The 983,686-nt window shown below is 39.1% G+C and overlaps 4 protein-coding genes across 15 annotated transcripts; 2 read left to right on the top strand and 2 right to left on the bottom strand.

Moving 5' to 3' along the window:
* Positions 1 to 32,895: 32,895 nt before the first annotated feature.
* GPRIN3 (GPRIN family member 3) lies at positions 32,896 to 66,364 on the bottom strand. 4 transcript variants are annotated; one of them, XM_032108928.1, is made up of 2 exons: positions 65,887 to 66,364; positions 32,896 to 41,583 (listed from the first exon to the last, which is right to left on the bottom strand). In XM_032108928.1, the coding sequence occupies exon 2, from the start codon at positions 41,489 to 41,491 to the stop codon at positions 39,119 to 39,121; it is 2,373 nt and encodes a 790-aa protein (XP_031964819.1). In that variant the 5' UTR covers positions 41,492 to 41,583; positions 65,887 to 66,364; the 3' UTR covers positions 32,896 to 39,118. The 4 variants fall into 4 exon arrangements, with proteins under 4 accessions (XP_031964819.1, XP_031964818.1, XP_031964817.1 ...); XM_032108927.1 differs by lacking the exon at positions 65,887 to 66,364 and adding an exon at positions 65,394 to 65,672; XM_032108926.1 differs by lacking the exon at positions 65,887 to 66,364 and adding an exon at positions 65,424 to 65,672.
* Positions 66,365 to 166,507: 100,143 nt separating this feature from the next.
* On the bottom strand, positions 166,508 to 230,164 carry SNCA (synuclein alpha). 3 transcript variants are annotated; one of them, XM_032109817.1, is made up of 7 exons: positions 229,979 to 230,164; positions 228,239 to 228,384; positions 222,096 to 222,137; positions 214,495 to 214,640; positions 189,224 to 189,259; positions 168,128 to 168,217; positions 166,508 to 167,141 (listed from the first exon to the last, which is right to left on the bottom strand). In XM_032109817.1, the coding sequence occupies exons 2-7, from the start codon at positions 228,357 to 228,359 to the stop codon at positions 167,109 to 167,111; spliced, it is 468 nt and encodes a 155-aa protein (XP_031965708.1). In that variant the 5' UTR covers positions 228,360 to 228,384; positions 229,979 to 230,164; the 3' UTR covers positions 166,508 to 167,108. The 3 variants fall into 3 exon arrangements, with proteins under 3 accessions (XP_031965708.1, XP_031965710.1, XP_031965711.1); XM_032109819.1 differs by lacking the exon at positions 229,979 to 230,164 and adding an exon at positions 229,661 to 229,789; XM_032109820.1 differs by lacking the exon at positions 189,224 to 189,259 and having other exon boundaries at positions 229,979 to 230,155.
* A 22,796-nt stretch (positions 230,165 to 252,960) lies between these two features.
* MMRN1 (multimerin 1) lies at positions 252,961 to 295,099 on the top strand. 2 transcript variants are annotated; one of them, XM_032109964.1, is made up of 8 exons: positions 252,961 to 253,573; positions 268,659 to 268,778; positions 271,016 to 271,122; positions 276,348 to 276,446; positions 280,102 to 280,275; positions 284,734 to 286,713; positions 292,457 to 292,603; positions 293,729 to 295,099. In XM_032109964.1, exons 1-8 carry the CDS (start codon positions 253,047 to 253,049, stop codon positions 294,148 to 294,150), a joined length of 3,576 nt encoding a protein of 1,191 aa, XP_031965855.1. In that variant the 5' UTR covers positions 252,961 to 253,046; the 3' UTR covers positions 294,151 to 295,099. The 2 variants fall into 2 exon arrangements, with proteins under 2 accessions (XP_031965855.1, XP_031965856.1); XM_032109965.1 differs by having other exon boundaries at positions 253,244 to 253,577.
* Positions 295,100 to 354,439: 59,340 nt separating this feature from the next.
* On the top strand, positions 354,440 to 981,926 carry CCSER1 (coiled-coil serine rich protein 1). 6 transcript variants are annotated; one of them, XM_032109390.1, is made up of 12 exons: positions 354,441 to 354,689; positions 426,424 to 427,782; positions 430,385 to 430,572; positions 473,366 to 473,459; positions 513,815 to 513,935; positions 601,714 to 601,924; positions 653,440 to 653,517; positions 694,779 to 694,862; positions 735,755 to 735,832; positions 852,488 to 852,533; positions 882,810 to 882,857; positions 973,070 to 973,148. In XM_032109390.1, the coding sequence occupies exons 2-11, from the start codon at positions 426,468 to 426,470 to the stop codon at positions 882,833 to 882,835; spliced, it is 2,241 nt and encodes a 746-aa protein (XP_031965281.1). In that variant the 5' UTR covers positions 354,441 to 354,689; positions 426,424 to 426,467; the 3' UTR covers positions 882,836 to 882,857; positions 973,070 to 973,148. The 6 variants fall into 6 exon arrangements, with proteins under 6 accessions (XP_031965279.1, XP_031965276.1, XP_031965277.1 ...); XM_032109388.1 differs by lacking the exons at positions 882,810 to 882,857; positions 973,070 to 973,148 and adding an exon at positions 854,818 to 862,905 and having other exon boundaries at positions 354,440 to 354,689; XM_032109387.1 differs by lacking the exon at positions 882,810 to 882,857 and having other exon boundaries at positions 973,070 to 973,249.
* Positions 981,927 to 983,686: the final 1,760 nt, after the last annotated feature.

Here is a 983,686-nt window from a genome sequence, read left to right as displayed (position 1 = left end):
AGGTAATAGTGAAAAGTGGAGCGGAGGACACCCCACACAGCTAGCGACTGCCAGCAGTCACGGCATGGCAGTGGCAGGGAGAGGAATATATTCCCCCAGTGCCCTTCTCCCGGTCACTGCTGCCCGGAAGCAGTGTTCGTCCTAGAAATGAAAATTATGCTTCAAACCAGAACTGGGGAGTTGCGGCGTTTGCCTTTTTTTGTGAGAGAAAGGCACACACACACACCTGCTCATTTCCATATCCACTCAGATGTAAGCGCTACTCTGCAGGGCCTGAACATTAGGGTAGGAGGGAAGGTCTTCGGAAAGTGCCTCTCAGAAATACTTTACTCTGGCACAGGGACAAAAGGAAGTCTAGCCAAGTAGAGAAAAGGAGAGGAAGAAATGCAGTCTCTTTTATGTTCAGTTTCTGTTTTCCTCTCTAAGCCTCTCTAACCTGAAATTACAACTTTCCCAGTTGGTGAGTTTACAAAAGTTAGACTTAGTTAGCATTGATGTTTTAATTTCGCTTTAGGACTCTCAAAGGGAATTTATATAATATCCTCCCTCCTCTACCCCCTCTTTACTGTAAGCCTCTAACTTACTCTTCACATGAATCACACACAGCCCTTTTCTTCTTAGTCCTAATTGCAGCTTCACTGGGAAAACCAATTACGTGCTTCAAACTGTAATCCAGAGACGGAATGATGAGAATCTGCAACTCCTTGGAGATTGCAGTGGCGGGTGAAGAGTTCAAACATGAACCCACAGCAGCGAACAGCAGCTATGGCATTAAGGCTTTCATAATATGTGTTGAGAGGTAGCAGGCACATTCTCATTCCATAAAAAGCAAGACCAGAAATCGAGCTTTAGCATCTGTTTATCAGAGCCTAGAAAGTCACACGTTCTGTTAAGTTGCTGGAGCATGTGGGGTAACTTTCCTGTGTGTTAGTAAAGACACTTCAGTACTGGCTTAAAGTCTTGAGAGAGCTGAAGGCCAGCATACTGCTTTCCTTTGTGGCAGAAGAGTCGAAACCAGACTGAAACTTCCACAATTGCCTTTGTCCCCTCCTGACTTTTCCACAGGGCTCACAACCCCTGTGCAGGGCAGAGGAAGATTTACCTGAACTTTTCCTAACCCCAGCCTAGAAGTAAACGGATTCCTTCCTGTACCTTCCACCCTTCCCACAGACACATGTTTCTGTACATCCTGATCTTCTTCTCCCTGCACTGAAGCACCACCCTCTGGGGTGACTGCTCAAAAAAAAGATGTGGTGAATGGGGAACAGCAGTATGTACTTCTGGCGCCGCAGAAATCAGCCAGGATGCTGTGGTATTTGACTCTAGGTTGCACGTTACTCAGGAATCCTTCACTGTTTTCCTGCAAAAAATTTAGAAAATCCATAGAAAAAAAAAATCAGAAGCAGTCATGATTATTATAGAGAAGCAGAAAACTCCCCAAACCCAACAACAAAAAAGACACCTCTGTATACAGCTCCCATTAAGGTACTTCATATTTTCTGGCTAAGATGTTGCATCAAACAACTCTCTCTTCCCTTTTCTACTCCTGAGGAATTTTATACTGCATGGACAGAATAACTGCAGGAGGAATATTTATGCAACTTACCATAAAATATGTCCAGAGCCATGAGAGCTCAAATCAGAGCAAATGCATTGTGAGACTGATGAAAAGTCAGACCCACAAGCTGTGTATTGCTGGCTTTTATGATATCCCAAGCTTACCTACCTTGGGTCACACAGTTGTTTCCTATAGTTCTCAACTATGTTGGTATATTTGTGTTAAGAGTAGCTTGGTGGCTTTTTAACATGCCTGTCTTTTCAGGGGAACCAACAGAGTATATTCACTAGCTGAAAGACCCCTCCATCACCTTCTCTCCACTTCCATGTAACAGCTAAATGCTAATGTAACAGCATTGTAAAGGATGGGTTAATAAAATCATGCAATGAATCAAAAAAGGGAAAAAAAATTTTTTTCCTCTTCCACTTGTTTACAAATAAAGCATTTAACCTCAGATGTTGAAACAACATTCCCAGAGGGGAAGAGCAGCTGGGGTAGTGTTAGGAGTTCAAAGGAACTGCCTCACACCTCTTCTGTGAATGATGCAATATATTGCTTTAACCTAGTTATTATTCGTCATTTCCACAGTGACAGCAGAATCCACCACCCATTTCATAAGAGCCCACATAAAAAGAGGCTGATGTGAAATAAATGATTACTGCTAGCTCTGGCATCCTTGACCATTACTGTGTTCCCTCCTGGCTAGCCCAAGTAGCCAGCCGCAGGATACTTGCTGTGACCTTCCAGGGTGGTCATGGGAAGGTCAGCCCAACTAAACGTGGAGCATACTCTACTGAGTAAGACCTGGCAGCTACAGGTGAGAGCAAGAAGCAAAACAAGAAATCCAGAAGCAGCTGGGAATTGCCAGACCAACACATGAAAGAGAGTAGGTTTAGATTAGATACTGGGAAAAACTCTTTACCATGAGGGTGGTGAGACTCGAAACAGGTTGCCCAAGAGAAGTTGTGGATGCCCCATTCCTGCAGGTGTTTAAGGCTAGGTTGGATGGAGCTCTGAGCAACCTGGTCTAGTGAAACATGTCACTGCCCATGGCAGGGGGGTTGAAACTTCTCATCCAAAAAGCAGTAACAAGACACCTTTTCTTAGAGAGAGAGAGGAAAAAAAGGCATGCAATAAAAAGCATGTGATTCACTTCAATCACATCACCTATGCAGGTTTTGGAGTCAAAACAAGGATGACTTTCCCCAGGATGTTGTTCTTGTTAATGAATTAAACATTTAAAATATCTAAAACTAGTATTAATAAGGGGTGCTGTTGTTGTTCTGCATGAAAACTGGAAGGTGAAGGGGACTAGAAACTATCTTGTTTTCCTTTCATTGTGTTGTCCAAACAAAAAAAACCACCAAAATTCACTAGGCGTCACATGGAGGACAGAAAATTAAACCCAGAATTTTTGAGAGCTGTTTTACTGAAAGATGGGGCAGGGATTTGTGGTGTGACTCTTCTCCAATGTAAACCCTACAGAAAGGTCGGGTTGAATTTTTAATGCCTTCACATCACCTTTGCCATTCAAGACGGGAGGATGTAGGAGAAGGAGAAATCTGATATGACGGTTATGATTCTAAAGTAAGGAAACAAATTGTTTTTCTTGAAATGCAATTTGCAATTTTATCAAGCCTGAATAACATTGTTCTTCTGCTTAATATTATCTTGTTATTTATGACATCCTACTTTATTTATACAAAATTTTCTTTAGAAAAGGCAGTATTCGTTGGAGGCACTCATTACTACAAGTGACTTCTGTGAATGTAGAATACTCTGATGAGTCATCACATAAACAGTACTACCAAAGGAATAAGTGATGATAAATAGGAAAAGAGGATTTATAAATAAATTACTTTTCATTGTAGGTCAACAATAAAAATGTCCAGTACCTACATTTTGAAATAGTATTGGGGGTGGAGGATAGTGATTAAAGCTATTCACAAATATATCAGTGGTCCCAAGTTGGTGATGAAAGAATGTATCACCTCATAACATGGATGATGAAAAATGGGATTTTGTGGGCTCAGGTCCCTTTTATCCTCCCTTTATGTGTGCAAGACTAAGTAAATGCTGGCTAAATGAAGGGCTGAGTATGCTGAACACTTGCCTTTAGCTTGGAAGGAATGGGAGGCTTCATTACAGGAACATATAGAAAAGAGGTATGTATGTGACATAATATTTTCCACCAAAACCTTTCAGGGGCTGCCCGTTGCTGTGTTACGAAATGAAGCTGTTAATCATTTCAGCCAAGCTGCCACCACTGCCAGCTAAATATCAGGTCTGCAGGGCCTTCCCTGGCCACATTTTAGCCTGGATTTCTTCCCTTGGCCACTTGGGACAGAACATTTGTAGATATTTGATGACTCTTGAAGTTGAAAACAGAAAATAAAACAGCTTATAGAATTGATTTAACTGACTAAACCAAAAGCCAGCTATTATCTGACTAATCATTAGCTCACTAATCTGTACTTAGTGACACCCAGGTATTTTTAGAGAGAGGTTTGCCTCTTAGTGTTGCTGCAATGATTTGAAATTTGACATGGATTTGCAAGGAGTTCAAATTGTTTATGGCCAGCTACATCACAGAGGTGTTTTAATTTCAGCAAAGATAAGAAACAGGTTTTTTCCAGACGCCAGCACCCTTCAATAATATAAAATTATTTAAGAATTAATGTATCTTGCGAGTTTGCAGGCTCCAAATAATAGCAGCAAAAGGAGGTCCCTGAGCGGGCAAGGGTCATGGAGATTCAGTCCTACGGGAGAAGAAGCGGGTTCACACATGGCCTAAACTCGGGCTTGCATCTCCATCTTGTGGCAAAAGGGGATGGGTGCAAGGAGGAAAAGGAAAACCACACCGTGGCCGGGGGTAACCCGCAGTTTCACAGCCAACCAAGCAGCAGGGAATGCATGAGGAATGTCCTCGGCTCGGGAACTGCTGCCACGCCGCTTCTAATCTCACGCTTCATCAATATCTCCTGCCTCATCAATAAAAGAGACTCAAGGAAAATCCTGTCTTGTACAAAAACCAAACCAACACAAAACCAAAAAAACCCCAACCAACTAACAAAACCCCCAACCCTCCACCCCAAATAAACACCGCTCCACACACCAAAATGCTTGTTTCTGAAATCTCAGCACAACTGCATTCCGAAGACTTTCACTTGATGTAGAAAATGTCTCCATCCCAGCACTGTGCCAACGAGAAATGTGCTTGCCGTACTTTAGGAATAACATCCTCTACTCAATCCTTTTTTAGCAGGGGAAAGCTGAACTTAATTTCACTAATTTCACAGACTGCTGGTAAGTTTTGGGTCAGGTCTGTAAGTAAAAACCAAGCAAAAAAAAACCCCCAAAAACAAACAAAAACCAAAACCAAACCAGAACCAAAAAAATCACCAAACAAACCCAGAAAGCACTGGCAGAAGAGCTGTTGGCACACTGCTGCCCTGGCAGTCCCAAAATGCTCATTCATTGCAGGTGTCTAATTTTTAGCTTGCACATTTTAATACACCCACTGCACGGGTTGTTTCACCTCTGAGACAGACATATTTCAGCGTAGTTAATACTTAGGCTGGGTGATGATGTGGTCCACAAACTCAGAGCAGGGAAGAGCTGCACGTTTTGTTCCAAAAATTATAGTTGTGCGTTTTACCCAACATCAGTGTCTGAGACATTTTATAAAGGACACAGAAACACAGAAACCAGTTGAAATATAGAGACATGGGAAGATCAGAATGCCAAAAATTGTAACAAGCCTACAGCAGAATAATAAGACTTCACTAGAAACCCTGTGAGAAATAATGACAAGCTTTAAAAGCAGTTAAGAAATGTTTATTCCCTCTTTCTCTCCCGATCTCAGCCCCTGCCTCAGGTTGTGAGGCATTTAAACTGTTACAGAACAATAGCTGTAAAAGAAGAGAGAGCACCATTTCTACCCTATCCCACAGTGAACTACTCTGTCCTAAAAATTATGCTTGGTGAAACCTGCACATAATTTTAAAACCAGACAGATCCAGGCAGTATCTGGCAGGACTGCAGCATGCTTAAAGATATGTAGGATCTCCATGGGACATAATGAGTGTGGCAGCCTGTGCTGCTGTTCAGACACACTTCTGAGAATGTTAATGGGATTGATACACTATTCAAAAACCCTCAGAAATTTCAGTCTGTTTTTCCTGGCCTGGAAAACCAGCATCATCCAGCCTCTGTGTCTGGTGCAGTCCAGGAACCCTGATTTAGGTGGATGGAGACCCCACTAGAATCTGTCTGTGTATAGGGCAACGTTGTGTGAGCTCAGCTAACAGATGGTAGTGAGGCAGCCTTAGGCAGAAGTGAAGATTTGGCTTAAGTCAACTGAAAAGAGAATCCAAGCTTTTGACTCTGGGCTGGACTTTGTGAAAAGGTTGCAATACAGCCCAATGTGTTTGGGGTGCTGCTATTTCTAGAGTTCCAGTCACTCCAGGCAACTGTCAGAAAGCAGGGAAGAGTTTCCAGCATTCCCCAGGGAGATAAAAGAGGTAAGAGTAATAAAAATGGGAGGACAATAAATAGGGAGTTTTTGCTATCATATTTTGGTGAAGGAAATCTCTCCAATATTACACATCAGAAAAGGTTCATCTTTCAGTGACCAGCTACACATGACAGGCCAGGTTGTTTTTGGTTTTTTTTTCCCTGAAATATAATTTTTTATGTTTATGAGCCTAATCTTCCATCCTGTTTCAGGAAAAGCTGGCAGCTATGTCCCCACTGCTGGCAGCAAAAGCAACACAAGGCAGTAGGGGCCAGCTGTGCTCAGAGCAGTCAAGACTTTTTGCTCTTCAGTAACTTTCTGTTTCTCAGTGCCTCTCTGCACTACAGATGTGATAGCAATTTTGCAGTGAGGGAAATACATCCACAAAATGTAGACCTTTGCCATGATTGTTGCAAGTTAACTTGGTGGCCTCAAAGATGAAGTACCAGCTGTCAAATTACAGTCAGAGTCATTCACCCCCTTTAAAGTGTAACTGGGAGGAAGAAGTACTTGCACATGTCTCCCAACTCAAAATATTGTGATGTTTTATCCACAGTGGACCATGGCTATGAGCATTGATTCGTTTGTCAGAAAACTTAGTTTTTATTGGCTTTGAACACTGCAAAAGGTGTAATATGAGTAGAAGTTGCCTCTGAAGAGCCAAAACAGAGAGATAACTGAAATCACATCCCTTATTGGAGGGTAAAATGAAGCATGATCAACAGGAGAGAAATGTGTAGGCTGGGACTAAATAAAACTTCTCTACATTTGGCATTTTGTTGCCTTGACAATACAAGTCTGTGTAAATAATAAAAAAAAAAGTCTCTGAGTACCAGACTGGATGGAGCCACATCTGATGCTGGGAAAGGATCCTGCCCATTAATTTGTGTGAGCAGAGAAAGCTACATGACAGGATTTGGGCACTGGAGACAAACCACTCAAGAGGGAATTTGCACTTAGGCTCCGTGGTGGAAACATAAAACACTTGCATTAAATCTCACCCTGCTTTAGGAATTTTTGTAATATGAAGAGTTTGTCCACAAGGAGGGCAAAAGTCATCCTTCATGGTAAAGCTCTGGGGCTGCATTGTGGCCACCCAGCTGCTCTGCAGAGGATAAGAAGGAAGATCTTGTGTCAGCTGTTATTGCCCTACAAGTTGGTTTTAATGATATTTTTAACTTATCAGGCCTTTACCAAGTGTGTAAAATAATCACTTTGAGAGTGAATGGCATTTTACAAGTTGATCTACTGCAAAAGTCAGCATCCCAGCTGAAGCCAGCTCAAATGGCCTTCAGAAAGCAACCTGTAACAAAACCATTGATTATGTGTTCCGGCTGGAAACTGTGCATCCTGGAGCCAAGAAAAATTCAGTCACTCCACATTTTGTTAATCTTATTTTTTCCAGGTTTTACAGGACTACTTCACTGCCTGGAAAGCTAGTGTCAAGGAGAGATCTAGAGGTCAGCAGAGTCTCAGCAGGAGAAAAAAAAAAAAAAGGAGTTTTCATCAGGAGAATTTTTTTTTCCCAGTAGCATGTTAGCACATTAGCCATTTAGGCTAAAAATCTATTATTTCAAGTCTGAAATTGCCCCACCATAGCTCATGGACATTCTAGCCAGATGATCCCTGCTCCTATCCTTTTCTTTAGCTCAGAGTCCAGGATCTGTTTTGGCTGCAGCATGATAGTGAACCCTGATGAAAATCCTAGGATCTGTGGTGTGGTGTGTTTCCAGCTGAATCAAAGAAATACCAGTTGTGCTGTTTGAGGTGTGGCCATAAGCTCACTTGCAGTACTGTGTTCAGTCCTGCTTCATGAAAGGTTAATCTAAATGAAGACAAGTACAGAAAAGAACCAGTAGGATCAAACAGAGAGGAGAAAATTCAGTTTGATGTTGGAAAATGAAGACTGGAAACAGATATGATTGTTTACTGCCACAATATAATAAACACTAGAGAGAGGAGAGAGTTTTAATTTATGGAACAACCTTAGCAAATCTCAAACTGGCATATGTGGCTTATGAATAACTTTAGGGTGGAAATAAAAAAATATTTTAAACCTAGGCATGTTCTGGAGCAGCCTTTTGTATGGAGGAATAAAGGCCAGAAACCTAACTAGGCTGAAGGTGGATTATATGATGGGAACATTGCTGCAGTAGGAAGCAGTTCTTGGAGACCCAGTAGATTTTTTCCCGTCTGTGGTTCCAGAGGAGGCCTGATAGGGAAAACACATGATATGGCAAATTTAGGTCACACTGTTTTACAGGAATTGAGTTTCCAAATGGAATTTTTTTTTTGGTGGGACTTTCCCTTTTTCAGCAGAAGAAGAGTTACTCATGGGAAGCAGACACATTCCACAAACACACTCATTTAGTCAGGAAGATGTTTCCCACTGAGAAGTCATTCATCTTGAAATTTTCAAGTCGCCCCTGCACTAACATCTGCTTGGATGTAAAACCCTTGGGCAATGGCCTCCTCTCCTCGTTTCTTCAGTGTCAAACACCCTTGGCAAGACAGGCAAATAAAGAGTGACCAGGCGAGGGAAGTAGAGAGTTCATCCAGCTTCTGCCATCTCCCCTTTCCATGGGCTGTCTGTGAGAGGAGAGGGCAGGGAGTGACTCTGGTGCAGCTGGGTTGGAGCAGGGAATGCTGCAAAGACGTAAACCACACGATGAACCTGACTACAGAAAACTCAAACATGACTTTGCAAGGCACAAGCTCTTAACGAAATAAAGCCGAATGAAAGGGTAAAATAATAAATAAGAATGAATTATTGCTTTCAATGAACTAGCCAAGTGTTGCGTTGGATGAAGCAGGAGGCATCTCAGGAACCCAGGCCATGGTAAAAATAATGTAATTATTTGAAAAATCATTATATTCCAAGAGGAGAAAAAGGGGATTGAAAATCTTGGGCTTTTTGAAATGAATCCATTACAAAATTGTTCTATTTAAGAAGAATTCAAATGTTATCCACTGTAGCAGAATCCTTCTGTCCTACCTGCCTGTTCTCTCATCCTGTGAGTCACAGAATTCTGTATATCTTATGCATATGGAATAACAAATTTTCTTCCTGGAGAAGATGAGTCCTTTGTCAGGTCTTCCACATTTTTGCTACCTACAAGTCTCTTGGGAAATGCTGTTCAACAAGCTCGAGTTAGCAGAGAGTTCAGCTCAGCTCTTTCAAAAAGCTTTTTAAAAGCTTGATTATCAGCAAGACGTGCAGGGGGTGCTCAGCCACATTCATTTCATGATCTCACACTGCCCAGAGCTCAGGAATTCTGAGTACAGTGCATAATTTTGGTTTGCACCCCAGCTCCTTTGCAATGTCAGCTAGTCAAAAGAACAAAAAGCATGCCCGCATGCATAGACACACACACAGTGTGCTTCCTGCTGCAGAAAGAAAGGATTCTCCATGCCTGGGAGTTTCTGTGGGGAAGCACTGGAGACAGCAGCTCTCCTCCAGTGTGTCCTTGCTTGTCACAGCCTGGCTAAAAAAAAAAGAACGTGCACAGATCTCGCTCAGACATGATTGATTGCTCCGATTTACCCTTGTGGGGTTTGTTGCATTTTGGTTTTTATGTTTGTTTGGGTTTTGTTTTATGGTTTTGGTTTCTTTTTCCCACAGCCTTCTTTTTCTGCTGTAGCTGCCAACTGACCAACTGATTTAGTGTCTTTGCTGGCTCAGAGGCTGTAAGGTCATTTTTACTGTATCGCTCCCACACAGCGCCTAATGATTTGGAGTCACAGCACCCTTGCCTATAAAAGGGAACATAAAGCAGTGGGAATCACTGCCACTTGCTGTGCCTGTCCTGAGTGGAAATACGATAGTATCCATTAACAGATAATTGTGTTTACGTTTCACAGCACATAGGGGTATTAAGGGTCATACAGGCACCAGACAAGGTCAACAAAACCAGCTTAGTTTGGAGTAAATGAAACAATTATAAAGCCCAGTTTCCTTGAGCAGTTGTATTGACCATGACAGGAACAGAGCACAATCCCCATTTCCCAGGGAATGTATAGACAAATCCTGCAGTGCCCTTCCAGCAAGGCCTCCATATGCTTCTTTTGCAATTTTTGCTCCCAGAAGTATGAAATCAGGTACCCTGTAGATGCATATAACACAGCAGTTCTGGCACTGGGAATGCTAAATCAACAGTGGAAAGCCAACACAGCATACAGAGGTTCATAACAGCACGAGATCGCAGCGTTGATGTGCACTACTCACTCCTGTGTGAGGACTTCGCTGCACACTCACCCTCTTGTGATCTGTCTTCATGAATCCCCTTAGAGTAGGGTCAGGATTCAAAAGAGGAGGAAGCAGCAACAGGTCATCTTCATGGCCTGTGTCCTGCTACGAGTACTTGCTAATAATTGCTTTCATTACAGAATGCAGCACACGATGGCACATCTTACCTATCCAGCCTCATGAGTTTGCCCAGTCCATACTCTATTCTCTCCTTACCCAAAAAACTTCTTCCTTTCCCACTATTCAAAGTGGTGTGCAAAAAAAAGTCACTCCCTGCTATCAGCACAGGGGTCTCAGAGAAATTTTACAGGTCACTGCCAATAGACTGAAGACATTTTCAGCTGTCCAGGAGTACAAAGTAGAGGTTTGGAGTATGCCTTGCAGCAACCAAGCTGATCTTTGCTGCCAATTGCTTTTTACAGAGGTTGGCAATGGACAGAAGCAGGCACCCATCAGGAACTGAAAGCAAACCCTCTCCTGGAGAGAGCAGCACCAGGGCTCTGCCTGCCAGCTCAGGGCCACAGGCAGGAAATCCCCTTTATCAAGCCATCCTGATTCATGGGCAGCCAGACTAATGATGTGAAGGCTAACAGGTCCCAGAATAATTCCAATTAAATGCATTTGTGTCTGAGGACCTCACAAGACAGCAGCAGAGGGACTGGAGAAAGGTACTGAGCTGAAAAATAGGCTGTGTATGTTGGGGGGGAGGAAAGGAAGGTGCAACATGGAAGCAGAGAAATTGAGGTCTTGCTAAGCCCAAGAGCTACTAAATGCCAAAATTTCCTCCTGTTGCCTACAGTGAGCACCCAAATGCTTCAGCAGTGCTGAAATACTTCACCAGCACTTGTCAGCAGTTCAGAAATGTTGAATCATAGGTTAACCAATTAACTGATGAGTACAAGTAGGATCCCTGACCCTCCCAAGGACTGAGGCGCTTGTTCGCGCCATCACTGCTGCCCCATCAGACTGTTGCTGCAGTTAAGCCAATAAAAACACCTCAGTTTTTCAGTCAGCTTCGTAATTCATATTCAGACAGTCCTGAGTGTCTTGTAAGCACCTGAATTTTCTTCTCCTGTTTAATAGTAGATATGAAGCTGTCTAATCTTGAAATTCAGACAGAAATGATATGTTCTTCAACTGCTTGATGATTTTGCTTGGATTTGCTTTTCCTTTTTTACTTTTCTGTTTAGCAGATCTTCAAATTGCTGTGACTTACTGACTTTCTTGTGGCATAAATTTGTACAACACCCCCAAATTCTGCAGCAAAAAACCACTGTTTAATCTGCATCACTCAGAACTGAGGGGGAACTATAATGAGAGCTGTCTGTTGTAAAGACAATCTTGCTGCATTGACCCCAAATGCAGATGCATCATTATACAGTCCTTAATGACACAATTACACAAGTATTTTTCTTCAGAGAACCCCTTGGCAATTTACCATGAGGAGTGTTTTCTGCTTTGCTGCTGAGTGTCTCACCCCAAGCCTTGTGCTGGACAACCAGGCTGGCATATTTCCTGCAGAAGATTCAGCAAAAGGGACCAAGCCCTCTGTTTATCCCACCCCAGCCCTTTTCCTAACCATAACCACTGCTGAATCCAGTCCTTTATTTCTGCCAGACTCTAGAGAGCCTCAGAGACATTAAGTTCCTATGGTTGTTGGCTGAGGAAAGGAAAGAGGTGATTTTCATGCCCTCCTGCAGGGCTGATACTCCTGTAGGCTCACACCAGTGTCTCCCCCTTAAAATCCCTGTCGATACCCCAGGTGTCCTTGGCTCTGCAGTACTGGAAACAACTGCTTTTTTCCTGGTACTCATTCCCATGTTCATGCTGGCCATTTATAATTATTCTGTTTCCTTGCCTATGATTTTTTAAAAAAATCTTTCAGTTCCCTGGGGCAGAGCAGTGGCTCTGTGAATGCTGGAGAGCAACTAGCAGCAGCGTGAGAAATTGAATTCCTCTTAAAAAAAAAATTAGATTTCTAAGTGAGACATCCTGTCCTGGAACAACAGAAAAAAAAAAAAAAAAAAAAAAAAAGCCAAACAGAGGAACAAGAAAAGTTTGTTCCTTTTAACAAGAGGGTAAATCTGGAGTGCATAATAGGGTGGTTCCTTTCCAAAATCAGGGGTGGGGCTGAAGCATCCAGGGACCTTCAAAACACTCACTTTGGGATAAAACTCTTTTTGTGGACTACAAAAGGGATTATGACTCTGCAGAGCCGAGAAGTCCAAAGTCTCATGGTATCCTGGGAAGGGAAAAGAAATTGAAGACTACTTAATATGCAGACTACCATTAATCTGACCTGTGCAAAGGACAGGGGTCTTGTCATCCCCCAATGTTCAGGCAGCCCTTCAGACTGTGCACTGTTATAGTCTTGTATTTAAACATGTAAATTGTATTGTTAACAAAATGCACAAGGGCTTGTATCAGCTCATGATTATAGTTTGGGCTAGCTGATGAAGAGATTAAATGCTCAAAGAGATCTATTTCTCCTTATCTGTATTGCCTTGCCTGGCTTAGTACCCAGATGAAAATTCAGGAACATCCACTTCTTGTACCTTGGGGATGGGAAAAAGGGAATGTTGTGATGGCTTTGCAGAGAAGCAGACACAGTGGGTTTGCAGGGAAGAAGAGAAGGTAATACTGGCCCCCAAACTGGCTTAAAGTCTAACAAAGGCAAGTGGAGAGAGCTTGGTAAAGTGCTGGAAGGAAGAGTATTCCTGGTATTTGTTATCAGATGGGGTGCTTTGGTGACACACGCCTGAAAAGGGGGCTCCAATAGCTTTGAAACAGATCTGTAGAGCACTGACGAGAGATTGGCCATGCAGACTCCCAGCAGATTGCCTGCCTTGAGAACACAGGTGGATGCAGTGCCTCTCTAGCATCACTGCTGCCAGGAGATGAGGACAAGAACCTCTTTAGGTTCCCTTTTCTCATTTTACTAGTTACCTCTGCTATTATAATGCAGCTCTTGTGTCCTGCTATCCCGAAGGCAGTAGATGGTGCTATTGATAGTACTATTAGTGCATATGTTAATCAAGTAAAAGTATCCCTAGATGAACAATGTTAAATGCTTGTGTTTTCCTCATATTCATCACCTCAGGGAACCTCAAGGCACTTGCAAAAATTTAAAACCTGTGTTTTTATGTCAATTCATGTTCAACTTCAGTGCAGCCACGTTTATGTGTGCCCACAGAGCCCTGCTCCAGAGAGAAGACAGAAGATAGCAGAGTGATGGTAAGTGGCAAAGAGCCTTGTTACTCCAAGTCCCACTGAGGCTTGAAAGATAATTTCAGGAAGAAGGATGCAACAGCAAGGCTGGAATCTGGCAGGGCTAATATAAATCAAACTAATCTCTCGGTGTTACAAGAGAGCCCTTAACAACTTGAGGTCAGGTTGTCATCTCTATTATCTCTTGGGAAGAGCTGTTCTCAAAAGCCAGCACTGATTACCCTGTTGGCACATGGTAGCTACTCTGCTGCTTCTCACAATGGGGACTTGTGATCTTGGTCCCATTACAATAATTGACTGTTATTAGCCTCAAAGTAGCATATTAGGCAAAAGCCATGGTTCCCAGAGGGGCAGAGATAGTGCAAAGACACAGCTCATGCTAGAAACAATTTACAAAGGCAACTGCTTCACCCTGAGAAATTAAATTACATCAGCAGTATCACAAAGCTGAAAAGACTAATTTCTGACTCCAGATCAGTCATATTTCCAGGAACAAACTAAACTCCTTTTGCACCCTGTATGAAGTTGTCATTACAATCACAATCCATGCATCCTAACAGAGATGATAACAAAGGAATGGGCCAAGATACAAAGCAAATTGTCCCCAAGGATGCCGAACTGTGTGACTCAGCAAGACACTCAAGCAGTGTGCTTTGTGTTACCAGGCTTTGTGGAAAACATCTGATGCTTCATAAAACCAAGAGTCAGATTTCTATATCTGAAAGTGTCAGTGCTCATAGTAAAGACAGCTCCATATCTGTGGAAAAATGGTGCTCAGAGCCAAGACAAGTTTAAGTTTTTCTACATATCTTAAGTCTTCTGTGTTTTAAAATCAATGTTTCAGGCTGTAAACAGCCATTTTCCAAATGCATCCAAGCACACACATCCAGCTCTGCAAAACACATACCAAGCATGGGAACATCAGTCTGGTCCAGCTCCTGGCCAACCTTAAAATCTCCAGTATTTTCTATAATTTTCCTTTGTCAGCAGCAGTTCTTTACATTGATCTTTGAATGTGTACAATTTTGTTCTCTGTCGATGTCTCAGAGAAGATTTAAATGGCAGCAGGTTGTGTTTCAAGCCTTTCACATTGATGGAAATTAAAGGTCCATTTCCCAAACCTTTTAAATACTTGCTTAACTTTGGGCATACGAGCAATGCTATTCAGCAAAGGGATGATTCACGTGTTTTGCTGTACTGCTGCACAGCACCTAGATGACAACACAAATTGGTCAAGTGATATTAATGAGATTACATGGATTCTTAAACAAATAAACCCATGCGAGACATATCATTTGGCAACATGTTTTAGGAAGGGAAAGAGGACCTGGTGACAAAGGAAACACAAGAGCCTGAGGAACAGAGCCTCTTTTGCCTCACTCTTTACGGGTAAGACAACCCTTACTCAATCCAAGACCCTGAGACCTGGAAAACTGCAGCAAGGAAGACTTAGTTGTGGTGGAATAGGATCAGGTTATGGGATATTTAAACAAATTGAACATAGGTTAATTCCATGGGCTCTGTCAGGATGCACCCACAAGTGCTGAATGTGCTAGCAGGTAGTATGACAGTGGGGCCATTCTTGGTGATATTTGGAAGGTTGTGTTCCTTGGAAGAGGTTCCTGAGGATGGGAAGAACGAAGATGTCACTTCTGTCTTCAAGAAGGGCAAGAAAGAGGATCTGGGGAAGTGTAAGCTAGTATTCCTCACTTTGATCCCTGGGAAAGTGATGAAAAAATTTCTAAACACACAAAGGACAAGATGATGGAGTAGTCAGCATGGATTTCTGAAGGGACAAGCATGCCTGACCAACCTGGTAATGAAGAGATGACTGGTGAGGGGAGAGCAGAGGATGTTGTTTATTGGTTCTGTGGACCGTAGTAGGCTTTCAGTTCTGTTTCCCACAACACCCTCATAGACAAGCTGAAGAAGTACAAGTTGGGCAGTTGAGGGAAATTGGTCTGAACTGCCAGACTCAATAGTTGTGATCAAAAAATCCAGTTGTGGCATGAAGCCCAGCTGGAAGCCATTCACTGGTGGTGCACTGAGGTCAGTACTGCTAAACATCTTCATTAATGATTTTGATGACAGGGTGGAGTCTGTCATCAAAAGCAAGTTTGCTGACGACACAAAACTGAGAGGAGTGGCTGATACTCAGGAGGGTTGGGCTGCTGTCCAGAGGGACCTCAACAGGCAGGAGAAATGGGCTGAACAAAACCTCAGGCAGTTCAACAAGGCACCGTGCAGACTCCTACATCTGGGAAGAAACAGATCTACACATCAGTACCTGGTGGGGGCCAAGTGTTTGTAAAAAGAAGCTGTACAGCAAAGGAGGTGGGGATCCTGGTGGACACCAAGCTGACCATAAGTTATCATTGTGCCCCTGTTACCAGGAACCCACCAACTTCTTCAGGGGAAGTTCCAAGGAGCATTGCCAGCAGGATGTGATACTTCCTCAAGCACTGGTGAGACACATATAGAGTGCTGAGTCCAGTCCTGGGCTCGCCATACAAGGAACATATGGATTTACTGGAGTGAAACCAGGGGATGGGCCAGAAGATGATGAAGGGAATGGACTGTCTGTCATACAAGGAGAAACTGAGAGCTAGGGCTGTACAACCTCAAAAAGAGACAGCTGAGGGAGGAGGTCATCAGTGTGTAAAAATATCTGATATAGGGGGAAGGGGTAGAGAAGATGGAGCCCAACTGTTCTCAGTGCTATCCAGACAAGAGGCAGTGGGCACAAGTGGAAGCACATGAAATCCATTCAACCATAAACTTAGACATGCTCTTTTTCCCCCTTCCTGTGACAGTGGTCAAACACTGGCACAGGTTCCCCAGAGAGGTTGTGACCTCTCATCATTGCTGATACTCAAAACCCAACTGGACATGGCCTTGAGAAACCTGCTCTAGCTGACTCTGCCCTGATCTTGTTCTCAACAGATAGTCCAGCATCAGCTGCCACAGATCCCATGCTAAATTCAGATTTATGTTAAGATTTTTCATCTTACTTTTCCTGGTAAAATACAACTTCTAAAGTATAACAGTGTAGCTGCCTTATTCAGCTCAACCATGAAATAATGCTCATTGCAACATACACAAGCTGAAGGCACTAACAGCCAATTATCCTACAAGTGGTGGTTTTTGCAGAGCTAACCTTTTGGTCTTTACTGTGTCTTTTCCAAAGCTGCCAATGCTTCTGTGCTTACATTAGAATCTAAATGGACAGTATTGGTTCAAGTTTAAAATGTCTAAAGAAAAGATACAGCCTAGCACAATGGAGTTACACCCACTTCCTTTCTCTTTTTATCTTCTGCCTGCAAGGTTACAGAACACTAAAAACACCTGCTCTCCTGCAAAAGTCCTTTCTGTTGCCAACTGCACTAAGTAAGTGCTGCTCCATAGTTTCCTCTTTTGTCACAAAAACAGCAAATGCATTTTAAATTTGCAGCAAATGCCAGTGAAACTCCTGGAATACTTATGGTTTTTCTAGTGCATGCCGAGTCATATTAGCACCAAGATGCTGGGAAGCCTGAAACTCTCTTAGAAATGTTGACTCTCTTGGTGAATCAAAGACTGAGTTCTCCAGGTCTGACTAATTGTCAGTCCTCTGCAGACCAAAGAGATTCGCTGGCCTCCCTCATCATCCAGGGGAAGCATTAAAATGATCAAGTAACCCAGAACTGCAGGAAAGAAAAAAAAAGGAAGGTTGCTGTGGAAAAGAACCAAGTATTAGTATTTGACAGACTTTAATGACTACCATCAATCTCATTTCAGCCATATTCCAGTCATGCCAGTTCAGTTCAGACCTTAATTCTAACATCTTCCTGGTTTAGTGGTGGACTTGGAAATAATATGTTTACAGTTGGACTCTATGATCTTAAGGGTCTTTTTCAACCTCAATGACTCCATGATCTGCAGTATAATAAGTGCACACATACACTGTTATTGTCAGTGCTAAATTTTGCAGCAGCAGAAGCATCCAACTAGTATTTGGGCAAGCCCTGCATTAGCAACAAATTACCTCAATCAATATTTACTTCTCTCAGAATCAAACCAAGGAAATTCTACAGGCAAAGGGAAAACAAGAAATGTTGCTAATGGGTACAGAAAAGCCAGTCACCAGGGAACCATATGAGCAGCTTCTTTTTCCCATTAGGAGCTAACACAGGAGTCGTCCATCACTACTTGTTGCAGAGTTGCTCATGACTTTTCTATACTACAACCACAGAAACCAGGTGCTGCAAACAGCAGCTCTCACTCTGACCCTGTGTAGATGACCATCCTACAAGGAGGAGACTTCATCTGATACCAGCAACACTGGTTTCTTATTTGGAACCTCAAGCACTGCTGAGACTCAAGCCAGTAAAATTGGTTTTCTCAGGCCATGGAGCTTACAGGCCAAAATCTGAGTTGCTGTTTTAAGCTGCCTTTCACTTTAGAAGGTATTTATTGTTGTGAACAGTGTCCTCATTTTCCACTTAGTTTAAAAGAGAGGTGAAAATTTGGAAAAATTTCTGCCAAGTTTAGTCTGCCTTTTTTTTTTCCCTCTGCGTTCCCAGTGATAGAAACGAAGCAGAACAAAAGGAAGGGCCAGGCTGAGCCCCACTCTTGCAACTGGCACACAAACATGCTCATTAACCAAATGCATTGTAGCCTGACTCTGCTGACAACAGAGAGCAGGAGCTGAATCACAGCTGAGCAGGGCTAGACAGAGCCTGGGTTTGGTATAGTAGATATTTGTGGAGTCAGTCCAGCAACATAAAACCTGTTTTCTAACTCTGCATGTCAGGAGTTAACAATCTGAGCAGAGCAACCTGCCAGGTACTAAATGAGAGCACTACTGAGGTTCGCAATAGGAAACCAACAAAATTTCTGATCGGTAAAAAAATATCATCTGTGAGGGTTTTTTTTCCCCCTTGTTGATTTGTCCTAGAAAGTTTTTACCTAATTTTCAGCTGGTCATTTCTATAGAAAGAAGGGTAGAACTGAAGTTTCCTACAGTGAATGAAGGAGAATTTAGAGAAGGGTTACAGAGCCCACATGTCGCCTTTCACAGAACACAAACCATTATTTGACAGTATTTGAAGTGTTCGAAGTGGCTTTGCTGTCACACGCAGTATTTTACCACATCCTAATTACAAGTTCCTGAATCACTTAGCTAGTTGCAAAAAATTCTAGAGGCATAAAAATCAGAAAACAGAGGTAAATAGTTTATATATGTTGTCATGAAGATGATGGCATTTCTGATGATGTTTTAAATATTTCGGATAGGCAGTACTGACACAAAGTAACTCAGTGGAAAACAAAGTATGAATAGCTCAGATTATTACTTCACATACCCATTGGACACACTTTCCACTGAACCATAAAGTTAATCTCTTCTTATCAATGCTGATTTATTACCACTTTTGCCTGCAAGAGCATATGTATAAAACATTAAATCACAGCAATATTTGCCCTTTCAACAGCTAAACCAAAGGGAAAAACACCAGGTTTGGATGACACTGACCTCCCACAGCTGCTCTCAGGTATTGATGTTATGTGACCAAAAAGGGAACAAGTCGGGAGTGAGCAGAAGCCTATAACTTTAGAGAGCTTTTGCATCAATCCCTTCACAATTTTAAATGCCAAATGTTTAAAAATCAGCAATGAAGATGTTTACACTCCCAGCCCACTGCAGCCAGTGTCTCTGTGGCACAGAAAGTAGGAAGAAGCTCAGTATAAAAGCACTTGGAATGTGCATGTAAAAAGTGACAGTCTTTAATAAAAACGTTGCCTCAAAATGCTGCTGGAAGAGCACAGCTCTTGTTTCCAGGAGTGGAGGGAATATTGAAGCACCACGAGATTCCAGCTGTAGAAAATTTTAGCAGTTCTTGATATCTTGTTTGCATAACTTCATTTACCCATGGCTAGAAAGAAGAGTTCTTAAATACCTGCTAGCTGTTCAGCATTTTCCTAGACTCACTGGTTTGGTAGCATTTGCATTCTGCAGCCAAATCATACTTCTTCCATTAAGAAACCCACCAACTTCTGTCTACTTGGTTTGTGTAACAGATTCTATTGCTAACCCTTATGGTCTAGTTCAAATAGAAGTAACAGGACTTCTAAGTCCTGCATATCTTGGCATTAGAGCTAAATATGTCTTAAAATTCTTCTTGGACCAGACCTGGAAACCTATGGAAATATTCTGGAAAATCATCTTGATAGTAAAACGACCTAAGCCATCAGGAAGCAGTAAAGAGTCTGCTTTGGTGATAACGAGAGAAGGTCTGAGCTCTATTTGTAATGCAAACGTATAGTAAGTTAAAATCATAAGAGACTTAATTTTGCTCTGGGGTCCTCTATCACAGTAAAACATTTTGTCTGGTTTCAAAGGCACTTCAGATACAATAGTGGACAGGCAGCACTGATGGATGGCTCCTGTGCTATCTCTTACAGGACATCTGTCACACATACACTTGGACTTTCTCACTGCTGTTGCTTTAAAGATGACAGACGTGTTCTCATTCAGAAAGGCTGCCTATTTATATCCACTTAACACAGCTTCTTTCATTGCTCTGTAGAAGCTTTATCCAAACAGGAAGGAGGCCAGTGTAATCTGGAGGATGCTTTCCCCATTGAAATGATGAACTCAGGCATGTCTGCCTGGGAAGGCACAGGAGGCAAAGCTGAAGTTAGGACTATTCCATGAATATTGCTCCCAGTTAGCTTAGCCATGCAGTTTTTAGCTGGGGACACAGGTGTACTTTGCCAGAAACAATGCACTCAAAGTAGCATCTATTTACCTGATGGTTTATAAACATGTTTTAAGAGGGAAAATCCATGGGGGTGTTGCCTCACTGTGAGCTTCATGCTGGGTGTGGAGCTGTCTGAGGGGTCCTCAGGGACCACAGTGATGGCTTTTTGCTCTGGGCCCCAAATGTTCAGGCTAGCCTATTGCTGGAGGAATGTATTACCCAGATGATGTGTTGCTCCCCACTGGCTCTGCCTGCAAACACAACAGGACAGACACCTGAAGACTGTCCCTGTAAGATGCCACTTAGAAGATATCCTGGTTTTCATCTGGGCCTCAAAGCTGGCATAAACTTGTTTCTGATGAGTTTTTTTCTGATGGGAATTTAGAGGGAAAGACAACATGCTCTTCAAGGAAAAAAATAATCTTCTGATGTCAGTGGATGTCTTGCCAGTGACTTCAAAAAGGCCAGGACTTTGCAGTGATCTAAAGGTATAAATACTGAGCAAAATGTTTGGGTCACCCCTCTTGTATCCATTTCTGGCCTTTCAAGTCCCTACCTAACAGAAAGAATAACATTACAAATTAATCTAAGTGCAGTTGTCTGAGACCTCCATTTCAGCACAGTGAAATGCTGCCTGGTGAAAATAATGGGCTTGCTGTTACTTTTGCCCTCCTTAAAATTGCTACTTTCATAGTACAGTTTCACTGCAAAACATTTATCCTTTATAAAGATTTGGCAAATAGGAACAAAACTAGGTATTAAAGCACTGGGTAACTTAATTAATTCACTGCAGGGAATGGTGCAGAGGAGACCCTCATAGCTTATGCTTTAAATCCAACACTAAAAAGACAGCCTCAGCTTGTCCTTTAAAAAAATAATAAAAAAGCTAATCCACAATGACTTGTCGAGATTCACTGGACTTCCTTTTGTTCTTCTCATATATTCCTGAATTTGGGTACACCTGAGGAGGTAAAGATACGCTATTAAAGCCTTAAACTAGCATACGTTCACTTATCTAATTATTTCTACATGTAACCTAGGGTGCAGTTAACAGTAAATTTAAGGAGAGTTGAAGATACTGCTTAGATCTAAGGCAGCAGTGCACTTTTTCCTTCTCATTGAAACAAACTGCAAAGAGTGGACACTGATGATCCAGTGATGTTTGCTGCAGAGTGGCAGTATAGCTCAGCCATGAAATACTCTTCCACATATTATCACGGATGACAGCCACTTCCCCTGCAACAAGGTGAAGGCCCACTGTAAAAGACAGGAAGCTTTAGAAATCAGAGGACAGAAACTATGAGATACTGAAAGAGCTGCCAAAGAAATGCTTGACCTTGAAACAAGGATAACTTCACCTGATGAGTTCTCTTGCTTCCACATGCACAATTCTCTACTTGCTTAAACATCCAGACCTTGAGCACTCATTCCCTCAGGGCTTGGTGCTGCCAATAGAGCCTATTACTCCCTGTATTTCAAGTTTGGTGTAAAAAATACCCAGAAGACAAAATTGGAGCTTTAGCATCTCCCAATCATGTTGCATTCACAGAGACAAAAGAAACACTGGTGTAAACTGAGTGTTTGCCCCATTCCTTCACCTGTTTCAAGTGACTATACAGGCAATGATAGCTCTGCATCCACAGCTGGGCTGTTTCTTATCAGTCCAGATGCCTCAAGCTGTTATTAGCTATTATGCTATTGATCATCATTATCTCTCAGACACATCTTCAGAGAGAAGCTTGAATTTGCAGATGCTCTCTGCCTCCCGAACCATCTCTGATTGAACAGACCCATTAAATCTGGAATGTCAAATGCCCACTGCCATAGACTTTCACTACAATTAACCCCCTGACGGACACGAAGGAGCTGCCTTCAAAGCACTGCTGGAGATGCACTGTGCTCACCCACAGCTGCAGACCGCCAGCTGAAAAATTAACACCATACACATTCATGGGAATGAGATTAAAAGGTCATTTGCTGGTGATTAGCAACACCCCAAGCCTTCTGTTCAGTGTTGTTAGCAACCCCATACATGGTAGCTATGAAGTATTTCCTGTGCCTTCCTGGCATTGCTGAACTGGGTTTACACAGAGAAGTGCATGTGTTAGCCAGGCACAAAACTGCCATCAGGGCTGCATGTAAGAGTGCAGCCTTTCCCAAAGCAGAGGGGAAGCAACAGGATCCCGTGGCACAGCCACGTGGCCACAGCTGTGTGTTCGGGCTCTGTATGTGCTGAGGAAAAAAACCCCAAGAGACTCTGGGAACCAGAGGGAGCTCAGGGGTCAGGCTCTGGCTCTGCCAGCTGGGGTTGTTAAGGTCATATCCAGATGTGGAAACAGCTACAGCAAACAAGAAACACCCCCAGTCATTGCTGAATATAAACACTATGACAAGCAAATGACTAACTAAATCAAGGGCACTTCAGTGGAGGGTGGCATTAACAGCTCCATCAGCTTCTCACGAGTGACTCTACGTTCAGGTAACAGCAAGAAGATCATTCGGGAGGCAAGAGCTCCTTTAGACCAGGCACTGTACAGCCTGGGGTGGTTTCCCTACACCTCTCTGAATCTGCAGTCCCCCGAAGACTGTAACAAAACAGAAAAGTGAAACAAAAGAACTTGGGGTGACAAAATAGTCAATAAATACAGCTCTGTTAACTCTGAACATGGAATTTCTGACAAAGGCTCAGCTAAGCTGAGACTCAAGATGTAACAGTGTAGTATGTCTAACCTCCCCCAAAATGTGCACAGCTCACTCTATCGATAGGACAGTGGTCAAGATTCAGATCTTAGGTGTACGGAGTTATTCAAAGTTAATTCATCAGCAGCTGTTAAGGACTGATGGCTTTGTTGAAGTCAATAGCACTATGTTCATTAACTCCAGCTGATGGTCTGGCCCTTAGGGTTTGATTCAGACACAAATCTTTAATCAACTAAATGCCAACATGAGGAGCTACAGATGCATTTGTGGACAGCCCATTGATTAGAACAGGAAGAAAGAGGTGATTTTTCCACATATGTTTAACAGCTATGCTTTTTCATCGTTTTCAAACACAACATCAGTCAGACCCAATATGACTCTTCAGAGGAAGCTACATAAACCAGATTCCCTGCCCTTTTATATAAAAGGACAATGCAGTGCAGCTGAGGAGTATGATGTGAATTATTATTCTCAATACACTGCAGTCTCATTACATTCCAGGGCAGTCGTCCGAGTCGATTGCAATGCCCAGAGCGCTGGCAATTGCAGTCCAGGGGCTGGCTGAACTAAAAGCCAAATAGGATGCTGAAGAATAGGTAAATGCAGGTTCCCTCTGCCTCTCAGAGGGGAATTAAAGCTCTTAATTTTGTTTCCTGGTAAGAATCTCCCTGCTGAGCAATGCTGCTGTGCTCTGGTGCCCAAGATTCTTCTGGAGTCCCTAGAGTTCAGGAATTTTTTTAGTCTGATCAACCCTTAAGGTTAAGGAGCTGAACTAGAGATAAGACTTCCAGAGGGAATTCTAACTGAAAACGTAAAGTAGAGATGGGATTAAGCCAAAAGGAAATCCATTCTCTACAACCCCCACATGTGATCCTAGGAAGAGGAGTGCATTAACATAACATCACACCTGGCCTGGACAGGAGGGAGCTGTGGCTTCTTAGACAAGGTCAAGATCCCAGGCAGAGCTGCCTGCTGGCTGGCTGCCAGGCTGTGTTCACCTTGCAAAGGGACAGCTTGGTCCAAAGCCCAATGTGGAGGCAACAGGACATTTGCTCCCACAACATTGCCCTCTGTCAAGAAAAGCCGTGGCCACCTCCTTTCCTAGTGATCCAGACAGGAATGTAAGTACAAATGGCAGCACTGCAGAGCTGGCATTGAAGAGTAACCAAAGCATGAACTGCGTGGGGGCAGCCTGGGCTGTGCCTCATTCACCCTTCTGCAGAGGACATGCTGTGCGGTGTCCCCACACAGCGTCGCAGATGGAGAGGTGCCACAGGCACCACTGAGATGTGTCACTGGTTGGTTGGTGATGTTACTGCAGGTTTGTATGGAAGGTGCTTGGGCAAATCGAAAGACAAGCATTGGTTTACACATTCTTCCAAGAAGCATCTTTGTTTAAGGCATTTAATTAGCAGAGGTTCCCCATTCATTCATTTTGTCTACTTAGCAAAGGGATACAAAGGCTGTCAGCCTCCACTTACTGGAGACCAGCCTGGAGGCCTTTGCTCCCTGTTGAGTCCTGTGGGAGGTGAGCAAGCTCAGCTTCTGGAAAGAATTATTTTCTGCAAAACTGTGTCCTTTGAGACATGGAAAACCCCAGTGATAAGAAGGTCTTCTGCAGGTTTAATAATCAGAAGGCACTGTCCTAGTCACCTGAACAGATTGTTTTTCTAATACATGCCAGAAAAACACGTTAACTAATTTCTGCACCCAGCTGACTGAGCTGGAACTTACTGGTCTTGTGTGAAACACTCCCACGTGATTTAGTTGAAGAACATTCCTGGACTCTGCCACTGACACTATTTGAAATCTGGCAGCCAGCATTGTCTCATACATTGCACCTTGTCCAGGCCATGAGCTGATGAACAGCTGGTGGCTTTGAAAAACCCAAGCTGGAGCACTTTCCACATTGAAGGGAATAGGGTTTTAATGCTTGGGCTCAGTACAGAAGCTATAAAACGTCCTGCAGTGTGACTGCAGCATTTTTTGGCTCCCCTGCTCTCAGCAGATTGGAGAGAAAAATGTTCTCTTAGACCAGAGGAACAAATGCCTGCATCCTCTGTTACAAGTGACATGGAAGCAAAGACTTTCTCTAAACGTGGCAGGTAATTAGAAGATCAAGAAGCTTCTCTCTCTCTTAGACATTAAAGGTAAGGCTTAGAAGACCAGTGCTGGGGTGCATAAATCATGAGTTGAAACCTACCTACACAGCAGTCCCCAAGATTCCCTGTTGTCCAACGGCTTCGGAACAGCCTACAATAAAAGCGGCATCTAAGCAAGTGAGAGTTAAAATTGCCTCCACAACTGACAGGTTGGGCATTTTGAGGGGAATTCATACAAAGTGACACAGTCCTGAGACTAACCCCTCCCTTGCTGGTTCAGTAGGCAGAGACAGCACTGCTCACTGGAATGAGACATGTGAGAACTAAACCTTGGGCCAACACAGTCGCCCTCTTTACTATAAATTGCAGTGCAATACAGGAGTCCTTCCAAGATCAGCTGTTTCCTCTAGATTTCTGTCAAGCTTTGACAGCTCATTAAAAGTTAGGAGGCGAAAAGGGTTTGATTTGCTTCACTTAGAAGCAAGGCATAGAGGCTTACCCTTTAGCTCAAACAATGATGAATAAATGACCTTCACTCTCCCCAGCTTTTCTATGCCGCACCGTAGCTAACAGCAGGGGAGGACCCAGTTCTGCGCACAATTATTGCCAAAAGTCTTTTAGAGCTTTAAAATTGATTCTCCAGTCAGATACTAATTTGCACTGCTAGAAAAGACTTAGGGCTACCTGCAGGTTTAAGGCATACAGCTGCATCGATTATGCTGAAAACACCATTTCAGGCAATCTTTGCAGCTTGGAGAGCTAAACCTCACATTTCCCCCCACCCAAATAGATTCCCCCCACAGACTCTTACAAGGGCAGACCCACTGCAAGCCCTGCATGCCAAAGGCACAGTGTAAGAAAGAGTTAAATATCCATGTGACACCATGGCTGGTGCTGCTGCTGTCTGGAACTGTCATGGTGTTTGTGTGCAGAGTGTTAGTGTGACGTTAAAATCAATGTGTGCTCTGTATACCTGCAGGCAGTGCTTGGTGCCTGGTAAACAAGGCAGGCAGGGCTAGGATGAGAGCTACAAGCCAGAAGACTCAGTAACTCCGCTCTATTTAAAAGAGAACTCATTTAAAATACGTGGCAATTCCATATAACTTGCCAAGAACATCCAAAATACGAGAGCGCATTTTTGTTCTTCTGTTGGAGCTTTAATGCTAAAAAAAGTGCTGACAATACCTTTTTATACAGGAAAAAGCTTTTGTGTCACATTTCTCTAATACTCTAGGAAGTTACCCGATCAATCTACATCTGCCTTTTCTATCTATCAAACCTCAGTTAAAAATTCTTCTCCCATTAAAACCAATGCAAACAGTCTACCGGGGATTTCTTACTTCTTTTTGCAGCTATGTATCTCATGGCAAGAAAAAGAGAGGGAAACAGTAAAACTTCTGGGGGAAAGCCTGGCCTTACAGAGTTTTGTGTGCCTCTCTGGTATGTCCACAGAGTTGAGCCACTTTGCACTCCCTGGGCTGCCCTGGCTGATGGAGGCACAGACACACCTGCTGCAGCCTTAGTTCTTTGTTCTTCTTTTCTTTGGACCTAACTCTACTTGTTCTTACTCTTGGCTTGCAAAGCAAGAACTATACATTCAGCCAAGCATCTCAAACCACCTTATTTCTGCACCGAGAATCAAAACCTCTCCCAGAAGCTGCACCTTTTCCTTGCTATGCATTAATAGCAGCATACACTCCACATAGCACAGTATCCCACCTCTGGGTCCCTCCTCCCAACTCAGACCCTCCATCCTCTCCACTTGACAAAGTTTCACAGCCCTTTGAACCAGCCTTGAATAAAGGCATCACAGAAGCAAGAACTCCATGTTGCATCTTACCTGCAGCTTCCCTAATTACCTCAGCTCTTCTGCAGGAGAGACATTCTTCTAAAGCCATCATCACTCGAGGTTTTCCTGTCTCTCCTGAGGGGGATCTTTAGCCAGTGTTATACCCAGGTCTCTGCTACAATTCACTGCATCTTCATCAAATGCCTTTAGGCTCTTGACTCCTATCTCCTGCTGCTCACTGAGCTCAAGTAATGAAGAGCACTTATGCCCCTGCTCTCTTCCCACCTGTCAGAGCCTCTACTGCCTCCTGAGTTTAATGCACATCACCAATACACCTGGTGTTTGCAAAGGTGAGGAAAGATGGGAGTCTCTTGTCTCACTGTCCTCCTTGCAGGGTCCAACCTGCCAGGACCACTGGTTGGAAACCAGTCTTACAGGAAAGCTGCTCAGAGGCTTTTCACCTAAATAGATATTTTTCTTTTAATGAGCTATAGCTCATTTTCATGCACATTGCAGCACTTTGGAAAACATGTCAATCACTGGATTTTTGAAAGCCAAACTGAACTGTTCTAACAGTGCTGAAATGCCTTTGCAAAAGACAGTTCATCTGCCTGCAAAGGTGTGGAGCATCCCAGGAAAAGGAGCATTTAAACCAGCCCATCCCTTCCTCTACTGACCTTTCTCTTTACTATCAAAGCAAAGCTCTGCACTATGGTTTTCTTTCCAGTCACAATTGTTTGTTGCACATGCTGCATTCTCACGCAAGGACACTGAAACCAAGCCTCTTTTTTCTCCTAGCATCAGGAAATATAGGAGTTTTTGGGGGTTGGTTGGGCAGATGACCTTTTCAGGAAATAGGTCACAGCACTGAAAGACTCAAATAATTTATTCAAGCAAAACTTGCCTAACAAGTTAAAGAAGTATGAAAGCTCTTCCAGGGCTGGTATTGAATGCCTCACAATGATGGAAAAGTGTGTGATCAGAGCAGACTGCCAGGAAAGAGCAGTGTGTACCTTGTGCCACTATGTATGGGCTTGGACAAGTAGAAGAGACAGGTGTGCCCCAGTAGAGGGAGGATTCAATGAAGGTATTTTTCCATTTTCTATTTTAGCCTGCACTGGAGACAGAAAGGATCAGCTGTGCTGAAGCTGGACACAACCTTCATATGTGTAGCTATTAAAAAAGCTGTAAGCTACACCACATAGCTCTCCTTTTGTCAGGGGTAGGTTCTACAAAAGCTCCAGCTTCTGTTTCAACAGAAATTAGGACCATTTAGGGACTGCCTTCAATTTTGTAGGCTCTCTCTGCAGTGCCATCAATTAGCTTGCAGTAGCTATTCCAGCCTGTATGTGAGCCAGGCTAGAAATAAAATACAGAAATGAAATGACACAGATTTTCTCCCTGCAAGCAAAGGAATGGACATTATGAGATGGTTACTGCAGCTCTGTGCCTTTGGGAAGTGTACCATCTCAGAGAAATAACCAGTGGAAAAAAATAGGATTGCTTTCTGCTCCACTTGTGCTACCGAAAGGGAATAGGCCAGAGAGCCTGGCTTTGGCTTTGCAAGGGCAGAGAGATGAGTGACAGACGGGGAAGAGGCTACTTATCCACCTCCAGCCCAGGAAGGAGAAGCCAGGTACTGACTGTGTATTTTGCACTCAGTTTAGTGATGTCAGGATGTGTCCCCATGTGGATGCTGAAAGTTTGATCGCAGAGAAATGTTCCAGCTTTCTGCCAGCATCCGTGTGGAAGTCTTGCTTTCACATGCACACTAGCTGGGAACAGTGAGAGGCTTTTGTAAATGAATACCTTTATCTTGCAGCTGCAGTTTGTTATGCAGTCTTTTATGTTACTGACTGGAGAAATGTTTTGAAATGGGTGTTGCAGGGTTTAACCAATCATTCTAAGAGGTGGATGGTCAAAGGACCAATAACCTTATGCCAGTCAAGTGAACCAGGTTATATAAATGAGTTTGGAAATTAATAAAAAATTCCCTTCCTCTGGACCAAAGTCTATGCTGCTTTTCTCGCCATCCCCGGTACAACAGCGACATCCCCAAAGCACAGGAATACATGTAAAGAAATGCAAGGCAGCTGCCAGTATCACTCACAGCAATGTCCTAAAAGTGAGGAGCAAATAAGAGTGAACAACCAAACATTTCACTCTTACCTGTCCTTCATCATCAGCTGAGCCAAGCTGGAGAGGTGGGTGAGTTTGAGAGGAGATAGACACAGAGCACTGTCAGCTCCCAGGATAATAAAGCCCAAGATGACAATGCAGAGGACAGCACTTTGCAGAGAGCTTCAGCTACAGTGAGCTCACTATTCTTCTCTACAATACGATGAGTGCAGGAAGGAGGTATAGTCTGTCAGTGCATGAGCTATACAGCAGGAAAGTTAGGGTGAATACCAGGAAGACTTTCCCAGCAGAGAAATATATAAGCATGCAGAACCATGTCAGTGAAGGCAAAGAGATAAACCTGTAATAAAGGATATTTTGTGTAATGAACCAAAATTGGAGCATATTTTGCATTTACCTTATATAGTTTGCAGGACTCATTAAAGGGGTTTACTTAAACTGCTCTACAGCTCTTAGCTTTCTTAGCCAGAATTTCTCCTTTATGTAGCTGAAGAAGTCACACTGGGTGCAGGGAGATATTTGGATACAACCTGAGCAAGTGTCAGCCCTATTTATTCCCTCATTTTTTCTCTCCTGCAGCCAGGAAAACAAAGGAAAGCCTGTCCACCAGCCTCTGCCTACAGAGCAGACACTCAAAGTGTCCAAAACCTAAGGGGAGCCCAGGAGTTCCAGTAGGGTGAGTAACCCAATGCATGGAGACAGTATCTCCCTAGAGGCTTTTCCCTAGCCTAAGACTTACTAAACCTAAGCAATCTCTCATTAATTGGCAGCTCAGTAACTGTCCTTGAAAAAGCAAGAGACACAAATGTGAGGGAAGAAACATGAGGAGCTCCCAAACCCCAGGAGGAGCAGCTTCATGGATGGCCTCACCTCCGCTGGTTCCCAGGCAGACCTCCTCTCTCCTCCTCGAGGCCAGGGTGACACAGTCCAGCAGTTCCTGGCTCAGCCCAGATGTGGGGGCTTTGCAGAAGCCAGCAGACATTCCTGCACACCAGCCATTTTCCACCAGGCACCGAGGGAAAGGTGGGTGCCGAGTGGTTCTGCTCCAGCTGCCAGGGTGTTTTTCACCAGCCCGTGAGAAAAATGTCCTTAACTGCTCAGCTCACTTATGTCTTTGTGATGTTATGTAAGTGGATTGAGAGAAAAACACTGCCATGAGCAGGTTTCTAATTAGGAAAAGAAATAAAAAGAATTATGGAATTAAGGCAAAACCTCAGCATGAATGACCCAAATCCCTTCCTTGTGCTGCAGTCCACAGCAGGCTATTAGAAAACTTCTTTTTTAAAGGAAGTTAATTCATCACTAAGATGGCACAGCAAAGGCAAATTCTTTTGTAGGCTGGCACCCACTCTCCCTAGCAGCTGATCCCACTTATTTTGTCTATTGTAAGTGCAAAGAACGCTTTCGAAAGAGATGTGCTTTGCGACACAAGCACTCCTACAAACACTGCTGAAATATGAGTAGCAATGGGGCATACCACAGAGTCTCAGAATCATCAAGGTTGAAAGAGACCTTTAAGATCATCAAGTCCCACCATCCACCCAGCACTACCATGGTAACTCCTGAACCATCACCCAGCACCAGATCCGAATGCCCGTTGAGCACCTCCAGGGATGTCACTCCATCACCTCCCTGGGCAACCTATTCCAATGCCTGACCACCCTAACAGTGGAAAGTTTTGTTCTAATGTCTAATCTGAATCTCCTGTTCCTCAGCTTAAAGCCTTTTCCTCTCATCCTCTTACTGCAGACACAGCAGAAGAGACCAGCGCCCCACCTCACTACAGCCTCCTTTCAGGGAGTTTTAGAGAAGGATGAGGTCCCTCCTGAGCCTCCTCTTCTCCAGACAAAACAACTCCAGCTCCCTCAGCTGCTGCTCATAAGACATAAGAAGTGTTCTCTAGATCTCTCATGAGCCATCTTGCCTTTCTCTGGACATGCTCCAGCACCTCAAAGGACATTTTAAAGTGAGGGGCCCAGAACTGAAGGCAGCACTCAAGGTGCAGCCTCACCAGTGCTGAGTACAGGGGAATGATCACTTCCCTAGTCCTGCTAACCATCCATACAATCACCATACAGTTACCATTTCCTAATTTGCACTGGCAACTTTCTGTTGGTTGTCTTCACACTGTCATTGCTACTGAGAGTTGCCTACAATGAGTTACCTACTGTCATCTACTATCACAAGGTGTCTCATCAACAGTGGCTTGCTTTGGAAGATTTCAAGCATCCACAGGTCTCCATGCCCTGATCTCAACAGGAGATAAGAGCACCCTACATTTCTCACCAATGAGGTCATATTTATTTAAATACTCAGTTGCAGATGTAAGTGCCTCAGTTGCAGATTTAAGTGCCTACACTTTAAAACATTGGCTAGCCAAACTAGTAATTTTATGGTTCTCCTAAGAGCGAGTGATCTGAAATTTGCTGAGGAAATCTTCTTTTCCCTCACAATACTGCCTATTGTAAGTGGAAACACCTACCAGAGAGTGATTTTGATGCCATTTGAATCCCTAAGGGCATGGTGATTTTCTTCAGCAGGTTAAGAAGTGAAGCAGATACCCCGGGATGTAGTGCTGCTGGTTGGAAATCTCACATCCTCAGTAAATCAGTTGACATTTGAACAAGAAGCCAGATTTATTCTCTGTGTATGAAGGCACTATCTCCCTGAAACTCCATGTTACATGACAAAGTCTGCATCAGCCAGAAAATGTGCACTGGTCATCATTGGTTTGATAGGATGGTAGCTTATTTTCTGCACTAGTCCTTTTTCTGCTGGGTCAGTCCCCTCAGGGTGAGAGCTCTTTAGGCTTTTTCCTTACTGCAGCAAGGCTGCAAGGATGAAGCACAAAAGGGAGACCTCAGCTTTCCTGCCTACTAAGAGACCTTGACAAATGCAGCGCAGAGCTGAATGAACCAAGCTACCGTAGGGAAGCACCCCACTCTGGCAGCTTGGGGACTAATGTTTGGCAGCCACTGGCATGCAGGATCCTGAACCATACAACAAGGAATCAGCAAAGCTCATTAATAAAATGCCCTCTGCAATTGCCTGAAGGACTGGGCAATTAGTTGAAGCACCCGGACAACTACAAGGCACTAACAGAGAAACACAAAAAACTATTTTTGGGAATACACTCCAGCTTGGGGTGAGCAGACAGAACATCACTGGTAGCAAGAGGCACCATTCAACTGCATTATCTCCGTCTGTTCTGCTCCTGTCTTCTCATCATAGGAAAGTGTGTGCCAAGGTGGGGTCCTCATGCCCCCTGGAAGATAGGTACATAGATATGCCTTATCTGTAACAGCACTTGGTCAGAATGCTTCACTGCCATAATCTGTTACCTTATGCTCTTTTGTACTATGAGACAAAACTTCCCTTTTTTGAGTAGGAAAATGGTCACTGTGATGCTGAGGCTCTCGGCGTTGTGTGTGGTGTGCAGGCGTGCTGGTGGGCAGTGGTGACCATCTGCTACAGCAGTGACACCGCGGAGTTCAAACGCTGCCTTTTCCACCTCGGCTCAGGGGTGGCTGTGCTGGGTGAGTAATGTGGTGTTGTGTGGCAGAGGGTTGTTGAAAGGCTGAGTGAATTCGTGCGAAAGGGCAGAGCAGCAGCTGATGCAGAAGAGCCTGTGCTCATGGGCAGCTGTGCAAAGGCAGCTGCACTTACACAGAAGGAAGCAGATGGGTCTCTCCTCCAGCAGGGAAAGCACAGGGAAGCTTCCACCACGCTGAGCTTTGCAAGGTACCAGGTCTCAGGCCTGAATCCAGAAAGCCCTTCGTTTCTGCTCTGACTCACACACATTCACAAATTCAGGCAGAATGTTCACCCATAAAAGTCCTTTCTTTTCCCATGTCAGCCTACAAACAGAGACCCAGAATAATTAAGACAGTGCTCATTTTATTGTACTCAGCATGGAAACCAGATGTAAAACAGCAAAACATTAAATTCCTAAGGGACTCGGTCAGGTGGGTAACATTGCTTTAGTATCACTTTAAGACTTTTCACATGCAAACTTCTGTTGGTATGTCTCAAATGAATGCCATGGTACACCTGGTAGCCTAAGACTAGCTTTATTTTGTACACTACATCACGTTCAATCAGTGTAACTATAAAATTAATAAAGCCACAATAATATTAGTTGTTGTTAGAAGCCTCCAAGTTGGTTTTCTTCTGCTGCTGGCTGATTCATGGCCATAGTTTTTTGAAATTAAAAGTTCAGATACACTCCCTACCTTTAATTCTGGGCATAAACTCCCAATACTTTTCAGTGTCACTGAGACCTTTACTTCACAACTCAGATGTGATTTTATGTGCCACAAACACACGAACAGTTCTCTTCCATTTCATGGAAATTCCTCAGGGCAGTGTCTAAACTTGCTTTTGATGTACTTGAAACTATTGATTGTGAACTGAGCTAAGGGAAGTGTCAGGAGGACCCTCTCACCTGTTGTAGCAGAGCTGCTGAGAAGTGTCTGAGAGACTCGAATTTTGCAGCAAACAACTGCTGGGGACTTCGCTGGAAGATTTGTCATTTATTTCTACTCCATAAAGTGTCAGTCTTAGCAGAACGCTAACAAAAACTTAAGGTCTAATATTTCAAATGAGGACCAGTTGACATGATTCTGTTCCTAATGAGACCAGATGCTTCCTATCACCCACAGACTGCTTTTTAGAAACCAGATAAGGAGAAAGATTTAAACTTTCCTCAAGGTTGTGGAAAATGCTAAGCCTCCAGCATTCAGTCAGCGCAAAGGGAAAAAATTATATTAGAGCATGAGTGATGCATGAGCCCTGCACACATGTACTTGCCTTTTAAACAGGGACACACACACATAAGCTTACCTACAGAAGAAGTTTTCCTAGAGGAAAAAATATTTCCCCTCTGTGTGATTTGGCTCAGTAATAACATCATTTTTTTCTATAAAGAAGCCTGAATGATGAAAGGTAGGTTTCACTTTGCAAAATCTTCTTTGCCAGAATTTGATGCAAAATCCACATTATAAACTCTAGGAAGGAAGAGCTACTCAGAAAAGCCCAAAGCAGAAAAAACAATAAATCTCAGAGTTTAAAAAAAAATAAAAATCAGTTTGGCTCAATTGAGCTGTTATACTTCATTCTTCCTTTTAAACACCTACACTGACTCAAGTGGGATAATTTAGGCCCCTAAGAGAATATTGCAGCCAGTTCAAGTTACAGGAACTGCTGACGTTCAGGTCCATGGATCACCACAGCATCCAATGAACCCAGAGATATCTGGTAGTGTGCACTATTTGGATAAGGCCCTACCTGTGTGTCTTTGGGACAACTGAAAATACTGACCACTCATGCAGGCATCACAGAGACACCAAAACATAAACCAGCAGAAATTAGTTACTGAAACAGGGAGGTGGGAAAAAGGAGGGAAGGGTTTCCCTCAGACCACAGGCCTCAATTTTCTAAGCCCACAGAGTCTGACAATCAGTTGTCTGTCATTCAGAGCAGCCATTCCCACAAGATGTGTGCAAAAGAGTTACTCTGTTGTGGTAAAATTTTGCATTAATTTTTAAAAGGTGTAGAAGGACAGACACAGAACAAGATAATGGAGCAAATAAGTTAATAGAATTTGTACTTTCCTACAAACCTTGCATATACTGAGCTAACTAATGAAACACTGGTATGGTAGATTTCCATGGAGTTTCCAAACTGAAAACCAGTGGCAGCCAATTTGAGTTCCTCATCAACACTGATTTTCATTTGGACTTCCATTTCTAATTTTAACACTTCATAGTAATGAAACTCAAGAGAAAAGCTAGTCCTATCTTTAGAGCATATATTCACCTTTTTGAATCCCTTCAATATACTTCTTCAAACAGTGCATTTTACAAGCTCTTACGTTTTAGTAGCAGTAATAAACTGAGGTTGACTGCTTAGAGGTTTTGTTGAATCCTATTTGGATATATCTATAAATACTAGCAAAATATACAGCCTTTGGAAACATTCATTTTCCTAAAAGACATGGGACACCAACAAATAAAAAAAAAAGTGAGGTCAGAAAACAAGTGGGCAAAACTTAAGCAAAACTCTGACTTTACAGACGTAGGAATGGGAATTCATTGTGAAGTACCTACACCAACTTTATTTTACTTCTCCTTTGGTCTTTCCCTGCCCATGTTTCTCAGCAACTTCTTCTTCTACATTCAAAAGAAAGTTTTCTTCACCTGAAATGAAGAAGACAGATATTCCCCTTCTTGCCCCTTCAGCTCTTTCCCCACTCTTTTTTTTCCAAACCAAGTCAGCAGAAATGAGGCAGAACTTCAGCACTTGTGCCCAAACAACACAAAGCTGGCAGATCCCAACCAAGTGCACACAGATGGATGTCACAGCCTCACAAGAAATCCAGGACTATATTGCAAAATGCCTGCAAAGAGATGCTCCTTCAACTCAGGTATTGTATTGGCAACACCAAAATGTGCTTGTTCTCATCTTTCCTAGTGGAAAGCCCCAAGTGAAACTAGAAGTAAAGCTTCCATTCTTATTCACTGCTTTTATTAATGGCTCTTGCTACATCAGCCTTCCTAGGAGATGCAACTGACAGGGAAGGGTTTCCTGACAAATAGCTTGTTTCCCAGAATCTCTGATCTTGAAATAAAATGAATTAAAGAGTTACTTCAACTGGCTAGGCTACAACACAGGTACTTTTCTTTATTTTTCATATACATTTACCCTTGGGAATAACAAAGTATTTTCTGTTTTATTAGCCCAAATGGATTTCCTTGGTTGTTACCCATCCAAGTAATGCAATATGATTCTGAGTCATTGGGCAGAGAAAAAGAATGGGTTGGTGGCACATAGATCATCTCCACCTACTCTCTGCCACATCACTACTCCAAGCCCGTTTTCATTTTTGGGACTGACATGACACCAAGAATAGCCTTTCTTGGCTGCTACAAGCTCACTCACATGCATAATATTTGCTAATTGCTACCCTCAACATGGTTGTTTCACTGTTGGTGAAAGATGTGTCATCACTGAGGATTCACATTGTCACCTAGACATCTAGTGCAAGAGAAAGCACTAATCACCAGTGTTAAACTAGCAGGTTGCCTACAGTCTGCCCTAGCAAGGCACAGTCAAAACCTAAAATATTTTCCATGAGATATGCTGGTGAGTATCGACTCATTTTTATGTGTTGGCTTTTGGCACTTCATTGCTTGGCTTCCAACACACATCTGCAGGACTTCTGCACCCACCAGACAGTGCCACGGACAACTTGCCTCTTTGCACTAGTACTTGCCCTGAACACAGGCTGAGCACTGCATTTTTTTTTCAGTTATGCCCATGAAGTCATTCAGACGCATCCACTCAGTAACTTGTCCATCGGCACTTTGTGGTACAAATGCACTGGTGACATTTTCCTAGAAGAAAGGTCATTTATTGTGGGGAACTCACAGCTGAAAAAAGCTGCAAGGAGCCAGGGGAGACCTCTCATTCCTTGCAAAGAAGCATTAATTCCAGTGCTGTCCCAGCATCTGCTCATTCATTGCCAAGCCCAGTTTGGTGTCAATAAAGCAACTCATACCCATATGCTAAAAACATTTTGCAGAGCTTAAGCTAAAGGATAAAATTCATGGAAATCAGTGAATGAGTGATAGCTGTTTATTCTCCTCTGGAAAAAAAAAGCCAGGACAATCAACTTGTATATTCAGACTGAGCATATTTGTAAAGGGACAGTTCAGAGTAAGCTGGCTCACAGCTACAGCAAGGGGAGCGCACAGGGGGACGCGAGCTGAGCCAAGGGACACGGCTTCACAGGAAGACAGGCTGGGCAACAGCTAGTGAGTGAAGGGGCAGGAGGGAGGCAAAAGGAGCAGCACAGAGCCTTGGACCTGGACAGGACACAGCAAAAACTGCAGACAACTCAGGGAACCTCGTCAGGGCTGACATGGACACAATGTGGGAAGAGACACTGAACTTGTCAACTAACCTGACCTAATGATACTGTCAATATTAATCCCACACAAAATTTCACGTGATACTCACATCTCAGACACTACTAGGAAGGGGGTGGAAACAGCAGTACTAACAGAAAAAAGGTTGGAGACTTTCCTCCTGGTAGGCAGAAGTGGGAAGACGCTCTCTAATGTGGTGATTTAGAATTAAAAATTCAGCACCACAAGTAGGAGAGGACTTAAATAACATACAAAAATTGAACAAGGACGTGACATAAAGCCCCCTGGTATATATCTGAGGAGTCAATTCAGTACTATGCTTAGGGGCAACACTTTTCATTGCACTGGGTTAAAATGTATCTTACAGTATTTTACTTCTATGCTAGGGAAAAATCGCCCCGAAACAGCTACTACGGCAGTTGATATACTCAAGAAGTCTGGCCTCCTAAATAACTGGGGACCACCTCAGGTTGGCTTCACAGGAAAAAAAAAAGAAAAGAAAAAAGATACTAATACTAATTTACACTGTTTAAACCTGTAAGATTTAGAGTAAATTGTAAGAGTAAGATCTACAGAGTAAGTCAGGTGTGTGGTACTATAGACAGAAATAAATTATCATCATGATTCATGAAAAATCTTTAATGGACTAAAAGCATCTCCTATTTAACTCTAGTACTCTGCAGGATTACAATACCCAAATCATCAGTGCTTTGCAAGATTGATAACTAAATTTTCTAAAAACTGCAGGAGTTCCCCAGCCTCCCATAATGAACTCTAGTGGACAAAATACAAAGCTACTGGGAAACACATTTCCCAAGTTGAAAAATATTATTGAGAAATGTGACCAACATATATTTGAGACATTATTGTATATCATACTTCTGGAGAAACAGTCACTAAGCTACCTTTTATTAGCAGTTTCTACAACTAAGTTCAGAAATACAGCAAAGATTGTCTCAAGATTTCAGTACTGCTGCAAATTTTTCAAGTTAACAGTATAATGATTTATAATATAGAGTGTAAGGTAAAACAAAATACACACAGGCTAAATAAATGGTATTCGGGTTATGAAAGGCAGCAAGAAAAGCACCAAAATACTGGAAAAAAACAGTAGAGTTGGCTAAGGACTTCAAAAGGAAAAAAAAAAAAACCAGTATAACACACTAGACATGGAGGCTCATGGACCCAAATGAACAGGAAAGCCTGCTGCTATGGGAAAACATTACTGTGCATATCTGGAGAGAGAAGAAAGATCCACATCACTTTCAAGAGTGATTTAGAAGAGAGGTGCTCAGTGCCACGGGAGGCTGGGAGCAGGGGCTGCCCACCCCACCTGAGGAGGCAGAATGGCTTCCTGCTTTTTAAAGACTTGGCAGGAGCACCAGAGAGTAAGGGTGGGCACCATCCTGCTGGATGCAGGTCCACCTACCGATGCGCTCTCCTGTGCCTTGCCGGCTTATACCTTGAGTGGCCACTGCAGGGGACAAAAAGCATCTCTCTCACCTGCCCTTCTGGCCACCAACGTCCCACTGCCTTAGCTTCTCCCAAAGAGAGAATCCTTCAGTCTTGATCCTCATTCTTGGCCTGGTTCTGCATTTCAACAGGAGGGGAAGACCGGGCTCCCTGGGGCTCACCTGGGAACAGTGGCCCACAGTATCAACAGAGGTGAGGCTGCTCGGTGATCAATGTCCATAGCCTGGTTCATGGACTTGCCTCAGCGTGGGTAACTTACAAACCAGGAAAGTTGTCTTGTGTTAGGTCTTTACAGCTGTTGAACCTCAATTCCACCTCCCTCAGCTTCCCCCAGTCCACCCCTTTGAGTAAGACCTCATAATGCACACAAATAAATTCCCATAATTCTGACAATCCCTCTGCTTCCTGCTTTATCAGAAGGTGCTGCTCTCCCTGCAGCAAGGTGGCAATTGAAATTTGTGCTTTTGCTAAGTGCCTAGCTTTTCATCTGACAGCAGTCAAGGTTGGGGCATAACGTGGAAATACACCAGCTGTGACAATAATAATGGCAGAATGGAGCATGTGGCTAGTCAGAAAACAAAGGGGAATCATGTTCCACAGTTGTTGCATCACAACCCCAATTACACAACCAAACAGCAGGACTCAAGGGGAGGGATTCTCTCCACCACCGCAGGTATTTACGCACCCCTGCAAACCATGTCAGTCTAACACAGAAGAGGGAGCAGGTCGGACACAGCAATTAGGACGCCTAAAATTCTGCAGCATGGACTGGAACACACTGTGCTGCCTCCCTTTCAGTTTTTTATTTGAGGATGTATCCGAGGAAATGGATTTCCGGGTCTGATTGTTCTGGGCCCGGATCAGTTTTTCGTGTTCCCGTATTTGTCTCTGTAAGTGGTTCTGGATAGCGATTCCCAGGGATTCTGGATCGAGGGAAGCACCATAAACCTCCCAAGTCATTCCCTGCTCGTCCCAAACAACATCCCTGACGTGTTTGGACTGCTTCACCTGTACTCTTGCCTCCATGGCTGGGGTGGAGTGCTTTTTGTTCTCCCCCAGGTTCAGCACAGCTGGAGCAGAAGCAGGAATTGCTGCAGTGTGGAGCTCATGTCTGGACTCCCTGGCCTGGAGGCCCTGCTGCTGGGGAGCTGCCGATACTGGCACAGGAGGGGCAAGACCTGCAGAACTCACATTCAACTTGGGCATCAGTCCTGCCTGCAAGCTCTGGCCACCAGCCATCTGAGACTGGCCACTGTCTCCGTGGCCTCTGCTCTCCTTCTCACCCGCATCCTCTGAGCATGCTTTTACATGGGCAGCAGCAGGCTGGCTGCCAACATTCACCCCTCCTTTAGGATCAAGTACCACCAAGTTTTCTTCCTTCGCTTTTACCACAGATTGATTAGGACTGGCCTCTCCTTGACTTGCACCCTTGCTTTGCACAGGCTTTTGGTCAGAGCTGCCCAGGACCTCCTTCTGCTTGACTTCACTGTCCAAGCCACAGAGTACAGGTGACCGGCTGCTTCCCACATGAGGGACGAGATCCTGCACGTTGTTCCCAGTTCCTGGGACAGCATTGGTGGAAGTGGTGCTTGGCTCACCAGCACCAGTCCCAGACTGTGATGGAGTTTGATTACTGGAGTTAACGTCAAGCTGCTCCACGGGGATGGGCTTTGGTGGGACTGGAGCATCCATTGCCAGCTGAGCAGCATCCTTGACATCACGAGCTGCACTGGTCATTTCAGCATTACCCACAGATGTTCCTTGGGAGGTAACAGCTGCAGGGGAGCAGGAGAGAAGAGGTTTCGCATTATCTGCTGATACTGGAGACACCACGTCTCCAGGCGGTTTGACAGGCTGGGTTTGGGCTGAAGCAGTCACAGCCACAACAGTCGATTTTGATGTGATACCAGGAGAACATGGGAAGTTTTGTTGTGAGGATAAACTGTCAGTAAGTGCAGCCTGGCTCAGCCCCATACGTCCTTGGTAAATTATGTGCAGTTCTTCCTTCTCCTCTGGAGGAAGATTCCCTTTTAAGAAGGCAGCAAAGATGCTCGGACTGGTGGAAGCTGATTTGCTCTCCACGGTAGCCACGGCTTGCACCTCAGCATCTCTCCATGTCCTGCTTACAGCTTCCTGAGTAAAAGGGCTGCTCTCTGACTGAACTGTCATTGTACCTGTTTCTCTGAATTTGGAGAGCTGGGTGGGGTTTGGACTCCCAGGCGTGGGGTCCAGGTTGTGTACAGGACGTGGACTCCCGTGGCCAGACTGGGCTGGTGCCTCACTGCTCTGCACTGCTTCAGTTTTATCTGAGGGCTGCGACTGTGCCATGTCTGCAGTCCCGCTTTTTGCCTCCAGAATGGTCTGTGCGACTCTCCCCAGGTCAGCTTCGGCTTGCCTTGCTGGCAAGGCTGACTGACACACAGTGGAATCATTTTTTTCTGCCGCCCTGTCTTTTTCCCCTGTTTGCAGAAGGTTTGCCTGAGAAGTACGACAGAATTGATTAACCCCGACAGGATCACCAGGGGAAGAATAATTTAACACTTCAAGCGCTGGCTGATCATCACTCCCCTGAGGTTTCAAGGCAGAGTCATCTATCTGTGTCAGGGAGCTCGTTTTGGCCTGGCTGCCTTGCACAAACTGCCGGGAGCTCTGGGGGGCTGGCATCATCTCTGGCCCTTGCCCTGCCAAGAGGGCTCCTCCTGCCGCAAGGGCTGGCACTGCCGGAGCCTGGATGCCCGCTGGCTGGGAACAACCAGCAGGCTTCACATCTGCAGGATGCACCTCTGCAGCTGTGCTAGCCAGCCCGGGAGAAAAGGCTTCCTGCTGGCTGTCATCATCTGTGTGGTACCGCTCACAGCTCTGTGTGCCGGCAGCAGCTGTGCAGTTCAGGTCGAACGAGCAGACCCCAGCTGAGCTGGACGGGGTGCACGGGAAGCCATTGCTGGCCCTCTCACCACTGGGGGGTTGGGGCTGGTGCTTAGCAGGCTGCAGGTCTCCCAGGTGCTCCTCCTCTGCAGAAGTTGAGACCAGGGAAAGCTTGGTAGATCTCAGAGGATCTGGTACAGTCCCCATGGACTGTCTTCGAGATGTTGTTTGTCCTCAGCTTCTCCTTGGAGTTTTCTCACTGGGCAGGCTGTCGGCGACAGGTTTCCTGTGAAGCTAATCTGTTAATGAAACAAACACAGTGTTAGCGGCAGTCAAATTTAAGAAAAAGTACCCAGAGCTAATTGATTTTATAGTGTGAAGAGAAATACTTGCAGGCAAAGGGGAAAGTGAAGCACCCAATTCTGCCTGAAAGTCACAAAAAAGACACAGATTTCAACGATCTCCCAGTTCCGAGGTCTGGATGGAAAAAACAATACTAGGGACAAAGCAACAACAGCTCCTCTGTTGTTGATACATTTAGCAGAACACTGACATGCCAGGAGGGAGGAAAAAAAAAAAGAAATATGAAAAGAAAGAAGAGGTATGGACTTTGTGTGGAAGTTTGAGTCACAAAATAAAAACACTGTGACAATATTCTCTAGCAAGCCACCTGTGGAAGGAAATGCCTATGTGAAGAACAGATCCCTAGGTCTGAGTGGATCCCACATCTTCAGTGAGCTCCAGTTCCCCTTTCTTCTCAAGGATAGCCATTTTGGCTCCACTACCAACAAGGACAGTCACAGGGGGCAACAGGTCAATTTAGACTAATGTGGATGAACCCAAAGCTCACTGGTAAAAGGAATATGGAGGGATCACAACCTGCTGTGTGATGCAGATAAAAACCAAGAGAAGGTACTGCACTCCAGAGCTGTGCACATACTTACTGCTCTCACATTTAGATCCTTTGAAATAATTACAAGGAAGCCAGCTTGATTAATAAATGGGGGTAGAGATGACCTAGAAATCAATTTATGAGTAGCTGGTATGAAATCGAATGGGGAGCATTGCAGCACCGCAGAACAGGAGGGGTTCATGCCATATCCAGGGAAACCTGGAGGAGGGATTTTAAGCAGGTAGAACAGAGTTATCTAGGTTGGAGTCATGCCAGGAGTGCAGAGAAACCACTGCTTCAAACATGAGGTGTTTTCCAAATGTGCTTGCTGGCTTTCCAACGGGCTTAGCACTGCCCAACCTGGACGCTTCTAGAGATCAAGGATGGGATCCGTATCAGCAGAGTGGTGGTGGCCAGTGATAGAATCTCATCCCACTCTTCTTTTAAACTGCAGGCTATCTGGGCTTGTTTAAAAAGCTTTCACTGGCTTATGCTGCCAGCAAAATACAGGTATGTAACTAGGGAGACACCCAGGTTTTGTTAACCTGATGATGGAAACGTTGCTGTACCTGTTCGTGTGCCCGTCTCTGCAGGCACACAGTAGGATCTCCTTTGCTACATTACTAGGGAGATGCTGCTGGAAGCAGCGGTGCAACCACTCAGCTGTTCCAGACCCTTCCTCCACACTAGCAAAATCAACAAAACCCTTTCCAGAAAAATCTCTACTCTCCTTCTCTCAGCCTGGATTACAGTGATATAACTTCCTTAGTTTCTGTAAAATCAGTCCTAAGTTTCAGCACCTTAGGATACTTTAAAAGAGCAACAGGAGAAAACTGCTCAATGAAGGAAAATTTAAAAAAATACAGCCACTCTATTTTTTCTAAGAAAAGGAAAGTGCTGCAACTTATTACTTATTCATTAAGCTTTCTGTCTTCCAGATATTAAAAATGTATTATTTTTTTACTGCCTCTTTGGGCTCTGTCCAACCACAGAGATATAATCTGCTGGGTTAAGCCAGCCCTGAGAAACTATAATCCTGCCTCTGAAGGATTCCAAGTCCCTTAGCTGCACTCTGTGACAGAAGCCCAGCATCACCCCACAAGGGATTTCCAGGAGGGCTAAGGATTGCCAAGCATTTTGAGAAGTACTAAAAGTATGTAAATCAGGCTGAAAATCAATGGAAGTTTGTGGCTGCCTACAACACATCTTGCCTTCATTTTATTCTCACTTTAGAGACAGCCAGCATAGTCCTGAAGGAAGGACAGACATTCCATGTTCACGCTGTTGTGCTATAAACATGTAACGGCTGCGAGGAGAGGAGCAGATGGCTTTGGGTATCCATTGGACTAAATTCTGTTACTCTCTTCTTTCCTTTTCCAAATATCGATGCAAACCAAACCAGTATATACAACCGGGCAGCTCACATGTATTTTTTTTCCTTATTTTTTAGATCCAGAAAGAAAAATTAAGCAAATAATGGAACAAAACCAATCCCCATTTTTAGGATGAGATGTACTACTCGGCAAACAGTGTCAGAAGAAATGAAGACTTCTGAGAAAATCAGTTTGGTTCATCATTATACAAAACCTGGGCAAGGCAATCTGCACACTGGAGCATTATCTTTTAACTCATACCCACTCAACAGGGCAATGAGTCCTAATTTTTCAATTAAATGAGTTAATTCTGGTCTGAACCCCTGCATGAATTCTCCCCATCTCTTTAGTGGCTCTTCACCAGCATCACCTGAAACATATAGTTAAATGTTTGCCTCGTATGGTAATTAAAAGAGATTCTGCTACCAGCCCTTGACATATGTCAAGAGAAGAAATTCTGCCCCAGAAAACCCAGCTGGACCTGTTCTCTGATGTGGGACAACTGAGCACAGTCCAGACATTTTGCTTGGCCCTTGAATGTGGGGCAGGGGGTGGATCATTCTTCTGCCTGGAATGGCTCTGCAAATGAGTCAATTTATGAGAAAAGGTTTCTATAAAGACTTTGTTGTCAAAGTCATGGAGCTATTTTCTAGACTCGTCACTAAGCCATCCTAATGACAGGAGCCAAAGGCACTGAAGTAGTCTAAATAAACATGGTAATTTAAGAAAATGTTCTAACTTAAGAATTAATAAAAATCAGAAAAAAAGCTAAGTCTTATGAAAGAGAGCATCAAGGAAGCCCTACAGATTACAGAACTAGAAAGGCATTTTTACTATTGGAATCTCATTTATGATTATTGTCTCATTTTTATTATTTGAGTCCTGTTACATAGGAATGAAGAACAACGTTGGGACCTGTGGGCAACACTACTCAACTGCCAAGACCATGAGGATTCAAACAAACAAACAACACTGCCTACAAGCAAATATGTAGGAAAAACAGAAATACAAAACTCAGTAGAAGGCCAAAAAACATGTCAAAACAAATCAAGATTGCTGATGAATTTTTCAAGTCTTGTACATCAGACTTGGAGCAATCATCCAAAGTTTTCTTTTAACAGGAGGTAAAATTAGTATCTCCACAAAGGCCAAAATCAAGTTTTAGTAATAAGAACAGATTTGCTACACCAACAGAGTTCTCCTTACCCTTATTCTTGCAGATTAAATTAGCCTGCCTGACTGTGTCAATCTCATCTCAACAAAGAATTATTGTGGACCTTTAGCAACAAGAGGTTTCTAACTTTGGCAAAGTCTATGTTTTCTAGTTAAAGACCTATTGGGAGGGTCCCTGCATGGCCAGCAGACCTTCATGGAGTCTTGTAACTGAGTAGGTCTTTTTTATGTGCGGTTAAAAAAACCCAAAAAACCCCAAATCCCAAGAAGTTTCCTGGCAACTCAATGCAGACAATGCAAAGAAACTCCTATTTATTTCAGTAATACCCAACCCCCAATAAAACGACACTGCAATTTTTACTCTTGCTGCTTATGAGAAAGTCAACAAAACCAGAAAGTCTGCATGTTTCATAATACAAACCAATACATTTTCAGGAAATTCCTATGTAAGATTCTGCCTTCCATCTCCTCTGGAAGAAAACTGAAAATCTGCAAAAGCACAAATAAGACTGTCAGCATCTCCACCTATCCTCAACTGTAAAAACAACTAAAAAGCAGCTCCCAAACTAATCAAGCACCCCTTTCCCAATTCTGGATTTCCATTCCTTGAGTCTCCTACTCTTTGAGCCCTCTCTTCAACCTTGTCTCCGCAAATAGAAGAGCTGAACACTTGCTCTTAATAGTTCTAATCTTACAAGATCTCTCAGATCATCACAAAAATCATTATACAGCCACATTGGTTAAGAACAGAGATAAACATCTGCTGAAGTGGGAATTCAGTCTCTGTTCTCTTCTCCTGCTCTGAGGAAAAAGACAATGACTCACCTGAACTCGTATTAGACCACTAAATGTATCGAAAATAAAACACATTTCTTTAAATTTTAAACATAAAAATGCACTTGCATCCTTCTAATTCTGCAGCCAATGGGGGTTTTTTTCCCTCTTTTCAATGTCAAAGAGTGTTTGTTATTCTGTTTTCCATGAAAATTTGCTTTATGGGTTATTTTCTCCTAATTATCTGTGGGATCAAAAAGACTGGCACTACAAATGAAAGACAGCACAAAACAAGGACATATTCATTAAAATACTTAAGAGTTTGCCTGAAGAGGTAAGATACAAGAGGCAGAACTTCCATCTTTCAGTGTGTTTTGGGATGCTGACAGGAGACAAATTACTCACTGTGATGACAGGGAGGGAAGAGGTGGTGGGGATTTCCACAGATACCTCGCATACTTGTGATTCCCACCAGAGATGGGGCTGGCATTTCAAGCAGAGGGTGCTCTAAGTCCCAGTTCTCCTTCTACACCTGGGGAATGCAGATGTTTTTGCAGGTCAGACCTGCAGACAAAGCAGGAACCTGTGCCAGAGACAGGCAGAGAGCTGGACAGGAGAAGTAACACATTGAGCACCACAGGGCTGCAGCTCCCTCCGTGTGGACATTAGGCAAAGTGGGTGATTCTATGTGCTGGTTTGCTTTTGACTGGCCTGTGCTGAGTGAGTTAGCAGAACTTCTGTAACACCTCAGCAGATACTGCAAAATACCTATTTATTCCCTCACTAGCCACTGAATTGATATGACTTTACTCAGCCCAGAAGGACAACAGCCTATTGCAGCTCAGAACTCCCTACGATCCTGAACTCTTTATTTTTACCTTCCACTATATTAAAAATTACATTTCTCATCTGTAAGCTTTTTAACTCTATGTGTCTGGGGGTTTGCTTGAAAGGCTTTTCAGTTTTCCTTGTTATTTTTTGGGGTAGGAAAGTTTACTTTAGAAAAACATCTGATCCTCTTGAAGGCTCCGGCCAGTTCAAAGCTCTAGCACACATAAGATATGGATCCTGTCCACAGCCCTCCTGCTGCTGGCCACAGGAGTTTAAGGACCTTCTGGATGGAAGGACACACTTTAATCACCTTTGGAAATTAGTGCACATCTACTCATGGACCCCCTTAGCACAGCTGGCCTATGCAAAATGCTGTGCAGTGCACACATGCATGCCCTCTGAGAAAAGGACCTCTATTTGTACAAGCCTACTCACTGGAAGTCTAGGCCACTCATTTTAGCGTTAAAGCAAACGCCACCAAACAAAACCCCACAGCCTCTCCTAGAACCCTTCCCAACATCTGCACTAGAAGCCCTTCTTAATCTCATGTGATGTATGTCATGACACTAAATCAGCTGGAACTACCAACTGAGCCACATGAACAGCCCTGAGGAAAAACCAGATCCAGCCAGGGCTCTCACTGGGGTCCAACAGACCTCAGAGCTCCTCCCCCTGGATGTTGATACAAAACAAGTACTATCTATCAGGTCTGCTCAGAAAGATGCCATGACACAATGAGAAATGGAAACGGCAGAGATAAAAACAGGAAATAAGCCCAAACACAAAACCAGAGGCTAAGTACTCATTTTTGCTTTGTAATGGTAGTAAACTGAGGAAAATCATGTGAAAATCAAGGGCAAGATGTACTACCATTTTCAGCCAAAAAGAGATGGCTGCCAATCAGCCTGACACCTACTGAAGATTTATGTAGCACTATTCTGTACATGCTGAAGAAACACATTTTTCTGGTTGTTGACTCCTCTCATCTTGCATCCCTCTGCCAGGTATAGACTAACTCCACAGAGTGCAGAGCATGGGAACTCCACTTTGGAAGGACAAAGCTCAGCTTAACCTGCTGCCCACAACCTACAGATGAGAAAATGTGTCAAGCCAGTCCTACAAATGGTACAGTGGCCTCTGGGGATAATACAAAGCAAAGCAAACTGCTTTGCACCTTTCTTAATTTCTCTCAGCTTCTGGCTAACCTTAAGTACATCCTGCCAAGAGCCCTCAGTAGGGCCTCGCCCCAACACCTCAAAGCAGTCCAGGGACACATGGGTACCTCAGCAGTCACTCAGGGACAAATGTGTGAGAATATCTGCAATTGGCTTTTAATAGGCAGGCACAGAGAATAAAAACTGTGTGGTGATCAAGCATGATTCAGCTCTACTGTCCTGCTGGCAGTTACCCTACAATTAGAAAGATGTCCATGTAAAAGGAAATACAGCTCTGCTTGGAGACAGGATGTTCCAGCCCATGTCCCATCTGTTCCCTGTGGGCAGCACCCATGTTGCCCTGGCCAGGAGACAAGCAGCAACCCCCACATCCAGCTCTGGCACCAGCTGACGAGGCCCTGGTGGGAGCCCGGGCACTGTTAACAATGCCACAATGCAACTCAATCCCGAAAGCTGGGCTGCCTCTGCTGGAAATGTCATTGTCCTCTGGCCATGGCCAAAGACACCAGGCTGGCACATGCTGTGAATGTGCGGCAAGAGCATCTTGTTTGCATGGGAGTAAGAATCAAGTGGTTATGTATTTATGGGTGCACCATGGCTTAGCAAAACTCTCCCACATTTCCAGAAAGAAAATGGATTTGCCTTGAACTCCAACATTTTAAAGCAAGAAAAACCAGTATTTAGAAGTGATAGAAAATACAGTACTGAGAAGACAGCTAGAAGACATTTGGCAAGGAGATTGAAAATCCTGGTTTAGATTAAGAATTGTGTTATCATCTGCTGCCATCAAACTTTTGAGCCTTCACAGCTCACTCCTTTCTCACAGATTAAAAGCCTTTTCCAGGAGAAGCTCAGATCCTCATATAACCACTGCTTCTAGAATCTCTCCAAAGAACCCCACACATAGTCAGAGGAGGGTGGCATGGGAAGGAACCACAAGAGGGCTGGATGACAGCCTGACCATGCATCACCTCCACACTCTTCTCCTCGTGTCCTCCTGCCCCTCTACTTCCCCGCTCAGCTCACCCTCCCAAGCATGCTCCCTGTTGCAGACAGGGGCCTTGGGCACCAGCAGGGGCTGCAAGGACACGCTCTCTCCCTGCACACCTCTTCCCAGGGCTACAGCAGCCCAAAAAAGGCTTTCTTCGGCGATGCGTGTAAGTATGCAAGAGTCCCTGCTGAATACCAGGCTTGCTGCAGAGCACCACCAAGAGCCCATCAGTCTTTCTCCTCCAAGGTGAAAGGGAAGGATAAATGGCTTTATGAAAACAGCTAAATCAAACAACAACTATGCTGACTGGCTGAGGCAGCTGTAACAGTTGCATAAGCTACAGCAATATTCCTACCTGGGCCACCCTGGAGGGGAGGCGGTATGTGGGTAAAACCTTTTTTTTTTTTGTTGTTGCATGTTATTGTGTTTAGCCTCATTATTTATCAGCAGTTTTTTCTTACTTCAGTGTCTGACCCTGGAAGTCATTTTTAAGGAAATGCAGCCCGACTTCAAGGGTAAGCCATGTTTCAGGAGGAAGGCCTGCGTGCACACTCCTGACACATGCACATGAGAGGAAACCAGCAACCTGCTGTCCACATCAGGCAGGTGACTGCATACAGCTCACTGCCACTGCTTACTTTCCTTCAGTTTACTATTGTGTAAAAACAAGACTCGGTGTTTGAGGAATGTAAACAGGAGGGTAATAAGGACCTCTCAAACACCACTTTTGTATTTGGTGTTGAAAGCAACAGAATTTCTAACTGACCAACGGGAATTTCACTCCTTACCTATCCTGCTATCTTTCTGTCTGATAAAAGTGTGGTGAAATCTAACCCCTCATTAATGCATTTTATTCAGCTGACTGCATTTGAATGTTGACAGCTGACAAACAAAAGCCCTTCATGAATTTTTCCTGAGAGCAGTTTAGCAGTAGCCAACAATAAATACCTTTTTCCTACACAGCAATACCAACGTGACTTCATTATAAAGCAGAGTGCTCATCTTCAGGGATGAAAGCATAATGCTGGCTTGTTGCCCGTGCAATTCTTGCAATTCTTGCTTGTTGCCCAGACAACTTGCAACAACCAGGATGATGTAGTTTACATGGACATCCATCCACTGGAAGCTGGACTAGGACCAAAATCACATTCGTGTGGTCAGGAAAACATAACCACTGCTGAGTAGGTGTGTCTTAGAAAGGGTAACTCTAGGGACAAAGGCTGTTATGTACTTCTAACATGCTTTCAGGTCCTCAAAAGGAAGCTTCCTGAATTTCATTATGACTTCCTTAAGAGCATTCCCCCAGTGCACTGAATACAAACATTCATCTCATGGCTGAAGCGTCCTCAGGAGCAGAGTTACCGCCCTAGATAATTAGGCCTGATTTGCTGCTGAATAACCATATTATCAGTGCCCAGAGAAATGTATTGTAGCAGCATTTCTTATTTTAAAACCAACCTTGCAAGTAAGGAAATTCTGCCTTGGAAGAGCTGACAGCAGGATCAATATCTTTTGCATAAGGTAAAACTCAAAAATGATAATGTTTAACTCTCACACACCATCTGAAAAAATTAACTTCTCCTCATATATCATATTATTTTAATGAAGATGCTGGACTCAGTTTTAGAGAAGGGAATAGATCTTTACATAACAGGCACCTGGCAAGGGACGTATCCATTGTCATTTACAGGCGTTATCCTAACGGAAAAGAACTACTCCAAATGGCATGTAATTAGAGAAGAAGGATGCAGTGCCTACCCAGTCATTACTGTAACAGAAATTTTCTGTACTGTGTGATTAACCTAAGAAAGGCATGATGATGATCTCACCATGTCTGCTCTTGCCTCCTGGCTATCACAAAACACAACTCATGTGAATAGAGAGGCTGGCAGCTGAAACAGCTATCACCGTGGGTTTTTTTTTTTTTTAAAAATACAGTTAAAAATATCCTGCCTTCTTCCGGCTGCCACCTCAGCAGCTCAGCAGTTGCTTCCTGTTTTTTCACGTTGTCACTTTGCTCTGCTGCTGGCTGTCATTGACAGTAAGAGCAGCAAAAAGAACAAAATAATCTCCTTAGTAAACTGCCTCCTGCTAAACACCTCCTAAAAAAACCCACGAGAGGAAGCGCCATGAGCTGGGCCACTTTTTGTCTGATGTATTGAGGCTCTGCAGGAAACCAAATGGCTGCAGGCTGGAGGCCTTTGGTGTTCAGGGATAAGATCTGAGCAATTCTGTGGTATCTTTACAATGCCGGTAAATGCTCTTTTGAGGGCAATGACTCAAACCTGGGTGTCCAGCTAAGGACTCTAAGCTGCTCACCTCAGTCACTCAAGCTTATGATGTGACTTTAGTGAGACCATTACATGAAAAGCTGTCATCTCAGCCTCAGCCTCTTCTTTTTCTTTACTTGAGGCTATACACTATTTTGTTGAACATTGACCCTAGCGGAACTGGGCAAAACCAATGCCTCATTCAGTACTTGTTGGGCAAACTGATGAAGAACTGCATGTGGCATGTGGGGAAAGCAGCACTTGTCATGTACTGCAGATAATCAGCGAGACCACTGTTCTTTATATCCAGAAATGATGGAACAGCCTAACGGTGTACAAAGTGCTGTAGGTGGGTGAGGGCTTCCAGTCACCTGACTCTAAGGAAGGTCAATGCCAAATGGGAAAATGATGGTAAAATATTAAAACTATAAACCAGACCAGGTTGTCTTTGGTTGCCAGCCAGAGCTGACAGAAGGTGTTGAAATATATCTGAGAAACCTCCCAGATGTCAGTGACTGCCATTATGGCAGATCTGATCAGGTAAAATTGAGAGAACCTTACTGTTCTTCTGGCTCTTGGCTTGAGCAAAAGGTGGTACTGGCACTGATACCAACTCAGCCTTGCTAAAAATCAGCTCCCAAACCTTACAACCCTGACTCTGGGTCCTGAAATTCACCACGTAGCCAGAGAGCTCTTTGAGACAAAGAGAGGCTCTTAAGTCTTCTCCATCCAGCAATTAGATATGCTTGAACAAAGACTGTGGTGCTTCCTCTGGGTGAAGCAGCCAACTCAGTCACTCTCTCAACACCTCCATCCTCCTACAGCAAAGAAAATCACCAACAGCTGTGCTGTATGATGGCTTATTTTGGAACAACTCATTATTTGCAGGCTATCCCACAGGTGTTCGATGGCAGTAGCTTTTTAAAGTTGCCCTTGCAGGCAGCACAGGGATGTAAAAATTTCACACACTAACAATTGCAGGAACCATCCTCACTTCTGTCAGAATTGTTTCCTAACAATGGCTTATTCAAAACATGTATTTTTATCCCTACATTCAAAGTGCTTCTATCCTTCCAGCCTCAAGAAGGGGGACTAAGGTACCCAACTGTCTGCGGCATTTTATACTGTGATTCAAATGTGATTTTCACAGGCTTAAGAATAATTACATTCTCTGCTTCTGAATTCCTAAAAATCTCAGTGCTCTTAAAATAAATCCTTATTTAGTGTCTGACCTGGGAAGTCCCATCTGTGTTGGAAGCAAACTAAGCCCAGGATCACTTCCTCAAGACAGACAATATTTAAGAGATAGCAGTGCAAAATCTGGAGGCTAGTTCAATAAAACAGGCTGGGAACCGAGACACAGCAGGTGTTATAAGCCAAAGCTTTGCCCACTGCAGTATGGCACAGCCGTATCCTTACCCCAGACCTCTGCCTTATCCATACCAGGTGTATGGTCCAGTCCACAGCCCAGAACTGTGCAAGGCTTACACCGGGCTGATGTGAGATCCCTGCTTCTGCCAAAGGCTGGCGTCTTCCAAGTTAGAATTCAAGGTTTACACTGAGCCTATTGCTGGGCACACCTCATTTCTTCTGCTCTTAGGACAGGGGAATTCACATTTACATTTATCAGGTGACTGAAGCAATGCATGTAGTGATGAAGGCACTGGTAAAAAACATTAACTTTGACTTGAATCACTGTCCCTCAGGATGACTGCCAAACTGGTTAATGAGTATAATTAGCATTAATTAAAATGACAGCTCAAAGAAGACATATCACATCTGAGTTCAACTGAGTCTCAGGTTTACTGGCTGCCTCGACCACCTGGCCAAGCCCAAAGCAGACATCCCTGTGGGCAGCATGACTGGCACTCACCTGGCAGCTATCCCTCCAGCTCACCTTCCAGCCTCTCATGTCACACTCCAAGCAAATCATGCCCCCAAGCATTCAAAAAAAAAAAAAAAAAAAAAAAAGGCACCCCCAAGCAATTGCTGAGTTTATCACCTAAAGCCCAGCACCTCCCATCAGGCTGCACTGCTTTTTACTCCTCTTTGGAGCAGTTTTAACTGCCCTTGCTCCAGCTGCCAGCATATTTAACCTGCAGATCTTAGAAGTGATCTAAGGTCAAGCTGTACCTTGCTAGAGCACAGCTGTGAGTGAGGAGGGCTGTGGGATAGCTTTGTCCTTATTTCTAAGTCAGCTGGAGTGGAAGCTGGCAGGGCATGACAAAGGATCATTCACGGCTTAGGGTTTAATTACTGGACTCGCATTGAACATCAATGCCCCATGCACAGAGGCACACTTGAAAGAGTGAGAAAACACATGGCAACCTTAGAGCCAGTATGAAAATCCAAACAAGATGGTTAATTTCCATGTAGGACCTTCTTGAAGATAAGCACTAGATACTTCAACCAGTCATCTGACAGCTGCGAATGCGTAGCAGGCTTCTGACCACAATTTATTTTTATTGACATCCTGTTTATGGGTACAATTTGAATTACCACAAACTATGCATCCTTACATGATTGAAGACAGACATACACATACATATAAAATCTGATATATGCTAACAAAGTTAGTCATCTAGCCTCATCTGGGTGATTAAAGCTGGGCATTGAAATCAAAGAAGTCTGATGCTCAAAAGTGCTAGTGCTGAATAATCAGAAATACCAGTAAAGCCAGCAGGATTCAAAAGTTGCTCAATATTTTTGAAAAGATAATTTTTTAAATTCCTGTTCTTACCCAAGAAATGCCAGAAAGTTCTAACATACGCTGCCATTTTGCTGGATGCTACATGGGAGCACAGAGATGCTAAACATTCATCACTTAAGCAGGCAAGATACAGACCAAAGGTAGGAACCTCTACTTTTTCTGCCTCTTCAATACAATCTAACACAGATGAAGATCACAGAGAAAGCTATGCAGCAGCTGGTGTCTAATGCCAGTGATTTAACTACAGAACACCTTTCTTCTACATCTCATCATCTACTACTAAAAGCCATGCAATCATGAGCCCAGTAATTCTGGCTTTAGTGATTCACCTCTGCAATATTACTGAAAAAACATTAAAATGAGTTCCTTCCCTTCCTAGACTCAAGTCCTGAATCTACAAAGAGGGAAAGAGACCTCTGTTAAATAAAACCAGGAAACAAAACAAGTGTACAGAATACACTGCTGCTAGCATTTACAAAGAAAAAAACCAAACCCCACAAAGCCACCACCTTAAAGCTGAACAAGCAAAGGATGTTACAGACCCAGGAAAAGTACTTGCACATACTCCACCCAAGAAAAGTACTTGCAACCACTGCAGATTCATAAGTGTTCATACAGGGAGGTAAGCACTTTCGGAAAGGGCTCTGTTATTGCTCTTGCTCTTCAGAAAGCTCGGGTGGGGCATGGGATCAGATGGGGTATGAACATATGATAAGAGAGAACATCCAGTGTAAACAGGGCAGCAGTCAGTGAGATACTGAGCCAGCAACTCAATTATCTTTTCATCTTCTTACAGATGAGCTGCTTCTCTTGCAGAGAGCAAGGCTGGCAATTTGTTCTGAAACACCTCTCCTATAAATCTGTAACCTGTGTGCCAGAGCAAGTGAACTCAGAGCAGACCAAGAACAAATGGAAGTAGTATGTGGACAGAGGCAGATTGTGTCAGAGGATCAAGTAAGTCCAGGCTACAGAGCTGGGAAACTGAGAGCAATTCATCAGGTATTCATTGTATAACCATATTATCAAACACTCAGGCCACACTGCAAGAAACTTGGCTGTCACTGAGGTGGGAAGCCTTGCCCTCCATCCCTGCTCAGCTGCTGGTCAGCACAGTCCAGGCAATTACTGTAGCTTGATTTTCATTATCTCAGCTCTCTTCACTCTGCCCCCTCATCTATTTATTAACAGTTCTTAGCCACAGGTGTGGGCAGCCACAGGAAAACTGTTGGGTTTGTTCTACTCCAAGTCAACAGGAGAAAAATATTTTTGCAAATGCAGACTGCCATGTGAGGTGGTTTAAAAGAGACAGATGTCTGGTTAGCACTGCAGATGGGCTGAAAAATCCCCCATCACTGCCTCAAAACTCTCACCCTTTTCCTTTCCCAGAAGGACAGAAAATGTGTTCTTTTCCCCTCATGGGTGGGGGCTTTGCCTTTATTTAAAGGGAAAAACTGCAACACCTAAAACATCATTAGACCCCACGCCTTCTCTCTGGGCAGCAACTAGATGAAATGGCTCAGCTGTTGAATTTCTAGGTTAGTATGCCTCAGTCCTAAGCTTCTCCCACAAAACTAAAGTGTTAATGCTGACCTTGGGAACACCAGCCTTCTCCTACACGAATTCAGTGACTTCTTTCCATTTATGAGGCTGACGTACCTTTACAACTGCTGAGTGAATTGTCTCTGGGTAAGAAGGCAGGAGGAGATAAGGGGTGAAGGGGAGACCTGCTCTCTCAGAAAAAGAAAGAGGATGTGCAGAGGAAAGTAAGTTGGTTGGTCCCTGTGATAAGAGAAATTTTTTGGCCCTCTGCCTCCTGGACCTAGGCTTGAATGCTCTTCCAGCACTGATTCCCCATCTGTCTCTTACTGTGTGCTCCTTGCCAGACCATTTCACAGCTTCATATCGCTCAAGGCCAGGAAACTGTTCATAAATGGATGCTTTAGAATTGTCTTTTGCACCATGGTATAGCATCATTTTTGAAAGATAGTTTTAAGTATTTGTTATGTTGACCATGTTCCTATCTCTTGCTGCTTCATGTTGCATGTTCAAGTTGAACATTGTAAACATTGCTTTGTCTTTCTAAGCCTCTGATGAACACTTTTTCCCATTTCCTGTGGTTTTTCTGGTAAAGTATTAGGTCTCTCTCTTTCAATGTTTGACCACTATCAAACACTATTCAAAAGGCTGCTCTCTGATCATACAGAAAGTATTTTTCTGTCTATAGGGACACAAAAATAAAATAAAAATAAAAAAAAAACCAAAAACCCACACCAAAAACCCTCAGACAAACAAAAAATCCCAGCTAGACTTAACTAAAAAAAATGTGTATATGCGTAAGGGGGGATATGTATAAGCCCATTTTCCCAAAGACTGCCCTCTTTTCAGTCACGAACAGAAAAACTTCTCTGAAGAAAGACAGAATAAGTCATTAAGTGTATATAACCAATTAACACTTTCAAATGTCAACAGTGAAGAATTTAAGATCAAAACTAGGTGACTACCAGATATTTATCCCAGCTAAATCCTGGTCATGGAGGTCAGCTCAGAAGTCCATGAGTGAAATTCCACATGCAACACACAAAGGTCAATCCTACATTAATTCAAAGGGCAATATATGTTTTCAAAATGCTCTCCAAAACTAAGCTAACAGGTGTACCCCAAAACACATTTAACTGTCTTTAATTCCACAGTGCAAAAGAGTCATCATATGGTCTCCTAGAAAACAGACACTTTTCATTCATCTCTACCTCATCTGCCCTATATTCATTATGAATCAGCCATCTAAGACAGGATGACTGAAAGGATGATGTGGTTTGGCTTCCTGTCAGAATGGCAACTATGGTGTTTGGAACAATTTCATATGACTTCAATATCTCTGGTTAGATACCTCTAGTAAAAGGCAGATTTATACCTCCTGTAAACTACAGCAGCTCCATTAATGGGGTTTGCATCAAAGGAATTACAGCCTTTAACTGCAAGGTCAAATTTCACCCATCTAATTAAGTTTCCTGCTCTGAGCAGCATGTTAGCTACTAACTCTGATAGGATTTTTACAGTAACAGGTGTGGCTCTGATTGCCAACTAGTTGAACTCATGTGGTCATTAAAGACTAATTTTGATTGCTGAAGTAAAGATTATAGATCACATTGAAAAAGAAGAAGAGTTTTAACAGACAAATATGAGACAAACTGAGGCTGAGTAGGTGGGATTCATTAGTCACTAGGAGGCAGGCTCTACTCCTGGAGGAACACCACCACATGAGCTGCCCTGGAGCATCCACACAGACAGAACTGATGAGTAACAGCAAGTAACACTTCTTACAGAGCTCCCTTCTTGGAATCATAGTATTAGAGGCATAATGTAATTGAAGCCTGCTTTCCTGGTACATCCTTAACAAAACTATTATTAGCTTTGTTGTCCTTTTCCTTCATTTTCTTCTCCTAAGGCTTTTTGAGGAGCGGCTCAGACATTGTGTGGGTTCTCTCCATGTCATCTGCATGTTTGAGCTGGCTGCTGGTAGGAAGGTCTGCTCACATTCCCGCAGGCATGCCAATCTGGATACAACAGTCATGTAGAAATCTAGCAGGAATCTAGTGAAAAAAGAAATTAAGAAAAACCCAAACCAAAACCCAACCCCAAACAAATGACAAAAAACCACCCCAAAACCCCAGGGTACTATCTCATGAACACATTCAGTCCACTCATCTGCTCATTAGGGAGCAAGTGTGAGTGTGCTTATTGTCCATCACTTTGGCAAGCATCCTGCTACCTTCCTCTCCCCTCCAGCATGGAAAACTGCAATTCTAAAATAGGTCATTTTATTATGAAAATTTGTTTTCCAAGCAATATTCCCTTGAGGCCCTTCATATTAAGAGCATCTTTTGAACTGGATAAGTACTGTTCTGCTATTTCCCAATATCAACTCACATGTTTATGCGATAATGGCCGAGCATGGTCCAGCTGGAAGCAAATCTCAAATAGACCATTTAATAGAAGAGTATTTCTGAGGGAAAGCTCCCAGGCTTTATGATAGGATATTATGTGCTTTTATTGCACTGTGGCTCCATGACGTGAGGTTTGCATTGTTCCTTTTAAGTTGAAGCATACCCTGAACCCAGAGAGGAAGTAAAAACCCCTTTTCTCACCAAAGGAAAGACCACCTTTGAGTTTCTGTGCCTGCTGTATGAAGGAGAAAACAGCTTGTCCCTTCTCCTTCCTAGGCATCAAGCTAATTGAGACTCAAAACAATCAATAAAGGCTGGATTAATTCCTGAGTGCCAAAAGCACAAGCAGCTAAATTAATGAAGCTAATCCTTTTGTAATACTCATTTGTTAAAACTTCTCTGCAGCTCCTGATGCAGCTTGCTTGACTTCTCAGGAAATGAATGAGCCACTTTTATTCCTCAGTCGTAGTTCGCAGTGCATCTTCACACATTTTTAGCAGCACTAGCACATGGCCAAAAGTACAGGCTGAATTCAGCTGATGAAGCCTTTGTTCTCAGGCATGAGATAACAGCACAGATTCTGCACAGTCCTGACCTGACCATCATATGCAGGTATGGTTTTCCAAGACTAATCAGTTCTTGGCTGAGGTAGATGAAAGCACATTTGCAGTTACTAATACTCTTGCTTACGGCATGAACAGGTTTATTTGAAGAATGGGGCAGCAGACAGGGACCTGAAAGCTTGGCCCCTTTATTCTGCCATACCATGCACTTGAGGTGACTCCTTGAAACACCTCTTACCCTTTCTGTGAAAATGCCTTTGGTGCTGCAACTAAGAATTGTCAAATGTTACCACAGCTGACTTTGCAGTTGGGATACCTGTCCCTATGGACAGACGGAAACTGATGTTATTTTATGGAGTACTGAAACAGAAGATCTTGTAAGGCTATTGCTTAGCTCGAGCAGAAATCTGGGTCCTCAAATTCATGCAAACCTTCATAGCCTCTTTACTGGCTTTTAACAGATACTCCCTAACTATTAACCTCAAGGGCAAGATTAACATTTTTCTTTTAATTAACATGGAGAGGCTGTGGTGTGCAGCAGTATTATAAAGAGTTCTGAAATGCCAGCCTTTCAGAGTGGAATAATTCTGTCATCTTGTTTCCATACAGCTCTTCTCAAGACTATCATCTTTCTGACAAGTATTTTATCACTATTACTTCTACTCCTTACTACACTCCCCAGCATGCTTATTATATTCCATAATTTTCTTAATGAGTCATCTCAACCTTAATCTTTCAATTGTGTGAAGTTTTTCATGAAACTGATACTTCAGAGGAAGGAGAGTGACTTATGAAAGTGACCCTTTAGTTGTTAAATACTAAAGTGTGATCATCCTTCAGCATTTTCTAGCCAAAGGGCTAGCTAAGTCCCCAGCAACCAGACTGCTTCTAGGAGAGCTGACCTGGGAAGATTCAGACAACTTTTACACCTGTGCACTTCCTGAAGTTGGGACCTGGTGATTTCTAACTCATTCCTCAGTGCCCAAAGGCCATCCTAAAAGCTGCTCTGAATTGCAGCTCCAGTAGATCTCACTGGCAATACACTGAAGGTAAAGCACCAGTCCTTGGACTTCAAAACATTTTACAGTTTCTTTACTAAGACAAAATGACTGCCCATGAGTAGAAAGTAACTTTCAGTCAGGCTGGCTTTAGTTTAAGGGACTCTGCTCATCCCAAAGCTGGTAGACACCACATTTCCCTGACCAGAGAAACCACGTGCCAGCTCTACCTGCTACCAACAAGAACACTCATATCTTCCCAAACCCATGTAAAATCAGATTAGTAACCAGTCTACTGCTCTTTTGCTTCTCTGTTTCACCCAGGAGAGGAAAAAACCATCCATCTGAAAATTATGCCTAACCACATAATTTTTTTTTTCCCCCACATAAATGTTAATGAATTGACTCCTGTTTATGCAAATTTAAGGTAAACATCAGACCCTTTGTTATCCTGTGTTGAAAATTCCCACTGTTTCCATGATAACATCTTGACTGATTTTCTCAGCTTTCTAGTGATTATTTCATGCATGTAAAGAGGGGTCCTGGAGTCACCAGAAAATTCCTGAATTAATTCTTCACTGACTTCACTGTCATCATTTGAGATAAGCCATTGCTTTTTATAGTATCCTTTTAAGATTAGTCATAATGTAGCATAGTATTCATGCCCTCTGTTTGAATCTGTTGGGTTTTTTGCATGAAGAACAGTAAAAATAATTGCACATCTCCTTATTTCATTTTCCCTTTTTTCTTGTTTGACTTCCCTTTTAAAAACTGAACTTTGTTTGTTTGCACATTAGCATCACTGGGATTTTCACCATTAGAATGCAGTCTGGGATTCCAACTGCAATAGTCAATATTTGTTCAATGTTCTCCAAAAGATGTAGGAAGGCACATGTGCACATAGAAAGCCATCCTGTTCTTCAGGATAAAAATGCCAACTGGTGATAATTGCATGATGATTTTGAAGAGCTGACAATATTAATTACCATCACTGAACTACAGGAGAATCTCAAGATAGAGGTGTCACTGTGAGAATTCAAGCAAACATTGATTACTTCTCAATATTTTTAGAAACACCTTGTCCATTTAGCAGGAAAAAAAAAAAAAAAAAGGAAAAAAAAAAAGGAAAATAGTTAGATCTGTCTTTCCAAAGCTGAATGTTTGGTCACTACATTCTGCTTATATTTGGTATGTGTTTTCTTCAGAAAACAACAATACTCCTCTGCAGGCTCTCTAGGTAGCCTTCCCTATACTAGTTACTTCAGTCCTGGCCTATGTTTTAGTTCACAGTTGTAGCTAACTGAAGCCCTATAGTAGCTTTGTTAGCTCTTTCCAGACTCATCCAGACGACCAGTCCTTCAGGAAACACTGCTCTTCCCCTCACTTGTGTGTGTGCACACTAATGTACAGGCACACAAATGAGAGGGGGTGTGTTATTACTCTGTAACCACGATCAAGCCACAGACAATATGAATGATTTTAAAACCTAGCAATGCTGCTGCTTCCTGGATCAGGAGGTCACCAGACCACAGTGAAGATTCCTGTCTAGCAATGTGCTTCTTATCTGTTTTATCATAGTTAAGTTTGACTGTGAGGGTTGCCTGAGAGGGAGATGATAAATATCTCAGAACACATACTTCTTCTGATCCTCTTCTAAGAGACTTCTCCTCCGCTCCCTCAGCATAATATTTCTCCTCCAAAGCTAGACAACAGTGATATAACTTAGATTGGAAAATGAATTGTTACCACTTGCCAAGTGATACAAGCTTTCAGCCTCAGCTCAGGGCTGGTCTCCACTATGCTCGACACAGACACCAATAGTATGCAGCAATGCTGGTAGCACCGACACCAACAGTTTAACAGAGCACTGAGGTGTCTGTGCCCCTCTTGATTAGCTCCTAAGTAATTCTAAAAGAACTACTGTCAGAGGGAGGAAAATAGGCAAGGAAACAAGCAAACTCCAGTTACTACCAACTTTTACTAATGTATAATACATGCAGTAAAAGGAACAGTAGAAGTAACATGTGTTGCCAACAATTACACTCAGAGATATAATAGATACAGACACTTTTTCCTGGATAATAGATACCGTATCTTTCTGGATGTCTGGTTGATATTGGCTGTGGTAATAGCTTCCATACGCGCCACCAAGCTTTTGTTACACAGGACCATGGAGTTAAGAGATGTGGGGAAAGAACTGAAGCTGTTCCTTGTGGACACACCTGTAGCACTCTTTTACCACAATGCACTGTAATATTTGTCATTCTTCCCTCCACTTATTTTCATCAAGTGCATGTGTCGACTGCTGACAGACGCCAGATAGGTGCAAAACAGTATTATGCTGGTTCCCAGTCATTCCCCCTTTGGTGCCCTCTTTTTCCTTTGCCTTTCTCCCCCACAGCCTGCATGGAGTTGCAAGTGTTGGCACTGCATTTTCTTCCCTATTTACTCAGCAGCATGCTGGCACCTCAACCCTCTAGGATCTGCTGCCAATTTACACATGTGAGCTCTTAGCCACAGACTCCCAAGAGACAAACAACTTGGTGTTAATAAGTAACTGATCATGTGTGATTAAATTTTTTAATCGGTACCAGTCTTTGTTTCTATAGAACTGTTATCGAGTTCAAAGTCCATATATATAATAAAATATATATGCAGACCTTTTCTATTTTTACTATTTGCAAAAGTAAACTGTATTGAGATATACTTTCAAAAACTTTTCCTATTGGACAGGAAATTAATTTCATTCCGAACATGTCCAGAACTTGCTTTCCCCCAGTAAAATTAATTTTCCATCTTTTTTTTGTTTTGACTCTCAAGAAGGTGATGTTTACCTAAAATAGGTAACATCAGGTCTTAATCCAGGATTGCTCTTAAATCCACAAAGGCAACAGATTCAGCCTATATCCTAACTCTGCCTTTAGGGTGGGGGTTATAAATTAAGAAGTGATGTGCTGCTAGAAGCATAATTCTAGGTTATGAAATTTTGTTCTCTCTGTAGCTGAGAGACTACGAGCAGATTGCCTATACTCCTACACCAGTGAGGATTTCACAAACTGTAGGCAGGATGTTGATCCCCTTAGCTTTGGCTGAGTCTGACAGAGGGAGTTTATGTTCTTAAAAATAACGGTGTCAGTAACAGTTGCAGGACCCAAATTTGCAAATTTTACCACTGCCAAAGTATTTTGCTAATGAAATCTGTCTAACCTAGCACTTGCTGGACACTCTTCAGCAAGTTTGAGACTCAAAAATGCTATCTTCTCTCTGTCCTGACCCTGTAGAATTAATTCACAGCCACTATTCTTATTGCTGGGCTGACTCTGGATGGGCTTCATAATTCAGAAATGTGTAACTTTTGGGACCAGCCACCCTAAGGAAACATACATATATTCTTCTGATTGCAAAAGGAGTTGAAGAAAAGGTGCAACCATGAGAAGGGGAAAGCATATGTTGAAAAAACTCAGAGATATTAGCCCTGTTTGGGGGATGGAAGTTGAGTTTGAATGAGTGAGGGAAAGATACCTCTCGGGTAGTAACATTTCAAAATCTTATATTGGAGGGGATATACAATTGGACAAACAATTGAGGAACAGTTCCTAAGATGCTGACACCAGCCTGTAGAAAACTCACCAGAATTCTAGAGCTCACTGTTACTCTATTCAATCAGATATGGTATCTCAGCTCTGTGACAATTTTTCAGACCTTTTAAGGGTCCGTCACTGTTTATATTTAGTGCATCACTGTCTATACTTTGTGAAATCTTATGAATAGACATTTTCTGGGACTTGTAATAAAAAAATCTTCATGAATTTTAAGAACACTTTGTCCTGACATTTAAGTCGTTACACAATCAGAATGTACTTTTCTTAATTTTAACACTTTGAAGACAACTAGGTCATTCTAAAGGCTTAATCCTGCTATCTTTATTCATGCGAACAAACCTTACTCACAGGCATCATCATATCACTTACTCCATGGGATGGTCTGCATGTAAAGACCTTTAATTTTCAGACCTCTTATATCACCCTCCCTCCCTATGCATTAAGCTTGTAGACAGGGCAAGCCAAGGTGGTTACAAACACATCCCCAAACAACAAAAAAAAAAAACCCCAACCCAAACAAAAAAAAAGTTAATTTCAAAGAAATTTATTTTGTACCGTGTCCCACAGAAGGTGCCTTCAGACTACTCAATCTCATCCTTTTGTTGAGATTCAAGATGCTACATGCTGCTGGAAAAATCGACAATATTCTGTCAAAGCCACCTACCTCTGGCCCATACTCTCAGACTTTGTGCTTTCTAGAGAGCTTTAAGTCCAGGCTTAAGCATACTTCAAAGCAAGTAAAACTCACAACATTCAAGTCAAAGACTCGCAAAGTAATGACATTGTATATGTCAGCCTAGACATCATAGCCAGTGGTGGGATTTACAGCTCTCTAAGACAGGAAAGCAACTCTCTTTCTCACCAACACTCGGAGGCACAGCTGAACAAAAGCAGTTACAAAAACAATTCACTGCAATGGGCACTCTGAGTTTGCAGTTTGTATATTACTCAGTATAGCTTCTTGGTACCATTTACTCTAGGTGACCTTAAACCTACTTGAAGCTGGCTGGGAGAGAAGACAGACCTTTTAGGATGGAGGTCCCGGGAAAAGAAACCCTTCTGACTTCTCGAGGACACCAAAGGTCTATTGTTATTCCTGAGCTGCAGACTCTACGGAAGTGAGGTGGGGGAAAAACTCTAATATAGGCAGATCCAAAGTTATACATGTAGAAATATTTAATTCAAATGCTCCTTTTACAGACAGGCAACCAGCTTCTGAGAAAACCTTGGCTTGCAAAGAAATGCAGGGATCACTGCCTGTAACTAATGGAACAGAAGTTCCCACCGTGTAGTCGTGGGAAAGAAAAGTTTGTACCATTGGGTGAATAGACAGGGGAATACTGAGCATGAGGTTATTATCTCCACACGTGACATTAACAAGGGCCTGCCTGGAATCCACTGTGCAGCACCAGTGACCAGCGAGGACGGTGGTGGAGGCTCAGAGAAGAGCAGCCCAGACATTTCTCCTGGGGAGCATCTGCATTCCAGGGAGAGACCAAGAGAGTCAAGTCTATTTATCTCATTGGAGACGTTAAGTGGCTATTTAATTACTGCCCTTAAATACTTGAGCAGAGGGAGATGATCTGAAACTAGATAGCTATTTAATCTGACAAACAAAACATTACAAGATCCAGTAGCTAGAAGATGAAGTCAGAAAAGTTCAAAGTGGAATAGAGATGCAAACGTTTAACAAAGCAACTAAAAATTGGAGCCAATTAACCAGGAATGTAGTCAATCCCCATCGTTGGAAGTCATTAAATCAAGACTGTTTGAAGAGGCTGGTGGGCCAGACCTTAGAATCACTGGGGAATAGTCTCTGCTTTATATTATGGAAGAGGTTAGACTATGGGATCATAATAATTCCTTATGATTCTACTAAATGCACCACCAGCGTTATTATCTTCCTTGCCAAAAAAAGAAGGATGAAGGAATAAAGCATGAATGAAGCTAAGGCCTGTATGGGGCACAAAACACAAGCTGAATGTGGACAACACAAGCCACAGATCAGCAGCTGACATCATCAGTAGTTTTGTCACCAACTACAGCAAGAGAAGGAAAAGGCCGTGAGAGATTCGTGCCCAGCCCCAACGCCCTGAGCCAGGCAAGGGACATCACCTGGCCAACCCGTCACGGCGCGATGCTCCTTGACCGTGACACCCCAGCTCGCAACCCGAGCGGACCCTCCCGCTGTCGGCCCAGAGCTGCCACACCACGGTGTGGTGCCACCGGGGGGATACCCCAGCTCAGCCTCACCGCTGTGTCCGCCCGGGGGACGCCCCTTGGGCACGATCCCCGCTCTGGGAGGCGGAAGGCGGCAGCTGGGATTGCCCCCGTGGCAGCGGCCGCCTCCGGGGCATCTTCCGCGCTGCGACATCGCGGCCGCGGGCACGTTGCCGTGACGACCGCGCCGCGCATCCCCCCGGCCCGTCCCGGCGGTGGGGGGCATCTCATCATTATTCTCTCCATCTTTTTTATTTCTTTTCTTAAGTTTTCCGCGCGCCCGTACCACGCGGGACCCAAAGTCGCTTACAAGCGCCGGTAAAAACGAGCAGAGGATGAGAGAGGCACCCTCGGGGCCGGCCCGGCCGCCCCCACCCGCTGGTGCCCGCTCGGCGGGGCGGCCGCAGCCCCTCCCGCCGCGGCTCCCCGGGATGCGCGCCCCGGTCCGCCCGGCTCCGAGTCCCGCGCCGGGCACAGCCGGCAGGGCGAGGCACGCCCGCCTCGCCCTGGCACCTGCCCACGCACCCGCCCCGCTGCTCTCTGGCGCCGAACACCCTCGCTGGTGTGTGTGTGTGCGCCGTGTAGGTGCTCACCATGCCCGCTGCGCTCCCCCCGCCCCTTACCTCCGCGGCGGCGCCTGGGCAGCCGCGGGCACACCGCCGCCGCGGGCAGGGATGACCTTGCGGAGAAATCCATCATCCGGGCAGGAAAACAAGCCGTTCCTCGGGGTGTGCGGCGGCGGGAGGAGGGCTCCGCTTGGGCGGCCCTTCCCGCCGCGGGGCCAGGACGGAGGCGATCCGTGCCACCACCGACGAGGCGGCGGCGGCGGGAGGCGCGGGCAGCCCGGCCAGGCTCCGCCGCCACCCGGGGAGCTGCGCCTCCGGCCGCTGCCAGCTGCGGCTCCCGGCCGGCTCGGGAGGCGGGGAGCGCCGGGGCTGCGGCGCTGGGCTGGGGCCGGGCTCCCCCCGCGGCCGCAGCAGAGCGGGGCAGCTCCCGGGCCCCGCCGGCGGGGAGGGACCGCGGCAGCCCCGGTGCGCTCGGCCCCCGCACCCCGCCCTCCCAAACGCGCAGGGCGCGGACACGTACCTGCTTCCAGGGAGACATTTCCCGCTGACGCCAGCCCCACCCCAGGCCTCGCCTGGCTTTTATAGAGCGGGAGCTGGCGGCTCCTGTCCTCCATCAGGCGCATGGGGCCGAGCAGGGGGCCCTTGGCATCCCCCCGGGAGAGCTCGGCAGCCGCGCCGGAGCCCCGGGCTCGCTCTGCGTTGTCACCTCTGCCAGCCAGCTGCTCTCCAGCTTCTAGCCCAAAACTAGGTGCTGGGATGCTTCACGGCAGAAGAGCTAGAACCTCACACCCCAAATCCGCCAATTCCATCCACCTGTGCTAGCCATGCATGTGTCCGCGGAGGAAGCGTTCAGCCAGCGAGGCACCTCCTGAGCCCTCTGCTTGCGGCATGGTACAGGTTTGCGCGCGGAATTGCAGTGGATGCAAATGCGGTTCAGCTCTTGTTACGCTTTCAATTTGGATTGTTGTTTTTGATAGGCAAATTTGGCTTCCTGTGTGAAGCACTGCCCTGTTTGCCTGAAAAAAAAAAAAAGAAAAAAAAAGTAGATCAAGCAAAAGGCGGCAAAAGAGGTTTTGGTTTGGAACTCTTAATTATCCGGAAATCTTTGATCTAATTTCGGTTTGTTCCCACCACAGTGGAATTTTATCTCTCTCTGCTGCAATCACAGGAAATGGTTCTGCAGTGCCCAGAGACTCAAGTCAAATACATGTTTTCAACTGGGAAGATTTTAACTCTTCTGCCATCCCTTAGGAATAAATAGGAGCAGGATTTTTTAAAAACTGTAGGACAAGCTGTGAGGAGAACTCTGTTGCAATATGGAAAAGATTGAGGGGAAAAAAGAACAGGTGACTACGGTATCTTAAAAAAATAATTTTTATCCCTAAACGTTGTAGGCATCATATCAAATGTAGGAATCATATTCCCTCGATCCTTATGAATGGACCCATATTTTATTCACTGCTTTACCAAACACCCTCTGGCTCAGTTACTGATCCTAAGTCTCTTTGACTCGTGAGTTAAGCAATCATGAAAAACACCTTACATTTCCTACCGTAGCAAATGTAATTTCTTCCCCAACAGTGGCTGCTAAGATCAGTCCATATTTATGTAGTAGCCATTCCTGAATGTGGCTTTCTGACAGTTATTTAACCATGGAAAATTTAAGATATGTTTTTAATGTTCAGCTACAATAACCACTTTTTCACATATGTCAAAGCCAAACCAGCAGTACTCTTAAGAGCCTTAACATCCCAAGCATCCATCACTGGAAGGAGATTGGAGAGAGCATCAGACTTTATCAGGAAAAGATTTATAGCACTAGCACATCCAAGGCTTCCCAGTAGCTCTTCTTTGCTTTGTTCTCTTCAAAATCTTGCTACTTTTTTTGGTGCTCTGGAGGACTGAATAAAGCCTGGTCCTACCTCTGCCCATGTCTGAATCAGGAATACAAGGTCAGCTTGGCAAACCCAGTCAGTGTTCAATTCCTCTTCATTATTCTGCTAAATGACCTATTTTTAAAGAAACATTGCCAAACTTCCTAGAATTAATCCTCCTGCCATTAACATTACTACAGTGGAACTTCCCTTTTTTTGATAAAGAAGGAAAAGGGCTGGATGATGCAATTTCCTTTTGTCAGCAATTACACTTTTATGAAGAGGTAGCTGTCAGCACTTACAGACCTTGCAGCTGCAAGGACTTTGTGGGACCTCACAGGCTGCTCAACAAGGGACAATTACAATTAGAGTTGTTTTCATAAACCTTCCTAAACATGAGATACCTTATTCAGATTCTTAAGAGAGATCTTTCTTTTGACAATCCAGCCTTGAAAGTCACAGTTATAGACATTCAGCTGGAATGACTAGGAAGCTTTTCTATTTTAGGGTTGTGAAGCACCCTCAGAGCAGGTTCCAGAACCTATGTGTAATTGACATTCTGAGGCAAAAAAGAGAGGAACTGGGAGCTTTTTTGCTCCAAGCCCCTCCATGCTCATGCACCTCGTAAGTAGTGTCCACGTTTTCCCGTTGAGTTCAGATACACCTTTCTTCTGTCTGTACAGCATTGCTGAGAATTCCCATGCTGCTCTCAAGCAGTCATACCTGAGCACTGGGGTCTACTATTATTATGTCTGATGGACAAGGAATTCCTAGAGAATAGAAGACTGTAACATGACTGAAACACTGCTCAGCTAATAATCCCTTTCCCATGCCCAGTAGGGCATGGATGCTTTGGTCTCCGAATGCAGTGATGATCAGGGAAAGCTAAGAAGAGGTTTTTAAGAGACTCAGGTTGTTGCAGAGGCTGGTTGAGCTGATGCACTCAGGGCATGGCCACTTTGTTTATGAACTCTTCTCACACACCTGCTTTTTCCTCTATGTCCTTTACTCTTCCTTGAACCACAGTCTGCCATGTAATGGCTTCATTTGGTACATTAGGCAATATTGGTTTTAAAGACTTCTAAACGATTTTCTAAACCCTGTTATGCTCTGAAGTCTGCTAGCCACTCTTCTGCTAGTCAAGACAAGTCATCACATCTCAACACATCGATGTGTCACCATATCAATGCAAACTAGAGATTTAGATTATTCTGATTTATTTATCTGAGTGTTTAACTCCCTTAATCACCTGTGAATCATGGCCAATTTGATACTATTACCCATCCTTTTTTCTGCTTCTATCTCCAGCTATATGCTTTTGGTTTGTGTTGACTTTTTGTAGGTCTCAATGCAGAAAGCAATCATACTGAGGGCAGCATATAGATGGTTGCTTAGCTTTAGGCACTGTACTTAACACTTTAAATAAAGTCAGCAGAACATGCTTAAAATTAAGTGTGTGCAGAGGTCTCAATAATATTGAGAATAATAAAGAATTTGAGCTCTTTAACTTGCTAGTATGGTCTGAGGTGAAAGCATAAATGTAACAGCAGAGGGTTCATCTTTTGATATGTCTTAGACCAGAGCTCAGGACAACAGGAGCCTGGGTTTTTAAGAGCTGTCAGAGTCCAATTAGCCATCGGAATGACAACCACACTTCTGCAGTGCCCTTGACTCTTGTAGAGTAGTTTAAAATCTCATCTTCAAACTGTATCACTATCTGGCTAAAAGAAATTCCTTACTGTAGCTGAAAAAAATTCCTTACTGTGGCTGAAAAAAAAATAGATTTGATGATTTATCAAAATGAATAGTGGTGTAACGTTGAAAAGATGCGCAGTTGGCCTAAACTAGTGTGGTTTCATTTACTTCGGTAGTGCTAGGCAAATTTACATTGTTGTTATTGCACTGCTTCTACTGTATTTGTTAACATATTTTGAGTTTTGATGATGTTAATACCAAATTTAAATTGTGTGGAAGCCTTATTTTTTTTTTTAACACCTTTTGTGTCTCCTTTAGGAAAAGGAGTTAGGAATACTTCAAAAAGTAAGTAGAAACATAACTTTTCCCCAGCAAAACTTCAGTTCAAGATTTAGCTGTAAAAGGCAATGAAGAGCAGATTTGTGAATACAGTCATTTAACATTTATGCTTTCGTGAAGGCACTTATAACTTTACTTTCCATTAGTGTGAAAAACAAGTTGAATGACTGGATGAATATGTTTATTTGGGACCAGGACCTGAGCCAAAAAAGGTGCAGGTCCTCTGGTGTGATAGCTGCAGCTGACAGCTGTATCTTTAGAGACAAACGTATCAAGAAAGAAAACCATACCATGCCCAAGGTGATGTGGCGCGTGTGTTTTGTGATCATGCGCCTTCTGTACAACCAGCAGAGCAGAGTAAATGTTCACTCCACGTGTTGCACAGCATCTGCTTCTCTCTCTACCTCTCACAGACCTAATGGGCTGTACCAGGCATCTCACAAATAGATGCACTGTTCAGCCACGGTAATAACTCTCCTGGATCATTAGACTGGGACTGATATCACATTTTATGGCTAGAAATAATGGGTTCTGTTGGTCATACTTAAGAATGTTGCCCTTAAACATTTTGGTCTTTATAAAAATAGTAATAAAAAGGATATATTGAAAACTGCATGGAACAAATAGTATGCTGTTGTGAGTGAACTCAATATTTGGGGGGTGTTTCATGGTGGTCCTAAAACCCTATGGATCCATGAGCGAGCTGCTGTACCTCTGGCACTTACGGCAAATTTCAGTTAAAAATATGTAAGCACGTGAATTTCTACAGCATTGTGAAAATGATTTTGCATCTCACCATGCACCTTTTGCCAGCATTTGTTTCCATCTGAGCTGTGAAGGTGCTCATGGGGTACTTCAACCACCCCAACATATACAGGAGAGACAGTAATGTGTAGGCAGTCCTGGAGGTCCTTTGAGTGCATCAACTTCTTCACCCAAGTGACAGAGGAGCAGAGGAGAGCTGCTCACTGGACCTCATACTTGCCAACAAGGAGGGGCTCACTGGGGATGTGAGGATCAAAGGCAGCAATGACAATGAGATGGTGGAGTTTGGGAACCTGAAAGGAGGTAGGACAGTAAAAAGCAAGCTTACAACCCTGGACATCAGGACAGCAGATTTTGGCCTTTTCAAAGGGTAGACACCCATAAAATAAAGCCCTAGAGGAAAGAGTGGCCCAAGAAAGGTGGTTAATATTCAAGCATCACCTCCTCTGCGCTCAGGAGAAATTTATCCCAATGAGGAGGAAGTCAGGCAAAATTTCTGCATGAATGAACAATAAGCTCTCAGACAATCTCAGAGACAAAAAGGAAGCATACAGGGAGATGGAGCAAGGATGGGTAACCTGAGAGGAATATAGATCCATTGTCAGAGCATCCAGGGGTGAAGTTAAGAAAGATAAAGCCCAACTGGAATTTAATCTGTCTAGGAATGCCAAGGCAACAAGAAGGGCTTCTATGGGTAAATAGGTAACAAAAAGAAGACGAGGGAAAATGTGGATGCATTCATTGTTGAATGAGATGGGAGACCTCTTTACACTGGATTTGGAAAAGGCTGTAAGAATGCCTCCTTCACCTCAGTCTTTACTAGCAAGACTGACCTTCAGAAATCCCAGGTCCCTGAAACCAGGGGATCTCTGTATCAGAGGAGACATAACATTGGTGGGCAAGGATCAGGTTAGACAATATTTAAGCGGACTGGACATGCACAAAGATCAAGAAGAAGGACCCAGGCCAGTCAGCCACATTTCAATCCTTGGAAGGTGATGGAGCAGCTAAACTTGGAAACTGTTTCCAGGCACATGAAGGATCAGACTGTTGTCGGGAGTAGCCAACACAGTTTCACCAAGGGGAAGACGTGCTTGACCAACTTGATAAACTCCATGGGGAAATGACTGGCTTTGTAGATGATAAGAGAACAGTGATTATTGTCTACCTACACTTCAGGAAGGATTCTGGCACTGACTCCTCTAAGATTCTTATAGTGAACATGAAGTGTGGGCTGGATGAACAATGAGCTGGATTGAATAGTGGCTGAACAGATGTGTCCAGAAGGTGGTGATGAGTGGTCAGAAATGTAATTGTAGACCAGTCACTGGTGGTATGTCCCAGAGATGAAGACTGGGTTAATATATTAACAGTATTAAATAATATTAAATAATAATATATTAAACATCCTCGTTCATGATCTGGATGGTGGTGCAAAGTGCACCCTCAGCAACTTTGCTGATGGCACAGATCTGGTAGGGTGGCTGATACAGCAGAGGGTTGTGCTGCCTTCCAAAGACACCTCAAGAGGCTGGAGATGTGGGCTGACAGAAACCTGAGGCTTTTCAGCAAGGGGAAGTGCAGGGAGCAGTAACCCCAGGCACTGGTATATGCTGGGGCTGCCCATCTGAAAGGCTGTGAGGGTGACCAAGGACTGACACACTTGCCCAGAGAAGCTGTGGAGTCTCCATCGCTGGAGGTATTCCAAACCCATTTGGGTGTGGTCCCAGGCAGCTTGGTCTAGGTGGCCCTGCTTGAACAGGGGTGTTGGACCAGATGACCTCCAGAGATCCCTTCCAACCTGTAGAAGTCTGTGATTCTGTGATTCCTTTGGTATGATGGGAACCTTTGGCCAATGTGCTGTGACACTTCTCTTTTCACCCTTAGACTCTGAGGAAGATAATTGGGTATGATTCATTTCACATTCTGCTATTCCCATTTAACACATTCTATGTATTCATTACTGTGTTCCTACATGTGAAGCAGGCCACACACAAGAAAATAACCTTCTCCCTTTTCAGCAAATTAAAACAAACGATTTGATGAGTCAGTAATTTATACTGTTTACCTCTTTTTATGTCAACAATCCCAAGACCTGGAACAACACATAATCATAATGATTATAGACATAATGAGCTGATTTATTACGTAGTCACCACATGGTATTCCGGTGCATATTCAGCTGTAATGATGTCAAACAATACGACTGGAAAATCTATCTGCTCAGACAACCGCTGCCTACTGGGAACAATGAATTATGCTAATGCAGTACCAGACACATGGGGTCTCTGGACTCACTGCTCCATCTCTACTTAAATTATGTATATGTCAAAAGCCTTTGACATTTTTAGAATTTCAGGAAAAAGGAAAATCAGTTGGGGATTCCTTTAAGGAGTGATTGTGAGTGCTGAAGGTAAATGTAAATGAAATACTCTCCCAATACATTTCTGTGATATGGATACACTCCTACAGCTGTACATTTTCACTGAGTTTTAGAAACTGTTTGTTCTGATTGCACGTCTAGTTCTGCCTACTTCCTTGGCTGTGCAAAGTGTTATTCCAGAGAGGAATATCCTTTGACAGGGCTATCACAGCCACTTTCATATCTTTGCATTTCATTGCACAAGACAGAATCTTCTCCTCATGCTACCAAAAGAACCATTCCCTGCACCACTACTAAAGATGTTTATGGCTCACAGTTGCCCCCTAAAACATGAATTTTTATGCTGATTCGTACAACAGGTGAGATGAAAAGCAAATGTAATAGGTGCTGCAAGGTGAGTAGATAAATGACAGATATGTGCAAGCACAGAGGATAAGTACCATGAACAGTAAAGAGAGGAGATAAGAAGAACTGAAGAGGAGCAGAGGCTCTTGTTTAAATATAAAAAGTGTCAAAACCCCAAGAATAACTATATATACCATAGGTTAGTGTAGAACCACACGTCCAAAAAGAAAAAAATCTGGATTGAAATCACTTGTTCATATCATCTCTAAACATGTGAGTGCTCCATTGGAACAGAAAGCCTTACATTAATTCCAGGCAGCTGACAAAATAAAATATCAGGTGTTTCTGCTTCCTGCATATATTCACTAATTTTCACTAGAATCCCACTGACAGAGGGTCTCAACTACCTGATGCAACTGTGCTTTGCAACATTCCTGGTTATCATCTTTAAGTTTGCCTGGGCATACATTATTCCTGTGTTCTGTATAAAAATGTCTGATTTACTTTCTCTTGGCCATTCTTTGTGTTGCATCTATCAAGATGATGTATCTATCAGTCGTCTATCTATTATGTTGTTTCATCTAAAGTAAGAAGTCAAATATTTACAAATTATTCCCTTTTCATGCATCTATTGCATCTCTGGTCCAGCCATGGTTCTAATAACATTATTGGTCTCAGAAACAGGTAATAGCTGCTCTATTTATCTGAATACATAGATATTATATCTTTGGCTGAAAAAGCTTGGCTGTAGCTCAGTTGTATTCAGTGTAATTGTTTCTAGTAGCAGAGCTTGATCTTTTTAAAAAGCCTGTTTTGTCTTTTTTTTTTTCCTCCTTTTCTTACCATAGCAGTAATTACCTCCACTTGATCAAACCAACTGATTTTACAGTTTCTCAATTTAAAGTAGGTCAGGTCCTGTCTTCTGTTTGTCTGGATTACTTTCTGTTTGTGCTCTCATGCGTGTTGTAAACAGCTCACCTGGTCACACTGGACAGCCTCATCTGCAGACTCAGCCAGCCCCATGCAAACAGACACAAATGTGCCCAAATGGACACACTGCACCTTCCACGTGGGCTCCTCTGGACCAGGCTTCACCATGGGGATTGCACTGGTTTAGTTTCACTTGAATGGACAAGGTCTGCCTGGGAGGTTCACCCTCCCTCTTTGTCCTTGTAGCTCTTTCTGCCAGGCTGATTTTCCACTCTGCCTTGGTTATGCTCCCTTTACAGTCCTTCCTTGCTGCAGGCATCATCCAAACGCTGTTCCTAGCACCAAGAACGTGCATCATTCAAGCCAGGACTGAGCTGATCCACTGGGATATATACGGGGCCCATTCTATATGATTTCAGCATTTTTATGACCTGCGAACCTACAGAAAGCGTTTTGAGACAGGCTTTCTGCAGCACAGACCATCACTGTTTCCCACTCTGGTTCTACCAAAACACATGTCCACTTTGGCTTTTGGTGAATTGCATCAGAGGTAGCAGCATGATTATCGCAAGGTGTTTTGTCTGATTATTATTTAAAGATGGTTTTTCCTCTGGACTTCGAGACCTCCCTCCAGAACATGAGCAGGTCAAGGTTCAGTGATTCACAGGGAGATTGGGAAGAGTCCTGCCTCACAGCTGCAGAGCAACAAGACATTTTTCTGTCAGTGCTAAGGAAATGTACTGTCAAAAAATTGTCTCTGAGCTCAACACAACAGACACTGAAATTTCTAGGTGACTTCTGATCTCAGTGGACAAGGCAAAAATCATGGAATAAGTCACAGATGGCAGATGAACAAATGTTTTACTATCCCTTTAAAGTCAACATCCCTTAATATAATTTCAGGAGAACTTGACCTTTTCTTTGAGCTAAAAAATCTTCAGACTCCTGTTAACCAGGGAAAAGGGCAGGGAGAAATAGCTGAAACTAATTCTAATAATTTTATATTATCTTGCCTACTGATAAGATATTTGAATAGTACTCAGCATGGAAAAAGAAGGTAAATTTTCCATCTACATCTAATGGGAATTTAATGTCACATTGCTTTATCACAGAAACTTTGATTAATTAGCAGCATTCTAAACTCAGAAACTAATGGTCTGTTAGTTTAGTGTGTCTCTAGAAGGTGATTAACTTAAAAACGACTAAGACTTGCTATTTCTTCTTAGAATCATAGGCTCATTTAGGTTGGAAAAGCCATTTAAAATCATCAAGGCCAAGCATTAACCCAGCACTCCCTCTGTCCTTTCCCTTTAGAATTGGTAGAATGAGGCACCTTCTTCTTGTGATGATATTCTAACCTCTTCTTCTGAAGACGGTATCAAAGTTTTCTCAATGGATATTAGTCTTCTCACCTGGCCATGGATACAAATGCACCTCAGAGTGTAGCTTGCCAGATGGAGTAAGAATCACAACATCTCTCTACTTCAGATAGCAGAGGGAAGACTATTTTTTGTGACAGTTCTGTTGAGAATTTCAGGCATATTTCAGGCACAAGAAGAAAAAGTATTTTACTGTTGGCTTTGTGAAATAAATATTTTGTGAAATAAAGCCAGATACTATAGCTGACCAAATGACTTCATGTTTTTTGTCCATGCTGTAGCAGCAAGGCAAAAATTGTTAGTTCTTATGATACACCTGACAAAAAACATCCCCACCATGAGTAAATTTTATTATATTGTTTTCAGGAAGCATTGTAGAGGTATAACAGTGGTGAAAACTCCCCGGATTCCAGAAAGATATGATATTTGGGAAAATACACTGTCTAGAATACACAAGCCTGGCTCTGTCTTTCATTTACCCCCTTCCTATTGTTATTTGCCCTTCTTCTTAGCTGAATATAAGGTGCTACTCTGTGTAGCTAAAGTGTTAAGATCAATGCTGTGTGTGTAGCCAGAGGTATTAAAAGGCACTTGCTGACACCATCAACAGCACTGAACCTCCCCCACACTAAGAGCACCAATCCCCCAAAACTGTAAAGTAGAAACAAATTACCCAGATGACCATCTGACAGGCTGAATATTTTAGAATAAGTTTGTTAAAGATGCACTCATGAGCTTCACTACGGTTTACAGATTAGTCACCAGAACATTCTCAGTTGGCATAGAAATGTGAGTGTTTTGGAGCTGGAGGACTCCAAGTGTCTCACTGCACTTTTGGGTATGAATATTTTCTAGGCTAAAAAATGACCAAGGCTGGCTCAAGTATTTTGGGAAAGAATTTTTTTTTTTACAAATATGAGAAAGACAGAAATGGTTCAGGGGTTGGAGTACTGGATTCTGACATGATTTTATATCCATTTGAGCATAATCATCGATGTCCTTCATTATGCCAGTCAAACTTTTAGGGCCTTGGTTCTCTCTGCTTTACAGGACAGTTGCCTAAGAATAACAGAATTGGGAGCTATTTGGAGCAAAGGAGATAGCTCTCTGTGAAACAGGGCTACCAGGTTTTTAGAGTTTTTTCCTTCTTTTCCAAGCTTGCAGCAGAGTAGGACATACCTGAGTACTGTGATGACCAGAGCTGACAGAGAACACTCAGTCCAGGTTTGCTTTCTCTGAGCTCATGTGTGTGAAACAGGAAGAGACGCAAAAATCCGTGGTAGCCATGTTGTCAGTCAACGGCTTACAAAACCTGCAGATTTGATACTTGGGAATAGAAACTGCCTGAAACCTGTATCATATACAAAATGGCTCCTTTTTAATGGATAATAATGTTTGGCAGATTCTCCTGGGCTTTGACATTTCTTCCCACAAGGCACATGTGAAAGAAGCCAGGCAGCTCAGGCCGAGGATCTCACACATCTCTGTCGCACCAGACCAGCTTTTTCCCCCTCATTCTTCCTGTGGCAAGTTGACTGATCTCCTTACCTGTGAATCCTAAGGTGCTAATTTCTCCTGTCTCTCAGGAAATAAAAATATTAAGAGCGAGGTATTGCAAGAGTGGCACTGTTTGGGTTTTATATTGGTAAAATCTTTTTCAGATTTGTTTGGCTTATTGGCAGCTTTATGTTCCGAGGCTTTGCAAAAGGAAATCACCCATTTTCCAATACAACAGAGCAAGCATGACAAAATCTGTCCTGCTGTGCTCTGGTGAAGCAGCTGCTTGGTATTATGGGATGCATATTGACATGGTGTTCCCTTGTCAAATAGCACAGAACTGTTTCCTGGCTGACAAAATGTTCTGGACAGCCTAGTGGCTTTCCCCAATCCAGTTGCTAATTCCTGCAATCTCCTACCCCTATAATAGCTACAAAATCCTCTCTTCTGACACCACTATTAAGCACAAAGACATTCTTGCCCTTATGAGTCTCCACCAGATCACATTTCCCCATGCTCCCATTGGGAATGACCTCAGCCTTCATGTGATGGTGCCTTCCAGCCTCCCATCTTTTTCCTGTTTGTGATGAATGGTTATGAGTCAGTTGCCTTTTTTTCCCTCCTGTGATGGCATCCTGATGGGATGACTGCAAAATCAGGGGCCTGGGACTAGTCCTACCTTCCTGCTCATCATCAGATTCAGATGCTGTGAGATCCTGGATGTGGTCACTGAACAGGATGCCAAAGCAGTGAGAGTATATAGCAAATAAAAATCCTCTTTCATCTATTGTTTCCATATAATAGATGAAAAACTGCAAAGTTCTCAGCAATCATGACCAGTGCTTCTGTGGTTATATACACAAACACACACACAGAGAAATATATAACCCAGGATAAGGTTTTCCACGCCTACATCCTCATGCTGTATGACTGGTTGCTTGAAAGGAGCTGGAGCTCTCCATTTTTTTTAGTGCTTAGTCCTCTAGATATACCCATGTTGGATTTAAATGAGCAAATTGTACCTGTTTCTCTTGTGAGAGTGCTCTGAGCCAGCATTTTGATCCAAGTGAGGCCAACTGACAATACTGTAAGAGGCAATCATTATCAGTAAACTGAAATCAGTGAATCTCTAGCAATTTATAACAGGTAAGAATCTGCCTTTAGTAACAGGGAAAGCCTTGAGGCTTGTCTGAGAGGTACGGTAAGACACAGCAATCCTCAGCAGCAATAAAGCTGTCATAATGAGCTGAAGCTAAAAGGTCTGGCTTAAGTGAGCATCCTGGGACTCACAGAATGGCACTGCCAGATACAGCAACCCCCTGGTTAATGCAACGACCCTGAGAAATGAAATAGGTGGCTGCCGCAAAGCAGTCGTGAAACTGCTTTTGCTGGTTATTGAAAGCTGTAAAGAGCAGGGGAACAATGTGGTAGCATGAGCCAGGCTGGGTCCTGGGAAGACACATGGAAGTCCAGTCAGAAAAATTCTTCAGGTTTTGAAAACAGTTGTAAATTAATTAACTCTCTCTGCCTGTTACCTTTTTGTAATACTCAGAGAGGGCATGATTCTTACTTGCAGCAGAGTATCATGTTTCTATGTCACTGGAATAACAAACATTTTAAATTTATAGGGGTCTTTTCAGATCAGCTCTTTGCCTAAGTATAAATCACTTTTCCTCGTTACAGGGGAAGAAAAGCATAAATATGACTTGACTTTCTTATCACCTATCCATTCCCCAACTAAAAGATTTACTGTGTTGCTCTCTGGGAAACATTCCTGTAGTTAAGGGACTCATGTAAAAAAACTCAGCTGTGAGACAACCTTATGTGTCTGGGAGATGTAAGTCAAACTCTAGTAATCTTCTTGAATCTATAGTACATTAGCTGCCAGATTGCAAGGGATGGATAAGACTCTTCTATTTTTCACTTGACTTCGATATAACTACCATAAAAGCCATATACTCTACAGAACATTGTGATGTATGAGAGGCTTGTGGCCATTAAAATTTACTAGAGTATGGCTTACTATTTAACCAGAATCTCTTAAGGCAGTGAATTCTTTGCTAATACCTTCAGTGTAATTGAAAAATTGATTTGTATATGGTGAATATTATTTGAAGCTGTAGTGTTTGCAGATTTGCTCTAGTTCCTTTTAACCTGCATGTATATGCAAAAGTATCCTGCTTCCAGGAGAAACCAATACCCTCCTTCAGGAGTCACCACAGAGATTTTTTTCCCACATTGATGTCCCCAGTTTTCTAAAATGTGTGATTATTCCACATGTTTCTGCTCTGATGGAAAGGGTCACACTGCTCATTGGTATAGCTGCCTGAGAACTCTCTTCAGCATAGAAAATTTGGTTGTGACTGGTCTTTAAGTGGCTTATCCTAGTGGACACAAAGGCAGCAGCCTGTAACAGATAGCGTACAGCCATGCTGATAACACAGTTGGTAATAAAGCCTCATCCTTGGCAGGCCCTTTGGAAGAAACTCTGCCCCTGTGTAACTCCTTCTGAGCTCAGCACATCATCAAACTTTACCACAGACAAAAATAAACAGGAACTTCAGTAATTAATGAAGACACTATTGGTGAGCCTTCATTTTATCATTTCCACTAAAGCTAATGAATTTGCTATTGATACTGATGGCCATAGGATTGTCTTCCTGTACACTTTAACAGTTGTCTATTGTGCATAAATATAAAGAATTCATACTTGATATTAAAAAAAGGAAAAAAATGTTAAAAATCTGTTTATCTTAGCTGGAGAGCAGTATCAGCTGGTCACACACAAAGGAAACTCACTTCTGATTCTGTTCACCTGACTCAGCCCATTTGGGTTTTTTTGACTGAGCTTAATCCTTTGCACTAGAATAAATGGCAGGCTGCTGGGAGATTTTCTAAATGAGACCAGGAAATCCTTGCTGAGTGATTGAAAGCTACTTCTTCCTGTGATCCATCCTTCCTGGCAGGAATCTCCATCCTCAGGTCTGAGAGAGCAAAGTATGTGATTCTTAAAGCCATCTGTCTTGTGATTTTAATAAAAATTCTTGAAGCCTCAGGCACTCAAGGAAACCTTTCTCTGCATTGACTTCATTCTACATACAGTAAGCTGTGGTAAGGGAGTGGAATAGGCAGAGGAGGAAGTGAAAAAAAAAAAGAGAAGTTAATTTCTGCTTTACTTGCACCAGAAAGAGTTGCAAGTCCATTTCTGAGTTCCTTGAAGACATTTGTTGGGATTCTGCATAGGATCATGCTGGAGCCCTTGTGCAGATGTTAAAGTGGCTCTTTTCTGCTAGTGAGAAATCTATGCCATGAACTTCTTAATTCATTCCTGTCAGACTCAGATATGCATTTGTCTACGCAAGTTTTAATGTAGGAATAGTGATTATCTTGCTTATCTTTGAAATTTGTCCCTGTCTTGAGCGCTAGGATTTTTCTTACTGGTTCCCTTTACTGATTCCCTTTTCTCCTCCTGCACTGATTCTCTGCATTTACTTTTAGTTATGCTGATTATCTATGTGTGAAGCAAACACTGAATTTATCATCATTGCAGAATACTTCCCAGGAAGTCTTGGGTTGCCAAGGTTTCTATCAAAGGTCACAGTACAATCGATACCTTTTCCAGAAGATCTTCTCCCTATGATGCCATGCCAGGTTTTGAGCATAGAGCCACTGCTGTTCCTTCCTTCCTTGGCTTAGGTTTACCTTTTGCTGTCCTAGTGCATTCTCATCAGATGATTTTGGCAAGTCTTTTGACCCACAAACAAGCATCACTGTCACAGCAAGGTGATGCTGACAAGAACTTCCTATGTTGCCTGTTCCCTCAGGAGTGTGGCCTTCAGAAGCATCTCAACCAACACATAAGCAGAGCACGTCCTGTACTTTCCCTTAGCCGCTGGTGACTCTTCAGCACCACTGCCCATGAGCTTGCACACATCCACCAGCAGCTAAATAATTCAATGGCTGCTGAGGGATATATTGGAAAAATTCAATTGGTCTTCTAAGAAGTGTATATTAATGAAGTGTGTCTATTTATGAAACCGCTTTAATAGGCAGCAGGAGAATTGTTGAGAATTCTACCAAGGGCAACGGGTACAATTTATACTGCTAACAGAGGATATTATTCACATCCAGAAGAATAAATTGGATATCACCAATGCACTGAATTACTCTCTTGAAATAGAGGTGGGGAGTAGAAGAAAAAATAATATCCCGAAAGCATTAAAGAATCCATCAAAGAGTTTAGAGTTTTTATTAAAAAGTGTAATCAAAGCTGGATCCAATTGTGCTCTCACTCTAGCTTAATGGTTGGCAATGCTCCTCTGATCTCAGTGGCATTGCTAAAAGGGAGTCAGTACAGTCAGAAGCAGATTATTTTTAGTCTCATTTTCTTAAGGTAAAAGTGAGCTGAAGAGAAAAACCTATTTATTTACCAAGATTGATGAGAAGAGGCTAGAGAAATGAAAGCAATATTCCCGCCTGTGTTCAGCTGTATTGCAGAACTGCAGAGATTAACCATGCCATCTCCAGGGGCAGTCTCCTCCTTGTCACAGATGTGAGGCATTCTGGCAGCAGGACACAGAAGAATTGGCATGCCCTGTGCCTGCCTGTTTGCCCCATGCTACAGCGTGGCCTCCTCTAAGTGGCACCACAGTGTTTATTAGGACTCATCTTAGGTGACAAGGGTCTCAACACTGGCTAAAGCTGAAGTTAAAAAAATTTTTTGAAGTTTTTTTAACTGCTTGGCACAGGGTAGCATCGTGTAAAGGGAGAGTATTCAAGGGAAAAGAAGGTGCAAGATGCACCCCATGCTAGGGAGAGATAAGACAAAGTCAGCTCCTTTTCTGAAACTCACTGGGAGTTTTGTAATATTCCAGAAAGAGCAATCTGAGTCCCTAATAGAAAATGTCAGCATCCCAACCTCTGAAAAAACGATAACCATTAGAAACATTTCACGTCAGCGTTAAAGCCCGTATGTTTTTCGAATGTTTAAACTTCTGGAAAATACAGCATAGCCTCTCCCATGTGCTGAGCACTGATGTGCCAGCTTTAGCTTACTGACTCCTCAGAGGTTAAAGAAAGTTGTGTAAGGAATGGACACAGATGAGTTAAGTCTCTCACACAGAAGAGATGTGGTGTGTTTGTGGAGTAACCAACATGTTGCTTTTCCGTGTAAGTCAGCAGTGTGTGGATTTTTCTCTTGTGCTGCATGTGCTGTTTACTGACTCATTTTAACTGTCTTTCCACAGAGGATAACAATGTGCTTGCTATCTATAGCCACTGAACTCAGACTTAGCCCTTTCTCCTCTAGGACTGTTCCCTGCCTGAATGAGACAGGAGCAAGGACAGCCATTTTGGACACATGAAATAAAGGTGCAGAGGGGGTTTCAATAGGGGCAAAAAGGCAGCCACCTAAGATGGTTTTTCTCCCCTTGTATGGATTTTCTGATCCTCATACAATACAGAGCATGCAGCTGGGTGACATTTTTTCTGGAGAACTAATGCTGATCAAAGTTCAAGCTCCTGGAGGGTCCAGGGGGATGATGTAAGCTGCTAGACCAGACCATCGTGCCTTCATGTATTTCATCACTTTACTAGGGCCAGCTAGCACTCTGCTGAGAAATTCCTGTGCTTGGCTGGCTGGCAGGTAGGATGCTCCAGGTCCATACCCAATCACCCAGTCACCTCGTGGAGGACACAAATATTTACAAAATTTGATGGAGCTTGCTCCATGACATTTGGCTTCATCCTGCAGCAGAGGGGCCACACACACAGTGTTTGCTTGAGGACTGCCAGAAGGATGTGGGGGAATGTAGTTTCAGGGCAGTTTTCAGTGGCTACAGTCCTGCCTGCCTCCTCCTCACAGCTGCAGCCTCCTGCCTCTCCTCAGACCAGCATAAACACTCCCTTGCCTCCATGGTCAGCTGGAACAGAGGGCTAATGAAGGCAAAAAGTATCACTCTCCTAACTATCAATTTTATCTATACCCGCTCTCCAAACCATCTCACCATAAGTGTACAGGGACCTCCGGCCACCTCAAGTGAAGGGTGGGAAGAGGAGTGCAACCTCCAGATCATAATCTTGGCCTAAGCTGTTGTGGAACTGTACTTAAGCTGTGGATAAGGCCCCAGCCCTCCTCTACCACTTTTCTTTACAATGCTGGTATGAAAAGCAATTGTTTTTTTGTTCTGCTTCAGAAACAAGAAGTGGGCCTTTCAGTTTCTATAAATAAAAACCTGCCCTTCTTACAATAAGCCATCATAGCCCAAGGTTTAATTCAAAAGGAAGAGTGGCTTTTTCAAGTTTTGAAAGACTAAAAAAATACTGTAATGGATCTCCCCACATAGTGGTCACTAATGAAGCACGGAACTTATGAAAAACTGTGGACATAGAAACATAGTTTGTCCTGGAGGGGCTGAGTGGTCCCATACAAGTGAATAACTTGTGATAGGTACAGTAAACTCATTTAGTATACAACATTCTTCATTCCATATTTGCACAAGGCTTTACCAAAGAAACCTCGTTCTCTGTTGCTGCATAAGTAATACCATAATATGATACAGAGCAGCTGAACAGGAAAAGTGAGGAAGTTTCCTGCAGAAATCAGGCAGATGGATTCAGGGCCCTGCCTACTTTTCATTGGACTGCCACTGGAAGGCAAGTGTCTGTACAGAATTCACCGAAGCTTTTCCAGCTGAGATCTTCAAGTGGGTCAGGCATCCCTGCAGGACAGCTTGATAAGCTGAACATACCATTCAAATTTCACCCACAAAAGTAAAAGCTTTCAGATTTTTCCCTTGAGAGGAACTTCAGGTGATGCCTGGTTGGCAGCCCTCTAGACGTTAACCTTAGAAGCCCTAAAATCTCTAATTCCACAAGCAGTACATCTGTAAAGCATGCCTATTATTCACTGCTGTGCTACTCCAGCTGAATTCCAAAGCAGCTCTGTAACTGGTGCAAAATCTGACTAATGAAGTGCTAAATCAAGCCCAGCAAGTAGAAGGATTCAATTCTTTTTTAGTTCAAAGCTTTTGCAATTAAGGATAATTATGATCCAATATTTAAACTGCTTCTGTTTCAGTTTTCCTGCAGATGAGATTTGGGTTTTGCACACATAATACTGTTTCGTTTCAGTAAATATTTCAGTAATAGTATAAGTGGTCTATTATCATGTAGTAAAAATCTGTTGCAACATTTATTTACTAATAGCTCTGAACTATTCAGAAATGGCCAAAAATAAAAAAAGCCACAACCCAGCAGCCCAGTCTGGAAATGCATGAATGGGCTTGCAAGAGCACTGTTTGCTTTTTCCCTGTAAGCTTCTATTGCTGCAGGGAAATTTGATTTATGAAGCCCTGAGTCCATGTCTGCTTCAGACCCTGGCCTGTTGCTTAATTTAGCAACAAGGCATCGGCTGTGGATTGGCTGCCTTGGAGCAGCACAGCAGTTGGGCTCACTCTTGCTTTCCCTTGTGTAAGGTCACTTTCTCCACCAGCTTGAATGTGTGATGTGCTGCATACAAATAGACAGGAAAAGGCAAAAGCCTGTTGTGAAAACTGTCTGGCTCTCTGGTACTCACCAACAACATTCAGCCTGTAGCAGCTGAAATGACACTGCCATACTCCTCCCACCCTATACCTTAAGCCTCCCTTCAGCCCTTCTCTGTTTCTGCAAGTGTTTTCCTCCAACCTCCTGTGCTCCTTGTTTGCTTTGTTATTTTCCAGCACCTTTATCCAAGAGGCTTTATTTTGCAGACATTTTGGAGTGGTGACAGACCATCTGAGCTCCAGACTGTTCAGTTCAATAGACCAAAAGGAAGGTGATATGACAGCTGGAGTAAGTATCATACCATTTAACATACATAGTGAGATGCGAGGGACTCTTAAGTCTTACAACCTCACATGCTGACTGGCTGGAAGATGGAGGTGTAATAGGTAAAAAAACAACTAATAGGAGTCCTAAAGGGTTCAGCACCTAAATGTTGGCTTTATTTTTTTCCCAGGCATGTCTCTGTGTTTTCAGAACATGAAGTAAAGTTCCTTTCTATTTGTATCTTTTAGCCCCTTAAGTGTATATTCTTTATAACCCAGTTTAGGTCTGGAAGAGCTGCAGTCGCTCCTGCAGGAATCAAATGGAGGATATGGTCCATTGTAGAATTTGCATTTATCAGATGTCAAAGAACAGAGATAAAGCAATTTTTAATGTCCTCTTCCAGCAAGTGCAGAGCTTATATCTCTAAAAGTTGCTCACCACTTTGGTTGGATTAACCCTTCAGTTATTGACTTCAGGAGGTGTTCTACTTGACTCTGCACCATGTACCATATTAGATATACATATTCCCATGGATGAAAGCTGTATAGAGCTTCATAAGCAAAGCAGAGACATTCTACCACCATGGGGCAGTCCTTCTGCCAAGAAGCAGGCTTATTCAAGCAAATAGTAAGTCTCAAGAACCCTTTCTAATGAAATTTTTCACAGAATCTAAATATAGACATTTCTGTCAATTCCCTCATTAATAAATCACAAAGAAGAAAACACAATTTCTGTTTACACTGAAGACAAACCAAATAATACAACCTTTATTTGGCATTGGTTTCTGCTATGACTTTTTTCATAACTGACCTTTTCTATTTCAAGAGAGATCTTTATAAAAAATAAGCAGGGATGGGGGGTGGAGGAAGAAATGAAATTATCTTGCTGAAGTGATAATTAAGCAAGACAAGGGCCATGAAAATAATATATTTTCAAAGGTCTGGGCACGCTCAGTTGTCTTGGGCAACAGGACAACATAAGTGACGCTCTGCCCCTCCTACAGCCCTTCCTGTCCCTGACATCAGCACATCACTGTCATTAAAACTGTCATAAAAAATAGATGGGGCTGATGGGCTGGCTGAGAGAAGCTGTGACAGCTGCTTCGTGTGTGTCACTGGGTTTTATCACTCCATTACAGGATAATGATAATGATTAGCCTTGCCTTGCTCTCAGAATGGAAAGAGGTATTTTTGATGAAAGGAACTAAAAACTTGGTTTGGGCATCATGGCAAGATTTCAAGAATCAACAGCATCTGTCAGCACAACTCTTAGTAGTTATTCTAATCTGTATTCCAATGACACCCAGATGGCAAGTGTATGAGACAACCCCTGACCTGAAGAGCTCATAAGTTTAAAGAGAAAAGGGACATGGTGTGGAAGAGGAAGCCATTTTGGGTGTGTTAATGTGCAGTACTGGCTGAAATACATGCATGTATGCATGGAAATTTTGTACACAAATGTAGGGCAAGCCAGTTTCTAGCACTGCCTGCCAAGAAGCTCTTGCTTGTGACACAGAGCTACCTTGTACTCATGCCAGGTTTGTTTCCCACTCAGCAGGTGATGTGACAACTCATACAGGTTCTCTGAACTGTATGACAGGCACCAAACTCTTACCTGTATGTGAAACCAGGGTGTCCTGAGTTAGCTCCTCTGATTTGGTCTGTACTCTTCACAACCGACAGGGTTTTGTTCTGGGCTGAAAGCATTAGAAAATTAGTCAAAGGTTCTGGGTCAGTTGCAGACTTTCTTGTTGATGCTAAGGATTTAAGACAAGAGAAATACACAAGGAACCTAATTGCACAGATAATCTCAGTTCCTGTATTTCTGAGAGCTCAATTGTTCAGTCTTCATGCTCATTAATATAGTGTTTTAGGCTCTCAAACAAATCCGAAATGTTCCAGGTAGTATTATTGGTAACCATACATACTGGTAGGTATTCTCACAGTTTCTAGCATTCCTCTTCACTCTTCCTCGCACAAAGGAAGTAGAAATCTGACTGCAAACACACCAACACTGAATGATCTGAAAGAGTATCTGTTACACCAACAAGTATTTTGTGGCTTGTCTGGGGCCAGGGTCTACCATCTTTATTTAATTGTGAGTGTTTCTTGCTCAGGAGACAGTCCAAATATAATTAGTTTTTCTTATAATTTAAGCATAGGGGAAACAGGCTCATGGCTTTAATGAAGTATCCCTTTCTATGAAGACGAAAATGGAAGTTCTCAGCAAAGCAAGCACATTAAACTGTGTCATGGCACCATAGGTTCTGAAAATTGTTCAAATCACATTCTCAGCTTTCCTCACAGGGTAACGTAGGCTACTTTCTCCACAGCAATTATCTCTAAACAAGCTTTAATTTTTCCTACATTTGGAATTTATTTTCTTATTACAGTGGGAAGTTCCTTGGACATGAAGGATTTTTCTTGTCTTGTGAATCTTCAAGAGAAGATGCACATGTTGCACATGCAACAAAGCCATGGGCTTTTAATGACTTTTTGGAACAAAACAAAGCCAGTAAAAAAACCAGACAGAAACACAGATGTCTTTCCCTTTAATCAAGTGGGCCCCAAATCTGAGATTGCTGTGCCACTGTCAGATGAAAATGCGACTTGACGTTTGTTCACCTGCCTTGCCACTTGTTAGTTGGTCTGTACTGCTCCTCAGCTGGAGCTCTGTTGTGCTGTGCCAGCTAACACTTCACTGACCACAGGGATCATGAGCAAGATGGACTCTGTGCCCTGCAGTTCTACCACTTACTGGCATGCAGGCCACCAGAACCTCCAGCTTCTGTCTGGCTTCATTCAAATCAGGTGTCAGTGATCACTGAACCACCTGTAGATCTTGAGAAAACTGATACTGTATCTCAGCAAGTGCAAATGGAGTTTTCTTCATTTCGTATAGTAAGTTATTACTCCAGAAGAGCTTTAATCTCTGTCTCCCAGACTCCTACACGTATTCCAGGGCTGATATGTTATATAAACCCCATACACAGGCCATAGCCAGAGAAGTCTAAGGTGTCATCTCTTCTGAAACATTCATTTCTTAGCAAAGCTGACCCACTCCTTTCCAGCCAAGAGAGGACTGTGGGTGGGCTAAACCATGAAGCAGGCAACTTGTGAGAAGGAGAATATTACAACTTTAAAATACACTAGCAAGACAAGATCCTAGATCTGTGATCCATGTGGTGAGTGTAGGATCTGGCTGCACGCTGCCTGGTATCAGTGGAAGCAGAAGCAGTCATTCCTCTGTGGGTGTGTAACGAAGTCAAATATAGTTTGGGAGTAATCCAAAGATATCAATGTAATTGCTCAGTGCTACGTCTGCATGCTGTGCAGAGGAAGGAAATGGCAATTTCATTAAGCTTTTAGTGCAAACAACACACCTCTTTGTCTTGCTTAGTTCCTACACGTTACTCATGGTTTGTTGCCTTCACCATATTTCATTTGTATAAACTGAACTGTCATTTTGCAAAGGGGACACTGGCTTTCATTTTATAATCAGTAAAATTATTTAGTACATTCTGGTTTTATTCATAACAGAACAGAATGTACACGGTCCTCATAATTGGTCTTTTGGCTTACAAGGTAAAGGTATGAAGTGAAAAAAAGATGGTACTTTATGAGTTCTGGATTGTAATAGTCTTCAAAAAGCAGCAAAAAAATAGCACAATATTCTGACCTATAATTACTTAAACAATGTAATTTGTGGTAGAAGCACAGAACATTTTGCAACACAGTGACATGTTAATACCTGCAGATGAATTCCTTTAGGTACTCTTTGAGAAGCATCACTTTTAACAGCCAGACTCTCCCACTGGCAGAGTAGGCAGATGGTTCTGTCCCATGGAGACGTAGAGGAGGAGTCACAGCAGGCAGCAGAGGGACAGCCTGCACACTTGGACAGTCTGCTTGGTTCAAGAGCCATGTAAACACCTCCACTCTTTCATCCCCTCCCTGCCATCCTCATTTAAGAGAATGCAGCTCTGGTTCAAGTTGCTGCTGCTGCTTGTAGGCTCAGTGGAATATTTTTAACCATTAGCTGTACAGGCACCAGGAATGACCCAGCTCCTTCTGGTCCATGGTGTTCCTCTACAGCACCACGTCCTTTGCTCACCCTTCCAGGCTGATTATCTCAGGGTGTCCCTACCTGCCCAAGCTCTGCTCTGCTCTGCTCTGCTCTGCTCTGCTCTGCTCTCCTCTCCTCTCCTCTCCTCTCCTCACACCTGCACTTATTCCAAGTCTTTTCTTCCTCCACAAAGTGTGCCCTTCAGCCCTTTGCTTGGTTACTCCTGCCAAAGCATGCAAGGGTTTCAAGATCACCTTAACTTTTGACCAACACTGACACTCCGTGTTTCTCATGTACTTCATCTTCTCCTGCAAAGGCAGCTCCACTGTATTTGTTTAGAGAGGCAGAGAAAAGCCTAAAGCAAAGCTGTAGAAGCTGCCTCAGGCATTGCCAGTGCCTGTTAAAGTGGGTGGAACCAGGCAAAGCTATCTCCTAGACATTTCAAAAACCTGCTAAAGTGCCCAATCTGTCATGATTTCATGCACTTACACTGTCAAAAAGAGCATTAGGAGAGAAAATTGAAATGAGCTTCTAACCTGAGAATATTTTTAGTTTCCAGTCTAAGAGTTTTGGCATTCAGAATTGTAACTGCATGGAACGGGCTGCAATTTCCCTCTTCCCTGTGCTGATGTGATTTCTTACTCCTTAAATCTTCCTGTAAATTTTTAGTGGAAACTGCACATTTTCCATGGTTTTGAGCAGTTTTCTTCATTTGTGTAAATGGGAATCTTTTGATGTTTTCTAAGATTAGTCAAAATTTTAAAATATTGCATGTTAATAAAATTTGGTAATGAAATTGTGAATTTTGGTGAGAAGAAGACCTTTGCAAAAGACTTTTCTGCTAAAAACTCTTCAATTGCTTACAGAGATGGTTAGTATTTCCATGTTCAAAGAATGATGAAAAGAGTAAAGAATATAATATGCCTTCTTTGACTATCTGTATTACTTGCTGTAGAAAATTTAGTGAAGAGCACATGAACTTTGACTCGGAAAACAAAATGTCTCTACATGCTTTACCTCTGCAGTTAGCAACATATCAGTGCTGAGGGCTTGGCTGCCTGATTTCGGAACTGGCCTCTTGATTGGCAATTTGCCTTTTACCTAAATACCTTAAAAGGCAGTTTTGAGAAAAAGGCCTAAATTTGTTTGGGTTTTTCTGTTTTAATTTTTCCTCAAATTGATTCCTGTGGCTGTGGTTCCACAGTCTTTGATGCCATAGCTGTATAAATAGGAACCAGCTAAATGAACTTAAACCGGATTGAGAGTTTGCATGTGGTTGTGGCATTTTAAATCTGATTTACAATTGATAGTTCCTTCAAAATTAGTCTTAATTCTTTCCAGCCAAACTAGTTTAAAACTAAGCAGTGTCATAGCGAGACAACTGTTTAACCAAATGAGTAAAATTATGCCCTACCCAGGCTGTCGGTCCATGATAGGGTTTTCTAGATACCAAACATGGGTAGAGAGAATGTCAGAAAAGCTGGTTATGCAAATCATGAGGTACCTGGATTGTTGTTCTGACCCCTTTCAGCCTTTCTTAGCACAGCCACCCCACTGCCCTCTCTCAGCTAACCCTGTGCCAGTGACACTGAGCTGTAGGACAGCTCCAGGCCAGAGGTGCTCTTTAGGCCTGCTTCACTGCACTGCAGATGAAGAGGAGGCTGGCTCAAGCACAGCCAGAGCACAGCTTCTGCAGCCACCAGAGACTCTGTGACCAGCTGGGTGGGGAGGTTTGGTCACCCACCCCTCTGCACCCCTGCATGGGGTGTTCACAGCCCTGGTTGACCATTCGCCCTCCTTTGGTGCAGCCAGGGCAGAGCCAGACATCCACACTCTGGCCAGATGTAATTCCAACTGGTGGGTCTTCAGGGGCACTGCGGAAAGGAATGAAATGGGTGATTTCATGTGTTGTTTCTATTTTATTTCAATTCCTTTAGCCCAAAGAATGTGAAGATGTTTTGTGAAGTCCTACATCACTGTGGGCAAATGAAATAGAAACAACAAAGATGTGATTGCGAGTTCTAAAAGAAACTGGAATGTTTCCAGTCAGATTTAATCTAATCTAGCTTTTTCCTTTTTTTCCCCCCCCCCAAAAGCTAACAGGCAATGTTCCTTTTTCATACTTTAAAGAGAAAATAAATCACTGCTGAAATGCATAACAGTTGCTAGCATTCACCTGCAGGAAGTCCATAACCCTGGCACTGACAAGCAATACCTTAAAGCATGATGTTGAAGATGAAAATAAGGCAATGGATGCTAAACAATCACAGATGCAATCTGCAAGAGGGGCTCTAGTCTTTATGAATGAACACCCTGTTGCCAGCCTCCCATCTCTAGGCATAATAAGGGATACAAAAAAGGACATATTACTTCTTTAACTTTTTTACTTTGTTAGGTATAAGGCTCTAACTTTTGCTCCACATCAGTGGCCTGTTATTTTTTTGGCTTTGCACCAGAGTCTATTACAACAGAAGAAGGAAAACCTTTCAATCCTAAAGGTCCACAGAGAAAAAGATCTTGGTTTGATCTCATTTTCCTTTTAACATTAATTACATGTTTGGTTTTTATAGGCAGAGGGCCAAAAAGCAAAATAACAGCTTCCACCATGAGCATGACTAGGGCCAAGCAGCAAAATTTAAGGCCATCTTGTTCTTGGTGTTTCTGGCACTGAAAATCCCTGACTCTGGCTCAGTCCTTCTTTTACCATCTTGAATGTGTTGCAAAATAACGCTATGCATCTCAAAGTGCAGAATGAAATAAGGGTGTAGGTGCCTACAGAACTTGAGATTATCTACACAAACTTAGCAGTTTGTAAATACTGCATTGCACCCTCAGTGCTTTTCTATCTCTTCCCCTTACTGCTTAAGCTGCACCAACCTCATTCTCTGACTAAGAAATGGCAGTGAAGACTTGATACACTTATTTTTTAATCTGAAAATGTTTTTTTCTTACCCTTTGCATGTTCCAGCAACTATAACCACTCCACTCAAAAAAAAAAAAAAAAAAAAAAAAAAAAAAAAAAAAAAAAAAAAAAAAGCAAGTAATTTTAAAGAGAACATGCAGGAAAAAGAAGGACGTTTTCGTTCGGTTAGCTCTCAGCACAAAAGGGGATTGGTTTCCTTCAGTGGTACAACACAAACTGAGCCCAATAATCAGTTCTTCACACTTCAGAAGGAGTTGGGCTTAAGTTCATAACTTGATGTGATCCGAGTTAGAGAGAGGAATCCTGACACAAGATAGCCCAGGACAGCAGACCACAAGGGTGGTAGGCTGGAGATGGGAATAAAAAGTATCAGTGGAATAAAATGGCTATGGTTCCTTCTCCCCAGAACTGACCTGAGAATCCCAGAGTCTGTTGTGATTGCCCTCAGGGCCTTGATGAGAACAAGAAGATGCCCTGTCATTGCCCTGCTCATGCTGGAGATCTCTTTGCTCACAGATGAGCTCACCCAGGCAGGTCTGGAGGACTCTATGTCTCAGCCTGTGTTTTCAAAATAGGACAGAACTGGACCATTTACAAAAGGCCTGAGTTCACCTTGGTGTGCCACAACCACAACTTCTAATGGAAGCAGCAACAAGCTCGTTCTGGGCTGTGTTTTTGATTCTCAGCATATTTTGGGTATACTTATTACAGGATAAGCTCTTTTTGCTGCCATAAGCATTATAATAATTTAATCAGCTGTCATCTACTGAATGATTTCCTTCCTTCTACCAACACTATCATTCTTAGGTCCAAAATTGCTAGAAAAGTAATTAACCACAAACTTCATTAAGCTAACTAAAATGAGATGAGATCTTTTTATTTGTTTGCATTTGTTACTGCAATAGGAGCACCAATTTTGCTGGTTTGTTTTTGCAATGACCTAAGGGGAAGCAAAAAATTTATTTTAAACATGTAATAAATACCTAGAGAAAAATAACAATAATTACACTTTCAGTGTCAAATAAGTTTTACCTACCCTTATCCTGTGTTTCATGATTTCATGGTGTTTCCATTTTTAAAGACTACTTTTAAAATAAATGTTGGTAAGTGTTCCCTAGAAAATAATGTGGTTTTGACAGAATTTCTTTTCTTCTGTGTGTGAATGGCTTAGGGACAACTGTTGAGTTTTCAGCTATAAATGCAAATGTAAACCTAACCCAGTTTACAGTTTGAATATGTGCTATTTGCTCCAGCTGTTCTGTGTTTGCAAGGTGGTCTGATTCAATCCCCTCTAACAAATGACACTGTTTAAATTCTCTGGTTGTCTGGAAAAAACCATTGAAAGGTGAAGAAAATAAAGCTATTTCAAGATAGACAAATACTGGTTTTCTGGTTAGATATGTAGGGAAACCACTGCCTGTCCAAAATTTTCATAGGGTTTTTGAACAACACATTTAGAGAAAAGAAAGAAAACAGGATTCTTGACCCCAGTAAGACTTTTGTCACCTGTGGGAGAGTGGACAGGGGAGGTTTGGGGGCCCTCTTCTACAACTTCTGTGGAGCTACAGGCCTCTGTTGTTTCCTGGCCACTCTGCCAGGGAGAAGCACATTTTATTTTCATGCCAGGAGTATGCTTGCTCAGCCAGTAGGCTGAGCTCCCATGCTGCTTGCAGTACGCAGTCAGGGACTGAAGGCATTCCCTGTGGGAATAGGTATGTCAGCATACTTGTGTTTTGCAGGCTGAGAAATCCTGGTAGCCGAGCAGGCTGGAATGGTGAAAAATCAGTCCTGGGCTGGTGTGGCTCAGCATAAGAGGCACTTACATGCTGGAGACAGGAATGTAGCGGCAAGCTTTAAAGGAAAATCATGAATTGCATGATCTTTTGGGGAGGGAACAGTGCTCGTCCTGGCGGTGTTTGTCTGACATCCGCCGCTTGTCAGATGATCCGTAATGTCACAATATGGCTATGTGGGAGCAGCGCCAAGGCTGGCAGAAGGGGTATAACATACAGAGCATGGATCCTCCTCTGAACCTGCCCCAGGTTCCCTGAGGTTTTGATTAATGCTCATCCCAAATTGTTTCGTCATTTTGTTTACCTTTTCAGCTTGGAGCTGCTAATGCTATTGCCGCAGCTCGGAACATCTCGAGCTGAACACACCTCCAGTTCCCCCAGCATATCAGTTGAATTATGTAGGTTTCGGTCACTGTGGAGAACTTGTCTTGGGCCAGAGAGCCTGTTTATTTGAAATGCTGCTGCATCTGTGCTCAGTCCACATTAGGGTTGTGCAACGAATAAAAAAAAAAAAATACATGCATATTGCTCTAAATGCCAGTTTGGAAGCATAAATGAAATCTGGTTACATGCATTGTCAGATCCATAGGCTCTGCTGCAGGAAAGAATAACTTTTATGGCAGTATTTGCTTATGAATCTACTGGGACACTATTTCTTTCTTGTGATGCTTTGCCATTCCCAATGTTCTTCATCTCTCTGGTCAAGCACAGGGACCAGCCAGGACGTGGGATCATGAGTTTCTGTTTCAAGCTCTGCACAGGTTACAGAGGCACAACCTCACCCAGCTGCAGCCAGATCAGCTGCAGAAGTGGGTACATTCTACTTCCATTGCCCTTCTCTTTGTCTGATGTGCCTTTAAACATTTGGAGTTAGGAGCAGTCTCCAAGGGTGCATCCCTGCTGCACCTTTGCAGTGGAGAGGGGAGGGAGATAGCCAGATTGCCCTGAAGAAGCAGCACTAAGCAGCTCAGCCCAGTCAGTGCCACACCCTGCCTGGCACCATGTAGCCAGAAGCACAGAGCTTCTACAGCTCACATATTGCCAGCAACGATCTAATCTAGTTCAGTTATCTCTGCATTCTGCAGTGCACACACACCTTTCCTACATTTCTGCAGCCCGGTGACACAAAAGGTTGATGTTTTACAGTGGCTTTGTGATGCGGGGATCAAGCTCCTCCAGGATACCGCGATCTGCTTTAATACAATTGAGGTCACTTTCAAGCAATGTGACAAGCTACAGTTTGTCTCATCAATACAGGCAGGAGATGGAGCAGTTTAAAGGCTTTGAAAGCTGCACAAAAAGAGTGTGGAATCAGTTACCCCTTTTTGGCAGCTGTTCTAATAGAAGGTAAAAAATTACTGTCCTTGGCAAGCCCCTTTCCTAGCACTCAGAAGCATGCCCCCACCTCAAAATAGCCCATAAAAAATTTAAAAGAGCAACCAAAACCCCCATTTTCCGTAACCAGCAAGCCTTCCTCGTCAAGCCCTTGCTTCAACAACAGCCAGCATTAAGGCAAGGAAGGCAATGGGATGAAGAGAAGTAAAAATTGTCTGCAGGAAGCCAGCCCATCATCTGAAGGGGTGCTCCCCGCTTCCCTCCCCACAGCTTGTTTCTCCTTACAGGGTACCATATGGCTTAGCAGCTCTGCAAATGCTGAGACAAGTGTGCTGGGGAGCAAAGAAATGTTTCCTTACAGCCATGCAAGGCTGTCACTCCTCTGCCTCCCCCACTGTTAGGAGCTGCTAGAGTCTCTCAGCCATCTGGTGCAGGATTTGAAATTTCCTGCTGCTAACCCTGGCCAGTCCTGGCATTGCTGTGCACTTGGTGTATGGAGACGAGACAGGTTTTGAAGTGTTTCTACAAAGCTGGAAAAGCCGTGGAAAGGCGGGAGGAAAATGAGTGGGAATGTGTGAGCTGGAAACAAGACACGCTGGTGATGTAGGCCTCAGCACATATTTCCCTTTTGTGGGGGATAAAGGAAAGGGCTTTGCCCTTAGACTTTAGTAGTCATGGGACACAGCCACAGGGGAATAAATTGTAGATGACATGCTCGTCTTTGTTCCCTGCTGGGGAATGGAAATGCAGACAGATTTCCAGAGAAGCACAAGGACTTCAAGCCCTTTGGATGAGGAAGGGTCTGAGAAGCCATCTGCCTCAGTTTCCTCTGCCAGCTCCTCACTGTGGGATGCCACTCACGTGTGAGAGTTGGGAAGCTAAAGAAATCCTTATGAGGTGTGCTTAGACCAGTGTGCCAGCAACTGGGATCAGGACCAAGCTGTGCCTGCATAGTCTGCATGGACAAGAGAGGAAGTCATTGGTGCCCTTGTGGCTCTCCCTGCTGGAATCTGCTCTGATCCCAAGTTACTCTGGTTTGCTAATGCAAAGAGCTGTAAGGCAGGTCTTAGACTGCTTTGTTTATGCCCTTTTTTCATCTCACTGCCGTTCAGGAACTTATCGCACTGAATGCATGATTAATTAGGCCATGTTAGAAGATGCAGTTCTTCCACGGACTCGATGCTTGCAAAAGCACAGAACACCCTGACAGATAGCAAACATCCACAGCTGTCCCAAATCAGTCTTTGTGATCCCAGACTTCTTATTCACCACTGTGCACATGTCCCTAGTAGTCATTGGGATGAGTTTTGAGCCAGTCCTAGAAAGCCCTGCAGATTCCCATTTTGAAATTACTATTCAAAAAAAAGAGAAAAGTGCCATAACTTCAGTAGATGTTTTACCTGGGTAAGAGTCTCAAAAGGATGTAGCCTCTGATTGGGTGGAGTGGGTGTGTTAGGCAATCCTTAGCCAACATGAATACCCCAAATGGATACTGCCTTGAGTGAAATATGGACTGGATTTTCTTCTGAGCATTATTACTTTGCAGATACAGTTTCTGTGCAAAGTGACTTGACTTTTCCCCAGTAAGGATGGCAGGATGTCAAACAGTTATTTAGTTACCAGTATTTGAATTTTGAAAATATGTTAGCTCCAGATAAGAGGAGAAATATCTTAGAGTTTATAGAAAAACCTTCAGTTCACCAGTTTTAAACAACTCTCTCAAACATGTACTCTAATACTTGCAGTGTATATGGCAGGTATAACAGTACTAATGCAGGACTTCAAAGAAAAATATCCCATCTTTCCACAGGCCAGCATGCAACTGTTTGAAAATAATGAGCTGGAGGTATTATTTTCTGTTGCTGAAATTATTTACAGTCTTCCCACAGTTCCAATTAGTTTCCTGTGTGCCCTTACAGGCCCTCTCTATGTGCAAGGCATTTTATTCCTGTATCTCCACACAGAGAAGAGAATTTATTGGCACAAGCTGGCACAGCCAAATTGACTTTAGCTACCTGCAGTGATTTTAAGTTGCAATAACTGAGGATGCTTCTCACACTACATGCACCACCCAACTGTGTGCCCTGAAATTCAACTAAAGGGTGCCCATTAATTTGAATACTGTTTTGGTGAGGGTCTAACAAACATACTGCCTTGGTCTTGTTCAGGGCAACATCACATGGACTTCAATGTCAATTCACTTTCTAAACAAGGAACAAATAGATAACATCTGCCCCATTACAGATGCAGGTACAGTGCAGTGAGGAAGGTAAATGGTGGGGGGGATGAAGATGATAGTGATGGTGATGACCATGGTGGTGGTGTGCTCCCCAGATGTTGCTCAACGTCCTTACCTCACGACTTAAAGTGTCTTCCATTTTGCAGGCGAAATGCTGAACACAGCATTCTACACTGCCACGTTCTTCAGATTGCCCTTAAGCTTACAGGCTTTTGAGAAGTGGAAGACCTTCAGAGAAGCTGTCAGTGCTCCTGTCATCAGCTGGCAGTCATCAAAGGAACACTATAACCATGGACACAACAAGGAGCAGCTTGGACCATAAACAAGCTGTCTAGATACCGATTTTCTCAAAGAAAACAGTTTTGTTTGGATGTGTGCACCTCCTCCTGCTCTTTCGATCTTCAGAGCACCGAAAGCACGACATTTTCACCTAAATATCCACCTGAACCCACCCTGAGAAACAGAAAGCCTTGTGCCCCAAGCAGGGCCTGTTTCCTTTCCCCCCCTACAACACACAATGGCCACAAGAGCTACAAAGCTAATGCCTTTAGCATTTTTTCCCCCAAATCAATGACTACATGAAAAGAACACATCTGACTGAACAAACCAAGACTCTCAGTTTCACCTGTTAAAAGAAGTCTGTCTACCAACAGAGTCTAACACAGATGAACAGACAGACTTGACTATATTTAAATTAATTAGTACTTTATTTATAATTAAATTCAGGAAAAATGGAGCTGTATACAACAAGAACTATATACATTAAGGAAAAAGTCTTTATATCATCTAACCCCCAAAATCCACCTGAGTCTGTGTTGAGAAATAGAAGTACTCATATACAAATGGGATGATATTCTTTGTGAGTGAGTTCTGTCCTGGAAGTTGGGCAAAAGCTGTCATCTCAAGGGCAGCAGAGAGGCACTGACTGCAGACCACATGGCCACAACAGGGTTGACAAAATCAGTCATTCACTTTGCACAGTCTGGAAGTAAGGAAATCACAGCATGTATTGGGAGGAATGAATTCAAGTTTGCTGCTCTACTGGCACCAGGTCAATAGGACTTGGAGTATCTGGAATCAGTCTGTTACTGTTAGAATAATGAGGGACCCACAGATCTGCCAGTGCCATCTTGGCAAAGGTTTCTTCCTCTACCTTCACCACCAAGAAATAACTTTGGAGCTTTAAAGCAAGGTCTATGCTTCAAGCCAGCTGCACATATCATCCCAAATTAGCTGAGTTGCACAGCTCTCTCTCTGTTCTGTTTCCCATCCCACAAAGCAGAAAGAATGACAACATGTCATCCTCACCTCTGAGCTGTCATGCACCCAAAATGGACAACTACCAGGACCTGCTGGCCATGCACTAGTGAGAACAGAACCAGAAGACAACAGAACCAGAAAAACATGCAGGTATTCATTTTATTGTGCAGAGGGTCACTGATAAAGAAAATGCCAGAAATTGAAACATTCCCTATTCTGATTTAATAACATCCCAGCCCAGCAACACAATACTTCCAAGAACTTTCATGTTCTGCAAGCATTTCAGCATATCTCAAGCCACAGTGTAAGATACATTCAATCATGACTTCATGAAGAGAGAAGACATGTTGCTGGATGGTTCTGTCCCACAGAGATGTAGAGGAGGAGTCACAGCAGGCAGCAGAGGGACAGCCTGCACACTTGGACAGTCTGCTTGGTTCAAGAGCCATGTAAACACCCCACTCTTTCATCCCCTCCCTGCCATCCTCATTTAAGAGAATGCAGCTCTGGTTCAAGTTGCTGCTGCTGCTTGTAGGCTCAGTGGAATATTTTTAACCATTAGCTGTACAGGCACCAGGAATGACCCAGCTCCTTCTGGTCCATGGTGTTCCTCTACAGCACCACGTCCTTTGCTCACCCTTCCAGGCTGATTATCTCAGGGTGTCCCTACCTGCCCAAGCTCTCTCCTCTCCTCTCCTCTCTCCTCTCCTCTCCTCTCCTCTCCTCTCCTCTCCTCTCCTCTCCTCTCCTCTCCTCTCCTCTCCTCTCCTCTCCTCTCCTCTCCTCTCCTCTCCTCTCCTCTCCTCTCCTCTCCTCTCCTCTCCTCTCCTCTCCTCTCCTCTCCTCTCCTCTCCTCTCCTCTCCTCTCCTCTCCTCTCCTCTCCTCTCCTCTCCTCTCCTCTCCTCTCCTCTCCTCTCCTCACACCTGCACTTATTCCAAGTCTTTTCTTCCTCCACAAAGTGTGCCCTTCAGCCCTTTGCTTGGTTACTCCTGCCAAAGCATGCAAGGGTTTCAAGATCACCTTAACTTTTGACCAACACTGACACTCCGTGTTTCTCATGGTACTTCATCTTCTCCTGCAAAGGCAGCCCCACTGTATTTGTTTAGAGAGGCAGAGAAAAGCCTAAAGCAAAGCTGTAGAAGCTGCCTCAGGCATTGCCAGTGCCTGTTAAAGTGGGTGGAACCAGGCAAAGCTATCTCCTAGACATTTCAAAAACCTGCTAAAGTGCCTAATCTGTCATGATTTCATGCACTTACACTGTCAAAAAGAGCATTAGGAGAGAAAATTGAAATGAGCTTCTAACCTGAGAATATTTTTAGTTTCCAGTCTAAGCGTTTTGGCATTCAGAATTGTAACTGCATGGAACGGGCTGCAATTTCCCTCTTCCCTGTGCTGATGTGATTTCTTACTCCTTAAATCTTCCTGTAAATTTTTAGTGGAAACTGCACATTTTCCATGGTTTTGAGCAGTTTTCTTCATTTGTGTAAATGGGAATCTTTTGATGTTTTCTAAGATTAGTCAAAATTTTAAAATATTGCATGTTAATAAAATTTGGTAATGAAATTGTGAATTTTGGTGAGAAGAAGACCTTTGCAAAAGACTTTTCTACTAAAAACTCTTCAATTGCTTACAGAGATGGTTAGTATTTCCATGTTCAAAGAATGATGAAAAGAGTAAAGAATATAATATGCCTTCTTTGACTATCTGTATTACTTGCTGCAGGAAATTATTTCCTCAAACTGATTCTTAGGCTGCAGTTGCGTGATCCCTGATTCTGTAGCTCTTCAAATAGCAACCAGCTAAATGAACTTCAACTAGACTGAGAGTTTACATGTGGTTCTGGCATTTAAAAATCTGATTTACAATTGATAGTTCCTTCAAAATTAGACTTAACTCATTCAGCCAAACTTGTTTAAAGTAAAACAGTCTCATAGCCAGGCAAAACTATTTGACCAAATGAATTTTTGCCTTAACTGGACTACCCTAGGAACCCACAGGAGCCCCTGTACAGAAGCAATAACTAAAGGTTGCTTTTAAAGTTATCCTTGGAAAATCTTGTAAGGGAGTCAATAAAAATAAAAGATAAAAATGTATTTTGCCTTTTCTGCTATTCCGTCTAATTTCACATTGCTTTTATAATTCACTTAGCTGTTGCTATGAAAATAACAACTACATGTCCTTTACCACCTTCAATCTCATCTCATGCCTGGTGTTTAAGGCCAGAGGATCCAAAACCATGAGTGGAATTAATCAAAGTGCAAACTTCATATCAAAACAGATTCAGGTCTACACAGCAGAGCTGATTCTGGCCCAGGTATCCACCACAGATGTGCTGAATTAATGGATACGCCAGAAGTCACACACTGGAAATCCAAAATCTCTTTCTGCAGAACACTCTACATCGGAAGAATAAAGAACTTGTCTCTTCCAAAGGAGCATCTGCTTCTTAGAGCTTGGCTTGAAACAGAACACAAATGAGTATTACACTAGGAGAAGGGTAGGGAGAGAGTAATTTCAGTAGAAAAGAAAATAAGACCTCTTTTCCATGACATGAAAATTAATTTTATTACTTCACACAGTTAATGTATAGGGAGTAGCCACCCTTTCATAGCAAGCATAAATAAATAAAGAAAAACTTTTCTCTCTCTGTTTCATCTGCAGAACACTGTGCTCAGTCTTTTCTGTTAGGCTGCATTTCTTGCTAATATTCTTCCATCTCAGTAGTCATTTGCCAGTTTGGACAGCAAATTGAGAAGAATCAGCTATACACTCAGCACCTTCAGAAGCCACCTGCTTCACCAAAGATATTTGCAGTACAAAACAGAGGGTTGTGACTGTTCTAGCATCGTGCCTCTAATGCTGAAAGAAAAATAATATTTGCATATTAATCAGAGCTAAATCATCATCCAAGAGTATAGAAAAACCTCCAGATCTTGCAGAATCGCATGATTGGAGATGAACTTATAAAAAATCCTCCATAATTTACGGAGATGAAAGTGAAATTCATTTTTGCATTGTGGGAACTTGGCTGCACTAAATTATTTAAAGATGTATTTTTATTGACTTTGGAAGGACCAGGGCTTAATTTGTTGATATTTTCTATTTGTTAAAATGAAACCCCGACTGACAGTGCTGCAATGGAAACTGCTGGGATCGAGGGTAAGTGGTAAAAGGAGATCACTCATTTGCCCTGGTGAGTCTCAGTCCCAGCTTCCATTACCAAATGCTCCCCAGTACGGTGGCAGCTTGGACCCTGACCCAGAAATCCTTATTCATGCCCAGTTTGGATTAGCTGCTACCTTTTTCTTCCAAAAGCTATCAATGTATCTAGAAACAGGTGCATTTGCTTTCTGTGTTTTTTTCTGGAACAATAGTGATTTATTTATTTATTTATTTAATTTTTAATATATATATATATATAGATATATAAATAGTTTATAATAGATATATAAATAATTTATAATAGATATATAAATAATTTATTTATTTATATTGCAGACAGAAGATCAAGAAGTATCTGAACTTCAAAAAAAAAAAAGCCCAAATCTGACAGTTCTAGAGAACTTCCATTTCCTCACAGTCCATGGAGATGGTGCTTTTACAGATGGAGTTTGGGTCAGCATGTTCTCACTCTTCACCTCACTCTTCGTCTTCCTGTGCGTATGAAAGCTCACGACTTGACAGGCAGCTCGAGACCTATAAATGTCCATTTGTTATTTATGCTGATTAGAAAGTGTCCGTGTTTTCAGACCTATTACGTATGCAGTGATGTAAGGCTTCTATTTTAAAGATAATATTTATTTATCATACCAGAAGGGGCTAATGTCTGGAAAGGTTATATCGGTAAAGTAAACATGGAGCACTACTGAACAAAGTATAGCCTAAATGGCCTGTTTGCATTCAGTATTGAATTTTTAATCTCATTTCCCCATTTTGTTACAAACAGTAAGGGGAAAAACCAATAGAGAATCCATAGGAAAAAAAATCCAGGGCACTGTACACTGCATGTGAGAAAAAGAGTTCCACTGATACCCTTCTGCTTTGTTATTGACACCATTTCGTTCCCTGCCAATAACAGTCAGAGCAGCAGGGCTTGCTTTAAATTCTGATTTTCCTGTTTGTAGCTAAGTAAGTTTATTACGGGTCAAAAAAACAGGTGGAAAGGAGGTCAGGAAAGAAAGAAGACCTTTATGGTGTGTAGGTTGCACACTAGAGAACAAATACTTAACACCCTAGTACCCCATAAAGCCTGTGTTCCCAGGCAGCTCTGCTCTCTTGGGATGCAGCCAACAGATAAGGGAACATACTCCACTTTCAAGTCCCTTCTTATTACCGTTCTGAAGGTCAGGATGAGTGAGAATTAGAAGAGCCAAGAAAAGTGTAGAGAGAAGATCCAGATCATTAGCTGATCTGGAAAGGTGTGGGAAGTCAGACAATTTCTGAGTCCTCTGTGGACTCATGCAAGCTAAGACAGAGTGCTATTTGTTTAGAAGATATGTGAAAAGAGAGCTACAAGTCATGCTGACTCTACCACTTCCGGCCTCTAAAGCTTTTCCTGATGATGCTAGAGGGTGCCTAGGCTGTGTGCACAGCTATAGAAACAGCTCCATCTTCCACTTTGACATTAGTCTTATTCCTAAATCTTCTTGTGTTTTGGACAGCTGCTGCCACAGCAGTCTTAAAAGAAAAAAAGAAAGTCTCATGTTGTATTATTGATTTTAGAATCAATGGAAAGTCAGAATTCTGGTATGATTTCTGTGATGGCATAAGGAAGATAAAAATGGCAGCTTGCCATAGAAAGCTCAGGAAAGTGAAGGTAGGGCGAAATCCTGAAAGGAAGGTTTGTCAAAACGTCTCTGAACAAAGCGAACTTACCTGATTTCATGCACTCAGTTGACACAACCCTCTTAGCCTCAGTTTTCCAATGAGACTCCAACAGCCAAACCCACATATAAAACATTTTTATAAACAGTGAAAGAAACACAAAGTAAAGAAGAACAAGGCAAATCAGAACTGACTTCTATTGATTTTGTGATAAAGGCTCCATGGAGACCAGCTGTTAATTACCTTTTCAGAGGAGACACTTATTTAGCTTGTAGCCAGGGTTGGGGTTATTTCACCCCTTTCCTCTCAGGTACAATAGACTGTACTGCTAGGATTAGCATAGGATTGAAGCTATAAATGTGTATTGGGACACAGTTTTAATTATTCATCCATTTTATTATGGTACTGCTAAAGACCAGGCAAGAATGAGACAATACACAAAATACACACTCCCCATCACAACTGCTTTGATAGTGAGTAGTATTTTCAGCAGTTTAGCATCACTTTCTTTCTAGTCAAAGCAGCATGTGCCTGTCCATCTGGTTTTCCTTTCCACTGCTGTTTTTACACACCTTAGTGACTTACCCTGCCAGGTAAATGGCATGAATGACTTAACCCTGACAGGTACAGAGCTCTCTTGATGCCTGTGGGGTGGGGATGGAGGGGAGACAGAGTGCTGTGTCTCTGTGCTTAGCTCCACTCTGAATAAAACCACCTAGTCCCAGCTGTACGATGGCTCTGAGCTGTGCATGGTGGAAGACCAGCAAGTAGGGGCAAATGAGGCTTGAAAACCATCTGTTCACTCACCAGAGCCTGACACAGGCTGATTCAGTGTTTGCTGGCCCGCCTGGGTGATGTGAGCTGTTCCTTACAGCAATAACAGGTGCAAAGCTTTCTGGCAGCAGTGTTGTTTTCAAACCCCCACGTCCCTTTAATAACCCGGAGAGGCGGCAGGCTGAGCTTTCCAAAGACGTAGGACCAATTTTATAACTGCAACCTGGGCAATTATGGATGCAAAACGAATCCTGCAAGTGAAGTCACACTGCTCCTCACTTCTCAGAATTACTGGGGATAGTGTACAGAGAGTGGGAGCATACACAACAGCAGGATGACATGGTTAGACACAGGTTTGCAAACACATATGCTTTTCCACAAAAATCTCTCTGCTGCTACTAGGGCTGATGCAGTTTTGCTGAAAGTCATGATGCAGAGATCATGGAATCATAGAATGTCCAGGACATGTTCCACTAGGCCAGGCTAGACTCAAAGCCCATCCAACCTGGCCTTGAACACTTCCATTGATGGGGCATCCACAGCTTCTCTGGGCAACGTGTGCCTCACCACCCTCACAGTAATGAATTTCTTCCTAACATCTAATCTAAATCTCTCCTCTTTTAGTTGAAGACTGTTCTGCCTTGTTCTAACACTATCTGCCGCTTCTTTTTAAGACCCTTTTAAGTACTGGAAGATCTTCCTTTTTTTAGCCACCTTGAGAAAGAAGGTCAAAGAGAAAGGACTTTGGTGGCTGCAGTGCACAAGAAGATGAGCATTTAAATTATTCATTTTATACAAAATCACCCAATACATGATTGAAAACAGGTGGTGCCTGGAATGACAGCTCATAGCTGCTTTCTGATTACTAATACACCATCATTATGTGGTGTAAGGAAAAGAGCTGTAGCAGATGGGGCTCTCTACAACCAGACAGCAGCAGACCATACAGGAAAATGCATGACTCTGTTTTGGCTTACCAGCTGTAAGCACAAATGCTAGTATGATTTTGATTCAGAGGGAGGGCTATGTGCAGTAAAACTTGGGAGACTTCAAACACGGCAACCACTCAAAGAAGATAGAATTTAGTTAGTCACTCTTCTCCTGCCTATCATGGATTTCTTTATTTTCTCTGTGCTTGTATAGCAGCACATCTAGTGCAAACTAAGTAAACAGTGTAAACTAGAAACAATCAGCATGATGATCTTGGTTCACACTTCAGCTCACACATCAAGGGTCTCTGTACCTTAACAAGCTGCCACTCACAAGGAAGCCAGCTCAATCACAAATTAACAACCTCTGCTTGGTTTTGATTCCAGATCTATTGTGCCTTGAGAAATATTACATCTAAAAATACTCAGTGTTAAGGTCCCCCATGCACTTCAAGTGGGGTGTTCTAGAAATGATCTACAATATTTTGCATGTCAAAGAACAGCAGTGGCCTTGGTGAAGAACGCTTTGCTCATTTGTATTTATATACATTCCCAGACCAGCAAAGTGGCCAAGGTGACTTTGGGAGGAAAAGGCTGTTTGAGTACAACCAGTGCAATTGGGGCCCACAACTTTCTGTGCATGTCAAAAGTCGTTTGCATATTCATTATCTTTTGATGAGTGCTGTGTGGTCAAGGGAAATGTACTTTCCCCTTTGGTGCATATCTCAATTTGATCAGCCTTCTGTAAATCTCCTGTGCTCTGTATCAGTGTGGGTATAATTTAGTCCATTTGCTGTATGGAAAGATCCTTCCTCCAGATTACTGTGGTTTTAACTGTAAAGAAAGTATTTGGGCAGGCAGAGAGCCTGGCAGGGGAGTTTGCTGGGGGCAAATATATAATTGCTAACTGTTTAATTAGGACCAGTCCCTAGAATTTTCTAGGAGATAAAGGAAGTTGCATGCTCACTGGGGTTAAGCAGCAGATGTGCCAGCCAGCATTACTAATAAAGCCAAGAAATTTTGGCATCAGGATCCATCCTCAGCTCAGAGGTTATAAAAACCCCACAGCTTTTCTGTCCTCACAAGAAGGGTGAAAATTGAAGCAATTCATGATCCACCCCTAAATATGAGACAGAAGCTACAGAAGAAAGAGAAGGGACTCAAGAGATGAGCAATCCAGTGCAAGTGAATTTGGCATTGGAGAGGTCAGGTTACTGAAAGCTGGATGTCTTGGTCTGACTGCTTTGCTCCAGTAACTCAAGCAGCAACTTGCGCTTGTAGATCTATAGGAACCATTCTCTGTCTCTCTCTCAGGTCTGCTTTTACAGGACAGCAATGCCACTTAGTGGCTTCATGAAATCTGTTTTCTCATGAAAAAAATTGCCTGTATTAGAGAGGAAGATGTTTGACTGAATAGCAGCTTTTTGCTGAATCCTGAGCATAGCTGCAGAGTAAGGATGAGACACCACCCCAAGTTTTCGTCTTCATCTTTTCCAGGTGTTACACAAGGCATAACCTCAGTGGGATGTGCCCTATCTCTGCATGTGCCCAGAGACAACAGCACAAAGCCCACGAGCCTGGGAGGCTGATGGGCAAGGCAGGACTTTGGGCACAAAAGCCTACCTTGCCTTAAGAAGGATGTCCATCCTTACAGTGGAATTAGAACAACCAACCACAATTCAGCAGGAAAAGCCATTCTCTGGAAAGGAGAGGAGCCTGTATGGCTCTCACTGTCTGCCAAGCATGTTCATTCCCAGATTTGTCAAGGTGCTGTGCCATCTAGAGGAATTTGAGGGACATTTTCCCGTGCCTCTCCAAAGAGCTCCTGGCTCCCCCAGTGCTGGCTAGTAAAGCTGCAGAGGATTGCCGCTGAAGGAGCCAAGCAGCGAGACCTGCTTCTGGGCCAAAACCACTCCTGGCAGCCCCTGTGTCTGGTGTTCCCAGCCCAACACAGCCCCGAGGCACTTCACCGAGGGGATTTGTGTGAGTTATACTAAATGCCTTTAAAATGTGCTGCCTTAACTGTTTGAATGTGTTTTCTTTACGGGTTCAATTTATACCCAGGCGTGATTTACAGAAACAAGGGCACATCCCTACCCAAATACCAGGCTACTGCTGACAGAGACACGTGTTACTAGATGAAAGAAGGGCTTCACCCCTTTTTTTTTTTTTTCGCTTTGTCACATGTACAGCATCACAAAGGAAACTGCTGTAATATCCAGCTACCAGTGACTACAGGCTGAGAGGGACTTCATGGCTTGTGGTGTGAGGTAAATATGGAGCACACTAATGCTAATTAACATGAAATGGAAGCTGTGACCTACAAATAGAGGCACAGGGTATATAGTTGGTGAATATTGCTATTGACTGAAAATAGTTATTTAATCTTTAAAAATGTTTAGTTGATGCAAAATATTGCCTTCATTCCTTTACTGATCAACAACACCTCAGGTTTTATTCAACCTCCTGAACTCGCCAGCTCAGCCTGATGTCCTCAGCTCTATCCTGCCTCATGTGCCTGTCCTGGTTCACGTTTGTCTCCTCTGACTGGGAGCCATCCAAAGCTGATGGGCTACCTATGGCTTTCCTTTGCATTACCAGAGTAACCCTGTGCTCTCAGCCTCTACAACTCCTTTAGGCATCCTAATCCCTATGTGATTCTGACCATCAGAGAGGTGAGCCATGAATTGCTAGAAAAAATTATGTCTGTCCAATTTACTGTAAAAAAAATTAAGGAATTTCCCAGGTTCTCACAGGTTTGAAATCATCAGATGAAAATTCTACAGCCTTTTTGACTTGTCTCCAGTTTTGATGCCCTCCACTCTAGATTTTGTTCCCACCAACCTGTGGGGCTGTGCTGTATGGCTCCAGAAAAAGGGAGGCGGCAGGAGGTGACTATTCCCAAGTGACTGTCAGAGTAGGATGTTTGTTGTCAGGACCATCATCTCACACTGTTTGTAGTCTAGCTACAAAAAACCCAAACCTAACCAAACAAAAAAAAAAGGAGTGGAAATAAAGATGCCTATTGCTACAAGAAGTAATCCATTAGCATCATATTCTGTGCATTTAAATTAGCACGTGTTTGGGAGGCCCCTGTGTAAACTTTACTCTGCTTTCTTTGCTCTGTTTTCTAAGCTTTACTTTGCTTTCACAGCAAATCTAGAGAGCTCTTCCATGCCACAGTTTAAAAAAGAAGATGATTTTTCAGATCCAGAATGAATGTACTTTCTTCTGGTTATTCAGGGGGTGAGGTCAGGGTCTCAAAGGCTTGCACTTGAGGTGCTGACATCCCACCACGCCCATGTGCTCTAGCACTGGCCCAAGATCTGTTTCTAACTGTCATTAAGTTTCTCCGTAGCTCTTAGAAGTCAGTTACTTCCTCCTGTCTTTTTATCCATGTCCTGAGCACGTAGGGCATACAGCATGCAGGGGAGAAATGAGTTTTCACTGTATTTTCTTTCCTTATGGGATTTCTGCAATGTGCTCAGAATGAATGATTTATTTTGCCCCTTGTCCCTTGTCCTCACAACCTGCCTGGCTCCCCACCTCAGCCTCCAGAGGAGAACAGAAATAATTATTTCAGGGAATAAGTGAAACACTGCTTAAGTGGCAAGGTTTTCACATTTTAGTCTAATTCTGTAGTATCTGAGACCTGTAGAAAACAGCAGAGCATATTTTAAATTCTAAAGGATTAGATTAGGCAAGTACTCCAACCACTATAATTTCAGAACCAAAGGGCAGATGGATTGTACACATTCAGCTGAATTCAGACCTGAAAAAGATGATATAGCTCCTCTGGGTGTAGCTATTCCTGCCTTCCCCAAGTCAAACCCAGTCGTGCTGATTCACTAGAATAGACTAGAAAAGCAGGTTCCGTCAGTGTCTGGTAAGAAATGGCACCACTGACTTGAAAGTCAAATCAGTAGACAAGGATAATACATATATACATTTTGATTCATGATATATTTATCAAAATAACCCTGTGTTCTGTGAAAGAAGATTATGTGGAATGGGGGAACTGTATCTTGCAAAAGAAGAAATTAAAATGTGGTTGGAGTAACTGGATAAATGTGTAGTATTACAAAGAAAGTAATAATAATAATAATGATGATAATAATGATGATAATAATAATCTAAAATAGAATAGTCAAAGATAACATGCGTCAATGGTCCCTGGTGGGGATAGCCTATGGAAGTTATTGCTGCGGGACCACAAGGTAGGAAGGATTTCTGGGCTGATTGGTGAACGTAAAAAGTTAAGGGACATAAAAGAGTTCATGCTTTGAGTCACAGAGAAATTGTGTGGTTTGAATCACCAGACAGACCTAATTGCAGGACACAGAGATGCTGCCCTACTTAGCGTACAGCTTTGAAAGCTGATCAAAGTCTGGACAAGAATGACTACATTCTTATGTAGGAAAACCAGGAAAATTCTTACAAAGTGCTATTAAACCAGGCCCTTTAACACCTTGTAGGAGTATACATTTGTCCAAACTACTCTCAGAAAGGTCTTGCAGGTAAGCAATGAACACTATGTTTGGTAGAGAATCGCACAACACAGAGGGAGACGAAGGCTGCAGAATGCTGAGTGTTGTACAAACATGCAAGGCATCACTGACTTTTAGGGCTTCCAGGCTGAACAGGCAGTGGAGATAACAGGACAGGCAAGCAGCAGTGGAAAAGGCACTACTCAACACAATGAAAAGGTTGGCAGTAAAGCCAGGAAGCATGACCAAGTTTGCCAAATCCCCACTGTGACCATACCCCCTGGTCAAATCTCCTTTGGATGATATGAAAGCGTCTCCACTGTTTTGTGACTTGCCTTGTAGAAGAAAATCTTCCACAGGAAAGAATTCTCACAGCAACAACATTAAGATCAAAAAACTAGACTGTCTCTTGAGAGAAATTTGGGCAACTGTACAATGTAAACTGCATTTTCTGGCCTGAAACATCTGTTTTGATGCACTACTTTCTCCAGAGTATCTTCAGATTGTTATCTCTCTATTTCAGTTGTCTGAAGGTCCTGGTGGACAACAAGCCATCCATGAGCCAGCAGGGCTCTGGTGGTCAAGAAGGCCAATGGTATCCTGGGGTGTATTGGGAAGAGCATTGCCAGCAGGTTGAGGGAGGAGATCCTGCCACTCTGCTCAGCCCTGGTGAGGCCTCACCTGGAGTGCTGTGTCCAGTGCTGGGCACCTCAGGACAAGAGAGACAGGGAGCTGCTGGAGTCCACATGGAAGGCAACAAAGCTGATTAAGGGACTGGAGCATTTCTCTTACGAGAATAGAGAGGGGATCTTATCAATAAGTATCTGAAGAGAGGGTGCCAAAAGGATGAAGCCAGGCTCTGCTTGATGGTGCCAAGCAATAGGACAAGAGGCAATGGGCAGAAAATGGAACACAGGAAGTTCCACTTGAACATGAGGAAGAACTTCTTCACTGTGAGGGTGACTGAGTGCTGGAAAAAGTTGCCTAGACAGTTTGCAAATTCTCTTTCCCTGGAGAGACAAAAAACTGTCTGGACACAGTCCTGAGTAACATACTCTTAGAGGACCCTGCTTAAACAGGAAGGTTGGACTAGATGATCCCCAGTGGTCCCTTACAACCTTACCCATTCTGTGATTCTGATTAAACATCTGAAGGCTGAAATCCTTCAGGAAGACTTGGAATCTTCAAAAGGAGATGTGAGTTCCCCCTGTTCCAGAGAATGGAGAGGAAAAGTCGTGGCTTCCTTAGTGACACCAAGCAATTAGCCCATGCTCTTAATCAAGCCTATAAATGACCTTGTGGTGGACCTGTAGTTTTGGGAAGATGTACTCCAAGCCTAACATCGTGTGATGCTGGATCACAGCCTGCCCTCAAAGCTAATCAGCATGTCTTAATGTGAAACAACTGAACAGCACTGCTCTTGCGAGTGGCACTTTCCTCCTTACACTGCAGGTGTCACTGTAAAATAGAAAATCTGCTTGTAACAGACTGTTCTGGTGACTTTCCAGGGGAATGTACACAGCTAGAGCTTATGGGAAAATGTTTGTCCTCTGATGCTGGATTGCATGCTATCCGCTATTCTAACACTGTTGCTTGATCAGTATTTGGTGGTCATGGTTCTCATGGGAAGAACAAAATGTTGATGTTATAAAGGCAGATTTCCCCCTCTCCTATGATATTGCCATTTGTGAGAGAAAGGCAGAGCATCTTTGGTCTGCAAATCGTTGCTTTGTACAAATGCAGCGGAGCCGTGAAAGTTCAGCAAAATATAAAAAAGCAATTTGTTTCTTGGGCATGTGATTGCCCATGGAATTTTGTCTTTCAGTGATGCCAGAGAAATTCTTTGCAGAAGGAATGCTTTAATTAGGGTGGGTAAACCCAGTCCACCAAGTGATTAGGATGATATCATGAGGAAATCCACAGCAGGCTCCTGTTAAATGTGAGCAGTATTTTAATTCTGCTGTAGCACAGTTTCGTAAGGCAGAGAGATTGTCTCCTGTCACAAAGGTTCATTGTGAGGATAAATGTATTAAAGAATGTGAATCACTTAGATATGTTAGGTGTGAAGGTGAGATCACATGCCAAGTGAAATTCACCTCTCTCTCAGAAAAACTAGTTTTTGCCTGTTGTTTCACTGTTTTCACTGTCTGATGAAAAACCATGGTGTGAAAGCCAAAAAAAATCAGCTTGATGCGTTCTCTTATTGCAAGTGAAATTATCCAATTTACCCACAATCTATAAAGATTTATAAAGGAAAAAAATGCATTTTTTTTTTCATTAATTGCAAGCATTTATGCCCTTGAAACATCCCTAAGGATAGATTTTAGTAACATGAAATTTGGTACATTTAAAAAAGTTTTGGAAGTCTCTTTTAAGAACGATGCAAGAATCTCCAGAAAATGTGACCTTATCAAATGACATAAAAGACTGTTTTTATTGTGCAGATATATTAGAGACCTAAACCAATATGCTAGCATTTATATATCAGTATTCATATACATGAGTATATTAGGACATATCAGCTCAGATATCCTGGAAGGATTTCCCTTGACAGCTATGTGTGAGGGTAACAACAGGGTGTGTGCAGGATCTGGGAAGAACAAGGCTGTAAACCTGCAGGAAAAGCAACAGAGTGCAGCCAAATTGCAGTGTGCCAATATTTCAGTAACTATTTCTGTCTATGTGGGATAAAAGTTCTCACCTCTCCTGGTACTTTGTGTTGATTCTGTTTCTATAACCAGGATCATGGAAAACTGTTGTTTTCCACACTTCAAAGAAAATGTTTGCTTTAGGCAGATTTTTGCCTTTGGCTTGTCCTGGCTAGTATTTGAACAAGTTCTGAAAAGATGAAAAAGATACATCCTGATTTCATTATAATGCCTGTGCAGGGATTCCTTCTACTAGCAGTGTGGATACAGTGTGCCACTTCAAATAATGTAGACATCTAATGTGATCTTTTGTTCCCTTTACTCCTGCACTGGACATATGGATAGATTATTTTAATTTGTTCCAAACCTGAATTTTCAATGTTCCTTCATCAGACTGGGTACTTTGTTATCCTTTGTACAACAAAATGCTGATAACTCTACCCTTGATCCTGCAAAATACTTAAATACATGCTTAAACTTACCTGCACATGTGCTTTGATGCACAGCAGCCAGTGCTCAGCAGTTTTCAGGTCCATTAGCTGGGGAGAATAATTTTGAAATATTCTGCGTGAACTGCAAAAACCAAAATTCTTTCAAGCAGACCAATGCAGAGGAGAAGATTTCTGTTGGTTTTTCACTTTTTTTTTCCTTGGGCAGGAAGGAAACAAAGTGGAAAGACAGTAAAAGACCCGATGCAGAAACAATGTTCCTATTCCTTACTGACACAACTTACACATTCAGTGTAATAAAATATCCTGCACTGTGATCTTCTCCTCTCTATATTCAGATTCATCCCACAGCTATATGCGAAGCAGGGAACTGTAAGAATAGCATAAAAGGAAAATTCACACACACAATTTAATTTTTTCATCTTATCTAGGCCAAAAAATTGGTACCCTTTACAACAGGCTTGGATAGTTGTTTTAGATGTGCTCAGGAATGTGGCTCTTTCCTCTGATTCTAGATAAGAAAATATACAAATAAACCTGATATACACATTTACACAATGTACAGGGAAATCTGCAAGAAAAAATATTTTGGAAGAAAAAGATAAAATCGATTATAGAGAAGTATTAGTCAGACTTTATTTAGGAATGCACTAATTTACTGCCTTAGAAAATTTATTTGAATAAGAGGCATATTTTTTCTATCTACTGTGTGCAGAAATAGAAAATGTTGTCTGGTTTCATTACAGGAGGTAATTACTCTCACACTCATATACATGGGCATGTACTAACAGAATTTCATATTAATTTTTGCCTCTCTTTTCTCCCAGGGTAGAATTATTGACTGTGAGATTTTCCTTTGATATATATATATTTTTTTTTAATGAAGTAGAGGTTGCCTTACTCATTTAATTAGAAAAATACATGTATTTATTTTTCTTGTTTGGTAACCTTGTTTTAAAATCAAGAAATTAAAGAAATTTTTTTCTCCACTCTTCTAAGGTAGGTAGAGATGAGGTACTAATTTGAAGACCTTAAAATTACACACAGTGGCAGATAGCATTTAGTATTAGGGGCTGTCGTTTCCTTAAATCAATTAAAATAATGTGTCTATTATCCAAATAGGAATTTAAAACCCATTTAGAATACATTAAAATTATTAAATAAAGGACTATATCTACAAAAGCATTTAGAAACTGTAGTACTGCCTAAAAGCCCAGAGTGAGTTGAGAAGTCAACACTTCATTCTCCTGCTTGTTGACAACTTGCCTTCCAGAGGTTTGTAAGGTTTCTGCAGATCAGTGAAATCCCGGTGCAATTAACATTCTGAAGTGCAGAGCAGTGAGGTGCCCCAAATCCACATCTAGATGCTTCTTTTCCATCTGTCTAGTCTTTGGTGTCAAAACTGGCATGTATTTGAAAGGTTTCTGTGAAGGCACTATGATGATCCTACTGCAACACCTCAGTCTTTCAGGTCCTGACTTAATAGTCTGGGATGCCAGAGGCTCAACTACATTTCCTTCCCCTCCTTGAGGTAGTTTCAATCTGCATATTTCCCCATCTCACCCTGTAGCAGAATTGCCTTAATTTCTCTGGCTGCTGCATTTTGTATATGGTAATTGCACAGTCATCAGACAGAGAGACTCACCACGTTCATTACTTCCTCAGGAATAAGGCAGGACATGAGAATTACGTGGTGACAGCAAGTCACAGTGCCAGGAATGAATCATGTTTCTTAGCAACTCTGCATCAACAAGGAATCCAATTGCAGAATATGTCCTTCTCATCCCACCAGCAGCCAATTGCCTACAGAGTCATTCTTGCTTTCCCCAGCCAATTAAAAAAAAAAAAAAATCAGTGTTATTCATCATCTTCATCATCTTCAGAAGTTGCCAAAAATCTTGGAGGCTTAGCACCTGAAGAACTATATTAGACACAACTATCTGCATTTTCAATAATTCCCCTTTGAAAGTCTTCAGTTTTCATCTTGTACTCAATTGGCACAGCTTCACCTAGTTTTCTCACTATTAAAAGTTGCTGTTAGGAAAAAAACCTCAACTTATATTAAAAATATTGGTTAGCACACCTCCATACAAAAAGCAGCAAGAAAAAGAAATGATTTCTCCTTCAAGAATGCTGCCTATGAGCTTGAAAATTGGATAATTTTAGCTATAATTAATCTAGTGCAGAGATAGAAGGGCTAAATCATAGTGCTTCTTCATGCTTTCTTTCCACTAAATGAAAGCAAATAGCTATCGACCTTTCGCCAGCAGCAAAAATGAATTTGTGTGTTCAGCCCACTGTTTATATGGAGGAGAGAAGAGAAGTGCTCTATAAAACATGCTCACCAGCAAGCCCATCCATTCTAAGGCTGTTGCCAACTTCTGCCTTCAAATGTTAAGCTTCTCCAAAGGCCCTACAGTGATAGGATTCCTTCACTAACTTTGCTAAAGTTTGGAGCTGGACCTAGTGATTATACCAGTAAAATAATATCCAGCTTCTGGGATGTGAAGTCCTAGCCTGTTCATGGGAGTAGGTGAAAGAGTTAGGATTGTCAATTGGATGATCAAAGCCCCTCTAGGGCACTGGAGGAAATCTGAGCTGTGGGAGCCAGAGACATGCACCAGACAAACTGCAGGTAGGAAAGGCACCCCTGCAAGCAGGTGTACCCCTTTCAACAGAAAGGACAGCCTGAAGGAGAGACTTGGAGTGTAGAGGACATCTCATGGCCCTGTTATATGAGTCCTTGATTTATGAGAGGACCCAGGACCTGATAACTTATTTATAGGGAATAATCTAATTCATGGTTTGCTTTTTAACTCTGCATTTTTATGCTAGATATGGCCGTGTTTGAAATGACATGTGTGGTTTTATATTTACTAAGCATTCTCTACTAGTTTACTAGGAGTTTGACTTATGGAGGGGTTTTGATTTCTTTATTTACATTTGCTTTCCCTGACAGGACCAGGGGACTAAAGGTTGCTATCATCATATTTCTGCAAAACTAAGGCCTGAAAACAGTTTGTCTTGTGGCTACATCTACCAAAAGACTGAATATTGCATAAATGAATAGCCTAACTGATTTTCTACACTCACATAGAGCAGAGCTCAGTAAGACAAGAAGATAATTAGCATTTAAGGTATAAGTTAGACACAAGCTTTTAGGAGAGAAAGTCCCTCTTCCCTTCTCCCCATAAAATAAAAAGGTCAGGGGATATGGATCAAATTTTTCAAAAGATGATGTTGATTTCTGGTAGAGTTGAAAACCAGGAGTTTATAGCAATTTATCTATTTCTACATTAATTTAAATGGTGAACGCTCTTTTGGCAAGATCTATGAAGACAGGGCAGGTAGGGCTCGTAGAAATCTCTCACAGCATCTTCCCTTCCTTTGATCTCTAATGAGTGAACTGTAAAAGGTTCATGACTCCTTACAGAAGAGTTCGTGTCAGAACCTATGTAAAATTTATTGTGCAGAGGCCTGGAGGCCCTTTAAAATGTAGAAAAAAGCCATGAGATGTAAGGGAAAGGGCATGTGATGCCTTAGGTTTACAATTTGTACTTTCTTTTCAGTTCTTATGGTTTTGCTAAAATTAGAATCATAAGCCACTTTGTACAATTCCCAAGTCACTGCAGCATTACACTGGGGGAGTGTATACTAAGGGATGTGCTCTATGTTATCAAAAAACATATAATCTCCCTCTATTACACATACTATCTATATATGTATATCTAAAATGAAAATATGTATGGAAAAGACATATTCCAAGAAAAGGAACAAAAGGAAAATAAATAGGGAAAGAAATCTATTCATTGTAGGGAAACATGTTCACTTTCAATTTTGAAAGGCTGGCTGATAGTTCATAAGGAAATCTAGACACGTCACTAGATTGTCAGTGAAAAATAACCTTTCTGAAGTACCTGAAAAAAAACCCCCAAAATCTACACATGATTCAAATAAGAGGCATTCCAAATACTCATCTAAACTAAGTGTCTCAAAATGGGTTTTTCCGAGTCAGCAGGTTTCTTGCATGTTTATATCTGATAACTGCAGCATTACTCCCTTACCTTCAGAAGCTGTGCAGAGTTCCTGTTTCTAAAACTGAATGAGAGGCAACCCTTTCCATTTTTTCTACCAGAATTATTGGTTAAATAATGAAATACTACTTTTCAAAGTTGTATCTGTGGAATCTCATTGAAGGCTATGCTTCATCTGAGCAAAAACATGCTGGCAAGCTGCAGTTAATATCTATGTGTGGTCAGCAGTAAAATAAATTTGGCAGGCAGTGAAAGAAATTCATATCAGTTCTGAAGAGCTGGCAGAAAAAATATGACCCATTTCATGATGGCTAAAAAACATTTCCCCCCAAACACCTCTCCCTGTAGATCATTGCAAAAGCTGTGGCAAGCTGCAGTTCTGACTCACAGATAAAAGTCTGAGAACAGGTGCTGTAAAGACTGGTATTATCCTTCAGAAGGGTGAATTAGTATTTGATGATCTCACTACACAGATCTCAAAATGTTTTAAAAAAGCTAGAGAGTAATTTACTGTCATTCTCCAGTGGCTTGATAATGGGCCCAGGAATAGCTTAAATTCATTTATCTGGGTTAATACTCACATGACAGTAGAGAGAGAAACATAATTTAGAATGTGCTGCTTTTCTCTTTTTTTTTTTTTTCCAGATGGCTAACTCCACATTTGTTGGTAATGATGGAGAGATAAAAATGACAGAACAGAATAAATAGGAATTCAAAGAACTAAGAACTAGTATTTACAGACATCAGCAAGAAAGACAGATTTGTATAAAATATCCAACTATCCTGTCCATTGTCACAAGCCATTTTAAGACAGATTTTCATTCCTACTTCTCATTGAGATGCATCTACAGACCGAGTGGCATTTTTTTTATAAAGCAAAATAATGTGTGTCTGGTTGCCATCTCTGGATTTGTGTTCTGTCACTCCGTTTCATAGCATGAGTTACTGAGCCAATGGCAGCGGCAGTCCACACACATCAGCCTCCTCCAGAGGCTTTGTTTACTGCCATTTGTCTGTTTTCCCACTCCTTTCTCCTTCCTCCCTGGAGAGCTATGTGAGCTAAATCCTGCTCCCAGCCCTACTTCTGTAACTCTACACTCGCCCACTGAAGAGACAATTTAAAACTCATATGCACTTGTGGCAATCTGCCCTCCTTTGCTGGTCCAAGGTTAATTATGAAAAATACTGCAACTCCCCAAATGAACAAGGAACAACCACTGAGTCCTCATTAGACTCTAGAGGTTTCAATGGATTTCTTTCCTTGCAGATCAAGATCCACATGACTCTACTGCCTTCAATTTTTTTCATTTTTTTCTCCCCCCCAGTGCTTATCTGGTGCTGTGAGTGCTGTGGGCACACCAGGAGGCTCCTTTGAAGACAGAAGGCTCAGCTGAAGAGCGGTTGAAGAACATGTAGAGCATTTTCACTGACACAGGACATTTTAATCACTGATTGACTGATTATGCCAGCAATTTTCAAGGTTAAATTAGGTCTTGCTCGAGTGTTAGAGCAGCTTTTCCACTGCTGAACTTACACCTCTGGTACGACATCATTATCGGTATCCTCTGTAAAGGCCTAAAATGGGAGACACAGTTTTCAGCTTACTTTCAGTTCAGGCACTGAAGTCACTGTGTAAGGCAACAAACTGGGACCTGAGGCACTTCATTTTCCAATCAGGAAATTCTCTGCCTTGGTAGCAAACTTCCCTGGGACTTCAGCTGTATCATGCTGGTATCCTCCCAATGTCTCCCCTTGATCTGGGGCATCGAGTTAAACCTGGAGATAAAAAGCATCCAAAGTCCATCATCTCTGCCACATCTAGCACTGAATCTGGATTTAATGCTAAATCTAAATAGCATGCACAGTCTTTCCAACTTACTGGCATTGTGCTGTGGCAATATTTTGAGAATGGTAAAAATCCTCTGAGTCTTGTGTGCATGTGATTTATTTCCATCTCCTGACTCACAGCACGAAGCAGTTTAATTATATTACTTCAACATGTAATTTAGCTTTTAAAACCTCAGCACTGAGGTGTGAGGTGGGAGCTCACACCTTCTGCCCATGAACAAAAGCAGCCATGGGTCATGCAAGTTCCTCTCCCCAGTGGCACCACGTCAGCCACAGCCTGGAATTATGTGGAGAGCCTGGACACTCACGACAGCTTGCCAGACACAGAGGCTTGGGCAGATGGCTCTGAGATGGAGCAGAAGTCAGGGTTGCAGTACTGCTTGGGGTGCATTTAAATTAAACTGTCTATTGGCTTCCTGACAAAGGCCAGTTTTCTCTTTGGATTACTCAAGCACGAAGAAATATACTCTGTAGGGACCTAGAAGAGTGAAAATCTGTAAGATAGGATTTCATTAGGAGAAATTGCTGCCTCAAGAGTATGTCCTCAAGACAACTGTCTCAAGAAAGTAATTTAAGGGCTGTCGAAAGCTCTCTCCTCTCTCTTTGTAAAGTATCTGCTTATTTGGGCTGCTACCAACCCAGCGCTCTGCACTGGTGATTCTGTGGTGGATGCAACATACCACACTGTCCATTAATAGCAAATGATTAACTTTGCACATAGTTTATTACAGTGGCATGTGCAGGAATATAGAGTCTTCAAATGTAAGTTTTCAGGAGAAAGACGCCCTGACTTATGCCCATCACTGCGTAAAATTGTCAGGAAATTGCTATTATAGTTCCAGGTTTATGTAATTTTATGTAATTATTATCAAAATTTGACTCTGAAGAATGCACAAAGCTATAAATTCTGTGCCTGTTTTTATTTTTTTTTCCAGATTTTATGACCTAAAAACTTAAAAAAAAAAGGAACAAGAAGAAAAAAATTTAAAAATTTTAAAAAATTGTTAAAAAACCCCATCCACTGTCCTGATAAAAAACAAACCAAACAAACAAAAAGCCACGGAAAAAACCTCCAACAAAACAAGATATTTGAAAACAGCCTCAGCTGTAGTAACTGATAATTTGTAGCATTTCAGCCATTTTGGTTGAGTCACTTTGAATACAGACGTCTGCTAACATTCATGCAGCTGTCTCAAAAGATAGAAAATAACCTAAAAATTGTTCTAAGAAGGTGAAGACAATCAGATTTATTAAAAGGACATAGAGTATAATGTTAATGATAACTGATAATCTCTGCAATATTCAGTGCCTTAGCAGTATTAGATGCTCTTGGCTTTTCCCTGTTCATGAAGGTCTCACTTCACAAATAATACATATTTACTTATTTATTTTCCTGCTTGGTAGCAGGATTTTTCAGTACCCCATGCTACTAAATATAATATCCTTTGGTAGCGCTTAATTCCCTTCCTGGAGCAGATTTCCAGCATAACATCAAATATAAACTAACAACAGTGCAGGAAAGCCTCTCCTGGCAGGCAAAAGAACATTGCAGCAGCTTGTCCCTGTGATCCTCCTCGTTTCTGTAACTGAGGATATTCATCATCTTGACAGCCACACTTGAAAGAAGATTTATAGTTTCTCTCTCAGTCACGTTTCTCTGGAGCATGTAGAATCATAGAACAGTTTGGGTTGGAGGGGACTTTTTAAGGTCATCTAGTCCAACACTTCTGTTAGATCAGATTGCTCAGAGACTTGTCCAGCCTGAGCTTGAATGTTCCCAGTGATGGTGCATTTACCACCTCTCTGTGCAACCTGTTCCAGTGTTTCACCACCCTCATTGTAAAAAATTTCTTCCTTATATCTCAGTCTGAATCTACCCTCTTTTAGTTTAAAACCATTGCCATTTAACACCAAACGTGTCCTATAGCAGCAGGCCCCATTAAAAGGTCTGAGTATATGACAGCACACGGTTTTCTTCTGCTTCCTAGGGTATTACAGACATATGGAATGGATGTGCACCTTTAGCCTGATGGCTGCTCCATTAAAAAATATCTCACATCAGTTTCATTCAGGGTTTTTCTACAGATTAAGATTTTGTAGAAGGAAAGGAAGGGCCCATATGTCCATATTCGCACAGTGACTATACCAAAACACAGAACTGGAGCTGAAACTTTCAAATAATCCCAGAAGGAGGACTTAAGTCATGTTTTATTAGAAACCCAGAAGAGAATTCATGGACATGCTCAACTGATACAAAAATCAGTTCAGGCAAGGCTTGCTGTGCTGTGATAGGGATCTTAATTTCCCTTGAAAATGTGTTTTTCTTGAAACTGGACTTTGTGAAATTGCACTAATTTGGCAAAACACTGCCTGAGAGGGAAAGAATTTTTACAATAATGCAACATGCCACTTCTCATAAGAATTTAGTTTTAGGTGTTTTATTTTGCAATTTCTTATGGTATAGAGGAATACAGGCTGTTTAAATCCATTTGGTTTCAAGGTTATTTTTCTGTTTAGTATGAAACTTAATTTGGAAATCTGAAAAACCACAGACAATCAGACTTTCCATTCTCTACCTCACTTCTCCTCAGATGATTTGTGTTATGTTTTTCTAGGCTACTTGCTTTCCTTACATTGATTGGTGAAAATGAGAATTTATAGAAATTGCCCATGTCATAGCTGATAGAAATCATCGTGTATGAGGTGCTTAAAAGCCTTTGAAAAATACGACTCAAGTCTCTATGGTATAATGTGGAGATACGTGTAGATAAGATTAATGAACACAAGTTGGGCAGAGAGGAAAACATAATTAGGCTGGTTTTGATGTTTATCAGAGAGGAGGGAGCCATGAATGAAAAGCAGGCATTTAATCAGGGTGGAGAGACGTGCTCATAGCTGTACACTCGCTGCAAGCAGACCTTCTCTTGCTCCTTCAGGAGGCTGTTTGTCGGGAGCCAGTGAGGGGCACTGGGAAGCCACGGGGAGAGGAGGCGTGTACGGAGCACACCCCTGCTCCCCAGCACACGGCACTTCAGCAGCAGGGCTGGCACAGGGCAAGAAATGAAAGCAGAGGTTTGATGTATGTGATAGTCCCGTGATTGCTCCCCTCCCCCACGGAGCTTGGAAAGATGATATGGGAGCTGAGGCACAGTCATGAGCTGTTGTCCCTTTTTAATTGCTGCTGGCACCACAGGGAGTCATCAGAAGTGGAATGTCAGGTGTGCTGATTTCCCCACTTGGCACCATACTGTGCCACCCAGAGTTTGGGTCATGATTTTTAGGGAATTTTTTTCAAAAACATGTCGAAAGAGGGGAAAAAAACATGAACGTTTTCTTCCACTCTGAAAACATCCATCTTGTCAGACAGGGGCAGTCCATAAGACAGAAGGGAATGGCACATTCAGGGTTTTGAAAGGACTCAGCACCGAGCAGAAGATTGGAGTGCAGACTAAATCAGCTGCAAGGATGGTTCCACGTAAGTATCTGACCCAGTACATAGAAGCCAAGTTTGATGGTTTTTTAGTATGACAGCGACTGAGCACTGGCACAGTTTTCCCAGAGGGGTTGTGGAGTCTCCATCATTGGAGATTCTCAAAAGCCACCTGGATGTGATCCCGGGCAGCCTGCTTAGCAGGAAGGACTGGACCAGATGACCTCCACGTGTCCCTTCTAGCCTCAGCTACTCTGTGATTTGTTGTTCAACAAGATCATTACTGTTATTGTTGTGTCCACTTGCTGTTTCTCTGTAGATAGTACAGCAGAAGCTCCTTCTTCCAGCCTCTGGGCTGTCTTCTCACATCTGAAGCTGCTCCTAAGGCACAGAGAACCTCTGGTTCAGTAAGGGTATCAAGAAACCATGACCTCAGAGGCAGCTTATGGCTAATATCATAATACTGCATTTGATCTAACAGCCTCCTCACTCAGGGGGCAAGGAGATAGTATTTTCCCTGTATTTTCACTGAGTGTCTATACAGGGTGTTGCGGAGAAGGCAGTTGGGTTTGACTGCTTATTCCCATCACCATAAGCCAGAAATAAAATTAGTCTGAGGTGGCTCACACAGATATTATGAAATTGCTATTCACCCTTTAGTATAAAGGACCTGTTTTAACTACAGAATAATTACAAGTGAATTCAAGCAATTTTATGTCCTTTAGTTCCAGCTCTACATTTAAACTACCTTAACAACAGCTGTAATGATTTTTGCCTTCTTGGTCACGCTCAATTTGATCGATGGATGGAAAAAAGTCTGAGCACTTGAAATGCAGTTTAACATTTTAACAGAACCACGGTGCATGGGAGCATAAGTCATCCTGCTGGTGCCAAATGTAGGTATATGTTGACACACAGCATTTGGGCAGTTTTAGTGCTGCTAAGAGATGCCTCATCTTAGCAAGTGAGCAGAGAGTGCACCGAACATCACTCTGGCAGTGTTTCATAATCAAGATTCCCCTGAGCTATGAGGAAGCACTGAGCAGTTTAGGCCATCTCACGCTGGTAGCTGGAGGTGGATCTCGAGGTCGAAAACCAGCTCATTCCCCCAGGTCCTTTCCCTTTCCCTATTTTCACTGACTGCAAACTGCCATTTAACTGTTTAACTCTTCATCCCCTCAGGTGTATCTAGAACAGCTTCAGGAACTGCCACAGCAAATGCAGCCTTAAGCACACAGGCAATAAATATCTGGAAAATGTGTGCAAGCATTCCTGATTTCTACTGCACAGCTCTAGACTCACAACACTCTTCCCCCCTCACAGAGACCTGCAAGGCTGAGCCTCTTCTGGACAGGGTAGGGGCAGGCATTTCTTTTCCTGATACAGGAAAATAAATTAGACCAGTAGTGAGGAGGGCAGCAGAAAGATGGATACATTGCACTCTCCCAGCTTTCTTTGATGTTAGGTGCTGAGAGAGGGGTGGCAAAAGATGTCACTGTTCAGCTAATGCACTAATGGCTGTACCAAATACTTTCACTTTTTATCCTTCCCAGATACAGCTTGTTTCTTTGAAGACATCACAGCTCAATTCAGCTCAATACAGCCCCTGGTGTAATCACAGTGGCTTCAGTTGCAACCTCCTTATAAGCAGACTAAAATTGCTCTTTTGTTCCACATTTTCTTTTTCCTACCAGCCATAGCTCCATTGTCCTGGCTTTTAACACTTGTAGCAAACCAGCAATTGCTGCATGAAGTGCTTTTGTTGTCCATTTGCAAGGGATGACCTTCCTTTTCTCTTGGCACAAGTCTCCAGATGGAAATGTAATCTTCCACAGTTGAGTGGCTTTCAATACACAAGCAAAGGCAGAGTGAAAAAACTCAGCACTGCTATTAAAGCTGCTCTCTATAAACAATTACTTGTCTTAATAGGGATTAATATGAGAAATAAGCATTGAAAGAAAGTGAAATCACTGCAAAGCCTGTCTCGCAGCTGTAATTTCTTTCTGCAAATAGAACTGTGAAGCTACTGACTAAGTCAGGCACTCTTCATCGAGTAGGTAATCAACAGAGTGAGAGAGCAGAAATAAGCTCCACTGGTATCCATGGGAAGAAAACCTGTTTGTTTATTTGTTGTTAATTGGGAAGACTAAAAATACATGCTGACATACAGAAAGCATATGCTACAAGGAGTTTGGTGGCTTTTTAGCAATAGAAAGTTCACATAAGACTTCAAATAAAGGACAAATGTGCAGAACACTAGAGCAAATAAGAATAAGCCAGGTAGTAACTTTTATTTGGTGAATTTTAATGCACAGGCAGTTCATTAGGAGCCACAACAGTAGAGAACTAACTACTCAGAGATGCACTAGCATAATCAGCTAGATTAAATGCAACCTTTTGAACCACTAATAAGATGACATTTCAGTGAGCTAATCAACGCAATATTGTGATTACATGGAGTTAAAATAGATTTTTAGAATAGAAATCAGGCCAGTCATTTAGATGGAATTAATAGTCTGCCTTTCCTCATTTTTACATTTCTTAAAATTCAAGCTCAGTGATAATAACTTTACAGAATCCTTTCTTTGTTATGTTCTGTTTATTTGCCATTCACTGGAATAGTCTTGTTCAGCCAAGTGAAGTGATTAGTAAAGATCTCATGCTTTGTTGCAATGTGTGGAAAAGTGGCAACATCAGGGGAGATGTTTGTCTCATTTGCTAAGGGACACCAGTCATACAAAGATGCTAACAACTGAGAAGCTCAGTCAAAGCCTTCTTTAAATGCTGAGTGTGGACCCTGCAACGTGTCCAACTCAATGTTCTGGTGACAGTGCTGGCCTGCTCTGTTTCAGAGTCATCTCTGTCTCACCTGTCTCAAGACAGAGGTTGTTTGCCTTCCTCAGCTTCTCCATGGAGCTCAGGAAGTAGCTCTGTGCTTAAGAGACTGGCTGTTTAGCATGACATTTGCCCTGGACTCGGCCAGCAAGTCCCACTTGGAAGCTGTCCGGCTTCCCTGAAGAACATGCATGTGGCCAGTTGTGGCACTGCCACCAGAGATGCCACACATGCCACCTGCTACAGGAGCACCTCTGTGTTCTGAGCACCTGGAATACACAAATAGAGTTCATGTCATGCAGTACCAAACGCTTAGCAATAATTGCCAGGTTATGTGATAACAGCTCATCTGAACAACCATGAAGGCCCACAGACACCATCCCCAAACCTGCTCCTTTTTACCTCCCCAGGCAGGCTGTCTCCTGATGCCCACTGCCCTGTGTCCTTTGAGCAGTTTTTTATCTGCTTCATACTTCTTTTTTGTTAAATCTTGTCTCCCTCATTTTAAATAGTGTTTTTTTTTTTTTTTCTGGTGGTATGAAATCAAATACTGTGCTCTAAGTGTAAGTAGATGAAAACTGCTCTACTTTCTCATCTCTAAAAAAAAAATTGTATGTCTCACCGATTTGGCTTCAATCTGCTATATACCACTGCTCAAAGTTTCTGTTTGTCAGGTTTCAGAATTTCGTGCATTCTGAGGTCAGATGACAGGATGCAATGTTTGTGCAACTGGTTTTTTAATCTTTCTCTTTAAAAGAAGCTATGCATTTGCTTTTTGATGGTCATGGTATATATGGCACCTTAATTCGGTGTTCATTTAAAATAAAAAATTAAATCTTTGACACCTAGAGCCAGAGCTCTGGGATGGAGAATATCCTATTTCCCTCTGTCTTTTTAAACCTGTAGAACCTTTTTTACCTAGTTCAATGCTCAACTATTTATTTCTATAGGCCAGAGAAGCCTCTGGTGCAATACTCATTGAAAACTGATGCAAACTGTGCTGAATTTAATCCCATTCTCTTTACAGCACTCTCCTCTTTCTTTTTTTTTTCCTCCACAAGACTGTTCCAATTTCCTTTGCATGGTTAATATCTGCCTGAGCAGCAGCAATTTTTACTTTATCATTATTCCATAATCTCCTAATATCCTTTTTAATATCCCCCTAGTGCAATTTATTATCCTTTTTTACTAAAATAAATAGCAATCAGAATATTATTATTATTAAATTTTATAAAGATCATAAATTTATAAATTTTATAAAGAGAATAAGCCGACAAATACAATTGACACAAAAGGTAAATGCCATTTTTCAGGCAGATTAATGTGAAATTCTTGCTGTCATCAGCCTGGTTTTCTCCAAATTACCAATATCCTTCAACCAAGAGCTCAGGTTAGGAATCCTCTCCCCATATACAGATGGTCAAAGATTTTGTAGTTGTTCCTCAAAGCAGAAAGGTTGGAATAGCTTTCTTTGCTCTGCTTGACATGCATTTAAATATATGTTAAACAAAAGCAGTTACTGGGTTTTCTGGAAAATCACAGAAGAACAATATACACTGTGAGCAAAATTCACACTTTTCCATCTATACCCAGTGAGCAGCTTCATGTTGGAATAAAATACTGTCTGCAAAAGGCATATTTAGATCATTTTGTTGTTCTCTTGTGAACTCTGTGTAATAACTGCAGAGGAAAATAGCACATTTACAGAAAATAATGGTGCTACATTGATGCTGTCTGCAGTGCTACAAAAGATCTGACAAAGGCTGAATAAACCATAGAAATGCACTTTTTCTTTCATATTATCAGTTCCAAATGCAAATTGCACTTGGTTAGTTTTACATTTGTGACACACCTTCTGCCTGGAAATGTAATTTGCTTAAGAGGGAGTTAACTTCCGTGTAAAAAACAGAAATTGAAGTCTCTGAGTGAAATGGATCTATTTACATGATATATTTACTTCCAAATATGGACTTATTTCTTTATTTTGCACTTTTGGAAGCACTTTAGGTAGTTTTCATCTCTAAAGAGTCTTTTTTTTTTTTTTTGTATTTTTTTCCAGACATTTATTTTAAGATTAGAAGAACCTCCATAACCTTTATTGCTTAATCAAGACACATTCAAAAAGGAAAATGCCTAGGTTTTCCCACACTCTCTTACGCTTTTCAAGCAATGACAAAACCTCCAGGTAACTTCTTCCTGTTGATCCAACTACAATGCAGTGATGACGGGACACAGCTTGAGTACAGGACCACATCAACAATTTTGGAAGCATGATATGCAAAAAACCAAGTAAGGTCTGAATCCCTACCCCAGTCTGCTTTTAGTTTGAGCTAAACAGAGTTTTGCCATTTATCATTGTCAGACTTTGCAGCCCAAATGCACGAATTCATGCACTTAGACAAAATTACATCTTCAAAAAAACTCGAGGGACCTGCTGTGGAGTAGTCTGGCCATAGTACAAATATGGAGAGGGCAACAAGCACCGGTACTAAATCAGCCTGCTATTTTGTTTCCTGCTTCTGAATAATGCAAAGCAATTAAGAAAGCACTTCTGGTTTTCTGTGGATGCAAAATGAATCAGGTATCACATCAGAAAAGACATCATCAGCTCCAGCAGGGTCTGCTATCACAAGTTTGTCATCAGCACATCTGACTGGCAGGTGAGTACAGGAATGATAGTGAAGCACAGGACAACAGTTTTCTACACAGAAACAGCAACTATTTCTAGTTATACCCATAACTTTTTGGTTCACTGCAGTCTTCTGATCAAGGGTTTACAAATTTGTTTTTCTCAAAATGGCACAGAAGAAGCAGATCACTCCTTAAAGATGAAAAGAAACAGTTCTTCAAAATTCTGCCTCTTCCAGTTTTATGAAGAATGTTTATACATCAACAATTTTTTTTATCATGTTACAAAGAAATCAGGTTAGAAGGTTTAGCCAAATTTGTGAGCTGCACATTGCCTTATACTACTCTGTCCAGACATTTTTGTTTTCTTTTCTCCTCTGTTCTTACTTCCCTTGAAACAACCCCTTCCACTCCTCTATCTCTGCATAGAAATTTTCTTTCTCAGTGTTTTCCCTGTATTTTTGCTTACAGTTTTACATGCCTGCAGGCAACCCGTGAGGAAAAAAACTGAAAGAGCATAGCTTATCTAGCTGGTAAAATGAAAGCTAGAAGAGGGTAGGATTTTTCCTCAGGAAAACTGCAAAATGGTACCTGCTGCAAATGGAGAACGCTGTTGAAACTACTGGACTGTACTGGCAGCAAATCAAACAGGGACCAACCAGTTATAAATTAATTTCACTTGGGTATTTTGAGGGTTCAGTGCTGGGTCTGAGCTTCCAGAATAGTCTTCCAACGGGAGCATGAGGATAACCCACCAGAGTGGTATTAAAACAGTGTTTACTACCACTATAGTAAAAGGTTTGTTCAGGAGAGTTGTAACACAAAGTGACTGGAGGTCCTCCCCAGATCTATTAGCTCCCATTCCAGGTGCCCAATTCCTTTTCCTGTGCTGAAATTTCCTCTAATTCTACATGAAAGTTCATGCATTCAAACAGAAAAGACAAATAAAAGCCTCCACATTTGTATTTCTCTGTGCAGCCTTAGACTGGCCTCACGCACCAGCCACCTCAGTCACAAAGTGGAACTGGTGGTAACTCTTCAGTGCAGCAACACTTTGTTTTCCCTAGGTCTGCTTTCCAAAAAATAAAATGCATGAATGACACTAAACTGAAACAGACAGTAACACAGGTTTTGTAATGCTGTTGTTGTTACCTCACAAATTCCTGTCTCTTTTTGTGAGGCTCAGAACATCTGTGAGCCAGTTGCTTACAGAAGGTAATTAGCTCTTGATTAACACTTACACCTTATTTTATATAATTTCACATTTTCTAGTTTTCTCAGCTTAGCCTGCTATGATTCTTTCTGTAATGAGACAACAGCTTTGTGTCACTCTGTGCCCCTCTCAAGGGAAGCATTCTGATGCTGTTCTGCAGCCTGGTTCTCAGACACACCCTGTTGCACTGTTCTAGATACCAGGGTGACTCTTACTAGGGCTGTATTTCTCCATGTACCCAGACCAACAAAAACACCTTTTCTAACCTATTTTCAATGAAATTCAAATAAAGGCAAGAGCAACCCAAAACTGTCAAGTGCTCTGAGGACACAGTAGGGGCTTGACTGAACGTGTGTGAGGCAACTGCTGGTGTACTTATTGGTGACTAACCGAGCATAAAAGACATGAGATACGAGCTCAGAGCTATGCACATGTATCATCTGATGGATGTTTCTTTTTTGTTCCAGATTCACCAGCCCAGCACTTTTCTGGCTTCTTAGATGTTACACATATATGTGAAGTAGAAAGCTCTTGGGAAGTCCCCATCTATGAAAATACACCCTCCCTCAGAAGAAAGAGAAGGAAGAGAAGGAAGAGAAGGAAGGAAGGAAGAGAAGGAAGGAAGGAAGGAAGAGAAGGAAGAGAAGGAAGGAAGGACCCTTTATTCTCTTCAGCATCAACCTCTTCATCTGGCAGCAGTCGAACATGTATTCATATTTTCATTTAAGTTCTGTTACCTTTGGATTCTATAAAACTCCTAAACAGGTTGTTTTGAAGATGACTGAAGTCGTATATTTTGGTTGATGATTGGAGCATGCTGGAAGAATCAAGCGTCAAATCAGGCTCTGAAACATAAACTTATTTTGAATTTTTGCTTTTTACTGACAACATATGTTTGGGGAGAAGCCCCAAGGCTAAATCATGCCTTGTCTTTAGATTGGAATGCTTTCATACATTCAGACAATTAAACCATAAACTCTCAAGGTAACAGGAAAATCATCACTATTGGACTAGAATATTAAATTTCAATCTTGGTTAGTAGGTACCTGAGGATACAACTCAAGCTTAGTCTTGCGAGAATACACTTACTTCTGCCTATTGTCTCACTGTCTTTGTATATGCTTTATTTTCCATGGATCACGATGCCCATCAACTTTCACAGGAGTTACCACTGTTAAGGGGTGGGTGATGATCAGCTGTGTAACTCCATCACTTCTGATCATACTTTACCCTTCATAACTGCAGTTAATGAATACTGATCTTTTAAGTCCTGTCCCTATTCACTGGCTCAAGGTGAAGAGCCTTTTCCTTTCACACTTCTTGTCAAAACCTTTCTGACATGCTTCACACACAAAGTGTTTTGCTGCCTTTCTTGAAACAAGGAAACCTTTGCTGCAAAGTTAGAATGACCTTGATTTTTTTCCGTGCTAAGATTACACTCCTTGCAGGTACTGCTTTGAATTGTTTGCTCTTACTTCTGAAGTGATTTTACAAGGTCGTCTTTATCTCTTCATTCCAGACTAATTCATTATAGATGTCTACAGCCTGTCTTGGACCTTTTCAGTGATTGTACTACAGTGGCTTTCCCAGCTGCTGCTACTGCTGCCATTGCAGTTTGCTGCATATCAGGCAGCTGTTTCACACCCTCCACACCCCTGGCAATCTTTCTGCAGTGATCTGCTAAATATTGCTGATCACCGGGTTAGACGGGCTCCAGTTAACGTCAGGCATTTTTTGCTTGGCTCATTGCTGATACTTATTACAGAATAACACAGATTAACTTCAGCAGAAACCTTTGGTCTGGTCACAATGTCATACAGTGAAACCTTCCTAGCACTGTGTTTTTTCCTTTCATACTGATAATCTCTCAGGTTGGACAAATGAGGTGGTGGGCAGCCTTTAAAGGTGACCCTCTAAAGAGCTGTCTGCAAACATGCACTTCTACAGTCTAAGCAAGATAAATTACCTGCTTATTTAAAGGAAGCTATAAGCTTTCATCCCATCGGTACATGTGAAATAAAAATGTTTGTGGTGGATAGACATCAACTCATTCAGATTTACAGTACCTCTGTGTTAATGACACAGTTAATATCACAGCTTTCCTGCAAATATTTCACAAAGTCCTTGACACCAGAGCAGACCAATGTCTGTGTCTCAGTTCCTTCTCTTCAATGAGGGAATATCCATGTAACCCTGTCCTAAACATTACAGCAAGAGAAACAAGCCAAAGATTTCATGGCTTTAAGAGCCAGCAGCCAAAAGCAAATCATGGTGTGTACAAACCTGCTCCCATTTCAGTGGTACTAACAAGCAAAGCTGAACCTTCAAGGGTCCTGTTTCTCTGTATGCTGAGCTGACAAAGACTTTAACACAACCAGCAGTGATGGCGTGTCACCCAGTCTGATTGTTTTCTCCCCGAATTTACTCAAGGTTACCTCCCGAAGTAAGTATCCAGACACGGGAAACATTCCAAATTTTAGATTCCCTAACAGCACTGACAGCCTGAGCTGTGTTTTCCAAAGGAGAGGGAATCAAGCTGGGCTGTGCAGTGACTCAAACATTTTCAGATGACTAGCCCTTGGCTGCACTTCAGAGGACACTTGCAGCCTACCTAAGCAAGCACAGCCACCAAAAGAGGCAGTCCTGCCCTTCTCCTCTGTTGTTTGTTTCCACACTCCCTTCTTGTGCCAGCACAAGCTTTTCTGTGAATATTCTGCAGTACTGAGCAGACTGAAAGATAAATCTTCCCATTGGTTTTGTCAAGGCTATTTTTCAGCTCCCAGAGTCTCACCTGTCACCCAACTACACAAACACTTGTGCTGGCCCAAAGATGAGGCAGGTTTGAGGCCACAGAAACCACAGCCTTCCTAGTTGTAGTAATCTGCACAGACTTTTTAAAGCCAGATAATCCACCAGTCGTCCTTTGTCAGCAATGCTGTTTCTCCAGGTGAGGGTTGAAGGCCTTGTTCCAAGCTCTGTGCCACACCTTGACACAGCCATGCCATACTGTACCTTTGGTCTTTGCAAAAGAAAACTACCATGAGTAAGTGATCTGCCAACAGCAAAACAGTGAGAGTCATGGGTCTATGAACAGCTCAAATGACAGATTCTCCACACACTGAAATGAGCTTTTCTAAGATGCATGTATTTTCACAGAGTAGCCCTAATTGCTTTCTGTGCAGGCTGGTGTTTTTGTTCTTGAAACTCTACCTGGTAGGAGCCCCTTTGAGGAGAGATCTGAGAAAAAGAAAAGGAACTTTGTAGTCTCATTCCTGAACAGCTATTTCATTCTGGTTTTGCAATGTCTTTTCCATTCCTTGGTGTTCCAGCAGTAAGAGAGCAAAACCCAATTACACTTAAAGTAAAGCTGTGAAATAAAAACAACTGCAAAAGCAAAATAGAGAACAGCAAGTGGTCTAGGAGACCACATCTGGCTCTGCCCAGGGAACACAAGTACCCTGCCACTTTGTTAGGCTCATGATGACTGGGCAATTGAGCAGCCCAAAACTACCTGAAAATGACAGAATGTGGCTACTGTTAAGAGTAGAAAGTGCCTTTCTGTATGTAATCACTTTATCTTCTCCTGGAGGAGATGGGATGTCTCTGTGCATGGATGCTTCAGTCACAGCTTGAGTGCCAGTAAAACCAAGGAATGAAAGGACACTGGTTACAGGGGGACCCTAACAGGCAGTTCAGACTGGATGATGCCTGCATTTTTGGGACCTGTTTTGCATTCTGTCTTAATACTAATACAAGATGGTACTGAATAGTACAGATCATCTAATGAATTTAACTGCAGCTACTTGTAGACTTACAAGCTTAAGCTGAAATAAGGGGAAGCAATATTGTTTTGTTGAGTTTACTGCTCAGCTGTTTAAATGAACTAACTTGCTGAATAAACTACATGCAGGAGTTTGGTTTGGGTTTGGGTTTTTTGAAACTTTTTTTAAAATAATTTTTTCCCTCAACTACTAAACCTCTATAATGTTTGGAGGCAGATCTTGAGAAAAGTGCCCTAGTGCAAGACAAACTATGATGGGCTGGTGACCTTCACCCGCCTCCCTGGAGCCTCCCTGAGCCTGTGATCATCCATTCATTAGCAGATTCACTCTTCATCACGGACAGGGTTCATCCCACTACCTTTAATCATGAAGGTATCTTACAGAAGCCATTTTTCTTGTCTTCTTCTGTATGATATGAAGAAAAAAAAGTAGTCTACAATTAGTTATAAAGACTAGAACAGAGGAGAGTGCAAATACTTAAAGCTCTTTTAATTCAGCAGAGGCCGTTTTGTAGTTATTCATCTTTGAAATTTAATACTCTGATTACTTTAACACTTGCAAGTTATGAAATGAAAAATAATTTTGCTTTTTGTTACTTTTATATATTGAGTTCATTAACTGCCATTAAAATAATGCAGGACTTACAGAATTAAGCAGTACATGTAAGAATTACAGTATTATGTAGATTTCTTGAAAAGCCATGGCTCTTTCCTCACTGCTCCCTCTACAATTATTTTTATTTATACAACCAGATTTTTGACCACCAATATGACTTGTTTGTGCCTCTAGGCAATGAACAGATGCATGTATCTTTCAAGCAGTAATATTGTTTACAGGTGATGGTTTCTTAGTTCATTTGAGTCTAGAATTAATCTCCTCCAAGAGTGGCTTTTTTTCTGTTTAGTTCTTCACAATACAACTGTCTTCTATTGTAGCCTTGTGCTTCTACAAGTAGTCCAAATGGGTTTCCTTTGTTCTGATTTCCCAAAGGGTGTATGAGACACTGACCATAATTCTAAGCTTGTTCCGCAGTGGGCACTGAGCATTGTACTGGGAGGCGTTTACAGGACCTTCAGCCAGATTTAAAGAGAGAAGATTTGCTAATGTTGCACTTCCAGGAAATCCTTCCAGCTAAACATCTGTAGTCATAGCTAACTTTACCATATGTGTAGTTTTCTGGGGATCAGACAAAAATTTTAGAATTATTATTTTAAAATACTTAATACAATAAATACTTAATAATAAAATAATAAAATAAATATAATAACAAAATACTTAATATAATAAATACTAATATAAGACTAAAACATAAAATATTACTATCTTTTTAAAACATGTTGCTACTTTTTAATAAGGCTTATCATGCTGATTTTCTAATTGGTGTAATTAATGTGCTCAAACTGAAGTGCAATGAACACCAGGAGATTTCATACTGCTCTTTAGCTACATAAAATCATTAATCAATGTATATATTTTATACCTTCAGCTGGGCTTCTAACATGTAGTAACTTTACCTCACAAAGAGTTCTTCCTTGATTCTCAAAGATTAGATACTTTTGGCAAAAATAACCAGTTCGTTCAGTTACTATATTTAAGGTCTTGGGTGTCTTCTCTATTTATCCACAATCTCAGGAGTGTTTTGTGGCTCTTGTGATTCCTTCAGACATCCCAAAGTTTGACTGGTTTCTTTGTTTCAACATGCTAAGGTACTGGGCTGGTTTTTGTGTGTTAGTTTGTTTGTCTTCTTATTTCTGAACAAAGAAAAAATATCCTGAGTCTTTTTGGAAGTCAGAATGAGCGTCTTGCAGTCAGATTGTCTCAATTCATTTAGGCTCTGTCTCTCTCTGTTGGCACAGTATGCCATCATCTGTGATGTATGAGCAGAATTACGTAATTTTTCTTAATTTCAATTAATTTCTTATGTTATTTATGCCTTTTTATACAAGGGAAATCATCACGTAGGTGAAAGTAAGGGATTTGTTCCAACATTAAGCAATGCTTCACCAAGTGCTTAAATGTATATATATACTTCTCAGATCAACAGCTCCACTTTTCCCCTACATTTTAAGGGAAAAACTGGATTTGGTGACACAGAATGAATGTGGAGAAGACCATCTTCAAAGAGGAAAAAGACCCTAAAACTGGGAGGACAGGACAGCAAACACAGCACCAGTTTCGAGCCCAAGACCATCATCCCCCTTGGAAAGCAACTCGCCGCGTTTTAGCAGCATTTCCCGACGGCTCTCGCCCCGCTGCTGCCGGGCTCGCCGAGGGATTCGTGGCTGGCACAGCGGAGGGGAAGGTGCCCTGGCAGCGACCAAGGTGGCAAAGGCGGGCCTGAGGGCTCCTCTCCCCGCCAGGCACCAGGTGGCGATGCACGGCCAGCGAAAGGCAGCGCTCCTGGCAGCTTCCCCACGGGAGATGCTCGCGGTCTGGGGAACATCCCTGGGGCCGACGCCGCCCTCCCCGAGCACCTCTGATGGTTTTAAGCAGCGGACAAGGTCGGGTAGTTCCTTACTTAGCTCCCCCTCTCCCCACTGCTCAGTGGGTAAATCTCTACTCACCACTGTGAGAGCTCGCAGATTTTGTTCAGAAAGGCACAAGATTCGTCTCCTGACATTTGTGTCTCACTTTAATTTCCCATTTATTTCCAAAACAAACCCAGAAAAAATCATTACTAAATACGGCAGATTTCCCTGCACGCAGCCCGTCTGAATATTTGCACTGAGCACGTACAGCTTCCTTGTGAGGGGAAGAGGAGGGGCAGGCACTGATCTCTTTCCTCTGGTCACCAGTGATAGGACTGAGGGAATGGCCTGAAGTTGTGCCAGGGGAGGTTAAGGTTGGATATCAGGAAAAGGTTCTTCACCCAGAGGGTGGCTGGGCACTGGAACAGGCTCTCCAGGGAAGTGCTCACAGCACCAAGCCTGACAGAGTTCAAGAAGCCTCTGGACTCTCAGGCACAGGTTGTGATTCTTGGGACACTCCTGTGCAGGGCCAGGAGTTGGACTCCATGATCCTTGTGGGTCCCTTCCAACTCAGCTTGTTCTTTTACTCTGTGTAGTCCTTTGGGCCAGCTGAGATGTGGCAGCAAGAATATTCATGCCTAAGGACTCCTTCGGATGACAGTTCCATTCAGTCATCTTGAAGTGACTTGCAACAACCAGAGATTTCCAGTACTCTCAAATGAGCTGCTTAGATTGTGTGTTGGGCCACCCTTCCTCCACCATAAGGAGACTTTCAGTCTGTGTTCTAAAAGGCTTAATAACCTCAGATCATACTCCCTAAGTTTGGAAGACCTTTGACAAATCAACCTCTTTGAGAAAAAGATGTATGAATTAAAAAATGTTAATGCAGATTCCACCTCTATCTACACTTGAGGATGCAATTTTCTAGAGTCTACCACTGAGGCTTCTGTAGCTGTGTTATTATTTGTGTCCATCCTTCCATCTACTTACAGCCCAACAACTCTTTGCAATTCAGTTTGAACACTCAAAGCTGTTTCTTAGGAGGGAAGTGAGAACAAATTTTCATAATATTTACAAGAAAATACTATCTAGGTTAAATATGGGCCTTTTTTTTCTTGCATTCTGTAAGGCAGCATGGCTCTGCAGAACTTTTATAGTCATAAGCTGCCTTCAAAACCACATGATGGGTGAAATTTTAGAGTTACAGGATGAAATATTTTCGTTAGTCATTTCAGTGTTGCTGGATATAGCTCTGCAAAGCAAAATTCACAAAAGATGCACGATTTCTAAAGAGGCCCTGAGAAGGTTCAATATTGAGCACAGCTCTGCAAAAATGTTACCTACTGTTAATAAACAGTTGATTGAAAGGGCACTACAACTTCTACTGACCTCTCCTGGCCTCTCACACCCTGTAATGAATACTTTCTACTTGCAAAGAAGAAGGAAAGAAATGAGAAGGGATGAACTGCTCAAACAAAGTCAGAGAGAATTCCAGGGCACTCAGACATGATAACAATAAAAATGTAGGTAGGTTTATTTTGGCAGGAAGAAGCTGTGACTAATCATGCACAAAGGAAGCCTCTCTAGAGTGGGAGTTTGAGGTGCAGGTGGGGAAAGAAAAGGATGACACCAGGAGAAAGAACATTAACATGACAGAGAATTTATATTTTCAATGTCTGTCTGGGTTTCCCTTCATGATGCCTCAGTCTGTGCCAGTACTATTCACTAAATCCAGAAATTGCCACGATGGCAAACTTGTACACACCTTGAAATCTTACAGAGTTAAAAGAAGAATGAGCAGATGCTCATTAGATGCTGAGAATTTAGATTAGACTGAAGAGGAGGAGGAGGAGGGAAACAAGCCCATTACCTGCCAAACCTACTAACAGAGCTGTATTCACAATTACAGCTCTACTTAAAAGAAAGCCCAAATTGTTCTCTAGATCAACACCAAAGTAACTATTAAGAATCCAGGACTATGTGTGAACTCCTCCTGAAGTCTATCCATGCCAGCATCTGGGACACCAGCAGGTACACCCTGCTCCTGGACATTGTAAATGTCATCATGGAGCATGAAAACACAGACCACTGCAACACTTTACCTCCTCAAGTTGTGACCCCCTGTGTAGTTCTTTAAATTAATTAGTTTTTGACTTAGAAGTAGAAATTTGCTTGCCAAATGCACCATAGTCTTATACGCTCTGCAGAGGATGAAAATTCCCAAGTGTATTTTACCTTAAAGAAATGAGTTTCATGTACCTAAACAAAAGCAGGAGTCACCCCAAAAAGTTCAAACCTGTCTGTCGGTGGATGGTTTTGTTTTGTATTTTTTTTTAACTTGTAATTGAACAAGCTGTCATTCTTTTAAGAGCAACTGGGCTTAAAACCAAGACCCAGCTATATACTGGCCTGGTGATATTGTGATATCAAAGTGGCTGGCCTGGTGCATAAGCAGCTAAAAGCAACTTGTCTCTAGATCACCTGTGTAGACCACTAGGGAGATGCTTCCAGGGCCTGGAAATCTCAGAAGAGGTGAAGAGAGTTTATTCTGTGAGCCTCATCTGCATCTGATGAACACCCAGGTCACAACCCACTCTTGGTGCAGCCTGAGAACCAATCCCTGATTTTCAGCATTCCCATGACTGAAGTGTAACAGAAATGGCCAGAGCAGGCCTGAGCGGAGAGGAAAAAAAAGAGAGAAGTTCACAAGTATTAAATAACTGTTGGGAATTAGCTGAATACTGCATTTTTAAAAATAAACCAGACCTGACCTTCTAAGAACTCTCTGGAGGGATTTCAGCTCAAAGAAGCAGCTTGAAAAGATAGTAAGTAAAAGTGTCTCGAGAGAGAATAAAATACTTAGTTTTTTCAGAACAATGGGAAACCATCAACCAGGTAACTGATGCAAAGATAAAACTGGATACTGTGTGCTGAACATCACAGAAGGACACACCACTGAAATGAGAGACTGTTTATAAAGAACAGAAAAGGAGGGGACACCTACCCCTGTAGATTATGGACTAGTTTCTTGGCAATGTCTGTTCTGGATTTATAGCTTAGAAGCCCAGCTCAGCTAGGAAAGCATACGCAGGTGAGACCATGCAGTTAAGCCAGGACTAGGTGTTCAGGTCCCTCCCTAGATGATACCAGGCTCATCAGATTTTCTGCTGGAAGATTGTTTCTTCATTTGTGCCTAGAACCAAAATGAAAACTACCAGAAGAGGAAGACAACAAATATGTCTTGTGCTATGAAATAACAAATATGTGAAAGATGTTCTTGCAGGTCAAATCAATCTGAAAGCAGGCTTTTACAGCATGGAGTCAGTAAAATTCTTATCCTTAAGACTATGATTTTACCTTGAAATTTCCAAAACTATATGAATGTCCTGCAAATTATTCAGAGTTCAGTCCTACGGCATTTGCAAGTCTTTTCTTGACATCAACAGAGATCAGTACTGTTATATCTCTGAATCTTACTGTGTAGTGTAAATTCAGCTTGGCTCTGTAGTCAAATTCTTAACACACACAAAAGAAGTTCAGAGACAAATGTATGTATCCTGAGGCTTGCAGACATATTCCTCAGCTGTGGGGGAAAAAAAATAAAAGAAAAAAGAAACTAAAACTGCAGTTCTCATATCTTTGTAATTTTCAACAGAAAATTTGAACGGGGATCATCTATCCCTGCTGGGCAATTTCTGAGAAAGAATCTGTTTAATTGTATGGATGTTACACTCCATATTGCATGCATCTAAATTAAAGTAGGAGAGCCTGTAAGTTATAGTCCAAGCCAACTATTAGTCTAATCAGTGTATCGTGCTTATTGTAACTCAGTAATGAGTTGCTAGGAAGATTTCTCTAAGCTGTATGGAAGGCCTGGAAAAGATCCAGTCACCTTACAGGTCTGAGAATGTCACCAGGAAGAGAGGAATTAGATGCATAATGCTATTGTAAGAAAATGTTCATATTATTTCTAATGGTTTTTTACCACCCTTAAAACATACAAAGGTGAATAATTTGCAGTGACAATACAGGGATTGTGAGTAGTAACATTTACCTCAGGAATATTTTTGTCAGATACCTGCAGCTTAGCTACAGGAAGGAAAACCCAAATTAAACCATTCTTCAGAATTACCTTATAAATCAAAGTCAACCCTGCTAGGCATGAGTTGGAACTATTCAGAGTCAATAGTGCTGTATCATATTTGGAGGTAACTGGTTTGTTTTATAAATCTCTCTGTAAATAAAAAGCTATGCCTGATATGTCTAAGACAGTGTAAACATTCCCCGTTTGTGACATCCAAATTCTGTTTCAAGCTAAATAATTTAAAATGCTGTCTGCAGAAACCTTACAACAAGTAATGCAGAATCTAAGTCTGACATTTCACTTTGGACCAGTTACTTTGAGAATTTGATTTCTTGAATACTCTTCTGGGTCCCGGGGTACTCAGTTAATGAATTCAAGGTTCAGAACCTGACCACACTCTACTCCAGCCTCTAGAGCAATAACATCCTGTAGGAGGTGGACATAGCAGTCCTAAAAATGCCAGTGTTCCCATGAGACAGCTGGGATGGAGGAGCTGGAAGTTTTGGGCTACTCTGAAGCAATTTGTGCAGCATGGATGCCCAGGGGACAAACACACCAGGTACTCCCTTGCTGCTTCACAGACCTTGTAGCCAGCAACAGCAATATCAGGGAGCAGGTCTAGGTAAAATATTTACTCGCCTCTGGAGCAGCTGCTAAGTAAAATACTTCGCTTCAAATATATGGCATTCAGGTGCTTCTGAAATAAAATTTTCTTTGATTTCTGGTTCACAGATTTCTGCTTGAAACAGAAGAAATCAAATTTAAAAAATCAAATAATGTCTCATAAACAGTGGCTCCTGGCTGTTCAGTGATCTCCATGTGGTACTGTTCTCTAGAATAAAAGTTTATTTGAGGACAGTTCCCATTGCTTTTCTGCTGGTGTATAAAACAATAACAAAGATTCTCAGTATAGCTGTATTGCAGCTTGCTTTGGTTCCAAAATAGCATGAAATAACATCTGCACAAGAAGAACCACACAGTTTTGCCAAAATCAATCAATGCAAGAATCTTTGAAATAATATCTGAAGTGGGAGTAGAAAGAACTCCAGCTCTGATCCATCACTTCTTTCACTCAAATAATGTATTAATTTAAAAAACATCACCTGCAGCAATCTTTAGCAAAGCAAAGGAGGAAGAGGATGAATTTCATCAGTGGGTTTCCCTTAAGAAGAGGTCAGTTTGGTAAACCTCTACAGGGATCACCAACAGGCAACGCTGCTGCTGTCCTTGCTTTTTCTGAACTGTGCCCTGTCCCTGAAGAATTTCAGCTTCCTGCTCAGTTGCACCTCAATGAAAATTGGCACCATGGGCACAAAGTTGACTGGGGAATTGTGTTCCTTCCTGTGTTTCCCTAGCAGCAGCTACAAACCTGCTGATGGGCATCCCCTCCATCTGAGTGATGGCTAAGATAAACATTATTTTGCTGTTTAAAACACAGATTCTGAGAATGAAGTCAAGCAGGCAGCTGGAGCAGAGTTCTTCCCTCTCCCACCATCACTGGCACCTATGATTTATTGTTTTTGCTCTCTGAGCTGCTTAGTGGGCTAAGTGGAAATACTTTACCAAAGACTGGCAAAGTATACTGTTTCAGAGAGGAAACAGTGAGGCAGTGTGATTTTCACTTGCTGTCCTCTTGGGCACTTTCCAAAGGCTCTGCAAAACTACTCTCACCAGCAGACAGAATTTGGCCAGTGGCAAGACCATAGCACCAGTGCCTCTAACGAACTGGGAAAGACCCCACTCCCAGGGGTACACCCAGCGTTTTCCATGAGGTATTTAAGATATAAGATATCAGTAGGGCTCTTAACCAAAGGCTAGCTTTGGTTAATTCAGGGTGTAGAACAATCATTATCAGAAAATACTCCAGAGGTCCTGGGAAGTTGGATTGCAGCCACTTAAACAATATCTAGGATGGTGTCAGTCAGCGTAGACAGCAAAGACAATGCAATTATGCACTGAGCCTAAGCAGAGGTCAAGACTGGGCTGCCTCTGAAATCACAAAACAAAACTAGAAACAAAACCAGTGACATGCAGAATGACAGCTCTTCGTCTGCATCCAGTGGATACTACTGCCCCATCTCCTCTTTAACTGAAAACTGAAAGTGTAAGAAAGGATCCCTAAAAATGCAGACCTGGAAGTCTCAAAGTTTAGGCTGACTGAACAGGTGGGGAGAGTGGGACTGGGAAATCACCTTTCCCATGGAATGGCTGAGACTGTCCCAATACACACCATGGAGCTCAATCTCTCCCTACCAGATGGGAACCCTTGCGGCCTGAGAAAGGATAGCACACTCTTCCTGTAGCCAACAAGAGAAGAGGCTCCTACTGCTTGTACTCAGCAAACAGCCTTTCTGATGAGCACCTGACTGCCTGACCACAGCCTGTTCTCTAGAGAAAATTTTAACAGTACAGTCCCCCAAACAAACCCAGCTGCAAGTGACTAGAGAACGTCTGTGGTGAACACCATCAGTAACTGCTCAGAGATACTGGAGCCACTAAAGCTCCTGGGATGTCACACCCTTGAAGCCAGGAGGTGCCTGCACCCCTAAGCAAGAAGTTGATTTCAGCAGGAACACCACCCAGTGACTTTGGTGATGATTTCCTCCATATTTCCATGGCAATTTGGAGATGTTATTTTGAGTAGAGATACAACAAAAGACTAAACGAAATATTAATCTCCAACTGCTTTAGAAAATTAGCTCCATAAGCATCTTTGGCATGATTTACTAGATCCATTAAAATTCTAGCAAACATTTGATAAATTATATAAATTAGAGGTAAGGAGAGAAGTTGCAAATGCATTTTTGTTCAGCCTTGCCTCCCTTGTTGACACAGATGTCTGTGGACTATGATTCATCAATACTGTTTTGGGGTTGGATTTACTTTTAAGCCCAGAAGCACACTTACATTAAATGAACAACTTTGCAATGCATTTGCGCCAGATTTTCCAAGAAAAAGTAATCATGGCAGTTCAAGTTACCCTGGCTGGTGCATAGCCTAAAAAATGTTTTTCTCAAAAGCCTTTTCACAGCTGAGAGTGGTCTTTGGGTTTTTTACTTCATTACAAAAGGCAGAGAGGGACTGGTAACATCATTCTCATATTAAAATGTTTCCAAGAAAGAATTAATATAATTTAAAGAAAATCAATCAAAGAAGACATTGCTTTCATTGTTAATCCCTAAGCAGTAGCTAAAATTCTGGAATAAACAGAAGGACATAAATATTCTGCCTATGTTTGAACTTGCTTGCTAAATGCTTACTCACCGACATTGTGGGATACAAAAGGGGTTTTAGGGTGGGGTATTTTTTTCTTCCATTTCATTATTTGTATTAATAGTTTAATTGGACATCTGGCTCCAATATAATTATAATAATCTTTGTTAAGACATTTGCAATTTGTAATACTTTGATGAGAGGAGAGGAGAGGAGAGGAGAGGAGAGGAGAGGAGAGGAGAGGAGAGGAGAGGAGAGGGATTGGACCAGTGACTCACTGCAATGGGGGAAGTGAAAAATCACCAGACACATAATTTCTAGGGAAAATTAAGGAACCTTAATATGACACTGCTCTTGTGAACTAAGGCAAATACTGCAGATAAAGAAAACTATGAGTTTGAGAAAGAAAGCTCTTGGTTGGAAAAAAGATAAGAAATTCAGTTTTCAGTAGAATGAATAACACTGTAAACTGCAGCAGGCTTGTCACTATGAAAAAGCAGCAGTGTGTTTAATTAAAACTGCTGCTTTTTCATGTAAGAACGTGCAGTCTGGGCTGTGTCAACATGCTGCCTGCCTAATCTGAATATAAAAAGACCTGGTAGCAGTGAGATAAACTGTAAGCCAAGGCAATGGTTTGGTTGTTTGGGGTTTTTTTCTTTTTTTTTTTAATTGTCACTCTACCTCATGGATTTTTTTTTTTTTAATTCCCAGGCATTAAGCAGCCTCATGCTCTTTCTCAGATCCGTATTAAATTGGATCATTCAGTCAAGAACTGTAAAACACCAGAAGATGGTTCTAGATGACAAAGGGAGCAAAGACATCCCTCTTGAATATTGAGGTATGTTGGACCCAAGAAGTTTTGGAGTGCTCTTGGCCCAAAGAACTGTGAACTTTTTGCGATTTATTGCAAACTGAGTATTTGAGGAATGCAAAGGAGGGTTGTGGAGGGGGCATGAAAACTTGGTAAGGCTCTCACATGCAGCAGGTACACTGAATACACTGAATGTTTTCCTGATCTGCAGAGGACGTAAATGTCTATGTCACATTCAAGACTCTTACTAACATTTAAAACCATTTGGAGGAAAACAGAACATGACCTAAGGTCTTTGCAAATGTTGGGATGGACTGTTGATGAGTTTTGGCTCAGCATAAGAGGATCCTCACTGTACAGGGCATACACAAACATGGAATCAGTCAGACTAGGGGGAAAAAAAAGCAGGATTAAATTTCAGATCCTAAACACACACCTCCAACATATTTTGACAAACCTTCTCATCATTTGGGAATTATCCAAGAAACCTGAAGAGTATAAAAATCAGTCAAGCTCTATTCATTAAGTACCTTTTAAATTTCTCTAGTCGGTACATTTGCATGCCAAAGATGCTACAAACAGTTTTCAAGTTATAGTTACTGTAAGGAAATAAATATTTTGATTGTTTGCAAATTATAGATTTGTATGTCCATCCATGGTCTGCAAATTTCAGATGATACTTTTAATACTATAATCTAGTTTCTTTCCTGCATGTACCAGCTTGTTAGGAATAAAAAAGCTAAAGTGAAAATTCATATTAATACAAGCACGAGAGACTTCAATTCTCAACCGCAATTACAGCAACTCAAAGCTGAAGAGCTGGAGCAGAACAAATTAAATGGTGTAAGTACCAATACTTTTTCACCTTTTACACAAAAAAAAAAAAAGAGAAGAGTTGAAGGAAGAAGTTTTGAAACCCGTGCTCAGTCTCCAATGAGCCACAGTCTGATTAGTTTGTATTTGTTGATGTTTGACATGCCCTTGAGTCAGGAGCAGCCCCATGTCATCAGAGACCAGAGACTTCCAGTGGCACCAGAATCAATAGGCAGTGCAAAGCCATGTACACATTAATGTTACAGGTTCGTATATCTAAGAATAAAAAAGTAATCTTTTTGGTGATCAAAACACAGAGAGAGCTGCTAAATGGATATATTTTCATATGCAAAAATATCCGTAATTTAGAAGGACCAGAATACCTTCCCCCCCCCCTGCAAATTACGGCCAGGTACTGCTAACCCACCCTACTGTGTCCCTAATTTTTTTCCCTGCCAATATTTTCTTCCTGACAACTTCTGTCAAAGAGCTACTGAAGAAAACAATATAAAAAAGTGACAAATACAAAGTGACAATACAAAAAAGTGACAGAACCAAGTGTCTAGCGGACAAAGAGTTTCATTTCCTTTCAGCTCCTAAACAGAATGCAGTGAACTTTCTCCTGCAGATGGAGTTTTAAATAAAAAAAACCAAACATACACCTATTGTTTGACTCCCAAGCAACAGTGCTCATTTGTATCCATTTTCAGGAGAAGCAATAAATCATCTAATGTCTTTAAGATTCACGTGAGTAGTGTAAAAAGTTATACGTGGGGATACCACACAGGACAGAAACTTAAAAAAAAAACTTTATAATTAATTCTGGCATGCAAATTTAGTGAATTTTCCCATCCAAAAATTCAGAAAGAAAAAGGAAGGTGACCTAGGAAAATTAAGTTAACATCAGTCCCAAGAAAATTCATGGGGAAATTAACACACGATTCAACTGATAGCCAGGGAAGGATGTAATTAATGCCATCAACAGACTTTTATGGAAAACATCCTTAGGGATATATGGCATGTTTAATGGAGAAAACTACAGGTATGTAGTGGAGTATACACAGATGTTGCTGAAGTGCTCAGTTAATCTTTGTGGTATGTTCTGATAAAAACCGGCTCAAATAAATGGATTTGAATTTACAGACTGGCCGACACAAATTTATTGAACAACTATTATTGAAATCCTATTTTCTAGAAGTTTTGGGGTTTTTTGCATTGAAGTAAATTAGATCTGGTACAACTCAATAGTTTTTATTAGTGATCCAGAAGTACTTTTAAAACCTTGATGACCAGATTTTCAGAGGACAAAAATGAGTAGAATAAAAATATTAAGACAGACAAGCAGTCAGAAAAAAATGACAGAGACCATCTGAGAGGAATGAAATTTTCATTTTAACAAGTTTCAGTGCAAAGCACTGTATTTAAACACCCAGATTACAGAACAAGCTAGAAGATGACAATATCCATCCTGGAGCAGCAACTCAAGAAAGACTCTGCCACAATACCCAGAAGTCCCACCCTGAAGTCTCTCTGTCATGGTATAATAAAAAACAGGTCCTGCAGCAGACTTCAAGGGCCTGAACACCTTATTACATCCAGCTCCAGTGCTTCATAAACACAGAACAAAAGGCAGCATCCCTTATCCCCAGAAATTAAATAGCACAGATGCAAGAGATGCAAATTTACTGGCGAGTGGAAACAAGCATTCACATATTCCCGCAGCATTCACATGGATCTGCCACAGACACCAATAAAAACAGCAAAACAGGTAACAAATCAAACTTCACATGGGGAAAAGGGTAAGCATGAGAGTGTAAACCCTGCTGCACTTCTCAAGGTGAGAAAGAAAAGAGAAACTGTGCAGACACAAAGGTCCCTGAAACAAAGCCCAGCGTTGGAGCCGGCCAAGGCTGTGTGATTCATGGCATTGAGGATCCTGGCTTCTGGGAAGGTCTGGCATCTTGTGCATAAGTAGCAACAGCCAGCTGGACAAGGATCAACTCTGACAGCAACAGCAGCACGTGTAACAGATGGAAATGATAAATGCTGACAGGAGGTTCGTGGATTAAATGTGCTTATATTAACCTGCACTGCACTGTTTTTTTATTCCTGCACCTCCAACCCCTTGGCTAACTCTTCCTTGGCAAGGTTTCCCTGCTCCAGGGCAAGGTGCAGGAGCTAGATCTGAGCCTGAGTAAACAGCATCTTAGCAAAAGTACAGTGAGAGTCTTCAGGGTCAGCTTTCAGCCACTGGCTCCAGTCCTGGCCTGGCATTAAGCCAGAGCAATCCAGGCTTGCTCTAACCTGTGGTAACCAATTAGGACCACCAAGGGACCACTGACCAGCAGAGATTTGACATCTGTATGAAACACTTCCCCATCCCTCTCTTACTCATCCTCCTAACACGCCTTCTCCTTGGAGTCCTACACTAGTAGGATTATGCTGGCAGTGCTCCAAAGGCCACCTCGATGAATATAAAGGACAAGCAGAGGAACCAGGCATGAATACATTTTGCTTTTTCAGGAATCCCATCTGAGGAGCAGAAGGCAGAAATGGCCTCTTTCCTCTTCCACAGACATTTCACTGTGAAGATCTGCCTGCAGCACAGGAAATTATTGGGAAAGCTGCTGTTTCTGGAACACCTAGCAGAGGTTTGATTACACAAACTCAGTTTTTGGTCAGCAATTCTTTGCTAATGCAACAATTCTTCCTGTCACGCCACACATACCAGTGGGAATTTGTAGCTTCTATATACAAGCTGGAGAAAAGGAAAAAATACTCTTGCCACCTTATTGTACTGAAAAAGCCACCAAAAGATAAGAGGCCAGCAAAATCTTTAACTTGGAAAGCAAGAATATTTGCAAAGTCTTGTTTAATATCTATACTCTTCTGTTTCACAAAAACCCACGTTCTTATCTACTTCAGGCACACAGAATACATTCTGTGGACAGCAGAAGAAAACTGCTGCATTGTAAATAGGCTGCCACAAAATGCCTCCCCAACACCTAGCTCTAGCCTTCATTGGTATCAGTGAAGTCAGCAGAGCAGCACCGTGCCAGGTTTGTCTGGAGTAATGTTTGAAGGTGCCAATCTCCCCCCGTCTGTGACAGCCACTTAGGGGAAGCACAATGCTGTCCACGCTCATTTCTGGGCCCAGACACAGGATGTGCAAAGACACCATGTCCTCCTGGAGAGAGATGAACTCTGAGCTCTTTGTTTCCAGATCTCTGCATGAGAACATCTCATCCCTTCTCCACACATATGATTGCATATGATTCAGTGAGAGCTCCATATGTGACAGGTTAAGGACAGTGATACAGATACCAGTCACTTACATCTTGTAATACCTGAACTTCTAAGCAGATGACAGATCAGATGATACTAGTAGTGATGTCTGATTTTCCCCCTCCACTGGAATTAATGAGGTTCACCAACACCAGCCCAATGCCAATCCATGCCTATGCCAGAACTGAAATATCAAGTGGGTTTGAGGCTTTTCCATAAACGTTGCATGAACGTATTTTTCTCAATCTGAAGCATGAGAAGCCTTAACCAGGCAACAATTACCCAGAGTGCCAGTGTCTGCTGTGGGCAGAGTGGGAATGCTTATCAGCAGGCAGGTGACTGGCACCTCCAAGGGAGGCATCACCATCCTCTGCGACACCTCCCTTTACTAGGAGATACACTGAGCATCCAGCTTCCCAGAAGAGACAAAACCTTGAGTTCCTGAAGAAAAGCTCTGCAGCTTTGTTTACACTTGACATTCAATATATTACATAAAATCCATTGACCTTCAATTCACAAAAGCAGGTGATCACGAACTTTTTGAACATTTCCCTTTGCTGTGCACACAGACTGGTACAAGGCATTCCTTCCTTTTCCAAGTGTTACAGTGCAACAGCATGTGGTAACACAGATTCACCTTCAAGCACTGTGAAAAGTAAACATCTGCCATTACCTGATTCCTGGTAATAGTGTAGCACCTATTCAAGAACTCTCTCTGAAATAAACAAAAGCAATAAGCAAATTTAGGTATCACTTACCAGTACAATAACCCAAAGGAGCAATTGGAAAGCATCTGGGGCACGAAACATGTATTTATGACTGTACAGCACTCAGCACAAGAGAATTTTGAAGTTTGATTAGGCTGAAATCCATATACACTGCTGCACAGCAATTAAGATCATTATTAACACTAAGAATTAAAACACAAGCTGACCACGTTGCTATGGAAATATAAGAATATGGCAAATACGCCCTCCTGAACAGCAGCCAATAATTAGGAATGGCATAAAGGAAATAAGCCTAAAATTAATTACTAAAATAAAGAGGATTTCTTTAAAAACAGAAGGAAGTAAGCCTTGCTTGGTCAGCCATCAGGAAATACAGGTGCATTAGTATTTGCACTGATCTTTACCTCCAATAATAACATTTCCAGTAGCATAGTTACAAAAAGGATGGGAAGAAGAAAAATGGAGCAAATAAACAGAAAGTAGCTAAAACCAGTTATTAATCTAAAATATTTTAAAAGCACAAGCTTTCTGTCTTATAAGAAACAATGTTGCTTCCTTTTCTGGTTTGAAAATATAAGCTCTACTACAATATATCAAGATAAACAATTTAAGTGCCAAAAGGCAACAAAAGTGCTATTCTTCACTGCAAATTTATACACCAGCCAATGCAGGGATGCATTTCTCTAGAAGAGAAAGATCCTCTTTGGACTTCCTTTCACCACCACATTTCCATCTGGTAACTTCAAATCAGAGCATGTATCTCCCATGCCTGAGTCTGCATTTCTCTTACACCTCAGGTGGGCTGGCCCCTTTCCCCAGGTCCTGAGTCTTTCCAAACTCTGTGTCCTATGGAGACACTTGAGTTGGTAACTGAGAATTGTCAGAGTACCTCTAAGGATCAGACAAGGAGTAATTTAAACAATTTGTGGATAAACTTAATAGAAGAGTGATGGAGAGGTCCAGGAAATGACAGAACTTGTTTGGGAAAGCAATGAGCAAGAGGGACAGAAATGCTTTTGCTTTCCTTTCCCCACAAAGCAATCCATCTCCTGAGAGGTCTGCTTTCATCTGTTGAAAGAAACCTGCATCCACAATTTCTCATAGGATTGCCTTCCCTGAGGTTCTGCTGTTCTCTTACCTAAGAGATCTGTGCTGGTTTGTGTTTGTGCTACTCTATTCTCACAGCTTCTGGAAATTTCCTCGCATACTGGGAGTTATTCCCCAGCAAAGGTGATTGATTTTTCACACACAAAACATTCTGGTGATTCTGAAGGCATTTATTTTTTTGTGCTCATATGTTCTTGTGCTGATTTTCCCTTAAAATTGTGGCTGAGAATATAGTTCTGTCATCTTTCTGGTGGAAAAATGTGACATATAGGGACAAGGACATAACTCTGTTATCTAAATTCTAGGCAGCACACTGCCTTTTGAAATACTGATATATCACTGCTTGAAGACACAGTTCTGAGCTGGACTCTCACTTCAGCATGAGCAAGCAGGGAAGACATTCTCCCACCCTGAAACACACATTTTGGGCACAGGCACCCCCACTCAGAGCAGTGGATTCAAAAGCTCCACTCTTTCTGGATTGCCCTGGTCAGCACCAGATGACACAGAACATATGCAGAGCAGAGGAGCAGGCTGGTCATACAGACATTTAAAGGGTAGGGAGCAGGAAAATACACACACAAACTGTATCTGTACACCAACTCCCCATCTTGCCCTGGGTGGAAGACTGGTGCACACAGCCAAGAGCTGTGCAAGCCCCCATGTGAGCAGCTTGATTTTCAAAACAGATGCCTGATGAATTATATACATCTCCATTCGCATCCCGGTAACAATTTGTACTTTTCTTTCCCCATGGGCAGCACACAGAAATACATTAATAATAATTTAAATGCCAGAGGTTATGGAAATTTTTCAGTAGAATAAAGTCGTATACAGCACAAGTAAAACAGACTTTATGAACAGAAAACATTTCCACAACAGTTAGGGGAAAAAAATGGATTATTAAAAGCGACTTATCATTTTTCATTTAAAGACACCACCATCAATAAAATCAGTTCTTTGCCCTGATGCGAGTTCCCTTAGAGGCAGACTCCATCACTTCACGTTGGGCTTGGAGTTGTGTCTGAAGCACCAAAAGAAGATTGAAGAGTTACCTGGAGTAAAATAAACAAATTGCAGTACGAAGCCTGTGGGTATCTGAATGCTGCCGCTCCTTTGAAAAATGTTATGCTATATTAGAAGAGTGGCAGGCAGGTCTGCTTCTCATTTCATTGCTCTGAATTGTCTAAGTATTTAAGGGTCATTGACTAGGAATATTTTTCACCCAGGACCAAAGAAGGAAGTACCCATTGGTGGTGATTATTGAGCACAGAACGAGATATCATTCTTGTGTTCACAGAAAAACTCAAGCACTTCCAAAAAAACTGAAGCTGAGCATCATGAACAAACTGCTGATAAATGACTGAATCTTAATTAGAAAACGAAAAAAGCCAACATGAAATACATGCTTTTAAAAAGAAAAGAAAGCAAAAGAATGATGACGGATGCTACTATTCCACACACTTCAATTGATTAAGATCTCTCTCAAAGAAAAAAACCACTAGAGATAACAAGATCCAGATAGAAAAAATACCAGTGACCAAGACAGAACATCACATCAGCTAAAGAGGCAAGCAGGAGCACCATGCCAGTGCTTTGAGCAGCAGGCTCTACTCCACAGAGGCTTTGTCTGGAAAGCTCATTTACCATTTATACTTTATAGGCAGTGTTCCAATAGCTGGTCTAATCACATAATTCTTTTTTTCTAATATTTTCAGGAAGCCACACAGGTTGGAAATGTAATACAGTGTCTGGTAGCTCGTGGAAGGGCTGTAAACGTGAGTAGAAAGGATAGAAGACATTTGTTTCCATATTTTCAAAACTGAATTCCAGCCCAGGCATTGTTGAGAATTGGATACAATACTAAGAAATCTGTATTGTATTGACAAGGCAATAATCAGAATTGAGCTCTTATACTGAACTGGAACCCAGTTTGGACCTGAGATACCAAATGCTCAATCACCAAATTTTCAATTGTGAAGCATTAAAAGGCAAATTTTTATTGCAACTCTCCAGCCCTCTGCACCTGCTCTAGATAGAAACCAACTTGTTCGCTGAAACTGGAAATAGAGATAAAAATGTATAAAGGGGGAGGAGAACAACAGTGCACTCATAAACAGCATCTGTCTTCAGAAGGGAGACGTAAAAAGCTGGAGAAGAAATAACGAGTTTTATGGAGGCAACGAGAAAACAAAGATAATTAAAAACAAAACTAAAACTCTTTACCATTATGATCCCCATTTAATAGCTTCCCTACAGGAAAATAAAGGAACTACATCTGAATATACATCTATGGGGGAAGAAAGTTCTCTTGGCAGCAGAAATAAGTGACAAATCTTTTTTGTTTGTTCATTCGTTTGGTTTTTTTTAAATTCAGATAAACACCAAAGAGACTCGACCTCAGCTCCTGTAATGCTAGAAACATTCTGGTGCCATCAGTCTCTGGTCACTAAAGGACACCCAGCAGAGGCAGGATCACTATCACCTTGCTTCCCCAGCAGCTTCTCTCTGCCTGTGCTCCCCAGTCTCCAAGTAAGATGGTATGCTTGTTTCTGTAGAGAGGGAAACACTTGCCGTCTGTCTGTTCAGCTGAGACAGCAGATGTAGCAATTCATTTCAGTTGTATTAATCCTTTCCTACAATTGCTAGTAAGTGGAAACATTGCCTGGCCCATGCAGCAGTGTTCTGGTCACCCTGCACTTATCCAGGCCCTCCACCCCACTCCAATACTCATTATCCACCTCAAAACATCCCCTCCAGTCATGTAACTGAATGCGGTGCAGACATCTAGCTGTCTGGAGAGCTAAAATGCAAATAACTACCAACAGTTACACCTTTCTTCCTGCCCATTAGGAACATTCTCCAATCTCCAATTCTCATGTGGTTTTAGCTGCAGTTAAAAAACACTTTTCAGGAATAATACCACACCATAACCAAAGTTCTGGCAGATGGAATCCACTCCCTGGTCTTGTAGGCAGCGATGGACAGAACTGTACCTGTTCCTCCATCTCTCCAGAAACCCTTCCAGTAGGAGAGATGCAGGCAACTTCACCCAACACCCTGCCACCTCCTAGTGAAAGACAGAAAGGCAGCTGAAAGCACAGACTGCACATACAACTACTGCTGCAGGGATAGCAAAGATCCCATTTCAAGGCTAATCTAAAAACCCTACTGAGCTGCGCATGGAAGTCTGCCAGTGCTTTAAGAGCAGGAGGTGACTGTGTGCCAAAGGCCCATTTCAGAGCACATATATGCCAGGGTGTAAAGATTGTTTCCTCTTCTTTTACACTCTGTTATTGTTAATAATGCAGCTAAGTTTAAAATACTGTGCACCCAAGGTCTCCGGTGGGAAGCAAGGCACTTGCAGATGAAACAGCTTAAGCCAAGAGTTTCCCTTCCTGCAAGCCCTGTCTGAAGCAACAGCTGTGTCTGCCAGAGCAAGCCTTGCCTTAATTCCCTCTCCAGACAGTGAGGTCAGGCTGGCAACAAGACAGTTTTCTTGGAACAAGTTTTTTTCAGAAAAGGCAAACACAAACAACAGCCCAATACCAGCTCCATGTCAGCAGTAGTGGAGCTTTAAAACCAAACCTTTCTGCTCTGTCTCCACATTGCCTATGGCTGCATGCTAGGGCCCACCCCTGCTGCTGCTTCTTCACCTCCCCTTCTTTCAACTCACCGAGCACATATTGTACAGCAGATGTGTGGAGCTGCCTTCCCTCCTACCTTCCAGCCACTGAAGCTCTTAAGGCAGATCTCTGCTGAAAAAGCTCTCAGAGACTGCCATGCCCTTGACCTTTTCTGTTGTGCTCATTTCTGTAACTATCACTGAAATGAAATGCCCGAAACACACTCTGTAGGCTCTTTATCAGGCTTCATCTTTGCCCCTTTCCTTGCTCTCTTCATGGTAAAACCGATGAGCAAATCCCTGGAGGTCCCACCTGCCCCCAGCACCATTGCTACACTGCTCTCTCACTTGGGGAAAGAAATACGCTACATTTTCCCTCTGAGAAACAAGATTGACTATGATTCTGGTGCACAGTTGAGAAGTATGTAATCCCATTTATCACTTGCAATAAAAGCCTGCAAGACATCTACCAAAAATTTAAGCTTTTGGGTGCTAATTAGAGCGGGCTGGCTGACGTTTTTACAAAGTTTTCTTCACATTTTTGACCAAACGCTTGGCAAAGAGTATTAAATAACAACAATAATCATCATCAACCACACAAACAAACAAAACCCCAAGTCCAACAAATAAACACAAAAAAGAACATTTCGGATTCTTCAGACTCTTAAAGAAGCACTTTTTATGAATTCAGCAATGCAGGTCAGGTTAAGATACATGTTCAAAACAACTTAAAGTTGATGCAAAACGCAACAAAAGCTCTTTCCCTCTACTAAGGGCGCCTATAAAGCAGTTTATCTGTTTGAGTCGTCTCAGTTTTTCTGATGGCATCAGAGGAGACAAGAAGCCTACCTCCTCCAGACAAACCACCAAAGTTAGCAGATGAACACTAAATTTAAGCAGAACATATCCTTCTCTCTTTGAAGGATTTGCTTAAGTTTCTCAATACTCTGTCAACATCTGTGTGCACAGAATTGAACATATACCATTCTCCTGGGCTGCTTTTCCTTCTCTTTAAGGAATAACACAGGGCAGAGGAAGTGTCAGAGTATCATGCAGCCCTTGTCACTGTCAGTATTATTTCATACTGTTTTCTTAGCAACTCCTGCTGAGATTCATAAACTGTTTTCACATAAGGATTACTAATGAAGTTCAGTCTCATTCTCCAGCCCCCCTCCAGCCCACAGTGCAAAATATAGCTGTACTTTGGATTTAGAAGACTGACTAATCATGCAAGATACCTATCATTTATCTGTGGAGAAGGCAGCAGTTTCTACAAGAGGATTCCTGCCTTTTGCCCCTTTGCTCAGCTCTGCATCAAGACAGAAGGACTATTTTGTGGACAAATCAAGGCTTCTAATCACAGAATTTCAGAACGGGAAAGGTTGGAAGGGAGCATGGGTGGGATCATGTGGTCCAACCTCCTTGCTCTAGCGTGTTGCCTGGAGCATAATGCATAGGATTGCATCCAGGTAGTTCTTGAATATCTCCAAGGATGGAGACTCCACAACCTCCCTGGGCAACCTGTTCCAGTGCATGGTCACCCACACAGTAAATCAGAGGCTTCAATCCCAACGGAAGTATTAGCAGGTTTCAATGCCCTACTCTTTAGGAAGAGTGCTCACCATTAACAGGTAAAGGATGATTAACCTAGTATTTATAGTATGAATCTGGGAGTAAAGATGTACCTTAAAGTACTGTCTTAACCTAAATTTTAATATCTTGGCACTGAGAAAATTCCCTAAAATCCAATAAAACTGATGATGGCACAGATCTCTTGGAAAAAGTTGGCTAACAAATAGCCTTTCACAGATCAGGTAGTTATCCCTTCCAAACTGTATTTTACAGTCCCAAAATACTTGGTGTTAATATTCATCCTCTACTAACAATTTCAAAGCATCATAAAAGTCCTGCTACATTTCCACACATTTAACCATTTTCAGGTTTAGGGTCTTTTTTCAAAAGCCTTTGTAGATAAGAAGAGACAGAAAGTTCCAAGATAAGAAACACTTGTCTGCATCATACATTTTCTCTGTGCAGCCTTTATGAAGAGCACATCTGGAACAGAGAGAGGAAGAAAAGTCTTGCAGAAAAGCAAACCTCTAATAAATTGGTTGCATGTCAGAATCTGTCAGCTGTGTGACTCATTCTGTGGTCGTTTCTACTGTAACAAATTACTGCTTTTCCAGGTTTGAATTTTCTCACTCGCTGTTTTGCTACAGCACTGCATGAAATAACCCAGCTCTGAGCACCCCACTGTGGGAGTGCCACATGCAGTTAATCATTAGCAATATTATTAGGGCAAAGGATGGATAAGGGTGGTAGTGCAATGCGTGAATAAAGCAATATTAAACAAATAAACAACGAGCAGCAGCAGGTGGATTCAAAACAAACGGCAGGCCATAACTGCAGTAGGCCATTTTACACTGAGGCATCAGCTTGAGTCCTGCCTCAGTTTGTCAATGTTACTGCCATCAAGCAGCCACTTACTTTCCTATTTCTAAACACGGTAGTGGCCACAGTTGTTCTGAGAGAGAGGATCCAGATTTTCAAGCACAAAGAGCACACCTACCAGCACCTAAGGGCAGAGAAGAAGGCAGAGTATCACTGTCTCCCAGTTCTCCCTTTCCTCACAATGCATCTTCTCTTCAGCATTTCTGTTATCCTTGCTCAGCTTCACTACCACCCTCTCTGCATGTCTCCTCTGTCCTAGCCTTTGGATGGCTGGTGCAAAACCTAAAAGGCATTCCCTAGATAGACCTGACATTGTCTTGAGCTCCAGGGTGGGTAAGAAGAGAAACTGGAAGTACACAAGTAGACATGAAAAAACAAAGGAGGCTTCTGGTGTGAAAAGGACAGGCTGGAAGATGTCCCTTGCTGGGCATTTCTATAGTGTTTCCAGAGATTGGAGGAGAAAGAACTGGCTACACTCCCACACTTTCCCTGGGGACTTGCCCCAGGGATTTTAACTCACTGAAAGAATAAATTTAAAACTCAATTAAAAATTGCAAACCAAAAGCACTCCCCACCTCAAAGCTCTGTCCCCTGTAAAATGACTGTTGAGGTAGTCCAAGGTGAGGGTGACAGGGAAGAGGCTTCCTGAAAGTCAGAGCTGATGCAAGAAATACGAATTCACTAATATGAAATGAGATGTATCTGGTACAAAGTTACACGATTGGTTTCAGAATGGCTTAAACAGAACATACCTCTTTTCTTCCATTCCAGTAGATGTTGGTTTCCCTCTGTGTTACAGGCTACAAGTGACAAAAGCATGATGACTTCTAATCAATAGTAATTTAAAAATCCAGAGCAGAACCAATGGATTTGGGGTTTTATGGGATTCTGATATTAGAAATCCCCCAATCCCTGGTTTTGGGCTTCTCAAATTTTGGGATTCTCGAATTTTGGGATTGTCTCACCGGGGCCAGCTCAGGATCGGCGCTGGGATCCACTCCAAACTCAAAGTTGGAGGCGCCCAGCATGGCTGTGGGGTTTGACATTGGAGATTTGGGGTTTTTTGGGATTCTGATGGTGCCAATCCCCAATTCCCAGGAATTTTGGGATTCCTACCAGTGCTAGCTCAGGATCAGCACTCAGATCCACCCCGAACTGAAAGTCAGAGGTGCCCAGGCCCACAGTGTCTGTGGTGTGACTGCCCAAAAGTGTCGGGCAGCCTGCAAAGACAAGAACCTGCTCCCAAATAAAAGGAAAAACCAAGAAAATCTTCCTAATCATGTCCATCACACTGACTTTTGTCCTGGCATCTCTAAAGCTAAACACCTGCAAGGTCAGACTTTGAAAATGTCCAGAAAAAGCTGCTATTTAAATTCAGAGGTGAAGCATTGTAGGTGTTAGCAGAGTAACCCTGACTTCCTGGAAAAATACTCAGACAAAAGGTTTTGTCTGTCTGTAAACCTGATATTTGTATTTCTGCGTGTCCACCAGCACATGACCCAAAGACTGACCTGGAAACTCCCCATGCTTCATCAGCCTGTTTAGCTGCACAAGACACTTCAGGCTGTGTCTGCACATGTGGCAAAGGAAGGAGACAATGGTAGAGCAGCAGCAGGCAGGCAGGCAGAGAGGAGGAGGCACTGTGATTCAGATGCACTCGCTGACTTGCCTGACTCGGAATTAGTTTTACACCATTTTGTCACGAGATTAGCTGGAATACAAACAGCATACTAGTAGTTGGTGAATTGCTTGCTCAAAGGTCTCAGCTTTAAACAGACTGAATGCTCCTCAGCTCCTTGTCTGACAGCCTGACTGGCAAATTGTGTTTAAGAAAAGAAAAAACAGGCATATTGGTGCTACAAATCAGATGAGAGTGTTTAGGTGGTTTTTTAAAGTCCTTTTAAAGAAGAATCAATAAAAAACCAGTATATAAATGATGACATATGAATAACATTCTTGGTAGGGTTTTTAAAGTGTATTCAGACATGGCCCCGAAAGGTGATGCTGGTTTTCAAGAAACCCCACAGCAAGGTTAGACTCAACATTTGGGGGATCATTAATCTGAAATAATTGTAGAGATAAACCTACAGACCACCAGAATTTGCTGGGGGAGGGAGGTGAAGGGAGGAAGACCTTGTGGTGGCATCCTAACAAAGTGAGGGTTTGCTGAGTGCTGGTTTACCTCGGTACCTGATGTTCAGCGGCCAACAGTACTCTTCAGTTTCCCCACCCTTTCTTCAGCAAATTCAAGAGCATTGCATTGGAGGGTCAGAATGCAATCCCCAGCATGTCAGCCTACAAGCAAGGGTTTTTTCCAATGGATTCTGAAAAACAATCTCCCTCACGCTCAAGGGTGTGTGATTGGTTGCAAATGGGGAACTGCTGGCATTCAAAGCCAAAGTATTTCCCAGCCTTTCTCTGCAGCGTTGTTGTTTATTTGCATGGCACTGGGGATATACCAGGTGTTCTAAAAAGCCACAAAACTCACCTCCCTTTCAGCTTTGTAAATAGCAGCTAATACATTTACATTCTTTGTCAGCTTTGTTTCTCTAACCTGGTATTTTAGAGCCCCTTGGCCCAATCATGTCTAGGGCCTGAGGATGCTCTCCTGACATCAGCAACAAATAACAACTGAAGCCCCGGGGATTTCTGTAACTACTGAGGGGTGAAACAGTCTGCCAACCTGTCCAGAGAATTCACAATCTCATAAAAACCCACAGAAATGACACCAGCAAGCTGGCTGATAAACTGGACATGACAGCCACAAGCACTGATCTTCCTACAACCAGTATCATTAAAAATGCCACTGCAAATACACCACAGTGTGAAACTGGGTGAAAGCCAAGAGGAAAGGGCTAGGTCCCTCTGTGCTTCAGCAAGCTTTACTCAAGTGATAGGTGAAGCCTTGCATACCCACAAAAATTGTAGCAAGTTACGTTTAAAGGTAAATGTGATAAGCATCAGCAAAGAGAGAGGCAGAAATTTGAAGCCCAAAGGCAGAAATGTGAAGCAGGAGGAGGAAATGAGTTATTTTAAGAATTTTGAGTAGCCGAGTACTGTGCAAAGTGGGATTCAAAAGCAACAGCAAGGTGACACCCCTTCTGGAGAAGGAAATCAGATTGACAAGCATGGAAATAAACTACTTGGATTGCAATGTGCAGATTAATTAAATCTGGCCTCTGAGGTCTGGCTGACTTTTAATTGTCCCTATAGTTGAAAATGGATTTTTCTCTTCTGGTGCATGTTCACACCTGGTTCTCACCTGGACCATTTATTCCAAGGCTCCCTCAAGGCTCTGCAAACCCAATCTCACTATATTGTGACATGTAACTAAAATCACTGACACAGAAAAATGCGTATGGAGAAGCTATTGCAATGCTGGTTTCCATCCTCTATCTCTGTTGCTCTATTTTCCTTCAAACAGCCAAGACTCCTACTTACTATCTAGTAATGTGCCCAGAAAAATGAATATATTCATAACCATCTAGTTTAGAAATAATATAAATGGGAAAGAAAACAATAAAAAGGAGCAGCTTTCATTTTTAAAAATCAGCACATGTCCAATTGTACTAACCCTGCACTTTCTGTACATTATGTCTCCTAAGAAATCCCACTGGGAATTGGGGATGTGCAAGGTTGTGACCTGATAGTCAACACATCTTGGGCTTTGTAACTGAACACTGTAAGATCAGCAGCAGAAAGACAAGGATAAAAGCTAACAAAGAAAATAGACTACTCTTTGGCACGAGTGTTCTGGAAACAGTGTGTGAGTGAAATTCTTCCCAAACCCAGAAGGAAGACTCTAGGAAGGATGCACTCCAACTCCTGACACTCGGCACACAGTACCACAGCTCAGACTGGACTCTTGCTCCCCAATCAACAAGTTCAGAGCTAATCAGAGCAAGTCACAGCTCTCCTCTAGCCCAGGTATCACTGGGGTACAAACGCCAGTCCTCAGGTCAGCACGTGGCTGTGGCACGATCTCAAGCCAGGGAAGATGGACAAACAATTATCTTCAGGTACCTCAGCTGCAGCTGATGTTGTGCAAATCACTGATATCCATGTGACTATTCATGTTTCAGTTCATTTAATGAAAAAACTAGAGAGTTGTTTGCATTTTACATCTAACTGAGCCCATTCTTCACTTCCAATTTAAACTAAGAAGTTGGAGGCAAAGACCTGCTGTTGCTCTTTTCCACCACAAAATGCTAAGTGCGATAATAAAAAAACCCTTGGGGTTATGTTTCCTTTTTTTAAAAGTCAGCCATCTATAAATAGTATGGCTTGGTCATTTTACCAGAAATACCTGCATGACAACAGGGAAACCTGCAACCTCATTCTTTTACACTTTCCAGTTCAGTTGTCTTGATCTTGTCCTGTGTTTCTTAAAGTCACGAAAGCCATCTAGCCCTGGTAAAAGACATAAAAAGTGTGACAAGAGAAGGCAGAGGAAAATAAACATTAAACTATGACAACTAGCTACAAATTAATTTCCAGTTCCTTATGTTCTTCTGCTGTATTATGTCCATAATGTTATATGAAGTCAGATTAGCTTCAGAACTAGCAGTAATAACACCTCTCAGATCTGCAAGCACTTTGCAAGTACAGTTGGGGTCATAAACTCAGTTGAGATGATTTCCCTACCACAACATCATAAGCAAATAGCAGAATTTGAATTAAAGTCTGCCTCTGTATCTTACATTACCGAAGGACACCCTTGTTGTCCCAGTGTTGTGGGATCTGTACTTGCCCACTGATTTAGTTTCCTAGTTATAACCCTTCATGTCCATCACAGACACAAGAAGCTGGAGGCACAGCCCTATATTGGCTGCACTGCTTCTGCAGGTACTAAAGAACCAGCAAAGCAATACCTCCCACTTACCTCTAGAACACATCTGCTTTTTGCAACAGTGCAGTCACACATTCTTCTTCCTTTCCTTCCCTTCCCTCTCCAGTTTCTGTGACGAGATTAAGTAAATCCCAGTTTTAAGGCAGGATCTTCTCTGGAATTTACATCCCTGTCAGCCAGGGGGTGGTGGAGCTGGTTCAGGTACTAAGCTGGAGATGGAGTAAGGCACAGGTACATAATTTTAATCAACGCAAAATCCTTTGATGTTGGGCAAAGTCAAACTTCTTCCATGACGATACCTGCACTTTGTCTAATGAGAAGCCTGGCAGGAACTTAGACAATAGTTTATGAAGAGTTGAAGTAGCCCACAGGGACTGAGAGCTGAACTCTGCTCCGACACCACTCATACTATTTTCCTGTAGATTTCAAAAGGGTCTCCAGGGGCAACACACTTGACTCTGTTCTCCTGACCGCCGGTTTAACCGTATTATCCTCTTACTTCACCTAAGTTTCAGTAATATTTGTGGTCCTGTCGAACAAGGGAGTGAACAGTCATGGAAGATGCAATGACCTTTCTTCCAGCAACCTTGTGACATGTAAGACAAGACAAAGTGATTAAAGAGAGAAAACAAATGGGTGATTTATCAACATGTTAAATGCAGTTTGTGCCCAAAAGCTCTCCTCTCTCTGCCTGTTCTTGTCTCTCAGATCTACCCACCCTCCTGAGGGAGTGAGCACTTGTGCTGTCATTTCTAGACTGACTTGCATTACTCAGCTAACATCCTCCCAGAGCTGCCTTGCCATCAAGTTGCTCCACTAACATTCATCTATTCAGCTGTATAGTCAAGCTCAGGATAATTTCCTTTATTTAAGCAATATAGCTTATCTCCTTATGAGAGAGAGAGAGAGGCAGACTTCCCTGATTTAACATGATTGTTTGCATGGTGGTCTACCCTTGACAGGAAGAGGTTGTTGGCAGTCATATAGGAGCCAGCGTTCCACTGGCACTCGGGTTCAGAAAAGCCATGCTGTTCTTAGGAGCAGAAGGGTTGCCAAAAAATCCAGTGTGTAACTAGGGAATGCCAGGAATTCTGGGTAGGGTGCTTTTATTATCATGCTCAGTTAAGTGGAACTGGCACTGTGACAAGCACTTCAGAAAGAGCACTAAGCACAACATGGGGGAGAAAAAATGTGAATCTGGACTGATGGAGCTGTATCATCAGGAACACCTACTCCAGAGGGGTAGTAGCAACAGTGCATCTTTATTACACAGTGTATTTCACTGGAAAGGAACAAATAACATCAGCAACACTGCACTGTAGGTAAGATAAGCTACATATGGATTTACACAGTTACGTGGTTATACCTGCAAAACTCTGCTAATGCAGGTTTGGCCTCAGTTGTGAGGCTTGAATTTGGCAGCTTTCAAATGTTACCTAGTATTTATATTAAATGCCTTAAAAATGGATTCCTTGAATTTGGGATAATTCCCCACCCCTGAAGACAATTATTAAAATAGTATCAGTTATAGTATCTAAGGATAGTGCCTACACATACTGAACAACAATTAACAGCAAGAAAAGACTCATCTGTCTGTGAATGTCTGTCTGTGATGCTGGCTCTCTAGTGCACAGCAGCTGCCTTTGCACAGACTGTAACAGACTGGAATTACCATCATATTTGAATTCGTTGAGCTTTCATAAAACTGAAAATGAAAATTGAAGGCTTTCAAAAGTCCACTTATTCCACACCTCAGAACATCCAGTTATTCAAATGAAATATATCACTCTCTTGCAGCAAATCTGGGACAGAGAGGAACTTGATTTTGGAATGAGGAGGCTGAGTAAATAGGAGGAATTTTGTTTCAAGGGTTTTGTCAGAGATGCCATCAACTTTCTTTGCCAAGGAAAGTTGACACTTACTTAGTGGACTGAGATCACAGATTTCATTTCTTTTTGGCCTTATTATGTATCACTTGTAAATCACTGTTCCTTATATTCTCACCATTAACATGTTTTCCTATTTTATTCAACAGCACTGTTATGTCTTCTTGCTAAGGCTGCTCCTTTTGAGGTGTTTCTGGTTTTGGGAAGTAGGCAATGCAGCCATTTCAGCAGGATGCTATCTTACCAACTGCTAACATTAGATGACCATCTTTGTTATTTTTGCAAGGCTTCATGGAATTTTGCATCTGAAATTCACATGAATAAAATGTCTGGCCAAACAACAGAGGATACAATCCTAAGGGCATTGTGCAGCTCCCTCTTCTATTCAGGAGACTGATAAAATCAGATTTCATACTTTGTTTTTTATTTATTAATCTAGTACACTCCTCAGCCAACTGCTTTTGTTTTCCTGGTACAGAGGATTTCAGAAAAAGAGAAAAACAGAAAAGAAAACTCAGCATAAAAAGCCAGGTCTCCTCAAACAGCACAAGAATTCTGGCTCATGGAGAGTGAAGCATCCCTGTTCTGAATTTACCTAGTTTCTCGAGGCTCCAGTCCCTGGAAGTGCTGTAAAGCCATGGGCTATTTTCTATCATTAGCCTCTGACACCAGAAGCAGTGGCTGGGGCAGGGAGGCAGGATGAATGCCAGCCAATTCTCAGCAAGGCTCTCCCACCTGGTTTTTTTCTCCAGCCTCCTCTGCTGTCCTTGAACAGCCACTTTGCCTCCCCCTCAGTACCTTCGGGCATTGCCTCTGCCTTTTCGTGTCTTTGGCTACAGCAGGGATGGAGCAGAGCAAGGAGCAGACGAGCTGCCATCTTTTCAGAGGGAAGATCAAAGACTAAAAACCCCCAGTTCTCCAGGCATGCTTGCAGCCTGGTCACAATGTACTAGACACAACGGCTGGAGTAAAATTTTGCAACAACATGGACACTCAGCAATAGGTACAGGGTAAGAGCCAACCCTCTGAAAATTTACCAGATTAGTGGAGATATAGAAACCAATGGGAAAGTGGTGGGTAGTAGGAAAAATAACAGAAGTTGAGGTATCCCCGCAGTGGCCTTTCCATAAAAACATTACTCTAGTTAAATCTCAGGTTAATCATTGGAAGTACAGGGGTGCTTTGGCCTCCTGTGAAGAGCTCTCCTATGCTGCAGCTGAAAAACGCACACTCGTAGTCTCAGATATTCACCTTTCCTGAAGAAACGTACCCTACAGATGTATCAGCTGCTGGTAGACTCTGACCTATGCAGAGATGCGAATATTAGTGGGAAATCATCAAAACCCACTTTTATGCATCCACTGGAAGAAGCATTTGTGAAAGCATTTATTCCAATATGGAAGAAATCTCATCTGACCTAGTTTCCTATTCTCTTTGTTACCTCCTGGCTGTCTCATCTGAGGTTCCACCTGCTGTTTCTCCATCTGCCAGTCTTTTTTATATCAGAGGAACCTTCTGAGTTACACGTTAAATGTCAGGCGGGCTGGAGAAAAGTTGTTTATGTCTGCATTTAAACAGATGATATTTCCATTAAAAGTGCACCATGGAGACACTAAAGGTTAAGATGTCATTTGCATTTGGTTGTTGTAACTCGGCCTGCTTGTGTGAAAACTCATGCTATTGCTTCAGACCTTTGTATACCCAAGCAAAATGACCACTACCTGTGAAGCTCATTGTTAGTGTCTTTTCTAGTAATACTGAAAGCCTCAGGCTAGGGGCCAAAAAGTTACCAGGTAATTCATTTAAAGTCACTGGAAACCAAAACCACTATCAGGGAACCATCTGTTTCTCCCACTTACCTCCTAAGCTCTATTTCAGAGCAGAACATAAAGAGTTAGTTTGGATTAATGTGTGAATAAATATCAATTACCTGAAAGAGTAATTACCTCTAAGGTTGGAATACTTAAGGGCAACTACCCCATTGAAAACCAACATTTGAGGTATATTTTGTCAGCATAAAAAACGTCAGCTATGCTGAAAAAGGACTAAATTGTGGGATTATTAAGGTATCTACCTTTCTTTTTCTGCTACTTTTGCTATTCTTAGATATTTTGCAAAAGAATCTTGCTCATTTGATCTCTGCCATCCTGGTTCTATGCCGAGAGCCACTGGGAATCACCCAAACCCATGTAAGCCAACAAAAAATCTCTCTTTATTTTCATCAAGTTAAGGATCAGGGAGCATCACCTCCATCACATATCATCTGTCTGACAAAAAAAGTACTGTATATCCAGTGCCTTGGGAAACTCTAGAATCAAGGGTTTCAGCAGTTATCTTCTCCCAAAAAAAGCATTCAGAAAAGAACTGGAAACTCACCACGTCAGTGCAGACTGCCACATGCAATTTGTATGAGAAGATCAAATGTATACTGCAGCTATGGGTGCCCTAACATATCCATGTGAAGCCAGTAGGAGTCTTTTCACAGATTTCAGTGAACTTTGGATCAAATCTTAGAGGCAATTAAGCAGTCCCATTTTGTATACTAAGATTTTATGACTATGCGTAGGCAGACATTCCATACCTGTCTTTCATGGTGCTCCTGGAATAATTGCAGCCATTAAATGGACAGCCATGGATCTTCCAGTCTCTACTCTGAGTTTGCTGCAGCTGTTTGACCCACTGTCCATGTCTGATTCTTCCATATGAGAATCCTTAAGCCTAGACTGTCCATGCTGTGAAAACCAGGATGAATGAAATCTGTGCTTCCTGACAAGATACAGGCATGTTACTTTTCTTTGAGTTTACGGCATCGCAATTTGCCTTAATTTGCCTACTGTCTTGGGGGAATGAAGGAAAGTCTTGGTGGGGAGAGGAAACACTTGAAATTCATTATATAAAAGTCATGTAACACAAGTATTAACACTATGATTTACAGTAATAAAAACATTGTTACAATGTGTTTAATTAGGAACCATTACAAGACCAATTAAAGTTGTCAAAATAGAACAAAAAAGCAACATGTGTTTTTCCCCTGGAGGAGTAGGATATGGTGAGGCTCATTATTAACTCTTAATATGACAATAGAAGATTGCTTTTGCTTTGAGTTAAAATCCAAGCTCTTAGAAAAAAAGAGGTCAGAGTTATATTCCTCTCTGGAAGACATCGTTTAAAAAAAATTTTAGCACAACAGCAGAAGCATTTTTTAATACCCAGAGTAGACACTTAAAAAAAACTGAACAATATCTACTTAGTTCAGCTTTAGCACCTAACATAGTTCTGATGTTTGCAACCTGCACGCCAGTATCCATCTTACTGCAGAAAATAAGACACAATGGCACTTAGTTTACCTGGAAAGGATGGTCAGGCAGCCCTTGAAGAAATCTAATTAAAATGCAGCTTGTAACCAGAGCAGTGCATCACACTGTGCTGCCATAGCAACCAGGGTCCCATGGACTTTTGGGGCCATCTGAGGGCATGTTTGCAAGAGGCCCACAAGAACCAAAGTGATCACCTTTAGTACATTTTAAATAACCTGAACACTCTGAATGATTTGCTAATATTACCAATGAAAGAAATTAATTAACTCTTACATGTTCAGACAGTGGACCAGTCTCAGGAGCAAATTTATTCTTGTTATTGTTCTTTATGATATAACACTCCCCACAGCTAATTTAAGAAGTGCACAACTTATTTGCAACATGTGAGCAACCAATTAAAATTGATTCCCTAGAAAAGAAACTAGAGAGCAATCAAGACCTGTGGGCTGTGGAAGTGAAGATGAATAACAGAAATACATGTTCTATGTAGACTGCTATTTCCAGTGCTATTTTCTGAAGTATCAGGCATGAGACTCATCTCAGTAGTTGCTTTTGGTGGATGATTCCCTGCTGCCATACTAGGGGAAAAAAAACCATCACACTACAGCACTGGGCTTTTCTTCCCAAATCCTTCTCCTAGAACAGAAAGATCCTTAAACAACATAAAGATAGATATATATATATATATGCAGTATCGTACATTGTACCTCATCCCAATATAATTTTCCAGGAATGCAATCAACAGATTTGTCACTGAGGCATTCATTTTTCACCATAAAGATGTCCAGGTCAAGAAACTCCTTTGACACATCACCTCTGAAGGAGACTGCAAACTGTTGGTGGGTTGCTACAGGTTACCACCAAAGTTTTCTGCAAAAAAGCACAGGACTTTAGCTTCCATTAAGCAATTAAACTGTTGATGAAAATACCTGAAAGTTGTTTTAAATGATCAAGGGGATTTTTCATTGTTTGAAGAAAAAAAAAAAAGAGCTTGATAGCAATTATTCTGAAAAAAATGAAACTCCTGAGAAATATTGAGTTGGGACTGGGGGATGACACAAGAAATTGAAGCACGGTTTTCTAAGCATCATGAAACCAGTGTGTTCATGTGATTTTGGTTCAGAGTACTACATCATCAGCTCCCACTGCATTCAGATGGAACGGGCACTCAGCTGGAAAGATCTATTTCATGTCAGGCATGCTAGTACCAGGAAGGTTGCAGAAAGCCAGAAAGGAGCTCAATTCAAAAACAAGTTGGAGAGTTCATCCTCCATGGATCTGGGTCTCTTTTTGAGCATACCAGTAACACACATTATGCGGTTGTGCCTAAGTCTCTTCCAAAACCAGACAATGATATTTACCTGTTACCTAGAACACTGAAAACAGGAGCACAAGTCAAGCTCAAAATCCTACTCGAGACCAGAGAATCTTAAAACACAAAGCCACTTCAGGTTAGAGGCAACACTAGATCCAAAATAACAAATAATAAAACATCGTAGAAGTAAAAGCATCTCACATTTAAATCTTCTTACTATATGGAAAAATATCCAGGCAGCACATGTCTAAAAACAGACAGTAGACTGTGCTTCTGCAAAATGGGACTTTATACAGGACAAATTCATTGCAACTAAGCCATCGCTGTATATCCCAGCACTTTAACAGCCTTGGAACAGTAATTCTTCAAAGGGCCTCATGACTTCCTGATAATTTGCTGCAGCCCATTATTAATGGCTTCATTCACTTTCAGGTTGTCCTTACAACAGCAAGTTTATTAGCCCTGCAAACGAATCTATCTTGTCAGCAAAGCTGTGCCCAGCTGATGTAGCAGCCCCAATTTTCTCATTCTTCACCATGTTTTTTGTACAGACTGGGCTTACATTTGCTGGTTTTGTTCCTCCAGTTCCTTCAAAAGAAGCAACACAGCTTGAATGCTTCAACAGGGACTTTTGGAAGGGAAAGGTGGCATTAGAAATCATCACTAATTTAGAAATTCATTTTTAATGGGTTACATTTTATTTGCTTCAGTTGAACACCATTATTTACAGGCACAAGTTAATAAAACACATCACAAAACAATAAAATTTCAACAGCTAATATTTATAGGTGCATAGTTCATGCTCAGTTACTTTTTTTTATATGTATAATACATACACATATATATAAAGCTCTCACAATAAGTAATCTCTGCACAGAAAGAATAGTCATAGGAAACAAATGAAAACTGTATCATAAACAATATCAAATTACTGACAGCCTATCAACAAAACATGTACAGAATTAGAAATAAGCAGTAGACACTTAGGTGTTTTTACTTAATATTTTCTTTTTTAACTTTTAAACTTGAAGCCACAATATCCACAGCACAACAATGACTCTGCCAACCGGCTTTCATTTCAGCAGGAGGGAAATGCTGAAACAAGGTGGATGCAGTCACAGATACTCCAATCATTGCTGATGGAAGACTTCAAAATACACCGTAAAAACTGTAAAAAAATTTAACGACTGGGCACATTGGAACTCAGCACTTGTACAGGACGGGATGTCTTTAGTAGTTAGTAGATTTCAGGTGATAGAAAGGAAGGAAAGGACTCTCATGCTTCAGGTTCATAGTCTTGATACTCTTCCTATTGAGGGAGAGCAGAAATCAACACTACTGGTATTTTAGATAAAGATATCCTGTTTTCTTTATTTATTCTACTCCTGGTGGACTCAGTGCCCAAATACAGATTCTCATGTGATCAGGATATGACATTTACTTGTGTTTTGTCACATTTTCCAGATTCTGTACCTTACAAGTCACGGTACTTAGAGGAGAATTAGACTTTTACAGCAATTAACACATCATTCAGCTGATGCTGCCAGAAACTCCTGAGGCCACCCATGACAATTCACTTGGAGAGGAAGGAGGACTACCTCTGGGCTGAACAGCACACCAGGTGCTGCAGATCCTCATATGAGTCAGTAAATCATTTAAAGGAGTGTTTAACTGTGGACACATGACCAGCATCCATAATTTCAGTGATATTCAAGAAAGTACATGCAAGCCTTTAAGTCTTTTACTGGATCATGGCCTAAATTTTTTATACCTCTCATTTTCAGTCTAATTAACTGTGCTACCATAAAACTGCTACTCCATCTACCAATGCATCACACCAGACATTGTAGTAATATTTTAGATAGCTGGTTCATAAAAACCAACAAAATAATTTACTCCCATAATTGCATTAACTTAAGATCATGTTTCACAAAGCATGATGCATTGGTGAATGTCCAAGCTATTAAAATAATCTATGAAGATGCAGTTTGTCCTGCACTCCCTATTAAGCATATTAAAGATAAAAATTTACTGTGGATTACTCAGAAACGCAGGCACAAGTGTTTTGAAACACACACTGTTTTCCCATTTAACTTCCTTACTATCAAAAAAGCAATTAATTTCTGATTCCCAGCACTATACCTCTGGCAGATCTTGGACAAAGAGGCCACATTTCTGCTGTGCCCTTGCAGCTCCCAGCATCAGCCTGAGTCAGGCTCATGTAACTGGAGCATGCAGGCTCCTCCTGTGCCCTTCTCTCACATGCATTCACAACAAACACCACAATAGATTTACCTCTGGAGGCATTTCGTAAGCCTCGTTCTCAGGATCCACAGGAACATCTGTATTATTCACCATTCCCTCCTGCAGGAAACCTTCTTCATTCTACATTTAAAACAGGGAAAGAAAAGTGACAGTGACTGCTTGTCTCATCATTTCCACCACAGCGTGACTTTCCTCCCCATCAGTGCTTGACTTCTCGGCCTGTCCTTTGGTTGTGGGATGTTGCCAGGGGTCATGGAGAGGGAGGGGACATTAGCTACAGTGAGATCTTCTCCATGTTTCACAGGGATATCCATGGGAATGACTACTGTCATCTTTTTGAATAGCTGAGATTCCATTTTTCTCTTGCCATGGACAGGCCAAGAAGTCAATCTGAATACAAGAACAGTACCACCACCACCACCTTGCTGAATATGTTTGGAAGATATTTTAACCCCACAGAAATGCTTTTGTCGAGTCACGAAGCATACCAAAACAAGGGGATTTTGTGCCTTAAGAAACACATCCAGGAAACAAAGTTCCACACAAACTGTTTAAGCATCACATTAATTCCTATTTAACTGTCTTGGGGAACACAGTCACAGGTATGCAAAAGTGCCTGTAAAAACAGGCCAATATTGAATAGTATCAAGACACACAAATAAAACAGTAATTCAATTATCTATTTTTTAATGTCATAGGTGCATCCATCCTCTCATAAACCTTTATTTGCAAGTTTTACCTTTTTCACAATACACTGCAAAAAAGGGAAAACATGCTGATTTTTTTTTTTCCCCCCCAGCTTTAGAACCTAACTGTATTGGAAAATGCTTTTTTCCTTTAATGGGTCATACCTTTACATGCTTTCTTATGTCAACCAGTATGTTACTCTATGCACTACTGGTGTACGATACATGGTATGATACCTTTTCCCCAGCTTCTTGCTTTTTCTGTAGTATAGAAGCACTTCTATTTTATACAGCAATTTTATAAAGAGTCTCTTGGAATTAACAAGGTTGCAGTGTTGTGAGGAATAACTTGTTGAATAAGATTATTAAAGGAAAATTATTATTGTCTTAGAACTACGGCTACTGTGTACCAAATGAAACAAAGGAAAAAACCCACATTTCAGTTGGGCCAATCCCCTTTGTAGTTGTTACTACAGAAGTTCAGAGAGAAGAAACATGAGTACTGCCAGAGCAGAGGCTGCTGAGTTCATCCTGAACTGCAAGAAAATTGATATGAAAACAGGAGGAGTGTCTCAGTGGAACTATTGTGACCATGCTGATTTATAACAGGTGTCGATCTAGACAGAAATGCACTAAAAACCAATTACAGACACTCAGGAAGAAATTCATTTTAAAAACCCTACCTGCAGGCTGGTAGCATAGACAGAAATACAAAATTAAGCAAGTCATAAACCAGACTAATGAGATAATTCTTCAAATCTACAAATTATAATATAGGGGCACTAAATTAAATTTAGGATACAGAAAAAATAAGGACAAGAGAAGCTAAACCTGAAATTCACCTCTGAAAGCTTAATGCAAAATATAATATAATATGCAAAACAGGTGGCATTAAACCCTCTTTACCATCACACAGTATTTATTGTGCTTCTCCATTTGCCACATATTGGCTTCCTCTGTGGTTTAACCAGGTGACCTTAGTCATAACACTCTGTTCCTCACTTTCTGCACCACCCCAAGCAGAAAATGTGATTTCATCTGCCAGACACTAACCCTGTTCTTCCTTGGATCCATCACCTTTCTATACATATGTAGGTACACACTTTTGACCCTCAGCATTGAAGTTTATGATGCGCAGAATTTATATCCATAATATGGATTCTTCTCTTCACCTCTTATTTCAGACTTTAAAAGGTCCAGTGTGGAGAGATATCTGATCCTACTGCTTCTCAGTGGGGCCCGATATGCTTTTTCCTTTGGAAGTAAACAGCACAGTCTGTGTGGAGACAGGGCCTAACTGTTCTGCCAAGTTCCCTCCATGCATGTGCCGGCTCTGCATCAACACCCTGTGCTGCTCTGTGGCATAGACAACATGGACAAATTCCAAAAAGCCATCGGACACTGATGAATAAGCTTGCAAATGCCTTTATTTAGGTATCTAATAGACACCTGTGTCTTCCAGAACTGCTAAAAATTTGAGGTGTTCAATATGACAGGTATTTTTTCCAGCATGGAATTATGAGAAAGACTAGGCCCAGTTACAGTTCTGCCTCATCTTATTGAAACACTTGAGTTCCTCAGATTACTTGACTTCAGTATTCACCTTAGCTTCTAAACAAATTTTTAAGAGCATTTATGCCTACTTCCTTTTATGAGAAGTAGCACCAATCCTTACCAGCTTTGATTGAAATAGCCAAAGAGAGTGTGTGATGCAAATTTGACAGCTGTTACTGTCTCCTTGATCTAAGAGATCAGCTCTAAGGACCTAAAGCTCCCATCACCTGCTCTCTTGCTTAATCCAAAATATAATTTAATTTCTGCTTCTCCCAATCATTAAGGAACAGCTTCAGCTAACGATCAGTACATCAAGTAAAACTGTGCCCTAAGTCAGGCTTGAGGATGCACAAGAAAGCAAGCGTGCAGCTTAATGTTATCTGTAGCAAGAAAACAGATGGCAAGTGAAACTGCCAGGACCATTAGTAACAACAAGGAAAAAGACTTGCCAGCCGAATTTCAAATAAGAACTTCAAAGTTCACATGCTGTTTGTTTGTTAGGAACCTCTGCAATGGATCTGGACTGTCCATCAGGATTAGTGAGACACAAGGCTTAAAAGACTGAATTTACCATCTTCCCAAATCCCTTCAGCAAGTTCAGGATGGAGATTTCTGTACAGCTTCAAACAAAACAATCGGCAGCACTAGAAAAATACAACATCAAGCACAACACCATTATTTTTCCAAAGGAAGTAAATCATAAGCCGTACCAAATCTCCAAGGGAACTCTTTGCCTGGGAAAGGTTTATCACCTTTGCCCAGCAGCAAACAGTAACACAAACACCACCTTTCATGCTGATGTCACTGCAGTTCAGATGAGGATGACATTACTCAAGGTTATCTGTTACATATAAATGCATAGCAAAGGTGACCACCTCATTTTAAATGGTGGCATGCTCTGCTTCTGATCTACAGTCCCCCCAAAGTAAGGGTATCACAAAAGCAAACCACCACCCCCAGTAGCACAGAGCCATCTAAGGTAAACTTTAAATCATAATTTACCTCCTTTAAACCAAAGAAATACAATTTTACATAGTCATAATCTATAATTCCATATCCTAATTCAGTTATGGAAGAGGAAAACCACCCAAAAGACCAATTCTTGTCTTGGTATAGAAGACACATTTTTCTCTAAAAGCTGCAACCTCTCTCAACCACACTGAAGGGTACTTCCAGAGGGAAAAGATTTTTTTTAATTAGATGATCTGAAAAGCTCAACTAACGTTTCTCAGAGATGAAGCCAGTTTTTAACTGGGGACCATGAACTCTTGCTGGGAAAACAATTTAAAAAGGGAAAATTACAACTTACCCAATAAACAAGGTGTTAGAAGAACAGTGAGGTGAGGACATCTGCTCATCCCCTGAGGATTCCCTTAAGAAAAAATGAATGCTCACCTCTATATTGGTTTGAAGCATGGTCACTCTGGGTAAGACTTGTATTTTGACTCCAGAGTCTCTTGTGCCTTCAGACCCCACATTACAGAAAAAGTTTCTGCGCTACCCCAAGCAGTGTAGACCACACTGCCATTCCCATGCATTAACAGGAGTGGTCACTTTGTGCTACCAGCACTTCTGCCTGCCTTGGCAAAGGCATGTGCCTATCACACCTGCACAAGGCCCATGAGCCACCAGGCAAACTGGCAAGCCCACCCACACTTTTCCCAGGAATATGCAGGTACGTTACAAGGTGTATACCCTCTCTTCCATGAGGTGCTGTGCCCTCATTTTGCCAAGCAACTTTTAGAAACAAAGAGGAGATGGTGTCCCATCATTGTGAAGTGACACATTTGCATGACCCTGGGTGCCACTACTGCCTCAAGGAACAGGTAAGAAATAACCGGCATACAAAAGCATGAAGCAGAACTGCTGCGATGGCTCCAAAATGTTGATCCCTTCTCTTTTACTATGGGAATGAATTCCGCTAAGGTCTGTGCACAACAGTGTGAAATTACCCACTTTTGCAAAAAAATAGTAATCACACTAATTGAAAACTCTTCCTGAAGAACTGGCCCAGTTAAAATATAGAGTACTTGACAAAACTTCAGGACTATTTCTTTCACCAGGAAAATGCCACCAAATAGGTTTTTCTTATTTCAGTGTTTTTGATGAAAATTGCACTCCAGTCTTTCCCTTCACTCTCTTTCCCACCTTGTAACACTCTTGGTGGAAGGGAGCAGACTGTTTAATATCCTCTACCCATGAAAAACAGACCAAGTGGTCCACTCCTGCTACTGCTCCTACGTCAGCACCAGGCAGTGAAATAGTCACTTTCAGGAGTATGCATTCTGTCCCCTTGGTGACATGCGCTGGAAGGCCAAGTTATTGCCACTAGAAAGAAGGCAATTTATCCCAAGTCAGAGACTAGAGAAACTTCAAAAGGAACCACTGTAATTGTAATTTAGTGGCTGATCTAAATGCTATACTTTGCCATCTCTCTGGTTAGTAATATGTTTTTTCTCTCCATTATGAACACTGATGGAGTCTTACAGTCATGCATAATTCTCATGATTACTGGAGACTAATTCCTTCTGGAGTGATTCCACATCCTGAGATAAATAAACCAGGCTACCAAACTGTCAGCTCTTAGAACACTTATACTGGCAAGAGGCAATCACCCTGGAAGCCACGAACCACAGAGGTCAGAAGCAACCTCCAGAAATTGTCCACCTTGAGCAGGTTGCTCAGGGCCATGCCTGATTGGGTTTTAACCACTCCCACAGATGGAGACTCCACCACCTGGCTGGAGAACCTCATCCAGTGTTCAACTAACTACACAGTGAAAAACCTTTTTCTTACATTTAAGTGGAGTTTCCTGCATTTAAATTAGTGCCCACTGCTTCCTGCCATTTCACTGGGCACTACTGAAGAGTATGGCTCAATCTCCTTTACTTCCACCCGCACCAGGTGTTTATACTCATTGATAAATTCCCCCCAAAACTCATATTCATGTTCTTTCACAGTTGCTGATTTTTCTGTCAGTTCTGTAGACCTCTATGGAATTTCTCATGCAGATATTGTGGGAGGACCTTTTCTCTAGCTGAAAGCCCTACTGCCCACAATAAATAAGGTGAGGCTTGCCTAAAACACCTAGAAGATTATTGTAACTTGAAAAGTCATAGTTAATTTCAGCAAAATACATTATTATAACTCAATGAGCACTGGTCACTCTACATCACTTGCCAGTCTGTTATGGAGTGTTTTATAATGTAAAACTGTGAACCAATTAAATTTGATTAAATTAAATCTGTGTAAATTAATCAAATTAAAACTGTGAATCAAAAAAGCTACGAACCAAGACAAGAGGCATTATGGAAAAAGCAGTGAACTAGAATAGGGAAAAAGCTGGTTTACAAGGTAATCTTCAGGAAAGCCCTTTGAGACCCCAACAAAATGTTCCATGCAAAGCAATTTTAACATAGCCCAACCTGTTGTGCATACACACCAGTTGGTACCTGCAGGAGCTCAAAATAATAAAATATACATCCAAAAGCATTATTATCTTGAAGAATTACCACATACTGATAGAGTAACGCCCTCCTGACAGCGATGGGCATGTACATCTTTGTGAGCCCAGATGTTAATTCTAGCTCAGTATTAGTGAATTATTGAATTTGCTGCTGTTACAGTCTGGATAATTGCACTGGTAATCTGTCTTAATTTATTTAGGGATAAAATTGTTTATCCCTAAAGCTATTGGCTTCATGCCTGTTACCGCATCCCAAACCTGTAACTTGGCAGGGCTGCCTTAAACCCTTAAAACTGGTAACTCTATGTCCCTCCAGTCTGATTAAGCCCATTTCATTTTGGTATTACCCACCCTGTGAGAGCTTTTGTCAGGAGCTGTCAGTCATTATATGGTGGAGCTTAAAGTAAAATTTTGGGATTCCTTTTTTATACCTCCAGGGCAGCTGTTATTGTTCCTGTACAAATCTGCCTCCTGCTACAAAGCTGAATAACAATTTGCTGCATTTATGGGCTTAAAACTCCACTTTGAAAAGAAAATAATTTGTATTCCTTCTTCTCCAAAATATACTCCACCAGGATGCCCAGGGGCTGGATGCTGGACTGAAGTGAACAAATAATTGTCTTCCCAGTTTGGTAACTAATTTTTTACAGATATTTTGACCATAGAGCCCAACTCATCTGGATTGGAGAGAAACCCTTGAACAAAGAATTCCAACAAGAGGCAAAACAAAGATATGCTAAAACAGCCTCAATTAATTTACTTTCCTAGTCCTAAGGTGTTATATTCATGGAACTGAGTTATACAGTTATAACTAAGTGGCCAGGTCAGCTTAGAATGCTTTTTAAAGCTCCTGCTCACTCATATATGGCAATAGTCAGCGCCTCCAAGACTCAGCAGTAAATGACAAAGCATCATCATCAGTCCAGTTGTCCTACTCCAGAGACACAGAAATGAATCTGTGCACTAGCTAGAAATAAAGTAAACTGTTTCAATTATCTCTAAGCTGAACACCTAAGTGAAGGAAACGATGAGAAAGCATTATGTGTGAAGAAAACTAGCTGTTCCAGTGCACAACTCATTTAGAGTACCAATAATGAAATGAGACTATCTCCCTCCTTCTCCTCAAATGGAGAGCTGAAATGAAGAAGAGACATTTAATTAAACGAACAAATATCAGCAAAAGCACAATCCCAATGAAAGGCTAAAACTGTGCCTGCAAGTGCTACAGGCTGCATTTTGATTTGCATTTTTATGCCTTTCAGTTGGCAATGACAAAAGTGAAAAGGAAAACAACCGAGGCTTACAGAGAGAGGAATGAAGTGTGTGTGGTAACCTGTAACCACAAGTCCATCTTGGTGTCTACAAGTAGCTGGAAATAATTTCTGTTTACAACAATCTGCAAATTGTTGTAAATTCCTTGAAAAACAAATTTCAGTACAACATAGATTGTGTACATTTTTTCTTTCCTTCCTCTAAAATTCCTCAGTATTACTTGTACAGATGAGACTCCTTCAGAGTAAAACAGGAACATTTCTGTGAGAAATCAAATTTTCTGAAACTCAATTCATGTTTGCACTAACCAGGCTGGTAAAGTACCTAATTAGAGCCACTGGAATGTTGGTATTGTTGATAAATGAGAATTACATGGAGAACCTGCTCATTGCCCAGGCCAGACCAGAAGTTCATTTGAGTTCTACACATGATGGAGATGTGCATCAATTCCAGGTGACTTAAAGTAAGAGGCTGCCTAGGGGCTGAGTCAATGTGACATCAGCAACGCGTGTAAACGCATCTAGGACACACAGCCCTTCCAGCTTCATCCTTTTCTGCTTCCCAAATCCATGGTCACATTGAAAACTCCATGGGTAGGGAAAGAAAAACTAGAGCACATAATTTGGAAAGATTGAAGTTACTTCTAATTGCAAAATAGTGGGATGCTAACTCGATGTCGCATCAGAGATGTGGCCACAGATCTGCCTCTTGACATTCTCCCGAACAAGGTAATAATTTTTTATAGTAATAGATCTGTTCAAACAATTTCCACTATCAACTTTGTGATTTACATTCTCAAAACTGAAATTTCAGACTGCAGTTCCACAGAAATCTTCAGTCATAACAGCACTAATTTCAATGAGGATTTGGAAGAAGGAGCAAGGACTGCACTGAACTGTTTGCTTGATCTTATGGAGTAAGAAGGAACAATAAACAGCCTGAGTTTATTTTTATTATTTTTACTACATAACTCAAAGACACCTTGACAAAACTGAATGAGTGACTGAAATAAATAACATGCCCCTCAATAGGAAAACATGTAAGTGTCACTTAGGCACTCACCATATCAAAGATGATGGGCAAACAGCGCACCGAAAAGAATTACGAAGTCAAAAAATAACATAAGCACAAAATGTCACATTAGTGCAAAAAAAGGGGAAGCCATTCTCTCATGTATTAAAAAGGCCTATCCAGCCCTAAGGGGCCTTCTCCTGAATACAGAATTCAGTCTACACTATACACTTGGTTGGGGATGTTGGGTGATCCCAAAGGAGAGCAGCAGGAATGATCACATCCTAGAACAGAGAAGAAAATGAAGGAAGCTGTTAGATGCTATGGTTGTTAGCTAAACCCATCTGTCCCCTTTCTGTAATGGAAGGATTCTCCATTCTGTGTGAGCCCATCACCAAGAATGGTACCCCAAGGACGACATTTGAACTTTACCTTCATTAAATAAAACTAGAACATAACAACACATGACCTTTACAAATCACATTAACTAGAAGAATGGTACACATCAACTTGGAAGTCAGCATAGAAATGAGCAATCTTAGTCAGATTTGGCTCTACTAGGTCAGTAAAGATTATTTTAAACAGCATAGTCCCAGCCAAAACTGCAATGTTATTTTACCATACTTTATTTAAAACAGTTTGAATATCATAACCACATTTCAATGTTAAGTACATTTTTAGTACAGATAAACTCCAGAAGTTATTGTATAGACTCCATGAGTACATATTCTCTTTCCTAAGACAAAATTAAAATTAAAGAAGAAAAATAAATTTCCTCTAAAAAAAATCTCCAGTTACACAAGCAGTTCATTCAATGCTGTATTATCTAAGACAGCAACCTCTAAACCATAGCTACTTCTCCTACTCTTAGACAAAGTCCTCTACACAGAACTGCAGGCCCAGCCACCCCCTAGCCATCATGAACAGTGGGAGTTCCCACTGCATTACACATGGGCCCAGAGAGAGCACACCTTCCAGTTCTGTACCCTATCTCCTGTGACTGTAGTCACAAAGCAATGAAGCAACTTCACTCACTCCCAAGGAAGTTCTTCAATAAAGGGGAAGATCTCTCTGCAGGTAGCAGGAAGAGGGCATGCTTTTCTCCCTTTTGCTTTTCCCTGGAGTATGAGCAGACAAGCTACTGCAATCAGCATTGACTCATTTGCTTGTATACTGTCCAGCACACTGAGCTATGGGCTCATGGGTGATCTAGTGGCAGGATGTCACCTTCAAAGGCTGGAATTAACTGACAGGACATGCTTTGAGTGAAGTGGTTACCCTTCAATTATTATCAGTGAGCATCTCTCTAAAGCATTCCTTCAATTCCAACCTATTACAGCACTTTACCCAGCTGGGGAATTTTAAAATATATTTCTTCTATGGAGTAAACCACCACTTGCTTTGAAAAAAACCCACTCACAACAATTATTTGAACTATAATGGTTTCAGGAGTATTTCCTGCAACTGTGATCTATTCAGCAGCAGATTAGACACTACAAAAGACTAGAGAGCCTGCATTTTAAAATTTATATTCCTGCAGTGACAATCCTCATCTAGAAGCAAGTACACAGCTATTCAGAGCTTTCACTTGAATCGGGAAAGGTTGTTTCACAGACCAGTGTCACGAAACACAAACATCATGTACATCTCTTCAGCTTCTTCCTCTTCCATAGAAAATTGAAATAACTCCTTTTGATTACGTGGAAAGAATTACTTAATAAAGTCTACTTACTAAGGTGTAGTAGGCAAGGAGACTCTTTAAAGACCAGTGCTGAAATATGCAATACTTGAGTATCTGTGTTTTCTTTCCCTCCTCCCCCAGCAGTGCTATTGTTATCTTTTCTTTTCACTTCTGGCTTAGATGCAAGTAAGCAGCAGACTGAAGTCTGCCATCCTCTACACTGCCTGAGAGTAGATTTCAAAGAAACAGTTTCCCAGGCCAAATTCTGCTCTATTTTTGTCAATATAAGCCTGGTGTAACTCTACTCCTCACTAAGCCATTTGGGTACTTACACCTGTATGTCTGAGAGCAGCCTGGGTTTGTGACCCCCTTTTCAGGTATCTGCTGCTGTCCCAAAAGGGGTGGACACCAGAAAAATCTTCACTACTACTTCACACATAAGAAGTCATAAAGAGTGTAAGTTTGGACGGCCTTTGAGGAGTCACCCAAGTTGCACCTCTGTTTTAGGCAGGTTCAGCTCTCCCCAAATCATTCCCAACAGATGTATGGGAAAAGCCACTTAAAAGTCTTAAAGTAACAAAGGTTTGGTACTAGAGAAAGCATTACCCTGACTCATTTCATTCTTCTCTGGGCTAACCCAGCTCCTTCTGTCCACACAACACAGTGAGGCAAAACCTGTGGAGCAAAGCCTCTGGTGCTCATTTATGAGAACTGTAGACAACGTACCACTTGTTAGAGTTGGGATGTGGCTGCTTGGTGTTTGGAACAGTCAAGCGGGGCAGAGATGCTGCTCACCATGTTGTTGAGAAGGAAAAGGAGGGCAAGCCCCAGTGGTACCAAAAGTCCAAAAACTACCTGAACCAGTGTGAGCAGATGATGATCTCAGCTACAGATGAAGCTTCAAAGGGGAACTGTTGCTGCACTGTTTTTACCAGAAGGAGCCTTCTATTAATAAACTCTGTTAAACCATTTGACATTAAAATGCAGAGCTGCTTTTAAAGGATCAAAGCATTGAATGTTAGTTATTAGAATTGTTAAAATGACACTTTCCCTCTGGTCCTTTCTTATTATTAATCACAGTAGCTCTCCAAATGTTACCAGCTAAGCAGGGGCTGCCCCTGGAATGCATTTAAGTCACAGTGAAGTTATCACCATAAACTGCCAGAATTCACAGGAAGCAGTCAGTCCCACAGCCACTAGAAACAAAAGGGAAATATCACTTTTCACATCTACTATTCTGATTTGAGAGAGGGGATTCTAATCATACTCCAGCCTTCACCCTATTTATATTTAAGCATATCAGAGGAAAAAATGATGTATACACACCATAGAGGTAGCACACAAAAAAAGTAGGTGAGATAAAAGCATTTATTCTGTTCCCGACAGCCAGAATAGCAGGTAAAACCACTCTTCTGCCAGGACATTTTGAGTGAAATACTGCTTAGTAACTGCACTCATTACACTGTCTACTTTAGGGATTAATAGGAAAAACCAAACCACTTTTCTTCAAATTCATGGCATAACAGTCAGCTACACGTGATTTATGGAAGCTCAGATGAAGCTGAGGAAGAATAATTTCATGTATGTCATGTCAATGAGACTGATTACCAACAAAGCTTATTTTATGAGAGACAAGAATGATCAGTTAAAACAGAGAAGGAGTGAGAGAGAGAACACATGTAGCAAATTAATTACAGTTGGTACAGTTCTTTCTCCTACAAGCCACATTTGCAGTTCCTGAACAACAGTACACTGCCTGAAGCAATACAACATTTTCTCCATCATAATGAGAACCTAAATGCTGCTCTTTTGTATTTTCAGAGCTGAGGATGAAACAAAAAGGCTGGCAGGATGAGTCCATGCTTCAGAAAAAGATGTGTACTTACGATATGCCTCCCTGTAGTTCAAAAAGAACACAAAATCCTATCTGCTACCAGCCATAAAGATGTTTCTCTACATGTGCTGCCTGATGAACATTTGGGTAAGAATCAGAGCCACATCTTGAGAATCACCCACGCAGATCTGAACACAACTCACTTGCAAGACTGCCACAGCTGGATGCCCCAGTGTTTGTAAACACTCAAGCAGTATCAGTTAGGCACTAAGCTGGTGAGTCTATGTGTAAATGCCATTTTAGAAATGGCCCACACTAGAAAATACTTCTGTGGAATACAAGGCTAAGAGTAAATGTACTTTGACATGAACAAACTAAATGAAATTCAGCATTATACTGTATAACCATCTTCTAATAACTACCTCCAAATAATTTTGTTTCAATTATCTGACAGGTATTTGTGCATTCACAACATAGGGGTATTGCAATGGCTCTCATTAAAGTATGATAATTTTTGTAGTGGTTTAGCATAAAGCCAAATGATGTGTTTACTGTTCCATAACGAGCATTGTTCAACAAGCAGATTCAATGAGGAAACATGGCAGTGAAAGCAGCAGTGATTCTCTTATACATGTGTATCATTTCTGTACAAGCAGGCAACAAACCAACTGGTCCTTGCTTTTTGGTTTAGTTGCTCATCTTCCTGGAATTATCCAAGAAAGGCAATGGCATTGGAAAAAGCAACAGTTGACTGCTCTAATGTTACTGACCTCTTTCCCATACCTGTAACATTTCAAACAAATATGCAAAGTGTAGATGCTTAGTGGGCTACATTTACCTAAGCCACTTCTGCCAGGATACGCTCTGGACCATCTAGCAGCTTCAAAAAGCTATTTACAGAAGAATAACTAGTGCCTCAAGTATTCAGAAGCATTTTTCTGAATAGATTATTGCAGAAAAGAAGTTCAACATATTCTTTGCAACAACAACATATGTAAACCATATCGTGTGGCTGCATGGTACTTAGTTGCCAGCTGGACTTAAACCATGACATAGATATAAGCAATCGGATAAGTGAAGCTTAAAATAACATTACTACTGAAAGCTTAAAAGCTGATATACTTCAACTTGAATTATTTTTAAACATTTAAGTTTAATATTTTTAATTCACTAAATTCATTCATTTGCTTCAGCAAAAGATTTTCAAGCATACACTTAAACAAGTAGTTCCACAGAAGTCAAAGCTTTTACATAGGTTTAACAGTAACACGGTAGAGAATCAAGAACAACCCTCAGAAACCCAAAGTGCTTCAACTGCCAAAACCCCAAACTACTTAATATGGTTAAGGTAGGACATCTTGGGAATTTGATGCAAACCACTTTCATCCAGCAAGACAGACTCAGCATGTATCCACCTGTAGTCTCCCAAATTTTATCAGTGACAAGTGAGCTCTTCTACTGTACCCTCACTCCAATAAGAGAATTAAGATTCCCATATAAAGAGACAGTATTCAAGCAAAATGTGTTCTTAACACTAGTTCCAACAACCCTGTGGAAACCAAGATTTAAGTCAAACCAAACTTAGGAGACAACATTCCCCCAGTGACTATTCACTGCAGAAGCAGAATCCCTTCAGCACTTCATTTTTTTTATACTGCTGCTGATTATCCTGTGCAGAGAAAAAAATGCTCTAGTGCTTTGTGTTGTGTGGGTGATGCTCCCATTTCCCAGCTGAGTTTGGTTCAGCATTTATAGAAGGGGTAAAATATTCTGAATTGGCTTCTATCAGTAAAATGACTCAGTGATCACTGCACAAGTGGGAGGACTTCAAGCACTTGACATTGCTTCTCACATTCTTGCTGTCACAAATGCAAATGTTAGGGAATTTAAACTCGCTCCTATCTTGTCATTTTAAAATCCTAAAGGGACCTTTGATAATTCAGTGGCCTGTTAAATATTTAGCAGTCAGGAAGAAAGGATTCTTTTTCCTTCTGTGATGGTTTAATGGGTTTCAAATCTAATACTGCTTCCTTTATGTGAATACAATGTATCACCATTTGCCCACCATTTTCCTCAGAGAAAACCAAAAATCCCTTCAATTAAAAATTGATCTGCCTTCTAAACTAACAAGAGAAGAAGACAGAAGTAATATAAACAGACAGAAGATAGGGCTGTGAACCCCACAAACTGCATAATCTGTATGCACAGAACACAGGTACGTCTTGGGGGCTTATAAAATAAATTTTAATTACTCTGTTCCCCTTCAAAGCTAAGTGCCTTGCAAATATTGGCTGGGGACACACTCAGCTCATTGAAGGCAGCGCTGCCACTACCCTCTTCAGAGGTGTAGGGCTTTGGTCCCAAGGGCACCAATACCCTACTGCACTTGAACCTGTTAATCCCACTGAAGCACATGTGATTGTTTTCATGGTAATATTCATCACACTCCAGGAGGAGATGAGTCTCTCTTATTTTAGGAGCTAAAATTAAGCACCAGGGAGCACTGAGCTGTAACCAGCCCTGTTGCTCTGGCTCAACTCTGCTAGCAGCCTAAGGAGAGATGGCTCCTGCACCCTCCCACACAAACACTCTCCTGTGCTTGTGAGCATGCCTGTTATATTAATGACTCATCTTCATCGTAAAGCACCAGCTCAGACTTTTCATTAATCACCTGAAGTGTGCTGGCTTCTGCAGTTTGCTCAGAGTCCCCACTCTATGAATAATTCAGGCTTCAGCATTACAAACACAGGGAAGGAGTTTGTGGGTCAGGCCCGGCACTTCGGCAAGGACTTTGTAACTTTACAGAAAATACATTATGGTCAGAATCTGAGTTTTTCAACCCAGTGCTGGGTAATTCCTGGATATTTGTTATGAACCAGAATAACAGCTTTCGAAATGTGATTTTTAAATTGCATGGGTGGCCAGCAGGTCACTGCTGGCTCATTCCCAGTGATAGGATCAGTGAGAGAACTAGTCCTGTACCACAGCCCAGCCCTCCTTTCCTGTAGAAAAACCACGGGCTAGCTTGTTCAACACTATGGAAACCTAGAGTAAAAAAGGAATGCACTGTACTGCATTGAGGGGAAGAGAAGATAATTCCCTCAAAATATTCTGAAAAAGGCTCTACATGTGTTATGAGAATGACAAAGCCACTGAGAAGAGCTGCAGGTTGTGGGGAGGAAGCATTGACTTTTGATGGACTGTGGGCACTTTCTCCTGCATCCCAGCCCACACTAGATTACATTCACAGTTCCTTCTTTACATCTCTTTCAGTTTCAATTAACTGTTTCTTAATTATTTCTGTAATAGCTTCATTTTATTCCATTTTACAGATGACCTTTTTTAATACTAACTACAAAGTAATACAGCTTCCTACTGTAGCTTAAAATGGGCTCCCCACAAATAACCACCAGGGCAAAGTACACTGTTAGCAAAAACTAACAGCCTAAAACTGATGTAAATTTATGTCCACCCACCAGCTAGCCCATCAATTTCCTCTCTCATAAAATGTCAAAGCACCTGTCAATCACGCAGACAATGTGAGAGGCTTCACCACAGGGACTAAAAGAACAACTCTCCCTTCTAACTTCTCACACCAATAAGGGAACCATTTGATACAGAGGTTAGAGCCCAGACACACTGGATATGTATCTTACAAACTTGACAGATATGTAAGCACTACATCAAGGCTGTACCACTCCTTGACACATCACTTCCTTAAAATATACACCAGATATCACATATGGGGTATCTAGAACCACATATTCGGCAGGTGTATACCAGAGCAGACTGTAGACCCCATAATTGATCGCTTATCTATCAACAATGGATTGCTTATCTATCAAGACTATTTGTATCTTTTGGAGCACCAATTTCCAGGTAGCTGGTTAACTTCAGTTCAAGAGATGTGCTTCATTCAAGCCAAAGGTACAGATCTTTATGTACAGCTCTCCCCACAAAGGAAGGGGATAGCTTCTTCCCTGGCTGGGACTGAGCCTACAAAAGCTTGTAATACCACAAAAACTGGATGCAGCAGGCTAAGTGGATAATTTGGCAGCACTCCTATCTTGAAAACACTACTCAATTTCCTTCCACAGGACAAGTGTCTGCAGCTACCCTAAAGGAAGTGTTCACTCCTCCTTTCCTTGCCTGCCTAAAATAAATACCTTTCTGGCACAGAAAACAACCTACTTTTAGACATGCTACAGATGAGCAATACATTTTGCTGTAAGACAACAGACTGAGACCTGAGCTCATGGCAGCAAGGGGCAGCCCACAGCTGACAACACTCACAGATCAGCTGAGCTCATGTCTCAGGTGGCATTGCTTTTCTGCCTGAAATACATTTTGTCTACCCTTCTGCTTTAGATTTTTTTTATTTTTTGTTTTGCACTTCAGGATTACTAACTGCAAACCCAGCAGCCATGTGTTGCTGCCCCCCAAAGTCCCAGCTCCTCTGCTGAATGGCCCCTCAGTGAGGGCCTCACCATCCTCATCTCACTGTGCTTTTCACCTTGTGAAAGAGCAGTCCAAGCCCAGTCAGCACTGACCTGTTGTAAGAAATGGTCTCCTCTAATATGGGAAAATGTCCTGGCCCAAGGTGCCAGACTTTTGGAAGTGATGGAACTTCTCTCCTCTACATCTCCAAAGGACTACCTGCCTTGCTCCAAGCCCTGCTCATTGCTGGATGGTTGTCAGTGCAACTCCAGCATGCTGGCCCAGTAGTTGAAAACTACTAAAAAGCACTGCTGACCAAACCTGTAACACCACTCAGCACTACACCTTGGGGAACATTGATGCTGTGGCTTCACCACATCAATGCTGCATTTTAACTGACTCAAAGACTTGAAATCTCAGTAAACTATCCAGTGGGTGTTTAAGTGTCCCAGCACAGGAAGAGTACTCATGAAAATACTGAAGAGCTTTCCAGTTCAAATAAAACAACATTTTATTTCCTCTGATAATACATTGCTTTAGTCAGGTCAATCTGACACTGTTCAAAAGCCCATATTTAATTAACAGCAGTTAGAAGTTGTCTTTCTACATAGGAACTTAAAAGTAATTAACTTCAGCTGCTGAGCTTGTTAAGGACACTTCCCTGTCCGACACTCTCACACCACCTGAGCTGGGACTGGGGCCCCTTCACAGCTATACCCCCCACACTCACACAGTCAGAACATGTTTTCTCACCAGCTGGACCCCAGGATTCCCACAGCACAGCCTCAAATGTCTCCATCTTTTAAGTACCTTAATCATGGTGCAATAACTGAGTAACACCTCAAGCTGGTTCCTCAAGGAGGGACCCAGAACCAAGGAGCCCCTGGGCTTTCACATCCTCACAGTGTAAGGGTGGGAAAGTCTGGAATCACCAGCTCCTGCTGTGTCCCTGGGTGTCCGGTCCCCTGGCTGGGCCACAGGTCCCTGTGCCCTTTGTTCTGCAAAGGGTCAGCACTCCACGGCCTCTTGCCTGGGGCTCGGGCTCCTGCCCCCCCGAGCTGAACCTGCAACTCTCAACCTGTAACTCAGCTGTACTGCAGCTGTACCCTGAGCTACCTGCACACAAAAATGCTGAGTGAACTCACTCTGCAGAAATTCCAGACTAAGTTTCCACTGCAAAGTTTTGCTGTAGTAGGGGTACATACTGGGATAATGAAAACCAGTCTGTCTATTATTGATATGTCTATACCCACACCGATTCTTGCAATGCGGTTCTTCCACCACTATAGCATATTCTGAAAAACTTTCTCAAATTTTTTTTTTTTTTTTACTATAAAAGCTTTGTTGACATTTGGGATGAAGTTCCTCAGAGAGCTTCACCAATATCTGTCTACCTTCTAAATATAATCTTTCTTCAGACATCTACCACATCCTCCCATGATACACACAGAATCTGTTCGAGCTTTTCGTACCGTCAGTGACAGATTTAACTCTGCATTTGCCAGATTGGGAATAGCAGAGATGTACCAGCACATCTCTGATGACATTTCTGTCCTTTCCCATCAATTATTAGACTGTGTAGCTACTCGTTGTCTCCCAACACCACATAACTGCTGAGAAAGAGCCTAATTCGAAGCTTGTAAAGTGCACAAGAAAAAAGAAGGCCCTCTGATGCTTGTTCTTTATAAACTGCACAGCAGGAGCCAGCTCCCAGTCCCTTCTCTGGACAACCTCTCCATTGCCCAGACTGCCTCTTGAGGTTCACTTGGACATGTGATGTGCTTTGCACTTCTACAAAGCAAAATAATCCCAGAGGATTGCCATGGGTTTGAAGTCAAGGGCATGCCATGTTTACTTGTGATTTCTGTTTTCTTTGGGAAGCTTTGGAGAGAAAAGTCAAAAATAAAATGCTCACTGCTGAGACAAAGCAGTGCCTTCCAAGTGCAAATGTTTCCACAAGTGCAGAGGCACTCTAGGTACCAGATGTGACCATAACAGTGTCTCTGCTTTGAAAACACTATGATTAGTCTCACTTTTTTTTTTTTTTTGAGAGAAGGAAAGGTTTAAATTCAGGTAATGCTCTTCAAAGGACTACATTAGAGATGCAAAGATAAGCAAAGCACTCAAAAAATCATGAAACACCATCTGCTCTCTTTTATCTTCTAATGTCTATCAGCATCACCAGTGCTGCCAACATTAGTCACCCTCCTCATGATATTGGGTGTTTTTCTTATGCTCTCCACTCTCATAATCAAAGTTATACAATAGCAGTTTATTTAAAATAAACTAAAAAAAATCCAATACACTTGATGCCTGAGAAAACTAGTGCAAGTCAGCAGCTCAGAAGAGCGAGTTAAAACTATTTAAATAGAATTAAACTGCTAAAATTTGTTATGATATTAAGTATACTCCAGGTACTATCTTTCAGAGTCACTCAGCTCCCACAGGGGTACCAAATGGAAAACCATACTTAAGACCCAGGGCAGCACACTGAATCTCTCAAAAATCTGCTTTTGACTATGACCACAGAATACCCAAAAAATCCTGTTGCAAGCCACATTTTTACACAGGCATAGCTCATGACAGAAGTCAACTGAACTCTGTGCCTTCGGAAGCCAGGCAATACTCAAGCACTGAGCCCCATATTGATTGTAGTCTCATTCTCTCCTCACGTGAGAGTCCAGGAGAACAAATGCAGCCTCTGTCTCTCCTGCTAACTTTACACTACCAGGATTACACCTTACTCAGCTGCTTCACACAGCTTTTATTTTTATATAAAGCGAAGAAATTTTTTGCTATTCTGAAACACAAAGTATGTCACTGCCACTGCCTGCTGACACCAGGGTGCAGCTCATGACAAGTGCTGTAGGCACTGGAAAGGCACCAGCACACCTTGGCTGGCAGGTGGAGCAGGGCAGCCCAGGGAATGCTGCTCACAGGTGTTTTTCAACAACTCTCTACAGCTGAGCTGGGACCCAAATGATTTGGATCCCTTTGTATGTAGCCATCACCTGGGAAACACATCCATTATGCCCCGCTCTCTCCCCATCACATCCCTAGCATAGGTGGCAACCAAAACCGCAGTCTCATCCTTGGCATTTAATCCTGGGAAGTAGGGGCTGCGCTGTGCAAAAGCGTTCTGTTCTCAGCATGCATGTCACAGGCTGCATCTTTGCAGGAGGCTCTGTGACTCATGCCTGACTCATGCGAGACCTGTACCACCAACACCATCCATCACAGCCAGAAAACAGAGTACCTGTCCTCAGGTTAGGAGCTATTTTAATGCCATGGGTGTTAAGGAAGAAATATGCTCAAACTGAGGTAGCTGGTGCGAGGACACTTGAAGGAACACGATGCTGCCCTGATCCCCAGAACCCTCACTCAGCCCAAGCACTGCAGCTTCCACGAGAAAGATTAAATGACAGTACCCACCAGCTCAAATTAACCACAGCACCCTGGCATCCAAATCCCACTGAGGACTTTTGCACACACACTCTTGAGTTCAGGTACCCACACAGAAGAATGAACCCATGCACACACTTGGTCCTTTACACAACCAAGTCCTGGTCTTTCTGGCACTGTGATTTGTGTGAGGCATTTTTCAAAGTTTCATGTCTTTTCCTATCTACATTTTCCAATATGAGATAGCAAAGTTAGTAATTTTCTTACTGTTACAGCTTCACCCCCACCAAGAGAGAGAGGGGAAAACCAGGATTTCAGAATATTTGAATATTTCTTACAAAGTCACCTTCCTCTCTCCTTCCAGCCTCAATAAAACACAGCCATTTCTCCCCCACATTTAAAACCACCAAGCTCATTAACTACTTAATGAGTTTTGTACTTTCCTGCTGCACAAGCAGCAAGCCTCAGTCTATTTTCCAAGTCACAACTTCTTTTTGTTGTCATTTCTAATACACAGCTTTGTGCACAGAGGTTTCCTGAGAGCCATGTGGACCAAGACATGTTTCTTCACAGTAGGAAGTACAGAAATTGGTAGAAGAGCAGCACTAAAATTAAAGCATTTATCTGATATGTCAAACAAAACCTACAGCACCCAACCCAGAAGTTCATTATATTACACTAGATTAAGAAAGCACAGGCAAAATGTGTAAAATAGTGGAAACAGAAAATTTGAAACCTTATAGGGTATATTATATTTAGCAATATAATTTAACTGCACAAACTGTTTAAGCATTGGACATGTATATCATTATAGTTTATCCACTGCAAGTAACTCTGCCAGTGGAGACAAGAAATTGTAAGTTGCCTGTAGGGAATTCTTTTGGATGAATTATCAGAGGGCAGTTGAATATTCAAAACAAGACATTTTAGAAACGTACTTCTCAAAGAATATCCTCTTTAGTTAGTCCTTCCAAAAAACCAGGCCAGATTTTTAATTGTGTATTTGTCAGTGCAGATCATCTAAATCAATTATTTAAATTATGCTCAGTTTTCAGACATTAGTTTTACGAAGGAGAAGAAAGAGGAGAGATCGATCATGAGATGATCTGCTTGGTTGATCTCTGGCCACTACTTCCAGAAGAGCTGTTAGGGGGAAGCAGACAGACATCCACACATGCAGGAATCCATCTTTTTAAGCTACTACAAATCAGATCCAACAACCTCCTGGGCAGCATTCAGCAACTGCCATTAAAAATGGTCACCAGTACACGTCTAGAAGGCATCTTTGAACTAATTAGTCAGCTTCCAAACTGCAACAGCGTTCCAAGAAGAAAACAAACATCTCTTATATTGTCACTTTTTCAAGTTTATATTTTACCTGATCAAAACCATAAAGAGCTAACATGCTTGGTGTTAAGAAAAAGGCTCAGATCCAAAGTCAGTGCCACTGCTGCCAAAAACTTAAATCAGTTTTGGACTGAGCCATGCGTCTGAAAGTTTTTAAAGACTAGAGCTGTCATTTGTATCATAGACTTAACTGTCTTAGATGCTTAGAAATTATAATAAAAAGCAAAATATAATGCTGTTAGCCTTAACACAAGTTATCTGCATCATATGAATTTGTCTAGCATTACCAGAATTCTTAACTTGTATGTTAGTGCAGGTGAAAGCAGTTAGGATACAGCAGGATATTAGGAAGTATCATTTCAGGAAGCAGTCATACAGCAGCTGAAGAAAAGGCCAGTGGCAGCATCTTTCTCCATATCCCCAATCCTTCAATTACCTTGTGGTGAACCATGGGGAAATCACAGCCTTGGTCCTAGGAGGGAGAGGATATGTGGTGGACAGTGAGGAAGAGCAGAGGAAGTGGTTTTTAAGAGTAACCATGTAAGCAGAGTCTACAAACCACCAGCAAATAGCTACAGAAAAACCAAGAATGAGTCCCTGCCACAGGCAAAAACGTATGGTCCTATCTTTTTGAAGTAATTTTCCTGATTGGAAAAGTCAAGCCAAGCATCTTGTTGCCTGTGAAGTGGGAATAATTAGGGATCCTACACAGCCATTTCCCAGCAACACCTGTACAAAGAGGAAAAGTAGCTTCTTCTCCTATCAATTGCAAAATAGTATTTTTTTAGAAGAAATTTATCCTGACACAAGTTCACAGATTTATATTTCTTTGCCCTCTTTAAAACAATTATGTAACTAAATACAGAAAATAATTCTATTTATGCTCTTTGGCATCTAAGAATTTGGCACAGAACCAAAGAAAAGAACACATGTAAACAAAATGCTTAAATAGCACAGGAAATATTCTTTTAAGATCCTACTGGGTTAGATAAATGAATGAACTAGCAAAAGCTATCATTACTAATCCAACTACCATGGTATAACGAAATGAAAAGTCTCATTGTAGCTTTGATGCAACATTTAGTCCTTGGTTTTGATCACTCTGTTTCTCTAGAGATTCTGATAGGAAATACGTGAATTAAGGGAGGAAAGGGATCTCTCAACTACTCAAAACCCATAAATAAATAAAGGCAAAACCCCAAAGCTTCAGACACCTTCTTACATTCAATCCCTCTTCCCATCACTTCCATGTAATGCTTCAATTTTTAATTTTTTCCTTTTTCCTAACGTTACCATTATGTTACCTATGAACCTCAGTTATTGGGGAACTCCATCTTCACTTAATCACCTTCTGGCTGATAGATCACCCAGCACAAATACCAAGGGCTAACTTGTTTTCCACAGGAATGACTTCTGGGAAGTGTGGTGCTCAAGGTCTATAAACTTCTCAGCCACATCCATGAATTTTAGCCTTCTGAATGCTTTACTAAACACTGTGCTGATTTCACCTCTGCAGAAGCCTTTCCCTTGCTTACAACAGCATGCCAAGCTCTTATATTTCACACAGATAAAGCAGAAACATTCTACAAGCTCTGCAGGTAGGGAAACAGACTTAATAGATCTTCAGCGATTAAATGCAAAGCTGCAGCCAGTTTATGATAGACCAGAACAACTCCTCCGACTTCTCCAGCAGCCTCCATCCATGGATCAAAATTTCAAAGTAGCTCAAAGTGCATCCCAAGCATTTTAAGCTCTGGAGTTAAAAATTAATTTTGCCTAGCAACATGGCCTTAAGTTATCTTACTTTCATGGAAGTTGTTTCAGCGATCCTTTTTAGTACAGAAGCAGCTTGGGTTCACCATCAGCCATTTCCTTTACAACTGGTACTGAGAGAACCTGGAAAAAGCTTCACTTGATCCATCCAACCTTGAATTTTCTTCCCTGCTTCCTGTACTAATCCTTAACTGAATATCACTGCCCCCATTTCCACCAGAACAACAATTCATGGAAATTACTTGCTTTTTTACCATACAATACAATATTTCAATTTCTGATTTTCTTTTGACATCTGTGAGCATGCACAGAGTTCACTATGGGGTCACCAGCTGCAAATGTCACTTCCCATATTTTTGTGGAGCTTCTCTTGACTACTTGCTTGTCTGCCATCAGGCAGGTTATCCTGCATTATTGTCAGTGTCTCTGCTTGTTTCCAAGGACAGAACATCTAATTGTTAATGATTACATGTCCAAAATTCACCAGCTTCGTAACTACACTCCAACTCAACTGAAGATGCTTTGACAAAGCCTTCACATATTCTATCTTCCCCAGTTCCACCCTTTAAAAAAATTGTCCTTTGAACTCCTTTATCTTCTGTGAAGGAAACCCTCGTGCATATGCTTCACACACACACAGCTCCCTCCCAATCCTCAGCAGGGAAAAGGGACACGAACCTTAAGTACAGAAAGAATTTTTCCTCACTTAAACAGGCTTTCAGTGGGAGCCATATGAAACTTTGTGCATCCCCCAAATAATGTGGTTCAGGGTGAATAGTCCTTTTTTTTTTTCTTTCTTTCTTTTTTTTGGCCAAAACTCCTATTGTTTCTGAAGAAAAAGGAAGCCTTAAATTGTTTTTCAGCCACATTCTCCACATTGGATACGCTGCCAGATCTTTGCTGATCACTTTATATGCTGACACTGCTTTTATTTTTTTTGCTTATTAAACTAATGTTTTTGTATTATTGTCACATGCTGTTCTTTGGAAAAACACAGATTGTTTTCCCAGTCACAGAGTTCCCATCATTACCTTAGCCACAAGTTGTGTATCTCTGTTTTAGCCACAATCCCTCATCACTTAGTGTGATCTATAAACTCTGATACTCATTCAGCTCCCATGCTTTCAGACAAAGAAAAATAGCCTACCAAATGCTTGCAGGAACTATACTACCTGTCATTCTTTCTGTAATCCCTGGCACCTCTGTTCATCGCCCTTAGAAGAAGAAGAAAAATTAAGGTGAAGAGCATGCAACATCAGTGCTTCTTTTCTGCTCAAATGACTATGTGGGTTGATTTTCTGTTCCTGCAGGAAAATCTGGAGTTAAGTCCTCAAGGTGTAGCTAAGCATATCACCTGTGATTTACATGTTCCTCCTTGGGACATTTGGTGGCCATACCACAAAAGCAAAGCTCTTGGGCCAGGCTTCCCCAGGTAGCTGACGCTGAGGTCAGGTTGTTCACAGTAGGGCTATGCTTGCAGAACATGCAGTCTTAGGTTTTAGTGGTGCAGTGATTTCTCTTACAGTTTCCAGCAGGAGGCACACCTCATCACTAGAATGTTCACAGAGAGATTTTTGACACACATTGTGGCCATTTTTTATTTCCCTGCTACCTCCATTTGAAATCTCAGTTTGTCTTGATTCTTTCCGAGTCAGAATCCTTAAGAATTTCTCAGGTCATTCAAAAAATTACCAAGAATCCTAGTAAAACTTGCAGAATTACATATCAAATTTTATTTCAATGGGGAATAAGTTAATTGAAACATAAAAGATGCCGAACTCTAAGCAATTGTAAAGGAAAATATTAAGTCAGCATAGTGAAAAGCACATCTCCTCAACTTCCAAGCTAGTTATCATTTCTTTTGTCCTAGTGGCTACAGCTACAGCCTTTGGAAAAATCTCAGTTTTATATGTTCTTTGCTTTCTCTCAGTCACTCTGTGGTGGTGAAACCATTAGTATTTAAAATTGAAGGGTCTGGCTAAGAAGTTTATCTTATCTACAAAAGCTAGCGGTCCACGATGGTTTCCAACTCCCCACTCCTGAGTGAGGGTAACACCAGAGAGGGGGAGACACCATCTCAGTGTTCCCTCACTAGGGCCACAGTGAATAGGGTTTCTCTCTGACCTGCCCTCATTTGTGCTCGCACTGTTATGCACTCAGAGTCCCCGGGCCCCCTACAGCTCTGTAGTACATCTGTTTGGAACACAACAAAATCCCATCTTTCTCAGAGGCCCGAACAAATGAAACCAGTGACCTTGTTTCATTTCCTTTTCCCCAAAGGAGCACTAATTTCAGGGCTGCGCTGTAGCTGGCAGAACAGTATGTCTCACAAATGAAGCAGTGAGAAATAGCATTCCCAACATTATATTGCATAATGCAAGGCACTGAGATTTACTATGTTAGTCACAAGCCTTTACATACTGTACTCATCTATTCACAGAGCACTGAATCCTCCTTTTTAGAAAAGGCTCCTACATGTCCCATGCTAACAAAGATGACATTTACGAGTTTTACCATGAGTCTTCTTTCTCCTCAACTAATTCTGTCGTGGTAGGAGTATGTCACTTATTTATGGCACGCATTTGGGTGGAGTGTGGGGTTTTAATCACCAACTCAAGGAATTTTTGTTGCTGGACATTTTGGCCAAGGCTGTGTTCATTTAAGAGTGGCTCAGATTTAGTAACACTGAGGAGCCCAACTGGAAGCACTTTAGGAATACATATTTCAGGACACTTCTAATTAATCTCAGATTAGACATCCTGAAGTTAAAATCCTAATGATGGGTTACTCAACAACTGCCTTGGACAGTGACCTAATTTTAATGCTAAAATGATTTCATCTATTTTATTGCTACTGAGAGAGAAACAAAGTAATTAGTTGGTGCTTTTTAACAGGACAATCAGCAATTTAAGTTTCTTTTACAGGGAAATAGTCAGAATTGCAGAGTTATCTGCAAATAAATCTTCACTCAATTGCTTCTCCACTGCCAAAAACAGGCCCCCATTGCACAGAGAGCAGAGGCTGATAGGAGAGAACTGCATCATTAAAAAGCTAAAATGTGTTATTCCTCTTTCTCATGCAAACATTGCTTCTCTTTCAGAGCCTTAGAGGCAGAGTAAGAGCATCCCATTTGAAGGAAACCTTCCCTCCAGTTGCTTTGGAGGAAGGAGTAAAATAACCAGTACAAGCCTACACAAACAAAGTGAAAAAAATCCCAAACCCCTAGAAGGGAAATACCTTAGACCTTTTTAAAGTCTGGTTACCTTCTGACCAAACTTTCTATCAAATACTTGACCAGATCTTTAGGTGGTCCAAAATGAGCATTCATGAAAGTCAAGTGACAACCACTGGCACTTCATGAACAAAAAGTCAGCAGTTTGGGTGGGGATTTGGGAACTGCACCAGAGGCACTAAAGTTGCTCTCACAGAGAAAAATCAGTAACTCTCCCACTGACTGCCATGGCCAACAACTACACACAGCTGAATATCCTGCTCCTGGATGGAAACAGAAGCACAGGCAATAAAACACCAGAGCAGATCTTGTCCAACAAGATTGCTTCTTTTGCACAGACTCATAAAATTAGTGGATTAAGGGTGCACAGTTAAATTACTCTAGTTAGATTTTACCCAGGCAGCTGGTGGTGTACCTCAAAAATCTTGATTTAAAAAGTAACTCAAATTGATCTGAATATAAACAAGGCCTTTTGAATTTAAGCTGTAAAGAAAGAATAACAATAAATGACAGTGTTTCAGTTTGAAGGAAGGTGTCTCATCAGTTACTAAAAGGATTTTTTAAAAATATCTTCCTTAAAAGATCTGTGATAGAAAAGTCAGCATACTAGTCACAGATTTAGAAGTGGTAATGATGTGGAAGAAATTCTGATTACTGGCAGCAGAACAGGAACACAAATCTAAAAACTGAATCTCAAGCATAAAACTCCCAAAATTTATCCCAGAAATAATTTGTTCATAAGCTTAAAATTTCCCTTAAAAAACCCCCCACAACTATTTGTAGCAGGAAATTTTGAAAATGTGAGCCAAGTCTAACTGTTACATGTGCAAAATCCCAGAAATACCCAGATGACAGCTCAGAGATGCCACATCTCCCCTCCACTTCCGGCTGTTAGTCCGAAAACTAAGAACAACAGTTTAAAGGTCAGCACAATTAACTATCTCAGTAAGTCTTGCTGCAAAACCAGCATCCAGCTAAAGCCCATAATACCCACAACTTGAAGACACTGTCTTTATATTGCCTATTTAAAAAAGTATCCATGAGAAGCTGCAGTCACACTAAGCCATTACAAAATATTCCTGAACACTCATACAAACACAATTTTTGTAACCATTTCAACAGCATTCACCATTCCTTTTATTTACATTCTATTATCACACACATGAGAAGCCACTCCAAATATGCATGCAGTAATGTATTTGCACAGTTCCTTCAAAAAGGCTTTGTGAACTTGGAAGACTTTTTATCCAAGAGCAAGAACATTCTGTGCACTCGGTGACCAAATGCACAGGGCAAATAACAAATAGCAAACAGCAGACAGAGCAACTGATAGGCTGAAACAGACAAACAATTTTGAATAATGGGTAAATTAATGGAAATTGAAATCTGTTCACACACCATTTATGGATACAATGGCTAAAATTTCTGCATAACAAAGTTTTGAAATAATATTAGAAAATACTACAGGAAAAAGATAGCTACCAGGCTATCAAGACTGGAAGATTATTCTTGTTTTTCCCCCCCAGTTTCTTATAATTATACAGTCTAAGACAAGAAAACCACAGCTTTACTGGATGAGTAAGTTACATAAAAATGTAGGATTTCCCCTTCTTTCTCATTTTATTGCAAGGTGCATATTTTTCAAGAAATGCAAATAGAAACTCAGTTAACATCAAAAAATATCAGGATGAAGAGCATCTCAAAGAGCTCAGATTTGGTATTTCTTTGATCATCAACTTGACCTTTGCCTGCTAAACAGCACAGAGACAAGACAAAGACAGATGAAAACTAAAGGACATCAAATACAATCACTGGTGCCACATAAAAATCTTCAAGTGGGACACTGGCTGCAGAAGGTTACATGGATTCAAATAACTGCGGGACAAGCTGAGAGGTATCAAATGGAAACAGCACTTTTCTTACAGTGTGGTGACACCTCTGAGTTAGGAAGTCCCTCAATTAAAAATTCCTCCTGGCAAGTGAAGAGTTAAACCATACCATGAATGCCCTGCATCTTCAAGAGGAGATTCACATGCCACACCAATGTTTGTAACTCTTCTTAGGTTCTTACCTCTGATGCATTTAAAAAACTAAAGAACTAACACATCTAATGTACATTTTTTCCTTCCAAAAATCAACAAAATAGTAAGACCGTAAGAAACTCCAAACATTTCAGCAATGATTGTAATTTCAAGAAGCACAATGAACAACTGAAATCTACATGGCAAATCTGTCCCAATGCTGAGCACTGAAGCAACAATATCAAAAGATGCAGCTCTGAGTCTGAACAACTCAGTGCCACATTTGAATTTTATGCTGCTCTGTGCAACTCCCCCTTGCCTTTGTATTAGAAAGTTTTAAATAAAAAGGTTGTTCAAAGAGATGCTACCACTTTGTTTCCCTGTTACTATAAGAAACTTTTATCCTAAAAAAGCTGAAGACAGTCATCAGCCAACTGAAAATTTAATCAGTTTAAATTTAAGAGGACAAGCAATTCATCGGGGTTGGGCTGTAGCTGGCTAGACAGATAGAGTTAAGATTTCTTTCAGTGTTCAGGAACTGCAGACAGCACAGTTTCTAAAGTGCTTTAGGAGGGCTGCTGTATATTAGCCAGCAAATAGTTGCAGGTGAAGCCCCAAAGGATGTTCCAATAAATCCTTTAAACAATACCTTTAGGTGCCTAAACCAATACTGCGGTAGTGAGCCTGCGCTTACAAGTCCGTATTTGGCAGACAATTGACCACTTCAGGTTTGTAACTCTGACATCAACACTACTAATAGGACTAATTACTGTAGCTTATATTTTTCTACTTCTCAAACAGCAAGAGAAATCCAAGCTTCCTGCCTTGCATTTCCAACAGAGTAGAAGCATCTGTTCTGAAGATGAAAAGTGACATTTGCTTTTAAGTTCTTTGAAATGATCCCCATGCTTTTCAGAGTGTAAGGACTAATGATTTCTGTCAGTTTGGATGTTTCAGGATCCTGTTCTAGTGAGCTACATTTCTGTCACATTTTTTTTCCTGGATAAAATACAAGTAAATCCCAAAGCAACAAAACTTGTTGTACAGCTGCAAAGCCTTGAGAGGTGTATTCCACTCCATCCATCCAAACTACACTCTTTTGGATACAGTGTGACTTCAGACAACCATTACAGGGGTCTTCACCTGAAGATTACTAAAAAATATATTGCGTTCTACTTACAGTTCAGACTGTGTGTGAGGAAAGCACTGTGGCTGCTTAGAGAACAACCCCTGTGATTTGGGAACATGGTTTTTGTGAGTCTGGTCCCTGATTAGAAGTACAGGAAGAAAACTATCAGCAGAGCAGCTTCAGGCCAACACTGGTCTGTGTGTCTTTCTCTTCAGTGGAACCCGCTATGGCACAAGGCATCCTCCTCCCCAGCCACATAAGAGGCGATTTACTCTCCACAAGGATTGGACTCAAAGGTAATGTACATAATGCTGAGAGACTGACTAGAACTCATGGACTCACCATCTTTTAAAATGGAGTAGGGCCATGCAAATGCATGAATCTATCATGTCTGGACTGATGCCTGTTCAGGTGGTCTGAATATGTACTTTTTAACTGTATCTTTAAATACCAACTGGCAATGAACAATTCAGATTCCCATCTCTTTTCTCAAACAGAAATAGACATTTATGAGTGGCACTTGAGCCAATCCTGTCTAAATAATGTGACACAGAAGAAAGAGATTGTTGAGAAAAACATGCACAGAATGGTACTGCTATCACATCTCATGCTACTGCATATGTGTTCTGGTAGGAAACATTTCAAATACAGCCCAAGTAGTAAGATAAGACTTAAATCACAAGGAAGAAAGAATTAGTATGCACTAGAAGGTATGGTAAAAACAAGCAAGGCAGAATTATTTCCCTGAAATTAAAAGTGTAATTACTTTGGTGCAAAGTTTCACACATCTCATAGATATTTTAACAGCTACTCCTCCAAAATGCCCCCTTGTTGTAAACCCGTCTCCATCCTTGATTACCAGCAATAAGACTGAAAAAATTTCAAATAATAAACTCCATACAAGCCACGAAATTCACTCTGTTCCATTTCCACCTAAACATCTGTTTTTCCAGTGATGGACATGGAGGACAAGGACTAGGAGATAGGCTATTCTACCATTCAGTCTTCATAAAGTAACTGAAAAACTCAAAGGTCACCAGTCTTGTGATCACTATCTTGTATCAAATAAAAAAATCCCATCACCTTGCAGTAATTGTCTGCTTCTCAGGCAGTCTGAAGACAACTCTAATAGCTTACTGTATTTCAGAGTCTGAGGCAATGAAGAACCAAACTGCTTGGCTTGGGAAAGATGAAAGGGAAAGTAGCAAAAAAAAAAAAAAAAGACAGGAGAGTTCTAAATTATTACTACTTACTTCAGAGTTAATATAGTGATCTTTCAGAAGGGAAAAGAAGTTAAAAAGCAGTATATGCCATCACAATAGACTAAATGCATATAGATACAACAGTACTTCAGGAAAGTGAATAGATGACAGTCTGGATGATCTGTCCAAAAGCACAGCTAACATCTGTGCTTTTTTTTTAATTGCACTTATGTGCAAGGCTTGACTGATCATTATTTTATATATTCACAGCTGAAGAAGCAGTTTCCATCTGACTAGAATATCCTGCTGCCTGGCATTTGTACTTTTTACTAATATCCCAATTACATTACTACTGGTGACCAAGAAGTGGAACAAAGTATTCAGTAAGAAATATGGCCGTGCCAAATTATCTCAGATTCCAGACGTTCAGTCTACACAGTCTTGAAAAACAAAACTATTTATATGGCATAATGAAGTACTCAAAGATCAGAACAATCTTGAATAGAAGGCAAAATAGAAATCAAACACCAAGCAAATGGAACAAGTTTTCTGTTGAGTAGGTTTGACTGACAAGATCATCCTAACTTGCTGTACTTGCTGTCAAAGAGTGCCAGTCCATGCTGAGGTGGTTGAACAAGCAGTGAAATAAAAACTTACTGTCAAAGGAAGTAAGAAAACTTAACTGTCACCAGCTGTCAGTGTACCAGCCTTACCCTCTTGGTTCTTAGTCAATTCTAGTTGCTTTAAAACCTTGCCAACCTAGAAGACATATCAGGTTGATCAAGAGTACAAGACAGAACCGACAGCTGACAGGCTCACAATAGCCCTTCTTCATGCAGCCAAAGACATCAAATGGGAACAAAGGATGAATTTAACAGATCCCAGCACCATTTTTCATGGTAAGAACGTGATGTTATTTGCTGCTCTGTACTATTTGGATACCATCCACCTACTGCTTGATGCCTCTGGAAGAGCAGCTTCCCAGATGACTAACATTGACTCCCACAATAGAGAAGATGCTATGAAAGAACAATACAAGGAGCAACGAAGAACAAAACAATTTTATGTCACATTTTAAAGCCAGAAAAATTACACATCCTATTTATTTCCACCCTCTAGAGACTTACTTAATCATTACTCAGTAATGCCTGGTGACAAAACTCTCAGGGTTTTGGTTTTTTGTTTTGTCAAGAGCAATTACTATAATTTATCTCTCATATACAACTTTACTAGATGATGTTGAGATTATTAACAAAAATCTGAACACTGCAGCATGCACTGCTCCAACAGTAAAAGATAAGGAGAAACAAGTCCCAACTGTTCAAATACAGAGTTCAAAAAGCCCAGATACGGCAATATCCCAAGGGCTGACTTAATGAAACTATGCACTCCTTGTAGGCAGTACACTTAAGAGACCTGACTGAGAAAGCCTACTGTGAATCAGAGCAACTACAAAATTATGTGCTAGCATTGTTAAAATATGCTAGAGCTCTACCTCACCAGTTCTATACACGTGTATGTACTTTAGATTATTTTATGTTATCAATATGCCCATTCACTTCTGCTTATTTCTCCTGCAATCAGCTGCCAAACACTGACACCTTCCCATATTCTTGAGCAGCCGCAGTGACTGCAGTTCTGTTTACCTGCTCACCAAAGCACTGTTGGGTGGCTAAAGAATAGAAGAGCCCTTGATGCACCTTTAGTTTTAATATTGATATATTAAAGCACATAGGCCTGTTTAGCACCCCTGAAAAAAGACAATCCCAAGAATCATGCACTTAAGCATGAGTATGTTTTTTCAGTGAATGATTCTCATGAACATCCCAAGTCTTTCCAATGCTAGTCCACAGAGCATGCAAGTGCGGCACCTCTGGTCCCCTGTCCTTTGATTTTGGAACTGAAGCAAGCTGTGCTTCTTGAGAGAGACAGATCAAGCCATCAGCCAAAACACGATCTTCTTGGTCCATCTCCCTCATTCCTTGCACAGCTTGGATCCTACCAGAAGCCCTTCCAAGCTTCTGTTAGCTACTCATGCAAAACAAGTGAGGGAAGGAACTTCATGCAATGCCTCATTGTTAGGAAGATAGCACCTCTTAGGGCAAAGACAACTTGCATTTCTGCACTTCTTTGCCCCCACTTCTCAAACCAGTCTCAAATGCTGGCCACATGCAGAATGACACTTTGTGAAAGAACAGTGTGTTCTTCTAACAAAGAGTGGCCAACAGATAGTTCAAGCCACAACATCTGGAAATGAGCCAGCCAAATTCCTGCCTCTCCTCCAGAAGAGATTTTAAAAAACCCAAAAAAATCCGATGCATCTCAGATATCACAATCAGAAATGACATAAGGGACATAACAGATGAGATACTGTAACACAAAAGCTCTTCATAAATATGCTACATACAGTAGCTCGAAACACAATCATCATTTTAACAGCTACACTGAAACGTTTACTGCAAGTAGTCGACAGTTCACGTCAAAACAGAAAAATACAAATGATTTCAAGTTTTCTTCCTTCTGAAAGATGCTTGGTAAATGCTATGACAGGTTTGTTTCTCTCTTTGAATGCCAGATACGTTCAACTAAATGTAAAGATAACCGTAAAATTCAACTCGAGCTCTTACTTCTCCTGGATCATCACTATATTTTAATAAAGATATATCTAGCCAAACTAAATATTCAATTTCTCCTGCACAGCCACTGTGGATAAAAGCCTTGTACCTATTTACACATGGGCAAGCAAGGCAGCCTTCGATAGATTTACAAAAATGAAGCTGAGCATTAGGGTAATAAAAAGCCTATCTTGACTTGGACATTGATGATGTGTAAGAAAAGCAGGAAAGCACCAATCCAGTTCTGATCTCCTACCAGTCTACCTGGGAGGTCAGGGGCAGGAAGTGATTACAACCCTGGAATGCACATAACAAACCAAACACTCTGGGTAAATTCTTTGTACTTTGTTGAAACAGTCAGCATTTCCCTCAAGTGCCAGTTTCAGTCCCAATGACGGACAGTCACGCCTCTTGCCATCCTGGTAAAGGGGAGATTGGTGTCTATCAGTACAAGGCAGTCATCTTTACTTCCACAGGACAGCTGCAGAGATCATGACAAAGGAGCAAGGAAGATAATAGCAGGGGGGTTAGATAATGCCCAAGGCAAAGAGGCTGGAAGTAGATGATCTTTAAGGTCCCTTCCAACACAAGCCATTCTATGATTCTGTGATAGAGCAATATGATGTTGTACTGGACTGATGAAATAGCTGGTCAAACACTGTGCACCCGAAGGAAACCAAAAGGATAGGTCTCCTGTACAGGACACAAGAGTGTCTGCAGGACAGATGGACCAAAGGCTCAGTAAGAACAGATTTTAACTCACTGGAAAATTTAGAAGGTATTCTGATTTTATTTTAAACTTGGATAATCAATAAACACAAAGCACATGGCTGTGGATTTTTCTTAATAATCTTTAAAAATTTCTGTTATACACACAAACCCATCCAAATTCAAGATCCTCAGAATCTGATCAGTTTAGTTTCTTTCTCCTTGGGGCAAGGGGTACTAATTAGGTGAGCTACTGAGATGTCAGCACACAATCTAGGAACATTTAGGTGGATGTGATGGTTTGCACAGAGCTCAAAATAGGCCTCAGGCACTGAAGGGTAAAACATGAAAGGAGAAGAGGAAGACATGACATGATGGACCCTGTACAAGTCCTTTCAGATAATTTGAAATCTTAGTTGAATCTATGTCCCTGTAAAACAGTCACTCAAAAGCCCTGCTTTTCCACACTACCCCAATGTTAGGTGCTAGGATAGACATTCAAAAGCAGTCAGCACTCATCAAGTTCTGCTACAAATAAGTTTCCTGGCAATTATCAAAGGGATCAACATTAGGACTGATACAGAGCAGTTACAAAAAAAGACTCTGAAATGAAATTTCTTCTTCCCATAGGATTCATGTTTATCACCAATGTTTACCAAAAAGGCAAAACATCAGGCTGAAATATCCAAGATCCAGGGCAGCTAGACTTCCAAGCCACTATTTTGGTGGCAAAAGCTGCTGGGTATACAAGAAAGGTAAATCCATTGCACATCCCATACCCCAAGGAAACAGGATTAAGAGGTTCTCTCATGGTGCTTGAATGCAAAGGGGGAACTACCTTCTCTCATATATGCCCACTCTTTCCTCCTCTCACTCATTCCTCAATCATCAAACATCTCCTACCAAGTCTTTCCATCCTTCCTGAACCCAGCTCATCCCCTCCATCAGCTTTGATTCCACAAACAGACTTGTCCTAACCAGAGGATGCAAATCAACCCCAGCCAAACCAGTTACTGTTTTCTTAGGCCAACTTTAAACCCAAGATGAACAGGGAAAACTTGAAGTAACTGAATGTCCTCAAGTCTCTGTAGAGCACATTAACTTGGCACCTTAACCAGCTACCGATCATCCATTTTACTTCAAGTACAATCAATAGTTCTCCACATTCTCTTTGTAGCCTGAATGCCAGGATGAATTCCCAAGTCTGAAAGATTCTCCTTCAGGAAGCCTGCAAAGGCTTCTGTTCAGTCACTTCCCTCCCCATAATGTACCACACAATCTAGAGGCATACAGCTGAGCTAAGGAACACAGAGGCTGGGAAAAGAAGAAAAAACAAATCCACCACTACTCATCTTAACTGTCATCAAGATGTTTACATTACTCCAACTAGATTCCAAAGCAAGGTCTAAGCTTGGCTTTTTAAATTGGTTTCATTACTTCTCCCAGCCTCCCCTATTTCTCAGTTTGGACAACAGCTGGCATTTACAGCAGTCCAACCAGCCGCATGACAAATCGTACATCCGAAATGTAGCTCAGGGAAAAAACTGCAGAGACAGCTAAGATTTAAAAACTCCATCTCATTGATGGTGTGTAGGAGGTGGAAAGAAGCACTGCTAAATCTGTTACCTTTCCTGTGAATGATGAGCATACCACCCCTTCCAAAAATAGACTACGGAAGAAACATTATGCTGGTGACTGTGAAAAAGCAAGCTCACTACTTTGGCTCAGACATCAGGTCAGCTGTATGTGAACACATGCCCTCCTTCAAAGCTACTGGAATAGCTATTACTTAGGTTTTTTCTAAAAAGTAAACACATGGAGTCTATTGGAAATAACAGTGCTTTAAAAAACGTATCCTCATTTCAAGAAGCTGTTTTATAAATTCCAAGCTAACAAAAGGTAACAACTGACATAAGGCTCCTAGTAAAAGCTTCCACCTTCCACCTGCTGGTCTGACAAGCCTGTGCTGCATTCTGTCACAACAGCGATCACTGATCCCTCCTGCCTTCACCTTTTAAACTTTTGCTATGCAAATATATGCTCATAAAGCCTGTCTCCATGCTGTGGACAAGGAAGAGAGTTCAGCTGCTAAATGCACTGGTCCAGCACCATCGAATACAAAAAATGCACTTCAGAAAAATTACTCAGACCACAGTAGGGATGAGGAGAAGGGAGGAAATCTTTCTTCCATCTCAAGATTTCTGCAAAGCCAGTGACTTCGCTTTTGACCTGTTACAATAATTTTCACCAGAAAGGGAAATTAATTCAGCCTCCACCTCTATTGGATCTCTGACCTTTCTCTACAAAACAATTTACATACAGTATGTCTGAACTCAGTCAGTTATATTTTGACGGATTTGTAAGATGATCTGTCACAGGTACAAAATTAAAAATGACCCAGCCATTAAAACTGGTGCTACCAGGAATCTGAAAAGAATCATTTGTTCAGATCAACCATATAAAGTATTAGCTAAGTCAGACAGGGGTTAATCAAGCATCTCTTGAGTGCAGTTCTTACATAAGATACGCTGGTAGCTAAGTAATGAACTGAAGTGTTTGATGCCACCAGAGTGATGTTGTTATTTTTAATTGACATAAGTATATTCATTAGGCAAAGTATAAGTGTTTCATGCACATATTATCTATAAACTGCATTATGGATATAAATTCTACCAAACTGGCCAGCAACTGCATACACAATTACAATTAAACCACACATTTCAATACCTTTAAAGTATCAACTTACTATAAATCATTAGCTTAATAATTAAAACCACTTCAAATTAGAAGCAATCAGAAGCTCACAGTGAGTTCTCAACACCAGAGATGCTAACAGGTTTTACAGCTTCCAGCCTCCTTCCTAAAGGCTCACACAAAATCAAGACAACCTGCACGTCTTAAAAGTGCTCTGTAACCCAGCTCAGATGCCCTTGCAATTTCCTTCCCCAAGCATATTTCGCATTACAACCTGTAAAAGTCATTTGCTTTAGATGTGATAGCTTGTTTCAACCACTGCTTCTTCCTTTCTTCATCTTGAATGGACATTCCCTGTTAGAAATACTGTCTCTATGGATAAGAAGAGATTTCTTGTGACTGACACTCAACCTGACACCCTAACTGAACTTTTCACACCACTCCAAAGTAATGCATGTCCATTTAGACCACAAAGAACCCTTTTGGCCTTAAAAGCATCACAGGAAATTAGCAAGGAAAAAAAAATCCACATATCTTTCTTACAAATAATAGCACATGAAGAAAGAACTATATTACACAATTAAAAGGTACAGCTGAGGTCAGCCAAAAAAGCCTAGAGGCTTTGCTTCATCCCATGGCCCCTGAGAAGAAATATGCATGGCTGACATAATACTGGCAGGGTATCAGCTGCTCTAGGTGATGCCCCTTCCCCACAGGATGGAGTGGGAGGTGGGACAGAGGGATTAAGCTGCTTTAAGGGCACAAATCCTGTTCCATGTGCTTCTGAAGGAGCAGCAGTTACAGACAGCTCCTCTTTCTGTTCACAGCTAACTGACCAACCAGGGTAAAAGTAGTTCTCTTCTGGCTGCATATCCTCATCTTGAGCTTCATTTTGACTTTTCTGACCCAAGCCTGGAAAACCTCCAGGGCATGTGCTAATCAAGCACAAGGAAACAGCTCTGAAAGCTAACACCAAAAGCTTGGAGGGGAATCAATATGTCCAATACATTTCAGAATCAGGCTTTCTGCCTGCTTCACTCTTGCAAAAAGCATGTTTTTTTAAAGGACAACTTTAGCAGCTTACACATCCAGTTTGCTCACAGGGAATATTTTGCATTAGACAAGCCACTGGCAAAAGAGACATGTGCAATCTAAATGTTCAGATGCATTTCTGAGACATTCTATGTAGCTTTGTCCAGTAACAAATTTCAGTGTCCAGGTATATCATAGAAGCTTTTGAAACACTCTGAGACAAGTACTTAAAAACTGAAACATTATTACCAATCATCCTTATCCAGGCCACTTAACTTCCTCTAAAAATTAACACAATTGAAAGCAGGTGAGAGCCAGAGAGTTTAATGACAGTTTACTGTAGAAAAGATGGAATACCTCTTCTTTTTCATTATGTCCTAGCAGCTTAAAAAAAGTCCCAGACATCTGCAGGCTATATCCAAGCTTTTATCTATTACTCCACAGATTCTTTAGGAAGTTATATCAGTGGTTAAAACAGCCACCAAAATGGTGCATGTGATATGACACTAATATTTGCGGATCATCACAAGTACTCTGATATAAATTTCCTTTCTTCTGATAGTAACAACAGCACTGCCGGTAATTAGGTAGTCCTAATAAAGCACCCCACTTGATTTCTTTCATCCTCCCTTTCCCTCTTAACCTATAGGGTTTCTTTGGAAGGGAGATGACATAGAGATTATCTGTATTTTCAGAATGTCAGGCCAATCTCCACAGGGATGTATTTACTCCACATTTCAGTTCTCAAAGTTTACACAGCCCTCAATATCACATCAATCCAAGACCCCAATTTGCTACTCATGCCTATAAAACATCCCACTGCAGTGCTTTGCTGAACAGACTGGCAGACAAACACGCATTGCAGTGCTTTGCCAAAATGTCATTTCAGCACCATAAACTTTCACCACTAGCTAAGAAAACCTGCCAGCTGCAGTCCTTGACTTTTACAACACCAGCAAGTCACACCAACTACCACCATCACAAATACTCTGGAGGCAATGACTTCCAGATAGGCACAGAATGAATCACATTTAAGCTTCCTACCTTCCAAGGCTTGCACACTCCTTCTTGGCCAGCAGAGGAAAGGAGCATTGAAACATGGCAGAAGATGCTAAGGAGACACTTATAGTAACCTGCTAATACCTGGAAGCTTGTAAAACCTTTACCTTAAGTTGCACAAAAATGCCACTTCAAATTTTGCCCAGCTATCATGAGTTGCATGAAAACTATTTCCCATCTGAAATTGCTGAATCTTTCACACAAAAGTGGGCAAGAACAGGAATACAGTTGGCATGAATATATATCACCCCCAAATGAACTTAAAAGTACTCCTCTCACCAAATAGCACCTTCCTAAATATTTAGCATGGGGTTCGAAACTATTCAGAACAGGAAAAAGAATTCTGTGAGTACTGCATGAAATCCCATAGATGGATGCATAGGAAAGACAGGGACACTGAAATGGAACTGGTCCCACAGTTAGCCTGAGAGAATTCCATAATGCAATGGCCATACCTACACAAGGGAGATCAACACAGCAGGAATGTGCTGTGGGGGGAATACTAGGTAAGTTACACAGAAACAGGAGATGGAGGATATAGGAGGTAGAAGGGAGACCAGAGTAAAGAAGAGGGAAGAAACAGAGCAGAGTGTAGACAAGCAAACTCTCATAATAAATGCAAAAGGCAGTCTCCCAGTAAAAGGATGGGGAATGTCTTTTGCGTTTCTTCCTCACAAGTTAAAGAAAAAAATTAAAAATTGTGTTCTGCTATTTGTAGATATTACAAGTATTATCTCATTAGCATGACATGAACAATTCCTAGTGGAGAATGTGTTTACCCTTCTATCAGCTGGGAAGCAATTCTTTTTGGAGACCAAGGGAGATAGGCATATTCAGTTTAAGATGGGGGTACTTAATTTCTCCACAATCAAAGAAATCTGAGGTTAAGCAATTGCTAGAAAACAAAGAACAATATGATGCCACCCAAAAGCTCCCTAACTCAATCTCTCCACAGTTAATTAGGAATACATTATGGTCAGAAGTAGTGAAGGCAGCAGGTAGATCCCGAACATCAGTCTGCACTAAAATGTTATCTCACAGCATGGAAGCCATTAGGAAACCAGGAAAACTTGCAAGACCTTTACATTAAACTGACATTTGCTCCTGAATTAATGAGGAGCAATAACCTCCAGGATATTGGGATAACAGCTTACAAGTTTTCTTTGCTCAAGTTCTGCTTAAATCACAGCTATCAATGCACTGAAATGCTTTGACAGAAAGAACATGATCTTCCTTCAAATACTGCTGTTTTGCTCTCTGAGAAAAAATACTGGCAACCTGCCCCACAGTAGGAAAAGTATTTTCTCTGCCAACCAGGGAGGTCAAGCATAAGTTGCCATTCAAAGTTCTACCAGCACTTCAGCATACTCTTCAACAAACACAAACTCTGGCACTTCTATCTACAGTCACCCATCTTCCACTGTCTGTTTTTTTCCCCCAAGTATTGTTATTTTCTATGCATATTCATTTCTATCTTGCCTAGCCTAATTTTAAATATTTCAAACAGAGGTGTTCAAAGTGACATAAAATTAATCTACTCAGAAGTCCTACCAGAATGTGCACATACCTGCTAAGAAGGAAGTGACAGGTAAAAAACTCTTGCAAAAGAAAGCTAGAAGAAAACCATTGTATTTCCTTGCTGGCTTTACGATCTCTTTACCCCTCCTGTTAATCAGCATATTTTTTGTGAGCATCATTAGCATATTTCATCAAATAAAATTTCCTGTAAACATTGGAGTCTGGTTCATACACTCCATGCTGTTCTTTACTGTGCCACTATGCAGTATCAACACATACTAAGCTACATATGGGAGGCTCACCCATGTGGAAACACCAAGAGAAAACAGAACTGCATTAATGAAACTGCATTAAGCGGCCTCAACTGCAACTGTAATGTGCTTCCAAAATAAATTCAAACCACAAAATCAAAGCCACTTGCATTCCAACACTCAGAATTCATACTGGATTCTAACACAATTTCACAGGTCTACCGACATTCATACCTCTGTACAACTTAGATGATTCACGAGCTTTCCCATCAAAAATACATGTGCTGTCATGAGGAGGAGATTGGACTGTATACATAAAGCAGATTCAAAACTTTAATATCACCTACTGGTGGGTGCCTTATGATCCATAACAAACCAGAGTTTGCTGTTTCTAGAATATAGATTAGCTTTATAGAATGAATTTGTTACAGATATTTTAGTACAACACATCATTAATTCTGAGATCAGTAAGAAAAGCTCTACCAAAATAAATCAGTCCAGCTACACTACAATCAAAGAGATATGTCAGCTCACTGACAGTTCCACTTCCTCCAAGAATTTAAAGAAACAGCTAATAAAAGCTTTCTTCTAAAAGGGTCTTCTGTGAATCAGCTCCTGAGCAATGTGGATCCCCTAATGGGAAATCTATCCATCATTCTTCCACTCTCAATCAATCTACAGACATTAAAAAAGGAAACATCGCTAACAGCTGCTAAATATCCTTTTTGTTTTGCAGCAGTCACTCACATACATTATGCATAGATCAAGAATAAAGCAATAAGGGAAAAAGAAAAACCTGCCTCAGACTACATGCTCTGCACATTATGATTCAAATAGAAATTTGAAAGCAAGTGTTGTCTGACTCATGTTCAGCTGTGACTATCTGAGCAAGCCTTCTCCTATAAATCACCTAAACCATGTTGGTTTCCTTGAGAAAGACAACTATGTGCTAGTTATCCCACCAGAAACCATGCTGTGCTAGCTTGCAGGCCAGGCTGATGGGGCTTTGAGCAACCTTATCTACTGGAAGGTGTCCCTGCTTGTGGCAGGGGGTTTGGAACTAGACAATCTTAAAGGTCCCTTCCAACCCAAATCATTTTTTGCTTCCAAACTGCTGCTGTAATTGCTCCCACACACCAGCCAGGAGTGTCACATCAAAACAATGGTAAGGCCCATCCTGAACAACCAGAAATCCCATCTCTGCATTGCACAAGACAAACTGGCACTGCTTGCATCAGCTACAAAGGGTTAGACCTACGACTGCATGGCAGGCCCACTATGGACCTAGATCACTTGATATATTTAATCAAACGTATCCATTCTCTCCTGTGACATTTTATTGGAGCCAGAAAGGGTAAGAAGTAGTTGAGGAGGGCAGTTAGATGCTGCTGTGCCCCTACAGCCTGCTTGCTTTACAGTATCTACAGAAAAGCATCAACTCCAGAAGTTAATTGGGTGGAGGCCATTTCTGCATTTGGCACACCAAAATCTTACTGAAGTTTCCTTGCTTAAATCAAGGCTTGATATTTTGCTCATATTAAATGCTCTTGGAGATCAATAAACCTGCTTATTCCAACTGAAGAACAACAGTTTAAGTCTCATGCAACATGCACTTACCATCCTGCTTTTCCTTGGGGTCTATTAGCCTTTTGGGACTACTGCCAATAGCAAAAAATGTAATGAAAAAGTAAAAAACCTCTCTATTTCCCTTTCTGAATAAGGAAATCAGGCATCTCTGCTCCACAGCTCTTCCTTCGTGTTTTTAGCCAAGCTTTTCAAAATTAATTGACTAACCTATAGACTGGAAGCATAGGGAATAGTGATCCTTCAACAAGTCAAGCATCCTGTACAGTATACTGAAATAAAGATGATCAGAGAACCAGGAGATCTCCATATTCTAGCAAAATACATGGTTTCACCTACAACCAAATCCTGCAATGATTAGACCTATTTTTAGAATCTTATTTACAAAAACCATTAATTTTAAAAGTTTCAGGAATTTTCCCTGTGGCATGTCAGTATTATGGCAAGTAAAGAAAACACACTGAATAGGTCTCAAAAAGATAAAAAGAGATAAAACAAGAAAATGCCTGTTGGAGCTTCTCAACTACCAAGCTAGGCATTTTTATTGTATGCAGGTAGCAAGGAGAGCACCAAAGCAGTCTTGGGGACTTTAATGTTGGTATTCAAACTTCGGGAACTGATACCCAAGATAACTTAAGTAGAAGTCAAATGTCATCCCTAAGTTATTTCTGCATAAGATTTCTGCAGAAGAGTTTCTAAACTGATCTCTGTTTCTGTAATCAAAGTGTAAAGTACAAAACCTCGAGATTTCTTATACAGCTTTTTTTGTTTCCTGAACTACAGGTGGTAATCAAAACTTTTTTGGGAACACCCCAAAATCTCAATTTGCAATGAGACAAACCAGAAATCTTTAAGGAAAAAGTATAGCCCACATTTAAAAAAATTGGTGTTTAATAAAGAAGAAAAGTATCCTTCATTCTGCCACTGAAAGACAAATTCTCAGAGACTCACAGGGTTTGCATTCCTTCTACTGGTAAGATTTCCCAAATGAACAAGTAACAGCTGACTGGAGTACACTGTGATGCTTGGTGTCTTAATCAAAACTGAGTTGCTCTCACCAAAATTAAAAGGTGTTTCATCATGTCTTTAGTCTCAGCAATGTGTCATGTCTCATGGAGATTCCCTGTAAAGAGGATCAAAAAGGCTCCTACATATTTGTATATTTGATTATGGTGATTCCCCAAAGTGGATTCATTCACCCTGGCTCTAAACAAAGTATAATGTCTGTGGAAAATTTTGGTGGTTCACAAGATGAGCTATTCTAGAAAGGAAAAAAAGTAAGACGTGGAATACTCGACACCTGTGGGTTCCACTGCACTGAACGTTTATGCTGGGGCACTGTTTGAACTCTAAGGAACAACAGAAAACACAGGGGGGTGGGGAGGGGCAGATACAGCAAACTTGCCATCACTTTTAATATTCTATATTAATTTTCACATTAAATGCAATTAGCAAGGGCTCTTAATTAATATTTTCTCTAAAAGAAAATGCCTAATGCCTAAATTGTTGGTCTTGACACCTAAAGACTTTCTGTGAAAGCTTTGTAATTAAACCCATGAGTTCAATTACCTGCTCTGGAAGCATATTGCCTACCTACTTGCTACCTGCTACTGTAATCTTGTGTTTTCAGTGCTATTTACTGCAAAAGTGTTAAATTAAGAGACACTAGAAAAAAAAAAAATTAGCACATGGAGATATCAAAAATGATCATACAGATCATATAGATCCCAAAAATCTTAAGGACAAGACCTGTTCTTCTATTTACTTTAGTAAAATCTACAGCACATGAAATCCATAGCACTGTATCATCATACAGTACTCAAAGAACCTTGAGGTTTCAGCTTGACTGGGAATTTTCGTGCTAGAACAGTAAAATTATTCAGCATAGAAATCATAGAAGTTGGCTACATCTATTCTTGAGATGCCAGGGAACCAAATGACATGGATTCAGTGAGGTTAAGAACTTAATTCAATTAGTTAATTACCTATCTGAAAACAACAGACTTTGCAATCCATATTTTGTTTTCATGTAATGCTATACACCAGATGCTTATTTGCTGGTACCCTCCCCTCCCCCCCCCATTTGTATCCATACATTCAGGCTGACTTACAAATCTCCATTAAATGCAACTATCAATAATTTTCACTTTTTTAAAACTCATTTAGAAGACACACTGTACACAGAAACAAAACATGCACAGGCACACAATAGATGTTTTGTCACTCAGTAAAATACTGCTTGCAGTATATTAGCCCTTTTATAATTAATTTGAGCGTACTTACCACCACTACCCTGGCTGTTTCTAGCAGTGGGTTTCTGCCAAAGCAGCAATCCCCCAGGCAGCCTCAGATGGGCACTCTCAAGTCATCCCTGTCTCTCACTGTCTCAGCTGTCACTCCACACTGCCTGCTTACACCAGCTGCAGGGCAGGTGGGTGACAGCGTGGTGTCACAGCAGCCCTCCAGCCTGGCCTCACTTGGATGCTTAAGCTTGTGCTTCATGCTCCAAAGCACACCAGCTTTTAAGGCTGCACTAGGCCAGCTTGGACAAGTTTCTCAAGAAAGAATTTTACCAAGTATTTGCTTCATATTTCCTTCACATAATTATTGTTGTAGCCACAGGTTAAAAAAAAACCCCAAAAATTTATGAGTGTTTTTAATTATTGAAAGTCAAAACCAAACTTCCATCATGGCACAAGAAAAATGCCAGTCACCATGCAAGACTGTAGGCTTTCACACAGGCAAGCTGCCTTAAGACACAACCTAACAGAAAAAAAAGTTACACTGATACTTTGATTGGATGCCTGGTTGGCATCTTCTGCTATTTCAGAAAAACTCACCCTGTTTCCTTCAAGGGACTTGTGTCCCACTGCTATTCTGGATGCCCACACCTGCCCTACCCAGCTGTCAGTTAACCAGGAAAATCCAAGCAAAAAATCTATCTCATGGGCCTTGGAGCTGCAAAGGAATGCAAACCCACTAGGTTTTAAAATAACTTTCTGTGACTCAATTTTGATATTAACATTTTCAAAATGGCTACTCATCCCTTGCAAAACCAGTAAAAGACAGAGGCAAGGCAGACCAGGAGGAGCCACAGATACTCCTCAGCTACATGGCCATACTGCATAGATGACTGAGAATCTCAGTCTAAAAATATCGGTATCAAGACTCGAATGAATGATTTTACATATCTAAAGAACAAAGCACCAGGTCAGAATAATGTTGCTATTTATAGGAATAATATGCATGCACATTATGGATGTTCTTTCATTTCACAGATGTAATTTTATTCTGTTACAGCCATCAAGACTTAAATATAAGCTTTACAATACAGAGAACAGATTTAAATGAAAGTCAGCAGACATTTGTTTTATACTTTATAATTACAGGGATCTCTCTCTACAGAGAGGGATAAAAAGGCATTAGTTATGGTCAATACTAAAGGGGGTAATTGTGCATTAAAGCAATGATGATCCTGATTACACTGAGTTTCAAGAGCTGTGAACAGAAAAGAATATTCTCATCATAAAACTATGAGAGAGCTTTAGCAGAAACGAAGTGCAGAGACTACTGTGACCATGCCATACTCATGTATCCCCTGGCTGTTCATTAGATTCTCCACTTTGCAAATCTTCCCACACAGCTTTCACAAAGGTCCATGACCACATCAAAAGCAACATTTTATTTATAGCTGAATAAAAGAGGACTAGAAAATCCCCCAGGAATATTGATTTGAAATAGAATAAAACCCACTTGTGAGATGTTTTCCAAGACAATACGCCACAGTGACATGAATACCTACCACAACATAACATCCCTTTTTGCTCCACATCGTAAAGCACCAATAGGATTTGTCAGACAGACACAGAGTACACTTCAATAAGGATAAAAACCCCAAGTTTTTAAGGATTCAATTTTTACAGCTCCTCTGGACACTAACTGGAAATAAGATATAAAATAGAACTTCATGCTAAATTCCATGACAGCTGTATTTTTGTGTAAATACTAAATACTCTTCCTAATCTTATTTTTGTCTAACTCTTAAATGTTCATATAGAAAACAGCACAAAAGGAGGTATTTGTCTCTTCTGGGTTATTTTTGTCTCCAAAAAACACTACACACATTTTGGAAAGCATCATTCTTGCCAACTGGGGTCACTTTTCACCTAGTGTCAGTGGAAGAACATAACTACAGTATATCAGCAACAAAAATGAGGTAACACTTCATATTGCGCAAATACTTATACTCACCTTGGGGCTGGAATAAAAATACCTACAGTGTTCTATAGGATGAGCTAGAGCAAATTTAATCTGGATAGTCGAGAATATTTGGAGGCATTTTTGAGACAGTCAGTCTATTAAGGAAGACAGTGACTCTCCAGCTAGACCTTTACTTTAGATGCAGTGTGTCTAACCAGTCAGTGGATTGGTACACAAACCCTTCTCTCTACAACCACAAAGGATACAAATGAAACCTGAGATTTGCTGTTTGACCTTTCAGCACTAACAGGTTGCTTTTAAATTTGAAGTTACTGGGAAAAACAGTTGTCTTTCCACACAGCTACACAGCTATCCTACAGCAGTTGGCCTCCACTAGAGGCTGCTGAGTTCAGAATCACCACTAGATCACACTTTAAACCATGATCCATGACTAAGACATTTCAGAATAATAAAGTTCCATGCCTAATCCTACTCAAGTTCCCAAATCCTGAAAGCCACTGAAAATACAAGCTATAAACAGCAGACATGTTCTTTGTTGTTCATTTGTTTGGCATAACACAAATCATCCAGCATTCATACTGCTGACAGACAGAAAACACTCCATCTGCCTCTTCATGAGGCCTTCTTTGCTCACTTCTTCACCTGGAAAAGACCATAAATAAACAAACCTGTTTGGCCAACTGATCCTTCTTCACCAAGCCAGTGGCTGCAGCGATGTTCCCTGCTCCTTCCACTGTCTTCTGCGCCACCGCTGTCACTCCCGTCACCACAGCTCCCCCAACATTAGACACTTGCTCTTTGGTCTTCTCGGCCACTGAGAGGAAGCATAAGATGGAAAAACACATTATGCCTCTGGGAGCTGTAAGTTTTTCAGAGAATCTATCACTGACAGCCCAACATCATGAAAAGCCATTACATTTTCTGTACCCCAAGTGGATCTTAAGAAATTAAACTATCCATCTGGTAACACTGGAGCAGTAGAGGTAAAAATAAGCCTTAGCTGGGGCTCAATTTCTTTCATGTGAAAGAAATCTGACATTTTCATTCATGTCTAACTGCACTTTAGGGAAGAAAAATCATTATTTAGGTGCTCTTATGTCCAACTCACTGTATAATATATCCTAGTTTGGAAACGCATTCCAATTAGTCCACCAAACACTTGCTGCATGATACAGGGCACAGAAGACAAGATTTTTTTACATTAGACTCAAAAAACATTGATTATTCTTTTTATTTTTATTTTTTAAGATATATTTCATTAAAAAGCAGATCTATCAATGCTCAACCAGAGAATTTCAAATACAACCTTTTATCTGACTCCCTTGAGATTTTTGCCCCAGTGCTGATACATAATATACTAATTTATAAAAAGACTGATTGCCAAAGCAAACTGGATTAATAGCTAACTTCCAAGCCCAAGGGAAACAACTCATTTAGCCTACATATACATCAGCAGTTGCCATTCTACCTTTCAGAATATCACTGGGTTTCTTCTGCTCATTCATCCCCAAGGGCTCTTTCTGACAGCAGCTTGAACTACAGTGACACTGCTCGAAGAAAAGGGATGGAATGACTTCATGCCTTCAAGTTACATAGCCAGGTTTTCAGCAAAAAAATCCCTATGTATTCCTCTAAACAAGGGAATGGTCTTCAAAAACATCCATCATATATTTTTTCAATTCTAACTAATCCTATACTTTCCTCCAGGCTAAATCCCATTTGATCCATAAAACGCATTCATGGCTTTATCTGTACCCTTTATGACCACGGGATGGATTCCATTTGAAAGTTAGGCCACCATTTCTGTGTCTTCTTTTGGGAAGCACATATGAAAATTAGACTTTCTGTGGATAAATTACATTTCTTTAATTCCTTACATAAAGAGTATAAGTTGTCCATATCACAGGGCAGACAGCATACATTACCACGATTGATACTAAATGGCAAGAATTAGGAAAAAGCTAGAAAGCTAAACAACATCCCTAATAGGCAATTTTAATTAAAGACCCAAATTATAAATATCTGCTGACCGAAAATGGAGGCAGATAATTTAATGCTCATTCTAGCTAAGTTAAAGGGAAAAGTTAGCAACCAATTGAGTATTATCTCTATTATGACCAGGAGCTTTCATTATAGAGCAGAACAACAGACTACACATTGTAGGAAATTAGAAACAGAAGAAATCTGCTTCAAATATCTCCCACACTATACATGCTAATAATCTAAAAGTTCACGAGAAATTTATTGTATACATCCACTACTCTATTGCCATGCTTTTTCCAGGGAAATAAAAAAAAAAAAAAAAAATCAAGAGTGGGTTTTGCTGAAAAGCAAATGTTGCCCTCAGGGAAGGTCTCACTTAATGCTAGTTAAGTGCAAAAAGATATCTCTTAAGATGCCCCATTTGATTATTACCAGCTACAGACCACAAAAAGCCTTGAATTCTATGGATAAAATTTATATAGGAAGCTTTTCACTAGTTCATGCAAACATGTATCTTAAGATGTGTGTCCTAATAACACACTTTATCTTGCAAAGCATGGTGAGACCCAATTCTGCTTGGAGTATTTCAGAAAGAAACTGAGTAACATTATGAAACAAACTCATTCATGTTATTCCAAATGGCAAAAAGAACTCTAAAAAACAAAGTAGCATGTTGTAGAAGTAGATTCAAAAATCATATTTTCCAAGAAGTATTTAAATTTTTTTTAAAGTTAAAAAGAAGAGGAGATATGTTTTGGGTACATCTCAGTACTTTTTATTTTCCTCTGTCTCATTCATTTTCTTGGAGAGCTCCTGGGCTGCATCCAAAGCAGCATAACCAGCAAGTCAAGGGAGGGGATTCTGCCCCTCTGCTCTGCTCTGGTGAGACCCCACCGGCCGTGCTGCAGCCAGCCTGGGGTCCCAGCACAGGAAGGACATGGACCTGTTGGAGCAAGTCCAGGGGACATTACCAAGATGACCAGAGGGATAGAGCACCCCTCCTATGAAGGCATTCAGAGAGCTGGGGTTGTTCAGCCTGAAGAGAAGGCTCCAGGGAGACCTACTTGTGACCTTCCAGTACCTAAAAGGGGCCCACAAGAAAGGTGGAAAGGGACTTTTTACTGGGTCATGTTGGGACAGGACAAGAGTGAATGGCTTCAAACTGAAAGAGTGCAGGTTTAGATTTGGAAGAAATTATTTTCTGTGAGGGTGGTGAAGCACTGGAACAGGTTTGCCCAGAGAAGCTGTGGCTGCCCCATTCCTGGAAGTGCTCAAGGCCAGGGGGCCATGAACAACCTGGTCTAGCAAAAGGCATTCCTGCCCATGTAAGGGGGTTAGAACCAGATAATCTTTAAGGTCTCTTCCAACCCAAACCATTCTATGATTCTATAATTCAGGGTCCTTCCGTTCTGTTAATTTTTTCTGTATGGAAGTGACACATACTGTTTTGAAAACTCCCCCTTCCAAACGATGTTGAATGGCAGAACACATGAAGGACAATCTCAGCTGGCTTGATGCTGACAAGGGCTCTATTTGCCTTAAGCAGACTCATCCTTTCTGATAAAATGATAAAGCATGGTTGTACTGTGTTGATTGTCATAGTCACAATTAGTTTCATTATCTCAAGCTCTTAAAGCAACTGCACCTCAAAAGCAAAATATCACAAAACAGAGTGGAACTGAGTGCACTATGAATGCTGCAGTATAATCCACCTGATTCTCAATGCCATTATTAGACCCACATTTCTTATACTATGTTGTCATGGCAAATACAACCACCTTCCAAGAGCAACTATCCAGTGGCTGCTGTTCCCACTACTAACAGTATTTTGGGAAGGCACTGTCTGAAGTGCATTTTTTCCTCCCAGAAACACATTATCCTAGGAAAGGCTTAGTACATACAAACTCAAATGAAAAAGGAAAGAATCAGGCTGCTAACAGTGTTACTGGCACAACAGTAAGATACTGATAAAAGTAGCAACAAAAGCAGTATACTTAATATTGCTTCTATTTCAGACAGCCATGGTTTAGCCCCAGCTGGCAACTAAGCACCACACAGCTGCCCACTCACTTCCTCCCCCAGCAGAATGGGGAGGAAGAGAATTGGAAAGGTAAAAGTAAGAAAACTCATGGGCTAAGTACAGTTAAATTGAAATAAAATAATAATAGTAATAACAAATCATAATAGGAAAATAACAAAGAGAAAGATATAAATCCCACAGGTGATGCAAATTAAAACAATTGCTCACCACCAACAAACTGATGCCCAGCCAGTCCCCAAGCAGATGACCCCCACCAACCTTCCCCATAGTTTCACTGCTCAGTAGGATGCCATACAGTGTGGAATATCCCTCTGGTCAACTGTGGTCAGCTGTCCTGGCTGTGTCTTCCCCCAATTCCTTGTGAACCCTCAGCCTCCGCACTGGTGGGGTGAAGTGAGAAGCAGGAAATGCCTTGATGCCTAAGACCGGCTCAGCAATGAGCATCCCTATGTTATCAACTCTGGTTCCAGCACAATTCCCAACAGCCCCATACCAGGTACTATGAAGAAAATGAACTCCATCCCAGCCAAAACCTGCGCAGACATAGCATAAGAAAGCTGACACAGGAGTTACCATGGAAGATCTCTCACACACTGCTTCAGAAATCAGAGCCATGAAGATAAATTCAGCAAACTATATAAATAGCACAGATTGGCAAAAGCAATCATAGTAAGGAGAGAGCCATCTTTCCTGTCTCTAAGGAATAACTAAACATCATTACCAGAGTGACTCTGATAATGAGCTCCAGCCTGGTGACACTCCAGCTCTGAAACCCCAGTGACGGGAGAAGAAAAATCAAAGTAGGTTTCCAGTCACACATATTTTATTGCTTACACTAAGTAGCAATGGGGAAAGCATTAAGGGCACACAAACAAATCAATTTGGAATGCAAGGGGTTGATTCCAAATTATTAAATCCATCTGAATACCAGGTTGCTTAATGATCTTAAGCCATGAAGTCTTTGTAAAATTGATATCTGCTTTGCATCACAGTGTTAAGAACCACAGTAAAGCAGCTTCTGCAGAGCTTTGCTGTGTTATGGCTTGATTACTACTTCTATCTATGCAGAGACTATCCCTTCCATTAAATGACCCTGGGACAGTGTACAATGACCACACCAAGGCTAACTTTAAGTTCTAATACTGACTACAGCACTGGGCAAAAAGTATTAGCATTAAAGTTGACTTTGCCCTACTTATTACAGACAACTGGGTAGCATATGGTATCAATGTAAAACCTCTGGAGCAATTCAAAACAACTACTAGTTGCTTTCAACCTTGGACAGTAAAAGTAGATTCAAACCACAGAACTTGTCTGAATTAATGAAATTACTCTTACTGTACCAAATATACTTTTGAGTACATGTTTCAAACAATAAGTTTCTCTTAAGTACTTGAAGAATTCACTTACAAAGATGCCACAAATATATTGGTAGTTCTTTAATTTATGCAATTTTGTGTAAGATACCTGAGGGAGTTAAAGAGCAGGACACCAATGAATAAGAATGTTAAGAAGAATAGGAATGATCAGATAAAAGAATTAAGAAAAACACTTCACTATTGGTTTATAACTGTCAATATTGTGTCTTCAGTCAATTTCAGGACACAGACACATGGTTGAAGGACTAAGGGCTTTTTGGTTCTGATTTATGTACAAGTAGTAAATATTTGTAAATAGTAAATATTTAAAATAAAGTAAATACTTACTTTATTTAGAATATCAGGAGATGGACTGTAAATATATCATCTCTGATACAGTTCATTTTTGGAAGATAAGCAAGATGGGTGAATTATGCATTTACAGTCAAAGGCCAGGAGACATATTAATTACGAAGGCAAGTCTAAACACAAGCAAACATCCCATAAAACCAATAAGCAAAGCTGCTTTATCATCAGAAGTTCTGAGAAAGGGTGACCTGACAAATAACACACTCACCATATTCCTGTGAGCCACAGCCTGGAATCCTCATTTCACAGTATCTTGATGTCACTAAACCTGGTACAATCAGGTCACATTTAAAGCAAGAAACACCTCAGTCTAGTAATTTTGGGTTTGGAAATTAACTGACTGAAGAATGCATTTAGGTTTTTTAACCCTTTAAGGCGTGTCATTTCACAGGCATTTCACCAGCATAGAGGGTTAACCCACAGCTAACTCAAAAATAGCAAAACAATCAAGATTTTGAAACTCAGACACCAAGAAAAGACTGACTGCACAACTGTGCACATACTCATTTTGATCTGTAATTCTATTTTGCATTTGATTGTCTCCAACCCCTTGAACCATTTTTGTTCACATAACAAAGTGTTTACTTCACCTCAGGTTTCACATGATGAACTGGGGAGTTAGTACCATAAGACCACTACAACTTGTGAACTCCAGTCATATGAAAAGAGACAAGTAGGTCTTTATAAGTGACTTAAAAGGCATTTTTATCACATTAACTGCAACAGCACTGATTTAAATGGATTTGATTTCTACAGCAACTTCACTACTATCTCTGAGTGTCTTCATATTACACCTCAGAATCACTACAGTGAACCCAAATCTGTTTTTATCTACCTTCTCTACTTGCCAGAACAGCTATTTATAGACTTGCTATTATTTTTTTTTCTTAAAACATGTCCAAGCAGTTCCTCTATTCTTACACTAGCAAGTCCATGCTGTTTCATTTTGGAAGCCATGCTCTCTAGGTTTTGCCTGAAGTCTTCTCTTCTCACAGCCACATTTCAACCTGTTCACCCCCTGTTCATTTTCCATTTTCATTCGACAGCCAAACTAATCCCAAGCAGCCTGAAAGGCCAGAAGGAAGCAAACTGTGGCACAGAACCCATTATTCCCAAGTTTTGGGCGTTTTGCTTTGTGTCACCTGTTTCCTAAAGTGTGTGAGGAGCAGCTACTGTTTTGCCTAACAGTAACTTTTTTACATTTTCTATTCATAGGCACAGCATGTAACAGAGGTGTTCCCCTTATGTTTAGCTTTACAGTCTGTTTTGTACCTTCCAGAACAAAATTCAAAATCTTTTCAAACCTGTTAAAAATTCTATTCACCAATTGAAAATTTCCTGCCTCACTAAACATATTGCCATCACATAAAGAGAGGTACAGCACTTGAGATCAGTTCCTTTCAGGATGAGGAAGAGAAGTCCCCCACTGAGTCAGCCCACCAGAACCCCAGTGCTTCAGCATGTTTCATACACATGCAAATGCCCCTGACTTTGACTCTATCACATCCCAGCTTGGTGAACGTCACCTCTATTAACTTGCTTCCTACTGCTGTCAGTTGCTGCTCCCACATCTGTGACATTGGATATATGTGCCCCAAATCTCATTCTACTGCAATCCTCTGCTGGTCATAGAAATGATCTCTCTGAATATTTCTCTTAATTGAGGTTTAACAAGCTGAGATTTGGTATCTCATAACAGCATGCATGCTCAGCCTGAGGCCAAACTCTGAAAGACCATCCTAGATACTCTGTTCTGTTTTGCTACTAGAAATGCTCTTGACTGACTTTTCAATCACTTATGTGGGTTGTGTATTAAGTAGTGACATTTGTTTACCTACCATTGTTTATCCTTTGCTTTGGCTTGTGTGAGAACAGCTGAATGATACACCAGCTGTACACTAAGGAAAAAAATCCTTTTCTGCTACTTACTTGTTTTCTAATTTGTCAGGGGAAAAGCAACTTACATTTCTTGACCATGCATTCTCTTCACATCTCCAGAACTCCTACATTCTATAGCAGAAAATTACACATTTTATTCAATGCCCTATGGTCAGTTAAGGCTTTTCTGCACTCTGTATAAATCAAAGACTTCCATTCTTTTTGCCCCTTAAAACAAATTTTTGGTTATTGGTTACAGTTCATACCTAAAATGATCCCCGCAAATCAATTTAAAATGCAAATCTACTCTTTTTTGGTGTAGAAATGCTGTTGTGAATATACATGCATGGCATTAAATTCCAAGTTTCAAAGTGCTCTTGCTACTGAGATATTAGTCAGTTTTAAAAAAACATTTCAAAACACATAACTGTGACAAATTCAAATCAAAACTCTGAAATTTGTTTCTTTCCTGTAAGCCATTTCCCTTCAATCTTCCCACCCAACCAGATCTCTCAATTTTCCTATGTATTTCTCACTTTCACAAATTGCAGTGCTCTCAAAAACCTAGAATTTTTGAGAGCTAAATGGCTGGTTAATCAGATGTAGGAAATAAGCTGAAATCAAGAGATAATTATCTTACCTGTTGTGACACCATGAACTACTCCTTCCTTGGTCCTGGAACCTAAAGAAAGAAAAATATTAGGTTGAGAATGCATATTCTTAAGTACTGGTAGAGACTAGATAGATGATAAAGGGGGATTAATATGTAGATTACATACAGTTGCACACAATATTTTCCAAGGTTATTAAAAAATCAAAAAGAAATTCTGTCTAAGACAAGAGGCAAAGCCATCAGTAAAGAACACCTGCATGGATGGGTACTGACTGTGGAAAGGTGAATAATAGCGGAAACACTTCTGCAGTACATACTGACTTCCTTGCCATTTTCTTAACAGCTGCATTAAGCTTCCCACCTGGCAAACTCAGAGATGACTGCACAGAAACCATGCTAACATCCTAAGGAGGCTCATGCGTGCATTTGGAGAAGCTCTGAGCCACAGTTTCCAGAAGATCCTTACAGTTTCACCTTTGCCCAATCTCAGTTTGCAGGGGTTGACAACCACTACTGGACTACAGAAAGGCCTAGAGGTTAAATTCACAGGGAGCTGATAGTGCTAGCCAGATTCAGACATCAACTAATCCAGAACAGAAACTTCAAGCAGGAGATCAGTCCTACCCAAGGTCTGCCACATCCAGTGTCCTTGTTGTCACAAGCACATGTCACAGCTCACACCTGATTTGCAGGCAGCAACCTGGAACTCGTGCTAGACTGAGCCATAACACAAGACAAGTTGTGTAAGCAATGTAACCCCGCCATGCTTAAGACCAAATTGATTTCTGCAACACACATGCAAAAAAACCTTGACTTTTTAACATGCTGCATGAAAAGGAACAATCTCCTGCATCTTTAAGAGGAAGAGAAACAAATTAGCACCTACTGCTGTTTAAAACATAACTTGGTGTCTTTTTCCCTACCGGCCCTCTTCTTGCCCTTGTCAGGTTCCATAATTTGGCTACATTTCAGGGATTAGTATCCGTCTGTGACCTATGATGATTAACAGTGTGCAATTAACAGAGTTTATGGCTCCTAGTTAATCATCTTACCTAGTCTGCCAGAGATAGGATGACATTTTATTTTTCTTACTAACACAGAAATAACTTTATTTGTAATGCAATTTTTTTGCTGTCATTCAGTATTCGGGACATTATAATTTATACTTCTGACTTTACCCTTCTAACATAACAGAATAAAATGCATGAGCAGAAAAATATTAGAAAAGAGGCAACCTTTTGTCCAAAATTCTTTACAATAATACAATTAAGCACAGAAATATAATATAAGCTCATTCATCAATATGTCCTATTTGCTACTAGTGCAAATTTATGGAACTTTAGCCATGTAGTTCTGGCACTATTAGATTGATTACACGATTGAAAAGGCTCTGTTACCCATGAGCAAGAGTAGAGTAACAATCCATGATAAACACAAGTAAAAAAAAAATATTGCATCAAGTAAAATGAAATATTCCTTTAGCTAATTATGAAAACAGCCAAGAAGTCTTTTTCCCTTCATTCCAATTTTCTCTTTAGAAAAAGCTTGCTTTCTCTCACTGAAAAATATTTACCACTGAACAATCAGAAGTTTCATTATATGCAAAGTGTTCACCTCTAAGGACTTGTTTTAGGGCTTTGGTTCTCAATTTTGTACCACCATGAGACCTGAAGAAGCAAAGCACATGCTGGAATTCAAGCAGATGATGATTCTACTGACTTCTAGCAACTGAACACCACTGCAGGCTTACAGTGTCTCTATTGGAATACTTAATATTCAGCACATGCTTTTAAATGCATTGTTAGACCTGGCCAGTCTCTCACTCATGTTGTTGAACTGACTGTTTGCAAGCCAAGCCACTAAAGACATGGAAAACCCTGAATTAGCAAGTACTCAGTTCCCTAAGGCCAGGAAGAGATGGATGGTATGACAGAAGTCCCTGAGGACCTGTGCAATGCACACATCTCCAGAGGGACCTATTGCAAGTCAATTCTTACATCACTTGCTCTGATGTATCGCTGCTATAGCCACAGCTCACACAGACAGGCTTTTCTGTAGAAAAGCTCAGCTCACAGACCCATATGGAACAGGGGTATGTATAGCCAGATCCATTAACTGGCAAACAACCAGCTAGCTGATGTTCCAGACCCTACAGCATATGTTAGAGCTCAATAGTACTTGCCCCACTGCTGCACACTTGCATGCAAGTAGCTGTTTCTGCCGTCGCAGCTACAACAGCATCCAGAAGCACATGAGGATCTGCCAGAACGGGCCTATAAATAACAACAGTTGAATTCAGTAGGACGACTTCTGGCTGGCCATGAAGGAAAGCTGGTTGTCCTCATTGTTTCTGGGAGAAAGTAGCTGTCTTTCATTCTAGCATTCCCAAAATACCAATAGTCTTGCTCGTGTACCCTGCACAACAAGGGGAACAGAGGAATCAGAGTAGGGATACTATAAAGACCAAGGAACATGACTCTGATCTAAGCCACTTAGAAGCAATAGTAGCACATGGTAATGCTACTTTTCCTAGATATAGTACACGTCTGTGTGAGGGGAGGCAGAAAACTAAACGGCATATTTGCTTTTTTTTCCAATTATAAAAAAATACCAGAGTCTCTTCTTCATTTATTATCATTGCTGTCATTGTGCCAGAATGAAGGAATGTATCAGCAGTTTGTAAATACATTCATTTCTGGACTATTTGAGATATCAACAGACTTTTCACATTGCTTAGTCACAGCTGGTTAAAGGCAGGGAGACCTAAGTCCAAATTAGGGGAAGGGGCAATCAACATTTAAGGAAAACACTTGCTTCCAAGTCCTCAAGCCCATTACTCCACCAGCCAGACCTTGAGTCCCTTGACTACTCTGCTGGCCTTTCTACTACCAAAGGAAAATAAGAAACACTGAAAAGAGCGCAGTGGAGGAGTTTGGATGGCTTTGCCAAATAGGTCATGAGTGCCCTGTTCTACTCTAAGGCCATGTGCCAGCACAGGGAGTAGTAAACAACTCTGTCAGCCACCCTGCTGCTAATAAACTATTCCTTTGTTCTGCAAGCTTATGACACACCAAAAACGATCAGACTGGAAACTTCCATTCCTGAGCACTGAACACGCACTCAAGAGTCAACTGAGCAAAAGTTTTAGCTCCCTGGAAGCACACATGAAGTTCAGCAGACATTTTGAAGACTGCATCACCAAGAGTGTGCAAGCACATCCTTCTTACTCAGTTCCTGGTTTCAAAGCGAGTGGGGATCAAGAGCTGTTAGTGTGAAGAGAGGAAGCGAGTGGCAGCACGTAAAGGATACAGAAAGATGCAGTTTTAAATTTACAGCACACACAGGACTGCTGAGCCTCAGTCCTCTTTTCCAAACAAGGACCAGGCCATTGTTTGACATCAAGAAAGGTCCTGATGCTGTGCTTGAATGAGTTGAGAGAACCACCAATTTCAGTTGCCCAGTGCTGAAGCCCATTAGCAGAGGAACTTAAGGATAAAAAAAACCAACACCCAACACTTGAAAGCATAAAAACACATTGTAGACTGTATTGAAGGGATCTTGGGTACTTAAAAGGAGGATGGACAGTGGACTGAGGGAAGAAAGAAGAGATTTCAGCATGGAAAGGGAAAAAAAATCCTCAATCCTCCAATACACTGCTCTTCCACAGAGCTCTAAGTTTCTCCCTCTGTCAAGGCAAATTTTCCTTGCGCCAAAAAAATACTAAAACCAAAACAAGAATAAAAGAATTACAATGACCACACTTCATCCCAAACAGCAGCTGTTGTTAATAGAACTCTTACCAGGTAGAATTAGGTTATAATCTCACACTTAATAGTTAACAGCAGCCTGGACAGAAGGTTCCACATGTTTTCCACATTTACTTAAATTGCACTGATTTCAGTAGGAAACCACATCACCTAGGGGATCTGGATGAAAGACTTTGCATCTTCTTAATTCTCCAGCAGCAATGGGAGGCTGAATGTTATGAAACTGAAAATGATTAACAGGTCCCACTCAGCCCAGTGTTGTTAGGTTCTTTTTGCAAGATGTCAGGCAGCTTTCACAGCACAATCCGGCTGTGAATCTCAAATCTGAAAACCCAACTATAGAAAAATGGAGTGAGAAGTGAGCTCTAATGAATTGTGCTGCTCCTCTCCTCATAAAGGGGCTTCAGACCTTTTGCACTGCAATCATTATCAGCCTGCAGAACAAAAGATTATCACACTGGCCTTTGCTAATGCTGCTCATGGGAAGAGACACCTCTGATGTGTGCTTGGGAAGTAGACAGAGAAACATCCAGCTCCTTATTTCCCTTACCCTACCTGAACTTGTTGACACCTCCTGCCAGTATGGGCAAGCACACAACTGGACATGAGCTGCCAGATCTTCTGGAGACAACTTCCAACCAAAGGCTCTTTTGCCTGCATGACAAACTGTGCACATAACTCTCTCCTCCTGCAAAGGAGGCATCTGGTAGGAGAAGGATCCTCCACCATTACTACAGTCACATGCACAGGTCCCTACCATAGCTCAGGGCTCTCCTAACCCCAGTAATGTATTCTTGAAAAAAATAGCAAGCCTGCCCTCCAAAGTTCAACCTCAGCAAAAGCATCTCTGAAGACAACAGGAAATCTGTTGTCGTTGGGAGCAGAACTAGGTTCAAATGTTATTATGGTCTGAATAACAGGTCAGGTACAGAGATTAATTTAGCATACAATGCAGGTTGCTAATACAAAGAAATCAATCACCCCAGAAGCACCGCCAGAAGAAAACAAGGCAACAAAATAAAACAGTTCTACCTTCGGAAAATCATTCCAACATGAAGCACAATATACAGTGGAAGAACATCTATTTTAATATCTTGAAAATGAGCAAACACTCATTTTAAAATAGATTCATCCTACAATTAGTGTTCAAAATTACTGCCATCCCTGTTGGCAAGAGCACCGAGCTTTGCTATGACTTAAAAGGAGGGAAGTATGTTCCAAATGAGTAGTCCACACTATCTGGAGCAGAAATAATTTCTTACAGACTGGCACTAGCCTGCAACAGCAGAGGGAATCCAAAAAAGGCACTGGAATACCAGAGACCTCAGTACTTCCATTGAAAAGAAATGCCTCTGGTTTTCAGCTCTGTTTAACTTCTGATATGTGTGCACATCTCCCTCAGTACACACAGCGTCCATTACAGAACTGACCTGCTACAAAATCAACAGAACAGAAACGACCTACAGAAAAGGTTATCCTTTCCCCCTCCACTCTTTTATAGACTAGCTTTATTTGATGAATACGAGAAACAGATCCATAATCACTTTTTTATAAATAACCACTTACTCATATAGTCTTGGCAGATTGTTTTTCTGTGAATTTTTCATGACAGCATTTGCAAGACAGTCCTCTAAAGCCCGATACTTGCGAAATGAAGATGACTATCACGCATGTACCAGTCTGGGATTTGAAAAGAATTTTATCCCTGGCTCTATGCAAGACATGCGTGGTCTAGAATAAGACACTTAACAACTGCTTTGCTACCTTGGGGTCTACCTACCCTACCTCTAACTGTAGAGGCTCTTCCTTGAGAAGTCATGGAAAGTATCTGCCATGAATTTGCACTAGTAACTACAGAGCATGAAATTAATTTCAGAAGATAACACTTAGCCATACAAAATGTTACTGTCAACAGGCCAAACAGTCAGCATGTTTACTACTCAGCTCCCAAGCTAACCTCTCAAGTGTCTTCTGAAATCCTATTCAAGCCCCACATGTTCTGTAGAATGCTGTGAAGCCATCTTCACCTCCAGCATTTACATTTTTTATATTTATTTTTACTGCACCAACCAGCCCTTCAGCCTTGATCTGGCAAACTTCTTGTGTAGAGTGCCAGCCAGCAACCTGCACTGTAAGGCATCTCCTATGACACAACCTCGTTCAGGACGGTGTTACCCACGTGGCTCCTCCACTGAGCAGCAATGCATGCCCAGCCCGTGACACAAGAAGCAACATTTGGCTTCAAAGAACCAGAGCTTGGGAAGGCACAACTTTCCTCTTGTTTCTTTTGCAATGGTCTCCTATGAGCAATTACATATTTTTTTGCAGAATAGGTCTGATGCGGATCCAGCTGTGAATGTCTGGGTGCACCAATGAGCAGTGTGCTCTCTGCTGCCCACCTACCCACATAGAGGACTCCCTCTTTCGTCTTTCCTGCTGCCTCTGCCACACCCTGCTTGGTTTTTTCTGCTGCTGCTACGACTCCCTCCTTTGCCTTGGAAAGCCCTTTCATGAACACATCCATGGCTGAAGACTTTCTTCACACAGCTCTAGAAAAAAAAAAAAAAAAAAAAAGACAGTACACACTTTTAGTAAGGTTTTTCCAGCTTTTTATCCCAGAAAGGGGAAAAAAGTATTCCAACTGAATGGGATCACAATTCCTTTAAAATTATATTATTTATATCCCCAAATTGTATAGCGATATGAAACAGATATCCTATTTCCACAGAATCTTACAGAGAGGTTGCCAATAATGCAGTTCTGATTGGAAGATGGATTCATTGACACAAGTATCTTCCTTGCCTATGAAGGCATCATTTCTTCCAGAGGACTGCTCTGTTAATGTTCTGATTGCAAGATTTAGCCCTGTAATCTGATGATACTCCACCTCCCATCCAGAGGAAAAAAAAAAAAAAAAACAACTTAAAGAAACACCAGCAACTTAAACAAACAAACAGACCAACCTGAAAACCAAACCACATAAACCAAAACCTCTTGTAAATGATAAATGTTTACTTGTTGTAAGAAACTGCCATTACAACCCAGGACTGGAGGAAACAAAAAATGCTGCATTTCCAGTAGTCCAGCATTTTGCACATAGTCTACATCACTCTTTTGGAAACTGAGTTTTCCTGAATGGGTTCCTTGCATGCACCACAACTCAGAAAATATTTTACTAAAAAAGCCAAAGCAAGAACACAGGATTTTAAAAGCACTGCACTAAAGCTACCAAGAAAGTCCTCTAGCAGCAATATAATTCAGTGCCACACTGAAACCACCAAAATAGTAATTAAAACCCAGAATCAGTGTCCCTTCAACAAATCCATTATCAGTAGTCCTTTCTCTTCCTCCACCCACAGACAGAAGTGCTGCCTGTTATCTTCTCTTCTTTGCCAGAGGCGGAGTAGGAGGAATGGATGTCTAGGAAGGCAGCTGGGCTGCCGCAGCTTTCTACTAACTCGTGACGAGCGTGCGAAGAAAGGCAGTGCTTGCGCTCCAGCCAAACTGCCCACGGTACCTGCCGCCCTGGGGATGGCGAAGGGGGGGTGCCTTATACCCAGCACCGGGGGGAGGCAGCACCCGGCCCGCGGGACCCCCTGACTCCTCCGCCGGGAGGGTCCCCAGGTCCGTCCCCGGAGCAGCGCCGCGACCAGGTGCGGGGGCACCTGGGGACCACGGGTGTGTATCAAATAACACACGGACACCTGCAGAGGCAGGGAGGGAGGGAGCAGCGCGTCGCGCCCATATATATGTGTGTGTATATGTAGATACACACGTACAAACAGATACATACATACAAATACATACACACAGTGAGGCACCTACCGAGGAAAGCAGAGCGGCGCGACCATATGGGCATCCACCGGCACCCGCGGACACGCCGTCGGCACACGGCGGACACGGCGCCCGGCTTCTCCTCCCTCCCCCGTGCCCACACGAGGACGTGCAACAGGAAATGTCAGTCTAGCTATCTTAGGTATTATCTATATATAGCTCTCTAATTTTGTGTACACACATAGGCGCACCCCGTGCGGCTCCGCAGCCCCAGCCCAGCCCCCGGCAGCACGGACGCGGAGCGGAGCCGCTCCCCGCCCGAGCCCGCGCCCCGAGCGGCCCCCCGGCCCCGCCCTGCCCCGCACTCACCGCCGGGCTCCTCCGCCACCGGCGACCGACCCGTTCCGAGCGGGCGTGGGGCGGCGCGGGGTGCGGGCAGGCGGCGGGCGAGGCGCGGAGCGGCCCGAGGGAGCTGCCCCTGCTCAGCACATCCCGAGGCGGGGAGCGGGCCGGCTCTGCTGGCACCACCCCGGCGGCAGCCCCGCAGGCGGCGAGTGCCGGCGAGAGGCGAGGGCGGGAGGATGCGCCGCGGGAGGGAGGGAGGAGCGGAGGCTCTTGCCACGCTCCCTGTTGAGTATGCGCCCCCCGCCCGGCCCCCTGCGCCCACCCTATCACGTCCTCCGTGGCAGTGAGGGGGGCGGCGTGATAAAGTGGGAGCACCTGTTCTATAGACGCAGACCGACAGAGAAGCGAGGGTAAGAGGCAGGCCAGGCGACTTGGGCCCCCTGGGACTCCGCACAGTCACCGCTCCCTCCAAAGGCTGGAGTGCCTCATCTTAGAAGTGTAAGAAAGCTGTTGATGCGGCACATCCCTGTGTCACTTCACCAAAGCCGTAGAAAATCTTCTCTCAGGATCTAATCGCTTTTTCATCTATTTCCAGATCTTCAACCCTGAATGACTGCAGTTCAATGTGATCTCACAAGGTTCATGATCCCAGCTCATTTTAAGCGCGGGAGGTGGTGCTCTTGCAGGCGTATTTTGAGTCTTAACTCTATTGCGCACATATACAAGAATTTTCATCCCAAATGAAGAGCAGACTTGCCCTACACCTCTGCTAGCATCGTCCACCACACAGTCTATGGCCACTGCCACCCGAGTCTTAAGTTGATGCAGAGAAGTCACCTTCTCCCCAGAAAGGGAAACCTATCAAACTTCTCTACTTTGGTTGCAGAATTTAGGCATGAAAAGCCAAGACCAGTAGGAGATAAGGCACTAGAACAGATGGACCTTCAGCTTCAGTACATCAATTCAAATCCTGCAAGACTTACAGAAACAGTTTGGGTTTTATCGCACTCCAAAAGGAGAAACAGAACGTGGCATAGATGAGATACAAGGTTGTGGGCTGCAAGGAACATCTTTCATCCATCATCCCATACAGACAACATCCTTGGTTTTGTTTTCATGCTGAACATGTAGTGCAGAGTCTTACTCTTGTCAGGTTTCTTTGTAAGTCTTAATATTTCTGTATTCTTTGGTAAACTTTCTTTTGCTTCATTCTACTAGTAGTTTTAAGCAACCAAGCATTAAGCAACAGATTTTACTCTTTGTGTAAGAATGTGCAGACTGTAATACAAATCATCTTCTCATAATTCTTCCCTCAAGAAAACCCTAAAAAAGAAAAGCCCAGAAATTAAATTATGTAAGGTACCTCTCCTCATTTGTCCTGTGCAGCACATTCATAGTTAGTAGTGCAACAGCTAGATGTGGTATTTGTATTTTCTTCCTATTTTGGGGAGAGGGCAATAGGTACAGTTCCAGACAGTAAATAAAATTTAATCAAAATCATATTCTTTGCACATGTTAACTGGTCCAGCAATTCATGTATCTTAGTATGTAAATTGGCTCATGCAAACCTTTCTGTCAGTCATTCTCTACTACCCTGAGCAGTAAACTTGGACCCCAGATTAGAATGTGAGTATTGCACTCCTTATGTAAGTATTATCTTCCAGATTTAAAGAAGGCTTTTGTTTTTCCAGTATGCAAAATGACTATGAGCACAAAATGTTGCTTTTTATCATGCTGATAAAAATCTGGATAGACTTATTGTATTTAATTATGTTAGCAAAAACAGATAATCCAGTATGATAAATAACCTTGTACATTTATAGCTCTATTTCTGAAAACTTTACGAAGAAGAGCTCAGATGTTTGCAGCTCCTAGCTTTTGCAAGCAGTCTTTTTTTGCCTTATGTTTATCAAAGGCAGGCATTATGTTCTGCTGTTAAACAAAGTAACAGCTTGTCCTTTAACAAAATCATGCAGCTAGAAATAGAGAGGTAAAGGCAAGAGGGATCAGCTGCCACAGCAGAAGTAAAGCTTAAAATTTCAGCTGTAGTATTCAAACTAGGCAGATGTTAAATTCTAAATCATACAGTAAGAGGCACAGCAAGAAAAAAGAATAGAGTACCAATGTTGAGACAAGAAATTCTTCATTCTGAAAATGAATGGGACTTAAGTGGAAAACAGAATTAAATGTGGTAGAGAATGGGCATTGTATCTCCAAGGCAATTCCTATTGAACCCTCATTGTCTACAACAGCTGGTTGGGGTTTTTTTTAGGTTATCTCTTCAGGACTATTAGTATCACAGTAAGTTCTCCCCTGAAGCCTTTTCTGTCTGAAGAAAGGATAGTAGCAAACAGATCGCCCACTGATCACATTTAAAACAAATCTTTATTTAATGACACTGTTTACTTCACATGAGCATCTAGAGCAAAAATCAATTAAGTAGTACTAAAATCTTCTTTAATCCATCTTGCCTTGCAGTCTAACTTACTGGTTTAGTTGCTAATGATTAAGTACATCTATTTTATCACTATGAAAAGGACAATTATGGACAACTGAAAAAGGTTGCAGAGTAAAACTGATCAGAATGTACTGGTTTTGGGTTAAAAAATTCAAATGTAAAACTATTCATGTGAAAACACTGGAAAGGTATTCATCTTGAACACTACATACAAAATTGACAGCTTTCTCCTATTTATTCAAAGAGTGACTCACACAGGCTCCCCGTGTTACCACAGAACTGATAGGTGATGCTCTTCAGAGGAAAGGTACCTTTGAAAACCTGAAAGCTGCAGTATGAAGGGAAGCTGTCTTAGAGCAGTCTATTCACAGTTAACATTGATTGCTCCACTGAAAGCTCCTACTGATTGCAGATAATCTGAAAATGGTCTTCTTTGGATCAATACATTAACTGTGAGAAACTGTGAACTTTTTATGCATATATAGTCCAGTCTTTGCATTTCTCACAGAACAGTTTACTGTGTGGATTGCTTTAGAGGCAACTGGGAGTTCAGATCAGTTTCCTAGACTCTTGCATCACAGTGTTTGCATTTCCACTCAGCTCCCTCTGTGGACCATTGCTGACCATGCTGTAACTACCTGTGTGCATAGCCCCTTCCTGAGAACTCAAAAATGTGCTCAATTAAAAAAAAAAAAAGAAAGAAGATGACCTCATCTTTGCTTATAGGTAAGCCTGGGGTTTAACAAACCATTATCTTAATACTTACCATGCTCATAAGTGTTGTAATTTAACACTCCAGAGTGTGCATGGTGTTCCCATGATGTTTACTCAACTGAAAGTTAAGCACATATATTAAAGCCTTCATATAATCAAGATGCAACTCATATCAGAGTTAATTTCCCAGTGGAAGCATTCCATTTATTAATTTAAAATTAATAGTCATTATTATGCAGCAGTTGCAATTTCCAGTTCAATCCCATCGAAAAGATTTCTCTTTGTGAACTGTTTTGATAGATATAACTGGGTGCTCATTATGGGCTGGGTTATTGGATGTCCACTGTCATGCAACCATTGCCAAGAGACACAAATAGAACTGATTAAAAATGTTTTAATTGATATATGTGACGTGTATGTACTGTATCTGAGTCCATGGAGATATGTACACACATACACACACAGGTATACATACACATATATTTAAGGAAGGTTGATGTATGTCTCTCATCTGGTAGATTTCAGCTCAGCTACACTAATCTTGACATAACTCTAACCACCAGACAGAGGGGTCTCACAGCTTTATACCACCTCTGTTACAAGCAAAACCTGCCAGACCTTTACCTCTCCTTCACTTGCAGTCAATGGTGAAGTTATGGAGTCATCACATCTTTCATAAGCCATGTTAACATTTCATTAATTAATTAACCTATATGGGCTAGAAATTCAGTGCTGAAGGGCACAGAAACTGTCTGTTGCACCTGGAACATTAAGCAAAGCTTTACTCTGAAAAGCAACATCTTGAATGCCAAAGAAGCCATCTGCCAGCATCTTTGTACTCAGAGACAACCAGTAGGTCAGATGAGGCTGACCTAAGGGTGCCTGGCAGAATCAGTGTTGATTGTCCTTTAAGATGTTTCCCACAGAATCACAGAATATGCAGAGTTGGAAGGGACCCACAAGGATCACTGAGTTCTTCTCTTAGCCCTGCACAGGACCATCCCCAGGAATCACACCATGTGCCTGAGAACATTGTCCAAAGGCTTCTTGAGCTCTGTCAGGCTGGTGTTGTGACCACTTCCCTGGAGAGCCTGTTCCAGTGCCAAACCCCTCTCTGGGTGAAGAACCTTTTCCTGGTATCCAACCTAAACCTCCCCTGACACAACTTCAGGCCATTCCCTCAGTCCTATCACTGGTGACCACAGAGAAGAGATCAGTGTTTGCCCCTGCTCTTCCCCTCACAAGGAAGTTGTAGACTGCAATGAGGTCTCCCCTTAGTCTCCTCCAGGCTGAACAGACCAAATTGCATAGCACCAATGGGTTGATTGTAACTGAAGGAAACAATCACCTTACTCACATGTGATGCGATGTGATATCAGCACCTCATATAACTGAAAATGCAAATGCTACAATGGTGCTGGTGGTGGAAATCATCATGCAGAGTCAGGTCTGATGCCTGTCTTGTCCCAAGTTCTGTTTAATTGAGAAGCCAGCACCAGATGTCTCCAAGGTCAATGATAAGACATCCTGCTGCAAATATAGGCATCTGAGCCAGTGCAGGCACAGCACATTAATTACCTGGATGGCAGCATTTCTCAGGAGCTGCACCAGGAGGGCAGCAGCTTTAATTAGATACTACAGTTAGTTACCAGAAAACTGTTTGAACAGGTGGAAAACACAAATAGGAGCATGCTTCATTCTATCAAACTGTCTTCTTTCTGTAATTTCTAAGGGAAAGTAGACATCATGTAAAAGAAAAGTGGTGGTTTTCATTCAGATATTAAGCCATAGGGAGAACCTAAAGTCTTCTCTGGAAAAGGCAACACATGATTCTCTTCTCATTTCTCTGATTCCTACATCCTAGCTTCCCAGCCAAGCTGTCCCTTGGATATTTTTGCTGGTGCCACTCCGATCACCATAAACTCATAACACCATCATCAGTTGCCAGCACATTTTTTGTAACACCAACTACTGGTCCAATTCAACTCCCATTCATGCTGATATTAAACCAGAGATTGATTCAGGGAACTAAAAATAGCAAAGGAAATATTATTGTAAGCACATTATTATCTGTTCTGGTTTCTTTGGCTCCTTTATTTGTTACATGGAATCACTTACTGGAATCCTATCTTAGTGCAATCTCCAACCCACAGGCCTGTACCTTCTTGTTGATGTTTGCATTACCACAAAACTTACAGGAACTTGTCTTAATCTAAAATTCTTAATTTTAAGGCAAGACTCTGTGCTATTAAAATTTCTCTATATGGAGCACTAATCAGGACATGGAATGACTGTGGGGAGCCATTTCAGCTTTCTTCACAAGGGGATGTCTACTCAGGTTTGGGCAACGTAGACAATCAATAGAAAAAAAAATTACTTTTCCTCGCAATCACACACAAAATAAATGAACTTGTAAATTTAATTTAAATTACCATTCCAGTTACAGCCTCAAGCTCAGATCTTGGAAAAAAAACCCTACCTTGGAAACATTTAATTTCTGTTATGCTCTCCAATTTGTTTCAATTCACAAGCAGTTTGAAGCAATCACATTTGCAGTGATGCCCAGGAGGCAGGAGAAAAAGAATCAAAACATCACTTCAGTAAGGGACATTGTCCCTTACTGAGAGGCAAGGGACAAAGGGAAGACAAAGCAGCAAACAGGGTGTCAGTGGTCAAAATTAAAGGCCACAGTCAAACCCAAGTTAAATTTTTGTAGTATCTCAATGAGGGGTTTGTCCAGAAAGAGGCTGCAGGTTGTCAGTGAGCTAAGTAGAGATTTCTGGAGAATGATTTTTCATGTGTGAAGATTTCCTTTTGTGTTTTGAAATACAGATGCAGAATTTGTGCAGAATCAGTGTCTCAGGAGTTTACCTTCTTCTCATGGTACCAATCTACAGGAAATATTCAAAATATTTAAAAAGTTGAATTTGTTTTCCCTATCAATATATTTTGGCATTCACTTCACTCATATCTGCTGATGAATGCCCCATTGTTCTTGATATTTTATAGCCATGATCAGACAATTTTCTTGGCTCAAAGGGGCTTATTATCTTGGTTTCATGACAAGATACCAACAGGGGAATAAAGCACAGATTAAGAATTTCAGAAGTAGTGAGAATGAAACAGGTGAACCATTCACAGTAACTGATAATCACAGATCACTGCCTTCCTAGATACCAACTGCCCTGTGAAATGAGAGTTTGACATTTCTGTAGCAGTAAATTCTTTGTACCTGTGGTACATACTCATCAATAATATTTTCTGCTGGCATCCTCATAACCATGTTACTAAGTGCTTTTGAAGTTTCCTCCAAAAATTAAACTCTTTCAGAACTACTTGAAGTGGGCATAAATCAGAATTTCCTCTTGCTATCCATGACCCAAATGCAGATTTCATTATTCTATGACTAGTCTGAATGCTCTGCTGAAGAAAGTCATTCCCATTCACCAGCAAACTTGAGTTTCAATTTGAAATATATCTGATTACATGCTTTTGAACTGAACATTCGAATTCCCAGACGAATTTTAATGTTCTTCACTTAAAATCATTGTGCTGAACATCTTAAAGAAATGTTGATTATTATATTTCCATTTAGTGATTTTAAAAGATTGTGTTTCAGTCACTGCTACTTTTGTTGGTTGTGAATAATAGAGCTTTTACTCTGCAGGGGTCATCTGTGCTACAAAGTACTAACAGCATGAATGAGAAACTGAGACCTTGACACTTCATTAAGCCATCTCAGTCTGAGAACAGCATTTTCAGTCTCTTTAACATTTTTCATAAGTCAGCTATGTTGCTCCCATGCAGTACCTTTTCATCCCAATGTTACAGTTTTGCAGTTTTGACATATTTAAGTGTGTAGTCACCGAAAACCACCATCTCCTATTTTTTGCTTCAGTGATCTCCATTTGACTCTGCCTGTCTGATTTGGGCTACCATTTAGCCCAGCTCTGTGGAAGACTGATTCCTCACAGAGACCACAGAACTAACTTTATTTATGGCGTGGTATGAGATGCTGAGTCAGCCAAAGCTGCAAGGTGGATCTCACTTGTCCTCTTCTCTAAAGGTCAAAACATTCAAAAAACCAGGTATGTTCAGAGTAGAATCTAAGCAAATAAACCAAATTTTCTAGTGAAGTCAGGTTAGATCAGACCAACTAATTAGCCCAACTGAAAATAAAAATATTTGTACCTGACTTTGTCCCACATTGCTGTGTTCTGGCAGAAGCTTCTGCTTCCAGATCAGCTCATCGTCTTTCTGAGTTTCAGCAAGCAAGCCCTGCACATTCCCCTTTGGTCCTTGGAAAGGCCTTCATCCCCACCTGAAACCAGGCATCTGCTCTCTGCTCTTCGGTGTCATTCCACAGGCCATGTGAGCTGTGGGCTTCTGGCTGCAGGTGGTGCTGTATGGCCCTGCCATAGGCCCTTCCCTCCCTTACCACCCCACAAAAGAGTTTACAATCTCTTTCTGCCTTCTAGGAGATCTTCCTGATCCAGTCTTCCTGGGCCATTTCTCATCAACCAAGAAAGCATTCACACCCTTTTAGGCTATGCTGAGATCCAAAATATTTGTTCGTTTTAGTATCACACCCCTTGAGCTTTGTTGCAGAGACACGGCTGTGTCATGTGCACTCCTGTAGATGTGGAGATACTACATAGCTCAAATGTTGTACTGAAGTCCCGCTGAAGATGGTGATGGTCTGAGCATGTAGAAAGCAAATGACGTATTTTAGTGTGGAGCACTGACCCAAGTGCTAGTGGCACTAGTTTGAAACTTTTTTCATCTGCTGTTGTGATTACACATTTCAAACAGACTGCCTACATGTGACAGAGGTAGAAAACTCTAAGAGCCAGAGCTACTTCCATTTAGTATTCATTGTAGAAACAGCAGAATAGTGTTAATCAATAGATCAGCAGGATCCTGTTGCAGATTTCCTTTGCAACTGTAAGGAGAGAGAAAGATATTTCTTGTAATAAAACCCTATCTGTGTAAGTCCACGAAGACAGGCTTGTTCTTTCTAGCTGAGAATATGGTGAGGATCAAATGTGTTTTTTCTCGACAACACGTCTGCAAAGGCACGTGTAGGAAGACCTCAGTCTGCTGGAGAAAAGTGAGATCATTCTGGGAGGCTATATAGCATAACTCAGCTCTGCTGAGAAGCTCAGTGTGATGTACAGCTTCCAGATCTAAGTAATGCATGGAAACAAAAGGGCCCTCTCTAGCCAAGGGTGTACTGCCTTTGCAGGCTTAGCTAGCTTGTCTATGTTGCGGCAGCTTCTATAAAAATCTTAGTGAGTCTCATTTATAGAGTAGATCAATACTTCAGCTTGCATGCCTCCTGCATGTTTAGTCTTTCCAATCTTTGCCTTGTGCCGTGGTTTAACTTTGGTGGGCAGCTTACCACTGTGCAGCCACTCACTCCCCACAGTGGGATGCGGTACAGAATCGGAAGGGTAAAAGTACAAACATTTGTGGGTGGGGATAAAAACACTTTAATAGGTAAAGGAAAAGCTGCACAAACAAGCAAAGCACACTAAGGAATTCATTCACTAGCTCGCATCTCCAAGCAGATGTTCAGCCATTTTCCAGGAAAGCAGGGCTCCATCACATGTAATGCGTCCTTGGAAGCATAAATGCAATAACGGTGAACATACCCCCTGCCTTCTTCTTTCCTGAGATTTTATTGGAGAACATGACACCATATGGTATGGAATACCCCTTGGGTCAGCTGTGTTCAGCTGTCCCAGGTATGTTCCCTCCCAACTCCTTGTGCAGCCCCAGCCTCCTTGCTGATGGGGTGTGTGAGCAGAAAAGGCCTTGATGCTGGGTAAGAGCTGCTCAGCAATAAATAAAACATCCCTGTGTTATCAACCTTATTTCCAGCACAAATCCAAAACCTATCCTTGTACAAGCTACTATGAAGAAATTTAACTTTATCCCAGACAAACCAATCAATACACTTTTTTTTGGTTGAATAGGCTTTCAGTGTGGCTTGCAACCTTCCAGGCTTTCTTCCAAACGTGTGAGCAGCCATTAACATTAGAAGTTCAACTCTGCATCTGAGTTTTCTCTGAGATGCTCTGCTGCATCACTAGCTCTCCTATCCCATTATGCTTTGTGAGTTACAACCTTGTCTCACTCTCTTTTTAATGTACAAGACTCACACAGGGGAACACGAAGAGCATTCAACACTGTGGTTGAAGAAGAGGTTCAGTAACTCAAGCAGACTCATCAACTGTTTTCTCCAAAGGATTAACGCATCTCTGTATTTGACCTTTTGCTATGTTTTTTCCAGTTTTTAGATACCGAACTCTCTAGGCAGTCAAGATGTGTTGAGCTCAATGAGAGCTAGTCTTAGATGAAATTTTCTGCTCGTTCCTTCTTTTGTTACCTTAACAACCAGTATATGTACCTCTCAAGTAACAGCTTCATCTGAAGTGCCTCCCTCTTCCACATACATTTCCACTCTGAATATTCACTGAAAAATTATGCTGGAAATCAAATATTACACAGAATTTGTATATGCCTGTTTTCCCACATTAATTGAAATTGTCAGATAGCAAGCAACTCTCCTGCCAAATTGCGTGGGTTTTTCTTTTTAGATTTACCCCGATCAAAAAAGACACCTTCTTGTTTAAGCTGTTGAAACCAAAGACAAGGTTACAAAATGGATGAGATCGATTCCAGCTTCCCCATTTTCTCCAGCAAGCTTTGGATATTGAAAGACAGGTTTGTTTCACAAAATAATTTCCTTGAGAAGCAAACAGTAACCAAAGCAGAATTAATAACAGATACTCAATTTCCTTCTAAGACAAGGTTCTGTCACGTTCTACATTAGCGTGGTGCTGGTTTTCAGTGGAGGACTGCAGATTTTTTAGACTTTAAAAAAAGTTAAACTCTTCAAAATTCAATTCAAGCGACAAGATACTCAATGATTATACATGTAAAAGTCTCACCAAAGTCCACAGTATCCTTCAATATGATAAGGCTTAAAAATTGTTATATTCCAGTAATGTTTTTATGGTGAACTGCCTGTATGAAATAATTACTCTGTATGGGAACATTGGTAGTCCAGACTCCTTAATTCAACAGTGTATCAGCATGTTCTTAAATTTGAAGTATGCACAGCAGCAAGCCAGACTTCACACGTTTAATGCTCAATTTGTAGACAAGAATCCTGATATTACTGATCATTTTCTATACATTTTCTATAAATCACTGTCTCTAGGACTTTTAAACTGTTGTAATACTAAGTTTTCTTTGAAGTCTATCACAAATGCACTTTGAGGATGTATTATGGGTGTTAGATTTTTGTCCTTCAGTATCATGTGCACATATTCTGTGCTAGTAATCCTTTTCTGACAAATCAATCCCCCAAGTCATCACACTAAAATGTCTTGCAATGGCATTATATGTTTAAAAGTTATATTTCAAATTTGTTAATACTTCAATCAAAGAAAGGACTTAACCCTTCCTGAAGTACAAGTTCAAACAGTCTATCAAGTCACAAAATAATAGATTTATAATCCATTTGAAATGTGTCAGCAAGGTTTAAACCCAACCAACACCCAAAATATTTTCTATTATTTGTTTTGAAAGGGTTGCTATTTAATTTTATTTTGTCAGCATGATAAATTACTCTCCTGAAAATTCCAAAAATTCCAAGGAAATTTTACTTGGTGAGTGCTTAATGACCACTAGGTGTTGCTGGAAAGCCCTTGACTTGATTTGTAATGCTTAATACAATAAGGATGACTGCACTTGCTTTCTCCTCTTCCCACTCTTCATCTTATTGGGTCTCAGATTTGCTCATGGGCTGGAGTTTCTACCTTCAGGTCTTGAGCTGATCACACTCACCTCAATCACCACATCAGATGAGACAAAATAAAGAAATAAAGCACTGTATATGCTCAGGTATAAGCTCTGATTCCAGATCATCTCCCCCCCAACTTCTTTTCTTCCTCTGTTCTTAGGAATTTCTTCAGCTCTACACCTGTAAGAGAGTAGATTCAGATTTTTGTCTTCAATATAATTTCCATAGATTTGTATAGAAATTACATTTTTGGCAGGAAGTGTGCTTAAAGATTGTATAGTTCAGGTATATACCTGACCCCTTGCTGCTTGTTGAGTTGAACTCTAAATGTTTCTGAGCGTCTTGCAAGAAAAACACAGACTACCAAAAAAAAAGTCATTAACCTCTTCCTGTATTGCTGAATACAACAAACTCCTCCTGTTTGGTTTCCATGCTGCATGCTTTGGCGTAAAGACACCTCAGCTGGGCTGCTGGCTGTGTCACCTTCCTAGAGAAATACCCCTTAATTTCTTTGAGGTATTTCCCTGGTGTTTCCCTGTTGGCCTCTTTACCTCAGGAATCCCTGACTCATCTCTGTAAGACTGGAATTATGCTCCAATGTGGCTCACCCATTTCAGAGTCCTTGGCAGAGGGGCCTCCCTGGTACCCTGTCCCTCTAACCTTTGCATATCACTCCACAGCTTGCCAGGGACAACCCTGATATTGTTGTGTGCCATGTCTGTCACTCCCCCATCACACGTAGGTTAAAGCTCTGCCAATTCCTGCTAGTTCCTGAGCAAAGACTGTCCTCTCCTGCTGAGAAAGGTGACTCCCATCTGATGCCAGTATGCCTGGTGCTATGCAGGCCATTCCACTGTCAAAAACCCCAAAATATTGACCAGCCATGGAACCATTTATTAATAGACTCAGCCCATCTGGCCTTCAACTGGAAGTCTGGAAGAGAATATAACTTGTGCCCCAGACTTCCTCACTGAATGTGCCAAGGCCCTGAAGTTCTGTTTTGATGGCACTTGGACTACATGTTGCCATTTCATTGCTGCCTGTGTAGGAGATCAGCATTGGGGTACTCTGAGGGCCGCAGCAGGCTAGGAAGTTTCTTGGTGATACCCTTAACCCAGGCCCCAGGGAGGCAGCCGGCGCTCCCACGGGCTGGGCCTGGTTGGCTGATTGGGCCCCCTGTTCTCCTTAGAAGGGAATCACCTACAACTACAACCCATCTTTTCTTCCTCTTGGAAGTAGTTGTAATACAGGGGGTTACCTTTCTAATTGCGGTGATCCCTGTGGTGTAACTGGGCCTTCATCCCCTTCATCCTTTGGCTGGCATCCCACATACAAAACCTCATAACTTTTCTGCAGAGGGTGAGTTCAAAAATCCCTTGGAAACATACTACTAGTATGGAGCAGCTTGTACTTCTGAGATTCCCCCTACTTCTTCTCTCTGAGTAAACAGATGGTTCATCGCTCTTTTACCAACATAAAGTCACCATGCAAAACGGGGGGAAAATACCATGGAAATATAACCTGGTCAGCCCAGGAAAGGGGGTCCCTGCTCACCTCCCAGCCTCTCCACCAGTTTTCTGGTGACCCTAAGAAGGAGATCCAGCACTGAGGATGGGGAAGCCATGGTGCACTGCCACCCCACACCTGATCTGGACAAGAGTGAAGCTGAATGCACACTAAAGGGACTATACACAGATTCCGTCTATTAAATAGATTTTTCACTCATTTGCCACTGTGGGTTACTCAACGTCATGATGCACTTTCAGGAGCTGTTCCCATATTCTTCTATATACCCTACAATGCCTTGCTTACTGGCTTTAGGAAGGCTTTGGCCTGCTGCTTTAAGTATACATATTTTCTTGCACAGCAAACTCCACCATCCCAAAGTAAAGCTATATTTTCCACCCCTCCAACTCAGAAATTTATCAGTTAGGACTGTTTGAAACTCAGTAATTGTAGCTGGCAGTGGCAAAACAACTGAAAACATGTAGAAATTGAAATGGGGCTCATAGAGAAAATGTTATTACTGCAGAGGGAAAGCACAGCTTGCACACAAACATAAGCACTCATCTTAGGCCCTAGCCCACCACATGACAGGAGAATGTGTTGCTCAATTCAATCAGTTTGAAAAGCCAGGAGGAATAAGCCATCAATCATTTCATTTTACTGTGCCTCATAAATTCGTGAAGCCTGTATTTCCCAGCAGACTATACAACCCATTTTACAGAACCATGGAGCTTCCCAGGAAGCCAGGCACAGCCTGGCCTGCCCCATTCTATTACATTTTCTTTGTATTTTCACCAGAATTGCATGTCATTCACAGTGAGCCTTTTTACAGAAATTATTCCAATGAAACTCCCCCTCCAGTTGTTGGAAACCTCCCTGATTAATGGCCCAGGCTACTGGCAAGGCTTGTCCTGGACTGCAACACACACTGATGGGTTTTCCTCTGCTGCCTCTAGTCTGCTACTCACAGTCCAGATTCTGCTCTGCAGTTTGATGCATCCATGTCAAAGACTACATTGCCTGAGTTCTCCACCATTATACTCCAAATTAATGAGCAAAAAGGGAAACACACCTTATATGCAAAAACAAGAACTTCTTTTTAGTTTAATGAAACTCTAATCCATGGAATGAAATAATTATTTTTGGTGCAGTTACAATGATACTTACACAGTTCAAATGAAATACAATTAAAAATGACATATACCTAAACTTCCTAGAACCTATCCCCTTTCTCTGGTATTGTGCTCACCCTTGCACTGCCCCTCTGGGCATGAAGGCTGATAGCTTCAGGCCATGGACAGGGAGTTACAGCACAGTCAGCATCTCCTCCCTGGGAGGAATGGGATGTTGATTCTCTCTTCTCAACCCAGGACTGGTGGTTGGGGTCAATATTGTATTTGGTAACAGCATCTACACTCTGGTCTTTTTTCCTTGGGCTGTGATATCAAGCTACAGCTTCATTTGTGAGCTTAGCAAATGTTATATACTAATTCTTTGTTCTCTTCTCTTACCACTGGAACTGGTTATAGCCAGCTGCTGAGGCTGCTTTCCTTTGATAGCCTATTTGTGTCTTATTTACAACAATTGACCAGTGCTGAGTCATGGATTTGCTGATACAATTCTTTGTATGTGCTTTAAAATTCCTGCCAAAGAAGGCAGGTTGAGAAGTAAGAAATCATGCTTATACACTTGGTACTACAAGGTTTTCCAACTCTTCCAATTGGAATAATTTGCTGGTGGCCATTACTGCTTGCTCTGACCTCCTTTGACACTGTCTTAACCTCTGGTTTTCCTCTTACTGATACAGCTAAGAAATCCTTCAAATACATTTCAAATCCAGGCACTCATTTGGCACTTACTGTGTCATGGCTGCTATACATGAGCACACATGCATATATTTAGATGTAGTACTTGCTCCCAAAGCTCTTTATTTTCTAAATGAAGCCGCTTCAGGCTCCAGTCCAACTCTAAACTCCCAGCTGCAGCAACCATTGCATCACACATTACTCAACCCTCCTTCACTTTTTTGTTCCAAGGGAAAAATTAGTCACTACAAATAATCTACATTTGCTCAAATAGAAGATTACACACAGAGGTTCATGTTGCCTTCCCTTTGTTTTTCTCCCAGGGCATGTCAAGACTGCTAACTAATTTTCTAGGAATAGAATTAATCATGTGAGCCAGAGAAAACTCTCTCAAATCTATTTTCCGTATGATGGGAAAAGCTTCTTTGTAAATAGCAGAGGGCTCACTCCCGGAGCTTGGAGCAATATCCTTCTGTTGCAAGATCAGAGGATTTTGAGAAGCCTTCAATATAGATTCGTTTTACATATTACCAAGTTTTCCAGGGAAACAAAATATAGCACCATATATTAGCAATCCACACAGTAGCTTAATGTGAGATTTTAAGTCTGGGTGAAAAGGATAATTTTGAAATTCTTGTGTTAAAGGCTACATTGAAGAGTAAATTTTAGCTGGTTTGGAATATCTTTTTGGACAAATCTTTGGCTTTTCCCGTGGCTATGCATCATTTTCTGACTGGAAAATTGAAACACAGCATCACTGGTCAATCTGGAGACAATCTGCCCTACCTTTAAATGATGTCTTAAGGAATAGAGATCACCCAAGTATCTTTTTATGTAGGGAAAATGGGAGAACAATATGATCAAGCAATTCTGAAAGTGAAACTGAACAGGTTAAATCAAAGTCAGTGTTGGAAATCAACTCCAGCCAGTCATTGCAAGTCAGGTTATTCTCTAGTATAGACATTTCACATCCTTAGCTCTTCTACCAAACCTATTCTTATAAAAACCCACTTGAAAATCCTAGACAAAACTGTCTGCCACCAGACTGCTCCAGTCTTTAGAGAGATACTTTTACATCCTCCTGAACTGGTTCCGTTCTGTGACTTAACTTACCCCATAGTCATATCTGAAGGAAATAAGACACTACCATACCCTGACACAGTACACTTCAAACCAGAGAAATACCAGCTGTGAAACACCCAGCAAATCAAGTTTCTTCCCCTACTGAACTAGAACACCATGGTCACTACAAAAAGTAGACTGACATGTTTATTCCTGTGTAATTCATACACTCACCCTACGAACAGCAACAAGCTCTAGTCAACCAAAAACCTGGACAAATTTCAAGCACAGCAGCAGCAAAAATTAGGAGACAGAATTATGCATATACTTAGATTTATGTATACTGAAATGTCTACAGCTGTATTATCACCTTCCCTTTTAGATTTCTATCCCACTAAGCCTTTCCAAATGCCCTAGGCAGAGCTTGGCAACAGGCCATAGCTCATGAGTAATGGAAGAACTTCATGGTTATCTGCATGCTACCAGTTGCAATGCTGGGGCCTCACTGCTGGAAAATGGCAAAAGGAATTCTGTTTGTAAAATGACAAGAATGAAATTGACCCACAGATGTCTCAGAAGAGCAAAATGCAGAAAAACAAAACATCCTGAGCAGAACTCCTGTAGCCTCGGGAAATCACATGCAGCCTTTTAATCTTGGTTGGATCCATAAAGACTTGCTCTTTGCATAACTTGCACAACATTCATTCTCCTTAGCAAGAAGCAAATGGCTTCTCACTGTCCTTTGAAGGATCTGTGGCTCTTGCTCCAGACTGAGCTGCTTGCAGGGTGCAGAAGAGGGAGGGAAGACATGCATTTTTCCCATGAAATGCATACCTACAAGAAAAGTGGTAAAAGAGTGTGATTGTAGAAAGCCAAGTCTGTATATTTGCCATGGAAACAGCAGTTTTAAGAAACATAGTGATGGGAGGAATATCAACTACCACTTCAGTCTGATTTCTGCAGCCTGCAGTCATAGCAAACTGGCTAAAAGTAGGCTGCTCCTCTTGCAGCTTGACAGACCCTCCAGTTTTATTAGCTTGGTGAATATGGGTCATTTCTGGCTGCTACTTTTGAAATGTCCTAGGTATCCTTTGCTACATTGAGGAAATATAAGGAATGAAGTGGAAAGGAGAAAGAAAGGGTGAAAAAGGCTCTCACCTCAGTCTGGACACTCACCTCATTTTTTGTGAGGCCAGCAGCAGCCTTGATGCATATTTCATTTACACATTTGCCTATTTCCTTACATCCTAGCAGAGGCACACAGTATAAGGAAGGAAAGGGACTTCTTTGGACACCTCCTGAAGACAAAGCAGTGCAGGCCTAATTCTGGTATTCTACTTTTGGAAGCTTTTTGTGTCACACGTACCAGGAAAAACTTGACATTAAAAGGACTTCCAGGGTCTAAGAAAGCTTAATTGAAGTAACAAACTCAAATTTTAGCACAGGGTTCCCTTTGTAGAACTGTCACTACTTCTGTAGTCATCTCTCTGTTCTTTCCCACTTAGCAGTTTCCTTTCCTTTTGATGCCCTGTTTCTCTTCAGTCACCACTTTCCCTTCATTATTCTGTTTTTTTTGCTGCCAAAGGTGTAGTGGAAGCATCCCGACTTCTCATCCCTACTGATGTGAGCAAAATGAAGCAACTACTTTTGCCGAAGGAGAGAGATAAACATGCTCAATGCAGTCTGTAGCCCTAGGCTCTGCAAAACAAGGAAGGTACACACTCCAGAAGAATTAGCAGCACCTGCCCTTAAAGAATACCAAGGTGCTTGGCTGCTCCCAGAGTTCAGGGAAACGCTGCTGTCCCAGTCACTCGCAGCACTGCTATGCAGGAGGGTTGATCACCTTGTGGAGTCACCTTCAGCTGCAGGAGAGCAGCCCAGCACAGACATGGATGTGTGCTTCCAGCAGAGGAAAGTTTTTGCTTCTCTGGTCTTTTGTCACAGCCTTGGCTTCCTTATAGTTTCCACAGAATTCCACAGATGGATACACTGGGGAACGAGCTGGCATGGGAGCTTGTCAATAGCACATGTTTGTTTTTCACAGGGTGTTGCTAACAAAGCTTTGTCAGTAGCAGACATGGGTGGGAAATCCACACTATCAGACAGACAAAAAGTTCATCCAGGAAGTTTCTGTCCTTCAGGCATCATTACTTAGTCCCCAGTTCCCCACATTTTCTTGGCGATAAAGCCAAGTTTTTCTTAGTGTTGGATTTAAAGGCTATATAGGTAGCTGTTGCTTTCCTAGGTCTCTTCTGATTTCCTGGCACTTGGGCGTGGTTTGGTCTCCAGAATAGTGTGAGCATTCCCTTAGCTAAACTGTCCTTTAGCACCCTCACCTAGAGGCTGGTAAAGGAGGCTGCAGTGGTCACCAAAGACCAGTGGCTTCATCACACCTGGGAGGCAATGCTATGAAAAAAAGGCCAAAGTGAGATCTCTGCACCAATAAGTTGTTTTTTTTTGTTCTAGGAGAAACCTAGTGTTCTTTGGGTTTTTTTGCCTATCAAAGTAATTTCTAGAAAGGAAATGCTAGGAAGAGCTCACAGAGGGTTTTTTTTAGGTAACCAGATGATTGCCAGTTGCCACTTATCTGATGTCAGCTTTGCCCTGAGGATAGGCTGAAGTCAGAGCAAAGCAGACAGCAATCTCCTTCATCAGCTGCCACTGCTCCCAAGTAAAAGAATACATAAATGTCTCTGAAGGCTAAAAACGTGCCCACAGGCAAAGAATATATTGGAATACACTTTAAAAACACAGGTGTTACATGATACTTCAGCAAAGGTATACTCAAATACTGTGGGGTATTATGTTTGCTTAGTTTGATCAAGAGTGATGCTGATGATGGAATAGGACGCTCTGGCTTAGCTGGATCCCAATCGCAGCTGAGCCTGTAGAAACACTAAGAGCTCATGCTGTAACCATGCAAACTTCACATCCTGACCTTTAATTGGAAAATCCTTCTGCTGCTGTGTCCTTTCTACATAAAGTAATGGTTTCTCCTGTTACTGCTCTTCTAAGCAAACTAGGATTCAAAGGAGTCATTTTTTTGGGGGGGACACAGTGGTCTGTATTATGCAATCAGAACAAACCTAAAGAACTCTTACTGATTCATTGAATCCTATTTTAGATGTAAAATTTGACTTTCCTGGGTAGACATAGAGAGATATTTTTTCTAAGTACACAGTGGCTGTAATTTGTAAAATGTGGCCACCTTAAGCATGATAGCATATTTTGTAATGTAAGCTTTTAATTTATGCTAACCAGCCATGCACATTGGATATGAGCTCTTAAATAAAAAACAAAACTAAAACCAAACAGTAAGTATGGGTATTGCTCAGGAGCCTTCAGTATGCTTTTGGACCTTACAGAGGAAACATTATGATAAGAAAAAGAAACTTTCTTTTTTGATATAGAGATATTTAGAGCTCTTCATAACCTGATAAGAATTTTCTGAATCATTGCAGAGTGACTGCAGAAGTGATTTCTTCTTCCTTATCCTGAGGTGCCTATTTTCCTGTCTTAAGTGCTGCCCTGTGCATCTGTATATGAGACAAGAAAGCAAAGTGGCTTTTTCACTGGACCATTCAGCTGGTACCAAGAGGCACGGCAGAAAATGGGAGAATTTATGTCAAATACAAGTGTCTTTGATCTGGAGCAAGGGAAAGCAAAATTCTCCCGGCAGTAGGCACACCAGTGGAATAAAGAGCTATTCAATAACAGCTTTCTCACTGTGCTGGTTTTGGCTGGGGTAGAGTTAAAATTCTTCACAGTTGGTATGGGGCTGTGTTTTGGATTTGTGCTGAACATGGGGCTGATAATATAGAGATGTTTGTGTTATTGCTGAGCAGGGCTTGCACAGAGCCAAGACCTTTTCTGCTTTTCGTGCTGCCACACTGGCAGGGAATTTTGGGATGTGTGGGAGGTTGGGAGGAGCCACAGCTGGGACAGGTGACCCAAACTGACCAAAGGGCTATTCCAGGCCTTATGGCCTTATGCTCAGTGTATAGAGCGGGGGCAAGAAGGAGGAAGGGGGGGATGCTTAGAGTATGTTTGTCTTCCCAAGTAATATGTGCTGGGGCCCTGCTCCTCTGGGGATGGCTGAACACCTGCATGCCCATGGGAATGAGCTCCTTGTTCTGCTTTGCTTGCATGTGTGGGTTTTGCTCTTCCTATTGAATTGTCTTTATCTCTACCCATGAGTTTTCTACCTTTTTCCTTTCTGATTTTCTTGCTGATCCTACTGCTGAAGGATTGAGTGAGTGGCTGTGTGGGGCTTGTTTGCTGGCTGGGGTTAAACCACAACACTCAGATAGAAACTCTCATTTTTTACCACATCACTTGTGACCCCATGTGCTAAGCAGACAGAGAGCCCATTGTGTGAGCAGTGTTTTACAGCTGTTGTGGCTGCCAGCAGAGGTAGAGGAGACGATCTGGCTGTGCAGTCCTTGGCCTGAATAGTTCTGGGGTGACTAATCCCTATGGATTTGGACTACTCTGCCTAAGACTGGGAATAAGTTTTCTACTGGTAAATCCCAAAGAGTGAGGATGACAGACTGTGGCTATGTAGCCACAGTGAGCTTATAGAAATTGTTAAATAATCTGGAGGATCAACAGTAACTCTGCCAAGGTGGCTATGCAGTCTGGTGATTTAGGGGAGAGCAAACCTGATGCTCTCACAGTGGTTGGGGGGAGTTGAAAGTTCCTGAAGATGGCTCAGGTTATGCAATGACATGTTCAGGGATTTGTCTGAAGTCACAGTGTTGAGTGTGTGCTGTTAGCAGATGAAAAATATAAAAGTGTTTCCACAATCACAGTCTTTGGTCAGCTTACTCAAGCATCAGTAAAGTGCTCGCCTTGTCTGAAGAACCACAGCTGTGACCCTGAAAATAAATAGCGTTCTTTCTTCCGCAGTACAGAACAGGGATAACTCTTCTGTGAGCAGAAGGGTACTGCTCTTTTATATAATGTAGCCTGGTGACTTAAATGCCCCCCAGGAGTGCAGTTGCATCTTCACAATCCATTTCCAGCTCCCAGAAAACTGCTTCTTTTGCCATCCTGTGCTCTCATGGGAGATGAGAGACTCTCCGTGCCTCCTGCTGAATGTGCCAATACCTATAGAATTAAAACTCGCAGAGTGAAAGAATATGTGTCTGATAGCAAGCATGATGTAGACTCTGATATGGACACTTAATATGGATTGGAAACTTGAGATCCAGCTTTTGCTCCAAGGTCAACTTTTAAAATTTCCAAGAAAAGCCCATGAGGCCAGCCCAATGTCCAGGGATTTCAGTTACATGAATACACAACTAATACAAAAAATGTGGCACTTATGGATTTATGCTTAAGGGAGTAGGCAGCATGTTGAGTGAGAGCTTTCAGGATAATTTTGAATCTAGTTCTACCTGAGTTTCATCAAATGCATCCAAGTGCTGATCTTCTGCTGGGTTCAGTTTGCACCAAGACAAGCAGCACTTGGATGTGAACTAATGCTGAAATAAGACTTATAATGAGCTTGGGATTCAGATCCAGCATACAGCAGTCTGAAAATGGATATCCTGAGTTTCTTACAGTGCCAAGACGGTTTTGCTAAATAAAAACAGCCTTCAAACAGCCTTATCTTTTAATCTAAAGCCCGGACATGTACTAATAAAGTAATATTAACAATAGGTCTTCATTTTGGATTATTCAGACAGGGAAGTATACGCTGCTGTAAGCGAAATCCACCAACCACCAAAAGCCAGACTCTTCTACATTACTTTCCTCTTTACTGGTGGAAATCTGCAGTTGCTTCTCTGAATTTAGAGGCAGAATTAACACTGAATGGAGTGACTCAAAGCATAATCCAAGTTCTGTGTTGTTTTAGGCATTCTTATTGTATAATTAACCACAGTATACAGCTGCTGTGATTTTTTTTTTTTAAAGGCAGCTTGCACTTAATTTGCAAATACGGTCAACACTGATTTACCTTTCATTTTGTCTTGGGATTTCTAAAAAATATGGGGTGCCAAAGGCTGATTCAGGTAATGGTACTAATTCAAAATCTCAAATATAAAGCTGAAAAAGATAAGTGCTTGCATGAAATTGCTTATGTTAGTCTTTAAATTAAATTGCTCATTAGGTTGTCTCCTGTGTCCTACATTCAAAGGTCATGTACAGATTTCACTATGAATAAAAAAAAAGAGAGGGGTAATAATCTCCAAAAGAAAACACAACTGCATATCTTTTCTAACGTGTTGTATCATAAAATTGCGTCTGGTTTACTTACACAGCAGAAACCTCTGCTTTACCAAGACAATAAAACAGGAAAATAAAATCATAACAAAGGGAAAACCCAACCCTTTAGTACACCTAAACATTTTCACCTGGAAACTGAAATCAAGGCACTGTTATCCAAATCTTCTAAACAGGAACAGTCATCACAGAGATTTATTTGACTGCAACAAAAGATGGTAGTTTATCCCCCATGTTGGTGTTTTGCTTTTGGGTTTATTGGATTGGTTTTGTTTTTTCTGAAAGCCTTTTCTGACAAAATATGCAAGTAATTTACCAGCTTTTCCGCTGTGTCCCTGTTAGTCATTAGACTTCCACGGAATGGGGATTTTCTTCTGTTTTTGAGGAAAGGCAATCCTCAACTAACATGAAGCACACCCATAAGATGCTGTTCTGTTAGCAGATGTGTGAGTTGCTTTCAGGGACGTCTTGTTCACAGTCCTTAGTACAGAACTCCTGTCAGTGGCCAGAGGATTTTTGAACTGGTTGGCAAGGGCCTCTCAGATCTATATGGTTCCTGACAGGTCTATTCTGTTGCTGCTTTGTACCTCCTTTAAAATTTCGTGTATTTGTATTTCTCTATGCAATTTCTTTAGCAATTACCTTTTTCCCTTTCTTTTCCTTCAACAAGAAACTGACCAGCCTTAGTCTCAGAGAGCTGGCGAATGGCAGCAGAGGAGGAAAGCTTTCATCTCCTCTTTTCTGGCTGCAGTGTTCAACCTTGCAGGTACTAAGCATAATTTCATAGAGTGATATAGACTGGAAAGGACATCCAAAGGTCATCTGGTCCAAAACCGCAATTCTAAGCAGGGCTAAGATCAAATTGCTCAGGGTCTTATCTAGTTGAATTTTGAGTATCTCCAGGCATGGGGATCAGTGGTGGATACAGTGTGAACCTCTTCCTTGTCTCCACACTTTTGGCAGCAGTGTGCTTAAATGTTCAGACTAAAAAGAGGAGACACAGCAAATGTTCAGCTTTGTGTAGCACACCAGTTTTGCCAACTCTTTTTCGAATAACAAGGTCGTAATTTTAACCATCGAAAGGGCACATGTGAGACATCACTTCTCTGTGCATGTGCATGTGAAAGGAAAATTAGCTAATAATTTCAGGTTTTATCCCTCAGGATTACTTCACAGTGCATATTTTTCCACATTTCTATTGTGCCATGAATCTTTATCCTGTGCCTTCTGCAGAGACTTCTTTTTTTCCTCCCACAGAGGCTGCCAGGTTCCTGCTCTCTGAGGGGTCACAGGTTGCGGGGGGATCCACAGAAACAGGAAACCAGGCTTCCTCAGTCAGTTTTGAAACACCAAAACCTGTTTCCTTTCTACAGAAATAAAACCTGTCAGGGCATCCTCTGGGTAGGCTCACTATCTGAGCAGCAGCCCAGGAGGAGGGAGAAACCACAGGATTTCTTGTTTAGGAAATAAATGTGAGATAACTTGCAGCATTTGCAAACCATCAGAATGAAAGAGATCATTTTCCTCCTGCTCCTATTGCACTTACAGAGGGGCAGCATTGGATTTAACATTCCAGGAAAATTCTGGACCACAGGACAAGGTGATGAAACCCAGACAAGTCACTCAGACTCGACTCCATCTTCGACCACAATTAGGGGGTCACCCCATTCTGAAATCCAAGAAGCCAAAGTGAATGCCTCACAGGGACCTCCTTTTGCATCTTCAGACGAGACACTGGGAATGAAAGCAGCGAAGAAAACTTCCAGTACCACAGTATCTACCCCTGCAAGTCAGTCAAATGGACACAGTGATGATGACTCTGGCAAAGACAAGATGGGAAGCTCATCTCACAGCAAAGGGACAGCCCTACAAAGCACTGCTAGAGAGATCCCTCTCCTTCAAGGGGTCACTACAAGCCTGGATACAGCTACAGGGAACAGATCTGTCAAGCAGTCCTCTCACAGTGGTGGTATCACCAGGAGCCAGCAGGATGCCAACTCCAAAGCATCCGGCTTTCAAACTACCAGGGGAAAGTAAGTTGCGTATTTTTTCTTGTGTCCTGTGCACTGCTTATTTTCCTGTTTCCAGTGTCATAATTGACAAAATTCCTAGCAATTTCAGTAAAATTATTTTTTTACCTTAAAAAGGACCATCTAAAACAAGCAAGGGAGCAAAATGGCAGCATTTACTCAGGCAAAACGATTGTAACATTTCTAACAGTGTAAATGCTGCAATGTTTTATTCCTCAGGGTAGTTATCTCAAAATCAACTGGAGAATCATTGTCAAATATGGGTAGGAAAGAACTACAATAGATGACGCCCTGCTTTATGCACAGTAAACTACTGCTGAATTTTTTTTTCTTCTTTCTTTTTTTGTGGGTAAAAGAAATTGCAGATGCACTATCTCATTTGGAATCTATTAAAAAAATATTGTGTTTGTAAACTTCTCCACTAAATTGAAAATACAAGCAATTAAATGTACAAAATGCATCAATGTCTGACAATTAGAAACATCCTATTCTCTGATAAAAACTTATGAAAAGTGGTGTTGCAGGTGAATGTGCATTCAGAACTCTGTAACTTAATACTCTGTAACTTAATAGCTGTGCATAACAGAGTATATAAAACTGTACTGTCTGGTTTTATAGCTCTGGAACACTCAATTATTTTCTTTGTTCCCCAATGTCTTCATTTCTCAATGGGGATATTAACACTGACTTTGCAGATATTGCAAGTTTCCCTTAATTGCTGATATATAGTCAGATCCTGGTAGAAAATGAAAGACACAAAGTATTGGTTGTTTTCCGTAGCATTTATGGAGAGTGGGCTTTCAGAATATAGATTTCTTCTTCTGATAGTACTTTCCCAAATGTTAGCATCCAACTTCATGCAAAAGAGAATAAATCATCACTACTATGATCATCTTGCTGTGTGTGGCTGGGAGCTAATATACCTTTAACTGAAAGAAAAGATTCCCATTGACCTGAGCAAGTTTTTGATGATGCACAAGGGAAAGGATGCACAAGGACCCAAAGGAAAGGAGTCCTTTGCCTCTGCTTGGAAGAGAGAGCCCAGCAGAGGAGCTGTGTTTCCCAGACACCTTTCTGAAAGTCGTCTGTTACACCGCCTTACCGCAGTGTTTGGCAGAGTATCTGAGTTCACCTGAGTTAAATGAGTTCTCTTTTTACATGAGTACTGGTAGCGACATCTCCATTAAAATAAACCCTAATACATGCTAACCTTGGTCTTTAGCTTTCACAGCTTTCTTCAAGAACAGTATTCCAATTAAATTAATCTTCAGAAAAACTCTGTGAATCAGCAGGTATTCTTTCTACCTTTTACGCAAAAATTAGTCTCTGGTGAAGATGGTCACATATTTTATTTATCATAATGACATGTGGTTGTAGCTGCAGAGAGGCAAAATAAGCAAATCTTGTATTTGCCAGGACCTAATTTCATGAGTGGTCGAGGAGCAACCTGCTGTGCAACATGCATATTTGAGCCCACTGAGCCAGTTAGCAGCAAAGCCAGGACTGCATACCAAATTTACAGGAATGGGTAGCAGCATGAAACCCCAGCATAAAACAGAATGCTGGATCCCCACTCTTTCTCAAAGTGCTGAGCTGCATACCCTCTCCCCGTCTAGCAGATATCTAGGTGTGGCTCAGTCCTTTTCACAGGAAGATTCTTGTGCTACAAGGCTTGTCTTCCCCCTGTATACAAGTGTTTTTGCAATCAGCTGTGGTGTTTTGAACTGTTGCAGTGGGGATCCTGCAACATTCATATACCAAACCAGGAGTCCCGTGGAAAGGAAATATATATGGACAGACAGATTCTTGATAGCTGTTTCAGAGGTGTTTATTTCTCCAGCCGCATGGCCGGAGCTCTGCCGAGGAACTGTCCCAGTCACGGGACCAAGGGTCCTTCTGCCCGCGCAGGGAACACAAACCAACCAATGGGAACGAGGCTGAGCAGGGACAGGGAAACCCCGTGTCTGTGCCCTCAGCGCCCATCTCCCAGGGCTACACGGCGGGGGAGGGACCCCAACACCTCACCCGTTTTATTTTAATAAAAGGAGAATGAAAACAACTGGATAAACATTACAAGAACAGTTTCAAGACAAAACAAGCCACCCTCCTGAGTCTTTAAATGTCCAATCAGATTCTGTGGAACATCTTAGGGCTGACAGAAGGGAGACAGGACTCTCTGAGCATGCTTTGTGGGGAAACTGAGGCAGGAGAGGGTTTAACTTCTTCCCTCCCCCTTTTCATCCCCCACTCGGCATTGGAAAGGGATTTCTGGGGAAACAATTGGCAAAAGCATGGTTTTGTGAGGGAAACCATGGATGAAAAAACGGATTGGGAATACACCGGGGGTAATAGGACATAGGGTAAAAGGGAAAGGTGGGATTAGGAAAGGGAGACTGTAGGGGGGGCTTACAATGGAGATATTGTCTAACATGACTACGATTTTTTGCATATATACTGCCTTTTACAGGAACACCATCAGGCCCAGTGACCTGCGATGCTTGTAACCCTTTTCTCCCTAGTACAATATTAAATTCCACCACCTCTCCATCTCCCAAGCTTGGGATCCATTTTTCAGGGTTATTCTTTTTAATAGCAGTTCTATGCACGAATATGTCTTGCTGGTTGTCACACCTTGTTATAAAACCATAATTTTGCTTAACATTATACCAATTTACTATCCCTAAGGTCTTAGTTACTATGATCTTTTCCTTTTTCCGAGTGGCTGCTGTTTTCTGTCTCGCTGCGTCTTTGCTCTCTCCTTCGGTCGCTCCCGTGTTGGAATTGTCGGGGCTGCTGGTGCCTGCGCGCTCTTCCCGGGGTCGCGTTCGGGGCTGCGCGGGCCGGGCCGGGCCGCTCAGTTCTCCGTGCGTCGCCTCCTCTGGTCGCAGCTTCGCTGCCGATGCCGGGCGCTGCACCCACGTCTCGGCCGGGCCCCCGAGCGACGATCCCCCCGCGCCCTGCTCCAGCGCGCGTTTCGGCTGGGCGCGGCTCCGTTCTACCGCCGCTGCCGCCAGCCGCCGCCCGCGCGCCTCCCCTCTCAGTCGGGCGTTCCCGGGGCTCGCTCCACCATGCGCTGCACGGGGCCGGGCGGGCACCGCCGGGTCCCGCCGCTCCCGCTGCGCCTCGCTCCACCACCGACACTGCGGCTCGTGTGGCTCCGCCCGCGCGCGGGAACTGCCTCGCTGCTGCTCGCAGAGCGCTCGGTGCACGTGGCCTGGGCCGCACGGTCCCTGCGCCAGGCTTCCCTTCGCCAGGACACAGCTGACATTGCTCAGCAGTCTCGGTAACTAAATAATATTCACAAAAATATTCTTCCATCGGCATATATTTTGACTCCAGTATTAACTGTGTCCAAACGGTTTTCCAAAAGCCCTTCGTAAGAATTAAATCCCAAGAAACATAGAAAAAGTTCTTAAACAACCATGCCAGGAAGTGTTTCAGTTCTTTTTGAGCTTGAATCAAGCTAAAATTCACAAATCGTTTTTCAAGAATCATTTTAAGTTTAAGATAAATGTCCATATGCGGCTCTGAGAGCCAAGAGTCTTCCCACGGTTCCTCCATAGTTTAGATATGGAATAGCAAAGCAAAACCAAGAAGAGGAATCCAAAGTTTCCAGGGTTTACTCACACAAATCAGTCGCTTAGGGATCGGGGATCGTTCCGCTCTCAATTCTCCACCATTTGTTGCAGTGGGGATCCTGCAACACGCATATATCAAACCAGGAGTCCCGTGGAAAGGAAATATATATGGACAGACAGATTCTTGCTAGATGTTTCAGAGAGATGTTTATTTCTCCAGCCGCATGGCCGGGGCTCTGCCGAGGAACTGTTCCAGTCACGGGACCAAGGGTCCTTCTGCCCGCGCAGGGAACACAAACCAACCAATGGGAACGAGGCTGAGCAGGGGCAGGGAAACCCCGTGTCTGTGCCCTCAGGGCCCCTCTCCCAGGGCTACATGGCAGGGGAGGGACCCCAACATTGAACTTTCCTTCCACTTTTGCTGTGACCTGGACCATGACTTAAGTCACTTCACTGTTCCATCTTTCTTTACGTAGGAATCAGACCTGGATGAACAATAAACTTGCTTGTGACTCTTTTTTTTTTTCAGCAAAGGCATGAGAAAATGCCAAGTCTTGTGTGCTCACTGTTACCAACCACTGCTGTGAAACACCTGAATAGATACTGCTGGGAAAATATGCATAAGAACACAAAAATTTTTACTTATTAAGTGCAGGTGCCATCAATTATGCCCTAAATAATTTCTAGCATATAATTTCCTTCTTTTTTTCAATATTTATCACAAATAAAGTGAAAGACATACTCTAAGATCCAATAAAGACATGCATCTTTCTTCAAGGTTTTACTCATTTGAAGCCTGAGCACAGCATGACTCAGTAACAGATTCCACAGCTGTAAAGCATGAGGAAATGTGGAAGAACTATTTGCTTTTTGAATTTACTTCGAATTAAAGCACCTCTTTGGTTATAGACTGTATTCCAACCAAATTTTTGAGTGACCTTGTAGGATCTGCATGGCTCTATAATCCTTTATGGCAACCCATTGTGCTAACATATGCGCAGAGATGCTGACATTAGGAGGCTCTGTATAGAAGGAACAATAGGGAGAGATCTGTGAGAGACAAGAGGAAGGAAAACAAATAAGAATGAGCATTTATTTTAAAACATATTTATAATTTTAAAAATACCAATACATACACTTTATTTGAGAGTCTGCAAGGCTGTCAGATTACCCACAAGGTACAATGCGTGCCCATTGTACAAACTTACTTATCCAAATACCCCTTTCTGAAGGAGGTTATGTGCCTTAATGGCTTACAAAGATAATTCCCTTGCTATCTCTACCCTAGGTTATGTGAGGACAATATTATGTACTCACATCTAATCAAATGCATGCTAGAACTAGGTTAGGCTTTGAGCCTCCATTACATCCTGATGTGGTATTATAAGGGCTAAATATTGGGCATATCCTTTTCTCTAAAAACACTAAACCCTTCCTTATTCTTCACTGGCAGAAAAATGCAATTAAATTCTGTTCCTTCACATTGGAACAATTTTATAATTAACCTTAGAATAGGTACAGGAGAACACAATTTGTCACTGTCTGCTCTCAGACCATTTCAGAAGAATGTTTTCTGTGGTGAGGTATTCCCCCTTCTGGCAGGGTCTGCATCCAAGCTTTCATAAGGATAAGAAAACTTCATAGGAGCTCATCTGGAATGGCCTGAGCTGAAGGAGAATTCCTTTCTTCACTCCTAGTAATGACTTTGGCTTTAGCTCTGAAATGTAAAACTTAATGTCTCTACAAATATGCTTTTTTTTCTTTTTTATTTCTACTTATCTTCAAAGTTTTATGGAGTCCATACCAATGAATAAAGAAATACTGGAAAACTAGGGAGAGAATTTTTCCAAAATTCAGTGACACTAAATCTGAGTATCAATTTGGTGTCAAAGAAGAAAATTTATGATACATTCTTTTCAATTGAGTTAATTTGAGGTACATGTTTTTCAGCCTGTGGAGAGAGACAGTTGCAGTACTTCACTGTGTAAAGCAGCTTAAACAACAGTGGTGCAATGGAGTAAATCTCAGGTGCAGTCCTGAGACCAGCACGCTCATCTTTTCGTTCTGAACCTTATTTTATTAATTACTATGCAAGGCAGCCCCTGAATACATGAGACCTTCATTCAGGCTGTAAATTAAGCACAGTATCCCCACATGGCTGGGTGGCTCTACATTACTCTCTTCTCTTATTATGTGTATATTACACCTTTTCCAGTTATCATGAAACCACTGAGGGTCTTTACAGACTTCCTCTAGCATTACCTTGGGTAGTGGTGAGGTGACAGTATTTTATTACTAAGCACAGAAGGGTTTAATAGAGTCAGCACCAGGGACAGATTTGCTTAGCTGTCACATGTTATAGGAATGCTGAAATATTTCATTCTCGCGACCAGACGTCTGCATTTCTCCCTGGAAATTGCTTTTGCCTATATCAGCTTGGTAGAAATCTAGTGTACTGACAAATTAAAATGAATGGTTGAGATCAGCAGATGGCTCAGATACATAAGACACATAGAAATCTGATTTAACTGCCTAGTTAATGGAAGGTTCACGGTCTCTTTTCATCATGTCACTTTTTAATGGAGCAGAGACAACAATTCTTGAATTGATTTCCTAAGATTTTGCATCACTGTGCATTTCCAAAAAATACAGTCACACATGGCTTAAGTTTCTGCCTCACTAGGTATATTCACTATGACCTGGAAGGAGGAATATCTTACACTGGCCTGAGGTTGCCTTGGCAGCTGTGTCAGGGTGTGTTTGACAACCTTTGTCCCCAGAATGTTGTACTACAGTTATGCAGAAGATCCTTGCAATACGTCACTCGTGTCCAGCAGCACCTTGAATGTATTTCTGATGCTCAGCTGTAAGCTCACTGTCCAATCTTCCTACACAGGCTAAACTCAGTGTTACTCCCATAGCAGTCCCAAAGACCATGGCAAATGGCAACGGTGGCTGGTAGGGTCATGACAGACTGTTTTCAGCAGCACAGGAAACATAGCACAGGAAAAAAAATCACTTCTTCACCAAGGTTGTTTTTGAGACACAAAGCATTTAGCCTCCTCAGGGTCTCATTGTTTAGTTTTTCTGTGATCGGGTAAGGCACCACTATACAGATGATTTCTGGTTTTTTTTTCAGGGTGGTAAGGAAGGTTTCTGTTTGTCTAATTACACTAACTATTGCATTAATGCTCATGCTTATCTTGCTCTTGTTCTTTGTTTCATCTGCCATGGGAACAGCAGGAAGGATTAGGAACAGACTCTTTTCCATCCCTACAGTGTCCCTTCACCCCTCTGAATAGATTAGAATTACTGTACCAAACTGGACACAGGATTTACCTCCTAGCCCCTGCAAATACTCAACTCTTTGCGGCATTTCATTTAAGGTACACCAGAAACATCTGCCCAGGTATGCACACAAAACAGGCATTCTTATAAATCTGAATAAAATTAACATTTTAGAGAACTGACACTAATTCTAGAATAGACTTGGCAAGGAAGAGGACAGCAGCAAAGTGTCCCCGTATGTGTTCCAAAGGCATTATTGTGTTGCCAGTTAGAGAATGTGAGTGTTTCAAATGTCAATTTTTCTGCCAAATCTCAGAGCATCTATTCTGTATCACATTCCTGGTAAGCAATACCATTGGTCATGAGGAAAAGCCTGTGGAAAAAAATCACCTTGAATTCCATGGACTTTGGCTCAGATCCTTTCTGTTCAAGAGCCACGTAAGATCAGTCAGGGACAGAATAAAGATATGTATCTGTATGATAAAGTGGCAAATCAGGTACAAAGAAACTGGCAAGGTGGTTAATCATTTAATGAAGGGAAAGAGAAAAAGAAGAGCTGCCCAAAACAACACTATAAGCAAGGACAAATTCACCCCTGAAACTGCAAGGGATCTTATTTTTCATATTTTCATTTGGTCACTTACAAATTCTTTTTTGTGCTGGTATTTCTCAAAGTGGAGAAGCCGTCACTGACACACTGCAATCTCCTTTTCTGTAGATCACAAAAGCACTAAAAAGGCAGTGAAAACCAATACCACTGAAGGTTACCTGAAAAGCACTGACAGTAAACTAGACCAGAACTATCATAATGAATTTTGTACTCTGGGTCAATTAGAAGATGGAAAATAAATTTCTATTCCAGAAGTAAAAAAGCAGAATTCAGACCTTTTTAAAGAACAGTTTGTCTGCATTTTCAGTTGTGTTTTACTGGATAATTCTCGAAAGTTTGAGATTAATGATATCTTCTCCAAAGTCTAAATTCTACCTGGAAAAGTTTGATTGTGTTAAAGGGCTCTGAACACGGAGTGCAAGATCATGTATCAAAGAGGTGATCTGATTTGCAACAAGAGAACATTTTAAATGCTAAAACAGATTGGTGAAATAATAAGTGGAAAGGGTGAATTAATTTTTGCAGCAAGAGGGAGGACAAAGAGTAAATAAAAATTTGGATGAAATAAAGAGGCTGTTGCAGTCCAAGGTTTCAGCACTGTAATACAAAAAAAGGAAATGAATGATGAGAGCAGAATTTGTGTTTTGTAACAGACAGAACAAAATGTCAGGACACTGAGTCCTGAAAAAAAAAACATTAAATAAATCTTTGACACCTAATGCTCTAGTCAGTGTCAACAAGTCAGCTGTTTCTCAGAGATAAAAACATATCCTATAACATATTTTACTATCACATACTATATTATATGTCACATGCACTTTTTAGTTTCTTCCATTCCAACCAGCTTGTAAAACACATTTTCCAATTTGATTTGTTTATGGTCAGTCCCTAGTGAGTACTGAATTTTTATTGCAGCTGAGATTCATACATTTCAGGGCACTGAACCTAAAGAATTAACTAGTTTTAGTTCAAGTTTATAATTTCTCTTTGAAATAGAGCTTATATTTTTGAGAGATGACCAACATTCACGTAAAGCTATAGAATTTACCATATGACGGTGAGACGTCTCTGTAGTCACCTAGTGGAACTCAAAGGAAGTTGCTAAAACCAGTCTCCCATGCAATAGCAAAAAAGAGCTTTGTGAGGGTGCTTGCTATCCTTATAATCTGAGTGTTTGCACTGTGTCAATCAACATTATCTCTCCTCATCCAAACTTGGAAGGCTGTTTAAAGCAAATTTATCTCCTGGCTCTAGATGCTTGTAGCATCTTTCTACGACCCCTTTTGCTCAGATGTAAAGGATAATATAAAATTAAAACTGTTGTATAATCAAGATGAGTATTTCATTAACTATTCTGTGAAACACAAATGAGCTGCATACAACATGAATGAGGCACAACCACTAAGATGGGCGTGGACTTTGACAATGGCTCCAGCTCTGGGTCCTTTTGTATTCTGTCAGCAAGACAATAATCTTATTTTCATGATTCAGTGGTATTCAGCTGGGCTGATTCAATAGCATTTCTATTAAAAGCCAGGTAATCTAATTTACTCACAGACAAAAATAAGTCATTTTCAGATACTATATGAAGGGGGCATAACTGATTCTATACCCTTTGTGGTCTGATTAGCACTGGTGTTCCTGTGGGGTGGCTTTAGGACCACTTGCAAGGATCTGTAAGCAATCCCGCACAGGCGTTGCCGGCAGTTTTTGTGAAGTTTGCTTTTTTTTCTCATCAATGCACCCAAGGAACACTTTACAGTGGAAATGTGCTGTGGAAGGCGGACTGCAGGGACCCCAAAACCCCCGTGATTTTTGGTATTGGTGTAAATAGCACTTCTTTGTTCAGCAGCATCGGGTGCCCCAGCGGCGGCACCTCCGCGGGCTGCGGCCGCCCCCTGCCAGCCGTGCCGGGCACTGCCGCGCCCCGCGCCGCCGGGGAGGCTCGGGTAAGGCCGAGCCTGAGCCCGGCTCATGGCGAGTTAGGAGAGGGTTTTACAGTGCAAAGACGGGTTTAAGGGCTCTTGAGTGTCCCCCGAACCAGGAGGCAGGATCCCAGAAGCTAAAGACAGGCTTAAAGGCAGCTCCGGGGGGCCACTGATGGGTGTAGACCCTTTGTTCCAGCCGCCGGGGCAGGCTCCGGGGCCAGTTATCTGCTCAGGACTTGGAACTGGGAATGGCCCTAAGGCCCAGGAAACTCAGGCTGCCAAGCAGACGTGCTCACAGGTTCCAGCAGAAGCAGATGCTGCTCTTCCTACCGTGCTACTCGGTGTAGGTGCTTCCTCATCCCTGAGGGTGGGATGTCACATTCGGGTACAGCCAAAGCACACGGAGTGCAGAGCTGGGCTAGCAGCATTTTGATTTAAGCTGGAAATAATGCAGCGAATACCACATCAAGGAGGCTGCTTCAAAGGCCTGAGGACTCTCCCACACATTGCCACCACTGCACGTTCCTAGCCAAGACATGCTAGAGGGGGATGAAATCTGTCACTTGGGCTTTATGCCAGCTGGGAACTTGTACTGCTCTTTCCAGGCTGGATTTCTGTTGTATATTGTGAGGATTTTGTTTTGTTTTTAAATACAGCTTTCCTGATTGAAATCAAGCTCAATGCAAAAGAGACGCTAGGCTCCTCCAGCTCTCAACAAAATCTGCATGTTAGAAGCCTGTGTTGATGATCTGGAATAAATTATTCCAGGGAGGGTAAAGAGGATTTTCAGGTTTGAAGTCCTGTTATGCAAATCAGTTGTCTTCTGTTCTGCCTTTGCATTAACACAGCCTGTCATAGTTCTTCCGCCACGCTTCATCTTCTATTTCCAAATCTACATTTTTTCAGACAATTTGATTTCAAAATTATATTTACATTTTTAACGTCTCTTAATGAGCTTATTTCATTGGTAGCGTAAACCTAATTATGAGTCACACCAGGGGCTCTTTTGCTGTGAATATTTCCTCCAATTTAGCCTGATCAAAGATTGCTGGGCCATGTGAGAACCACAGCTTCAGACATTGCACTCACGTACATTAAGAATGAGTTAAGTATTTTAAATGGAAACAATCTGCTCAAGTTAGTAAAATTTTTGGTGGAGACCAGAGGCTGAGTTCAGACTGTCTTTAAAATTCAAGAATAGCCCTTAACATTTGGGGTGTATTGTAACATTTTTTTCCTTTAGAAGGCGTCTCCAAATGGGAAAGTTCCAATAGCTGCTCCTCAAAGCTAGACACCCTCAATAATAATAATAATAGTAATAATAATAATGGGATTTACAGTATGAATTTTTAAAAGGTTTTAGGTGGGGGCTAGGGTTGTTTGGTTTTTTAACTGAAATCTATATTCCAGTGCTTTCATGTCTTTTGCTATTTTTCTTTATGCCTGTTTTCATTCTCTTATCTTTTCATTGGCCATGTTTGCTTAACTGTAAAATGGCTCTCAGTGACCAAAATGCATACCCCAAATATGTGCACTGCAGAAGAGGGTGTCAATGACAATATTGCTGTACATCTTCTGCTTAATCCCTTTCTCTGGTGAGCTGTCAGATCTGCATGCAAAGGTAAAGCGCAGGCTACGGAGCCACAGGCTCAAATCCTGACCTCACCCCTGCCTCACTGTAGCCCAGATTTTAAAATCTCGCCCCTATATTTGGCTTTTTTATTTGCAGAGGTGGTATGCTTAGCACCCAGCTGCCCAAGGTGTTAGCTCCTCACTTCCCAGATGGCTAATGTACAACAGGAAAGGAGATGTGGTGCTGCGTAACAGCTAGAGATGGCATTATTGCTTCAGAGGTTTTCTGAGCAGACTTTATATGCCATCAGTTAATTGCTGAGAATTATTTAGGAATTTAGATGTTTACATTCTCTATACTTAGTTTAAATCATAAGCAAATCCCCATGATTAGTCAGAGCTCCTCCTGAATAGATCAGTGTCAGTCTGGCCCAGAATCACTTCCTGCATCTGTTAAGAAATATTTAGTATCCCATTCATATGCTGAGAGATTTTTTTTTTTTAATCTCCGTGCTGCACTTCAAAGAAAAAAAATACATTTTTTAATCTTGGGTATGGATTTGCAGAACCCTCACCACAGATATGAAAAGGAAGAGATTTCATGCCTGTACTGAGAAAGAAGCTCAGTGATTGTGCCCTAGGCAGCATAACGAGCCTTGATGGTCCTAAGCAACCTCACCTGTAGCCTCCACCCACGCCCCTGGGCTGGGACTCCACTTAAGCCCAGGCTGGTGGTTGTATTGCTTTCCTTATGGGGGTGCTTGTCTCTAGCAGACATCTTGGACCTGGCTCCTCAAGTGGTCCCTGCTGGGCTGCTCCTTGACTTATTCCTGCCCCCCCGCTGCTGCCTGCAGGTTCCTGGTGCTGTGGTACCTTTGCTGCTGGTGAGGTCAGTGCCTGGCTTGTGTGGTTGGCTCTCCCCTTTTGATAGGGAGAAATCCCACTCATGCTGCTCCCTGATGCTCAGTGAGGAAGCCCCCTGGAAGAGCTGTTTTCCTGGCAGTGCTTCCAAGGGCCACAAGTGCCCTGCTGTGTCTGGCTCACACTGAACTCTTGGCAAGAGAAGATGCCTGTCTTCTCTTGCTGCTGCAGAAGTGTGCCAGGAGAGAGGCAGCTACAGGCTCGCTCTCTGGCTTACTGCTGCTGGCATTTAACTCAAATATCATTATTACTTGGTTACTCCTGCCAGTCTCTGTGGTACAAGAGACTGTGAAAGGCCCGCATGCCCCAGCCGGAGGGGTGGGTAAGTGACTTCACCGTTCCTCTGCAAAACTTGTAGGACTTAAATTTCCTCTTGTTTTTGCCAATTTTATGTGTCTCAAACTTGCATATAGTTGCTCCTGACTTTCCCAGAGGAAGTGAGTGGAGTACCTAATCTTTATGCTCATGCTTGATAGCTGCATTTAGCTTTTAGCAAATATTTATTCATGGAGTTTCTAATTAATAACACAGAGATAAAAGGCAGTAACTAAAGGAGTGAGAAAATAAAGGAAGCATTAAAAAAAGCACAGCCTTTTTATAACTAATTAAGAAGAAATACTGTCTTACTGAAAATTCTCAAGGAAGTGGAGAGTGAGTGAGCAAAATCAGATCAAAAGCACTCAATAAAAGCCCATTTTATAGGAAGAACATTATTCCTCAAATAAACAATGTGTGTTGTGAAAGGGAGCACAGCAATATTGGCAGTAGAGATATCATGAGGTTCAATCTGTTGGTTTTAGCATCTTTATAGCTTAGCCTGCTTTTTTTCTCAGGAATCACTTTCCTAGTACAGCACTACTGAGCTTAATGTGCATACACTGGTAGGATCTCAGTAGACAAAAGCAATCACTTGAGGATAGATGCTGATACTGTTTTGTGTTTTGTGCTGTTGTTCATGTTTGAAGCAGTGTAAATCCGTATTAATGCCACTTAAGTGAATGGAACTAATCTGGTCTTAATTGTATTTTGATTTCCACTGTAAGGAGCCCATAGCAAGATACTGGTTTCTGGGGTAAATAACCCTTACTGAATCATGAAACATGAACAGAGCTACTACAACTGGAAGAAAATGTTAGCAGCAAAACACAACACAGGAAGATGAACTTTAAGCTTTCATATGCAAATATTTTTTGGAAGTACTTGCAGCTCCACCAGTCCTTCAACTGAAACAATGTCTAGTCACTAACTTGCCAACTCAAAAATTAAGTATGTTTCACCATGGACAAGGCAATAACATATGATCCTGAGAAAGGCTGTGCTAAGTTAAGGATGAAAGAAAAAAGTCAGTACTAGGCCAAATAGACATTTGTTCCACCAGCAGAAAAGCAATAATACTTTCTTCAGGATGCCTTCAAGTCTGCAGTTGGGAGACTTCCTGAGACAGAGGTTATAGTGGCAATGATTTTTTAAAAAACCAAACTGATAATACCATAACGGCATGTTTTTTCATGAAATAATTTTACTGCTTTTTAAATCTGTTTTGACTTCCAAATTTGGCACAGTCTATAGCTATGGAAATGCTGCCCTGGTCTTTGGTTTTAAACCTGTTTTGTTGCCTACTTATCGTAACAAGACTAAGTGAATAATGAATGTCATGACTTCTTATCCCTTCTGCTTTTCTTCTATTTGAATCTTGGGGGTTTTGCACCTCTCTTTAGGGTATAGGACCAAACCTGAATTCTCTGTTCAAACTGGCTATCTACTTGTATACAGCAACAAAGAGTTGATGTGCTGAAACAGTGGTGATTCCTGTTTGTTCTTTAGTCCTTCCCTGATAATGTCAAGTATTTGATTACCTAGCTTCGTTAATGCAAAACAAGAAATTGGCCTATTCAGAGAGCCATTAACAATGACTCCAAGATTATTTTTTCCACTGATGAAATCTACTGTACGTAGTGATACTATCTCTATAAGCCTGTCTTTGTGACTGATTCTGCATTGCAAGACCCTTTTCTGACACCTACTTAATTGGACATTCAGTATCATGAGACTTCTGCAGTTCTTCAAGTTCAGCTTTGTTTACTACACAAAATGATTTTGTATAATTCTGTATAACCCTGCCATCCCCCTATTTACTGACTTCCCCCCTAGTTAGTGAATATAGTGCCTATTACAGATTAATGTGGGATTGTGTTGATAAAGTGCTTCTTGAGAAAGCAAACTAGTCTTTCATCTTTCTGATTTAATGCCTTATTTGTCTATAACAGGGTCTATTTTCTTACTATGTGATAGACTGCTTCCCCCTCCAATATCTTTTGTTGAGAGACCTTGCCAAAAGCCTCTGAAAATCACACCCTTATCTACCTGCTTCTGATTCAAGGAATACCAATAGATCTCTGTGGTGTAATTTCCCTGTATGAATCTGTCCTGAGCTATTATTTAGATTATAATTTTGACTTAATTCTATTCTCTACTGTAGCAAAGTTCCAAAGTCTGATTTACCAGTTTGCATTTGCTTGCAACCTCCTTAGAAACCTTTAAGAAAACCCCAGCAAACCTGCTCTTGCACTCACCAACTCCAGCCCCCTGGGCTGCAGTGATCTAGAGTTTGATCATTTTGTATGTGACTGCCTTCTCTGGATGGGCATCGAGAGGCACAGGCAAGTGTGGAGCCCTGCTGTGTAGTTGCTGTGTGTGGCTTTGACCTCACAGTACACTGGAAAACAAAGTCTGTACTCACACTATTGCTGGGGAAAGCAAGAAGCACTAGAAATGGCTGTCCATGAAGTGAAAGCTGTGGATGATTAAAAACCTTACTAAACATTCCTTTGAAATCTGGATAAACAGTTTCTGTAGTCTGAAATGTAGGTGTACTTTAAGACCTGTCATTACTGAAGTCTAGAAGAGCTTCTTTGTACTTAGATCTCCACTGACATTTACAAATTAAAATTTAGATTTGCAGTATGAATGTATGTAGAGATGGAGAAATTATCATCTGTTTCCTTTGCTGAAGCACAAAGACTAAGTGATTTCCTGAGACAACATTGGCAGTTGGAGAGAAATGTAATTTTCATAACTTACTCCTGTTTGTCATTTATGGGTGCAACTTTCACAGTTAAGTGTCATATATTATCATATGGTGGAAAATGTTGTTTGTACTTTTAATCATATTTACCTTCTCTATCTTACAGAAACTGGTGTGCTTATGTCCATACCAGACTTATACCTACAGTTGTGGTGGACAACCTGGAAACCTTCTCATCAGGCAGAGCAAAGCCTTGCACTTGGCACATTGGATCCTGTGCTCAGAGGTACGGAGAGCTGGGAAGAAAGAGGACTTGCAAGTACTTTAATTACCATCCAATGCACAATTAATGTGCATATAACCTTAAAAATTAAAAGGGAAACAGGAGAGAGCAGCTTAGCATGTCTCCAGGGCTCATCATCACATGACCCTATAGCTTGTAGAAAGCTCATGGCCTGTTCCTATAGCAAGTCTAAGTGCTCGTGACTGGGCATGTCCCCACTCTGGCACCCTCCAATCAGTTCAAAGTCTTGGAGTCAGAGAGATGCACAAGTACAAAGGTTTAAAGCATGTGCATGGAAGAAAATCCTTTCTGTGCAATTTTCCAAGCCTGTGCTCTGTTGGAGCAAAAGGCTTCCCCTGAGAGGCACAAATATTTTTGTTATTATCTCTCTGCTGAGTGCTTATTTCTGGCACAGCTTTGGTCAGGCAGTGAACCTAGACAAGTAATTGGCCTGGATGGAACTTGTAAATAATGCCTCTGTTAAACATATTCAGATTGTCCTTTGTGGTTTGGGTGCCTCCTTGTATTCTCCAAATGTTAGATTGCAGTCGGAAATGAAATTGGAATTTAATGCATGAGTTTGGAAAATGGCAAACTGAAACAGCACCAACAAAATTATTACAATCTCCAGATTGTAATGTATTTTTCCCTTGACAAATTTCAGAAGCCTCTTAGAAGTCAGTTTGACTGTTCTGAGAATTGTCCTCTAGGTGGTATGGCAGAACACGCTTAAAGCTTAGAGTTGAAAGTGGGAATAGAGCTTCCTTAGCATTTGGTGACTCTGAAATGCAGTCGACTGCATTGCAAAACTGTGGAGCGGACCCTGTGGTTGAAATGTTGCCAGCTGTGTTATTTTGTTTTGATTTTTTCCTAACTCAATCACTTTAGGTCCTTGCGCTGCTTGTATAAACAAGGCTCTACTATATAAATTTCTGGGACTCATTTACATGAATTTTTTTAGTGTGGATTATTTTTGAAATAGCTGTTCCTGATTAACTCCTTTCATGGACACTTCATTTTTGTGAGTGGTTTTAGGAATGGATTATGCTAATGCAGAATGAGGTGTTTTTATCGTAAGACCATCGATACAGCAAAATAACCGAGAACACTCTTGAATTAAGATCACCTTAATCTTTATTGATTTCTTGCTGCTGAAAAAGACATTTTTTAGAGCCAAAGCTGGTTGGGAACACATGCAAAGCTCCTGCCAGCTGCTATAAGAATTTTATTATATATAATATTGCATCCCTTGCAAAGGGGTGACAAGATTAATTGGGGTGTAAAATGTGGTAGCATTTTTTAATGTGTTGGGAGGATATTTTTTTGGTCTGACAGCCTTTAAATTCTTCTCTTTTTCTGGAGTGATTTATACAGGGATTGTGTACAAAACAATTCGGTAACTGTTTTATCATCGTATTTTCTGAGATTTTAGGTGTTCTTCATCTTAGTGTTAACAACTAGCAGTACTGTGTGATATTGTTTTTATTTGAACTTTGTATTTAACATCTTAAAAGAGCAAGGAGACTTGCTGTAGTTTATTCTGTATGCCCTACTGCAGCACGTTTGTTCTAAACTGACTTCTCTGTGAAGTTAAGAAACCTGGGAGAAGTGATGGGGGTAGCCAGGACATGCAGAATGTGTTGGAACACAAATAAAATTGCTGCTGCCTCTGCAGTTGTGTACTGTAACAGTGGTAACTGAGGCCTCACAATTACACAGCCCTGCCCTCCTTTCCCTGAAGTCCAGAGTGGAATTTTTCACACTTTATTGGATTAATGTTTGTATAATCTTGTTTAAAATAATCAGAAGGGAAGGTTTCCATTGTGCATTAAATGTGTGCTGATGTGGTATAAATTATTGTGAATGCATTTTTCCACCAATTTCAAAGAAAAGGGGCATATGACTATTGTAGTTTTGGCTCACTTTGTTCAATGAGGTAGTTATTAATTGTAATGTCTTCCATAAAAGATTGCAGTATTTGAATCCTGAATAAGATATTCGGGGAAGAAATCTAAATGGACATCAGGTTTCTTTAAAATTCATGTCGATGATCTGAAGGTTGCAATATTAAAGCTCTGATTGCTAATGAAACACCAAACCCTGGTTAGAATTCAGTTTGAATTTCAAGCAGTAATGAAAGGATAAATATGACAAGTGAGATAATGCACTGTAGTTATGCAGGTATCTTACAGCTCCTCTTTGGTTACCTAAAATAGGTTTAAATTGTTCTCATTTCACAGGTCCCAGACAACAACACACCAGGCCTACAGAATCAAACATAAAATAGTGACATCCCTGGAGTGGAAGTGCTGTCCTGGGTACAGGGGGCAGAACTGCCAACCCAAAGGTGAGTAGAATTGTAAGGATTTGAAACTATTCAGCAAAAGAAAACAATGAGGTGTGATTTGGGAGCAAATGGCTCTGTTGAAAACCAATACAGTCCTTTCCGTTAATTTAAAACCAGGAAAAATGCACAGTAAACTAAAATGCTTTGGGATGTTGATACTTCCCTGCATGTGAATGTTCAGAGTGGCTAAGCAAAATGTCCTTTCTTCTCTTCCACTCTAAATAAAGCTCATAAAATCTCCAGCCTTATTTCATTTTGCTAAAATATGGAGTTTGCATTCAGTGCGTCTATGTTTTGACCTTTTAGTTATTGAGTATTGCATTGCTGGGGATATTAAATCCAGGTCCTCTATTGAATATTTGCTGTAATATTCCTCTACAACACTGTTACTCTTTTTCCTTTCAGTTTCAGGCTCTAAGAATGTATTTTGTTTGTGATAAAATAATGTATCAACTTTTTTTTACTTCTCTGAATTTTGTAGGTCTTCTGTTGTTCGTTTCAACAGTGACTGAATTTTTCTAGGTATTGCACATGATCCCTGTGTAACTGTGCCCTTTTTGACAGAACAGCCTTTTACCTCTGCCCTGGTGATCAAACATGTGGCATCATATTGTAGTTTTGCATCTGTATAACAGCTATTTCTTTGCTGCTGGCCTTAAGCAAGCAGTCCTTGAAAAATTAGATATGGCATCAGCATACATGTTTTAAATGAATGAATATTGCAAGAAAGGCCATTAGGTGTGATAGGGAGTTCAATCAGCAGCGGTAAAGTAAAGGGCTATGATTAAAAATTAATGTAGAGGAATGAAGAGAAATCACTGTTGTTCACATCCAGGAGGGAAATTTCAGTGCTGAAGAGCCAGAACCTTGGCAGGCTCCAAGTTCTCCTCTGCACAGCAGAGTGTAGAGTCAGTTATTAACACAGGACATGGTCAGGCAGAAAGGCTGTCCAGTGAGCATGGATCAAGTGTTGTAAAGGTTTCCTTTCAGGAAAAAAAAGCAAACATTAGCAAAAATAGATTTAAGAAAATGTAAAGGGTAGTATTGAAGGGGAAGGTCACAGGTGACAAAATTGAAATGGCATCAAAATAACAGGGAAACATTGACCAGGAAGAAAAGCTGTACAACTCAATTTGTAGTGGCATCTATGTAAAAAATAAGAATAAAGGAAAGTGCTGTGAAGTGTTACAGGAGTGGGTGTTACATCCCCTGGGTTCTGTTTTCAGACCGCTTCTGGCTTGCTGAATAACTTTGGGAAGCCACTTATAATCTGCGTAACCAAGTTTACCCAGCTAGAAAATTGAGATGACACTTATCTCACAGGGGCAATGGGATATTTAATTAATTAATGCTTGTAGAACTGCTTAAAGAGATTGGGATGAAAGGTGTTATGTCAGAGAAGCTTTTCTTCCCTGCTTCTGGAATCCTGCCTCCCATGAGGAGCAGACCACCAGCACAAGCCCTGCCTGTATTATTCAATTCCCACGAAGGGACGTCGGCTAATGAACTTGAACAGTTGGGAGCCCGATAGCTTTGTCTTCCTGAACTCTGCAACAGCAGGGGAGAGACGCTGAAAGTGCTGAGTGGGGCTCTCCGAGTCACTGAGCCTCCCACTTGGCCTCTATGTTGTTCAACAACAGAACTGCTACTGAAGGGTTTCTGTGTCAAGGGAACTGGGGTGTTCTGACAATCCTTTAGATCCTGCAAAGGCCCTCTTAGTGTGATGTGGGTTGCTGGTAGAAAATGCTAATTTAAAATGCCTTCTGGTTTAACTTCTCTCTCAGACAGAGTGAAGTCATATGTAACTATTTCAGTCTGATAGTCTAGGCAGAAGGAACCACCAGCACCTGGTAGTTATTATTACACATCTGAAAGTCTTATTTGGTAGCCCTGTTGTAACTGCTTGATTACAGATGCTTCCCAAGGTACTGCAGTAGTGAGAGAGCAGGAAGTGATGTGTTCAGATTGCTGTTTCTAGCCTTACCTCCCTTGTGGCAACGCCTGACCAAATTAGCTATGACATGGATCCTATTCCAGCATGGACAATGCAATTTTGTAAGAAAAGTTTTAAGAACGAAAAAACGTAGACATAATTTCTTTTAAGTCTAATGAGACAGCTCAATATGGACAATTGAACAATTAAAGCATCATCATTTTCACCTGGGAATACAAAATGCTTAACTGGGAGCAAAACCACTAAAACAAAAGCACTTTTAAATTCTGAGTTGCAGACTTCATAGCATATCACTTTTACTGAACACAGCTTTATTTTAACTTTGCGTGTGTAGTAATGAAATCCCAGTTCCCTCATGCACATATGGCCCCTGAACACCAAATTATATGGTTTAGAGCCAGCAGCCGTCTCTGCCACAGCCACTGTCAGCAGAGAATTCCCTGGCGTGGCAGTGATGTCATTTCTCCAGCAGATGGCCGTGCAATGTCCCATCCTCTGCGTGGAGTGAGCGGCGCACACAAAAGGTGGCAATTCGCCTTGAAACACAGGGAACAGGAGGAAACTACCTAACCCCCTCCTCCGGGAAACCCCTTCAGCCGCTCCTGCTTCATCAACGATATATTGAGTGAAAAAGACCCAATCTCCATTTTTTAAATATTCCCTGAAATGATTTTGAACGCTGTGTTTAAAAATACATGGGACAATAAATTATACATCTAGGCCAATATATTGCATGATAGACATCTAATGTTACCTTTCTATGTGCATTACCTGTTTTTTTCTGATACAACTGGAAGAACTCATTGCTCAGGATTTTGTATTGCTGCTTTTTTGTTGTTTGTTTTGTTTGTGCTGCTTTGTTTTTGAGAATGGCACCTTTAGGGTGGGTCTAGCTGTCTGATTTAAATTTCATATTTTATTTTTTTTAGTTTAAAGTGAGAATGGCATAGCTAATTTTTTAAAGGTCTCAAATGTGAGTCATTTGATGGCTATTTCTACCCTAAACAGTATGTGTATTAGATTTTCAGTCTGGTGCTCCCATCACACCTGCTGTTATCCAACATCTACGATGGGAAATCTCAGCTGTGGGAATAAGGGACACATAGATGTAATCACCATATGATGTCTTGGAGTGATTCCTTTGGAAAAGGTCTGAGCCACGCTGGAAGAATGATGTAGGAGAAGCTATATTACCAGTGACTCCTCTGAATTTGTTTCACAAATGAAAAGGCTCAATTTCTAATGGTACTTGCAAAGTACCTTTCCTATACTGCGATGAAATTTAGTAAGTGTACAATACGTGACTATCTGTGGGTGAGGTGTGTGTGTGTGTGTGCATTGCTGGCTCCAGTCCTTGCTGCTGTCAGAGGCAGTGCAGTTTGGGCTTGCTTCATGGATGGTTTGCTCTGACAGAGATGCTATGTCCTGGGTCTTGCAGCCATCATGTTACCTGAGCAGTTTTAAAGCACTGGTAAAACAAGCACACAGGGATAAATAAACATCCTTAAAACTTTACAAGTGAATAAAATGGTAAGATTTTGGGTATTCTAGATTGTGGAGCTCTGAGTGGGGCAGTTGATTTATCAGGGAGGATGAAAGAAGGTGGATAATATATATTAAAAAAAAGTGGTGTCCATAGCACCAAGAGTGTCAGTGAATGCATTTAGAGTAACAGAAAGATCAGTAAATGACAGAATAAAAGGACATCGATCAGCTGGTCATTATCACAGGCAAGTAACATACTCCCTTGTCACAGATTGTATCATCATGTCACCACCTGATAAATCCTGTGTAATGACATGGGCTGAATGCAAGAATTTAGCTTCTGTCAGTAACCTTGACACAGAAAGATAACAGAAGCTGTTGAAATTATAACTATTTGAGGATTTTGTATTTCTTATCAGCCAATTTCAATAGATTCTATCAAACTGTCCATATGTTAATTTCCTCTGAGTTCCTATCCTAATTTTACAACACCCTTAAACACCTTATATCCTTCTAATTGTGGTCTATTTATCTTCAAATGAGCTATGTGAAACATGGAACTCCTTGATTCAGCGTTTTAATCTGTTTCCCTGGAAACTTGTGTTATGGCTAAACTAGATTTTAATATTTGAACTGTAAAATAATGTCACTATACTCAAGTTATTCTGCTTGTACTGTACTAAAGACTGGAAATCACATTAGTGCCACGTAAGTGGCATTCTTTAGATATGCTCTTCCTGGAGCATTGATTTCAAAATGTTTCGTGAACTGAGCAAGTATATAAAAATTGCTATAAATTTACACTAGCAAATTTATTACTTAATTTGTACATATTTTGGGTTTTTTTTTTAATAATAATGAAATGAAAACAACAGCATTAAGCCTAATGGCTAGAAAATGTATGTCAGGAATATGGCAATTTCAGTTCCCAGCTATCTGATCAGTTCATTACTTTTTGCGAGTGCAGGCACTTAACTTTCTGGACCTCAGTTTCCCCAGCTAGGATATTGAATTAATAATAATGTTAGTCCAGCTGTTTGCAAATTGCTTTCAGATTTTTGGGCTGAAATGTAAAATAAGAACAGATAATCCCATCTGCCATCACCAGAGAAAATATTTACAAAATTGACACCTTTGTGAAGTCTTTTAATGTGTATACCAGTCATAAATCTCAGATGTATTTGTTGGAACTTAGAATTTGATTATGCTTTGAAATAGTTCTTATTTTTTAGGTGCTGCAAAAATGTAATATCACCATTGCCTTTAGTAGTAAGATTTCCATGGTTGAAGATCTGTGTAATCTGTAAAGAAAAAAAAAAAAACAACAAAAAAAACCCCACCAAACAAAACCAACCCTAAAAAACCAACCCAAAAATCAGTTTCAGCAGGCCTGGTTAATTTTGTAGCCATTAAAAAACCCTAATAAATTTTACAGCTGGCAAGCTCTGTATTGTCTTCATATTCCTGTTTTACATGGTTCCAAAATATTTGTCTAGAATTTTTAGCCTTGGGCATTTAAAAATTCTGTTCATCATAAAGCAAATTTTGACGTTTTAATATTAACACCAGCCCACGCCAGTCTCAAGAAGTCTTTTATAAAGCCAGTCAACATCTTCAGCAATGTGGTCCCACACTGCACAAAGCGGGTAAGAGTCACTGCAGATGATTAGGCTTTGGTAAAGCTGGTACAGAGCAGAGACAGAAAAAAATTGTTGTGGAATCATCCCGATTGTTGTGTTCTGTGGTTCGCTCACATCCTTTCCTTTCATTTTTCTCCCTTCTCTAGCTCCAGAGCAGCAATCAGTTATATACAGCAACCAGGCTGAAAGCAGCAGAACTGTCAGTGAGAGGACACCAGGAGCTCTGCAGGACCCCAGTGGGACAGGTCAGTTTTTAAGAGTGCTCTCACCTCTACCCAGTCACTGACAATGGGATTCACTGAGATCACTGCAAAAACAACTTGAGGAAAATCCCTGTCTACTGAAGGGACCTGAATGCACTGTCAGCTTCTGGCAGTCATGGTTCACTGGTATGCTCTTCTGATAAAGATGGGCAGAAGATACTGGATTTAAATATAGCAGCAGCTTAGAATTTATAGAGTGTCTTGTGACTAAATTAAAACCAGAGAACTACTCTGTATAGAAATATTTAAACTATTATGTTGGTGAATACAATATGTTAATTAACAGGAGAAAGAAAAGAAAATTAAACCAAAAAAAAAAGCAAAAAGACCCAACCCAAATACAGGAGTAGTACAGACCAGCATTGCACACAGAAGAAAATGTAATGATGTTAATTGATTATGTGAATACGTAATTACTGTTATATATTTTCTTACAAAAATTGGCTCTTTATTCAAAATCACAAGGATGTTTCAAGCCTTAACAAGGGCAGCTCAGGTGTTTTAAGCTACTATGTCTAGGATGATCAAATAGCTAAGAAACACAGTGACAGTTTACACATTTATACCACAGATACTTGAGAGTATTTCTTATTGCCCTATTCATTTGCTCATTACTGGGTTTACTTTAACCTGTCTGGACCTTATGTTTTTGGAATATGTCAGTTTTGTCTCACAACAGTATGTACAGACAATCTAGAACTGTAGGAGATGGTCAGTAACAAAAATGATTTATTCAAATATCTGTATCGAGAACCTACATTAGATGACTGCTGCGTGAAAATCTTCTCCACATCTTGGTCTCTAGCTGCTGGCAGCTTTGCTCTGGGAGAAATCCTGTGCTGTTTACCATTTTAGGAGGCAGCATGCCACTGTTGGCTACACGCAACTGGACACGAACGGTGGCCATTTTCCATGGGGGAAAAAGCTCAGTCCTTCAGTGTCTCGGGGTCAGGTCAGAGGTGTGGCATCTGGAGCTCCAAGGGCAGCCAGAGTCCTAGTTGTTGGCAGCTTTGGTCTGGAAGCAATCCTGCAATGTTCACAATTTTTGGAGTTGGCATGCAACTGTGGGCACAGGTGCCTGGTCTCAAACAGTGGCCCTTTTCCACTGGAAAAATGTTAGTTTTCATGGTGATGGCCAGGATGTGAAGGATGCTTTAAATTCCTTGAACTTTCTTACTACCTCCCTGTTCTTTTGAATCTATTGATGCTTCAGTTATGTTTGTCTGCACTGGCTTTTTGTACAACCATCTGCTGTTCCGTGCTGTGGTGTTGTTGTCACCTATTGGCCTATATCCAGAAACATTTTAATGAAGCAAATAAATAAGGCAGGTTATGTTCTCAGGTCTGTTTTGCAGTTTTCAATATACTCTTCTGGGCTGTAATGCATGCTGAGAGAACAGGACACCAGAATTAAGATTGCTGCTGATTTTTATGGAGATTTTACACGTGTCTGTGCTTGTATGCACGTATGTGTTTTATTTTAAATCTTAATAGAAAGAAAAAGAGAGGGATAGATTGAATCTGGCATGGAGATATAGAAAGGTATTTTCAAAAGGGAATTAGGCTGTTGCCCCTTGGTGATAATGTATGAGCAATCAAGTCTCCCTGGGCTGGAGGGAGGAGGATGTTTAGTAAAGCAGACAGGGCCTATTATGAAAAAGTGAACTTGATCGATAGAGCACTGAGACATGCCACTTCTGTTAGTAGAATTATACTCTGAGAAATAAATCTGGAATTGGAATCTCTAACCTCCATATTAATTGCCTTTCAGTTATTTTTAAATCAAATTGGGTCAGTCTAGAAAGAGAGAGATACCTGTTTTGGCTGTCAACCCTGCAAACATGGCCTGGGGCCAGGACTGACTGCCCTGGTCTGTCATTCCATCAGCACCTGCTCTATAAGCCAGATTCTGCTTCCAGCTGCCACTGTGCAGCCATGACACTTTCAGGCATAAAACCTCACTTTTAGGTTCATCTAACTTCTCTTCCTCCCTCAGTGGGAAATGATAGAAACCAAGCTAAAAAAAGCATTACACCCTGCAGGTTAGTTATCAGTTTGGGTGACCATGCATGAGCCACTTATGAATTCAAATCCCTTTCTTATAGTAATAATTCTACCAGAAGCAGGAGTGTCCAGACCTGTTTGTCTCTCACAAAGCTTTATTATGAAGACAAAGGTCTATCAATGTCCTGTCTTTGCAGTGCCAGTCAGAAGAATTGCCAGAGTCCAAGCTAGATGGTTGAGTTAGAAACTATTTATTATCTGTATAAGTAGATACCTTGGGCAGAGAACACAGTTGGAGATCCTAAGATCCTAACCTAAAAGAGCCTTATTCTCCAGGCTCTTCCAATACTGGCCTTTACAGCCAACATGCCTCTGCAGGAGAGCATTCTCATGGGTGTTGGCCTGCTTCATCTGTGCTGATGGGGTGCATTTAGCTCATTTTCTGGGTTTTCCCATATGCTACCAGGCTAGATAAGACACTTGTATTTTTTACATACTAAAATACAAGTCATCAGAAGAATGTCCTTTAGCATATAACTTGGGATGTTTTGGAGCCTTTAGACCCCTGTACTTAGACACGATTTCTGATTAGAACTGTTTGCTGCCACAGGAATAGACACTGATGCTGTGATGAAAAGTGACAAAGGATCAATAGCAATACTGTAAACTTACACTAATAAATATGTGTGTGCAATGCTAAAGAATCTCTTCCACAGCAGTTTATTAAGTCATAGTATACATAGCCCAGATCATTTGGGGTAATATATCCAATGTCAAACATAGGCCATTTAGGCTGAATTGTTGGAGATTTTCTAGCTTTGCTTACAGGAGTTCAAATACCTAATTTTATCACCATCTTCTGAAAATCCCAGACTAAGTTTGGTACCTGTCACCCATCAAACTCAGACGGCTGGCTGAAGTCGAGTGGGGTCTTAATTTTCAGCATCAATGCGTTCTTCACCATTCCCTATCTTAAAAGCATCCTTCGAGGCCTTTTTATTCCTGAAGAGACTACAAGTGTCAGCAACAATTCGGGCAGGTTTTAAAATAAACTTGACTTCGTAGGTTGAGCTTCTATTTTTAATGACAGACTAGTCATTATTGCAAAGTAGTTTATCTATTAGCTGTTTTTCTGCCTTGCTTCTGTGTTGAACAAGTCTTTATTTTGACCTAAACAATGGAAAGATGATGTGTTCCTTCAGACACAAGCCTTGCAAATTCATGAAGTTGTGTTATAAATGGTAAGTAAAAATGAATGCTTTTGTGATTGTGTTAAAGGAGATTGACTAAATGAGAGTTAACTGAGTACCCTGTAGGGTGCTACATGGAGGAAGAATGGCATTATGTTGATTAAAATATGCTAACCATTCAGAATACCCTTGTAGAATCATAAATACTTTATAATGGATACATATGCTTCAGTAATTAGTAACTACTGTGCTGCTGAATTTCACTAATAAATGATACATGACAAAAATCAAGATGATTCACTCAAAATGAAAAGTTCAGAAACTTTTCACCCCGCTTTTTGCTAATGTCTCTCAAGTCAATTATGCCTTTTTTTTAATTCACTGCACAATGTTTTAACACTACTTGTTGGGGTTTTTTCTTCTCATTTTGTTCCCCAACCAAGCACTTTTTCAAAAAATGAATGAGAAGATTAGCAGTCAGGAGATGAAACTGACTTTTCTACAGAAGAAGGTTGACAGCATTGCTGCTGCAATGAATGATGTGAGCAAGATGCTTTCTTCTCTGGAAGGCAAAATCAATGAAGATAAGGGCAGAGACTTCCAGTCTTTTCTAAAAGGTAAGAAAAATAAATTAATGTAATCACTCACCCTGTTAGAGGTGCCAGGGGGAAAAAAGCTAAAAACCTTCATAGACTGTCCTGTTCTATCACTCAACACTTGTAGGGAGAACTAATTTTTTAAATTTCATTTCATAAGAGAGGAATTTGTTTATTTCAACATTCGCTATGGTGTTTTTCATAGTGACAAAAGATTTGTATTCTTGGATACTTCATCATCTACATGGTAACTTAAGCCACAAGCAAGGCATTTTAATTTACTTAGAGCTTCTGCAAATATTCTTATCTCTGTTTTTGTTTATCTGGCAGCCACTAAAGGATGCAGTATTTGCTTTGCTACCAAGTCTAACTAATATCCTTTGATACGTAATTCACACACGCAGGGCAAACTATAAGGAATTCTGTGGTGGTTGTATTTATAACACAGCAAACATTCTGCTGAATAATTTGTCCCTGATCATATTAGGCTATCTTTGATAAACATGATCAGTATATGAGAAAGACACAGCTAGAGATCAGGAGCTTGGGCAGATCCTCACCCGCAGAATTATGCATGCATTCTTCCTGAATCCTGGAGCAAGACCTGTGTGTTACACAGCTACAAGTGCTGCTTAACAAACAGATTCACTGAAACTTTCATTTCCTCAATGTGCATTATTTTTGTAATTTTTCAGGAATTTTCCCCAAACCATATTTTACACTTAAGAATCCAGAGGACTTTTCTACTGTTTAGAAATAGAGCAGAGGTTCTGGAGTGCCTTAGATTGAGATAAAACTGAATGAAACAATAAGTGGTTTTGTATCTCCCTCAAAGTAGGATCTCATTTCTTGTGTTTTCAGTCCTCTGTCTCCTGAGCTGCTCCTGCACATGCTAGATGGCTCTCTTGTATGCAGTTCATTCCATCTCTTGATCGGTGACCTGCTTTCACCTCTCCACATATTGCTAGATGGCATTCTTGACCTTTGGGTGCACATTTAATTTGTCTTTGAATATTTTCCATTTCCCTTCTGCTTTGTCCTCATTCTTTTTCGTATATTCCGCTCATTCTAGCTGTCATTTTCATGCTAGTCTAAGAGGTGTTTTTCTGCATCCTGTGTTTCTGCTTCTGCACTCCCTACTGGTATTTCAGGGTCTAAGTCTTTATTACAATGTGCTGTTCAAACCCCTCCCCTTCTTTGAAAATGTGCTTCAAGCCTTTATTGTTTCTACCTGCAATGTTTTACATTATACCTGCTTAAAAAAAATCTCCAGCTGATGTCCCTTTTTTTTTTAATTTATCTTTTCAATCTATCTCCTAATCAAGTAGCTCCAATGAACAAGATGCTATCAACTACATTCCTTGGCTCTAATTATGAGCATTCCAGTACAGGTTATTCTTGACTTGTACATAGGTAAACATCAGGAATGAGGACAGGAGGGGAGAAAGAAAAGGTTAGTGTGTCTGTTGGCTTGTGTGTGTAATGACAAACGGCAACTGCAGTTTCTGTCCAGGAAATATTTGAGTTGTACTCAAATGCATAAACAGCATCCTAAAGTAGCAGGACCTGGAAGGAGCTTCCATGCTGTCCTGGAACTTTGTACACAGGTGCAGCATAGGCACATCAGACTGGCTAAAAATAGCTCTTAAAAGCTCTCCTGAAGCAAACCACAACTTTCCCCAGTATGGCTTTGCCATCCTGAAGCAAAGTGCTATCAAAGCACAGTTAGGTCTATAGTTGCTTCATGTTATACAGACATTTTCCTTCTTCACCTACTTTTCCATTTTCTTCTTGGTGTGCCCAGGTCCTTTGCTCACAGTCCATGCATCACTTTTTTTCTTATCACAGCAATTGTAATGTTCTGCCCAGCTTTGTATCAGGGTTTCTTAGGAGTGAGGTCTGATTCTATGACCAAACAATTCAATACAGTTTGAAAAGTCTTTAACTCTTGGTTTGATCTGTGACTTTGGTGACACAAATGTCATTTGTTGATAGAGGGCAACACTCACTGGAGTAACTGATATGCTCCTCTAATTTTGTTAGTGAAACCTGTTGTGCATTTTAAAAATTGCTTTCAGTACTCAGGCAGCTGTTCTGTTTTTTTACTTAGGGAAAATAATTTTGTGCTCTCTTTTTAATTTAAGAAACTCTGCTTACTTCCTGCTATTCTTTTCTTCCTCCTTTAACTCCATGTTTAATACGCACCTTTCCTCTTCATTATTAAAATGTACACTCCTTTAAAAATGAACTCAACAATGGAGTGTTAATCACTTCCAAGTCAGAAATGTCATTTACAGCTGCATATATAACCTCAATTCAGTCTCCTGTGTACATACATTTATTTTGCACATTATTCTTCAAATAATTGAAACTGCAAAGAGAGTATATGTTGACACAGAGTAATTACGCCCTTTGGTTTTCAGCCAGGAAGCTAAAATTAAAATTTATAATCTCATAAAAAGTGCAAGAAATCTTTAACTTTCACAGGTAGTTTGGACCTTTCTATTTCAAAATGAGCAATGGAGAAATTGAGTTACATCCGTGAATGCATACATGTATTCTTAGCTCAAGCCTTACAGCATACCTAATTGTCACCTACAACACAAGTTTGGGTTAGGTCTTTGTGTGGACAAATGTGCTCCCACAGTCCCTGCCTAGTTGTCCTAGCCAGCAAGCAGCAGGGAGAGAAACCCAAAGCTGTCTTGTTTATCAGGCTCCACACTCCCTTGGTAATGGGAACACCCGAAAACCAGAGCCGAGCTCCATATTACCCTCACTATCCAACTAAATGGAACAGGAATAGCAGAGAGTGAGGCTGGCACCTTCTTGGCTGTCACAGAAAGAAAAGGTCAGTGCAGACCTGTGGAACACCTCTCACAGATGAATGGCCTGTTATCAAGATTTGTTGCTGAGATGAAGGAATTTAATTGATTCCTCACAGAAGGTTTAGAGTAATCTTGGTTCTTTCCACAACCATTAAATTTTTCTTCACAGCTCATTGTGTCTCAGAGCACAGAACACTTTTCAGCATCATAAAGCAACCTGACCACATCATAGCTTGGAATGGTTTTCCTACATGTCAGTTTTTTGAACTTGGTTAGTATCTTGGTTTTTCCTCTCAGCTGCCAGGACACCTTTATTCTCAGATATTTCAGTGTGCACATACATGTGCGTATTCTTGTACATGTGTCTGTCTAGTCATTTACTTGCTCTTTGGATAGTTAAAAGGAAGTCAATAAAGGTAATCCCAGTATTATCATTGTTGTTTATTATACTTTATACAAAATTGCTGTGACATTTGGGACCTCAGTTGACAATAGTGGAGTTTAATTCTTAGGAAAGTTCGTGCTGTATTTCTGACGTGGCTCTTTCCTGGGCTAGCAAACTTGGGTCTGATTTCCTGATGTTTTACTGCACTTGCTGAGAATGTACCTTCAAATAAGTTTTCAGAACATGCCTCAGTGTTTTAGAGATGAAGAAATAAATTCCAGTCTGTAGAATTAATTGAGAAGAAAATGGAAGTAGGGAACAGATAAATTCTGCCTTTATCGATACAGTTTTAATCAGAGAACCTGTGGTCATTGAGGCATTGTAGAGGTTGAAGAGTTTAATCATTATGTCACAGTCTGACTGCAAATGTTCATAGGGTTTATAAAAATTGTGCAAAGAATGCATCAGTGTTTTAGTTGAACATAAGGGCTACCTTTGGAGAATAAATTAATAAAAATCCTTCTAATCTCGCACCAGAGCAGAACTACTGCTCTAATTGACTGAAATATGTTATGCAGAACTCTTTTATGCCTGCCTTGACGTCTCTAAGGCTATATGGGAAACATACCTTCATGTTGTTCACTGGGGCAGAATTCCCACACATTCACTTCTGCCTAGTGCTTTTCAGGATCAGAACTCCTAGGAGCTGTTTAAGGAGTCGTAGTATGCAAGCCATAAAGTTTCTACCTTTAAAATGTCAGCATTTTGCAGCAGTTGTTGTGTTACTAACTTTAGCTGTTCAATAAGCTGATTTTTTTTATTTTGCTTCTTTCTCACAATAGTGTGTTGTATTGTCACCTAGCACATACAATACAGCAGGAAGGTAATAATCTCTGCTTTCACTTCTTGACCATAATGTTGTAAAGCAGATGGTTTTTGCCTTGCTTCCCAAGTGGAGAAAGGATACATCACTTTTTATGAGCAAGCCACAAAAGCATACAGATCTCCTTCTGGTTCTCAGAAACAACTTAGCTAGGAGGTCAAAGACAGAGTTTGCCCTTTCAAAATAATAGCAAAAGTCGCACTGATTTCAGTAGAAACAGGGACTTGACATTCTTCAGCTGTAAATTTTGCTCTGTGTGTGGGTAAATTAGGGTAGGGATGTGTGTCACCTCTGTGCAGCGCTGTGTTTGCTCACGTTGTGGGAAAAACTTAGATGTCATAGCACAGTTGGTTTGATTGTTTCCTTATTTCTTCTTTTCCCCAAAGGTCTCAAATCCAGAAGTATTAACGACTTAATCAAAAACGTAGTTGAAGAACACTTTCATGTGTTTCAAGGTGAAATGCAAGAGAGCATGGCTCAGATTTTCAAGACTATGTCTAGTTTGTCAGGTGACCTTGAAAATACAAAAGAATTAGTCAAGCATCTGAATGAAACCCAAAATAAATTTGCTCAGGAGAAAGATAGTGGGCCAACAGAACTTGACATTCTGGAGCTGAAGAGTCATATGGTGCAGATGAGAGAGGAAATGGCCCTCACTTGTGACAAGCCTGTGAAAGCTTTACAAGAAAAGCAGAAGTCCTTGGAAGTTAACTTGGAGCATCAACAGTCAAGAAGTGTAATTTATTATGAATCTTTAAATAGGACCCTTACTGAAATGAGAGATGCTCATGAACAACTGTTATCAGCTGAACAGTCCTCAAGGCAAAGCATCCCCTCAGCAGATAAAGTCATGGAATACAATGTTACAGAGTACATGTTCACCCTGCATGAGAAAGTAAAGAGACAAGGCATGATGGTACTGGAGATCTATGATGACTTAAGAGTCCAAGATAGCAAGATCAGCAATCTCAGTGTTGCACTGGAAATTCAGAGGGACTCTGTTCTGGGGGTCTGTGATGACATGTTGTCAGAGAGCAGGACAGATTTCCAAGCACAGCTGGCAGCAGTCCAAGAGAGCATGCTTGTTCTAAACAAGAGTCTCTCTGATGTGTTCCTTCCATTGGGCAGTAAGATGGACAAAATGAATGAGCAAATTAATGATTTGTGCTATGATATGGAGATCCTGCAACCCTTGATTGAACAAGGAGTACCTTTTAGTCTGACTTCTGAGTATGAGCAACAAATCCAAGCTCAAGAATTCAAAGAGAAACTTGATAACCTCACTGTTGTCATTAACAGAATGAGTTCTGCAATGAAGGAACTTTCCAAAACTCAGGAAGGACTTAAAAATGAATCTCAGGCTTATCAGGATCTGTTTGAGAGTCGTGTTAATGAATGCTCCATGGAAATAGAAGATGGATTAAACAAGACCATGATAGTAATAAACAGTGCTATTGATTCTATTCAAGATAATTATGTACTGAAAGATATGCTACATGCTCTAAGAAATGAGACTGGAGTTTGCTGTGGCAGAGCTGAGGAACTGGACAGCCTCCTGGCTTTCATTCCTCAGTTCCAGCAGTGGAATGAATCCCTCCAATCACTGCTCTATAAAAAGAAATACGAAATTACTTCACAAGTATCACCATCTCTTTCTGATCTTCCATACAAGGAATCTGACAAAAGTATCCTCCACAACTTCAGTAGAGTTTTCTATATTTTAAATGAGACATCATCAAAAGTGGAAAAGCAGCAACAAGATATCAGCCGCCTGGAAGAAAAACTACTTGACTCTGTGGAGGGTTCAAAGGACCATGAGGTTCGCCTTCTGAATGTAGAGTCAAAAATTTCCAAGCTTTTGGCAAACAACTGTGTCTCACTCAAAAAAACGAAAGCTGCCTCAACAGAGAAAGAGCAGGTGGTCTCACTTCAGCTCCAGGCACTGAGTTCCAGGATCAAGGCCCTGGAAGCCAAGTCGATCCGTTTCTCAAACATCATTCCACTTGTGAACAAGACTGCTCATGAGGCCTGGGGGCTGTGCCAGGATGCCAACAACAGCATCCAGAAAGTGAACGCAAGCATACCTGTGCTAATTAAATTGGCTCAGCCAGATATCCCCCTGCTGCAGAGAGGCCTCAAGGAGCTCATTGAATCTGTGCTTGAAGTAAAAGCAGGAGCTATTTTGACAAATTTAACCCAGCATGTTGACATATCGATGGTAAATGCAATGAACAATATCACCAAACTTCAGAAGCCGCTGAAACCAGTTATAAAGAAACCCTTCCCAGCAAAAAAAGTGGCAGCAAATGCCACCATGAGCCTGGCAAGCCGAAGCCAGAGAAACACAGATAATGCAATAGATCCAGGTAATGCGTTTTACTCTACTAAAAATCAAGGTATGTTTTATAAAGATTTATGTAACAATTGTGATGAACTGAGTGGCAGAACCTGAGAATAAATAAAAAGTCTAAAGACTGCTGTAAAGAGTGTTTCAGAGGAACTTGAGATTAGTCTCTTGCTTACAATAGAATTTATTTTGCTTATGAGGAGATTTTGCACTAAGGCATCTAGAAGCTCCATTTAATTTTCCTTAATAGGTTCCCATCTGATCAGTTTAAGATATATATATGTGCACACGCAATCAGCTGAGAACTTGACCTTTGAAAAGTAGCTGATAGTTTAGACCAAATCTGAAGAACCAGAATGTCGCACCTGCATCTCAATTAGGAATTTCAATAAGAAAAAAATATATGCAAGCTGGGAGAGAAATATGAAGTTGCATCAGTACTTTGCAGTGTCAGCAATGACGAAAGGTATCAAAACCTGAAGCAAGTGAATACAAATGACTGTAATGAGGCTTTTGCTGGCTCCTTCAGGACTTCCTTGAGAAGTGCAGTTAGTTACAACAGTGTGTTCTTGAAAAAGCAGGAATCCAGCCAATAAAGTAAATTTGGCTCCAGTCCACCAGGAGAGCAGCTCAGCTAAGCAGGAGCTGCCATTCTTAAAAAGGAAATTTTGAGTGTGATCTGCTTCTGAACTTAAATTCAAATGCCATCATGTGAAATGAATTCATATGAATGAATTCACAGAAGTACAAACTCTTGAGTTATGACTTTTGCAATCATGCTTGAGTGAAAATCCACAGCACAAGATGATGTTTTATGGAAATATAATTTCTGGCACAATACAGAAAATGAAGAGTGGATGAGTGACTAGAAATACTGAGATGATTCTAATTCACAGTAAAATTAGACAGATTTCTTAATGACAGAGACATGTCCAGATACTCTTGAAGATCCAGACCTGAATACTTTCTGTAAAGTACTCTTAAACCTTTGAACATTTCTAAACCACTGTTTGGTCCCTACTGCAAGCAGATGTAGAGAAAGTAAGAACTATTACTCTTGTTCATGTGCTAAGGCCATGGGCAATCTCCTTTTCCCTCTCCATGCTTTCTCCCTTCCTTTCCACTTTGCTCTTTCATGTCTTCCTGACCTAGGGACAGCATTTCTCAATGATCAATGGAAAGGATCCTCTATAAAGCCATGATCCCATGAGTAGCTTGGTTTCTGATGAAAGTCATCCCTGTTGAAGGATTGCAGTCCTTGGTTATCTTTTCAATTAGAGAGGGGACACAGCTATTAGAGGAGGCAATCACACTTAAAAATGCACCAAGGTTTGCCAAATCCTCACTACAAAGTAATTTTAATATTTTGCTGTTAAAAATGGCACTTCTTCCTCAGTCATTTGTGTTTTGTCTGTTCCTGCCAATGCACAGGATGGAAATTCAAAGTCTTTGTTCAAAATTTAAATTAAGAGGAAATGAGGTATGTCTTTGATCCTTCCCACACCATGTACTTTGTTGGAAAATATCACTAGTGCTACCTGCCTGGAGTACAGAAAGGTGCCAACTGCTCTGGTTTTCACTCCAGATTGATGAATTAATGTCTTTCCTATTTGTTATTTATCTCATACTCAATTTTAACAAATAACTTGCTTGATAGCTTTGGATATATGCTCACTTACATAAAGTGCAGATCTTTGCTGATGTTGAGAAGCCTTATTTTTATACAAGTTCTCTATACAGCAGTGTTTATGCTGACTTTTCCATCAGTAATGAGATTTGGTACTTAACAATATTTCAAGCCTAGCAAAGCCACACATTATATTTCTGTAAGTTAAAGAACCAAGACCATTACCCTAATTAACAAATATCCATTTTCTGCCTGGGTAGATTTTACTTCTCTATGAAAGATTTTTCTTGCAAGTTCTAGGATACCATCAGAGATTTGTATTGCCTCTACTAAAATTTCTAGAAGAAACTCTAAGGCACAATTGGCTAATTATAAGATGTATTTAATCTCAGACTGCCTTTTTCAATTAAAAAAAAGGAATAAAACTATAGAAAGAGGTGAATGACAATTTTCATTGACTCCAATATGTTCAATATTTGAGCCTCCTCTAACAGATTAGGGTTTTAATTGGCTTTAATGTGTTTGGGATTTGACCCTGAGGTAATACTTTCCTAAGTAATTAGTTGAAATCAAGAGAAAGCAACGTGAGTTTGCATTGCATGTGCAGGGACATAAACCTTTGCAGATTTCCCGTATTGTGGAATGAACTGGGATTTCTATGTCAGGTGGAGGCTCCAATACGTGTATGAGAGGTGAAGGCACCAACACTTCTCCTGATGCTGACTGATATGGCAACCCAGGGTGGATAAAAAAGTGATGATCTTAAGACAGCTTCAATATCTAATATAGAGGAGAGGACAACCTTAATATATATGTATTGCTATGTACCTACATACAGACATATAGACTAATCAGTCTTGGGTGTGGATTATGGCTGGTCCTACTTTCCGATGCACTGTTCTGCAGAAGTGTGTGATGCAGTGTGAGGGCAGTTCAGCTCAGTTCCCATTTCCCTGTTGCTATTAGTGCTGCTCTCTAGGGAATCTGTGCTTTCCAAAGGTGAGTGTATTCTCTTGTTGCATGTCTTGTATTAGCTGTGGATTTTGCTTTATTCAGATTATGCCACCCTCCCATCAATATGAATAACTGAGAGTGAAGCTGTGCTATATTTATGTATTTAAAAGAGTGCGTCTATGAGAGAGGTAATTTCATTTCATTCTCACTTTCTTTGTGTCTTAATTCTGATTTTGTTTTCACAAGATTTCTGACTCCTAACAGAATTGCAAAGTTCCATTGTTGCTTTATCATTCAAGACTTAATTTCAAGTTAAATTAACCTATTCAAATGTTTTCCATCTTGTGTTTTAATTGCACACATGTGATGGTTATTCCAGTTCAGTTTGGTGACATACACTTCAAATTCGCATATTTACTCTTTTGACTAATGGATTGATGAAACTGTTGTGTTGTTTTTAATTTGGTAGGCCTAAAATCATCACACTGGAGTTATTAGACACCTCTGCTTAACAAAGAGACAGAGTTGCCAAAGTCCAGGTAGCTTGGGTCTGTCCTGACAGTCCACCCCACCCAAAAGTGGAGGGCACAGCTGAGGCACCTCTCCTCCCTGCTTTTTGCCCACTGTCAGCCTGAGAGTGCTAAGCCAGAGGTGATTAACAACTATAGGCTGACAACCAGTTTGACCCTGTGCAAGCAGGGTGGTTTAGTAGATTCTCAGGCTCTTCCAATCTCCTAGGGCTTCCTGAGAAGCAGGTACTGATAACTGAATACTGAGAAAGTGTTGGTAGGTTACTTCCTGGTCAGAAGAATTTCCAAATTGAACTACTGGAGTCAATCCTTTCCATAAGGAGACCATTAAATTGCTGAATATTTGTTTTGCTTCTAACAACACCCCGGTAGATACTGACAGAGCTTCATTATTTGTTTGAAATTTGTTTGCACAGCACTGGCAGTCTATTTCCCAAAAGAGCTTCTGGCTGTTTGCACTCCCAAAGAGTAGCAAAACTGAGCATTAACTGGCTCTTCTCACTGCTACCATAATAAGTGTAATTAGCAACTACATTTTATTCTCTGCTAGTACTGGCTACAATTTAAGCCTTTAATTTATAGTCTCTCTCTTTTACTCATCTACACTACTAAATTGTCAAAGATAAAGTAACAATAAAATATTTACTATAGTAGGAAATCCTTTCCTAATCTGAACCTTCTGGCATCTTTATCCCAAGGAGATTATTCAGACGTGGTGTCTCAGGACACCCTTCAGTAAGATAAAAGAAAATACTGGGCAGAGGAGGAGCCTCGGCCAGAAATGACAGCAGAAAGATGCTATTATAGCATAGTTACACAGAGATTATTGGTGCAGTGGAGATCTGCAGTGTTTGCCTCTTGCTCTGAAAATCCTAACTTGACTCAAACCCCCGCACAACTTCTCCTATTCTAGAAAATGGAGGAGCTTCCCTGATGCTGTTAAGCAGTGCTTCACCTGGAGGGTTAATTTAATGTAGCTAAAGCTGTGTCTAAATTTGAATTAACTCCAAGGTTAAGTTCGGGCAGAATCACCCCACAGCAGACTTCCAAAGCACTAGTCTCAATCTCATTATCGTTTCCTTTTAGTGATCTTTTTCCTGATTCTTGGATTTACTTCTTGTTTATGATAAGCAGAGGCCAATTAGCAGAGAGACTGCTGAGCTCTTACAGGAAGCTTTTGTATTTTGGGAATATGATAGAGTCAGCACAATCAGCTGTTTTCCTTCCTTTTCTGCTTTTCTTTGACACTTGGTAAATATATGGATGCTTGGTAAATGTGAGTGAAAAATAACTTCAATGAAGGACTTAGCAAACTATTATCTGAGAGAAAAACCATTATTTCCTCATGTCCAGTTGCCTGGGCTGTGACCCCAGTCATGACAGTCCTAAATTGCTTTATTTCAGGCATTACAGAACAGACATTCTTTTCTGTGAAAAGAATGACTGTTGTGTTTATAAATCCATATGCTATATCAGAGCAAATTCAAGTGTCACTGCACAATGTGCCTCAGCATTCTGCTCAGTGAACTAAAATATCACACAGAAACAGTTTGCCTTAATGCAGCAGTCTGTGAAATATCTGGTTGGTAAAATGAAGATAACACTGCAATTACTGAAACATCTACGTGAAATCCAGCTCAACAGTTTCCTGGCAATAAGTAGATGCTTTTCTGCAAGACTTTTTCGGTTCTGACCTACAAACCTAGATTTACCATCACAGGACTGTGTGGAGTTCTCTTTCCAGAGGTCTGCAGGTAGTTCCTGGCAAAGAAAAGGTTTGTTTTCTAAAATATCTGACTTTTATTTGACCATACCAAAAGCAAGCAAAACTGTGTGGTTTGGGAATGCTTTGTGTTCAGAATTATTCATAGCAATATTTAATTTTTAATGTGACCTGAATTTTCTCCCCCCAAAAAACTGCTATGACAACACATTATTCAATTACACTCAGTAATTACTGTCTCAGAGCTCAGCAGCACTGGCCTGACAGATTTATCTGTATTGGCTGAGTGTAATTTGGCCAGCTCATACCAGTTGGGAACAGAGGCAAGGACATCCTCAGTAAGGGTGCTCTGCAAAGCTGCCTGTTTGGTGTAATTTTTCTCGCTTGCAATCCAAAATTCCTACAACAATCTTGGTAGATATCCTGAAATTACGGAGTTTTTTACGGACAAATACTTGAAGTGGCTGGGATAGCATTTAAGACCTTTCATCACCAGGAGCCTGACTCTTCTGCAATGTTTGTGACGTGCCTGGGTGAAAAATACCATAGACAAGACAGTCCAACCTGAACACCAGCAGTACAAAATCTGTTTTGGTACACCCAAGGATAAGATGGCCCAGTCCAGAAAGAGCAGCCTGATCTAACTTCTTTGGAGGACATTTTTTCTCACTGCATGTTCCTGACCCTCTGAGGCTGGCAGAACCTAGAATTTACAGGTAATCTTGAATGTCTTGGAGGATAGCTGAAGGTGTGCTGTGCTCAGGTAAAGAGGGAGGCTGGACAGGATCTGAAGTTGGCCTTCCCTAAGAACTTCAGCAGAAATTGTGAATTGATAAAGAGCCTTTCCAAAATACTGCATACTTAGGAAGTGTCTCACTGTCAGGATGTTGCAACTGAGGCTGTTGGATTTCCTCTCTCTCTTTCACAGGGCAGTTTTCAGCGTGTGCCAGTTCCCCGTGCCAGAATGGAGGGACCTGTGTCAATGACAGGCAGAGTTTTGTCTGTGCCTGTCGCCACCCCTTCGGAGGAGTCAACTGTAGTGTGAAGCTGGTGAACGACAATTCCCTGAGTGTTGGCAAGTACAGAATTTAGCAGTGCAATACACCATCAGTCCAGGCCTCTGCCCCAGGGCCTAATTACAGAGCATTTGCTGGTCAGAGGTCTCACGTTTCACTTTAATGAGTGACAACTCAAGTAGCAGAGTCCTGTGTTTTGGTGCTGAAGACATCAATCCCCACGGGTGACTCATGATCTCTTTTTTTAATATGACCAGATGATGGGATTAAATTGTTTTGGGACCTGCCATAATAGCTGGAAAGCTCCCTGCTGAAATGTGCAGAGTGGGAGGGTGTGGAATAGATATATTTGAACACGATGTCATGGATTTTGAAGGTGGAGGTAGAATCACATCGCTGGGGAATACTAGCTTCAATGCAGCCATAAATGTTCTATAAATACCAGTAGCTACCAGGATGCGTGGGACTATGGCCTCCAGAAATCATGTTAGGCTTGCCTCTGGCTTTCATCAACAAAGGATGCAGCCCTTGAAAGATTTCAAAAGGAAAAAAAAAGTGAAAATTATGCTTATTCGGTCCAGAAAACAAATAAATAATTTACACCCAGGCCACATGGAATGTGAATTTTATGCATCTTTCAGCAGTCATTAGGCTGATTTTCACTCATGACAGTATATGAATAGTGAATGAAATCATTTGTACAGAAGCAGGGAATGATACTGTGCAGGCTCAGCTTGAAGAGAAACACATATACTTTTATTCCCTCATTTAACATCATGAGTGCTAAACCTCCTCAGTGTTTGTCTAAGATCTGTGGTGAAATTCTTGGCTTCAGCTCTCTCACATGAACAGTGAAAGAGATCCTGGGGTGGGAAAAACTAGGAGGGGGTGTGGGGTGGAAAGAAAGCTCCCTTAGTGATACCATAGATAAACAAACATAAAGTCCCCTTGCTGTTTCTAAAATTTTTCTCTGGTGAATACACCAAGCACTAATTGTGAAGAAAATTACTCTTTATCCAGTATAGACAGATGTGTTTATGCAGGAATACTATGTTTCATTTGCTCAAGGTCCACCATCCACAGGATGATGTGACATCAGAAAGTCTGCTTTTGATCTTCTGGCTGGTCCAAGTTGCCTTTGTACAATGTAACATCACTTGAAATTGTTATTTATTCCTTTCCAGATTTTTCAAAAGGATCATACAGATATGCACCTATGGTGGCTTTTTTTGCTTCTCATACATATGGAATGACAACTCCAGGACCCATCAGATTTAACAATCTGGATGTCAACTACGGCGCCTCATTTGCCCCAGCAACTGGAAAGTTCCATGTTCCGTATCTGGGGGTCTATGTTTTTGAATATACTATTGAATCATTTAGTCCACGTGCCTCTGGCTATCTGGTCATTGATGGAATAGACAAACTTACTTTTCAGGCTGAAAGTATTAACAGTAATAAGTACACTGACAGAGTAATTACTGGAAGTGCTTTATTAGAGTTAAATTATGGTCAGGAAGTCTGGCTCAGACTGGCAACTGGCTCTATACCAGCCCAGTATCCACCAGTAACTACCTTCAGTGGCTACTTGTTGTATCGTACCTAAGTCAGTCCTAAATGCAAAGTTAGTCAAATGAAGCAACCTGCAGGTGAATTTAGCTTTGCCTTTAAATACTTTGTTTCTTTAACAGCACTAAGTTTCCCAATGTAATGTCTTTTCTAGTGCTGATCCTCCAAGATGTCCTTTGGCTTGTAGCCACGTGTGCAACCACAAGGAGTCCATAGGTTGGAGATAGGCGAAAACAAAGCATCTTGTTTATATTAGCATGATTTGGAAGCACAAATCTAATTATGTTCTACTGTTACATCACATAGACATACTCACACAACGTTGCTGAGAATCAGTTCTCAAGAGAAAGCTTGTTTTGATTATTCCTTTACACCCTCACTGCAAATCAAAAGTGACAGATAGATTTTGATGACTCAGATGCTGGATTACTACTTAGCTCATTGTATCAATTGATAATCATGGGTATATATTCTGTTTGGAAAAAATATATTTTTCATTTTGCCTACCATTATCCACCACATACTTTGATATGGGAGCATTTAATTGATTCATTATTTTTTTCATGTAACCAGTATAATGATAAACTAGGTTTTTTGAGTCTGGCAGCAAAAAACTAAGAGGAATACATTCAGATCAGAAATAAGGTATTTTTAGCAGTTTAATTAGTCACAGGATAAACACCGTAATAGATTTGGTGGATTTTCTCTGCTGCTTGAAATATTTAAACCACAGCTGGATTTTCCTTAGGTGATGTGTTTTAAGCAAACATTGTTATATTGGCTTCACACAGATTTTAGCATTTGACCTATAAAGTACACAAGATTAAATTATATAACCCAAGTGTTTTCTAAGTTTGAGCTCTATAAATCCATGGTTTTGTTTGTTTCTGCATGATGTTCACTAACTACTGAGGCAAGATGAAATTAACTTCAGTCTGCATGTGATTTGTAAAGCAACAATCTAATAAAGAAATATTTTTAATTGATGCCTGTCTGCCTAAAAAAATAAACCTTCAGGTTTTTATTCTTATTCTTTGCAAAGTCCCAAGCTGCTGCAGTTTCTTGATATCCTATCCTCTGGTGTGACTGGCCAGGTTTGTTTCTGGTTATTGCCTTAGTTAATGCTATTTGACCAGGTTTTCTGTGGCTCTGTGTTTGTCTCACTCCCTTTTCCTATTAAAACACAGAATGTTTTGAAGATCCCTGAATTAATTTGTGCCCCACTATCAGGAACTTTTCTTGAAAACACATGGGAATCTTCAGCTCTCTTCTTAGTATTACTTAATGTATATTACAAGATCTTAAGATGAGTGTCCATGAAATGACTGAATTCCTGCCATGCTGTGTGTGGATAAGATAATCCACAGTATCTTCCCTCAGATGCATAAATCTACCTTTTGTTGTTCCAAATGGAAATGAACATTCCCCACCCGCAGCAATGGTGCTGAAGAGTGTCCATGGGCACGTGCCTCTGGGTTCTGGCTACTTGAATTACAAAAATGTGCAGCACTGAACAGCATCCCTCCAGCTTCAGGGGCATCCTATCGTGGCTTGTGGTTAAGGACAGCAGTGGAGAATTGATGAAAGTTTTCAATCCAAGCCTGGGTTTTTTGAGGTCGGAAATCCTTTATTCTCTGTAATTGACAGGTTCTTAATGTACCATGGACCCTGAATGAGTGTGCTACAGACCTTTCTCCTGTTGCATACCACATTTTTTCTGTAAACAAAAATCTTTGGTATGGCACTAACTCAGCCTACTGTATCATGGCATTTTATCAAGTATAATGACCACAAGCCCAAATCCCTCCTTGTATGACTTTGTCATTTTAATGCGTTTAGTCCTCTTTATTCCTGCTGCCATTATGGCTAAATGGCAGGAAAATTACTCTGAAGATTAAATTCAAATGACCCACCAGAGACTGCATCTCTGTTTTAATGTGACTTTCTTTGCCTTTGCTGCCCTTCTCTCTAAATCCTTCAATCTGGGTCCTCATCTTCACAGGCACTATTTTCCCCCAGCAATCAGATAATTTCTATGTTGTTGTACTGGTTTTCTTTCCTCTTTTCTCCTTTTTTTTTTTTTTTCCCTCTTCTCATGAAACTACAGATTCCATTGGAGTAAAGTAAAAATTCTGGTTAAAACCACATGTGTTTGAGTAACACTTAGAAAACTAATTTCCCTAATAGAAATAGTACTGAAACTAATTTTCATTTTACTATTTAAAATATAGTAAAAAATAATACTTTAAAATACTAATAAATGTATGCTCCCCTTTTAATACTGTTTAACAATCCATTCAAATCTTTCTTCAGATGTATACAAACTAATTATAGTTGGCTTTGTCTATTTTTAAAAACTAAAATGCAGATTGTTCGTTGTGAAGATAGGTTTGTATCAGTCACTGAAGCTTATTTATGGGCTTGTGATTGTACCCGAGCTGCCTGGACTCATGAGGCAAACCATTGGAAAATAACTGAGGATCAATCAGTCAGCCTACCCATTATGCAGAATAGACAGCAATCAGTCTGAAATCCCAGGAGAACTTTTCAGGCATCAACCAGGGTAGGTGGTTCCCGAGGCACTTTGTCACCCCTCTGCTTTCATCTTCATGCTCTGATTTGCATTCCCTAATGACAGCAGGCAACAACTCTGAACGCTCATCTCTGCCCACAGCCCTTGTGAGGGATCACAAAGCCAACCTGAGCCTTTGTACTTCAGAGTGAACTGTGCTCTCTTTATTTGGGTGACTCAATAACCATTTTGTCTGGTTTGGCTTTGACAAGCCCATCCCATTTACTCCAGAGTTTGTGCTATCATTTCCTCACCTATACCAAGCAAGTTATGGTCGAACCCAGCCCCTCATATGCTTGGAATTCCCAGTGAGACCAGTGGCTGGTTTTCCTCACAGACCATTTCTAGCTGCACAGCCAGCACAGCTCGTGCCAAGCTCCCTTGCTAGCCCAGGCCTGCCTGGTGCTGACTCGTGCATATTGCTGTCTGTCCCTACATCTGGGGTGTTTTTGTTCAATTATTTTTTTTCTCTGCGATAATAACATCTACATTGGCAGCAAGCAGGAAAGAAACCATTTCTGAATTCAGCAGTGACTGAAAGCATCTATTAGGAGCAACATTACAGCTAAATCCCACCAAAATCAGTAGGCACCTGATGATTAAGTGCCTTTGACAGTGGGATAATAAGTGCATTGAGGCAATTGCAAAACTGAATCTCCCTAGCAGCTCAATTGGGCAGGTGAACTGGAGAGTATGAAACAAAAGAAGACAACACACAAAAAGTTTGGACATTTTCAAAGAATGAAAGTGTACGTGGCTTTGCACATCTGTCACTGGTGGCTGCTACTGGCTGCAGAAACAAATGCCTAGCAGCTCCATGCATTTCATTAACCCCTTCAGGCCATCAGATGTATCACACAGAGGTCTACATTTTTCCCTTCAGTTTTAATTTTATTGATTCATACTTCTTCCCATGCTCAGCTGACTGCTGGGAAGCCTGAGCCCAATACTCCTGCTCCCATGCTAGAGTGTTATCAACAGCAGAAGATGGAAACCTTTAATTATTGTGGAAGAAGTTTTTGTATTTACTAAATCATCCTGGTGTAATCATATTTTCAGCAGTTTTATAAGTAGTACAAATATTTCAGCAGTTTTATACTAGTACAAAGTAGTACTTTGTTTTTGAAATAGACAGTAGTTCCATCGCAGTAATTTTCCCTTTGCAAAGCTGCCATTCTCCCCTTTTGTATGATGGCCCTGATGGCAGGAGAGTTCTCAAGGGTGAGATAAAATAAAACACTCTGTTCAGATGGGACTCCAGTCAAGAGTGCATGGTAAGAAAGCTTTATCAGCAAGCTGCTTCCTAGCTGAAGTTGCTATAGATATGTTACAATCAACGCACTGGCTTGTAATGAACTTCCTTGCCCTCCTTCCCCACCCTCAGAAATCTGTGGTGGCTGTGAGCTGAAAACAGTCTTCTGCATTCACATGTTGCATGTAAACAAACCAAAGTGTTTCTGAAAACACTGATTGCTGTGGCTGCTGTTGAAAATTCTTGTCTTAGAAAGAGCAAGTTGCAAACAAAACGACCATGGCTGTTTACAAACAGTGGGCAAGCACTTCCAGAAAGCTTGCTATTCAATCTGCAAGAGTTGGGAGATAACATGAAAATTATCTGAAGTGCCCAGAAGTCCTCTATAAATACTATAAGCTTTCTAAATTCTTTTTTAGCCATTGGACCAGTATATCTCACCTTCACACAGATTTAGTGTGATGAATGGCAAAGTCAAGAATGGTGGCAACTAAAACAAAATCCTAAAATGACAGACTTGTTTAGATAAAAAATTATCGTCAGCTCCATCTGACGACTCTGACTCCTCTGCAAATTGCCTTGGGAGGGAAAAAAAGGTTCAGCCATCCATTGCTAGGCTACTTACTGCTACTTACTGAAGGGAAAAGAATACACATGAGAAAATTGTCTACTATTATTTCCTTTCAAAGAAAGGGCCATTACCAGCTTATACAAGCGAGACAATTTTCAGGCTCAGCATTTAGACACATTCTAGAAGAACATACTAGACCTCAAGTATAGTTTTCATCAATAATTTCTAGGGTCTAAGTTGATCACTTTGCTACCTTGGCCCCAACACCTGGCATTATTACAGCTTCTTAATAGGTACACACTATCATAATAAATGTAATCCTGGAAAAACAGGAACTTTTCTTACAAAAAAGGGAGAGAGATTCACTAAAAGCTAAAACGTAGCAGAGGAAACTGGAATGCCATCAGCAATGAATCACAGAATCACAGAATCATTTAGGTTGGAACAGACCTCTGAGGTCATTGTGTCCGACCTTTGCCTGATCACCACCTTGTCAACCAGACCACGGCACTGAGTGCCATGTCCAGCCATTTCTTGAACACTTCCAGGGATGGTGACTCCACTAGCTCCCTGGGCAGTCCATTCTAAGGTTCCATGAAGAAATTCCTCCTGATGTTCAGCCTGGACCTCCCCTGGCACAGCTTGAAGCCATGTCCTCTCATCCTGTTGCCAGTTTCCTGGAAGGAGAGGCCAAATGTGCATTAAAAACAGCCTTTATTGGCCAAAAAGTACTGATCATTCCTTTATATGTGAAATTATTTGTGTGAGCTAAATAGAAATATGATGACAGCTATGAGGAACTCTTAGCTTTCAGAGCAGAAGATATAGGTCTAGGACCACCCTTCAACTTGTCTGTGGGCTTACCTTGTTTGTATAGGTTTGGACTTCGACTTAACTAGTATATATGGCCATTATGGCCCCAAAGGAAGGTCAGATGCTTAAATAACTGTGGGAGAAAGGTACAAATCAGGGAAATAACGCCGGACATGTTTGTAAGTGTTCAACAAAATGCATAAATAACAATACATTTGCTGTCCTAAATAAGTATGAAGAGAAAAATAAATTAAAAGTAAGATATGGGGGAGTGTTCATCAGCAGTTAGGATGCCCAGCTGTGAGGGATTGTTCTCCCAGCTCTCACAGCACCCAAGTACATTTGCTGGGACTGGACCACAGCCCTGCCTTTTCTCTGCCTTCCCTGTGTCCTACCCTGCATTTCTTTCTTCTTCCCTGCTGTTTCTGAGAATGACCAGGCTGCAATGACTTTGGAAATTGTTTATGATGCAATATCCTTGCACCACATTTCTCCTGAGCCATAAGATAAGGACAGATTTTTCCATCCCTCTGTTCTTTTCAGTTTGCTATGTCCTACGGGCACCCCAATTACCATCATTTTAGTTTCGTTATAGTACAGCACAAAACTCCAAAAAGCTTGTTTGGAAGAAGGGAAAGAGCATTCCTTCAATCTATTTCTACACAAACACAGTATTTCATTGTTGCTGACCATTGTTCATTGTTGTTTGTCAGTATATCCTTTTTTTTTTTTCCCCAGGCAGTAACAGGAAAAGCTGATGGGGAAAAATTACTTTTCACCCAGGCGATACACATTTTAGTTAGAGAATAAAGAAGTGCACATGGGTGAGAAGCTGTCTAGTGTCCCCTGTTTTAAGCTCCATGCCATGCTTTTCATTTTTTAGAGGTGTATGTACAATCTCTCCACTCACTTGGTAGCCAGTTTCACAGCTCGGCCTGCAGGTTGTATCTCAGGTCATTTTTCCATTGACTGTGAAAATGTGTCTATGCCAAAGGCCCTGTATCAACAGTGAAAGACCATCCATCTGTTATAAAAATACTTGGAGATCCTTTCAGGTTAAGGTACACTGTTGGTCACCCAGCAATGCTGCCCAGGAGAAGATTGTAGTCAGCAGGTAGATCTTGATGTATCTTTTGAAACAGGAGTAGAGGCAGGTTTAAAGATACAAAGGTAGAAGAGGAGAGTTAAAACCAGAGAATAGTTCAAAACATTGCAGAAACAGATAATCAAGGGAAATAACACAGAGATTATTATAAATAAATATGTGAATTTGTTGCTCAAGACATAGGATAGACTTGTAAGGTTTTTTAACATTACTCAGAGGGAGATGAAAAATTCTCTTCTGTGCTGATCAGAAAAACTTCCTGTTTACTGAAGACAGAGAATGTATGGCAAGACATGTTGATCTGTAAAAGGATGTTTCATTAAAGCACTTAAACACAAGGAAGGTCTTGATTTCTGCCTGAAAGCAGGAGGGAGATACAGAATGAAGCATTATGCAACTTCTGAAACATGGCAGGAAAGCCATCAACAGCAGCAGCAAAACTGAGGCTGAGTGGGTCTGAATAGTGTGCTTGCTTTCTTACCGGGAAGAACATGATTAAGCTAGGGGCATCTGGGGCACTTCGGGCAATCTCAGCTCTTATTGTGCTACCTCCAAGTATTAGATCAAAATTGGGGTATAAGGTAGATATGGGTATATAGCCAGCCTACCCCAGCTTGTGCTTTGATGTGTATGTAAAGAGCTTTCCTTGGCTCATGAGCACTGATAAAAATAAACTCATTGAGTTTATCTTATGTCTATCTTATGTCAAATTACCTGATGTCAGCTGCCTGCAATTCTGAAGTCTTTTGCAGTAACTTACTGCAAAAACAGATTGAATCATTATCTGAATGAGACCCACCCAGTCAAATTTAAGCCAAGTAATTACAAAATATTTAAGAAAATAATGAGATTACATTTTGCATTTAAAAATCCCAAGATAGACTTAAATACTACAGCAAAAGATGTCCAACATCTTTTTCAGTATAAGTTTGTCAGTGTAAATTGAGGGAAGCTAAAAATGCAGGGTTGGTTTTGCAGCCCTTTAGTTCTGCTAACCCTATTGAACTTGCAGAACAAAGGCAGTTCCTCCTGCATGCAAAGAGCAGTGCTAGTGGCAGCGTTAGTGTGGCAAAGTGTTTAAAATCTCAGGCTTAGGTGGTAATAGCAATGAATAAATACCAAACTGCATGTGTGTCACTCCTCTGCCTGATGGAACAGAGCTACTTGGAGAAACACGTGCACAGCAGGTTCTTACTGCAAGGATGTTGAAAAGAACAATGTTTGACAGAAGTAAATTAACACTTACAACAGGCATATAAAAAGCTGAAGTAACAGAGAAGTGCTTGACAACATTTACAGGTTAAGAACAAGGTTCCTGCTCAAGTCAAGATTTTTTGCCAGTCTCCTGTTGTGTCTGCACCTTTTGACTCTCAGGCCATTCTAAGGTGAGCTTGTGAGCCTCACAGCCTGCAACCAGAGCACTTCTTAAGAACATCAGTCTGTTTGCCATCTCTGGAGAGTACCACCAAACCAGTGAATGCTGGTACCTTTCCAAAGCCACTGTGAGAGTTAGGGTGGGTTGCTGATCTCAGGAAGAATTGAAGACTACAATCAGTTTTTAAGGTCTTTGTAAATTGGATAGATCTTGCTTCACAGCTACTGACTAAAATAATGATGTCTGGTGGTAAAAGGACTTTCTTGGAGTAGTCTTTCATCACCATCCAGTTTACTACTTTTCTTTCCACAATTATTTTCCACAGTGCTGGCAGTGACAACCCCTTCCCAGATAACATTTTTAATGAGAAATTTTTGTTTGACTTGTGGTCTTCCCGCAGCATGATGGCTCTCCTCTGCTGAGTTACAGCAGCAGCCATGTGCTCATGTGTGCTGAGAACAGCATGCTGCAAGTGTTGATGATGTTGGGCCTGTCTCTTGAACCTGACAGGACTGATCACAGCAATTCACCTCTCAAGTGGTCAATACTGCTGCAACATTTCAATCTTTCTGTGATTAATCCCATGCAGTTTCATGCTTTTAACTTGCTTTTATTTCCTGCCAGTTGACTCCAGACACACTGTGAAGACTCACAAGGGCTCAGTTTTTACATCCATGCTGCTCTGAGTTTCTACATTTCTTTGGAGCAGGCAGCATGTAACATATTCCCCACCATCATTGTTATGCTGACCATTCACTGCTTTATCTGTCAAGTACTTGCTTTGGGAATTTGCATCCAAATCCATTACTGCCATAATCCAGGAGTGGTAAAGAAATTGCCTTGGGAACAGCATCTTTGTCTCTCACCTCAGTACACCTCTGTGTTTGGTTTTAAGGAGGTGTGTTGTGTGATCTCTGATCTGCTTCATCTTAGGAGCTTTCCAAACATGGCTGGTGCCCATACACCCCTTTAGGGTCTTGTCTGCGCATGTACCACTTCAGTTTCTCCCAGAAAGCTGATTCATGTGGGCCTTAAAAAATTAAACTCTCCTTTAGTGGTAGCTCCCCTTCAAGGCCACACCTCAATAAATTTCCCTTCCCTGTTTCTCAGGCAGGTGTGTCCTTTCTGCGACACAGGTGTTGCAATTGAAAATTCCAGGCTTTACTGCCTGGCCTGGTGACACCTGACTTGAGAGCAGGGTTTTGCATGGAACCAAAAAATGCCGCAAACACCCACAGCTGAGAATAAATGAGACACTGCTGTGTCTCTCAGCATTAAAAATTAACTTCAGAAAAACTACTCTTTCTGGTAACTGCAGAGGCTCTAGCTCCTTATTTGGCATCCTACATGACTTTATGCATTTTGATGGTGAAAAGTAATGTAAAATAAATATATTGAGTGATTCTGTTTTACCCTCCTCCTGGGATGACTTTGATGTCCAATACTTTCTTCTTGGAGAGGGACTATTTGTCACAGCATTTCAAACAGTTAGCTTGAAATTATGTGCTCTTCTGGAGCTCCCAGAACACTTGAAGCTAAACAATTTAGAATTCAAAGAGAATTTGCTGAGGTATGTAGATACAAAAATGCTTGCACATAAACTGTTACAACCCTTTTTAAAAATCTCCTCCGTTTCATGTCCTGTTGCATTATGAGACTAACTCTCCTTTCAGCTGGCAGATCAAAATGGCACAGTTTGAAATCACAAAGCTTCCCTGTATTCTCCTAGGAGCTGAGAACCCAATTTCTCCACAGAACTATCCAGACTGTTGAACTGCTATAATCTTTCAGAAAATAATGACATTTTTGCTTTAGAAGCTTCCTCTGATTTACTTGTATGTTGTCAGTATTACATGAATTACTAGATATTCCTCCTAATTTAAAATTCTCCAGATTAAACATCTTTATTGCGCATGTGTCCTCACGAGCCTTTTATCTGACCGTATGGAATGAGTACTGACAGCAACTAATTTGATAATTATTGTATTGTGCAAATGTACAGAAGGATAAAAATCCAAGTCTTAAAGACAAACACAATGAAAACAAAAAGGAAAGCATCTTGCTTTGTCTGGCCTCTCCTTCCTTTGTACCAATACCCTCTAAAACAGTTTACCCCATTAAGATTAAAACAAGCAGCTTGATTCTTAAGGATAGCAATTATTTTTGAGTGCTCTGGTGAATATAATTACACTGTAAAGAGTTCACTTATGTTCCACTGGTAGCCATGTGGCTCTGTTTCAGATTTCCAATTTCTCTCTCCTACAGAGAGAGAAACCCCTTGAATGGTTTTAATGCTGTACCAGTCCAGTACATTTGTGCTCGCACTGTGGTGAGTCACACACCACCTGCCCACAACCATAACAGTCCTGGGCAGAGAAATAGTATAGTCCAGTCCCCAGAGGCTCCTCTTTTCTGCTTCCTAACAAGTGGCTGCTCAGCAGGATCCAATCCTTGGAATGTCACCAGAAAATGAAAGTGGGAGAGGGACAAAAGGAGGAGCTGTGTTGAGAATGTGCAACAAAATAACCCTGAAAAGCCTAAGTGTGAAATGAGTCCTGATAGAGATGACAGGGATTACACTCGTGGAGTGAGAGAAGTCAGCATTAGGGGAAATACTCACAGGCAAAGGGGACATGTACTCTGAGCTGAAGGCTGCCATGCTGCTGGAGAGCATCCAAAACTGGAAAGCAGCAAGAAACAAAGGAAAAGCAGTATTTGACAAGAGAGATACTGAAACAGAGGAGAAACATATAGAAAAACAACAGGATTAATAACAAAAGGAAAAGGTAAAATGATTGTAGGCAGTGATTCCTTAGTTAACATTCATGGGGTCTGTGTGATTTCCAGAGGGCTAAAGCTTGGATCAGGGTATGCTTCAGAATAGATTCAGGTCTTCTCGAGGAAGGCAGAATGAATCTATCTGGTGAGCAAGATAAAACAAAGAGCAGGAGAGATGACGAGAAAGTATTTTTGTCCTACCACTGATTTTCTTTCTGTGTGACTCAAGCTACACTTCAGGTAGGCAGCACCATTGTACCCAGTCAGCACACCCCCTTGACCAAAATTAAGCATTTATGTAAGGCTTGATGATTTAATGCCAGATGGGGAAGAACAGAAAGATTTTTGTCATGAGCAGAACATGTTTTCATATGCTGCTGATTTTTCTTAAGCTGGATCAAATTGCCTTTGTGCTACTCTGCAGAAATCTATTACAAATTGCTACTGCTTGGTTTCTTTCCCACCAATATATGTTATTATAGGTTGTGTAACATGAAATAGGAGTGAGAGAGACTCAACTAAGTCTTGGGGGATTCAGAGTGGAAAAAAGACAAGCTTTTTTTAGAGGTTAACTTGAAAAGAGATGAAACACCTTGGGGCCCACTAAGGTTGTTCTGAAAAAGTGTCTTGACTCAAATGGGAAAACTTGGTGAGAGGATAAGCCTGCCTGCTCTGCTTTGTCCCCTCCAATTTGCCACTCTCAAGGAAAGAACATCCCTGTGTGGGAGACTGATTCTTCATTAGGAAGCAAGAACATTTTTTCTTGCTGATTTGAAAGGGAGAGATAACATCCCTTTTGGAGCTCTGAGTTTTCTCCCCACCTCTGCTGTAAAATGCAAATCTGTCTGAGAAACCCTGAAATCAGCAAAAGAAATGTGAAGACCTAGTTAGAGAATGTCCTACTCCCTGGTCCAAAGGGACAGGAAAGTCCCTGCATGGGAGATTTGGGAGTGTTTGGCCAGGGAAGGAGCCAGTGACTGACATGCCCTGGGAAAGCATCTGCTGTTATTGTGGTTTGAGAGACCCCTGGAGCCACAATTACTTGGCTATGGGTGTGTTGACTTTAATTGTTAAAGATATGGAAGGACTAGGCAGGGCACAGAGCTGAACACAAAATGTATTTTGGACCATTTGTTTCATTTTGGTTTTTATCCCTTTTATTGGTTATCACTGTTGTTGCCTCTTGCAATTTGTGGCCTAATATTTTCCTGTGTGCCATTCTCTCTTTGTGCTCTGATTTCATTTTGTAATTTGTATTTTTATTGATGCTATGATTGTCGACCATATAATGAATCCTTTTCTGCTGTTTTTTCCAAAAGCTCAAGAAAGCATCAGATGGTCTGAGTCGGCACTGTTCCACTGAATTCTAAACAGGTGAAGCAAAGCTGGCTCAAAGGGCTGATATAACAGTGCAGGAAAGAGAAGAATTTCCCCCTACCTCATAAAAGCTTTCCATTTTGCAGTCTCCTGTGATATGACACTTTGTTGACAGAAAGATAATTTATTTGCTTTTCGAGTATCTCTGCACAGCTCATGCTTGTCACATGGTGACAAGCCTTCCTGATTCATTAGGTCTCTGTAGAAATATGCATCCCCTTTTCTTGTTTTCTATAAGATCAATACATGTATTCCTTCCAATTTGAGATATTCTGTGGTTCTATGATTCTATTCCTTCCCCCCACTCTAGTGCAAGTGATACTGAATTAGCATGGGATTAAGGATTAAAACAAACGAGTGAAAACATATGTTTATTGATTGCCTAGTTGTGGTGACAAAAACCTCAGACTCCTTGTAAAGTGCAGAGGCTGCAGCAAGGTGCATCCTGTGTGGATTTGGCTTGTCATGGGCAGCACAAGGGTGGAGTAAGCATCGTCTGATTTTATCAGATTAAGCAAAAAACAGAGGAAGATGCAAAAGCCAGTGTGAAATTAAGGTGCGCGTATGAATGCTTTTCCTCATCAACAGTCGATTCAAAGCTGACAAACCAGTTCCTGCCTGTGATTTGACTTGTTTCAGGAGATTGCTTTCACATTCAGGTGAGAATTCTCAGGGGTTAGAAAATGCATTACAGTTTCATAAAAATCATTAACTTGCGTTTTTTTCTTTGGGATTATATTTGCCTGATTTTCTAACTCCCAGTTCTTTTGCCCAAAAAATCAGGGATAGAAAAGCATGTGGAGTGGATTGGTGGGAAATGTCAGTTTTGAGTAAATGTTAAGGTTTTCATGTAAAGCCTGTTTTTATGATCTGGATCTTCAAGAAAGAGTCCTGTGAGATGGCTGGAAGCTCAACAGTACATTTACTTTCACTGGATGTCAGGTTCGTACTGGTGAGTTGTGATCTGCATAACCCATGTCTTGAATAGGCTTGCCCATCCTTCTTTTCTTCTGACACAGCATTTACAACTGTCCTGTTGCTATTTAGTGTGAGTGCAACAATTATCTATTACAAAATTTGGGGATACAGCAACAGTAAACCATCAGAAGAATCAGTAAGTGTGCATGTGCAAGTAATCATATGCCACTTCTGTTACTGGATTTAAAGTACTCAAAGCCCAATGCTGTACCCTGCCCAGCTAACACTTTACATTTAAATGTAACTCACAGTTAGTGACAGATGCTGAAATAAATATACACATGGGGAGGGGAGGGTATTAGTTTATATACAGTCATTTGTCTTCTGATAGCATGAGTAAAGCGAAGTCAGATACAGTTAAATGAACTGAAGCTTTAACAGTGCCTCTTGAACTGCTTGAATTAACAAAATCAATCCTCATAAATTAAACTATCATTGATCCATGATACAATTAAGTTCTATAATCAAAATACACTATTGGTGCATGCAGCATAACCATACTTGTTCCAACGCTGAATTTTAACCACTGCTGGCTAACTGCTCCTGCCATGTTCTGTAAGGCTCCCATCTGGCATGGGAGATGCTAACATTATGATACAGTATTTCTTTTCCATTTTTCAATTTAGGCTGACATCTGCTGGTCCCTGCAAATGGCAGGCAACCCTGCTGAATGCAAACCAATTTGAGGCTGAGGCTTCTCGTGTTTTCCCTTTGTCATTTTTCCAGAGCTGGGAATGGCAACCGAGCCACTTAATTACAAAGGAAATTCATGCAGAATAATAACTCTGTGGAAAAAGAAAGGCAGGAACAATAGCGTGTAAAAGAAAATGAGTTTGACATGATAAATTACATGCATGCACGCCCAGCGCGCTGTGCAAGCACTCAGAGGAGCCAATGGCAGCCACTATATATTGGCCAATTGACCTACACAAAAAAGGTGTTATTTAAGGGCACCACACTGAGGGTTGTAATGAGGAGGCTGTGGATGGTTGTTCTCTCTTTTACACTCTCAATGAGGCTAAAGAGAGAGGGAGTGGCGCGATATTGGGCAATCAGCACTTGATGTCAGCCCAGGCAGACAGCAGTGGTCGCAAAGATCTTGGCATTGGAAGGCGTGAGACATTCCTCCAGGAGCTACCAGTACTCCAGGTGAAGTGCTACACACACCTGGCCAGAAGCAGCAAGAGAAATGAGAGGCTGCTCTATGATTAAATAAAACAAGAGGCACCTCCACATTACCTGCTGGCTGTATATATCATACCTCAGTTTTTTAGGAAAACCGGTCATTTGGCATCTTATATTGACTGCAGCACTCCTCACGCTGGCAGCTAGCTGCAAGACCATTCAGGGATATCTCCAGTGATACAGCTTCCACCTGTACGGACTTTCAGTTCAGTTGTCCCCCAGCTGTTATTTTGGACAGGAATCTACTAACAACCACTGCTTTCCCACTGCGATTTTGAAATCCTGAGTAAAAGGAGTCACCTCTGAATGAGCTGTGAATCTGTGGGGATACTGATGCTTGAGCTACAGTGCAGATTTGGATACGCAGCATTTACTGATTCCCCTACAGTGGTTTGTTGTGCACTTTGAAGTCCAAAGAGTTTGCAAAATTTTTGCTCTCGCCACATTTCGTTTCCATTTGTTCCAGCTCTTTGTTTGAAACAGCTGGTGTGCCCACTTACCTCAGCAGCAGTATTTCCCACTTCAGTTGCATCACTTTGTCTTTCCCAAGGTATTTTGTAGAAGGGAAAGAGAAGGGAAGCATTAATTATGCGATGACAGAGGTACTCCTCTAACTCCAGGGTGTTTCAAGCACAGGTTGCTTACAGTGGGTGTTGTCCATGCCTCCTACAGGCTCCCGCCCTTCAGTACAATGCATGAGAGTTGGAGTATTCTCCTGCTCTTCCCTGCTCTTCCCGTGCTGGCTAACCACGGTGATTACATTGTGTTGGCTGTCTGAGCTAACATCCTGAGACATTTCAACATTTAAGTTACTGCACAGGGCAGATTCACTTTAAATCCTGCACTGCAGATCCTCTGAGTCGAATTTTTTGTGGGCTGTTGAAAACACTCGGTGCTAGTTGTGATACTTCATGATGATGACATTTATCCTTGGGAAACTGGGTTGAAGTTTCTGCTGTAGCTTGGAGCAGCCAAGAAAGCCTGAGCCAGTGATAAAGGAGAGCTCTATGAGCTGCCATGGCTGGTGCTGAGGCACAGCCTCAGAGCGCACAAAGAAAGAGAGGAAGGGTGGATAAGATCTAGGTCCTTGCATCTCATGAGCACTAAGGATCCTCCAGCTGATCCTGCCCAGAAAAGCAGGAAGCCTCTCTGCTTTGGGGAGTAAGGAGTAGAGACGTGTGCAGTTTATGCATGCTGCTAGTATTTCAGCCAGGAATCTGAAGTGAAATTGGGGTTTGGCGCAGGTTTAGTGATGGTTACTAATTGCAATTAACTGTTATTGTCTGTTAAGTGCTGACAGGCATAAAAGGAGGCAGTGCCACCCCAAGCATGATAACAATCAAATGAATCAGCAGTTGTTACCAATAATCCTCATCTCCAGGTGCTAAATTGCAACTAAGCTACAGATTTGGGCTTGATGAAGATTCTGCAGATAGTGCTTGGTTAGCATTGGTAGGATGTAGGGGCCAGGAGAGTCTCTTATGTTTCTTTTGATAATACTACTACTAGTAATAATATTTCTGCAGCAGCTAGAAGAATAAAGTATCATTTCAAAGTGTCAGCCCTTTGGATCCTCATTAAAAGTGTGTTCAGGAAGACAGGCAAGCCGGCTAGCAAGGTGAATTTTTCCTCTTAGTATTTCAAATCATACCATTTATATGAAGTAGAAAACTACAATAGTGAAGCTGACACGAAAGTTTGTCTTGATATTTGTAACATAAATCATGTGGGGTTTTATCTGGTTGTTTTCTTTTGGTTTGTGGGGGTTCTTTTGGGTTGGCTTGTTTTGGGTTTTTTTTTTGCATTTAGGTTATTGTTTAGAGTTTTAAATCTTCTTTATAAAAATTGTATAAAAATATTAGCAAACTGTAAAGCAGTCAACATCAGTGTAACCATCAAGAAAATCCTTAAACTACCTTAAGCCTTTAAATGACTTGTTACAAAGCAGTTTGGACTGTTATGTAAGTAACCGTAGTGACATTTGGTGCTTCTTCAGGTTAAAGCCCTCTGAATGCTCCCAACAGCCCTGAACTGCAGTTCAGATTGCTCTGGGAAGCTGCTTCCCTGTGAAAACACAGGCATTTACCACTGAATTGCTTTTCGACTGCTGGTGTTCGTTTCTCTCACTCTCCAACTCTGCAGACACTGTTTCTCTCAGGTGTTTAATAGTGACATCAATATACTGACAGATACACCCAGCCGTGTTGCAATTTACTGGAGCTGATGGGGAAATGTTCTCAGAGCTACGCTTGCAAAATGGAGCTGTTTTATAACTTTCTTGATTGCTGTTCTTGAAAACTTCACCTCTCTGAGAGTGCTGATAGACAATTTTCCCTTCCATTCATTCCTCTGCTTATTGTAATAGATACTTTCAGCACAGATCAGTGAACTGTAAATCTGAACAGACTCCTCAGCATTTTATACAGTAGGAGAGAAGCACCAGAGAATTCACATTTGGTACAAAGCTAAAATAAATTATCGCACAGATATCTTCCTAAGATGGATTTCAAGTTCCAGAGCTTCAATATCAGTGCCAAAAATACTTAAGGCAGAGATTTCTATCTGCCTGCTGCTATGCTTTGTGTAGTAGACTTTAAACGGTGTGATATACTGGATGGCTGAATGGACCTGTGAAAGTCTCATTTAAATGAATTCCTGTAAATTCAGAGTGAAGTTTAGTGGGTTGTGCATCCTGGATTCAGATAATGCCAGAGGGTAGAACCACCGTGTGGGTACAAATAGAACCTCTGTGTCCCAGAAATGTGTTCAGACTTTAGCCAAAAGCCAAAGCAGCTATTCCCCAGCCATGCTGCATCTTAGATCTTTAATGGAAAACTTTATTGTGGGTTTGACTTTGCTGCAGTTTCAAGCCACGGAGCAAGATATACTTACGATAGGGTTATGGTGAGTGGTCTTTTACTGTTGGTTCACTGCTTTTTTTGTACTGACCACTTTTGCAATTTGATGATATGACAGCAATGGCTTTTATTGTGAAAGTTAAGGTAGGTAATTTCATATTCGTGAAAACTGTATAGTTTAACTGTAAAAAAACCTCTATATGCCTAAGTGTTTAGGATATGCCGTGATAACATCTGATTTTGTGTCATCACAGCCGTTCAGCTTGCATTTGTGCTGCCCCCTTACACAATCTCTTTGAGAGTGGCCTCACTGCTAATGAACAAGGCCTGTAGATGTTAATTTTCCTGGACTTTTTGTGTAATCAGGTCTAGAGGATTTCAGTTCATCAGGTTCTCATTTGAACTGCCATGTACTTTTACATGCTGGAACCTTCCAGAAATGAGCATAGGCATGATCCAGAACTGCAGCAGTTCAGCTGTGTTGGGCTTTTTTTCAGCTCTTCAGTTGACGAGAAGATTCATCTTTGTCATTTTAGTGTTTCCTTATGAAACAATAATTTTTTTCCTCTTGGAACTCATTAGCAAAAACCCTCACTGGTCTGAATTGAAGATAATAGTATGTGAAAGTTTTTCAAGTTGCTGAGACAAGTAGAGTTGGTAACCCGTGAACCTGAAAAGAAGACAGATGGGAATTCCTGGACCCAACCACATAGACGACCTTTCAGTCAAGTCAGAGAAAACTCTTCAAACAGTTCAGAGAGAGGAAGGGAAGTTCATATTTCATAGCAGTGTCATGAACAGAAGAGGTTCCAAAGCAGTAGTGTGATTTTCTGCCTCTGAGTCCTTTTTTACAGACAATATAATCATCTAGATCAGCTTCTAACCACTTTAAAACTCCTGATATCATTTCCCGCTGCCTTCTGCTTTGTCCCTTCATGCCAGCAGAAGTAGTTGTGAGACATTTTAGAAGAGCTCACAATGTCACGCTTCATGTCCAGTTTGCCTCTGGTGGAATTTAATCAAGAGGCAACAGGGTAAAACCATCAAAGATTCAATTGTTGACCTGACAGAGGCATCCCAGAGGGGCAGATGCAGCAGAGAGCAAGATGAGGACCTCTTTGCCTGACAGAGCTCAGGGCAGCACAGGCCACGTGAAGCCACTCCTGAGGCATCCAGCTGTGAGACAAGAGCAGGAAGTAAATTGGTGGAGATGCTCCAAGTCGTGCTGGGATAGCTGATTGCAGACTGACTAGCTCAGGGGATTTGGAGGCTGCAGGGTGCATGCAAATCCTCTGTAAGGCTCAGCAGTGAAGAGCTCAGGCCAAAAAGCTTTGGTGCTGCTGTATAATCTCTGCCTCCGTCCTTGTTCAGCTCCCACAGAATGCTTAAGCAGCAAAGATTAAGCATAATCGAGTTATGTGAGCCAATAAACTCCACTGCATTTCTTACTGCCCTACCACAGTTATATGCTTCTAAAATATTTTGCTTAAAATCAAGGCATGGATTTTTACAGATTTCTTCTAGCACAGTCTCTCCTCTTCACCTCCTGAACTTGCTGCTCTGCAACTCAGGTGGACCCAGGACTGCCTGGTGTGTATGTCTGTGAGGAACATTATGAACTGCACAGCTTTCACTTGACCTCAGGCTTCAGAAGGAACGTCAGGATCAGACTCTGAATACCTGAATTAAAGGCTTAACTTTGAAAAGCGCACCATCGAAGTGGTCAGAAGGTCTGTGGGGTGCACAAAGCAGGTGATTGTGCGCTTAGACCCCTGTGTTAGCCTTCCATCTGTTGCCAGCAACCAAGGCTGAAAGAAAGTGTTTGTGTTGTAGGTAAGGCCATAAAAAATAATCGTTCTTATTGAAGTTCAGTTTTGCAGAAGCTGGCCTTTCTACTTCATTCACCCAGCTTCACAGTAATGGGGAAAACAACGAGCTCTTCCTCTCTTGGTAACTGAGCTCACCCAGTTTCCCCCCTCCTGCAGCATCTGCAATCCTTGCTGTATTTTAAAATTGTAACAATTACAAAGTCCTAAGAGAGGCAGGGCTTCCATTCTGTGGACACCAGTGACATTCTCAAGGGTGCATCTCTCTTGATCCCAGCTTGTGCTTCCCACCTCCTGGTGAGCACAGGAGGAACAGCTCGTGTCTCAAGGCAATGCAGCTCCCAGGCATCTTTCTTCATGATTCACACAGAAACTTTTAATTTACAGAACTGACATATTAACTCCAGTGGCCTAAAAGAATAAATGAGTAATACTGTGGGGTCTTCCATTCAAACATGGAAGTGTTTTCCCCGAGATCTCTTTTTAATTGAAGCCATTTGTCATTTTGAATGTAGAATGTATTCATTAGAAAGCAGCACATCGGAGGGGACTAGAGAGCTCAGGAGATTAGTAACAGGGTACAAAGCCTTTTGCCTCCAGGTTGCCAGTTTCAAATCTGGCCATGTCACTATTGATCAGAAGAAGTCATTACAGTCTGACAGATGTTTGGCTGCTTATATAGAAGTGACCTTGTCAGATTAGTCAAATTCTTTGTTAAGAGATATGTCCCTTACTCTCACACACACACACAAAATCCTCATTAGCACCTTGTTGGTAGTCCTCGAAGCATCAGTAAGGACAGGGCAGGCTTGTTTATGCAAAATCAGAACAGAGGGATCTTTGAGCCATATGAGGGCTGATTGAAACATTTTCAAAGCATCTTATGATGCACTTTGAAATTTCCAAGTTGATTCTGTGCTGCATAATTTAAAATGAAGCCTTCTTAGAATATTTACAGTGCTTTGATCAATATAAAATTAATTTTTTTTGGAATCTGAGAACTGAGATTTTTCTTATAGCATCAGGAATATGTGTATTAGCAGTAAAGTATATTCTTAGCAAAAAAAAAAGGGGGGGCATCTGAAATATCTAAAAAAAAAGAATGCTAATACTGCATGCATCTTATTCAGTAACTTTCAGACTAAGGCTGAAAATACTCTCAGTCCTGTGATGTATTTTGCAGATTTTGCTGACTGATACTTAGAGAACAGAAGAATCTTACAAAATCACCCCAGACACTTCAGTCCAGCCTGCAATAACTCATATCTGTAGTTTGGATTAAACCCTTGCTCCATGGGCCACAATGACCTCCTATGGTGACAGCAGACATCTTCTTTCACAAGGCTCTGCTACCTCTTGAGCATAAGCCGTGGCTTTCAAAATCACCTAGGACAGGCACTTGGGAGAGTGTACACCCAAATTTTCAAACACAGGCTCTTTAAGGGGCCTCTTTCCTGTGTCCCTTTGAAGACCCTATGAGGAAGATAATTCAGCTTGGGACACTAACCCTGAGCTGGGGCTCAAGGGAAATTTATCCAAGTGAAGAGGCTCTGACAGAGATGAAAACCTCTACACAAATAATCTTTATGGGAGATGCACCCCAGTTGTTCTCTGAAATAGAGGAAAGAAAGTGCCAGAAATCCAGTGGGAGCTCAATTTGCCATAGGGAAGAAAAGATTCGTTCTTTGTCAGCTTTGCAGCCCATGTTGAAAATTGGGTTTGAGACACACAAAAATGCTTTGGGGTGCTCATACTTTTTACATCACCAGCAATAAATATCAAAGCTAGGTTGATACTGTTGGTGTGAAAAGTGCAGGTGACTTTGGTCTGTATTGTGAACAGAACAGGTAAAGCGTGTCTTGATTAGTGAGGTTGATAGGCAGCAGTTTGTAATATTGTGATTTTTATTCCAGTCCAAATTCTGCTTTTAGAGGACTAAATCAGATTTTTACCTGAGTTGAACTTGCCTCTACACAGGAGTTTTGAACAAGGTCCTTTTTGAAACAATTATAATCTCTCTGCAATGGGAGGGTGGAGGGGTTATAGGCTGTGAAAGCAATAAATAATACCTTTGGGCTGGTCTGAGTTGTTCTGAGAAATGCCAAATCACTGGCACACCTTATTATATCTTTTAAGCAATCACAGCATGTGACTCCAGCTCTTTCTATGTCAAGAATATTTGTTGTTAAATGCTTTAAGGATATGGGAAGGTGTGCCAAGGCTCCTGTGCACCTTCAGCTGTTCTCAAGGTGATGACTTAAAAATGGCAATTTAGCCTTTGCAGAGCACAGAACAGCATGTGCCATTCAAGTCTTGGGCAAAAAGATAACACGTTGTATTTTAGAGCTGAGGATTATGAATTGGATCTCTGTGTGGTGAGTGGGGGGAAGGGTGAACACTTCATCTACCAAACTTGGCTGATTTGATTTTTGTTATCAGTGAGGAGATTTAACCTGCCTGATACACTATTTCTTTAAGGTCTCAGTAATATTGGTTCTGCAAGAAGTAATATTTCAGTATGTGTAGTTTAAAACCTGGCTTGCCTTAAGGTCACATCAGCCATAAGTAATACACACAGAGTACTTAGGATCCCACGAATGTGACCTTCTACTTGTGTCCCAGAATTGCAGAAGGCACCAGCCCAGGGCAGGCCTATGGATTTCACAAGTGTATAAAAGGGAAAATAAAAAGACAGATATGTCTGTGTATTTTAATGGGGGAAAAAAAGGCAGAATCTACAAGAAGCTCTAAATTAGTTATTGTGGTGATGAATGCTGCATTATGGACCTGCACATGTGCCTCAGGCTTTTATGGGCTTGTAATTACATTAGGAGATATTGCTTTGACCTAGACATAACTGTACAGGTTATTTACTATTATTCTTTTGCTTGAGAGAAATAAAACCCAATACAAACTCTTTCAATTTCTGTATGCCAAACACACATATGACAACATATAGAATAGATTCCCTGAGAAAAGGAACTAAGATGGCAGTTGGAATCCATTTCAGGGTGGATCAGTGAATGGGAATATTGATGGTTCCATGAAGGTAATTTAACTTGTCTTTCTCTGATGGTGGAGCGAAACTGAAGTTTGTTCTGCCACTCTGTCACCAGTCTTCCCAGAGGCAGCATGTCCTGATGGACTAAGGGAACTTGGCCTATTTCAAGATAATGGGACAAGTTAAGTCGAATCACAACTGAAGGCATTTTAGAACAACCTGGCTAACTTTTCTAGGTGGCCTCAAAGCCTTCACACAGCCTAGAAAAGCTGCTTAGCTGGGAGGTTGCAATAAAGCACTGTTCTAAAATAATCATGAATATTCATAAAGCAGATGAAAGCCTCCAAGTAGTACAGCCAAGCTCTATCAAAGGCTAAAGTAGCAAGACACATGATTTGTTTAAGACTTTCGCTCTATTTGCATTATTTTTTTCTTTCTTGCAAAAAAATTGGAAAAAATAACTTGAAACAAAACTTTGAAACAAAAGGCTAAGAATTTTCCAAGGCAAAAATTAAGGACTTTAAAAGTCTTGCAAAAGTGTAATATTACTGTTACAAAATACATGTAGAAACAAAAGATATCAGGATAAAAATTTTAAAAGAAAACAGAAGGAGTTAACAATACATCCTTTTTAGTATTGTTTCAGCAAAGGTAGCCATGCACCAAATTAAAAACGGTGGATATGAAGGATTACAACTTCAAGGAAGAAAAGAAGAAACCTGTAACACAGCCTGGAAAGCACAGCTATTAAAGCAGAGAGACTTTCTGAAGCTACAGGCAAATGCTATGCTTCAGGAGATACTGACACAGAGGGAAAACTAAGCTTTAAAAAAAAATAAAAAAGGGTGGGGGGAGATCCCCCCCCACAAACCAAGTGAGAATTTATGTAGTAGGTGGCTTCATATGCATTTCTCATTTATTTCCCACCAGGTTTCCTTTTGATATCAATATATACTCTCCATATCCAAAGCATAAAGGCCTGATTTTATTTTCTTGGTGATTTCTTTGCATTGCTCCAAGGCTTCCAAACAATGAGAAACTTGTAAAGTCTCTGTAGCATGAGCTACAACTTCTCGAGGCACTGAAAGTTGTCAGTATGGCCAAGCTGGACTTGGCAGGGCAAGCAAAGGGAGAGGAAAAGAAAGCAGTTATGATGCCCCTGCTGTGGTAGTTACTGTGTATTGCTGCTCTGGGCAGTGCTGGCTTAGCTTCTTTCTGCTCCAGCTGCTCCCAAGAGCCTGTAGTGTCCCAGGGAAGCTGCCCCCTTCATCACGTTCTGTCCCTACTCCTTCACCCTTCCCAGGGGGAAGTCAACAAGAAAGCTTGGGCTGGTTGTCTCCAGGACCTGAATGGTGAAGTGCTCTTTGCACACACAAACACTTTCTTGAAGCATGGCTGCAAACAACTAATCGCTCTTTAATCCTACTAACCTCTTTACCTCAGCCGTATGGTGGGGTTAAAATTCCTGCTGATAAGATTAAGTGCTGTCTTGGATTGGGGCCTACATAAATAATAATGCTATTTCCACAGTTGCACTCATTAGACAGAAATGTAAAAAAGGATGTTGGTTTTCCTGCTGCGAGATGTCAGCCAACTGCTAGTTGTTTGGGATCAGAAAGAAGTTTTCTTCTTGTCGTTCTTTAGGGATCTATTATATAATTCCATTTTACACTTGCACTGAACTCAAGTGCATTCATCTACAGTGTTTGAGGTAGATTCTTACCTTTAGAACACTGGATAGCTGCGTGTAAGTCTAGGTTGTATTAACCACAAGTTTTGTCTTTAGTTTTCTTATAAGGTTGTGTTTTTAATCTGAGTGGTAGCTACAATGAAACCCTTTTGAATGGCCAAGACAGTCACACCTCAGATTTAACTCCCTCGTTATAAAGCTGACTTGTTTTCCCCATTGTCACACTGGCTGTGACTCACTGCTCCTTTCTGCCAACAAGAAATCCATTGTGTTAATGTGAGTTTAAGAACTACAATGAAATTATTCCAGTGATCTTTTTATTTTAAAAATTCATCATCAAACACCACAGAAACAGAGTGGCTAAGTCTGTTGTTTTACTGAACAATCTAAAAAGAAACAGCTGTTAGAGACTGAACAATGAATTTGTGCCTTTAATCTTTAGAGGTGCTCTGTGCCCTTTCACCAGCTTAGGCACAAAAATTACGAAGCACAAGCCTAATTTTAGGCACACCTGCAGTTCTTCTGGAGTGTATAATGCTTTGGTTGCTTCAGCTGTGTTGGCAAACCAAGGAGACCTTTGGATGCAACAGCGAAGTCTGGAAAATCTTCCAAAGCAAATCACATGTCAAGATAAAACCATCACTCATGCAGGATTTTAAAACTATATGTTGAAGCAAACCCATCTGTTTTCCCTTGAAAAAATAAGGGACACAAAAGAAACCAAAGAGTAGCTTTCCACCTAACAAGCATCTCATGTAGAACAATACAGGTGTGGCTGAAACCACTCTTGACATAAAGCATACAATAACATGTGTGATACAGGTATGTTGACATTACCAGCACTTTTTGTCTGAATGCTTAATTTGAAAAAAATCTACTTTCCTGTAAATTTCTCTGCTGGAGGGGGGCGGGGGGGTGCGGGGGGAAGGTGGAGGGTAGGAGCACTGATATCTCTCATTTTGCTAGAGGTGTGCAGAGATGGCTTTGAAAATCTGAGCTGAATGGCTCTTATCGCAAGAGGAATCTGGCTGGCTGGGGAGCAGTGCTTTGCCAAAGGAGTTATGTAGGGCACGAATGCCTATATGTCAGATGACACTTGTCTGTGATGCTGTTCCCCGTTGCGTGTGTCATGAGTTATCTTCACTGTTCCTCAGTCTTGCACTGTTAAGAGGGAAATGCAAATTTCCTGATGTCTTCTGGAGGGCTATGGAGGGAAGAAAGTGAGGAAGGGAATCAAAGGGAATATATTATTGGTGACAGCAAGTATACTAAGTGAGAGATGGAGCAGGAACTGAGGATGTGGTTAATGAGGGCATGTAAGGGAAAGCAGCCCACCACACACACTAAACCCACAGCAGGGGGAAGGGTGGGGGGAGACACTGAGGGAAAAGGACAAAATAGAGCTTGTCTGCTAATATTTCTGATACTGCAACCCTGCCCATCCAAGAAAGCAGCACCCACTTGATGGCATAGTCAGAAGCCCTCTAATGCTTTTATTCCTCTTGACATGTTCCCCATTTAGAGCAGAGGCTCTCTCTCCCTTTCCCAAACCTCTGCCACCCTCTTGCTCTGCAATACTGATACTAAAAAGATCAAAGCTTGGTGCCATTTCAACGTTGCAAAATGAATTGCTTATAGCTGCAATGACTTCTTTCAGTTTTCAGGTCTTTAATATTGTATCTTTTAATATTTTCAGAATGAAATATCTTTTATTTAAAAAAAAAAAAAAATAACCTCCAAGTAAAATAATTGTCTTCCCAGAATATTTCTTTCCCAGGGATTTCAAAAACACCATGTTCCATTGTAACTCATCTTGAAGCCAACCCAGATTTTGAGTTATTTTAAGCCTTTACCAAATAATATTTTCATCCTTTCGCCAGGTCTGGTTTAGACTCGTAGCAAGACAGCAGCAGAACAGATCTCGTATTATACATTCATCCCTACCCCTCTTACGCAAGACTTGTAAACGAGAGTGTGTGTCCTCATCTTGGCCTGTATCTTCATTTCCCTGATGGTTTCGTTTATTTTTGTTACATTATTATCCCAGCCCTGCTTTTTCTCTTTCCCTAGAGGCATAAAAAGCACACAGAAGCAGCACAATATCACTATTCTGCCATCTTTATTGTAGGTACTTTTGGAAATGCTTGGTCCCACTGCTCTGCAATTATTATCATCACATTAATCCAAAATTTCCAGACCTCTTGATTTATATATTTATGCAATAGATATATATATAAGCACACACATAACCCCAATCATTCTTTGCATTTAACTAGTATTGGCATTCTTTCATCTATGATTAAGATGATCTTCCATGATCAATACAATCTCTAGTGAACGTTTTACACACGCTGTCACATTAGTGTCTCTCCTCAGAGGTCTTGCCTTTGTAAGACATCCACTCCATTGCATTTAGGACTCCTTCAAAATACTCTGAAATAGTAAGATGTCCAACCAAGATTGCCAAAATTATCTGCATAAGAATTATTATAATGATGAAGATGGAAAACTAGATGTACAGCACATACTACTTTTTTCTGTATTAGGAGTATTGCTTTAAATTTTGGATTCTTTACAGAAATTTTGATATTTGAATATTCTGAATGTGTTGCAAAGAAGGAAGACTCAAATATTTTAGAATCAGGACAGAAGCAATGCCTGGATGTCGGGACTTTTAAAAACATACATGGAAGTTCTAGTGGATGCATTTGTTGTACCATATTCAGGGATGTTTTGGTTATTGCTGAGTGGTGCTTGCACAGCATCAAGGCCTTTCCTGCTCCTTGTACCACCCAGCTAGTGAGGGGTTGGGGTGCACAAGGAGTTGGGAGGGGACATAGCCAGGACAGCTGACCCTAACTGACCCAAGGGAGATTCCATCCCATAGGGTGTCATTCCAGTATATAAATCTGGGGGAAGAAGGAGGAAGGGGGATGTTTGGAATGATGGTGTTTGTCTTCCCAAGTCACCATTGGATGTAATGGGGATTGGATGGGCCTTTCAGGGGATGGCTGAACATCTGCCTGCCCAAGGGAAGTGGTGACTGAATGCCTTGTTTTGCTTTGCTTGTGCACACAGCTTTTGCTTTACCTATTTAACTGTCTTTATGTCAACCCATGAGTTTTCTCACTTTTCCAGTTCTTTCCCCATCCCACCAATGGGACAGTGAGCGAGTGGCTGGCTGGTGCTTAGTTGCCATCTGGGGTTAAACCACAACAATACTGAAAAGAATCTAATACATAAATCCTCTTTAAATTTTATTTTTAAAATGTCTATGACACTTTGCTTTCAGATCAGGTAGCATGTGTCAGTGAAAGTTCTTTTTTTTTCTCCCCTCTAGTAAGAAAAGTAATCTCTGAGATTGTGTTTGACAGCACTTCTGACAAAAAAAGAAGACAGGTCAGTTGAAATGAGTTAGTATTTCACCAGAGAAACAATACAATCATTTTATCAGGAGACTGTCTGAAAAATAAAAGGTGTGTTGGGAAGGAAGGAATAGCTCCTTAGATGAACAGATTTTTGAAGAGCAGTCGTTAATTTGAAATATTACAGACTTAAATGAGCACACTTCTCTTAGTCTGATAAGAAATAAGTTCGTGCTTTTTAACATTTTTAATACATACAAAATGAAATTATTAGATATTTTTAAAGGCTCAAATAAAAAGAACTATATAATTTTTTTCCACTTGTCCGATCCCAGAAAGTTCATACTTCACATAAAGCTAAGATTAAACTAACCTGAGACTTCGGGAAGGATGAAATCTGTTTCCACAAGCAGCCTCCTGCATTACAGGAAAATCCACACTTTAGGAAAAGCCAAAATCCAAAGACAAACCACCCTCCAGTTCTAGCAGCCTTACCCTGCTGGGGACATATGGTACCTACGTACACTCGCTTCTCCGTAAACACATAACTGGATTAGAAGGACCATGAGGGTGATGATTTGATTTGCCTCTTGCCAACAGCAGAATGTCTTGCTGCCTTATTTTTAATAAAGTTTATGAAAGAAAAAGCATTTATACATATAGTTTTCCAGGCAGTGCATAGAAATTTTTAAATTTAAATCTTGAGATGCTAGGAAATATGATTGCTAACTGGAACATAAAAACTTAATAATTTTTTAATCCTCTTTTAATGTGGAAATACATGAATTTGAATAGAAATATCTTCCTAGGTAAGGAATTGTCCCCTTTCTAATTAGCAATCACAAATCTGTCCATCAATTCCATATACAGAACAAGTATCAAGCTAAAAAGCAGCCTTGTCATTCCCACTTTCATTTGTGCATTTCTAATTTTAATGCAGAAATCCCTTTGGGTGAAAATCACTAAAACCAGCATCAACATCTTTTCTTTTTTACACAGTATAAACCTATGCCCACAAAAACTGCAGTTTTGGAATTCTCTTATGATATATGTCAAGAACTGAAGCTGTTTTGCAGATTATTATTAAAAGAAAAAATTACCAGTTACTTTCTGCTTCTTTTACTGTGTTTTACCTTGATCAGAAGCTAATGGCTTCCATTACGGACACAGGGGAGGACAAATCCTCTTCAAAACAAATAACCATCATTTTAATTCTTCTGTTGTAATAATGTATTTATGGATCTGGTTCATTCCTTCCCTTTTGGGAAATGTGTATTGCAGAACACGGCAGCTCCTGCGCATTAGATACCACCAAGTTCCAGAGCTTGGGAACGCAGAAACACCAAATTCAGAGGGAGTCAGTCCTGAAAACTGCAGAGCTATATGGTCCAGGCTGAGCAAAGCACATGCTTAACTATGGGAAACTTCAGAATCACATGGCAGATAAGAGAACGACTTCTGTACTTAAGATTTTATTGCCCATTGAAGTGAGTTTTTGGACAAAGTCCAGAGTGTCTCTACTTTGCAGGACTGAGCACCCCACATTCAGGTCTGAATGCAAGCCCACTGAAGGCAAGGAAACAGTGTCTGAGTGTTCATGGACACTGTTATCTGCATCACCCCTTGAATTGGGCCCCGTCATGGCCGCAAGTTTTTTTCGTTTGACTGAAAATTTTGTAGCTTGAATTTGAACAGTTATATAGATTTTGACACACTTTGATTATTCCCATCATTTAAGTAAAATGTCTTCCTAAAAAATTCCCAATATTGTTCCATTACTTGTCAACTGTTTCTTCTCTATTATCTCATTAATGCATAGCCTCTCATACCTCTTCATCATTTTCCTCTTCTGGGTGACTGATATAAGAAAACAGGTCATTAACCCCATCATCATAAAATTCTTATTAATTTGCTTACCCCCCTCATTTTCCAGTGGTCCTACTTTCCCCTGGTTCTTCTTTTATGCCTGCTCCATTAAACAGGGGTTCATTATCACCCTTAGCTTTGTTAGCTAGCAATAGCTCATTGCCTTTCTCCACCTTGTCTTGTTCACTGCTGGTTATTTTCTGCTCTATTCTTGTTTTCCCTTCCATTTCAGGTCTTTCTCTTCCTTGCAGCTCTCTGTGAAGCAATGGTATGTGTATGTTTTTAGACACCCACCTGTGGTGTGGTGGTTCCTTCCCTCTCTTTAGTGGCTCTGAAAGTATGGAGAAAAGATGAGGTGTGTCCTGGACACATTTCTCTGCAGATCTCCCTCACTCTTCCACCTGTGTCCCTTTGGAGAAGTCCAGAGCAGTTTAGACTCAGGACTAAGTTGTTTCTACTACGGACAAAATATGAAATCAGTTCATTATTTATGCTTAAAATGAGTTCATGTTAGAAACCAAGCACTGCAAAGATGAGATTTCAGACGAGGTACATTTATGCTGGAAGGAGGAAAGAAGAAATTCCCATCAGTATTCTGTCACTACTTTTGGCATGCCATGTTTGGTGGCATATTACAAGCTGCTGCACAAGTTTCTTCTACAAAACACCTGCTTCACATTCAAGTTAAACTGCAAAACTGCCATTGGTTTCAACATGACAGGGAGGTCTTGTGAGCTTTGCTGCTGGTGCAGTCACCACTGGAAAGCTAGTGCTCTTCCTGAAGCTCTGCCACTGCACCATCCAACAGGTGCAAGACTCTGCCTTCCTTCACCCTGTGATTTCACACACCCTTTCCTGTAAGTGTAAATGGTTGAACTTTTGCCTTCCAACTGAGTACCAGTGACAGGTGCTGCAAAACACACATGGTGCAGAACTGCAGCTGCCAAAGCCTCCCTGCAGATTGGTCCCTTCAGTGCTGCTAATTCTTTGGTGTTAACCTGAGTGATCAGACTGAAATCTGCAAGAGGAGCCCAGCCTGCATCTCTCAAAAGAAATCTTCTTTACTCTCCCCTGATCTCCTACACCTGAAAGATCGTCAGCCAAGGTGCTGCCATCTGTGCTCACAAGAGAGAGAAGATTCTGTAGTTTACCATCTTTTGTATTCTTTAATGTAATCTCTATTTACGTGACCAAAACACTAGGATTAGAAGAAATACACAAAAGTATTCCCAAAAGAAATGGCATAAGCAATTCTATTGCTTATTTCCCAAGAGCTCTCATCATGTTAAAACCTCCCAATCTCTAAAATTAGTAGCTGGGGAAGAGCAGATCATAAAAGAGCAAACTAAGAAAAAACCCCACAACTGAAATGGAACTAAAACCCACAAGCATACAGCTGCATCAGCTGGGTCTGTGCTCTGGACCAGCTTCTGCTACTTAAATATGAATTACTGGCAAAGGTTTCTGAGTGTTGTGTTTATTCAGAGAGTTACTCTCAGTCAAATCACTGGCTAAAGTCCAAGTAGGTACATTCTGGTTCCTTTAACTCTTGAATGTACCCATTTCAAAGCACTTACTCTACTTTCTGCTGTATTTTTCTCTGTTAATTAATACCTTTCTATGACAAGACCCTGAAAATCCAAAACATGAGCTATACAACTAAATAAGAAGCCACAGCTTGCAGTCCTTGGCTCCAGGCCATGCCATCCCTCCATACAGACCCAGACAGGTGTCCACCTTCACACACGTTGGATTATAACCTAAACTGAGGGAAGATTGCAAGAGGCTTTGACAAAGGAGATGAAAATGTAACTTGGAGTTTGGGATTAATGAAAATATACAAAGATTGGATGCCTAAGCTGAAGTAAGGATGTTACATGGATTTCTAACTGGCATCTCATGCCAGAAGCCCATTCCCAGGAAAGTATTGGCAAACATAGATTTACCTGATCTGTGGATATGTGGATTGTAGGGAACGAGGAGTCACCCTGTTTTTCTCTGTAAATCTGTACACCTTGAAAAGGACATAGGAAACATGGCAACCATCTCCCTACCATGCTCTGTCTCTTCTAAGTGTTTCCATGCTGATGGCTGGAAATACAGACCAAAGACACTCAAAAATACCTGGAGTTCTCCTCAGTGCAACAACTGCCCATTTGCCTCCACCAGTTCAGGGATGCTGCAATGAAACCTGCACAAGATAAAGACTAGCCCTCTCCCAAATCGTGAAAACACTGTGAAGCTGATGTTTCTGTAGCCCTTGTGTTCATTGTTCACAGAGTACCACAATCAGCAGGGTAACCTGGAGTATGCAGACAGCTCATTAACACATTAGTTGCCATGGGGAATATAATTCTAGCTCCCATTTCTGGCAAATTAAATTTTATCATTAGGTATGCTCTTCAACACATTATGTCCATCAGAATCAGATAATAATTTTGTTTTGCATACTCTTGTCAGTAGACCTCAACCATATAGAGAAAATCTGTGTAGAGAAAAATTTAGAGAAAATATGCTCCACAGAGCACCAAACAGTTTTGGAGAAATTGTCCATATGAAAGATTTTGACCCAGAGCTCCCACATTCTGTTGTCTCTTACCAGAAATGTGTCCTGCTCTTTAAATTTTTATGGAGAGTATCATAACCATGATATAGCTGCTCTTTTCTTATAACAGGATCATTATTTGCTTAATCCTCTCACTGTGAATTTGTTTCCTGTTTCATTCTCTCTCTTTTTTTTTTTTTTTTTAAAGGAGATCTATTTGCAAACACAGGGTTTCCTCTCAGACCTATTAACAACTCCCACATTGCCCCTTGACTTTCTATCTCAGCATGGGTCTTAACCTAACCTAAGATACTGTATCTTGCCAGTGTAGATAGGTGGCTGTAGCAACCCAGATATTTTAAGAGTTATGTATTGCTTCTGAGCAGATGTGACAAGATAATATTTAATCTTTGTAGCATTCCTGACATCCACTGGGCTAAATGTCTGAAACGCACCACTCGTATCAGAAATGCACGATTGCAAAAGAAAAAGGGGAAAAAAAAGAGTATTTGCCTTTTTCTTTGACTGCTGTGGAAACGGACACACAGCTGTTCTTTTTCATTACTGTGTAGCAGACTGAGCACAGTATTCATTGTTGAGTAAAATAATTTCAGAAAAAAAGGAGAGATGAAGAGAGAAGAAAGACTCGTTTAATTAAGATAATTTGTTTGGAACTGAGAAATCTGTAATCCTTCAGTCCATGCTTATTGTTCGCTGGTACTATATTTGCTTCCCCATAGCTGAGAATAATCTTGCAGGCTTTTTCTTTTTCATCAGAGAAAACTGGAAGTTTTATTAATTCTGCATTTATGGTGTGTATTCTTCTGTGCCCCCTCTCAGATGGCATTGGCATGTTACTTGGCTACTAAGAAGCAATATTTGACATAGGAATGGAGTGGGGGCAGGGCAGAAAATTGACTTTTTCAGTCCCTGACCATGCAACCACATCTGGAATTGTGGGATGTCTACAATAAATCCCATCTTCTTACCCTGCATATGAAATATAACTCAACTAATGACCATATGGAGCAGACTAAAGTAAGCAGTCTAATTTACTAAAGAGGGGGGAAAAAAGGAAATTTCTTGCTTAATTAACAAGGGCAGAAATACAGCAACAGACAGTATAACAGGAGGAGCATATTTAAGGCACCTCCAATCAAATGTTTTAATGGCATATAAGACCCAAGGGAGCTCTAAAAACGCCTGGCGCTGCTAACATACTTGTAACATGGTTTTGCTTTCAAAAGCATTTTGGATAACAGTTTTGAAAATGATCAGTTATTAGGAATATCTTGATTTTTCTGTGTCCAACTTGCAACGCCTACAAAGGGAGGGATGTTTATGACTCTGTACAGTAATTACATGATTATGGCAAGGCAGAGCAAGATACACTCTCAGAAACCCAAGGCATCCTGGCCTTGATTGGAGGAGGATACAGCAAGAGCCAAAGGACAAGGCAAATCCAGTTGCTGCTTGTTCCCCAGTGATACTCGAGAAACATTCTCTCACCTGGGACGGCAGTCTTTCATCATCTTAGCAGCTGTAAAAGCAACTTTTAGACATCATCCCTGGCCTGCGTGGGCGGTGGTCCATCATGTACTGTGCAACCTTGCTTTTGATTCCCCATCCAACCCAGGCAGTTCCTTTGATTATTACTGCAGCTCTCAGAAGCCTTTTGTTTTCTCATATATTCAAATTAGTCCTGTGGATGACTACTGCATGAAAGGCTAAGGAGTGTGTTTTTCCCGTTAAAGCAATAGTTTTTAACTGATTCTTTTTCCACAGCTGCTGTGACCCTTGTGAAGTATGCTGTACAAACACACAGAAGAAGGCATTTCTTTTTCAGGGAAAGTTTTCTGTCTGAGAACCAAAGCAGGAGAAAAGTGATTTTTATAAACCTAGAGAGACAGTGAACATAATTTAAAGAATTTAAGAAATTTTAAATTTGAAGGGCTTTTTTCTGGTTTTTTTCTTTATCAGGATAATGTAACAATGGGAAACTAGTGAAGCCTGAAACATTTCAGATTTTTTGTTTTTACCTACAACCCTTGAATCTTTCAAAATGCAGGGTACAACACACAGTATTTCTTTGTATTCCTGACAGCCTTCCTTCAGCCTCACTGCCATCGCAGCTTTGAAACCATTTTCTGTGTTGTCACATATATGACACTGGATGGCTTGGATTATGTATAGCAAAATGTAATTAAAGACACATACTGCACGGGAGAGGTAGAATCACCAAGGAAAAGAAGATTTGCCAACCCTGAAATGAGGATTAAGGAAGAAGGAGGTTTGCAGAGACTTGAATACATTAATTCTCCTAACAGCTTACATAGCAGTTCAGTGAATTCTATTGTGTAGAGTGTAGTTAGCACCTTCCTTGACCTGAAATCAAGAAGAAAGGGTGTACCTGTGTGGAGTCAGATGAAAGTATATGTTATTTCAGAGTCAAAGAACAAATACCCTAGCCTTGAAAAAAAAAGCTGATAGACTGTAGCCAAGAATTAAAGTGGCTAGGTCACCGAGGAAAAAAACCTGTTCCATCTCATCCTTTGGGACTGTAGTTAAGTGACAATTAAATGGTCAATGAGACTATTTTCTCAAATCAAATTGTTTCACACTGCTTGTTGGACTTTTCTTACCTTGGACTCATGATGAACTAGATCCAGAAATAAGACAGAAATGTCACTCCAGTGTTGCAGTGGGGATACTGTAACACTCCAGTGTTATCTCTGAGCTGTTCAGTCTCAACTCTTAAACCAGACTCAGTGGTTGCACAAAGAACAAAAACACTCTGTGTGAACACCTGTAACAGAAGAAAAATATGATTTAGGAGCTATGCTGGAATAGGGAGGTATGTTCTCTGTTATTCTCCATCGTATGTGCCTGTCAATCAATTTGCATATTTTATACATCTTTTGAACTCCTGTGTTTGTGTTATACTATAGACTTTGCCAGTAGGATAATGAAATACGTGCAAAGGCACAGAGGGAAAAATCACACCACTACAATGTGATGATTTAAATTATTTTAATGATTAATTATTTAAATCTCTGTTGCTTTACTTACAGTTATATTAGACCTATGAACAAACAAACAAAAGCAGAGATGATGTGCTGATCAGAAGATGAAGTGTGGCAGTACATTCACCCCAGCCCAGAAGCTGCTGAACACATGATATATTACTGAGCAGCAATAAGGCACAGCAATAAGACACAGAATAAGGCACAAACCACCATAAAATTTTGATATCTGCAATGGTGATCACTATATTTCCCTCTGAGGCCACAAAGACATTGTTCTTATCAAATAAATACATAATCTGCCACTGCTGCAGCACAAAAAGGACTCCAAAAGACAACTGAGCTGTGGTAGAACTTCAGGAACTTGAAACACTGATGTGGCTCACTGGAATCAACTTCATTTAGTTTTAATACTAAAGGATTATTTCTTTGCAGCCTTGTTTCTCCAGACAGACACAGGTCTCCTTCCAGCTCTGGCAGGAGGCTCTGCACACCCTCAGAGGGCTGATTCTTTCTGACACCTTTAGTGTGCTGCCTGGCTGCCTTCACAAAGGCTGCCCAGCCCCTTCCCCAGCTGCTCTTGATCAATGGGGAATAGCTGTCCCAGTGGGGTGGGTACAGAATTTCCTGCCAGTCACACACAACAGTCCACAGTGGTCAGCTGTGTTAAATACAAGCAATTTTGTGTTGCATTGCTCAAGTGTCTCAATCACAGGCCAGGTGCGCTTTCTACATGCTGCAAATCCTTGCCTTGATTTCACAGGAACCTGCATGATATTAACACTGTTCTTCCTGGATAGGTTGAAGTTTATTTGTAGAGCCTAAGGAATGGAAAATAAATAAGTGCAGCCAGACTGAAGTTCAGTGAAACCTGCATTTTGTCCTGTCAGCTGTGCATGCATAAGTGATTTCCTTGTGAATAAAGATTAAGGCTTTTTTTGAATTCAGGGATTATTATGAGGGCTGAGCTGTCTTTCAAAACACAGTTTGCTGGGACTTTGCACCCTACTGTACAGCCCACATGGGCTCATTTCATCTGATTCTAAAAACACAGGCCAGTGGGAGAGAGTAGATGATTTCTCCTTTTTTTTCTTTTCCTAAAGTTTGCAGTAGTGCTGGTGGGACAGTAATGTGAGAATCCATGGAAGGAAAAGCAATTGATGTAGCCAGGATTTCTGATGTGGCCTGTGAGATGTCTCCCCCTCAGCTTTGGCCCTCTCCCAAGAAATAGCATAGCACCTGAAATTTGGTCCTGATGCTGGTGCATCCTCTGGGATGCAGCAGGCTCTGGGGAGTTTGATGGTGCTCCCCAGACCTCGTACACTAACACTGGGCTCTTTTGCAGCAATGGCTGAGGCTGCTCTGCTGTACTGCTCACAACTTTGGCCCCCCAGAGAAAAAAGTTCCTGTCTAGAACCAAGAAACCTGGATCCTCGTGCTTTTGACTCTCTAACAGGAGAGTTACCTAGAGCAGCCTTGCATGCAACACCCCTTTCCAACACTTTTCTCTTTTCCATTGGCAGTTTTGTCCTGGCACAGAGTCCTGTGGTCAAGCAGTTTAGCATGGGTAGCTTTAACCTGTGACACGTTTAAAAAGCGTAAGTATGGACTATACCAGAACATGCAATGTGTTTGTGCTGAACTGAATAGCCTGGGTGTCTTGATGGTACAGGAGATCATTATGCCTGGCTTATCAGACTAATTACACTATCAGTGACCTTGACTAAGAAGGTCAGATCCTTTCTGCTCATCTCCCAATTTAGCGTTATCTTTTTCATGCACCTTATGCTGACACTTAAGTAATCCATACAGTGCAATTAGCAGGGAATGGCCATGAGTTTTACCTTCAGAAGCAGGGAAAAAAGGTAGGATTCCCCTAGTACACACTTGACTATTCATTAATTAGCTCCTTTTGTATCGTTAACATCAGATACAGGTCTCAGGAAATGAAGGGTAGCCAACATTGAAAACAGACCACTCAACATGAATTCCCATACAGCCAATGCTATCTGCAAAAGCTTCTGTCTGTTCTGACAATGATTTGTCTAATAAAGTGCTAATAATCTCAGGTGTTACAGAAACTATGATGGGATCCTTAAATTATTGTTGTTATTATTGTTATTTTTTTAACCCTCTACTATTAACTAGAATGAGAATGCTAAGAACACACTGTTTCAAAGAGCTAGCTGACTGATCATGCTGTACTTATTTTTTTTTAGAGAAATGTTGTGGAAATGCTGAACTTTAACCATACCAAGAGCTATGTAATACTGTGTGCTCTGAAATGTCATGTACTACATTGATCAAATGAGATCCCCACAATGAAGGTGCCTGTGTTTCAGCTCCCTTCTGTATAACAGAGATACTATCATCCCCTCAACTCATGAGAAGTGCAATGAAAATTAATTAATTTTTGCAATACACCCAGGTATTAGTGTAATGAGATTCTAGTCCTCATCTCCCTCAAATTGCTGTAATATCTGATTCCTTTCCCTCTTACTTATTCCTATTTTGATCTTAGCATTCACCCCTTTAAAAAAGGCACTTGTTCAAAAGTCCTTATGAAAATTAAGAATAAAAGTGTTGTCCAATACCAAACAATTCTTTTATCCAGAATAAGGACTTCCACTTTCAGTTTATTTAACCATCTTTTGTGAATGAAATGAACACGTTATATCCATTTTAAATGGTCTGAAAACTTCCATGTTTTCTAAAAAACTTTTCCTCTTCTATTTTACAGCAAATTTATTTGTCATATTCAGCTTGAGGGTAAAAAAACCCATCTGAAATATGCTAAAAATGGTCACAGCTGAGTAGGCAGCTCTACTTGGTAATAAAAAAAAGCCCTTGTGAGTCAGTTCAGCAGGGAGATTTAAACGGGGTCCTGCTTCAGGTGAGAAGAAGCCTTTGGGGCTTGCTTTTGGGCTAACTCATAGGAGAGTTACTCTTCTATCACTTGAGGGCTGCCGTGGCCTGACCAAAGGAGGACAAGAAAAGGCTTGGTATTTTCTTCTTTCTCTTGGTCTGCAGGTGCAGTTGTACTATTTTTTCCATTTATCCTGTGGAAAAAAGGTCTGGCTAAGTAGAACAGCTCTGGCATTTATTTGTCCTGTGCTTATTAAGTCCTCTAACAAATCTGAGATGGAACAAAACAGAATGATCGCTCTTGGAAGAAATATGTCACGTTTTTTCAGCGTGAGATGCCTGGAAAAATGTCAGGACATCTGTTTGATTCCAATTTATACTGAGATGAAGTTCTTTTTAAATTTGTTTGCTATTGTTTTTAGTAGAAATTGAGTTTTAGTACTGTTTCTTTAAGGGCTCTAATGTTTTGATTACTGTCTTCTTTTCCTACCCTTACAAGTCTGTGATTCTTTACCAGCAACACATGGCTACATCATGAGTTTTTAATTAACAATCTATGCCAGCTGAAAGAGATCTTACTTTTCTTCATTGCCTCTTTCCCTCTTATGCAGGAGAAGTGTTTTCTGTGAGCTGTGTGGTGGGTAGTCAGAGCAGATTGTGCTTGTGCCTAGACACGTTTGTGCCCTCTGCAAGTGAGGGCCAAGGAGGAGATGTGAGAGAGCTGGGAAGAGGCCCCCTATGAGTGCTCTCAGTATCCAGAAGCTACAGCTTCAAGAAGTCGAGTGCTTTTCCTCCCTGCTCTCAAAGTGTTTCTTTCAAAGGCTAAAGCAGCAGTGCAAAGGTAAGTCTAGAGTGATGAAGAGAAAATAGCTTCTTTAGCTGAGCAGAAAGGGAATAAGGACGAGATGGTGAGTTTCCCTGTTTTGCCTGGACTGGGTTGTAACTGCAGAACAAAGACTACAATAAATAGCCAGCCTTTCTGAAAGACAATTTTGCGTTTATCTGTATAAAATAGTTGTCAGTTTGGAGCATTTACAGGCTTGTGCTTATATTCTGTATAGTTGTTAAATTGGTAGACTGGGGAGATGCGAAATTTCATACTATATTCTCAATAATTTATAATATTCCAGTTATCATAATATCTAATTAGGAAAATACAAAATTAAAATGCATTCTTATCTAGGAAGAGAATACAAGAATACAAAAACAAAGTAGAAAAAAACCCAAACAGTGAGAAGTGTTGCCCCTTAACATCTTAGCTCTATAAACTGCTTTTGAAATACAAGAGATAAATCTAGGTATTGGAAAGTCAGCTTAGAGAACAGCTGTGCATTAAGAGATGTCTAAGCTCCTTTCTCTGCAGAAGCAATTAGAAGCCTTTCCCATGAAGTTAATACTATTAATATAGCTACAGTAGGTTTGAAAGTCTGGATCTGGAAAAAGAAGTGCTTTGAGTCTCTGCAACTACTTGTTGATCAAACAAATAATCCCAAGACAAAGTAGTGGTGAATTCACATGTTTTGGATCACAGGTATTTTAACTGTTCTCATACCCTGTAATGCACAGGAATGAGAAGCTGGCTATTCCTTGATTCAGTTCTGTACCTACACAAAGTATGTTTGCTATGCAGAAGGTATACATGCATAGATTCTCGTATTTCTTTGTATGCATCAACACACAAAATATTCAAACAAAGGTGTTTGCCCCAGGGTCTCCTTACCTAACTCGTGGCTGCTTCCTGCAGAAGAGCTCTCCCAGCATTCAGGGCTTTGATGGATTTCTTTTCCCTTCCATGCTTCGTTTGTTCTCCGTCCCCAGGGTGGGGGCAGTGGGTGATGAAGTCTGAAATGAGGGATGTGTGTGGCTTTCTGAACATGCTTTTGCAGAAAACTGACAATGAGAGGATGCTTGCTAGCTCTCCCTAAACTTCTCTCAACTTCCTCCTTACTGTTCTGTATTTTGGACATGCAATGCTACTATTAACCTTTGTTTTAAAGATAGATTGTTTTGGATAATGAAACTTCCTGTTCCTGGAAATTAGATGAATGATGTAGAATACTACACCGAGGGTAAAAGGGGGTGTTTTCTGCTGAGATTTGTATGATAGTGATGGAAATTCTTATTTAGCAGATTTCATTTCTAGTAATGAAGGGGTCAATATTATCTATTATGCCTTTTTGGGAAGTTATTGCTCTCTTACAAGATTATTTCTGCCGAGATATTTTGAAATATAGCTTACTGCCAAAGCAAAAACAGAACTTACAGAATACATGTAAACAGTTTCTCTGTGTTAGTGTTTACAGGCAGGTGCCACCTTTTTTCTTTCCAAGGATATGTGAGGTCTAAGAAATCAGCAAATAAAGCGTCACAGTGCTTGTCTTCCTATATTCTGCCATGGACTTCTCAGATCTCAGAATTACTGTATTGCTGTGTTGTTGTTGCTCAAAGGCAAGGTTATACTAGACCCTACCAGGCAGGGAATCTGGATGGGTTTTTTCCCCCCTAGTGATTTCAATTTTAGCTTCTGAGCTGCTTCAGAAAATTACTAACTCATTTAAAAATTCTGGACAGCTTACTGTGTATAATGTTAGCCACTCACACTTGTTATGCTATGGTCTACTTTCCACAGAAGTGTTTTTTTACCCTAACAGGTTGATGATTGACAAAATTAAATATATACATGTGAGTATAATTATTGGGTCCCACTATTTTAAGGTGACTTTCATGAGATGACAGCCTCATTGGAAAGAAAAGATAGAGTTAAAAAAAAGACCACTTGTTTTATTGTCTTCATTTGAAGCCTGTGGATCTACAGTCAGAAAGAAAAAAATAAATCCATATATCATGAAAGTTGTACCCAGGGAGTGATTACTTCAGCGTTCCTGAAAATTGAGGGCTTGCCACATGAATCCAAGGGGTTTCTGACGTCAGAAAACTTGCCTCTTATGCCCTCAGAGCACAGGGAATGTAAGCTGGGGACACACATTGCCACTGCTGCCAGGCTGCCCTTTTGGAGGCTGGAAGGGAATTTAGGTAGGAGCTAAGCAGCAAACATGAGATTCTCCTACCAGGTGGCTGGGCATTTTGATGATGCTGGCTCTAAAAATCAAACTCTTTGTGTCAGGTGATAAACAGTTCATAAAATTGAATATCAAATATCTGTCTGTGATAGTGATTTTTTTAGGCTAATATGTGAGAAGATATTCTCTGTAGCTACAGGAAAAGAGGAAATAAAGTGCTAGAAAGTGCTAGACTTGAATTATGGCTGTGAATGTATTTTGTGTATTCTGTATACTAAGAGGAAGAGGCCTTTGCCAATCTTAATGTAAAATTTTGACCTGGAGTGAATGTAAGTGATTCTTGGGAGAGCCTCTCTGCAATCTATGTAACTATCAATGGATTAGGTTAGAGCTTTTCTTTAGACTCTGCTCAGATATTTTGTCCTTTGACTTGATAAGTCAACATAGAAAGATTTAAGCACTAAAAATACGATCTTTTTATCAACTAGACTTATTTGGTACAATTAATGAGCTCAGTGAGCTCTCTAAGTTTTCACATTGTAAAAATTTTTCCATTCGGTGATGGATCTGTTTTCCTGGGGTTTTCTCATTTCCATCTCCCTTCTCCTGCAGAAAACATAGATTGCTTTCCCACCCCATCCCCCAGCCTATTGCTTATTAAATGCAACATCAAAAATGAATAGCATAAGGGTTGAAGTATTCTGAGTAATCAAGAAAGCTAATTATGAATTTTAGCATTTACTTTTAAGAGCAATTACTCATTGGAACAAAGATGCCTGGAGAAAAAAGAAAGGATTTTTCTTCATTTGACGTATTTAGATCTGGATATATGTTTTACCATTCAAGCAAAAGCTAATTTTAACGTAGACATTTCTAGATTAGATTTTAATCTAGTCTAGTAAAGTAAGTAAGCTTATACAAGGCATTTATAATAACACCTCTTAGGTAGTGAATTTAGAACTATCAGTGATAACATTTTGCTCTTTGATCAGTGACAGTAACCACCAGATTGCACTCTTGGAGAAGGATTAAATGCTGTTTCCTGTTCTAACGAAAATATTTGTCAGAGAGGTGTAATCCGCTACTGTGGTCAGTCAAAGCTCATAAAAACCAATTATCTGTACTCAAGATTCAACAGGAAAAATTATCATGTGAGATGGCTTTGGCTAACACAGGAGGCTTTCTGAGCTTGGGAACTAAAGGCTTTGTTACAAACTTTGAATTACGTTTTGCAGTTCAGAAAGGATGATTTAACTGTGTTGCCTGGTTGAAATATTTTACTATTCCTGGGCCCTATCTGGGCAAAAATACTTTTTTTTTTTTTTTTATTGCTGTGAAATCCTGTTCATCAGTGAGTATCTGACAGCTAAGATGGGGTGATGGGTATTTTAAGGATATTTGGTGTTTGTCCCTGTGGAATGAGATGCAAAATCTCCTTTGTGTCATGTCGGCACTGCCGTGCGTCACCTTGTCACTATGCTATTTCATGTGCTGCTGACCTCTCTGAGAGCGGGCAGAGGAGATTCAGTGCTGAAATTCCCCATGTCCTTCAGTCTGTGCCACTGCTGTGACAGCTTTGTGGAGAGGGAGGACTTGAGGAGCAGATCTTGAGCTACAGGATGTGAAAATGATTTAGTTTTCTTTTGTGTAGACAAAATGCGCAATTTCTCTGCACGTTTCTATCCAGCAATGCAGCCAGGCTCAGGGTGATTATTTTTGTGCTTCTTTTCTATACTGAATACCATCTGCTACTGAATGAACTGTATTAAGGAAATTTTTGGTTTATCACATGTTTAGCTGATAACATGTATGGTTAGAGCTGACACAGTCCTCTATTGACTAATTTCTGAATGTATCAGGTAAGAGTGAAATAAATCCAAGTCATCTAAATGCATATTCAGTGAGAGCTGCAAGAAACTTCCTACTCCTGTATGATAGGCTGGAGCAGACTTGGGAAGAAGCTGAGTGTACTTTGGCAGAAGGGATGTAGCAGGTGCCTAGAGCACTTCTTCCTTTTTAATACTGTTGCCTGAAGCAGAGAGTTATTTCAAGTGCAACATAGGTTCCCATTGATAAAGTAGATTGCCACTGGACCCAAGCATTTCTTACAAACCTAGTTCTTCCCTGCCCCATGTATCTCAGTTGCAGACATAAAGCACCATCCAAAACCAATCCCCCCCACTTTGGTCTCTAACACAAACATGATTTCTGTAACACAAACAAAAACTTAGCTTCTGTAAACACAGGTGATTCTGATAACACTCATCAGCAATGTGCGGGTACAGTGATTATAGGAAGAAGCAAGAAATGCTGTAGACTTGCATCTTCTTTGTCCAGCCTCCTCCCATGCAGCATCCTGATGCTGACAGTCTGTCTGCCAGTGTCTGTCTGCGTCTGTTTCAAGCTGCCTCGTGTTGCTGGAGATCTGAGGGACAGCCTCTGGCTACGCCAGGGGTCATGCTTGAGGCAGAGCTGTTGTACAGACTCCAAGCTTGGTCTCTGGGAGAGCCCTGGGAAGTCTGATATGATAAAGATGCAGTTTTAATTTATTTTTTTTTAACCTCCTTGGAGAGTGTTGGCAGTCAGATTGCTCTGCGAAGTCCAGGAATGACTGACATTGGTAAAGAGGAGACTTCTGTTCAAACAGTGAGGTTTTCTAGCCTCACCATGATGTTCCCAGACTTGGGTAAGTCCAGAGCCAGGCAGCTCAGGTTGGCTTACCCTGGGCTTGCTCTTGTGAGTCAGTACTTTATCCAGGGCTCTGCATCTGACAGTACAGTTGTTCAGTTCGGTTTTTCCTGCCAAACTGCCTTGCAGTGGTCTCATGGCAGAGGTGGAGTGGGCACGTCCAGAATTACCTATTGCTAGTGGGCACAGGGACTTCCAGACCTCCTATGTGCAATAGATACAAATGAAACTGCTCAGTAGTTGACAATAAACAAAAATGAACTGGGGAAAAACCAAATTAGACTCAATTTCGTATCTTCCAACTCCGGGTAACACTTTCAAGGTGTTTTTATACCATTACTTCAACTTTTTCAGTCTGTATGGTGGGATATTTCCAACCCATTAGCATGTGGGACTACCTGAATTAGTACCATGGTGATCTAAACCTTGGCTGTTTTTCTCTTAGGCCACTTCCTACCTGAAAAGAGTAAAACCAGAGGAATTTTACTTTGTACTGTTACTTTAATTCAATCAATGCGAAATTGCCTGTCACAGAAGTATTTTTAAACATGAGGCAGTATCTTTGCCCAACTATAAAGAGAAGTAAGAGTACCCCAAGTCCATGAAAACTGCTGCCAGACCAGGGCTCTGGACCCTTTTTTGTGCTTGTAACCACGAATCACCCTGCAGCCATCTGCACCCATCAGCTCATTTTTATAAGTTTAAAATGGAGTGTAAATCGGTTAAGTGAGATACAGGTCCATCTTCTTATGTGCTTGGAATAACAATAGAAGCAGTTGACTGAATTTTCTGTGGATAACCTTGGTCTCATTTACATACGTTCTCTATTGGCAATTGCTGCTCTGCTTTGCTAAAAAGATGAAATACAAAAATGCCCTGTCAAGTGTCATCTGATTTACAATGGTACATGAACGAAGACAAACTGTGGGCTTTATGAAAAGCAGAATACTGAGTAGAATGAATCCCAAGGATAAGCATTCACTTGTTTTGTGAATTTTATATCTAAATCATAAATAAGGCATAACAATTTAAATTTCCCTTCTGAATTAATCTGATATGGCTCTGAAAGAGTACTGATAGTTATGATCTTTTTTTCCACCCAGTCCCTACATGAGCACTGTCTTCATTGCCCTTTGTGCTGTGCAATTACCTACCGGCATTAATTGCTGCACTCTTAAAATAGTTTACCATGAATTCACACATCCTGTGATTTGCTTATGTGGTCAATCCAGAGGCAGCTACAAGAAATATCTGATTATGTTTATGAGCCCTTAAGTGCACACAGCTATTGACAGCGTATTTTAATGCACATATTACTATTGATGTTTATTAAATTGTAGTTAAGTTCTGCAATTAATTTTTATTATTACTAACCTTACATTAGCTTTCTGCATACCTCAGATATTCACAATAAATACATATAGATGGATAGTCATCTGGAAAAAAATTAAGGCTTGAGCTTTCAGCAAAATTACTTTAGAGGAATTATGGAAACACCTGCCTTTTTTTTTTTTTTTTTTTAAATAATGTGTGTGCAACATTTTACTATTTAACAGACATGCAGATTAAAAAGAAAATTCTGGCAAGAGATACAGCCCTGCTCATCACGAGCTGGTATCTGCAAGATTATTTTTTTTTTAATGTGGACAAAACAGCAGACAGAAGCAGCAGCTATTTAAGATTATTTGAGGTTTGCTGAGCAATAAAGCTCACAGGGAAAGGAGTTACATTAAGTGCTAAGGGAAATATGGCTGGTACTTGAACTTTGCTAATGAGGCAATTGTTTAAAACGTGGAGGCCAATGCTAAAGCAGCAGTAAATTGGCAAAGAAGATGCAAACAAAAACCAAGATATTTAGTACAGCTTCCGTATTTGTAAGTCAGAATACAAAGCAGCTCCTACTTTGTTCGGGAATGGGAGGAGATACCAGGGCTTTGTTTTTCCTGCAGTTATTCCTGCTCGTTCCAGGCAGGCATAAAGGATGCTTATTGGGCTGGGCTAAGGGGAGTTGATAAGGATAGAAATCGTGCGGACTCGGAAACTACCATCACCTCCTGGGATCTGCAGTAGAAGCCAAGGGCAGGTTTGTGTCTGAGAACCTCAAATGTCAGGGAAAACTGAACGAAGGATGTCATGTCTCTTGCTCCCTCTAAGCGCCAGCTGAGTCAGTCTGACTGGTACAGTATTGGAAGCACCGAGAATAATCTCAGTTGTTTAAGTTATTCTTGTATAGACTGAGGAAGCCTGTGTATAATGTAATCATGCTGTTGATTTAAAGGAAAAGATGAAACACCATTCTGAGATTCTTCTTGCATCTGCCCGAGCATTTTTCAAATAAAAAAAAATCTGCAGTGTCTTTCTTCTTAATTTCCTCATGCTTCTTCATTTGCATGTCAAATAAAACCTCCCTGACTAATTTTGATGACACTGCGAGTGTTTAGCTCTCAAGACAATCCGTGTAAGTTGTCACATGTTATCAGATAACCATTGACAAACTACCTAACCATGTGCTTCACAGTCTGATGTGTAACGATTTTTCTCATGAAATTAAGAAAATTCGAGACCACTACAAAACTGTGTCTTTTGTTTGGGAACACATTATGTGCAGTGCTGGAAAATGAGAGTCGGGTCAGGTAATGTGACTGAGAGCTTCCTTCTCCCTCTGCCCCTAAGGCCTATTTAGCCTTGAGACATTTACCATATGCCACAGATTATTTTAACTATGAGGACTCCATATCTTTATGGATATGGAGCTACCACTGGGCTTTCACTATTACTGGACTTTCAAGGTTATTTTTCTGAACCAGTCTAAGAATTATGCTGAAGTTGCAGACATGTCAATCTTGATCTTAGCACTGTTTTTCCTTTTTTTTTTTTCCTCCATGAATAAATTTAACAGCCATTTGTTACCTTGCAGTGTGAACTTGAGGCAGAGAGAGCAGTGAGTGTGCATGGATATATTGCCTGGCAGGGGGTATGTCTTCCTTTAAACTATGGGAAACATAGATATTGCATTTTCATATTAGGCACATTGAGCTTTAGAGCTTAATTTCCAGTCAGTTATCCTACTTGGTGAAGTGAAGCGATCCATACTAAAGGTATTTTTCAGCAATATCTCAGCAAATGTCATAGAAACCACCTCTTTACTGTTGGTAATTATTTTTCCCAGTGGAATGACATCCCGGTCTTATATGACAAAACAATAGGAAGGTGCAAAATTGGCCTTGTCAACTCTGATAGACTTGATTGAATGCACAGCAACAAAGAATAACTAAATATATATATGCTTTCTTTTCCTGGGATATTTTTGGTTTGTATCATAAGACATAATTTCACTTTTCTCTACATTGTGGTTAGCAGAAAGAGGGAAATATCTCAGATGTGCAATGCTATTATTAGATGTTACCTATAAACATGGGTTTGCATTAGTTTGGTGCGCTGGTATAGTAAATGTTAGAAAATTTTTTTCCCCCTAAGAAAGACATGGTCAGAAAAGACTTTTCATAAATGGGATTTGAGTGTGCGTGTTGTATATCATTTAACAAGGAATGAGAAAGATGAAAGGTCATGTACAAGTTTTACCTCATTTAAAAGGTAAGCTTGAACTGCTTCTTAAAGGCCCCTTCTTAAGGTTTGGTAACAAAAAAACTACCAGAGCGAGAGCTTTTTCTCTGGGTTGTTCCCAGGATTTTCTGAAGGGCCTCCTTGTCTTGCTCCTCACTTGTCTGAGCGTGGGGTCGCTTCCCTGTGGCTGGAGGGCTCATGGAAAGCCTGTCACGTGGGACAGGAGTATTCCGCAGCCATCTAGCTCCAGTACTCACAGGGTCTCATTGCCTTTATCCCCCAGCTGAAGAGGTGCCAGGGAACAACTGAAAAATAACGTAAAATGTTTGCCAACATGCTGCTGTCGTTGTGTGAATAGAATGCTGAGCTTTGTGTTGCACATACACCTCTTCTCCCTGTCGATAAAAAATTATTTGGGTGCTAAAAACTTGCTGGCTGACTGGTGTGAGAGCATTGCTTAACGGCTCCTACCCACAGATGCTGGATTTTTGCCTTTTGTTTGGATGCAAATACACTTGAAATCCGGCAGAGGACCACCATGAAATTTTGTTTTGAGGGTTTGCCTCAGGTGCTGGCTTCAACCTGCACCTCAGGGTGAAGGAAGAAGCAGGACAGTGAGAAATTGTGCACAGACACCCTGTATTGGGTGGCAAGCACTGAGAACCCATCAGGGCAAAGCAGCCCTTCAGCCCCTTGGGTGAGCAGGACCCTTCTCTCCTCTGCCCCCAAGCACCTGGCTGTGCACTCAGCCTGGCCTCGTCCCACGGGATGAGAGGCGTGCCAGTCAAAGGGATGGTGTTCACTTTCCCAGCAGGTGGATGAACTTGAATGTCTGGTTCTGTCCTGGTTCACACAGTCTGTTCGCTGAAGAGATCAAAGCATATTTATTTCTGGTACAAGACTTGATACAGATTCCTGTGGCTGTGTGTAAGCAGAGCACAGATGGACTCTCTGACCATCGCAACAACCCCAGCTCCACCAAGATGGCAACACCCCTCACCACACCTTTTGGGAAAACAGTCTTTATCTAGTGGACCAACCTTCTCTACCAATTAGTTTGTAATGGTCAAAGACATCAATTTCTCTTGAATATCTGTTATTTTTAATGGAGGTTTTATGGAGTAAGTAATCTCAGATTTTCAGGCATCCATGTGAAAAAGTTGTGAAACAAGATGATCAACAGACTCATTTAATGTTATGCCATAAAGCATGGCTTGATTCAGCTTTGAGTTTCAGCTGTGTCTAGCTGTAGTTATCACCCAGCAGTGAATCACTACCCCTTGGTCACTGACCCTTTTGGCGTTGCTTGGGATCTGTGACTAGGAAAAAAAGTTTATGTCAAAGTTAGAAATTTCCTGTCCCTTGGTCCTAACCCATTGCAACTAATTATCTGTGTACCTACCATTCTGATGTTCAAATAGTTTTATTTGTTCATTTTTTTACTTTCCTAAGAATTTTTACCAGCTTGTGAAGAGGCTGGTTAGTTCACAGCCTACCCCTCCACAGCTCTCTACCACATCACAAGCTATGTCATGTGTTAGGGTGACTGGCACTGAGTCATACTTTCTTTTACTGTACCTGTATTTTTTTTCTGCCATAATCAACTTTACTCATATTCTTTCCTGCCTTTTCTTTATTCAAGTAATAATTCACATGCTAATGGGATTTTGTTTGAGCCTGTTTCTAGAAGAGTAGCTCTTCGCTGAAGTTTGTCCATACTTTCCATTGTAAAGATCTGTTTAGATTGGAGATTTTAAATTTTTTTTCCAACAGCTGACATAGGTAATCAGCAAGCAGTGTGCTTCTTAAAATCCCTTGTGAAAAACTGAGTAGGATGCCTGTACTATTTGCAGCAGTTTACCAGAGATAAAAGCAATGTTAGAGCTCTCATGCTAAAGCCACTTTTCTCTCCTTTGCCTCATTTTTATCTGGCAATTCCCCTTTGACAGGGGCTGATTTGACATCTTAGAAGGTCCACAGACAAATGCCTGTCATGGTTAAGATGCTCCAGAGTGCTGCAGGGCTTGCAAAGTAGCCAGCGTGCCCAGCACCACCATCTTGGGATTTACACCTGTGTCTCAACACTCACTGTGATTCAGCATTCAGGCCTCAGCTGGGCATCCAGGCTCCTTTGAAGAAAGGTTAAGAGAGTCAGAGAAAGGTATCCTTTCAAACCAGGAAAGCCCATATTGCTTGTAACTGCTAGGAAATGAACGTGAAAAGAAAGAACTGGAGTTTATGTATGTGCCACTCTCCTCTTCCTTTGGGATCCAAAGTGTGACCCTTTTCTGGGGGTTTATTCCAAAATGTGGCATCAGTTAGACATATCTTTGAATTGCCCTGCTTTGAGCAGGGTTTGTACCAGGTGTCTTCCTGAGATCACTTCTGACCTAAATAATTGCTGCCTAGGGGCAACTGGGTGGAGGGACACAGCACAACATTGCCTGGTTTCCAGTGACTTGTGATTAAAGCAGCAGCATGTGAGAGACCCAAGTTCACGTTCCTGTCCTGCCTGTTTCACAAAAACACGAATCCTTATGTTGTACTCCGCAAGGGGCTATTCTGACAAACAGGTTAATAGATACTCTGGAAGGCTGAGGTTTCCTTTGGTTTCTTTGTCTGGAGGAGTTTACCTAGAGAAAGAGAGAACTGGATGCTGGCTCCATAGGTTACTGCAATTCCCTGCAGCTGCAAAAGACTGGGATAATAAATGTGGAGTTATTTATGAAGTGTACACAGGGAAAAACAGAAACCAGCTTTTAGGTTAGTGTGCTTACGTGAATGTCAGACAGCTGAGTTGAGGGGGATCTGAATGTGGTTCTCTGGCTCCACTGCACTAGTAGATGTTTTGGTATTTGCTGTGCCTTCAAAACTTTCTAGCTCTTTGGGGAACATCCCTGTGTAAGCTGTAACCTGCATATCAATGTCAAAGCCATGTTTACAAACCACAGTAGCAGCCAGCCACTACTGAGGCAGCAGCAATCAGCAGTAATCCCTGAACGAATCTAAAAGGTGCCCTCCTTTTTCCTGGCAAATCTCACCCTTGGCATGACTGCCACGAGGCCCAGGAGGCTTTCTGCCTGGTTTTGTTTTGCTTTGGGTTTTTTTAAGAAAGAAAGTCTGATTCTGCAGCATCAGGAAACTTCCTTCTATACATAGTGCAATTATGGACACAAATGCAGTTTACAACCAGTGCTGAATATCATCTTTTCTTTAAATGCCTGGTAAATACTAGAATCTGAGTTTCTAGAAATTTGTGCTGCAGTAAGTCAGAGCATATTCCCACAATATGGTAAGATCGATCCAGGTAATTCTATGTAAAACTCTGAACTTCTAGACATGTGCACACATGAAATTCCATTGATGTAATGGGCTTTCTACTGCAAAAGAAAATGTTTGGTTTGGATTTTTTTTCCCCTCTGGCTTGCAGGAGTAGAATATTTCAGTATGCATTAAGAATTATGCACCTCAATCATAAATTAATTGACTGGTTTATGTGAAATGTAAAACTGGTATTTTCAGGTATTTCATTAGAATAGAAAGAACTGTTCTGCAAGAATAGCTTCAGCCCTCAGCCCAACTTACATGCTTAGCTAGATTAATATGAGTGGAATTGAAATAAGTGAGTCTGGATCAAGTCCAAGTCAAAATTAGACTGCAATGAACCCTACATTGAAGTCAAAGGTAATTTTCCAATTGATTTTGGTAGATACAGGATGTCAGAAACAAGAAAGATGGTGAAAAACCTGATATTTCCATTATCAGTGCTGTGTTGAGGATATATGTGCTTCAGGTTTTGCCACCTATTTGCTGCGCAGGACATGGGGAAGATGCAGGAGGCAGTCTGGGAGAAAATGATTGACCCAAGGATTTAAGGGCTGAAACTCTTGAAGGCAGCATCCTCCTAGTAGGCTAGTGATGGAACTCAAGACTCTAGAGCAAAACTGGCTATTCTAGGAATACGCTGTTAAATACCTGATGGCTCTTCTGGTGAAACAACCTAGGTATTTCCACACTAAAGCACACCCCGTGGCATTATTTCTCTCACTGTGGAGAGAACCTGCACAAGGTCCTTTCAGATAATTGGGTTGCTGGGTTTTTTCACACTAATTAAACAGAAAATGTTTTGAAGTGAAGTCAGTCATTCTCCCTGGCACGTTGCCATATGGAGTGGTGCAGGGGCAGATGCACTCACAGCTCTCTTCACCAGCTACAGTGTACAGCAATTGGTAGGAAAAAGACTCAGTGGAAAATGGCCTGCTCTGTGGAGATGTAAGTAATAGCAACATTAGACCAATAAAAATCAACCGTGTGATTTTTATGTGCAGCTGTAATTATTTTCCACTAAAGGAGGTGCAGGAGGAGTACAAAGCCCGCGACTCCCATTGCTAGCAGCCTGCCTAGCAGAACGCCTGCCTCCTCCTCACTGCCTCTCACAGACACACATCAAACAATTGCATTAGCACTTCTGCTGCCTTTCTTCTCCCACCCTCTTTTTTCACACTACTTAAGAGCTAAAGCAGAGTGGTGTTGATAGTTGAGCCTAACAGTGAGTTTTGTTTGAACACAGCTTATCCTATCAAAGATAATTCAGAAATTTCTACACGCATTTTGAAGGCAAGTTTAAGTAATTTTTAAAGATGCATTTCTCCATTCGCAAATAGTAAATAATTTGTTCTGTTTAGCGCTTCTGAAAGCGTGTCTTTGTGAAAAAGCTTGCTGTGGAAAGTTGGAATAGGATAAAATTCTGCCTCTAATCACAGAAATGGGCTCTATGTAATTGTGCATTTACAATATGTAGAGTTCTAAAAGACATTTTTCTATTTTTATGCCTTTTTTAAAATTAAAAAGCCATTGTTACAGAAGAACAAATTGTAATATTTCATCTTTATTGCTGCTTTTACTACTGTGGGAGCGATTTTAAGGAATGGCAGTTCAGTAACTCTAGGTGCTTTCTGCAGACAACTGCTTTTTTTTTTTCCTTGACATGTTTTTAACAGTTTTTGGATCAGGCCCCAAATATGTGTAATTAGCTTTTTATAAAAGCTATTAGAGTGTAATTGTCCTCCCATCTGGATTTTATGTTCTGGCTACTAATGCTACAGATGCTTTAAAATATATAGCTCCAAGCCCTGCTCTGATCCTATTAGCTAAGGCCTAAATTCCATTTTCTTTTTTTTTCTTTTGAAGAGGCATGGAGAAATCGTTAGGATTTTAAATATATATACTCACCTCACATAGTGGATGATGAGTTTAGTACTGTGGTTATAGATAATTCACCTAGTGATATGACTCCAGTGCTGCTCCTACTAGGACCCTTGCCATCAAGTTCAGCATATACAAGTTTGTGCTCTTCACTTATGTATTAGCAAAATCAACGCACGTTTGCTCATTCGGCTTCCATAGCAAGATTTCTCTTGTTGCCTGAGCCAGTGTTTCTTCAAGGTCAGTGTTGTGGTCTTATAGAATCAAATGACGGTCATAATTTCTAAATGAAGTCTGTGGGCATAATTTGGTATTTTGAGCGGTCCCACTTTTGTAAGAGGAAATACAGACTCAAAAGAAAGTGTAATCTTGAAAAGCCCGTCCATTTCAGATGGAATATTTGTGGAAGTCTGTAGGAGTTAGTATCCAATTTCTGGTATTTTAATAGGATTTAGGTCCCTAGCTCCTATATGCTCTGCAGAATCTCTGACTTATTTACTCCCCAAGATTTGCAAGGAAGAGCAGAATCCTGCTGGGCTAAACCACAGACCCAGTTACAATTTCTGCATGAAAGAATCCTCTATATATCACTTCAAACACAGGATCTGGTCACAGCACAGAAACCACAGGTTTGTGTAAAAATGTCCTATACCTACATTGTAGAAAAAAAAAAAAATTGTCCTGCTATAGTGTTTTGTTTTGTTGTTGTTTTTTTTTTTTTTATCATCATTTAATGAACAGAAGTATTTAATAACGGCTTTTTTTCAAATATTAATTCAGTATCTTGGAATTAACTAAAGGACATACGATTCCTCAGGTTTTGTGGCAGGTATACAAATGTTTATTGAAGAAAGAAGCATTTAGGGACATAAATCCATGCTGCTTGTTGAGGCATAACTTACTGTTGCCCTTGGGAAAGGAAAAACACACTGCACTTCTGTGTGTGTGTGTTAATGAACACATATTTAATATACTGGCATGTTTTACTTGCTGCAACACTCAGGTTTTCGTTTTCCATAGTTATTTAATGTCAGCTCAAATGACACTATGGTCTAGGTGCAGATGTGTTAAAGCAATCTGAAAAACTGAACACTAAATAGAGGTAGTAAGAAATATCTGTGCTTATTTCATAACTATTCTCTACATGTGTGTCAGAAGGATCCTATTTATTATCCGTATATGGTTCAAAGATTTTCATGATAAATACATAAGTATGCTCAGGGGAAGAGTAAATAGGGACATGAAAGTCAGAAAATGTGATGTGAATTATTGGCGCTATATATTAGTGAAATAAGTTTTGTGTTTTAAACAGTTCAATTATTTGCCTATGAAGGGTATCTATTTGGCAATGTTTGGGCATTACTGAACTCCACAAAATTCTGGTACCTTTCTATATGCATCCTCTATGCTTCTGCATTTGCTAAAGCTTTTGAAATCCACACTACTGAAAATGTGTCTGTTTAATGGCAGTTATCACATTTACGTGACTATAAATAGCATAAATTAAGAAATTACCCAGGATGAAGTTAACAGGCCTTTCTGGTGTCATCCTTCAGGTTATTTAAACTGATCACCAACCGGATAGAAACTTCCACAGGAGAACTGCAGTAGGGAGCTGGTGCCTTTTGCTGAACACCAGACTTGTCCTGTTAACATAGATCCTCTTTTCCAGATGCATGTTTCCTAGGAAGGAATATGTGGTTTAGGGACCTGAGCCAAAATATGAGCCTGTTCAAATATTCAGTGCATGAGGCAACACTCAGCATTTCTATATTTGGGGAAGTGTGCTGATCTTTTTCTCATACTGAATATGGTAGAGCTATACATCACAAGTGCTTGTGATGTTCATAAAAATAATACTGTGCAATAATAGAGTATGCAATAGAGTAATAAATATCCTTTAGGATGTAAGACAAAGCCTAATAAATTCATTAAGAAGATTAGATTTCCAGCCCCTAGCAGCAGACCTTGCACTTAAATCAAAATCACAACATGCACTTGTCCATCTTTGATAGAGACTTGGAAACAGACTTGAAAATGAGATGTCTGAATAAAGAAAATGCCCTTGCTTCCATAAATACTAAGTATGAAGCCAGGCATAATAGACATGAATGAGAAAATGGAGGCATCTTAGCACATCTTTGTGTCTGTTTGATTGCACATTGTGAGGCCTGGTGGCTCAATGCCTTCTCTCCTTGAGCCTTGCGATCACACCAGCCTATGCAGTGGCTGATGAAGCAAACCTGTCCAGGCTGTAATAGAAACCTGAAGTGAAATGCAAGGCACCAACCTCTTTTAGACTTGGGTGCCAATTTGGAAATTTCCATGCAAATGCTGCTCTGTAGAAATGCAATTTCACATTTACATAGAACCTGCCTGAGACTACATCATTGGTGGCAGCAAATACCAAGTAAGGGTGGTGCTGTGGAAAGGGCAACGAGGTCAGGCTTAAATAAAAAGCTGAGAAAGCTTTTTATTTTTAAAAAAATTTTTTTTTCCTTTTCTGTTTTTCCTTTTTTTCCCCTCTAACCCCAGCTCAGCAAGGGGCTGCCAATGCAATATTCTCACGTTATTTTAGTCCCATATGTCCATTCTCCAGCTGCAGCCTCAGACAGGGCACAAGAATGTGCACACTGATTATTCAGCCACACCATGCTGCAATAGTCCATAAACAATCTGCCTGCTGGATAAAAAAAAAAAAAAAAAAATCAAAGTTTTGGTTAAGTCTAAAATGCTTTAATTTTAACTTGGGCAGATCTTTACTGTTGTATTGTTATTTGAGGTCTGCCACAGGTTGGTTTGTGTGACTACTAAAGATGTAAAAACTGTTTTTTCCTGTGCTTGGGGAAATATGGAGCTGGTGTTTTCTGCAAAGACCAAATCCTTTGCCTTCCTGAAAAAGCAACGGTGACTATCCAAGTACAGCTTTTCAAATTCTTGCCACTGTGACCACTGCATGGTAGATAGAGAGATAATGCATGATGGAACTCAGAAGTTGTGTACTTATTTCTAGTCTGTTTTTAGGTAGATTCCTACTCCTGAAGACCAAGCTGAAAGGCTGTGTTGAAGAACATCAGTAACTGAATGAGCTTACACGTTTTTCTGGGTGTTGCTAAGATGCTGGTTATTGATCATACAAGCCAGTTGAATAATATAAAATTCATGACACATTCTTCTGATTTTGGCATTAGTTCTTATTCTTTGAACAATATTGGAAAGTTTACCTAGATTTTCTTACTAGGAGACAACTTTATTTTTTTTAATTTACCAAGCTAAAGGAGTAGAGAAACAAATGTTCTCTCTTCTCTAAATTCATTATCAGTTGATAGGCACATGAAGAATATGGGCACTTCAGGGGAGAAATTAGAAGTACAGCAGTAGAAGTGAAAAGAAGATATTTGGGAAGGTAGTGCTGGAAAGCTGGCTTTGCTCTGCCTGGGTGAATGGTACAGAGCAAATCCTGTGGTATGGAGTGTCTGCAGCAGCTGCAATAATAGATTAAGGGCCCTGAAGCCCATCTGTGCTGGAAGCCTTTCCAGTAACTGGTCTTTTAGGTGTTATTCTACATAATATGTGCGTACCTTATATGTTTTGGTGTATTTATGTTTATAGCTGGGTATTCAACATTCCTCTGCATAATCTCAGATGATGTCTACCTTGTTTTTTTGGTCTCATTGGTGGTCTTTTGTCTGCAAACAGAGAAGTTGCTCCTCACTAAACACATGAGGAAAACTTTCATAATTCCATGCTAACTGAGCAATTTGAGGTGCTATTTTTGCCCAAGGCAAACTGAATTAATGAGACTTAAATGCAGAATTTGCTCAGCCCCCCCCCCCCAGGTTCACTGGTACTGAAGAAAGCTCCTGCTGTGATGATGCATTGGAGTCACAGATACCATAAAATGCAGCACACATTATTCTTTTTTAATCCTCTACTTTCTGGTACCAAATACCACCCTCAGACTACGTTTTCAATGCTAGCACTCAATCTATTACAAATAGAAATACAGTTTTCCCTTTCAGCAGATTTCCTTCCTTTTCCTATTTTGTACAATGGATAAGTAACAAGGCTGGAAAGAATGCTTGTCAACTTCAATTTTTCCAAACATGTAAATGTTATAAGAAACAATCTTTAAAAAAATCCCTAGACAAACCAAAATATTTCCATGATTTAAGCAAGATTACAAAGATGAAGAGATTAATTTACAAATAAACCCTGGTAGCCTGGAGGATCAAAATATTTTGTCATTGGGACCCTCCAAGTGAAAGAGCTCAGAAAGAAAAGTAAAACTGAATTCATGCAGACTTCTGTTGTTCAAATAAAAAGGCACAGAAAGACAAGGCAGCCATTGAAGGCTTTTTTTAGCTGCTGTTTGTGAAAATACAATGCTCAAGTCCTTTGGAGTCCTTTGGATTTATGTATCCATGTGGAGCTTTGGGGATTACAATGGAGAACCAGAAGTTTGCTCACCTGCTTCAGGATTAGCCCCTCAGCCAGTGTGCACAGATTTTACTGGGGAAATACCCCTCTGCATTAGAAGCATTATTTTCTTCACCAAGACAGTTTATCCAGTGCAACACTAAAATAAATAAACAAAACTTCATTCTCCAGTTATGGCATATTTTTCTATGGAAATGTAAACAATCTTTACCACTAATCTAATTTATTTGAATATCAGAGCTGATAAGATTTTTTATGCTTTTGATTATACTGATAACAGTAAAGCAAGAAACTTGCATATTGACAGTGTTTGAAATCAGATTAACTAGAAAAATATATTCACAAAGCTGGTTTGTTAAAGAGAAATCTTTTTGCTGCACTTCTGCGGTAGTTATACGTTCATTGGCATAACAATATCCAGCAATAAGCAATGATAATACCTGCATTAACTCTTTGAAAGGAAATAGTAAAGCCAAAATAGATGAACTGAGCTGTTCTAACAGACTAAACAAGAAGAAAAGTACAGGTATGGGGATTCATCCTTTTTTAGTGCCAAACTGGAGATTTTTCAAAGATAAATCCATGTCAGTTATCTCACCACTGGGAGTCAAATAACCTTTCTTTGTTCAATTTATTAAACTGAATTTTGAAGTGTAAGGAGCATTTATCTTTTTGAACAAGTAGAAATTCTACATTTCTAGTTGTAATTGTTCTTTCTGGCCTCAGTAGTGAAGGTGGTTATAGTTTTAGAAAGTGGTGTCATTTTTGCCATTAGTGCTGAGGGAGCCAAGAGACAGAGTATAAATCAATTTACAGCGTGTTTACAAGCGGGGAACAAAATGTATGAACTTTAATTCAAAAACTGCTTCAGATTATTATTATTTTATGATTAGCTAAAGTGGACTTCAACCTCCTCTGAGATCTCAGTGTTAGCATTATAAAATTCATAGCTTTTAACAAACCAACTGATTTCAGTATTTATTCAGTACATTACATACACAGCAGGGGAAGGTCACTCGAATACCTCTTGCCCCAAAGGTGTAAGTGGGTATGATCATCTGCAATACAAAACCAATACATATTGATTAGCCTGACATTGCTTCACTGAACAGATGTCCCTTGAGAGTGGAAGCAATTTAGTATGGGAGGCCTCCTTTGTCCTCTCCCCTGATGGTAAGGTAAGCCAGGACCTGACCAGCGTGCTTCATGCTTTCTATGGTATGACAACACCCCTAATGCCAACCTGGCTCAAACAGTGCTGTAAGAGAAAACCCTTTAGTGAAGTCCATACATCCCCTGGACCTTCCAAGAAGCCTCAGCCTACCCCAGTGCCAAGGTGAGGTTGTTCTTGCAGCCTGTGGTCATGAGTCACTGCTTGGCATACTTAGCTGAACTCCAGAACTGGTTCCTTTCAGGGTCATAAAATGCTCTTACAAAACAGAAATTAATCTGTTTTACCCCACAAAGACTGTTTGTAGCCCTGGCCAGACCCAAAATCCATGCAGTTAGGCTCACTTAGGCAGACAACCACTGCATCTCTGGTAGATTGAATAAGGAAGACTAGTGCTTCTCTGTGCCCAAAGACTTCTCTCGAGAGTAATGAAATGCCTGTTTGGTGAAGGGCTGAGGCCTTGAAGGTTACACAGGGATGCATGCTCAACCCTGATGGACACAGCTATTGAAATCAATTTGGTCTCACGTCTCAGCTTCCCCTGTGCCTATGATGGATCCATATATGCGGAAACAAAACTAAGGGATGAAAGTGAAAAACATTCATCCCTCATTTTTTGGAAGAAGGTGGCATCAAGCATGGGGATAATGTGAAATCCTTGGTCAGGCAACAAGAAATAAATGCAGAGATAATACAAGAGCAGACAGATGATGCAAGTGAATCAGACATACCAGTTGTAGTGACTTTCATGACACGTATCTCAGTCAATGAGAATGTCTTGTTCCTGGTGAACCTGCACCTCTGAATCTGAAGTTTCTTTTTAAGACTTTGTTGTGCTAGCAAAACCTAATGAAGGTTTTCATGAAACACCCTGTCGTAGCCTCAAGGCGAGGCTTTCTGCTGAAGTCGCCAGGGCCACACCAGTAGGAAACCAGAGGGAAAAGAGACTCAGGTTATGTGTGCTTGGGCAGATCTGGGGTGTGGTGACCACAAGTGTTCTTCCTCTACTAATTCCCATAGCTATCTGCTGGGGCCTCAGTTAGCAAGCCTACTTCCAAACAGGCATTGCTCAATACTTAAGCTTATGACAATGTTTAGGCTTTTTTTTTGTCCCTCCAAATCTCTAGAATGCAGTTTAATGTTGGAAAAGGTGACATTGTTCCATATAACCTCTACCTGCTCTCTTGTTTGTCTGTCTGTGTTGCTGGGCTGATCAAAGCCTTGACAGCTTCACTGGAAGCATCACCTGTGAGAGTGTCTGAAGTTCTGGTTAATCACAGGGGCTTACCTTTCAGGGGATGGCAGTAAAGAGAGCTGATAGAAACCGGAGAGCCAGAGCTAACCATTAGGAGGTTCTGCAAATCTTCTGCTGAATACAAGGATGAAGGAGGGTGGGGAGATGTTGTTCAAAAATCATGCAAGACTCTTAGGAAAGAAGCCTGATTCAGCAAAACACAGATTCCTCTGCCTCTACGTTTAAGGCTGTCTCGTCTTAACAAAGTGGCTAAGCAGGCCCATAATTTTACTTATGACAAATACCCCCATCTTCATTGAGATGACTCATGCCCATGCAGTTGCTTATATACTTTGCAGGTTGTGAGCCACCTCTTAGTAAAGTGATCTCATTACTGCATGCTCTTGTTTGAAATTCCCAAATTGTGAAGGTAGGTACTTTGAATAATGAACACTCTTGGGGCTGTGTTACATGAGATCTTTTGCCTTTTAAATGCAGATGACAGGTTACTAAAAATGTTTCTCTCCATGGAGCATTTTTTGCAGTGCTGCATATGCCAAACTTTCCTTTGTGACTGTAAAATATTTTATCTGGTTTAGGTTTATTATCTGGCCCAAGAAGAAACAGAAATGCCTTCAGATTTGGTTATTACATTTCATTGAACAATCTTGTGGACACATTGAACAGATTGACAGTTATATTCAAACATAATTAGGTATGGTGAACTGACTTTGAAAGTTTACTTTTGTAAAGATGTATTTACTAGCATTCAGTTCCTTTCATACCAAGTATAACATTGACTTCTGCACTCTCACACAATTCTTATTCAGAATTTCAGTGGAATTTCATTGTTGCTGTTAAGTTGTAGCTGCATTTTGTTCAAATCTGTTTTACTCAAAATTCTTCAAAACTCTTTGACTCCATTCTGGATCTGCATTTTTCTGCATAAGCCTAACAGTTGAAATTTCTTTGGGTTCTTCAGTTGCAGAATTGGCACTGATGTTACAGAATGAACACACTTTATTCCTGTTCAGATTGAAGTCTGCAAAGTCAATGTGTTTCTTTAGTGACAGGAGTTGTATGTGTGTTATTCTTTGGTATGACAGGATAGGGCACATAGCTGCAGCCTGTCACTTTTGAGTCATCACTCACTTTACTCAAATGTTCTTAATGAGGCAGGGTAGTTCACTTTGGTGGGTGATACAGGAGGGATCCTGTATAAATTGGCAAGCATAAACAGGGTATGAAAACTTAGTCATATTCCTTAAGTATTAGTCACAGAGAACACAGTTATTTATCTGCTTTACCTAATCCTTCTGAATTGAAAAAGGAACTTAATTCGTTGCATCTGAACGCCATGTAATTGACCTCTGCCCTCACCCGATATTCCAGGGAAATCATTCCTGCTCCTACAGCGGTGCAGCCGAGACTTGTCTTAAAGACCTGCTTCTTAAACGTCGTTTCCTTGTTCCCTCCCCAGGACGAGAAATTCGCCGGGATGGCCATGCAGCAACTGGGAAATAACTACAAAACACATCTCTGAAAAAGAGGACGAGGAAGTGAAATCAGAGGGCTCCGCCGCCCTCCGGGAAAGGGAAAAAATACGTACAAATCCCTGAGCAGATGGTGAGTATAAACACACCGGAGCGGAGCTGAATTTCTCCCGGTGGGGAACTCGGACTTTCTCCTCTACGCTGCTCGCCTCTCGGCCGAGGAAGCCGGGGGGAAGCTCTCTGCCCGGGGACACACGGACACGGACAGACACATGGACAGACAGGGGACGCGCACACACAGCCGGCCCACCCGCACAGACGGGGACACGCTCATCATCCCTCGCACACGCAGAGACCGCGGCGGCCCCGCTCCGCGCCGCGGGGACCCGCGCCCCGCACCGGCACACGCGCGGAAGCGCCGCCCCGGACCGCCCCCGCATCCCTCCCTCCTCTCCTCCCGCCCTCCCTGCTCCCCGCCTGCCGCGCACATACACACACACACACGCACACACACTGGCCACAACATGACGGCTAGGCGGACAGACTGACAGACCGGGGCACCGCCGCTCCGCACGGGATTATTCTCCCCGCGCCGGGGCGACGCAGCGAACCGGCGACCCAGCGGGGCGGGGGCGGTGCCGCGCCGCGCTGCCAGGAGGGTCCCAGCCCCCGGCGGCAAAGGGCGAGCGCCTCGGGCGCTGGAGGAGCCCGGCCAGGTAACGCGTCCCTCCCGGGCGGTATCGCCGGGCAGAGCCGGGCCAGGCCGCGGCGCGCCGCCGCTTCCCCGGCGTGCGGGTGCCCCGGGGCGGCGGGGCCGCTTCGTCCCGCTCGGCAGGTGCCGAGGTGATGCGGCGGCTGTCGCCCCGGGGCGCGGGCGACCCCCCCCTGCCTTGGCCTCGCCTTCCCCGCCGGCGGGGCGGCGGCCGCCGGGCGCCCTGCGCCGACCCGCGGCGCTGCTGCGGCGGTGGGGGCGGCGGAGGATCGGGGCTGCCGGTGCCGCAGCTCCGCGCTGATCCCCGGCAGCCGCGCTCCGGTAGCGCCGGGGATTTGCGAGGGCGGGCGGGCGGCAAGGGGACAGTGGCACTGGCGTCTTTGTGGCGGGGCGGCCGGGGCTCGGCGCCCGCAGGTGTCACCCGGGGGCCGGCCCATCCCGGGGCAGAGGCAGCGCCGGCGGGGCCGCGGTGCTGCCGCGGTGGCCTGGGGGCGTCGCGGGCCCGGCCGGCGGGGGCAGCCGGGGCCGGGCGGCTGCACCTCGCCGGCGGTCTCCGGCCTCGCTGCTGCCGGTGGCGGAGAAGAAATCACATCCTTTTTTTGTTTATTTTTGGCGTTTCTTGTTTCCGTCTTTTCCCCCTTTCCCTCCCCCTGTGTGTGTTAGGCGATCTGCAGTTAACCTGTGAAAACGAGAAGAAGTGGTTTCAGAAATGTGAATGGGTAGGGCCGGGCCACTGGCGGTCATGTGTGACCTTTGCCGTGGATTTGGAGGCAAGGGCTGGAGGATGCTGCATGTGCTTTCCAAAATCGCATGGCAAGCTTAAAAAGTGGAGCAGATGGTGATGGTAGTGCTTGTTATGGAAGAGGTTCACGGAAATCCTGTATTTCCTCTAGACAGTTTTTGTGTTTTTTCTCCTTGTTAAAGAGGTTATCGTTGACTTTTGGCAAGGAAAAGAATGTTGCTGCAAGTTGTCTTGCAAAGGAACGGGGTTATTTTGCCTTTCTACAGAGAAGGGACCCCCCCCCCTCCGTCACAGTTTTGTGTGTCTGGATCTGTTTCTCCTTTGGGATTGACAGCACTAAGTGTCTTGGCATAGACAGAAGCTGCAGTATGCTTTATTTTCTTATTGCACACCTTTATAGTTGAATGTAACTAGAAAGGAGACTTGGAATACTCTCTTATCCCTCTCTATGCCAGATGTGTTTTTCTATCTAGTATATATTGTACTTGAAGCGTTAAAATCCCAGGGGGGCACGGAGGTGGGGATGTGAGGTGAGGTCTGCTAGTTACTTCAAACAATTCTCCCTGCTTGTACTTAAGAAGGAGAGAAAGGAACATGTTGTAAAAACAGGTGAGGAATATATAAAAGTGAAATATTAATGAACTGAAAAAGCTCAGACAGCAGAGACATTGTGCCTAATCATTCAGGACGGTTCATATCCTCTTTACAACTCTTCATTGTATGTGTGCCTGTACTACAAATGCAATTGGTATAAAGGATGGTAATGTTTGTATTTAGCTGGAAGTAGTAGTACATTTTGGGGTTTTTTTGTGTTAGTGACCATCTCTGGAGTAGCTTCTTTTAGCTGTGATTTTTGAGGCTGCTGTAAGAAAGGGAATTATTACAGAAACAGTAAAAAATATTTCAAGAATGTTTTCTTGGAAATGTAAATGGGAAGGGCTGACTCAGATCTGGAATAACCCAGAGGAATAACTAGTCTTGGAAAGTCCTCTTAGATACATCATGATGATAACTGGGGTATTATTAATCTCTTGCATCCCAGAGAGCAACATCCCATAAATAGGCAGCACTGTCTCAGGAGAAGGCAGTAACATGCAGCTGTCCAGGATCTGCTGAATGTGAGACATAGAAACAAGGGGTATTTTCTCCAAACAGAGGTTCGTTCCTTTACCTCTTTGAGTCTGGAGTGCAGTGGTCCCTGTAGTTTGATTAACCTCCCCAGTTTGGCGTGGAAGGAGATTAAGTGAAGCAGCTTTCTGCCACAGTTTGGTGAGGGAATTTAGTTCAGTGGGAAAGTTGTCTGTCAGCCCACAGGGTGAGGTCCTGTAATCCCTGGCAGGACTCTTTGGAGTAGCTGGTGGCTTGAGTAAGGCCTGCCTTCTGGAGAGCTCAGTGCAGGCCTGAGTAGGGCAATAGATAATGGGGAGCTGTACCAGAAGAATGACCTGGAATGGCACATAGGGCATATTCCACGTCTGCCTTATATGAGTTAGTGTTTGGTTTTTAAATACATTAGTCACAGAAGATGCTGAAAAAGTATCTTGTAGTCTCAGGTCTGTGTATGTGGTTGTGTGAGACCACGATCTCTTGTGCTGCGTAAGCTGTGTGTGGCTGGATTTCTCCTTTTTGATTAAAACCTAATGTTGCATGGAGCCTTTGAAGTTGACATTGAAGAAATTAGATTTGGCAGTGTTTTGGGGCTTTTCTTGCTAGAGTGTTTCATAAACCAAAAGAGAGATGTAGAGAAGTTGCTCCATTGGGAGAAATTCCCACTCTTCCATGAAAGTTCATTGAAGAAACTATGGCTTTGTTGGATTAGCCTACATATTTGATTGATACTAGTAAAGCATGACATGAAATAACATAACATTCATGTGTCAGTGAACGTATCAATGGAAAAGAAACCTTATAAATACGTAGTCAAATTAAATAGCTACCAGCTTGTTATGGTGAGGAACAGAACTATATTTTCTATCTTGTTACTCTGTTATAAGATTCAGTGCCTCAGGTCTTCCCCTTGAGAATAGTTTTGCTGCAGTTGGAGGGGCTCATCACCAGGTGGGAGGGAGGGAAACAAAAGGAAATACACAAATAATGGCTAGTAGGGGCTGGGTTTGTTTCCTGAGAAATGACTGCAGTTTCATCGGGTTTTGCTGTCAGTATTGCATTTATTTGGCAGTTTTCTGCAGTGACAGTAAACTGGGTTACCTTGATAAAGTAAATATGCTTTTGTATTAGATTTTAGCTATTGAGTGTACTGGACTTCAGCTGTTGAGTGTACTGGCTGTATGAGATGGCATGTAAAATACAGAACTTGCAGGCACCTAAAATGTGTATGGTCATTTGTACTGTAAGATTTAATGTGTATTCTCTGCTTCAGCAAGGGCTTGTAACTTTGAGAGTATGGGAGATGCAGCTGTATATTCTATAGGCATCAGTATTAAACCTCTATAGCTGTTTGCTAGTTAAATATGTGGTTACTTGTACTTACTGCTTCTTGACTTGTTCTCACTGCACTACATTGTGGAGTATGTTGCTTAGATAATACAAACTCCATGACTGAGGGGCTGTAGTATCATTCCTCTATTGTACAGCAGTGAAATAATAATAATACTTTCTATGAAGTCTACTGCCTTTGCCTGAAATGTGACTGTCCTGTAGAGGGAAAAGAAGATACAGGCAGGCAATAAGTCAAAGCAATGAAGTCCTGGATGTGAAAAAAGCAAGACTCTTATTAAATATGCGCTGTAGTCTTGTTGCGTGTGTTTTGTAATTCTGCACAAAAGGTAAAACACACTGTTGAGAGGGATTACCAGATCTGAATGATGATGGTTTTGTATCCAAACATTGTGTGTTGCCTATAGATGGTGCTATGTTTTTGCCCTGATTATTGCTATGAAGGCCCACGTGAATGTTGAGGTATAGACATGTAGTTCTTTTCCTTATACATGGGAAATTGAAGCAGTGGTGTGTGGAAGTCACACAGCTGATTTGTGATAAAGACAGTTGAATTGAAATATGCATCCCAAGTCCCACAGTCTTATCTTAATGGATTAACTGTGTTCATATAGTTTGTTTGATAACTTGGCATAGATGTGGAAACTTCCTACCGATCCAATTACAGGATTGTGTGTAAAGTTATGCAGCATTTTCTCAATAAACACTATTCTAAATTACTATCAGATGATTTTTTTCAGTCTAGGCAAAAAAGCTTTTCCTGGATTTCATTTTGTTAAGTTTGAGAGAAAGCAGTTTTGCAGTTGTAGAATGTAATGATGCTTTTACATTATTTAAGGAAATACCACTTAATTTTTTATAATGGTCTAGCATATCAGGAATTTGAGATCCAGCTCAGTGATGCTTCTGAGGATCACAGCTGTTTTCCAGTGTGAAGAACCAGTTGTGACAGACTGGTAGGAAGCTTTTAAAAACACTCTTTTATAAATTTTGGTAGTGCAAATCATTGTTTCTGAAAGTACATTGCTTTGTTCTAGTGCATATCCAGCTCTGACTTTTTTTTGCTTATTTCATGCTTGTTTTTGGGTCCCTTTACTGATCCTTGTTTGATGTGCCATCTTCATGGGATCTCTTAAAACCTTTTAATAGGAAAATAACAGCTCTAAGTGATCTAGTGATTTTGTATAGCACAGTGGGATTTAGATTTGGGTGAGAGTACAGAAGTATTCAACAGGTTTCTCATCTGTGTGTTGCTTGTGACATTGTCCAAACCTTGTCATTTACCTAAGATACAATGTAATCTGTTCAGATGTCACCTCTCAATGATGTTAACCTGTCACTGTCTGCCATGCCAGCCACAGCTCACACTGAGAGAAAGATGGAGTCTCCCAGTACAGCCAGAATGTTGTCAGAGGGGTGTGTTGTGCTCAGGTGGCAGTGCCAGTCTCTGCCCACTCTGCCAGTATACAAATACACCAGCAGTTTTTGCTTTGTATTTTGTCCTGTGTACTAGGCAGTAATTTCAAATTCTGTAGTGTCTTTTAGCTTTAATTTAATGCAGTGCCAGTTTGTGGGATTATATTTCAGAACCACCTTGGCTCATTTGTGTATTAATTTAAAGTGTTTTGTCTTCATTTTTTTACTATATGACTGGTGAGGAGAGAGGAGCAAAGTTTTGCCATCTATTCTTGAGGAAGTTTTGGCCAGTGGCAGAACTGCTACTGATTTGAATAGGAGCCTTGGTAATTGTTTTGACAGGTTTTATGACTTTAAAATATGCTGGCTAGATTCTTGATGACCAACTGAACATCATGTGGCACAAAGGCAGTGGAAATAGAGTCTTGCCAAAAATAGATTGCCTTTCATTTTTTTTTTCATTAGTTGTCACCATACTTATTACTTCATTCTGGGCAAGAATATTTATTTTGTTGTTAACACAGAAGCTTTAAATGAGAATGTAGTGAATATACTGAAAGGATGAAAGTGCTAACAAGCTAAGTTCATTTGGAGTATTCAGAAATATTAATAAACTGCCTTGGAAAGGAAATTCTCCAATAATATATTCATGTTTTTTTTCTCTTGATTTTGCTGAAGGAGGTGAGTGGCAGAAAGTGGCAATAGGAAAAATGATGTGGCTTTCTCCACATTTATTTCAAGTAAAGCGATGCTGCAAGATGATGTACATTCTTTCACATTCATTGAGACCTCAGATACCTTGAGTGCAGATCATGCCTTCAGCTGTGAGTGTAAGGTATCAATTAAAGTGACATGTTAAGCTTTTAATATCTCTTGATACTTAAACCAAGTATGTTTTAAGTTGGGCCACACAGCATCTGCAGGAAATGGGGTGTCCAAGTTGATATCATGTAGCATATTTTAGTTGCAATTTGCATGTAGAAGCAGAAACATTGTGGTATAATAGAATCATAGTCTCATTAAGGTTGCAAATCCAACCTTTTATTGACTACCACTATGTCCACTAAACCTTATCACAAAGTGCCATCTCTCTTTTTTTAATTCTTCCGGGGACTGTGACTCCACCACTTTCCCAGGCAGACTGTTCCAGTGCTTAACCACTTTTCCAGTGAAGAAGTTTTCCCTTATATCTAGTCTGAACTTCCCTTGGTGCAACTTCAGGCTGTCTCCCTTTGTGCTGTTGCCAGTTGCCTCGGAGAAGAGGCTGACCCACAGCCTTGGGGTGCCTCAGCCACAGCCTCCTTTCAGATAGTTGTGGAGAGTGATGAGGTCTCTCTTGAGATTCATCTTCTTCAGCCAAAAAACCCCAGTATCCTCAGCTTCTCCTCACAGGGTTTGTGTTCCAGACCCTTTACTTGTTGCAAAACTACTTGGCTGTTTGTAAAACAACCCACCCAGCATGTGAAGGCACACATGCATGTCTTCCAGAGGCAGCCTTTGAAGGCATTCCAGTTGATTTCTTCTGTTAGAGGTTAATAAGCTGTCAGGGATTCTGGGCTGGGAGAGCCTCGTAGGTATCTCCTATCTGGTTTTGCTGTTTCCCAATGTAAGAGTAGATGTGGTATAAGGAAGGTGATAGCAGGCTCTGCCATCTCTATGAATAGCAAAATAGAGTGGTTTTGTTTTATGTGAATTTAAATTTTGAATTACGTGAATATGTAGTGTCTTGTAGCTGCAGTTAGTACTGAGGTTATATTGTGAGTAGGAGACTCAAGCATCCTAATTTTTTACGGTTTTGAACACATTTTTTCAATGTAGTGGCTGTGAGCTCAGAGAGAAATGTTTGCCCTATAGCCCAGTGGCAAAACTGCTACTGGTTTTAATGAAGCCTTGATTATATCCTTAAATAATATTTTAGTGCCTTGATGATACCCTTAAATAATATTTTAATATGTCAGTTTGCTTTGTGCAACATTTCTTTTTTTTCAGGGACTGATTTTCAAAAGTTACTGAGCTTTTACTGTTTTGATGGTTTTTGTTACATTATTAAATTCTTCATACTCCTAAAAAGTAGGTTATAAGAATGTTTCTTACAATAAGTAAGTCCAAAAGAGTAGGAATTTTAGAATGTTAAGACTGCAAATACAGTTGATATGAATGAGTTCTGTGTGTCTGAAAGGAAACTCCTTTGTATGTGTAGGTACCTATTCTATACTAATGGTGATTATGCAAGGGCACAACACAAGGCATTTAGAGATTTTATGAACTCTAGCTGGAGCAGAGATTCAAAAGACCAGGGTAGTTAAAATGATTACCTAGATTTAAACTTTTCAGAAATAGATGAATAATGGGAAAGTAGAAGGAAAAATATAAGATTTGGGAAAACTGTTTCAAAATAATATTGAGTGGAGAGTTGTGGAAAACATGCATACAGAGTAGAAGAGGAGGAAATAAAAGAAATATAAAGAAATTAGTCTGTCAGGTGGTAAGAGCTGACACCACAAATGCCTTCTTTTTATCTGCTAATCTTTATTTTATGGCTAGCAAACTCTGGGGCATTTGCTGAGACAGGGAAGAAAAAGACACAGGAGAGGTGGTAGGGAATGAAGGGAAAATCAGCGGTTCTGTTCTCCCAGATCTCTGCCTTTGTTCTACCACAACAAGGCTGTTAGTAGAAATTTAGGGATTTAGTCACATGAGCCACAAGATAATCTCTATTCTCTTTAAACCCTCATCCCAACATCCTGATCTTGGTCAATTATGTGTTTGGTGTCTGTCTGTGGCAGCATCTCAGCAGATTTCACACCAGTCTTTACTACTTGCTCATGGCCCTTAATAAGAGAGTAATGTACAATTGTCTGTTAATGATAGGTTTTGTTACAGATTAATCTTTTAACAGGCAGAAATCAGAACCAGAAGCTACAAGGCTGTTTTACACTGTCAGATCTGCAGCTCTGCAACACCTGTGTCTATTTTTAGTCGTTAGTTTTGCTAGTTAGTTCTTTTCATTGAGTATTCGGCATGAGCTAAGAACATGCAAATAGCCACCTCGGGTGGCTTAGCCAAGGGCCTAATAATTTATGCATCTGATTCCTCTTTGTCAAGAGACGCAGATCATTTTTACCTGTAATAGTTTCAATTTAAGAGAGCTAGCAGGTGAAGAAGACTGGGATGTTAATATGACTTGAATGAAGTGTTTAGCTAACCCAGTCTGTGAGTTGCTTACAGGGATACGTAATATTCCGAGACACTGTGGGAATAAATTTTCTGGGGTAAATACTGCATACGCGTGTGTGTGTGTGTATATAAAAGACAAATGTTTTCAGTGGAAGAAGGTAAGCAATGGTGGTTTTGGTTGAAAGCTACATGGTTTTAATGTGAAATAGTGAATGGTTCAAAAAAAAGGGTTTCTTTCCTTTTCTTGCTTTAGTGGCAGTAACGTTGAAACAGAAATACGCTCTCAGATCTCCAAGCAGTTAATAATTGGGGCTGGGAGCAGGCAGAAAATAACAAAAGCAAAAAAAAAATACTACTTTTCCTGGTTTAAAAGAATTTATTTTGTTGTGGGCAAGATGCTTCTGAAAGCTATATATTGCAATGCACATATCATTTGTAGCCTTGGTTTGGGAGGGCCTTAGGATGATACTGTTTATTGAAAAAGGTGAGCAAGAAGTTACTGGTGGAAAAGGGTGTGAGAATTTTAGGTTTTTGTCTACTTTCTCATGCTTTCATTTGAATTTTACTGGGATCTTGCATTGTAGATGTTTTCATTGTGATTCTGTATGCTTTGAAAATGGTTAAGGGGGGAAAATGTATCTATAAAGAAGCAATTCTACTCGCATTAATGATTCTTATAGTTTGCATAGGACAATGCATGTGACTTCCAAAATGTTGAAGTTGAACACCACAGAAGCCATAAAACACTTACACAGCACTGTATCTTCTGCAGCATTTTCTAAATACAGACTAAATCCTTGTCATGAAGAGTTTGTATAGTTAAAACAAAACAAGACTTGATGTGACACAGAACAGCTTGAGAGGCATGAGAGCTGTAGGTGAGGAACTGTGAGAAATTGAACAACTGTTTCAAGTGAAGGATCGAGAGGATGGTGAAGATGCCCACCCCCTTCAGTTGGAAAAAAAAAAAAAGGTAGTTTGAACTCCTTTTGTTGCCTAGTTTTTTGTTAGTAGGTTTTTAGAAACCACTATTTCTTTCTAATTTAAATAGTGAAAACAGTAACTATATGAAATCTGTAGAGGTTTTTTCTTAGTAATAAATAAGAAAGGAATTTAAAGCTGTTCTCAAATGCACATTTGTGGGTCTAGATCCTCAGCTAGTGTTATAGCACTGCTACCTTCAATGGAGCCCAACACACCTATTGCTTGTAGCTCCTGTTTCTTAGGCTGAGCAGTGGCTGCTGATGGCTGAATGAAAGAAGGATGGAGTAGGCAGAAAATGCAATAGCTTTTGATCTACAGTGCCTCTAGCACCCCTCCCTTGGGATGTTGTTTGTTCTTCTCTTGAAACTGGTTTACTCTCCTAGAAGTTAAAAATGAACCTTGCAAACATTTGGTAAATTATGCTGCTTGGACAAAAAATGAAAACACATTACAGGTAAGTTACAACTTACCCTGATTTTCTATGGAAACAATACTTGCTTATCCTACCGTCGAAGATCCTACTGTACAAGCTGCACCAGAAGTTTTTGAACTTCTTGATTGCTTTCAGAGATATTTGACAAAAGAATGGAAGCCTTAAAAATTAGTTAAAGTTTTATTAAGTTTTGAGAAATTGGAGGAGAGAGCGACACTCATGTAAATTCTCTGGCTGAGAGAAAGGCTGTACGGTGACCTCATTTTATGATCAGTATCAAAGAGTCCACCTAGGAGAGGAGTCTTGTACGTGTCCTAGCTGCTCAGAGCTTCTTAGACATTGAAATGAACCAACCACGACATGCAAATGTGTAGGTAACTAGGCCTTGTTAGATCTGGCATTCATAATGGTATATGAGGAAAAAAAACCTGAGTGCTTTTCTTAAGTTGTTGTTTGTTTGGGGCTTGGGGTTTTCTTTTTTTAATGGTCTCTTCCTCCCTCCCCCTAGGTTATTTTTATATCAGCTTTTTTTGAAAGCGTGGGGTGGAGCACTCCTTCAGGGTGTTGGACTGACCCTGCCTGATGAGAATTGATTTGTTTAAGCCCTTATGCTGTATCCATTTACAACACCTGAAGATTTGCTTCTCTTTTGTGTTTGTTACTTACGTACCTGAAGTGCTCAAGGAAGCATGTTGCAGGCTTGAACCTTTTATTTAACTCAGCTTTTGACTAGGAAGATAGCAGGTATTGTGTTTTTTTAATTGGTCTGGTCACATTGACACTGAGCACATCTATCAGCAGCAGCAAAGAAGGCCAGACTTCTTTTTGTTCCACGGTGTCAGAAAAGAATGGAAAGCCCAAACAAACCCTGCTGTGAAGAAAGTGCAGATGAATTGGTTTTGCTTTGAACTAACCTGAGTCCTTGGAAGAATAGAAGCTGTGCCTACTTAGTGAGGTGTGTATTGGCTGGCTGGCCATAGTAATAACTGAGGGAAAGATCTGAGCTACAGATATTCCGCTGAAGATGGGAAACTAGTAATTTATGCTCTGTTGCCATTCAGCTTCTCTCTGGTACTTCTGGTTTAAGAAGGTGTGTTAAAAATAGAGAAGTAGGAGAAAAATTCAGAGGCATCTGTTTTTCTGTGCAATAGCAAAACACTTAGTAATTAGTAGTGAATGCAAAATCCAAATGTTTGTATTCAAATAGAGTGCATAACTACCAAAGCATTTTAAGTGGTTTGTTGCTCTCGTAGAAAATGAGCTTAGAAATAAAGCAAGGGAGTCTCTGTGTCAAGTGAAACTTAATGGAACGTTATGTTTCAGTACTTCAGTCTTTATGCTAAGATTTGGAAAGCTTATTACTTTTCTCCACTGTACCTGAGCACAAATTATGGTGAAGAACATAGAGAAAAAAAGTTGAATAGAGTGGCTATGAAAAATAACGATGTTGTGTAAGTGTTTGGCACAGTAGCAACATCCAAACCCTCCTCATGTGTATGTTTATTTTGGAAAACAGTTTGGGCAGGGCAGTACTGTGATTATTCAAGTCATGTTTGGATATAAAATGAGCTTGGTTTGCTCTGTCAGGCAGTTGTCTCTGCGTTCCAGTGAAAAACATTTGCTGAGCTTGTGTGCAAAAAATGCACCTGTTTATTGGAATGACAATTTCAGCTGAGGTAAACTGGTATGCAGGGTACAGCAAAGTGACTCAAGGGTGAGCCATCCTTTTTTAAGCTGGGATTCTTCCTTTGGCACTGTGACAGTTTTGCCTTTGCTCATGTTAGTTGTGCTTCAGTCAGTGCTGGTTGTACTTCAGCTGAGCTCTGGTTACTGTATGTGTGTGTTAGAAAGACCTTTTGTAATTTATCTATTATGAATGATGGTTATTGAGGAAAGTTATTTCATGGGCTACTTTATTATCTTGAATACAGCAGCTTGTAATACTTAGGGGTTTACCAGAGGGATTTAATGAATCTGTGACAATAGAAACAATTACAGGGGTGGTAGAAAGAATCCTTGAATGTATTATTTTTATTTCCCTGGAGTTAATCTTCACATATCAAAGTAAATTAACCAGAATATGCTCCGTGGATGTTTACTGGATTCCCAAGTCAAAAGCTATTATGAACAAAATGTGATTCTCTTTGTTCCCTGTCCTACAATCCTTTCTCAAAGTATGCTCCTAGTGAAGTCAATATAAGTGGACAGAGTAATACTCTGCATACATTCGTGGTATTAAGGGAAAGACACTGGGATATGTAGAGGGACTGAGATATGTACTGGGATATGCAGAGATAAAATTGTTTCAGGAGATATTTTTGCTTTTCTTCCTGAATCTTCGGCTCCTGCCACCCTCTCAGCCTCCATCCACCTGGCTGGTGTCACGAATCTTCATGCTCTTTGTTATCCCAAGCATTGGCAGTTCACGGCCTCTTGTCCGGGTTTCCATCCAGAGCTCAATCTGCATTTCAATCTGCAGCTTGCATGCTGAGCTACCTGCACTGGCTGTTTTCCTCAACACTACAATAGAGTTTTTGCATGCCTCACTTTGTCCATTAAATGCCCTGAGGGATTGCCAACGGAGTGGCATTTACTGAAGAGGTCAGGTTTGATGGAAACTGAAATCATAACCTGGCTGGAGATGAAACAGAATATATTTTGTGTTTATTTGCTTAGGAGTAGATACATGCAGAGATGAATGTCAGTGTAATCCTCAAACTGTTTACTATGTTGTGCTAATCTCTACAACTACATCTGATTACAAAAGAAAAAAAGGCCACTGGTAGGCTTTAAAAGTTTCTGCCATCTGTCCTGGTGCTTATCCTTCGCTCACCGTAAGGATGTATTGTGAGAGCCTCCCCGTGTATTGCAGCCTCTTAGGCTGCTTTTACCTTCTGTCTCTCTTTTGGACTCTGTTCAAATGGAGCAGCATGTGGATCTTCTGTTTTACCAGAACAATGGAGATCCTCATATCCTATGCTTCAGTTGCTTAACCTAGCAGCTTGGCATTTGGGACCTTCTTTTTATTGTGTAGCTCTTCACAACAGCTTGCAGTGGAGCTATCACAAGGAAGAGATCTTCTAGGTCTGTTCTAGCAGGAGGAATGGTGTGCTTTCCTGCTCCTTCATCCTTGGCATTTTAGTGCTCGTGGAATGGTTTCACCCTGCGTACCCTTGTTAGCTGAGTGCATCTGCAGATCCCCACCACGTAAATGACTGTACCCTTTGGGTGTGCTCTGGGTCAGGCTCATCCTTTGTCCTCATCTGACACTCACTGTTTCTGTCTGTTGGGGAGATCTGCCTAGATTTGAAACCACAGAAGGAGGGGGATAGCCTATACTTCTAGCAGGACGGTGGCTTTCCTGCAGCTCCTGGGCTGCTTTCTGGTGTGCATGAGTTAGTGTAGTTGAAAGGAATATGATTACCTGTGATTGTGAGGAGGAACAGACTGATGTCTTTGGGAGAGCTGAGGAAGGTGCACAATTTACAGCAATGTTGTTCATGCTGAAGTACTTCATTCATCTAAATCACATTTTGTCCATGTACTAAGTAATAGTATGTTATTAAAGCTAGTAAAAACCACCATGGCTTTTGAGAAAATATTACCATTACTGAAAAGCTGGGTTAAGCTCTCCCTAAATCCAAAAGTAGTTCAGGCTGTTAATGGGTTTCAGGACTCTTCCCTAGAAAGCGCAGACCAGGCAAGTAATGGAGATCAAGAAAATAATATACAGATACCAAATCTGAGAGCTAATCCTTGTGTTTTTAAATATTCAATGAATAATTTAACAAAATATTTTAAATATTTAAAGTGTATTTAAAGCACCGTTTCAGCAATTCCTGCATCTTTGGAATTTTCTTTCTAATCATCTTGGTTCATGATAGAGGTTTCAGGTATGCTGTTATTTCCACCCCTTAGGTTATAATGAAATGAAGTATTAGTTCAAGATATGAAATTGTGGATGTCACTGCTTGGGCACAGTTAGGCATAGATACTTAAAATATTTTAATTTTATGGTGGAAATCCCTTATAATAAAGTCGTGGTTTTCAGAAGAAAGGCTGGACTTAATTGGAGTTATTCACACAACTTGATAGGAGGAAAGAGTGCTCTTAAAAAATACAATAATCAAGTTTTAAAGATTTTTTGCTTAAAAAATTCTTGCCTCCACAATGTATATATTCTCTTGATCAGTTGCAGTGTGAAAAATGGTATTGGTAAGGTTTTTTAATGCTTAGTATATATTGTCTTTGTTTATTGTTTGTCACTGGCTGTGGCAAATGAAAGTAGCTGCAGGCAGTATAAAACAAATACATTTAACATGCTCTTCAAGCAGTGAGTATGTAAACTTGAACCTTCATGCCAAAGTCTGCGTTGATGATTTAAAGTTAAAAGCCTGTATATGTTCTAAAGGGAATTCAGGACAAGTTGATGGAAGTGATGTCCAATGAGTGTTACCAAGCATGCAGAAAGTCTGGTATGACAATGGTAGGAAGAATATTAGGGGTGGGGGAGGGTGGTATCTTGCATTCTTCCTGAGCATAACATTTTGCATGTGCATGAGGTGGGCGTGTGGCCTGGCTGCATGGTAGAAATGGCTGCATCAGATCCAAGTTCTGCATTCACAAAGCATCCTCAGAAGTGTTTAAAATTGTAGAAATTAAGAACTGAAAGTCTCAGTGAGGACTGGTAATGTCTGCAGTGCCCAAGGTAATGCAAATTGCATGAGCTGACAATCTTATTCTGTGAGCTCAGGGAATGCTGCTGATCTTCTTTTTGTTTTTTGAACTTTGATAATCCACTGTCCCACGTGGCTAAACAACGGAGAGAGATCTTGTTTTCTACGTATCTAATGTTGGCAGCAATTTCTTGGCAGCTGAATTAATTTCAGGTTCTGCAACATGACTTCAGATTAACATTAGATTTCAGCCTCTCAACTCTATTCACAGGAAGAAAAAATCCTCTCTAGAGGTATTTGTGTTTTACATCTGATCTCCCCTATTTTCTTATATAGCATGTCACAGTTTGACCCTTTAATAGATAGAGGTGTGAAAAGCACTGTGGTCATGACTAGCAGCGCTTCTTTTCAAAAATCAGTTCTTAAACTTTGAGATTCTACATGAACAAAAAGGTTGTTGGTGTATACATAATAAGAGGAATTCAATTTCAGAGTGATCTATGCTGCATAATAAGATGAACTCACTTGTACAGAGTTCATTTTAATAAGTTGAATGAAACATTGCACGAATAAGAAGCAAAGATTTAGGTGTCCCTTAAACTACATTAGAAAAACAGTGACTCACTGAAGTAGTGGGTAACCAATCCCCATGTCATACAGGGGGTGAGGCTACAGTGTGTCCCTGCAGGGGGGAGTACCGAGCAGAAATAAAGAAGGTGTTTTTTGTTCTGTATATTTTGTTAGTGAGGCTTGCTGGAACAAGTCAGTTTGGTGTCTTATATTGAAAAATAGGATGTCCTCTTGTGGAGGGTTTAAAGAAAATGAGGGAAGCTTATTCAAAAGTCAGAAAATGTTTTACCCTGAGAAGTTAAAAAAGGTCTGCTTGTTTGATTTAACAGGAAAAAAAAAAAAAAGGAACTTAATGAATACAAGAATGGAAGTGCAAGTGTAGGTGAGAGAAAGGCTCTTGAAAGAGAGTGGTGTTTAGTAGCTGGAAGTACAAAAGGTATTTCTATAAAACCTGTAATCTGAATATGAAGGAACTAATGTGTGTAGACTGTTATATAGGAGGTTGGCAGCAGTGCTCATCTTGGTTACTCCATCCCTAAACTGTGAGAATAATAGAACTATTCCTGGAATGCACACAATCACACGGTAAATTTTATTTTAAAGACTCTGTGATGGATAGATTAAAAAAGTAATTATTTTAGGAGAGCCCAGGTATTTTCTGTTTAAAATATTTTTTAAATGGAAGCATTTTTCACTGTACGTGCTGATTACTCGGTCTGTTAATTTATTTTTTTTACAGCTTAGAGTAGGGAAATGATCTAGCCTCTTCCATCTTCATGTTCTTACACATGAGGACAGACTTAATGGAAAAGTTGATGGAGAGAGGTTAATTAATTTAATTGGTTTCCATGGGACTTACAAAAATAAATATGGATACAGTTAATTTTCTTATAGAAGGCTGTTTTCTCTAAGCTGATAGAGTGAGTTAAATTTGGCTTAAAATCTGTTTGGAGGAACTTATTTTGATGTGGCCTAAGAGATAGAATGGCTCATGTTTTTGGGGTAAAAGAGGGATCTAGGACCTTAAAAGTGCTTTCCTCCATCCTTGGCAGCAAATGTCATCCCCCAGACCAGTGCAGAAGTGGCACCTATGTCGTGTGCCAGACTGTGCTCGAGAGGAGGTGTTCAGCTGCTATGTCTGTGATCACTGAGCAGCTGTTCTGCGTCTCCTGCAGGTGACAGGCCAGATGGAAGTGTCTCCTGTGCCTGGTACAGCCCACAGACTGTTCTCTGGAAGGTCCACGTGGCTGGCCAGTGCTCATGGTAGGCTTCTCCTGCTGGTATGAGTGGGTTTTCTGAAAGCTTGCAATGCTGTTGCGTGTGAGTACACTTAAAAGCCTTGCTTTCCTGAGAATGCTGAATGAAAAAGATCAGGCATCTTTCTTACTCAGGAGCTGAGTGATTATGAAGTTTTCTAACCAGAAGCTTGTGTTTCTTCTCCCTCACCCGCGACTGCAACTGTTTTCCATGTTATCTGCTGGATTTTTGCCTTTTACATCTGTGGATGCATGCAGTCAGTCAGTCCCTATCCCACGTTAGCATTCTGTGCCAGGAGGAGCCCTCGGAGACCATGGCTTCGCTCTCCTTAGGGTTTGCTGTACAAGCCTGTTGTTAGACAAAGCTTCACATTGAATTCACATTTTCATTATGAGAATGTGCACCTAATTGGTTCTTTTAGCTAACTGAAATTAAAGATGGGTGGCATCTGTTTAATAAAGTCTATTATCATCTGGAGATTAAAGAGGGAAATATTTCTACTTTGCTGTATCTTAGTGTATCAACTCACTGTTTTTGTAGGGGCTTCAGTGCTGGGCTGGACTTGTATAAGAAGTTTTATGCAGTCAGTACATATCTTGACACTGTTATGAACATGTGACTGTATTGATATTTTCTTGGCTTCTAGCGGATATCTAAATATGGTACCTGTAAATTTGAACATACAGAAAATGAAGGTGTGTGTTACCAGTTTTTCATCTGAGCTGTCCCATACACAGACCCTAATTTAACCAGGTCTCTCTCACTTACTTCCACCATGGTTCACTGTACTTTTAGGAACTTAGCATATGATATTTTTTCTTTATTTATTTCCTGGTACTTCAAAAGACTGAGAGCTATAGTCAAACACATTGACACAAACTGATAAAGTATGTAGGTACTTGAGGAATACTGTACGTTGTCCTCAACTTTGCTGCAGCTGCATTATTCAGAAGTTTGTTGTGGAAGCATTTCATGGGGTGAAGTGTATGGAGGACATATGGCGTGTTTCTTGGCAGACTATGGACTTCTGATGTTCTTGTTTATAAGCACAGAAATACTGGTTTCTTTATATAGGTATTGTGTGTTTGTGTATGTGAAAATATATGTAGATATATGTGAGAGCTGATTTTGTACGACACTATTGCAGAGTAAGTGTTGTAAGGTATAATTAGACAAGCTATCATTAAACTACTACTGAGTTCTGTAGTTCAGGATTATACGTTATTTCGTTTTGGATTGAGGCCATTTCTCTCATGTGGTTTCCATGTCTGTGGTTTCTTGTTCTTCAAAATACAGCTAAAGACTCAGCAGACATATACAGCTAATAACATAGAGAGAAATTAAATATTTTAATGACTTGAAGCGTAAAGCTCCATCCATTTATTTCTTTATTAAAACATTATTTAATACTTAATCTATGCTAATGAAATATGACAAAGATGAAATCACAAAATACAGCATCTGTGGCAAAGCTGAGCCCGAGATGTTTAGGATATTGTAAGTAAAGGGTGTGTTTAAGGCTGCCCTTTGTGCATCAGCTAAAACTACTGGAATGCTGTGTCATAGCAACAGACTATAGCAGGAGCACTGGCTTCTGGTTGAGAGGTTGCTTGTGAGTGTTTTGGTGACTGAGGGATTTTGGTGGGGTTACCCTGCTCCAAGACTGTTCTTGTTTCTGCCCAGTCAGCTGTGGTGGATAAATTCTGGGACTGGTTTGCATCATCCTCTTCAATACCATAGCTCAGGTTATAGGAAGAGAGGGATTCTCAGGACGTGGGTGGTGTCTGTGAGAGAAATGGAAATGTGCCCTTATGGAAAAGTGTGGACAATGAGCGATATAGCTAGAGAGGGACAGCATTAAAGGGCCTGTGAGGAAGAAATGGAGAAATTTGGTGTCAAGGGAAGAGAGATGGGTGTACATGTACATTTGGGTTATGTGCTGGGAGCTTGATAGTGTCTTAGGGGATGACGCTAGAACTGCTGACCTCGAATGATGCTCCTTTTGCCACATCACAGCTGGACAGCTGTGGCTCTTTGGAATTAAACAGTTCAGCTGGGGACCAGGAGAGGCTTTCAGAGAAAAGGCAGTGTCAGATGAATAGCTGACAGTGAACGTTGCTTCACTTCTCTTTTTATCAGGAAAAAATTCTGAGCAGACATAACTCACACTGTGGTTGTGCATATATGCTGGGCAAAATGTACATATTTACATAAGCTTCAATCCTTTTGCATGCGTGATTGTTATGATAAAGGTATTTATTACTGCATGGTGAAAATTGTGTGTTCAGTTTGAATAAATGTTTTTGTTGGGATTTCTGCAGTAGTGATCTTAGAAATCGTGGGGTTTTTTTAGATTTACTTTTCTCTGTGAACTGTGGCGTAGTTAAAGGTGGCTTAAAGCTTAGGAACAAATACTTGTTCTGCTATAAGAATAAGTAATGCTTTATTAAAACAAACAGTGTATATTTTTCAACTACTTTAAAACCTTTCCTATCTCCTTACCATAGCAATAATTTCTAGTGCTTACACAGTGCTTAACTTTTCCAGAAGCACTTTACAAATATTAATAAATTGTTTTCCTAGGTTGAAAAAGCTGCACAGTGCAGACGTGTGGGTGGGAGCAGTTGGGGACAGACAGGCCACCAGAGTAGTGTGTCTTGCTACACCTCTTTATTTCCTGTTGAAAAGGTGATTTTCTATGGTGCCAGCCACCTTTCATTGTCCTTCCCTCTTGTTAGCTCTTGGGGAATCCACCCTGTATATTTCTTAATGAATCTCTCCTCTGAGAATACACCATGAAGTCTTGCCTCGTGTATAGTTTTAGGCCCACTAAGATTTTCACTGGAAAACAATTAGTACTGCTATATTCTCATAGAGTGCATCAAACTAGGGGTGATTAGCATTTGTGTGGTGCTTTCCAAATAGTGATCTCGAGGAGTCTAATGAAGTTGGCATTTCCCTATTTTGGAGCTCTATAAAAAAATTAAAGTTCAGAGAAGACAGAATTTGAAATAGAGTATTGGATTTCTGGCAAATAGCTTCTCCTTAAGTGAATGAGTAAGATTGTCTTAATATGGAAAACAGACGTGCTTTGAATTATGAAAAAGAATAAGATTGCAGGAGTTAAGAGGTGCAATATATTTCACATCCAAGTCAGAGAAAAGGAAAAGCCAATATCCATGCATGTTGAATTGGGATCTCAGTAACATAGTGAGTGCATGCACGTGAGAACTTCTATGGAAATGAATTGCTATTTAGTTTCCTTTATATTAATTAGCAATGGCCAAGTCAGTTAACGGAGTAGCAACAACCAAAAATATTGTCTCAGACCACACCCATCACCATTGCCCCATGCACTGCAGTGGACTTCGTGTTGACTTTTGGCAGCAGAGGAATTGGCACAAATCTGTTTAAGTCCCAGTTTTGTTACCAAGCACATTAACCTGTGTTCCTCCTGAGCACTTCAGAAGCACTGAAATGCCTCTTTCCAGTGCTCTTTTTTCACTGGTACATCAAAACCAGGACTGCTGCTGCCACAGAGTCTCCTCACCTCCAGCTGCCAATTACAGGCTGTCTTGGGGTGACTCTGTGATGTGTATCCTTATCACTACCCCATGCCCAGAAATTAATTTTGTGCCTTTCTGTGCCTTTAAACTGAGGCTGAGAAGGGGGAGGAAAACCTGAGCAAAACTTCTTCAAAGCAGTTTGCAGCTTGTTCAAGGTCACACAGAGATAGAGACTTTGTTTTCAGCTGCGGCAGCAGAGTGAGAGTGGGGAAGGCACACTGCTTGCTTTCGGCCAGTTTTTCAGCTCCTTTTCCTTTCTCCGGAGAGACACGGAGAGTTGAACTTTTCTTTTCCTGGGACTTCGTTTTTTTTCTTTTTTTTTTTTTCCTCTGCTGGGCAGTTTCAACATCAGAATACATCGGGAGGAATTTCCACCGAGGCCTTGGCCCTGGAGGGGGGCCCACCACCCCGTCCCAGCTCCACGGAGGGGGAGAGAGACATCTGCGGAAGGAGTCTGAAATTTTCCCAGGTTTCTCTCAGCAGAGCGAGAGGTTTTATTATTTAGCATTATTATCCTTTTCCCGTGTGTTTGTTAAATAAATAGTTTTTCTCTTTCACTTTCCTTCGAGGAAAAAGTTTCTTTTTTTCCCGAACCTGGTGGGAGAGGGGTGGTTATAGCCTGCTTTCTCTCAGAGGATATATTTCTAAGTTTGGCCAAACCAGCACACAGGCATATCTTTAGTGTTGTCCTTCCTTGCATTTGGTCAGGTGTGGTGATTACGTGTGCCCTGGGCTCCCTCTGATCTTCTGCAGTAGTTGCCTGGACTGCATCTTGCAGGTTTGAGTGGGTTTTTTTTTTGTTCATCTTGCCCCATCCTGTCCAAGGAGAACAGGATGTCATTTCCAGTGATCCCACGGGGACTTGGGGTTGAAAGATTGAATAGGAAAGGGAAGAAGTTGTTAAGAAAGGAGGAAATTCAGATGAATTAAGGAAAGGAGATTAATGTTCAAATGAGTCAGCCTTTTTTTTAATCTGGTATTGGTTTTTGTGGAACAATGTCTGATACAGATTCAGGAAATGGTATTGGTATTTAAACCAAAAAAATTGCTTGGCTTTCTATTTAAAGGAAATTTTTTTTATCTTTTAGAAACAGAAATTTGATTAGCTGATGATTATGAGAAATGATTATTTCTTGAGAATTCAAACTGACTCAGCTGAAATGATCACAAGGTCATAGAATACCAGGCTGGAAGGGACCTCAAGGATAATCTGATCCAATCTTTTCTTGGCAAGAGCACAGTCTGGGCAAGAAGACCTAGCACCTGGTCCTGCTGAATTGGAAGTGTCCACTGTTGGGTAACCCTCCACTTCCCTGGAGAGGTTATTCCAGTGGCTGATGGTTCTCATTGTGAAAAATTTTCCTCTTGTGCCCAACTGGAATCTCGCCAGGAGTCTTCTGGTTCTTATCTTGGAGGCAGCTAATGAACATTTGTTGCTGCTCTGGTAGGCCAGGCTTATTCTCAGTTGGGTGCAATGGCATGAATATTGCCCCTTTGGACCCTGCCTCCTGAGCCCTCCAGTTTAAAGTCTGCCTCAGCAAGTTGGCCAGTCTGCTGCCAAACATTCCCTTGCTTCTTCTAGTCAGATGGATCCCATTCTTTCCTAATAGACTGTAGTCACTGAAGATAACTATTGATGATAATTATTATTGATCACAAAATCGTAAGAGTGGACCAGGTTGCAAGGGACCACGGTGGTCATGTGGTCTGACCTCCCCGCTCAAGCAGGGTCATCTTAGAGCACATGGCACAGGGTTGTGTCCAGATGGTTCTTGGATAACTCCAGTGAGGGAGACTTCACAGCCTCTCTGGGCAATCCAGTGCACAGTCACACACACAGTAAAGTTCTTCCTCATGTTCAGATGGAAGTTCCTGTGCATCAGTTTCTGCCCGTTGCCTCTTGTCCTATTACTTGGCACCGCTGAGAAGAGCCTGGATCCCTCCTTTTGACACCTCTCTTCAGATGCTGACAGGCATTGATGAAGTCCCCTTTCAGTTGCCTCTTCTGAAGGCTGAACAAGTCCAGCTCCCTCAGCCTTTCCTTGTACTAGAGATGCTCCAGCCCCTTAATCATCTTTGCTGGACCTGCTCCAGGAGCATCTGCCCCTTCATCCAAGTCATGGATGTCTTGCTAAAGACCCTGAAAGTTGAGATTTAACAAAATACTTGGATAGGATGTTGACATTAAATACTCCAGTCATCAGTGTTTTCTTCAATTTTTGGTTTGTTCCAAATTCTGGCCTCTGCAACTGGTAATGGGCCAGGTATCTGCAATTCTTCATATCCCTAAGAAATGAGAGCTGGGGACATAAATCACTGTGTTGTGAAGTACCTTAAAATGTGCTGAAACCCCATGGATTTAGAGATTTTGATCATTATGTGCAGCAAAATGATTACCTTCAAATGACAGTGGGATTTTTTTTCTTAATTGAAAAAGACGGCTAGACTCTAACAGCATAATTAGCATAGATTATCTTCAGTGTAGGTCTATTTGTGCTTTTACTTTAAAGGGCACTTAAGGATGGATGAATATCTGTTGTTAGAGGCACCTTGTTGTTGTAAAAATTATAACCAGCTGGAAAGCTAACGTATATATACACAGGTTAGTTGTAGATAAAAGCTCACTTTGCTTTTTAGGTTTTGGTTTTAGTACTCTTTGTTGCTTAGGGTTGTTCTTGTCTTTCCAAGTCTTCTCCATTTTTGTGTGCATAGCTTTCCTCTATGATAGTACGTACTAATATTTAGGATTTATTTTTTTTTGGAAAAAAGCTGAAGCAGCTAATAATTTTTTAAAAAAAAGACTGGTCTCAATAGGTGTAATTAAACACCCAGTTTGTCACCTCAGTAGACAGCAATTTTACTCTTGTTCTAGTATCTGATGGCACTATGTCTGGCCACACTTGATTAACGTGTTATCTGAACATTTTATCTGATCTGAGTAGTAGACTTCTTAAGTTGGTCTTTGGATTGCTAAGTTCATCCATTGTTTATATGAATATAAGCAATGCAGTGTCACACATAGGCCTATACTTTCAGTCTTAATTCAGAGAAATAACTCTGCTTTGTTTTCTATCTACTTACACTGAAAACTTGGCTTTGGAGCATTGGATGTTCTCTTTCTTGTTTTGGCAGCTGAGGTACTGCAAGAATGGTAAATCCTGTGATCGGAGAAGGCATAAGTTTTTTTAAAACGTGAGGTTCTAATTGCTGCTTATTAAGAAGGCTGAATTTCCATATTAGCTAACAGGAATAAAAAAAAAAAAAAAAGGGACATGATGCTGAAATCTCTTATTTACAATCCTAAGCTTTTTAATTATCTGAATATCTAACCTGATTTGTTTGTACAATTTTTTAGAAAATTATCAGAATAGTGTTGCGGACAGTAGCCCTAGAAGCTTAACAGAAGTTAAAACATCTCTGCAGCCTAAAAACATACATCCTGGGATAGTAGAATATCAGATATCTCAAAAAACATGCTTGGGCTATTGCATGTACAAATCATGTTATGATTCCTACTATCTAAATAGGCACAATGTGGTTGATCAATGGTCAGTTGGGTTGCTTGGAACACCTGCAGTAGTGGGAAGACTGATAATGGGTAAAATCTTGTCTCAAATTTAGGCTATTATGAGCCTGCAGTAACTCTGCCAAGGACAGTAGGGTTATTCTATGTTTATGTCCAAATAGATGATTATCCAATTAGTTCAGTAGAAGAAAGACTAGAAACCATTGAACTGAAAGATGTTTGGCTTTATCAAAGATTTTGATATTCATGGTTAAATACTAAAATATGAATGGATATAGAAAAAAAAGAGTGCTAGGAACAGCCTGTTTTTTCTAGCTGTCTCAGTGTTGCTATCAGTATAATGGTGAGATAGGTGTTTTTCTTCTGTGTTGGGGCTTTCCTTGTGGAAGCATTGAGTGTAAACACTGCATACCCAAGCAATTTTTGCAATTTAAATTGTGGGATGTTTTCTATCAGGAAATGTCACTGCACACTGCCTGCTTGAGGTCAGCGAGTTAAATACTGGAGTTGGATTCTAACAGGGCTGGATAATTTAATAACCTGTAACAGCATTAGCAGTTATGCATGCAAAGATAAAGGTTATCACACTTTGCTCTGTAAGCTGATTGCAGTGGGGACCTATGGGGCCTCTTCTTTTCTCTGTTCACTTTAGAGCATCACAAGAGCTGCGCTCTTAGAGTTGAACCACTTTTGTAAAAAGAGAAATAGTAGACTTAAAAGTTGAGTGATCTCAGTTTATGCAGTGAATGCAGCCCATCTATTCCAGGGCTTGAAATGCAGAGATGTTACAAGAGGGTTGGTGCAGCACCATGGGGAGGTTAAGTGCTGCGCCTGACTATTGCTGAAAACATTATTTAGGGTAAAGGAATAGGAGCAGCTTCATATGAGTTAGAGAATTTACAAGTGGATTAACAACTCCTAATCTCTATGTCAGTACAGATGGATACCTTGATAGAGGGAATCTGGTAAAAGATGTCCAGAACTGCCATACTGAGCCTATTACAGGAGCTAATCAGAGCTGAAGAGCTTTAATCTATTTGTTTGCTACAGAAAAAGTACACACAAGGAAATATAGAATAAAAATTGAATTTAAAAGTGAGTAGCATGTTTCTTGTGTTTTGATTTATCATACTTTTAAAATAAAATTTGCAGTCAATTAGTGATGTGAGAGAAGGAGGCAGGGTACATGCTCCTGACAGCTTGGGAGAAAAAACCGTTCTGCTTCTTAGTACCTGCTTATTGAGGACTGGCTGCAATTTTAAAGCATGTTCTCTGTAGATCTGGACTTTATGAAAGAATGTTGAGCAGAAGGTACCATGTTCTTTGGAGATTAATTGATGCTAAAACCCACTGATCCAGCAGGTGAGTATGTGCTGAAATGTATTAAACTTTTATAACCAGTCTTGCTATATAGAAGATTTTGTTATAGTTAGGTTTTTAATGCTTGGGGGGAGCTGTTGGCCTAAAATAGAGTTACCTTGTCACTCAAAATATTTATTCTCATAGTCTGTTCCTCTCTTTATGTTACATTGCTACTATTTCCCCCTCATGTTTTGCTGAAGTCTGTTTCCTTCTTTACATTTCCTTTTTTCTTCTACATTTCCAGGATGTAGAAGGAATTAACAGGGTGATGAAGGAATATTGGAAGTGGTTATTGTTGTCTACTGACCTTGCAGTAAACTGAAATACGGGCTCTTTACTAAACCAAATGAAAACAATTGCCAAAAACGCCCATCTATGTTCTGTCTCAAGCCATTAAAGTTGAACTTTATCACTCATTGCATATTTAACTGGAAAATTGGAACCTGCCTGGGCTGAGATGCTTTACTGAGGACAAAGCCCTGATGTGTGGGCTATTGCTCTGCAGCACATCTGTCTTAATCATTTGGTGCATTGGGGCTGCAGGCCCACCTAACATTACTCACTGTCCTGATCAACAGATACTTCAAGGAGACTTGGCATGTGAATAAGATAAGCTTTAATGTTGTGCACATCTAATGGATTAGTGAAGAAAAAAAAAAAGCATAGGTTTTTTGTTTCATTTTATAGAAAACTAGTTAGATCATTGCAGAGAGACTTAGGGTTCCCCCCCTTTCCAACTTTTCTTGATCTTGTAGTCAAAAAAAAAAAAGCTGGGGATGTGCAGATGTCTTAAGCTTCCCAGTAACAGGGATTCCCTCCCCCCTTTCCAACCTTAAGCTGCAGAGCAAAAAACAATCCCCTCATCTAATTGAGTATCTAACTCCTTTTTAATGCAATTACAGTTATTGTAATTCTCATGTACTGAAACTAGTCTAGTGGTCTGTTATGGGACACAGTAAATGACTTCTTATATAGCTGTGATTGATCTCTCAGAGAATATGTAGTTTGTCTGGTGCCAGTGTGAAATGTCAGGAACAATGCACAGAAATCAGCATTTCAGCATGGATTTTTACGTAAGTCTGAAACTGCAGGGAGCTTTTAAATCTGATTGCTTAGATTAGAGGCATAGGAGACAGAAGGAATGCTTGGTTTTGAGTGTGACTGCATTGCTACACACCTGTTGTTTGATACTATAAATATTTGCACTTTTATTCTCTTTAATTAGTGAGAACTAGTTAGAAATAATGATTAAAAAAACTGCTTTAAAAATTGAAAAGTCTTTCATGCTCCTTTTGCCTCCTCAGGAAGGGAGAAACTGATTTATCCAGGAATAGTGAAGTTACTCTAGCAAAAGTATAGTGTAGCTTAGGAAAGAGCAAAAGACAGGTGTATTTATGTATTTATGAAGGTGTAACTTCTAAGCTTGTATTTTTTTGCATCACAAGCATCTTTTGCTATTGTAGCTATGGTATTAATGCTGGAAAAACACTAAGTGGAACTTCTTGTAATTATTGCAATAGGTGATGGCATTCTCTTTGTTTATGCCAAATCTTCAGTAAAGAAGAGTAAGTCCAGTGTCTTAGGTGGAGACTTGAGCAGGAGAAGCCTATCAGCAGTTAATGTAGAGTTTGGTGAGGATGGTTACTAAGCTTCCTATGTAAATTTTCCCTTAGAAATTATATTGATGGCACATGGGCTAGGGGGTTCTCATCTCTCCTAACCTGATCAGAGGTTAAAATGAGTACTTTGTTGCCTCCCTTGGAAGCAGCCTAGTGTTTGAACATCAAAAACTGTAATGCTGTTTAAGTTCATTGCCAGGTAGAAAGGCTGCCTGCCTTGTAGTGGTTCGTATGATGCACGAATTTAGTGTACAGGAATTACCACTTGTGGAGAAACAAACTGGCTTCTGGAAATGGGTACAGCTGGTAAAAACTCCGTCAGTTTCAGACTGACGGACTCAGCTCAGAGTCGTCATGCAATTTACAGTATGAACATGGGTTTGAAATATCTTGGTTAGCTTGTGCTTCAGGTGAAATTAAAATAAGACAGTAGCCTTTTCCTTTCCTTTTCCTCCTGAAGTATCAGCTGCTATGTTTTTCTTTAAAATAAATTAGATAAAAAACCAAGTGAAATTGTTGCTTGAAAATTGGCATGAAATTCATTGTGTGTCATTTACACAGAAACAGCGCCAGAATGGAAACCTTAAAATTTTCTACCAAGGAGTTCTATTTCCTTGTATTTGTAAAGTTGTTAATTTAAATCTTTTGGCAGCAGAAATGTTTCATTTTAAAAACCTTACTGAAAATACTTTGTGTGGGCAACAATTCCAAACTTTTATGCAATGGACTCTTATTTTGTTATATTTTTGCAAATTGGATTATTTTTTTGTTTTGTTTTTTTTTTTTTGTTTTACATTTTGGAGTATGTTTAATTTTTCCTGTTGATTAACAACAGATGGTTAGCTTAATGCCAACTAAGCTCAATATGGCCAAACAGGTTAATTTTCTGGGTTTAGTCCTCTAATATGCGTCAGGAAAATTTTGGAGTATTTCCTGCTACCCTCAAAATATGGTGGGCCATATTTGTAAGATTTCTAAGGTAATCTCTGTGTAGCATTGCAGAGAAAAAATAATTTGACATTAGTTGAACAACCTTCTGGAAGTGATGTCTTCTCCATGACCCTTCCTAATCTCCCCTGTCAGTAAATACAGGCTCTGAGCTTGCACCTCTCTGGGGCTGTGGTGCTTTATGACAACTACAGTGTTATCACAGCCAGGACAGCAACGGTTTGCTGGTGGTGTTTTAGCTTTACTGAACTAAAATCAAGTGACTTCAGACAGAAAGAAGATGAAGGCTTCTTGTCATCTCTGTTGCATGTGTTTGGGTTGGTGTGAAATGAGGAACAGGTGAGAATGGCATTTCTGCTAATGGTACTAGTGAGAGATAAGTGTGCATGGTATAAAACTTGTCCTGGGTTACTTACTTGGAGGAGAAGGCAGGGTTTTTTGTGACTACTGCTGTCTTGGCTTACAAGCCAGTGGGTGAGCTGGTCCTGTGAGTTATTACAGTGTTACAGAGCAGGATTGTGTGCCTGCAATTGCCACAGGTCCCTTTGGCACTGATTCTCAGCAGGGGATGCAACACCAGTTGGTTTCTTCTTAAGGGAAAGTGAGATGTGACACAGGGATTTATGTTTTCAAGATATGTCTTCAGCTTTGTGAATCAAGCAGTTAAGTAGTCGTGTTTCAGAAAGTGTTTTGATTTTCAAGATGTGCATTTTTGAGAAGCATCATCCACATCATCTAACTTTAGCCACATAGCTCTGAGTCTTACGTTAGAAGTCTGTTTTTCCTCTGTGATCGGTGGAGACTGAGAGGCTTCTCTGTAAAGCAATTCAGAACATCTAAATTGGATTACTTCCTTGATTTGTTCCCTTACGGAGCCCACTGTTCTTCACAGAGGAAGCTTAGGGAAGCTAAAGTCATTATATGCTCTGGCATATCAGGTATGGTGAAACTCCTCTAGCCAACTTCATTAATAATATATATTTGCATTACATGGTGGAAAACCACCTGAAATTCGGTATCATTCCTTTACATTTTAAACAAACTTTCCCATAAAAGATTGGTGATAATGAGCAAATACTGCAATTACTATAAACACTACTTTTAAAATGTATTAGTGTATTTATAATCTTGGAAAGTAACAAACTCCAGGTGCTTTCAAACATCTCTTTCAAGATGGGATAATAAAATAAAGTATTGTGCTGCATGCTTGAAAATATTTATTACAACAAGGCGGGACAAAAAGAACTTAGTTGTAATGAATGTGTGATTATATCTCTGCAAAAATAGTCTTAATGCTATCTGGGGCATTTCTGTTTTGGATATTTTGCAAATGAGAAGGAGTTGTGGTCAGAGATACTTTTTTAAAGTATTATGCATCTGCTTGGAGGTTTATATAAAGTAATTAGTTAACTGACCTGGGTAAAATTTCTTTAGTGTGTGTTTGTAAGGATGTGTGTGCAAGTGTTTGGAGCCATCTGACCTGCTAATACATGAAAATGATAACAATTACAATGTACAAAAATACTGCTTTTGGATCCCCATCACTGACCTGCACAACTGGTGCACAACTATAGGAGTAATTGTGAGCACTCAAGCTTTCTCCATGGCTGACAGTTAAGCAGATTTTTTAGTGGCTTGGGAGAACTTTGTGTACTTGAAGTTAATCATTAGCGAAGTGCTTTGTTGGATCAGGGTCAGCGTTCACTTCCTCAAGGGATTCCATCTCTACTTGCTGTAATCTGTTTCTCTGACTTTCTGTAATTTTCAGTCCAAGGGGGACTTGTTTTGTTCTTTGGTTTGTTTGGCTTTGTTGTGGTTTTTTGGTTTGTTTTCAAAAAGAAAAATCTGAAATAAGTTACTAGCAAATGCCTGGCAATTAGGTGACTTCTCTCAAGTCTGTATTGCTTAAAGTACAAGCAGCAAGTTCGTAGTCCTAGGGACTGATAGAAGGCCATGGGTACCAGGGAGGAAATGTTCAGTTGGCCAGGCCTGGGAAAGGAGCCCACAGGTTGCTGCAATAAGATCACAAAGTTGCTCAAGTTATGAATATATGCAGCTTGATTCAGTTCCTTTGGTCTAAGGAATGAGTTTCTCACTAAGCTGAAATAAAACATACTAAAATGCAAAAGTGCATTCTTGGAGCTTCTTGCTTTACTGATTTTCATATGAAATAAGAAATGTTAAAAATTAGTCCCAAGTTGACAGTGTTTATACTATCTGTTGTTCCTATCTCTTGCAGTAGCATATTCTTAGTGCTCTTAATCAAACAGGGTGTTTTCATGCAAAAGAAATGTGCCATGGCAAGCAGCAGAATGGCCAAAGACACTTTGGCTGACATCAGAGAACAGTATTAAATGAGAAAATGTTTAGAATGCTGCTGTTGGTTTGAAATATGTATACATATCGCTTTATAATCCCATAATGAAAGTGAAATCAAACATATAAATCTGAGAGTGGTACATTCAGTTGACAAGTCTGGCTTGACAGAGGGGACATAAACCAGAAAAATATTTTAATGAACTATAACTCTTTCCAGGAAATATTTGGGTTTACAGTAGAGGCAAACATAAAATAGTCTTAGAATAATTTATATGATGCTAAGCTAGTGAGTGCAGTGGACTTGCAAGGCTTCATCCTTTTGGAGAATAATACATACATATATCTGGAGATAAAAATACAGTATCTCAATGACTGAGTTTAAGGGCTGTTCCATTGTCAGAAGCACAAATTTTCAAATTTAGGGAATTCAAACCCAGAAAGCTACTGTCTGACTTAAAAGATTGAGGTAATTACAGACTGCTTAGGCTTTGGCATTATTTTTTGCATCCTTCCAGTCTACGAAATAACTTGACTTCAAAAAAATGAGGTGCATGACACTGGAAGATGGCGTGAGAGCACAGAGTGCAGCACGGCAGTGACTTGTAGCATCCTCAAAGGTGCTGGGAGAGCCCTGCAGTGGGAGTAGGGCTTTACCTGGCTTTCAGTGCTCAGTGAGGCAGCAACACCTCTGCAAGCTCAGCACAGCCTTTGCTTGGCTCCATTTTGGGTTCAGCTGCAGCTGCTGTGTCTTCTGTGCACTGCTTCCCACACAGTCAGAACAGCAACTGTTAAAAGGTCACAGAGCTATCTTCTTTTTTAAATGACTTGATAACATAGCCTGCTACACTGAAACATGAAACAGGGTATAGCTTTGGGTTGCAATGGTGTCTTTTTGCAGAATGTTTTGATGGAATCTGTTTCTTTTTTTGGTTTTTTTTTTTGTTGACAAAGTGTTTTATGGATATTTTCATCTGTTACTTCAAAATAAATTAAGTTGAAATGAAAAGCTGTAGTTTTAATAGAAATGAAGACACACTAGCAGTCATCTCTGTCTTCAGATTTAAGACAGAAATATTTTCTTGGGAACCGGTATTTTCTGCAAATAATTACATTTTGACTTAGAACTCATTGCTTTCAGAATGTTTAAGTGGAAAATTTTATCCCACGTGTGGAATATTCTTTTCTGTTAATTATTTGTGAACCTAGTCAGTCCACATAAGATTCAGTCATATAGACTACTTCTGATTTTGTGCCAATCTCTGAAGATGGAACAGGGAATGACAGGGCTAATTGTAATGTCATGCTTAGCCATCCACATACACTTCTATTTTCAAGGGTAAAAATCAAGCTGTTTTATGTCCATCTCTTATCTCTTTGCAGTCAGTAAAGATACATTTTCTTGGAAATAATAAATACGTGCCAGAAATACTTGGGACATTTTAAAAAAAATCACAAGTAAAAATGACTTGCAAAATCACTCAAGTTTCTCACTTGATTCTGTCTGGCAACTAAAACCAAGAAGCATGGGCTGTCAGGGAGGATGAAAAGACTACAAGCTTTTTTATTGCCTTTAGTTTGAAGATCACAGAGTTTTGAAAAGTTGGTGTCTTTTTTTTCAAGTGAGCCCTTTTTTTTTTTAATAAGAGTATCACAATTTATAAGAAAGCATAATATTTTTATTGTATTATAGGTCAGCTGTCAATAAGACTTTGGAATGCCCAGTTGACTATTACTATGCACCAGTAGAGATATTGCTTGCCTACGAAGTTGATGATTAGCAGAATTAATTAACTCTAATTGGGTAATTATATCCTGGTGCTGTGTCTTGAGTTTAGGACATTTTTACAAGTTGTTGAACAAGTGTTTCCTCTCTTATGGAAGTTTTTTAATCCTTTCTCCTCTGTGTGACTATGCTATGTAAAGCCTCTGAACTGTACCACAGAGGGACAAGCAGTGAGTGAGTCCAATCTCTCCAAGCACATTCTCTATGCAGTGCAGGACCAGACCTTCCCAGAGCAATAGCTAGATTCTGATAAAGCCTAAATTATACTCAGTGTGAATGTTTGTACCCTGAGGGCATCTGTCCCCTGCTTGAAGTGGCATATCAGATCACATCTGTGAGCATATGTAGCCACTGTTGAGATAGAGAGAATTTAAAATGCAATTGAAAGTGATTTGTAATCCCCTTACTGGAATTATTTCTGAGTTATTTTTCTCATATTCATTTAGTTTAAGGTTGTGTTTATTAAATTAAGTTGCCTTTTCTTCAAATGCGTTTTCTCAGCTTCTCAAGAAAATGAGTGAAAACTGAATGTCATGTTGTGACCTTCTAGATTCTGTTTAGTGCTCCAAATCAATCACAAAGATGTATGTGTTGTATCAAATCCATATTTAACATGCAGTCTGAACACAGAGATGCGATGGTGAAATGGTGCAGAATCAATAAAAATCAGCTCCAGGCCTTGCTGTTTAGCTGCATTGTGTTTCAGCACTGCAGGCAGAGAAAGCTCAGGTCCTACCTTTCAATGGAGAGGCACTACTAGCATGGGAGCTGTTAAAACATTCCTCCTGCAAAGCCCAGCTTGTGTTAAATGTTCCGTTCATTCCCTGTAACTCCAAACCCACTCCTCTGCAGGATTCTTTCCCCCTCAAGAAGCATTTGCATCAAGCGATGTCAGTTCTGTTTGGTACAACACAGTGAGGTGTGGGGGTTGATCAAGTGTAGCTAATGATACAAATTTTATAGCCAGTTGGTGTGAGTACCAGGCTTCTCAAACATCACTATAATATTTTTATTTCACTGAAATTTCTTGATAAAATGAAAAGGTGTTTGTTTGAAAGCAGGATCCTCCAATTCCTGTAATTCTTTGGTGGGGTTAAACTGACTCTCAGTTTCCAGCTTCACAAAGAATGCCATTGTGACAGGCACTTCAGTCATGGAGCTACTAACCCTCCCTCAGAAAGAAGGTGAATATTAAAATTAAAGATGCTGTCATAGTAGATGCAGCTTTGCTATACAAAGAAAGACACTCAGGGGTGGAGTATTGTTCATTTGCTATTTAAAACACTAATTTTAATTGATACATATTTTTAGAGGCATTCATGGGCCTTATTTCATTATTCTGGCAACTGGTGCCTTCCTGCATTCCTTGTTCAGAGGGAAATAGCTTCAAGTGTAATAATTTTATGTCATCTTACCGCTAGAAAAAGGAACTTGTAAGTAGGATTGAACATGCCAGAAGAAAACTTTATAGGAATCTTACCTTTTAATGCAAATCTTGCATTGATTTAGAGTAAAAAAAAAGAAAAGGAAAAGAAAGACATGGCAGAAAAAAAAAGCAGTGCATTTAAGAGATGGTCATAGGACTTGAAATTGGCCTTGTTTTGGTTCAGTTGTTCTAATTTATTGAAAGTAGTCTGATAAAAGTGTTCAAACCAGTAAGTGTAAAAATAAACTAAATAAACTGATTATCCTTAGAATTTCAGTAAAATGGTAGAGAAGTTTTATTAGAACAGTAGCAATAGAACAGGAAGAGAAAGATGAATCCTCAGGATATTCTCCTGCCATTTTTGAGCCTTTTTTTGCCTTACTTCTAAGAGTAATGTGATAAAAGCTTCCAGAAATGTTTGACACAGATCTTTCTTGTGCCATCTTCCTGCCCTCCTCAGCATTGGCCAAGGGGAGCTAAAGCTCTGATGAGCAGATTTTTTTCCCCCTACTTTCTCTGGCAAATGGCCCTCAAGAAAATAGCCTTCATTTGTGCTTTAGACCCAGAGCCTGCACATAATTCATCAAATGTGTCTCTTATCAAAGTGCAGTGGAAGGTTGAGAAGGAAGGAGTTGTATTTTAGAATATATGTAAGAAAATTGTGTGTTCTTTTGTGGTGCCTCTTTTTCTCTAGAGCTGATTTTCCTGGAGCATGAAAGTGATTGTTTTAGAAAGCCAACAGGTATCATATAATAAACCAGTTTCTTTATTTATTTTGGCTAGTGGAAGTTACTGTTGCAAGATATAAAAACGAATGCTATGGACAGCTTAAAATTAAAGGCTACAGAGAAATTAATTTCCCTAAAAGCTTCCCAGAAATACACTTTTTCTATGAAATGATATCTAGCATTGGACAATATACACTTCTTTCCTTCAAATCCTGGGAGTGGAACTGCTTTGGACAGTTCTTCAGTCTCTTCCCTTAGAGAAAGCACAAGAAATGAAGCACAAAATCAGACTTGGAAGGTGGAAATTTGTCCTGTGTCCATCCCTACAGGATAGAAGACTTGTAATAATTATCACAAAGCTTCATACCTTGGTTCTTAAGACCATGTTTAAGGGGATGCATACTGTTCTCTTGAGGTAGCATGAGCAGATACTGGCCTAAATAGGAAATGATGTGAAAACTTGTGAAGTCTTCCCCTTCCCCCTCCTTGGAACTTGTCAGAGTGCTATTGAGGATGTAAAGTGAATGTAGGATAAGATTTGACAGCCACTCAAATTAGGGTGCTTGATAAGTGGGAGGATGTGTGTGTCCTAGGTTTAGCTGGTGCTGGCTGCACAGTTATTGTACCTGGAACTCGATTAACGGTGACAGGGCGGCCTTCTGTGTGCAGAGAAGTTCCTTTGCAAACCAGCACAGAATAGCTTGCAGAAGTCTCTCTGCTGCAGAATACACGTGAAGGAGAAGAAGGGTCTCTGTGCAGCCTTACAGTTACAGGAAAGAGGTGGTGAGAGCAGCGTGAAAACTTCCTGCAAAAATTTGGAAACATGTAAAGGTTAAAATGTTTTCCTTTACTCACCTCACAGGAGAACAAATTTTAGCCATTTGCTCGGAAAGGAAGGAAGGAATAATTTGTTTGAAACTCTGAGGAAATGGTAGAGTTCCCTTACATGTACACAGGTGTTTCCTGGATAGAATGTGACCTATCCATATATTAGCATATAGTTCTGCATATCTTTGGGCATTCTTTGGGGCCACATAAGAAAATGAAACTTTTTTGGGCATGAAGTTGGAGAAGTAATGATCACCTTTTCAGCTATGGTGTACACTGATGACTGTAACACTAGCATTACTAATTTTGTTACAAAACCTTTATTTGACATTTGTTGAAGATGGAGCAGGATGCTTTCTACAAGGGTAGCAAATTAGAAGCAACGAATATTGATGGTTAGTGCTTTTGGCAAAGCTTTACTTAAGTCAACCCATAGAGGATCAGGGTGAATAAACCATTTGAGACGTTGTAAATTTAAACTGTGCAAAAGTATAACAAAACAGTGTACTGCCACTTCATTTTTGACTATTGGGTGTTATTAGGTGTTTCAGCCATGGTTAGAATTACTTAAATTCCTCAGATGTCCATTCTGCCACCAGAAGGATATTCCTGCCATTGTTTTTGTCCCAGGCATTAGCGTTCATTGTGTGGCTGTTCTTCATCATAGCAGCATCATAACTGAGTCTGTGGAGAAATCACTGTGCTTGTGTCTGATTAGAATTCAACTGTTAAATTGTCTAACTTGATTTATTCTCTGCTCTAACTGCACCCATCCCTGAAGGAAAGGGTGACGGTACATTGAGACCCAGCTGTGTGGGAGAGGTGGTCAGAGCCTATTTGCAATGGGAAGATGGGTTGAAGTCTCTCTCAGCTGTTTGTGGGGTGATTTGACAGGTCTAAAAACAAACAGAAAGCAAAATAAATGGTGTATTTTGTTTCTACTTTAAGAAAGGAAATAATTAAAAAGGATAAAAATAAAGAAAAATTATTAAGACATTTCTTCCAATACTGAAAACAAGGATGAGATTCATAGTGCTACATTTGGTCTGCAGTCACTATCCTTTTCCTTGCTGAATATTGCTGGTGCACACACATTTACGATGGGGAGCTATCTTAGTGGAAAGCAGCATGTGCAGACAGCAGTGTGACAGCCAGGAGGAATTTCCAGCTGCTGCCAAATGTGCTGGTGCATCAGCTAAGTAGCGTGAATTGCTTAGGATGCAGGTTGCCCCGCCTGCCCCAGATGTTGTTCTGACTCCCTCTGCAATTCAGACTGGACAGCACTTGTAAGGGTTGGTCTTTAAAGCCCCTCCCTCAGATGGCCTTGTGTGAAGTATTACAGCAGAGGAATGTGAGGCTCCATGAAATTTCCTTTTTTAAGACCTAAGGGCTTGTCTGACATGTGCTTTTGTGTTTTAGGGCATTGCCAAATACATGACTCTTCTATGTGGCCAGTGCTGTGCTGACAGGTAGAATTCCCATTGCTTAGTTTGAGGATTCTTTCCACAACCCAATGAAGTTCTGTAAAATGTATTTAACACTTGGTAAACAAGCCCTGAGCTAGCTCTTGTATTTTTCTAGTTACTGTAGTACTTTACAAAGCACAGCTACGCTGTCCATCTCTAAATCTGGTATGTATTCTGTATCTTTTCCTGTCCATACACATTTGAAAAGGGTTTTTCTAATTACGGTTCAGTAGTTCAGACATATTGTTTGTTGTGATCACTCTGATTAAATTCTCAGAGTATCATTAAGCTTGGTGGTGATGCTTAGGAATTCTTTTTTTCGTTGAAATTGCTACCTCTCATCTGATCCATGGAAATGCATTCTCTCTGAAACACAGCTGCATTATGATTTGCTGTGATTAATGTTAATTGATAAATGATAGTTGGAGTCTCTTGTTTGAACCTTATTAGAGGTTCCAAATTAAAACTCAGAAAGCATTTTCCTGAATGCATGAATGGTGCTAGGAATGAGGAAAAATAGGTTTTGGAAAACATGTAAAAGATCGCACAAATGTATAGGCAAAGCTCTTAACATCATTTTTCCAGCACATGAATGATTCTTATATTAATCACTAAAGCACACACTAAAACGACTCCTTTACTAACAGATTCAAGTGATACACTTAACCATATGTATTTCCTGTTCATTGATGTATGAAAAAAATCTTTGTTTCCAGCTTTTGTGAATATGTCTAGGAAGGAGGTGATTTATGCTCCTGCTACATTCAGTTTTATTGTAACTGAAAGCTGCAGCTGCCATATAAATTCAGCAGACAAAATCTCTTAATGTTAAAAGCAGTTTACATCTTTGGAAATACAGTAATTCCTGAATTGGGAGAAGTCTGTGTTCTGACTCTAGAGAGCAGATCTCAAAATCATAACACTTTAGTCAGAAGTGGGATCTCTCTGAAGTAGATTTCTGGTCGTATTCATATTGACAGGGTGATGTAGCTAATGAATGTGAGGTCCACCCAGTCTCAAAGTCAGATCTGTACATGTTCGTTTGCCTTAGGACCCTTGTAGTGGGAGTACAGTTGCACCATGATCAATTTGAAGACTTACAAAATGATATAGTAATTCTGATCTGTCAAACCCATTCAGGATTTGTTGTCAGTGCAAGGTCTGCTGGATTAGTGTAAAGGTGTATTTTGACACCTCTTTTATTTAGAAAGGGTAGGAAGGTACATTTGTACATCTATGTGTTGAAACTCTCCTGGTGCCAGACTCTTCTGTTGCTTTAACTCACTTTAGTGCCATAATTCATTAGAACCAACTTCATGGTTACATGTACAGTAAGTGATACTTTGTACTGAGAAGTGGAAAAGAGGGAAGATTTTTTCCCTGTTTCTTTAATATGTGTATGGTACACCCAGTTTTGCTAATCTCAGTATCGCTCTATGTGTGTATGTGTCTAACTTAAAATTACCATTTTTGTTACATGAACACCTGTCACTCTGCATATTGGAGTCTGTTGACTTAAAAGAGTGTAATTGCATATAAAAACATCACGTGACCCTTTGCACTTAATTTTGAGATTTTTTGCTCCCTCTTAGAGACATTCTTGCAATCAAAAGAGAGCTTTATCCCAGCCTGTGTCACAGCAATGCTGTCTTCAGTTTAATAGCACTGCATTTACTGTGTGTGTTTAGAATGTAATGTGTGTGTTTTTATGAATGTTGGCGGTGCTTGTGTATTGTAAAATGAGCACTGTGCATTTTAAAGATTGGATTAGAGGGCTGGTAGGTTTTAAGAATGAAGTGGATTGGTTTCTGTTACCATTTGATGCAGCAATGTTGTTTATACTTCTTTAGGCTTCTGTGCATCATTGTATGTCTACCTGTTCTCTTTTCATTTATTATAGAATGTCCTTCTTCTTTCAAAAATGCTTATGTCAAACAAAAAAATAAGTCTAATGGGCTGTTACATAGGTGGTACTTTCACCAAATTATTGAACTTTCGTTTCTAGATGTCTTAATCTTTGAAAGCTGTAGAAGTTGTACTGAGATACTAAAAGGCTAAGGTCTGAAATTTATTTGATGTTTAGTTTGGAGGCTGAATTATAAAATAAATGAAAAAAAAATTTGCTAGTCAAAGATTATTCCTTCATTATATGGCAGACTGAAATAAACCAGAAAAAGTTGTTTTATTAAGACAGAAAAATCAATATTTTTTTATGATTCTTGGCCACAAAATAGTACAAGCAAAATGTGGCAGGAGAAAAGATAGGACTGTTGATACTTTTCTTCTCCCTCAGGTGTCCTGATTTGTGAGATAGGTGACTCTAGGATCACTTACTTCAGTGGGATAGTTTGCTTTCTTTTGTCCTGCTGAGTGCATATGCCTGTATTTGGTACAAAATGGAATTGGTTTGATAGGACAGACTGCTGCTGAGAGTCCCCAGGATAATTACACCCTGACAGTGAGACTGCTTGGGAAACTGTTCTTGGTTCACTTCTCTGCTTGGAGTCAGGCAGAGAGGGAAACTGTAGCCTTGGTCTTCTCTGTCCCTGGCAGGTGGATTGGACTCTTCTCCATGGAAGGCAGCTGTAAACTTGCCAAGGGCCAGCTGGTCCTTCACGCTGTCCTAACACCTTTCTGCCTGCCTAGCTGCCTCCTTGGGTTACCTGATCAGTTACACCTGGAGGATGACTGCGTCCACCAGGGGAGGTGCTGTGGGAAAAGCAAGACCGAAGGGGTAGGAAGCTCAACACAGACCATGGGTGAATTTTTATTGGTTTTGAAGAAGGTGGAAAATCTGTGAGGTGAGCAGTGCTTCCTATTTTCCCTGCAAGGCAGTGGGCAAGTTTTTAAAAAAGGAATTTACTTGATTTTACTTTAAAGGATTACAACCTACACAGCAATGCAGTTGCTGGTAGAAAAATCGTGCTCAGAAGACCACTTAGAATATGGAGTAAAAGGGCATAGGAATGAAAGACTAATTAAAATTACTGGGCTGTGAGGATGTGGGCTTGGGATGAAGGGGAAGGAATGGGTGCATGTGGCAAGTGAACAAGGAGGAGGTGGATGATACAGAATTAGGGAGTAAGGTTACACTGTTTTAATAATGTTTTAATACAGTTTTAGTAATACCTTTCATGTCCCTAAAATTGATCAAATTAATGTGCTGTTTAGAAAATGAATCAGGCTTCATTTCTTTGGTCTAATCTGCACAGATGTAAAAGTGCAGTGTTGAGTTAAATTAGTGCAAGCTCCATGTAGGTGCTGAGATCTATGCAGAGACAGCTGAAATGAGGCAGACTGAAGGTATCTGAGCTTCCAAAAATAAAATGAGGAAACCAAAATTCTGCCTCTGCACTTCCCTTAGCAGTAAAGGTTTTTTTTCCCTTCTCTCTCAAATGTCATAGTCTTTGTTTCTTCCAACATTTCTCACTCTCATCTTTGTAAGCTCACTTTCATCTACAAAACTTACTTTCCCTTACCTTTTCCCGAGTCCTCTTCTTTTCCTCAGGGTTCTTGTAGGATTCTTAAGCTGTAACCTTTCTTGCTAACTCTGCTGTTTTTTTCCTGCTGACTTGTGATTGATGACTGTGCTTCTGATGCTTACCCTTTAATTTCAACAAACCCATCTGGCACCACCCAGAAGCACCTTTGAATGTCTGGAGCTGAAACCTGGATGAACAGTTCTTAGCCTGTTTGCCTTAGGGTGGCCATAAAGAGAACACTGTTGGTGGATTTTGTTTGAGAAATTCTGTCTTTCATTGTAAAAAACCTGTAAGAAATGAAGCGTGGACCAGAAATGTAGTAGCATAATTTTCCATGTCTCGCTTCTTCATTTATTTATATATTTGAAATTATATTTAAATTTAAAACTGATTCTAGGAATTTTTTTTTCACATGACTATTGTTTAAATTCCAATTAATTTACTTACTCATATACTGTCCTGTTCTGCTAAATGCTGTAGTAAATCTTATGACACACGTTCTGCTTAAGAGGTAAGGCCATGTAGTTCAAAAGTTATTTCCTTGTCTCACAAGATTTTTTTAATTTGAAAGAGTATCATGTGACAGTATTTACAGTAAAACTTCGAGGGGCTTTGCTCTTTTTCTTATTTGAGGTAGAATAAGATTTTGCTGTAGGAAATTGGCTTCTTCAGGACAGTTGAGTAGTTACCATCTGTAGAAGTATGCAATTTACACATCTAAATATTTACTAAGAGAGAGTGAAGCAGTGTACAAAAATTTTGCAGCTGACTAATGCCAATTACAGACAAGTCATTCTGCAAATAATTGGTTTATTTTCTTCCAGGCGAAAAATGAAGATGTAATTTTCACCTGGTTAAATCAACTTTCTTTGCTGGTATGGATTTTCTTCATCAATTTTGGTTTTTGGGAGATAAACCTCTTACCTTATTTGCTTGTGGAAAAGGCAAAGCAGGACATATTGACTCATTCCTTCATTCAGACTGCAGCTGTAATTTGGTAGTGAGGTTTGTAATGGACTAAATGAGCTGTCTGAACTTTGAGCTCCCTCAATAAGATTCAGCAAACTTTTACCAGTTTTTAGAAGAAAGAAGGTACTGAAAAATGAAGACTTTCATGTACTTTACTGTACAAGGAGTAAATTTTTTTGGAGAGCCACACATAGACACGTACATGTGCTCTTATTTTTAGCAACAAGCAAATTTTATTCTAAAAATTAGCGTGTTTGTGTGTTTTGATGTTTGACTGTCAGTAAGAACCTTGTAGTCTTTGTTTATCCTTCTGTAATGTCACTGTGTGTAAGATGGGGGTGTGGCTTAAAGAACACCTGCAAACCACCATAGTATTTGCATGAAAAAATTCTGAGAAGTCTTTGAATGGATGAAGATTTTACAATGTAGTTCTAAAAACAGCACTTTGAGGTTTGAGTGTTGTGTTTTTGTTGGTTTTGGGGTTTTTTTGAGGGTTGTGGTGTTTTGGGGTTTTTTTGTGTGTGTTTGTTGTGGGTGGTTGGGGTTTTTTGCTTGGGGTCTTTTTGTGGGTTTTTGTTTGTTTTACTTCTTTAATTTATCTTTTCCTTAAACATTCTTTAAAACTGATAAAATGTATTCTGGCCTCACACAGTTATTTCTAGGTGTGTTTTCTTGGTAATAGTTTTTATTGGAGGCTCTTTGTTGCTTGTAAAGTTTACTCCGAATCTGATTTCAGTTGTAAAAAAAGAAACCTATTTTTGTGCCTGTAAATTGCTGGGTCATCTTGTTTGATTATAATATGAACTCTAGTGTTTGGTAAACCATGTAAGCTAGCTCTGCATTAGAGCAAGTAGAGAGAGACAGGCTGTTGACATGGGCTCCTTGTGGACAAGACCTTTGGGAGTTGCTCTTCCTGTTCCTCTTCAGTGGTTGAGTAAAGTGCTGAAGTGGCTCAAACAAGGTAACAGCCTCCCAGGTTCTGCAGTACAGTTCACACAATCTAATTCTCTTGATTGAAATGCCAAGTGTTTTCATAAAGTCTTGCTGATGTCATGTAGTGATGTCAGCAAGAAATCTGTTGATGGTTTGAAATTGCGTTGGTGGCACTTACCTGCAGGAAAACAAGGACTTTTTTTTTTTCCTTATTTGGGTTTATTTGAAGGAATAATGCAATTCTAGTAGTGATAAAAAGACAATTTTTAATGCTTCCTGAAGTTTAAACCAATACTGTTAAAAACAAGTACTGTATTTTTTTATCTCAAGAGAGGACGTGTACATTGGAAGTGGTACTGGTACAATGAAGTGTTAATTTCAACTATTTCACTTGTTCTGATTTCTGCTGTCATTTAGCTTGTGCGTTAAGTACTTATGGAGCAGCCTCTTTTATGTTTTTAAGGGTACTATTATAGTCTTAGAGAAGTAGCATTGGAAGTATTAAGTGATTGTGAATGTAGTGGCAGGGGATTAAAGCCTGAAGCTCATTTTCCCTCTACCCTGTAACAGTACTTCATTCTGGTCAGTATTATGCCATGGATAGTGATACCACAATCCTCAATGACTGTGAATTAAGTCAAGCAGGGAAAATACAATGTTGAAGAGACTGATAACTGCAGTATCTCTGTTTGCAAGCTGCTTTGAAATTCTATTGATGGCATGACTTGAAGCATCAGACTTCAGGTCTCTTGATGTGAATTATTCTGTTCAAAAACCCTCAGGAAGGAGTACACCTACGCCTAGTAGAGTTTTTGTTCAGAGTATTTTGTTCTAGTATTTGTTCAGAGTTTTGAATGTAGGATGATTCTTCTATTGGTACTACTTCCAAGAGATGATCTGTTGTTGATTTACCTTTCATGTATGAGAGATTCTGCTTTTGAGAGGTTCTTCAGAGTTTAAAAAGATGAGTTTTTATAACACAGATGAGGTATATGTAGGGAGATGGCAAAAGGTAATACCAGCAGTGATAACTTTAAAAATCTTGGAGTAAGCTAAAGCCTTGTTCACATTTTTTTGTGATTGATTATACAGCTTGGAAAATATTTGAGTAGAGTTAAGTGGGTTGTTACAAGCAGTTAGGCTGTTGTAGGATGCAAGCTCTCTAGACTGCTGCAATTAAGCCTTCAGCATTCAGGTGTAGTCAGGATCTTGAAATTCTGATATTAGCCCTCCCTGGGACAAGTATATTTATGCAATTGGCATTGAATGTGAGTAGGTGGACTGACTTGTATGCACAGGATCTATGTGAATCCATGTGAAGGAGGCATGTAGGGTGTGCAGATGTGCAAGGGTCAGCAGTCATGTATTATATTAAAAAAGACATGTCAGCTACACTGTGTGTTCCTGAGGTTTCAGTGAGTGCATTTCATGTGTGGATCATTACGCCAATTATCCTCCTTCCAGAGACAGGGAAGGTGAAGCACAGAGACATTACCTGCCTAAAGACACAAGCGAGTCCACTGGCTGGCCTCTGTATCTCATAAATCTCTTGTCCGTGTTATGTCCGCAGAACCAAAACAAGACATTTTTATTGAATAATTTTCTTAAAAATATCTGGAAGGACTTTTCTTGTTATAGGCACTGTTTTTCAGCATGCTTTCGGGTGTTTTTAGGCATTATAATTGTCTGTATTTAGAGAAAAGTGGAAAAACCCAGACCCCCTTTTTTTCATGTAATGAGAGGCATTCACACCTAGATGCAAAATTCCATCTCAAAGCAAATTTTACAGCTCAGTTCTTAACCCCTGGATAAGAATAAGAATTCGTAATGAAAGTGCTGTCAGTGCTTTAATTACAGTGATTATAATAGAACCTGTAATAATAAGGCAGCACCCAAGTTTTTGAGCTGCTGTGTCAGCTGTCAAACCCAGGCTCAGAAAAATCCCTTTCTGGGTGGAAATGTGGTGTAATGCTATTCAAGGGGGACTTGCATCTGCTCTTTTCAATGAGCACACCAGCCAATGTATAAAACTGTCTTCCTATCCTTACAGCTGCACAGAATGCATGTCTTAGTGCATTTGCAGTTATTTCTGCTTCTTTAAAAGAAAAAAACAATTTCATTCTTAGACTAGACAAAAGCCACTGTTGTTTGTGGCAATTGAGGAAGTATTAGCACTGTTAAACTTGGTAATTATTCTTTTTTGTTAAAAATATCTTTGAAGCAAACTTTACTTTGAAGCATTTCATTTGTGTACAGGTTATAGTGGCAAAGTCTTTGTAGCAATACTTGCCCACACAATGTGGAAGATGATATACTGATGACCTGATTTATGAAGATCTGTCCATTTTCCATTCTGCCCCGTCAGAACGAAAACACTTTCTCAACTTTACTTCAGACTTTTGAAAACAGTTAGTGAGGTTTAACTTGGCGAGAGCAAGGGCCTTGAACTGGCATTGAATGTCCAGGGCTGACAGTTCATCCGTGGAACAAATCCTTTCCTAGGTGAATGGCCATCCAGAAGTGAGCACTGGATTGTACTGTAGGTAGGTGGACCATGGTTATTTTCACTCTCCAGGAGTGGGGGATATCTGGACTTTTCTGGCTCATGAACATGTTGCCAGTGCAATACCTGATAATAGCAACCTTGGACATCTTAGTGTGGATACTTCTGAATTAGAATTTCTGAATTGTTAGCACTTAAAAATGCATTCATGAACAACGAGTACATTTATATGTGATTATTAGCTATTCTGTTTCTTTGTTTCTAAAAATACTTTGTGTTGGGCCAGTGATGAAACTTCTGTTGTCATAGTCCATCTTGAAGTTGATTTAGTTGGGCTTTAACTGTCAGACTCATCTGCAACAAGACTTTCAGAGGAGGAAAAAGAAAAGATTGCTGCTAAAGACAAATTTCTTTTTTGTGTGCCTGTGATTTTTTAAAAGCATACTTTCAATATGGTATGACAAAATACCTTTTTAGAAAAATTTTGTGTAGTAAATGAGTTTGAGGTAAGTCATGATAGTGTTTGTGTGTCTTCAAGGAGGTAATTCTCTTAAAAATAACAGCTTTTCAGAAGACTCTTCAGCCAGTCATATTGATCATTTTGCTACTGAGACACATACTGTGCGTTGGTAACACTTGGGGTAAATAATCATGTATAAAATTAACTTCAGTTTTATTTTTCAAATATTGTAGTGTCAGGAAAAATAAAGACATCTTGACCAATATTTAAAAAATCAGTTTTATTTGTTATTCAGAAATTGTAAGATTTTAATTGACATTACTTCATTAGTAAAAAAAAGTAAGCAGCATTCTATTTATTTTCTGAAAGTCAGCAGTTAAGTACTAACTGAAACAATTTCTTTGGCTTTCTTGGAGGGAAAAGGAGCTCCTTGTTTTTTCGCAGGTGGATTCATAAACATGGCTCTAATGGCTCATAATGCAAAGTCTCCTATTCTTTGTGTTATAATACTGAGAAAAAGGCCACTATCTGGTTTTGATACTACCGGGTAGCAGCATCTGCTGCTAACGTTTGTTTGGGAGGAATAATGACTGGAAAATACTTAATAAAGGTGCAGGGCCTGAAGTCATAGGCTGCATTCTCACAGCCAGCTGCTTCTTCAGGTCAAGTCCTTGAGGAGCCCTCTGAAGTATCCGCAAGCTGCCTTTGACTTGCGCCCATAGTTATGCTGTTACAAAAACCAGTGGGAAAGCAGTGGTTACCCTGGAGTCTGGCCCAGGGGCACTGTATGCAGTTCCTTGTTGCTAACCTAAATAACAGTATTGGTTTTTAGGTGCTAGGGACTGGGAGTGCCTGCACAATTTGATAGCAGTCAGTCATTCTGTGCTTTGATACTGATTCCGCCAAAATACCAGTTCTGAAAGAGACATGGAAGTGAAAGCTGTGCCGTGCCCTACAACCACTTACAGAAAACTGCTGTGCAGTTTTCTTACTGTTTCTGTGTTTGTCCTGTATTGATGGTTGTGGTTGTGTGACTGGTGCTATTTGCAGCTTACCGATAAAACCAGCATTAAACAAAGATGTTGCAGAAACCCACTTCCTTTGTCACCTAATCAGCAGGCAGGCCATTGTGGTAATGGATAATGAACATCTGTGTTTCAGATGGAGTCCAGTAAAGCCCGGCCACAAAAGAAAGCTTCTCCAGATTTTGAAGTGGCAGTGATCTAATAACACATTAACGTTCAATGATGTGTGTAGATGGGCAAGCAAGATATAATTGGGTATAATCTGTCCTTCTGTGTGTAACTTAGTATGAGTTGTGCACTCTGTTATTGTGGGACCTGTCGTGCCTTGGGCAGTTCTGATCGTGAGCTCTGTACTGTGTTACAGGTGAAGCTTCATAGGACCCTTGTAGCTGAATCCTGTCAGGTTGATGTCGTTTCAGCTGATGTGAGATGTCACCTTCTTGTGACACAGCTGTGGCCATCCTCTCCTGGGAGCATTGTAGCCCTTCACATCTTTGTGCCATCACTGCACCTGGCCTGTTACGCTTAGACATTTGCCAGCACAATAAATGTTTCCTCCTTCCTCATAGTGGGAAGAAGGAAATATATTCTCAGAAGCTGAACTGACTGTTTATTGACCAGATAAATTACATACTTTCCATTTGGCTTTTCCCATGCAATTTAAAGTGAGGTAATCAGAATAAGAGCTTGTCTTTGGGATTTTATTTCTCTCAAATATTTCTACCTCCCTCAAAGACACAAAATAGTTCATGCAGCCCAACAGAGAGCATCAGGGAATTGTTTCCAGCTAGTATTGTAGTTTTTGCTTTGGAAATGCTTCCTATTAGGTATTGTATTCGTGTATTCCTAAATGGGGGAACGACTCAAATAAGTCAACCTGGCCAACCTTGCAAGCCTTTTCTCTCATTCAACATTGCCTTTCACTTATGTCTGGCAACAGTAACTTCTGAAAGTATTAAATGGTCTTAGCTGTGTAAAAAGATAGAGAAGACATTTTATAAAATCGAACTCTTTCACTTGATCTGCCTGATGTATTTCAGCACTCCTGTTCACAGCATTGAGATTTGGTATTTTCATAAGCTCCAGAGGAATGGTATAAGCATAACATAATGTTCTGTTATACTGCTATCATCTGTACACAGTCCACATTGTCCTGGATTTTGTGTCTCAGGGCATTGCTTTTGCTTTGGTACAGCACCTTCTGCATTTACTGCCTTTCCAGAAGCTCACTGTGCTGCCTGGTATTTTCAGTTTCAGAAACTGCAGAGGGAAACCTGGGTTTGTGCTCTTTGGTCCATTCTTCTGTCATTTCTGTTTGTCAGAACTTGAGGATTGTAGCTGGCATTTTGGCTATTCACTTGGGAAGCTTTTGGAGGTCTTTTAGATGTTACAGCCTGAAGCTGGGGAATTTTGCAGCAGGTCCCTGGGTGCGGTGTGACAGAGTTCTGCTGGAGCAATGGACACGTGTCAGGGCAAGACCAGGGGCAGCCATGCAGGTGTGTGCCTTGTGCTAATGTCCCCAGCTTGGAAACTTTACACAACATATGCTACTGTCCTGAAGAGAATAAGCCCAGAGCAGGAGTTGCGGGAACAGAGAGGAAAAAAAATATGGATTCACCTCTTCTTTCAAACAAGTTTATTTTTCCACAACAGCTGTAGTGATTGCAGATGACACATATGAACTGGATGGTCAGGGGCAGGATTAGCACTCCATGATTTGCTATTGCCATGTAACTTCAGCTGGTCTGGATTAAAGAACAGATTCATTTATTGCAACTACGTATATGTATAATAGCTTAAAATTAGCTGCAGTAAGGCTGGCATTAAGCTTCTGGTTTTTTTCTTTACCAGTATCTTTGGCATGGATATTCCCAAGAATGGTTTGGTTTTTGTGGGCTGAAAGTTTTGTGTTGGGATGTAATGTGCTATCTGTAGTACTTCTTTCTATTCAATAACTATAATTACATTTTCAGTACAATCTGAATTGTCTGTCCAAGCCTATCTCCTGTGTATCTTAAGGAGTACTTTGACAGTTTGGCTCCACCTCCAGTTTTAGTTACTATGTGCCTAAACCTCACTTTGCTTGTGTTTTCTGTTTGCAGTTCCTATATATTTTGTTCCTTATATTCAAATAGCCATCTTCCTGAGCAAAGTTTAAAGTCTGAGTCATTGGCTGCTTTCTCCATTTCGTGGGTGTGTCAGCATTTTGTTTGTAATTTTCTTCAGATCCTCCTTATAAGAGGAGACTCTTAAAGCTGCAGTCAGAATCCATTAAAGGTGAGACCATAATGATTAATGTAACCTATTGGCCTGAGTATTGCAAATATTTCCTTGTATATGGTATCCTCAAATCAGCCAGGAGTGAGTGTGTGAAAGTGCAGTGTGCACTGCATGCCTGTGACGTATTTGTGTAAAAATGCAAATAACTTTAAACAGGCAGACCAGCATTTGAGCTTTGATGTGTTAATGACTTCCTCATTCAATAAAGTGTGGAATGCCAAATCCCTGTGCTTGGCAAATTCAGACTGCTAATTTGTCAAAGCTGAATAAGAGGAAAACATGTATTTTGTAATTCATTGCAAGAATGTAAGGAAAACAGAAGTCTTAGTAAAAGAAACAGTGAGGTGCTGAATATTCGTTTCATCTGTTGAAAGCAGATGAAAGACAGTAGGACTAATCCATAGTGTCCAATATTTCCACTGTCTTTTGTGTCAAATTAGGCAATTCATCTGCTCAAATGCACACAGGAGTGTTTTGCTTGGTGAAGAGTGCATGGTGGTCCAGAACTGGAGTAATAAGACGTTCAAGTAAATATGAAATTGTTTACACTTACCTATACATTTTAAATTGGTTAATCTAACAGAAATTAGTTAGAAGGTTTTTGATGGGCTTATCGTGCTTACAGAGATTGGTGTAAGATTCAGAACAGATTGTATGTCTGATGCTGTCACCCAGAGCTCTTTAAAAAAAAAAATTATCAAAACAAAGATAATTCTGAAAATACTTATTTTCTCTGGAGTTTAGCCTGACTGAGGTGAGAGATGTCCTTTAATTCTGAATTATTTGATCTGTTGAGTGACTTTGTGTCCTAGCTACATACTCAGAAAGGAAAAAAATATAGATACATAATATAGAACAGTTCAAAACAGGGCCATGCAAACATGTGCCCAAATCCTGATATGCAATGAGTGGAGAATGCACTGAGAGCAGCCCTGCAAAGAACGATTTTGGGGTGCTGGTGGATGAGAGGTTGAACATGACCTGTCAATGTGTGCTTGCAGTCCAGAAAGCCAGTTGTATCCTGGACTTCATCACAAACAGCGTGACCAGCAGGGTGAGGGAGGGGATTCTCCCCCTCTGCTCTGGTGAGATCCCATCTGCCATGCTGCATCAGCTCTGCAGCCACAAACATAAGAAGGACATGGTCCTGATAGAGCATGTCAAAGGAGGCCACAAAGATGATCAGAGGGCTGGAGCACCTCTCCTATGCAGGCTGAGAGAGCTGGGGTTGTTCAGGCCAGAGAAGAGAAGGCTCTGGGGAGATGATATGGCACCTTCCAATATCTTGTGGGCAACCTACGAGAAAGCCAGAGGCAGACGTTTTACAAGGGCATGTAGGGGTAGGACGAGGGGTAAAAGGCTTTAAACTGCTTTAAACTGCAAGAGAGTAACCTTAGGTATTAGGAAGTAATTCTTCAGTGTGAAGGTTGTGAGGCACTGCAGCAGGTTGCCTGGAGCAGCTGTGGATGCCCCATCCCTGGAAGGGTTAAAGGCCAGGCTGGGTGGGGCTCTGAGCAACCTGGTCTAGTGGAAGGTGTCCTGGTCTGTGGCAGGGATGTTGGAACGAGATGACATTTAAGATCTTCTTTAACCTATTCTGTGGTTTATGAACGGCAGAGCAACTTGTATGTGGTTAGTGAAAGATGAAAAATGCAAGTGCTTCTCAAATAAAGTGCTGTATTCCCTTAGACAGCAGTTCCCGTTACAGTTGCACCATATGTTCTCAGCAGACAGCAGATGTACAGTCTAACACTTAGCAATGGAACTTTCCCATTTGAACGTTTGGGAGAATACTGAAATAATGAATAATTAATTTTTGGCATTTGTAAGGCAGTTGCTTTTTGTTGCGATTTGTCCCCACTATTTGCTGTGCCGATTTGTTTCAGAAGGGTTTGTCACTTCAAGATTTTAGAACTCTTATGTAGACATTTCCTTGTATCTCTCCAATAACCCTGAAAGCATTATCCATTTTAATGCTTGGATGACTAGATGGCTTCCCCAAGATCACACAAGGCACCACAGAAATGCAGGGGGCATCACTGGTATCTTGAAGACTGATGTGTCTGTCAAGACAGCCACAGCTGCAGGGTCGATGGGGAGCTGCCAAGGGCATGGCATCTGGTAAATGACAAAGTGCCACCTTGGAGGCGGTGCTCAAAGATGTTGTCTACTCACTCTCTTTACCGCTTTTGAATACTTTATATTTCATTAATAAAGGGAATTCCAGGAACTGGATGTTAATTCTAGAATTCTCTACTGATAGAAGCAGCTTGCTTTCTAATACCATGGAAGATAGGTATAAAATTATGTCAGACCAGTGTGCAAGATAATTAAACCAGGGGAAAATGCCAAGTTTCCACTGCAAGTTTTGATAGATCAGCTCATGCTTAAAGTAGTCTGAAGGATACAATCTGAGCTAAAAGTTCACTAAAATCAGCACTTCAGGAAGTGGAAGGGGATTGACTGGCTATGACAGGATATATTTTTAAAAGTGTCAGTTTAAAACTGTTTCTGTCTTGTCATGTTGTTTTAAGAGGGATCTTGCATTGTTTGTTGTGAGTGGTATGTTAACCTTTATAGCCTCCTGAGGAATGTATTGATTAGCTTCCTTTTTTCAATTCAGCCTTACAGTTCTATGGATAAATATCCAGTATGAGTATAATGTGTAGAAATATGTATAATATTTCCTTCAGTGGAAAACTGACGGTCTTGTAACCTTCCTGCATTGCCCTTTGCTAGAGAGACGTAGTCTTAAGGGACTTTGATTCTTAAGTTCTTGAAAATAGCAGCAAAGCTGTAAGAAAAGGAAAACACTTTTATTGACTTTTTTTTTTAACTGTAGAAGCTTTTTTAGCAGTTTTGTGAAGTGTGAAACTTGATCTGTTCCCTACAAAGTGGTGTTGTCTCTCCCTGCAGTTTATTTACAGTTCATTAGAAGTTCATGATCTGTTTTTTCTTTTTTTTTTTCTTTAATTCTGCATAAGCCAATCAATAATTGTCAGATCTTTTCTTGGTAGTAATTTTGCAGGCTGTAGATGTTTGATCTCTATCCCTTATCTAATTGAGGGTGAGTCAAGGCTGAATACTCATTTCTTTGTTACGCATGAGGCTATAAAGAGTGCCGTAAATGGGGACAAATGGCAGGTGTTTTGTGCACAGACAAACTTGTAATAGATTAATTTGTTGCCTCTTGGATTATTTTGCCTTATTGGCCCACTGTGTTATTCAAGATGTCTTCTGAAGGTAAAATACAAGAAAAAATACTTCCTTTGTTCAGTGATATTTCTTGATGATCTGCATGAGTGATCAAAATGAGTTAGTTGCATTACCCTGGGATATGGACTGTAGTTCTGGTGGTGAAGCCTGGGTATTATTTTCAGTAGTGATACAGTCATTAAGTCATAAGTCCAAACTTTCTGATGTCCCACAAGGAGTTAAAAGTGCAAGAAATATACAAATAATGTGCTACTGCTCTAAGTCTAAGGTGACTTTCTATTAGATGCAAGCATGAAATCCTGGCCCTGCAGAGGTTTAAGTCTGAAAAGAAGGCAGTTTAATGAAGGTCAGGTTTGTTAAAAATGAAGTTGTTGTGAGGGTCAGAAAGTTGCTCTGTCATTAACTTTCCTGTCTACTAAAGGCACATGGTGTGATTCTTGGGATTGTCCTGTGCAGGGCCAGGAGTTGGGCCCATGATCCTGGTGAATTCTTTCCAACTCAGGATATTCTATGATTCTGAGACAGGCATCTGTTGAACATTTGCTGCGTTCTGTGCTTTTGCAGGACAGTCAGATAGCTGTGGCTCTGAAACCCAACTCTTTTTCTTCCACGTCTTTTCTTTTAAGTCTAAATCACTTTATTTGACAAAAAAGTGAAGCTCCCAGGCTTCAAATTTGAATATGACTAGCTCTCTTAGAGGTATGAAATCACTTCTCTCTACAGCCATTTATTTAAGAAATGGTGTCCCGTCTTTTCAGCTGGAGTAACTAGCTTTCATATACGTAAGTACTTCACTTTCTTTATTAGCACAATACACTTTTCAAAACTCCAGGCAGTTTCTCTGCCAGTATCTCTTTTTCATTTGGATATAGCAGACTTCAGATCCTCTGTGTTCCTGACTCCAGATCCCTAGTTGCTGACCTCAAGGCTCCCCTGGTACTTTCTGCCAGAGGCTCCAGGAAGGCCTGTTCTTCCTGGCTGTTGTGCACATTTTTTTGCATCTTGTTTTGTCCAGACTGATCCAAGGGCTGCTGCATGAACTGTATACCTCTTTGATTTTTTTGAAGGCTTGTTGTTGCTCAGGGCCCCATGTGAAATTGTTCTTCTGGGTCACTTGATAAATAGAGCTGGCAATCAGTCATTTGGAATGTGCATTCTCCAGAAACCTACAATGCCTAGGAAAGTTTGTGTGCTTTTCTTACTAACTGGTGGATATTGGTGTAATTTTGTTGATCACACCCATGGGGATCTGACCAACTCTGTCTTGCCACTTTATTCCTAAAACCTCAATCTCCTGTGCAAGTTCCTTGACCTTACTTTGTTTTATGGCAAAACCAGCTTTCAGAAGGATTTGAAGTATTTTTTCTGTTTCTCCAAAGCTGCTTCTGCTGTATTACCCCACGTCATGGTGTCATCAATGTACTGCAGGTGTTCTGGAGCGCCAGTGCAGTCTGAATTGGTCCATGGCAGATGGTAGGGCTGTGTGTCCATCCCAGGGGTGGGTTATTCCAGGTATACTGGGCACTCCTCCAAGTGCAAGTGAGCTCTGTTGCCAGAGGGATTGACAAAACCACATTAGTGGTATCGGTTTTGGCACACTGGGCTGCCTTTGACTCCAGTTCGTGTTGGAAGTTCAAGCGTGTCTGGTATAGCAGCAGGTTGATTTCATTCATGTCAAAATAATCTACTGTTAATCTCCATGCTCCATTAGACTTTTACGCTGGCCACATGGGGCTGTTAAAGGGTGAGCAGGCCCTGCTAATGACTCTTTGGTGATCCAGTCGGTGACTCAGTTTATGGATGAGAAGCATGGAGTCTTGGTTGATGGGACATTGCTGCTGGTGCACTGGTATGGCAGTGATCAGTACCTGTGGACCTTCGACCTTCAGTAATCCCATGAGAGGATGGTCCTCGAAAGACCAGGCAAGATAGACAGCTGTTTAATTTCCTCTGTCTCCAAGGCAGCTATACAGCAAGCCCACTGCATAGTTCAATGCCATTAGGGTACACTGCATACTGGTATCTGCCAGAGCCTTGTACTCCTGTGTTTCTGATGTTCCAAGCCACTGGATCCGCACAATCCAGTAAATCCAGTTGTCCCTCTTATCCTGTGGGCTGGAGGCAAGACCCCTCTAATACTCATCATAGGATCCTTCACTTATGTCTTACAGAAATGGGTTAGAATTTCTTTCCATAGGATCAGGAGTAATGTCAGCTTTACCTCTCTGCCTGGGAAGCTGCCTGCTGTAAACTGGAGCAGCAGCAACTTTCCTGAAGGAAACCACCATTTGTGCTTGTTTTGATTTAGTAAAATATGGATAAGGATCTAGTATCGATATCCAAGTGAGATGGACAAAAGCTCTCTAACAGTTTAAAGTTAGAAAGTGTATGTTTATTGGTGCCGGACAGCTGCGTGGGATAGCTTCCTAATACGCAGTGTCAAAGTATGAATGGTTACAGAGTCTATTTATGCACTAAAGTTTTGAATATCCAAAATACAAATACATATTTATACCCATGACCCTTCCTATTCTCCGCTTCATATGGAAATCAGCTTTAATGTCATTAAGCATGCGTAGTATAGCTTCTAAACTGGGTTGGTGGTCATCGTTAATTGAGGAGTGGTCTTAAGGATGAAGGAATAATAGTCTTCTTCACTTAAACCTTCCACTTTTCTGGGTTTGACAATACAAATGGCCTCTTTGGGAGCATCCAGTTTCTTCCTTATGACTTCTGAGTAGTATCCAGATGGGAAAAATTAGCAATTGTTTAGATTTCTTTAGATCTATTTATCAATGTTTTCTGGTTCTCATTATAACCACAGGTAAGCAAATATAGAAAGACAATTAATTATCTGCAACTTAAAAGCTTATTTCTAACTTAACTCTTACTAACTCTTAATTAGTCTCAGCTGGACTTACTTCCTCTAACTAATTCTAGCAAAACTAATCTTTAACTAAAATCTTAAAATCTTAATGTTTCTTTTAAAGTCTGTGTTTCAGTTTTTCCCTGTAATTCATGTATCTCTGTCTCTAGGGTTGAGGTAGGTTTTCCATCCCACTTACTCTTGTCTTCTCCACGGTCTGACGGGTCAAACCACAGGGTACCCTGTGGTTATAACTTCTGTATCCTCTCTCTTGAGCAAAAGTTTGATGGGTTTTCCTTAACCACAGTGGAAAGTCTCAGCTGTTACAGTGACAGGTTCCCACATCCCTGCATTAATTTTTAGTAATAATTAAATTGGCTAGAAGTTGGTCAAAGACATGGTTATAGTACCTGTGACCTTGCCTGCAATGTCCTGCCCCCTCCCTGAGCCTTGCTGGAGCTGTGGACGTGTGGTCAAGTAGAGAAATGTGTCTCTTTCTCTTCCAAGTCTTCCCACATTTTTTTGTCTATGGGGAATGTCTCCCTGCAGGTAGCAATTAGCGTTAGGTACCTCTTCATCACGTCAGAGTTTTTCTAAAGTCAGCAGATAACTCATAGTTCTTGCAGGAACATCACCCTGGTAGCATGTTCCTGGAGAAGCTGAGGGTGTCTGGCCTGTCTCATGGAAGGCACAGGGGAGGGAGCACACTGAAAGGGGCAGAGTGGCCTCAAGGGGCTGAGACCTCTTTGTCTGGGCTTGGCCTCTCTTGGAGAGACTCGGGCCTGGCTGGGCTGTCCCAGGCAGCCAGCTGTGTGGAGAAGACCTCGAGCAGGCTCTGTCTTGTTCCCCTTGTCCATCAGCCTATCCTTGTTTCCTCTGCAGCAGCTGAGACTCACCTCTGCCTCCTGGGGTTGGACAAGGGCTGGGAAGGAGGCAGAGGAGCTTTGGTGCCTGCCCAAGCTTTTCCTCCGCGTGGACTCTCAGCCCTTGCCCTGCATGTTGTTGGCCCAAGGCTGTGGCGGGTCCTGGCTTGCAGCTGCCTGGCACCATCCCACCTGGCTGAGCCCCATCGCTCAGTGCTCTGGAGTGTCTCCTGGCTTTCCTGCAAAGGCAGAGATGAGCCAAACCCTGCTGAGCTGCTCCAGCAGGCCACTTGCCAGGACCTCCAGGTGACAGCCAGCTGGGCACAGGAGGGCTGGCATCCTGTGCCCGGGCCTTGCTGGTCCAGATCCTGGGGGGCACATCCTATGTGAGCGTGGCCCAGGTGGGATGGCTGAAAAGGCCAAGGCTGCCAGTGGAGAGAGTGACCATGGAGAGAGCTGTCCATCTTACCTGACTTGTGCATGTTGTATCTGTCCATTTTACCTGACTTTTGTTGTGAAGAACTCAGGAGAGTTCTGAGTCAAGGATGAGATGGAGCACAAAAGCAGTCAGCTAGTCTGGACATGAGATTAACCTGCCCTATTTTTCTAAATCAGAGATAAATCGAAGAGAGAAATTGAGCCTGACCATAGGGATCTGAGAGAATATATGTATTTACTGTTTAGCAGGATGAAGAACTGTGTGTCTTTGTTTATGCTGTGTATGTAATAAAGGGAAAGTAACTCGTGAGGCTGCTGTTGGACTTTCCTGAAGCTACACCTATTTTTCAGCTCACCATGTCTTCTGAAATAGTTTGTGATAGGATCCAAAACAGATAAAGAGAATGCATCATAATATTTTACAGTGTCCTTTGGCTCACAACCAAAAAATGTTATAACCCTTGACATAATTATTGGAGCAGTAATGAGCTTAAGAGGTAACAGAGGGTGCAATCTCTGCCCTTCTTTATAGGAATTTATGACTAAAGCAGTGGTGTTAATTTTATTTATGTCATTAAGGGAAAAGTAATACAGCATTAATGTAATTTTCCAGGTGGGATAGAAACTCAAGAAATCCATCCACTTTGCAGCTGGGTTGAAGATAGAGAGGCACAGATATATGATCTTTCAAAAACATGAATAAAAATTCCATATTTCATGTGTAAAACAACTACAATCATTTTTAAAAATTGATTTGATAATTGGGCATTAACTAAGAAGCAGTGTAGACAAACCCTTCAGAAGTATGTCTGATGGGACATTTTTGGAATTCCTCAGGGACTGTGATTTGCACAGTAGATTTGGTATGGCAAAAGTCAACAAGGGGAAGACGCAGAGGACAGTGATATTCTGCTGCCTTGGCATACTCAGTGAATGTGTGTAGGGAAATTAAGACCAAGAAGTGTGCTCACCAAGAGAGATCTCCTGTATTTTGTTAAGCGTTTTGCTTGACTGTGGAAGACCTAAGAAAATCTCATTTGAGTTATAAATGATGAGTAAAAAGCTTAATGTTAGCATGAAAAAAGAGGCTGTGGCTAACTAAAAAAGTTGCAAAATACCAATAGTGTATCTAAAGTCAAGGCAGAGGAGAAGGAACACCAATTTCTACTGACTTCCATCAGAGGTCTACGTAATGTGTAATCCCTATTTTTAAGACTAACTTAGAACCATACTAGAAAACTTTATACTACCACAAAATAACTAGTTTTCTATACTCTCCTTTAAATTTCATCCTTCACCTTTGCTTGTTAAGTTCAGATCTGTTTTGTATTTGAATTGGAAGCTCATGGAAGTACTGACCATATTTTCTTAAATGTGGGTGTGATTAAATAAATAGGGTGACTGAGGCAGTACCTAAAAGCATTGATCTAGTGAAAATAATACATGGCTTCTGAAATAAGAAACTCCTTTTTTTTTTTTTTTTTTTTTTAATACTAGATGCTTTTGTCACCAATTGAAGAAGAAAAACTATCTTGAAGCTTTTTGTAGCAGCATTTTCTTTTTAAGAAAAGACTTCATTTCTAGTCAGTGTTTTCCTCTACTAAGTTGCACTGTCTGGTTGCTGTCAAATCCTGGAAGATTATTGCCTCGTTTCTTAGACATCTCCTGCATGTGGTACTTGCCTTTGTGACATATGTTCTTGACAGAAGAAAATGGGGGACATTTGCTGTTGTCATCATCTGTCATCGCTGAACATAAAGACATTGAATGTAACACTCTGGGAACTTATCTCAAGAAGTTTATGCAGCTTTTTGCTATTGACTGTGTAAGCAGTAGTCAGATACAGTACATTTTTTAGAAGTCCTCATTGTCCCTCTGCAGAGAGCTGTGATTTTTCAAAAGATCTCAGCAAGAGTGACTAGTTATGACTGCTGTGCATCAGATGTTTCTGAATACCTCATCCAAGCTGGTGGATGGCACCGTGCTGTCACTAGTTCAGTTTCTTGGTAACGCTTTTAAAGGTCTAGAACTTCCGTGCAAAATATATCCTTCTCTGCTGAAGGAGAAGGTTGGTTTGATGGCTCTGAATCTGGCAGTTTGCTGTCCAGGAACAGAGCTCTCCTTCATTACTTCTGATTATATCCTCTCTGTGGGCTTTGACTCCATCTCTCTGAATCATTTTGTTAGCACTGTTTTTACAGTGTGCAGAGAGCGTATGCAAGCAGGATGCTTGCTTGAATGTGACATTTACAAGTGCAAAGTGACTGCTTGTTGTCTGACAAGAGCTACTGGATTAAGTATTAATATACTCAAAATCCTGGTGAGACTTCTAGGCAGTGTGTGCTTGCTCCTAATTCATGCTATCTGTATTTTGGATAACTGTGTATCCCCACAAGAATAACAATTAGGTGTACTCTATCAGGGTTCAGAACATGGTTAAAGTTTTCAAAATAAGATTGCTTAATCTAACTACTGCTGGTGGGATTCAGGTGATGTTGCTCTTTTGAATTTTGGTTGCAGTTTTCCCATCTTCTCACAGAGCATTCCCTGTTTAACAAGTAGCACAATGTTTTGGTTAGATAATTTTATCTTCTTGTTTTCTAAAGAAGAATAATCAAGGAACACATTCCATTTTTGGAAAATAAATTAATGAAAACAGAAGGAGAGCAAATATGCAAAGAGATTGTGTTGCTCATTTCTTGTAGAAACAAGAGTTCTTATAGAAAGACGTTGGTAATATCAGTGGCTTAAAAGTCCCTGTTCTGGCCCTTAGCATACCTGTTGGTTCCAGTTTGAAAGCTTCATTATGTAACAAATAAAAGATCAAGGCAGACATGAGAATTAGTATATATGGTGATGAGTAGATGTTCTGTAATCAGCTGTAAATGGGCTGTGTTTTGGGAACACATTCACAAGTTGTGCTGCAGTGTAGGAGGGCCTGGTTCAGCAGCTGTGTTAACCAATTCTAGGCAGAAGATGTTTTCCCTCCTGGTGTGCAGAATCTGAATTGTGGTGCAGGCTAATTTTATGTTACTCCTTAAGGGACTTTTCCAGCACTACCTATCTCAAAATCAGTTCTGAGGTACCTTTGAGGTTCACCTGGAATTTACATTTGTCATTAGTATGCAAGGTCTCCTGCTTTGTAGAGCTGCTTTGTGCAGCTGACAGCTTTTAGGTGCCTTTCAACGCTTCTTTGCAGCTCTTGCCGTTGGGCAGAATGGTTTGGGTTGGAAAGGACCTTTAAATGTCACCTTGTTCCAACCCCACTGCCACGGGCAGGAATACTTTCCACTAAACCAGGTTGCTCAAAACCCTACCCATCCTGGCCTTGACAGCTTCCAGGGATGGAGTGTTCACAGCTTTTTTAGCAATTTGTTCCAGTGTCTCACCACTCTCATCATAAAATATTTCTTCTTTATGTTCAATCTAAACCTACATACTTTCACTTTAGAGCTGTTCTTGGTGTCATCCACAGACTTGTGGAGGGTGCATTTGCTTTCACTGTCTTTGTTAGTGATGAAGATATTCAATAACACTGATCCCAGCACAGACCTTGAGGGACATGACTGGTTAGTGGTGTCCACGTGGACACTGAGTTGCTGAGTGTAATGAATCTTTTGTTGGCTTCACTTTCTGATGCAGTAAAGCTTTCTGAATGACTTTTTTCACTTTGAAGAAGACACATCTGAGGAGGAGCAGCTAAAATTATTAACTATGTCAAAACAAGCCCTTAAAATGGGAAAGGCCAGTCTTTGTGATACAAGCTGCAACAGGAATAATATTTACTGCCAGGAGTGAGTTCTGTTATTCGGTCGTTGAGGGCCATGGAGAAAGATGGGTCTTGCGTTACTGCTTTTGCAACAGCTGTGAGACTGTATATGTGCATTCACAATATGCTCTCTGATATTTGTAGGCAACTTTGAGAGTGTGGCAGCTCTATTGCTATTTAATATTGTAGAGTTTAGGTGTGATGGAGAAAGTCATGACTAGATAATGAGCTAAAACTTAAAGCTGTGCAAAACTTTTAGCTGTGAGCTTGTAATTAACGCAGTTGTGAGTGCTGATGTAGTTAACTGAGATTGCACAGCCCAATTTTCTGAATTTTCCCTCCTGTTTACTGATATCGCTCCCCTGCAACTTCTTTCAGACTCACCCAGTGCTGCTAAAGCAGACAAAATGTGCTTGTGTAAAATGAAATATGTGAAAACTGCTCATCTCACTTACTTTAAAAGAACATAATCAGCAAAATTTCAGATCTTTGTAGAATCAGAGGTCAGGGGTATAGAAATGTTGGTATCTCATAAGTATACATGTGGAAATGAACTAATATATCCCTCTGAATCAATTTTTTTAAACCTGGTATTGTTAGTCTTTAAATAATTACTATGCAAACTGTTTGCATATTGAGGTAATTGGGAAATACCCATACTTGTTTTTTGACACCTCTTTAATATATTCAAGACTGGAGACCTGCTGTATTTAGCTGTCTTTTAATCTGAGTTTTGTGTTCACACAAAGTGTGTGAAATCTGCTCTTACGTCTCTGATTTTTGGAACTGAGAACCATATGGTATCTTGGTTTTGCATTTCTTAGATCTTCTTAATTGTGCCTGCATAGCAATTAGGCTTGTGCATAAATTTGAGAAAATAATGCATTCATTTGTTCTTAGTGTATAAAATACACCGAGAATTCATTTCAGCTTTTAAAATAACCCTAAGAAGCATTCAGAACAGGATGATTTGGGTTGCAGTTACTACATAGTTGATTTGACCCTTTAAGGTTTGCTTTACTTTTTTTGGTCTTTTATTATGAAATGGCAAGACACAGGATGTCCAATTCATCCAGTGAAGGGGGCTAAATTATGTCTTTGTGCACTGATCCAGCAAAGCACTCGGCATTGTGCTTATGTCCCATTTGAAGTCAATGGGATCACTCATGTTTTAGAAGAAGTGTGTGCTTTTAAGTGTTTTACTGAAAAGGGGTGAGATTATTCTCAAAGTCAAGCATGTGCTTAAGTGCTTGGCAGAATTGAATTAGTTAACGTCTGTGAGTTAGCACAAGAAAAATGGAACCTTGTAGCATGCTTGTTCAGAAAATCCTTTTTCTAAGTTCCAGTTGAGTTTGACTGGCTCTGAGAGAGTGCAATAATGTAGTAAGTCAGTAAACTCATCTGTGATGTATCTTTCAATGGAATTAAAAAATGAATTGAGATGACTTTAGGACTCTTCCTCATTCAGACATGGTTTTATCACCAAACTTCTCTCTTCAATTTTTGTCTCTTACTAACTTTTAAAATATATTTTGCATTTCTAGCATCCTTTTTTTTAAACTCTCTCTTCTAGGCACTTATGTTCTCTCTGTATTGAGAGGTGAGTTGAATTTCTTCCTTGAGTTTCTGAGCAGTTGTGTATTTCTGTAGGCATCTCTCCTGTTGGGATGCTGCCTTGAGACAGGTCTCCAGATTGCTCACGCTGAATTGACATTGGAGGTTATTTCTGCCATCATTTCTCCATTGCTACTGGCATCCTTGCTCACCAAATTTCTCTTTCTATTTATTTGTTGATCCGTTGTATATGCTAAAATTGCTGGAGGCAAAATACTGACTAGAGATTTGTGTTGCTTAGACGGGAGGGAATATGTTGAAAAAAAAATAGCAATTTGTCTTCCTACCAAACTTCTAGGCATGGTGTAGTTATCTCTGCTTTCTGTCATCCCAACCAGGAGGCAGAAGACAAATGGATTGCACCCTGCTGAGAAGTTAATTATTTGACTGGACTTCCAGGACTGGCATAAAGCACCCGCTTTTGTAAAAATGCTGTCACTGATGTCCCTGATGTTTCAGGAAATCAGACCAGCTTTGAGAGTTGTATTTGGTGATAAAGGGGAGCAAACAATACCAACTTGGGCATAATGATAGATTCTGAGTCACGTCTTTTAGACTGTACAGCTTGGTTTTGGTTATCAGTGACAAAGTGCACCAGAGGCATCCAGGAACATACAGTAAAAAAACTCTTTCATGTATCTAAGGACTCTAAAATTTAAATATGAAGTTCAAGTAACTGTTAGGTTAAAAAATTCCTGGTAATGTAATTCTAATGAGAGGGGTAGGTTCTTATGGGTCACTTGGTCACAGAGCAGGTCACTGCTAAGCAGGGGAAACACAGGTGATGGTTTCAAAGACCTTTACTCTTCCACTTAACACCTGGATATTTATGCTGTACCTGGGATAAATAGAAGATGTGATGTACCATCTTTTTGAAGACTGTGCTGTGTTGAACTTGGGTTGAATATTAACATTAATGGAAGTTTGTGTTGAGTTATGACTACAAGCTGTGAAGTTCCAGATAACTGGGTTCCTGAATCCAGAGAAACAAATTAAATTAGGTGTTCATATTTTCTGGAATTCTTAGGAACTTCCATGATGTTTTTGTTCTGTTTAGGCAGCTCTGAGTTTTCAAGTTGGTTTCTTTTACTTCCTTCTGTGCTTGCTTTGTGGGCATCAGTTTTATGCTTAGAGGTTGCTGACCTTCAGTTTTCCAAACAAAATGCAGGTTTTACTGTTTGTGTTTAAACTTGTATACCTGCTTCAGGCATTACTGCTGTGGCACTTGGTTATCTTAAAGTGTGCTATACTCAATGCTACAGAAATGTGAGCCTCTCTGTTTTAATGTTTGATTAACAATTTGCAATTAGAATTTGAGTATATGAATATATTGAGTTGTCTTGAGTGTTCTTTTCTTTCATTGTTTTATTAACAAGAAGACAGCTAGAAGTGAGTGTGATAAATTTAATCTAGAAATAATTATAATTTCAGTATAACAAAAGAGTCTTGCCTGAGTCTTTGCTAAGGTTCATGGAAGTCTTAGGTAGAACATGACAAGTATCACGATTTATTTCTAAATGTGGTATGATTGATTCTTAAAAATATATTCTTCTTCTAAGTAGTGTCCAGTGGAGTGCATTAACATATAAAGAAACTAAAGCAGTTAGTTTGCAATTAAAATAATGAAATTACACAATATTGAGGCTGGTAATTATGAATATATTTAATATTCATCCCCATGAGGCACACATCTTATGTGTGGTAAAAACTGCAGGGAACACGAATCATGTGGTTCCCTTTCATTAGAGTTAGTAAGCCCTGAGTAGCTTGCCTGGAAGGTTTCAGTTAATCTGAATCCTCAGTCTGAGTATTATCAGTTCATTTTGCGTCACCAGATTTCTTTCGAGGCATGAGTTGGGAATTGTTCCCTTCTGTTGAGCTTAGAGAAATTTGGAAAAGAGCACTGCTGTTATATTATTTTGTGGCAATACAGTAAACAGCTCCAACATTGATACATTACAATTACCTTTTTATTAATCAAAGACTAATCTGTAAATTAAACTGCCTAGTGTTAGGCAAAGTTTTCACAGTTTACTTTCATGAATACTATTAGCCACAGATATGTTGTATTTTTAAAATCCTTTTACTCAAAAGCATGTACATCTTTCAAGACATGAGTTGCCCTATTGACTTCAATGGGACATAAGCATAGTGGATCCCTTGAAAGAGTTTTTAGTGCCCTGCTTTTTTGACTGTGAGGATATGAGGTGAAACCATGGGTCTGTCTGTCTCAGTGCTCTGTTTTTAACACAGCTCTGAGCAGACAATGTAGGGAGAAGCTGGAACGGAACACAGGTGTATGGCTGCTCAGAGCTGCATGATTAATCTGCTAGGGTTTCACTAATTTTTACTGTAATCCATTAAGGAATTCTGTACTTGGTCAGCATAAAAAAAAAAAAAAAAGAGGAAACCATGCTTCCGTCTACTTAAATTACGAGTCTGCGTCCCGGGAGTGATTGGATCATGCGTGTCCAAGTGTTGCTTTTGCAAGAGTTAACAAAGAATTACAGATGGGGTGATTGAGGCTTATAAGGATGAAAGGCCAAATGGTTTAAATCAGCATGATGCACTTCATTGGAGCCTGTTGAATTTACAGCAGATGAGGATTTGGTCCTTTTTATTGCCGTTAAGGTCACACATTGAACCAGTGACAGAGATAATAAATGGCCCCAACCCGTGTTGTCACTGTGGTTGCCATATACACAGCAGAGGCAGGTGGCACTTGAGACTGAAAAGGAGCCAGACTGGGAAACGTGCAGGAAGCTTTATCATAAAAAATAAATTGCTGCTGACGGAGCTGTGATTCAGGAAGGTAAGAGGAATAGAGGGAGAGCACTGAACAAAGACTTGCAGCTGTGCTGGGACTGCACAGTGCTGAGACAGTTATGAGGTGACTTGCTTGAAGTGAGCAAGAGATGCAGATTTTAGAAGGAGCGCATTAAAGCTGAACTTGAATAGCCTACTAACTGTGCAAGTCAAATGGATTATGCTTTAGAGACCTTTATGATGTCTTGTGAGACAGCAGAATATTTTCAGGAAGCTGTTTGGTTTTTTTTGGTGTGTGGTTTTTGGTGGTGGTGGTATTTTTGTTTTTTGTTGTTGTTGTTTTGGTTTTTTTGTTTTTTTTTTTTTTTTTTTTTTGTTTTTAATTTTAATATTTTTGGGGGGGGGGGGGGGAAGGGGGAGGCAGAACGTACAGAGATGCTTTGAATGCCTGTGGGAGTTGTAGCCAATATTGGTACTTTGCTTCATTCTACCAACAAATTTTATGCACTGAACATGCTAGAGCTAGGGCTGTGTTATTCCTGGTATTTTCCTCGTGAATACCAACTGCCTTGTGCAGCAGTGATCTGTTCCACTCGAATTCCATAGCAAATGGCTGGCAAGAAGTCTCTTCCTCTTTTTATGTCCTGGGCTAAGGCAAATGCTAGGTCTGCTGTTTTTCAATGTGCACATCAGTCAGTGCTCTAGTGGGCATCTTACACCGATTTTTCATGCATGAAAAAAAAAAATACCCTTGATTCTTTGTAGGTTGCTTTTCCTTTTTAGTTAAACTAAAGTACAGCCAGAAGTCAAATTGCTGTCTATATATAAACACATCCTATGTTTATGACTAAATACTAGTATTTAGCGTGAAGTCCAAATATCATTATTTTCTTTAAAATATTATTAGAACATGGTTTTCTTCTATCTGTAAACATTGTGAAAACACAGCTGTGGTCATCAAGAATGGGGGTGAGAGGAGAGAAAGATGTGAGGGAAGAAGGATAGCATTTGATCCTATTGAATCCTTCCCAGTCCCCAGACTGGTATCGCTGTCCGCCCAAGATGTCTCAAAATTAGTCCATTTCTCTTTGTCCCTTCATGGTATAATTTCCATGTGTACTCAGGGACCTGTGTAAGTCCACTTCAGTTGTTAAAAGTGAATAATTCATTGCATGCAAGGATATTTGGGGAAGATAATTGGGGGAATTGATGCCATGGCATTCAAATCACAAAGCAAGCTTATACTCTTTGATGCTTGAATTTCCAGGTTATTACTTATACTTGCGCCTTTTTCTAATTAAACTGTTAAATATTGTGAATACCAGATGCTGTAAGAAATGCATTGTACACTTCTCCAGAATCCAGATAAGTGTCAGAGGTGAGAGATACGGTTTCTCCTCTGTTAAAAAAGCAACACATGAAAACATGAATGTGACTGCTTCTTCACTGAGGTATGGTCGTTACCCCATTTCTTACCTTTTTAATGTCTGATTGTTGAATGGGTGAAAGTGAATTGTTTACCTTCTTCACACAGTCAATTTTTTGCTAGTAGATTATCCCAGCTGTCACTGAAGGGCAACTGGCTGCTGGGTGTATGTAAAGACTAACAGTAAGGTTGGTTCACTTCTGTTATTTTGTATATTGTACTGAAGTGATTTTTTGGTGTGATACAGAGACATTTGAAGTAGAGGATGGTTTAAATGTGAGAGAACTGTGGCCTCTAGGTTTCTAATGATCAGTTGCCCTGGTTCACGTGGCCACAGTAAAACCACAGTTTTTAGTAAAGCCACAGTTCATTTGGTACAAGTGGGATAAATTTACATACCCAGTGATAGTGAATGATAGAATGAGTTGTGTGTGACTTGTCTTGTGCTAATGTTTGCCTTCTGGCTAATTTAAAATCAAAAGAGGATGTATAGATAACCTGCAGTTGTCATCCTTGAATGATTGTTACACTTCTGATTTAATTGCAACATAGGGAATAGCAGTTATGGATATATGAAATCACTGTCTTCAACTGGTACAAGACCAGTCAAAATGAGAGATGGGCTTTTGATGTATGTATGTGGCTTCCAGACTTCTTTACTGCAAATTTATCTGCTTGTTTACTCTGTGATTTCCTGAAAGCACAGGAGTATTTGAAAATAAAGATAGGCCTGGGCTGCTGAATGCAGGAAACTGAAAGAACTCTCACCTCTTGCCTTAGGGTAACTCAGTGTTTGGATTCAGTGTTCTTAGGTTTGTTGTTTTTTTTTTTTTTTTTCCCCTCAGGTATATAAAAGCTGTTCCTAGATAGATAAGAACTTTTTTGCCCAATCAGTTTTCAGTACAGAGGGGAAAAAAGGGTGTGGAGTTATACACGTGTGCACATAAAGACATACATAACTTTTAAAGGTCTAGTGCCCTGTGTTCGGTAGTCTTCTGTTGTTTATGAAAACTGTTCAGAAAAACTAACCTTCAAGCAGGTGTGGATGTGGTAGGAGCTTATAAATTTTCACTGTGAGAATTATGACTGTGGCTGCTGTTCCACAGAATACACTCTGGAGCTCAGTACCATGCTGCAAGGGTTGCATGCACAAGGAAGGAAGAAGGAAGACTGTTATTCACAACAGCAAATGGAGCTGTTATGTATTAGGAGTTTCACTCATTCCATTTGCAAAACCAGATTGTTTCAGGTTCATAATCCCACTGTTCCTAGCTAGTGCCTTCTATTGTTCAGGCATTTGGCTTTGCTGGTGTTCTCAATAAGATCCTATTAATTCAGTTACATTGTCTGTGGTAACAGCTAAAGCCCTGAGTATTTATTTGGTGTTTATTTGTTTGCTTTTGTTTTAAATGTCAACTGATTTTTAATGGCATTTTTTGACTATTATGTTGTCCTCATGTACAAGCTTCATCACACATGGTGACCCTGAGAGCTGTTCAGGTAAAACCAAGTCACAAACATACTAGAGAGACAAATAATATTGCAATAGAATTAGAACTGTATTGAAGGCAGTAATGCTTAAATGCTGAGGACAGTACAGTGCTGGAATCCAAATGATGAAGCTTAACAATTTGGGTGGGAGCCACAGGCTATGATGTTAGCCAGTGGATGAAAGGATTGCTTCTCACAAGTGCATCAGCTGCGTTAGGACTTCTGTTGTCCCAGCAACAATTAAAAATACTTATTGTCGTGTAGTTTTGCAGGTATTTGTAGCATCCTGAGGGAAATTTAATTTCTGGGTAAGGCTGGAGGCAGCTGGTCTGTAGAGACTGTGTCTGTGAGGTGGTCCTTCCCTCCTGCTGCATGGTATGCTCATGTGAGGGATGGAGGCAGGAAATTCACAGTGTAAGATGCACATCCTAGTCCTGTGTTTGTTTCTTTATTGTACAGTTCCTGATTCAAAGCAATAAAGAAAATGTATCATTATCCTTAAACTATGAGTGGAACCTAAAAATCATCCAGATGCTTATTGATATTTTGCTCTGATTTAAGGTTTGAGGCCTTTCAGCTATGTCTCATGTTGTCTCCTAGTTTAAACTTTGATAGCTAATTCAGTTTTGGTTTTTGTGTGAAAGATGTTGTTTGATATTTCTAGGGAAGTGCATCTTTAAGGAGAACCTCTTTAGGAAAGCTTTAGAAAGTGTTGAGATGTAGTAGCAGGTTGGTTTATTTATAACGGGAGTGTTTGCACTCCCCTACACACTACAGTGTTGAATAAGCATGTATTGTCTTTTGGTGTGTACATGTAATTATGTTAATGGTAAAATTCACAAATAATTTCAATTCCTAAATTTTGCCTTGAAGGCAATGAGAAATGTAAAAGGCACCCGACTGTTGCTTTTTCGTATTTGCAGTTACTGAGAAAGTAGGTCCATGGCTCCATCTACTGGGGCTCAAAACCAGAAGCACCAGGAGTTGCTGTTTATTGAATGCCCTGAGTTCTGGCACACTTGAGAGAGTAGCTGCTTGGCAGAAGCTGAAATAAAAAGTACTGTGTTTTCTTTTTCAGCTGGTGAATTGATGGAGTAGATTTCTCTGGAGATACTGGTGTAAAATTTTGACAATTTTGCCTGTTTTAACACTTGTGGGTTTTTTGCTGCAGTTACATTCACTGTCTGGAAGTTGAACAATTTGTCTCTTTTGATAAGATACAATAATATATACAATACAGAGCTGCTTTTGTAATTTTTTTACTCTGTGTGTTTTTTAGACAACTTCTGTAGGCAAGATGAAGGTCAAATATTACAATATTAGCTGGATTGTTCCACCGAAGACCTCCTGTGTGGAAAGAATAAGGCCAAAGTATAAAAAAATTGACTTCTTGGTTTTCTCTGGCAATTAAATAAGTGATATTAAGACATTTTTGAGATTAATCTGCATTTTGCAACATCTTGGTGCAGACCAACAGGAAAGGAAGCTATTTCCATCTGATTAACTTCTAAAATTTCTATTAAGAGGGAAAATATTTTGCTCACACTTTGTTTCTCATTTCTGTTGGTCTGAGCACAGGAGCTCAGAAACTGTGAACTGTAGCCAAGCTCTTGAGGAAGAGAAGATTCTAAAATAATCCAGTATACTCTGGCTGCAATTGTTTTCAAAGTAACTTATTCATTTTCCTTCATTATATCCAACTCTGTCTCGTGTAATGCCAGCTGCAAAAATATGCATCAAAAATCCATTCCATAAAAAGCAAAATTTAATGTCTGTCTTGTGCAGCACTGAGTAAACACTTCAGTTTCAGCAGTAACTGGATTTTGGAATTTGAAAATATTACAAAGTAATGGTTGTGTATTTGATCAAGATTCACACCTCTGTACAGAATAGTGGGACTGTTTTCTTGAGTATTCTCATTATGTGATAATGATGCAAAATATATTTTGTCCTAAATGAGAAGCCTACCAAGGTGTCTTTCTCTGCTATTTTCTTTTTCCTCTGTTGAAGATTTTAAGAATGATGCTGGTAGGGATGAGGATGTTAGATAAAGAAAATTAATGGTTTTGTAGAGAAGATGTAGCTGGAGTGAATTTCACTCTGTAAGGGTTACTGCTGTGAAGTTGTTAAGTACAAATAATCATGTTAAATGTAGAGACTGAAAGGAAACACTTCCTATTTTAGTCATAATAGGACATATATGGCAGTTTATAACTCCCCTGCAGTAAGCAAAAAAATTAATACAAGATCAGATTCCATTAGTATCTGTAAGTATTGCTGTCTGGAAATACTTGTTATTTTTTCTTGCATTGCAAGTAGAAAAGTTGTCTTTTTAACTTAGTACTAAACTTCGGCGGTTTAACAGTGTAAAGTGCGTGTGTGTGTATAAATGATATATAATTATATTACATTAATAATACTAAAAATATTACTAGAATGTTCACAACACTCAAACAGTATATGCACATGGGCATGCATGTATATAGGTATGTTTACACAAGGGTATATGTTTTAAGAAATGTCCTCTGATAGCTATTGTAGACCTGGAAAGAACAGTGTATTGTACTTAGTTCATATTTTATGGATGAGGATTTCTGCTGCTTAGACAATAAGAGGAATGCTGACAGTTTGTGTTCTTCCTTCAAGAGACAGGAAAGGCAGAATCACTGAATAAATGCCATTTTGTTACCTGCTGTTAGAGGCAATGTATTCTATTAAAATTTATTACCACCTGGAAAGCCAAGGCTATGTTTTTTCAGGGTCAATCCTTAGGAATAATCTCTATTACTTAGACACAGCCTTTGTATTTCCAGTGCAAGTTACAGAGTGTGCTTTTTACTCATTTTTCTGCTTCCTTCTGCTCTGAACTTGGAAAATATTGTAATTATAAACTAGGATGTCTTGTTCTTCAGTGAACTGACAATTTAAGTTGTGGGCAGGAGAGAGAGCAGTGGCAGCAAATGTTTTATATGACCATAAAATATCTATAGAGACGTAAGGTATTTTAAAAATACTTTGTTCATTACTGCTATTGTAAAACTGCATTGCAGCAGGTTCGGTTTTTAACCGGGCAGAAACACCAATTTAGTGTAGTGGTTTGATCCAAAATACTCATTACTGTTTATCTTCTGTGAGATAAGAATTAGGAGAAATGCAAAGCAGGCACCAAACTTGAAAGAATATAAAGAAGTTTATTAACAGACCTAAAAGAAGAAAAAAATCATACCACACCTTCAGAACTCTCCTCCTCCCCCCACCTTCCTCCCTTCTCCCACTGACAATGTAAAAAGACAACCCTTGAGATGTTCAGTCTGTTTACCACTGCCATAATAACCTTGTTTAGTCCATTTAGAAAGAGAAGTCTCTTCTTGCTTGTGCTATGAAAACATTATCACAACGAGCCAGCCGCCCACTTCCAAATATTGTTCAGTCCATTTAGGAAGAGGAGTCTCTCTGCCTGCGTGTGAGTCCTTTCCCCCGACTTGCAGCTTTTCCCACAACTGCTTTCGAGGGTCCACTCTTGAAGTTTTTGGGGTACAATTTTAAGGTTGAGCCGTTCAGAAACAAAAACAGAAGCCCTTCTCCTTCCCTGGGAGCAAAGGGTCTTCATCATCTTCATTGTTAGGACTATCTCTGGGAGCATCTCTAGGAACTGAGGTTTTCTGCTTTCCCGTTTGGAGCAAAAGTCCTCATCTGGTCCATCTCTCCCTGTCCAAACTTCTCATGAAATTACAGCTGCGTCAGCATCTGCCTATCTCAGCACAGGTGCTTTTGCTCACGAGTTGAACACTCCACCCCCCATATCTTCATGAAATTACAACGGGATACTCTGATATATCATAGCTTCACAACAGAATTTCAGCTTTAAGCATCTCCTCTCTCTCTTCCCTCAGGTTTTCAGCTCTTCACAGCAGTAAAAGGGTTAATCTCACCTCGGCCTTGCAGCTTTGCAGCTGGAATGTTGAATTTTTCTTATCGCAGTGGAGAGGGGGGAGAGCTGAGCTGCTCCGGCTGCCCACGGCAAGGCAGTGGGGGGGGTTCCATGGCTGGAACAGGTCCATCGGCTCCAGGATGGCCTGGCCGGGCCCGCTGGCCCCCGCACGGGCCCCGCAGCCACCTGTCCCAGTGCCGGAAACGAGAGAGAGCTTGGGGGGGAGTTTCCTGTTCTTAAGTGTGGATCACAGAGGCGGTCACAACTTTAAGTGGTTTAGAGAATTGTCCATATTCAAACTGGCCAGCTGATAGGCTCTGTCAGGTCCCAGAGGAAGCTGTAAGCACCCCTTAGCAAGGACATCCCTTCTGGGACTATGCTTGCTAACCTATGACATGCATTCTAAAGTCTTTTTTTCAGCAGTTATGGTCTCCTTAAAATACAGGGAAGAACCCTCACAATCTCTAAAACTCTTGCGTGTGTTTATCCATACATACCAGTAAGCCTGCAGGTAGAGAGTCACAACAGCAAAGAAACCCCAACACGGTTAGGTCTTGAAGTGATTAAAGAAGCGAGAGAAGCTTGTAGGGGAAGGATGGGAGAGGGTTTCATGTGGCTTTCGAAAGCCCATTTTCAGTAGGCAGAGTTGTGGGCAGGTGAACAAGCTGGGATAACACCAGCTCTTGTGGGAGCTCACAGGACCTCGGCATCTCTGCCCTGTGTCCTCTGCAGTTGCTCTTACAGAGTGGTCTAAATGCAAACTTTCATACCTGTCAGTGAAATGGAACAACTGGCTGGGCTTCAGTTCACTGGTGGATGTAAAGTTAATCCAGTAACTCTGTGTGGTCCTGTGTTGTCAGTTTTGCCCCAGTTAGACTGAATTCAGATTGGGTTTTCAATCACAGAACCTGGGCATTGTCTAGATCAAGATTTGCTTGCCATGAGGGATCACCAGTGATCCCTGATGACTTCTAGCAATTAGTGGCTATTCTCAAGCTGGTTTTCTCATCCTAAACTACAGAATTGCTTATTGATTCCTGGTGCTTGTGAATAGTGTGGCTGCTTGACACTGCATGTTCAGACTGGAGCTGTACTAGCATTTAAAAAAAGTGTTAACAGCACAAAAATGCAGTCCAGTGTCTAGTCAGAAACAGTCTCTGAACTTACTTGTTACCCTTTCTTTCACAGTTATATAACATACATGTCATTTCATTATTAAAAATTCTGTTTTCATTTATATATGTGTGTGTGTATTTATACACTACCTAATATATGTATTGCTTATAGATACTTGTTCTAGCCACATAACACATACTAAATTGCTCATTAGATGAATTACTTTGTTTTTGCACTTGACATACAGGCATTGTGTAGATAAATGACTTGGGTTTTATTTTTATGTGCTGAACGCCAGCAGCTCAGGAAGTTACATTGGGGCATTATTCCTGCAGCCTCTCATGTTCTTGTGATTATATATTACATGTTTTTATTGCTTTCTCTCTGTGGTCCTGTCTTTCACAGTGATAGTTTATTTTAACGAGAACAAAAAGAGGTAGAACTGGTATATGTTTCATAAAGATTAATGTTCTTCCAGTACATCTACAGTGCTGGTGAAAATAAGTTTTGCTTAAATATTTATCAAAAATGCCAAGTGCTTGTGCATGGAAACACTTCTCACTAATTTCAAAAGACATGAAAATGTAGCTAATTATAAGCAAAAAGGCTATGAGAGGATTTCAGAGAAGCGTTCAATGGAAACATTAAAGTTCAAATCTATAAACATGATCCCATATTTTGACAGTAAATTCCTTGAACTTATAGTTCTTTAGGAAGAATTTTCAGTGTTGAATGTTTTGGCTGGATTGCAATGCCATAATTTTCTGTACTGCGAAGTGGTACATACAGCCTTTAACAGAAGTGTGTAAAAGTAATTAAAAATCCAACCAAAGGTTCAGTGAAGATTGGAAAATTTAAATCCTCTTCTTTCTTGCAAAAATCTGGGTATTTAGAAATGCAAAATAATGATTTTTTTTCTAGTCAGATCATGAAAAATCAAGTATCTTCTGAGAGAGCTTACAGTTTATAAGAAGAACTTACAAAACAAGGGCATCTGGGTGATATATTTGTATATCTTTTGGCATTTAGATTTTGTACTGTAACAGTAGTGTTGTAAAATACCATATATAAAACTGGATCTTTCATCTGTAGAATATTTTGAGCGATATCTTTACTCACTTGCTGGGTTTTCCGTGCTGTCCATTGAAAGTCGCTTTGAAATTCTACGTGTCTTCAGTAATTGTACGCAACAAAATGATGTTGACGTCTCGTGTATTTAGGCTGACTGAAGAGTCTGTTTGAGTGGTCTTTGAGGCTGAATAATTTATCTTCCTTCCCCCCTCCCCGTTATTTTTCTCTCATCCCAGGTTACTTTATTGGCTGTGGAGAACCACGGACCCTTTGTGCCCTGATGGGGGACTCTGGATCCAGACGATCGACTCTTGTATCTCGTTTGCCAATATTCAGGAGAAGTGTTAGCCGGAGACACGACTCCCTTCCTTCCTCGCCTTCTTCTGCTAATGCCATTGGTGTCCACACCTCCTCCCCATCCAGCACGAACTCCAGCTCAGGGAGCACAGGAAAGCGACGGAGTATTTTCCGCACTCCTTCCATTAGCTTCCATAACAAGAAAGGGAGTGAGCAGAAGCCTGACTCAGCGAGTCAAAATGTTAATGTCTCAAATGGTGCCCAGTTCTCTCTTAGCACTTTTCAAAAACTCAGCTTAGATGAACACATAAAAAGCAGAGGAAGGCATTCAGTTGGCTTTGGCAGCTCACGTAACAAGAAGATAACAAGGTCTTTGACAGATGATTTTGAAAAGGGAAAGGAGCCCTCAGCTAATAAGAATGTCTTTATCAATTGCATAAGCTCTGGGAAAAATGAGGGTGATGATTCAGGCTTTGCAGAAGAGCAAAGCCGATATTCTGTCAAACAGTCCACACGAAAACTTCTCACTAAATCTTTTTCGTCACACTACAAATTTTCCAAACCAGTTCCTGAGAGTCAGTTGGTTTCTTCTGTGCAGCAGCCCAGGTGCTTGTTGGAAGTTAAATCCTATGTGGAAAGCGAACCTGTGATGGCCAAGTCGTCTCCTCCATGCTCGGCTGAGACGACGGAGTGCATGGGCAGCTCCCTGCAGTCCCCGCTGCTCTCGGCTGACCTCACGGCTGCCCAGACCCCCTCGGACTTTGTCGCTCTGACTGAGGACTCTGTTTCAGAGGCTGATCCCCTGCCCAGCAGTGGGCCTGGGGCAGCGCTCGCAGAGGATTTTGGCCATGATGTCTCTACCTCTCAGATCTTTTTTAATCCTGCTGCTGCTCCTACGAGGGAGACAGATACTGTGCAAAGTATTGGCCATTCTGCTGGTGTATCTCCTGTGAGTCATGCAAGCTCGTGCAGCGTGGAATCCAGTACCTTATTCAAAACCTCAGTTGCTAATCAAGCGAAAGTACTGTTGCCAGCCAATGGACTACATATTAATGATGCCAGGCATATAGAAAAAAATAACTCAGAAAACGCACATTTAGGAACCTTGACGTTACAGCATAGTGAAGAACCAGTGACACTCTCTCCAAAGGCATGGGGGTTGAGTGGGAGCAGAGATGAAAGCACGCCCTCCAAGCACATGAGAGACACAATTCCTGTAGTGGAGTCTAAGCCTGTTCCATGTTCTGAACCTCAGTCCTTTAAAACACAACAGGGTTATGAATCAAACCATCCTAAAGGTACGTCTCATGGTCTTTTCATTTTTGAGTTTGGTGGGTTTTGGGGGGGGGGGGTGGGGGGGGCTGGCCTCATTTCTTCTATAATGATTATTTTGTCATAAAGTGTTTTTGTAGAATTGCAAGTGCTAGCTATGAAGTTCAACAAGTAAAAATTGTGTCCTCCTTCAAAACTATAGGAATTAAAGAAAAAGTCTATGATTTTTTTGAGCTTGTGTTTTACAGTTTGCAAACACCCATCAGTGTTGTTTGTGGCTACGCTTTGCTGTAGTAAAGAATGAATTAAGAAAGCGAGTATTGATTCCCAGCTCTCATTAAAGGCCGAAGCTACGATTTTTTGAAACATGGCTATTTTGAACTTGAGCTATGGGGTTGCGTAATTTGGGATGGAAACATCACCAGAGAAACAAACCTTCTTGTAGTCTGATTATGGGAAGTAATACGGTTTCCTTTATATTGATCTGGGTTCAGAAATTTTCTAGAGTGTTGCTTTCTCTATTCAACTGATGTTCTAGGGTAACTCAGAGTGATATTTTGTCAAAGTACGAGAGATCCTGTTTCTGCTTCCAGCTGAAGTAAGTGTCCAAATTCCCATTTTGTCATCTGTGAAATGGAGGGAGTTAATCACCATCTAAATTTCACACTGGGTCTTTAGTTTATGAAGAGTAATTTGGAAATACTAACAAGATCAAGTAGAAAGACTCTGCCTAGAAATCCCAATCTATAGAGATGCAGATAAATAAGGCACCAGGCCCTTGAGTGAAGGGCACCTGTCAGAAGACATTTATCTCTGACAGTTTATTTTCTCAAGCCAACTTAATGGCTGGTGCTTTCTTGAATAATGCTGAGGCTGTATGTGATGGGCCAAAATTTGTGAGAGTTAACAAGACAGCATTTGTAGTGATTGTATTAGAAGATGAATGATAGTAAGTATAAACTCACATTAATTCACACCCATCATTTTGCTTGGCTATTTATCTAGGCATGTAGATTATAAGCAATCAAAAGCAATCTTACTTTTTGAATTATTAGTCACTGCAAGGCTTAGTTGGGTATCTTGTACATAAATGGCAATATAAAGTCAAATTAATCCACTGAATTAGCTTTCACCAGAGGGCACCTCTTTCCCTCAGAACCTTAGTCACTTTGGGGAAAAAATTATTCCCATTTATGTATGTTACTGGTCCTGAGCACTCTGTCTTCCTTGCCACATTGTCTCATCTGTGAATGAGCTCTTAGTTCGGAATCTGCCTTGCTAGAGAGTACTGCAGGACAGCAAGTGAGGAGCTTGGAGGGATGTTTAGAAATACCCACTGCATTTCAAACTCATGCACTGGCAATTGGATATTTAATTTGTATTTCAGGAAAGCAGCTAATGGGAGTTGGAATCATGATAGAGGGATTTTTGTAAATTGGATTCATGTTCACAGAAACACTAGAGCTAATAATGCACTATATAAAAGTTGATGACTAATTGTTACGGTTTTTTAATGCTGTTCAAAATATTTTTTTTTTTTGCTTGTGTGGTGAAGAATGTTTCAAATTAGAAATTGGTCAAGCATACAAAAGAACCATTGAAAAAAAGATAAAATCCTGCCATATGAAGTGAATCAAATACAGAAAAAGCTTACATGGCATTCAGCAAGATATGGTTATAAGTAGTTATACTTGTTGCAAACAGACTGGTTTGAACATTTGGTTTTCTAAAACAGTATTTGAACCTGGATATCAGTACAAAATATTTCTGTGCATTTTCTTTGGTAGTAGATATTTTCTCTTATGTACCTGGTCTCATAGCTGATGTCATTATAGATAGCATGGTGAATGTGACATTCATGTATGAGCAGTTTTGATGTGCTGTATTTCTTAGTATACCTTTATGTATTTTTATGTGATACCGGTTTTTTTTTGAGAACCCTTAGAGAAAATGTCTCTTCTCTTGTAAAATGCAAAAGAAGATTTTCTACATGTGTGACATTTATTACGCTGTTATGCTTTTATTTTCCCCATCTCTAAATTTGCCCTAGCATGTCAAAATGTATCTTTTTCTCCTCTTTCCTGATGTATTATTGTTTTAACTGGACTGGGATTTTGGCTGCTGCCTGCAGGCTGAATTTGGAGGGTGCTGGTGCAAGGCTAAACAAGGACTACACAGAAGTGGAAACCAGTGTGCATCCCTGGCTTTATGGAGGGATAACAAAGTTGTGACCTGGCCCTTCAAAAGCTGGACTTGCCTTTGGGCACAGGGTGAGGCAGGTTGGGTTTTGGCACCACTGGACAAGTGATAGTTTCTCTGGTAGATTTTACTGACAGCAGTTTGAAAGTGTCCTGTGATGAGGGGAGAAAGAAAAGGACGGAGCAAAGAGTCCTTCTGGATTCTGTGTGGAGCCCTGGACTGGGCTGTAGTGTGCTGAGCATGCCTGGGGGCTGAACTGGGGCCCAGGTGACACTTTTATCTAGGTAAGCACGGTCTGCTTTCTACAGAACATTTCTGATGTGATTCCCTTTCAGTGTAAGCATTTCAAGCAAAGCAGTGTTCTGATTCAGAAAATATTTGTAGATAGCAATTCTCTGTAACAACTGCTGATTGCTTCTCTCTTTGCAGTTGATCTTGCCAATAGCCTCAGTCCGTACCGGGAAGGCAGATTTGTTGAGAAACGACTGAGGTCCTCTTCAGAAGGTACTGCTGGGGGCAGCCGCCTGATCATAAAACCAAAGGATGGAAACGAGGAGGAGCTTAACAGCCTACGGAAGCAGAGAGCAAGCTCATCCTCTTCCAAAATGAACAGTATGGTGAGTTTTATTCCCACATGTGTAAGTCTTATGTTTTTCTGTGATTGGTGTAACCATAGTGAGAAGCAGTGACTTCACAACCAACAGTAATAGAGGGCAGGAGCTGTCTCAGGCTTCCAAAATGTGACCCAGGCTCAGCTTTGGATATTAAAAGTATTTTTTTGCAGGGTGTGGCGCTGTGAAAAGGTTTGCATACTTTCTGGGAAGAGTTTCTTGTTGACATGTGTTGCTGATTTGCTTATGATATTAAAGCATGGAGCTTTTCGTGTTTCTCTGTTTTTGCAGGAAGTTTGCATCCAAGTTTCAGTGAATAACATGATTTTTCAAAGCTAGAAAGAACGTGAAGGCATTTAAAGATGCTGTTTCACGTAGGCCTACAGAGCATTACGCAGATGGAGTTCATGCCCTAAAATACTGGTTAACCTTGCCTCAGGCCTGTGAACCTTTTTTGGGTTGTTAGACCCAAGCTGTTAGGCAGAGCTCTGTTTTCATTTAAATACTAGGCTACACTGATGCTGTAGCATTTCATTCTATTTAGCCCTATATTAATGATGGAAGTAGGAAGGTGACAACAAGAACAACAGGAAGCAGGCAAATCGTGGATGGGATTAGGTGGTAATCTGAGTCCCTTCTCTGTGTTTTGTATATGAAATCCATGGGCTTTTTTCCCACACTGCTATTAGCAAGATCGTCCACAGACTCACATGGTTTTGCTCATGCTTATTGGTATTAGTCACAGACCAAGGAGTTCTAAAACAAGAATAGTGAGCATGCTCATGAGTGAAGGTAAAATTATCCCTGCTTTTACCCCAATACATATGAATATCATTTTCCTATCTTAAGAAAATAGGAACTTTTTTAGTAAAAAGTGAGGTTTAGGAAGTAAATCAAACAAAACCAAACCTGAAAACATGCCCTGCACCCTCTCCTCCCCACAAACAACCAGAAGACAAAAGAGTAAACAAGAGTTTCCTGGAAGCAAAAGAAAAAAAATACGAAGAAATTGAATGTTCATAATAATATGTATTTGAACAGTAGAAAGGCCCCTTGAAAATGCTTGTCACAATCAATTCATGTTTAACACCAGCGTAGCAGATTGCTACCAGTGAATGATGCTAATGAAGAATAAATAGTAGGTAAAGAATCGGCATTATTACACAAAAGTATTATAAAAACCCTAAAGCTAACTTTCTTGTGTGGCTAGAAAAACATGAGTCGTGTGGCTGTCTGTATTCATTTTGTTCAGTTCTGGAGGAAAATGTACCACAGACATTTAAGGGGATGGCAAGTCGATGGGGGAGAGCAGAGGCCCCCATGGCAAGGGCAGCATTGCTGTGCAGTTCTGCTCGGCGGCACTGCCCACGTGAGTGGCTGTGGCTGCAAATGTGGGTTTTCTGGCAGCGCCCAGATGTCTTGTTAAGCTGAAGAAACTTTGTACTTTGCCCCTGTTTATGTTCTTTTTCTTGTTAGCAGGCAGTGTGAGCTGCCTCTGCTAAGGGACTGGGAGTGAGGAGCCAGAAAATCTCTCTCAAGGGGTGTGAGATTTTCACAGGAGACAGGAAGTAAAAAAAAAAATTAGCATCTGAGAAGTTGTTCTTTATCCTACACAACTTGCTCAGCAGAGTATTCTTGCATAATTGTCAGTTCTTGTTTCGAAGGTGAAAGGTAAAAGCTTGGGTACCTCCTAAATACTGGGAATATGTATCAAACTTACAGGGCCACTGCTTCCCTTAAGTGTGGCCTTAACTAACTTGTGAGGTGCTGAAAGTAATTTATATACTGGCTAAGAACAATGCTGTTTGTAAATGAAATTGAGGGAAGGAAAAAAATGTTTCAAAATAACTCTGCAAACGTGCCAATTTCGTAGTATTGTAAATAATGATTTGAAACAAACACTTGAGGTGAAGTACTTGGATTGCCAGTTAACGTGTTTATTACAAAGCTGCCGTTCTTGCAGTGACCGATTTCTGCTACAAGAGGGCGCTGTTTCACCAGGAATGGTTTTGGGGAGCGATGACTGCAATTCAGGACACGTGTTTGAGCAGTTTAATGTTATTAGCCTGTGCAATATAATAGACCCTTTCCAGGTGAAAAGTATTGATAGTGATGCAATTTAAAGAGATTGATATTGCTGTATAAACTCTGGTCATTCTAACGCTCCAACAATGAACTCATGAGTTAACAAATTTAAATCTTTAGGCATAACATATAGACTGGTTAACTATGTCTCAGAAGATTGGTAGAAGCTGTGTTTAGCCTGCTGTTTCTGCCTAGGTGGTTCTTCTTTTCCAATGTGTAAGAGAGGCAAAAAAAAGGAAAACATGAAGCAGCACAGTAGAAGACCTGAATGGTCTGAAATAAGCAGTCCTGCAAGACGAGTAAAAGGAATGTAAACTTGTAGAGCTGCCACAAAGAGAATTAGATTAACCACATTAAAAAAAAAAAAAATCAGACCACCAAATTACTCTAAGTAAGTTCTTTAAGAGAATTAGGAGACAGAACAGCAGGGGAAGAAGACTTGATGTGCAACAGTACTCAGAACTAAGAGAAAGTGAGGTGTGTGTGAGCAACAGAATTATCCATCACTTCTCACAGTAGTGGCTAATACAGAAAGATGAGTATCTTGAATATCACATTTATTAGTACAAAGATGAAATGTTAAGAAATTTGCAATTTTTACGTAAACTTGCTGATAGATATTTTTAAATGCTAGCAAATTACAGTCATTAAAACCAGATAGTCATGAAGGATGATACGAATGGAAGTAACTGTGCATTACTTCAAGTTGAAAAAAAACCACTTGAGAGAATGATGGGAGCATCTAGACCACACTGCCCAACTTCAAGACATGAGCTACACTGTCCTGCATGCATATATGTGTTTTCACTCTGTCTAGAAATATGACTGCTTACGTGCAGCGGAAAAAGACTGCCCACTTATATTTTGCTCTTGCAAACCTGCCTTTCTGCTTCTCTGCTATTCCTTACAAAGAAAATAGTTGTTTGTTTTTATAATTGCTCCCTTGCCCACACCTGTCTATCAGCATATGTACTATTTAACTAAAAAAACCCCTTATTTTTCAACTTCTTGTCTCAGTGGGTGAACATTATGTACTGCAGGACTGCATTTCTCTGGGCACTCTTCAGCACAGTTTTCTCTTTAGTTCCTCATGCTTGAATCTTCTCTAAATGTTGCCTGTTTTCTGCTTCTTAAATTCAGCTTCAACTTTTCACCCTTACAGGTAAAAACTTTTGTGCTTGCCCTCAGTGCTGCATCATCAGCTTCCTTTGCCTGGAGCAAAGCAGCCTTGCCGACTTGTGCCAGCCCAATTAGAGCGGCACAACTTATTTTTCCGGATTGTTGCTTTGACTGTGCCATTTCTTTCTTTGCGTCTTTCCCGTGGATCCTATATATTAGGTATAAAACCATTTGTTGCCAAGGACTTTTGAGACCTAAGGGCATCCCAGCTTTTTCCCCCTCAGCTTTAACAGTGATACAAGTCTTCATTGCCCTGCTGCCAAGCTGTCAAATAGCTGCATTCGTGTTTTCTCCGATACTGGCTATCATGCGCTACAGTAACTGCAGTTACCACAAAGTTTGCTTCATTTGCGTTCTCAATTTTCACTTTACTTTTTTGCCTTGCCTAAAGATAATTTTTTGAGATGCATGCTGGGTACTATATTACTGAGGTTTTTACTGCGCTTTTTTTTGCTTACACATCCAGTGCTGATGCTTAGCCAAAATCCCCCTTTCCTCACGCTTGTCCTATGCTTGTTATGTGAGGATGCTTCAAGTACCAAGCATCTCAGTAAATGTACTTACAACATAAATTAGGAACAGCGTATGCAAAGCCCAGTGTCAGAATACAGGGCAGTGTTTCATGGGCAGGAATTCAATTTGATAATGGAAGTGGTTGAATACGTTAGTTGAACGTTAAATTTAAAAAATTAATCATTTACTAATTTAGTATAGAGGGGGCTATCTAACGTTTCAGGAATATAGAATAAAGGCAAATGACTGATACAGAAATATGCTTGCAAAAGAGAGGTTAACTGTAAATATCTGAGACTCCTAGTACATGTACTGGAGGGAGCAGAAAGTCAAAACAGAGGTTGCTAATGAAAGTGTGTTATGGGCAGAACTTCTGTGATAATTTTCTATTTAGCAGCTGGTGTCTGAATTGTGGCTGGTGTCCTGGATATTCTGTGTGTGTAACTGTACCTCAGTTTTGTTACCTAAGTGATTTGGGGCGACTTAGCAGTTAATAGTCAGGTTTCTAGTATACTTCAGAAATGGTATTTGCAGTGATGGAGCAATTATCCAAACCACTGTATTCAAATCTCTTCCTGTGTTTGATATTGTATGTTATCAGGCTGTACCCAAATCTGCAACGCGTGGAAGTGTGCTCGTTGCTTCTCACAGATGACTTTATTTTTAATGTTACCTGAGTACTCTTTATTTATCAAGCACCAGTTTTAACCCAGTTGCTACATTATGAATGAGGGCTAGAATGTTTTTTACGTTCCTCTTCTGTGTGCTGAGTAGTATGGTATTTTGCTGGTGTATGATTAAACACAGAGTGTGAATCAAGCTAGGTTGGCTGATAGTCTGGAGAGAATTGAAGTGATTTTCATATTTACTTGAGGTTACGTTAACATTGACCTTCTGGAAGCTGAGATTTTTATGCAATGTGTGGCTAATACATGAGGTGGAAGCTGCTGTTGAAAATACTTGAGTTGAATGAGCTTCAGAGGGTGACTAACCAGTAGATTTGAAAGTGGAATTTGAATGTGGGTATTTTTGTGGCCCATAAATGTGACCTGTAAAGGCTTGAGAAAACCTTATGGGCTACACTCTCCTTCTACAGACTGGAGACACATAAATTATTAATGCCTTAAGTGCCTGCCCTGGAAAGGCAGTGAATGAAAGGTTAGAGGGAGGATTTGAGTGCTCAGGGCTTCAGGTTGGGAAAAAACCCTCAAACAAAACAACCTTTTTCAGATATGCCAAGACTGTTACAAAAATACGAACGAGGTAAGCAAATAGACACATTCCTTAATTGTCTTCTGCACAACCTTCTTTAGAACTAGCAATGTTGTATTTTCTTTGAATAGCTACAACGTGGTTTTAACTTGCTATATCGTGTATTATCTTTGGTATCTCTGGTGTTCATAAAAGCTATGTCATAGTTAAAATAGATGGGCCATTTTTTGTCTGTCACCGAATTATTGTATTTCTGCTTAATTCAAATTCCTATCTGCTGTGCTGAGCTTCTCGAGGGAGAATACTTAGGAACATCAGTTGTTGCTGAACTGTTCAAGCAAACCCTGTAAGGCAGTGGTTCACCCTTCATGAGAAGTGGACTTGACAGCATTCATTTATAACTAGATTTGTACTAACGTAACAAAATTTCCCCTTTTGCAATGAATTTGGCGTTTTGCTCCTTTGTGAAAAGAAACTGTGGAAGCCACTTAAAGCAGGAACTGTCAGGACTACTTTGCTCTTATAAGGCTGAACAGTGCTATCTAGATAGGAATAAACTGCTGACTATAGGTACTTAGTAGTTTGAGCCTTATATTCTTAATTTAGTATGGAGAAAGTGCCTTTTGCATACTAATAGCATAAAAAAATGGAAATGGTAGATAGGGATTTAAGCATTTTGGCTGTGATTTTTAGGTCAAGTCAACTAGAAGCATTTTGGGTAACTACCCTCTGGGAAATTGTAGTGTAATGGGTGTTTCTTAACAAATGACGGGCTTGTGAAAATCAGATTGCAATTGTTAAACACTTTGAATTAATTCCTGAGATCAACTAGCCAACAGAAATTAATTTAGATGCGACTTAATGCTTATGCTGTAATGTTCTATGCTCTTCTTTAAGGACATAATCATAGCCCAGAAAAGGGTAAGCTGTTAATCTAACATTGGAGTAATTATTTAAATTGAATTGGGTTATGTTAATACAGGTAGAAGGTAGAGCTATTAGCAATTTTAAATCCCAGAGTCATCGTGGCAGTGGGTAGATGTGTTTGTTGTGTAGTTAAAATAGAACAGAATTAGTTTTTTCCATGCTTTTGTGGGTTAGCTGCAGTGGGTGAGCTGCACCCCTCAGCCACTGGCTTACTTCCTCTGGCAGGATGAGGAGGAGAAATGGAAGGATAAAAGTGTGAAAGCTTGCAGGCTGAGATAAGGGCAGTTTAACAGGTAAGGTGAAAGCTGCCCACACAAGCAAAGCACACTAAGGAGTGCATGCAGTCATTCCCATGGGCGGACAGGTGTTCAGCCCCCCATCCCCAGGAAAGCAGGGCTCCATCACACCTAGTGGTACTTTCGGAGGATAAGTGCCCTTACTGCAAACATTCCCCCTTCCTTTTTCTTTTCCCAGCTTGAACTGCTGAACACATTGTATGGCTGGATCCCTTTTGTCAGGTGGGGTCAGCTGTACCAACCGTGCCCCCTCCAAATTCTGGCTCACCCCCGGCCTCTTCTCTGGCAGGGCAGTGTGAGGAGCAGAGAGGGTCCTGACGCTGTGCAAGCCCTACTCAGCAATAGCTAAAGCATGTCTTCCTATATTGATAACGCTGGTTTGGTCACAAATCCACAACACAGCACCATAAAAGCAAGCTGCTGTGAAGAAATTTAATTCTGTCCCATCCAAAACCACTAGAAGCTGCATATCTGATACTTTTTTTTTCTGAAGGTCCAATATGGGAGTACTTGCTCTAAGTGTTGTCTGAACTAATTTACAGGACACTTAACTTCTAAAACTATAGGTAGGCATTCCCTGTAATGCATTGTGCTTAGTGTTCTGTTTTAATATTTTTCTGAAAATCATACCTATTTATTGAGACTCAAAACATAAGCGTAAAGCACATGCACTTGATGGATTTTTCTAACAAAACGTACTTTTCTGCTAGTCTTACTATATTTCCCAAATAGTTTTGGCAGTTAATGTAAAAGATTGCTTGTTCTGAAGCTGCTCATCATTTAGAGTTGATACTATTTTTGTGGATTTGTTTTTCCATATGAAGGGAAAGTTTTTTTTCTGCACAGAAATATCTGGTAATATGTTAAAATACTCTCTAATGATCAATATTGTTTAAATAGATGGATACATTTGTCAAGCAAAAGCAGCTTGGTTATTTTTCTAATTTATTTTGACTTCTACATTTTACTTTCCTGTTCATTACCACATTTTCCACGAGCCCATGTTTTGAATACAGGCGAGTGCTGCAGCAAAATTGTTGCATGGTTTTCCTGAAGAAAACCACTCAGTCTGTGTGCGCGTGTGGGCTACTAAAATCTGTATGTCACCACCTATGGTGCCACCAGCAAAGAAACAACTTGTTTGTGGTGAAGATACTTACCTTCTGCTCAGTGCCTGTCATTCTGTGGACCTGTGAGAGAGGTCAGGGATTTACCAAGGATTAAACAGCCTTGTGAAAAATCTAGTGAATGCTCCCTACCTGCTTTCACAGTACGGTAATCAGTAGTAGGAGAGAAACAGAGTAACTGATGCTGGAAGGCACCTCTGGGGGTGATCTGAGGGTCCAACACCTCTGCTCAAATCAGGGTCAGGGATGGCATCCCTACACCCAGAGATGTGTGTAGTTGGGTTTAGAATATCTCTGGGGGTAGAGACTCGAGCCTCACTTGGCAGCCTGTCCAGGTGTTTGTCCAGATTTATGGTTTAAAAAAAGAACAAAGCTTTTTCTTAGGTTTCTTGTATTTCAGTTTGCACTTCTCTATTCCCTGGGCAGCACAAAGAGGAGTCTGGCTCTGTCTTTATTATGCCCATGACCACCTTTGTATGTCAGATGCTCAAAGGTCTTTGAAACTGGGAAGAAATGAGTCCAGTATTGAAGGATAGGGAGCCTAAGGGAATTGTCAACAGAGCTCCTTTGACACCTCCACTGTGCTCCCAACTCATTTGCTGTGTCTGTGGGCTCTGCCCAGTCATATTCTGCCTGCAAACTTGCTGGGTTGGGCAGAAATTGTAAACTCAACAGGAACTGGGATCATCATGATGAGTACACACCGTCTCTTATGTTTGCCCATCCTACTTTATGGAGCAGGTGTGCCAGAGAAAGGAGGTGGTTGACAGGGAGTTCTTGAGATATCCAGTGATGGCAGATGAGAAGCGTGAGAGGGTGGAGAAGCCACCAGGAAGGTAACAAGTGTTTCTGAAAGAATTGGAAGAGGTGGTAAAACCTGATGTACTCTGCTCGCATACTGGGATCTCCTCCCTGCAGAAGGACAGAGGTCAGGGGAACATGGAAGTTACTATTGGTAGAGACAGGTTAGAGGGTTAACTGAACTAGTGTGGCTGATCTAATGTCTATATTTTATTACACTTGATTTTTAAATAAAGGAGGGGCCATTACGCAATGAGTAATACTTAAGCGGAAAAATCTTTCTATCCAGTGTTGGTAAAAGAAAGTACTTCCTCAGAAAGAGAAGGTAAATTACTTTACTGGAATGTCTGCTATGCCCTTGAAGATTATAGTCATGTCTTTTATCTTGGCAGATGCCCTTAGCATGGGCAGTATTTTTGCAGCTGTAATATATGTATGTATTTTCTTAGGTTAGCATATGCAATACATACAATAGGAAAACTGAAACTTTTGGATGACTTTTCTGAGGGAGACAGTTAATGGACAGCTAATTCACTGAACTTGAAACTTATGACTAGCGAATAGAAATTAGTATCTTGGGTTTATCGTCCTGTCGGTCAGATGATTCATAAGTAGTTTGCACTCACTTGTTTTTTATGAAAATAAAAATGGAAAATTGCCCTGGCTTTGTTCTTAGAGTGATGAATTTTGGCCTTGTCCTTTCTTATGCACATCATTTCCTGATGTATGGGTCCCTCAGACAGTGTCCATGAATGGTTTTGTAGTGCGAGTTCTGGAATGCTTTCCTATAAGCTGCGTATTTGTATTCTTTTGCTTGTGTGAGAATAAACTGTGAATAAATACAGTATTTTTTTCCCCAGGCTACAGCAATTCAGGGTAGGATGCTTCTTCCAGGCCTTTGATCCCTTTGATTGATAAAAAGAAGGTAATGGGGTGAGAAATGGAAATGCTGTTGGGTCACTTGCTAGGTCATTTATATTTGCAGTCCCCTTGTCTTGCCAGTGTGTTGCTGGAGGCAATACTAGATGAACCCTGGATTAAGGGCTTGGCAGGGGCTGGAAAACTAGCTGTGGACCCTGAAGCTTGCCATTTTGAGCAGGAGATTTTTCTGATTTAAAGTCAAGTGCATGCTAGCCTATGAAAGACTCAAGAGCGTGTTTGGTGATTTGATACATGGAAATTAGATTCAGGAGTGTTTATCTAGGTTCATTCACTTTTTAACGAACAGTATATCGTTCAGGAAAGGAATGAGATGCTAAACCACATTTTGTTGTCTCTGAGATAATTTTCTGTATTCATAGCATTCATTCAGTACAGCTAATAAATTCATTGAGATAACGCAGACCTGATGAATAACTTAGTATCTATCTTGTAAAATTTTCATAACTCGCTGCATAGATGTTTTCATGAACAAACTGCATACAGCCCCCCAAACAATACAAACTTTTCCAAAATTATTACACTTAAAATGTGTATTTTGTATTTGAATTCTTGATACAGTAACAAACATTTTGTGATTTTGTTCTATGAGAGGCTTTTTTGACTTTGAAGAATATTAGTGTTGGATAAATGTGTAAGATTTATATTTGCAGCAACAGTCTGGATAGCTGTTACGATTTGGAGCTGATTGGCAATCAGAGGAACATTGGTACTTAAGTAGTTGTTAGTAATAGGTGGAGCAATTCATTGCACAACATAAAATGCCTTGTTTGATACCAAAGAGAACCTGAGGAGGGGAGTTAAGATGTTTCGTAACAGCCTGCTTCACGATCTTGAACATCCGAAACAGGATGAGGAGTTTTAATAAATTGAAAACTAATGGAAGGTTGTTCACTAAAGTCTATTTCTGTTGCTTAGACAGATATCTTGGATAAAAAGAAGAGCTTCAGTTTTTATGACTTAATTGTTTTTTATTCATATGTATGTTTTAAGTTACTCCCACACACCCACCCTGTTGCATCTGATGCTGTGAAACAGGCAGCACTGTAGCAGAATTCATGTCTCCCAAAAGTGACTCCTACAAGATTCTTCACTGAATAAAAATTTTTTTTTTGGTATATCAAAGGAAATACGGTTAGTTTTGACTGCTCCAAAAATCAGAAGTCTCCTGTCATCTTTTTTTGGCATCTTATAGTTGATAAAAGTAAAACCTAACAGTTTTGACTTAGTCACTCTAACCAAAATGATCAGATTCTAAGTGTTGGGAGTATATTTTGAAGAAACTATCCCAAAATAAGCATTGTGAAACTTGTGTTACGTGAAGCAACATGAGTAAATAGTGGGAGGGAACACTTAGCTAAATGAAATTGTCTTTATAAATCTGTAGACTTGGCAGACAGTTAGCCTGGAAGACTTTTGTCTAAATTTGCCAACTTTTGAAATCTGTCTCCTTACTGGAGTGGAGGAAGTGCAGTAAGCAAAGTGAGAACCTGATCCAGAGAGAAGCAAGGAGGGTAAAGGGTAGGACTTCCAGGAGACTGGGCTCTGTTCCCATTAGAAAATGGGTGGGGTTATGAAGTGCTGATAACAAAGGAAGGGTTAAATGTAAGAAGATTGTGATTAAGTATGGGACGGAGTTCATTGCAGGTACTGTGGAAAAGGAAGAAATGAAGCATTGAGAAGGAAGGAAGTTCAGGAGAAATTTGTGGCTAGGAGCTCTGAAAGTTAAGAGGATGGGAAGTAGTTCAGTTAAAGAAGCTGAAAAGATGGAAGAGGCTATTTATATTTTTATAAATCAGGCAGGAATCGGGGGAGAAGCTGGGAACTAAAAAGGTCAAGATCTTACAGAACTGGTTGCCAAGAGAAACTTGTAATCCTTCTGTTACCTGAAACATTGAAATTCAGGGGTTAGTTTTATCTTCTGTGAATATTCCCTATAGGGGACGTTGTTCAAAAGAAAATACAGCAGCCTGTAAAATATGCATTGTTGGCACAAACCTGTCAGGCATTTCAGCTGAAAGAGAGAAGTAATGCAATTTTCCTGCTGAAAGTGTGGCAGTGTGCACAATAGTATAAGTATTTTCATTAGTCACATTTCAGCATAGTTTCTCCTCCAGATGAGAATAAAAACTGTCATTTTTGTCTTTATTCTTTTAGGACGTATGTGACATAGTGAAAGCAATTTGATCTTGTTATCAAAGCTATATCTTTTTCTTTTGAAACACTTTACCTTCTCTCAGCTTGTAGAAAAAAGAAAAAAAGGAAAAGGAATATTTTTGCATCTTTATGAATAAAAATTTATGCCTGTAATTTCTGTTCATGTTGGCTCTGGTTAAAGTTAAATCACAAAGTTTTTCTGAGGTGCCTACTTAATATGCCTTGTTCACACCTACGGTATTAAATAGATACAGATACAGAGTCAGGAGAATTTTTTTCCCTGTGTCTGAGAGAAGGTAACTTTTGGGGAAACTTTTGCTTTCCCCATAGCTCAGGATATCCCTTGTATTTTCCATTCCTATGCTGGAGGAAGTGCGTGCAATCATTAAAGACTATGCAGAAAGAAAAATAATAAAGGAAAATAAGACACAGTCATGATGCGGCTTCAGATGTTGCTTGCTCCCAGGCACATGTTAAGGATGTGTGTCAGATGTCATAAAATGCCTAACTAAAGTAAGTAACTTCTCAGTCAACTATGAAGTTATGCATAGGTTAACTTGTTTTTACACTGAATCACTTCTAAAGTTTACTGTTAAAAGAAGAGGTTAAAAAAAGTGGATTATTTTCTGTGATCTGATCACAGTGGGAAAATCTCTACATCTTTTAAACAAACACAAATTATCATCAAAGACAGAGACCTATCTCTACATACAAGCTGTCAAGCTATTCATACTGCTTGCCAGGTTTCTAAGAGCAGAAGGAATGCAGAAATGAAGTTAATTCCTCAAAATAGTAGTTTAGTAAGAAGATATGACCAGATCTAATAACAGAATATCGATAATAAATAATAATAGGAAAGCAAAACGTCCTCTTTACTGTGCCCAGACACAAAATCAAGAGTAAAATATTCCATTGAGAAGCAACCAACAAAGCTTATTTGTGCAAATGAAATTGTCAGAACAGGCAGATTTAGAATGGGGATCTGTGAATGTCAAATTCTTCACTACCAGTATTAGGCACTGATGAGACATTGAATCTCTGCATGTTGGTGTCTTTGTTAGGTTTTTATTTCAAAGAGATACAGATAAATGAATAAAAATCTTGAACCTAAGTGAAAGGAATAGTCAACCCCTCAGCCATGGTTCATGAATCACAGTAGTTCGTTTTAATAACTTCAGTTGGGAAAGTGGATGCCAAACTATTCTATCTGGATGCTTCAAGTGGACTCAGCTGTCTACTGGAAGGACCTACAGGTGGAAGAGAATAGAACTGAATCAGGGATGCTATGCTGACTAACACAAGAAAGAAAGGCACTATGAATGCATGGCTTTGCTCTCGGTTAGCATTCACCCTTCTATACGGTCTGCATAACAAAAGCAATTGTGGCATTATTAAATGGTATGAAGTGATACACTGATTTCTTGAGGCATATTTATTGCTGCTCAGCAGGAGGCCTGTAAGGTCTATTAACCAGAGGAGTTCAAAGATATCTCTTGTTGTTCAATATTTATTTTTTAAAAAATTCTATGCAGCAGGGTGTCTGTTAAAAAGCTTTTAGAATGCTTTGTTGTCCCTCTAATGTGCATTTCAGTTTGTTTAATGGAGCTCTCCATTTTGGAGGTAGCACATGAAACTGCCAAAACTAAATTGTTTGTGAGCCTGGTTGTTGTTGTAAAGAATGAAAAGTCAATGTTGCTAATGGTAAATAAAAACTTTTTCATGATCAGATACTTTAATCAGTGTTGCATGTTTTAATAGGTGGTGAACAAACTTATCACTGGTTTTTCTGCCTCTGTGTAGTGATGGCAAACAGTATCTATTTACCAAAAGTAGAGCAAACCATACAGAATCTGTCAAGAGCTTTGTTTAAGCTTAGAATTGTTGGCAAATAAAAGAAATTTCAATTTTCATTCATTCTGTATATTTCAAAGGTAGAGAGAGAACATTTTTGCATAGATGTATTACAAGCTATTTTCATGTTCAAGGTGAACAGAAAGGTTTAGCAGATCCTCACACGAATTAAGATTTCATTTAAGACCGGAGTTCCATTTTGATATGCTACATACAAGGTTTGCACATTGGCATTACAAAAGCCAATTAGCCTATTACTGCTAATAGGTATTTCTAGGGAATAGCCATACTTCGAATTTCAAACAATATGTATACATTAATGGATATTGCCTGAGATACCTTCTATTTTAGTGTTTTTTTTTTTTCCATAGGCAAACTGTTGGAAATTATTTTTACTAACACTATTTCTCATCTCTTTTGTTGTTTCCTGTGCTTGTGTTTTAGTAAAGTGGTGGTGGTAAGGTGGCAGTGATGTGTCCAAGGTCTGTGTCCTCCATGTGGTGAAGTAAAAAAGATGTTGGGATCACAGAGTAGAGGAGAGCAGAGAGCATTTGCTTGTGTGCATGTGGAAGAAGTCATATCAAACATCTGCCTGGCCTGTATGTACCCTGGGTTTCAACAGGAAAAAAAGCTTGATAGATTTATAGAACTGGAAAGGACCCCTGAATTCTCTGGCCAGACCTTTTGTATATGACTCGTTGTAAGAGTTTACCAGTTACCTCTGGGTCAAGGACAATGAGTTCTGTTGGAGTAAGGATATGAAAAAATACGAAGAGATGGAACAAATGTGCCTTTTACTTGCTAGGTTATTCTGAATGTGTGAGAAGTAAAAAAACTCAACAAAACAAACCAAACAACAGCTGATAAACCAAATCACCGAAACCAAAAGACTGTGAAGAAACCAGGCCTGATTCCTAAATTAACAGTAGCTTTGTTTTTACTTCCAGCCACTATGTCTCAATTTGTCTTCTCTACCTAGACTTAAGTGCACCTTCTAGTATGTGGCATTTTTCCGTCCATTAAAGCTACTTGTAAGTGATAAAGCTACCTCCTTGGTATTTTCTTCTTTTGATTTGAACAGACTGAGGTCTTTACGTATCTTACTTCGCAAAATATTTTGATTCCTTTTATTGGTTTTGTGATTTTTACTTGGCTGCATGAATTTTTATTAGGGAGGGTAAGTTTAGCAAAAGGAAAAAAAAAAGAACCTGTTTGATTCTAACAACAAAAATGAAATATTTGTGAAAATAACCAGTACAGAAAGACAAAAGTCACTCTCTTGTTCCTCTCCTACTCTATATGTATAGTTGATAGCTACAGTAGCAATGAATATCTTAATTTTGCACCTCCTAAGAAGATAAATTTTTTTGCTGCCAGGTACATTGACTTCACCTGGATGTTACTCATGCAAATGGTGTGAATATCTAGTCCCTCATAAAGCATTTTGCTCAGTGAAGAGAGTAGCTCTTAGTAAATTTGTGCAGAACTGATAATTTTCCACTGCTGTTTCCTGTGAAGCTGATGCCACTATTTATGCATTAAAGAAAATAAAGTGTAGGCAGCAACACACAATTCGTGTTATCAGTTGTATTCATTGAAGCAGGAGTCCCGTTGTAGCTCAGTGGGATGACATATGAAATTATTCCAGTGTGATATGGGAAATAATTGACTTTGGATTTTCTTTGTTCTTCTTGTTCTTAGTGGTTTTTATTTGTCTGAGGGCTACATGTATGTTTTATGGAAGGGCTGCTGATCATAACTGCTTGTTTGTCAGCCTTTAGGTGAGTATTCTTCATCTATCATCCACATGCACTGAATTCCGTAGATGCTGTGAAGGGATGTTTGTTTTAGTCAAAAAATGTGCTGTAGCATGGTGCAGAAAGATGTGAGCAGTACAAGTAATACGTTTCATTAGTCTAATTGAAACAGAGGAAAAAAATGAACAAGTTTTTGTTACAGAAATCCTTTTCAGGGCCAGTTCCTTAGGTAATAAGTAATTATTGTGGAAGAAGTGCTTGTGTCTAGGGAATACATCTGTTTTTTCTAGCTTTAAAAGTGGTCTGGTAAAAGATACTGTTTTTTCTGGTAAACCTTGGTTTTCTTAGATTTTTAGTCAATCATGTTTGCAGCAACTCTGCTAATGTAGTTTTTCAGCAGCCCATCTCCTTGCTTTTATGTGCTTTCAAGCAACACAAGCAGAATGTAAGCTATCTATTTTTCACACATTGAAAAGTCTGGAAAAACAGTAATATATCAGAAAAATTAAAAACATATATGTGGTTTATCAACTTTTTTCATATAGCTGCTTTTTACAAAGGTGATGCTATTGCTTATCTCCCACTGCAGCTATTCACTGCAAACTCCTATTTCTTGGTAGTTATTTTCTGGATTTGAAAAAAATAAAAGATGGTGCCTTTCTTAATTTGGCAGCTTTCATCATTTACATTTGTAGGTGAAAGCTGCCAAGCCCTATTAGGGGGCTGAGCTCACCAGGGGGATACTTGTGTCATTTCCACCCACTTGTCATGTTATTTTCTCTACACTTGTTAATTCAAACTGTCAACCTGTAAACTGCTCTTATAACATTTGCATGTGAGGTGCTGCAGGAGGTGACATAAGCTAATAGAAGGAGTTCATGGTAACAGAAAATCTCATTTGTATATAGTAGAAGCGATGAGCTCAGGGATGTGCACTTTGATTGCATTGTAATTAATGATGCTTTGTGTATCTTAGTGTGATAGCTGCAGAGACTGCTGCTGTCTCCCTGGTCCTGTCTGACAGGGTTGTTTCTCCTGAGAGATGTGGACAGGAGAGAACAATGGAGAGGTACGTGATATAGCTGGACTGATTGCAGGTTTCTCTGCTAATCACGGGCACATCACTCATGATTAAAAATTGAAAGCCAGTGTTCAGCCTTATGTTGCAGTTGTGGATGCGATGGCTGCAGAACTGTGTTTTGAAAGCACTTCTTTTATTTATCTACAATAGAAAAGTTATGTAGATATCCACAGGAATAAATGCTAAGAAAAGAAAACAAAGAAAGAAAATTACGTTTTGCAGCCATATAAAAGGATGGCAAGATAAACTCCTGATGCTGAAGCTCCTGAAGATGAAGCTTTCTGCACCTGATGTTGCTGAGAACCTGTGGCCTCTTTGGTTTCCTTGTGCTGTTTCTGATTATCTCTTTAGAGAGCAAAGACATTATCAGCTGAATTTCTTGTTGTGCTGGGTTGCCATTTCTTCCCTTTCCTTAGAAAAGAGGGCTTGTGAAGGGGATGAGTAGAGCTGTCCCTGTTTGGTAGCTGCAGGAATCTGGAACTTGCTTTGGTATTCCCTGGTGGCAGATTGGTCCAGAGGGGTCCCTGCTTTTAAGATGATAAAAGCCTGTGTGGATGCTCAAGCCTGTTTAAGAGAGAGCCTATTTGCTGTCTCTTCAAATCTGTGTTGGCCCAACATATTTTCCTCCTGACTTGTAATATCACAAACCCTAGTGGTTCTTCCATGCTAAAGGACTGCTCATGCTTTTAACTTTTTGCAGGGCTTCAGACATTCAGTATTTCCCTGTCTGCTTTTCACTAGTCTTTTCTAAAGGCTTGGTGAATCTGGCCTTAACCAAGTGTTTCAAGGAATGGGCATGAACAGCTTTATTCCTTCTGGGCCATCTTGCAGTTAGCAAACAAAGTTGATTATATTTTGCCTAGCTGTGCAACATTTCTCATTTATATACTGAAGATTACATCTTTGTTTTCTAATAGAGCAAGTCTTTGAGCCTAGAGCTAAATGAAGAGAAACTTCAGCTAGCTCTTGAGAATGTTTTGGATTAACTCTAGTGTCATGAACGGATTACTTATTTATTGTCTTATTCCTACTGCATATCTCATCTCCCAACACTGTACATTTGTCCCCTGTAATATTGTACAGCAAGTACCTGTAGGACCTATTTATAAAACTTTAATGGATTATTAATATCCTAGGTGTATTTTGTAGTCAGTGGAGAAAAAGGCTCCTCCAGGAGATAACTAAGAGTGGCTAATTTCAACCTCCTTTCTAAACCATGTGTAGTTTTTCTCACCGTTCTCCCTTGCTGAATGTTGAGAGGACCTCCAGAGATTAACCTCATTGGGCTGGTTCACTGCTAAAGTGTTTGACTCAGTTTTGCTGATTTTTTGCTCTGTGCTGACAAATCCTGTGCTGGGTGGATCCAGCCCAGTGGTTACCCATTTCAGCAGATAGATTTGTCCCATTGCCTCTCTGTCATGTTGGGTTAGCTAGATTCTTAAAAGATCTGCAGGGAGTTTTGGTTATGTTTTTAACTTTTTTTGATCTGAGCTAGTTGATACTGTTTGAGTTTCCACTTGGGATTCTGCACACTGTAGTTCCCATTTCATTAAGTGGGAATTGGTTTAATGTAGCTAAATGAATACTCTGTCAGATTTTACAGTGGTCTTTTTCCTACACATACTGACTGATGCTGCTTTGTATAATAGATGTGAGCCAGCATTTTTTTATGCTGCCCTGCTTTGGATTTGTGTTTTCTTCGGAAATGTGTTCAGAGTGGTTTTTTTGTTGTTGTTTGTTCGTGTTTTTTTCATTTTTCAGGAGATTTTGCATCCTACAGTCATCTTAGCCTTGTTGTTAAATGTTTAAAAAAAAAAATCCAGAAATCCTGGCTACAAGGGGATATATCAGAGAGCATCACAAACAGTTGTAGCAAGTCAGTGAAAAAAATTCATTTGAAGTTTTCTTTTGATTTGCTGCCCTTGGAGGCCTTTTGGTAAAGGGATGGACTCGGGGAGAGGAGATGGAAGAGAAATTTACCAATGAGTAGATGTCATCCAGAAATTCTTGTGTCCAGCAGTAAGGTGTTATTCGTCATTAACAGAAATGGTAGAAACATGATTTGGCTTAACCTTTGGCACAAATACTCCTATAAACTGGGAAACAAACCACCAAATCACAGCAGATTTTTTTCAGGACAGCTCTCCTTTCTTAACTCAGTGTTCCTTGAAGTCAGGAACCACATTCATACCTGAAAATGCATTTGAATTTAACAATCTAAGGTGTGTGGTTATATAATGTTCATCCTGGCCTCGCTCATGTCAGTCAATCACAGAGAACTGTTTTGTTGCAGGCTTGCAAGTTGAAGCTAGGACTGGCTTCTACAACTGTTGCTTTGGAGTTCATAGATTTGATTAGCATTTTTTAATAACACTTCAAACTGCATGTCAAGATTTAGTTCTTGGTGTTATCTGAAATAAGATTATTACCTTGGGAAAAAATATATCCTCCCTCTTTAATTTCCTAGAGCATCAGTGTATACAGAGCACATGACATTTTGTCTTATGATTGTATTTTTTATTAGACTGGAAGAAATGTATTAGGGAACTTATAATAAAAATCAATTGAAATTTTGCATGAGGGAAGATACGGTGTAAATGGTTGGATATAGCCAAGATCATACCATTATTCTTCATGACATTAAAATATAAACTGCATTGTCAAAACCTGGAAAATACCTGCAGTTTAGATTGCTTACTTTAAGCTCCATTTAATCCTCTTTCTCAGTATGGCATTTTCATTTAAAGTCTGGAAAAAAATAGTATGAATTTAGTCAACGGCTTGTTTGTAATGAGGTTATATTTTTACGTATTCTTACATGAATTGAAGTGATACTGTACCCTCTTATTTTATCATTCTGGAATTGAAGACCTGGGAAATGAGTGAAAGAGCACACTAGATTTGTGGTGAGCAAATAAACCTTTAATATCATCAACATGGAAATGTCAATCACTAAGCAAGCAGACTACTTTTTACCTGAGAAAATATAAAAAAATGCTTTCAAAACAGTACTGCAAATCCCTTTTTTCTTAACCCACTCGCTAGGAAAAACATGATCAGAAAAAGCAAAAAGTAACATTGCTCTCAAAAATGCCTGTGGTAGTACAAGAATTTTCTCTTCTCATTTTTGCAAATAGATTGACAAGCACTTGTTACAGTAAATGCTCCTACTGCTGGAAAAAAGAAATTGAGATGAGAAATGCTTGCTGTGTTAGTGGCCCCTCATAGAGGGTTGAAAAAGTATGCAACAGGAATAGGAAGGAGATTACTGCGGTTGTAAACAGATATTAAAATATTCTTTTAAGGCAGAGTGAATTTTTATCTCAGTTTAGCCAATAAGTTGATGATAGAGGTGGAGATAGAAACAAAGAATATGAAAATAACAGATAAAGAGATAACAGGTAAAGATTTCAAGACCAGATATTACTCTTTCATTACCTGCTTCCCTCTGTTGATTGATGTATTACAGTAGTTTGGTTTTCTGCTCTCTTTGGGATTTATTTCTAAGTGCATGTATATCATATAGCACTTTATCATCTCCTTCAGTGCTCCTGCTTACTGATTCCAGGGTGAAATCTGTTTTAGGCTTGATACACTACATTTCACCCATTACATTCCTAAGAAAGACAAATGGTTGTAGGCCTTTGCAAGTTGACAACTCATAAATAGGACCTTTAGGAATAAGAGGCTTCTTCCTTCTGTCCTTCCTTGCGATGATATAAGCACTGTGTTAGAAGAGTAGAATAAGGATCAACAGTGCATTGTAATGACAAATAATAAAAAATAAATGTACATTGATGGTCATTGTGCATAGCTGGCTCCCCGAGTAATACTTAGAGCATGCAATCACAGCTCTCTGTTACATGCAGACGTTTGGCTCCTTAACACAAGTACATAGATTATAAATAGGAAGCTTAACACGGATAGACAGTTATAGCCTGGTCATTAAAGGCTATAACTTGTCCCTTTTCTTTTTGGAAGATCCTGCAATCACGGTTCCCTTGAATTCTTATTCACAGTTTTCTTGCTTGGAGCATTCTGTCAGGGTTATTAATGGAATGTCAACGGTCATGTTTATTTTTCCATTTCAATTTTTTTTTTTGTGCCCAGGACTGATGGAGAGCTCCATATATCTGATCTGTTTAACTTGAATACTCCTTATAATCACAACATTACATTTATGTCTGTACAAAGCTTGGGATGATGTACAAACTTTAAAATATTTGTGATAATTTCATCCAGATCTTTGGGTAGTCCAGGTTTGTTTACCATAATAGTGAGTATTTGCTGTTATACTCTTTATACATAAGGTGGAATATAGCATGAATGTCTCTTGTTTTACTGAGATACCAAAGTGAAGGGATGTAAAAGGGATAGTAAAACCTGGACAGATTTTTTTGAGTTTGTGTTTCTTGGAGAAGGACTTTGATTTGCAGTGCCTGCAACTGTAGGCTGTAACAAGATGAGGAGCTGGTAACTGTGAGGCTCTCTCACAGGCTCGCTGCATAGCCTGAGCTGAGTTGCCTTATTTTTTCCCCATCTGGAGAAAAAATACTATGGTCATCTTGCTGGCTGTGAAAATGCTGATGTAACGAGGGGTTATCTTCCCTGGAAGCATAAGTTGACAAAAGATACTTTACCGATGGGTTTTGCTATCTCCTAATTTGTACTTTTCAGTTTAGTGGTTGAATGTATGGCAGAGCTAAAGGCTTGTATGGGCCCTGGATTTTGCTGTAATGAATAGTGTCAGAAGCAGCTAGTATATGTGTGTGACAAAGGAAAGATAAACAAAGATTTATGCTTGTAATTCCAAGGTAGCTACTTAATGTTGTATTCTCCAGTTTATTATTGCTATAGTTCTGCTGGTGGTTTTGAGGCTGGAAATATACTTCAGAATGTTGACTTAACTAACAAGTTACTATTATTTTGTTCAGAATTAATTGTCCATTCATTAAAAATGTCATAGCTAATTTATAGGTATCAATCTGTTTATGAGGCTATTGCCATTTCAGCCTTGTGACATTTGTCAAGAGGAAAGCAATTTTTTTTCCTGTTAGCATTACAAGCAGTAAACAAAAATCACCCTTTTATGTCAGTAAAACATTTATTTCAAGAATTACTATTCTCATGGGAGAAGGAGATACTTTGATGACTTGCTTAAGGAAAATTTTAGATTTCTTTAATCTGGGAGGAAAGTTATCTTTGTGTCCTTCCTATGGCATTTAAAAATCAGCCAGCTGTCTCCCCAGCCAACCCTGTTCTCCTGGTTTTTGCTGTAGTGGAAACCTCCATTAACTTCCCTGGCTTTATTGCGTTTATATTACTAGAGGAAAAAAATGAGGTTTGTGGTGCATTGACTGGCCAAGCGCATCCAATCTTAGGTTGAAAATGAAAACTCTGACTCCAGTTAGCCTGCAGGCATGGCTGAGCTGTTACGGAACCTAAGCTATTTATCTGGAGCAGAAAATTACATGTATGTAGAATAAATTTGATAAGAGAGACCTGTAAGGGAAATATAGCAAAAGTATTGTGAAGATGAACTAATAATCTATTTGTTTGGCAATTAGAGGCTTTCATGCTTGTGACACGGGTACCTTCTGTGAGGGCACCAGTGTTTTGGGTTATAGAACTATCTCCTGTTAGGTTCTGCATTTCTTGTTCTCTGTATAAATAAAATGTTAAAATTTGCCATTAATTCTGCAGGTGCTATAAAGAAGCACACAGTGGTCACCTTACACTATACAACAATTTGGGTGCAAAAAACCTCATCATGGGAATGAATATTCTGTTTTGAAAAGAAAAACTGGGTCTTGCTGGAATGCTACCTCCTGAGAAACAATTTGAAGGAAGCATCTTAAGCCTATTGCATTTTAAACTTAAGATGTATTTTGACCGCAGTCCACTGGGACACCAGGAGCTGTGATGTTCAGTGGAATTGTTGGGAACATTCAGTCAGAGTTGGTTGAAGTGTGAGTTTTGCTTTTCTGGAAACCTTGGACTGTTGCTTTGTCTACATGTCAAGTAGGAGTAGGAAAGCAGCTATCTATGGTAGAGGACTAAAATCACATTGCTTTATTAATATAACTAAAAAACAAATAGCCCCCCACTCTCACTTTTGAAGTTTTCAGTAGCCTGTGTGAAAAATGCTGAGTTCAGGCTGAATTGATTCTGTAGGCTCCAAATGGAAAGTGACTTTCTCTGGGCTATTAGATGAAACTGTTTCCCCTTTGGAATTGTGGTGAATAGTGATACTGTTGTAAGCAGTAATTCAGTGGCAGGTACAGGTGGTGGGTTTTACTTTTTCCATTTGAATTACTGTATTTCATTTGTTTATCTTTAGGTAATTTTACCGATGGACGTGAAATAATGGCATCTAAGTCTTCCTATAAGGACAGATATGCAGAATGGAGCATTTAAATTTCTCATTCCATGTACAGATCTACATGAGCTGGTTTCCTTGACTTTTACGTATTTATTCTTAGAAAGAAAGTGAATAAAATGTTAAAACAGAGAAAAAAAAAATCCCTTGCAGTTTTGCATGGAGGAATGGGGAATAATCTGATGGTATTTCCGTGCATTCACTGAGATGTGCAATTTTATATGGTTTTACTTGCTGTTGTGTTTTCATATGTTATTTTTATCAATCTGGTTGCCCACACTAATACATTTTAGGTGTGTGTGTGTCCGTGCAAGAGCTGCAACAGGCAGTGATTTAAAGGTTTACTTAATGCTTTAATACAACCCTTGATCAAGTTAACAAAATTCTGTATCACCAGGGGAGCAATCTTCCCTGGCTGGGCTCTGCTCTAATCTTACAGATCAGCACAGACTGCAGAACTGCAGATGAGAAACCCGAGTTTGGATTTGCAGTACTGAGAGTACATTATACAGCGAGGCAGCTGGTCTCTCACTCACCAGTACGATAATAAACCACACTTGTATAGATTAAGAGATACTGATGCTGAGCTCCATCTAGCCTGTCGCAGGTAAATAAAGTGCTGCAAAAATATTGCTGCTTCGGGCTCAAAGCATGAAATAGTGTTTTTTAGAACACAGTTTTTCAGTTATATTAAACTTGGCCCAGCAGAAAAAAACACATTGCTGGTGGGCAGTCTGAGCCATTGCAGGTTGTATGTCCTGTGTTTATATTCAGGAGAAGAAAAGCCAGGCCCAACTCTCTGCTTATTGGATCAGGGGAGGAGAGCAGTGGTGGTAAGCTCCTCTGTTGGTACGTCCTCCCACACCCCAACTACAGTCTCCTTTTGTATTAAAATATATATATTGAGTTTTTAGATATTAATTTATGTTTATTAGTGGCAGCATTCTTCCAGAACTAACAATAAGTTGCTTTGGTGTGTTATATTAACTTCGGAAGAACTGTCTCTGACTATGAAAGGCATGGGCAAGTTATTAGTGACAGGAGAAAAGGGTTTAAAATGGAAACAGTTAAAATTTGGTTTTCTTTAGTGTCACTCATGTTACAATCGTGATACAGATTCATAGGTGGCAGCCCAGAAATACCCAGTAGAAGTCAAATAATTGTCCAGCTTTCCATGGCTTTTTCCTTATGCGTCTGGAACTCATCTTTATTATCCCTCTTATCTTAATACCTCTATTTTAACTTACATGTACTCCAGCATAACTGCTTGTTGGTGCCTTTGTTTCTTGATGAGGTTCCTGTTGATGTTAATTTCATTTGCATTGAGGAGGGATGAGGAGGTATATTAGGAAATGGTTTCTGATGGTAAGGGCAGTAAAAACCAGATAGTCTGACTAAGCATATTGTGGAATCTATGTCACTGGGAATCTCTTTAAGAACATATTGGATAACCAGTGGATAGAAAGCACTATTAGATCACCATTAACTGAAAGTACTTTTTCTGTTTGGTCTGTTAAGTTATTGTACCCATATCTTGTGTCTGAGAGAGGTTTTGGAGTGTATATCTGTGTGTGACATTAATCAATCTGTATTGGCTCATGTGTGCATATATGTGTGGATAAGTGCATGAATTTGTGAGGAGTTCAAACGTCCAGGAACTCATAGGGTGTGTTTCTTTGCATTGCAGTCTCTCAGAAAAAACTACATTACAAATGTCTTAGAGATTTTTTTACTTTGGTGACCAGTGCATTTCGATAAACATTCCTACAGTGACATTTTGCAAAATTCCTTCAGTTATGCGTTCCAAGGTATGTTAATACACCAGCAAACTGGAGGAAAGTTTTGTCCACCAAGCTGATGTAATTCCACTCTCTTTTTCCAGGGGCAAAGTTTTCTGTTTGAGTCTTCAGATGCTTGAAGTATTTCAAGGATCATCCATCTTAAATTCCACTAACTTTTTCTGCCTTTAGTGTTTCCTGTTTGCTACTGCAGAGCCTTGGGACAATCAGCAATAGCAAAGACTTGGTAGAATGACTTAGATGGAATTGAAGCAATCTGAAACTGAGACTGTATGAAGATATTCTTATAGAGTTTTCTTAATGAAGGGAAAGGGCGATAACTTGTTTCGTGTTCAGAAATAGAACTGGCGTTATTTCTCTTCCCCATAAACATTGGGAAAATCTTTCAAGGAACAGAGTCTTGTTTTAAACCCTCCCACCCTCCCCTATGCAAAAAATTGCTGTGTAAGGTTGTTCTCTTTATGTTATGGAATTGTCCAAAAGTCTTGCAGCAATTAATTTATCATGTAACTACATTTTACGTAGTTAAAATAATCTCTTAGCATTCACTGAATGTATTATCTGTAGTTTAGAAGAAGAGTATTCAGTATTTTAAGATGGAAGATAGCTCTGCTAAGGGTGTCCCGTCATTTTCCCCATTTACCACTTCATTTTCTATTCCCTTTCTCTTTCTACCCTTGATTAAATACTGTGCTATGATGCTCATGAGAATAATTGGGATGAGCAGAAGCATTACTAACAGGAAAAAATTGCAGCCTCCAGCAAGTACTTTTTCTTATTAGTCAATGTGCCACCTTATAAGAATGTGATTAATTTCAGATCAGAACTTCATTTAATGATGTGCTGATGTAATGCTCTATGTAGGTCATTTGTTCTTCCAGCCCCCAGAAATCTGCTGGGCATTGAGGTAGTCCTTATCTTATTTTTATATCTGTGATGACCACTGATGAAAGAGTATCTTTTTAGACTAATGCTGTTATCTTTTTTAGGGAATTTATCTTGGTCTGAAGCCTAACACTACAGAATTAGTAGTAATATAGTAGTTGGAGGTTTTACTTTATTCAAGTAAAAAGTTGCTGGTAGGCCCATTTTGATAGAACTGTACTCGTGGAGAATTGGCTGTAGCACAGGAATGGAGACTGCATCTCTTTTTTGACTGTGTGATGTCAGTAGGGCATTTGAGAAATGCAATTTCTGCATAGTTATTATTGTAGTGCATATCCTGAATTGGATCCTGAGATGAAAAATGGAAGAAGAGCAAAGCATTGATACTTGCTAAGCTTGGCTTTGGTCAGGAGTGTTGATGTTGGTACTAGGATTGGATGGTAACAAAACCAGCTGAGTCAAAACTGTAACTTTTGTAGATTATTCTATATGGTCAAATGATACCTCTTGTGGAAGTAGTAAGGCAGCTGTGTCTTTCTAGAACAACCATGGAGACTGCTTAAAAAAGCAAAAATTCTGATTCCTAATTATATGGAATTGGTTTGTGTTCATGCAAGATTTGCCTAGTATGTCTGTGATTTCTCCCTTGAAAATCAGGAACTTGTGTTTGTGCTGCTTATAAAGAACATCTTAAAAAACCCCACAGCACCACAACTCCAAGACAAAACTAATGTACCTGGCATGGAAAACGTCACAGCAATAGCAAGGAAAGAAAGGCAGATGCTTATGGTTGTATCAGACTGTCACAAGCTTGGGGAAAGAAGGGCTGAATATCCAGCTAAAGTGAAATGGAGGTAGGAGGATTCTGAATTTTGTTGATTTTAAAATAAATTACATTTCACTGAATTTACATACTTCTGGCTTCTGGGACTTTATTTTTAAAGCATTCATTAGTGCTTCTTTCACCAAAAAATCCATTATGCTAAGCTTTTTTAAAAAAATTCTAAAGAGTGAGAAGAGCATTTTGGATTGCACAGCAAAACTGTTAGACAGCACTCCCATTCCATGTGAACCCATGTGAAGCCAGGGAACAGACTTCCCTAAAACAGGAAGTAAAGGGCCCATGTAAAACATCTAGGAGAGGCAATGGTGTTAAGATGCTCAGTTACAGACTTGCTTCAGAATAAGCACTCTGAAATAATCGCACTTGTGCCCAGCAGTTAGTCACACAATTCTGCTGCCCATTTGCTACTTGAAGGTACAAGTGTGTTTCACTGCTGACTGCACTGTTGGGGGAAGTAATTTCATTCATAAGTGAATAAATTCAAAAGTGTCGTTTCTTGGTCTTATTCCTGCCTCCTGTTAGCCAATGGGCAGTTCCAGTCCAAAAACCCTTCCTGAATATTGATTAGCCTTGCATTTTAAGCTGGTAGAATGTAACCCTGAGTTATGAACAGCAGCTTATGTTTAAAGGAGTATGAGATAAGGAATAGTTGAAAATGATCTTGGGATGGTGTTCGATTAATTTGCAAGTCTGTGGGATGGAAGGACAGTCTGAGGGACACTGCATGTAAACTCATGGCTGCTTCGTTGTCTTTGCCAACCAGCTGATTCCATGAGCTATCACCTTTGGATAAATTTGCAGAGCACCTGCTATGCTGTGAACTTCTTGTGATGTGAGCTCTGAATATGCATATAGACAGACCTCACATTACTTAGATTTCACATAGAGAGTTTTGCTGCTCATTAGAGTTTACTGTTCAGAGACTAAAATTAAGTGTCGAGATTAATTACAAAAACCTATCTTTATTTGCTGGCTTTTATTCTTAAAATTTAGTAGTAGTAATGACTGCCTTATCTGTCAGCATAAAACATAATTCTCTGGTATTGTATCAGCAGATGCAAATGACTTGGAAATTTTTCTTCAGCAGTACTATAATAAGAAACTGTGGTGTCATAAAGTAATTTCATAACTCATAAATTTGGAGTCTAACTCTGAAGAGGAGACTGTTTTCTCACAATCATAGAAAAATATTCTGTGCATTAAACAGCCACGGAATGGAGAAAATAAAAATACTTTGTTTGCTTATTTGAATGTTGTGTGAATTAACCTCTCCTTCTGTGCCATGTCCTCAGGGAAGTAGTTAGTTATCATTTGTATTTATAATTGCTGTTTGTTGACCCCAGCCATGAGCTGGCAACCAAGAAGATTCACCAGCTGCCTGTAAAGAAGTCAAGCTTTCAAAGGCTTTACATGCAAGTAGAAAAGGAAGGATTTTTCTTAAATGTAAACACAAGATGTGACTGATGATTAAAAAAGAAGTGTTAACATAAGGAGTCTGGTGAGTGAAACAACACAATGAAATATGATATGCAGAAGATTGCAAATTCTTGGAGATCATTGAAAGAACTACCTATTTGGTAAGAAATCCCATTTAATTTGCCCTAATAAATTCCAGAAAAGTCTCAGGGCTTCTACAAATGGGAGCCTCTGGTTGTACATGTATTTAATGGGAGTTGTCTGAGAAGAAAACCTCACTACTAGAATATGATCACAAGCCAGAAATAACAGTGTAACGTCAAGTGATGACCACTGTCTGTCTTCCTGTAGAATGAGTTTCTCCACTTGTCAGTTCTGAACCTTGTTTCAGTGTATGTCTCTCTTATCTCTTGTCCTCTGGGCCATGCACTACTGTGAAAAGCTTAATTCTGTCTTCTCCCTGACCTTCTCCACACTAATGATGGGCTGCTTTTAGTTCCATTTGTGTCACGTTGTGTTAAGGGCTGTATTATCAGCTAAAGCAGCAAGGATTATTAGTTATACTGTAGTGATTAAATCAATAGCTCTTTTCTGAGTGCATAGGCAATCTATGAATAGATTTATCTTGATACGGAATTTCACTACCACCCAGTATTCAAAAAAGAAATGCAATCTGTAGCAGCTTTTCTTTTTGCCTGTTGCTGACTTAGAGTACAGTAAGAATGTGTAAGTCAGAGGCTGTTATTTTCTCTGATCTGAGTAGAAGCAGTTTCAGATGTACAAAAATAAACCTAAAACCGTAATTTTTCTTTGTTTGTGCTTGGGTTGAAAGCATCAGCTAGTCCTGTGTATCACATGAAATAGAAAGTAGTATTCACTATCCTGAACAGTTATTTTCATTGACAGTGGAACAGAGAAATGTAGATTATCTATATGGATGGTGTAATGCCATTACTGTGTGATGTAATTTATATGGATACAGAAAGTTGGTATGATTATTATACTAGGGCTTTTTTATATCAGTAAGAGAAAATGACAAGTTGCCACTAAAGAACTTGCACTATGTTTCATAGTATCTTCAGCAGGAGTGGGCCGGAGTCGCATAACAAGATTATGCTCAGTTTAAGAACTCCCATGAAGAAGTAAGGAATGAGTCAGGTGATTGTCAATCACAAGTTGAGTTCTTTATTTTTTTAAGGGGAACTTTCTTCTGAGAATTTAAAAAAACCCTTTTGACATAACTTTTCTTCAATTTACTTTTTAGAAACTTGTTTTTATTAAAGGGAAAATTTGAAGTATAAAGTTCATATATATCAAGGTTAAAATGCAGTACCATATCATCTTGGTTTTAGTTTGAAAAAAAGTACATGTGTGTGTTTGGTTGGAATACAAGTGTAACAGAGAATGCACTTGGAACTTTTGCACCCAGAGTTAAATTTAACAGGATGTCAGCAAGCTATCAGGTCTGCCACTGATAACAGCAATTATGTAGTACTGGGTAGCATTAATATTTAAATGTATAAACCTTTCCATTATACTCTAAATTTACAGAATACGGAACTCTGATGCAAAAATTGAAGGCAATTATTCTGTGGTGTAAGTAGCCCATTTGTCTCTTTCAGAGATCCATGAAGTTGTCTGTTGATTGTTGTGCCTAGAAATTAATTTTTGATTACCTGATTTTCTTAACACAAATACACCACCAACTGCATTCCAAATTGCAGTTCAAACTCCAGTTTTTTTGGGAAATGTGTCTGCTTTCTGCAGATCTCATGGATTTTATCCAGGAGCTCATTTTTCCTCTGGGCCACTCGGTGGCACTAGGCTTCTTCAGAATGATGAACACTGCTGTAAAATGTGCCTGCGCTTCAGAGTAGAAGGCTGCTCGATTTCTTGTGTCATGTGATAGCTAAGCCTTTTGATTAAAACATGGTTTATGTTTTCCTTATATTGTAGAAATAGCAGTCAGATAATATTTGGAGAGCATTTAGGAGCAGCATGCCGCTCTGCAATGTAGAAAACCGTGTTGAGGCGTTGGGAAGACAGCAAGCAGGGTTCTCTTGATTTTTTGGCAGGTGAGGCCCATGGCAAGGAATCCTCTTTGAGCTTTTTAGTTCTGATGATGCCACTGTCATAGCCAGGGAGCTGTAACCCTGCAGTACAAGGAAACTGGCAGTGCTTTGTCCTTGGAGTTGGGAAGGATATGCGAATCTCTCAGGAGTAAAGAATCCTGATAGATAAAGTATCATGGCAAGGAAAATCCTTATGCTGAAGCTCGGCAAGGTCATGTGCCAAGCTTCAACTGTGGAGTTCTGTGGTGTTGCCTAAGGGGAAGAGATGCCTAAAGGCACTTCGTAGCTGGCAGGCTAAGGACTTCTCTTGTGATGTGGAGGAGTGCTTTGAGTGAGGTGATGGACAGGCCAGCTCATCATGCTTTTACTCTGCCTTTGTAAGCATCAACTCGCTGTAAAAGAAATTTGCAGCTTTTTGAGTAGCAGAGTGAGAGTTTCTAATTGTTCAGAGCTGTTGCTTAGTAGCAATGCAGGTACTGTGTGGAGGGGAAAATAAAATCCTACTGTACTGAGGCCTAACAGAGTTTAGACTTGGTTTCCTTTTTACTATACATTGTCTCAAGACATTTCAGAAAAGAATGATTTAGTAATAGACACTGTACACGAATGAAAAAGCTAAATTTCATGCGGTATGACATCATGCAGAAAAAGATACTATGTGAATTTTCTTTTTTTAATATTGCACTAAATCATGGGGTTTTTGTTTTGTTTTGGTTTTTTTAGTATATAAACACTGCATAGAGATACTGATTAAAAGACACCTTTCTCATTCTGCACAGGCATAGGATGCTGCAGCTGAATGAAGCCATTATGGCCGAGGCAGTTACAGCTCTCAATTTTCCACCTGGCTTTTGATTGTAGCAGATGCAGTGCTTGAATGTTACTCTTCCAAATACCTGCTGTAGCTAAGCTTCTGCATTTTGCCTTTAAGACTGTCACTTTCCAATGTAGTGAATGTTGGTAAAGAGGTTCAAAATTTCCAAGGGAAAGGACAAAACAATTTTGTGCTTAGACAGTGGGATGGCATCAGCCTTATTCTCTAGGAAAGTAGGCTAATAAGTTGTCATTTGTAGAAGTTCATGTATTCTTCCACTGCAGACCTGGGAATAACAGCACAGCATAGTACTGAACTCCAGAATAGTCTTTATATGTGCTGGCTTTTTCACAATGATTGTGTTTGCTTTATGACTCCAGTAAGTGGAAAGAAAACAAAACCTAATTTTTGGTTAATCCAGTCTATACATACAGAATTAAGGTTGCAGAAGTTATGGGCTTTGATTATTGATCAGATTTTTTTTGCTCAGCACATTCAGTAGTATCTAGTCTTTATGTAGCTTCTGCTGCCTGTTTCTGGAACCTCTTTACTTCTGTAATTTTATTTTAAACTGAAAGCAACAGCAGCTAGGAGAAGGAGCTTACATGCAGGAGAGCATCTTAAAAATAGGGATACTGACCAAGAAGCAACATGCCACTTTGTTTTGGATGTGTGAAGATGTCTGCTAATCCTTTTAAAAAGTGGTATTGGAACCTGTTGACTGAAGTGAGGTTGGAACCTGGTTGAGAATAAGTAGTTTTAACATCAGTAATATTGGTATACTGAGAGTACTCTAGAAGTAAAATATTCAAAATGATAGTACTAGTACTTCCTCAGTCTTGTAAACATTTCAAAATAGTGTCAGTCTGCCAGCTCTAAGACAGCAAATGTTTGCTGTTTAATATTTCAGCTTATTCTCTAAAGTCCTGACTATATAGATGTGGAAGACTGGTCTCACTTAAGAGACTAAGTTCTTTTTAGTATAAATTTGAAAATTGTTATATGCTGAATAAGATTTTTGTGGCAGGTATTCTCTAGATGAGTTTATTGTGATGGGCCTACTGAAGTTTAGTCCGTGAGGATTCATCTTATTCATGTTGTGAGATAAAAACCTGACTTCAGCACTGAGCAAGTCTGGGTTTTTGTGGTGTTGCCTGCTTAGAGTGGAAATGAAGCAGAAACTGTTAGTGCCACTATCCCGTTCAAGACAGAAGACTGTGTTTTACTTAACTTTTAAAGAAAATCATAACCTACCCTGTGATCCTTTTAAAATCTAGACTACGGACCAAGAGGCTATCTTTTTTTAGGCTTCTTAACAATTTGCCCTGAGCACCTAGCTGTTAACAAATAATGAGAGCATTGATTCGATGAAAGGAAAAAAAACCCAAACTGGAGCACATTCGACTATTAAATTAAAAATTTATTCCAATTAGTACTGGGGAGACTGCTTTCTAGCGTTCTAAATTAGGCAGCTGGGAATTAATGGCAAGTGAAAATCATTATAATGATAGTCTTTTTTGGTTAGGATTTGAGAAGGTTTCTGACAGTGTCACCATGACCTCAAAGAGTTTAAATTGTTCTCTGTACTGAAGATGCATAAATGTTGATTAGTGAAAAAGGTCTTTGGAGTACTTGCTAGTGGAGCTGAGCCTTTCCTGACTGTCCAAGGTCTAACTTGTCAGTGCAATAAGCCACCCATCTCTGTTTGTTGAAGCACCAGACTTGTCACATGCTCAGGATGAAGAATCCTGTGACTTCATAAAGGATATTTAGTGGCAAACCAGAGAGCCTTTAACAACTAAGTTGCTGATTCAGTGACTGCATTTTTTCACTCGTTGTCCTTCTAAACCAAAAACTTGCTATTTCTTTGCTGTTCTTTATTATATGCACATTATTTCTGTTAAATTTATAGGAAGAATAGGAATTGTCAAAGAAACACGGCAGATCCCATTTAAACTGCAAAGCCACACAGTGGGCGGAAATAAATGGAAACAAGAATTGGGGGTCAAAGACCTGTAAGCAGAGTGAAAAACAAGTTTTGTGCTTTGCTTTGTGATAAATTCTATATCTGATGTTTTAGAATGTTGTTTTCTTCTGAACATCCAGCTACTGATTCAATCTCTACAATACTTGTATGACATTTGGGCCCCATATGCACGTATATATAACATATGTTCTGTGTAATATTATTATTTGGGTGTTCACTGGTTGAAATGCATCAGCAATTACATTTTCTCGACCTGATAATAAGAGGGGGTTGAGCCTGACATAAGTCTGATTTTTAAGCTCCTTTATTGACTCAAATTACTGAAGGCTTGGATGTCCTGCCAGCATGTAACAGTGTGTGTGATGCAATTAACATTACTAAGGGTTATGTTGTACTGAAAATGAAGTGAGTTCATTGCCTTACAAAGGGAATCATCTTCAGCTTCTTCTTTAGGCTCTGAAGTAGTGGTGAAACTAGGGCTGTTGTTTGGGTAGGCTGGACAGACAGGGGTGCCCAAAAGCTTCAAACTAGCCTAATTATCTTCCCAGGCCTTAGTTCAAGGGATGTTATACCTCTCCAAGAGTGTTGTGTTCTCAGGTCTTTCCACTTTGCTCTGGCAAGGAGATCACCCTCTTAATAGCACACTGACTTCATCAACAGATAATTTTTTTGGGGAGCCGAATACTGTGACAGAGCCAGATTCTGTTGGTTATCCCTAGTTGTGGTTGGCAAGGTGAGTGGCAGCTTGGATGCAGATTTGATCATCTCTGAATTCGGACATAACAGCCAGGTGAACTGATACCTGTATAGTGTTCTGCTCTTCAGCTGGACGTGCTTGGCATGCCAAATTTTCCTGTTCAGGTGAAGCACCTGTGTAAATCCTGGGAAAGAATTGGACACTGTTTCATAGATATTAATACCGTTCTTTCATTCTGTGGTCTAGAGCCAAATACTTGTTAGGAGACCATGCACATGTAGATACTGAAAGAGACAGATGTCTTAGCCATCAAAGTTTTGAAAGTACAGTGGAAGGAACAAAGCCAGTAAAATGTATGCATTGCAGGATTTCCAGAAAGTGGTTGTGGTTTCTGTCTCTGTGAGATTTCGATAACTCTCCAAGATGGGTTGTTGCATTTTGTATTGCTGCCGTTAGTCAAAGCTTAAAACAGTTTGCCTTGCTTCAAGTTCTGAATTCACTGCCCATTCAACTGTGATAATAATAATAAAAAAATCTTTCTTCTGGGCTAGCAATTCTAGTAATTGACATTACACTTCTTCTTCCAATAAAAAAAGAAAAAATCAAAACAAAAACCAAACCAAAGAAAGTGGAAAAAAGTATGCAGTAGTAGAAAAATGCCATTTGAGCAGAAGAATTTCTCAAAGAATGCTATAAACCCCTGTTTACCAGAGCAGCTGTAGGCCAATGTTACCATGGAAACAGAAAGAATTCAAATAATATTAGCCATAACATATCTAGTATATATTGCATTAATGACACTACTATACCAAAAGGTCACTTGTGGTTTCATTTACAGGGCTCACTTTTCAGTGATTTATCACCAATATCAGAGGCTAGAATTTAAAATTAGAGATGGAAAGTTCAGCCATAATTGGCTTATAATAATAATGGGAAGGAAAAAATATTTATTTAATCATATGTCTAGAAGAGTTTAGAGTTTTTGATATGCAGAAAGTTTTTAGTCTTTTCTTAGAAACAAAATCATGCTCAAGCCATAAAACAGATTATCCTCATTTGGTATCCAAAAGTGCTGACTCCAACAGTATAGATGATAGAACTAGAACATTCTTTTATTTGCAAGAAAAATCCAATCAGTTCTTGAGCTTGGTATGTAACTGTTTGGGGAAAGGGGTTTGAATTCAGCTGTGTGTGCCAGATGAATGTGGCTGGTGCTGGATTGTGGCAATAGGTGAATTGTTCTGATCTAGTTTGTCAGAACAATGATATTCTTTGAATAAGAGTTTGACATAGGATTGGTAGGGGTTTATCATGACTGTAAACACTGAGGTTCTTCTTCCTCTTGTATCCCCTGATTTTAAATTTTTCTCTTTATGGCACCCAGGTCCTTACTAGTTCTATGGTTAGAATCTTTTTTTTTTTTCCTTCCCTCTCTGTACCACTGGCTGAGAAAAGGCAAAAGTAGAATTGAAGATTCTTTACGTGTCATAAAGCCAATTTTGACCCTTTAAATGTTGGCTGAAGCTTTGACTTGGGTGCTTTCAGGACACGTACAAAGTTCCAAGTGACAGAAAGTTGAGATGTAAGTGATGTTTTTAATTTGAGTGGTTTTGGAAGAAAATAACTGCCAGATCCATGTGTTGAATAACCTGTTGGACATTGCTTAGATGTACTCACATCTCTAAGGCATATACAAATAAGCATCACAGAGTGGTCTAAATCATATCCTGTAAAAATGCAGGATAGAGATGCTCAAGGAGCTTTTTCTGTGTTTGGCAGGAAAATCTGGCATGAGTGTAGAAAACTTTCCCAAAGCTGTGTGCTGATAATGACTGCACTAGAATAATGCTTTGCCTATTACAAAAGCTGTAAAAACATTAACTAATCCACAAAGCAGATTACATGTTGCAGATGTATCCCTCTGCTGGGAGGAAAGCATATGTGTATGTGAGTGAGGAAGAAAAAAAAAATCTTTTAAAGGAGGCTTTATTTTGTCCCTTTAAGCTTTATTGCATTTCTTTGGCTGTATTTTCATACTTTATCTTAAGAGTGGGGTTTTTTTATAGGATTCTGTTAATGAAATTGCAGATTGACGTATGAAAAATGTATACACCTTTTTCAACACTGAAAATCCCATTGTCTTGATTCTGTTTACAACCAAAGTGAATCTCAACACTCTAAAATTATTTGAAAGAGTGGTGACCATTCAGCAAAGCACCTCTCTGTCTGAAATTGCATTTTTTTCCTTTTTTTCACAGATACAGTTCTCAGGCTTTGTGCTGCACAGACGCTTTGGCACATATTCAGTGTGGCTCTTACTTTGATATTCTTGACAAACTGTGAATTCAGGTTTAGGTGACTGCTGTCCTATCAGGTTTGTCAAGAGCTGATCCTTATCTAGGACTGACTTGAACATGGATTTAGAATGCTATGATAGATGCTTAAAATTGCTTAAAACTAAAACTTAACTTCTGAGGCCACCTGTTGCCTTCCAGCTCCCTTCAGAGCTGTTTATCTGTGCCTGCATGTTGCAAGTGGATGTGCCCATACCTGTATATAAGTGTATGAATTAAAGATGGCTGCTGAGTTAAAAATGGGATTGTTTAGGAGATGAGAAACAAGGCCAGTCTTGCTGGGATGTGGGTGCTGGTGATGGTCTTTGCCATCACCCTTACTGGGTCTGTGGAGGCCAGGCTCTGCTCTCTCAGGTGTTGGAAACCTGATCCAAAGTGTGCTGCTGCTTCCTTCCTCATCTTCGCTCCCTCGTCCTTGATGGTTTTGTCTTTATCAGCCTCCTCCCCAGAAGGAAAGGGAGGGGACCTTATCTCCGTGTCCTATAGGTCATCGGATTTTTGGAATGAGGACTAGTTCCGATTCCATCACTTGCCTTTCCTGCCTGTCCTATCACCTTTGTTATCATCTTTCTGAGGTTTTTTATGTGTTTTCCTAGATGTGGCTTGTGCAAATACATCACTACTCTGAGTCTTTGCAACATCATGTTATTCATATTGCTGTGCTTAGTAGTATTACAAAATACTTCTGTGTTGCTACCAGTTTCACTATTGGTGGCATTCCTGTGCTATTGCTCCTCCATTTTTGACTGACACTGTGGCAGGACAGGAGCATGGGCAGGTCCTGTCCTGCTACCAGCAGTGCTTGGGCTTGGCTGTATTCCCCTTGTGTAGTTCCAGGGAGCCGGCTGGATCTGTGGTACAGTGAGCCCTTTATGAGTTCCAACTTGAGACCTGTTGGGAGAGTCCATTAGTTACAATCACTCAGGCAAGAGCAGCATCATTGCAGACATTGATTTAATGCACAGAGAGAATCAAAAGGGCAGAAACAACAATCAGATGGAGAGTACTGCTCTTCCCTTACACGGCCAAAAGAGTGCACGCAGAAAATATTTTGAAGAACACTATGGTGGATCTGAGCTCTGTAGTTAGACAGTTGCCTCCACTGCTCATTTTCTGTCTTTGGTTCTTAATGGCATATTGATTTATTATATAACTGGACTTTCACATGTTAGGTACAGAAAATGTTCTTACCAAACATTGCACCATTTTTTGTTTTCTGAAGTCTTCAATTCATATGTGTAGCGAATGATACGCTTCCTGGGTGGTGCTGTTCAGAAAAAAATAACTGTTTTAAGCTGCTCTTGGTATATGAAAGTAATCCATAAGCTTTACACTTGATGCAAAGATTTTTAGGCTGTTGGCAGGGATTCTATGTTTTTAAAAGTTTTTCTGTTTGCTGGATTTCATGTACTTTCATTTCCCTTTGAAGTGTTTGAGAGAGAGCAGAAGGGGAAATACTTCATTATGTCCATGAATTATTCAGGTACAGTTCTAGCAGCTAACATTACTTTAAATAGCTCAAGGTCTTTCTTTTTCCTTGAGTATGTCTCAGTTTTCATTCTTATGCTGATTGTATGCCATGTTCCTTTTTTGAATACAATTTTGATGAAGTACTATCCTTTGGCAATCTTTAGAAATCATTTCAGTCTTGAAGTAAGTATTTAATTCTGTTCTTCTCCAGCATCAGATATTCAGTGACCCTCAGTAGATACAGGTGAATTGTCATACATGTGAATTTACAAAAAATCAAATTATTCTCCCTAGAGTGTGTTTTCTATATACTCTTGTAAAAGCATTGATCTCAAATAGCCTCCCACATATATTTCTACAGTGAAGGAAAAAAGGAATCTGTAAAATTAAATATTAACATACTGTTACACTCTGAGAGGAATTTTACAAACCACATTTAGAACATCATTTCAATGGGGAGGCATGAACATTAAATCCTTACATTTTGGAAATATCCCTCCCTCTCCCACCAATAATATACGAAAATTCGTATTTAGAAAATAGTGAAGAACAATAACACAGAGGAAGACAATTAGAAAGATGTGCAGAGGCCAACATAAGAGGAAAGGAAAGCAAAACAGAACAGAACCCAAAGTGAGTTTAAAATACTGTCCTTGTAGTTCTAAAAATAACTTTGAAAATCCAGTGATCGCTGCATAATCACTTACACAAATGAGACCATTGCTATTATTTCGGGGGGGGGGGGGGGGGGGGGGGGGGGGAGAAAAGTGTTAAAAAATTATTCCCTTGAGGTTTAGGGTTTACCTGATATAGTCTAAAGAGGCAGCGGGGCAGAATTTCAGACAGTTGAGCAGAAATGCATTTCTCTGTGTGTGTGTGCCTGTACAAGACTTGGCTTTCCAAGAGGGGTGCCCATGACCAAAGCTCAACTGCTCCGTTGAAACTGCAGCAGCAGTGAGAACTTTGCAAGGCAAGCATCAGAGGAAGTGCAGTGACAAAACAGTGTCAAACAGTGCAAAGCTTGACCAAAAGATCCATTAAAGATTGAAATGTAGTCAATATGTTCACGTTCATGACAGTAAGGTTATAGCAATGTGTTTATAACTGGAGTTAATGTCTGTATACTTTCTTTAGCCATGGATGTGTCTGAGAGAAATGTTTTTGAACTGAATAATTGCAAACATTCCAGTGCTTCAGTCTTGTAACTTAAGTTACTTACTGGACCTCAGGTTCTCAAAGCTCTTGAAAAATCTCTGAGCAAATAGTCAAGATTTTGTTGCAGTATCACAGTACAGCAATAAAATGGAAATCTCAATCTGTGTAGAAGAACACAGAAATACACTGGAAAATACAAGGCTCCAGTTTCAACCTGTGTGTGGTAACCAAAAACACTGGTCAGGAAAAAAAATTGCATCTCCTTGCTCAGCAAAACAAGATTTGTCAGGGCTGAATAGCACTTGAAAAATATGCAGAAGTTGTTTGAGTATCACATTGACTAGGGATTGCATGTTAATTAGAATAAAATTACAAAATAATAGATACAGCCCTCCAAAAATGTTGGTAATGACAGAGAATCTGTGTCTGCAGCCTTCAGGATCTTGCTGTTACTTGATTATTTCTACTGTTTAGGAGCAAAAAGTCTAGAATGAAGATGTGTGAAAACATGAAGAAATGAATCTTTTGATTGGTGCCACTGATTACTGGCTGATTCAAAGGGGCAGATTTGTTACCTAAATCCAATTATTAAACTTGGTTTTGTGTATTAGTTATAAATACTCATGGGTTTACCTTGCTCTGTTTATATGTATTGGGCAACTGATACAGTTATGCTAGGTCCGTGTGAAATTGAATTACATTGCTTAATAAAATAATATATGTTAGTGTATTTGTGTATGCATATGTGTGTTTTATTGCCATTTTTGAATAGCAGAGTCAATTTTTAGAGAAGTATTCTGTAATTCCATAAGCAGTAATTTCACTAGGTATTTATATGTGTAAGTTGGTTATTTGGAATAATAATTAGGAAAAAACACATGGTAAAGGAGGCTTCATAAAGAGATGTTGTTTGCTTTTTATTATTTGATGAAGCCCAATGGTAGATTTGCGACCTGTTGCTTTGGGCATTTTATATTATTTACTACTGAAGCTGTTATTTATTCCAGCTTTCAGACTCATTTTTAGTGTTGTTGAACTGAACTGAACAGGTATAAAAATAATTAAATACTTGCCTATTCTGGAAAGGGACTAAAATTTATGTATTAGGCACTAGTTATCTTTTGAGTTTCCCTTATTAGGAAGGGAAACTGGGAAGGGAGAAAGAAGGTAGGGTACTAAGGTGTAGGAAGGAAATCCCCTTCAACAAGCCTGAGTAAACTTACTGGCTGGGGGGAGCTGTGTGCCTAGTACATCTCTATTATGAAAAGGTTTCAGCTGTTTCTGAGCTATACCCATGTAAATCACTGTGGATCTTTTGATACTAAAACCATTCTTAGGTCATATTACTTAAGAATGTTAAGAAATTTGTGATTAGGCCCAGACTAAGTTGAGTACCATTGAATTCAGTGAGTCCTATCTAAGATACTCAGCTGTCACATGAAAATAGTAGTTTATACTTGTGGTTGCTGAAAGAATTTTAAATATGAAATTTGTTTATAAGAAGTCACTGGTACCTTGAAATATTCTTGGATTAGCATCCTGTTCTGCTTACAGCCACTATTGGTTATCAAACATATCTGAGCCATTGTACGAATCACTGCTTTTTATTCTGAGTTAGTAATGTTTAAATTATCACTGCTAAATTCTTGTTTGAATAGAAACTTTTTAAAATAACAGTCGTAGGCCACCAAGTCAAAGGTGGAAAGGATGGTTGGCAAACTGAGTTTGTTGGTTTTTAAACTGGTTACAGGCTGTGTTGACCAGGAAAAACTGAGACATGCGGGCAAATGATTGACTAAGTGTGTTCACATGCTCTTCTCACAGGTTATGATCAGCTTCCAGATTGACTAGAAGAAAAAAGCACCATCATGTTAATTTTGAGTCTATTATAAAGGCAAAACAGTAGTAGAAGTCAAGCAGATAGTGGGAGTAGGGAGTATGTCTTAAGGCTTCTGAGGGGCTATTACAGAGTCAATAAAGAGGTTTTTTGCTCTGAGGTTGTGCCTTAACTAAATGGTTTCCCTACTAAAATAAATAAAAGGTATGCCATCCTAAATAGAGAACAAATGGTTCCTTGAGACCTTGATGGAAGAATTAATTTCTTTTTCTGTCTCTAGCAAAGCCTTGAAACTATTCACTTGGAATGCTCTTTAGGGCTCGATCTCTCTTATTTTATTTTTTTTTAATATTTAATTGTGTTATTCTTCAAAGACTGCTGCAGCAGTGGTGAGGCGAAGAATGGGCAAAGGGTCAAGAGATATTAAACTTTAAAGGAAATTTCAATTTTTGCTAATTGTCATAGCAACAAAGAGTAATGAATCCTGGTGAGGAAGCAGAGGGACAGAGGCCATTGGTGTGTACTCACAGCGGTACCACGGAGCTGTTCTGTGGCATTAGGCAGGTCATTCTGAGAGCTTGGCGCTCTTATTTTCTAATACCATGTTTTCAGAAAATATTACTTAGTTAGAACAGCCTTGGGGATCTAACTAATGCTCTCTGCTTGGGTGGGCTTTTATGCATTCTTGAGTTGCTTTTGGTTTGTGTCCATGGAAGAACTCTGCCCACGTGTGGGCGATTAGAGCAGGGCATCAGCTGGACTGCCATCATTGACATACTTGGTGGTGGAGCAGCCCTGTCAAAGCCCTTGTTCTTGCCATGATGGACAGTAGCTGCTTTTAATTTGTTTGGTCCCAGTCCTGTGATATGTCCCTTTATAAAGAACAAGTGAATTCCTGGGAACAGAGAGAGACTACTTCCCTGGAGGAGGTACTTAAAAGAAGAATGCACCCGGGCGGGGCTTTTCTTTGTCACTTTAGCTTGCCTGCTGTTGTTGATGCAGTCGAAGAGGCTGTAGGAAAGGGAAGGCAAAGGGGTCAGATGTGCTTTGGGAGGGCAGCTGGGAGCCCTCAGCTCAGGTGGATGAGAAGAGGTGCTGTTGTGTGGAGCAGGATGTACATCAGCCTTGCAGAACAGAGAGGATAGATGGAGCAAGGTTTGCCTCCACTCGGAGCGTTACTGGAAGTGAAGATCTTCCTTAAAGGCAGTAATGAGCTGGAGGAGAGTTGAATACAAACTTTTTTCTTTTGGTCCCTCTTAAACGGTTCTTCAACTCTTCGGTTTAGAAAATTGTGTTTCTGTTTGTGTTTGTTAATTCCAAATCAAATGGAATTTGTTTCTTGATGAAGGCTGTGAGTCACTGTGTTTTTGCAAGCAATCTCCCAGGATTTCAGCCCACACATAAATTACTGCATAAGATGTAGGAGATGCTCAATTAGCATGAATTCGTTGCTCCTTGCTAGTATAGCTTATCAAAGGATGCTCCGCATTAATATCAATGGATTCAGTCGGTCAACTGTAATATAGACAATAATTTTAATGTAAAGAACAAACCTGTGTACTCCAACCTTTTTACGTTTTGCCTTTATTGGCATGAAAAACTTTTAGCTGTTGCTTAAAAATTGAAGGGTTTGTTCTTCTGGACATTTTCACCAATTTTTTTTTTGTTACATTGATAAAACAATATATAAACAAAGTATGTCATATGTTCTCTGAGTTTAATATACCATTTGATTAAGCCTGAGTGCATAATAGCATCTAAATTTAAAATAGGAGCAAAAAATGTATCAACAGCACTAGCAAGGGATTCTGTCTCTCATAAGAGGTTTCTTGTGCTGATGGTAAGTCAGGGAAAGAATGCAAGAAAAAGTTCTTGTGTTACCTATGTGTTGTTTGTGAAAGAGTAGAAAACAGAGTTTGAAGAAATAATTACTCCAAAGGGTTGAATAGGTGCAAGTGGTGAGTAGGAATAAGAGGTGACATGTATTGTGGTGGGAAAATACTTAAAATAATTAGAAGGCACCAAAAAAATAATTGTTGGAACTGAAATCAAGAAGGGCTTTTACTGGTTTAATGTATCCTACTGTCATATTTGTCTACTTTCATTACAGCAGATTGCTATGCAGAGATCTCCCAGGCAGCTCAGTGCTTTGGGACGATAACCTGGCCTCTTTCACACCAATTTGTCATGTTACATTAGTTATATTAGTGTTGAGAGCATGTGCAGTGCATAGGGTGCCAGCATCCATCCCATGCAGCAACTAATGGCTTACTTGCCTGTGGATGGACTGAAGAATTGAGCCCTGCAATATTGCTTGTTGGTTAGCAAACAAAATGCTAAAGCAGCTTGAGAAGGCATTGTATTAGCTTTGATTAGGTGTTGGTGACTGTGGAGAAAATGGGTGTATTACCAGGTCAAAAGAAATTACCATAGAATAAAATACACATGGGAAGAAGATTGAGAATGACTATCCCTGTGTGTTAACCTGCCTTATCTGTCTGTGGTTAAGACTTGGCAAACAAAATTAATCACCAAATAGTAATGGGGGCCTAAGCAGCTACACTTCAGAGTCAGATTTCTTCTCTGTCTATGTAAGCCTTTGCCACCCACGTAAATACTTAAAAATTCATGAGTTGATAATTCATGCCTGAATTTCCTGTTTATGCTAAATTTGTGTCTCATTATCCTTTGGATAAATAGAACAGTAAATCTCTCTTCGAAGCATATTGGTAAGGGCAGGCAGTGCTTAGAATTTCAAAATTTAATAAAAAACATGCACTGATACTTTTATGTTGTGCTAAAAATAACATTTTTATTCTTCATAAAAAGTTATGCTTAAACTTGCAGAGACACAAAACCATCACTGAACAGTAAAAAAAAAAAAAAAAAAGTCGGGTAGATGGTATTACTTGTACTTCTGGGGTTTTTTGTTAGATATCTGAGATCCTCTAAAAAGAGAACGGTGACAAACACATTTCACCTTGGACAGTTGTTTGATACAATTTCTAACAAGTCTAATGTAAGCAGAAAAATTTTCTGTAGCTCCTGCTTAGACATGTTTTCCAGATCTGATTGGAAATTATTTTGTGGAGAGCAATTTGGCTAAAACATCTGTCTAAATGCTTCTTTTACTTTTCTTTCTTATTTTTTTATAATCTAAACTAGGATGTTTTGAATAACTTGGGTTCCTGTGAGTTGGATGAAGATGACTTAATGCTTGACTTGGAGTTCCTGGAAGAGCAGCATCACCATCGTTCTGGTAAGTCAGATAAACTCTGCCTGTCTTCAGTGAGGTATTGTTATTCTAGAAATACAAGGTAAATACGTGCAGTACAATTACTTGGAAATAAAAAGAAGTAATTTTCTTGGAAGGGGAAGAGTGGTATTCATTTCTTAGCGTTATTTCTAAATGTGTTTGTAATTAATCAGAAAAAGGCTCTTTACACAGCACTAGGACTTCATATGGTCAGTTATGAAATGGAAGTGATTTTTACAGCTACAGAAGAATTTCAGTACTGAGGGCAGACCCATCTGTTTTTCTAAATACCTAAAATGGCTGCTGCCTACCCCAGGCACTTAACAAAAAGAGCATTGCTGGAATAATTGCGATCACATTTTGTGTGTGCCAGAATAAAATTCTTGAAATAAAGGTTTGGCTTGAAACATGAGTGTAACTTGATCGTTTTTCTCATGGTTGGTTAAAGCCCTCTTGCACTGTCTTGATTAATAGCAATAAACTGTTGCGATATACTGTGCTTACTACCATTTTATAATAGGATTATGCAAGGTAAGTTGAGGGACCTGCAGTGAGGAATGCTGCATTTCCTTTGGCTGGGATGTGAGACAGCAGGGCCTTGTCTGTGAATAGGAGAAGTCCTGCTAACTCAGCAGGGTTTGGAGAGTCTTCAAGCCTCTGTGAGATTTGTGCTTGATCCCAGGTAGAGTTCTGAGTTTATTCTGTTGCGATGTTCTCTTCTGACAGTGCTGTGTGTTGAAGCATGAGTAATTCTCACCCTCTCTTTTACCTGCTGTTCCCTGATCGCAGTTTCTCCATTCACCCATGTAGGTGCCCAAAGTGCACATTCCTGCAGACTCATGTGGAAGTGGGGTTTTTGAGACATGTGCTGGCTGGTGTGGACCATCTTCAGTTCTGGTCCCTTCTTTGATGCAAATTTAGCAATGGTTACAGATAAGATGCTTGAGTTATGCTCCTTTTTGATATTTTCTGTGTATGATTATTCTGTGAACATATCTGCATTATCTCTATGATAATTCTGTTTAACCATTGTACTGTGCTTTTTAAACCCGTTTGTGTATCTACTTACAGGATGAAACAGCTGTTCCGTTTTCTTTGGTAGGGAGTAGGGAGCGTTGCAGCAGTAATATGTGCATGATCATAGTTTTCTAAATTATTGGGAGCTGGGATGCAGCAAATGAACTGCACAGAAAAGGTGCTTTCTAACCTGTACTGAATAATGCTATTAACTGGTTACAGAAAGTGAAATGACAGATAAAGAAATATGATTTCAAAAAGCCTAAAAACCAAAGATTACATTTTATAACATACAATCATATGGGGTTTAGACTTACGTGTTCCCTGGACCTGTTGGAAACAAATTAACTGGCAGAACCATTTTCCATAAATAAACTTCCCTAACATGTTGCACTTGGCTTGACCTTTGTTTTCCTTCTTTTTTTTCAAAGCACTGAATCAACAGTGAAAGAAAAGTTATGTCCAGTATATGATTACAAAGATTTGTAGCAGCTTCTGGAACAGTTAAGATAATAATGTCTGAGCGACGTACTTGATGGAGAAGTAATTAAGATGGAGATGTGATATGACACAAATTCTTCCTGCTCTTGGCTCATTATCCAGAGCAAATGAGGTGCTTTTAAAACATTGTCCTTTGAAGAATGGTGACCATTTCTATTCTGAGCCCTAATGTAGAGAGACACGTTGCAGTATGCGCATTGTCTTTTAACACAAATGTGTTTATTTTAGTAATATTTGCTGTTTGGTTTTATTTGTTTGGTGGTGAATCTAGCTGCAAAAAATTTAGGATTTCCCTAGCTGTCACAGTTGTTTTTAAGACTTGGAAAGATAGAGCCACAGTATGAGTAGACTCAATTTCACCAAATAAAGCTGATGTCTTTATATTGCATTAGGATGTGGCACAAAACGGTTAGTGTGGTTGTAAGTCATCATCTTAATTTGCATTAAGATATTGAGGTAATGTGCTTGATTTTTAGTGATTTACCGTTTGAATACCACTGAAGTGCATAAAAGCCTTGAACTAGATACTGACATCAGAACACTTTTAACAAATCGCTTTTCTGATTCCTGTGTTGTAGCCAACTTCCAGGATTTAAGAATTCAACAAAAATTCTTTTTTACTAATTCCAAGTCAGTCCACTCTCTGTTTTCATTTCCGGGCTTCATTGTTTTCTTCCAAGAGGCATCTCTATTCATACCTGAATAGAATTCTTCTAAACTTCTTCATTTAAGTTATATTATCAAATATTTTTAATGCGATTTTTTCTACAGGCATCAGGATCATGTTGAAGACATACAGTTAATTTAATGCAGAGCTTTGCACTTTTGTAAGTGCATCAGATTGAAAGTGATCATACTTCTGGGTGTGTACATCTAAGCTCTTTCAGGTAATTGGGAGGCAGTGTATGTTTTTTAAAAGTTCTTTAATCCTGCCCACTTCAGAAACAAGAAGACAACAGATTGCACATGGTGGATGAGCCAGTACTGTTATCGTAGAATATATTATTCTAATGGCATTTGAATAAAACCAAAGGACTGTTTAATTCTTGGAGTATATGACTGGTGTAGAGTAGATGATTTTCCGTAATTTTTGCCAGTAGCAGGTTTGTTGAACTCTTTGTAAAGGCTTTTTCAAAACAATGGGCTTGAGAGTTTACCTATGGCTCGCTTCAGTAAAATTCAGTCAAGACAATTGCAGACATACAGATTTGTGAGCCTCCTTTTCCTTGTGGGTATGTGCTGTATAACTTATGTTATGTCAGCTTTACATATTTAAGCCATTTTATTGCACTGTTTTTTTACCTTCCTAACAAGTTTCTCTAATACTTGCAAGGTATCTGAGTATCTTCATGCTGAAGACAACTGAGAGTTAATGCATGTGTTCTTAGTCTGTTATCAAAATAAAGGTGTTCACGAGTATACAAATACTGCACAAAATGCCGTTTTTTTAATGGAAACATTAAAATTATGCTCTTCTGAAAGTTAAAGGTATTAGCAGTACTGTGACTATTTGTAGTACAATAAAAATCCTGTTGATGTTCTATATACAGATGCTGATTGTAGCATTTACTTGGTTAAGGCCATCAGTCCTAGAGCCATATTGCCATTCACTTATACCCCATGTGGCTCTTGATGAACAATTCTCTGGGGAGTTACTATGGGGAGAAATGTTCCAAGAGAAGCTCTGTTCAGTATTTTAGCAAATAGATTGAAATATGAAGAGGTATAATTGGAAAATTATTCAGTTCTTTCTTCAGTTGTTACAGAGGGATAACTAAGGAATAGCTAAGAATAACTATTCTTCAAAAGGCTATGAAAATTTATAATGACAAATTGCATGAAGACAAGGGCTAACATCACATTTCTAACTTCAATATCACAAGCTATTCCTTGGTCAGGAGGCCGTATACAGCACGCTGTGTCATTTAAACGTAGCAGTCCTGAAGAGTACTGCCCCAGTTAATAAGCACTGTTGATGAGTTGATTGATGGTGACTTGAGAATTCTCTTAAACACCATTAGGAGCTTCAGTTTTTTAGAGATTTGTTAGTTAGGACACGATTTACAGTAGTTTCTGCTTTTAGCTCCTGTGGCTGTAAAGAAAAGTGTTTGTTAGTGGGAGGATATGTCTCTGTCTTTGTCCTGAAGCTGACAATATAATACTCATTTAACAAAATAATTGTATCATATTGATTTACCATAATTTTAGTGACCACTTATGAATAGAAAATAAGATTATACTGGAAAGATTTCTGGGAGAATTGGCTATTAAGGAGTTTTAAGAGGAGCTACGAGCCAGTTGGCAGGCAAGGAGATGTTGTTCCAGAAAGTGCAATCTGTGTTAATTAAAATACAGAGATAGAAAGGAGAAAGAGACCTCTTTCACTGTTTGCGGCAGTTTTTATTTATTTATTACCCCAACTCATTTTTTACTCGTATTCTTGCTCTGTCTCAGCTTTTCCCTAATGAGCTGGTTGCCCTCCAGCAGCATCCTCAGGAAATGGGGTTCCTGCAAAAAGGTGCTATAAATCCTTATGAGTACTACCAAATCAAAAAATATCCCGAACTTTTTTCTCTAATCATACAATAGAATGTAAGGAGAACCTGCAAACCTCTGGCAGATGCTTCTACTTTGGATGTAGATACCTGTGCTTTCCTGGTTTTAGCATGGCTTCAGAAGTCTGGAATTTCCTCATTTCCGGTTTTGTCTCCTTAAAAGCGAGTTTACTGCTTTAATTTACTACTTTAGCTTGTTTGAAAGGCTGTATTCTAGAGATAAAGAATGTAAGACAGAGACTTTTTATTATCCCACCTAACACAATTGCTTTGAAATTTAATAAAATAATGTTTATACAGTACTTGGTGAGCGCAGAGCGCTACTGCATGCAAATTCAAAATGTTAATCAGTGTGATTTGCTGAGAGTTTTGCATACTGTTCTTAAGCTGGAATGCTTAAAATGAAGCATAATATGACATACGTGGTGAGTCTTGAGGGTGCTTTTTTATTAATCTAAGTAAATTAGACTTTTAAAATATGCTGCAGCGTTGATTTCCGGTTGTAAAATAATGAAGTCAGTGGTTTCTATAGCGGGAAACCATTGCAGGCTTATGGAAAGTGACAGCATTAATTTAACCTCATTCATTTTCCTTTCCCCTTGTGAAACATGACAGATTTGATTCCAAGTATTGATTAGTCAAATGCATGAGGAAGACCTTTATATTCAGTGATACAAGCAGTGGGGAATTTATTCAAGCAATGCACGTTAATGTGTGTGAGTTGTGTGCTGGTGTTGTGCCACAGCCTATTGAAAACCAAATGGTTTTATGTGGTTGGTGTTGTCATTAAATCAGGACTGTAGTAAATGCCAGCCTTTTTTGGAAGTTCACAAAGCACACCTATCCAAGGGCTTTGGTAATTCCTTAAGTATTTGCCATTGGTGGCATGGAACAGGTGCCCTGCATCTTCCTACAAAGATGTGTGTGTGTACCTGGGATTTGCAGCGAGCGGTCCGGCTGAGAGTTGGGGGACTGCTCCTGGTGCTGAATATTAAACACATGCTCCTGTCTCTTCCCTGTCAGGCTCCACACTACGCAGTGACTATTCATGGGTGTGATATTGATTAGCTGTGTACCTAGACTGGCCTGTGCATCCATCATGTTGTGGCTGGAATGCTTGCTGAATAGTTTTGAATAATGTAGCTTGCTAAAATTTTTAGGAGAGATTTGTCTTCGGCTGGTGCTTTGGCCGTTTTGGATTTAATGCCTCAGCCTAAGCTGAAAACCTGTGACCCAGTGTACACATGAAGCATAGTTACTTCACCCAGCATATTTCAGAAATGAAATTATTTATTTTATTTGCTGGGGGTAAAAGAAGTGGAAATATGAAATTTTATATGAATATGAAACTTTATAATCCATCAAAATCCATCAAAATGTTATTTAGCTATTAAAAAACCGAAAAATTTCAGACATGGAACACATTTTGATCAAACCTAAGTTAAGACAATCTCTGTTAGAAGTATTTTAAGTGTGTTCTTAACTCTGGTAATACATGTTTTGGTACTTGCTCAAGGTTTATCAGTGAAATGGCAGATTACAGCATGGGTTTTGCAGAATGAGGGGAAGGCAGACAGGTTTTTGAGATGGACACACAACTTAAAAATACGTAATGTAAATGTTAGATTAGGCATTCATTATATCAGAATGTGGTCTACATCACTACGTTAGGCATTAGCAGCCTCACCAGCAAAAGCAGAGTGTACTGCTTTTTTTTAGGAAGCAAACATCTGGCATATTTGTATTGTATTTCTTTCAAATCCAGCTAGCCTGCAGATCAATTGCCATCAGCACCCAGCCAAACTAAACTGTTCATGTAATGACCTGGTCATATTAATTAGGTAGTTGCTGAGTTATTTTGAATGTGATGAACAAACTGTGTGAAAATTCTGTGGTGAGTTTGGAGTTCCTCCTGTGTCTGTTAATTCAATGTAGTAATTATTTTTAGTAATTTTTTAATAGATGGTAGGAGTGCTGCGCTGTGATGAAACTCCTTTGGTCTTTTGGTGGTTATTTTTTTGACCAGGAGTTTGTCAGTGCAAGGAAAGCAAATTTTTCAGAGGTTTTAATTTGCTTTTAAATGGATAATAGGAAAAAAATACCCTAACTATGCATTTTTATCCAACAGTTGCTTAGAACTAGAGAAGAAATGCTTAGGTAATTTGAATGTATTACTTTGCTTGTGAATGTGTTGTTGGCAGCAGATTGTTTCTGTGTTCATGAACAATAACCTATTTTGATTTTTAATTGGAACAGGACACTCAGCTCCTTGAGCACTTCTGAAACACTCATCATTGCCGAATGCTGTCTTTTAGAGTTGTGTTACAGATCACGTTAAACTAGAGCAGCATTTCTTTAGATTTCTGCTTGAAATACGTAATAGCAGTTTGGTTTGTACTTGCAGGTTTTCAACAGAATAAAGATTGTGACAGTAAAGTAATAGAGAGCTCTGTGTCTCTGCCAAAGAGCAGGTTTAAAGATTATTTAGCTAACTAGCATCTTGCACTGTCACTACACATGCTGGATAATAAAGTAATAAAAAAGTAAGCAGTACTAATAATGAACAAACAAAAAAATGATGTGTGAATTCACTACATTAATTACAGCACTATACAGATATCCTAGCACCAATTAAAAGGGACGTTCATGTTAGTTTTCAGTTTTGCAAGAGAAAAGGATATGTTGAATAAATGCCTGCAATTCCTCCATCAAACTTCCTGTGGTTAAGGGAAAGCAGTATGAGCCAGAACTGTGGCCAGACTGATTTCATACATACATCTCAATTCCAGCATGGATTTGAAGTATGGAGTGGAGAGTCACATGCCACTATCTAGAATACATATCTAGAAAAAGTTGTACCAGAGGGACTTTTTTATATTTTCAGAATGACCTATTCTACTAAGCCGCACATTTTCCCCTGAAGCATTGTTTAATAAATATTGCACAGTAATGGAATAACTTAAGGTCTCCAGGGAATGAAATAAAACTTGTCATCTTCTAAACTCTTCTAACGATGATTTACAGTTTCTGAAAGAGCACTGAGCATGGAGGAAAGGGATTTTTGCAGGGTTTGCAAACGGAAGTATGTGTGGTGGTATTAAATAAAAAGAGCGTATTTGTGTTAGTCACAAATAACCATTGCACACTTGTGGCTAGGCCTGCCTTAGGACTCTGGAAGTGTAAATTGCTGAGAGTAAGGAGAAGAAGAATAATGAAGCTAGTGTTAAATTGGAATGGAACTAGTTAGAAATCATAGGCTAGTACAAGGTTAGTCTTCCAGCATCCTGGAGAACCCTGGTCCATATTCTGGAAAAGAAATACTGGATTGAGAGTCCCGTTTCTGTTCCTTTATTTATGTAAACAAATGGTGCAGTCTTATTTCAGTTTTAATTGAGAAAAACAAAACAAACCACAACCTATAACTGCTACCAAATTAACTTTATCCTAAATCTTTTTTAGTGTATTTTACTTTAAAAGTTGAGTTGTAACCAAACCTAGTTGATGAGCCACAGGAGGCATGTAAGACTAGCTTCTAGCTGCACTTTCCTCAGAATATGTTTAAAACATGTCTGGAATATAGGTAATTTGCCTGTTCTGTGTGTTGTCAGTGGATCAAGGAAAATATCAGCAAATTGGCATTTTTAGCTCTTTGTTTTGGTGTGAAGAGTGGTGAAGGACTGATATATTCAAATGGTGTATGTTAGATCCCTATCTGACTGTTACAAATTTTATTAGCGATATGTACTTGTAAATCCTACTCAGTTAAGTGGAGCAATATCACAGAGCATCACATTATAATTTAGATACCATGAGATTTTTTTCTTTAATAGACAAGAAGGGCAAAAGAGCAGAGTCGTGAACTTCAGTGTCATTAAAGAATAGAGTGAGATGCATTTGTATGGTTATCATGGAACAATTAGATTCAGAGTCTGTATCTCAATTTCCTGCTCTTTCATAATTACAGTGTGACATTCAGTTACAAATCCTTATTCATATTGGTATGCTCAACCATCATTTACTGAAAGAACCAGGACAGTAATTAAATTAGGCAGATTGCCTTTCTTCATTCCTTTGATTTTTTACATATATTGAGATGAAACATCATCTTTAATAATATCTGCAGGCAGAAAATAAATGCAATAATAAACATTATGACAAATCAAAGCATACTGTCCTATTTAAAGCAATTCTACACTTCCAGATGGCAAAGTTTAAGTAGGATGCCAAATGCTGCTTTTCCGTCCCGCTTTTGAAATTTACAAAGATCTGGACTGGAAGTCTTGCTAAAATGAAAATGTGATGAGAACTTTAGAGGAGTGTGGCCTGTCTTCTGAGTTCTGTGAGAGATTTAGGGGGTAAGAGAAACAGTTACGAGCTCACAATTATTTTGCAGGACAGCCATAACTCTTTTTATATAAAAAGCAATCGCTCCTTCCATACAACTTCTGCAGTGATCCTACTTCAAGATCAGACTGAAATTGTATGTGAGTTAGTGATGGCTTTTGACATTTTGAAATATTTTTCTCTGGGGTCATTGTAGCTTCACTCTTAGGTAAAGAAATAAATAGTAGTCTGATAGTTAAAACTTGGATCTATCTAGGTCTCCTGGGTTGAGGTGGGTTCTCTGATAGTGATTTCCAGCATTACCATGGGCTTGTCACTTAATTTACTTGTGGTACGTAAAGTGGTACTCCAGTAGGCAGGGGGGTTGGCATTAAAGGTTGAGAGATACTCATACCAATGGGATGGAGCTGCAGCCATAACTAGAGTCATTTCAGTCTTTAGAGGCCAATTATGTTCTGGTTTGTGCCTCTTCATATGTCATTCCAGGAAGTGGAGCAGACACTGCCATTGCTGTTGCTGGTGTGTCTGCTACTGTTACTGCTCCTGTGATTTTTTTATTTTCTTCTGCAGAAAAAGTGCCAAAGCAAATTACAAATTTGTTTATATAACAGGAGGAAAAAATATTGCAAAAGCCTATCATACTAATCAATTAAAGCTTGGGCTCAAATATAAATTACTTTTTAAATATTTCCAAAATCCATCATTGCTGAAAGATTGGGTCAAATCTGCTGTAGTGTTTGAAAATGTTAGGTGACTTTATTGTTGTATGTCTTTACCTGAATCTGTTGTGATGAGAGAGCCTGTTGTCACTTCTTTTGTCCCTGTGAATGTTCTGTCAAATACTTCATATTGTTTGGATTTTGTTGAATTTTATTTATGTTTTAACCTCCAACTTCCCTTGAGGGGGAAGGAATTCTCAAATAAATGCTGTGCAGGTAGTAAGCCCTGAGATTTATTGCAACTTAGGTTTGGCTTTAGAGGGAGGATCAATAGGTAAAAAATGCTTTGGAGGTTGGTTGGGAGTACAGGGTCTTCCTGAGAATGTTTTGTCCTCTTGGGGACTCCTAGAAAGAAGCCTTTGATTTTGGTTTGTATAGCCTAGCTCGTTTTCTGCAGTAAGGACATTGTACACCTTTCTTTGCCAAGGGAACAATTTGAGATAAACTCTGAAAGGTAACCTTGAAGAAATTTTCTGGTTGTACCTTGTGCACATAGGCTTATTTTAGGAATGTTCAATATGACCCAAAGTGAATAATGCCCAGCCATCTCCTTAACACATTCCAGTTCTCAGAATTCTTCCATGCAGCCCTTACTGTAGGGAACAGCTTTACAATGGAAGTTTGTCAAAGCTTTACAATGAAAGTTTGTCAAAGCAAAGTTTGCCTGCCACTGCTCCAGTAGCTTTGTGAAAGGACAATGCATTCCTTGTGCCTACTGAGGGTAACATCAGTGTTACGGGGTTTGGGGCTCTTTTTCCCCCCTGTTTTCATAATGTTGTGATGTCTTTGGGAAATAGATTCTGTTTCCAGTTGAGATTAAAAGGAAAGTGTGGTTACAGTGGGAAATATTCTGAATGCACGTTTAAGAACAAGAAACAAGTGTTTGGTTGCAGGGTGGGTAACACGTATATGCATGGATCTGCAAGTGGCAAGTCATACACAAATTGTCATTACACCAAATCTGTGTGAATCTGTGGGTATCCCTAAACTTTTCTTTTTTTTTTTTTTTTTACACAGCACTAAGCATTTATGAGTTTGATATTTAAGGAGTTGCTGAACCATGCACTAGGCTGTGAAAAGTTGGTTACTGGACACTGGCCCCATGCAGCATCCCTCAGCCCATGGTGCTGTGTGTGTGTGCTTAAAGTAGCCTTTGTATAAATGTCTGTACCTAAGGACTAGCCATGTACATAAATGTGAAACACCTGACAGACCAAAGGCATTCCTCTGAGCTGTTTCAGTGTTCAAAATGCTTTAATTCCTTACATCCAGCTTTGGATAGTGGTGCTTGTTTGTGATACAGTAACTGCCGAATCTGGAATGGTGAGAAATGAAACAGAAAATTGATGGTAAGTAAGTGTAGTGCTCTTTGGTAGCAGGATGGATTATGTGCTCATTTTCACTTCTCTTTCTAAATCTTTCCAGCCCTGCAAACACAGTTCACGTGTGTTTTAGGAAAAAAAGGATTAAAGCAACGTCTTTGCAAAGGCTAAGGAAACCAGAGAGGCCCTAGGGCCTGAGAAACTGTTGTGAAAGAAAAAAAAGTTGGTAGTAAACTTCTTTTTATTATAATAGATTGATTTTGCCGACTGTTAAAAGCCCAGGCATCATGATTATCCTGTTGAACATCTACCTGACTTGACCAATTTTTTTCTCACAGAGGTTTTTCTTTAAAAAAAAGCAATTCACTATAAAAATATACTTATTTGGAGATTGAAAAGCAGGCAGCAGATAAAATGAAAGTACAGCTGTGTTATAATATTATTTTTGTGCTTTTTCCCAAAGCTGTTAATTTCACAGAAAATAGTTTTGACAAGTCTCTGTATTTCTAATACATTTTCTTCTTGAATAAGACACGAAATAACTCGATTTTGAAGGTTCAATTTCATTGTTTTCTTCCCTACTTAATCTTTAATTTGTTTGTCTCATTTGTAGATTTTTGCAGGATTGGGGGTTCAGGAAAAAGTATTCTTTATGCTTCTTACTGATGTGATGTACTTGTAAATTACGGGGTTTAAGCTACAACGACATAAATACATTACTTAACCATCTTACTGTCAGCATGTGCTGGATTAAATGCAAATAGCTCCTGGTTCTAAGCATATTCAGTCAAACCCCTCAGTTTGCAAATACAGCAGACTTGTATTCACAGATGGGCTGTGTGGAGTTACATGGAGAAACTGGTGGCTGTGTTTTTGAGCATCTGGAAGAGGGATGGTTTTGGCTGTGGGACAAGGTTGACCAGGCAAAAGTCATTGCCTTGTACTGAATTTTTATGGGAACTCATCCTGTGATCCTTTGACACTGAGTTCACAAAGGTCATAAAGAGTAGGGGTAAACGGAAAGGGGGAAAGAAATGAATAGAGGTAAGAAGGAAAACTGGTATGGAAAAATTTCACTTTTAGCTTCTGGGAAAAATAATATGCTTTGGAATGAAGTTTCTCTAAATTTGGTTCAGAATGATATATGACAAGCAGCTTAAAAGAATTTTTCAAACTCTCCCAGCTTTCCAATACCAGCAGAAGTATTATTCTGTCCCTCTCTTCTGAAAAGAAATCAAGAGGTTGAAAGAAACCCAGGTAATTTGTGTTCTGCAGGCTGTGGGGTTCATGAGCAGGGGTTGTCTGTAACGCATGTGTTCCTCCTGCATGTGCTGCTCACCCTCGTCCCCGCAGCAAACACAGAGGAAGGAGTGATGGAGACCTGTGTTAGGTGGTACATCTAGTTTCACAGCAGCCTGCACTCTTACCTCATCTGCAAGAGAAGCTCCTGAGGATTTCTTCCCTTGGAATAATGAGCTGCTGAATCAGCTCAGTGGTGTGGTGCTAGACGGGTCGCAAAGGATATGCAGCAAGGCCAGAGGAGGTGGCAGAAAACACTGCGCTTCCTTTCAGTGGGAGAATTTATATTTCCCGTATTTTCAAGTTGTAGGTAAAGAAAGATACTTCCAGTCATGTCACTTTCTTCTTAACTAAGAAGTGAGGTTATTTTGCTTCCCCTTCCACAGTCACATTTAGCACATATTTTCTTCTCTTACCTGCCAAGCTTTCTGTAGTTTCCTGAAATATGCAGGAGCCTATGTTACCTTAGATGGCATTTGGATTTATTATGATTACAGATTTATAAAATCAGTTACTACTTCTGCAAATTCAGCTCATTTTGGAGCTGTCATGCAAAAAACCACCATTACTTTGTCATCTTTAGTCCTTGACCTAATTCTGTTTGTGTTCTATTAAAGAAATGTGGCTTGATGGGCTTCTTTCTACTGTGCATTCTTGTTCACAGCTCATATTGAGGTGTGAGATGCAGACAGCCTGTATATTTTCAACCTTTGATTAGTTCTTGATTTCAGTTAAGTTTATTCAGGTAACTAATATTTGAAACTGTAGGTCAAAGATGGTAAGTCTTGCTTTCAGGCTTAGAAGTCTGGACAGCTGAGATAAGTTTGACAGGTTTTTATAGCTATAATGATGAAGAATTCTGTCTCCCAGTAGACTGTTTTGTTTCTTATGTTGTAGAATGGAATCACCATGATTATTTAATAATGCTAGTTGTATTTATAAATTACAGTTTAGGCATTCTGGAGTCATCAGAAGTCCTTGGAGATTAGAGTCCTTTCTAATTATGTGTAGGAATAAATTGTCCCTATACTTTCTGCTGCAAAAATTTATTTGAAATTTTGATATCTGATCAGTGCTTAGGTCACTGCATTTACTATTCTGTTCAGCTTCTTATCTGTATGAAGGATGATTCAGCATGTTTTATATTTACCACTTAGCCCTTTGATCTAGCCTTTTAGAGTTCATTATAGATTCAAATTTATTCTATGTCCTCACTCATTTGTATAAATGCATGTTCACTACTTTTGGGGAAAAACATTACTGGTGTATCCTTGATTACTAGAAAAAACATGTTTTTCCTTTGGGAAACAGGAATTTTTTGGTGCTTCAAGAATTTGCTTTGAGAACATCTCAGTGGAGAATTGAGAATATATTTAGCCTAAGGCCCATAACTACCTCCCCTGAAGTCAGGGGGATTGTACACTTCGATTTAAGCTCATTCATAAGTGACCTCAGTCCTTAGAGCCTGAACTTGTTACATCCAGTGCCTCCTGTGAGACTGATTTTTTTATAGCTACTCAGGTTCTGTAATTTGCCTTAAATACAATTGTGCTGTGGCTAAAAGTATATGTGAGTACAGTATTGCTAACATATGGTAAAAGACTGAACTGCATAGGAAATTCGTAGTTATAGCTAATGTATGGACTGATTTATTAGCAATAGCAGCATAGTTTAGAGGAACAAAAGGTCATATTGCGGGTAATGATTATTTTTCCAAAAAATAAATTTGGGCATGCCATCTCTGTTTAATTTCAGGTGTTTTCCAAGAATGGATATTGAAAGGAGGAGATTTGAAGATAATACAAAATTTTTATTTATGTTGCAAGGAAAATTAGAATTGGTAGCAAAGCACAGTGTGCTTATTTAAATTAAAATATCTTTTTGAGGAAAAAAAGTGTTCAGAAAATACTCCTCCCTTGTGAGTTTTAGTCCATAAAAATTGCTGTTTTCTCAAAACAATGAGGACATAATATCTGACTATTTCTTGATCATCCAAACAGTGTAGAAATAGGTAGTAAGAAGGCTTCATTCCTAAAGAAAATTTTTATTAAGCAGATTTATTTTTTTTATAACACTTGATACACTCAGCAGTCTGATCAGACCTTGGAAGCAATTATGAGGGGTAGAAAGGAAGCCCACAGCAAAAATAACTTATTCAAGGTTCATTTAGATGAGGTTAATTTAAAATCTCAGCATGCATTTTAACCTGCTAGACTCCTGTTCAGAAGTGATGTGAGACTGGTTCTTTAATATAAAGCAGAAAGAGATTAGAAGCTGATTAGGTCCTTTGCTATCTCTGATCTTAAATAAATTAATTTTGTTTCTCTTACCTAAATATAGTGCCTGGATATTTGGCATCTATCAGAAGAAATGATTGAGGGGGCTATATTACTTATTGTTGCGAGTAATTTCCAGTGTCACCACAGCAAGTTGAATTGTCTGGGTCTAACTTTATCTTTCCTGGCAGCCTTGATCACATACATAGGTTCCTAAATAACTAAAGGAATAAAAAAAAAAATTAAATCTGAATAGGGGATTCTTAATTAGAATATTTGATTTTCTTACCTGACCAAAGACCATAATCTCACAGTTTCATTTCTGATTTTTCTATCTTGAGCATGTATTTTTGAATAGACTTTCCCAATAGGTGACTAAAAGTGCTTCCTTTTCTTCCACACAAGATTTTTTGAGCACAGGATATTTATAGGCTTTTCCATCTCTGACATGATCTAATACTAACATCCAGAATAGCCCCACTGGGAAAAATTAGTCAAAACACAGTGAAAGACTCAGAGGTTATTTTGTAAGAGCTTGTGTGTTATGGAATCAAATCACAATTTCGGGAAAAGCAGTTTTGTCTTAACAAGCAGAGGCTAAATCTACTGTGTTTTAATGGCATCTTAGCTCCTACCTGAGTATGCAGTCTGTGCCATTAAGTGATTTAACCTCTATTCCTTACCCTGCTGTTTAGGTACCAAGTAATCAAATAATTCATGGGGGTATCATGCACTGATTAAAGTGGTTTTATGGAATTGCGGAGCACTGACAGTTCAAGTATCAGATGTTATGATTTGATAAAAATCAGAATGCTGTCCGTATTTTCTTTACCTGATGAAGTGTGTGCATACAGTAAGTGTGCAGTAAGCATTTCTGCATACATATATGCATGGGTGCAGAAATAAGGGAGGTTAGGTACAGACTGCTTACAGGAAGGAGTTGGTCTATGAAGCCATTGTTCTTTAGGTTGTTAATAATGTGGCGAGCTGTAATTTTTCATGTGCTGGTGCAGCTTTTCATACTTGGCAGAACTTGGCCTTCTGCACTTAAATGATCTCGGTAGTTTTGGTGGTTTTTTTTTTGTTTGTTTTTTGTTTTTTTTTTTTCCTTCTTCTATCTTGTTATTCATATGCATTCTGTGCAGTATAGCTATCCAGATTGCAAGAATAAGCTAATAACTTTTCCTGCCTTTTAGTGTACCGAAGTATTTTAAAAATAATAGCCAGTGTGCTGTCTGAGCAGAGGATAGGATTTAGAAACATTTATCTGTTTGTGTGGGGCTTTTTTCCAGTTTTTTACCGTAGGATTTAATGTAGTAGCTTAAAAAGTTGTAATTGTAATTTACCATAGCAAGTACTATAATGAGTGTTATACTGTATTTATTGTATGGCTTTGGACTGTTTTCTGTGATGTTTTTTCAAACCCTTTTCCTAAACTGGTGCTAATTCTGACAAATTACCATGTACTGTCTGTGAAGATTTAAGTGTGTTTGTGTGAGATAGCATTAGAGAAACAAGACTTCTTGCATGCTGAAAATACTTAAAATTCCTTGTTTATTTTTCTTAATTCTTGAGGTGGCAGCCAAGCAATGCTGCTGAGTCATTGCTGGTTTATTACTTCCACAGTTTGTCACTTGAAAGTGGAAAGAAGCTGTCACCTATTCTGGAGGTGACACAGCAGATGCTATAAAAAGGGAATTCTCATGGATAGTGCAAGAGTTACGTAGAGTTTCCAATGAACCTTGATTTCAGCCATCTTCAAGGAGCAATTTTGGTCTTTCTGTTAATGTAGCAAATGAGTTTTTGGTTGTGATCTAGGGACTTCTTCATGCCCTGTAGCACTTTCTCAATATTTAGGGAATAATTTGGAAGGGAACATAATATTCAATATGTTATTTATGTTAGATGATTTTTTTTCAGCATTTTTGGTGAAAAAAACATTGCTAAGGTAGTGATAAACTTTTAGATGCATATTGGCTTTGAGAACAGCAACAAATGTTTTCTGTAGTCCCTATAATTTTATAAATAGATTTACTCCAAAAAAAATTTTTGTGTTAGGAACATGATTTTAGTTTCCAAAGAGTGCAGAACTTTGCTTTGATTTTGAAAGTAATCCTAGCAGACTGGTTAGTAAAGATGTAATTTTGCTCCAGTTAAAAAATGCAAACCGGCTTGGTTATGTTATTGTTTCAGACTGTCTTCCTTGGTGTTTTATGATGTTAGAGTTGGTTCGGCTCTAATGGAACTGGGGAGGATCAAGGATAACCTGAATTTCACAGACTCATGTAGGCTTGCTAGCTTCCTTAGACACGTAGTGTGTTTTAAACACTAAAACAGACAGATGTAGAAGATACTCATGAGGATGGATTGAATCAAGGACCGTCATTTTAAATAGGTGACTGTTGAGTCAGATGAAAGAATTTACTACAGTGACTTTGGAGGGAGTGACATTTGAGCCATGATCGTCTTCTCACTTGCACCCAGTAGGGAACTGTCTGGTAACGTGAGAGCTCGTGTATCTTTCACATAATTCAGAGGGGTTCTAACAGTGTAGCTAACACTCAAGGGTATTGTGCAGATTTGTGCATTCTCTGCAGAACCTCTAGTCCAGAAGTCAATAACTAGGCTGTCACAAAAGTGTTGCAGTTCCTGTTGTTTTGATTTCTGGGTTTTTGAAAAAAGGAAAGAGTCAGAAGGGAAGAAATATTTTTCTTTTTAATTTTGATTGTTTTTTTAAATAAACTGTGTACAAGTAAAGACTCTGTAAACATTAACAAAGAATGAATGTATTTTAAAATTAGTTTTACTTGAAAAATAACCTAAATTAAACCATTACTAACTTTCCACTTACGTTAGTATTTTGTATCCTGAACAGGTTTTTTTAGAGTATGTTTTATGGCCTTCCCAGAAACTTTAATTGAATTACAGACGTACTGTGGGCAAGCAAAAAAAAATCATATGGTTTACAAGAAAAGTGTGTAGACTTACTTCAGGAAATTTGAGATTGCTTCTATCTGTGCCACAGGTTGTCTTGTATAATTCTCTACAAGACACTCTACTCATCAGTGTGTATCTCTCACATTGGGTTCCTTTTGGGGTGCATTCTTTTTTCCATAGGTATTTATATACTGTGATTCCAAGTGCTATAATGTATCCTGCAATTTAATAACTTGCAGTTAGTGTTTTGCAAATAAGATTTGGATACCAACTGGATTGTTTGAGGAATTTCTTGCTACGCCTTCTTTTGCTGTAATTTTGCAAGTGATGTTTACTTGTAACAAAAGAGAAATAGCTTTCAAATTGACAGTGATGAAACAAAATGCTCCGCAGGGAGCTTGGTGTCTTGATTGGCAGTGAATAGAAGCAAACAGGAGATTCTGATCTGGAGTATCAAGAATGAGGAGCATCAAGTGCCGCATCCTCAGGCTGTGATAACAAGTCTGTACTGAGGAAGGGGCTGGTCTGAGGGCTCCAGGGCTCTGTGCTGTCTTTGGCAGATCTGTAAGTGTGCTCTTGTCATACATATCCTCCCAACATGTGAAGTGTATTTCGTTCACAAGTAGGTTTTCTGTACATGTATCCATATTTTAAAGGAAGCTCTGCATCCTGAAGAATCTTGAAACATTTTATTTCAAAATAACGTTTTGATTTACATTGCAGTCAATATTAACGGAATTATATCACTAATTGTATTCTCGGTTTAAAACCCAATTTGGAAAACAAACTACAACGAGGCAAAAATACTGCAAACCACCTGAGCCATTTTTGTAAACTACACTTACCAGTATGCTCCATACCAAATTATAGGTGGGATTGTTTTGTGACTTGCTGGATCCTGTGGTTGTAAGACCTCTGTACTGTTTTCTGGTATCCACTAGTGTTGAGAGTTTAGGTGCTTCTACTGTAGAGCTTACTAATTATGATATTGCTAACATCTGTTTGTTTGCAGAAGTGGAGAAATGCTTTCTTTCAAAATGAGAAGAAAGTACAGAAATTTTGAAAGAACACATAATTGACCATCCTTACTTGTGTGAAAATATTTTGACATCTTTCACCCAGCCAATGAACACAGATTTCATGAGCCAATATGAATCACTTCAGGAAAAAAACCAAGTGGTGTTTGGCTTATGTTAATGAACTAAGCATCTGTCTCTCTACACGGTAACTGTGAAAAGGCACAGTATCATCTTTTACAGTATTGGGGCAAGTGCTCATGTCACAGAAACAACCCATCCCCAAGACACAGGTGTTTCCTGGTCTTCCAGTGGTTTCACATCTAAATGCTGGTCAGGCCTAATGCAGTGCATATTGTGATGGGGAGGTTGCTGCCTGGAACGCCACGCCTGAAAAATGAGCAGTTAAATGCAGTCATATCAATTTACAGGCAAATTGCCTGGTAATTGTTTTTGTAAGTTTCAAATATTATTACTCAACAGAAATCATTGGCAGAATGGTATAGCTTTATACATAATTCAGCATCATGGGCAGATCATTTTAATGCATTATTCACTTCGAGGAGGTCTTAGTTTCCTCAGTGTGCCATGGACTTTAGTCAGGAAAGCTGAAGTTCAAAGTACCTACTAAATGTTTTTGAGCCTCAGGTTGAAGAATCAAATGTGTTTGTTTAAAATATAAACCAATTATTCTTGAATTATACTGATCACCATGGTAACCTACTTCCCTTGTATTTTGTATGATATAATTTAAAGTCGCTTAGCTGGAAGAAATAAGTGGTGTCAATTACTGATACATGAATGTATCCTAATTATATTAACGTGAAACATTTTTGTAAGATGAATATTTCTTCATGCATTGGAGTTTCATGTCATTGTCATAATTAGTGTCAGAATTTATGCAAACTGGAATTCTGAGAGAGGTTTGTGTTAATTGTGGTTTGTTTGTTTTTGTTTGTTGGTTTTGTTTGGTTTTTTGTTTTGTTTTTGTTTTTTGGTTTTTTTGTGGTTTGTTTTGTTTTCTTTTCTTTTCCTTTTTTTTTCCCTTCCATGTCACTCTTACATCATGTGTTATATTCATCACTTTTTAATTATTTCAGTTGGTTACTTTTGCTTGCAAATACAACTGGACTGTATTTGAGAAGTACCAGATGCCTGTTAGGTTCTGCTTTAAAGCTGTAGTCACATAGATACAGATGTGTATCTATAGAATGTAACCTCTATTATTTGTCTTTTATTTATTTTCCTGGCAGAACATTATTGATGTGATCTTGTTAAGAGTCTTGAAGTTTCTGGGAAAGTTTCCTTGATCCTGATATTTAATGGCTTTTTGGTCCTATACTTGATTAATCAAACTGTTGCTTATTTGTTTAATTAAATGCAGTGATGTTTGAAGGCGCAAAAAGCAATGAAGTAAACAGTCTATAATTGACAGAAATGGGAATTCCGTTTGAAGAGCTGCTGGAGGATCAAGTTTGCTGTTTAATCTTAAAATGCAGAACATTTTTGTTGTTTATGTATGCAGCTCCTGTTCATTATGCTGAAATTGAGCTGAAAATTGTTTTCTTTTGCTGCTATTAATTTTAGTTCTTAAATTCAAAGCAAATTAAGTTGCTAACTTCAGCAGCTATTGAGATGACTTCCTAAATATGAGATAAACTCAGTCTCCAGCTATGTCTAACAAGCCTCATTTTGCTGGGTTGTTTCCAAATACCTGCAGTGAAAGCCAATGTATTTGAAAAAGAATTTGTCATTATTGCTCCAGCTAGTATAAACTGTCCATTGCCAACAGTAGTCAAATAACCCTCAAGCTTTACTGTTGAAATGCTACATGCCAGTTTTTACCTCTTTCATTGCAAATCACTTCACCAGCAGCATTCAGATCACCTTAGCAGAGTTGGATAGCACAGAAGTTACAGATGGGAAGAGCTAATTACCTCATCTGGTGCCTTTGTTTTTGTTGGTTTTTGTTTTTCTTCTTTTTTTTTCCCTGCCAGTACTGGATTTTCACTACAATGTGGTTCCTTTCAGCTTTCCATTATCTAAGTTAAAAAACTGCAGCCAGTTGCCTTGAGAGTTTTCCATATTTTCGCGTTTTTCTTATTTTGATTTATCTAGCATTAATAGATCGGAATGATATGCTAATCAACTGATGGCTTAAACCTCTTTGTAGAAGAGATTGAGTTCAGTCTCTTAATACACACAGAGCTAAAAATACAAGCAGTTACCGCATTATGTTTGTTTTCATTCATAATCTCCGTGAAACAATATGATTTCTTCATTGTGGTGAGGAAAATGCCCAGGTAAATACCATCTTGTTCAGTAAGTAAGCTTCTGTTGCATATTCTTATTCTAATCTGCTCACTTTCTGACAATACTGAATATCTAGACTTGTACATTGCATCTGATCTTTTAAATCATTAGTGGAGGAAAGACTAAAAAAAGGAAGAAGTTAACTATTTTTCTCTTTGTGGTCCTAATCAACAGGTTTTTCAATCAACAGAACTGTGAGCTGCTTTTGATTTTTATTAGCAATGGCTCATTAGCCTAAAAAGAAACCCAGAGGCTATGTTAAGCATTCTGATGTTGCCATAAGGGAAAAGAAAAGGTTATGGTAATAAATGGAGCATGTTTGGTCTGGAATCGTTTTGAGAATAAATGTAGGGCCTTGTGAGACTCTCCCATACAGAGTCATGCTGGGATGATGTTTTCAGTGAATTCATACACCAGTCCCCAAAATAATACAAATATTCTTGTGTCTAAAACTCTTAAAGAAGGTGAATGGTTTCACTTTGGTCAGTTGAAGTTACACTTGAACTTTCAGATTCACGCTTCCGCTCTGTGTTTGACCATCCATGAATGCCAAGGTGCCTAAATGTGAGCTTGAATAGTACCAATTTCAGTAGATTGATTTTGGTGCTCATGTCACTCTTAAAAAGTAACTTGTTCTTCTCACCCTGGGTGTCATTAAATGAAGTGTATTTCCCAAAGTGTTCCATGTTTACATGGGAAACAAATAACAACAGAACTCAGTTCAGTTCTCAGTTTCTTCATCTGAGGGTTGGAGAAGAGCTTAGACTCCTGCATATGCCACGACTGAGGAGATCCTGGAAGAGTGTAATAAAGGTAGTAAGCACTCTACCAAGGTTAAAGGTGAAGATGTGCAGGGATGTCAGGATCACACATTCCTCAGCAGAAACCCAGTAAACACTTCAACGATACTCTCAGGCAGATGGTGTGATTCATAGTGTTGCAGGGCCAGGAGTTTGCAGGGCCAGGAGTTTGACTTGATAATCCTTGTTAGTCCCTTCCAACTCAGGATATTCTGTGAAATAATTTTTGCTTCTTTGTCATAATCCTTAGCATCTTCTGTTTGGTGTCAGTTGCTCTGAATGAATACAACTGCTATGAAATAAATAATAAAATAATGATATTTTGAAATAAGAAAGAACTCTCTCTGTTATACATGTTTCTCCTTGTATAATCTTTGTTGTAAAAGAGAATTTGGATGCTGCTGAAGGATTTGTATTGCCAGATAGAGTGTGAAAAAAGCTAAATTTTAGGAATCAAGTAAGATTCCTTTCAGATTATCCAGAGCAAGAGAGTGGTAGCTGTTAACTGCTTATGCAAAGATTTTAGTGACAGAAGACTAAAGTTTTAGTCTACTTTCTGAGGCTCTATCATACTGCTGTGTATGATAGATTGTACCAGCCAGAATATTCATTTAGAAACTGGAGAAGCATAACTACTGTCATAAATGGACATACAGTTACCTTGGTATAACAGTGCCTCACTGCTTTATTTTAAATTAACTTTTGCTTCTGTTGTTGCAGCTCTTCTTCATATATAAGTGTCAGCACGGTTTTATCCTTTACTCCTTAGCAAAATAGGTTGCGACACCTTTTAATAAACTGCCTGAACAGCACAGTGTGGGTTGATTTTTGTGGTGTTCAGGTCTCCAGAGTCACTGAATTTGAGCTGTAACAGCAGCCTCAACCATCTAAGACTCTGATAGTCTCTGAAAACTTCAGAGTAGCTGGAAAATGAGTGATGTATCTCTACTATGTGCAGCATAAATAGTGTTATGACAGTGTTCAGTTGTTTGAGTGAGGACTCAATAGAGCCTCAGAGGCATTGAGGGAAGAGCTCTGGGGGTGTGTGGTCAGCTGCAGGCAGCTGGTTCTGTCGTGCCCATCTCCGTGAGGTGTCTTAATGCACTTTGTTCCAGTGCCTTGAATTGGCAGGATGAGTGCGGAGGACGCCAGTCTAATTGAGAGGAGGAAGAAAGTCTCTGAACACTTTCATCTGTGACTGTGTCTGTCAGAGAACATGAAAGACTATTCCTGTGGTACTTAATTAAGCCTTGAGTCTTTGTAACGAAAACAGCAAACAATTAATTAATGATTAAAAGTAACTGTGTGTCCTTTGTGTAGTGATTTATGTACATAATTAATGCGGTAGCATTTTAAGGTGTTAGCTGTCCTTTACAGAGCTGTGTAATAAATGGTGGCTTCAGAGGGTGTTACTTAAGATTCAAATTAACATTTGCTCCAAAAAATTCTCAGTGCTAAGAGGATAACTAGAAGCAGAGTAGGCCCCCCTGCCAATTTTCTGTGTGTGAAGAGACATCAGTCTTGCACAGGGACTACTTTATTGTTCATACCTGCTCTAACTGGCTCGACAGGCTCTTGCTGTTTCTAGGAAGATGATTTAAACTGCTTGTGTTCCTAGGCTACCAAGATGACTGATTAGACAGCCCTGCTGAACTATAGATATGGGTACTGGTGGACTGTTGAAATCAGACTGAAGTCCAGCATCCAAAGAGAGTGAGGTGTTGTATTTTGTAATTGTTAAGCCTTTTGGATCTATTAAAGCTTAGTTCAGTTAAGCCCTACAACCTCAGCAAAGCAACAGGCACTACCTGTGCTAAAAAAGTTGTGTTTTAGTTTTACTTTTGCACATCAAAAGTAAAACTTTTTTTGGTTTTGCTGGACTAAATGGAAGGTTGAAATTCAGAAAACATATGCACATTACATTGATCTGCCCACAGGAGTTTTGCTGTATTGGTGATGGATTTAGGAATGATGGCCATTTTCTGTTGTGTCCAGCCTCTTCATCTGCACTCCAATTTTGTCTGAAGAAGGTTATTTCAAGGTTCACTCTAAATGCACATTCAGTTTAACTGTGATACCTTGTACACTTAACTACCTTTACAAATCCTTGAGCTTAAAATAGTATTTCAAAACAGTGCACTACTGTGCAAAAGAATATACTTTTATGCTCCTGAAAATACAGTTTCAACTACAAGCATTGATTGGAAAATGAAGGTCTAAGGGAAAGCTGTGATTCAGTGGCTGTAAAATGCTTAAATTGAATATATGAATTTAGGAAGAAGCAATTCACTGGCTATAAAATGCTTGAAATATCAGAATTAAGGCCACAAGGAAAAGTTTCTGTAGAAGTAGGCTTTGGTAGAAATTGGTAATTTATAATTATTCTATTTCTCACTCTACCTATGATTGGAGTCTAGCTACATTTGGGGTAATAAGGAGTTAGATATAAATAATTCAATAAAGAGGTGATAATTCATTTCATAAAAATTGATTTGTAAGTACAGGGAATTCCTATATATAGAAATTATAATAAAAAGGCCAGAATAACATGGCAACCTGGGAGTTTCTGTTCTGGATTAGAACTATGTCTGTTCTCATTCATTCTCCTGTCTTTACCTGTGAGACCTTAGCAAGAGAGAAGAGAAACTCGTCTTTTTGTAGAAAATATCTTGCAGAACTTAATATATTTCTATTATAATATGGCATATGCTCAAAACTTTTTGTACTCAAAGCCTCAAGGAAGATAACAGCACAAAATGCCAATTTCATGTCTTGTATAACTTTCTGTACCCTAACAGTATTCTTAAGCATTAGGGAAAATTTGTTTCTCTTGATTTTCTGATATATGGCAGAATGTGGAGAAATTGTATTTTATCCTTTGGCATCCTCATCTCCACCTCCCCTCTAAGCCTTCCATCAAAATTGCTCTTCCTGTCTGTCTGATCACAGTGAATTCCAAAATGTGTTTATGGGACAGTTTGTGGTCCTGAGCTGTGACCTCAGACACAAAGAGTGTGCTGTAGGCAGAATAATTCTGATAGTGTTTATTTGCTTATGTGTCAGTAAATTTAATCTTTACCTGCATCTTTTTTAATTATTTAAAAATCTTTTATGACACTGATAATTTCAGCAGTAATTAGCAACCTGGTAACAAGGTAATTGCATCTATGGAGACTGTTTTCTAAGTAAATGTTTTAGCAGTCTGCCTAACAAGCCACACCAATGAAAACAAAAAGCAAAAAGAATATTTCATCTAGAGCAATTACAGATTTACTCCTATCACTGTAAAATCAACAGAAGTTACTGAGAATTTGAATGGTAATCCCTCTCTATCTAATACCTAATTAATGAAGGTTAATAAGATTCTTAAACAGCAAATCCTTCTACAAAGTATACCTCTGTCACTGTTCCCATTAAATATCAGGGTCAGGGTCTTGCTTATTCCTTTGCATAAAACCTCCCTGTGGGGTATTTTTAGTGTAAGGTGCATGGTACGTGCACTCTGTATCAGGGAGGCAGTGGTCTGTAGCTGAAGTCCGTAAGAAATTCAGGCACTGAAAAGATTTGAAAAGCAATGTTCATTTCAAGCGTGATCATGTTTTTTTTCTTAGTGAACCAAAGTGCTTTTTGGCATTAGCAGTAACTTTGCTGATCAGGTGCTCTGTCAACATGGAAATCTTAGAGGGTAGGGCTCTAACCTACCACTTGGAACCTTCTTCCCTCCCAAAGCATTATTGCAGTGTGTGGTGGGGCCTGTAATCCCTTTCAGTCCTCCTTGGCTTCTGGGATTCCTTCTGGGATAAGTCTGGAGCAGTACAGTGCTGCACCAGGAATGTATCTGGTAGTGTTGAAATCCCTAAAGTACAGCATTTTTTGGTTTGTTTTTTTGTTTGTTTTTTTGTGGTTTTTTTGTGTGAGTAAACTGAGTTTCTGTGCGAGTATCTGAATAAATGCACTATCTTTAAAAAAAGGAAAAAAGTACTCTGTTTCTGACAGTAAAGGTGATACTTATTTGGTATTAAGCCCTTAAGAAAATGAAAGGACTTTTTTTTTATTGACTAGCCTTATATTGACTAGCAAATAGGGCAGTTTAAAGGTTTTTTGCCTTTCCTTTCATTGGCTCTGCAAGCGAAAACTGTTCTGTCGAGATTTCAAGGCAAGAAGCTAGAGGCTGGAAGGTAGTACTAATGCAGAAGTTTCTTGAGCTGTGGTTAGTTGAGACATTTACTCTGGAGCCTATCAAGGGAATCCTCTCTCTTTTACATCGGTTCATAATTTCTTGCAGTTTTATTTGTACTTGTTTAGAAGATACTGTGTAAGTATCAGTGTGTGTCACCCAAAAATTCCAACAAGATGGCAGCGTTTTTCTGTCTTTCAAGGACATGTCATTGGGGATGTACCTGTATGACTGAGTGCCCTCCAGATGCTTGTGACCAGAATGCTTTTAGTAGTAGTAATTTCTTGGCCCACAAACTTGTGAAGTTTCATTGTCCTGTGAGAAAGTATAAAACTCCAAATGGTTGTTGCTTCCCTTGCTTTCAATGTGTCACCAAGGCAGAACCTGGAGATTGCCTAAATACATTTCTCTATTTTAATTAATTGCTAAATTTCAATTTGGTCTTGATTAGTTAATTTAGAAATATTTCTCCATTCTCTTTATATTCTTGGCAAGTTAGATATTCCACAACCCAGGAAGAGCAAACACAGCTCAATATGTGTTGTAGTTGACTGTACAGTCTCTATACATCAGCAGGATCTCGTGGATGCTGAAGTGCCACAGCAGGTTCCACATCTTTGTGTTACATTCTTTAATTGAGGTGTGGGGAACTCCTACTGAGCACATCACCTGTATCCTGGACTTTGCATAAGGTTTTACTTTTGATGCACTCTGTATACACATTTTCGCTGCATTTTTTTCTTTTTATTGAGAGGCATTAACTGGGTGATTTTAACATAAGCCTGTTTCTGCACAAAGAATATTGAAGTAGAGATTGTATCTTAACTCACAGTTCCCTTCTGGTTTGCTAACTCCTTCTGGTTTACTAAGAGTTCTCTTGTGCTCAACTTGAATACAAGGTACTTCCTCTGTGTACTTCAGGACTATGCCAGCATCAGAAAAAACATGAAGAGTAATGAAAGAGTGACCCCCGTAACTGGTAGAAACTTCCTGCCCCGTAAGTTTTAGCTGCTAACTCAGACATCAAGCTGAGGGCTGTTAGTTCTGGCTGATGGAGCCAGAAATCCTGACTTCTACCATCCTGAAAAGACACCACTTGTTGGCTGCTTTTTTTACTAATAAGTTATCTAAGAAGGAAAGTTTTGTGTATCCCACAGTAAATGTGTCTTTGAGATCTCCATGGTCAACTTTGATCCCACAGTCATCATATCTCCTCTCTAACTCAGTTTTCAGTCTTTAGCTACTTGTTACATCTTTGAATTGGGATTGAGGGTTTGAGGAGGAGTGCTGGTCCTTCTGTCATTCTTGACCTTGCTTGGGGGCTGGGGAGCTACATATATCCTCTGTGAAGCTGCAGCGAACCATACCTTACTGTGCAACCTTCACGTGCTGCTCTATCAGAGGGAACTGTGGTTCTGTAAAGTAATCACTCCTTTCTTTCATGTTGATGTTCTGATATCATTAATACTGACAGTACAGCTCTGGGAATCATTTGCTAGTTAGATTGAACAGTCTTTCTGCTGTCTCAGCATTGACAGGTTGCAAAATGTTTAATGTATTACTTCATATTACAAACACATTTCAGTAACAAATCCATTAGCAGATCTAAAAATCAAAATAGATGCTCAGAATTCAGAAGTAGGATCAATCTAAAATTTTAATGTATTGCTCTTTCTTAGCATTTTCATCTGTGGATAGCAGTTCTGTACATAATAATTGCCATCCGCAGTGCTGGAACAGTCGTACAGAGGCAGGGAAATGCAGTCAAATGAAACCTTGGTCAAGTGTTTAATCCCAGGGGATTGCAGGTATTTCATAACAGTATTTTATGCTTTATGTTGTTAGACTAGGCAGTACCTCTGACGCCAAAGCCAGTAGAGATAGTGAATATATGAAGAAAAAGTAAAAGCATACAGTGAGAAATCTTTGCTCAGTAGGAAATGTGTTGCCCGCTTTTTAGATCTAAATGGGTGCTTTAGCACATTTTACGCATGGATTCTCACATCAGAGTACAGGAATTACTCTTTCAAATGCAATAAAGATAATTTAGATAGCTGATTTGCCAGCTTTTTGATTCTGTTGAGTGTATAAAGCATCTAACTAGTTCCAATGCCATTGGTGGATAGAAATTAATGATGTAGGACAATTATAAGAGGTGTTTTTAAGGAAAATGATGTATTAAGTGTGTTTCCTTCACCTTTTGGATATTTATATTTTGAATGTTTTTGTAGATTAACTGCAGTTCATAACATTTCTATTTAAGATTTTATCAGAAGTGAAGTTTTATTTTGATTAATACATATGATATTTAAAATATTGGGTGACTTCCAAATAATTCTTGTTTTTAAATTTGAGGGCTTCCAGCAAATGTCAAGTGTTAATCTTAGGCCTGCTCTTAAATTCTAATCAGCTAAGAGCATAATTGTTCAGTAGAGAGTGAAGTAAATTACCTTCTTACACACAGTGGCTTAGAGAACTAGTGGGAAGGAAGTTCCAGAATTGGTGGCCATGTGCTCCAAAATGCAAGGAAATCTCTGCATACTGAAGATCCCATTAGTCACCCTCCCTTTGAAGAGACAAGGGTAACCTTTGCGCCCTGGTGTCTGAAGTATTCTTGAAATTAGTGGGACTCCTTCCAGTGAGTGCCAGGATTTTAAATTACGTCGTACAGGGGATGGCTGTTGACATTTGGATGAGAATGGAGCAGTGTCGTTAAGTGCTCTACATTTTGGAAACTTTGGAGCCAATTTGTTCTGATTCTCTCTGTAGGTTACTACTTTTCTAGAGCCTGGCTCTTTGGGCGTGTGCTGTTTCTGTGTGCAATCCTTTAGGAGCCAGCTGCATAAATATGCAGTAAAGGGGAGTATTGTCCCTTGAAAGCAGGAGGTGAAGGCTGGTGGATATAGCTGAGTTTATATAAGGCCAAATCCCCTGATACGCAGTTGTGGGCAAAAGATGACTCTGGAATCACTATGAATTAGGCAAAAAGTGGTTTATCTTAAGTTTTAGGTACTTCTAGAAATCTGGTCCACTTGCACTCTGCTAACTTTCAGCAGGATCTGTTGTACTTGACTGGTTCCTCGGATGCCTCTGGCATGGCATCTGAAGTAAAGATCAAAGATTTCCCAAGGGGAAGTGGAACGTGGGGCTGTGAATGTGTTCTCACTATTTAAATAGTCATTAGGCCAGATTTTGCTGGATTCACAGATGCCCAACCAGTCTTCCATATTCATGAACACTCTTCATCTGCTTTGACAAATGGTGCAATTTGAGAATTGAGCTTTCATCTTTTTGCTCTGGATTCACCAACCTCTGAATTTCTGAACCCAGTTCACCTTGGGTTCAGAAATTCAGAGGTTGGTGAATCCAGAGAAAGCTACAGGTGAATCTGGCCATTTAATTTTTATCTTCAGCTGGAGTGTTATTCAGTGAAAATCAGTAATGTAGATTTTACTCCTATTTTCTGTACATCTTCTGCTGGTTTAGAACGTAATGACCTTTTCTGTGGGACAGGCTTTTGAGTTACCTTTCTGCCAGCTCTTACAGAATTTCCCAGTATCCTCTTCTGTATTCATAAGATTTAGAGCCTAGTTTATCACCTGGTGGAGAGCAGGAGGAAAAGCATGTAGTTCTTTGCTGTTCAGGGAGATGAGGCAAAAAGATTTAGTGCAGGTTCTAAATCATATTTTGAATAAAACATAATACTTCTTAAAAAAACATTTACAGAATTTCCTCAAGTAAAAACAACAATATAGTGACTGTGCCAACACTCAACATTTGCAATTCCCATGTTAATATTGTCAGTGGGTACTACTGCATTCAGTTTAAAAAGTGCAGCAAATCTACCTGACCACTAAATGGCACTCTTTCCTTTTCAGAGCCAAAACCAGAGGAAAGGTGTTTAAATCAAAGCTGAGGGATAATATGCAAATGGTTTTTTTCTTATTATCTAGTCTCCAAATTGTTGTTTGTCACTAAAAGAAAACCGACTTATTTGTTCATTCTTTGCTTTGCATTTGGTCTGACTGGTAGAATCTGAACAGAAACTGATGAATTTGTAATGGCTTAGGTTTAGCTGTTGCATGGTTTGTATAACTGCCTTCTGTAGAGAACTTCACCCATAACATGAAGAGAAGCAACTGAATTTCTTTGCAAGTTAAATTTTTATTTGATTCATGTTAGGAATTTGAATTACTCCTCATTGCTAATTTTTTTTTTTTTTGATGTTTAATGAGGTTAGAGCAAATCTCATACAGGCCTTGGTGGAGACCACTGAGCTCTGGTTATTCTGTTTGCAGCATCATTCTGTGTGAATGATGCATCATTGTCCTGTGTGGTCTGCTCTCAAGTTTTTCAGACATTTTCATATGGGTGCCAGTACATGGTGAGTTAACAGACATCTGCATGTTATGCAGACTTGTTACCTACGCAGAGGAAAATATTTTTTGAAGAAATTAAACCCGTGTAATTTTATATCTCATTTTCTGATACGTGATTCTTCTTCCACTCCATTGAGTTCTATGGGGCTGCAGTGTAAATATCAATATCAGATTTGAAAATTATGGCAAGAGGAAAATGGTTTAGGTAACTTTGTTAAAGAAAACAGCCTCCAAAATGCTTTACTACATGCTAATGCTAGTTTTCTTGCCATGACCTCTTGTATAATTAAAAACACTGGCTTACAGGTCAATACAACTGGAGCATCCCTGTCACACCCTTGAAGTGTGACTTGGAATAACCAACTTTTTTGACTCTTACCTCAGTTCATCAAGTCCAACCTCCCAAATAGCAAAGTGATTATACTTTGCCAAGTTATGCTATGCAACTTTAAAATATATACTTGAAAAACACACATCTTAGTTTTAATCTTAATTTAAATATGTCTATAGACAGTCACCAATTTTGTTTAGTATTTGGGTTTTTTTTTTCCCCAGTAGTTAATTTGCTTTTAATGCTACTGTTTGACTTCTGTTTATTTAGGGGAGGTCTGGAATTTCCACCTATACAGGATCACATGCAGTGTAGTGTATCTTTCAGTCATCTTTTTGAGAATTTGAAATGGTAACCGGGTTGAGCCTGAGTTCACTGACTTCAAAGTCACCAATTCCATGTTTGTATAGCTAAGGCTTGTGTTGGATATTTTTGCAGTGGCAGCACAATGAGTTGCTGGTTTACTCTGAACCAAAACTGCACTTCAGAGGTGTAATGATAGTCTGTATTCTTTCTTACTAGGGTTGTAATCCTGCACTGAGCTCCATTTGAAGGGTTTGTTATAATCATCTGGTTTAATTGTTCTTCAAGATTGCTGAGCTTGTCTCACATTCCTGTCATTTTGATCCCAACCATTTTTGCCAAGCACAACCTGTTCTTATTTCAATTTATTTGTCTTTAAGGTAAAATACATTGCCCTCAAAACTTGGTTGGATTTCAAGCCCGAGTGATTTTTTTTTTTGGTGTGGGTTTTTTGTTGGTTTTTTTTTTTTTTTTTTTTTTTTTTTTTTGTTTGTTGGTTTTTTTTTTTTTTTATATTTGAGACTTTTAGAGAAAGTGTGTAAAGGTATCACCATAATGATCAATGGTTTTATTGCTTTTCAGAAAGATGCATATATATTACTTGACATGTGCTTTATCTGCAGCACAGATGTATGCCTAGAAGTTTGTACTTCTGAAAATCAATTGGAAAAAGTATGCTGTTATTTTGACCATTAATTGGAAGAACTCCTCAGATCATTTACAAACCTGGCATAGCAGTGACCTGTACTCTTCAAAGTTTTGCATCAGGACTATAATATTGAACTTCTGGAAGAACCACAGGATGTGCCTGTGCCACATGTCAGATCAGATGATCCCAGTAGTTTCATTTGGCCTTGAGATCTAGTAAATCATGTGCAGTAAGCACAAAGCATAGCAAAATCTGCAAACTGTGCAAATGGGCAGACTTCTAAAACTGCAGGTACCTCAAATAGTATTCTCTTTCCCAGTTTTCTTTGTGGCATGGGAGGCTTTATATCATTCCTCAGCTGCCACTAACCTTTCTTGTCCCCTAGCCAACTTGTGAACATCATATCCCTGGTATTGCATGAAAAGCTGTGTGAACAGCCTAGGAAATTGCTGTACTGATTATCTTCTGGAGTCCATCTTCTGCTTGCTGTCGCAACGCATCCTTGAAGAGCCTTCACTTTGCAGCCCTCTGAACATCCAAGTGCTCTTCCTTTGCACCCAGGTTTAGTGGGTGCCTGCCATAGGTTCCCACAGGAGGAAGGTGTTGTGTATTCTGTCTTATCCCCTGGTTTAACCTGCTCTTCCTTAAAGCCTCTCCATTTCCCCTCTTGGTTCAGAGGTCTGTCTCTAAGTGCTCATGCTGGCCCCTCCCTTTGCTGCTGGAGTCCTGAGTGGTGAGGCTGTGGGTGATGACCTTCCCGCTTTCCCCATTTCCCCCGTGCTTTGTGGTTGCGCTGGAGCAGTCCGCTGGAGCAGTAGCCAGCTGCTTGCTTATGCATGCTTCTTTGCCGGATTGTTAAATGACTGCAGAGACACTTGGGCTGGGTTTGCTTTCTTGTATCAGTGTATCACCTTGAAGAGAGCAAAGGTATAAAATAAATTGTTTGTATTTTATAATAAATACGGACAATATGTTCCCAGAGAAAAGAAAGTGAGATCTTTTCTGTTATGGGTCCTCTGTTCGTTTCAATGTCTGGTGTAAATTTCTAATAATTGGTATGTAAGTGACTTCTGTGAAGGCAGGGACGAGTCTGGAATGGCTATGACCAATGTGCTGCTGTAGGGACTGATCACTGAGTTGCTTGTCACTGGGGTTGACAAAGGCTGTCGTTCTGCAGCTGAAAATATGTATAGCTCTACTGGCAGCTGTACCTGGTGCTCCTGCTAGTGACTGCCAGCACAGCTATAATAGAAAGCCAAATAGCCTCCTACTCCTGCAGAACAAAAATACCTCGTGTCATTTTCCTGGTGAGCTTTTGTTGTTAGAATTTGCAAGGAAAGCTGACATTGTGATTTTATTTAATAATTTCTCTTGGGAAACTGTGCTTTTGGAGGTTTATCTGTGTATTAATTTCTTAAATAAATTTCTTGTGACTACAGCCATTCGATACAAACCACAATAAATTGATATTTATAAATCAGTCTTTATTTCAGCTAGGCCAAGAATAATAGTTGAAGCCAGGAGACTGTGCTCCTGAAAATACTTGCTATTGAGTTTTGGCAGTTTTGCTTTCAGTGAGTGACAGTCGAGGATATTGTTGTCAGAGTAGTCATTCCTTCAGGGGATTGTATTATGCCTACAGAAATGCCCTGCAGGCGTTTTTATATTCCTTCTTTTAAGATTCCGGTGTCACAGTCACTCCTGTTTCTCTCTTTTTCTTGAAGGCATCACAAAACATAAATGGAAACCCAGATGTTATCAAAGGCGGAACTAAAACTATTATTCTTCTCTTGGCTGAAAAAGGAAGTTGGAGGCAGCTGGCTCTTGCAGCTGGTGGCATCCCTCTTGGGATTTCCTCCATGTCCTGTAGGAAGAGAGACAAAGGTTTCTCAGTTTCTGGTACCTTATGGCTATTACCAGGGCATGGCTTTATGCTTGCACCTGAAACTACCACTTCAGTACTACCTCTTCCATTCTTACTGGAAAAGTGGAGTTTTGGACTGCTCTGTTTCCTTCCATCACCCAGGACCTGCCATGTCTGTCTTTCTTACTACCCAGTGAGACAGCATTGCCAAGAATGTCAGAGGCTCCCAGAAGGGGAAGTCTGGGTGAACCTTGTTTCCCTGATGAACCCACTTGCAGCTGTATTCCATGGTAAATTAATTTAATTAATTTAACCAGTTATCTTCAAAGCCTCTTTGGGAATAAACTGATGCACTTGTTTGGCCCACATGGTGATTACCACCATGCGTCCTAGACCAAATGACTAATGACCACTTTTTATTCTTAGAGATATTCATACTGTTCAATTATGAGATTTCCTGGAATTTGGCAGAATTAGGTATGATTGGTGGGGTTCCAATCTTCAGTCTTTCATTATAACCTTTCCTTCACACAGTTGTGTATTTATGCACACAGTTCTTATTCATGCTTGTGTCACAAAACAAGTCATAGACTAGAGTGCTAAAAAAACAAGCTTGTGACATCATCCTGACTGACAGTGTTGCTAAAAGCTAATGAAAGTTAGTTGTTATTTTAAAAGTTCTATTATTAACACTCAGCTAATGCTTTCTGGCATTGAGAAGCAATGTCTACCTACTGGATACAGAATATGCCTTTATTCTTAAGGGTTGATTTTTCAATTCCTGTGTAGGCTGCTTGGAACAATATTTGCTTTAAGTAGTTCACTGTGAATAAGAAAGTATCTCAGAAGCAGCCTCAAGCACAAATAGATGCATTTAGAATGTTTTAGGTGTACAGCTGAAAAACTAACCCACTTAATTTTCTGTAAATGCAGTTACAGTTTCTCCTGGCCTTGCTACAGTGATCCATCATTGCAGGAACTGCATCAAGAAATGGTTGGTTGTGGAGTGGTCAGCAGGGTGGCCAGAGCTATGGAACAGGTTTTGAACAGGAACAAATGCAGGTAATACAGCCTGTAAAAGAAATGATTGGCTAAGTATCCAAAAGAAGTCTGTAAAATCCAGAGTGGAAGGTGAAGGGGAAATTGTGCATTGTCTTTTCCAAGACAAAAACTAGGGGAGTCAGATGAAACAAGCTGGTGGCCAGTTTAAAGTGGACTGATAGGACTATTTCTTCACATAACCTATATTCAGCTTTGGGAGTCTACAGGATATTGTGGATGCTACAAGTTCATGCAAGTAAGTAACTGAACAAATTCATAAAATCCTTGGGGGATTAGTAAATACAGGCATAACCACTTTGTAAGAAGCAAGTCTGCAAATCACTGTAGGCTAGGGGAGGCTACTTGAGAAGACTGATGAGGAGTTAAAATGCTACCTGAGGCATCTTTCTGCCTCAAGAGAGACCAAACTACAGTCGTTCTCTCAATACAGTGGAGTTAACAGAAAATATGCAAGAAGTGGGCCACCAGAATTGTCATTACCTATATGTGATTATTTTAGGAATCGGTGTTTCCATGACTTACCATGTCCCTAGGGTCCTTAGGTGATCAGGGCATACCCTTTCATTCAGGATCAGAGCTAACATCAGCATTCCATTAGGCATGAACATTGGAAAATTACAGTTTAATTTCTTATGCATGGAGTACAAGTCACCAGACCCAAATTTCACTTGTGGCTCTTACTCTGTATTTATCACAGTGGCTTGTGACAACAAACTTAGGATACAAAAGCAAGGGTGCAGATACTCACTGCAGAATTGCTGGTGTGAGAGAGCATACCAGTGTAGACAGCAAAAAGCAGATATGTGTGTGCAGCCTTTGTGAATACTGTAAAAGAGCCGTGAAACATAAGAACCTGATAGAAAGTAATTCATTTGCCCATAATGGGCCTGTAATTGTTGCTATTACAAAATTTCTGCTTGTGACTATGTTGTGTTTAAGAACTGGGCCTGTGGTTTTATTGCAAAATTATTACAGCAAACCCTTTGGGGACTGTGAGCATATACACACATTCTTTTAAGTATTCGCTTGGCCAATATTGTGAAATGTAGCTGTTTCTAAAGGACAAGAGGCCCTAGAATAACTGTTGAACAAATAAAAAATAGAGATCCATTTAGTTTCCTTTTTTCTCCAAAGACCATCATCAAATCTAGAATCAAGCAGCAGGAAAATTAGGCTTTTTTAATATTATTTTTTAATACTAGGTGCTTTTTTTTTTAATATAAGTAGATGGGCAAAAATAGCTTTCACACAAGGTACCTTGACCTTTTGTGTTGCTTTAGAGACTGAAAGTCTCCTTGGGCTTTAGGGTTTAATAACAAAGTAGTAAAAGACTTTATTGTGTTTCTGGGGTTGAGAAAGAGGATATGGATCTGAATTCATACATGTGGTTTTGCTGAAGTGTTTCATGCAGGTGATGTTTGGGGTTGATAGAGAGACAAGTCAGAACCCTGGTTCTTTTCTGAGCTCTCTGAGTGGCCCAGGACTATCAGAGGACATATCTGTGCAGTCAGGAAGGGATTAGCATCGTGGTTAATCACAGTTCTTCCTGGACATACCAGAATTAATAGACTGGATTTCAAGATCCTTTCTTACGTGCTGTTTCTAACGTCAGCAGCTTTCCTGGCAAAATAGCTTGACCTGTGTGTTTTAAATGTTCTCTTTCTTTCCTCAGCTCTTCACTTGTTCTAATCTACTAAAGGAATTTAGAGTGTATCCACTCTTCCTTTTTGGTTGGTTGGTGTGTTTGGGGTTTGTTTTTTTGTTTGTTTGAGCAAAATCTCTGTTTTAATTATAGCAGTTCTTTGTCCTGAATTTCCCTTATCTGAAGAATCTATATAGGGGTTACATATTTTGCACCTCTTCCTTGTCCTTTGCTCAGAGCACCTCAGAGGGTGGCTCATTTCCTGAGCCTTTTCATGGGAGAGAGACATTTAGGAAAACACGTGCCAAGATGTAAATGCCTGCACTGAGAATTGGTGTTCCAGAGTTATTAAAACGTCTGGCCTTCAATAGTAAAAGGGATGTGGGATTGGATACTTGGGATCCGGATGTTGCTCCCTCATGCTCTAGTCCCCTGTCTCCTACAGTGGCAGCTGATAGACATTTCAGGGTAAAGAATTCAGTGCTTTCCGTGCTCCTGGCTGCTTGCCTAGCTTTTGACCAAAGCAGAAGGGTTTTTGGTACAAAACAACGTCTGTTTCCAGACTTGATCTGTCTCTTGAATGATGAGAGCTGATAATTTTAAACTTCATAGGCATAAATGTAAATACTTTGAGTTGTCAGGATAAGTGCCCAGCTTTCTGAAACCTAGAAATACTTCACTGTTTTCATGTCCCTGTGTCATAATTCCCATATGCTTCATTGCACACTGCTTATGAACATTTCCCTTCTGTTTTCTCTAAGCAGGTAGTACTTGCTGCTAATTTCATCTTGCATCTTGTGTCAAGGGAGACTTTTTTTTGATAGCAAGCAGTGATAACCAGATTTTCTTTCTCCTCAATTAAAAAAAAGGGGGGGGGGGAAGGGTGTACAATTAAGTGTTCGAAATAGGTGATGTAAATGACATCCCTAGAGCTTAAAAATCTTTTTATTCTCTGGAGAAACACATTCTATTCAGTAGCTGTTGAAGGCTTTCTACTGTCCTACTATTTAGGGAATTAAAATTTTTTCACTGGTTGGTTCAAAGTAGAACAAAAATGTTTAATTAGTCATTCTCATTGTTCTTGAAAGAAACAGCAAAGGGAAAAAAAGCGCTATTGTTTTTCTTCTCCAGATGTAAAGATCTGTTTTGATAGTGAGTGATGTTCTGGGACTGCTTAAACCAGCTAGGGTAAAGCCAAGCCAGCACTCTTAGTGATAAATGTATGGGGTACTTTTAAAACACTTGGTGATGGAAGAAAACAAGCTGTATGTGTCATTAAACTGAAGGATCTGGGGAGAAACTGTGCAGCTTGAAAAGTAGTACAGATCTTTAGAATAGTAGTCTGTGAACTTAGATTGTTTTCCCTTTCTGTAGAGTTCTCCTTTGCATGACTTGTAATTGGTAGGCAGTGTCTTTTGTTTCACTGAGAAAAATATGTTTCTTTAACATAGAGTAACACATAGTAGCGATGTTCCTCCAATTGTGTTATTTCACTGCAAATCTTAGCTTGTTCATGTAATGGTTGAATTGCGAATAAAGGACTGAAAAATACCATCTCACTTGCATGCAAATTGCTTTTTTTTTTCTGAAGATATTCACTGTATAACACATTCTGACATACTAAATGTTAGTTTCTTAAAGAAACTGCTACAGGTAGTGTGAAATTGGCTGATTGTTCGCCTTGTTGGTAGCTTGTGCAGTTTTTTCCACCGTTCTGGAGGTATGCATCAGGAATAATGTAATAGGCTGAGCCAGCTGATTACATTGATGGCTTTGCCAAGCACTAGCTCAGATGACTGAAAATTCTGCTTTCCTTACTGATTCATGTGGGAAGGCTAAATTTTTAAGTCCTTTCTGGATGTTAAGGAGCGAGTTGGACGTGTGAGAGGATTCATGATTAAAAGGAAGAATCCCTTAGAATAATTGTTTTTCTGATATTTGTGATGTTTTGAGGCTCGAACAGACTTTGATTCATAAAGAGTACAGCATGTAGACATCACGAATAGTCTTTTTTGGGGTAATGTAAGCCACTTGTAGATTAAAAAATGAAGGTGTAGAAATGAAGCTACACTTAAGAGTTGAGTTTGGAATGTAAAATGCAAACAATCTAAAGTAAAACAATGTCCATCCCCATCAGTGTTAAAATTGAGAGTCCGTATTCAAGCATGTTCTCATTATTTTAATGCACGTTACGAACAGATAGTAAGAGCATACACTCCAGTAGGTGAGAATTACTTGCTGCTGTGCCATTGCTATTTCATGACGTTTTAGTTAATTATACTGTCCCATAATGACTTATGACTGTGCACAGAGACTTGAGATAAAAAGGAGGAATTGTAGTGGTTTTCAAAAGCGAGACCAAAGAGTACTGCTGTTTGGAATAGGGGGGATAATAAATTCCATGAGCTCCAATCACTGGATGACCACTGGGTTTGCCTTCAGCTGTAAATTAGGGGATTTTACAATGCCTGTGTAGCATTTATTATTAAACAAAAGTAATTTCACAGTTTAATTCATTCGTGAAATTTCTGTAAGGAGTGGGAGATTAGCAGTGTCTTCTTTGTTACTCATGATTCCCTCTTTTATCTTTCTTTGTATCTGCTCTGATGGACAGTGCCTGATCTAGGGCACACCCTCCCCTGTGATGCTTGTCACCAGACCTTTTACAAGTTCTAAAGTAATAACTTGATATTCAAGTAGTACGACAGGTCTTCTGAAGAGAAATATGTATGTGCTTCATCCTTTGTGCTCCCTGTTTTATCAGTTTTTGGTTAAAATTCAGGTACTGAATATCAGTGGTGCACTATGACAAGCCTATCTTTTTGCAATTGTTTGACTGTAAATAAAGAGACTAAGAGACATAAATGTTCTTATTTGCACATATTCAGTTGCTGGTTGTAATGAGAAAATACTTTTTTATAAATTACTTGGTGCCTACCCGGCAGAATCATGCATGCTGGTAGGTAGTCTGCTGATTGTACATGATATAGTAGGATGTAAAATCACCTAACATTCCATTTTTCTTATGTTGTCTCTTTAGTTCATTGTAGTTTGCTTTAGTTTCATCTTGATCTGTTGTGCATCAAGCTATAACACAAATCCTACTTTCATGCCTGTAGTCAATATAGCAAGTTCTCTTTGTGTATGACCATGTTTTGGAGATGTGTGTCCATGATAGTGACAAAGGATTGAGTAATGCTGGTTCCAAAAAAATAGGGAAGGTGAGGCTTCAATACTGGTCAGTACTGGTCACCTTAGGTGCCTTAGTCACTTAGCACAGTGTGCACATTAGTATTTAAAATGCAAACATAAACAATACTGGACAACATGAGATGAATAAAATGCAATTACAAGCACTCCCTGAAAGGTTTCCTTCATGACAGCTGCCTGTGTTCAGCCATTTGTGCTGCCTGCTGAATGGCTCAGAACTGCTCAGAAAGCAAAAAAAGACATTTGTAGAAATAACCAGCCCTGACCTGTTCCTGTTAGTGTTTCAGGGGGTTTGTGGAGCACCAGTGTGTCCTGTTGGTGTGTGCTGGGTTTGGGCTGAAGGTAATTCGTGCCCTCGGGGTAAAATGGCACAATTAGCTCTTCTTCACCTAGTCAGGGCAATGTGAGTGAAGTTTTACTCCAGTTTTGCTTCTTTTGTAAGGGGAGCACAGGCTGTGCCAAAGACGTGTTGTCTGTGGGCAATAAGGAGGCACATGATTGTGGAGAATGGAATAATAATAAATAAATGTCACAGTTCAGAATTCGCAGTTGTACCAATCTTGCATAAATGTATGTACTTGTGAAATGTGTTCTTTCTGGTTTTGAATTGCTGAGAGGTTGCCACAGTCATTCTGGTTTTACAGGCGATGTTATTGGATCTGTGTGCTTGTGTGCACTCTATGAAATAGTTCTGTATGTTATAAAATACTGTGTGTCTTTCTTTTTAAACATAGGCCACCACATTATACATTATAGTACCAAATATAAGAAGCTGTCATGCTTTGTTCAATAAAACTAACTCTTAATTCCAGCTTGTATTTTTTTCAGAAAGGCATACCTTGGCTGTAAAGGAAATCTATAGCTTCAAAATCAGTAGGAATGGTCGCTGCTAAAAGCTGAATTACTAGTGGCACTTAAAATTCAGAATTTAAGAATGTGTATGACTTGTAACATACACAATTATCTTTCAGAGGTCAGAAACTTTTGGGTATTCATTTATTAGTGCTAATTGAGCCAGGGATCATTCTTCTAGTTCTAAATATTGTCTAAGTTGTAACATTCAGCACAGTAATACAGATACAATTTTTATTAAAAGAAAGCATGACTCAGTATATCAGTTATCACTTCTAGACCACTTGGATTTGGCCTTTTTGGAGTAAAGTGAGTCATAACAGTAAAAGGTGAAAAATAAATCACTAATTAGACTTTTTCAAATCTATTTTCTTACAAAGTCTAAAATATTTGAAGGTGGGAGGTTTGCCTGGAAACCACCCATTATTCTCACTCTTATTTTCAGTCTGTGATGAAAAAGAACTAAGAAGTGAATCATATTCTGGTGTCATTTATGAAATGTAAGTCCTTTTAGGATTCAGACACACCAGTGAGCTAGAGCAGACTGACAGCAGATCTTGTGCTAGGTAAAACTTAGTGAATGATCAGTCAGTGGCAAAAAAAGTGCAAAGTAAGCCTGTTAGGAAATGTGAAAAAAAATGGCATTTCCATTGCATGTGACCACAGTGAAGTCTGATTAATCATTTGCATTTGTGTTAATCACAGCACGAATCTATTGTTTCTTTTTTTTTTCTCCCTTAAAGTAGAAGCTGAGTTCACTGTTTAACACTGATATTTTTTGTCTTTGCAGTGTGCCGGGAGGACTCATACCAGTCAATAGTCTCATGTGCTGCTGTAGTACTTACCCCTGTAGAGACGACAGTGGATACAAGGAAAAAAGAACAGATGATCACGCCTGATGTGTCCAAACAGTGAGTTATTCAAATAACACCAGCTTTTACAAGTGCAATTTAAACAACTGGCCAGATTCCTTCTTCTGGATATGCATATACTCCTTCCTTTCTCTTTCATCAGGGCTTTCATAGGTGTTTCCAAAAGAAGAAACTGGCCTGAGGCTAAGCTGCTACTTTTGTTCATTAGCCTACATTTTTTCCCAAGACTTTTGGTAATGACATATATAGAGGGAATGGGCGTGTGTACTCTGAGATACTGACTTTTTAACAGGTTTGACAAGGTGATTTTTTTTTGTTTAAATAGACCTTTCATTCTTACAAGTACTTGATTTTTATGATATGTAAATGCTTAGCTCATCTGAGATATTTCAGTATTTTCCAGTGACCATTTTAACACTGTGATAGAAGATATGATGGCATCTTCAAAAGTGTGCTAGTGTTCTTCCAGGGAAATTCTGTCTACTTAATTAGACTGTATTTTGGTATCTTGCATTAGATGAGAATCATAACCACAGAGTGCACAGTAACATTTGCCTTGCAATACCAGGCAGGATGGTTATTTCTTAATGATTGAGTCCTTGGAGAGTAGAAATAATTTTTTTCTCATGAAGAGAAAGGAAAAAAAAAAATTGTAAGGCTTTATCACAACACAAACTTGGGGTCTGTGCCTTTTAAAATGTGGAAGGTATTAAAAAACATGACAGTGGATAACATCATTGCTGTACTTACCACTTATGTTTAGTTTTCTACTTCTCTTGGTATGTACAAATTTAGCTTTGGACTTGTCTGTGGAGTCCTGGCTTGCATGCCTATTACTGTAAGAAAATTAAAACATCCCCTCACATCCCCAAAAACCACTGAAACATCCAAAACACCACTGGTGGATTAGAGTAGATTAGATGGGATATGATATTGCTACAGATCTGTCTATGACTTAAGTTTGTATCTGACTGTGGTATCTTTTTCAATGTGGTGATAAACCCATTTCATCTAGTTTACCTGTACTCAAAATTTAACACAGTATGTTACCTGTTGTCTAGGTATTACTGCAAAGGCCTTGTCTGAAATGCTGGTAGCATCTAATTGTTGTAGTGATTCAGTTGTGTGGCTCTCTGAATACCAAGGGATTTGAAAGGCACTAGGCTGCAAAATACTGTGCTGAAGTCCAGAATAACCTTTCTGGTTAGCTCAAAGCAGCACAGAACAATTTTTCTTCTTTTTGCGAAAAGGCAAACCTGCACTGTTGTTTGATTGGCTTTTTCATCCACTGTGATGAGATTCAGCATTTAATAATCCCTTACAAATTCAAAGTAGGAAACTCTGGTATTTGTTTAGCATGTGCTGAATGAAGCCACCTCCTCAATTTTTGGTGTTTGGGTTTTTATTTTTATTTTTTTTTTACAACCTGATTAGTGATATCTTCTAAGAACACAGACACAAGTAAAGCTTGTCTTAAGCACTCAGAGGTCTCAGAAACACACTCTAACTTCTGCTACTCTTTTGATACTCATATTTAAAAATACGACCTGTGGCTCTGGAATTCTTTCGATGTGAAGCCACCTTGTGCTTAAATAGATTAAATGTATTTGAACTTCTGCATATGAAACTGCATACATGTATTAGTATTTTTAGACCAACATTTCTGAAAAGTACATTGGAGATGAAACAGAACCATCTTGCTTGAAAAAGTTTGCAACTGGAATTCAGTAAATTTTGTAGAAACCTTTGAATTAATAGTAGGGAGGTGAGAGCATGCAGCTTCAAGAAAATCTCCAGCATTATGAACAAAACATCAGCTGCTGTTCACATCTCCCATTTCACCTTGTGTTTCCCACATGGAGGTAGTTTTCTTCATATCCAGTTAATGGAAGCGAAACAGATCCTAATTCCTGTGTGTAAGTATCCCAGTGTTATCTGTCTCCAGTGCAGACATGCCCTTGACACTTGTTGAATTCCATTAACTGGAATGCAGACTCCAGGTATGAGCTGGTCTGCATGTGTGGATTATAGTTATTGATACTCATATGGGAAAAAACATTGATTCTTTGATTTTTATGCTTATCTTCGTTCATATGGTTTTGACTTGCATGTCTAAAAACTGTGCCTATCACAGTGATGATGAGCAGTGGTCAGTCATCAAGGTCCTGTAGGGAGAAGTTTCTGCCTTCAGACCCTACAGGGACAGAGTATGTTTAGACTAACTAATGCTTTCTAAAGGTACATAAGAAAGTGTGTAATCCAAACCTGATAAAATGCATATTAATGATAATAAAATGTTAAACAGATACAAATAATTTAAAATAATCTTGTATGCCACAGTAAAATTATATCCAAGAGCTTTAGGACTCAAGAAGCTGTGAAGACTGGGCAGAGAAAAAAAAAAAGCTTTTAATACTACTTGTGTACTATTTGATTAATGATGTTATTTTGTTTTAGAAAGAAGCTGTTTAGTGTTTTTAAATAATGTATTTGCTTAATGTATTTTTTTTGTAAGCAGCAAATGGTGCCAGAAGTGGTAGCAGCAAAGCTAAACGACATTTTGTCAGTGATTAGATCTTACCAGGATTGCAGGAGTAAAAGGCTAATTTTATTTCCCTCCCCTGTATTTTTTATTGGAAGCTCAAGCCATTTCATCTGGGAGTCATTTCATAGTGATATGCAGGTAATTGCTGACTCGTTGCTTGTGCACTGGGCAAAATCCCTACCTCAGTTATTCACCAGGGGTGGATTTGGCAAGAGGCAGAGCATGCCTTTGTGGTTTTTGTCTTTCCACTCCACAACAGACACCGAGGCAGAGAAATACATGATCAGTGTGAGGTCAGGGTGAAAAATAAGAAATGTGAGCTCTGCCTTACTTTGTCTTCTCAGCCCTCCATGTTGTCTAGGATGTTGCATTAACTTTGCTATATTTTGTAGAAATACAAGACTTTAAAACCTCTTTCTGTCTTAATAGTTGAAGTTATTGAGGCCTCTTTGTGTTGCCATAGTGATACATCAGTCAGTTGTTCTCTAAGGTGCCCAGATGCTAAAACAATTGGAACATTTTGAACAGCGAGTTCTGCTTACAGAGTCCTAATTTTAGTCCTTCCTATCTGAATTCGCATATAAATAAATCACCTGCTGGCATAGAGCAATGGCATGAGGAATCCTCACTTCCATTTCAAGTTCTTATGAGGAAGCATGGCCCAGGGTACTGTATGTTATGCTGTAAATCAATTCAGCTTCAGCTTCACTGGGCAAATGCTCAGCTGAAAAGTCAGCCTACAAGGGGCAGTGTGGAAAAAGAAGTGTCTAAGACACATGTGTCCCTGAGCAGACAGTGTTCTGCTGCTGTGTGATGTTCATATGTAAACACAGAAAACCATTAATGTGCTACTAGTGCATGGAAAAACTATAGTGAAACTCAGGTGCACCATTTTATTTAAAGATTTTAAGTTAAGCTGGTACATATGTACTTTGATTAGTTTCTTTGGATATGACTGCCCTGCAGTTCAGAATAGCTGTGACAACATGCAGTGCTCTGAGCTGGCCAATTTAAAGGTGGTTTGTGCATTAGTACTTCAGCTGCTGTCACATTTCTGATTTTGATTTTTATTTAAAGATTTATTTGCTGTTAAAGTGTTGAGGTACAGATCCTGTTATGTCATGAAGCAGACACACTAATTTGACAACTCTTTTTTGTGTCAGAAATATTTTAATTACCAAAAAGAGGTAATGTTTTTAAACTGAAAGAAGGTAAATTCAGACTGGATCTAAGGAAGAAGGTTTTTGTAATGAAGGTGGTTAAACACTGGAACAGGTTGTCCAGAGAAGTTGTGGATTCCCCATCCCTAGGGACATTCAAGGTGTGTTGGATGGGGACCTGAGCAACCTGATCTAGGTGTCCCTGTTTATTGCAGAAGGATTGGATAAGATGGGCTTTAAAGGTCCCTGCCAACTCAAATGTATTCTGTGATTTTATTTTACGATTCTAAATATCACAGATCATTTGGCAACTCTTCAGACTCTTAAGATCAAGTAATTTTTTTTCTGATAAATGCCTGAATGAGCCTATGAAGTGAGTATTTCCAATATTCTGTTTGTGCCGAAGCTGTTCCACTTGTACCTTGCAACTGTACTTACCTGAGCAAGATTTTTACACATGAGTTCAAATACATGAGAAAGCTTCTTGGAGTCACAGTGACTACCTGGGTGCTTGCTGATGGAAGCAGGGTGCTAAGGGGGAGAGTTACTGCTTTAATGCCATTCTGTTCAGCACTGTTTAGTACAGATGCCAACCCAGGACTTTGGTACTGATATAGATTGGAATCTAGGAAGATTTTGGTGCATATATAGTCTAAATGTATTAGCTGCAGTAAGCCTATTCCAAAATTTAGGAGCTTTTTTCCCTCTCTGTTTCGAGCTGTAAAAATATAATTGTTACATCAGAAGACTGGTAATCCTTTTTGACTCTTGCAGCCTTGCCTAATTCCTTTCAAAAGAAATTCTAACCAAGCTGATTATGTGTCATTCTTCACTTACTCAGTTGTAGGTTTTCTTCTAATTTTTTTTCCCCTCTAATTTTTGTTTTTCGTTTTTGGTAAATTCCAGGGAAGTTTCTTCCCCTTGATGTAACAGTGTGGTTATCTTACCTCTGTAATTTTTGCTGCTTCTGTTGCAATCCTGTTATTGAGAGATGCCTCTGCCCAAATTAAGCTGTAAACGAGGGCTTGAGGTGATCCCAGCAATATGTGGACAAGCAGTTGCTGCTCCACAGTTTCCCACAGTGGGAGCCCTTGTCTGGATGCATTACCCAGGATGTGCCAGGCCTGGAGCCAGGCCACCCTGCCACTGCATCCTGTGCTTATCTCATGGCAAAGTCCTTATGTGGTCTTAAAATCACATTTGCCTGTCTCAAACACAGTTTAGGTCCTTACAGCTCCTCAGTGGTGATGTGAAGTGTGGTCTCTAAAGCAGACAGGTTGTCAGGTAGTGGTGTCCACATCACGATTCGTGAATGCTCTGACAGTCCTTTCAAAAAGGCATCTTCCAGTAATGTGAAAAAGGAATGCTTTTCACACTTGTTTGGAAAACTGGATAAAACATGATTGGGACAGTGGGGTATGGAAGCATGTATTGCTCTTTGGGTAATGCAGAGAATAGGGATGCCCCGTGTTGCTCTGGAATGACAATACTTTGAGAGCTGTGATTCCAGCTCAGCTGAAAAACCTGAGACATCAGCTGGATTGCACTGTGCTCTCCACCACTACATTTTAGTGATAACAGGTAGGAGAGGTAGAATTTATATCCATTTCTTTAAAGCAGGTACTTTGAAATGGAGTAAACATAAGCAGTGTGTTTATGCTGTCAGTGGTCTACTTTTACATTCTTTTATCTGTTTTGCTAGTTAGTCTTTAAGCTCTATTTAGCAACTTCAAGGGGAACTGAAAATTTCTATTTACTGTGTTATCTGTCACATGGTGTCCTTGTACATCCTGTATTGCTTTTTGCACATAATAGGAAAATAAGTTATTTTGCTTTACTCTTGTCTTCTTTGAAATGGGAAACTTTTCAGAAAGTAGTAAAAATACTGAATTTACACTTCTTTTATTGTCTGCTAGTTAGTTGAAAATCCTGCCTGACATTGCCTCTTGTCTAGGCTGCTCAAATTCATAACTTCTTTCTGTTTGCTTTGAAGAAAAACAAAACAAAAATCCAAACTCTTTTTCTTCTTTTCCCTGTGTCCAGCCACTGCAAAAATGAGAATGATTTTGTAAAATCAATTATAACATAAGTAACAGTTGTGCAAAGGAAATACAATTGCACTGCAAAGTGAATATGGAAGAAAACTTCTATCTGGTTATAGAACGGGGAGTTCTCACGTTCCTTCTCAGTCACTGCACCCATCTCCAATTTATAGGAGAGATTGACAAGAAAGCAATCTACATGTGTTATTTAAATATCTGAGGAAGTTATTTGCAGACAAGGGATTAAGCAGTTCTGTACACTTTAATTTGATCATGAGTTGCAAATGTTGAATAAGCTGGTTTTTGAGAGCCACTAATTGCAGTTACGACTTAGTATTTTCAATATTTTGTAGTTCAACTCCTGTCTTTTCCTGTGTGCTGGTGAATAATGCAGGAGGCAGAGGAGTGATGGCAGTTGTGCTATAGAGGAAAGGTGTTATGTAGATTTTATCTGTAGCCCTACCAAGAAAGCTTTGATCCTTTGCAAGTCATTGTTTGGAAAGCTTCCTCTTCCCTACGAGAAGAGATTTGGTTTCTAATGCACCATAAACTATGAGTGCTTCAATCATTTCCCTTTAAGTAATGCTAGTGTGACTGAACTCAACTTGGTAAAAAGATATAGGATGGAATGTTAAGCAAGGTGCTTCATGAGGTCACTTTGAATCAAAATGCAGAGGATCAAGAAAATAACAGAGTTTTCTAGTTGAGATGATGGTAACCTCGAGATGAGGGCATTGTATCATTGTGTAGCTAGTCTTCAGTAATAAAAGAAAATTCAGGAAATAAAAATGTGTAGGGATAATACAACTTTGCTGTTGATGTTTCTGAGCACCAAATGGTGAAAATTTGAATAGAACTTCTGGAGTCAAAATATAGTTACTGTAATGTACATTGGCAGAGAGTGTGGCCAAAGCTGATTTAAAACACTGAACTGCACAAACAAAGGACAGTGCAGTTACAGTAATCTGGAATACAAATTTCCCCTGCTTTAAGAGCAAGCAGTCAACAACATAACTGCATCTACAAGTACAATTTCTGAACTAGATCTGAAGTCGGCGTAAGAAAAACATTGTCACCAAATCACAGTGACATTTAGAAAACAGCTTTGCCTAACGTAAGATCACTTTGTTTCATTCATATCTGTAAAATTCTATACCTTTATGATACCATAATGTCATTCCAGTTTTGGTCATCACCCTAAAAAGAATGTCCTTTGGAGTAAGATTATCCATTTATTTATCAGACTTGAGAAAATTTTTTAACTTGTAAATGAAGTTAAAATCTATGCATTCCCATGCATCCTTCTTTTCTCTGTTGTCTGTGAATCATGTTCTCCACCAGGCACTTCTGCAATAGAGGAAGCTTTAATTATGTGATTTGCTTGTCCTTCACATCCACAGATTTCCCTAAAATAGATACATCAAGATAAGTAATTGTGCACTATTTATTTAGAGAGCTTATTTGAAAATACGCCTTTGTTACATATATATATGGGCAGGTGCTTAACGTAGACTTGGTTCCAGAGTGAAGATTTTACCTTATGTGTACTGTAGTGTCTAGAAGTGTCTGCTTTATTTATGTAAGTGAGAATTACAAATCAGAACACCAGTATCAACTTAAATCCAAAGTAGGAGTCTCGCACTTGGCAACCAAGAACTCTTCTAAACTGATAGCCTTGAGTAATCATTGCAAAATACTCTTGGCATGTCTGTTTTAATTAAAACAATAAACCATAAGACACAGTTTTGAATTTTAATTTTGTGCTGCGATTTTTGCTTTGTGATGAAATAGAAATTATTATATATATATCAAAATACCTTTATGTCTGGAACAAGTTTAAAAGGAGATGTAGTTGAAGTAAATAAAATCTTACCTGGTTCAATCGACCTTGAAAAGGAGGGTTACTATAGGTAATGCAGGCAGAGATGTTTGAGACAGGCTTAGGCAGTTGAAAAGAAATTGTTTTATCTGGAGATCTCCATCTGAAGAGCTGCTGTTCTAAGTTGTAGCGTTAGTCACTTACAGCGTTTGTTATGCTAATAAAACGACAGAGTTTTCCATTGTCTTATGTGGCAGCTGCCTAAGTCCTGAAGAGCACACCCGTGGTCTGCTGGGATGACTGCAAAGCCAATCAGGCACAGTGTCCGTCAGAGGCAGGGCTACAGCTGGGCATGTGGAACATGACTCACTTACTGACTTTGGATTTAAAAGAAAAAGCAGGCTTCATTTTCGTCCAGTCTAAATTCATGTCCAGCATAGACACTCAGAACAAGCATTGTTACGCCCTCAGTTTCATGTATTAAAGGAGATGTACAGTTTTTATTTACCAGGTAAATTGAAGGGGCTGAAGGCACTTGATTTCAGGGCAGCACAAGGAATCCTCAAAATAATGGCCTTACTGTCTGGACTTCTCCTTCATTTCAGAAAAGCCATTTTTTGGATAGTCTGAGTGTAAAGTTAGATCATATAGGGGTTGTTGAATTTGTATTTCAATGATCAGTTCCTGTAGCATCCTGCATCGGTTGGGAAGGCAATGTTAGATCCTGTTGTTAACCTCAATTCATGGTGTTGCCTAATGAGAACTTACAGTTGCTGTGAAGCCTCACTGAAGGAAGAGGCTTTTAAAGTATAGAACCAAGAGATTCAGGAGCAAGCCCATTTCACTCAAGTGGGGATAATGAGGGAAGTGCTAGCTGTGCCCATTTTATTCCTTTTTCTTGTACATCCAAAATCTTGAAAGTATACAGAAATTATTTTGCTGTAAAATCGGGGCAAACAGTTATTAAACTTCTTTAACTCAGCCTTTCACTAACTTAAGTGGAAGTGCTCAGTCTTAGGAACCACTCCAGAAACAGAATTATACTTTCTGGTCTGTAAAAGCGTAGGCTGTCAGTAAACTGTAACTGAAGTTCTGTCTGAGACGCAGCCAGAAATTGTATTTTATCATCTCACAAGGAAATTACGGCAGGTTTAGGTCTGTACCTTTGTGCAGCAGAAACATGAGTCTAACAGAAACATTATCTAACTGCTGAAGAGATGAGGGTGGGGTGGTGGGGGAGGAGGGACCAGGGGATCATTTGTTTTTTAATTTAGAAGCCTGTGGTGTTTTTATTAAAGTACCACCTCAATTCTCACAAATTAGATTTCAAAACATAATTGCAGCATCAAATATAAAAATTAATCAACTATGTTATTACTTGTGAACAATTAAAGCATCATAAAATGAAAAAATATGAAGGAAATACACTTGTACATGTAATGCTAGGATTGCAAAGTACTTTACTTGGTTAGACAAATGTATTGTAGGTTAAAAGTAGAAAAAACAGTGCAAGTACATAGCAGAAATGTATTTGTTTCACTTTCACAGTAATTTAATAATATCGCTGAAGCATAACAAAGAACAGCATTTCTCATAAATTTCTTACTGTCATCGGAAGGTGAAGAAATGAGGGATGTCACAGAAAAACTAGGTAGATTTGCATTTATAATTGCATGGTGTAGCTATTGGACTATTGTGCTGTGCTGTTTAATAGCTCATTGTACGATTCCAGTGAAGACATTGTCAGGTATTCTTTTGAATCTGATGGGTGAAAAATAATGGTGTTGTGGTGGTGGTATTACTGACTTATTGAGGGGTTTTCTAAACCAGTTACTTTGCAGAACATTCCTGAAAACCATCATCCTGTGCAGGAGCTAGGTTAGGGTTAGCTTTGTTAGAAAATACACTACTCTTGAGTTGTATTATCATGACTTAAATAGGAATACTACTGGAGCAAATGTAGGTTCAATCAGCATAATGCTTAAAAATATGTAGAGTGCTTCATGGTGCTTAAAGTTGAGATAGTACCTGCATCCTAGAGGGGAATGAATTATGTGAAAAAAACATATATACCTGCATGCTATGTTTCACATACTGTCAGGAGGAACTCACTTTTTGTTTAGCACAACTAAATTGAGAAGGATGTTCCAGAAGTGTGCTTAATCTAAATATTAGTATTTCTAGGAGCAAGTTTTGGTCTGTTTTGCTGAGTAAAAAAGAGATATTAGAGAAGGACAGAAATAATTTTAAGAACAATCTCCTTATCCCCACCTCTAGCTTCAGTTTGTTTTGTTCTTATTTTTTTTTCCTGGAGGTAACAAAGAAATAGAGGCAATATTCCTCTTTCTCTACCAGGTACGTTTTTCAGTGTATTTGTGAATAGCCCTGGGAGCAGTAATTTTAATAACCTATCAAAATCTGTGTTTGCAGTGAGTACTGAATATGTTATTTTTACTTGCATGGATTTACTGATAGCAGAGGTGGAAGACTATAGCTAAAAAAGGAGATGTGCTATCTTTCTTTCTTTATCTTCTCTTCACCCTCCTGTTTTTTTCCAGTTGATGCACTGGCTGCGTTGGCCACCATATGGGATTTATAAAACATAAAAAAACCAACGAAAAGGAAGATGGGAAATGGGCAGGTGGGAAGCAGAAGAAATAAAAATGAAAAGACTGTGCATCATCACACTAGGACACATGCAGTGTCAGTGCAGTTGGATTGAGACATAAATTTGCAATTATATTGGAGTAAAGTTAAGCTGTAAAGACAAAATATTGTACCAGATAAGTGAATTTAAAAGGGCTGAATGCTTCAAGAACTGTCTGTACAGTTACAAAGTGAGTACAAGTGTAAGTTTTTTCTCCTGTGCTCCAGGAGCAGGATTAAGCTCTGTTAAACTAAGAACATCAACTGGCCCAGCTGCTTTTTATCAATAATAGCTGCAGTAGCTACCATCTAAAAAGATGTTTGTGAGGGAAGAATATTTTTTGGTTTTCTTTTCCTGTGCTGAAGCTCTTAAGTATTTCATGTGTTTCCAGATCCATTTACTAGTTCTTTGTGGATGTGGCTGGATTTCACTCCAATTGTTTTGGTTTTGGTATTTTAATCCTCTCTTTATCATTACATAAAGGAGTAGTTTGTAGCTTTAGTTGCACATCAAAAAATATTCACTGCTGCTACATTGATTAAATGTGTAACAGCATGTATTGCAGATATATCCACCTAATATTAGTAATAATCCAGATTTAGAGCTTCCATCGCAGCAGCCCACAACATCAGCTTGTGTGCAGCTTTAATAAACGTCTTCAAAAAATAGAAGCGGGGAAAGTAAAGGAGGCCAATGCTTTCATCATAAGTGTGATGCGATGTTTTCAAAAACAAGTAGATATCCATCAAAATATGATAGGTTCCAACCCCTTTTTCCTCCCAGATCAGCTGTTTTATATGTTCAGTGCATCCCCCTAATCCCAAGAGGATTCCTTGATGAGCAGTGTAAGTAGGAGGAGGGAAATATAGATAGGAGGCTACTAGGAGTGAGCTATTGGGAAAAATCAAGGGAAGCACAGGCAGGGAGAAGAGGGAGGTAGCTTTGAGGTAAACTTCCCCATGTTTTAGTTAGTCGTGCTTATAAAGTGTACTCTTGATAAAACTCTTTATCTGTCTGTTTATTCATTTGTTTATGCAGAAAGCCTATAGAGTATTCATCCAAAAATATGGTAATGTTCCTCTAATTTTTGTACTGATCTACTGCTCCATCCCCAACCCTTTATTCAAACTTTTTAATACTGATTTTTCAAGAGCATTCCAGCCTCACTTCCAGTTACCTTGTTATTATGTCCTTTTGTAAAATCGACATATTTATGTACAATTTTAATATGTGCCCAGGTTGCTGGTTTAGAAGATGTGAAGTTGAACAGGACTCATCTCTCCTGTCAGCCATAGGTGCAAAGTGACAGAGACCTCAAATCAGAGCCACAAAACAACCTGGAATAAACAATGACGAGATTTAAGAATGATTTTAAGATACGTTTCTTGATGTTTTGATTGCATTGATATAAAAGGTCACGTGCACACAGTTTAAAGGCAGAGCAGGAGAAACAGAACTCCTTTTTGACAGAAGAACTAAATGGTAAGGTGATGCCAAGTTATTTTGTCCTACAACAGCTTCCTATTAATAGGGCTGCATTTTGGGCCTTATTTTTGTGATCCCTTTTAAAACTTAATCTAATGTTCTAATGTCATTTTTCTATTTCTTGTCTGGACCTGTATAAATAGAAGTGATTGATACTTTTGACTGGAAAAATTTAGATGTTCTAGACAAACATTTTCAGAGATACAGTGTAGATAAACATTGCTATATTGACTATTTGTTATCAATTCTGACAAAGTGTACTTCAACACTCTAAAATAGGTAAATAAGAACCTCTTCATTTTCTTGTCCAAGGAACAGTGCACTCTATTTGGGGTAATCTATGGAGAAAATAGAAAATAACATTTATGGGTCAGTGAGAAAGCACAGGTGTTCAGAAGTAAGATTACCTATTGCTTTCTAAATCCTGTGCCTGTGTTGTGGGAACAAATACACAGAAAACTAGCGTTTGCCATCAGATGGACTTGAAATGGAACTATGCAAGTAAAGTGTGTAATTGTAATAACAAGTACTATCTGCAAGTGCCCTACTCTTAATTACGCTGTAGATTAAAGTCAGAGAATAAATACAGTGCTGATACAAGCCAGATTATTTAAGAAATCTTAAGCAGGCAAATCATCATTCTTCATTTATTCTCCCAGAAATGACTTCTGTTTTCAAAGATGTCACCTAAAACCAGGAATACATTCAGAGGGCTTGGAATTCAGTCTGGATATGTAACAGGAATGAATCACAAAGCTGAGCCATAGTTTAAAAAGGAGTCATAGTCCTACTCAGGTAGGGAATTTTGATATGCACTCTAGCAAGGCTTGTTTTTCTTCATATTTAAAGTTGAAGTTACTAAAATTCACGTGTTCAAAATAATGTTTGATGCTTCCAGGTTTGTGCTATCTACATTCTTCTTCCTGAATTATTTTATTGTAATACTAAATACTAAAATGTAGTAAATGCTTTAAATTTCAAATTATATAAAGCAAACCTGAATTTATAATGAATGCCTGATAGACTTCAGGGAATCCATAATTTAGATGGCAAACCCACTGATTCTAGGTACAAAAACAGATTATATTTGAACAGGCAAAAATTAAATGCAAAGAATGATTTTGGTTGCTATGGGAACAGTTAAAGAAAGCTTTTTCAGCATTGCAAGCCACTGTGTGTATACAAGAGAAATGATGTTCTTCTGGGTCAAAGAAGCTATGAAAGGTTTTCAAGGAAAAGGCTAAATAATAAGAAATATTTAAAGCAAAAGCCTTTAAATGTATCTGTATAATATGTTGATGGTTTTATATTCTCTCTTCCTGCTTTCCCCCCATTTTTCTGCCAATAATTTTTGGAATTAGAGGTTTTTTGAGTTGTGTAGCAAAAAGCCCTTTGCAAAGAGGATTAGTGAATGAAAGAGCAACGTAAATAAGTTATTTTACTTCTGGCTCTGGTTGTAAGAGATCTAATCCTATCTCATAAATTTACTTTGATGAAGGCATTTGTACTATAGATTCACACTTTCTCTCACATACTTTTCTATTTATTTTTGTAACCTGTAAATAATGAAGGACCAAGTTAGAGGAGGAAGAAATGGGGAAAATTATCAAGTCTGTATTTCACTAAAGCTGAAGTGCTTTCAAATGCAGTTGTACAGTCACGTTATGTATGCTGTACTTAATATTATTGCTAAACCAGGTGTTAATCTTTTTTTTTCTTTAATAATTGTAATAGTTTCCTCAATTTTTTCTGTTTGTTAAAATGAAAGAATGGCAGACAGGTACTAATTACAGCATCAACTTTGCAGTAGACCAAGTGTTGAAAGTATTTAAAGCATCTTTTATACTTGATCTAAATCAGATATTTTGTTTATCTATTGAGGAAGCTTTAAAAGTTTCATCATCAGGAATGCTCAGTCCTGCATGGAAACTAGCACAATCTGCAAGAGTGTGGATCATCTGAAATGTGGTCCCTTGGAATAAAAAAAAAATGGTATTTGAAATGAATGAGCACATTTACTGCATGACATGGCAATGAATTTAACATGGAGAAGGTTCTTTGATTTCTTTTAAAAGAAATAAACTGTCTGAAAAGTGTGTTATCAGCTATTATTTAAATATGTATTAAACAATACTGTGCTAAGTCTGTGTATCTTTCAAACTTCAGATGTGGCAATGTGCTGACATTGAACTAAAATCCAGCAGTTACGGAAATTATGCTAAATCTGTCATCTAATTTTCTGTGCTCACTTGTGAGGTGAGTGCCTACCTTGTGATGCTGAGTACCAGCTCTTTGATTTTTAATACTGAGGCAAGAGTACTATATTTTGAGAAAAAAACATGTTTAGGGGCACTAAGGATATATACTTAGAAGTCTCAACTCTTTCTGGATGCAATATTTATTATGAGATTGATAAGCAGCGTTTTCCGCAGTTGTATATAAAAAAAAGAAAGACACTATTGTTGCAGGAAATCCTTCTGTATCCTTATTGAGAGACCTGGGAGTAACTGACAGGCATGTGAACAGTCACAGGTGAGGGGAATGTTTCTAGATTTAGACCCATTTTTGCTTGTTTGGCACCCATATTGTGCCTGTGTACGCAGGTCTTGTTTTCTTACAAGTCACCGTTAAAAAGCAAGGAGGTGTTCTGTATCTTGCAACCACATTTCATTTATAAAATGAACCTTTCTGGATTCTGCATTTTGGGGAAAAGAAAACACGTCTTTTCATAACTGATTTTCACTTTCACCCATGTTCATTTGTTTAGATCATTTAATAACCTCTAACTTGAAGTTGTTGTCAGGAACAAGTGAATACAAAACTACTAGGGTGAGATAATGCTGGGTAGCTCAGTGGCCATTTCAACTTCACAGATAGTCATTGGCCTTAACATCCTCCTCCATGAAGAAGGAGGCCAGTAAGTTGTGTCATAGATGGTTTTGTGCTGACCTCTGTCAGTAGTCCTCTGTGGGGTTCCCACTGAGCACCACTGCAGGGGGCATAGGCTCCAAATGTGTAGCTGCCACGGTTTTCATGTGCTGCTCCATTACCATCCTGAGCCTTTCCAAAGCCGTATTGAAAAACTGATGAAATTGCTTTGAGTGGGGACTGAGACAAATCCATTGTGCTGTTTGCAGACAAATTGTTACTGGGACTGAAATGAGTTTAGTGCTCAGCGTGGCGTGTTAGAAATCCTTTTCTGAGCCGTGTTTCCCATCATCTGGGCTGCTGGTATCCCTGATAGCCAGGGAAACAAGCAGTGAGAGCAGGCACAGCCTGTACATGGCTGGGAGGAACGAGCAGGGATGGGCCTCCTCCGGCCGGGCAATAACTTCAGTAGCACTGACACAAGGCAAGGGCTGTTTTTCTTTGCTTGTTGGCGGCTGCTCTGAAGATGACCTCAGAACATGTCAGGAAAAGTAATAAAAGACAGACAAGAAGCCTGGCTTTAGACAAGAAGAGGTAATGAGTACATTTTTATAGATTGCTTCCCTCACCTGGGCCAGAGAAAGGTAACTCAAGCCTAGCCATTGCTGAGGCTTCATAAGCAGTGTTACAGGTAGTACTCTGGTGATTTGGGGCAGTCAATACTTCATAAAATGATAAGTTTCTTTTTGGTCAAGTAAGAGCGACCTTGCATCCCTTAATCTTACAGCTGGTGTTGGCCTGATTTGCCATATTTACCTGTTTTCTTAAATAACCTTTGCAAAGTTAACAAAGGGCAAAATGGTTCATTCAGAAAGCTTAACTTTTGTGCCCTGTATTTGCTAGCACTGGTTATGGAGAAAGCATAATTCTGTGGAAAGCCTGGTAGAGTCATTCTAACTGGACCAGAAAATTAATTAATTCTTAAAAATAGTTATTTTTGATTTTCTTACATGTTCTTGAGGGATAGAGTTACTTTTCTATCCTGCAGTTTGCCTAAAGTTAGGTGAAGTAAGTAGTGTTCCTTAATTTCAAACTAATTTTCCCTGAGCCCTGAATATTTTCTAAAGTACTTTCCAAATATAGCTTTCTTATTATATATAATGAAATAAAGTCAGTGGTAAATAGTCAAATATAAGACCAGAGATGATAAATGAGGGTACTTAATAATGCATCACACTACCTTGTGATTATCTTCAGAGCAGTAGCTTTTGGAGGCAGTAAGAGTTTCAAATCTATAGGGAAGGTGTATAGGCAGTGTATCTTTGGGGGTCTTTAATTGAAAGAAATTCATGTGTTGCCTACTTCTTCTTTATATCAGGGCCAAACCAGAATAATGATACAGGCTTAGGGAACCCCCGGCTATGCAGAAGGAATTTTATTTACTTGTTAGCTGCAGTTTTGTTGGGGTGAATGGGGGGAAATACTTCATGTGAAATGGGATTCCTGTGCCATCTGCATTGGGTTCATGTGTACCTTGCCAATAAATCAGGCTGTCCAAGGCACTTCCCACTGCTTATCCTCAGAGGTTTCTTGTCTCATAACAGGGAAGCTGCACAGATATTTCTTGAATAAATATGTGCAATTGTGCCTGTAGGTGTCAGTGGTTCAATACAATGCCATGACAGGAAACCTAAAATAGGTGAGCAGCCTTCCCTGGATTCCAGAAACAACAGTTAACTTAGTGCTGTCTACTTCACTTGTTAGTATTACTGAAAAAGGGAGCATTTTACTTTGAATGAAATGCTACCTAAAGTGATTGGAGTATGTCTGCATATCACTGTTGGCATAATAGTGGCATACTGTCAACTAGCTACCTGGAAATAATCACAGATTAATTATTTTTAGCCATTTATTTTTTGGTTGATAGAGTTGATTAGTGCAGGAAATGGTTTTATCAAGTATGGTTTAGATTTTTTTCCCTTTTTTTATATTGTAACTTTGTACAATCTGTGGGAAAGAACTTGATAGTTTATATCTGTTATACTGAGTAATGTATCATATAAACATTCTTTGGTGGTGGTGGTGAGCAGAAGAACAAATGTTAATCTTTGTTGAATCATCATGCTTTTTTTCCAAGAGGAATTAGCATTTGATCATTTTGATAGAGCTGTTGTGTTTTGTGAGGCATCTAATCTTGAATCTATACTTGCTTACATTAGGACATTGTTTTCTAACACTGCTGTGCATTATGTGATCAGGACTGCTGCTACAAACATGCACTTCAGCTCTGTGTATCTTGTGAATGCTGATGAGCAAAAAGCAGGTTTGCTGTCTTGCTGTCTACTCCTCAGGTTTCTTGGGGTTATGAATCCCTTTGTATATTGATGACACAGGGATAAACTTGTTCATTCAAGCACACCTATGAAAAATTAATGTCTGTTCTAAAGATCTGTCACTTCGGATGCATATTGGTGGCTATGTGAGCACATCACATCATGTATTGGTCGAAGGCTGTGGTTTGTAAAATGTTGTTCAGGATGGCTTTATCCATCTGCCAAAGGAGAAATGAAGGAAAACCTTTGGTCAGTCAAAATTTATTAGGAAACTTTGATTGAAGAAGATCATGCCTATCCTGAGGTTGCTACTTCCTCCAGATAGTGATGAATTAAGGTACTTAAAAGTAGGAACTTTAAACCATGACTTACATAGCTAGATAAATATAAACGTGGCAGCTGCTTTACTGTCTTCAAAAGACTAATTACAATCTCCCTTTTCATATATTAATGCACATACAGTGATAAAGCAGTTGAACAGTTGAGATTTGCTATGTAGAATTTAATTTCCTGACATTAAAAGGTTTATATATTTAATGATAAAATGCCAGATACTGCGTTATGGTGAATATTTTTGCCCAGTAATTTGTACTGGCCAGGAGTAGTGCTGATGCTCTCCAAAAAACGAGTAGAAAACATACCCTTATGTGCATGTGTGCTTGTAAAATGGGAGGCCTTCAGCATGTATGAAAAGTACCTTTAGAAATCAAGTAACTATTGATGTTTTACTCCCTTTGTGGCAATAGTGGAGGTTGTTTTGTTGCCTTTTTTTTTTTTTTTTTTTCTGAAATACAGTGGCTGTGTGTATTAGAACATTATGAAGTCAGCAAAGCTCATGAGAGCCAGTTGGATTCATATGGATGATTCAGTGCTCAAACCCCCCACTGACAAGACAGAAGTATAGAAGATTTGAAAATTCTTTTTTTGTTACTTCTGTGTCTGAAAGTCATAGATTCCGATGTATTGAGTTTTGCAGAACTCAAGTAACTTACCATAAATGCACTTTTATCTGAAGTCTGAAACTGTCATAATGAAGTTAATATATGTTAAAAATTCAGCTACAGTACTATGAAGATCTGCAGAGTTATTCAAATTTAAGCAAATGACTGGTCCATTGAAATTTAAGCCTGTGCATAAGTCTTTGTGGCAAGCTTGTGCTGTTTTATCCAATGTTCTTTCATTCAGCAAAGTAGCTGGGATGATATATGTCTGTGAAATGTAAATATAAGTACATTTGCATGGCAATATTTAAAGAACTTCAGGAAAATAAGTAATGAAACACAGAAATTAAAGATAAAAGTATTCTTATTTCCAACAGAACTAGTCAGAAATTTCTAACTATGGCAAAATACAAAGGACAAAGCTGTGATTCAAACAGATGAAGGTTGTGTCCTTGTAAAGAGTGGACTCTCTTCATTTTGAATAATTTAAACTATTTCTTTCTTTTGAGGTGAACATTGTAGAGCAATAAAATCTCTTGTACCGTCTTAACCATTAAAAAGAAATTTGGTGATGTCTTACCTTTTCTGTCCTTCATTATATGTACATTTAAAATTCACTTTTGATATTAATCATACTTAGAAATCCATTTGCTACCCATAGTGATTTCACTAGGGAAGACTCAAATCTTTCAGGGTAATGGAGTTCTAACTAAGTATTAGTTATTAGGTACTTAAGATCTTACTCTTTCCAGATGGCTATGCTTAATCTAGATCTTAGACACTTCTGATGGATAAAGATTCCAAATCACGTTCTGAAAAAGTAAAGAAGTTATTCTCATAGTCCAGTTGAATCAGGTGGTAGCTCTGCACCTGGCACAGAAGCTTTCCCAGGCAAGTGTCACCTTCTGCAGGCTCCAAACGTTGTTCATTGTGATTGGCACTGCACTGAAACCTTCCAGCTGTGAGGGAGGTTTAACCTGCAGTCTTAAATCTACCTGAGCATTTAGGGAAAGATTTCTACATAATTGCACAGTTTGCTTGAACTGGAAATGGAAAACTGTTAGCAGTGTTCTGAGTCCATGCAGCATTTACTTAGGCCATAGTTATTCTCACCTATGGCTCATAAACACTAAGGTTCAGCCTGCCTTATTGTAGCATGTCCCTCATCCCAGACCCACTTTGAGATTAGATAGGGCTGGGATGAGCACGTGTCTGCTTGCTTCAGCATCACTTGGGAGCAGAAACCTAAACTAGACAACTTAGGGAGAGAAGTGAATGTCTGGAGAAAATTTAGTATGCGACAGTAGATACTAGCAGAAGTGGGATTTTTGTAAAAGCCCATCCCAGTCGAAGTCAGTGCCCTTGAAAAACAAAACAGAATATCCAGTAGAATCCACTGCTCTTCGCATTTTTTCTTCATACTTGCTACATAAAACTAATCCTCTGTGGCAATCATTAAAACAAATATCAACTCATTAGGAACAACCATTAAAATAAATCTTAACTATGAACAAATCTCAATACTCATTAAAATAGGTCTCAGCTCATTAGGATTTTTAGTATACAGGTTGAAAACAGAAGATGAGATCATTTTTAAAAAGAAAAATCAGGTGTCAAGGCCTTTTTTGCTTCTTTTACTTCCTTAGCAGTGGGAGGACTGGGGCTGCACGAGGAACTGGGAGGGGACACAGCCAGGCCAGGTGACCCCAACTGGCCAGGGGGTATCCCAGACCATATGGCATCTGTTCAGTGCATACAGCTGGGGGAAGAAAGAGGAAGGAGGGATGTTTGGGTTGATGGCATTTGTCTTCCCGGGTGACTGTTGCATATGCTGGAGCTCTGCTCTCCTGGGAATGGCTGAACAGCTGCCTGCCCATGGGAAGCACGGAATGAATTTCTTGCTTTGCTTTGCTTGTGTGCAGCTTTTGCTTTACTCATTGCAGTGTCTTTATGTGAACCCAGGAGTTCTGTAGCTTTTGCTGTTCTGATTCTGTTGCTGGTCCCGCTAGCGGGGCATTGAGCGAGCAGCTGTGTGGTGCTTACTTTGACAGCTGGGGTCAGACAGTCCTGCAGGAACTGCTGATACCACGGCTGTTCATGATCGTGTTCCTTAGCTGATTTTTCGTGATGCTGTTTGAAAAAGAACTACCAAAATCTTGGTGTACGGCTACAGGTCCATACAATGGAAGCTTTAACAGTTGCATGTGTATTTTGCTCGTATAGTGGAAATGTTTGTCTTTTCTATTCAAAAAAGATACCAATGCTGACAATTTAGAGGTACATCTTTTATGACATAAAATTTTTCACTTAAAAAAAATTCTATTAAATCGAAGTCCTGAAGTGTCTTTCAGTCACTCTGGATCCAAATCTTCTCTGTAACAGTGTTTGTATTCACTGCATGAATACAGTGCATGGTGTATTCATTCACTTCTGCCTCGTATGGACTTGAACTTTGGTCATTGTTTTGTTCTTCAAATTAGAGGAAATTGATCAATGAGAGTTTAAATCAGTGGCTCAGATGAATAGGAGTTACCCATGCATGCCTGAGGTCTGAGTATGAACCATTTATGTTTAATTAAATGTAGTGGTCTGAGTGCAAACCAGATCTAATCTCTGTTTGTTACAATGCAGGAGTGAGCAAATCCAGTTAAGCAAAAGAATAGCAGCACTCTGTGGGATCTAAGGGGCTGGAGCCATTGTTAGAGTCTGACACTGGAGCTTCATCTACACCAGGAATAGATTGTATAGATGACTTTAATTAATGCTGAGTTGTAGATTCTGGTACTAATGAATTTCTAAAATTAATAGAACATTGTTGTAGGAAAGAACAGTTCTGCTCAAAAAGTTTCAGCCAAAGACAGCATGCCTTTGTATTAACTCAGTTTTTAGATAAGCATTTAAAGCTATATTTCTAAGGTTTTAAAAGCTCAATATCTTCCTTTTAATATTTATTAGACTTTGTGGTGAGATTTTCTTGGAAACTCACTGATTGTGAGCACACTTATAAAAGCGTGATATATGCACCATCTAAGGGACGCAACGGGGAATATAATACCATCTTTTTCTCTTAAAAATTATGGTGGTACTTTTAGCCCAAATAATGCAGCCTTTTTCAGGAGGTTCAAGGCTGATTTTTTTTTTCCAGAATAAAACCCAGATTTTATTCTGAAATCTCACAATCTCTATTTGGGATAGCCTAAGAACAGAACCTGAGGGAGTGTTTGTTCCTACTGAGCTCAGAGGATATGGAAGCTAATCTGTACCCTTAATGTTAGGGATAATCCTTCGACATTTCCTCTAAAGATTCTTCTATGGAATCCTATTAGGCAGATAATAAAAGATTAAGTTTTTATCAGTCAAAACTATCTTGGCAGTATTAAATATGCTTTTTTTAAAAAAACAAAAGTTGCTAAAAAGCCACATTCTGAGGTTTAAAAATTCGTAAATCTTCATCTGTCTGTAGTATATTCGACAAAACACAGACAAAAGCAGAAAGCAATCCCAGAAGAGATGGTTTGTTATTAAGGCAGAGACATCCCCCCGCCCCCTTAGTTGTTAGGCCATTGGTTACTTTCATTTACTGAACTCCATAGTATATTTGATTTATACAAATAACTACACTGATTTATACAAATAACTATTACACTGAAAAATCAGTGTAATAGAATCTTGGGACATCGCAAGGGTGAGATGTGGCTGCCTTTTTTCTCAACCTCCTGTGGAACATATTTCATGCCAGTCTGTATTTCCACTTCTAAACTACGGCTGGTTACAGGAGCCGTAGCTGTTACATTGTCTTTGTTTTTGTGAAGGGTAGACCTATCACTCTTATTAATTTTTCTTCCCTATAGGATCATTTATGACAGCCTAGTCAAAGCTCCTGGTGATGTCCAGTGTTCTTGGCAGTAATTGCCCAAGTAGAATTTCCTCAAATATTGCTGCACAAGAAAATAGAAATGTATAGTTCTATTTATAGAATTGAAATGTGGTTGGGAAAAAGAAAAATACAAGAACATTGATTGTATAGGTTGTTTATTTTATTTAATCAACTCACTGTGACTGCTAGCTAAAAATGAATGTGGGGTTTTGGGTTTGTTTGTTTTTGTTTGTTTTTTTAATCCAGAATTCATGAGGTGTTTGCTGAAGCAAAGCAATTAGGTTAAGATATTTTTTCTCCTTGTTCCAGTGAACTCATGCTGTTTGAAGCCCAACCATATTGCTTTAAATCTCAATTTTCTCACTGTTGCAAGCATTTTATTATAAACACATTGAAGAAAAAGAATCTCACTTGAGTTATATCAGCATGCAAGAAAAGAGCAGTGTTAAAACGTTCCTTTGAAAGATTTTAGTGTTGTTAGTACTGTGCAAGATCTGAGGAGCAGAGAAGTCATTTGCCAAATGTAGCAAAATATAAAAACTTCATTAGTTTTGCACAAGATTTTTAGATGGTGTACGACACATATAAAAATGATGTATTGGAAAAAACTGCTTTCAGATGCTTTTTGTGCCCTCTGTCCCACCACTGGAAGTCGGTTTTTACAACACCTTTAGTTTGCTTACCCGCTTACATGAGGATTTTGTGCATTTGCTGTAGGGTTTGGTAATTTGAAATGCTCAGCTGTATAATCTAATCTAGCTCCAGAGAAAAATCTCATCCTTTCTAAAGAATTCTTTGTTTTCATTCTGAGCAGGGCAGAGTATGTTTAGGATGTTGAAAGCTGATGTGGTGACGAACAGTGTAAGCAGATGGAATCTCTGGAAAACTGAAAGTGTTCTGTTCTAATTTGCAACTAACATCTAATGCAAGATTAAAATCTTTAAGTTTGTATATCTTGAATTTAGAAGTCGTGGATGTATGATGAGAAGATACATGACATGAAGAATGGCCTCTGTCCTTTTAGATGTCAGGCACGCACAGATACCTACACAGATAAAACTCCTTAGTGTAAATTCTGCCTTTGTTTGGATATATACAATGCCTTGTAAGATGTTGAAGATTCACTTGAGTGATTGAGAATTTGAAATGGGCCTCTTTTTTTCCTTCTTATGAATATAATGTAAAAGATCATCTCCTGTGCAGTATTATAGTTTCATATAAAAACATAAGCTTGTGTGGATATATTTGACCTTAGGGAATATCAACAAAGATTAACATTAGACAAGATAATTAAACCATTACTTTTTTTGCTGTCAAATCTGTGATTGGGCAAGAAGTTTCATTTTGTTACTGAAACATTTTATTGCTCTTAAATTTGTATCATATATTATGCTGCATTCTCATGTAGCCTCAGTATTTCCATAGTACTGCAAGGTTCTGTAAATAAAAAAATATGAGATTTCCAGGCAATTTCATATTACTTTAATAGATTGTAGTGCAAATTGACACATGCAATTGATAATACTTGCTACAGTCAAGCTAAAATGAATGAAAAATCCCAAGCTTTGTCATAAAATATATCACTGAGCTCTCGATATCCATCTCTGACATGGCTGATTACAAGTTATCTTCTCACTGTAAATACATAGCTGGATCTTTGCCTCCAGATAATAAAACCTTACTGAAGACGAGAATCAGCTTGATTTCATATTGACTAGCTTTTCCTGTCTCTTGTGATCACTTGGGTCCCAGTTCCTGTCCACAGCCCTCTTTCTCGAAGATTCAGCCAGTTGTAGATGCAAGCTGTGTGTTCTTCCCCTTATGGCTGTCTGTAACCAGAGTTTTGCCACCAGATCGCATTACCCATGACAGATGTAGTTTGTGTAAACTCCTTGCTCACACCTCTGCCTGCTCACATTCAGAGTAACCAAAACTATTGCTGCCACCCACCAACTCTACATTTAAACTCCAGGTTTAGAAGCTTGGCAGGTTCAGGTGCCAAGAAAGCTTACACAGTTACTTGAGTGCTGCCTTTGCCCAGCTTTGCTGTCCCAGACGTGCCTCTCAGCACCTTCCCATCTGTCCAGATCATATTGCTGAAATTTAAGACTCTCTGAAATTGATTTATTCCCAGAAGGGGAAGGAAGGGAAGACTTAGGGAAGACTTAGCTTGTACAGGTCATCTTCATTTCACTGAGCATAAAAGGTGTTGTGATGCGTGTTGGAGTGTGGAAGTGAAACACAGATATAGAACCTGTGCTTTTCTTCTGGTAGAATCCCCCCTGGGACAGCAGCACCTTACCAGAGCTTCTGCCCTGGTGGGTATGTGAAGGAGGCTGATGCTGTGAAATCGCATCAGCTGTTCTGTTTGCACTGAGGACCCTGGTTGCTAAAAGGATTATGACTGTAGAATTTTTTACCATTGAACTGGTATTTATTAGGCACAGATTTTTATAATTTGTAATGGCAATTCAATTTAATCCTGATTTGCAAACGTATATTTTCCCAGCTTAGAAGAAACACCAACAATGGTGTTTTCCTTGAGGACCAATATACTGGCTTTCATATTTCAAATTATTCTGTGTGAAAGCATGAACTCTATTCCCTGGACTGTAATCTTGAGTCATGCTAGGAGTCAGATGGAGAGCTGCATTCCTTGCCAAGTGACAGGATGGTTTCCCAGAGAAGCCTAGGAAATTAATTATACTGGGCAGCAACCATCCGTATGGTGCATGGAAGCTAAAAGTGTAGCAAATGTTGAAGGGTGGATGCTGGGGACAAGTAGGTGAGAGCAGCTGCAGCAGCTGTTTGTGGTGATGTGGGAGATGTGTGGGGACAGCACAGCTGGGTGTGGTGGCACAGTAGGCACATGGGCAGGCCTGGAGGAGTGGTCTCGATACCCTGAAAATCCTAAATCTAATGACTTGAACATACTTGGGTTGGTTTTTTTTCAGTAATCATTTCTGTATAATTATTTTAAAATACAGAAAATCTACGTTGTACAGGTGGGGTATCATTTCAGGAGATAACAGGTACTTTTGAAGTCAAATGTTGATGCCACCCCTTTCTGCAATATAAAATGAAGTATTTTGTCTGTACCTTTATGGAATATGTTTTTGTAGGCTTAGCCAGAAGGAATTAATGCTCTGCATCTGCAGTAATGTCAGATCTCCATGGTTTATTAATCTCACAGTAGGCTGGAATTTAAACAGTTTTCTTATGGTTCTCTCCTTCATGTTGCCATGTAGTTCTTAATAGTAGGGAAGGAAGCTACAATCTGTTATGCTGGAAAAGAAAAGACTATTGAAGGCCTCTGTCATGTTTTTTTAAGCACACTCTTCAGTAACATGAGCCTGACAAAAGGAAGCAGCAACAAAAATTACCTTAAAAGCTGGATAAGGCCCACAGTTCAGCACTGCTTTCATCATTATTGTTCATTTGAACTGATTAAAATACTTTTGTAAATTATGTGCAGTCAATCAACAACTGAAGGGGCAAATAGGGAGTGAAATCTGCTTAGTGTAGCTTTTACAAATACCTGTATCCTATCTCTTCACATGATACTATGTGGTGTTTTATTCAGCACTTTGCATGGTGAAACACCCGTTTTGTGTCTGAGTTGCTGGCTGTGGTTCTTGCTCCTATCCACATGCCATTCATGCCCCTGGCTCTGTATCAGCAATATAGTTACATTTTTTCTTGCCTCTACAACTAAAATACACGTATGAAATACCATGAAGAATGCAAAAAAACCAACCAAACAAACCACAACATTGGGAAAGAAAGGGAAAATTTTTGTTAATAAAGAGTTGTTTAAAAATATGTGTCTTGGAGAATGAGAGTGTAGACTAGTTAACTTTGTTTTCTGCGTGAATTAATAAGCAGTGACTAGACCAGCTGACGTTCTACAGAAAATATTGACACTTTTTAACTGTATTCTCAAGTGTATTTGTATATATTCCTTTAAACTATTTGGTGTTCACATTCAAATTTCTGTCCCAAGTATGGCACAGAAATTATGTACAGAAATATAGATAGAGTTCGGAATGCCAGTTCGTCAGTCAGTGTGCCTTCAGCTGTCTTGTCAGGATGAATGTGATACTGGAATTCTCCAGAAAGGGGGTTCTAGTCTACTCCAGTGCTGTTTTTGAAGGCCCTGCTTCTGGAGTATAGTGATCATGCAGAAAGTATTTTGTCTTTATTAAAGATGAGACAACAAGTTAAGATTTAGGAATCTGTCTCTTCTGGGAAATTGCCTGATACCATCCATTCAGAATAGTCATTGGGTCTTCATGACATGAATCAAAGACTGACTCTCCAGTGATACCCTGTTGAAGAATCTTACTATATTTCAAGAGAGGGAGGGAGGGAAAAAACTCCCTCACAATTACAATAGAGATTGATGATTATTTATGTTTTAATCAAATGACTAATGTTTTAGACCAATATGCTGCATTCACTTAGTTGCATAGAGAAGAGTCAAAGTTTGTAGTCAGGTTTCAGGTCAAGAGGTAAAAAGCTAAAAGTCAGTTTCTGGCTTTCAGTTCCCTGAGTGACATATATTTTCACCTTACATAGGGGAAATAGTGGAAGCTTCAGGCCTGTCGTGTGTGTGATGACTTTTTCTTATTGGCTCCTTTGATAGAAGAGGTTAGGAAAGCTTTTGAGGTTTTCTGAGAATTCATACAGAATGAAAATAAAGCACTGATATTACCTCTTTTCTTGCATTTTCTCCACAGAAATAATTGTGATGGGTATTTTGCTCAGATATTGCTCAGTGCAAAGGCTGATGCACTCTTGCATATGTCTTTGTGGTGTGAGAGACTCATTAAACCTATCTATTTGCAGTTGCACACAAAAACCAGTCCTTAATTGCCTCCCTGGATATGGACAAGAGCTTAAAAAGAAGCAAAATATAAAAGATTAAAAGAGCATAATGACATCTTCAAAAGATGAAAGATATGATCTAAATGTTAAAAAAAAAAAGGAGAAAAGCTTGAAATCTCTTTCTGTTTCCCCAAGTTAAGTAGGAGAACTTTGAAGGTGACAGTAATTTCCCATTGTGTTTCATCTTTTTCATAATAACATATTTTGAAATCTGGAATGAGTGTATCACCTAATAATGTTTTTTAGGACTACATAAGTTGTAGTATAAAGCACAATATAAGCAAGATTTTCTTCTACTTTTTTGCCATAATAACTAAAGATACTGTGCTGTTTGGTTTTAAATAATACTGATTGGATGCATACTTGGGTAAGGTATTCCTAAAGAAAAAGGAGATTGATGCTGGTGATTTATCAGGTGGTGTTCTACAACTTAGTTGCAAACCCATATCTTACGGGCTCAAAGTCATGGGGTCTTGTTTCTGAATGAAGTGTAAAAACATGATTCTGACCATTTGTGGTCATGAAAGATCCCGTGGTGCTTTTGGGGATAAACCCTCCTGTCCTGGCCAAATCCGTTTTGGTTAGTTCCATGGTGATGACTTCATTTTCCCTGCAGTTTTGGTTAGATGTGATGTTCCTTGCTTCCCATCCTGAGTCTCTGATATGAGTTGCTTTGATGTTGCTTAGCCTATAGGTTTCAGCCTGAAGGAGATTGCAGTTCAGCATAGAGCTATGTGGTTTGCTAGTGACGCAAGAAGTTTCTGGATTCATTTGGAAAAAATGCTTTTGCTAGGTAGAGATTATAATTTCAACACCAGCACAGGCAGCATGAATTTACATATGCTGGGCAAATGTCTGACCTGTTCTAATGAACCCTAATGATGTATATAATAGTATGATGATGATGTCTGGTGATGTATGTAATCATCTCTGTCAGGGAGATGAAGAGAGGTTGTATTTTCCAAATGCCAGAAGTTGCTGGAAGATTCTTGACTAATGGTTCAAAACCAGTATTCAATTTTTTTATCTGAACACAGAAGTGCAGATTTCCTGTGTAACAAATGCCAGTGTTTATGGATGTGCCCACCCACTATAAAGGGATTGGTGTGCTATGTCTGTAGTAAATGGAATTACTACTTCTGTTTAGATTATAACAGAAGCTCCCCTGATTCCAGAACACCAAGGAATCTGGAGTTTTTCATTGATTTTGACACTGTCTATTTGTAACAAAGTAGTTAGTTTAATTTTCCTGTGCGTTATTTGGAAGGGGTGAATGTGACTAGTGTACTGATTATCAAGGTTCTCAACTCATTTCCCCCAAATTTCTTTCTTGTTGAAGAGATGCCAAATTATTCAACAGCTGAGTGAAACATTTCCTTTATAACTTCAGAGTCACAGTTTGGTCAGATGGACTTTGATGGCACTTAACTGAGAGAGGTTCTGTACTGCTGCTTTGTATTTTCAAGAATGTTTTTGCTGTACCTCTTACAGGAAAATATTACATCTTTGCAGTAAAGCTGTGTATCTTTGGGGTGAATGGCTTTTGGTATGGAGTAGAAACCCTTTTTCTTAGTATAATGTTGATATGAAGAGCTTCAATCAACAACCCTGTATTTACAAGTCGCTTAAAAGGTCCCTAGAAACCATCAGTCAGTAACCTTTCCTGGTTATTACGTGTGTTTCTGTAATACATGCTGATGTGTGTTTGTGTGCACATAGGAATGCCTGCATTAATATTGCATGCTGAATTTTCTGTGGAGTGGTTTATACTTGATTTTGTGTCTGTCCTTGTAAACATGCAGGCAGTGATGGGTCTGCTTGTTTTCAAGGAGTTTGGTGACAGCACTAATTTGGCCTTGGCAGGAAGAGCCTGAGCTCCATCTCATAGCCTGTGTCTAGGCAGTGGGGTGGAAGAAAGTACAGTCCCCTGGCCATCATGACTGAAAACTGAAGGCTGGAATCTATCCTAGCAGGTTCCAGCCATTGCATTGCTTTGCTTTCTGTGGAGACCAGGATACAGCAGGTACATGGCAGCTATAAACTGTCACACAACTCTCACACCAAAGGTGGGTCTCATTCCAACAGAGGACAAAATGGTCTTTACCCTTCTGTTCTTGCACAGGTGGGTTAAAAGATGGGGAGAAGTAATTCACTAACTTGGGAACACCACCTTCATCTGACTTAGGGTGAAGTCAAATGGTTGACCCAGCTTTTGGAGGAAAAGAAAGCGTTTGTCTTATGTGAACGGGAGATTTTTCAGAATTTAAGGATTCTCCCTAAGTTATGACACCTTAGGACTTCAAACAAGATGTTTGGAATCCCCTCCTTGTAAACAGCATCCCTTTGTTTATGAGCAGATAGGGAGCACAGGCACCTGTCCTGGACCATCTGAACTGTGCCCATATGAGATCCCCCAGAACAGATGAGTTTCCCAACCCTGAGTCTCTGGCTTGCAGGAAGAGGCTGTAAGAGTGCAGCCCGAGCTGAGAGAACACCCCCAGCACTCCTGAGATTTCCATTTTCAGGATGCACTTTAAACAGGAGGTTTTTGGGGCTGGCGTTTAAGTTGCTTGCGATGGATAAGGTGTAGTGTGCTTTGTTCTCTGCGTATTCTGTGATCTACCTCAGGCTGTAGCTGAGCTTCCTGCATGTTGGGTGTGGGGCATTTCACTGGCCATCCCAGTCCTTTCTGTCTTCCTCATGATCTCCAGCTGGACCCCAGTAAGATGAAGGCTGTCTTTCTGGCTAGGAGGAAGTTTGTGCATAAAAACCCCAGGCTTTAAATGAGGAGTGAGCTTAATTCTTATCTTTGCCCAATGCAAATGAATGATCTTTGATTGTCATGCTATAGAAGAGGAGCAAAGGCTTTGTGTCTCTAACAATATTTCTGGCTTGAATTTTTAAAATCAATTTCATTAGCATCTCAATACAGCTCTGCTTTTAAAGACACTGTACTTTACTTAAAAAGATTTTACCAAAACAGCAGATGAAAAATCTCACATTTAATTGTATTGTTCTTTAAAACTGTTCAGCTTTTTTTGCTATCACATGGACCTTTCACCTCTGTCTTAAGCAAAAATAATTGCAGGTCTTCTGAAATGAGTTACATGAAGAGGTCATTATTATTTCATTCAGATGTTTAGAAGCCAGATTTTAGATACTGTTTGAGGTGCTGACATGAGCATTTTCAGTGAGCTACAGCAGCTGTTGTGCAGTTACTGCTCCTTAGCTAATGCTCTGAGACCAGCAGATTATTTATATTTCATTAACATTTAATTAGCCCACTGTACCTATGCCTGAATAATGACAGATGGATACAGTGAACTTGAGGACTATCTGGCTTTTTAAAGTTTAAAATTTTAAACCTGTTTTTCTCTTCCTTCTTGCCTCCCTTTTACCAATCTGGCATTGCAGTAGATTTGATTTTATTTTATTTTAATCAGCCTTTGGATACTTAAACTTGGAGAGGGAAGTAAGCCTCATCATAGCATTAGCAATCACAGAATGCTGTAAGAGTGTGGCAATTTCATGTTCCTTAAGAGAATGTCTCAAAATTACCTTCCCCAACAGATTATGGTATGGAGACACACAGAATCATTTGAAGGGCAGGAAATGCAAAAACAGTGCCAGCCATTTCAAAGGGATTGCTCCAAACATCAGGTTATCCTTGAACTACTGGAAAAGAAATATGACCAAAGTACTTGTTTAAAGGAATATTTTAGGTATTTCTATAGTCCTTTAATGGCATGAGCAGCCTTTATGCTTTTCTGAGAATGATTTTTAGTTTTTTTTTCTAAATAACATTTAATTGAAGTTATAGAAAATTATATAGATTCTTTGCTTCTTTATATGAACACTGTGCTGGAATATTAAAATGCAGAAAATGGCTACAGCATCAAATTCAGAAATATTAAAATATTTTCTAGCATTAGGAGGGAAGTAGTGAAAAGGAAACACCTCAAAATAAGGAAAAACTATTGTTCTGAAATGCAATGAATTTCATGTGAGACTCTTCACTGATGTTAGTATGGAAAAGTAACAGGGCACATTTCTTTCTTGTAATTCTCAGGAATCTAGTAAATATCCAGAAAACTGAGAGAACAAAAGCAACAAACAGTATTATTGACATCTGTCCACTTTTGGCTCTTTTCCTTGTATCCTTTGTTCTTAGAGGGAAGTCTGCTTTACATCTGCTTAGAAAAATATTTGTTATGACTCCTAGATAGAAGTAACTAGAAATAGTAGACTTTGCTTACAGAGTCTAGAGCAGGACTGAAAGCACTGTTCCTCGGAGTGCCAGGGAAATCTTTGATAAATGTGCATTATATCCACACATACTCTGTTCACTTATTGTTCAGGTCTGTGAAGTCAAATAAGTCCAATGGGAATCGTTACCACAAATGCCTAAATACTAAATCTGATTGGATTTACACGGCCAGTGAAAAGGAAGAGCAGTCGTAATGTTTGAATTTTATTTTCATGGCCTAGCTCAAGTTTATGTTGGTGCCATCAGTAAAAACCACCAGTAAATTCAACACTAAAAGATTACCTCTTCAGATATAATCAGTGGTATCTGCTTGGTTAAAATGATGACTGGTGACTCCTTTGTGATGAAAACCTATCTGGAAGTCAGGTCAATATATGTTTCTCAGCATCATATGGCCAACAGGAACACTGACCCTATCTCAGGAAGGAAGAAAATTTGTCAAAGGAAGCAAGTTTGCTAAGAACTCTCTATCCTGTAAAGCTGAGGGATGCTGGAAGGACAAAAAGCAGCTTGAGCAAGTAAAGGTTGGAAAGACATATGTTGCCCTTACTTCTGCCTGTTGGGATCTGTCAGTCAGTTCATTTAATGTTCTTCTTTCATGACTGAAATGGTTCACCTGGGAAGTCAGTAGTGAAAATGTCCTCATAAACCCAGAGTCTGCCTGGCTGCCCTCTGCCATACATCACTTCCTGGCTGTAAGAAGGGAGAATTTGTCTGAAGTGAAGGAAGACATTGCAAGAAAAGCTGGTTTATAAACCTGCATCAGGTGTAATGTATTACTGAGAATGAAGGTTTATGCCAAAACCAGTCGTCCGTCATTTCCAAATGCAGGTGTGAAAACCAGGTGGTGACAGTGTTTCATATGTGAGGTTTGTGAAATGGTATTTGAAAAGAAGTTAACATAAAATAGCCAATTTTTAACCACCCCAGAATTCCCACTTGGAGCAGCACCAGGCATCACTGGTGTTTGTGTCTGCCATAGTAGCATTGAACTATTTTAATTTCTAAGTATGAAGCCAGACACAAAAACTTGTGTTTTGGAAAGATGAATATTTTCATTCTTCACAGCCGACCATTTTATTTGTTGAAAAATTGAATGTAACATTTGTGGTTGAAAATTTCTATTTTCAACCCTCAAAAAAGAGAGGAAATGAAGATTAATACATTCTGGATTAATTTTTTTGTTTTCTTTTGCGTGCATTTTTAAAAGGATGCACTCTATTTCTTTGTAAGAACTCTTACAGCTATTCTTCTATCTTCTACGATATCATTATGCGAACTGATGACTGCATACCCCCGGGGATATTGCAATATAAAAATTCTGGTTTTGTGAAACTAATCTCTGTAAAATTAGATAGAAAACATAAGCAGTAAAGCTCTTGAAGAAAATCTGTTGACTCTAGCAATTACATATGCCATTTCAGTGCTGCCAAAGAGTGATGACAACTCAAAGGTATTGTTTACACGTAGAAATATATCATTTCCTCTGTTTAAAACTCTTGATCAACACAATATTTGTGTATATTTGTAACTGCAGTTTGAAGGGTTTCCTCAATGCAATTTTCAGTTCATACCGTAATTAGTTTTTCACAGTTTTGCTTAAAAAAATACTTAAATTTAAAAATTATATTATTTGGGGAGATGAAAAAGGTATCAGGATCTATATTTCTAGTTCCTGCCAATCCTGCATGATGTCATGGGAGAATGTAGAAGTGGAACTGTAGACTACTGAGCAGGACTTAATTTCTTACATTCATATCTTACGTCGTCTGTATAATTTTTACCCCCAAAATTTGCCATTCACACCATAGTCTGTCCAGTTAATACTATTGTGATATTAGATGTGAATTCAGGAATTCTTGTGGCTCTGATAGAATTTTTGTTTTCAGGTACTCAGAGTAAAATGCATTAGGTTGGTCTCTGGGATATTTAAAATTATGAGGGAGGATATTCAGCTTTGAATGCTAATTCCAGTAAAATTATAAGAGATGATTTTGTGATTCTCCTTTAAAAAAATCCGAAAACATCCTGATAATAGACATTATTCTCAAACCAATTTTTTGTGGTAAGTATGAGTGGGGAGAAGAAACTTTACAAAGTTATTTATATCAAAGTTTGCAAAGAGATTATCAGACATATGTCACAACAAATTGGTGTCATTATTAGGACATGAACTAAAAAATTAGAGCACAATGCTTTTGAAACAGCTACACAAAATTATATAACTCTTCTAAAAAGTAAAACACGCTTGTTTTCATGTATTTCTTTTTCACTATATTAAATCTCTTTTCTGACAGCTAGAAGGAAATTACTGTGATTTAGAGTGTGAATCTTTATCAGTAGCTGACAGGTAGAAAAAAATGTTAAGTCGATATAAACAGTTATTTATAATAGCATTTAGCTGGAAAATGACAATCACTGAGAATTTGATTTATGTAATTTTCCAGGACAGTAGAAATACCTTCTGCAGTCCACCAGGCACTTTTTATGAGCCTGTTACTGAAGCATGGAAGTCTGCTTGCTCACTCCAGAAGGAACAAGATGAATGCAAAACTGGATAGCGCTGTGTAGCAGATAATGCATTTGCAGACTCTGGTCCTGCTTAGATATTGCTTTATAAAGTCACATAGATATTTAATTTTGGGTTTTTTTAAAATCCTGAAGTGCACACAATGGCCAAACTCTGCCTGTAGAGTTTAGTCTGCTACAATAGGAGCATGGCACAGCCATTGAGGATTTGCCTGGTAGAGGCAGACTAGTGGTATTAACTTCACTTTCTTTTCCATCTTTTTTGTGTTTCTGGTGTCCCAGCAGAGGAATTCTTTGTCTTGTCACTAGATGCTTAGGTGGTGTTTAGGGTGGAGTGATGAGTCCCCTATCTGTGTCATATGTTACTGAGAAATACTGGTAAAACTGACTCTTTGAAAACTCTAGATCTGCTCTGTGCCATGTTATATTGCTTTCTGTGATGGGATGATGGTTGCAAAAGCCAAAATGTGGTGAGGCTATCTTTTCTTTTTGACGATATTCCTGGCAAATACTGAGACAGAAAGCACCAACCTTAGTCTTAACTAGAAATTCATCTTATGACAGAATTTTATGATTTTGAAAAGATAGGACTAAGCAGCTACATGTTTTGAGGTTCAGCTGAAGAAGCTGTGATGCTTTGGGATTACTTCAGCTCCCCTTAGTTCCTCTCAGTTTGCAGGTGACTGTACAAAACAAGTATTTGTTCATGCCACGCCATGCCATGCTTTTCCTGCTGTTGAACAAAACTGCTTCATTTTGCAGGTAACTAGTCAAAAGTCGGTGGACCAGGAGAATCTTGGGGGTTCTGGAGAGCTGGTAGTGTTAGCCCAGGGTTACAGCAAACACATCCCCAGGGAATTCGTAAAAGGGAAAAATGTTTCAGTATTGATAGAATACAGTTTCAAATCCTATGATGGTGTGAATACACCCAAGTCAGAGAGATGATACCATGCTAATTCGTGGAGGAGCTGTCATGACCAGCATTAAATCCCTAGGAAAAAATTGATGCAAGTTGAAAACAAAAATTAATAATTCAGTAATCATAGCCAAAGATGACTCATTATGAAATAGTTTTTCTGTCAACAGACCTGTTTTCCATTTTTTCCTGCAAGGTTGCAGCCTCCACCAACTGCTTTTGTCAGTGAGCAGTGCTTTATAAAGTAGTGGTGAATTAATGTTGCCCAGAAGGGCTCATTGAAGAAGACAGCCTTTGCTACAAGAATTGCACACTTTTAGATGAGGCCTTAGGTCAGCCTTTTTGTGCCCTACAAGAAAACGGTAGCATCCTAAAAACCAATTGTTATTGTTGCTTGAAGGGTACAGGAGAAAATTTGTTTGACCTTTGCCTTCGCATGCAGATCTTGACAAAATATGGTCACTCTCATTGCAGGTTTCTTTCATCTGTTTGTTAAAGCCTTCCTCTGCTGTGCTACTGCAGCTAATGATTTTACAGTGCTTTCTCTAGCAAGCACCAGCTAATCATAAGGTGCTTAGATTTTTTCCTTAAGTCTCAGTACAGAAATTTAATAGGGGTTTCAGTGCTTCAAGGGAGAAAAGTTAAGTAGTCTGCTAGCTGAGCTTCCTCATTATATTACCTTATGCTTAGCTGCTCAGATGAAATGAATAATAATTTTCTTCCTTGGCAGGATTAGCTCTTCAGAAGCACCATAAGCATCCAGTCAGGCAATTCTGCATGTTGAACTGTTTTTAATACATCCATTTGAATACCAGTTTAATGTGGTTTACTATGATTCTGCCATTGCACATAAAATGGCATATCTTTTATCAATTTTTTTTTAAATTAATTTTGAGCTCACTATGTGTTAGGGTATATATATGTAGCTAATGATTCGTGGAGGTGTACATCTCTTATGCACAATATGCATCAGTTGTTTGAATAATTAGATAGAGGCACTGAATGTGGCCTATGAAATAGAAATATTCAAGCGGAAATCCTAATCTGCCACAATAATTTAATGAAAAGGTTTGTCATTGCCTCTTGTAAATCTTGAACAGTTATCTTGCAAAGCCACAACAGCATAAAATTTAGCTTAGTGAAACAGAGGTGGTTTTCTAATATCCTGGGGTTTATCAGCTATGTAAATAAGTATTTTAGAAATAATATATAAAAAAGCCCTGAAATTTTAATAATGGAAATGAATTTCTGTCACATGGACCACTGCTGTCTACTGCCCAGGCTAGCTCCAGTGGTGTGTGGCAGGAGTGGGGACATCACCACAAATTTCTTCTGAAATGTGTGGTGTTTTAAGTAGAGGGTTAAAGAGATCTTGAAACTAGGTAATAAGGTGGAAAAGGTCTAAATGCTTTGGCACTGGCAGTGCAGAAGACTTTAATATATATAAAAATAATGAGAAAAAAAAGTAATAGCTCCTCTTATTCCACGCACCTGTCACAATGCATTTCCTACCTCGCAGTTTCCCGGCTTTCCTGAGAGTGAATTTTCCAAGATTTTTCTAGATATTTTTCCTCTAATGGTTCAGTCTCACATTTTGGCTTTAGTAGCCATAGCTCAGAAAAGAAGGCAATCGAAGTAATTTTCGATCCAGTACGGAGTTGTCCTTCCATGTGGCGCACAGCCCTGTGCAGGAGGACATGGCCCTGTCTTTGTCGTCGGTACGAGCTGACTCTGTAGCTGTGTTCTATTTTCCACATTAATAGATTACAGCTTGTGGAAGAACACGATAGAGTTCCTTTGGACTTGGGACAAAGGGAAGTGTTTGTCATTTCTTAGCTTCTTAGCATATTATTGTGGGCCCATTTGTCTCATAGCATCGTGTGATGGGATGATGAAGATCAAACTTTACTTGCCAGAGAGATGTGACAAACCAGTGCTAAATTATTGCGTCTCGGTTGACAGCAGTTAGTGGTGGAGAAGGCCTTTGACTCAGCAATTCAGAAACCCAAGAGTGTTAAAAGAAGGCATTCCTTGCCAGGGAAAGCTGAAATAAATCACATTGTAGACTCATCTGGCTTTTGTGAGATGTTGATTTGCTTTTCTGCCTTTCCCCCTCCTCCTGCACCCCCCTGCCCCTTATATAATGATTTATTTAATTTGTCAGTATTTTACCATTCTCAGACGAGCCTAAGTAAATTATCAGGATAATAACAGCATGATTGCTTTTCAAGATTCTAATGGCTGCAATCTCTGTTTTTTTTCTGTGATCAAAAGTCATGGTGGAAGGTGCTAAGTTAATAAATTACAGGATCTATAGGTGCTAGGAACAATCTAGGTTTGTCTTTCATGAATGCTTTTGTGGGCTAGGCAGGGTTTCCAGTGTCTGTTGGAGAACAGCAAGGGGTGTACATTTTAGATGTGGGGTTTATGTGGTGTGTTTAGAGTTGTTCTTCTGTATTTGGCTGCGTTAACCCAGTATAAGTTTGCTTTCTGTAAACTTCACTGAATATTTACTGGTTTTGCTGAGACTTCCTGTCATTAAACTCACTTGGAAGGAGATTTGGGAGAAATGACTGCATGAAGCACGCAGAGAAAAGCAAAGGGAGTTACGATTTTATTTTCTGTTTGTTTCTTTCTATTTTTGTGTGTGTTTGTGAAAGAATTTAAGATATTCCCCTGGGCTGGGAAAGCATTTTGCTTCTCTGAACGGGAGCAGTTGCTTGGAATCAATGAGGGCTCCTGTCATTGATACCAGCTGGAACATTAGTCAACTTGTTGCAAGATTTGCCAACAAAACCTGGCCATGGTAAAATAAAATTTATATCTCCAAATATTTCAGGTCTAAGACTTGTCACATGTATTTTTCAGTTCACACTGCTCATTTTTTGCTACTGTTCGAGAACTACAGATTCACTTGCAATTTTTTTCCAAAATGCTGTACCTTGATTATTTATCTCTTCTTTGGGATGATATATTAAACTAATTTCTGAAAAAGCCTAAGCATTTTATATATTTTTTAAATGAGTATTTTATCATGGTTGTGAAACAAATTACACTGTAGATAAATAATTCAATTTTTTCACATAGGAGGTAATACTACTACTACACTGTATCTCAAACACATCCAGTATTTATCTGGTAGTTAGTTTTTTCCTGAGATAAGAATGAAATTGTATTCACACTTAGAATTTTAAACCTGTTAAACAAATTAGGTATCACCTTATATATTTTATTACTTATTTTAGAAAGGATTCAGGTAATGGCAGATTTAAAAACTACAAATTAGGAAGTTTATTCAGTTAGGTTTTAATGTCTTTGCTTTATTGTATTTCTGTTATTGTAAGAGTGAGAACAGGAATATTTTTACAACCTAGCAGTACTTCAGTGGTGTGTAAATTAATCTTTTCTTGACAATCTGAACTTACTTTGAGTGTCATATTTCAGCAATTGTCTGGGTTTCTTATTGTGGTTACATATGGTTGATGTGTTCTTATAAACCAGTAGGCCAATCAAAATGCATGTGTTAATATTCACTGTTAGCAACTCAATACCAAATACAAACTATCGAGTGGTTTGCCCTTAGCAGAAATCATTAGAGGCACAAAGAAATAAGGAAGACAAGCTCTGACCACTCTTCACTTGTCCACCAGGTGCCTGAAGTTCTTTTGTGCAAAGCTGCTTTCTGTCTTGCCAGTGCCCGCTCTGTGTTGGTGCATGGTGTCATCTTGGGAGTAGGAAAACAGCTCCATTCTTGCTTCCTCCCTCTGGCTTGCACTCATTTGGTAAAATAAGGCTGGAGCATGTTCTCATGGCTTAGCTGCCTAAACACAATAAACGAAATCTGAGCGTCAGTCTGGCAAATGTGATCTGTAACAGAGCAGGTGCTGGACAATGCAGGTTATAATTTTCCAGGCTGGGATGTCTCTGACATCCAATTTAATCATCATAAATGGAAAAGATTTCAGAAGGTCTCCTCCTGTGAATGTTTCTTTTGGATTATTTTAAGTGTTTCTGTTCTGAGCCTGTTCTACTTTTAGGCAACTTCTCTACCCACTGTAGAGTAACTTTAGGTGCTCGAGTTAGGGCTGTGCTTTCTGCTCCAAGGAGCTGGGTTCTCAGCATCTGTTGCCTTGTGCAGTGTCACAACCTTTAAGTGTCTTTTTTATCTTGCCACAAGTGACTGGATCACTCTGCATAATTTACTTGACATATTTAGCTTGTTTTGTTCTGGTTTAATGTTTGTGAAGAGAGTACATGTTAAATGAGTTATCTGAACAGCTGTGAAGAATGGCATTGTCAAGTATTTTTAAAATCTCAGTTTTAATTGCATGAAATTCATACCCCAGATTCAAAATGTGTGCTATTTCATCAAGTTGATCTTACTCCTTTTGTCATGGCTTTTATTCCTTTTCCTGCATTGAAGTACTTCCCATGATTGCAAGCTGAAGATCATAGTCTAGCGTAGCGCATTTCCTGTGAGATTTGACTGACTCTTCATGAGAGGAAATGAGTCTTTCTCTGTAGCAGGACAAGTTAGTGCCCATTATTCCTCACAAAAATATGTCACCTATTTGTTTGAACATATAGCTGGATATTTTTTGTTCTTTACAATTTTGTCAGTGTGTGAGTGCATATGTAGAGATATCAAAGGAAAATAAATATATTTAAAACCAGTTTTTGCCATTGCTACTGGAAAATAAGACAGAGCTGACTGGGAGATTAATAACTTGATGTGACAAGAATTATTGTGCTTTTTAAATACTGACAGGTTATATTGGATCACTATTTATGTGATTAAACTTTGACTACTTTAGATCAGGTTCGTTGGTGTATTTGGGGTTTTTTTTGTTTCCTGTTTAGAGTTATGGTGTCTTCTAATCTGTGTTTGTGAGTGCCAAGGTTATAGTTACAAAGTGATAAAACAGATTTTGTAGGGACCTTATTAGACCCTTCTGTTGCTGGACATACTGAAATGTTGTGGTTTGAATTTTAAAATCTTGACTTTTGGATGATTTTTCACTGGGACACTGTTTATTATTTGGTTTGAATATAAGCAAGGTATAAGAATAGATCCAAAACAGGAGCCATTAATTGCCCTCATTTTCTTATCCTAGAGTGGGCTGAAGTATAAGAGGATCTCTAAGATTCAACTGGGTTAGGGAGTAGAGGGATAGGCAGAAAGAGTCTTTTGTATAAAGAGAAAGGGAAACTTGAGAAGAATGTAGTGTTAAAATCGAGTTTCTTAAAGAAGAAATAATGAAAAGTACGTGAACAGTTACTGCTTCTCTTGTCCTCTAAAGAACAACATAAACCAGATAAAGCCCTGAGGGAATGAAGAGCGTTCTAGCAGCAAATGCCAGGAGGAGTGGTGGTATCTAAGCAGTCCCTGTTTTGACTTTAATAGGCAACCCAAACTTCTCAAAATGTCTGAATTCACCCCCAAGGGAGAGTCAAAGGTGAATGATGGGGTTAGCATGTGAAGAGAAGAAAGTTGTGTTTAAGAGAAGGTGCCTTCCTGGGAAGGCTGCTCTCCAGCTGTGTCTCATCTCCTTGTGGAGGGGGCAGCTGTGTGCGCATCATCCCTGTCCTCCTGTATGTGCCGTGGTTTTTGTGGAAATCAAACCTAAGCACAGACGCTGGAGTGGTCCAGGACTGACCGCAAATGGCCTCTGGCCTACAATTTACACATAACACGTGCATCTCAGAGCAAACCTGAATGGTCACCAGTTAGGATACAGTTCATATGTCAGCTACAGAATGCCTTTGGTCTATTTTTATGATTTATTTCCATCTTTGGTTGCAGATTAAATGTATCACAGTGAGCAATCTGAAAAAAAAAAATGTTTAAAAGAAAGTAGTTAGCAGATCTGAAGGTCTGCTGCAGGTGAACTATTAAGCTGGCAACAGGCAAAAGAGTTTGCTCTATGCAAAAGTCACCCTGTATTTTGTGCTGTAGCTTTTCTAAAAAAAGTTAGAGCAATGCTGTTTCATAATGCCGTCTGTCTAAGTCTTTTAGGAACAACAGAGTTTGTGAAGTTGGTATGTTTTGTTGTGACAGATCCTAGCAGGATTGGCATTAATTGAAACACATCTTTGGAACGGGAGTGTTCAAAACTGGTAACCACAAGAAAATGTTTTGATGAACAAGTAACCTATGTAAGAAAGATTGATTATGGTACTAAAGTTACTTGTTATATGATATTAGTGAAAATGGTGTTTAATTTGTAGAACTCTTCCTGGTCTTCATAGTCTGGCTTTGGAAACATGTTACATGCAAGTATTATGTGCAAACTCCTTGTTTTTAGTATCAGCCAGCTTTGCATGTTCCATATTACTAGAATTTTCTCCAAAAGAGAGTTGTTGTGACTACAAAATCAATCGCAGAAAGGTTTGATGTAAAAATCTCTTTCAGAAAGCTGGTATAAAAATCCCTCTAGTTTTCTAGAATACCACTAAAATCAGATGTTAAAATAAAAGGATAAAACGTATGTTACATTCGCTAGAGGTAATGTTTTCCAAAGTGCCTGGAAGTACAAAACACAAACAAATGTTTCTGCTTCAAATATTTGAGCTGTTAGGTTTCACTGCACGCAGTTTAGTGTACAGTGAACACATAGCCCAGATGACAGCTGACTGTAATTCTTCAAGTCAGGAATTTTTGAGTGTGTATTAGGGTGTATACTAAGCTGAATGTGTGTTGTGGCTGAATGGGAGGTTACAAACGAGTCCAAGCTTCTAGGTATGTGGAAATTCTGTTTACTGCCCTACTTGAGTACTTTTGGAAATAGAAGATCCATTTTCAAAGTTTTTGAAGTTTGTTTGTCCAGTCAGTCTTATTGAAACTTTTTGGAATTTTGATCCATAAAAAGGCAAACTTCTAAAGAAAGAATAGGATTTTAAAAATGCTGTGTTTTGCAATTTTTATTGTGGGCAAGGAGATAGAATAATTGTTAGATTTTTACCTCGGATCTCTCTGTTTTTTAGGCACCAAAGTACATGTGAGGTTGTGCTAAGCCAGAGGAGACTTTGTGTCTCAGCCACTTAACGTTTGCTCTTGAACTGTTCATGCTTTTGTGGGTACAGTGTTCAAGAGGAGCAATGTCTGTTGCTGTGCTCCACACTCCTTGGAGGGCTTTTGTCTCGATTCTGAAAACAAGAGCCTGTGCAATTGAAGACAGGACACATTCAGCAGAGATTTTTGGTTTATGAGTTCATTCATGCTCCACGTGGGAAGTGACTCCAGCATGCCATGCAGCACTGATTTACCAAAATATGAATATTGATCTAGTATCAATATCCAACCGAGAAGGACAAAAACTCTCTAACAGTTTAGAGTTAGAAAGTGCATGTTTTATTTGGCACCAGGCACTGTGTGGGATAGCTCCCTAACATGCAGGGCCCTGATCCAAGCAAACACAAAGCTTTTTATTTACAAAAATTATGAATATCCAAAATACAAATGCATATTCATAACATTAGCACCTCCCAGTCTCCGCTTCGTATGGAAATGAGCTTAAATGTCATTAAGCATGCGTAGTGTGTGTCCTGAATTGAGTCGGTGGTCTTGAATTGGGTCAGTGGTCTTAAAAACATGAAGTAACTCATCTTCCTCATTTTGACCTTTTTGCCTTTCTGAGTTTTAACAATCCTAATTACTTTAGTGACCTCCAAGTTCCTCTTGCGTGACTTTTGAACGGTTTCCCGCCAAGGGAGGAAATTGGTAATTGTCCTTGTTCCCTACACTGACTTACCAATGTTTCTATTCCTCATTCTAAGCACAGCTAAACAAACACGCAAATGACAGACCATCAGTTATTTGGTAATCAGCTACTAACATCTTAAAACCCATTTCAGGTCCAGCTCTCCTAACTCTAGCTGGGCCCAAATTCCTTCCTGTTCTAACTAATTTCAACACAGCTCGCCTGTAACTAAAATCTTTATGTTTCTTCTAAATCTATGTTTCAGCACAGTGCTTAGAGGCATTTGTGTGGCATCTCGCTCAATGCCTTGAGTGGTCTCTTCACGTGACAGTGAGGTTGCTGTCTGTAAATGTACTCTGAGCATGAGAAAGGGGCCTGATGATTCCCCATTGCACCAGAAATACCAATTCGTTAGGAAAGGATGCATCTCAAGAAAGACTGCAGAATATATCAAGCAGCCTTTTTGGTGAATGCTTACATTATATATTAGATTTGAAAACAATGGTTTGGGTTGGAAGGGGCATTAAAGGTCATCTAATTCCAACTCTCCTGCTGTGGGTAGGGACACCTTCCACTTAGACCAGGGCCCCATCCAGCCTGGCCTTGGACACTTCCAGGGATGGGACAGCCTTTTCTAGGCAATCTGTTCCAGTGTCCCACCAGTCTCACAGTGATGATTTTCTTCCTAATATCTGTCTTAAACCTACTCTCTTTCAGTTTCAACAGATGGATGAAGCCATCCCCCCCTTTCCTGTCACTACCTGCCCTTCTAGAAAGTCCATCACTGGCTTTCTGTTAGGCTCCCTTTTACTCTGGAAGGGTGCAATTAGGACCCTTCTCTTCTCCACACTGAATAACCCCAGCTCTCTCAGCCTTTGTAGGAGAGTTGCTTCAGCCCTATGCAACTTTCCTCAAAGTGTGATAGATAATAGAGTGTCTGTGGACTTTTTTTTGTTTCCCTTTTTTATATAGTGACACAACTTAAGATTAGTTGTCAGATCACATTCAATTCTCTGAAATATTCTATAGTTTAGATGAAAACAAGTCTTCACACAGAAGAAAGTGAGAAGAGCATTTATGCCAGTCAGGTTTACGGACATTGTTCTTTCCCTCACAAATTTTCTTCCCCCTTTTCTCTCCCCTTTGCTGGTAACTATTGTATCAATCACAGGAGATCTATCAAATTAAGCTTCATGCACCCCAGTGAAGTTGTTTTTATGCAAATATGGTTCAGTTGTTTTAGTTTCTCATTTGTGAGAATTTTTAGTAGGAAACCTGATAAATCAAAACTGGAAAGCCAGTGGGTAAAGCAAGATAAAAAAGCAGAGTTCTTTCTTGAGTAATGGCCTTGGGGCTTAATTTTTTTTTTTTCAATTTAAAGGACATTGATTAAGTTTAGAATAACATAATTTTGTTAAGCATAGCTTAAACGAAATCTGAAATGCTTTAGGATCACCTGGTATACTGGCATGCTTTGACTAAAGCACAGGCAACTGGACAGGCTCCCCCCATAGCTCCTCCTGTGCATTTTCTTTGAAGCCGAGTAGTGCCCTCAGGGTTACCCCTGATGAATTTGGAACATTGCATTTGTTCAGCAGGGAGGCCTGTTCATTTGCAGCTCTCTGCTTACTTGAGAGATTTGCGTGTTCCCTAAAAGCATTTGTCTTAACTGCATGATGGCAAACAGTTTCTGTCACTGCAGAGAGAAACCAGATACCAAATTGTGGTTTCAGCAAACAGCAGTGGGGCCACGGGGACAGACTCTGAGAACGTGCGGAAAAGACCTGCCAGTTGGCACCATCAGATCATTTAGAAATTGTGTAAGTCTGACTTTTTACAATAATTTTTATGTGCCCATGGGATTACACTTTCTGACAAAGACGGTTTTAACATGTAGAAAGACAGTAAACTTCAACATATTCTGGAAAATAACCACCAACACTTGGCACAATTCTAGCAAGGAGCTTCCAGTGGTTTCTTCTTCAGCTTCATACCCATTTAAAGCTAAGCTTTTATTTTTCGTAGTTGTGTTTGTGAAATCTTTCATTTCTGCCCAGGAGACTGTAATGGGCTCAGGCATGTCATTCTGCACTTTAGAAGAATACAATTGTTAACTCCTATGTATGTGGCTCAGCAATACTTACTTAATGCTGAATTGATGGCTGACTTCTTACTATTGCAAGTTTCAGCTAGTGAAAAGGTATAGAAAATGCAGTTGTCAGTGAAAATAAACTTTTCAAGTTCTTAGTGGGTGGTATTTCTTAATTAGGTTGAAGAAAGAGTCTGTGAATCACATATAAATAGGCTCTGTCGCTTTATATTGCCAATCACACAATGTTAAAGTCTGTGTCAGCAACGTGATGGACCTTCACATCACTAAGTGGGTTTTTCTGTTGAGCATGGAAGGAATCGTTTCTGTGCATGTGAGTAGCATTTAGATTTGGCCTGTGCATCTGGAGAAGCTTTAGTGAAGATGGTACTGAAGTGGGCACTGGCTGGCCTAACACTCTGACCTGTTTTCCAGTAAAAGCCTTTGCAAGGCTCTGGAGATGGAGAAATCCCTTTTCCTTATGTCTTTATACCTGTTTAATCCAGAATCGTAGTATTTTACATTCTTCCTGACAAAAATAACGTCACTATTATTTTGTGCCTGTCAGTTTTAAAAGCAGAAACACCAGGGTGGACAGCACTGAGGTGAAGACAGATGAGAAGAGTCTGACATTTAATTGAGACTGAGCACTCTTGATTTTAACCAGTAACATGGCAGATTGTTTAGTTCTTTTTCTGGTTTTGTTCTACATTAAAAGTTAGTATAAATTTAAATTTGCCTTTATTTGCCTTCATTGCATGTACTTAGGCTGAGAGTTCATAAGTGACATTTTCCTGTAACTAACACAATTTTGTAAATTCCATAAGATGAGCTGATATGTAGCTTGATTTGCACAGTGATCTCAAATTTATTTTCACTTTAAGAGCTCCAGTTTAACTACTCAAGTTACTTAAATCATTGTTTTCTGCCACATTCAATGTTCTTCATAGTCAACTTGTAGTGTTTGAATAAACAGCTCAGAAAACCCAAGTATAATGCAATTGCATTATTACGCTTTGGTTACTTGGCAGTTTAAAACTCTTTTCTTCCAATTTGTAATTAAAGCCTTTATTGGTAGACGTGGTATTAAGTATAAGCTGAATATCCTCAAAATATTTTGCTTCTGTTTCAAACATTTAATGGTTTCTCTTGGCCTTTTTAAAGATAAAATGCTATTTTAGTAACAAGATTTCCTTCCAACTGAAAATTGCATATTTTTTTAGATTATAAGGACTAGCTATTGCTATGTTTTTCAAAGGATTTCCAATAAAATTTGCTCGGAGCTGTAATTCTTTTTCCATTTGATTGAATCCATTTTGCATTCAAGTAACATTAGAGCAGTTTCTTTGCCCTTTCATTTTTTCTTCTTAATGAAGGCTGAGGAGGCAAATTGAGTAGGCAAAGAACGTTTTCCTAGCAGTAGCTTTACACTCTGCAGCAAAGAGTCAAATTTTTGGCTCGTCTGTATGTTTAAAATGCCTCGATTTCATGTCCCACTTTGGAGTGTGTATGTGTCTAAGCTTATCCGTCTCTGTTCGCTTATTTGGTTACATTATCCTTTTCTGGGCATTGTAGTGGCTGCAGGGGTTTTTCCTTGAATCCCTGGAGCAATCCCCTTCCTCTCCTTGCATTAACCTGCTCAGTTATTCGTGGTTACCTGCAATAGCAATGGAAGAAATCATCACGTGCTCCCGTGGTGCTGTTAGAGCTGCAGCACCTCCCTTGCTTATTCCATCTTTTTTTTGTTTGAGGAACTTGTGGACAGCTCTTACAGAAGTGGAGAAATTTTAAATTTTGTGCAATGTGTTTCATTTACTGGACTTTCCTTTGACTTGTGATTGCACAGTAACCTGGGAAGGACCTTCTAGGATTGAATCCCATGACATATTTCTAGGTAATTTCAAGTTGCTAAAGGAAGAACTGGCATGTCTCACTGGAGACACAAATAACTTTCTTTTTGTGATCAGGTGTCATCTCCTGAAACTGCAATGTCTGTTAATAACTCCTTGTCTCAACAAAGTAAAATCTTCCTCCATTCCCTGTTTCTGGATGACTCAATCTTTCCACTTGATTAATAAAGTCCACTGCTTGAACATTTTATTCTATATTATTCTCTAAAGAGAACAACTCTACATAACACAAACATCTATATTGGATTAATTTGTGAAGCCTATTAATAGCTCTGGACTGAGACCAGACCCAGTAGTAATTAATTGCTTTGGGATAATATTAAGTTTGTGACTGACTCTAAACCCCATCACATGGTGTTTCCACTGCTGGAGCAAATGAAATATCGGATGTAACATTCTTTACAGCAGTGAAAGTGTGCGGCTTATTTTGCTGAATTTAGCATTCTGTGACAACATATGAGACCTCATCAAGTGACAGTTTTCTTCTTAAGATTTTTGATTTTTAATTTTTTAAAAATTTCAAATATATTACTACTCGGCACTCTCCGTTTCTTACTGCTATGTCTTCTCTCCCAGTATAATTTTTCTCAGACAGACTAGTTTGTGAGATCTTGTAGGGTTTTTTAGCAGTGGAGCTGCTGATGGATAGACTTCACTTGAACATGAGCTTGACACATTGATTACATTTAAAATTTTGTATTTTCTTTGCAGAAGAAAAATAATGAATGTTTTGGAGTTTTTTTTATTTCTATTTAGTACTTAAATTTCAGAGTGATAATAAATAAGCTTGCAGAATGTCATGCTCTAAGGAGATAATTGTTGAAATTAGTGTATAGAATTAAAAACCTAGTTGTATGGAATCATTGTTTTTCATACTAGAACTTCCCTTGCTCTTATTTCACTTTTGCATTTGACATGGAAGATTTCACAGCTTTGCTCAAGGACTGCAGCTTCCAAAATCCACTTTCCAAAAGGGCACCTTGTTTGCCCCTAAATTCTGTTGACTGGCATCTGTCCTACTTGAATACTGTGGGTCTTCTGTGTTCTGAATGTGTTGGAAATCCACATAGACTGATTTATTTTGGTCAATAGAAGAAAATCCTGGCCATGTTACCTTCTTCACCCAAACACCTCTACCACTCAGAAATGCAGTTTTCAGTAGGAAAAAAGCGGTTATGTGCATTTGGTCAAGGTGCACTGATGTACAAGATGGGAAACAGAACAAAAAGCCCTGCTTGCTGAGGGGGTTACTCTTTCTTACTCTTACCCGTAGAAGCCAGCACAAGTTGTTCAGAATTTTTTGTAAAGAGAAAGAAAATCCTTGAAAGTTATGATTAAAGTCTTAAACAGAGGGAAGTATTATGAAATTTATAGAATAGCTGTCAAGTGAATCTTTAATTCAGTAGAAATAATGTAAAAATCTTATTGTATTCAGTAGAGCCAGACTTCTAAACACTTTATAAAAACTTTTGAATGAAATTTTTGGCTTGTATTCAAGCAAATTGATTTAATATATATGCTTGACTTCATGTACACATTTAAAATAGATTTTAAAACTGAATTACAAACGCCAGGTACATATGAATTTCCTCTATAGTATACTGTTAGTGATACCACAGAAATGCATTTTTATCCTTCTCATGAATCTGTTTTCTGGATTTCCTCCCTGTTCCTGGAACCAAGTCATAGTACTGGGCAATCAGTCAGCCAGGAAAAGTCTTAGGAGGATTATTCCCACAGAAGAGCTGCTGTTGCTTAATCCACCAGACACAACCCACTGTCAGAAAATCCCTTCATCTGTTTTTTCTTTTGTTAAGGTATAAAGAAAATGAAGGTACAAAACCATCATGAAGTTAGCAACGTTTCGGTTTTTTTTTTTTTCCCCCTAAGGCTTCAGTAATTGTTATTATTATTAATTCATTATTACAGAAGGTTCTGTAATTTCTTGAAGCGGGGATTGTCTTCATGTGTGCTGAGATCAGCCATAGCAGTCTTTTAGTTGACACACCACCACCAGCAGTAGTCATTATTACTTAATTAAGTAATTATTAATTAATATGTTCAGTGCAGTGTTTGCACTATTCAGTGTTATTACACACATACACATTACTGTCCACATTTATTAAGAAGCAAATTTGAGGAAAAAAAAGAGAACACATTAATGTTCTATGAAGTTTGAATCTAGAAGAAGTTTAAACATCACTGAGAGAACATTTCACTAAAAATTTAGATGTAATATTTCTTGGGGAGTATTAATTGGTAAATGCGACTTTGGATCTCCCTTTGGCCTTTGCCCTGAGTCTTCAGTTAGCTATTGTTAAATTTAGATTTAAAGAATTTTCAGTTTGCTAAAAAATGGCAATATTTGTCTTTGTCAACTGGTAGACATAAACAAACTTCTTTCATAAGTGAATTATTTATTACATTTATGTAAAGGGCAAAAGTTCAGTTGAATTCATTGGAAGGTCTTTTCACTGTTCATTTATCTGAACTAGATCATATGAGAAAAGTAAGAGTTCTGAGATGTAAGATGCATTAGGCTGCAGCAACATAAAGCAAAATAGTGCCTTACTTTTTATTTTACTTGGAGGCTTTTTTTGGGCATGGTGGTTCACAGGTTAATGTTGAACAAAAAGATGATATCTGGATGATAAAGCACAAGAGAACAAGTATTACTTCAGTACCACTACAGAGGTGGGAGGAAATAATTCTCTTGGAATATTGAAGTTACCCACACAGAAGAAAAACTAAAACTTAATACATAAGTCAGACACAAGCAAGAAAACCCATTATGACTGACTATTAAAAGAGACGGGGAACATATTTGAAAGTAATGGCATGCAGAATAGAACTTATTCTGACATACCATATTAAACATGGTGCTTTGCCTAAACTAGAAATGATACATCACCCACTATTTATGAAATAATAGTAGACATGCTTGAAATAGTCAGGAATGGTAGGATGTTTATATAGGCAGTATGCTGTTGGAAATGAGGAAAAGTCAATGCTGTAATGGATTATGTAAATAAAGAAATATAGATAGTGTTTGAATGTAGAGGGAGACTAAATCAGCCTAACAATCATAAAATGGCATTGATTTTCTTTGCAAAAAGACAAGTTTGCAAAGTTATTCTTCTTTATTTGCTAAATATAGTGGCTCTTGAGGTGAGATGGTTGTGTGGATTGTTCTTATATCAACTGAGGTGCAATGAAGCAGTAAAATTTATACCCCCATTTTTATTTTTAGCAGTGTACGTAATGGCATTGGTACTTTAGTCCTTATATAACAAGCTCTTTTATAAATGCAAGGATGGAGGAAATGATTGTTGTATGTTAATAAAGTGAGACTGGTTACCTCATCAAAGTTACTTTTGACAAACTAGTTTTCACTTAAAAGCTATCATGAGAAGAATTGATGTTACCCATTTCTGCTTTCTGACTGGTCCACTTTCCTTCACAGTTACTTTCCTGTAATGCTGAACTTCTTGAAGGTTTTGGAATCCACTATCAATACTGACAGTACCCTTCTCAAAAATTTGATATAGGACTTGGTTTTTGGGGGCAGGTTGCTGGCCACTGTTAATTGGTGGTCAATAGGTTATGCTGGAGTAGAACTGTGCACATGTGTATCTGTACTGCTGGGAAGTCATGGTTCTCTCTGGAATGGTTGGACATGTGTATCTTCTTGCCATGGATTTATAGGTGTCTGAGACTCATACCTGTGAGGGGAATTCCTGGCAGGCACACACAGGGTGTTGTACTCCAGCAGTCGTATGAGGTCGTCTAGGTTCATATTTGGTTATCACAGTTTACAAAAGGCCATTTATAACCCTACACAGCTGAGAGCTTAATGATCCCCTACTACTTGTAATATTAGGAACTTTTGGCCTAGATTAATTTGCAGCTTCCAGTTCTCTTTGCTGAGGAGTAAACCCTTGAGGCTTTAGTTGCACTGCAAGAAATTAAAGCTATACTTATGTTGTTGTGCTGTCAGTTTGCTTTCTTTTATCTAAATGATGAAAGACAGGCCTTGAGTACAGACTAGAATGTAAAATTCCCAATGCACTAGAGTGAGACCAAATACAAATGTGAGTCATTGGCATGAGGGGAATTTGCCAAAATTGCAAATAAGATCTGTTAGAAATGAAATATTTCCTGTTGAAAAGATCTGTAGCTTTTTGCAGATGTCGGTGACGGCTGCAAGCACTGAATGCACTGGGATTCAATCAAAATATTTTAATAAATATGTCTTAGAGCAAAGGAAATCGTGAGAAGAATGAACTTCCCTTACTATTTTAGTTCTCTTAACACTGTCTGTCTAGCTAAATATCAATAGGAGGGCACACTTCCTGTTTATATTTCTGTATCTTATCTAGAACTAAGAAGTCAGTTTTATGAAGCGTGGTAGGGATTTAATTGTATAAATATGTCAATACACATAATTTTCAGTCAAAAGTCTTGGTTACATCTTGTAGGTCGAGAGGCAGATGTTCTATTTTTTTTTTTTTTTTTAAAGCTATCCTGTCTCTCCTCTTTCAGGAAAAAAAAAAAAAGATAGAGAAATCTTTACTAGATCAAGCCTTTTTGGAGATTTCTCACACATGCCCTGCACGCTCCATGTGCATACACAAGATTACTGAATATTGATGAAATTTTATGTTATAGGTTATGAACTCAAATTACAGCAGAATTTAATTCCTGGTCAGAAACCTGGTATCTGACCTGTTTTTCTTCCAGTGTATAGATTTTGGTTTTATTTTGCTACTGCTCATGCCAGTATAAACCCCTGATACCTTGAGTTTCATTCTTATGTATTTGGCATAAATAAGCCAAGGCCAACAGTAGAACTCTTGAAAAATAGGAATTCTGACCGTACAGTAAAGATAGTAAATAATTCATAGATTCTTCTAGCTAGTTGGGATCAGCAGATCATCATGTCTGACCTCTTCCTTAAAATAAAAATAAGAATTTCATTCAAGTACTCTGCTACTAAGACTGTTATAGCGAGGTATACTTATAACCAAGTTCAGTGTATTTGCTACTCTAATCAAAGTGGATCTAGTTACTTTTCCTAATGTAAGGAAGTTGTATGTGAGACAGGTAGGAGTTTATTTCAACCATCATGAAACTTAAGACCTTAAGTGGGGTAAAATGTATGCTATGGAGGGCCTGAGGAAGGCAAGAAATTTAGCAATACTCTGGTTAGGGCAGAAAGTGTTGGTGGAGGTCACAGATAGGTAGTTACAGCATTGAGGGTCATAATTTCTGAAACATTTGGAATAAAAAATCCTGGTTCCAGATGTAGCTTGTGTATTTTGTATTTCAGAAGCAAGGATTCATGTTTTAGAAGCAATCATTAATGAAATTTAGGATAAGCATGTATTTGTCTTAAATTGTAGAACATAGGAAAATTGTTTACTTCAAATAGCTTCTAAATTTTCCCTGTGGTTTCTTACAGCCTCTGCTCTGGGAATCTTGAAGAACATAAGTGATCACATCCTATGTTTTGTGTATTTTTAAATGAAAAGGATAGAGAGTAAAAGCGTTCTTGAATTTTATTGTAGTGGTTCTGGCATAGGGGATTCCCCTTCCCAGCCCCCCAACACTTTTTCACCATTTCATGGGCAAAGTGCTTTTCTGTGTTTCTGTCCTTCATTTATATAAACTACAAGAGAAAACAGGAAGTCCAGAGTGGTGTTTTTTTTAATACTGTACGTAGCACAGCCTCAGTTATTAATTCTTTTCTGGCTTGAACCCCGTGGGTTTAGCAAATGTGCCCTAATGCAATATTTTCATCCTGTTTCACTCATGCCTCCCTTCATCCCGTTTCCTGCCTATCCCAAAGAAAGGCTGGAGAACACACTTCCAGAGTCTGATGGCAAAATGGCTTGATGGCTTGATTGCTCTGTTGACATCAACCTAACGGCTGTGGAATTTTCAAACATTTTTGTAAGAAGGAAAATTAGGAGCTTAAGGATATTGAAAGCCTACAAGGTTATATTTTCGTTGGTGATTAAATCCAAAGAAACCTTGTGTCTTGTGGAAAATAAAAAGTAAACAAAGGAGATAATATGGAGAAAGCCTCATACAAAATTGCATCTGCAACTTCTCTATTTCTAGATTTACTTCCCGGACTGAATTACTCCATGAATGTAATTCTGACTCCAGGTGACCTGATTTGGATTTCCTCTCTGTGTCAGTGTCATTTAGAATATCCTTGACTATTCTCAGTAACTCTCTTTTCTGTACAGATCCAAGGGTAAGGGCTTCACAGCATAAATTCATTCCCTCATGTGTCAACGATTTAATTTTGAAGCACAAGTCTTTCATCCTCTTACTTTTCAAAATTCTTCTACCAACTAGAACTTACTTACTGTGCTGACAGATGCTCTGGAGACAAGGGAAGTAGCAAGATCTTAGTTCTGGTATTCTGCATCCATTCAAATTTGGAAATTTTTTTTCCTCTATATGATCAGTGATTCATCTTTTTGGAGTCAATAAGGGGATTAGGCATCTGACTCTAAAGGAAAACACCACAAGTTGGATGCAGAATCCTAGAAAATTAGAGCCCATGTAAATTATGCTTTGTCACTCAATTTCATGTTGATACTGTCAGTCAGTCTTTTAAATTTGTCCTATCCTTCCTCTTATGAATTTTTCTTCAATTATTTATGAAATACTATTTTAGTGTCTCACTGCTGTTCTCCAATATGCTGGGTCTCAATTTTTATTTTTTTTTTTTAACCCCTACAATTAATTCCTACATCTTTTGGCTTAAATTTCCAACAAATAAATCATTTGAATTTCCTTGCTGTGATGATAGGGTATAACGGGGTGTGCTTATTGATATCACAGAACAGGAGCTAAGCCTTTTTGTACGAGAAATGATGTCTGAAGCAGTCATCACTTTTCTTGATGAATTTTAGGTTTCACGTTGGGGTATTATTACCTGAATGAGTGTAGATAACTAATTTTTTCATATGTAAGCAAACATTCCCTGTGTATGCAAAACCTATTTTTTGTGAATTTTTCCTGTGGAGAACTAGAATACATAAGATAGCAGTGATGTGTTCATATATCTTAGTACTTATTCTCTCTACCCTCAACCTTACTTTCCTTGTTGTTGTTCCTCTGTGGTGTACATCCATTGAGTCCGTAGTTCCGTTGATTCAGTGACTATTCTTTATTTACCTGTATGGTTGTAGCCACATTTATATGTATTAAGAGCCATGTATTCCTAAAAATACAACAATAATATTGTCTGTACTGCCAGACAGGTTAGAAAGGATAACATTGCACTGGCTGTTGCCTGTCACCTTCGTGAAATATTGTTCTGCCAGTAGCCATTGATTTTTGTGAATCATTCAGGGTTTATGGAGAGTAGTGATTTGGGAAATGTCAAGACACCAATCACAAGGTGTTATGGAGTAGTTTTGTTCACAACTAGTAATCATTTTTACCAGTAAAACATTTTTATTGTGTAGTCCTATACTCCTGTCAGCTGTTGAAAAGTGTGACTGTGGAACATAGGTCTGAACGCAGCCTAGGCATTGTGTGTCAGTAAGTCTACAGCTGCCTTCAACTAGCACCTGCCACCAAATGGATTGCTGGGGTTTTCCTCTGAAAGGACTTACACCCTACATTATGCATTTAAAAAGGCTGATGAAAATCTGGGAGCAAGTGAAGAAAGAATATAGAAAGATAATGCTGATATTTTAGTGGGTAATACAAATATGAATTATGGTAATACTGTTATTGTCTGCATTCCAGCAGTGTGAGCTTTAAGAAAGGAGTGCTAAAGCATCATCAGTCCAGGAAAAAAAGAAACCCCAATCATCACAGCAGTGTGATGCTACTTTTGAAGGAGAAAGAATAGAATATAGTTCGGGAGTTTATGATTCTTACTGTACATTTTTCCTTTGCATTTTATGTCTTTGAGTGATATTTCCATATGGTAAAGTGAGTGATATTAAAGCAGAGGTCTAGGTATTTGAGGCCACTCTGCAGCACCTCTTTCCTCTGTCAATGCTATTGGCAGTATAAGGTTACTTATTCAACCCCTGGAAGGAGACAATGTTTACATGGAAAAATCCCTGTAGCTAAAGGGAACCACACTCAACCCTAGTAAAATTCACCACCTTGCATAGAGCTGTGAAAGAAATTAGCTCAGTTTGTGGTTCTCTAGACTATTAAATGACTGATTGTTATTTTTTAAGTGAACATTGTGGTACAGAGAAGCTCAGTCAGTAATTTCCCTAAAACCATTTAGCAGGCAAGTTCTTTAAGAAGAACCTGCATTTTTGAGTCCTAATATTGTATATAGAGTCGTTCTGTGTATTTGAGAGGAAATGCTACTGGAGGTTTAATTTCTCTGTTACTATTTCCAGTAAACAAAGAAGAGTAGACAGGGAATAAAAGTAATATTAACTTCATAGTTTGTATGTGTTCAGGAAAACACAGAAATCAATGGTGGAAGTTACAATCAGGATATCAGTAGTTTTTTATGACTATTAATACTCTAGAAGTATTTTTAAAACCTGTGTTTTTAGTAGGTGGCTGGGGAAGACATACAGTTTCATCTCCGAGAAAAAGAACTTGGTGTCTAAAGGTACCAAAAGCTGGAATAAGGTAAGAGGGAGAAGTACTTGGCAATTAAATCAAAAGTGAGATGGAATACATTTGCAATGGAATGAATTAGTTGTTGCTAAGGGTTTTCTGAATGCTGGAAACAACTCTCTTACAAGCACAGTATTTTCTGAATGTCTTTGAAAATCTCTCTTGGAACTTGACAACTCATTCGATAGATGTCAGCTTCAAGGTTCAAAAAGCTTGGCATATAAAATTCAGCTTGGAATGGAAAATCTAGAGCAGCTTTCCTGGCAGATGCTCCCAGCAGCATCACAGAAAACTTCCACACTATAGGTGATGGGGTTTTAACACAGTTGTCTTAGTGCTAGATTAATTTGTAGACACTGTTCCATAGTTACTTGGCATTAGGGCAAGTTAATAAAGAAAGAATCAAGTTCACATGAAGAGGTGTGTAAATCTTGACAAAAGCAGCTGAGTTAGAGCATGAACTTACTCGTGCGGTAGCAATCTGGGCTGTTTTCTTGAAAAGAATATAGAGCTCTACTGATTTTTAGCAGATAACCTTTTTTTTATCCTTTTGGGTGGAGTGAAAGCTGTTTGAAAATACTGTATGTCATTAAATCAGTGATAATTTTCAGACAGAGATAAAAATGTTCAATTTGTCTGGTTATTTTCATAGAGTGTTCCAGCCACTAGTAGAAGTAGATTATGTGCCTTGTTCTCAATCCAGATTTCTCCGAGGCAGTTTATTATTCTGTATATATCATCTTCCTAAATGTTACAGATAATGGAAATACCTGATGGTTGTTTAAATGGAAATGTATATGGTTTTTCTTAAGTTTTCCCACTGATTTCCAGCATTCTTTATATGCTGACAGGCCATTTGTCTCAGTGCTGCTATCTATAATATCATGTAATATTATGAAAGGGAAGCCCCCTTTTTTTTTGCGTGCGACGTAAGTTATTGAATTTAAGGTTTGACTTTTTGACTCTTTCTATGCTCCTGGAAAGAAGATATGAGATCTCTGCTGCTGCTCTCACTTTTAAATCATGATTTACAATTCTTTTGGTCTGTCTGAGGACAATTTTTGTTGTTCTTGTACCGTAGCAGGTCACACAGAGAACTCCTTATCAGACATTAGGACCCAGCCGGGCTGGGATGAAAGAAGTATACAAGATTAAGATAGGACACATCACCTGGAGAGTTTGCAGTGGGTGTATGTGTGTGTTTGTATTCTGTGATTGGGATAACTGCAGACCACTCCTTTTGGTGGCTGTTACCTGTGTAGCTACCGCACCTGGATTCTTATTGTAAGAGGAGGGGCAGCCGTGTCCTGGGGGGCACCAGGCACAGCATCGCCAGCCGGGCAAGGGAGAGGACTGTCCTGCTCTGCTCTGCTCTGGGGCAGCCTCACCTCCAGTGCTGGGGGCAGGTCTGGGTGCCACAGTGTAAGACATTAAACTATTAGAGAGCATCCAAAGGAGAGATACGAAGGTGGTGCAGGTCCTTGAAGGGGAAGGCCTACAAAAAGCGGCTGAGGTCACTTGGTCTGTTCAGCCTGGAGAAGGGGAGATTGAGAGGAGACCTCATTGCGGTCTACAGCTTTCTCATGATGGAAGGAGAAGAGGCAGACTCTGATCTCTGTGGTCACCAGAGAGGGAACAGCCTGAAGTTGTGTCAGGGGAGATGTAGGCTGGATATAAGGAAAAGGTTCTTCACCCAGAGGGTGTTTGAGCACTAGAACAGGCCACAGGGAAGTGGTCCCAGCACCAAGCCTGACAGAGTTCAAGAAGCGTTTGGACAATGCTCTCAGGCACATGGTGTGACTCTGTGTGGGCACAGCCAGGAGCTGGACTTCAATGATCCTTTCTGGTTCCTTCCAGCTCAGGATGTTCCGTGATTCTATGATTCTGCGCAGCTATTTTGTTATGCATTTATGTAAAGTAATTTCCCATTGAAAAGTTTATCTTAGTTGAATAGATATGTGTGATATGCTCATGCCATGCTGCTTCTAAGACAAGTAATTTTTGGAACCTGGTGCCAAAGGATTGAATCTCTTCTAAGATGGCCTGCATGACAATGGAGGCAAGATGCATTGCAGTGTTTTCAGGCTTTGAACTGAGAAGCCTGTAGGTATTTGGACAATTTTTGATAAATAACTTAGTAAAAATATTGCAAAGTCTGTTACAAATCTACTGATAATATTTTTCAGGTTTTAAAGAATGTTTAACATCTTTTACATTTGGGGGCATGATTCTGCAGAATTCAGGAGACAACTATGATGTTTCTACAGAATTAAAAAAACACCCAGAGAACTAAAGAATGTTTTTTACAATACCAGAGTCAGAAAAAAATGTATAGAAAGAAATGCACTTGAGACAGTGGCTAGGGAAATGTTGGTAACCGAATAGCTTTAAAAATGTAAGTAAGAACTTCCAGACACTTCCGCTGTTCAAAAAAATCTTTTTCTAATTCGTGGTTCCCAAGTTTATGCCTCTAGGCATGCTCAAAGTCAGTTAATTTTGACATCTGGCTCCTTCTTTTAGCTCCTTTGGGATTCACAGAATAGGCATTGCCCTAACTTCTTCACCTGTGGAACCAGACGTTAGAAGGATGCTAACAGTGTTCTTTCAAAAAGCCACTGAAAACACATTAAAGAGCAGTTTCAGGTTTTATCAACTCTCTTGCATAAACTTCTTTCAACGTGACAGAAGTATTTCTACCACTTTCTCAGTGATTTGATTTTCATGGTATTTCTCCACTTGAATACTGTTTTTCTGCTGGAAAAGAAGGACCTAACTGGCATGACAGGAAATTTTGGTACAGATGAATCGCAGACTTCTGCTTTATCCAGTAGGTCAATGTTGTGAAAACTGGACTATATTTGGGAAGCCTTCATTTCAGTCTTTCTGACATAAGGACATGAAGCCTTAGAACCAAGTAGAGCTCCTGAATTAAATTAGTATTCCGAGGATATCTGCATCAGTTTTGCTGGAGGTCTTCTGTTTAAATTGGTCAGAAAACCAGTGGAGCATTCAACACTTTCTGAAAAACTCCCCATAGTTTTGTGGTTGAATCATGAGGAGGAGTGGAAACATGCAGGTCAAAAGTCCCTGAGGCAGAGGGGGGATATCAGTCGAGGACATCTAAATGTTATCCCAGATTCATGTTATCAGGCTATGAAATAGAGAGGCTTAGCAGCTCATAGATTTCTTTTTCTGCTAATGTGTAAAAGTAGTTACCCTAATGTTTCTCTAATGCTTTTAAGTGCTTTCTACCTTAGCATGCTTTTCACTGAAGAAGCCATTGAAACGAGTGTTTTCCCAATAGAAGGAGGTGATTTTTGCTGTTGCTGTGATATGTGCAACTTAGCATCACCATCTGCACTCCATTTCTACCTCACATAAATTACTGGTTGTTTAATTTAGCTTTTCTCTCGTGTCATTTATTTTCACATATGGAGGTAGCAGCTTTACCAGGAGATAATAGGAAATTATTAACTTGTTTCACCTTACATTCCCACAACCACATGCTGCTGTTTCTTATAATAACCTTGGCTTCAGTAATGTGGCCCTTTGTGGGATCTTTCGAGTGTGCTGTGTAATTATGTTGCGAGTACCAAATGAATGTAGACTGTCATTCCATTACCCTACTAATCTAATATGGTGATAGAGGTGTTGTTTGTATGATACTTTCCCACTTGTCTCATCTGATAAAATTCTGTTTGAAATTAACTGTTTCCTTTTTCTGCAACACTGATGGATTCTGCTCCACAGTTCAGCCAGTGAAGGAGTGAGGAAATGTCTGTGAAACTGCTAAAGCTGAGTTGGTAAAATTGATGGAAATAATACTGATTTCCATGTTTTGAAGAAACATTACCAGCAGCAGACTCAAAAAAATTTAAACCATTTCTGGGAATTTTTTCACTGGTTTTAATGGGGAAGTGTAAAAATTTTTTTTTTCTGAAATGTTTTAACCTGAAACAATTACGAATAATTCTTGTCCACACTGCAAAAGAAAATAAATATGTTTATTTTCTTTTTAGTTCTGTATTACTTGCTGTCTTCTTATCATTGAAGTTTTTCTTTGTAAACTCCTAAGTAAAATAGAGCATAAATAATTTAAAAATATAAGGGGGAGAGAGGCTGAGACTCTAAAACTAGGGAACATATTCACCATGGGCATTTAAATTCTTTTTGTTATCGTTTAGTGCTGAGTTTGGCTTCTTTCAAGAATATTCTCGTAATTGGCAGATTATGGGACTCTCTGCAAGGAGATGGCAGTAAATGCAATTTGCCATCTGTGGGCAAATTTTTTTGTGGCAGCATACCTGTATCAAAAATGGTTGTTTATCATCATGCTGTGTTTTGAAGTAAATGTCCAAATTTTCTAGTACTGCAGACCAGCCTCTTCAAATGAAAATTAATGGAGTTTAGCTGATTAAGCCATGTGAGGTCTGACCCTGTTTTTCAAGATGTCCCCTATTGTTCAGAAAATGACACATTGGTAATTGTTAAGAAGGACATGCTAGTGATTCATAAAAATAAATTGGTTTTGGAAGGTGGGAAGTTGAAAATGTAAGCTCTAGTGCCATTAACAGATGGACACCTCTAAGTAGATATTAACTTGCTGATAATTGCAGTGGATCACAAGTAACACATTCACCCACTCTGGTTTCCAGTATTTAACTTCACTGGTTACAAATTCTTTAGTTTGTCTTAGAAAAGGTCATCATGTGACTTTCCTTCTGCTGCAAAGAGACACACATTTCATACCATGAAAAAACTCCTTGATTTGCCCTCTCCTATGTTGTTGTTCAATAAAATGAAGATTATTTCTGTTGGAGATGAAGGGGATAATTTTGTGGATCATTGTAATAGATTAATTAGTTTATGAACCCGAAGTTCTTTAGAGGATGCCACGAATATTTATGATGTCCTTGAGTTTTACACTGGATCTGTAAATTAACTGAAAGATGTGTAAAAATTCATACAGTCAGACAGCTCCCTCCTGGCTACGCACATAAAATGGCTCAGGAGCATAAATTATTCCTGCTGAGGTCAATCATAATTTATGCTATTTTGCTTCTGCATCTGCTATTCTGAGAAAGACGAATATAAAAAACATCTGTATTTGAAGAAAGATTTCCCTCTTTGCATCAAATTTCATTCACTTTGGGAAATCTTTTGGTGCAAATGATAATCTGAAGAGCTGCAATTTGAATTGGCAGGTCACAAGGGAAAAGTGCTTCAGACTGTATTTATGAAAAAGCTGAAAAAATTATCGTAGCCTGGATAGTTGAAGGGAGGTTTGTAAAGATGTTGTCATTGAGGATGTATGCAGCACATTTCACTGTGTACAAGTATGAGGTAAAAACATGTGGTAGTAAAAGATAGTCACAAATTGCCCAAGTTAACCTTTGTTCTCCCACTGTCACATTAAAAGCATAAATACAAACCAGTAAAGAAATTCAAAATTACAGTGCCTAGAGCAATTTGAGCGCAGTCATACTGCATGACCGATTTCCCACTGATGGCTGTATGGAGGTGAAAGAATGGCTTATGACTTTGGAAGTCTTACATGAGCTTGAGGCCCTTCTCTATTTGCCTTTGATTGTGACTAAATGGGATCCTGCTCTTTGAAAAAGTTAGAGAGCTGTTGGCAGAGTAGTGATCTAATTATGTCCTGGTTCTGTAGTATTCCACTGTTTCTTGGGCTGTAAGAATCCACACTTAGTGAAGGCCCAGACAGTTTGCAAACACCATCTTCCTGGTGATTTTGGTTGAACTGAAAACATACTCGATGTATGTTTTACGTGATGCAATGCAAAGTGTGGTGACAAAATTGCTGGAGATTTTGTTGAGTACGTGATAATTTTGTTTGAAGGTATTGGGTAGAGACAATGGGAGAGTAAGAGAATCTGGCCTTTTCCTGTTGCAAGTGCTCAGGATGCCTCGTTATCACCCTGCTGGGGTACCTGCTGCTGAATCGTGTATCTCTCTATGATGCCGCAATCTGGAAGTCCTGAAGTGCTTTTTGTTTACAGTACTGCAGATCCATCCTGTCAGGTGTTTTTGTCTGATGGTTTTAGGTTTACTACCACTCCTGACAATATCAGGACATCTAAGCAGCTAGATAGGGGATAGGATATATCCTTATATAATTACAAAATTCTGAATTAAAGGAGCTAAAACTGGAAAACAGTGATGTAAGTTAACTAAAATCCTGACAGTATGTTGCCAGGAAGAGGAAACATGTACAAAAATCCTAGTTTTATATTCCTTTGTATGTTGAGGAATGAGTTACAGCATGATTAATCTCAAGGGAATTTAATTTCTTTGGTATACATCACATGCATATGAAAGCAGAATAATGCTTTAAAAAGTTATGTCAGACCAACTCCAGTTTCTGTCCTATAGTATGTAGGTGAAACTATTCATAATAAATTCATAATAAAAATTTCATCAAAGTTGTATTTTGATGGAAAGAATTGGTTCTGTCTTCGTGGTGACAGTGGGCACATTAAAAACTTGGCTGTCTCTTTAGTTTTCACATTTTATGTGTTCTTAGCTCCTTAAAGGAACTTTCTGTAATATACCTGAAGTATAATTTCTAGAGAATACCTAAAAATACCTGAAGTAGTTTTAGTACCTATGTTGATGATACCTTGCACAGATTAAAGGCTTTGATGGGGTAATAATTTCAGTAGCTTGTTGCCTGTGATTCTTTGGCTTATTGTCCTTAGTTTACTTGGATGAGTGATGCTTTGGTCTTTAGATGTCTAAAATGAATAAAACTATCAGGTAAGAGCTGTAATAATGCAGGTAGAAGTCAAAAAAGTGAAATGAGAGAGTCTGACTATTCTTACTGAATAGTATTTCCTGTCTTTGTCTTTTGCATCTTTATGACGATGTTATCTGAAATTCAATACATTTCATGCTACATATAATAATAGCTCAAACTGTAAATTAATTTAAGCATTTTTCTTAATTTCTTAATCTCTCTGATATATATCACTAAATAAAGGTTGACTGTGCAGCCATTATGAGGAAAAGAATCCAATTTTCCTTTATGTCACTTCCAAACAAAAGATATGTCTGTGAACAAAGGAGTCGATTTAGGCAAGTATGAACAGGTTATTTACAAGACCTAGTGGTTGTCTTATCTCCTGTTCTTTTTTTTCAAAGAACAGGATGAAAAAATAATGTATCAGCTCACATTATTAAAGTTCACCTTTTTGAGACGTAGTAATACTGGTGGTTTATATTAGAAATGGTCTTTGCAAGTTTGAATTCAACAAATGAGAGATTTTTGTGTTATATTCCCATTTTGATACCTAGCTCTAAAACCTTATTTAATTTCATTCTAAGAAGGAAAAAACTAGACTTTAGCCTTTTTTTTTTCCCCTCACTTATGTTCAGCTAATTTTTTCCAGTCTAGTGTGCTCTCAAAGGCAGCATGTACCATATTTCATTCTCAAAACTATATTTTAACATGCTTCCTCTAGATTAACAAAATTGTTTGGAAGCAAAATGAATAATAACAATTTTTGTGGTATTCATTTTGCTGGGTAGATGTGCTATCTCAGGGTAAAGAAAGGTAGCATTAGAGAGCAGTCCAACAAACTGTTGGAAAGGCATCAGGATGCCAGTAATTTCATCTGTAATAAACAGGAATGAATGATTCAGTCTATATTATTTATTGTATATTTATAAATTGTTTCATATTAATACCTATTAGAGTCTCCCCTGCAGACAGGTTGAGTGAGCTGGGATTATTCAGCCTGGAGAAGATAAGGCTCCAGGGAAACCTCAGAGCAGCCTTTCAGTACCTAACAGGGGCTTACAAGACAGCCAGAGAGGGATTTCACAAGGGCGTGTAGGGATTCAAGGGGGATTCGCTTTAACTGACACAGGGTGAGTTTAGGTTAGAGATCAGGAAGAAATTCTTTACTGTGAGGGTGGTGAGGCACTGAATGGGTTGCCCAGAGAAGTTGTGAATGCTCCATCCCTGGAAGTGCTCAAGGCCAGGTTGGATGAGGCTCTGAGCAACCTGATTTAGTGGAAAATGTCCCTGCCCATGGCAGGGGTTTGAAACCAACTGATCTTTAAGGTCCCTTCCAACCCAAACCATTCTCTGATATTCTGTGGTGATACTTAGAATGAGACACTGTGCCTAGTGCTTAATCTCCTTTTATGAAAAGTTAGGCAGCCCGACATCAACACTGTCACGTGCTAAACAACTCCAAGAAATTCTGAATCTTTAAGCTGCAGAAACAAGCAACTCTGTGGTATAATTATAATTTCTGATGCCAGTACCATCTCTAATGAAGCATTTTTTTGTGCTGAGATGTAAAAAATTTGCATTTAAAATTCTCCTCCCTTTTATTTTTAAAAGGCAGTTAATGTCTGAAGAAGTGTCATTTACTGCAGAATGCCGTAACAAAAACATGCAAATGACACCAGAGTTTACCATTTTCATCATGAATGTTGTTACTGCTTGTAGAATGAAGATTTTGCTCCTATTTGCACTCTTTGTTATGTATATTTGTTGTGTTCAGCATGTTCAATCGTGGTTTTCTTCCAAATTTCATTTTCTTTCTCCATAAATAATAAACAATTATAATGAAGCAAAGTGCCCTTTCTATTCTGTACTCTAATTGATTATAACATACAATAGCATCTTTTACAATATATTACAGGAATTGCTTCAAATCAGGTATTCTGTATTTCACTGTTTTAAGAGATGTTTTAAGGAACAAAAATCGTGTATGCTACTAGCTTTGTGCTCTTTTTCTTTATTTTTAGGGGAAAAAAAGTAAAAAGTAGAAGTATCCATTAGAATATTGCTGCCTGGAATAAGTTTTGCATTTTTCTTGCTACTTAGAGAAGAGGATTTAATTCACAAACGTAAATTGTTGCTTATTTTTTATTACACTGCCTTAATTATAAGTTTTCATTCTGTTCTTGAGGGTTTTAGCTCGTAGTATTCAGTCTCTATCTGCATCATATTGGTGCATTTCGTATTTTGAAGCTCAACAAAAGTGGAATTCTAAGGACAAATGTATGTAATTATCTTTTATTGACAAGATTACTTACACACCAAATACCAAAACCAAGTAGATTTTACTTTGCAATTGCCTTTTTCTGTTTAAATACTCCAGTACTTGCAGAAATGTAACAAAGGGCAACAGAAAAATTTGAGGGGTTTTGGAAGATTGCTTTAGAGTAACTGTGGCATGTGACAACTTCTGTTATTTTGAAACATTTTCAGTCATGTAGACCTACATTTTCACAATAAGAAAAAAAAAAAAAAACCCAGTCTGTCTTTTTAATGATTTATAGTCGATATTTAAAATTTTTTTTTTCTTTTTTTTTAACTGGGGAATGCCAAAATCCATATGGTGCTTTCCAGGCTGTTAATACTTCAAACTTGGAATGTGAAATGTGTTCTCTTTTAATTCACCCCAGGACAGATGGAGCAGAGTGATTCCAGCTTTGCAAAGCCATCATTTTATATCATTTCTTTGAATGGTTGTTTCTTAGGTACTTTCCTAAAGCAATAATTTTACTAATAGCAACTGAAAATTACTGCATCATTTTAGCATTACATTTTCTGACCTCTTCAGCTGATCACACAGGAATTGTAGTACAGTGTCTTCTGCACAGTAGATTATCGCATTACTGCCTGTGGTATCGGTCTCTTCCAATACCATTCCTCTTAGGATCATTGCTATCCAAGTCTCATTTACCCCACAGCTTGTCAGCTCTGCAAGGGGGCTCAGCTACTGTTGGAAGTGGTAGGCAGCTGAGATACTCCCCAGTAGCTCTGAAGGCTTTCCTGAAGTGCCAAGTTCAAAAGCTGCACCGTACATCCTGTAACTTCAGATCAGGTGAAACTTCTTTCATCCATGGAGTTGGGCTGGGAGTGGAAGGACAGGGCTTTACCAGAGGTGTAGCAGAAATCATTCTTTGCAGATGAAGGGGGAAGGAGTATAGATTGACTTTTGGTGAGAACTTGTGCTGCCAGGAGTGGACCTTGGGAGTGTAGGGCACTCCATGCAACTGATGGTGTCCTCACCCTTCCCACTGCAAAGTCACTTGAGCCATATGAGCTCTTCCCTTTCCTTTTTTGTGCCTCAGACATTTGAGACACTTGTTATTGTGCTGTTCAGTTTTACTAAACCATCTTTTGGCCCCCATCATATCTTAGTAATGGCACACAAATGAAGTGTGAAGGCACAGAAGTGAACACTGAGATGGGGAAATAAATAGTCTCCATAACGCTTCAAGTGCTACGCTCTAACTTCTGCTGAACATTTTATGGCTGGCCCCACATGTGGGGGAGAAAGGAAGTAAATCAAAGGTTTTGAGCTAAAGGAGGTCAGTGGTTGTTCAAAAGCCAGCAAAAGACTGATTTTCATGGTTCTCAATAGGGGAGGATGGACATTAAAAGGCAAATTGGCACTGTATACACAGCGATGTTAATATGGCTGTAGCCTTTTACTGTGCCAATAAAATGATACACGGCCCTAAATTTCTAACAGTGAAACATTTGGCTTTATATCATCATTTGCATGAAGATTTTTTTAAAACAAAAGTGAACCATGCTTCAGCCATTTGGTTTAATTCGCATTGTTGGACTAAGACTATGAAAAAAAATCACTCTATATTAGATGTGCACTAAGCTTGTTTTTTAAAGGGTTTTTGTTGTCACACAGACATGAGCCCAAAATAGTGTTAGGCAATGCAATTCAAATTTTTGTTGCTTCTAGATAAGCAGCTGAATAACTGAAACTGCTTCTACAATACTGATTCTCAAATAACTTTCCAGTGCTGTTTTCTCACAAACTGCTGATACAACTCACTTTATGCTTCTTGCTGTTTAATTTCTTTTCATTGTAGAAAGGCATATTTAAGAAACTAGTGGAGAGGTCTGCCAAAAAAAAAAAAAAAAAAAAAAAGCGGTTCCTCAGTTGCTGCACTGTGAGGCACTTCACATCAAAATTGAGCTCCATAATAAGTATGAGACCCTTCCTGGGTTAATTGATTTCCCCTGTGAGATGTAGTGTAATGAATTTTCTGTAGCTGAATTCTATTCTCAGTGCTAGTGGCTAGTAAACCTTTTCTATTTTCTATAATAGGTTGGTAAGTAGACAATCAATTTTTTAGAACCTACTTTTTCTCCTGTTCATAGAAAACAAAAGAAAGCAACTCCTTCCTGCCATCACCAGTATTAAAAATAAATGAAATAAATAAATAAACAGCCTTTTCTAAAACTTCATAAAATGACATACCTTGTGTGCTGAATGAATGGCAATTCATACCATGTTTAATTTGCTCTTGGAAGCATTCTCTAGCTTCACAAGGGTACACAACCATATTGGCTGAGGTGAGTGCTTCACAGAAAATAAATACATGGCCTACATCCTAGGGCCTAGACTTTGGTAAGCCACTTTACACAGACAAAACTAATTGTCTGCCTGTCTGAAACCCCTGCCTCTTGACTGGTGACAGATAGGGAGCAGATTGTACTGATAATCCATAATGAAAGAGTTTCCTGGGAGCACATTTTGAGCTGTGCCTCTTAACCAATGCACAAAACATGATGTTAAGACAATGCAGCATGCCATGTCAGTAATTATGGAAGCTGATACAGTGACAGTGGAACCCAGCCCAGCAAGATGTTAACTGCACTGCAGACCAGTGTCATCAGAAAGAAGCATAGCATTTGGATCTTAAAGGAGCTGCAGGTTCTCTTTGCCACAGTTTCTGCTGTCCCCTTCTCTGTGCAAGAATTTTCAAGACAGCAGCTATCTCTCAGCAGAGTTGCTTTGCCAAACACTCTATGATATGGCATCATTCCCTCAACCTCCTATGGTGCTGTGACAATCTAGTACTTGTTTTCCCCAGTCAACTGGAAGTTTATGGGACTGATTTATTGCCAGTTTACGGAATGCATCCAGAAAATCTGTGCAGTACTCTTATATTGCTTGAGGTGCTTACTTCTGAGTGGTAGAACTCTGTAGTGCTGAATTGCAAGGCTGTCATCTTGGAAAATAAAGGTCTTTATAGAAGTCTTTGGTAAGGGGAATTTGGTAGAAGGAAAGGTACAGGTTATCTCTGCAGGTAATTAGGAGGTAGGTTGAAGGCGTTGGTCAGTTATTCCACTGCCATCTCTGGGGCCTTATCGGGAGGATAAGGCTTTTGCCCCCCTGCACTGATAATTACATACATGTATACTAGGAGGAAGAGGCACTGTAGTAAATGGCATACAAAGTCTTCAAGTTGTATTTAAATAATTTCTTGTAAAATTTGGAGTAGCAAAACATACAGTAGCTGAAGCAAGGAAACTAAATTAGAAGGTCTGGGTATGGAGCTGGGGCATATTAAGATGTAGAGCAGGAGGTTGTGATAGAGTCTGGAATGGATGCAGTGATGAAAGAAGAGGGTTCAAGTTCGAATTGAAAAGTTTCTGTAGGCTTTAAAGGTGAAAGCTTTAGGTATGAGAAGAGTAGCAGCAGAAAGTGAAATTAAAGATTGCAAAACCACTAAGTGTTACAGATTCAGTAAGGCCTAGGAAAATGTCAGAGACCTGATAGTAAGTCTGTAACAAGTTAACAAATGCCTAATGCCACTCAGGTGGTGGTGGTATGTTTTTCCTGAAAGATACCAGACGGCAAAAGATTGGCAATCTAAGAGAAAATGTTATGTTTTGAGAGGTGGAGATGAGGAAACAAAATGAAGGAAGAAATCAAAAGGTTATTGATGAAAGTAGACAGTGTAGATTTGGTAGAAGTAAAGAGGAATGAACCAAAGGTAAAAGAAATAAAATGACAAAAAATACTTTAAAGCAGAGGTGACTAATCCAAAACTAAGGAACTAAGCCTAGAAATGGATTTTAGTCTTGGAAAGATAAGGCTAAGGATTAACCTTTTCTCTGGCACAGATTCATCTTATTAATTTCTTCTTCAGAAGGCTCAAAATGGTACATAGGATGTGAGTAATTTGCTACCTCTCACTGAGCATTGTTCAGCTACATTCTGCCATGTTCTCTTTCAAACCACTGTCTAATACCTCCTGTGAAGAAAAAAGTTTACTTGAATTTACTAGACAGGTAAGAACATGTATAATAATTTCGAAACTGTTGTTATGGTTTGTTTGTTAAAAGCAGACCAACTCCAGACTTCTCATTGGAACATTTTCAGGTGCATTCACCCATGAAGAAAAAGGTTTTATTTTCTTTTCCTTTTTTTTTTTTTTAATTAAGAGACTTTTTTTCTTCCAGAAACTAGTACTGTAGTCCTGAAGGGAGCTTCTATAAATATGGCATGGACTTCATAGATTAGCTCTTACTTTCTGGTTTTCTTTCAATACATTTCTCTGCATTGAATCAAGCTTTTCAAATTCTCACTCCTTAAAAAAAGCTTTTGGCCTGAACATTTTGCATTCACTGTGCTCTTCCATTTACATAAACTCCTGCATAGGAAAGAATAGTTCAAACACCTGCAGTCATAGAAAGTCACCCCTATCTCTTTTCTCTTGGATTTATTATTGTATTATCTATCATTTTGTCTGTGTTTGAGTAAATGTTCAGTTTGTTACTTTTCCATTGTTAAAAATCTGAGAAAATTACCCTTCCTGATATGTAGTATAAATGGATCCTTTTTACTTTTGTTGTTGGAGCATCACGCATCGTGGTGAAATTGCAGTAAGAAGTCCAAGGGCAATCAAAAGAGACGTCAGGGCCTTGGGATGACCGATTAAGGGGTCGGGAACACAAGCAGCAAAGCCTTTGTCCTACTAGCTGCAGAGAGTGGTGTTGGAGCAGGCAGACCCTGCAGATCAGTAACTGGTGTCACCAGGAGAATTTTGGGTTCTTCACTCTTGGATTGGTCTACATGACACCAGGCCTGCTGGCAAGAGACAGGGTACACTAGCCTCAAAGGGGCAAAAGGATCTTCATGTTAAGAGTTAACAGGGCTCACTGAAATGAACTGAAACTAGATTTGAAGGGGGAAAGGGGTGTTGTGGAGATACAGCTAGAAAGCAGAAGTGAGAGCACTGCTAAACTTGTGTCAGAAGCAGCCGCGCTAACGCTCCTAGGCCGCAAACCGTGGCAGGCAGTGCGGCCTATAATGAAACAGTCAACATAAAAGGCATGCTTGGTATGTACCTGTGAGAGTGCTAGCTTCTAGTTTTGCAGTGTTATTAAGAAACATAGATATGGTTGTTATAGTGATTGCTGCTTAGATAAGAATTTATTTTTAGTAACTGCTGAAAAGGTGTAAATACTCAGCTCTGTATCAATAAAATCGGCTTATTGCATCCAAGCAATCTGCCCCGTCTTTTCATCGCCGACCGTCTCGCGACAGGTATAACCAGGCTTGGTAGTGATAAGGTATGGGATGGCATGTCAGGGATCAAGGGGTAGAATATATGAGTTTTGAACACTCTTGAGTCATGAAACCAGGAACAGTAGAATTCACACTGCTAGAGCTAAACCCTTGTCCGGCTGTGAGTGTGTTTCTGATAGGATTTAGATGCCATAGAAGTGTGGCCGATGCCATTGACTAAAATTTAGACTTTGTTAAAGTAAAAAGCCTCTGAAAAATGTACAGTCAAGGAGAGAGCTTTCAATTTAGAATATACCAACAGTATTGTCGAAGAAAGAAAACATAGTCTCACTCTCTGCAAAAAGCAGAAAACAAAGCTATGCAAAGAGTTTAAAAGTCTAAAGTGGGTTCCTTAATTTGGCTTTACAGTAATGGCTTTACACTAGTCCAAAGCAGAAACTTTGATCAGACATTTAAATTGCTGTTTCCATATCACCAGAGCAATGATAATAACAGGACATAGCAGACTCCATTCATGGGTTGCCTTGAACTTTTTGATGTATGTTTATTCTGATTCAATACTGAAAACTTTTTTTTAACATTTCCAATGAAAAAGAAGCTCTAAAAAGTTACCTCCAACTGTTTATTTGCAACACAAACTGGAACACTTGCTTTTGCAGTGAAAAATTAGTTCATTCTAGTAGAATTGAACAGTTGCTGTAACAACTGAGCAATAAAATAAAGTCTAGTGTTTAATTTTTCTATTCCTGGTGTTCTCTATTTAACAATGAGTCACCTGTCCTCCAAGAAAGCATACAAAGATAATATTGACCTGACTGATAAAATTGACACAGAGCTGAACTTCGTTGAAAGATGACCCTTTTATGTCAGCCTTTTAAGTGCAGCCAGCCTTGTAGGTTTGGGAGAACTGCAGTCTCTCAGTATGTGTTCTGTTGAAAATTGTTGATACAAAGGTGTTTGTTCATGGAGTGTTGCTGAAGGAGTCAAGGAGATCACTGTGAGGAAGCCATTTCGTGTGTTTTGTCAGCAGGTCAGCCTGGCCATTGCCCCATCAACCTCACTTTGGAAGAATTGCAACAGCTTTGCCAAGCTTGCCTCAGTTTCAGAGATACCTGCCACATCTGGGAGCTGCAGCAGTAGCTTACCTCAGTCTTTGTCTTACTGATTTTCATGTTTTAAATGTATTTTATACATCTTAGAGTAACACCAAATTCACATCTGACTTCCTGCTGTTTCCTTTTTCTCCTGACTGCTTTCCTGTTGGCATAACAAGCCCTTCTGGCATGCAATACTGTGGAGGCAATTTAAATGCAGGAGAACAAAGGTTTCACAATTTGAATTTTTCAGCTATGTACTTTATAGAGAAGAGCATGTTTGGCACATTTTCCATAGGGATTGAACCAAAGCCTGCTGTCTGCTGTACATTATTATAATGGGAAGTGCCCCTTTATGCGATCTTTAATATTTATTTTATAAGCTGACATTATGAAGGCTGAAACTCTGTCATTGCTATTTATACTGTATTTGTGCTTTGGGATAAAAAAGAAAAGCATCTGCATAGAAAAGGCTTATGGGAACATTCATACACGAAGATTTTTCATCCTGGGGTATGAAATGCGTTATATAAAAAGCATCAAGAAATCTTAATCCTGTTTGTGCTTCAGAAGTTCCCTCCGGGCTTTAAGTTTTTCTGACAGTGGAGACTGAACTCTTTATGAAAACATTAATCATTAGAAAGGATTTTCACATCAAGTGAAATAAATTGTTGGATTTTATTCTGAAAGAGATTGTATAGAGTGATTTGATTCACCTATTGCTTTTATGCACTTTGGCTACAAGGATATAAACAGATAGGTGTGAATGTCAGGTCTGCAAAGAAGCACTGTGTGGCAGAGAATCTTCTGCTAACTTCTTCATCTGATTAAAATATTCTACTGATCATACAATTAGAATTGCAACAGCAGTTAGGTAATACTTGACATTTCTAAGAATATTATTGGGGATGGTCCTGTGCAGGGCCAGGCGTGGGACTCGATGATTCTTGTGAGTCCCTTCCAACTCAGCATACTTTGTGTTATATATCTATTTCTTCTTACTTCTGTTTAAGAAAATTCTCCTCAGCTGAGCAGCTACTTCTGCCCATTTTGCCCCATGTGCAAGAATGATGTGTAACTTGTATTCCATCATTTTATTTCTGCTATGTAGGAGGGTATTTAAAGAAAATAAAAAAATAAATGACTGAATTTTTCTAGATATGAGCTAAAAATACTACAGTATACTTAGAAGATTAATGTGGTGGCTGTAACTTGAAAAAATTACAGCAAAGGATCATTAGAGAAGGAACCACTTGTGCAGAATTTTAAGTCTGTTTTTAATTTTGTTTTTCTAGACTAATTTGTTTTGTAACCTCCCTAGAATGTATAGTGAAATCAAATAAATCTGAGAGTGATGGTTTCATAAAAGTAATAAATCTGGATAAATTAGTGCTGAATTTCATGATCTCGTCAGGATTTCTTTTTTTTTTCTTTTTGTTAATGAAAAGGTATAAAAATGCCAGTTAAACTCTTCCTTCACTTCTGTTCATGCCCAAATACAAATGGGCACAATTTTTGTTAACCAGTTTTTACAGATTAAGTCATTTCTCACTGAAATGCTTTGGTTTCTGTTTCAAGATCTGATATCAAAGTTGTTGTGCTGGTTTTGGCTGGGGTAGAGTTAGTTTTTTTTCTCAGTAGCTGGTTTGGGGCTATATTTTGGATTTGTGCTGGAGAGGGTGAGGTTGTGGGAGTGACACAGCCAGGACAAAGGGGATGTGCCAGACCATATGGCATCTAGTCAGCATATACATCTGGGGGAAGGAGGAGGAAGTGGAGATGTTTGGAGTGCTGGTATTTGTCTTCCCAAGTCACCGTTACGTGGGATGGAGCTCTGCTTTCCTGGGAATGGCTGAACACCTGACTGCCCATGGAAAGCACTGAATGAACTCCTTGCTTTGTTTTGTTTTGCTTATCTGCACAGTTCTTGCTTTACCCATTAAACTGTCTTTAGCTCAACCCACAGGGTTTTGTTTGCTTGGGCTCTTTGATTAGCTCCCCTGCCTCACTGGTGGGGGGTTAAGCATGGTGCTTAGGTGCCAGCTGGGGTTCAAATACGGCACTGCTTAAGTCAGTTTTGATGAAAAACATAATCTATGCCTGAGTTTTTCATCTGTGTGTGGATGACAATGATTCTTGGCTGTCAGTCAGAACTTGCCTGCAGCTGTATGCTTGTCTCTTAGTCAGGCTGCTTGGAACTATATAGTATCACAGGTGATGCTAAACTGAAGTGGAGCTGGAACTACTTATATTTAGTCTCCTTTATCCTGTCACTTATATGTGCTTAGACTGCAGGAGCAGGACATGTAGTTTGTAAAATAGGGCTGTCATTCTCTCTTTCTGGGTTTGGGGGGGTCCTGAGTGATAAAGTAAGGCACAGATGTGAGTGTTATTCCGGTTGCCTCTCATCACTGGGTACTCCAGATATTGTACATATTTACACTTTCTGTCTGTTGCTCTTCAGAGCTGTCAGTCTCCGTGTCAAATTGCTTCTTACTGTAAATTTCATACTGAGTTATTGATTTTCTCTTCTAGAACTGGTTCATATTGTATTTATTTATTTGTTAGTGCTTCAGTGAGGGTTTTATTTCAGCTTCTACACTTCACTTCCTTATGAAATGCCTGTCTTGATTTTTATTTGTCTTTCCAATCATTACTTGTACTAGGAAACAGTGATGAGTAATGGATTGGTAATATGGTATGGCTCTTGGGCTTTGATGCTTGGTAGGATTTTCAAAACGGAGCAATAACAGTTTGGAAAGAGGATCCAAAACAGAAGTAGAATTCCCTGGTTTTTGCATTCAGGCAGCAAAGAATACTCCTTTGTTGTCCTCCTTTGTTTCCAAGCAGCTCTCCCTAAAGAGCAGGAAAAAATGTCACTTGGATCTTCAAACAGCATTTATATTTTCTTATGACTGTATTGCCTGTATGAATTCCAATGCAGAAGCGTCTTTGCCCATTTGCAAGGTGTTGTCTCTTTGCAATGGGGGAAGTATAAAGAAATGTTAGAAAACACTAGCAGGGAAAATTGTTCTTGAATGTCTTTGGTAGAAGCAAGGAAACAAATGACTAATAAGGCTTTTAGCCAGGTGTCTTCACCTGGAACCACTGAAATCACTGTTTGCCATCTGTCTGGCATTATTGGAATATGTTTGAAAGGATAGTTTGGGGGATTAGCAGCACAAAATGAAGTGATAATTTTTCTTCTATACCCTCCTCTTTCGCATACAAGTCCTTGAAGAAGGGAGTATTTTTGATTATATCCTTTTTGTCTTGTTCTGCCTGTTTTCATCTGAGCCCTTGCATTGATGCTGTGGCTGAGAGCTTCCTCCCACTATCCTCTACCTAAGTGCAGTTTGTACACCTATGCCAGGAATCTTGGATCAGTCAAGAAACAGCATTAATTACCTCATGCAATAAATGCCCACTGAGATGGTTTGGATAAGATTCACACCTTCACGTAAGTGAAAGTTGTTTTTTCATCTAAAATGTTCCCTTCATCAGCAGTAGCCTTTGTCACATCAGGTAGAGACCAGCATTCTGCTACTCGGAGCTCCTTCCTTTGTAAATCTAAATCTTCATCCTAATTTCTACAACCATGAAAGAGAGAAGGGCAAAATACACTTCTGGTTGTGATGTTCTGCAGTGTTGGGTTTGGCATTGCCATGTCCATTGTACCTTCAGCATGAGTGAAATGACTGAGCAACACTTGACCAAGCTGACTTGTTCTGGTAGTGATGGGCCCTGCAGTCCCCAGTGGAAGAGCTGCTCCTACTCTTCAGTTTTTTTAGTAGAAGACTTTTTTCAGAAGTACCCCCCTTTAACTCTGCTTTGTCACTCAAATACTGATGGCAAGTTAACTGAAAATGGATTTTTTTCCCCACTTAGATGTTGAAATTTGAAATTCAGTGAAGAGAGTCAGGAGAGACCACAGCAGAAGTGGCACAAATAGTGTGATGAGCTCTGAAATGCCTCAGCAGAATATGAAATTGCTTTTGATCCCCTTCTTAGCTGGAACATGCACAGAGATAGACTGCAGGAACACAGGTGAAATAGTGTCCGCCAGGCTGGGAAGAAGATGTCCTTCAACAGTACCTCCTTATATATTCACTCTACATTATTTTTCTTCCTTTCTAAGAACTTTCCAAGATGTATTTTACATGTTGTTACCAGCATTTGGATGTAGGGCTGCCATGAAATTACTGCCTCTGTAGCCAGAAGTGCTAATGAGAGGCTCATTACTTTTTGTTCATATTTAAGGAATACTTTAGTGTGATGATAAAATGTGCCAACTTAAGGGGTGATATAAAGTAGAATTCTTGCCCCAGGTGTTATTTGTAATTGATGCTTCCAAATTTCTGCTCTTAAACTGGACACTACACTGTTCAAAAACTTGAAGAGATTTTTGCTAGTTTAGAAAGAAAAATTTGTTTTTCAGTAACAAATAGGTTTATGTCTTTTAACTTACATGTTTGAAATAAGCAGTGTGCTTATCCAAGGCTTTCATTGTTTTTGCTGTCCATATCAAGAATAAAAGAGGGAGCATTTACCAGATATTCACAAAATGACAAAACTTCCAGCTACCACATGTCTCTAATACTCATTTTGCACCTGTTTCTACTGAAAATCTTATGGGCCTATAAGCAAAAGCACTTGTGATTTGGTTTAGTTGGTTAAATTCCAGGAATTTTGTGAATAAAGAGCATGTATGTGTTTTCCAAACTTCCCTAGCTTTCACTGTTCTCAGAAATGAAGATAGGGATATAAAGAGACAGGTATAAATATATCAGTCAAGGTGTGGAATTGCTATTTTATCACTTTTGTTATCCTTTGCCATTTACAACTGTAGTTACCTGCTGTGTCTTGATGTACTGGAATTTAAAGCTGATTAAAATTCCAGACTTTATTTTTCTAAAAAAGTTTCTAAAAGCACACAAACAATCGGAAATAAAGTAATTAAGTATAGAATGCTCAGCCTGTTGTTTTAGATGATGCTGTAGGGAAAAATGTTGTCTACGCAAATAACATTACCCGTTGTCTTAAGTCAGCCAAGCAGGATGAAAGCAAAGAATGGTACAGGCTAATAAAGATACACCATCTAAAACTTTCTTCCTTACAACTTTTACTTGTTTCAGTGGCTGCCTCAACAATTATACTGATACGGCAGTGTCTGCAGTAAATATTCAAGTGAATTCTCATGTTCTGAAGGGATGATAATTTATTCTTGTGTAACTTAATTGTCCTTGTAGGATCCACAGGGTTCCTCCCTGTCGGTAGTGAGCTGATCATAGTTTGGAAAGTGCAAAGTCTACTCTTTGACTTAAAGGTGTGAGAATTGCAATTATTTCTTTGGTTGTCTCACTTCATTTGTTCTCGAAGTTAATATTCCTGTCGCATCAGCTTTACATTTTCACGTTTTCTCTCCTCTTTCTTATTGCTATGGCAGGAGCACATGGCTTGTACCATGCAAGTTTTGCATGTCAAAAACTCTGCTAGCTTATGCTGAGGAGGAAGAGTGTGGGAAACAGAGGAGCAGAAACTTCACAGGCATTAATGAGTTTGATTTACAGCCCTGGAAAGAGCTTGGATTGATGTAACGGCAAAGGTATACAGACTTTAAGCAGAAGAATTATAAACCTAGGTTTCTTTAGTTATAAGGAAAAATACGTATTGGGTGATATGGTGAAGGGTTTTAAAGTATAGTAATGTGATTTTATAGTTTAAGTTAAGAATGTGGCTGTTATAATGGAAGTATATGTGTGTACCTGAGCTAGCAAGGCATTGGTTGTGAAACAGACGCAATGCAGTAAAAAATACCAAAGGTGATAGGTTATAAAGTCAAAACAAAGTTCAGTGTCAATTGCTTATTGGACCAAAAAGTTATAAATTGCCATCTAACTCTGAAACCTGTGACTTTCTCAGTTATGGTGAATTGTTACTAAATCACAGCCTCTGAGACTGATGCCTTGTTGATTTTTAAGTAATAAATCGTGATAACCGTGACTGTCCCATCTCTTGGATAAGGTGCCCACAGAAGAGTAAAGATTTCCTGCCTTTCACTGAAAGTTTTACAAATGCCAATCAGAGGTCCAGTAGGCTTGGATTGTTTTGTCTCTGTTTTATGGCACATGGCTGAGAGTGTTAGTCATCTGCCTTATGGCTTTTGCCTGCATTTAAATGACTTGCTTCACTCATCTCTCAGTTATTTTTGTGACAGCCTTTATTCAGGAGTGATGGGATGAAGGAGGAACAATCTGCATTAGGTTAATTATTTCTTACTGTATTTTCTGTTTTCTAAAAGTAATTAGTAATATCACAAGGCTTAGAAATTAGAGATTTTTGCTTAATCTGTGCTCTGATCTAGGCATCTCTGTTTCTTTGTCTTTTTCCAACATTGCACTTGTTCTTGAAAATGAAACAAAAAAACTTGATAAATGATGTTGTGTAAAAGAAATGCCAGCTTCAGCCCATCAGGGTTCATTTCATCTGAAAAATGATACTGAAATTTCAAAATGCTGCTTCTAGAACTAATAAAAAACGTCTCTAAGGGAAAACTTACTTATTTAATTCTCTGCTGCCAGATTTTGCTGGCAAACTTTGTGTTTTGCCGTATGGCCCTGGCCAAGCTGAAAATTTATTTCAGCAAAAGATGGACAGTAGTTCTGTTAGGAAGGAGAAAAGCTTATGGGTTATGCTTGGAGTTCTGTTGAAACCCTCATACTACAGTCAATCACCCTGTTGTCAGTGTGGCTAGACTGCACTTAATTATGTCAATTTGTTATGCTGCCTGCATGAAACCTTTCAGGGGAAAGCTGGTGGCTTGCTGGGGGTGTGTGTGAGGAGAGAATCTCCTTCCTTTGTGGAAACAGCTCCTGAGCAGTTTTGAGAGGTTGCTGCCAGATGTTAGGTGTGGGAGATGCAGGTGTACAGGGCGTGGAGTACTAGCAGACGAACCAAGTGAGATGGAATAAAAAATTTCAAGGACAGATATCCCTACTCTTCAATACTGCCCCAGAGGAATACGAATAATTCCTGGCCACTCAAGAAGTGACTAAAAATACACATTCTGCATTCTGTAGGACTTTAGCGCCCTCTTTCCTGTCTGAAGCTTTGATCACACTTTAAATCAACTTGCTGTTATAACCAGTAAAAGAACTTCAAGTTAGGTGGTAAAAATCTTCATAAATGGCTTGATGCAGGCTAAAAGACGTGACGTGGATTTTTGGGGCCTGAAAACTGTATTTAAGTGAATGCTACTGGTTTATCTATGTTTTGTGACATCAAGCTGTTTTAAAGAGGAAATTTGGTATCTGACTCATCTTTCTCAACTCCCCACAAACTCTTGCTTTGCTCTGAGACACCACCTGCAGTGCTGCATCCAGTGCTGGGGCCCCCAGCACAGGAAGGACACGCACTGGTTGGAGCAGGTCCAGAGGAGGGACACAAAGATATCAGAGGACTGGAGCACCTCTCATGTGAGGAAAGGCTGGGAGAGTTGTTCAGCCCAGAGAAGTGTCCAGGGACACCTTATAGCAGCCTTCCCATACCTCAACGGTGCCTATAAGAAAGGCAGATCAGATGTTTTAGCAGGATCTGTTGTGATAGGACAAGCTAGAAGGAAAGGTTTTTAGAATGAGGGTGGTGAGGCACTGGAACAGTTGCCCAGTGAGGTGGTAGATGTCCCATCCCTTGAATGGAAACATTCAAGGTCAAGTTGGATGGGGCTCTGAGCAACCTGACCTAGTTAAAGATATTCCGGCTTATTCCAGAGGGATTGGAGTAGATGACTTTTAAACATGCCTTGCAATGCAAATTAATCTTTGCAAATAATGCAAATATGATTCGACCGTTGTCCTCAAAATGTTTCATTGTGTGTTCAAAGTTGATGTGTTTTTTTCAAAAAAACAAAACAAAACCAAACCCAAAACCAAAAAACCCCCCAACAACAATGACAAAAAAACCCAAAAAATACCCACAGAAAAAAGAAAAAGCGATTCAAATTAAATTAAAAAAGGAAAAACCAGAACATTCAGGTAATAGCAGGTAAATGTCTTGTTCATTCTTCTGTTACCACTTGACCATGAGCTGGGGCTCTTCTTTTCTTGTCTGTCCATGTCCAGTGCGTAGTTGTGCAACACATTTCCCTATTAATACACTCACATCCTAGCATATTCTTCAGGTTTTGTGGGTCAGATTTAGGGAACAGCAGCCTGCCCAGTGACTTGTATGCCAATCCAAGTTTGTGATGGATCTCTGATCCCTGAAAGCAGAGGCAGGAGAACGGCCTTGCCACAAAAGGTTCAGACTAATAAGTCGAGCAGTATTCAGCTTCAAAGGTTGTACGATGCCTATATGTGCGCAGGCATATTTTTGGAGTGCTTTGTCTTCTGCATTCAGAATCTATAGGATGAGCTAAGATCAAAATGTCATGCTGTATCTGGCAACAGTGTGGGCCAGAAATTGACATTTTGTGCATTTTATTTTAAAACATGGAATTTATTCCAAAAGCTGGAGTGATACTGCAAACTGCCTTGAAAATAAATGAGTTGGCAAGTCCAGTTTTAAGCTCAGTCCAGATGGAGCTATGGACAGCAAGTTTTAACATACACTCCAAAAATTATTAGGGCTGCTCTCCTGACAAACAGTTTGCAAAATCAGTTGCTAAAAGTGTTAATTATGCTATTATGTAATGTACATTTAGTGTTTCACAGAAGAAATGCTACAAATCCTATTATAAATTAATAATCATGCTAAATTTTTGATAACTTCCTTACAGCAACTTTTGCAAGTGTGTGTTTTCATTATCATATTTGTTGCAAGCTTTAATAAATTAATGGCACAAGTTACCGCAGTAATGTTAAATTAGGAGAAATTGTGTTCCAAATATAACTGTCATTTACTGCTTAAAATTTGAAAATGTGCAGTGTGAAAGGATTCAGACATCAGACATCAAATCATGGGCTGTATCTTTTCAGTGGGATGCAGATTCAGTGAGATCTTTTCTAAACTTGCACAGTTTTGCACAATACTGGTCTTCATGTCATTCTCAGCCTTAAACTGCAAATGGGTACTGCAAACTGGAAGCCATTCCAGCATCACCAAATATTCAGGTAATTCAAGCAGAGTCCCCAGACCAGAGAATGTAGCAATGAGAGAGCAAACAGCTGAAATAAACATTGAATTTTAATATGATGGTCTGAAAACCCAATGTAAAAGACAGGGGACCTTATGTCCTCAAAGTGGAGAGAGACAGGAGGCATTGCAGAGAGAATGAAGCTTCTGGTGGGACATAGTTTGTAGGCGCTTACCTGTCAAGCAGTGTTGCATCAGCACAAAAATATTGTAAGCATGAAGAGCTGAGCTAGTACTGAAATTTTAGCATGCTTATTTCCTCCTCTGTGCTGGTGTACAAATAAATATTTAGAGATATTTCAATATGATTCAGAGATCTGAGCTTTGGTCCTTCGTAGTCAACCAAAACAAAAAGCATTGTCTTTTTCATCTGTCTCTGGCCTCAGTTTGACAATTTATTAGATTTAGTTTTTTACGGCAGGCCACATTATAGGGGAAAGAAAGGGCAAGAAATGTTTTCTTCTGAAAAAGAACAGTATGGAAGCACTACTGCAGTGCTGTAGTAAAATAAAACTAAATATTCTGATTATTTTTAATGAGTTATTTACAATCAAAAATGAAAACCCTGAAGACCATACCAGCAAAGTCAAAGAAATCTCCTGTAGGTGGGCTAATTTCACCATATGATAAAATAACACGTTTCTGCTGTGGCACTTAGTGATTGATAATGTCATGAGAGAACAAAGCAATTAGGTTAATTTACACATTAATTAGTTTATTGCTTTCTTTTTGTTTGGTCTCTAATGCCTTTGTGTAAAAAATTGAGCATGTGCTGTTGCAGGGGTTTAATTTCACTAATTAGATTCCAAGTGCAGACATTGCAACACCTGCCTTGTAAGTGAAACCATTCTGAGTTAGTTCAAGCCCTCTGGTTGTTTGAGAGGACGCTCCCAAGGAAACAATATATGAAGGGTCCCACAACTTAGGGGCTTTCATCCCTGTATAAAGCTGGGGATTTTTCTTAAAAAGTTATTGGCCTCTGTTTATACCAGGGGCAGTTTTTGTAAGGTGATGTCTGGAGCTGTGCGGTGTTCAGGGGAGAAGTTTTGAACCTTTGGAAGGTGAGCGGTTCCTGAGAAATCTTAGTGCTTGTGAAGCTCTCAGACTCTTATTTCAAGATGATGGCGTGTGAGCTGTTTTCACTGAAGCAATTAATTAGCACTGGTGCTGGAATTCTTGTGTTGTTTTGTTACTTGTATGGGGATCATACTTCTGAGATGTTTCACAAAAACTTTTAAGAAGAATGTGATAAAACCTTTAAAAAACGCTCTAGTAGGTTGATATCTTCAAGAATGGATACGCAGTTACATACATGGTCTGGATTTCTTCGTAAATTATGTCCCTGAATCCATTACATGCTTTCATTTATTGGTCATAAAACAGGATTTAACATAAAAGCTCTTATAATGGTAACATTAGGTTCCAACTGTTGTATGTGGTAATGAAATAGGACGGGTTTTAAAGCTGCAGTTTCCTCCTGGCATATTTATAAAGTCTGCTGCATAACATAGTTGGATGGTATCCCCTGAATTTAGAAGCAACTGTTTTCTACTCCTTATTCTAAAACTGTTAGAGGGCAGGGAGAAGGGATATACGTTTGTTTAATCATATGTTTTTACCAAAACAGCCCATTGTGTTGGTTCTGTTGAAGAGTATTTCAAGGTATCATAACTCAGAAAGCTGTGTTTGTAATTAGTGAGTATTTTGGAGATAATATTCTATTACTGACTTTATATTTCACTATATGAAAATGTAGAGTTAGTGTTAAATTTTAGGATTACTAGTTGGAATTTCCTGAACACCCACACAGTTTTAACTACCTAATTGTTGTACAGAGGATCCATTAACTGCTCAGCTCCTCTGATATTTTATTGTTCTTTCTCTGAGTACCTGGCATTTATCTGGCATCTAATCCTGTAGGCATGTGCATTTTTGCTAATGGAGGAATGTTTGTGGCTGTAGCATAATAACCTGTAGGACGATTATTTAGATGCCTGTATTTGGTTTGAGGCCCTGGCATGGTCGGAAAGCTAGACATTTTTATAATTGAACCCAATCCAAGAAGAATTCCCTGAATCACCTGATGAGGGGGAGGACAAGCAGGGCTTGGGATGTAGGGAAAGAAAGCAGAATGCTGAAAGTATTTTGGGGTATTTTAATAAATATTAATTGGACCATTTTTAAATCTGTTATGCATCTCAGATGAACCTCTTGGCCAACACAAGGTATAATGAATTGCTTGCTTGCTTCACAGAAGCGTTCTTAGTGCTTAATAGCCCATCAAGAGATAGTATCTTGGGTCAGGCAGTAATAATACGATTAGGTGCTTCCCAAGTGTTTAAAAACCAATTCAGACAGGTCTTGAAGTGAGTGGCTTGTCTCCTTTATAAAGTATATGAATTTTCCGCTTAATTTTCTGGTCTCACTGGAAGTCCGTCTTTGCTGTCTTACCCATGTCTGTGAATTCTGCTTGGCATTAAGCAAACACTTCTGCTGTCCTTTTGTCTTTTAGTGGATTTAACCTTTCCGGTTAGCATACCTATCTTCCCACTAAAGCCTATACTAACAGTTCAGTACCTTCTTATTGAGCACAGAAAATTACTTGCCTTTTTTTTTTTCTTCTTACATTTAAAATACACATAATTTTGATCAGGATTTCATAAAGTTTTGAATAAAAAAAATACCACCTGTGGTAGGAAGCATATGAAAATTTGTTTTTAAGTAAGGAAACCTAGTTTGGTAACTGAATGAAAGGAGTGCACGACTTGTGCTTCTTGGAAGGCAGTCATCATATCCAATATCCATTGTGAGTTTCCAGGGTTTTTTTTAACCTAGTAAAAGCTTGAAAGCTTTATGTTGCATCTGCACATTTTCTAAAGGAAAGAATGAAACATTTAGAGCAAAGGAAAGGTAAAGAGAAATGTTGGGGTTTTTTGGGGGGGTGGGGTCAAAATAAAATTTAAAAAGACTCAGGCTTACCAAAGGCTCAATTCCCAGCTGTCCTCATTTACTTTTCCTGATTTGTCTATAATGCTTTACTTACTACTGCACTGCTACTATTTGAAAGTGAAGAAGCCCCACTGGTCTCTTCCAAGGAGCGTTTTTTAAACATTGTCTGGTTATTCTTTGGTGTTACATTATCTTAATTTGTCACATTTAAATTTTTCTAATAGATTCCAGGAGGAAGAAAAGGGCTGAGGTTTGAAGTGTTGTTGTGTGCTAGATCAGGGGATATAAACAGAGCTCTTAACTCCTGTGGAGTTTAGAGAAAGGAAAGAAATGCTTGACAGGCCCTTAACAGCTATACTTTACCAGCAGCTGAAAGATGGAGGGCTATTGTATATTTTTTTTAAACTTTTTTTTTTAATTGGTTCTATATTTCTTGATCACTGGGTTCTAGCCAGAAGGATGTCTTTATGACTGTGATATAAACCTTGGAAAGAAAAGCAGTTTTAATGGACAAGGTTGACAGTCTCTTAACTTACAGCCGCACTGACTGGCCATTAGAGTTTGTGTGCACACTTCTGTGTGGGTGGAGAATTTGATAGTAACAGATACTGCACATCATTTCTCTAAATGGCTGACCTTGAAATATCATAGCATCAGAATACCAATAAAGGATACACAGTTCTAAAAGCTGTAAAATGCCAAACAGCGTGTACCTTATGACACACTGATGTACAAGATTCCGAGATCTTATCCCTACAACTGCTGAAGCATTCTTTGTTAGAACAGAAGCAGTGTTGAGAAATTGTGTGAGACAGGGACAGGTAGACATTTTGATGCTAAAGAATGGTAATATGGTAATATGCTAATATGGTAATATGCTAATAATTAGCCAAATGTTTAAGTTCTGGTTACCTTTTTATCTTAGTATTGCAAAGCCTGTGTTTTCAGAGCTGAGTGAGGAGTTTGCCAATTTTTATGCTCCTTGACTAGATCTTGAGAACATCTAGGCACCCAGCAGGGCATTATTTTATATGATCATTGTAATATTTAGGAATGTGCTTTTAAAAGTCTGTGCCTTAATTCTGCTAAATATGGTGAGGGGCCTTTCTTTTTTCCCAAAATATATCCCTGTATTTCAGTTGTAAACTGTTTGGGATAGAACATGTCTCTACTAGATGAGATTAGTAGGAGATCACTCGGGGATTAAGATTCAGTCTGGGATGATAGTAGGGTTTCACAGGTAATGTACTTCATTTTAGGAGAGCCACAGAATGCTTCGAGCTGAATTTTTGGAAGTATTTGAGGTAGGCAGATTTTCCTCTAAAAATCAGAAGCAATTGCTCTGACGTGTTATGTGATCCAACTGAGGGATCTTTATCAAAACACTAATTAGTTATTTTTCCAAAGGAGGAAGATCTCTTTACTGTTGGTGAGGAAAAAGAAAATTCTGAATGGGAGAGAGAAATGTGGATTGAAGGCTCTCTAGATTAGTATGAAATAGGATTTCAGGATATAACCTCTGTATGAAACTAAAAACATTTTTCTTATAATGTAAAAGGATGTGTTTCTGATTGGCCAAGCTCTGGACAAATAAGAACTACTTGTTTTTCTGAAAAATTTACAAATACCAAGTTTTTATATGTTTATAGATGAGTATGTGTATGACTTCTATAACTGTACATATATACATTTACACACAGAGCTATAAAAATACTTGTGTGTGTATATATATGGTATCTGTATTTATGAATGTATACACACACAGCTGCACACTTAAACGCTGGAAATTAGTGGTTTAAGGCTTTTTCTAAGACCCTGCTTTAGAAGATAAGCCCTCAGGGAAGAAAGAAGGTGTGTTCAGCTCTGCTCATAGAGCCTGGGGTCTTTTGCTCTGCTTTCAGAGCCTTCCTGGTGCCAGTAGTGTTGCATGGGTTCTTCTCTGTTAAGCTGGTATCAAGAGAAGCAGACTCAGGGGAACCAATTGTATTAGTTTAGGCTAATTCTGCTGTAACAACATCTTGAGCACTGCTGCTGAAAACTAAGAAGATTAAAGTCCACATAATCTGGGGATCTTTATGTAAGTGAAGTTCAAATTACCATAAGCTCTTCAAATCATTGATCTGAGGATCAGTAAGAGGGGAAGAATAACTTCAACAAGCTCAAGCCGCAAATCCATATCTTTGGGTCCTCTTTCTTTTTTTTCCCTTTTTCCTCTTTCTTTTTTTTTTCTTCTTTTCCCTTTTTTCCCCCTTTTCCCCTATTTTTTTAGTAAACTTCTTTAAGAATTCTTTAGCATAAGAAAATTGGTTTTCTTCTACCTTCCTAGGGAAAAGGAGCTTTCAAAGGACCTGCACAAACTGTGTCTCTTACTCAGTTAACATGTGGTTGTATTGAATTGATGGAGGCTATTAAATGCTAAGAGCCACTGATTGATTATTTTAATGCTAGCGTACTGTTTCAATAAAGACTGCTTTTGAAATAGAAATCTGCCTTAATGGCACTACCATTTTACTGACTGTGGATATTGTAGCTTCTGATTTTTTTAATCAATTAGAAATGAGAGAATAGATTAGTGGTGCTCAGTGAGTATGTCCAGATACAAAGGAAACAAAGGCCCAAAGTACCATTGAGTTGCACAGGTTTTCACCCTATTTAACATTTACAGACTTGAAACGACGTTTCTGTGGATTTTCTGACCTTATGGTGGCAGTAATTCTACTAACATTGTGTCCTTTTCTCTGTTGTCATTCATGGCTCCATAGCCATGCTCAGGGATTTGGGGTGACATCTCTATGGGATGGTAGTTCAGTGCACATCTGCACTATGGACATGCTCCAGAATGGAGTGGTCCCATCCAATTTGCCTGTAGTGACAACCAAACCGTCCAGGAAATCATTTGAAGGAGTGGTAGCAGGGTTGGTTAAGCCCTTTCAGAAGCATTTTGAAACTGACTTCCAGTGCTCAGAATGTTTTCAGGTGTGGTTTTATTAAAGTAGGAGCTTAGCCTAAGTGTATGGCAGGCACATTTAGATCTCAGGCTGGAGCCATGTATTTAAAAGTGACCAAATTACATTTCTGAAATATTGTATGTTGATAATATTATATAGTCAATGTTGTCACTTGAAGGAAATATGTTGTATTTAGTCATTAAAATAGACCTTTCAAGGCTTTTTTCCAACAGTTTAAGAAGTTTGTCACAGATAACATTTGCCTGTGAAGTGTTTTTATTGCAATAAATGCATTTTAGGAAGGTGGAGGGCTCTGGCCATCTGTAAGGAGCTCCTGCATTACCAGGCAAGGAACCAGCGCCTACTCCAGCTTCAGAGGCTGAGATGTTTTACTGATAAAGTGAAACTTCTGATTTAGGAAGAGCGTTCGTTTTTTTTTCCTTTCTAAATCTCTATTGCTGCTTTGAGATGAATTGCAGTGAATTACTGTAATAATACTGTAACAGGCCACCTGGATGCTGTTAATAATGAACTTGATGAAATACCATTTCTGGAATGAATTTTAAATGAGTTTCTTTTTTCTGCAGGAAGTAGAATGAGTTGCATCAGAGAGTGAAGAGTTTTTCTGTCACAGATCAGTTAAAGTGCCTCTGAACGATCAGAAAAGACTGTACAATCTGAATGGTCACTGTATACCAACTCTGAGTCATCATTTTCGAGTAGCAATTGAGTCAGATTTTAAACTCTTAAGACTGTGAGTGGTGATGTGTTATTATGGTGCTTTTCATACTTTAGTACAGCATTCTGTGTTTGAAAAGATGGTAACTTTGTATGTTGAGCAGTGTGATATCAGCGTAAAGCCCACTGAAGTAACGGAAAATATTTTCTTTATTTGAAATTCAGAATTGCTATATTTCCAGTAAATCTATAGCTTATACATAAACACTTGATCTCTTCCATAGAGGAGGATGGTTTTCCAAGAATACTGCTTATTTCCTTGTCAGGGCAGGAGCAGGGCATGGCTGGTGATACCAGCTTCTTCTCCCTGATAATGTGCAGTAAAAGATTCCTTCTGGGAGACAGTATATCTTAAATGGGTTATTTCTCAGGGCTGGGGTGGGACCCTCATAGGATGCCTGTAGAGGAGTATGAGGAAGATTAAACTTCAGTGAGACTTACAAAGTGAATGTACAGAATATTCTAAGGAATAATCCGTCTTCTAGTCTGCAGGCACTGGGTGGAAAAAAACCAGGACCTTGTTGCTTCATCTTAGTTTGTGCTTTTCTGGATACAAAAATCTTACGCAAGTGTAGATTCTGATGGTTTGAATATGGCTTCTTTTATAAACCTTTAAAAGTGGCCTATGTTAGGATACTTCATAAGTTTTTTTTTCTTTGCATGATTTATACCTGGGTCTTGTTTAAAGGCTATAAAACAGCAGTGGTTTAATATCCTTCAATCAAAAGCAACTTTACCATCCACCTCAGATTTTTATTTTAAAGGATGCAAAATATTTTACTCAATGAGCTTTTAATGCATTTAAAAATTAAAACAGACTGGTTTTTGTGTTTTATGAGAGTCTTGAAAAGCCTGAAATTTTAGCTCCCTTGGCTGTCATGAGGATCTGTCCATATGTGTGATCTCTGTGATACACTGCTTGATCTAACATGTTGTCTTTACTGTGTATTGCATAACTTGCTGAATATAAAAATGAACCATCCATAAAAGATAGTTATACTGCCCTAATTTCCAGTTTTTTTAGTATGGCAGTGGGAATTGCTTGTCTTAAGAAATCACTTTAATCTGGTTTTGTCTGTGGGTCCTATAAAACCAAAGTTAAGGAAAATTTAATGTGTGAAAATATTCTTTGTCCTTCCAAACTATGGTGGAATCAGCTTTGTGTTGTGTAAAAATTCAAATGGAACAGAAAATTGGAACAATACTTTAAATGAATAATAATTGTCATTTTCTTCACCGCTTCTGCTTGCGTCTTTAATTGTACTGAGTTAATTTAGTATGACTTTCTTCATCATGGGAAAAACTCTGTTAGATAACTTGCTCTGATATTAAAGGAAGATAGTGTGTATGCAGCAAAATAGTGGTCTTTTATTACTTTTCAAGTCCATCAAAATCTTTCTGAAACTTTCTGTGTCTTTAATGGATTCTCAACCACAACTTAGTGTTGTTTTGTTTCATGTTCTGGTTATATAGCTCTAGTAGTGACTAAACCTAAGAGTGCGTGCAGATTAATTAAATTCCGTATTCCATTTTATCCAATAGCAGGTCCATCTTCTGTCACTGGGCCAGCCCAGAAGGGAGTACTTTTTCTTGCAGTTTTCTTTTCTTTCTGGGTTGCAAGTCAAAGCACATGGGAGATTGTGATTTGATTTAGCTTCTGAAAGTGTGTGACAGATTCATTTTTTTGTAAAGCTGAACTGAAATAAAATAGACCTGTAGAAGTTTTGCCCATAGGATATTTTGTTTTAAGAAAATGGCTTTCTTTTGAAGAGTGTGAGCTGGAGCATAGTTTTAATTCCTGTAGAGTACGGTACTTTTATAAATGTGTATTTTATTGCTAACACCATATGGCTATATGTACGTTATAAAGGCTGTTCATGCAAGCTGGCTCAAAAAGCAAATGTATAAATGTCTTTAGGCTCAAAGAACTAACCCCTCCAGTTGTTAGTTTTTTCATATTTTAGTGTTGATCTTTCTGTTTTCTCTTACAAGGAATCTATCCCTGAAGCTGTCGAAGGAGGTGGAGCAAGGAGAAGCCAGGTACCCTCGTGTTAGCCAGCTGGCTGGCAGCCCATCTGTGGAATGGCCTCTCACTGGTCTGGAAGAAGGTGGAGGCATTGAGTCTCTGCCCTTCAGGTTGATGCTCCAAGACTGCACAGCTGTAAAGACATTGCTTCTGAAAATGAAGAGGGTTCTTCAAGAGGTAATCACCCACTTATTTGTTAGATTAATACCTTTCAGTATTAATGAGCTAAGCAGCAAAAGGGTCAGTAAAGTTTATGGATTTGATATCTTCTAATATGTCTTGAATATGTGGAATTGATGCAGAAGTATAGATAGTCATGGCTCAACATGGTGAAGGTCAGAATTTAATTGATCCTACCATCTTGATGTCCAGAGTGTAAAGCTTCTTTTGAGCTTTTACCAGAAAGGGGACAGGGGAGGCCAACTGCTTCAGGTCAAAATACATTGTATTGTTTTCTTCCAGTATTTTAGAGCTTTTCAGTTTCCTTGCTGCATTCGTTATCTGTTATGAAGTCACATGCAATTTATTTAGAGGAGAGATGCAAAGGAAAAAAATTCTATTAAGTAGCAGTACTAAAAGGTTGCCAGCTTGATTTTGTAAATGATGGCTGAAATGAAATTTTTTAGGCCATTCACTGGGCCATTTCCTAACAATTTCAAGAGTCCTGGCTTGTCCTGTTCTGCTATATTCTCCTGCTTCCCCTATGGACTGCTGGTGCTGCTTTGAACATTTTGTTTTGTCTGTTTCTCTTTAGAATTTTAGAGAAATCAAATCATTTGGTGGTTTTTTTTTTTTTTTTTTGACACTTTCCAGCCTTTTGGTGGAGCCTTTACTCAGGTGTACACCATTAACTTTCATCTTCGTGTTAGTGAATTGCAGTTTGCTTTATCTTTTTGATCTACAAGAAGAATATTTTTTTGTTGTTGTTTTTTTATCTATATAGAAATACAGAATAGTAATCTATTTATAGAAATAGAGAATAATTTAGGTTCAGAGGGCTCTCTGGAGGTCAGCCTTCTCTACTCAAAGCAAGGCCAGCTCAGAACAGGTTGCTCAGGTCCTTGTCCACTTAAACTTTTGGTACCTTAATGGAGTCTCCACAGCATCCCTGGGTAACCATTCCAATATTTGACTACCTCATTGTAACTTTTTTTCTGAAGATGGAAACAGAATTTCTCATGTTGAAACTTCATCATATAATAAACACCAAAAATGAGTTGGGGGGTTTTTGCTGCTCACTTAGTGGTCGTCTATATCTAAATTCAACCAACTATAGTCCTATCTGAAAAGGATTGTCAAAGGTTTAGCCACGATGGTTTGAAATGAGTCCTTCTAAACCACCTGTTTTTGTTGAATGGCAAGCCTCAGACTTTCGTGTTTCCTTCAGTTCACTAGAAGCTTGATTTGTGCTCTATGGGTCCTTAATGCACTTCTGGATTGCAGAATCAAGAATTGAAATCATTAATTCTCCATTAGTTGCTTTTTATATAATGTGAGAATGTAGAGTGAATTGAAAGGATTTGTAACCTCATTGTATCTTGAAATAAATAAGAATTATTATATTATATGACATAGAAGTTCTAACATTCAGGTGGTAATATAGACAGCATTCTCTGTTGCTTCTAATGTGAATAATTCTATTATGATCAGAAAAGGTCTTTCTTACCATGATGGTAAGCATAAGAATTTTAGTTTAACTTACACAGTTCCATTAAACTTGTGTAAGAATCTACTGTTATTTTCTCTTTGGAAATATGTTGTACCTTTCAGTACTTCATCTTTAGAAACATTCACCAGGTGATCTCCACAGAAGGAACATAAGGTATTTCATGTGACTCACCAGAATTTCATGTCCAGTTACTAATACCTCCTTATATAACTCATTGATTTTATTTTTTCATCTTAATCATTCAGTCTTTTACTTATTTGTTCCTTTGTCCTATATAATTTTCATTTCCCCAGCTGACTGTAACACAGTGTGTCTCTGTAGTTTTCTTTTTGTCTTGCCCTATGAAATCAAAATAGCCTTTTCCTAATTCTACATTTGGATGTCCATATGTGCTGTAATTTACCTCAAAAGAACCTGAGTAGTTACTTTGAGCAACCAAAGAGAAGATGACCTTGAACTGTATTAGAAATTTATATTGAAATGACACAACTTGATTATCTTCAGAAATTCAGACATTTGTATGTTTATGTCACTTTTAAATTATTAGTGAGAGATTACAGGAAAGTATAATCCCATAAAATTGAAATACTGTATTGAAGAATCTGATAAATAAGTCATCTGAGTATATTTAGCAGACAGTTTCCATGGAGAAGATCCCCTACTTCCATTGCAACTAGATGTAATTTTTTTCATCCAAAAGTCACTTCTGCCCCAACCAATATTGTAAATCAAATTCAGAGCAGTCCAGAATAAAAGACATTAAAGAAAAATTCTTTCCTTAGCATGGAATGCTCAGGCATTTTTAGATGTAGTCAAACATAGTCTCTGGCAGACTTGTATAGAATTGGACTATTTTATGCTTACAAGACTGTAAAATAAGATTATATATTTATAAAACTAATAATATGTCACATGTTTTCAGCCACTTTAAAAATATACAGACTTCATGGGGGAAATTACATGGGTTACCAGAAAAAAAAGTTGCGGTGTTTCTGTTTTATAGCTGATATTACCCATAGAAGAAGAAATTACAGTAGTGTACACCTCTTTATTGAAAAATAACATGCTAATTGAGTTAAAATATTAGCCCTGTTATTCAGTGTAATCCTTCTTCTTAAGCACTGAGCACTGCTTCTAAGGAATAATTTAATTATGATCTGCCAAAATGTAATACTAGCTAGTAAAATATGGTTCTTTTTGTTACAGTTGCTTGTAATTGAAGAATCTAAATGGAAAAACTGCATACAATGTATGCTGTACTGTGCTGCAGACTTACAGGCTTGTTATTAGTCTTATCTTGAAAAGGGAAATTGAAGACATGGCAGTAACTTTCAAGATTGAGAATGTTATTTAGTAAAAGGCTAATGAATGATCGTTCAATTAAGAGAATTAATTACCATTTCACTTTCAGTGAAAAAGCCTTGAAAATGTCTACTAATAATTCTTTATGGTTTTGGCCATGCAAGGCTCATAAGGCAGATGGTTCCCCAATGTTTTGGGGAACCTCACTGAACAAAGCTGGATAGTCTGGAGGGTCCTGGCATGTTGAGGAAACTTGGTGATTTTCCAAGTGCTCTGGAAGATCTCTCTCAATCTCTTCTGCAGCTTTTTCTCATGGATGTTCCATTTCTGACAAGACAAATCTGCAATAAATTGTGTAACCAAGACCTGTGGGATGCATAATTTCATGAAAAAGTATTAACCTGTACTACCCAACATGGGCAGCTTGATAAAAGCGACTTTAGCCTAGCAGACAATACAAGCTGTTCTGCGGCCTGTCCGTGATTTCTTGGTCCCCCTTTTCTCTGCAGCTCGTGGATGTTTATTTGGACTGTTTGGTTTTTGGTTTTTTTTCCTCAAAGTCTTTATGGTACTAACCTTTTTGTCAGTAGTAACTCCTCTCATTTGAAAGAGAGAAGACAAGAAAATAGGAGTTGGGTGGATGAAATTGGAAGCTTTTTCCATTCCTAAGAAGTGGATTCTTTACCTTCTGACTTCGAGCAGGCCTCTCTGCTCTGAACGGTTCTTCAATTAATCTCTGTCATTTTTGTTCTCCCCCATTTTTGGGGAAAAGTATAGAACATGTTCTATACTTTCTATGGTTTATAACATTTCTGGCAACTGATTGATTGTGTTTAGCCAATGAGCTTCTGAAAACTGGACTTTATGTTCTTTCTCACTTACTGCTATGAACAATAATGAATACATAATGCCTCCTAACGAAGCAATATGTTGGCTTTCCTGTGCTCTTCCAGATGAGAATGAAACTATTTCCATCTGTTAACTTTTTTATGGCTTGAGTTATAGCTGGCTTAGGCAATGTTGAAGTCTGGCTAATCGAGGGGACATTTAAGGGCTTTGCCTTTTCTAAAATCATTGGTTGAACGTTTCAGGCACAGACATACTGAGCAGAACTTGTATGGTTTTGGCTTTGTGCCTAGCAAGAGAAGGTCCTTATGCTGAAATAAACATAATGGAAAAATACAGTTGTATTGGGAAGGAATCCATTTAGTCAGTGATAATGGGGTTTTGTTCAAACTTTAGATGTTGAGCTTGTTGATTAATTTCATTGAGTGCCATAATTAAAAGAAAATCTTTGGGTTTGTAGAAACATGGTCATATTTTCTATGTATTCTTTATGAAATACATAGTTTATTAGCTGCATAATTCTACTTTTGGTTATTTTTATGGCGATATCAGAAGTGACCTTACTGGTTGCTAATCTAAAAAATTAAGATACGTTGTCTATATGTTTGTGTAATTTGGAATATAAATTATTCAGTTCATGCCTTTTTTGGAGCTGTGCAAAACACACGCAGGCTATGGTGCTTTAGCTAATTGCTACAATTAGCAATAGGACTAAGTTACTTTGGACATGGATTGCATACTGTGTTTTACTAATTAATCATTTATTTTACTGAGGGAAATTGCTGCTGCCTGTGGCTGTCATTAAAAGTTAATGTGTCCGATACAGTGTCTTTAGATTGCACTTGAAAAAAAAAGACCAAAAAAAAAGAGAAATGTGGAAAATTATGTCAAAATTGCTGTGAGACTGGCCATAAGGGTTGCCTGAGATTAGTGGGGCAGAGTGATACCACTCAGGCTGCAATTAGTCTGTCAGATATCACTGGCTGCATTACTTCTCCCCATGCATCTTTCACCTCATCAGTAAAATAAGCATAATTATAGAGTCCCCTTTTATGCTGCACTTGCAATCCACTGATGGAAAGTACTGAGAGAAGGCTAATTGCTGTTTGGATATTTTGTAGTCTGATCGCTGGTCAGTATGGAATTGCCCTTAAACTATGGTTTTTAAAGACATTAAAACATTTCCTTCAGTCTGCTATAAAATGTATTATACTTGCTAATACTGTGTTAGCCGCTCTAGGAACCAATTGCAAGTTTAATACACTGTAAAATACTGCAGGTTTTCTTCCTTTAAGTAACTTTGTAATTAACCACTGTAGCACTGCTGATTTATTGAACAGCTCTGCATTTAACATAGCCCCTTTTATCAAGTAATCCATGCTGGAAATTGGTAATTCCTTCATTTCATGGTATGTTGATACTACATATACTCATAAATTTAAATAACTAATAATAAAAATGTACTAGGTTTAGTAATAGGATTTAAATTTATCACGTTCAATTGGCTTTTTCTTTTGGAAATATACATGGGCTCATGTATATACTCATGCCCAGCTAGTTGCAAAGACAGGCAGAACACCCCATTGTTGCACTTTGTGTGGTTTTTTCCTAGGAGCATATCTCAGGGTGATGGAGAATACAGGGGACAAATGGATAGAGTTAGGTGTTCTCTTCGGCAGTGAAGATGTTTTATTCTGAGATTACCCATTGTAAGGAGTTTAATAACAAGGAACAAACCCAATGTTAGTTATTTAATTAGACATTCTCAAGGTACAAGAGCACCTCTGTACATTCCATGTGATGGAACTGAAGCGGATCTGCTCCATGACTTTCCCTGGCACCAAGCTGACAGGCCTGTAATTTCTGGGAGCCTCCTTCCAGCCCTTCTTGTAGAAAGACATCACATTTGTTAACCTTCAGTCAACTGGGACCTCCCTGGTGAGCCAGGACAGCTGCTAAATGATTGAAAATGGCTCAGTGAGCGCTTCCACCAGCTCCCTCAGTACCCTTGGGTGGATCCTATCTGGCCCCATAGACATGTGCATGTCTAAGTGGTGTAGCAGGTTGCTGGCCATTTCCCCTTGGATTATAGCAGTTTCATTCTGCTCCGTCTTCCAGCTCAGGGGTCTGGGTTGTCCCTGAGGACAACTATCTTACTACTAAACACAGAAGCAAAATGGCATAAAGTTCCTCATCCTTTGTCACTTTGTTTGCTCCCACATCCAGTAAAGGATAGAGAGTTTCCTTAGCCCTCCTTTTGTTGTTGATGTATTTATAAAAACTTTTGTTGTTGTTGTTTTATATGATAGTAGCTAGACTAAGTTCTAGTTGGGCTTTGGCCCTTCTAATTTTCTCCCAGCATAACCTCATGAAGTTTTTGTAGTCCTCCTGAGTTTCCTGCTTCTTCTTGCAAAGATCTCAAAGTTTTTTTTTTTTCTGTCTTTTGGCACATGGGGATGGGCTGTTCCTGTGCCATTAAGATTTCTTTCTTGAAGAATGTCCAGCCTTCCTGGATTCTGTTTCTCGTAAGGATCATTGTACTTTACAATGGATGCTCCTGAGTACTTTAGAGTGTGAGGTTACAGGTTGGAGATGGGCACACAGCTCTGGGCCCCTGTGAAGCCACACTAATCCTGGCTCAATAAGAAGATCTTCTGAATTGGTTCAGCTCTGTTATCAGTTCATCGTTGCCCATGCTCATGCTGAAGTTGTTTTGAAAGCTACATTGATAATGTTTTTGAGCCACACTTTGACATTATCAGTCTGAAATGAATACCCTTAATATTTAATACTGAAAATGGAAAATTTCTCTATTTCTGTTCTGTTTGTTCTGCTGCTGTGGCTTAATCTTTGTAGATTACGTGTGTCTGTGTGCTGTAGCCTCACTGAAATTGGATTGACCATGAAACATGTTGTCTTCCACATGTGGGGGGGGTGGTGATAGAAGTGTCTACTCCCCGTATTCAGAAAGCAAGTGATGAGTTATTTCTCCTGTGGTTGCCTGAATGAAACATTTTCGTATGGCAGGGCAATGTGCTCCAGGTCAGCACAGATTTGCATAGAATGTGTCCCAGCCTCAACAAGCCATGTCTGAGCAGCACCTTGCAGGGAAGCATTAAAAATAGTAACCCTATTAATAGGTAATGTCCCTACATCAGCAGTTCTGTGCAATTGGCTGTGATTAACTTGTGGCTGAACACCATAAAATTATAACTGTTGCAAAACTGAAACCATGGTCTCGTTTAGTACTTCCATGGTTTTGATCCATTGCTGCAGGTGGGTCAGCTAAATCCCACCCCTCACTTCTTGGCAGTGGAGCTGATCACACCAATTACATTTTGTGGTAAAACTACAAATACCAAAAAGTGCATTGCAAAATAATGAGCAAGCGGTGGAAGAAATCCGGACTGTCTGCAAGAGTCTATAGAAGGAATTGATTATACTAAGTTGTTAGGGCTCATGAGTAATTTGATTTAAATGAAAGAAGGTAGATGGAAGAATTTCTGATAAAAAACCATTTAAGACTGCCAGATCTAACAGATTTTGCAATAAGTTACCCAGTTATCCAGTTTTTTAAAGGAAAAAAGTAATTGAAAATAGGACAGCACCTAAGCATCATTATAATTGATTTTCCTGCAAATTTATTATAGTTATGAAAATACCAACTCATCAAACAGTTTTGTAATTTACAAAGAGCATTTCATATGAGGCTTATAGCTGGTGCCATTACCTTCAACTTCAATAGGTTAAAACCAAAAAGAATTGTCCTCATTTAAATAGTCTGTCAACATCGGAAGCTGGACAGTCCTTTATGCCCCCTATATTAAGATTTTTTTCTTCCTCACGATAGGTTGCAGTTTTCCTGACACTGAAAAATGTCTGGTTCTATAGATAAAGCAGTAAAACTGGTAATATGCAACTGTTGCTGTAAATGGATGTTCAAGGAGAATAAAATGTAACAGATAAAAATGTAGGTCTTATACTCAGGTAGTAGAGCGCCAGCTGTGCCCGTAGTTACCCATTTAACTATTTGTGTTCATGTATGACCATACAGATGATTCTGCAGCATTTAAATTTGATCTCTTAATTATCCCTAATGCCTTGATCATCCAGAATTTTGGAAACAAGTGCTAGTGTAGTCACAGGAGAAATTCTCACCGTTCGTAGCATAGCTGGATCCTGGCATAGCTCCGTGCTGCAGATTTGTTTGATGCCTTCTCTGCACAGTGCATTCCATTACTTTGCAGCCCAGGTTATCAGAACAGTGCTGATCATTTTTCTAGTGGAAGAAAGAAAATAGATGAGAAATGCTGATACAACATGCTTGCAACTGAGCACCCTGATCTACTAGATGTCATCTCTGCTCTCTGCAGGGGAGTTGGAGTGTTTGATGATTTTATGATTTTGACAGAAAATAATAGTGCTGATTTTGTGCCGTCTGGCTCCACTTGAATTCATGAAGATTAAGTGGTTTGTTTGAAGGCTTACATGATGAAACCCAGTGACAGAGAAACAAACATTTTTTTGGAAAAGGATTTAGAAATTGCCCATTGGTGACATATCCTACACCTGGTTTTGTAATTGTCCAGAGCCAATTGGTAGGCACATGTATCTTTCATGAGCATGTGATGTATCGAAAGAAATATTGCATATGTCTGATAGTCTGTATTTTCCTAGTTTATGTACCTTAATATTAAAAAAACAGCAGTTCTCTGCCTCTGGTCAGAGCCTCAGCTGGGTGTGAAATAGCATAGGTGCATTTAATCCAGCTGGTATTTGGTGCCTTGTCAGACTGCTGCTCTCTTCATCTTTCTTTCTCCTTACTTTTTTGTGTTCATGGTGAGTTCCCTTTACAGAGACAATAATCATCCATGTAATGAAGAGCTCATGGATGTAACATGCAAACTTAGCTCATGCCTAGAAATTTTTTTAAAATTTAAATTGAATACTCTCCTCTGTTTTCCCTCCTGGACTCAACAAAAGGTATTGAAAAGTTGTCAGGTAAAAGCAATAGCCTCATTTGCAAGCTTAAGAAGAAGATTCTTCTTTTTATCAGCAGCTCTTGTGTCAAGTCTCTGTGAAAATAATCTAAATAGGAACAAATATATGTTCAGAGATAACTGATGTTGCCTCAGTAGAAACTGTGCATGTCATAAAGCAGCTAAGAAAGGATACAGTTTGATTACTTACATCTCTTTGAAGCAGGATAGAGATAAATGAATGACTAGTCAAGGATCATTTCTATCCTAGGATTTCTATTTCTCTTATGTGGCACTATTTTTCCTGCCCCTCCTGGGCAAATCATTGTGGTGGTGTTTTTGGGGGTTTGGTTTTGTTTTTAAACATTTTATTTTAGTGTAATATGAGGAAAACAAATCTCTGGTCACAGCTACAAGCCGCCACAGTGGAAAAAGAGGGGCAGTTTTTATTACTTGCCATGCCATGCAAAAATCTCTTCTAAAGATTGTTCTTTGCATTTCATTTAAACTATGGTATCAAGTTAAATTAAAAGTCCTTAAATCTCCAGTGTACAGCCATGCCAGCCTTGCTCATCTGTGTAAGTCCCCTGCTGCTGGTAAACTTCTGGTAGTAGCACAGAGAAAGCAGGCAGTGTTTGGGTCAGTCCTTTTGCTATGAAAATGAGCATTTTTCTCACTAGTCCCCAACCCCTTTTTGTTTTCCCCCTCTACACTTTGTGATGCAGCTTTGGATCGGTTGATGTCTTAAACTTTTACTCCTACCCTCATGCATGGTGCTATGGAGCAACAATTGCTTTTAAAATTAAGACTGTCAGGGTGCATGTAGGGAGAAACAGTTCAGCGTGTCTGGATGTAACCAAAATCTTAATAAGTGAGCAAATCTCCCATGTGAGCAGGACCTTTCCTGATTTGCCCTGTCAGAAAGAAGAACTTTGTATTCCTTTTGTGTAGATAGCTTTTATATTGACACAGAGATTAGCCTTTTTAGAGTACTGAAACTGAACATTCAAGGTAGTGTAAGATAAACCATGATAAAAATATTGCTGATTATACAGACTTTTATAAAACCAGCCAACTATCATAAGTTATGCTGTCTAGTTTTTTATTTAATCAAAGCTCTCTTTCAAAGTTTGTTGAGGCAGTGGAGAGCTCTGCCTTGATGTTAGTGAGCTTTGGGCTCCCTGAATGAGTAAGACAGTGACATCAAAATGGATTCATACTCACAGGTTTTGTTTGTATGTGGTTGTCATTATAATTCACATTCTGGTGGGCCTGACTGCCTTTTTTCATTGTGCTGGTGTGTCCATGTCTGTGGCTAAAATGAGGGTATTTAGCTGTATATCATTTATATATTTTTACAATAAAGTACTTAGGAAGACACATGTGCTTTTGAAATATGTACATAACTATGCAGTTCTCACAGGTGTACCTAAAATATGCCACTGTCTCTTGCTAGTTACAGTGATGGTTGCATTGAATTTGCTGCTAAAAGGTGAACTTATACCAAAAATATGTTTTATAATTTCAAATACAAAATATTTTAAAAATATGTTTAAGACTATTGTTTAGATACTGAGCTTTCCTAGCCTATGTCATTCTGTCATTGCATTGTTCTTTCACCACTGATTTTTCTGATGAATATGAACTTTTAATGTATTTCTTGACTTTCGTGATTAAGCTCCTTCTAAGTTGTCTTTATTAAGATGCCATTATGTTTTGACTATGCAAGCTTCATCAGTATATTTTGTATGCCATATTTTACCATATGATGTCATTTATTGATACAGTACAGTATTTGACTGTTGGTTGGTTGGTTTATTCATATAATTGATTTCTTTTTTCCTCAACTTAAGCATCTTTCTGATTATCTTGTGTTTATGGCATCTTTTTCCAGTTTCTTGGACAATTTATTAGGGCAGTTTACCGGCTCAAAATAGAATTCTTTACTATTTATATCCCAGCTTTTACAAAAATATAATTACGTAGTATAATTTGGATAAATTGTTTTCTCACACTCTAGTCACTTTGGGACTTGCATTATGTGCAGCTTAATTGGCTAGGATTATTAAGAATTAGTGTAAAATACTGTACTAGTATTAGAATTAGTACAGAGTATTCTTCTCATTTTTTTGGTATTACTCAGTTTCCTTCCCCTGTATATTTGTATCTGAATTCTGCAGAGGATCTTAGAGAAGCATTTCTAAATATCTTGACAGTATTTAAATCATAGAAAAAAAAGAGTTTTGTATGAACTTTGGTCCTATAATATTGTCATTGCATAATGCTCTGTTCTCCATCGTGTTTAGATGGGTACTGTTTATAAGTGATTTTCAGAACTGTGGACAGATAAATGAAATGCAGTGTGGTCTTGCAGAGCCTACTGGAAAAAATGGAGATTTTAGGAGTTTGATACAGTGTCTTATGGAATATGTTTCCATCAGAGTTGGAAGAGCATGTAGTAGGGTGTTAATTTCAAAGCCAGTGTTTACTTTTATTCATGTAGTATAATCACTGTATAAATAGATATATGGTGAGTCTTCAAGAACACATTATTCTTGTGCTGAGCTTTTTGGTTTAAGATTTCATTTAGTTTTTTCTGTGCCATGGTTACAATGATGAACTTTATTCCATTTTTTTATGGAATACAGATAGGAATGAACCTTTCTGGACATGCTGGGAACTGAAAATACTTGTTCTTACGAAACAGTTTCAATGTGTCAGAATAATAAAAAAGTACGTAATTATAAACTACTTCATTCAGATCTCCTTTTGGGGAAATGCAATACCAGCAGTGATAGCTTTACTCCTGTGTGCTATTCAGAAAAGATTTTCTGGGCAAGTTACACCCAAAAAAACCCCCTTCATTTATTCCATCTTGGTTTTGATGTTAAATTGCAAATTCCTGCCATTATCTGGAATCTAGCTGCAAAAGGGAGAGGGAATGAAGCACAGATACAAAAATAGGAACAGGAGAAAAGTGGCAAAATATGAACTAAATGTAGAAATGCTTTGCTGGAAGGGGAGTTGTTTGAGCTAGTCTGGCACCCTGGCAGGCCTGCTTCTGTATTTGGTATTTGCTGAAGCAAGTAATTTATCCTGACAGCAACTTTGCCAGTACTGCAAGAATCCTATTTCACTAAGATTAACACTTTCTCCCTTGTTTCTAAGGACAAATATGCTTAATTTCTTGTTTCTGGATCTTCTTGTCATCTGTCTCTTCTGTGGTTTGTGTGCATACGCTGTAGCAAGTGTTACACATGAGCTGTAGAAGTAAGATTGAGCAGCTGAGCTCTGTAGCTTTCTTAGTGGTGGATTTTTTTGTTTGGTTTGTTTGTTGTGGTTGTTTTGTTTTGTTTTGTTTTTTGGCTATTTTAATACAGTGTGCTGTTTCAAGATTATGAGCTCCAGCCACAAGGAAAAGCAAGAGGACTAAGGTTTGGGGTAGCCATTATTCCAGACGACTTTTGGAGCAGTAACATAAAATATTCATGTACTGTCTGATGAAATTTTCGTGGCTTTGCCCCATGATATTATTCAGGGCCTTCTTGCTTTTCACTGCTGTGGTGACAAGTTCACTCACCTGCTTTTGAAGGAAAAAAAAAAAATTGAAGGAGTGAATAAGGGAAAACAAACGATGTGTTTATAATTGTATCATGTGCAGCATTTATTCTGACTTAGAAGGTGCTGGTAGTGAGATTGTGAGACTTAACTTAAAAGAAGTGTTTTATTCCTATATTAGGGTTTAGGGTAAAGCTTTATTTAGAGAGGTTTCTGCCCAGCAAAAAGTATTGATAGCTTGTAATACTAGCAGTTAGAGAAGATATATTGTACCCTGGATACCAGGAAAGAGGGGGCTTGTACCAAAGCACTCTTTAGCTTCATACCATGATTGGCAAAATACAGCTGAAATTATAATAATGACATTAATGAAAACAGGGCTAATTTTTAAAGTAAACTCAGCACAAACTGTAGCTTGTGTATTTTTCTGTTTTTTATGTGGACTCATTTCAAAAATTCTTATTTTTACTGAACATAACAAATCTGAAATCTGCTGTTCTTTTCAGCTTCAAGTGGTGATCCTACTTCATGTCATGGTCTTGCAGCCTAAGTAAGCAGATAATCGCTAGCACAGTTTTTGCCGTGGGTCCCTGAATTCCAGTTTTCTACTTGACTCCAGTGCTCAGCAGCTCAGTTGCAGCATGATGCACAGACCTTCATGAAACACAGGAAGTCAGTCTGGCAGGTTGAACTTAAGATAACCACTACACAGGCACTCCTCATGCACTGACCACCTAGAAAGGCCCAGCCTGGATCAGCCATCCAAGTTGACATGAAATAATTGGGATGTTGCACAATGGGTACTTCTAGGGACAAAACCTCCCACTTCTGTTCTTGTATGTAAAACCAAACACAGACACTAAAGTTAACTTTGGGAAACAGTGACCTACACAGACTCTTACCTATCTAGAAACTAATTTTTTTAAGCACATCCTTAGATTTCAGTAACATTGAATAGTGGACTTACACTAGTGATTGTGGTACTTCAACTTCTGTTGCAGTAGAATAGAGAAAATTATGACAGTATGATTTTACAGGTACATTTAGGGTCTAGAGGGGAAGCCATATGAGGAGAGCCTGAGGTCACTTGGTTTGTTCAGCCTGGAGAAGAGGAGACTGAGGGGGGAGATCTCATAATGGTCTGCTTGGGTCTGTTCAGTCTCAAGGCCCAAGGGAGCAGCATGAAGCTGTGTCAGGGGAGATTTAGTTTGAATATCAGGACAAGGTTCTTCACCCAGAAGCTGATTGGGCACAGGACACACAGAGAAATGGTCACAGCACCAAACCTGACAGAGTTCAAGAAGCCTTTGGACAATGTTCTCAGATACATGGTGTGATTCCTGGGGATGGTCCTGTGCAGTGCCAGGAGTTGGGCTTGAATCCTTGTAGGTCCCTTAAAACTCAGGATATTCTAGGATTCTATGATTTAGCTGTTCTCCTGCTAAACATTTCCTTCCCTCCTCAAAAGTGTTAAAAAAAAAAAAAAAAGGTACTGAAGACCTAGTCTAAATTTTGAGAGCCAGGAATCTCAACAGCTTGACAGTTTTCACATACAAGGCCTTTGTGGGCACCAAGAAGCTTCTGTGTCTCTGTGCAGCACAGATGTATTCTGATCGGTGCTAGGTTTATAACTCAGTTCTTCTGCATACTAATAGGAAATTGTGCAGTCATCAGTTCTATTTTTAAAGTCTGCCTATTGCAGTTGTTTTGTCTTTGACTAGACAAGAGAAAGATCCTTGGCTGTGGAAATTAAAAATCTTTGTTGTTATGTTGTCATTTGGTTGATTACAGCACAGAAGAGTTACAGTACAGGTTAGTGCAGGCTAATTCTGTTTACAAAACAAGTCTTTACCTGTAACTACAATAAGTATTGTCATGCTTTAATGTAATCTTATGACTTTCTCAAGCCCAGTCAATTTCAGAAGGTAGGTGATTGCAAAGGTGTGTTCATGATTGTACCCGGAGTGCACCATTTCGTTCCAGATAGGACTTGGACAAAAGGCTCTTCACGCCTACTTTTAGAGAACAGGGATGATGCTGTTCTTGATCTGCATTTGTCACCTGTCTTTTAAGCATTTATAAATGTCTTGTGAATGTTGCAAGATAGCAGTATTTTCCTCTTATCTTACTCCATCCAGGAGTTGATTGATTCGTAGCAAATTTCTGCTGCTGTGTCACTGGCCTCTTGCTCCATACATTCATATCACTTTTTGTAATATCCATCTTTCAGTGACCATCTGACCTATAAAAGGTCACTAGGTGCCAATTGAGAAGATACTTCAAGTCTTTCCATCTCCTTTTAAATAAATTTTACAGTGTTTGATGTGGAAAAGTAAGTGTTTGTTAAGGTGTTTTTTATCTATCCTCTAAAAATGAATAGATTACTATAACGTTACTATACTAGGACTCAAAAGACCTATTAAAAACTTGCCCTTTTCTGTGAAACCCTGTACATTAGCTTTGTTGTGTTTTCATCTTCATTTGTTAAAAGCCAAATACCCATCCCTAAGGTCATACAGTTCTCTGTGCAGGGCACATACATGCTTGTATTCCTAATAGTGCTACATCCTGTACAATATTTATGATTTTTAGATTTTGCAAGCCCTGGTGATGAAATGTTCACATACTTTTGTTATACAAATATTGGTGTTGATGGCTTTCAGAAAAGGAATTGAAGTGATTTTGAAGTGCATGCATATATATATAGACAGAGAGAGAGAAAGGGAATGGCTTTTGGAAGTAGAAACAAGGTTGTCTTAAGTTCCAGTAAAAGCAGGATAAAAGCTTGTGAATATATTCTGAGTTAATATAGTTTCAAATGAAATCATACCCTTAGGCTCAGTCTTCAAGAATTTTAGTACCACCTGAAAAATCTGCAGTTGTTATTTGTCTTTGTGTGCTGGTAGGGTTTTGTTTTGTTTTGTTTTGTTTTTTTTATAAATCAGGTGGCCTAATCAGATTATCAGAAGCAATAGACCTGGGAAGAAAGGGCAAACACAGCTTTGGAAAGAAGGATTTAAGACTGATGGCATGCAGAGAAAAGGCCTCTCAGGATACCTGAGATTGCTTCTGAACTATTTCTTGGTGGGAATAGATTTTTTTTTTTTAATGAAGTATATTTGTGTGGAAGATGAACAAGGGTGTAAAAATTCCAAGAGACATTTTTAAGTAGATTTACATGCTTAGCTGCTGTTATGCTGTGACCACTGTTAAATGCCTTCAGGGAGCGGAAACAGTTGGTTTTAGAAACAATGTATGGAATGGCAAGAACTTGGTGACGTATTCTGCTAAAGTGCTGCTTCTTTTCATTTCAAAACTTCTGGCAAATGTTTCTAGTAGACTTAGTTTTTCATTCTGAAAAATGTGATTGAAATCTGGGAGATTTTAATCTGGCGCTTTCGCATTCTCTCATATGGAATAGATAGATTTTGCTCTATACCAAGGCTACAGCACATGGATTGGGATAGCATCAGTCTTTCAGCACACGTCAACACCAGGAGCAGCTGGTAACTGCTGCTCTTAGTGGAAGCCAGAGAAGAAATGGTGTTTCATGTCCTGCCTTGCTGTTCTTTTGGGCAAGATCAGGAAAGATAAGGGAACGAGTACGGCTCTTCCAAGAGGGCGTCTCATTTCCTTCCTCGTGCCTGCTCTGCTGCGCTGACTGCAGCTCAGGACAACTAAACCTCTCTGGTTTTTGATGTATAGCTTCAACACCTCGGTGCCAGGAAGGAAGAATCCACTGGGCAGTCACCAAAGGAGTCATTAGATCAGAGAATTTCTGGGTAGGGGAAGAAAGGTTGGTGGAGGGGAAGGCAGTTTATTCTGCTGTGTGGCTGAGAGCACACCAGCAAATTCTGACCTCCTTCTGCCATTTCCATGTACCAAAAAACCTGCCTTTATATTCAAATTAAGCAACATTTACTACTGAACAGACAGAGCAAGAAATAAGTTGTTTTTTGTAATTCACCTTTGAATGTGTAAAATAAACATGCATGTGTGTTTTACAGCGCCTCTGAATGTTCTCGTATTTGTCACATGCAGGATCACCTTTAAATACTGAAGAATAAATGAGCTTGAACAGACAACTAACGCGACATTTCTTCCTACAAGGAAGGCTTGCATTTATGAGCCACATATGTCCTACTTGTATTTTCAAATGACAAGCCTTTTCAAATGGTGAACTTGTTTTCTGCCTGATGCTCACAGAGACGTTTTTTGGTATTTAGAAGTACATTTGCAGATTGTAGATCCAAGCCAATTTCGCAGAATGACAGACCAAACTCTAAACACTGTTGCTGAATGTAAGAAAAGATGAAATGATCCTTTTTAAAATTTCTGTCAGTCATTTTAAGTGATAGCAAGCTTCAATTTTAAATTGGAATGTAGTGGAATAAAAATAGCTGGGAATAAAAGAGAATGCAGTGAATCTAACCTCTTTGCATGGAATGGTACTTTTTAAAAGCTTTAAGGTAAAACCCTGTAGTGGCAAAATACATAATTTTCAGTCTGGAGAAAGATTGATAGCCTTAAAATGTGTCTTATTATACCAAAATAATCTTTATGCTAATGGACATTCCTTATAATATTACCTATAGGTAATTAGAAATTATGGAAGGAGGCAGGAGACCTTGAGTTCACATTAATAAAGTAGTACAGTGAGGGAGGAGGGAACATAGCTAATGTGTACTGCTGTCTGGAAGACAATATGAAAGCTCATTGAAAGAATATTTAATTTTGATACTAAATCGAAGTTGTAGTAGGAAACGGAAGATTATCTCTTTCTTAAAAAAACCCCCAAATATGTAAAATTAGATCTTCATCGGCTATTTTTAATGCTAGGTTCAAGAATAGTAAAGGCTGTTGTTGCAGCTGCTTCCCTCATTGAGAAGAGTCTCCCGAAGATATAAAGGCATTTGGGTGTGGTTTTGAGTATAATAGATGGTAGTGTCCCTTTATCAGAGAGAATGGAGAGGAAAATACAAGTGTGTGTGAGGGGAAGGACAGTGTTACAGGCACTGTATAGGATTGGTAAGGTTTGGGAAATGGAAAATTAGATGTATCCATCAGTATCAGAATATAAGGAAAAGGAACATCTTTCCTGAAGCAGTTTGCTAATGTGTACACAGGAAGGAAATGAGAATACAAGGATGGAAAGATTTCTTTAAAGGAGTGTAAAGGTATAATAGGAGCAGTGGAAATGTTTGTTGATATTCAGACATACTACACTGAATTCAGAGAAGGAGAACATTGGGGTATTAGTGTGTGCCTTGAAATTTTCCCATGTTATTTCTGTAAGTGAAAAATAACATCTTACAGGACTGAGTTACAATGGCATTTGGAGTTCATTGGTTATAAAGAAATGTTATGCTAGTGGTGCTTTCAGTCTGTGGTCGTGCTGGGACTCAGGTTTGGGTGGAATTATCATGGTTTACTGTAAACAAAACTATATAAACTTGAACAAGCACCATGGTCGTTCAGCTGTCTTTAATTTCTTCCAGAAATCCAGAGGGCCTTCAGTGGCTTCTGGAGCCTAATGTGTGCCTTGCGTGAGCCAGGTGAGATTTTTCATAATTCCATACATAGCAAGAAGTAAAAAAGGAACGGGTGAAGAAAAATAATAGATAAATAATTTTAACATAAACTTCAGTAAAGATTATTCTTTTGGATTAACTGTTCTTAAGGTTCCTCTTGAAGATCAGTGGTTTCAATGAGAGCTCCAAAAGTTGCACCTCCTGAGGTAGCAAAACCTCATCTCATATTCAGGGTGTTTTAAGGGGAAGAATCCAGTCTTCTTACAAGCATTCTTACAGACTTCTACCTAATTATAAACTGTACTCTTCAAAGTTATGTACGCTATCAAGGCATAAAGTAAATATTTTTAAGTATTGAGAGGGCTCATTTGAGTTCCCTTACTGTAAATGTTGAGTGCCATTTAATATGCTGTATGGTAATTTCATTTAGCTTCTAGCTCCATCTCTAGAAGGGTGTCTTCCATGTCCTGTGTCATATCTGCTGGCCTCTATATGACTTAAATACCTTAGGATATCTCGGAGATATACCTGCTCCCACAATCTCAAATCAGAAACCAAACAGGTCAAAATAACTGCAACCTACTGGAAGAAATTTTTTTATAATGAAGGTGGTGAAACATTGTAACAGCTTGCCCAGAGAGGTGGTGGATGCCTCATCCCTGAAAACATTCAAGGTCAGGTTGGATGGGGCTGTGAGCAACCTGATCTGCTTGTAGAAGTCCCTGGTCATTGCAGGGGTTTGGACAAGGTGACTTAAAAGGTCCCTTCCAACCCGAACCATCCTATGAATCTGTTGTTGCATTTTTGTAATACTGTAGAGAACAACAGAATATAAAGCTGGAGTAATGTTTGTTCTAAATGTATTTGCTGTTCTAGGGCTACTTGTGTGAGGGTATGCATTCTGTTTTCCCTATTAAAAAAAAAAAAAAAAGATAAGCTACTTTAATTCTCGTAGCATGTCTTTTTAAGGAAAAGATCTTGAACAGGTATTAAAAAAAACAACAAATCTCCCCCCCCCAAACAAACAAAACAAGAAGAAACCAATCCACAAGCAAAAACCCTTAAATTCAGTTTGTGTGGAAGTCTCCTTGCCTTTTAGACAAGAGAACCTAAATCTCCATTTTTCAGCATTGTTAAGCTTGCAGTAAAATAATGCTGTTACAAGACTTAATAGCAGTATCAAGCCCACACAGCTTGGCTCTATGTTTCAGAAGAAACTTTTCATGTGAGGCAAGAATGACACTAAAATAGCACATCTAAGAGCACCATCAGTGCTTTTCTGCTAGGTTTAATTTCTGAAGTTATGGGCTGTTGCTTTTGAAGCTCAAATTTTAGCTAGAGTGTGTATTAGATTTAGTGAGCTGTTTGATTTCATTACAAGGCGTAGGTCTGCTGCGTTTCTCTGATGGCACAATCCACCTGTCTTTGCTGAGAGTGCTCCCGTGGGAATCAGAGTGTTTGTATGATGATGAAAAATTAAACCTTCCGTTTGATGCTCCTTTTATTGAAGCTCTGCAAGATGATGTTGAAATGCCTTCTGTGTAATAGGCAGCTGGAGTAAAGTATTATCCATCAGTGTGGGCATAATGATTTATGTGAATACATATTTGTCGCTGTAAGTGGTGACAAACTCCAGTGAAGCTCTGAGCATTCCTTGTGGTTACCCAAGGAGTGTTGATATTACATGTCCTGTTAGACTTTGATGCTTTTTTTTTGTTCGTGTTTTTTTTTTTGTTTGTTTGGTTTTTTTTCTGTTCTAACACTTGTTTTTACCAGTTTCTCTGTATGCAAGAGAAGGAGCACTATTCTTAGCCAGTTAATCTTCTTTTCTGTAGAGGAGACATAACCTCTGCAGAGTAGCTCTCGACACACCCAAAAAATGCAAACCTGCCTAAAGGAACTGTCAGCACTGAGCTGAAAAGGAGCAGGCACAGCAGATATCTGCACTGCAGTGACTGCAGCTTGTATGGATAGACTTGGAGTAATGTGATGTAGCTGCCACACCATTAAGCACAACATGAACTTCAAAAGCCTCCGGCGTCTTTGAGTAGGCTCTAAAGCAACCTTAGTGCCAATGTGAACTCCAGGTTGCACCAGCCTCATTGCTGGCAGTGCCCAGATTAGCTGGTTGAATGCTGGGGGTGGAGGTATCCTGCTGAGCAGCAGTGATTTTGGTACATCCTTTGCTGTGGCTTCAATGCTGTATTGACTTAAGGAACTTCCCTTTCGAATTTTGGAAAGAAGTATGAAGGCAAATCCTACAAACTCATTGCAGTTGCTTCAGTTCTGTTATTTCTGTGTATTTTGGATGGTGTTACTTGGAAGGCAGCAGGTGCTCTCCACCTCACTTTGGTCTGTCTTTCTGCAGAATGTTCTTGTTTCTTCTTTTATTAAAAATACATTTATTTATTTATTTATTTATCCAAAGAACATTAAGTCTACCAGGTTTTAACTTGAACAGACTGCTATTAACAATTTCCTATGTAGTGGTACAAAGATCTTTTTAATGATCTTGTTCATAAACCCTTTAGCCTCTGTAGCTATTAATTCTTTAATGAGTAAATTAACTCATCATTTCTTTCGGAGGCAACAGTGTTGTCCCAGCTGTGTGATCTTTTCTGGGTATTCCCAAAGAAAAAAAACCCCAAAATTAGCAACAAGGTCAAAAACCCTGAAGGATTTCCTACTAGCAATTACATTCATCACGTGCAGCTCTCTGGTGGCTTCTTGGCCTCACTAATTGCCTGTAGTGTGAAGTAATTTTATGTTTAAAATAGCTTATGTGCCTCTAGCTTGGGTGAAGGCCAGAAACCAGGCCAAGAGTTACAACTGATAGATTGAAACAAAATCCAAGCTATTGAAGAAGTGAATTAGTGTGTCCTATCCTCTGTCTGTCATATCTGAGCTCAGGTCTTTCTTCCTCTGTTTTCTTATGGTGTATTGGTGGTTTTAAGCCAACCAGTTGGCATTCTGCAAAGGCGTGTGGTTTGCCAGCTGCTGTCTGTGAGCTGGGGCGGAGTTCTGTTTCTGAGTCCCAGTACCATCCAGGGGGCTCCTGGGACTTTCCCTCCTCCAGGTACTGCATCTTAGCAAGGAAACATCAGACTGGGCTGTAGGACATCCTGATGTGTTTATCACTAAGAGTCTGAAGACTGGAACACTTCCTGACAAAGTTCTCTTTTCCAGAATGCTCTGCTTCCCACCCAGAGAGGCAGACCAGATTGTCACACAACTAGGCTATCAGGCAGAGGGAATCCACATCCTACCTTCTGTGTGTACATCCATGCACATGCCCACAGGACATGCTCTGCTACCCATATTCCATAGGCAATATGGGAACCATAACTGCTTTTTGACAGGGATTTCACAGTGTTTAAAGTATTAAAAGATTACGTGTCCTGGTTTTCATTCTATTTTATTGATAAAGAAACAAGTGCAGACCACCAACAAACAATCTTTCTTTCTAGTTTCCACTTTTCCCTTCTCTTTCCCATTGCCTGATAGGTACCTGGGAAGAATTAACAGTCTGAGGAGTAGCATTTCTTGGAGTCATGCAGATCATTGGTTCTCCCTTAATTCAGTTCATTCCCCACCCCCACAGTGGTTTTGCTGCTTGCCTTTATTTTTTTTTTTTCCCCCTCCATTCTTATAAACTAAATCCATATCACATCTCATACTATCCATGCAGGCAAGATAGATATCCTGAACAGTTTATTTTTTTAATGTTTCAGGATAGCAGATCCTGGAAGATAATAGTGTTTCCCCATAAATCAAGTTAAATTGGAAACATTTGGCAACAGCATTTTCCTGTGTATGTGTATAGAAAAGCTTTTTTATCTTCCATCTGGATGTTATGGGTAGAAATTACTATAAACTAGAAGGTGCTGTGTTTCAGTGATGGCATCTTTTATTCTTGATCTCGAAAAATCAGAATAATTTTCATTCATTTCTGGTGTTATGTTAGGATAGTACATTTTCTTGACTAAATAAGGTTTGTTTGCTGAAATGAAGGATGCATTTTATGTTCAGCTTGCCAGTGCCCTTTGCTATAATTCAATGTGACATAATAATAGCTTGGGTGTCTTTTGCTTTGCCTATATCATTTGCAGTATGGGAAAATCAAGAAACCATGGCTTTAGTGTGGCTTGTCAGGAAGCCCTGACACTGTCTCTTACTTTATACCTTCATTTTTCATCTTGTGCAGTTTACTAAAAGAGAGCAAAAGTGGTTTACATTTTGAGTGACAGTGCGGCATTAAACAGCATATAGAAAAATGCCAGCAAAGCTTCTCAAGTAGAAAAATTGTGAAATAGTATATACAGTTTTCATGCTAAAGAAGGTTTCAGTCTCAGTTGTCTCCTTAATTATAATTTAGGAGTCTCCAGCAATGTAGGACTCTTAAAATTTGGGTTCTGAAAGAGCAAACATAGTTCAGTGATGGTTTATATTTAATAACCAGGAAGAGGCGCTAACTTTTTTCTGGCTGCATGGAACATTTAGATGTAGATTCTCAGCATCTGTCCATAAACTCACACTGTCTGCCTACAGCTCCCTAGGTACCTCTCCTCTTGCTTTGTCTTTTAAATCTCTCTGCTTACTTACTCTTTCTTAATACTGTGCAGGATTGTGAATTTTGGCTCTTCTGTTGAAAATATAGTCTATGTAATGGAGATTTAAGTCCCAAAGACCCTTTTAGTTTGCTTCCTAAATTACTGACAGAGCTGAATGTCATACTGAATTTAACTTAGAACAATCTATTTCATTGTCTTTTTGAGATGAGAGAATGAAAAGTCAAAGCAGCAGTGATAGAGTGAGCCAGTCTTGGAATAACTACTCAAACCCTGATTTATTCTCATATTTCTTCTCTGGAATTCATGGAGTTACATAGAGAATGCTCTAAACACTACAAAATTCAATTAAATGTCCTTTACCAGCTATATGGCCACATGTATATTCCATGCAATTCTCAAAAGAAAAAAGCTGTTGCTCAAAGTAGCATCTGAGCACATTTTAAAGTATTTTGGAAGTCCATGGAATGCAAACACTTGCATAGATTGAATGTATTTGTCTAAAGAGGAAGCAATGTTAGCAATTGTTTTTACTCTTATCCTGAAACAGCGGCCTCAGTTCCTGATTTTCTGCAGGAAAGGCATACCTAGTAACCAAGAATTCGTTTATGTGAACATCAATACTGTAAGCATCTTGCTTTAGTTTCAACCTGTAAGGATCAATATAACACAAGGACGAGAGGAAGGACTGCTTATTGGTCTAATTATCTGTCTAGAGTCTTGTATTTTCTTTTTCCTTTCCTAATGTTCAGAAAGTCAGTAGTGAAGCATCTTTTGTGAGAAGACATTGTTTGAGATAAATGTGTTAATATAGGCAAATCTGCCCCTCTCTTATAATTTAGAGTGCTTTCTGAAGGTGTCAAAATATGACATTGCAATTACACCAGTGACTGCATTTTGCTGTTAAGAATTTGTAAGTATGGCATATGAAGAGGTGCCTGTTAAGTACTGATGCAAAATTGATTTGCTTGGAAGTGGAGGGAGTTACATGTGCATCGTGAAATCCTCCAGAGAATCAGGAAAAATTTGTACTAGCTGGTCACTCTTCACAATATATACAAGAAAGAAATCAAACCCTATCTTGTCTACCTTGAGGTTAATCTTTGAAGGCAATTTAAAGTATTCTTAATTGCGATAATATTGTTCAGGCTAAAAGTGACCCTTCCTTTTTTAGCCCTGAAATGCTTGTCATTCCTGTTTCTTAAGTAACTATCACTTATGTCATGGATTAATGACTAAGTAACTCCCCTGCAGAAATGGAGGCAGATTTGGAGGCCTTTCTCTTTTGCCAGAAGTGTCTAAAAGTGATCTTTGCAGCCTTGTTCTCTGCAGAGCTTGATGCATCACTCTGTTAATCCATCCTTGGGACTACCCTGTGCCCTAGGAGTGCTTGCTTCTTTCTGAACCACCCTGCCAAAACACTGACAGTTCGAAAACCTTGGCTTTTAAACAAGCCAAGCTGAGCTTCCAACAGCTCACAACGAGGTCTCTCTGCACCATGGTGCCCTGTGGTGATACGAAGTTACCTTGACATGGCCCTCCAGGAGTGTGTGATTTTTATGAAGTTAGCTTTAGCTATGGTGAGTATGAATGATATGAACATCATGTAGTGATTCGCTATTAAGACTTATCTTCATTTCTGGTTTTGTTTTAAAGGATATAGGGTTCAGATCCATCCAGGCTATTGACCACTGATCAACAAAAGAGTAAAGTCAAAATGTGTCTGCAAAAAGTAACAGAGAAATTTGATGCAGATATGTAAGTAGGTAGTTACTTATTTAAAGGAATATCTAATGGCCCGTCAATAAATTATTTTAATCTAAACTTCTTTCCATCAAATTAAATGCAAAGCACAAAATCTGTCTCTTGGGATATAATTGAATGACATTCAAAACAGTTTAATTACATAATTATTGTTGACAATAAGAAAAAACAGATGCATTCAAAGTTATCAGATCTAACTTCAAGAAGTATTTCAAGTTTCTGAATTGTGTTAAAATAAAGGAATATATATTTTTGGCTTATATATGGAATATATGTTGAAGTATGCAAAACATGGTTAAAACATGTATGTGCATTAGTGTGTAAATGTGTGTATTAACAGGCATTATCTATAGGTGTGTATATGCAAAATTACTTGTGTTCTTTTCGTAAAGAGCATTGTGGTGATGGTGCTATTGTTTGTACAGGGCATATATTAGAAAATCCCATTTTGGCTCTAAGTGTATTATCCATTTTAAGAGAGTAAGTTCGCAACTGGGAATATTACTAAATTTATTTTTATTGCATACTTGTGTTTGGATTATGTAGGCATATTTTGAATCAAGCATGTGCCCTGCCAAATGGCTGGTGCGGTTTGCCAGTCATGTGGAAAAGCAAAAATCTCTATTTGATTAGGTGCTGACAGATATTTACATATATATTTCACCATTTCCAAGTATGTTCATATAGTTGTAAGCACTTCTATTTTTATAAAGCTAACTCTTACTGATCATGCAGAACTGTTAATGGTCCCGATTCAAAGAAACTTCAGTCATTTAAAGAGTGACTTGGGAATGTTGTTGCTGAAGTCTAGCAAATGTTATCTATTATGAGGTTGCCAGAATGCTGTCCTTGCTCACACAGGGTCTGGCTCAAGGTTGGGAACTGTCTCTTCATGTCTCTGCACCCAGGGTCTCTCTCGTGTTTTTGTGGTTATGTTTGCTGAACGTCAGTAAAACCAGGTCTCCTCAACAGTCCCACCGATTTTTAGCAAGCAGCCATAGAAAGTGGGAGCAGCAGCAGCTCTTTTTCACAACAGCAGGATGGGAGGATGTGGGATTATGCTAGGGAGGGATTAAGTTCTTCTTGCACCTGAGTACATTCAGACCCACGTCTGGTGATTGAGCAAGCAGCTCGTGAAGGCAGAAGGTAAATGCTCTCTGTTCCTTCCTTCAGCACTGTGCCTCTGTGCAGAAATGTGTCTAAGATTCATTGTCTCAGGGAGAGAGAAAAAAACCAACAAGCATTATGTGAGTATCAGTGAGTGTCATTTTGCATTGGTCTTTGTTCAACACTTGTCTAGGAAGGAAATGTCTTTTTTTTTTTTTTCTTCCCCACTGGATCCTGGGACCATCTCTGTATTTAATGCAGTGTTTTTTATGTTAAAATTATGTTCTTGGGAATGGCTAACACATCGAGAAGAGTTACCATAAAAATGCTGAAGTAATTTAAAGCATTGCAGAAATTATTTTGTATCACTGTGCTAGTCTAATGTGGAAAGCAGACATCTGGCTTTAAGTAAAACATTCATATATTGGTATTGGAGGTTAACAAGCCTTCTTCAGTAAGCTGAATAACAAAAAGGCAAAAAATACCACAGAAATCAAATTATTTGAAGAGCAATTTTAAGTTCTCTGTTTCCTATGCAGGGATCTTAGAAAATATTATTTTGGTCTGCCTTGCCTTTTGGTTTTTCCCTTGGCACTTAGCAAACTGCAGGTCATGTATTATGAACATAGTCTAATACCAAAGTCAGGATCTTGGCTTCATTAACTTCCACCTAAGGAGAGATGCCTCTAGCTGATATGCTCATTCATTTGGCAGTTTCATCAATTCTGGGAGAATTACTGCTTTTTCTTCTGGCCTGAAGCATTAAATTGGTCACTGAAATTGAATCTCAGGTTTCTAAAGAAGTGAAAAATATCACATAATGTGCAGTTTCTATATTAACCAGCAGAAATCTTGTTGTAGCCTTTATTTTGATATAATAGTGATATATAGGTTTTAGGAAATGGGCAGCCTACAGGACTAAAGGTTTCAAGCCAATTTGAAGTAAGAAGATAAAGTAATGTATGCATACAAATTTATTGAAGAGTCTCTTCACTTCCCCTCACAAGGAAAAGGGAGAATGTCTTAACTATGGACAACTTGGCATTTTCAGGATCAGTTCTCCCCTTCTTTGTAATCCACATGGGCTTCTCCATGATCAAATGTGAATCTCCACAGTGCTTTTTCTCTGTTCCCCAGATACATGCTACTTTTGTGGGCAGGTTGTATGAAACCCACAAGCACTGTATGAAAACCATCTTGCAATGCATTAACTACAAATGTAGAGACTACCAGTTGAATTTCTAGGAGTGCTCAGCATCAAGCAGAACTGAAAAGAAGCAGAAAGCCTCCCTGTGTAGTCTGCCTCCTGTGCTAAACCCTGTGACTAGAAGCTCATGGTTCCTCTTACTAAGCTGTTGTGTCCTACCAAGGGAACCTTTATTCCTGGTAGTGCTTTCTATGGAAGTATTTGTTCCTATTTTTATTGGTTCCCCTTCTTATTATAAAGCAGATCAGTTTAAAGGTAGTTTCTTGAATTTTATATGTCCCTCGAAGCCACCGGCAGCAGCTTGACTCTTCCTTCCCTTCCTTCCTTCCCTCTCTCACACCCTCCCTCTTTTGTTCCCATAACCTAGAGGCATTTTTCTTTTCTAATGTATTGTTTTCCCCTCTTCTGTCAGTCTTTGATTATGTTATTGATCATGGTTATTAAGGTCACTCTCCTTCACAAAATATTGACATGAATAAGTGGGTTTAGATGTCCACTGAGAAAAACCCTTATGTTGTGGAAAGAAAATTTCCTTTTACTCTGTTGGAAAACTGTCTTTCCTCCAAGTAAGTTTCTGGTGAAGAAATAAGGTATTTTCTTTAAGTGAGTTGAGGAATGTTTGGGGCATTTGCACAATTAATATTGCTCCACAGTTATAGCATATTTGGATGTCTTTAAAAAAGTAGCTTAATTATAATTACATCATTCACTTCACAATCTTCTTTACAAGACATAAGGCTTTAGTACTGACAGTTTAAGAGTCCCAGGGAATGAAAGCTGACCTGCCTAGGACTTGGGCTGTGTTGCTGTAACTAGTAAATACTGGGAAGTCTTCCAGGTGTATTGTACTTGAACAGAGCAATTAAAAATAATAACCATAAGCTGTGTATCCTAAGATGTACAATATGTAGCCGAAGTATGGCAGTAACAGATTAACATGTAGAAGCTGGATTTTAAATGCGCTGTGAATGTATTTACGTAACAGAAAAATTAACTGGAATGTTCATTATTCTTTTAAGGCAGAATCGAGGCAACATCACATAATAAATTAGTTTGGTCCCATTATTTGTTGGTATATAACCTATGGAAGTTACATAACATGCAGCTGCACTTTGTCATGCATTTTGATGGTGTGGGTTTTTTTAATGTTTGTATATGTTTGTATATATTCTATACATTCTGTGTAAGATGCAGTTGTCTGAGAACACTCACCTGGGCTTGCACTAACCTAAAATTTAGACAATAATAGTTGCTAATGAAGTTGAGGTGGAAAGTGCCGGATTATTTTAGTCATTATTAAAAAAATGAATTTTTAAAATAAGACAATTTAAAAGCCTCAATCCTTTTCTACCTTTATGTGCACAATGTTTTAGTTAACAACTCGAGGGCCTGATCTTTTCATGCTGTTATTACAGACTCCTGTAGTAATGTTGTGGTTCACTGTACAGTCAGTCCTTGTTGCCTCTCCAGTGCCTATAACAAAGGTAAACATGCATTTGAGGTCCTGAGTTCTAAAAGTAGTTTTCAAGACTGGCGTCCTGAAGTATGCTGATATGAGTTCTGATTCAGTTGATGAATTATGAAGGTACACATTTCCACTTTGATTTAAACTTCATCATTTTAGTGTTTAGTTTTCACACATTGCGCTTCTTTAATAGTGCCTTTAATTTTCGTTTTTCATGAGAACAGTATCTCAAGTCTTTGGAATTTTATCTGTATTATTTTTATGTTCCTCTTTGGTATATCAAGTTGTCAGTCCATTTCGCTTGTGTACAATTGGCCGTCTGTCCAGATCCTCTCTCTTGGAATGATGCTCAATATTGCATCCACTTTGGTCATAGTTCCTATCAAATACTATTTTGTTGTTATCTATTGTGTAGCTGATGGTGAAAGCAGACACCTGTCATTTTTAGCTTTGTCAAAGAGCTTTCCAAAGGAAGAGGGGTTCTTCTAATCTTTCCACAGCAAATCAGAATTTCTTCAGCTCTGCAGGTTCTTAATACTGATTTTTTTGGCATGGTGCAATATTCTTGTGTCTTAACCTTGGCTGACTGCCAGTTGTCCACCAACCACTCTTGGTTCCTCTCCATGGACATGACAGAGGGAGAAATATGCATTGAAAAGCTCATGGATACAAATAAGGGCAGGGAGATCTCTTACTAATTACTGTAAGGGGCAAAACAGGCTTGACTTGAGAAAATCAATATAGTTCCTTTCATTTCGTTGCCAATTAATTGTAACAGAGTAGAATAGTGAGAAACATTGAAAAACTAAGAACACCTTCCCCCTTCCCCTCCCTTCTTCACAGTCTCGGAGTGCTCTCACCTCTTCCAGCTTCCCCCCCGCACCAGCCCTGAGCGGCGCAGGGGATTGGGAATAGGGGTCGTGGTCAGTTCATAATGCTTCATCTCTGCTGCTCCTTTCTCCCCGTGTTCTTTCCTTTCTCCAGCACAGGGTCCCTCCTACAGGATACAATTCTTCACAGAGTTCTCCATCCTGGGTCCTTCTCAGTAGCTGCAGTGCTTCAAGAATTACTCCAGTGTGGGTTCTGGCCATAGGGTTCAGTCCTGCAAGAGTGGGCTGCTCAGCGTGGATTCTTCACAGGCTTCAGCTTCCTTTGGGGAGCTTCCACATAGTCCAGTGTGGGCTGTGGGTGCAGGTCTGCTTTGCTGTGAACCTCCATGGGCTGCAGGGACACAGCTGCTTCACCAAGCGCTGAATTCACCACAGGCTGCAGGGGAATCTCTGCTCCTGCACCTGGAGCACCTCCTGTCCCTCCTTCTGCACTGATGTTGGTGTCTGCAGAGAGCTGTTTCTCTCAGATATTCTCACGCCTCTTCCCAGATGCTGCACAGTCTTTTTCCCCCTTTCCTAAATCTGTTATCCCAGAGGTGCCACCACCATTGCTGATGGGTTCAGATGGGGACAGCAGTGGGTCTGGTCTGTCTTGGAGCGGGCTGGCATTGGCTCTGTTCAACACAGGGACAGCTTCTCTCAGAAGGCCCCCTGAAGTGCCCCTCCCTGCTACCAAAACCTTGCCACGTAATCCCAGTACAAATATTAAAAATTGGGATGTATGATGTAGGGAAATAAAGCTGTTTAATTAAAAGAATCAATTCTCTGCTTCCTTCTGGAAGCCTATGTTTTCATAAGGAAATTTGCTGCAAGGTAGAAAATTTCTGGAACTTGGTTTCCTTTCTTCTATTCTGCCTTTCTCTCCAGGCCTTTCTCCTCTTTCTTAGGAATTTATTGAAAAGTTTTGCATTTAAGGACTTCATTCACGCTGTTTCTCCTGAGCTTGTATCATGAGTGTCCCTAAACATGGGACAGGGATGGAATGGCTTGTGTAAGTCATCAGATTAAGTACTCCCAACTGTGGGGTTTTATTGAATTTGATATGTCACTCCTTGTGCATACATGTATGCTGAATTGTATTTCATTTATTCCTGATAAACTAGTTTTGCATGTTGAGCGGGAAACTTTGATGAATGAGGAATTTATCAATGGCTTTAACATCACTGAGAAAGGAATTTTTAAATGAGATATATTTGTTAAAAATCTCTGAGAAAAAGCATCTGTCCTAACTAAAATATTTGTGCTTTTGATTTGCATCAAAGACACCTAAAGCCTAAATTCATGTGCCTCTCCGGCCATCCTTGAAATTCAAAACAATTCTAATAAAGGCTCAAGACCAGCATCAGCAACTGAAAGCAGTGGAGAGAGAGCCTCTAAGGCATCAAAACTTCCCATAATGAAATCTATTTGCTTTTATTTTTTCTCTTTGTGTCCTTACATTTTTTCAGACCTACTTGAGTCACATCAAGAAGTCAAGAGAGTTCATGGTTTTTATATATTGTAGTGTGTCTGTATAAGTCTTTATCTGGGCTCTTTGGATTGGTTCTGCTCTAATGGTTAAGTACTGTTAGTGTCTAAACAAAGAGGGATTTTTAAAAAATCAGAACTGCTTGTGAATAAGAACAGAGTATGAGAAAAGGCTCTGCTACATCCGTGACACAGACTAGTGGGAACAGGGCTTTGACTGCCCTCAGAGAGAGGGGAACAGGAGTTTTGAAATTTACAAGAAACAGGTGCTGGAGAAGAGACTGCCAAGCCCTGGGAGGAACCTTGCAGAATGTCGTGCCAAAGCCTGACAAAATCAGTGTGATTGTGATACTGTGCAATATTAATTTGGAAAGAGCTTAGGCTGACTAATCACCCTTTTCAAGTTAAGGCTGCGCACTTCATGTTAGCTTTACCAGTATCTGGATTTGCTGAGATGAGAATCAGCATGGTCCTCCTTTACTGCATGTAGGGTTATGTCTTTGAATTTGGGAGCTCAAAATTTGTCACTCTTTAAAACTTCTTCACCGTATGTGGTGCAGAAAAATGCAACATATCATTCCCTAACTGCTTGTTGAGCAAGCTGCTTTGTGATCTGAGCAGGAGAGGAAGGGGCTATAGTGCTTTATAGTCCCTTCTTTTTGGTTCTCTTTGCTCCATGACAATTTTGGTGTAGATACCTGTGATTTAGTTTTTCCATTCAGAGAGTGCCAACAGTCATTTTAGTTATCCCTTTAAAATTTTGAAAATTCAGTACAAAGCATCCCAATACCTTACAGAAGACTCTAATGCCCTGTGGAGATAGTAGGATATGAAAGTATATTATCGTCATAGTGCCTAGTTAACATGTACTGTTGTTGTATTTCTCATTTTTTCCACCCAGCCTTACAGAGTTTGCTCTAATTCTCTTTTACTGTTTCTTAATTTAGCCTGTAAGCTCTATGAAATAAGTTGTTTTCAGGAAGAACATGTTTATATTACAATGATGTGTTTGCATTACTCTTACAGTTCATTTAGCTTTGTAAGCTCTTTGTGGTCTGCGATTAATGCCAATAAGGGTGAAAAAAGAATGTGTGGGCAAAGCTCTGATTTGAGACTGACAAGTACAAGGATTAGTAGCTGCATCAGCAGCAGATTTTTGGGCCTTTTATTTACTCTTTGCCTCATGGACCTTTGTCAAAAGGAATTTATTGGTATTGGGTTTAATTACCACTGTGATATAACAAAATATATGTCTATGACACTGTCTTTATCCATAGCAGAGCAAGTGGGGTAAGGGCTGTTGGTTTTGAGCCTGAAAGGCTTGCAGACAAGAATCAGTAAGTGCTGGTTAGCTAAGCAGCAGAATGAAGGTGTTTGCTCAATCAGTTTTGGCAGAAGCAGCTATTAGTCAGTTTGTTTGAGTTGATCTGCATTGATGAGGATAATAATAAGTCTGGCATACTCTCTTTGTTTCCCTGGCACTAGCCAAAAGTGCTTGAATAACATAATTGATACTTGAGCCTAAATCTTATTTTAGCAAATCTGAAGGGCTGCGAGACATCCTGGAGGAATCAGTCAAAGCAGAAAGACTTGCAGGTCTTTGGGTCTATTTGCTTCTAAACTTGCCCTCTTTACAATTAATTGTTCCCTGCAATTTGTATAGGGTAAAAATATTAGAGCATCAGACCTCTTCTGAAACCTGTGATTTGTGCTGGTTCACTTGAGACTACCTGCTTTGAAGGCTTACTGTACTAACTTGGATGTTTTTCCCCTTCACCTCTTTTGGTTCTGAAGAAATCCCCATAACTTCTGAGAAGCATGCAAAAAGTGCAGGAGAAGTTACATATTACACATACTTTAATTTTGATTGCAGACTGCTGTTAATGTTTTTGCAGTTTCTTTCATTCCCTATAGTTACCACTAAGGGGGCAGTTCATCTGCAATGCTTTTCCCTTAAGTAGAATTGCAATTTCAAGGCAGTGAATTATAAACTTAAAAAAAATCAACTTAAAAACTGTTGATTAGTATCCTGCACATCTGTTACATATACCAGCTTACAGGCATCTGTGCTTAAAAATACATATGCATAAAGGGTGTATGTTCTAGCCTAATCTTCACAGATTGAAGGATGTTGGTTAGAATAGGCAATGTGCAGTATTAATCACATGAAATGCCATTGCCATGACTGTGCTGGTACCAATAACCATTCCTAGCCTCCTTTGCTGTGAGTGAAGCCATGGCTTTAGTATACCTCTTGCACACAGACTGAATGTTTCCGCATTGCTAAGTCTGCCCATGCAAACAAGCACATAAACCACCTCGAGCTGTGTGGTCTGTCTGTAGCAGCCTCCATCCATCTCCATCACTTTGCTGGTGCAGGCTTCCTTTCTGTGCTCCTGCATCTTGCCCTCTTCTCACTGATGCTTCCAGAAAGCTGGTCACTTGGGAATGAAATATTAGTGTATCAGGTGAAGCTTTGCTTTTCAGCCAGCACAGAGCTGAGGTACTGAGCCTGCAGTATCACTCTCTGGCTTCAGATTGGCAGACAAGGCCTGGTGGCAACCCCTTTCATCTTGAAAAGGAGTCATAGTTAATATCTTTAGTGTATTAGAGCAGCAAGGGAAGAACATTCATGGTGCTGAATAAACAAGACTGCTGAGTAATGTTAAACTGTAATAAGAAAGCTTTATGGTTGTTTTTTGTTTTCACAATGTTAATCTATGTTTTGTGAGATCTCTTGAGTCTTTATTTTGCCCACATTTTGAGACTGAAGAACATTATCAGATAGTTGAGGTGTCTGACTTTCAAACGCTTTTTTGTTTGTGAAATGTTGGCCTTGTAGGAAAAGAGCAGGGGCATTAGGACAAAACTGCTCTGGTTGCTGCTGTCCATCTGAGGGTCACTAGTATTAAGGCACAGGGAAATTTCAGAGCACAGCTGCCTTTTCCTGGGCTGCCCTTTAACTGATAACAACTTTGGTCTTTCCATGCCAACCCACAAGTAACTGCTGTAGCACTTCAGGGAATTTTCTCCCAAGTTCCCAGCTGTGCATCAGAGAATACATTATATATCCCCACAGATAAGGACTGATAACTCTGCTGGCAGATACAGTGGACACATTTTGCTTCTAGCCTCCTGTACATGTCATGTGCAATTCTCAGAAATTTCCTGCGTCTCTTGCCTGCTCTCACAGCAGTTGCCCACACGTCTGTGATTGTCAGCTACATCAGCAGTCAGGAAGCACAGCTGAAATGTAAACAGTTTGACAGTTTGAACCTGATGGAATGACTGTCCTGAATATTTTCCTTGTAAGTAGGTGTTGTTGCATCTGGTATGTGCTACTACAGTTCTAGGTGATAAAGATCACATGTCAGACCATATAATTTAGGTGTGGTGTCTTAAAATGTCATTTTAAGGAATTTTTTTTTTTTTTGTGTCCATAGATTACATTTTATGGTTCAATTCAAGTGGAAAGTTCTTTATTTCCTGGTAGAAATTGGTTTTTATAATACAGCAAATGGACAGTTTCCTCCCACTGACAGCTCACAGCTATTCCCTTATGGATTCAGTAGCACACGATAGTATTTCAGTAGTGCAATGAGCTAAGTTTTTGGGTTTTGCTTTGATGGGCTAGTGTTTTAGGTAGACTGCCAATGTTTTCCCAAGGAATGTGAAAAAAGTGTAGTGATGTTGTACTTTAAAGTGGTTTATACCTTAGCAAGATTTCTTGAGACAAAGAAAAGTCACTTCTTCAGTTCAAGGCTGTTTTCTGAACTAAATATAAAAGACTTGCAGAGAAGAGGGTGTGCATGAAAGCTTTGAAGAAAAGGTCAGAGGAATTCTTTAAAATGAAAAACATTTGGCAGGCTGCCTGTAGGTGCCATTACAAGTTGTCTTGCGTGTACCCGGAGGCCTAATCTTGGAAACAATTAAGTACAAACATGTGAGTAACTTTGTGTGCCTGCCAAATCAGTAAGACAAACTGAAATCTTTCAGCATTTTTAAGATCTTTAGTTTACGTGTTTCCCCTTCAGCTGTTAGAACAAAACCATGTAAATGAAATGTGGGAACTTGTCTAATATAAGTTTAGTATTATTTTGCAAGACAATGAAGAGCTCTTTTACATGATACTTGTGAGTGTTTTTCTGTTTTGTGCTCTTACTAGGTTTATTTTGTTAAATACATCAATAATTATCATGGTTTCTGCTTTCCATTTCCTTCTCTAAAAGACTTTCTGATCTTAAATTGACATTTCACTTCTTTTGGGGTTTAGAGAAAATATTGTCTTCCGTGCCTGTATATATTACAGACTAGATGGTTTGCATATAGTATCAGTGCATTATCTGAGAGTAAAAAACCAAGCGGTGAGCTCTGCTGGGAAAAGAAGTCAGTCTAATTACCTGGTTAATTGCATTTGTTTTGCACTATATATTGCACTGTGCACTGTAAAGTATCTCACAAGACATCATATCTTATCTCTCTTTTCATCTGTCTTATAGGTGCTCCTGAAAGAAAGTGAAAACACTTCTTTTGCTTTATTCAAACATCAGTGGAGAGTGAAGCATAACTACTTGAGTATATGTATTGAGAATGGATAGATAGAGACACAATCATAGTTGTTTTTTTTCCTTAGTCAAAAAAATTGTTGATCAAGGTGAAGAACACTTGCATTAATGCTGTCTGTTCTAATTTCGTTTGGTTTGGCTTTCTTTGTATTAATTTGTAAGCACATGAAATGATTTTATCCTTTATACTGGCTAGTGTCTCAGACTGATTTTAGTACTTCATTTTTATTTTATTTTGTCACTTTTTTGTTATTTTATTTTATTTTCAGATCTAGCAGGGCTATGGTTACATGCAAAAGCTGTATTAGAACACACACATGAAATTGTACAAGAAATCTGTTATCAGGATAGGAATAGCAAGACTTTTCTTTTTTCCTGTATGGCTTGCTTTGTTTGTTAGTTTGTTTTTTTTTTGCCTCGGGGTGTATTTTGTGTAGCACACTGTGAAACTGAAGAAGTCCATTCCTGGGAAAAAAACAAGTAGTACTGAGGTTGCTGTGTTGCTTTATTTCTCTGTGTTCTTTTCCCCCTTCAGAGAGAAGAAATAGTGCAATACCTTCTTCTACTTGCCTTTTCTATGGGATTCCTTTCCTTTGTAACTTCCATTGGGCTAGATGTTTAGGCCATATCAAGATCCTCACTTATTTTTATTCTCCAGTCTCCCCACTTGCCCCAGTCAGCCCCCTGTATTTTGATTAGCTTTCTACAGAAAACATAACGTAAATACTTCCTCCTACTTGTTCTCCCCAGCCTCTTCCATGCCTTACTTGTCACAACACAGGCGTGTTACAGTGTCTTCTGTAATAACTGCAGATAACCTTGGGACCACTTTAATGGCATCTTTCAGATTTACGGAGAATCCTGTGCTTAGACTCCTGCTTCTCCAGTTAGCCTTTCCTCAAGTCCATCCTTCATCTCCTTCACTTAAAAACCTTTGCTCCATTTCCCCTATTTTAGACCTGCCAACCTCTTAGGTGAGGACATTCTTCTTCAAGTCTTGTCTTTTTTAGCATCACTGTGTGTTTGTCTCTCCTGCTGCTGACTCCTGAGCGGTTTCTGCAGTACAGAATGGCCCGGCTCTCTCACCAGCGCACTGTCGGATGCCATCAATCACACCAGTGTCCTTTTCTGCTTCATTCACACCTCACTGAATTATCTCATCTGACTTCATTAATCTGTCAAATAAAAGGTTAACTTGGAGATTTCATAATCTTCTGCAGCCAATTCTTGTTTTGCTGAAACTAAGTCTCAGTGGGCTCAGAGATAATCCCCCTGTATAGTCAGCCACATGTAATGTTGTTTATTGCCCCGATATCAATCCATCCTAACTTTACCTTGCAATGTACTTCTGAAATTAATTATGTGCTCTGCTCTGGAATCAATTACACCACTAGGGTGCCACTGTATTTGGCTTCCTGATTTTTCACCCTCTTATGAAAATGTGCTGGTAAAATGCTTTAGTTCTAAGTCCTTCTGAGTGATTCTTCATTTCAGGAGCACATCACAGTAAGCAATTCAGGCATCAGCTGAACTGATAAAGATATAATAAAGACTTTCCTATTATTTTTTGCCTACTGAAATGTATTATTTATCTTTCTTAAAATAAAATACATAAAACCTACAGAATTACTAATGAAAGTCAGATATAAAAATTGTTGTTGATGATATACCACTGACATGTTTTTCAGGAACTGTCTTATTGACACAATCCTTCAGTAAGCTGCAAAGTTTATTTTTGGTCTAACACAGTTCTTTTCATGTCAGAGAAATTACCTTTTGAAGTCTTCCCTTCCCTCCTCCAAGATTCTGTTGCTCAATGGAAATCAACTGCAACTGATGTTGCTTTTTATGGAAGCTCCCATATGTGGTGTGCAAGTGGATTTGCACAAAGCCCACACGTCAGAATGCTGACTGAAACCACTGGAGTAGAGTAAATTATCGGATACTACTGTCCCATGGTTTGTAAAGTCTTCTGTTGTCATTTAACTGGGTGAAAACCATGTAGTATGAGACTTTACCAAGTATTACTCTGCACATATACATCATTGTAGAATTGAATAGGTAGTGAATTACACAACTTGTTGTTCCAAAGAAGTGTTTCAGCCCCTGTGTATTTACGCTTCTGAGTTTTGGATATACTAATGGCAATGCATCCTTTGTAAAGGCTATGGAGATAGATAATTATTAAAAATTAAAAACCCCCAAGTATCTCATCCTACACCAGGACTGCAGATCACTGCAGGATCACTGGAGGTGAGAAAGAGACATCTGCACATCGGTGACATTCCTGCTAACGCCATTTTTCAAATGCAGTGATGATTCACTGTGTGAAAATGGTCTTCTGTATCCCCTGGCAACCAGAAGCAAAATGTCTCTGTTCTTGTCTGGGGGCCTTCAAAAACACATCTGAGAAGTGATTTGTTTTCACAAGACAATCATGCAACATTAGAAGCCCGCTCCCTCCCGTTCTTCATAAAGAATAAACTGAAAGTAAACTATTTGTTCTAGCTCTTGATTGAGTTGTAGGGCAAATTTTTTTTTTTGAGGGATGTGTGTTTTTTCAGATTTTTTCTGTGACTTTTTAATGCATGAAAAATAATACTGTATTTTATGCAAATTACTGTTGTATTTAATATACTCCTGAAATCTGAGATGTGACTTTTGTCATCAGAATTTCTGAGACTTCTATAGTAACAAAGTATTTTATTATTTTTTGCTAAGCATGCTGTTGAATTTTATTCTTTAGTATGCTTAGGATAAAGAAAACTGAGACTCCATATTTCACAAAACAAGTAAAAATAAGGAACATTTTCTTTAAACATAATGTATCAAAGGAGTGGTGTATCTTTGTGTAGGCAGCTGAAATTCAGCAAGTCAAATGCTTAAAAGCTTGTGTCAAAATAGGCACAAAAGACATAAGTTCTTTTTTCCAGGCTTGTTTTTCAGCAATCACACCCTTTTTCCTCACAGCATCTAGCAATTGATGCTATTTTTAGAAATTATTCTGATAATAATCACTCAGCAAACCTTAGGCTGAATTGTTAAGAATACTGTACTCTTAGCTGGAGAATTGCATGATGATGTACAAAAGGCTTTGACCTTTTCAAATCTACAGTTTCCCTATTTTGCTTTATAAATGTAAAGCATGAGGGGGAAAAAAATTGAGCTTTATCCAGAGGAGGTGCTTACTGCACAGTTAAAATTTGCATTTACAGAGCAGTGGGTTTCTTGAAGTTTCAAAATAGAGTTTAGTTATATTTCACACTGGCAATTGTGTGAAGAATTTTCTTCTGTGAAGTTAGATCAGAACAGATCATTCACTGTATTTGTTCATTTCCCAACTAACTGTGCAGTAGTAGCTCCCTGCCTGCACAGTCTGGGGGAGAAGATACTTAAGTCCTAGAGGAACTGGCTGGCTTTGGCTCACAGATTAATTTAGCCTTGCTTATACAAGTGGTGTGAGACAAAGGTTAAATTTGTGCACCTGAGGCACAGATTTAAATGAGAAGCAGCTGAAGAAAAACATGTTTCTCTTGGAAAGTATTTAAATTATCATAAGAATTGAAATTTGAATTCATTTTATACTATAAAGCATTAATCAGCTTTATTTATAAATAAATTCAAATTAGACTGCAGAAGTGATCTTCCTGCTCAAAATAGAAAGTAGAAAATAAAGTTATCAATGCTCTTTTAATATTCATGCTTTTTTGCATTTTTACATTTTTTCCCTTGCATAATTTTTCCTTGTATTTTTCCATTGCTGTTGATTCCATGGATTGAACTTTATTATTCACTATTTCAGGCCCCATTTATACATGACACTCCATGCAGGCAGTACCCTTCATCTGCTTGAAATGGCTTGTGAAACAGGAACATCAGTAACTTTTAATTTGTGACTTTTGGGTATAAGTCACTGCTGCATGAATCTGTTGAAGGCCTGTGCTCATCTTTTTGAAGATTTGGAATTCTGTGATATCCTGTGTTCAAGGGTAGAAGCAAACCCTTTAAAGGTCGTCTAGTCCAATCTCCTGCAGTGAGTTGAAGGGACATCTTCCACTAGATCAGGTTGCTCAGAGCCCCATCCAACCTGACCTTGAATGTTTCCAGGGATGGGGCACCGCCTCCTCCGTGCAGCCTGTTCCAGTAGTTCACCACCTGCACAGTAAGAAACTTCTTCTTTATATCTAAGCTAAATCAACTCTCTTTTAGTTTAAAACTATTACCCTTTGTCCTATTGCAACAGCCCCTGCTTAAGTTTGTCCCCATTTTTCTTATAGGCCCCCTTCAAGTACTGAAAGGCCACAGTAAGGTCTCCCTGGAGCCTTTTCTAGGCTAAACAAACCCACTTCTCTCAACCTTTCTGTTTTCTGTCATTTGATCCCTCAGCCTGTATTGCCATCAGGGGTTGTCCCAGTCCAGGTGCAGCATCTGGCACTTGGCCTTCCTGAACAGCATGAGGTTCCCACGGGCCCACTTCTCGAGCTTGTCCAGGTCCCTTTGGATGGCATCCCATCCTTCCAGCATGTCAATCACACCTTAGGAGCCTAGTGGCATTTAAAAAATACTTACTAGGGACTTTTTGAAAACAAACTACTTCTGGTTTAACTTGGGGTAAACAGATGGAAATGATAGTATTAATTGTTTTTTATTTTGTGTGATTTTGTAGAAATCCTCTGAAAAATACATACCTGCAAGTAGCTTCCTTGAACATAGCATTTTTACTTCAGTTCAGGTATCTGCCTAAAACCTTTTCAAAGCATTCAGCAAGAGTCCTGTGAGAATTTTCATTTTTCCTTCAGGAAAACTGTACTTGAATGAGGAGGATTTTCTGTTGGATTTTTGCTTGCATCTATTAAAAAGCTACAACATGTCTTTATTTTTTTCACTGCATCCTAACTATGACACACTCTAATTTGCAGAAAACAAGCAAATGAAAAGTGATGTAAAAGTCATTTGTATTCACTGTTATCTTGTTTTTAAGAGCCATCAGTAAAAGTTGCAAATTCTCCTTTTTAAAAAAAGTATGTATTAATGGGGTTTTGTTTAATGTAAGGTTTTCCAGAGCTCCTGGTACTGAACTCTGTACTGAACTCTGTGCTTAGGACAAGGATTAAAACTGCTTCTGGGCAGCTGTCCATTGCTCTTTAATACAGAAACCATTTAGATTTTATACTACTGAAGAGTAATCAGAACTGAGTGAAAGAAATGGAGGCATTAGACTAGAAAAGATTGAAACCCGGCAGGAGAATTTTCATCTGATCATATGTGGGCAGCTTCCAGACCCTTTGCAATATCCCAGTGTTGCAATATGAGTACTGTATGTTAAAAAAAAAATACTGAGAAATTTTTAAAGGCCATTATCATGTGCTCCGGTTGACTTAGGACAAAAAAGGTCTGTGGCCATTAACTGAAAGCTACAATAAAATAGATAGGCATGGGCGATATTGATTTTAGTATTTCCTCAATATTGATTTCTTCTGTTGAAAATGCAGTGTTCCACAAGTATGTTTTTGCATCTTTGGTGTATGTGCTAAAAGTTTCTTATATTTTATCTGTCTGTTTCCTGTATTCCAGTGGAAAAAACATTTGCCTCTATTCTCAGAGCAACCTCCTTTTCAAGATTCTCCTTTGTATGCAATATCTGATGCAGACATAGTAAAGTAAATTGCCCCAGCTTTAAGAGGCATGAAAAAGCAGACTGGTGAAATTTTTGTATTGAATTTATCACTCCTGAAATGTTGAAAACAGCAGTAGGGTAAAAACAGTTCCTGTTTGACAGGAATAATTGTGAGCGAGGCTTTTCAGGTCAGCTCTGCTGGTGGACATCATTTAAACCCAGGGTATTTCTGCTACCTATGATCTCTCAGAGGATTGTTTTATAAGCTTTTGGATGTCAGTTTCTTTTGGAGTTATTGAGGGTTTTAGGAACAGGGGACCAGCTTTTGCCTATAACTGGGATGGCAGCAGTGACAACCACAGGGCCTCCGTGCGGCAGCCAGGAGGTGTTAGCACCTGCCATCACCTCTGTGGTGCCGAGAAAGGAAAGATGAAACAACTCTGCCAAGGAAAGCTTCTGTTTTTACCATAACTGAGCCTAGAGAGATTCTTGTAAGCAGTGGCAGCTGCTGAGAGCTAAGATCATAGTGGTGGATGCGAGGGGAAAAGGAGCAGATAAAAGTAACTCACTGGAGCCATGCAGAGAGGTTGCCATCAGATAAGCCAGAGTGCCAACTGCTCCATGGCATAATGGGAGTATGGATAAACTCCTAGCCTGTAGCATGAGCCTAGGAGTTTGTTAACATGTCTCCTCATTTCCTTTGACTCTTGCTGATTTGTTTTTGTAGTTTTACCAAAGCTGTTTCAAGGAATACTGATTTATCACATGGTGACTGAGCCAGTACCTTAACCTTGCTTTGTGAAATTACAAAACCAGAAAAAAAGAATAAAATATATAAATGCAGTAGTGGAGATGCCTGTAACAGTACTGCCAAAGAAAAAAGACAGTATTATTATTTTTAAATTGTTTTTCATTTGAAAGGCTCTTTATATTTTATTGTAGTTAAATGAATGTGAAAGGTGTGTTCAATTTTTCTCTCTAGTTTCGTTATTAATGTTGAAGGGGAGGAAGAAATTATGCTCATTTGTATTCTGGACATAATATAAACGAAAAATGAGTATTTTATTGCTAATGGCTTTATAAAATGCTATTCAGATATCTCAGCAAATTTAGTATACAATTCTATTGCAAAACATAAAAATTAAAAAAAAATTGGTCAGCTGAGGGCTCTAAAAATAACAATAATGCAATGCCTAAGTACTAGTACAGCAGCTTTTAACTCCTCTATTGCTTTGCAAATGGTAGCAGTTTTTTAAACAGTGTAGCTTGGCCTTCCCAGACTTCACAGAGCTTGGGGCTGAGAAGTTGTGTCAAAATTAAGGTTCAGTGTAGCAAAACCCTACAAAATTTTCACACATTCATTATTTGACCAGCTTTACTGTGTACATATCTTTTCAGTAGCAAACTAATTGTATGGCAGCTACATCACAGCAGCTACAGAAAGATTCCTTCAGTCAATTTTGTGTGTGGTTTTTTTATCTAAGTATATAGATAGACTATATGTATCCTATATATACTTTAGATATATTAGATATATTTTAATATGCATATTAGCCTCTATACAGACTGAAAGGGATGGATCTTGGCCAGAGGAAGGGAGAAGGATGGAGAAGGTGGGAATACTTTCAGGTTCAAATGGATGGCACAACAGGGCTAGTGCTGGTGATAGAATGGGTGCAGGAGTGGGAGAAATGGGAATAGGAGATTACTTTGCAAGTAAACTGAGAGATGAGAAAGAGCAGTCTTGAAGACAGTCTTGGGAGTGTTGGTGGATGAGAGGCTGGACATGATCCAGCAGTACACAGTCACAGCCCAGAAAGCCAAACACAACCTGGGCTGCATCCAAAGCAGTTTGGGCAGCAGGGGAGGGACGGGATTCTGCCCCTCTGCTCTGCTCTGGTGAGACCCCACCTGCAGTGCTGCATCAGCTCTGCGGTCCCAGCACAGGAAGATGTTGATTTTCACTGGTGGGAAGAGAATTAAGGATTAAACTAGAAAAGGAAAGTAGAACAAGGAGGGGTGGGAGGACTGTGGAGAGCTCACTGCAGTTGGGGTAGTTTCTATTGAACCCTCTGACAGGGTGGGAGTTGAAGTTCCTGTTGTACCTTACCCTTAATCCTTCCCTTAAGAATGAAAGCTGATGCACAAAGGTGAAAACTCAGTGTTCCGGTTTGGCTAAATTTAGAAATATATCCTCTGAGAGAAGGCACAACCACCCCTCCGCCACCAGGTTCAGGAAAAAATAAATTTTCCTTGAAGGAAAGTGAAGGAGATAAAACTATTTATTTACCAAACACACGGGAAAAGGAAAATAAGGCTAAATAATAAAATGTCTCACTGTGGAGGAAAAACCTGGGAAAGTGTTCGAGTCCTCCCTTTGGTCTCCTTGGAGCTGGGGCTTGGGCCAGGGCCAGGCCCTCTGTGCCCGATGGAAAGTCCTCCCGATGTGCTCTGAGGTTGAAAGCAGCCCAGTAGAAAAGGGAGAAAATCCGAAATTCTAGGGAAGGAAAAGCAAAGTTCAGCTCTCAGTCTCTCTCCAGAGAAAAGGAAACTGAAACAACTGGCCAAAAGCTGACTGGGAAGCAGCAAGCCGGGTGCTTCCTCGCTCCCCTGCCGCAGCTGGGGAAAAAACCCCTGCTATCTCTGTGTGACCTTGAACAAGCTGCAAACTGCTTTGAAAAAGTTTTGCTCAGTTTTTCCTTCCCCCTCTCAGGCTCAGTTTAAAGGCATAGAAAGGCACAAAGTTAATTTCTGGGCATAGAGCAGCAACATGGGATACACATCATAAAGTCACCCCAGGGCACTCAGCATACCATGTGTTTACAAAATCAAGAAATTTTTGTCCTGCCTTGACTAACTCCACTTTGGAATCTGCTTCTTAAACTAAGAAGCGGGCTTAGCATTCTAGAAACGGTGGTAATCAGAATCTCTACATTTCAGAAGGTGAAATATTGCCATATATATATATATATATATATATATATACACGCCACAGAGATGCAACTTTCAGAAGTCGTTAAAGAACATCGCTATTGAAACCACTGTGAAGCAAGTAACATAGCAAAACTTTCTAATTTTTTAGCTTTTACTTCTATCAACATTATACAGAGGAAGTGCTGCAGCCAGGAAAAATGTATTTCAAATTGTAAAATGTCACTTGTTTCTTTTCTTGTAGTGTGAAAAAAACGCCCAGCCTGTCTTCCTTGATTTAGTAGCAGATACATACAGATGTTTAAAATGTTTCCTTTAAGCTGTTATTGGGTAATTCAAGACAGTTTTGAGAATGAAGCCACTGCATCTAAGTAAGTTAAAATCCCCTGTCAGGAGTGGTTCCATACTGAAATTGTAAAAAACCCTTCTGAGAACTGATGAAGAAGTGAGAGTAATTGCAATCACAACATTTAGGAAGTGCAAAATAGCTTGTTAAAACCTCAGTGAAATGGATAGCAATTGAAGGCATCTAAATCTTTTTTGTGAATCACAGAAAAATAAAACATAGCCTTAGATTAAAACACTGTTGTGAAACTCTGGCAAAGTTGTCCATGATGATTACAAAGTAAAATAAGCCTAGGAAACAACTGGACAATTTAGCAGCAAATTATTAATGAAAGTCAGGTTGGCTTCATCATGTTCAGATTTAAAAAATAAGTTTTGTCAATATTATGAAACATTGTCCTCATTTAGGTGAAAGCACTGTAAGTCAGGGAAACTGTAGTCAGTTAGCTGACCACAATATTGGAGGAGATACCACCTATATCCCTATGTACTTATGGGCAAAGGGACAGTAAAGCATGTGTATTTTTTGGATATGAGTTTAGTGTATTCTAAAACGTGTACCTTAAAGAAAGATATTCCTTAATAGCAAGTACAAATAGATCTTTATCTTGAAGGAATCGTGGTTTTTGTAGACTAAAAAAAGACATTACACTGGCTGTAAGGAGATCACAAACATCTTTCAGAGCTTCATGGAGAACAGTGAATTGTGAGTATAGGAACTGTTGTGCTGAAACTAGCACCTAAATCCATGTCTGGCTTCAATGGTGGCCGTCTGTGGATACTTCAGAGGAACTTAGAAAACAGCCTGGTTTGGGGAGCTTTTTTTTCCTAACTCATCAAGATAGTTACTTCCCCATATCCAACAGCATATAAAGGTATATTCTGTATATATTTTTGTCCTCCTTAATGTAATTGTAGGTGTGTTTATTGTTTGTGTTGGTATCTGATCCTTTTAAATTTCACCTTGTATCTTGGCCACAGTATGTTATGCTATATGATGATGCATAACGTGCATGCGTGTGTAAGGGAGGGAGAGGAGTCAATTCTGTTATCTGATATGACCCTTCTCAGTTCGATTAATTGCTTAGTTCTGTTCTAAGTGTTTTATTTGGGGGTGCAGAAAAACTGTGGATCTCTATGCAGGGCAGATGCAGCAGTTTGAGAGAGCCCAGAGGTTCTCTGCTGATAGACTCTTCTTTGAGTGGATGCAGGCATTGTCTTCCAGACTCAGATTATGAGTGTGCTGTGGAATATCAGGTAGTTACTCTGAGTGCTGTAATGCAGGTTTTGGAGAAAGAAAGTGTCTTTGTGACTAGTTAAAAAAACCACCCAACCTACTGTGTGAGACAGCCGTCATATTTGCTACAAAGCTGAAAGCAGTTTGAGGAAAAAAAATGTGTGCATTTGAACCTGAAAGATCTCCTGCAAGGAAAGAAAAGCAATTGATATAGGCAGCCTGCAGATTAAAATCCCGGGAGAGCACTTGGTTCTCTCAATTGCCTGCTGAAAGAGCAGAAAAAGCTGATTTTATATGATATTATTAGGGAGGAATATACAATAACAAAATGTCAAGGCTGGATAGTATAGTCAATGAAGTATGAAAGAAACAATAGAAACTGAAGAGGGAGTAGAGTTTAGCTCAAGGAAATCAGTTCTCCACTGTGTTGTCAACAGAGCATTTGCATCTGTGAAAGCAACCCCCTGGTTTTCACTAGGATAAAAATATGACTGGAGTTGTGTTTAATATCATGTATCATGGTAGCAGTCCCAGCTGAGAGAGTGACAGTCATTGATGATCCCTCAGGTCTCCTCTCAAAGACATGATAACCCCAAAGTCATTGTCCAAATCAGTTCTGAAATTCGATTCTGCTTGCAATAGAAGTGAGGGGGATTTTTAGAGATTAACCTGGGGTGAATTTGATGTTGGGAAGGTAAAAAGGGTTTTCTCCTACATATTAATGGCCCCTTCATGTAACCTCTTCGTAGCAGGAAGTTGTCTGACAAGGAAGCTTGTGTCTCTATTTATTAAGAGTTTTGTGGAGGAAAGCAGGGAGAAAAGACAGATTGGGAGGATGAGCAAGATAAACTCCAGGTGAAAATAAAGAGCAGAAAGGAAGATATATTTGCTGTTAAATAAATGAATTAGTTATGTAGTGATATATGTGTCACTGTCTATTATAAAAAATCTGGTATTTCTATGCATATAAAGACTCTTTTTTTCCCCTCTGTATGTGTTCACTTGTAAGCTAGCAACCTCCAGTTCTTAATAGTTCAGCTTTCTACTTTGTTTACAAATTTCTAAATGTTTATTAAGGTGGTGTCCTTGTCCTAGCTAACAAATTATTTTTATGGTAAGGAATTTCATATTGCCAGTTTAGAAACTGAAAAACAGATAATAATACTAATTTGTGCCTTGTGCTTTGGTGTTCTTCCACTTTTGCATTTACTATAAGGAGAGGAGAGATAGCTAACTTGGAAAATTCAAATATTTGAGGAAATTAAGTTTATATTAAATATAAAACAGCATGAAAATATAGTCTGAGTCTAAACTATTTCAAACACAGTAGCACTTCAACAAACAGTGGAGTGGCTGTATACACTTTATTTTACTTGCTGGTTATGGGCTTTATAATTGATTTAGCCTAATTAGAAGGTTAAAAGAGCATCTTGCCAGTTATTTTTCCAAGTGGAAACAAATAACAGTCAACAAATTATTCTTCATACTAACTACTCCTTGGAGGAAAAAAATTATTGTGCAAAGTATTATGTTTAAGAGACATCCTGAAAACTCAGAGTCTTCTAAAATAAACAGTACTGGACATACAAATGCTGCTAAGTGACAGATCAGCATCCTACCTTCTATGAGATGAAATTTCCCACTGGCATTTCCCAGCTTCCCTGGGTGATTAGCTTTGCTTAGGTTGTAAGAGGAATCAGGACTAATCTGTATGCCTGTATACTAATTGCTGATCGAGAATCCATGGGTAATTGAACCACTGAAAACTTACTTGGCTTTCTGTACCTCACGTAGCATGAAAAGAGGTAGCAAGACACAGTAGCAGCTGTAATTTATGCTTCACTCCTGCAATGGGAGCTACAATAACTCTGGTCAAATGCAAGACCCATGCGGCCTTCTGAGCTGTGTGAGCAGCAAGCTCCAGGCAAATACTGGAAAATAATACTTAAATGTCTCAGCTGTTAATTGCATGCATTAGTAATTAGTGAGAATATTTAACTGTATCTCCTAAGGAAGGAGACATGGCATGGATTTATAAATAACCACCTGAATTGTATTCATCAATATCAGAAAACACATTTTAAGGAGGTGCTCACTCCATTCTTAGTGAGAGAGATTGGAGATGTTGAGGAAAGTTACTCAAACATGATACAGGGTGGGAGGTAAAAGCTTATATTGTGTGTCTACTATTTTTTATCTAAACTAATTTTCATTTCTCTGGCCTCAATTGTTTATCAAAAATTTATTTGCAGGAAGTATATGTATGAGCAAAACCTCTTCATGAGATTAAATAATACAGAAATTACAGATATCAGAGCACTCAAAGTGTGTAGGAGAGCACTGCAGACCCTGGATGAATAACTGAGTTTCTGATTCTCTCTTTGTTTTTACCTCCCTTCATAGCTTTGAGCAAATCACTTTCCCTTCTTTTTCACTTCTATGGATAAAATGGGATAATGATATTTAAGTACAATATTTCGTAAAGATGCTGTGCAGACCCATTAATAAATCCATTTGCAGGTCTTTTGATGTACCCTGAGTATATCAAAATGTCACTACTGAGCTTGCTGACTGCACTTATTTAATTTCCTAGTTTTACTCAACTTCTAGATTATAAAATGATATTTTCTGACATAACTTATGATACAACTACAGCTGTCACTCTGAAAGTCAGTTCAACACTCATCCACTACCCCTTAGAAAAAGCTATAAAGTACACAGATTGTCTTTTCTTCAGTTATTATAAAGATTTATTGAATCTCGAGCTCTAACATCCACTGCAGATTTTCTCTGTCAGTATTAACTTCTTAGATCAATAAATTGCAATACTGATCTCCTGAGAAGTCATTGTCTGCCAGCTACCATTGCAGTGTTTACCCCTGTTGAAAAGCAGTTGTAGCAAATTAAATTGGCTTCTGTCAGTGAAAGGTCCTTATTTTATGGCACAATTAATGAAGGTTGATAGATAGGCCACTTCCTAAACAACATCAGATTAAAGGCAAGGGTTTGTAGCAAGAAAAATCTGAATTTATGAGGTGAATCTGCTTTCATTTAAAGAGCAGTTGCTGAAGACTGGAAGATGACTCTTGGAAAGGAAGAGTTCTTTTCAAAGGCGCGTGTTTTTAACAGTGTGCACATTCCTGTTCTTCTGCGTTGCTGGAGAACCTCTGACTACATTTGCTGATCTGCTCTTGGACACTTTACGTTGTTATGTAGGTTTGTGAAACATTCTGCTTTGAGGAAGGTAGAGACAAGTGGAATAAAACATAACCAAGCCCGTAACTACTTTATAACAGCTCCAGAAACAGCTGCTTTCACTTTCATCTAGCTCAAATGATGGGAATTTTTCCTCAAATGGGATCCTGACCTTGGATCTCCAAAATGGACATCGAAATGGGAAAAGTTTTTTCTCTTAAACTTATTTTCTTGCTTTGCCTCATTATCAGGATCCTTATCACAGTTTTAACATTGGACTCCAAGGATAAATGGTTAGCGTGGCCTATCAGTGACTCCAAGGTACCTGTTCAATTGCACAGTAAGGATGATGTATATTGAGACTGATTCTAGAAATTAGAGTAAGACTTGAGCATTGATCTTTGTAATCATGAAAGAATTATTGATAAAATTCTAATAATGTCAGTTTTCTAGATATTAGCAGCCTGTTCCAAACTCAAAAACGGCCTAAAAGCACTGAGAGGAATGCTCGCAGCGGTTTTTTGGCATGGGCAAGATGGTGTTTTTCTAAACTGTTGTTCTGAGAAATACTTGAATTGCTTGGTATTCAGATATTTTGAAAATGTAGTTTAGGTGATTAAAGCTGTGCAAATTTTCTGCCCTCTGGTAAACTCAGAGGTTTCCAGTGACACATGGAAAAGGCTCAGTCAACAAAACCCAGCTGTGCATTTTGTGCATAAAAAATACATATTTAAATGATAGTTGCACAGCACAGTACTGCAAAATTAGATGTCCCGATTTTGCCTAATACTTACAATTAAGATACAAATTATGTTTATTTAGCATTTGCAATGACTTACAAGATATAATTGTAGCCTAATGGTATAGCATCTTCTGGTTAATTTATAACTAAAACCTATCAAGTTTATGCTGGACTTAAAGTGAGTGGCTGCTTTTATGAGAACACAATTGGTTTAGACAACATCAAATAAAAAGTCTTTGTTGAGTAAATTCCTCACAGTGATTTTTTTTTTAATATGTTTGGGTAGCTTTAGACTGCAAAGTGTGATTATGATAAACACACCACGGAGAGTAAATTTAAGTGGGGACTGTGATGTTGTTTGAAATTCTTAGTATATCGCTTCAGGAGAGCAAGCTATCAACATTCTTCATAGCAGTGATGACTTTGTAAGGGTTTGGGTTTTTTAATAGCTTGAGAAACAACCCTCTTGGTACTGTCTCACTCAATTCTCCACTATAATAAACTGTGTTAGTGCCACTGGGCTAAATTAATTTACACAGGCACAGATACTGCTCGGCTTTCCTTAGAGAGGAAAATTACTGGAGGTGTTGGAGGGGCCACTGAGAGTATGTGTATGTGGAAAGCTCTAGCCGGACACAGCCTGGCTCTTCTGCCAGTGCTCCTGTCTGGCCAGACTCAAACTGTTTTCAGTCCAGAACCCATGTAGTCACGGTGCCCCTCCTAATACACCTCCTTCTCAACAGCCTTTTTGGTTCAGGCATGGTGCCACACCAGTGTGACATCAGACCTGGGCTGGCCCCTGTCCAGCCATCGTTGAAGAACAGATGTTTTTCTCAGGCCATCCAATGGATACAGCCTGAGAAATTTTGTGACAGCAACAGTGTCATCCTCAGGGCTGTTAAAGCCTCCTTAGATTCCAGCTATCCCTGAAAAACTTGCAGCTCTTGCTTTGCAGATTTTTGTAGTGATGCTGTTTCAATGCTTAAAGATGGGACTGCCCTCCTGCACACTTCTAATTACAAATTAGGGCATTTGATTTGGTTTGGAAAGCAGCCGCTTGATTTTTTTTTTTCCCCTCTTAGTTTTTTTTTATTTTATGTAAATTAAAAGGCAAATTGTCTTCGGCTGAGCTGCTGGCTTTTGAGGCAAAACATTCCCACAGAGGTGTCCAGTTTTGTCTGTACTCCGTGTTTAATGTAGAACAGCTAAATTTCACTTCATTTTTTAAATATTATTAGCCACTTTTCTTCATGATCAGGTGCAGGAGTTAAAATTTTTAATGTTTCTGAATACAGTGGATTCTCCAAAGATACTGACTTTCTGACATGCTGTAATCTTGCTTTATTCCTCAACATCATCTCTGTGTTCCGTGGGTTATAAATTACCTGTGTCTCTCTTAGGATATAATTGCCATGGTCCCCTTTCTCATTTACCTGTGTATCCCTTTTATTTAGCAGGCAAATGTTGTCTTTTCTTTCAGCTGTGCTGTAGCTGATACGTATCTAATTAAACTCAAATTTTCTCAGTAGGTGTTGACTTTGAAGTCTCTGTGCCCTATTTTAGATTTGACACAGGGGTTTCGTACCCAAAATTTTGTCTTTTTTCATCCCCTTCCAGTTGGCTGAGTAAAGTGCAGTGTCCATAAGGATCTTCTGATAAATGAACTGATAGAACTGACTGGGTGGAGCAGTGTGCTTCACTTGCAGAATCTGGGCTTATCGAAGGATTTAGAGTAGCTTCATAGTGGTGCAAAAGCAGGTAGCGGATTAGTCAAGTGCACAAGTTGAGCTTATTAAATCATTCTGCATTGCAGTGCTGCGTTGTGAAAAGGAATGCACTACTAGGCTATGCAAACTTGTTGATTTTTTTTATATTCTTCATTTCTGTTTTATTGGTGGTCATGGTGGATTTTTTTTAGCACTCGGGGACTTATTTCCCAAGAAGTAGCATTGTTCTAGTTTTCTCCAGAACAATTGTGATATTGTTTATATATGTTTCTAAACTCCAGATTTTGTTCTTCTCTTATTATTACCGTTTTATGTTGTTAAGTGTCACACTCTTGTTTTAGTATCTGTCACATCTGTAAAAATAATGTCCATGCTAACCAACAGGTTACTGAAATACTATCTGAAGAGGGTGGGGTTCTAGGTCAATCTTTCAAGCATTTTGACTTGACAGGTCCATTGAAGTATACTGAATTATTTTCATTAATAACTTTGGTCTTCACTGTTTCTTTTCATGGATTAGTGCTTATTTGTAAGGTGTATTGACTCATGTGAACGTGATATTTTTAAGCTTTGAACCAAATACTTTCCTGCAATATATTGCTTTCCTGTTAATTTTTCCTTCTAAATATACTATTGGGCCATCCCAAAACTAATTTCAAAATTTATGTCGTAGTTTTTTTTTAAAAGAATAAATTTTTCTGTATGAACGAATATGAACAGTATGTTTGTGTACTCGTGCATGCAGTTCAGTCTTTGAATGGGGAGTTCATTCAAAAGAAAGAAAATTAAGAGTACTTACCCATTAGTGAAATACTTGAACTAATTACAAGCAAATAAAGTATAGGTTATCAGTCTAATTCGGTTAGATTTTCAGTGTTGTTTTCAAGCTCTTTCATTTCCCACCCCCTCCCCCCAAAACTGTAAAAAGTGGTCCATGGAACTTGATTGGAAATGCAAACTCCTGTGTGCTTTTCTTTCAGAGCACGGACATGAGTCCAGCTAGTAGCACAACCTCCCTCCCTGTTAGCCCCCTTCCTGAGGAGCCGTTATTTTTCAAGGTACAGTTAATTAATTTAATCATAAATATTGTCTGTTAATCTTGGCTTGTCATGTTATCTGGTGTACTGTGAAGTGCTGTTATTACTTCTTCCTTTTCTTCAAATTACTGTGGTATCAGCCGATGTTCTGTGTACCTATCATGCAGTTTGCAAGAAATACCTAGAATACAATGTTGGTTTTGAGAGGGATATTTTTCCAGTAGGCTACTGCTGTAAACTGTTATTTTTAAGACTGTGTTTTTATCCAGCATCCCATTTGGATATGTGCATTCGTGTATAAGTGTGTATCATCAACAGATATCTCTTTATTTTGTATTTCAAGTATATCTTTTAATGAAACAATGATTAGCTTCTCCAAGGATACAGGAGACATTAAAGGTCTGTCAAAGAACAGTTTTGGCTTAAGTCCAGTGTAAGCCACAGGCCTGGCATTTTAGTTAATAATAAATGTTGGGACAGTGTCCACAACTTCATGAGGTTTAAGCTGTGAGGAGTGAGTTGCTGTATGCCACTTTTCTGGCTGACGCCATGGTATCCATCCCTGGGACTCAGAATAGCCTTAGGCAGAGCCTAACTTTTGGAAGAGGTCTCCTGAGGCCGCCCAGGTGCTCGGAGGAGTGCTGCATCATCTAGCAAAGAGGTCACCTTGCCAGTTGTTCGCTTAGATAAGGAAGAGGGAACTTATTGACTCAACTGTGTGTCACTATAGGGACTAAATTACACTCACAGGAATAGCCCTTTTAAAATTTCCCTTTTCCAAGTAAGTTTCCACCTTCTGTGTGCATACAATCAGTTGACTGGGTTGTGTTTTAGTCACTTTGTGATGATGCTAAGTTAAAGCTGAGTAACTGGAATTAAGGAAGTTTGATGACGTAAAGTTTGTGTCTCTCCTGCACATTCTTCCAGCACAGGAAATAACAGTGTCCTTCAGACCTGGCCAGGCCCAGAAAAGAAACTCCTTTATTTTTTTTTTTTTCTCCCCCATATCTTCTGTGTCTGTGCAACAGTTGTACAACCAGCCAGCTGATTCCTGCTATTAGAAGGGTTGAGGATTGTGCTTGATCAGTTGTTTCATCAGTGGAGGTACAGATGGGATGTCAGTGGTCAGCTATTCACTGATTCTCATTCCTGTTTTGGGATTTAACACTTTTAAGACCCATCTCTCAGTCAGATTTGGCTGAAATTGAGCAATGTTGTGCCAAGATACCAGGGTACATGTCTTTATTTCCTTGAAACACCACTGAAAGTGCACATTGAAGTCTGCTCAACATTCTAAGTCAGATTCTGTAGTTAACTCTCCCTGTGCCTGGAAAACCATTAAGATGCAACATATAAAGAGATGGACTGCTCAGCTCAGATAAAGGTATAAGAGGTAAGGAAATCTAACTTGAAATAGCATGATAAATTCTTGTGCTGAGATAATCAAACATTGCTCTGGTTGCATCAGGGCCGTTGACAAGTACACTGTAGTTCCTTTATTTTTAAAGGAAATGCTGTTCATATAACCAAAAATGGGTTTTAAATTACTTATTTGAAGTGGAATAGTTGCTCTAATAAAACAATAAAGATGTTTTTCATATTAAAAATCTAGTAGAAAATGGTAAAGGAAACTGGAAAATAGGGCAGAGAGCATTACTTAATCTTTCATTTTCAGTCAATTTTCAAAGCAGGAAACATTTTCCTTTGCATTTCAAATAAAATGGAGGTCAGACTAGGAAAAAGTTAAGTTCATTTCACAGCATTTAGTAGAAATAAGAATGATGAAAAATGTAACAGTTTCTGTTATTTCTCCTTGACACACTCCAAGAGAGAGCACTGTTGTTCCAGTTGTAATGTGAATGACTGGTTTTACAAGCCGTAACCCTCTCTGAATACTGTCAGTCAATAATATTGGCTTTTGATGATGGGATGGTGCATTTCCCTTAGCAACGATAATAACCTTTCCCACATCCTTGCTGTAGAGATGGAGATTGAAAAAGAAATTCCATTCTGTGATTCTGAAAACACAGGTGTAGCGAAGCAGGGCCCTATAAACTGCCTCTCTTTGGGACAGTTGAAGATCTCCGAGCTAATGAGCTTTTATATTAGACTGTGAAATGAAACCAAGTCTGTGTTCTCAATCATACCTGGTTTTATACCAAGAAAGAGAACTGTCCTTCCTTGGATTTTAACAATTTGCCTTCAAAAGAAAGTCTGCATTTCTGCATAAAGAATACAAATCCCGTCGTCATATTCTTCTTGTACATCCAACTTCACCAAAGCAGGTACCTGTCATTCTTAGTCCCACAGGATATGTGCTGTATAAATATGGAGAACCTAAGCTTGTTCAAAACTATTTTAGGATTTTGAATTTAATCTAATGAAAATTAGAAATCAGATTTTCCTGGAAGTGCTTGCAAGTTGCATCTCAGCTCAGCTACCATGCTCCCAATATATTGCACATGCTGTGACTTGTAGCAGAAAGATCCAAGTCATATAAGACCCTGCTCAAGGAGTGTTTGGAGGAAGATACTTTCCAGTGCAGCAAGAGATGCTCCACTTTGAGTCCATCATATACCATTACTTTAATTGAGTCATTTTGCTTTACTTAAATTAAGACAGTACCTTTAAAAGAGTGTCACTGATACACAGCAAAAGGAATAGAAAACAATTGAGTAAGAAATAAAGGTAGCCAGCTCCAGAGCTATTGAATCCTAAAAGCAGCCATGAGAAAATGAAAAGATAAACATATTGTTAATGCCATTCAGCAATCTTTGCTCCATAAGTGTTGTAAATAGTAGATATGGTTTTGTTTGAGGAAAGAGCAGCTGTGCATAGCAGCCAGTACAGCCAATCTTCTGCGTGGCTTTGGGTTCCTTTGCCCTGTGGAGTTACCAATGCACAGATGTTCAGGACAGTCTTCCTTAGCTGTGCTCTTCAAAATCTTAGGAAAAAATCCAGTTCACCCATGTACACAGACACTTTTGCAAAACATTTCTAAAACCATTTTTGATAAAGCAATCATAGGCATTTCTTTTTAGTGAGGGTTATTTTTATGTCAAATTCCAGCTTTCAATCCTCTGCTGTTTTCTATGGCTGAAAGTATTTAGAGAAGGAAGATCTTTTCCTATATTGTGGAAAAAGTTTATTTCTCCTCTCAGAAAAGAACACCATCTTTGGTGGTGGTTTTGCACTTCAACTTTTATGTAGTAGGATCTTCTTTTGAACAGAAGTTTATTCTTCTGTCAGTTTATAACATTTCTTGGCGAATTAGGTCTTTGTCTTGTGGGAAAAAGTTATGTCGCTAAGTAAAAATTTCAGAACTAAGAATTTGGAAAATAACAGAACAGAATGGTATTTGTCATGCAACCTTAACTCAAGTGTTATTCTGTGTTATAATAGCAAAACTGTAGCTGGCTCAAATGTGAGTGACTTTTAATTATGCATACTTATATCCGCTCTCATTAGCTGGAATTAAAAATAATCCTGCCTTTCATTTAGAAGATAAGTGAAGGAGTGGGTATTTCTAAAAGGTCAACTTACCAAGCAATGTGTCATCCATTTTTTAGAACCTGTTCTTTTCTCCTACTCATTATGCTGTGCTTTATTATAATAGTATTTTATTACTTTTAAATTATTTTAAAATATAGTGACAGCCTTTTAAGAAGAGATCTATGCCAGCCATTTAGTACCTCAGATATCTAATATTAGCTAATTATACATTATCTGTTGTAATAAGCATCAGTCTCACTGGTTATTAGCCACAGCCAAGTTGTAAATAATAACCATAACAGTAATTTATTGTAGCAATGTTTAATTGTGTTTCAATTCTATGATTAATCTCAACCATACTCTACTAATTGGCATTAAATGAAAGAAAAAAATTCTTCCATTATTTCCTTTCTCCTTTGAGGGAGCTGAGAATTTCCTTCAGTATTTATTATCTTACTGTGTTCTGACTTCTGTAATTAATACCCCTGATGCAAATTCCTTGCATAAGAAAACAGAAGTGCCAGGTCAAGTAGCAAAAGCTGACAGTTCTCAGTAGTGTTACCACTGCTGTAGGTCTAGTAAAGTGTAATCTATACTAAATTATGTCTATACTTAGAGTTTTACCATTCATCCTGCACCTTTACAGGCTCTGGAAATGCAAATCATTGCAGTCACGAATGGGCATGACTCTGGCAGCTCATGACGTTTGTGCCTACAATTAGCAAGAGAGAAATCTTCCATTTGGTCTGTGATCACAATTTAATTTTACTGCAGATACTTGGAATAATCAATATGAAAGTCATGGTAATGACTGCTGGTTTCCCCAGGCAGCTCATCTTTGAGAGAGTGACTTTGTGTTTCTAGGTGTAGAATGGGGTCTTTTCCTCACTAACTCAGCAATGCTGACAACAAGGTGGCCCTGTACTTGAAAAAGCTTCCTAGGCTATTTGACTTCCTAGGCTTATTTACCCTCTCTACCTTAAATGTACTATTTCCAGTATTTAAAGTATTTGCTGACACTTCTTTGAATAAGAAGATTTTAATGTATTGCTTATTTTCAAAACAGACTCTGAAACAATCACATAGGCATTAAGACCCCACGGCAGATACAGGTGTTCGGGTTCAGTGATCCTCTTTAGTGGGCTGGAGGCCTCATTAGCTCTTGTCCCTCTCATTCCACCCTCTAGCTGAATTTCTGCTTCTGCTGAGAAGCATCTGAAGTCTCTGAGGGTCTGGATTTTTGTTTGGTTTGGAGATGTTTTTGGTATTTTTAGTAAAGTGAGTAGAGTTAAAGAAGTATGACTCACACAACCCCACCTTTACTGTTCTGCTGCCTTAATGTCCATCCTATTTTAAATCAGTCTGTCACCATTCTTCAGTGGTTTAATCGACTCCTCCCACTCTTAATTTTTATTTGCCATGTCAGTATTTCCTTTCTTTATGACTCCTCACGTCTTACTGGTGTAGCATAGACTTTTAAAAGTCATGTAATCACAGCAACTTTCTGCCTTTGATGCAGGCCTTCCATTTTGTCATTGCTCAAAAAGATTTATACAGCTTATTTGTTTCACAGTCTTTACCATCACAGGATATGAGTTCTTGCAAAGCACTGAATTTATTCTGAAAGGAGGAGTGTAAAGTAGGTATTATGGGCCCTGTTACAAGAAGCTTCTGTGCATTCACTGTCTTTTCCTTTTTCCCAGTAAAACTCTGCACACTGTTCCTAAGAAAAAGGGCTCTGCCAGCAAGTCTGTCTGAATAGAACCATATCACCTGGTTAATGAGTAAATAAAAAATTATTTTTATTGTGGGGAGTATAGGTACAACATCTTTAATTTCCCAATGTCACTGATATATTTACTAAATACTAAAATATTTAATAATATTTACTAATGACTAAAAGAATCAGGAATGAGACTGGGAACTATACATTTACTGTCTGATTTCCTTCTGCCTCTATGCCTTGGTCATAGTTTTCTTTCTTTCAAAATTTTACATACATGCATTTTTTAGTGTGTTCTTCTTCATTTTATTGAAGCTTTTATCATAGGTTGACTGTTAGTTCAATATTTCAAAATTACAATCCCTATTTTAGGCAAAATTGATGCTTTTAATGCTGTAAATTCAATTGTTTACTCAGTGAGCCACATACAGGAAAATGATTAATGAATGTCTTATTAAAATCTCCAAAAGCAACCAGAAACACAAGTGATGCTTCAACAAAGGAATGCAGAAGGATCATCTTTACTTTTTTTTCAGTTAACAGGGTTTCCAGCATAACTTAAAATTTTATATAATCACTACTGCAAGGGTAAATATTGGGTTCGTTCAGGTTCCTTTCCTCAGGCAGACACATGCTCACACAATGAATTCTGATGCATACCTACAAAGTAAGCTTTTCCTGCTGAGTACTCTATATCCAGGATTTAAAAGTCGTAAAACTTGTAGCATTATAGGTTGCTGACAAGATTTTATCACTAGGACTATGAAAAAAGATTTTCTTGAAACTCCATGGGAGGATTCCGATACACCCAGGAAGAGCGCTTAAAGTGCTAATCTAATCATCTCAATACAGACAGTAAATCCTCCTAATTTCCCTTGTCTAGGGACTGATAGGCCTAAGTAAATCTGAGGGAGTACATTGGTGCGTTGAGGAATCCATTCAGCGCAGGTAGCTCGGGGTGCAGCTGCAGGTTCAGCTCTGGGGGCAGGAGCCCGAGCCCCAGGCAAGAGGCCGTGGAGTGCTGACCCTTTGCAGAACAAAGGGCACAGGGACCTGTGGCCCAGCCAGGGGACCGGACACCCAGGGACACAGCAGGAGCTGGTGATTCCAGACTTTCCCACCCTTACACTGTGAGGATGTGAAAGCCCAGGGGCTCCTTGGTTCTGGGTCCCTCCTTGAGGAACTAGCTCGAGGTGTTACTCAGTTATTGCACCATGATTAAGTGATATTAAGGGTCTGGACGTCTGAGACTGCTCTGGGAAACCTGATGTGACTCTGTGAGTGTGGAGGGTGTAGCTGCAAAAGTCCTAAGGCCCATCTCAGGTGGTGCCAGAGTGGCTGCCAGAGGGGCTCCTGGATGGTTGGACAGGGAAGTTTCCTTATCAGGCATTTGTAAAATATGATGACTGGAGGGTTTTTTTGGCTTGTTTTTGTTTTAGTGAGCAGAATCATTATAAAGAGTTTGGACTAAAATTTTGTCTAAATCAATGGCACAGTGCCCATTGGCTATAGTGGCATGTGCCATCAGGTCATGGATGACATGGATTATGTCAGAGGCATCAATTACTTTAGAAGTGAAAATATTCATCTGTATTGACCATTTTAACCCCATCAATTATTTTAAAGGTGAAAATGTAAAACCATTTTGACCATTCCAACCCAAGAGTACTTTCTGTGGTTGTCGTAAATGAGATAAAATTCAAGTGTTTTCATAAATTGTGTTCAATGTAGTGAAAATGTAGAACTGTCTGCAATGCAGGAGTTTATTTAATAATAATCATTCACTTTCCAGTATGTGTTAGAGCAATGAGTGTTTTCTTCCAAGGATAAATTAAACAAACCGTAGGCTTGAAAATGGGTTTTCTACATCTCAGATGTGTATTCTCACTCTAGCAGGTCCTCTCTCCCCCTTTCTAGCCAAGGGCTGCTGTTTTTTCATCCAGAAAGCCTCTGAAAATCATATGCGTGGAAACTTGACATGTTTTTGACAAAAAGTTTTGACTTAGTCAAATTAATGATTTTAAATGGAAAACATCTGATCCTTGACTCTTCTATTAAAATATGTATAAACAACTTTCCTAGTACTGAGTAATGTTAATGACCCAGCCATATGTTTTCAAATATAATCCATTAGGGTAGGAAATTGAGGGTTGGCATTTTGAAATCCTTATCAAGTTAAATGTCTCAAAAGTACAACACTAAAAATAACTGATTTTGATAATGTTCACTGAGAGTTTAAAGAGACAGATATTTTTGTGAGCAATTTAGACAGCCATTAACTGAAATTAAAGGCAAGATTCAATTGCTGACTCACAGACACCTCGTGTCACTCTGAAAGCTGTATCCTGCCTTTCCTCTAGCTAACTTTCTAGCAGAACCAAATATTGAGAGGTGATGAAAATTGTTGTGCTGTAGTTTGATTTTTGTTGTGTTTCTGGTTTCATTTCCATTTGAGTTTGTCACCTGGTCCTGCTCTATCTCTTGGAAAGTTATAAACTCCTTTGTGAGTCATTTGTTTATAATAAGCTGTTTAATTTTACTGAGGAATGTGGCTTGTCTGGGAGGCTTTGATTGCATGATACAATGGTGACTTACAATGTTAGGTAGAGACTTCTGAAGTGCTGTTCCTGTTTCCACCAACCTTTGCATTGTTGCTAATTAAAGCTAATTCTGTGTGGAGAGAAAAAATTCCCCCTGTATTTAAAGAATGTAACATGGTGATGGTGGTACTGGAGTAAACTTCTTGTTTCTGAAAGGTGTAATGTGCTCTGATTTTAAGCCATAGCATGAACATTCCATTTACTCTCTGTCCTTCTCCTTGCTCCTGGCATAGTTCAGTACTTTGATTCTTGATAGTGAAATATATTTGTGTGCTTAAGGTGACCTTTTAGTGCCTTACCATTTCTTTAAGAACCATAAAGTTTCTTCTACCTTTTTGACTCAGTTAAAAAAAACCAAACAAACAGTACAGCTAAAAGGATATCTTTGTTTATGGAAGTGTTTATGGAAGTAAATGTGGCTGTATGAACTGGCTCTTAATAGTAGTCCAGAAATGTTATGTCTCTTCGTGTGTGTAGAATAAGAAATCTATTTATTCAGGCTTCTTCATTTATCAGAGGTTTTAATAAGACTCCTGAAAGGCACTGGGGATGGAGACAATGGAAAGTGTCAGTTTTAATTCTTCTAAAAATGTTGAAAATCCAGTCTCAAGGCTGTGGGTTTGTTGCATTGTTGCCATGGGAAACACCTATAAGAAAAGGCCATTCCTACTGTGAGTGTCTTACAGATAACTTTGACAATTTAAGAAAAACTTTTGGGCAATATAAATTTCTAAATCATTGCTTAATAAATGGATGAGGATACGATTCACTTAAAAATTTCTGGTAAAAAAAATAAGTGGACTAAAGGAAAAAGAGCACTACCTTTGTGGTTGAAGGAATTGATAATGGGAGGGGGGAAAAGCCTGTAAACAGACTTATTCACCTGGTTTTGTCCTAGTAGGTAATGAACTAAATATTCAGCATATTTTTTTTAGATTTGGTATTTTCAAGCAGGGCTGAATGCTATAGATGAGAGGGAATAGCAAATTTTTTTATTTGGATAATATTTTCTGAGCATTTTAAACTTTTACAGCTATGTGGTACACTGTTATTGGGTAGCCTTGTGATAATTATTAGTTATCATCTATGGTGAGCGTTCTGAAAGATTCAATTAAGATTGATGAGGGCATAGTGGAAAAAAGTTTTCTTTAGGTGCCTATCTGATTACCATTTGTTGTAATCATTACATTTCTGGATGTTGTCAGTAGCCAAGAAAGGAATGAACAAGCAGGACTGATTGTTGTTTATTTTGGGCTTTTCTGCACAGTGTAATATTTAAGTGAAAGGGAGAAGCACATAATGCTCCACATGACTGTACAAAGTAATATTTATTTCTGGTTCTTCTAACAAGTTGCCAGTTTATTTCAGTAAGTCAGTAAGAAGAGATAAAGTTCAGGGGGAAAAAAAATGTTTATCTGCAGCTGAAACAAGGGAAAATTCAGGAATGAGGATGAAATAGTTTTTAAAAGCAACATGAAACGAAGATGTTTTCTGAAGTTTTTTGTTTACTGTTCACTAAAATACCTAAAGCCTCACCACTTTCACAGACTGGTATGTCTTCATCAAATTTAAAATGCTTGGGAAACATAGACTAACTGGAAATCTCCAGGGTATAATTATATATCATAGAAAAACAGCTGCAATGAAAAACAAAAAAAAAAAAAAAGAAGAAAACTGGTGACAGTGAAGTTTAAAATAAAGTAGTTAGTTTGGCATGCCAGTGTTACAGAATTTAGGAGATTCACAGACACAAATTATCAATTTTTTTAGTACTATGAAAGAAAAAGTTTAAAGATATTAAATATTACTTTCATTTTGGTATTGCAGATGTGAAGTAGGATGAAGTTGGGATGCTGTTTGAGAGGGAAACTTGGACTGTAAAGTTGACTTATTAATATTTCCCAGTGATTGTTTGGATTCCTCTAGGTCAGTTTTCTTTGATAAAAATTTCAGTCTTTTAGGATAGAAGTGTTCCTGCAGTTGCAAGCTTAATAGGCTGGCATCTTTGTGCAGGCAGTTCTGGGTTTGCTGCTTTGTCCATAGTGAGCTCTGCTCACTGAGCATCACAGAGAGAAGGGATTTTGTCCAAGCTGACCACTTAAATGAGAGTTGTCATATCAATACAGAATTACATTTGGATAAGAAACAATTTTCCTGTACCATGGCAATTTCAAACACTTCAGGGCACTCTTGTGATCACAAGCAGATCATAATCTGTCATTCGGTCAGCCCAGCTCTAAGCAGCAAAGACTTCAGCTGTGATTGTGAGGTATTTGTCAGAATTAGAAATGGCCAGAATAGTTCTTGTGGCTTCTTGTATCTTCATTATTTTGCTTTATGCTTTGCTGTATTCTTGGGGATGATCCTTCAGTCGCAAGTTTGTGTATTTGATGTTTATTGCCATGTTTTTAAACATTTTGAATGAACAATATATATAGGCTTTTAAGTTATTAATTCTTTAAGCCTTTTGCTTCAGTCTCCTCTTCTGAATATCTTTATCCTCTTTCCTTCTACGACCACAGAATGGTTGATTCCAGTACTCTTCATTTCCATAATTATCCTCAGTGATGTGTGAGGATGAATGCAAATTTGTTAGCAAAATCATAATTCCTTATCATAACAAGAAAAAAACCCACAGAAATATCTGTCCATAAATTATGTCAGCATTATATTGGGTTTAATCTATTTTATAAAGCATTGCACACCTCTTAGACAGAAAGGGGTCCTTAGAGTAAATGAAATTAATTGGGGAAAAATTAACAAATATTAGGAAGCTGTCATTTTTTATGTATCAGCACCACAATCATATAAATGTGACTCACATGTTAACTAGATATCTTCAGCATGCAAATTTGATGGGACTGATCATCATAAATATTAATTAATTCTGAGGTGCAGAGCCTTTTGCAAACACTAATCTTGTAACACGCCTATGGGGTGAAGAGGTGTTATCTTCCTTTCACAGAAAGACACTTGAGGTGCTTGCATTGGTGATCCTGCGTGCTGTCCTGGTCTTGGACTGGGGAACTGACTCTGCTTTTCCTGGATTTAGTTTCCATATGTTAGTAATTCCTCACTGACCTGTGTCTTACTCAAAAAGATAATATTCCCATGAAGAAGAAGAGTTCTGCAACTCCTTTGCTGCCCACGCTGGGAAGCAAAGCCCACTCTGCAAACAGATTTCCCCATTCACAGTCTGGTGTAGGAAAAGATAATTTCTCTTTAAATAGAGAAGTGGCATCTGAGGAATATTTATTATGTTTTAAGATAGCTTTCATTTTATTTGAGCATTAAACAGAGAAGTCACTGGTACTGTGTGACACTTCAGTTCTCTGTATAATACTGAAAATTTTTTTGCTTATGGGAATGGAAAGATAACATGAAAAATAGTTTGTGTACACAAATATACAAACACACAAATATACACCATATTTTTTGATGGGAAATACAGAGTGTTAAATATTCCTTTGTATAGTTCTTTATTTTCTGTCTATAGAGTCACTCTCATCTCATAAGGAAGTTTCTTTTTTTTCTGTTTTATGTCTTTTTTTCCCACTGTGTGTCTGTACACCAAGGGTTTTAAGTGTGGAAACATAAATGGCAGACTAAGAAAATTTAGTGGCTCTTCTGCCGCAAGGAGATGCAATTGTCCATCATTATTCAGTCCCTTCTCTCATGTATTCATACATTTATTTTGTGGCTTATAGAAATCATAATTACCTCTACATAGGAATGTCCTGCACACCTCAATGGATCATTCAAAGCAACAGTGCAAGCAGGTTTTGTGATGCAGTTACCTTGAAAGAGTATTCCCAAAAGGGTCTGAAAAGGCAAAACTGAATCTAAGCAAGTGCTTCCCTCCCCAGGGAAGAGTTTTAATTCAAATGGGCTTATGATTGTGATTTAAGGGACATCACATGGTCTTCTGTGATGCATCTATATTTGCCTGCCCAATTGCAGCAGCTTCATCCCTTCAGGCTCTATTGGCAGTGCGAAAAAAAAAAAAAAATGAACATGAGGATGTGAACTGGAGTGCACCTGATCACTTTGTCAGGTGCCTCTGCGCCTCTGACTGTGGATAGTTTGTCAGGAGAAAGGTAAGAGAGATGCGACCGCAAGCAAAGGTGGCATTTAATGGCAGTGCGAGCCTAATGACAGAGAAAGAAATAGTCAAGAAACAGTCACTTAACTTAAAGAACAGAGAAAAGGTCAGAAGCAAATGAAGCATGTGCTCTGTGTCTGGTGATTTTGTAGGCTCTTGCAGTCCAGAGGTTTGGGGCTTGTTATTTCACCCAGCAGGAGTGAAAGGGAGCCTGAGCCCTGCAGTTCCAGGCTGTCTGAGCAATCAGTTTTACCAGAGATGTCCAATTAAAGATGGGTGAATGTCTGGACAGATGGATGGATAATGTCAGATGGACCATGCCACTTCTCCCCACTGTAATGAAGGAATGACTTCTCCCTGCTTCATTCCAAAGCATCCTGTGTGCACATAGGGGACTGACCTATAGTTGAGTCCAGTGACTGAAGTATTAATTGAAATTACCACCCCAATCAATGTGACTAATATTCTTCTTTGTACCCGCATTAGTCTAAAGGCAGATTAATGTAGAAGAGATACTTGTAACCTGACTTTTCTACATTCCAAAACTTAAAGTGCTGCCAGGGAAATTCATCAAAGGGTTCATCTGTAAAAATATCCCTGCAGGTATATAGTATGCATAAGCTATACTGTGCTACTTTTTGGACTTTTCGGCCCTACCAGCCTTATCAGTTTGTTTTTGGTCTTTTTTTTCAGTTGAGTTGTAGTTTTCCTAAGATGAAGTCAGGCTTAAGAATGGCTAAAGAAGCTGGGTTAAGGAAGTACAATTTCTTTAAATGAATCAAGTAATACCTTCATTTCTTGGTATGTGGCTGTCATGAGGGTAGAAGAAACCCACTTGACTGTCACACTGTAGTTATGCAGCATTAGACTGAGGAACAAAACTGAGCATTTGGCAGCACAACCAAAATGTTTGCAACAAAGATTTTTAAGGAATTGGCCAGTTGTTAGGTTCAATCATCAGAAGCCATCTTTCTTTGCCCTGCATGAGTTCAGTTTATCAAGCAGCTCTTTCCATCTGTTTGCATGGTGGTTTGGGGTTTTTCTGTTGTTTGTTTCCTTTCTTAAATAACAGCATGTTCATGATTTTGTCTTCTTGACTCGGTTTTGTCTCTGTGATATCAACTCCTACAGAACAAAGTTACTGCGCAAACTACCACACGGCTAACACCGGAAAAATCTCTCCTCTATAAATACTTTACCTAAGAGAGGATTCAAATACAGTCCGTGATGTGACAGTTGATGTTAATCCTGTTTTTAAATAAAAATCCTTCTATAGTACATGCTAATATGAATAGAGGATTCCTCTTGTGCCCATGCAAAAAGACGTGAAAATCATGAGCATCTTCGGAAATTTTACTGTGTCAAACAAGCTTCTTGTAGATTGACTCTTACTCCTTCACAGGCCTTCAGGCAATTGAATTTTTAAAAGTAAGGATTTGGAGGCTTGTTGGGATTTTTACAATGAAGTGATGGTATTTCCTACTGTGATTAGAAAAAAAGCAGCGCAGCTTTGTCCCCTGTGGTGTTATTAGGAGTCTCTTGCAGGTTAGGTTGATTGCCCCTTGGTAACGCTGTTGATCAAAAAAGAACTCACTCAATGCTCTTGGCAAATGGTGATAACCATTTCCGATGTTAAATCCATTTGGCATGAAAATTAGTATTTACAGGTATCATGGTGATATAAACAAACGCAATTCAAAGAAACACAGAAATTGCTGACAATTATTTAAGCTGTGACTTTAACTGTAAATTTATTTAAAAGGACTGTAAGTGTTTAATTGGTAAAATGACTACAAAAGAGATTTAAAAAGATCCGAACTCCTAGTCACTTTCCTAGGAATAGCACAACGTTGCAGCCTTAGCAAAATGATTTACTTGTAAGGATAATATTGTTTGTATGACTGCTGTCATCTCACTGAATCTGTGTACCACTGGATTCTTGGTATTTGAACAAGGATCCAGAGTTTTGTAAAAGGACTATGCAGTCTTCCCACAGAGGTGGAATATGGCTGCTTTCTTTGTTTAATTTTAGAGTTGCGTGAAAAACGCTGTGAACACATCAATAGATGGGAGGATCATGGATCGGTTATAGTTTCAGCTGAGAAGATTTGGTAATCCAGGCTAGAATTTGATAATCCAAAATGACCTTGTTTTAACAGAAGAAAGTTGCTCAGAGAAGAGATGGAAAATACATCTGTGTAGCAGATGACCTACAGAATGACTCGTATGCTTGTCAATCTTTATTACATGTGTGAAATTCTTAAGAGTATTTAAAAAATCACTGCAGCAATGTATGTACAGTACAGATTGGCTGCCACGCTCTGTTGTGCAGACATGAAGTTGTTGGGTGGCTTTCTCAAGGTTATAAACCCCACAGGAGGTGTGAACTTCCCTGGTTCATTTCTATAACAAGTTTATTATTATTTTTCAATTTTAAAAAAGTTTGAGGTTTTTCTAATTTAAACTAAAAATAATGAGAAGGGAAAAGTACAGCATGGAGCTGTGACTTTATTAAAAAGCTTGTCAGTGACAGATCCAGATCTCATGACTTCCGCTTTTCTACCTGGTGCTTAATCTCTTTTCAAACTTGGTGTAGGCTTCCAAAAGAAGTAGTCACATTCCAGCCTTGCTTCTCCTTTGTCATCACATTTGTATGTGAGATCTCTGTTTTGGTTTTACTCTGCTTGCTTGCATACAGATGGGAAATGAGCTGGGGCTGAGGAAAGGGCAGAGACCTGGTCTCTTGGCACAGAACCTGCTGGTTCTGATTAATTATTAATTGAACTATAAGATCAAAATAAGTTACTTGCAGTACGTTCTACAATTAGATTAATAAAAACAAAACCAAAAAGCCAACTAAACCCAAAAACCATGACAACTTTTTTTCCTTCTGTGACAAACTGGAGCAAAATTGTCTGGATGAGACAGCTTTCAGTAAATCTATGGGTGACCATGATCTGGTCTTATCAAGAACACATAAGCATACTGCTTCAGCTAGAATATGATGCCCTTGGAAGGATAATAAATTGAAACCAAAGGTGCCTGGAATGAGGGTGTAGTTTCTCAGATGGTGATGGTTTGGTACATAGAGAAGCTCCACAAGACCTACCCAAGGTGTGTTACAGCTGACAGGAGTGGAATAGGCAGAGAGAGTTCAATTTTTCATGCGTGCTGGTTTTGGCTGGGGTAGAGTTGATTTTCTTCCCAGGGGCTGGTATGGGGCTGTGTTTCGGATTTGTGCTGAACACAGGGTTGATAACATAGAGATGTTTTTGTTATTGCTGAGCAGAGTTCACACAGAGCCAAGGCCTTTTCTGGTTTTTGTACTGGCAGGGAATTTAGGGGTGCATGGGAGGTTGAGAGGAGACACAGCCAGGCCAGGTGACCCAAACTGACCAAAGGGCTATTCCAGACCATAGGGCACCATGCTCAGTATATAGAGTGGGGGGAAAAAGGAGAACAGGGAGAAAATTTGGAGTGAGGACATTTGTCTTGCCAAATAGCTGTTATCTGTGATGGGGCCGTGTTCTCCTGGAGATGGCTAAACACCTGCATGGGAAGCACTGAATGAACACCTTGTTTTGCTTTGCTTGTGTGAGTGGCTTTTGCTTTCTCTATTAAACTGACTTGTTTTCAACCCACGAGTTTTATGCCTTTTACCCTTATGATCCTCTCTCGATTCTGCTGGTGGGGGAATGAGTGAGTGGCTGTGTGGTGTTTGGTTGCTGGCTGGGGTAGAACCAGCAACACACGTATTACTCTTGTCACAGAGCAAATTCAATTTAATAATAGAATGTAGAAGGTAGTGGAGTGTTATGGGAGATGCTCAAGCCAGGCCAGCAGAGTGAGATAACTCCTATGGCACAGGGGCAGCTGCAGAGTGACTGGAGTTCTCTCCAGTTATCCCTAGAAAACTCAAACATTGCCTCTACTTGAAAAGTTATTTTGGCTTTTTGTTTCGTTTTAAAACAATTTTTTTTTTGTTTTAATCCTAGCAGACCTTTTGAGCTGTGCAAGTTAAAGACCATTCTGACTTCATGGAGTTTTAATAAAGTTTAATATAAAGTGTATTTTACTATGAGGTTTACTGGCAGGCTCTCTGGGGAACTGATTTCACCCTGATATCTACCCACCCACAGAAACAGGTATACATTTCTTACAGACATACTTACTGTAAACATGCTGTCAATTTCTAGGTTGCTTTTTTTTTTAATTACATCTGCTCTTGTTTAGAGCTGCATCTGTGTAGCTCTCTACAGCAGCCTACTCATCCTCTCTCTCCTTTGTTTCATGAAAAAAAAAGGGCATTAAAAGAAGATGGGAGGAAAAGTAAATCAAATGCCAATCAAAGGTACTTACGAAGAGCCCCAGAAGAAGAAAGGATTGCAGCTACCTGTGATTGTCCAAAAGGAGTGCTGGGTTTTTCTTTCTGGGTGTACAAAAGACAGATTGCCAGTGTGAGAACTTCCATTTGTGAATTACAAAAATGTGTTTAAATTGCAGCTAGTGCAAGCTTTGTGCTATTTTAGTAGTTAATTTATAGAGAAAGATGGCCTTGGGCTTAAGGTACAAAAGTGAAAATCAGAGGATACAGAACTTCTGGCCCAGGAACAGCATGTCTTCCTGGGGGAAATAATGTAGGTGATTTAAATTCTATCTGCAGAACTGCCAGAGTACGTTTATTCTTTCTAGTGGCATAGTGAGGCTAATTTTATTAATCCTTTTTAAGTGCTCAGAAGGCAGCCATGGCAAAATGCTGATTCTTGCAAGTGTTCTAGGTGCCAAAATATGTAAGAATAGGGCAGTGAACATGATCCTGGAGGCTGCATTCTGAAAACCTGGGAGAGCAAATCAGTAATAAGAACATTAATTCACGTAAATAGTCCACACTGGCATCTAACTGTTTGACTTTTATGAATGCTATGATTTAATTACTGCCTTTTGGCATGTCTGAGGATGTTGCATTGAATACTGGTGAGATTAGATCTGGTATTCCTTAAAGGAATGGGCAATATCTTGCCTAATACAACTATGTGTTATGTTATGTCTTAATTAGTTTTTTTTCTATTATGAACATAAGAGCTTCAGAAGGGTTGACACCTTACATTACAGGAAACATGTTAAAAGCACTTCACTCTAGTGTTTTTTAATCTCATGCATATGATGAGATTAAAAAACATCATATTTGACAGTTTCAATGAAAATCAGGTTCCCCTCTAAGTCACATTGTCCCTAATAAATAAGTTTGGATCAAGAGAGCTGCTATAAAAAACCATAAGATTGAATAAATTTTTCAAATGGCTGATGGCCTTAAAAGTTTGTTTATTAAGTTCTTAGTAGTCATCTATTTCATTATGTACATAATGTCTGAAGTTTAGGATAAGAGTCTTTATCACTGAATTCTAAGCAGTAATTCTTTACTGATTATTCTCTCTTTTAAAGCCTCCTTCCCCTTCCCTAATATCACAAGAGGAACCAAACATTTCTTTCACATTTAACAGATAATGAAATTAAAATTCAAATAATAATGAAAACTCCATTAAAGAAATAACTGGCTTTATCCCTCCGTTTCCTGCTGTGCAGGTGGATGAGAGGCTCGGAACAGGTAGAGGAGTGAAAATGTCATGTAATTATAACCATGACATATGTTTCATCTTTCCAATTATCTAATTTAAAACAAAGAACTACTCAAAGCCGTAAAATTTGGTCCTATTTGTTTTGGTAGAAAATAAGCTCCTTTCCACTCATAAGGGAAAGGAAGATATAATTTCTGAATAAAAAAAAAAGAATACAATTTCAGTAGACACTGCTTATGAAGACAGATTCATGCTGAAGTTCTGTTACAGCACTAATTTCTTATTCCTAAATATATCCATCAAATTTTTGTAGCTATTAGCGTATGATAGCAACATTTCAATTAAATTTTAGCAAAGCAATTAACAGAATGGAGATAAAAGAAAACCTTAAATGTGTCATATTGGAAAGATTACAGGTATGATGTGATTGTACACCTCATAAAGCATGAATGTTTTTTGGGAACAGCAGGAACATAATCAGTAGTAGGAAAGCCACATGGCAAAGAGTAGTAGAAGATATCTGAATCAGGGATAGCCACCAAATGGCTGATGGGCCATACCCTGCCTACAGGAAGAAAAGTCAAGGGCTTGATGCTTCTCTACCTCGTTGACCAATCGGTATGAAAATGTCACGGCTTAGCAGTTCCCTAATGCCGGCTCCTCTGACATGATGGACTCATGCAAGGTTAGTTTTCTGAAGAAAAGGTTATACTGAAAAGTAGATGGCTTTCTGCTGCTAAATTCCCATCTGTCCAGGCCCTGTTGTGTAGGGGCTGGAAGAGGCTGGTCAGGGCTGGGAGCCCCTGCCAAAGGCTAGATTTGAAGAAGGGAGCTAGTATGAGACTGCTGGATGGATTGGAGGACAGCATCCCTCACGAGGGTGGGGGCAGTTTTACTCTGGTCATTTTTGTGGAAAAGGCTGTGGCTATGTAAGGGGATTCCAGATGAGGTCTGTGCTAGCATGAGAATTTACTCATGGCCAGAGGATTGAGCAGGGTTCCTGTGATCTCACTGAGCTGCAGGTACTCTCATTGATGGGTCTTGTAGTTGCCACTACCTTCTCCATTATTTGGAGTATGCCACCTATGTACTAGTTTGGGAAATTATAGGTTGTCCGAAATCCACCTGAACAGAAGTTGCCAACCCTGTTTGCAGCAATGAAGGTTGAAGGACAAAGATCATTTTAAGTGGGAGTTTCAGCGTTTCCTGGATAAGTCAACTGCAGCTGTCTTCTGCATTCTACGTGTTTATGGAAAGGGAGGAAAAATTGTGCCTTTCCATTATAGTCACATCAGCCATCTTCTATTAAATCTTTCCAACAGAGCAGGATGCCAAATAATCTCTTGTCAACCTTTTGTCCAGTCCCACTCAAATTGCTTGAAATATTTTTTCTGTACTAGGAAGGTAAAGATCTTTCTTAAACTATCTTATGTATTCAGAAAGCCCAATGAATTTAGTGTCCCTTTCCAGGAGCTTTTACAGTAAGCTTCTGCAGAAACATTTTTCTCTTGCTCTTGTGAAAGCATTGTATTTGATTTGTGAAATTTTGCCTGTGCAAAAAAGGATGCATCAGCAATGTCTAAGAAAAAACTTAGTTCTGCCTGATCAAATGAAAATCACTAAATTTTTTTTTAACTTGAAAATGTAGTTTTCCATCATTGAGGTTTGCATGGGGGAGGAAGGGGCAGAGAGACAGGAGATTAATTGGATATTTAGAGTCAAGTGTGCAAGTTCAATGCTAAAATAAATCAAGGCAATATAGCTCTGGCTGAAGTTTCAAGGTTGTCAGAAGTAAACAAAATAGTTGTTTTTCTCATTGTTTGGTTCTTCCTCCTCCCTCATCCGTCCCCATTTCTAAGTGTCTGTAAAGCAAAAAAGCCTAAGCATAAATGGTATGATTACAGGAAAGACATTCTTTCTCAAATGTAGCCCTTTCAGATGTAGTTATGTTGTTACTCAAAACTGGCTGGTTTTAACTGAAGTTCTCGGGAGTGCCTAGTGATGTAAGCTCCTTAGGTTTTATGCTTAGCATAAGACCTGAAAATAAATGGTATTTTGCACTCAAATACCCAGTAGTTTCTTCAAGGCAAGTCTCTTTAGAGTTGCTCTTACCTAAAGCTAAAGATTCATAAGAGCCACTGGTAAACATCATCTGTACAAAAAAGAAATGCTGCTCTTCAGAGCAGCTGATGCCCTCTCTGGTACGTCACAAAGCTTTGTGCAGAAGTTTGATGTTCGGAAATTACAAATAGAGCAACCATCTACGGTGTTTAAGATTAAACTGCCAAGAGTTTGTTATGTTTTAGGTAGCTTATGACTTTATCTTTGAGGGCTGCTCTGCAAACACCTTCCTGAAGACTTCCAAAATATTTCTAGTAGTTACTATAAAATCCATTACGGATTCATTTGAATATGCGAAAGTGCTTAATATCAGTTAAAAGCATTCACTGAGCTATGTCACTGATGATGATTAAAATAGAGGAAAGCTTACTCTAGTCACGGCAGGTATTTATATAAGTGAAGTCTTTCTTAAAAAAGTAGCTGCATTATTTACACAGCATGTGCAGAAATAAGGTTGTCTGAAAATAGAATTTGTGAATTGTACATGGTTTGTAAAATGCACACCCAAACATACATCTGAAATGATACACAAGGCACTTACTTATTTTAGTACTTTAAATATATTTCTAAAGAAGTAAGGTCATAGAACTTTCCCTTCAGTTGGGAGAACTTGTTCAAGTCCAAATTCACTGTAGTACATATGTTTTTCCTGTTTCGCAAAGCCACCACAATCTTTAAATTGTTCTCAACTTTTTATTTAATACATTTATCAACTGAATTTTATTCACTTGGTGCTGCAAGATGCTGCAAGAAATGTCCATATAACTTTGATGCCTCTGTCAATATATTGATTTTACAGCAGTTTTCCCAAAAATATCTTTCAGTTTTCATGAAAAGTTATTTCTAGACCTCTGATGTCTTGCTTTACACACAGGACTTCTGCATGTGGTCTTTCAAGACGCTTTACCGTAGTGTACTCCTTGAATTGATAAATATTTTGAAAAATTTAACTAGCTGCAACAACTTCCTTAGAAGAAGGTGTAATAGCATATATTTTTCTTGGCATGTGTGCTTGGGTTCATTAATGCACATATCTGGCATTTTTAGTGCTGGAGAAATAAAATCCAAGAGTCATTAAAACTATGCTTTTCAAAAAGAAAGCAGTCATACTGAGCAGGAAGGTTTTCTTAAGCAATGGGCCCAACTATTGGAACTCAGTACATAAAACCAGAATTCAGCAGCACTCAAACAATTCAACTAAAAATCTTTTGCATATTCATAATGCAACAATATTCTGATTTTGAGTGGTGTTGTGATAGCAATTCTTTCCTTAAAAAAAGCCCCAGGATTTAGCTAGCATTCCTTTATTACATGGCCATGTCTGATTCAGAATAAAATGTGACAATCTGCTACCTTTACTGTCAGTGTCTTTACGTGGGAGTGCTGTTGTACAAATAGCTTAAAAATACAAGAGCAGAAGTGGTGTCATGCCCTCAGATGTGTAGGGAAATCATTCCAACAAACTTGATGTTAGGGATGAACAGCCATCTCATGGCAATGAGGCAGTTTGGATATTACGCATCTGCCAAGTGAGTGCACAGTAATGAATGTCTGCTGAAAGAAAGCACGGACCTGTGATCCCACAATGAATGTTTGATGAATCTCAAGACCATCCTATTTGTACTTGAAAGATAAATCTCTTTAACCTTTCTGATAGGGATACAGCTGCAACCTGATATTTCAAAAAAGAAACGTTGCTTTTTTGTTTGGTGAGAAGTTACACAATTAATGGGTCGCTGGGTTATCCATTTATCAAATAATATAATATGTGTTTCAAACCTTGAGAACATAGTTGTGTAGATGAAAGTCTGTCAAATCATTATGAAAGATTTCCAAAACCAAAAATTATATTCAGAAAGTGCTTGGAATAACAGTCTAAATGAGCACAATTTCTTTTAATTAGTTACCTGATGAGAGTCAGATAACTTTGACTAAGTAAATATTCTGATTTTTACTAAACCTATTTGAAAAGAGATGAATTCCTGTTGTATTTGTTCATGTACAGCATACTGGCATCTCCTTGGTTTGATCCTGTTTATTACAGCTTTATTAACTAAGGTTACATAGCATTAGCACTTTTTGGGAACTTGAAATTGCATATTGAAATTATATATTTTAATCTAATTTTAATTTAAGATGTTCTGGTGAGCAGCTGAATTAGAAAGTGGTTTTTGCATATATTCCAGCTGTAGCTCAAGTAATGAAAGATCCAAGTTTTATGCCTGATCCTAAACTTGTAAATTTTAGAAATTATTTGACATGTTTTATATCTGACTGTGACAGGATGTAACCGAGAGCATCTCTCACTTTGAAATGGTGCTGTACTTCATGTAATCTGTGTAATATTCTCCCTCAGAAGTTTACAGAAAGCCACTCCACCTTCAGTATGACTCAGTCCATACATCCTCCTCACCTTCTCTCAAGGGGTACCTTCCTGAGACAGTGGGCTTTTAAAAGCCCCGTCTTGGCTTTCAGATCCATGCTGAAACAGTCAAATTTCCTTGTCCTATCCTTTTGGACCGCAAATTCCATATCTTTGTAAATTTCTTAGCCTTTTAATTACAGTAAAAGTCCACATTTTTAGTGTGAGTCTCTCACACTGTGTTTGGAGTTATTTCTGTTTTGGAAACCTCAATTCATGTTGGATTTCTTTCTGGGCAGAGTAGTAACAGCCCTTTTTAGCCAGTTCTCTCATGAAAGAGGAAGTCACTCCTTGGATTAATGTCTTCTCCCACCCCAGTCTTAGTTGCTGTATGCTTTTATGACTGTGCACCCTTTCACTGCCCTGTAGGCTGTGCTCTGGACTGTAGTATTCCCTTTAATGGCTCTCCTGTCCCTGCAAAAAGCTTTTGGTGAGCTCTCCAGTCGTGATTCTCTGATATATGCAATTTGAGTTCTGCAGCCTAAGTGGGGCCTCTTCTAGCCCATAAATACGATGAGATTAATCTCGCCATCCACCCCAGCAGTCTGGATGAAACCCCACGAAGCACACAAGAAGGAACATGCTGCATTTTGTTGCAGGCCGGAGTGTTTTGTTCTCTGTATATAAATTAACCAGTTTTACAAAGTGGTCTTGTCCTCTTACACTTCCACTTTAGCAAATTACAGATGTAAGTGATTGATTGGTCCATTTAGAAAACCTCTGTAATGAAAAATTTTTTATTTATTTATTTATTTTTATTTTGTACTATGCTTTTAAAAACGTGTTGTTGAACAGTGAGACAATGACTATCCTGGTTTTCAGCAGTGGAAAGTTTGAGAAGGGAATTAAATGAGATGCAGTCTCTTTCTGGTTTCTTAGGCTGTGGATGTTGGCACTATCCTCTGATTAGTTGGATGGCTCTTTGGTCATTCTGTGTTTAAATATAAGCCAGATACCTTCTTATAATAGTTTTCCCTGCATTAAAGGAGAGGGGGGAAGTAATCAATATGTTAACTCATTTTCTATCACAAAGATTATTATAGTGACATAAAGCACAGAGAGAATGTTTCTGTCAGTGAAAAAAAAAACACCATCTGGTATTTTATTTTGATTATTATATGGAGCTTAGAGTAAATTTGTATGATTTTCTGTCAGTTCTGTCTAGTGATTTATATATACATTCTTCCATTACATCACATTCATTATGTTTACCACTCTGTTGATACTGAAATAGGTACTATATAAAGTCATAAAACATTTATGAAATCTTAACTAGTGAAGCTTGCATGAGTTGGTGATCCATCCTTTCTGTCTGAGGAGAATGAACCCAACGTGTCTATTTTAAGACACAGGTTGAATTAAAGAGGCAGAGATCAAGTGCTCTGCCAGCCATGTGTGAGCTGGCTTTTATCTGAACCCAGAAAGTGAAAATTACTCCAAAATAATGGATAGTTATTATGGCATTGCCCGGGGAACAGAAAAAAAAAAAAAACCAAACTGAAAAATATGAGGCATGTTTGCCCTTCTGTCAAGGCCCACACTTTTCACCCAGCATCCAGATGTGGTCTGCTGTCCTCCTCATGCCATGTCATTTGCTCTGGCCCTTTGTTTTCTATCTGTAATTCTCAGCTTCCGCTGTTGGGAAATGATCCTTAGCTTATGTTCCTTTCCAGATGCACCATCTACTCAAGGTCCAGTTGATCTTTATGGGGTTTTTTTGTAACTTTTTAAAACGTTACCTCTTAGCATCAAACTCTTCTCTCTATCCTTTGCTCCTTTTTCATTGATTTGAGTCTCTTTTTCTGCTGGAACAGCAATTTTTCAGTGGGGCTGCTTCTAAAAATTATTGAATACATAGAACTTTTCAACTGTTGGCATTTTTTCATGTAACCTTGACTTCCTTCCTTAAGCCATTATTTCTTCTAGGTAATTTCTGCAGGATTTCATGCCTTTTCAAGGCAAGAATGAAAGATGAATACTGCACCAAGTCTTCCAGCAAATTACTTTCTTAGACATCAGAAGTTCAGACATTTCATAAAACATTCATTTTAGATTCTTGTACAAGAAAATTAGATTCTGCTTATACATAATATGACACTATTTACATTACTGAATCTGTTCTATTGTTGATTGTTGTAAATTGTAGCAGAAAAAAAACATTTCAGGTTTTCTGTGGCATTTATTCTGCTTATCTTTCATTTTAATCATATTTTGTTATCAACAGCTGTAAATTCTTCTTCCATTATCTTTGCTAACTTCCTCTAGTTTAATTTTTCTTCCATGATTTTTCTTATTTGTTCTTTCATATGGTCTTCTTTTCTCTGTGTCTTATTTAATCCATTCTTTTACTACATTACTCATTTACCCTTCTTCTAAAGCTCCTTCCCTCACAGATTGGAGGGGTTTTTTTTTGCCACCACATACACAAGCCTGGGCACTTAATTAGACTTTCTGGTGAGTTGGATCTGATATGCAGGGGAGAAAACATCACTTTGAAAATAAGAATAATCCTTTCCCATCCCAGTTTCAACCAGCAGGTTTACTGGATAAGAAACTGTGTCTGAATTGGGACTGAGCTTTATATATACGTAGCCTCTAGCAACTGTTCATGGAGCTGGTTAGGGGTATAAGAATAAATTTAAAGGGTAACCCTTGCTTGCTGTATAATTTGTCACCTATATCAAATAAGGAACTGCAGAGATGCAGATTTTTTAGAAGAATTTTGAGATTTTGGTTACAGCCACTGGACAGGTTTCTATACTTCATGTCAGCATCCAAATCCATGAATTGTTAGTGTTCATAACAGGCTGCTCTCTCTAGAAATTCACTGGTTTATGTAAGTTTTCCTGTTCAGTTGTGTCATATATGTGCATTGAATTTTAACATTGAGAAAGGTGATTCAGCCAGCAAACTTCTTGTGCAGCAAAAGATGAGCAAATAGCTCTTTTTCTAATAGATTAGAATTTTATGTACTTTTGGTGCCTAGTTTAATGCATTTTGATATCATTCATAGTTAATAGTTTGATATCATTCATAATTTTGATATAATAGTTAATGCATATAGGCTACTTTGCATTTAATGGACTGGATTACAAAGGCTAATAGTATTTCTAAAGGTTATACAATAGCTGATTGGTGTCTGTGCAAAAGGATTTTCATTATTGTAAGGTTTAGTAGAATGCTGAAAATAGGGTTAAACAGTAGATAAGTCATCTGATATTTTAGGAAGAGTGAAATAATTTCATCATTTTGTCAACAGGTTTTACTGCATACCAAAAATGTTAAAAGTTTTAGGGATGAGAGTAAAAAAATTATAAATTAGCCGGGCAGTCAGATACCTAACAGAACACACATTGCTCTTGTGTAGAGCAAAATGGGGGTTGCCCAGATTGATCTTTATGATCCCATAAACCATTGTGTTTCTCCCATAAGCTGTTTCTTTCCACTGAATCAAGAAAATCTATGCCTCTCTTTTGCTGAAAAAATTCTCCTCTGTGGTTTTTGTTCTGTTTGACACCTTTGTGAAATCAGTCTGGGTTTTTCAGGTTTCTGAAAACTGTACTCATCTCTCTGCAGGATGTAAGAAGATGCTGTTCTCTCCTGTAGGTGTATAACACAGACTTTCTAATTTTCATAGTGCCATTAATTTTCCTAACACCCAGTAGTAAGTGTTAAGCCTATTCTTATGGATTGGGAAAATATGTAGTGTAAACCATCATCTGTCTCCATACAACTGTGGAGATATGTAGAGGATGAGAATCTGATTACATGAATTTTGTGACAACAGCCTTTTGGTGAAGAGGTAGAAGGTGAATTTTGTGCAAAAGTAAGTGTTTTGTTAGTGATAGTGCTTGCAGCAGTGTTCACCTGGGCACGATCTGCTTCTGTGTACATGAAAGAAAGGCTGTGCTGCAGCTTTAGTGGTGCTGTGTCTGCATGCTGCATTTGTATCTGTTAAATATACAGGCAAACTTGTTTAACCTTAAAAATTCTCAAGTTTTCAACAACAACAACAACAACAACAGATTAAGTTCATGACCTTTGCCTGGTTCTGTTTTACTCAAGCCTGTTAAAATGACAGTAAGTTTTCTAATGTTTTGCCGTTTGCTTCAGGGTGTGAGCAGGCCCTGCACTGGATGCGACTGGCTTCTCTGTTATAGGTCACAGGTGTGGTGGTAAGGTTTTCGTAGCCTTTTTCGTGAGTTCTTGTTTTATATATGGCAGACGGAAGAAACAAAGCCGTGTCTCAGTATAACATGAAGGAGATTCCTTTGGAGATACCTTTTAATGGGATGAAAACTTCCTGTGAAAATGAGTCATTCAATCAACAAGGAAAGTAAATTCTACTATTTGCTTCGGAGATTTAACCTGTGAGATAGAAAGTGCTTAATACCATCTTTAAAGATCAGTACCTCACTGGGACAGATGTTTAATCATATATAGGTATAGAAGTCATCCCTCTCTCTAGTTTATAGCCTTAATTGAACTACTCATCCACAGTGAGAAAGGTGCTGAAGGACAGTCTCCAGAGCTTACATAATTTTCTAAGTCATTCTGTTACTGTTGTCATAGGATTTTCACACATCTAAATTTTGGGGTGGGGGTGAAGGCAGTCAGATGAAACTATGTGTATTATTACCACAACAAATTTCACACTTTAATGAATTTTCTCTATTCATTTTAGCAAAAACTTCTGCTCTTTTACTGTAAAATCAGCCTTTTATATTTCCAGGGATAGCATTTGACTTTTCTAGGACAAAGTTACTACAAATGGTGTATAAATATAGCAGCAGCTGAGGACTAATAGCTGGGTCTAAATTCTGCTTGTTTTTCTGTCAGACTGGGAATCTTTGAATGACAAGTGTTCAAAGCATTGACAAGGGCACATGGACTCTCACTGGGAGCTGACCAGTATTCTGTGTCCACCAGCTAGAGTGAGAGGCATCAGCTTCTTTCATTCAGATTTTCATTGCATCTCCAATCAAGAAATGTAACTGAGAAGAAAATAACCCTTTCTTCTTCTTCTGACTTTCTGACATAAGCTAACTGTTCTGTGTAATTTGAATTGAGCAAGAAGACAAAGAACTTTGAAACATGAAAACACACAATTAGCTAAATGAGAGGGCGTGTACTCAATGCTAGCAGTTATTAAACCTATATGTGCTAAGAAAATCAGGGTCCAGGTTAATAGGCAGAATCTGCTTTTTATTTTAGGCACATAAACATGTAGTCTTTAATATTCTAGCCGTGTTTTGCTGATAGTTTTTGATTAGTTCCCTTAATTTTGTCTCTACCTCATTCTTTCTTTTTATGGATGGGGCTGATGCTTGGGTTCAAGCTTTTTGAAAGATGTGTGAAGGAAGAGTATGAACTATAGGACGGTAAGTGCTTTAAAAAAAAGAAGAATAAAGGTGAATGACAGAGGTCTGGTACATCTGTGAAGTGGGAGTCCTAAAGACTAAGTTGTAATATAGATTGACACACATCAGTTATGTTATTTGGATAAGTCATTTGTCATGAACAGGTTATACTGATGAAGAATTTAGATAGTATTCTAAAGAAGTATTCTCTTCACACATAATCAGATTATTTTCCTACTATGTTTTTATTGTATTTGTAATTTACAAAACATCTAAACAACAGGTTTGTCATAAGAATTTTATGTATTAGCTGTACAAATGGTTTGGTTGTGTAGTCTTATGAGAATAAAATGTGTACAATTGTCAGATGACTGTGCCAAAATCAGTTCAAATCCTTCGACTTGGATGTGAAAGGGGGTGGTTTGGTGCAGTGGGGCTGTTTTGTTTCTATTTTCACTGTTTCACATCTTAAACTGCAGAAAATGTTTCTCCTTAGTTTGGACTATTAAAATGTAAAATGTTTCCCAGTTCACATGTTGGGCTAGATACTCATAGTATAGTTGCTAAGGATCCTGTTGACCCTCAAAAAGATTATGTACAAGAGGGAGAAGCATACAAATTCCAACTGGTTGGGAAATCAGTATTAATCAATCCTAAAATAAGACCTGCAAAAATCCCTCCATCTGTTTCAATGATTGAAAATACACCCAGGAATTCTATAGTAAATATTTTTAATTTTAGGTTCACCCTACTTGCTCTCAGGTATCTGGAAGACTTCGGGGAGTATAAAGTCCTGGGCTCCAAACCAGCATTGGCTTAGGAAAACCAGAAAGTCCTTAATTATGTCTGATGCAGGTGTAATACAGGATAAAGAGGATTAAGGGGTCTGAGAGCCATAACAAGCAAAAGAGAATTGAGTTATGGTCATGGCAAGAAATGGAAAATAAAACCCTGAGATTTATTCTATCTTTTCATTGTCCTTTTTGTTCAGCTTCCTCTTCTCTAAGATCACAACAATGACCTATGTCGGAAGGCTTTTGTAAGGCTTATTTCATTAGTTCTGTGAGCTGCGGTGCAGTAGCAACAACTGCCTTTAGGATAACAGCACACAGAACTGTAAAGAAGTCATCCCAAAAGTCTCTGTGTTGGCTTTCTGTGTATGTTTTTGTTAGCCCTCCATTTGCGTTGCTTACATGCACCGTATTTCAACAGGAATTTGAAAATACGTAAGAGTCACATGCTGCTGCCCTGTCAGTCCAAATAGTATCACACTCAACTAATAGCTGGTGGAGCCACTTCCTGAGGGGAATGCTGCAAAGGACTGAGGTGCTAGGGACACCAATTTTCGTACAAGAAGCAAAATAACAATGGACAGTTGCTCTGTTGTGAAGTCAGGAGGATAATGTGCTCTTTTGCACTAGAAAACTGAAGAGTAGCTAGTGTTATGCTTGTGAAAATTTGAGAAGAAAGAATTGCTTTGAGGTGATGGGTGTTTGGAGTGGCTCAACAGCACAAGGCATGAAAATATAATGGTATGTCTGAGAGCTGGGAAGCAGTTTTATTGTACATTCTTTAACTACCTTGCATAGTGGAGGGTTGAGGGGGGGGGGAATCTTCCAATATGCTACTCTAAAACCACCCAAAAATTATCTTAAAATGGAAAGAATTCCTATCAGTAAAGATATGCTCAGCCATAATTTGCCATACTTCATTATTTTATACTGTTGAAAAATTTGATCATCTACGATCTTATCAATTATTAATTTATGCTACAGTCTCATGACTTGATCTGATTGTGGATAGAACAGGGGTACTTATAGGTATTTCCTTAACATTTGTATTAAAACAAATGCCAAGCTCTTGATTAGTTACAGAACTGGATAATACTAAGCAATTTATTCAGAATACAACTAATCAGGAAGGTAGGGCTTTGGAATGTTTACTGTTGCTTAGAGTGAAAGAGACTGTAATTAAAATGATAAGGTAGTCATGATTGGAATAAATTATTGAGGTTACAGAGATTACACCTTAAACCATTTGATTAATGTTGAGAAACTTTGTGAATATGTTCTAGGCCTTTAAACCTTAAAAAAGTGGATCCTAGAACGTAATCCTTCCTTCAGTGTGGCTTTTGCAGACTGAAACAAACTCTTATGCTAATTTTCTCTTTCTCTCCTTCCAAATCTTCTACAATTTTATCTGAGTATTTTTATCTGGTTTTGTCTACCATTTTTTGTCTAAAATATTTTTTACCTGTTGTTTACCTGCAACTTAGTAAAAAAAAGTGTGGAAATGCGTTTGCTCGTCTGAGGGGTGACTGGTAAAAGAGGCTCATGTATTCCTGAAGAAAATCCAGTTTCCAATTAAGATTTTCATTAAAATATTTGAGTCATAGTTAATTTGCATTAGGATTTATTATCTGAGCAAACCTGACCTATTAAACCTTCTAAATCTATTACTGTCAGTTAATGTCATGATTACAGGAAGAGCACATGGTGTGCCATGGAAACACAGCTGTTCCACCAAAGTTTTAACTTGAAATCACCATTGTGTAGTTTATCACTGAATTATTAGAGACAATAAATTATTTTATGCTAGCCACTCTCATGTCCATCTTTTTTAATATTTTCCTTGTCATTATAAGTGCCTTTAGCCTTACAGGCTAATGAAAGGTTCTCGTATCAAGTCTGATTACCACTCTAATGTTTTCCAGGCATGCTTGGTGATGAGCTTGGCATATGAAACAATTTCCTACCGTAATAAAGCTAATTAAAGTGGGCAGTCATCCCCACATCACTCTTTAATGAATTATAATGAGCTCATTAATCTATCCGGTCTTGCTCACCACATCTATTGACTAAGCTTCTCTGGCAGTAGAGGATAGAACACTTGCCGAGGAAAAAAATGGACACTGAAATGCATCTGTTTTCCCATTTTTGACAAAAAGCAGGCAAAAGCAGAGGTGTACTCTAAGTTGAATATGCTTTTTAATAGTCAAAATTGGAAAGAGTAAACAGCTAAGTCCATGTAATGGTGATGAAGGAAGAATCATGCAGGAACGTAACGAGGTCTAGTATTGCACTGCAAGTGACCATAATTAATGCTTCTGTGGCACACACATATCATGTAAAATATGACTTACAAAAAATCTTTTAGTAACTGGCTCTCTGGGGAAACTGCCTAAAGAAAATAACATCGAGCTCATTTTTGGCTGAGTTTCTTGGCATTTTTCTTTGTTTGTGCAAAACGAGCAGAGAAGAGCTTGCAAGGTTATTTCATAACCAATTTCATAATGACAAATATTGGAGAATTAAACAGTAAGATTTATGAGTGGAAAGAGATTCATGCAAATACACATCTAGAAAAAACACCTCTTTTTTCTTAGATTCTAACCCCACAACTTTCCCTGTCTGTATCAGATAAAGTCTCGTAATAGCAAATCAGAGCTAACCGATGGAGTTACCTGGTGCTTACCAGCATTTAGATGCTCTTAAGTAAAATCCCACAGGCATATTTTTATATTATTTTATGCAGAGAATTTTATTTCTACCTGGCTTAGTGCACTGATATATTTCTTTACATGGTAGCTCAGAAACAGGGGGAGCAGTTCTGTATTAGCATGTTCATTATGCTGATGAGTGGTGTACTAATTAGACTGTACTGTTTTCTATGCTGGCCAAACTAGGTTGGTTTTATAGTTGGTGTTGTATCATCTGTCTTAAATTTTGTATGTAGTTATGCGGTCATAGGACAATTAACTTAGGATAGCTGAATTTAGTTTGTCTCAGTTATCTGACAAAGCCTTTTTTGTTGTTGTTATTTTTCCTCAAAAACCATTAAGATAAACAAGTCTTTTCTTTTGTAATGACCTTACTGTTGGTCCAGAAATGAGATTTTCTGTATGTATGCGAAGTTGAAGGTATTTAAAGATTGATATAGTTGCATAAACTTGCAGCAAAATGTCCCGTTGGTTGAACAAAGGTTTATTCTCAGCTGAAAAATGCATTTCCATTTAAGGTCAGTAAATAATAGCATATGCAGTTTAGGAGGGAGTCAAGCTGAATGTATAGTCTAGTTAAGCTGGTTGACCACTACAGTGAATTACCTTCACTGTAATTCAGAATCTTTTCTTGCCTAATGATAAGTAGAGGTAAAACCTCAGTGGTTCTAGAGAAGTAATGTGTGTCAGAGCTCAGTGTACTAAATGGATGTAGGTGAAAGAGGATATACAAAATTTTTTATTTAGAGGAACAAATTTGACTGTGCTTAGCAAGCATGATAAAGGCAGGAAAAAATCTTCATGTTTTATATGTGTAAATGTTATGTAAAATGTAGCAAGATGTTCTGAAATATTAAAATGATTTGCTGATTTGCTCACCAGCTGTGCATGATTTTTCTATTCGCTGATATTTTCTTTAAAGGGTCAGCAGTACTGTATAGGATGTCTATTTGAAAGTCTTTAAGCAGTAGCAAATTACAAGTATGAAATATAGAGGACATCATGTTCTCTCAATACACCTTCATGATATAAAGAGAGTCTATGGTACTTCTGGGGTCTTGTTTTTTCTAAATCTGAAGGTCTTTTTCTTTTCTGTGTCACCCTTGTGGACCTAGGGAACCTTTTGGAATAAATTAGTTAGGCTGGTGTACTTAAAGGTTATCCAAGAAAAGGTATTAGTTCTTTGCACAATATCCATGTATGCAAGCATTTGTATATTTGATCCTAAAGTCTTTCCTGGAATGACATGTTATTTTCATAATTATAACCTCAAGCAGAGCTGGCTGGATCTCTTCTCCTTTCTTACTCTCTTGAGAGCATTTAATAAGATTACTTCTGTTAATTCTAGTGTGCTTAGAAGATCTAAAAACTTATTCATTGCTTTCTTCCCTGAATCATCCTCATCAATCAAAAATTACTTTTGTATATTTTTTATTCCGATACTAAAGAAAAACTTGATTTGGCTTTAAAAACAGTAATGGTAAAATACAAATATATATTTTGTCCTTTTTGTGTACATTTTGTCGCATTTTTCCTTACACCTGGAAAGAGCCAAAGTCACTATTTCACAGCACTCCCCTTTCCTCCTGTCTGAAATTTTCTTGTGATTCCTGGAGGGCAGGACAAAGAATATTTTAGAGCTGAAATATTGAATTCAGCATAAAATAGTGGATATTTTGTCACGTATACAAGCTGATAGTAGGAGACTACGGTGGATTCAGGGGAGACACGAGCTCAGTGGCCTGTGCTGTTGGAGCTAGAAGAAACTTTTCTATTGATCTCCTCACAGGGCATCCAGGATCCAATTTGGAGTTGTCTCCTCCTGTTTAGACAAATGAGGTTTTGTGTAGGGACATTATTCTCTGAATATGAAGAAATACATTTACTGGTATGGCAGTAATGAAACTTTTACAAAAATGCTGCAGTTGGCAGATATTTTTGCTTTATTTTTTGGCCTGAATGTTTTTTTGTCATGCTGCTTGGCAGAAAGAAACTGACATACAAATGAAAAAGTGGCTGCATTTCAACTGTAAATTAAATTATGTTTGCACAAAGTTATAGATTTTATGGGTATTCTTTCATGTGACTCGGTCTATATGTATTACATGATTAATAAGGTTGTTTGCATGTAAAAGTGTGAAGGGGTTTTGGTTTTGCTGATTTGGTATTAGGGAAAAAATTAGATATGAATAGAGTATTTTACCCCTAATGAAAATGAGAGTTAATAGGACAATATTAAATTGCTAAACATATGCTTACAAACAAACAAAACCCCACCCTGATTATAGAAGCCTTTTGTCAAGTTAATAAGTGTAATGAGGTCTTCCAGAGAATTTGCAGTGCTGAAAGAAAATTGGTGATTACAGAAGCACTCTTGGCAAATAAGATTATTGTGAAGAAAAATAATAAATATAATTAAAAAATTGGTGTTTATTTCCACATCAGTAGATGCACCAGCAACACTGGGGGAACTAATCCAAGGAATGAGTCTTGAAATGCCAGTTGAAGATATCTGAGAGTAGTAACGGAACAACGGAGAGTAAGGAATCTCTTGCACCAGCTACTCATTCTAGATGTGAAACTGGTATGAGAAATTGTTGAACTGCTTAGTCTTGCCTGTTATCTGTCGTTTTAATCTTCGTAGCTAAATGACAGATGGAAATAGACAACTGCTTTTTGTTTGTTGGGGTTTTAAAAAATTCTTTTAGTTTGAATTTGTTACTGGTTAAATTAGTAGAAACTGTTCTGGAAAATAGATTTGCTTGAACCATGAATGAATATAATAAAGGGGGGAGAACAAACCTGACTTCCTGAGATTTTAATCAGACCTCAGAAATCTACTGGAAGAGTCATGCATGTGAATAAGGATGATCTGTTTTGTGTAGTTAACTCAATTTCCAAAAACCTTTCAACAAAGCCCTTCATCAAAGGCTTTTAAAAAATAAGATGATGAGTAGAAAAGTCTTCTCTTGGATTAATGGCAGACTAGGTGTACAGTACAAAAGTCATAAGTAGTCATTTATTAAAGGAAGAATTATACTTCTAGAAGGTGCAGAATAATCAGGATTAAAATGGAGTTTGAAATGTTGCAGAAAGATTTCATCATTCTAAATGATGTAAAGATGAAAGGCAGCTGAGATTCAGTGTCAGCAGACACAGTGGAGTGCACAAAGGGAAGCACAATCCTATTTTTCCAAATGAGGAAAGAGGACTTTCAGACATGGTGCATAGTTCCTTGAAAAGACCTCCTTAGTACTTTCTGAAGTAAAATTTTAAAAAAGATACATACAGTTGAGCACCGATTCTCAGCAGAATCCTGATTACCAGGTTCAAATGAATGACACGGTCCAGCTAGGAAGGGTGGATGATGATCAGACATACAGGATATCCTATGTAAGGAAGGAGGTATTTGCTAGCTTCTAACAGATGACAGTAGTTATGAAATAAGCATGTGGATTTATAAAACAATGGAAGTCATGGAGGAGATGAATAGGAAATACACCTGTCTTATCTTAAGGAAGCAGGAACAATTACAGTGTTCCACAGCAGGTTGAAAACCAAAGGAAGTTTGGGGGCTTTTGTTTCACTTGTTTTCTCTTCATGAATGTAGAATTTATTTAGGGATATCACCTAAGGAGGCATCATATTGTGTGTGTGAATTCTGGCCATAAAGGGCCAATAAGTGGATTGATTATATTGGGAAAAATACATTCATGTATTTTGTTATGCTCTTGGCTGCTATTCATGATTTCTGCAGGTTAGATACATCTTGGGCTTCCCCTGGTGTAATCATTCAGTTTTATGTTCTGCAGTTTATTAATCAAGCTTCATTCTTTTAAACATAATGCCTTTTATTATCACTCAGAGAGAAAATTTCAGCAGGAGTAAAAAAAAAATCCTAATTAATTTGGTCAATCTGTATTTTAGAGTTAACTATGACTCACTGTGAAGAAAACATTATTTAGCTTTGTATTCATAGATGTCTGAAGTCAAAGTAGTGTAGCCTATATAGTCTCTTTGAGTGTTACCTTCACAGTAGAATATCAATTGAATTCTAGTATTTAAATGGATATAACTACCCTAATTTGCCCAGTAAAACATTTATCAACATGTTCCATGTAACTGAACTTAGAATATGTTATAATATTGCATAAGTCTTTTTAAGGCTTAATCACGCTTATTTATCATTAAAAGATCAGATCCTCTGCTCCCCAAACTCCATTTGATTTCCTGATAAAGAAACGGAGAGTTGCTCCTTTGGAAGTCATTTGAATACTGGAGCTGCGTGGAAAGATGTACAAAGTGATGTCTGTTTCTGGTATGATCAGGGGTTACAAAGCTGATTAAGGATTTTATTTGTTTGCGTTTTTCCTACTGGAAAGATAACTTGGAGTGAGAATCTGCGTGTGCTGGGTTAAGGTGGTCATGGGAGATGGCTCTGAGCTGTTGTGTTATGCTTTAATGGGAATTTTTGAAGCATGGACTTGCTCTCACCCCTGTTCTGGGCTTCAGCAACAGCTGGAAGGGCAGTGTGACATGAGAAGCAGGCAAGTTAAGTGTGACCATTGCCTGCAATCAGCAGGGATGCTCTTTGGGAGCATTGTTAGAGACAAGACTAACTGGACTGGCAAGGCACCAAAACAACAGATGAGCCAAAGGACAAAATCAATGTGCCTTGCACATGTGAGAAATGCAGCCAGCCAAATAATTTTTCTCTTGGTGTGACTGAAAGGAATTGATAGAACAGATACAAGGTGATGCAGTAGGTACAGCTAGAGTGAGCACATAATGGGAAAAGTCACACTGTGTACGTGAGGTGCCATGGTTTACTTACATCGGGGACCAGACCACTGACTTCATTTTGACACATGAAACAATGCAGACTTGGGCTCTCTGCTAATGTTAGGATCATTTAGACTTTCATTAAAACAAGAGTAACAATGAACAATGCAGCTACTCATGGTCTGACAGAAAACTCATTTCTGAAAACATGAGCTGTAATATCCAGCAGTCTACTCATGTTACCTCAAATAGGTAGATGCTCTTCCTTTTGTTAAAACACAAGTGGTGTCTCAGTTTGGAGAAAGATAAGAGTGCTCCTCTGCAAATTTCCTGTAAGATCCACAGAACTACTTGTTGCTTTTCAGGTGTCAGGTGGGATAAAGTGAACCATAGAAGATATCCACAGTCCATAGTCTAGACTCCAATGCTGTTTGCAGAAAAATACTGTGCATGTTAAGCCTTGTGTTTTCTCTGAATGTTCTAGACAGTTATCCAGAAATTTATTAATTTTTCTGCATAGATCTGCTGCATAACTTAGAGGAAGCTTCAGCTGTTATGGCATTTGTGTACCTTTCTTGACCTGATACTCAGTTTTAAATTTCTTAGTTTGGTTTGTTCCAGGATTATTTTCTTAAGACACTATATCTTAAGTAATTGTTGATTTTTGCAGTAGCCAAAGTTGGTAAACAATCTATTTAGCATCTGAGATTCAGCACATTTATCAAATGAGTTTTATTATATTCTAACCTTATGGTATTTTTTTGGAAGCATAGTCTGTTTAGTATCAGAGGAAAAGCATTAAATTTATCTTCCAGAATACTTGGTTAGTTCTGTTTATAGCACTTTGATCACAGTAAGCACGACATTCCTATTTGTTCCAAAGTATGAAGAGGTATAAAGTAAGTTTGCAAAATTAAAATGATTATTCTTTTTGGCGCTTATGCATAACCTGCTTCAGCGGTCTTCACACACAGCACCATTTTTCATCTTGTGAACTGATCTGAGGAGAAACAGATTTGCTGTTCTGTTTAGCATTTTCCCGAATGAGCAGAATTAAACTAAACCAGGAAAATACTGGCACTGAGACATAGCAATCACTGTCATAGCTGACAACTGAAAATAAGTAAAAGGATGATAATTTGAGGAATATTCTGACCGTAAATATGTACAATAATTACAGCAGATCCATAATGAACTTGCAGCTAACTAGTGGAATTTTTTTAACTATCAGAGGATGTAAGTGAAGAAAATGACAGAAAGCTTTTTGCACACAGCTGCTTTTTTTACATTTGGAATTTAGACTGAAAAACTTTTTGATTATCTATATTTAATAAAAGAAAGTAGTTCTCTTTACAGATCATGCTGTGTCTAACAGTTCTCTTCAACAATGAGGTGTTAATTGACTTTTTATCAAGCATTTCCAGAGTCATGGACATGCTTACTTCAACGGAGAGCAGAATTCTTACCCTTTTTTCATACTAAAATAATGAACAGCATTCATAAAAACAATGAGAATAATAATGGAATGGAATGTATGTATAATTTGTTAAGCTCAGCAAAATGGCCTCAAAGCTACAATTGTATACAGGTAGTTTATGAAAAGATGCCTAGAGTGTAGATTGAATTATTTGGACTGATATTTTCAGAGCATCCATGTTCTCATTGGACTGGTAGTGTTGATAAAATATTGGTATAAACTCATTTTGCAGAAAGGTAAGGAATCAAAGTGGCAGAGGGTGTTAATTTAGTAAATAGAAGAAGTAAATGTCACCTAGCAGACTTCTAAATCTATGGACACTAAATTGATTTTGGTTGGCTTATGAATTCAACTTTACTTATGGGACAATCTGTTTTTTCTTTTACACTCTATAAATATTGTAAGGGCTGAAAAAAGCAGGAGAAATATTTTGCATATGTCATCATGCCCACACTATAATTGGGCTTAGTTTTCTAAGCATAGGAATACATGGGTCAAGTATCTACTGGAATGTGGAGATAGCAAGAGGCTGACTGTCACAGCCCCAGAGTATTCAAAGTGTATTTAAAAAGCCCTACTTCACGAGGGAAATGTTTTTTTCCAGCTTAGTAATTGCAGTGTAGATTTAGAATGCATTGAGTGAATGCTCTCCTAAAAGCAGGCCATCCTTTTCAAGTTATTTCCTCTTTAATATCTGTTGCTGTGACAATTCATTAGGAGGCAATATTGGTTTTCTGGGCAGTTTGGGTTTGGGATTTTTTTTTTTGTTGTTTTTTTTTGTACTGTAAATCCCCATCAGACTGTGCCTGCTATTTCTCATTCACCTTGAGACGCTTTTCTCAATAAATTTTTTGTTTTTTCCACAGCAGCTTTGCCCTGTGTTATAGTTTCTCAGCAGATAATGAAGCATTTCAGACCTCCTAAGGAGTAGAGATGATCTGTTCCTGAATTCACACGATCAGATACACACTGCTGTTTGCCCACAGACTAATGAATAACACAGCATTCCACCAGTTTTTGCTGCCCTCCACTCCTTTCAATAACATGCGACTTCTTTGATATCATGCACACAATCCTTCACTGAAATATTTTGGTTCTTGCATGAAAAAATTATTCTTGGAGCCTCCTCTGCTGTGGCTTTCCGTAGTTACTTTCTGGAGGAACTATATTCAGTGTTTTGGCAACAGTTTTTTCTGCAACATGTTTTGTTCTGTTAATGCTACATTCAGGCAGGTGTATGGGATATTGAACTTGCCCAAACCTTTTTGCAGTCAACTGCTTGACAGTATGTTTCCTGTCTTTTATTCACTCTCTTGCATTTGAGGAACGATTGATGCCTCTGCAGATACTGTGCAGCAAAATGAGATTATAAAATCCTAATTCTACTCTGCATTTAGCAAGAAGCAGCTGTCTGCTGCTCCAGGCAAGCAGGGTTCTATCATGTATAGCCGTGATTTGGGAAGACGAACACCATCGCTTCTTCCTCTTTCTTTCCCTTGCTTTATATACCCAGCATGATGCCATATTTTATGGAATATTCCTTGGATCAGTTGGCTGCCTTGGCTGTGTCCCCTCCCAACTCCTTGTGCCACCCTCCTCTCCTCACTGCAGGGGCGGTATGAGAAGCAGAAAGGGCCTTGATGCTGTGTAAGTGCTGCTCAGCAGAAAAAAAAGCACCTCTATTTCATCAACACTTCTTCCAGACCAAATCAAACCCATGGCCCTATATGAGCTGCTGGGAAGAAAATTAACTCTACCTCAGCCAAAATCATCATAGAGTCCAAACTTAACAGTCTCAAATATCCCAGAAATTGCAGGGCACTGGTTTTCAAGCACCATGTCCCACTGGCAAGTATTAATCAGAGTTTTGCTGGAATGAGGCCATGCAAGGGAAAAACCTTAGCCCTGCATATTTTTCTCCAAGCTCCAAGGATGGTTATGGTCTAAATTTTATGAGACAATTGTTTCATGGAATATGGAAGTGCCTGGAGAACTGTGCCGAGCAAGAGGGGTCCATTTCCTTGCATGTGTGAGGAAGATCCGGCTGGGTGCACAACTGCTTTTTGCCAGGAGAGAGGCACTGTAGGTTTTAATTCTTTGGAAGCTCTGTGAGGCAGAATCTTTCTTCAAGCTCTCATTAGTTTGCTTTGCTTCTTAGACAAAACCTAGTGCCAAAGCTCATCTCAAAAATCCTTCCTGCTGTGGTTGAGACATGCTGTTACAGGCCTCATTGCTGTGTTTGCTTGTGCATGCTTTCTGAAAGATATTTTTGTAATAGTCTTGGCTATGGGACCTTGATGTTTTCCTTTTTCCACTGTGTGTTGTACTATTCTATTTTCCTTTAAGTTAAAAAGGAGAAATTCAAAAGGTAGCAACAGTGTAAAACTGTGCTGGCAAAAAGAACTCAGAACAATGTAACAAAAATTTGCGGTACAATAGCTGATGCCATGTTGTTTTTAAAACCATTTTTTAAAATAAAGACCTTGCTTTGATAAAATAATAGTTGCTGATACTTAAAACCATATTTTTTAGAAGCAGATATTTTTGCTAACAGGAATGTTAAATATGTACTAATATCATATTCAGTGCTGCGGGCTGTATTCTGGGATGTGCAAAAAATTTATTTTCAGCTAATGTTCCTAAACATTAATCTGCTAGTAGATAGTAAAATGCTTCCATAGCATATAATAAAGAAAATTTCTGTGAGCTTTTCCCTAGCAGATAATGCATGTGCTGGCTTTTTTCTGAATTTGGATCTTTCAGAAGATCTGTACGTAGTACTGAAGTAGAGTGTAAGCGGCCAGAGATGGTGTATCTCTTTCCATTGCAGCTGTTGTAAATATTTGCAATATTGATGTGTATGTGTCTTGTTTCTTCTTCCAATTCTGTTAGGGCAGATGATGAGCAATATAATTACTTTGAACGATAATAATGGTAACCTTTTATGTGAGGAAAATGGGGTTACACTCTACTTTTTTTGTCCTGTATTTCTGTGTTTATTTGGATTTACAAACACATTAGTACTGACAGAGTGCAAGTTTATCACACTGGTTATACCCTTTAGAACCGCTGAACTCTACCCAATCTAAATAATTTCTATGCTCTTACACTGTTATCAGCTGATAACTAGAGGTCCAGTTTTTTTGTTTTCAGAATAAGTGTTGTGAATATACCACCAGATTTCCAAAAGTTTTCTTGTCATATGGCTTGTGGGTTTCTGTTTTTCCCTAATAGTAAAATTTCCAGATTAGTAAACTTCCCAAACTAAATGTTGCCATGCTAGAAGGATGTAAAAATAGAGTTCTTCAGTTACAGTTGTTTGACCAGCTGGTTGGCTGGTTAGTTTGCTAGGTTTTTATTTTTCAACAGTTCAGTCTGTTAATTTGAGTTTCTCTCCTTGGATGTTTATCAGAACAACACAAAACTACATGATTGATATTTCTTCTTGAAATATGATGTTGAGACTTACATGAACTCATGAAGTTTCCTGGGAACAGCTTGCAGCCTTCTTCCTGGGCCTGGGCTTGGCTGCAGTTTTAGCTATTAGAGTCAGTTTCATACAGGTCAAATTGAGTTATAGTGGTTATTTCAGTAAGTGGTAACTACATTCTTTCCTCCCTCAGTTAATACCAGAACTGCTGCTGTTTTAGCTGATGTGGTACAAAAGATGTATGGATGGGGAGTGTGCTTTCCTTTTCCAGTGGATGTCTGTTATACGTTCTTCTTCATTTCTCCAAGATCAAGAGCTCTGCAATAATGCTCTAAATTGATATTTCTCTAATGTTTTTTTGTATGATTAAAATTATAACATTTCATAGCTGTTTCTCAAATGAAAAGAAATGACCTGATAGGATCATCCCTTAGTAAAAAGACTTAAAAGATTTAGAAAACAGTGAAATGGACTTCTTTGCAGGGAGCTATTCAAATTTCTATGCAATGTCTTTGGATACATTAATTTGTTTATGCAGCAACTTAGAAAATGTTATTGAAAATACCACACATGACAAAGGAAAATTGAGTTTCATTATTTGAATGTAATTATCTCACACTATGCGAAACAGCCTTTTCTTGTCATGAGCAAAGTAGAAGTGTTAAGCCTATTATAACATCTCTTTGATGTTTTTGTAGGATGGAATAAAAGATGAATGCTCAGTGCTGAAGCTGCAGCTGAAGGAGAGAGATGAACTCATAGCCCAGCTTCGGGAGGAGCTGGTAAGCAGCAGAAGTAATGGGGGGTTTTTTGTTGGTGGTTTTGAGTTCCTTTACCGGATAATGTCACTTCGAGACCAGAAATTAAAGAAATGCAGTTTCACACCTGCTACAGAATTACTAGCCTAAGGCTATGTTAATCATTCTGGTAACACTGACTGTACTTTTCTAGGGGCTTGTCAGCCTCTGAAGTGGCTACTGTCTAGATTCACTGCTTGTAAAAGTTTCTTTGAAAAGCTTGTGTTGACAGTTGTCTTGATCAGAGGCAGATAAGCACAGCACTGTATGCATATGCCAGAAATCTTGAAGAGCCATGCACATGCCTGATAAATTGTCATTACTTCTCCCAGGACTGCTTTTCTCATCTATATGATTGTTCAGGAGAAAAGGAAATATGTTTTTTTCTCCATAATAGATGTCTTTGCATAAAATAATAAATATTCTTGCACTTGCTGAATCTTTACTTAGCATATGAGCTACTAATGCTTGGCTACTACTGCTTTAAGAATTGACGAAGTACTTTCCAGTGACTGAAACAAAATACGTGATACAGCAGTTAAAAAAAAACCTAAACACATGAAAATGCATTTTGTTGTTTTGTTAAGGCTTTGCTAACGGAATTTTAAGATTGCTTTTTTGATGGAATGGGGTTAAAGCATGGATGTCTTCAGTATTTTTAAATAAAGGAGAGGGAGTTTCCACCTCCTCTCTCACAGCAGAGAACTTAAACACTTGGCAGGGAAAGCAGTCACCACATTCAGGAAGATAGGGTCACCACAGTCAGGAAGACATTCCGCATGTACATCCCTTCCATGAAAGCTGCAGGTGTGTGGGCATCTAGGATTTTGTCTAAGCACCCTTTGGGACAAGGGATTGTTTCCCTAATTAGATCTTAATTAGCTGACCTATCTCAGGGGTTTTTTGTGCCTTTCTGTCTCATGCTTCATGACTAGCTCAGAACTCGAACAGACTTAATTCAGGTCTAGCTATTACTGCATATTTTATATACTCACTAAAAAAACCAGTATATTTTTATGCCAAATAACTGAGTTTTAGGTTGCATGGGAAAAATGTAATCCTACCCAAGAGTGGAAGATTTCTTTGCTGTATTAACGTCTGCAAAATATATACACATCATCAATATTCTTTGTTTCGTATTTGGCTACATTAAGAAATGTTGTGTTGTGTAATTATTGTCTAAAATTAAATGACAAAATGGGACACAGGGTACATCAAGCTTCTCTACAGTCCTGGAGCATTAATTTTATATCAGACTAATTCAGAACATATGCTATTTAACTGGTGGACAATTTTGTCCGTGTAAAATAACCCTGTATTGACACAGGGAGCTGTGGCTCATTTGCTGTTTAGTGTTGTCAAAGTTGATCTGTGTATACATCACTTGGAGAAGACCCACAGGGAACTGTCATAGTAGACAAAAAGTGCAACATCTTAGGGCCATGAAATAAGAATTTCTGTATGATTTAAAGTAAGTATCATGGATTTAATCCATGATCAATTGACTTCAGTTTCGATACTCTTAAGACTTGTAAAGGAAGTGCAGGTGGGATTCTTGAGATCATGTTTAGTCATTTGAAATTAAGTTTTGAAAGGACTCAGTAGATCTTATTTACTCCTAATTGAACTGAAAAAGCCAGGTTGGGAGGTGGATATGACAGAAACTACTTTAGTTTATGAAACCTAGAAAAAAAGGAGTGGGTTCCCACAGGATTGGAAAAAATGGATTTGTTTTGTTTTGTTTTTTGTTTTTGTCTGAGTTTCTAACTACAGTCATAGGGATACTTTTTAAATCTCTACTGTATCTTCTATTTCAATACTGCACATCCAGTGCCCTTTTCTGGAGGGGCCCTGGGCCCTGCCACCACGGCACTTCAAGAGATTTGCTCCTGATTGTGTGAGGCGCTCTTAGAGCTTCATGCAGGGGAAGTAAGCTCTCTTTTCAGAGCTGTTAAAAATGAATTAAGTTAATTGATTGCTAGGAAATTCTGATACTGTTTTTCTTCCTTGCATAAAATTGGTCAAAAATTGATCTGAAACATGCTTTAATATTCTGCAAATGCTACTCTTATTCATGTGTTTGTAAATATTTGGAAAGTAAATGTTTACAAAAGTTAAGAGCAGTCAGTTTTGGCTAATGAAACTGTATGTGTTTTCACATAGCTGCAATTTATTACAGACATAGCACTTAATAGAAGACTAGCATTTTTAGTTTTGTATCTTGGAGCAGCCCATGTTCCATTTGTCACTCTGAATATGGAAATACAAAATTTGTAAATGCAACTTGCCTGTCTTGAAATCATGGCATCATGATGCTAATTCAGAAGTAGCACATAAAAATTGATTTGAGCAGGAGTCAGTTTTGTGCTTCTTGAGAAAGACATGAAAATCTGTAGTTTCCAGCATTTAAGTTGAATGGTTGCCTGTATAGATGTAAAATCCTTAGTTTAGCTGGTTTTACTTTAAAGCTCTTCAACTAACCTAAAGTGAACTTCAGGTAAATTTTGGCTCTCTGGGAGCTTTTGCTTCTTGTTTTCCTCTAGATTTCCTAGACTTTTCTAGTAGTTTTCCCCTCCCTCCCTTGTGGTGTTTTTCCCCCCTAACTTTTAAATGCTTTTAGAAAAGCATTTCTACCTCATTTGAGTGTATTATGAAGGAAACCTTGAGCTGAGCTGAGGAAAATGTCAATGGAGTGTGAGCCAACGAAGCTTTTGAGCTTGTAATTGTTACATAACTTTTTAGGGGAGAAAAGGGTAAATACTTGAGGAATGAAAATAGGGGTTTAGATGCTCAGCTGCAATACCCAGGTAGAAACGATAAAATGCAAGGATCCATTACCTACATCCTAGTGAACAAAGAAGAACACAGAATAGTCTCTTGTGGATTTTTTGTTTGTTCTATTTTTTAGTGATTATTTTGTATTGACTCCCTTTGTCACCAGAAGTGTGTCAGTCTTTGTAGAAATGAATATAGGTAGGTTCGGGAAGTGGAATTAGTTCTTCTATGCTCTCATTATCTCCTGAAAAATGCTTGCTTCAGCTATGTCAGGTACCCAAACCTGCTCTAAACCTTAGTGGAAATGGTAAACCTCGGCAGGAACTGAAAATTTGGGTTCAAACCGTCACTTGTCTCAAAACTGTACTCATTTGTGAAAATATTATCCAGGAAATCAAATTAAGCATATCCATTCTGTAGGGAATGTGCTCTTCTTTCCTCTTTTCTTCTTTTTTCTCCCTAAAATAACCAAAATAAATTAACATCTTAGTTTTCATTGGACACGAAGATGTTTGGAACCTCAGCTGTCTCATAGCCAGCTTTGCCTGCAACTGCATCTTTACGTATATTTTCCCAAATCGATCTTTTTCCACTGCAGTGTGAGCACTTAGAATGACTTTAAGCAGAAAATATTTTCATGTTATATTGGCAAAAGTAACCGACTGCTGTTTATAGTAACATTTATTCTACTGCTGTCATTGGTACAGTGACATTCACGCTGAAAAATGAGTGTTAACAACATTATCCTTTCAACCCTGATTCCCTGTGTGACTTAAAGTTGTGTGTTGTGCCACCAAAAAGAAAAATGTGGTGAGGCAGTTTGAGTGGATTCTGAGTGGAACTGGAGTCAAAGTTAGGTCAGGAAATTAATCCCCCGTATAGCCCAGCTGTTGGGGATATTTTTCTGCCATGGAGGTGGCTCTTTATCAAGTGTTAGACTTTCTACACTTATAGAATAGCGAGGCACAGTGCTGGCTAAGTGGGCTTTACCTCAAGCTGTAGAAGTTACTGCTTTAGGACTAGATACTCTGGAATCAGCTCAACTAAACATAATTGCCCTATTTTTATTTTTTAAAACTTTTTTCTCATCTTTGAAAATCATAAATAAGCTCTACTTCCTTGCCCAAAACTTATGTTAATTATTTGAGAGGGCGTGGGACTTGTGCTGTGCTTTGTGGGGAGAGGGTTGGTGGGTGGTTGTTTTTGGTGAGGAGGGGTTTTCTGTATTTGTTCATTTAGTTGCTGTATCCTAAATACAGTGTATTCCTGGAGGGCAAGCGTGGTGGCAAGCTTAGCTGTTTTCTGTAGGTTGATTTCAATAATGGGCAATTAGCCAATTGAACAATTTTTGAAGTATGGTGAAGATGAGTACTTGTTATTCAGCTTTGAAGTGTAACAGAAAACCCTAGATGCATTTGAATCCTGCTGAGGAGCTGTTTATGAAAGGCACTTAGGTTAAGTGTAAAAATCACCTCAAAATGTAGTTATGCCAGTACAGACCCCTTGAATTTTACAGTCATAACGTCACAACTTGTTTTGACAGGCAAAGAATGAGATTTGGATAAAAATTTCACGAAAACATCAGGAAAATAGTATTTTGAATTGTTGTGTAAAAGAAAAATTTTCATTAGTCCAGGCTATTTTCAAAATTTTAAAAACAGTTGTCCTTGAAATTTTAAAGAAATTAAATAGTTCCCATTTGAAAAGGATAATAGTCCTTATTTTTGGAAAAAGCAGTCTAGATTAATCTTTACACTGATAACCCATTTCCTTTACATTCTGCTGGTTTGTAGTATTATTTCATGTTGGCTGTTTTTATGAGAGGGTAACACGGACCCGTGGATAATTTACCTAAGAACCAGCATTTGTAAGTAGTTTCAAATCCTCTTTCTTCACCATATTTAGGGAAAATTAGGAGTAGAAAAGAAATAGATTAGGTGTACTTAAACATTATTAAAGTGTCAGGCTTCTTCCCCCTTTTTTGCAAGGAGAATTAATTGCACATATTCCAGAAAAGGCTTATCTGAGCAGTAATTACTCTCTGAATCAGTTCCACAAGACAGACATGGAGTGTGAAAATGGCAATATCCTATAACCCACAATGGGGATTAGGCTCCAATTCCTTGTCTACACCAGTCCCTTGATGAAAAGCTGCCGGTCAGATAGGATCTTTAATATTCTTTGGCACTTGTAGAGGTGATTCTGCATATAAATTTAAGTTCCTACTACAAAACATTGTCATGTCATGATGTTTGGCATAGATAAAGAAATATGTCACTAGCACAGAGTGTATTCCTGGTCTTCATTGAGGCTCTGCTCTGGAGTGTTTCATAAAAATAACACTGCAAAATGAGCAGACCTGAAATACAGAATTTTTCCAAAGTCTCCCTTGAGACACAGTGCCAAGGCTTGCCCTCCTTCAATAATAATGCACTCTCTGTGCTTGTCTTTGGCAGGAGTGTCACTTGTAGACAGCTGCCTTCATGAGATGTGCAATGTTTTACTGATGGGTATGTACTTCTAGTATAAGCAGGCAATTCTGATCTGGCCTTAGGCCAAAATCTTGGAAAACTTTATTTTTTGATCTCTCCGAAGGACAAAATGTATGTCTCAATGTCACCTTTCTTTTTTTTCACCTAATTTTTTTGACCAGTTTTTACTCTAGTGAAGATCTAAAGATAGCTGACAACAGGTGAATTTTAGGACAAATTAAAAATGACATCTTGGAGGCATGGTGGGAAGGAAGACGGTGTTGCAGTTCAGCTTTGTTGATGTTTTCCTTTGTAGAATGAAAGTTGGCTAAAAAGTATCGAAATTCATTGCTGCTTGATGTGGCCCTGAGCTTGTGATGGTAGATGAATTCTCAAAGAAGTACTCAAGCTGGCATGAGAACGACTGCTGTCAGTATCAGCTAATGAAATGCTATTGCATATGTGTGTTTCTAAGAGCACAGAGAAAGGTAATGTTGCTTAAAAACAATTACATATGTGCTGGGAAGCTCGTTTTGCTTCTGAAGATCAGCACTTTAATTTCTATGACTTAACAGCTTCAGTATGCTGCTAAAGGCATGTGTGTGGCACATTTGTATTGTAGTCATCTGATGTGAATGACTTTCAGATTGAAAAATGCATTATCCTCAGCTCTGCACTACAGTGTTTAATGAATCAAGTGGTAGTGTTGTTTCTTCCAATAATTACTTTTCTGATTGGGGAAATATTTTTGCTTTTCACAAGATGGGGATATCTGTCTGTACAATTTACTAAGGATCTGATAGAAGAATAATCTTTTGTTTGATTTCTCCTTTCTCCCCTCAATGCTAATTTAGTGTCTTGTCCAGTTTTCTTTGCCATAGCTGGGCATGATTCACAGAAAAGTCTGTGCATGCACGTGAGTGTAGCAAATATCACAAATGAAGAATCATCTGCATTTTAATACCAAAATATAATTTTTGTTTGCATGCTAGTGAAGTTTTTAAGGAAGGGTATAATTCAGTTTTCACCCTCAGTGAATATTTTTTCATTCACTCTCAATATATTCCAGAATTTAAAGACATCACATATTTTTGTCTGTAAATAAGACATTTTTGTTCACACAAGAGAATTTTTAGGAAAAAAAAACTAAAAATACTTTAATGTAAGGACTGAGAAACTGTTCTTAAGACACCAAAAAGCTGAACTGCAATCTCTGTCCTTTTCTAAATACATAACCTAAGAAGAAATTACTTGCATTAAAATATTTCTTACATCTCACTAATACTGCTTCTCAGCATCTAACTCCATAGATCCTCTCCGAGTTTTCTATATTTTTTTGTTGTTCCCTTATTACTCAGTTTCAGTTTGTTATTGGAAATGCAGAAGATTTAAGAGATTCAACAAAGAATCTGTTTCATATTCTGTTTCAAAGACTGAGCACTTTCTCACTGAAAATGCCTTCTGTACTTTGGCATCATGAATATTGCATGATTCAAAGGATGCTCAAACACTTCCTCAGGTCCTCTGCCTTCTTTAAAACACATTCTTCAGTGATTTTACGTTCTGTTTAGAGCTGGGGCATGTATGTGGAGTTTTAGTAGAACTTCCATAGAAAAGTTCTGGTTCATATCTAGTAGTTTGTCTACCTGAAGTTTTAGCTCTGAAACTGAGAAAGTTACCCCTTCCACTTTTTGGAGAGCAAAAAAGCGCTTTGCCATAGCTGTTTCCCATGGTTTGGAGAAGTGAATTAAATAGAATAAAGTACTACTGATCTTCTAGATTTGAGTAGCTAACCATTATACTGCATGCCCTCTCATCTCTGTTATTCACCCTAGGGTGGGTGGGAGTGATGCTGAGGCTGGAGAGCTACTGGAGTGGCCATTTATTTCAGAGATGTTGGATAAATGCCTTTTCTTTTTTTGCTTTTTCCTTTTTATTTTCTTTCTTTTTTTTTTTTTTTTTTTGAGCGGAATAGCAATCTTACAACAAGAGGTAATTTTTGGTCACAGTGTCAAGCCTCTTTCTTCCATCCAGGTCTTTAATGCTTCCCTTTGGATTCTTTCTTCTGCTGTTTTGATTTTCTGCATCTTTCTTCATCTTTTGAAATACTGTTTCATCCTTTCTATAGAAACCACACAAAGTCTGCACATCTTTTAATGTCCTGTGCATGTTTTATCAATTCTTCATCCAGAAGCTTATTGATGCACACTTCTGGTTTTTGGGTGGAGACTTCTTTCAAGCTTAGGCAATTGTAGTGCTGCACAGCAGTAATATTTTTGGCTCTGATGAGATTTCATCAGTATCCCAGTGCTACAACAATGGAGTGGGTTCTGTAGCAAAGCTTTCAGAAATTACCTGCTGATTACCCTGTATTTAGGCTGGGTATTTGGTGAGATAGGCTGTAGTCTGTACAAATGCCCTCCATCGCCCTGCAGGAAGGAGGCAGATGACTGAAGAGCTGTAATGCATTCATGCCGAGGGGCAGTAAAAACTCCCATGTGGGATATCATTGATACAAAAGTGTGTTGCAAGACTATGTACAAAAGCCTGGATAGTGTCCTAGCAGAGAGCTAGCCTGCAAATTTCTACTTTCATTGCTAAAATGTTTCCAAAAATTATTGCTCAAGTAATCCCATTTCCTATTTTGTCTCCTCTGATAGTTTAACTGAATGAACATTTTATATTCCTTTGTGTCTTGATTAGAAAAAAATAAAACTATAGTATATGGTCATCATCAGAAAATCAAATAAAAAACCAATCTTACTGACTTTTAGCCGCATAGTACAGTTAAATTACAAGCAGGAAATAAGCTACTGGTTAATAGTAAGTCAACTTAATATCACTTTTACATTTATTTGGTTTGTCTGCGATACTCAATTCTCACTATTTTTATTAGGTTGCTCTGTATGGCTAGTAAAATAAAAGCAATGAACTGTTTCTTAATATTCTTTGTTGACTTCAGAATATAGAGTGAAAATATATCATTTTGGGCTTGATTGGTGAGGTTTTTTTCAGAGCTGTTCTTCATGAATAATGCAGTACATTTGAAATGTACTTAACGTATTTTAGCGTTTTCTGGTAATAATGGAAGACATTTATCTTACACTTCCCAATTTGACTTACAGATGATATTGTTTTTCTCAAAGGGAGCTCTTGTGATTTGCCAGAAGAGTAATAGAGTTTGCAGGCTATGGTTTTTATCAGAATTCACCGATTATTAACACAGGGATTTATAAAACCAGACTTCCTCCAAGTGTGATATTTGTGTTTCAGCTTACAAATGAGGGTTTCACTCAACAAAGCTAGTTGAGAAATAGGATGCTGTATTATTATGGCTTTGGAAAGAGCAAGTGGAGCTATTGTGCTGGTAGTATGGTGATGAGAAGGAATAAACTATGTAAACTTGTGCCTGTCTGGTGGGGCTGCTTGTGGTGGAGCTCAGGTTAATAGGCTGGAAAAATAAAAAGTGGTGCAGTTAAAGGATGATCTAAAGCAGCTGAACAACTTGTTCTCTTTTTTAGCTGAACTGTGTGTTTATCATACTGCTTTCAAGAGCAGGGTGATAGGCTCTGAATGGAAGGGCGGTAGAGAGAGGATTGAGGATTTTTTTATTGTCCCTGGATCTCTACCTTCTAAGAGCACTGCAAATGGAGGCAGGACTAGAAATTGCTGTGCAAATAAATAGAAATTGCTGTGAAAAGGATTCTCATTTGCCCAGTGTGAATAAGAAAGCTTTGACCATTTTCTGCAATTTTTTGGAAGCCATCTTGTTGCATCTTCTTCGATTTATGGAAGTGGAATTCAGTTCTTAAGGGACAAAGATGTTTGCTTTCTTTTGTCCCTCCAGTTCAGAACCACTGGGGTGATGAAGCTAGAGAGAAAGGAGCTGATGAACCTCAAGTAGTTGAATAATCTCCAGTATTATTTTGTCTTTATTTGTCAAATCACAGTTAGTAATATATCTGTCTTGATTAAACCTAAAAATTCATGGACCATTCTGCTTAGCCAGCAAAATTAAAGAAGTATCCAGGCAGAAAGCTTTTTTCACATATGCTATTCTGCAGAAAACCAGATATTTTTAATCGTGTAAGCAGATTGAGGGGGAGAGAGAGAAATAGAGTGAGAAAACTACTTCTTAAACTGTGACAATTAAGTGGGAAGTGCAATTGTTCCTAACATTTAGGGAATCAGGAAGCTGCATGTTGTGTGCATGTCAGTTTGTCTGCATAGAAAGAACCCTAAAAGTGTGGCAAAAAAAAAGTTGTATCATTGAAAATTCCCAGAATCAGTAATGAAGCAAGTCTGTAGAATGGGGGCTGTACGAATCTTTATCTTAGTTATATTTCAGTTTTATTTTTTCTTTTAAAATTAATTTTGATAATTTATTTTATTATTCATGAGTTATTAAAGCCTTCCATACACATGGAGGCCCTAACTTCACAGGAGTCTGGTCTGATAAGGACTATGTACAATTTGGCATGAGCAGTACCAGAAACAGCCAGTTGCCAGAGAGTTGTTGATATAGGCAGGTTTGGTTAGATTTTTTTAGAACATAAGCAGGTAACTTAAAATGATGGGTAATTTAGGAGTGAAGGGCCTTAGTGGGTGCCCCAGTCCTACATCCTGGCTCAAAGTATCCCATCAAGACATACATTTGTATAAAATCTGTACATGGACGCTGGCATTTGAGATAATCAGAATCTCAGTAGGAGATACTCCACAGAACTGAGAATGCAGCATTGCCTCTGTTAAATTGAATCCTTAGGAGTGCCTGAGAAACTACACTTAAATGGGATATATCTTTAAGGAAATAGGGTATATTTTTAAGAATGAGACTTTTAAGAAAAAAAAAATGCATGGGAGAACATTTTTCTTGTCAAGAGCAGTATAAAGCTAAAATAGATGAAATGATGGAATATGAGTATATATGAGTGATTACAGCTCAGAATTTCAGTACTACATGGAACTGTGTCTCAGACGAGCACCAGGTGCACCAACTAGATGTTTCTGTACTTTGTCTCAGTAAGAACAGGATACAATTACACCTTAATTGCTCTTTCTTCCTCAGGTAAGGTATTGAAGGCTTATAGGATCCCTTTTCAGAACATACTTCTCACTGCCTTGTTCCTCAGCTTTGACCAATACAGTTTATAAAATTTTTGTTGTTGTAGCTTTTATTTTTATGATTTTATTCAGTATGCATAGATAGGCATGCATGCACTGCTCAAAAAAAAAAATCTTTTAATGGTTATGTCTTGCTGCTCTAATTTTTTCGTCTCCTTCTTTTGCACAGAATGCTTTGTAGTTTAATTATTTTCTGACTTGGAATAATATAATTAACAGAAAGGACATCCCAGGCTAATAGACTTCATCAAGACAAATAAGTTTGTTTAGAAGGGTCAGGAATCTATTCAACTCTCCCTGGAGAGCTGCTGCCCAGGTAGCTGCTACTACAAAGGAAGAGGGGTTTGTGTGAGGTGACTTCTGGAATGCTTTTCAGGCTTTTGTGTCTACTTACACTGGTGTACACTGAAAATGTCAACATAAAATGTTACGGGAAGTTTGCTCATTTAGTCTGCTGATCATCTCTTCACAGCTGTATTGTACCATACATCAAACCTATGGGACAGCACCTTTAAAGGGCTCTTAAGGCCCTCACATTTAAGGTTACAGGAGTTTAGCTCTGCGAATGCCTTAGTGTTTCTTGATCAGCTTTCTTAGTAATTACTTCAGGCTACAGAATTAGAAATGTTTATTGGTGATGAATGTTAGAGAAGTGTCAAACCCCGTTACTTGACATTTCATTATGGTTTTCACTTTTGTTTTAGTAGAGCTCTATTAATCATTAGCATCCCTCTTTGTGTTTCGGGGTGCTGGAGTCCTTGTAATTGTATGGACTGATGTGAATAAATAAAACATAGAGTAATATTCCAGAGCCCAGTAATATTGCTAGTTTCCCACTAAGCCATGGGTGAAGTAGCTCCTGAATTGTACTATAAGTAGTGTTAAATTTTTCAGAAGGCATGGGAGTAGAATTTTATACTTACGACTAATTAATGCAATTGAGACTGATCACATACAAGGCGACATCTTTCACAGCTCATCTGTTTTTATGCCAAAATAAGTGAAAATAGCTATCCTTCCTTTATCTGTGAAACATCTGCTTTGGTTTTTCATATGTAATTATTGTGAGAGACTTTCATGGACAGACTTATGCACGATTCTTTGCTGTTAAAAGCAGGAAAAAGTGTTTTATGATCCCAGCTCTCAGCCATACATCAACATGTACATTGAACTTGATTCCCTGTTGTGTCTGCTTTGAATGTAAGTGCACTATAGAAAACATGTTGATGGCATCCTGTTCATGTCTTAGGGTTAGAAATAGGCAATCTCTTGTTCCACTGGAGTAATAACTGAAGTAATGATTGAACTTTTTTCTCACTCACTTGTTCCAGCCGCACAGTAGCTGTTTCCTGTTTCTTGCACAAGGTTTGGAAGCACCTTAAATCATGCCATGAAAGCTCTCATGTGTGTAGGCTTCATGTCTGGCAACTGCCTTTGTTTGCATTAATATCCACATATGTTGTTTAGCAGAGGCAAAAAGTCTTCTAAAGAAAATAACCGCATAAGCAAAACAAATTCAAAGTGAGAGCTTGTCCACCATAGTCACAGTTAAGCCATTTTATCATGTAAAAAAAAAAAAAATTATATATTTTTTGTGACATGCTTTTTCTCTGCAAGAGAAGAAAGCTGTAATTTCTCCTCATGGTGATTTATTTATCAATAAGGGCTAGGTCTTTAGTGGACATGTGTAAGTGTAGCTACATGATGTGCTGATGGGCTGGGCTGATGGGCTGTGCTGATTTACATCAAGTCCTGTCATTGTAAGCCTAGAGGGGAAAGTTGTAAATATCCATTTTGTAAGAGAATGATAGAATGGCTCATTTCCTTAACATGCTTTTGGTGGACAAGTATAATAATGTAACACCTCACGTGTAAAGATTGTTGGCAACTTACTTTGCCATTGATTAGATCAGACTCTGCCTTTTGATTTAAGGATGATTTGTGCACTGCACTGGAAATAGGAGAGTGCAAGAAAGGCCAGTGTTAACGAAGTTGACTGCCCTTTGTGATGTATGATGTGACCTCCTTAATCAAATAACCGAAAAAACAAGGTGTTATTTTTAACATCAGACTGGAAGTGAAGAAAGGAGAGAGTTGACAATACCATATGCTATCCCCCACACACCCACATACCCTTATCTCCATAGAAAATTGAAAGCTAATATTTCTAAAGTAAAATAGCAACAGTTTTTCTTAGACTTCATGTGATAAAAAATGAAGAAAACAAGAGAATAACTTTGAAGGTCTAGTAATTCTTTTTGTTTTCTGAGCCTTTTCTGGTTTATGGTAGCTGAAGGACACAGTCACAGCTGCAATAGTGCAATCTCAAGATCAACCAGAATGGTTCCCTGTTAGGGAAGATTTGGAAAAATTATGTATTAGTATGCTATAGAAAATCTCTCTTCACAAGGTCGGCTGTTGGAGGTGATTGTTACTGTTCTTTCCACTGCAACTGCCGTGAATCCTGCAATATTTTTGCCACCAGGAGGATTCAGAAATGCATTAAAACATGTCTAAGCTTTAATGAAGCATAGGTAGGAAATCACTTAGGGGTTTAGACACTAGCATCAGCTTGAAAGAGTATTTCAGTTGTTCTGGGGAAAAAAAGGGTTTTACCAAATCGAAATTATGTTAGCCTTGACAAAGGAGTTACCAAAAAAGCTACATACAATATAAATTTTGTTTTTGTGAAAAGAAATTGGATACTGCTGTTGCTGCAGACTCTCTTGGTGATGAAGTAGTAGAATTATATATACTTAAGTCTACCCAGCTTGGAGGAGATTTAACAAGAACAGAAGAAAGAATGTTTGTGTTCTTTGGTATCTCTCACTTTCTGTGGTCATCCAAAGGGAGCTTATCCTAACAGAACTAAATTATTCTCTTCATTACTTTGGTAAACCACAATTTTATTGTCAAAAAAAAGAAGGTACTTTCTCTTCAGGCAGAGATAGTTAAAGCATTACCAGCAGTGTACAGTTTAACAGTTTAATAGACAGGGCATTTTTTGTAAATATATAGATTATAGTGTGATGAGTACCTAGACCTAGAGAGATATAAAGGTAGCTTTTAAGGAGAGATATGCCCCATGGTGTTACAGGGGTTTAAAACAGTACATTACCCTTTAGTCTGTAGAGGATGGAGTGCCAAATGATCATCTGAGAAGCCCCTACAGTCTATTTAACACCGTTTTTTATATTTGTTCTTAAAGAATGGATGAACATGCAGTGCCATACAGGCCATTTTTAAAAAGTACTGTTTAAAATAATGATGAACTCCATTTAAACCACTGTGGTTTAAACCTCTCTTCATCAGGAGTGAAAGTTCAGCAATTCTAGGCTTTCTGTGTGCAGTTCAACCAAGGATTAATACTTTTCTGCAGGTTACTTTGGAAGGTGAAAAATTTTTCCACTTCCTGTTGTCAGGATACTGAAATTCTAAAAATTTTATTGCAACCTTTTATGTAGTACATAATTCTTATTAAAAATAATGTTGGTTTTGTTGTTAGTTTTAGGTTTTTGGAAGAGCTAATTTTCATTTCAAATAGAGACAGTAAGTACTGATGCTTTTCTGGGCTTCCTTTAAAAAGCCATCCATTACAAACCAGGGGGTTTTTTTAGGTTGGTTGGTTGTTTGGGGTTTTTTTTTTTGTTTTTTTTTTTTTTTTTTTTTTTTTTTTTTTTTTTTTGTTTGGTTTGGTTTTTTTATGGAGTTTTTAACACTTCTGGGTTTATGCACACACGTGTGCAGTAAGCATTAAAAATGTTATATGGTATTTGAAAAAGGTGCCATGAAATTATGTTACTGTTTTAAAGTCGTCTTCTTTCTCCAAGAAGTGACTTAAATTCACATAAATCCCATGTTTTTCTGCTTTTTGGTGACTGTGAATCACTGAAAGATGCATAGATTGTAAGTGGAAAAATCATTATTTCTCCCTTTCAGTGCCTAATCAGTTTATAAAAATCCTGCTATTCCCATTCTTGTAGCATTCATGCCAATGGGATATTTTCAGTGTAGATCTAAAGAGAGAATGAGATTCTGAATGCAGGGTGCTAGCATAAAATTTTGCGTTTTGTGAATGAACCAGTACAGAATTCATTTAATTATCTCTGATTATCTCTGAATGATTCATCATATTAAAAACCTCTGCAGTTCTACAATTTCAGGCAAGCAGATACCAGTCACTTCTAGAAGCTGATGTCAGAATTTCTGTTATGTTTGATTAGATCAGATTTGTCCCATGTGGTTATGGATACAAAGAAACTAAATTTGCTGTGGAAGAGGTCTATGCTTCTTTTTTAGGTGATTATTGGGCTGTGCTCACATTTAAACTCAATTTCCTGTGGATATCTCTGTTTTCTGTCTCATTGGATGTTGTGTCTCATTGTACAGTTCCCCTAAATATATTGATTAAATTCATCTTTTGTATCCCTATTGTGTTTATTTCTCTAAAACGTTCAAAGCCAACATCTGATTTCCATATTTACATGAAGTGGTGCTCACTTCCAAAATTAATAATATGCGTAGAATATGTTGCTATACAGAATGAATTTTTTTAATCTCTTTGTCCATATTTTAAGCAAAAATAATGGAAAAACCCCCAAACATTAAAACCAAAGCCTTGAATAGCCAAACATTGCTTAATTATTATTGGGCATACTTAATGAGATGTCAGTATGTAAATGTCTTGTCTTCAGTCTGTTAGTTGTGAACAATCACTTTAAGATAAAGCAGAATAATTTTAGAGAAGTTATTGAGCCTCTCAAAGGCACTATATGTACTAGAAGTTGGGGTAACAAGGTGTCTGGCACTTAGGTTTATTCCACTTAGGTTAACTTGGACTGAATCTCCAGGCACTTAAAGAGGTTTTTTGACAGTGTGGCTCTTACTGCATTATTCACAGCTTTGGAATGAGAGGTCACACTCTAGAAAGATTATGCTATATCCTTGAGCACTCTCTCAAGCATTAGAAACCTTAAATTATGGAGAAAGTGAAATCACTTTTGTGTTATTAGTGAACAGGACAACCATAAAGGCTGTGCATGTCACTTCTAAGTCATTATTGATAATTAGAGGAAGACTCTGTGTTTTGGGAGGTGCTTCTGAACAAAGTCATTTCTCACATGGATTAATAACACTGGCATAATTCTGATCATCTTATTTTTGAAGTGCCATTATGAGAACTCTTCTTAGCCTTTAGAAAATTCAACAAAATCTTCAAAAATGTCCTTTGGGTAAGATCTTTCATGCTTCCCAAGGTTTTGCAGTTGTTCTTGTCAGAATACTTGTGTAGTTACAAGTTGTTTCTTTTTATAAAAAGTTGAGGGAAATTGGAAGTTTTTCTGTTAATCTGAAGTGAATTCCAGATTGTTAGGGGATTTTTTTTTGTTTTTATGCTATGCAGGATTATTAATTGCCTGTTCTTAAGCTGTAAGTGTGGTTATAAAGGCATTAGCACTATATAGTGCTTTTCTAAGTCCTAATTTTTTAAGCTATTATTTTATAATCCTTCACTGAAACAACTTTGAATGAAACCATAAATGGATATTTTATTGAAAGATTGAAAAATGTATCTCTGTGACATGTAGTACCTGACATATCTCTGTGACATGTAGTACCTGACATTAACTGCTATCAGAAGCAGGATTTTTCGATTGAAAGTAAAGTGGAAACTGTTTATGACAACTGATATTAAATAGGTACAGGAATCCTGAATTACTGGAAAAAATGAGTTAATGGGGTAGAAAAGTCTTCCCACTAAGTGAGATTTTCTGTTAAGCCACCTATTACAAAACAGAGTTGGCTGTCCTCACTGTTTCAATGTTTAGTTTAGTATGTAAAACATAAGATGGTTGCTTTGAGGCTACAAATGTATTTAATTTTATTTTTTTGAGTGGGAAGCAGCTCTTTTGAATGGACTGTTTCATTAAGAGTGAGCATTACCAGGATGTACCCATACTTTGGTCAAACTCCCTCAGTGGAAGGGCCATGATTATGGGGTTAAGAATAGCAAGGGCATTAGAGTATAATCTAAGTCTTCATGCATTGTGCTGATCTACTCAGCTGGTGCAGTCAATTTAAGTCCAGTCAGATGTGTTTTGCAATATAGAGGTGGTTGTTGCTTTGAAAATTTGTTGTGCTCCTACAGTTTCTTCTTTGAAATCATTAAGTGCAATTTTATGTAATGCAAGTCCTGGTTTGGAGCTATTTACTGCTGCTCAAAAGCTCTTATGCCAGCTGAGATTGCTCTTTGAGCGATGCAGTGTTCGTAGCGGAGTTTATTTGTTGTGCTGTGAGTGTGCAGAAATCTTTAAAGAATAGCTCTGGAAGATGAAGCAATCTACAGCCTCTATTCTGAGGAACCAGTTGGTTTTGTCAAGGTTTTCTGTGTATTTTTCAACTACTGTGTTAAAGATTTACCTGATTATGGGAGTTTAATAAATTACCAAGTGCTATCATTGCTAGGATCAAACTGATTTTTCTAGGGAGGTATTTCAACATGCTTTTTGTCCTATGAGGATTACAAAGTTACTGCCATGCAGGACAGTTTATAAGATCATGGAAGAGAAAAATGTATTTTGCCACTGAGATGTAAGTACAGAAACACACTGAAGTTATTTAAGTGTATGTTTCTGGGTACATAAATTGCTTACATCTCCGTATCGCTCATACCTTCTTGTAATGTGAAGGGAATAATTTTAATATTCAAGGACGCATTGTCATGGAGCAATCAAAATAGCCTGCTTTGTAACACACAAAAGGGAACCTTTTGCTACAGCAGCTTATTTCGCTTCTGAAGTGCAAGCAACTACTTCCAAATACGCATTCATTATATATTGAAAGTAAAACTTCATTTTCATTAGGCTACGTATGAGATACTGTCTTCCAAATGAATACCCTAACACTGACATCTTTAAAATGGCTATTTTAACCATATTAAACCAAAATGATGCCTTTCATATTCTCATTTAATGACTTCAATGATCCAGCTTTATTAAAACATTGGAGATATTTTTTGATTTAGTTTTCAAAAGCATTAATGGTGTTGTCAGTATGTAAAGGTGCATCCAAAGTCTTAAGACGCTGACAGAGTCAAATGTATTGACAAACTCTGCTTTATAATAAACAGGAGATGAACCTAAAGCTGAAAAGTTAGGCAGAGTATGAGCAATTCTGTACCATCCTCTGGGTTTCTTCCTGCTGCAGCAAAGCATTTGAGCATTATGTGTGATTTAAACACTTATGGTTTTTTAAAGGGGCTTGAATTATTCATGACCTTAAAATTAGGCATGTGTTTAACTGCTTGGCCAAAAGTGAGGCTTTAATTTTTCTAAAATTTCATTGTGAGCTATATTGCCTGTTCCATTGTAATGCTTGTGGGTTTCTCTGTAAGGTCATAAAAGTGTAAGTTTAAGAACATTCATGTATTTCTAAAATTACGAGAAACATCATCCGTTGGTTCAGCTGAACTATTTGTCTCGTACCGAGTCTTATCTCTAATAGTAATCAGTAGCAGATATCTTGGGAAAGACACTACACTATTTCACATGTTAACATAATTTTCTGTCTTTGAGCAGTTGAGTTAAGTTTTATCTTTATGTCTTATAAACACTGCTGGCATTTTTTTCCTTCTCCAATTCCGCTAAATACATTTCTAAAACAATCTACATTTTCTGCATATGTTCTATCCATGAGTGGCATTATTTAGCAGCACAGAATAACAGAATATCCCAAGCTGGAAGATAAAAAGAAGAAAAAAATAGATTTTTACTAACTAATTTGTTTTTCAATGTTTTGAGCATAAAAAAATTAAGTACTAACAAAATGCATTAACTTAAATATTGGTGAGGTGTTAATATTTTATAAGCTGTGTAAAAATTTAATTAGTTACTTCATTTTGGATCCTTTTATCTAACAAACTAGATGAGAATATTTATTTATTTACATACATATGCAAATGTTTTCAATATTACTTTAAATTCCTACCCAAAATCCAGCAATATTCACCATGACTAATTTGTGTCACTTTCCATTTCCTTGCTTCCATTAATGTGGAATTAAGAAACTAACACTGGCTCCGTGGGTAATGATATGTACTAATAAGTCTCATAAGTATTCATATAATAAATAAATTTTAAGTCTTCCTTCAGATCTGTGGATGAGAATAAAATCTGTACATCAGTATTAGCAATTCACTGTGGTACAACTCTAACAGGCTGATGAGGCTGTGCAGTTAAATTGGGCTTGGAAATGTCTGTTATCCCTTAGCATGGCAGTGTTGGGTGTGTAAACCCAATACTGCTCATAAGGAATTTATGACTTCTGTTGCTCTCTCTCCCAGAAGCTTGTGGAGGTCTCTTGTGCAGTCCCTTGCAGAGCAGGGAGCTGATTCCTGCTCCTTTCCAGAGCGTTCTTTTTCTCCTTGAACTATGGAAAGAGCAAATTTGCCAAGCTTAGCACCTTTTTCCTCATGAGCAATAGGTGCCTTCTGTGTTTGCAATGTGTGTCTGTGTTTGCTGAGCCAGATGTGCAGTGGCTTGCAGCGAGTGACTTGGTGTCTGGAAGGGCTGTTCAACCACAGAAACAAAACATTTCCATACCCACAAAACAATAGCCTTCCTCATAATTATAAAGTAATTTATTAATCTCTTCAATGGGAAGAAAAGTTCAGTGACAAGAAAAGCTTTTATTTTGGAATGGAGAAGGTGCAATATTTCCATCATTCCATGAGACTCTTTAGTGAATGTACAAACTGCTTAAGTACTTTGGCTCTTGGTACTGTCCTGAAACTGTAGGATGAAAGGGGATTTCCCTCACAGGAATTTACTCTGCAGCATACAGTTCTACAGCTGTAAAGCCATGTTCATGTCTGTTTACAAATCCTGTTGATCAGTTTTAGATGAGAGCTGTTAGAAATTTCTAGTTTTCTTGAGATTGTTTGGGAACAATTTAAATATGTAAAATATAATACTTTGTGGAATACATTGCTAGTGTGTTTTAGAAAGATTACATGGATTTTGACATGTCACTCTGTCCTGATTGTAATATAGTCCATGATGAGAAAATTAAATACTTTTCCCACGCGTTTATCCTGAAATCTTTGGCTATATATAATTCTTGATATAACCAGAACTTACGTTTTCATGAGCCATCCCTTTTGTTTTGTGTAAAGCCAATATATTCTAATTAATAGAAATACACAAGCATTACTACCCTCTTTCCCCTCCTCCTTTTGCCTCCAAAAGGGCTCATATCTTTACTGTAGATATTTAACAGTTAACTTTGCAAAATATAACAACTTTTTTCCTCATTGATTTGTCAAAACCAGAAAACTTCTAAGGAAGTTATGCACATACCCTTAGGAAAAATAAACATCAAGTTAAGTCTTAAGAATTACAAAAAGAATTGTTTTCTTCTGAAATATAAAAAAAATATATGAAGGGGAATAGCACTGAATGCATCTATCAGAGAATAATGTGTAGGAAACCTGTAGTCAGCAAAGCTGCTGCAGAACAGAATACAGAACATTACTATTGTTTGATAGGTAATACTTCAGCCAAGTATTACAGTAAGAGTTGCAGAATATCAACTTTTTCTGGAAAACTTTCTTGCCTGCTTTTTCCTGTTTCACAAGACAAAGTAGCAAATAATACATTATTTCTCATATTAAGATTCTTGAAGGCATATTTCTTCCATGGAATTGTCCAGCTTTTCACACATGCATCTATCAATGTTGGCAGGTTCTCAGTTTCTTCTGATGGAAAATACCATTTTATGCACTGTAATGTTGCTACAAAATGAAAATTCAGGTGATATTCAACCAAATCCACCATTTGTAAGCAACACTTCAAAGTTACACACTGCATGTATAATTTTGATTACAGTAGTGAGATAGTTTTACATTTTCAAATGCTTATCCTTGCAAGTTCCACCAATTTTGGTCATCAGCATATGTTAGAAGAAGATAAAATGAACTCCAAAATGAAATTCAAGTGGGATTCTGGCATATGTTTCTTGTTAAACACTAACTTTATTACTTCACTAACCTGGAATAATAAAGAAGTAATATTTGTAGGAGCTCAATTGTATTGATCAAAAAAAGAGAGCAAGCATCTGAGCAAAGCACCACTGTGTTCCCGTCCCCCTGCAAGGATTCCAGCAGAATTTTAAAGATGCCAATGACTCCAGGAAGTCTCAGACAAAGCTGATTTTAGAGAAAGAAATCAGATGGTTTTTTTCAGTACTTTTTTCTGGTATTTACAAGGCCACTAAGGAAAGTGTTACTGAGGTTGCAATACACTTTGTTAGCTGTTAATTATTTGTGATTAAGATTTTCTTGGTGTTTCTTAACCAAAATAAGAAAATGCTTCCGCTCAGGGTTTTTTTTACCTTGAAAATTGTAAATTAAGGATTAATTTTCTGGACTTTGTTTTTTTTGGGGGGGGGGGGTTTGGGGTTGGTTTTTGTGTTAGGTCATGGCTATTGTTGTTGTTTTCTTTTCTGTTGTTGGGGATTTTTTTTACAGATCTTGATCTAGTGTATTCTTGTTACAAAATTTAAAGCCTGATTTTACAGACGCTTGATCTAGTTGGCAGTTGCCAGAGTAACGTAACGTTCTGATTTCAGTATTGGCAGGCAAACAAAGGAGGAATTGACTCTCAAGTATTTTGTGTTTAAATATAATTATTACGGATCTTTACTTTGCAGTTTGGGCTGATTTTGTTCCTGTCTGAGTTGAAACTAGTGTCTGTTTGAATGACAGACTGTAATCATTTGAAAATGCTGTCTGTATAATAGTTATGACTTCCAACATCTTTTATACTGAAAGTACTTCATTTTTTCACAGTTTTGAGTTCTCACTAGGAAATGATAGCATTATTTGAAATTGTATGGGTGGTGTAGGTTTGCCTAAACTTAAATATGAGTGTTTTAATGATTGTTGTGTTACCATTGTGTTATTAAGGATCAGGCCAAGCATTTTCACTTTAAAAATCCTTTAAATAGTTGTTGACAACATTATAAACCATGCTAGGCCTAGGTTGGCTTTCTTTGTTTTGAGATATTGGGGTTTATTTTCTGAATCTGAAGGAAAGATTTTGAAATAATGTATTTCAAATTTATGTTTGTACCAGGTAATCCCCAGTTTTTCAAATGTTAATACAGCAGACTTCTGATTCCAGAGGGGTATCAAACAGAGTGTAGTGAAAGCAACAGATTTCACCCTTCCCTAGATATTAATCATTTTGTCACAAGGATGTTGGTGTTGTAATCAGCTTTCATGCAGCATGCCTTTCTCAACTGCATGATCCTTTGATGAAACTGCCCACTGCAATCATGCATGATTGTAATGTGGAAGGGAAGCAGAGTAGTGATTAAAATGAATTTAGAGAGATAAAAATGGACATCTGTTTTATTAAAATGTCTTTAAAATTACTGCGAGTTTCTGGGTGTTAAAGGTGGAGAGTTTCTCATTGTTCTTGCAGTAGTAACAGGTGTTTTTCCTCTTTTTGGTTGAAGCAAGTTCTAATAGATTTCACTGAAGTAGTAGTAATTTTCCGGTTTCCATTATGGGAAGCTGCACTAACCCGAATAGAATGAATCCACAAAATGCTCAATTTAATAAAATTTTTATAGCTTCTTGCCTTCATATAGACTCTGTGCTAGTTAAAAAATAGCCAGAGGCTCCAGTGCACCCCTACAGTGGAGCTACATCCGTTATGGACCATCCATATACTTGAATCTCTTTGCCCATGGCACAGCTTGTTTCCAGAAGGCTGCAATAAGCATGAAGATGTTATTTTTTGTTTTGCTGGTGTTGTCTGGGTGCTTTGGCTCTGCAGAAGATGACTAAAGTGAAAGAGCTACCAAAACCACCTTGGAATTGGTGCAAATCATCTTTCTAATTCACATTGGAGGGCACGTTGTCAGTAAGAGTTACCACTGTGCCTTTCTAGTTGCAGTATGTGTGTTATGTGTCCTATATTCATAAGCCATAACATCTGTAGGTTAAACTTTTTAAAAGAACAGCTAACCACCCGCAGAACAAAGTAGTGGGCTGGTTACTATGCATGGTGGTTTAGCCATATATCAATATTATAGCCAAATTGGTTCCTTTTTAGATGGTTAACCTGAAGTTTCAACTTTCATTGCATTAATTTTCACACTTTTTGCATGTGATAAATATACATGTCATAGTTTTTATCTCCTTTATTAATCTCACAAGATATTCCGAAAGGTATTGTTATTTAATCATTCAGATAGTGTTGTTTCTTCCTCCTTTTATACATTGCCATTGTCAAGAAAAATACAATGGTTTAACCACTGTTGGAGGGAATTTTCTTTCACAAGTGCTTGAAAATGCTTGGCTTTGGGGTTTTTTTATTGTTTTTGTTCCAATTATTCAGCTCTATGTACTGTATTTGTTTGGACAAAATATCGGCTAAAAATGGTGCATTATGACAAAATAGTTAATGACTTTTTCTAATTCTCTCTTTCTCGCAAATGGAGAAACTCCATTACACATAATAAAGGATAAAATATAGGCATAATCGAACAGCACATTAGACAGAAGGCTTTGTGTTTTCAGCAAAGGCTAGAACTGTTTGTTCATTTATTCTCTTTAATATGCAGCTTTGACTGAATGCCTGCGCTCTTTACAGACCCAAAGCTTAAATGACAATGTGCTCTGTGTAAAACGTGGTGAAGATTGTAACCATTTTGAAGAGCATTTAGCTTAGTAACATGAAATATCAGTTATTCCCTAAGGTATTGTGTAGTTGTAGATCATAAACTTTTAGCCTAAATTAAACATCACAGCTGGTTGCCTTAATTTGATGCATTATAGCACAAATGTTTCAACAGCTTGACTAAAATGAACCATACTGCAAATTCAAAAGAAGAGCGAAGGTCAAGGCACATGATGCTTAGTGATTTGCAAATTTCCTTTATTTGGATATATTAAATGTATTTTGTGGAATTTAGCATAGAGGAATGGAATTTGGCAGGGTAAAACAGATAGCGAAGTATGTTCAATCAGTTTTACTTAAAAATAATGCAGTATAAAAAGGAAGTCAAAATAGTACTGTCTCCAATTTTCCTAAGGCAGTTAAAACTAGAGTATCTTCTGGATAGTTAAAACTCTTTGATTCTTTTGCACATGTTTACATAGAAATATGTTTTCCATAATTCATAATCCTGATTTCTAATCTGTCTATACCTGTGAACTTCATTGCTTTTTAAGAGCATTATATGGTTGCTACCTTGTTCACATTTAGGGGATTGCTTAGCTGAACAAGAAGCATCTAGAGATACCTAATCTGTGTCTGTGTTTCTGGCTGACTAGGAAAATTCATCATTCCATGTTCAAAAAGATCTGGAATGCAAAGCAGCTGCCATTGCTCCCTATCTCTTTGGTGTGAGTGTAGTCTTAAGAATACATATCTCTGCAATAGAAAACATTGAATTGAGCTGCTACAAAGGAAATGAAGGTAGCCTGGGCAACATTGCCAAATATGGTATGTTTAATACTGAATGCTGTATTTCTCTGTAGAATTTCTTTTCAATATACACTAAAAATTCATATAGCTGGTGATTTATCTGTAACTGCACATGGTGTACATAACTCTGTACAGTGTTGGAAAACATGATCCAGCAGTTTTCACTCACCTAAGTAGTAGGTAATTCTAAGCTGTATGTGCTCTAGGGGTTTGAACTGGTTCATACCAAAGGCTTGTACATTGAGGAGCAAGCCCTCTGGAGGCTTTAGATTGAAGTAAATACTGGCAGAAATGTGTTGGTTCAGTTTGCTTCTCTGCATTGTTTTCCAACTACTACCTTGCTTGTCTGAGTGAGGTTTGTGCTGGGGATATTTCTTGTAAGAAATGTATTCTCATATGATTGTATTAATGCAGAGGTTTAGAAAATCTAGTAACAAAGTTACTCTATGTTCTTCCTTCACCAAACATCAAAGTTTTAACCATGCCTTTCTCATCATCTGGTCTTCTGATCTAAATTGTCAGTGTTCTGGCATCTGTGGTACTTGTATTGACCCACTGAAATATCCCAGTCCCTACGGGAACTCTTTGTTACAAAGCAAGGCCCATGCAAGTCCTGTTGCTGGGAGGTCTGTGCAGCCACCAGCTGGCATTCTTGCTAGAATATCTTTATATATGCAGTTAATAAGCAGTGACTGTATCTCCTTCATTGCCATCTTTCATGGTTCCCTGAACCCCAAGATACTAACTTTAATAATTTTTGTAAGTTTTTTTCCCTTTATATTAGAACAACTTTTTTAGTTTGCTACTTCTATACTTTATTTCTGCATGCCTGTTTCTTTGCTCTTTGAAAAGTAAGTATGGGGGTTTTTTTTCCCCAGATATGCTATTTTATTTGAAACTTAAAAAATTACTAAAATCTTATGATTAGATGATTATCACTGTGTAACAGTAAATAGCAGGAATAACTATTGAGAGACTAAGACTCTGACTGCAAAGTAAAGCCTCTACTTCTTAAACTGCAAGTGCTTGCAAGTTTATCTTTCCACATTAATACTGATGTGGTATTAGGAATATGGTGATTAAATTACTTTGTACTTGTGTGAGATTAAATATGGGTTTTTTCCTGTTTTACAGCTGAAGCTCTGGTGATGATATTGATGTAGCGATTTTGATTGATAGTTTTTGGATTCACACTGGGGCTTAAGCTGAAATGTGGTGCAAAATCAGTATTTATAATATATCTACCATAATTGGCTTCAACCTTTGTAGATTCAAGACTTGTTGCCATAACTTGAATTAATGACCAAGGGCAGTACTGCACTGAAACATTTTCAATCTGGTTCTTTTAACAACTTTAATCATAGAGAGCATAATTGAAAGTTATGGTATTCATAAGAAATACAAGGTGCTTTGATTAAATTAAGTAGTTATTTGATTAACTATTTCAGTCTACAAAATAAAAGAAATAATATCTGTTAAATATTTTCATAAATAAAAATAAACAAGCTGGTATGTTCTCTGGAATTAGATTCATATTTAAAGCACCTATTCTTCAATCTCCAGGATCTAGTTTTCATAGTATTTTTTGATATGGCCTTCATTTTTTGCAACTTACTTTCTTGTATTTATGGGGGTTTTTTTAAATGCCTTTACTTCTGTGCTGATGCTTCAGGTCTTCATTAAATTTAGTGTTACTTGGCAGGTTGACAGGAACAATTGTTGCTCATTGGCTTTTGGAAACTTAATTCAGTTGGTGAATTTATGTTGTGCTGTTGATATGTGTTAGTTTAGTCAGATGCTATAGTAAGAGAAGTATTTAGCTCCCTTTTCTCCACTCTTCTGGCTTAAGAGCATGAATTTATCATAGAGCCAAGTTTTGGAGACTAAGTGCTTGTCTTGTATTTTTTTATTCTCACTAAATTTTGATTTCTGGGTCCTTACCTTGAAAATTGCAAAAGTCTTCAAATACAATTGGTATTTTAGAGCCTCCTGGAAGTTAGTACAGATGCATCCAGCATTTGAAAAATGGGTTATTTATGGACTGAACAGCTTAATCCAGAACTTAATTATAATACAAAACAAATCAAAATTCCAAACCAAAAAAACCCAAACCCCATCCCCCACACATGCCCCAAAAAACCCACCCCAAAACTGTACAGCTTTGTTATCTATTTAAAAAAGTGCTTTAAAAGTTCTGGTGTTGGCATGGATGCTTTGGAAATGTAGAGCTAGACATCCTAATCTAGAATAGCCTGACAGTCATTTGTAAGAAATTAATTTTACTTCTTGAAAAGCCTGTCTCTGAGGCTGAGCACAGAACTTTATGTGCTGATCATAGGGAAATATGGTTGAGTACAGTCTTTTTTTCACTAGTGTAGGGTAAGGTGATCACCAAAAATTTGGTTTTATTTAAAAGATCAACACTTACATTATGGAGTCGTTGAATTACAAGCAAGTCCATCAGCCAGATACATGAATTTCATTTTGATAGAGTCACTTTACAGTGAAGAAAGTCATATTGTTCAAGTACCTTTACTGCAAAGAAATATGTAAGAGCTATTTCTAAAAGAAATATTGGAAAGCAAGGATATCCTATTATCACTTAGCTCTGCCACATTTTTAATAAGCTGGCTATTACAGTGATAAGTGAAAAATTCAAACCTGTTTTTTTTTGTGGGATAGAATTAAGGAGAAGTACCTAAGTCATAATATTGTTTATGTGACTAAATTATGGAAATATAATTACAAAACCTTGAGGGAAAATGAAGGCTGCAAAGTAAAGCACTCCCATGGGAAGTACTGAAGACTGGCTTTGTTTCTGCTCATTTTCTTGCCAGCAGTGATAAAGTTTCCAGGCTACATGAGCCACCTTCCTGCCTTCCCCCTCCTCACCCCAGCCCCTAAAAGAGGGAGAAATTAATCTTCTGATGAGAGTGTATTGCATTTAATATAGTCATTGTATTCTGTGTAGTTCAGATGTTGTTTCTTCTTTTCTGCCAAATACAAAGTGTATTTCCTTGTGGTTTGAGCCTTGGAAATTTCCCCATTCGTGCCAGTAATTGCTGCTGGAAGATGGAGGCCTTAGAAATAAATTAAAAATTGTATTTCATGTGGATTAATTTTTTGAGAACGAATTAAACACTTAACCCCAAAACGAAACAAAAAAATTCCCAAGATAAAATAAGTGTTAAGAAAATAAAATGAGAAGGCTGAACTTCATTGAAACTGTTGTTGTGGGAAAACTATCCTTTTTGAGAAACGGTAGATGTTGCCCCGTGTTTTGAAAGGTTGTTACTATTAAGGAACAAATAAGAGGGCAATATGCTAATATGGTGGTGTTCAATTAAACAAGAAAAAACCCAAAATGAAACAAAAAAACCACCCAGAATTTAGAAAGCAGTGATCTTTATTATACTAAAAATTACGTCTGTGACATAGAAAACAGATTTTTGGAGAACTTCCTACTATACAACTGAACTTAATTTTTGGTTTTGGTTGGTTTTGGTTGGTTTTGGGTGTTTTTTTAATTTCATCTTTGGAACCTGATTCACTGGAATATTTTGTCTGAACTAATATCTGACTGTAGTTGATTTCCCACAGATCCCAAAGCATTTTGAGAAATATGTTTCTACTACCACATTGTTTCACATGTAGAAAATAGTTTCATGGTAGATTGGAAGGTCTAGGCAACCAATTTTGTGACATTCTGAATTGTATAAATAATAATATTTGCCCAAACATGCAGGAGATTGTTACTGTTTTTCTCCTGATTTTCCACAACGGTTTTTAGTTTGATATTACACTGAAGTATCCTGTCATTGTGCTTGTGACTAAAACACAATGATGTGCTCATGGTTCCCTTTTGCAAAGGAAGTCTAAAGGGTATCCATTATTTTGGAGCTTCCTTTTTGGATGGGGAATGAAGTGATAAGATGGATATGCTAACCTGACAGATTGTAATGACACAGTACACTTGGGGAAATCAGAATTATTGTTCTTTTAGAATAGCATCCTGAGACTACCACTCAATAATGTTAGGGAACAGAAATTCAGAGATGGATAAAGAAACCACCTGTCTAAAGCAGTCAGCTGAAACACATGAACAGACAGAACAGAGGGGAGTATATGAACTGTGTGACCTGTACTGCAAGGCAATTTGGTGAGAATCATTGATATAGAACATTGAATTTCTGGTGACTACCTTTCTGAACTGCAAAATGAATGAAAATAGAAGAGGAAAGAGTATCTCAGAGAGAGGTATGGCACATCACATCTCCTTTCCCTTTTGACCTTGGATCTCTCATTATGTCCAATTTAAAGATTTCCCTGGAAGGGTAGCATCAAAGGCAATGCGATTTGGAGCCTTTTTTTTTTCTTTCTTTCTTTTTTTTTTTTTTTTCCCCCCTGCCTCAGAATGAATTGCTAAAAATGTGTGTTAAATTCAAGATCTTTGGATTTTTCTAGAGTGCAAAGCAGATATTTACACTCTACCAGATATCAGTTAAGTAGTTGAGACTGTTGTAATGCTGATGTTACAGTCATAGGAGATTCTGCAACTTTTCTTTTGGACACTGTAACGAAATTTTCCATCATTTTGACCTCTAGCAGTAAAGTCACAGTGCTGCTGCTACATGCAAAATTTCATTCCACTTGTCTGGGGGAACATCCACTGCAGAGTGCATCTCCTGCTTGCTCACAGTTAACCAAGTGTGGTGGGCTGACCCTGGCTGAGTGCCAGGTGCCCACCAAAGCTGCTCCATCACTCGCCCTCCTCAGCTGGACAGGGGAGAGAAAGTGTAATTAATGGCTCATGGGCTGAGATAAGGGCAGGGAGAGATCACTCACCCATTACTGTCACAGATGAATGGACTTGTCTTGTGGAAGTCAGTTTAACTTATTGTCAATCAGATCAGAGTAGGATAAATAAATAGGATTAAATAGGATCAGAGTAGGATAAAATAAAATCAAGTCTTCAAAAATGCCTTCAACTCACCCCTCCCTTCTTCCCAGGCTTAACTTTGCTCTGGATTTTCTCTAGCTCCCTGTGACAGCATTGCAGCGGGTCAGGGAATGGGGTTGTGGTCAGTTCATCACACACAGTCTCTGCCACTCCTTCTTCCTCATGGGGAAGCTTCTTCACACTCTCTCCCTGCTTCAGCATTGGGTCCCTCCCACAGAGGACAATCCACCAACTTTTTCATCATGAGTCCTTCCCACGAGCTGCAGTTCTTCACAAACTGATCCAGGATCCCTTCCATGGGGTCCAGTCTTTCAGGAACAGACTGTTCCAGGGTCAGTGCCCCATGAAGTCACAGGTCCTGCCAGCAGACCTGCTCCAGTGTGGTCTCCGATCTCCATGGGGCCACAGGTCCTACTGGGAGTCTCCTCCTAGCACAGGCTTCAAAGAGAGTCGGAGACTCCTTTGGCCATCCACCTTCTCCATCATGGAGTTTTCCATGGGCTGCACGTGGATCTCTGCCCAACCTTGGACCTCCACAGGCTGCAGGGGCACAGCTGCTTCACCGTGGACTTCACCTCAAGCTGCAGGGGAATCTCTGCTCCAGTGTCTGGAGCACCTCCTCCTCTCCTTCTTCACTGACTTTGGTGTCTGTGCATAAACATATATTTAGTGAAAATTTATTAATGAAAAGGGTGGTCTTAGTTTCTCTTCTGAGAACTTGGTAATGCAGGAATGTGTATTGACAAGGGGCATTGGCTGTGTCCTCCATGTTGACCTATTTAATGTCCCAGTCAGCTCAGTTTTTTCCATTAAATCTGGGCTGTGCAGGCTGTTTGGCTGAAGGCAGAGGAGTTCTGGCAGTGGGGAAGATGTAGGAAAATAGGGTGAAGACTGGTGCCATGCAGTGTGATGGAGGCTGTGCTGCTCTGCCATTAGTGTGACTGGGAAATCCTGTACTCAGGATGATATTGTGGAGTCTCAGCTGCACACTCAGCTGTAGCTCCACTGTTGGTTGCAGGGTAACTTCCTGGAGCTTGGCCAGATGAAGGAATGGAAACATCCTGTGTGAGGCAGTGGTTGGAAGAGGAAGCAGAAAGCGAAGGATGTCGCCCTGCCCTTCAAAGGGTTGTTGGCCTTAACTTAAAAGTCTAGATTCACATTTAGGATATAATGTAAAGCAAATGTACTCAGTTTGTAAGTTATCCTGTGATGGAGAAAACAGGTGCTCTCCTTGCTGGGATAAAAATAAGAAGGTAAAGAGAATAACAAAGATGGTGTGTTTGTATTTTTGTGCCTCAGGATGTTCTAATGCCATAAAAGTATCAGTTCAAAGATAACTTCTGCAGTGAACTGAGTTCCATTTTTTGTCCCCTCTGCGACACCTTTACTTCTTCAGAAAGAACTTTGAAAAAGGTGGTAGCCCTGGCACTTTAGAAGCCAGTTGTTGTGACTGCCCCTGAACTGAAGTTACTGCAGTGGGGAGAGACCTTGGATTTAAGAGACTGAAGAGATGTATCAGACTGAAGTCTAAAGGGAAGAGCCAAGTGTCTCACTGGCAGAAAAAGAACAAAGGTTATCAGTCATTTTGTAGCAAGGAAAGAAAGGATCAGGAAAAGTTACAAAGTAAGGAAGGAACAGGTCTGCAAGGAGATAACATGAGTGGAAAGCAAGGAATACAAGAGATGGTCATCTCAAAATCTAGTGCACATGAAAAGAGAAAAGAGGACTTGAACTCAGATGAATAGAGCTGAGAATTTTGTGTCAGAATTTTAGGTTTGTAGCATTTGAGTCCAATTCTTAACTATCCTGTTCACTGATAATGAGGAAGCTGCACGTGCAGTTTGGGGGGGGCGGGGTTAGTGTTGCTTTTTTTCCTTTTCCTCGTTTTTTTCCAGTGGAATAAAGTGCATTTTTGGGTCACTATCTTTAACAACGTAAAGATTATACAAATTACACCAGCCTAAGAAAGCTAAGCTTGAATTGTACCACCTGAGCTGTGAGAGACCAGCTATAGGACTAAAGATGGTCATCTGTAGTTCTCTTATAACCCCAGTTTTTATAGCCACTGAAAAACTGATGATTTGTGTTTCCCATTCCTTGTGTTTCGTGTAAGTTCTTTGACTATGTCTCTGCATGATGTGGTTTCCTTCTAGTTGAGAGTCTGTGTAGTGACCTCCACCAGGACCAGTAAACAAACAAAACAACTAATGGAACATTATATTCTGAGCAGCAGGTAAAACTTTGCATGTGAATGGAATAGAGCTGAATATATAGGATCAAATGTCATGGAAGATCTCTGGGGTGCCTCAGGAAAACAAGCTAAGACTAGGATAGAAATGAAGTGCACTCAGAAGAACAGAAATAAGGAAAATTCAGCTGTTTGTAATGTCTACCATAGTCACTGTGCTAGAATAGGAGACTTAAGCTGCCAAAAATAACTGTGTCTTTCACAGGTTGCGTGCAATTTGGGCGCTTCAAAAAATAGTAGTTTTCTTTACTTCTACTTGTGTGCATATTCTGACAGGAAAGCAAATACTGTCTCTGTAAGTGATGCTAAAAAAGCTAGTGTAAACAGAATAAACTGAACATCTCTTCCTAAGAATATTGAAAACTGCATCACTTCTCGAGCGTTCCGCTCTTGATACAGAGTGGTGCATGTAAATAACAAATCCGTTTCTTTCTGCGGTATTTCTTAAACAAATAGCTAGAAGAACCTGAAAGCTTAAGACAATCTACTTGAGAAATTCTGTGGAACTCATGAAAAACTCAGCTATTTTTCCCTAGAAAACAAGATTTCTGATAGTATCTGTACTTTAAAAATTACATTTGCTCAAGTAATTCTGTTTTATTTTCTGCTTTTGTATTTCATTTTTTATGCAATTTGGAAATAGACGTGTGACAGCCTTCTGTTAATGAGTCAGATCTGGAGGAATGAGACTCTTGGTTGCTGTGAATGGAACAGCACACCATAAAAGCTCAAGACATGAAAATGTCAAACCTTCTGTGATTATAGGCAGCAATCTGAACCAGTTTATTCATATACATCTGACTTGGAAAGTTCAGTGATGTTCTGAGTTGTTGGTCTGTTGAATGAGTTTGAGTTTCAATACCAGAAAATCAGGAAACAAGTGGATTGAATGATTGGTTATAAAAAAACCCCCAAAAACCCGAGAAAGACATAGTCTGATTTGGGTTCTGCAAAACCCATTTAAGGAATAGAGCAAAATCAAGATTTTTACCTTTTTTGACTTTGTTAAATCATCCAAAAATGGGATGAGCTTTTTGCATGGCTTGTACTTAATGACTGTAGGTGATAATCTGATTACTAAATCCACAGATAGAGAGGACAGTGCAGGAAGTTTCTGAAGAAAACAGAAATCTGAACCAAATAGCAGTAGTATGGTGCAGAGGCATAGGTTGCTACTCCCAAAGTCTCACAGGTAAATGCTTTTGCCACTAGCTTTTGGATGCACCTTTAGAGAGGGTCTTTTAGAGTCTCTTTTTACATCCATGTTAATAAAACACCTGTTTCTTTGGCATGTTTGATAACTTCCATTCAGTTTGAAATTTTGAAAATTGATAAAGATCTGCCGTATGTCTCCCAAAGAGTTACAGGTTAAAGTAGGTTGTCTGAATTTGTTTTAGATTAAACAGGTGGGTTTTTATTGTGTCTACACAAAATATCTTCTAGTTATTAAGAAACAAGGAACAGCTGGATGAAAAGCAGAGGAAACCAATTTTCTTGTCCATTGAAACCATATGAGCTGACTTCTTGAGAGTCTGCTATTGCAGAATTACAAAACAGAGTGGATTTGGATCGGTCTTTAGAATATGAAATAAGAAAAACTGTACTGGGTCAGCGCGAGGGTTTATGCAGCCCTTCAGCTGTCTGTCTCCAGCAGTGGCCACAAGCAGCTGCTTTCAGAAAAGCTGGCATGCAAAGAAATGTGATATTTTCTTCGATGCTCTCCCAGTCTATCACTTTGCAGCTCAAGGGATCTCCTGAACTGCTTTATACCTGTTTATTTATTAACCCCCAAAGGATCTCTGCTGCTCGCTGGTGCAATCCAGCTGGACCGTGTTTGTAGTTTTATAGCTCCATCTTCTACTGCAGCCATTCACTGCATCTTTTACCCTGCTTAGTGTGAAAGTCCTGTTGTTTCAAAGCTGTCTTTTTTTGTTTACCCTTGGATATCAGAGGGAGTCCCTGGTCTTTGGCCAACAGACAGGATTCATCTCTCTTCTACATGTGTTGAGAAATGAGGCATCTTCCTGGGCAACACTGGCTTATCTAAAAGCAGCATTTGCAAACAAATCCTTTTTTGATAGTAGGTAAGCATTATGAGCTGAGACAGCACTGGGACGGCATTAAAAAACCCTTGAAAAAATTTTAGCAAAACAATTTTATCAACAATAGTGTACCAACAGGCTGATTATGAGACAATAAAGATGGTTTATTTGGTAGAGTGAATTTATGTTACAGTGTAAACTGACTATTAATGTTTTTCAAGTGCTGTAGATTCACCATCATCTCTTTCACTTCTTATTTTCTGAGGCAAAATGAGAATTTATTCCTCTTTTGTCTGAAAAACACTGTAAGAAGTATCAGAGTGTCTCTTCAGACTTGTATAACATAATTCTCATGTTTTTATGAATATATCATAGTTTCAGTTGTGATTTCCCCTCTTTGAACAGTTTTATGTGACAGCTGCTTTATGGTCATGATTATAAGTCATCCTTTTTGGTTTGATTGCAGCAGCAATCTGGGGACCACAGCAACGTGTTTTGCTTATGAAATATGTTGGTGGGAAATAAAGGTCGTCACCATTTCCTTAATGGTGAGAAATTATATTTTTAAAAGGAAGAAAAAAGGACAGATCTTTTTTCAATACTCTTTCCTGAAGATTGTGTAATTCTTCTGGAAATAATAAGAAAAATCTTACTTTGATCTTTGTGCAACAGTTGCTTTCTGCATATGAATCATACGAAAAACCTGAATATAATGGTTACTTTCCTTGCACAATATAATACTTTTTATTATCATTTGCAGGTGCTTGGAGAACTCCAACTTTTATATGATAATGAAAATAGTTTGCTACATATTTTATTAGTTTCACCAGTTGAAGTCAAAATGTTATTGCTAAAATGCTTGACTAAGTCCCAGCATCCAAACAGTTTGCTGTAGAATTTGTAACAGTCTCACAGCTCTCATTAAGTCAAACTCCCATCACTGGGGAAGTTTCTGAATTAATTAAAGACTTGTTTGAAAGGAGATTGATATGCTCCTCTCTTCTGGATTTCTTTGGTATTGTAAAAGTGAAAGAAAATTTTGTTGTCTGGTCAAAACTATTCTGCTCAGACAAACCAGTACAAAGCTGCTGAAAATTACTTTTGGGCCTTGGTTAGATGTGCAATAGTATTTGGAATGCCTGATAATGCATATTAAAGTGTGTTGGGTTTGTCTTACGAAATTGAATATGATATGCTTCATACTTCATTTTCAATGTCTCAGTTGAGGTGACTGGGTAAGAATGGAGGGCATGAGTGATGAACGTGAATTCACAGTAAAATGCTATCTAGTTTAATAACATTCCAGTGTCAATTACTGTCAAAAACCATGCTGTGTCTTCCCTGAGAGAAGGTTCACAAAGGGTGGAAGTGCCTTTTGGTCCTTGCTTAAGCAGTTAATTGCCCAGGAAAAAGTCTTTGCAGTGCAAGTGCCTGGTGTAGTGACTGAAGCTTTTTCCTCAGCTGTACCACTAAATCCTGTTCTGAGTATGTCTCCTTACTCTCTTATTGAAGCTCTCTGTTTCCCTATAATTTTCCATGCCTCACTTTCCCATATAATCTCTACAGACCCTTCTGGCTCCAAAGTGTTACCTGGGCAGAAGGCACTACGCAGCTCTCTGCTGGTTGCCTATGGGCTGACTTTCAGGTTGAAGCTCATGCTGAAGCCTCTTGCCAGCTGAGGCCCTTCTTATTTGTCCAGATAGTGATTTTCATAAAACTCACTCTGTTGCTTGGACCAGTTAGTATTGACCACTGTAAAAAAATAATTAGAAGGACAGGCAGCGTGATCACTTCCAGTGTGTGCATTTGAATGTGTACATTTAATGGGTTGCACACGAGTGCAGGACAAAAACAACTCAAAGAGTTGTCCTGTTCTGGCCATGCTAAACCCAAACTAACGGTTCTGTTCAAAACACCTGCCAAAATGTACAAATAATTTATTGAGTAATTGTCGTAATGTCACAGGGGGAACAACTTAGAGTGGCAGCTGTGGGTTGTTTTCAATAGTGCTGGGTATATTTACAATGATGCAGGGATTATATGTTGTTGATATCAGTGAATAAAACTGCAGCCTTATTTAGCACAGAGATTAGTCCAGGGATTTGTTGATTTCCATGGTGGCAGCAATTATTTGATTGATGTGATGATTCTTCTCTATTCATTTGACCAACAAATGATCAAAATCTGCCTGTCTCATGCAGTTGCTACTGGGACAACTCGAAAATGGCCCTTTCATTGCATTTGTACTGTATGCTCCTAATGCCACAATCATTAATCTTATTCCTCAGGACAGCAATCTGTAAAATTGTTATAAATACTTAGCTGTGTGAGGTTTAATTAATGCCAGAAGCCTTCAATAAACAACAGTTGCAATTTGGACTGTGCTGATTTAATGGTTCTTGCGCTCTGTCTAATGCACATTCTGTTACTGTGTGTCAAGTGACTGGCACTGACGTGAATCACATCCCACCAATGTTCCTGTGTGCATGGAGGCAATGGAAACCTCAAACCAACAGAAATATCTGAAGTATTTGACAGGCAATGCACTTAAATATCTTCACTTAAAGGCCTGAAGGACGTTAGCATTTCACATGGTAGGCAGGGAAGAAAAATATAACAAAAAGTTGACAAATGCCTTTGATAATTTCAAAAGTTAATAAAACAGCTTGCCCAAGTAAAACCTTATATTAAATCTTTTGCAGAATCATCTGTTAGTAGTGCTACAGGATTTTCATAATGCTCTTAAGTTGTATTGTATTTGTTTAACCACAGAGTTTTTCCTTTGATGAATAGTGATAGTCACCAAAAAAACCCATGAAAGAAATTATGAAAAGATAACTCCAGCCCTTCCAAAACAGGTGTTTTGGACAGACTGAAATTCTGTTTGTGTACCCATGCAGAACCTGGCAGCATTTAAAGTCATGTACACCATAAAAGTGGTAAATGTGGTTGTTCTGAAAAGAGATAAAGGAAGAAAAAAACCCAAAGTTATAAATGGTGCTTCCTTTCTTAACTAAATTTGGTAGGTTCTGTGTCCATTTACATGTTAGCTTTGTGTGTGTGTGTGTGTCAGCACAACTCTGCCAGCTGAATCACGAGCATACCAACTGGAGGTGATGTTGTGCCAGTTTATTTCAGTGGAAGCAGAAGGGCAGGAATAATCTAATCAATTTTGTCCTACTCCAGGTTCTTAGTTCATGCTAGACTATGAAAAAGATACTGTACTACTCCCATGAGACAAATACTTGAAATAATTATGTTTATATCCTTGTTTAAGGAGGAGGACTTCCTAAGTTGCAGTTATTTCTGAAAAACCTGAACATGAGTTTGCAAGCAATTTAATTAAAGACTTTGTCTCATCTCCATTTTCAGCTAGTAAACATAAGAAAAGCACAACTTAGATGGATTTAAACCTGCTTATTCTTGATGATCAAGTACTTTAAAGCTGATGGGTCAAAAATTGGTGTGTATAAAACCATTACCTTGTCTCGTATCTTAAGAGAGGCTGTTTAATACTGTTCACTTAAGTAAATGAGAGCACTAATTGAAGAGAATTCCACTGCCATATCTGTGATATCTGTTTAGATAAAAATGCTGTGTAAAAGTACTGTGAATCAGTGGTGTGCAAGTTGGATCTCTGAACCCGAATGTGTAGCTCTTCTTTGCAGCAGTCTTGCAATTCAGTGTTGTACTGAATACTCCTCTGTTGTGGGCTCTGAGAAGGCAACTGAGCCTAGAAATTCCTAGCTGAGTGTGTTGAATTTAATGGTGTGAGGAAGTGTGCTTTTCCAGGACATGGGATTTGGACTACATCTTTATACAGCACTCCATAACTCTTCATGTGGCTTCACATGACCTTGAAAAATAGATCACTTATTGACTATTTTTCTTAAAATATTTGTGGGATGATCAAGTTAACAGTGCTAATGTGAGGTTTTTTGTGTTTTCCTGCTGTAAGGCTTGGTGTCCCAGTATCACCATTTCTGAGTTATCAAACTGTCTCCTCATCTTGTCTGTTGGGTGTTTTAGATTTTGGGAAAGGATTTTATTTGTCTGGGTCGTCCTAGCAGTCGGTGTGGTAGTGATAATCCAAGTATATATGGGTTGAGAGAGATAGACTTCTTTATTAGATGAGCTACTATAAGACTTCGTAATATCTCCTTGGACACCTGGGTGCAACCATAACACAAATTAGAACTAACAACAATGCTTATTAAAAGTCCAGGACTATTTGTAGAGATAATTTCTACATGAACTCCCGTACTTGATGTGTCAGCCTTTTGAAGGGTTATGACTGCACAGCAGCTTGTTTTTCCTGTCCTTCCAATAACTTTCTCAGGTCTTGGTTTTTGTTTTTGTTGTTGGGGTGTTAAGATTGGCATCACTTGTTATGGCCATAGAGAGGTGATCACTAGACATAGTTCCTCTATATTTTCAGTGACGTCTGTACATAAACTTATATCTAGAAGTAGCCATGGGAGACATAATCAGTAAGGAAATGATAACTCGCTCTTCAGATTTACAGAATGACTGAATGATAGAAATAAACAGTATACAGGTATTGCTTTAAAATATAAATTGTAATAGCAATTTGGCATTCTGTTGATGCAACAGATAAAATGGTAAATAATTAATCAAAATACATCTATTGTCAAAAAATTCTCCTGATCCAAGAAATGCAATAGGGGTTTTTTTTCATGTGGTAGAAACAGGTATCTCCCACTGTTTAATGCTATATTTTAAAGCATCTTCCCAGCATTCTTTTGAAAAATAACTTAAAAACTCAGGTATATTTTCAAAATCCTTGTTCTGAAATTCTGAGATGGTCTCACATACCTGTAAACATTTAGTTTTAATATTGCAGCACATACATGAGTAGTAACGGCAATGTTTACAGTACAGCAAGGTCCAGTCAAATAAATGAGTCAGAAGATACCGTTTTTAAGACTTTTCCTGTCTCTGACATTTGTCAGCTCAGTGGATTAGGGGATTCACTTTTTATGTGTTTTCTCTTTCTGATTAGACTGGGCTCTCAAAGCTTGGAGTCATCTTTTATTGGTAAGGTCATACAGCACTCAGCAAAGGAGAAGAGTTTTTACGATGCAGAACTTGGGGATGAAAAGTTTAAGAATTCTTGGGATTGTAAGGATTTTAAAACTTAAAAATAAAACAGTAACAACCCTCTCTGGTTAGGATCTAGTAAACCTTTGGAGTACTGTAAGGTTAGCTGGCTTGTCTATAGCAGGACTTGTAACTCTGTCAGAGATTTTAAACCTTGCTAAATATTGTTGATCTTCAAAGAGCTATTCTGAAGTGATTGCATTTTTAGAAACTGTCTTTTTTTCATTCAACGTTTCCAGACTTGGCGGTAACTAATTATGGAACTAATTGCGAACTGCTTGGAGACGGGCTTGTCTTAGCCTTTCTTGATTCATAGCTGGATATCATGTTCTGATAGAAATCAAAGCAGAAGGTGTGCTGTCTTTCATTCCAGATGCCATATTTACCATATGCATAGAAATTTGCCTTGTTTTACAAAGTCTCGTAATAACTGAGAAACTATTTCAGTTTGTCTAAGAGTTGTATGTGAAAGCTGTGAAATGTTCACTGAAATTCTGTGTTGTTTTGGTGTTTGTTCTTTATAGTGATTTGACAGAATTATAACCCTCATTTGTGCTTACTTGGGTGCATTCCCACCAAGTTTTCTCATGTTTTTGTCCTGATCAGTGGAATAGTTCCCTTGGGGATGGTCACACCTGTTTGTCACTGCGATTCCAGAGTAATGCTTCTAAATTTGTTGTGGCTATTTAGCACCTCAGTTCTTAGTACATTTATGTGTGGATAGCTGAACCAAGCTGTAGCTGTTTTCTCATGCTGTGCTCAAGAGGCAGCTGGGCTTTTTGCTGGGCTTCACGAAGTGTTTTCAAGTGTGATGTGACTCAGCTGTACTGCAGCTGATGACTAGAGCTATGCTCTATATGATATGTTTTCTTCCCAAACTGAGACTCAAACCAATAGGGACTCAATTTCTATGGAAATAGCTGTCATAAAGTCAATTCTGTAGCTCATTGTAGTCTGTAAATGAGGTAGAATAGATGGTGGAGGGCAAGTTTTTTTCTACTTGTTATCCCTTTGCTCTCTGCCTAACTGCTGCTGTTGATTAAGTTTAATCCCAAAGTACACCAGAATTAAAAGACTTTGTATTTTTATAAGTCTTCTGAAGAACAGCTTTTTCTCCCCAGTTCTGTGGTGAACATAAGTTGTTATTCACAGTGGGGTAAATGCCTGAAGCAAGGGAAACAATCGCTTCTAAGTTGTAAATGTGACTGCAGTGTTGGTCACGTCTGGAGGCTGTTCTGGATGTATGCTGAGACAAAATGTGAAAACACCACATTTGTCTTCATAAGGTTTTAGAATAATCTATACACACTATAGGAGAGAGGTAAAAAATTAACTTATGAGATTTTAATTTTTTTAATCTAAGTAACAATAAAGGTGAAACAGCCAGTAAGAAAAAAAAATCTTTAATATGCTATCAACTAGACAAAATGCATTCCTTAGGGATGAAAGCCACAGCTGTACTGGACACTAGAGTTTTGATTCCTCCAAAATAGTTGGAGCAGTAAATTTGGTTCCTTGGTTTGATATGACTATTCAAAGTAATTTTCAAGCATTTTCTTTTTGGAATTTGCAATTAAACAAAGCACCACAAGTGGTCACCATGCTGTCACTGGTAGGGAATGGTATAAGAAAACAGTCACAAAAAATAACTTTGATCTGTTCACAGTCAAAGCTGTGAAAGTTGTTTTGGTACTCTTCTGTTCAGAGAAGGAATGTTTTAGAAAGCCAGTGTCATGTTTCAAGACATATTAACCTATACTGACTCACTAAATCTAAGTAACTGACTCTACTTTTTTCCTACTATTTGTCCTTCAGTAGTGAAGATTAAGTCATTTTCTCACTTTTTAATCTTACATTTCACTTTTCAATTTTATCTGTAATATTTTTACTTGCATCAGTTATCAGCTGATGTCTGTTGTCTTCCTATTTCAGCACCTTTTGGTGACTTACTAGAAACATAGTAATAAAATAGTAAGCATTCAAACCATGAAACTCTTGTACCAGAGATAGTTTGAGATATAAACTACATGTGAACTTATTCCCATGTGAAGAAATAAACAGAAACATGATCTTTATTGGTCATGATCTAATGCTTTTCCCTAAGGTTGTTGAAATACCACAGTCAGTAATCTCAATAATGTAAGCAACTGTAACGATTGAGAAAATGTCCATCCATTTTCTCTGTCTCTCCCCTCAGCACACACCCTCTGATACACACACACACTTCAGAGAGGGGGGTGCAATGAATGTTCTGGGCGATATTGCTGTTAAAACAGCCAACAGTTTTCCTGCCTTTTTGCTAATTAGGATGAACCCAGGGTATAAAAGTTTTTCATGCTCTTATCTGTGTCACCTGCAAATGTACTTTCATGCTGTTTATTTCAATAAGAGGCAGTAACACACAGAATGGTAGGCAAAGATGTTCATTTATGCTCTCTCTTAAAAAGTCACCTAGAAGTACTAAGAAGTCACCTAGAAGTACTTTGGCTGATCCTAAAAATATTTTTAAAATAAATTGTTTGGTCCCTTCTTGGTCTTTAGAGAGGCAAAGGTTTGAGTTTTGAATTTATCTGGATATTTGGAGCTGCAAAGCCCAGCAAGGAAAAACATGACTCACCTATGCAATGTTATTTTGTTCTACAGGAAAAGGCTCAGTGCTTTCAGAGGGCTCTTGCTTCCCAAGCAGATAAATCCACGCAGACAGAACTCGTAGGCCATGATGTAAGTAGCTGTATCAAACAGTATTTTCTATCATCTTTGTGGGTGTTCAGACTTCTGTCAGCTGGTTTGCCTCCGCTGTTGTTTTGTCCATGCATGGATTTGGTGATTCTAAAATACCTTCAGAAACGTGAGAAGATAATTACAACTACCTGCCAGCACACCAATGCCCTGTTAATTTTAGGTTTTATAAAGAGCTGAGAATTTGCATGAATGAATGTGGACGGTACGTGTTAGAGTATTGTAATTTTTTTTCTGTATTTATTTGCACACTTACTGACACTTTAATGAGGTTATTATGTTTAGAATTGTCATTTGCTGTCCAAACAAGATTTGAAATTTGAAAGATAATGGAATAAGTACAGTTTTGCCAAGTGATGTTAAAATTCTGTTTCCTAATGAGCATCTGTCAGAATTTCTCCGAGAATGTGTACTGAAAGTATGTATCCCCATGCAAGAACACAGTCAAGGAAGATTCCTTAGCTGTAGAAATATTGTTTCCCCAGTTCTTCTAACTGAAAGTATTCTGTCTGTGGGATGTTGCTTGAATACGTGTAAGAGATTCTCGTGCTTGCGTGAGCCTCTTGAATAATCCTTGATTAAGAATGCTCCTGTGTGGAACATTTAACATAGTTCTGGTCTGTGATTTGAGCAAAGTCTGGCAATAATTAGTAACAAAAACTGTTCGGAAAAGTAATGCCACGGTTGTGCATTGGTGTAGATCAACATGCTGATTCAAATTTATGGAAAGAACTCTGGAATTAAAGCAGGCTTTGAAACCTTCCTTTCAGTTTTGTGTCAGTGGACCATTAAAGTTTTGTCTTCTGAGGATAGAAACATCAAAATTTCACGTTTTAATATGAAAAGTTTTATCTGCACTAACTTCTTTTTTGTGGGTTACCAAACATGAACCCTTATGTTCTACTGTGTCTGTGGAGTCATGTCTGGTGGAGTTTACTGAACCTCTGAGGTGTGTATATATTACTGCTGAAAAATCCATAATATTCAAAAATATTTAAAACATCTTTGTATGTTGCAATACTATATCCACTTCTTTGGTGACTAATTATCCTTAGCAAAACTTTATTTAACATCTATACATTAGATGTTAAATAAAAGTCTTCCATTGAAAATGGCAACAGAAAACATGTAGTTTGTGGAATTTTTTGTGTTGTCTTGTTTATTTTTGGGTTATGTTGCTTGCTTGGGTTTCTTTTAAGCAGATGTGACTTATGCATTTGGTTGTTTTCTCCCAAATCAAATATGTGGTACTGATGCTTCAGGGATTCATGCTGTTAGCAGATTATATCTTTTTTCCCTTTTTCCAGTCTGTGTTCCCTTGGAGTTTGGTTGGGAGTAAAAAATAACATAAAACCTCCTCCCACAAACAGGTACAATTTTCTGGGTGAGATTTGAGTATTAAATGTCATAATAACAACAATAAGTTAAATAAATCCTTTTCTTTAGCAGCATTCTCGTCAATTAGTGGAACATATTTTTCAGACTTCCTTGGTAAAATGCCTACCTTGTCATGGTTGCAATAATATATTATCTCAGCCAGGCTGTTGCAATGCAAGAAAAAAAGGAAATGTTGAATGTTTTTCTATGGAATAGCACTTCACCTGGATTAATCTGGCGCAGAGTACTTGTGAGAATTCTATTCCAAGGGATTGATTGCAGAGAAATTTGAACTAATATACAGAAATAACACAAGCCTGCTACGCTCACACTGAGGGGAACTGAGTGAGGAGGAATGTGCAAATAAATAGTGTTAACACTTTTTGTAATATTGTTAAAACTTTTTGCTCTTCTGTTTATCTGATTATGCAGCTTTTCTGTGAAGGATACCTATTAATGATTGGTTCAGCTGTGTTTCTGTTGAATCCAAGTGGCAATTGCATTTACATTCTTTGCTTTTGCATGAGATTTTAAGGAGCAAGTTGTAACTGTGGCAAGTAGTATCTGTACATCATTTTATTCAGGATGTCAGTACAAGAATACTACAGTACAAGAATACTGTGATAATATAAATCTGATTAAATAGAAAAATAGATCAAAGACTACAAGATGTATTTTCACCCTGTTAGTCACACATTCTGAGAATAGTATACATTGAATGCTTAAGATCTGGTTTAAGAGGTAAGAAGAAAATTTAACTTCATTTCATCATTACAAATATGCTGCTTTAATTAAAAAAACAAACATATAAACAAACAAAAAACAAAAAAAAAATCGCATTTTTATTTTTTTCCTTAATTCACATTTAAAAGCTAAAAATAGTTGGATGAAAGTGCTACCAGGAATTTGTGTAGTATGAATACTGATATACATTACACAGTGTAATAATTCAGAAATGCTTAATACAGTGCCTCTATGAGCAGTTTAGTTTATATTCTCATATATTCTTTTGTTTCACTGTGTAATCTTAAAAGCTGCCTGTTTTGCAGTTGAAAAAGCTGAGAAGGTTAGCCCTCAAAATAAATCACTGCTTGGGTTTTTTTGACTTCTGGACAACATCTCCAGTAGTTAAGAGACCACTCTTTAGCCTTGGAGTTCATTTAGATGTGTCATTAAAAGTAAATGGAAGTTCTGACTTTGACTTAGATGAGGAATTAATCCTTTTGTCTGTAAGGTGTACAGTAATGAAAAAAAGCTGGAGGCGAGTCTATATTTAGAAGGGAATAGGTGAAGAAGGAGGAAATGGAGTGTTTCACAGGGAGGAAATGTTCTTGTTTTTGTGGACTGCCCTGCCAAATCTTAAACAGTATTGAGTGAGTGTTTTGGGTAAGTGTTTGAGTGGTTACCAGAATGGAAGTTGTTATTGTGTATTTTATGGTAGCAGCTATAATGTAATTACAGTCAGAATCTGACTGTCAAGGTCATCAGTAAAGTTTAGATGATGCGATCTCCTGCAAGACCTTTAAATTATTGGAAAATACTTTGGATAGAGCTCTGATTTTTTTCCCATACAGCACACAGAGATATTTCAGTGGAAATTGCTTTAGAGTACTGTTTTAGCAACCAAGTAGAAGATAAGGTCTGTAGCAGTAAAGATAATGTTTCTTACAAAGAGCTGTTTGAACTGGAAAGCAAACTCCTTTATGTCTTTTCTGTGTTAAAAAGGTCTAATAGAAAACTTAATTATGGAATTAAAACATAAAGCATAAAATAGTTTTTGATAAGGACGAAAGAGGGTCTTCCATGATGAGAAATGCTACAGTGTCCTTAAGTGATTAACATGACCATTTTACTACTTGAGGAAGTTGAAAGTAAAATAAAATAACTACTGCATGTATTCCAGGGAAGACATTGGAAAGTACTCAGGGTTTCCATAAAGGCTAGGTGCTTTTTAGTGCAGCACGTCAAGGAATCTTCATGTTATGATAGTCCTAAATTTATTCTGTTTTCCAATATGTATACTGAGAGTCATTTAAGGCATCTTGGGAGTCTTGCAGAAAGAGCCATGTGCACAACAGATTGATGTCGAGGCTGCTAAGTAATAAATTATTAATGTGTTTTCAATAATCAATGCCAGTTTAACCTCCTTCACCTTCCTGTGCTTGCAAAGTCTTCTTCTGTTGAGAGATCAAGGAATAATATCTTTCATGTCGATCAAGTTGCTAAAATGGACTGGAAGAGGAATAGATGCAGTCAGCTAGCACTGGGACTGATTACAAGACCATGTTAAGGGGTACAAATCTAATAATGGCTGCTAGTGAAATAGGTAGTCCAAAGTATCATGCAGGCATCACACAAGCACTCTGCAGGATGTGCCAATACTGATTAGTTTTCATTAAAATGTGTCTCAAAACAGAATTAAACAATCATAGGACAATTAGTTCTGTTACCAAGTGAAGTACAACTCAGCACCACTTTGTCAATCTTTATCAGCCTTTGGATTAAAAGAGTTCGTACTTAGATTTATTCTCCACAAAGTAGAAATTCCTAAGAGCTGACATATTTCTGCAATGTCTTTTCTGTGTTTGCCTTCTGCTGATATTACAGGTTTCGTATCTCAGAACTGCTACTCTGTTTATTCTTTGTCTTTCACACTGAGGGTAAAGCTGATGTAAACAGGTTTTGGACTGGTCCTAAACTCATTCCTTGTTTAATGAGCGTTCTTTCCAGTATAGTGGTCCTTACATTTTGTATGATGCATCTGATGTCTCAGACAACAAACCTGTGTACTGCTGCTCTCAAATTGCTGCAGTGTGGTTTGCACAGCTACAGACAAAAAGTACCTTTCTTTGGTGATCACCAGCACTCTGTTTTATAACAGTGTGTGGCAGATAAGAAGGCACTGACTTTTGTCACTTGTACAATCATGCAATATTAAAATCCTTACATATTTTAGGGTATTTGTTTTGTAGCTTGCTGTGCATTACCTTGGACAGCATGCCTCCCTTAACCTCTCAAAACCTGGGCACTGCCTTCTGTGTTTCATTAGGAGGGAGTGGAAGACATGGAGTTGGATGCTTTAACTGTTTCCATCCGCCTCCCTGCTGTGCCCCCTTTCCTCCCCAGCATCCAGCACGGACTATGGGTGCTGTAAAGGGACTGTGTTGCATTGTGTCCTCTCCTTCAGGAAGGCAGGGGAACAGAATACTGAAATACTTGAACTTCTTGAACTTTCCATTTTAATCTAAATATGTTCCTGCTGTAAGTATTGTGTAGTTTGTTACAGCATGAAGTGAGTTGTGTTTTGCCACCTAAACTGAAAAATACATCCCACTTCTGCCTCCCCTCCTTGCCGTGGAGACTGATGTCCATCTGCTATTGTATTTTACTACTAGGTTATTTTTTTCCATTTATTTGTTTTGTCTCTGAGTTTGTTGTCTAATTTATACAGGGAAATAATACAAACTTGTGCATAATATAATGCAAAATTGCTATTTTAAAAAATACCTTTAGAAATGAAACCAGCCATTAACCATTTCAGTATTTGCTTTGATTTGTATGTCTGTGTATCTGTTCATATCTGGATATCCAAGTTGTTCTTGATATGCTACATCCTTTCCTACAACTTCCTTTAGCATTCATTTTCTCTCCTCATGTCCAATTTTCACTTTTTACTATACGACTTCGAAATCTGTGTGTTTTAGGGTGTCCTATGTGTGCAAATTGTCAAACTTTGATGATGCCAAACTAGGATGTTACTTTTTTGGTTTTAATGATCGCCTTCCACCAACCCTTATGAAACATTGCTTCACCATCAAACCCCTACATACATGGTGTTTGAATTACATTTAATGACCAAGTCATGAACAGGAATGAATTGTTACAATTGCTCACGACAAGGAAAAACAGTTCAAGTTACTGGTGCCAAATTTGCCAGAGGACAAATGCTTGTGCTGAGGGTTCGGTGTTTGTGGTACTATATGAAAAAATGATAACAGGTTTTCTCATAAACAAGCTTCAGCAGTAAATGGGTCCTGGAACAGAAACTGAGGTGTGCCACATGAAAAAGACACTTTCATTCTGTGGCTGATTATCAACAGGGTATTCTGCATTTAATTTTGCTATCTCTAGGAGTAAAGAACAATAAAATTTGCATTCGGTAGTGATGATTAATTGGTATGAATGATCTTCAGTTTTGATTTGTGGCATGCAAGTTGGCTTCTGGATGCTTTTATAGATAAGCTCTGTGCTGTTTAAATATTTGAAGTAAGATGAGAATATTATAACTGAATTTCCTCTCAGACCCAAAATTAATATAATACAAGTAGTCTCTGAATCTTTAAAAAACAGTTTTCCTGTGGTATAATCTTCAATAACAGTGCAATGTTTTTCTTGCCTTTTAAGTTTTGAATCTTTCTACTTGTTCTGCATTTTTCTGTCATAACCTTCTTCTGGCTTTGTAGCTGCAGTTATGCTGCTGCTATCTTGCTTTGTAAATGCAATAAAAATACAAGGTACTTTGAAGTATTGACCAAACTTACTAATTTTTGCATAGATGTCTTGGTGTGGGGGAGAGGAATAGGGGGAAAAGCAAAGAAAGCTTTTTAGATATTCCTAATTTTTCATCCTAGAAGTTTTGTTGGGTTAAGACAAAACTCTTCTCACTTTTTCTGCTTTAGCTCCATCACGGTCTCCTCCTTAGAGTTCTCCAGAAGTTGACTTTTTCACTTAAGTATATCCATCTAGACTTTTTGTCTCATTTCTTACTTTAGTTAAATTTTTGTGCTGTACTTACGAGTATGACTTACCAAAATTTATTTGCAGCAGTGTATTTTCAGTGTGTTTGAGTTGCATTATTTCTGTTGCAAAGATGCTGCCAAGCAGTTCATGACTATTCTCAGCAGGAACTAAGTTAGCAGCTATCCCTAGAATTAATAGCATGTTTTTACTATATCCACTCTGACCTGTTACATTAAGGATAGAAAGAAGTAGGACACTGACAGGATATTTGAAAAGGTTTATTTGAAATAAAAAAGTCATCCACTAGATTATACCTTGCTGACTCTGTTCATGCATTATGTTGAATACCAGCAGTGTCTTATTTGTAACGACAGAAAATAGCTGCACTAAACCTTTTGGATATTGTTCAAAAGAAAGAACTGGGAATTGAGTAAAATATGCTCAACAACAATCAAAAATTATAAAAAATAGCAGCATTTTGTAATAGGCCTTGATTATATTTTCTTAAAAAGGAGAAAAAATTTATTTCACCTTGAAGAAAAGATCAACAAACAAAATCGAGAAATGAGGCATGGGTAGCCACTGCATTATAAGCAATGTGTATGGGTTTTGCTACATCAGTACATTTAGGGTGACTGCTTTTTATTACAGAATGATCTACTTACACAGTTTTATTGTAATGTGGAGATGTTTTAATGTTGTGTGCATGTTGCATGTAGATTTCCTCTGTTAGCATAGACTGGCTCAGTCTGGTGACCTTTTTCCTGTGAAAATACGGCATCTGTTGTACATAAGGGTTTTCTGACTAGAATGGTGACCTGCGCAAGCTGACCAGTCATATTCCTGGTTTTCTCTGCATTGCCACTTGATTCATTGCTGTGTTGATCATAAGTGTGAAAGAAGCTTTATTATTACGTGCTGCCTGCATGACTGCATACAGCAGAAACAGTCGTTTTTCATTTACTCTGTGTTGCCATCAAACCATGCATCATTAAGATTTCATTTAATTTCATTTCTCTTTTCTTTTTTTTTTCTTTTTTTGTTTGTTTGTTTTGTTTGTTTTTAAAGGCCCTGTGGAACTCTCCCTGTTCTGAAGGCTTAGTTTACAAACCTATCAGCATCTCATTGGTTCCATCATTATTAAATTAAAAAGCAACATCTGGACACTCTGCACTTACGGATATAATTAAATACTGCTGTATATGAAATGAGCTGCAAGTTATCATTGCTGGCAAAACTCTACTACTTAATATAATATTTGTATTATGAACAGTCAAACATCACTTTTTTGGCAGTATCTTCATTATTAAGTGTATCTATGAATAAATTATTAGTAAGCTATGACAAAGTTACTATCTGAAATAAAAAATTATTCTTGTCATTTTGTGCACTTAGTCATCCCTTGGTGATTCACTGCAAGTAAGAAAATCCTTCAGTCATGCTTCTCTCTTTGAGATTGAAAAAATATATCTTCAAGATCTGGAAACCTGAAGAAGCCATTATTTTTTAAAACATGTATTTTTCCTTCTCCAGTAATAATACTATTGTGCTGACTGTGAATACAAGGTCGGGACCTTTCAATATGTGGTCTATCTGATAAATGTTCATAATGATGTACATAATTCTGTGGGATTCAGGAAACGTTCCTGTGGGGTACTTGGTGCTCTTTTAGAAGGCCAGAATTTACCCAGCTTTATCCCAGGAAATAGAAGCGCTGATCCTAAAGACATACACTCTGATTTTTTAATCCATTAGAATCATTGCTTTACTGTACTTTCTATCTAATTTTCCTGCAGCTTCTAAGAGACATTACTAAGAGAGCATCAATGTGAGCAAAGTAAACATTGTGTTTGCTGGGCATGACTCTGCTACTTGAGTGGATCCTAGTTGTTCAGAGGGGTGGGTAGGTGGGGAAGGGTAATTCCAAGTTTAGGGCTTTACTAAGCAAGAAACCAGTGAAGTTCACCACTGTGGGTTGCTTCAGTGTAACCTTACTTAGGAATGACTTCATTCACCAGGATGTGCTCTGCACCCACCCTTACCAGGTAAGATAAGAAGCTGCTTGTGCCAGCAGTATTCATTAACCTTTTCCCCTAACATATTTTCTTACTAACAAGAAACAGTGCTTGAATCTTTTTATTATGCCATTTCAGTTAGGCCTCACAGTACATAATACGAACAGTTACTCAACTGGAGCAACATTTTAGCACCTGTAGCTCTAATTTCAAACAGAGGACATATTGCATTCATTCAAAAATAACATTTTACCAGTTATTCTTAAATGAAGCAGAACTGAAAATAAAAGTATTCAGCTAAATATTCATGCCAGCCTTTAAAGTGAATGAATCTTCTTCACGGGGAATACTGCATTATGTTAGCTGATACTGTACCACTTAACATGATGTTACTGTTTCTCATTCTTACATTGTCTTTTCTTTGGTCTTAACAGTCATCCTTCAGTATCTCTTTTGTCCTTTTGGTCAGGCTGCCTGGAACTTCTTTGTGTAAATAATTGCATAGTTCTTACTGTACATGTTGGAAATGCTTTGTAAAAGCAATTAAGTAGCAAATGCGTAATTTAAAGAAACAACAGAAGCAAGCATGTGCATATTATACTTTTGAACTTGACCTTCCTTGTTGAACTTCACTTGTTACCACTCTTCCTTCTTTTCTTGGACAAAAGTCCTTTTTGTAATCATTGATAAGCATAGAGTGCCTACCTCTTGCTGCTGTCTGTCACACTTCCTTTTTTCATCACTGTCTTTATTATGGTAATATTTTCAGTCTTTGTCAGATACTGCTCTTTGGAAGAGGATAGAGAGAACATTTTTCATTGTGACTTTTTGGCACAGAGATCTGTATTTCACTTAAAGAAATAAATATGGATAATGGAGAGGTTTATGAAAAATTGTGTAAGTTAGTGAAAGGAAAAGAGTAGAAGAAAATAAATATATTCAGGATTCCAATGAGAAGAAAATTAGTTTCACTTTTTAAATAAAGAAGCTTTTTGCCCATTCTTCCTAAGTCTGTGAAAGAATACTTTAAAATACTCAAAGAGCTAGTTTATTTCTGCATCTGTTGCTTCATAGAGGTGTTGCAAGTAGCTGTCATTTCAATGCAAATCCGAACTCAGCACTTTAGCTTTTGGGGTAGAATGTAAGAGTTGGGTTTTTAGCTTTCCCATGAAATTGCCCATAATTACCAATACCTGTTTTTTTGTCATTTCTTTGGTTTATTTTCATTTTTCTGTAACTTTACAGCTATACCAACTTTATAACTATACAAAATACAGGAATATAGTAATAAAAATTACTCAGGTTTGGTATTTTGCTCACATGGCATTTGAATGATCTAGAAAAAATCATGATTGACAAGTACTATTCAGACTTCAAGGATACACAATCAATACTTTGTATGCATAGGCAAGAACTTAATGCTAGTTTAATTAAAGTCTTAACAGTCTGATCAAAGATTTTTTAAAAATTATTATTGCAGTAGAGAGTTGTAGATGCTAAAAAAGCTAGCAGAAAAATTTTTCCAGCGTTTTACAGCCTCCTGTGAAAGTCTCCGTTCTCACACAAACTAGCTGAGAAATGGTTTGCTATTTTGTAAACTATTTTGCAGGTGCAGGTTGTTGTGGAATGCAGTGGATATTGTTTTGGTTCACTGAGAATAATATTTTGAGAATGGGAACTATTCCTTTCAGCCAATCACTTTGGTGGGTGGTTGACCGATGGGTCAATCCTATCATTCCTCTATTGCGAGCCAAGTTATATAAACGAGTTTGTAATTAATTAAATAATCCCATTTTATCCTGGACTTGAATTCTGTGTCGTTCTTCTCGCCGTCCTCAGTACAACAGCGACAGTGTGTGATACTAGCACATCTAGTTCAAACAGTCAAAAATTAAATACATATAATGTTCCTAGTACCTATCTCTTTCATTGATGTATTTTATTGCTCACTCTTGCACAACCTCTTGTGATCTGAAGGGCAGTGGCTTCTGGTCAGTTGTGGGAGTGTTGCAGTAAATCTGCTATCACAACTGCTTGTTGGAGTCTGATAGTAACATCCATTTCTTTCTCCTCATTCTGGAATCCAGTTGGGATCTCTCTTGTATGTTTGTTAACATGCTGTACACCTTGCTCTTACATTGATTTCAAGTTTATGTGACATCTCTGTTACCCTTACGACTGATTTTACCACTCTCCAAAGATTTCTTTCCTTTGATGGTGAGTAACTTCGTAGCCATGGAGCCTCTGGTGTCATCCAATGCCTGTAATTAGTTGGACTGCTTGTTACTGGAAGATCATTCACAGAGTAAGTGCTTGTTCCTGTTATTTGTAAGATAAACTTCCAGCTGACAAAGCCACCCTGCCCTCCTCCCCACCACCAAACCATTGCCAAGTAAATCCTGTAAAAGGTGTTACACCTACAGCTATAAAAAGCTGAACAGCTGGTGCAAAAAGGGTAATAGTAACCTGGTCATTTGATAACTGTCCTTTAGAGCTTAAGTAAATTATCCTGTAAATATCCAGAAATAAAGTATTCTGTAAATACCCAAGTAAGCCAGACAAAAGCCAGATCTTGGTGTCCATGTCATTAGCTTGATCCAAAGGCTGTGTCTTGTTCCAAGCAATGGTAACACCGCGTTAACAGAGTTACAACTGTAAAACTGTATTGGCAAAATACTTTGTTCTCATTCTGAGCATTGGCATTTAACAGGTGCAGAGCTTTGTTATTTTAACTAGCACACAGTGTTTGTCTCCATTTGATGCTTTGCAAGTGGTACCAGCTAACCTGAGTTTGCTTTCTGCACTTTTCTCCAGGGACTTCCGAATGTGCGACTGCAAGACTGTTTTGTACAGCACAGGAGGGGGAAAAGTAGAAGTTGAGTGAATGGGCTTGAAAGTAACAATGGTGCAAAAATGTTACAGCTAGAGGAAATGTTCCCTGGTAAATGTTGAAAGGCTGAGAAGGAATGAGTGATTTTAACAGTTATGAGCATTCAAAGAGGCAAACAAGTCTCAAAAAACCTGGGGTAGTATAGAGAGGCAGAAATGTTACATCCTGCTTGAATTGAAGGCAGATTTTTTTTTCAGTCAGCATTTTATTTTTGGGATTTTTAAAAATTAATCTTCTGAAGCAATTTCAATATGAAAACACAGAACAGTTTGAGTACTGGCATAGGAGTTATTCTGCTGTAACTCAATATGCATTTGGGGCAATAAAGAATTCCTGTAGGTTATTGTGTTTATAAAAGGCATTTAAAATAATTTGTAATGTGATCATTAAGACTTTTTGGGGGCATAGGTACTAAGTTGCATGGTGAAAGGGCTAGAAATTTCATTGTTTAGTAGATAGGAGATCAGTGGCTTATCTTCTGAAACTGAGTTTACCCAGTTTTAACCAGGGTATATTCACACTATTTGGTCGCTTCACTAGTTTAAACTGCTTGATATGCTTTAGACTTTTAGGTAAGTGTTAAAACTTAGGAGGATAAAACCAGTATATAATAATATGTTTTACTAATGAAACAGAAAGTGCCATTTCTATCCCTGACCTATTACTATTTCTTCCTCAATAGAGGTGCAGTGAGAGCTATATCCATACTTGGCCTTCATTTCAAAACAGTGCTCTCTTAGTATTCATTTATTCATTTTTAGTAATAGAGGCTTCTACTTCTTAAGAGTCAACAGAATATTAACATTAATGATAAAACAGCAAGAAGGAGCATGAAGGGAAAGGATTATAAATGAGATTTGGGAAATAGTAATATTTTTTTTTGTATTGTACAAAAAGGCATTAAATTGAAAGCAGAATCTACTGGATACCAGCAATAAAAGGAAAAAAAAAAGTTCTGTTTGGCTGCTAGCAAATGCATTCCAGAAAAAACCTTGCAAAGATATATTTTTGTGTGTGCATGTATTAAATCATTCTGGATTTGAAAGTGCATGAATTAGATACCATATTACAACTTCGTATTCAGTACCAGCTTCATTACTTTCACGGAGAATTTAATTCATCTAAAAACACCAAGGAAGAGATGGTGATGCTGTTAATGATAAGTTTCATGGTGAAATTAAGTGGTAGCTTTGTATTTGATACTAAAATAGAGGGGCTTGATCTGTATTGTGTAATGGTGCATGCATATTGTCGAATATTTGGAGAGAAATGCCAACACCTGCACTGACGTATTACGTTTTAAGCAAAGAGTGAGGAAAGCACAACTGCATAAGAGAAACAGGTGATGGAGGCACTAGAATCTTCGTATCTCAAACTTATGAAACAGTTTTAAGTGCACACATCAAATACCTGAGCTTCCCAGTGTGCAAGTATTAAAAAGCATCTGCGTGAATATAACTTTCTGTACGTGTGTACGTCTATTATTTCATTTTCCAGTCTGTGAAACGATTCAGGAGAAAAGATTAATGCAAGACAAATCTACTACAGGAGTCCTGTTGTGTTATGAATAAATTCTGCCAAGAGAACCCTTAAGAAATTGCCACGTTTCAGGTATTACAGAAACAAAGACAACATGAAAAAGGAAAAGTTTCACTGGTTAGAGGTAAAATTTGCAAATGGACCGGTTCAGTGGTTCTATCAGGCTTCAATGAAGTCAGCTTTTGAGATCCTGTATGTTTTTCAAGCATCCAGGTAGCCTGAAAAACACTCAAGTAATTGCAGAACATGAACAAAAATTCTGAGACTAATGATGAACAGTTGGCTTTTCTGCTCATACTCCCACTGTCACAAGTTTCTTTGAAGAAGACACTTGTGGGAGTGTCCCCTGGCACTGTATATGTATATATTTACACACACATTTATGTATAGCAAAATACATCCAGGAATTTTTAATCATTCTTACAACTGGACAGAAGTAAGCCCATTTTTTTTTGCATGAGAAGCTTGCTGAATTGCAAATCTAAATATAAAATGAGCTGAAGCCACAGGTAATGTTACTTATCAGACTCTCTGGGAATGATGAGAGCATTTCAGTGAACTCGAGGCAGGGCTAAGAGGTTGTGTCATTTGTGCTTTCCTGGGTTTAATTGGTATCTTGACCTGAGTGTCTTCCTGTGCTTCAGGAGATGCCCCAGTGTGGGCTCTCAATGGGCTGCAGTTCCTTCAGGGCATATCCATCTGCTCCAGTCCAGTTCTCTCCAGATGCCACAGTGTGGATATCTTCTTCAGTGCCTGGAGCACCTTCTCATCCTTTTTTTTTCCTTCACTTCCCTGCATCCTGGTGTTTTTTCTTGCTCTTTAATATGTTCTCACAGAGATGCCACCAGCACCACAGTGATGCTCACTGTGGCCTGTGTGTGGGTCCATTATGGAGCTGCCTGGCAGCATTTTTTTGGGACTGGGCAGCCCCTGATCTTTTCCCACAGAGGCCACCCTGCAGCCCTCCTGCTGCCAACACAGTGCCACATAAACTCATGGGAAAGCAAACAACAGCAAAGCATAACCCCTGAGCTGACCTGAATGGCACAAACATTAATAATCTTAAAATTGTTTTTTATGTTAGGAAAAAGCTTCCGTGGAGTTACAGATCTGTTAACATGTGAGAGATGAATATTATAAAGTGGTTGATTGGAGGTGTGAGTTCAGCTGCACAACAAATTCAGAAACTAGTGGAACAATGTAATTCCTGTTCCAAAATACCTGGATTCACTGAGACTGGTGCTGTTGGTGATGACTACTGTGCATTCATCCATCGACTTCCACTGATGCCCCAGGCCAAGGGACCTCTTTTTTTCACTACAGAAGCTGGGCATTGCATCCCTTAAGGAGGAAGGGAAGAAATTAATTGGTTGATTCCATTCCTAAACACCGGGTTTTTCTGTTTTCCTTTCTCTTGTTTCTATGTCTGCAAATTTCTCTTGCTGTTGGAAATATTTGCAAACTCTGTTAGTGGTGGGGCTTTTGTTCTGGCTCATTATTTTCCCCTGCTGTTGCTTCTTTGCTCATTTCCTTTTATCTTGCTGTATTGTTTTTATTCTCTCTCCACATTACAGTCCCATTTGGCTTATCCTCTCCTTTCTTTTCTATAAAACATGATTTTTATCACCCATAAAGCATGCTTCTAAAACTTCAACAATACTAAAAATCGGAAAGTCACACTTTTTCTTGTTAATTCTGTTTTGCCTCAGTCCTTTGCTTATTTTTAGGCAGAAGGAAAGAGAAAAAAAATACATTTAAAGTGAAACTACTCATACAGAATAATTCTCAGGGACTAGGAAGTGATACCTTTTTTTGTAATTCTGAATGCTAGCTACTATGTTCAAAATCTATGGAAAGAAAATAATGCCATTTTCAGTTCTGTGGAGATTAAGGTAATTTCATTTGTCTTTTTAAGTGTCTAGTAAATGATATTGGTTTATTCTATCTTCTACCAAGAAAGAAATTCCTGTAAAACTTGTTTACCCACCATTTGGTTTTCTTGAACTATTTGTAAAATACTCTGAAGGGAATATCAAGAAAGCTATACTGTGTGCTGTCAATTTGGGCTGCATAGAGAACAACCATTTTCAGCTGACCATGCAGATGTACAAATTAGATTATTTTAGATTATTTTAGGTCCTAGGACAGTAAATTGGGAGGATGGAAAGAGAGCACTGATGTGAGATATTCCCCTTTCATATTGCTAACCTGGACTTTAGAACAGATCTCACAGTTCTTGATGTTGCACAATGCTCATACAATTCTTGCAGCTCTTTAAAACTCTGGGTGAGTTACTTAATGTTATAGTAATGGGCAAATTTAATATCTTTACAACATTGGACAGCTTTCCTTCCGAAGACACTCATTTCTGCCTTGTTTCTATCCTGCATTGTTCTAGCTGTTGCTCCTCTTGCCCTTTGGTTGTAAATAGTGAATATAATGTGCTCCCTTACTTCTGATAAAATTAATTAATCTGTGATTAGTACCAGTATTTCTGCATAAGCATAAAAAAACATGTTCAAAGACTTGGGGCCATGTGTTCATAAAATATTCATCTTGTTCTTGTATTAATTTGAGCAGATTATTGCAAGACCAAATAAAAATCTCATTAAATGCACCTGGCAAATCATATCCACTCAAGATTTTGCATGGCAAGATTTCACCTCCTTTTCACAGGAGGCCTTTCAAAGGCCAGGTTACAGAACTGTCGTGTTGTCTAGGTCATTCTTGCCCAGGGGAAGCCTGCTGCTGCTTCAGACTTTCTTAGCCATCAGACTGAGAAAACTACAGAAATATTTACAGTGTACGGCTCAATACCTGTAGCCAGAGGAAGCTCTGTTTTGATTGAAGGATAAGGAAACATGAGCAGCTTGACTCAGCTTCCATGTTCAATTTGGGGTGCCAGAACGTTGTATTGAACTACCCTGAGGCTTTAGGGTGAGTCTTTCAAAATCCCTTCTGCACATTTTCTTAGTTATTTGGGGTTTCTTTTGCACATAGTAAGTTTTTTTCTTTTTGCTAAAAGCATTGCCAGCACTCATTAAATATAACCCCAACAGTAATGTGAAATGTTATTCTCTAACCCTTATTTGCATAAATTTGTTCCAGTGTTTGTGTGTGTGTAAAAGTTGATGTTGATATTTAAAATAAATAGCAGGGAAACCTCCCACAGTGCATGACATATTTTCCCTCTTCCACCTCTCCCAAGACTGAAGTCTAGGTCAGTTCTCACAGGTTAACAAATGCATTATTTCTGAAAATGGTCTGCTGCCTACAGGAAACTATTTTCTTTTGGAAGGTGCAAGCGGGGGAGGCACTGGGGATGGCATCAGGGATGAAGACTCTACAATATATTTAATGAAATGTTCAATTTTTTAATATATATTTTTATCCTATCTTTCTTTGAAATGTTCCCTGGAAACTTCTAGTACTTTCACTTCCTAGTCTTGTAAGCTTGGCTCACTGACCCATTACAATTCTCTAATTCCCTAGTCTCTGTTCCTCCCTGTATCTCCTCCTTCTCTATTATTTCTTTACTTCCTTTAGTTCTGAGATTTTTTCTTTGTTAGCACTTTGGTTTCCATGCTACTCCTGTGTTCCTTTGTGAACCGTCATCTTCCCCATCTGCAGTTCTCATTCTTGCTCAGCATCTTTCCTTGAAATATGTCTTTTTTATTTTCTTTGGAGTCATACAGATAGTGCCAATAGCACATGCAATAACTTCAAGTCTTGAAGTGCAAGTTTATAAGAAGGTACCAGTGAAGCCAAGAGGGAAAACTTCTGAGTGTAGAATAAAATTTCTGATTGGAAAAAGTTATTGCTTAATTTTTACTAACATTTTTTGCCTTATTCAGCATCTCTATCAGTTATTGAAAAATGGGTTGTATGCCTGTGTTAAGAAAATATGTTCGTCAAAGATCATCACAAAATCCTTTTCCTTTTTTTTCCCTGAAAATGTATTCTCCAAGCTCTTGGTTAGTGTTGAGTTGCTGCATCAGGTGTGGATTTCCTGAGTGCATATTGAATAGCACTTCAGTGTTACTGATGCAAGTAAGCTTTGACTGGTGCACAGGCACTCCAGAAATAATAACGAGGATATTAAAATATTCTGACACTTTCTCCTACTGTTTGCTGTCATTTTCACCTGCTTTGACTTTAGAAGCCAATATCTGACTACGGAGTCAGCATCTGTGGCAAGCTTTGGCTGTAGTTGGCGAGTGGAGGACCCACATGGTGGACTCTGAACTTTAATCATAATCTTTGCAACAGGTTTTTCTGTGTCTAATAGGTGTCGCTTTGGTCCTTGCACTATGGGGAAAACGCTCTGCCAGTTAGGCCTGGTTTTGATAACTGCAGAGCTGTCATAGAATTGCAGTGACCCTTGGAAGTGCAGGAGCTCTTTGCCTAATTACACCACCTTCTTGCATACTAATTTCTATTATTTTGCATAACTTTAGTCAGAATTAAAATAACCAAGAAAACCCACATGTAGGGTTTCTTTTGAAATGTTCCCTTTAAATTACTTTGCAGAGCTCTGTGGGGATAGGACAAGTTTTGGGAGAGGGAATATTTAATCCACAGGGCAGTTCAGATTCTCATCCTTAGATTGAAACTGGTTTGAAAAAAGCCACAAGGGAGCTGGAATGTGTCTCTAGCTTGCTTTATTTAATCACCAATTAGGTAATTGCTATTTTTCTATGTAAAAAGTAGCACACAGGCACTAGATATACCATAATATACAAAAGCTACCTCCTCATTGTAAGTGCTTTGAATTCAATGCAACCTTTCCCAAGTAATTGATTTAATGATATGTGATTATAAGAAGCGGTGTGGTGGTGTTGACACCCTCTTAATATCAATTTGCCGAGGTAGGAATTGGCCAGTAGCAACTCTGGCTTTCACAAGGTGGCTAATAGCCATGCTTGAAAACTTTTCTTTCTGCTGTCTAAATTATTTATGAGGCCGTAGGTTAAGCAAAGTTGGCAAACCAATTTATGATCGTACATGATTATACTACCTATACAAGGACTACAATTTCACCTCTAGCCCTAAATGGGAACAAAATCCAAATCACAGCATAGAGTGTCAAAGGATCTCTAAGGCTAATATAAAGTAAGATATTCAAAGGGCTATTTTGGGGTCTGTTTTAATAACATTATATTTTTAAAAGGGTGAAGTTGGTTTCTGCAATAAATATTAACTTTGGTAACTCAACATCTTACTGTAGTTTCCTTGTTTCAGAAGAACAATTAGTTTTAGCAGTGTAATACACCAGTAAGCTCTAAGGTAGCACTGTTGAATATTTAAGATACAAGGCCTTCTTTTAGCAAAATATAAACTTTCATCTTGAATAGTATCTTCGTTGGTGAAGAAGGTCAGATCAGTACACAGAGCCTTACCTGCACTGAAGATTTTGCAGACATGTGGAACTTACGAGGAGATGCCTTTATATACTGAATTTGTTGCACTTTGGCCCAAGTACAAAACTACTTTTAAGTACTGGCTGTAGTCAACATCTTCCAAAAACCTTCATGTTGATTGTGGATTCATATAAAGACAATCGTTGGAATTTTAAATATCTTTGTAATGTAAGTGACCCAGGCACAATTTTTTTATAAAAATATGAGGAGCTGGTAGGTTGTAGAGGAAATAATAATAATTTGTAAGTCTGGAGGATGGGATTTGGGATTTGGTGTTGCCTTTTTTTTTTTTTTTTAATGGGATCCAAAATTGAATATGTTGTTCATTTGTGTGAACATAAATACAATAGTACAAATTTTTTTTTTTTTTTGGTACAGTTCCTGTGAACACATATGGCAAGATGGAAGTAAAAGCTATTTATGAGATGCAAGAAACAGGGGGGACAGCAATTGCTTGTTGGTTCCTTTGTTTAGCTCTCCAAATTCAAAAATACTTTAAGATTTGTGCCTTTCTCTGGCTTTGTATGGCTTTTGTGCCTTTTTCAATTAGGTTGTGGTCAGACCACATTTTGTAATGAACCAGTGCATTATGTGGAGGGACACAGTGAGGGTATTCAGCTCTCTGTCACTTCTGAGGCAGGGAAAAGGGAATATTCTGTCACCTTTCCTCAGCTGTCGCACTGAACCCTGGGATTCTGGTCTGTGCAAAATGAGAGCATTCCACCAGGGAATTCTGGTCCATCATAAGCAACGTGCATTGCACTGCCTTTTGGATGGGCATGATCAGTTCTTTTGTATATTTTCTTTTACTGTGAAAGTTTCTGAAATGATACTGAGGTACATAGCTCTCTTTGTTTAAAAATACTTTTTTTAAAAGTGATGCTGACTTCATTTAGTCTATTACTTGAGCAAGTGTGATTCATAGTTAATCTTCACTTGCATATGCTATTGCAAACACTAATTAATCCTATTTGCAAAGAGAAATTATGATTAATGCATATCCTTAAAATTTATACCTAATTACACAGACTATAATCTCTAAATTTGTATAAATAGAACTTAACATTTTGAACATTGTAGATAATAAGCAATTTTCTGAACTTATATTTGCATGTGCTAATTAACGGCTGCTTCATTGTATTTACATTTGCAAACAGTTTTTTTCTAATTACTCAGAGAAAAATAACATAAACATTTCACACCTGATTTTGTATCTAGGTTCATCTTTTGACATATTAAAATAGTGGCATTTTATTTAACAATTGCTATTGGTTTAATTGAATTTGCCTGTACTTAAAAAGGAGGGAAGTGCTGAACTTTTTCCTTTTACTATATTGATGAATTTTATTCTTGGAAGGTTAAACCCTTACGTAGTAATAAACTTGATCCTGGCGTACTAAAAATGCATGGGTCCGTATGGAGTATGACAAATGTCTTGTGATAACAGTAATAATAAATATCTTAGAAAATATTTTATATATGTACACTTTCTGTCCATTCTTATATGCAAGATTTTGAGATCTGAACAACCTAAAATTCTGAAGGAAAAGAAAATTTCTTGGAGGCCTTAATTTTTGGTTCTGTTTCCAGAGGCAGATTAAAGAGTATGTATACACATTGTGATGAAATGGGTAATTTGTACAATGTGGTAGTTAAAGCAAAGTATTAATTTTCAAGTATGATATGCTAAAAATAAAAGTTAGCAGATCTTATTTTTGCAGCTGGTCTATTACAAACTACCTCTTTCGAAACTAAAGTAAAACCCATAGCTGAAACCCAATCATTATCTTGTATTTAAATCCATTCACTGCTTTCACAGAATTTTAACTTTTTTTGGTTTCCTACCATGAGTCAAAAAATGTTTTTTATAAACATTTATTAACAGTAGGTAAAAAATACTTACACTTCAACCATCTCATAAAATCATAGCTATTAACAGTAATTGGTGATAATATCCTGCTTAGGGAAACATTTGTTGTTTTGTTTATTGGATGTGCCTGCTATAGTATGAATAAATAAACCTGAAATAATTATGATTGCTACAGATTTGTAAATACATTTGACCTCAGACATTTTATCATTCTGGTTCCTGTATTTTCTACACTACTAGTGTGAGTTTCTAATTTGAATAAATTGATTCCAGAGCAGGTCTTGACATTGCTGCCAGTGTTAACACTGGGCTTCATAAAGTAAGATAGAACGCAGGTCAGAGATGTAGCCTGTTTTTTACCTCTGGTCATGTAATTCAGTGGTGTGGTAGTGGGTAAATTATCTGTATGTAATATGTGGAAAGCTGTAGTACAAACTGATGAGGAGTTATGTTTATGAAAACTGAAAGAGCTCAGTAAGCCTAACTCAGAGGTTATTAAAATAAGGTAGTGATAGCTGTAGTTAGACTATCCAGTGTCCTTTCTCCTTGGACCATTTTTCTGTCTGTCAATCAGTCCATGAATTTCACCTTTTGGGCTTGTAATTATACTTGGTAGTATTTTAAAAATTACCAACTTTATTACCATTTCTTTTACAGGTTATAGTGTATCTTGCACATTCTTCTGAATCAGAAATGGACATCAGTTTCAAGGAACAGTTTTGTGGTTTTTTTCATGACTATTGTAACTTTTTACATGCCTATGCTTTTGGTTTGTTTACTAATTGCTCAAAAAAAGTCTTCAGGGAAAACTTGTGATATGCTTCCATTGGAGGGTGATTCATTACATGTCAAATGCAGAAAAAATTGAATGGAGAACAACAAAAGCTCTTTTACTCCTGAGGCTTACCTGGTGTTTGAAGGTCGGATTTCTTAGTAGTGCTTGATCTATCTGTGACTGTTGAGACACTACCACACTTTTTAATGCACCTTATTTTTTAAAAAAATTGTGATTTAATGCAATTTTTTTGGCCAGAAAAAGACAAAGATTCTGTATTCAACAACAAGACATCATTAGGATCAAAGTAGAAAGACAAGGTTCTCTCAAATGTTTTAATCAAATGATTGTTTTCTGTTTTCGTTTATTTCAGAAAACTTGAACCCAATCCTCTTCATGCAAGTTTTCATTGCTAGTTGCATCTACTTAACCTTCCACAGACTGTTACTTCCCTTCTTTTAAGGTCTGAATTCAAGCTCTTTGCTCTAAACCTCCTATTAATTCTCCAGGTCTACAAAAAGCAGGTTAATTCAAATTCACATGTTGTGACACTGCTGTGTCACTGAAATTTCTGCAGTTTTCTGTGCGCTTGCCTACCTCACATTACATGTGCAATTTTCTCATAGTTTTAGCTTTAAAAGAGACAGATCTTATTCACAAGTACAAGTCTGATTATTAAGTTCTGACAGTTGTTACTCTAGAATTTGTCTACTTTTGTCTGTTTAAAGATTTTTTGGACAAAAGTATTCCGATCAAAACACATTGTATTATAAATAGAACAACCCTTCTTTCACTGGGATTCAATTTAGATAACTTAGAATTATTCGGTGGGTCCCTGTTTCGCAATTATTTTTAAACCTTAAACTGCATCATTTATGTGTTGTTGTTCTTAAAGTAATGTCGCTATTGAACTTCAAGAGCTGTCCACAAGTTGTGATCCAGTGGTAATTTATGTAATAATGTTTGCCAGGGACTTGCAAGAGCTGGAAGTAATCACTGCTAAGGCAATTTGAGTCTCCACGTGTGTCCTCATTTAGGTATTCGCTTATGCTGTCGTAATTACTTAAATGTCATGTTTAAACGTTTCATCTTTTTCAATGCCTCAAAAAAGCAGAGTGATTACGGTGGCAGTGCCAGTTATCTGCAGGGAGGGATTGCTATGTTTTGTATATGTGTATATGCACACAAGTGGGTCAGAAATTTAGCAGCAAGAACCCCAAAATAATCTTTTTTGTCAGCTGGGTGCTGGTAAAGTTTCCTGAGATTTCTGCTGTGTTTTGGAGGCTGCATTTCAAGACTGGAAATTAATAATTTGTGAAAGTCCAAAGGAAGTAGAAGGAGATAAGCAAAAGGCAAGAAACCGTCTCTTGTTCAGAGAATTTGCTGGAATCTGAATAGCTTGAAGAAAACCATACTAGAGACTGTTTGACATGGATCTTTAAGATTAGAGTTTCTGCAAAAACTGTTTGTGTATCAGTTCTTCTGCAGCTTTAGTGTTGCAGATAAACCATAGTGAAGTTGAGACAATTAAAGCTAAGTGGGAAAGAGAAAAATGCCAATAATTCTTTATTAATAGGAACCTGGGTAGCAAAAAAGCAGCCTTCAGTGATACAGATCTGAGGTTACCTGAGAAGGATCACTCTGGGATTCAGTTCCATCACAGAGCGGACTTCTGTCTTCCTGCTGCTCCTTTCAGAAACGCTGAGCTGATCACTCATATTGTGAATCTGCATCTTTACTCTTCAAAAAGTGAACAGTTTTTCTACTGGCTGTCTCAGTTTGAGAGCTGTTTAAAGGCAGGTCTGACAGTTTAAAGGGCAGTATCATGAAACTGGGAGGAGTAGGTTGGTTATAGGGAAGCCTAACTCCTCCCTGAAGATGTGATTCACTCCAGCTAAACCTGTTAGTGACAGTTTGCCACTGAATTTGCACTAGCTCTCCCCAGACAACCTGGAAAGCCAGTTCAGGAAGGCATTCACTTCCCTGTCAGGTTTGGTGCCACTGACTGAGGACCTGCCCAGGCTGCCTGGGGTGTGAGACCAGCCAGTGCTTTTAAGAAAGGAGCAGCAGGAGGCCCAGCAATGCCATTGCTGAAGGCTGCAGCTGGCTGGTGTAGCACTTAGCGTTTCCCTGAAAGCAGAGGGCCTAGGGACAAGAGAGCATGGCTTTTTCCTTTTTCCCCATAGTTGATAGTGAATTTCAGGTGTTTGGGTGGTCCCTTGTCTTGGAGAGCTCACCACAAGAGTAACCTGTGATGCAATTGCTGCTGCTCACGTTGGACTGGGCAGGGCTGCAGAACAAGACTATGGAGTCCAAACTTTGACTGACTTCTTGTGCTCTGGAGGAGTAATATCTCACTGGTGTAAAGAACTGAACTAAAAGTTAACCTGATACTCTGTTGATCGAACAGGTTTTTAAATGTGGGGTCAGAGAAGTCAGGACTTTGGCTTGAGAATTCACAGGGATAGGTGGAAATCAGTGTAAAGTTTAAATGGGGTGGAAATAGCTGGAGTTCAAGCCATAGCATGCTCAGGCTTGTGCCTGGGGTATATACTCTTGCCAGGCTTCATAAATGTTTTAAATAATGAGTAATCAGTCTCAGCCTTCCACAAAATGCAGTAAGTGGATGGACTTGTTTTTCTGAATAAATGGAAGTGAAAGTACTAATTTTGTTAACTGTGTTTTCAATTGGGTCATTAAAAGTAGTTCAGTTACCATATGTACCATAGTGCTGAAACCCTGAAGCTATTGAAAGGGAAGCCTGAAAGATGTAGTTTAATGTTTGCTAGGAAAACTCAATGTTAATAATGTAGGGCTGGCGAGAGATAAATATCTGTTCATCAATATTTCATCTAGACAAATTTATCATAATGTTTGCAGAAGCGCCCATCCTTAAATATATTCCCCAAACTCAGCTGAAGTGTCTTTGTGCTCTATCCTTAATCTAGCATCCTGCAAGCCCTGGAGTATAGGAGTAAGAAGATGTTTACATAGTATATTAGCTCCAAATGTTGATTTCTTTTTTTTTTTTGACAGCTATTCAGTCAACTGTTACTAGATCTTCTGGGACACGATGAATATTTTTCTTCTAGGCTGGATGAAGGAAGGAAGAGAAGCAATCATTAATAATGTAGTCCTGCACTACTTATGGCACTCCAAGAGCGAGGTGCTAACTGGAGTGTTTCCAGCTTTCTGTGCAGCTTTGGATTTGGTCGTCGTGGAGCCACCGTGTGAGTCAGTGGGCATTGGTCAGAGGGCTCCATCTGCACCAGCTTGTCCTGCAGCATCCTGATCTTTAGAGCTGGCATAAATGAGTGGAGGGATATAAGAACCCACTGACTTCCCTTTCAGTGCAGCTTGCCCCTGCAGCAGGTCGGTTATAGCAAAATACATCACCTTGTAGTTGTGAGAGGGAAAACTAAGAGTGAAAAAAGCTGGCACTCAGCTTCCCCCACTGTCTGTGGGCTGTGAGTGCCAGTGGTTGCACACACGCTTGCTGCTTAATGATGTCATCTCTCATGTGCAGCTGCTGAAAGTATGGGATAGGGACATGATGGTTCTTTCTGAGAAATGGAAGCATTTACACACCACACTGAAAAGTGGCGCTTAAAAAAACCCAACATTTACACACCACCAGGCAAAGAAGAAAAACCCAAACATGCACAGTATTATTTAAAACAGATTAAGCATCAGAATAAGGGATTCTTAGATGATGCTGCAGTTGAAGTTGAGAGCATTTCTCTTAATCTTAAAATGATACACACGTCTAAATCAGCTTATACAAACAGAAATAGTCCATGCCTGGGTTGTAGGTGCTATGACTAAAGCATGATGTACATGAAAATTTTACTTTCTACACATTCCCCACTCAAACCAATTCATAGCATTTGAAAAAAATACAGTAGTAGTTCTAGGTAATTAGGTGCTTGTTGAAGATAAAATGCTTTAATATCTTTTACTCCTCTGAAGGGAGTGATGAATTGATTAATACTGGTATTTTTGCTTTATCTGCATTGCTATCTTACGTTGTATATGTAATTGTAATGTTACAGTGTTTTAAGGATTGTTTGGGAATTTCTTTTACCTTTCTGTACCTGTGCCTTTTTCTTTCTTTTTTTTTTTTTAAATCGCAGCATGATTTAGCAGTGAGGCTCTTGAATTTAATTGTCAGAAGACCTGTTTTCTGACGTCATACTTCCACTGAAGTCCTCTATGATCTCACCTCGGTAATTTTTTCTTTCTCTACCTTGGTTTCCTTATTTGCCATTTATCGAAGTGCTTTGAATTCTCTGAATGTCCAAAATTACACTTTATTAGGAAAAGGTATCAGCTTTTTTTGTTTATACTTGAGTGAAATATTTGTATTTTCCTTGCTGTGATCCTACCAGTTTAGTAGAGGTAACAAGTGTGATGGCTTTGTGTCAGCATTTCAAAGTAAAAATGAGTGTTCATGATGCAAAATTTATTCAGCTTGTTATTAACAGTTAAAATAGACAATTTAAAAACCCTTTTCTGTCTTTACCTAACTTGAAAAATAGTGCAGTGAGATTTATAGTGAATCATAAATTTTCAGCAATCCAGGAATGGAAGGATCAAGATTATTCTTTTTTTTCCCTTCTGTTTGAACTGGAATACTTACAGGAGGCTCACATGCTTTAACCCACGAAGTTTTTGATGGGTAATTTTTCTTCCGTTTGTTATTTGGTTTTTTTTTTCAGGGAGAGAGGGGCTACAATTTGGACACTTTGCAATATAGTTTGTTATTTACTGCCTCAGAGGTAAAATACTTATTTTTTTAATAAATCTGGAGGATTTCAGTCTGAAAATACATTCTATGGTACTGAGATTAATACTGATTTCTAAGACATAGTTCATCTGTTATTACGGAAAAATGACAGAAGTTTTCTAAAAATAGAACTTGGTCTGGTGAAGATTATTGCCTGTGTGGGTTTGGATGCTTAATTTTGAAACTTCTGATTACTAAATAAGGTTTCTCATTGCAAAACAAAACAAACAACAATTCTCTGCAAATTTTTCTCCTGTAAGTGCATGTGCAGAAACCACTTTCGCACTCTTCCCCCAAAAGCTCCCTTGATATCTGTGGCACTCATCCCTTGATTTAGCATGAATCACAGTTAAGGCACATGTGAAGGATTCTACAGTAGTGTGTGTGGTGTTTTATTGAAGGTGTATGGGAGCATGACGTGGAGCCAGAATGCAGCTTGTTCTGCTTTATTGTGCCGTAATGGGATTAACTTCTACTGTAGTCAATGCTCTTTTGATTAATGAATCACAAAGTATGGGCCAGCTGGACAGCAACCTATCCCATGAGCCCTGTGATGTTCCCAAATCCATCATTCTTGATGTGTCTTATTTTCCCTGTGGGCTGCCATAGCCTACTATCCACAGCAAGGTTCAGCTTCTAAATTATCACTCTTTGGATGAAAAAGTGAAATACAACTCAAAAATTCAGAATTTTCTTGTAATCGATGAGTCCTACTGTCTTTTGTTGTGGATGATCAGTCAGTTGACTTGCACTTTTATATTCTGTTCTTCTGATGGATTGGATGTAAGGATTGCCCTTTTCTTCAGTAACAAGTCAACAAAATAAACTGGCATGTTAATTAAATACTTTCTGATTGCAGATATACAATTCTTGGGTTACTTTGTACAGATTTCAGACCAAGTTCAATTTTGCAAGCCATTCTGTGGTGCTATTTTGGGTTTCTTTTCTTCCTCCTGAAGTTTAGAGGAAATTGTTTGGTGTCTCCACACACACCCAACTCAGACTGCACCTTCCTTGACTAGTGTGTGAATACCATTACTTCAGTAAAATGCAAGCACTGTAAACCCTAATGCCTGCATTTATGTCTTACTGCCCACAGGCTTTCAAGAAGACATTATATAGGATTTGGTCCCAGTGACAATAAGGTCTCTTATGACAAACAAAGTTATTTCTACTTTTGTAGTCAAAAAATATTTTGTAGTCGTACGTATCTTAATGTAACAGCCACTTCAGTGAGAGTTGTACTGTTTGCTTGAAACAGTATCCATCAAAAAATTCAAGCAAGTGATGTCTCCAAAATTGGCCTCTGCTACAGAATTGTTAGGGATGAAGAAAATGTAAAATGCTGTGGGAGGCAGCAATCTCCTATTTGTCTTTCTTCGCTTGTCTTCATAGTTTTCTGTTGCTTTTTCAAGGATCTCTGCTTTTCCAGTGTGATACAGATCCCGTGGTGGAGAACATGAGCTGCTTTATGAAAGCCAGCCTGCAAGCTGCAAGCAAGCCATTTGCTGAGGCAGCCAATTGTTTTAATTGTGGGAGCTGTGCTGTGAATGATAGATAACATGGATATATCCAAAACCAGCTTGGGCTGTTCTACAAGGCTTCTGTCTCTTTCCTCAGTAGTGGAGGATTGCTAAGTACTAACGTTTGTCCTTGGGGTGCTTGATCAAGTCGGAGGTTTCGTTTTTAAATAAATTATAAAAAATAGTCTGTTCCTATGAAAAAAAACAGGTCTTCTGTTTTTGTTTTTTAAAAAAGCATTGTTTTTAAAAAAAAGCATTGCAAACATGTTAGTGTCTTTTAAAAGTCTCATTCTGTTGTGAAAGGATATGAGAAAATGTCCCAACAGGAGAGTAAGCTTCAACTATAAGTGGTACATGAGTCATTTCTGTATCAGCTTTACAGAAGTATTAATTCCTATAAAGTATTTTCAGTTATTTTTCTCAGCTGATTTACAGTGTAACCAGAACTGGCTGAAAATATAGACATAAATGTGGTTTTTTGGTTAAGTATTTGGAAGAGACAAGGTAAAATAGTAGCAGTTAACTAACAGTGTAATGTTTATTTTGCAGAAAAACAGATATATTTCATGGCTGTCTTCAAGTTTGTACATCTGAAAATGCACTCTGAATTTATGCCAGGATACTGCATCATTAATGTTTAATAGAGAAATAAATCTAGGTATCATCAGCATAACAATGCTATAATCTTTGGATATGAGTAATGTGTCTCGTGGGTGGGCATGAATGGCAAGGAAGATTGGATAAAATATGCAGCTTTATGTAAGGCACTGTGGGGGATTGGTGAAGATCTGGATGCTATTCCTAAGTCACAGCATAGTAATGGTTATGTATAAAAACACTATAAAATCAGAGTTGGGCCATAAAAGAGACAGCAATACTAACATAAAATAGAAGGAAAGAAATCTTTACTTCCCTTTAAGACGCAAAAAAAAAAATGGGACAATGAAAACCCCACTAAAAACAGAAAACTTAAACTTAGAATTCTTTTCTGGCTACAGTAATTTGTTTATTTAGATCCAGTAGCTTGTATTCCATAAAGGACAAAACCAAACACTTAGCTGATTTCCCATATGAAAAGACAGCAATTTTGATTCATGGTTGTTTATATTAGATCTGTAGATTGTATGGAGATTTATAGAGAGCCTGTCCATATATCAGAAGGGTTCACTTTATCCTCAGAAGGAAATGCCACAGGAATCCTACTCAGCAGCACAGTGTAAGCACAGCAGGGTTTTCTTAAAGCTTCATTAGCTTATGATAACAGTACAAATTTCTGGTGAAGACAGAAATCTGAGGGCCGAACTACTGGTCTCCACTGGCTATTTGTGTTTGATTACACCCTATGTGTCTTGAGATACCCCCAGAGACTGATAATCACAAATCAGTCTGAATCAGTTAGAGGTGAAGTTAGAAGAGAGCAGCCAATGTTTTTCTAAACTTTTGTCCTTCAGGCAGCCTGTGAAATAGAACCAAATTTTGTAGGGAAGCTGGTCAATATATTCCAAGCTACAAACAAAGGAGCAGCCTTATATACAGCTTCAATCTACTTTTAGGTTTTTGGAGTTGCTGTTGCAGATTTTGCAGTTTTTAACATTTAGGAGAGGGGTAGTTAGCTATTGGTTCTATTTTCAATCTTAGATCTTTCACTGCATTGTTAGTGCTATTTTGCATTTATATAGAAACGTAAATCTAATGCCTTTTATATACATAAAGTTCAGCTTATCTCCCTTAGAGGTGACAAGTAGCATTTTTTTATTCTCAATTTGGTAATTCTTATTAACATAGGCCCACTTCTTCTTTTCATCTGTCTAGCATTTAACAATCTTCCCACATATTGCATCATTTGTAGGTTTAATTAATGGCTTCTTCATTTAATGACTATTAGTAGAAGTCTGGTGAAGCTTTAACACTCATCCAGCCTCTAGTGGAGTAGGCTATGTTCATCTACACTAGGTGAAATTCTGTTACCATCAGTTTTACTTATTAGTTGGCCCTGGTTGTGATTCATCTGATGATACATTAAAGCCAAACTAGTTCAATCTTCTTGTTAAAGTTTCTGACATGATTTACCAGTTACGTTGTGTTGCTTTATTAAATGTAATAAAATGTCTCTGATCAGGAACATGAGTAGTTCCAGAGATTTTTGCATTGTTTTAAGTGACTTGTGAAAATCAAACATTTTACAAAGCATCAAATTAGACAGAAAGCAAATACAAAAATCTGGTTTTGTAGATAGAAGTCTTCCAAACAAAGTCTGAGGTCCAATAACCCTGATCATTGCCTTAGGAGTATTGGAAGTGTAAAATCTTGCAGGCTGTTGTTGTTTTAGTGCCAATAATCCAAGTATGTACCTAAGAAAATACAGGGAAATGGAGAATCTCAGTGAAATGCTTTTTTTCCTTTTGTAAGAATTGTGTGTGGGTGCAGCCTAAGCAGGTTTCCAGAATTTGTAGGACCTTTTCTTCTCCTTTGAATAAAAGAAATTTGACTCAAACAAATAAGGACCGTTGATCCCACATCTATGTCTAGATCCTCTATTTTGCTGTTCCTAAAATATTTTCTCTTCTCTTTTTTTTTTAACAGCTGCAGCTTTCTAAATTTGAAACAGCAGTATTTCTCTGTCTTGCAGATATATTACATGCTTGTCTTTTCTCTGAGAAAATGATTATTCAGTTATGTATGTATGAAAACTTAGGTGGGTTGAGGGTGTTCATGTATGCTTGCTCGTTAAGCCCTTAAAAGGCCCAGAGAGGTAGGAGAGGTCTCTGAGAAACAGTCTGTAATTCAGTAACATATTTAATATATTTATAACCTGTTTTCATTTTGTAGAAATCTAAGCCAGGCAGAAGTGCACACACTCTGGGGTTTTGTTGAGTTGGAATGGAAGCACTAAACTGCCCATCCTCAGGCAGGAATAGAAATTGATAGCAGAGCTAGAAATGGAGCCATAATGCTTTAGAATGTTATCTTGGCTCTTAAGAGATAACCATCATCCCTCCCATTTACTTTATTTATGGTTAACCAAGATGTACTATCCAAAGAAGAGAAAAGATGTACTTTTAAATTTTTTTTCAGTCACTTTGTCTTTTTACCTTCCACTTGCATACTGTGAACTTCTCTCCCCAAAACATAGTTTGATTATGGACTATCTAGCTTTGATTATATCATGCTTATATATCTGCATCAGTAGTAGATTATTTGGGGTTTGCCAGTGAAGAAATTTCATGAATTATCTATACTTTTCACACTGCGCATAATCTCTTCAATATATTGAAATGGTTGTAGTTGCTTAAACACTCAGAGTAAAACCACTGTGTCCTTCTGACCTTACAGTCCATAAGCCTAAAGCATTGCTAGCATGATAGCCCAGGATTACAGAGCTTCAGATTTTATAGGTGGCTTTTAAAAAATTCAAGTAGTTTTAAAAAGAAAACCGACAAAAACCAATCAGCAATAAATATACTGACTGGTCAATTTTTTTTTTTTTTTTAATTTTTCCTTGGTTATACCCGACTTTGTAAGAATTGAAAACTTTGTAAGGACTTTCTGAGTTAATACCGATCATAAAGTTCTGAAGGCTATTAAACAGATTTAAACTCTCCTGTTTGAAGTGAGAAGCCATGTTTTTGCACACCATTAGCTGGAAAGTATGTGTAATAAAAAGAATAGTTTATTGGGCAATAATGATGAAAGTCAAAGATATTTATTTAAGTTTCCTGGAGGAAGTGTTCAAGCATGTGTTTGGCTTGTACCTGGAGCCCAGCTCGTATGAACCTGATCTCAGATCAGCGTCCCTTCCCTGTACTGTTGATGTTCCTAGAATTTCCTTGTCACACCTTTTCCATGGGTGGGTTTGTCACCACCATATATCCTAAACCCCCCCGCAAAGATGTAGGACTTAGTGCAATTCTTGACATCACCTTAGTGAGCTGGAAAGTATCCAGTGGTGCAGGGTTTGCGCTGCAGTCTTCTAGTGCAATACATCCAAACAGTGCTCTCTTTTATGATAAAAATCCCTATAATTGCATTTTCACATGTGTCCTTTTAACCTGCTGTGAAACGTGCTGGCAGTGAACTCGTGAAAGTAACATTCCTTCAGCACCGTTTTGGAAAAGGGTCTTTATTTCATTATGTTTTGTCTCATTTCACGAATAGATTTCAAAGAAAAAGGCAGAATAGAATACAAGCTAACCTCTAGAGAAAGATTTGAAATGAACAGTAAGGTTTTTTGTTTTGTTGGGAGGGAACAAAAATGTGCTGCTTTTTCTATTTGCATTTGGGCTACAAATTTTTTAGCAACTACTAATATTTTGTAAAAATTTACCACACACAGGCAAGGCTTATAAATATTATTTATTTATCTATTTATTTATATTATTTGCAGTGCAGAAACCACATTTGGCACTGAAATTGCATAAAACCCCTTTTTTTTTTTTTTGTATTCTTCATGCATGTAATAGTTCTCTGATTATTTATATGTGCACAGCAAATGGATGCAGAAAGCACCAGTCCTGGTCAATGTAATGTAGATTGTCTCCCAAAAGATCTGATGCTGAAATTACCAATGTTGGAAAGATAAGAGTTTGGTCTAGGAGGAATGAATTTAAAGTAGCACTGCCAATCATTTAATCATCCAACAGTCTTTAATACACATTTTAATGTGTTAGAAACAATTATTAGCTTAAGCAATAGCAAGATCAAGATGCAGGCACACAGTAACTCAGGACAAGACTTTCTTTACATTTACTCTGGAAAAGAAAAAATGGAAATGCAGTACTTGTAAAAGCAGGGAGACTTAATTCCTTGAATTGTAGACCTTGGAATGAAAGGAATGATCAGATGATTAATATGTTTTGCAGGATGAAAAACAGTAAGAAAAACTTCTTTTTTGTATGACTCAGTTTAATTTAAAATTAATTTATGAGTGAGATTAAAATATTTATTCTTTCTATTTGGTTTCTGCTTCTTTTTTTTTTTCCCCAGGTCAGATAATGCTAGCAGATAAACACTCTATCTAGTGCTCCTTTTTGCCTCACTATACATACTGCAATGTTGTTATAATTTAATGTGGTTGTTGGGTGGCAGAATGTTTATAAAATTTATGTTTGAGCTATAAACATGGAGAAATAATGTGCAAGCAGTGACAATGGAGAAGGACTGAATTTTCCAATCGTGAGCACAGGAATGATAATTAAAACCCTGAACAAGGAAAGAACTGAAGAGCAGGAGGTCACAAATAAATCTGTGTGACTCTGTTGTAGGCAGCAATGCGGTGCCAGCCTCTGACAGCCTCCATTCCTATCTGCAGGGCAAGGACAAGGACAGAAGAGTATGAAGAACCATAAAACTGTCCTTCACTTGAAGGGATGTGAAGGCGGTTTCTAATTTTTTTTAATTATGTGAGACTTTCCAATTTGAGATGTTTTTACCCTGTCATTCTTGCTCACATTTGGTCTGTCTTTCCCCTAGTGCCATCTTGTTTCCTTGAAGGGGGTTTGTAGATGTATACGTGCACATGTGTGCATCTAAATATTCCCTGTATCACAAATACTGTGTGTTTGTAAAGGACACTGTTCTCCAAAGCTGAAAATTATGGTTTAGAAGATAAATTGGGCAGTAATTTCATTTCGGACCTGTTTCAAAATAAATTGGCACCGACTAGTCATGAGCTTAGCAAACATTATTTTTATTCTCCAAGACGTATTACAACATAGGAATAAAAATAAACCTTAGTCTCAAAAAGGGAGCTTTTCCCAGGCTGGTACTTGTCAGCCTTGTTCTGCTTGAAGATGGCAGCATAAACTGTTGTGTAAATATCATTTTGCAAAACACACTGTACTCTGTGTCTTATTTTTCCCCACTTGAGGGCTGAAGCCTAAAGTCTGTACACAATTGGTGTGATCCCATTAGCTGAACGTTTTTATAAATAATGCTTTAAGAACACGATAGATTCCATGGCTTGTCATTGGGTTGAGTTGACTATTGACACATCTAAGTAAAGGAAGGTTTGTAGCCCAGGTACTACAGTTCAGGAAAGCATTGAAGTATTAGTTTGAGTGACTTGATGAATCCTTTCCTAATCCTGTTCTTAAACACAGAGAGGCTGAGGATGTGTTTAATTTGGAAAATTATTGCATGCATTTAATTGAATTTTTACATTTTCCATTCAAGTAAAAGTTGAATATTTTTTCCAGGATTTTAAAGATATTTTGTCAATTCTAATAGTTTCTAGGCCTGGGGGAGGAAATCACTAGTAAGAATTATCTCCAAATTATGTCGAGGAATGCAGAGATGGGATTTGCAAAACTAAGGGTTAGATGAAAGGAAATTTGTGAATATATACAAACATTATTACAGATGGTTAAACAGTGGTAGAGATAAAGTAAATTACATATCCTAGATCAATGACAGATGAAGAGAGTTCTTAATTTCTAATAAATTCTTATCTTTAGCCTATGGATCTTGTGACATTCTCTAATTTACATCCTATAATCAGAATAGTCATTCGTAAGTGTGTAATGAAAGCTTAATCAAAGTTATATACATTTCATTTAATTTGATCAAGAAATCAGGATTCTTTAGAAAAAGTAGGTCTGTAGTAAATCACTAATGAGGTTGGCAGTGAATCAGATTACTACTTTGAGAACAAAATCCATACTGAGAGCTCTACAAAAAGAGCATGAAAAAGATATATTTAGCTATGTTAACATAATTTGAGTAACTTCAACATTTACTTTGATTTTTTTTATAACAGACATCTAACCTCTTCATGAATGATTGTGTATAGCATAACTAAATATTTTCTAACTTATTTTTTACTCATTAAAAATACAGTTTATATTGTGCCAAGCTAAATAATTGATTGTGGTACAAGACAGAAACAATTTGAAAAAAAAAAGAAAAGTTTCCTTATTATTTTTTCCAGAACCTAACTGTGCAGAAGAGGGTAACTCCAGTAGTGTTACTCAGTCTTCATAAATGCAGATAAATCTCTTGTCAGATACGTATCTATTCATGAACCATAGATATTTTTAGTGTAGAATGCTGCCCTCTTTGTATATTTTCTACCCTCTCCTCTTTGTTTGAAATTTAAATGCTGCTATAATATAACAAAATGCTATCTCTCATACCACTGTCCCATAAGAAATTTTGCCACTTAAAAATAACAGTGGCGTGAAGCAAATGAGAGAAACACTAGATTAACTTTTAAATGTTAGTCAGAGACACCTGCTAAAGAAAGACTGATATACGTGTTAGAGAGAGAATTTTATTAAACTTCTTTTTTGAAGCAGTCGTCAATCCTAAGAAATCTCCTTTTTCCTCTCAACTAAATGAGGTCTCACTTGTTGGGAATATACAGTACTTCACATAGATGTCTTTGACCTTGTCTTCAGTTCCTGAAAAAAAAAAGTAATGAATGGATCTCATAATAATTCTTTAAATATTTTGTGTATCAGTGGATATCTGTTTTAGAAAGGGAGTGCATAGCTGAGGCACCATCATGGGATCTCATATCATTCAAGCTCTTTTTGTGTTTACAGCTGCAGTGTGTTTTCTTATGAAGCTGATGATGGTATTGGATTTTACAGTGGGGGTTTTTTGGGCAACTGATCCCAATAAAGTCATGAGGCTAAAGCACGCCTGTATTACAGATGCACACAGTGAGTCAGGAATACAGAAGGATTCCTGAAAGCTTAATCCCCTGAGCAGAAGGTATTTCATTTAAGGGTTTATAAAGTAAAATAGAGTAGGGAAGTTCACTTATGGATTGATTGAGGATTTTTTTAATCAGTTCTGGCAAAATCCTGGGAAAATAAGGTAGGTTAAATTGTCTGGGTTTTTTGGTTGGAGAATCAGTCAAATGAATGCTGCCTGACAGAGATGTTCTCAAGAGAGAGCATTGTTCCAGGTGCTTCATCAAGGAACTCAGCAGTGGGTTAGAAGCAGTATTTCCTCTGTTTTATCTATTGCACTTTGGATTAAGGAAATCATACATGCCAAAGGCAGGGGAGAGAGGAGTTTGAAATCCAGCAGTGGGTGAAACATTTATTGTGTTAGATGCTAATTGCATTGGCATCAGAGCAAGAAGAGCATTGGAAGAAACATTAGAATGGTGTCACGCTGAAGTGAGATGACTTGTGTTGCTGATACCTCTGAATGTAAGAATGAATTTAGATGATAATTCTGATTTTTTAGGTCTGATTCTTTATTTTTGTACTGTGTTTTGTTCTTTGCCCTAGGCAAACACGTTTTAAGATATTATCTCTTTTCACATGGGGGAAATACCAGTGAGGGAATGTATAAAACAATGAGAACTAGGAATTCAAATTCTTGCTGAAGGATCCATTAATGTGACTCAGGATTTCATTGCATGCTTTAAATTAATGGCAGATTGTATTGTCCTAGTACCGAACAAAGGAATATCAATGGTTACTTTTAAATTGCACTTAACAATGGGAGCTGCTGATTTCTTTCAAAAGTCACAGGAGGGTGGTGTTTTTGCAGTTATCCCTAAAAGCCTGGTGAAGGAATTTGTCTTTCAGCATTCTACATTCATTTAAGTAGTTTTCAATGTTAAGGTCCACGTTATTAGTTTTGTCTTGATGTTCTTGTGGCTTCTCAGTGGACAGTTTCCATAGAATTAACTTGGAAGTGAACCTGTGAAGGTCACCTTGTTGTTGGTGAATCCAGGTCTGAGCAGACCTGTAAAGCTGATTCCTACTACTCTGCACTGGCTGTACCTTCCTAGTACCTCAGCCAGTGGGGAAAGGAAGAGGGCAACATGTGGCCGGGAGTTTAGGATAGAAGGAGGCTGCGCCCTGCAAAACCTTGAGAGAGAAAACCCCGTGGGTGTGTGCCCCAGTGGACTCTCTCCCTTTATTCAAATAAAGTTGCAGGACTCCTCTGTCTCCTTTTTGGACATAAACCTCTGGTGTTTGTGGATTTTCCTGACAATTGGAAGCTCTTCCAGGGTCCTTCCACCATCTGGCGCTGGCACACAGGAAGAGGAGCTGGAGGCATGCCTCTCCCCAGTTTTTAGGTGAGCAGCTCCCTTCAGCACTGGCTGGCCCTGAGCAAGTGACTGGGCTCCCGAGACTGTCCAGGAGACAGACCAGAGGCAGACCAGGGGGGTCCCTGAAGAATCCAGAGGATATGGATGCCAGGAGAGGGCAGTAAGGGTAAGTCAAGAAGGGTCTTGGCAAATCTCACCAGTGAGTACAGCTTCGGGGAGTAAACCATGGCAGGAGGCCCAGGGTAGGCAACAAAGGAAAGTCAAACCAGGGTCTCGACTATAGGCATGGCGATCCCAAAATACTTCCGAAGGGTCCTTTGGGAGAATGACGAGATGGTTTGCACATTCTCCCAGAGGTTGTTAAGGACACGGATGCCCAGAGGGGGCAATAAGAGGTGCCAAGAAAGGGTCTGGCAACACACGCCTGGAGGGGGCAATCTGGTGTTAGTTTGGGAAAGGATTGGTTGAAGGGGAGTGCAGAGAAATATGGTTACAGCAAATAGCAGTGGGAGGCTGTGTGATAAGGAAAGAACAGTGAGGACTGGGACGTTCTCTGCCTTATCTTCAAAACCTGCAGTCTAATACAGGGCCAGCTGCAAGCCTTTTGTATTCCTGGCTTCCAGGACAGAGAAAACAGGGGAGTATTGTTCCTACTCCCCCGCCCCTCCCTGGGCCATTATGGAGCCAGAGTGGAGGATTTGGATTTGCCTGCTTAGTACTCAGGGCTTTAGGGGGTTTCTCTATGGTGAGGAGTGTGAGGCCGGGTGTGAGAGTACAGCACCAGCGGCACAGGCTGGGGACCTGTGGGGGAGGTGCAGGACCAAGCCAAAGCCGTGGGACAGCCAGGGTGAATGATTTTGCAAAGAATTTGGCAGCTGTGGGAGGGTAAGAGCCCACAGACAGCAGGAGCAGGGGCTGGAGAGGTGGACAAGTGGGCTCTTCCAGGAACTGGTTAGAAAGGCATCTCAGGTATATAAAAGATGTGGAAGAAGGGATGAAGAAAAGGTAAAGGTGCAGGCAAGGATAATGGTTCAGTTTTTACAATCCCTGCTGGGAAAAAGTACAGGGAGCCCCAGGACCAAAGGGAAGGAGGTGGCTACCAGGACAGTGATTGGGAAGGAATCAATGTGCCATTTGTAAAAAGTAACATTAGAAACGGATTGTTAAGGGTGTCAGGATCTGCTATTTTACCGGGGGCTCACCGCACTGGAGCCCTTGCTGAAGTGAGAAGTGTGTTTCCTAGCAGACATGGGACCTTCTCTGTCTGATTGGAATTTTATGCCAAAGGGGGAACAACTGTTCAAATGTTCTTTTGGTAAGTGGGAAAGATGAGCAGGTGCATTTTATTCAGCCACTATTGGTGAATGTGTGTGTGTGTGTGTATGCAAATTATTGCTCTGTGTGTTACCTTAGTAGCTGCCTTTGGCCATTCCCTTCAAATGCATTGTGCAGGGTTGGGAGAGGCCAGGAAGAATGAGACATGAACAGAGTTGGCTTGTGTCCACTGAGTTGTTCTATACTTTTTCTCTGCATAACAATATTCATCGCTTTTGGGTTTTTTTAACCCAGTTTAGGACTCTGTCCTGACTGTGTGCAGCAAAATAGAATGGCTACCATGAGCCAGGTGAGTTCCATGGCTTGCTCAGATCCTGCTGCTGAGGAGGCAATTCCTCGAGAAGAAGATGAATGGAGGAACCAGACTGGGAAGGAAGCTGTGGGAGAGACCGCTTCCCATCCCTCCCCCTGCCAGCCTGGTTATGATGTGCTGTTGTGGGGTGCTGCAGGCTGCTCCCCCCTGAGAGCTGAGGGTGCAGAACCTCAGGGGTTGCTGCAGGTCACAGGGGTTCACTTGAGGTCATTGGAGTCCCTGGGCAGGGTTACTTGACATCATTTGGAGTTACTTGAGGTCGTTGGAGTCTCTGGTAGGGGTTACTTGAGGTCGTTTGAGTCCCTGGGGAGAGGTCACTTGAGGTCATTTGGAGTTACTTGAGGTCATTGGAGTCCCTGGGAGGAGTCACTTGAGGTCACCCCCGGGGGCAGGGGCTACTGTTTGAGTCACAGTTGCTCTAAGTTCAGCTTTCTGATTTCTCATGTGGAGCTTTTCTGCATCCCTAAGTGGTGGGTTGGGGTTTTTTTGGAAACAAGAAATTGTCTGTAGGAATATGTTTTAAATAGTTCTTACAAACTTTGTAAACACAAAAATTGAGGGTTATAGGAGACAATATTTTTTTAAGAGTTGCAAGCATCTGACTCAGTGGAACAGTTTTTCTCTTGTGTTTGTTGCTGGATGAAAATCCGGAATGGCTTAATAGTGGGGCAATAATGTATAAAATTATGAGCAGTAGGCTATTGCAATCCTCCTGCAGGAGGAGGAGAGGGCTAGAACTGAAGAGTTTCCACGTCATTATGCAAGAAATCCCGAGGCATGGAGGTTGCCATGGGCTGCAATACATTGTTTTGACAATGACATGCTGCCAGGTGTTCCATTTTCATTCTTTTCACAGGAGAAAAATAAAATCTGTGGGTATATCAGAAATGAAGCAGAACTGATGGTGCCAGCATAAAGTTTCTGTTTAGAAAAGTAAATCCCAGTTGCTGTGTAGCTAAGGGTTAGGTAATTTGCTTCTCTGCAGAGGAAATATACCACAGATTGAAAATGTTTGGGTTTTTTCTATTAAACGTATGTTGCATTTGCTCACTTAAGACAAAGAAATTCATCTAAGTTTGTGAATGCAAACAGATTCAGTTAATTTAAAAATAAGAAACGTAGAGTGACTTTAAGATCAATATCTCTATCTTCTTAAAATATATATTTAATACAGTATTTGAGCTATGTAAGATGTGTATTTTTTTTCTGAGTCAACATTTATTCCTTAGAACAAGTAATTGACTATTTCTTTTGTTCCCTAATTTTGCTGTGGATCTACGATCTTACTTTTAGTAAGCTTTATACAAGAGAAAGCATGTCATTTATTACATTCTTTTAAATGCTTACCACAAAATTAATACTAAAACATTAGCAGTTACTGAGTGCATTGTTTTAGTACAATGGCAGTCATGTATGCATATTCCTAGCAATATTGTATTGTATTTTTCATGGGTTTTCTTGAATTACTGTATTTTAAAAGGGAGCATCACTCCCTGTAGCTTACACCAGTTCCATGCTGTTGTGACTTAAAACTTTGGTGAAGACCTATGAGTCTAATGCTGTTACTACTGTGAGTTTTTAAAGGATTTTTTACACACTATGGCATTCTAATAGTTTATGATGCAGAAATCCTGGAAGTTTCCGTTAATTGCTAGGTTATGAGACTGGGATGCATGGGAGACAAAGCACACTGATAACAAATTGCATGTGTAAATAGTACCTGTGTGCACTTATTACTGCTCCCTGGGAGAGCATGGCACACGCCTGCTGAGCTCTGCTCCTGTCCCTTTGAATATCTCTTTCATTTTTAGCTCCCTCCTGTGGGTTGCAGAGTCTACCCAAACCAAACTCTGCCAAGTACTTGCAGCTAAGCAAGGGCCATCAAGCTGGCAAAATCTGACCCTGTCCCGTCAGGCTCTTAGGAGAGTGAGTGGTCTTTGCAAACAGCTTCATTTTAGGACCATGGGAATGGCTACATAAGTATCATTGTTTGCATTTATTTATTGTGTGAAAGCTTTGTGTCGAGCTGTAGCACAACCTCATGTAGATTAAAAGCACTGTAGTTTTTCTGTTGGAGCCTGCCATCTCTAAAGCAAGATAAAATCACAGCTCTATGGCCAGATCTGTGTTCACCTGAAAGCAGCAAAATCTTATGGAGATGCAAGGTTTACTATCAAAACAAGTGTTGCTTTAAGTCCAGATTTTTGGTTATTGCAGGTTTTTTTGCTGACATGAGCCTGAAGAGTTACTTACCTAGACCTTCTAGGACCTGTTTTGTTGTCCTTTAGCACTGATGATCTCAAGGGGTACGGAGCAAATAAAGCTGTTGCTGGGGGTCATAGTCTTGTGGGCCTGGCAACATGAAATTGTTAGGAGTCTCATCCCTGCTCAGATGAGCTCCCTGTCCTTGTTGAGGAGCAGGAGCACAGCCACTGTCACCACCTGTAGCTGCCTTCCGCTCAGAAACTTTTGGAGAGGCAGGAGATGCTCCCACATCATGCCTGTATTCTGATTTTTGTGGAATCATACCATGTTTGCACCATGAGCAATAGGCAGATTATCTCCTCTTGATTGTTGCTAATTGTCTGACTTTAACAAGGATTTTAATGAAGGATTGTGACTAGAATTATGGTCCCCTAATACCACTTTTATTTAAGTTTATTACAGTAATTGCCATGTGATTAATAAAATGTTAGTGCATTCATTGAAATCACCACTCTGCTATCACCCAGTGTGGTAGTTAAACACAGTAAGTGCTTCTAATTAGTTAGTAATTGAATAATCTGCATTAATTTTTATTATATTACCCATAGGATGTTTAATTGTATATTGTTGGCTATTAGCTGCTGTGAAATATATGGGAAGGGTTAAGTTGTATACTTATCATAATTCAGGCCTTTCACTACGTCTCAGCTCCAAACATCAGAGTGAAATGTCTTTATTTCCTAAACTTGCCTAAACATGAATTAAAATTCAAATTTTTAATACCTAGAATACCTTTTCTGTGCTTCTTAAAAGCACACTTATAATTGGAAGCATAAGGAGATGTAGGAAATGGACTTAAGTAGGATGAGTTTGTCATGGGTAGAATGCCATTTGTTGACAATGCAACAGTCAACACTTTATAGTAAAGAACTTTTCTATCACAGCATTATTATTTTTTGTGTGTTTTGCACACTTTTCCTCCCTCCCCTGAGCCAGTTAGTTTTTGGTTGCATGTGTAATTTAAAAGAAGTTTACGTTATCAAATTTCATTAAGCTTCTGGGTCCAGAAGAAGCACATGAAAGGAGGGAGTGTGACAGCTGGTGAGGGGTCAGTAGCTCTGACTCGGGAAGCTGTGACCAGTCCAGAGAGATGGTCCCAAAAGAGATCGTCTTCCCAAAGGCCGGTGTCTTCCCTCAGCTGCTGGCTAGGACGGCCCATGCAGAAGCTGTCAGCTCTTTAGTGATTGTCAGCTCGTGATTCCAGCTCAGCTCTGCAGGGCAGCCCCCGGGCCAGACCAGGGAGAGACGAGAGGCCCGTGTAGCTGTTCCACACAAGGCAGCTTTATTGGTTCGGCGAAGGGGAGCCAGGGACGAGCAACTCTCTGCCCTCGCAGCGGCAGGGGGCTGGCTTTATAGGGATACAGGGGGTGGGTGTCAGAGGGTAAAGGCCAATGGGCTACAAAGGATCTGCATAGGGTCTCCCAGAGGATTCTGGGTTTGTCTTCTTCTCGCCATAACTGCAAAGTGGTTGCCTTTCCAGGGGGGTTCTGCTGGGAGATTGAGCAATCACCTTATCTCAGCAGACGTCCCTCCAGGGCAGTGGCTGGCCACACCCCACAAGGAAGTGCTGGGGTTTTCTTTTACGGGGCATTGTTTTATATCCAAAGACTTAAAATTTGTTGTATTAAGCGAAAGATTATAATTTAGTCATATCAATATCATAATAATAGCAGGCAATTTTTTTTTTTTTTTTTTACTATTTGTCCTTTCACCTTTTCCATTATCTTCCACATAAAAGAAAAAAGATTGGACATCTGGTCTCTGTGAGAATCCCCAGTTAGCAGTTTCCAGCTTGGTGATACATCAAAGCAATTCTATTTCACTATGTCTGATTTTTCACAAGCAAATATTTTAAGAATATTTAAAAAAAGACAAATATTAAGACCAAGAGAAAAAGAAAACGGAGTAACTTGATAGATATTATGATAATTTCTTGATTTGAAAAGGGGAGTGAAAGTAGTGTCGAGAGTAGAGGAAAGCAATTTTGAATTACTTTAAAAAAAAACCAAAGAAAGGTACTGACTGGAGACATTCAGAGTGCAAGGAACCTGCCCACATACCGAGTGTCAGTTGTATGGGAGAATAATAACTTCCGAGAGTGTTTTCAGATCACCAGAATGCGGAGTCCAGCTTTACATCCGAAATAAATGTTAGCGGGCAAACAAGCAAAGAGTCGGTTCCAAAGAACATCCTCCAGCTTCTGACAGTCCCATTTGTAGGCAAATGTGTAGTTTTTCAAGACCCTCTTTCCCATCTGCAGTCTCTTAGTGCCTGACAAAATCTAGCCACCGCTCTCAGGTCGCACAGGTAGTTTCAAAGATGTAAAGATCAGCTGGTGGATTGTTCGTTCTTGTTATCCCCCAGTCCTCCAACTTTTGTGTTTACCATTGAGATATACTCAATTCAGGGCTGGTGTCATTAAAGACACTTCCTTCAGAACTCGGAGTCTGAGATACAGGTATGAGATCTCACTTCCAGCAGAGCCATGATTTCAGAAAAACTGTGTTTCTTCTTGGCCGTAAAGGAGTACTGAGAATATTGTTCAAAAAACCACAAAAAATTGCACAAACACACCACAGATCTGATGATGGGAGAATCTTACCAGTCTTCTATTTTTTAGGCAAGTAAAAGTTTTTTAAAGATGCTTTTAAAATATGTCTCTTTATATTAAGATTTCTTCAAAGTGATCTTTGAAAATACTATTGTGGACCTCTACAGAATATTTAATAAGAAAATTACACACACACCTCCGATTCTCTTTTGTTTACAGCCAATTTTAATTGCTAAGATTAATTGGTTTTTTTCCTTTGTTCTCACCCCAATTCAGTTCTGAAAGGTTTTTCTTTCTCTTCCAGTGCTTCTAATTGGAATATAAGGGTATATAAAGGTAAAAACTTAGCTGACAAACTTTTCTTCAAGTGATTCCAAGTAGGGCACATTGCAGAAGTGTGGGTTGTTGAGTTTTGGGGTTTTTGTTTTGGTTTGGTTTTTTTTGTTGTAGTCTTCCATATCATATTCTTTCTGCAGTCTCCACCTACCTTTGCAAGAACTAATTATTTGGAAGTTTAAAGACTGCTGCTGCCAAATGGTCTCACAGTTAGTGACCGGGTATAGAAATGAAACCGAACACTGAACCTTGGGGAATCACCTGGCCTCCTTTGCAAGCCAGGTTGGTTCCTACGGTGTTGAATAACAATTAAAGGAGTTCAAGTTTGAAAGTGACTCTTCAGATGTCAAACTACAAAGCAAGTTTCAGATTCTTGGCATAGAAAAAGAAAGAAAATAATGCAAAACAGAAAAAGCAGAGCAAAAACATTGGTACCTGGGGTGATGTTTAAAAGTTTTATCACTATATGCACGATGTTTGCTTATATTTAAGAGACGTGTTAGTTGTTAATACTTGTTTGTTATAGTTCCCCTAGGGTCATGATCATACAATCATAATCCATACCTGTCAGAAGGGCTCCAAGATAAGAACCTTGTTTTTGCCTTGGTAAACATGGAGTATGTATTGTCTTATGAAATACAGAGGGTCATTGGCATTTATGCATGTGTGATTAATGCAGGTGTCTCCTTTTATCTTCAATCAAAAGAAGTAAAACCATTCTTATATCCTTGGCTAAGCAATCCGTAACTGAAAAATTCAGAGATTCATGTCCTCAGATGTCAAAGATTCAGGAAACCAAGTATCCATGCACCTTTCTGATTGAGGAGCTGAGACTGCCCATCACTTACCTTCCAGAAGGTGACCCACCCACCAGCCCACGAGGTGTCTCTGACACTCCCAACCAGACCCTCTGTTGAAGCAGTTGTAAAGAATTTGTGAATTTTCAGACTAGATATGAGGAAGATATTTTTTACAATAAGGGTTTTGAAACTCTGAAACAGGTTGCCCAGAGAGGTGGTAAGTGCCTAATCCCTGGAAACATTCACGGTTATGTTGGTTGGGGCTCTGAGCAACTTGATCTACTTGAAGATTTTCCTGCTTGCTGCAGGAGGGTCAGACTGTAAAAGGTCTCTTCCAACCCAAACTTTTCTGGGATTCTGTCACTACAGCCATTGAGACACATGCCTGGGAGAGGGAATGAAAGGTGTGGTCTATGCTTTAATGCATTTCAGGTGTATTGATGAGCCATTGGAGCAGAGTCAGGAACTCTTGTGTCTCTGCACAGTGCGGCTCCAGTGTTCCCGTTCTCAGGAAAGTCAAATAGCTTCAGTGGGAAAGATGAAAGCTTCCCACTCCACAGTAGGGGACAGCTTGCTAATTAGAATACCCTGCTGTGAGAATCAAATCTCCTGAGTCTGAATAGGGAAATCAAATTGTTTTCTAATATTCTGGGTGCATGTTCTAGGAACATAAATTTTGGTTATGAGTTCTTTGGGCTCAGGCTAATGCTTCCCAGTTTCTGCTGGAAGAAACATTTTATTCAGCACCCTGCCTTTTGTGCATTCCATCCTGATATTTGTCCTATTTCACATCCTCAGCAAAAAGCCTATAGGCTTACCCCGTTACATTGCTGGCAACTACATACATGTTTAAAGGCCTTTTGAGCACTACTGGGATCTGTGATTTTACTGAGAGCAAAGTACTTAAATGTCTTCAGAAGTGAGGCCTTGTTACATGACAGGTGAGATTAATTTCAAAGAGCTGAGCTTGTCTGTCCTGTGCAGCTCAAATGCAGCTTGCAGTCTATCCGAACAGTCTGGAGACATTCTCCACGTTCTCCTTGGCTTAGGATGTGAAGTTCCTCTTTTCTTTACCTTTGCTTTGCTCTACTTATTAAGATTCCAGATCTCATATTGTTTGTCAACCTGTGAAAGGGTAAAATAATCTGTTGTGAGTGTAATAGAATTTAAGTCCAGATTGGATTCAAAGTGTATGAGGTTTAAGAAATAGTTTAATCCAATGTATTTTCTTACTTATTTCTACATACATTCTGGGAACACCAGTTGGATGAGATGTTCATTCCAGGATTGGAGACCTTTGGGACTGGGGCAGCACTAAATGTAGGGTGAATAAGGTTGTTGCACATACTACTGAGGCTAAAATTGTTGTTAAGCACTGCATGTTGTCCACTTGGTTCTTCTGCTCTCTTTAAATATTCAGAACTTTTTCTAAAGCATTTAGACATAAAAGTTCAACATACAGGCAGGAGCCATGAGAGAGCTGCTATAAGAAGCTGAAAAGGTTTTTGTGACAAAACCTGGCTCTTAAGTAGTGAAAAAGCTACTTTTAAGATTTCGGTGGAGAGGGGTGTGAAGCTGGGCTGATTCTTCAGTAGTTTTCCATATGCAAGGGAAAATTATGTGAGATATTCTACACTAATATGTTTCCAGAATGCTGTGATTATCTCCTATTAAAATAAGTATTTTAAAGTGAACAGGTATTACCCACTTCCACCAATAAGAGGTTTTAACTTTATAACTTTGAGACATCTTTTCTACCTGACTGAAGTAATCTTGGCTGATGTTTGTCTGTGCACCTGCATTGCTCTATTCCTGCATCTCCACTTCAAAATAGAAATGTTACTTTAAAACAGACTGTTACTATCCATGACAGGCAGTACTGATGCACACCCTGTTTGTTGCCTTTGAAAAAAAGAGATTTGAAGTCTAATGTTGCTCTTTACGACATTGTGCATTGCTCATTGGGCAGTATTACTTGCTCACAATTCCAGAAAGCTTCTCAACTTCTGTCGAGCACATTGTGTTGTATTGACTGCAGGCCAGACACTGTCAACTCTAACTCAAACCCCCAGTACAGAAGAGGTCAAAATTTGCAAGCTGAAAGGCTTCTTGAATGAAATAAATTCCTGTCCAGGATAAGTATCTTACTCAGCAAAAAGTTCTCATCCTCCTGATTATCTTCTAGCTCCAGACAGAACAACAGAAATTGACCCAGATGTCTTTAAAGGAAGTCAGAGCTAAACAAAAATATTCCTTAATCTGTTCAATCCCAAATGATGAGTTAAGGGGTATATTTCTTTTATTTCTTGCTGCTGTTTTCAAATGCTAATCAGAAGGCACTTAGGGATCCTGGTTCAGTCAGCAGATGCCAGGGGACAAGCACACACATCCAAGTGCATTATACATTTCTCACAGCGTGAAATCTTTAGTGTGATACAATAAGTAACAATTTAAAACCTCAACACATCTGGTTTCTAGGGAGATCTGCTGAACAGGATCACAGCCTTCTTCACCAGTGCTGTAATAAGATATGCAGAAAAGCATTGAAAACACTTTTAATTTTAAGATTTCATACTGTGATGGCCCTTAAGTACTTCTGAGGAATGGGACTGGGGTGTTGTCTGGTGCTCCACAAATGCAGTTCTATGTTTGAAGTATATCATCGTGCAATTTGCACATAACTAGAAAATAAAATAGAGGGAAAAACAGGGAGATCAAAGCTGAACTAGATTTGGGAAAAATATTTCTAAGTATTTTGCCCCACACTTTTTCTGGTTTTTGTTTTTTTTATTTTTTTATTTATTCCCCAAAGGGTTTGCATTTTAAATAGGAAATGGTCAGGCCAGAGTACAGACTGAATTTAAAAGCAAGTATATTAGATGTAAGTGCTGATTTAATAAACCATTAGCCTGTTCGTCTTGTAAACATCTTTGCAGAAAAACTAATGAACTCATTCTGGATGAAATTGCTTAGTGATAGAACATCACTGTTGAACACCAGCAAATAATTTGGTGCTCTGAGGCTGTGTCTACCCTTCTGGACAGATGCCTGCTGCTGTGCCACCCTTGCCCCCATTTGCCTGAGTGGAGAACCTCTTACACTGATTTGTAGCTCTCTTCCAGCCTGTGTGCCCTGCTTGCCTCCCATGGGAATGAGCTGTCAGACAGACGGTGTGTTCCTAATCCTGTCCTCTAAGGCCAGGAGCTTACATGTGCTTCAGGGCCAAAAAAACCCTTCCCTACTTTTCATATTTTCTAGAGAGAAAGGGCTCAAGAGCTTATGTGGCTGAGCAAAAGAAGCATAGTTGAATCCCTCTGATTTTGTACAGTAGCTGTAATGTTGTTTTATAGTCTGTATTTTTAACACTGCTTGAATGTTCACTTTTATGCCAAGAATAATATAGTTATTTTAACAATTTACATCACAAAATGTCAATCACTTCAGAGATTTGTTGCTCTTAGAAAACTATCAGGCTCTGCATGATAAGAAGCAAGCTAACAATCAGGTCCGTGCTAATTACAGGCAACAGGATATTTATTTTCTCCTGTATATTTTTTGGGGGAATTTGTTCTGAATTATATGCCATGTAGAAAATAAGCGGAAGTTTTTGTAGGACATGAATTACAGAATTTATGAACAGGGGAGGGAGGGAGATGAAGAGGACTCCTCCTGAAGTGGGTAGTGATGACATGGTGAATTTTGGGTTGAAAGGAGTAGAGGAGACCAAAGAATAATGTTTAGCACAAAAGTTATTCATTTTGTTATTAAAACATACATGTTTTAGTAGTCCCCAGTTGTTCCACAGATATAATTAAGGGGAATAAGTGGCTGAATTTTGGTTTTAAATTACTGTAGACAAATGTCCTACTTGCAGACAAATTTAAGGTTCCCTTACAAAATAAATGCTGCCCAACTTCATGCTAGTTTGAAAGTATTGGGCATAAATAAGGATGAAGGTCAATGTGTTCAAAAGACAGTAGCTGAAGGGCGAATGAGATTACCTTTGGGAGAATTCAGAGGCTACTGTATAAAAGAGCTGTGTAAATTAAGTATCCTCAGCATCTCTTGGGGAGAAAAAAAACTCTCTAACCAAACAGGTTATCTAACCTTTTGATGCCTAAATGTGGAGGTTTTGGTCAGTGGCTAAAATAGTAGGACTCTTTAAAGTTTCAGCTCTTTACTCATTGGTGCAATGGAATTTTTTTAGGCAACAAGAAGCAAAAACAACTGCATATGATATGTTCAAACTTTTACTCAGACTTAATATTTCATTTAGCCTTCAGCTATGATAACCACAGACATACCCTACGAAATGTTATTTGTGCCCATAGAGTACCATTAATTTTCTTTTAATCTTTCTTTGCCTCAGGAAACATTTCAATTGAATTTTGCTCTTCATGCAAGGAATCAAGAATACTGAGAGCCATGCTAATTTCCTTTCATTTTCCCTTTATTTCCATATTTTTAATAAATTCATGGCCCATGATGCTAATACTGGAGCTACTGTAAAAACATGTTAAATTAAAAATACGTATTTCTTGTGTCCATCTGCTAAATTCCTGGCATCTTCCTAGAGTTTATTGAGTTTCCTGTCATCAGATCTCAGTTTCACAGTTTGGTCTAGTGGCATTTTCCTGACTAGGCGATTTTGTCTTCTCTGCCCTTCCCATTGCTGCTCTCTTTCTTGCACAGTTTTACTCATCTTCTCAGGCGTCCGTGGATTCTTTACGCTGCACTTCCTGTCTTTATTGGCCAAGAACTATCTCCTGTTCCCTTTTTAAATTTATCAAATTGCCTTAACCTTCTCTCCAGCTTTGTTCTAATTTTATTTTATTACTTTTGCCTTTACCCCAGGTACAGGAAAGCTGTTGTATTGGCAAGAACTTGCAGAAACATGGATGTCATTTGTGTGAGAGCTTGAGAGAGAGGGTATTTTACTCAATATAGTGAACAACTCTGCATTTAATACCTTATTTCACTCTTGCATCTTCAGCATTCTGATGGCATATTTCTCTTAGATGCATTGAAGCAGCTGTTTGACACAGAATAATGCCACAGCAGAGCTTGACAACTTTTTTTTTAAGCAGGCTTTGGATGGGTAATGATTATAAAATCAGGATCTCTGCTGAAAGATAACACCTCTAGCAATCTCAACCCTGAGATACTAGTTCAGAATTAACTCAGAGGGAAGTGTGCCATCTGTTGCTAAAGCCTCACACTAAGAACTCAAGCAATTTCTAGTTTAAAGGGAAAACGTGGACATGAACCTAGCTGGATAAGGGAAGCAAAGAGAGGGATGGAAGCAAAAACTTTAAAAGAGCTTCTGGTCCTGTGCTTGTGCGTGGTGCTGTCTGACTGTAGAGACAGCAGAGAGAATTGGCACTGCAGAGAAAACAATGTGCACGGAAAGTTCTGTCAAATGCCCAAAGTAAACAAATGGGCAGCAAATATTGTTTCACTGCTGTTTGATTTAGAATAACTGTACTGTATTATGTAAAGCTTCTCCAGGCTCACTTAGGATGTTTAAACTGTTGCTGTTCCTTCAGTGCTTGATAATCAGGACTAATTTCTGTGCCAAAAATGTATCTCCAGATAGCTTGTTTACTTCAAGACTGCTCATCAGCCAAACCTAGCAAAAGAATCAAAATTTCTTGTTGGTACTTCTTTACATGAATAGCTTATTTTATGTCTTAATTATTTAATTGAATGGTTTAGGTGACCTGGAAAACAAGCCAAAATGTTCTGTTGAGCCTTGTTTTCAGTTCTGGTAAGAGGAGAAAAAAGAACATAAAAAAAAGGCAAAATAAGAGCTGGAGGCCTCGTCTGCTTGAGATGAAATACAGTGCTCCAGCTTGCTTGCCCATGCCATATCTTCAGATAATGCAGTGATAAATCTCCCATAACTGTGGAACCTGGGTAAATGCAGATCTGACCTTTTGTTTACAGGGTATCAAGGGAAATCTTTATGAGACCACAGAAGTGATTCAAAAGGTTTAGAAACATTATGAGATGGCAAAATGTGTCCCCTGTGGATAATTCTGACAGCAAAGATCTGACACTGTTTCTCAATGAGCAGTGCCCTTTCTGTAGAGCTTTGAACAAGCCATTTGGTAGTGATGCTTGAGGAACATTTTTGGTAATACAATCCAGGGAAAACCTGATCTTTGCTGCTATCATTAAGCTAGATTTTAATGTTATTAAAATAGTGACATGAAAATATTTCGTGGGTGTACAGATGTTGAGGCTGGTACAATGCAAGATAAGATAGAAAAGATAACATTTTTGGTTTAGGAAGAAAATTAGTCACATTTAGCTTTTATACTTCCTCTAACTTCCACTGGTTATGATAATTTATCTGTTTATAATTTAACATGGGGACTTAAATCAGCTTCATTGAAAGTCCAGACTGTGTTTTGTTACATCAAATGAATCTATTGATTAAACAAATGCAGAAAAAAAATGTTGTGAGCAAGAAAAGGAGCCATGTTGCTGAATTCCAGATTAAAGTCTGTTCTGCTGCCTGAAAGGAAGTACCTTAAAGAACCAAATAGTGGCAGAAGGCTGGGACTCATTTTTTGGGTTAAAACACCACTTGTGCTTTGGTTTGGTTTTGTTTTAAATTTAGGTATCTTCTGTAGCCAGTGATTTGGTTTCTGATCTGTACAAAGGTACACGTTATGAATACATCCACTAATTATCCCTGCGTGACTGATTTACTGCAACTGCTACCCTTGGTAGAAGAGTATCAGGTTAAAGAACACCTGAGCAGACTGAAAATAGAGAAACCCATGGGTCTTGATGTGGTGCATCCACAGGTGCTGAATGAGATGATGTTGTCGCTGTGAGGCCACTCTCAGTGACCTCTGAGTGACTGTGGCAGCTGGGGAGGTGACATACAGAAAGCAGCTTTTCAGGGAAGCACCTGGGGGTCCCAGTGTACCCAAGCTCACATTGTGAGCCAGCAATGTGCCATAGCCAGCAAGGGAGAGAATGCAATGAAGGCTTAGGCAAGGTAGGAGATCCTTCTATCTGCTCGGCACTGGTGTGGCCACACCCGTAGGGCTGGGAGCAGTCCTGGGCTCCCCAGTGCAAGAGAGACACAGACATACTGGAAAGTGTCTGGTGAAGGGACTGGAGCATCTCTCCTATGAGGAAAGGCTGAGGCTGAGCTTGGGAACCTAGAGAAGGCTCAAGGGGAATCTAAGATAAGTACCTGAAGGGAGAGTGCATAGCCAGGCTCTTTTCAGGAGTGCTCAGGGGCAGGACCAGAGGCAATGGGCACAATTTGAAACACAGGAGGTTCCCTTTGAACATCTGGAAGCACTTTCTCTCGGATGTCATGGTCAGTGGGACAGACTGAGGTAATCCAACTAATAAAAATACCTGCAAAAGTCCAGCATGTGTGGATTGAAGAAGAGACACGGAAGGGAGGTTGTGCAGTTTCCAAACCCAAGAATGCTGCCAAAAGTTTTAAGGAGTCACTGTTTTAGAAAGGGTTTTGTATCGAAGTTTACTAAATTTGAGGAATGCATATATATGGATTTGTAATTATACTGGCCAGTACATGAAGGATATGAATTGTTTTTGTCATCTGTATTATACTGATCCTAGTTTCCAGCACTTAACATTCCTTTTGCAGTGTTTAATTAATTAATGTACAAATTAACCTGATGCTTCATTATGAAAAGAAAATATTGCTAGTAAATACCCAAACATCCAAACTTAGCATTGGAAGTATGCCATAGCTATGACATAGCCAAGGTCACTTGAAAATATGCCCACAAAGAGCACCTTTTTTATAGTGGGGGGGGGGGAGGGGGAAATCACCAGAAATTAATAGACTGCTCTTATGCCAATTCCCATCTCTTTAAGTTTGTAGGAACCCAGAGTGCCGAGAATATTTCTCTGCCTGTTTTGAAGGGTTCCTACCCCCCTGAACAACACTGTTTTAACCTCCAACCTTGGAAAAAACTGCCTACGATCAGACAAGAACTAGAAAATACAATGGTGTGAATTAGGTGATAGACTATTATGTAAGATTGTCACAGGGTGAAAAATTTAGAGGTTTTAGGCTTCTCTTTGTAGTAAATAGATAAGAGCAAAAAACATCAAAATGGAGGATTGTTGTTGTTCTCCAAACCTTCTTCTTCTACTACTCCATATTCTGCAGTAAAAGTAATTTGGGATGATTGGACAAAAAATTCCACAGTTCCTGGCCGTGTTGCTGAATAATTGGTAGGAAAGTGAAAATAATGTACGTTTCTAGTGACCATTGGTTAAATTATCTTTAAAAGGCTGTGTAAATCTTGATAATTGGTCACTTCTCTCCTTCTTTCACTGCTCTGTGTTATGCCTGGGTCATGCTAGTGACTCTGTTTCTCTGATAAGGCTTAATAAACAACTATCTGGTGGCAGTGAAACTCCAGGGAAGTCTCTGTTTGTTTTCTCGAACTCCTTGCAAGGACTTTTAAAACTCCCTCTCCCATCAGCAGAGATTTGATTTATGGCACGGTTCAGTGTCAATGGTCTTCTAATTTTCTCATTGGTATAAGGAGACTCATTCTTGGTGGATTTAAAATTGCAGAAATGCTCCATTCGGCATGCTGCAGATAGACTTTTCTGTTGTTTCACCTTGGCTCTCCTGGAACAGGAGAATGGCTGGACTCAATAATCCAAGAGTTCATTCCCAACCTTAACAGTTCTGTGAACTCTTGTGTGTTGTGTGCACATACACCTGTGGTCATTTTGGCATGCCAGGTGTTCCAACAGGTTGCTACAGCAACAAGCTTCTGCAGGGAGAAGATTCTCTGCTGAACAGTACTGTGCATGTTTACTGTGGAGCTGTAGAAGCAAGTTAGTAAACTTTCAACACTGCAAGTAAGCAAGTGTCTGGGGTTGCTGTCTCTGTCACCCTGCAGCATCAGGATGCTATCATATTTTATAAAATGGCCATAAAGTATATATTTACCTGACACCAAAATGCTTCTGAAAGGGTTGCTTAGTTTTTGCAGTGCAGGTTGTGTATTTTTGTTTGTGGGTGTTATGTTTGCTTGCAGTCTTATCTGTTGTTGGCATCAGGCTATTAAATAAATTCAAAAAAAAAATTCTAAATAGAAAGATAACAGATCAACAAAATGTGTAACCCCCACAACATAGTAATTAAAAAAAAAAAAAAAAGGCAATTTAAGAAAAAAAACAAAACTATGCTTTCATTTCACCTGTCAGCCTCATTTGCTCTAACTTATGATCTCAGAAATTAGATCATCTGAAAATGAAACAGATGGAGGCTCCTTTAGACTGGGTAGGTGTGTGAATGGGAGGGAGGGGGACGCAGCCGAAGGCACCTCCCAGGATGAGCAGTGCTACTTTAGCACCTGCTTTGGCTTTGAATTGTGTCTGTTGACATCAGCCTCATGGATATATTTGCTGTGATTCACCAGCCCTAGTGAGGTTTGGCTGCATGAGGGGACAGAGGAGGATGACAGATAGGAGAACAAATATCATCTCAGTATATTGGTCTGACCCTTCTGCCAATATTGATTCATTCCTGAGCAAAACAGCTGGCATAATGTGGTTCCCATCTCCTGTTGTGTAAGCAATATGCAGAAAGGATTCCTGCCTGCCATTCCCTTTTTCCCAAGGAATTGAGCCAAAGTTTGGGACTATTCAGGCTATTAAAAAACATAGGAGGTTTCTATTATGTATGCCTGCATTTTGTTTTTCATTATGAATTGCATTTTAAACAGATGAAACTAAAATACTAAAACTACAGAAAATCTCAGCTATATAATAGTGCTTTTCTTTGGGAGCTCTATTCTCCATATTTACCTAGAAAATAATTTTTTTCATCTAGAAATACTTCATATACCAGTCAAAAAACAAGCTAAAAACCATTGTTGTGCTAATATGTTTCTCTAGAATCCAAACTTGTTTTAACCCTGTCACATGTTGCATTCATTGTTCGATTGCCATTTTTGAGTGCATTTCTTAATTCTTTCATTGGTTTCAGTTCCCAGTTTTCTTTTTGGCTCTGTAGGTGTTTTCAGCAGCCAGTATGTGCTTTTTTTAGATCATCCATTATCCACACTGGTGTTTACCTTTTCAACGTTCACAGCAAAGATGCCAGCTAAAAAACAGGTTTATTTTGTATATCTACATAAGGTTTTAAACACTGCCATTCTCAAAGTGGCTGGATCTCATCATAGGACTGGCATACTGCATCTTTGATATTGATTACAGAAAGAACTGCAGAGTAAATTATAGACAAACTTTTTTTTTGTGACAGTGGAGCAAGATAAAAAGGACTTTATTTTCAAGATTAAATGGGAGGAGAAACAAGGAACATCTCAGTATCTGTCGTTTTATCTAGGTAACATTTCTGCCTCAGAATTATCAGAACTGGTGTTGTTCATAGACAAGACTTATAAGTCATTTAAACCTAAGCAAACACCAGTTTGCAGCTTTTATCATGAAGATTTAACTGTCACACATACTGGATTACAAAAGTCAGTCTGTTGTATTTTCATTTTCCCACTGTGACATGTTTTTATAGTGAAGAAAAATAATTTTAAGGAACAGAAGAAAAATCTAACCCACTTTAAAATTCAGTGTTCAGAAGCATGTACTTCTGAGCTGATGTAAATTGGTAACACTGAAAAAGATCTGGCACAAGTTAGCATTCTTCTCTTTTTCCCACTGAATAACAAGCATGAGCAGTTCTTTCTGTCTGCCTATTTAAACAAGGAGCTAACCAGTATCAGCTCAGGCAGGCTGAGTAAAATATGACTTTATTTTTTTTTTCCCCCACACTTAGAGTTATTTAATAAAACCTCTTCCTGATCTGATTGGTTACAGTGGAAATGGACTCTCCTTGAAACAGGTGTTTTAAAGCAAAGTAAGAGGAGTATTCAAGCAATGCAGGATAAGCTGTGTCTAATACACTGTCCAGACTGAACAACTTAATGTATGGGTTTTGATTTTCCTCTTAATTTAAACTTCTTCTCTCAAGGTCTGCACTGGTATAAACTTAGAGATAGGAAAGTTGCACATGGTAGGGTACCAAACTGGGATTTGGTGTGTCTGTGTTAGCATCTCAGATTTGCCACAGGCTTCCCCTGTGACATTGTCATGTAATTAAGGTGTTTTGGACCTCATTATCTAATTCTGTTTATAATAATGCAGTGTTAATGATTTTTTCTCCTGTTCTTTGCATGTTTCATTTATTGTCACTACTCTCTCTACTTTGCTTCCATGTGTTTTTTTCTGTGTGCTGAATGCAGTTTGAGAAATTGCATGGAAGTACCACAGTCTGCATGGAACAGTGAAACAGTTGTTTAATTGTTGGACATTAAGGTTTTTTCTTTTGTTAACAAAATACTCTGAATTTCAAATTGCATGAGCACTACCACTTATGTGGTATCAAGATGCTGTATTTTAATATGCAGTGTCACACAAACATTTCTTAGGTTACCCTTAGTTATTAGAATCTAACTGCCCCAAAAGGCAAGACAAATAATTAATTTTTTTAACTTGGTGCTTCCCAAGCTTAGATTGTTTAAAATTGTTCTTGTTCACCTCAAAATACGCTGTGAAAAATTCTGTGCTCCCTTTATCTTTTTATTTCTAGATGTTGTTAAAGAAGCTTTAAAAAAAGAAGTCTTCAGGTTTTCAAGTATTTCTTTTCATACATAGGCTTTAAAATAAGACACTGGGTAATATCACAGTCTGTGTTTTGTCAACACAGACCATTTCAGTTCTGTTCTACTTTACGTGACAGACCAGACATGTCTGATTGACAGATTTGGAGCAGGGAGAACAGAGGAGCTGACATTACAGCATTCCTCACTGTAATGGGACTGCTGTTGTTCAGCTGTGCACATACTTTTTACCCAAATGTCTTGAGGTGAGATGAGGTTGTTTCTGATGAAATTACTTCAATATTTAGGTAAGGTCTGGGTTGTCATGTGGCTTTCATAGAAGATGGTTCAAATGACATATGGAATCCACGTACAGGAGAATTGCCATGTGGTAATGTTGATGCAGTCATAAAGAGATGGATTCAAATGTATTCAGGCTTTTGACGTTTTCTGAATTCATTTTTTACGGCTAAAATGAGATTGAAATTTGGACTGTCATTGTTCTGCTGAAAGGTAGTTACTTACAGGAGATAGATACTTACAAGTTACACTCTTGTTCAAAGTGTTTCAGTATCACAGGTCAGGTTAGTTAAAAACCCGGTGTAGACACAGCAGGGTCCTGCAGGTGCTGCTTCTCCCTGGTCTAAGCATCCTTTTTGTGCCATTGATAAAGGGTATAAATGCCTGAGGTTCATATCTTGGTAACAGGTTATGTGTAGCTACAGGGGTAACTGAAACTTTATTGCAAGAAGGGTTGTAAATAGGTCAGGACAAAGGATAAGAAAAAAAATAAATGTTTTGTTTGGGTGGTTCTTTTGTAGCACATAAAGGTGCTACATAGTATGGATATGATTTTTCAGCATAAAAAACTGTATTTCAGAAGATACCACGAGTGTTTCCATTGTGACTAAAATTTCCTTTCATATTAACCATAACATCCTCACGACTGATAATTATTTCATAGTTTGATTGGGAAAAGACATTAATGGAACACCAAGTCTGAAGGAGATACAGGAGTCAATTATGGGAAATTAGCAATGATTACTCTGATACGTAACATGAAGAAATTGCATAGTGACTGGGTAGATTTGCTGAACGGAGTTAGAAAAGCAAATTACTCTGTTGCCCAGCTGGTAGGATCCTGAGAATTCCTGTCAATTCTGAACCTTATCAAGGAATAGCCATTAGTCAGCTATACCTTACTCATCACATAAACCAGCTGTGATTTGTAATCGTGGTAGCTGACAGTGTGCCTCACAATGTGAGTGACATCCTAATTGTGACACCCAACAGACTGACTGGCCAAAGTCTTTCCAGGAGAAGCCTTGGTCACCCATGGCCTGCTCTGAGCAAGGTCTGACTGAGAATTTCCTTTCCTGACTGACTCGTAGGGTAGGTTGGTTTGTAGCTTGTCATCTGGATGTGCCCCAGGAGAAAGCCTTCTGGAGGCATCTTGAGCTGAACAATGCGAGACTCTGGTCTGACACTTGGGCCGGCTCTGACCCTGTAGCACTGCGTGTTTCAAGCTCAGAACTTTGCAGAGATAACTGCCTGTTACAGTCACTGATTTACTCCAGCTTAACCTGCAGCTGTTTCCCGTGGGGTAGAACTGGGGATGCTCCAAAGCATCCTGCACCAGGTGGTCTTGAGGTGAGTGCTGGCTGTGTCAGTGCAAGAGGTTCCATCTGCTTATTGGAGGGAATGACAACAGCTGAGGCGTGCTTGGGAAAAAGCAGCAGGTAGTAGTTTACTCTCAGCTAAACAGTAAATAAATACTCCTAGAGAACCAAGTTCTAGACAGCATATCAGATGCAGCATTCTGAGTACAAACATATATGAAGAAGAAAAGATTAAAATGTAATTTCATTTACTTTAAAAGCAGATAACAGCACATTGATTCATTAGGGTATTGATCTTAGTAACCTTAAATAGTGCTTTCCATGTCACTTGCATTAAACTCCTAAGTATAAAGATGGAACCACATATTACCAATGCCTTTTACTAATAAGTGCTACCAATAATGTCGTAAGGATCTGAGAGGAATTCTGTTGTTAGTCCATTATTGTACTTTCAAATGTTATTTGTTAAAATCACGTTATTTATATTGTGATATAACTTACCTTTTCATCACCATAAAACTGAGTGGAATATTATACTGCTGAATGCTGTCATTTTCCTCATCTCTATGAGATATTTTGTCCTTTTGCAGGGCTAATATATAGTCTACAAAAAATGACTTAATATATCCTGTGCTTAAATTTGCAACCTATAAAAGGGAAAATGTAAATTTATGTTCAGACTTAAATGCAAGTAGCTTGCACAGAAAACATATGGATAAATCAGAAAGTAACTTCTAGTCCATTTCCTTGCTCATCTCAACACTGTTACTCGTCTGAGCTTCATTAAGTGGTGCAAACTGCATATCTAGAGAATTAAATTATGCTTTTCTAAAGGGTTTGCATTAATATTTTCCTTAAGGTGCTGTGAGAATTACCAGTGATTGGAGCATCCAAATCCATAGAAAGCTTTTAAAGTCTCAGCTACAAGATTATTTTCTTCTGCTGTTGCCTTCATCAACCTTCTTTCTTCCTCTGTTCTTCACTCCAAAAACTTTCCATAGGCTCAGGACACTAAGTGGATCTGTTACAAGTGAGTAAACCAAAGAGACAGTACCAGGTATGAACTCCAGTCTTGCAGGGGAGGGTAGTGGCAGTGACTTGAAACTGGTAGCAATATTCTGATAAAGCTTTTTAAAATTACTTTCTAACTATTTATATATAAAGGAACAGCTAGAGCAGTGGAGAGAGACATGATTCTCTTCTGCTGTTTGCAGTAGTCACTCATGAAGTGGGAGATCAAGATTCAGTTATCTGTTCTCATGAATACTCATTTACATATTCAATGAGTTCTCAAAAGGACCTAATACTCACCTTGTTGTATCTTGTAGCTGCATCCCAAGGGGCTCCTGTGCAATGTGGGTGGCAGAAAAGCCAGGGTGTGTCTCAAGAAAGTCGATCTAGAACTGTGCTATATTTACCAAGGACGTAGTAGACTCTCACCTCTTGCCTTTGCAGATTAAGCTATTTTGGGTCCTGCGAAGCACTCGGGGGTGCTGGTGGGTGAGAGGCTGGACATGACCCAGCAATGTGCACTCACAGCCCAGAGAGCCAAACGTGTCCTGGGCTGCATCCAAAGCAGTTTGGGCAGCAGGGGGGGGAGGGGATTCTGCCCCTCTGCTCTGCTCTGGTGAGACCCCACCTGCAGTGCTGCATCCAACTCTGGGGTCCCAGCACGGGAAGGACCAGAGGACCTGGTGACATTCCTTCCAGAGGAAGGTCACCAAGATGATCAGAGGGATGGAGCACCTCTCCTATGAGAAAAGGCTGAGAGCACTGGGTTTGTTCAGCCTGGAAAAGGGGGGGCTTTGGTTTGACTTAATTGTGGCCTTCCAGTACCTGAAGGGAGCCTACAAGAAAGATGGAGAGTGACATTTTACAGGGCCATATAGTGACAGGACAATGAGGAATGGTTTAAAACTGGAAGAGAATAGGTTTTGATTAAATGCTAATAAAAAATTCGTTACTGTGAGGGTGGTGAAGCACTGAACAGGCTGCTCAGAGGATGTGGATGTGGATGACCCATTCCTGGAAGTGTTAAGGGGCGGGTTGGATGAAGCTCTGAGCACCCTAATCTAGTGAAAGGTGTCCCTGCCCATGGCAAAGGGGTTGGAACTAGATGATCTTTCAGGTCCCTCCCAATCCAGGCCATTCTATGATTCTTAAAGGTCTTTTTTAGCCACCTGAGTCAGGGCAATAGAACTGGGTGATACCAGAGCCAGGGTCCTTGTTACACAGGTAGCAGAGCCCCTGAGGTTGGGGGTGGGTGTGGAAAGCACTTCCAGCAGAGTTACAGAGAGAAGGGATCCCACAGGTTTGTGAAGTTAACCTCTCTGCAAATCAGTCTGCCACACATTCTCTCTTGAGTTTGAAAAAAAATAACCAAGATGGGATTAAATCATCCGTAGTCTTAACAGCTGGATGCTTTATCTGTTATAGGACACATCAACTTTCTGTTCCCTTGGGAAAAATACAGCTGTTCACTTCTTACCATGCAGAGTTTTTAGTTTCTAAGAGTACATGATTTCAATTTTTTAAATAAAACATTAGTTATTTTAGGAAAAAAATCACTATTTACAGGTATCCCTGTGCCATTATGCAAACAGGAACATCCCAGGGTGAGACTGTGCACCTGTTCCCTGCCGTATCAGAAATAAACAGGCGTACTGTAAAACTATACAGATTCTTCTAGTTTTAGGTCCTAAGGCCAGCTGCTGTGCCTTTTGCCAAAGTCCCTTCAGAAAGGAAGGAAAAAGAAAGCATCCATGCAGGGGATTCTCTAAGAGTTGAGCAGGAATATTATTCTCCTCTCTCATTCCCAGGTGGATGTAAAAGAAGAGTAGCCTGTGCTGCATGTGTTTGTTAAGTGCAACGAGATGTGTTCTTTTGTAGGGGCTTTGGATGTGTTTTCTGTGCTCAGGAAATGCAGTTTTATTCTCTCCTTAGGCCACTTTGGGTTTCTGAGTATTTTACCTTTCGTATTTTGAATTTTAAATAAATCAGGACTACGTTAGTGGTTTTGCCTTTAGGGCAGTGCAAGAGGGAAAGAAAACCCAGGGTAAAATTTAAGCTACAGTTGTCAAAACAAAGTAATAATAGAAAAATTTATTTTTTTGATGATTAGTGGGGAGTGATTGACCATATGCTAATTTGGGTTACAGTATCCTTCACAAACTCCACAGTGTGCCATATTCCCATTGCCACAGTGGAGGTGAGACCCGTGGATTTCCTGAGGCGCAGGCATGGGTACAGCTCTGCCAGGTGAGCCAGAACAAAGCCTGCCTCTGGCAAAACCAGCAGGGATGCTGCTGAGCTCGTCTCAACTTGGAAATCATTCTGCATAACTTACTGTAATCACAGAGCGATAATTTAGAGATGAAAATTAATGCAGACATGAGAAATGATAAATGAGAATCCAAAGCTTTGGTCATATTTGACCTTCAAGTTTGAGTTCCTACAAACACAGAAACATCTGCATATAGTTTATTAAGTCAGATTACACAGCCTAATTGTGGTCTCCATGGCAAGCTCAGTGGCTTTTTTCTTTTACTTGATTTGTAGATGTTCATTGTCCATGATTTGCAGATGTTCAGTAGTTAATTAGAAATTTGAATTAATGAAAGGTGTTCTGTTAAAGAACGTCTCATTTGTACATTACTTGCCAGTTTCATTTTTTTCTTTGCCCACCCTATCTTTTTTTAGATCTGACTGATATTAGTGAATCACCCTCAATGAAATTATCTCCGAATTATGAGACTGTGTGCCATTAAAATTTTAAGTTCAAGTATCAGCTCTTGTGATAAATCTCAGAAGGTGTTCAGAACTGAACTCATTTAGCAAAGCACGTACATTTTGACAAATACTTCAGAAGTGAGAGGAGAAGGCAAGAGCGTCAGGAGAAGGGGAACAAACTAGAGGGAAAACCAGTTAATTGTTTTCCTAGTGCTGGGACTCATATTAGAAGAATAAGCTGAGAAAGTAGGACATTAGAAAGCTTACCTAGGCTTTTAACTAGATTTTAACCTCAGCAAGTAACACTTACAAAGCTTAAAATAATTGATTTTAATAGAGGAAGTTTTTTAGTTCAAAAAACAGTTTTGTATTATACAATTTGTGGTCAAGTAAAAGTGCAACTTTAGGCAGAGCTTTTAAAAGACTTCAGAAAATTTAATATATAGAAATTTCTATTTTTGCTCCCATGTGTTAGCATTTGGGGGTATCTGGGGTTTCCAGGAAAAGTGATAAATGCAGGCAAGTTCTATATTCTCTTGCTCATAATAATAAACATTTAAGTGGACATGCTTTCTTTAAAACTCACACCTTGTTCTGATGATTCTTGAGTTGCAAGAGAAAGTGTTTGCTTGTACTGTTTCTAGGAGCTGCAGACAGATGATCTGCAGTGATTTAGCAGAACGTAGATTTGTGTTCCCTGAAAGTTGTATTGTCACATTCAGATGGATTAAGCCGAAAGTTTCCTGGGAAGCCTGTAGATTCTGGCCTAATGACCTCTTGGAATATTGCCAGTAATTTACAGTGTAATTGCATGATAAATTAGCCTAGCCAGAGGAATAACTACAGTCTTTAAATGAAGAGTTCAAAGCTAGCCCTGGCAGCCATCCCCATTCAGCAAAGGCAGCAGACAAGTATCAGTGTGCTTCCTGGTGTGGTCCTGGGAGCTGATACAAAAAAAATTAATTTCTTGTATTCCTTCCCGCTAGTAAAAGATCGTAAGAACTGCTGGCCCATACTTGTGCTGTAAAGAGATGTTTCTCTGTATAAAAGACTTACTTGGACTATTTGCAGGAAATCTGATGGCCTTCCACTAAGAGGAACCAAACTTAAAATATATTTTGGGTTGGGACTATCCATTGTTTAAACAATTACTTTTTTCTATATCAACTCAAATTAAAAGCAATTTTAGAAATAAAGCCGATGTAAAATAATTTTTAGATTCTAAATAGCTGACCTTCTACACTATAAATGCACAATGATATAATTTGGAAACAGAAATTCAGCAGCTTTGAACAGTTTCATATTTCAAACTGAAGGAAAGGTGGGGTGTTCATATTTTATGTTAAATAAGAGGACAACAGTAGTAAAAGTGCAAGCTATTTGCATGTATCCTTCTTCACCTAATGTCACGTCTGCTGTGTTTAAAGTACTGTGGTGATTTCAGAAGTTTGGCAGATTACTGGGAGATTAAAATATTGAATAGGTAATAAAATTTTGTGGCACAACTGGTACTTTTCATGGCCATCTGTCTTTGCCTGTATTTAGTCATCATATCTTTATCTGGTTCAGGATGTCAATACCTAATTATGCTATATTGACATTCTAAGTGATCTGCCATCTCAAAGACACTTTGGGAGGTAATAACATTATATCCATAGTAGTGGAAGTGTCAGCAGTTTTTTGGTAGCAGCTGTATGAGATAGTTAATTGTGTGTTTAGCAAGGGGATTTTGCAAACAGTCTTCATACATAAAAGTCACAGAATTCCACGATCTGTAGTACTTTCCATAAACACCAAGATAACCAAGTGGTTATAGTGGTCACAGTGGTGTTTTTTTAGATTTTAGAATTTTTTAATTTTCTGAGGTTAATGATAAATATTAGGCTCATGCAGAAGTCTCTTTTTATTTTAATTATTATGCTGTAATTTTTTTCAGTTAAGAGAGCATGAATGAAAATCTTTCCTGGAGTTCTAGTGAGAGATAGAAAATATCTTCATCTACCAGCCAGGAATGTTCCAAGGCTTAGGCTGTACTGAGCAGCTCCATCTAGCAATAGTGTGGGAAATAGTTGCTCTTCCATAACTGAGGAAGCTCCTTAGCTGACAGTCCTTGGGGAATTGTGTGAGGAAGATTTCAGACTTCACCTGTCTCTTCCACTCAAAAAATACTTTCTGTTGCAGGAACCACAAACTTTGACGAGCTGTGATCATCTACAGCAGATGTCTATCCACAGCTTTTAAAGAGGCTGCTGGATCATGAGAAGTTTGCTCTTCAAGGCAAGTGGTTCTAGAGAAGGGGATTACTGCCTCAGTTCAAACTTGAAAACAGTCTGATCTTTTAGTGGCCTGAGGTTGTAACATTAATTTTATAACTGAATAATAATTAACTTTATAGCTGTGTTGTGAGATTTTGTCAACGTACTGGTCTGAATATTAATGTTCTATGCGTGATTGCAATTTTATTTCTCATCACCTTAAGTAGGGTATGCCTGACGCTCCAGCTGAATTTGCAAATTTATTTTAAAAATTGTATTTAAAATGTCCTTTTTAAAGTGCTAGGTTTTCTCTGATTTTAACTTACAATTTCATGTGGATCCAAGAAAAAAACCGACAAGTTTATCTTGATTGATCACAATGTTCTGAATTGGTGGGTTTCTGATAGGATACGAAGGGAAGCCATGGATCAAACAGTCACTCATGTGCCCTAAACTGTTAGGGCTGGACTGGTTTCTCTGTTGCTTGTTTAGTTGTTGTTTCTTCTTCTTTTTTCACTTCCCTTGCCCACCTGCAATAAAAACAGTAAAGTTTGTTTTCAAAGGTGATATTTTTGGGTTTGAAATTGTATCCTTTTAAGGGGCTGTTACCTAGGTTCCTAGTAGAACAAACATATTTTTAAGAAAAACAACCAAAAAACCCACCCTCTATAAATAGTCTTTATGCAACCTCAGGTGAATGACTAACCCTTATTTCTATATAGGGTTGAAGTCAAACTTCATCTAAAAAACCAAAATGAAATTCTGAGGAAAAATAAATCCAGAGTCAAAATGTATGTTCAGGACCACCATTGAAAAAGGAAATGTTTTGGGCATGGCGTTAATGCAAAAGGAGTTGGATGTTGAGCAAGTTGAGGAAGTTGGATGCTGAGGAAGTCCAAGTTTTATTTTGGTGTTTATTTCAAGTCTTGAATTTGGATTGTTTAGATCCCCATTTGTTTGTCCTGCATTTGAATGAAAATCAAGCTCAACTTTTTATCTATTTTATCATCAACTAAAACCATAAGGTGACTTTAAAATGTGGGTAATTGTTTCCCCTGCCCCCTCCCAGCCCTAGGATTTCTTTCCATCATCGTTTTGCACTTATTATTGCTCTCAGAAAAGACTATTTTTTTCTGGGTCTTTCTCTCATTTTGACCTTTGTCTGTCACTTGAAACAGTGCTCCCTGGCTAAGACATTAGCAAAAGGCAGGTATATTCCTTCATTAGGACAGTGAGAAAATTCATTAATTTCCTAAAGGCAGGGTAAGAAAATTTTTGTTTGGAACTTCTTGCATTTTGTCATTTATGCAGCGCTAAGTTTGGAGCTCTTGGGTTGTTTGTCCTTCCACACAGCTCTTGTGGAATGTCCTTCCACACAGCTCTTGTGGAATGTAGACAATGTTTGATGCTGCTACTATGAAGGCCATTTGTATGATCAGTTTATGACAGAGCAGCTATTAGTTGTATTGCCATTTTGTACTTCAGCAGAAGTTGCAGACAGATTAATGATCTCATTCCTTATCAGCTTTTGGAAAAGCACATGAAAAAAGTAATTTTTATTATTTTTCCTTTGTAGGAATTAGTGGCAAGATGGATATTTTTCTCTTTTTCTCAGTTAAATAGAAATCATATGCATTTGTGCATGCATAATCTCATTACATTTCTAATCAGATTACATCAGCCTTTTTCCTCTCCTAAGCAGTCCTGAAAGCATGTTGGTTTGTATAAAATTCAGTTTGCCAAAAGATAAACAATCACTTTGCTTCCATTCTGAGGCCTCAGAAGCAACCACACAGTGTTCTGAAAATGAAGGTAGAGATAGCCCATATGCATTTGGAAACCTGTTGCGAAAGGAACGAATTTTTGTAGGTTTATGGTGGTAAAATATTGGAAAGGGGGGTGTTCTTTTTAGGTACTATCTTAAATTCTTGCCTGCAGCTTCCAGTAATATATAATGACATGTGAGGGCACATTATTAGAATATGCATGTATATCTGATATGCCTGGGTTCCATAGGATAATGGCACATTATTGTGTTTTGTATGCTGATGTGTTCAGAAACTGCATTTCAACAGCTCTACTGTACAGCTTGAAATTTGGAATCAATGGAATTAAAATTCTTGCAGCCTCAATGAATCCCATTGTGCTGTTCTGTAGTAAATGCACCTAAACAGAATGGCTTTGTCACAACAGTGTTGTATGCCCATTTCACGTGTAGAAAACTGAGGCAAAGGGGTGCTAACACTTCAAGTTGTCAAAAATGCACAGTTGTTTAAGTTTTGGTTTTTTAACTGGATTGTTTTTTTACTATTCTTTGGTTTTGCTTTTGTAATTTTCGAAATGTGGATCCAGATGAGTTAATTTACAGTCCTGGCCTTTCTGAACTTTATCAAATGAAACCCTAAATGCCTCACATAACTGTGCAAATATAGAATATCCAGGCTTGTGGATAGCTGTGAAAACTTGGGGGTTGTTGGCTTTGCTGCATTTAGAAACTTGATGGTGGAAGCAAGGATCTGATTCCCTAGGTACTGTACAGTAACTTCACTGTCTTTGTCATTTAACATCTTCCAGTTTCTACTTATCAAGGGTATGTATAGCTAGCAGGATCAGTCGCTGGGCAGTGCTTACCTTTGGCACTGAATCAAAGAGTCACTGTAGGGGAAAATGTGTGGTTATCAGGTTCTAATCTCCCTTGACAGTGTTTGTAACTTCAGTGAATTCTGATGAAACTTTTTTTTTTTCCACCAAGGAACAAGATAGAGATTTGCTTGGGTTAAAGAATTTCCACAGGTGGTTGCTGAGACTAAGGAAAGTTGGTTTTGTCCCAGAACAGGGAGTCTAGTAGTTGTAGGCTTTTCTTTTCATGTTCTGTAAAATTTTGCAGCTTTAGCCTGTATCTGATTTCTTAATGTCCTCATTTACTGTGTCTGCCTGCATATTCCTCTGCTTTTATTCTTCCCTTCTCTCTCTCTTTTTTTCCCCTTTCACTCTGGATCCTGTGGCCTTTCTTCTGACTTGCCCCTCAATTTCTTGTCTTTAAAACAATTGCTTTTTCATTTTCCATGCAGCTTGAGCATATGCCAAGTAAGTGAGTAATTGGGAGTTAGGGAAGGGATTGAAAGCCCATTAGGAACTGCAGACAAAAACCTGGACATGTGGTGGGAGGAGTGAGTGGCAGTGAAGTCCTGCTCAGCTGCCTGCAGCATTGTAGGTGCATTTGGGACGTGAGGAAGTAGGGTTTGTTTTGCACATAGGAAAAAAAAAAGGGAAAATGTAAATGCCAAATGCCAACACGTCTTCCATGAAGCTCTGTGAGGAAGGCTTTTCAGTGGCTTGTTATTTTCCCAAGTTTCGATTCCTTTCCATAAGAAGGACAAAGAACTTATCCAAGAAACAGAAAGAAGGATTTTCTAACCTCATAACTCTGAGGAACTGAAATTGTGCAGTGAATGGTGTCAATTTGGAAAATCTACCTTAGAGTCTTCTGCTTTGACACTATTCTCAAACTTAGCCAACATATTTCAGCTTCAAATTTTTAAGAGTCTATTTTTTGAAGAGTTGCATTTGAGTTATGGGAATTACCAGCCCAGACTCTTTTAAAAATTTAACGAGTGATAAGCACTTTAAAAACCTTCTATCTAGGGAAGAATTCAGCTACCAGAGCAATACATGGAACTGGACTGTCAGCTCGGCCTATAATCTGTTTTATCCTGTGCATTAGCATTCATTACTAGAAAGATTAGAAAATAAAAATGAAAAAAGCTGTATTGACTACAAATAACTGTATAGTTGCAGGAATTCCAGAGGGAAAATGTTAAAAAAAGGCTTCTCTAGTGAACTCAGTGGAAGTTAGGGCTGCTCACAATGACCCCAAATCAGACTATAATTGGTGCCAGTCTGTGTGGAAGGATACTTCAACATTTCACACTTCCATAATGATGTTACTGTGCATGGATATTCTCAGTCTGACAGATGTTAAGAAAGATAAGGGTAACTAGGAAAAGCAGGGATTATTTAATAAAAGAAAAATCAATTCTTTAAGCCTGAAGGCTGTTCAGGTTTGGTGCATGACACTGGACATCTCTGTGGGCATGTTGATATCAGTGACAATGTTTTTGGCAATGTAACCACTTTCTTTGACCCTTACTTTGACACCTTTTTATTTCAGCAATACTCTCAAGCAGTCAGGAAGAGGAAAATATCAAGCATGAGAGAGAGAGAGGTTACCAAATAAAACCTAGCCAGTGAAGGTTGAGTAGGGACACACACAACTTCTTATTTCACATAGGCAACAGGAGTCTTGAATGTCATCACCCCCCACCCCCTCCAAAAAAAGAAAAAAAAGGTGAATTTTTATCTGGTAGAATAGTAGATCATCTTGGCCAAGCAAGGTCAAGGACCTCTCCAATGCATGTCAAGAAAATCCGTAGCAAATTACACCTTCACTTGGAGTTATCAGTCATGAAGTGAGTGTTCAAAATAAAAGTGCACAACTGTTCATGCTAATTTCAAATGTGTACATAATTTGTAGTTCTGAGGAGTACTTTCTGTCATGGTGGATTGGCTTCTTTATCTGCTAATTAGGGTGCTTCAGTTCCTCTGCATAGACACCTAGAGTTACATCAGTAGTAAATAAAACAGCTCATTATTAATCTGGTGATGAGGGTGTAAAAGCTGAATCAAAGCACTTTGAATCAAACTTGTTGACTTTCATATGTGTCTAAACTTGCAGTTTAATCATTAAAGTGAGACTTATTCTGATTCAAAATCTTTGCATTCACAGACAAAGCTCTTTGAGTTCACAGAGCTTATTCAGAGGAAAAAGCTGAGAAAAATGCTTTCTTACAGTCCTAAATGATCGATTAAACACATACATTTATTTAGGCTGAATTCTCTGTATATTGAATACTCACTGTAATCAGGGTGTAGTCTGAATTGTCATTTCTTATTTCAAAGAGAATTGACAAGCTGTGGTGGTGAAGTAGTAAATGTCATTTTCAGATCCATGCCCCAGTCTGCCACTGAAATTCTCTTGTTGCTTTTTTGTAGCCGACTCTGAGCTTCTTTCCAAAAGTGTGCTGTGTATATTATATTCCATGTCTCCACAGAAATAATCAACTAACTCCCAAACACAGAGAATTTTGTTGCAGTTTATGTTTGGGAGTTTGTGTTCCCTTAAAAAAAAAAAAAAAAATTGTTTCAAACAAATGCATCTTTTGCTCTTGTCAGAAAGTGACTAGTAACTATGACTTCCAGCACTTTTGCCACAGTATTCTGCTGGGACCAAGTGAGAGGTATGATCCAGCTGCAGTCCATAATTAGGGCAGAGCAAGTTAGAAGTAGTTTATGTATTGCTGTACTGTGTGCAAACCAGATTCCTGTAATACACCTGGAGAAACTGCAAGAAAGAAAGAAACATAAATAAAAATACTGACAATAAACCATATTCAACACTGAATATGCATAGTGATGTGTGAAATTATATTCTGTACTAGAAGGGAGGAGAAGGCTGTTGTTCTTACTCTCAGGGGTATGTGTGGCTTTAAATGTATTTTATTGCATAACAACAGTGTACAGAATTCAGTCCTTAAATATATTCAAACAGCAGCCTAACCTGAAAGGAATGTGTATCATATACTCAGTTCAAAGTTGTTTTTTGTTGGTCTTTGTAGTATTCATGAACATATGCCACGTAGTACTCATGGACATATGCCATCAAAATTTGGCCACTGGAGAAAACAGGAATTATTTTGTTGGGTTGTTTTTTTTTTTCTTCTTCTGTAGTGCTCTGTATAGAATAAATAGCACTAAAAATATCTTGTGAACTGAGCTGGCTTGAGTTTGCTTGAGAGAGCTCTGCAAGTGTGTAGGTGAATGTACTTTGCCAGTCCATTTTAAATTACAAGCACTTAAGATTAATCACTTGCTCTTTCAAGTAATTTGCAATCATCTGCTTTTGTTTTAATATTCATGCTTTCTTTATGCATGCTGTGGAAAGATTGCTTTCTCTTACATATATAATTATACTTAAATGATACAATGTTTATTACACAAACCAGAAAAGCAGCAATGTGTTTGGGGGAAGTATAAAAATGGAAGAGGTAGGTCAGACTGTCATCATGCCATCTTTGACAAGCAATCCCTTTAATTAGTCATTAGCCAACTTTCCCAGACAGTTTTCCAGCAATGATTGTGTCACTAACATTACAGGAGAAGGCATTGCATGGGAAGAAGGAAAATCTAGCCAACAGTGTCACTCAGAGCTGTTTTTAAATGGATGATGTACAGTCTCATGTCTCTTGTCAGGTTCTTCAGGCAGTTTTTCTCCCTCTTGGCTAAGACTTTTCCCTTAGCAACAAATTAGTGGCTATATTGTTATATGCCTGTTGCTTTTTGTTTGGTTTGTTTCTCAGCAAGTAAAAATGTTTCTTAGCATTTGTTATGATATAGAAAAAGCAAACCTGACTACCAAAAGTGAACCATACAATTCTGGCCTCTTCACTGACTCAATTTTTTGTTCTAGTGTTTTGTCTTGGTCTAGAAAATTATATACATGTATGTATGTCTCCATATACCTGCCTGTAATGTCATTTTAAGAACTATGCTGGAGTACAGTCTTAAGCAATGTGTTCTTCAGCTTTTTAAGAAAAAAAATTCAAAAAAATATACTTGTGAATTGGGAGGAAGAAGTTTCTCTGTGTCTTCATGTCATCTGGGTGTGCTGGTTGCATAAAATGTGCCTCCTAGAAATGTCAAGGCTTTCAACCTAAGCTCTAAAACAAGCATCCTTTCTTTCCTTCCAAGCTCGTTATCAATACTGAATTTTTTGATTGTATTCTTCAGACCAGCAAGAAATTGGGGTTAACAGACGAGTTTCTTTGCCACGGTTATACTGTTGTATCGTACAGACTCACAGATGACTGCAGACTGGCAATGGCTTTCTGCCTGTTTCATACTGTAAAGGGTAAACCACTCCTTCTCCTTAAACAGCTCTAAATGTCTTAAAAACCCCTTCACAAATTCTGAAGTCTTGCTACCATGTTTTTTCCTTTACCTCTTCCACTATTCTTTAACAAGTTTTTGTTTTGTCTTTCCATGGGTAATGAATTGGTCCCTCACAGCTCGTGATGCTAAGATCTTAAATTTCTTCTTGGAATCTTTTGTTCTTTGTAACATCAGATCCCAGTAGCTCTCTGATGAGAGCAAGCATAGTCTTTATGTTGAACGTGGCATCGTGATATTGTTACAATCATCCTTGAACTCCTGTAGTATTAACTCTGGCTCTCTTCCTCCATAACCAAACCAACACGGACATTTCCAAGCTGCACTGGTTATACTCTGCAGCACCAATATGAGAGATAATAGTCCACATTTGTGGATACAGATTGGGTTCTTAACCCTTGTATCTGGTTCAAACTCCTACTGAAAGCATGAGGGAATGGCATACATGAGCAGCAGTTTACCTCATTCTGCTCATGTCTATGTTATGCTGTCAAAATTACTCCAGTAACTGCTTCTACCAAAGCAAATGCCTATTTATTGTTAGAGAAACCAATAATTTCTCTGTAAGGAGTGGAATTTCTCACAAAATGTGATCACTTTTCTCTGTGCTGTGGCTGCTGTAATTTTTAAGAACATTGCCATCTAATTGATATGAACTTAATTCTGCACACAATAGTTGTCTCACAGTCGGGAATACATCTAGTTGCCTGTGGAAACCACCAGATAAAAGCCTCAGAAGATAATTTAATTAATTTCTTTGCTTTTGAAGCCTTGTAAAACAGTCAATACTTTGACTTTTAAAATGGAGCTAGCACTCAAATTGGCATCTTCTTAAAAATGTATCCTTCATGTACATACTATAATTAAATTGGAAAAAGTATCAACAAAGGTACTAACATGCTTTCTCAATATAGTACGTCAGTTTGTCTAGGAATGGACAAAGACTGAAATTAGGAAGTCTAAAATAAATGTATTTGGCTTGACACTCATGTATTAGTTTCTGTAGGTGAATATAGAGGAATAATTAAGTGTCCACATCAGTACATTTTTACTTTGTTTGTCTGTTTACTTAGAGACTCATCTCAATCCAGAATATTCCAGCTCGGTGTAAAATTATTAGTTCTTAGTGTTTGTAACACTAAATTGCATAAAATAATTCATTGTTATGTATCGTGGGGTTTGGTGAGTTATTTTCTTCAAAAATATTCTATCATACAGTTCAATTAAGTGATTTATATACAGCATCTTAAGAATATGAGCTAAAAAGAAGTAGCATGGAAATTTAAAATCCAGTTATTTTTCTCTTTTGCTGAGTTAACAGAATGTAATCATCTGATACGGTGACTCTCTTCAGGGGAGACAATCGGTTTGAGTCATAAAAAAATTTCCATTATTTTCCATCATGGAAAATTTCTAACTAATACTTGAATATTCTTTCCCACATCCAAAAGAAACAAGCAAATGAGGTGATAGATATTCCTATTCTGTCATCAGATTATAAAACATTTTCAGAGGTTAATCCAGAAAAATAATTTTGCTTCATTTGAAGTCAAAATATTTTTATATTTATGGTCAACAAAAAAGTTACCAAGTTGATGTTAGACATGGATAATAGTTTTAATTATGTTAACAACTATTTCTCTCCTGATTTATCTGCAGTTAGATTCTTTCCTTTGTCTTCATCTACAAGGATAATGAAATAGGTTTGTTGGTTTCACATTCTTCTGTACAATGCTGAAATTTTGGAGCTGTCGATAGCTGAAGATGTATTTATTTATAAATATGTAGAACTGCTTCCTTTTGAATTTTATGAACACATCTCTCCAATACCTAAGAGAGAGCAATCTTCATTCATTTACACTGATCTTAAGCAATTTAAAAAATCAAATTTGGAAACAAATTTGAAATGAGATTCTCTTGAGAAACTAGTTGTGGAATGGTCAAATCACATTACAGTGGCAAAAAACCCTCAAATTTAAATATTCTGGAGCCCAAGAGTGTTGTGAAGCTTGAATAATGCATGTGTTGAAATTAATGTCAGATGACAGGTGATACACAGGAAAAAAGTATAGTAACTGCATTGTTGTTCCTTTTAATGGAAGCATGACTCACACTGCAGGCTCCTTGTGGCTTCCTCTGGTGTCATTAATTTGTTTACTCGCTGCATGTGTTTTGTGAAAGAAGCTTCCCATAACATTGCATTTTAGAGCCAGATGTTTGCAAAAGATAGAATTTTTCATCTGGCACAGCGTGAGATGAGCAGTGGCTGCATGTTGCTCTTGATCCCACTGTCTGTGTCACCAACAGCGATATTAAACAGGGCTGGTCCCAACAGCCGCCCCTGCAGTCACCACTTGTCACTGAGCTCCACCTGGACACTGAGCCATTACCTGAATCATTACCGAACCATCTTTGGCACCTAGAGTGCGACCATCCAGACGATTCCTTATCCACCAAGTGGTCCATCCATCAAATTCATGTCTCTCCAGTTTAGAGACAGTGATATTGTGGGGGACAGTGTCAAACGTTTTCACAATTCCAAGCAGATGATTTCAGTTGCTCTTCTCTCACCCACCACCACTGTATAACCCCATTGTAGAAGGCCATGAAATTCATCAGGCTTGATTTGCTTTTAGTGAATCCCTGGTGGCTGTCACAAGTCACGTCCTTGCTTTCCACATGCATTACCAAAGTTCCCAGGAGGATCTGCTCCATGATCTTGCTGGGCACTGAGGTGAGACTGACTGCCTTGTAGGTACCTGAGTCTTGCTTGTTTTCCTTTTTGAAAATGGGGGTTATATTTTCCCTTTTCCAGTCACTGGGGACTTCAACATACTTCTCAAGTGTGATCAATAGTGGCTTAAATCTTCAACATTCTGCTGATGTCTGTTCGTATTCTGAAACTGTATTTTCTTTTTTGGTTTTTTTTGTGTTTTGTTTTTTTTTTTCAATTACAGACCTGTGTGGTAAGAAACTTTTCCTCTTTTCTTATTCTTCCTGAAGGCTTAGGAAGGCTTTACTAGGGGTTGTTGAAGATGATATGAATTAACGATTAAGGAACTAGTTCTCTTCAGTCTCTATGTGCAATGTGCTGGGAGTCCTGAAATGAATGTTTGCCCTAGAGCCCCGAGTGTCTGTTTCACATGTGTGTCAGGATTGTGTTTTTGCTGCTTTCTCAACATAGAAGCCAACTGTTCAGGTATTTTGTAGATGATTTCTGAGGTGAGATTTGCTTGAGCTTTCCAAGTATGTCCCGGTTCTGATCGATTGCTTCCTTCCAATGCCCTGGAAAGCAATCCATTCAGCCCAGTGAACAGCATCGCCTAAAAATTACGAGCCTAATTTTGGCCAGATTAGCCTTACTTCTAAATCAACAAGTTCGTAAGAGATAGCCATGCTTGTAGGTCAGCATCCAAGACAGCACAATTTTCTCTTTTTTTGGATATTGTTTCACATTTCTGTGTCTTCCCAATCCCCTGAATTCATCCCTCATCTGTGCCATAATTTCTGTCTCTGTTCCTGGAGAAACACAAACTGTACTACCCAAAATGAGCTACACTTGCAAATATTTCTCTTAAAGATATTTTCCCCTTATTTCCTAGAACACTGTTGGTATTCTCTGTGATATACCTTGTCTTTTCTTGCTGCTCCCGGTGGGATCTTTCATGAGAGATACCATCCCAAGAGAGTCAGGAAAATAACAAGTATTTTCAGAATGGGCTGTAAGAATTTACACCCTCACCCCCTTTTTTTCCCTCTTACCCCAGAATCCAGTTGGCTTTAAAGTACATTAGTTCAGAGAGATGACTTCATGCTGTCAGGTAATCCTAGCCCTTCAGGAGACCTGGTGAGTTTTGCAGTGTGGCACATTTGTCACTGTATCATAGTGTGAGCTTAACCCCAAGCCTGAGCTTTTGCAGGAGTCATTGTCCTTCACTAGAACTGAGCAAGCTCAAACCTGAGAGGAGTTTTTCAGCATGTGGAAGGTCCAAGCCTAGGTACTGTTGAAAGCAATTTCCAAGGGAAAGCAAACCGAGCAGCTAGGCTTGCATTTTTGGCTGTGGAATGCAAGATATCCATACCTGCATCATAAGGTCCCTTTATTTCTTTGTTTAAATGGAAGATTGTGGTTATAACATTTTTATTGATTGTGGGTTGTTGGGTTTTTTGGACAGCATAAAATTCAGCAGCTGGCTTCTGCATAAAGTAGTTCGTGTGTACCAGGAGAAACACACCTTCAAAATTGTCCTGGTGTTGGAAAAAAGTCAATATACTTCAATTCCACTTCTTTTGTAAAGGGGAAAAATGCTTTCCCCAATAATTCTTTTTGTCACCATTCAGGTTTTTTTTTCAGAAGGAAATTAGTAAATACCTTGAAATAAATAAGTTTGGAACCCACAGAGGAGTCAAAAGTTCCTGATAAAAGGGTGAAACAGGTAATCACACCTTGGTAAAATATTCAGAAATAATGAAATAAATGTATGGAAGAAGAACAGATCTATTAGTAATTACATTTTCCAGAGGCATTTCCATAATACGATGCAGTCAGCACTTATTTTGAATGGTATTATCAATTTGTTATAAATGTTATATACATACATATATTTGTACATTTTCAAAAACAAAGCTGCAGAAAAATCCTAATTGTGGTGAAACCTTACAGTTATGTCTTTATGTAAGATAGATTTCAGCTACATTCTTAAAAAATTAGGAATAATTTAGGATAATACTTTTTGTTAAGGGAAATTAAGAAAGCGTATTTTTACCTTGTTTGTTTATTCCAAATAAACTTCAATACTTACTTTCTGTATTCTCAGGGAAATTAAAAAAAGATTATATACAGAGAATAATAGTCTCCTGTTTTCAGACTATCAGTAGGGGAATGTAAATTTAAAATAAATTCACCAAATCCGTGTGCTACATAAATTCAGTAGGATGTCAAGGAGCAAATTCTCGAAGTATTGTTGAAAAAAAGGACGTAGTGGCAGAATGGATTAATTTTTGTACGAGGGCCAAAGCCCTGCTTGAAAAAGCAAAATGAATACTTCGCTATTCTATCTCTCCATCCTTTGCCCCAAACATCAGGGCTGTGTCTGTCCCACGTGTTTACATTCACAGGAGTAGAGGCACTGTGTAGTCTGGGGTGCATTTCTTGTTTCATCTGGGCCATGGGTTAAAAGAAATATAATCGTTCTTAGCAGAGGTTCCTAGGAAAACACAAATTCCACACGTGATAGGGCAACTGTCTCATGATGCATGACCAGCTGGTGTCATGGATGTTCCTGCATGTTTGCTTATGCAGAAGTACACAGGGACACACACATACACACACACAGAGTTGCATATCCTGCCACATTTTCCAAGCGCAGTGTTCAGCAGGGGCGGCCCCAGGGAGCACATCATTTAACCAAGCACGGCCTTGGCCCTGACCTCGGTGGCTGGGGCTGTGTCAGGCTGCCTCAGGGAGAGGCATAAGTGCAGGAAGAGAAGCAGAGGTGAGCAGGGTCATCAAACTGTGACTCCCTTTCGGCAGCACAGTTGAAGACAGAGCTGCAGGTGGCTCCAGGGAAAGTCACATCTACAGTCTCCTTGTGGTGATATCAGAGCATATGAAGTGAGGCAGGGAGCTTCTTTCTCTTATCCATGCATCTTTGGATTTTTATTCCTAGTAAGTATACAGGACCTGCCGTGGTAAATCTGTGTTGTCAATTACTAGGCATTGCCTGGGGACTGCAAGGCATCATTTCCGTATCATTTCACATTTTAGGGCTTATCTACACAGCATTGTCTAGGTATACAGGCACTCTAATGAGCTTGGGCAGCCTGTGTGGGACTTACAACACTGCTGAGGTACCTGTGCTGTTCATTTCAAACTATCCTGAGTGGGAATGAGCTTCAATTAAAGCACTGAGGGCTGAGGGGTATGTATTGTTAGCTTGGCAATGAAACTGCTTTCTTTCTTTCCTGCCTCAGAAAAACCTCAACAGCTAACCATCAATAGACAATAGAGTTCCTGATTAAAGCTCCCAGGAAAAGCTGCCTTTATAAGTGAAATATGTGGACCTCTAAGAGAACAGTGTGTACAAAAGCACAGAAATTATTTAACAAGGAGTAGTTTTTTATGTGTAATCTTGCGCGCTGTGCTTTTTATACCTGGGAAACAGCATGACTGGAATTTATTTAACTATGTAGAAATCACTGCAAACCAGATCCTTTTACCCTTGCATGTGCTCTTTAGTATCTCTTCCCATTTAAATTCTTTCAGATTTCATTATGTTTGCTGAGTGTAGATTGAGCAGAGCAGTGATTTGGTCAATGGTTTCATACACGCTGGCGTTTTTATGCTTACGTTAGGGTGTGGAGTATATTCTCATGTTACTTTAATCAAAGCAGAGAGCAAGTTATGTTGCTTTATTTCCTGTAAGTGTGGTGTTCAATTATTAGTAGGTGTGTGGGAGCTTACTGTCTTCATAGAATGACTGTAAAACCATTGATGGCAACAAAAAAAGATTTCAGGATTTTCCCATTTGGCCAGGAATCTTATATCTACAGTATATATTTTTCCTTTATTCTCTGCATTTTCTAGCACCATTGTCTTTAGATTTTTCGGTTAAAATGTGTATTGGATTAAGGCTTTATTCTGGCACATGTTATCCTTTATGAGGAGCATTGCAGTGTAGATACCTTAGTAGGCAAAGGGTTACTTGCAGCATATTTGGAGTACTGGTCTGTTGCAGCAAGGCAAGAGGAGAAAACTCCTCAAGTAAACATTCTTTCTTTTGTTCCTACCCTCCACTTTTTTTTTCTTCCTGCTGCTAATCCTTTCAGCCTTGACACCTGAGCTCAGAACTGAGAAGTATAGTTGTTGATCAGGTGTGGAAGAAACAAGTACCAATCCATTTGTTCATACAGAGTCTAATTTATGTAAGGAAAAGTCATTTTGAATTGACAGTTTTCATTTACCTTATATACCCAGTGCCGTTAAGAGCCTCCGTGTTCTATGATAAAGCTGGCTAGCAGACTTGAGGCATTTGCCATGTTGTCAGCAAGCATTTGGAAACACATTTTGTAACCGTGTTGGCCCTAGCAGACTAATGCATTGAGTCTAACTTCTGCCCAAGTGCTGAACTAAACCATTACTTAACAGGCAGCTCTTGGAGGCATTGGAAAGGTGTGCTGATGGGCTGTTACAAAAGCAAATGCAGTCTGACAAAGTCCCAGTGGTGGTTCACAAAAGTGTACTAGACTGCTTGTCGTGCAGCTGAGAACTGCCAGGCCTGCATCACATACTTGAGCACATCTCTGATTTGAGCATCTTTCCAAGTAAATCTGAAAACTTACAACTACTAGTTGGAAACCTAATTTTGAATTATTGACTGAGAATTAGTGAATCATTCATATTGGGTGTGTCAAAATATTATTATATCACTCATATGACATCCTCCCACCATGTTTCTTCACATTGGAGGAAAGGAGGAATTGAAAGGGATTTTGAGTTTAGACAGCGGCAAATAACAAAGACTTGCATTAAAAGTTATTAAAACAATGAACAAGGATTCAAATTGACTATCTAATTAGTTCTTGAAATTCACTGCTGGGTACTATGCAGAAAATCTAAGGTGTAGTTAGAATATTAGATTGCCAGCTTAATTGGGCAGTATAATTTTGCAGCAGTATATAATGAGAATTCAAGCCAGCAATTAGTTCATTGGTTCAGCTGGTAGGATTCTTGGGTTGCAGCCAGTTTTGCTTATAACCTCAGTTGCATCCTTTCATTCCAACCCACCTTTCTCCTGAGGACAGTCAGCTTGCTTTTCTACTACTTGTTTTAAAAGGAAATAACTGTGAAATATGAAAAGTTAGATGACTTGAAAATCCAATGCCATTCTTGAACAAATATTGAGTATTTCACGAGGCAGGAGTAAAGGAAGATCAATATGTTAATAAATTATTTAGATGAAGTAAAACACTTCAATCTAAACACTATGCTCTGTTAAGACAGGATTATTTTCCTGAGTTATTTGTAGTAAATACATAAAGCTGTACTGAAAAAGAGCCTTCTGAAGGCCTCTTTATTCTCTTTATGTTGTGATTGTAGAATCCTTCACTATTTTTCAAACTAAAGGATTGATCCTGAAGTGTGTGCATGTAAACTAAAAAGGTAATAAATATTCTGCATATTCTACAGTGCTCGTGAATTTGCTTCTGTTGGTTTCAAAATGCAGGCAGGCGGCAGTCTTACCTCCTAATACCCTTCTGATGTATTTTAGACCTGTGTTCTTTGAGGAAGGATGATAGAAGACATTTATATGTAAAATGTACATAAAATAAATCACATATTCAGGAATTACTTCTAATTCAAGTCTCATTTACTATTGTATAAAGATGAACAGAATTGCCAAGTCTACAAACTGTTTTCTTATTTGAGAAACACTGAAGGGTACTTCAGTTTGCTGTAATTACTTAAGAGAATAAGCCAGTGCTGAGGCAATTTAAATTATCAGTTTATATTACAGACAACTTTAAATCTAAGTGACTGCTAGAATTTAGGAGTGGTAGTAGAATTATGATTTAAGAATTTTTCAGTTCTTTTAAAGACTTTTTGTATGTGATTTTAAGTCTTTGTTTCATGTATAAACCTTGTGGTTTTCCCAGTCCCAAAATACTTATTTTCATTACTTTAATGGATGCCCTAGTTAAGGAGGCAAATGGGTATTCAAAGAAGAAGTTGAGTAGAAATTGTCATTTTAAGCAATGACAGTCATTTACTAATTGATGCTTTCAAATTTTTGGTAGTACTTTCAGTAAACATGTTTTATGCTGTAGGAGTCATAGTGCTGAAATGCCTTTTTAGAGATGAAAGCAATGTGCTGCATGTCATTAAGACATGTGGTATTATTTTCTTTTACCTGTAAAACTGCCTTGTGCTAATGCAATTTATCCTGAAGAAATGAGTTTAGGCAGTCCCATTACAGTTTAGTATTGTTATGTATTAGCAGAACAGTTGGATAGGAGACTTAGTAACTAAGTAAGACAGATACCATAAACAGAAAGCAGTGAAAGATATTTGTGAAAAATCAAAATGGGGAATTGCTTTAAAAAAATGAAATCACCTGGAAATTCACCAGGTGTAAACAGGCTCGTGACTGGAGGAGAAGCAAATTGTAACACTAATGGAAAACTGCCAGGATGCAAATTCTCCAGCCTTCTTCCACGTTAAATGGTGTAGTCCTGTATTCTGCAAGCTGCCTATGTACTATGTCTAAAATTACTTTTTTTCCCCCACCTTGTTCTCTGTTTACCTATGAAAGGGACAGGAAGGGGAGAAAAGGTGGAGCAGTAGCATCCCACTGCAGCTGTCAAATGTACAGCAAACTGTCCTGCTCTAGGAGGGACCAAAAGCCTAGTGTATATGCTGCCTTCAGACAGTGAAAAAAACCCCAAATGAATGTAATTAAAAGATAATAGATTGTGTGTGTTTCTCTTAGTATTATCTAGCAATGACAGATGAATTCTGAGACAAAGGTGAGATACTTATTTTTGAAGCAGTTGCAAACTATTTTCAGTAGGAAAGTTCACATCCTATTGACACTGTCACTATCTGTTGCAGTGGGGATCCTGCAACACGCATATATCAAACCAGGAGTCCCGTGGAAAGGAAATATATACGGACAGACAGATTCTTGATAGCTGTTTCAGAGAGATGTTTATTTCTCCAGCCGCATGGCCGGAGCTCTGCCGAGGAACTGTTCCAGTCACGGGACCAAGGGTCCTTCTGCCCGCGCAAGGGAACACAAACCAACCAATGGGAACGAGGCTGAGCAGGGACAGGGAAGCCCCGTGTCTGTCCCTCAGGGCCCCTCTCCCAGGGCTACACGGCGGGGGAGAGACCCCAACACCTCACCCGTTTTATTTTAATAAAAGGAGAATGAAAACAACTGGATAAACATAACAAGAACAGTTTCAAAACAAAACAAGCCACCCTCCTGAGTCTTTAAATGTCCAAACAGATTCTCTGGAACATCTTAGGGCTGACAGAAGGGAGACAGAATTCTCTGAGCATGCTTTGTGGGGAAACTGAGGCAGGAGAGGGTTTAACTTCGTCCCTTCCCCTTTTCATCCCCCACTCGGCATTGGAAAGGGATTTTTGGGGAAACAATTGGCAAAAGCATGGTTTTGTGAGGGAAACCATGGATGAAAAAAAGGATTGGGAATACACTGGGGGTAATAGGACATAGGGTAAAAGGGAAAGGTGGGATTAGGAAAGGGAAACTGTAGGGGGGGCTTACAATGGAGATACTGTCTAACATGACTACGATTTTTTGCATATATACTGCCTTTTACAGAAACACCATCAGGCCCAGTGACCTGCGATGCTTGTAACCCTTTTCTCCCTAGTACAATATTAAATTCCACCACCTCTCCATCTCCCAAGCTTGGGATGCATTTTTCAGGGTTATTCTTTTTAATAGCAGTTCTATGCACGAATATGTCTTGCTGGTTGTCACACCTTGTTATAAAACCATAATTTTGCTTAACATTATACCATTTTACTATCCCTAAGGTCTTAGTTACTATGATCTTTTTCCGAGTGGCTGCTGTTTTCTGTCTCGCTGCGTCTTTGCTCTCTCCTTCGGTCGCTCCCGTGTTGGAATTGTCAGAGCTGCTCGTGCCTGCGCGCTCTTCCCGGGGTCGCGTTCGGGGCTGCGCGGGCCGGGCCGGGCCGCGCCGCTCAGTTCTCCGTGCGTCGCCTCCTCTGGTCGCAGCTTCGCTGCCGATGCCGGGCGCTGCATCCACGTCTCGGCCGGGCCCCCGAGCGACGACCCCCCCGCGCCCTGCTCCAGCGCGCGTCTCGGCTGGGCGCGGCTCCGTCTCGGTCGGGCATTCCCGGGGCTCGCTCCACCACACGCTGCACGCGGCCGGGCAGGCACCGCCGGGTCTCGCCGCGCCTCGCTCCGCCACCGACGCTGCGGCTCGCGTGGCTCCGCCCGCGCGCGGGAACTGCCTCGCTGCTGCTCGCAGAGCGCTCGGTGCACGTGGCCTGGGCCGCACGGTCCCTGCGCCAGGCTTCCCTTCGCCAGGACACAGCTGACATTGCTCAACAGTCTCGGTAACTAAATAATATTCACGAAAATATTCTTCCATCGGCATATATTTTGACTCAAATATTAACTGTGTCCAAACGGTTTTCCAAAAGCCCTTGGTAAGAATTAAATCCCAAGAAACATAGAAAAAGTTCTTAAACAACCATGCCAGGAAGTGTTTCAGTTCTTTCTGAGCTTGAATCAAGCTAAAATTTACAAATCGTTGTTCAAGAATCATTTTAAGTTTAAGATAAATGTCCATATGCGGCTCGGAGAGCCAAGAGTCTTCCCACGGTTCCTCCATAGTTTAGATACGGAATAGCAAAGCAAAACCAAGAAGAGGAATCCAAAGTTTCCAGGGTTTACTCACACAAATCAGTCGCTTAGGGATCGGGGATCGTTCTGCCCGCATTCTCCACCATTTGTTGCAGTGGGGATCCTGCAACACGCATATATCAAACCAGGAGTCCCGTGGAAAGGAAATATATACGGACAGACAGATTCTTGATAGCTGTTTCAGAGATGTTTATTTCTCCAGCCGCATGGCCGGGGCTCTGCCCAGGAACTGTTCCAGTCACGGGACCAAGGGTCCTTCTGCCCGCGCAAGGGAACACAAACCAACCAATGGGAACGAGGCTGAGCAGGGGCAGGGAAGCCCCGTGTCTGTCCCTCAGGGCCCCTCTCCCAGGGCTACACGGCGGGGGAGAGACCCCAACAACTATCCAAGCAAATTTTAAGCTTTTAAAGCCTAGATTTCCTCTCTCCCAGAAGATAGTTCAACCTGTCACTTGGATTGAATCCAAAAGTCTTTGCTGCTGGCATTATCACAGTGACACCCAAAATTTTTCAGTGCCGTGCAAGCAAACACACATGTTTTGCTTCTCCAGAAGGCTTGTGGTGTCACAAGTTGTAAAATCTCACTCTTGAAAGCCATAGGAGAGTTGCTTTACTTTGTGTGGCTGCCATTACACTGTTGGTAATGCTGCAGTGTCCTGAAGAGCTAGATTTGTCCTATAAAATGTGGTCTTTATTGATGTGGAAGTATTTTTGTAGGCTATACCAGAGTAGCTGGTCTCAGATACTGCTCAACACCCTCAGAATTTTGACTTGAAAATTAAGGCATTTTTCTAGTTTTAGTAGCCATTCCTTATTGTTCATAAAATCTGCTAACAACATGTACCATAAATGGTAAAATATGCAGGCAGAATACATTAATATACATACATTAATAATTTTCCTTTTAAGATTTGAGTTCTCTTTTGGAAATTAAGATTTTTGCTGTTTTCTCTCGCACTATAACTTGTGGAATATAACTATATTTTTCTCAGCAGGTCTTCTCTTGTTTTTTTTCCTAATAATAATAAAAAATCCAGAATTCATGAAATGCAAATATGTAGTAATCCAGAATTTTGATGATAGATCCAGGCACTGTGGTTGCTCTATTGTGCCTCTTCCTTGAAGTAAGTTATTATTTGGGCAACAAGAGGGTGTGCTGCCAATCATGCTATTGCACTTGCAGCTTTTGATGGCCTTTTCCCTTCAACTAAACTCCATTCCTAATGATGTGCTTCATAACCTGTTATTGATTAAGCAATCTAAATCCCATTTCAGTCCACACAGATGTGCTGCAGAAAATGAAAGAAAAAGCCAACATTTCAAGTACTGGTTAAACACGCTCAGCCTGGAAAGCACATTTTCTGTTAGAATAGATGCAGTTCAGCCAAAGACAGAGCTACAATTTTGGGTGGAGAGACATTTAAAATTCTCACAGGTGTATCAAGCTTGAAGGAAAAAATGCATAATCAATCTTCTTAGTTTATAACAAGAAATACAGTTCATGGTTGCAGGTGATGTTATATCAGAGAACACCTCATATCTGAATAAGCTTCAGTCAGAATAATCTTCCTGGAAAAAATAGCTTGTTTGTTAGCCTGTTTATAGTTGTTTTGGTGACATGGTTTTTCTCGGAATCCAGAGTGCCGAGTTTCTCTTAGAAAATGCACTTTAAAGTGTTTTCTTAAGAGTAATATAAAACTCTTTGGTCTCCCCAGAAATTGTACCTTTTCAAAGTATGGTCCTGGAGTGAGCATTCAACTTCTTTAGGATTTTTCAGACTGGTTTTACACCTTTTTAGTGGTTATCTTTTGCTACTTACTTGCATGTTATGCCAGCACTGGGAATCTCCCAGAAATGGGCAGATGTAGTTGATGTATCTGCTGTCTGTGTGATGTGCCTTCTCTGTGATTTCAGAAGGCATTCTTCAGAATCTAGAAATGAGAAAATTGTTCCTGTGCAGCATTAGGAGATTTGGCAAGTGTCTTTCTGCCACAGAAGCAGCTTCAATAGTTCATTAATAAATGCATTTTATGTTTTTCTCACCACCTACTACTGCATACACCTCCTGCCATTACTGTGTCTTGGCATAATTAGAATATTTCTAGTGCAAACAGCTTCTGATGATTTACAGAGTCATTTGTGAAGGCCAGGAAGCAAGTAATATTTCATGAGCTAATAGTTTCATTTTCTCTACCAAATTTAAAATTTGATGTTGCCATTAAATTTGCACTTGTCATTCAGAGTGTTAGGAGAAATACATTTGTTTGCCTGCTTTTCCTATTATAATTCTGAGTATCATTAAGATCCCTTTGCCTTCTATCCCCATCACATAAACTTGGAGTTTAGCTCTTTCTGCTACCTGTACAGGAACTTGGAATTGAGACACTGAGGAGAAAGATCTGAAAGAGTGTTTAAATCCCTCCTACCCTCTTTCAGAAGAGATCAGGGTAAAGGACAAATACGAAATTCTATTAAACCTGTAAATTATTATGGCCTTACTTGGAATACTCTTACTGATGCTTACAGATATAAGCATCAGAAAGATGACTGAAAAACGGAGGTCACAGAGGTGACATTATCATCCAGTTCTAATGAAAGATGGGAAATTCACAAAGTAAATAATTTGAACAGTGGAAATAATCACACTCTAACATTTTATAGCATGTATTGAGGTTAAAGTTTGAAAAAAGGCATTGTAAGCATTTATTTTTTTATATATGGCATACATTTTTAGCAAATTTTTAAAAATTTGATATTAAGAATGGCACATTTGAAACACACTTTCTTTTGGGAATAAAAAATACTTCACTTTCAAAACTATAAAGAACTGAGGGATCATTTCTTTAAAAATAATAATCTCTCCAGATGCTAGTAAATATATTTACATGATCTGTGTGATATCATAAGGCCCATTGATCATATAAAGTCCGTCTTAGTGTGGCTTTGTAAATTAATATTGGGTTTATGTACCATCATTATTCTGTTCTTTAGCAAGCAGTGTCAAGAAATATTTACATTTGCAAGTTCTTTTGTTTGATATTGTTAAGATGTGAGGGGATCTGATCAGTGATTATTTTATATAATTTCAGTAATAAAATGACACCTGTAAGTATGGTGCTAATTAAAAACATTAGGTAACATTAGATAAAATTGTGCAGTCTTAGTTAAAAATCTGGTTTTGACTAAGCTCTTATGATAGTTTTGTTTCATAAAGGCTCAGAACAGAGTGAATTTCCCTTGTTTTCATAATTTTCGAGTTGGTGGTGTTAGACTTTAATACTTCCTGCCTTTTGGAAGGAGGGCCTGGTGGCCTTTGAGATGGAAAGAGATCAACAGGGCATCCCCTGTGCTTACACTTCAGGCTCTGGTTTGGTTATCTGGTTTCCTAATGGGGACTTGCAGGGCGTGCAGTGTGCTCAGAGTCCATGGCAATGACTGCTGGGTGCAGGCCTGGAGACAGCAATGGAAGGCAGTGGCAAAGAGGTGCATCTTTTGTGGAAATAAAGGCCAAAGGTTTCAGAAATCCTTTAGAGGACATTGAACCCATCTTGAAGGATCCAATTAGCAAGGGTATTTGTTCAGTTACCATTCAGAATTGTGAATTGTTTTTGGCAAGTTTCAATTTCTGTGAATCCTTGAAAATGGCAAATAAAAGAAATATTTACAGTTTCAGAGCAAGTGCCTGTTTGCTTTGATTATGGCACCTATAACACTTGTTTCCGGTAGCACAATCTGAGTTGTCTAAACATAAATGAGTTCTATTAACATAAATTGCAGTGGTTCATTTCTGCTTATGTCTCAACCTAGATGGCAACATCACAAGCCACTTTCGGAGGTCATGCCCTGGTCTTTTCCAGTCTATGTAACATTTATTGCAATGAAATGCCAAGCTTGATGACCACCCCGTGGTGCCTAGAACAAGGTTGCTGCCTATTATGTTTTTGGCTCTTCTCTAGATAAAAATCTGCATCTTACTAGATGATCAAATCCTGCTTGTAGTTACAATGCCTTTTAACTCTGTCTTGTCCAGAGCTCTTTTATCTCCAGTAGAAACTGTAAAGATCACCTGTTAAATGGGTCAAAGTCATGCCTGCTGTGACTTGGCTGGTAGGCCGATTGTATTAGGAGGAATACGGACATATTATTTCATATTCTTTGAAGATGCTTAGGAAATGGAATTTTTTTTTCAAGATGAGGTTGTACAGTCTTAGGAATGCAGTTAATTAACATCTATTGCTCCCAAGTCTATATAGGTGTTTTAACAGTCAATATAAATGTTAATATGTCTTTCAGTAGTGTATTTAAATATGTATGTATCCGATACATAAGACAATTTGAAATGTATCTGAAATGGCTGAATCTTCACATTTGTAAGACAGCATGGATGAAATGCCTCTGTGCCACAGACTGACTTTTTCTTCCACCACCTGCTGCTCCAATTCAGAATTAAGTGACCTCACATTACTGAAGCTTATTAACTAAGATATTACTAGTTATAGAAACTAAAGTGGTTCTGCCCAAAAACTTTCAGGTCATAATGATGTTTAATTAGCTTACACATTTTTAGAAATCATATTAATAACAGTTAAAAATTTGAAGATAAGCCGGCACTTGTTGAAGTGTGCCAAGATTTGAGAATGCAATTTCTTTTGTGAGAAGTAATTTACACTGTCTGAAATCTGGCCCACTTAAGTTTAGCTATAAAATGGAAATACTCATTGTTTATATTTTTTTAATGCCTACATATGTATATATTTGTAGCCTAGAGTATGTACATGCATAAAAATAATGTGAAATAATAGAAAAATAATTGTGTAGACAGAAAGAATTGCCTGCAAACATCCCTTTATTTATAGTATTTAAGTAAGCTGCATATTTAAATCCATAGAAATGTAAATATTCTGTTGTAAATTGTTTCTTCCTATAGACAATTACTCAGAAATTATACTGTGTATTTTAGCTTCCCTGACGAGTACTAGCATGGTTTAGCATTATGTATGGGCCCATTCAGATATACACGTGTGTATTTTTTTGTATGTAAATGCCTTTCTGTAATAGTGAAGTTTCAAAGGTTAAATTACAAACCCTTACTATTATTAACTTGACCCATTTTCTGCTTAATATATCACTTTCTTGGGAAATGTTAGCAGATTTTGTAGTGTGTGTCATCAAATATATAGAAGCTGTGATGTTGCTCAGTAAATGTCATTTATCTTTTCCACTTTGGAATCTTAGTATCACATTATTTCAGCTTCTGTTCAGCCTCATCAGCTTCAAGTATGAGTAATGGCTTGAATTGAGTTCAGTAACATTTCCATAACTAACTCTTAATGCTTAGGCCCCTTCAAGGTGAACGTAGGGCTATCCGTGGATCAGCTAACTTCTGTATTGTTGCTGTGGAGAAGGCCAGTTATACTTTCTCCTGAAAATTAATTAAGAATTACTGAGTATTGTGGTCTATGAATTTTTTTTTTTCCAGACATAAAGTTTTCAGTGTCATGGCATTTATCACCATCATTATTTCTTCTAGCAAAATGGGCTGTGGTACCAGCAGACAAACTGAGTTTAGAGGTTTCGTGTGAACAGTCTTTCATATTTCAAGTGTCCAGGCTGATTCCTGTTTGGTTTGGGAGTAAAAATATGGAAATCTCAGAAAGGCTGGAGAGTTTTCTTTACTGACTGATGGCATTGCCACAGCTTAGCAGTTCAGTAGTAAAGGCCCTCAGCCTGCTTCTCCACCACCTCCTAAGTCCATTTGTAGAAGGCAACATTTTAAAATGCAGTGTACCTCCCAAGATGCATAGCAGCAATATTTCTCTAGGATGAAAGAGTCCCTGAATATATCTGAATATAGTTACTGACTTGATTTCTTTGTTGAGGTGATAATCTGTTCAAAGACTTGTACAGTTTATTACCTCTAAATTATAATGTATTAGGTTGTTCCCTGAAAAACAGGACATATGTTAACAGATGAAACTAGGAGATAGAATCTCCAATTGGTTTATGATACTCTGCCTAGCACAGCTGGGTGATACAGTCATATTTCCTACCCTGCTTGACACAGATGCCTTGTGATATACTTCTCAGAGGATTTTATTTTCTTTCCACCTCTTCATCTTTCAAGTGAAATGTAATGGATTTTATCCTAGTCAAAGCTTCACTTGTTTATCTCCATCACAGTGGCCCGTTGATGCGGTTCAGATGAAAAGCAGTAGAACAATTAAAAAATAATTGAAGGGGAAAGAAGGCTTGAAGTCTTTTCACATATGAAACTTGAAGCTTTTATGTTCACAGTGAAAAAGCAATGTTTCTGTTTAATTCCATTTCTTCTGCATTTAGTACAAAGAGAAATAAGTAATTGCCTTGCTTGTAGAGCTGCTTTGTTCATTTTGCTATGTAAAATTGATGGCTTGAAATTTTTATAGAACTGGTACTTCTAAGAGTATCATTTTTCATTTCACCCTTTCCATTATCTCAAATAACATACATTTTGTATTGCCACATTTTGCTCTGTTTATTCTTCACACTCTTGGTTTAGCACAATTCAGTACCTCCGAAAAATAGCACAGATGTATTCTTAAAAACAGTAACAGTACTAGGTGAGTGTTCTTTAGAAAAATAAACTTTCTTTTGTCTTTTGCCAGTTTAAAGCTCTCCTGGAATAAATGTAAAGCCATGTATTTTAACTACATGGTATTGTAAAAATGATGGAATGCACAGTAAAATTGCAAATTAGCACTGGATGAGACCCAGACCCTGATACAGTAAAGGAAGATTAGAAGTTATTTGTTTGGTCTCTGCGGGGAGGTGTGCCAGATGTCCCTCTGTTCAAACAATCCCCGGTGATTAACCCCTGAAGCAATGCTCTTTGTAGCTAAGGAGAGCTGATAGCCTGCTCTCAGCATCAGGTTAGGCATTGCCTCAGGTATAAAAGATATTGCCCCCACAGAAGATAACTTCCCACAAAATGTATCACCTGCAAAGACATCAGGTTTAGGTGAAGGGCATATTTTCTACAGGTTAAAGTGTCTTACTTCCAGACTATGTAAAGGTGCTGTCCAAGACAAGTAATGCAGTTTTACTGTAGTACATCTGCATTTTGTTAATAGCCAATTACATCAAAAGGGGAATTATTTGCAAGTAAGGGAAGGCAATTTTGAACTCATTACAACTTGAGTTCCTCTAATATATGTTTATAATACACGGATGTGCTTATATGCATACACATCGAATGTATGTAGCTTTTTCACAGGCCAGAAAAATTATCTAAAATTAGTGTTGAGATTGTACATTAGTGATTTAAAGGAATGGAAGTGTCATAGCAAAGACCTAGGCATGCTGCTGGTGTAAATTGGTTAAACCTAGTAAAGTCAGATGGTAGGCTATCTTTAAGGCTTGGCTTTAGTTTTGTCCTCTTACTCTGTATAACTCACTGAAGACAGCAGTTGCATGGGCACAGTTTTTCTCAGTAATTAATAAATCACTATCTATTTTGGCAGTTTGCAGAGTGAAAGTTTTCTTGTGTAATGTTCTTTTTTTTTTTAATGCTATATAAGTGACCATGAACAGGTAATAATGTCTTTGCTATCTTAGTCTGCAGAATATGAGTACCCACTGACTATAGATGGTTTGGGACTCTGTATGTGCCAGTGAGAGACTCACCTGCTTACCCTGAGTTTAGGCTGGCATCACAGCACTCCTCTTCAGTACAGTTGAGCAATTCCTGTTAAGTGCTGTGTGTCTGACTCTTCCTTGCAAGAGGTGTTTTACCTGAAAACATTATGTATCTTAGTTAAGGTAGCTTATTTGACTGGTTGAAAAATAAGTGCCTTCACTTTGCTATGGTTCCACTGCAAAAGTGCTTCTGTGCGGCTTAGCTGCATCCCAACAGGAGTCATGCCTGCAAAGTGCCTTTTTAGGACACAGGAACTACTGTGCAGAGGGCACAAGGGCAAGTGGAGACAAGTGCAGTGTGTCTTTCCTGATGCTCAGTTTCCTGAGGAAGTGTACCAAAGTGTGTATATACTTCTCCTTTGTGGCAGTTGTTAGGAGACTGTGCCCCACAGTCAACGTCCAGAGTCCCTCATGCTGCACAAATATTCATTATGGTCGTTCCAGAGATCATGAGTGGCAATGACTTGGACGTAAGCGGAGTTGACATTTTGACCCAGATTTAGCTGATTAGGGAAATATTTCCATTTCAAATTTGGCATGTGCTGTAGGCTACCTGGAAACTAGGGCACAGATTCCCAGAGGGTGGGGGTTTTGAATTGGATGTGTGTTCAAATGTATGCTTATGTAACTATGGCACTGCTAAATTACACACCCGTTCGTGCTTGACTATTAAATAGTCAAAAGAAGACATTGCTCCTTAATTTTTTTCTTATTTTCCCTGCCAAATTTGAAAATTTTGTACAAATAACAATTCATGAACATTATAGTTGTGATTTTTCTGTGCCTAGAGGTTAGTGTGTTTAGAGACACGGTAAAGTTTGCAAAGTTCTTTGTGGACAGTAAAGGGTGGAAATATAGCATTTGTCAACCCATCTTAGTCAGGTAAGCATGAAATTTCCTCAACATCTGTGAGTTTTAAGATTGGACAGCATGACTAAAGGTTGGGAAAGTGCTTCCAAAGAGGGGTTGTACTGCCTTGTCAACTTTATTGCTGCACAGGATAATGATTTAAAAACTCTGTGGATAGAAACCAATAGTTTTTCTTGTAAAAATTAATCAGAGCTTTGTGTGTAATTCCGTGTAGGAGCGTAGATGCTTGAAATACTGTTTGCATTATATTTCCTAGCTGTTTGGTGTAAACAATTGTGTAGTACAAGGTAGCTTTTAGCTACCAGCTGCTTGCTTGTTTTGTAAGGATTTGTCTTCAAGAGAACCAAACAAAAAGGAGTCTTTATTAAAGAATATAATCACCAAGTTGTTTAGTTCATCCCAACTTAAATCATTGTCAGCTTAACAAATTAGTCTAATTAGGCTAGCTGCATAATATATAATAAATGCGATACCCTGAAAAGCTTCTCCGAAAGTTTTTGGTTTAGTTGTTATACCATTAATTGCTATAAGCTCCTTTCTTTTCCTCAGAAAATGACATTTTTGTTGCATATCTATTCACAAAATATAGACGTGATGGACTTGGAGGGAAGAAGAAATATTATGATGAGATTTGAATGTGATCTGTTGTTTCAAATTAAATAACTTCTTTTTTAAGTATTTTTATTATAAATACCTCACAAACTGTCAGTATTGGAAAAAGAATTAAACCAAAACAACTTTACTGCATTTTAATATATCTTTGTTATTTAGATTTATCTTGTTTCCATAATGATAAGTTTTCTGTCCTTTCAAGTAATTCAGCAAGATTTCAATTTCTTTATTTCAGCATCAGTGTTTGGCTGGCTTCTTACAAAGCCATTTTGCATCTTTTGTACTTCTTTATCCAGTCATCCATCTCTAGAGTATAACACAGCTGTAACTATTCCAATATTTAAACTTGAATTAAGCTTTCCATTATATCACTTCTTATTATTTTTTTAATCCAAGACTCTCCTGCAATAAACTTACCTCTGAAAATGTAAATGATACATCATGGCCAAGGTTTCCTTTCTGGAAGAAGTATATGTATGGAAAATGGTTTTAACAAGGAATCCTGTAGCACAGGGGTACCTTGTACCTGCCCTTTTTATACCAATTTTCCTACCTGATATCTTGACTGAAATCACACTGTTTGGCAGATGTCATCAAGATACTTTTGACGTAAAAAGCAATTCTCGTCTCTAGAAAATGTCATGCCAAAATTAATGTTTATAAATTGCATATATATCAGCTGGTCATTTGGAAATTTGCGCTTCCGAAATGCAAATCAGTAGTGGTGAATCAGTGGGTGCCACTCATGTCTGTACAGCTTGATTGTTCAATTTAAGGGCTCCTAGGCTTCAAGCAGCTCTGCTGCTTGTAGCAGACCTTACTTTCCAGGGGCTGGGTAAGCTAGAAGTGTAAAGTAAAATGTTGGAAGGTTTTTTTCCTCTACTGCTGAAGAAATTGAAAATATTTTGACTTCTTTGTTCCCTGTTTCTGGTGAGTTGCTCCTGTTGAGATGTAGAACAAACATCATTTATATGAAGAGAACATTTATAGACAGGGAGCCAGGTGTCACGGTTGAGAGCTCCTCTCAAGAAAGCAGCAGTGGCAGGTTCAGAGGTATAGCCTGTAGTCGTAAAATTCACACCTACATGTAAGAGTACATATTTACTCTAGCAGCATCTACAATGTGCTAACTAGTGTTGGAAATTACATGCAGCAGTTATTCCACAGAAACGTTTAAAATTAATTTGAATGTTGCGGCTGCTTCATGAGGTTTACTTCCCTTCCCCCTCCACTCAGTTAAATTCACTATTTTCTTTAGTCCAGTGTAAGCTTCAATCTGTGCTGGAGTTTGATTCACCATCTTTGCTCCCTCTGCCATTAAGCAAACCTTTAAATCATGTGAGTGGTATTGTACTGCACATCTTTGGGTTTCCTCCTTTTCCAGCCAGTGTGATCATGGGAGAGTGGACATCAGTAGCATACTTGGCAAAACGAGACTCTGTTCAATTCTGTTACTGTACAGCCAGCTAAAAAGGTGGGGGAGCACCAGGAAGCTCTGCTGGGATAAAAGGAATTGGTCTTTTTGCAGACCAGTGAATTACAAGGGTCATGGGTTGCAGTGGCTGGTGTCAGCATTTTGGCAGAAGCCACGGCGATGTGGTCACTGTCCTTCACAGCTGGAGAATATCCTTCCTCCTCTTCTTTCCTTTGGCAAACATTCTTGTACTCCTCCAAGTGCCTCTGTGCCTATCCTACACTGGTCCCTTTCACCTCATCTCTGGCTCACTTGCCATCCTAGTGCTTCTCCAAGGCAAGGAGACATGACATGGAAAAAGAAAGCCAGTATCCTAACCTAGCAGTAAAGTAACATATTTGGGTAAACTTTTAAAACTCTTTCAATTCCTGTGCAAGCGGGATGTTTGGTCTTTGAAAAACAAACTCTTGAATTGTAGCTGCTGTACCTGTATTTTACTTTTTAAAACTATTATTAATCTATCTTCCCCACTCAAAGAGTCTTTACAGTCTGCTTTCCCTTCCCTCAGGTCCTGAGCCACTTTCCTCTGTTCCACTTAGGCTGTAACACAATGACATGACGCCTTGTGACCTGCAGAGTGTGTCAGAGAGTTTTAGAAACAGAAAGGAAGCATATACTCCAGTCCTGGTATTATATTTTTCAGTGCATGAGAAAGCACTTAATGTGGGTTTCTTTGCAAAATGGGATTGGAGGACAGTTATTTCTGCTTCTAGTACAGGCTGATGGCTTGTGACTATGATCTTCTTTTTTCCACTTTTGCTGGCAACTCACTTGGAAAAAATGCTGTTCAGATTAATTTGTTGTGATTATACTGATTTTTATTAAGATTTTTTTTCCTGCTTGTCACATTCAGTTGAAAGAAAAACAAAAAAAAAAAAGTTAAGTATAATCAGTAGTGCTGATAGACTGGCAAAAAACCCTGCAGACATTAGTGCTGCAGGAAGATGCAGCTATGTGATGGAAGAAACTGAAGAGAAGCCAAAAAGTTCAGCAAGGAAGTTGATAAAAAAATTGAAGAAATGGGAGGTTAGAAACTAAATCAGATCAGTTACAGGTTTTGCACCAGAGAGAATCTAAGAGCAGTATCTCAGAAAGCTTTCACTGGGGAGTGAGGAAAGGCTTGCCATCCCAGCCCTTCTGATAGGGTAAAGTAACATATTAAGTCTGGGTAAGGGATGTGAAGCCTGAGTAAAAGGGAATTCTCAGCATTACCAAGGGCTGAAATGTAGATTTGAGGACAAAACATTAATATATTAATACTGGTGACATGAACGTTGCAGAAAACCATGGGAGGGAGAGAGGGAGGAAAAGAAAGGAGGGAAGGAAGGAGAGATGGGCAATTTGTTAGAAATAGTAGTCTAGAGTCAGCCTTAGGAAATGTGTCCAGAGCTTAGAGTCAGGTAAGGAGACTTGTTTTTTCCATTATGGTATGGGCATGGAATTTGAGCTATTTCCAGTGGCCATTGTAATTGCATTGGTATGTTTTGTTGCTTTTAAATGTCTTAGTATTTGAATACTAAGTGATTTGTAGAATTGACAGCAGCTATAGTGAAAATGTAAATAATGTAAATACAATTGGCAAGAAATCCAGCAAGCCTGTTGGATTCTGTTCTCACAGGAAAAAAGTGCTCAGAAACTGAACTAATTCACATATATCTAGTCTGGTTTCATTTTGTCATTTAATGAGATGTTTCTCGGGATATATAAAGAAAGTGGAGGAATAGGGAGGAAACTAAGATTAATAACCAGTAGTTTGGCTGTGCTCAGAACTGGAGTTTCTATTTCAGTTAATGTATCCACATCATTAAGGTGGCCTTAAATGAGTAAAATAAGGGGGGAAAGAGCAATTGTCTACATACTGTTTCCATTAGAATAAGTCTGCAGGCTTGTTCGCCTGCAGGTGTTTTATTCAATTTGTCAAGAGGTCTCCAGTTGTTTCACCTTTCTTCTTGGTGGGTTTCCCCATGAAGTGTTTTGTTTGTAATTTTGGTTTTTGTTTTGTTTTGGGTTTTTTTATGATTAAACTCTACTTAAAAAGCAAGATCCAGGTCCTGCTATGATTTTGTCCTTGTTTTTGCTTTTAAATTGGAGGGAAGATCACTGAGTTGCAATAAATTGTGCTCTATGAAAAAATACTGCAGGAAAGGTCTAAATGTAACATCTAGAGTAATGATTTCTGCAGGAAGGCATAAGCTTCTTTATTAGTTACTAGGGGTCTTTTTTTAAGAAAAAGAGCCATCTTCCACATATCTGAATCTGAGCAAGAGCTGAAAACACAATCTCTTGAAGACTCAACCATTTGTCACACTAACCATCTCCAAAGTGCTGAAACCTTCTAAAGAAAATTGTGCAACCAAGTGCAGTGGACTGTCAAAATATAAATGTAAGTTTGAAAGATCTACAGAGTTTCGTTTAAGAATTGGTTTAAGTTGTATTGGTCTGAGATTCGTTTAAGTTTTTAACATGCATTATAGACAGAGACAGTTTGCAGTCTAAATTGGATATTTTTATTCCATCTCTGGTTAAGTACAATTACTCTGCCTGGGGCAGTATCTAGCCAGACTGCACTTCTTAAATGGTGAACAAACCAAACCACAAACCACTGCTTATGGGAGATAAAAACACCATAATCAGTAAGAAGTTTTAGAAGTGGGAGTAAATCAGTAACTCCAGCTAATTTATGTCACAGATATCAGTTGTCAGTTTACATTCCCTTGCTCTCAATACTCTTACTCCAGTTTTTACACAAATCAAAATACTACTCAAATATTGTACCAAATTACACATTTGCACAGTTTTTGGAGGGAGAACCCTAGTCCCTGGCTAGATAAGGCAGGGACTAATGAAGCGATGTAGTTTGCCTCCCAGAAAATGTGTGGTTTACTGGTAATGGTTAAATGTTTTCTTGATTCTTATTGTACAATGGTCTCGGATTTGAAGTCAATCTAATCCCTTTCCAATTATTCCAAATGAATCCTTTTCTGAATAATGGCATTTTAAAGATTTAGGCTGAGCCTTCATGTTTCATCTAGCACCTTAACTAGCATGCTAGTTAACAGCTCTAGCAACTAGTTAATGCTAATACCCCCTTTAAGACAAATGGCATTTAGCAAGGGATTTTTCAAATAATCTAGTCAGACTGAGAAGAAAAGCAAGAGATTGAACATATGTTTTCTGTGCAGTCTCTGACTGGAATGAGAAGCAGGTCAGGTTCTGGAACTTTTTAGGACAAGGGTAGGGAATCTGGAGCCAGTTAATTGGCACCTCACGAATTACATTAGACTGAAAGAAAAAAGGTGCTACTAAACACTGGTGTGTGAGGGGGGAGAGGAACTCTCACCACATGCTCTATCCTGATAGTCAATAATCATGCATGTTACTTTCTCTGAAAAATGTAGTTTATGATGAGCTGTGGTGTCGTGTATTCTGCATTGGTATAGATTTTTACTGCTGTTGAGCAGTATGCAAGTAAACTTGCTCTGTAAATTGCACATTAAAACCATCATTGGTCCAGAAAGTTAGATAATGGTCCCTCTCCTTTTTCTTCCTTTTTCTTTTTTCTTATCATCTCTATCTCTTCTATTGAAACAAACAAGTGTGTTCAGGAAGACAATTTTTCTCTTATTTGCAAGGGATTTGAAAATGCTAGATCCAACTACATGTAGCTGTAATCAATATTCAGTACTGTTGTGGAAGACTACAAATCCTGTTCATCTGAACAGAACAAATTTTCATCTGAAAGCCTCTAATCCTGCTTCCAGTTGCTACCAGCCATGAATATACCCACAGTCTGTATTTTACTGTTCGTCCATGAGGTGGCAAACACTGTTGAACCTTGGCTTGCCACGGAGAGATGTAACATGTCAGAGTTGCTGATATTTTTTACATTCACTATGGTAGTTGCAGCAGCCTTTCTGATATTTTGCAATAAAGGTGTTTTTTATTTGCCAGTATGTACCAGCATCATGATTTCTCTCCTGAAAAAGCTGGTCAAAAAGGTTATGATCCCTTCCTTTTTCATCTGCTCCTTGCCAGGTTCTGGCTCAGCTACAGTGGCAGTTACTGCCCATGATTTAAATGATGCATGGCAGGGAACAGTGAGGAGCTGGAACAGGGTGGAGCTAGGAGCACATTTCAGCAGGCTTTAAAAAAGAAATCTGTTTTAAAAAAAATTCTTGTGTGGATTTATACCTTAGTTTCCATGGGGGAAAAAGGTTTTATCTCTTGATCAGTTCATTTTTTCTCCTGCATGGACAGGGCACCTGGGCCTTCTGAGTGCAGCTCGAAGGATTAAAGTCCTGGTGGCAAACAACTAAGAACCAAACTGTGTTAGCTTTTAGGAGAAACTCCAGAAGTAGTTTCTGTGTTTTATATGTATACATATATGAGGGTGCTTAGCTGTACTTCACAGATCTCCCCAACAGGACATACACAAAAAAGCCTCTTTCAGTTTTTTGCATTTATAGAATTTAGAAATCTGTGGTGATTGTTTTTCGCAGATATACAACTGACTGTGAATTCTCTTAGATTCAGAATGTTACTAAAAGAAAGTCTTCCTCTAATTAAGTTTAAACACTAAGGAGTCTCTGACATGTAGCCTACTTAATAGCATTTCTATCATTTTTGTAATTTAAAGCAGATCTGCTACTGGCATTTATGTAAGGTCCATTTCTTCTTTTATTTGGTTTGTTAATTCCTTAAGAAGCTCCATATGTAAAGAGTGTCAAGGTAATAAAGTGATATGTACCCTATAAAAATCAATAATTATGAAAGTAGACAATCATCCTCCTCCCAGATTCTCCTGCTTACTAGCTAGGGATATAGTGTTCTTAAGCGGAGTTCTGTACTGTTGCCTTTTATAAGGCAAAAATCAATAGTCATGCTTAGCTATTTTATGGTAGTGTACATTTGCCAGATTCGTTATCTGTGTGTAACAAATGAGAAAATTGAGAGCAGCTGTGTGACTTGCTGGGGGTCATACCTGAAATCTGGCAGTTCTCCACATTTTCTGACTTGAGCTGAAACTGTTAGGCCACTTTACCTCTCCCTGGGGAATTGCCTGGAGACGATGCCCTGGTCACACAGAAGTTTTGCTGCTGGCATCATTGGATTAGAATTTCTCTCATGTTGCTTGGATTTTCTTCCACCTTGTTTGTCTTTAATAAGTCTTTGTGTTGATTGATAGAGAACATGTACCCAAAAGTTTATTGAAACAAAGACCAGCTGCATTATGGAAAGAAGGAGAACGCAGAAGGTGAAGTCAAAAACCAGATTGCTTTTATCAGGGCCGTGATTTACTGCCTCTATTGATGTATAAGTGTTTTGTGATTTTTGAAGACTACATCAAGAAGTATTTTTCTAGCATTGAGTGAGTAGAATTAGGGGAGTTTTATTCACTTGATAATATATGTCCTGAACAGAGAAGAAGTGTCAATATGTTCTTGTTATTGAGATGGTATCATTTTAGGGAAGGGCTCTTTGCTTGCTATTGTTAGTAGCCCATATCTCATGGGGATCTTGAAGTCTTAACTTACTGACCATGATTCTCATAGCAAATAAGAATGAACATTTTTTCCAGCTATTTCAAGTAAGTGCAGATGAAGGAAAAAAAATTGCAGCATTTAAGAGATGTAGTCTGATGGTAGTGTTTTGCATGAAATTATGAAGATTTCTGCTTTCTTTATTACTTCTTTTTTATGCTGTTTGTATATAGGTGATTTCAGTGCATTGCTCTTCTCTAGTTATGACAACTAGTTATACTATCACCTAGTAAGCACCTTGTTTATACAACAGAAAAGTAGCTTCAGTAGTGTTAAAATCCTATATTTGTTCAACGCAGAAGGGAGCTAATCCCTTAGGGTCTCATTTCTAAAGAAAAACTAAACTCTGAGGGTGGAAAAATGAAGATTCTGACAATTTTGTTACTTATGTTGTACATTTTTATAATCTGCTTTTCCATAATAATTTGTGAGAGGTCTTCCCTTAAAACTACAAAATACTTTGCTTATGAAAATGTTTCTACAGCCTTAAATTCTTGCTGGTGCTAAGGACGTGATTGCAACTCAATGATTCTTGCTGGGGAATGGAAGAGGGGATTGAGCCTCTTCTGTCTAATCTGGACCTGAGCATGGTCAGATACTCCTATGGCTTCCATCAAGTCCTGGGAAAAAGCTGTAACACGTCTCATCAGGTTTGTGCCTCTGGCCTTGCCTTTGATTACGACCCTAGTTAGAAGAATTAAGTTTCTTGGAATTTCTTGCTTTGCCATAGAGAACTTTCTGTCCTGCACTTTTACAGAGGAACATTATGTCTCTTAAAGAGAGTAAAACTGCCATTTTTGCTGTTATTTTGGGAAATGTGCGATATTCAGTGAGCTCTTTGAGAAGACATTGGATCATGCTTTTTCTCTTTGGTGGCTGTGTTCTTAGTCAGCAATTATGGTACTTGAAATCTGGGCTGTGATTATGTCTTACGTGGATGATTTCAGTTTGTTGGGAACAGAATGTTCTCCACTGTTCTCTGTGCCAATTTATGTCTAATACAGAATAAAAACTGTTGAAAAATGTTCTCGTATTTATGATTTTGAGACCTCTAGTTCCTAGCTCCACAAATAATTTACTATCAATTACATTTAAAATTATCAGTTGGAAATAGGAAATGGAGTTACTTCTGTGACAAACTGATTGAAATGTTTTGTCCAAATGACCCCTTTATGCTTATGATATATCTGCATCAGTCCATAAATTTTATTTGCTCTGTCCTGAAAACCAGTTCCTCAGTGTAGTTATCAAAGGAAAAAAATCACTTTGTGCACTGAACTCTTACCATCATTTAGATAATTATCCTTGGTAGTTGCATTTGTGTGTTGGATGTGGTATGGTGCCCATCTAATTAAAGATTACCGTCTCTGTGGGGGTATAAGGAAAAAAATAAGATTCTATTAAAAATTTTGTATATTTCATTGATTATTTTAGTTGTTCTAGAAAACTGTTCCCTTTTTTTAACCTTTCCATAAAGAAAAAATGCATATTTACAATCTCTTATTATCAGAAATCACATATTACAAATATGTCACTCTGATTTGGCAATACTCTTACAATGTAGTTTTCTTTTCATTGCAGCCAATTCATCAGTACATTGAAATAACAGAATACTTTACCTCCTGATGGCTGGTGCTGTAGCTAAATGTTCAAGGTCACTCTGTTTTGGATAGATTTTATTTTTAACATACATAGGTAGCATTTTCATTTAGCTAATCTACATGATCAAGCAGTCTTCTTTTTTCTTTTTTCCTTGAGTTTCTTTGACAAAACTTGCCCAGGGACTCATTAAATCTTAATTCACAGTACAAACCATAGCTCATTCCCTGCAGTGTAGCCCGTTGTCAATTCTTCGCAGATCGGTCCTTTTGTGAAGTAATTGCGTATCTTCTACCCCCTTCAGTTCTCATGCTAGACTGGGCATTTTCAGAGAGCACCATTCATACTTGTCCCCCTGAAAGACTAACATGCTCAAAAAGACCAGAGACAAACAGTATGCTTGACTTCTTGAGTTGTTTTAGAACAGAGTCCATCATGTAAAAGTAATGCACGGCCTGTTCAGTGTGTTAAGCCTATTACCTAGAGGTCCAGCCCAGGAAAAAAATGTAAGAACATACTTAATCACTTAATTTTCCAAGCATGAATAATTTTATCAGTGTCAATGAGATTACCAATGCTTAAAGCAAGTGAGCTTATGTCCTGCACTAGTGTGAAGGTTTGGAAAACATTTCTGTTCTTTTACAGCCAAAAATAATCTCATAAATACAATGATTTTAGAATCTGCCAAAAAAGTTGGGTTGGAGGAGTTCTTCTGGCATTTCAAGCACACTGAATTTCCTGCCTGATTTAGAAATACAGGAAGAAGGCCTTCTATGGAAAGCTGGTCATAAAATATAATTACAGTGTAGAGTATTCTGTTGCTGTGTAATAACAAGTAGGATGGTTTTGGTTAGTTGGCTCTTCAGAGGGGTGGTTGGTTTGTTTTTTAGTCTACCTGTTCTCTTGGCTTATAGAAGTGCTAGAAGGTGGTATCAGGATGAAAAGCCAGCTCTGCAGAGGCTGAAATAACTCAAGGAAAAAAACAACCCCTTATGCTGTTTAATGGGACCACTAAGGCTTTTCTTCAGCCTTGACACAATTTTGCATTCATTTCAATGGCAACATTTCCAGTAGCTTCCCTGGCACCTTATGTGCCTTAGTATGGTTTAAGCATAGAAAATATCTATTTCTTATAGAAATCTTGCAAGATATATAATCTATATCTTATTTCTAAGCATTCAGAGTGTGAGCATAATCCATAATTTTGGAAGAGCCTTTATCACAAACTTTGTTATCTCAAAATGTATTTGTTGTTGTGACAGCACCTTTCAAAGGTGATGTGAAAGTGACTTGCTTAGTGAAATAGGAATCTTTAGGTAAGTACCTCTATCTAAAGATGCCCCTTTGGAGTTCAGGCATAATAACTGGGCAAGCAGTGTGATTTTATGTAAATTGTTGAGGTTAGTGTTATTGAAACTCTGAAGCGCAATACACTAGCGTGTAACTGAGAGGGCGCTTCCATAAAAGGTTACTTAGATAATTTTTTTAAACAACAAAAAAAGCCCCCAGAAAAAAAATCTACAGATTGTTTCTGTTGGTCCCAACAGATGGCATAAGCAGTTTACAAATGTAAATGCAATGAGCAGTGTACCTTGCTAAAAGTGTAAATTTGTTATTTATGACTGTTGTTCTTATTTCCTGTTCAAATAATAATAAAAAAAAAAAGTTGAAACTATGTTGTGATACAGAAATAATGTTTTTGAGCCATGTCTTCAAGTGTTTGTTAAAACTTATCTTTGTGAAACAACAACATCTGTTTGCTGCAGTTACTGCTGCTGCTGTTTCAAGAAGCGCTGCTGGGCTTGGCCATTTGGGAATTTATTACATTTGTTGGGAAACTTGGCTTTCTGATTAACTGCTTATGTTCACTCTGGTTAGGGTCTCTGAAGAGGCTTAAGTGGGAATCCTTATGGGTGATTTTAGGCTCTTACAAGTGGGGAATTAGTATGTGGCTGGTCTTTTACACTCTAAATGGCTGAAATGCTTCACCGTTGTATGATCAGTCATTTCACTGCAGAGGAAAAATTGGCACACTTTCTTTTGCTTCACTGAAACCTATAAGTACTTGATTGTGTAGTTGTCCTGGGGTTTAGTGTCTGCACAGGTGGAGAGAGAGGGTAAATGTTTGAAATACAGAAAATTGAAGTACTGGAAGACCATGGAGTACTGTGCACTCTCATGTGGGGTTGTCTAAGAGAGGAAATCAGCATTAGATTACTGACTTCAGATACATCCAATGTGTGGGTGGGTGCTGGCTGATACAAAAGGGTGCTAAGAATCTCTTAGGTGTAACGCAGAGCAAGTGTGAGTCCCATTTCCATTTGTGACTGGAACTGGACAGTACAGCTATACTCAAAATTAGATGTGAAAAGTGTATGTTCAGAGTTCAGAACACACACTGTGAATCAGAGCATTTCCATCCTACAGGTGGTATTTCAATATTGCATTCATTGCACTGCTCTGCTTTGTAAACTGAGTGCCATCTGGATTTTTTTTTCCTTCCTGAGAATCTCTAAGCACAGCGTAGTTAATTAGTTTAAGACTTTAGGACACATTCTTGGGATTCCTGTAAAAATAAATAATACTTTGTCTATTTGTATTATGTTACAGCAAAAAGAGAACTGGCACTTTCTTCTCTTTCATTATCATGATAAAGGTCAACTTAGAAAGAAAGAAAGAAAAAAAACTTTAAAGCAAAGTTCGTTTAGAGACCCCCAATCCAAACGTATTTATGTTTTATGGCAGGTGTTTCAGCAATTATTACTAATTGGAAAATTAGATGCCGTTGCTATAGCAGCATCTTTATTCACTAATTGGTTTTGGCACATTTTAACTAGCACTAGCTCAGCTAGACACAAAGCTTTTCAAATGAGACCTGTGAAGGTTTGTATGGAAGTGGTGAGCCAGTGCTGCAAGTCAGTGCATTAACCTTCCACCTCTTGGTCCTGGGCACAGACCAGGTTCTCTGTGAGAGCACAAGCAAGACCTTGGTGGCCTCATCCATGTTTGTAAAGCACAAGAAAACAGGAAATTGGTGACATTTTGAGCTACAACTCTTCAATTCTCATTCTTCATGCCTATTCTGACTGTATCAGTTGCTGCAGGGTCAACAAACTCATGTGATTCTCCTTTTCAGATTGCTTTTCTGCTGGTTTTCTTGCTTATATTTGAGTGTGTGATGTGTTTCTTTGCTGATCTGCAAAACCTTTGCACTTGTCTTTTCTTGACCTGTCTTGTGCTCTTTCCTTTGGTTCCTGCAGTGAATATTTATTGGGGCTTTGCGGCTTTTGTAACTGAAGTTACCTCCATGTACAGTGTAATGTTTCTTTTCTAGGCATTTCTGGTTTCTGTTTGAGTATATCTTTTCATGTGCTTCACAGTAGGATGGAGCTCCATTTTCATACTTTAATCACCTTACTTCTCCTTGAGCTTTGAGAGGTATAGCTTGCTATGAAAAATTCTTCTTTTTTTTCTTTTTCTTTATTCTCTTCTCTTCTTCTTATGGATTTTGTGAAGACATTGAAGTCTTGGAAGTTTGTAGAATTTGAAAACGAACAGCACTTTCAAATCTGCTTGCTTGCCCCTGCCCTGTCCCTACACTGTAGATGATCTTCCCATCCAGCCTTCCTTCTGTGGCTGTAGGTACCATATGAAGGGCAGACAAGGGTTGCTTAATAATAGCTCTGGTTTCTTGGCAAGTGTTACCTCTTCATCATTCATTGTCTGCCTTTTTCTCTGTCAGTCTTTTTGAGGTAGTGAAAAAGAAGTTGAAGGGCTTTTCAAGGCAAGGGTAGTGTAAAATTTTTCCTGCTGTATGTCTGACGCAGGAAGGCATAGTGGCAGTGTGAGCATGTGTTATATATTCTGTTGGAGAAAAAGAAGATTCCTGTTTGGGAGGCTTGGATGCATGAGATACATTGAGAAGTCTCGTGTGTGTGTGTGTGTGTGTGTGTTAACAAATACTTAAAATTATTCAAAGTACAGTTAGAGCTGTGCCTCTTTTCCCTCCAAGCTAATGATGGGTTTATGTGCCGAAATATTGAAGTGCTGTGTGCCATAAAACTGCTAATAATTTTTCATTCTCAAGTGTGTTTTTTAGTGGGTAGTGAAATAAACCTTTCTGATCATAAGAATTTAACTTCAAAAAAAGCTGTTCTATTAAAAAGGGGTCTCTGTTTGAAGGTGCATCATTAGGACAGTGGATAATATGTAAATGAGAGTTTGATTTCTAAATGTAACTTTAGTTACTGTTAATCATGTCTTGGCAGCTTTTAAATAGTTGTTGCAGTGATAATAATTTTTTTTGTTTATAATAGTAAACACTTGTTTTGATGAGGTGCATACTGATAAGAAGTACTCAGAGGTACAAGTTCTTTGATGAGGTGACAAGTACACTGTTGGTACCAGAAGGAGAAACTTGAGTTCTAAGGCACAGAGCATATTGAAAGTTAAAGGATTAGTAGGGTTTTTTTCCTTTCATTTATTTATATTAGTTTATATGTTTGTTAATTTGGGAGACAGAAAAAGTATGCCCTGAACCTCCAGACAAATGGCTGTGTTTTATTCTTCATGTTCTTGGTAATACCTCCTTCTCACTCTAGTAGACATTCTCTAAAAGGAGAGGGAAAACATTTTGAAAACCCATGTTTGTTGTTACAACACTCACTCTAGGACAGTTTTGTTCATCATAGCTGGTATTCTCTTCTTAATAGCTCATGTCCTTTCTTTGACAGTAGCCTCAAGGCTATAACAAAAAAAAAAAAAAAAATTAAAAAAAAAATTAAAAAAAAGAAATCTCGAAACATTGAAAGGTCAAGGTGACTCTCATCAGTGATACAGAAAACAAACAGATGTTGCTCTTGTTTTTGTGGTACTTCTGAAAGCTGCTATGATATCAAATCCTGTGTCTATGTAAATGTGTAACTAACACTACCCTCACAAAAGACCCCTTGTAACTTCTTGCCTTGTCATTCAGGTTTGAATCCTACTGTGTTTAATAACCTACTTTCCAATAGTTGTTATTTTTTCCCATATCTAATCTCCTCTGTTTTGTAGTGGTTATCCCTGTGATTTGGGAAGTTAGAAGAAATTTCAGTTAGAAGGCTCGACCCAGCTTGAATGTACCTCTAGCTGCGCAGACTTCTAATCAAATGAGAATTGCAAAGATCCCCAAACCTAAACCCAAAATGTCTGCAGCATTTTGGAGTTCAAAGTAGAAACATCATCTGCCTTATTTTCAGTTATGTTTCAACCTACATTTATTAGTAGTTATTTCCACACAGCATAATCTGTAAGCTGCAGCTGAGATCTTGACTTGGCATTGTTACTGATTCTAAGAAGAGAGCAGACTTTTAGGCCATCATCTCCTCCCAGGTTTTTCCATTTCTTCTGTTTCCTCATTTTTGTCCCCATCTATAGTTTTCTCTTGTTTTATGCTTCATTGATAAATCTACTTAGTAAAATAGATACTCTTTTTTTCTTCATAGCCTACTGTCCATTCAGGAAAAAGCTGGAATTTATTATTGCATGTACGCTACCAGCAAATCTAATGATAGTAGTGAATTTTAATATATTAAATGCTAAAAAGACTTTTCCATTTTGGGACTGCATAAAAATATTAATTCAATTGCAAAGTGTGGGAAGGAAGAAATGTTTTGTACCGAATTAGGTTTTGTTGTGCCACACATGATTTGTGTGAAGCATGCAGCATGGTATTCTTAGGAAAATATGCATTAATGAGATATCAGGGCATCTGACAAGCAACAGAGGCAAGGGACTGAGTTGTGTTCAGAATGTTTTAATGTAGTTACAAGGCATTCACTTGTTTTGAAAATGCTTTTGTATAAGAGGTTGGAAAAAATAATGTTCAGCTGATTATTTCTGGATAAATATTGGGGAAGGGACAAGCTTAAATGGAATAGAGAGTGTGTGTCTGAAAGGTGTGCCAGCCCTCACACTGAAAGTAGTACAAAATCAAGTAGGAACAGAAAAATAGTAATAGCACCACACAGGTTGGTAACAGAGTAATGCCCTGCGGTTGTGTTGTGGGTTCGGGGTTTGTTTAGCAGTAAGTTCCTTAAACAGCTAAGATGCTATTGAAACACTATGCTAAAATGCTTCTGTAAAAAGCTGATGGGTAGCCTTATATTATATAGAATCATAGAATGGTTTGGGTTGGAAGGGACCTTTTAAGGTCATCTAGTCCAATTCTGTGCAATGAGTAGGAACATCTTCAACAGGATCTGGTTGCTCAGAACCCCATCCAACCTAGTCAAGAATGTTTCCAAGGGTGGGACATGCACCACTTCTTTGGGCAACTTGTGCCAGTGTTTTACCACTGTCATTGTAAAAAAACTTCTTCCTTGTATCTAACCCTAACTGACCTTCCTTGAGTTTAAAAACATTACCCCTGGTCCTATTGCAGCAGGCCCTGCTGGGATCTGTCCCGATCTTTCTTCCAGGCCCTCCTTTGGTACTGGAAGGCTGCATAAGGTCTCCCTGGAGCCTTCTCTTCTCCAGGCTTGAACAATCCCAACTCTCTGAGCCTTTCCTCACAGGAGAGGTGCTCCATCCCTCTGATTGTGTCTGTGACCCTCCTCTGGACCCGATCCATCAGGTCCATGTCCTTCCTGTGCTGGGACCCCAGAGCTGGCTGCAGCACTGCAGGTGGGGTCTCACCAGAGCAGAGCAGAGGGGCAGAATCCCCTCCCCCCCCTGCTGCCCACACTGCTTTGGATGCAACCCAGGATGTGTTTGGCTCTCTGGGCTGTGAGTGCAGATGGCTGGGTCATGTCCAGCCTCTCATCCACCAACATTCCCAAGTCCTTCTTGGCAGGGCTGTTCTGGATCTGTTCATCCCCTGGGATGAAACCAGAGATTGTCTTGACCCAGGTGCAGGACCTAACACTTGGTCTTGTTAAAGTGGGATCCCATGGGCCCACTTCTCAAGCTTGCCCAGATCTCTCTGGATGGTATCCTGTCCTTCAGGCACATCAAACACACCGCTCAGCTTGGTGTCCTCTGCAAACCTGCTGGGGTGCACTAGATCCCACAGTCCAGGCCTTTGATGAAGATATTAAACAGTACTGGTCCCAGTAGACCCTTGAGGCGTGCCACTCATCACTGATCTGCATCTGGACTTGCCAAAAAAGGTGAAATACTGTATTTCTCAGGTGAACATAGGTCAAATTAACTCATATATATGTTAAACTACATGAAAACAAAGACAAGAAGCAGTTTGCAAAGCTAAATCTAAAGCAAACTTTTGTGATTGGCCATCTGTTCAACAAAGAATCATTTTTTATTGTATCAATTCAAAAGCTCAGATGCTGAAAAAGTGGCTCAAAGCATGAGCACATTATTCAGACTGTGGTTTAGGTATGGGAATCATAAAAATTTTTGTGGTTTTAATTTTTCTGCTGGGATTTTTATAATTATTGTTATTTGTAAGATTTAACTGGCAAGACACTCCCATCTACATATTCTGGAAACAAAAAATTATTTTCTTTTTAAAGGAAAAGAGTAGTCAGAAAAGATAACTGTCTTGGGGAGCTGAGAAATTAAGACATTTACTACCAGGCAGTTGGAAATTAAATTCTGAGGGCTTGTCATACTGCTTGTAAAAGAAAAATCGAAATGAGATGTATCCAGAATCATGTCCCTTTTCTTGCGTAGGATGTGTTTTATTTATATTTTAATTTGGTTTTGAAAAGAAGCTGAATCAACAGACTGAAAAAAAAGAAGTCTTGTGTTTGAAGGTGATACAAATTAACATACATCTCAGCAATAAAATCTTTCTCAGTTTGCTTCAGCTTTGGGCATAAGAGAAGAACTTTTATCCAATTTTTTTTTTTTTTTTCTACTGGGTAAGGATGATAATGTTCCCTGCTTCCTTGCCTTTCTCAGCCCCACACCCCTGCAGCAGTGTTTTGTTGTAATGTGAGCATTTACCAGTTAGGTCCAGGAGTCCTGACATGGGGGACATCAAACATTGATCAGTGGCAATTGTTTTTATAATGACTGTGATTGTTCATCTTCTAATAACCATTCCTTTTCTTTCTCGCCAATCAGTCACCTTTTTTTGTGTGTATAATAATATGAATTCTTTTATTTACAGGTATTTTTTAACTATAATCCTTACTTTCATAATTGAGCCATCAAATTGGTTTAATGCCTCATGTTATTTGTATTAATGAGTTATTGGTGTTAGCTGCTTATATTATTTGTTACAAATAACTTTTAAATTAATGGAATTAAGCAGGAGATTTGCAGTTATTCTACCTCGTGGATTGTGAGTACCTGCCTTCATGTGGACAACTAATTGATACAGAGAACACTCTATACTGTATTTCAGCTTACACATGAATATACTTTGGGATTCGAAAGACTTCCAGTGACTTTTGGTCAGACCTGTAACGTAATCACATTGAAACTGGCACTGGTAATCACACTCATGGTGATTTGTACAAGCTTCATATTCACCCCTAAAAAATAGGAAAATGAGTTTGATTTGCAGGGGTATTTCCAACAGTGACAATTACAGGAAATAGTATACAGAACTGTGGAAGTATTTATATAATGTGGCAAAGCAAACACTGAAGGTCTGCAGGTCTGCATCTGCAGTTTCTAGGCATGTGAATAGATTTGCAGCTTGCAAGAGGGAGAAAAATCCAAATTTCAAACATTGCTGTCATGTTTTAACCCGAGCCAGCAACCACACGGCCACTCACCCACTCCCTCACCAGTGGGATCGAGGAGAGAATCAGAAGGACAAAAGATAGAAAGCTCATGGGTTGAGATAAAGACAGTTTAACAGGTAAAGCAAAAGCCACACATGCAAGCAGAGCAAAGCAAGGAATTCATTCACTCTTTCCCATGGGCAGGAAGGTGTTCAGCCATCCCCAGGAGAGCAGAGCCCTGTCATGTGTAACAGTGATTTGGGAAGACAAATGCCATCACTCCAAATATCCTCCACTTCCTTCTTCTTCCTCCTGCTTTATATCCTGAGCATGACTTCATAGGATATGGAATATCCCTTTGGTCAGTTTGGGTCATGTCTCTTGTATGGGTCTCCTTCCAACTTCTCATGCACCCCCAAATTCCCTGCCAGCATGGCAGGATGAGAAGCAGAAAAGGTCTTGGCTCTGTGTGAGCCCTGCTCAGCAATAACAAAAACATCTCTATGTTACCAACCCTGTGTTCAGCACAAATCCAAAACATAGCCCCATACCAGCCCCTGGGGAGAAAATTAACTCTACTCCAGCCAAAACCAGCACAGTTTTTACGTTACTGTATATTTCTTTTCAGCATTAACATTGTTTTTTATGAAACCACAGAGGGATTTTTTTTAGAAATAAATGAGCTCTAGTGAAAATGTGAGCTGAGCTGAAAAGGTAGCTGTGAATGTGTGCTTCAGCATTACGTTCTGGTTAAATTAAAATTGGAATATGAATCCCTAGGCATTTAGTTAAGCTTTGTACAAACATTTACTGCAGCATTATGTTCTGATCTAGATACAATCATCCAATGGTCTCTGCCCTTAACTCTATTGAATTTTTAATTTAGGGGTGGTTAAGTCAAAATTCATTGTTGACAAGGGGCTTTGAGCAGGAAGACTATGTGAGAAAGGTCTCTTCCAACTAGAATGGTGTGGGTTGTGTAATAATCCATCAGTAGGATGTGCATACATCTATACCATATGTATTTTTGATGTGGTTCTTGAATGTTCTGTAGGCACTTCTAATGCATATGTATATATCTGAAGATAGTTGTATGGCAAAAACAACAATAGCTAAAAATGAGATGTGAAAAGAATTAACTTCACAAACAGAATCCTTTGTCTTTTTGCCTCCCTTTGAATCTAGTGAAGAAAGTTTCCTATGGTTTATGCAGCGAGTAACTTAGTGCTAAATAAGAGCAGTCTTCAAAAAAACCGACCTGGCCCCGTGTCGCCTTGTCTCAGAATCAGTGTGTCTACTCCTGGAGAATATCAGATTCACCCACAGGCATTGCTTCCAGGTACATTGTTCACATAAGGAATGACATCCGCTCCACCTGGAAAGGTAACGTGCACTGAGAGGCAGTGAGGTACCCAGGACTCCTTAAGCCATCTAGAGCCCTGTACTAAACACAGATCAGCAAAAAGTATTTTTCTGATATGAAATAAGTTTAAATGTTGGGGAGTTTTATTCTTTTGCGACACACTGTCTAATGTATGTGGCAATTTGTAGCATAGAAGGTTTCTAATTGTCCTTAAAATAGATGCCAAATTGACTTGCTATATAATGCAATGAATTACTTTGTTGTGGTTGTTGTTTTTAAAGAGATCCTTTATGTTTTGCCAAACAGTAGCTGAACTTCACTTTGCAGAGTTGGGTATCATAGCTATGAACCAGGTACAAGAAAAAAGTGGCCATTAGTGAAAAACTTAGTTCAGGTAAGAGGACCTCAATACATGGGATCAGCCTGGATTAGACTGTCAGCAGAATGGTGGCTTTTGGCAGGAGCAAAGGGCTTAGAAGAATGAGAAAAGGGGTAGAAGGTGACTAAGTACTGAGGCTGCCCAGCAACTTCAGTCTGAATTTCCCATGCACAGCCCTAAAATAGGAACACTTTTACTGAAATGTATGCAGAGAATATGCTTTAAATGAAAGACATCATAGGCAGTAGTGCCTAAGTGACCTGAAAAATCAGGTTCACAAAAAAATGAGCAAAGCATGGTGGCTTTAAAATGATTTGTATAGAACTGAAGGCAGGGCAGCAAAATTCAAGTTCCCTTAAGTCAAGTCTCCCAAAAGGAGAAAGAATCAGGAGATAAGTGAGTAAGAAATTAATGTAACATGACATCTATAGTGTGAATGAGATGTCTGCAAATGAGTTAGTATTTTCCTATTTACTTCTTTTATTATGTTTACAGAAAGTTTTCTTTAAATGTAAGAACAGTATTTCAGCGGATGTTGGGACATCCAGGGATCCACAATTTATTAGAAATTCCTACCTTAGGAACTTGAGCAGGTTTTTGTTTCTCGTGAGGCAGTGCAAGGAAACATTCAGTTAAAAGGGAAGCTGTCTGTACAGAAACATTCCTTGAATTATCCATTTGAAACGTGTATCCTATCACTATCACATGAGGGACTGTAAGTACCCAGAACGACTGTTATTGCCTTGACTGATTGTATCTGGATCTAAGGTAGTATGTGTAGTTTGGCCTTATGAGATGGCAATCCAAACTCTGGTGTGAAAGTGTATTTTAGGATACTTCACTTAAATGTGGAAGCAGATTGCTGAAAAGTGCATGTAAATGTTGATTCAGAGTTGAAAATGTGCCAAGAGACTGCTAGTAAAATATTTACTGATAACTTTAAGATGGAAATATGTCTTCCTTATTGAGCTATAAGTTCAGTTTGGATTGTGTTTTGAGGAGGAACATATTTGTATTAATATATCTGTAGTCTGTGGAGCAACATTTGCTCTTGGGGATATTTTCTTTTAGTAATTTTGTTCATGCCTGGCATAGCTTTCAAAGAAATGAAAATAAATGTGTGTGATTATGTGCGATCATCTTCAATTGCATATACATTTAAATATTTTGGTATTGTATGAAGGCCTTTTGTTATTTTAGGCCACCACAGAAACAAAACATTTTTGTTGTTGTTTCTTTGTTAAAGGTAAAGCACATTGCGATCTGAAATCTAATAAAGGAAGAAGACACAAATGATAAGCAGTTTTTCATCAGAGGGAATGTAAAGACTGAATGCTGGCCATTATTAAAGTTGGGTAATGCTATAGAGGAGATTAAGTTGTAAACAATTGCTTCTGAAAAATAATGGGAGAGGGTGTGCTTGCCTGAGGTTTTTTTAGCGTTTTCTAATCCTATCTTTCTAAAAGGTAAAAGAGTTCCTGTTCTGTTTGAGTTTGGCTGTAAAGTGTTGGTGCTCCTCTTTAATATTACTGCTTTGACTCTGATTTTTCATTTATTTTTATGCAGATGGTTTACCTTCCAGAGTCTCAAGGTCTTCCCCTCTCTGTATTCAACTTGTCAAAATGAGCCTGAAGGATGGATGGTTTCTACATAAGTAGAAGTGGTCTCAGCACTTAAAATTTTAAATGGGAATTTTTAAAAATAAAATTCTAAATGGGATTTTTTTAAAAATAAAATATAAATGGGATTGTTTTTTTAAATTACTAAAAGGTAGTGTATGAATTTCAGGTAGAAAACAGGGCAAAGCTAAGCTAGCTGACATAGTCCCATTGAATCAGCTCACACAAAAAATAGATCGTGACAAAAAGCAAATTTTCTATCAAGACAGTAAACATCTTGAAATGAAATTGAGTGCAGGTTGAGTGTTGTACAGTAAAATCCAGTGATCAAGAAGGTGTTCATGAGTAAGTTTGTTGCACCAAAACTGAAACTTTGAAGAAAGAACCTGAGGTTTGGTAGAAGTCTGCATCTTTTAGAATCTGGTGGCACCATATCTGAAGACATGCTAATGTCATTACATTGAATTAACTTACATATAGAAAACCTTTTAAGAGTGGTATTGCATTGGAAAAGTAGTAGATCCAAGGCAGCCTTTCCTGAACTCAGTCCTGAGCTCAGAGTAGCAGCACACTACTTTGTGTATCACTTCATTGATAGACTCATCTGGTGAAGTGCTGTGTGTACAAGTGAAAGCCATCACACCAAAGCACATCGAACCATTTTAGTATTTACTCTCTTTATGAAAGAAACATACCCTGCTCTTACAGGAGAATGTGGGAGTGATACAGCAAGTCTTTCTGTCTCTAGGAAATCTTACAGTGGTATTTTGCCATCATGTACTGATGTGGAATTACCTTTCTGAACACTTGTGAGATCAGTTGAACTTTTTTTTAATGTGGTAAGAACTAAGACTTCACTACAGCCTGTCTGCTAAGACTGTGGGGTTTTTTTCTTAGTAGTGTTCTGAAACATTCTGTGGTATTGCCGTAATTTCTGTGATGAGAAACAAGGGATAAGTTCATATTAAAGTACTGTGTGCTAGGGAAACTTCTAGGGAAAATGAGTTACCCTCTTTTAAAACCATAACATGAGGCTGAGATGGTTTAGAGGTTTTGGGTTGCTTGGGGCAGATGTCTCTTTTTTTTTTCTTAATCTGCCTTTTAAGCATGTAGCAGGTGGGTTTGTGCTCTAAGGGAATAGAGGGCATTTATTGGAAAAACATTCATTTGATGGGTAGCGAGCTCTTCTATTTATTTCTGGCATTGATTGGTCTGTTGTCAATACACATCTTCATGGAGATTTCTCATAGCAAGTGACAAAAAGAGAACAGCAGTATTTGTGTAGTTATGCTGCAGAGGGGATATTTAGCTGTATTGATTTGATTGTTTCATATATTTCAATACTCAGATTTTCAAGTTGCTCAAGGTGAACCCAGAGGACTTCAGTCACTATATTCAGTTAATAACAGGTGAAATCCTAACTTCAGGGTTCATAGAGATGTAGGAAACATACACAATTGGTAAAGTATTTTTAGTGAAAAGCTTCCTTTGAACAGCAAACTAATACATACTTGGATGTTTTGTTTTGTTGAACAGGTGGAATGATGAGCCCTTTTCATTTGGATTTCCTTGCTGCTGTTGTCCCAGAATAGCTACAGTCATAAATATTTAGACTGTTTGGTGGTTTTAGTCATTACTTTGAGAAGCTGACAGTAACTGGTTTTGTTCAACGTGAGGATGTGAGGAACAAAACAGCAGTGGGAACTAAATGCCATATTCCCTTGCAGAGTTCATTGGAGTTTTCAGTGAATACTTAACTGTGACTTCTGACAGAAACTGTGTCATACTCTCACCTTGACAAGTTTAAAAATTGATAGTGTTTTCAAAAAGAACTGAGTTTTGTAATGTTCTGATTGCATTTCTGAAAGCTAAGTGAAAAGAAATTAGAAATGACTGATTGAAGGAATGTAAATGGAACAACTGTGTATCTGCTTGTCTGGTGCATAAAATCCACATTCATTTTAGGGCTGTCTTGGGTAATCAAACATTCCTGCATTAACAATGAGGGGATGCTGCAGATGTGTTATATGAAGGCAGAAAAGATAAAATAAAAGCCTCCCTTACTTGTCCCTTGTGAGGAACAGAGACTATAGCACTGAATTACATGGCACAGGAATATATAGAAAAATTAGTCTGTGCCCTTCTTTCACTGGGAACGTGGAAATCTATCCTAAGCATGAGTTAATTAGCTGGTTCATGCTTAGTTCAGCATGTGATGCTATGAAAAATATTAAATAAATTAATCTGATTGCATATAGTACTTAAACCTTAAGCCACCCTGGCCCTCCCAGTCCAGCAAGCACTTCAGATTGAAATCTCAATATATTTGTGACAAAGGCTATAGGATGTAGGCCAGAATCAAGAACTGAGCTGGTGTATTTTCTTGTCATACTGAGTTCATGTGCAAAGCAGTCCTAAAAACAGCCCTCATTGGCCTTCGGCATAGGCCAGGTGTTATAAATGAGGCATCCTGACACTTTTAGAAGCTTCCAGATCTTGATGGATTCCTGAGCTCTAGCTTGTCAGGTACTAATACCTGTTCTCTCCTCACATGTATATTCAAAAATGCCTTTAAAGTGCTTGAAAGTCAGTGTCATTTGAGAGATGCTGTTGTGTATTTGATCTCTTAGTTAAAATTGCAGAGCAAAAAGGTGGGGAAGGGTTCACCAGTTAGAACTTCAGATGAGTGTGCTAACTTTTGTAAGCCATTAACTTAGTAACTACAAGGTAACTAGTCATCTACAATGCCTCTACATTATTGGTAACGTTATCTTTGTTTAAGGCTCTACATTTCTATGAATCACAGGACTCAGAAAACTTAGTGTAGTATTTACCCCTGAAACTCATGGAAGCCTAGACACTTTTAGGATTAAGTGTTACACCACTCAGAGAGGACAGAAAAAGAGTTATAAGTGATTGAAACTGTTGAACTGCCATGCGTTCTAGCAGGGCCTGAATTTTCTACGGAGAATGTCTGAAACCTAAATTAGTTTTTAAAAAACACTCTTTATTATTGGGCCAGATGATACTGAAGGAAAACATGTATTTCTGGAGTATGCTCAGAAAAAAATAAAGGTGTATATCCTTTCCCCTGAGAAGGCCAATTACTCTGGAAATCAGAAATGTGAGTAAAATAATGCAGTCAAATCCATTGACTTCTTGCTTTTCAAAGAAGCATTATGTAATTAGTATATATATAATTTGTGTCAGGAGTGATGATAGTAACCAGCAATGAATAATTAAGTTCCCAATTCTTTGGTTGATGGATTCATGTAAGTTGAGGCTGTGTAAAGTTTTTCTTTTTGATTCATGGAGGGTACAATGTAGATGCTGCACATTCAAATTACAGAAAAAAAAACCCTTTTGGCTAAATAAGCAAGCGGTCTTTTAACCATTGTCAGACCAATTTACTTTGTGCTTTTTGTTTTGTGTATATGATTTCACAAATCATTTCAATGTCCTTAAATGATGTTCTGAAAAATTACTTTTAGGAAGTACCTTAATATGAGGTACCACTGTGTACCTCAGCTTTTCTAGCCAGCTGCCTTTAAGCATCCCCGAATAACTTAGAATTGGGAGAATGGGGAGACAGTGGTACTGCCCTTATGCAATGTGTTTTCTTCAGTATTTCTAGCTTTGGTTTAGATAAACATTTTTAGCATCTCAAATAACTGTATTTTATTTTCAAAATATTTAAGAAAGTACTGGAAATAATAGGTAAAGCCTTAGCAGCCACTGAAGAACTCGTCTTAAGTGCTAAATGTACTACTGGATTTGGTACCCAAACAATTTGTCCTTTGGCTACTCTGAGAAATTAGCTGGAAATAAAGATGGGCTTTGACAATGCTGAAATAACTCCATAAAAAACTGTGGGGCTGGAGGATAGTGCACTTTCAGGGCACTGCCTGCCCTGAAGGAAAGAGCTTTGAGCACACTGCCTGTTTGCATGTTTTCCTGATAAATAGGAGAGCTTACTGCCTTTTCCTAGCAGCCTGAAAACCAGAGATGCAGCCAAGAAAACAAGAGATGCAGCTACTTTTGCTGGCCCAGCACAAGTTAACTGCAGCTTGCTCCCTTGGCTCCTTGTTGCCATGACTGTGACCTCTTACTGCAGTTTCAGGAAGGAATCTTGGCGTGACAAGCTTGGGGTGTAGTGAGACAAAGGGTTTCTGCAGAGCTACCCTGCACTGCATGTGGCCACAGAGTAGCAAGCCATGGTCTCAGTGGCACAGCCATGATATCTAAGTGAAGAATAATCCTAATTATTCTGATTTTCCTTAAAAATGTGGTATGGGAATCAGTGATGTAAAGGTGGGTCTTCTACAGGGCTTTCTAGATATGCATATATATGCTTCACTCATCTTAGACAAAGGAAAATGGAATTTCACAAGACCTGAAAGAGAAAATTATCTCTAAGCACCAATGCCTAGCCCTTTCTAAGTGTCTGGTAAATCAGTTCCCAGCCTTGACTTCAAAAAGATGATGAAAGTCAAAATGGAAGCCAGCATCCACTCAAGTCTCATAAGTTTCAGGTGTTTGATCTTTCTTTTTTAAGATAATACTTCCAATCTAAGTATTACTGTAATTAGTCATCCTTGACTACCCAGTCCAAATGATCTGTATGCCCTTTTATATTGGGAAAGAGGATGCAGTCTTGGACACAAACTCAAAGTGAAGTTCTGATTCATGATCTGGATTCAGAATGAGACAATATAGTTTGTTTTAACAGTGCTTTTCAAATTTTATACATGAGAGTTTACCTAGTCATCTTCTTTCTTGATGTTATTAGTTTGTTTCTCTGGGATTGGTTTGTTGGTTTGGTGGGGAGTGAGCAGGTATGCTGAGGAAGATTGTGGGAATTGGGGATCACACTGGGAAGAGATTTGTCTACAGTTCCTTACTGGTATCACTTGCTTGGTATTTGATTCATGTTTTGTTTACATGCACAGTTAGTATTTCAGAGATGTGTGGTAATTGCTGGCATAATGCACAAAAGATGAAGCACTCTCTCTATTGGAAGAGTGTACTGTGTGTATGGATTGGGGATTTAATAGAGCTGCTTCCTGTCAGCTGGCATAAAACTGACCCAGTGAGGACATGTTAAAAATTATGGAGACGAGATGAAGAGGAAGTGTCAGGAACCAAACAGTACTGCGCTTGCTCTCCTTCCTACCTGTTTGAAATGTACCTTCAAACAGTGACAGTATCAGCTAAGACATTGGTGTCATTGAGCCTTCTTATTGTTGTGAAGGAATTCATATTAATATATATACTCCATACATTGTCTTTTCCATCAAATTTAATTTTTGACAAGTGTGAGCATGCCTGTCTTATGCTGATACTTTTTTCCTGTCTTCTTTCTTTCTCTCTCTTTTCTCTCCTTTTGGTTCACTGTGTTCACTGACGGGTGGATTACTCATAGAACCTTCTCCACTATAATTTATGTTTATCTGAAAATAGGAACTGCAGTTCTTCAGTAATAATAAACTCCTCTATCTAAACAGTCTCTATTTCAATTCACTGCCTTCATTTTCTTCATGTCCTGTCATTTTTTTCATTTGCTGCTGCTGTTAATCTGACATCCTTTGCTCCAAAAAAAAATGTGTTTTATTTACAGGGCACAGCATTTGGAAGTGCTCCTGTACCTTCTCGCAGGCAATTATGTGAGTCTCTTAAATTCCGCTCTGTGTTGTAAAGATGACTATGTGTTCATGTGCTGTAGCATGGCATGCCAAACTAGAGTTAATGCCCTGAGGTCAATATTCAACCGCTGGTGTTGTATATTGCCTGTAATGTGTGTGTAGCTAACAGCTTCTATTGACCCCTTCTTTATTTCTTTGTTGGGTTTTGTTTAACACATCGTGAAATGGGGCTGTGCTGTGCACTATAGACTTGCAAGAAGGGAAGAAAATACCATAATGACTCAAAGTCTGGAGGGGAATAAGAATGATGTTATCAGTTCACGTGTGCAACATAGTAGAGAGTAGCATTGTTAAAACTGAAGAATCTCTTTTTCCTATTGTTCAAATTAATGTCTCCATTTCACAGACAAAAAAAAAATAAATCTGGACCTCAAGAAACAAAGAAATGGAAAATCAAACAATGTGGTGTAAGGCAAACATTACTGAGACCAGTTGTATTCCTTATAGGACTTTCCTTCTAATTAATTTGAAGAACAAGTCCATCCGCTGAGTTGGGGAGAAAAGGGAACTTCTAGAAAGGGATCTCATTCTTTTTTTTTTTCTTAAATCCATTGGAATTATTGACAATGAATAATTTTTCTTTTAAATTAAAATAAATTCCCCTTGTCATCCACCAAACCCCCAAGAAATCACAAACAAAATGTGCTATATATTTTTTAAAAGAAAAAAAAAAAAAAGAGACAGGCTTGCATTCTAATTCCAGATGTTCTCTCTGCTGCATTAACAGTGTTTGTGTGTGAGTGTGTATATTGAATATATAGATCCTCAGAATACCATCAGACTTTGAGATGAGGACTTTCTTACATTCCTTGAGTTATTTCTGTCTTTCTCCTCCTACCTTGAGTTAATGTCCATCCTAAAGACATTGGTGTCTTCCATATGCATATAATGAGCTACAGCCATGCACTGCATTATTATGATTGCTGTGCACTGCATCACACCGCTGAATGTCAAACAGATTCATTATAATATAACATTACAGGCTTATTCATAAATACAGTGCAGTTTGACTGATGCTTCATTGTTGGCAGTCTTGAAACATGTTGCTTGCGTAAATTCACTGGTGCTGCTCTTGTGTATTCCTAGGAAAACATATGGCGTTTGTCTATGAGTGTGGGTCTTGCAAAAGTAACAAAAAATATGGTCTGTATATGACTGTCCTTTCTTTTGTGCAATTATCTAAGACGTTCCTATCTGGGTATTCCTGGGTATATCTAAGGGAGGAAAAAAGTGCCAAGATGTAACAACCTTCATGAAATATAATTGTGCTCCTATTACAGTTATTTAAGGTATGGTGGAAAGAATTAATATTCTCATTGTGTCCTTCAGAAAAACAATGCTGAAGTTATTTTTCATCCATTATGTATGTCACTTAGCAGTCTGCTGAAATGAAAATTTAAATTTCTGGCTGGCTTACTCACATTTAAATTAGTCCTGCTACTGATTTATATGATTAATAACCTCAGTGAAGACTTTGGAAACACACTGAAACAGTAACATGCTTTAACATGCTTAGTTATAAATAACCAGCATGTTCACTGTTGACAACTTCCTTCCTTGTATGGAGCTCCTGTTTGAGGTGAATGATGAAGTGTCGCTGAATGAAGTGTCTGGGATTTGAACATAAGGGAAGGTGTGGGAAGCGCAGAAAATGTTTTATCTGGCAAAGATGGGTTAAAATTTGTGTAACAAAATGAAGATGCAGAGCTCTGAAATACACAGAGTAGTGGATAAATGGTTGGGTTAAATATGTGGATGTGTAGGCTGGAAGAAGTGGTCAGAATTTCCACTCTCTCATGATGAAATAAAAGTAAACATTGCTGAAAGGGTGAGTTGTGAGAAGTAAGTTTAAAGCAGCGTATATAGAATGTGTCAATGGCTTAACTGTGAAGCAAAAGGAAACAAAGAACCCCACGTAAATAAGGGAACTCATAATATTCAGGTGAATTATTTCAGCCAGCTGTTTCCTTTGGTTATGTGTTCTGGTAGGCAAAGATTATGTGGAACAACGAATGCGTTGGGGTAAAGTTCTAACAGGAAGCTAAAATTAGAGCTTGAACATCCTGAGCTTGTCTTCTAGTCATTGGGGATAACTGCTCTGGTCCTTGCAAAGCACTGGATGTTATTGTTCATGTACCAAAATGGGAAACGAGGATGTGTGGTAATCCAGAGCAGCAGTGCTACTGAATGAGTGTCATGTCCTATTACACAGAAACTGAAAGGTAGCAGGAATCTTTTCTTCCAGGTGGTGTGACCGGTGATCCTACAGTAACTCTACTGCAATGGAAGAGGCAAGAATAATCTGATCTCGGTTCACGCGAGATGTTTTAGACTACAGGGCACTTGTGGCTGCTTCACCTCCAGAGTGAGCAGGGGGAGCTCAGTGGTGGTGTTGGAAGTCACTGGGAAGTCACCTCTGGGCATCCAAAGCTGTCAAAGACATTGAGTAGTGTCTGTGCCAGTGCTGTGTTATGACATTTCCTCTAGGGGCTCAGGCTCCAGAGGAGCTGCTGGTGAAATGTGGCAAAGCAGTGAGTGGTTGAGACTAAGATGCTGTTTATGAACCATTTAAAAATAAATATCTTCTATTCATGGGACATTTTAACACTCTGGCTATAAACTCTGAGACACTGGGTGTAATGATAGCTAATATATTACGATATGGAAGTTAAGAGTCCTTTCCACAAGATAAAAACGTGCCTTGTGAATTTGAATAAATTGCAACTTTGTTTCTGTTTTACAATAAAGGCACCACGAGGAGTGGGAAAAAAAGAAATGGACAATTCAAACTAACAAAAAATATGAGAGCATCTGTAATTAGCAACAAAATAAGATCCAAGGACAGAGGATAAACTGAATGGGGAGTCCAAGGTCAATATAGATGTCATTAGAAGTCTAATGATAGCTGTATGACAGAGCTTTGGTCATTGGAGTACTGCTGACCTAAAGGCAAAACACAGATTTACTAAATACAGTTATGACTAAATAAAATGTTGTATCAAAACAAAATGCAGCTGCAGATTTTTTGGCAGAATTGCACTATAATTGCCTTAGGGAGAAGAGAGCACTCATGTTTTCTCCTGTCGCTTGTTCATCACATGGAGTGGAAGCACGAAGTGAAATACATGAAGTAGGGTAAACGCCACAGTTCTCAAAACACACATGTTCATTGCAAGATTTCCTTCCATCTGCACCCTTGTCCTGCAAAGGTACATGTTAGAGTCAGGGTTGTAGGTTTATATCCTGTGTTAAAGCATAGTTGATCTTGCACCGGATGACGAAGCTTTAACATTTTCCTATCTGTGGTCCTTTTTTGTAAGGACTTTATTCCAAATATTTTTCCTTATTTGACCTGAAATGTCCTCAAACTGAAAGTAATTACTAATTGAATGTGATAGTGGTAGTAGGTTTTTAAAGAATATATTATAATTTACATGTAATTTGGGAAATGAAAAATGCTTACCGGTTTTGATTAGCACTCTTTAGAAGAAGAAATCAATGGGAAAAAATATCACAGAAAGAGCCTTGCTCTAATAGATGTTCCTGAAACAGAGTGGGAAGGCAACAAAAATCAATACATTTATGTGGTACCTGACAATCAACTGCACAGACAGAAAAAAAAAATGGATCAGATGCTTGAAATAGCTGTATAATATCCAAAGAATTTTGTACCATCTAGTGATAAGGAAAGCACCAGAATAGAATGCAGCTAAACTAACCTTCTAGGCTTGGAATTTCATACAATGAAAAATTAAAAATAAACCAATCTAATATCGAAATTAAGGGATTCTTAGTTGGTTCATAAATGGCACTTTAATGTTGCAATCTCACAAAGTTTAATTACTTGGGACAAATATAAACATGTCAGATTTTTAAATTGTGGTGATTTTAATTACAGCAGAAAATATGTAGAACTGAAATGATGAGAGTTAAGTTCCTAGTGTAGACAATTGTATGTGTCGACTGTAAGTTTTTGCAAAGCGCTAGAAAGCTTCCTTGGTCAAACAAAAAGACAAAACAAAAGACAAGACAAAATAAGATAAAATGCTGAGAAGTTAACTATTTTTTTGATTCATGGTGCATTGCAGAGGAAGAAAGATTTTTCAATGGAGTGGTTTTCTGATAAAGAGTAAAACCCAAGGTGGTTGTGGTAAATGTATGAGTTGTGAATGAAAAGATTTAAGATGATTTATTTCAGAATTTTAGCGAAATTCATAGTGAATAGGCTAGCATACTAGTGAAAATAGAGTCTCTTAGGAAAAACTACTGGCAGTCATTTTCTTGTAGACTTGATCAAAATTTATGGAGCTGTGATGTAAATAGTAGTTTGGATAAAAGGATGCTTTATAAAAGCATATTAAAAATACCTGCATGTTTGTAAAGTCATAGCGTGGTAATAAAGGTTTATCTATCAGAATTCTCTTCTATGTAGGTTAAAAATTGTAAGCATAGGAAAATAGGTCAGTGTATTTTGAGATTTATGAGGAGGTTTTACCCTCACAGAAGGGTGCAAAACTCTCCTTCCAACCATGGGCCAGATGTGAGTTCTCCAGACTGAACATCTGACTAAGAAAATGCTGTAGAACATTAAGTTCAGATATATGCAGCTAGGATGTCCACAGATTCCATTGCTGTTTGGCTAGAGCATAGAACTGTATCTGACTAATTGTAAAAAATCTTCCAGTCAGGTTTTAATGGAAGTAATTCACTTTCAAGAAAATTAAACAACAGTATTAGAAATAAATTATGTAAATAGTAATAATCCTTAGTATCTATTGGTTTGGTTTTGGCTCATAATTCTTTATTGTACTGTTTGAAAAAAACGCCTGATCTGACAGTCAACTGCTAAATTCGATTTAAAAATTCATCAGAAAATTATCTATTTAACTGAATAAGCTTTTCATCAGGTTTTTTTAACTCAGTAATATGTTCTTGGTGATTTAGGCTTACTGTAATGTAATCAAAAGTTATAGCCCTATTAACTCCACTGAATGTAAGATCATACTCTGCTTTGGCAAAATGAGAAAATATATATTCTGAGAATTGTTTTATTAATATATTATTATTTTTAAGTCTTTAATTTGTGGGAGAGAATTCTAATTCTTTTAACAGCAGCTTCTGCTTTCATTCCTGTTTCCATGGAAACAAACATTAGCACAATGAAAATTTTTAAAAAGTGATTATTTTAAAACATTGACGACTGGAGATTTCATTTAGCAAATTTGGAACCCACTCATAAAAATCATAGAACTTACATAGAAGATGTAAAATAGAAATAGGAAGTTTTTATGTGATAGCTTAACATGTGGTTTTTATTTGCCTTTGTTTCTTCATTCCATGATTGAAAAGAAGGATAATTTTGTTATTCATCGGTTCATGCTTGATGAGGGAGAGTAGAATTTATTGGACTGCAATGTACAGTGGTGCATTAAAAGCCAGTTTGGTTTTCATACTTCATCTGACTATGGAAAAAGAAAACAAATACGTTGTTGTTGTCTTTCTGTGGCATTCTTGGCTGTCTTATCACTGAACATGCAAAAAATACCATAGTCATAATTTGATTAAAAATCAGATACTGTGTCCTCTTTAAATAGAATAGCCCTTAAAAAAATTAGTTTTTCATCTTCCAAATAAATAGTCTATCAGGGCAAGACTCACTAAATTCAGGCATAATCACTTCTTCTTGTCATGCTTTGAATTCATGGACTTGATTACACCTCAATCAAGGAAAAGTAGAGTATGGAAGCCATGAGCTTGAAGAATTGTTTTCTGGTTTTTGTCTTTGCTTTTGCTGCCATTTATAGTGTGTAAAAATGAGATGCATTGTTTTGCACTTATTTTGAAAGTTAAAAGATGGAAACTGAGGTAATCTATTGAAATTAGGTAGGCTCTTGCTGAATAAATTTTAAACCACTAGGAGATTCTAAAAAGAAAGCATTCTCTGGGCTTCTTGAGCTGCCTCAAGTTCCTGTAATTGAATGTTTCTGAAAATTTTCCCTTCAAAACCTCTATAAAATATCGTTCATTAGTAAAAATGTATTTTGAAGTAATTTCTGTATGAAACCCTTTAATATTTTGGGGGTTTGTAAACTCTCTCTTCCCATGAAAATTAGCAGAAATGGCAGTTTCTAACAGATGACGTTTATATGCTAAGGGGTTTTTTTTTCATTTTTATTAGTAATTTCTGTGGTTGCCCTGTTTGTGGTCAATACAAAATGGAAGAAAGTCTGTAGGATCTCTTCCCCTCTAGGATCTCAGAGAAAAATATGTAATTAAAATAACTCCTTTCCTGAAGACTGAGCTTTATATTTTCTACAGAAATTCATTAAACTTGTCCATGAACAGGGAATTGACAATTCCTTATCTCTAGTGCTGGAATTTGTGTCTGTCACCAACAGAAGGCAGTGAAGGATAATGTCCAGAAACCCCTTCCAGCCAAGGCTTCTCTGACTCTCTAATTTGAGAAGCACTTCTGTGGATGGAAAGAAGGGAAAAAATGCGCAGTCTCTGAAGCTGCATCTTTCTTTCAAGTTTATAGTCTGTTTTCCAATTCATGTGCAGTTAATCTAAGAAACTTTAGCTACTAAACCTGGTAATTTATCTTTTTAAGTGGCTAATGATTGCTTTCAAGTTTTCCAAATGAGATTGACTTTTCCAAGTGGTGGTGCATTTTTTAATTCTAAAAATAAGGTTAACACAGTAAATAATTCTTCAATTAAAGTAATATTTAATTTTAGGCCTAACAAAATATTTCTGATTGATCTGATCACTTTAAGTCAGGCATCAAACTGAAGAGTCCCTTATTCGCTTAACTGAATTTTGAGTAATGAAATTGAATTGTCGATAGATCTCCTTCAGGAGTAAACTCAGAGTTTCATTTATTCTGAATAAATTACATCTCAAAGTAATCCTATTTCTGATTAGTCAATTATCTAAAATCTGACAGTGATTTTTTTTTTTCTTTTTTTTTTTAGATCTATATTTGAACTGCAATGACTTATCAGTGTAGCCATATGATAACTTATGCTTTGTCGGTGGAGTAATTTCCATCATTCAGTGCTTCCCCTTTGCCCACTGTAATAGCACTGCTGTTCCTGGACTTTTCCACACACAGAGAAAAATCCTTCCCTTTCCCCAATGACCATCTACTGTGCTACAATAATAGTGATATGTACTTTCAGATTGCCTATTGATAAATTTTGTTGTGAAAAATTTTTCCTACTACCTGCTTAGTTGTTCATTTTTTTGTAAATATTCTGTTGATCACATAGTTATCAGATGTTTATATAAGAAAAGAGTCAGGAAAATGAAGAAAAATTACTTGCTTTATGTCATTAATGAGAGTAATAGGGTAGAAGAGTACATAGCAATTCAAAATAAGGCTTCCAGTGAAAGAAACTGATAGAGAAAGGATGTGATAGAATGAATGTGAACAGTGAACATTCATCTCAGAAAATGTGAAACCTGCAGCTAAAAGACTTTCTCAGGACCTTTGAGTGTCGGAGACTTCATGGCTTCAGATACCAGTCTTCTCATTGATGCTGGAGCAGACTTGAGCAAAGCAGTCTCAGGCAGAATTAAAACTAAGGAACATATTTACCCATGTTTTTCTGATTTAGAGTATGTGCAGTCATGAAAAAAAGTTATTCCAAGATGTGAGGAGTTACAAAATCATTTTATGATGACTTACAGGCTAGACACTTGTATTTTAGTTACCTTGGGTGACATTCAGCACTTAAAATTATGGAGACTGCATTTGCTTTTTTGATTAATCATTGTAATGGATAGTGCTTTTCTTTCATATGTAGTCAAATGAAAAACTGTTGTATTCTTTGTTTCGGTCAGTAGTTCTGTCTTCAGAGTATTAATGAAATTTGGGACTGCTGAAGATGGTTATTTAAATTACTGAAAGGCTTAACAGGCAAGTCAGTATTAAAAAGTTCCCAAGCCATTGCCATTAGCTTGCATTAAATGCAGTGGGGAAATTCTGTGGAACTACACTTCCTGCCACACTGCTGTTTGTTGCATATGTGACCAGAGGTATCATGAATGTGTTTTGCTTGGCATTGCTACAGCTGTGTATAGGCTGAATAATAAACAATGGCATTTGTTATTCTTCTGATACAGCTATTGAACCATTTAACAGTTTTCTGTATTGTATTTAAATCCATTGAATAGATTAAAAAAGCACTGCCTTTAATCAACATAGCATGACTTTTTGTCCCAGATTTCCCTTCTGAGATTTTGCAAGTGTTATTATTGCAATCTCTTTTGCATTTTATTAGTAGTGGAAAAAGCAAACCAACAGACATTTTGCTTCAGATGGTTAAAGAGAGTTAAATGTTGGAGTAAAAATATTCACCATTTCTCTGTGTCATACAAGCATGTATGAATGCACCCTTTTGCTGTTCTCTTCCTCACAGACAAGAGACAGTCTGTACCTTTCTAGAGAGAAGCTACACAAACGATCCACTCTGTTGTTTTCCCATAAACACCATGGATTTTATATGCTTCGTAGACCATTAATTAGAATTACTTTTTTTTTAATGTGATGGAGCAAGACATTGCTAATGCTGGAATTATCTATGGGTATTTATCAAGTTCATCCATACAAACTGTAAATACAATTAATGTGGTATGGTTTGCTAAAAATAAACATTTGGCATCATACAGTTTTAAGTAGCATAATATATAATACTTTCAATATCACCTCAATTTATTCCTTGTCCAGTTATTTTTCTAAGAAGATTTGCCTCCTTTTCATCCATTCATTTCTAACATCTGCAAAGTATCTTCTGCTTTGCTTTCATAGAAAATTCAATTCATTATTGTCATTTGGTCATGCTGCTGAAGTTCAAACACACAGGAAAAGAATGAGAGGCTTTTATATGCCTTGTTAGAGTCATCTATTGTTGGGAAATAAATATCTGCTGAATGTTTTCTGGAAACTATTTCAAGCATTTGTTATAAGAAAATACAATAAAAGCAGTATAGAAAACCTCGTTAAGCTTTTCTATAAAGCAATAATAATTTTTACATTCCTTCTCTTCAACATGCTAATAATTGCCTCAGTTTGGTTGTTAGAATAGCATATTATATGAATTTTGCTTCTTCCAGAATTTTATTTAAAAAATAAGTAATATTGTTGACATTTCCCTGTATATCAGGTCTTTGGGGTTTTAAAAGACCAAAGAAAAGAGATGTAAAAATGAACATAGTAAAAGTGAACTCTACCATAGATAATAAAGATACATGGGGGTTTTATTACTTACTTTAAAATTACATGTTTTGGCAGTGAAAAATCTTATCCTCTGTACTAACAGTATAGCTGAAGAAACCCACTGGTAATTCCCAAGTGGAAAGAATTGTTCAGTTTCCCTTGTGGAGTCTGTCATACCTCTACCACAGTCTCCTGCCAGCTCTCTGGGAATGACTCTGGACCTAGGCTAGCAAACCAGAAAGTAGAAATGCTCCATGACTTTTATTGTGTAAGTCATAAAGGTCCCCTGTCCTTCTCTAGCAAAAGGATGCAGTATGCCATGGTTTTACAGGTAAGAACCATAAGAGTAACAGAGTAACAGAGACCATTATTGGTTAGGCTAGTGAGTATATGCATGAAGTTGGCCTCATGCTAGCATTGACTATTTTACTCATCGGATTATCATCATTACCCCTGGGCTGCTTATATTTAGTTTTTGTATGTAGGCTCAGACATTGAAATTTCGGGATCAGGCACTTAAGCTAACTGAAGCATGACTCCAAACAAGCAAAATGCCATCATGCATGCAGAGGTGTTTGGGAGGCAAGCAGAGGCAGTGGTACAAAGGTGTGATTCACTAGCTAGACACAGAAACAGTCCAGAAGCACGAGTTCATGTCCTTGTGTATTTCTCCCAGGAAGACCAAGGCTGGATCAGCTTGCACTTGTCATGGGTTTATGTACAGAACAATCCCTACTGTTCCAGCGTCACCATGTGTCCCTGCCTGCTTCTGGGCTGTCCTTTGAACACAACCAGTTCTTGCTGGCTGTATTGTATCTCTTATAACATCAAAAATAGTTCCTGGTGTGAAAAGCCTTATTATTCTATTTATTCATAGTGTTTTTTTCAAAAAGAAATAAAAATCTGTGGAGGTTGAGAAAAGAGACAATACTACTGTGGGATCAACTTGCTCTGTACTTGTCAGTAGGCATGGTTTTGTAACCCTCACATGCTTACAGTTTGTGTCTGAATTCCACTCCGAGCTAATGCTTTTGTAGATAAAACTTTGACAGAGATGTTCAGTGTGTTGTGATTTTTTTTCACTGGGGCTTGGAGAGATTTTGAAGTTCAAATTTACTTGGGTTTTGGCTAATTTGGCCATGTGCAGATACTTGCTCCTACCTGAATGAATTATAATCAGTATAATATAAGCTATTTCTAATATTCATTAGAAAGGGTTAAGGAGTCTTCCCATGAAAAAAACACAAGTTGAGGCCAAACAGTTTTGGTTTTTTTCTTTCATTTTTTGCTGGTGTCCAGGGCTGGTCTTGAGAAGGCAGAGTTCCCAGGTGATAAGCTCTGAGCTTGCATGGAGATCTCTGTCACTTCGCCTTGTTTGGTTGCCCTCAACTGTGGCATGTATGGTGGTGTCTGCACATGGATGATGGTCTTGCCTACCGGTTTGTGATTGTATTAGTTTTACTTGCAGTCTAGCTGTTAGTTTAGCTTCATTGACTATGTGAACCCTTTCTTGGGCAATGAGCAGTGAGCATATACTGACTGGATTCATCTAAAGATTTCTGTTGGTCTGTTCACATTCCTTGGCTGGAAAATTTCAAAGAATGACAATTATTTGGACTATACAAAAGATTATAAAGCTGGGCCTGCTTTCACATAACTGTAAACCCCTTTAGTTTTGTCTTTCAGCTGCAGTGATTGTTTGTAAGTTGAAAATTTTATCTAACCTTATGAAACAAGAGCCACTTACGTAAGCTGTTTGAATTAAAACAAAGCCTAGGTATGGCTGTCCTTTAACATAACATGAAAGACAGCTCATAATCCCCCCATTCTTCTTTTGGTCTTCTTTTGTCTCACATGGCAGGAGTTAATGATTCAGGTGTGTGAATAGGAGAAAGTGAGACTTTTCCTGTGTAGGACTAAATGGTTCTGTGTTCTTGGAGCAAGGGTGGAGGTGTTGCTACCCCGTGGCTGTTCTCTTGCCTCAGCACTAACCACACAGCAAGAGGATCAGGGCATTTAGGCACTTCATGTTACAGTGAAGGAGTTTTATTAATTTATAAAACACTTAAAAAACCTTGGAAGATCTCATATCCAGCTGTGAAACTTGCCAGCAAGTTGCAGAGTCAAATGTTCTGTTAGGAGTAACAGAGCTGTTGCTTTCCTGAAAGCTTTGAGGATGCAATAATTTCATTTAGCTGACCAGGTCAAGTATGAGCATGGGTCTCACAATTTGAAAAATTATTTCTCTACTCATCTTTGTGAAGTAGAACCTGTCTTTGGATGCAAAGACAATATCTTTTATTATTTATTGAGTATGATATTAAATATTATGTTTATGGTACTATAAATACTTCAGATATTTTTAAATGAATTGTCAAACACAAGACTAAAGCAGGAATCACATCTGGACATTTTACAGTTCACTTTTACTTCAGTGCTAAAATTTAAATGCAATTTGTGCAATAAGTCATATGGAATGAAACAATAATGTGGAAAATACCCTGCAGTATTAATTTGTCTGCAAATTAATTTGAAGGAAAATTACTGAGTCTGAGTACTTCTGTGTGCCAAACGTGTGTTTCATGGCCGTAAGCACAGGATGCCTCACTCCAGATTCAGCATTCACTTTTACACTGAGCTATTACAAAAGCAACCACTGCAGGAAGATGGTTTTTTTTCCTAATGGATTTATAATGACATGGAACAAGCATTCCCTAAAAATACCTAACTAAACAATTACAGGATGAGGTGCTATATTGTTGCAGTTTATTAGGTATACTGTTTAAGCAGTTGCCCTGATTCTGAATTAGGTGGAAAATAAAGACAAATATGAAGTAATTCTTCATATTGCTTATTTAGTAACAAACTATTTGAAGACTGATTTGGAATTCTTTTTCCTTTGAAAAACAACAGGCGGAAGGCAATTCAAATATCGTAATTTATCTTTGATGGATGATGTATTTAAAGCAGCTCAAAGCAAATAATTTGAGCATGTAGCAATTAACATTCTGATCCCACTAAGGGAGCTGCATATGCTGACCCTCACCATCCAAATGTGGCTCTTAGCAGGTATGAGGTCTAGTGCTAGCTTCAGCTGCAAAGGGAAGTTACTGCACTTTCCTGTGCTGATTTGAAGTGAAATGCCAAATGAATCTACAAAGCTGTTTCTAGCCCATCCAGATTAAGGTAGCCAAGTCTTGTGCTGCAAAAAAATCCACAAGCCTTTGGAAAGGCATGAAAGGAGTCATGACTCAGTGACATGTCAAGCCTTGTCCTTCCTTAGTCTAAATAATATGAACTGAGTATTACCTAAACCATGATCTGTGTAAGTCCTTGTCGTTGCTGATGATGTGGAGTCACACCACAGGTACCTTGTGTTTCCCCTATTCTGTTTTTATTAATGTTTGGTGGAGAAGCATCAGTGGCAGCAGAGGGACTCTGCTGATTCCTTGAATGATTTCCTTGAGGACAGTACAGCTGTAGTACAAGTTTGTGGTGCAGAATGGCCTTTTGGCTCCCCTGGAATCAGCCACTGCCAAGGAAACAATGCAGGTCCCATCAGGTAAACAGAATAGTTCACAATCAGATCTCTGAAGTAAAACACAAAATGCATCATGTAGTTTGATGCTCCCGGTTGAAATCAGTGATAAGAATGCAAATCTGTAAAACCAGACAGAGTTGTTACAATCCCATTTCCAGCACATACTTTGCAAAAGCTCCAGGGTGATTCACATTACAAAATTTTGCATGCTGGTTTCACCTTGAGATCCTGATGTCAAAAGTATTAAATGCTTATTTGTGCTTCAAGCAAACATTAAGAGCTTTTTTCCAGACTTAGCTTAAATTTTCCTTATTATTTTTTATCGGGTAGCCTTGGAGATTTTAATTTTGCTTTGAGTTTTGTCTGGTCATTGTCCATTTAAGTGAATAGAATTATAAACTATAAATTTCTCAATGAGAAAATTTAAGCGCTTCACTTTGTTGCTTTACCTGCACAGGGGAATGCTGATCCACTGGTATCAATGATTTCAGTATTTGGTCCATTGACATTAATGGTTTTAGCTCTACCAGCATTTTAAGTTTTGGGGGATTGTTTATTTTTGCTTTTTTTTGCCAGTTAAATTTTTTCCTTGGTTGTTTGCATCTGTGGGGGTAATTTTGAAATGCTTGACATTTATAAACATATATTTCACAGGTTTGAAGTTACCTATCTTCTTAAGACCAACTGTGGCTCATAATAGGTAGTGTGATTAGACATGGTTATCTTCCCATAATTTGGGATAGCTTATGATTTTAATTAAATTATGATGTATAGGATTGCTATTAGTACACAGTTTATGCAATGACAGCATTGGGCAAGGACTGTTCTCTACCCAGATCAGTGAATTGCTAAATTGAAGGAGAGATACAAGTATTCTTGTCCTGATATAGTTGAAGAGCTTCACCAAATCCTATATTAAGTAAATAATTCCTTTGAAGTATGAAGAGTAACACATTTAAAATAATGTAACAGATATAATTATATTTGAGTCTTCACACCTTCAGTATACCTTACTAGGTTGTGCCCAGCCCTAGATCAGGCCAAAAAGTGAGACTAGTTGTATGACTTTTTGGGACAGTCTGTTGAGATCAGAAATAATTTTGGTAGTTTCCCACTCCCTTATAAATCACTCTATATAATCAGATGCCATTAAGCATACATTAACCTGTAGTCTTTTAACGGGATGAAAAGGGAGAAAAAAGATGAAAGACCATGTTTCATACCCTTGGTGCAGATCTGTCTGAGAAAAGAGCCCACATACGATTTGTGTGTTAGCAGTAGTCGTGTCACATCATATAAACCAAAATCTTACATTGAGCATTCCAATTAAACTAATTTTATAAAGTTGACTTAAGCCTTTGGTGGAAAAAATATTTCTGTTTGTCAGTGAAGCTTAAAGAATTGACCCGAGGACTCTGTGTTTTTAGTTTTCTTGGTAATCCAACATAACTTTCAAGCCAGAGACTTAATATTCTCAAGAAAGTTCTTCTTCTTGCTGTGACTTATTTCAAGACAAGCTTTCTGTTGTACACAGCAATGTATTAAAGAATGCAGAATGCTAATATGTATAAAAATTAAGGAATTCCTTTATTACTCTGTAAATAGAGTGTAAAATCTTTCCACCACATAAATATTTGTGAAATACACTTTCACCTATAATTTTAACCTGTTTAACCCTATCAGTACCTTTCTTGCCACTGTTATAATTAGAGATCAGAGCATTGCTTGGAGGACTGTATTCTGAGATTGAGACACCAGGCAAATATCAAAACCTTAAGCAACTATTTATGCTCAACTACTACTATTGGGACTTGTCTGGATGGGTGTTAATTCCTGTGTGCAGATCTATTCTGGCTCATTGAGACCAGCACCAACTATTTGCTCACTGACTTCAAGTCATCTGATTAATTGTAACAGTTGCAGGCTGGAAATTATCTTATTCTTTTTATTTTTGTACCAAACAAAGAGCTATTACAAATCACTTTGCTTTCTTTCTTAAGTTGTTCTGTATGTCTGAGTGTAGGGCAAATCCAGCAAAATCAGCAATAGGTTGTCTGCTTAGTCACCTTCCAGCTTCCACTTACCTCTAACAGGTCTTTTTAAGCAGTAGTATCCTCACTTTCAGGTATGCACTGTTTTTCACCTCCCCCCTGCAAAACCCAAGAAAGGGAGTACATGCGTGTTTATTCAAACATAAGAGACCTCATAAACACAGTATTACTTTGACCATTCATCTATTTTCTTCCATTTGCTTTGGTTTGTTGTTTTTAATTTTATTTTATGTATTTGTTGTTTAAACCAGAAAATCCTCAAGGTATTATTTCAAGTTGTATGAAAAACTGTAAAATATCTGGGCTATACTGCTATATTGAATCCATAATGATTTAGGTTCCATTTATTTATTATAAATTACCAAATCTCTCACAGCATTCCCTTTGAGTGAAGCACACATGAGGTAGTATCTCTCAGGAGGTGATCCTGGAATAATTTGCTTATTTAAAAAGATAATGTTTGCCTTCATTCTTGTAAGAGCTATAATATGAGAAGAATATAGAGTAAAAGGCAAAAAAAAAAGTTGAAGGAGCACATTTTATTGTTTTTTTTAAGCTGCCTCCGAAGAAATGGCTCTGTTTTATATTTAGAAAACCTCAGTGTCTGGGGAACATCATTATATGTGATATATGAACTTTAATACAAGAAAATTGTGGGTTCAGATACAATACAGGCATTAGGTGATACTCAGATAACATTGCTTAAGTGCTCAAAGGCTTCAAAGTCAATGCCAATCATTGAATCCTGGAGTGAACTTACTTGATAAACTGCTGGGTTCTTCATCTGTGCAAAGCAATACAGATTGCTGGCACTATTGATTTTAATCCTGAAAAACAGAAAGATGATCTCTCAGGGGAGCTTGCCCTTTTAAATAGCAATGTGAGCGTTGAAATTACACCTTTATTTAATATTAGTTCTTGAAGGGAGACTGCAAAAGAGAAGTAGCATTTATTCCCTGTTTGAATCAAGGTACTGTGTTGTAGGTGGCATCATGTTCAACAACAGTTTTTTAAGTCTATGAAAGGCTCCACAGACACAGCAAAATTCAAATCACAACCAACAGCTAAGAGTTTCAGATGTGCATTCATGTGTTTATGTGAGTGGAACACTAACTTGATACTTCTGAGGCAGAGAAGATGTAGTAGCAAGAGGGTGCAGTAGGATGGTGTGTAAGGAGAAAAGAGACGAGAAGATAATATGTGTTTCATTCACTATGGAGAAAAGAAGCAAATAATTACTTTATGATTGTGTGTTACTAGATATAACAGATCCTTCTAGGAGAAAGGGAAAGAATATCTGGGAAGCATTTACTCCAGTCATTTATTAAAACGATCAACGAACTATGCGCATATGGTTTTACACACAGGCAGCACCCATGATGAAACTATTCCTAAGGCATGTTGGTTCTCACTGAAGATATTTTTGATAGTGAGCTTAGTAAGGATAATGAACTTCTTCAATTATAGAAGATAATAATCTCTGGGAAGATTTCTTTGAATACTGATCATCTTCTAGTGCTAGGTGTACCTGTTTAATGACTTTTGTTGTAGGTGCTGCAGGAGGATAGTAAGTGTCATCCAGGATATACAGTCACCAACAGTGTATTACAGTAAATTCCTCTGTGTTATTCAGGTAGTTCTTTAAAAATGTGATCTGTTTCCTTATAGGTGAATGTAGTACTTCCAGGACCAGAAGTACTCAATATTAATTGTGTGTTTATTTGCATAAGAGTACATAATTTGCAGGTTTTAGATTGAGCTGTAGGGTGACAAAAAACTAAATAGCACCTGAAGTTTCATTATTTTTCATCACCACCAAATTTTTGTTTGTACAGCTGGGGGTTAAATATGGATTTTGATTTCCATTTTGTAGTAGCTTTTATCAGTTCTCAGCTGGTGAATGCAGCAAGTGCTCTTAATTGGAAAAGGATGTTTTGTTCTAGGCTGATCAGGGTAACATGATTTGTACTTCTCCCTTTCACAGAGGAATTCCTGTGAAGGATTAAGCATCTCTACCAAGTTGTTAAGCCTGAAGAGTTCAGGATATTCCTTACCCTTCAGTATTAATCCAATTAGTCTATCTGTAGCAGAGAGAGACAAATGAATAGCTGTGTGCCCTGCTCCTGCTGTGCTGTAGGATGCAGTTCTGCACCTTCGTGTGTAGACAGTGTGTGTGTGTGTGTATAAAGCATCCCTAATATTGTTTCCTTTGTTTCATGGTTTTCCTAACCCCATTATGAAAATGTCTCATCTTAGAGACTAGAATTTGAGAAGAAAGTTATTACCAGACAGGCTATGGCCTCATCATTCGATTGCATCTGGGGAATAAAGCAAAGCACACGTGGAGGATGAGAGATAAGGTGCTGTGGAACCCAGTGGCTGGGTCAGTTCATGTGCAGAAAGAATACTGCTCATCAACGTGTTCAATTGAGCGTTAAAGTGTTAAGTGATGGTAACAGGCACTTTAATATTCACAGTGCCAGGCATTGCCTGGACACGAAGGAAGAATACGGGAGGACCAAACGTTGTAGTCAGGGCCCGGAGCTGAGCTGGCTCGCTTTGAGGCTCTGTCTTCGTGCATGTGGAAGATTGTGTCTGAATCACAAAGGAGTGAGTGCAGCCCTGTATAGTCATAAAGTAATGATAATTTTGTAGTCTCTAACTTTCAGAATATTGTGGCCTTTTGGAAGAAGCTTTTCATTACTAGCAAATTTACTATAGGTGGAGGTAGTGTTAGAGATGAAAAAGGTTTGACTACAAAAATGAAATACAAGATTTGGGGATGAGATACTGCATTATAATGAACAATGAGAAACAAACTTCTCATCTTTCTTTTTTAAGTTAATTTCAACTGTAGTACCTTATCAAACAAAAGAAAGATGCTGCAATATTTTTATAAAAAATTAGAGGCCTCTTGAATATTTACATTGGTCTGAGAGTGCCAGGACCAGGTTTCTCAGAGGCAGCACAAGGAAACAGAAGTTAACTTTTGCTGAAGTCAGTCCTGAGATACAACCAAGACAGAGGAAAGGCCAGGGAGGTGAGCTGATGGACTACCCCGTGCCAGGAGAGGGGCATGAGCTGGTTTCTGCTCCCCACACAGTGCTCTCAGAGATACAAACGGAGCCTGTGTTTGTGTCTCCTGACACAAGCTGGTTTCAGGGATGCTGCTGCCCTCACTGCTGCTTCTGGGGAGATAAGGAGCACTACATTTCTTTTACTTCATGGTCATCAAACACTAAGTCTTTCTTGTTTTTTCTCTCCACAAGTGGAGCTATGTGTCTTGAAACACCTGGTGTGTTTGAGACTAGAATAATCATCACTTCTGAATGTAGTGGTTTAGTTCTTCATAAGAATACAGCTGGGAAATTTTGCCTTCTGCTATTTGTGCTGTGATTAATTAATCCCCAGGAATAATTTCGTGATTTTTGGTCCAACTCTTCATAAATCCATTAGTTATTTGTTTAAAATAAGAGCATGGGCTTGGAAGTACTTGATAGAATCTTTCCATAAAAAAAAAAGGAACTGCCAGCTCCCTAATCAAATTCTGAATATGAACTAAATACTAAAATGCAGTGTGTATTTCAATTTTGCAACCTGAATATTCAAGCCTTGCAGAAGTACTAACAGCTTAGCTTTTCGCCTGAAAGTTGAGAACTTTTTAGGTCAAGATTCAATTTCAAAACCACGTAATAACTTCATCATGAATGCAGAAGGTAATGTGATAAAGTAATGGTTATATTTACAAATCAATAGTTTTCAGTGACAGCATTTCTTTGATTTGTTAAAAAATCCATTATTATCAGGATGAGTATAATAAATTTCTTATAAAATATTGAAAATACTAATTAATTACTGTAATAAATTACTTTCAAACTTACTGATAGAAGCAGTTATTGTAATGAGTTTTGCATCTTGAAATATAAATAATCCTTCCATACAGGATGAAAAAAGCCCAGAACGATAACCTTTTTGGTTGAATAGCCTTAAAAGATTATAGATATTCATGTATTCTTATACAAATAAGTCGGGAATGCAAAAGCATTCTGTACAAGATATCTGTATTTCTTCATATCTTGACTACTTTTTGTGAGGGATTTAGTGACCTTTTTTATTTCGTTCCCTGTAGTTCTATCACACTCATTTTTATTGGGGTTTTGTTCCTGTTTTTGTGCAAATAATTATAGGCTCTCTAAAAGCCATCGACTGAAATAATCTAAGTTGCACCCACGATATCCAAATTACTGAATAACATTTTCTTCCCGTGCTTGCACAACATGCGCATTAACTACCAGCACACTGCGCCTCTCGGAGGGGCAGATCACCCCCGTTAGTTCCTGCCCGTTGTCAGTAGATGTTTGCACTACAGATTGCAGATAATTGAACTTATCATTGATGTTTCTTAATGTAAACACGCTGCAATTCCACTGTCTTCTTCCATTGTTCCTGTCTTGAGCAACGCCGTGGGAAAGCATAAAGCAGACATTACTACTCTCTATGCTACGTTGACCAAATTCGAATAAACCCACTGCTGTAAAGTTTGATAGATCTGTATTATCTCAGACCCACAATGGAGTGTGTTTTCTAAGTATATGTCTGTTCAATAGGGTTCTTAATTTCCCCCCATCACTTTTAAAAGCAAGTTGTGGTAACCACAGGACAAAGAAGCGGGGCTGGTCATAGTAGTGCTGTTCTTCCACATATTATCAGTGTATGGCTGTTTCATTATGTGTCATCAAAAACCCTGACCTGTATCTGGTATAGTTCCCTTAGATGCAGAAGTGGGCTTTTTTATTTTTTCTTGTCTCTGGTGCCACACAGGAAGTTGGTATTTTGAATACGCCTGAGGGAAGGAAAATATTAGTAATTACAATTCTGAGCACTTATCATGTAAGTGAAATACCAAGAAAGGTAGAGACAATAATTCCAGAAGCTTACTCTTTTGAGGCTTCTTCTCATACAACTTGTAAAATCTGAAAAATTATTTCAAGTTCCAACATTTTCATCCTTAGTTTTACTAACAATGAAAGATACTTTAAAAATTACAGTTTGGACTTCAAATATTAAGACACTTAAACGCTGTTTAAGCATGTTTAGCATTTAGTTTTGATTCCAGAACTTCCCCTCTGTTTTGCTCATAGAATTTGGCCTGTCTAAGCATTTTAGAGCTAATGATATAGATTATTATATATAAATAATATTTTGTTTGTACAATTCACTTTTCAGTATTTTAAATAGGAGAGGCAGCAATATATGTCAGTGAGTTTTGATTAAAAGAGAAACAACAACAAATAGATCAATGGTTTGTTGAAAATGGAAACTACCAGTGCATGGTGTTTAGGGCAGCTTTCAGAGACACACCAAGAGTTTACCTGCCAGTTGTCTTGGTGAGTCATTGCTCTTACTGTGAAGATATTCAGAGTAGCTTGATTTGCTGAAACCTGATTTCATTTCACTGACACACCAGTTTCACGAGTGATCAAGTACTCCTTAAGTCCCTTTGATCCACCTGATTGCTTCTTTCTTCCCTGCCAGCTCCTTTACATTATTATGAGGCATAACCACTTCAGAGGAGAAGATTTTTCAGATGTTCTGTAGGTCATGATACAGTGAAGCCATGACTTTACACACAAATATTTTGTGTACACTACATTTCTATGTCTTGGAGAGGAAAGTGAAAGCTTATCCACCAAGCTATTGACTGGCCTGTTGTGGTCCTGTCCAGTTATTTTCTCAGGCCCTAAGAGTAATTGTTTCCTAGTGATCTGTATGAAAACAGAGGGAGTCTAAACACTATACCATTTAAAAAAAAAAAAAAAAAGAAGCAAGGCTACGGGATTTGTACATGACCTACTACTGCTTTTCATTGGAAGACAGTGCTCATTTTCTGAGGAATAAACTATTCCCCATGTATATTTGAAACTGAGCTTACTGGGATGCACTACCACATTAACTCTGAGGTACTGGGTGGGACCATGCTCATCTGCTAAAATGTAGAGTTATGTTATAGCAACAAAGCATCAAAACCAGCCCACAGGAATTAATGATGCTTTAGATACACTGTCCATCTTTTTATTCAGTTAATTCTCCCTGCTGCTTCTTATGCCACCTTTTTAAATATGGGGCCAGTGAAGAGAGTCTCTTTTATCATCAACTTTATGAGACAGACAAAGGACCAAGAGAGAAGTATTTTGTTGGCCAAGGTTGCTTTCAGAGTTGTTAGCATTCTGCAGAAAAGCAGAGATTAAAGCATGTGGTGCAGCCTTGTAGTGTGATGTCTCAAATCAGACTCATGGTCTCACCCATTTTTTGTACTGAACATTGCTTTCTTGCATTGCCAGCATTCTCTATGGTTAATGCATGAGCCAATTCACAGATCTTTCTTCTTTTATTACTTTTTCTTTGCTAGGAATAATGTGCCCACACATCCGTAGTGCTTTGCACTGTTATGTTTCTCTTTCGATCCTAAGCAAGAAAAACAGGCTGAAATCACAATTAAATATTAATAGCTTAGAATACTGGGGCTTTGAAAATTACCCATTACTTTTATCTTGGAAAACAGAGATGTTTATTCATTAGTCACAACTCTATGAAACAGTTGTTTAATGGAACATTAATATTTTGTGGTTTTTTCTATTTGCAAGAGTAATTGTTTGACTTTTCCTTCTGGTGAAATTTTCTTTAAGTTTGTGTGTATTCAATGCTAACATGGCTCTAAAACATCTTCTCACTGAAGTTATTCTTGGCCTAATTTGCTGCCTTCTTGGAGGAAGAGCTTTGCAGCAGGGTTAAAAAGGTGTTTGTGGCTATGGGCTGCAGAGCCAAATATCCTGATCCTGGAATCCACACTATAAGAAAAACTCTACTCCAATTACAGCTGCTTTCTTTGGATTTTTTCCTTAAACACTGATACTCTTGATAGGTCAGTGATGCTCATACTTGCACTAGCTCTCAGGTGTGATAAGGGATATTTGTGTCCCCCTCATGAAAGAGGGACATGAGGAAAAGCATATTTTATCCTTCTACCTACAAGAAACTTTAAATACCTATCCAGTCCTGCTGTTTCTGTAGGAAATTCAAAACTTCATGTTCTTATGAGTTCTTAAAAGTAAGCAGACATCCCTGGGGCTATCTGATATATGATATAACTAGCAGTGGAAGGCAAAGAAAAAAAAAAGAACTGTAATAAAAAATTACCTCATAACCCTGCAAAGACAGTTGATATTTTTTCGCCACAAGTGAAAAGCCAGTTCAAAAGAGAAAGTCTGCTTGAGTTGGAAAAATTGGAAAAATGCTCAAAAAGAATTATTCCTTCTCATCAAACAGATACTTTCTCATGACAGAATTGTCATTTCAGGTGGTTAGATTGCTTCTCATAAGAGTTTTTGCTTGGTATAGATGCACAATTTCTTTTTTCTCACCAGGAGATAGATTATTGTTTGATGTATAATTTGGTATATAAAAAACTTGTTTAAGGATGGCATGAGTTTAAAAAAAAAAAAAGAAAATGTGTGTGAAAGATGCTAACTAAAGATCCTACCATAATGTTCTTTCAATTATAGCAGTTCATCTTTTATTCATTTGTCACCCTTGGCACTCGATTACATCAAATTCTGGTTGGAAATACAAAGAGTGGATTCCCACTCTGTTTCTTTTTTTGCTGGCTTTTTTCTGGACGCGCCTGAAGGAAGAAGCGTGAGAGCAAGCTGGTCTGAAGGTGGTGAACTTCAGAGCTCTCCACACCTATTCAGCAAATTAGTCATGCCAAGTGAAGTGACACATCTTCTGTCGTAAGGGGCAGTGTTACTCTGTGCTTTCTCTTGTTAAGGATGAGCGCTCAGGAAATGAAAAGCATATCCAGTAATTGTCTCAGTCTCATAAAGATCTTACAAGTTTCAGATTGAAGTGTCAAAATGGAGCTGGAATGCATTAGGAACTTCAATAGATGGAAGAATTTTATGGATTTGGACATTTGGTTTTCCTGGGTGATACTCTGCCTGCTTGGACAAAGGGATCAGCTGTATGGCAGGGTTGCTGTGGCTTCTGTAATGTGAGATCCTGCTGGGGCTGTACATCTGTCATGGTTTTAAAATAACACCGCTGAGCATGCTCTAAGTGTACAATATATTCTGTGTGTGCCACAGCTCATGAAACTGACAGCATCATCAAGGATGGAAATGACATTTAGTTCAAGCTCTTGGACATTGCCAGTTTCTCAAACTTTCATGTTGAAAGCTCTCTGCTTAGCCATGAGGCTGAACAGAAGAATTAGCAAGATGGTACGAATCACAGTATACATATTGCCATAATTCTTGGATGATTTTCAGTAGGAAAACTAGAAGTAAAAACTTGACTATCTTTCAGAGTGTTTGCACATGCATTTTTGCAAATACGTGCCACCTATTATTCAGTAAGTGAAATCCTAGTTAGCCTTCAAAGGACTTTGCAAACCCAGATTACCTTTCTTGAAGCTCAGACATGGAAGATAAATTCTAAGAATGTGTATGTGCATATCTCAGTAAAAAAAAAAAAAAAGAGAAGGTGCCTGGTATGACTTTCTAGGTCAGTAAAATAACTGAGCTAATAGGAGGGCATGCTGTTGTACATAAGACCATGCAGTTTGACAGATTTAGCTGATTGTCATGTTCTGACCTCCTCTGAGGAGAACATGGGGTGTGTGCATGTAAATTGAAATGTTACAGCAATTATGGAATTATTTAAAATATATATGTATGACACTGGAATCTTGCAATTGAATAATAGCATTCAGTCTTATGCTGTTTTATGATCTTCTGGAAGATACCTGCAAAAATAAATCTTTTCACTTTTGCCAGTTAACCACTCTTGCTTTTCTTTCTGATATTATTGTTCTCTTTTTTTTATACAATTAAAGAACACAGAACTATGTAAGTTATGCATAACCATCCTTATTCTAAATGATTAATGCAAGATCAATGACCAATACAATATCAAAAAATCCTGACAAATTTTCTTAACTTAAAAATCATAAGTAGGATTTTAATCTATAGCAAAGATGAATAAGTGTGGGAAGGGGAAACCTTTCCAGAAGGAATTACATAAATTAAGCTAAATGTTTCGAGCAAGATTGATTTTTTTTTTTCTTTTTTTTTTGTCTGCTTGGTACCCTCAGAGAGAAACATGAGACACATTTAATTTCTAGGAAATATCTTTTTATTTACATCCACTCATTAGCACTGCAAAAAAAAAAAAAAAAAAGACTTGTACTAGACCTGATGAAATAATTGCTGCAAGCTGCATGTTTAGACACACTGTACAAGTTAAATGTACAAAATTCACCCATTAGTATCCCTTGTGCCCCCAGTTTGTCATTCACTCCCAATTAGGATTTTTCTGTAGAGCAAACAAACAAAAGTGCCTCAAGGACCAATTCTTCAAGACATTGAGTGTATGGAGAAGGCAAATGTCCCTTGCTTGAACTGAAGTCATCTCTCAGAAGTTCACACATTTGTTCAGGCTGATGTGCTGGAGTGTCCTATACCCACTATAATCATTGAGGAGTTTTTGATATTTTTCTATTCTCCTCATTCTCACCACCACCATTTTATTTTTTTAATGTGTTTCCATTACATGAGATCGTTTTTCTATGGGACAGAGTTGGTTTCTTTTTATATATTTACAGATGGTTAACTAATGGTCTACAAGCTCTAATGAACTTCTGGAGTCCATTAAAAAAAACCAACCAAACCTCAGGTTTCTCCTAAGTAGATCTGCACTAGGTCCACACCAGTGTGGAAGCTGGAAGAGATCTGTTGTCCTCCAGTTTTCCATTTCTCCCCTGAGCAGCTTAGTATGAGACACAAGTATATTAAGTTTATAACTGCTGCTCTAGCTTAGGGTATTGAGGGTACCTAACTGCATCTTTAATGATTTTCCACGTTTTTATTGCTGAAAATTGTAAAGAATTTGTTTTAATTAACACTGATGAGTGTCTAGCCACTCTGTAAAATTCTGAGCTTCTGCAGGAAATGGTATTCAAATCCCATTCAATGTAAGGAGGTTTTGGCATATGCTGTGCTTCATATCATACTGGCAATTTTCTTAGCCCTCTTTTCTTCAGTCAGTCGTATTTTTGATGGTATAGCTTTTTTTTTCTTTTAAATTATAACAGTAGCAGTTTGGGATGGGCCAGTGATAGATATGATTCTACATGTCTGTCCTCTGGGTTGGCGGAACATGAAATATTAGATAGCATTTTGCAATTATGTTGCTGTCAAGTTTAGGTTTTATATGGTGAGAAGTGATACAGTATTTCAATTGAAAAGTATGTACTACTGCTAAGTGGGTGCAGGGGATAATTCTGATGAAATGAAATCTCTATAAAAGTCTGTTTAAAACTAATTCATCCTCGTGAATAGCTGTAGCCTTGTACCAATGAATTTGGGTAGCAGCCTTGATGTTACAAGAGGAAATGAAAGAAGTTTGTTCTTTGCCCAGAAAAAACCCAGAGTAACATTGATAAAGCAGTTAAGCAAACGAAGTTTCAGATATGGTTTTAGCACACCAATGTCAGAATACTCTGTGGCTTCCAACAGGCCCTTGCAGAAGATGTCATATCCGAGCACTGGCCAAAACAGTGTGTAGAGGACAATATTTGTATTCTTCTCTTGCCATTTATTGACAATACCTGGCACCCAACTCTTGTTTTGCGGGAGAGTTGTTTTGCTGTTGTGTTTTGCCAAGGACAAGACTGTGCATAGCTGAAGGGTATCATGAATCTCTGATGCCCAAAGTGCTCCTACTTCTATGAAAAAAAAAAGCAAATTAAAGTAGGAACTCAGTGAGTTTGGAAAGGAGGATTTTTTCTAGTCAGTAAAATGACTTGAAATAAATGGCTTGATTAATTAAAATCAGTATGTCTACTTATAGAGTGAGGTACTCGAGCATGATTTATGTGAGGAGTTACTGCGCTGGACTCTTTGATCCCTTGCTTTGAGAATTAAATGTAAAAGTCTCATTCTCAGTTTCAAGGTTGAATACAAATCCTTGTGAGCCTGTTCCTGCTAAATTGTGTCCTGTCACTCTCAAGCATTCAAAACTTCCATCGAGGCCAAACTCACAAATCCCTTCCTTAACCTCTAGTTTCTTTGCTGTTGCTACATGTGAAGTTAACCCCCATGAAAATTCACTAAAGTGAGTCTTTTCCAGTCTTCCTATAAATCTCTCTCTCTCTTACTGTGCCGTATAAAATTTGTTGTTGAAATATTGAATGTGCAGTACTTGCATGCTGGTTAACCATCGTAGGAATAATTATTGTAACTATTCCCTTTCATGCCAAAAGACTTATTAGACGTGCTCCACTGGAGAGATAATATGAAATGTTTTACCAAATGTTAGATATTTACTTAGGGCTATGTCTTCAATTTGGAGTTTTATTATGAAGTGTCAGGAAATCTATTTGTATCAAGGAAGTATTTATAAACATTCATTTTGCAACAATTCTTATGGAAAGTTTCCAAGTGGTTATTGGATGTTTTCACACAGAAACATTTTTCTTCCCCAGTAAAGAGACACAGATAAGACAATTGTGAACCCTTCAAATAAAGACATACCAAGAAATGTAGTATTGATGATATTCATGAAGGAGATTGCCTGAAAAAAATATGGAAAAGAATAAATTTTCTTTCTAAAATAGGAAACAAGTCTTTTGAGGCAACCAGATTTTATGTTTTCTGCTGGGAATAGTTCACGGTATGAGACAGTAGTAACAAGGATTCTGAATAAACTCTGTAGGCAAACACATGGGAATCAATGCAAGGGAAGGGGAATAACATTTGGAATAACAGAGTGTACCCAGAAGAAATTAATGAAAGAAATTGCCACTTGATGCAATGAATGAGCTGAAAGGATGTCACAAAAAAACCCAACCAACCAACCAAAACCTAAAAACCAACCCTCAGAGAAAGCAGTCTCCTACTGTTTTCAGTCCCTGTTGGCCAGGCAGGTGGGGAAATGTCCCACAGTTGCACCTGGAGTTGATCATGCTGCTGGGTAGCTCTACTCTGATCCTCTGGGTATTGGGTTTTTTAGGGTTTTTTGGGTTTTTTTAGTTTGGTTAGTTGTTTTGATTTTCTTTTAGTTGTAGGGGGTTTTTCCACCTCAGGATTTTCTACCTTTTCATATCAGTGTTTGCTTTAAAATCTTAGAGCTGTGAACTCTTCCCACATCAGCAGTGAGAACAGGTTGTCTCAAGACTGCGTAGGACTATGGTGAAAGAGAAGAAAATGCCTTCCAGGTCTTCCTCCAGACTACCAAACTCAGTGATAAGTGGCACAACAGCTCTTTGAGTGAATTTCAACAGCAGACAAAACCCACCCCCTCTAAAGTACTGATAGATCAGTAAAGTATCAGTAAAGTACTGGGAATATGAGATAGATCGCCATGCAAATGGTGGAGGAGTAGGGGAATTAATGGACATTTCTCTAAATTATATCCCAGTCCAATCTAATTGCATTAAAATGTAAGGTGGAAACAAATGGCTAGGAATGGAATGTGTATTTAAACTATCATGGGTTTCCCTGTGGAATTCCAGGAATGAAGCCCAGTGGTTAAGGTAGCAGGGTGAGCTGTGGCAGAGCTTTGGGTGGCTTCAGCAGGACCATGTGCATTCAGCAGTTTACTGAATTTGAACTGCGATTCTGGTAGTCTTTTGCATTTAGGATTATTTTAATTCATGGCACGGGGTCGCCTTTGTTATCAGTCCTCAGCAGATGTCTTGGCAATAATTTTTAGTTTCAGTTACAGGCAGTTTGGTTACACACCATTTGTTTTGGGTCTTCCTTCAGATCTTAGTGGTATCCAATTAGTAGTAGAAGGTGTTTAACCTCTATAAGTTGACTATGGCTTTGCTGACCTACCATCAAAATTTTAGCAAAGTTTCTATTTGAAACTACTGAAAAGTGTCCCAATTTTAATGAAAACATTAGGAAGAGGTGGGATAACACAGTGACTTTGCTGCCTGCATCAGTGGATTCAATTGCTGTTTCATCCTGGTGCCTTGAACTTCGTATGTTATTACAATGGCTTTCACTTCTTTGATTTATATGTGACTTTAGAACATAACTTTTTGTGTTTTAGTTCTGTGGTTTATTTTTAGATGTATTTTCTCAGTAATTGAAAGCTGTGATGGTGCACTAAGGAGAACAGTAGCATAAAAGAATTAGCTTGCAGTGATTCCAACATTTCACTTTGAACCATCAGTTGCCTCCATGATATGTAGAAATTTTGCTTTGAAACATGGGATTTCAGTCTATAATCTGATTATTGCTGATTTATAAGGTAATTTAAATTAATTTAAATATAGTATAAATGATTTCTCAGACAAATCAACTGAATAGAAGGAAAAATTTATGCTATTTTTCCTCATTATATGATTGCTTCAGTTGTATTTGATTTCTCAGTTTTATTTATGGTATGCTTTTCAAATTACCCTAGTCAAATATATAAACCAACACCCCAAAGAGCACTTAACTTGATGTTTCCAAAAAAAAAAAAATAAAAGAATGCATAAGGTGAATGCAAACTCAGTTCTTAGTAAATAGAATTGTTTATAATTAATTACTTGTTCTTTTGCTTTTCATCATAGAAGACTCATGTACTAGGTTTTGCATTTATTTCCAAATTGTCATGGTTAGGTAGTGTTCAGAAAATGAACATGATCTGTGTACGCACAAAATATATAACGTATACAGTGTGTTTAGTGTACACATTCAATAATGTGATATTAGCAGAGGACATACAGACAATATTGGTAAAAAAAGAAGTGCCAATTCAATAAATTTTCACTTTTTGTACATTTACGAGCAAATTCTTATTAAATTTAGGTACCATTGTCTTCTAATAAATTGATACTGTCAGAATGAGAGAAGATTTTTCAAAAGATTCAAAGATTCAGTAATCCAAACTTTAATTTCTCATGAACCTGTATTCTAATTGAAAAACCCCCATAATGTTAGCCCAGTCCTTACAGCTGTATTTCTTATTTCTAATGTTGAATCTAGAAATGCAGTCCCTCCGTTTCTTTCATATCGAGCACTGCCTATGCATGAGAGCATTGCAGTTAAATCTGCTACCCTTTCCTTCTCCCACAGTCAGTAACCTGGCTATTTACTGTTACAGAAAGAAAAAAATCCCAAATGATACAATAAGTAACAACAGCAGATTCTTATGTAGTATTTTCTTTTGTATCTCTTTCTGTGAATGGCTTTCAGCAGTGATTACATCTTGCAATAGAATCTATTCCATTAGTGAACCAACGTATGATGAAATTTGTAATTCCAATTTTAGTGTAACAAGGTAATTAAAACATTAGATATAAATGACTGATTAGTCTAAGGTTATCTGTACTTTTATTTTTCTGCTCGTGTATTGCTTGAAAGGCTGAACATGGGAGTTGTGAGCAGTCTTGCTGCTGCTTAATGTTGACAACAGGAATTAAAGAGGTCCCCTCCCTTTGCTGCCATGCATCCCTGCTCCCCCAAACCACAGCATATTCCTTCCCTTCTGTTAAGTGATGGCCGTGTTCAGGAGGAGGGACCCAAAGCACATCAGTGAAAGAACAAACAACAGGAACCTCCTAAGTGGTGTCTCAGCACAAAAAAAAATGATGGGGAACCAGATTCACAGAAAGTCAAATAATGCCTGGATTGGGCTTTCTGACAGCAGATGGATCACACCATGTTGTTTAGCTCCCCATGGGTACCCTGCTGAACCAGAGAGTCAGAGCTTGGTGGGATTTGTCCTTCTCTTACCTCCCCATTTGTTTCTTCTTGTGGATATATAAAAAACCAGAAGATACAGTCACAGGGTGAAGTTTCAGTGGAGGTGGTTGTTATATATTTTTATATGTACTTTTTATAACCTTCTTTATAACCATCTAACCCTCTTTGGAATGTATCAAGATAAATTTTAAATGCTTCTTCTTTTGGTAATTTAATCATGATTTTTATCCAGTGTTTGAAAAGATGTTAAACACCTCGCTTCATGTGTTCATAACCTAATGTAACATGTAAGGTCAAGGTGCTCAACAACAAAACCCCAATTGCACTCTGGTGACAGTGGTGGGACTTGTTTCCACAGTCTGTAATACTCTAATAATGGAGGGTAGTATCAACTGAAATGTTATACTCAGAGAGGACCAGTCTTTCTTTGCTGCAGCTACAAGCAGAAAGTAAGCAAAAATCAAGGTGAGGTCTGTAAAGTTGATCAGTTTAGAGATCTGAAGTGAGTTGAAGAGGGTACTTCATGAGGGGGCTATGTCCATGAAGTTTTCTAGTTGTTCATTTGTGTTACATGTGTTTGAATATCATTCTTATGCCTTCTCTCTTTTTTTTCTTTCTTTTTACCTTCCATCCATCTATTGTCATGCACTGCATTCTTGATTACAGTCTGTGTAATTGTTACCACCGTGTGAAGGCAATTTCCCACGTCACCAGGTATGGTGTCACATGTCAGAAAACATGGTTTTGTGTTCTCAAACCTAGTCAGTGTTGTGCATAGCAAATTTCTCCTATGTTAACCTCTTTTCTTCCTCTCTTCCTTTCCCATTTGATATGAAATAACATTGCTGCAGGAAAGTGATTTTTTACATTATTTTCTTTTTTAAAAAAAGTTTAATTTTCTGGATCAAAGAGGTACTGTTTTTCTTAAGGGCTAAAAAACCTGTACAGGTTTCTGGTTGTCCACAGGTTATGGCCTGGAATCTATAATCTTTTCAATGGATTAGTATCTGTTATGAAGTTCTATTTTTGTAAAATCCCTGAGCTGCATTGTTCAGTTATGTTTTATTTTGGTTGTGATTGGTTTATGTTAAAATCTTGATTCTCAGCTGTAGTTTTCACCTCTGTAATGGTAAACACAAATGGATAAATTAGTGCTTTTGTCAATCCTTATTGTTCTAGTTTTGTATCTAAACTGTCATTCTTCAGTGTTTATGTGGCCTTTAGAAACATGTTATTTGCAGATTGCTACATGGCTAGCTGAGTTTTTTGAGAAAGTAGTAAGATTGTGAAGATGCTCATTTACATGCAAATTTTTATAACTTTCTAATGATGTTTCTGAACATCACTGCCTTGTAGCTTGATTACCTTTGCACTTGGCAGAAGAAAATTTCATTAAAGAGCTGTTGCAAGAAACTGTTTTTAGCAATAATGGAAAACCATGTCCTACAACCTGTTTTTCAGGGATTAAAATTAATGTAATTAATGTGAGTTCATGAGCTTATGCACATTTATTATACCTAGACATGTGGAACATGAATCATGTCTTTCTAAGCATTCTTCTTACGAGAAATAAAAAGGAACGAGTGCTCTTTCTAAATGCAAATTACCAAATCCAAACTGGTAAAAATGCATGTAGCCCAATTGCTTCTGATGGTGACACATCTCATAACACCATTTCTAACAACAGTCCTTTCTTTATTTATTGCCAGTCCTTTATTTATTTATCTAAATAAATAAATTTAATATTTATTTTGGATCAACTTCCACTCCTTATGGCTCTCTAAGCTGCAGTGTACCTAAAGCTATAGCTTCTTCTGAATGAGAAAAGAAAGTTTTTAAAATTACACAGCGACTATTTCTAGGCTTTTTAGTCATATCTCAGCTTTTTCATTCTGATATCCAGTATCTCTTCAACAACTTCAACAGCATAACCATTTTCCAATGTAAACATAGTTAACTTTCTGTGTAAGTTCCTCTTTTGCTAGTGATGCCTTAGGATTTTAGTTTTTATATTTTTCATATATTTGTAATCCTGCAATTCTTTAGTGTATAACTCTAAACTCCCTATACAGTGTTAGCTACTGTTCTCCCATTTTGGTCAGACAGAACAATTCCTCTCTAGCCTGAGAATCAAGGACACCTTACTGTCTCAGGCCCTGAGAAATGTAAACAGAAGTGGGTTAGTGGAGAGCAAACTTGGGGTAAAAGACTTCATTACCTGAAGCTGTAATTGGAGGATTAACCCTGATGTGAAAATGGACCAAACTTACAAAAGTATGAAAACCCGTGACCTGTCATCCATTTTAGGGTGTAGCCCCTGGGGGGCTTTGTCTGCCCCAAATGTACCTGAAGGCCCTTCAATAAATATAGCTGCTTTTTATTCTCTTAATTTTGTCTGGCCTCTGTTTTTAGGTAGTCCTGTATGGTATTGCTAGGACACTAGTTGTTTTTTGTCTGTCCCTACAACTTCAGACTGTAAAATGGTAATAAATTAGGAAAAGGGAAGTGGCAAGTACTTCTTTTTAAAGTAATGCTCTGAAATAGCTGGATATAGGTGTACAACTTTTACATGTATTGAGTGAGAAATTTAGAGCCGCTAAGATCCATCTCAGTACCTCATTCACAAGCTGGAGGTATTCAGGATGTTTATTGGCATAAATAGGACGAGGTCCTAAAGAGCTGCAAGCTGCAGTTTTGTAGCATGCAAACAGCAAGATGTGTTATTTCGAGGTCAAACCTAGATGAACTGTCATTGCTTCCTCGTTGTGTTCCAATGTTGCATAATTACATTACTTCTATGGATTTTCCCTACTTATTGGTAAGGTAAAATATGTGGGATGTAAAATTATCTATTAATTGACACAATTAAGCCAATGGATAAGGGCTGTGGTTCAGTTGTTGTAATCATGTGAGGTAATGGCTTTGTTATGGTACCTGCTGTAGAATCACATTTTGCAAAAGCACAAATCTAGCTTAAAATAATTAAAAATTGATTTGTTTTGAACAGTGAGTTTCCTAGAGAAGGAATAACTGGAAACCTCTAGATAACTAAAGACATATGTAATGGATGGACGAATAGTTGTGTAACTGAGTCTAATCCCACTGGTAGGCTCAGTCATTTTGCAGCATTTTTGGACTCAAATTAGTAGACACAATTCCACATTATGAACAGTATTTTGGGATCACAGAAGCACACAGTATACCTCCCATGCTTAAAATAAGACTTAAATCTGTTTGCTAATTTAAATATTCGACTTTTACGAAGGTTTTGCAATCTCAAGACCACTCCTGAAGTTCATACACCTTCTCTTTTGGTATATGAGGACCATATAATTCCAGCAGCACTTTTCTTACATTTTTTAAGCATAACCTTAGTCTGGTGGTCAAAGTTCAGTAAATTGTAGTAATTGAAAATACTTTTTAAAGTGAAGCTGTATGATAAGGGAGGAGAACAGGACCTGAATGAAATACACAAGTCTGTATTTTGCTTCTGGGAACAGTCTGGGAACAAACAGAAAAGCCTCATCTTGTAGCACTGCTCACAACAGTGCTAGTAAAATCTACCAAATAATTCTGCCTATTTTCTGCATTATATGTTGCATTATATGTTCGTAGTAAGAAACTAGGGCAATTGACACAGAAGTGTTATTATAGTGTATGGATCATGAATTTGCGGTAAGTTGAGAAAAAGAAAAGTTGTATTCAGCTACTGATACTTGAATTGCAGTCCTGGTAATCTAAGCCTTTTGTGATTACATTGTTTGTATTGTATTGTTAATCACAAACATCCCTTAAATGGTTGCACAGAATGGGCTAGCATTTTTTAGATGTAATCAGTACTAAATGAAGCTAAGCAAGGAGTGCTCTTTGTATATGGCCTGTGCTACTGAACTTTCTGGTTTGTGTATTTTCACTTGTAAAGCCTTTTCTTTTTGGTCACATCTTGGCAATTTGAACTACATCCATGAGATTGTATGGCTATGTCTAATGGCGTTTAAATAGTTTATTTTTTTTATCATTTTTAGTTTAGTTTCTAAGAAATATAATAAATGTAATGTGGAATGCCATGTAATTAGTACTGTTCTTTTACATTAGATAATAAATAATTGATATTTTGGGTTATATCCATATGCTATTCTGAGATGAAATTGTGAGATTTCAAAGTATTCTTTCACCCAGATCATTAAAAATCTGCTGGAGGATTTTCTTCTGAGTCTGTTTTGGTTTTATGCAGAACATATTAACTGCTGAAAAAAATTCCAAGCCCCCAAAGACTCGAGTTAAAAGAAATCTCTGTAGTTCCACTCATGCAGCAGCTGAAATTCTACACTGTTATAATTTTGTGGAAAAGCAAGAAATCAAATCTATCTATAATTTTATTTTATAAAGAAAATACTATTACAGTTTCTCAGAAAATGTGCTTGTGGGTATATTTGAAATGCACTGGGAATATGAATGCTTGATGGAATTTAGTGCAGACAGTGAATCATGGTGATCAAATATTCTCTATTAACAAATATTATCTTTTAAAAAGACTAATTTTTGTGACTCAAAACATCAGTGCCTTTTGTTTCAGATTTTAATGAAACAATTCACTTTTGGCACACAGCTGTAATGGACAAATGCCAGAGGATGGAAGCAGAGGGCAGCATGTTTCAGTAAATCTAAATAGATTAATGATATTCAAACTCAATTTAAATGTCATTCTTGTTGTTTGCAAGTCTAGCCAGAGTCCTTTAGAGATATTGGTGTTTTTTTCAGCACAGACTGGGAAGATGAGTGTGTCCCAGTCTGCTTGGTACCTGCTGCCATCCTGTGCTGCTGCAGTTAGGTCAGCTGAACCTCACACCGCCTTTGACTCTCCTGCTGTTTTCTCAGTGCTAATTTTAAGCAGTTTATTAAGTGAGAGTAAATTTCTCATGGCTCATGGTATTCCTGTGAGCCTTTGATAATTGGAATAATCACTTTATTTCCACTTCCACTCATCTAAGCTACTTAAGTAGACACTACAGTAGGCTGAGGCAATGAATGATTTCTTCTTTCCAGCCGTATGTCGGTCATGCAGTATAAGTGCAAATCAGAGCTAGACAAGCGTGCCAATTACTACTTCCAAAATGTGTCTCTCCCACAGAAGTTATTTATGCACACTGCTAATTAGCCATTGAGATTTTTGTTCACTGGAGGGGAACAGATCCACATGCATGGCACCGCAGGAAGCCTTAAAGTATGGGCAAGGATATCTGTGTCCAAGGCCCCAGGCCTCCTGCTTCTCAGCAGGACATTCTGACTTTCAGTAATAATTTACATTTTAAGATAAAGTACTGCCACAGATGTTTGTGACTTGTAATTTCAGACCTTACCTGAAGAAGGGCACAAGGGAGTTTAGGCAGGATCAATATGAATAAAAGTCTGTTCCAGGAAAATGTATTGCCTGCTCCCATTTTCATCACTCAGTATTTTCTCATAGTGCTGAGGAGCCTTTCAGACTTGTCTATAATTAGGGCTCTCCAAAGTAGCAATTTGCTCTTGCTTTTGTTTCTTTTGCTTCATTTCTTAAGCATAAATTATTTATTTTTTGTTTCAGATACTTCCAGGAAAACATGGGCTTCTGCTATCTTGTCTAACCAAGCCTTCTCATTTGCACCACAAATAAGTAAACACCCCATATAGAAATAACAGAACGGAGACATAGCTCTGCTCAGAGGTGTAGCACTTGTCTCAAATAAACAGCACGTTGGTGAGACATGAATGAGAGATGTAACAGTACAATGTAGTCAGACATAATTGGGAAAAAATACAGAGGCTAACTGAGGAATAACACAGAGAGCAACCATGATGGAGAAGTTGTTAGTTGTAATCGAGCTGACCTGCCTAGGACACAAAGAGATTGAAAGCATTAGGGACAAAAGGAAAGTTGCTATTAAATCACAGTTACAGGTAATTTAATGAGGATTTTATGTAGAATCAAGATCTCAACACCTCTTATTCAAACTTTTGCTCTTGTTCCCCTTCCAGTTCTTCTCTCCTTGTTTGCATGTAGCTCTGGTGGCAGCCTCATTTTATATATGGTTTCTTGTTAAATATGGTTTCTTGTTTTAGTCAGTTGCTGGTCTTTGTGATGTCAGTTTAGGAGTAATGTCTACGGAGTGCCCTCACCTCAAAGATCCTCGGTTATGCTCTATACCACTTGTGTTCTTTCTGAGCCCGTAAATCTCCCCTTTCACAGTGGCACAGCATCATTAGGATGAGCAGTGAGTACTCTGCTCTCTGTGATCCTTGGCCAGTGCTGGGGCCTCTTAGAAGGAGCTTAGAGGTAAATGACTTTGGCTATGCAGCTGAGGAGAGGATGAAAACAGTACTGTTTAAAAAATTACCTCGTAAGTGCCTATCTTCCCCTTCTCTTCCTGTTTTGCACGTAGAGTAAGAGGCTTCTGCCTTTCTCTCTGAGATCTGATGGGGCCTTCTCCCTTGCCAGGGAGGATGCCATGCCCTAGGGTACCCTGATAGATGCAAATGTTGCAGTCCTGAGTCAGCAGCATAAAAATAATATGTGTATTTATATACTAATTTAGGAAGCTCCAGCTTTATGGAAACTTCAGCAGCATGTTTAAGGGACAGTGATTTATTAGCCACTGTCAGGAAAGCAGGAAGGAAAATTTGCAGAAGCTGTGAAGTAGATAAGGCAATAGAGGAAAAAAAGAAAGCACTCAATCTCACACGTGCATATTTTATTCCAAACGTTGGAAGCACAGAAATTATTGTCAGAGTAAATTAAAACATTCACATAAGAGAGTAAAACGCAGAATGTAATCTGAACTTGTGCTAGTAGTATCATCTATGATAAGGGTATGCTTTCAGGTTTTTTATATATTTCCAGTGTAGGATGAACAAAACCAATAAATTCACATTTCTACTCCTAGGAAAAGGAGAACTATGGCATTTAAACAGCTGTACAAGTCAGCTTCAAAAAGCCTACAGTTGAGTATCTAATTGTTGATAGTAATGCTCCTCTGCATTCTCTGACCAATGTGGGAAATTTTAAATATGAGGTATTATCTGTGTGAAACCTTTCAAGAGAAGATATAAGTAAAGGTAAATGATAGTCACTCATCTATCATTGGCTATAGTAGAAAGTGGCAGCCAGAAGCTTACTCATTTTGATTTAAAAAAAAATGCTGTCACACTGTCAAACATGCCAAAGCAATGCTTTCTGATTCATTTTTCATACCTGTTTTCCATTTCACAGAAGCAGCACAGATTGAATGGGGTAACTTCTAAATAAATTTCAAGTTTATTTTTAATCAATAGCAAATTAGGGATTTAGTTTACTGAGCAGCTGTGCCATAAATTATAACAGCACACCTCAGGTAGAGAGAGATCTTGACACTCCTGAAGACAGGAATGAGCAGTCAAGGGACGGGACAGACAGATGGGAAACTCGTTTATGCAGCTTCATTGTCAGTCACAAAACCAATGTGATTTTACATCTTCTGAGAGGGAAAGAAAAAGCACTCCTTTAGTATGTTTATACCAACTTAGAATAAGATTGTGGAAAGGACTGTGGAGGTACAGGATATAGGAGGTCTAAATGAGAGTTCAGCCAAGCTGCCAAGATTAAAGCATGCTAAATAAGATGGAAATAAGAGTGTCGTGACAGCAGTGTAGGTGCCAGTGTTACTACCCCATACAAATCTGTCTTACTGGGCTTGATAGTCAAGACCAGTTGTGGGTTTTTTGCAATCAGAGTTGTAATGCAATTTTGATGAGAAGCAGAAAAGAGGGGCAAACAATGGTATCGTTTTAAAGATTCATGGAACTGCAATATTGTGGTAAAAGCTGTAGATTCACAGGACGGTCAGCAGTAGAGAATGCAATGGAAATGGCTAACTGTTTCAAATAGTCAACATTTTTTGGCTGTTCAGTCAGCCGAGTTCTTAAGAAAACCTACTGAGCTCTTAAAAGAGTGGTGAAAATATTGTTTTTATGTGAAGCAAAATGTGCTGAGATACAAACAAAAATGTAATATGCAATAAATACTATAGGCTATTTATTAGAAAAATGGTTAAGAATCACTTTTGCTATGAAGGAAATGTGTTATACACAGCAGTGGTGCTGAAGCTGTACACTTCTCAAATTAGGTTTACACTTTCAGATTAGAAAAATGAGTTGAAAATGTGTTGGGAAATGTGAAATTTTCCTTGGGAGCTTAACGGCTTATTTGCATAAACTACAAAATAATCAAATAAACCTGAGGCTGGCTTTTAAAGTACACACCAAGGAAATCATATACTCTATTCTTGTGTTATTTTAACAAAAACTTTAATTGACCTCACAGTGTGGTGGTGTAAAATGTGTGTGATATAGTTAGGTAATGAGTTAGGCTGTTCAATAAGACATTAAGAAATAAATAGCAGATACGTTAATAAACAGAATCAGTGTAAAAATGGTGAAGTGTCCTTAATGACTGATGCACTACAGTGTGTCATTTTACACTTAAATTCATGATGCAATTTAAGAAAAATCTAAGACACTAGTAGAAGTCATATCAATTGTATTACTAACTTAAAATTTTATTAAAACATGTGTGAGTAATAAAATATTTTATTACTAAAATCTGGTTTTTGTGTTCTTGAGGGCAGTTTAGATTTGTAGAGCTTGATGGCACACTAATCTTCTATTAATTCTGATCCAAATGAACTTGTGCTTGTCTGTGTTGTCGTTTAGATATTTCATAAAGTCAGATAATCTAAAGCTGTAGGCAAAGATTCCATAAGATAGTTCCAAAATCAAGCCGCTGGAAACAACAATCTACCTTTTCCCCCATCTTTAGTTAAAGACACATTTCTCATGCCCTGCTCTCATTTTTGGCTCTTTCTACTTGTTTCTTTCCTCTTTTAAATCACCTGGAGGGGAGAGTCATAATTGTGCACAGTTCAAACTTCACTTTGCCCATTTGCAAAAAGGGATGTAAGGGATGTAAAAAGGGATGGAGGTCATGTATGAGTGCAAAAGAGATCAGAAGGGTTTCTCATCCTCACAAAATACAACATAAATAATTTTGTAAGTAATTTTTTAGTACACGCTATGTTTCTGAATGCTCTGAGTAAGAAGTAATGCACTGAGCACACACACTAAATTTTCTACCCCTTCACACCTGAGTTGCAGTGAATTGTTTTTTTCTTGTCTTGAGCTAAAATTTATGTGTTCACAAAACTGCCATGTCTCTTGGTGCAATTTTCAGCTTCAATGGCAAGTAAGGTCTAGGAGTAAAAATAAATTAATAAATAAGTTTCAGAGGCAAGAGACCAAGCTTTTTGTTGCAAAGATAATCTGGGAAAGTTTCATCCAGATTTTAAACTGTGCTAATGCCAAAATGTCCAACAAGAAAACTTTATGTCAAATATAGTGCACAAGTTAAGCGCTTCTTCAAAATTAGTCTTGATGGTAACACTGGGAAGACCTGGGGGAATAATTCTGTAGCCATATAAAGTTGTTTATGGGTCTGTAATTAGACAGTAATCAGTCAGTGCTTGACATTTTAGCACTTCAGCCAGCTGCAATGCAAAAGTACCAACTTCAACTACAAATCTCTCATTACCAGTAAAACAGGATTACTGACTGTTATGACTGTCAACATGCATTTTATTTTAAATAGTAATCAGAGAAATTATTGTAGTTCATTCTCTAAATATGCATATTTTCTCTGTCCCTTTTTTTTTAAGTTTTTTGCTGTGACAGATTAGGTAGGATGAGGTCATGGAACGTTTTCCTTAGAAATAACACACATTTCTGTGCCAGTTTAAATCTTTAGCTTCAATTATAAAGAAAAATTAAGATGTGCTGTGGAGTGAAACTACAATGGTGAAAGATTAATTAGCTAATATTTGTGAAGCTGCGAAGATAAATCAGGTTATGCAGTGTGCGTGTAAAGTATTACTGTAACAGGGTTGCTAAATGCATAGTTGAGAGTTAGTTGGAGGGTTGAATTTTTTCTCAATCCGCTCACTTCTTCTCAAATCTTCCATATTGTGAGGACTTGTAGGCGCTCATGATAATCTCCCTGGCACTGGTGGATCAATACTACTCAATTAGTTTAGCCCACACTTCTTTCACAGTCTATTAGTGCCTCTACATGTCTCATCACACTAAATCCTTTGGGAGGAACTGAATGATGAATCATTCCTCATTTGCAGTTCCTTGTCTATGGAAGACAATTTAGAAAATTGGTTGTTTTGGGGGCAGCAGTGACGAGTGAAGACAAAATTTCTTTTCTAAAGTGAATGATGCCTGGACCTAAATGTTCCTGCCCAAGCAGAACCCAAACTGTGGACTTCTAGATAGAAGAGCTGTAACAGTGTGTGCAGACCTCTTAGTATACAAATCAGAAATGTCGCAGTCATATCAAATGAAGTGCCAGTCCAGTATAAACCCACTCTTTGGCTCAAAGAATCTTGACAGGTCAGATTTGTCTGGAAAGACTTTCGTGGGCTCAGGCATAGCCTGACCTTAAGTGCCATAAAGCAGCATAAAGACATTAAAGCTGCCTTTTTTCTTCTGTGTTGTGCACTCCATCCAAGGCACGGTCTTGGACCCATGTCAGGTGTTTACTAAATGTGCAGCCGTCATGCCATAACTCCCACCCGGGAGTGATCACAGTTGAGAACAGTGACAGGCCTTCAGTCAGTCTGCCCTGGGACCAAAGGGGAAGGCTTAAGAATGGGACTTGCAGGTAGCACCAAGTTTACACCAGCCATTGTGTTAGATGTAGATAATCAAGATAAAAGAATAAGGCTCTTCTACAAAGGCTGAAGTAGAATAAGTGATATCTTATTATATATGTTTCAAATCTTTGCTTTCTTTTTAAATAAATTAGGCTCTTCATGGAAGACACTGTTTCTGTAGTGTTTTGTCTTTTTCATTTTGGAGGATATGCAAAAATTTCAAACTTTTATTTAGTCCTTTCCTTTTTGACCGTCTCTGATCTGCTTCACTGCTTATCAGCTACAGGTCTTTCTTTTTTTCAGATATGAGGTGTTGCCTCTTTTGCTACCACTGGATAATGTGTAAAAGTGAGATTTGATTTATAATAACAACAGTGGTAATACTAATAATAATATTAACTGGATGTAGGATCTTTCCTCCCACCTGAGAAGTAGTAGTCCGAACCACTATGCAAAGAAGCTGTAAAAGGAACATGCAGTTCTCAATATTAACCCAGTGATAGTTTCTTTTCTTAAAACCCACTAACGTTGTATTTTCAGTATTTTAATATAACTTCTGTCATTTAATTTGACATGTTGTTCACAACTTTTTAATGAGTCTTTCCCATAAATCTGAAGAATATATTCTCTGAATTTTTCACTTAATTAAGCTTAAGTAGCAATCTATTTGGACAGTGATAACATCATTTTTTCATACTAATTTCACTAATGTATCTTGTAGCCATTTACTGGACCATTCAGCATTGTCCTGGTGACCACATTTGTAGCCTTAACTTAGAATTTCCAAAAATTAGTTTACTATTGTCTTCAAGCTTCTGTATTTACTTTATATTTCAGTATCTGAGTCTCTTTCCTGTTTAGCAGAATTCTCCTTCTCTCATACACAAGTTGGGAAGATTAGTTGGTTTTCTAATGCAGAAGTAGGAAAAAATTGGCAGTGCCTCCTGGTTTTGCTTAGCCCTATGACAGTGTCATGCTACTTGGTGAAACCAAAGGAGCTGGAAAACAGCTGGGCAGTGGTGCCTTTCTGGAGAATATCCTTGTTCTGATTCTGCCTCGCTCTTTTCTGAGGGAGCCAGCTAAGACTTCTATGTGAAACCAGCAGAGCTTGGTTGCAGTTGTAGTTATTCACTGCAGTTGTAGTGAATACTGAAAACTAGGACATTTGTGAATATTTTAGTTACTTTTCTGTAGATGTCAGACGGAAGTTCCAGGTTGCTGCATGATAAATAATAGAGACCTGTGATTTATTTACTATTTTTACACTCTGCGTTTGTCAGAAGTAAAAGCGCAAGTGAAAAGTCCTGTGTCACCATAAAATTTTTCTTACCTCATCACAGTTAAGCTGTAGCTGCAGCATAGCTTTTTGCTCAAGGAGGGTTTGCAGAATTTTAGTCTCTTGTTCGTTTAACCTCTGTAGAGCTGTGCAGAGCTGCCCTGCTCAGAAATGTTGCAGATGAGATATCAAGCTCCTTTTGTGAAAGAGATTGGAGACTTTTGTCTTAGTTCTGCTGTAAGGCCTGGAAGTGCCTTCAAATGTGATGTGAATTAGTATGCCCAGTGTGAGTTATATTCTTTGATTTTTACAGTTTTAAGAACTCTGGTTCTGATTTACAGTAAAAAAAAAGGAATCATTTATCTGCTCTTTAATTATTAGTGAGATGGATGGTGTAGTCTGATGTTATGGGAGGATGCGTTCATCTTTTCTGCTGGCACAAAGGCAGTGGGATAGTTGAAGGATAAATGTTCAATCAGGGAAATTCTGGTTTTGTCACTGCATACAGGGAGTATACTTCCTTTCTGCTGAAACAAAGCCTCTGTCTTCCTGGAGCTGCGTCATTTCGCTTAAACAAGCTCCTGAAACTCCTAAACTATAAATGTGCTCTATACCATCCATCCGTAAGTGGCCGTAACAGGGAAATTTGAGTGTGATTACAGATTTTCTAATTTTAAAACACTGTGTGTAGATTTACTGCACATTTATTCCTGTTTCTGGAACCCTGAAGGAGGTGTCTTTCTCAAACTCAGAAATACTAAGAAAACTTACCTGATTTTTTTTTCTAAATAAAATAAATAAATAAATTCCAAATTAACATTTCTGCAGATTCCAGTAGCGTATTGGTAAAGATAGTATTTGCTGTTTCCCTGTGGATTTAATAATAACTTTACTATTCATCAGTAAGAATGTTTCTTTTCACCTTCTTGATATTCCCATGCTTTTGCAACTACTTTGAGGGAGTAATGCATGGTCACCATGTAGACCAGGAGGTTCTCTTATCTACTGGGTTCAATGTTTGATTTATATTTTTAGATATTTTGTTGTTGTTGTTGTTGAGAGATTCAGTGTTGTAGGAATGTGGTTTTAGTGTGCTTTTTTTAAAATCTGCAATTATCTGGATTTTCCAATTTCTGTATTTTGTAACAAATACTTTTCTCATGAACAACTTTATTCATCATCGGGTACTTGGATTCTATAAGAATGAAAACCTTGGTATTTTTTTGTGTAAGTTTGTATCATGCCACTTAGTCTTCAGGTTAGGCAATTTTCTGATAGGAAGTAACAGCCCTAACAGCAATCATGCTTCAGCTGACTATCTTGGAACAGGATACGAGCTTGTGACAGTTTTTGCTTTTTCTTGCCTCATTAAAGTTCTTGCTCTAAAGATATTTTGCTGCTGTTGACTGGTCTGCAGTCTGTGATAGTGCAGGCAACTTAGGATTGCCTGGAACATCTCTGTCACATCTTTGCAACACTTCTCAGGAATACATTTGTTATCCTTGTCACAATTACTACATGCTGGTGTTTCTTCTGGATTAAATGAAGTTGTATCTTGTATTGATCTAAAGCTACAGTGCATGTGCTGCCATTCTGCAAAGTGATGACTTTGTGAAGTATTTTTTTAATGCAGTTACTTGAACTAATCCTTTATTTCCCCATAGAATTAAAAGTGCATTTAGATTTACCACCTTGTCTATTTGTGCAGCCCAGAGCCCAGGGCCCACCATGCAGCTGTGATGGGGGGCTAGAGTTGAAATGGGGTCACCTGAGAGGTAGCAAGGCTTGTGTGGCATTCAGGGAGGTGTTTGATGCACACCAGTGGCACCCACTGGGCACTGCCACTCTGGTGGCAGAGGAGAAGGGGCCATCAAAGTCTTTCTTGAATGGAAACTCTCTGGGAAGGGTGGCTGGCCTTGTCTTCAGCCCTTACCATTAGCCCAAGAGAACATTGTTTTCTCCACATCAAATACTCTCTTTGTTTCTAAAGTAATTCAGTTGCTGTTGTATTCCCACCTAATTCACACTCGCTGTATTCCCTTTGTCCCTAAGTCTGCATGACATTATACCATAAATGCTTCAGCCTCTGTTAAATCTTAATTAGAAGCAAAACTGGCTTGAATTAACCAGGTCTGGCTGTATCAATATTTTAGCAATGTAATTTAAGACTATATGTAGAACGTGACTTGTAATTCAGAGGATTATCTAGTGTTGTATAATGAGGGGAGGAAAAAAAGATAACATTTTAATGTCTTTTAAGGCTTTTTGAAATGAAGTTCTCCCTTGGTTGTACTTGCAATCAGAAGTACTTTTATATTTTTATTTTATTTCTGTTTCATCTCCAAGCTTTATAGAAAAGCCCTCCAGACCAATGGAATGAAACTAGGATAAAATAGTGGGTTACTGCTGAAATTAAGAACCAAATTGTCATGCTTCCTCTAGAAGGAAGCAAGTGTCTGTTAAGGCTCCCTTGTTCCCTCAGATTTACATTTAATGGTGGAACTGCTTCTGTTTCTTCTTTTATTGAGAAGGTTTTGTAGCTCAGTAAGAGTGATGTAATCACTTCAGTCTCATGCCTGGGAGCGTCGTGGCTAAACCGTTTTGAGCCATATTTTTCTATCTCCCCTCAACCTCTTGCTCAGGGATTGTGACAAAAAAACCAACCCAGCAACCACAAACCAATTTGTGATAGTTGCTGCCACGTATGATCTACCTTTTAAATAAATTGTGTATCACAAGTATAATACTTACCTGACAACACATGTGACATACTTAAGGGTACCTGTAGCTTTTCTTTAATGGTCATTTTCCTAGAGCTGGTTTGAAAATTACTTTCTCACCCTAATGTAATCTCTCCAGAATTTTCACTAGTGTCATTGAAAAATATTTTTAACGAAAATGCCAAAGGGCACATTTGCACCCAGCCTTTGTAATCTGATATCCACCAAGTCTAGGCTCGATTGCAGCCATTTGACCAAAATCTGATGAACTAGCAAAGAGGGAAAACCAAGTCTCTCTCTTTTTTTCTCTGAAAATGTCAGCTACATGCACTGTCTAGAGTACAGTAGTTGAGTTTACAGGCTACCGAGAAGAAAAGTAATGAATTAAAAGGTTGAAAAAAATTAATTCATTTCTCGATTGTTTTCATCTGGTTATTCCCCAGTATTAAGCAAGTTTTCAGAAGAGAGCTGTTCCACCCCTGTTAATTTGGAGTACCTTCTGAAAGCAGCCCTAAACCACTGTATCTCGTTAGCAGTGTGCCAGTGTTTCCAAGCCATGCACGAGGAAACTGTCACTGCTTATGACAGTTGTGACATCATGTCACCTTCTCTTGGCTTCCACCTTCATGACAGATTTACGATGCCTTTGACCATTTGAGTCTACTGTCAGGCCCAGTAGTCCTGACGAAGCACAAATTTTACTCTAAAAAAAATAAAAATCTCTTTTTCAAACTGGATCTAGGTAGAAGTTTTGAGGTGTCTACAACAGTGATTTTCCAGAGTTTATGAAATTCCCATTTGGCACTTGGCAGGGAACCAGGCCAAGTGTGTGAAAAGCTTTTTGAACGGCCAGTTTCCTCGCTGACCTTCACAGTGTATAACTTATACAATGGACTAAGTGTCATGAAACCTGCAGACAAACCTTGCAGATTTTCACACTCAGGTTTCTATTTCCATGCAACCCCAATTAAAAAAAAAAAAAAGAAAGAAAACGTATTTCTTAAGTGCAATCATCATCAAATATCATCTGCAATCCTATTATGAATGAGAGACAGGGATCATTATTTGTGCATGCAGTTTGAAAAAAACCCCATAAATTATTATTGCTTTGAAAAACTTTTGTTCGGTCTAAGTATTGTGATTTGCATCAGCTGTTTATAAAGGAGGGGGTGTGATCTGAGCTCAGCAAGAAAGATCCAATCCTGTCTGTGAGCCTTTTCCTCCAGAGTAAATAAAAAGAATTTATGTGAATAGATTTTTCAGGAGGTGTGTGGAACTTGGTCTCTTTTTGTCTCTTTGGAAGTGCTTTGTTTTCATGCCGTAAGCATGGGTCAGTAAATAGTCATACATACTGACATGAAACACACAGTATGAGATTCTGGTTTCTGGTCCCAGATATTCAGTCATCCACTTGCCATCTTTAGTTCACAATATATTGTTTCTCCTGCCTTATTTCATTCTTAAATTTCAACTTAAAACATCACAGAGTTTGGCTGAATACATGAGATCTATTACCCAAAATCACTACTTTTCTGAACTGCTTCTGAGGGCTTGCAGAATCTCTCTTGAGCTCCCTTTTCCCACTTCTGTGTTCATTAGTAAAGATCAACGTGCTTGTGCACTCTTTATCTTTCTTAACTGGTAACATGCCAGGTAAGCAAAACTATTAAAAATGGAGTCTGTTAGTGAGTTCATTATATCTACCCAGCAGCAGGACGAAAAATATTCCACATTATCATGCTGCAGTTGAAATGACTGTTTTAGGAATTAATGTTTTTCATGGTCTACCAAATGAATCTGTATTATTTTCCTTTATTATTTTAACTGTCTTGAGTTTCTGAACACCCACTTCTTGTTTATTGACCTATTCTTTTTGTAGAACCGTTGTTGCCTTATAAAATGACCAAAAAATTCTGTTCCATGAGTATTAACAGTATTACTAATTAATATCTTCTTATGAACTGAAAATCTGCTGTGTTGCCAGTTAGTATATTAGAAAAATTTATAATACAATTGACCATCTGCTACTTATATTCTGTGATATTGGCTGGCTCTATTAATAGAGGTAAATACTGCCTTAAATTGAAAAGGCTGTTGTTCAAAGTGTTATTCATTTTTTGTTGTTTGTGCTCTTTGTACAGCCCCACAGCTTCTTTTATAACTTCTATTAAGAAAATAAGATCAATTACTTGGTATAAGCACTCTTATTTTTATTAAGAGAATGTGAGTCTATGAATCCTGTATGCTGACAACTCTACTGCAGTATCTTGGCTCTCCACTAGTTTAATTAATAAACATACATTTGCTCATTTTGTTGGAGCAAGTTTATTGGTATAATGTAATCATGTTTTTACTCGTGAATGAAACTCTCCAAATCTTCATCTTGATTAATTTCTTAGCATGAAGACGAAGCGTATTTCTCGAACAGGTTATTCTAACGTGAATTTAATATAGCCGCTTTTTTTCCATTAATACATTTCCATAGAATTGTTTTCCTTCCTTTTGCCTTTCAATAAGCCCTTTGGAATATTGCAGTTGGGAACTTTTTTTCATTTTTAAAATGAGATGATCACATTTTCTATTTCCTATTTTATGTGGATTGATTCCATTTGGTTCACAAACACACTGAAATGTTGCCCAGAATTGTAGATACGTAGTTGAGTTACCTTTACAGCAAATTGTCTTTGCTGCAGATAGCTTTTAAATGTTGATAAAAGAAGCTTCCCAATATTATTTAGAAATACTGCATTCTGTCTTTTGGATGATACATGCTATTTTCCTAGGTTAGATTAAGTCCTTTAACACAGAGCTAAAACAAAAGTGGACCTAAAATGTTTCATGAGTCTCAGTTTGTACAGGTAAGCTAGGAACAATTCATATTTTCTAGTCTAAACATATATTGAATTACATTAAGCTGTAATTCATATTATTGTTATTCCTCTGTATGTAATTTTCTCTCTGATTTCCAATCCTTTTCGTGTTTGGACACCTAAAGAAGCTAAAGAAGTCTAATTTTTTTCAGAACCCTAAAGGGGAGTTTGCTTGTGTTACTCATTTCTGGGAACACCTGTGCACTGTTGAGTTTAATTGGGCTACAGCTGGTGCCACTGATGTGTGGAGCGAGCAGGGCTTTGCAGCCCGACTGGAAATCTTGACATTGTGTGTCATTGTCTGGTTCCTAAGCTATTACTGTCCTCAGGTAAGTTAGAAGGTGTTCTAATATTTAGGGAATTTAATTCTCTGTGATGCAGGAAGATTCTCTGATTTAGGAAGATCAATACTATGAATTGTGAGTGAATTGCACGCTAGGGCAGAACAAGTCTATTGGACACCCACAGGGTTGGGTTGCTGTTTGGAGAAGTTAGGTGGTCATCTTACGTCTTTAAAGTGTTGAGGAGAGTGCTATAAAAAAAGAGAGAGAGGAGCTACATATTTTATGGCTTTAGAAGTGTGAGGGAAAGTAAGCTACCTGTCTGCTGTCCCAAGGAGATTCTAGAGGACTGGTGCAGTGCAAGAAAGGCGGAAATAAGATCGAACTATGTACCAAATATGCTGATCGGAAACAAGAGGAATTTGAAAACAAAATCTTTTTATGGTTAGCTTCTTATCTATGGAATATATTAAATCTAGAAATGGTAATAAAACAAGAAATATTGAACCTAAATTATAATTCCTCTGCTAAAGGGCTGAATAAAACCATCAAGTAAGGAAATCAGGGTATCGTCCCCTGAGTGTGAGAGATGACCTAATCTTCATTTTCCTGCACACCTTATTTCCATAGGTTTGGTGACTGTTTTACACAGGCAGTAACACATCACTGCACAAAGTTTCAGACAGTGCCTTGACTAACAAATCAAGCTCACCAACTTTTGTGGTTGTGTTAAAATCAGTTCAAAGCACACAGTACCCCCCCATGTGCCCTCTCACAGAGAAGAGATGGAAGGGGTACGTGATAGAGCAGCGGGTCTGGCTACTGTCTCTGGTCCGCTGAAGAGCAAAGGCTTGGCTTGTACAGCTGAAATAATTTCAGCATAAAATTCCTGTGGTGGCCTTGAATTACTACAGACAGACTTAGCCATTGGCACTTTTTGAGGACATGCTGCCAAAGGACCAGCTGCTTCCTGTAGGAGACCTGCCATCTGGAGCTTAGAGAGTGATCCCTTTGATAGACATCTCTGGCAATGGATGGTTTGCCGCATGCAATTTTTCCTCTTTTTCTTTTTTTTTTCCCCGCTGAAGTTTTGGAGGATTTCATATAGTAAACTTTGTGGGGAGATGTTAAAAGATTTCTCTTCTCTCTGGGTTGACAGTAGGGAAAGTTAACTGAATTACTGGTTGGGAAGGTCAAAGTTAGAAAGTGTGGCAGAGGACTGAGAGATATCAGAGAGTAGTAGCCAGAAAGTATGTGAGTGGATGTAGTTTGATACAAGGGTAGTGACATGATTGTGTTCCTGATAGGAATCTATTAAGTAGCATTTTGTTTGGTATGTGATTAAAGATTGAAGAGAAAGAACTTTTAAACATGATTAAATCCTCTGTTGAGCTGGGACTGCTGAAGAAAGCAATGAATTTGGGAGTGATTTAGACAAGCTTGGCTTCAAGCTGGATAGATGGATTTCCAGTTACACCTAGAGAAATATAGAATAACAATAACATGGGATAAAGGACATAAAAGGGAACATGCACACACTAGCTAGAAGTTAATAAATATTGTACAGGGTATCAATCTGGAGACAAGACTAGGTGGCATTGTAAAATCCCCGTGATAGAGAGCAAAGAGTAATGAAGCTGCATTCTCCTTGTGGGGTCTGATTGCTGACTCAAAATATGTAAAGATAAAAGATAGAAAAAAAATCTGATGCAGATTGTAGATCCACTTCTTCCTAGCAGAGCAGACCTATGTTTGAAGTATTGCACAGAGTGAAGACTCTGTAGAATAGACTACAGAAGAGTGAGGGGGAAATTATACTTCATTATGAAGTAATTTCATGATCTTTTCCTACAGTTTAGTTCCAGCTCAGTTTATTCTGGAAGTGTTCCTGGGGCAAAGCAGGTTCCACATGGTGGCCACAAGCTGTGTGCTGTGGTGGTAGGTCACTCACCCCCTTCTGCAAAAGCAGAATTGGTCCCTGGGGGTTTCTGCTCCAGTTCTCTTAGTTGTTGTAATGAACATTCTTAAGACAATACAATCCTGAACCATCCTCTTGAGCAGCAGGCAAATGTCCAGGGAGAGCTGATCCTTCTAAAAGCAAGGAAGATCTGGTCCTTCTGAAAGTAGCCCTGGGCTTCTCAGTGAGGACAAGAAGCAGGAGGACAGCACATCCACCGTTCCAGTGGATGCAGTGGTAAATCAACTGTTTGTGAATATTTTGCGCCTGGTTTTTTTTTGCTTTACACTATTGTACCTCTATCATCTTGGCTATCAAAGTGTAACTTATTCAGATAGTAATGGTCCTTGCCGTGACTTACACAAGTCGTACAATAACAGGACTCTGCTCTTACTTGAGATCTCACATTTACAGAATCATTCTGTAAAAGCCAGCTGTTTGTTTTCACAGTGGTATCAAGGAGTTCACAAAACTTGTGCCAAAGGCATAACATTGAATTAAATGAAAAGCTTTATTTTATTTTTATTTCATTTCATACATAGCTCTCATTCTTTGTAGTACAGCAAAATAATAAATAGTTGCTCCAGTTAATTAAAAGTAGAAGTACAATTTAATTACTCAATTTTCTGGAAACACTATTTGTTTTGTGCAGACTTCAAGACAAGAGAGATAATTTCTTTTACATAAAGGTTATATTATTAGGAAGTGAGAGGAGAATTCATCACAATCTAGTTTTACTCTTTGAGAGCTTCAAACTCTAAACTCTTTTACTTTATGGTGGTATGTGGGCCTGGCATAGGTAAAGCACATGAGGGTGTTTACACATAATAACTCACTAAGGAAATTATTTCTGTCACATGAGGGAAGCTGTGCCATGCTGGAATACAGGTGATGGTGCTGGAAATGTTTTATTATGAAGTAATGCAATACTTCCATGTCAAATGTCACCATTATTCTTTCTTCTGTGATTGCTGCAGTTATGAGAGATTACCAACATGTGGTGCCCACCCTCTGTGGAAGGATTAGTGAAGCCACAGCAGGAGCATTGGATAGAAATGTGTGTCTGGACAGCTGTGCCAGTTCTGTACTCCTAACACTGAGCTGCGTTCTCTGGGCCTGGGGCACACTTTTGTTTCTGCTGCAGGTGCATGGGTTTTTGATAGCAGCAGCAAGCAGGGCCAGTGTACTTGAGCATCTTTGTGGCATTTTGATGTGGTCTGCAGGGAACAAAACTCCCATGCCTTGCTTTCTTGCTTTTGTTAAGAGCAGCAGTTCCTAACTCGTTCATATGTGATGTTCTTGAAGAATCACAAAGAAAAGTGAAGCTAGAAATCTACAGACTCCCTTCTGAAGGCTGGTGGAGCAAATCTGGGAACTATGAATGTGTGATTGCCCAGTGTCTTTAACCCTGCCCTGGGCAGTAGTTCTTGGCTGCTGTCAGAGGTAGGATGCTGGGTTGCCACGATTTTACCTATTTCCTTCTGCGTTCTCTGTTTCATAAGCAGCAGGCAGGAGACTTGGAAACTCTTTATGAGGAAGCAAACTACAATGAAAATTAAAAGGAAAAGGATAAGATTTTAACTCACTGAAAATGAGAAATAGAACAGATTGTGTAAATTTATTTTCTGTTTTTCCCAAATGATACTGCAAGTGGTCCTTCAGAAGATATAGCAGTGATTTGTTAGGATTAGGCCTGCAACGGATGAAATAAAAAAAATTGAAGTATCAAAGCATGAACACTGAAAGCTAGTTGAGGATGAGCAGTGTTAATGTAACTGGATCTTTCAAAAAATAGCAAGTGGTAAAACTGCAACACAAATACCATTGGTCAAAGCTTAATTCAATCTGAAAACAATATTGCATCTTTTTGTGTAGTATCAGCTTTTCATTTGCATTGTTACAAAGTTTTGCAGCCACCTGACTTTATCAACAGAGTGTTTCAGATTTATCAATTAATTGAATGGCTCTCCCCGTAAAATGGATCTGGCTATATAGATGTGAGCAGAGAGAAGAAAATATATTATTTTAAAATTTGCATACCTGAAAAATAGGAAAATAATTATTTTTTAGCTCAAAGATAATTTTTCACTGAAAGGATTTGTTTGGGAAAGTTATCAGAGAAGTGGAATTAGGTATGGAAGCCAGAACTTAAAAGTAACAATTTGCTTGTGTCGTAGTTAGTATCTGTTATATATTTTTTATATATATACTTTGTTAGGTGTTGTTCACACATTTTCATTTCTTATGCTCAGTTTAGGCTAATAATAGCTGGTTTATGCCAACAATGTAATTTCTTGATTAGAAGGGCTTTTCCTTCTATCAGTTTTCATCAGTTTTTCTTTTCCCTTGAAGCTGATACAAGTAGGTACAGTATTCAAGATGTTATTCTAAGTAAAATTAAAACAAAAAAAAGAAATTGTGCTATGTACCTCCTGTAAATAACTTGGTAGTCTTATTTCCCCTCAAAATTTCTAATAAGAAAAAGATTCAATGGCTGGGAGTCTGAAAGGACAGGTTTTGTAACATCCATTTTCTTTTATGTGTGCACTTCACACCTCCTATTGCAAAACAGGCATTTTTCACTGTAAGTGTTATTTGTTGATGCTTAAAGGTTCAATGAATAATTCAGCCCCTTTACCCTTCTTGCTTTGCTGCACACCTATTGAGCTCTCAGAGCACAGTTGTATCAATAAATTCTGACTTCCTTTACAGCTCCAATTTCATGCCTGGCCTTTCCTAAGATGCATACAAGCAAAAATAAACGACTGAAAGAAAGAAAATACCTGTACAAATCGTTTTATGAAATCTCATGCCTGTTCAATAAGCCCATCCCATCCCTCCTAAGTTGAAATGGATTGTTAAAATGAGTTTGCAATCCTTTGATCAGGCAAACACTGTTGTGTTACAACTCTGTCCACCAATATGAGGGTGAGAATTCAAAAATACAAGGGAGTTGCAGAGCACTGTGGGTGCAATTTTTGAAGGCCATGAGCACATAACTGTGTATGTGCATAAATAAGGGATATATTATGGTGGGAAGTGGAACCACTGAGTCCTGCATTTAGGAAGCCTTATGTCTGCATGGGTGCACTTCATGGTGATTGCAGGTAGGTAGATCATCTGCCTGTGCCTCTAACTTTTCCATTGTGACAAAATATGAACAAAATCACCCTACCCTAGCTTTAATTGTCAACAGTTTTTCCAACTGGATCATTCACATATTCTCTAATTCACTAATTATGTGCTGAAGGGTCAGCAGGGGAAACAATGGATTCTAACCTTCATTACAGAGGTATTGTCCATATTGGAAAAGTGAGGACTTCTTCAATAAGCATAATGTGAAAAGTGATTCATTCCTCAGTGTAGTCAAGATAATCATAGCCTGCCTCACAATAGAAGGCAGAGGTTTCTCCTCAGTTGCCAGAAACGTTTGGGAGCCTGAGTACCCTTGCAGTTGGTGGGATTTAGGGATCCATTATGATCCCACATTTAGTTCTTCTAGAAAGGTGAATGATAGGATTAGCCACAATCACTTGAAACAAATCCAAATGGAAGATTTTGTTGTCCTCAGCAAATAATAAAAGGTGTTTATCATCATACTACTTAACCTTGCTTTATTTTTGAGTGTTTATTAAGAGTTAATGCCTGCAATGATTAAATAAGATAGAAATTTACTCCTATGCTGGAAGAGACTATTTAAAAACTTATTTCTTGAGAGCTTCCTTCCTATGCACTTGTTTCAGTGGAGTAATCATCTGGACTCTTCTGAAAATGAAAGTCTGTTAGCATTTAAATTAGAATTTCTGCTTTTGCTCAGTCACTGACTTGTGAGACAAACATCTTAGAATTGGAATTGTTCAGGGGAAAAAGAGAATGTCCCTTTCAAAACTGCTGATTGTCTGGAAAATAAATGGTAACAATAACTGAAGAGAAAGTATGATAAAGTACTCAAAGTATTACTTGAAGTCATATTTTTCTCTATGATGAAGCAAAGGGATTTGATTCTCCTAAAGAAACAAAACCTCTGGCTGCTGATGAGCTGTCCATAATGTCTGGATATTTGTGAGAAGTTCTGTTTTTTCTGAGTACCACTAGAAGACCTTGGCTGCTAAATTATTTGCTAGACCTCAAGGTATATTTAAATATAATTTTGTTTCTCCTCTTCCATATGAAAAAAAATATTGTTGACAAAAGTTGCTCAGAAAAATCTTTTCTGAAGAACAGTTATAATTTAAACACTAGCAGTGCAACTTCTCCCAATATACGCTAAAGGACAAGTCTTTAAGGGTTTCCTAAATGGAAAGACTCATGCAGGATAAGATAAAGTGAGAAGTTCATTTATTTAGTGTATTTTCTCACAAAGTTTAGATATGCTCATTTGGGAGTTAATATTTCTGAAAATGACGGAATGCTTTGGTTTGCCAGTTGTTATTTTCAGTGAGACCTTCATTTGACAGCAGTGCCTCTACTGTATATTACAATGGATAACTGAATTGTTATTTAGGTTTTTAAAAACCAGAGTTGCATGAAAAACAGATGGTTCTATGAGGTATCACTTAAACACTTTAAAAAGTTTTAATTGTTGCTCAGATACTTTCGGCTAAAAATGAGAACAGCTGCACTCTCATCTTGTGTTTTTTTCCCCCAGACTCTTAGTATCATTGTCTAAATATTATCTGTTATTAAACTTGCTTGCTGCTTGTCTTAGTAATGTACTAATTTGTGGATGGCAATGCTGAGATATGAGTCCTCTAGAGCTCTCCAAAGGGGAAAAAATATTCCAGATAATGTTCCAAAAATATTTTAAGTCCTCTCATTTTCTGGGTATACCTAGCACGTACTATCAGGTTGGCATATTAATATTCTTTTTTTCAAGGAGTATTTTAGTGAAAAGTGCCTGTATGTCATTCACATTACCTCATTATATTCTGCTGTTCATATCTCATCAAACATGCAAGTTGTTGGGACAGCATTTCCAAGTTCTAGCAAATGGAAGTCACTACTTTTTTAACTGTAAATAGTTAATTTACTGTCGTTTTTTATTCCTCCAGAGGTAGAGGGAAAAAAAGGAAGTCAGTTGATAGAGTAATAAAGACAATTGCAAGGTTTTTACACTGGCTTTTACTACTGGCTTTGTGTGATTGATCTTTTTAGATGCTTTTTTGTTTCATGACAGCAGTGGAAGCATAATGCAATTTCTGCTGTAAGAGTTGTTTAAATTTATTATCCTCCAAATAGTACTATCTTTTTGGAGAATGACACTATCACAATGATCACCTGGCCTCTCACAGTTTGTGTCATGTTGCTGACCTAAGAGCCCATCCTGCGTATGGGTCAGTGGGAAACACGTGCCTGCAATGAAAAATGCAAACATATGGATGTGGCGACAGTCAAAAGAGATTCACTGCAGTGAGTGCATGAATTCCATTTGTGTTCATGTTTTTAGCCTTCTCTGAGTTTTTTTCTCTCCAAAGCTTTGTATACATCTCTTAAGTGTAACTTTCAGCAGAGCCGTGCTCCTGCTGACTGCAAAACACTGCTGTGGGGAGATGTGGCATCCCTGCAGCAGTGAGCCCACATCCACAGATTGCCAAAGGTATTGTTGCATCCTCTGCACTGTCATCCAAAGAGCACACACAGCTGTCATAGTCAGGAAGCCTGTGGCATGATCACTGTTGAAAGCAAGAATTGCTTTTTGTATATTTTCATTTGGTTTTCATATGCAAGTGAACCTTGATTTTATTTTCTCCCTAATTTAAGAATCCAAGATAGTTTCTCAGCTATAGGAAGAGGGCAGAGACCAGTACATACTATTTTTTAACATCCTTTTTAGAAATAGAAGTATTTCAATTACTTTTCTTTTTCATAGCTTTTCAGAACTTGTTGATTCTGTTAGTTACGGGAGGGGATGTCTCTAGCCTGAACAAGTGTTCATTCACATGTTCTGTTTTTCTTTCATAATTTTCATGCAAAGATAGTTGGAAGGATTGTGTTTAGACTCAATCAAAGAGTTCAAGTTTTGGTCCTCGTTTCCTGCTCTTGGATGCAGGATATCTGATACCTGCTCCTGCTGGGCCAGGTTCGTATACCTTTCATCCCATGATGTGAAGGATTTCACTCCTGACATCAGTCAGGTGTACCAATGTGATCCTTGGTGTGTGTGTCAGTTTCCTGATAGCATCTGTCTGTAACAAGCTGGGATTTGCATACCCCTACAGATTTTTCTGTATCCTTCCTTCTAGAAGTACTTGTTTAATATAAAGCAAGGCACAAATAAATGGTCTAATGGCAGAGTCCTGCTTGACTCCTGTACTCTGAGCAAGAGATTTCTCATTAATTTATCAGACTCACATTCTCCATCCAACTCACAAGCTGCTCACTTGTTGCAGTAAGTCATTGAATAAGTCCATCTGTTTTCCTGTGTAAACTGTGTAAGTCTAAAGACAACCTCCTGAGTTAAAAAAATTCTGATGAGTACTCACAGATCTGCTGCTGATACAGTAAGAGGTGCTTTGCTGTCTCTGTTGATGCCTTTACTTAACTCAGCACAGTAAAATCTGTGGCCAACTATTGCAGCAATAGAAGTGGCAATGAAGAAAACCTCTCGTGCTATGTTGAACTCTATATGTAAGAGAACCTAAGCATATAAAATCAGAAAAGATTTTTTTTCTTGCCTTCTCACAACTACCAACTTTAATTTCAGTGATTAAAGCACTTGTGATATTTAGCTCCTTGTGTTAACAATGAACAGAGTAATTTAAGCTGCACTGAAGGGCAGGTTTTAAAGGTTAACATCTTCTGCATGCCGTTTTGATGAAAGCTTTGATGAAGATACACTATTCAAAGAAATGAATGTTTATTAATTAGGAAGATTCATTGGCAGGTGTAATGGGATTTAAAAAAAAAAAAAAAACTCAGGGAGAATTTTTTTCTTGCTTTTTCTTACCTATTGTAATTTGTACTGAATCTGATGATGAATAATTGAGATCAGATTTCCAAATTTCAGCATTGACCTAAATCAGTTCCTACGGAAATCACTGAATTCTAACCATGTTTTAAGACAAAGGTGACTCTTCTCAGTCTTGTATGTACAGTTTGGGGTGGAGGTGGGGGGTGTGTCAATGAATGAACTGAATGATCTTTATTAATTTTTTTAGTTCCTCAAGTTGATTTAAACCATTGAAAAATATTCAGAATATAATTTTAAAGAGACAAAAGACAAATTCCAGTTAGAAACAAGGGTGCATTCTTAGCAGCACTTCAGGATAAATCTCCCATGTTAACAGCTTTAAAGCAGTAAGAGTTGATTGTTTGCAACAGCATTAATTGTCAGCAATCATCATTTATGATGGAAATATTTCACTTACAATTAAAAATACTGGTAATACTGTAAAAGTGAGTGTTGGAGATATTAAAGCCCACTTACCTAAGAGGCAAATATTCACGTTTCACTCTCTGCCCTTCAGGTTGCACAGTATGACCTGATTTCCTTCTAGGAAAATTATATGCATTAGGAATAATTAATATTCCCTGTTGAGACCTCTACTAAGGTAGTGTACTAGAAGAAACAAAATTATTTATTTCCCCCCTCATGCCTAGCCTGAGCTCTAACTGCAATAGCAGTTGACTCAACTTTTGTTTTTCCAAGAGATAGTGATCTACACTGCTATCAACTCTTAAGGGAAATTCATTGTAATGGATCACTGAAGTGCACTAGATAAAATCGTTTGTGTCTTCTGGCACTGTTTCTGTTTTCTGACAGGGTTTTTGAAGGATGCCGTGGAAGTTTGATATAGTTGCTGTTCACTTCTTTGAGATTAGGATGTGTTGATCACCAGGCTGCTTTGAAAATCTAGCCTTTAGAAAGGATTTACAGAAGCAATTAAGTAACCTGGAAGCAGTACTTCTCTTATAATTCATGGACAACAAATACAAGTGAAGGGGAAAAAAAAAGGGAAAAAAAAATATAAGCTTTTAGACATACGAATGACTTTGAAAATTCCCCTTCATTTAGGATCAAAGATTAGACTGATCTGATAGTTGTGCTTCTGGGTTTCTTCTCCTGTCTTTGAGTTGCTTTGGACTGTTCAAGCAAATCCTAGGGATTTCTACTGCTCCTTGTTGCTTATGAGTGTACACTAGTTAAGACAAAATGGAATGAGTAATTCTTCATGAAGTTTAAAATTTTGAATTATGTCTTCATTTACAGTGCATGTTATCTTTCTTGAAAATAATCCTAATAAATTCCGTAGAAATCAACCTGAGAAATAGTCTGCTGTAACTCCACAAGGAATTTCTGATTTGAGTCTGATACAGGACTATAGCAGCTTTACACATTATAGAAGCATTCAAGAGCTTTTCAACCCAACGTGTCAAATTCAGAAATGGCATTAGATTGCCTAGTTCTCCACAGTTCTCGAGATTAGGCTGCTAGGATCCAAGCTTGCACACACAATATTTATTTTTCTTTCTGTTCTGTATTAGAAGAAGGATGTCTCCCTTTCTTTGATTTCAGATTATGTATGATGATTCTATATTGTGATTTCCAAAAAGATTCCCATTGTGTTTGCATCAAGCCTGGCAGTCTTCTCTTGGGTTGAGCAGGCTTTTTCATTCACATGCCACATTTGCTGAGCTCTCAAGCTCGTAGGTTGTTTTTGAAACACGGAAATAGATGACAATACAGAAGCAGTCAGAATTCAAAAGAGAAGGTATTTGGGTGTTGGGTGTATTTATGCATTTTACTGGAGCATCTCTAGTTCAGACTTTGTGAATGTGAAGCTGCAGCTGGAGTGTTGAACTGCAAGCCTGAACATGGCTGGGCAGAAAATATCTCCATATTCATGACACAGCAGAAAACTGTGCCACCTCATTAAAAAAAAATTGAGCTGAAAACTGAAGGCGTATAATGTTTTCAGAAGAAACCACTTTATTTCAGTCTTCTAAGAAGAATTCAAAGGAAATAGTTTTCTTTTTAAAAAGATAAGCCTAAGTTTTCCTGTAAAAAAAGCTTCCAAAATATTTGTCTTCATTTTTATGTCTCCCTTCCCATTGACAGTGCCTTAAGATACTCACTTAATTTTGTCTTTTTTCCCCTTCTTTAAAGGCAGAGTAATGAGATTTAATTGCATCAAAGTATTGTGAAGAATCAGAAAACAGCTGAAAGGAAGGATCTTAAAAAGTAGTAAATAGTATTACTTGGTTTTAAATGTCTTCATTAAGTGAAAGGCTCAAGTTTCAAAATGACAAATTAATTGTTTATTTTTTTTTTTTCTGAAGGCATAGGCTCAGTTAAATCATGTACCAAAGAAAGCAGTGTGGGAATGGTATGGAAATAAAAAAAAATCAATCAAATAATAAGGCACATGAGCAGAGTGAATGCATAGAGGGCGAAATTAATGAACGCCTTCCGGTGGCACAGCCTGAAACTGTGTCATGGCATTGGGCTGTATTAATGTAAATGGTATGACAGCATGATTCTAGCAGTTGTAGTGCTGCTGATTGTTTGTGTTCATGGCTTAATGATGCTTGAAAGAAATGGTGCATTTCTCAGTAAAATACGTCTCACTGACACTTAAGCCAGCATTATGTTCAGCACTGAACCGAGTGACTGTGAGCTGTGTGTAGCTTCTTTGCAAGTGTTTGAAGCAATGGTAACCTTTGAGATTCCCTGAGGGAAGGAGAGTGTTATTCTCTTGATTTAAAATGTATTACAACTGTTCGCATGCTAAGCAACATATGCATTAGAGAGATTGCTGTAGGCTTGCAGGAAAGTTTGCACCTCTTCCATGGTAATATTTCCAAGTGCCTTTCTGAGCATACCTGCGCATTTTATCCTTCTTGCAGGGCTTCTTGTTCTCATCTAACTGGGCTTAGCTTAATGGGAAGAAGAGAGCTTCAAAGATGAAATTTGCTGATGTGGATAAGGAGTTCTATTTCAAATGTCCTTTCAAAAAAAGAATATAAACATCCAGCAGCAGCACACACATTCCTTATATAGGAACACAGGACAGAAAAATTGGTGTATCTGCAATTGAATGTAGTGCCATAGGAAAGGCTGGTGATACCCACAAAGTCTCAACCCCACACGCAGGACAGGTGCAGCTGTCTCTGGCAGTCTCAAAACCTGTTGTAAAAGACTCGAGGCAGAACCTTTAACATGCCACTAGGGGAGAGGACAATAATGCTGCTGGTGTCCCAGGTCTCTGCAACATCGGTGTCAGCATTAAATAAAACTCCCCTATATAACCCTGCAGTACATACCAAAGCCCCAGTGATGCCAATGACCTAATGGAAGCAAAGGAGTCCCTGCTGTGCCCAAAACTGGCCATTGGTTTGCTCAGGTGTGAGAGCTGATACACACCAAGCACTCAGAAATATTGGTACCCCTAACTCATGCTAGTTTACCTTGCTTTACATCCTATTTGCAAATGTAGCAGTTGCACAGTTGCAGCACTATCAGCACATATAATACAACAGAAATTTTCTCCCTGGTTTTCCAACACCAAGATACTGTGTGCAGGCCAAGAGATGAAGAGCACTTTTTTCCCTCTGTTTGTTTTTGTGGATTTTTTTTTTGGTAGATTTTAAAGTTGGAGGCGGTGTTTATTGTGGGTGTGCATTGACAGACTTTGGAAATCTTTTCCCACTTAATACCCATGAAAAAGGAACCAAGGACCAGTTTCTTAAGATTTAAATTCTCCTTGAGTCACATGGAAGGATTTCAGGATGGGGATTGTTGCTGATACTGGCTCACCTTGTCTTGCATAGAATTTTTAGCTGTATATGTGGTTTTGACAGTCATTTTGAAGGGTGAGAAATGGCTCCATATTTGCATTTTTAACATTCATTATGGAGAAGCTAGAAGCCTGTGGTTTTCAATTGCCTTTCTAAAAGTGGTCAGATGATGAAGACAATCTGTTTAACAAACTGGCATATAAGATAGCTCTCTCCATATGTCACACATTTGCCATTCCATCTGCTGGGTAATAAAGCCAGCAAAAACCCAGCCTGACCAGCCCCTTAGGTGATCTTCTTATTGTCTTCCACAAAACACCAGAAGAAGTGACAAAATCATTTAAACTTTAAGATATTTTATTTCATTTTGTGCTTCCTGTTGTTCTTGATACTAAATAATGTAGTAAACACATAATAAGTATAAATTATGTGTTTAAAGTAAGCAGTACTTTTTACTCTTTGTCCTTAAAGAAGGAAATATGAGGGGGTTGTGAGAATATGATGCTCCTCACCAATGATTTGTAATAGGAACAATAGGTTAGTGCTTTTTATTTTTTTTAGGTCAATTAATATTAGTGAAGAAGAGTCAGACTCACAATATTGGAAGAGGATGACCATGTTAGGTCATAGCATAAGCAGTAACAGGGGCAGACAGATGGAAAGCTGTCTGTGTGGTTGAACAAAACTCAGAAAAATACAAAGAGAAGTTAAGCAAAACACCAGTTTGCCAAACAACATTTTTAATATGCACTTTGCATGTAATGGAAAATGAAAAACTTTTTCAATAATTGATTGGAACGTATTTTTCTACCTAAACAAAAAAAAAAAAAAAAATCTAGTTGATTAGCTGCTGTAAAATTGGCATTTAATATTGGGGTGTTTCAGAACTTCTTTGATATATGGTTCAGCTGTTCTTTTACAGTCTTCCACTAAATGTAGTATTGTTGATTGCCAAATGATATTAAGGATTCCTGACAACAGTCAAAACTGGGTTCATTGTACTGTTTATAGTGAATTTGATCATCTTTGTATGCAGCATTCATCTCACAGTTATTAAAGAAAAACACTTGTAAAAACTTAGTGGTAACTAGGACTTCTAGTAAAGATGCCTTCTACCCCTCATAACAGGTAAAAAGATCTCAACCAGGTGTTTTAGCTGTAATCCAGCTACACAGCTGGACAAGCACAGCAATAAAGTGAAAGTTCATATTACAGTATTATTAGGAAGTAAATACTTTCAGAATGCACCATGGAAAATTGAGCTTTAAGGAAAAGTGTTTTAGTTAGGCAGCAGTCTGCCAGAAAATCCCTTCAATTTTTGAGAATTATTTGGGAAGTTAGAGGAGATAGTAGCAGAAGTTGATGATTTATTAGATATTTGACTATAAGATGTTCTCAAGGCAAAGATGTGATCACTAGCTGCAAAATTGTTACTTACATCCTTAATGGAGCTGGTCTTCTCTAACATTTTAGTTCTGTGACACAATTAGAAGGGTGTGTACAAGCACAACACAGATTGCTTTGAACTTTTTCAATTAGCTCTTGCAGAAGTCCTCAAGTTGTGTGCATGAAATAGTGCATCGTTGCAGTCCATCTGATGTGGCCAAAGCTCTTGTCTCAAGTGCTAACAGATGGGTACTAAGAAGTCCTTGGTGAATGCATTGTCCTTTGGAGGGACATCTGTGTGTGGCATTGCTACCATGCCCTGATCTAATGTCAGAAATCCAGGTACACGTTGGAGAAGTTCACTCTTCTGATTGGTGAAGCTCCTCTTTCTGCAGGCGTGGAGTGGGACAACCATTCATTCTCAGTTCACAGCTCCATAAAAAGATGCTGTTTCTCCAGCCCAACTTTTTTTTTTTTTTTAATATGAGAATAAATACATTAATTCTTGAGCCAAAATTTATCCTTTGACAGGCACAATTGTGCAGCATATGTTAGCCACTCAAGTCTCAGTGCCATGAAGACCACATAAGAGCTTCAAGAAAAAAAGGTGCTGCATGAAAACGAAGTATTGCAATTTCCTTCTGTTGAAGCAAAGGAACTTCCCATGGCTACATCCCTGCACTGATACCTTGGAACTGAACTTCAGTTTCTGTGCTGTTTCCAGTTTGTATCAGTGCTTGCAGAAATCTTCAAGTAGGAAGAGCTTCTGTCCCTGACTAAAGTACTTGACACCTAACTCTTATGAAGCACTATGGAGAATAGAGGGATGGCTTCTATTTTTTCCTGAAGAGCAGATGTTGCTGAAACAGAGTGTAAATATGGATGGATACTGCTGTGATGAGAACATTATAAAAGTACCTATAACACAATGAAGGGCTACTCCTGCAGGGAAGACTGGAATATGTTGTTTAAAACTTGGCAAAAATGAGAGAGTTCAGCTTTTGATTACTTTTTTTTTTAAGTCAGCATAAAACTACGGGGCAGGCTGTTCTAGGAGTGATTATTATCTATTGATTGTATTATACAAAGTATTATATTATGTTATCATTGATTATATTATCTTGAGTAGTACCCCAGAGGAGAGAATTTGCATTCCTTCCCTGCAGATCCCTAAGTGTCTGAACTCTTAAAGGAGCATACCTTAGCACTTTCATGGTCCTCATTAAAAAGAAATAAATATTTATTGATTTTTTGAAGATCATTTTAAGGTTTTGGGAGTCAGAAACTGTGAACTGAAGAGTCCACTGTGTATCACAATTCAAATTCCATTTAAGCTGTTTGTAGAAACAAGTTTGATAAATAGTATTTTAATTTGAGATTGAAGTTTGTATGGGAGAGATTGGTGGTTTAGGACTTGAAAGTTAAATACTGCATTGTTCACTCCTTTACAAAATAGAGATTGCATTTTTTAACTTTGCTGTATTTTTTCTTACTCTCAAAGCTGACTTAAAATCTCATGTTTCTGTATATCTTTTTGTGTACATAATTGTTGTTTTGCCCAATACATCTCTGTAGTGATCTGTCTTTTTATGTTGTAAAAGCATGTCCTTGCAGTTACTTCAGAAATTGTTCCAATGCCTTCTCAGTTGCCTTTGTAGCCTAACGTGAACTCTTTTTTCCTCCTCTGGGAGAAAACCTGGATTGAATTTTTTCCTTGACTGAAGAATTTGAAGTCCCAGTTTCCACCTCCCATCCTAGATATTCCACCTATATTAAGAGGTGGCTTACTTTCAAGCTTTCCTGTTGATTCTTTTCTGTGTTTTGTTTCAAACGCGTATGGGCTTTTTTGTAACGGAGGAATTCTAAAGAGGATATATAGGTGGCTGTGAACATTTGGGAAAGTAATGCCTGTATTTTAATCCCTATTTCAGTATATTTTCGAGCTTTTCATAAAGAAATACCAATAGGAAAAATGATGGGTCTTATCTCAGAATGTTGTGTAGCCCTGTAGTTATAATCCTTGCTCAGATATGGGACTTCACATTCATTCTTTTTAATATGAAGATTCAAATCTGTTTTGTCTTGAGCTGGAGATATTTGCTACTCTCCACTGTTCTCCGAATGAAGACTTTGTGCTGAACAAAAGGAAGTGTCTCGTAGTTACCTTCTCCTAAAGGGATTCACAGGGTTGTTTTATTTGGCTTTAACTTTAAACCACCATTTTCCCTTTCTACAAGGTTGAAGGATGCATATTGTCTCTGATAGGGACCCTCATGACTGCAGTTTCTCAGATAAAAAAGGCTACCGTAAAAATAAATACTTTATAGAGCGCTCAGAATTTTCTGTGGTATGTATGTCTCTTTTCACCAGTGTATGGGTGAATTTGTTGTGTGTTTTGAAATTCTGGGGGAGAATGGGAGAAGTTAAGAGTTCCTAACGTAAGTTTAATTAGGTAGAAAAAGTGAAATCAAAGTGAAGGGTGACGAGGTTTTGACAGATTCTGTGGTACATTCTGTGGTAATAAATATTTGAAACATTTCCGCTCAGAAGTTCTTTAGGTTATTAGAGAATGTTTCATTTTCTGAAACCTTAGTATTTCTTTTGCTTATTACAGTTATTTGATATTTGTGCAGCATTTTTTCACAGCTAGTGCAAAACAAAGTATTCCATTATGTTGGATCTTCTACTTCCTGGAAGAAAGGGAGCTTGGCTTTGTGTGTTGATCCATCCATCCATAATGTGTACATTTGTAGTGCTCTGCTGCGAGTTCAAATGCCTAAAGGTGCATACAGGAATAGATTATATGTAATATAATGCGTAATATAATATAATATAGTATAATATGTGCATAAGCACCTTTTATGCCAGAAAATGTATTTTTAGCTATTGCAGGGATTCTTTTGTCACTTCCATCTTTTCACCAGAGGCTCAAAATTGATCCTAGCATTTATGCAAATGCCATATTCAGTATTTTCTCTGTGATCGTAACTTGTGACCTTAGGCTTTAATCTTCATATGCAGTCCTTGCATACTTAGTGCTCACATTATTCGTGTCTACTGTCATTGCAAAGTCATCCAAATTGTATTTATGGAATTTATATGTGCCATGGTGTACTGACAGTTTTATGGGGGAAATTAATCAGAGCATCTAGAGATAAGTTTGTTACTTGCTACTTTCTTCTAATCTCTCTGCTCCATTATAATTAATCAGCTTTTTTTTCTTTTTTTATAGCAGGCTGACATAATTTTAATGATGTTTCTTCTGTGCAAGCTTTAATTATATTTTATAATCTATGTTACATTATACTTTCTCCTTCCTTGTGCTAACAGGGTGATAATCTGTAAAATGATGCTTGTCTTCAGGCTTGTACAGACAAGGAATGATGAACAATATAGACACAAGCTGTTTTTCTCTTGAAAGGGATGTCAGCCATCAATGTAGCTTAACTTGCTCTCAAGCTGATGGTATTCTTGATAAAATGGAATTCTTCTTTTCAACTAACATGGCCAGAAGTGAAAGGGAAATACTAGACAAAGCCTTATTATATTTAATTATTGCAGCTGTGCCACCTGAAGTAGAAGACACTGGTGTGGTCCTGATTTGTTTGTCATGCTGCATGGTTTGAGTAGTAGGATTTTTGCACTCATGTTGCTCTGAACATTAAATTTTTTCCAGCATGATGACATGAGAAGGCACCTCAGCTGCTTCAGTGTTAAAATGAATTCACAAATCAAGTGATGTAGGTTCATTGCTGAACACAGTGGGCATAGATTTATAGTTTAATTCTAGGCAGCTTGAGTGTCAAAGCTCACAGGTATAAATGACATTTTTATACAAGTGTAAGATCAGATTTTGCTAAATTGATGGTCTTACCATCACAGGAGTATTCACAGGAATTTGGGGTTAATATCCATTTCAGTCTCACCTGGTTTTGGAAAGCAAGATTTTGGGGTCAATGTACAGCAGCATCAATACTTAACAGTCTGTGGTGACTCAAATAGGTTGGATACTGTGATTTACAAGCCAAAGTTAAATCTCTGTTATCTAATGCCCAGCTGAACAGCCCAAGTGCAGAATGCCTATTATTTGCTAAATGAGAAGTAGAGTACATTTAAGGTAGGGTCAACTTCTTTTGACCTTCTAAAGGAATATAGCTCAAACAGAAATCCGGCTCGTACCAAAAGTAGCTACTTAGTGTAAAAGTGCTGCCAGGATTTCATTTTTTTTTTTTTCAGAAAAGAGGCACTTAGCAAGCATTGCATCTAAGTTCTGCAGTGTCTTTTGCCTTGAGGGATATGCAGAGAGGTGTCAAATCAGGCCACTTCTACCTATTTATCTATTTAAAATCAGCACGTTTGTGTTCCCCGAGGTTGTGAGAGCAAAAATATGCCAAACTTCACATACAGGTTTTAAAATAAAGGTGGGGGCATAATCCAGAGAAATGAAGTTTAGCTTTCTATTCATAAATGCGGAGGTTTATTTTTACGACTCTGCACTGAGATTTCTGTAATGTAATCTCATTCATGGCCTACCATTTAAAATTCTTGTCTTACTTATGCTAACATAAATGAAGAGAAACTGAAGTAGTTACTTCTGTATCACAAAAAGCAGATGCAGAGTTTCTGATAAATGACTAGGCCTCAGATTTTTGAGTGATGAAGATAGGAAGGTTTTTGTCATTGCTGGCTATATCCATTTTTTAACTTGCTTTTCTCTCACCTGACATTTGAGTGCTCTTACCCTCCCCTTTCTTTTCCCATTCCCCCTTTATTTCTTTCTCACAGATACCTGGCTTCAGTTCACCCATTGCTATTTATTTGCACTCACTCCTCTTGCCTATACTTTCTACTTTTCCTGCACCTATTTATTTCCTGCACCTATTGTTTGCATTCTTTGCAAGGAAGAAGTGGTGCTTTCTATATGTCTGGAATATCATAATGCAGAAAACTTTACTTTCCATTCCATACTTGATGAATAAGATGAAATTTTCTGCAGAGTAAAACTTCTGCATATTTTAATATAAAGCAAAAATGTTAAAAGATTGTGGATTTTATCTTTTAACAAAAATGTTTTAAAATTATGTTTTTTCACCTTTATATTATTCTAAAATCAACACAGTGTTAAATAACCTTTTTTGATAGCTGTAAAGATATCAGAATGATGGTTTAAATTATTGGATCTCAGGGCAACATCACATCTTTTACTGTATTATCTGATGATTTACTCTGTTCTCAAAATTGATCTTACGTTCCTGCAGCAATCAATAAGAGTTGGTTGCAAACAGTTTAGTCAGGCTTTCCTTAAACTCTTCACACAACGTTAAAGGATGATGAGTGAAAATCACGAACCTTCTGCAGCTGAAGTTTTCTCTTGGTTTTTTTCTCTTGTTGCTTAATACAGTTTTTTTCCTCCCCTGTCTATAAAGCACTGAAAATTTTGCTGCGCTTAAAATGAATTACAGTGTGATTTAAAACTTGTGGACAAGATTTAAAAATAGGCTGGAGAGTCTCAACAGCCTTTGGCTGTGCATATCTGTAAGATACAAACACAGCTTTAATTCCATGTTCATAACTGTGATATGGATCAGTGGGATGGGAGCAGCTCAAATTGTGATTCAGGAGTAGTGGCTAGGTAAGTCCTGATACTTGTTCCAATTAAGGGTACCGTGAATGTATTAAAGCAAGCTACACTCAGCACAATGTTTCAGTTGACCGTTCCGTAAGAATTCCATAGGAAGGACCACATGTGCTGTAATACTTGTGTCAGTTAATAATTACCAGAGTGTGAAAGTTGGAGGAGTGTGTGGGTGTGGTTGTTTGCTGGTTTATAACTGGCAGAAATAAGAGAATCTCATTTGTGGTGCCTATTAGGTTTTCTTTTGAAGAGGGCTTTCATTGTTTCTCCATAAATCACTTTGTCATGGATGCAGTGACACACTTTACTCTTAAGACAGAAGTAGCAATATGCTTATTGATATAAAACAGTGGTTAAATATGGTTTGATAGTAAATGTGGCTGTGGTTTAACAAGATTAGATAGCAAGGTACACATTATTTACTTCATGGAGGACAGGGTCAGACAAAACTGCCAAGGAGACCCTCCTGTTGCATCATGGGGTTCAGAAAGGACCCCCTTGCATTCTTAATTATTTTCTGGGGAGAGTTTAGGTGTGTCTGGATCCAGATTTGGTCAGTGGTTTATGTCTAAAGGATTGTATGTGCACTGTCAATTGTTCATCTCAGCTAAGATTTCAGTCTCAGCAAACTTATTCCCAATTCACTTACCGAGTACCTGGCACAATAAGGATTCTCTCAGCCTCAAGGACCAACCTTGAGGGGTGTCTCTCGTCTTGGTGTGCAGCCCACTGTCATGCAGGAGAGTCCAGCAGGCTGTGGGCTGCCCACTATTTATGGAGTGAAATGACTGAGTTATATTTGTAGTTGTATTTTGGCTGGTACATTGTCAACTGGCCCTTAGCTGTTGAGAAAGATTTACAGCCCTCAGCTTAAGCCAGATGTGACTATCCTGACTGCCACAGGGGGCTAGTTCTAAAGCAGAATGGGGTGGGGGGACACATGGCCACACTCCTTTCTTACGGTAGTTATCATTTTCACTTCACTGCACACTTTCTTGTGAGACCTGTCACCTGCATATTAGGATAGTTAAGAAGAGACTTTCAGTTCACCTCTTAACCATGCCTAACTTCATCCCCAACTTGAAAGTATTTCCTCTGTTCCATTGTACTTCGGAAATATTCATGGTCCTGGATACTCATATGTAAAGAATAAAAACCCAAGCCCAAGACTAAGTTTTGTGGCACAGGTAAGTTCACCTGTTATCTTTCTACATTTTTAATTATTAATTCTTGCTAAGACCTTTTCTTGTGTCTGTAAGTGCACTTTAATTCATTTTAATAATTCTTTTCTCCTGTGGCACTCTGACACAAGCAATCGAACCGCACTGCAGGCATGAACCTTACACTGTGAGACGGTTTCTCACTTCAGACAAATCATATCCATTACTTCACAATTTTGCTTCCCAGTTCAGTAGTGTGCTTGGAGGATCTCAGACGTGTATGACAGGTGCAATCCTCTTTTCATGGATGTGGGCTGGCTGGCCCTTCACTGCATATAATCTTTCTCTCTTATTAATGTGTCCTCACAGCTGAAGACAGAACCATTTCTTCATCTTGTTGGTTTTTTTGCCTGAAGATATCTGCACATACTGGATATCTCTTGGAGTTTGTTCAGGATGTATGACAAATCAACTTGCCAAAGGTTTACCTCTTTTCCTCATTCATTTCTGGGTCTGTGACCTTCTAATTGTTTCAGTGCATCTTCCAGGTCTTGGTTACCAGCACAATGAAGTCTCTAATTGATTCCAGGATATTAAATATTTAGTCCATGCCTAAAGTCATGACCCATTATCAAGTGTTCTTTTGCCTTGTGGTAATGAAAATAGTAAGTAAAGCACTTCTCCATTAGAAAGATATCTCTCTCAGGGGATCACCTTCAGCTTTCACTGTTAAAAAAATTGGCAGAGACTTCAACCTCTCAGCAATTTGATTTCATCTGTCACCACGATGTCACTTTTGTCCCTTAATGGTCTTACTGTCTCTTCATCATGCTGCTCATATCCTGGATTTTTAAAGACTTGCTTCCAATTCATCATTATTTTCTATGCTATTTTTATTTCACTGGCTGCTTTTATATCTGCTCATCCATGCTGAGATTCTAATTTAATTGTGTGTCTTTCACTCAGCCTCCTTCACTAATATTCATACATTCCAGTAAGGTATTTTCTCAGCCCTTTTGTCAATCTGCCTTTCCAGGCAAATGCCACAGAGCTGTGGCATGGCAGCAATGTATTATTTACTTTCTAACTCCTATAGTCAGTGTCAGTACTATCTTGTACATTCAGTTAATCTTTCTCAATTCTTCTCTTCACTTATTCTTACTTTTCTGCCTCAGTCTGTCTGCTTCCACATGGTTTTAACTACACCAAGCCTTGACAGTATATGTCTTCTTCCTGACCTAACTACTTCTTTAATAAAATCTGTGTTGCTGAGATTCCTCTCTGCCTTAAAACACACTGTCATTTTCATTCTATTCCCTGGAAATTTGATGTACATGTTGAATTTAACCACTTTCCAGATATTCTAGCTTATTGTACTCACTGGTCTTATTACTTCAAATAGGTGCAATCTAGGCTCTATGTGTCTGGTTAATTCAAATTTTACACTGCTATCATTTCAACCTTTTAAAATGCTATTTTTTTTATTATTTTGTAGTCCAGTTGTTCTTTCTTCTGAGAATAGGGGCAACAATCTATCCCTATAACTAACTCACCATCTGAAGCATTTTCAGCTACCATCCATACTAGTTCTTTTCTGTCCACATTTCTCTCCTGGTCATTTCTTAAGGAATTCTAAGTCCTCCTTGATAAATCAGACTCTGTCTTTTTCTTTGTTGTTACCAATGTAGCATATATCCATAGTCTCATTTTCTGGAATATAATACTGAATATATTCCAGATGCTTTTTGTCATCATATGGTAAAGAGAACTCCGTGGAGTTTTTAACTGGGAAGTCAACAGGGGTAGGAATTCAAGAATCAGCTGTTCTTCAGAAGACCTATACCAATGGTGATGAGTGGAAACACAGATCACCTTGCATTCTAGGGTATACCAGAGTAACCCTCAAGTCATTGTCCAACAGCTTATTTTCACATAGAAAATATAATGTAAAGCAGAGCCACCCACTCAGATGTTTCCCTCTGTGATACTCATTTAGGAAAACTTCCAGGCACCTCAGTGTTGGGACTTCACTGAACCTTAAGCTGTCCCAGGTGCATCACCTCCCAACTCCCTGTGCACCCCCAGCCCACTCACCGGTGGGGTGGTGTGAGGAGCAGAAAAGGCCTTGATGCTGTGCAAGCACTGCTCAGCAAGAGCTAAAACATCCTTCTGAGTCTTCCCAGCACTGCTTTGGTCACAAACCCAAAACACAGCACGATACAAGCTACTGTGAAGAAGTTAAACTCAGTCCTAGCCAAAACCGGTAGAACTGCGGTAAATATTTGCAGTGCTTCAATAGGGTCCTGGCTCCAAAGCTGTGGCCCACCCATTACGAAAAAGTTGCATGCTGTGGTCTCCAAAGGCTTTGCACCAAGGGACAATGGAAATAAAAGAGATAAGTCGAGCATATAGATTTCTGGAGCTCAGAGACAAGCATCTTCTGTAGCAAAGATGTAGCATCTGATGCTTCCATTAAAGAATAAATATAATTATATACTGCCAAGTTTGAAAAGACTTTTGATTGATTTACTTATAAAGCATAATTTTAAGTAGAATTGACACTTGATATTTACTGCGTATTAACACTTCTAAGTATGGCTGCACCAGCAGGCATAATGTGAAGCCCTATGAGGAAAATATGTGCTTGACAAGACTCAGAATGGGCTTATTATTAGTATGGCTGTATTTCATAAATGTTTCATGCTGACCCAAGGATATGCTTGTGTACAAACAGAATGCGAACACTTCTGTTTAAACAGGTTTCCTTGTGACTTTGTAATAGCCTTTTCTTTCGTATAACTCAGACGGGATGTTTAAAGAACCAAATGTGCTATGTTTTGGGGGTTTTTTTATGTTTCATTTTATAAATTCTGTTTACACATTTGCTGCATTCTGTCTATTCCTCTGCAACCACACACAATGCTTGGTGCATGACTAGTACCACGTTTACCTGTGTTCACTTCCCTGCTGTTATTGCTTAAGATGATGTGTGTGTTTAGCACTACCAGAAAGCTCATCAGGGTCTATCCTTACTTTGGTGGCAGCAAGGCTGTAAAGGGTTTAACTCTTGGAAACAGTGATTGAATGTATTTCTAGAGTCAAAAACTGTTCATAATGTTTCCAGTTTGGTGTATCTGCAATTTGGTGTCACCCCTACTCTCTTCTTTTTTTTCACCTCTCTCTTCAAGTTGCAATTTCTCTTCTTTTCTGGGAAGCTAAGTGCGATGTTTTAGTATAGTTGTTTAGATTTATAAAGGTCAGCAAACATGGATATTCTTTATTCAGTTTTTAACAAAAATTTAAAATGGCTCCAGTTTCCATCGAATTGGTGGAATACATTGGTCTTGGGGATAGGAAAAAATTGGGGAATGGTTTTATCATAATGATTCATAATTTTTTGTATCAAAATTACTCTCTGAGTTGTAAAAACATAGCCCTCTAATTGTTTGCCTGTTCTGTCCTTCCGTGTAGGTGCTATGGAGATAGGCTCCTAGGAGGTTTCTTTCATTTTGTTGCAGGGAACATGGACTAAAATAAACTCAGTAGTGACGCACACAACTACTTTTTGCATGAGCAGCATTAAATCTATCCATTGGATAGATTAATCTGAGTCTGGATCAATCTGTCCAACCTCAGCATACCTTTTTTTCAGAGGATATTAGGCTAAAGAGAAAAAGCCAGTAAAGTTGTGTTTTAATCGATCACATTGCATTGAAGACAAACTTTTTTTGGGAGAGAGAGGGGCAATTCTAATCTTTGTGGTGTGGTAGCATGAGAAGCAGAGGTCATCTTCTCTCTGTACAATGAAAGTAGTGCTGTATATGTAAATAAAATATTCAGCTTACTTTGTAGCAAAGAAGTAAAACACATTGAAATTCAATATATGTTTCAGATGAAGTGTTATTGCATGTGGGCCGTTGCACAGCATGCCTTTGAGAGATTGCTGAGAGTAAAGAAAGATACTGCCTAAATGACAGGTCAGAAGAATCGTCAGGTTGCAGCAAGTAATCATTTAAAATAAATGAATTTGGCATGTATATTTTGTATAGCTTTAAAGCAATAGCAGAAGGAAATTATGTTCCATATACAGGATTTCCTAGTCAGTTTAAATAGCCCTGCCATTGTTATAGGCATAATAAATTTGCTGAATTGCAATTAATTTAGCTTTCCACAGAAGGAAATTGTTCATCTGAGCTATTCTTTGTACTTAACACTTACCTGCCTCATTTTTTATAACAAAAAAAAAAAACCTGACTTGGTGGGAATTTACTTGCAGCTCAAAGGCAAAATTGAACATTTGTTTATTTCTCACATCTGGTTAGGTAAAATAACACCTTAAGGAAGTTCTTACAAAGAAAATGAATTTTTTTGTGAATGTTTCAACCAGTGTTGGTAGGAATAAACATAAGTGTGTGTGTGTCAGATAACGTCTGGAATAAAAATGGTTAAGAATCACATTCTGGTGCCTCTGATTAAGAGTGGTAGCTGTATCATTGGTTCCACAAACCATACAAGATCAGGTAAAACATCTGAAGTTATTTTTCTGTTTTGCTTTATCATAAAAATTACTTAACATTGTACAGATTATTCATTTAGAGAAAGCTGCCCAAAAGGAAGCTCATTTTTAAGAAAACTTGGCAGCTCAGAGTTAATTTTACACACACTTCGCATCAGCATTATTTAAATAGACTGGCTTTCTGCATGTGAATATATTACTATTCTGACTGGATTTAATATACATTTGTTTTATTTTTGCAAGTCCCTTGCAAGAAACAGAATTATGATATTCAAGCATCAATTCTTGTTTATCAACAGCTTCATTTTCTAGTTGTCCATGTGGCAATATTGGATTGGAGATCATGAATAGGATTTTTTTTCTCATTTTACAAGCCTAACACTAAAAAAAGGTATTATGTGTAATTGTTTTAAAAATTGCTGTTTCTTCGTGCATACGACTTAAACAACTTTTTCCATAATTTATGGCCAAAGCCTACTTCTGACCAATAAGACTGCAGAAAAATAATTAAAAAAATAGTATTTATGATTGCCATGTTTGGGAACAATCTTCGCACATCAAAATATACAAAGCATTCAATTATTTTTCAAAATAAAGAAAGAAATGATTGCTAATTAGATAAATTATTTAATGGGTTGTTGACAATATTTTTTCCTTTGAAACCCTTATTGAAAACATAATAAAATATTTCTGAGTCTTAGATTATAACAAAACCCCTTTTTCATATTATCTCTAATTTTGTAAAATTTTAATTCAAGTTTACCTTTGAAAGCATGTCAGATATACATCTTCAAATCAACATGAAGGCAATTACTACTAATACTTGCAAGTAATTAGAGAAATTACATTTTTTAGCAGCAAGTCTTCGGCATGTTATCAGTATTGAGAGAAATTGCATTCAACTGGTATGAATACAGAAGCAACTACAGAAATATCTGTATATAGCTAAAAAAAGACCGTGGCTTCACACAGGTGTTGGTACAAACGTGCTTTTCTCAGCCATGAAAATATCTGTGTTGAAAATCTTTCCTTTCTGTACACTGCAGCACTGCTTATCTTGCAGCAACTTTTCACCCTTCTGGGCACCACTGTAGAGGCCGAGGGCTTTTGTTAAAGCTGATTGAGGTCTTTTCCTCAACTTAGAGTATCTTTGGAGAAGATGTAAATTCCTCTTTTCCTTTATCAGCACTGTATATAAATTGTTTCTTCTCTACCCCTCCGCACACTCGCACCTGCCTTTGTTCAATCCTGCAGGTCATTTTGGTACAGAAGTGTTTCTATATCTTATGTGCTTTGTGAAAAAAAGATAGTTTGCATGCATAGGAAGGCTTTCCTAATGCACCTGAAACATAGCATTAAGGCAGCTCATCCAACTGGATTCTCCCTTGCCTTCCCAGAGAACAAAAACCTGTAGTCAGTTACTGTAGTCGTCATTATTCCTATAAGCACTTCCCCCAGAAATTACCCATATACTGACTTTCCACTGGCAAGTGGATAATGTTTTTCCTCACTGTTTGGGGAAATAAAAGAACAGGCAGAGTTAGATGGTGGTGATGTCCCATAGGGGCTGGCATGCACTATGGTGGGATGGGAGGTCACTTAGCAGGGGTTCTTACATTATTTTCAAGGGAGAAGAAAGCTCCCAAATTTCAAGCTGTTTGATTTAGTAGTAGATATTCTGAGATAAATAGCAGGGCATTTTTTTTTTTACATTCTGTCCTTCATAAAATAATGCAGAAGTCTTTATTTTTTCTATGGGTTTTTTTTTTTTCCTGGTGTATCTCTTTTTTCAGTGGTACTAGAGATGCTGTGTTTCTGTTAGTTGGGGTTTAAATGCATACAGCATAATTGGTTTGGGGTTTTGTATCAGATTTATATCCCTGAAATACAGAAGGCATGCTCTGGCTTGGTAAGAAGGAATAATATCTTGTAAGGTTGGAGGGAAAATGAGTGAAAGCCAATCTGCTAGCCACTGACAAAAATGATGGAAGCAATGTCCTGAATCCACCTGAAATTAGGTGAAGAGAAGTGGAGTACCAGTGAGAAAAGTCTAGGCTAGCATCTTGGTGGAGCCGGCTGATGTGATAAATATGTTCACAGATCTTCTGGCAAGTTTCCTGCCTTGCTCAGGTAACAGCATCAAGCCTAAGAGAGCATCTCCATGTTAGAAAATAACATTTTTTATTAAAGGAGATGAAGCACTCAGATTGGTTAGGGGAATAAAAATTCTCAAGGCTCTCTTACTTCTAATATCATAATGGCTTCCATTCGTGCCATGTACCAAGCTCATCAGAATAATGAACACACAGAATAAATGGAACACCTGTCAATCACTGCCCTAAATCCAACCCTCAGTCCTTGGGCTGCGTCCTGCAAATCCTTATTCCAGACTGAATTTAGTAGGTGAGGTACTGCGGTGTCAAAGACACCACCAAAACACTCGGCACGTGTTTGAAGCCTTCACAAAGGTGTGTTTTTGGGCAGATGGAGCCTCCCCAGAGTATCCAGCACGAACTGTCACGAGCAGCAGCTTGGGGTTGCTCAGGGAGGTAGGAAGCTCTAATGGATCTTCTGCCACCCCTTAGGAAACAGACACTGAGGGAAGCCTCAAAAAGGAGAAAATTAAGGGAGTGTTAAAATATACCAGGAAGCTCCAGGCCTAAAAGGTAATATGGTTAAAGAGTATTTCAAAAGAGAGGAAACCTGCCTGAAGGAGGGAGCCATCGTTGTGTTGGAGATGGAAGGAATACAAAAGCTCCTGGAAAGTTGCTCAGTTCCTTGGTGGAGAAAAGGCCATAAGCTAATGGAAAGATTTGAGAGAATAAGTAATGTACACAGAAGCAACATTTATTTTCCCTTTTGAGGGAAGACATTCTTGGAGATAGGATTATTTTAATACAGTCTGCTTAGCGTAAAAGCAGTTCAAACAGTCAGCAATAATGGTAATTATTGTGCCATGTTTGGTTTAATACTGAATAATAAAAGAGTGGCATATTTTATAAACATCTTCACACAAATAGTTTTTCAGGATTTACAGTAATGTCTATATGTATTTAGGAATTCTGCTTTTTAAGAAGCTATATTTATTCACTTAGCTAAATTTCATAATATTTGGACAACTTTTGTCTTTAACAACTTGTGTATTTTTAGCATCAGGGTTTCTCATGGTCTATCTTAAGGAAAATTGTTAAATTGAACTTATTGTTGGGCTACGTTGCCACAGGTTTTCAAAGATACAGTGAAATATCTGCTAAAGGATTGACAGTGAACAAAAAAATCCTCTCCCCATCTCCCCCATCCCTTGGAAGTTAAATGCTTCATCCAGATCTGCTGACAGTGTTTTCAGGAGAGAACATGGGTAAGTGAGTTATAAGCATCAAATGCTGGCCCTATGAAGAGATAAATGGATGCCAAATTTTTGATGGAAAGTTTCTCATGTCTGTAGTGACACAGTTTTTGAGGTTTACCTGAAGCACAGGTATGTAAAGAATGTGAGAGTGGGGGTCTCAGGGTTCTGCAATACACAAAGACACGGGGACCCAGGTTTGTAGTAATTATTACAAATTACTACAAAACTACAATTAATAAAGATATAAGCACACTAATATTCACAAACACACTACAGGCTCTACAAAATTACCACTAGAAAGGCAAATACATATATTAAAACTTATTACAGAATTCCAACTAGTGAAACAAGTATATAGTTACAAACCTTTACCTGTGTGTGCCTATAAATGTATTATGTGAGGTGTTACCACTGTGGCATTCAGCAAACCACTCCCAGCAGCGAGGCAAATCAGTGGCAGAAAAGTCTCACTTCAAAGCCTGACCCACGTCATGGAGCCCAGCATCAGCCAGGTGTCCCTAGCCAGGGTCCCAGACTGTCCAGGAGGTCTTGTGCAGAGAAGCTCATTTTGTAGGTAGCAGTTCACTTTTTATCACTTTTGGTGTAACTGAATGTCAGACATCAGTTCCCAGAAGTACTGTTGCTGCCTTGTGTTTTTCTGAAAGGTCAGTTCCTTATCACAGTTTCTTTGTCCTGCACCCTTCAAGGTTTTTGTCCTACACCCATCAGGTTTTCTTTCTTTGTCCTGCACCCATCAAGATCTCTGCCTTACACCTATCAAGGTTTCTTTGTCCTGCAACTGCTCCCTATCAGGGTTTCAGCAGAGCTTATCAGGGATGTCTCAGGGTTCCCACTAAGGAGATGTCCTTTGTCAGTTTGTTTACCAGTCTTTGTGGCAGCTCTGTCAAGATATTATACTTTGACATAGGAATAAAATTTGCAGTTCAAAAATAAAACATAACTGCTGTTTTTAGAGAGTTACTTAGTTAAAATATTTACTTTTAATGTTAATTGCTGTTCTTTCTGACCTGCAGATTTACCTGTAGTAAGAAAATCTATGTCAGGCCTTCTGAAGCACCCACTCCCTCAGAGTCCTGTGTGCTTGAGAAAGGTGCCAGTTGAATATCCACAGAACATGCCCAGTACATGGCTCTCCCTATATTAATTAATCTTTTACTTGCCTTCTTTGTATTTTGTGTGTGTGTTTCTTCTTGACTTTTTTTTTTTTCATTTAGATTAATGCATTCACCTTTTCTATGGAAGCATAATCATTCAACATTTGAGCTACCATATAAAGCCTTTTCTGCAAGAGTTAGTAGAAGCACTTCAGAATGAGTGGAACTGAGTAATACTGGGTTGAGGTGGGCATGGAGAAGGCTACTTGCTCCCTTAGCTGTGAACTCAGTCATCTCAGAGTACCAGAACAGTGATTCATTCACTGTGATCATTAGTGAAAAGGTACCTGTTACGTAGGCACGTGTGAAAAGGAGATTCATCGACCTTTTGTTCCCCCAACCATTCCCATATCTATTTCTGGTACTTCAGCTTCAGAAAGTCTGCGTGTTGAGTCACTGGGCACTTTGTACAGCTTTCAGTTGGCAAGGTCACACAGCAAACAGCAGCTGGATGAAGAATCTGATTTTCTTTTATGTTCAGCTTCTCGCTCTGCTCTCTAAACAGGAATGACAGATCTACCCTTTTCAGGATGCTTTCCCTTCTTCAAACGTTTTTGACTAGCTGGGTATGGGTTATGGCAAAATAATGTTATTGGATTGTAATTTACTTGAATTCTCAGACCTCCTTAGTCTCTGCTGTGTTGAATTTTTTTTTTTTTTTTAATTGAAGTGCTGTTAAAATGGGTTGGATTGTCTAGAGATAAATTTTGAGGTCTTAATCTAGTGCCTGATGTTGTCAATGAATGCTGTAAAGAATTAAATTTAAAAGGCTCCAAATACTGCCAGAACAGCTCTGTTTTTAATCTAATCACTTTTCACAAAGGAGTTGCAAGATTGTAGCTTTTTTGGTCTTTTTTTTTTTTTGTCTTTTTTGTTTTGTTTTTTCTTTTTTTGTGGTGAAGTAGTATGTCTGGCAGTGCATCTGTGAAATTTATTTTGCACAGTTACAGGCATCACACCACTTGTCATTCATATGTCTCAATCTATTAGACAGAGAGAAGTAAGGAAACAGAACAATTCTCATTCAGAGACATTTTGCTTTGGTTGGAGGATGTAAAGTAGGTGGAAAACATCAAGTTTACAAGAATTACTGGAGGATCTTTCAGTCATTAGAATAGTAGTCCAATTCACTCAAAGAACAGCACAATTCTCAGAAAGCAAAACTCTGTATATTGATTATGAAATGTGGAATACTAAAAACTGCTGAAAAATTGTGCAGATGCAGAAGGTAAGAAGGAACTTGAGGAGAAGTGAAGTATAACAAAAATACGGGGAAGGTTTTGCATTTTCATGGATGTGTAAAAGCAGTGGTGAAAAGTCATTTAAGGTTTCACTCATGCTTGTGTGTTTGCATCATCTTTCATGTCTTGTGTAGAAAAGGAATAGAGCTTAAAGAGGTGGGGTTTTTACTGACACACAGACTGAAGTTTTGAGAAACAGAATATATTCTATTATTTGCCAAAAGAAAAAAGTCTTAGGGGGAAAGTTACCAGCGTTGATACCTTTATTAGAAAAAGGGAAACTTGCATGCTGGAAATCTAAAGTGAGACAACTTCCAGAAGGCTGAAGTGAGATGGCAGGACACAGTGCATGCAGGAAAGAAGACTACAGGAATGAAATACTGCCTCCATTTTTTGCAAAGCCTGGAGTATATATCAAAAGCTATTTGCAGTTTTGGCTGTTCAGTGCTCACTCAGATGGACACATCCTAATGGTTCACCTTCGACAGGGGAAGCACGTGTTACTCTACTGGTTTTGTTCTATAAAGAAAGAAGTAGAACATCTGCTGTCATTTCCTCAGTGTAAAATTGATTGAAATTACATTATAAAATTTTACAGCATTTTGAAAATGGAGGAGCTGCTAAAGTGGATAGCTAAGCTACAATGTCTCTGAGAAGTATTAAATATGAAGCAGATTTAATATCCTGACTTATGTTTAGTTTCATCTTACTCTGCTGAAGTTAATAGAGATACAGAAACGAGTTGATGGTGTCAAAGTAAAAAATACTATATTATTTTCTAAGGAGTTCTTGATCTGCCTCCAAAGAAGGTAATACATGGAGTCTTAACTTCCGTGAATCCATAACTGACATCCTATTGCATAAACAGGGATCTCGTTCTAATTAGGATTCTTGCCATGAGCAGGCACAGAAGACTTTTTTTTTCTATTTAAACTCCAGGACTGGACTAGAAGCTGATAAAAATTGATGTGTTTTCATTAGCAAGCACAGGTATGCACTGACTGAGAAGACCGTGGAGTCAGGCTCCTAGAACTGCTCATGAGAAATGCTGTCATGTGATGAGGGAGAGGACAATGCCAAGTAGCAGGAAGGTTCACTTAGCCAAAGCTTGAGTGCCTTCACCCAGATGGAGCAAAGGGAAGATTTGATTAAGTCTCCTCCTGCATATGCACTCATTAATCAAACGCTTTGAAAGTGCAGGTAACAAGCCCATTACGTAATAGACTGGAAACAACAAGGAGTTAGGATTAATTTGTTCTGTTTCTAGATGATCTAGAGGCCTGCTCTGAGACTTACTCTGAGTTGTAGTCTCTTTCTGCCTGCATTTCCCTAATGAAGAGCAACAGTATTTACCTAATTATTAGAAACATGGTAAGATATGCTCTCTGAAATAGTTCTTTTTGCCACATTTTAGCTTGACTTTGAAACTCAGATTGCAGCCTACCATACCTAATTCACTATGAACAAAATGGAACTTAGTAGAAAAAAAAAGGAACATTTGCAAATATGAAACTGTCCTTTGGCAGAAATCAATTGTAGTTGGCTTGCGTATTTCTCTGTTTTAAGATTACTTGTCAAAGATCCGAAGATAAGCAGTTGCAAAAAGATACAAGAAATTTCAGTTTTCACTGGGTGCAGAGAAGGATTTTGAAGGAAAGAGTAGCTAGTTGTAGCGGGTTGAGTTCGAAACCGGGCAGAAACACCAATTAAATGTAGTGGTTTTGGTTCAAAATATTCATTACTTACTTATTTTCCTTCTGTGAGATAAGAATTAGGAGAAAAAACAAAGCAGGCACAAACCTTAAACAGTTGCAATACAATGAAAAGAGTTTTATTACTAATAGAATTAAAAGTAAAGAGAAAATAACAAAACAAAATTAAAGCAAATCCCTCCCCCCCCCAGCACTTCTCTCCTTTTACCCAGCTCACACAAGGGATAACAGAACATGGGATGTTAGTCAGTGTTCCAGTTCTTGAAAAGTCTCTCTCTTATGCTTAAGGAAAAAAGGGTTTTCCTTCAGTTGCACGTGGTTCCGAAACTGCCACCAACAGCAGATCCGCCCGGAAACAAACAGTCTGCTGTGTGTAGAACATCTCTCCCATGAAAAATCTCACAGTTCCTTCACACTGCAAAACATGGGCCATCACATGGGGTTATTAATCTTTTTAAGGATAAGTTATTTTGGCCTGCACACAAAGGCTTTTCTTCGCCACAAGTCTCTAACAGCCTCTTACTACTTCTATATAGCCTGGCATAGGCACTCTTCACAATCTTCACAGGCACACGTGAATTCTCCATCCCCCCATGTTCTTCAAATGGATTAAAGAGACAAACAGTTTGTGGTATTACGGTTTCTTACCACGGCATGCAAGAAGGTTTCTTTTAAGCTGCGCGCCAGAATCGCGGCACCGCCCTCTTTTCTCCCGTCGCCATGCTCAGCTCCGTCCCACGGGACTCACTTCTCTTTCTCTCTGACTCTGGAGCCGCCATGTTGAAGGGTGTTCTTGTTCAGGCTTTACGGTGGGGAAAGCCTCGCTCCCTCTGTGCTGCTGGCTGCGTGGTGTCCTCTTCAGTTCAGCACGAAGTGTGCTGGCTGCAGACAGGAGGCTCCGCCGGCTCCCGCTGGCTCCGCCGGCTCCGCATGGAGAGGAGAGGGACCCGCCTGTCCCCAGAAGCCGCGCTGGATGGGTTTAGCTGTGGCAGTCCATGGCTGGTTTTAGCTGCCTGCGGCTCTGGGACAGTCCCCCCCAGCGACCCAGGGTCCGTGCCGTGGTGCTGAGAAAGGGGGAAAGGGGCAGTGGCCCCGGCCCGGCCCGGCGGGGCCGGGAGGCTCGGAGTCCCCCCCACCTTCCAGCAGGTGAGTTCCGACAAAAAGGGGAAGTCCCGCCTTTCTGTGCGGTTTAAATATGTAAATTGTGGGAAGCGTAATTGGTCTTAAAGACTGTCCATCAACTCAGGGTCAACCCAATACACTAGTGGAAAGTATTCTGGACACAGGCATAAAAAGGGAGAGGAGTGCTTGGAGAGCAGCCCTGCAGAAAGGGATAGGGGTGTTCAGGTTGACAGCAGAGTCAGTATGGGTCAGCTGTGTCCTGGGGTGCATCAAACACCAGCTGCTCAAAAGAGGAGATTTTATCCTGTTACATTCAGCGTTGATGCAGCCTCACATCAAGTGCTGTGTGCAGCTCTGGGCTTCACAATTTAAGGAGCATGTGAAGGGCACTTAAATGTGTCCAGAGGAGGGCAGGTGAGCTGGTGAAAGGGCTGGGAGCCCTGTGGGGAGTGACTGAGGACTCAGGGTCTGTCTAGTTTGAAGAGAAGGAGGCTGAGGGGAGACCTCATTGCTCTCCACAGCTTCCTGAGGAGAGGACCTGGAGAGGGAGGTGCTGAGCTCTTTTCCCTGGTGCCCTGTTCCCCTCAGTTCCATCCCATTCAAATGAAGTTGCAGCATTAAGAGAGTCTCTTCCTTGACAACCAAGATAACCAACATGTACTTATTACACAGCAGAATCAGCTATGAATCTCTGGGTCATAAATATAATATTAGCAGCACAATGTTTTCCTGGATACAACGTAGACATGAGTGTACTTTTATATGGACAAGAAACAACAGTTCACATTAGCATCATTTTTCTTCAGTCTGCAGGTGGCTCAGCTTCACAGGGAAGGCTAAAAGAACCAGTTAATGCAGTGCAGATAGAGGATTTTTTTTTATATTCCAGCTTTATAGAAAGGGGGGAGGAGAATAGGAAATGATAGCAACCCAATAATCAGTTTATCAGCTCTACTGTCATCACTAAATGCCACTGTCATCAGAAGACATTGTTCCGGAATACTTTAGAGGACAAAAGGATGATTTAACAAGCTGAGAAAAGCTATGGATTGTGGAGGAAATGGGAGAATATTGGAAGGAGTCAATTTACATACCTGAATCATGGCAGGTTTATAGTTTAAATATCTCTGCATATTAACTAATAAATGTGTCCCTTTTTTGTTTGCTTCTTTGTTACAAAATGATAGGGAAAAGTGAAACTATATTTTCATGAAGTCATGGGCAACTCTGACAAATCCATTTTTAATGCATGAGGAAGGAGAAAATACAGTGCACTAAGCAGGATGGTGTAGTACCCTGTGTTACTCTACAGGGACTCTTTAGCAGTGCAGTAACAAGTAATACCTTTGCCTTTTATTTGGTGTTTTTGGAAGCAGTTTTATTTGCTGCAGTGGTTGCCATCAGTGAAACCATTCCACTCCAAGATATATATAGCAATTAATACATTAAATAATTTTATTTCACTGCAAATACACATTATCTTTTCCCAAACATCATTCACTGAGAAGTTAAGTTTTACATTGTTCTACTCTAAATAAATGAATGTATGTATGTATGTGTGTATTTATTTATTTATGTGACTCCTCTTTAAATAATGGTGAGAGTTCTGTTTAGCAAGGAGAGAAGGAAGACTGGCAAGAGCCCTGAAATAAAGAAATCTAAGCGATAGTCCAGGTGGTAGTGGGGATACCGAACAAACTGTTAGATATGGCTTTTCATGTGTGATAGTGAGCTTTTCAATTGCGGAGAAAAATTTTCAGTTCCCCTGTCTGTTTTAAGCAGGTGGCTTAGCTATCTGCTTGAGCTGGGGCTCCTGGACTTTGAAAAGGTAACAGGGTCACCAGGGAAGGAACTTTGCTCCGAAATTCCTGTGTCTCTCTGCAAGAGCACTACAATAATGGAATTTACCATGTCATTTGGAGCTATTCTGCTCTAAAATGTTGTGCCATAAATGGGTGCTGTGCCACTGAAGTTGAAACAAGTCATAGCTGTGTTCAAAGGAGAGTGCATCAGACAGTTTTTAATTAAACTCCATTAAAAATAAGTCTTTGAGCAAGAGACCCTAATGTTTTTGCAGACTTCCACTATCTTTGCAGTGAAAATTATGGGGCTTGGATTCTCATAGTTTGCTGTTTTCCTTTGAGATTTCTTTCACTTTGTAGCAACATTAAAAAACTCTACCTTGACTTCTCATAGCTCCTTTCCAGTAATGCATTAGAGAGTTCTGCTTACTAGTAAGAGCAGCTTTTAAAAATGCCAGAGGGAGGCTGGGATATCGAGGGCATAATAATGGTACAGCTACTGCAATCATTAGATGGCAAAATTGCTACAGGATATTCTTCTCTGGTGAATAGGACATGAAAATACTCCTGTGTAATGTACGTGCAGACCAATAAATATACAGGAAATAGTAAAAGCCATAGGTGAACTGTTCTGGCATGGTAAATAAATGGTTTATTTTACAAGTAAATGTTAACAAGGAGTTTTAGTGCTTTTGGTTCATGCCTGTTTTTCAGCTGACTTATCTGGTGTGGAATTCAGTTAATTTATACAAACAGGTTAAAGAATTAGCAATAAGAAGATATTTCAGGGGCTTTTTCCTGTATTACAGAGGCATCAAAGGATTTGGCCTTCTTTATGAACTGTCACTGACAGAAGTTTAATTTAGGAAGAACTGAACTCTATTGTAGGGCAATAACAGTGGTTTAGCACAGGGATAACTCCTAGGCAAGCTGTAGGTTTTCACTATCCATTTCTGACTTTTTTTTCCTGTGTCAATTAGAAGCAATATCATGAGATTCCAATTTTGAAATGAGTTTTAGGAAGAACATTCATTTTTGTTGCATTTTCTGCGAAGAAAAAAATCCCCAAAAGTTTGCAGTTCATCCATTCTTTATACCGCTGTAATCTTGAACACACGTGTAGTCTGGCTGAAGTCAATGACAGTTGCTAAAAGGCTTCAGCTTCAGACTGTTGTTTAAGTGCTTTTCTAGATGAGAATGAGCCATTGCTAAATTGCATCACATTACATCCATCAAACAAAGTAAAACATCCATCAAAAGTAAATCTTCACAGTTTTTGTACCAGGGGACACCTGAAATAAATGACCCTTGTTGACCAGTAAAAAGCAATAAACAGTTGACAACTACCATACTTTTGTATACTTTTAGGAGCTAGAGACTTTTGTATACTTTTAGGAGCTAGAGATGGGGTGGCAACAATACTCAACTTTTATTTTGACTTGCCTTTATGTGAAAAGTTCTTCATTTTTAGTAGTAAGTACTTGTGGACAAATATTTACATATGTATTTAATTTTAATAATTAATCATGTATCAGGAAGGAACTGGTTAAAAAATGTGTTTTCGGAAGAATGAAAGCAAAAGAGGCTACGAGAAGCATGCTGCTTTCTCAGCAAATGATCCAAGTTAATATAAAAGCCCTATAAGAAGTAGAACTTCACATAATGTCAGTGAACAAGTTCAGCAAATGTTCCATTCATGAAGTTAGATCAAATTCAATGAATACAGTGAGGTCAAGGAGAGAAGCCACCATGGTATGCAAATAAGATTATTCTACTTGATATTTTATTTAAAAATTAAGTGGAAGACAACTTCTTTATTATTGTTAAATAAAAAGAAAGCAAAGTTTGCATTTTTTTTCTGTCTTTTGATGCCCTCTGCACATGAGAAATAAATGGCTTAGGACAGATCTAATGAATGTGTTCTAAAAGACAGTAATAAATCATAAATTAAAGGGAAACACAAAGCTTTTTTTTCCTCAGAGATTCAGAAGTATTCTCTGAAGCAGATTATCTTACAGATGTTAAGTCTCAGGTATTGAAAACTGAAACAAAATTATACCATACTTTTAACTCCATCCTGCTCCGCCAGTCCCCCTTTTTTTTGTAAAAAGATGTAATGCCACAGTAGGTTGGACCACAGAACTGTGTGGACTTCACATGTGTATGTGGTGTGCCTGTGAAACCCTGGCCTTGCTATGCCCAACATAATGCATACGTTGTCCTATATGCTCAGTATTTTGGCCTTTTGTTGTTGGCTGTTGTCCTTCTCTTTCTTCTTTTCCCTTAGGGGGAATTTTTCTTGGTTTTTTTTTTCCTTTTTTTTTTTTCCCCAGCTAAAGAGATGGATTCTGTTTATAAGTGTTGTGGCCTTCTCTATTAAGCAGTGTGCAGATATGTTTTCTTCTCTGCTTTCCAAATGCTGCTTTTAGTTCCAGATTTGGATGATCATAGAATCATTTATAAAACCACACAGACAAACCGGTGTCTATATTTAATTACTTAATGGCCTGTTTATTTCTTACAAGAAAATGGATCCCTTTTCCACATTTTCAGTGTTCATTACCTTTGAGAAGATAATTATTTAGCAGTTGCCTGAGATAATTGTAAATATGAACGTTACAGTTATGTGTATGGATAGCTCCATAAGATCGGTGGAATTCATTGACTTTATTCTATCTTGTTATAAATTGTGCTTATTTGCACACCTTGCAGATTTAGATCTGCTGCCAGGAGCTTGCCAGCTCTTTCACCTTGCTCATAATGTTTTTGTTCCAAATGGTGAAAGACTCCATTTAGTCTTCCCATTAACCAGATGGTTTATTATGTCATGTTATTTTTCTTCAGCAACAGTCTGTTGGTTCTCTAGCATTACGAGGTTAGCAGAGGCTATCACACCTACTGTATGTCAGACTAAGTTGTCTGGTTTTCTCTCCCTGACCTGTTTGCTGTAATCTTTGTCCAACAACACGTCCCTAGCACAGCATTTTCTAGATGACACTAATAAGCTGTAGTGAGTTGGTGTTTTGAAATCATAAATGTGTGTTTTCCTTTTTCTGTATCAACTCTATTTTTGCTAACTTCTAACAGGAGAGGTACATTAGCAAAGGTGGCAAGCAGACAGTGGTTTGACTTGAAATTTTTCCTCTGCGCTAAAGGCTCCCATCTTTCTAGGCAATAGTCAGTTTCCCTTTCCTCAAGCCACTTTTGGCTGTTCCTGGTACTCCAGAAATGTCTTCCTCCTAATTTGCAGACTAAATCAGATTTGAAAAATCAAGCACTTTGTTTGACCACCAGCTCAGGGGACATTTACTTCCAATTGCCAATCTCAAGCTACAGTACTCCTGATCTTGTTTTTCTAGTCATTTTACCAATGTTATTTGGGAGCAAGACTGAGCTGGTTGGAAGAATCAGTTAGAAGATACCAATTCTCTGAGAACACTGTTAACAAGAGAGCCCCTCTTTATCTGTCTTGGCCCTTTTTTCCCCTGGATTACTCAATCAGCTTTTCAGACATTTGCTTAATTCCCAGGTTGATAAATTTCTGCCCATATGTAAAGCTACACAGAATTGAAAATAGGTTATAACTTTAATCCTCTATTATAACAAAACAAGGTAAAGGAAACTGGTGTTTTGTGCAATTATATTTACGTAGACAAAGTAAAATTTGCATCCTGTTAGTTTTGAGTGAGGCTGGAACCTGGACAGGATACTAACAGGAATCACTGCAAGGCAGCAATTGATTATTGCTCTTGATCTCGTGGCTAATCAAGCTGCCAAGACAGTGTGTTAGTCTTTCGTTACAGTCCACTGCTTTTCTTCTGAAAACCCATTCCCCAACAGTGATGCCCCTGCAACAAAACACGGCCTTTGAACTGATGAATCCAGCTGCTGTCTTTTAACACAACCTGTTTGCAGAGCAAAACTAGGTTTGAGTTGAAGTTTAGAGCTCAATTTTTGGGTTGAGATGAGGATTTAAATGTAGAACCTCTAACACAGAATGCTATTTTCACTAAAAATCTGTTATTAGCTCGGTCTCGTCTTTAATCCCAGTTGCACTGCAAATTTAAAGTTATCACTCTAAAAAAGTTAGAGGGTTTTTTTCCTGCATTCTTTTCCTTCATTTTAGCATCTGTTTAATAACTCATTTACCTAGCATTCTGCTGGGGTCTTCTCTGAGTCACAGAGTCCCTTTAAAATAAGCAGCATCTGGTAATCATGCAGATTAGCTGTACAGGAGGCTCTGCATCTGTTGATGTTTGCCCCAAGTTTACACATTTTAAAGGACAGTCCAAGAAAAAACCTATCTCTGGATTTCTAAGCAGAACTTTGCAACAGCAGTGGACATTTGCCAGGGTATTTTAAGAACAAAATGCAGCTTTTGCTGTGTGAAAAACACAGTATCTGTACTGTACAATCTGATGTACTGTGCAGTGTATCTAGTGATAACTTGCTGTCACACTGATCTTCACAGAGAAACTATCTATTCCAGACTCTGTGTGAAGAGCTTTAAGGATAATGGATTGAATTATGCTGTCTGCATAGTTGCAGCTTCTGGTACACAATGCAGATGCAATCCTTTTCTTAGAGTACAAAAGATTTTAATCTAAAATCACATCCAGTCCCTGAACAGCTTATCTGCACCAATGCATTATTCCTAGTACTTGATTCTAGCTAGGTAATGCCTGGGGAATGGCGTGATTTTCAAGTTTCCCCCAAAATGAACGTTTATGATTGTAAATGCTCAGCTCTGTATCTTGAAGCTGTGATTGTCTTGTCTTGCTCATGTTCCTGTTTCCCGTCCATGCACTTTTTCCTGATTGGCAATATAAGATCACCTCCTCCTGGCTTAAGTCCATTATGACGTCCCTAAGTGTTTCTTCATGAGCTCTCCTTGTCTTACCCTCCATGAGTGCTGCCCTAGCAGTACTCACACACTTTCCTATGTTATGTATCCACTATACAAATGCCAATCTAAAATACCCACTTGTTTTTCACTCTCCTGACCAATCCCTTACATTCTACGTTCTTCATCTCATCTTCTTAATTATGTCCTTGTTGCTTATAATTTGCACTCATCACACACAATATATGAAATCACATCCTCACTTGAATTTTTCCATTTATGCCACCCTTCTGAAAATGAATTCAAAATTAAACTATCTTGTCTCCTCTTTTGGCTTGTCTGATGTATATAATGTGCGAATCTACTATTTTAAGTTTTTACAAGGTGGTTTTCCAAATGGGCATCATCCAGTTTTGGAGGAGGTGAAAGTAAAAAACCCTGTTTAAGTTTCAAAGGAAAGAAAAAAACAACCCTGTTCTATGAACAGCTTTAGCATCAAACTGCCTGTGAATAGAGTGAGGGAGCTTGCTGTGGGGCAGAACCCTGGTCATGGCAGTGTCACTGAAGCTCCTTGGTGGTCAGAGGTCACAGATCTCAGTTGCCAGAAGACTCTTGCTGCTGACTGTTCTTATGGAAATGCCTACAGAAAGAATTTTTACCAAAGGTTTCTAGCATAGGAAGCTGTGATGTACCTGTAAATGTGAGGGACTGTTGTGCAGTCTGCCTGGTAGAACTCTAGGATTTTTTAAGTAAAATTTTTCTTTATAAGAATTAACAGGAAGAAGTCTAGCACTTTTTTCAGCAAGTACTGTAACATCACACAATTATTATTTCCAGATTTGTGATAATTACTGTGAATTCATGTACAATAAGGTCTCTTTCATGCATAGATACATGCACACATGCATGCAGTATCAAAATAACATTTTGATCAGTGTATTTGTGTTCTCATGCGTAGGACTCCTGCAGTTTGTCAGCTTACTCTCATGCTTGAATCTGAAATGTGCTGTTTCAACACCACCCTACTGGGACAATTCCCTATTTGCAGTACTTATCTTCAAAGATTATATTCCTTTTTCAGTTGACACTCTTTTTTGGGTTTGTTCAGCAATAACAATAAATAAACAACTGAACATAGTGAGGGGAGACAAAGTGCCAGTTGTTACTGGAACAAAAAAGTTATCTGAGAATTGTCAGTGATCTTACTGTCAGGGATTCAAAAATGTTCACAACATTTGAAGAACTGATGTGACTTTAGCAGCTTGACTATATCAATGTCAGTGTTCATCCCATGAAATGTAGAAGATCATAGGTGACATCCCCATCTGTAGAGCCATTTTGTGTGATGAATCTTCTCCTTTGTGTCTTTGTCAGCTGCTCGTACAGTTGTCTGCCTCCCTCTGTATTACAGGAGTGCACACACATTCCTCTGTGTGAACATCTGCCTTAGAACATTAAAACAAAACCAAAACAGAAAAGAGAAAAATAAGGAGGAAACCTTCATTTATCTAATGCAGTACAAATCACCATGTCAGTGACTGACTTGTTTGTCGATAGTATTAGGTAGGATATTAAAGGAAAAACAATTTAATACAAATCAAGAGAACTACCGCAACATTTAGAGGAATAAATTCAGTGAGTGAAACTAATTCATATGTAGCATGGTGATCTGTATGAAGAGTATTAGTGGAGAGTATTAATGACTTCTATCATCACTTTTCTCATTTGAGTTGTTAAGGTGGCATATTTGGCTGTAGCAGTACAGATGGCTGGGTATGAAGTATGGGGAAAAATTCAAGGGATTTTCCATAGATGTGAAATGAAGAAGTATTGCTAGAGACTCATGTTTCAATTGTCAAACAAGTGTGGCTTTCGATTTATTTCCACCTTTTTCTGCTGGTTATTATCTGGTTTTGTTGGTCACATGTCCTGCATTTGTCCCATGTACCTGAATGGAAATCCTAGTGCAGAAAACTTTGCAGCAAGGGGTTCCTGTTTAAGGTCCGCATTACAGGATTAATTACTAAGTTGAGACAAAATTCTACCTGCTTGTAGGGAATCCTTTTTCTTCAGAATTTGCCTTGAATATCACTGTCTTTATTTCTTCTTGGAGGCCACTTCCTTATTCCATTCAAGCAAAGGAAAGAAATTCTGTGGATGTGAGTCCTAGCATTTGAACATATGGTGGTCAACAGGTTGATATAAGACAAGACTGACCATAGTTTTTTCTGCAAAATACAAATATGTATATATCCATACTGCTCATTACTGGCTACTAAGAACGGCCTTGATTTAAGACCCTCAGATGTGACTGGTAGGGTACATAAATAAACTCCTTCCTCATAATGTCTGCATTGTCAAAAGCCAGACAGTGTCCTAACCTGATATGCTTTTCAAAGCCTGATAAAATTTTTAAATTATTACAAATTTTCATATGTTTTTGTCTTCAAATTGTAAGCAATGTTGGCAAAAAATTGTGGCCCAGATAGATTCTCCTCTATGTAACTTTGGTGTAGCATCATGAAATCACTGGAGCTTTATGAGACTATTTCTTGTGATACTTTTAAACAGATTGGAAAATGAAAATAAAGATTTCATTAGCAACTACCACTGCTCTAGAGATTACTCTTGAAGGCAGCATCAAACAGTTGAATGCTCTTTGTTTTGAAATATGAAATGGTTAAATTGCTTTGATCTGTTTTATATTTTATGTCTAAGCATGTACTATCTAATTTGCTTTCTGATGCCTTTGTAACTGACCCCAGTCATGAAAGAAGTCAGTTGTTCAGGTTTTATATTTAAAGAGAGAAGTAGCTAGTCCTTGTGTGATATGCCTACACAGACAGTTTTTGGGAAGAAGAGTACAGAATAAGGCTAATGGCTTCCTCTTACATTACTTCCAAAGGCTGGAAAATTTATTTGCGTCTATTACCTGTGGGTTACCAAAGGCACATGAAGAACTGCTGGTGGTGGGGAGCTGTAGTGGCAGCATCTTCTTAAGATAAAATGTTTAAAGTGGAAACTTTGTGGGTATTCTGGGAAGTAAGAGAGAAAGCCTTTATCCAGACAAGCTTTCAGTAAAAAAAAAAGGTAGTTCAAATGCTGAATACTCCCAGCAACAAGAATACATGTTCACAACACTGTTTAATTCCTACCAAGATGTGGGAGGAGTCACTTAAGCTATGTGGAGGTCTACTGAGAGCTTTCATGAAAAAAATTAGAAGTACTGAGTATGACATAAGCACCAATGGACTTTCCTAGGCACAGAGGTCAAATGGCTTCTCAAAGTCTTGCCATTTCTCTTTGCTCTCTTTTGATTATGTTATTAATGTATAGTACTCTTCATGAAGTGGAATTTATATGATTTACATTGGATTTGTTCTTATATCTGGTCAGAGGACAGTAAATGCAGGTAGAAATTGTGCTGAAAGATCAAAAGTGATCATTTTGGTGTGAGCCTTACCACTAACAGAGTGCATTTGGAAAGCATGAAGTAATCCATGTGCACTAATGCAAATTTTTCGTAAAAATCCTTCACAATAAATGATTATTTGCCATAGGCAAAACCCCAGCCTGCTGGGTTTGTCTCATTTTCCTCAAAAGAGTTAGAATTTGAAAGTGTATTCATCCTGCCCAGTCTAGCCCCATATATTTCAGCCTAGCACCACATAAACTCAAGATGTAATCTCCCAAAATAAACATTACATTGTATAGAATATCATTAATGAGGAGGGTAAACTTAAATGCAGGTTTTTAATAATCTCTCCAATTAAAAACATGTATACTTGTATTCAAGACATTGGCTTGAATTTAGGATGTTAAAACTACAAGTAAAACATGTGAAATGACTATTTCTGGTGCTACTGAATATGAAGAATCTTACTGCTACACCACATTGACCTTACAGGTTATTGTTTTTAGTGCACAAAGCATTTCTTGCTCAGCAGCTTTGTGTTGTATAGAAAAGAGTTGTTTCTTTCAGGTTATCTTATCTGTAGCACTGTTACTGTGTTGTTACAAATATGATGTGTTCTCTCTTGAGCACCTCTTTCAGCAGGTTCTGAATTTGTACCTTTCTGTCATCCTGCAAAAAACCCTGCAAGTTTTTTATCTCTGTGCTCACAACAAGTGTTTGAGGTTTTACAGCTCTCTGCCATTGGAACTTTTTCACATGGTTGAGAGTCAGACCAGCATGGAGCAGAAAAACCACTGACATTTGTGCAAGTTGTTGTAATCAGCCTTTGCAGAATACAGGTTTTCTGTTTTCTTTTGTGGGAGGATAATGTGGTGTTTCAGATGAAAAGCTGAAGAATTTTATATAGGATAGATGCTCTTCTCTTTCACCCTTCCTAAAGTATGAATCAGCAGATTTATCCATAGATCAAAAAATAAATTGTCAACCCGTTTAGTCGCTGCTTTCTCTTTTGGTAGCATGAATTCTTGTAATGCATGTTCTGCAATGCAAATGTCATCAGCTGTATTTCCAAATAACATATTTCATGATTTCTTATTAATGAGCTTTTTTTCTATATCAATATATAAATGCTGGTACTGCATGGTAATGCAATACTATTTTCTCTGCTAGAGTTTTGGTTTATAAATGATGTTGCCGCTGCTCTTGACGTACTATGCATTTTCCAGGGTAATTTCTTACATAAGCCTATGATTATATTTTTTTTAAAGGAAAAGGAAGAAAGGAAAAAGAAAAAAAAAGTTACTTCCCAATGCCCCTGTGATTTTTATTATTGAACATGAGACTTAAACAGTTTTTTCCCCTAGAAATATAGTGAGGAAAAGTCTATGTGCTGTTTAATTGTTGTTAAGGAAGTGTTATAGCTCACACACATTGACAATTGAATGGGATGAATCAATTCAGCATTAGAAACTTGGAGAGAAAATTCTGAGAAACAGTGGAAAAGCTGTTCCAGGTGCCCCATCTGCCTTTGTGGCATTTAAAAGGCAGAGCTCTAACAGTTTTTAAAGCAAGATTATGTAGCACCTCTGGCACTAAGATAAAGTAACCCCAAATCTTAACTGTCCCAGGAGTTTCATCCTGAGTTGTGCCTGGTGTGTCTGAGTGTTACCTCTTGAGTTTTGGTGTGCATTTGAGGGTTTCTTTGAGCTGACTTTGGATGCAGCTACTCCTGGTGTAGCTGCATCCAGCTTTGCCCGCAAGAGTTGTTTGCCATGAGAGTCCCTCTTGCTCCCTCTGTGTGTGCACAGCTGACTAGAAGCAGCACCTGGGTGTGAAATTCACTGCCTGTTCAATGTGTGACATGGACACATGGGTCCCTAGCATAGCACAGCAAATGAAATCCTGTTGAAAAGAAAGGGGGGAAAAACCCAAACAGATAAATGCTTACTAATTGTGGCAAATGAAATGTCATCTGAAATAAAATCAGTCTTACTGTTCTTAACCCATCAGTTTAAAAACTGTTTGTTCCAGTGAGATTACTTACTGCCATAAACAAGCACTATAATTTTTCTGGTTTTAAAACAGTTTCCTTTGGAGTCCAGGGAGCAGGAAAGGAGAAAAGAAAAATAAAACAGATAAAAATCAGATCTCGTTGAACACAGTATATAGAGAGAAATGAGGAAAATCTCAAGCTGGAGCCTAGTATTCTGTTTGCACAAAATAAAACCTTACTGAACATGTGGTCTAGTTGAATTTAATAACACTCATTGAAACAGGAAAGAAGTTAAAAATTCCTATAAAAAGGATTTTTATATAAGGAAGAATAGGTGTAATAAAAGTGTTATTGATCTGTGAATGATGTCAAAGCATAAAAGCCCATTCAGATGATGGTGGTTAAAAACAAAAATAAGTGAAGACAGCTTTGAATATAATAATTTAGAATTTATTTAGGACCATGAATAATAAGTCGCATTAGTAGTAATTCATGTCTGTGCTGTTATGGGCCACTAAAACTGTCTTATCTTTTTATGTATTTATCTCCAGTAAGAAATATATGTTAATATGCCACATATGTAAGTGATAAAAATCTAGAATTTGAAAGGGGAAGGTTTGATTTTTCTTGAATAGACATTTATGATAGAACAGATGGATTTTATTCATTATTCCATGAATCTTTAAAAAGCTTTTAGTCTTCAGACCAGTCACAAGGCATAGCTGGCATCTAGTACAAGTCATAGTTCTCTGAGGTGGACAAAATGTGAAAAGAAATTTCTCAGGTTTTTCCTCACCTTTCTGTCATGTGCACCATTAATTTTTGGCTTTATTGGTGTTCTTGGTTTTCAGGAGAAGGGGAAGTGTATGAAGTTAAACTTCTATGGCCTAGGTGGAGGAAAATCACTTTTCTTCTAGAAGAGATCTAGAGTAGTTACACAAATCATCTTAGAGGAGATTTTCAGCTGTAGAAAATCCTCCTATCAGAGAGCTAACCTAGCCAGGACAATGCAGATAGGGCCTATGCCCTACTATTTCTATTAATCATGCTGTGCTGGTTTCATATTGCAGGGGCTGCAAGCACTACAGGTTTGCTTATCAACACTTGCTAAGTCTTTTGTGGCTTTCCTCCACCAACCTCCAGTGGAACAGGTGCCAGAAAAAGTGAGAAAAAAAGCCTGTAGTCAAGGAATTACATGCTAAAACAGAAATAAATAAGTAAACCAAAGCAGAAAATGATGGCAAAGCTTTCACTGATGTACTGTTCAAGCATACAAGGAGTAATATTGGTGTTCATCTCCTTCAAGGGAATGATTGCAAGCTACGCTGTTAGAATTAGAGAACTTCAATTATGCAAATCAGAATTCCACACATGAGGAAAAGGCACGTTTTCCAGACTGGGGAGAAGACAAAAGCTTACCAGTAAAATTAAAACACAGTAAAACTCAAGTCTCTCTTCTGTTCTACTCTTTCCTACTTTCTATAACCTCCTCCCTTCCCACTTTGATATTTTTTTTCTTTCAGTGTTCAGTATCGACAATACTTCCCCTCTGACTTCCAAAGTAGTATTCTCCACATTATGCAGATCAAGAAAAAGCAAGTGCAGAGCTCTAGATGCACATTAGATAGTTCTTTCTAAAAATAGGTGGTCTCTATGGCAATATTTCACAGTGCCCTTGAAGGTGAAAATTCAGTTTTGCTAAGCAGAAGTCTTTCAGCAAAAATGACAGATCTCACTTCTATAAGGAGATTGCTATTGTCAAAGCTGTATATTCAGAAAGTCAGAAGTATTTTTTAAAAAGTCAGGAACTAGACAAACTCTTCCTCTAGAAACTGTTGCATCTTACTGTTTCATTACTTTGATATTATTTTTGTCTCCTTTTGTTCAGCTCTACAAAATTTCATAGTTTGATTTTCTCAATTTATGACCAAGACCTTTATGAGCTGTCTACTTTATTATAGAAATTAAACACTCAAACAACTCTCCTTATCACTTCAAGAATTGTTTGTGTTTGTAGAAGGTGCCTGAATATTGAGTATAATTGACTAATATTTCTCTGTAGGATAGCCTTTGTTAAAGTTTGGCAGGCTGGAAACTTCATTCCTAGGTACAAGGTCATTTAAAATAGTGGACATATACCATGGAAAAGCAGGACCCCTGTTTTCAGAAAATGACATTACAAGGATAAGGTAAAGCATTTGTTCTGCTCAATTCTTAAACTGTGGGAATTTCTAAGATTAGTACTCGTGGAATATTAAATTATCCTTCTGTCCTCCTGGAGTTTTGTAGCCTGGCATGTGTGTGCATTAAACACCAAAGTGACAGATCCATGCACATGTATTCTGTTGTGGGTCTCACATAGGCAATAAACAAGTGATTTTATATCACCTTATCAACTGTATATCCCCTGGTGTTTTTCATTAGAAGACACTAAGAACACTGTGAAATAAAAAGGAACTGGAGCGGGCAATAAAGAAACCATCAAATTTTGTTACGTACTGATTTTCAGTGTGCAGTACATATCTACATATGTGTAGAACACATGTAAAGCTATAATGTTAATGAATTTTGGGTGCTTTCCTAAAAGTAAATATGGAGTTAGAAGCTTTGAGAAAGCCCTGAGAGTCACACGTGATTTTCAGTGTCGTGTCACATCACTACCTAGTGCATCAGACCCTCATAACATCAGAAATCATCTGTATTTGCATATGGTCCTGCTGTACTGAATTAATTTAGCAAAAGTGCCTTAAGAATCGGTCTAGTTCAGTAAGAATCTGTCATTACTTAATAAAACTTCTTGGGCATGTGCTGTTTAAGTGAATATGAAGCCCCATAGAATCATATAAAAACTAATACAAAAACAGAGATGTGGCAAACTAATGTGAATTATTTTTACTGTATTTGTGTCAGTTTTAGTTTTATTTTCCATGAGCATTAGATGATAAGGTGTTGTGATGGGACTTATCATGAAAATATTAGAACCTGCAATGATAATTTGCTGCTCCTGTCATTTCTTTGTCTTCAAAACAGAATTTAAAATAATATATAACGTGGCTCTACTTAGCAAGTTTATATATTGTAGAGGATCAGAAAACCCGTATTAGAATGTGAAGCTGCCAGAGCAACATGAGAATTGCTTTATTTGTTACTGAGAAAGCCATTGCTTGATTTTCCTGGTCTAGGCTAAAAAAAAAAGAGACTTTTTAATGAATTTTACTTGGGTTCCCTTTCCCATGTCACATGTTTGGAACATGTTTTGAACATTAGGATTGACAGAATGCGTTGTAGATATTTATAAAAAAAACACATCAGAGGGCACTGAGAGGGAATTTATTTACTTTTTGTATGTATATTGCGTCTCTTCCCTGAAGCACTGTGTATCCCAAGAGCTTTTTCCTCTCCATTATGAATCATTTTCATATCCACTGAACACTGAAACTGCTTTTCAGATTAATAATAAAAATACATTTTTAAGGCAACAAATCTGGAAAACAAAAGCCTATGCACAGTACTTACATTACTGCAAGACTTTCTTTTTCTATAACTATGAGGAAAAACCCCACCAAGTCAGGAATAGAAGGCTTATGAAAAGCTTATTTGTTTATTTGTTATTCACACTGATAAAGCAACCGTGAGGTTTGAAATGCTGCTATCAAACCCAAAAGATACTAGTTTGTTGAGGCGCTAAAATACACTTCAGGTTGTACTGAATGGCTCTGGTAAATAAATCTGAAGGTAACATACATCAGTGAAATATAGTTTGAAAATACCTCTAAAGGGATTATTTCATGCTAATAGCTTGCTGACTTCTTTAATTTCAAGGAGTATACAAGCTGGTTTCTTCTCTGAATGTTATTACTGTGTCCAAGTGAAAGAAATAGAATTTAGAGACACACCAAAAATTACATCTCATTATTCATTGCAAGTGCTCAACCTGCCCAGATGATCAGCTTTCTGTATGTTTTTGCGCACCATGTAAATAGCAAAGCTATGCTAAGCACATGAATGGATGCCTTCATGAAAAAAGTTCTGTTGAATCTTAATGATCACTTTAGGTGCCTCCCTCCCTCCCTTTCTTGCTGTTCCTGTTCCTCCCTTCCCTTCCTGTAGCGGGTTCGGTTTGTAACCAGGCAGAAACATCAATTTAGTATAGTGGTTTGGTCCAAAACACTCATTACTGTTTATCTTCTGTGGGATAAGAATTAGGAGAAATGCAAAGCAGGCACCAAACTTGAAAGAATATAAAGAGGTTTATTAACAGACCTAAAAGAAGAAAAAAAAAATCATACCACCCCTTCAGAAATTCTTCTCCTCCTCCCACCTTTCTCCCTCCTCCCAGTGACAATGTAGAAAGACAACCCTTGAGATGTTCTGTCTGTTTACCACTTCCATAATAACCTTGTTCAGTCCATTTAGGAAGAGGAGTCTCTCTTGCCCATGCTATGAAAACATTATCACAACGAGCCAGCAGCCTGGGTTGGTTCTCTGCTCACATGTGAGTCCCTTCCCCCGACTTGCAGCTTTTCCCACAGCTGCTTTCGAGGGTCCACTCTTGAATTACTGGGGTATAAATTTAAGGTTGAGCCGTTCAGAAACAAAAGTTCTCTTCACCCATCTCTGGGAGCATTTCATCTCTAAGAACAGAGGCCCTTCTCCTTCCCTGGGAGAAAAGGGTCTTCCTCATCTTCATCTTTAGGACTATTTCTGGGAACATCTCTAGGAAGTGAGGTTTCCTCCTTTCCCATTTGGAGCAAAAGTCTTCATCGCTTCCATCTCTCCCTGTTCAAACTTCTCATGGAATTACAGCTGTGTCAGCATCTGCCTATCTCAGCGCAGGTGCTTTTGCTCAAGTACAAGTTGAACGCTCCACCCCCCATATCTTCATGAAATTACAACAGGATACTCTGATACATCATAGCTTCACAACAGAATTTCATCTTTAAGCATCTCCTCTTTCTTCTCCCTCAGGTTTTCAGCTCTTCACAGCACTAAAAGGGTTAATCTCACCTAGGCCTTGCAGCTGGAATGTGGCTTATCGCTGTTGGGCAGCTTCAACTGAATCTTGGCCGAACTGGAGAGGGGGAGCTGCCCGTCTGCCCATAGCAGGGCTGTGGGGGTTCCATGGCTGGAACAGGTCCATCGGCTCCAGGATGGCCTGGCTGGGCCCGCTGGCCCCCACACGGGCCCCGCAGCCACCTGTCCCACCACTGGAAACGAGAGAGAGCTTGGGGGGGAGTTTGCCTATTCTTAAGTGTGGATCACAGAGGTGGTCACAACTTTAAATGGCTTAGAGAATTGTCCATATTCAAACTGGCCAGCTGATAGGTTCTGTTAGGTCCCAGAGGAAGCTGTAAGCACCCCTTTGCAAGAACATCACTTCTGGGACTATGCTTGCTAACCTATGACACTTCCTCAGGGTTATTGAATTTTGTATCATAGACTATATATGTGTTTTTTCCCCTCATCCTCTCTCTGCCCAGCATTTTCTGCCCTTTCTCAAACACACTTTGCCCAAGGCACCACCATTCTGGCTGAGGGGCTCAGCTGTGCCCTGCAGTGTGTTGGTTGGTGCTTCACTGCCTTCTCCTTTGCTTTCTCCCATGGAAATTTCACTTTATTATTAATCTGAAAATAAAGTTAGGTCAATCCCTGCATGCAGGGGTGCAACAAGCCCTTTACACTTCACAGTGGTGTAGCCTTCTTAGCTAGAATAAAATTTATTGCCTGGTAGTAAAAAGCATAAAACCTGGGGATTGCTGAGTCAAAGGTGAATGTTCCCTAATTAAATTCCAGAATGCAGTGTAATCTTTACTGCTGCTTTATTAGTAATGCATTATTATAAGACTGAAGATGGAAAATAGTGTACATTGTGTAAAGTGGCCATTACACAGCACAGAATAACTGGGGCTTCTGTTTCTTCTTCCGAGGTTTTCTGAACAAGATCATTACAGAATATTGATTAGTCATAAGAATTGCAGTGTTTCTCGTTACTACTTGACTGTGCAAAATTAAGAAAATAGCAAAATAAATTTCTGTAAGTTATAATCTGTCTTGTTGTTCCCTTGAAAATACAGAGGTGGTGTTTCAATCTTTCCCCTTTTAACAGAGTTAAAGTAGAAATTTGATTGTTGCTTTTCACAGAGCTCTGTGAGCTCCAAGCTGTCAGTTTTGAACAAGTTTGGATCCAGATGTGATTTTGACTCCCATAAGTTTTTAGGTTCACAGCTTTACTGTTTAAAATAGAGTAAAACCATATACAAACTCTGTCATTAGAATCCATGTTTTCTTTCGGGGACTGTTGGCTGTGCTACTGTACAATTGTCTTATCAACAGAATAAGACACTTTGTATACTTGCTGAGAAAGAAATGGGCTGAAAATATTCTATGGTGGTATCAGAAAAGAATCTTAAAGTATTATCTGCAATTCAATGTGCGGTATAATGCTGACTAAATTAATATTTCATAAAGCAGTTTAATGACATTTTAATTATATTTCAAAAAATAAGTTATCATATGGTTTTGCAGTTTGTCATGGGAGTGCTGCCACATTTATTTGTCTGCATTTTTCCTTTTTCCAATGTTTTGTTACTATTTCCAGCATCTTGTAGTCTGAGCAGTTTCAGAGTAAAATTTCTTGCCTTAAATCACTTGACAGTTTTAATGCCAATAAATGTTGTGTCTTCAAGAGGGAAAAGGGTGAATTTTGATTCTTGTCTGTAAGAGAGCGTGTTGAACACAGGGAACTGGTTATAAACCACAGCAATCTGAACAACTCCCCATCCCTTGTAATGTGGGTGACAAAGAATCTCAGTGGCTAAGATTGGCATTATTCAGACATTGCATATTTGCAGTCCTAGGACAAGCAGCTCTTTTTAGCTTTAACAGAACCTCTGAGGTGGGTAGGTGTCCCTTCCTTGAGAGCATAAACAAGAGGTTTAGCATCCGAAATATCTAGACATGTCTAATTTTAAAGGTATGATGATATCCCAACTCCCCCTGCATTGCATCCTAAAGATTTAATGTGTTCTTTATGGAACTGTTTTTCCATATAAAACATGGTGAACTGACTGCCATGTGTGGTAAAATTGGAGAACTGTGACAATTTTCAGTGATCTGACAATCCCAAATTTATACTGGGAGTACAATAGATTATTTTATTCTAAGTTATAGACAGTCTTTTCCGGTTCCTTTTCCTGTGATGAAGGAGGAGTTAAAAACAAAGACCACAGAATTACAGCAACCCACTGATGTTCTCACCCAAAGACTAGTGAAATAAAATGAAGTTTTTGCCATTTTTTTCAGTGAGGACTGAATTAGCTTGAAACTGAGGAAGCAGCTTCCGGAATAAAGTTAATAAAAATGAAATAGCTTTCTGTTAAAAAATAATTTGCTTCCTTTTCTTTTTTTCTTTATCAAAATACCAGGAAAAAAATAATGTAGAATACCCTCTTTGCTTAAAGACTCCCTAGTATCTACTCTTCAAACAGAATTTTAATACATCATTACATTTTATTGTGACTTTTCAGAAAACTAAATACCATGATCTATCTTTCAAAAAGGGTCAGCTGGAGTTACACAGACTTAACTGAAATTGTAAAAGGTCCTGTGTATTTCCTCCAGACATTTTTTAGCAAAGCTCAAACCTCAATCATTAGACAAATGTTTTGAAGTTTTTCTCCTTTTCTGTAATTAGTTTTAGTGGGGATATTATTGAAATTCAGCCAGGTGTTCTGCTGCTTGGTAATGGTACATTTTGGCAAGACTACTGGAGTTAATTTGAAAGGAGGAATGATGTTTTGGTTATTTCCATTTAAGCACTCAGTCTTACTTGGGATGTATCACTCATGCTCAGAGTAGCATTATGAGGTCCTCTTTAAAAATGTGTAACATATTAATATAGTATTAAGGAGCTTTCTTTCCAGCAGGGTTCTAATGTGCTACCCCTGCACACTAAAACATTCAGAAGTAAATTCCAATTATTAAGGGCCCTAATTCAGAGCTCTCTAGAGTTAGTGGGTTAATTTGTAAATTCCTTGGTAAGAAACCACTGAGTTATATCATTTAAGGGCTGAACTGAAGCCCTTAAAAATTTTATATAATTGCACCTGGGAATATAAATTAGATTCTTTCTACATAATTTTTAAAGTTAATAGTTAGCAGTCCTGGGGAGGAAGGCCAGAAGTTACCCTTTTCAGCCAGGAAAGCAATCCTGAGTGAGTGAGGAGACATTAAAAGAAAGGCAGGGGGAGGAAATTAAAAAAAAAATAAATAAAAAATTGAAAAAAAAAAAGAAAAAAAAGAAAGTGGAAAAAAAAGAGGAATATAAAAAAGACTAGAAATTTGAAGTAGGATTAAAGATGTTTTTAACAAATATGTTCAGACCACTGAGGGAGGTATACGCTGGATTCAGAGGGCTTCATTTTAAGCCTCAAGCAAGATTTTCAGAAAATTCATAGCTTAAACTTGTGGCATTAAAATAAATCTGCTGGATTGTTTTGAAAACAATATGTGCAATGGATGGAATGATATATGCATGGAATACATGCACCTCATACATAGCCTCAGGAAACCTTTCCACTACCTTTTGTGCAGAGTTCAGAGACTTGACATAAAAATGAGAAGCAAAGGTTTCTTGTATCGTGGCAAATTCTCCATTCCAGTGTTTGAGCTTCCATTGTAATGGAGAAAGTGGGAAGTGAAGGTGGATTTCCCCTTTGCATTCTTGCTTAAAAGCTCAATAACTAGGATTGTGTCCTTAATGGTCTTAAAAACATACTGAAAATATGTCCTTAAAATATACTCTGATAGCAATATCTTCCTCTAAAAATCTGATCATACACATTTCACCATATACATAACAAAGAAGAAAAGCAATTTCTTCCTTCTCAGTTATCTGGTCTATAAAGCCAGGGACAATAAGTTCTCACTTGATACTTCTGGGAGTTGCTAGATCTAATATTTCCTGTTACTCAGAAGATATCAGAAAGGGGAAAAAACCAACCAACCAACCAACCAAAAGAGCCTTTTAAGTGTATTCCTTAAAGCCCCAAACCTTCAGTAAGAGTCATGTAGGTGTATGCTCAGATCCACTGAGCAAGTGCTCTTTGTAAGTAGCTGGCACAAGTGCATACAAAAGACTTAAATAGTAGTGAAGTTCTATTTTAGCAACAAAATGTTCTGGAGACCTTACAAGGGCTCTGTATAAAACAGAGAGTTTAACCTGAAAGCTACAGCTGCCATTTGTCTTCTGTACAGCTTTATATCACCATCTGCAGTCATTTGTCTAAATTCAGGATCTTCTCCCAGAAATCTGTAAAGAAAATAAAAGTTTCATTATGAAAAAGGCTTTGTCTGGGTCATTACATCACTTGGTTATGAGCAGTGTGGATAAGCAAAAACCCTAGTACCTTTACTCTCAAAATGGAAATATCAAAGTAATTCAGTCTCAAAACGTTTGGAAAAGCCTTTTTCAATATATGTAACAGGGCATAGAAGTGGTGCTGATTTATTTATCCTATATTGAATAGTGTGTCTGAGAATAGCATTAATGGTGATAAAAAATAATCTGATAAAGAATCTGTCACATTTTAAAAATAAGCAAATGCCTGCCAGACCAGAACAGATGGACTTCGGGTGTTGCAGGATAAGAGTGCATTAAGAATTTCACTATTTCTTCTGTAAGAACAAATTGTGAACCTATTATTTGCTCTGTGTAAAAGCAGGTACTTTTTACAAGCAGCGAAGGTGTAAGAACCATGTTCTTCTGGACTGGAATCCAGAATGCCTGAGTCAGTTCTGGGGTTGAAAGATTCTTGTGTAAAATTAGAAAATCCTCCTCTGTTTGTCGTGTGCCTATTAGCTGCTATTTCATCCTTTTGTCCCTTGACTGACATCAGAATGATTGCATTAATATTTGTGAAGTGATCATATAGCGGAGGACATAGTTGTTGTATGAGTGGACAAGTTAAAATGAGGGAAGTGTTAAATGAAAAAGAATTACTTAAGCTGAACTTCTGAAAGATGAAACACTCAAGTACTTTATCCCTGGCATCATCCTTCAACTGGCACTTCCACAATATGGACAGGAATGCTTTACATCCTCCTATGACCAGTAGGCTTTCACAGCAGCATTTACTGAATCATTTTATCTCCCAAATTTAGTAATAAATTTTTGTCTCTACAGCTTCTTTTCAAAACCTGGGAAATATACATACATTATACTTTTGCAGATAGCTTTTTAAAATATCCTACAGAACAATATATTCTGTCTGGTTTTAAACAAATCTGATCTCAGAGTGGAAATCAATTGATAGCTAGTGCTTTAAGATGATGTAATATAACCCCTGCAAATCCCATGTAAATCTGTTTATTCCAATGCAATTTTTATTAATAATTTACATCCTAGAAAAAATAATGAAGGGCTCTGTATATATTTCAGGCTTTGCTTTGGTTTTTGCCATCATTTACTTGAAGACATGACATTTACCGTGATGATGGCTATCATTTAATGGCCTACTAGGAAGTAAGATAGTTGGATGTTTATGGCTTTTTCCTACTGAAGCAGTGAATATGCAGCTCCGTAACAGCAAAATCAAGTTAGATGGTGCTCTTGGGAAATTCCAGAGCTGGTGACTCCCACTGATGTCACATAGAGAAAAGTTCAGGCATTCCTAGTAGATTATATGCTAATTATAGGTGAATTCTGGTTCTTACAAATTATCAGGGGAAGACAAGGAAATGAGGTATGAGAACAAAATAATTTAGGGAAAGTTTAACCAGTACTTGCAGCTGCTTCCATGCCTGGACAAACCAGAACTAGGAACAAGTCTTGGAGAGGAATGTGGCAGATCCAGTAGCCATGCAGGCTGGATGGAGGTGGCAGTGGCATAGGACTAGGAGTAGGAAGGTTGTAGTTATGCACAGGGAAAACTCTGGCACTGGAGGTGGCTGGGATGCTTTATAATGCCCTGTGTCTACAGGAGTCTTCCTTCCCTTCAGGGACAAATGCCACTGGTGCATCACAGCACAACAGAGGCAGAAGTGTTCTGCATCTGACAGCAGAGCTCAGGCAGGGGAGGGGATGGAACCCCACCAAACTGTTTTGCATAACACGCTTTCACTTGCAACATCACTGCCCTCTCATTAAAACAAAACAAAACAAACAAACAAAAAAAAAAAAAAACAACCCAAAAATCAAATCAAACAAACAAACTCAAAAAACCCCCACACCTTCGTCTCCCTCTTCGTCTTAAGCTGGTTGCTCTGGCTGCTTTTCTTGTGTGACTAGAAAGCATTTGATCAGTGAACTGTTCTGATTGAAAAATAACTTTCCACATAGTGATTTGAAAGATGTAGTTTTCAGGCATGCCAGCTTCCTTATTTAATTCACTGCATAGCCACTCAAACCCTGACCCTAGCACAAGGGAATTAGCAGGGATGGCTGCAGAAAGGTAAACAGTAAAGATGGCAAAGGTGCAAAACTTAGTGTAGTGGGGTAAGTTTTGCACACACGGGGTTCTGCCCCATATTGGCTAGCAAAGCAGTGATTGTTTTAGTTGCTGTAATTTTAAAAGGTGTGGTTCCCAAGAGAAATATCCTGTAGAGAACCCAAAGTCCCCAGGGCAAAAGTTTAAATAATGTTGTGTGGATGCTATACACTGCTTGAGGTGATTCCTTACAATGTAGACATCCTTTTACAGCCTCATGTTTGAGAACAAAGCAGTAATGACCACAGTTAATCACAGCAAATAAAGCCTGAGCAGAGGCACAGCTGCTAAATATGGGGCATTTCTGAAACAGGCTTTGGAATGCTCTGCATGTGTCGGAATTCACACGCAGAGCTTTGGCAAGATAGGGAAATTAGGGGCTTTTTTTAATGCCATACCTCTATAAATTATTTCATTCTCGTACCTCATTTCCGTGTCTTCCCCTGAGAATTTGTAAGAACCAGGATTCACCTATAATTAGCACATTCTACTAAGAATGCCTAGTTAAAGACTTTGCTGACACAGTACAAATGGGAAGCTGCATATATTTTTCTTTTATGTGTCTTTTTCAAATCAAGCATTTTGCATGCTAAAAAGTCAAGCTGTTGTTGCTTTCTACCAGTAATAGCCATAAATGTTAAGAATAAAGTGAAAATAGCTTAGCAAATTACCATATATTTCTTTCCCAAGAGAATGAAATAACATGTAATAGGTATTGTTTATGGCATTGTAGACTAGTTAGATTTAGTGTGCTTTTTATTTCACATCTACACTTGCTATATATATATATTTATTTATATTTATATTTATATTTATATTTATATTTATAATGGTCTAATTCAGCCAGTACATCATTTCAGCATGTCTAGCAGCATTATAGAAAATACTACCTGTGCAATGTGACCTGACCTGTTCTTACAATTCTTGTGGGTGAGAGATTCATTGTTTTTTTCACTAGGGTAAAGGGTTTTTTTCCTTTCTGCATTTTGATATCTCTGTGAGTTCTTTCCTTGTCTGCATTTGTGAGATTTGTTCTAGGCAATATTGTTTGAGCACTATTTAATGTTAAAAGCTCCAAGAAGGAAGTAAAATATTTTTATTAAGCAGAATCTTAAATAACAATCAGTAATATTTTTTCTGTGTAAATATCTACTAAACATAGAAAGAGAAGTTTGTACTGTAGGTGTCATTTTTATTTTATTTTTCTTTATGTAAACATGCAAGTTGGCTTGATCTTGTTTTAGGGTGATATTGTGATATTTAAATTTTACTAAAATAAAGCTTGGTGACTGTTACCAGGTGGAAAAAAAGAGAAAAATAAAATATTATATGTCCTTATTAGAGCTTTCAGGAGGATGTGTTTTAATATTAATGAAAACTTACAGTTGGTCATTTTGGTTATAGATTCTCATAAGGGTGTGTGTTGAACTTACAGCATAAATTTTGATAAATCCACCATTAAGATTTCAAAGCCATTGTGCTCCTATCTTGAAATCAAATTTGTTAAATGCAGACTATTTTTCAATTAGGTAATTTCTGAAGTGAGAGGAGAACCTACGTTTCTGCTATTGAGAAACAATTTCATTTTTTCATTGGCATGGGATGGATTTTCCTTCACATATAAAGATTTGTATTCACATACACCTTCACCATTCCTCTTCAGGTACTGAGAATGCTTTTCTTTCTCCATAGCAGCTGCTTATTATTTACTTTCCTACACATGCTTTTCTGAATTTAAAGGGAAACAGTCTGAAAAGTTAAGATCCCCATTTCAATTCAAATCCAGTTTGCAAAGGAGTCAGTCTGAGGGGTTTTTTGCAACACAGTTTACTCCATATATCACTGCAGCTCATGAAAAGATTTCAAGTGCCTGTGTGTTTCCCACATTTCAAGAGAGGGTAGTTCATGGAAGGGGAATCAGAGAGTGTCATGTCCCTGGTCAAGCTTGCAGACAGAGCACGTATCCAGCTTTGATAGACTGCTCCTCTTCTGGCAGGGTTGTTCAAATTCTTTGGAGCTCGGGGCAGGAGCAGTTCTCTGCACTGCAGCCTGGCACTCAAGCACATTCAACATTTTCTGTTGTCAGTATTCGACGTGCTGTCACTGTGACTGTTGGACAGATTGACTTTTGGCATAGAAGCAACTGCAAGCTGCAAGTTCTTCTTCCTTGTAGCTATGCCTCCAGGAAAATGAGGAAATGGAAAAAGAGAGGGACAAGGAAGAGAAAGATGAAACAGGGGTGCTTCTTGAACCTGAGTTTTCCCAAAGCAGCAATGTACTGTGCACTACAGGATAACTGGTTGGGGTGGCTGGGCTGTGTTGCAAGTTTGGTTTGGTGTAGAGCCAAAAAAGGAAATGCATTTCATTTCCTTCCCTAGCACTATGCAGGCAGATGTCAGCATGGGAGTTTGTGTGCTGAGAAGTGTGTAATTATTCCTACATGGAAAGCCAGGAGTCGGCTGTTAACCTGTTTGGCCTGTGGAGGTGAGCTGTTGAGACTGCTCTGACAGGGTGACTGTGAGCTATTTATTGCATGTGGCAGGTACCAGTTGGTGGGTGTCCTACTGCTTGCCAGAATTCCTGAGGTTACTTGTGGCTCTCCATGCAGTTGCTCAGCCAGTTGGAGGGAAATACAATCTTGGGACTATCCTGGCAGCCATAAATTAGGTATATGTTAGGACAAATATGCTGGGTTGGGTTCCAATGTGCTCCAATGCCCCAAAACTTGATTCGTCATATTTACTTCTGGTTGATAGGAAGGTGTTTGCGAATTGGGGTTTTCAAAACTTCTACTTGATATTCCTACAAGTAGACAAGATAAGGGTGCTTTTTCAGCACACCTAATAGTATAGTCATCAGTGTATTTGTTTTTACTCCAGGACACCCTGCTTAATCAATCTCTCTTTCCACAGCTGGGGAAGGATTTTACTTTGGGACCAGAGCAAAGAACTGTCAAACTAGTGCCTAATCATCTTCCAGATCACAATAGAGATTGTGTATAAGAGACTGAAAGGTAGATGACACGCACTAGCTGAACTTCTGGAGGCAGCAGAGTGGGTGTGTGCCCTGAATTATAGAGTATTCCCTGTTTCCTGCAAGGTTTACACAAGTGAGGGGAGCAATTTGCCAATGGCTGAGAGGCAGAAATCCAGAGGTGAGACAGGCAGCTTGTAAGACATTCCATCCCAAATAATTAGTTCTGCATGGTAAGCATAGCCTACACAAACTGCTTCGAGTTGGGATATTCTGGGAGTTGTTCGTGTGTGCTTTATAGGTTTTTAGGAGTTGGTGGATGTCAGTCAAATGGGAGACTATCTTTTGTCAGTCCTCAGGGTGGGTGTGAGTGTGTGCGTGCACATTGTCCTCCTTCATGGATTTCAGACATTGCTTATCTTTTATCTCGCACTCTACAGCTAATTGGAGTGTCTGGGATGTTGTCGTAGACAGCTTTGTTGTCTGTGTACAAGGTTTTCTTGTCCTGCTTGTTGCTTCCTGAGTTGAAGCACAGATTTGGCCATACTGGCTAAATTTTTTGCTGTATCAGCTAAATTTTTGTCCAGTTTAAGTGTTGTTGGTACCTCTCAACCAGAAGCCTGGTTCACTGCCTGTGGATTACATTAAATGGATGCTTTGTAGGTAAGCAGCCATTTAAAAAATGTGCTGTTTTGGCGGGTGAGGGAAAAAACAGTGAGAAATTGAGGAATTCAGCTTCAAATACTTGGAAGGGATTTCAGTTTGCAGCAGAAAGTCTGATGGTCAGGTCAGAGATCTCTCTAGAGAGTGTTTTGAGAGCTATTTGTTGCTTGAATGGCTTGACCGCAAGCCATGCAGGTCATGCCACTTAAACTGGCAAAAGGACTCACCCCTTGGAAAAGTTTACGTTCCCTGCCAGATTTAGCTGTAAACTCTTCTGGTCTTCTTTAGGACTGATGCACTGGTCCAGCATACTTCAGAGCTTCAGCCCTGCTGATAGTGGTGAGCAAATCATCTATTACTTTTTGTTTTTTTCAAGTGAGAAACTGACATTATGGGCTGCAAAGAAAAGAAAGTGTAACCTTTTACAGAGAAAGGGTATGCTGTAACAGGCAGTAGGTAAGTGCCTTCCTATGTGCTTTATTGCAGAAAGTTGGAGGTATAATATGAAATACAATCTTGCTAACTTTCCCTAGGCTAGGCATAGGAATAGAGAAGCAGAAACCAGTAGAAGTATTCCAGTATTTTTGCCAAAGTTTTTGATGTCGGTTCTCCTAGAAGGAAAGGCAAAAAATGAAATTTCAATTAATGTTTGTTTATGGTTTTGTTTTCTTTTGTTCATTTTCCCATTTTAAGTTTGTGTAATATAGTTTTGCTGAAGAAAATAAGGGGCTTTTATCTGAATATTTTGAAATAACTGCCCTTCTTTTTTCCCCTTCATATTTCCAGGGAAGTAAGATAGAAGGGAAGGTTACTTTTCTAAGTAACATGATCTTGGTGCTATAGGTTTTGGGGTTCTTTTAAGTTTTGGGTTCTTTCTCATTTGAAGGCTGTATTGGGCTCCTCATGGTCATGCATCCTATATAATCATGCATGTAAGAGAATAAGGCCTTCAAATCTGAATTCTTCAAATTAAATCATCAATAGACTACTTAAATAACCAAAACTTTCTCCAGACAGGCTTAGCTCCAAATCCAACCAGCACTTTCTTCAAGAATTGTGTATTCCTAAATGTCTTAGACATTTGTCCCCTCTGCTCTGTAGACACACTATCTGCTAGTGGAAGTTTTGTCAGCAGCAATATGCCTACTTTTTCTTTTTCAAATACTAATGTAGGGTTTGTCACCAGAATGTAGCAACATTTCCAGTAAGGACCTAGATAGCATTGTTATAAAAATATTTTAGTGGATTAAGAAGAAATAAAATGCATTCTCCATTACTTTTAGTTTTCTAAATTATGCTGTAATTCCACCCCCTCTTCTGGATCACCTGATTTCACCAAGAGAAATCTGTGGCTCCTACTGCAGAGAAGGGCAAACAAGATGTTATGGTGGCATTTTCTGGCCTTAAAATACATGAAATATATAAAATAGCTTTACCTTGTTAGAGTTAATTTTCTTGGACACTGAGCAGTGTGTCTCATCATGAATGCTGTCCTGCATTAGCTGTGTTAAAGAGAGCTGAGCTGAATGGACCCTTAGAGAGGTAGAGTAAAAATGCTATGAAATATTTTTCTTCTTTTGTGTAAGCTGCTAGCGTAGGCAGAAAGAGGTTATTTCATGTACTTATCTGATGGGTTATCTCACCTATGTGAAACCTGGTTTCTCTGAAAGTACACAGTAAAGGAAAATTTCTATCTCCACCAACTGTACATAATATAGAAATGTAAGGAGATAAGGTTTTGGATATTTTTAGAGCATAATGGATTGATGACAGCCAGCGTGGCTTTGCTAAGGGCAAATTGCGCCTGACAAATCTGGTGGCCTTCTGTGACAGGGTTACAGGTGGATTAGGAAAGAGCAAGTGATATAATCTACCTGGGCTTGTGCAAAGAATCTCACACCGTCCCACGTGACATCCTTGTCTCTGAACTGGAGAAACATGGATGTGATGGATAGACTCCTGAGTGGATAAGGAGTTGGCTGGATGGTCACACTCAAAGAGTTGTGGTCAATGGCTCAGTGTCCAGGTGGAGCCCAGTGACAATTGGTGACCTCAGGGGTCGGTGTTGGGACCAGCCCTGTTTAACATCACTGTTGGTGATGGACAGTGGGGTGGGGAGCACCCTCAGCAAGCTTGCTGATGACACCAACCTGTGTGGTGTGGTTGACATGCTGGAGGGAAGGGATGGTGTCCAGAGGGACCTGGACAGGCTGGAGAGGTGGGCCCACGGGAACCTCGGGAAGTTCAACAAGGCCAAGTGCAAGGTGCTGCAAGTGGGTCAGGGCAATCCAAAACACAAACACAGGATGGGCAGAGAATGGATGAGGAGAAGGATTCAGGGGTGCTGGTGAATAAGCTTGATGTGACCCGGAAATGTGCACTCGCATCTCAGAAACCAAACCTGCTGGGCTGCACCAAAAGCAGTGGTCAGCAGGTCAAGGGGGTTGATTCTGCACCCCTACTCTGCACTCGTGGGACCCCACCTGGAGTATTGCATCCAGCTGTGAGGTCCCCAACCTCACAGGAAGAATATGGACCTCTTGGAGCATGTCCAGAGATGATCAGAGAGGTGGAGCACCTCTCCTCTGAAAACAGGCTGAGAGAGCTGAGACTGTTCATCTTGGAGAAAGGAACACTCTGGAGACACCTGACAGCTCGTTCCCATATTTAAAGGGGGCTTAGAGAAAGAGGAAGGGTGACTTTTTGCATGGAAATACAGTGACAGGGCAAGGAGGAATGGTTTTAAAGTAAAAGAGGATAGATTTAGACTAGATATTGGGAAGAAATTTTTACTCAGAGGGTAGTGAAGGACTGGAACAGATGGCCCAGAGAAGCTGGGGATCCTCCATCCCTGAAGTGTTGAGGACTAGGTTGGATGGGTCTTTGAGCAACCTGGTCTAGTGGAAGGTGTCCCTGGCTGTGGCAGGAGGGTTGGAACAAGGTGATGTTTAATGTCCCTTCCAACCCAAACCATTCTATGGCTCTGTGATTATATCATTCAAGTGCAAACACTGTTTTGTTAAAGCAACTTCTCTTTCATGTAAATCAGTTGTATGGATTCCTTGTGGAGGTCACATTTCCTTTACAACTACTTACACCCCTTGTCTGGGAGTCCCTTTCCTCTCTCTGACAGGATTTTCTTGCTGTAAATATATTTGATACTGACAGATGGAGATTAGAGAACAGAATTTATATGAGCCAATTCCATACCAACAAAGCCAAAACATTCTTGGGTCACTGATTTAAAAAAAAAAAAAGGTAGAGATATTCCCTATTCCAAAAGAATCTTATTTGTAATTTTGCTATTTCTGAGATTGTCAGTGCCTTTAAAAAAACTAGGCATGGAGTGATTCACACAACATAAATTTGTAACCATCATAGATAGTAAGATCTTTGAAGATAATATTTGAAGGGAAATTTTCTATTATGAGTGAAGTTTAATTCACTGAGTGATGGCCTATGATGCAAACTTCATACAGGATTTTTTCCTGACTGAATCCTACAGTGGGGAGTCAGTATCTTTCTGGAATAGTAATGCTTTATCCTCTCATAGGAGTCTATTTTTTCATTTTGTTCAAAACACTAAACCCAACAAGTTAAGCCTAGAGACTGATTGTAGTTATGTTACAATCTTTTGGCCTAACCAGAAAAAAAGGCCTAATTATGAAAATTTACTTTTAGGATAAAAAAATCTGACTACTCTGTGATATTTCATTCGTAAAACAGGTGCCCTCATATCTAGATATTAAAATAAAAAGAATATTTTTTCTTTCCCTTCAAAAATATCTTGGTCTCAGTAATCTCATCATAAAAATAAAAAGTCATGTCAATTTAAGGGCAATTAGGATTTCTTTTCTTGCCATCAGGATAAAATTTGCCCTTTGCATTAGTCTGCTGATTTCTCCTTTGCAGACTGTATATTGACCTGAGGGACAGCATTGCTGATTAATATGACAGTAAGTGATCATCATTTGCCAATGTATGCAATTTCCCCCACTGTACTTATAAGTTCAGCCCTTACTGCTTTCAACAATAAGGATGCTAATTTATGGAACTCATTTATGGAAATTTAATAGAAGGATTTTTTATTGTTGTTAAATAATGTAATGAAAAAAGATGAGTGTTGGCTAAGTACAATCCATCTGGGGTTTTGTGTGTTCTTTTATGAAAAAGCAAGCAGTGCTTATTTCAGAAGGCAGACATTCATTAGAAATCTGATTTGTGGCATTCACTAATTGAAAGGTAGACGAGAAAGTCCTGAACTCAAAGATAAGTATATATGATTAAGTATATATGATAAGTATATATGTGTGATACAAAAAATATACAGAGACACAATAGATTTGAGACCCTATAATATGCCCAGCTATTAAAGCAAATCTCTCACATGCCAAAGTATTAAGATTCTTATCCGGAACATAACATCTGTAAATATAATATCTATAGTTTTACTTTCTTTTCCTAAAAGTATTTTTCAGATAAAGAGCAATATAGGATATAAGCAACCATACACTGCATATTAAAATCTTTCTGAGACTACCACAACAGCCACTAAGGCTGCTGTGTCCTGGTGTATTATCTAAGGGAATACATCATCATATGAATTTCATTTTATATATGGAATTTCTGGTATGCTGGGAAATCATGTTAGGTGATATTAGATTAAGAAAATAAATAATAGTATAATTGGAAAATTAGCAGAGACTAAGCATGTATGAGTAGCTGTCCAAGGTACTCGCCACCTGCAAGTCAGTTTTAATTCAGATGATCTAGAAAAATCGGGTTTTGGTGACCACATGTCAGGCCTGAGGCTGGAAACGGGCTTCACAGCTTTCAGACAGCTGGTCGTCAATAAAATAGGTAAGGCAGAAGGCAGAGATCCTTGAACAACTTCTTATGTCTACATGGCACATGAAATGCTGAACAGAAATACTGGCTTGGCTTGCAAAGCCAGAACTCCCTGTCAGCATAGCAATAAATGTCAGCTGAGTAGCACATGCTTTCAGAAGGGCTGATTAGCACTTGTGCAGGTTTCCTGCTTGTAATTCCGGAGCAAACTCCCTTAGTGTTTCCTCAGGACCTTTGTGTCTTACTTCACTGCCCACATTGCACTAACTGTGGTCTTTTGAAGTGATCCTTGTGTTCCCGTGGATCCACTTCTCCTTTCCTATCAGTTCATTTTGCATCAGTTATGCAAAAGAGGACCTTGGCTGTATACACCTCTAGCTTTCTATATGACTGTAGCTAAAAGTGTTGCCCAAGTGGCCCTAATTTCTTGGGTTGCACAGAGATAGTGAGACCCAAAGTGCTGGGTGAACATAGGGCTCAGTCTCCTGGAATGCAGCCTGGGGGGTCCAAGGGCAAGTTTGACTTGAGCATCTTACTCTAGGCTCTGCTGCCTGTAACCAACAGTGGAGCCTGTGTGTAAAAAGAGCTTAATGAAGAGATCTTCCTCATCATGGCTGCAATAGCTGTGTCTGCCCAAAGAATCAGAGGGGATACAAGATCAGGAAAAAAAGAGGCTACAGGCTTCAGTAGAGGCAGAGGTGTTATGAGAATTGCTGGAGATAGGGGAGCTAGTATTTGCTAAAGACAGGATGTTTAGGTTAGGGATTTAACAGATTTTTTAAATGCGTGTAAAAGTCTATTGCATCTTTTTTACCATTTTTTTCTCCAACTACAACATAAGAAACTTTTCTGTTTTGACTTTCTGATCTTGGGGAAGACTTAGATGCAGACTGAGAAATACTTGTTATCTCACATAGAATATCCTGCTGTTTGGTAGTTCTGTCATTGAAGGATTCACACTATTTAGTAGCTTTCATTTTCATAAGTGTTTTTGCAGTTGTTTAGAGTTTTAAGCCATAGGGTGTAACAAGGCGTATTCAGTATCATCTAAATGAACTTTGTAGTATTTTTGAAGAATGTGATTAACAGCTTCAAAGTTCCAATTGTTTTATTTGGAAGGTGTGGCAAACAGCTGTAAAATGCAAAATTTTCTCTTAGCTTTACTAATGAGAAAAATCTTCCAGTTACTTCCATTTCCTTGAAATGCAGTATTGAGAATGCAGACCAGTGATTTACTGTTACTAGAAATTAATGGGAAATTCTTTGCTGTTTTCTTCCTGCTTTATAAAATAGTATTGCATCCTTTTGCACCTTGTTGCCTTAACTGTGCGTTATTACTCAGATAAATAAAATTTGTCAAGGATAATTCCATGTTGTGAGAAGATGAAGATCTTATTTAAGCACTCAGTCTGTTACTTATTGCATTGTAGCATCACTACCATAAAATTCCTTTAGGACATTAACTCACCACTATAGTTAACTTTTATTCAATTTGCCTGTTTGTTTAAATGGCCTCATGGCAAAGAGGCAGCATCTCATAATTTTTGCTTTCAGTAAGGAAATGAAAGGAAGAAAGAAAAATGTTTGTGATTTATGTTGACTGCATTCATTTTATAAAGGACAACAGTAGAGTTGACACATTGATCAGCAGCTGGTCCTTACCCATAACCTCTTGATACAAGTCCATGCCTTATTTTGCCACGCTGGACTTTATTTCTTTCATTTGTCCCATGTTGCCAGAGGGCAGCATCAGATGTTCAATAGATGCAGGTCTGGATTGTAAAAGCTACTCTCTCAGTCCAGGTGCTACTGAAATCAGTAAGAGTGAGTGATTTTTAAGAGAGTTGAATGAAGAACAATTACCTGCTGCAGCTAAATTACATTTTGTGATGGATCATCTCTAGGCTGGAAGCTGGTAAGCGCAAAAGTGAGGAGGTGTAGAAATTAAGAAGCTGACATAGTGACAGATGTAGCATATCAAAGCACTGAGTTAACCTGTGTTTTGGTAAATTAGATCTGCACTTATATAAACTGTCAGAACTGCAAAAGGCATCTGAAGGTGTATAAATTCAAAAGCATCACGAAAGGCTTCATCCTTTCCAACCTTAAAAGAAATATAGAGCTATAGCACCTTGTTTTGTGTCTGGACTCCTTTATGTTGCTTTGTATTTTATGAATTCTGGGCTAGGCTGCAAATGGAGACAGTTCTGCGGAAGGTGCTGCAATCCAGCTGAGACCTGACAAGGGCCAAGGGAGCCGTGCTGGGCTGTGTAGTAAATATTACATTGGGGAACACATTTTACATTCCTCGTGTATCTGCAAACACAAAGTAATTAAGCAGTAGAAAACATGACGGAATCCAGAAAGTCTTCAGGTTTCTGTCAGAATAATTGCTCTCTATAGTGTGCTTCCATTAACACCTCTGAAAGTGTAAAATCCTTTGGGGTGGTAAAACCATGTTCTTCAAATGCACCATTGTTTGGTTGTCAGGGTGCAGCAGGTACACTGATGAGAGTGTGTTTCGTTTGGTTTTATTCTCTATGTTGGCTGTCAGAATGATGTATTTAAGAAAGTTGCTGTACTTGGAAGAATTACATTATAGGTGTCTAAGACTCCCAAATGCCTATGGGCACAGACATCTTAAAAATCTGCACCCTTTTTGGGGTGTTTTTGTAATTCATGTCTTTTCCTGTAATTTTTTATTAGTACTTTATCACCAGACAGTTGGAAACAATATTCATTTTCAAATGTCCTGCAGCAGTGTTGTCTTGTTGTTAACTCTTGTCATATTTCACTCATTGGCTTTGAAAATGGAAAGTGATGAATGGCTGCAGTGTTTTGTTTATAACGTTTCCTTCTGGAGCTTTCTATAAAAGTAGTACATTTTCATTACTTTATGCTGAGTTGTTGAAGCATTACTATATGAGTTGGGTTTTTTTCTTAATATAAGAAAAAGTTGCTAGACTTCCAATTGCAAAAAATGAACCCTCAAAAAAAATTAGGGAAAGAATATTTTAAGAATATTAACTTTCCCATTTTGGTTCAATCCTAATTTACTGTGGAATAATCAAACGTAAAGTATTTCGAACTTTTTCACATTTATGTACCTTAAAGCACAAGTGATCGTGATACAAACTTACAAAAATTTTACAGCCAATCAGATTTTAATAAAATATTTTTTTCCTTTTGAGAAATAGACTCAAGCATGAAGGCATGCACTTCTTGTGAGTATGTTTAATATGAGCAGGAAATTCAAATCCAGATGTTTTCTTAAGGGTTAAGACATATTTGAAACAACAAAGGGAGCCTTTTCTTTCCTCTGCACGTATTTAAAATGGGCTACTTTTGAAAGAAATTTCAGAACCCCATTTGCATCCTAATTGCAACCCATTTCCTGGGTCCACAGTTAGGCAGACTATAGAGTGGCACTGGGGATTTCTGGGGCAGGGAAATTGTTGGTTCTAGCTAAGCTACTGAAAAATAAAAGGGAAAAAGATGAATGGATTTTTTGCTTCAGCAGTCACCAGCTGGCAGATCGGCTCCTTGGAGCTCCGCCAAGCAGCAGTTTACAGCAGCCCTGCAGCTGCTCTAGGCTGGGCTGGAGCACGACTGGCACGAAGCCACCTTCAGCTTTGGACAAGGACTCAGCCTTCAAATTGGCCAACAGATGCGTTGGGATTGTGGCTTTGCTCGCTCGTGTCTAATGTTCAGAGAATGTGGTTGGTACCTGAAAGTTCAGCACTGAAAGTTTTGCATTAATCATTTGCAGGAAGATAAGGAGAAATAGGTTAAAAATAAATGTTTAAGTTTGTCCAAAGTCAGTTTGATTTGGGGTTCTTTTTGGTATGGCATGTGTGGCTTTTGTGCATCTCATTCTGGGACGTTTTTCTTATTCTGACCAGTTCATGAGGATCCTAAATAACTGTAAAATGGACCAGCAAGAAAACTTGGTTGCACTGCATTCTTTCAAGCAAAATTATCTGAATTCATCAAAAGAACAATTAATTAATTTCAACTCTGTAGGTTGCAATCTTTATAACAATGCTAGAATCACACCAAAAAAAAAACCAAACTTGCATGAAAATCAAAGCAGCATTGGACTTTTTATTGACAATATTTTGGAGAGAGAATAATGTTATTGGGATGAGGAGAGGGGAGAGGATTTCATGTGGATTTTGACTCCCATCTGACAACCGTTCTCACTTTTCCTGATTAGAAGCTATTCTTCAGTAATTTGTCATAGATAACAACAGTAGTATTGGGTTTTGGCAGTGTTTCTGTTAAAATCTCTGCTCATTTGATGCGTAACTATGCATCTGATAGAATGAGTCTGTCTTTCCTTGTTAACCATCCTATTATCTTATTGCTGGGGACGGGGCCAAAACAATTTCTTAAAATTCTGATGGCATAGTCTGAATTTCTACTGATGTTTTAAAATGTAGGTAAGTTAGCTCTTAATTTGTCGCCACCTGGTATTTGTTTAATTATTCAATAGGAGGGGAATTTCAGCAAGTTACAGCGTCACAAAACTAAGACCTTCCCCAACCTCATATATATTATTAAATATTTATTCATACATACACACACATTGTCTCCCCCCCCCATCAGCCAGCAACCAGAAGCGAATATTTCCCAGACCTATAAACGCAGCATTTATTTTCTAAATTGAAAATATTTCATGTGAAATATAACCTTGATAAGGAAGAGGAAAGAAACACCCCAGTGCTACAGTCATAACAGTGTTTCATCAGGTTAAAAAAGCAATATTAAAAAAATCTAGGTGACAATAATCAGCTGCACTTAGACATAATTTTGCATTAAAAAATCATGAAACTATTGTGGACAACTAGATGAACACGAATGAACAATTTCATGCTGTTGCCAAATAAAATTACTAACCTCCTACTGGAGTAATTAATAAGAAGCAGATGAAGAAGTCCTTCATAGGATTAATAGTGTTTGTTCTGCTTTGTAATGGTGGGGGATTACCTTGAATACTGTACTCCTGAGCCTTCTAATTCAAGAAAAAAATAGTGGAATTACTAAAGGGAATCTGTAAAGAAGACAAGTGTGAATGACTCAGAGTCTAGCAGATGAGACCGGTGAGAAAAGATCAATGTGGTAGTTTTTTATTCTAGAGCAGAGAGGATGAAGGCGTTGCTTGACAGCCATTCTTTGAAGACATAAACAGGTATTCAAGATCAAACAATAATTCTTTCTTCATTTTCATGAGAGAGAGAAAAAGAATGATCTTGAAGCCGGAAAGGTACGGTTTAGACATTAGGAAGACCTTTTCTAAAAGTAAAGGTAATAGGGTGAAAAAATCTTAGTGGAAAAGGCTGTACAGATTACATTGATGAAGGTCCTTAAGAGATGGTTAAGAACCATAAATCTCCAGAGGGATAAACTGGAGTTAACCAGAAGTTCAGGATAGACTGGAGGTCCCACCATGAAGTTCCTCTAAGGTTCTATATCGATCTTTAGGTTTTCAAAGATATAGGGTGACATATGGTAACTCTGGAAACATTCCTTACAATAAATACATGGATTTTTGACGGGGCATTAAACTGGACTCTCTTGTCCCAGTAGGAAGATTATATTTACTGACATGGAAATAAATAAATAATAAATAAAAAAATGAGAAGCGTTTGAATTTACAGACAGGTCCTCCCAAGAAGGATACACTAGGAATTACATGGAATTTCATTTCAGCACCTATGTGCTGTAGGTGTAAAAACTTGAAGTAATGTTTTTCTGAAGTGTTCTACTCCCATTTATGAATCTGGGTGCAATCAGCACTGAATAAAGTGGGGAAAAATGATGTTTCAGTACTAATAATTTTTTTTAAAATATCATCTCTGATGCCTTAAATGCACTGCAATCCTTGTACCCAAACCTGCACATGGCTCTGCATGGAATCATGACCATTAGCCTGCCTGCACTAAAAAAAGGATTTAAGCTGTGAATACTGACTGTATCATTCTTCTGTGTTGCCTAAAATAGAAATGCATGTGAAGTGATACAATTCATTCTGATACAATCTATCTGAGTTTCCTGTGGAATCATGGAAACATCCTGAAATATTTTTAGCCAAGTACTGTTGTAAGGCTTGGTAATATTTTTTATTCTCTCAGCTTTGTTCTGCAACATCAGAGCCCATATGTCAATGTAAATGTCAAGAAGCTGCTCCTATGTCCTTTCAGAGTTCTGTTGCAGAAAACCTGTAAGGAGCCAAGTTGGACTTTGGTTTCAAATTAACCAGTTGCTTTAGCCATTACCTGGGAAGATGTACCATCATCTCCTCCCCAGTCAGGTGTTCTAGAGACAGTATGAACCATTGCACCAGGTACACACTGAAAGTCTGCAGTGATCTGTTTTGCCATGCACAGATAAATTACCATCATTTCAACAAAATCAGATGCATGCATGCTTGCACAGCATCAGAAGTTGGTAACATGCTTACATTATATTTTTTCCAGGCAGCATGAAATAAAATTTTTGCTCTTCTCTGGCAGAGAATTTTGGCATGTATTGATTTGTAAATACACAACAGAACACCTGCATTCAAGGGACAATGAAAATTGAGCATGTTCTAAGCTTAACCAAGTCATGGAGATATTTACAAAATATGTTCTTTAGATTTTGTAAGGATTTGAGAGTATTAAGTGTTGAACTCTATGCGATCAAAATTCTCTTTGTTTCACTATGTGAATGCTTTTGAAAATCTGCTTACAATTCATGGAAACTTTTTATCTATTTAGTATGTTCTGAAAAAAAAATCCTCCCTTGATAAGGAAAATGCCCAAATCATTACCTGCAGTAAGCATTTTTCAATTCTAGTGCTGTTAAATGTGAATGAACAATACTTCTATTTTATGATAGCAATGCCTTGGAAGTTTTACCAGCAACTGAGAGTTTTCTTTCATTTTAATCTGCCAGACCCATGTGCCGTTCATGTGTAGTGAGGAGTGGTTTATGTACTCCACACCATTTCTCTACTGTGTCCTATTACTAATACTTTTTTTGTTTTGTTTTGTTTCCCCAGACTACATATCCAGTCAGAATGGTGAGCCAAAATCTCAGCACAAGGGACAGAAAGTCAGCACATACTCCCACCGAGGACCCTTTTAGACGCCTGCCAGGCAACCAAGCAGCAGCCTATGAAAGCAAGAGCTGTCAGCTGTCTAATTTGTGTCTGAGCAGCCTCCTGAAAGAGAAGGAGATCGTGGAAGTCATCAAGCACACCCGAGGCACGTACGAAACCCTGGCTTCAGAGGTCACCCAGAATGGTTTGGCTGTCACAGCCCCCAGTACAGCAAAGCCAGCATCCAAGGCCGACGGCTTCCCCATGTTCTCAGGAGCTCCCAAAGACCAAACTGCTGTGCCTCGGCAGCACAGCACCTTCACAGGGAGACTGGGACAGCCCCCGAGGGGACCCATCTCTTTACACATGTACAGCAGAAAAAACGTTTTCCTCCACCACAATTTACACACGGCAGAGCTACAGACTTTAGGTCAACAAGATGGCTAACAAGGTGCTTATTTTCTTGCCATGGAGGGAGAGTTAATTAAAGAGGAATGTAAGCTCGCCTAGAGCTCTGTCTTAGTTCTCTTCTGTTGCTACTTTCATGTGAAAAAAAAATAAAATAAAAATTTGACATTGTCTGTAGGTTCCATATTTTCCCACCTTAGACTAAGGCAAAAGGATGAATGAGATTGTTCAACAACTGGGCTGATTTGTCATGCAGAAGTCACCATGGGTTTAATGAATGGGACCATTTGGCTGGCACTGCTAGGCCAATATTGGCTAAATATATTTTTTCCCATCTATAAGTCACTATCATTCCCTAAAGTTCTAGAAGATGATCTTAAATAATACCTGTATGTTTAATAATATTACTGTTAAAGTAGATGTGAAGAATGAATAGGTAAGTAATTAGTAAACCCTCTTGAATTTCATAGAGATTAGGGAAGTAAGGAGCCAGAAATCTTTAGGACCCTCTTTTTACACTTTTTTTTTTTTTTTAAAATATGGTGAAATGTGGTCACTTACAGAGTGTTACCACTTCCTGATGTTTGTTTCATGAGTGCCTCATGCCAGAAGTAGAGGAAGTGACTGATTTTCCTCTAACAGGTTCATAGAGAGTCGCCATGTATTTGAGTCAATAATTGGGTCCCAAACTGAGGATGTCAGCTTGTTTCCTCAACCTTCCCTTCCCTCTTCACACTTCTATTTAACTACATTTCTTTGAGTGTTTCTGTTCTATGGAGACGTGTCAAGTTGTGGTGATCTTTGTGCTTTACAGGCACTGTGGCACTCATGATGCAATGTGACATTCTGCTGTGTAATGCATCCTCTAATTTCATTTCACTTCCCAACCCAAAAATGACTGAAAGACTAAAGTAAGAGAAATTGTCTTATTACCCAGGCTATATGACCTGCCTACATCTTATTTTCTGTGGGCTGTGTTGTCTGCACTTCAGGACCTGTTGGTTTATACCAGCTCAGTGGGTTTTTTAGTCTTGACACGTTGCAGACAAGTGAGATTAATTTACTGTCTGGTCTCACGGGAGCATGAAATCATCCGACCACACCACAGAACTTGAAGAGCTGTTGGTAGCATAAGATCCGGTTTTCCCCTCTCAAGGCTTGGAAACATCTCAGTCCAGTTACTCCAAACATGTGGCATGTATGAAACATGACACTTGGTTTACAACCTCTCTGATGCAGGGTAATCTGTTTGAGTTGTAATGGCACATGCAGTTAGTAGTTTATAAATGATCTGGCATGTTTAAGTACGATTGAGGCAGATCTGAGACAAGTCACCTCTCTCTTTAACTGGGGATTAATAAGGGAAGCCAAGGGAGCAGCACGTTCTCACACACAGAAACAATCCATTGTGACTTAACAGAGATGGCATATAATGAAAAATAAAGCATCTGTAGCCACTCAAAATCTGTAACTTTTAAAAGGTAAGTCACATAGAGTGTATGATATGAATTAAAGATAAAATTTTACCTAGTGTTAAATGTATCTGCTTCACTACTTAATGTTTGGATTAATACAAGGAAATTGTATTAACAAATCTTGCTTAGATAAAGAAAAAAATAAGCTATGAGCTTGGCAGATATTCCGTAAAGCAATTTCAGCAGCCTGAAATTTCAGGCTTCTGTTTATCGAGGATTTTATTTTGCTTAGAGCAGATTTTATTACATTATCTGATGTTGAAGAGAGCAGGTTTTGTCTAAATATTCTGTAGTGATAATTTTGGATATCCAAAGATGGATACATAAGAACCAAGACAAATATTTGCCAAATTTCTTCATGTTCATGTGTGCATTGCTACTGCCAAAAGAGAATGTGCAAAAATTGCAAACACAGCTTTACCGAATTAACTGTGGATATTCAAGACTCCCAGTCCTGTGTTGAAACTCATAATTTAAAAGTCTACCAAACAAGTTAAAAATAGTAATAAGATAATTTCACTACTCAGAATCACTTTTTCTTCTTAGCAATACCTTAAAGTCATGGTAGATTGAAAGGACAGTTAATTCTTACTAACAATTCATTTCAGTATTGCTCATCTCAAGAGCTGAAGTATGCAATTCAATTTCAGATCTGTAAATAAATTAAACATACACTGTAATCAAGGAATTTTTTTCCAGGACACAAATGTACTGTACTACATTAAAAAAAAAAAAAACAAAACACAAAACAAACCCCAATACCCTCTTCACTTTTAGGTTATGTATTGTATCTATAGTTGTTTTTTTTCCTGGGAAAATGGACTTTTGGATTACACTTTATTAAAAAAATCCATCTATAAACTTCAAAAATAGGATTTTAAATGCTACTATTTTCTTGGAGAATCTTTTATAGAGCTGAAACTTTAAAAAACTGGAAAAAAAACAGTTCAAAGTGAGGGATATTTTTAAAATGTCATCTTGAAGCTGTTTTGTATCAGTATTTTCAGCATTGCTATGTTATTTGTAATACTGAGTGTAAATCTCACCCAGAGAAGGGTGTTAGCCACATGTTAATGTACAGTACAGCAGTAACTGTAAAACAGAGGTCCTTTGTTTGATCCTCTTGTGTATATAGTAAATCATAAAGCAACAGCATGTGGACAATCTTGCAGTGAATTGATTCCTTTGTACTAAAAATCTCTAGTTTTTTAAGAGTTCCATGTACAAAATGATTTATACATTTCTCCAAGGCTGTACATATCCAAAGACATGACACCGGGGGAAAAGGCATTTATTGGGTTTTTTTCCATTGATGTACCTTTCTTCCTGTCTTTTTTTTTTTTTTTTTCTCTTTCTGTACAACAAAGAATAACTGCAAAGTTTCTGCTTAAAATTACTTGTTAGTTCCCTGTCTTTCAGTATGATAGAGGGCATTTTAAGGAGGAGGAAATCCCCAAAGAAAAGCTGTTTCCATTTGAAGCAGTATCCGTCCCATTTTTTTAAAGCAATCATTTGGCAAAAGAAACCTTAGATCTATGTCCTAAATATTTTTTTAGTAATTTAGCAGAGCCACACCTGAAATGGCTTATCATCAGCTCTAGACTTACCCTGACTAGGACATGTTTATAAGATACAGTAACATGCTAGGGCCAGCCCTGGTCATAAATTCTTGAGATGGAAGGAAAACACTTGTCCAGAACTGGTTTTGTTTGGCTTTCAGAGCAGTGGAAAGGTTTTTTGTATACCTTGTGCATGTGAATGAAGCTCAAGCTGTGTGCTTGGGCATACTGGAAAGAGACATCTTAGGGAAAAACTCTCCTCTATTTAGGCTATTTAGCAGCAAATGAAAACATCCAGCAACATAAAGTTCTGCCACCTTTCCAGACAGGCCAGCCCTCTGTATGTAAAATTAAACAGCCAGATTAGATTCCTTTACTTCAATCCAGGCTCTTACTGGTTTTTATTCCACAGACCTCCACATAAATGTTAGAAGGGCTTTCCTTATGTGTTTTTTTTTTCTGGAAATTGTGAAAGGATATATATCCAGACTAAGATCCAGACTAAGTGATGTCTAGATAAGCATTTGAAAGCTTACCAAAATGTTCATGTTTGTCCTACAGGTTCATTACAGTCATTACAGGTTTGTTACCAATAAATATTGCTATTTTTCCCTTTCCCAAAAGCCAGTTTGAAAGTAATGATTTCTGTCTGTGCTGATTGACTTTACACTGTTAAATACAAAGTATGCTCTGCAAAATAATAAAAATAAGGTATTTATTTACAAATCAGTACTGTAATTTACATGCCCTAACAGTTGTGCCATATCTACACTGGTTTGATTGGTATGAGATTGATTAGATTATGCCGAGTTAAGTCACCTGATGATTGATATTGTGGCCTTTAATCCAACTAGTCTTGGTTTATGCATAGGAGAGCTCTGAATCTGGAAATATTTCCTGGTTCACAAAAAAGACTAGAAAATATTTAATCTAACAAAACCACCAGATCATGATCTATGGTAAATGCACTTTTTTCCCTCCTTCACATTCAAAAGCAAAAAATCCCTGCAAGTCCTTTTGTATATCTACATAGTTCATAAATGAAGTAGAGTAACAGCTAACAAAATGCAAAATCTTGAAATAAATACCTAGAGAAAAAAATCCATGGGAGTCTTCTCACAGATCTTTGTAAAGTTGATGTTTGTAAAGATGTTGGTAAGTTCTGTATCTGAGTGCACTAATGAATGTGTTCTATGGCCTCTACTGCTCTCAATCTGATGATTTTTTTCAGGGGGAGAATTTGCTGTTTGAAGCTTGTTCTAGACAAAGCAGGCAGTACAGTGTGAGGAAGTACATTGAAAGTAACTGTGGAGGTCTTCTCCCAGCTTGGGGAAGCACACAGCATCATTTCCAGGAGGTATCTTAGTGTTCTTTAGCCAGCAAGAAGTTGACAGAGATTCCTCAGGAGAGCAGCCTCAAACCATGCAGACCACGACTGCCTTTAAATGGACTTCAACATGTTCTATATAAGGCACTTCTAAAATCATATGGAAATGTCAGCAGCTGCAGAACACACCTTGCTGGCTTGTTGGGGGGTTTCTTTGAGATAAAAGTGCCATGTGCTGGTTTTAACCTTGTAAAGGAACTTGCTTGCTCACTGGTGATCTGCCCAGGATGTGAGAGTTTCTCTGCTGTAAGGGATATGATACTAACTCCTCACACTGTAAAGACACTGGATATCCTCTCTGAAGAGCTTGAGATTTGCAGTGTATTTTCAGTCTAGGAGAAGTATCTGGATTAAATTATCTTCTTCTTCAAGGATCTTGAAGTCAGTGGAAAAGAAACTTGCTTATTGAAGTATTTTGGAAAGATGTTGTGGTTAATCTTATTTTAAAATGCACTTAGAATTTATCTCCCTGTATCTAAAGACATGAAAAAACCCCAAACTTTTATCAGAATAAATTTCCCATAAATCTGAGATTCTCATTAGCCACAGCTGTCACTTCCATTCTGTACAGCTGTGAAACATTTTTGGATTTGCTGGTTTTGTTGCCTTCATTATGTGCAAATCATTACCCCTAGTTCTGGGGTTTTTGGGCCATCAATCCAGTACTTGAAACACACAGGGAGGGCTGTTGAGGATTTCTGTGGAAGTAATCCTGGTGCTCTGAAAGCAGGGCAACAAGAAACTTGCCTGAAGGTCTCTGTGTGTTTCCTGGGGATGGAAAACCTTTCCTTATTAATTTTAACTGTGAAGGAATTGTGAGAATCTGATGGATGTGGCAAGTAGCAGATCGGTTTTGTTTCTAAATCCACGTAGAGGTAATAGAACAGAAAATACTCCACTGAGAAGATTTTTCTAGTGGGCAAATAGTACCTCCTTATATTCTGTATCATGACCATTTCTGTGTCTCTGGATTTCAGGAACATTTCCCTTAGGTATGGAGTGGTGATGACTAACAGGTTGCACCACGGTGTTACTTCTGCTATGAGAAGGCTCCACTGGATTTTTTTTTTTTTTAATTTAAAATATGTCATCATTAAAATGTTTTAACATTTTCCCCCAGAACTGCTGTGCTCCTGGTGTAGTAAAAAGCAGTGTATTCACAGAAAATGTCCCTTTTCCATCTGGGAAGGCTGTTGGTGAGCTGAAGTCACAGCTGACTTACATCTACACAAAAACTGTCAAACTTACTTAAGCACCTACATAAACAAATACCTTGCCAGGTTTGAGCCTGCTTTTGTCACATTGAAAAAGCCCTAATAATGCAGTTTTTAAATGCATATGGATATCAACAGTAGTAGTAGAATTTTAATTGATTTTCAATTTTCCATTATGTCATTGCACTTTATATGAGGGTTTAGTGTGAACAACACACTGGCTTTTATTTTTTTATAACCTAAACTTGATTTCAACAGGGTTCAGAATTCTCTACTATTTAAACATGTAAGCAATCCCATAAAACAGTCAAATTCCTCTTCTTTAAAAAGCTAAAACACAAGTAAATAATATTTTTTCCAACGTAAACAATTTCATTCATATTTATTGTTTGAAAGGTAGAATGTATAAAAAGTATTCTTACTTATATCTAAATATAAGGACGTTTCAAACACCCCACAAAGTAGAAAAGATAAGAAACTACCTTAATATTAAAATCACTTGTCTAGCTATACCACTAGGCTTTGTTTGCCAAATCATTAATTTCTTTTTAAAGAAAATCTATTTGTTTTCCATGGTTAAGAGTGTGAAAAACACAAAGTGTTTTAGTACATGCTCTACAGAATGTGTGGAGAGATGATCAATATCACAAGGAGAATATAAGCAATCAAAGTCCTTAATCAGTGATGCATCTGATGTTTTTTAAGCAAGAGGATCAGCAGGATATAAAAATCTGTGTAAGAGGAGAACAGATGTTTTGTTGCTCAGAAAACTCTAATGGAAGGGTAAAGGCTGATGGATTAATAGCTCTTTTTCTGTTCCAGGGCTGGTGGTGCAGAGCCATTTGCTGTGAAATAACACTGAAGCAATATTTATAAAGTAAATCTATTGGAATAATAAGAAATGAGATAAAATGGTCGTGTAACACCCCAAAGTATGGTTAAGGGTACTTCCATAATTTGATCAAACAGCATCTGAGTGAATTGACATCTTTTTATTACCAGGGTATTATCTTTATCTGAAGGATAAGTGTAAGTGGAACAGTGCAATTTGCATTCTAACATAGAAACAATTCAGACAAAAAAAATTAAAAGATTCTATCTCTAAAGCCTTGCACTTTGTACAGTCTTCTCTAACTATCTGAAGTAGTTTTATGTAATTTTATTTCATGCAGCTGTGGTACTAAATGCCCTTATGTTGGGTAACAAGGAGAAAACATTGAAGAGAGAGTCATGACCCCGACCCTACATCAAGAGCTGCACTTGGTTAACAGGGTCAAGGGTTTGGTTTTCCTTTCCAATAAAGGATCAGGATTCTTGTGAGAAAACCTTTGTACAAACGTCTCCACAAGCAGCTTGGCCTATGTGAATTTCACACTGGTTAGGGGAAAATTAAAATTTTAATTAAAAAAAGATGATTACAACTCTGACTATTTTTGAAAATATGTTCTTTAATACTGCTGAAGGCCATTAGGGGGCTTTGGGCATTTTTCTGTAAACAAAAGTGTTCTGTTTCATGTATTAAAATTGGATATTTTATCTGATCATTTCCTCATTGTGAACTTGTCTGTGAATATCCTGCTGTCCAGGATGGAGTTTTTCAAAACTACTGACCACTGTAAAAATTAAAGGACTAATAAGACATTGAATTTTGTATTCTGTGCTGCTAAACACCCATTTAATTTTAATAACAGTACACAGCAAGGCTATTTGTTATATACTACTGCAATTAATTTTTTAAATGTAATTGGCAGTACCATAGAGATTAACTTGAATTAGAGACTTTAGAAGAGCAACACAGATGAGAAAAGGAGGAGAATATTAACTTGAAGGTTAGGTATATGTAATGCACTGCTGAAGAGTGTTAAGAGTGAAGATCTATGGGAGACAAGATAAAGTTTTTTCACTGAACAGACTGCAGTCAGTCCAGGACCACTTTGCTGATTTACATGGTAACTTAGATTTAAAAGGAAAGAAAAGAGAATATTTTTGCTAAGAGATAACACACAAAGGCAACCTAAAAATCAACTTGGAGCAGAATTTGCAATAGTGAAGGTATTTGCCTCAAGGTGTGGTCTGAAAAGAAAACTGTAAATTATATCTAAGTTCTGATTCAACAAGTTCATTAGTGATTTTAAGTGATTTTACTCTACAAAGCCATGATTGGTTAAACTCATTGTTATTTAGCAGGCAAATACTTTGTATTATTTAAGAATTGCCAAGGCATAACCCTAACCTTTGACTTTAGTACCACAGTACCACATAGCCTCTGATTTTTTTTTCTTTTCTGTTCTTTAATTTTTTTGAGGTTTTGTAACTTCTGTGCAATAAGAATATGATTGTTTCAAATTCAGTTGTTTTGCACTGACTGAAAGAAGTTACATAGCCTTTAGACGAGAACACTGTTCTCTCTGAAGAATATCAAGCAGCATTCTGTTGGTTTTGTAAATCAGATTACTGGCTAAATAATTTTTGTGGATTACTCTGAAGAGTTATGGCAGTTTGTAAAACAGTACTATGGGATTCTATTGGTATTATTCAATGGTCATTTGTTTGTTCCTGATTTTAGTTGGCATTATTTCTCCTTCTATGTTTTATGGAAAGAAATGTTATTTTTGAATATTTGTATGGACTTTTAACTTTAAACCTTATTGTAGAGATGCACATTCATATATTTCCCTATTTGAAATGAACATGAAGGGCTCTTACAGTTTTGGTTTTTTCTTTTCATGCTGCCAAAAGATAATTTGTTAATAAAAATCCTGTGTTCTATGATGAGCCTGTGTTGGTCTTGTCTTTGAAATAGCTTTTATTTCTTGGATATTTCTTTATACTTTTGCTGGGAAATACATATTGCACTTTAATAAAGACTAATTCTTTTATGGCTTAATGCTGTTAGCAGTCTGTTACGATCAAGAGACTTATCATTTTTTCCTGAGGTCCTTTAATCACTTGATGAGAACTCTAGGTTGAAGCTATTTGATACTGTGCTAATAATAAATTACAAACACCTGTTCAGAACATTTTATAAAATCTAAAGGTTATCTACAAAAGTTCTACTGGGTTGCAGGAAAAAAAATCCATTCTGCCTTGGTATTTTGCAAATTCTTTATTACACTATTTCCTGCGTATCCAAATAATTTTTCTTACACAGCACTTCTCAATTCCCTACTCTACTTCACAGTTGTTCTTAGTGTGAAAATAGTAATGTGCATAAATAAAATTAGGCTTTACTTCTGTTTTTCTTCTCTTTAGCATCTTGTACCACTTTATTCTTTTGCTCTTATAGTATGTGTGTATTTTTTTGTTGTCCATCCCAGTATTTCAATTAAGGATGCTATAAAACACTCCTCCACTTTGCTTCATTTTTCCCACAGCATATCTAAATGATATGTCTTCACCTTCAAAGGGAAAAATCACTAATATTACTTTAATTCAAATATAGAAGAAATAAGCAAACTTTCACATTTGTAAGGCTATAAAGTATTTTTCATCACTGACAGTAGTATATAAATAAAAGAAGCATGAAGACCAAAGTGTTAGCTCATCGTGTCATAACTGAGTTCCATTTCAGCTTTTGCCTGCATGTAAATAATTCTTCTGGGCTGCATTCTCAGACCAGGAGGTTTATTTGTTTGGGGGGGTACTGGATGTTGGTTTGGGGGTTTTTTTTGCATCACTACCAGCGTACCATTTTCAGTCCCTGCTTTGAAAGCCTCAGCTTGGCTTCCAATTCTTCATCTAGAGATGGCTGTAGCTCGTTTCACAGGACTTAGATGCCTGCTACTCTCTCAGTAATACTGTTTAAAATAATGTCCCACTCTAAGCTGTTTCTTCCTGTTACCATCCACTCTTGAATAGCTGCACCATTTCAGTGCTGTTTATGGTAATTCTTTTGAGCATTTCAGTCCCTGGCAGGAATATGAAGCTGAATGGGTTGACTTTATAACTTTATATATAATCTTCCAAGGAAAAATAAAACTGAAATAAAAGTTTTTTATCTGATATTTTTCTGTGAATTTAAATTACTGTACTATCAGGCCTCTGCTAAATGAGGCTAAAGAAACATCAAATTGGATGCAAGTTGTGGAAAACGGAAGATTCTTTGAAATTAGCACAGGTTATACAAAGTGCTTGGGAGCTAAGGAAGCTTTCCCACATAACATCACTTCTATGAAGCTTGAGTGTGTCTAAAATGATGGAAGCCTTAGTATTTGGGTTGTGATGGTCTTTAAAGTGCCTGAGGATTTTTTCATGGTTACATTATACATGGTTTTTTACTTCCTTGTAAAGCGTTCTTTTATGAAACAATGGGAGAGGAATTTATTCCCTATCACAGAAATACTTCAAATGCTCCTGATTACTGAGAGTAAAACAATATTCATCAGACAGCAAAGTAATTCCTCAATTAGTTTGTATGTATTATAATTCATAATATTTTATGTTGTAATAACTCAAAAAATAATATGAATGTTGTCACTTTAGAAAAACTGCATATAAGAGAATGAGCTAAGCTTAAACATAGTTTCAGATTGAAA

This window comes from Corvus moneduloides, chromosome 5 (genome assembly GCF_009650955.1).
Source record: "Corvus moneduloides isolate bCorMon1 chromosome 5, bCorMon1.pri, whole genome shotgun sequence".
In the NCBI taxonomy this organism is placed as follows: Eukaryota; Metazoa; Chordata; class Aves; order Passeriformes; family Corvidae; genus Corvus; species Corvus moneduloides.
The sequence above is the reverse complement of the archived record's forward strand: the minus strand, read 5'-3'. Positions and strand labels throughout refer to the sequence as shown.

What these genes read in the sequence shown, in the direction of transcription:
- CCSER1 (XM_032109385.1), top strand. Translation starts at nt 426,468, where the DNA reads ATGGGGGACTCTGGATCCAGACGATCGACTCTTGTATCTCGTTTGCCA. An exon ending in TGAAGAGGGTTCTTCAAGAG is followed by an intron (nt 601,925 to 653,439) that starts GTAATCACCCAC and finishes CTTTTCTTTCAG; the next exon opens with AGCACGGACATGAGTCCAGC. An exon ending in CCCAGCTTCGGGAGGAGCTG is followed by an intron (nt 694,863 to 735,754) that starts GTAAGCAGCAGA and finishes TTTGTTCTACAG; the next exon opens with GAAAAGGCTCAGTGCTTTCA.
- MMRN1 (XM_032109964.1), top strand. Translation starts at nt 253,047, where the DNA reads ATGAAAGAGATCATTTTCCTCCTGCTCCTATTGCACTTACAGAGGGGC. An exon ending in TTTCAAACTACCAGGGGAAA is followed by an intron (nt 253,574 to 268,658) that starts GTAAGTTGCGTA and finishes TCTATCTTACAG; the next exon opens with AAACTGGTGTGCTTATGTCC. An exon ending in GCAGGACCCCAGTGGGACAG is followed by an intron (nt 276,447 to 280,101) that starts GTCAGTTTTTAA and finishes TCCCCAACCAAG; the next exon opens with CACTTTTTCAAAAAATGAAT.
- GPRIN3 (XM_032108928.1), bottom strand. Translation starts at nt 41,491, where the DNA reads ATGGGGACTGTACCAGATCCTCTGAGATCTACCAAGCTTTCCCTGGTC.
- SNCA (XM_032109817.1), bottom strand. Translation starts at nt 228,359, where the DNA reads ATGGATGTGTTCATGAAAGGGCTTTCCAAGGCAAAGGAGGGAGTCGTA. An exon ending in AGTTCATGGTGTCACAACAG is followed by an intron (nt 214,641 to 222,095) that starts GTAAGATAATTA and finishes GCTTCCTCTCAG; the next exon opens with TGGCCGAGAAGACCAAAGAG. An exon ending in CTTACGAAATGCCTCCAGAG is followed by an intron (nt 167,142 to 168,127) that starts GTAAATCTATTG and finishes CTCCCTCAATAG; the next exon opens with GAAGAGTATCAAGACTATGA.